At 37.2% G+C, this 1,153,433-nt stretch overlaps 4 protein-coding genes and 1 pseudogene across 10 annotated transcripts; 1 reads left to right on the top strand and 4 right to left on the bottom strand.

The window, feature by feature from the left end:
• Nucleotides 1-16,984: 16,984 nt before the first annotated feature.
• Nucleotides 16,985-52,104, bottom strand: CTSC (cathepsin C). 2 transcript variants are annotated; one of them, XM_026518293.4, is made up of 7 exons: nt 51,600-52,104; nt 49,619-49,764; nt 33,421-33,587; nt 29,283-29,432; nt 24,832-24,947; nt 19,295-19,426; nt 16,985-17,966 (listed from the first exon to the last, which is right to left on the bottom strand). In XM_026518293.4, the coding sequence occupies exons 1-7, from the start codon at nt 52,054-52,056 to the stop codon at nt 17,464-17,466; spliced, it is 1,671 nt and encodes a 556-aa protein (XP_026374078.3). In that variant the 5' UTR covers nt 52,057-52,104; the 3' UTR covers nt 16,985-17,463. The 2 variants fall into 2 exon arrangements, with proteins under 2 accessions (XP_026374078.3, XP_026374079.2); XM_026518294.4 differs by lacking the exons at nt 16,985-17,966; nt 19,295-19,426; nt 24,832-24,947; nt 29,283-29,432; nt 33,421-33,587 and adding exons at nt 40,803-43,176; nt 44,801-44,885 and having other exon boundaries at nt 51,600-51,897.
• Nucleotides 52,105-227,054: 174,950 nt separating this feature from the next.
• Nucleotides 227,055-729,273, bottom strand: GRM5 (glutamate metabotropic receptor 5). 3 transcript variants are annotated; one of them, XM_048217498.1, is made up of 9 exons: nt 728,613-729,273; nt 549,637-549,886; nt 372,155-372,390; nt 327,752-327,998; nt 313,760-313,928; nt 307,677-307,803; nt 285,032-285,971; nt 246,011-246,106; nt 227,055-227,979 (listed from the first exon to the last, which is right to left on the bottom strand). In XM_048217498.1, exons 1-9 carry the CDS (start codon nt 729,271-729,273, stop codon nt 227,055-227,057), a joined length of 3,651 nt encoding a protein of 1,216 aa, XP_048073455.1. The 3 variants fall into 3 exon arrangements, with proteins under 3 accessions (XP_048073455.1, XP_048073457.1, XP_048073456.1); XM_048217500.1 differs by lacking the exon at nt 246,011-246,106 and having other exon boundaries at nt 227,055-227,690; nt 227,772-227,979; XM_048217499.1 differs by lacking the exon at nt 246,011-246,106.
• Nucleotides 729,274-816,082: 86,809 nt separating this feature from the next.
• LOC113269535 (60S ribosomal protein L23a-like) lies at nt 816,083-816,560 on the bottom strand (annotated as a pseudogene).
• Nucleotides 816,561-824,066: 7,506 nt separating this feature from the next.
• Nucleotides 824,067-929,598, top strand: TYR (tyrosinase). Its single transcript, XM_026518296.3, has 5 exons — nt 824,067-824,885; nt 833,613-833,829; nt 864,944-865,091; nt 920,176-920,357; nt 928,981-929,598. Exons 1-5 carry the CDS (start codon nt 824,067-824,069, stop codon nt 929,208-929,210), a joined length of 1,596 nt encoding a protein of 531 aa, XP_026374081.1. The 3' UTR covers nt 929,211-929,598.
• Nucleotides 929,599-947,113: 17,515 nt separating this feature from the next.
• NOX4 (NADPH oxidase 4) lies at nt 947,114-1,130,692 on the bottom strand. Of its 4 annotated transcripts, none has more exons than XM_057316662.1 (18): nt 1,130,387-1,130,691; nt 1,129,633-1,129,728; nt 1,108,245-1,108,355; nt 1,106,561-1,106,645; nt 1,103,215-1,103,312; nt 1,099,573-1,099,600; nt 1,092,482-1,092,554; nt 1,087,613-1,087,693; nt 1,059,879-1,060,095; nt 1,057,250-1,057,414; nt 1,056,838-1,056,900; nt 1,039,362-1,039,422; nt 1,007,115-1,007,196; nt 975,302-975,421; nt 973,170-973,278; nt 966,246-966,314; nt 964,719-964,819; nt 947,114-954,127 (listed from the first exon to the last, which is right to left on the bottom strand). In XM_057316662.1, exons 1-18 carry the CDS (start codon nt 1,130,441-1,130,443, stop codon nt 954,007-954,009), a joined length of 1,737 nt encoding a protein of 578 aa, XP_057172645.1. In that variant the 5' UTR covers nt 1,130,444-1,130,691; the 3' UTR covers nt 947,114-954,006. The 4 variants fall into 4 exon arrangements, with proteins under 4 accessions (XP_057172645.1, XP_057172647.1, XP_057172646.1 ...); XM_057316664.1 differs by lacking the exon at nt 1,130,387-1,130,691 and adding an exon at nt 1,116,818-1,116,863 and having other exon boundaries at nt 1,129,633-1,129,648; XM_057316663.1 differs by lacking the exon at nt 1,129,633-1,129,728 and having other exon boundaries at nt 1,130,387-1,130,692.
• Nucleotides 1,130,693-1,153,433: the final 22,741 nt, after the last annotated feature.

Here is a 1,153,433-nt window from a genome sequence, read left to right as displayed (position 1 = left end):
CAAATAAGAAGCTTACATTAAATGTTTTCTTAACCGATTCTGCTGACCTATTGTTCTGTATAATGAAACAGCTCCATCTTTTTCGGTATCACAGAGTTTTTAAGTCGAAGATTTTTCACGTTCAGAATTGAAAAATTATATTGAACCAATTTTGTTCATTTGGAGTTTTAGGATATATATGAAACTAGAATAACAGAAGAGAAAATGGGAGGCACGAGAAAAAGGAACAGAAAAGTACAGCTTAGTTCTGAGCCACCAATAGTTCCAAGACTAGTATCTGGACTTTCCATAAGGAGTTCAGGCCTTAACTCTTCTGACATAACATTTGAAAACCCTTTCTATGGGACCAGGCAGAGCAGAGGTTTGTGATGGGAACTGGGGCAAGAGGCATGAATGTGAGTTTGGCTATACTGACAGAGCTCACTTCTGGGACAATGTCCATCACCCTTGCCGACCTCAAGAACAGCCTCAGTGCCTTGGGGATGCTGGGCACGTTCCACACGTTCCAGCATTATTGTGTTTCTCTCCGAGCCTTTATCAATCAAGGGTGCCCACCTCAGCATTTATTTCATCGGCAGCCTGCTACCCACCTCCTGGACATGTGAATTTATTATGGACTCCATGTCTGGGGAGACCGAAATAAAAGTTCATGTCTAGAAGTAGAGGCTGTAGTTCTGCTTTGAATAAATATTCAGCGTTATGGGTAGAGTCCCTTCAGTAGTAACTTTCACATGTGTAAACAGAAAGTGGTGAGACATTTACTGAATTACAGGAAGGATGATTAGGATCCTTGAGGTTCAAAACAGGCTATCCCTTTAACTTCCCTCTGGCGTATGGAGCTGGTCTCTTCATGTCTTGTGCCTTTCCCCAGCAAACCTAACGCCTGGTACAAAGGCCATCTATCACACCATCCCTGAGACTTTCATCCTCCTTATTCTCCTACACAGTAGGAGTCAGGGCTTTTTAATTTACAAGGAAAAAAGTAGCCTTAGCCAAAACAGGGATTTCAGTATAAGGAGAAAGGGCAAAGTCAGAAAAATGTCAGTGCTGCTGTGTCTCAAGAAGATACTGGAGCCAGGAGTAGAAAACTGAATGATCTGTTTCTTTACCTCCGCTCCTGCTAACAAGTCTGTCTCTCTGTCTCTCTCTCTCTCCCTTTCAGATTGATGTGCTCTGTTTAAATTATTCAAGTCCATATGAAGGGATTCCTTTCTCTATAAAGTTGGAATGATAATACACGACGAAGACAAACCTGATTATGATAATGCTGTGGCTGATGATAAAATACCTATTTTCTGTGCCTAAACACAGTGGTAATACCTATCCAATGTGACTATTGTAAATATTGGACAAAATCGTATACAGAGAGATTTAGCCCATTTCCTGAGCCACGGTAATTTAAAAGTCAAGTAAAGGTCCAACCACAGAGGACTTCGCATTCTGTGTCAACAGTGATATTAATTAGCATTCGTTAAACACTCACTGTGTGCCAGGCAATTTTTGAATGGCTTTAGGTAAATTATCTTCTTTGATACTCTGCACAACTGTATGAGTTGGGTACTATCATTACCCTCATTGACCAGGTGAAGAATCAAGGAGACAGAGATACGAGCAAGTGGGTAGGAGAACCTGGAACTGAAGCTTGTCAGTCTGACTCAAGAGTTTGTGCTCTTGACCTCTACATTACACTGACTCTCAGGTCGAATTTGAACCCCAAGACAGTTGTGATCAGTGAAATTTTAGGAACAACTTGAGACAGATTTGGTTTTTATAAAGATCACTTAGATGATAAAATTGAGGATACTTGAGGATACAAAGGTTAGCTCCCAGCATTGCTAGTAAAATTAAACATAAAAATAATTCTGTGCCAAGAAACTGGAAATATATGTGACTCAAAAATAACCCAGATAAATATATCACAGCCCTGAAACCATTTGATGATTTTAAAGGGTTCAGACCAAGGTTACCCTACATGCTGGTTTTTCAGAAAGCATTAGCTCTCCCTCTTTTCTCTTGTGAGGCAAAATCTAGCTTAATGGCAGGACTAAGGACTTTTGAATTACTGACAGCAGGCCAAGCCTTGAGATAAAACAGCCTCAGATTCATGAAGAGATCAGTCAGATATTCAGCATTTCCAGGATCAGGCTGGGAGTGAGCTCCAGAGGGATACCTGAGGCCTGAGTTTAAACACTCCTGAAGTGCAGGGATGGAAAACAAGTGTGTGTGTGCTGCAAGTCCTACACCCCAACAACTGCAGCTGGAAGAAAGCCGAAGGGACTCAAAATTTTTCATCTTCATACCAGGCACAGTCCCAATTTCTATTTGTAAACTGATGAAAACCAGATTTCTCTCAGCACTTGGCCTTCACTTCTCAATTCCTCTTCTCTTCCTCTCTCTCTCCCAAACACAGCCCCACATAAACACACATGTGCGTATATCCCCACGTATATAAACACATGCACATCTGACAGATGCCCACATACTTTAGTGATTAATTGTCCTTCGATATATTGTGTTTAAATAAATTCAGTTTCAGACAACATGGATAGAAAATTGTTCCTTTTCATTTAATTCAGAATACTCTTTGGTTCCTTGTACTTTTTAATAATTTATTTTTATGTTTTAGATTCCCTCAAAGTCTGCGCAGGGTCTCCCTCTGTAAGTAAGTAATAGACTCAGGGCAACAAGAAATAGTTTTTTTTATTTCTCACAACCCACGTCTATTTCATGATATTTTAGTCGATCTTTGCTTTTATAAGATATGAGGTCTTGCTGTTCTGGTTACAAAAAGAAAGAAGTCCGTCTTTTCCCTCCTTGGCAATCCACCTGTTTTTCAGAGGTGAGGCTGTTGACCTAGATACTCTGCAGTGATCTGGTCACTTCCCCTGACTGTACTTCAGGGTATTATTATATGGAATATTACTCCATTGTATAACTCCTGGATGATCTCTAAATACCCATCCTTCACACTTCAGAATGTCTGTGCAGTTATCAGAGATCAATATGATGTTTACATAACAAGGATTCCCCACAGATTCACTCAAGACCCAGAAATAAAGTCTGACCAAGTAAGGTACGCTATGGATCTGTCTGGAAAAGGCAGAGAGTTTTATAACCCACCACAAAGGAATTACAGAGATATTAGCATTTGTGCTCTTTACTAGATTTTTAAATCGTATTTAGAATAGGTTGTCCCAGAGTATCTCTGCCCTGATTTGCTGTTATCCAGCACAACAGAAGGATTATTTTTACTCTTCATTGATGTACCTATGTACATGACACGCTGGAGTGATTTTTTTAGAGTTTATGTTATTTCTTCTCTCCAAAACAATCTCTGAATGTAAGCACAGATTAAATTAAACAATAATTTAAAGATGTATAAATAGTGGATGGGACTATTCATATCATTCAACTAAAAAGTATTTTTTTGAGCAGCAATTAGGTGCCACAATTGTGCTAAATGTGGGAAATGCATCATCTGTGTCCTACGTTTCCTTAGGAAATAGTCAGAGGACAATGCTGTTTCCACTCTAAAAATCAGAACAAGCTGGATACTATACAAAACCACAGAAGTTTTTGAATGTATTAGAGAACGCAGGCCATGAGGTAGCCTGGGGAACTGAAATGCACAAGGTGAGGAGCTTCTCTGATGAGAGAGCAGACCCGCCTTTGGCAGAGCGGCGAGAGAAAGAAGGAGCTGCCATAGATGTGGGTAACAAGAAACTAGATGGAATTTTAATTAATTTTTATATGCTGAGGCCCAGAGATCTCTGCATCCCCTCACTGACTCTTTCCTTGGGCCTTCACGGAGTGCTCACAAGAAAGACAGGGGCAGAGGAGAGGAAATAAAAGAGATACGTTCTGCAGTGCAAGGTGTATGGCTATCTACCTGAGGGTGAAGAGAGGGAGCCGAGAGGGGCCTGCTCTTCGTGGCTGGAGGGAGGAAGGGCAGGACAGGAGGGCTGCGAGAGATCACTCCTCCTGAGAGGCAGGCACAGGGCTGCCTAGTCTGCAGGAGAACTGCAAGGAGCCTGCCAGCATTCCCCAATTAGGCTTTTACCAATTAGGACAAAGCTTCTCTTTGAGGGAATTTGAGAACAGCTGTGCACAGAAGATAACTAAACAGGGGCGTACAGAGCAGATGGGACAAACAGATGATAAACACCAAGATGGTAGACTCAAATCCAGCTGTTTCGGTAACTACACTAAGTAGAAATGGATTCTAGCAAAATTCAAGGATTGCCAAGCAGGATTAAAAAAAAAAAAATCCACCTATGTACTGTTTACAAGTAACATATAAAAACACAAACAAGTTGAATGACAAGAAATAAAACAATATACCTTTGAACCTTAAATGTAAGAAAGATGGCATAACTTGTGATTCAAAAAGTTGTCCACATGATAACACCCTGCTATTGGAATCTTTTTTTGACACATCAATATCCTTAAGCACAACCTATCTCCATTTCTTGTTCATGCCATACTTTGTCAAGCTTTGTCTTTTTCACTGCAAAGCACCATACATTTTTCTGATTCTTTATCATTAACCTAATGCTATAAGCAAGCAAAATTAAGTGCATCAAATTTATTGAAGTTTACAATCTCATTAGGGAAGCATGATATGGAAACAGATAATGAGTGTTCAACAATTTGGTAAGAGGGACTGTTAAAGATTTCTGGAAAAAGAAGTCTACCAAGGATGAAGGTGAGGCAGACAATGTTTTGAAGAAACCAACAGCCTCCTAAACGATTTCATGGTTTCCAGTCATCCCTCCCTCTCAACTTTTCCTTAACAACAAATAAAAATGTTAGCAAAATAATGATTTGATGATGTTATTTCCCTGCACAAACTCTTCTCCCCACTCACCCTATCTTCACCAGCAGGGATGTCTGTTTAGTATGGTTAAAATCCAATGTATGTGGGGTGAAATCCAGGCCCAAAGCTGCAGCCTTTCTTCCTCCCCAGAACCTTGAATACTCACTCTCCTGGACTATGCCCCCCAGTTACCCTCAGAGCCCTGGCCCAATATCCTGGGTCCAGATACCATGTTTACCCATTATTTTGTTGGGTCCTGACAGTATGCCTACCTACTGCATCCAGGCACTAACTAGGAATCCTTTGCCAAAATTGAGAACCATGTTACGGCCCCCATTTGTGTCCAGGAGACTCCCGTAGCCATATTCCATCAACTACAGAAGATGTCCCCTTAGATGTCAATGCTGCCTGGATCACATCACCGTGTTTCCTTGGAGTCCATATATTGGATTGATGCTTCCTTTATTACACACCAACCTACCTCTGAGGTTCTGGATTGCTTCCTAAGCACAGGTGTATATAGCACAGTTGCATTTGCCTCTTTTCTTGCTGACTTCTAATCTCCCTTCTGCAAAATAAGAACCAAGGATGACTGGAAGCAATATACACAGGATTGAACTCAGCCAGAATTATCATCAAATTGAAAGACAGTGAGTTAATGCTATGGCTTTTAACAGAGAGGACAAGGTATGTCCTCATCTCAATACAAAGAACCCGTTTAGAGGTCTCAAAGTACTAAATGATATGAGGTCACAGGTTAGAGGATAGTGAATTGCCAAAGGCAGGAGATCCTGGTTAAAATAAATTTTCCAGGAGAAAGGAATGTGAGCATCAACACATATTTGTGACACCAAGACATATTTACTTACAGGCATACTGGTAGATATTTGAGCCCACACCTGTTTTATAATAACACATCAGTTATGAGTAGGATGATTACCTTCAAAAATACTGTAAAAGTAATAATGCTAAGGAAGGTATGAATAATTCTCCAAGTCATTATTGGTTAAGGGTGGTATGTAATTTTCTGTCAGGCACAGTTAAAGGAAGAATTACTAACTCACTATCTACTACATTGCATTTCAGTTAATAAACGTTGAAAATAATGCAGCAAAGTGGAAAGAAACAAGCTGAAGTCTAGAGCTGTGGGTTCAAGTACTGATTCTTCTAAATACCCTGAGCCAGGCTTTTGGTCTTACTGAATCTCAGTTTTTATATCTATCAAATGGGCTGTTAAAACCTGTCCTATCCCATAGATTGTTTGGAAGAATAATATAAACATTACACTGCCATGCAAAAGGTTAATTAATGTGTTTATTGTTATGGCCATTTGGACGGGCACAGTATCTCATAATCAGGTTAATATAATGTCTTATTTTTGACATGTAAATGATCACTAAATGTTTTAAATCCTTCTTTAACACAGGAGATTTGGAGATCAGCTTGTGAAGCTAGGGTTTTGGGCGGAGACCAAGATAATTCAGCTGCCAGCTACAAAGTACTCCAGCAAGTGCCAGAAACACTACTCATTTTTGAATTGGGAAAATATCTTTGCCAAACCATGTCTTAAGGGTTTTTATAGTTCTTTCCCACATGTCACCATGAAAATGTTATTTTTCATATCTCATTTTTGAATGGGGCTGTCGGTATAACAAGTATCCACTCTTTTCCAGGCCTGGGAAAATGATCCAGTTAAACTAAATCTAAGGACGAGGAGTATTTTAGGGAATTCAGTGACTTATGTCTTGAAGGCATGGGCAGCACCGACTGAAATAAGCACAGGGGTCTGGTCTCCAAGTCTGCTTCAGCGCAGACAAGCTCTCCAGACAAACTTTCCAGACCTGGCATCAACACCTGGGAGGACATGGAGGTTGGGGAAATATTTGAAAAATGTGACAACTAATCATGTTATAACTAAATAGAAAATGCCATCATCACTCAGCCATCCCCACCTCACGGCCACATTAGAAAAAGGAGGTTTGTTCAAAGCAGACCACAACATCTAAATGCCCAGCTGCTAGAGCTGAAGATGGTTTGACGAGGAATGAGGGCTCTGAACTGATGTGTGCAGCCCCTGCCGTGTCCCGGACCTGCTCAGGAATGGCTTCCCCTCTTATACTGCTATCCTGTGCCTCAGCAGGGACTCTAAAAGGCTGAAATGGTAGAATAAATAGGTCTGAGTTTCTTAGGATGGGTGTGAAACTTTAATAAATGAAAATACCTGGAAAGTTATAAGACAGGACTGAAACATTTTCAAGGGTTCAGCCCTCCAAGAAGATCATTTTTTAAAGAATAGCTGATAGAAGTTACCACAAACACACGCAACTGTTTTGAGTTTACATCCTACATACTTACAATACCACAATAAACCACTACATCCTACTACAAAGTTTTGATATTAGTCAGATACAAAGCTATTCCCCTCACAATATTTGTCATTCAACTTGGTGTATCCCTATAGGCCAAGAAGATTTGCGAAGTTTAAACTTCAGTAGCCTGGTATTCTTAAAACCACAGGTTTACTGAAGCACATTTTCAGACTCCTAACCTTGTCCACCTTTAAATATTCCTGAGCTTTGGGAAGCCAGCTGAAGGCTAAGCAGGGGTGTGACACTGTCACCATTGCCATGGTGAGGACCAGAAGAGGGTAAGCCTGGGAGTAGGAGGGGATACAGGAGGCTGGAGCAGTGACACAAGTTACAATTCATGAGAGCTTAAGACTGACACATGAGCACAGACAGATGGAATACGTCTTCAGAAGCGAGCATGAGTAGGATGTCATGACGTTGGGGGTGAGGAAGAGTAAGGAATCAGTGGCAATGCCCATCATTTCTGATTTTGGAAACGTGGTGAATAGTGGTGCCCTTAAAGGGTGGGGATGAGCTTACGTTGGGGATGGGGAAAAGATGATATATTCAGATTTGTGCATTTTACAAATTGCTAATGGGATTTGTACATCTATGTACAAGTGGGAAGTGAGAAATCTGGTTTAGAGTTATGGCAGACATTTTTATGTTGACCTCAGAGAGTCCCACCTCCTGGTATTCAGGCTTTCCGTAAAACTCTCACCTTGAGGAATTTGCTTCTGACTGGCGGAATATGAGAGCATTGAGGATATGTCTCTTCCATGATTAGTTTATAAAGACTGTGACTCCTATCTTGCTAGGGTGCTCTCTCCATTGCTCAGCTTGCCCACTTAGATGAAGCCAGCTGCTGTGTTGGAGAGGCCCATGTGGCAAGGCACTCAGGGTGCTCTCTGGCCAATGGCCAGCAAGCAGCTGAAGTCTTTAGTCCAAAACTATGCAAGGAACTGCATACTGCCTCCAGTGACTGCATGAGCCTTCCCCAGCTGAGTCTTCAGATGAGAATGCAGACCATCAGCTGACCCCCTGAGCCCCTTCTTTGTGAGAAGCCAGGAAGCAGAAAAACCAGTGAAATCAAACCCAGATTTCTGACCCACAGCAATCGTAAGACGATAAATGTGTGTTGGTTTAAGCCATTAAGCTTCTAGGTAACGTGTTTTGCCCCAGTGGATAACTAATACATGAGCTCTGGAGATGGGAACTAAATTGGAGACTCACCAGCAAAAGATAATATGTAGTGATGGGGAAAAGGAGATTGGTATAGAAGCTGGAGGAATAGTACATTTTAAAAAAAGATTTATTTATTTATTTATTTATTTATGAGAGAGCACTCACAAACGAGAAAGCACAAGGGAGAAAGCACAAGCAGGGGGAGCAGCAGAGGGAGAAACAGAGGGAAAGGGAAAGGGAGAGGCAGGCTCCCCAATGAGCAGGGACTGGATCCTAAGGCCCTGAGATTATGACCTGAGCCAAAGGCAGACACTTAACAGACTGTGCCACCCAGGCACCCCTGGAAGAAGAGTAAAATTAAGGGAAGGATGGGGGACCAGGAGCCTAACAAGAACTGTAAAGAAAGAGAGATCTGAAAGGTGCGAATTGCAAGATTAAGGAAAGCGTGACCCAGTATCAAATGCTGAGATCAAGACTGAAAACTGCTTTTAGCAACAAGGTGTTTTCTGTTTACTTTGATGTGAACAATTTCAAAGAAGTGACCGGGCAGAAGGCAGATTTCAACAGACTGAGGAGAAAACACAAAGTGAGAAGGGAAAAGAAACTTCTTTGAAGAAGCACAGCTGTTAGGAGAAGGAAAGAATAATGTGCTATTTGCAGTAAGATGAAAAGTCTGTGGCTTTTTTATGAGGAGAGAGAGACGAGTGTGTGAGGGCTTCTTGGTCATGCAAATTTTGATTACATTTTCTGGTATTTATAACTAAGCTGTTACAACAAAAACGATAAAGAAATAACATTCATTCATAATCTTCCTGCCCTTTTGAAGGTGCTTATATGTCCATTTGCAATTTACAGAACAACAAAGCATTATTTTTGTATATATTATGAACACTTGCTAATATCGTATATCAGCACAGAGTTGTTTTTAATATTGCATAATATTGTCAGGCTTGCATACTATAAATGATCTATTTCCTATTTGTTGGACCTCTAGGTTGTTTCCAACTTTTCATAACTGTAAATAATGCTGTGATTAATTGTGCAAAGTTGGTCCAAAATGAAAACGGAGAGGATCCTCCTAAAATATGTTTTCTGGATGTTTGCCAAAGCAAGCACTCCTCTGCTACTCAGGGCTCTGAGCTGAATTCAATAAAAATTCATGCAAAAACTGCAGGGGCTCTTTCTTTTTGCTTCTTTCATTATCCCAAATTTCAAAAGCCCAACAGGTGGGTAGTTCAAATACACAGAAAGAGATCACTGAGTGCCAGGATTGATGTTAAACTTTCAGTGAACCCTGAACCCACCCTGGGTTGATATCTTTCTACCGACGTCTAGAGGTATAGGAAATATAGCAGAGGGCCTGAATCACCTTTTCTTTTCTTTTCTTTTCTTTTCTTTTCTTTTCTTTTCTTTTCTTTTCTTTTCTTTTTTTTTTTTTACTTATTTATTTTTCATATTTGAAGAAACTTGGCTGTCCTTAATACCTTCCTTGCCATTGTACTCCAAGTAAAATGATCTACTCTCCCTCAGAGTGCCAAGGGTGCTACCAGAAAATATCTTCCGTTTGAGCCTACAGCAACTGCTGCAAATCAGCTAAACGTTTTTGCCAAATCCTTTCTAAGAGTCACTATCACGTTTCTGGTGAGATGCTTTTAGAAAGGAAAAGCTTTTACTGCTTTTGCAGTGGTCAGCTGAAGTTCACCATGTTTAAAATAAAATATGTCATACCTTTTCCCCTGTTCATCTCCTGATTAACCTGTCTCTGAGATCAACCTTCTTTTATTCATCCTGGTTTAAGATGATAAAGGAATCTTCTCATCTCTCAGGGCTGGTGCAAGTATGACAGTTACCTACAAAATGACAAGGAAGAAGTAAATAAGCTCTTTACATACAATGTCTCATTCAATTCCTGGTAAAGATCCTGTTTTACAAATAAGGAATCAGAGCGCTTAAGTAACTTGCCCTAAATCACAGATCTCATCCATTTACTTGGGATTAGAATCCGGGTCTCTGGGGATCCCTCTTACACTGTTGGTGGGAATGAAAGCTGGTAGAGCCACTTTGGAAAACAGTGTGGAGGTCCCTTAAAAAGTTAAAAATAGAGCTACCCTATGACCCAGCAATTGCACTACTGGGTATTTACCCCAAAGATACAGACATAGTGAAGAGAAGGGCCATATGCACCTCAGTGTTCATAGCAGCATTGTCCATAATAGCTAAATTGTGGAAGGAGCCCAGATGCCCTTTAACAGGTGACTGGATTAAGAAGATGTGGTCCATATATGCAATGGAATATTACTCAGCCATCAGAAAGAATGATTACACAACATTTGCAGCGACATGGACGGGACTGGAGGAGATTATGCTAAGTGAAATAAGTCAAGCAGAGAAAGATAATTATCATATAGTTTCACTCATTTATGGAACATAAGCAATAGCAGGGAGATCGGTAGGAGAAGAAAGGGAAGAATGAAGGGTGGGTAATCAGAAGGGGGAATGAACCGCGGAAGACTATGGACTCTGGGAAACAAACTGAGGACTTCAAAGGGGAGGGCGGTGGGGGATTGGGATAGGACCGTGATGGGTATTAAGGAGGGCATGTATTGCATGGAGCACTGGGTGATATACGCAAATAATGAATCATGGAACATTACATCAAAAACTAAAAAAGAAGAAGAAGAAGAAGAAGAAGAAGAAGAAGAAGAAGAAGCAGCAGCAGCAGCAGCAGCAGCAGCAGCAGCAGCAGCAGCCAGGTCTCTATGTTTTAGAAGTTCAGCTTTATACTTCCTCCCTCAAGATGTCTTTCCTCTGTCTTCCCCGGTTCTGTTGGGGAATCGCCCCACTGTTCCATTGATCAAAATGTTTGGATCAATAAATGATGGTGTTGACTTTTCAGGAAATGGTCCCTATTACTCTCCCTTGTCTTTTTGTTAAAGGGCTTACCACACCACCTGGCACAAAATAAGACTTTGATAAATGGTAGCTATTATCATCAATAAGAAAAACAACTGGGTGCAAAAATCAGGACATCTGGCAGTTAAAGTTGGAAGAGACAATGGAGAGGAGGTGACCACTGGTTGACCCTCAAGGTGGACACGGGCAATTAGAATCTCCTCACCTCCTCTCCTGTTCTTGGATTACGCGATCAGCCTGTTTCCACAGTGGGAGCTCTTCCAATGCCATAGCCTTGAGTAAGGTGTTGTTGAGACCATCTGGATGGTATATGTGCCTGAACCCGGGTAAGGCCTCTTAAGTTGCTGGCAGGCAAGTGTAGAGATCTACTCATCTTGTGGCCACCCCAAAGAAGCCTTGCAAGTTCTCTTGTTTATTAAACCTGCCACCTACCTATCTGGAGTGACCTTCCTCTCTCCTCAGTCTCTCCTTGCCCTCTGTGTATGCAGGGGCCAGTTTGTGAACCATCAAGGTATCTCCTAGGTGGAGCTGCTGCAGGGGGCATGGGGCAGCAGTGGGTTCAAGGGGTAAAGGAAGGAATGGTGCTGCTCCTGAGGATGGCAGGAGCACAGGCACGGGCCATCCAGGGCTGCACAAAATGAAGAATTCTTGAAACAGGCAGGGAGCAACAGAAGAGTCTCTCCACCGGTGGAAGGACTATAGTTGCCAGGCGGGGTTTTTCTGTCAGAGTCCTGCTCTAAAGACACCAATAGTAGGAGTAAGACTCGGTCCCAACCCCAGAAAAACCAAGACAGGGGCTGAAACCTAATGGGGTCAGAGAACAAATGGAGAGTTCAGTGTCCAAATAGCATCTGACCAACAGTGGGTTTATGACTGGAAGCTGAGTTATCCACCTGATACAGGCCCCCTGTGCCCCACCCGCCAAGCCTTTTAAATAGTTCCTCCCAGCCTATAGCTGAAAGAAAGTGGATAATATCTGCACTATGGAATATCTACTTGCTGGGAGAGAAAACACCTATACACACAAAAGTATAGTTCTCTGTGCTGGGGCTTGTACATCTCCAAGGAGCTGCTGAAATTTTATGCAAAATTTAGGTGTGTGCTGTTTTCAGTGGGAAAGAATTCATTATTTTATCAGTCTCAGAAGGGTCCATGGTCCTTGATCTTGCAAGGGCAAAGGATCAATGTTTTAAAGAAATGCTCTTTTTAAGCACAAATACTATAATCTACTTCTTTTCTTGGTCAAAAGTCCGGTGAGTTGAGACGGGGTGTTCATCTTCTATGGCAGAATTTTCTCATACACCTGGGCCTCCAGTTATCATTCTATCTTTCTGTTTGCTCCCCTCCATTTTCAAAACACCGATTCAACAATTTCTGTTCTACTAATGAGGTCCATTCTTACATGGTTATGTGTTTAATAAGTCTAACCTCTTTTTCAAATCATATCCATGGGTTCCTATGGGGTGGAGGCTACTGTAAAATGGGCTGTCTGTCATCCTGACACTGAGAAGAAGTGCCCTATCTTCTCCCATTTCTTCAATCTTCCCCACTGCCTGGCCCTTGCATGTCTTTTACTCCCCCTTCTGATTCTTCACAGCTCAGCTCAAATTTCATATACCCTCTGGAAGCTTCTGGGATAACGTTAGCCGCCTGGAATTCTCTCTCTCCTCCAAAGTCTGTACTACCACTAGGTGCTGGGAAAAAATATGTCAGGCAGTGAGCGTGTCGTAGAGCAGGCTTTCTCCACCATGGCACCACTCACATTTTGGGCCGGAACATTCTTCATTGTGGACTGCAACTCCTCTCCCAGCATGACAACCCTAGTGTCTGCTAACATTGTCAAATGTCCCCCCAAGGGAGAAATCACCTCTGGTTCAGAACCACTGTTGAAGCGTGAGCTTCATGTATCAGGCAATGTGTTAGACTCTGTACAGACTTTATTCATGGTCATACCCTACTTTCCTATCTTTATCTTCTTGTACTTCCGTTCACTCATTTCCTTTAAACTTATTTTGTACTGCACCTTTACCTTTACAAAGCACTTTAAACTCCTTACAGGGCAGGTAATATATAAACAAACACTTACTGCTTCTTTTACACTTTGCCACACATAGCCCAGAGAAGTAAATATTACAATTGCCTTTTAACAGACAAACACTGAAGGCTAGAAATCTCTGTTCAATAACTGAACTAAGGTCTAAATAGGGAGGAAACCAACAAAGGCACGTGTTGCATTTTCTATCCAAAGGCTAGTTTCTCTCCTGAGATTTTGGTCAGCTGTCATCACGAGACATTCTGTAGCACAAGCAGGTCTGCTGAGGTTTCAATTATTTTACAGTCCAGGTGATTTCACACTTTCAGTCACAACTATGGTTCAATGAGGCCAATGTTTTACAGCTGATGAAACGAAGGCCCAGTGGCTAACTGACCCACTACCAATATTCCATTTCAAGTCCACCCAATTTCTGTCAGAGCAGAAGACTTTGATATATTTAAAGCTTTCCAGTCATGTTCAGGAAGTTTCCACTTAACTTTAGGCCAAAAATAAATCTTTATTACAGTTAAGAAAAAGAAATATTAATATTGCTGTATTTAGAGGACAACTGTTAAATTAAGCCTTCCGAACCACCACACATGGACTGAAGCTTAGAGTACTTGCCCCTGAGAGGTAATAGGATTTCTGAAAGCTGGAAAATAACTTAGAAATGATTTTACAGAACAAGGTGAGTTTATGTGTCTCACAACATACAGATTTCTTTCTCCTTTTGTAATTGGGAGGCAGCAGGAACAGTAGAAAGTTCTGGATACAGTGGAATCTAGGTTTAGCCTTATTAACTAGGTATGCTACTTCACCTCGGTAAGCCCATTTTTATTTTAATGAGAGGTGAACCAGATGTGGTGAAGGATGTAAAAACCTCCATACCAAAGGGCGCCTGGGTGGCTCAGTTGGTTGTGTCCGACTCTTGGTTTCAGCTCGGGTCATGATCTCAGGGGCTTGAGATGGAGCCCCGCTGAGCACGGAGTCTGCTTGGGACTCTCACCCTCTCCCTCTGCGCCTCCCACTCATGCTTTCTCAAATAAATCTTAAAAAAACAAAAAAACACAGCTCTTTACCAAAAAAATCAAAATTATCTCTCTCAAGTTTTTGAAGGTTTTTCTGTTTCTTTGTGCTAGTGTTCCTCTGTAGATTCTTTTCTTCCTTAAAAGAAAAAAATCTCATAAACCCCTCCTCTACTCTCATAGAGCTTTTTAGTAGAACATGTCTTAGCTGCCTCCTCATAGCAAACAATTATTTTACAATTTGAATTTAGAAAAGGAAAACTTGAGTAATAACTAATATTTACATACTCCTTTCTATGTTCTAAGCACTGTTTACATGCTCTACATATTAGGAAGACATCTAATCCTCAGAGAACTCTATGAAGTAGGTACAAGTATCCTTTACTATTCAAGTCTATCCAGTTCCTGGCTTCAGTGGGTAGAGGTCAAATAGAGGTCAGTGAGCAAATCTGCCTGGCTGGGAAACTGCATTGTCTGAATCTACTTCAGTTTCCCCACTTGGGATAGGGAAAGGCTTAAGCTTCAGTAAAGCAAACAATGGCGTTGGAAAGTGCAAATCCATTTGGGTCTTTCATTGTGACAGGAAGGGTTCAGAGGGAGAGTTTCCACAGGGAGGGTTATCTATCCTGTTATCTCCAGTTCACAGTTCAGGCACCTGAAGAACACGTGGGTTAAGGAAACTGCCTCAGGCTTTATGGCTAATATGAGGCAGAACCAGAAAGCTGATCCGGGCACTAGGCACCCGAGTCAATGCCACGCTTGTGCCTGACTGCCCAGCTAAAACTTTATTTTCCTTTGTGGATGGTGGTGTCTCCACACATACAACACTGTTGTTCTCCTGGATAGGTCTTTAGGGAGCTCAGGCAGAGTTCCCATTCCATTTTTTGCAGAGCTCAATCTGTCAACAGACTCTGATTATATGTTCTATTAGCACCAATATAAACAAGTTTTAGATTACGAAACTTGTTTTTTCTACAGCTTAAGAGTTTAATCACATGGCTCGAGGAACCGTGATGTTCCATTCAGTCGCCATCTTTAATGAGTTCTGCCACTGGGGATGAAGTAGTGATCTGTCATCTAGAAAAAGGAAAAGCAGACTCCCATAGCAGATAAATGCAGGTTGAAGTGCAGTGGAACCTGAGTTCTCGTTCTGGGTAATCCCTCTTGTAATGTCAGGAAATTTAGGGCCTCCTCAAACCATTGCTTGTCAACTAATCATGCTTGTGAGAATTGTTTTCCATCGCCAGTTAGGTTCTCACCTCTATGTAGTCTTTCTATATTTCCTAAAGTATTTTATGAATGATACCAGCAATGATTCTCCTTACGAGCTTGGCCAGGGCTCTCATGAAATTGTGCAATAGCATGGGTGCCCTGCATTTTCATGACTTACTCCCCTCAGGGTCAGCAGACAGCCATGCAGGTGGAAAACCAGAGGATAAGCTCCTGCTTTCCTGTTAAATAAGATCTTATCGGTTAAGTTAACCGGTAATATCTCTAGAAGTTCTAGTGGAAAATGAATTTATGCTTGATTTCAAAGTCTAATTATATTTTCACAATAGCAACAAGGAAGGTGAGGAATAAAGCAAGACTAAGACAGCATTCATAGCTCCTTGGAGGCCTGCCACATGACAAGGGCCCTGGCTCTGCCTGTCATTCAGCGTGTCTGCTTCTGAGTCACCATGTGGTGAGTCAAAGGTATGTGGCAGTGGGCCAGGACACCCAAGAAGCCACACCATACACATGGGGCATGTTCCTGCAAGGAGAGAAAAGACGTCATTGTAGTGAACTGCAATACATAAAGTCCACGAGGTTTCAGCCAAAACGTTGATGCTTAACATGTCAAAGTGATATTTCCAAGCATACATCTAGTATCTCCGGTCATTTTGGATTTTCTGGTGGAAAGCACTGAGACTCAGTGTCCAAGGCACTCAAGGAGAACTAGACTTAGAAAATCTCGGTTCTAACCCGACCCAGTCATTTACCACCTGAGTGACCTGACCCAAGTCATGTGCCCTTTATAAAGTTGGTCATTCTTTCCATGCAAAGAGAGGAAGAGATCACATGAGCTCTATGGTGCCTACCAGCTCCAAGAGGCTTGTGGGTTTTGCTTATGTTTTAGAACTCTGACCGCCTAATCTTCCTGATTGTCACAACATTTCTAACAGATGCCATCTGTTTAACTTAGCACAGAGATTTCATATCACCGTGAAATAGCCCTTGGAGATCCCAAAGATCTATCCAAATCTAAACTACTAACTTCCCACTAATTAAGCTATAAATGCTCACCCAGTGAAGGCTGACCAATACTTCCAGATGCAAGATACACCAAAAGAAAGTTTAACCAATATCCATATCTTTATCAAAAATCATTTCTCTTTTTGGCCTCTGGCTCATCAAATATCCAGGGGATAATTTTAGGATTAGCTAGTCATTATTTGAGTATACCCCTTATCATAAAGGTTCATAGTTGTTTGGGTTTTTTTTAATTGAAATACACTCAAATTCTTTTTGTTTTCAAAGTACTTACGTAAGTAATAACCATGAGTCTAACTGAAGGGGTCAATGGTGAAACCTGTTAAGCACACATATAAATTCTCTAATCTATATCACCTGAACACTTACAGAAAAACTTTTTAAAAATGTAGTAATCATTGCCATATTGTGATTTTTAAAGATTTTATTTGAGAGAGAGAGAGAGAGCGTGCTCATGAGCAGGAAGGTGGGTGGGGGGTGGGGGGAAGCAGAGGGAGAAGCAGACTCCCCGCTGAGTGCAGAGCTGACCTGGGGCGAGATCCCAGGGCCCTAAGATCATGACCTGAAGCAAAGGCAGATGTCCAACTGACTGAATGACCTCCTCTCGTGATTTTTACAATTTAAAAGTAAGTCTGTTCTCACAAAGACTTTGAAAAATGTAACATATTTGAATTACAAATGATTAACAAAATCCTGCATCTTGTTACTGCAGAGTTGTAAAGTAGGCCAGAGGTCAATTCCAATCAAAGGCAATTTTAATTTTAAAAGCAAAATCTTCATAGGAATCTATCTGGAATCTCCTGCTGCTATAAAAGTCTCCTGTCTGTGAATAAACGAATCCCCTTCCATGACCGCTGGTGGTCAGCAGGAAAGGCTGGGAACTGTACCCTACAATTTAGGAACTGGTGTGGCTGCCACGGCTATGCTCTCAATGGCACACTCATCGGTTCCTCTGCGGATCCGGAAGTAACCATTCTCACCCCAACTAGCGCCCCAGCTGTTTTTAACAATCCAGTAATCCATCCCAGAGGCTGCGTCTGTGCCGTAGCCCACCAGCAAAACGGCATGATTCGTGAGCTCAAAGGGGTTGAAAGGGTCTCGCAGGCCCGTGTGGTAGTAGATCCCCGTGCGGTAGTGGAAGAAGTCATCATAGACTTGAAAAGCAACAGCCATGGGCCCGTGATGGACCAGCTCGAGCTTCATCAGGGCCTCGTTGCAGCCCCCATAGAAACCTCCCACGTAGTGGTAGTCAGAGGAGTAGTAACGGAAGCAGTCCTTCTTCGGTTTGCACGGGTAATCAGCGCCCATGTAGGGGAAGCAGGCCTCTTCCACCAGCCCAAAATCTTGGGCGTATTTTCCTGCGATGAGGTACGGGAAGCCACCTTCACAGCCTGAGGAGGAATAACACACAGTTATTACCCTTGTAGTAGAAAGGGGCACAAAATAAATGGTCCCGTTTCCTTTTTTTCTTTCTTTCTTTTCTACTCCATTAATTCTTTTTTACACTCAGGAGTTGTTCCGGAATTGTTCTTAGCTTAAATGAGACTTCATTTATTCGTCCATAGCCATCTAGCTACCTGTCCTCTCATCCCCTTCTCATGAACAGACAGTTATCTGGCACCTGGTGTGGAAGGTAACTATAGCACAGTGGTCAAGTGGGGAGGCTCTGAAGCCTGACCATGTAGGTTCAAACCCTAAACTGTGGGAAGAATTTAACTTCTCTGTACCCTCTGTACACTTATCTGTAGGTAGGCACAGAACCTTCCTTGTAGGATTAAATTAGCTACTTCACGTAAAAGCAATAAAGATTGGCTACTGTCACCATTAATAGCCAGACACAGACACCACAACGTGGTGCTCTTGAAGGGGAAGTCTTCTCTGACCACCTTCTGCAAAATGGTCTAAATCAGGTCCCCATCACCCTCCTCTAGTCCTTGCCGTACTATGCACATTCATAATCCTGTATTTTTTCTTCAATGTCCCTTTAATTACTTAATTTCTACTTTCCTCACTTCAGTCTAAGCTTCATGGGGGCAAGGACTGTCTTTGATACTCAGTCCCTAGAAGTCATACTGTTGGTGTTTAATAATAAATATTTCAGAAAGACTAAAATGTCCAATGACAAATAATCATTCCTAAGCAGTTTCACTTTCTAGTGGCCAAATCTGGGGTTGAGAGCAGAAAACTTTAAAATGAGAATGTTTTGCTCTAAACCAATTGCCAGTGGGCTTTCTACATCATTACACGAGGCCTGTTCTGAAAGTCAAAGTACAGAATTGTCACTTTCTCCTACAGAGAAACCAGTGTTAGTGTGGTTTTAATACGAATAGGTTTTGGAGTGAAACTTTAGTTGGAACTGAAACTCTAATGTTTAGAAGCTATGTGGCCTTCAAAATATTATAGAACAACTTCATGTCTGTCCCCCATCTATAAATAGGGATATCTACTTCTCAGGGTTTTGAGTGTTATTGGATAATGTACATAAAAGGCTCCAAAGAGCTAGTGCTCATTTAATACATAGTAACTACTGACATTTTGCTGAATGGTGCAGTGGATTCCATGAGACCCACTCATTAATAAGTGATAAGGCTTGATCTCCAGAACTTGCACCCAGGTGCTCTGACTACAGACACTGTGCTCATTATTACAGCATCCTTTTACCTTTGCCAACAGTGGCTAACTATACCCAGGTAAACGGTGCCTGAAATACAACACTCACCCTGAGCATACTGGCTGCAAGAGACCACCTCCTGAGGACTCAAGATTGGGGTCTGTGTGTTGTTGGTTAGTATACGGATTCTTGCTTCCAGCATACCCATAGAAGCAAACGCGTAGCAGCTTCCACATGATGCTGGGAATTGAAAGGAAAGACATGTAACCTGAGGGAACTTTGAAGCACTTACAAAGAAACATAGAAAAATCAGTAATATATTTATATTAAGTGTTGCTGTTGTTGTTCGTAACGATCAGCCCAATATAAGATTCAGTCAACAAATACTATTAACCTTGTTAAACATAAAGATCTCAGCTTTTTCACCAAAAGGCAAATGTTATGACATGGGGCTTTCCTTGAGACTATATTAGGAGGCAAAACAAAACAAAATGAAACCCAAAAAATCCTCTAGTCTCTGCAAAGCAGTTGACAGTGTTCTTGATAATGAAGAAGTGATATAGGTCTACAGCACGCGGAGCCTTTCAGTTGAGAGACAACTATGGAGGGATACACGTGAGCTGAGCTTTTCGGTATGTCAAGAGCAGCATTTTCTTTTTCTTTTTTTTTTTCCTTTTTAAAATATTTATTTATTTATTTGAGAGAGAGAGAAAGAAAGAGTGAGCATGCACACGTTGGGGAGGGGTAGAGGGAGAAAGAGGGAATCCCAAGCAGACTCCCTGCTGAGTGCAGAGCCAAGGCAGGGCTTGATCCCAGGACCTTGAGGTCATGACCTGAGCTAAAACCGAGAGTTGGATGCTCAACTGACTGGGCCACCCAAGCGCCCCTCAAGAGGAGCATTTTCTAAATACTTAACAAATTCTAAGAATGGCTCAGGTATGGGCGTATTAGAGAAAGTTCAATTTACCCACGGTCAAGGAGACGGAATACAACAAAGTCCAAGAAAGGTAAGAGAGTCATTCTAATGATGGATGATAGGATATTTAAGGTGGCCGATGAGGAAGTAAAGCTATAAGGATGGAGGTACTGAAATCGAAAACAGACAGGTTCTAAGGGAATAAGGGGAAGAGCAGTATAGCCTTGGTTCCCTGAAAAGTGTCCCCCAGAGCAAAGAAGAACATGGAAAGTTAGCTACATGGAGATCGAGGAGCAGGGAAAAGAGAACTGCTTTATTCAATACCTGGATGCTCTGGTGAAGACAAAATCCATGTACTTAAGAAGCATATACTAGGAATATAGCTGCTATTTCAAAGGAAGGAAGAATGTTTTATTATGAGGTAATTTATATGAATAATATTATTTTTCTGTGTTTCTTCAACAGGTGTAGGTATATACATACATACATTTAAGAAAATATGGCATGCATGTAATAAAACTGGGATTTCAACTTGTTACAATTCTAGAAAAAAATGAACATAATTTTAATATCTCTATTACCGTAGAGCTTCTTTTACCTCTACCATTGATATAAATTCTACATGGAGATATGCTTGTACCAATGCCAAAACATTGGTATTAAATGTAGTTATACATAATTGATGCGACTCAATGTACTAATATATTATTTACCAAGTTATTTGAATGGTGAGCATTCCCTTATGCACATATAATAAGAATAGACAACAGTATGTGAAAAAAATTCATCCTACATAAAGAGTATGTTGCCTTTGTTCTCTTTAATAAATCTGAATTTAGTAATTTAGTACTGCCTTCCTTAGAGAGAAAAGTATTCAAAAGAATATTATGCATTAGAATACTATCAGGGCCCTGTTTTTCCCTTCCCCAGGTAATGTCAATTCATGTTCCTCCCTGAGTGCAAATGAAAGCCAGGACACTGTAGCTCAGCCTCCAACATCCTAAACTCTATCTTAATTACTTATATTATTTTCCTCAAACTAAACTATGAATTTCCTTAAGCCTACATAGGACATGTGCCTTCTTCATCTACGTGCCCGATGCAATGCAGAAACTCCATGTGTGTTTATAGAAAGAAGATTCAAGTTATGAACAAGAGGACACATATTTACATCCAGGAAAAAAAAAGTGATTTCTTTGGAAGCAGTCAACCTTTCCTTGTTTCTAAGCTACAAGGGAGGCAGAACCTCCTGGGAGCCCTCTGGCGAGGCTCAACACCACCACGGGTCCTGGACTAGAGTCTATTAGAGTTCAACTACTCTTTAACTCTCCCATTTCAGATATTCCCGAAACTTCTCCCTATAAATACCTCAGATTTATCCATCCTTCGACTGCTTTTGCTGCCAAGAGATCACCTAAACTATGAAGAACAGGATGAACGCTTGGAAAAGGATCTTGAATTCATCTAGAACACTATGGACTTGCTAATGTATACACAGAGACTCAGACAGAAGCAATGACCTGTCCAAAGTCACGAAGCTATCAGATGACAGGTGCTAGTGGCTAAGTGTCACCTAATGCAGCTTGTGTTGTTTTCAGTTTATAGGTCTGCATCTACTTTAAAGAATTTTCTAATTTTCTTCTACATTATCTAGTTACTAAATAGGCCAAAGTTAACTGGCACATGTTGTTTTTGAAAAACCATCCAAGTAACACTATCCTTGGGACCCCTCATCAAATAATAGAGTGTCAAAGAACTAGATCAGTGACAGTAAACCGACAAAGTCACTGTTCCTTTCATGAGTCTTCTAATAAATAACATCCCAAGAATCTGGAAATGGCCCCATTTTGGTCATCCAGCATTCCCGGGCCATGGTGACCATAAAAATAATTGCTCCTGCTACTATGCATGGAACCCTCCTCATCTGACCATCCAGCACTATGAGAGGGCTAGGCTACGTGTTCATCCAAGAACTCAGAATGTGCTGTTAACACAGAAATCACGGGAATTAGGTAAGGAGATGACCTTCCCCAAGCCACTGACATTCCTGGAAGAACGTGTCAGCTGCCAAGGAAATCAATGCCTCTTTTCAAACAGTCAAGACCAGAACGTAGATTTTAAAAGGACTATTATCCCTTAAGAAGACTACAACGTGATAAAGAATAAGGGGATCTGACCTAGACAGAGGTCTGCAGTAAATACATTTCCACAATCTCAAATAGGTAATGTGATTTTCACATGGTTTAACTGTATTCGGCTGTAACTTCCCATAGGGGAGAACACACTGAGTTAAGAACAAGGAATCGGAGGTCTTCTCCACCCCCACCCCGTCACTCAGCAGTGTGACCCTGGGCAAGTCACTGGACCTTCCTGACATTTCTTTTTATCTTGGGTGTAAAATGAACAGCATGGAATAGATAATGTAAGGTCTCTGCATTCCAGCTCTAATGGTACAGATGGTATTTAGAACAAGACTTAAATGAACTAGAATTTAGACAGTAGGAAAACACTGCATTTCCTAACTAATGTGACCTGAGAGACACTGTCCCTCTCTCTTGAAGATACAATAATAAATAAAGACAGCACGGTGGAGAGAAGAACCCAGAAAGTCCAAGTCTTCCAATTTCCTAGCTTCTCCTCCCCCTTACACTTGGAAGAAATCTAGCTACATGCCTGGTGCTTAAAGCTGCTTTCAAGTGTAAAGGTAAAACCTCATTTGTCTTCCCAATATTTCTTTTTTTCATTAATCTTGATTTGCTCTCAGAATACAGAAAAGTTGTGAATTCCCTTAACTTGGGTAATTCTGAATTCTGGGTTTTCTAGAACGCTGGTGTTCCTAAAGTGATTGGAAATTTCCAAGAAGCCCTGTTTTTAAGAAGAGAAAATAACTAATTTTCCCCCAACCTAAAGTAAAGAACCAAAAGGAAGTCAAAAGAGGAACCTTTAAAAATTGCCCTTGTCTGTAAAAACCATATTTATAGCACTCAAACAATATGGAACATCAGAGACAATAGCTTTTGCCAAGGTATAAGAAAACCAATGTCAAAGAATTTGGCTTTAAAAAGTCTAATTTCTGCCCCCTGGATTATTGTCTCGTCACCAGTCTATTGTATCTTTTGGGAAGTGAGTGGAACTAAACTTCTCTTTTGACCTTCTCCCAAGCTCCCAGTGAATTTTAAAAACACCTTAAGTAGTTACCCTATTGTATTTTAATATTTTGCTTGCAAATCTTGCTGAACTTAAGTCCCTAGGCCGAGAACCATGCCACAGTAGTCTTTATATCCTCAGCCATTAAAAAAAAAAAAAGTTAACACATGTTAGATTCTCTATAAACACTCTGTAATACAGCAAAAGCAACCATGTGCCAGGCCCTCAATAATCAACACTTGACATGCATTATTTACTTAATCCTGTCAGATATGTATAGGGAATCTGTTTGATGACAGAGTAAATTTTAATCCTCTTTTAACATCAACCTTTTAATTTCACTTCCCATTCATTCCTCAATTACCTTCAAAGTTCTCTCACTTCCTAACCCTCCTTTCCAAAGAAGCCCTCCCCAGGAGAGGAAAGGTCAGGGAGAATTTTCAGGATCCACATGTTTTCTAGAGCTGAAGAGTCCCAGAAGAACTTGTAGAAGCAAAGACAAAGAGATGAGATCTCTGTCTGTAGGACAGGAACATGGCTGGCTGGCTGCTCTAAGACCTGCGGGAAGTTCTGCACATTCAGAACGCTTGGCAAGAATTCAGTGAGCATGGAACTGAAGGGCTGGGGGTGAACACTGAGGAGTGAGAGGGGCTCATTATCACGGAGTTTCTAGGAAAAGGGAAGGACAACAATTTATCTTTGGGTGTTATTAATTTATAATCCTCTCAGGAGACACTAATCAGAATGTTTCCAGAGAGCAAATACTACACCTATTTTATAGTAACAAATCAGTCATGCGTACTATAATTATTTTCAAAATGAGCTTAGAAGTAATAAACCTGAGTATGGTATAAATGATTCTCCAAGTCATTGTTGGCTAAAATTTAGGATAATAAGATAATTTGCTATCGAGTACTATTAGAGGAAGAGTTATTAAATCAACTCATAGTGGATCAGATTTCCAAATATAATGGGTAAAATGCAATTAGAGTGATACTCTTGGTAAATCTGGGCTGTGCAAGGCGACATTCAGGAAGCATGGTTAATATTTACCATCATATGTCATGTTCTGACATAAAGTGAATTAAAAAGGTCCTTACACAGCTCAAAAAATCTACTTTACCAGAAAAAAATATTTTTAAAGGATCCAGTTTCCTGGGCTCTTACAGTAATTAAAAACTAAATGATGAGGGGCAGGGGAAGGTGGAGAATGGGTGGACAAGTAGCAAAGAAGGATTCCACCAAACCACTTGTAGAAAGAAGACCAATCTTAATTCTATGCAATCCTTAATTTCTACACGAGTCTCTCCTACTGGGGAGGGCAGAGGAGTGTGTCTTACCTATTATTGATTAATTTCATTAGCTAGCTAGAACGTATTTTGAGAAGGATGCTCAAGAATGCTGGGCTCAGTGGAGAGATTATCTATTATCCAAGTCTGTCATGTATACAAAAGGAAGAGGTGGCCATTGGCCGTAAAGTGGGTCATGCCTGTTGCACCTCTGTATCCCCAGAATCTAGAGCCTGACACACAGTAAATGTTCAATAAACATTTCAGAATGAATAAATCAGACTTTTTTTTACCTTGGTTTCGAACAGGACTAACAAAATTGGTACCATGAACGTTTCTCCAGTCCCACGATGCTGGCAAACGTAACATCTTCTCATGTATGTCAGCCGTCAATGGTGCAGGTTTGGGCCTGGGATGGAAATACACATCTGACTTCAATATAGAGTAGATGACTTCCTAACCTTTAATTCCATAACTTTAACTACTTGGCTGCCTAGAATCTAGATTCAGGCACAAAGAGCACTTATCCCATCAGTGTTTCCATTACACAGAGTGTCCATTATGCAATGTATCAATGGCTTTCATTATCTTTTTCTTTTTTAGGAACTAGTAACTTTCTTCTATGAAATGACCCTGGTTCTTTTTAGCATGTTTAAATAGCTGCATTTTCTTAAACAGATTTTGACCAAGAAAGTAGACACAAGGGAAGTTGAAGATGGCCTACAAAGGATACAAAGAAAAGAGAGGAACTACAGGTTTGACTCAGAAGATGGTTGGTAGAGATGGTGAGGCAGGTGGAAAAGAAGGGAAGCGGGCACAGGAATTAGAGGTCTCAGTATAACGTAGACTGACCAGCTCCATCAACAACAGACGAAAATACTTCATCATTATTGAACTGCAACCTATACAATATGGTTGGAAAGTAAGACAGGAAAAGAAAAGTTGCCTGGAACGATGGATAGACACATTGTCTGGAAATGAGAAAATCGTTCTACAAGCTTCTCTGTATTAGCAATTTAAAACAAACAGGATTCCAGCTCTAGACACATTAGATTTCTTGGGAGCTTTCCAAGTCTGCTAAATGACTTCAGTGTTCCATGTCTTTGTGCTGCTGCTCCTTTTATCTAAAACGCCTGTTGCCCACTGCTTAGAAGAAATCCCTTTAGGAATTTTTCCTTGACTTCTAATTTAAGGACTGCTCCCACAGCAGCCCCTGCTCACCAGCCCCCAAGGAAAATTCATTTCTATGCTCTATCAACTCTTTAGTTAGGACACTATTATACTGATAATATGTATCTTTCTGATACTGTAACTATTTGAATTTCTCATTCAACTTGGCATTGCCAGACTGCACTGTTCTAACTTTCCAGTGGTTATCCTGTGCTTTATACCAGGTTCCAATTTAGTCACTGGTAAAGATTATATCTGGACTTCTTCATGTCCTCTGCAACTACTCCCAAGTAGTTCCCTCCTGCAGATACTTCTTTTAGAGAGGATGCAAGTCAAGGCTAGGACATAATGGAAGGGAGATGAAATAGAGGGAGAGAAAAAAGAACCACATATTAATAGCCATCATAACCTTGAAAATTATAAATATAGACAGCATATTACATACAGAAATGTCAATTTTTCACTAAAATATTAACTAAGCCAGGGACATTGCCGGAAGCTGTATGTGACACAGAGATGAACATGAGGTGGCCTTTGACCATATGAAGGACAGCATTAAGAGACATGAAACAGAGCAATTACAATCACAAATACAAAGAAGTTGTAATGTCGTAAAACATACAACTTGGATAATAATCAAGGTATATAAAAAAGCTATGCACCATGAAAACTATTTATAGGGCAGGGGAAGAAACAAACCAAGAAACAAATCTTAGATACTTCCTTTAAGATTTATAAGTAAGAACTGGGGTATGAACAAATTTTGGAAGGAAATGTTTAGTTTCTGTGATTTCACACTGAGAGGCCAAAAGATTTGATCAATCAATAGGTATCAACTAATTGTCTTGTATATACTTAAGAATACACTAAGTAATTTGAAAGAGAAAGAAAGAATTAAAGTTTGGCAGCAAAATGTAATTTCAGAGCAGGTATCTTAGGGTCATAAAGACCTCCTACAAGTGGTTTAACCACTTACTAGCTGTGTGACATTTGTCAAAGAGTTTAACATCAGAAAACTCCAACTGACTCCTATTTTTAAAATGGATATAATCACAGGTACCTCAAAAGATTATTATAAAAACTCAATGTAGTAATGATTAACAAGTGCTTAGAACAGTTCCTGTCTCTGCAAATCCTTAATAGAGTAAGCTCTTATGATGATAACTACCAGCACCACCACCCATGTCATTAAGAAGACTCAAGATGACGCAGATACATTTATTTAAGCACTCATCTGGCACAAAAGAGGCACTCAAATGTTAACTTGCTTCTTCCTACCATCTTATAAGGCATGGTGTTTACCTGTCAATGCAGACAGACAAAACCAACAATGTGACAATCAATCTCAATGATGTGAAAATGAACAGTGAAAGAGGAATTGGTGAGATAGGAAAGACTGCAAACATACATTATATGCACTAGACATTACAGGCTCTTAATCACTTAGGTCTAGATCCTTTAAGAATCTGGTGAGGGGCACCTGGGTGGCTCAGTCGTTGGGCATCTGCCTTTGGCTCAGGGCATGATCCCGGCGTTCTGGGATCGAGCCCCACATCGGGCTCCTCTGCTATGAGCCTGCTTCTTCCTCTCCCACTCCCCCTGCTTGTGTTCCCTCTCTCGCTGGCTGTCTCTCTCTCTGTCAAATAAATAAATAAAATATTAAAAAAAAAAAAAAAAAAGAATCTGGTGAAACCTCTGAACTCAGGGAGATAACCATACCCAATACATTTTTTACACTTTTGGCAGTCTCAATGACTCCCTAAATCTCAAGTTAAAAATCTCTGAGAGATTCTATTATGTCACTGGATTCTTATAAGAGAACTAATTCATATACAAAAATACTACCAAAAACCAGGCAGCCAGACCACAATGTCTGCTTCAGTATTTCCCATTTCACTCAATTCTATCTCCTATCTCTAAACTTCTATGGAGCCTCAGCCTTAAAAGCAGACCTTCATAAAGCTAGCCTTGCTCTAAAAACAAAGGTGGTTGGGTGGAGGGACAGAAGTGTCAAACATATAAGAAGCATGGCCCATGATGCATGGCCAAGCAATCGTGTCTGAGGCTTAAATCTTTCAGGCGGGAGCTCCAGGGCCCATAGGCTTAAATGCTGACACTTCTTCTTCGCACACTCCTTTGGATTTTCATTTAACAGTTCTCGACTTCCTGTCTCACACATGCACAGTGTAACTCCGTCACTTTAGCAAATCTGAGAAGGGACACAACATGCTCCCTTTTCCTAATTTCCATTAACCAGAGCATCTCATAGACTAGAAATTCCTTAGCATACACTTCAATACTGTATGAGATTCTTTTGAGAAAGGGGCAGCATAATGAGAGAATGCTATCAGTTGGGATAGGAAAATTCTTCATACAGGCTTGTGGTTGAAAAATATCAAAGCATTAGGATTATTAGTCTGCAAATGTAAAAATTAGAAATGCATTTTAGTTAGTTAACCAATTAGTGGCCTGTTCAAATAAAATTTGAACCCAAAACTCTATAGATACTAAGGAAATAATCACTGTATTCTCTGAAAACTAGAAAATGTTTCAATGTACTAAGGGGGGAAAATAACCTACCTAACCAACTTATTGAGTCCCAGTGACTCCCTATTGGTTTCTAGTTCTCTGCCCTTCAGTTATACGAATTTCTCTTGGAACAAGGTATGGCATCATAGGAATTTCCTTGGCCATTTAACCCATGTTAAGCGACCATATATTCCGATAGATCCAGCTATCATTTGGAGGAAATTTTTAAAAATCTGCCAAATTCCTGACTATATAAATTCAAAGTATTTTTGACCCAGTTTCCTAAAGTAAGAAGTATGCTATGGGGCATGTAAGCTAAAGATGGGAAGTGTCACTTCTGGTTGAGGGTAGGAGAGGTACACTGATAAAGAAGAAGCAATTTTTTTTGCTGAACCTTATAACAGAGAGGGTTTTGAGATTTTTACAGGTGACAAATCTCACAGTTATTGTAGGTAAGTTGAGGGGTACTTGAAGCAAAGGGAGAGGCATGAATGGAGGTAATCTGAAAGCAAAGATTTTGGTAATTGTGTGTCATATTGTTTGAAAACGCGTCATGGTACTAAATACAGGCATGGTCAAATTCACATGGCTTTGGTTACCAGGTTAAATGTATTCATGAGATAACAGGTAGTGACACAACCATAGCTGGATACAGGAAGATGAAACTGGCATTTTAGAGAATGGCTGAGAATGGGGGCTGTGGGAGGGAAAGAGACCCAAGAGACAGGACTAGAGAGAGATAGGCGGTGGGAGGCTGATCCATAATGCAGCACAGAAATGACAAAACCCTACACCGGCATGTAGAAAATGGCCTGGGAATGATGGAAGTGGCAGATGCTGTGAAAGCAAGATCCAGAAATAGGACTTGGAGAGCACCAGAAGATCTATGGAAAGGAGAGGGAGACGGGTGGAACAAAGATAACCTAAAAAGTGTAAGTTGCAATGATCAATAAAATGGTGGGCAAACCAGGGACAGCAGGCAGGAAAGGAGGGTGGCGTTGAACACAAATACCTTTATTCGCAATAAAGGAGTATGCTTTATTACCTCGGGGTTCTCCGGCCACCGCCTTTCCTCATCATGTCTCTCAGGGTGAGAGCCTTGTACGCCGTGTATGTGGTTGCAGTCCAAGACTTCTGAATGGTATTGATCGCTTTCACAAACTCATGGTTATATCTGTAGAGCCTAGTAGAATGGCTGCCAACAAAAATAAGATAGCCTCAGTTATCCTCTTTATTGATGTAATTAGACTCCATTAAATGAGGCACCCTTATACTCTGGGCCTAAGTGGAAAGTGGAATAATCTTTCAGGAAGGCAATTTTTTTTTTTTTTTTGTAATGCAACTGAACCACTTTATTCAAATCTTCAAAATAATCTTTATTTTACATTTTTAGTATAAAAATCAATAAGCTAAGTGCACCTCAGTGCAGGTGGGGGTGTCATATAATACTGAATTTCAGTAACAGTCAATGGTATAGTCAAACATCACATGTACAGAACACAAAATTTAGAGAAACTGAAAAGGTCAGATAAAATAATCTAACTTCAGAAAACAAAAACCAAACTATTAAGGACCCCTGAAATATTCTTAACCCTCATGAAACTTCACTGGACCCAAGTCATTTTGTAGTGAGGCATTCAGAGTTTGACCACATTAACCCAGCTCAAGAATCCTTGGGAACCATGAGTAACTGCATCAGACTCTCTAGCAATAAATGTAATCAATTTTTGATCTGAATAATCCCCTTAATCTGACTCTAAAGTTATCAGGCTTCCGAAATGCATCCTCCTCATATTTTAAACAAACTGTTGTTTATAGTAGTTTCTGTTGATGTCTTTTGTCCAGTTTTTCTAGCACCAAAGCAAATTTGGGTTTGGTTCATAAATGAAGAGACAATCTATGAGGAGGGCCCAAAAAACATCCTTCACTTTTGCCTGAGGAGATGCACATATATACCAACAGCCTGGAATTGGAATGTCTCCTATAAAAATAAAAACTCAAGTTAACTAAGATATACATATAGGATGTTCGATGAAACACTTTCATAACAGCAATAAATTGTAAATAACCTAAATCCATGTTTTAAGATGACAAACGATTAAATAATGTTACTTCATTTACTATATAGTTTATTCAGTAAAAATGTACAGAACATCATTTACTGTGTGAATATTAATTAAAGGAAACCTCACTAAAATGGAGTAGGGAGGTTGGCAGGGGAACTAGCTCTCATGCCCTATCACTCTTCATCAATTAGAAATCCAAAAGGAAGTTAGGAATTTTGCATGTGGATACTATTTCACTAGCCCAGTAAGAGGAACAGGCCAGCCCATGAGAGACAGTCACAACTTTCCCCTGGCAACAGCCCAGCCAATGAGAAGCCACTATACTTCCAAATCCAAGTTTACTCCATTGGAGTAAACTTTTTGTTTATAAGAGCCTTCCCAACTCCCTCCTTTCCTCTATAAAAGAGCCTGCTTCTCCTTTGTTCTGCAGGTTTGCCTACAGTTTTTGGTGTAGCTTGCTTGTCCCACTTGCAATTCCCAAATAAAACCATCTTTTGCTGGTGAAATAATTGGTACTTTTATTTTTAATGTTAACAAGTGATATGGAAGAGTATTCACACTATATTAAATAATATGGCAGAATATCAAAGAAGTTTACATAGAATTAACCACGTTTTGTGAAAATATATTTATATTATAAATACATTTTTTAAATGCCAAAAATGGTTCTGACAACGTAGGATCACCACCTTTCCCCACCCTCCATAATTTCTACAATGCACCTAACTTTGTAATAATAACAAAAGGAGAGGACGGTAGAAACTGTGTATCATGTACATGTAACATGGAAAACATTACTACCATAGGATGCAGAGAAATTATTACATTGGACCTGGGTTTATATCCTTGTTACTCAAATTGGGTTCTTGAGTCCAGTACTAGCTGCAGCATCTGGAAGCCCGCTAAGAATCCAATCCAAACCACCTAAATCAGAATCTACATTTTAACAAGATTCCCAGCTGATTCTTAAGAACATTAAAATTTGAGAAGCACTGTTTTCCCTGTTATCAAATGCTTGGATACAGATATAAATAAATCTAACACAAAGAGCATGCTTACAAAGCAAAAAGATCGGGGGAGTTGATTAGTCACACAATTCAAACATGTATCAAACCTATGTGCTAGGAATTACAGAATACACCATATTATTTCTACTAAAGAAGATTCTGTCACTTAAGTGTGACTTATTATCCAAGACTTCCCAATTATGCAAAGCAAGATACACCTGAGTAACATCTAGGCATACTGTAAACTTTTCTCTCTTTTTATTTAGATGTTCACTGAGGAAGTATTTTGATATAGTCAAAAAACCCGGGAGCACTGAAGATAATAACAGAGATGTGCAACTATATTCATAATGTTTGTATGTTTTTATCAAAGTTCTTCCCTTCTTGTTGCAAAGTAGAAACCAGAGAGGTAGCTTTACTAAAGAGATTTTAAAACTGCCTGTATCATATTTCTGACAACACTCATACAACAACAAAAACAAGTTATAGTTGTCTCTTTAGACACAAGGGTAAAATTTTAAATTGCAAATGTATATTTTGAAGTATTTTCTACTGATGAGTCACTATTCATTTTGAAGTATTCGCAAAGCAGTAACTCAGCCCTACCTCCTTTGCTTTATCACTGACATCTAGCAAACATCAGACACTGCCAATTGCATTACAAAAAACAAGCTAGTTCTTAAACACTTATTGTCAGTGTTTAAGATCCAAGGATATTAAAAATAATGTACTTTACTATGGGATGACAGATCATTAAAAGCCAAAAGGGACCTTGAAGGTAATTTAGTCCCCAGTGTTCATTGTATAGGTGAAATAACACAGGTTCTGAGCACTCCAGCTGGTAGCTTCTTCGTTAAATGAGGCAACGTTTGAAATAATCGAAAAGAGCACATCAGTACATAGCACATCCTAAATGGTAGGGTGAAAAGCGAACGGTTTAATAGGAAATGTATTCTTCAAGGATGAAGCCAAGCCAAGCAATTTAAAAGGTAAATTCAAAATGGAGGGGATGGATTAGTTTAGATCTTGGTGAGTACTTTCCCAGACAAGTACAATTTGTCCTCTTTAAACTCATGTCCCCAGCCTCTACTACAGAATCATTCATTACCAGCATGGCCTGGCTTGGGAGGATTTATTCATATGTACTTTCAGTGGATTTCGTACACTAAATGAAACAGAAAAAGTTGCTACCATTAATATCCATTTATCTTTTCCTTCCAAGTGAATAAAATCTGAAATCTCTTGTGTGTTTCAGTTACTTAAACTGAACCTTATTTAACAAAAACATTAACTGCATGTTGTAAGTTGAATTATGTCCTTTCAAAATTCACAGGTTTTAAGTTCTAATCTCCAGTGCCTCTGAAAGGGACTATATTTGGAGATATGACCTTTAATAGGGAAATTACGGTAAAATGAGGTCATATGGGTGGTCCCAACCCTGATATGACTGGGTGTGCTTGTGAGGAAAAGAGAGTAGGACACAGACAGAGGGAGGCCATGTAAGGACATGTAAGGACACCAGAAGGAGGTTGCCATGTCAAGCCAGGGAGAGAGGCTTCCCAAGAAACCAAATCTGCTGACATATATCTTGAGCTTGTAGCCTCTAGAACTGTGAGAAAATAAATTTCTGTTGCTTAAGCCACTCAGTCTGGAGTCCTTAGTTATGGCAGCCCTAGCAAACAACTACACTCCACAAATACTAAGAATTCTTATTTCGGTTATTCACTGCCTTGTGTAAAATTTATTTCAATTAGTATCACCTACATTTGTTGCAACATAAACATATGTATCTATGAGTGTTGTATAACATGTTATCACATGGCAATAATAAAATGATTTTTTTATTAGTCACTGCAATTCTATAGTCTCTCATATAAATTTCCTTTAAAGCCATCATTGGTCCATTACTTTCAGAGTGCTGTGAAAAAAATACTTTCTTCTCTCAGTTCCATTACTCAACACTAGTGAAAGTTTTATAGAATATGGCTTCTGTTTCTAAGTCAAATAAATTTTATATAATCAAAATAAAAATTCTAAGAACTAACCTAGACACATACTTCTACATACTCTAAAACAAAATTAAATGTATCTTCCACTGGTGGCAACTCACTTTTCCTGGAGCCTCTCTGAGTGTGCTGTGTTCACCTTCACTTTCTCAGGGGTAGTTCCCACCTTGGTTCCAGTGAAACATGCCCAGTTCCGGCCCAGCACGTCATGCACCCATCCGGGCAGCGTCTCATTGCAATAACTGGTTACTGTGTGACCCTCTTCTTTATACTGCAATCAAATCAGGGAAGGAAACATCAAGTGAATCGATATTCATCTTTCAGGTCCATTTCCTGGCTTCCATTCATAGTCAAGATGCTTCTTTTTCATTTCATCTCGGGAACCAGCCTCTGCCAACCAAAATAAAAACTTCACCCTGAGAGGTTACATTCTGAGAATTAGCCTAGAAAAGGATGAGAAATAAACTGTTCTATGATTACCATCAGTGAGTGCCAAATGAAATTTACATAAGAAAACAATTCTGGGAATCAAAAGCAGGGAAAGAAACATTTTTAGAGCATCTGCCACATTCCAGGCCTTTTACAAAAGTTCCCTCCTTCAATCCTCCCAGGAAGCCTATGAGGAAGGAGGCTTGGATAACTCCATTTTACCAGCTCAGAGAGGCTACGGAGCTCCTAAGGTAACAGAGCCATGAAGTGGCAGAGACAAAATTCTGCTCAGGCTGTCAGACTATATTTTTCTACCCACAGAAGATGGACTCCAACAAACTACAAAACAAAGAGTGAAACATTTCCATACCACTAAACAAAATCCTTTCTTCTGTCAATCTCACAATCGAGTAGGACATTCTGATTATAGGGAGCTAAAAGGAACCTGATTATTAAATATTCTCTCCATTTAATTTCACAAATATGGCCCTTTTTCTCATTGTAAAGTTAATACTGAAAAACACCTACAAAGTGATAGATCTGGGATTTGAACTCATACTTTGGCTCCAGAGCTTACAAATCCTCATGCATAACATCTCCTCATGGAGGAGGGACACATAATCCAGAATGACAGCAAAGAGTGTGGGAGGAAGAAAGGAAAAAATAATGCTAAATTTCAATGAGGGGGGACTTGGGCTGATTTCAGGCATTGACTTAATCTCATGGAACAAAAGCCCAAAAGCAGTCAGACAACACATCAACAAACTGGCACAGCAGTCAGCTGTGTTGCAATACTTTCCAAAAGTACACAGTAGGTTATTTTTGGTTCACGGGCTATCATTTGCAAACTCCTAATTAATATGACGGGATATTACTTTACCTGTGTGCAGGGGTTGGAAAGCTTCTTTTTTAAAAGCCAGAAAATAAATATTTTAAGGCTTGCAAACTATAAGGCTTCTGTCAAAACCACTCAACTCTGCCACTGCAATATAAAATATGTAGAGGGAATATAGATGTGCATGAACTAGGCTGTGTACCAGTAAAACTCTGTGTACAAAAACAGGCCTGTTGTTTGCAAACCCCGAGTTTAGAGAAATGTAAGGGCTAAACTGTACTTAAAGTAAAATTACCTTATTACATCAGACTCTCTCTGAATTTAAATCATATTTAGGAATGGAGTTAAAAATGTCTGGCTTTATAATCCCAAAGAGCTAGATTTGAATCTTGGGTTTCACCACCCACTAAACTCTCAGCACAGGAAAAGTTACTATGGACTACTCATACTTACACTTTGCATACTGCTATTTTTATAGATCAAAAACAGTAATATGGGCAACCTCGTATGATGTAACCTAAACCCCTTAGCGTTGTATTCTGTTTCTCTTTGGCACAGGCCCTTGATCATGTTCCCCTCTCTGTTGCATGCTGGACAGACAGGCCAGGGGGGCTAAGCCAAGGCTCCCCACCCCTGAGGTTTTAGAAAGTGGTTTGACAAGACTTTGAAGAGTTCTTGAAATGGACGTTATAGAAACTGTCAGATACACATAAATGAAAAAAAAAATGCTAAACATGGAAGACACTTATTGCAAGAGAACAGAAAACTTAAAAACAAAACCAAGAACAGTGTCCTAATTGTTCATCTATAAAAATAATTTGTAAATTAATAACTCAAATAGTACTGTATAGCATTCTAAATGATAAATGTCAGTTCTGTAGGAGAGGTGAGCAAAGCAGGGCTAGAGAAGGCTGCCTGCTTCTGTGAATATAGTTTTACCGAGCACAACCAGGCCCACTTGTGTCTAGGCTGTCTATGGCTGTTTTCACACTACAGTAGAAGGACTGCATAGCTGCCTCAGAGAACACAGACCCACAAAGCCTGAACATTTACTATCTGGCCTTATAAGAAAAAGTGCATCGATCCCTCTACAGAACCATAAAAAAAACCAAACCTATGTTAAGAAGAAAAAAAAATTACAAGACAGTGCTTAAGTTGAATACAAATACATAAAATTTTTCTGAAATATGGTTTTTAAGAAATGGAAACAAAAGGTGAACTAGGTCTCTGGGTGGAATTTTCTTGTTTATAAAATGAAGACCGTTACATAAATTTTGTGAAATTAATCACTTTTAAAAAATACCCTTATTTCCTAAGAATGAGACTCACAGCCTACAAAGTCCTAGAAGAGGTCACCCCTGAGGGATGGTCCAGGTGTTGTTAGAGGCTGCTAACATTCATCTGTTTGGAATTAGGATTGCACTTTCTGGGAAAAAAAAAAATTGTTATTTACACAACCTATTTTGTATTTTGCTAAGTCCTTTCACTTATATCAAGTATTTATTGGTCACATTTTTCCCAGGAATTGTGCATGTCCTAGGCATGCACACACATATGTACTAAGGTGGCCCCAGCCCTTAAGAGGCTCACAATTCAATGAAAGAAACAGATGTAAATAATTCATTACGACATCATGTGGTTCGAGAAGCTAACCATGCTGGAGAAGCCCAGGAAACTTCCCCATCTCGGCAGAAATTTAGATCACAGATAAAATAACTTTCCCTACATACCAAAAGAGTTAGGGGCATTCAAGTTGGAAGAACTGGGCCCCATGTTTTTCATCAGTGTGGTTTTGCGCACCTGGTTGACACAACTGAGTCATAGTTACAAGCATCATGTCTAACACCAAATGAACTGTCCCTGTGACAGGAAGGCCGCCTTGTTATTTCAAAAGTGGGAAAAAATTCACCAATGCATGACTGGTTTCGCTACATTCGCTTACCATATCTATTTAAGGACTCTAGATTCCTCATTGACATTACAGCATGACAGCATCTTCACATTTACCTATCACTTCATGCTTTGTAAATACTTGACAGTCTTAGGGGTTCAAGGAGACAGAGAGATAATATACTCTCAGGGGACAAAAAAAAAGAGCCCTAAAGAAGGTGGTCAAATGAGAATTTATAACCAAGGGCTCCTAGACCCAAGGGTTCTTCCCCATACTGCATACCACTTCTTCATACCCTTTGTCTTCTCACAAAGAGCTAGAAAAGTAAACATACTGGTCAATTGCCAAACACAGAGAGGAGATGGCTAGAAGCCATGCAGCAAAGGTTCAAATCCCAATTTGCAGAGTTTTCCGTCTGTATCATTTGAGCCTCACGATGATTCCTTGGGATAACAGGCATTACTCTTCTCATGAAAAAAAAAAAAAAGTGGCTTTGCAAAAGTAAATGGAGAAGGGAGAATTCAAATATGGGCTCACAGGTGATAAGATCATTGTTTCATTCACTGTTTCCTTCAAAAAAAAAAAAAAAAAAAAAAAAAGCTGGAGAAGATTAACTGACTCCCATGAGTCAGGTCCAAATTGTTGTCCAGGCCCTTTAAGGGCCACCTACATTTCTAGCAGTCCTAATGGGCAACCGTCCTTCCCCACGGGTCGGGTATCTATGTTGCCTTGGCTTGTTCAGTCTTTTTACCATTTTTTTGCCAAAGGCTTTTGACTGGGGGCGGGGGATAGAGGTCAAGGATATGGTCTTCAGGCTGGACTGCCTCTACTGCGTGCGGCTCTGCCCCGTAACTGGCCACGTGATCCCAAGCAGGTTAATACTTATTCTTTTTGTGTCCTCAGCCATAAAATCAGGATGATGATAAAAGACTCCACCTCATAAATTCTTTTATATACACTAAGCCATTTCATTTTCACATTAGCTTATGAGGTTGTTCTGTCCTCGAACACAAGCACTGCGAGAACAGGATCTTTTATTTGGGAGCTAGGTAACTGGCATTAGAAAGAAATTAGTTACAGAATAAGTGAATAAATGAATGAATAATAGAATAGAAAGAATAACAACCAAGACCCATTTAGCAATAACACAAGAAACTCAGAAAAGATAAGAAGTTTGTAACAGAAGTGTGGTGCTTCTAAGATATTAGACAGATCCTGAAATTACCTTACAAAAGGTAAGACAGGGTTGTTAGTATCACTGTGCAGGACTTGGGAGAAATGAGGAATTTACCACACCAGAAGCCACGGGCTCAGGACCTTACAACCTTGAGAGGACCACACACTGGGCCGTTACTTTCTTGACTGGAACATTCTCACGGTATCTGTCATTTTTTTGCTGCTATTATGAAATACTTATGAGATTTCTGACATTATTACCAATTAAGAAGCTGAAGTCTTGGTCACACTATCCAGCTTGAAATGTAGCCAAAATTTTTTTAAAGAATTTTCATTTATGTAAACATCAGTTTCTGAATACAGTCTTGCACAGATGGCATAACTTAAGATTGTATTCATTTATGACAATTTCAACAAATACATAATTTCATAAAATGTAAAGAAATTCCACACACCAGCACTTAGGGTTAGGAAACTACTAGGATCCCATACATAGCTATCCATTTGCTTCTTCAAAATTACTGCTAGATTGACGAACACTCTCAAACCTCCTCAAGTTCCCACTCATTTTATCAACTCTCCAATTACATTTATCCAGTAATATTAACTATCTGAAAAAGAGCAGACTGGGGTATTTTAGAACTTAAGTTATTTACCCTGGATCTCTCCCAACTGCTTTTTGACACTGAGGGGTTTCAAATCAACTTGTTCCACTGGTTCCCTGATTAATGATACACTTGACAAATATTTCAATATTTTATGTAATGCACTGTGAGAAAAAAGCAGTTAAGAGGACGTTGCCCTTTAAATCCTATTCCGCCATTTATAATTTATGCAAACTTGAGCAAGCCACAACTAAGGAGCCCCAATTCTTCACCTGATAATGGGAACAAAACCTACACTTCACTGGATTCCCAGGAAGGCTAAAGAGGACACTGAAGTGTGAAGAGTTTAAAAAGTTATAAAATACTCAAAAAGCAACAATGTAAATACTACTACCTGTTACCATGGGGGAAACAAAGTTGTCTTAAGACTTTATCTTTGCCATGGAAGAATTTAAACACTAAACCCAATCTGTCAACTGAATAGTTGGTATGGGTACTATCCTGTCAACCAGTGGCTTCCAAAACAAGGCAAGATGATCCACTGGAATACTGGGGGAAAACAGAATTTCTATTTACATTTGTAATTATATAAATAAAACTGAAAACGCACTTCCACCGTTATTTAATATCCAAAGCAACACTGGCACCACCTCTCGGTTTCAAGGTCTGACGTTCACCTGCCACACAGCATGCTTAAGTTCTTTTGGAACTCTGGAGACAGGTAACCTGCAACGGTCCGGACTGGGCATCTTCCCTTTTACATGTTCCTGCCTAAACTGCTTTAGGTACTTACCTGCTTTAACTAAGCTAATTCTCACAATAGGAACAAATAGTTTAAAATACTTGCAGAGAAATCAGAATTTGCAAATCAATGTAAGCACACATAAGCAAAAGGCAAACTTCATTTGCCCTATTATTCCTACTAAGTTTTTGAAATCAGATGTTCTGAAATGGTTCCATCACTGCAGTATTCAGCTGTCCATCTTATTTATCAATAAAACAAATGTTTCAGTTAAAATATGTCTAGCTACACTTGTGGTGAGCATAGCATAATGCACAGAGTTGTCGAATCACTATATTGTACACCTGACACGAATCTAACATTGTGTGTCAACTATACTTCAATTAAAAAAATTGCCCATTAAATTGTCATCAACCCTAATACCAAACAGCAATTCTTCGAAACATTACTAACCTTTACAACTTCCATACTTTTAACAAAATGGATCAAAACTACTGAAATCTTTTAAAGATTTTCAGTAGAAAACTGTGCTTCCAAATGTTGAAAATTTTCAGTATGAAAATTATAGGTAACAGACTTATGATAATGAAACATACCTTTGTATTATGTTCAAAGGATATCGTCATGAAATATGTTTTGGCAGGACCCACATTTGTGACAGCAAGTGAATCATATATTTAATCATTTCATAGTATGCCATGTGTTTGACAGCAAACATCAGTATAGTACGACATGTATATAATTTTTTAAATGTACTTTTTACACACTGTGGAATACATAATAAAAAATTTGGAGAACCGGGTCTTATCCATCCAGATCATTCACCACTTCCGAAAAGAACACCCCGTGTGAAGTTGAATGATTTAATGGTAAACCATATACATATATTACATTCCAGTAATACTGAATAAAAAATGTTTCCTGGAGGTTTGCCCTTTGTTTCTTGTACATATCCATGTAAATATAGATGAACTGCTTTCACTTGCTGTCAGGTCTAGAGTGTGAGTAAAGCAAAACAAGAGAACAAGGCACATTTTACTAAATTGATACTTTGCCAAACTTACCTAAGAGTACCACATCTTTCCTTAGAAACAGACTTCCCTCTGTCAGTTTCAAGGATTAGCTCTAGTTTTCTAACTAGATGTAACCATTTGTTTAAAAAAGTTGAATTTCAAAGAATTCTGAAACTGCCAGGAAATCTGAAGGAACTGGCAGCTGGATTTGCATGTGGAAATGGAGGCTCATAAATTTGTTTCCAGTGTTTATAAGACATTCAGTTTAAACAAAAATATATATCCCAGAACTAGTTAAAACAGCAGTTTGTCACTCAACAAAGTAGTTAAAGTCCCTTGGCTCATTCCTCACTTCCTCACTCATCAACTGTTAAACTGTGAGACTGGGAGAAATCTGAGAGTTCACCTAATCTCACCTTTGGCTGGTGCCTCTCACTGTTCTCAAGATAGGGGAAGGCAGGACCAAACCTACAGCACTCCAGACCAGTTCTGGTTGTTGCTTCTCCAGGCTTTGGGGAACCACTGCGATCATAAAGCTATTCACCCTGACAGCTAACTTAGTTTTGAGTAATTCTGAAAGTTAGAACTTTAAGCCCTATCTTGGCCTCTACAGTCTCACACAAAAATTAAAATGTAAACAAACAGAATAAAATCTAAACATCTCCATTGTTTTCTCCCATGTCATTCAACAAATTTGGCCTGAGGGTCCACCACAGATGTTAAGTACAGAAAGGGAACAATACTCCCAGAAACACATCAATGAAACAACAGGACAACACAACAAATATTATTCAATTTTCTTTCTTCTACAGACATTTATTAAAGGTCTATTTATCACGTATCACACATAGGGAACAAAATGGTTAGTAATAAAGAGTACATGCCTGCCCTCGGAATAAAGACTAGAGAAGACAAACCAGCAGTCGTGACAAAGAATGCTAAGCAGTATTATATCATGGTGCCTCCTAACACAAATATCTATAATTCTGTACACACCAAGTCTTCTCCATAATCAAAACATTTACGTGCAAAGTTCCTCAGAGAAATAGGAAAAAAGTCTCCAGTAGAGGTGATTTTAAATTCCATATGAGATACATTTTTATACACACTAGCTGCTTTGTCAGTATTCACATCCTGGAAATTAGGTTGAAAATACACAACTCTTTCAGAACTCTAGAGACAGGTAACCTGGTAATTTTTTTAGAACACAGAACCAAAAATATAAACATAGCATCATTCCTGCTTTGTGCTTCCAGAATCCTATAGAATTCTTTGTAAGCTGATAATACTTCTGAAAGTCTTTGAAGAGACAATAAAAGTGTGGTCAATTTTCCAAACACTTACAAAGTCCTGGGTAACTGGGTTCTGAAGGCACACAGGGAGATCTACAGATTTTCAATCTGGAAGAAGGTGAAAACATGCTATCAAATCACTCCATGTCTACAGCAGTTAGAACAGTATTACCTGAGCAGAGGTGACTGCAAAGCACAACGTGAACCAAAATAATGGCATTTCTCCCCCTAATGGAAAGAGCTGGGAGGGTTTCACAGAGGCGGCATCAAGATCCTGAGTGATGAATTATCAGGTCCAGAGGTAGGATGGAAGAAAGTATCCAGGTATAAGTAGTTGGGTATATAGTTACTTCACCTTTAGAAGACATGATCTTCCCAGAATAGCAGAACAGTGCCTCTCAGAGGTCATAAAAAAGTTATCTGAACCAATAAATTAATGAAAATCTGGTATCTAGAGATCCCTCCATTGAAGCAAAGATACAGGAGAAAAACTCTCCCAGAAAATAGGGACTAGGTGTAGCCCCACATTTTCAGTTTACCAAGGGTGATATTAATCAATTCTGAACTGAGCAGGAAACTAGTACATTGTTTAGTAGGAAAGAGCTGAAAGATAGCAATCAGTGTGAACAATAGTGTAATTGAAAGAAGTCAACTTGGCAAGGGTACTTAATTTGTAATTAATTTGAAGCTTACAAAGCTCTCCTTCCAATTTGGAGGACAATTGAAAGAAGGTAAGTTTTCCTCTTGAAAAGGACCCTGGTTTAGGAAAGAAAGGAAATAGCCTAATTTGGTGAGGAAACAAACTTTAAGCCAGTTCTCCTAAAATTTCAAAAGGAGCCGATGCAATGCAATTCATTCTATTAAACTAGCATTCATGATATTTACGAACTGGGATTCACCAGAAAAATCTACTGAAATGTTACTTCAAGTACCATTATTTCTTTGTGAAATGGCTTTTCTTTTACTCTTTAGCCCCAGGGAGGTCTGTAGGCTTGAAACACTAGCCCTTGTCATTTTACAATTAGATGCTGTGAGCTTAAGCACTAAGAGACTAATTTTCCCTTTCTATAAAATGAAGCTAGTGATATCCACTTCATAAGATTCTTGTAAGGTAAAGCATGTTAAGTTCTTAGTACAAAGCTGGCATCTAATCAAAGAACAGACCAAAAAAAAAAAAGTATTAATCACCACATCTTTCTGGCCAAGGTAAAATGTAGGCCTGTGATCTGCAAAGATACCTTTCATCAGTTTGACTTATCTCAGAAGACTGTTCCCCCAAACAAGCTCTCCACAGAGCCATCTTTCCACCAATAACATATCTGGGCGTCTCAAGATGTCCCGAAGCATTTTTCCTTACAGTAGGTGCTGGGGTTCGTCAAGGCAATTACAGAAAGAAGGTACACATGAAGATAATTTAACTGGGAATAAAATTCGCACTATGAACAAAATCAAACACAAAACTCAAATCCTAATCAGTTTGGAAAAAATCATTTCAATAGAGTAATATTCAAAAGGGAAAAACTTGAGTTGCGTATCGTTCCTTTCATTCAAAGGCTGAATGGTGAAGCCACCTAACGCTTCCAGACTTTTCTTTCCATTTTCCTTTGTAGTCTCTGGTTGTTCACATTTCAAAATGGCGGTTGCTGCTTTCCAAGGAAATGTTCAGGAGGGCAGCTGCCTTGGAGGTAGGTCACCAGGACGCCTCAGCATTTTACAGGCACAGAAAGACTCCAGAAGGGAATGTAGCTGCCAGAGGCCTCTGCTAGCTGTTAGAGGAAGGCAGGTCCATGGCTGCATGCTGCTCTGCCTCTTAGCCCCAAAGTCTGTGTTTGGCTGTTGTTTTAAAAGAGCCCCTCAACAGATGCTCTATTTAACAACTAAAAGACAATAAAAACTAGAGTTACAAGCCAACAAGGATCATACTGTCTCTTAAGAATATTTAATCATATTAATTTAATTTTTAAAAAATTAAGAAAAAACAGTACTAGTATTTGAAATGCTGGTAAATTTTTAATGCTATTTAAGACATTCACAAAAAGCTGCCATTCTCAAAAGCCGAATGCTTAAGCAACAGGTATCATGCACACAGCCAACAAGCTCAAGAAGCACATGCAGATGCATTTGAAATTAACTACCACTGCATAAATCTAATTTTGAAATGTACTTAGAAGAAACAGGCTAATCTAGCAACCCAGATACATTAACATGTATACCTTTCAAATTCTACACAGAGGCTTAATGCTGCCTTGATCCATATTTCCAGGTATAAGGCTATTTATCCCATTTACAGAACAAATACGGGGCGGGGGAGTTATCTTCTAATAGAGGTGTCCTCCTAATTAGAAGGAAGAGTGAGAGTTTTAAGACATAATTTTGTAAACTGCACAAAAAATGAGAAGACATCATTTTTTGTGAGGAAAAAATGGTGATTATTTTGGGAAAGTTTCCTCTTTTATCTTCCTAAGCAGCTACCATCCACTATATTAAAGATTCTGAGAAGTTCTGAAATAAAGGAGACTATTTAACACAACCTATACTTATTCAACTACTAGGAATTCAGAAAAAAAAGAGCTTATTAATTTCAGTTCTAATTTCCACTTTGATCCATTCATAGTGGCTGCCTGGAACCACCTCCAAAGCTTCACAAGATGAAGTGAACAGAACGGATGAGCAATTCCTACCCAGCAGAGATGTGGGCCATTTTTGGGCCATTAACAATTTGGAAAACACTGTTACAGGATAAAGCCATGGAGTTTTCAACACTTCCCCCCCCCGCCATTCCCTTTTTCATATTCCCCTTATGTATTTAGGAGTTCAAAAAGGAGATAGGGAAAGGGGAAATAACAGTGTTAAAATGCAAGCAATGGTTAAGTCCCTATCAACTTTACTCCCTAACCACCCTTTGCTGATAAAAATGTTAAGACCTCTAAACTTATGGATTCAGTGAGAATGATGATTTAATCATCTTTTCTAAGTGTGAGGAGAATGTAAAGAGTGAAAGAGAGCCTCTTCCTCCTAGTCAGTAGTCTGTTCTGAGCCAGGAGCCAGTTTGAAAAATATGGGGGAGTCTCCCAGGGATGAGTGGCAGGTATGCGAATTTCTCCGGAAGAACTGCCCTCTCTACTGGAAGACACACCTAAAATGTCAGAGCCTCATGTGGTTCCCTCTTGAGTCCTTTTAGGGAAAAAATGAGCAACTCCAGGAGGCACGACAACCTCCGGCTGACCTTTTCTTAACTGAGTTTTGACCCGTTTGGGTTCAGGTCTGCTTAGGTTAGGAGCATATCATACTTGGGAGAACCAACTCGATGTGTGTGAAGATAATGAAGTGAAAGATAAAATAAAATAAAATAGTGCAGGCAGGTGAGAAGTAGCAAATAAGCAGGCTCAAGCAAGAAATGTGTGCGAAAACCCTAATCTCTCCAGTGTCCATCTCCCTCTCCCAGATGAATCAACAAACATTGCTGGCTTTTAAGAAGTTAAAAATTTCAATGAAGCTCACCCAGTGTGTTCCTCAGATGTCTCAAATCATGTACCCTCACAGTTCCCAGCTGCATGAACAAATGACTGATAAAATCAGTGACATCCTATGAAGAGTTCACAATGGGAAACTAAGTCATCATGTTAAGTATCACCATGAAACAAAATTAGGCATGGACTGTTAAACTTCTGATCCTTTCCCTAAATTGAAACACTCTCAAGAGTAAACCGCAAGTTGTTAAAATTTAAAAAAAGACAAAATCTGGATCTCAGTATACTGAATCTATATTAAAACAAGTAAATTACCTGAAAAACAAATATTCTGAAAGCTGAACCGTTAGATCTTAAAAATGAATCCAGAAAGCAGAGTGAAAAAATGTGACAAGATTCCCAAATCTTTAATTGTAGAAACATGATTGACATTTCTGTCTGAGGCAACAAGCTGGAAATTTACAAGTCACTAGGACACAAAATGGGCTATAAATCCTCTGGTAGGTAAGGCTTTCCCAACATACGGCTCATTTCCAGTACCAACCTGCTTTAGAAACACCCACAGAAGTGTTTTTTGCTTAGAGTTCTAAGACTGGTGGGACCCAAACAAAAATCAACAAAGCGTGCTTGATGGTCATAAGATAAAATTTTCAACCATGGGTCTAGGTTCCCTTCTACACATCTTCCTCGGCCCTTGTGTGGCTTGATCTTCAACATGAAATCAGTTCCTGCTCTACAGCTTCTTTCTATAGCCCTGGAGAAAGTGAAATCAGAAGCAAGAAAAGGCTAGAAAGCCTATTCAACTTGAGGGTGTTCTTTGGGACTCAGTCTCTTTCATATGATTTCCTTCCTCTGTGCAATTAGAGTAGACGGTGTGCAGAGGAGCTTTATACATGCTCATCATAAAAGATGAGCAAAATACATAAAAGCATTAAAAAAATCATTTATCCACCCAACACCAAGTCAGCCATAATTAAACATCTCGTTTCATTACATTTGGTTTTCATTTAAGAGGTTGGCTGCTTTTAATCTGCAGGTACTCTCAAAGGGTGGAGATCTGTTGGGTTTGCCAATTAGAACCAAATGGTAAAACAATTAAATTTGATGACTCTTAGAAACCAGCCTGCAGACAGTACTATCATTTATTTTGGCCACTACATTATTTTAAAAGAAAACTGAATATGAATGCCTCGAAGAAAGTTTCCATTTTGTCATAGGTCTGATTACTCCTTATTGTTTTATTACATGAAGGTCATTTCAAATGCTTAAGTATCTGCCTGGGTGGGCCCCAAATTTGAGTTTGTAACCCCCCATAAAGCGTTCAGATAATTCAATGTATGCAGGAAGTTGAGTAGAAAAACTTATCTTCTAAGAATATATTCCTAGTGCTTCCTGACAAATTCAAACCATGCAAAAACTTTCCGTGTCAAGATTTATCTCCTTCCAAGCTTTTATCTAGCTTGAAGTCATATGCAAAAAATGATCCCCACTTCACTCCCAATGTCTCAAGCAGGTAAAACCAAGTGAAAACAAAACAAAACAAAAACAAAAAAAACTTACAAATCATGAAAAATGCCCATCTTCCAGGTGAGGCCTGAGAACTTAATAAAGCAAATTCCTAGCAATAGTGGTCTCAAAATTGCTTTAAAGTTGGCATGCAGGGAGAATGATGTGGAAGCTGTCTGCACTGTTGAGCTGTAGGATAGTCTGGGGAAAAGGTGGACCAGCAGCCTAACAGATTACTCTGCATAGATCAGCTGCTGGGCAAACTCTAGCATCAACAGTAAAAGACAATCACATGCAAATGTGCAATCTAATGAAAGCAAATCTGAAGAGGGCAAAAGGAAACAAGTGGTAGGGTCTGGTATGAGTCAACGGAGAGATCTGGAAATCCACTTGATTTGTAGACTAACAGTGTAAAAAATAAAGATGATAGATATACATGGCACAAACATCAGATGTTCTCTGACAGTGGCAGGCCGAATGAATGATGTTGTAGTTTACATGAGACATTTTAATCAACAAATACTGCTTATACCTTGGTTAAGTCTTCATTTATAAGAATAAATTTTTATTTTCAAATCTATTTTCTAAGTCTGTAGAAAAAGCCACATGTGCTTTGCTCATTTCAATAGGTTGCTCATTTTTCTGGAGTTAGAACCCAACTTAGTTTCCCCAGAACCACTGCAGGAAATGCCCTGATGCTTCTGGTAAACACCAGCAAGCTGTGTTAGCCAGGGTCACCAAACGTGCTTGCCTTTCCTAGTATCTAAAGACAATTCCAGGGGCACCTGGGTGGCTCAGTTGGTTAAGCATCTGCCTTCAGCTCAGGTCAAGATCCCAGGGTCCTGGGAGGGAGTCCTGCATCGGGCTCCCTGCTCAGTAGGGAGCCTGCTTCTCCCTCTGCTCCTCCGACCCCACTTGTGTGCGTTCTCTCTCTTGCAAAAATACATATTTTTTTTAAAAAATAAAGTCAATTCCACTCTATCATTTTTCTTAGATTTTTACAAATTCAGTTCCCCATTATCTTGTCAGCTGGATTTGCTAAAAGAACATAGATTTTATCACTCTGAAAAACATGTTGACCTAGTACTTGATTAGGTTAAGAGAAGTTTTAAAGCCAAGTATCATATATATTCTACTCTGTTTATTGAAATTATGGTCCTATCACAAAGCCTAACTATTGTCTAGTCAGAGTGATTGATTTCTCAGCACAAAAACAGCCCTGATAACGGTTCTGGTCAAGTAGGCACTTCAAGAAATATACTGAAATCAGTTAATGGAAGAACACTCTTCCTATTTTTATTCCTAATCAGAGGACGCCATCCAGGAGCCTGTGATCAGGTAGGGTTTTAGCCCACAACAGTATATATAGTGATTCTCCCCACACGGGGTCGAGTACACTTATAACCTTATTTGGCTTTATAAAGTGGCTCTCTACTGACCTATGACTTATGTTCTGGTGACTTATGTTCTGAAGCTACAGAAAAATACCAAATCTGCTTACACTGTGATTTAAAGAGAAACAGATAGAGGTATTCGGATTTCTCCTCCAGCCACTAGCTGTTCCATCTGTCCCTACCAATTTTGGATTCTTCTTTAAGCTGAGAGCAGACAACCTGAGAGACAAGTATTTAATATAGGGAAACTGCCCATATCTATTTCTGGTTATTGCTCAGGAAATTAAATGGGTGACTTTAGAAGTTTGCCCAACAGTTTCTCCCATACTGTAGAAGGGAGGAATGAGAATTTTTCTAAGCCAAATGGGTAAAACTTTACTCATCTATACTTATATTCAACTCCCATCTAACACTTAAATAATTTTTTATTCAACCTATTTCTCAAATGAATTCTACTTCAATGATTCATTTTCATTTTTTAAACAAATTTTTGACCAAGTGCCTAGTATGTGTCAGGCAAAGAAGAACAAGGGGGAGAGAGGGTGGAGTACATAGTGAACAACCGTCTTGAGGATATCCTTGTACATCAATTCCATAGGCAAGTGGTTCTCAACCACAAGGCCAAGAACTCCGAAGGGCTACCTCGGAGTTCCTCCAAGGTCTGCAGAGCCCCAGGTTCATCAATATGCAGACAAGAATTATATTGGAATGAATTGCACTTAACCATCGGTGTATTACAACTTCAAAAATTCACACAGATACTGTCATTTTTTTAAATACATAGTATCTAGAAGTGATAGTAAAATATTTCATAACTGGTCAAGCATGAGCTCCAACTACTAAAATGAACAGCTGGCCCTCAACAGCCAGAATGGATAGATCAGGTCCCACCAGCTGATTATCAGAGCAGCCAATCCAGGCAAGAGGGGGATAACTTTTTCCTCTTGTTCTCTCTTTCCTTTTTTCATGTTAAAGAGGGATTCTCACGGGGGTAAAAAAAAAGTTACTATTCTAAGAAAAATACTTGGTTTAGATGTAACAGCATATTGTAGTGATTAAATCACAAGAGAAATCACAATAAATTTAGAGGTCACGCTCTTCTTGGTGCTTTGTTTTGCATCCTCTTACCAGAATCCCTACAATTGGCTAACTCTTAGCAGGTGTTCCAAAGGTTGTAAACCCTACTCCATGGAAAAGCCTGTGTTTGTTTGTACTCTATTTATAGTAAGAAGAAACAGCTTGTCTCAGACTTGTGTCCTCAATTTACTTAAACCAGGTAACACTCTGCTAACAGAAGTTCCAAGTTCAGAAGGATATCTGGGATGGACTGCAATGTGTGCTAAACCATTTTATGCTAGAATATATCTGCAACTGGAAGCAATGTGTTAGAATAGAAGAATGGACAAGACTTCTTCCCCAGTAAAAGAAGAAAACAAGCTGGACTGGCAGGGCTACCTTTTACTTTAGCCCAAGGAGTAACTCAAGTTCTCCATCTCTTTGTCTCAGCTTAGTAAAGTGAGTTATTCGCATTAATGTATCTAGCACATTCTAACAGACTGTGCCCGACTACAATGGCCCAACTTACCATCTTGGACTTTACGAGGGTCTGAAAGCTATACACATTCAGTAGAAACCAGACTTTGAATATTGAGCTTTTCCTGGGCTAGCACTGTGCAATAGCATACTCTCTTGTGATGCTGGGCAGCAGCAGCAAATCAGCCAGCCCCGTGATCTCAAGCCACAGTGCAGGGCTCGAACTCAGGACCCTGAGATCAAGACTGGACTGAGATCAAGAGTCGGAAACTTAACCTACTGAGCCACCCAGGTGCCTGGTGATGTCACTTCTCGTTATCTTCTCAATCTAAAAATCAAAATTCTGAGGGTCTGATTAGAAGAAGCTTCAGATATCAAATTACTGAAAATACAAATGCATTTCCAACAAAACTAACCTTAAAAAAGGCAAACCACTTGTAGTCATTCAACACAATCTCAAAGCCTTGATTGTAAATGATGGTGAAATGGCCGGTATTGCCAAGATCATCATGTGCTGTGTCCAACTTCTCAAGATGCACCACTACTTTTTTTTCTGGTGGTCCTAAAAAAAAAAATGCACAACAAAGGAAAATTATTTGGACTTCAAATGGGAGGAGAAATCTCTTCTATAATTTCCATTATTTTTAAGCGGCTTTCCTTTCATGCTACCAGATTTGGACCAGTCTGGCTTGTGAAGATACCAGTCTCCATCCTGTTGCTTCCCTCTGCACACTCTCACAGGGGTCTCAGGAAAGCCTGGAAAGTGAGGGCTCAACAGACAGAGATATGTCAAGTAGCCCAGCAGGCAGAGACCCCAAAACATACAGCCCTTACCTTCCCAGAACATCTAAACACTGAAGAAATTTGTCCACTAAGGAAAAGGAGGAATAAGGGATGTTTAAAATGATACACAGAAATGGAAAGAATACAAGATGCTAATCAAAAAAAAAAAAAAAGGGGGGGGAAATACAAAATATAAAAGGATCTGTTATCAGATTATAAGGACAAAGGAAATTATCTCTTCAGAGAAGAAAAGGGGTATCTTTTTCCTCAATGGCTCTACAGTTCAGAACCTCAGAATCCAAATCCTTCCACAGTATTCAGCAAACTCAAGGTTTCTATCCTATAAAGTGATCTTGTGCTGATAGGAACTAAACTTTTAACTTGCAGAAGATGGGGGCGCAGATCTGTGTGCATCTTTACTAAAGTCAAAGGTATGACTTATAGGCAGAGGCTGCCTGAAAGGGTTCTGCTGCATCCATCAGCAGGTTTCACATTTTGGACAGTTTTTCCAGGTTTCACATTAATGCTCTGAAATAGGAGATTGCATGAGCACAATCCTGATCTTCTCCTTCGGACCTCCACATTCCACTTTCAATACAGAAGATGTTTATAATGCCCAGGATCAGGACATGCCACACAGTCATCTGGAGTTGGACAGTTGAATAGGTCTGTTTTAGTAACAAATGACCTGGCAGTCTTCGTTCTGCTGACAAGGAAATGCAGCAGAGATTCACTCACTCTACACGTGCCACAGGGTAGTAAGGGTTTGGGCAGAACGTAAGTGCCTCTTTTGACTGGAGATTGCTTTTTTCCTTCTCCAGTCACTAAATTCTTTGTCCTCAGTGCAGCTATGTTATCTGAGGGCACATGGAATATCCCAGCGGTGTTCTAACACTAGGTGTTTATTGAGAGCCTTCCAAGAGCCACACATTGTGCTTTTCTCTGGGCATTTCCAAATATTATTACCCGCTGGAGAGTTATTTAAAAAAAAAAAAAAAGAACGGCAACAACGAAGAAACGGCGGGGGGGGGGGAGGTGGCGGCGGCAACTTTTATATATCTTCCTGCAATACACGAAACTGTGTGGCGCCATACCTAAACTTTTCTTTAACTAGCAGCATCAACACACGTGTGAATCAAAATCGCTGGGCATAAGGGCTCTTTCCCACATGCTAACAAAAGGGGGAAAAAAAACCCCCAACTTTTCTTGCTATACTCGCCAGCGTTTGAGCTCATTTTCCATGGGCAAAATTTTTAAAAGTGCAGTTTGGACAGGGAGATCAGAAGACTGCACGGTCTCAACTCCCTTCCAAACTAAACAGACCAAAAAACAAAAACTAAGAGGGGGAAAAGTTCCTGAAGGAAGTGTTTAGGTCCGATAATAATCAAGGAAACTTGAAGTCAGAAGTTCTCAGCTGCTGAACTTTGCCTTCTCGGCCCTGGAGAAGGAAAGGGCACCCCAAGGGGCTCTAGGTCCACCCGGCTTCCTACCGGCCCCGGCCCCGGGTGGGGGCGCTCTATGTGGGCGCTGCGGGAAGAAGAGCTCGGGGACGCAAAAGAAGGAGTCCGGGACTAAAGCGGGTAGGGGGAGAGTCCGGGGGCGCCGGCGGCTTACCCATAACCGAGCAGTTGATGTTGCGCTGGGAACCAACAGGGCCCACCTGGAAGACCCACGTGCCCAGCAGCTCAGGGTAGGTGCAGTTGGCAGGTGTGTCGCAGTGCGCGGTGCCGACGCCGGAGAGGAGCAGGAGGAGGGCGGCCAGCAGCGAGCGGGGCCAAGGACCCATGCTGGCGGGGCTCCGGAGGGGAAAAGACGAGATGCGTAGCCAGACAGCAGAGAGCCGAGAGCTAGACGATACGGACAGGACAGCGCGTGCCTTAAAATAGCCGGAGCTGCCGGAAACCCGCGGCCGACGGGGGCGGGGGCGGGGTCTGGGGCGCCGGGTCGGGGGGAGGGGCGCCTGGGAGCAGCTCCGCCCCGCAGGTGAGGCCTCCGAGTACCTGCTGCTCCCGCCCTGGCTGTGGCGAGACCTTGAGCCCGGAGAGAAGCGAGGCACACGTTCTATGACCATGGGACGTCTCAAAATACCATTTAAGAGCCACAGTGACTTTGCTCCTTGAAAAGTAACGGGGCGGGGTGGGGGGGACTTGGAGAGAAAGAGAATGTGTGTGGGCGGGGAGGCGGCCAAAGATCAAAAAGTGGTGGAGACAAAGTGGGGGGGGGAGGGGAGACTGAAGAAGGTGAGGCAAGGGGTGGAGGTGGGGAACAGACAGAAAGTGAGTCCCAGAGAGGGAGAGGTCTAACCAGTGAGTTTTTTTTACTTGCTTTTCATCCCCACTTTGTCCTCAGCAACTCAGTCCCCCGCCCCCGAAAAAATTTTACTTGCTACCCGCAGTCACCCTAGCTGTTTGAGAACTGCTCCGCCTTCCGTTTTCCAAAACTTTCACAACCTTTTTTTTTTTTGCTTGGTTTTGTCTAGTTTCCTGTTAATGTTGTTTATTATCCACAAGAGAATTCATTTGTAGTGCAAACTTGCAGTTTTTGTATATTCGTTGTCTTTTCCCCCTGCAAACTTTATTTGATTTAGTTAACACAGACACGCACACACATGGACAAAAGCTGTCAGAGATTATGTAGCTCAACCCCTTCCCCTCTTACAGATGAAAAGCAGGAGGCTCAGAGAGAGGAAGTAACTTGCCCAGAGTGAGGAAGGAAGCTGGTGGGAGAAAGCTGGTCTTATGAGCGGGTTCCAGTGTGCCAGGCGGACTGCCAATAATTATTAGGTAGCACTGTTTCCAAGTGCCTCTTTGCTTAGTTTAAATACCACCCTTTTCTGTGAAGGCTCCTCTGACTTTTCTGGTGGTTGGTGGAAGTTGGGGCTCCTTTTGCACACAGAGCCCATTATGTGTGTCAGGCCTTGTGTCAGCATCAAGGGCAAGTGATGAACAAAATAGATTTTTCTGTGTCCCTGCCTTGTAGGGCCCATGTATTTTGCCCTCATCACACTGGTTACAAGTAAATATGCACATTATTCACATGATTAACCTTTGTCTCCCTAGATTCTGACTTAAAAACACTCAGAAATTGTCTTCGGGTGTTAAATACATAAGTGAAGGGGTTCAGAGCAGGTCTCCTCAAAATATGCACTTATGCATGTGGACTGTTTTGGGCTGAAGGCAATCAAGACTACAGTGTCAAGAGAAACTTTTTTGCCCCTCAACTACCTACAAAAATCTAAATGGGGATCTTTCTCAGAATGAGACTTATTACCAAAGATAACATTTTTTTCTGACTGACCCATCTGTACAGCAGGGCAAACATCTAATTACCAAACACCTGCTCTTATTACTGCCCTTTGAATCGTACCCCTCCCCTTTGAGGCGCCAGGCCCCTATCCCTTCCTTAGCTCAGGTTGGCGTATATACCTCATTTTACCCTTCTGGCTTTGAACTGCTCATGTATGTGGGGTTCCCGTACAGACAAAATTACATTTTATTTCCTCCTGTTAATCTGGTCCATGTCAATTTAATTCTTACCCCAGCCAGGAGAACTTTGGAAGGGTAGAGGGAAATTTTCTTCTCCCTGATATAACCTTACCTTGGTTTCTAAGCCTGAAAGCCAAATTTCAATGTGGCAGGAGGAGTTACTCTTGAAAGCTCAGAAGTGGCTATACTCTGTAATGTAGGCACAAACTGCAAAGGCAAGGGTGGGGCCTTTTAGATTTTATAGCCCTATACTTAAGATTGAAAGTTGACATCATGTAATTAAGCTAACACACTTAGAGATGCCTGGCCGAGGGGCACTGCCTGTCTAAGTCCCTGAGAAAGCAAGTTATTTGTTGTTAAAACATTAAAACTTTTACTAGGTTGTCAATATTGAATAGTTGAACAGTCCTGTTGGAAATTTCTTTGATAGGTGTAATCAAAGTAGAATACTTAATCTTGAAGAAAGTTTAAATAGTCTTTTTTTTTAATGTTATTTATTTGAGAGAGAGAGACAGAGCGCGCGTGCCTGCACACAAGCAGGGGGAGGGGCAGAGGGAGAGGAAGAAGCAGACTCCCTGCTGAGCAGGGAGCCCAGTGAGGGCCTTGATCCCAGGACCCAGGGATCATGACCCGAGCTGAAGACAGATGCTTAACTGACTGAGCCACCCAGGTGCCCCTGTAGCAAAATTGATTTTATATGCAAACTAGAATCTGGTGCTCAGATCATTTTAACAAGAGAAGCAGCATTGCTTGTGGTAGTTCCCAAAGTGTGGTCCCAGAACCAATAGGACCAGCAGCAGCTGCATCTTTTTGGAATTTGTAAAAAAACAAATTCCTGACGCCTACCTCATAACCTACTGAATAAGAAAATGTCTGGGTAGGTCCCAGGAATCTGTGCTTTCACAATCGCCTTTCCAGAGTTCCTGATATAGCTACTGTTTGAGAATCACTGATTTAAACATTAGCAAGGACTCAAGTCACACTGCTTGAGAGGGAAGTCTGGCCTCTGCCTCTCACCAGCTGTTTGAACATGAAGAACTTGAAGTTATTTTACTTCTTTTTGTGCCTTGATTTTCTCATCTATGAAATATGCATAATTGTATTCCCTATCTCCCTCATCTGGTTTTAGAAGACAAAATGAATTAATACAGATCTCAATGGAGATCTGACTGCATTTATTATTGTGTATATTTCTATTAGAAAACTTATCCCTCTTAATTAGTAATAGGCTCCAAATCTTGTTCTCTTGTAATCCTAGCACCCTGAATAATTTCTGGCACACAATCAATTCTCAAGTATTTGTTGAATGAATGAATAATATCATGGACATAAATGTATCTATATCTCATGATAAAGAACAAAGAGCATCATGATTTCCAAGTTCCCTGCCTTGAGCATAAGTTTGAAAGCCACCGTTCTGGAATGCATACTAAAACAATGAAAATTTGGGGCACCTGGGTGGCTCAGTTAAGCATCTACCTTGGGCTTGGGTCATGATCTCCAGGTCCTGGAATAGAGCCCCACATCAGGCTCCCTGCTCAGTGGGGAGCCTGCTTCTCCCTCTCTCTCCCTCTGCCCCTCCTCACTGCTCGTTCTCTCTCTCAAATAAATAAATAAAATCTAAAATAAATAAATAAAACAGCAAAAGATCTTAGTAATAGAGAAAAAAAGAACTTGACATCTCATTGTAGCATCTTATTTGGTTTTGTGTACACCTCTGTCATTGGGAGTCATAATAATCATAGTAATTTTATTTATTTAGAAATTTATATTGTACCAAGATAATTCACATATATTAGGTCATTTAATTATCACACAATTGTATGAGGAGGAGACTATCTATTTTATTGGAAATAAAACTGAGACTCAGAGAATTTATTAGGGACTAATGCCCATAAAAGAGAAAGTGGAGAGGGAAGAGGAATAGGAGGGGACAGCCTCAGATTACAACGTAGTTCTGACCCCTGTGGAAGGAAGGAAGGAAGGAAGGAAGGAAGGAAGGAAGGAAGGAAGGTTGAGGAGAAAGAGACTCAGGATTACAACTCTGAGATAGTTTCAGGCAGCATAGCAGAGACGAGCTTGACTTGGGCAGAAATGGCCAGGCCTTAGTACCCAGGGTGCATTTAGTCATCACCTTGACTGGAAAGTCAAGGTGGTTCCTGAAGTCATTACAGGTGGAGGCTGTCAGCCAACTGCACTCCTACATAGGTTCTCTCTTAAAGAGGAACGGGAGCAGTGAGGTACCATGGCACCTACAGTGGGGGACTTCTGTTTGGAAGGAGGGGTTGATCCACAAGCATGAAAAGGACACTGGACCATTTGTTGAGGTCTTGTGATGTCCCGAGTACTGTTTCTGTCCTTCTGATCTTCTAGGCAGATGGCAGAATGCCCTCTTGTGTCAATCCATGTTCCTGTGTTCATGATTCATTGTAATTATCTGACTGACTGCTGTTTCCACCAGAATCCACGATCCATGATAGCAGGACTATATTATTTTTGTACCTCAAAGTTTTTGTCAGAGTCTGGCCAATATTCACTCATTCGTCCTCTCTATAAAATTTATGAAAGAAAGGGCAGATCCTATGCAGGAAGGAGGGCAGAAGAAGTAAGTAATTGGTTAGCTTTCTGTACGTGAAAATTAGAGCTTACCCTGGCTGAAATAAGAGGGTTGCTTAGGAATGCTGCCCAGGTTGGCTGGTGGCACTATAGTGTTTCTCACACTTTTTGTTCTTAGGACCCCTTTGCATTTTTAAAGATATGAAGACTCCAAAGAGCTTTTGTGTATATGGGTTATATCTGCAATATTTACCCTATTAGAAATTGAAAGTAAAAAGTATTGACTTAATTATTGTTGAATAATTACAATAAAGTAAAAGTAACACACTTCTAAAAATTATAGCTATATTTTCAAAAACAAGAAAAAATAGAAGAGTAACATTGTTTTACTATTTTGCAAATTCGGATGCCTGGGCTAATGGAAAAGTGTTGTATTATCTGCTTCCACATTGCATATGTTGTGATATGTTGTTTTGGTTGAAGAATATAAAGAACACCCAGCATTTTATAGATATGTAGTTGAAAAAAAGAAGAAACTTACGAGCTCCTGAAAAAGTCCCATGGGTTCCCATGGGTTCTCGGAGCATGTGCTGAGAATTTCTTCAGTAGAATAATTGTACACCCTGAGATTCAAAAATGTGTGTCCTTGGTCACGAGGCAAATAAAGATGAGCAGAAAGTGTGGTTTTCTGACCACAAACACAACTGCAAGAATGGAAAAAAGTGCTTAAGCCATGTTCCCTACTGACTGGGGTCATTAGTGTCATTTTTGTATATGAGGGGTGGTAATATTCTAGGTTTACTCAGTTAAGATATAAAAATTGGAGGAGGACATCCTTGCATTTGATGGAATATGAGCTGATGAAGTTAGAAAAAGAATTATTGTGCTTTCTATTTGAATAGCTTATCATAACTTGCACAGTACATTCACATGTTATGTAAATCTGATAGCAATCTTACAGATATCATTACTCCCACTTTACAGATAAGGAAAATGGGGTTCAGGAAACATAAGTCACTTTTCCGTAGTCACACGGCTCGTGAGTATAGATAGGTCCGATAACCAACCGAAGACTTTCTGGTTTTTCGTTAGATTGCTGGAATGCAATTTCAGAAGAGAAGCATGGCCTACTTATTGATGCAGTCAGATATAAAATTAAGAGAAAGAAAGGTTCTACAAGTGAACTGGACAGAAGGTGCATATGTTGAGGCAGCTGTGGAACCGTAAGGTACGGAGATAGTTTCTACTATATGATCCCATTCTCACTTCACTATTTCCTTCTGTGAAATAAAACAAGTTTTGGAAATGAAATTTTTAAGAAGGATTATTTTTTACTGATAGACAAGAGTAATCCTGTAGGTCACACGGAGTGAGAGCCAGCAGATGTAATGAATGTGTCCACTTTTTTTCCCGTTCCACCATAACTCTGGTCGAATATGCCATCCTTTCTTGCTGAACAACCATAGTTAGCTTCTACTTTCATCTGCTTTTTTCTTGAATGTAATGTACAAGCTAACTGTCATCTTTGACTCTTCCTTTCCCATACCTTCCATCTGATGAGCCAATGTGTCACACTAAGTCTACCCTCAACATTGTGGTTTTTTTTTTTAATTTAAATGTAAATCATACCAAGTTACTCCCAATATTGGAAAGCTGACTACTTCCCAATAGGTTACCTTTTTATCATCTTTGAAGAAAATTCTACAGGAAAGATCTGCATGAACTGCCCCCTATTTCTTTGTTCCTCCAATTGCTCACTGTACTGGGAACCCTCACCTTCTGTTTGATCCTCAGACCCTCTAGATTTCTCCTCTCTTCTTTACCTTTGTACTCTGCTATCCTCTCTGCCTGAAATAGCTTCCCTATTCACATGGCTGCTCATTCTCACTGTTTCTGACATTGTCACTGATAAATATTTCACCTTCTCAGAAAGGCCTCCTCTACTCATGCTATCTGAAGTTGCCTTCTCCAGCTATTCAGTTTTATTACTCCGTTTATTTCTATGTAACACATAAACTGCCTGTAATTATTGAATTTTCTTGTTTATTATGTTTCTCCCCTACTGGAACATAAGCTCCATGAGGCTTGGGACTTCTCCGTCTTGTTCACCACGGTATTTACAACACATAGTAGGTGCTTTGAACTTTAAAAAAATAAAACTGCTAGTTATTTTACCAGCAAAAGACAGGCTTATTCGGGAATAGCAGAGAACTGCAGTCCAGGACAAACAAGCTATGGCAGAACCATTGGCAAGTCAGCAGAGCAAAGGAGAGAAATGCTCTTTTATAGAGGAAAGGAGGAAGTTGCAGAGGCTGTTAGAAACACAGAGCCCACTGGAGTACACGGGGAGTTGGAGGGATAGTGGCTCCTCATAGGCTAAGTTGTCAGTGTTGCTCACTGGCTGAACTACTGCAGGGTAGAGGGAGCCTTTCTTCCTTCTGCTGGGACAATGAAGTAGTAGCTAAAGCAATGACCATGTGCAATGTCTGTCTGGATTAGCAGTTGATGACTAGTGGTAGGGCATGAGAGCTCCCACTGCCAAACCTCCAGACTCCATTTTAGTGAAGTTTTCCCTAATAAATGTTCACAGTGTTCAATTAATACTTATTAAATGTTGGGGCATCTGGGTGGCTCAGTCGGTTAAGCATCTGCGTTCAGCTTGGGTCATGATCCCAGGGTCCTGGAATGGAGCCCCATGTTGGGGGGCTCCCTGCTCAGTGGTGAGTCTGCTTGTCCCTCTCCTTCTGCCCCCCCACACCCTCTGCTCATGCTCTCTTTCTCTCTCATTGTCTCTCTCTCAAATAAATAAAATCTTTAAAAAATACTATTAAATGTGGATTGAAACTCTTTACTATCCAGCTTTAAGAATCAGGTTGATTGGAAGCAAAGTTTCATTTGTGTTTGTGTGCAAATGTTTGTGCCCTGAGACATTTTATATGTCTTACTTCATATTGTTCATTTCCAGGGACATTCAAGTAGTACAAGGGACCAGCCTGAGAGCCCCAGCAACATCTGGAATTTTAAGTTAATATACCTGTGTGGGTTAGTTTGGAAGTTGACCCTGGGCTGCTCCACAACCGTTTGCTTTGCTATCCTGAAGTGAGGTTACAAACACATGTTGGGCAATAGGGAGGCTAACCCATGTCTCAGCATTTTATTTCAAAGTTTTGTGTTTTGACTTGGGTTCCCTTTTTTGTATGTGTTATCACTGACAAGGAAACATGAAATCAACCAAGGTGAATTCTAAAATAGCAAAACTGTAGAGCTTTTGGATGAAGAGCAAAACCAGACCAGGATGACAGGTTTCAAGGTCAAGACTGTCCATTTCTCCAAGTAGAGAAAGAGCATCCCTTTTCTAAGAATCAGATAACTCACCCAAGTAATGATATGGGAACACTTAAAATATTTCATTTTAATAAGTTGAAAATAAGTTGACTTTATTATTTATCATTACTTTTTATTATTTAAGTTGACATAATCACGCTGATTTATGCATTCCTCTTTATAAACATTTAGTACCCTTAGAATTTATATATATATATATATATATATATATAATAGATATATAGTTAAATATACAAATAACTTTAATGTGGGTACAATTAAGGTAACAACTCTGAGGAAAAATGACCTCAAATTTATCAACATTTTTATTTGTTCTGTAGGGGTGGAAAACTTCTCCCTTCTTCCTTTCTAGGTTCTTTGGACAGTTTAACAATTAAATTGATATAACAGAGATTGATAGGAGAAAGACAAAAGTTTCCTAACATGTATACCTGCTGTATACATAGGCGAGACCCCGTGAGGCTGGACACCTGGTTCCTGGACCTGCTATGGATGCATAAGCAGAATTATAGTTGTATTAGTTGCATTATTAACTTAGCTCCACATTTTCTTTGGTTGCCTACTTTGTTACGTTTTACGTACCTCTTATCAATCATTAAATTTGCCTTTTCCACTCCTACTCTGTGTTTACCCACTGATTGTAGAAACCTAATAGGAACCCGATGGTAACATTTGTTTTGAAATTATCTGACATACCTGATGTACTAGGTCCAAAAGTCACCTCATTGTCTGGAAGAATGCATACCTCCAGATTGTTTCAAGCCCCCCATTCCCAAGGTTTCAAGAAGCCCCTCACCCTCCACTCCTGTAGTCACTTCCAAACATATAAGCTGTCCCTAGGCTCAACAGGACAAGGCAGCTTTGAGAATGAGCCCTGCCTTCTTGTTGAGCTGTCCTTCTGATCATAAAGCTTTCTTTGCTTCAAAACTGGTGTCAGACATTGGCTTACTGTGCATTGGATGCACAGACAAATTTGAGTCTGATAACACCAGGAAAACTAAGTAACTCTCCAAAGTGGCCAAAGCCATCACGTTAAATACCATCTTCAGCTAAGGACAAAAGATATTCATGATGGGGAGTCAGTGATAGGAGGTTACCAGGAAAAGCACAGTAAACACAAATAAGGTTGTTCTGGAGATTAAGTCTGTGCCGTCTCCATTGATAACAGTTTCTAGAGATTTAGAGTCATTCCCATCTTCCTGGTACAGTGAGGGTGACACCCTTACAAATGGAGATTTCCCTTGTTAACTTCTCTTCTAACTTCTACTGGGTTTTCGGAGCTTCACCTGTGTCTGCTGTTTCTTAAAAATGACCAGCTTAAAATAATCAATATGCCAAAGAGGCATATTTTGGGGACGTATAATTTGTTCTCCTTCAGTTGCTACTGCGGATTTTTGTTCCTTCTATTTAACCATATTTTTGCTATTATGTAATGAGATATAAAATTCAATAAATTTTATTTAAATTTATACCAAGTACATTTTGTTTCCCCCCTTTTCCTTTTCCTTCTCATTCCCACCCTGCCAAGCAAGGTAATCTGTGTTCACTTCCTGGTGTGTCTACTTCCAGATCTTTTACGAAACTTACCGGCCATTGACAAACATGCATAAGAAACAGGGCACATGGTGCATAAGTGCACAGATTCTAGATCACGAATACCATGGTTTGAATCCTGGCACCACCTCTTACTGTGTGACTGTCAGGAAGCTATCTTCTCTGACTCAGTTTCTACTTTAGTAAAACTGGGATCATAGTAGTACCTATATCACAGGGTTGTAGTGAAGTTTTGAATGAGTGAAAATGTGAAATGCTTTTAATAATGCTGTCACAGAATAAGTGAGTATGGATTTTGAGGTTTATTTTTATGAAATGGGAGCAGATTCTATACTCTCCTTGATCTGATTTCATTTTTAATAAAAATTTTTCATTCTTGAGCCCTGAGTTGGTCTCTGGGCTGGGTGTGGAGCCTGCTTCAGAGTCTCTCTCCTCCCCCTTCCCCACCTGCTCACGTGTGCACATGCTCTCTCTCAATTTTTTTTTTCATTCTTAAACTACAGAAATCTCTTCACATCAAGAAATTGAATTTGTTTAAACAAAATAGGTGCATGGTACTTAAGGCATTTAACAAATCTATTTAGCTGTTATTTAATGGGTGTTTGGGTTGTTTCTAGGTACTTTAGCATTATTACTTTTTTGCCACTGCAAGCCATGTTGCAGTAAGAATTTTTGAACATATATCCTTCCTACAGCTGCTTTCTTTTCCTTCCTTTCTTCCTTCCTTCCTTCCCTTTTCTTTTCCTTTTCTTTTCTCTTTTCCTTTCTTTTCTTTTTTCTCTTCTCTTCTCTTTCTTTCTTTCTTTCTTTCTTTCTTTCTCACTGCTTTTATTTCTATACAAAGGTGACAGGAACTCATTGCTGAGTCAAGTAGATATTGCAAGACTGAGTGTCCAGAACAGCTCTAGCATATAGCACTTCTCCCAGTATCACCAGTTAGACCCCAAGACCTGACCTTTACTGCCCATCTGCTTGTACCCACTGACCCTCCCCCACGTTTTTCCTTAAGCTCTTCTTTCCAGCTTATCTCTTAACTCAGGCAAAAGACCTGATAGGCATAGCATCCCATGATGGAAACCAACAAAACTACCCCTCAAGCAATCATGACTACCCTCACGAAGAGCCCTGGAGGCTCCGACAACCCAGAGAAGTTTGCGCTCCACCCTCAACTCACACCCGCTCAGAAGGATGGCGGAGTGATCCATGGAGTGCCTGTTACCTTTACCTCATTAGAATACTAAAATCCCCACCCAAGGAGGAACACAAGCCTCATTTACATAACATACAATGCATCTATAGCCACGTTTCTTTAAGATGCATGCACCACTTTATGCCTGCCTTTATATATGATGACAAGGCTTCCTGTTCTAAATATCCATCCCAGCCCTAAATAAAAGGAACCCATTCATGGGGAGTTATGGCTTTGGAACTTATTCCCTGTGATCTCCTTATTTGCTGCAAATAAAGTTTGCTTTCTGCAACAATCCCACCTGGCATAGTTTCTGTGACTCACCAAGGAGCAAATACACATTAATTCAGTTACAACAGCAACTTCAAAGAACCTCCCCACACCCCTGCCTTGCCTGCTCCTTGCAAACCTCCTCCCTACCCTGAGTTATAAATCTTTTAAATTGTTTTAAATTTAAATCTTTTAAGCTGTTTTAAATTGGTTGAAATGTTTAAAATAATGATTATTTAATTTTAACTTTGTATCTCTGAAGCACCTAAGGTCTGTTTTTGTATATTGTGTGACTTAAGGGTTCAGTTGTCTTTTCATTCAGGCAATGGTACCAACACCATTTATTAAATTTTATTTCCCTCTAAATTTAAACACCACATTTGAATATATTCAATTCCCATAAATAACGGAATGCTTTGTTTTATTTTGTTTTGTCTGATTGACTTTAAAGCAAGTTTGATCTTTATTCTTCCTTTTCATATTTTTCTCAGCTTTCTCAGGCATTTTCCCTCCCCCATAATGAATTTTAAGAGCACTCTATTTGTTTTGAAACTTTTTATCACCTTCAAAATTGTATGTTCTGCTATCCATCACCTTTGGTTTACTTGTTTGTTTTCTTAATAATGAAGTATTCAATGGATATTATTTTTTAAGTTTTGTTTTAATTCCAGTTAGTTAACATACAGTGTTATATCTGTTTCAGGTGTGCAATATCAAGATTCAACAGTTTCATACATCACCCCGTGTTCATGAGGACAAGTGCACTTGTTAATCACCAGCACCTATTTCCACTATCCCCCCCTCCCTTTCTGGTAACCATCGGTATGTTCTCTGTAGTCGAGTCTATTTCTTCATTTCTTTCTTTCTCTCTCTTTCTCTTTGAGTATTATTTTGTTTCATTTTTTATTTAGAGAGAGAGAGAAAGAGAGAGCGGGGTTGGGGTGCAGAGGGAGAGGGAGAGAGAGAATCTTAAGCAGGCTGTATGCTCACTGCAGAGCCCAACTTGGGGATTGATCTCACAACCCTGAGATCATGACCTGAGCCGAAATCAAGAGTCAGATGCTTAACTGACTGAGCCACCCAGGCAAACTTGAGTATTATTTTAAAAGAATTAACTTTGTATTTATTCATCTACTATAATATTCTTTGGATTTCTTTTCTCTTTATTTTTTTTAATTAGAGGATCTAATTGGCTTTATTAAATGGTATACAAATTGGGCAGCATCGCACCTAGCCAGTAGAAGGGAGCTCTGAGAAGTTGTACAAAATGGAAGGTTTTCATAAAGGAGGGTGGGGCAAGAAAATTATTAGCAAAAGAAAAAGATTGTTCCAGGCAAGATTTTTGTTTGTTTTTGTTAACCTTCAAAGTAAAACTCAGTTATTTTACCAGCAAAAGATGGGTTTATTTGGGAATAACAGAGAACTGTGATCTGAGACAAGCAAGCTACAGCAAAACCATAGGCAAGTCTGCAGAATAAAGGAGAGGTGTACGAAACAAAATCATTACACAAAATAGAAGAAGTAATATAACAATTCCAAATTGTATGATGGTTTGGTCTGAAAGTAGCCAGCTCAAATATTTATTCGCACTTATTCCAACTTAGGGGAGAAAGGATCTCCTTATGAAGGCAAACTTAGGTCTCTGTTTCTAGAAGTCTCTGCTTAAAGCAACCATGAAAGCAAATGAGTGGATACAGCAAGAGCACACTGAAAGAATTAATGGAGTGCATTTGGGAAGATACAGTGCGGGTATAAGCATGAAGCAGTAGCTGATAAACCTTGCTACAAAGTAACAAAACTTCAAAGAATCTTTTAAAACGACATTGCTATCTCTGGGGTGCCTAGGTGGCTCAGTCAGTTAAGTGTCCGACTCTTGATTTCGGCTCAGGTCATGATCTCAGGGTCGTGAGATTGAGCCCCAAGTCAGGCTCTGTGCGAAGTCGGCTTGAGATTCTCTTGCCCTCTGCCCCTCCCCCTGCTCTTGCTCTAAATAAATAAATAAATAAATAAATAAATAAATAAATATAAAATCTTAAAAAAAACAACAACAGTATTCTTATCTCAGAAGAACTGTTTGGAACCATATGTGCTATTGATAATACAGCCTGTAAGATTGCAAATTCAGAGACCATGAATTTGGATAAGCTTCCAAAGTCAGTTAATAGTTCATATGAAAGAAGACTTGGGTGTATTCTGAACCTTCTAACCCTTCAGAAAAAGCAAGTAAAAAATTAACTTGTCCCAAGATCATAATTGAGGTTATTTGAAAAGAAGAGTTTCCCCCCCTTTCATAAGGGTTTGGGAAATACAGACTAGAGCCTTATCTTTTGAAGAAACAGAGAGAAACAGCAAAAATGAGAAAAAGGTATACAGGCCTGCTCTGGACATTTTGGGAAAGGTCTCTCGTTAGATGTCATCTGCTTCAATTCCAGGAAATCTTCACTCTCACGTCACCAGCTTGTGGGTGGCTCCAGTCAGCTCTTGGTGCTTTCTTTAGATGTGCCACGTGAACCCAAGGGTCTATTTCCTGGAGTTTGGAGGCACAGGAGTTGGTTTGCAGGTCCTCATAAGGGCCTTTTCACTGAGGGTGCAGACAATGTTTCTGGAGGTGTCTATTCCAATAGGTGAAATCTTGAGGTTGCCAGGTGTGATGCTTAGGGTCATTGTCTCCTGGCAGTGCACTGTGAAAAGACTGCTCTACCAAAGCATGGTTATTTCTAATAGAAACAATGAGGCCTTTGCACTGTGGAAGTATACCTCCTTTTAACAACTGTAAGCCAAAGGAAGCAGGGGCCAAATGCATTGGATGCCCTGTGAATATCTCAAAGGGTGAGAGTCTATGAGCTCCCAAGGGGGTGGATCTGAAATTAAGGACTATTGCGAAAATGAGACAATGAGAGAATGATGAGAGAATGTTGCTAGTGGAGTCTTAATAATGTCATTAGTGAGTGTACCTAACTCTGAGGATTAAGGATGTTATGCATGATGAAGTATATTAAAAATTGGCCAAACAGCACAGATTTCTTGAAGAACTTGACTGGTAAGGTGTGTTCCACACTCACTATGTTTTGAGACACATACCTGGGTAAGAATACTCTTTTTTGATACACACACCTAGGTAAGAATCTTTTTTGAGACACACACCTAGGTAAGAATAATCTTTTCAAACAGAATTTTAGCTACAGGAAGTGTTTGTCTACAAGGGAAAACTTTGGTCCAGTAAGAAAACACAAACAATGACTAAAACATATTTATAGCCATGATATGGGGAGAGGTATACACAATCCATTTACCAACCTAAAATGACTTATAATTTAATTTAAAATATTCACAAGTGGTTCCCAGGATTATATTCTGATTAAGTGGGACAAGCAAGACAGGCACTTTTTGTGGCCTTCTTAATATTTCTCCACCAATACTGGTTCATAAGCACGATCATTTTTCAGTAATAGAAAAACGGTTTAATGTGTGTACAGTGGTAAGTAGTAGAAATTTCGAATTTCTGATAGAGCTGGATTGTTATTTGGTCCAAACTCGAGTTCTCTCTTTTTACTGAGGCAACAGTTACTAGATTGCTAATATTGTTTCTCGCTCTCTGGAGCCTATTGTTCAATGTCTTTTGTCAATTTTTGCAAATTCTCATTTGGGAGATGATCCCTTTGGGCCATGACAGAAGTTTGGCTATTGGTTTCCTTGACAGCAGCATTTTTGGTGGAAATATCAGTCAGGTGGATTAGGTCTCTGGGGAAAGACTGGGAACCTTAATAACCAGAAAAGTCAACAAGAAAATGGCATCTAATGTATTTTGGATATAGGAGCCATTTTGAATTTTATCCTCCTTGGAAGTAATTAGGTTTCCCTAATACTCCAATGTCAGGAGCTACCCCAAAGGCATAGCAACTACCAGGATGAATGTTTGCTGTTTTACCCTTGGGTGTATAATTCAGCCTTTTGGGCTGAAGTACCAAAGGTAAAGGAGATGTCTCAATGACTTCAAAAGAGTTCCCATAGCATACCCGGTACAATATTTACCATTTTTGTCCTTTAAATAAGAAGCATCAATAAAGCATGAAAGATCTGCATTAGTAAATTGTCAGAGAGAGTCAAAAGGAAATCTGTCAGTATTAAGCAGTCATGAGGGGTTTTGTCTGAATTCAAATGTAGTCCTTGTTTTGAGATCAGATGCCTTAAGTATCTAACCTGAGTTTGAGCAAACTGTAATTTTTCTTTGGAGACTTTAAGGCCAAAAGGTACTTGCTGTCTTTCTTGAAGAGGTTTGAAAAAGGGCATAGGGAAGCAAATCGTCTATGTATTAAAGTAAGGTAGAGCCTATAGAAGACTTTATATCATCCATATCAGCTTTTAAGGTTTGTGAAAAGTAAGAAGGACTCTCTCTGTAACCCTAGGTCATTACTTATAGTCCAGGTGTATTTCTGTTCTTTCCAAGTGAAAGCAAAAAGATATTGGCTATCCTCCTCTACTGGAATACTAAAAATGCACTGCCCAGGTCAATTACAGAGACAAATTTGCTTTCAGCGGGAATGGATGTTAGTAGCATGTGGGGGTTAGGAATGATAGGGTGCCTAGGGATAACAGTGTTATTTATTGCTCAGAGGTCCTGCACAAACCTTCATCCTCAGTCATTTGGTTTTCTCACAGGTAAAATAGGGGTATTAGAGGAGCTAGTGTAGGGAATATTGAGGCCCTGGGTCTTGTAATCTTCTATTATGGGCTTGATGCCCTGAAGGGATTCTTTCTTTATAGGGTATTGATTAATTATGGAAAGAGATTTGGGGGATCTATTTGCATATTGATAGGAGGTGCACTGTGGATTCTGCCAACATCAGTTGAAGATTTTGCCCTTAAAGAGGATGGTAGCTGATTCAATAGGAATAAATGATTATTGTTCCCAGATTCAACTATAGTATCATTAGAGACAGAGAATAGAAAGATGTCAAATGGTCATTTAATTCCCATGGTTGACTATTTTGATTACTACTTTCAAATATAGAATTATTTTACCCTTTGGGGAGAAATTCTGGCATGATACTTTTTAAGAAATCTCAGCCCAATAAATGGATGAGGTAGAGGAACTATGGAGAAAAATGGTGAGTATTTCTTGAAGGGCCTAGACAAAGGGAATAAGTTCAGAGACAGGGACCTGTTGAAGTTGATTAGACTCCCACTATTTGAACTGTTTTAGTACTCTAGTGCCAGGGCTGCTTTATAGCAGTGGGGTGAAGCACTGAGAGTGTAGCTCCACTGTCAATACGGACAGAGATTCATTCCCAGTCTGAGGAGTGGTTTCTCCAAGCTGATTAAGAGAGAGAATTGGGAAAATATCTTCAGTTCCTAGTGGAGTTCCTGAGAGCAGTTCCTTAAAGCCCCACCACTAGGAATTAGGAGGATACTAGAAAGGCTGGTTAAAAGTTACCTGGGGCACTTAAATTTGTGACAATCCTTTTTCCAATGCCCTGTGTTTTTGAAATTATAGCAGAAACTAGAAGGTTTGGGGGTTTATTTGGGGGAATCCATTTGCCAAAGTTGAAAAAAGAATTTTAGCGGCCTTTCTTTTAGGTGGCTCATCTAGGATGCAAGTAAGCTGGTTTGCCATATTAACTAAATCTGGTGTGGGCAGTTTTCCATTCCATCCTGGTTCTTTTGACTAAGAGAGAAAGATTCTAGTTCAGCTCATTAATAAATAGAATTATATGCTAGCAGGTAGAGTCAACATCCAAAAGAAGACCAGAATATTCTTAAAAGACAATTTGGAGTTGATTGTAATAGTCATGAGTAGACAGGTTCACAAGGCTTCTGTGCGTAAGTAAGCCTGAATTTTGTTTCTATCAATAGGCTTAGGAAAAGCTATTATAATAGCTCAGCAGAGATTTCCAGTGAGTTTTCTAGCATGTTGCCCAAAAGTTAGGACTCTGTTTCTCTCATTCCCCTTCAGGATGTTCCCTTCCGGGTAGTTTCATATAATGTTTGCCTGATCCTCACCAAAAGGTATGCAGACTAACTGATATAAACCTGAGAAATTAGATTTATGATAAATTTCAATAACAATGCTAAATTTTCTTAGCAAACTTATGTGGGCTCTCAGTCACTTGAAGAAACTCCTTAACTATGACTTACAATTTAGCCTTAGTCCAGGGAACATAAAAAATCTGAGGTTTATTTAGAGCTTCAGAAAATTTAACTTTAAAGAGGCAAGTTTCAATAGGTTCAGAAGAGGAGTGAGTGGGAGAAATTCAGAAGAAATTCTCTCAGCAGAGAGAATAGGGGAAAATTGTGCTGGAGGTGGAGCCTGAGGGCCGCCATGTGTCTGCAGACAGAGAAGATGGTGGGGGAAAAAGAGGCCTCAGGAATCATTTTGACTTATTGCAATGGTTTGCCTCAGTTAATACAGAAATAGTATTTTGCAAAGACACAAACAGAATCCTGAAAACACCTGTAAGTTTCAAGGTACTATTTAAAAATTGGCATCCCATTCAGTTGCCCCCACCCTGCCCCCACCCCTGCTTCCCCCAACCACAGCTTTCTACTTTAACTTTGAGTAGAATAAGTTTGGGGAGATCTAAAGTTCCCCATAATGGCCACTGAAGTTCTAAATTACTTTAGGCTAAGTCAGTCCACTTAGTGAGAAATTCACATGAGGAGGGACCATAATTTTTAAACATAAAACCAGCCCAAGTCTGAGTTGCAGGAGAGGAGGGGTGCTCAAAGCACTTGGTGACCGAGATCCCATTTCTCAGAGGTTTTTCTGGAGAAAAGACAAAAATTCCTAAATACCAGTTTCAACAGAAACAGCCTGGTTCCAGAAGAAATCAGACCAAATGCTAGAACATTTCCAGTAGGAATAGCCCAGTTCCGAAGAAAGAGGACCAAAGGCCAGCACGGTTCCATCAGAAACAGTCCCATTCTGAAAAGGAGTTGGGCCAAACGACTACTCTGAGATAAAAACAAAAACAAAAACCAAGACCTTAAAACAGATCCCAGACAGGGGCGCCTGGGTGGCGCAGCCGTTAAGTGTCTGCCTTCGGCTCAGGGCGTGATCCCGGTGTTATGGGATCTAGCCCCACATCAGGCTCCTCCGCTATGAGCCTGCTTCTTCCTCTCCCACTCCCCCTGCTTGTGTTCCCTCTCTCGCTGGCTGTCTCTCTCTGTCAAACAAATAAAATCTTTAAAATAAATAAATAAATAAATAAATAAATAAATAAATAAATAAATAAAACAGATCCCAGACAAAGCCTGACAAGCTCAAATACAAAGCATGGAGCTCGAAACCCAGGAGAAAACTTACCCTCCAAGTCCAGGGTCAGTGAGAAAGCAGGGAGCCCAGTAGGCTCTGTGGGCGCTGCCACCTGTCTGCTCTCCGCCTTGGAGTTGTCGGAGGTCTTCTAAGGATCACACTTCTTCTTCTTCTTCTTTTTTTTTTTTTTGTGCCATGTATTTCCTTTATTATTTTTTTTTTAATGATTTTTATTTTGTTATATTAGTCACCATACAGTACACCCCCAGTTTTTGATGTAATGTTCCACGATTCATTACCTGCGTATAACACCCAGTGCACCATGCAATATGTGCCCTCCTTGATACCCATCACCGGCCTATCCTAGTCTCCCACCCCCCTCCCCTCTGAAGCCCTCAGTTTGTTTCCCAGAGTCCATGGTCTTTCATGGTTCATTCCCCCTTCTGTTTATCCCCCCTTCATTCTTCCCTTCCTTCTCCTACCGATCTTCCTATTTCTTATGTTCCATAAATGAGTGAAACTACATGATAACTGTCTTTTTCTGCTTGACTTATTTTACTTAGCATTATCTAAGTATCACACTTCTGATCACCAAGTAATACTAACCGTACAAATAAAACTGCAGTTATTTTACTGGCGAAAGTGGTTGTTTTGGGGAATAGCAGAAAATTGCCATCTGGGACAAACAAGCTACAGCGAAAACCTCCTGACTCCATTTTAAGTGAGGTTTCCCGTGATTAATTTTTGCATTTTTTAATGAATTAATTTCATATTTGATTTGTAAGAATGTTTCCTTCCAACTTCATTTGGTTCATTTTGTCTTTCTTTCCTTAATTTATTAGCGTGTGTACTTAGCAGCTCATTTTCACTCTTTTCCTTTAATAATTAAGGTGTATTACAGTCACACTTTTTTCTAAGACAAGCTTTAACTGTATCCCACAAATTACAGCATGAAGTCCTTTTGTTTCTTCCCTTTGTAATTTTTTAAAAATTTTATTTATTTATTTGACAGAGAGAGAGACAGGCAGCGAGAGAGGGAACACAAGCAGGGGGAGTGGGAGGAAGATGCAGGCTTCCAGCAGAGGAGCCTGATGCGGGGCTCCATCCCAGAATGCCAGGATCACGCCCTGAGCCAAAGGCAGACGCTTAAGGACTGAGCCACCCAAGTGCCCCTCTTCCCTTTGTAATGTAAAAAGTTTGTAATTTAGATTTAGTTTCCAGGTGCCTCCATAGGTTATTTAGGAGTCTCTTATTTTAAGTAGTTAAGTTCAAATTTAACTTATTTTCTTATTTTATTAGATTATGTTCTGTAAAATATCAGCATTTAAAATTTTATTAGTTTCTTTGTGGCAAAATTTATGGCTGAAGTTTATAAAATAAACATAGAAATTACATTTTCTTTACTCAAGGCAGCTGGTACACAAAATGATTAAATCTTTCTGTGGCTATGATTGTTTATTGTCTCTTACATCTTTCAATTCTGAAAGAGTGATTGACCTATCTCCATGTAACATCATTCTAATAGAGTTCTTAGTTACCTAATTATTAATATTTTAATTGCTTTGTTATCTGGTACATTTCCATGCAAGTATCTTGTATCTTCTTTGAAACCTATGCTTTTTGCCTATTCATAAATGTTCCACAATAGCTCTCACCTCTGGAAATTCTACCTAGACCTGCACCTCAAAAGTACCTTCTAAAACTTGGTAGCTTGACAGTCCTGGGTGTTGTCTTGCTTCAAGAATTAGTTAACTTTGCGCAAAGAGGGAGAGAATACTTGGGATGCAAATTCACACTGCTATTCGATGCTTTGGGTTTTTAATTTATACTTTTTCCTAATTGGCTCTTATGATTTTAACAGGCCTTCTCACCCATGTAGGGTACAGAATATTGATAAGAGTTATTAGTAGTAAACTAAGAGGAACAGAGAAATTGAATTAAAATTGAGAGTATGGAGAGAGGAAAAAATGTCCAGGTATAATTCCTTTTTATGATAACAATTACCACTTATTGGATGTCTACTATGGGTAGACACTGTGTACACTTGCACACTGTTTAATAGAGCTGCACTATAACGTAAGTATTATTCATTTCACTTAGAAATGACAGAGTGTTTAGAACAGAAAAATTAGGTATCTTGCTAAATGCCATGCAAGTTAATAAGTGGCTGAACTAGAAAAGTTTGGCTGATTCCCAATGCCCATTTCTTTCCACCATACCCACTGCCTTACTTGTATGAAGATTAAGAGGATATTCTGAATAAATGATCGTCCATAGATAATAAAAGAAGTCTAATACTTAACCACAAAAAATTGCATTTATCCAGTAAATATTTGTTCAGCATGGTACTAGTGTTGCAGCCACTAAAAGGAAGAAGAAATGATGGTGGAGTAGGTGTTTTAGGAAGAAAGACAAATGGAAACATGTATTTGAAGCACCTGTGGAATATCACAGTGGAGAAGTTTACTGATAAGATGGAAATATTGGTGTAGGACTCAGGGGAGAGGCCATTCAACAGATATTTATTGGGCATCTAATCTGTTCAAGGCATAGGTAGATGATGAGAACAGCTATAGGTGTTGAGACTACCATAGGTATTCATTGAACACAGTTTTTGTTACTTATCACCAAATAAATGAAAGTTGTCCCTTATAGGAGAAGAGAAGATCATCCAAAGCAAGTCAATAACATGCACGTTGTGCAGGGAGAGTGAGCAGGGAGAGGCTAAAGATATAGCTGTTATAGTAATTACCACAACTTAAGAGATAAGCTCAAGAAAAAAAAATCATGAAAGAAAAATTAAGAGAATCAGAATGAAGACCAAGAAAGATAATAATATTTTGAAAGTCAGAAAGAAGCACTTTTGAGTCTAAACTTTAATGAGTGGGATTTTGCTTCAACTATCCCTAAGTCATGATCAACTGTGTCTTCCTCTTCCAGGTCCATATGCCAAGTTGGTGTTCCATTTATTGGACTCAGGGCAAAGACTCCAAGCTCTTTGGGAAACTAATCAGAAACCTGGAGTTGAGAGTCCCCAAATCCTCTAGAAAACGGAGGGCTCCCTGGAACTGTAGTATGGCTACTCTCAATGGACATTACTATAAGCATTGGTTCATATTTTGTGGTTCTATGATATACAGATTGAGTAGCGTTTTGAACCTGCTCGGCTCCATTATACCATCATACTACAATGTGGCACATACTGACAATTGCTTTAAAAAGTAAATTTCACATATGAAATTATCATTTTCCTCTCCTCTTGAAAAGATACAGATACATTACCATAATTTGAATTTTCTAGTTGCTTAGAACCTGAATAGGAATTAAGTAGGAATTATAGTTATATGTGTGAATTTCTTTATTGATTTTTTTGAAAAACTTAAGTTTAGTCAACAGATCTGTTGCATAATTGCAAGAGCTAATGAAAAAATTCAACTGCACATGATTCACATGACATGTCTGAAAGTCAAAAATAAGTATTTCATTTTCTGTACAATGTGAAGTTCAACATGACTCCCTAAAGACCAGAAAAACAACTTCATATCATTTCTGATTTGGTCAACTGAATCCATTACTAGGAAATAAGTGATATAGAGGTATTATATCTCTACAGACAGAGAAAATGATGTATTTAGAGAATCGTTATAATTATCCCTAATTGAGAAACCAATTTGCATGAATATGTTATCTTTAATAATAAAAATAGTCAAAATTTCCCCAAAGTATTGACTGTATTTAAGGGGAAAAAAAAAAGTATCTTCTAAGGGCCAGGAAAGCTGGGCTATAAATTATATCACTGCCACTAATTCACTTGGGGAGTTTGAGGAGATCAATTCAAACTATCCCTGTGATTCTTCCCTTGTCAAATTAGGAACAATTGCCCTACCAACCTTACTTTGTTGTTATGAATTTTGAAAAAGATGGGAAAAAAAGGAAAAAGATGAGTTCATTCCAGTAGTATTTATTAAGTGTTTATTAAGTCTTTACTGTGTGTCAAGCTCTCCTCTAGCACCTGGGGTTCAGTGAAGGATATGCCAAATGAGAGCTTAAATTTAATCCAAGAATAAAATCGTCACACAGTTACATGAGGATGGGTACCATGGACGTAGCATCAGAGGTAACAGCAATGTATGGTCGTTTGGGAAGTCAGGGAAGGACTCTCTGAGGAAAATGACATTTAAGGGGAGGTATGCAGGGTAGGGGTTGTATATGTCAATAGCATTCTAAGTAGAGAGAAGAACACATATAGAGGCTGGAGGATTTTGAGGAAGTGTGAAAAGTTCAGAACAGCAAACACAAAGAATGATGGGGAAGAAGTGAAAAATAATAATCATGAAAACAAACCATGACATGGCTAGTGAGAACATAAATTAACTTTTGGAAAGCATTTTGGTAATATGAAATTAGAATGTCAAAAAAGTACTTCTAGCCTCTGACTCAATAATCTCACACCTAGATATCTACCCTGTTAAAAACCAGATTAAATACAGAAAAAAATAAGCATAAAGATATTCATAAAAGTAATAGAGAATTTGTAATTGAGAAAAACCAGGAAAAAAATATCTAACCAAAGAAATGAACAAAAATATGGTGTGTGCATATTAAGAAATATACATAGCTAATAAAAGTCTGCTTTTGAGGAGTTCATAATAATATAAGAAAAAATTTGACATAATATAATTTATTTAATAATACTAAGAGAAGAAGGGGGCAGTGAAGGAGTGGGCCCAGATAAATACCGCTCACACCTGGATCTAGATCACAGCTGATGCACTCCTAGAAGAGGGTGTCCTGATCTTATATAAGGGTTACTGGCAAATCATCCTGATACCCCTCCTGAGAAAGTTATTATCTTCATTACCCTGGAATGTCACTGAGAAGAAGAAAGAAAGATCTCATCTTTCTTATTCTGATCAGCAAACAAATCTGTCCTTTTACCTGTAGGGAGACCTGATTTCCAGCTTCCAAGGCTTTCTGCTGTGGGAACAACCTTGCAAAGACCATCCACAGCAGGTGTGTAGAAAGGCCGTGAGGTGGGGTACCTGGCTGGCTAACTTGGTGGAGCATGTAACTCTTGATCTTGGGGTTGTATGTTTCAGCCCCACACTAGGTGTAGAAATTACTTAAAAAAAAAAAAAAAAAAAAAGAAATGCAGTGGAGAATTGTCTCCCTATAGCCCCAGATATTTTATTATTTTTAATTCTTTCTACTGCTAATAATTCTTCTTTTTATGTTTATTTATTTTATTTATTAATCTCTACATCAAGGCTCTGACTTGTGACCCCAAAATCAAGAGCTGTACGCTCTTCCAAATGAGCCAGCCAGGTGCCCCACTGCTAATAATTCTTTTTTTTTTTTTTTTTTTAAGAGAGAGTATCAGAGGGAGAAGGAGAGAATCTTAAGCAGACTCCATGTCCAGCATGCAGCCCAATGCAGGGCTTGACTTCACAACCCTGAGATTGTGACCTGAGCCAAATCAAGAGTCGGACGCTTAACCAACTGAGCCACCCAGACACCCTGAATAATAATTCTTAGTGCTGTTTTAGCAAGAATTATTATAATGAGTACATGATATTCATAGTTGTGTGGAAAATGGAAAGTTGGCTACATAGTGACATTCCTTTCCAAAAGTATTCACCAATCTAGGGAAGTTTCTGCCATTAATTAGCTGTCAAAATTTCTCTGGGTTCCATTTTTGATTAAATGATTTTTTCAGATTAGCTGGCTGTCTAAACTCTAATCTACTTTAAATTCTATGATTTTATTATTCCATATGTAGAGGCAAAAGAAAAAACAAACACTCTACAACGTAATGAATGAAAACATATTCAAATCACTTTATTTGAAGGAAACTGTCCAGTTATAATCTCAATAGTAAAAGTCAAGTTAATCAAGTCAAGTGATCTAGTACATTACCTGTGTGCAGAAACAGCCTCTATAAATAGACTTTAAATAAAATTCAGGTAGTTTTTTTTCTATGCAGAAGTTATACTTTCACAGACTATTTCTAGAACAAAACAGAGCTGTGGTGTTGGAGACAGATATTAGTGAGACATCATAAAGATTATGGGAAACATAAAAATATAAGAACAGGCAAGGAAACTAAAAAGTTGAAAATACACAGCTTTTTTTTTCTCCATTTAGACCCAGTATGATTTTTCTCAATCTGTAAGGTATTATATAAAGAATTTGATCTCATCATTCTATTGTGGAAAGAACACTAGTGTTAGAAGACTAAATTTTGGCATCTGCTTACTATTAAGCAGTGTATTATCTTGGGGGATTTCTCTGAGGTTTAGATATATTCATTATAAAACAAAGACAATTCTTAAAAAGATGCTATTAGGATCACATGTGATGATAATATATGTGAAAGTGCTTTGTAAACTGTAAGATCTACAGCAGAAATGTAAATAAAGTTTTATTACTATTAAACTGGGTGGTAATGGCACTCATACAGAGTTCTCTGATAAGGGATGTGTGAAGAGAACTTAAAAGGGGAGACCATTGGGGCGCCTGGGTGGTGCACTCTTTAAGCGTCTGCCTTCGGCTCAGGTGTGATCCTGGTGTTCTGGGATCGAGCCCCACATCAGGCTCCTCCGCCAGGAGCCTGCTTCTTCCTCTCCCACTCCCCCTGCTTGTGTTCCCTTGCTCACTGGCTGTCTCTCTCTGTCAAATAAACAAATAAAATATTTTTTTTTTAAAAAAGGGGAGACCATAATTCTTCTAAGGGCAAGGAAGGGACCTGAATCAGAGGAGGTGAGGTTCTAGCTAATCCTTCATGGTGGCAGTCTATATTTAAGGAGAGACTTACAGGAAAGGCTGAGACTCACTGTCTTAAGTAGTATACCTTAGGCAGAAGGAAAACTCAGGCAAAAGAGGCATGAAAGACGCTATTTTGTTTGCAAAATTTTTGACATGACAAGAAAACAGAGTTCAACTTCTTGGTAGCAATTTCCCTACTAGTTCATCACTGATGTCTGAAATTTTACTCACACTATTAATTCTAAGCCCTCCCAATTATACCAACTGTACTTAATCATTCCTTCTTCTGTACAACTAACTGCTTTATAATGTACCTGCTTCCATTACCATACCAATCACAGGGTTCATTTAATTCATTTATTTGTCTGTGTTCCTGAGCATCTCCTAGGGGTTGGGTATGGTGTGGAGGAGGCTGTAACTAGTACTATACAGGTGTGAAATAGGTTTCAGTAAAGTGTTACTGAGTTGAATTGCCCCTGGTTAAGACGTAAATACCTCTGAGAACTATAACAAAATATGCCTAAATCATGACCTCTCCACCAATAAACTTTTAAAACATCACTTCTAACTTCACAGTGGTTAGGACTTTATTTTCCCTACAATCTCTTTAGCAATAATAGTGGACAAAGCGGTGAAAAAGGAATTCATACTTGGATAAAGCCCAGAGAGAACATCATAGCAGGGGGTCCTCATGTGTGGGAGGTTTCCTGAAAGCTAGCGAGAAGGAAAGGGGAAAGCAACAGGAACAACATTGGGGTCTTCTTGATATTTTTTCCACGAATCTGCCCTACCTGTCTTCAAGAAACTCACAATTCTTTTGAGAAGAAAAGAGTGACATGAACAACAACAACAACAAAATGAAGAACTGTATATATGTGTGTGTGTATATTCATATGATTTCCAAATACAGATCATATGAAGTTGTTTTACGGGGTGTAGGGAGCAAAATGCAACAAAACACAGGTATATGGGTATTATGTCTCATACTCACATGAATGGCTCTTTTTCATATGCATGTTGTGATTAAGCTACATATTCACGTAAGAACATGTATAGAAACATATAGTCAACAGAGAGGGAGAAAAACCACGAGAGACTCTTAACTATAGGAAACAAACTGAGGGTTGCTAGAGGGGAGGTGGTAGGGGGTTGGGGTAACTGGGTGATGGGCATTAAGGAGGGTATGTGATGTGATGAGCCCTGACTGTTATACATAATTGATGAATTACTGAACTCTACATCTGAAACTAATGATGTACTATAAATTGACTAATTGAATTTAAATTAAAAAAAAGAAATATTTAGTCAAAATGCATAGTAGCAACTAATTCTAAAGGTAGTGCAAGTGAGATGGAGGTGAAATAGAGGTTTGTCAAGGACATTAAGAAAATTCATTTGAACTGGTTATTTTTATCAGAAAAGGTGGAAAGGACTGCTGCACACCATCTTTGAGAAGCAGCTACTGGCGTTCTCTGCCCCATAGGCAGGAAAACTAGATTTCAGGCCAAATTTGATGACTATCTAGCTGGTAATATTGGGCAACTTATTCTATTTCATGGGTATATCTTGGTTTACCTGTTCTGTCCTAATCAAATGTGGACTAGAATAATCAAGATAGAGTATTTTGTAATCATGAAAGTCTCTGAATTAGATTTGGGAAGATAATTCCATTGTACAAAGACTTAGCAAAATTCCAGCCTTTGAAACTTGGTTATTTGAATTTCACTAGGAAGAGAAGAGCACCTATTATTTCACATATTTTGCATTAATTTTTAAAAGATACAATCCTCATAAAAACCTGAGATAGGCATAATAATGTGCACATTATCACCTTTTAGACAACCCACAGCTTCTAAGTAGTGGTGTCAGCATCCGACTAGGTCAACATCTAATCTCTATGCTCTTTCATTACAACATGCCTTATGTACCCAATATTTTATTGTATAAAAGCAGAAGGAAAGTTTCCTAATTTTCAAGACCTGAAAAATCTAACATTACCTCAAGCCTCTACTTCTCTCTGCAATTTATCCCTTAAGAAACTGTAATGGTTCAAGAAGCATTTATATTAAAAAAAATACCTCCTACATTAGAGAAAGCTTCAGAGTCAAAAAGCTAAACTTTTGGCAGAGCTGACAAAACCACAAGTCAAGATCTCTCACTTTTGGTGTGGTGTTGTTTTTAACTTCCTTTGTTTTAAAATCAGAGCAGCTACCACCCTAATAGATTCTGTAGCTCATTGGGGTCTACTATGGGTTGTGAGGGGGCTGAGCCATTCTTGAAGGTACAGTAGTGATTCAAAGAAGAGTAAACAGACACTGGAGTGGCCCTATGAAAGAGAAAATGGTTTCTGTAGCGGCTGACCAAACTCTCACATGCTCAGTCAGAGTACATATGACAGCAGGGTACCTGGGTGGCTCCGGGTTAAGCATCTGACTCTCAATTTTGGCAGCTCAGGTCATGGTCTCAGGGTCCTGAGCCCTATCTATGTCGGGCACTGTGTTCTGCCTGGTGCCTGCTTGAGAGTCTCTCTCCCTCTGCCTCTGCCCCTTTCCTGCTCTCTCTCTTTCTAAAAAACAACCAACAACAACAACAACAACAAAAAACCCCGAAACAAAAAAATATAGGATCTTGAAACCCTGTGCCAATTTCCCCTTTACTTATCTTTATTCCTTGCTTCATTTCTTATCTTATTCAAACAAAAGGTTTGAAAGAAAGGGAGTAGAATGTTTTCAATGGAAAAGAGTTTCAAATCTTTTGAGTCTTGCTTTCTTCTGTCTAAAAGTAGAGAATTTGACTAAGTTTATTCTTTTAGTTTTGACATGCTGAAATCACAGTTTCGAATTTAGAAATTTATTTTAGGTGGGGATTTATAAAACATTTTAAAACAGTTCCCATTTTTAGGGATAGACAGAAATAGGTTTAATTCTTCAAACACGGAAAGCACCAAGGATCTATTGGTTTTTCTGACAAGTTAATACAGCTAAAAAGATGAATAGTGCTGTAAGAACTTTCTCTCCCTTGAATGCAAACATCAACATCTCTGGAATGGGGTGAGGAGAGCTAGGGAGGTTTAACCCACTGAAAACTGAGCCAGATGAAAAAACCCACAGGAACTGTTGTCAGTGAACTCTTCTAAATAATTAATAATAATTAATTCATTAATGAATAATATGTTTGAGTTTTTCATTGCTATATTCGATAATTAATAGCCCAAACACATGTTCACCAACATGGCATCTTTTGTCTCTCCCCATTTTGACAAGAGTTTGCCCAAATGTATAAACCTGTATAGTTATCCCTCTCCATCTTTGCTCCTCATTCATCTCCTTGTCCTTATTCCTCAACCTCCACTGAAGAAAAGGAAGAATATGAGTTGTTTTTCTCTCCAGGTTCACTATCAGTTCAGTGAGAGCAGTGACCACATCTATTTTATCCTTGTTGTATCCCCCATTAACTAGCAATCACCTGTCGAAGGGATGAACTGATATCCCTTCAAGCTGAAGGATGTGAAGCCCCTAGAAGCTTCCTTCCCCAGTGGAAAACTGAGAGCCCTGTTTAATCCTCAACTTCCTGCTTTGGGGCTTCATGAACAGAAAGTTTCCCCTGCTCATGGGGAAGGAATAAAGGCAAAGCCAGCTCCCACTATAATTGTCAAGTTTGAATTCTCACTCTTTCTGCTCCCCTCAGGGTTTTTCTTCTCTGCACAGCTGTAAATGATTTATTTCTCCCAGGGAAAATACATAAATTTAACAAGGCTCTTTAGTGATTGCATTTCAATTTTCCTTTTGAACAAATATACATTCTTCATTAATAATGAAAGGATATCCAATAGAAAAATGAACCAGGGATATGAATTAGCAGTTTAAGTAAAATAAAAATATTTAGATTCTCACCAGTTAATTCAAGATGGATGCAAATTAAACTGAGATAATTTTGCCTAGAAGAGTGACAAAAATGTAATAGATTGAGCATATCCACTTCGGGTAAAGATGTGGGGAAATAGGTACTTTGCTATATTATCAATGGGCACAACAATGGAAATACACTTCTCAGTAACAATTTGACAATATCGATAAAACGTGGTGCTTTAACTCTGCAATTTCGTGGGTTATGGGTCCATTATAGCCTTGTTTATAAAATTGGAGTGGTGAGTAATAGGAGGGTGGCTAAGTCAATTAAGGAAAATCCATAGTATGGAATATTTTTGGAGCTGTTAAAAGAAGAATAAGATAGAGCTTTCAATACAGACCTGGAAAGATGGCCATAATACATGGTATAAAAACAAGTTATGTGGTAAAAGAACATGTGTAGCTTCATGTTTGTATCTGCAAGGAAATACACTGTGAGGGATAATCAGAAAATTCTTGGCAATCATTGCTCTGAGGTGGAGAGGTGTGTGTATGTGGGGGGCTGAGATTTAATGCACTGCAGTGATCCAAATGAGGACTATTTCTAACATTCTAGGAGGAGAGGATTTTTGTCACCTACATTTTTAATTGTAAACTCAACAGAGAAAATTTTTAAAGCAAATTTCAACATTAATTCATTGAAGATGATTGTTTTTATGTTTCTATGTTCCTTTTTACCCCCTTACATATGTTGAGTACTTTGTGCCCTGTGGTTTGATGGACAGCTATAGTGAATATGCTAGCACACTTGCCCACACTTACACGTGTGCATACACACATTCAGGTTCCTGCTTTTATAGAGCTAACAGACTTTATTGCATACATGTTTTTCTTCACTGTGGCATAGAACCCATAGCTGCTATTATTTTGCTTAACATTATATCTTATTACTGAACACAATAGTTATTATTTTGAATATTCCATCAAACACAAGCCCCAAAATATACATAATTATTCCCCTATAATTAGACATTTAGGATATACATACACCCTTTCTCAGTTAAGGGATCTGCCATGTAAGGAGTTGTTAATATCTACATATACATTTTTGAGGGTGCTAAGGGGAAAATTACAGATGGGGTTCAAGAGATAATGCTCAGTATTGCTCTTATTGCACAGGGTGACCCTAGAATCGAAACAGTTAAGATTCATACCTTTTACTTCTTGTGTACCTACTATGAGCCAAGCACTTTCCTGTACACCCTTAATTTTCACAATAAGTCTACAGTGTTAGTATCTTTATTTTACCGATGAGAAAATTGAGCTCAGAGAGATTTTGTGAGGAGGGTATGATTTACCACCACTTTATTTACTTATTTATTTTTAAAGATTTATTTATTTATTAGAGAGGGAAAGAGTGCAGGGAAGAGGGGGAGAGGGAGAGGGAGAGAATACTCCCCACTGAGCATGGAGCCTGACTTGGGGATCAATCCCATGACCCTGAGATCATGACCTGAGCCAAAGTCGAGAACTGGCCACTTAACTGACTGAACCACCCGGGCGCCTCGACCACCACTTTAAAAAAAACTTTTTTAAATTGTGCCTTTCGAAGGAGGAAATTGCTTAATGCTTACATAATCATGTTTAATTCTCCAAAAACTCCAGCAAGATATGTATCTTTATCTTAAATTTACATTTGAGGAAGTTCAGAAAAAATAAAGCCTCAGTTTGTCAGGGACCAAACTGGTAGACTGCTAACAAAGGTGTTAAGCAACACTCCTAAGTGATGGCATCTCACAGTGGGAGTAGATTCTCCTTATTCACTTCCCAAGCACGGGGTGGGGCAGGGAGACTAACACTTGCAAGTTTTTCTCAATTGTTGTTACCACAACACTGGCCATCGCAGTTCAGCTTAGGTAGATTCAAGTTCTTCTTCCTCCTCAATATGTCCCCAGGTTTCCCTTTTCATTTTGGTTGAAACCAGAAGGATGAAAAGAAAGTAGGATGGGGCATGGTTGAGGTACTTCATGCACAGGGAGCAAAGGCAAAGGCAAGGTAAATTTAATGGAGAGGCTGAAAATAAATGTATCTCTGACATTGCATGGTGATAATGATAAGGTTGGGGAATATACGTGAGGTTCAGTGGGGTGGGGTCCAGAGCCAACCACCAAGAAAGAATTCTTGAGACGTCTTTGGTGCAAAATGGTGGTTTATTAAAGCATGGGGACAGGACCCGTGGGCAGAGAGAACTGCTGCCCTGGGGTTGTGAGGAATGGCCTATTTTATACCCTCAAGTGGGGAGGGGGCTAGGAATAGCGTAAGCCTCTAAGGAAATTTGGAAGCAAGGTCTCCAGGACCTTGAGGGGGCTAGCTACTGTTGGGAAAGGGTCATTTATTACCGTCTAATAAAACCTTAGTCATGAGACCCTTCAGATGTATATCAGTGGGCCATATGCTTGGGGGATGATTGCCAACACGTATCTTGGCAGGGGAGGGGGGGGCGGTTAGAGATAAAGGAAGTTTCCAAAGGAATTTTTATACATTAAAGTAGACTTATAGGATCTTGGTGGAGGGGAGGGGATCAAGCCAGGACTGCCTTTTGCCCTTAGCAAAGTATTAACATCGGGGCAGCTGAGTTCCTAGAGGAATGTCACCATGCCTGTTTCAAGGACTTGTCAATGGGCTGTAGGTAGTAAGGACTGTTTCTTTGTCCTTTAGGGCAGCCAGGACTGCCTGAGGAATGTTGCATACATCCCATGGGGGAGGGGGGTTTGCAGGGTGTCAGCTTCTGCTTTGTCTTCAGCTTGCCTTCTGTTCCCTCATCATTTCCCTCCTGAACAATTTTGACCCTTAAATTTTTAAGGTTGTTGAAGGAGGAAGGTCTCATCTTCTATAACTTCTTCCTGCTGAATAGGGGCGTAGAGATGTCCCTACCTATGGGTCAACATTGGTCAGTCCGGAAATGTATAGGGGAGTTATGAAAGGTAGGGCAGCTGAATCCAACGTGGACAACATGGATGAACCTACCTGAGGAGAAGGTATTATCTGTTAGCCGGAAGTTACGGTGGTGAAGGAGTCTTGGCACTAGGCAGGGAGACATCAGACATGACAAAACAAGGTTAATATTATAAGAAGAGATCTGAAAAAAAGATCTTTGATAGTTGACCTTTGATAATTTTCCTGCAGTCCAGGAGTTTAAAGCAATCACTAAAGGAAAGAGACCGTTTAAAGTGCCAGTTTAAGTATTTATGTCAGTTAGAAACCCAGAAGTATTTTGTGGTAATCTGGACTGTATACACAGCATTGTTTTTATGCTATCACATATTTCACCTTTTATAGCAGTTAAAAACATCTAGCATCACTCTATTCTATAGAGTATCACTTAGGGCTTTGATCATATATTTATTGAGAACTTCCATGTGCCAAACAACATTCTCCAGTCTCAAAGAGGTAACAAAGATAGATGCTAGGTGGTCATACCAGTGAGACACAGAACATGTCCACCATGGTTTTAAATTTGGAAGGTTGGCTGGGTTGGTAATGGTTTTAATAATGCATCCATGCATCCAGGCAAAACCCAGAGTACAGTGGCTTATCCAGCAAGGAGGAAGCTATGGACACAGGTTAAGTTGCAGAGCCATTGGGTCCCAGCCAGGAGCCAGTCATATAATACTGGGCCTCCTTGAAACTGGAGTCAGGATTTTAAGGGCACTTGGTTTTGGAGGGCCATACATACAATGATTTCAGGTCCCTATTTGATTGGGGAGTTATGGCTTGATAATAATCCCCCTTTCTTCCAAATTACACCGTGAGCATGGAGGACCAGGAAAATATATTTGAAGTCAGTATAAATATTTTTAAGGCTTTTGCCAATTGCAAAGCACAGGTGGGCGCTATTAATTCTGTTTTGGGGGCAGACATGTTTGCTGACAGGGCTTTGCCCTCAACAGTCTTGTGTTAGACTTGACTATAGCATACCCAGTTTTTCTTACCCCTCTTTTCCATGAAACTGTTACCATTGGTGAACCAATTGTCCTCTGTATTTTCGATAGGGACATCTTAAATCTGGTTGACTAGGATAAACAAGATCAATAACCTCTGAACAGTTATATTCTATAGAAGTACGATGGTCAGGTCCAGGCTTAAGGGTAGCTGGGTTTAAAGTTTGACAGGTTCTAAGCATTATTTCAGGCATATCTATAAGCATAGCTTGGTATTTAATAAGTCAGCCTCCTATCACCTATTGGTGGCCTTTGGTCTCTAAAACATTCTGGACCTGATGTGAAGTCATTACAGTCAGACTGTCCCATAGTGAGCTTTGAGGCTTCTTTTACCAGGAGGGCTCTTGTATGCTCGGCTAAAGCCTCTCCTTATAATTGTACGTTCAGAGAGGTGGCTTCTAGGATAAACGTAATTATGCGGGATGAAAGCATTAAGAAGCCTTCTTTGTTTGAGGTCTAGCTTTAATATCTTAACAAAGAATCACTGGCGAGTGGGTGGGAAGACTTGTCAAGAGATAAAGGCATCCCCAAGTCATCATCCAGTCCAGGCACAAGGAAAGTGGGGTCATCCATTATCTCCACAAGCCCATAGTTAACCCTATGGGGTGGGGTATGCTATGGCTTTTAGGGAATGATTTCATCATCCCAGCCACATTGGTCAAGGTGATAGCCGAGTTATACAATCATTGGGGAATCAATCTCATTTCCCAGTTGTTCAAATAATTAAATATATGCCCATGGGGTCCTGTTATTAGCCACATAGAATAAAAGCATGAAGATTATCTATACATGAGCTATTGTATAGGAATAGAAAAAAGCTATTTCTCTTAAGTTTACCTCAAGTTGTCTAGCTTAAGCAAACATTTAAGGACAATCAGATCTAGAATTTAACATCCACAAAGGTGGGTTATTTAAACATAATTTTTCTCTCTAAAATAACCCTCATTTCCCGAGATAGCCAAATCAGGACTAATTTGTTTGCAAAACAAGTCCAGTTTGAACAAACTTGGCCTAATTATTTACATAAATTCAGCAAGAATAGTGACTGATCGCATAGATCTTTTAGAATCTGCTTTGCTGGAACTTTTGTAAGGAATCTCCAGGTTGAACTTTTAGTAACCTCTCCAGGCCAGAAGCCAAGCCAAGTACTTGTCATCAGACGTGCCTGCGATACCTGTAGATTTGGGCGGATTCCTCTCCACGAGGTCCCCAAAGTATCCTGAGGTTCCTGCACCTGTCAGGAAGTGACATTCTTTACTCACCTGGTGAGGCTGCTGGGAACTCTGTAAGCAAGGTATCAGGCCATTTCCAGGGGCTTTATGGCTCCAGGTTTCAAAAGTCAACCTTAGTTCCTGAAAGCTGTTTGGTCATATCTGAGTCTATGCATGTCTCTCAAGTATGACATTCCAGTCAAAGCCTTATGGTAAAATAACCAGTGTTTCCAATGGTGTCTTGTTACAAGGAGAACAATACTTATTGAACTTATGCAAATGATTATGATTGCCATGGAAGAAAGAATACTTACTGAGACCTTTTTAATCTCAGAGGGTTCAGGTAGAGAGAAATGTTAAATGCTTTAATTTGCTTTATTATTATTTCTGTATATCACTGATGTCTTAAGAGAAAGTTTCCTCAATCTGGAAGAGTAAACATTAGAGAACCAGTAATGTTTTAAACAAGAGTCACAACATTATAATCTTTTAGTTAATTTAGTCTCATACATTGTTTAGTTTGAATGCAGCTTTAGTTAGTTCTGGAAATTTTTACCCATTTCAGTTTTAGGATTCCGTAAAGATATCGAATACCTGTACCTGTCCTAAAAAGTCCTTTATATGAATCTCTTTGAAGATGAAACTCATTTTAGAAGAGAATAAGAACAATTACAAATAACAAAAACACAGAGTGGACATGGTTAGTAACTGATGAGTTTACAGTATAGCTGGCAAGGAAGTCAGGTTACTTCTGTGACACACAACACTTCGATAGCCAGAAAAGAGTGATGACGACCTTATATTAAAACATTAAAACTTCAGGAATTGCATATTATCTCTAGAATAGTTACAGCATTTACCCAAATGTAACCTAAGGCTTATCATTTGTTTAACAGTGCTTCCAGAGTAACTCAGCATACCAAAGGAAAAGGCCTAATGAGTTAAAGAGACTTCATTTACAATTTAAATCTTGGTAAAGTTTGTTAAACCTTAAAATTACAGCACAAGCCTGAATAGGATTACAGATCACTACAAAACTCTATTTTTATTTAACCAAGGTGACAATAGGAGACTTGAAGGCAAATATGTAGGGTTCTATAGTTGTCAGCAAAACTTAGAATAATACGGAGAAGTTTTAACTAAGTAATTGAAGACCTGTTAATGACAAAACATAGAAACTTTGTTTTCTGGGCAAAGAGAAAACTGTTTACATTTTCTTATCCAGAGCAGATGAACAATTCAAGAAACCTTTGTCTTTCTAAACAGAGAGAAAGCAGACATAGATCTTATACCACTGTATCTTAAAAATCCATTCATTTCACTCTTAGTCGTTTCTGACCACACCTAAAATTCTTTCTACAACTTTCTTTTGCATTCAGATTTTATCCCTTGCCATCTTTCCAAACAACCATCTTATTTAGGACAAAATTGCCTTCTTTTACCTTCAACAAAAATGCATTCCCATTCCTTAACCTTCTTAAGTATCTCCTACTTTTCTACATATAGAGTTGCTTCCCTTATTTCCATCAGCCTTCATTACATTTAGTAGAGTTTCACTTTTTTTTTTTTTTTTAGAAATCTTAGTCTCCAGTGAAAACTAAGTAGTAACCAACTGTGAACTGTTACACCAAAATGTTTAGATGGCAAATTTATGAATCAATTAAGCAGAAAACATGTTAACCAAAAGATTTAAATATCCTTAGTTTTCTGCAATAAGTAGTCAAAAGCACAAACCTACATGCAGAAATCAATGCTTCAGCACTGTATCCTATTTTAAAGAGACCTAGATGTCCAATGAATTCAATCCCATTTACTATCCAAGCAATAAAGATTGTTTACCGAAGACTTTGAAAGCTATTTTAACAATTACCCATGAAAACTTTGAGACAGACAATTAACCATCATTTTAGTCATATTTTTATGAACAACTCACAACAGAGGTAACACAAGTTTGCTTGACCTTCAGTAAACCTCGACAGAATAAAAGTTTTACATTTAGTGCCAATAACTTTAAAGACATGTCGATCTTAATTAAACCAACAAATTTGACTTAGTTTAAATACTGAATTATGTTCCACCTGGGACCACCCCATTTTCAGTTTTTTTTACCTGAGGCACTGGTGGGGAAATCTAGAGTGGGTAACGTTAGGTCCAGGGGGTGCTCTTCTTTGCTCCTTGATGGTGAGGGGAGGAGGAGCAGCCATGGTGCTGGAGGCACCGAGGATGGTACAGAAGCCAGTTGTGCAGGCCACACCCCAGGTGGTGCAGAAAGGAGGAGACAGTAGGGGCAGAGTGCTGCCAGAAGGCAGAGAAAGCGTTCCCGGTTTTCAAGCTCCAACAGGAGAAGAGGCCACGTTTTCCCACCAACAAGGGGGAATAGGGAGTCCATGTTGGGCCAGAGAAGACAGGGAATTTCCCCAAAACAAAGGGAGTTTCGGCAGCTGCTTGGGAATATTCCTTAAAGTCCCCATCCTGAGGTAGACTAACCACAGATGGCTCCAGTTATAGCCATTAATCCGGGAAATGAGTGAGGGAGAAGCTCCCACATCTGTTAGAAGGAACAGTGAGAGAAGAGAGTCAAGTCCCCTTTGTCTGGGATGGCCTGTGTTTCCTCCAGCAATCTGGGTTAACTCCGAGGAGGCCTATTTAGATAATTATCATCCAATATGTCAGGAGAGTTTACTAGCTGACCCATTCAGGCAAATACACTCTGCAAGAGGCCTTTACATTGGGGTCCTGGTGTAGAACAATGAAGGCCTAGGTATGAGCAGTGAAGGTACCCTAGGTCCATTTGTTCTGTTCCTTCTGATAGACCCCACTGTAGCCATGCAGTGTTACGGGAGCTCAGTGCTTTCCTAAATTTTGCAATCCGAATTGTTTCCAATGGGTTAGGAAGAGTCCTTGGGAACCGAAGAAGCAGCCTACTAAGGCCATGCTCAGAAAAGTGAAGAAGGTCCATTACCAAATCCCCCCTGACTCCTGGGTGGCATCCCACCCAGTATATGTCAGAGGTTCCTGTGTGTCAAAAGCGACCGGAGGCATCCCTCAACAAAAATCGCTATTGATCACAATCCTGCCTTCCTGTGAAGGCATTCCTGCCGTAAAAGGCCCGTAGGAGGGATGCCGGTGTCCCTCCCCTACCCCATCGCATCTTAGGCTGCCGGTGGGTGCTTGGTGAATGGACTGAAATACCATGCCTTGAAGGTCATGCCATGAAGGTCACACCTTATTTTGTCTTGCCTTGGAAGTATTTTACCTTGCCTTGAAGAACCAGCTGTTTTTAACCCATGGAGAAAATTAGAAAAGTTTAACAAGGGGAAATTACCAGATTTTGTAGCCTAAGTAATTAGTAGAGGACATTGACAGAAAACAGTAAAGATAGAAATCCATCACGGTCTAAGCGACATTCCAACACAGGTGGTCCTTACAGCCAACGTCCCCGGTTGGGTTTTAGTTCAATCGGGTACTGGTTTCGGTCGGCTCCGAGTGGAGGTCCCGTGGCCAGAAGCGGCTAGACCAGGAATATGGAGGGGATCGCATTAGATCCATCAGGAGGAAACCTCACACAGGAGTCTTAAGATTGGCAGCCGTGCTAGTCACTTAGGTGGCTGTCCGTGCCCAAGACAGATGACTTTGTATAAGGAAAGCAGTAAAGAGGGGGCATCAAGTTTCTGGGTCTTATTACCATCCCGGCCAGGGTACTAACTTCCAGCCAAAGGCAGGCTTTCTCCTCCCCATGGAGTAGCCATGGGCTAGAGGATTGCAGCCTGAGCAGTCGGCATGAAAGTGTTCCAATAAGACCATACTCCTTGAAGAGCCCCAAAAAGGAGAGGAAAGGAAGAGAAGGGAAAGTACTCACCATTTTGCACCAAAGCCCAAAGCCCCACGTTGGGCGCCATTATGAGGTTGGGGAATATACATGAGGTTCAGTGGGGTGGGGTCCGGAGCCAACCACCAAGAAAGAATTCTTGAGACGTCTTTGGTGCAAAATGGTGGTTTATTAAAGCATGGGGACAGGACCCGTGGGCAGAAAGAGCTGCTGCCCTGGGGTTGTGAGGAATGGCCTATTTTATACCCTCAAGTGGGGAGGGGGCTAGGAATAGTGTAAGTCTCTAAGGAATTTTGGAAGCAAGGTCTCCAGGACCTTGAGGGGGCTAGCTACTGTTGGGAAAGGGTCATTTATTACCGTCTAATAAAACCTTAGTCACGAGACCCTTCAGATGTATATCGGTGGGCCATATGCTTGGGGGATGATTGCCAACACGTATCTTGGCAGTGGAGGGGGGCCGGTTAGAGATAAAGGAAGTTTCCAAAGGAATTTTTATACGTTAAAGTAGACTTACAGGATCTTGGTGGAGGGGAGGGGATCAGGCCAGGACTGCCTTTTGCCCTTAGCAAAGTATTAACATCGGGGCAGCTGAGTTCCTAGAGGAATGTCACCATGCCTGTTTCAAGGACTTGTCAATGGGCTGTAGGTAGTAAGGACTGTTTCTTTGTCCTTTAGGGCAGCCAGGACTGCCTGAGGAATGTTGCATACATCCCATGGGGGAGGGGGGTTTGCAGGGTGTCAGCTTCTGCTTTGTCTTCAGCTTGCCTTCAGTTTCCTCATCAATAAGATCACCTCTAAATAAAAGCTTTTGCTGTTACTTACACAAAACACCACATATTCTGCCTCTGAAAAACTCCCTAAATAAAGGACAGGGTTTCTCCCTGCCAGAGGCCATAGTCTAGAATGTGTGGTCTTTTTCTCTCCTGCAGAAACCCTGTGTTTTCCAGTCCACCAGAGAGCTCAGACTGCCTCCCCATAGTGATGCGAATCCTGGAGTTCAAACTGCACCTACTCCCTTATTAAAAGTACAGTCTTGTCAATCATTTCAGTTGTGCCTAGGGATATAGACAGGTCCTCAGGCTATTTTACTCCCCCAGAGTCAGGAGAGTGGTGGTTATGAGCATGAAACTTCAAGTTAAAATATTTTGATTAGAATGACTAGTCTGTTCCTGACTAGGTATTGGCAATTTATTACACCTCTCTGTGCTGGCTTTTGTAAAATGACAAAGCCAATATTATGTTTTTCATGAAATCATTGTGGAGAGTAAGTGTGGCTACCTGGCATCGATGGCCATCGTCATCGTTTTGATCATGATTTTATAGGTCTAAAAACCTTTACAGCTTCCATGTTGGGTTATACTGTCCAGTCATTCTGATACCCAGGCTCAGACTTTTCTTTCAAACCTTGACTCATTTCTCACCTCCCTGACTCCCTTGGGTGTACCCCAGGTCTTCTGGTCTTTCTCCAGCCTTCAGACCACCTTGTTTTCTCATTGCCTCTTGACTCCTGGAGGCAGTGCCTCTGTTGAGTCCCATGTGGACCAATGAGAACAATCCTCTGTTTCTTGCACATTGGCCGGGTAAGTTTCCAAGAAACATTTTTCTATTTTCTGTGTGCTAAACTTTCAACCTTTGAACTCTATACTTTCAAGCTTTCCCCAAACTTTAACTGTTGCCTTTAGTTTATTCTGACTCAGGAGTGATTTATGTGAAAGTTCTTTGGAAATCACAAAGTGCTATAAAAATGTTGAAAATGTTATTGCTTATCTTCTGGCCATCTGTTAGTAATTCTTAGCACAAAATTCCAATCATTAAAACTAAAGCATTAAAAATCTCATTCACATTTTGTTTTCTTCTATACTTTTACATCTAAAGCAGACAGAGATACATTTTTACTTACATTTTGAGGGAGAAGATTCTACAACATCATCTTTAGTGTAGGTTCCTTTTCCAGACATTTGAAGACTTATGCATCTGTCTTTCACTTCAGTAAAGCCTCTTTAGCTGTGCGAACCTAGGAATAAAGTTGGACTTACATAAAATGAACCAGATGTGCTTAATTCTTTATCAAGAAAATCAGTTTAATTAGTTTCTATTCATAATTCCAAGCTTATTAATCAAGTGTTGGCAATCTAGGATCTTTAGAAAATTATTTTGATGAATATATATAATTTATAATTTATTATAGAGTATTTCTTTTTTATTTTACTTTCATCATGACAAGTGCATTTCTTAATCCCCATCACCTACTTCATCCATCCGCCCTCACCTACATTCCCCCACCCCCAACCATCAGTTTGTTTTCTACAGTTAAGAGTCTGTTTCTTGGTTGATATCTCTTCCTCTCTTTTTTTCCCTTTGCTCATTTGTTTTGTTCCCTAAATTCAACATATGAGTGAGATCATATGGTATTTGTCTTTCTCTGACTGACTTATTTCGCTTAGCATAATACATGCTAGCTCCATCCATATAGTTCCAAATGGCAAGATTTCATTCTTTTTTATGGCTGAATAATATTCCAGTGTGTGTGTATAAGTGTGTGTGTGTGTGTACAACTTCTTTATCCATTCATCTATTGATGGACATTTAGGCTGTTTCCATAATTTGGCTATTATAAATAATGCTGCAAAAATAATAGGTATGCATATATCCCTTTGAATTTTAAATTAGTGTTTTTATATTTTTTGGGTAAATACCCAGTAGTGTGATTATTAGATGATACGGTAGTTCTATTTTTAACTTTAGGAGGAATCTCCATACTGTTTTCCATAGTGGCTGCACCAGTTTGCATTCCCACCAACAGTACAAGAGGGTTCATTTTTCTCAACATACTAGCCAACACTTGTTTCTTGTGCTGTTGATTTTAGCCCTTCTGACAGGTGTAAGGTGATATCTCATTGCAGTTTTCATTTGCATTTCCCAGAATAGTGATGTTGTGCATCTTTTCATGTCTGTTGGCCATTTGGAGGGCTCCTTTGGAGACATGTCTGTTCATATATTCAGCCCATTTTTAATTGGATTATTTTTGGGTGTTGAATTGCATAATTCTTTATATATTTTGGATAGTAACTCTTTATTGAATATGTCATTAGCAAATATCTTCTCCCATTCAGTAGGTTGCCTTTAGTTTTGTTCATTGCTTCCTTCCCTGCACAGAAACTTTTTATCTTGATGTAGTTCCAATAGTTTACTTTTGCTTTTATTTCTCTTGCTCAGGAGAAATATCTAGAAAAATGTTCCTATGGCTGATGTCAGAGAAATTACTGCCTGTGCTCTCTTCAAGGATTTGTATGGTTTCAGGTCTCACACTTAGGTTTTTAATCCATTTTGAGTTTATTTTTGTGTATGGTGTATGGAAGTGGTCCAATTTCATTCTTTTGCATGCTGCTGTCCAGTTTTACCAACACCATTTGTTGAAGAGACTCCTTTCCCATTGTATATTCATTCCTCCTTTGCCAAAGATTAATTCACCATATAATTGTGGGTTTATTTCTGGGTTTTCTATTCTTTTCCATTGATCTATGCATCTATTTTTATTCCAGTACCATATTGTTTTAATTACTACCGATTTGTAATATATCTTGAAATCCGGAATTGTAATGCCTCCAGTTTTCTTCTTTTTCAAGATTGCTTTGGCTACTCAAGGTCTTTGGTGGTTCCAAGAAAATTTTAGGATTTGAGTTCTGTGAAAAATGCTATTAACATTTTGGTAGGGATTACATTAAATGTGTAGATTGCTTTGGGTAGTATAGATATTTTAACCATATTTGTTCTTCCAACCCATGAGCATGTAATGTCTTTCCATTTCTTTGTGTCACCCTGAATTTCTTTCATGGGTGTTTTACAGTTTTCAGAGTACAGGTCTTTCATCTGTTTGGTTAGGTTTATCCCTAAGTATCATCGTTTTTGGTGCAATTGTCAATGGGATTGTTTTCTTAATTTCACTTTTGATGTTTCATTATTACTGTATAAGAATGCAACAGATTTCTGTACATTGATTTTGTGTCCTGAAACTTTACTGAATTCAATTATCAGTTCTAGTAGTTTCTTGGTGGAGCCTTTAGGGTTTTCTATGTATGTTATCATGTCATCTGCAAATAGTGAGAGTTTTACTTCATCCTTACCAATTTGGATGCCTTTTATTTCTTTATGCTCTCCGACTGCTGTAGCCAGGACTTTCAGTACTATGTTGGATGATGTTATAAAGCATTTTATACAACAAATTACTGTTACCAGTTCAAAATCTTTTTTATGGGTCAAATAATGTCACCATAATATTATTTAAATTATATCTTGTTCTGCTAGCTCATAGATATAGTAATTCAATAACTATTTCACATACTAATAAAAAAGTCAAACAATCCTATAGAAAAATTGAGAAAGTATAAATAGCCACTTAACATTAAAAGAAATACAAATAATAATGCTTGGAAAATGCTTATAATTTGAATAAAATATCAAAATTAAAATGAGACCTTGATAAATTATCAGACTGATCAAAACATAAAAGATCCATAATATCCAATGTTGGCTGTATTTTGAAGTGGCACTGTTCAACAGAATTTTCTGTGATGATGGAAATGTTCTGTATCTGTGGTATCCCATATGGTAGGCACTAACCACATGTGGTTATTGATCACTTAAAATATAGCCAGTGTGACTGAGAATTGAATTTTGAATTCTATTTAATTTAAATTTAAGCAACTATATGTAGGTAGTGGATTCCTGTATTGAAAAGCACAAGTTTGAAAACATGGGAAGTTCATTAAATCTTTTGTGGTAGCATAAATTCATGTACCTTTTTTGGTGAATAATTTGGAGAAATCAAAATTTAAAAGGCAGACACATTTTGACTTAGCAGTACAGACAGTAGTGATTATGAGCACTTTAATGAATACTTGAAAATATGCAAAAACTCAAATGTTATTTATTGCAGTATAATTTTTAAGAGTTAATAATTAGAAACCCAGTTAAATATCCATTTGTAAAAAATAGATTAAATAAGTTGTGATAGGTTTGTAGCATGCAATTTTATAATTGTTTATAAAAGTATATGTTAGATTTGAAATAATGACTTGAAAAGCTATCCATGATAGTCTGTTAAGTTAAAAAATAATGACATGGCCAAATACATACATAGTATGGCAAGTTCATTTCCCAAAGAAAAGAAAGTGTATATATGTTTGTCTATGCATAGAAAAATGCATGATAACATATTAAACCAAGTGCCATTGGTGGTTTTCAATGGAAGATGGGTTTATATACTGATGTTCTACTTAAATATTTTAAAAGCATTTTTTTTTCTTTTTGAAATTAAAAGTAATCCATAGGAGGGAAAAAATGTCTTCTGATTGTGCTCATTAGAATTCAAATTATGTGAAATTTGTATTCTACCTTTTAAGATTTTATAATTCCAGACATCAAAGAAATGCATTTATTAACATTTGTGAACACTGGGATGTTGACTACACCAACATACAAAAGGGAGAGGATACATGATGGAATATTTACTCTTGATGTTTGCAGGTGGTATTACTGAGGGTAGTTGCAATCTTTGTGCAGAAATGTGGGTGAAAGATCAGTGTGGAATCAGCTGTCTTTGAATGCCAAAATCATGTGGTATTTATCCTGCATATAAGCCCCAGGGGGTTGCTAACCAAGCCTAAGCCTAGACTTTTGCTGATTGATATCTCTTAAGCTTCTGGTTATCACAGAGTCTTGGATCAAAGGGAAGGCTTTTTCTAAAATATAAATTTGATCTCCTCATTCTTTCACATAAAAATCTTTAGAAGACTCCATGCAGGTTACAGAATATTGTTAAGTCCAAACTCCTTAGCATCAAATGCCAAGACTTCTACAGTCTGGCCCCAATTTTATTTTTCCTCCTTTTTCTTGCACTTTTTACCCATTATCTTCCCTTTTGCAACAGACTACTCATTCATTCCTGAAATATGCCACCCAAAACTTCATGTCCCTTTCCAGGCAATTTTTCTCAGTAATAACCTTAATTACACCCTTCTGTTCTTATCTACCTGCTGAACTCAAGACCTAGCTTAATGTTACCTCTGTGAGTCTCTCCTTGATGCCCCTAGGCAGAACTAATCTCCCTCCTGCTCTCTGTTTTCTGAAACCCTCTGTAATTACCTCTACCCTAAATTAGAGATGTTTACATATTAAATTAGAGAAAATTATTTGCATTACTCATTACCATTTTCCCCTTTCAATGATGAGTTCCTCAGGCTGCTATCATGTCTTATTCATCTCTGTATGAGTTAATGCATACGTAACTTGGCAAAGTGTAAGCCTTTGATACATGGAGTTATTATTTTGTTGTGTATATTCTTAGTGCCTCCTCAAATGTATATTACAGATTTCATGTTTAATTGATTTTACTTTAATTAGTGAATTTCTCATAGCACATACCTGAATGACCTGTATATCATCTAAACCCTAGCTGAAATAGTACTGTCACATTGCTCAACTATGCTTCTGTGAATCTTAAATTTTCTGATCTCTGGTTTTAGATTACCATATTTCTCCTTGTCTTTATATCTTCATTTAATTTGTTCATTTCTTATAGAAACATGTACTGAACACCTATTTGAACCAGAGAGTTTACTAGGCACTGGGAATATAGACGTAGATACAATGAAAATTATTTCTGCCCTCATGAAACTTCAGCATCTCTCAGAAAACATAAACATTCAACAAAAGGTTATATAATTAAAACTTGTTATCTGTGAAGTAGGAAAGTCAAAGGTATTAGGAACCCTTATAAAAAAAAAGACTAATTTCATCAGATGAGTTAAAAAATACTTCTTTGAGGAAGATTGAGAAAATGGGGGAGAATTTCAGACAAAGGGAACTAAACTCAGAAAAATAGATCCTAGTGAGAAGAAGGCAGTAGGCTGTATAGAGCTAAGTTGTTCTATAATGAGTATGACTTCCTTTGCTGGGATTTTTATGTATATATAACTATGCATGATATTAATGAAACAGGATGGAGTGTCGAAGGTCCACGGAGTTCAAAAGCAAAATTGTTGACTAAACTTTGGTTTAGTCAGGAGTTAGATATGTATTTATCCCATTTGTCATGTTTAGTTGTGATCTCTCCAAATAAGGAATCATGAGGAAGTCCATCCACTTACCATGAACACTCTTAGAGATGAAGAGGATAGGTCTTATTGCTTAGTACTCCAGTGTTTCCCACCACTATGCATATGCACATCATGATAAAGACATATATTTCTGTCAGTTTTTAAATTTAAATCCTAAAATTGAGTTTTGAGTTCTTCCCCATGGAAGTCTTGTTGAAGCTGCAACTGTTCTTTTCTGGTATAAAACTCATATAACTCTGAGCAATAAGTGGAGTCTTCTCATCCAGGCATGTATAATCCCACCCTGAGTTCTGGAACCTACCTATTTCTCCTGAGTCTACTTGAAAAGAAATATTAAAATAGCTGATTCAATCATGGTCTTTCCTATTTAAAGCATCAGTACCTTCTCTCCAATATAATGCTTTATTTTTGTTTGGGCACATTGGGGCAGTCATATCTCTCCTGAGTTAGAGCTTATGAAGACAAAATATGTAGTACAGAGCTCTGGGCTGGTTAGTACTGATCTTGGGAGTAAAGGAATGATATTTCCAAGGTTCGGTGTCTGCAAAGTTCTTTTGCTATGCATATAGAGAAAAACTAATCTGTGGTCACGGGATGAACTGCTAATTTAGTTAGCCACCTTATAAATGTGGGCCCTTGGTCATAAGATTGCACAACAGGAAAACCAAAGATAGTGGATCAGAAATATCTTTATGTGGAGAGGAGAAAAAATATTTAAAACAAGGAAAAGCCCTCTCCAACTTCACTTCCCACTCCTGATAAGAAATTATGCACCAAGATACTTCCAGCTTTCTTTGAATACAGTGCAATCAACAAAATTGAAATGAAAAGAGTGTGGCCAAGGCAGGGATGACTAAAATAATTCCACTGAACTCATTCAAATTATAATGACAGCCACTGGGTAAGCAGCCCGACTGGTTAGTGTTGATTCCTTTGTGATTCAGTTTGCTGAATCACAGGGGTAGCCAAAAAAGGATATTGTCTTTTCTAAGAATGATACTTCACGTGATCATAAAAGAACAGGAAATGCAGTGGGCCTGGGTTCAGATTAGATCAAATGGTTTATACTGAGATCTAAACTGATTCAGAACTCAGCTTTGCTCTTCTGCTTCCAAGTTCTGTCTCTTCCTCTGCAGGATTAGGCATGTTCACTTTTCCAATTCCTCAGTTTTTTCCTGAACCAGAACTAGGGATGTCTTAATGCCACATAAGGGAGATATAATTTCACTGTCACATTAACCTATTTTAAAAAAAATTTCCAAGAATTTTACACGTATCATCAAATGTGACTGAAATGTGAGTCTTGCTCATGTTTTACTGGTGTTTGTTTAGAGATGGAAACATGGAGGGAAAAGAGCCTAGAATCCATAGCACTCCGAGAGAACATCTAGTCATTTGTCTGTATTCATTCTGGCCTGCATGTTCCTCCACAGCAGGATATGTAGTCACACTTGCTACTGAATTCCCAATGCCCTCCTTAGTGTCTGGTACAACAGTGAATGTTTCTAGAATACATAAGCTTTGTGGAATAGGAAGAATAGCTGAAAGACCTAGAGATGTTTTGCAGGACAAGAAATGACCTAAAGAGAACACAAATCTCATCTATTAGTTCCTGTTTTTTATTTTTAAGATTTTATTTATTTATTTATTTGAGAGAAAGAGAGAGCAAGCGAGAGAGAGCACAAGCAGGGAGAGGGGCAGAGGGAGAGGGAGAAGCAGACTCCCCACCGAGCAAGAAGCCCGACGTGGGGCTTGATCCCAGGACCCTGGGACCATTACCTGAGCTGAAAGCAGCTGCTTAACAGACTGAGCCACCCAGCTGCCCCTCATCTATTAGTTTCTTAACAGTGGATAAGTGAAGGGGAAATCTATTGTCTGTGTTACTATAAACAGCAGAGTCCAGAGTCAGGACCAAGAGTGTGTTAATGGAAAAAGATTTCTGTTCCAAGGGGCTAATGCTTTTTAAAACTGTCATCAAAACCCATACATCAGCTACATCTGCTAATGTAAAATATTTTGAGAAAATGGAAAGGAAGTCAGCAATAGAGTGTGATTATTATCACTCATTTCAAGTAGACAGATTAGGCCATGCATTTTATAGCACTGCAGGCTCATTTGCCCTGTGTGGCTTCCTCTAACCTCCTCCCCAACAGGAAGAAGTAATGTCTCTGTGTTAGGATACATCTCTTGTCCTAGCACTGCACCACTCACACATACTGCACTAAATCCAGATCCCTCATGGAAGAGGGGATGGAAAGGAAACTAAGGGTTAATTGGAGTTATTACTATGTCAGACATAATAGATTTTATTCTTTTTACAGTCTGTACTTTCATTTAATTATTATAATACCTAAGTGACATAGGCATTATTTCCCCCATTTTGCAGATGAAAAACTAAAGAGAGGTTAAAAGAAACTGACCAGTACCACACATCTGTTTCCAAGTGCTGTTTCCAAGAATCTCATATTTGCTGATGGCAGAGTCCAAGCCCCTTTCCCCCGCCACACCTAGAGGATTTGGTTCTACAAGAAGACTGACTGGGGTAGAGCTCAACTCTTCCTCCCACAAGCTGCATAACTTTTATTAATCTCTGCCATAGTTAGCTGAATTGTAAATGAAAATATAATAATGGTACAGACTTCATAGGATTGCTATGAGGGCTAAATAAAATAATGCTTACTAATCATTTAGGAAAGTTCCTGGAACACGGTAAAGGTTGAGTGAAGGTTAACTGTTTTGGAGGATGGATAAAAGGTTCTTTTCTTTTGTAGCAGCAGAACTTAGCATGGTGCCTAATTCAATGCATACCACTTAGCAAACACTCAAAAAAATGATTGTAGAACTTAATTTTATACTGATAGCATAAATCGACAAAATTTTCTGGAAGCTATTTCCCTGGTATTCTCTCAAATGTAAATTTTTTTCTTCATAGTTCATAAGTCTCAGGAAACACAATGTGGGGTCTCCTACTTGTTATTCCTTGACACTCCCAGTCTTTTCCACCTTTTTTTTTTAAACACAAGCTTTTCAATGTCAATTAATAAATGCAGAAGGGATGATGAAATTAGAAAAATTTGTGAACATGATAGTAGTAACTATTTCAGGCAAGAATCATCAATCGATGCTAAAACTAGTGGATAAGGATTTTCATTTCTGCTTAGGACGTAGAAAGTGGCAAGCGAATGTCACTCTTGTTGTAGCAATGAGAAAAGGTTAATCTACAAAATCATAAATTTTCTTGAAATCATAAGAGAGCTGAGGTTGCAAGGCAAACCAATTCACTTCCAATGAATGGCATGCCCCTCTGAGAGGGGATTCTCTGCATTCTCTCTGAAAAGAGATGGGACTAAAGAACAATTTCATTTTTTTAAATAATATTTTTTATTATATTATGTTAGTCACCATACAGTACATCCCTAGGTTTTGATGTAAAGTTCCATGATTCATTATTTGCGTATAACACCCAGTGCCCCATGCAATACGTGCCCTCCTTAAGACCCATCACCAGCCTATCCCATTCCCCCACCCCCCTCTCCTCTGAAGCCCTCAGATTTTTGACAGAACATGAGAGGAAAATACTGCTGTCCACAAATCAGGTAAGAGGCAATCAGTTACAATGTTACACATTCTTAAAGTCAATGAGTAGGAGAGCTTATCATTTTAGAGTGATGTGAGAAGCAGAATTCATCCTAACCCACATTTTCTTTTCCACAGGCTTCCAAAGGTGTTCTGACTGAAGGCTGGGTGCAGGGCTTCAGGCAGCACGGAGACCCCTGAGCAACACCCCCATGTGCAGGTGTTTAGGTAGTGATTGGTTACCACTGCTCCCAGAGAAAAATCTGCTCCTTCTGGAAGAAGGGTAGAATTAAAAGGTGAAAGAAAGGGTGCTGGGTGGCTCAGTGGGTTAAGCGTCTGCCTTCAGCTTAGGTCATTATCCCAGCCAGGGTCCTGGGATCCAGACCCATGTCGGGGTCCCTGCTCCTCGGGAGCCTACTTATCCTGCCCCTGCCCTCTGCCCCACCCGCTTGTGCTCTCACTCTCAAATAAATAAATAAAATCTTAAAAAAAAAATGGGTGAAAGAAATACTCCTGGATTCAGGGTCCAGGACCGATACAAAGTAGAGATTATCTATTTCTGAGAGATGGATGGGAAACTCTTTCCTGCCCAATACCTGATGCAGATAGCAAAGAAGCCATACGGAAGCAGCAAGCACGAATGCTGAAAAGTTGTGGCTCCAAGGCCAGGCATGTATAGCCCCTGCTTAAGACTGAGGCATAAAGCTTGTTCATGATAATTAATCATAGTAGTGACGCTCTAATGCTGTGATCTTTTTTCTAATTGCTTAATTCACATTGTTAACACATGGCCACGTTTTGAGCCTTCATTTTGACTTTTCAAAATTCATTAGACTTACAGAAGTCATACCAAGGTCTATAATCACACTGACCCACCCTCAATTATCATAGTTACATTCCACTCTACCCCAACCAAGTCCAGGTCTAACAATCCTTCTAGATATCAAACATCACATCTTTTGTGACGACTTTTCTTACCAGTCTGGGCTGAATTTCTCCCTTTACTTTAGAAAATGACAGTGCCTATCACATTGCAGGATGATGTCATTAATTTTGTAAAGCTAAGACTGATCTCAAGCCTAGGATTCTGTAGTATTCAAATACTATCTCACCATAGAAATACTCAGAGTTCTTTCTTACTCTACTTAAAGTTTTACCCCCATTGGACTCATTTAGATCCACACAAAAACTGGGAGATAAAGACAAAATATATTAATATTCTTATTGTTTTCACTTGGATTTCTTTGGGATCAGAGAACAAACTGGGCTTCCTTTCACATCTGGTTTTCTTTTTTTTTTTTTTCAATTTTATTTATTTATTTGAGAGAGAGACACAGCAAGAGAGGGAACACAAGCAGGGGGAGTGGGAGAGGGAGAAGCAGGCTTCCTGCTCAGCAGGGAGCCCTATGTGGAGCTCGATCCCAGGACCCTGGGATCATGACCTGAGCCAAAGGCAGATGCTTAAAGACAGAGGCACCCAGGTGCCCCACACATCTGGTTTTCGTAACTCTATCCAAACTGAAATGAAATTACTTTGTCCAAATAAATAATGCAACCAACTTTTCGGAGTATATACTTTTTATATTGGTTGGATATTGATATCCCTACCCAGAAAACTGCCTTCTATAGCATGACAACAAAATATATGGGGGGAAACAGATGGCTTGGAACAAATGAACTTGAACAAAAGCAAAGGTTGTTAGCTCAGACTGCTGTGTATTTTATTTAGACCAATGTTTCACAAACTCTGTCTCTGTTTCTCAAGCTGATAAGAGATTTCCCCTGAAATGAATAATTAATTTCCTGATCAAGTGCATTGGGAAAACGCTGCACAGTGTGATTTATAACACAAATTAACTATTTAAAGATTTTCAGAAGTCCTGCTGAAAAGAAATCCATTATATTTAAACACCTATTTAAACATCCCTCAGAATGCTAATATTTTCAGATCTATCTGGGACATTCTATTTTCACAACTCTTTCCAGGCATGTTTTCCCTTCTGTTAATCATTTCTGTCAGTCAGCATTTGGTTACAGAGTACTGAAGTAGAAAGAAATTTACTGATGTGTGTTAAATGACTTACAGAATTTGGAGGAAAATTAAGTAACAAGACATTAGGCTGAACTTCCAGTAATGACTCCTAAAGCTACACCACAGAACTTTATCTCTAAGGGTGCTTCTGTTTTTATCATGATCAGAAATACATCTGCTCAGTCAAGAGGCTGCTGCTCCAGACAATTCCATAACCACTCTGCTCTGCTGTGATCAACAACAGCAAAATAAATGCCTCACACCTGGCCTTTCCCCCACTTAACCTAATTTAAATTCAGGTTTCACACTTGTGCATCTGATTGGTGAAACATAAACATATCCAGAGTCTTTGCTTCAAGGGAATCTGGAAAATGAGATTTTTCAATTTTCCAGCCTCTACAATACTAGAAGATGATTAGAATAGATGATGAAAGATTTCTGTTTTCTCCCAGATGTTGAGACATTTAACCATTTCTGTTTACTCTCAGCCTACATTAATTATATTGCAAGGTAATGAGATTTCTGATGATGCAATCATGAAATAATAGAAATACATGTAAGTGAAGCTAGTTTCATAAAGATTCATGATGGCAAGAACTACCTAGCTCAGTGCCTGTAATAGAATAGCTGATCAAAAAGAAAAAAAAATGGTGTCATCTTAATGAATGAATGAGATTATAGGATCACCTTGACCAACTTCTTTGTTTTCCTTAGGACAAAACTGAGCTCCAAAGAGGTGCAATGATTAGTTCATATTCTCCACAATGGAACCCAACCAAAGTCTCCTATCTTAAGTTTGTGTCATCTTATCATTCCAAAGTTCTAATATTATAATTCACCATATCAAATAAAGTAATTTGTCCTTTTTAAATGGTTAGAAGGAGGCAGCAATGTGTAATCAAAAGGAAACAAATTGAATCAACAAATATTACTGAGCTGTTAAAATATGTAGAATGCTACGCTAGGTATTGCAGGGAGCATAAGTAAGAATATAAAATCCTGCCCCTCTAAAGCATCAACAGAATGAAGTTTTCAGGGTGGAAGTTCTCTCTGGGTACTGTCATACACAGAGTGTTACAGAAAAATTACACATTCAATCCCCATAGCCATTTTTACATACATTCCCCAAAACTTGAAGGCCCAGGAATGAAACAAACAGAAAGACAGTACATTTAAACCTAAAGATATCAATAATTACATTAATTATAAATGGTTCAAACATCTCAACTAAAAGAGATCCCAGTCAGATTTTTAGACTTGATAAAGAAAACAAGAACCGATCACATGCCATCTATAAGAACCCAAGTTTAAATAAAGATAGAACTAGATTAAATGTGCAAGGATGAAAATATATATACCATGTAAAAACTAATCAAGAGAAAACCACAGTGGCTATGTTGATATCAGACAAAGTAGATATCAGAATGAGCAATATTACTAGGGATAAATAGGAATGTTTCATAAAGAAAAATGGGTCAATTCATGAAGATGACATTATGATCCTAATGTGGAAGCACATTATAAGGCAAAAACTGATAGAATTGAAAGGAAAGAGAGGCAAATCCATAATTAGAGCTGTAGACTTGAACTCTCTCTCAGTGATTGATAGGACAAATAAACAGAATCAGTAAGTATAGAAGATTGGAATGACACTACTGGGCAACATGACATGACTGACATTTATAAAACGATATACCCCCATAAAGCAAAATATACACATGAAAGAATCACCAAGATATAAGATGTGCTAAGCTAAAAACAAATCTTAGAAAATTTAAAAAGATTCCAATTATTCAAAGTGTGTTCTGGGAACACAAAGAATTAAACCAGGACATTAACAAAATGTTATCTAGAAAAATCTGAAATATTTGAAACTTAAACAACACTCTTCTAAATAATCTATGGGTCAAAGAAGTATTTCCAGGGGGAGATTATGAGATATTTTAAACTAGATAAAAATAACAACATAACAGTCAGTGTTAGTGTGAAGCTGCTTAAACAGTGCTTGGATGAAAATCTTTGGCATAAATGCTTATATTAAGAAAAGAACAATTGTCTCATATCGATGGTCTAAATTTCAACTTTAAAAATTGTTAAACAAGAAGAGTAAATTAAGTCCAAAGTAAGACGTGGAAACAAATACTGGAACAAGTAAAAATCATTACAGTTGAAATGGAGAAAAAAATAGAGAAAACCAGTGAAACTAACAGCCGCTTCTTGTCAAAGTTTCAATCAATTTATAAAATTCTAGCCAGACTGGACAAGAACAAGAAACAGCACAATTTACAAACATCAGAAAGGAAAGAGGGGCCATAACTGCAGATTTTTCTGACATTAAAAGATAATAAGGGACTATTTTGAACAGTTCCATGCCACGAATTCAACAACATAGATTAAATGAACAAATTCCTTGAGAGAAAAAAGTAACAAAGTTTACTCACAAAGAAATGACCTCGATAGTCATATATCTAGTTCACATAGTTTTTATCTTAAAAGTCTATTGAATTTTGTCAAATGTCCTTTCTGCATTTAATGAAATGATCATAAAGTTTTTTTTTTACTCTGTTGAGACTATAAAAAAATGCAGATTGCTTTTGAAATGAAGAACCAACCTTGAATTACTAAAGTAAATCCAACTTAGTAAAAATATAGTGTTGATTTAAAAACTACAATTCTGATTTGATTTGTCAGATTTTTTACATTTTTTTTCTTCTTATGCTTATGAGGGATATTAGTGTACAGGTTTGGGGGGCTTTAAGTGTATTTGGTTTTGCTATCAGGATAATGCTGGCCTCATAAACTCACAAGTGTTATCTACTATATTAACTTTAGAATTTCAGGATAAATATGAAGAAAAACACACTTTCACAATTTATAGTCAAATTGCTAAAAAAACAAATTAAAGTGAAAATCGTAAAGTGAGAGAGAAAAGAAGCATTATACAAATGTGAAATATAGGCAGACTTCTCTTCTGAAACTCTGCCAGCCATTAGACAATGATATGCTTATCTGACACACAGAAAGAAAACAACTCCCCACCCAGAATTATGCCCAGTAAAAGCATTTTACAACAGGAAAGCAAGCTGCCTCTTCAGACAACAAAAGCTAAGATAAATTATTTCCAGCAGACTTGCATGAAAAGATATGTTAAAGACAGTTCTTTTGACTGAGGGAGTATGATACCAGGTAGACTTTTGAATCAACACACACACACACACACACACACACACACACACACACACCCAAAAGGAGGCAAAAGGAGAAAAGGAGGTGGGGGGAGGAAGGAGGCAGCAGCAGAAGTGGCAGGACATGGTAACAATGTGAGTAAATATAACACACTTCAATTTTTTTAGTCCCTTTAAAATAAATTTGTATTTATCCTGCTTCACAAATTTATCTGAGGCTTTTGGAACTGTGGCTTTTTATTTGAAAAATATTTGAAATTTTATTATATTTGAAAAAGTCTTGGCCTTTACCTGTTGAAATATTTCTTCTGCCACATTATTTTCCTTCTTCTTAAAATTCTAATTATTGGTATATTAAACCATTTGGTATTGTTTTACAACTCAGATGCTTCTGTTTGCTTTTTCACTCTTTTTTTTTTCCTCTTTGTGTTTTAGTTTGGATAATTTTTATTTAATTATCTTCAAATTTACTGATTCTTTCCACTGCTGTGTCCCTTCTGCTAATAAGCCTGTTGAAGTAATTTCTTCATATATTTTTTCTAACATTTACATTTGAATCTTTTTTGTATTTTACTTATTTATTCTGAAATCTCCCCATCTTTTCACACACGATGCCATCTCTTTCACTATAATTTCTTTAACAGGTTAATTGTAGTTATTTTAAACTCCAGCCTGATGGGCCATCTACAATACTGGTTCTATTCGTGCTTGTATTCCTTGAATATAGATCTTCTTTTTTTTCCTCCTTGCTTTGTATGTCTCATAATGTTTAAATAAATGTCAGACATGGTGAGGGAAATGTCAACTAAAGCTAAGTAAATAAAATTTATGCCTGGCAATGGGCAGCCTTTTCTTCCATCAGACAATCTGAGGGGAAGTGTTGAGTAGATCTGAGCTGTCGCTGAGCTGGGTTTGGGTTTCCACTAGTGGTGGGGCAGTATTACCTTAGAGCTAATGCAAGTTCCAGAGTGCTAAAAGTTTTCCTGTTCCACCTTTGGCTTTCTGTGGGCTTGCACGCCTATGACACGTGGGTGGTTTCTCTCTATGCTTTTTGCCTCTCCCTGCTATTACTTGTTATTTGTGGTAAGAGCAGTGCTTTCTTGGTCCTCCTGTTTTAGCCTCAATCTTAGGTAGACCCTGTGTGCAAGGGCCTCAGTGGAAGGATTTTCCAGTGTTCCTTTCTCTTCCCAAGTAAGTGGTAGCCAATCACCACCTTGTGTCCATACAGAACCTATAGTACTACAGGTGGACTTCTCCAAGTACTCCTCCACCCACACACCTATAGGCACATCCAGCATGCCCGTGCCACTAACAGGCCTCTCTCAGGTCCTGCCCCGTCCCCAGTTTTCCTCATGAGCACTGGTGGATGCACACAGAAAAGAGCTGGTGAGAGACAGTGGATTTCCTTGCATCTGAGACTCCCAGGAATAATAAACTGTCATGCTGGTCCATACCCAGCCTTTAAGAATTTATTAAAATATCTGTTATATCCTTCTACCCACTTTTATTATTAATTGTCTTTTTTGGGGTAAAAATTCATTATTTGAAAATAATGAAAGCATATGAGTGTTTTAACATCTACAAAATGCATTAAACATAACAAAGATATGATCTTATATTGCTTAATTCATGACACATAAATATCTGGGAAGATACGTTTATACCAACTTTATAGAGGAAGGAACTGTAAAAAACGGACAAATTATCACCATATAACTAACAAATGGTGAATCCAGTTCTCACTATTCAGAATTGCTTCAACCTTCATGTATCTACTCTCATGGAAGGCTTCTTCCCAAATATTTACAGTAAGTGGACATTTGAGAAAATAAAAAACAAAACCATTAATGCCCATTAAGTGAGGCGTGGAAGAAGGAGTGAATGATGTCATGTTTCAGAACCTGCTACTCACATGATCTAAATAAGGCACAGAGATTGTTAGATGATCTTGCATTAGAACTATTGCCGCATATGGGCTTTCTAGGCTGAAGTTCACACTGGCCACATTTAAGGACATTTTTGAAATAACCAGCAGGAACAAGCTTTGCAGCTTAAACCTAACCTTCTATAGAAAGCCTTTTCTAAAACCCCTAGGCTGACCTCTACACCCTTTCTCTGGGCTCCACAGTTCTCTCTCCCTTTTATCTTTATACTTGTACTGATAGCATTTCATTGTTTTTGCTTTTTTTGTGTCTCTCTGGATAGAGTATGAATTCCTTTCTTAGAGGTGAGCTACTTCTTATTTTTCATGGTACTGAACATAAAGAACATGACAAATATTTGTTAATTTAATGTCCTTGTGATGTGAAAAGATATGTGTCACTATACTTCACCTTCTTAAAAAGAAAAAGCTATAGCTATATTATTCATAATAATCATAATTTAGATATCACACCATTTTCTAAACATCAATGTTTCTAAAATATCAGATTTCAGAAAGAATGACTTTTTCAAATGTACCCTTTGTATGAAAGAATGAAGCCTCTTAACTATGTACAAAACATTATGAAATAGTATGTATTACTAGATAAAATATTAAATGAGATTGGCAAGTTGGAGTGATTTTTGTTGCACTGAAGAATGCTTATGTTTCTAAAAGAATCCTTGAGTATTTCCAGAATTTGCCTTAATTACGGTAAAGACCAAATGCAATAATTAAGAAAAGCAAAATAGTATAATACCATGCTTTCTTATCATTTTCAAGCCAGAAATGCCTTTTAATGAAGTACTGCATGGAGGTCAAATACAGAAAATACATTTGGAGTTTTATTGGCTGAAGTATGAGTGGGGTGTGTTTCACTAGGTGGACCCCTTTCTACCTCTTTTCCATTTACACACACAGGCACATATTTCCTGGAAGCTTGAGAAAACCACAGGGCTCTGTGAAGGACAGACTAAAAACACCAGTGTACTAGAATGAGCCTTCAACAGGGCATTGGGAGACCTGGTTAAATAAGAGCCTTTTCACCAAGACATTCAATATCTTAGTTTTTAGAAGTTCTTCAGGTGATTCCAAAGTGGGCATTATTACTGGAAGATGGTTGACATTCCTGGGGCTTGGACAAATAAGTAAATAAAGGATAATATGAGCCAGGTTTTTGCTTTCAGAAAAGAAAGTTATGAATACGGAAGGAGAGAAAACTAGAATGTACCTGTGTTGTTGGACTGGACTTGCAATATCAATGTGACCTAATGGTATTCAATGTATAGGCAGATATAAATACAGATGTAATTGTGAATATGTATGTATGTGTATATATAGCTGTATCTATATCTATGATTTATTTATTATTTTGAGAGAGAGAGAGAGAAAGAGAGAGAATGTGGGGGATGGGGAAAGGCAGAGGAAGAGGGAGAGAGAGAATCTCAAGCAGACTTGCTCTCACAGACCTGAGATCATGACCTGAGCCCAAATCAAGTCAGATGCTTAATCGACTGAGCCACCCAGGTGCCCCCCATATATATATCTCTATCTATATCTAAATCTTTGTACCTATCTATGTTCTTACCCTGTCCACTGAGGGGCCTGGGTCAGCAAAAACTCAATAGAAGTGAATACATCTAGCACCCAGATCTTAGTCTGTAAGTATTGTTATATTTACAATAAAAAAACAAGGGCTTCGTGGAGAAATAGCTGGTTCCAGGTCTGGGGAAGGGAAAATACAAATGAGTCCAGAATATCCTGTTCTGTCAAAAAGAAAGAGGTGCCTAAGAAATGATGAAGACACGTTAAAATGATACAGAAGCCAGCTAAAATGGGCTCCCTCAGGCTAAATACAGGACAGCAGGAGCATCAGAATAAAAATGATACCAATGAATGAAAACCCATTGAATTAAACAGAAATCCATGAGCCTGTACCGATGTACATACAGACATATATGCATGCATAAATTGAAAGTTTCATGAGGAATGGAATATTAAAAGATTCAAAGTGTCTCCCCACAAAATATTTACTGATTATGAAGGGAAAAAGTATAAATTTACAGTGGAGAAGCTTGGCAGACACCACCCTAATCAAGTGATTAAAGTGCACATTACCAGTAATGGGACAAATCAAAATTATTTGCCACTTGATAGGATGCACTCAGCATCACTGCTGTGTTATTCCTTCAATAAATGGATTACTTGAAGCTAATTATGAAGAAATGCCAGATGAACCCAAGTTGGGAGAAGTGCTACAGAATAACTAGCCTGGAATCGTCAAAATTATCAAGTCATGAAAGCCAAGGAAAAACTAAAGAACTATTGGGGATTGAAGAAAACTGACATGAAAACTAAACAGGAAACATGATTATGAGCTGGATCTTTTTGTTCTTAGAGATAGTATTGGTATAATTAATGAAAATTTAATGGGATCTGAAGATTCATTAGTGGTAATATTCCAATATGTAATTTTCTCATTTTAATCATTTTTTATAATTATATAGAACAATGTCCTTGTTTGTAGGAAATACATGCTAAAGTATTCAGAGGTAACAGAGCATCATATCAACAACTTAACACTCAAAAGATCAGAGAAAAACTATTCCTACTGTACTTACAACTTTTCTGTAATTTGAGATTATTTCAAAATAAAAGTGCATAATTAAAATGTATATATTTCTAGACTTTAAGTTCTTGAAATGACGGAAAACACTTTATTTTCTTTTAATCCCATTCAAGCACCTAGCACAGCTCCAAGAGGTACTTTAAAAAAAAAAAAAGGTGTTTATCAAACAAATAAATCTAGAGGACTGGATAGAAACCAATGATAACTAAAGTGACTGCTATCAGCACTTCAGAGAACTCAATGATTAATACTGATTGTGTTCACTAGCGTCTATATACTAATGCAATAACTAATAATATATTTTAGAGGGCTGAAACAAAAATGGTTGTTGATAAATCCTAAAACAAAGAATTAAATTAAACACAACCTCCCATTTCATTGAGTATTTCAGTTATTTAAGATTTTACTGCACACAAATAATTCAAAGAACATTTAATGTTATGGATTGGGGATAAGATATGAATATTTACTCACAATTTGCATTCTGGGGATGTAACGTATAGTATGGTGACTAAAGTTAACAATACAGTATCATATATTTGACAGTTGCTAAGAGATTACGTCTTCAAACTTCTCATCACAGGAAAAAAAATATAACCACATGAAGTGATAGATGTGAACTAAATTTCTTGTAGCAATCATTTCACAAAATATACACACATCAAATCATCATGTTGTATACCTAAAACTAATACAACAGTAGTATAAATTATATCTTAATAAAACTGGAGACAAACACAATTTTCAGATATTTTTGGCAGAGAAAATTATATTCCTATCTCTACATCCATTTTCACTTTCTTCCTTAGTAACAGAACTCAGCTTTTTCAGCTGAGCATACTGCCACTAGAAGAAAGACTGCATTTCCCATCCTCCTTTATAGTTAGAATAGTTACCAAGTTTGTGGCAACGAACTGTTAGTGGCTGTTGCCCAGAACTTCATGAAAGGCTTAGAGCAGCTATCCCAACCCTGGACTATCTAATGCTGGAGTTCTTTACCTAAGAGCATAAGTTTCCATCTTACATAGCTTTTAGAATTTTTCTGTTAGATGCAGCTGAATATAATCCTAAGAAATACTCCATATGTTAACAGAAATGATCAGAACTGATCCAAACATCTGTCAAACATGTTTAAAGCATAGTTTAAATGTCAAATCGATTATTTATTAGTTCTATAAGCTTTCAAAGGATATTTAGTGTCTTTTAGCTACAGATTCCACATTTGTAAAAAGGAAATAATAATATCTATCTCTTAGTGGTTGAGTGAATATTCAATTAGGTAATAGTTACTTCGGAATGCCTGAAACATAGTAAGGATACAATAAGTGCTCATAGGTCATGCCAGGTTTCTTTTAATGCACATTATTTTCTTTCCCTGTTTTGTAAACTATAGGATTGTTAATGCTTTGCCAAGTTCTTACTATGGATTTTATGTCTTCTTTAAAGTTTTCACTGTACTTAGATATTTCATGATATAAAAATTCTTTCCCTAAATTCTGGCGAGTTTAATGCTGATTTTCTGTTCTATACTTTTTTTCTCTCTCTCTAAAATCTGAATCATCAATGTACCTTATCTGTAAACCATTTGTCTTGAGAAACAGGTGTTGTTGAGTTGGAGTCCATTAAGTCAAACAAGGTCAGAGCACAGGTGTGTTTTGGTGTTGGCCAATCCATCAACACAGCTCTTAGGTCGTCCCCTTCACTAAGGAACTGCAGGTTGAATTACCATACAAGATCTGACATGGCTTAAATCTATAAACAAAGTTTGTGTGTCTCTATTCCACTAGTGTTCCTGGTACAAAATTATCATTCTTACTTCTCAGTGAGACCACTGTTTCTATGTTCCTTCTCCAAACTGGGTGACACATGCTGGAATGACAAAGAAGATTGAAGACTCCTAACAAATACAGTAGACCAGGTCAGATATGTTACACATTATACCCAAATGGTATTTCCCACTGAAGGTAGGCTGTAACTCCTACAGCACTACCCTGCTTTCCCTGCCTCCTGAGTAGATCTTGATTTTCTAGGAAGACCCAGCCAGAGCTCAACTCATAGGAAGAGTACTGGTAAAATCCTGGCAGCAATTTAATACAATCGCAATCAATCCAATCAAACTTTTATTCTACTGTGAATAAGGTACTCTGGTAGATTGCAAAGATGAAAAAGACAAGATCTTCTTTTCTAAAAACACTTATAATTGATTGGAGTTTATGGCTGCCATAACAGAATCCAGCCAGACCATCAAGGCTAAGCCTTTTAAGCTTCTAGGAATTTAAGATATCGAAAACATTCCACGGAATTCAATTTAATATGGTTCATTAGGATCTGTTGTGGATGGTCTTGGACATTTTTGGCTAATGAACAGAATTAGAAGATCATGTGATGTTGGAGGATTTATCTTGGTGACTTTAGGATGCTGGTTCTGTTGTAGGTATAATTATGTAAAGCTAAGAATCTAGGAAAGAATTGCCAGAGGAGGAATTAAAAATAAGATTTTATATGAAAGTACCCACCTTGATCCTGAAAGAAAACAAACTAATGCCAATAGCAGCAACTGAGCAGAGACTGAAGCATAGAAAACCCACTGGAGTCAGTGTGAACAAAGCTGAGGTCAACTACATTAAACATCATATGTACCATAAGGCTTTCAATCAAGTAAATCAAGTATGTGTAAGTTGTAAAACAAAAACAAAAACAAACAAACAAAAAAAACCTTACAAGTGAAGGTCTTATTCCTTTTTGTATTTCCCACTCTTAGTCTAGTAAATGGCAGGGCACTATATAAATATTTAATTAATTTAAAAAACAAACACATTAAGCTATAGTAAGAGGCAGAGCTCTTATAGAAATCTGTTCCTCAAAAAATGAGGCTACGTTGTTTACAATTCTTTTAAATAAGATGGGATAGAAATTTCAGGGTACAAGAGAAAAATAAGTCAAATAATTTTTCTTTTTTAAATTCTTCATCCAAGAAAATGCTTATCAGTGTTCAAATGCCATGTACATTGCTTTACGTTCTCTGCTAAGGGGAGGTTTATTTTTCACACTTGAGCCATCTAGATATTTGATCTAGACATTTCTTTGGAAAAGGAAGCAAAAATTAAAAGTTTGCCCACAAGTCAAAGTCCACAGGCAAGACTGCAGGATGCTTTAAAGTGAAGTATTCAAATCCTTTTTAATCATCTCCCTTAAGGCAGATATGTTGATACTCAATCCAAACTCTTTTAGGTTATTCAGGATGGTAAGCAGCATGTCTGTCTATATTCTTTAAAGAAATAATTCAAAAGCAATTTAAGACAATTTTTGGCAAGACAGATTTCCCCTTGGATTCTTGGAAATACATAGAAATTTTATGTGGGGTGCTGAGAATGGAGATGATGTTCAGGACCCTAAAGTGGAGTATGTCAAAAGGTATTCATCATGTCCACTCCACTATAGACCTCTAGCTGCTTCTTTTGCTGTTTCATAAGAGAAACACAAGCCTTCCAAATCTTCTTCAGATCAGGAAAATATTCAATTCCTAAATCTTCCTAAATTTCTTATATAGGTGTTCAAACTTGTGATACCAGATTAACAACTTTACAAAATTGTATATGTCTTCATAAGACTATCTAATTTCCCACAAGGCATGAGTCAATTTTTATAATGGTAGATAAAATCTTCATGGCTCCTCAGTGACTTTCATATTTTACATTAATTAAATGCCCTGGGAAGAGAGAGAGAGAGAGACAGATAGCAAGATACACAAACGCACACATACAGAAAGTGGGATGAGATTAACAGTGAGAGAAAGAGAAATTCAAAAGCCATCTGCTCTACTTATTGAGTAAGCAAAAGGATTCTTGGACCCCTTATATAGTCTCTTTCCATATGCCTAGGGTAGGATGATCATCTTAGTAAACTGGAGTCATTTCAAGATTTAAAAATTTGTATGTTTTTGAGACAGCATGGTCTCAAATGTAAACCAATTATTATGCTGAACTGTATAAAACTGTCATTTTTATAGGTCAAAAACTGTCAAATTCTAGCAATTGCTTATTGCTCAACTGTTCATATCATCTCTTATTCACTTTGTTGGTGAGGGAGTACCCCCCAAATAATACAAGATGATCAATCATATGACACTTAACACTGAAGGGAAGGAAGGTTGCTTGCCATGTAGGGCCACGAGGAGCTGTACTTGGGAGCACAGTGAACAAGCAGAGGCTGTGGAAGGCAGGCTTTAAAGTAATAAGATGAAGAGGTGCCCTTGGTTCTTGCAGGAGAATGTAACGGGGTTGTTTGAATAACCCACAAGCTGGCAGGGAACTCAGTCAGGCTGAGGTACAGTGCAGCTGCTAGCTAAGTCTGCTGATGGGAAGCATATCTGTTGAGAGGAAAGGAACTCACAGTTAATCCTTGGGACCCTTTGAAACCCGGTGACCTATGTCAAAGTAGCACATGCAATTTTTGATATTACAGTACATCAACCTAACTTCAACTGATAATTCAACTGGCAAAAACTTCAACTGGAAAAAAAAAGTTGATATGTTCCATTGTTGGAGAAAATTTAGTTGTGTTGTATTCATATCTTCAATATGGAGGCTTCCCAATCATAAGTTTTAGTATATGTGATTTTCTGATTAAGTGCTAAGATAGATGCTGCCAGTTGTCTACTCAATGTTGGTTCTTTCCTTCTTATTTACTAACTTTAACTTTATTCAGGCAACAATGTACTCAATTAAAAAACATGATGTCACAGGCTCCATTATAGTTGTGGTGACCATGTGACATAGCTTTGGCCAAGAAGATATTACCAGGAGGCTACTGGGTGGGAATTTCAGAAAAGCAATGCTTCCCTGATAAAATGTAACAGACTCACCTGCCACACATCTTTTGTTCTTAGGAACTTTGTCTTTTTCCTTTCTTGCTCCCTCATATGAAGATGCAATGTCTAGAAATGGAGAATTATGACCTTAAGAAGCATGTAACTTATACATATATATGAAAAATTTCAAGAATTAGTGTGGCATATGGGTGTACCTGAATTTAAATGTTGACTTCCAGTCATAGACGTAGATGGATAAACATGAAAACAATATGCAAATTCTTACTTTTCTCATTATTTGTCAATTTTCAAGTTTCCTGTAAAGTTTATATCTGAAAACATTTATTTAAGAATATTTATTGTTCCAAGCCTTTAGAGTATAAAAGTAAAACAAAACAAAAAACAAACATAGGGCATGCCCCTAATGAATTTCTAGTGAGGGATGCCACCACCTTAAAAAAAGAAAAGAAAAAGCAAAGTATTAGTAAGTATAAGGTATGACTGACAAATAGGAAGACAAGTGTTATTAATGGAGACAAAATGAGACAGTCAAGAAAACTGTGCTTCTTTCCTTCATCATCAGACTTTTCAAAGTAGTTATTTATACTTGTCTCCACTCTGCGCCTTACCACTCCCCTCACAATCCACTCTAATCTGTCTTCTCCCATCTTTACATCATCTAGGCATGAAAACAGCTCTTATTAAAGAGCACCAGTGATTTCCATATCACTAAAAACAATGTATATCTTTTGGTACCTTGTCTTAATTGCTTTTTCAACATGGTGTGACACAATTAAATTTTCCTCCTTTCTTGTAAAAAAACCCTTCCCTTTTAGTTTTCCTCCTTACCAGCTCATCTTTTTCTTTCATTGCATGTGAAAATTCCTCAGAGCTGAACCTGAGGTCTCTTTCTTTTTATTTTCTGTATTCTTGATGATGTTATCCATACCCATGGGGTCAATTAACATTTATATGTTAGTAATTCCAAATTTATATCTCTAGCCCAGATTTCACTTTTAATTTACAAACACAAATCCTAATATATTCGTGCAACAGCCTGACAATTTGTAGTTAAAATTGGACATTGTTTTTAACTTCCCAGCATCTGATTCCCTTTTTCTTTTCCTTTTTTTAATAATAATTTTTTATTATGTTATGTTAGTCACCATACGGTACCTCCCAAGTTTTTGATGTAAAGTTCCATGATTCGTTACTTGCGTATAACACCCAGTGCACCATGCAATATGTGCCCTCCTTAATACCCATCACTGGCCTATGAAGTGAATGTCCAGCCACTTTGGAAAACAGTGTGGAGGTCCCTTAAAAGGTTAAAAATTGAACTACCCTATGATCCAGCAATTGCACTACTGGGTATTTACCCCAAATATACAGACGTAGTGAAGAGAAGGGCTATATGCACCCCAATGTTCATAGCAGCATTGTCCACAATAGCTAAATTGTGGAAGGAGCCGACATGCCCTTCAACATTGATTCCCTTTTTCTTGTTTAAGAAAATTAAGAGGTATAATCCTTGTTCCACAGAGGAATTTCAAAATTCCAAATCCTTGATGTCCCACTTTTTCTTGTATTTAGATCATGGGGACATGACCTAGGATCCATCAATCATATGTACCTATCACAGACTGTAAATGGAGAACTAGTGGCATAATGAACTGAAATTTGTGAGACTTCCCCTCTGACCATGGGGTTGAGGGAAAAACGATCAAAGCCCTGGACCAGTAGTTGTGGTGCAGCTAGTGACAGGACTCTGTTCAGTGCTCATAGGGTTAGGGAAACAGTTACAGTGTTCACAGCTGGAGTCTCACTGGGCTAGTTCTATGGCATAATTTTGGGCACTGTCCCTGAATCTATATTTATGGATCTGGCTCTGTGCCAGAGTGATGATCTGTGATCTATGAGATGAGACATTTTTTCTTTTAAACTCTTTACTGAAATACAACACTTACACAGAAAAGTGAACAAACCCTAAGTAGACAGACTTCGTGAATGGCTGCAAACTAAGACAAACATGTAATCAGCACCTTTTGATACCTCCTTTATGCTCACCTCCTCCCACAGCTTCTCTTACAAAGGTAACCATAACCCTGACTTCTAAAACAAATTTTGAACTTTATATCAATGGTTTTAGACAATATACACTCCACTGTGTCTGGCTGGCTTCCTTTGCTTAACATTATGCTCTTGGGATGCAACCACATTTTGCATGTAGTTGTAGACTTACTCATTCTTACTGGTTTATATTTACCACAAGGTAATACACAATGTATTAATTAATTTTTCTATATACAAGCATTTGAGTAGTTGCCAAATGGGGGCTATTTCCATTATTATTTGCAATATGTTATGAACATTCTTGTATTTGTCTTTTGGTGAATGTATGCATTCAATTCAATTGGATGCATACCTATGAGTGGAATAGCTGGGGCACAGGGCTTATGAATGTTCAGTTTTACTAGATACCATCACACAGTTCTCTAAAGTGTAGCAACTACTTCTCTTGTAACAATTTATTCTTCTCTTACAGGGTATAAAAATCCCAGTTCTTCCATCTTCTTATCAATGCGTGGAATTCTCTGGCATTTACATTTTAGCCACTTTGGTAAGCATGTTATAGTGTAGAAGTAGTTATAATTTGCCTTTCTTTGATAAACAATTATTCATAGACTGGGTGGCATTTATTTCTCACAGTTCTGGGGGCTGAGAAGTCCAAGATCAAGGTTCTTGCAGATCTAGTGTTTGGAAAGGGTCTGCTTCCTGGCTTATAAATAGCTACCTTCTCCCTGTATTCTGACATAGCTGAGAGAGAGAAGCATGCTCTTTCTTGTCTCTTCTTATAAGGGTACTAATATTATCATGAGGGCTCCACCCTAATGACCTCATTACCTCCCACAGTCCCTATCTCCAAATACCATCACATTGAGGATCAGGGTTTCAACATATAAATTTGAGGGGAACATAAACATTTAGTCCATTGCAACAATAAAGTTGAGCACTTTTTCATGTGTGTATTTTTGATTTGGATAGTTTCTCTGTCTATTCAATTCTGTGACCATATGAGAGCTCTGCCTTTTTCCTTAATTTATAGGTCTTCTTTGCATATTCTGGATATGTTAATATATGTATTGCCAATATTTATAGGAGTTTTTATATATTCTGAATATGACTCCTTTTTTTTAAAAAAATAAAATACCATTTATTCATAAATATAGCTCCATAAAGTTAAAAGCAGGGACAACCTCTTTTTGGAAAAGGTAATATAAGAAGGCAACATATCACTTATTTTACATTTTTTATATCTTGTCTCATTCTGTGGGTTACTTTTACCTTTTCACTCTCTTAATGGAGTCTTTCGATAAAGAAAAGTTCTGGAGAAGAGATTTTCCAAGTTATTATTCTGTATGTTCCATGCTTTTGGTGTCCTATTTAAGAAACAATTGCCTACTATGAGTTCATGTAGATATTTCCCCATGTTTTCTTCTAAAGATTTTTTCCCCAGTAACTTTGAGTTATATTCTATATGAGTCAGATAAAGCTTGTTTACTTTGCTTGCAATTAAGAATACTATTATTTATAATCACCTAGACATTCCAATGTCACCCCAAATTCATCCAGAATAAAACAGAATTTGTCCTACCCTCAAAAACTAGGTTACTGCTTGTATTCTCTGTCAAAGCATGTCAAAGTAGCTACAAAAGCCAGAAATCTGGGATTTCCTTGATATCTTCTTTTTCACTTACCACATTCAGTCTCTTTCCCTATTAATTACTATTGTTGTGTAATACATCAGTGGCTTAAAGCAACAAAAACTACTTATCTCTCACAATTTCTATGGTTCAAGAATTCAGTGTGACTTGGCTGGGCAATTCTGGCAGGTAGTGTCTCTTAAGCAGGATGTAGTCCAATGTCAGCTGACACTGCAGTGCTCTGAAGGCTTGACTGAGGCAGGAAGATCTATTCTGAAGTTTGCTTATACACGGGGTTGGCAAGTTGTTCCTGACTGTTGGTGTAAAGCCCCAATTGTCCTCTACATAGACCTCTCCAAAGGGCTGCTTGAGTATCCTCATGGCATAGTTGCTGGCTTTCCCCAGGTTGAATATCTACTACACCAAGGCAGAAGTTGCAATGCCTCGTTTGATCTAACCTTAGTAGTAACTGTCACTTCTGTAAATACTTTATTAGTCACACAGGTCAGTCTGATTCAATATGGAAGTTGCTTACACAAGAACATGAATAACAGGAGGTGAGGATCGCTGAGTACCATCTTGGAGGCTGGCTACAACAATCACCGGATTTTGTCCATTTTGTATGAGAAATATCTCTCAACTCTGCCACTGCTGTGGTCTAACGGACAATCATTTATCTCTTGTCTAATATGACATATCTTCTTTAAAATCCTTTACAAGTCTTCTCCTCACGAGGAGTCAGAGTGATTTTTCCAATAGATAAATCTGATCATATTAATCCTCTGCTTTAAATCATCAGTAGTAAAAATACTTATAATTTATAAAGATTATATTATAAAATATAAAGATTATATAATATAATCAGCATTATAAATACTTCCTAATAATTTAAAGAAAATATCTAAAGCCACTGAAAGACATATTGGGTTCCCCATGATTTGGCTCTGCTCCCTTGTATTTCTCCTTCTATTTACAATACTATTGCCTCACTAGTCCTCTCTCAGTTACTCCAATGCTTAGATACTTATTCAACTCTAATGCTTCTTCCTGGAACACTCTTCTCTCTCACCCCATTTCTCATTTGACTAACTCCTAATCACTCTTAGATGCCCATTTAAATACAAACTCTTAACTTTTTTTTTCCCCTAAGCTCCCACAATAAATTAGATCTTACTGTTATCCTGGGGTGCCTGGATGGTTCCGTCAGTTGAGCGTCCAACTCTTGATTTTGGCTCAGGTCATGATCTCAGGGTCCTGGGATGGAGCCTCATGTGGGCTCCATGCTCAGTGGAGAGTCTGCTTGAGGATTCTCCTTCTCCCTCCTTCTGCCCCTCTCCCTCCCTAAAATAAAATAAATAAGTCTTTTAAAAAAATTAGATCTTACTGCTATTCTTTATCACATCATGTGATTCTTTTCTACCATAGCTCTTAGTTTAGTATATTTAACTATTTAGGTAACTACTTGATTAGTGTCTATCTCTTCTACTAAAGTTCTGTAGGAATTGGAACCACATCTACTTTGCATTCCATAAGAAGGTGCCTAACTCACAGTAAGTCAATGCATATTCTTGAATAGCTTTGAATAAATGGATGAATAGATACATGGATGAATAGATGGGTGGGAGTGACTGAGTACCTAAAAGGGAAGTTGAGTAGAGAGCCTTAAATCTTGGGACATGATGAAGAAAAACAAGGCTGCAGATTTAGCTGGCCATATCTTTCCCCCAAGATAACTGGTTCCAGAATTTCTTGTATGGATATGTGTGTCTGGTAAATGGTGAAGGGGGTGATGGGAAAGTTGTATTCCAGCCAACAGGTGGAATCTGTAAAGCAGCTCATACTTTATATCATGGTTATTATTGAAGGAATGCCAGTTCATACATGCAAAAGAGTGACCACTCTGCAAACACATTTTGCCTTGTATATGTTATTGTTGATTGCCAGAAGCGATTTCAATTTAATTAAAGAAATGAACAGTTTTGATTCTCTTGCATTGTGTTTAACTACGGAAGTCCCTAGAAGACTTCCCTAGGAGACTTTCCTAGAAGTCTTTAAAACTGAAAGAGCTTCTGTCTGTTCTAATCTTTATACAATCAGAAGGAACCTAGATTCCATGTCAGCTTAATGCTCTACAGAATAAATGTCAATGATAGAAGTATTTTCAAACAGGGGCATAACATGAATTCTTTTTTTAAAAAAAATCCGTTTAGGGCTTCAAAAAAATGAGGGCATGAAATATTTTTAGTTGTCTTTATTTTTTATTTTAGTCCCAGTTCTTAATTCCACATACTATCTCAGTAACTTTGTTTCTTAGAAACACTAAGGAATAGCAACTCAAAGTCATAAACCAACTTGCTGAAAAGTAGTTGGAAACAAGATCTTAATACTAATACAAAGATGAAAATTACATATAGTCAATGAGTTTGGTATATTTATTTTTGTCAGTTTTGTGTGACAGAAAAATTGTGTATATGAAATACACAATATGTGTTAAAGACTACTCTTTTTGCTGCAGACTCTCAATTTCTGAATCTTATCTAATTTCTCTGCAGTATCATGCATAACTGATCACATGCTGATGCTTTTCTCTATTTGTTTAAACCAGATATCCATGCAGCCTGTCTGCAGTACTTAGAAAGAAGAGTAGCTACAGAGCTGTACTTGGCTCTATCAAGCAATTTCTTGGTGGAAAATGACGAGTTTAATTTTTCTCAACAGGGAATCATTCAGCCTTACTTCTTAGGGAAGAAAAGCAATGGAAGAAGGAGTTATAAACTGGAGAACACATAAAATTTTACTTCAATTTTATTCTACTTTGTAATAATAATCTTTTGCCTTTGTATAACAGACTGCCTATATCACTTTCATGTTTACGGAGATATATTTTGTGCTTTCTTATACAAGATTCTTTCTTGTTAAAAGTCTGTGTTTCTTATTCTTATGAAATTAGCTTAAATCTTTTCATTATCTACTTTTTTCTATGAGAACCTCAGCACACATTTATTGGTCTGTGCCACGAATAAATGTGCTCAATACTATTAAGAATTCACACATACACACACATATGCTTAAGAAAGAACATCTGCTCATAATCCAAAATCCAATGACAAGAAGAGGACAAGCACACAGACACCAATAACACTAGGGAAAATGTGGTAATGTGTGAAAGGATTCATAAAATGAAAATGCCAAAGAAGTTCTGAGTAGAACAGAAATTATCACTAGGATTCTTGAATTGCTTATTATACACTAGATAATTTGTACTTTATACACTAGGTTGAATATTTACCATTATTCTGTGAGACAACTTATTTTCATTTTACAGATGAAAAAAAAAGATTCTCAAAGTTCTTGGGTTCCCAGTCCCAAATCAAAATAAATAAATGGAAGATCTAGAATCAAAAAGCACGTCAAGAGCCTAGGTATTTGGCTATCATGGAAAAACTTTGCATGGATGCATCACTTGAATTAAGCCGAGCATTGAAGAAATCAATAGGATTTTGAATAGTCAAAGAAAGGGACGGAGGAAACCAACCACTTGAGCACAAGTATAAATCAGACCCCAGGCAGCTGGAATGGATATCTACAGGAGTGAGCCCAAGCATAATGGTGAGTTCTCAGCACAAAGCTGAGAGTTGATAGAGGAATATGAACTCAAACAGACAACTGAGAATAATGCCAAGAAGGAGGTAAAAATGAAGACTGGGCACTAAGTGCTAAGGACATTAAGGGGGTGGGGGCATGAACTAGTTTTCAGGGGGAGGAATGAAAGATGAGGATGGATAATACATCATGTCATTACATAAACTAACCTTGAAAAATTCCCATGTCTCTGTTTTTGACCCCACACTGAAAAATACCTTGATTTTGCCTTGTTTATCAGAGACTGAAAGTGGTCACCAGTATCTTCTTCTTCCTTATTATCTTCATTTTCCAGGACATATGATTTCTTTATCCATTTTCCTTGCAATTAGATAAAGCCGATGACTAAGTTCTGGCCAGTGACATGTGAGTGAGGGATGGTCAGCACTTCCAGGCCCAGTTTAAGGAAGCTGTTCTGCATCCACTTGATCAATGATGGTGTGGCACAGGTACCATCCACTGACCTATATTTCTTGTCAAGTGGGAAACACTGCACCCCCTGCCCTTTTTGTGGTAGTAAAACACTGGAATTGTGGGATTATTTACCTCTGCAGTTATCCCACCCTGATACTCTTTGCTGAATAATTTGGCATGATAACTACTATCTCTGACTTGGTCCCTATTTCTCTCCTGCTTGCTATTCCTGAGACTGAATAGTGCTGGAGAAATTATGCAACCCTACTGGATAATGCCTCAACTGGGCTCCCAGTGTTGCTGTGCAATCCTTCTGTGTGCTTCTAGGTCATGAACTGTTCTCATTCCTTTCATGGCCTATTTTGAAGAATCACCACTCTCCTTAAGATCCTTCTTGCTCTGGCTTTCAGCAAATGAATTAGCCTTCCCTTTAGTTAAGTGCTTATTCAGGAATTGTGTCCATGTTTTTGTTGTCCTTTTCTTATTAAGTAGTTCTTTATGTATTACGGATATAAGACCATTATGCATATAAAATTTAAAAAATGGCTAAAATTAAAAAGACTGACTATACCAAAAGTTGGCAATGACGTGGAGAAACTAGAACTCTTGTACACTCTTGATGGAAATGTAAAATGGTACAATCACTTTGTAAAACTTTGGGCAGTTTTTTAAAATTTTCAGCATTCGTGTAGTCTATAATCTAGACATTCCACTCCAAAGTAGTTATCCAAGGGTCACAGAGGAGATCCCCAGTAGTAGTACGGCTGAGAAGAGGCTTTATATAGAGGATTTTCTGTGGTTTTGTGGCAGGGGTGAGATGTAAATACTTTTCTCTATTTTCCTTATGAACTATTCATTAAGGTTAATGTGAGTGACTACTTACTGTGTGTAAGCTGTTTTTTTATGAAAAGACTGCTGATAATTGTATTATATAAGCAACATCTATTGATTACTTACCATGGTCCAAGTACTATGCCATCCACATTCACATATATTATCTTTTTCAAATCTTACAATTACCTTGAATAATAACTATTATTCCTCTTTTAGAAATGAGAAACAATGTAACTTGTACTATGACCAAAAGAAAACAAATAACACCTAAAAAGTTGCTGAGAATAACATACTGGGTGATCCTAACACCCTCTACCCTCCAATTAAAGATAAAGCTGCTTATTGTTATCTTTACTTGGAACTTGACCTTATTTTTATCTCAGTTTTTGACCTGTCAGTCTCAGGTTAGTATTAGTGGAAACTTACTTTGGGCTAGGCTTGAGGCAAAAAAAAAAAAAAAAAAAAAAAGCCTATGAGTGGGCTGAAAATAAGACATAGCACCTACATTCGATGCTTTAGAGGGGATGGAGAATAAAAAGATATTGCCTGGATGTTTATAGTGAAGATCAAGGTCCAAAGAAACACAGAAGAAAAGTACTGATGGTGTGATAAAGGAGTCTTCCAGAGGAAGTGACACTTCACCTGGGTCTTAAAAGATATGCAGGTATTGTAGAAAAAGTAGGGGAAAGTGGCCCTGAGTCACTTCTGGCAGAGGGGCTGATGGTACAAAGGTACTGAAATTAAAAATCACAAAGTCATTAGAGAATAGTGGGTAGTTCAGAATGGCTGGAGCCTGGAACAGAGATTTCAATACATGGTGCATGGCAATAAATATGGGAAATGGTACAGAGGACACCAACTCCTAGGAAGCTACTCTCATGTTTAGCAGCCAACTGGACCTAAACCAGACTCAGTCCCCCGCACTCTACAGGAATTTTATAACCATATTTCCTTCTTAGACATACAACATGGAGCTCAGTACTCTGATTTTCATTTATTTTTACATATACTCAGTTTAAATCAGAGTACAAAGAACAGATTACTTCGTGGCACAGAGCTTCTCAGGTAGCCAACTATTGATAAGATACCCTGATATTGCCCTCAGTTTTGTAGGTTCTTTAATGTGATTTGATCACCTTCCCCACAGATGAGAAGGCACAAGAGCCCCTGGTGGACTGCCTCACATTAGCAAAACTTACAACCAAACTGGCAAATTAGATGCCCATTTATTCATTAATAACACAGGAATGCCTCTCCATTGGCCAGAATATTAGAACTGGGCATTCTCAGTAACAGGAATGGCATTTAGTGAAGAACTACTCCATACAGCAGTGAGCACTTACATTATTTCAATTAGTTACCAACACAATTTTGTAATGTAGTTCTTACTTTATCCCAATTTTACAGATGAGGAATTCAAATGAAAAACATTATATGATCTTCCTTGTTCTCACAGCTATTGAGTCTTGAAGCTAAGACCCAAACCTAAGATTCTTTGATTTCTATCCCATACAATGGATAGAGTGCACCCACACGGGCTGAGAAAAAATGATGATGATCTAATTATTTTAATTATAATTTATTAGATGCTTACTTTCAGCCAGGTGCTTTTACATGCATTATCTTATGTAAGCTTCACAACACCTCTATTAGGTGGGAAACTACTTTCATTTTAGAAGTGAGGAGACAGATGTTCAGAAAGCTTAAGTAACTTTTCCAACCTTTCAACCTGGTTAAGTGGAGGGGCAAGTATTCAAACCAGGACTTTCTGCACACAAAGTTCTTTCCACTGCTAGTCAAATAAGAATACCTGATAAATGAGAATCAGAGTGGACAGAATTTGTTAATTGAGAGAATATTCCATCTAGACTAGGGTAGAGGACAGAAAATCATTGAAATTGCCCTAGTAGGGACTGGTCATATCTTTAAAACTTGATGTAGCAGACTGAACAGTTTATACTATCAGTTTTTGCTTTTATTAAGAAGTCTTATTAATCACAAAGAGCTCCCGTCACCATCTTTATTCATTGTAGGCAATATACAGTATAATTTTCAGTTTATATATCTCTTTTTTTTCTCAGGAGAAATTTTAGGGATGACAAAGAAGCAAATTATCTCCAACCTGAGCAAAAACTTAATTACTTTTTGATAACATCCTAGAGCAATTTTTCTTTGCTAATTGGTAGTATATCTGTTTAACGCCCTGATCAGTGAAATTATGTTCTAGCCTAAAAAATGGATATATGTGTGATAGTTTTACAAACTTAAAACCTTTAAGCACTCTTGGGACCAGATCAATAAACTTTGACATTTCTTTCTAGCTCCTCGACTAACAATCTTATCAAGACAGTGCTTTTTGTGTTGTGTGTGTGTGTGTGTGGCATTTTTTTTTTTCTATAAAGGCTTTTTGCAGAAGCAAGATTTACACTAGCTTCCTTTGAAGTTAGTACCTGTATGACAAGTTTGAAATAAAGCTAGACGTCTGCTCAAAATCAATACATCTGAGAAACTTCCTTCAACATTCTTTTGTCTCTTGAATTCAACTCCTTGAGAAAGTTTTGTTTCTTTTTTTTTTTAAGATTTTATTTATTTATTTGACTGAGAGATGAGAGAGCCAGAAAGCACAAACGAGAAGAATGGCAGAGGGAGAGGGAGAAGCAAGTTCCCCACTGAGCAGGGAACTGGATGCAGGACTCGATCCCAGGACCCTGAAATCATGACCTGAGCCAAAGGCAAACGCTCAACCAACTGAGCCACCCAGGCACCCTGAAAGTTTTGTTTCTTTCCACTGTAGCTCAATTATCTGGTGTGAGGTTTGGTACAAGTGAACATGTTTTCTAAAGGTTAGCTGAACAGATAAATATTTGAATGAATTTACCAACTATGGACTTGGCTTCATTTTTACAAGGCTTATTTTTTGGAAAGATATCCCTGATAAAGGAAATTCGTGTATAGGGACCCACAAAATGGAGGCTGCTCCAGTGGCGCAGATCACACCCCAAATCTCAACCAAAGTTAGCACAAACTTAGGGGAAACACTTCTCTCCCTAGGAAACCTAACATACCAATCGCAATCCTCCTACTCAGCTTTAGGGAGCTCACCTTACTATAGAAAACAGGATCTCCTAGCCAATCCTGCTTTGTGTCTGTACTGCCTCTTCTAACATTCTATAAAACTTGCTCTTGCCCAAAATCTCACAGGAAGAGTGCTTCACTACTTGTGAGGCACTGTACTCCTCCAGTCCATGGATTGTTTTCCCTTACATAAAGGACAGCAAACTTTGGGACCTCCTCTCCAGATTTCTCAGGCCTGTCCGGTCTTACTGGCTTGGAGTTTTCAGTATTTCCTCACCTGCCTGGGGCAATTCCCTCTCCCTCCACCCAGTTAATTCACATATTCAAGGATAGTTTCTAAACCTCCTTCTCCTATGCACAAGGATTTTTGTTTTTTTGTTTTTCTTAAATTTGAAAAGGATGGTGGACATTTATTTAGGCAACTTAGAGAATATTTAAAACAAAAGAGAAAAAAATAAAACAAAAGAGAAGTAGATAGAAGGTTAAGAAAAGGTCACTATAGTTAGTAAGAAGAGTCTGACTCACTGAAAAAAAAAAAGCCATTAACTGACAAAAACAATCAGAAGAAAAATAATGAGAACATTTTGGGTGTCTGGCCAAACCAATACCAAAGCTGCAAGTGATGAGAATGGGAAATTAGTCAGAAAAGACTACAGGCACGCATCTGAGATACTCTGGTTCAGTTCCAGACCACACAATAAATTGACTATCATAAAGAAGCGAGTCATGAATTTTTTGTTTTCCTAGTACATATAAAAGTTACGCTATACTGTAGTTTATTAAGTATGAAACAGTATTATGTCTTAAAAAAAACAATGTACATACCTTATTTAAAACATATTTTATTGATAAAAAAAGGCCCACCATCATCTAAGTGAGCCAGTCAACCCTTTGGCTGGTAGAGGATCTTGTCTGGATGTTGGTGGCTGCTGACCGACTAGGGTAGTAGTTGCTGAAGGTTGGGGTGGTTGTGGCAATTTCCTAAAATAAGACAATGAAGTCTGCTGCATCATTTGACTCTATCATTTGACTTCATGAACTATTTCTCTGTAACATGCCATACTGCTTCATAGCATTTTCCCCTCAGTAGAACTTCTTCCAGAATTGAGTCAGTCTTCTCAAACTCTGCCACTGCTTTATCTATCAACTAAGTTTATGTATATTCTAAGTCTTTTGTTGTCAACATTTTTCATAGCTTCTTCAGGAGGCATAGATTCCATCTCATGAAACCACTTTCTTTGCTCATCCATGAAAAGCAACTCTTCCTCTACTCAAGTTTTATCACGAGATTGAACAATTCAGTCATATCTTCAGGCTCCACTTCTAATTCTAGTTCTCTTGCTGTTTCCTCCACATCTGCACTGGTTAGGATTTTCATTTTCGCTTTGGTTTTCTAAGGATGTATTTCTAGTGCTGTATGACTTTAGCCACTTAGAAGGTTAACAAGGAATTCCCTGGACTTTCAGCACCTTCTATAAGAGAGGATAGCTGATTCTTAGTTGTGTTGATGTGGTCACTACCTAGCCTGGTCTATAGATTTGTGTTCAATGCACAATAGCACCGTAGCTGCCTGGAGATCTGGGAGGTTGCTCAGTGGCTCTCACAGAGCTTGATGGTGACATAAAAATCTGAATTGCAGATGGAAACCCTGAGAATAGAAGAGCCTAGACCTGGTTGGGAACTTGGCCACCCTCTGAGGTCCTGCAGGTGGACATAAATGTGTGACGCAAGTGGGCACAAGACAATAGAAAGCGATGTGATTAGCAATTAACTAGAAAGCATATTTCACTAAAAATCTTCAAATTCTTCTTTCTTTCCCTCTCTCCTTTGAACTCAATGCCTGAAAACTGCACAGGCAGTCCTAAGTCTCAGTTTTGAGATCTCTGGTGGCCAATAAACTTCTACCCTGCATGATGATTTTTGATCTCAGATGCCTGGTCCAGTGCCTGGCACATTGTAATACTTAACTAAGGAAGCTATTTTTGCTACTGTTGCTTACTGGTTTTTATTGCCTCTTGTTTGAAAAGGTATTTAAACTGGTCAAATGTTAAATATTACTAGGATGACTATTATAAGCAATGCTGGATATTTAGAGTCAAACATATATAAACATTTGTTAGGTTAAAATGGTACATACAGAATACAGAAATACACCAAAAATTATAGAGAAAAATGCACACAGATACACAAAGTGAGCATGCCTACATCAAGAAACACAACACCATCAGCATTTTGGAAGCACCAGGCCACCTCATGCTCATTTCTAAGGATGATGCTTAACATCAGTTAACAGTGTCTGCCTCCTAGAATGATCAGTGTAGAATCAAATTATTTTACTTATCTCCTCCATCAGACTGTGAAGAACTTTAGTCAGGGACTAGTTCTTTCTCTCCTTTTTATCCACATTATCATTTCAATGGCTTATAGGGTCATCTTAAAGTCCCCAGACCCCAGACATCTACCTAATGAGAAGCCACAGAAAAATCCCATTTCCAGGTCACATCTCAGTTTCTGATTTTATATATCAGATTTAGCTCTTTAGATGTACTAAGAGCTCTCAGAAAAGAGGCATATTCTAAATACAGTCTCTCTGGTTGAACATTAAAAACTGGCATAGAGGATGGTGAAAGCAAAAGGGGTTAATTAGCCATTTTGTGTACATTAGATAACACAGCCTCTTGCAGTTCAATGACCAATATCAGACGTTCTCTAGAAATGTGTTTGATGGAAATTCCCACTTACTCTTGTTTAAGTGGGTTGATACAACTTCGGTAAGCAAGTTGCAACACTGGGGAGAAAAAGGAGACAAGTACCAGCAAAGAAATTAAACTCAAGTGCTTTCTGGTACACCAAATAGCCATGGGAAACTCAGGGCACAATTGGAGGTTTCTGGCAAGCAGCCCCTCTATTCAGTTTCCTGTCCTTCTTGAACCAGATTATAGCACAAATTTTGTTACATAGCTATTTCCTTTGCAGACCATTGTCTTTAGCTTAGGTTTACCTCTAATCAATTCAAATTATCCTCATGCCAGTCCTGTGTTGAAATGTTACCGAGCACAAACTGAAAAAGATCATACTTTATTACAAGATGGGGATCCAGCAAGCTGTGAAGGAAGAGTGCAATAGTCAGTCTGGAAACATCTGTGGGAGTAACCAGATGTTTTATTTAGAGGAGAAACGCAGGCTGAGTGAATGACAGAAAAAGGCAAAAGAGTAGATGACTCATCTCTGAGCAGATGAGAGCACAAATGCTCATGGATTTTCTCCTTTTTTAAGCACTGTAGTTGGATTAAGTGTCTGAAATCATCCTCCTCATACTCTATGTTTTTGGAAACTATTGAATTAAGTTTCTCGATTCATGGCTCCTACTCAAGGATGACCGCCTTTGCATAGCAAATTTCTGATGCCTGGATTGGAAGAACCACAGCAAAGCCATCCCTGTTCATAAGCTGTGGTGGTGTGATTTTAAGGTCATCAGGAAAGTCTTCACTCAGGCTTCTCTCTCCCTGAAGTTCATAATCCCACCAAAGAGGATTCCTTCTTTCAGCAAAATCAATCAGTATCTCAAACTTAGTTTTAAAATGTAAATCCTGATACAAGGATTAACAAGTAAAATTCTGGGGTGCCTGGGTGGCTCAGCCATTAAGCGTCTGCCTTCGGCTCAGGTCATGATCCCAGGATCTCGGGATCCAGCCCCACATCCGGCTTCCTGCTCTGCGGGAAGCCTGCTTCTCCCTCTCACACTCCCCTTGCTTGTGTTCCCTCTCTCACTGTCTCTCTCTGTCAAATAAATAAATAAAATCTTAAAAAAAAACAACAAAAAAGTAAAATTCTGTCTGAATCTCTTACAAAGCAAATTAAGGGCCTGGGGAAAAACTAGAGCAGTGTGTGTGTGTGTGTGTGTGTGTGTGTGTGTGTGTGTGTGTCACTTTCTTGAGAATGTAGTCCATCAGGCACTTCTCTGACCCTAGATTTTGAAATTCTAGCAGCAAGCAGAGAAAGGAAGGCATTTGAGGAAGAAGCAAAAAGGGAGACAAGGGTTCAGAAAATGAAATGAGGAGAGAAGACCAATTTTGGATTTTGAACTGATGATTTGAGTTTTTGAGTCTCAGTTTTCTCATCTGTAAAATAGAACCAATAACATTTTTTTCTCAGCTATTTTTGGTCAATGACCAGAAGGGACTCTCTTTCCTTTGCCAGACTAATTAATTAACTAATCATCTTATTCTTTCTACAAAACAGTTAATGTAAGATTTGGAATTTCAAGAGATATATATAATCAAAAGAGTCTTTTCTGTTCCCTCCTATATTTATTTCTTGGCCCTTCTCTGGTGAGAATTCTTTATTATTATTTTTTTCCAAAAGCATATTAAAAGAATATTCTTCCTATCTTGGGTTAGAGACTAGGGACTAAAAGAAGTCTGCCCAAGCTCATAGTTCATGGACATGATTTGATCAGTAATTTGAAAAGGCAAGATGATTGTGTGTTTTTATTCTTTATTTATCTAAGCAATTTTTTGGAAGGTTTTTTTGATACTATCCTCTAGATTACTTTCACTACCGACAGTTGGTTAAAGCCAAGATTTTTCAGGAATGGAAAGATGATTTCATGCCAAATGCCCATCAGTTTTGGCCGCACAAGTTTCTAGAGACAGCTCAGGATCACTGCAAATTATATCTCTAGGTTCAGGAGAAAAGTAAACATGATACTAAATGTAAAACACCTAGCAGAGAACCTGCATGCTATTAATATGTATTCATAGCAATTTACATACTGACAATTTTGAGAGTAGTTTTCCTGGATTTTTTAGAACCACTCTATTTTATGCTACAAAATTGTGTATCCTTTTTCACTGATTGAATAAGTAAAACATGAGCTTACAGAAAACTCAAATTTTAAGACACATGATATTTATTTCTATGGACACCCAGAAGTATCATTACTACTGAATTATTAGTGCCTTGGCTATTAATGTATTAAGGCCCAGTTTTCCTGTTTAAAACAAAACAAAACTAAATGATTCAATGACTAGGGACTTAGGATATCATAAACTTTTTTCATTACCAGTTGGCATGGAGCCAATTCCATCACTAATTTAGACTTTTTCTGAAGCAATTTTCAGTTTCTACCACCTCCCGAAGTAATGAGTTTCAGAAGCTTGCTTCATAGTATATGAGATAAGTCTTCTCCATCAAAGTTTTCCTCCTTCTCTTCCTCCTCCTCCTTTTCCTTATTCTCCCTTTTTTCCTCTTTCTTTGCTGCCCCTTCCTCCTTTTTCTTCTTCTTGAGGTCAAATTAACCATCAAGTTGAAAGCAGAGTTTCCTAGCTCTGATAGACTAAAATATCCAAATTTTGTTTACCCATGAATAAAATCAGATTTAGGGAATATCTTTAACTATTTGGTTGTCAACATCTCCAGACTATTGATAAATATTTCATTTCTTAACCTGTCACATAGAAAAATTATACTGCTCATCTACTTTAATATTGGGCATACTCATATGATTTATTTTTCCCAATGAAATCAGAATGAAAGTGGCATATAGCCACTTCTGAGCAGAAATTTTAAGAGCCATGCTCAATTTGTCCCATCTCTTCCCCTGAAAAAATAATTGTTGACAAGCAAACCCTTATCAGCATAAGTCCCTGAGTGACTAGTATGAGCAGTGTTGACCTGTACTGGAAATGTACAGTGAAGAAAGACATAAATCAGCTGTTAGGCCATTAAGATTTGGAGGATGGTTGTTACTGTGGCGTAATCTAGCCTATTGTAATAAAATACAATTGCATAATAGATTCTTAGCCTTTATCTTCTCAGTCTGAAAAGTTAGTTTCTTTTTTCTTTTTTAAGACTTCATTTGTCTATTTTGAAGGGGAGAGAGACAGAGAGCAAGTACGAGCTGGGGGAGGGGCAGAGGCAGAGGGAGAGAGAGAATCTCAAGCAGATTCTAGGCTGAGCGCAAAGCACCATGCAGGTCTTGATCTCATGACCCTGAGATTATGACCTGAACTGAAATCAAGAGTCAGATGTTTAACCAACTGAGCCACCCAGGAGCCCCTGAAAAGTTAGTTTCTAATGATGGTCTTCAAGTCAATGCAAACATATACCATACATTGGCAAGAAGATCTCCTAATACTCATGGCTGGTAAAATCCTGGCTTGAATCCCTTCACTTTTCATCATCATCATAACCGCATTATCAATGATATACTTAATAGTAAATTATACACTCTTAAAGTTAAGAATTAAAATGAGTTATCTTTCTAACGGTCTTATTCCAGCAATGAGAAAGCTCAGATTTTCCAGAGATAAGGGATTTATCTAGGACAATATAGTTAGGTTTCTTTTTAATTTTAACTTGTAATATTTTTCTAGATCTTTACACTTTGTAATCCACTCTGTTCAATTATGCATTGAATTTTTTTAAAAGATTTTATTTATTTATTTGACAGAGACAGCCAGCAAGAGAGGGAACACAAGCAGGGGGAGTGGGAGAGGAAGAAGCAGGCTCCCAGCGGAGGAGCCTGATGTGGGACTCGATCCCAGAACGCTGGGATCACGCCCTGAGCCGAAGGCAGACGGTTAACAACTTCGCCACCCAGGCACCCCTGCATCGAATTTTTCAATTAAATTTTTAAAAAGTGAGTATTTCCTGGCTAGTGGAATAACCAAGATTAATCTTAATGGCTCTTCCTAGAGACCAGTGCTATTTCTAGGTGTATTAATTTCTTGGAGCTGCCATAACAAAGTACCACAAGACTCAGTGGCTTAACAGCGATGTGTTTTCTCATGGTTCTGGAAACTGGAAGTCCCCAAGGTGTTGGCAGAGGTTTTTTCTGAGGTCTCTCTCCTCAATGTGAAGATGCTTTTCATTTTGTGTCCTTAACATGATCTTCCCTCTGTGCTTACATACCCTGGTGTCTCTGGGTTCAAATTTTCTTTTCTTAAAAGAATACCAGTCAGACTGGATTAAGGCCCACCTTTACAGCCTTATTTTACCTTAATCAGCTCTTTAAGGTCCTACCTCCAAATACAGTTACATTTTGAGGTACTGGGAATCAGAGCTTCAACATATCAATTTGGAGGGTGGGACTAGATTCAGCCCCCAACTCTAAGACAAACTGATAGCATTTTATATTAAAAACAAAACAAAAGTTATGGTTAGACTCCCACTGTAATTTTCACTAGCAGTGATGTTTATAGAGTATCAAGTAGAAGAGTTGGACAGAAAATATCTAGAAGACTTTAATATGTTACAAAAGGCCTTCTATCCCAGTGCTAAGACTATATACCACAGTCTGTGCAACTGACAGCTGAGCCATCTACAAGCTGTGTAAGATTGACCACACCTATGAAGGGGAATTTCCCCAGATGCCAAATGGAAACAATCTCACTCCCACTAATGAAAGTCATAATACTTCTGTCCTCTCTCTCTCAGTCCCTCCCTTCTCTTTCCCTCCTGCCTTTTTTTCTTTCCCCCATATGGCTCCTGTGAGTACAATGCCAGTTTCAGGTACCATGCTAAGAATCAAGTTTGGGTAAACCATAACCCTGCCCTCCAGGGGCTCATATCTAGGACATAAGACAGACAAGTGATCACACAATTATAAATAATGTAATATGTGTAATGCTTTACGCTATATGAAAGCATGGAGGAAGATTTTCTAAGTCACAAATGGAGAAGTGGGAAAGAGTCTTATCCTTTTCCTTTCTACAACTGTTCTTCCTTTTCAGAAGGTATTCCTACAATTATTATCATTATATTCCAAGAGATGGAGCATGTAGTACAAGGTGCATTTGCAAAGCATGGGACTAAATTTCTAACTAATGAACTGGGAAATACGCTTCAAAAGAAGTTGGCCCCTTTAAAGTCACCCCTTTGAGGGGCTACTCTCTAATTCCAAAGATGCTGTCTTTCCTTCAAGTATTTGGAATTTACATTTGGTCAGACTGTGAACTCTTCTACAACACAACAACAATTAATGTATGGTGCGTGATTAGGGTTTATAAAACAAGTAAATAGATTCAGAGACAGTGGCCCATTTTTAATATCATGTTTGGCCGATAATACTTGTTCCTGCATGTCTTGGGTTTTTAGGGAGTTAAGACATCCAGATTAAACAAAATCATGATCAGATGAAGAATGTTAGAGTTCACAATTAAGTACGACTGCACAGTAACGGAACTGGCATCCTTTCAAACCAGCTCTGAAGAAAACCAGAACAAAAGCAGGAAGACAAGAAAGCAGGGTTTGATGAATAGCAATACCATTCTCAAATGTGAAGAGTGCTAGGTGTGATGTAGGAGGAGATTGCTGTATAAAATAAGTACTTTCTAAGAAAAGCGGATTGTATTAGAGGTGTAATTTCTTCTGAGAACAAAACACCATTCCAGAGTTACTCAAGCGCTGGATGATTGTGAACAAACAAAAGTGCCATAGAATTGAATTTCTGGATTGAAGCTGGATAATATGCATGGTGTGAAAAGAATTTGAAATTCCTAGGAGCAAGCCAGGGGAAGCCCACGAGGAAGGAGAAAAGAGGAAAGATACCACCAAGATGAAGAAAGGACAAGTGACACCACTGTGCCTGGGTGGCTAGGAGACAAAGGTAGATTGGTTCACATAGGGATTTGTTTTTTTGCTGCTTATACTGTTGCTGCAAGTATGAGTACCATACCTGTATGATTTTATTGTTAGTCAAAGAAAAAATCTGAAATCTTATACATGAGTCAAAGTGCTATAAATCAGCGACACCATGCAAAGAAGATGAAATAAAACTGATTTGTGGGAATAGGAGTTCAGAGCTAGAAGTGACAGTGGAAACCTAAATCCTCCAGGGATTCATAGAACCCTCAGAAAAGGCTTTCATTGTGGCATGGGAGTTCTGAGAAGTCTTAGCTTAATGAAGGAGTAGGGTTATTCCAGTTGACATGTGGGTTTCATGTAAAAGACAGTGCTAGACAGACTTTTTTCTTAAAAGGAGAATACTTGATTTGAACAAACAGAACTGCATACCTTCCCTTAAATCCTTCTGTTTATTTTGTACATTTGTTTCCAAGGATCTGTGGTATAATCTGATCCCGATAAGGGAAATGATGTCATGTGCAGAAAAAAATGGGATGAACTAGACATAAGATTTGAGCACCTCAGTTTGGTTATAGAAAAGTGATCCCAAAGCTCTTTCCACCACCCCCAGAAATGTCCTCCTTTTTCTTCCTTTGCTTTATTAAGGAAAGTTTCCCATCCAGCTACTGCTGCTGTTACAGAGCTGAATATGTCTGCTCACATCTCACTGTATTCTCTGGGAATTTCTATTTTAGCACCTGTACAGTTTTAGAGAACTTATGTCTTTACATATATGCTTTTCTTCCCCTTTAGAATGTGAGCTACTTGAGGGCAGGAAACATGTCTTATTTATTTACATTTAACCTGAACCTATTATTTATATCAATCATCCAGTAAGTGTTTACTGAATAAATGAATGAAAAAGTGGTTAAATGAATGCATGAATAAGTAAATGAATGAGAATGGGTATCTATATTCCTAGAACTTACAGTCTAAATACAGAAAAAAATCTGAATAATGAAGTATGAATGAGAACCCAAATCAAGTCAAAGCTTTTCAAAAGTCAAAAGGAATTTGGCCTGACTTCCTCCTTAGAGACTGTCTCAGTTTGTGTGTTTTAAACATATTTCATCTCCATGTCCTTTTTCCTAGAATTTCTGTAAGCCCTCACACTCACAAAGCAAATCTTTCCCCGAGAAATGAAAGAGGAAATAAGTGAAATTGGTTTGCATGTCTTCCTGAATTCTTACAATGAAAGAATAACCTGGAAACACTTTCCCTTACACTCAGCTAAACATTCTTTAGTCTACATAACCCACTAAATCATAAGCTTGGAATATTCTTAAGAATGGAGCAAAATCCAAAGAACGAATTACATACCTAGTCAGGGTTACTGGCAATGTGCTCAGCAGCTGGTGAGAGAAAAGAGGAAGTGGCTAAACCAGACGATCTCATCAGCCTGTTGATCATGTGAGGGGAAGCTCAGAAGTTTTCTTTCTGTTGTTCTCATAGACCTCGGTGTCACCCAAAACGAGACAAGAGACCTTTTTAAAGAGATCACATGAAGCTGATAATAGGAGTGCGTGGGTAAATCTGAACCTTGGGAGAGATTACTGGCAGAAAACTAGAAGCATCGATTTGCCCTGTTCCTGGTCTTCTTCAAAGACCTGTTTTGAAAGCCGGCCAGCATGAGCTGACTATTGTCACTCTGCACTCGACCAGAACACAGTCTATTGCTGGAGAAAAAGCAGTATACGTGGGAAGGAGCTTGGCACCCCTTTGTGGGCCTTGGCTTGTGACTGCACAGCAGAGGACCACAAAAGGAAACCAGTTTGCTTCAGTGGGTTTTTTGTTTTGTTTTGTTTTTTTAAAGGAGAACTGATTTGAACAAACAAAACTATGTACCTTCCCTTAAATCCTTGTGTTGATTTTGTACAATTTGTTTCCAAGGATCTATGGTATAATTTGATCCTGGTGAGATCTGTGATGTCATATGAGAAAAAAAAAAAGGAAAAAAAAAAAGAAAGAAGAAAAGGAAAGGCTTATATTAAAAATTATTTTAAGATTGGAAATAAATATGGGCTAGGAGAAGGAAAGGATGTGGCTTGGTGGCTAGGAGGACTAGGAGGAAAGAGGGTGTGTTAGGTGGAGAGCACATGACATGTGAAATCCTAGAAGTTAGAGGGTCTAGTGTTTGGGGTGGCAGTACTGGAAACCACTGTGGGGGAGATGGGTGATTATACCCCCGGACAAGAGATGGGTAGAGTCTCTAAAATCCAAGGTCAGATCCACAGACATTTGTTTCATTTTTGGTTTGACTGTATACTGGGATCATTTTTAAATGACTAATGCCCTGGTATTATAGGAAGCTCTCTAGGTGATTTTAATATACTACATGCTAGAGGAAGCACCCTCACTTTGCCCTGAGTAGCTTCAATCTTGCAATACCCCTGACAGTATTTCTTGACTTCTTTTGCTTTAATGACCATCTGTAGTGTGTCACTTAAATATGTGGTTTTCAAATTTAAGATGCATAGGCATTTCCAGGGTATTTTGTAAATTAATTTTTAAAGGATAGATTTTGATTTAGTAAATCTGGGGAGAGGTGCGAACCTTAACATTCTAGCAAGTTCTTTGCTGGCCCTTTGAACACACTGAGTAGCAAGACCTTAAATTACACCTACTTGCAGTCCTGTTCACACTTCAATTTTGGCATAGCTTTTAAGAGTCCAGGCTTTGATTTCTGACCACATTGACTTCTACCTTCTACTCGCTGATTGAGTTTCCTCACCTATGAAATAAGGATAAATGGGGGTTTTGGAGGATTATAAAAGATTGCTAATGAGGACTTACATGCAGGGCCTAGCACAAAGTTAGTGTCTAATATATATTAAATATTATTATCTCTAACTCCTCAAATACTTTCTCTGTCAGAGCTCCTTTAATTTTTTTCCCTCTGTTCACTCACTTCTGTTTAATCTTACAGAAATTCTCAGTTCACCCAGTTGATCTCTAGTCCCGTGAATTCTGCCAACTTCCCCTATCCACCACTTCTCCCTTGGTCTCTCTTCCCTTTCCACCCATGTGTGTTCTCTGCTCAATCATGAAGACCATGCCTTCCATCCATTCGCTCATTAAACAAGTATTTTCTGAGCACCTGCTATGTGTTAGGCACTGTGGTAAGCTCTAAGAGTGTATCTGGTGGCTGGCTGATAAACTCTAATGGGCATAAACATGTATGTGTACACATGTATGCATACACATATACATGTTTTTATATTAAACACTGATACAAAGAATGGTAGCACACAATGTTGAATACTCTTTATTGTAAATTTCAGAGAGCCAATTTGTTCCCAAGCAATTTTTTTTTTTGGCAAACTCCTGTGTCTTCAGCCAACTTATGGCTGCATCTAATGAATAAACATAGTTCACAGAGGAATGTCACTTGATTTTTTCAATATATATTAATGAATAAGATGAAAGCAAAATGAGGACAAATGTTGTAACTTCATTTGTTTGCCAACAACATGCTTCCTTGCTAATTTTAGGTTTTGAATACTGGAAGAATAACATTTCTTAAAGTTTTTATGTAACAGCTATAAGCACAGTCCATTTTTGAGCTTAAACTGTGTTATTAACATTTTCACCATTTTTTAAGCCTAGACAAGAAAATCAATAATAAATCAAGTCATCAACTAGTGTTCACTAATTTCCCCTACAGCTGGTTTCAAGCTCCCAATGTGACATCACTGAACAGATATTTGGGAAGAGATGTGCTGTAGCACATTAACAAATAGTGTTTCTACTATACAGATACAATCGATGAAAATAATCTCAAGAGAATAGATAAAAGGATACAGGGTATGATAAATAGGAAGTCATCAGTTCTGATTATTTACTAACTTTCGAAATTATACTTTAGGGGGCACCTGGGTGACACAGTCAGTTAAGTGTCTGACTCCTGGGTTCAGCTCAGGTCGTGATCTCAGTGTCGTGAGATCGAGCCCCACGTCAGCCACCGCATTCAGTGTGGAGTCTACTTGAGTTTCTCTCTCCCCTCCCTCTGCTCCTACCCCCCCCAACTCTCTCTCTCTCTTTCAAATATATAAAAATCTTTATTAAAAAAAAGAAATTATGACTTATTTGATTGCAAATTTAAACATCTTAGTATCAATGCTTAACAGCCAGATTGCAAAATTTCTGAATAATTAGTAATAGGCACTTGCTAGTTGGTACAAGGTGGCTCCAACACAGCATTTGTGAACACTTGTGAAATAGACTTAGTCATTGCCCTCATGAAGCTTAGAGTCTAGAAATGGAGGCAGAGAAATAAGTGGGCATAGGTCCTATAAAGACATCTAAGCCAAACTTGGAAAGATTAGTGGAGCAGGCAGAAATCTGATTCCCATGATCTTCACTTGCTGGTGTTATGCCCATGAATATGTTATGTTAAATGGCAAAGAGACTTTGTAGATTTGAATTTATAAAATAGTTGACCTTAAGATAGAAAAGTTATCCTGGATTATCCCACTGTGCCTAATGTAATCATATGAACCCTTAAAATAGAGGAAGGAGGCAGAAGCAGAAATCAGAAAGATTTAAAGTATCAGAAGAATTTGATGCACTGTTGTTTGCTTGAAGAGGAAGGGAATCATGGAACAAGGAAAAGGGGATCATGGTCCTATGACCTTGAAAAATGAATTCTACCAATAACTGTTAAGTTTGGAAGAAGAACCTTACTTAGCTCCAGATGAGAACCAGAGCCCTGGCCAATACCTTGATTTTAGCCCAGTGAAAACTTAAGATAATTGTGCCATACTGTGCCAGACTTCTGACCTACAGAAATGGTGAGATAACAAGTTTGTGTTGTGTAAAGCTGCTCCATATGTGGTAATTTGTTATACATTGATAGAAAAATAATACAATCAGTGAAGAAAGCATGAAAGTAATAGTTTTGGAGGAAGAGCAGGGGAAGAATGTTCTACCATTTCAGGGATCTAGAGCTGTTTGGAATGTATAAGAGGAAGAGAAATGAGAAATAATGATGGAGGGGCACCTGGGTGGCTGAGTCAGTTAAGCATCAGCCTTTGGCTCAGGTCATGGTCTCAGGGTCCTGGGATTGAGTCCCAAGTCAGGCTCCCTGCTCGGTGGGGTATCTACTTCTCCCTCACCTTCTGCCCCTCCACGTCCCCCTCTTGTGCTCTCTCTCTTTCTCTCGCTCTTGCTCCTGCTTGCTCTCTCTCTCTCAAATAAATAAATAAATCTTAAAAAATAAGAAGTAAAGATGGAAATGAGGTAGGTCCACTTATGAAGAGCCTTTTAAGCCAGGAGAATATTTTGAACATTTTCCCATGAGCAAAGGGAATCAAATTATTTACGATCAGATTGTATTTATGGAGAATAGATGAAAGGGTGTAGACTGGAAGCAGGCAGATCAATTAGATCAGAGGAGCCTGATAAGTTTGGGAAAAAGTGGGATGGGGATGCCTAACCCTGGATACAGACTATCACCTGCTTGTTCTTTCTCACTTCCATTCCTCAGTTCAGGTCAACAATCACTTGATTGGTACCAACTGTTTGCCAGGCACCAAACCAGCAGCGGGATACCCACCCAACCTCGACCTCAGCGTTGCTGACCTTTATCAGCAGTCACGTGGTGTAAGATAAATAAAGTTTACAGATTCCCCAAAATTGTTCTGCCATTTATTAAGTACACAACCTAGGGTGAGTCGCTTAATCCTTCTTAGCTTTCCTTTCCTGATGTGTCAATAATTTTATAGTTACTTCAAGAATCTACTGTGGGAATCAAATATAAAGTATACAAAAACTTTAAAAGTCATAAATGTCTTATTCAAATGATTTAATTTCTTCTCTTCATTCCTTTATATTCCATGTGCTCCAATTCTTCTCATATTCTTTTTACTCTCTCCTCTAGGTCATATTTCTTATTAAATTAGGTTAACAAATAATTTTTGAGAGCCAATTTTTTTTTAAAGATTTTATTTATTTATTCATTCGACAGAGATAGAGACAGCCAGCGAGAGAGGGAAGACAAGCAGGGGGAGTGGGAGAGGAAGAAGCAGGCTCATAGCGGAGGAGCCTGATGTGGGGCTTGATCCCACAATGCCGGGATCACGCCCTGAGCCGAAGGCAGACGCTTAAGCACTGTGCCACCCAGGCACCCCCTTGAGAGCCTATTATACACTATCTGCTCATCTGAATTTCTCTCTGTATTTGTTTTACACATTGTTTTACACACACACACAGACACACATAAACACAATTCCTGTCCCTCATGGCGTTTATTCTCTGAACCCTTAAGTATATATAACAAAGGTCATAATATATTCTTAGATGGAAAAGAAAAGTGATTACAAAATATGTTGGATTGGGCAAGCATGTTTGTGTGTATATGTGTGTGGTATGTGAAAGGAAACAGGGGAGAAAAAAATGAATTTATGCATAGAAGCAAAGATTGGAAAAATATACTTCAAACGTTAGTAGACTTCATCTCCAGATGATTTCATTTGGCTTTCTTTTCATATTTTCTAAATTTTCAGGAATAAATACATTTTATAAATTGAAAAGTATCTCCACACATTTTAGTTAGACCATAAAGTGCAAAGTGCTATGAATAATTTATACAGAGGATGTTATGGGAGTGGATATTTCTTTTTTTTTTTTATGGGGGGGTGGGGGTGGAGTAGATATTTCTAAATTAAATGATACCTGAGTGGAATCTCTATGCTCAGCTCCGAGGGATAAAAAGTTTTTTTAGGAAAGAACCTAGGAAATGACATTTCAGAAGGAGGACTCAGGGATGAGAGAGGTTCAGCATTAAGTGTGCACAGGACAGTATTATGTGTGTAGTTCTTACTGCCTAAAGTGTGCCTTGGGTTGAAGCAAGAGATGGGAACTGAATGCCATGCTATGGATCTTAGATTTTATCCTTTAAGAGCTAAGGCATTTGAGCAGAGAATCCACTCAGAGTTAGACCTTCACTTTCGGTAGATTATAGTGGTAGCAGCATGAAACATGTACAATAGAAAGTTAGAGGCAGACAGGAAGCATGGAGACTAGTGTCCAGGTTTAAAAAAAAAATGATAGAAGTCTGGAATAGCACAATGTAGGAAGAATGAAGAGAAACTTTTATAGATAATTAAGAAATATTTCGGGCTTATATCCTACTCTGCCAGTGTCATACTACAGTCCTAAATTAACAACACCACAACTCAGATAAGGGAATACAGTTGGTGCCTACATAAAATGCCTACATGGTTTTCCAACTGGAAGAAGAATGTCAAAGTGGATGGGAAGGCCCGGACTCGAAGACCTTGGAAGACCTCATAATTTGGCTTAGGCCTAACTTCTGCATGCACAGAGGAGATATTTAGGATTAGAAATCCCCACACTCTGACCTAGGATGAGGCTGTTGAAAGATGGAAACAGCTCTGAGCCTGAGAGACTCCTGAGCAAGACCCAATAGGCCTCCATGGCAGATGAGGAACAGAGGAGCCCCTGCGGTCTTGTGGGCTGTCAGAGGACAGGCTGTGCAGAGATGTGACTTGGAAAGGGAGAGAGGGAGTTTTGTGTTTGAGTCATGCTTAGTTTTCGTGGCAGCACGATTTCCAACTGGCACAAAGTGAGTCAGGAATTAACAGAGAAAGCAAAAAGCCCGAGTGTGTCATGAGAACAGGATGTCAAGACATGTTTGCTCGCAGTGAGAAATAACTTGGCTGTCTGTGCTAAGGAGGGGCATAAAAGGCACAGAGAGGGATACATTCTCAAACTCTCTTTGGGTCATGCTTCACCTCATTCAACATCTGCTTTATGTTTGCGCCAAGGGAGCACAAGCTTTCCTGGTGTGATTTTCAGGCTTTCTCTTCATCATCTCTCCCTGACCATACATGTGGGAAGTGTCTAAAAGCTGTCCGATTAAGAGACAAACCTTCCTTTTCCATATACAATGAGTGAATATAGGTACTGAAATGCAAACCAAGGTGTGACTGATCTCTGCCTTCCTGCTGGCAGACCTTGATGAGTGTGAAGACCGGGGTGTGAGAGGGGAGAGAAGCCCTAAAGCAAGGAGTCAGGAACACAGGGAGGTTTTTTTAAAGAGTCTGAGATCAGAAGTCAGGAGCACCTATGACACATGGCTTCTGAAGTGATGCCCAGTGAGGGCCACAGCCTCGTGTCTCTGAAGAGCCCTCTAAATCCTGCTACTGGGGGAAGTCAAACCTTGAGTGAGGTCTGAGGGGTTTGACAGCCTGACATAGATAATCCCTAAGATTCTTTTCATTTTCACATTTAGATGCCATGGACCAGGAGGATTGAAAATAACAATTATTTGGAGCTTTTGCAGAAAATAAGAGGAATCTACAAAAGTGACCTTTCCACAATAGGATAACAGAGGGTTTTAACTGAACCAACATCGAAGGCCACAGGTAAAAATCACAGGGCTGCCCTTTTCAGTGAGGCCTATTTTGAGTTTCAAAGGGATGTGCCTCATATTAGCCCTACATTAAAATACATTTGGGATTTGGCAGGGTGGTGTCTGTGTGTGTTTATTTCTTTTTACTCAAGTGAAAATTCTTTCTTCAGCAAAAAGCCCCAAGGTACAGGAAATATAATGAGGAGGCAGTAGGTGATGGAGTGAGAGCTGCTTTGGGCCCCAAAGTCTTCAGATTGGATACCAGGAAATGACCTGTCACATGACCTCCCAGAACCTGAAGACTTGTGAAACTGCTTTTCTGAGAAGACTTGCCTGGCAAACACCCACCCACACCTTCCTCTTGCTAGCTAGTCCTAAAGGAGTTCACTGTTAGCAAGGCAAGAACAGCTACCTTGATGCCCCTCTCCCAACCTCCACTGTGGCTCAGAGAAGGCCTTTACTCCTCAGAGGGCAGCTCGTGCCTGTGGTAAATAATCCCTTGGGAACTTTTTTTTTCTTTCTGTTTATTACCATTTCTCTAATCCTTTACCTTCAACACATTTTCTTTTTAAAATGGAATTGTTGCTGGGGCACCTGTTTGGCTCAGTCAGTAGAGCACGTGACTCTTGATCTCAGGATCTTGAGTTCAAGCCCTACATGAAGCCTACTTAATTAAAAAAAAAAAAAGTCTGTAAAATGGAATTGTTGCCAATGAAATAGAACGAAGTTTGCTTTACAATTTTTTCACTGGTTAGGCCCATGCAGATACACAATAACATTTCTGAGGCCTTTTATTTCTTTCATTTTTTTTTTAAGTACTTGTTTGAGCTACACCTCCTTCAGCTAGGTCTTTTTTCTGGGAGGGGCTGAAATTGCCCTGGGGAGTGATGTGGGTGAAATAAAGTCAGAAACGCAGAGTAGGATTCCTACACCAATTGGCAAGAAAACCTGTACTTGTGTGTATATGACCTTGATTTGGGAAAGGTTAATTATCATATTTCCAAGGGTTAAAAGCAGAGCAAATGATTCAATGAACAATTTTAAAACTGAATTTTGATTCTCGATTTGAAATTTCCCTGGAACATAAAAGCTTGTGGTCCAACTCCCAGTTTGTGAAATGTTGAGTGGTAGACAGACTAGAAACCTTCAGATTATTTTCCTTTGCCTTCCTCCCCTATTGTCTCTTTCCCACGGAATTCTATGTAGAAGATGATAACATCTTCCAAACTTTTCTAGGATAGCCAACTAGCAGAGTGTGGCTCTTTAGTACTCTGGGCAGAAGAAAACTCTGAGATCTTTCTCTTTGTCTATGTCCACCTATCCTTCAAAACACAGACAACATAACTCCTTCATCGTGAAGCCTCCCTTAATTCTCCTTTAATTCTTCCAAAATAAATTTTGAGAATTGTGAATAAGCAAAAGATATCCCTCTTCTAAACTTTCAAAGATCACAAAGCAGTGTTTTGTTAATCTATAATTAGAAGTTAACGGATTCCAAGTTATCGATTAAGTACTTCACAAGTACTAACATTGTAGGTAAATACAACTTTTATCTCCCTTTCGCAAATGATAAAGAGATGAAAAGATGATTAGGTGACTTGCCCAAGGCAACTGGTAAATGCTGGAGCCACTTATTTGCTGTATTGATACACATAATATACTCTTTAACTTTATTGATGTTTATATTAAGTATGTCTTATCTATATTTTTCCTTGCAACAATAATTTTTTTAAAAGATTTTATTTATTTATTCGACAGAGATAGAGACAGCCAGCAAGAGAGGGAACACAAGTAGGGGGAGTGGGAGAGGAAGAAGCAGGCTTATAGCAGAGGAGCCTGATGTGGGGCTCGATCCCATAACGCCGGGATCATGCCCTGAGCCGAAGGCAGACGCTTAACTGCTGTGCCACCCAGGCGCCCCTCCTTGCAACAATAATTAACACTTGTAAAAGGCTTTACATTTTGCCCATTCATGAGCTCATTAACAGCAAGAACACTTTTGTGATGTTGTATTACTATTTTCCTCATTTCATCAATGAGTAGGGCTCCCCAAGTTCCATGGCAAATATGTTATAGCGCCTAAATTGAGTCAGGTGCTTTGATTATAGATTTCACTCTTCCTCAGACCACAGAACTCTCTTGCCTAGCCTCATTCAGGGTCGACATGGTGTTTTTAGAGCCTTTGTAGGACCAGGCCTTTCTCTTCATCATAGCTATCTGAAGGCCTAAGTTGTGGAGACAGGGAAGGGGCATGTCCCGTACTGGCTCAGGGATCAGAGAAGGCTGCACATTCCCTTTACTCCTAAAAGCTGCCGTAAGGAGAGAATGTTCGGATCTTTCTAAAGTTGTATTACTTCCAACGGGATTAATGGGTATCACTTTACATTGGGCTGTTCTAGGAGGTCATAGAATGTAAGGAGCCAGGTCGATATGACCAGTGGCTTTATATGACCAGGTCAATATGTCAAGTTTTCACCAGCCCAAGTCTGGATATTGGCTCACAGAATGGTCCCTTGTCTTTTCTGGGGATAGAATGAAGGTCCAGTTCCATTTGGCCAACACTAAGAAAAAATGATATGGAATAAAGAATTACTTGAATCCCTACAGTAGTTCAAGGGCATGTTATAGTTCATTTATCCTTTTAGTCGTCACTGTCTTGAGCACTATGTGCCAGACTCTATGTGCATATTAGAGCTTTACAGGTAAAATAGTGAACAAGAATTTGTCCACATCCTCGAGGATTTCATAATCTTGTGAAAGAGAAATGAAAGACAGTTATGCTGTGTGATGGTTGCTCACAATGACAAAAGCAGGGTGCTTTGCATCAGAGAAGAGAGTCACTTACACTAGAAAGTTGGATAAAGCAGAAGGTGGCAGTGGAGGGGAGGAGAGTGATTGAAGGAATGAGATACAGGGGAGAGTATTCCTGTCAAATGGAATTAGCATGCACACAGGTGAGAGACAAAGGAGGACACAGAAAGGCTGGAGTTTAGCACTCCCAGAATGTATTTGTACAGTAGGACTGAAATGTCTTCCACCTCTTGGGAGGTTAGAGCAACTGCTAGTCTCTGAGGGTTATGTTGCTTCACAATTCGCTCACCTAATAATGTCGTTACACACTAAAGGAATTCTCTAGGCCTTTGGACAAAAAAGTTCCAACTGCTAAAAACAACTTATGTTCAAAGTGCCTAGTACCTTGCTTCAGAAATAAATGGATGGAGGATAGTGTTTTCTGGTTACTATACTGTGCAGTAAACTGGCCCAAATGTACTGGCTTAAAACAACAAGCATTGTTTTATGTTTAGATTGTGTAGGTCAGAAGCTCATATAGGACTAATGAAGAAACCTGTTACACATCTATGGCCTAAGGCTACCTCCTATAAAGTATAAGAACACGTCTTGTGATGGACCACTGGGACTGCGTAGTGTGAGTATGCAAGCCAGGGTCATGTAAGAGTCTTCTTGGAAGCAGACTTCTTCCTCTGGTTTCCCTGGTCCGGCCCTCAACTAGACCTTGGGTGGCCTTCCATGGCTGGACTCCTGCTTAGCACCAGGTGACTTGCCTGGAATCCTTACTCTCATTCTACACAAGATTTTACAAATGGACTTTTGTGAATGGATGATCTGTTGAGGTCACAATGTCCCCTCCTGACTACCCTTTTATCCTGTTTGGCCTCACCCTTTTTCTCTTTAGCTCAGAACTAAGCCTGAGTTGAGATGTCCAGATTCTCTCACAAGGACTACAGTCTTTACCCCTGTTAGACTCCTGAGAGTTCTCAAACCTCTCAGTTTTGTTTTGTTTTTCTTCTTATATCCCAGTATAATTTGAAGAAACTGCCAAAGCTATGAGTACGAACCATATCTCATTGGTTTCCTTTTAAAATTTTAGTTAAAAATGATTTTTTGAATAGGCAATGCATTCACATAGATAAAAATTCTAAGATGAATAAATAGGTTTCCTTCCACACCATCACGTGCTTCATAAATGTTTCTAATTTTTCTAGTATAGGACCTCAAAATACTCACTGAATTTTAACAGTCAAGTTCCTAGCCAAGTACACATAGTACATGAGATGGATTTAGCAAATGAGCCTTAAGCTTCAGGGCACCTCACTTGCCTGGGCCCTGTCCTAGTTTGTTTGGGCTGCTATAACAAACTACCATAGACTGGGTGGCTTGTACACAACAGAAGTTTATTTCTCAGTTTGGATGCTAGGAAGTCCGAGATCAAGAGATTAGGTGTCTGGTCAGAATCTGCTTCCTGGTTCATAGTTATTTTTTCGCTGTGTCCTCACATAGTGGGGAGGTCTCTGTGGTCTCTTTTGTAAGAGCACAGATCCCATTCATGAGAGCTTCACCCTCATGACCTAAACATCTCCCAAAGGTCCCACCTCCTAATACCAATACATTAAGAGTTAGGATTTAACCTAAGAATTTGGGGAAGACACAAACATTGTCTATAGCAGTCCCCTTCCAACTCAATTTCCAGGAGCAAATTTGCAAAATTTGCAATCATAATATGTTTTAACCACATTATTTGAGTCTATTGACTCTCTTCACTCCAACACCCCTTGCCAAAAGGTGAGTGGGAGAGTACCTGTGGGCAATTTTAGGATCTGGCAAAGGAGAAATTGACTGGGATTACATTTTGTTTATGTTTAGAGAGAGATGTTTACAAGCTTTACATTCTCTTCTGTGAATAGCTAAGTTATTGTTAAGTGTAACATTGATTTTCCATTATATTCCTACCGCTCACTCACCTCCTGTCATAATATGAATCTGCGAGGCCAGAGTTATTTGCTATATAAAAACGTGTTAAGGCACCTAGAGTTGGGAGTATGTGTGAGAAAAAAGTATTATAGTGCTGGAGGAGACCATTTATTAAGGAGAATATTATGTTATTTTCTAGACTTTGTGATGTTTGTACTATCTGTCAGCACTGTTATAGTTGTAATTTTTTTCCAAGTCTTTTGTCAATTTTAAAATGTGTTTACACAATTTTTTGTTACTTTGTGTTCTTTTCCTTAGGTACCCAAACTTGTAAGAACTTCTGGCCCCACAGAATATTGATCGTCTCCTAGATAAATAGCTCAGCAGATGTCTCACTACTTTCCTTTACCCCTTTGCCCATCTGTCCCCTGGGAATGACCCAAACAATAGAAGGATTGGCTGTGTTTTCCACAATACAGTCTTGGCACTTTCTTGGTCCTTGCCAAAGTCACCAGCTCATAATCTCCACCACCATTGTTCAGATTAAAATGCAATCTTTATAAGTCATCTTGACTATGTCAATGCCTGAGTTAATGAGTTGAGAAAAGGACAAAAAGAAACCTAAAGGCAAAGTGAAGTAGGAGCGAGAGACAGCATCTCCTCTGCTGCCATTTCTCCGCTAACTTTCCCAGTTTTATTTCCAATTTTCTCAGCAGTGTGTGCTCACTCTTTCCCTGACCTTGAAAGGACATTGTTAGATATGCACAAGGGAGGAACATGAGGAACTCCAGATAAACTAGACACCGACACAACACACAGAGTCAGAGTCATTTGTTTTCTCTGACAGTGCTTTACCATGCTGGATGGAAGGAGAAGAGACCATCAGTAAAGCAAATTGCTCAGAGTTATAAATCAGCTCTGTACTCTTCAGAGGATTTATTCAGCTAAAGACATGTGTAATCCAGGCCCTTATGGCTTTATTATTATTATTATTATTATTATTATTATTATTATTATTATTATTATTTTGCTATGTGGAGAAATAACAGTTAATACAGTTAACTATCCCAAGGCAGAGGAGTATTATTAAAAAAGAGTACCGTAAAATGTTATTGATTTCTCAAGACACCATCAGATATTTTAAGGTTTGGATTTAATAACATATAATACAATTTCTTTTATCTGATTTTTATGTTTTCCCAATCTTTATAACGCCATGTGTTTCATATTTCAAAATCCTAATAAGATCAGTTCAATGGATCTTGATCCAAGTTATAAAAAAACTATGGCCTTTAGAGCCACATTGTCACATTCCCTCTGTCACGTCTTTCTATGTGACCGAATCTACTTTATGCTTATTCATATTTTTCTATTTATTAAATACCCACAGTATGATGTGATATGTTCTATAAAAGAAAGGATGGGAGTCACAAGGATTCCTAAGCTGCTTTGGGGAAACAGGTAAGGGAGAGAAGACGAAAACTTAGAAATTCATCTAAACTGAATTCAAAGCTTTTTTTTAAAGAAGGACTACATCTGTTTTGTTCTCCATTCTTTGCCCAGTACATGAGTTCCTAGCATTTGGGCGTTATTCTGGTACAGGGAAGGGATGTGGGAAAAGAAAAAAAAAAATTGTTCCACATAAAGACAATACATATCTTCAAAGGAGGAGGAAACACAGAGATTAACATTAATAATTTATTGAGGGTCTAAAACATGCTAAAATTGCTATGTGGATATGGTGAAAGATACATTTGAAGAGTGGTGATCAGTTAGTAAGTACATGCATACCAGAGAGCTTCACAATTTTCAGTAATATTTAAAAAGAGGTCATTTACTTGGAAATAGCCGGGTAGTTGGCAATATAATTGGGCTACCGCTGAAGCCATCAAACTTCTGAACTACAATTTGTAGGAGGAGATAAATTCCCTTTGTTATTTAAGCCAATTTCTGTTATTTGCAACTGAAAGCAGCTCAGCTTTATGTCAGATGAGATAAAGCGTAAAAACAGAAAAAGTGACCTGCTCCCACCACACTGCTCCAAAGGAGTTCTGTACAACAGCTGCCATGGTAGTGTCACCATGGAACTCACTAGAAAAGCAAATTCTTGGGCCCCACCCCAGACCTGAATCTCTGCGACACAACCAGGGATCTTTTGAACAAGCTTTCCAGGTGACTTTTATGCTTGCTGAAATTTGGAAACAGTGGCAGTCCTGAGAGGTCCCTCTTGTGCGTCTCCAACAAGTCACAGGTAGTGCCGAAGCCACTGGAAGGTAGACCGCCTTTGAGTGGCACAGCTGTAAAATACTCTTTCCTAAGTGCATGTGGAGGTAAACACTCCAGAGTTTCAAGGGATGTGTACTAAGATTTTGTTCTCACCAGAGGTATGCCCCACCTGATCGTGAATTAATTCCAGCTGGTTTCTTCCCAAAAGAAGAGGTGAAACAGCTGGAAGAATATTTCTTCTTTACTTAAATATTTCTTCTTTATATAAAGAAAAGTGTATCCTACAGGTTCTTTGGCTGCTAGGAACAGTTTAGGTCTCTAATTATTCTATTTTATTGTATTTTATATTAAAGATTTTATTTATTCATTTAAGAGAAAGAGAGAGTACCAGTGGGGGGAGCAGGAGAAGGCAAGGGAGAAGCAGGCTCCCTGCTGAGCAGGGAGCCCTAAAAGGGGCTTGATCCCAGGACCCTGAGATTTCAACCTGAGCTGAAGGCAGACACTTAAACAACTGAGCCACCCAGGTGTCCCTCTAATGATTTTAAGTAAGGAAAAGATGTTTGGTGGAAGAACACTGCCTAATTCACAGAGGAATCTATAGCAGCAGAAACATGGGACTGTTCTCGCTCAAGTGCTGCCACTGGATGAGTCAGTAACAACAATCTTACACTCTTGTGTGTCTTCATTCAAGTGTGTACATGTGCCATTCCCAGTATAAAAAGAAAGACTGGCCTACCTTTGGGCCCCATGATCACACGTGTGTTCTGTTCATGATTGGCAGACTTGTAACAATCACATGGATGGTGCTGGTGAGATGCTGTTCCCCCAAAGGAAAAGCTGCTGGATATAACAAAAACACAGACACCCATGATAATGCTGCTAATTCAGAAAAATGAGGAAGAAGAAATAAAAAGATTGTATAAAAAAGTCAAACGTGTATCATGAGAATAGAGTTTGAAAAGTTATGACACTGACCTAATGGGATGTATATATTTAATAAGCAACAAAAATAAAGAGCGTATGCTAGTTATTGTGCATTATGGCAGGTATGAGGCTTGTTTTATATAGAGCAGGGTTTCTCAATATCTGTGCAATGTATAGTCATTCTCTGTTGGGGGTGGGGAGATGCAGCCCTGTACATTGCAAGATGCTTAGCAACATCCTTGGCTCTACTCACTAGGTACCAGTAGCTCCCCCCCTCTCCCTCGTGACAATCACAAATGTCCCCAGACATTGCCAAATGTCCTCTGGGTCAAAACTGCACCTGGTTTGGAACCATTGATTTGGAGATTTCAGAGCTTCTGGAAAAGACATGATACAGTAAGGATGATTTTCAAGCACTGTTGGGAAAAGAAAAGCTTGCCATTGATCACAGGAGGCAGAGATAAATCGGCATGGCTGTTGTACTTTGTACTGACCATTTAGATACAGATGAATGTAAACATCCTCATCAACCAGAGATGCCTTGTTCTTCTAAAGCATGTATCATATACAGGAAGGAAAGCTTCAGCAAGATGGCTAACCATTTCTCATTCCTGCTGCCTTATATCAAGATTAAAGACATTTAAAGATAGAATTCTTTCTAAGTGTTGAGCAGGAAGTTTAAGTAAGTGAAGGGACTACAGACTCCAGGTGGTATTTTTGACATATCTTCCTAACCATGAGGCTTTAGAACAGAAAAATGGTCTCAGAATTGAACATTTGGCTATACAGATGGTATTGGCAATCATTTGGACTTCTTAACAATAGCCTAAGACACTGGAATGATGGGCTCTTGGATGACATAGTCTATTTCACTAAAGCGGGAACATTTGTTTGTGAGGAATAGTACTTCTCAAAGGGTGGTCTACATCAGAGTTATTACCCAGAATACCAGTTTCTGGGCCCTAGAAAGACCTACTGAGCCCACTGGGAAAAGCAGATTGGAAGTTACTGAATTTGCAACTTGAAATTAGTGCTATAGGTTCTTATGCACCATGAGCTTTGAGAATTCATGGTCTACTAGATAGTTTGTCAATTACACAGCATCAAATCAGGTAAAGAGTGAGTGAAAAATATGTTAAGAAAGTTCTAATGTGAAGAAAGGAACATACCAAATATCTGGTAATTCTAAAAACAGAACAAAACAAAATAAAAAAAACCAGAACTAAAAACAGTGATAAAGAGGACAAGACAATGTATACCTACATATTTACTTGTAAAATTGAGATTATTACCTTAGATAATAAACATTAATCTTGTAAGGATTACTGAGACTTGCTGGGTTTAAGTGTGAGCCCTATTTAAAAAACAATACATCTTTTGGGCTAGAATTCAGAGATCTCCTGTATATCAAGAAATACATTGTAGAAATCTGCAAATTAGATTTGAGAGTCTATTTTCATGAGGACAGAGGGAGGGAAATAGAGGTGGTATCCCAGTGGATATACACTAGAAACAGCAGGGACCAGTTATAGAAATGAATAACATATCCTAAGAAAGGACATAAAGCCAATGCTGTAACATCTGCCAAAACATTCCTCTGGCTCAAAGAAGGGCTTCTGACCATTTTCTTTATTACCTTTTGGATAATTTCACTTCTGAGAAGGAGATAAAGTATCTAGGGTAACTGATACATGGGGCATAAAGATATAGTGACATGAAAGAGATTTGCCTCGGGGTAGAAAGCTGTCATGTTTCTTAGTTTATTATAACCAGGGAAGGAAAGACCAAGCGTAGTCTGAAGTTAGCTCTGCAAAGCAGATTTCAAGTTCAGAGAAAAGAGAGAGAGAGAAAAAAAAAAAAAGCCAAACAAACACCAATGACACTGCATTATGGAACATCTGGAAGGGAAGTTTACTAGAGGGATTGCAAAACTCCCAAAAAAAGCAATTGGCATTGTACAGTTGCAAGTGGCCTTAATGAAGAACAAAAGGACATAATTTAAAAAATCAGCGATATTGTACAGAGAGTATGCTGAAGTGACCAGATTTTCAAAAAGTACTATGTGTGTGGTAGAATAATTTATCAAACTATTAATATGTTTACTCTTTATTTTTCATCTCTCATCCCTAATTCACTTCTTCATAAATTTTTCTAGAGTGGGAAACAGAAGCTTCTTTTGTCTATGGTTCTTCTTTATTTTCCTGTAAAAATCCCTTGTTTATTACAGAGACTATACTAATGGATGTCCCTGAATGGTAGGCATGAGAGTGTTATAAAAACACTTTTAAGAGATTTCCTAAGCCTGGGAAAGGGATAGAGGTTAGTGGGTTCTAAAAACAGCTAAATCTCACATCCAGCAAAAGACCGCCCTCCAGTAAGTTTCCCAGACCACAGAGAGAATGCGTATAGTGCAGCTAAAGAACACGGATAGCAACAACTGTCATTACCCACACTAGAAAAGTACCTATGCTCAGGGAATCAGCAAGGTGAGGTCCTGTTTCAGGTCAAGGACTGTCTAAGAAGTCATCAGTATGAACTAAATAAGGACTACAGGGGCATTCCTAATCCTCTGGTGCCCTATGTTGGAAATTTTGCACAAAATTTGATGGAAGACTAAAGAACTCCAATAAGACATTATATTAAATTTCCAACATGTACTAGCTGTGTGATACTGGGAAACTTAATCAGCCTCTTTGTGCTTCAGCTTCTTCTGTAAGGTAAGCATGATGCATCTCATAAAGGAGTAAAAGGGATTAAATGAGACAATGTAAATACAGTGGCAACACAGTGTCAGATATGTATAGGGGCTGGGTCAATAATTTCGTTGTTCTTTTTTCTTTGCCAAGTTAAAATATAGAAACATTCTTGAGATTTCTGACTGGGCTGACAATAGCAGGACTATTTAGAAGTCTACAAAGGAGGACTTAGTCCAGCTAGGTCGTTTCTTTCACCAATGAAGGGCATTGGAGGTATATGTTCCGAAAAATTAAAGCAGAGAGGCTATGGATTTGAAGACATCCAGCAAAGAGGTGAAGCTCTGTACTTAAAACAAAATGACTAATGAAATTCTATGTATTGAAGGTAAGATTTCTCATCCTAGCCTCCTTTGTCCATCTAGCTTCGAAGTGTCAGTAGCTAGACTTATAGATTCCTGATAGACGTTTGGAGGATTATTCTCTAGACTAAACGTAACTGATACAGAAAAAAGACCTGCATATATTAAAAATTGGGGAAGTCTAATATAAAGGCTGGGATACTTTCCAATTTCCAGGTTAGATTGATGTCTATCAGTCAAGAAGCCCTAACTATGTACTTAGTACTTCCAACCAGCTCTTTAGGACCCCACTTTTAAATATGAAAGGGAAAGAATTATTAAACATTATAGGAAGTATCTAAAATGAAAGAGAGAAAATCAAAACAACAAAAAAAATCTATTTAGAAAAATAAGAGACAACAAAAGGAGAAGAAAATTTGTAAGAGATTAAAAATTAATACCACAGAGATAAGGAAAGCTATTTCAGCCATAAGAAGTGGACAGGCAGGTTTAAAAAATGATCAGAAAGTAAGAAAGAGTTGCCAGAAGTTAAAATAGGATATCCAAAGTAAAAGAAAAATGTTTGGGGGGCGCCTGGGTAGTGCAGTCGTTAAGCGTCTGCCTTCGGCTCAGGGCGTGATCCCGGAGGTCTGGGATCTAGCCCCACATCAGGCTCCTCCGCTGGGAGCCTGCTTCTTCCTCTCCCACTTCCCCTGCTTGTGTTCCCTCTCTCACTGGCTGTCTCTCTCTCCATCAAGTAAATAAATAAAATCTTAAAAAAAAAAATGTTTGGAAGATAAACTTAATGAAATCATCCACAAATACAACAAAAAGGCAAAGAGATAAAAATAGAAGAAATAAAATTTAGAGAATCAATCTAGAAGGTATTATTTAAACAATACAAATTTGGGGAGAAAAAAACAGGAAATGAAAAGAAGTAAATTATCAAAGAAATAATATAAGGAAATTTATTAGGATATGGATTTCTAGTTGAAAAGGCCCACTGAAAACTCATCAAAAGAAATGGTCATGAAATTGCAAACACCAATGATAAAATGTTAATTTAAAATTGATCCAGAAAATAGTAAAAATAGTATATAAAGATTTTGTGTTAAGAATAGTAGTTTGTAGATAATGGACTAATGTCTCTTAAATATTGAGAGGAAATGTTTTTCAACATAGAACCATTATGTCCAACTCAATATTCAATCAGATGTAAGGATAAAAAAAAGGTAGTTTCAGTCAAATACAATCTTGACCTCTTTTTTTTTATGGTTTTATTTATTTATATATTTTAATAATATTTATTTTGTTATATTAGTCACCATACAGTACATCCCCTGTTTTTGATGCAATGTTCCATGATTCATTACCTGCATATAACACCCGGTGTGCCATGCAATCTTGACCTCTTTTCAAAAAGCTACTGGAAGATGTGCACCACACACACAAAAAGGGAGTATATCAGGACACAGGAGAACATGGGTTTTTGGGAGTGGATAACCCAGACAGGAGAAAGAGGAGGTGAATTCCTAAAATGGTGACAGAATCTCCAGGACCTCAACTGTGCAGCAGGACTTCTGCAGACCAGCCTCCAGAGTGAAGTATAGCAGAGATAATCTCAGAAAAGACTCCAAGGAGAAAATGGAAAAAAGAAATGGATTTGGTTGAATGAAGGGTTTTATGTGTGCAATATTGTAATAGCTCTATTAAAAGGGTAGGAAGAAGGCTTAGTCATATATTCATGTAAACAAATTAAAAAAAAAAAAAACCCCAAGAGGCAAATTTTAACTCCAGTAAAACAAGAAACCTGTGTAAGAAACTATATAAGAAATGTAATGACAATAGATTATTTGGCTCAGCAGTAATATTTATGTCATCATAACAATAAAAACACTAGACAAATTTAACCAATAATAATGACGATAACTATAATGGGGATAATGAGGGATCAAAGGGAAGGGAGAATGAAAGCTAACATCTTCATTTTCCATAATAGGAAGGCAGTTGACAATGTATAACCATGATGATATAAAAGATAATAGTAAACATATATTTTCAAATGTTTTTGTTTTGGAATAATAAATTTACAGAAAGTTACCCCAAAATGTCCAGAGAAGTCCCATGTACTCTTCACCTAGTTTTGTAAATAACTGCCTTACTCTTTTTCCAGATCAGCTGTGCTGGCTTGCATTCCCACCAGACTGTATGTGATCCAGGTTTTCTGCAACCTTGTCAGCATTTGTTGTCCCAGCTCTTTTTCATTTTAGTCATTCCGACGGTATGTGGTAGCATTTCATTGAGGTCGGTTTTTTTTTTTTTTTTTTTAAGATTTTTTTAAAAGCAGTGTGTACACCCAAAGTGGGGCTGGAACCCACAACCCCAAGATCAAGAGTTGCATGCTCCACTGACTGAGCCAGCCAGGCATCCCTCATTGAGGTTTTGTCTTCTTTTAATGTTTAAAGATGTTGACCATTTCTGCATGTGCTTATTTGCCATCTGTATATCCTCTTCAGTAAAATGTCTGTTCCTTTCTATTGTCTATATTCTAATTGGATTGTGCTTTTTTTTTTTTTTACTGTTGAGTTTTGAGAGTTCTTTATGTGTTCTAGATATTTGTCTTTTTTTTTTTAAAGATTTTATTTATTCATTTGACAGAGAGAGAGAGAGAGCCAGCGAGAGAGGGAACACAAGCAGGGGAAGTGGAAGAGGAAGAAGCAGGCTCCCAGTGGAGGAGCCTGATGCAGGCTTGATCCCAGAACGCTGGGATCACGCCCTGAGCCGAAGGCAGACGCTTAACGACTGCACCACCCACGCGCCCCCAGATATTTGTCTTTTATTGGATATATGGTTTACAAGTATTTTCTCTTGGCCTACACCTTATTGTCCTTTCATCCTCTTAAAAGGGTCTTGCAGAGAAGTTTTTACCTTAAAGAAATGTAACTGATCAACTTTCCATTGGAGCATGTTCTTCATGTCAGGAACAGGAAGTCTTCACATATCCCTAGTTCCTGAAGAATTTTCCACTACATTTTCTTTCTTTTTAAATTGAGAGGTTTCTGTGTTTGTTTATCTACAGATGTCCAATTGCTCTGGCATCATTTATTGAAAAGACTACCCTTCCTCCATTTAATTTACTTTTGGATCTTTGTCAAAAGTCATTTGACCATATTTGTGTGGGGTTTATTTCTGCATTCTCTATTGTGTACCATTAAATTGTCTATCCCTTTGCCAGTATCAATCTTTGTTACTATAGCTATATAATGTTTTTCTTATTATAATAATATTTTTATTATATTATGTTAGTGACCATACAGTACATCCCTGGTTTTTGATGTAAAGTTCCATGATTCGTTAGTTGCGTATAACACCCAGTGCACCATGCAATACGTGCCCTCCTTACTACCCATCACTAGCCAATCCCATTCCCCCACCCCCTCCCCTCTGAAGCCCTCAGTTTGTTTCTCAGAGTCCATAGTCTCTCATCCTTCATTCCCCCTTCTGATTACCCTCCCCTTTCTTTATCCCTTTCTTCTCCTACCGATCTTCCTAGTTCTTATGTTCCATAGATGAGAGAAACCATATGATAATTGTCTTTCTCTGCTTGACTTATTTCACTTAGCATTATCTCCTCCAGTGCCGTCCATGTTGCAGCAAATGTCGAGAACTCGTTCTTTCTGATAGCTGAGTAATATTCCATTGTATATATGGACCACATCTTCTCAATCCAGTCATCTGTTGAAGGGCATCTCAGCTCCTTCCATGATTTAGCTATTGCGGACAATGCTGCTATGAACATTGGGGTGCATATGGCCCTTCCCTTCACTATGTCTGTATCTTTGGGGTAAATACCCAGTAGTGCAATGGCTGGATCATAGGGTAGCTCAATTTTTAACTTTTTAAGGGACCTCCACACTGTTTTCCAGAGTGGCTGTACCAATTTGCATTCCCACCAACAATGTAGGAGGGATCCCCTTTCTCCACATCCTCTCCAACAATTGTTGTTTCTTGCCTTGTCAATTTTTGCCATTCTAACTGGTGTAAGGTGGTATCTCAGTGTGGTTTTGATTTGAATTTCCCTGATGGCTAATGACCCAGAGCAATCTACACTTTCAATGCCATCCTGATCAAAATACCAATGACATTTTTCAAAGAACTGGAACAAACAGCCCTTAAATTTGTGTGGAACCAAAAAAGGCCACGAATCGCCAAGGAAGTGTTGAAAAGGAAAAACAAAGCTGGGGGCATCACAATGCCGGATTTCAAGTTGTACTACAAAGCTGTGATCACAAAGACAGCATGGTACCGGCACAAAAACAGACACATAGACCAATGGAACAGAATAGAGAACCCAGAAATGGATCCTCAGCTCTTTGGGCAACTAATCTTTGATAAAGCAGGAAAAAACATCCGGTGGAAAAAAGACAGTCTCTTCAATAAATGGTGCTGGGAAAATTGGACAGCTATATGCAAAAGAATGAAACTTGACCACTCTCTCACACCATACACAAAGATAAACTCCAAATGGATGAAAGACCTCAATGTGAGACAGGAATCCATCAAAATCTTAGAGGAGAGCATAGCCAGCAACCTCTACGACATCGGCCATAGCAACCTTTTTCATGACACATCTCCAAAGGCAAGAGAAACAAAAGATAAAATGAACTTGTGGGACTTCATCAAGATAAAAATCTTCTGCACAGCCAAGGAAACAGTCAAAAAAACTAAGAGGCAGCCCACGGAATGGGAGAATGTACTAGCTATATAATGTTTTACGTTCAAGTTGACTTATTCCTCCCACTTATTCTTTTTCAAAATTGTTTTAGCTATGATAGGCCCTTTAACTTCCACATACACTTTAGAATAATATTGTCTATATCTATAAAAGTTTTTGGTGTGCTTTTGATTGGAATTTTGTTAAACCTGTAGATCAATTTGGGGAGAATGGATGTCTTCATTATCTTGAGTCTTCCAATCAATGAACGCAGTATGTATCTCCATTTATTTAGGTCATCTTTGATCTATTTCATTAACATGTAAGTTTTAGTATATAGCTCTTACATGGCTTTTGTTAGATTTATACTTAAATATTTTATTTTCTTTGGAACAACTATAAAAAGAACTCTGTTTTTAAAAATTTTTGGTACACACAACATGTTTATTGCTAGTATGTGGAAATGCAGTTGATTTTTAAGTGTTGATCTTATATACTATACCCTTACTGAATTTGTTTATTAGTTATGGAGGGCTGGTTTTGTTTTTGTTTTTGTTTTTGGTAGATTCCTTGGTATTTTCTATGTGTCATGTCATTTGCAAATGTTTTATTTTTTCCTTTCCAATCCATATGCTTTTTCTTTCTTTCCCTTGCCTTATTGGGCTGGCTAGAATTTCTAATACTATGTTAAATAAGAGTGGTGAAAGTTTATTTTAGTTACTATATTTTTCAGTTCTGTAACTTCTGTTTCTCTTTTATATATTTTATTCATTTGGTGGTATTTCTTTTTCTTACTTTTTTCCAAGAGCATTTATAATATTCTTATTTTTTTTATTCTGGCTGTGTTAAATCTGTGTCAAATAATTCCAGTATTTGATTCATCTCAGTGTCTTTTGATTGTCTTCTCTTTCAAGTCGAGCTATTTTTCTGGCTTTTGGTATGGCAGGTGATTTTTGGTTGGATCATCAAAATTTGGAATATTAGGAGATTCTGAATTCCATTTTTAATTTTGGGTAATAATCAAACTTTTTAGGCTTAGCATACAGGTCCTAGTCTACTTTTGTGGGCTCTGTTTCCAATGACAATTGAGTTTTCAGAACCCTTTCGGTGTGATTCTGACCTGCTTCCTTTACTTGGTGCTGAAGGGTCTTTTGTTTCATTTCTGCTTCTACACCTGGAGTGGGAGAGATTGGGCCTATAAGGGTAGAAACTTCTTCCCTTGGCCACCAGATGCCAGCAAGGCCCCTTTTCAGTCCCTGCTGGTGTTGCCTCTGTAGTCAGAATGTGCTGCTCTGGCCTTCCTCCCTGGTTCTCTTCATGGGGGAGATGGATGATGCTAGGTCACTGTCTTTTCCTCAAGTCCTGTGGTCTATAAAGGCTCTTTCTTTCCACATTTCAGAGTTCTTCTATGCATGACTCCCTGCTGTATTACTTCCAGGTTTCTTAGTTGTCCTTAGTGGGGAGGAACAAGGAGAGATTAATCTATTCTATCTTGTCCCAGACTAAAAATCCAAATATCAGTATATGCATTTTTTAAAAATATGGAAGCAAATTTTAGAACAAATAGCAAAATAATTGAAAATAGTTGGTCTGGAGGAGCACAATGCAAAGAAAATCTTTGAGACAGAACAGAGGACTTTTTTTTCCCCCACTCTAAGTCTTTTGACACTAACTTTTAAAAAAAATCACAACTACTCTTAGGCGTGGTAGGCAGAATAATGGCCTCCAAAGATGTCTTGCCCTAATTCCTGGAAACTGAATGTGATGAGAAACCCTTCTGTGAATATATTAGTTTACACGGCAACAGGGACTTTACAGATTTAATTGAAGTTACTAATTAATTGACCTTAAAATGGGAAGCTTATTCTGGATTATCCAGATGGGTCCAATATAACCACACAAACCTTTGAAAACAGAGGGCAAGGACAAAAGAGAGAAGCAGAAAGCAGTCAAAGAGACACACCCTGCAGGTGTGGAAGAAAGCAAACATCCATGTTGTGAACTGCAAGCTCAGAGGGTCAGCCTTCATTTAGCAGCTAAGAATGATCTCTAGCTGACAGAAAAGAGACAGGGACCTCAGTCCTACAGCATCAAAGAACTGCATTCTGCTAACAATTCTGCCCAGAGGTGGGTTCTTTCTCAGGTCCTCCAGATAAGAGCCTGGCTTGCAGACACCTTGATTTTGTCTTATGAGATCCTAAGCAGAGGAGTCATTCAAGCATACCTAGACTTGGTCTACTGAACTCTGCTATAACAAATGGCTATTGTGTTAAGCCATTAAGTTTATTATACATATTTTTTATGTCAGGAAAGAAAACTAAGACATTGGCTAAAAATTCATTAAAAAAGAAATATGTAAATAAGACAAAATAAATAATCATATCTTTGTAGTCCTCTTACTGTACTTAACCCACTATATTATGATTAGTTCTATTTATATGTCTCCTATTCTAGATTATATGTTTATATCCTTTAAGATGATGCTAATGATCATGACAGTGCTCATGCACGAGAACTGAGACAACAAATTCTAATGTGGAATATTAATAAGAGCTGCTAAGTATTGAGTAGCCACTCTACAACACACAGTGTGATAGGTATCTTACATGTATTAATGCACTCATTTCATCCTATTAGTCACTATTCTACCTGTTTTACAGATGAAGAAAATGAGTTTTGGTGAAGTTCACTAACTGGCCCAAGTTAATGTATTTTCTAAATGCTAAGATGGGATTCAAAGACTCTAAAACTAGTAAGTTTCCCACTATATCAAACCTACCTTTCTTATAAAAAAGCAATTGATATTTAGTTTCTAAATATTCTTTCTTGCCAAAGGAATGTTGAAAAAGAAAACCAAAACTGGTGGCATCACAATCCCAGACTTCAAGCACTATTACAAGGCTATAATTATCAAGACAGTGTGGTACTGGCATAAAAACAGACACATAGATCAATGGAACAAAATCAAGAACCCAGAAATGGACCCTCAGCTATATGGTTAACTAATCTTTGACAAAGCGGGAAAGAATATCCAATGGAAAAAGGACAGTCTCTTCAACAAATGGTTTTGGGAAAATTGGACAGCTACATGCAGAAGAATGAAACTGGACCATTTCCTTACATCATACACAAAAATAGACTCAAAATGGATGGAAGACCTAAATGTGAGACAGGAATCCATCAAAATCCTAGAGGAAAACACAGATAGCAATCTCTGTGACCTTGGCCACAGCAACTCCTTGCTAGACATGTCTCCAAAGGCAAGGGAAACAAAGGCAAAAATGAACTATTGGGACTTTTTTAAGATAAAGGAAAGGAAAGGAAACAGTCAACAAAAACAAAAGACAACTTACAGGATGAGAGAAGATATTTGTAAATGACATATCAGATAAAGGGCTAGTATCCAAAATCTATAAAGAACTCATCAAACTCAACACCCAAAGAACAAATAATCCAATCAAAAATGGGCAGAAGACATGAACAGACATTTCTGCAAAGAAGACATCCAAATGGCCATCAGACACATGAAAAAAATGCTCAACATCACTCTCAGCAAAGGAACACAAAACAAAACCACAATGAGATTATCATCTCATACCAGTCAGAATGGCAATAATTAACAAGTCAGGAAATAACAGCTGTTGGTGAGGATGTGGAGAAAGGGGAACACTCCTGCACTGTTGGTGGTAATGCAAGATGGTGCTGCCACTCTGAAAAACAGTATGGAGGTTCCTCAAGAAGTTGGAAATAGAGCGACTCTATGACCCAGCAATTGCACTACTGGGTATTTACACCAAAGATACAAATGTAGTGATCCGAAGGGGCACCTGCACCCCAATGTTTATAGCAGCAATGTCCACAATAGCCAAACTATGGAAAGAGCCCAGATGTCCATCGACAGATGAATGGATAAAGAAGATGTGGTATATATATACACAATGGAATATTACACAGCCATCAAAAATTGAAATCTTGCCATTTACAAGGCATGGATAGAACTAGAGGGTACTATGCTAAGTGAAATAAGTCAATCAGAGAAAGACAATTATCATATGATCCCAATGATATGTGGAATTTAAGAAACAGAACAGGATCATAGGGGAAGAGAGGAAAAAATAAAACAAGACAAAACCAGTGAGAGGGAGACAAACCATAAGAGACTCCTAATCATTGGAAACAAACTGAGGGTTGCTGAAGGTGAGGGAAGTGGAGGGATGGGGTATCTGGGTGATGGACATTAAAGAAGACATGTGATGTAGTGAGGACTGGGTATTATATAAGACTGATGAATCCTGACCTCAACCTCTGAAACCAATAATACATTGTATGTTAATTAATAGAATTTAAATAAAAAAATATTTAAAAACAAATAAGAATTTTTTCTTGAATTAGGCTAAAAGTATTTTCCTCTGAGGAATATGGGCTTTTTACATATAAGGAGTGGATTTATAGGAGCTCTGGGGGTAGCTCACTCAGTTAAGTGTCCCAGGGTCCTGGGATCAAGTCCCCACATCAGTCTCCCTGCTCAGCAGGGGGCCTACTTCTCCCTCTCCCTCTACACACAAAGCATGAAGATATGACCCACAACTAACCAATGGGACCTGATGATCTTTTTGAGGACCTAAGGTTAAGTTTTTGTGCTGGAAAAGAAAAATTTTTTTTTCTTAAAAAAGAGGTACACGAGGAGAAATTGTCCTCTTTTCTCTTTTTGATATGGCAGGATATGACCCTTAGGACTGTAGTAGTCATTTTGTGATTATGCAAAGGGATTGCCATAAAGAAGAAAGTTGAGGATGGCAGAGTTAAAACAATGTGTAGTAGTTTTCTACATATGGGCTGCCATGGCAAAGTACCATAAATTGTGGGGCTTAACACAACAGAAACTTACTGCCACACAATTCTAGATACTACAAATCTGACATCAAGGTATCACAGAGCCACGCTCCCTTTGAAAGCTGTAGGAGAATCTTTTCTTGCCTGTCTCTAGCTTCTGATGATTTATTGGCAACCTTTGGTGTCTCTTGGCTTATAGATACACATCTCTAATCTTCTATCTTGACACGGTGATCTCCCTGCATTTGTTTATATTTTTCTTCTCTGCATGTCCACCTCTATGTCCAAATTTCCCCTTTATAAGGACACAAGTCATATTGTATTAAGGCCCACCTTACTTTAACTGGATTACTTCTATTAAGATCCTATTTCCAAATAAGGCCACATTCTCAGGCACTGGGGATTAGTGCTTCATATACCTTTTGGGATGGCACAATTTGACCTATAACACAGTGGAAAAAGGCATGAGTCCCTACTGACATCGATGGGACATATAGCTCTAATCCTAATACCACATTTTCTCTTGATTTCTCTGCTGTACAGACATTTTGTTATCATGGCTTAAAACACTTTAGGTAGGTATTCTGTTATTTTCAGCTGCAATCATCCTAACTGATCCACACACTATAGTCTTTTTATTTTTATAATAACACTAAAGTATGTTACACAGAATAATGGAAAATTCAAGTTATGCATTCAGTTCTATTCTGGCTCCAAAGCTAAAGCATATAGTATTTCTTCTACACTGCCGCTTTTGTTTATTCATATATGACTTCATTTGTCCTTTATAATTCCAACTTAGCACAGTAACTTTTATCCAGTAAACACTTAATAAATGTTTATAGAACTGAATTTTCTTAAATTGAATCATTCATAGTGAAATGTTCTCCTTAATGTATATATCCCAGAAGGATAATGAAGAAATAAAAAACAACCATCAACTTAAGATTTTTGATTTTCATGTCTTTTGAGATGCATTCTTTCCCTCAAATCCAGCTTTCTAGATGTGTAGCCTCTCATGCAAAGGGAAGTACTGCTGTGATAGAAGCAATGCTAGATCAAATCCAGCTCCCTCTACTGTTTACTTGCTCCCACAAGGCTGGCTAAGTTGTCTTTCTCTGGGAGGCAACTTAAAACCATTTCTTCAACTCTATGTGGTAACAAAAGCAAGTTGCTCCCTAGCCCATATCTCTAGCATTTTGATCTAAAGTCCTTTAGCTTCCTCATCCTTTTCTTCTAGGCAGGTGTCCCTCTTACGGGTGGATAAAGAGAACATTTTTGTTAGAGCTATTTTAAATTAGAAGAAAACATTCCCAGAGGTTATTTAAAGTAAAACAAAACACTACTTAATGTATATATCTCTATTTTAGGCCTTTGGATTCAACCTATGAGAAAGGAGAGTGTCTTTAATGGGTCTTGATCTCTCCCTCACTCTCTTTTCCATACATTTAGTGTATTGAGTAAGGCACATCCCTAACCTCCAGAAACTCACAGTCTAGTGTGAAGACAATCACATAAACAAATAATAATGGTGTGCAATTACGTGATATTTCTTAGGTATGTGTAAGGTCCTATGAAGACACAGAGAAGGAACAATTAACTGTGCTAGGGCCCATAGAAGGGCCCAACCAGTTTTTGAAACTGATGCCACATCAAGGCATCAAAGTTGAAAAACAGTTTGTCATGCAAGGGGAAAGAAAGTCTACTCCAGAGTGGGGACAGTTTGAACAAAGTCATGTGAAATGACATGGAGTATTTTCCAGTATTCCCTTTCACTGAAAGAGGATAGCACAGGGGAGGGCAAGTCACAGGAAAGGGAGGCAGTGTGGAATCCTTCCCACCTCCCTTACCTTCGCACTGTCTCACCACAGGGTCAATGAAGAGCTCTGCCCTCACTTCACACAACTGTCCTCCTGAATCTTCCTTACTACCTATTCTTTGCACCAGTTCTATCTGTTTGCTTCAGACCCTTCCCATTTGTTTCTTTGCTTTTTTCCTCAACCTTTCCTATTTGGTTCTAGGCACTTCTGCTAGCTTCTATGCACATCCTATCGTAGGTGACTCCTGTTCTCTCCCCCAAGAGCATTTCTGAGTGCCTCAGATAAACATAACTCCCAGCTTTTGTAGGCTTTCTCTTTAATCCTGCCACTGTTAACACTCCCTCAGGCCATATTGCAAAAGGCTTTGTGCAACAAACTAAGGCATTTGGATTTTATCTTGAGGCCAACAGTGAACAATTAACGATGTGTAAGCAGAGGAGTGACATGAGCAGATTTGCATTTTGGGAAATATCCCTCTAGTTGAAGTGCAGAAATGAATTGGAAGATGATAAAAACAGAGGTAGGGAAATCCATGGACAGGTTCATAATGATCAAGACCTGAATAGTGACAGGCAGCTGATGGAGGAAGACAGGGAGGTGGATTCAAGAGTCAGTCAATAGATACAATGTCATGTTATCACCAGTCACTCTAATCAACTTAGGTCAATTTTCTCTTTTATTTCTTAAAAGGACCTGCCAATGCCTATATATTTACTCTTGTTTTATCCCTTAAATCTATCTCACCAACTAAAATAAATAATTATTAATCCATAGAAATAAACTTAGAGCTGACTTTGACATCATCTAAGGCAACTGATAACAGAATAGAGGTCCCACTGTGAGAGGAGACACGTATGGTTGTTCTGCTTTCTAATCTAATTTTCATGCCGTTACACAATGATTTTTGTTTTTTCTTTCCACTCCTTATTTTCACTTAGGTACATTCTCAGTCAAATAGAAGTACACATTGCTTCCATACTCTGCATTCCTTCTCTAGGGAGTCCACAGGGCTTAGAGAGGAAGTTGGAAGAGGGACATAAAATCCACATGTGTGCAGCAATGACACTACTTACCCACTGAGCCCCATCTCCAAGTCATTGGGCTGGAGAACTCTCTCCTGTATTGTTAGTTTCTGCACTGTAATCCTGCCTGCTTCCCGCCCAATGGTTATGCCTCCCCTTGGAAAACTCACACTATCTGTTTGGGGGTGGCTTTAAATGGAATGTTACTCTAGTGGCACCTTTGTGGCTTGCCATCAGCATCTTCCATTAAATACAGCCACGAGAGTGTCTGATGGACTGTGTGAAAGAGGTAATTTCCCAGTTATAAGGAACTTCAATTGTTTTAACAGCCTCAAGCCCTGTCACACACTTCTACTAAAGGAAGATATTGCTTTTCACCTTCTCACAGAGTGTGTTTCCCTTACATAATAGCTTTCTCTACCTCAGTGTTTACCTTTAAAAGCCCACCCGCTACTTCCATGTCATTGGCAGCTGTTGTTAAATTAAATTTCTAAGTAAAACAATCATTTCGGGGCAGATTCAGGACTGAAGAGTTTAGTGAATGTCAAATTACTTTTTCTGAGTTCACTCCAGGAAGTGATCATTTCTTTTTATCCACTGTCTATAACTAATTCCAGACTATGAAGATGTCTCAAAAATCTGTAATGAATGTATATTGTCTACATTCCATTGTCCTTAATGCACTTTAGCATTTCTTTAATATCTCTCACAGAGAAGAAATTCCACCTAGTCTTATTTTTTTTTCAGTGGGATCTCTGCTCTGGTATGAACTGAGACACTTCAAAAGTATCTCAGTAAATACCATTTCTCTTTCACAGCTAAATACCTTTACAGCTTGGGGGGAAAAAAGCAAACACTGTCAAATGCAGCACATTAGTAAACTTTATGATCTGGAATGGAATTTAAAGGTCTTGTTGTCTGATATTTTGCAAACCAAAGCATACTACAAACTCAGTGGTCACTGAGGTGAAATATAGAATGTGAGACAGGAAGAAGCGGAATCTGAGCCTCACTCCCAGAGGGAAATGGTGAAAGGAACAGTCAAAAAAGGGTAAACAATTTGCCATACTAATCAGTGAATCAGTGGATGGAAAATACAGATCTAATTTGCAGATGAGGAAAATGGGACACAGAAAAAGTAAAGATTTGTTCAAAGTCACACAGTTAGCCATTGGCTGTTTGAAGATGCACCCCTGAATCTCTTGGCTTTGCTCCTTGTACATTATACCATAGCTGCTATTTGACCATTTACTTACACTAAGTACCTTGTCAGTAAAGAGAGGTATTTCCTTAAGAGAATAGTTATTAGAGTCTGAGAGGTTTAAGTTTAAATTCTTCTCCACTATGGACTTGGGGTAAGTAAGATGTTTTAGCTTTCTAAGCTTCCATTACTTCAACTTTAATATTGTAATACTGATAGTACATATATTATCATAACAGGTATACATAGACATTAAATGGTAAATGCATGTAAACTTTTTTGTTGAAGCCTGACACTATGCTTAATAAAAGTTTAGTCATTATTATTAAGATTTTTAAAAAATTATATATAACTTGCCTAAGACAATGCATAGCAAATAATCGATAGTAAATTACTGAGTTTCCACTTCATTTTATCTCTAAATTGGAAGACTTCCATTGCTTCCACTTCATTCTTAGGATCCTCACCAAATCCTGCTTTTCCACTGTCATTTTGGTGCTACCAAAAAAGCAATCTTATCCATTGACTCTTTGAAATTCTCTTGAGAGTCTTCAGTAATGAGAAGCCCCCATCATTTCCTACCAATCCACCATGACATTTTCTTAGAATATAATAAAATATCAACACCCTAAGAAAACATTGCCTAATGCCTACATTATCTTCTGATAATACAAGCAATTGTCCTTATAATTACACTTCTGTTTTAGACATGAACATAATCTTCCAGTACTTGGTAGGCATATTTTTACCTACTTATTATCTTTAACTTATCCATCACCCAGTCTTATCAAGTCTTAAGCTCCTTTCCTTCGGTGTCACCCTTACAGTGCTTTTTCAGTCACTGTTTATTTTTCTCTTACCTCCAGTGCTTCTCCTGGGAAGTCAAGCCTTTGCATTGGTTCCAGAGTGGTCTCCCTTAAATATAATGATAATCTCATCATTTCCTACTTAAAACTCATCAGTGACTCACTGTGGGTTTTCTCACTATCCATATTTCAGGGCTCACTTTAGGGTAAAAATCAAGACCCTTTATGAAGATTAACCCCTTACGTCTATAAGCTGGCCCATGGCCACTTCTATAGCTTTGTCTCTTGCCATATTTTTTGATATCTGAGTTCCCATCTATCCTCCCACACCACTGTTGAAAATCATGTTTTATCTGTTCGAAATACTTACAACTCTGTTTATAGCCATACTCCCCTCCTGTCACTTCTGTCTTATTTTACTCTGTTCATTATTCATATTTTTAGATCTTCACTATGGTAGGCAGAATAATGGCCCTCCAAAGATGTTCACCTACTAATCCCTGAAACCTATTTCTATGTGTGATGGTTAATTTTATGGGTCAACTAGGCCAGGTATTTGGCCAAACATTATTCTATATGTTTTTGTATAGGTATTTTTTACATGATATTGACATTCAAATCAGTAGACTTTAAAACCCTCTATAATGTGGGTGGGTTTCATTCAATCAGCTGAAGATCTTAATAGGGAAATAAAACAAAACAAAACAAAACAAAAAACCTTCTCCAGTGAAGAGGGACTACATCTATAAACAGATTTCTATATCTATAGGGAAATAAAACAAAACAAAACAAAAAACCTTCTCCAGTGAAGAGGGACTACATCTATAAACAGATTTCTATATCTTAATAGGGAAATAAAACAAAACAAAACAAAAAACCTTCTCCAGTGAAGAGGGACTACATCTATAAACAGATTTCTATATGTCTATTGGTTTTGTTTCTCCAGAGAACCCTGACTAATATACCATGTTACCTAACCTGACAAAGGAAAAGGAACTTGGCATATGTGATTAAGTTAAGGATCTTGTGAAGGAAAGATTATCTTGAATCATCCAAGTATGTTCAACATAATCACAAGGGAGGCAGGAGAGGCAGAATCAGAGAGAATCTGAAGCTGCTATACCTGGCTGACTTTGAAGATGAAGGAAGGGGCAATAAGCCAAGAAATTTAGGAGGCCTCTAGAAGCTGTAAAAGGCAAGGTGAGAGATTCTCTCCTCGGGTATCCAGAAATACAGCTCTGTCAACATCATGATTTTAGTCAAGTGAAAGCTATTTTAGATTCCTGGCCTCCAGAACTATAAGATGATAAATTTGTATTGCTTTAAGTCAATAAGTTTGTACCACTTTGTTATAGCAGCAGTAGGAAACTAATATGGATTTTGGTACCTAGAAATGAGATGGTGCTATGTGAATACCTAAAAGGTGGAAGCAGTTTAGGAATTGGGCAATGGGCAGGAGATGAAAGAATTTTGAACAGCATGAGAGAAAAAGTCTAGATTGCCTTTAAAAGACTGTTAATATAAATGCGGACATTAACAACTCTGCTAGTGAAAACTCAGAATGAAGTGAAAAGCACAGTATAGAAAGCTTATGTTGTCTTAATACACACATAAATCATTATTATCAGACTATTGGTAAAAATATGGATATCAAAGAAATTGCTCGTAAGGGATCAGAAGAAAATTAGTAACATGTTATTGGAAACTGAAGGAAAGAAGATCCTTGGCATACTGTGGTTGAAAGCTTAGCTTAATTGTGTACAGCTATGTTGCAAGCAAAACCTGTAAGCAGTGAAACTGGATATTTACCTAGGTACATTTCCAAGCAAAGGATAAACAGTGTGACCTGGTTCCTTCTTGTTGCTTAGATAATGAGGAGAAAGAGAGAAAGACTGAGGGAAGAACTGTTAAGCAAAAAGGAACCAGGACTTCATGATTTGGAATATTCTCAACCTAACCAAATTGCAAAAGATGCAAAAATTAGAAGATTCATTGTCAGGGTAGTGTGCTCTGGACTAAAAGTCAATGCCATCCCCAACAACTTTTTGATAGTGGGTTGGAAAGTTTAAAAAGTCAGCATATTCAGTCACATAGAAGACTCTTTGAAAAGGATAGGCATGTGACCCCTGGATTCCCCTGAGCCATCTAAATAGAATCTAGGAATAAGAGATGGGATTACATAAGAAAGACCTGTAGAAGAGCTTCCTGCTTAAAGGAGTCAATCCATGAGACATACATGAGAAAACCCCGAAGGTCCTGAAAATGTTGTATCATCAGAAACACTGACAGTTTGGACTGAAAAAAAAAAAAAGAATGAAGACTTTTAGATTCACAAAATTCTACAAGAGGAAACAGGCAAATTAAAATTTACTAAGAGAGTAGACTTTAAATGTTCACACACACACACACAAAAAAGGAAAGGAAAAAAAAGGCAAATATGTGAGGTAAAAAAAAGAAAAGTATGTATGTACACACACATATGTATATATATTATTTAATTTTCAAATTTGAAAATGTGTCAAGGGAATAAAAAGAGAAGGTGGACACCCTTGAGATAGTTATTAGTGTTTTGGAAGAACAAGGAGAAATATATGACCAAACATATAACAAAATATACAGAAATTGAGACAATGGAAGAAAAGATAAAGGACTTAGAAGAAGAACCTAGGGGATTTTATTTGCTAACAATGGGATTTAGAGAGAAGAAAGGAGCTGGCATAAGAGCGGCAATGGTTAACAAATGACAGAAGAAAATCTCAGTGAATTTAAAAACATTTAAATCTTCTAATTTAGAGTCCTCAACAATGTTCAGGCAAGATGGAGAAAACAAACATACACATATCCTTGTAAAATAACTGAACACTAAAGATAAAGACTTTTTTTTTTAGATAAAGACTTTGATAGAGTAAAACATTAATATTAAAATTTAAAAGTTTCCTGACAGAAAAATGAGCTTTTTTAAAAAAATAGATATTAAAGTGGTATCAGATATTTAATTTAAAATAGTAGAATCCAGAGGATGAAGAATAACAGCTACTAATGATGGGAAAAAGAACTACTACACTAGACTCTTTTTTACTTTTTTTAAGATTTTATATTTAAGTAATCTTTACACCCAACATGGGGCTCAAACTTACAACCCCGAGATCAAGAGTTGCATGCTCTACTGACTGAGCCAGCCAGGCACCCCAGAGTTACTACACTAGATTCTTATACCCAATCAGATATTATTTCTCTGTCAGGATAAATAGAAAAAAAATTGTAGATATTCAAATATTTAGAGAATATATCTATTTGACAAAAAATACTCCTGAAAGAATTCTAATAAATCAAGAAATGAAACCAATTAGAGACTTAAGATGGGAGAAACTGAGGTGGTTAGCAATGACTCAATCTTTCTCATTCTTAACCTCCATGTGTATGTGTGTATAAATGGATAATGATAGTGTGTGAATATGTACAATTTGAAACAATAACTCTTCAACTAATATAGTCATTTTACAAGGGGAAAACCTGTGATTAAAATTCTAAGTCATCTTAACAAATATAGGTATTTAGGAAGTTGGAGAATAGGGAGAAATCTTAAAACTTTCTAAACTTTTTTTTTAAAGATTTTATTTATTTATTTGACAGAGAGAGAGACAGCCAGCGAGAGAGGGAACACAAGCAGGGGGAGTGGGAGAGGAAGAAGCAGGCTCATAGCAGAGGAGCCTGATGTGGGGCTCAATCCCAGAACGCTGGGATCACACCCTGAGCCGAAGGCAGACGCTTAACAACTGTGCCACCCAGGCGCCCCAAAACTTTCTAAACTTCTTATCCTGTAGTAGCTAAGGGTTAGGGAAATAAAATACACTAAAATGTTTATCATAATATAGTGTAAAATAAAGCAAGAGAAACAGGAAATATAGAGATGGAAAAGAATTGGTATCTTGTTTTCATATAATACCGAATATACAGATTTATAAATATAGATAGATATAGATGTTCAGGAAAGGAAGGGTGAGCATAGCAGTTTGGAAGAATACAAATATTCCCTAATAAAAAAGGGTGAGATGTTGAATAAAAACCAATTAAAACCAAAATAAAATGAGGAAAATGAATAAGAAAAACTAATATGATAACATAAAGTAAAATGGAGAGAATAAAACCAAGTATATCAGTTGTTACAGCAAATGTGGGAGAACGTATCTTATTAAAATAAAAAGCAATGGGGAAAAGACATATTTTTTAATAAATGCTTTGGTCAATTGAGTATTCATAGGAAAATAAATAAAACTGGATGCTTCCCACACATAGAACAAAAACAAAAACATTAACTTCAGGTAGTTTGTAGACCAAAATAAAAAAGGAAAAACTGCAAGACATTCAGAAGATCACATGAGAAAATATCATCACGTAGTATTATAGAAAAACTGCTTAAGCAAACAAAATTAGCTATTTGCTAATAGATTGACATGTAAAGAGATAAAAATTAAAAGGTACGTGTAGCACATATACCTAGCAAAGGGCTTGCACTAGAATATATAAAATCAACTGAAAAAACATTAAGAATAAAGGAGGAAACTCAAAAGAATATTAGGCAGACGACCTGAACTATTACTTCTATTAACAGGAAATCCAAATGGTCAATAAACATTTTAAAATGCACAATATCATTAATAATCAGGAAAAAAAATTAAACCATACCACTATACCAGAGTGGCAGACACACAAAAATAGGAAAGTCTGACAATATTAAGTGTTATCAAGGATGTCAACTAGAAGATATTCGTATTCACTGTGGTGGTCTTAAAATTAATTCAATTACACTGGAAAATGGTTTGCCATTATCAAGTAAAGTTGAAGATGCACATGATCTGTGATGCAGTTAATTTACTCATGTTACTTTTCCCAGAAAATCCATGCATGTGTGCACTAGGATACATGATCAAGAATGTTTAGAACAGCATTGTTCACAACGGCCAAAACTAGAAAAAAAAAGTCCCTCAACAGGAGAATGGATAAATAAATTGTGGTGTATTCATAAAAGAGAATTCAACAGTGATGAAAATGGACTTGAGCTATATGCAAGAGCATGGATGAATCTTACAAATATACTGCTATAAGAAGGAGCAAGACATGAAATAATGAATATGGTATAATTCAAAAGCAGTTACGACATTTCAAACTTAAGGGTGGTAACGATGTCCTGCCTCAGAATTTCACTACACCTTGCTCACACATTTACAGTCTTGTAAATTCTTCTCAAAATTCATAATTTATGTATGCCATCTCTTTCCGATGTATTTCTATCTGATTCAACTGTCAAAATTATGGTAAATTTGGTTTGGAAACACTATTATTGATTGTATTTTCCAAAGTTAGCCACAAAATTATTTCCCACCACGCATGCTCTTCCTACATGACATTCTTCCCATAGATAGGTGAGATTTATGTTCTCTCCTTTTAAAACTGGCTGGGTGTGTAATGATGTGGATGGAACTAGAGGGTATTAGGCCAAGCGAAATGAGTCAATCAGAGAAATTATCATATGATTTCAATGATATGTGGAATTTAAGAAACAAAACAGAGGATCATAGGGGAAGAGAGGAAAAAATAAAACAAGATGAAACCAGAGAGGGAGACAAACCATAAGAGACTCTTAATCATAGGAAACAAACTGAGGGTTGCTGGAGGGGAAGGGGTGGAGGGATAGGGTAACTGGGTGATGGACATTAAGGAGGGCATGTGATATATTATATAAGACTGATGAATCAATGACCTCTACCTCTGAAACCAATAATACTTTATATGTTAATTAATTGAATTTAAATTAAAAAATGTTAAAAAAAAAAAAGCCTGGTTGGGTATGTGCCAGCTAAGTGGTGCTGTATGACCTCTGCAGCTAGGTCTAAAAAGGTGATACAGCTTCTTCCTTATCCTCTTAGGACCCTCACTCCTAGAACTCAGTTACTATGCATGAGAAAGCTTAATCAGCCATACAGAGTATCATTTTTAGGGGTTCATAAATCCAGTTGATAGCCAGCAAAATCCACCATGCATGTGACTGAGCAAATATTCAAATGACTAAGTCATTCCTAGCCATTGAATCTACCCATCTGAGGCCCCAGACATCATAGAGGAGAAAAAAACCTATCCTCATGTAATATTTATGACTTCCTAACCTACAGAATCCATGACTGTAATAAAATAGTGGTGCTTTATGCCACTAGGTTGGGGTTGTTAGGAAGCAAAGGAATAACTAGAAGAGATTTTGGTACCATAAGCTGTGTGTTACCATCACAAAAACCTAAAACAGCTATCATTGACTTTGGGACTACGTACTGTGTGAAAGCCAGAGGGCCTCAAAAAAGTATTAGTGAAGCCAGCAGAGTTTTGAAGAGGCCATAAGTAAAGGCTTGAAGAAATAAGTAACATTTAATTAGTAGTTGGAGGAAAAGGGACCCTTGTTACTCATTAGTGAAAAGTTCGGCAACACTGTCACCTGCAGTGTAGGAAATAAGATACATACCTAATAAACTTGATGACATAACTTAGATTTCCAGGAAGATCACTTTGAAAGTGCCACCTGGCATCCTCTCACTGTGTAATAAATGTGAGAGGAAAAAAATGAGCTAAAAAATAATAAATCTGAAAGAACCAGGACTTGTTGGTTCAAAAATATAACTATCTCATTGTCACCTTCTCCAGGTGTCAAACTCTTCTGAATTTAAGAAATGAGCTCCAAAGATCAAAATTAAGGTAAGGCTGTCAGATCCTTTGTTAAGACATCAAAAATATGTAAGGCAATGTTTTATAGAACCTGTCAGACTGACAAAAAGTTCATCTGAAAGAGGGTGCCTTGGAGATCTTCTCCAATAAGGTTTATAGACATTCTGTGATTAAGAATCTTTTCCAAATTTTCTTTTTTTGATTGCTCTATTACGTGAAATTGATTCATGTTCTTTTAAAGAAATTAACCTCATTAATAACTGTACATGTTCTTTATCTGAACCACAAATTTTAAACAAAACATAAGTACCATTCTCACAGAAATAGTAAATGCTTAACTAACAATACTTATTAATGATACGTTACTAACGATACTTAACTAACGTTACTAACGATAAAACTTTGGAGTGTCATTTGTATCCAAACTTCATGTTACTAGCAATAATAAGTCACTCGTATTTTTCATTGAAATAATCAGTTTTTCTTTCCTCAAATGTAAGTTATTTGTTTTTATTTTGTATTCTCTTCCACATCAAAAGACATTCTGTGCTTTTCTGACTTTTGTACAGTATCAGAAAAATGTCTAGACTATAGTTCATTATTAATGTCATTTTTTTCTTCCCTGTATATTCAGAAGAATCAATCTAAACTAAGAATAATTAACCACAATATAATTCAAGGATAATGACAAACTAATGCCTCATCTAAAGAATCCTGAGAGTAGTCTTGCAACTAATCATGACTTAGGCCATCTGGAAGACAGTGCTGAGTGTTTTGCAGATGCTACCATGATGGGAATCCAATTCCCCAGTGGTCTTTGTGGCATACTAAGACAATCAGCATAAACCAATAAAATTATAACTTACTTATTAATTAATATTGCTGCTTACCACAATTACCATTACTATTACAATTACTACTACATGAAAGAATCTCAAGAAAAAAAAAGCAGTGTAGCCATTTCAGTACTAAAATATGAAAATGAATTTTTGAGAACTTAAGAACCAAGACAGTACAAGGATAGTAGCAGGTAGACTTAGTTGCCTATATTGTGTCCAGGCAAAATAGAAAGACAATTATCATATGGTTTCACTCATATGTGGAACATAAGGAATAGTGTGGAGGACCATAGGGGAAGGGAGGGAAAACTGAATGGGAAGAAATCGGAGAGGGAGACAAAGCATGAGAAATTCTGGACTCCGGGAACTAAACTGAGGGTTCCAGAAGGGAGGGGGGTGCGGGGTTGGGGAAACTGGGTGATGGGTATTAAGGAGGGCATGTGTGGTGATGAGCACTGGGTGTTACACACAACTTATGAATCGTTGAACATTACATCAAAAACTAATGATGTACTATATGCTGGCTAATTGAACATAATAATGAAAAAAGAAAAAAATTATTACAAAAAAAATAAAATAAAAAATAAAAAGTTCAAAAAAAAGAAAAATAGAAGCATTTTCATTATGGCAATACATAAATTTTTAGGTAAAACTATAAATGAATTATAATTGTAAATGGATCTGATGTAAATATTTGTGTATGTAACTGAAACGTATAGTGAAATACATTTTGAAGCAAAAAAATTTTTGTTGATACCAAAAAAGCCTAAACAAACAAAAGCAAACCAAAACCAAAAAACAGCCAAAAAAAAAGGAGAGAGAATACAACACCGAATTTATATTCAAACATGTTACTCCATTCTTCTGATTTATTAAAACTCATTAATATGTCCCTAGAACACCGAGGTCAATAAATGTAGAACTCAAGTAGACAAAAGTCAAAATGTTTATATTCTTTAATATTCCCTTTGTAAACTTAGCTCCACATACTCAGAACTGAAAATACATATTGTCCTTTGGAAATGTTTAGGATTGTTTTTCAAACTAATTGTTAGGCATATTACTAGGTATGTTAGAATTCAGAGAATAGTATCCAAAATAACCAAACAGCACAAGCAGAGCTATGGGACTGTAAATACCCTACCATGAGATTAAACTTTACATTAGGATCTATTGATATTTCATCCACAAGTCAACATACTGTGAACACAAAGTTATGAAAATAATTCACTGCATTCAGTGAGCTTTTTGGATCATTCAGAAGGAAAACCCATAATGTTGGCACATATATATTCTGATATGGATGAACATAGGTGTCAATTGTTAACCAGTTGTGCTCCCAAAACTTACTGCATCAAGAAAATTACTTTAAAACTTGTTCTGACTCTTCATACAACAATAAAAATAAAGTAATTGTTAATGATGGTTAAAAAAAAAAGAGGAAATATATTCTTTGTGGGATGACCGTAAGTGTTATACAGAAATAAGGAAGCAGGAGTGCTGGGGTACACTGAGAGTGAAGTTTCTGTTTAATATGGAGTAGAAAGGAAAGGCTTTCAAAAATATTGGGGCACGTGGGTGCTCAATTGGTTAAGTGTCTGCCTTCGACTCAAGTCATGATCCCAGGGTCCTGGAATGAACCCCGCATCAGGCTCCCTGCTCAGTGTGGAGCCTGCTTCTCCCACTGCCCATCCTCCTGTTTGTGTGCTCTCTCTCAAATAAATAAATAAAATCTTAATATATATATATATATATATATATATATATATATATATATTTCAATAGCAGGCATTCTTCTGTGATAATTTATAGAGCTATGATCTATGCACCTTTCTGCATGTGTTTATTATACCTCAAAAATGTTTTAAAAAATCCAGTCATCATCAACAATGTTTCAACTGCTTCACTTATTTTTTAGAAAGTACTTAAATGTATAATTCATGACTTTGAAGTTATTTTTATGGCTTATGTTGATCCTCTGGACTAGAAGGGACATTATCTAAAATAATATACTAGTTTTATTATTTATGACAGAAAGTGGAGTTCTTGAGAACTTTGAAAACTGCATTAAATCTTCATGCAGATGGGACAGTGTAATACTAAAGAGGGATACTGGACTTTCAGCCAAGATTTTGAAAATTTCCAGATGTCTTAATTGGCACTATCTCCAAATAAAAGTATCTCTAGATGAGGCAATCATTGGTAAATTATTCTAGTCACCTTTTTTCAATAAACTTTAAATTTGTTTCTAGTCAACACATAAATATCAAAGAGGATTAAATAATACACCTGAAGATCTAGAAATCAGCAACTGAAAGAATATATGTGTAAGCCAAGCTGGCAGCAACTTGTTATCTAGTTGTAGAAATGGTTTGGAAATTCTTTCAGACCTCGGATATTCACTCTGATGGAAATTATGAAATGGCGGTCACTAAAAATCTTTTAAGGAAATTTTAAATTAAACTTGGCTTTTTTAAAGGATATTTTAACAGAGATGCTAGTATTTTCTTTCTCTTTACAAGAAAGAAACATATTAGTTGTAAAGTTGATAGATTAATTCAATAAACAGAGTGACTGAATGTATAAATCAAAGAATGCATGAAAGAGAAGTGAAATTCTAGAAATGAAGAAATAAAACAAAGCAACAATTTCTAGAGGCTTAGATAGTCTAATAAATTATATGAAAATATGCTTGGAAGATGACAAACATGAAGGCATAATGAAATTTTGTATTTCTTTTAATTTATTGGGTCTTGAAAGTTGGCCCAATGATGTCTGCAAAGCCTGTGAATTAGTAGTGAAAATTGGTGTAACTAATTAAATATGATAGCATAATAATCATCCCTTAACATAATCTAATAAATGATTTTCTTCACTTAGTCAAAAGAAGTGAGATTAATACTACCTGAGATTTTAATATGCCTAAAGGCATTAAATGATTAAATGATTAAAAAAATCATTTTGAAAGTAATTTGTTCTATTCATCTTGAGTCTATTGTCATCTTAAACATTATCTTTTCATTCTCTTTTTGATGATTGGTTGATTCAAGTTACCTTTGTTGGTTATTTTTGTAACATATTTGTTAGGAAATTATCAATTTTTCTAGATTTGAAGTTTTTTTGCAGAAGAGTGGCATATAATATTCTTATATACATTTTCCTCATTTTCATACCTCTAGATATATTTTTTCTTATTTCTAAATTCAACTGTTTTTGCTCTTTCACTGTTTTGCTTAGTTTAATCTTCTCTGTTGTCAAATGACAACCCAGTAATTCATTTTTCTAAAGTATATTCTATTTCATTAGTTTTAAAAGTTAGTAGTTCTTTTACCCTCTTCATATGTGCATGATTTTAATTGTTTTATCTCCTAAATTAGTGATATAAATGTTAACTTTCTTGACTTTTGTCTTTTGTTCTTTAATAATGAAGACATTTAATGTATCTATATCCATATATATTTCTACATATTAATGTAACTAACACAAATATTCATGTACTTGGTTACAAAGTACATTTTCACAGCTTTTACAAAAGTAAAGATTTTATAAGTATTCTCTGATAACAAGCAAACATATTAAAAATAAATAATAGAACTACATAAAAACTTGGAATTAATTAACACACATTTAGATAACCTTTAGATCATAATCGAAATAAAACAAAATTACCTAATTCTTATAAAAAGACAAAATGTGAACACTTAAAACCCAACCTATAGGAAACTAAACCAATTAACAGAAAACAACACATACCTTAACTGTCTTATATATATATATAAAACTTGAATCAACTAATTACCAACCAATATTATAATATTCATTATATATGTGTGTATATAGATATATATACATAAATACATATATATGTATAACTTATACAATTGGTAATCAACTGATTACCAACCAATATTATAATATTCATTTTATGAGTATATATATATAACTTACATTTGTAAGAATATATATATATATATAACTTGAATCAACCAATTACTAAAAAGAGAAAAGAAAGGTAACGTTTAAAAAGACAATAGGCCCAAGATGAGTAGAAGGAAGGAAATAATAAAGATCAGAGCAAAAATAAATGATACATAGGCTAAAATAACAATAGAAAAAAATTAATGAAACTAAGAGCTGCTTCATTGAAAAGATAAACAAAATTGATAAACTTTTAACCAGACTCATCAAGAAAAAAAGACAAGGACCCGAGTAAATAAAATCAGAAATGAGATAGGAGAAGTAACAACTGACACCATAGAAATACAAAAGATTATAAGAGAATACTCTAAAAAAAAAAAAAACTGTATGCTAACAAACTGGGCAAACTAGAAGAAAATGGATAAATTCCTATGAATATACAATGTTCCAAAACTGTTCCAAAATTTGAACAGACTGATTACAAATTACAAAATTGAATTGGTAATCAAAAAGCTATGAAAAATATAGGGGTGTCTGTGTGGCTCAGTCAGTTAGGCATCCAACTCTTGATTTCAGCTCAGGTCATGATCTCAGGGTTGTGAGATCAGGCCTCATGTCATGCTGCACGTTCAGTGGGGCATCTGCTTGAGATTCTCTCCCTCTCCCTCTGCCCATCCTCCCACCCATGCTCTCTCTTTTTCTCTCTAAAATAAATAAATAAATCTTAAAAGGGAAAACAAAAAGCTCTGAAAAGAATAAAAGTCCAGGCCAAGTTGGATTCAGAGGTGAATTCTACCAAACATTTAAAGAGTTAATACCTAGTCTCCTCAAGTCATTCCAAAAAATAGAAGAGGAAGGAGAGCTTCCAAATACATTCTACAAGGTCAGCATTATCCTGTTAAAAAAACCAAAGGCATCACAAAAAAAGAAAACTGCAGGCCAATCAATATCCATGATGAACATAGATGTAAAAATCCTCAACAGAATATTAGCAAAACCTCATACAATAATACATTGAAAAGATCAGGTAGGATTTAATCTGGAGATGCAAGGATGGTTCAATATGGAACAACCAATGAGATATATCACATCAACAAAACAATATGATCACCTCAATGGATGCAGAGATAGCATTTGACAAAATTCAACAACCATTCATGATAAAAACTCTCAACAAAGTGGGGTAGAGGGAACTTACTTCAACATACCTCATTCATACTTCCATATTTAAAAAACCCACAGCTAACATCATACTCAATGGTGAAAAATTGAGAGCATTTACTCTAAGATCAGGAACAAGACAAGAATGTCTATTCTTGCCACTTTTATTTATCATAATACTGGAAGTTCTAGCCAAGCAATGTGACAAGAAAAAGAAATAAGAGGAATCCATATTGGTAAAGAAGCAGCTAAACTGTCACCATTTGTAGATAACATGATACTATACATAGAAAATCCTAAAGAATCCACTAAGAAACTACTAGAATAAATGAATTCAGTAAAGTTGCAGGATACAAAATTAACACTCAGAAATTGGTAGTGGTTCTATATATTAATAATATAATTATAATATATGAATAATGAAGTAGCAGAAAGAGAAATTAAGAAAACAACACTATTGGGGTGCCTGTGTGGCACAGCATCTGACTCTTGATCTCAGCTAGGCCTTGACATCAAGGTCATGTGTGCAAGCCCTGCATTTGGCTCCATGCTGTGTCTGGAGCCTACTGAAAAGCAAAGGAGAGGAGAGGAGAGGAGAGGAGAGGAGAGGAGAGGAGAGGAGAGGAGAGAAGAGAAGAGAAGAGAAGAGAAGAGAAGAGAAGAGAAGAGAAGAGAAGAGAAGAGAAGAGAAAGAAGAGAAGAGAAGAGAAGAGAAGAGAAGAGAAGAGAAGAGAAGAGAAAGAAGAGAAGAGAAGAGAAGAGAAGAGAAGAGGAAAGAAAAGAAAAAAGAGAAGAAAAGAAAAGAAAGAAAAGAAAGAAACATTACAAGTGCACCAAAAAAGAATAAAATACCTAGGAATAAATATAACCAAAGAGGTGGAAGACCTACAATCTGAAAACTGTAAAACATTGATGAAAGAGATTAAAGGTAACACAAACAAATGGAAAGATGGTCCATGCTCATGGAGTAGAAGAATTAATATCATTAAAATATCCATATTACCCAAAGCAATCTATGGATTCAATGTAACCCCTATCAAAATACCAATAGCACTTTTCACAAAACTAGAACAAATAATCCTAAAATTTGTATGGAACCACAAAAGATCCTGAATAGCCAAAGCAATCTTGAGAAAGAACAACAAAGCTGGAGGTATCACAATTCTAGATTTCAAGATATACTACAATGCTATAGTAATCAAAACAGTATGGTACTGGTACAAAAATAGACATATAGCTCAGTGGTACAGAATAAAGAGCCCAGAAATAAATCCACAGATATATGGTCAGTTAATCTATGAAAAATGAGGCAAGAATATATAATGGGGAAAATACAGTCTCTTCAATAAATGATGCTGGGAAAGCTGGACAGTTACATGTAAAAGAATGAAATTGGACAATCTTTTAATACCATACACAAGGATAAACTCAAAATATATTAATGATCTAAGTGTGAGACCTGGAACCATAAAAATCCTAGGAGAACACAGGTAGTAATTTCTCTGATGTTGCTTGTTGCACTATTTTTCTAGATATGTCTCCTAAGGCAAGGAAAACAAAAGCAAAAATAAACTACTGGGACTCCATCAAAATAAAGCTTTTGCACAGTGAAGGAAACCATCAATAAAATGAAAAGGCAACCTGGGGGAAGATATTTGCAAATGATATATCTGATAAGGGGTTAATATCCAAAATATATAAAGAACACCGAAACACAAACAATACAATTTTAAAAAATGGGCAAATGACCTGGATAGCCATTTTTCCAAAGAAGACATACAAATGGCCAACAGACACATGCAAAGATGCTCAACATAACTAATCATCAGAAAAATGCAAATCAAAACCACAATGAGATATCACCTTACACCTGTCTGAATGGCTAAAATAAAAAACATAAACAACAAGTATTGGTGAAAATGTGGAGAAAAAGAACCATCTTGGACTGCTTTGGTGGGCATGCAAACTGGTGCAGTCATTGTAGAAAACAGTATGGAGGTTTCTTAAAAAATTAAAAATAAAAATACCATATGATCCCACTTTTTTGGATATTTATCCATAAAAGTGAAAACACTAATTCAAAAGATATATGCACCACTGTGCTTATTGCATCCTTATTTAAAATAGCCAAGATATGAAAGCAACCTTAGTATCCATCAATAGACAAATGGATAAGATGTTGTACACACACACACACACACACACACACTCACACTCACACTGGAATATTATGCAGCCATGCAAAAGGATGAGCTGGTGCCATTTAAGCCAATATGGACAGACCTAGAGGGTATTATGTTAAGAGAAATATGTCAGACTGAGAAATACGAACACTATATGATTTCACTCGTAAGTGGAATCTAGAAATAAAGAAAAATGAATAAACCAAAAGCAGAATCAGACTATAAATACAGAGAACAAACTGATAGTTACTGGAAGGGAGGGGCATAATAGGTGAAAGGGAGTGGGACAACTAGGCTTCCAGTTACAGAATGAATAAGTCATGGGGATGAAATGCTCAGCATAGAATACAGTCAGTGATATTGTAATAGTGATGTAAGGGGATAGATGATAGCTACACTTGTGGTGAACATGGCACAATGTATAAACTCATTGAAGCACTATGTTGTATACCTGAAGCTAATGTAACATTGTGTGCCAACTATACACAGATTTTTTAAAAAGATAAAAATTTTTTAAAAAGAAAAAAGGAAAAAAACACCAAAAATGAACAAACAAGTAAATAAAACAGATGGTTTCACAACTAAGATCTAACTTTAAAATATACATAATTCCAATGGTCAATAATTACAGATCACTGAAAAAGAAAAATACACCAATTCATATTATAAAGGCAATTATATTGGCTAGGGTTCCTTTTAACTGTACACATTAGAAACCTTATTACAGTAGAAAAAAATAAGGGCTTATTTTAGCCTCAAAACAAGTACGTCTGAGGCAGGGGTCTGCTGGCCTTAGTTCCATGGGTTAGAAGGGTCAGACCACTAGGTCTCCTATTCCCTGGCTTTTCTCTCAAGATGGCTACTCCACTTCCAGCCACCAATAGTAAAATTGTGACGAAGGATAAAAGGGGCAAGGGAGCACCTAAACCAGACTTCTATTGTATCTCTTGGGCCAGTGTGATAAGGTTACTCCTCACTGGAAGGAATAAAAAGCTGAGTTATTAGGTTTTATAGCCTCTCTTGTAGAGACTGGCAAGAAGTTAGGATTAGATGAGACAGTCTCTTGTAACTGCAACTTAAGCAGGGAAACCTGGTCAAGATTTTATAATGTATGTGTGTACCTAACGTATGGTAACGGAAGAGGAATGTATTTAACAGAAGAGGAAGTATGGAAAGAGGAGGAAGCTGGAAATTTTGAAAAGGAACAAAACCCAATTCTGTAAAATATTTAATGTCAAAATTGAGAGTTTGAGCTTCGGAAGAATTGGGTACCCATCACACTTTCATCAAAATCTGTCACAGCATTATATTTCAGATATCTTAGTTAAAGCTAAGAATTGGGTAGAGGGGTTATCTTGCTTGGGCTGATGTAAGCAGGTGCTTGGAGTCTGCTTAAGTCTGGTACTCCCCTCCAGAGCTTGCTGGCACCCCACCCCCAACTCCACTCAACCCTTACATGAGTTCTCTGTCAAGCCTCTCTGCTCTTGAATCCATCCAGTCTCTTCACTTTGATGGCCACCTCAGATCAGCCAGGGTACGGGCAGTTGCAGCCCCTAAGTGCTGCTTCTTCTATTGCTCTCCTTTAGAATCCCAATGGAAAAAAAGCTAATGCCCTTATGAAACTGAGGCAGAGTTTATTGATCAAGTACATGGGTACTGGATTCAAATATGGATTTGACCTCCTTCCCAGCCACTTGTTAGCTATGTTGTCTTGGGTAAAAAAATTAACATCTTTGACTCTTAGACACCTCACCTCTAAAATATCTACTACACAGAGTAATACAAGTATTAGCATATTGGCTTGCTTATAGTAACCAGTTAATAATTTTTAGCTCTAAATATTATCATTAGATGTTGCTTATGAACAACTAAGAAATGTCTTATTAGAGATTTTCTCTTGCCATAGTTTTAATCATTCATTCAGTCATTTATTCAGCATCCTCTACTGTGCTAGAAACTTTGGGACTCATCAAGAATTTTAACCTAACAATTTTTATCTGTTTTAATTTAGCTAACACACACAATGAACCCTGGTAAATTTCCCTTCTACAAAAAAAGAAGCTGAAAATCAGATCAACTCAGTTATCTGCCCAAAGCTAAATAGGGAAAAGATCAAGGGCAGGAAGGATTTGGCTTCTCTGTTCTCCGTTCACTATTTTTTCTTAAGAAGTTTCCAAAGGTGGTTGTGTGTCAGAATTCTCTGGGAACCTTCTCTCTAAAGCACAAATGCCTGGGACCTACTCACTTTTCTGATTCAGTGAGTTTGGGAACCACCATTCTACCTTTGGTGTCCAACATGGTAGTCACTAGCTATCTGTTGCTACTTATATTTAAATCAAAATAAAATGAAATTTAAATTCAGCCCCTCAGTCACACTAGCTAGCTACATTTGAAGTGCTCAATAGTTACATATGGATAGTAGCTACTTCATTGCATCACACAGATTACAGAATATTACCATCATTGCAGAAAGTTCTATTGGAGAGCACTCTAGTCTATCTCATTCTAGTTCGTAGGATTTCATAGTCGCACTGTGTATAAATAAAAATTTTTTGCAATATATGCTGATGTAGGGGAGAGGATAGGGAGTGGTGGTAGTGGAGCACAGTGAGTCGTTCCTCAAGAACTTGGAAATAAGATGTTCCTCTGAGAAGAAACCTGTAGAATCAATGCCATCTTGATCATCTCAGAAATGAAAGATCTAGTGGTAGTGGCCCACCAGCCAATGGGCTTAACTACAACTTGCTTGATTATAGTAACATAAGGCGCCCCAGGAGTAGGAACTTTCATCAAGAAAAGACAAGACGGGGGTGTCTGGGTGGCTCAGTCATTAAGCATCTGCCTTCGGTTCAGGTCATGATCCTGGGTCCTGGGATCAAGCCCTGCATCGGGCTCCCTGCTCAGCGGAGGGCCTGCTTCTCCCTCTCCCACTCCCCCCTGCTTGTGTTCCCTCTCTCTCACTGTCTCTCTGTCAAATAAATAAATAAAATCTTAAAAAAAAAAAGGAAAGGAAAGACCTTCTCCAGATGTTTGTGGTGTCAATGTATACAAATAATGCTATACAGTTACATGTCTAATTCTATGTAATTACTGTTTTTACTTTTATGCTTTAAAATAGCATTATTAATATCTGTCTCATGAAGTCCAAGGAAGAGAATATGGCAGAATTTCTCCTTCATATTCAATTCTCACTGATTGTTATGTCTTTTTATGGATTAGAACATTGGAATTGTTTTCTTTCCTGTTTTATTCACTTGTATATATAAGTCTACCACTGAGAAATGGATCTGTCCCTGCTGTGCTGAGCTTGCAAGGCTAAGGTTCAGACCTTGACACATAGTAAATTAAACACACCAAAGTGGTGGTGAACTGTGATACGGTTTCTTGGCACCTGGGCCTGCTTTCTTTGCCACAGACAACAATGACCCACCCTACCTGGTCCCTGCATGTGCTAGCAAAACTGATCAGCAGACAATGAAATCATTTCTACCTGTAATGTCTCACTTACTTTCATCACAGGATCACAAAAGTTATTTTTAGTGTAATTTGACAAGGAAATTGAGGTTCAAGGAAATATAATGATTTGACCAGTCATAAAACTAGGTGGAAAGCTCAAACAAAACATCTAGTTTTTCTAAATCCCAGGTAAGTACTTTTCCCATTATTTCCCTCTCATTCTGTCAGAACTTAACAACTAACCTACAACCATGTCATATCAGAGTTCTGTAGCCTTCAAAATCTGTTCTGGAAATTAACTTATAATTGATTTATCAAGTTCATTTACTCATCACAGTGAATTTTTGTTTATTATTTCTCTGATGATTAAGTGCAATAGAATTCTCTGATGTGTGTGTTTTAATTGCTTTGAGGCTCATTAAGTAGAGCATTTGTCATTGTTTTATGCAGCCCAGTAGGAAAATCATCATTTGGAAATTATACTACAGGCCAGTTGAGTATCAGAAACACAGTATTATCAAGGTTTCCTGGAGCTACTAATAGACAATTTTAGGTCGTGTGTCAAATGAATCCTTATTACCGTAGACCAATGTTAAAATCATATTCTGCCATGCACACATTAGATACCTCCGACATATATTTATTGGATGGATGCATGCCCTCTATCTCTTTAAGCCTAGAATTTTCACTCAGTCATATCCAAATTTCACCCAATCAAATCAAATCCAAAAATCACCCCTGATGATATGTGAAGTTCATGACTCCAAATTTTATACCTCTCCTTGGGTTCCTAAGTACAAGATTGTTTTAAATCTTAAGCTGTATATTTTATGTGAATATTCTTTATATACCTTAAAATCCACCTAGCATGAACCAGACATGACTTCCCTCTGCAAACCTGCTCCCCACTTATTATTCAACTCACTTTCTAACATCTTCTCGGTACCCTGAATTAGCAATGTTGGAGTCATCTTTCCTTTCTTCATCTTACGGCATCAGATCTTTTTCCCTAAATGTAACTCCCTGAACTCACATACTTACTAAACGCTGGAGAAAAGATTCCAACCAGGCAGTCCAGTCCTGGAAGGCAGGCTCTTAGAGACTGACTGCACATGCCAACCCCAGTGCTGCTAACAAGATTGAGATCCTGCAACCTCCTAACTGGTCTTTCTGATCTAGTAACTCTCCTCCCTGAACCACTCAAAAACAAGGGGACAGAGGTGAGAGAAATCCTTTTGCCATTATTATTTTACCTTCCTCCCACTTAAAGTCTTTAAAAACTCTCATCACCTGCCCCTCCCTTCCCAACCTCAAAATTCCCATAATTTACAAATTTCCTCCATAATATGATCCCAACTTGCTTATTGTCACTTTCCTCTAAATAGCCTTATGCCAATCTCACTTGCCTGTGTGCTCTGTCCTGCCTCAGTGCTCGTCCTATGCTGTTCCTGCTTTTTAATGCCTTTTTAATGCCTTTTTCCACATCATGCCACATGTTCAGTACCAGTTCTTCAAAGTCAAATTCATCTTTTAAAGCTCTCCTCCAAAAAAACCTCTCTTGATTCCCAAATGAAGTAATCTACTCCTCAGCCCACCACTTCTCTCTCTCTTTCTCTCTCTCTCTCTCTCTCTCTCTCTCTCTCTCCTTTGTGTGCTCTCATGGTCCCTCATTCTGGGAGGTGAGGAAAGACAGGGGCACACAAAACTAAAAAGAACAATTCAAGGTGAGACATGGACAGAGCATGGAACAACAGTGTTAGGTAAGTCATCTACTTCAAACACCTCATTTTATAAGCAGGAACCTTAAAAACTATGAGAGAAAGGGACTTTGCTCTGACAGAAACTGCTGACTCTGATTTCAGTATGTAATCAGCACTATTAATATGCTTCATCAATTCATATGATGAAAATGCTAAGCAGCCACTAAACATGATAATAGAAAACTTGGAAAGATACTCATGGAAACTTGCAAAAAAGATTAATCAAGTGTTACATATGTTTGATTCCATTTCTGTAGAATGACGTGTGTGCATGCATATGTGTGCATGCGTGAGAAGACAGCAACACAAGAGGGGATGTGTGCAGAAGAATGTTCATCCAAGTGCAAACAATGTTTATGTTTAGATGATGACATCTGTTCTACATACTTTGATATCATTTAAAGTATTTACAACAGGAATGTATTATTGTTTATGATCGGTAAAAACACAAAAGGGCTGAGTGAATGCTTAGAACAGAGAAGGAAATGAGCTTCTCCAAATATTTACTTGGGAAACACATCACAGATTTTACTAAAGGATCCCTATCACTTTATTTCCTTTTACAGTTTCCATTTTTATATTTTTTCCAGAAGAACTTTATAACTAGGTAGTATGGACAAAACTGCCTAGTTTTTCTGCTCCTTTGAAATTCCACTTTAATTAAATTAACAAAGCTGCTGTAGTTCTACTCACAATTAAAAAAGAAAAGACATCATTTCCCAATAAAACATCCCCCGACCTCCCGCTGAGGTGTTCTATGACCATATTAACCAAGACGGCTGGAATTCTCCTACATGCTTCTTTTAACAAGTTGTGTGACATTTTTATAAGCAATTTAAGAATACTGCCAAAAGGGACATTAATGGACTGAAGGGTCATACTTAAAACGAGGCTCACTTAAAGGTCACACTATACTTTCTGGGTCTTCCTGAGACCGGACATACTGTAACTTTTAACAGCATTTCTGGTTGCCTCTCTAATTGTATTTCACTAAATCTCTGATGCTCCCCATTACAAGAAAATGAGGATTCTATTTAAATGAAATGTTTTAACATTTTGAGAGCAACAGATTTTTTTTTCTCATGAGCACATTCTTTGATTGTTTGTCCTGGTTCCCTTCAGACAGTACACATATTTCTGCCTCCTTTCAGCTTCAGTCCCACCCACTTCACACAGCACATGCCAGTCTGCTTGCCACACCTCTACGTAAAGTTAATTTGGGCAGCATCTGTTGTTTCACATGGCTGAGGCAGTGCCTCGTGGTACAAAGAGCATGAGCCTTGCAGCCAGACAGACCTGGGCTTGTGCCTTGGTCCTACTCATTGCCAAGTGGCCTTCGCTAAAATACTTAATGTCTGTGAATCTCAATTTTCTCACATGAAAATGTGAGCAATTCTAAATCCTGGTGTTTGTGAGAATTTAGTGAGTCAGTGAATGTGTTTGTAAAGTGCTTAGCAGTGACTGGCATATTGTAGATTCTCCACAATGTGTAGCTATTAAGAATCAAGTTAAAACCACTCTGGCTTCTTTCCTCAGTGATGCCGCAAGGCTTCTGCATAGTCTTTTGTATAGTAAAACTAACCATTTGGATTTTAAAAGCATTTTATTTTACACAGTACCTCTGCATGCAGAATGTTACTACAACAATTGTACACAAAATATCTCCATTTAACAGTTTAGAACATTGAGGCTCAAAATATTAAGTCTTTTTTTTTTTTGACTGGCAAACAAGGCTTGCCTAAAGTTCAATGATTCATTAGTTGAGTATAACACCCAGTGCACCATGCAATACGTGCCCTCCTTACTACCCATCACCAGCCTATCTCATTCCCCCACCCCCCTCCCCTCTGAAGCCCTCAGTTTGTTTCTCAGAGTCCATAGTCTCTCATGCTTCATTCTTGAAACTCCTTAGGTAGGAAGAGGGGAGAGTAGTAACAGAACCCAGGTGTTCAGAAATGAAGACAAATTTTCTTTATGGCACATCCATGCCGCTTCCCTGCTTTTAACTGGTAACACAGTGATAGCCACTTGCTTGAGCCACAAGCACAACTACCTACTCATATTTAAAATATACACAAACTTGAGTCCCTACTATATGTCAAAGCATACTACACGGACTTTGCACAAACATCATACCAGGTAATCTGGGTAGTAGTACTCTCTGGGGTAGGAGTAACCTCCACTTTACAGAAAGTCCGCCGACTTGCTTGTGGTCACATAATCACTAAGAGTCTGTTGGATGAAAAAATGTTTGAAAAATTTTCGATCAGATGGTCAATAAGTCCTAATGAGCTCTAAACTATAAAACTCACATTTTCACGTCAGTGAGAAAATTGAGATTTTTCATTTTATGGTAATCGTTACTCAGATTCAACCTCATTCTCTGTCCACGGTGGTATCTCCCTCTTCAGGTCTTTTCCGTGTCTTAATCCAACTCAAGTACACCATTAACTGCATCTTTGCTTAACAGCTTAGCCAGGCCTAACTTTGTCACTTGAGATCTTCCACAACCTGATCCCAACTTAAATCTTCACTCCTCACATACCTGGCTTCCTCGCCATGTCCCACCACCTCTCTGCACATACATCCTCATATTCTCCCTGTTGCCTAGAAAACCCTTGACTCTTGATTCCATTTACATTCAATCTTTATTTTGAAATCAAAAGAGTGAAGATGGGGAGAATGGGAAGAATCAGCATTTACTACCTGCGAGGCACTGCGCTATGCACTTAATGTAATTATTTAATTTAATCCCCCTAACACCATGATGCTGGTATTACTATTCCCCATTTGAGAAAAGCGGTAAATGAGGTAAGGTAACTTTTTGAGCTAAAGTAACTTTTTCCTGAGATCACAGCTAAGATACCAGTTTGCCCAAAGTTTCAGCTCTCATTCTCTTTGATGCCACTTCTTTGAGTATCAGCAGGCCCTCTTCCCTGGCCCCCCTGGAGGCTAATTCCACCCTCCATTTCCTCCTCACCATGCACTCCCTCCCTACCAATGACTCCTTTTTTCTTTATGTTCCCATAGGTATTCCAGAACTCTCTCCTACCACTATCCCCAGGTACCCTAATGAGTTCATTCTTCTTGTTCCCTGGGGTTGTGCTCTTTCAGAGGTCAACTTAAGGGAGGGTCTAAACTAAAACACAAAGTTAACAGCTAATGAGTGTCAGCTTCGTGTGATGTCAAGAACATAGGTTTCTAGATATATTTTTAAAGATTTTATTTACTTATTTGAGAGAGAGAGAGAACGAGCACGAGTGGGAGGGAAGGGCAGCAGGAGAGGGAGAAGCAGACCCCAGTGAGCAAGGAGCCCAATGATACCAGGTCAATCCCAGGACCTTGGGATCATGACCTGAGCTGAAGGCAGGCACTCAACTGACTAAGCCACCCAGGTGCCCCTCTAGATATTTTTTTGTGAAGTATAATCAATACATAAAAAGAGTACATATCAGATGTGTAAGGTGAACACACGGATGGAACCAGCACTCCAGAAACGCCCTTCATGCTTCCTTTCAGTCTCTGCCTTCCCCAAAGGTTAACAATCTCCTACTTATCACATCCTCTTTCTATTACCTACATAAATAGAATAATACAATTTATACTATTTATTGTCTGGTATCTGTCACTCAATACCATGTCTATAAAATTCATCCACATAGATGAATCATTCTTACTCTATTAGCTTAGCACACTCTTGATTTGCTTAGTTTTCTACTCTCAGAAATTATGAAATGCTTTATTTCCAAAAGTTAGAAATTCCTATTTAAGCTGTAAAATGTGATGTTTTGATATACATATATATATATATATATATACATTATGAAATGATTATCAAAAATCAAGATAATTAACATATCCATCACCTCACAGCCATAGCCGAGCTGTTACAGTTTCTCTGTTCTGTTTGGGTTAAAATTATTTGCTAATTATTCAGTTCAAAAGGTGAAATTCTACTAACAGTAAACTGCAGAGGGACCTTGACATAAAGCCTTGTTGTCCACAGACACTACCTCTGGAGCAGATTTTTCTAGGTTAGGCTCTCTGTGAAGATGGTCCCCTTACATCCAGTGGAAAACAAGAGTTTTGCAATGGAGATCAAAAGGAACATGCATTAAATTTTCTCCGTTGGCCAAAGAAAGAGGCTTAAGAGTTGGAAATATTTTTTGGTAGAGAAAGGTAGTATTTTGGCAGGAAGTAACATACTTTATTTTTTAAAGTAAGTTGGCTAAAATGAACTTTTTTGCTATAATCTAGATATATGCCATTGGTGCTGTAATCTAAAAGTACACTTTACTCTGTGGGTGAGTAACAAAGGTTTCCCTTGGGGTGGGGTGAAATGAGGCTGGCATTCATCCTAGGTGATTGGGCATTGTTCTCCATCACTCTCACCTGCTCAGCCAGGGCCATTAATTCAGTATGTCAGCCTCTGCTGGGAGGAGCCCCAGTTAGTAAATCAATGTACAAGAAAAGAATCATGCATTCTAAGGGAAACAATCAGCTGTTCCATGCCACACAGGAGTGATTTCAATTTTGAGATAGCCAAGACTTCATTCATTAAGGATGTGAAAAAGCCTGATGTTAGATCTGTTTCTTTTATCTATATCCATTGGAAATCAGGTGTCAGAAATGAGTTACGAACAAGAAGAGAAATGCCCTGACCATGTCATTAACAGGGTTATAACCCGGGCTGTAAGTTTTTCCTATGATCTGTCATCACATCACATTCAGAAACTTACTGAAACATACTGTTCCTCCCAACCCTCAGTTTTAACCTCTCTATCACTTCTACTTATGTCGTAAAGACCTCAGAACTATAACTGATTTATCTTGTCTTGTCTTCATCCTTTAGAATATCTTTTATGTCAGTCTTTTCTTCGCTGGGCCTTGCCAACAACCTGGACCTGGTCCTCAATAATCCACACACCCAATCTTGGGCCATTTTCTTCTGGCTGGTAACTCTGTCTCCTGGCTGTACATCTCAGCTCAATTTGTCTTCTTTGAATGCCAATTTCTTAATGACATTTCTTAGTTTATGCACCGTCAATAGTTTTCTGTTCCCTAAAAGTCTGTGGCCTGGCTTTGGATCCTCTCCATATTATGGCCTCATTTTAAATTTGCCTCTTCTACTGTTCTCTAACACATCTCTCCTACTTATGCAGATTATCCATCCATGCATCCATCCATCCAACCATCCATCATGAACCTATGGAGCACCCACTCACATCTGCACACCCAGCATAGGGTCTTCCACATAAGAGAAGTTCAATTACTACTTGCTGCATAATTGGGTCTACGAATCAAAGAATCCTTTCCCACACTTTCCTCGGTGGAATGGTCAAAAAGCCAGCCAGCCTTCCATGCTCAGGTCAGTCCAAAGCTCCCCTGGGAAGCCTTTTCCTACTACTCTCATCATTTGGCTTTATTTTTCTTTGAGTTCTCATGGCATCTGTTGTCTTTACGGCACCACAAAGGACTTCTTTAGTCACCAATTTCTTTTTACTCTATTTTATTGCTTATTTAGATAGGCCGATCTTTCAAAAGAAAACTCAAGTTTTGTGAAGAAAAATTATTTGCCTTGTGCTGTTTTGCATCCCTTATATAAAACCACAGCAAGGCAGGACTAGTGAATGGTATTGGATAGGTTAGTGTGTCTCCTAGCCACAACCTCTTCTAATAGAACATTTTTTATCCACAGTTTTGGTGGAGTGAACAATGTGCACACCTTCAATACGTCCATGGGAAACAGTTTATTAGCCAGGTGAACACCCAAATCAAATTCTGGCCATCCAAACTACTGCAGAAAGATAAACTATAGTTTAAACTTGGTTCACATATATTGATAAACTAAATTAGCTGAAAGCAGAACAGAAAGAGGAAAATTTGTTGCACACATAATGACTGAGTGACATTAATGGAGAGCCTGTGGTAAAGACTCTTGCCCTCTTCTAAGATCTCCAGCTCCAGCTCTCAGGGTGCCCAGCTGTATGACAGGTCCTATACTTCATTATGCAAGCCCCACCATACCCACCCCCTCCCTTTTCCTCTAAGTTAGTTTAGGAATGTTCCTAAGAATAAAAGAGTCTTGATTAGTCTTTTCTGAGAAAACATGCTCCTTTGGGAAGTGATCAAGAGTCTCCTCTCCTCCCTGGCTCTCTGCCAGGGTCCTTTGGCTCTTTGTTCCTTGACATAATCACTCTCACCATTTTTCTCACGCTTTCTTTTTCTTTTGTCTTGGAACCTTACTCTGGATTTAGAACTGAGTGAAACTGAGGTCCCAAAATGGCAATAAATTATAGTACACATTTTGGGTCATGGCACTGAATGGACACAAACAAATTATGAATTTTTGATGGAGGCATCAAAATATTTGTCACAAAAGCCAAACAAAATGTTTTCCAAAAGACTCTCATGGAAAAATTTGAGCCAGAATCGAATATGTATCTTTCCTATAACTACTGAAGTAGGACAAAACCAAAATTCCAAAATCTGATATAAACAAAGATCCAAATGTTCGATCATATTTCATTTGTTTGATCCTCTGACCCAGCACTGTTTTGTGGTGTTAAAATACAATGCTTGGCAGGAATAACAATATCTTCTGTTTGAATAGTGCTTTGTAGATTACTAAATGTTTTCACATCCACAGTAGAAGTTGTTGAGAACACGGACTCAAAAGCTATGTCCCTGATCCATTGCTTAGAGCTGTGTGAGCTTAGACAAGTTTTTCTTATCTTCCCTGATCTTCAGTTTCTCCATTTGTGAAATGGGCATAAATTAGCATCTGTCTCATGGGGTCAATGAATAATATGCAAAGCCCTTAAAATAGTGCTTATGTATGATAAGCACCTTATTAGTCTTTGCTATACTAGGAGGAAGAGGAAGAGTTATTCTATTTGGTCTCCACAATCACCCTGCAAGGTAGGCTGAGCAAGGATAATTAAAAATACTTTATTTTTGAGGAAATCAACACTCTGAGAGAACTAATGACTTGCTAATGGTAGTCGTATAACAGAAATCTAAATTCAAGCCTTTTAAATTTCAACTCCAAGGATGTTTGATGATAGAAAATGTTGGAACTGTCTGTATAAATCACAGTGATTGCCAAGGAATAAATGCTTCTTACACACAGAGATAATCCCTCAAGCGGCTGTGTTAGTAGGCACCCTACCCCCAGTGACTGGACCAGAGTTGGGCATGTAATCATAGTTCAGTCAGAATTCTTTGGCGAGGAATTTGGAATCTAGAAGGAGGGAAAGACTAAAAATAAAAGTAAAATTGAGAGGGAAAGAGTGACAGATCCACTGTGGCTCGAGCTCAATCATGTACACTTGGGAACTATAAGCAGCCATGTTCCTCCAGCATCACCATATTCCACCAGTTGATTAATCAGACATAAGATCAGAGATAAGAGATGAATAGTACTTTATGTGCCAACAGTTTTCCCGTCTCTATTTTTAGCCCTTCCTGAGAGCTGGCTATATTCCTTTGGAGAGGGGGAGTATTCTGTGAAACAAAACTTAGCCATGAAAAGGAAATGTTGACTAATGAGTTAACAGCACCGACTCTGTTTGAACTCAAATCCTACCTCTACCACTTACTAGCTATGTGACCTTGGTTAAAAGCTTTGGTATCATTTTCCTCATTTGTAAAATGTGTATAACAATTGTACCTATATCATCAGTACCATCACGAGGAAAAAATGAGATAACTATAATGCTTTAAGAATAGTGCCTGGGACTTTAAATGCTCAATAACTATTAGCTGCTACTCTGCTTATAATAAATTCCCCTTTGGGGTTAAGCCAGGTCAAAATAGTTGACACTGAATTGGTTTAGCATATCATCATTTTCCAAGCAAACCAACTTGAAAACCGCAGTCATATGGCTTCTCTTTTTCCTTAATTTTCCAAATCTAATCAGTCACTAAGTCCTATTAAGTCTAGCATTGCGATTCCTTCTGCTACAGCCCTATTCCCTACATCCTCATTTTATTGTAATTAGCTCTCTGGATTGCTAGTGTGTTTATCTGTCTTTTACATTGGTTCCAGAGTAGATGATTACAGGCACAGAACAGCATTGTAGAATGGGGTTGATCTGCCATATTTGAATAACTGTTCGTTTTAGGTAGGAAATGTGCTCTCCTACTCCCTTCAATCTCCACTTAGAGAAGAATGTCCAATATCATTAATCTAGAATTCAAAATCCTTTATTATCTGGCCCCCATATGACATTCAGTTCTCAATGTCAATTCATGCTTGACATCACTTACATTCTATCTTCACTGAACAGATTATTCATTTTCCTTAAATTTACATAGTCCTTCCATACCTTGGTAACCTGTTTCCTCTGGAATCTTTCCCACCTATTGAAATCCTCATTCCACAAGCCCAAATCAAGGACTTTGTTTTCCAAAAAGCCTTTCAGAAGGCCCCAGAATGTTGCCTCTCTCTGTTTGCTGATTTACCTGAACTTGAGAGGACAGACCTTCTCTGGGTCAACTCTGAGGCTCCTTACCCAGCTCCAATGAACATTTGTCAGTTTCTTCAAGCAGTGGTTCTCAGCGTACCCCCAAAACAGCAAAATTATATCAGCAAAAAGGTTGTGTGGGGGGAAGTAAAGAGTGTGGAAGGTGACATTCTTCATTTGCCAGATTCAGTATTATCTAAAACGACAATAATTTGGGTGGAATATATGAAGAGAAGAATCAATCCCTAGCACATCCCATTCTTTTGCTGGCTCTTATTTGCTTGTTGGTAGGCTGCAAATATGTAGATGTTAGGTAGGTACACATCACTCAGGTAGTATGAACTGGCATGTTGCTGGAAGGCTATAACTAAGGGATTCAATTTTTTAAAATCCCAAAACAAATCACGAAAGAAAGCTCCAAAGAGGTAAACACTGGACACTTTAAACTATGCTATTTTCTACTTAATAAGAGGAGAGGGCCTGTGCATGTGTTATCTTCAGGTCAAACGCTAGTTGTCTGGAAAGAAACCATAACTCAGACATGTTGAACAAAATAGAGATTTGAAGGGAAAGTGCTTTTCTGCCCAAGGCATGAAGTGTGTCACATGTGAACAAATTATTCACGTCCTTTCCAAGGGTCTGGGTCGCATTCTATTATTTAAGGAAAAGAGGCAGCTGGGAAATTGTCCTTATGCATGCCAAGGAGATAAACCATTTTATGTATCTACTTTTTATTTTGTGCCATGCAAATGTTCTTCCTACACTATTAATTCTCACTACAGCCCTGTGAGGAAAGCACCATTATTATTTCCATTTTGTAGTTAATGAAACTGAATATTAGGGAGGTGAAGTAACTGGCTCAAAATCCCAGTTTAAATAATCTAACACACAGTACTATACTAAGTGGAAGAGCGGAGACTTGAATGTAGGTTTGTCTAACTCCAAAGGCTGTCTCTTGTAGAGGTCCACCACATCTCACCCACCCTTGACTTTTATAGTCTACTTATACTTAATATTTAGGAAGACATGGAGAGACCACATTATTATCATCTAAACTGGGATATTTTTGAGACTGAAAGTAGGTACAACCAGAACTTACACTGGGACAACAGGAATGAATTGGGACTGCCCTCAAGGAAAACCAGGATGTGTCATCTTGGTTCTATATCTATTTGGGAAAAGAACATAGACTTAGGAATGAAATAGTCTTGAGATCAAATCCAATTCTAAAGGCTCAGTTTTCTCAGCTCTAGGATGACCATGATCAAATCCTTAAATGATGTATTTATAGACTACCCGGCATCACCAAAGTTCATTGTAACTAAAGCACAAAGAATGTAGGACCTTTTTACTGTCCCCCTTTCCCTTCATATATTATTTTCTCAAGCTTGCCTTTGCACAAATATTCACATCTCCATTTACATGCCCCCAGAATTCAAGGTGCAAATCTTATAAAATCACATCATCCACTCCCAGAGTAAATAAAAAGCTCACTGGCACTCAATATATATTTGATGATTTGACTAATGGTGAAATAAATTGCATGCAGAGTTTGACAATAATTATCTTTCTTTTTTTGAAAATGAATTACATCTAGATTTTCTTGTAAACAAATAGATTCTTGCCCTTTTCTATACATTTTTGGGCATTCATATGGGGGCACTTCCCTAACCTGTTATATCATTAGTATCCTATCAATTTCTTCATTATTAAGGTTAGTTAAAAAAAAAAAAGGAGAGAAATATGCAGTAATCCTTAAATGGTCCAAAATGCTCTTTTTCACAGATTTCCAATAGATGGCATCTAAGTCACCTGGGTTCTATAACAACTACAGATTCCTTAAGCTCCACCCCTGAAGATTCTGCTTCCATAGATGTAGGGAATAGTGCACAAGGTTTCTTTCTTTCTTTAAGCTCTCTAGCTGATTCAGACAAGCAGACATGGTTGTAAGTTACTTTTTAACCTTCCTCATGGCTCTTCTAAACCAATCATCACGGTAGTTCAATCAATAAAGAAATATGTATTAGGCATCTATTATATGGTAGGCACTAGGTACTAGCTGTGAATATTATAGATCCTGATTTCATAGCAATTAAAGACAGTAGATTCCTTACAGCCTAAATTTTCAGATAGTTCCAATCCTGGGAGAAATACTGTTGGAAAGAACCTTATGATTCATAAGGCATGAATTCAGTTTCACAAATTCCCAAAAACTTGGAAAGAGAGCAATAAAGCCACAGTGAGAAGGGCTCATTCATTCAAACATCAGAGACCTTCAAGTAGATCATGTAATAGCTGAAATCAAGAGTATTAAATTTGTGAATGAAAAGTTTCTATTATACTCACAACAAAATAAGAGTTTGTCATCACCTCATCTCCCCCTTGTCTATTTTCTAAATACCATATAACCTCATTCAAAGCATGTATTTCTACAGTTGCAATTTTTCTATTAGTCTGTGTAACTGATTAACTTATCTGTACCACTGGACTAGACAACCCATGAGGGTGGCTACTGGCCCATGTTTTCTGTTCACTATTGCTTCTGTGGTGCCTAGCACCAATCTTCAGATACAATAGATAATCAAAAACCATTTCTTGAATGCATAAGTGAATGAATGCATGAGACTCTTCTCCCTGTCATACTAGAACATTCATACTCTAAAGGACTATACAGTACTTCTAGATAGCCCCCCTGGGGAACTTCATGCTTTTCCTGATCAATGTAGCATTTCCAAATCTTCCTTGGAAGTCTAGAGAGCCTGTTTTTATTTATATTTATTTTTATTAAATAAATATTGCCAGTGGAAGTAAATATTCATAATTTAAGAGAGGTTTTTATTTAAAAGAAAAAAAAAGAGTCAAAGATCACACTTGGTAAAATATTCGAAAAAATAAAAATACTTGCATATATATTTTGTTCTGAATTCTTGGGTAAATAGTCATTGCCAAACTTTTTTTTAGAGAAGCTGTATATTTTATCTCCCCAACATCAGTGTACAAAGATGCTCGTTTAATTGCTTTTATTCTAATATTAAATATCATTTAAATATGTTTGCTAATGTGTTAGAAACAATTATTTATCATTGCAATGTGTAATTCTTTAACTTCTCATAAAATTCAACTTTTTCCTATTGTCATTTGTATTTAATTTTTCTTTATAAACAAATCTATTGATTTTTTCCCCTCACAATCTCTTTTCCTTCTATGCTTAGAAAATCTTTTTTGTTTTTTAATCCTGAGTTTAGTCATTTTTCTTCCTGTTTTTTTTTTTAAAGAGGTCACTTTTTTTTTTTTAACACTCAACAGTTTGAGTGTGGTGTATGGTGTATGGTGTTTTCCAAATTCTCTAATTTTGGTTTTTACATGCTCTATTTTTATGTGAGGAGTGTGTGTGTGTGTGTGTGTGTGTGTGTGTGTGTGTGTGGTTTCTTCTTTATTTAACCTTTATTTAATTATTAAATAAAATGTAGAGTTGCTGCTTTGTTGTTTTTTTGTTTGTTTGTTTGTTTTGTTTTTTTGTTTTTTGCCTTTCCCTTTTTTCATCTCTTTCTTCTGGCAGGAGAGCAACTTAGTTCTATTTTGTTTCATCTTGTTTCTAATGAGTCTTAAGTTTTCCCCAAGATGTGAGTGACTTTGAAAGGGAAGCAAAGGAAAAGAACAACTTGGGCTTGCTTAAATCTCATGCTTATGAGTGTTTATCAAAGATGAAGAGATAGTGGAGTTGCCTGACTTGCAGAAAGGACTTCAATCAACACTTGGCTATAGCAAGTGTTTCCTGCTAGACTATAGGAAAATGTCTTTGGTTTGGGTTCATAGAGATGAAAGGAAGAGAGAATTTACTTAAATCACCTAGTTTTTAGATACAGTGAAACCCAAGCATAAAGGATAAATGAGATAATACAGTATATACCACAGTATCTAGCACAATACCTGGCACATAAAAAGTGTCAATAGATACAAGTTTGCCTGGTCTACACCAAACGTAAAAGCAAAATATCTTTTTTTTTTTTTGAGGTCTTATAGCGTAGATTCAAAAACATTGGCCTTAGAATCAGATTGCTAGGTAAGGAATATCTGCTCAGTACTTTGCTATGAATCTCGGGTCTTTGTACTTGGTTTCCTCAATCTAAAATGAGAATCTAGTTCTGTAGCTCTTTGGATTATGTTTAGCAGCATATAATTATAGTAGTTTATTTATTTATTATGTAAGAGAATCATACAGGGAGACCATCTACAGTGTCTTCTAATATCTTCAGAAACCCAGGCCATTTCTGTTCTGCATCCTTAACAAGTGGCTTCCATCCTTAAAGTCAGCCTACAGTTAAGACACTCTAGTCATTTTGTATACGTTTTATGCATCAAGAACCTGAAATTAAATTGGGGCTTTCTTTCTAAGGACAATGGAAAAAATTACTAACCGTGTAAGAATTTAGTAGTATCTGCCACATGATAACTCTTTTGCAGGGTCATGACATAATTAAATAGGATGAGGTATGTAAGGTGTCAAGGACAATGCCAGGGGCATAGGAGTAGAGTATTATAAGTGGTATTTACTACTGATCAACGTTACAAAGCAAATCAGTCATGGAGTCAAGACCTGTGTCTAGGTCTCCAGCTCTTCCCTATTTTTCATTTTTCATGCATTAAGGATATGTTGATGAGTAAAACATAGTGGAATTTTTAGAGGTTTCCACCAGCTACTAATGCATGTGTTTTTAATGGGGTGAACTTCTTGGTGCTTTCTTCCATGGCCTGGGACATTTGCAGATTCAGAAGCCTGATTTTGTTGATATAATGATAACAGATGTGTCTTAGAACAGACTCACAGTAAACAAGCTTACATAGACTAATGTAGAGATACTAGGATGTCAACTTACTGATTTACACTGAGAAATATAACTTCCAAAGGAAAGAATACCATAATCTTTTGCCTACATACTCATTCCCTGAGAGTGACCTAAGCCTAAACCAAAATTTTATTTGAGAGTTATTAGTGAATATAATGGCAAGAAAAAAACAAAATGAGCTTAAATTGGAAAATCACATCCTCTAGCTAAGAGCAACCTTCCTTCTGGTGCCATGCTAGGGTCAAACTGATGACTTTTCACATTTGCTTTCTCTTTTTTCTCCCCCTCCCTGCCCCCCATCATCTATAGTTCCCATGTTCTCTTAAGAACTTACTAAAATTAGCATCTAGGTCCATTATTGCCAAACTTTGCTAATTATTTGATGCTAAATCTTATACCTAGGTCCTGGCCTAGATCCACCTGACCTGAAATTCTAAGTACTTCAAGAGAAGTAGCTCAGGGATCCAAACTGTCCCCAGATGTTTCTGTTGAATGACACTCCTTGGCCTCCTTCTAGGAATCATTGGTCTAATCTACAACTTTCCTAAGAGAGCTCATACACTGAAGTGAGAGGCAGAAGGAGGGAGCTGGGGAAGGGAGAGCACAGACAGTTTACCCTGCAGGGAAGTGCTATCTTCTCCCATCCCCATTTAATTCTCAGTCTGAAATTCTGAAGGTCCTTCTTCCTACTTGCCTTGAGAATTCTATTATAATGAGCCACTGTGATTCATTCTGTCAAGGAAGGGACAATCTATCAGTACTTAGCAGACATATCTGGTAGGTAAAAAAGGAAAATGATTCACGAGCTAAACTAGGAGAAATTTTGGTGGGGTAGAAAAAAGAAGAACCACTCTTGACTAGATGGATTAGGCAAGGATCTAGGAAGGCAGTGATATCTAAATTCAGCCTTGACCAGTGGGTGGGATTTTGACAAGTGACCAATGAGAGATATCAGTCCAGGCAAAAGGAATACTGCATGTATAGGCATAGAAGTCTGACACTGTAGTATCATCTCTTTGAGCTTACACCAGAGATCAACTCTGTTCCTTCCCTCCACTTGCCCGTAAGGTAATTCTGAGCTTTGGTAAATTCCTGTGGGTATGTGATGCTGCCCATGTTGAAAGACCGGTTTCTAGAGCTTTGAGAGCCTGATCCAAAGCAATGTCTTATGAACAAGGAAATAATAATAACAGATAGAGAAGATCAAGCCAAACCCTGTGGAAGGTTAAAACTGGAGGTGAGGGGCGCCTGGGTGGCTCAGTCATTAAGCGTCTGCCTTCAGTTTAGGTCATGATCCCAGCATTCTGGGATCGAGCTGGCATTGGGCTCCCTGCTCAGCGGGAAGCCTGCTTCTCCCTCTCCCACTCCCCCTGCTTGTGTTCCCTCTCTCGCTGTCTCTCTCTTTGTCAAATAAATAAATAAATAAATAAAATCTTTAAAAATAAAATAAAATAAAGTAAAATAAGATAAAATAAAACTGGAGGTGAATGGTTTCATTGTCTCTTAGGCAGTCTTCAGAGATCAAGAATTGTGCTGACATAGATGTTCCAATTCGTTAGCAAAATACCCTTAAAGGAATGAGAAGGCCTTGAAGGCTACTGTAAAGATTTAGCTTTTATTCTCCATAATGTGAGAGGGTCTTAGAAGGTTTTAAGCAAAGGAATGTCAGGATCCAACTTATATTTTAAAGGGAACTCTGGCTATTGTGTTGAAATACACTAGGGTGGGGAAGGGATGTAGGGTGGAAGCAGAGACCAGTGAGAAGGCTACTGTTGGGGGTGGGAGTATGGGATAGGCCAGTGATGGGTATTAAGGAGGGCACTTATTGCATGGTGCACTGGGTGTTATATGCAACTAATGAATCATGGAACTTTACATCAAAAACCAGGGATGTACTGTATGGTGACTAACATAATATAATAAAAATATTATTATAAAAAAAAGAAGAGGTAAAAAAATCTAAGAGGCAACAGATATAGAGAAAATAATAGATGTGAGTTGTTCTGATTCTCTCTCTGTTTTGAATGTATATCAAATGAGAGTTACGAAGGTATGAAAGAGGAAAGAAGGAAAGACAAGAAACAAGGGTGTAGTTTTTGACTGAGCATTAGAAGAATGGATTTAGCAGAAATATTTTGGTATTTTAATGCTTAATAGAACAGCGAACAGCTAATCATCTTATAGTTCTCTGTAATTACAAGGGAATTTGTAATGTTATGACGTTATTTTATCAGCAGAACAATCTCAAGATAGGCTTAGCACTATTATCAACTCTATTTTACAAAAAATAAAACTGTGGCTCAAGGAAATAAAATTACTTGGCCTAAAATACCACAGCTAGTTGGTGATGGGACTCAAATTTTCACTGAGGTCTGATAGATTCCATCCAAGTCACACTCTGTTTGCCTTTTAATTTACTATTTATCCAGTATTCATTCAGACTAGGAGCAATTCTGTTTTCACACTGATTTCTTATCCTCCAATCTATGTTACCTAAGCAGCTATTCTGGGGAGATGCAGACACAAGAGGAAAGGTGAGAGAAATGCTTCACTGTGTAACTGTGCTTCTCTAACAAACAGACACACTTAGCCTTGCACACTTGTGACCTGAAGTGGTGGCAACTTCTTTTGCAAACTGCTAAGATCAAGAGTTCAATATAAAAGGAGGCAATAGGGTGTCATGAAGGTAGCCCTCACATCAGGCCCTGACAGAAGACCTAGTTCAAGTTTCAGCATTCCGGAATATTAGCTGTCTGATTATGTCCTTGTCAAAAAGCTAATGCAAATCTTACTGAGGATGTAACATTGTTATTAAAGTTAATAATAATAATTAACAACTCATGAATGGCATTGATCACAAACATTATTTTGCTTTAGCCACCATTAATCCTGCAAAGGAGGATATCTTACTGATGAAAATTCTGATATTGTTAGTAAGTAGAGCTGGGAGTGTTAGTAAACAGAACTGAAGACATGTTAATTCCATTGCTCTTTATAAAAAACTTATCATACTGAGTCCTCTTAAACACCTGGGCTAACCCTCTATTTCTTTCATTTGCCAAGAATTTTGGCTTGAATTCATTAACCCCTGATCTAATAAAAACCCTAAAATACAAATGTTAGTTAAAAACTTGCTAAGCTTTCCCCTTAGCTCTACTTCCTCTCTTCCCATTCTCTATCCAAAAGCAACTTGTCACTTTAGTCAAGGCCGGCTGCATGGCAAGGTGAATTTATATTCAGTTGTTTGCCTGATTCAGATAGTTGCATGTTTCTTAGCATTCTTAGTGTCCCTTGGGATGCTTTGCATGTGCTTCCTGAGCAACAGAGGGATGTGTTGGTTAAATTGCATGGTGCACTGGGGGTTATACGCAACTAATGAATCATCGAACTTTACATCAAAAACCAGGGATGTACTGTATGGTGACTAACATAATATAATAAAAAAACATTTAAAAAAAAGAATTTTCAGGCAGAAGAGCAACAGTTACATTTGTTTCAAAATATTGAAGGACTATAATAAATTTAAGCATTCAGTTAAAAAAAAAAACGAGTTAAAAACAAAGTAATCAAAATGGTTCCTGGTAGGGCAGAAGGGTGTAATGGAATATCTTGAAAGAGGACAATTTTCCCCGGGTGTCTAGATGCTATCACATGCAGCCTTGCCCATCTGTTGGCAGAATGGATTTTTTAGCATATTGTCCACAGATGGATGATGTTAGCAGTGGCTACAATCCCTTGCCCAGGGCTTCTGAGCCAGAAGTGTGTCAGACTCATCTCTGGAGAATTCCAAGGGAAATGCTGCTATATAGCATGTCTCACTCCTTTGCTGCTAGTGTTTTCCAAGTTGGCAATTGCATAAGCATATGATATTCGTTATTTTTTTTTAAGTGAGAAGTCATTTGGGACCTTCCTAAATTATTCTCTCTATGAAAGAAGCTGGGAGAAAGAAAGATTTTCAAATCTGATTTCCAATCTTCCAAATCATTCGAACCCAAGTGTCTTGCTGACCTTGGCCTGCCAGCTGCTCTGTTTTGTCTCTCCTGAATCCCATTCATTTATGATTTTTGAGCCACCTGTCAGTATGGTAAGCAGGAGAGAGGCCACAGTAAGAGGGCAGATTAGATGTGAATGTCTCTGTGAGCTTCTCTGTCATTGGAAGCTAATGCAATTGCATGTTGAGCAAGCAGATGATCCAAACCAAAGAGAAGCTACCTGCTGGAGCAGAAAGCCACTGGAATGGGAGGTAGGAAATGGGTTCTAGTCTAATTCACAAGGGCTTCTGTATGGATTAAACGACATTATGTATGTTCTACGTCCAGTTATAAATACATAGCAGATGTTCAATCTTTCCCTATCCTGGTCCTGACTCTTTCATGAACTAATAGGGGCATTGAATAAATCAGCCAATACTCTGTACAATCTCATCTCTAGGGGAAGAAGAGTTGAGAATTAAGGATGCATATTTAGACTCTATTTTGCCAAGAACTGTGCTAGGTGCTTAACATAAATTATTACATTTAATCCTCATAACAACCCTTCTGTTAAGTATTATCGTCCTGAGTCAAATGAGACATCCAACACTCAGAGTTTTAGTAATTCGCCCAAGGTCATGCAAACTTTATTTAAGTTATTATTTTAATTCCAGTTAGTTAACATAGAATGTTATATTAGTTTCTGGTGTACAATACAGTGATTCAATAATTCCATACATCACCCAAAGCTCATTTTGACAAATGCACCCCTTAGTCCCCATCACCTATTTCACCTGTTCTCCCCACAACCATCAGTTTTTTCCTCTATCATTGAATCTGTTTCTAGATTTGTCTCTCTTTTCTTTTCCCCTTTGCTTATTTGTTTTGTATCTTAAATTCCACATATGTGTGAAATCATATGGTATTTGTCTTTATCTGACTTGTTTCGCTTAGCATTATACTCTCTAGTTCCATCCATGTCATTGCAAGATTTTGTTTTTTATGGCTGAATAATATTCCTGTGTGTGTGTGTGTGTGTGTGTGTGTGTGTGTGTGTGTGTACACCACCTCTTTATCCATTCATCAATTCATGGACACTTGGGATGCTTCCATATCTTGGCTTTTGTAAATAATGCATGAATCCATTTGAATTAGTGTTTTTGTATTCTCTGGGTAAATATCCAATGCGGTGATTGCTGGGTCACAGGGTAGTTCCATTTTTAACTTTTTGAGGAATTTCCACACTGTTTTCCAGAATGGCTGCACCAGTCTGCATTCCCACCAAAAAGGCACGAATATTCCTAAATCTTCACATCCTTGCCAACATTGTTTCTTGTGTTGTTGGTTTTAGCCACTCTGACAGGTGTAAGGTGATATCTCATTGTACTTTTGACTTGCATTTCCCTAATGGTAAGTGATGATGAACATCTTTTCATGTGTTTATTGGTCATCTCTATGTTCTCTTTGGAAAAATGTCTGTTCATGTCTTCTGCCCATTTTTTTCATTGGATTGTTTGGTTTTGGGGTGTTGAGTTTTATCAGTTTTTTATATATTTTGAATATTAACCCCTTGTCGGACATGTCATTTGAAAATATTTTCTCCCATTCAGTAGGTTGCCTTTTAGTTTTGTTGATTGTTTTTTTTGCTGTACAAAAGTTTTTATTTTGATGTAGTCCCAGTAGTTTATTTTTCTTTCTCTTTCCTTAGGGGACCTATCTAGAAAAATGTTGTTAAGGCTGATGTCAGAGAAGTTACTGCCTGTGTTCTTTTCTAGGATTTTTATGGATCCAGGTCTTACATTTAGGTCTTTAATACATCTTGAATTTATTTTTGTGTATGGTAAGAAAGTGGTCCCGTTTTCCCAATACAATTTGTTGAAGAGACTTTTTCCTGTTAGATATTCCTTCCTGCTTTGTCAAAGAAGAATTGACCATACAGTTGTGAGTTTATTTCTGGGTTTTCTATTCTATTCCAATGATCTATGTGACTATTTTTGTGCCAGTACCATACTGTTTTGATCACCACAGCTTTGTCTGAAACTGTGATGCCTCCAACTTTGCTTTTCTTTTTCAAGGGATCTTTTGTGGTTTGACACAAATTTTAGAATTGTTTGTTCTAGTTCTGTGAAAAATGATGTTGGTGCTTTGATAGGGATTGCATTAAATCTGTGGATTGCTTTGGGTAGTATAGACATTTTAACAATATTTGGTTTTCCGACCCATGAATATGGAGTGCCTTTGCATATCTCATGTCATCTTCAATTTCTTTCATCAGTGTTTTGTACTTTTTAGTGTACAGGTCTTTCACCTCTTTGACTAGGTTTATTCCTAGGTACCTTATTTTTTGGGGTGCCATTGTAAATGGGATTGTTTTCTTAATTTCTCTTTCTGCTGTTTCATTTTTGTTGTATAGAAATGCAACAGATTCTGTACATAGATTTTGTATCCTGAGACTTCACTGATTTTTTTTATGAGTTCCAGAAGATTTTTAGTGGAGTCTTTTAGGTTTTCTATATACAGTATCACGTCTTCTGCAAATAGTGAACATTTGACTTGTTCCTTACTGATTTGGATGTCTTTTAGTTCTTTTTGTTGTCTGATGGCTGTGGCTAGGACTTCCAGTGCTATGTTGAATAAAAGTGGTGAGAACAGATATCCTTGTTTTGTTCCTGACCTTAAGAGAAAAGCCCTCAGTATTTCCCCATTAAGGATGATGTTAGTTATGGATTTTTCATACAAGGGCCATGTAAACTTTAAATACATTTTGGGTTTGTGGACTCCAATATTAAGGCCAATGAGAGAATTAGAAATAATGCTTCTCAATTTTTCCTTATGGCAGAGGAATGCGAACACATAAAATTACTTCACATCTTCCGTTTTATCTTTAAAACTCACATGGGTTTATCTGGATCCTATCCCATAATGCATGTGTGAATGTTTTAATATAAAATGAACGCCTTATAGTCGTGTTTATTTTCTTGTGTTCACAGTGTTAGTTCTTAGAGACATGCATATCCAGAGATGTGGTAATAATCAACTTTAGTAGGTGATCTCTATGGTTCCTTCCATTTTAATGATTTACAGGTTTAACTAATTGTCCTGGTATCAGGCAATTAGGATTATGTAGATAAACAGTTTTCAGTGTTACTTAGAAATGTAATGCTGTATTATTCCAAAGATAATTGGTTAAAGTGTTGCTAATAATAGCCTAGTCTCCATAGGCTGATGCAAGGCACAAGCTATTAGAGTTGACTGACTACCCTCTCCTGAGTCAGTATATCTCATACAAATGCCATAGTTCTAGGCAGCCCATGTGAGATGTGTGGGCAGCTTTGAAGAAAGGGAATGTGCCATTTCCCAGCTCCCAAAGACCATGGTGCCCTCAGGGGGCCCCCTCCTACAGCTGCAGATCTTTCCCATTCAGGACTCACTTTCTCCTCCTAGCCCCTTCAGTCCTAAGGGTCATGGCCACTTCCTACTATGGCTAGGCCCTACCAAACCCCAGTTAGTTGCCTAACCCTGCTCATACCTTTGCAAATAGTTCCTTCATTAACACTTTTTCAGTTAATCTTTTTTGGGTAGGCCACCTGATTCCTGCTGAGATTCTTTCTCTTTTCTGAGTTCTGCCCCCATATCTGCTACTTACTGGACTTGCTGACTATAGTTGCACAGTCTTCTCAACTCCCAAACGGAACTCATCACAAACCTGCTCCTCCCAATGTTTTTTTGCCTGACGATGTTTCAGACATCCCAGTCCTCTCCATCTCACTCCCTTCAGCCAGCCAGTCACTAATTTATATCAATTCACCTTCATGTTTCCTGAATTTAGCACTTCTTCACCATCTGCACAGTTTCTGCTCTCATTATTTGTCAAGTAGTTTGCCTCCTCATGAATCCATCTGCCCCTAGCTTGCCTTCCCCATTCCTTTTCCATTTTCTCTCCTATCACAATCGTATTTTGCAAACAAAAATCTGTTCATGCCAATCTACTCTAAAAGTCCTTTCAATGGTTCCTAATCACCTTAAAAATAAAGTCTAAACTCCTTAGCAAAGTATGCAAGCCTTTCTTTTTTTTTTCTTTTAACCCTCTTAGACACTTTCTTGATACTTCATAGGAACTCCGCACTTGAGTACTGCCAAATCCCTTCATGTTTATCACAGATGGCTGAACTTCACACTTGTGTGTCTGTACATGCTATTTCCTTTGCCAAGAATATCCTGTGTGTTGTAGTCCGACCTCCAACATCACCTGCTCTAGGAAACTTTCCCAGATAACCACACCCCTGACAACTGCTTTGGGTGTATCTTAAGGATTCTAGTGGCCCCTATCCTTCAGGTGATGGCATGCCCTAAGCAAAGTGCTCTGTTTTGCTGGATGAAATACCATTGCTGTGTCCTCCTCTATGCCAAGTGAACACCAGAAGCCTTCTGCTTGCTTTTCTCCTTGAGATGCTATCTCTTGACTGGGCTTGGAACTCAAGTGTGGGCTGTTCTCAAGTCAAGTCTCATGAGACAGTCAAGTCTCATGAGATAAGATGTGTGGGAATCACTGCTAGACCTTGGAGTCAGACGTGGTTTCAAATGCCAGGTCTTCTGTTGACCAGCTGCATATCTTTTAAGGAGGAAAAGTCCCGAGACTGTTATGCCAATGAATAACTTGCTTAATAGTTATGCAAAGGTCTCAGTTACAGTGGGCAGTCTGAAGCAATAGTATAAGTGAAACTGGCTCACAATTTTGCTTTTGAGTCAGAGCTAAGATTGAAGTATTCATTAGTCAGGCCCATCTCACCTTACTACACAGTGAGAAGTTCCCTTTGTTACTTGTAAAATATTACTGGTTAGGCAAATGTAATTTAAAATTTCTATCTGTATTGTAAAGTTCACTAATTTTTAAGCTAAAACTAACCATAGGAATAATTTAGAAATATATTAGGGAAGTATAATATTTTTCAATCTTTGATTTGTGGGGTGATATTTAAACTTACAATGCCCCCTAGGAATTAAAAAAATCAAAAATTTTAGGTAACAAATAAGAAGGGATTTTTAATTAAATAATTTATTTCTTATCTTTATATATTATGTAATAATTACATATTATATACAGTTGACCCTTGAACAGTGTGGGGGACACTGACCCCACATAACCAAAAATCTGCTTATAACTTTTGATCTCAAAAAACTTAACTACTAATAGCCTACTATTGACTAGAAGCCTTACCAATAACATAAGCAATTAACACATCTTTTGTATACTATATGTATTATACATTATATTCTTACAATAAAGTAAGCTAGAGACAATGTTATTAAAAATCATAAGGAAGAGAAAATATATTTACAGTACTGTAAAAATAATCTGTGCATAAGTGGACCCATACTGTTCAAATCTGTGTTGTTCGAAGGTCAACTGTAATAGGATTTGCTCTTATATTATCTTCTGTAATTGATATATGTTTTACAGCTCCAGCTCAGACTTCTTCACTGAGCTCTAAACCCTAACACCCACCTGCTTCCCTAAGAGACATCTCAAATTCAACATGTCCTGATTCTCCTTCCAAAATCTGTTCCAACTAAAGCCTTTCCCAACTCAGAGGCTGCTCAATCCTGATCAAAAAACTTTGGACTCATCATTCTCAATTCCTCTTTCTTTAGCAGTCCACTTCCAGTCCATCAACAAATCTTGATGAGTCCATCTTAGACACATATACAAATTATGACCCCTTCTCGTGACCTCCACTGCTACCACTATGGTCTATAAGTCACTATCAGTTTCTTGTCTGTTAATTCCAATAGCTTCTCAACAGCCTCCCTGCTTCCTAACTCCGCCTCCTAAAAATTTATTCCAGGGCTTCCAGACTGGTCCCCTTAAAATAAACTATGTAAGTTATTCTTCTGCTAAAAACCCTACGAGTAAAAGCCAGCCTCCTTATTATGGCATGCAAGGCTCTATATGAGTTGACTCTGAGCTTACTGAAACCAGCAGCTACTCCAGGATCAGTTCCTCAGCCACACGAAGACTTGCAGTTCCTAAAGTGTTCAGACTTGTTCCTTCCTGGAGGTCTTTGCATTTATCATTTCCTCTGCCTGGTGCATTCTTTCCCCAGATATGTTCATGATTTGTTTCTGTACCTCCTTCAAGGCTTTGCTCAGATATTACCTAGAAGTAAAGTCTTTCCTGATGAACTTATTTAAAATTATTCCCCTTTCCTGAATTTTTCTCCTTTACTTAATTTTTCTCCACAGAACTTATTACTTTCTAATATATGCTAGACTTTGCTTGAGATATATTTTTTAAAGATTTTATTTATTTATTTGACAGAGATAGAGACAGCCAGCGAGAGAGGGAACACAACCAGGGGGAGTGGGAGAGGAAGAAGCAGGCTCATAGCGGAGGAGCCTGATGTGGGGCTTGATCCCATAATGCCAGGATCACGCCCTGAGCTGAAGGCAGACGCTTAACCGCTGTGCCACCCAGGCGCCCCTGCTTGAGATATTTTTGTCTCTTCTAGCAACACACACACATTCATATACATAATAAAAAGGCCCATGTAAACATAATTTTTGTTTTGTTCATTTCTGGACCTCCCAGAATGTAGAAAAGTGCCCTGCCACATAGGAGGCACCCATTAATTATTTGTTGTTTGAATGAATAACATATACATAAAGACAAATTTCAACTCTTTTTCCATTTATCAAAACACTTCTTAAAATTAACTCAAAATTATATTTGGAAGAAAAATCCATGTTTTGACGACAAAATAAGACGAGATTATTTCATGTTTAGCTTAGATATTAAATGTAATTTAAAGGTAGGTTGAAATATACTACCTATGATGACCAAAACAACTTGCCTTCATGATCTGTGTTAAGAAGTATATTTGGGCTCAAGCGGTTACTTCGCGCATTGTCTTCTGACTAGCAATCCCTTCACAGGGGTTCGAGACCCGCGGGTGCTTTCTGGGGCGCCTGGGTGGCACAGCGGTTAAGCGCCTGCCTTCGGCTCAGGGCGTGATCCCGGCGTTCTGGGATCGAGCCCCACATCAGGCTCCTCCTCTATGAGCCTGTTTCTTCCTCTCCCACTCCCGCTGCTTGTGTTCCCTCTCTCGCTGGCTGTCTCTATCCTGTCGAATAAATAAATAAAATCTTTAAAAAAAAAAAAAAAAAAAAAAAAAAAAAAGAAGTATATTTGGGGGGTGCCTGGATGGCTCAGTTGTTAAGGGTCTGCCTTCTGCTCAGGGTGTGATCCCAGGGTCCTAGGAACAAGCCCCACATCGGGCTCCCTGCTTTGCTGGGGAGCCTGCTTCTTCCTCTCCCATTCCCCCTGCTTGTGTTTCTTCTCTCGCTGGTGCTCTCTCTGTCGAATAAATAAAATCTTAAAAAAAAAGTATATTTAGAATTTAAATAATCAAATTGCTTATATTTCTAAAGTTAATGATTTGTTTCTAAATTAAACCAAACGTGGTCACATTGAAACCAAAAGCTACTCTATGCCACCTAGGGTTTGGCAGACTTAGTGAAGGTGTCTCGAATCCATAGTTCTCATTCTTTTTTTTTTTTTTTAAGATTTTTAAAATTTATTTATTTGACAGAGAGAGAGACAGCCAGCAAGAGAGGGAACACAGGCAGGGGGAGTGGGAGAGGAAGAAGGAGGCTCCCAGCGGAGGTGCCTGATGTGGGGCTCGACCACAACTCTGGGATCACGCCCTGAGCTGAAGGCAGATGCTTAACGACTGAGCCACCCAGGCACCCCCATAGTTCTCATTCTTATCAGCTGCTCATCTGCTCCTAGCTTTTCTCAGGGTCCTGGCCTCTCTGTGACTTCCCAGCACTAGGGTAAGTTTTCTGCCATGAATAGCGAGGCTTTTGGTGCCCTTTAGAAGTCCCCACAAAAGCAGAATTGTGAAACAGTCCATCACCAGACTGCCTCCCCTGTCTTCCCCATCCTTCTCCCAGTGCCGATTATTCACGGTTTGACACAAGAGTCCAGGAAAGCCTCTGGCGGGCGACCCTGTGTCCGCACCAGCGCATTTTAGACCAGTCATTGTGAGGCCGCCTGCCCTGTCGCGAGCATTCCATCCCCTCCCGAGGCCCACCTCTGGCTGGAACCTGGACAGGCCCGCGGCCCTCTCCCAGTCTTCTTCTCCTACCTCCCCAGCACTGCTTGTTGACTGTGAACATGACGGTAAACACGTTCCATTTTGAACTGGCCCTGGGGAAACGGGTCAGTAGCTGTGCGGGAGAGAGGGAGGGTTCAGAACCCCTGGACAACTGAGAGCTAATTATGTATATATATTATATACATATATAAAATAGAAACAAACATAGTGGAAACAAGTCTTCCGAAGAACCGACAAGATGATGGAAGAGGAACAGAAGAAGAGGGCGACTTTTCACAAGTTCACTTACCCTGTTGTGGAGCTGGACCAGTGGCTGAACAAGGCCTAGGGGCTCCTGAGGCAGACGCTGCACCCGCCTAAGCGGGAAGCAAACGGTCTGCTGGCGGGCCTGCGCAGAGCGCACAAGGAGGCCCCACCCGTGGAGAAGCCCAGGTGGTGAACACGCACCTGCGCGCCTACCTGGTCTTCCTACCGCAGGTAGTAGGCTTCTGCAAGGGCCCGACCTTTAACCAGGTGGAAAGAAAGCCTGGGTTGACTGGCTGCTACCTCGGCGAGTTCTCCATCACCTACAAAGCTGTGAAGCACGGTTGGTTCCACATCCCGGTCACTCAATGCAGCCGCTTTAAGGCCTGAATGCCAATAATGATGCAGACTTCTCTTAGAAGGAAGGGAGGAAGGGAGGGAGGAGAAAGCAAGCCTCTAGATGGGTGTTGGGTAACATGGATCTAAATATTTAATTTCTTTTTAGTTATTTACAGTAGCCAGGATGTGGAAACAACCTAAATGTCCATCAATAGATGAATGGATAAAGAATATGACATATAAATACAATGGAATGTTCTTCGCTCTAAAAAGGAAGGAAATGCTGCCTTTTATAACATACTGGGTGAACCTTGAGGACCTTATGCTAATTGAGATAATATAGTCACTAAGAGGACAAATACGGCAAGATTATTTCACGTACGTGAGGTATCTCAAAGAGTCAAACTCTAAGAGTAGATTGGTGATTGCCAGGGGCAGGGATTGGGAGAAGTGAGGAATTGCTATTCCTTGGGTATAAAGTTTTAGGAAGGCAACATGAATAAGTTCTAGAGACCTGCTGTACAACATTGTGCCCATAATTAGCAATACCGTATTATATACCTAAAAAAATTTTTTTTGAGAGGGTGGATCTCATGGTGTTATTGCGGCAATAAAAAAAAAAGAAGTTAAAACGGATGTATCTACTGCCTTAAAGGCATGAAGGCCCTTGCATAACTTTGAAACTCTTAGAAACATTGATCTAAGACAACTGTTTCAGCTCCCAGAAGAAAAAAGAAGGTCTAGGGAAGGGGGACTATCTGAGTGGAGAAACCTCCAGAACTGAAGGAGGCTCTTGTGCAAAGTCATACACAATGTAGCTTGTATTCTTCTTAAGTCCTTCCTTTTTTGCCCTCCCCAGTTTCAAATATCCTTATGTTTTAAAGATTTATTAATTTATTTGAGATGGAGAGAGAGGGTGCGCAGGAGTTGGGGGAGGGGCAGGGGAGGAGAAGCAGACTCCCCGCTGAGCATGGAGCCCTACACTGGGCTTGATCCCAGGACCCTCACCACGATCAATACCTGAGCCCAGGGCAGCCGCTTAACCCACTGAGCCACCCAGTCCCCCCAGCTTTAAATACCCTGATTCAAATGCCACGTCTTTGTTATATCCTCTCTCATTTTTTTGTCCTTGTCGAGTATTATTTATTTTTATTAGTTACTAACAGAGGTGATTTAGTAATTCACTTTTTCATTTAATCTAATTTGGTTGTAAATGTTTATATAAACTACTTTCTCACATTTATTTCTGATATTTGCTATAGTAAATGGTAGTGAGTTTGTGGTTTAAGAGAGAGAGCGAGAGAGAGCCATGTGTGATCCTGAATTCTGATTGGTTGAATTTATACATGTACCACCTGTTAGAGAATATTGCACAAATGCTCAGGAATAAAAGTAACAATAACAGTTTTGCATTGGTGTATTATTATGTGTGTCGTATTTCTCATAGTATTTTATTAAATCTAAACATCCAACACTCAACACTTTTATCACAATATGGCTACGGCTGTTGCAGCTAGCATTAAAGAAACATGTTCTGTATGCCAAACACCACGCACTTCGCTTCATGTACATTTTCTTATTTAATTCTCCCAAGGAGTTCTAGTCATATCAAGCTAATGGTGAACACTCCTGAACATACCATGCACTTTCTTATGTCAGTGGATGTGCTATTCCCTACGCCTAAACATTTTCTTCTGTATGCATCTGGTCAGCTCCTACTGATCCTCTAAAATTATGTTCTTTGGAAAGAACAATTATTATCTGTAGCTTGGAACATATGGATCTCACCTACACCTTTCCCCTTTACTTTCTCTTTGTCAGACACAGTTTACTGTTTTTTCCCCCCACAATTAAAAAATTACTGTGTCTACGTCTTTAATTTTCTCTACTAGTTTAGCAGATTACACAGTGCTCATGAGCAATCTGTGACATGAAATTGCTTACCCAAAGTCACAAACTTATCATTATTTTTTCTGTTTTTGTTTTTTCATTACACTACATTTAATATTTTATTTCTTGTTTTAGATTTTATAGGTTGATGAATCTGCTAATAGTAGATTTCTTTCTTTAAAGTATTAAAATCTACTTTCTCTTTCTTGACTTAGATTTTATCTAGCACTTCAAGTATCATATGAAATAGCAATGAACTAGAATGAGCCTGTTTTGGTTTGTCCAGGACAGTCCAGGTCTAAGTAGTTGCCCCAAGTAAAGCTGCTTGTCTCAATATAACTAATGCTTACATTTCAATCATAGTCACCTTAGAAATTGTGCATACATAGCATACTTCTCTCGTTCCTGATTTAATGGGAATTCTAATATTTTTCTATCAATATCATGCCATAGGTTTCTAATAGATTTTTTTTTCATTTTAAGAAAGTGTCCTTCTGGGGCGCCTGGGTGGCTCAGTCATTAAGTGTCTGCCTTCAGCTCAGGGCGTGATCCCGGCATTCTGGGATCGAGCCCCACATCAGGCTCCTCTGCTGGAAGCCTGCTTCTTCCTCTCCCACTCCCCCTGGTTGTGTTCCCTCTCTCGCTGGCTGTCTCTATCTCTGTCAAATAAATAAATAAAATCTTTAAAAAAAAAAAAAGAAACTGTCCTTCTATTTTTAGTTGCTACTTTGTTTGACTTTATTTTATTTTTAAGATTTTATGTATTTATTTCAGAGAGAGAGAGAGAGAGCACAAGCAGGGAGAGCGGCAGAGAGAGAGGGAGAAGCAGACTCCCTGCTGAGCAGGCAGCTTGAGGCGGGGCTGGATCCCAGGACCCTGGGATCAGGACCTGAGCTGAAGGCAGACACTTAACTGACTGAGCCACCCAGGCGCCGATGCTACTTCATTTATTTTAAACAGGAATTGGTGTTGACTTATCAAGTGTTTTTATCTTATTTATTATGTAGATTATATTTTTCTCTTAATATGTTAATGTAAACTAAGTTATAGATTTTCTAATATTGAACAACACTTAAAATCTTAGGATAAACTATATTTAGTTATGAAGTATTACTAGTTTGTCAAGTTTCACAACTTGATGTGTAATTTCTTTGGGATTAAAATATATGTTTATGAGAAATAGTCTCTAAGTATTTCCCTCCTTGTCTGATTTGTCTTCCAAAGTTATAAAAGCCTCATAAAATGAGTTATAGATATTTCCATGTTTTTCCATGTTCTATATTTACATTCCATAATAGAATTCTCCTATAAAATATTTAGGTATACGCTTTTTAAGGTAAGATATTTTAAAAATTTCTCTCATGATATTTTATCATTTTTTGTTTATCTGCATTTCCTACTTGTTTTTGTTTCAATTGGATAATTTTATATTTTCCTAGAATAATATTCATCTATCTTTTTAGATTTATTAGTAAAAAGTTTTACCTCGTATTTTCTTACAAGTGCTCTCTATACATGTAGCTATGACTCCTTTCTTATTACTAATATTGTGATTTTTCCCTTTTACTTGATTAAATTTGACATGTGTTCATTAGTGTATTGGTCTTTTCCAATTAGAAGACTTAAGCTTTAAGGGTCATTTTTAATTTTCTGTGAGATAGTTGTATTATTTCTTTAAAAGATTTATTTATGTAATTGAGACAGAGAGAGTAGGGGGAGTGGTAGAGGGAGAGAATCTTTCAAGCAGACTCCCCACTGAGCACGGAGCCAGCCACGAGGCTCCATCTCATGACGCATCAAGATCAGGACCCGAACCAAAACCAAGAGTTGGATGTTCAACCAACTGAGCCACCGAGATGCCCCAGATATTTGTATTTTTGTATTAATTTTGACGCAATCAGTATTTGTATTTTCTTTGTTTTTTGTTGTTTATTTTTCAACATGTTAGTTGGATGTTTAATTAATTTATTTATCAGTCTATTTTTTAACGTTCACATTTAGTGTAAAACATTTTCTTTGGAGTACTCTTTAGTGCTTATACAGATATGCAGGGTTTTCACTAATGTTTATTTCAAAGTAAGATGTAATTTCAGTTTTCTTCTTCATCCTAAAAAACCTCTTAGAAAAGATATCCCAAATGAACATATTTCTTTTGCATATCTTTTTTTATTTTCAAAATTCATTTTTTTAGTCAGTGAATGTAGACTCTATGATTTTTGCTTTTTGGGATTTGTTAAGATTTCCTTTGTGGTCAAATCCAAGGTTAATGTTTATAAATGTTCCATGGATGATGAAAAGGATGTCTATTATCTGTTAACAAGAACAAAGCTCTAAATAAATCTGATTTTTTATGGTATTTATGTTACTTGATTCCTCTAAATTCTATTTCTTTTCTTTCTTTTTTTTTTTTTTTTCTTTTGGCTTCTTGCTGTATTTGTGAGTTAAGTATATTATAAAGGTTGGTTCATTGTGATTGTGGAATTTTTGTGTGCATATATTTCTATTAGTCTTTGCTTTATATGTTTTGAAGCCATATTGTTAAGCATGTATAGGTTCAGGACTGCTCTGTTTTCCAAGTAGATTTTTATTGATTCAAAATATCCCTTTGGCCCTCTAAATTAATTTCATTTTGAATTACGTCTTGTCTGACATTAATATTCCTATATCCACCTTTGTTTATTTAGCATTTGCCTCTCAGTGTTTTGCATATGTGAGGGTTGGATTAGCTGAGGGTGCTGGTTAACATCACTCAGTAACACAACTGCATTATTTTTTCATTAGGCCTTAGCTTCCTTTAATTTTTTATCTGTTTGTTGGCCTAGTCATCATTACTTGCATTTTTCTTGTGTCCCTCACCCCCACTTTGTCCATTTGGAATGGCTGTATCTCAGCTCCTTTTTGCTCTCCTTTTTTAAAAATTATTTTTATTTTTATTTATTTTTATTTTTTTAAGATTTTTTAAAATTCATTTATTTGACAGAGAGAGAGAGCACAAGCAGGGGGAGAGACAGGCAGAGGGAGAAGAAGGCTCCTCACCAAGCAGGGAGCCTGATGGAGGGCTCTATCCCAGGACACCAGGATAACGACCGGAGCTGAAGGCAGACACTTAGCTGAGTGAGCCACCCATAATTGAATTTGGAGTTCTTTGTTATTATGCGAAGAGCAAAAAAGTATTTCTACTGGCTTTTCTCTTACTGACTAGATAGAACTAGCTAGGGTATTCCCCTAATTGTGCTGCTTGATTTCTCCTAGATTATTAGGGTGAATACTTACCTTCCCAGAATAAAAACTTTTCTCTCTGTATTCAGTTAGAGTTTTTAATACCTCCTTGGAGTGTAGGGTGAGGTGGATATACTAGGGTTAATGATGTGATTTAAGCTCTTCAGAGAAAAAGTATGTGACAGAGAGAACCACAATACACAGGGAAGTAAAAGGTTCAAATCATTATTTTGAATATGTAGGAGTAGAAATGCATTATTATAGTATATGTTATAGATATGCCCATGTAACTTTGCTTATTTATGTAAGTTAGAAAAAACATGAAAAAAGTTTCTAAAATAACTTCTGAAAAACACTCATATCTTCTACTGCTCTTGGCACACAGTTCACTGCCTACTTAACGTCTCCTAATGTTATAGTGTCATAGACTGCTTCATCCAAAGCTGTTGGAGTTAAGGGAACCATCCAACATGTCTGATGAAAACAAAAACAAAAACAAAAAAAGAAAGATTTGGAATGGCTGTATCTCAGCTCCTTTTTGCTCTCCTTTTTTAAAAATTATTTTTATTTTTATTTATTTTTATTTTTTAAAGATTTTTTTTAAATTCATTTATTTGACAGAGAGAGAGAGCACAAGCAGGGGGAGAGACAGGCAGAGGGAGAAGCAGGCTCCTCACCAAGCAGGGATAAAGAAAAAGCTTGATCCCCGAAAGTAAAATTAATGTGCTGATAGAGCCCTGAGAAATCAGAAAATAGGAGGACAATGGATAATAAAATTGAGTAAGACTTCCCACGGCTCAATTAAATGGTTCTGAAGGTGACACTACCAATCCTTTTTTTCCTTTTCTAAAAGCCTTAGGAGATCATTATGGAACTAGCGATTAATTTTCAAGATTGAAGGAAAAAAGTGTGTACAAATTACAAATTTTATATCATAGCATTTTCAAACTTCTTTCCATGAAGCTCCACTTGGAGGAGACTACTTATAAATAATTAAAAAAATAAAATAAACAGACTTCTAAAGTTATTGTACATTAGCATATTTAAAGAGTGGCAAGTTCTGAGTCTGGGTGGCTCAGTTGCGTTAAGCATCTGCCTTCAGCTCAGGTCATGATTCCAGGGTGGTGGGATTGAGCCCCACCTTGGGCTCCTTGCTCAGCGGGAAGCCTACTCTTCCCTCTCCTTCTGCCGCTCCCCCTGCATGTGCTTGCTCTCTCTGTCAAATAGAAAAATAAAATCTTAAAAAAAAAAAGTGACAGGTTCTGAAGCAAAGTTAGTCATTTAGAGTTACTATGTTTTTCAAACTTTTAAAACTCTAAAAGCTTTCATTTTATTAAATACCTATTACTATTTAGCAGTTTAGAAAAGCCAATTTATTACATTATGTAATTTTCATGGACATAGCATTCATATAATTTATTATTTAACATTTGTCCTGTTATAGAAACACAATAGCTATGTAAAGCTTCCTTTTATGTCAACTGGTAAAAATACAAGCTCTATATAAATAAGCCAAATGTGTGTGATATATATATATACCACATAACTAGCCTGCTTATATAAATGTTTATATGGGTCATATACCTCAAAAAGACTCATATGTCACAGCAAAAATAAATGCCTTTGGACTGGAGTAAAAGTTAATTTAAAATATTCATCCATGTGGCTGTTTTCTTATAATACTTTTTGTTTAGGACTCTAAGAATAGCCACAGAGGTTGAGTCTACAGGTTTTCTTTATTGAATTCACTAAAATACTTCTTAAAAAAATAATAGACAGGGTAAAATGTAGTACCTGATTCTGAATTTCAAAATACATTGAGAAAAAAATGTAAATACTATACTGTGTTTATGGAGATAATTTCATTACTATAATTCTATTTACCTACCTATGTATCTAGCTGACTACCATTAAAAACTACATGTTTGAGACTTGTTTATTTTTAAAAACTGATCATTTATGTATAGTGTAACCAAAAAATTGACCAGAAGAAAAGCATTCTTTCTGTGGTGTTTAAGATTATTTTGCTAAGTCATCCTAGATGGACAATTACGAGGTTGCAGGAGTTCAAACTTCAATAGGTTTCCTCCCCACCCTGCCCAGTGATATATGCTTTAAGTTAGACAAGAATTTGTTATAGTTCTACAAATAATATTAGACATATCGAAGCTGAATATTAACTATATAATAAATTCCAGGTTGCCATGAATAAGAGCTATTATCTATTGAGCATTTGTCACATACGAGGAATGCCGGAAATGAAAGAAATCTCACAGGTTATAGTAATTCATCTCTGCACTTTAAAAAAGAGGAACTGAGTTATAGAGAACTCAAGGTAATCTTTCCAATGTCATATGGGTCAGGGTTATGGATTTTTTAATTCACTGCTATTTCTATTGCATAGGCTGGTTTTGACTGGCTCTATCATGAGTCTATGGAGTCTTAGAAGACTTATTTGATCTTTAGAAAATGATTTGCTGTATGTGGTCCAGGTATCTCACCTCAGCCCTAAGTTTGTATAAACATATGCCCATTTGTATTACTTCAGAATAGAAGACACTGAAGCAGTAGAATCTGACAAAGCACACAAAATGGTTTTCTTTTTTAAGATCAAACATATTTTGTATCAATTTCCATATGTATAAGAATATATGTATATACATATTATATGTGTATAAATAATACAATGTAGGGAAGCAGAGAGAATCTATGTTTTAAAATCTACATTGTTTTTCTCATCCACACATCATGCTTTTAGGTTTTAGGTAATCTGTGTTCAAGGAGTGTAAATTTGCTTAAGAATCCATCAAAGTAGAAAGTGACTTGACAAGTAATTTTTTTTTCTGGTAAAATTATACAGATATGCCCACACATGCACACACAAACATACACACAGAGACACATATATAGATGGACTCGGAAGTAAAATATCTATATAAATGTGTGTATGTTTGTATACACAACCAGACATTCACAGATATATAAACATACCTAATCTATATTATTTTTATGATGTAACCTCTATCAACACAGATAACTTTAGAACTATAATTTGTATTTGTATTTCCAGAAACAAAAAACAAGGTATAATCCCTACATGCTTCATTGTTTTTTAAAAAAGATATTTATGTCTTAAAAGATGTTTGTAGATGTCTCTGGTTGGTTTGTGGTTGGTTTACATTTTTAATTTAATCTATTGTCCACAGGCTACTACGTAAATCCCATAATTCAAATGTGTAGATCATTTAGAATTTAAAGATGAATTAATAGTATGGCTCTTTGGGTCTTGGAAAACACTATTAAGACAACATTCTAAACATTTAAGGGGAAGCATCTTAAAGTCATACCATAGTTTCTTTTTTAATATTTTTCAAAAAGTAACTAACTTCACAAACACCAACTATAACATGATTTAGACAACTAAGAAACAGGCAAGTGTGCTTTTAAATGCTAAAAGAAAACACATTTATACAAGTACAAAGCAAAACAATGCTGATAAAAATGTTAAACTTTATGAAAAAAATCATTTGCAATTCACATCAAAATAATTTAACATTCTCTATTGTTTTAATAGTACAAGCTGCAACACAGAAAAAGAACAGATACGCGCACACAATTTTAAAACCAAATCAGTTAAAGTGCAGAAAAAAGTAAGTACAAGCACTTGTAGCCCACACAAATCTTTTAGGATTGGCACCATCTTTCTAAAACATCTATATTCTATATAGATTTCTAATTACAACACCACCAGCAGCTGCCATTGAATTCTAGAAATACACACAATATACATAGTATATTTGTTCACATTGGGAAGATCAGTGAAATTCAGTCAACTATTTTGTACATGCCTCATTCTTCAACATAGTAGAGAATCTCCCAGGCCTCAGACCCTCTTGAGAGTGAATTTCGATTTATCTTTATGCTTTTCACTGATCTGTATTTTTCACAGTATAAAATTGTAAATGTTTAACTATAGAGATTCTGCCAGCTCAAGGGTTATTAAGAAGCTGTGGCTAAATGTGAACTCAGATAATACTTTTGAAGTCTCCAAAACACGTACATTTTGCTGGGAGACTAGCATAGGAAATGTTTTTTGTTTTTTTGTTTTTCTTAAAAAGTGTTTAATTCCTGGTTTGGAAGTCACAGAACTGCAGCAGAGACATTATAACAACTCATTCACAGTCAGAAATAGCTCCTAGTCTTCCTGATCACTTGCTGGCAACAGCAGAAGCTTGGGAAAGACTTTTACTAACAAGGATTAGCACATTCGGGGATTTACTGTTTTTCTTTGTTTCAGTCAAATCTCATATGATTTTCCTTTGCGTACGTACTCCCTCTCTGTTCCCAACCCCTCACCCAGAGAGATGCTTCTTCCCAATCCACATAGGGTCTTCTCTGCCCCTACTCCTCTCCCAAAACAGAAGAGTGAGTGGACTGCTTAGATGGTCCATATAACTTGATCAAACCAGGTCTTCTTTTTTTCATCCTGGGACCAAATTGTCCTTTAGGGTCACTTTTCTGAATCTTAGCATTTCACTGTACTTTCCCCTTCCTTTTGGTCATGCTGGTCCAACTGAATTATCACTGGGCACCAGGAACAGACTGTTTTCAAGGAAATTCAATGAAAATAGGTACCCAAATGAATTGCGAAGTTCATATCCTAGCCCTAGAATGAATATTCAGTTCTCCTTGTAGATTTATTACTTGGAACCTGGTATTAGAGTTGGCAAAGAGACAGAGTTAGCATCATTCCAAAATAAAAGATCCCAAGAATGCATTACGAATAATATTATGTATTATACAGTGTACTGAATGAAGTGGCAAAGGGTGCAGAACACAGAAAAATACATCTTGTTCTCCTCTAATTGGATATATTATTTTTCTTGTTACAGTTTATTATAATTTCATATAGAATTATCAGATGGCTACTTATTTGCATTAAATTTTAATTTCTGATGAATTTTCTCATATGGTAGTGAACTTTTTAACGAAATATGTTACTAAAAATTTAGAAGAGGAATTTGATCATGGAGAAAGTTTTTAAAAATGTTTTTCTATTGCTCAATACAGAATAAAGTGGAAATCAACCAAAGGGTTTAAGAAAGAAATTTAAAACTTAATAGTAGAGTATATTTGGAAAGGTTTCAATGTTTAAAAAATCAAGATGGTAATCCCCAGGTGAATGCCACCCTTTTCAAGAGGATTGAGGGGTGTTAATGCTTCAAAATATTTATATCTGTTTTTCAGGTAGAGGCAGACATTCACTTTCAATGAAACCATAAAGTTTAGCTAAATTCACTGTTTCAAGAGTCTCATTATAACATGTGGGTTTCAGGGTGCTTTGATGATGTTATTTTCAAATCTGGCATGGGAGGTTTGATTTTTGAAAATTTATATTTTACTAAATTAATGTTTGCTTTTAATATTTTATATTGGGAGATTTTATTTAAAAATTTAAGAACAGATATCAGGAAAGTCAAGCAGTATATGTATTATAACTTTTAAAAGTGGGGAATGATAAATTATGCCAATGGATATATTTCCATTTCTCAATTCCTTTTTTAAAGTAGGTGTAAAATAAAAAATACATGCCAAAATAAGGATATTGAGCTAAAGATAAAGGTTTCATTTATTTTTCTTTCTCCTAAAAATATACTTCTGCCTCACAGCAAATCTTTTTCATAAGGCTGTCTTTAGTATAAGGCTAGATCAACTAAACTCTAATTTTATAGGACACCTCCTCCTTTTCTTACTATCCTTATTTAAAAATTAAAAACGAAATCAAAAACCAAACCAAAACAAACAAACAAACAAAAAAAAACATTTGGCACCTGAGGATAGCTGTAATGGGAGAAGAAAGCGATGACAGTGGATACAGGGCTTGAGCTATGAATTCCACCTATATGAGCCTATTAAAGCACATGTATTTCTATTATATCTTTAAATCTCTCTTCTGCAGTATTTAAAAAGTGACAATATGAAGTGCACAAAATCATATTAATAATTATTTTAAAAAGGAAATATTAATAATTGCTTTGTCTCTTTTTGGAATGGCTAAGAAAGACTGTGTGTTTTATATTCATTAAGGTTCCTCTGTTTTAGTATTCTGTATTGCTTTGAAAAATCTACATTTGTCATAGTTCATAGCTGCCCTATTTAAGCAGCCAAGTAAAGTTAAAATCACTGCTCACTGGCATAGCTAAATCTCTGCTAAGCCAACTTGACACAGTTTAAAATTTCCAGTGTATTAAGATTGTGTTAACTTTTTGAACAACAGTCCCTTCAATCATGACGCTGTCTTCAGTGGGTCTATAGACCGTTCTTCCAGTGGTGGGACTTGAAAAGAACAGAGGAGCTCTTTGTGCATCAGGTTCTCAAAGGAAAGGAATGAAGAAGCCCAAATGCATATTTTAATATTTTAGCGGGCAATGCTAATGGAACAGCATTTGTAAGGAGGAGTGGCCACATTTCATGAAAGAGATAGCCAAGCTGGAGCTCAGGAATTATTATTATTATTATTATTATTATTATTATTATTAAAAGAGAATTTCCAGCTACACAACGTACCCTAGGGAGGGAATTACAAAACAGTATTCCAGAAAATATTTTTTTGCTACTCCAGTATTGATTGGCAACATGGTGAAATAGTCAAGAAATCTTCCACTGGTTTTCTTGGTTAATGGAGGTGAATTGAAATAACTAGGTGGACTCCCGGATGCAGGCTTCTGGAAGAGGATTTCAAACCAAATCGGGGAGGAATGTCTCTGGTAAAAGCCCTACACACGTCAGCGCAGCACTCATTATCCAGTTGTGTGTTATGCATGGGACACACTCTCAACAACGCCGCAGTAAATACTGGGCCCAAGGTACTGCTTTTCAAGGTCTTTACAGGACAGAAAAAAGAAAGAAAAAGAGAGAGAGAGAGAGAGAGAGAGAAAGGTTCACGTTTTGGTCCCAGATTTTGAGTTTGTTAGAAAATGTACATTCATGTTTGGTGAATCAAAGAATCTTCTGGGAAAAGAATTAAAGTAAACAAAACTTTTTACAGTTGCTTATTAAGTATGCTTTTCCCCCTCCATTATGCTGTTTCACATTCATTGCTTCCCTAGAGCAAAGCACTTGGTATGGAACTGGTTCAACAGACTCCTTGTCAGCCCTCAAAAAGATAAGCAGTGTTTCTTAAAAGCCCATGTTTTCTAAGGCCACTAGAAGAAAATCTGCCAAAAGATTTGTAGTTGGTGTCTTCGTCGGTTGATGTGAAATTAGCACTATTAACATGTTTCCATTACGGGTGTACTTGGCATCTTCCACCTCGGGTCTTAACCAGGCGACTATGCTTGTCACTGTGTCTGCGTGAACTCGGGAGATCTCGGCTCCGTCAGCGGAACCCAGCGTGGTTTCCAAGGACATTCACAACGACGAGGAGCTCTGAGTGTAATCTCTTATGATAAGTGTGTCATATTTGGGAGACGACGGGATACAGAGGGCCGACTCCGACACTGGTGAGTTGGGGGTGGTACTACCCGAGTCCACCGAGTCTCTAAAGGGGGACGGCGGGGTGAGAGCCACCAACTCTTCCAGGTCCGGCTTGCCGGCCGCAGCCTCGGGCCCGGCCGCCGCCGGGGTCTCCCGGGCAGCGCCCCCTGCCGGCGGGGCCGCCGCCGCCGCCGCCGCAGCCGCCGCGGGCTGCGAGCCGCCTGTGACCTCGATGGCGGGCAGCGGCTGGATTTCGGCGAACGTCGTCATGGTTGTGGGAAGCTGGATCTCTTTGGGGATCAGGTAGGACGAGCAGAGAGGGGCGCCGACGCCGGGGCCGGGCGCCGAGGTGGACAGCATCATGGAGTTGAGCTCGCTGATGTTGGCCGTGAAGCGGGTCACCACGCTGCTGATCTGCTCCATGAGCGAGCCCTGCGAGGAGCTGCTGCGCGCCGCGGGCTCCGAGTGCAGCGACGGCACGTCGTCGTCCGTGCGGCTGGCCGAGCCCGCGCGCTGGCTCAGCGTGCTGATGGGCGACGGCGAGCGCGGGCGCGCGGGCACGGGGAAGTGCTCCTCGGCCTCCACCACGTCGTATAGTGCCTTGGGACTGGCGTCCGGGGGCTCCGGCCCGCCGGGGCCGCCGCCCGCGACCCCCGCGCCCCCGCCCGCGGGCCCCGCGCCGCCGCCCGCGCCGCCCGCGCCCAGGCCGCGGCTCTCCGTGCTCTTGGGGAAGGGCTTGATGACGGCGGTTTGGTTGGGGTTCTCCTTCTTGTTGATGTGGATTGACAGCCGCTGCCACAAGTGCTGCCCCCGGCTGCTCTTCTCGTTCTGGGCCCACGTGACGGATTTTCCGTTGGAGCTGCGGAGAGAAGGGAGACCAGAGGTGACTCGGAGGTTCCCCAGTGCTGGGTGATGGGACTCGGATTGGGAAGGACTGTTGCTGATCTTTCGGGAAATAAGGCGTCAGCGGACACTATGGGCAGAGATCTTGGAAGTGGCTTTTTGTTTGCTTGCGTTAAAGGCCGCTTTATCGTATTGGCCTTCGGTTTATCATTACCACGAAAGTGTGTTGTAGGGGATAGTAGGAAGGTTAAATGTATTTATGGAGATTCTGCAGTAGTTCTGAGCCCACCCGGGAGTGCAAGGGCTGGTTATGCTGCAAAGCTAGAAGCCAGGGCTTGCAGTATTGTGGCGGTGTGCAGAAGTGCCTAGTACTGGGCAAGGCTTCCTGAAGTTGGCAGCCTCTGACAGGAAACGGTAGAACTAGGACCTCAACTCACCCATCCAGTCGTCAGAGGGGAGGGAAAGGGTACGAGTCGAGGAAATAGACAGTGGTTCCAGTTCATTTTTTATTCTGCACGTCAACGACTGGTGTATGTCAACGACTGGTATATTTGACTAGGGATTTCTATCGAACTCCTGACTTTGAACATGGTTTTAGTTAGTCTGACTTATCTGCTGGAAAATAGAAATTCAATGAACACATACACACATTTCTAATTAATTAGAGCGTTTCTACTTCACCCAGATTTTCCTCACAAATTTGTTTTTAGGCCTAAAACTTGAATAACAATTCTGTGAGGGAGCATAGTGCCTTTGGCACCTAGCATATTGATTTCCAAATAGGGTCTTGATAAGTGTTATCTGGCTCACTTGACTTCTTAGGTCCTTTCTCCTTCTTCCCTTTCTCCACAGTTCATTTTGGTTTCCACCCTGGGGTCTGAAAGCTGCTCTGATGATGACGCAATTGGTGCCTCAGCCTCTCAGGTCCTGACTGTGTCCTCCTTACCATTAAATATGACACAACTTCTGAAACTACAGACCCTCTATCAGGAACCTCATTAATGGTCAGAGGATGTGACTTGACTGTCAGGGATGTTCTGTGGAGACCCTGGGGGGATTTCTCATCACAAAGGAAACTAAGATCTCTGTAACTAGGGGGTCTCTCTTGTCCATACAGCTCTGTCCTAGCTGCTGTGGCCAAGAGATAACCTTGGGCAGTCTATGAACAAAAGGCTTTGGCCACCCAGTTTTCTCATCTCAGCCAGGGGTGATGAAACTTAATCGTGCATAAGACTCATCCAGGGCATTTGTCAACTATCTCAGGCAGGACCCCAGGAGATTCTGATTGTCTGGATTGGGTTCCAAGGATCTATGCATTTTACATGCACTCCATCCCCAAAGTGATGACGCAGCAGGTGTTTCCCAAACTGAGAAATCTAGCAGGAAGCTTTCCTTTCTTTCTGGGTTCCCATTGCTCCCTTGGCCTCCTTGCTGGAGGGCCGAACTGCTTTCGCCAGGCAGGGAACTGAATTGTATTTGCAGCCCACCTGCCTTGAACTGCCGGACTGCAACTGCCAGATCCACTCTCCCTGAGACACCAACTCCTCCGATAACAGACCCCTGTTTCTGTGCTCCTATGACAGGATGCTTCCTGTCTCTTTCCCATACTGCTTCTCATTTCTTCATCTGCCCCTTTCCTCTTTGTGGTCTTCCTTTTTCTGCTTCTTCCTCTGAGATCTCATTCCATTTAATCTACCCAATATTTTGCAACCTGGTGTCGTTTAGAATTCTGGAACGTGACATGTCCCCCACCGCTGCCCCACTTCCTGCAAAGGATGGATAAACTCTTTCCAGGTTTGGGAGTTGCCGTACAGAACCTAACTTTCCTTTCCAGGAGAGTTTCCAGATTTGTTTCTACATTTTTGCATTAACCTGACCTGCCACCTTTTATGTTTTTAGTGCATTACTTTCTTTTTCCCAGGTGTCTACTAACTTCTGGAACATGGCACAGAAGAAATAGGCCAGACTATTTATGGGATTTGATTGGGAGGATGGTTGCCAACAACTCCTTTTCTCTCCTACCAGCAGGATAAGAAACAGCCATGTTGGGAAGGACAAATAATCTTTCAGGTTGCTGAGGCCACTTTTAATACAAAGCATGGGCTAGAAACTAGACGCATAACTGGATTTATCCTACTAAGCTTTACTGTAGAAAGATTCTTGCTCCCTTGACATAGAGAGATTTTGATGGAACATAACTCTGGGTATTAACAGTGACAGTCTTTGGAATCACATGTGGAAGTGCCTAAAAACATGATGGCAGATTGAAAAGCCTGTGGATGAATGTGCAAGAAGGCAGCTATCCTACCCAGCCAGTCTGCACAGAGTACTGACGTTGTTCCCGGCCATGCCTTTGCTCATAGTGTCCATGGTCATGTGGGAGAGAGAGCACCAAGCAATCTGTATACCAATGGAAATGGATGTAGGAGACACCAGAGAGATGGAGCCCAAATCTGAGTACTTCATTTTATTCCTTGGGTCATGAAAGGTTTTCTTTTCCAAAATGGGAACTTTTAGTAAGCATTTGATGGACGAATAGGATTCTAAAGCTAGCAGGACCATTGTGTGGTGTCCTGGAAGGTGCAGTGGACAAAGAAGCCCAAAATCTGGGTTCTAATCCTGGATCTGCCAGCCTGAGTGCTTGGAAAATACTAGTCTGTAAGCCTTGATGAAAAGCAGAGAGTATATCATTTGGTGAAGGTGGTTGTGAGGATTCAATAGACAGTGCAGGTGAAAGGTTCTTGTAAGGAGAAGGTGTCTAAGAGTATTAGTTTTTGCATTCCATGTGAATACTGCATCCCAGAAAATAAAAACAATGTACTAATATGGTTTTGAGCTCTGGCTGAGAAACAGAGAATTAAGTGTAACGTAAAATATTTTATGTGGTAAAGCCATAAAATATTTTTGGTTGTTCCACCGGGTTTGGTCTGTGGTCTTTTTCTACTCTAAGTGTCTCCTTAGATATCACATCCACTTCACTAAATTCTACAATATTCCACAATTTACTTCTTCCTGAAATGCTCTTTCATGGTGCTCCCTCCTCTCTTTCTTCCATTTTGACTAAGCTCTTCCCATTGTTTTTGTTTGTTTGTTTTTTCAATTTTACCTTAATTGCTTTTTCTTGAGAGAAGTTTTTCTGACCCCACCTGGACTAGCTTGGATTCCCAGAGTCCTTGCATTAGGCACGTCATACCTCTTTGGTGTATGTCCGCCTCATCTGCTGGATGGAGTGTTGTGGGAGTACAGACAGAGGGTTCTTTGTTTCCTGTTATAGCCATAGGACCCAGTGCATGGTCTAGAACACAGTATGTGTTCAATAATATCTTTGAACTAATAATGGAGTAGATAAATGCATTCCATTTCAAAAAATCCAAACTGAATTGTTTTTGTTAGAATTTTAAAAATAATTCAATATTAAGAAAAATTCAGTAATTCAGTAATAATATTAAGAAAAATTCAGTATTAATGAAATTCTATTTCTTTTGTCTTATGGATCTACTTTTTATATAACTTACTGTAATCAGTAGTGCTCAGTGTATGCAAATAAAAGATATTACATTAACTAAGTACAATAACAGATCTTCATATCTACCATGAAAATCACAAAGGAAGTATTTGTTCCTTTTTTGTAATTTATATACGCATATGTGTATATGTATATGTATGTACATATGTGTGTGTGTGTGTGTGTGTGTGTCTATTCTAGTGAAACTTCTCAGTGATGAAAGTTTATGGAGGCAGGTATGGATAGTAGCCCTAGAATGTAGGTGTAAGATCCAGCCCTGAGTGATGGTGGGCAAATTACTTAACACCTTTGTACCTCTTTGTTCTTTGGTACAAAATAGAAGAAATAAACCTCCCCTTGCTTACCTCACATGATTTCTGGGAGGAACCCAAACGGTAGTACACATGAGGGTACATTATAAAACATACCACCTCTGCAAACCTCACCATCAGATCTTCCAACCAATTGAGATAAAATCATCATTGTTGCTGTTGTTAAGATTTTTTTTTCCACATCAGGATTAGACATTTGTCCTGAGGGCCCTGAGGTAAGAAAAGGGAAAGCAACTTTTCCTTACCTGTTTTTAGCACTTCACCTTCCCCACCGAATATTTTAGGCATTAGAAAAGAAGGAGGAGAGAGGCATGGAGAGAGACAGAACAGATGATTTGCCACATCTGGAAAGGACAGTTTGGCCAAAAAAAACCTGTGAAAACTCTGTGCTCTTTCCAGGTACCAGTTAACGCTTTGCCAAATATAATACTAGCTGATCTAATGTTCTTTCTACTATGACAATTGGTTCTTTTCTGAGAGGTAGAAAAAAAGCATTTTGATCATGTTATTTGAGGGTTGCATTTTTTGTTTGTTTTTCGTTTACAGTTTGTGTCGGCCAAAATGACATCTTCTACCTTTATTCTCAGAAGTTTATTTTTCCTTTATCTATTCCATGCATGACACATAATTTATTCACTTCAAACAGGCTCTGAATGTCAGCTCAATGACCTCTCCCAGTTTCTCTATTCATCTGCCAAAACCTGTAGGAGGTAGCATTCTGCCATGGCACACCATCATGAGGAGGCAAATGTTAATAGAGTTGGACCATCCAAAAAGTCAATGGAATTTAGAATTTTTGTGTTCATTTTAAATGGCTGTTGAATAAAAATAATTTAAAAAAATGGCTGTTGAATGACCTGTGTGGGTTTTTTTCCTGAGAAATTGTTTAGGGTTTTATTAAGGCCGTATAAACAACTAAAATCCTCAGAATATTTCACTGAATTAAAAAACTATGCCTTTATCCTCTCTTTTGTTACATGGTTTAGTAGTACCTTCATGAGTTGTACAGATCTAGGGCATCAGAATAATCAAATATATCCTTTGAAAATTAGCACATTCTTTTCATGAAAAAATTATCTTCATTACTAAACCTCTCTTGTTTATGATTTTGAGTGGAGAGGCAGCCAGGAGAGAGGAATAGTAAGATCATGAGCTTCCTAATACAAAAAAATATTTTTGAAAAGTTTTTAAAGCTTGTAATGTCACTAGCAGATACGGAGTGACTTCAGAAAATATTAGGCCAGTGAAAGAATTTCATGAATCAAGAATATTATAAGCAGAAGATTTCCAATTGCAGTTCCATTTTCTGCACATTTTCTTAAACTTTTATCAGTATATTTTTCTTGCCATAATTTGCTTTGAATTACGAAATATGGAAATATGGTTTTTAAAAGATAATGAGCTATTTGATATTGTTTATATTCAGACACTCTAAATTAGGTGGAATAATTTCTTTCTGAGCCTTCCCTAAAATCTGACATCTTGACTTTGAAAATTACACCGAGAAATACACCATGATATATAAGAAAACGGCAGAATCATCCATATAAATTTCCTCAGTTACAGCATAAATGGATGTAAATAGCTATCTTGTTGACAAAAAAAAGTTAAATGGCTGTGATAATGTATGCATTAGAAATACACATATAGACAAAAACACTTAAGTAAATCGAAATGAATTACCTACAGTGACACAATAATCGAAGCACTATCACCTTATATTTGCATACTGCTTTATAAAGTACTTTAGGAACACTGATTGTCAAAGGTAGATAGGATCAATGTCTTGGTCTTCCTTTCAAAAATAAGAAAACTGAGGCTCAGTGAGATAGGTGATTTACCCAAAGTTAAGCAGTTAGAAAATGACAACGTGGAACCAATACCATCTCATGATTTCCAGTTCATTTTTCATGACAGTACACCATCCATATTTGTTTTTTGAAGTGAGCTGTCCTTACTTCATGGAAGAGAAGCCCTCAGATGTTACCTGGTGATGATACGCATTTTTAAGTCGATAAGTTAGTCATTTGATTTATATTCTCTATTACCATATGTCTTTGTTCTTCTTAATCATGTACTTTGAAGTCTCAAGAAAGCACCCTATATCACTCTTTGGTTGTTAACTCAAATAGCACAGGTTGACCAAGCATTTATACTTGCCAAGGATAATGATTAGATGTCTCGATCATGAAGGCAGTTATTTATCACCATATAAATAAAATATCATATAGCAATTTTCAGCCCCTCTTTTTTTCCCCGTGCTGTGATCTAATAAAAGACCGTTGTTTTATGTGTGGCACACTTATTTTTTCTCTGACTTTTTTTGGAATACCACTAAATAAGAATGGTATAATTTCAAGGATAACTATTTTGCAAACTTTGGCATTTCAACGAATATTGGTTAACAAATGATATATGCTACCTTTGCAAATGATTGTGATTGATCAGTACTTTTTGGTACTGTGGTGGAGAGTTGCTGATATGAAACTTCCCTCAAAGAGGGCAAGAGAGAAGATGCACATAGAAGGCTAGCAATATGAGTTACTCATAGTATTTTGATAGAGGTTGTTTTTCTTTTCATTAGGTCCTTGAAAGAAGGAAGCAGGTGGGCAGGTGGAAGGGTGCTGAGGACAAGGAGAATGAGAGATTGTGGAGCATGAGAACAAGTAGTTCATTGGGTAACTGTAGGGTACAGATCACAATGGATTCAAAACTTCGCAAGAGGAAGAAACCATTTGTAGCAGGAGGGGAGTGGCCAGGGAATGATTCTTGCCTCCAGAAGACAGATTGTATCTACACCTTGAAAAATTAGTAGATTATGGCAAAGTCCAAAAAGAGCAGTAGGCATTGCCCTCCCGGAAAGATAGCAGTGACTAAGTTCAGAAATCCACAAAGGATGTTCTAAGATAAGCAGTAGCCCTGTGTGGGGATGGATAAGAAGTTAAAGCATCAGCAGGTAAGAGTTTGGACTTTTTTGTCCACTATAAAAATGCTTTATGGCCACCCATGACCTGCAAGGATGTTCTTTCTTTTCTTTTGCTATTTTAATAACTCATTAGTAATTAGCCTCGAACTTCTTATCAGTGTCTGGAATAGATAGGTGGTCTAATATATTTGACCAGAAGATGGTCTAATTATTAGATACATATGTGATCTACATACTCAATCAATAAATGAATGAATATATCAAGAAATACTCATGGGTTCTTTTCTGTGTTATTCTTCAACTGCAAGAATTCTTTTTGCGTTATTTAATATTTTAGGTATTCGATATTTTTGGAACTCAACAAAAACAATTAAATGTAGGAATCATGCCAAAATCTTCTTTAAAATCTCACTGCAGCTTCATCCATTGACCTTATTCCTTGTCTGCCCCAGTCCTGGTCCTACTTCAGGAATATGTTAAGGCCTAATTAATATCTGTTAAGTTAATTAGTCCTTCAGGCATAAGGAGCCAAGAAGATTGACACAAGCAAAAGAGTGGTGTCCAGGGTAGATTTAAGAAGCTATTTTCATAGTGCAGGGACACAGTGTTAAGATGCTAACAGGTGTGGAAAAAATGAGGATGGAAAGGAATATACTGATCTGAAAACTGTGCAAGAAAAGACGTTTAGGTCCTTGCGCATTGGTATTAGAGGAGTGCAGAGAAAAGTTTCCTCACTAGGGAAAGAAGTTTCAAGGAAGGATTTGCAAATAAAGTGGAGATTAACTAGGTCTTAAAGCCTGGGGAATGTTAAAATAACATGGATAAACAAAATCCAATTAATATGTGTGTTGCATATACGGCAAAGCAGCTAATGCCACATGCTCAATCCCTGGAAGCCCTTCCAACAACCTTGTGGGGTGGACTTTTGCCTCCCTTTTATGTAGTTGGGAGCGAGCAGTGGCTGCCTGCTTCTATGATAATTCCATCAGAGAACATCTTTTGCTAGGCATTTAGTCCCTAATAAAAATCCTTGTGGGACAAGAACCACTTGGCCCTATTTTAACTAGTCTTTGGTTTAACAGGATGCCTTTTCAACAGGTCACAATCCATCCAGGGTGGGTTATTAAAGTGCCCCGTGCCTCTAGCTGCTACTTTCCCCACGTCCTCATAAGGAAAGAGCATTCAACGAAGGACGTAAAGCAGGAGCATGTGCCAAGCTTTCTGCTGGATCACCACAGAGTTTTCTTTCTCAAGTGAAGCTATTGTTTAAATCTAAAATTCAGTAACCTGGGCTCAAACCTCAAACTAAACTACTCCTCATACTGAGATGCAAGTTCTAGGTTTTAGTAGAGGTACTTCAACTAAGATTAGAGGATGTTTTTACATCCAAAATGGAAATTATGTTTTCCAGCAATTACTATTTGTAGCCCAGGTTACAGTTTCATAAAGAGAGAACAAAAGAAGACACAGCTATTTTGCGCCCCTTGGGTGGTACCACCAAGAAGACTTGGTGGAGGAATCCAGCTTGATTTAAAGCTTGAATAAAATATGGGGTTGGAATTGATGACTAAGAAGAGGAGAATCCCAGGATGATAATAGCTCCCTTTGGAATAGAACTTTACACCTCACAAGGTGTTTTCATCTGCTTTATTATATTTGACCTTCACAACAGCTGTCTAACATAGCACTTATTGCATGGTATTTTTTTTAAAGATTTTATTTATTTATTTGACAGAGATAGAGACAGCCAGCAAGAGAGGGAACACAAGCAGGGGCAGTGGGAGAGGAAGAAGCAGGCTCATATCGGAGGAGCCTGATGTGGGGCTCGATCCCATAACGCCGGGATCATGCCCTGAGCGGAAGGCAGACGCTTAACCACTATGCCACCCAGGCGCCCCTATTGCATGGTATTTTTAATCACTTATTTACAAGTCTGTTTCTGTACTAAACCTGGAACACTCCAAGGACAGTGACTATGTACATTTCCTATGCTTAGTATGGTACCTGTTACAGGGTAGTTGGCTGCGAGTATTAGGGAAATGAAGCAAATTCTATCACTTGAATGCCTCATATAAACATATTATTAGGGATGCCTGGGTGGCTCAGTTGGTTACGTGGCTGCCTTTGGCTCAGGTCATGATCCTGGGGTTCTGGGATGAGCCCTGCTTTGGTCTCCCTGCTCAGCAGGGAGCCTTCTTCTCCCTCCCCGCTCCCTGCTCCTGCTCTCTCCTGTGCTTTCTCTTGCTCTCTCTTGCTCTCAAATAAATAAAAATTAAAAAAAAAAATAAACAGATATTATTAAACTGTACTATAGATGCAAAACCTGAGGCTTATGGAATTTGTGCCCAAGTCAAATAAAAGGCAGAACACTGCCCCAGATCTCACCTTAAATACAGAGTCATTGCCAAAATGCAGTATTGTCTGTGTGCTAAGAACACACAAAAACTAAAGGGCTAACAAGACACATCCTTATGGAGCATCCAAGGAAATGATAACACCCAAGTTTGTATCCAGAAAATGACCTGATAGTAAATTCCAAAGCTCTCTAATAGCATTGACCTGAATGTTGCAGAGATGAATACTGAGGGAGTGGAGAATAAGAGAATGTCCCAGGATTTGATAATGGTTGCTGAGAAAATGATTTTTGCATAGAAAAAAGATTCCTTTTGATCTTATTTACCTTAACTGTAATGATGAAGAGTACTTTAGTTTTGAGGTTTGAATCCTGGTTGTTACCTACCACCAACATCCTTATTATCTACACAAAGCTCCTGGCTTAAGGAAATTTTTAAAAAAGATTTTATTTATTTATTTATTTATTTATTTATTTGAGAGAGAGAGAACACACGAGCGGGTGGGGGTTGGAGGGAGGCGTGGAAAGAAGGAGAAGCAGATTCCCCACCACTAAGCCTGGATCCTGACACGGGGTTCAAATCCAGGACCCTGGGATCAAGACCTGAGCCACAGGCAGACACTTAACCGACTGAGCCACCCAGGCTCCCTGCTTAAGGTAATTTTTGATGATTTTTTCTTACTGGATGTAAACAGGAACATGTCACAGATATGAGGTGCTGAGTAAGTTCCAGTCCCATCCCCTTTGGGATATGTCAGATGCCTAACTCTCTCTCTCCATCTGTCTGTCTCTCTTTCCTTGTGGTAAGGATGCGTAACATGAAATCTACCCTCTTAACAGACTTTTTTTAAATGTACAATACCATATGATCACTCACACCTGTTAGGATGGCTACGATGTGGAAAAAAAGAACCCTTGTGCACTGTTGGTGGAAATTCAAAATGGTGCAGCCACTGGCAAAACATTATGGAGGTTCCTCAAGAAATTAGAAATAGAACTACCATATGATCCAGCAATTCCATTTCTGTGTATATATCCAAGGGAATTGGAATCAGGATCTCAAAGAAGGATTAGCACTACCATGTTCACTGCAGCATTATTTGCAGTAGCAAAGTTGTGTAAACAACCTAAATGTCTACTGACAGATGAGTAAAGAAAGTGCACCCCTTTTGAACGTTTTTCCAAAGAAGACATCTAAATGTCCAATATATACATAGAAATGTACTTATCATCCCTAATCATCAGGGCAATGCAAATCAAAACCACAATGAGATATCACCTCACACCTATTAGAATTGCTAGTATCAAAAAGACAGTCAATTAAGCACCTGCCTTTGGCTCAGGTTGTGATCTCAGGGTCCTGGGATCAAGTCCTGCATCAGGCTCTTTGCTCGGCGGGGAGCCTGACGTTCCCCTTGCTTGTTCTGTCTCTCTCTCTCTCTCTCTCTGACAAACAAATAAATAAAATCTTAAAAAAAAAAGACAGGAAATAACAAGTGTTGGCAAGGATGTGGAACAAAGAAAACTCTCATACACTGTTGGTGAGCATGTAAACTGGTGCAACCAATTTGGAAAACAATGTGGAAGTTCCTCAAAAAATCAAAAATAGAACTACCATACAATCCAGCAGTTTCACTTCTGGGTATTTTTCCAAAGGAAATGAAATCACTGTCTTGAAAAGATATCTACAGTCCCATGTTTACTACAACATAATTTACAATAGCCAAGACATGGAAACAACCTCTGTGTCCATCAGCAGATGAATAAATAAGGAAAATGTGATACATATTTACATATACACAAACACACAGTGGAATATCATTCAGCCATTCCCCAAATAAGGAAATCTCACTATTTGTCCCAGTATGGATGATGCAGATGAAATATGAAAGCATTGTAATAAGTAAAATAAGTCAGAGAAAGACAAATACTGTATGATATCATGTGTATGTGGAATCTAAACAAAAAAAAAAAAAAGAAAAGAAAAGAAACCCCAAAAACCTGAACTAATAGATACAGAAAACAGATTGGTGGTTGGTGGAAGTGGGAGTTGGGGGTGGGTGAAATGAGTGAAGAGAGCCAAAAGGTACAAACTTCCAGGTATGAGAGAAATAAGTCCTGGGGCTCTAATGTACAGCATGGTGACTGTAGTTAATAATACTGTATTGTATATTTGAAAGTTGCTAAGAGAATAGATCTTAAAATTTCACAAGAAGAAATTGTAAATGTGTGGTGATGGATGTTGTTAGCTAAATTTATTGTGGTGATCATTTTTCTATATATATATAGAACATATATCAAATCTTGTACACCTAATACTAACACAATTTTATATACAAATTTATATGTATATATCTACTAATATATTAGTATATACTAATAATTTTAGTATTAAAATGACTTTTTATATCTATCCTATACACTATTATCTTGTTTATGTCAATCTTCTTGGTTCCTCATAGATGACAGGAATCTTTCTCTGGCTCCTTAGAAAATTTATTAGGTAGGTGCCTACAAAAAATAACAGATGTTCCTGATTAATATTTGCTTTTGTCTTTTGCTAGCAATATACTGCCTTCTGTATGTATATCTGACTGCCTCATTTAGATTCTCTTACTCCTTTAAAATATCCATGTATGTTTTCATATATATGCTATTTTTAATCCCTTATCAACTATTTTATAGACTATAAAGCTGATGCTTAGAGAGATTCATGGGACCTCCATGCCCAGCCATCCAAGTGCCCCTCAAGTCTTTGTTTTGTAAGCACTCACTGAAAATCTCCAAGAAGTGCATATAACATGTAGTGTTGGCTACACTAATTTCATCCTTACTGTTACTTCTGCCGTTTCTTCTTTCCAGCTCATGGAGTATCTCTTGCACTTGGTCTAACATTCTTCAAAATATAGTTTGTGAAGTTTTCTTCCAGGGATTCTAAAAACCTGAACTTGAAACTGCATGCCATGTTGCTTTCTCCCTCCCTTATTCAAATCTGGGCCTTATTATCTGGATCACAGATATAACTATACCTTAATGTAGTCGATTGCTCCTGCAGTTTCCTTCAGAATGAGTTTTATTCCTTTATTAAGATTGTCAGGGACACCTGGGTGGCACAGTCAGTTAAGCATCCAACTCTTGGTTTCAGCTCAGGTCGTGATCTCAAGGTCATGAGACTGAGCCCCACATCAGGTTCCACCCTCAGCATGGAGTCTGCTTGAGACTCTATCTCCCTCTCCCTTTGCCTCTCCCCTGCATGCTCGCTCTCTCAAATAAATAAATCTTAAAAAGAAAAAAAAAGAACAAGAAAAAGATTGTCAGTTCTTTAGGGTGGAGATTATTCCATGTTTTCTGGAACACACCATGGTCCCTTAAATAGTGCAGCCTACATGCAGAAAGGTTCTCCTTGCACTCTTATTGATTGATTGACTGAGTCAACAGTCCCAGAGCACTTTTGGATACTGAGGGTGGAAAATTGAACAGGACATGTTTTTGCCTTCAAAAACCTTCAAGTTTAGTGGGAAGAGACAGGTGACCAGATAATATGCAGTATTATTATACTCAAGATACTTTAGAATTATGAGTTTGGGAGATGTAAAATAGATTGTAAGAATTTTGGAAAGGTTTCAAAGAGGAATTGACATTAGATTTGGGTTTTGAAAGCTGAGTAAGTTTGCCAGGCAGAACAGGACTGGGGGTTGGAAAAGATGGATTCAAGGAGCAAGGATGGGGCAATTCAGGTGGAGACACAGCACGTGTTAGGGTGTGAAATTGTAGAAAGGAGTCGGCATGTTTGGAGAACGGTCAGAATTAGAATAGGGTTAGTGTGTGAAGGTCCTTGTATTCTGAATGCATGGGCTTGGATTTTATCCCATGTGGTAGGTATCATAGAGTGTGAATTCCAGAATCAAACTGAGTTTGGCTCCAGTGTGGACTTTATCGTTTACCTTTTTAAAGATGAAATAAAAGATCATATAGATAAAGGACTTAAGCCAGTGTCTGGTGTAGTCTGGTGTATCTAAGCACCCAGGGAGAACCATGGGAGAACATGAATTTTAAAGCAGAGTAATTATATCATTGAATTAATTTCATTGAAATTACTAGATTTTATTTTACATACTTTCCCAGAATTGATTGTTGAGAAAACAACCATGATAGCAAGTGGAGAATGGAAGAAAAAACAAAAAAAAAAAAAAAAAAAAAAAAAAGGACTTTCTAAGCTGAGTAGCCTTGGTTAACAGTAATACTAAATAGAATCTATTGAATGCCTGCTAAGTGCTGTGCTTGCATTATCTCATTTAGTTTTCACAGCATCATGTAGTAAGGAAGTACTCTATTATTATCCTCATTTTACGGACAGTGGAGATTAAGGAGGTAAAATGGTGCCTCAAGGTCACATTGGCTAGTGCTGGAACCAGGTTTTAAGGTCTTTGATTCACTCTACTGTGTTGGTTATTTAATATCCCTGAGCCTCATTTTCCTCATCTGTACCATGGAAAGATCATTCTTGGGAGAATCTAGTGTATAACCAATGGGAAGGGACCACTACTGTGTTTGATGCACAGTAATTACAGCAATGGTAATAACTGGTTATTGTTACTTACTTTAGAACATCTCTAAACGTAACTTAGAACATTAATCTGAAACTGACTTTGGGGAGGAATGAAGAGAAGACTACTGCAGTAATCCTATCACTATGAAACTAACTGGCTTCATACTGGAAAGACAGAACATTTCTCTCTGTGGCTCTGAATTTTATACAACTTTATGTATAGTCCTTTCTGAACACTCAGTTCAGGTTAATATTATTTAGTTTATATTACTCTTAATTCTGTTTGCACTGGTATAAGCTGTAGCTTCTGATAGCAAATGAGTTAACTGTACACATTAGTTCTCCTGTGGGACAGGGATTTTTGTTGCATTGCAATTATCTGTTTTTTTTTCTGACTCTGTTCTCTTGTGGACTATGGAGTTTCAAGGGTATCAGTCAAGTCTTTGTCATCCATTTATCTCCAGAGTCTTGTAAGTGCTTGGCTCGTGGTAGGTGCTTAATACATGAGCATTACACAAGGGAAGAAATAATTGAATCAATGAAAGGCAAAACAGTCTTAACACAGACATCACATTTTGGAATTGCTTTTCAAATCTGAGTTCCTCGTGATTATGACATGACTACTATCAGATTCTCTGAAGAGTCTATGAAATATTTATACCCACTAAAATTAGAAGCTACATCTACTAGGTGAAAATCAGTTACTCAAGTGATTGGAGATTAATACCTCACCTAATTGATATCCTGACATTGCAACAGTAAAAATCACCACGTACCACCCTCCTTCCTTCAAGTACTGGAGGGGGACTATAGATCTATCTATTTCATTTGATTAGGGAGCACTTTTCCAAAGAAAGACTGGGAGGCTCAGGATGTCTATTCCTCTCCTTCAGGGGGTACGACATGACATGAGCACCTCAGAACGCAGACTCCAATGAGCACTCTGATGGAATGGCCCTGCTGAGACAAGAGATCATAACATTCATTATTGAGGTTTTAGCCATCTCTGAGGTGGGCCTTCTCAGTATGAACTCACACCATAACAGGGCTTAGAGAATTTCCAGTTCTTAGAGCACCTCCCTGTTTAGGACTCTCTTTCACTTCTCCTGCAATCAGGAGGTCTCTGCTCTGAAACACATTTAGATTGTCCACTGTGGAAATACGAAAAGATGACAAGTTATGCTAGATTCCGACAGAAGAGAAAAAAATTCACATAAAAGGAAAATAACAACATAATATTTCAGGAAGCTAGAGTGTTAGGGATACATATAATGTTCTTATTCCTTTCCAAATGTGGGGGTGGAGGGAAAACGAAGAAGTGAGGGAGTGTCTGTAAGGCCCCGTCATTGTTTCAGGTAAGATGATAGTGTTCAGCTCTAGGGCTGCTTGCACAGGAAAATTCTCTCTCCCTGCCAGGTAACTTGGCTCTGGAAGAATCACCCCAGGCATGAATTCACTGGGTCCTGTCCTTTGCATAGATTCAGGATGGAAAACATAGGCAAATGAGATTCAGGGTGACACTCCAGGTTTTCTGTGATTGTTAAGCATTTCTTAGCCCCACCCTGCGACGGGTTGTTTGGTAATGGCCACAGAACCAGCCCAGATGTTTGCAGAGTAAATATGCTTGACTCTGACTCTGGGAAACAACTCAGGGGAGGAGTGGGAGCTGCTAAGAAAGAGGGCCTCAACAGCTGATGCCAAAAGTATCTGTAAAAATCGAATACTGATTCTCTCCCCAGCTCTTCTATTCAATTCCAAAGGCAGCACACTGGGATTAACTACTGTAACTTCTTTAGAAATGGTTTACATTGCCGCTATCTCCTTTCTGATAGCTTTTTCTCTTAATATTCATTCTCAACTTGTTTCTCCTGGATAAATGTCATTGTATGTGTATGTGTGTGTATTTATATAAACAAATATGAAGTTGGAAAGAAAGATTTGACAGTCTTGGACATTTTGGCCTCTCCTTTTATGTGTCTCTAGGCCTTTTCTCCTCCCTAATGGAAAGCTCTGTTAGAACACTGAAGGACTCGCTTTCCCTCTCCAGTACTTTCACTCTCTTCCACCAGTTTTTATTTAATGCTAAAGAAATGGGAAGGAAGAAAAAGTAGGAAGGGAAAACCATTTGTTCCCAACGAATTGTGCTTATCCATGGGGCTGAGATGGTCATTCCAACAGAACTATCCTTACTAATGCATGCAGTAGTCCCCTGGGCTTCACCTGGATATATCAGTGTAAAAAGCCTTGTCATTACTTCAGCTATATCCAGACAAGTGAGGAAACAAAAGCTAACTATTATCTTGCCGTTGTAGAGAAACTTAGACTATTCCCCGTGTAGATACATTTAATTGCTATCTCTATATATCTGGACCTGACCCAAGGAATAGTGGTCTGGTTGACCTGGAGTCCCCTTACCCTTTCCTACTATCTCCTATCCATCTCCTCACCCATATTCAATCAAGACAGCTTTGAGCAAATCTAATCGCTGGGCTGATTGGATCTGAGATTTCCAGACATTGACTAAATACTCTCAGGAACAGTGCATGACACAATGGAGACCTAATGTTTACCATGAATAGCTCCATGTCATCTCCTAGACGAATGGATCATTCCACAATATTGGTTTATGGATATAAATTGGAATGACCTAGGAAACTTGTTACAGTACAGACTTTGTCTCAGTACGTTTGTTAGGCAACAAAGTTTGGGAAGTCCAGTCCTAGACAATTGCTTCAAATCAGAAGTCACTCTGGACAGAGCTCCTATAGTCACTTGATACAGTCATTTTCACCTTGTCCAGCCAACTCCAGTGCTGTTTGACTGATTTTCAAGGACAGGAATTATGGCACTTTGTCATGTGTGAATAGAAGGAAACCAGTAGGCCCAATGAAAGGAAACCATTTTGTGGGAGTTACTTCCACAAAATTATCCATTGAGGCTTATCTTCTGGATACACTGAGATCCAAAGATGGCTGTATAAAGGGATCACAGGCATAAGGACCCCAGATACACTAATGTGCACACACATATATATGCCTACACAGGTACACATGCTCTCATTGCCTTGTCCCTGGGAGCCACGGACAAAGCTGGCCAAGCTCTTGGCCAGGGCTGCTCTAAATGATTGGTCAAACTATATGCTACACAGTTCCAGGCACCGTTTTCACAGACTGCAAAATGAATTCCACCGCCCCCTCTCCAGAAGTTGTGCAATGCGGTGGTCCTTGGAGAAAGTTAGACATTATTTTGAAAACTAGAAGGAGCCTACTACAGAGTAAGCAAATACAATGTTTGGGGTGAAAGTTCAACAGGGCTCAACAGAATTATCTTCTTGCTGTGCAGCTGGATCCCAAGCTCTGCTCTCAGCACACGCACACACACATATGTACGCACTGTACTTCCTGCACTTCCCCTTTCCTTTCACCCAGGCTGACTTGCAGGAGCTTCCCTTCCACACCTTTGTACCACTGATGGATGGGGAAATGCCACAACACAGTAGAAGTGGAGAGTTAGCTCATGGTGAGTGATTCCCCAACTCGGGGCTCCTCTGACATTCTGGAACTGTTCAATGCCAATCTTAACAATATTTATCTCCAGAGCCCTTTTCTTGAAACACGGTCCCATGCAATAAAGCACGTTCATTTCATGCAACACAACTAAGTTGATGCTTATAGTTCTAAATAACCCAGTTGCCTGGGCATAGCTCAGTTTGGAGAGCCTGGTATGAAGGAACATGCACAGCGCAGCGACAGGGGTTGTTTGCCACCAGACACAGAGAAAGAAAGGAGCTGCAAAGCTATGGTAGCTAGAGGAGGACTAGCTTTCCTGATTTCAGTTCATGAAAAGCCTCTTGCCTCTACAGCTCACTAGTTTGGCCCGGCATTTGCCCTTGTCTGTAAGATGATGTTACATCGAAACAAAGTCAGATTAATTCCCAGGTTTGTCTGGGACAGGGCTGGAATCTTTCCTCATTGCAGTCCTTCCCTCAGAACCAGTCCTAGGCTTTTGCCCTTTGTTTTGACAACTGATTGGACAGTACTGAAATGTGAATTTCCTCCAATCTCTTCCACTTTGCAAACTCCAGAAGCATTTGACCAATAAGTTAAAATCCATGGGAGAACTGAATGTGAGCTAAGGCTTCAGACATGCAAAGCACACGATCCTGGGAAACAGCAGCATCTGGGACAGGAGGCTCCCATCACTTCACATGAGGATGGCATGGGTTTTGCAAATCAAACACACACAGAAAACCAGTGGTGACCCCGTTGGACACACTGCATGGGGTACACAGTGGAGCGAGGACCTAGACCAGGGAGCCACCTGTTCCTCTAGCTTACGGACATTGATTTCACACCACCTCAGGCCACTCACAGTTTGCTTACCTGCTCATTGTTGCTCTCCCACCATTCCCCACACTCCCTTTGGGGGTGAAACACTCTATTTCCGACTTGTGCTGGGCCAGTCTCCTGTCTTTGTACCTGGTGAGCATGAACAAGGACAGGAGCAAACAGAAAGATATGATTGTGTGCTTAACTGGCCAGGCTGAGGAAGAGCTGTGGCTGCAGAGGGTGGTCCCATGACAAAATGGACTTCTGCTCTTTCCTGCAGTGGCTGACCTGTAATACGTATTAGATACTTGTGATGGCATATGGATAACATTTGGCATGATTTTGTTACTGCTTGTTAAACCACACATGATCTACCCTTCCGTAATGCCTATTAATCTATGATTTCATCACATTTAATAGTCAATGGTAAAAGAAAGGCAATTCTTAGCCTTTAAGAAAAAGATTAATATCAATAAATTAGAATTCATTTACTGTTTACCATGTGCCAGACATGGTGCTAGGATTTTACCTAAATTTAATCCTGGCAAGAACCCTATGCAGAAGCTCTGCTATGATTATATCCATTTTGCTGAAGAAAAGAAGCCCAAGATTGTAAGGATTAAGTAGATTGATCAAGGATTTTGAACACAGGGAGTCTAAATTTAGAACACACACTTTTAGTCATTGTAGTGTGTTGCCTTCCATTATGGGTTGTTTTGTTTTGCTTTGTTTCCAAATTGCTCTTTTCATTAACAAAGCTTTGTTGAGTGGCATTATGTCTGAGCATTATTTTAGAGACTGCTGATGCCAAAAGCAAAGAGATGCTTCTTGGATGTAAGAGGTTCATATAACCATTAAGCTGAAGTTGAACAGTCACTATTGGGCTACCTGCATTGTGGCGGATAGCTCAAACAGCTTTTGTATCAGAACTGGCAATTCACCACACCTGGAAGGTACTAGATATTTCTTTGTCTAAAGTAAATTATAAGATTCCCAACATTATGCTATATGGTGAATCAAGATGAGCCTTTATATTTGAATGACAGTTTTTAGAGCCAACATGCTTTCACGGAAATAATCTTTTCTTATTCATCAGTTTAAGCCTGTGGGTAACTAAAGAGGGTACAGTTATGCTCATTTGCCAGATGAGGAAGCTGAGACTTAATTCAACTGACTTGACCAACGTCACAAGGCTTACTGGTAAAGAATAACTGTTAGTAGAGCTTGCAAGGGCCCAAGACTCTTAAGGTTTATTGCCTTTTCCTTTCTAAAACTGGAGCCTAATATGATGCCACTTCATCCATACGCCTGGTGTTCAAAGGCAGTGATAAAGTGACTTGGTGTCAGAAGACTTGTTTACCCTTGGTATAGTCATCTTTCCCCTAAGTTTCTTTTCTTGCTGTCTCAAAATTAATATGAAATAAAACAAAATGCAACAAAAGCAAAATCATTATTAGTCCGGGATAGAGGTCTTCCTCTCTTAATTTTCTTTTAAAATGTTAAAAGTCTTTAGTATTTGAATAAAAATGGCTCACTAAATTAAGCCAAGTGGATGGAATAGATTACCTTATTCAATAGACTTTAGTTGAGCATCCATTTAATTCTAGACAATGCACTTTGGCCTGGAGATACAGAGATAAATAATTCACAGGTCCCTCTTCACAGCGTTCACGGTGTAGTGGAGAAGGAGGGGAAGAAGGTGCATGTTGTTTATCAGTTTCAGCCAGTGATCGTGAGAGAGGGTCTTCTGGAGATTTCTAGGAACAGTTTCTTTCTTTCTTTCTTTCTTTCTTTCTTTCTTTCTTTCTTTCTTTCTTTCTTTCTTTCTTCTTCCTTCCTTCCTTCCTTCCTTCCTTCCTTCCTTCCTTCCTTCCTTCCTTCCTTTCTTTCTTTCTTTCTTTCTTTCTTTCTTTCTTTCTTTCTTTCTTTCTACTCTTGGCAAAGAAAACACTGGAAACCGTGGCCTCTTCTTGCTATGGACAATTGTTTGGTGTGGTACTTAGCAATGCTACACCCATGTTGTAGGCATGAGAGAAGATAAGCCAACATTCTAAAAAATGGTGGCGCGAAAGATTAGAAGAATGTAGGCCCTAGACAGTATCTCTGAGCAATGGAATTAGCCTGTTTCATCTCAGAACTTCTTTTTATGTAAGTCTTATCATGTCAGCCATTTTGAATTAGGTTTTAGATTCTCTGATGCCAAATCCCCCTAGATTTTACTTTGCTTTTGTTACTTTCTCTACCACAGCTGAGTCTAAGAATGTCTAAGGTTGTTTATAGCATTAGGTTTGGATATTTATAAGTTCTCTCTCCGTGTGTGTATGTGTGTGTATTTATGAAGACCCTAAAGAAGCAAGTTACTAACAAATGCTTTAGTCTTTACTTAATCATTTGTTTTCTTTTAAATACTGTTCCTTTTTATATATACTACCATATATAAAAAAGTTTAAGAATCTTCATAGAGTTAGATTTTGTATAGGAAGAAAAAGAGGGAGATAGATTGGGTAGAACAAAGGATTTTTTTCTCGATAACCCACATTTAGGGAACACCTAAACAATTGGCCCTTATAACCATGGTACAAACACCGCTGTTAATTTATTGGAAGCCATGCTAATTGTAGTCCTAACCCATGTAATATGGTGATTTATAAGAAAAATACATTTTGGTTATTCAAATAACCAAATATAAGTAATGCAGATGACTAAATACATATGAGAATGTAGATATTTCTTTGATATATTTGGTTTTCTTCCACTGTTCGGGCTTAGGGTTCTCAGCCGAACCCTTGGAATTTCCTAAGTGTTGAGAGTCATAAAGATGCCTTTTGCTATGTGAATAAGCTGAGTTCCCAAAGCACTTAAGGATGGGGGCTGGTTGCCAGTGCGGTCAGCCAAGTGATTAGAGGGTTGGAACTTCCAGTCCCACCCCCCTTGCCTCTGGGGAGGGGAGGTGGCCTGGAGACTGAGTTCAACCACCAGTGGTTGATGATGTAATCAATCATGCCTTTGTAATAAAGCCTCCATAAAACACCAAAAGGACAGGTTTGGAAAGTGTCTGGATTGGTGCACACGTGGAGGTGCTGGGAGGGTGGCCAGCCTGGGGAGGGCGCAGAAGCTCCACAGACCTTGTCCATGCATCTGTTCCATCCGGCTGTTCCTGAGGGATGTCCTACAAGAAACCTGTGCTCTGGTAAGTAAAATGTTTCCCTGAGTTCTGTGAGCCCCTTGAGGAAATTACTCAAATCTGAGGAGGGGGTCATGAGAATCTCTGGTTTATAGCCAGTTGGTCAGAAATATAGGTAACAACCTGACTTGCAACCATCTCAGAAGTCCAAGGAGGGGGTCGTTGGAACCTCCAATCTATAGCTGGTCGGTCAGAAGCCCAGGTGATAGCCTGGGCTTGTGACTGGCTTCAGAAGGGGTCGTGGAGGGGAGACAATCTTGTAGTACTGAACCCTAGACCTGTGGCATCTCCAGCTTGAAAGTGCCAGAGTTGATGTGAATTATAGGACACCCAGCTGGTCAAGAGAATTGCTTATTGGTATGGGAAGTGCCCACACTCCCAACACACACATACATGGGAACTGGGTCCAGGAAACCAAAGTAACCAGTTACTATGGGTTTAGTCTTACACTTTCAAACTTCAATGGGAACTATCACAAGTCAGAGCACTGAAAAGTACTTCAATAAAGCTTTTGGTCACATGTTTATTAGCATTGGCCTCAGTCTGCATGGATTTGCCAGAGATTTTCCTCAATCACTTTTCCTGTCACTAGACTAAGAAAGTATCAGGAAAAACAAAGAATACAAAGCTGTGTCCCTATGTGCTCATCCCTTACCTAGTCCAGTTCTAGACCCATGGAAAGGTGGTCCTGGCTCTCTGATGATTTTGGAATTCTCTTCCAGATGCCATCATGTCTGAGCTTGGAGCCAGATTTTATTTTCTAGTTTTCCCTTTGCCTTCCTGGCTTTGGACAAAATGTTTCTGCCTTTAGTTTTTAGTCATTGTTTCCCTTTCCCTCTTTCCCACTATGGGCCTTCCTAACAGTTCCCCTCCATCCCAGTATGATTTTCATAACAGCTTTGGAAACATTCAGCTTTGTTCCCATGCTGTCCTCAAACACCAGCCTAGCCTCAGCTTTTGGACTCCAGGCATAGTTCAGATAAGACCCCTACCCTTGGGTAACCTCGTTAGCGATCATCCAAACACAGTTTCTAATTTTAAAATGTATGAGGCAGAGTGCAACCCACTGCATTTTATTTTCCAGATTTATTGACACATCACCTTTAGAACTATCCTAATTTTGGATGCTGACAGTGATAAAGTAAGGAGGGAAACTCTGACATACATGTGAACAGCATTTCCAATATTGTAGAAAATGTTTCCTGTACCAATTGATTCTCTTAACAAACAAAGTAATTATTTTCCTCATCCTTCAGGAGAGCCTGTGGCTCAGAACGCTTTACAGTCTGGCCAAGTCTCCATAATGGCCAGTCACAGAAACAGGGCTAGAAATCACATGTTCTACTTCCAAACATCATGCTTTTTATTAACACCTCACTTCTTAATGTCGTTTTACACTGAAAAAAAAAAAAAGAAACTTTTCTAAATAATCTGATAACCCATTTGAGGGACTGAAAATGTCATACATGAAGGGAATAGTGTGTACTTAATGCAGCAGGGCTTTGAGCTCAATATAAACCTGTTTTTTATTTTCAAAGGTCAAATTTGACTACACCATGGCCAAGTAGAACAGATCACCCTCCAGGTCCCCTGCTAACATGGAAACAGACTGCCATTCCTCTGACTAGAGTTTACCTACAAGGGAATACACAAAAATCTGAAGGTCAAAAAGGCATTGCTGAGAACAACTGTCAATCATTGTTGATGTAGGGGATACTGCACCATATCAGAAGACACACAGGATGAGGTGGTAGACTTTTTCAACAACTCTGTAAAGTGTTACAAAGAGAACTGAGGGAAATTCCAAGTCAATCTTTCAAGGCAAAGACTCAGGGGAGATTTCTAGCTGAAGACAGAAGGGAAGTCCTTACAGATCTTCATTTTAAAGGGAAAGAATAAGGCCAAATCTAGTTCGTGATTACAAAGTTATTCCCTAATTCAATCCCATCTTTCTGCCCTCTCTGTGTCTGTACCGAAGTAAATATATTCAAATGGTTTACTACTAGTTCCAACAGATCTTGTGGCCTCCGTATCCAGAAAAGAAATAACTTTTGTCCCGACTCGCAATGTCAAGTTGATTCACTCAGAGATGTCAGATTAAAAACAAAAAAATAAGCGTGATTAATAGCCTGAGAAAATAATGTCAGAGATGAATATAAGTTGGGAAAGTATTTGAGAGGCTGCCAGGGAACATACTGCTCTGTCCTGTATAAAATAAAAGGGAGGTAGAAGTTGACAGGTGGGGAAGCAATGCAAATAAGCAATTAAAATGTAAAGAATCAGCTATATTGGCCCAGTAATTCTATTCATAGGAATTAATTCTAAGGAAATAATTCAACAGAAGCTCAAAGGCTTCTGTACAAAGATTATTCCTTTCAGTGTTGTGGAAAAATAGCGGAAACTAAACAAAACAAGAACAAACCGCTGGAGAATGGTTTAATAAATTATAGCATAGCAATATTATGGAAATGTGTTAAATTTGGTATTGAGTAAAGCCTTTCATTTAGCTTCCAGAAAATTCCCCAAGGATGTATTTTAATCCCACTTATGATGAGAACTTGTTTTCAGATATGAATCATCTGAAGTCATTGCCTTCCGCCATGTGCTTTTTTTTTTTTTTTGACATTATTTGTTTCACAATAGAAACCCAGGAAGGTAGAGATTTTAAAACTAATTCTAAGGTGCTTTACAAGCTTACACAACATCCTCAACAGGGAAAACTTTTCAGGGAGGAGCACAATGTTGATTGACCAGAGAGAGGATCTCCAGAAGAGAATAGGATCAGCCTAAAGAATCCTTGGGGCAAAGCAGTAATTACAAGTTGCTGGCTTCTCTCTTAGGACTGAGGGATTTTCAGATAAAATAATTTAGTCTTCCTGAGAACTGATGAGTTGTTTTTCCAACAGGAATTTTTCCTAACATTTTTGTGCATAAACAGCTGGAAAAGCTTTGGAGTCAGACCAAGCTGGGTAATGACAAGAAGAACCAATATTTACTGAGCACTGGGAATGTACCAGACACATTCTGAGTACCCAAACTTAACTGATTTAATCACTCAACAGCTCTACACATTAGGTACTCCTGATTTTCCTGTTGTACAAATGAGGAAGAGCCAGAACTCAGGGAGATTTACCCAAGGTTACCAGATTGGTTAACTCTGATGCATATTGTTTCTCACTAAAATGCTGGTTACCAATACTAGTGGGGCCATGTCTTAGGCCTGGTTCTGTCTTAAATGGCTGAAGGCACACCGGGAACTGTGCTATTTTTGAACCCTTTTATCTTTTTGCTGATCTCCTGGCTTAAGCCCCTGCTTCTGCTCTTCTTTTGACCCTTTTTACGCTAGTGAATAGGGAGACTGGTCCCTCTTCCCCTCTCCCATACTGACCTTGGTAACAATCTGCACTTTAGTAACTTCATTTTCTCAGTCTGGGGTCGGTTGGAGCCCAAACCTCAGTGTTTCTCTGTGGAAGCAGATTTGCTCTGAAAGTAATAGAGAATTGGGGGCCCTCACTTACAACAGTCCCTTGCAAGGCCCTGTTTCTATTTTTAATTCACATTCTGTTATCTTTTTCTTAAATAGAATCCCTTCCCCAAATTGTATGACCTTAAGTTTTATAAAACTTGAATCTACTGGGGTGCCTGGCTGGCTCAGTCGGTTAAGTGTCCGACTTTTGGTTTCGACTCAGGTTGTGATCTCCTGTGTTGTGAGATTGAGCCCCATGTGTCGGGGCGGGGGGGAGGGAGTCTGCTTGAGATTTTCTCCCTCTGCCCCTCTTTCCTCCCCACCTGCTCGCTTGCTTGTGCTCTGTCTCTAAAATAAAAGAATAAGGAACACCTGGGTGGCTCAGTTGGTTGAGCATCTGCCTTTGACTCAGGTCATGATCCCAGAGTCCTGGGATCGAGTCCTGTGTTAGGCTCCTTGTTCAGTGGGGAGCCTGCTTCTCCCTTTGTCTGCTGCTCCCCCTGCTTGTGCGCACTCTCTCTCTCTCTCTCTCTCTCTCTCTCTCGCTCTGACAAATAAATGAGTAAAATCTTAATCAATCAATCAATCAATCAATCAATCAGGTTGCCTGGGTGGTTCATTCTGTTAAGCATCTGCCTTTGGCTCAGGTCGTGGTCCTGGGGCCCTGTGTAGGGCTCCCATCTGGTCAGGGAGTCTGCTTCTCCCTCTATACCTGCCTCCACTCATGCTCTCTCTTTTTCTCAAATAAATAAATAAAATCTTTTTAAAAATTAAAAATAAAGACAGTTGGAGTTAAGATGGCGGAGCAGTAGGAGACACCGTTTTCAGCCGGTCCCCCGAGTCGAGCTGGATAGGTACCAGACCAGCCTAAACAACCACGGAACCAGCCTGAGACGCAGAAAGACGCATCTGGATCTCTACAAATGAACATCTCCAGCGCTGAGTATTGAGGTACGAAGCGGGGAGCCATGAAACCGTGCACAGATATCGGAAGATAAACGGAAGGGGGAGGGAGCCGCCGCGTTCTGGCGCCGGGAAGCGGCAGCCACTTGCACGGGGGAGCGGGCGGGCTCGAGGTCGGCACCCACAAAACAGCAGACTGAGACCGTGAGCCGGGTGCACGCGCCACCAGGCATCTCGCGGATCACCGGAATCCCGGTGCCCTCACTGGATCCAGACTGAGACCGGGAGCTTCCGGAGCGCACGCCGGGCGGCTGGCAGCTGGCGGCATTAGAAACACAAAGGACAGAGACGCCGGCCCTGGAAGTGAGGGCTGGGACGCCGGGTGTGGGGCGCACATCCCGGGACGCTGCAGGGTTGAGCAGCACCAACAGAAACAGAGTTAAAGTGGCCAGAACATTAGTAGAGAACGGGCCGCAATCCCTCTGTTCTGTGACAGAGGCTGAAATTCGGCCGCTGCTGCTCTGACTCTCAGAAGAGGCACAGCAAACCGCCAGGGAAAGCCGCCAGAGAACAAAAGCCTGGAAATACCGGCTCAGGGAGTGCCCAACCCCATCCCCCCTCGCAGGGAACGCCGAGACTCTACCCAAACAGGGTTGCCTGAGTATCGGCGCGGCAGACCCCTCCCCCAGAAGGCAGGCTGAAAAATCAAGAAGCCCACAACCCGGGCGCCTGGGTGGTGCAGTCATTGAGTGCCTGCCTTTGGCTTAGGGCGTGATCCCGGCGTTCCGGAAAGGAGTCCCTCATCGGGCTCCTCCGCTGGGAGCCTGCTTCTTCCTCTCCCACTCCCCTGCTTCTGTTCCCTCTCTCGCTGGTTGGCTGCCACATAAATAAATAAATAAAATCTTTAAAGAAGAAGCCAACATCCCTAAGATCCCTATAAAACAAGGGGCACGGCCTGGGACCCAGTCAATAATTTGGGCTCTGGAAACCCCGCAACCTCTCTTCATCAGAATGACAAGAAGGAGAAGCCCCCCCCAGCAAAGAAAAGACAGTGAGTCTGTGGCCTCTGCCACAGAAATAATGGATATGGATGTAACCAAATTATCAGAAATGGAATTCAGAGTAACGATGGTCAAAATGATGAGTAGAATTGAAAAAACTATTAACGAAAAGGTTACTGAGAATATAGAATCCCTAAGGACAGAAATGAGAGCGAATCTGACAGAAATTAAAAATTCTATGAGCCAAATGCAGGCAAAACTAGAGGCTCTGACGGCCAGGGTCGCAGAAGCAGAGGAACGGGTTAGTGAATTGGAGGATGGGTTAATAGAGGAAAAAATGAAAATAGAAGATGGTCTTAAAAAAATCCACGCCCACGAATGTAGGTTACGGGAGATTACTGACTCAATGAAACGATCCAATGTTAGAATAATCGGCATCCCCGAGGGGGTGGAGAAAAACAGAGGTCTAGAAGAGATATTTGAACAAATTGTAGCTGAAAACTTCCCTAATCTAGCAAGGGAAACAAACATTCGTGTCCAAGAGGCAGAGAGGACCCCTCCCAAGCTCAACCATGACAAACCTACGCCACGTCACGTCATAGTGAAATTCGCAAATATTAGATGCAAGGATACAGTATTGAAAGCGGCCAGGGCAAAGAAATTTCTCACATACCAAGGCAAAAGCATCAGAATTACGTCAGACCTGTCTACACAGACCTGGAATGAGAGAAAGGGTTGGGGGAGCATATTTAAAGCTCTTTCAGAGAAAAACATGCAGCCAAGGATCCTTTATCCAGCAAGGCTGTCATTCAGAATTGATGGAGAAATAAAGACATTTCAGAATCGCCAGTCACTAACCAATTTTGTAACCACGAAACCAGCCCTACAGGAGATATTACGGGGGGTTCTATAAAAGTAAAAAGGCCCCAAGAGTGATACAGAACAGAAAGTCACAGCCAATACAAACAAAGACTTTACTGGCAACATGGCAACATTAAAATCATATCTCTCAGTAATCAGCCTTAATGTAAATGGTTTGAACCATCCCATAAAACGCCACAGGGTTGCAGATTGGATAAAAAGAAATGACCCATCCATTTGCTGTCTACAAGAGACTCATTTCAAACCCAAAGATGCATTCAGACTGAGAGTAAGGGGATGGAGTACCATCTTTCACGCAAATGGACCTCAAAAGAAAGCTGGGGTAGCAATTCTCATATCAGATAAATTGGATTTTAAACTACAGACTATAGTTAGAGATGCAGAAGGGCACTATATTATTCTTAAGGGAAGTATTCAACAAGTGGATATGACAATTATAAATATATATGCCCCCAACAGGGGAGCAGCAAGATACACAAGCCAACTCTTAACCAGAATAAAGAGACACATAGATAAAAATACATTAATAGTAGGGGACCTCAACACTCCACTATCAGAAATAGACAGAACACCCTGGCAAAAACTAAGCAAAGAATCAAAGGCTTTGAATGCCATACTCGACGAGTTGGACCTCATAGATATATATAGAACACTACACCCCAGAACCAAAGAATACTCATTCTATTCTAATGCCCATGGAACATTCTCAAGAATAGACCATGTTCTGGGACACAAAACAGGTCTCAACCGATACCAAAAGATTGAAATTATCCCCTGCATATTCTCAGACCACAACGCTCTGAAATTGGAACTCAACCACAAGGAAAAATTTGGAAGAAACTCAAACACTTGGAGACTAAGAACCATCCTGCTCAGGAATGACTCGATAAACCAGGAAATCAAAAATCAAATTAAACAATTTATGGAGACCAATGAGAATGAAAATACAACAGTCCAAAACCTATGGGATACTGCAAAGGCAGTCCTAAGGGGGAAATACATAGCCATCCAAGCCTCACTCAAAAGAATAGAAAAATCTAAAATGCAGTTTTTATATTCTCACCTCAAGAAGCTGGAACAGCAACAGAGGGACAGGCCTAATCCACGCACGAGGAAGCAGTTGACCAAAATTAGAGCTGAAATCAATCAAGCAGAAACCAGAAGTACAGTAGAGCAGATCAACAGGACTAGAAGCTGGTTCTTGGAGAGAATCAATAAAATTGACAGACCACTGGCAAGACTTATCCAAAAGAAAAGAGAAAGGACCCAGATTATTAAAATTATGAATGAAAAAGGAGAGGTCACGACGAGCACCACTGAAATTGGAAGGATTATTAGAAATTTTTATCAACAGCTATATGCCAATAAACTAAGCAATCTGGAAGAGATGGAATCCTTCCTGGAAACCTATAAACTACCAAGATTGAAACTGGAAGAAATTGATTCCTTAAACAGGCCAATTAATTATGAAGCAATTGAGTCAGTGATAAACAACCTTCCAAATAACAAAACTCCAGGCCCGGATGGTTTTCCTGGGGAATTCTACCAAACATTCAAAGAAGAAATAATACCTATTCTCCTAAAGCTATTTCAAAAAATAGAAACAGAAGGAAAGCTACCAAACTCATTCTATGAGGCCAATATTACCTTGATCCCCAAACCAGGCAAAGACCCCCTCAAAAAGGAGAATTACAGACCGATTTCCCTAATGAATATGGACGCCAAAATCCTCAACAAGATACTTGCTAATAGAATCCAACAGTACATTAAAAGGATTATCCATCACGATCAGGTGGGATTCATACCTGGGATGCAAGCGTGGTTCAATATTCGCAAATCAATCAGCGTGATTCATCATATCAACAAGAAAAGACTCAGGAACCATATGATCCTCTCAATCGATGCCGAAAAAGCATTTGACAAAATACAGCATCCTTTCCTGATTAAAACCCTTCAGAGTGTAGGAATAGAAGGTACATTTCTCAATCTCATAAAAGCCATCTATGAAAAGCCTACTGCAAATATTATTCTCAATGGGGAAAAGCTGAAGCCTTTCCCTTAAGATCAGGAACACGACAAGGATGCCCACTCTCGCCACTATTATTCAACATAGTACTAGAAGTCCTTGCAACAGCAATCAGACAACAAAAAGGGATCAAAGGTATTCAAATCGGCAAAGAAGAAGTCAAAATGTCTCTCTTCGCAGATGACATGATACTCTATATGGAAAACCCAAAAGAAGCCACTCCCAAACTATTAGAAGTTATAGAGCAATTCAGTAACGTGGCAGGATACAAAATAAATGCTCAGAAATCAGTTGCATTTCTATACACGAATAACGAGACCGAAGAAAGAGAAATTAGGGAATCCATCCCATTTACAATAGCACCAAAAACCATACGTTACCTTGGAATTAACTTAACCAGAGACGTAAAGGACCTATATTCTAGAAACTATAAATCACTCTTGAAAGACATTGAGGAAGACATAAAAAGATGGAAAGATATTCCATGCTCATGGATCGGAAGAATTAACATAGTTAAAATGTCCATGCTACCCAGAGCAATCTACACTTTAAATGCTATCCCAATCAAAATACCAAGGACATTTTTCAAAGAACTGGAACAAACAGTCCTTAAATTTGTATGGAAACAGAAAAGGCCCCGAATCTCCAAGGAACTGTTGAAAAGGAAAAACAAAGCTGGGGGCATCACAATGCCGGATTTCGAGCTGTACTACAAAGCTGTGATCACAAAGACAGCATGGTACTGGCACAAAAACAGACACATAGACCAATGGAACAGAATAGAGAGCCCAGAAATGGACCCTCGGCTCTTTGGGCAACTAATATTTGATAAAGCAGGAAAAAACATCCGGTGGGAAAAAGACAGTCTCTTCAATAAATGGTGCTGGGAAAATTGGAAAGCTACATGCAAGAGAATGAAACTTCACCACTATCTCACACCATAGACAAAAATAAACTCCAAATGGATGAAAGACCTCGATGTGAGACAGGAATCCATCAAAATTCTAGAGGAGAACATAGGCAACAACCTCTACGACATCGGCCAAAGCAACCTTTTTCATGACACATCCCCAAAGGCAAGAGAAACAAAAGATAAAATGAATTTATGGGACTTCATCAAGATTAAAAGTTTCTGCACAGCCAAGGAAACAGTCAGAAAAACTAAGAGGCAGCCCACGGAATGGGAGAATATATTTGCAAATGACACTACAGATAAAGGACTGGTATCCAAGATCTACAAAGAACTTCTCAGACTCAATACACGAGAAACAAATAAACAAATAAAAAAATGGGCAGAAGATATGAACAGACACTTTTCCAATGAAGACATACAAATGGCTAACAGACACATGAAAAAATGTTCAAAATCATTAGCCATCAAGGAAATTCAAATCAAAACCACACTGAGATACCACCTTACGCCAGTTAGAATGGCAAAAATAGACAAGGCAAGAAACAACAATTGTTGGAGAGGATGTGGAGAAAGGGGATCCCTCCTACATTGTTGGTGGGAATGCAAGTTGGTACAGCCACTCTGGAAAACAGTGTGGAGGTCCCTTAAAAAGTTAAAAATTGAGCTACCCTATGACCCAGCCATTGCACTACTGGGTATTTACCCCAAAGATACAGACGTAATGAAGAGAAGGGCCATATGCACCCCAATGTTCATAGCAGCATTGTCCACAATAGCTAAATCGTGGAAGGAGCCGAGATGCCCTTCAACAGATGACTGGATTAAGAAGTTGTGGTCCATATATACGATGGAATATTACTCAGCTATCAGAAAGAACGAGTTCTCAACATTTGCTACAACATGGACAGCACTGGAGGAGATAATGCTAAGTGAAATAAGTCAAGCAGAGAAAGACAACTATCATATGATTTCTCTCATCTATGGAACATAAGAACTAGGATGATCAGTAGGGGAAGAAAGGGATAAAGAAAGGGGGGGGTAATCAGAAGGGGGAATGAAACATGAGAGACTATGGACTATGAGAAACAAACTGAGGACTTCAGAGGGGAGGGGGGTGGGGGAATGGGATAGACCGGTGATGGGTAGTAAAGAGGGCACGTATTGCATGGTGCACTGGGTGTTATACAGAACTAATGAATCATTGAGCCTTACATCGGAAACCGGGGATGTACTGTATGGTGACTAACATAATATAATAAAAAATCATTTAAAAAAAAAATAAATAAATAAAAGTGAAAAAAAAAATTAAAAATAAAATAAACAAATGCATCTTAAAAACAAAACAAAACTTGAATCTACTGCTTCCCCAAGTTTGCTTCCTCTCCCATAAGGAAACCATAACCCAGCTGTGTTATACTAGTGGACTTGCTAATGTTCTCTGAGTTACAGTTGCCCCCCCTGCCAGATGGAAATGTTGGGGATCAGGTGAGAGAGATTATGTAAAATTCTTATTCTTAACAGGGGAATATTAATGGTACTTTTATACTTTTTTTTTTTTTTTTTTTTGGTTCTAAGAACTTCTATAACCTGGCAGGTTTTCCCCAGACAATTCTGATGCAAAATATTTTGTCCTGTTTCCTCCACATGTCCCTTAGGATACTTACGAAGAGATGAGTCCTCCTATGGGATAGGACCTGGATGATCCCCATTACATCTTGTGGGTTAATGAATCTTTGATTTTTACCACCACCCAGACCTCACTTGCAGGATCTCGGTGTTCCCACACGCCCTAACTCAGGCTACAGGAATGTATGCTGGATATGAAAGTGAAATGGAGACAGAAGAGGTTCTTTTCTTTGTCTCAACCCTTCTCTCCTGTTGGTTTTTAGTAGCACCCTGATCTCTTCCTTCGGAACACTTATTTCAAATTCTAATTAGACATCAGTTTGCCTACTAGCTCATTATCTTTCTCACTAAACTTAAACTTTACAGGAGAAAGGGCGTACGTGTTCCTTTGGCAAGCACCTAGTACAGGGCTTGGCATACAGCAGCAACTCAGCGAATGCTTTTCTGCATGATTGCAGCTGCAGAAATTGTAAAAGCGAGAACATTTATCAAAGGCGAGGCGGTAATATGTATCCAAGCCCACCTCCATCTAAACTGCCTTTCCCTTTCTGTTGTATACACAGCCCTTCACCGATTCTGATCACAACAGACTTGTTCTGTTGGCCACCCTCCTTTCCTCCTCTGTTGTCTTCTTTGCTCCAGCCCCACAGCCACACACAGAACTTTTCCTGTTACTTCTCGTCTCTTGAGGACTGCAGGACAAATAAAAAGTGCTTCCAAGTGTTGCCAAGAATCCTAGTTCCCCTTTCTCTGAGGCTTAAAAATCACTTGATTTTGACGGGACCAGGAGGAGGTAGGGGTGACAGAGGGAGGTTGCAGTGTTCCTGGTCCCTGTGTGCCTGCGAGGGGCTGAGGAGTGCAGGGAGGTTCTGCTTCCTGTGACTGTGGCAGCTGCCTGAGAGTGGGAACGACCCCCAGAGAGAGGGGAGCAGTTGTGGCAAATCTGGGTTTGCTGAGTTGTGCTCTGACTCATGGGAGCTTTACAAAAATCATTTCTACTCTAGTGCACTGGACAGAATGTACTAAAATCCCAAGTCTGGACTGAGGACTGCCTTTCCACCTCCCTTCTAGTCTTCATTTCATTGTTTTAATAGTATCATTTTCATAAAGGCAGTTTACTTCTCCTGGTTTTAAGATAATGTCCTATGGTTTATTATAATCACATATAACTACAACAGATGGATTTACTGATTTTGCCATTTCTGAGCAGATTCCACATTGTTCAGTGTCTATCACAATAAATTGAGAGTGATTGTTTTAATTTCATAATGGGAGACACCGGAAGAAACATTACATAAAAATGATGATAAGGTCTTTTCTTTAGTAAATTTACTTGTTTCTTAAGTACTCATTATATACCAAGTACTGAGCTTGTAGTTGCACAGTGATCTGGAAGTAGAGGAGTTTATCATGGCAGAGTGTGATAAGCAAATAGTATGCAGTTACATAGCATCATATGTACCACATATATACATATAAACTCATATGAATACACATACATATATACACACACAATTGCACACAAATCTCCAAATAATCATATACAAACACACACATATAGGTAGTTCTCCAAATTTTTCTAACCATGTTGGGTTTTAGTTTGCTTGAGATAGGCAATAAATCAAGCAATTAAGGGTACTTGTTTTGGAGTTAGTCAACATGAGTTCAATTCCTAGCAATACCCCTTACTATCTGTATGATTTTGAGTAACTTATATAACTTTTCTTAAATTTTCTCTTTGAATAATGGGAGCAATACTATTTAACTCATAGTGTTGATATTTTGCATGAGGATTTTAGCATTTAATTTCAGAAAGACATTGCGAGGTAGGTACTATTATCATCCTCATTTTACAGATAAAGAAACAGCCACACAATGGTTAAGTAACTTGCTGAAATTCACACAGTAAGAGGGGGCAAAGCCAGACACATTATCTGAGCTGTCAAACTCTAAGGCCTGTACTCTAGAGAACACTAGAACGAAAACTGACAAAGGGATAACTAAAAGGGAAAAGAAAACTCAATTTCAAAAAATCAAGGAGAAGCCAAAGAATAGGAAGAGGAGAGGGGGCAAACTTAAGTGCCAGGCTGTGAGGAGTTTTTATATATTGTCTCAAGCATCCTTGCAACCCTGAGGAGGGGTAGTGATGACTTTATTCAGAAGAGAACTGTAGTTCACATAGCTGATGAATATTGATGTTGGAATTCGACAGTAGGTCCTTCTTATAAATAATATACTCAGACACATATCATGTATCTTCTAGATATTTAGCATAGTGCTTGGTTCTGTAGTTGACATTAAGAAAACACATTTCCCAGCCTCTGATCTCAAAGAGTTTATAATCTAATGGGGATGACAAACATGGATGCCATAAACAGTCAGAGAACACTAAATCCAGGGTGAAGATAACACCACCACATGCGGCCAAGACTGACTGATCATAGAACTAAAATGGCAAATGTCATGATGGAATTCTAATTTAACCTGGCCCGAGTGGCACATTATGCAGTCACAGGTTGTTGAATGCTTAAGTGAAAAGACATGATGTTATTTTTTTTCTTTTTTTTTAAGTTTGTATTTATTTATTTGAGAGAGAGACAGAGTGTGTGTGTGTATGCACGTGCGTGACCTAGTGGGGGAAGGACAGAGGGAGAAAAAGAAGCTCCAGCAGACTCCCAATGAGCGCAGAGCCCCACGTGGGCTTGATCTCAGGACATTGAGATCACAACCTGAGCCAAAATCAAGAGTCGGATGCTTAACTGACTGAGCCACCCAGGTGTTCCATGATGTTATTTTTCTGTTTTCTTTCTTCTCACACAGGACCTATGGGACTGAAAGGCTTAGCTTTCTCCATCCCTAGAGAGAGGGTGCAGACAGGGGGAGGAGGAGGAAAACCAATGCGAGCAGGCTCATTGCTCTGCCTTTTAGTGCCACATCAGAGCCACATCTGTATCCCCGTGCCCACATGGTGCCTAGAACCTGGCAGGCTTTCATAAAAGAAATGTGCTGATTGAAAGAATAAATGAGGAAGAAAAAAAGATTATTTCAGGGAAGACCTAGAGAAATCACAAGGGAGAAAAAAAACACTACAAACAGGACCCATAGTATCATGTTGTCCTTTGAGGCCTTTCCTGTCTGCTCTTAGATAACTATGTCCTTTTCTGTGCCCCTGCGTGCCCTCACCAAAGACGTGAAGCACCTACAACTCTATACTGACATTATTTGTTTACATCTCTGGCTCAGCTTTGAGGAGAGGCATTGTCTAGGGGAAGGACAGTATTATATTCATCTTTATTATCTCCAGTGCCTAAAATATCGTCTAGCTCACAGCAGACAACATCATGAATAATAGGTTCTTAGCAAACAGTACCTGTTTATTATTACTGTTGGGATAATAAACATGCACTGAGCAGAGAACCTTGCTTTCCTGTGACTGACTTACACCCAACTCTTTCCAGCCAACTTGTTTTTGTTGTCCGGTATACAACTTAGATCCTCCTACCAATTCATTAAGTTTAATTTGGATCCCGTTCTCCGTAGAAGTGTGCATTGCCCTCTTGTGTCTCCTCTAGTGAAATACCCCCCCTTTCATTATTTCTCCCCCTTCCTGTGAGGCTCTGCTGCCCTCTAGGGGGCCTTGTTCATCTCACACTTCTCAAGACCCAGTTTGATCGGCTTTTGGCAGCGCAGTCCTCGGGTGGACCATGCTCAGGGATGGGCTGCCAGCTCCCAGGGTTCCCTTGTCTGCTCTTGTCATCCCCATCTTATAAACTTGTGGCTGTATGGTGTCATGGGTTTAGGGATATGGTACTTGGGCGTCAGCAAGCAAGGAGGATGTCAAGAACGGAAACCCATCACAAGTGGAGGTTTTGAGAAGGCTGCCGTGGGGTCTCGGTATGCTTGGTACCAACAGGTTCCCAATTATGGGTATTCCACTTGCATCACGGTAGTTTACATATTACATCAAAATGTATTCTATGGAATTCAGTAGCCGACTGATGGAAGTGTTCTACCTGATGAATGAACAATGATTTCTGTCTTAGCGTGGGCCTCTGGGAGACAAAGAACTTCCTCAAAGTATCTGGGGCCTAAACTGCTTTTTGTCAAAGCCCGCACCAACACCCGGTTGCCATATCCAGTAAAGATGGCCCTTGAGTCTATCTAGTTTGACTTAGCTGGAGCTGCTGACTACTTCTTTGTTTATGAATCATTCTTTTTCCTTTTGTGTCACTGCTTGCATCTGGGGGTCAGGGGTAGTTGGTCTATTCTTCGGGAATTCTTTGTCTACTCTGCAGACTTGCTTTCTTTATCTAGTCTCTGGTTCCTCCCTTGACTCTCCCACATTGTACTTCGAACACTAAACTTCTTTGATTTTCTTTCTTTCTTTTTTTTTTAAAGATTTATTTATTTATTTATTTATTTATTTATTTATTTATTTATTTGACAGAGAGAGAGATAGCCAGCGAGAGAGGGAACACAAGCAGGGGGAGTGGGAGAGGAAGAAGCAGGCTCCCAAAGGAGGAGCCTGATGTGGGGCTCTATCCCGGAACACCAGGATCACGTCCTGAGCCAAAGGCAGACGCTTAATGACTGAGCCACCCAGGCGCCCCTAAACTCCCTTGATTTTTAGGCCAGTTTTTCCAGCAGCTTCTTGGACTTGTTCACTTAGATATTCTCTTGGAAATCTTGAATTTAACAATTCCAAAACCAAACTCATATTTTCTTCAAACCTTCTCTCTTTTACCTTGGGATCATCTCTGGTCCCGTTTCTCCTCATTTAATCCTCTTATCATCACATGTGGATGGCTCCCCCCAATCCTTTATTTTAATCTCCAGCCTGGACTTCTCTAAGCTTATAAGACATAGTCCTAATGTGTCAAAAACTGAACACTTGATTTTACCCTTCAAAACTCTTCCCCAAGTCTGAATTACAACAGTCCCAATCCTCCCATTTACATATTTATAGGTCATAAACCCAGATCTCATCTTTAATTTTTCTCTTTTCATTATATACAACTTAATGATTAAGTCCTATCACTACACTTCCTTCTTGAAATCATCATAATCTCTTACCTAGCCTGTCACAATGAATGTCTAACTGATTTCTTTCTTTAATCTTTTTTCCACTCTACATTCTATTCTAGCTCTAGAAACCAGATGGATCTCTTTAACATATTAGTCTCAGCATATTTTGTTCAGCACTTTATCCTCAAAGCTTAAATCAGTTCCTGGTACACAGCACATTCTCAATTAATACTGGCTAGATGTACTTGATTAATAATATCAGGGTATTGAAATATAATCTGAGTCCTCATATAACTCATATAACTTTGGCTTGATCTTCAATGGGGCGATGTATATAAAATGTATTATGTACTATTTGAAAATATTTTTTAAATAGCATGTAATATCTTAATAGCATCTAATATCTGATTAAATATGTTTAAGTTGAGGACAAGGACAAATTAAGCATGGCTAACATTTTGAGACTGGGAAGTAGCATTAGTTGCATTTAACAGAAGACAGAAAGACAGAAGAATATTACAGAATAATTTATTTAGTATAAAAGAGTGAGTTTTGGATGTGTTGAGGTTGAAATGATGCCAGTTATGAAGATGGTACTATCCTGTTGCTATGTGAAGACTAACAACTAGAGCTACGGAGGAATACTTGAGAATTGAAAGTGCAATGATGGTTGGATTCTCCAAAGAAAAGAACACAAGGAGAAAGGAACCACGGGCCATGGATTGATCGTAGAGAGACAGCTAGGAGACAGGAAGTGGCCCCATGTAGCCCTAAACTCTGTACCTTTGTGCTTGCTCTTATCTCTTGCTGGAATGTCTTCCCCTACCTAAGCAACTCAAATGCTTCTACTTAGCTTTCTTTTCAATGCCACCTCCTCTGTGATTTTTTTAGTACATCACTGAGAGTTGAAATTGATAAATAATCCCCCCTTTGCAGACCAACAGGAATTTTTTTTTCCAGCTGAAGAATAACAGAGAATATAATAAGGCAGAGTACGAAGAGAATGAGGAGTAGCCTGGCAGTCATGAGTTTCAGTCACCTCAATCACAGGCTTGTACAATCTTGGAAAAATTTTTTCATGTCTCTGGGTCTCCATTTCTACGGCTATAAAAATTAGTATATCTTTACTTTTCAAAGTTGTTGTACAAATTAAATGACATATGTACTAGTTCAGAGCACACTGAAGGAGCTCGATAAATATTCGTTCTCTTCTGGTGTGTGTGTATGTGTTGGGGGAAATTGTCAGGAACGCAAGAGCAATTGGTGGCCAAGTGACTCAAGAAAAGTGGAAAAACTATTTTAGCCAAGAAGCTAGAGAAAAGGATATTCTTATCTTCCCATTTCTTTTTTTTTTTTTAAGATTTTATTTATTTATTTGACAGAGAGAGAGACAGCCAGAGAGAGAGGGAACACAAGCAGGGGGAGTGGGAGAGGAAGAAACAGGCTTCCAGCGGAAGAGCCTGATGTGGGGCTCGAACCCAGAACGCCGGGATCACGCCCTGAGCCGAAGGCAGACGCTTAACGACTCAGCCACTCAGGCGCCCCTTATCTTCCCATTTCTTATTTCTTCCTCAACAATTCCATCTTTACCAAGGGAATGGAGTTTGAGGAAAGAGGAAGAATCATTAACTCACAGAATTTTACCTAAGGCATACTTTCTTTTGGTATGAAATCTTGTGTTCTGAAAGAGATACGACTTGCATGCCCCAGATCTGGTGTAGCTAGCTCACTTCCAAGCAGAGCTAATGCAAATAAAAAGTACATTTCTGAAAACAAAGTTTTGAAAAAAAAATGCTTAGTTTGCCTCACCACCCAATTTATATCAATTAATTGAAAATATTTTAATCAAATTCAAAAAGTAACAAATGAAATCACTAACGTCACTTGCAAATTAAAATTCAGTGTAATCACAGCATTCAAGAATATCAATTCATTATACAAAGGGAATGTTTTAGATGCAATTCATCAAAATCATCCAGACATAGTCTTTTATACTTCCACAAATATACTTCAATTATTGCAGAGCCAAAGCATTTAATTAATCATTTCAAAGCATTTCTCTTCCCCCAAATTAAATACCTGAAACATATCATTCGTAATACTACAATCCACCAGATCAAAATCTTCTTAGCATTTACCTCTGCCTACCTGGTGAGATATATTTAATCTCTGTTAAATATAATGGAAATATATTTAAATGGTATATTATCAAGTGGTGGCAGAGCAAGACTTGACAAGTTGACTTATTCTCTTGGAAAGTGAACTATGAGTGCTGATTCACCATTAGGTGAGGAACTAGATCTTCATCAGAGGCTAGAAAAGTGAATCTTTGCTCACATATTTATTAGAGAACTTTTTTTTTTAAGATTTTTTTTTTGAGAGAGAGAGAGAATGAGAGAAAGAGCACAGAGGGAGAGGGCGAGGGAGAAGCAGCCTCCCCGCTAAGCAGATAGTCTGATGTGGGGCTCGATCCCAGACCCTGAGATCACGACCTGAGCCGAAGGCAGATGCCCCACCAACTGAGCCACCCAGGCATCCCTAGAGAACCTTTTGAAACAGCCACTGTGTTAGTTGCTGATGATGAAGACATAGAAAGCAATGCCTACAAGAAACTTACAGTCTAGCAGGGAGAAAAGCAAACAAATATAATGCAATTTGAGGGCTCTACATGAAGGGACCCAGCAAGTCCAATGGAAATGCAGTTTATAAAAGAGATATAATATTTGAGTTAGGAATTGGAGGGTAAAAAGGTGTTTTCTAGGTAGAAGGAAGATAAACACAGGTATTAGTAAAGGCAAAAAGAATAGAATATACATAGGCAGGAGCATACCAAGCAAGGAAACAGCTGAGGCCTTTAAGCAGTGGTGGAGGGGACATCAGGATTGGGTGGGATATTTAATATATGTTTGGAGGAGCACTGGTGGAGGGGACATTTGGGGATTGGTGGAGTAGCTTGGTGGCTGGACCTCAGGTTGAGAAGGTCAAGTCCTGAAGGTCCAGGTCTTTAAGGGCTTTGTGAGCTATGTAAAAGAGTTTTAGATTTTTATATTTTATGGGTTGTATACCTACGATTTGAAGGTTGGGTAATGTGATCAAATTTGCAGTTTAGAAAGATGGCTCTGGCAGCTGTTGGGGCAGGTTGGTGTATCGATAATAGAGATTTAGGACCTTAGTCAATAATTCAGACGATAGCTTATGGAGATCTGATCCATGGTAATATCGGTGAGAATGCGAAAGATAATGTAATATAAGTAGAGAATATGATTGACTGGGTGTGAAACATCAAGGAAAGTGAAGAGTCAAGATTGACACAGGTTTGGGCAACTAGCTTAAAGGTGTAACTTTTATCCAGAGAGGAAATGTAAAAATAAGAAGAGCCTGCAATGATAATGTTTAGAGAAGTGATGATGAGGTTATTATTTAATTTTTTGGTCAAAATAATATTTTCCTCTGATGTCCTGTCTCATACGTTATAATTATTAAGGATTTCAAAAACACTGAATTCTAAAAATTGACTTAAATATTTGCATGAAATTGGTGCTTAAGAAGTATCTGGTGAATTTCAACCATATCTAACCACTTTTTTTATTTTTATTTTAAGGACGTTATTTATTTTAGACAGAGAGAGCATGAGCAGGGGTGGGGGAAGTAGGGGAAGAAGTAGAAAGAGAATCTCAAGCAGACTCTACACCGAGTCCAGAGACCCACACAGGGCTCGATCTCATGACCCTGAGATCATGACCCTGAGCCAAAATCAAGAGTTGGATGCTTAACCAACTGAACCACCCAGGCACCCCAACCTGACCACTTTTAAAAGATATCTTCCAACATTTCACATAGTTTTAAATTGCTAACTTTAGAAATAGTCTTTATTTGAAGAAAGGAAATAAAAATAAATCATTAAAAAATCATAACTGGTAAAAATGTAACCATGTACTTAGTCTGATTCTGCTTTTAGGAAATATATCCCATTCGTGTACTAATTTAGTTCAAGTAAGTGCTATCTGCATTATGTGGATATTTCAGCCAAAAAACCCTGAAATGTCCTTCTTGTGCATACTTGCTTTGATGACCAAACTGGGTTGACTTTGGACCTTAACTAGATCGCAACTCAGCAAGTACTCTAGACAGTGGCTTTAAGTCTCACAGAAAGAGAAAGTACTAAGGGAAAGGGTTAACAAAAGAAAATGGGGCAATGAGTAATCATTTCATTTGTCAAGGGTTTAAGCAGGAAGGTATCCAGCCTAAATCAAAATACAGGGAAGATGACACTTTTTACAAAAGTCTTTTTTCAATCCTGACCTTTCATTAATTCCTACAAATTCTTCACTACCCTTTCAAATATTGTGTTAGTGTTTATGATTTCTGGTAGCTGCGACCATGGACGCTAAAGCCAAACTCCTGGGATTAGAATTGAAGGTCCAACCCTTTCTAGACATCCGTCCTTAGGCAAATTGCTTTCCCTCACTGTGCCTTAATTCTCTCGTTTATAAAGTGAGGATACTAATGTTGCCTGCCTCCTGGGGTTGTCTTGGGACTCGACAAAAGTTTCTAAGGCACTGATAATAGTGCCCACCACATCATAAATGCTGGTAAAGGTTAGCTATTAGCATCAACATCATCATTTTGATCATCCTCTTTCCACATCCTATACTCCACCTTCTCTTCTATAGTTTCTGACTGTTTACACTTTGGGCTGGAGTGCCTAAAAGCTTGATTTTAAATCTAGTGGTGGTGACTGCTGACCCCATACTTGGTGTCTTTTCTCATCCACCTCCCACTGGCAGCCTGTAGCCTCGTCTTACTTGCACTGAGCACTCTCCTACAAAATACTGCAGACTCTGACTCATTAACTTTTACTGAAGTAAAAGGCTACCTGCCCCTTCATCATGCTTTGGTGTGCTCCAGAAATGGTGTGACTCAGCACATGACAGGGCAGATCGGCTTCTCAGTCAGAAGGTCAAGCTTTAGAGAAAGCCTTACATTTTAGGGCTTACGTTCTTAACTGCGGCAGTGGTGTTCAAACCCTGGTTAAGCCAGCCACTCACCACTTTGGGCAAGTGTCTTCATCTTTCTAACCTTTGGTGTCCTCATTGGTATAATGGGCATAAGAAGTCTACTTGGAAATCAGGATCATGTAAGAAAGGTAGTGGTCTAACAGAACAAAAGACAACTTACTGAACGGGAGAAGTTATTTGCAAAGGACATATCCAATAAGGGGTTAGTATCCAAAATATATGAAGAATTTATAATTTATACAACTCAACACCAAAAAACCCCAAATAATCCAGTTAAAAATGGGAAGATATTTCTCAAAAAATGACATACAGATGGTTAACAGACACATGAAAAGATGCTCAACACCACTCATCATCAGGGAAATGCAAATCAAAACCACAATGAGATATCACCTCACACCTGTCAGGATGGCGAAAATCAATAACACAAGAAAATACAAATGTTGGGTGGATGTGGAGAAAAAGGAACCCTCATGCACTGTTGGTAGAGTGCAAACTGGTGCAGCCACTGTGGAGTATGGATGGAGGTTCCTCAAAACGTTAAAAATAGAGCTACTGTATGATGCAGTAATTCTACTACTGGGTATTTACCCGAAGAATACAAAAAACACCAATTCAAAAAGATATATGCACACCAATGTTTATGGCAGGATAATGACAATAGCCAAGATATGAAAGCAGCCCAAGTGTCTATGGATAGATGAATGGGTAAAGAAGAGGTGGTATAGATATCTATGGTATATCACTTAGTCATTAAAAAAGAAGGAAATCTTGCCATTTGCAACAACATGGATGGATCTAGAAGACATAGTGCTAAGTGAAATAAGTCAGAGAGAGACAAATACCATATGATTTCATTCATGTGGAATTTAAGAAACAACAAATGAACAAAGAAAAAAAAGAGACAAATGAACAAACAAAACCCCCCAACTCTTAACCATAGAGAACAAACTGGTGGTTAACAGATGAGGTGGGTCGGGGATGGATGAAATAGGTGAAGGGCATTAAAAGTACACTTTTCATGATGAGCACTGCATAAAGTACAGAACTGTTTAATCACTATATTGTACACCTGAAACTAACATAGTACTCTATGTTAATTATACTGGAATTAAAATTTAAAAAAAGAAGTGAACTGCATTACATACATAGTATGCATGGGCACTTGTTGCATCCCCAATAAATCAAAGATCTTGATAGAAATTGGTTTGATTCCCGAAGAATAAGCACTGGAAGCATGATCAATTGAATTCAAAAGGCATTTGTGGTGGCAAAGTGTGTGTCAAGAAAATATTTAGGCAAGGCTCCTCTACAGCATATGACAATAACATGTATGTTTTTAAAATCTAGCATCACTATTCTAGGAAGTAATGCTGATTTTTTTTCCAGCTTTTATATATCACACCATTTTTATAGGTATGGAAATGTGTTATCAGTGATGACGAGAAAACCAACAAGTTTGTGTTAGGAATATTCTTCAGTCAGTACATCTGGGAATCAGCAGATCTACTGTTCGCACTGCTTTCTACAAAACTTTGCCTCCAGCTGCTCCCTTCAAGCTCTCTGTACAAGCCCACTGTGGCAGTCCTGCATCGTTTTGGCACAAGTTCAGCGAAATGCTCTCTCCCCCTGGAGCTGCCCAGAGAACCCCGCCTGCCACCTAGTGGCCAGGAGAGGGACTGGTCCACTGCTGCTCGGGTGGGCACGGAGGGGTGTGGGGGCAAGGAAAAGAAAGAAAGGGAATGAAGCATGAGAGACTATGGACTCTGGGAAACAAACTGAGGGCTTCAGAGGGGAGGGGGGTGGAAGAATGGGATAGGCTGGTGATGGCTATTAAGGAGGGCACGTATTCATGGTGCACTGGGTGTTATACGCAACTAATGAATCATCGAACTTTACATAAAAAACCAGGGATGTACTGTATGGTGAGTAACGTAATATAATAAAAGAAATTAAAAAAAAAAAAAAAAGAAAGAAGGGGAGAGTCCGTAAACAGTTGAGACACCGCACCCGGTTCTTCACTAGCACCACTGAGGATGGTTAGAAATGCCCTGGAGTTAAAGGCTGTCTTCTTTCAGCTCTTGACTTGCTGTCTGTCTGGCACTGTTCTCCCTGGAGATGGAGTCACAAAGCAGTGTCTGCACAGTGAATACAATTAAAGGAAAGCCTCTGGAAATGTCCAAGGGGAAATTAGATAACATGTGCTTTGATGCAGGGATTTGGAGTTTGAAGGTGAAAAAGACAGGCAAGACATCAGAAGTCTGCCTCTGCTTAGCCCCAGTTCAGCACATTAACATTCTGCTAATGTGTCTTAGTAAGTTCTTCACCGAACTCAGTTTGCTCGTTTTTCTCAAGTATCATCAGACATTTCAAATATCTTTCAGATTAAAAGAAGTCCTAAAGTTAGACTTCTATTATGAGTGGATGCTGAGATCAATTTTTTTCTTACGTTATTATTAAACAACAAAAGGGAAAAGTGCTTGCTGGTCCATTTGGGCTGGAACATTAGGTTCTCGTTTTGCTGTCCTGGCAGCCACTAGATCTGTGCATGGAGGAGAAATGTCTACTTTTGCCCTGGTCCATTCTTAGCAATGGGCTGCACTCTTGGCTGTACCCCGTGGCTAGATAGTCCCTGAGAGAAGCATCCATGGTTCACCCTGAACTCAAATTCCCTCTTATTTCCCTCAGATGCTCCTACCGTGCCTTTTTCCCCCTCAAGGTAATAATATGTCTGACTGAGTCAGAACACACTCTCAGGAGTGCCTGACTCCCACCAATGGGTCAAGTGGGCTCTGCTGTCTTTAGTTTCTGACCAAGACACTGATGGGAACCAGACTGAAATGAACAGACATATCATAGAAGATAGTTGAGATGGCATGGAGAACAGTGGGAACCTTCTATTATCCTTTGAGGAACATAAGTAGGAGGGATCTCCTTTTTACCTCTTGTATTACCTGTATTACAATAGCAATTTACTGAGCTCCTACGCAGAGCCAACCTAGGAATAAATAAGAAAATGTTCTTGTCCTCAGGAATTTCTGGTAGAATGTGTGTGTGTGTGCATGTGATACATATGACCACAGTAAACCCTCACAGAATGTCATGGAACCTCACCAGAATTTTGTATGGAGGAGACCAATTCTCCTCTCTCTCTGCCTGAGCCAAGATATCTTTTAGGGAGTATTATGCTCAGAGTAGAGTCCTTTAGTTGAGCTCCAGAGTTTACAATGTAACATCTTCAAATCTCTCTCTGACTCTGATATCCCTGCCTTCCTGTTATAACAACCCTTGTGACAACCTTGGTTTCACCTGAGTAATCCAGGATAATCTCTTCTCAAGATCCTTAACATAATAACATCCACAAAGTCCCTTTTTCCATGGAAGGTGACATATTCACAGGTTCCAGGGAATGAAGTGTTACCATGTTTGAGGGTCATTACTCTGCCTACCACAGAGGACATCCATGTTAATATTATACTACTCCATTACCTCCCTTGTTCTGCCCATGCCATCTAAAACTGAAGAAAGTGTCTTTGCTGGTTTGGTTTTACTCTTCTTTTTATGGCAATATTATATGGTGACCATACACTGAAATTCTAGCCAATTTATATCCCAAGGCCTTTCCCACTCCTCCATCAGTTAACCACGCCCTCCCATTTTGCACTGATGCCATTGTTGGTTTGGACCTGAGTATAGGGGAATGGCAGCTGATCTCCTGACTGGACACTGGCTGCAGTGAGGTAAAAGTGTATGCCCTTCAGTCACTTAGGGAGAAAGTAGGTGTACATTTTAGAGTCCTCTCTGAGACTGCTGTGGAGTTTATGAATGGAGAGTGTGGAAAGTATGCCTAATAACCCAACCAATAGCAAGCCTCTGGCAATATCAGTGTTATTACCTTATGCCCAAGTGGGCAGGCGATGCCTTAGAGTTTGAGTCCACAGAGTAAAAGTCCTAATATGGGGCAAACAGGAAGGAGGAACAATTACCCACTTAATATATCCTCTTGAAAGCTTGTCAGTCATTTTATTGTGGGGAAAAAACATGGTGTTTAGACTTGGGTTTGAATCCCACTTTCATCCCTCATGAGCTGTGCCGTCTTGGACAAATCACTAAACCTCTCTGCACTTAATTTTTCTCACCTTTAGAACAGAGAATAATAATAATGTTTACCGAGTCATGGTCTCTCTGTGTTTTTTTTCTCCAATTAAAAAAGCCACATGAATTAGAGAAAACAGTTAGTTTGCATTTTGGCTATGCCATTCTAACTCAGCAGAGGGAGAGTCACATTCTCTGGCAGCTTCTACCATCCAGAGTGTGTAGTCGCAAAGCCTGAGAACAAGGCCAGGCAGCAAGCTTGCAAACAGGAGGGATGTTGTGACTCTTTCTTTCTTTTTCTTTATTTCTTTTTTTTTTTTTTTTGGCTAAACATAAATGAACAATGTGAGGATGCACTTGCCTTCCCAAAGAGAACTTCATATCATTTGATGTATAAAATTGACCAAGTGATTCATCCCTTAGTTTCCAAACATTAAGTAAAATAGATCCATCTGGGCCAAATTAAAATTCAAAATACTTTTTTCATGAAGAAATATAAACTCACTGCCAAAACCACAAGGGGAATGAGAAAAGTGGCTAATACTTACAAATCGCCTTTAAACTCTGAAGAAAGCCTGACTTCTGAAAAAGCACTGTCACAGAAACTCTGTAACCTTCTACTGAAGAATATAATGGAAATTTAGGGGACCATCGGCCACCAGGATGTAGCCATGATTTACTGGTAATTCAGACCAGGTTCCCAAAGTCAAATATTTCCATTTCAGTAAATTTACTGAAGACTGATGTCATGGAACCTCATATTAGGTCACCAGAGCTATATATTGGGTGGACGGGAACTGAGATGACCCCATGATTAGGAAACAGGAAACTCACATCTCCTGAACCTGGCCTGTGGGACATGCTCTGTATGACGCTCACAATGATCCTGTGAGCATAATACACAGTGTGATGCATAGTATCATCCTCATTTTCTAGCAGTTCTGAGAATTCAGGGCTTCGTCTCAAGTCCCAGACGTGAGTGGCAGAGCCAGGATTGGAATCCCTACCTTTGCTGACTAGGCTCACTTCCTACACCACAGTATGTCTGCCAAGTTATAACAGGATTGACACCGACAGGCTATCTTATTCCATGATGTCACCCTGACTGATTTGCCTATATGCTGCCCCCCCCACCCCAAATCACCTTTAGGGTCATTTCTCTGGGAGTAAAAATTAGCATCAAAGTACTAGTATTTTACTTGGCAGAAACACATTCACAGTGACTTTATTTATCAACGATAAGATGGAATATATATATATACATGGTTGAGAAAATGAATCCATCAGAAAGGCAATATTAAAATAAAAAAGGGCTATAAGAACATATAGACCTGGGTTTGAATCCCAAATTTACTACTTATAAACTATGCACTAAATAAAGCTTGCTTAACCTCTACCTGTCTCAATTTTTTTTTTCTTTTCTGTGGAGGGGGTGATACTTTCTATTATAAAAAACTTTGTGAAGATGATAGATAGATAGATAGATAGATAGATAGATAGATAGATGATAGATAGACAGAAGATAGATGATAGATAGATAATACATATAAAAGTATAGATAGATAATACATATAAAAGTACTCAGTGCAACCTCTGCAATCAGGTAGTTGCTCGGAAAGTGTTTATGACACAGACGATGAAGCAGGTTATTAAGGATCATTATTGGAAAAGCACAAATGAATTCACTTGTTCTCTAGCAGAAAGGAAGGGTAAGGACACATAAGTTTTGGTTGGGGATAGCTGGGGAGGCATCACGCTGGTGTTAGGAAGTGGCCACGACTATGAGGAATTTGATGATAAACTGAAGAGGTTATTGAAAGGAAGTCGAGGGAGCTGGAAGGTGGGCAGATGGCAGCCCCCTGCTCAGGCTAAGCCTCTTCAGTCCATTCCCTGACTCCTGCCCACACATATTTGACATGCTGCAATTCCCTGCCCACACTGTGTTGGGTCATACCTCTGGGCTGTTGTTCATATTGTTCCCCCAAACTCTGTACCCCATGATGTTTATCTGGTTCATGTCATCTTTTATTCTTTGGGATTCAATGCAGGTGTCAGCCTTCCAGGAAGCCTTCCCGAAACCTCCAGATTGGACCAAGTGTCCTTTTTAGCCTGACTTCCTTCTGCATTGTCTCCTTTATCATGTCATATACTACAAAAATTAATGATTTGTATATGGTTTGGTTTCCCCCACTATTCCATGAGCTGCTCCTAAAGGCACAGTTTGTGTCTTATTTGTCTTTATATTCCTAGAATTCAGCAATGTACTTATAGTGATTACTCTAAAAACACTGGCTGGAATTACACTGGACTGGGTCAAGGTGGGAAACGCTAGGATTCCTTGTCTATTTCATGAGATTTTATCGAGGTTAGGCATGCCAGAAGACACAAAAAGAATTATGTAGGAAATTAGTATAAATCCTCATAATTCCTAATTATAATAAAATGCTCATATTAATAAGTATAATAAATATGATAAATAGTAAAAACAAGTCAGATTTTTTCTGCAAAAACAAAATCTATATAGTTAAAAATCACCATTAAATAGAAGAGATATTGGGTAGCCCTTTCAAGTTCAAATTTTACCTCAGAGGCTTCTAAGAGAAAACACCAGTCAAATCAGGCTCAGCTGAAGGAATGACCGTGGCAAGAAAGTACAGTTCCGTAAAGATCCAGGGAAGAGTTTTCAGGGAAACTCCTGGGGGCAAGTCACATTTCGTACCCATTCAGTCTCAGTTTTTCTCAGTTCAGGCTACAAAATATGAAGAGCTGGAATGGGGACCATTGTGGAATGGTTATCTGCATGGGTCCTGAAGCCAGCCTGTCTTTATTGGAAGCCTGCCTCTTCTACTGACTGTGTTTATGGATTTGAGCAAGTAAGTTACCCTCTGCTTAGCTTGGTTGCCTTATCTGTAAGATCAGGATTGTTTTGAGGATTAAAAGAGTTAATCCACAGAAGGGTTTGTTTTGAGCAGCAGCAGGCCCATCCATCACCAAGTGCTTAATGAATATAAGTATTCACTGTCCTCCACCCTTCTTTGTGTTCACTGTCAAATGCCAGTGCTGTTCACACGTCATTATTCGTATATCCACCCATCTATCCATTTATTCAACAAACATTTTTAAGCGCAAACCACATGCCTGGCACTATGCTGCGTTCCAAAAGTCCAGGAAAAATGAAGACATGGACCCTGTGCTTAGTCGGTTCACACGATAATGTGTGAATGTGTGTGTCTGCTCACATGCATGCATGTGCATGTGTTTAAGGGAGTCTTACAGTTAAACATGGAATTATAACACAGGATGATGAATGTGTGAGAGGGAGAAGCACATGGCTCATTTGGATGATAAAGGGTGGAACCTAATATGGTCTCAGAGAATCAGGACAGGCTTGCCAGTAGAAGCGGTATCAAAGATGAGTGTGATTTAGCCGAGTGAGAGTTGAGGGTGGTGGGTCCAGTGCGTTTTTTAACAAATTAACTGCATTGATAGAGGCCTGAAAAGCAAGAAAATTGAGTGGGTCTGAATGGAAAGTCAAGCAGGGAGTGACTAGATGCCAGGCTGGCCGGAGGAGGGCTCACGCCATCAAGGGCCTTTCCTGGCATGGAAGGGGAAGGAAGTTTGGCTCTATCTTATCCTCGCTGGTGAAGCCCTAAGGACAGCTAAGCAGGCATAAAGTATTTAAATAGTATCTATTGTTTGAATTGGATCCTTTGGGCAGTTTTTCTAATTCTCCACGTGTAGAATTTGCTGCTTCTAACTCTGGGCCCCTCTGTTCCCCTGTAGACTCCTATCACAGCACTCTATCACTTTATTGAACTTAACCTGTTTCCAGTTCTATTTCGGGAGACTGAGGGCTCCTCAAAGACTGTTTCTTACTTTTCTCTGTATCCCCGGAATCTACTTGGCACAGAACAGGCACTCAGTGGAAGCTTGATTAAAAACAAAAAGTTTACTTGTAGCAGGAAGTATTTTTTCTTATATTTTTCAAACAAAGTATTCTCAGATAAAATCTGGGTAATGAAGTCAACAAAGTGAGTAGTTCTGCTCCATGTAATGGCAGTGTGAGCCCTAAGAGCTGCTGCCTACCCGAATCAACATCTATCACTGGGCGCTGCTGTGTGTCAGGCATGGTGCTAGGCGCTGAGGAAGACAGAAGTACTTTTAAGACAGCATTGCATAGTTGTGAAAATATCGCATGTCTACACAAAACAGCCCCCCCACCAGGTCCCTAGGGCCTACCACAGTGCCTGACAACGTTCAGTTCTGTTTGTATAAATAATAAATGAAGAAGGTGTGAGGAATGTGTGCTAAATGTTCTGGGAGTCCAGATGAGGGAAAATCTGTGAGACAGTTTAATCTGATAAGGTTTCAGCGGGGAAGCTGGGCCCCGGAAGAGAAAAACAACCTGGAAAGATAGAAGGAAGAGGCAGGGGCTTCTAAAGAGAAAGAGATACACCAATGTCCCTTCATATAGACTAATAACTCCTTAATGACATCTGAGCAGATGGAAATCATCAAAGCTCTGAACATAGTTGGGGTATGTTGGCATTCACACAAGGGAACCAATTTTCCAGGCCAGCTATAATCTGGGCAATGGACATGAAAGGGCTAGTGGTTGCTTTAGCAGGTAGTCTGACTGGACTCTCGTGACAATGTCAATGAAAGCAAAGTTAATTAGTTAATTGAAACAAAAGCGGCAAATGATAGTTTCTAAAATTAAGGTGGAGGCAGTGCTAACGTTTCTGCCGCTTGAGAATCCCCAGTGAGGCTTTTACCTTCTGAGAAGATGCATGTTCTGAGCTACAGCCTCTGTCATCCATTTAGCCATGAAGTGCCCACTGCGTCTGAGAACCTTAGCCCCACGACCCTGGAAATTCTGAATCTTGTAGAACCAGAACTTTAGACTCATCACATTCAGTGCTTTATTTAGGTCAGAACTGGTTTTGTGTTCATTTGTCAGTTTGCAGCTGAAGTGAAGGCCTTACACGGAAGCATGGCATTATCTGCTTGACAATGATTTGAGGCTGTACCATGTCGTGCTGGAAAATTAGTGTCTAGAACCAAAATGTTAATCACAGGGACCTCTATACATTGATGGCATAAATAGTACGTTTCTATATAAAAAAATCTATAGTGAGTCACTCCGTTTAAATAAAAATCTCCCTTTGCTATTTCAGTGAGTTGAATGACTGACTCTGGGCACTTTTCTTTTTGGTGCTCTAGGGTGAGACTGTTTTACTTCCCAGAAAACTGTTAGATCTCTTAGCATTGGCTCTATTTTTCCCTTAGGTGCTCAGAGAAAAACAATGGTTCTCTCTCCATGACCAGAGGTGGAAATTGGCTCTTTCTGTCCCCCTTCTCACTGAAGATAGTCTCCCAGAAACATCTTCTCTTTGGCGATGATGATATTTTCCATTGTGAATCCCCTTTGTAGTATCAGTGCTCCAGAAAGTTAAGAGAGTTACTTGAAAATAATAGTCCTGTGTTAAACAAGCTTGGGAAATGATTGAAAAGAATGAATGAATGAATGATTGGTTTCTTCACTGCAAAACTTCTCAGTGTTTATCCCTAAACACAGTCACACTATTCTAAAGGAATAGTCAAGAGTGTTTTCAAGCTTCTTTGACCAAATACTTTTTTTTTTAAGGGAACAATTTGTGAGACTAGCTGTCTAAAGAATACATCCTGGGGAAGGCTCAGCTCTAAGGCCAATGAGCTAAGGCCTCAGTTGAGAGTTGTATGTAACTGGTCACAAGACTAAGAGTGGGGGCGCCTGGGTGGCTCAGTCGTTAAGCATCTGCCTTCAGCTCAGGGCGTGATCCCGGCGTTATGGGATTGAACCCCACATCAGGCTCCTCCGCTATGAGCCTGCTTCTTCCTCTCCCACTCCCCCTGCTTGTGTTCCCTCTCTCGCTGGCTGTCTCTATCTCAGTCGAATAAATAAATAAAATCTTTAAAAAAAAAAAGACTGTAAGAGTGTTCTAACACACTGGTCCTCACATTCCCCATTTGAAAAACGGGGAAGATTATTGCTTCTCCTTTTAATATTTTGTGACCACTAGGTAATTCTCCTACCATTACTATTACTGCTGCCACTACTAGGTACTATCACTTTATACGGCAGACACTATTTATGGGCTTATCCAATAAGCACTTGAAACCCCCTTCTCCCTCTCAGTTTCCATTATAGAAGATGTAAAAGATAAATGTACACTTTTTTCTACTCTCTTGCAGCTAGGGGTAACTACATGAGACAGTTTTGGCCAAAGAGATAGAAAGGCAATTATGGAATCCTGAGAAGACCATTGTTTTCCCTAATGAAAGGGTGTAACACATGGAGCCATTGTGCAACCATGAGTAAAAAGGCCTGGAGAGGGGGCCTGGGTGGTTCTGTTGGTTAAGCGTCTGCCTTCAGCTCAGGTCATGATCCCAGGGTCCTGAGATCAAGTCCCATGTCAGCCTCCCTGGTCAGCTTCTCCCTTTCCCTCTGCCTCTCACCCTGCCTTGTACGTTTGCTCTCTCCCTCACTCTCTCTCTTAAATAAATACAATCTTAAAAAAAAAAAAGGCCCAGAGACCAGTGGAGATGTTGGCTTTGGCACCACTGAGCATTGGAAGACCACCAGGAGCTGTCTGTCTACATGTTTCTTGTAATACGAGGGAAGTGAAACCCATACAAATCATATAAATCTCTGAAAATCAGGCTTTCTCTTATTTGGCAGCTGAACACATTTCTAAAGATTTATCTACCATTTATTGAGTGCTTTTTATGCACTAAAGTAAGCATTTAACACATCTCACTTCATTCACTCTCACAACATGGATCATTATCTACCATTTTACAGTTGAGGAAACAGACTGACGTACCTTGTTCAAATTCACACTGCTAGATTTGAATCTAGGTGTGGCTCCAAAGCCAGAACTATACACTAGTTTGTTCTATTTGCATCTACTATCTCTACATCCACTGCTCCAAAGACTATGTCCTAACTTTTGAGTCACTATAACCTTGTGAGGTATTACTTTCATTCTAAAGTATGCAATTAGTGTCATCTTTAAAATGGAGCTCTAGCTGTCTGCCATGAGATGTAGAAGGGATATCCATAGGCCTTTTCAAACAGGGCCCAGACCCAGTCTGGGTTTATAGTAGCCTGCCTCTCTATGTAACAGATGGAAGAAAGCAGAACCAGGCTGGGCCTAGCATAGCAGCTGCTTCTCTCCAAAGACCAACAGTCAGAGATTTAAGTTAACTATTTAAGCCCCTTATAGATCCCAATAGATGGGCTCATTGGCATATTACAGAATTCAAGCCTGAGAAGCCCAACTGATGAAGGTAATTTAGAATAAAATATGAAAATATTAGAAGCATCCAAGTTCACTTCTCTCCCCATCATTTAATTCCTAGAGATAGATAATGTGATACACACTGGACTTTATAAATTAAAAGGGAAGATAAATCCATATATAACCAGTTATATCTTACAATGTGATAAATACCATATTAACATGTTGTTAATTGATGTTGGATCACAGAGAATAAATACTTAGTGTGAGAGGTCATGGGAAACATAGAGGAAAATAATTTTAGTTTGGATCTAAATTATTTTGTAGGGTTATAGCTAAAGGGGGGGGCTGGTAGGGGATATGTGTGTGATGCAAGGATATTATAGCTTTTTCTGGCCTTTCTTCTCCATATCAAAAGCAGGATCCAGCAAAAAATAAGTCACTATATAATCCGACCATAGCCTGTCTCAGCCATCATCACACAGACCAGCATTTGCCACGTCTACATACAGGAAACTCAACAAGTGTCAAATGTCCCTCCTCATCATCTTCAATATTCTAAAACCCAAACTACAAAATCCTGTCATCAAGGACTACATGGCCCTGTAGGAAAAACAAGTTAAAATACTGCCCCAAATCCTGAGAATTTCTGTTTCCTATTGGCACTATCACTAAATTGTGTTATTTATTTTGCCCCTTATTTCCTAAAGTAGAGAAGAAATAGTTGAAAATGGTAACTTAATGTTACTAGAGGCATGTTAGAATTATAACAAAACGTGAGATCAATCGATGGGATAGATGACCTGATTCTTGAGCAGAAACTGAGGACCATGGGAGTGCAGGGGATATTTGTAATAGAGATCACAGTAGACTTCATGTTATGAAAGGTAGGAGAACCACTAGGGGATAGTAGTATGCACACCTGAACACAAGCAAGAAATACCCACCACATTCCTACTTCCCAAATTTATTTGCTCAATAAATATCCCAAAGATTATTAAGTGTCTTCTATGTGTCACATGCCCTTCTTGGTACTTCCAGGCACTGGAGGCCACTCCTAAGGAGCTCACCTTGCCTAAATTAGGACAAAGGGTGTGCTCTACAATCTGGCAAGGAACTAGACCATGTCAAAATGGAGATGCTCTAGAAAGCTCAGGCTGTGTAATTAATGTGTGTATAGACCTATATTGTCTTTTACGATGCTCTCTTTGTTATTAGCATCATCCTGATTACATGCCTGACACAGAGACTTCCAGGGGTGGAAGAAGACTGACAAGTGTTAATGTAGTTAAAAATAATAGCAAACACACACTTATGTGGCATATACTTTACATGTATTTACTTATTTAGTCTCACAACCCTGTTTGAAGGCTGTGTTTCATTATTTCCATTCATCAGAGAGGGAAACCACAGCACAGGGAGGTTAAATGATTTGCCCACGGTTCCACAGCTGGTAGGTGATGCTCCCAGTATTCAATCCCAGAGCTGCCTGGCTCTGTACTCTGATACCTTCAGTAAAGTATCTGCTGTGTACCTGGCCTTTACACATATATTATTTCTTTCACTCTTTACAATCCTCTGAGGTAGGTGATATGATCTCAATTTGGCAGATGAAGAAACTCAGGCTCAGAGAAAAGGAATGGCAGTACCAGAGTTCAGACTCAGGAGAAGCTGGCTACAAAGCCGGTGCTCTTCCCCATTGCTCCACACTGTCTAAGGAGCCTGCCTTGGGTGAGCTTTTGGGGCACTTAGGCAGAGGTTCACAATTCTATTCCTCTAGCAGCCTGTTTGTTTTACCTATCAGAATGCCTTGGAAGATTTTATTTAAAGAGAGAGTTTGGTAAAAGAAAAGTTTGAAAAATAAATCTTCTTGGACAAAATAAAAGGCTGATCGTACGGAAGTTTCAGAAAAAGAGTATTCTAGAGAGGAGTCAGGAAAGCAGATGGAAAATATTCTAGCAATTTAGATAGATGAAAGGCCTTCTGGGTAGACCATGACATTGCCAGGATTTATCGAAGAAGTAGAAGACACAGTTGTTCATCCCAAGATTTACAATTTAGTTAAATAGCTTGCTCAGTGTACATGGAAAAAGATGAGAGGCATACAGGAATTAGAAAAAAATAAAATAAAAGAGGCAAAGATACAAGTTAATAATGCAAATGAATTAAGCTATGTGATTAAGTATCTTGTAAGTGCTTTTCAATCCTCAGAAGACACAGTATCTTTACCATCACCATTATTCAGGCTTTGAAGAATTAGGGCTGATAGAAAGGTGGGACTTTCCACGCAGGCTAAATTATGGCATAAGAGAATTGTTCAAGCAATAATATTTTGCTATTTGTCTTCCATTCAAAAGATGTTTATCTTCCATTTATTTATCTAGACTTTAGGAGAATTGTAAAATCTCTGTAGAGTAAGCAGATGATATCCTAACTAGCTCTTTTGATATGTACTTCTTAAATGGAGGGAGTCCTTATTCCCAGGAACAATCTATGTAGCCTTTTTAATACCTCCGAATTTGTTCCCAAGCCACTGATAAGATGATCTCATTGCTCCCCTGTTGGAAAGTTATTAGTTGCACTAATTTCACATCATCCCACCCACAGAGGCCACAGTCTTCTCTTTCCCAGAGAAGCAGGGAAGGAGAAAATGGTTACTAGCCAGTCTTACCACTAGCATAAGTCTGAGCAGCTCCATGGGATGATAGGTTACACTTTAAGTTTTTAAAGTTTGTCATATTTAAACAGATTTTAAGGAACCATATGTCTCTAGGATAGCATGAAATATAGCAATCTATGCTACCAGTATTCTCTAGATGTTTGTTAAAGAAACAGATCTCAATCAGCTAAAAAAAATGATCTCATTGCTTTCTGAAGTGCCTTGGGAGGTATTTATCACATAAGGAAGTCCCTCATGGTGGGGGAATCATTGGCTATTGGCTCCAGATTCTTTTAAGATGGGAACTGCCCCATAAGTACTACCTTGAAGGGTGGGATAGGACTGTGGACAACAGAGAAAATGGGAAACTGGCTAGTTGTTGTAGAAGATAATATGCAAGGTTACTTTTGCCTCTTTTGGATACTTAGACATTTCCCAAAGAGTTCATGTTTTCCATTAAGAACTAAAACGTAGAGTCTACATTCACATGTGTCTATGGGATGGGCAGTCAAGAGCTCTTCTGGGCTTGGAAAAGGTCAGGCACACAGCGCAGCCAGATATGTAAGGCTCATGGCACTCCGTGTTCAGCATAATCTTCTATGTTAAGAATAACCTTCTCTACTCTGGTCTGGTGAATTAGAATTTGGTCCATGATGTATTTCTGTCCCCTCAGGACCTGGAGGTCCTTGCCTTGGCTTAATGACTTAACTGTGCTCTTCCTGCCCTTTTGGACCTTATTTCCTTTTTGCCGAAACTCTGTTTTTTTTCTTTATTCCAACTTTGCTGTTTCTGGCTTTGGCATAACTAACTGGGGCCACATCCAATTAACCCCATAAAAACCATTCAACGAGAATGCCCAAGGCCCCTTTCCCAACCCTCTGCCTCCCAGAGTTTAATTCACTCAGCTATTTCCCATTTAAAAGATCCAGGAAGCAAATGCCTTTGCTTCAGCTATAGGGGCCAGTGCCCCACAACTTCCCCCCACAACTTTTACCTTAGGGTTTCCCCAGAGGAGCCCCTCCTCTTCCACAGGTTGACCAGGCTGCTGGATCTGCTGGCTGCTGAGGATGACTTGCCATCCCCCACGTGCATGCGCACCACGGTAGATGTGGTGAAGGCGCTGCGCACATTTCTCTCTGGTTTGGCCAGGATGATGTACACCTTCGGCACAAACATGCAGCCTAGTGCCACTGTGGCACTGAGACTGACTGAGAAACACATGGTGATGATTTTGTAGTTGCTGCCAAAGTAGATTGGCACAAAGGCCAGCCATATAATGCAGGTGGTGTACATTGTGAAGGCGATATACTTGGCCTCGTTGAAGTTAGCTGGAACATTTCTGGTCTTGAAAGCATAGAAGGTACAGCTTAAAATCAGCAAGCCATTGTATCCAAGAGGAGTGACAACTCCTAGGTTGGTGGTATTACAGATCAGGTAGACTTCTCGAATGCTTGGGTAGTCATGCATTATATCAGGAGGCTCCATTATAAAGAGGGCAACAATGATGCCCAACTGAATGCATATGAGAATGAAAGCAATCACAAGCTGGGCACAGGCACTCATGAATCTGGGCTTTTTGGTACAGATCTTCTTCTTGCTGCCGGCCAGGATCCTTGCAATACGATTGGTCTTGGTTACAAGGGCTGAGTAGCTCATGGCTGGGGAAAGACCAATACCAATTCTCTGAAGGTAGCAGTAAATCTGTTTAGGCTTTGCAATGAGGCAGAAGGTACATAAGTAACCCAGGCAGATGCCAGCCAGGATGATATAGCAGAGTTCCCTGCTAGAGGATTTGACTACTGGTGTATCGCGGTAAATGATGAAGACTGCAGTGACAAACAGGGTGGCCAGCAGGCCGAGGCAAGCAAACACCACAGCTGCAATAGGCTCAGGGTCACCCCAGCGAAGATACTGTACTGGAATCAAGTCACAACCTGCAGAGACACAGACACATATTGGAAAAAAAAGGAAGAAACATTTACTTGGGTCACCTAAGTAAACTGCCTAAGTTACAAGCAGCTGCTTATGACCCTTTCACTTTGACTCCACTCTACCTTTCTAATCTCAGTATCCTATGCTACTCAGTTCTTCGTATATTCATTCATAAAATATGTATCTTTATAGTATCACATACTCTGCAATAGGAGCTGTTCTAGGTTCTGAAAACAAAATGGTAAACAACATGCTCCCTGCTCTCCTAAGAAATAACTGGGGAGGGAGTGCTTCTAAATAATTACTTACAACTGTGATAAGGGCCATTAAGAAGGACAGCATGGTTCCTAATGCAGTCTGTGGGAGCAATCAAAGCCTCCTTCAACAGGATTGAGCAAATGGAAGTGTTGGTTTGATTAGTTTGAGCATTCAGTAGGTTTGGCGCACAGAGATTAATTGTAAGGAAGGACCGAGGGGGCACTGGAGGCATGAAAGAAGGTCACTGTACAGGTGCAATGAGTGGCCTAGATTAGGCTGGGAGGTAGGCAGGAAGGGATCTTGCAGGGCACAGAGGCCTAGACCAATAGGAAATCATTGGAAGGATCTATATACAAGAGAGGAAGGACATGGTCAGATCTGTTTAAAACATTCCTTTGGTTGCTGTGTGGATATGGGATGAGGTAAAGGTGTGGACAGATTTGAAAATTACTTGAAACAATACAGATAGTTTAAATGGATGTGGGTCTCCTTGAAAGGTCAAGAAATCAAGAATGACCAACGTTGGATCCATCTGTGCTGTCCTTGAATCCACTGTATAGAAAAGTTAGGATTTTCAGAGAATTGTATGGTTCCAATGTTATATTAGAGAAGATACTTTAAAAAAGGGGGGGAGGGTAGCAGAGGCAAAGTGACCCCAAAGGCAAACAATTGATCTGTGTGGGAAGTGCCAACACTCCAAAAATTATTCTTGACTCATGGCTTGCAGGCTTTTATATTACTTCATCACATCAGAAAAAATGACAAAACTTGGCATCATTTGGATTATGCACCTTTTTTTCACATTTCTTTAGGATGGTGGTTCTCAAACTTGACTGCACACTGGAATCACCCAGAGACATTTTCAAAAAAATACTGTGGCTGGGTCTCACTGTCAGAGTTTCTGATTTAACTGGTCTGGACATCAGGATTTTTAACAGACACTCCAAGTGATTCTAAACGTGCAGCCAAAGTTGAGAACCACTGCTCTAGAAGGGTCATTTCTCTCTCTCTCTCTGTGTGTGTGTGTGTGTGTGTGTGTGTGTGTGTGTGTGTGTGTGTGTATGTATAAAGTATCATTTTTTATATTTAACAGAAACATAGAAATATAGAAACCATATTGAGTGAGCAGGAAAAGAGTTAAACAATCTGGAGCATTGGAGATTTGAGGAACATGGCAGAGATAATAATTGCCGGCAAATATCCATTCTCCCCTTTATTCTCAGCAACAGATCTCTAATTTCATTTGGGGCTGGTAAAGGGTGCAGCTACACTACATTTTCCAGCAACCTTTGCAGTCAGATGTGCTATGTGACTAGGTTTTAGCTAGAAATATGTAAGCAGGGAACTCCTTATAGAAAAATGACTCATCTTGGAGAATACCCTTTTTGCCCTTCTCGGCTTTCTCCTTCTCCTGCCTGGAATATAAAGATGATGGCTAGAGCTCCAGCAGTTATCTTGAAATTTAAGGTAATTTTAAGGACAGAAAATGTGTTCTGAGTTTTGGAAGAGAATCACTGTTAACCATGGAATCACAGAGTAGCTCTAGACTGTGGACATCTCATTTGCCTTGCGTAGGCTACTTTTCCCCCTGATGTATGCAGCCAAACCAAATCCTAATTGACACAGGTATAAAATTTTCTATTAAATTCCCATATCCCATGATCAATGGTGTTGTACTAAGAGGCTTTGAATACCAAAGATTACTTGGAGGTAGGGGAGACAATAATAAGTAATGATAGCAAGGAAGCATGTAGTTCTTTCAAAATATGTCTAAGGGCAGCTCTTGTAAAAAGGAAAGGAAATATTCTCTGTCTCTTATTTCTGCCATGCCAGTCTCTTTCTTCAAGATCTCAGACTTTAAATAGTACCATTAATATTATTGTTAAATTCATTATGGATTTAATGGGATTTGTGAGTTAGCCTAGGATCCTCAGCACACTCTACAGAATTGTTTCTATGGGAAAATGCAGTCTTATTTTAAAAACCTGTGTATTTAGAAGCACCTTGGTGCCCCAGTCGGTTAAGCGTCTGACTCTTGATTTCTGCTCAGTTCATGATCTCAGGGTCATGAGATTGAGCCCCGCGTCAGACTCCAAGCTAAGCATGGGGCCTGCTTAAGATTTTCTCTCTCCCTGGGGCGCCTGGGTAGCGCAGTCGTTAAAGCGTCTGCCTTCGGCTCAGGGCGTGATCCCGGGCTCCTCCGCTGGGAGCCTGCTTCTTCCTCTCTCACTCCCCTGCTGTGTTCCTGCTCTCGCTGGCTGTCTCTCTGTCACATAAATAAATAAAATCTTTAAAAAAATTTTTTTTCTCTCTCCTTTTCTCTCTGCCCCTTTACCCCTGCTCACTCTCTCTCTCTAAAACAAAACAAAGCAAATAAACAAAAAACCCCTGTGTATTTAATATTGAAACAAGGTGCTTGTAACTTAAAAAAATGTGGATGGCCCAGACTAAATATGAGACCGTTATTTTACATACTGTTATTAATTACAAATAAATGCATATTGCATTGCTAATGAAGATAGTTGTATCCTTATTTTTAGGCATTGTGTTCACATATGTGTCTTATATGTTGGAATTCAGTCTCTGAGATTTTAGTATACCATGGGGTTTAACTTCATATTTATAGATTTGTTCCTTGTAGAGACTATTTTACAATAGGAAAATAGGGATTAATCAATCATTCCTACCTTTATTCTTCCATAACTGTTTATTTAGAACAGTGATGTGACAATGAAATTTATTATCTACTGTAGTTAATTCTAATGGGGCCTGTTTCCCCTCATAGGTCATGAGCTGCTAATGTCCACAGTAACTTACTGACATAGGAAACAGGTTATGTGGTGCATGAAGTGAGAATCCTTTCATTAGTTAAAAAGAATCTACTGAAAAAAGATGTATAAATATTTACTTTAAAGACTTTCGTTTTACTCTTATTTCTCTGCTGTTCTGCTGAATCTTAATTGCTTTTATCTAGATGTAATTAGCACCCTAATCCTAAATGTTTTGCATATGATAGCACTCACCACTATTTTTATATCAAATATATTTTTGAACTCTTCTATGTCACCCATTAACATCATGTGTGAAACTAAAGAACACACCATTAGATATATTTGTTGTAAGAAATGTGCATGAAGCATGCCTCTAATGTGATGTGATTATTGTCACAAATTTACCAGGATTTATACATTCAAATGTATGTTTTTTCATTTAATGTGAACCACTCAGAAGGCTTTATGTTTAGTTTAATGATGCTGTCATTGCACAAAATACTTTTGTAACTATTCTCTTTGAATAGCAAATTGGATTCTGATTAGAGTGTTATAATCACTGAATCTTATAATTGGGTAAGTTCTTAGAGTTTCCAAAAACGGATGTGCATCACAATCACTTGCGGCATCTACAAAAATCCAATCCAAGGGTCTAACTCAGGAGATTTTGAAATAGTGCATTTTGAATCAGGACAAAGGAATCTTATTTTGATAATGACTATACAACTGATCCTTGGTCCTTGGTTGGGAGCCCAACCTTAGGCTATCAGACTGACTTCTTATCCAGTGTGCCTTTTTTGATAATTCCAAGGTGTGATCACCCACACTATACCTAAGACTAAACTATATTGTCTCAAAGCCAAGATTAGTGGTGGGGGAAGATAGATTGGAAAGGCAGGAGGTCAGGATGGCAAGTGGAACCTGGAGGTGAATAAACTGGTCAGAAGGCTATCACAAGAGGGTAGTCCTGGGATGTTGGGGCAAAACTAAGACATTGTACTGAAGAAAACATTGAGCTGGGAAAGACATTTTCAAGGTGGAATTGAAAGAAATTATGAGGTAGACAGAAGTGTCAGGAGAGGGGCTTCTAACCAAGTTGATAGCAATGCTAATAAAATAACTAAGATGATATAAGATGATATATATCACTAACTAAGGCTGTAGGAAGAGAAGGGTCACATTTTATGGGGATGATATCTAGTTCCAATTTGGACATGTGTTTGAAATATCTATGAGTTACTGAGTAGGTGGAAGCAGAGGTTTAGAATAGATATTAGGGTGGAAGTTATAGCTTTAGGAATTATCTGTTTACAGGTGGAAATAAGAGACATATAAATAAATACAATTAATGAGGAAATTCACAGATAGGGAGCAGAGCCTAGAAGTCTGGCTTAGCACCAATATTAAGAAATGGCAGAGGAAGAGTATATGTCAGGGAAGACATAAGGTAGACCAGCTAGAAGGAAAGAAGTATATCAGAAACCAAAGGGAAGTGGTCAACTGGATGGCTCACCATACCCTCCTCCAACAATATCATTACAGCTTTTCATTTTTTAAAAAAAATCCTTGCCCAGAGAGCTGGCACAAAGTTTTGAGCTTCAGGTTTGCAGATATCTCCTCTGGTGGTACATCTTTCTCTTATTTCTTTCCTCCCTTACTACTACTAGATCTATTTCTTTTGAACAAGGTGGTTTCTTTCCATTGCTGTGTTCCTATCATGGAACATAGTCTTCCAAATCTTGGAATAATGCTAATCTTATTATGATATAAATTTAAATTCTTATTGACTACTCCCTCTGCTGTGTGTATTGGTTTACAAACATCTGAATGCCCTGTTATTCTTCCTAAACCTTCTTTATTTCCTTCTGTGAATTACTGGGCATTTTCTTCCTTAAAGTTAGTTTGTTTTTTATTCCCTGTTTCCTTCTTAGTGTAATGGTAAGTTACTGGTACATACTGGAAGGGTATACAGAGGTTAACTAAGAGTACAGTATATATATTTTATAGTTTTAGTATAAATTTAATCAACTTAGCATATGTTATGTTTTAAAGAATCTTGATCATGTCAATGAAGTTCTCTCCTAGCAAGCATTGTTAGAATTTCACAGAAGATACACAACATTGCAGTTCTTTCTAAATATGCAGGTGATCAGCAGACTAGAAAAACAAGACTTATTTTCTGATAACATTTATTTAAGTAGTTACCCATTTCTCATTTTCCTCCTCTTTCATGCTTGATCCTTATTCTATTGTTCTCTAGTATAATCTATGCTTTCATTGCTTGAAGTGATAAATACTGAAAATACAAAAGTTTTTTTTTTAAGGGAAAGTGAACTGCCAAAACTATATAGTCCACACTCATCCTGTGATTCCACCAGTGTGCTTTCCATACCTCTAACGGGAGAATGGATGGTCCACTGATTTCTGGACACCTAAAAACTATATGACTGCTCAGTAATAACTGGTACTCACACTTGTTGTTCAGGTATTAGTCTTAAAGGATCAATATTCCTGTAGTTAATAGTTCCTAGACCATTGCATTTTCAAGTCCTGTTCCAAGTGTCTGTTAAGGCAGAAGGAATGAGGAGTCAAAGATCCTGGGGATGGATATCTGATATTCTATAAGTCAGCTAGACAGGAACTCCTTAACAAGTTCCATATTTTTGGAGGAAGGGAAGGTTGCTGCGAATCTCCAAGAATCAGATATATGTGTCCTCAGCTGCTGATCAGGCCATTTCAGGTGTACAAAACCGATATGGGACCATTGCGGGTCTATCCTTTGATACCTGAGCAATAGATCTGCCCAGAGTACAAGGTGTTGACTGGTGACTAACATCATGCTTGCTTTCAGGCTGTTCCATCCATAAGCCATTTGTCTGTTTTTACTCCTGTTTTTACTTCTCTAGAGTTTGATTTCTAGGATGTAGAGCTGAGATATCAGAGGAATGGAGACTCAGAATTCTTTCTGCATTGTCCATATCCCTGAAAATAATCTCTTCACATAGCTTGAACTAAAGTTTTTTTTTTCTTTATTATTTCCACGGTGCAGAAGAATTGGAAGTGGTGTGTGTGTGTGTATGTATGTATGTGTGTGTGCGTGTGTGTGTGTGTGCACGTGCGTGCATGATATCTAGGTACCTTATTTTTCTTTGTAGCCTTTACTATAACATCACCTATTTTGTGTGTATGAGAGAGAGAGATTATGTTGTCAAGGACTATCCTCCTTCCTTGACTATAACACTCTGATGTTAGATAATTTGTCTCTTTTGCTCACAAACGGATCCCTGGTACTGAGCACAGTGCTTGGCTCATATTAACATGGAAACTCACAAATTAATATATACACCATACAATCAGAGTTTATAATTTTCATCCTGGTGTATGGATCAAGTCATTCTCAGTGAACCTTTTTTGTTGCCTTTAAGAAGTTCCAAGTTACAGAATTCTTAGTTACCATTATAGATAGAAGTCTAAATTTAATACATTACACCTGAATTTTAGAGTAAAGATTCTGTTAACCAGAGAGAGCAAAACTAAGTAAGTACCTCAAAAGCTTACTTCTGCCTAGAGGTGACCTGTTTCACATTAGAAATATTCCTGGTACTAACTTGGCAATGATAAATGTCTTATGATTGATTGATTAATCTAACTCTGAGTAATTCACTGGATCTGGGAAGTATGGTTAGAGGAAAGAGAAAGGCAGTAGACAGAAGTCATTCTTCAACAAGTGCCATCTATGAAATTCAGAGTCACTCTTCTCAAGAAGGCTGTTAATTGCAACATGTTTTACTTTAGGCCAGGAAAAAAAAAAGTCCTTAGTGGGGAAGACTTATCTAGAGTTGATTGATTTTTACCATTACGTTATCATAAAACAAAACATACCATGATTACTCCCTGATTTAGTCTGTATCTAAAATGTTGGGCAAGTTTTACCTGAAACTGCCTCAATAGGAAGCTACCTCATTCCTGCTTATGCACGTGTTACAAAAAGGAGGAAACTAACACTTATTGAGAGCCTACTATATGTCAGATGTTATCCTAGATATTTTAGTAATCTTCATAATAAATAAGTAAGGTAAGTATCATTAATTCTGTTTCACAGAGCAACAGTATAAGGTTTGATATGCTAACTTACTGGGGCTGAGATTAAAACCTTGTGGGATTTTGGTTGATTGATGCTGTATCAGGAGAGGCAAACTGATCAAGTGCCCCTTTGAAAGGAGTCTTGAGGCTACTTAGTAGGAAAGAGAATCATGAATGATTAACAGTGTCTGCCCATGGGCAAGGAGGAGCCAGTGGTAGCATACATATTTGATATTTGTTATCCTAACAAAAAGCCATGCCCCCTTCTGAGAAAATCTCAGTGGTTCACACTCATCAGCATTGTCCTCATCCTGGCACATATGTCCTGAGTTTCTGGGCCAGAGACACCGATTGTTGCTTTTGTGTTCCTGAAGTTTTCTAGTGTAGATATATTCTTGAATGGGCACCAGATCCCTACAAGGACACAAGAACAAGGATTGATTGTGGGACATTTCTAACATTGCCACACAGGGGACACACAGCCATCCATTTATGACTGGACCCAGCCTATATCATGCCCTTCATGGTTTATTAAATATTTGTATTTTAGATTCCCTTAATAAAATCCCCTCAAATTGCTGACAACTCAGGGCTGCAGCGTTTATTTAGTTTTCATTTTTGTTCTTTTTTTATTGGTTGCATTTATAAGGGAGTTTGAAATTGTATGCAAAGATTTATTTCATAATTAAAGCATAAAGGATGGTTTAATGGTACTGCAGGGTGCTAAGGGGAAGGATTATCACAGATGCACATTTGTAGGGAACAGCTTTGAAAAATATGACTTCTGGTCATACTGCAGATGAAGAAGAGAGGAAAAACAGCGTAGGAATTTCAGTAGTAAAATGTGCTGACTGGAACACTTTGTACCATTTTTACCTTTCCCCTCTCCCTTTTCACTAGCTAACTCCTCCTTCCTCTTTCATTTGCCAGATCCTCTGAGCATGGCTTTTCTGATCTCCTGAGCCCGAAGGACAGGCCCCTCCCAGGTGGTCAGCCTCTGGGCCTGGGCCTATCACTGCGTTCTCACACCACTGTTTTGCACATAATAGCACAACCATCCTGCTCATAGTGAGTTTGCAGCATCTGCCTTACCTGGTGGACTGTGAGCAGTTTGAGAGCAGGAGGCCGTGCCTTTGCTTTTGTACTGTGCTTGACATACAACAGGGAGTGAAACAGGTGAATGAATCTATGCTTACATTAAAGAGGGGGGACAGCTGAAGAATCAGGAGACAGGCACTTCATTTTCAGGTTGCACACAACTATTTCCTGAGAATATGAGGCTTTTACTCTATTTATGTCTCAATTTTCCTACACATGAAACAAAAATAATGCAGAATTCCATTCCTTTCTCTTCCTTATAATAAGAGCTTTGATCTCGAGAAACCCTTGGAGAAGAATTCACATATGAGAAATTAAAGACTGATTACCTGAAAAGCATGAGTGAAGCAATTTCTCGAAACTGAGTCTATAAAAGGCTTAAAACTATTTTTGTGTTTTACCGGAATAAAACGCTACAGTCATCACTTTAAAACCAACAGACTCTCAAAATTTTACGTAGATATTTTCAGCCCTAATGAGTGTTTTACAATTAATTTATATCTTTCTATTAAAATTATGGCTTGCCAGACCCCTTCCTCTGGTTTTAGTCACTCTTATAATTTTTTTTTCAAATAGTCTGCATACTAAAAGGCATTTTCCTCCTGTGTAGCTGGTCTTCCATCAAAATGTCTGAGGCTTTCTGATTTTATGACTCGGAGTTTTTGCAGGCCCCACAGTATTTCTTCTTTGTTCCCACAGACTCTGTCACACAGTCTTGATTTTTTGTTTTGTTTTGTTTTGTTTTGTTTTGTTTTGTTTTGTTTGGGCCTTGGAGACTTAAGAAGAGTGTTTAAAGGCTGGGGTTTACATTACCTTACCTAAGGTTGATTGCAAAATCACATGTACATTCTTCCATGGATTTTACCTCTCATTTCTCTTCCCAAGACTACTAATTCCTGAATTTTAAGTGTCATAATAATGAAGTATTTCTTAATTGAGCCACTGGTATATATTTTATTAACTAAAATGCTCTAAGAAGTCCATGAGAAGAAAATATAGGAACAAACCCACCCATATATAAATGCGTAAGGGCCAAGATTAACTCCTCGTTTTACCACTGAAGAGATTAAAAATGTTCACCTAGCCCAACTAGAGCACGCCACTCACTTCTCAGTTGAGCACACACTAACAAGCACCCACTCCATTCAGGGCACTTGGCCCACACCACAGTGACACAAAGCAAAGCATTTATTCCTTTAAAATGGTGGCTGGGTCAAACACTCAGGCTCTGTGACTCTACTCTTCTAGGCACTTATATCTTCTTCAATACCCCACATTCTACTAAGTAGGCACCATTACTCCATGCACTTTTAATGAAGAGAACTGAGGTAAGATTGGACGTGCAGAGCATCTGAAGGAACCACAGGAGAAGAAGAACAGATGTGGAAAACCGAAGAAATGTAAAGAAAAGAGTGAAAAGTGAAGTTAGATGTGTAGAGGCCTATTTCTACAGCCTCATGACAGAATGTCATAAGGGAATTATAATATTTCTGGCAATTACTGCTGAGAGTTCAAATGGGAAGCCAGCAGAAGCTTTAGGAAGGAAGATAATAATACCTTCCTGCCTACATCTCAAGGATCAGACGTAGGACCATATAAAATAACATGCGACTTGAAGAGTGGCATGACAATTATGAAGTGAAAAAAGGAGGAAAAAAAGAAGCCTATGCATAAAATAGTAGTGACTCAACATCTGCTAAATTGCCTGTGTGTTTTATTAGATTGTCTTATGTTCTTCTGTGGAAAAGCCAGGCCTATTTAATCTTTCTCACCTATACATATATACACAGCCCCAAGTAAATGATATTATATTGTCTTAAATTGTTTGTAAGTACAAGGCAGCACATATGCTCTCAGAATTTTTCACTTGACTTAATGTGATTTTTAAGAGGTGGCAAGTAGGAGACATTTATCTGCTTCATATTGCTCATATAATATACCATTGCTTTATGAAGTATTTTCCAAGTGGGTTAGATAATGTAGTGGTAGGCACTGTGTTATAATGTTTTATGTTATTGGGGGGAAATGTGATAATTTATTTTGGGTAAGCTATATTTATCAAGAACTGAAATCAATGAAACCACATTATTTTCTTCAGTCTGGTTATATTAGAGTCGTTTTTGACCACGAGGACATTGTTTTTAGCCAGACCACAAATTTATCACTGTGAAGAATACAGTGCACATTTTTCATTGCATGGTTTCTGGCAAGATGAAAACTGGCTTATGTTCTCTTTGAGACTTGTTTTGAGAAGTTCCATTGAGAGAGGGCCTTTTAGCAATTTTATTTTTCCTTGGCACAAATGGTGTTATGTTTATAAATATATCACATTTTGACTTCTCGTGGGATAAACAAATTTATCAGTTAATGAAAATTGAGAAATTGGAGGAGTAAGAAGTCATTTGACAATTTTTCGATGCATGAGCCCTGGAATTCTGCTTAAAAAAACCATTGTTCTTTCCAGCGTTAACTAAAACAGCTTCATCAAGCTCAGTATTTGAAAATGACCACTGCACACAATTCTTCATTGCATTTTAGAGATCATTTCAGAAGGAATCCAGTAAGTCATGCTCATTTCCATATTGCCTACGGCATTGTATCAAGGAAAAAGCAAAGAATTTTACATAAGGGTTTTACAGTAAGGCTTGAACATTATATCTTTTACTTACTGTGTGACCACAAGCACAGATATTTTACATTTGCAACCTCAGTTTTCTGTAAAATGGAGATAATGATTCCAATCTTTTTGGAGGATAAGGAGGATTAGTTAGCAGAATACGAAGCTCCTATTACAATGGGTGACAGGCATTCTCTACATGGGGATTTGTTTTCTTCTATTCTGTAATTTCTTCAGCAAAAATGTATTATCTACTATGTTCTAGGAACTTGATATACCAAAATGAACAAAACAGGCAAGGAAAAAAAAAAAACCTACTTTAGCCTATAGTCCATCTAGGGATATTGACAATATGCATATAATCAGTAAAAAATTAATACCTAAACAATAGAATGAAAGTTGCATATGAAATGGAGAAAATAAGAGGTAGAAGAGGGTAAGGAGGGACAACTGGTAGTATTAAACAAGTTGTCTAGAATAGACATTTGAGCAAGGACTTGGAGGAAGGAAGGATAATAGTATGTGTGTCTGGGGTAGAGCATTTCAGCAGAGAACAGCTAGGACAATGACCCTAGGATAAGAGCCTTCTAGGTGTTTTATCAGAGCTAAAGAAGGACAAATGTGTTAGAGGGAAGGGAAGGTGAAGTGAAGGGAAAGTACTCCAGAAACATAACAAAGGACCAGATTATATAGAACATAAATTTGTAAGGACTTTGACTTTTTTTAAATTTGTTTTAATTTTTGTATTATGTTAAGTTAGCCACCATACAGTATATCATTAGTTTCTGATGAAGTGATCAATGATTCATTAGTTGTCTTTGAATGAGATAGGAAACTATCAGAGGTTCTTAGACAATGGAGTGACATGATTTGGCTTATTTTCCAAAAAGGTATCTCTGCTTGGGGTATTAAGAAGTGGCTGTAGCTAGGGGCAAGCGTAGAATCAGAAAGACTACTTAGGAGGTTATTTCAGTAGTAGAGGTAATTAATGATGATTACTAGGACCAGGGTTCTTACAGTGGAGGTAGTGAGAAGTGGTAGAATTCTGCTTGAAGAGTCAGTGGGATTTCCTGGTTGACTGATTAAAGGATCTGAGAGGAATCAAAGGTGATTCCAAAGTGATTAGCTTGAGCTTCTGAAAGAATGGATTTGCCATCAAGTGAAATATAGAATGCTACAGATAGAGCAGCCTTGGGGATCAGGAAGGTAAAGACCTGGTTTGCATCTTTGGAAGTGTAAAATTTGAGATCTCTATTAGACATTCAAATAAATATGTCAGGGAGGCAGTTGAATATTCAAGTTTGGAGATCAGATGAGATGTCTGGGCTATTTATTTAAATTCAGAAATTTCTTCAATATATAACTAAGAACAATAACATGAGACTGGGTAAGATCACCAATGAAGCAAGTGTAGATAGAAAAGATTAAGCCTTGGGACACTCCAAAACTTTATCCTTAACTTTAGTTCAAACACATAGCTGGATATAAATGTAAAAATACTGAGGTCAATAGATGCTAGATCCCTTTTGGGAAAAATTAAAAAAATCTTTTTCCTCTTGTGATTGAGAAAAATAGCGTAAGTGGATAATGATGCCTTCAATGAAACCAGAAAATTCTTGATTACGGAGAGTGATTTTAAAAAGAGGGGGGGTGCCTGGGTGGCTCAGTCGGTTGAGCAGCCGACTCTTGATCTCCTCTTAGGTCTTTGGTCTCAGGGTTGTGAGTTCAAGCCCCAAGTGCATTTTAGTATTGTTATGGCTCATGACTACTTTTCTGGGGTTTCCAGATCACTATTAACCTGCACAATCCATTCATTTATAATCAGAAGGCCTAAGAAGAGCATCTGAGTGACCCTAAAAGAAATGTTCATTATGAACATTCATAGATAGTTCAACAGATAAAAATTCAATGCCTATTCTGTGCCATTCACTGGGCTAGATAGACATTGATTTAAAGGATCTTACTGGCAAATGTGGAAGACACTCAATAGAGAGAGGTTGGAACTTTCTCCAGATTTTTTCATTCATTCATCTTTAATCAATTTCTATATTCATTTCTCATCACTATATATTTTTTAAATTTTATTAACACTAGACTGATAATACAATTGAACTGGTAACAGGTACTAAACTCCTTGCACACTATTTCATCTCTCTAATAATTCTGTGAACTAGTTACTACTATTACCTTCATTTTATGTAAGAAGTTGAAGCTCGGAGAAGGAAATTTATTTTCATGAAGTCACACAATGAATCACTGGCGGGGTATAGATTTGAACATGGATATGTCTGACTCCAAAGCCTTTTGATTTAAACCACTATGCCCTTGGAAGATAATAAAGATGAATTGTTGCAGACATGTCATGCACACAGTCAAAATTCTCATCTGCATTTTTAAAACTACATTTGTCATAAATTCACCTTCCTGAGATTATATTGGTGTTTATGTAGCAAACTTCAGGAAAATCTAGAAAGTGCTTAGCGACCTGGGAATTCCATTGTTAAACAAAGTAGTCTGGTCACCTGGTCACCATTATGATGTTTGGTCTTTAGAAAAGGATAATCCCTGGGCACTTGGATGGCTCAGTTGGTTAAGCATCTGCCTTTGACTCAGTTACCTGAGTCAGGCTCCCTGCTCAGTGGGGAGACTGTTTCTTCCTCTGCCCTTCCCCCCCTGCATTTGTGCCTTCTCAAATAAATAAATAAAATCTTTAAAAAAAGAGAAAGAAGGGGGTAGTCCCCATAATAACAGCTTTGTTAAAAAGGTGAATGTGAAATAGTGCTTCGCTTGCTCCTGAATAGCTTTGTGATATTGGAAAAAATATTTTCAGACACATACATTCCTAGATATGACATGCTGTAACATTCCTCAGGGTCTTTTCTGTTTGAAAATTCCTCTCCCTTTTACCTGGTTAGCTTCTCATTTCACATTCACTGATTCCATTTCCTTCCAGAAGGTACCACGAAACTGCCAAGACCTGGTTAATTTTCTATTCTCAATGCTCCTATAGTAATCCCTACTTACTCTCATTCTAATACTTTTATTTCCTCCTTTATTCCTTTCTTTCGTTTATTCATTCATCCTATTTCCTCTTCTCTCTTGTATTCTTTCAATGGACAAACATTAAATCAATTTCTGCTATATGCTGGACATACTTAATAAATTACAGTGAAATTGCTTTTTTATTAGTACATTTGTCTGCTCAGGCCCTGGGATACTTGAGGGTAGGATCTGTGTCTTCATGATCACTGTATGTCCAGTGCCCAGTGCTATGTTTGCACCTAGTTGAATTATTGAATTATTCACTCATGACTACTACCCTCTGTGTCACCAGTGAACCTGGCATATGGTTCATTTATAGCATATATCATAGGTTATACTCTTAATACAATTACTTCTTTAAGTCAGCCCTCTTCTGTTATAGACATTTGATTCTATATAAATAGAATGCCAGGCACCTTCCATTTACATCTCTATCGATAGAACTTTGCACAGTTAACAGCAGTGTAGAAACTTGATAAAAGAACTTTTGTTGAATGAATGGTAGAATAACCAGCTGGTATAACATATGTTCCTATTCAAATTACTACCTAACCTAGAAGCCAAGAAACTAGAGGTTACCATTTATGAAAACCTGTTCTGTATTTAATATTAACAGGAACTATTTATTATAATCATAATGATAAAAATAAACTGATTTCTCAACTAAACTCCTAACAGATCTCCCCTAAAGAATCAGAAGCAAATAATATTTAATACATGGCAAGGATTTTCTACCCCTTTCCTCATCCAAATTGAATTGTAATAAACAGGCAGCATATTTTAAGCACATTTGAAATGAAAATATCACAGTAACTTGGAGATAATTAACATGTGACCAGCTTGAAAGTGGAATTTTTTTCTTTTCTATAATTTCTGGATAATATGGGACTCCAAAATGTGATGGTGGAGAAAGGAAGGTGGTGTAGCATAAAATAGTACAGTACTTAGGTTTGATTTTCCACTAGCTTTGTCAGTTAGTCACTAGTTTGAACAATTTACAGAATCTTCCTGGGTCTTAATTAACTCAATTATAAAACAGTAATATTTACCTCATAGGATTCAAAAGGATAACGCTTAAGATAGTTAAAATTATTGGTAAGGAAAATCAATCTTCCCTGTTTTTTTAAAATGTACTTATTTGTTAAAAGGCAAAAAAAAAAAAAAGTCCCAAGGAAAGTGGGACAAACTGAGGAACACAAATGAAGTGATTATTTGTAGGAAGAGAGTAACTGAAATGCCAGAGTTATAAAACTTGCGTGGCTAGTCCCCTTGGAGCTCATCCTCCAATCCTTCCCAGGTTCCCACCAACTCTCTTTTGTTTGACTCTCCTCTCTTTTTCTCCCTTAATGAAGATACAAAAGTTCCAACCTCCAAAGCAATTAGGTAACTCAGGGAACCAAAGAAACTTCCGAGAGAATGTTCCTACTGACATTAAAATGTTGATATGCCCTGCCTTCCTTCTATTTTACAGCTCTGCATTGAAAATAAATAAGATACATTTCCTTATAAGTGAAAAGCAGGAAATCATTCTAACTTCCTGTCATAAAGCTTCTTATTGAGTTACTTTCTGGAAAGTCATTTTGTTTTTGCTTTTTCCTTTCAGTTAGGTTTGTTTGAAGATTGCCAGACTTGGCAAGTCCACCTGAAAGGGTTTCCGGTGGCTTTGGCTTTAGACAGAGGAGCCAAAGATCTGCTACTTTTAACCCATCCCAAATTCTTTGAGAGAAACAAATGAAAGATTCTTTCTAGGACAGTTTTTGCATTTATCTGATGGGGAATGGTGTGCAATGAAAAAGTTGTCTTGGCAGAAGCTTTTAAGGAATTCTGTGAATACTGAACCCCAATTGTTGCTTTCCACTATTTTTCCCTCCTTCCTTGCTCAAATTTGATTAGATTGCAGTTGCATTCTTCTGTCAGGGAACAATTACCTTCTCCTTTTGATTTTAATTCCTAATCAGACTTCTCTGTTGCTTTTTTCCCACCACATCATCATAGTCCAAAACACAGATTCACATTGTGATTTGCAAAATTTCATTATTGTGGTTTTTCTCTTATCCTCCTTTTAAAATCCCCATTTTAATCTTTATTTTTAAATTGTATCTTTCAGTATTCAATATTTGAATAGCTCAAATAGTATGAGTATTTTAACTTCTAAAGATTGTAAACATGCTGGGAATTATAGAACAAACATAAAAAACCCAGATTTAACAAATGGTGATATTTTGTCATAATTATTTCAAATTACACACACACAGTTTACAGACAAAATTAAAACCTCTTTTGTAACTCCCATCTGACTCCCTCCCTTCTCTCTCTCCAGAAAAAATCACTGTTCTGAAATAATCTTTTTAAACAATATTCACTCTTTATGTTGCAACTCTTGATTAATATTTATAGAGCAGTCCACTATGTATGCATTAACTTTCTTATTCAGTTTTTGGACAATCCTGGAGATGATAATTGCCTTGTTCCAAACTATTCTTTCCACTAGAATGTAAACATCAAAGGGTGGAGAATTTTATGTTTTAGTCATGGAAATATTTTCAGCCTTTAGAATATTGCCTGGGGCAGAGGAAGTGCTAGGTATATATTTTTTGAACAAATGACTAATGATTCAATAATGATTTTTAATTTCCCTTAGAACAAACTTCAAACTATTTACCATGGCTTACAAAGCCCTCCAAGAATTGGCCTCTGCCTCGCTTGCCTGTCTCATTCCCTCCACCCCATAGTCTCTGTTCTTCCTCAGTTCTTGTATTCTATGCCCCAAACACTCTTCTCTTTCATTTTAGTTTGGCCAACTTCCACCTTTCCTTTAACTCTTGCATGTCCAGTGTTCATGGACGAGGCAAACTTAAAACTCATCTAAGTTGCTTACACTGATGTAGGATCCTATGCCCTTGGGTGCTCTCTGTTATTAACACTCAACCTCTCACTGTTCTCTATCAATATTTAGGATGATCATCTCTTTGAGGGCAGGGATCCCATTTATCCTTTTCCCGGCTAACACAGACATCTGAAGAGTGTTAGACAAAGAATAATGACTTGCTGTCTCAATGAAAATAAGTTGGATTAGGGACATTACCTGTATTCTGCCCTCCCTCATCCTCCATTTTTAAATCTCCTTTTTTCCCCTTCTTCTTCCTGGTTTTCATGCCAGATTCTCTTTCTCTCTTTTCCTAATTTCTGGTTCCTGCCAATTTATGATAGCTATTAAGAATATGGCTAGCTTAAAATTTATTTTAATAGACTTATTGGTGGAAATATATTCTTATAACATAATCCAATATTATATGCATATATGTTTATACACACACATATGTACAAATGTATGTATATGAAAAAGTCACCCATAATCCCAGCACTCACAAACATTTTTTCCTACCAGTGAGTCATCTTCATTTCAGCCATCTATCATATGAATATATACAACTATACAGATACATGGATGAAAATATAGATAGACATTAATGTCAGTTGATTGTCACCTCTAGTTGTTTTTCTAAATAATTATTCAATTGTTGTAGGCTCAGATCTCTTGACCATGCTACCATTCTTATAGAATTGTGTTGGGATTAAATAAATTAACATTTGTAAGATGCTTCAAACAGTTCCTGACACGTAGAAAGCATACATGTATGTGTAGTTGCTATCTATTATCACAATGAGGGTACTGACAGAGAGGTGACCTGAGCTATCATGTTATAGGGCTGAAGTAGGGTAACTATAAGCCAAGTGGGTAGAAGGAAGACTTAAAATTTTCCCTGAAGCTAGCCCCATCTCTGTGGTGTGCTGAAGCCAGCAGAGTAGTCTTCTGGCTACAGAGCAGCCCCAAGTGCTCTGATGACATTGCATCAGAGTCAGTGAGATAGGGTCACAAAGAGCTACAGGCTCCTTGGAAAAATGCCGTAGATCTCAATTAAAGGTTAAATTTCACATAATATCAATGTGGAGACCTTTCCAAGTTTGGCATTTATTGCCCGCACCTTCTCCTCCCCTACTGCCACATACAAACCAACTCACTTGTATGCACGTAGCCAGAGGAAAAGCATTTCATTCTTCTGCTTGAAAACCTCCACTGGCCCTACACTGCCTATAGGATAAAGTCCAAACTCTTTAGTTAAAGGCTGTCTTCATAGGATGGCCCTAATACATACTTTCATCTTCATTTGTTACACTCCCCATAATTTTCCTGCTGGTTGACATACATTGACTGAGTGCCTGCTCTGTGCAAGACATCATGTCAGATGCTGGGAATGCAAATATGATTGAGATAGAGTTATGTACCTGAGAAACTAATGATTCAGTAAGAAAGGAAGATAAAGATAAAGGCCATTAAAATCCAGTTTGAAAACTGATGTAAAGAGGGAAGCAGAATTTACTTTAGAAATACAGAATAGGGGGCTTCTCAGTCTAAGTACATCAAAAAAGATTTCATAGAGAGAGTGACATTTGAACAGAGTAAGAAAGGATAAGCCAGAGTTACTCAAGTAAAGAGGAGTAAGTGCCTTCCAAGCAGAGAAGATAACACAGGTATTGACATGGAGGAATAAAGTAGCATTGGGTGTATATAATGAATTATAAACAGCCCTTGATGCCAGAAGGTAAAATGAGAGTTGATAAGTGGTAGTGACTGAAACTAGAAAGATTATAGGAGGGCGGGGATGAGAGGGAATTTTGTATGCCATGTTGAAAAACTTGGTTTTTATGAAATTGAGGAATGTACCCTCTATCCCTACACTCTGAAGGGTTTTAATCAGGAAAGGATGCTGTATTTTGTCAAATGCTTTTTCTGCATCAATTGAGAGGATCATATGGTTCTTGACTCTTTTCTTGTTGATATGATCTATCACACTGATCGATTTGCAAATGTTGGACCACCCTTGCATCACAGGGATGAATCCCACTTGGTCTTGATGGATAATCCTTTTAATGTACCGTTGGATCCTATTAGCTAGGATCTTGTTGAGAAGTTTGGCATCGATATTCATCAGGGAAATCGGTCTGTGATTCTCTTTTTGATGGGGTCTTTGCCTGGTTTGGGGATGAAGGTAATACTGGCCTCATAGAATGAGTTGGATAGTTTTCCTTCTGTTTCTATTTTTTGAAACAGCTTCAGGAGAATAGGTATTATTTCTTCTTTGAATGTTTGGTAGAATTCCCTGGGGAATCCGTCAGGTCCTGGACTCTTGTTTTTGGGGAGGTTTTTGATCACTGCTTCAATCTCTTTGTAATTAATCTGTCTGTTTAAATAGTCAATTTCTTCCTGTTTCAGTCTTGGTAGTTTATAGGTTTCCAGGAAGGCATCCATTTCTTCCTGGTTGTTTAATTTATTGGCATAAAGTTGTTGATAAAAGTTTCTAATGATCCTTCCTATTTCATTCGTGTTGGTCATGATGTCTCCCCTTTCATTCATAATTTTATTAATTTGGGTCATATGCACCCCAATAGCAGCATTGTCCACAATAGGAAGGAGCCGAGATGCCCTTCAACAGATGACTGGATTAAGACGATGTGGTCCATATATACAATGGAATATTACTCAGCCATCATAAAGAACGATTACCCAACATTTGCAGCAAAATGGACGGGACTGGAGGAGATTATGCTAAGTGAAATAAGTCAAACAGAGAAAGACAATTATCATATGGTTTCACTCATTTATGGAACCTAAGAAATAGCAGGAAGATTGGTAGGAGAAGGAAGGGAAGAATGAAGGGGGAGGTAAACAGAGGGGGGAATGAACCATGAGAAACTATAGACTCTGGGAAACAAAGTGAGGGCTTCAGAGGGGAGGGAGGTGGGGGATTGGGATAGGCCGGTGATGGGTATTAAGGAGGGCACATATCACATGGAGCACTGGATGTTATACGCAAGTAATGAATCATGAAACACTACATCAAAAACTAAGGATGTATTGTATGGCGACTAACATAACATAATAAAAAATTATTATAAGAAAAGAAAAAAAAAGGAAAACTCGAAATATATCCAGTAGAGATATGGAAATGCTGGTAAGTGTTGAGCAATGAAGCAAAAGGGACAAATCTGTATTTTGGATACATTATCCAGCAGCAAGATAAAAAGTAGACTTAGAGACAAATGGCATACATTTGGGAATACGGAAATACACTGGGAAATTACTGCAATGCTCAAATGTGAGAAGATGAGAACCCAGTCAAGGGAAGAGTTGTACAAATGGAAAGGAGAGAATAAGAACATTTAGCAATTCAAATAGCCAGGCTTGACAGGTGCCTGGATGTGGCCAGGAATAGAGAAGAGTTGCACACTCCTTCTAATATGAACTTCTTCACTTTTTAAAAAGTGAGATGAGATTATGCCTCAACATTAAATGTTCTTGAATTTTGCATGTTAAGCATGTCCTCCTTCATTCTTCCATAATACTTTTGTTCATTTCTTATCTATCTGCAGCACTCAGTACACTGTGTTGTTACCATTTATATGCTTTTCTCCCACTAGATTATAAGTTTCTTGAAAAATTTGACTATATTTTATATTTCCAGTTTCTATTATATTTTCTGCTCAAACTAAGGAGCTTGTTAAATTAATTAATTCATATTTCATATTTTTACCTTTTTGCCTCCCTTATTAACTTCTTTTTTTTTTAAGATTTATTTATTTTAGGGGGGGAAGGGCAGAAGAAGAGGAAGAGAGAGAATCCTTAATCAGACTCCCCACTGAGCGTGAAATCCAAGGACCCTGAGATCCCAACCTGAGCCAAAATCAAGAGTCAGCCGCTTAACTGACTGAATCACCCAGGCTCCCCCTTATTAAAGATAAGCTATCTTCTTTAAGATAGACATTGCATCTTTATTTCTAGATATTTATTTCAATGGTAGGCAAATAAGCTTGTAATATGCATTTGATAAATGTTTATTGAAAAAATTGGAAGGAGGGGCACCTGCGTGGCACAGCGGTTAAGCTTCTGCCTTCGGCTCAGGGCGTGATCCCGGCGTTATGGGATTGAGCCCCATATCAGGCTCCTCCGCTATGAGCCTGCTTCTTCCTCTCCCACTCCCCCTGCTTGTGTTCCCTCTCTTGCTGGCTGTCTCTATCTCTGTCAGATAAATAAATAAAATCTTAAAAAAAAAAAAGAAAAAATTGGAAGGAAAGATGAAAGGTATTATATTCTGTTTTTATATTGTAAAAATTAGAAATAGCTGTGAAATATAATCTTGAGAACACAATGACATATTCTTTTACATGTTTGGGAGAAAAAAAGAACCCAAACCAAAACAACACAAAAGCCAAACAAACAAAACAAACAAGAACAGCAAAAACAAAAAACCAAGCTGAGATGAGTTTTACCCTGTGCTAACATTCTTCAAAAACTCATTAGTTAGAGCTTCCTGGTTTAGACTAAGGAAAAGTACTAAGAGTAGCAAAGTTTTAGACCAACTTCCACCCAACTCTGTGCTACTTTTTTTGCTTTTGGATATGTCATGACATATTTTAGTCTTTTCCTGGCAAATAGCTCTCCCTCTCCACCTCAAATGATGGTTAACTGGGACCCTGCTTAGGACCTTCTGGGAATAGTCTGAGGATGGGCTGAAAACATCCAGTAGAAAACCTAGGAATTCTGATCTACTTTGGGGGTGAGGGCAGGAATATTGACCAATCTCTCCCTGAAATATAAAGATTTTCATGGTTAGCCCAGGCATTGGGAAGGCTTCTGTCCCTAAGGGAATTCTTTGTCACATGAACAAGACCACCAAGATGAGAAATACTTGGAGGTGTGACCCCTTCCATCCATGCCTGCATCCTTTTGCAGTTCATTTTTGAGTCATATACCTACGCTGACATTGTGATACATATACCTGTAAGGTCATCAGTGGGCCATGACCCTAGCTGGCACGCCTTGCAGGTGTACTCATCAAAGACATACTCATTCTCTTTACAGGGTGTACAGGTCCAACAACAGCTGACTTCTCCCTTCCGGATCACCTAAGGTAAATATTTAAAATTTTGATTATTTTTGTACAAATAAAAATCCAGCAATCCATTATTCAAATATGCTGCTTTGCAAAGCAGAAATGGCTTTCACATAAGTTATTTCAGATGTTATCAGATAGGCAACGTAAGCATTAATATTCTCATTTTATAATCAAAGAAGCTGAAGCTGAGTTTAAGCTATCAGTCCACATCAAAAATTAGTTGTTGACAGGGTCTGGAATTAAATTAAATGCAAATCTTTGGATACTTAGCTTTAGATGTCTATATTTAATTAAGTGCCTGTGTTTGTGCTCATATATAAATACATTCATTTACGTATGTATGTATGTATGTAACTGAATTTTCCCCAAAGTCTGTGTCTGTCTTTCCCTAAAACTAAGAACTTTTACTCTTCAAATTTACCTTGGCTTCCCTCCACTAGTTGAATAATTTTTAGCAAAAAACATCATATACCTGCTACAGTTCAAAAATCTACCCATATTGATTAAAAATCATTAGGAATTTCTACTGAATTAAGAGGTAAAACATGACTTTTTTTTATGGAGTTCATCTTTTGGTCTCTGTTTCTACTGAAAATCTGGTTCAATAACTCACAGCTCATTCCTTCCTATTCTAGTAGCTTTGATTTGCTTGGGATGTCGGTGGATAAGGTCATTGAGACTATTATATACCCCTTCATCTGTTAGATTTTTTAAGGCAATAGGATATAATTGAAATAATTTAACAGTTGAAGGAGTCCCAGATGTTATTCTTTAGAAATGGATGTCTTTTATTTTTTTCCGCCACTGGTGCATGAATAGCCTCTGTGGAATAGAGACAGCATTCATTAAACATTCCTATAAATAATTAAAACTCTGATTAATCACCAGCAATAACCAGACACAGCGATGATTATACCATATATTCCTCGTCCTCCATCCTGACTCTATTACTGACCTTCTATAGTAACAACATCTAGATATTGATAGCCATATACAGTTGTAATCTGGCACCTCTTTCTTTATATTTTCTATCCCTTTTGCTGGCTCTTGACACTGCAACCACACAAGGAGAGAATGATGATGAAAAGGTCTGAATCGTCCTTTTCTTGAAATAACCAGATAAGTGAGGCAGAGTTGCTAATTAGACTTGCTTAATCTACCTAAAGTACTCTTCATAATAATACTTATTGGCTGTTTTCTGTATGCTGGCAGTACACTGTTATCTCATTAAAACATTAGAGTGGCTCTGTTTAAGGTGGTTGGTTTTATTTTGTTCTTTTTTTTTAAGGGGAGAGAACCTAGGTGTAATGAGCTTACATAACACATACGGTAAATAGCCATTGGACTTCAAGGCTCATGCTCATAAACCCTGAGCTTTATTGGTCTATATAAAGGCACAGGTGAGGGGATGGGTGAAATAGGTGATGGGGATTAGGAGTGCACTTGTCATGATGAGCACCTGGTGATGTAGGGAAGTGCTGAATTACTATATTGTATACCTGAAACTAATATAATGCTGTATGTATAACTAACTGGAATTAAAATAAAACCTAAAAACAATAAAGATAGAGTTCATGATATTTTGAAAAATATAGTAGGAAGAGTCCTGGCCTTGAGAATCAAGAGGCACAGGATTCTAGTCTTTCTTGTAGCCACTAAATAAATAGTTGTGCAGCTTTGAACAGTCCCCCAGCTGATCCTGTTTCTTCATACCAAGACGAATGTTTTTAAATAATATCTAGCTTTATAGGCTTTCCCAAGGATTAAAATATTATAGTGATTTGTAAACTGTAGGACACTCTAAAAATGTTAACTGTTTTATTAGTAATGTACATATAAATATTTATAGAGAGAAGTAAATTTGATTTTAAGGTAATTTCAACCACACTTGGTAAAACTACTGTTGGACAATTACTAGATTTTGTAATGCAAGCAAGCATTTGAAATACTGAAGGATTTTCTTTCTTATCAGGGCATGGCAAACAAAAGCAGTTGCATTCTTCCTCCTAAAAATATACTCACTTCCATGCTTTAGTTTGCACTGGTGTGTAAAATTTCAGTTTTTGTTTTTTTTTACCAAAATAAGATCATTTCCTTTTCCAAAAATAATTCCAATATTATAGTCTTTTTTTGTTTGTTTGTTTGTTTAATCTGGTGACAGCTCTATATGTCTGTTTCTGATCATTTAGGTTTGATTTTTTAAAACTTTTTCTCATTTGATATATACGTTCTGTTTCACATTCATTTTGAGTATAAGGGGTAGTGATAATTCTGTTACATAGTGATTCCCATTCTTTTTGAAAACCCTGGAAGTAGTGCTGCTTTCTTTATGAATAATAATATGTAACACATTTGAACCTTTGCTAGATCAAGTGTACTTCCATGGACACTAAGTTAACAAATCTGAAAAATGGCATGAGGTGTTGACATCTTTAATGAAATTGCTCAATGACATCCTTAAACCATATTAAGAAAATGTTGTCTACTGTGTATTTAATAGAGTGAAAATGATATACGGTTAGGAAAATAAAATTTGGGATCAAAAAAGACTAAATAAACATTACAGATTAGCTAGTATTAAAAATATGATACTAGGGAGTCAAATTCTTCCCATGATGTAATTTTTTCACAGCAGAATGAGGTAGAAAAAGATATATAAAAAAATCCCCAAATCAGCCATTCAGCATTTTGAAGTTACAGTTCAAACTGTCTTGCTGTGAAAGGTCAAAACGAATAACATCCATGTAGTAATTTACACAGGCTTATCTTTCTACAGGAGGAAATGGAAATTATGAACAATCGATATTCCGAATGAATCTAAAAAACATTTCACATACAGAGTCTAATTTCAAGATGACTGGGCAAGATGCAGACTGTCACTGAATATTAAGTGTTTGCAAACTTTTTCTGCAAAAGACCAAATAGTAAATATTTTTGGCTTTGTTGTCCAGGCAGTCTCTATTGCAACTCAACTTTTCAACTCAATTTATTATAGCATGAAAGCAGGCATAGACAATATATAAACAAATGAGCCTTGTGTACTTCAATTTTTTAAAAGATTTATTTATTTATTTATTTATTTGAGAGAGAGAGCGTGCACATGCACATGAATGGGGGGGCAAAGGGAGAGAGAGAGAGAATCTCAAGCAGACTCCCCACTGAGCATGGAGCCTGATGTGGGCTTGATCCCAGGACCCTAAGATCAGCCCTGAGCTGAAATCAAGAGTCAGACACTTAAACTGACTGAGCCACGCAGGTGCCCCTCAATAAAACTTTATTTACAAAACCAAGCAGCAAGGTTGGATTTGGCACATGGGCTGTGGTTTACTAACCCTGTTGTGTATCATAACAAAACATAAGAAATTTTTAGCTACTCCATAAACTACTGTGCCATTTAGCAGATACTAAAAAAATTATATTTATATTTATTTACCTTGTCTTTCTTCTTTCTGGTCTTATGCTTACCAAATCTTCAGAACTACCTCTTGAAGATCTTACAATTAATATTGAATTATTTCAGTTTCATTTGTAATCATCAATGAATGAACACCTCAAATGTTTCAAACAGAGTAAACACAAGGTTGATTGAAAAGACCAAGGCCAACTTCTCTGGGTGTATACACTGCCTGAAATGTGGTACCATAGTATTTCAATAAGTATTTGATGAGTAAATTATTTTGATATCATTTTTCTTCCCCTAGGGCCTTATACCCAATAACTAAACTTCTTTCTATTTTTATTATATCTTCATTCTTTCTTTCATGACCATTTATTTTTCATGACTGTTTATTTCCTGTAAGTGTGGCCAGAACTTACTTAGTCTAAAAGTAACTTTTCAATGTCCTCAAACTACTAGGACTGCCCCTTACCTGCTTTTCACCACACATTTCTTTCTGCTCAGTTACCTTTCTATCCTGTTTAATCTCCAAGTTCTATTTCCAGAAGGCTCCAGATGAAGGGCTAACCCCAATTTTCCTGTCTTTCCCTCAGTTCTTGTCTTCCTTGACCTCTCTCTTCCACTGACCACCACCTTCCATGACAGTATGCTCTCTGGCTCTATCTCTCCCTGGCTCTATTGTCCCTCGCTCTACCTTTTCTTCTTCCCTTATGCTTTCAAAGCAGATCTTCAATATCTATTCTTGGTCTACATTTATTTTCTCTGTATACTTTCAGGTTCAGTGACCGATCTACTTGAACAGCTCCAACTTTAGCTCTATTCAATTAACTTCTAAATCTGTATCTTCAGCCTCATTTTTTGTTCCTTTATCATAGACCAATGTTTTCTGTCACTGGCTAGATATCTCAAAACCAACAGGCTGCCAAACTAACCCATTGCCTTTCTCTAAAACCATTCCCATTTTTTCTATGCTTGACAACGACACTTTCTAGTTAGTAAGAACTGAAATTACAATTGATTGTCATAGACTTCTTTTTCTTTTTCTTTTTAAAAGATTTATTTATTTATTTATTTATTTGACAGAGATAGAGACAGCCAGCGAGAGAGGGAACACAGCAGGGGGAGTGGGAGAGGAAGAAGCAAGCTCATAGCAGAGGACCTGATGTGGGGCTCCATCCCGTAACGCCAGGATCACACCCTGAGCCGAAGGCAGACACTTAATGACTGCGCCACCCAGGCGCCCCTAGACTTCTTTTTCTTCTCCAACCCTACATCCAATTGGTAGCCAGGTATAACTGAGTATACCTCTCTATATAATATTTCTTTCAAATATCTCCCCTGCTCCCTCTCTGTTCTCACTGTTTCTTCCATAATTCAGGGTTCTTATCCATTATCACAGTGTCCTTCTTAATTGAGACAAGTAATGTTTCATAACTATTCATGCATCTCACCTACTATAGTCCAGTTTATGTCAACATCTTCGTCAAGATTACTCTGACTCCTGGTTCATAAAAATTAAGTTCAACCTGCTTAGTATGACATTCAAAACTCTCCACAAATATGGTTTCAATCTATCACTTTGACTTTCTCTTTTATAATAACTCTTTAAAGCAACAAAACCTAGATTATCCACTCTTCTTCCAGAACAGTCTTCAATCAACTACTTCTGTATCTTTCCAATTATTGTTCCTTCTACATAAGTGATCATATTTCCACATCTCTCTCTGAAATCATATCCATTCTTCATGGTCCAGTGTCTGATATTTTACTTAGAAGAAATCTCTCCTTTTCTTTTATATGAACTTATACACATGTGGGGGGTTTTTGTTTCTTAATGAAGTCATCGCATTTTATATGATGTTGCTTATTTGTGCCCATTTTTCCTCAGCTAGACTATAAATCTTCTGGCAGTAAATGTGTGTTACTTATTTTTGCCCCATTGGTTAAACTATTAAATTAGTAGGAGTTTGATAAATATTTGTTAAGTTAATTGGAAATTAATGTGGTTTCCAACTGTGAACTATTTATCCCCAGGAAGCACATCTTTCAAGGGCTTACATGAGTATAAAGGGTGTGGGCAAACATGACTCATCAACTGGTTCAATCAGTCCTACTACGAAGATTTTTGTGGGTCATACTATCAAAAGGAATTGATGAGAGAAAAGTAAAAACAAAACAAAACACAAAACAAAATTTCTGATATTAGAAGCTTATAATATAAAAAGACAAATATCTGAATGTTTAAGAAATAACCAATGATGGGGCACCTGGGTGGCCCAGTTGGTTGAGTGTCCAACTCTTGGTTTCTGCTCAGGTCATGATCTCAGGGTCATGAGACTGAACCCTGTATCAGACTCCATGCTCAGCACAGAGTCTGCTTGGGATTCTTTCCCTCTTTCTCGTCTTCTCTGTCTGCTCTTCCAACCCCCCTCCACTGCATGCAAACACAATGCATTTTCTCTCTCTCAAATAAACAAATACATCTTTTTCTTTTAAAGAAATAGCCAATGATAGTGAATGCTTTTGAATTTACAACAAAAGTTTAAAAAAAACATTGACACCATTTTACCTTTATCTGGCCTTTCTCACATGGTTCACTGCACACGGATCTGATGATGCTGTTTTTCTTGGACCATACTTCATCATCATCCATTTTTAATTCTCCATTGTCCCAGCTTCCAACATTGATATAATCAAAATAATCTTTTCCCATTTCCTTGAAATTCATTATTTCATACCTTAGGAACAAGAATATAATGATTATTCAGCTAAGGATATAAGTTTTCTGCTGTGAAAAAGCAATATATTTCATTTCCCAAAAATGTATCTACTGTCATATTAGTGACATTGGAATTTTCCATGACACTAAGCTTAGAATAGCAAAAAAGTCTGTTGGCTTTACTTTCTCTTAAGGGACTTTTTTTTCTTTTTTTTTTAACCATCAAGCTTATACCTGAAATAGAAGATAATCCCATGTGAGAAGGTGACTTGACCTCAGCAGGATGACAGACAGTTTTGAAATAACTTCAAGAAGTTTAAACAAGTACACTGTTAGGCTTCTAAAACAGATAGAAAGGTTTTTATCTCCACTCAAATAAAATGACAAAATTTTCCTTTACTAACCAAGTAAGAAATTTGGTAAACCTTTAATCTTGTCTTCAGCTTGAGGGAATGTGGGGATAATCTGGGTAGGGCCTGATCTTACCTTTTTTTTCTTCCCTTTATCAATGGCTAAACTCATTGTATAAAAGACACTTTCAGGAATGATGTTTAGAAAAGAATTTATGAGGTTGGAAAAGGGCAGCAGAGTAGGAGGATACTAGACTTGTCTTGTCCCTCAAGTACAACTAGGTAACTATCAAATTATCCTAAATACCCTAGAAATCAACCTGAAGACTGGTAGAACAAGCTCCACAACTAAAGACAGAGAAGATCTTGGCCACACTGAGGAAGGTAGGAAGTGTGGAGACTCAGTTTGGGAGAAACAGGTCATGGCTGCTGTGGTGGGGAGGGAGCCACTGCTGAGGAGAAAGGTGAAAGACAGACTAACACATAGGCGAGTGCATGAGGATAACAAATCCCCATACCAACTGACTCGGAAGGCAAAAGGGCCTGAATTTCATGAGTTCTTGTAAGTCTAGGGTTCTAAAGGTCAGTGGGCTTGGCTCCAGGAGAACCTGGAGGATATTGGGGCTACTCTTGTAGAAAAGGCAGGCAAATAACCGGCATACATGCATCATGGAAACAGTGAGCTGAAGAGTGCCTGGGGCGCACAGTGGGGAGGTTATCTGCTCATCTTGGAGCCTGTCCTAAAGAAGCACCATTCACAGAGAGACACCTCCAGGAATGAAAGAACTGGGAGGTGTCATTTCCCTGCACTGCCCCTCAGCATAAACACAGAGCCACCTGTGGTAACCAGCCGAGCACTGACCACTCATTACCTAACTTGCTTACACCAAGCCCTGGCCCTTGCTCCAGTGCAACTGCCTTTCCCAGTCATGCTTCCCTAAATCCCAGCATGACAGGCCACCTTCCCAAGAAGACTGGGCAAAACCCCAACTCACACATCTCCTGATGCAGGAGTTTGGAGTTTGCAGGAGTTTGCAGGGCCTTGGTTCTGGCAGCAGTGGCAACAGGTCTCATTTCACAAGCAGACCAGAGCTCACCTAGTAAAAATGAGCCACATTCAGGCCAGGGGCCAAACAGTACCCACAACAGACAAAGAGAACCTCTGAAGATGACTGGCCTAAAGGATAAAGTGACCAGGGCAGAACAGCAGAGCATGTGCAGCACACATTGGAACTACTTGCTGAAGTCCCAGGCCCTGGGGAACAGGGGATACTACACTGTAGAGCACTACAGACCTCTTCTTCATAAGGCCATTACCCTCAAGAACAGGAGAAATAGCTGAATTTCCTAACATAGTCACAGAGACTTAGACAAAATGAGAAGACAGAGGAATTTGTCCCAAATGAAAGAACAGGACAAGGTCACTGCCAGAGATCTAAGTGAAACAGATATAAGTAACATTCCTGATAGAGAATTTAAAGTAATAAACATAAAAATACTCACTGGACTAGAAAAAAGAGTATAAGACATGAATAAGACACTTAACACAGAGATAAGGAATAACATAGCAGAGATAAAAAGTTCAATAAAGGAAATGAGAAACATGCTTGATAGAATGAACAGCAGGGTGGGAGAAGCAGAGGAAGAAATTAATGACCTAGTAGACAGAGCAATGGAAAGTGATCAAGCTGACTAAAGAGAGAATAAAGAATTATGCAAAACAAGAATATACTTAGGGAAATCAGTGACTCCATCGAATGTAATAGCATTCATATTATAGGGATCCCAGAAGAAGAAGAAGAAGAAGAAGAAGAAGAAGAAGAAGAAGAAGAAGAAGAAGAAGAAGAAGAAGAGAAAACAGGGCAGAAAATTTATTTGAAGAAATAATAGCTGAAAGCTTCCCTAATCTGGGGAAGGACCAGATACCCAGATCCAGGAGGCACAGAGAACCCCCCAAAAAATCAACTAAAGCAGATCCACACCAAGACATGTCATAAATAAAATAGGAAAATGTAGTGATAAAAAAAATTTAGAGCAGCAATACAAAAGAAGACAGTTAGATACAAGGGAAACCCCATAGGGCTATCAGCGGATTTTTTAGCAGAAACCTTGCAAGCCGGAAGGGGGTGGCATGATATACTCAAAGTGCTGAATGAGAAAAATCTGCAGCCAAGAATACTCTATCCAGCAAGGCTGTCATTCGGAATAGAAGTAAGATAAAGGGTTTCCCAGAAAAATGAAAACTAATGGCGTTCATGACCACTAAACCAGAAGTACTAAGAGGGACTGCAAGAAATATTAAAGGCGACTATTGAAGTGGAAAACACAGACCAAAAGTGAAAGTATAATGGTAGGAAACTCAAAAGCAGTAAAAATTAATAGTCCCATTAAAAAAATCAGTCAAGGAACTCACAAAATAAAAGGATGTAAAATACAATGACATATACCTAATATGTGGGGAAGAGAGGAGTAAAAAATGGGTTCAATCTTAAATGACCATCAACTTGATATAGGCTGCTATATGCAGAACAGGTTATATATAAACCTAATGGTAACCATATATCTAAAACCACTAATAAATATGCAAAGAGTAAAAGGAAAGAAATCCAAACATATCATTAAAGAAAATCAGCAAAACATAAAAGAAAGAAAAGGATCAGAGAAAATTTTCAGAAACAACCACAAAATGAATAATAAAATGACAATAAGTACATATCTATCAATAATTACTTTAAATGTAAATGGAGTAAATGCTCCAATCAAAAGACACAGAGTGACAGAATGGATAAAAAAACAAAACCCATCTATATGCTGCCTACAAGGGACTCTTTTTAGACCTAAAGACACCTGCAGATTAAAAGTGAGGGGATGGAGAAACATTTATTATGAAAATGGGTGTCAAAAGAAAGCTTTAAAGCAAAGACTGTAAAAAGAAACAAATAAGGGGACATATAATAATACAGGGGACATACAACAAGAAGCTATAACAAATATAAGTATTTATGCATCCAACGTAGGAGCACCCAAATACATAAAACAGTTAATAAAAACATAAAAGAACTAATATATAATAATACAATAATATTAGGGGACTTTAACACCCCACTTAGATCAATAGACAGATCATCTAAACAGAAAATCAACAAAGAAACAATGGCTTTGAATGACACCCTGTACTAGATGGATTTAACAGATACATTCAGAACATTCCATCCTAAAACAGCAGAATGCACATTCTTTTTAAGTGCACCTGGGACATTCTCCAGAATAGATCACAAAACAAGCTTCAACAAATTCAAGAAGATTGAAGTCATACTGCTTCTTTTCTGACCACAACAGTATGAAACTAGAAGTCAATCACAAGAAAAAACCTGGAAAGACCACAAATACATGGAGGTTAAATAACATGCTACTAAAAAATGAATGGGTCAACCAGGACATAAAAGGAGAAATAAAAAAACTAGAAACAAATGACAGACTAAAATTTTTGGGATGCAGCAGAAGCAGTTCTAAGAGGGAAATTTATAGCCATATAGGGCTCACTCAAGAAGCAAGAAAAACCTCAAATAAACATTCTTACACTGAAAGGAGCTAGAAAAAGAACAACAAACAAAACCTAAAACCAGCAGAAGGAAGGAAATAATAAAGATTAGAGCAGAAATAAATGATACAGAAACAAACAAATGAACAAACAAAAAGAACAAATCAATGAAACCAGGACCTGGTTCTTTGAACACAATCAATAAACTTGATAAACCTCTACCCAAACTTATCAAGGAAAAAAGAGAAAGGGCACAAATAAATAAAATGACAAGTGAGAGAGGAGAAATAACAACTAACACCACAAAAATACAAATAATTATAAGGGTATATTATGAAAACTATATGCCAATAAACTGGACAACCTAGAAGAAATGAATAAATTCCTAGAAACATATAAGCTACAAAAACTGAGACAGGAGGAAATAGAAAATTCAAACAGATCCATAACCAGCATAAAAATTAAATCAGAAATCAAAAACTCCCAACAAAGTAATGCAGGACAAGGTGGCTTCACAGGCAAATTCTACCAAACATTTCAAGACTTAATACCTGTTCTTCTCAAAGTGTTCCAAAAAATAGAACAGGGAGGAAAACTTCCAAATTCATTCTATGAGGTCAGCATTACCCTGATACCAAAACCAGATAAAGACACCACTAAAAAAGAGAACTACAGGCCAAAATCCCTTATGGACATAGCTGCAAAAATTCTCAACAAAGACTAGCAAACCAAATTCAACAATACATTAAAAAAAAATCATTCACCATGATCAAGTGGGATTTACTCTGGGATTGCAAACATTTTCCAATATTCCCAAATCAAACAATGTGATACATCACATCAATAAGGTAAAGGACAAGAACCATATAATCATTTCAATAGATGACAAAAAAGCTTTTGTCAAAGTACAACATCCATTCATGATAAAAACCTTCTGCAAAGTAGCTTTGGAGGGAGCATACCTCAACATAATAAAGGCCATATATGAAAAACCCACAGCTAACATCATCCTTATGGGGGGAAAACAGAACTTCTCCTGTAAGATTAGGAACAAGACAAGAATGTCCACACTCACCACTTTTTAAAAAAGAATTTTATTTGGGGTGCCTGGGTGGCTTAGTTGGTTGAGCATCTGACTGTTGGTTTCAACTCAGATCATATCTTGCAGTGGGATGGAGCCTTGTGATCAGCTCTGCACTCAGGCAAGTCTCCTGGAGGTTCTCTCCATTCGCCTCTCCCACCCCTCCCCCCAACATGCACTCCCATGGTATCTAAATAGATAGATGATAGATAGATAGATAGATAGATAGATAGATGATAGATAGATAGATAGATAGATAGATAGATAGATAGATAGATAGATAGATAGATAGATAGATAGATAGACCAATGTCTTACACCTGACACAGGACTTGAACTCACAATCCCAAGATTAAGAGCCACATGCTCTACCAAATGAGCCAGCCAAGCTCCCCATATGGCTTTTATTCAGGATAGTACTAGAAGTCCTAGCCATGGCAAGCAGACAACAATTATAAAAACAACAATAACAATAACAACAGCAGCAGCAACAAGGCATCCAAATTGGTGAAGAAGTAGTAAAACTTTCACTATTTGCAGATGACAACACATTATATATAGAAAACCCAAAAGATTCTACCAAGAAACAGCTAGAACTGATAAGCGAATTCAGTAGAGCCATGGGATTCAAAATCAATGTACAGAAATCTGCTGTGTATCTATACACCAAAAATGAAGCAGCAGAAAGAGAAATTAAGAAAACAATCCCATTTACAATGACATCGACGTAATATACCTAGGAATAAACCTAAACAAAGAATTGAAAGACCTGTACTCTGTAAAGTATAAAACACTGATGAAAGAAATTGAAGAGGATGCAGAGAAATGGAAAGACATTCCACGCTCATGGGTTGGAATAACAAATGTTGTTAAAATGTCTATATTACTGAAAGCAATGTATACATCTAATGCAATTCCTATCGAAATACCAACAGCATTTTTCAAGAGCTAAGACAAACAATGCTAAAATTTGTATGGAACCACAAAAGCCCAAATAGCCAAAGCAACCTTGAAAAAGCAAAACAAAGTTGGATGCATCACATTGTGGACTTTAAGTTATATGAAAAAGCTGTATTGATCACGAAAATTTGGTACTGGTATAAAAATAAACACAGATCAATAGAAGAGAATAGAAAACCCAGAAATAAACCAACAAGTATATGGTCAATTATTCTTCAACAAAGCAGGAAAGAATATTCAATGGGAAAAAGAGAGTCTCTTCAACACGTGGTGCTGGGAAAACTGGGCAGCAATATGCAAAAGAATGAAACTGGACCACTTTCTTTCACCATTCACAAAAATAAACTCAAAATGGATTAAAGACCTAAACATGAGACCTGAAACCATAAAAATCCTTGAAAAGGGCATAGGCAGTAATTTATTTGGCATCAGCCATAGCAACTTTTTTCTAGATATGTCTCCTGAGGCAAGAGAAACAAAAGCAAACATAAACTACTGGGACTTCATCAAAATGAAAAGCTTCTGCACAGCAAAGGAAACAATCAACAAAACTAAAAAGCAACCTTGGAATGGGAGAAGTTATTTGCAAATCACATGTCTCATAAAGGGTTGGCATCCAAAATATATAAAGAACTTATAAAAGTCAACACCCAATAAACAAATAATCCAATGAAAAAATGGCAGAAGACATGATAGATATTTCTCCAAAGAAGACATTTAGATAGCTAACAGACACATGAAAAGATGTTCATCATCACTTACCATTAAGGAAGTGCAAATCAAAGCTACAATGAGATATCACCTCAACCTGTCAGAGTGGCTAAAATCAACAACACAGGAAACAACAGGTGACGACAAGGGTGTGGAGAAAGGGGGGCCCTTGTGCACTGTTGGTGGGAATGCAAAGTGGTGTAGCCACTCTGGAAAACAATATGGTGGTTCCTCAAAAGGTTAAGTACTCTATGATTCAGCAATCACACTACTGAGTATTTACCCAAAGAATACAAAAACACTAATTCAAAGGGCTACATGCACCCCTATGTCTATAGCAACATTATTTACAATAATGGATATTCTAGATATGGAAGCAGCTCAAATATCTATTGATTGATGAATGGATAAAGGAGAGAGAGAGAGAGAGAGAGAGAGAGAGAGAGTATATATATATACATATATATATATATGTATATATATACATATATATATATATATATATATATATATATATATATATATATATATAATAATTCAGCCATAAAAAGGAATGAACTCTTACCATTTGCAATGACATGGATGGAACTAAAGAGTATAATGCTAAGTGAAATAAATCAGTCAGAGAAAGATGAATACCACATGATTTCACTCAAATGTGGAATTTAAGAAACAAAACAAACTAGCAAAGGGAGAAAAAGGAGAGAGGGAGATATAAATCAAGAAACAGACTCTTAAGTTATAGAGAACAAACTGATGGTTACCAGAGGAGAGATGGGTGGGGGTTGGGTGAAATAGGTGATGGGGATTAAGGAGTGTATGTGTTGTGATGAGCACTGGGTGATGAATGGAATTGTTGAGTCACTAGATTGTACACCTAAAACCCAATCTAACACTGTATGTTAACTAACTGGAATTAATACAATACAATACAATACAATACAATACAATAAATACAATACAATAAATACAATACAATACAATACAATACAATAAAAAAGTCTGAAAAGAATTAGCTTCTAAAGCACCTCATGCAATGTAAAAATGCTGGAAGATACTAATACCTTGTGAGTTCTCAGCCTTTATTAGCTATTGTTCTCATTTTGAGTATGAGGATAGAGATGTAAAGAGGGAAAATTAATGTACTTATTTATAAGATTTTTCTTATGTGCAAGAACATTTCCAGAGAAGCATTTTTGAAATAATTTTCTAATGTCAGGACAGTGCATGAGCAATACCATCACTTTATCGGCTCCTGTAGACACAACTGTGGGTATGTCTTAGGTACACAAAGTTTTCACATAGTACCCCATGCTTTTACCTCTTAGGACTTATAGGATTGGCAGATGGGCTTTGATAAATGCCCCCTCCATCCTTCCACGCTCAGCATAGTTAGCTATCTGCAAATTGACATGGATGGAAAACTTTCTAGCTTTTGGGTTCCAGTGACCAGATTACTATACTCAGACCAATGCTTAGTAAGGAAATGTTAAGAACAAATCTGACATCAGTCTGTTTGAATCTACACTGTAAAATGATACCATTCTGTTTTTACTCCCAATCACAGTATTTTACAGTAGTGTCTTTTTCAGAATGTTAATTCATTCTTAAATTTTGTTAGTTGCTCAGTAGCTTAAGGATCATCCTAAAGTGTTTTATCTGCAGTAAATAACAATTTTGAGTAACTGTCTCAAGTTCACTTCTAAACCCAAAGTATCAATCTACAGGATACATAACTGAGTCCTAAACCTTCCCACTCTGTCACAGTCATCCAATGGTTACTATGTATACAATGAGTTGAGATATTCAAAAATAGAGCACTAAGGCTAAAAAAGAAACTCATGTGTTATGTCATTGACTACTTCAAATATATAGGCTCCTGAGACTTCCAAAGGTACCTGTGTGAGCCAATAAAGACTCTGTGAGCAAATAAGCTTTGAAAATTCTAGAATGGGAAAAAGAAAATTATCGGTGTCAGGAAGCTTCTTTCTTGGCTGCTGCTGATTTGAAGAGCTATGAGGGTTTCACTGCTCACCCCAAAGGAGCCCTCAAGCCATTCCTACCCATCTTTCACTCTCACAAGGTCTATCTATACTGTGAATTTTACAGATAATGAAACTGAAGCTTGGTGAGGTTACTGAGCGGTACCATACTGTGGAGTATGCAAGTGGCAGAGCAAACCGAAACTCAGCCTTTAGACTTCCAGTCCAATGTTCTTGCCCATTAGACTGCTCCATATCTATTTGACAGAGTGAAAAATCAACTTTCCTTGCCCCTCGATTGCAGAACTCTGCATTTATGTAGGAGAAACGGGAAAGTGTGGAGAGATCCAATTTTTGCAAAATAAATATGAAAACTGTATAGAACAGAAAATGTTATATTTGACAGGGAAAGGATTTCAAGAAAAGTTAAACCTTAATTTTGGTTCAAATCTGTCAACCTGTTTTAGCTGTGTTAGAGAAAATGAATCCTTCTCATGGAATTACCCTTTAGATTTCTGGTAATTATTTCTTATCTACAAGAGAAATACAGAGCTGGTATTACTAGTCGTTCCATTGGTGAAATTATAACATTGCTGTAAAAATCTTTGGTAGCAGTACATTAGAAAAAGAAATAGGTAAAAAATAATTCTCCATTAAAAAAAAAGATTTCTCCGTCAATTGGTATGAATTCTTTCAATTTTCAGAGATGGATATAGATTTTATTCTCCATCATAAGTGAGAGAAAGTGAGTGTTTGAAAAATACTCTAGTTAGATTTTGGGTAATCCCCTCTCTTTCTCACTATCTTGCTCTCTTGCTCTCTTTCACTGAGCCTCTTGGTTTCTACATCTTTCTGCTCCTGAAACTTCTTTCTCATCACTGTATGGTATGTGTGACCTGTATTCTCTAATATCTCTTCCTTCTTTCTCCTTTCTCTCTGCCTTCCCTCATCTCTCTTCCTTAACTGGCCACAGTTCATAGTCGAAATATACTGAATTTTTAAAAAAATGAATTTCATATAGCATTCAAAAACAAAATAAAGCAGATAAAATGTTTTCTAACCAAAAAGAAAAAAAAAGCCCTTTTAAAGCACTAAATAGAAATAGAGGCAGGCAGGGTTCAGTTTAACAGAACTAAGGAAATTTCTAAGTGATTATAACTCTCTGAAAATTAGAGCAGCTTCCTTCCTCAGAAGAGGGTAAGGTCTTCTTTACCCAAGGGGCTGAAGCAAGGGGAATGGCAACATCATAAAGGGGAAGGGACTGTGCAGAAATTTAGATTTATATAGCTCCTAAAATCCTCTTAGTCTATAATTCTAATGCTTAGCTCTGTGTTTTTTTAAAACTTTGATTCTTAAATATGTGACAAATTGTCTGTTGGTCAAGAAAATTGACACTTTAAGCACATACAACAAAGCAATTATAATTATAATTATAATTATAATTATCTATGTCTTTGGGGGTAGATTATTGGAGATTAAAGAGAAACCACAAAGTGGCTTTGACCAAGTCCTTTAATAGTAACTAATAATGAAATCCTTTTCCAGGATACACATAGAACCATTTCACATGTAACATAAAGAAAATGGAAAAAAAAAAAAAGAAAGAAAACTAAGTTACATTTTCCTCATTTGAATTTAATGATTGTGCCTGGGAATTGCATACTGTCCTTGTTCTGTTACTAATTGACTGCATGACAGTGGGTGCAACTCTTCCTTTTTCTGAGACTCCATTTTCGCCCCAAGGAAAGTTAGGAAATTAAAACAAATCATCTCTGTCGTCCTTCCATGGGCAGAGCCACATATTAAGAACCCTTGCGCAAACCAGCTCAGTATCTTCTAATTTCTAGTGTTCTAGCCTTATTTTCTATTTGTCACATCTGTTTCTGTCCACCCATTCCTCTTTTCTTGCCTCTTGGATTAATCAAATTTTTAAAAGTATTCTGTTGACTTTTCAGCTATTCCTCTTGTTAAGGGATTAAATATGCATTCTTTACTTATTTTATTCTATTTAAAGTTAATATTGTGTTATTAATGTAAATTATAAGAAACTTGCCTTGTAGAATTCTAGACCCCCTTTCTTTATGCCGTGTTGACAAATAGTTTTCATCCCCACACTTATCAATCCCACAATATAATGTTAAAATTCTTGCTCTAAATAGTCAGTTGTACTTAGTCTGATATTCTGATGTTGACTCTCCATGTTTTCTCTGCCTAGTTATGGGCAGTCCCAGACAGTGCTGAGGTCTCTTAAACCTTAGTTTTCAATGGACTCTAAGAGGTCAAAAAACTTTTGCTCTAAAGGGACAGCCAATATTTTGAGGCTTTGTGAGATGGTCTCGATTGAAACTACTCAGTGCTGCCAGTGTAGTGTGAAAGAAGCCAGAGACAGGCTCTAAATAAGTGGGTGTGACTGTGTTCCAATAAAACCTGATTTATGAAAACAAACTTCAGACTCCATTTGGCCTGCAGACCGCAGTTTGCTGACCTGTGGTCCATACCATTGGTGGTAAATAGTCAAGGTCCATATATCTTATATGTAATTCTGAAATCCTTAGAGCTCTGAAAATTATATTTTTATAATTCACTTGGCAGCAAAACATGACCCAGTCTGAACTTATCTGGTGAGAGAACTTGACCCGCACTGGAATGAGGCTACGTATCTCCCATTTATCATACTTTGTGTGACTATTTGTATGTTTTACTATAGAGATATTAATATGTTGATTAAAGAGTGCAGCTCCACAGCATGCTGGTGGCATAAGAGGACTGTGTTACCCTTTCTAAATTGAAAAATTCTCAATTCTGTAACAAACCTTGCTCCGAGGGTTTCCTTAAAGAATTGTGGACTGATAGTTCTGATTCGATGTGAGGTTTAACAGCAGTGGTGAAAATGAACTCTCTAATGGTCTGTGAGTGTGTTTGCCAGAGCAAGTTACTATCTGTCCCTGTTTCCTCTGTTTAAGATCTTCCTCCTGTGCCTCTGTCATTTTAGGGGACTCCCTAGTCACCCCAGTCTCCTGTAGTTCATTGCCCAGTTTGGAATGTCTTTGACCCAGCAGAACCATAACTTTTACTCCACAGAAAAAAACAATAGAATGCCTACCAGTACATTTCTCAAAAAATAGTATCTTTTTAATTTTGATCCTGGTTGATTAATTAGCAGGCTGGTGTATAAGGTTAGGAGTGAAGTCCCGGAGACTGAATTAGAATCTTGGGTTGTCATGTATTAGACTGTACCTTTGGGGAAGTCACTTAATCTTTGTAAGCTTCAGTTTGTGAGCCTTCAGCTGGAAATGAGAATGATAACATTACCTCATAGGGTTAAAATGTAGAGGACTTAGCTAAGTGTTTGGCTCAGGCCGCATGTTCAATAAATATTAGTTTAGTTATTTTGTAAATAGAACTGGATTAATTGGAAAAATAAAAAGCTGCAAACCACCTTCCTGAATCTGGTTGATGTCTTCAGAGGCCAATTCAGATTATTTATTAATGGGTTACTGTAATACCTAACCTTTGAAATATGTGGAAAGTCTCTGAACAATTGTGAATTCTTGGAAATTATTTGCAAAATTTTATGTATATTGTCCTTTAGAGAATATCTATAAATTTTATCTAAGCCTTATAGATATTCACGTTCTAAACAAGATTAAGAACCAATGTCCTAAATGCACCCCATTACAGCATATTTGGAGGATTATGAATGAGACAGTGATGTTCTGTTTGATCCATTAAGGTTTCCCATTGGAATAGAGCTGAGACATTTCTTCACTATCTGGTTTTGTGGAACTGGCTTGGGTGCATGACATGAAAACTCTTTGAATATTTGGAGTGTAGTCATCAAAGTTTATGAGCAAGTCAGAAGCTGATGTCAGTGCTATAGGTATGCTCACAGGAATAATAAATCCGTGCACAGATATCAGGGACTAGGCCTTGACTTGAGCCTACAGACTGAGCTCATTGGTTGACCTGCCCTATGAAGCCTTAACAACAAATGTGAAATTTTCTGTGGCCTTGATGAAATGCTTGTATTCCCTATTCCCCATGGGTATACTTAACAGCCAAAAAGAAGAAAGCTATATATGAAAAGTCAGCTTATCTTGGCAAAGAGCCTGCTTGAAGCAATATTCTTCCAGTCTCTAGAAGAGAAAAAATATATAGCTTTCTTCTTGGCGGCATGGCTTGGAACTAGCTGTCACTTAGCAGTTCAGCTTATGACATGGTAACAGCTGCCTCAGGGACCAGCTCCAGCTCACCTCAGCAATATGGGAACAAGCTAGAACCAAGGTGGTTGGTACATGGGTGGGCACATGGGGTGTGAGTCATGGAGGGAGTCATGAAATCTTCTCTTGGCAGGATTTGCTGCAAACAGAGTGTAAAGACACCCTCTCTAAGCATGCATGTCAAGCATAAACTGTTGCTGGAAGAATACTTGGCGATTTTACAGTGGAAGACCATAGGACCCTGATTGTGCCGATGTAAGGCAGAGTGAAGAGCCAGCCCTACTACAGCTCATAATATCTTTTCAGTGACAATATCCCTCATGGATTAAAAGTCTTATGTGTAGAGTCACTTAAGAATTTAGAGTATGAGATCTATGTGAATTCTGGTAAGTTCTAGTTACCTTATGACTTCCCTGGAGGCTGATCTGTAATAATGAGTAAGTTCATATTTCTCAGGCTCCTCTATAAATAATGAAAGGTGGAATTTCAGAGTAAAAGGCAATTTAGTCCTCGAGAAAGGAGGAAGTCCTCCAGCTAAAGGATAATAAAATAAAATGACTTATAACTTACTATAGATACAGCGAACAATGTAACAGAACCTCAGCCCTATTTCTAAATTACCAGAAATGGAATTGTTCATGTTTCAGAATAGTTCTATGGCCCATGAAGAGATCACAGTACAGGAAATAACATGGAAAACATGTACAGAGAAACCACAGAGCTGGTTTTTGAGTTTCTACCATAACGTGAGGCTCCTGTCTCTAAGGATGGGTCTCTGAAATGGGATGATTCCAAGAGCCTGTTTTGGAAGTCAGCATCAATATGTGTACCTGGCCATGGAAAAGGGCCTCCCCTTCTCTATCTTTAATCCCTTTGTGATGTCAGAGCTGGGCAGTTATGACCAGAAAGCCTAGATAACCACAAAGGAGAAACGGGCACATCAGGATCAGCAGATGACTGTTCAGGTGCTATTGTCTAGAGGAGAATTATAACAGTACCTTCCTGGAGAGTCTCCATTCTCATCAAATAGGATCATATCTCCAGAAACCCCAGTAAAATTGGTTTTCATTAGGGAATCCAAAAGTTTCCGACCATCGATTGGCTTCATTGCATCACAAAGGCCCGCATAGCCTGGACAGAGGGACATCTGCATGTTGTGGAGTCCATAGGCCATGGAATAGATCGCATTGATCACAAATCCCATTTTGGAATCTTGAACGTGATGTGTTCTCAGAGTCAGAGAACCTGTTGAGAAACAAATTATGGATTAACTGTGAGATTTAATTCTATTGTAGCTCTCCATGGATTCTGAATAATCAGAGAATTCACAGGAACAATTTATCAGAGTTAGAACCAGAGTAAAAGAAAAGATACAGGCGCCAGCATAGTATGCCTACTAATTGTCTTCTATTTCCAGGTTTTTCTCCCCTGAAAACCTTGAAGAACAACCTGAATTCCCAAGAGTCATAAGGTTCACTTCCTCTATTACCAATCTCTGGAGATGGATGCAGAAGAGCACTGTATTTCTGTACCAGAAAATTTACCTTAAGGACAAATTAATCTCCTTAGTACTCAACTATGATAATCCCTCTTTGGTTTAGAAATCCACAACAAATGTCCAGTTTCCAAACTATTAAGTCTTAGCTAAGCAAACTAGATTTTCTACCATCTTGACTCAACTTACCTGTTTGGATTTATCATGCACCACTTTCAACCTCAAAGCATATGTCCTCCATAAACTAGCCTATTTGGAAATTCTAAAATATAATCTAACATTTACGTTCCATTAATTAATTAATTAACTTATTAATTTTTGGAGTCTGAGCATACAAAAAGCTGTGTGGTTGATGATCTAGGGACAAAACAAAGATGAAGTGGGTATGGATTCTGCACTAAGAAGAAACTTGCTCAATAATAGAGATAAATTATGTAACTATAGTGAAAGGTTGAAGGTGATAAATCTGTAACACATGTGGAGGTAAAATCTGTGGAGGCCCAAAGAGGGAGAGATCCCTTCCAATGGAGGGCTCTTGGGAAAGTTTCATTAAAGAACTAACATTTGGTCTGGCTTATTAATTCAATAAATATGGAATGAGCGCCTGTTGTTTCTGACTGCTCAGAATGTGCTGGGAATGAGGGACATAATGTTAACAAGATAAATCTGATTCTTGCCCTAGAGTCTAGAGGGCACATGGGAATCTAAGTGGGCCATTGTGGTGTAGTTTGATAAATGTGGAGGCAGGATTGAGTTAGGAGGGGAACCAGACCCAGAAGCTCACTGACGCTAACTATTATGAGTATCAGTGAAGGGTGGAGGGAAGAATGTTTGAAGGTACATAGATGAGATAGAGCATGCTGTGTTTTGCAAACTTTAAGAAGGGTGGCATGTCCAGAACATGACATGGGAGATGTGAGAATGGGGAGAACTAAAGGAGCAGAGGAAGGAAGGACTACTTAAACTACATTAAGATTTCTGCACTTTATCATCAGATCATTGGGATACTTTGCAGTGTTTAACTAGCAAGGGGCATGATCAGATTTCTATTTCAGGAAGACCCGTCTGGCTATAGTGTGGAGAAAGACTGAAAGGGCTCTGGGAGTGGAGCCAGAAAGACCCATGAAGAGGAGATACAATGATCTGCATGATAGCTGAAGGTGGCCTGGCCTGGGGGAGGCCATGGTTATGAGCAGTATGGTCTAGGAGGCAGAATCTACTACCAGGCCTGGTGAGCAAAGAATGGGGAGGATTGAGACATAAAGGAGAACATGGTAAGAAGGTGAAAGGAACAGCTGAGGCAAAGACACAGCTCATCATTTGGGGAAAGGTTTTCTGTAAGAGAGATAAAAAGGAATTTTCCAAAGTAGCATGGTTCTTCATGACTTTTCAAACTGTAGAGGCATATTATCCCCTTCTTCATTCCTGGCCCAAATGCTGATACTTTGTTTCCCTGAGCAGAGAAACAGGGAAAACAGCATGGCTCATCCTGATATAAGTTTAAGATTGGGAATCCCATTTCCATATAAGGACTAGACATTGGACCCAGGCTACTTCTTACAATTTTTAAAATTTCCTTTTCAGATGATCTTCATACTTCCACATTTCCCCTTCTTCCAATGGAAGAGGCTCCGTACTTGTAGGTCCTGAGTCAAATACCATAGGGTCACTTTTCACTCCTCTTTCCTTCATACCTTCTAAACTTTTATTTGATCTATCTTTAAAATATATCTAGAATTCAAGTACCTCACACCTATCTACTTCTACCATATTGGAGATGCATCATCTCCTATCTGAATTACAGTGACAGTCTTTTTTTTTAGTGCAATTTTAAGATTTATTATTTTATTTTATTTTTTAAATTTTTTTATTATATTAGTCACCGTACAGTACATCCCTGGTTTCTGATGTAAAGTTTGATGATTCATTAGTTGCGTATAACACCCAGTGCACCATGTAATAAGTGCCCTCCTTACTACCCATCACCAGCTTATCCCATTCCCCCATTCCCCCATCCCAATCCCCTCTGAAGCCCTCAGTTTGTTTCTCAGAGTCCATAGTCTCTCATGCTTCATTCCCCCTTCTGATTACCCCCCTTTCTTTATCCCTTTCTTCCCCTACAGATCTTCCTAGTTCTTATGTTCCACAGATGAGAGAAATCATATGATAATTGTCTTTCTCTGCTTGACTTATTTCACTTAGCATTATCTCCTCCAGTCCCGTCCATGTTGCAGCAAATGTTGAGAACTCGTTCTTTCTGATAGCTGAGTAATATTCCATTGTATATATGGACCACAACTTCGTAATCCAGTCATCTGTTGAAGGGCATCTCGGTTCCTTCCACGATATAGCTATTGTGGACAATGCTGCTATGAACATTGGGGTGCATATGGCCCTTCTCTTCATTAGGTCTATATCTTTGGGGTAAATACCTAGTAGTGCAATGGCTGGATCATAGGGTAGCTCAATTTTTAACTTTTTAAGGGACCTCCACACTGTTTTCCAGACTGGCTGTACCAACTTGCATTCCCACCAACAATGTAGGAGGGATCCCCTTTCTCTACATCCTCTCCAACATTTGTTGGTTCTTGCCTTGTCAATTTTTGCCATTCTAACTGGCATAAGGTGGTATCTTAGTGTGGTTTTGATTTGAATTTCCCTGATGGCTAATGATTTTGAACATTTTTTCATGTGTCTGTTAGCTATTTGTATGTCCTCATTGGAAAAGTGTCTGTTCATATCTTCTGCCCATTTTATGATTTGTTTATTTGTTTCATGTGTATTGAGTTTGAGAAGTTCTTTATAGATCTTGGATACCAGTCTTTTATCTGTAGCATCATTTGCAAATATCTTCTCCCATTCTGTGGGCTGCTTCTTAGTTTTTTTGACTGTTTCCTTGGCTGTGCAGAAGATTTTTATCTTGATGTAGTCCCACAAGTTCATTTTATCTTTTGTTTCTCTTGCCTTTGGAGATGTGTCATGAAAAAGTTGCTTTGGCCGATGTCGTAGAGTTTGCTGCCTATGTTCTCCTCTAGGATTTTGATGGATTCCTGTCTCACATCGAGGTCTCTCATCCATTTGGGGTTTATCTTTGTGTATGGTGTGAGAGAGTGGTCAAGTTTCATTCTTTTGCATATAGCTGTCCAATGTTCCCAGCACCACTTATTGAAGAGACTGTCTTTTTTCCACCGGATGTTTTTTCCTGCTTTATCAAAGATTAGTTGCCCAAAGAGCCGAGGGTCCATTTCTGGGTTCTCTATTCTGTTCCATTGGTCTATGTGTCTGTTTTTGTGCCAGTACCATGCTGTCTTTGTGATCACAGCTTTGTAGTACAGCTCGAAATCCGGCATTGTGATGCCCCCAGCTTCGTTTTTCCTTTTCAACAGTTCCTTGGCCATTCGGGGCCTTTTCTGGTTCCATACAAATTTAAGGACTATTTGTTCCAGTTCTTTGAAAAATGTCATTGGTATTTTGATCGGGATAGCATTGAAAGTGTAGATTGCCCTGGGTAGCATGGACATTTTAACTATGTTAATTCTTCTGATCCATGAGCATGGAATATTTTTCCATCTTTTTGTGTCTTCCTCAATGTCTTTCAAGAGTGATTTATAGTTTCTAGAATATAGATCCTTTACGTCTCTCGTTAAGTTAATTCTAAGGTAACGTATGGTTTTTGGTGCTATTGTAAATGGGATGGATTCCCTAATTTCTCTTTCTTCATTCTCATTATTCATGTATGGAAATGCAACTGATTTCTGAGCATTGATTTTGTAGCCCGCCACATTACTGAATTGCTCTATAAGTTCTAATAGTTTGGGAGTGGCTTCTTTTGGGTTTTCCATATAGAGTATCATGTCATCTGTGAAGAGAGACATTTTGACTTCTTCTTTGCTGATTTGGATACATTTTATTCCTTTTTGTTTTCTGATTGCTGTTGCAAGGACTTCTAGTACTATGTTGAATAATAGTGGCGAGAGTGGGCATCCTTGTTGTGTTCCTGATCTTAAGGGAAAGGCTTCCAGCTTTTCCCCATTGAGAATGATATTTGCTGTAGGCTTTTCATAGGTGGTTTTTATGAGATTGAGGAATGTACCCTCTATCCCTATACTCTGAAGGGTTTTAATTAGGAAAGGAATGCTGTATTTTGTCAAATGCTTTTTCTGCATCTATTGAGAGAATCATATGATTTCTGAATTTTTCTTTCTGGATAAAATCTAAGACACTGATCGATTTGCGAGTGTTGAACCACCCTTGCATCCCAGGGATGAATCCCACCTGGTCATGATGGATAATCCTTTTAATGTACTGTTGGATTCTATTAGCCAGGATCTTGTTGAGGATTTTGGCGTCCATGTTCATTAGGGAAAATGGTCTGTAATTCTCCTTTTTGATGGGGTCTTTGCCTGGTTTGGGGATCAAGGTAATATTGGCCTCATAGAATGAGTTTGGTAGCTTTCCTTCTGTTTCTACTTTTTGAAATAGCTTTAGGAGAGTAGGTATTATTTCTTCTTTGAATGTTTGGTAGAATTCCCCAGGAAAACCATCCGGGCCTGGAGTTTTGTTTTTTGGAAGGTTGTTTATCACTGACCCAATCTCTTCATAATTAATTGGCCTGTTTAAAAAATCAATTTCTTTCCGTTTCAGTCTTGGTAGTTTATAGGTTTCCAGGAAGTCCTCCATCTCTTCCAGATTGCTTAATTTATTGGCATAAAGCTGTTGATAAAAGTTTCTAGAAATCCTTCCAATTTCATTGGTGTTGGTTGTGACCTCTCCTTTTTCATTCAAAATTTTATTAATTTGGGTCCTTTCTCTATTCTTTTGGATAAGTCTTGCCAGTGGGAGTGAGCCTTGAATGGCTATGTATTTCCCCCTTAGGACCAGCTTTGCAGTGTCCCACAGGTTTTGGACCGATGTGTTTTCATTCTCACTGGTCTCCATAAATTGTTTAAACTGATTTTTAATTTCCTGGTTTACCCAATCATTCTTGAGCAGGATGGTTCTTATTCTCCAAGTGTTTGAGTTTCTTCCAAATTTTTCCTTGTGGTTGAGTTCCAATTTCAAAGTGTTGTGGTCTGAGAATATGCAGGGAATAATTTCAGTCTTTTGGTATCAGTCGAGACCTGTTTTGTGTCCCAGAACATGGTCTATCCTTGAGAATGTTCCGTGGGCATTAGAATAGAATGAGTATTCTTTAGTTCTGGGGTGTAGTGTTCTACATATATCTATGAGGTCCAACTCGTCGAGTATGGCATTCAAAGCCCTTGTTTCTTTGTCTACTTTTTGCATGGGTGTTCTTTTTCTGATAGTGGAGTGTTGAGGTCCCCTACTATTAACGTATTTTTAGCTATATGTCTTTTTATTGTGGTTAAGAGTTGGCTTGTGTATCTTGCTGCTCCCCTGTTGGGGGCATATATATTTATAATTGTCATATCTACTTGTTGGATACATCCTTTAAGAATAATATAGTGCCCTTCTGTGTCTCTCACTATAGTCTTTAGTTTAAAATCCAATCTGTCTGATATGAGAATTGCTACCCCAGCTTTCTTTTGAGGTCCATTGGCATGAAAGATGGTATTCCATCCCTTTACTTTCAGTCTGAATGTATCTTTAGGTCACAAACAAACAAACAAACAAACAAAATGAGTCTCTTGTAGACAGCAAATGGATGGGTCATGTCTTTTTATCCTATCTGAAACCCTGTGTATTATGGGAGCATTAAGGCCATTTACATTGAGACTGAATATTGAGAGATATGATTTTAATGATGCCATGTTGCCAGTACAGTCTTTGTTTCTATCGATTGTGGCCTTCTGTTCTGTATCACTCTTGGGGCCTTTTTACCTTTGTAGAACCCCCCTTAATATTTCCTGTAGGGCTGTTTTTGTGGTTACGAAATTGGTCGATGACTGGCGATTCTGGAAGATCTTTATTTCTCCATCAATTCTGAATGAGAACCTTGCTGGATAAAGGATCCTTGGCTGCATGTTTTTATCTGAAAGAGCTTTAAAAAGCCCCCCCCCCAACCTTTTCTCTCATTCCAGGTCTGTGTAGACAGGTCTGACATAATTTTGATACTTTTGCCATGGCACGTGAGAAATTTCTTTGCCTTGGCCACTTTCAATACTGTATCCTTGGATCTAGTATTTGAGAATTGCACTATGACGTAACATGGCATAGGTTTGTCGTGGTTGAGCTTAGGAGGGGTCCTCTCTGCCTCTTGGACACGGATGTTTGTTTCCCTTGCTAGGTTAGGGAAGTTTTCAGCTACAATTCATTCAAATATCTCTTCTAGACCTCTGTTTTTCTCCACCCCCTCGGGGATGCCGATGATTCTGACATTGGAACGTTTCATTGAGTTAGTAATCTCCCATAACCTACATTCATGAGCGTGGATTTTTTTAAGTCCAGATTCTATTTTAGTTTTCTCCTCTACTAACCCATCCTCCAATTCGCTGATACATTCTTCTGCCTCATTCACCCTGGCCGTCAGAGCCTCTAGTTTTGACTGCATTTGATTCATACAATTTTTAATTTCTGCCAGATTCACTCTCATTTCAGCCCTTAGAGATTCTATATTCTCATTAACATTTTCGTTAATACTTTTTTCAAGTCTACACATCATCTTGACCATTATTACTCTGAACTCCATTTCTGACAATTTGTTTATATCCATATCCATTAGTTCTGTGGCAGAGGCCACAGACTCATTGTCTTTTCTTTGCTGGGGGGATTTCTCCTTCTCGTCACTCTGATGAGGAGAGGTTGCAGGGTCGTCCAGAGCCCAAATTATTGACCGGGACACAGGCCGTGCAGCCTTGTTTTATAGGGATCTTAGGGATGTGGGCTTCTTGATTTTTCAGCCTGCCTTCTGGGGGAGGGGCCCGCCGCGCCAATACTCAGGCAACCCTGTTTGGGTAGAGTCTCCATGTCCCCTGCGAGGGGGGGTGGGGGTGGGCACACTGTGAGCTGGTCTTTCTAGGCTTTTGTTCTCTGGCGCCTTTCCCTGGTGGTTTGCTGTGCCTCTTCAGAGGCCGAATCTCAGCCTCTGTCTCAGAACAGAGGGATCGCGGACCATTCTCCACTGATGTTCTGGCCACTTTAACTCTGTTTCTGTTGGTGCTGCTCAACCCTGCAGCGTCCAGGGATGTGCGCCCCACACCCAGCGTCCTGGCCCTCACTTCCAGGGCTGGCGTGTCTCTGTCCTTTGTGTTTCTAATACCACCAGTTGCCCCCGTGCACTCCCGGAGCTCCCGGTCTGAGTCTGTTTCCAGTGAGCACACCGGAGCTCCGTTTCAGTCTGGTGGCGCGCATTCCCTGGACAGTCTTAGTCTGCTCTCTGGCGGGTGCTGGTCTGTGAGTCCGCGGGCTCCCCGTACAGGTGTTTACCGCTTCCTGGTGCCCGAACGCGGCGGCTCCCTCCCCCTTCCGTTTATCTTCCGATATCTGTGCTGTTTAATGCCTCCCCGCTTCGTACCTCAATACTCAGTGCTGGAGATGTTCATTTGTGAGATCCAGATGTATCTTCCTGCGTCTCAGGCTGATTCCGTGGATGTTCAAGCTGGTCTGGTACCTATTCAACTCGACTCAGGGGACCAGCTGAAAAAGGGGACCCCTACTCCTTCACCATCTTAACTCCCCTCTCACAGTGACAGTCTTTTGACTAGTCTCTTTTTTACCTTTGCCTATCCTCCTCTACTCTAGCCAACTTTCAACACAAGAGCCAGAAAAATTCCCTTAAGATGTAAATCAGATCATGACACTCCTCTGACCAAACTTTCCAGTGGCTTCTTTATTGCTAGAAGTGAAAGCTGCACTCCTTGCAATGACCTTTGAAGACATGCAGTAACTTGACTCATGGCGCTCCATCCCTCATCCTTCTGACTCCATCTCCAAACATTCTACATTTAAATGATTCCTCTCCAGTCACACTAACCTCCTTCCCAAGCCTCAACTATTCAGGGGTGCCCCTGCTTCTGGGCCCTGTACTTGATATTCCTTCTACCCAGAATGCTCTGCCACAGAGATCTGCAGAATGTTTCCTCCTTAGCGCAGGTTTTTGCTCAAATACCATCTTCTCTGTGAAACCTTCTGGGGACATCCTGTCTAAATCTTATCTCCACCCCCCCCCATACTCCCTACATCCTTTCCCAGCAATATTTTTCTCCTTACCACCATCTAAAACGCTACATGTTTGTATTTTTATTGTCTGTCTCAACTATCCACTAAAATGTAAACTTTGTGAGGCCAGGGATTTTATTTCTGGTTTTGTTCACTACTTAGTACCTCAACCAGTGTCTAGCACATAGTAAGTCTCCAATAAATATCTGTCTAATAAATTAACTGTCCCTTCTAACTAGACTATTCCTTCTACTTTCTTTTCCTTCTTGACCTTACTAACACTAATTCTATACATTTTTAAAGGTTCCAAGAACATTTCCTTCATAAAGACCACCAGGATTGCAGATACTAAAATTAATCTCACTTTACCAAACTCCCTATCACTTTCTCTATACCTCTCTTGGGTACCCTGCACACTGTGCTATAGAAATGTGGGAATACTTACGGGAGGAAGAATTTGAAGTATCCATTCCCTGTGTCAGTCCATCTCCTACCTCCCCCAACTCCCTAAATGGATGTGTGTTACACACCACCTCAGCCTCCCAACCCACTATCAGAGGTCAACAATAGTTACTTCTTCGGCTACTAGATAGGTGGTGGTTTGATTCTCATTCTCTTATTTTTTCTCTTATGAAAAGAGGAGGGAAATGTAGCTGTAAATTCTTGCTTTATGTCTTCCTAGCTCTGTGACTTGGGCAAGTTACTTAAGTTCTCTAAGATTCGGTTTAATCATCTGTTAAATGGTGATAAGTCATAAATACCTTGCACAGTGCCTGGCACAAGGTAGATGCTTCATAAATAGTCACTGTACCAAAATGTAAATCATAACGACATTTAGCCAATATGTTGTGTGGTCAAGACTTTGGAGAATGAAAGTCTTGCCTGATAGGATGTGCAGTAAAGCTCAGACAGTCATCTTTCAGGTTTCCCTACTGATTTTTCTTTATGCCTTCTCTGTGATAGACAGCAACTGACACAAAGGCAACATTTGAGCCTTATTCATTTGTAAATCAAATCACAGTGCTTAGGGCATGGTTACTGCACTGTTTGTTGTATTGAATGGGGGCAAGAATGAAAATTTGCATTTTTGTTTGGCACTTTTCATTTTTTTTATAATAATATTTTTTATTATGTTATGTTAGTCACCATACAGTACATCCCTGGTTTTTGATGTAAAGTTCGATGATTCATTAGTTGCGTATAACACCCAGTGTACCATGCAATATGTGCCCTCCTTACTACCCATCACCAGCCTATCCCATTCCCCCACCCCCCTCCCCTCTGAAGCCCTCAGTTTGTTTCTCAGAGTCCATAGTCTCTCATGGTTCATTAAAGAGGGGGAATGAAGCATGTTTGGCACTTTTCAAAATAAGTTTTGCATATATCAGTGATGTGCCCTGATACTGTATTCATACTGCAGAGATAAAGAAACTGAGGTGTTGGGGTGCCTGGGTGGCTCAGTTGTTAAGTGTCTGCCTTCGGCTCAGGGCGTGATCCCAGAGTCCTGGGATCAAGCCCCACATCGGGCTCCACTGGGAGCCTGCTTCTTCCTCTCCCACTCCCCCTGCTTGTGTTCCCTCTCTCGCTGGCTGTCTCTCTCTCTGTCAAATAAATAAATAAAATCTTAAAAAAATGAGGTGTAGACAGTTTAAGTACATTTTCCAAGGTTATGCAAATAAAACCAGAAGTAGAAAGAATTTCTAGCACCAAGATCGGTGCCCTTCTTGCTGTACTATATCACTTTCACTAGAAATACTCTCTGCACCATATTGCTGTATCACCTTTTAAAAATTTTCTAATTAGGAGATAAAGTGAGGGAAAACAAACCGGTAACAAGGTTGGGTCTTTCCTGAAAAGCACTATGTTTCTGTTCCCTTGAATAATGCCCACTAGCGCTGCCCAAAACCCGGTCCTAGGAGTATATAAAGGGGCTGACCAAAAGCAAGAGCTCAAAAACCAAAGGACATATTAGTTTTGCACAGTAGGTTGTATCATTTATTGTGACTGGGCATCTGGAAACAACTGGTCTGTTTGGGCAGCATTAGGGTCTTAGGCGCCTAAGTTTCTGGTAACTGTTTTCCTTGTCATTCTAAATACCAAAGGATTGCAAATTCAAAAACAAAGGAAGCCTGCCAGAAGAAAAGTAGTGTAAATTTAACCTTTGTAATTTCTCCTTAAGTCATTTTGATGCATGAATTTTTAAAGAAAAACATCTTAATCTGTTTTAGCATTCTGGATGCAACAGGGGGTCAATTAATAGAAATTCAAGTTTAAATTCTGCCTACACCACTTCACCTGGGTAGGAGCCTTTTTTCTCCATTAGAAGCAGCAGCTCAAGGCTGAGTTATCACCTTTAGGTAGCTGAGAGAGCTCGGGTGAAATGTGTGACAACAAAATAAATACTTTAAAAATGCTTTAATTTCATGAAACTCAATGAGCTTTAGGAGCTTTTTCCATGATAGATGAAGAAATTAAGGAAATTGAGATGCTTGTTTATAGCTGGCAAGCCTAGCTTTTCGTGCAGAGGATAGTGGTAGCTCTATTTAAAAGCAATTAATGCAATAGACTTAATATTTGTATGTGTGTGGGGAAATTTGATTTAGGGAATTCTTCTGCCTCTTATCTCTTCAGGCTTATATCTGTCTATATCTACCTGATCCCTATCTCCACACACATCAGAAGGGAGTGAATCTGCAAGATTCCCTACTTTGTGTTTGAGAGTGCATGCCAAATACTAGCAGCAGTAGAGCATAGAGGATTCAGAGTACAGATTCTGAAACCAGGCAGCAGGTTAGGATCACAGCTCTGCATGCTACTTACTAGCTGTGTGACTTTGGCCTAGGTCATGAACCTCTCTGTGACTGGAAAAAAAAATGGGTTTAATAATCGTATCTAATAGATTTATACAGGGATTAACTGAGTTTATATTTATAAAGCACTTGATAAAATAAAATGATTTATGTTACTTGGTCCCAGATCCAAGTTGTGTTACAAATGATCTGGTTTGTTTCTTCACATTCAAAATATAAAGATCTGGAAGAAGCGTGTTGCCAAGCAGAGAGGCATTTGCTGGTGCAAGTGTGCCTAGCGTGTTTTTGAGGAATACAAGAAAGGCCAAAACAGTGAGTAAGGGGAAGACAAGCAGGATATGAGCTAAGGGAGCTAGACAGGGACTGGATAATATAGGACTTTGGAATGTTTCTTTTTTTTTTTAAAGATTTTTTATTGTATTTATTTGACAGAGATAGACAGCCAGCGAGAGAGGGAACACAAGCAGGGGGAGTGGGAGAAGAAGAAGGAGGCTCCCAGCGGGGGAGCCCGATGTGAGACTCGATCCTGGAATGCCGGGATCAAGCCCTGAGCCGAAGGCAGACGCCTAACGACTGCACCACCCAGGTGCCCCAGGACTTTGGAATGTTTCTATCAGAGAAATATCATGATCTCCTTTTCATTTTAAAAACTTTACTTTGAGGAAGGAAGATTGAATGAAAGTGGGAAAACCTAGGGAGTATGGAAATAGGAGTTAAGAGACCATGGTGGCTTAGTCTAGGATAGGATTCTAAGTATATTTTGGAAGCAGGGAGAATAGGATGTGTTAGTCAATTGAATGTGAGCTATTAAAGAAAATGAAGAACCAAGCATTAATCCAGGTTTTCATTTTAAGCAACTAGGTGGATTAGAGTGCCTTTGAGGTGTGAGAAATAGGTCTGTCGGTGTGGGAAACCCAAAGTGCTGTCCAGGGCAGGTTGAACAGGGAGGTGAGTCAGTGGCCAATGTGACAGACTGGGCAATAGACCCTACTGGCTTAGATGAGGGTGATAGCAGTAGAGATGGTGAGAAGGGTCCAGATTCAGGGCCCATCTTGAAAACAGAACTGATGTGAGCAGCTGACTGACTGGATCTATTGCATTTATCAGACTCCTTCTTGAGTTCCTGGTGCCACACTATTTTGCTACCTGCATAGTGTTTCCTTGTGTGGCTATATCAAGATTTATGTTTTATTAGTTCCAGAACTAATTATATAATTAGAAATTATATAATTTCTTATAATTTCTTGCCTGGGTTACTGTAATAGCCTCCTAACAGGTCTTACTGCCTCCTAGCTTGCTCTGCCGGAATCTCTGTATTCCCGGTGTAGGTAATATAAGGAGTGGTCTTTCTACAGCACAAAACTGATTTTATTAGTCTCCTTTTAAAGCCATTCAGTTGATAACCAAATTATATCCTAAATACCTTGTCCTGACTTTCAAGAGTTTTCTATTCCACCCTTGATTTACCCCTCAATTCTGATCCATGATACTATATATATACCAGATATTTGGAACTTCCTGTAACCACATAATAAACTCTTCTCCCTTTATCTGGGCCTCTGTGCATTTCACTTTATATATCTGGAACATAATTTCCTGCAGATTTTCTACTTGTTAATTTGTGTGTGTCTAAGACTCTTCCACTTAGAAATTGGTCATGAACCTCTTCCAGTCCAGAATTGAGGATTTGCTCTACTCTCCCATAGCACTGATGCTGGCACTTATCACACACTGAATCCCCTAATACACAAATTGCCTATTTACCTATACATATCTAGTCTAAAGGCTCTGCTTTGTTCTCTTGTAGCACTGGTGGTGACCTCTGGCCTATTTCTAGTACACTATGGACTCCCCAACGACAAAGATTCTGTGTCATTCACACAGTTAGCCCTTGTACCAAGCACAGGATGTCTGAGGGGCTGTCACCAAATACCAGATCTGGTCTTCAGATTGTCAAATCAGTGGATTAGAGCAATCATTCCTTTGTACGAGAGCACTAAACAAAACTAATATTGCCAGTTTACAATAAGATATGCCAGGTGGACCAGGCGATCACATTAAGCAATCTCATGGGCTTTCACCATCTCACAAAACGACATGAGAAAAATTCTGGCCCAGTGAAGATGGAGTAAGTCCTCTCCATCCTGGTTCTCCCATTGAATGCAGCCGAAAGCCTGAGGCACAATGACTAGAGCAGCTTTCAGAGGATTCTGAAAAGCAAATGGTAACAGGTAGATTGGAGAAGGAAACCAGAATTTAAGAATTTAAGACACCACTGAAGCATGCATGAGATTCTTGGATCCTTTCCCTCCTGTTTTTCTAGGCTCAGTTGCAAAGGTGGCCCAAAACACAGAACTGTGCACTCGTTTGAGGTACAGGCAGAAAGAGCTCCAAGAGAAGCCCTCTGTTTCTAGTCTGAAGTGTGAAAAGGGGCATCTTACAAGTCAGAGAGTGGGGGAAATTCCATTTTTGTTTATTTGTTTTCCTGTACAAACCCCAGGGCAGCCCTGCAGAGGTGGTGGTAGCAAAGGCCAACAGTGGCTGGGCAGGCTTCTGTCCCTCTTAGGGTGGGAGCCCTTCTCTATGACCAAAGGAACTGTGTCCCAAGAGTAATGGCAAATGCTATTTTCCTTTCTCTAGCCTCTCTCCCACGTGGCTCCCATGACAATCCAGCCAAAGGAACAGGAGGTAAAGGACAGAGGTAGAGACAAAAGCCTCAGATTTCTACCCACCAGGACCAGGACAGGATGGGAGAGGCTGAAAAATGTCAGGGAGACTGGGGACCAGGGAGATACTGGTGTAGAAAGGTCAGTCTATAGAGCCAGACTGAACTGAGAGGGGAGCTCAAGACAGTGATCTTACAAAGTCGAATATGAACTCCTGGGCTCCCCTTTGATTTGTGCAGGCATATATTTGACCTCGTTAGCTGACCAAAGTTTTGATATGTGAACTACGGGGTAGAACACGCGTAGGTGCAAGACTGGCCACTCAGTGAGGCACATGAGCAATAAGCTCTGAAACCACTGCAGAGGCTTTGAAACCTGGGCTGACAGTGGAACCAAGCCCAGAAAAGGTGGGTTCTGACTTGCAGCCTGACACTAACCAGGCGGATTTCTGGTTTTGTTTTGTTAATCAACATTCTCTAGAAGGTGACATTATATATGAAATGTCCAGCTTCATGAGATGATCCATGGACTATGGGGACTGTGTGTGATCACTTGGGAGAGCTGTAAGGGTCCCAACCACTTTTGCTGATCTTCTGTCTACATTTTTAAACTCCTTACTCTCTGTTGGTTGACACAGCCTTTCTTTAGATGTCTTAATAGAACTCAGAGCTCTATTCAATTCCTTTGTTCTTGCTGCTTAGGCCCTAGAGAGAAATTCTGGTTCTTAGTTAGTTTATTCATTGACTCATTCAGAGATTAATTAAGTCATTGATTAAACAGACTTTTATTGAGTCCATACTATATGTCAGACCCTGTGTTGGATGCCGGTGATACAAATTTGAGTAACAGCATCTCTGTCCTCAGAAACACTTAGCACATATCCTATGGGCTCAGTGATAGAAGTTTGTAGGGGGCCGAAGAGTTTGACCTTATTTGGCAAATGTTAAGGTCCAAGGCACACATAGTAAAATAATTCATTTTATTTAGACTTCTTTTCACATCCACTAAGCAGCAGGAAAGAGGGCATGTTAATTAGTTGGCATGTTGATACATGAAAGAACAGGACTTTATTCAACAGTATTTACTTTGTTTGAGGATTATTTCTTAGGGTCTACTATGGGCCAGCCAAATGTGGGCATGAGAATTTGTTCCAACCCAAACTGGCCAGCTGCTCTCAGGCTGGATCCACCTCACATCACCCTGCAGAGAAGAAATGGAAGCAAGGGAAGAAAGGTGGTTCCCTTTCTATTTCTTTTCTCAAAAATCTTGGATTTAGAATAGTTAACATTTGATCCTAATTTTACTATTGTTTAATCAAATGAGAAGACTCCAAAAGGATTAGCAGAAACTGAAATCCTCCAATCTGTGATTACAGTTTCATTTTACAGTGATCAAAACATGTACTTTAATTCATCTGGGGAATCAGAACATTGAAGCTTAGTAGCTGCTAAACAAAGGGAAATCAGACTGTCTTCACAATGCAGAATCAGAGAATATATATGGGACTCTAGAAAGCACCTAGTCTAGAAGGGGATGAATTGGCCTTTAGATATATTTTGTTTGGCTGAATGCTATTTTGTGGAAATTTTACAAGAGAATCCAGCTTAGAAGACTCTCTTGAAAAAAAACAGAAGATGTCACAATACTGGCTTCACATTCTCACGTGGTAAATGCTTCTTCCTTTTATATCATCTCTTTGGCCCCTATACTCCTCTGATCTTGGGAACTCCTATTTTGGTCCAATAAACTCAGTCAATAGATGAAGAAATCAGGCCAAGGGAGGGAAAAGGATCTCCCTAAAGGCATAGCTTTGGTTAATGGCAGCTGGTCCCAGACCTCTTGTGCTTAAACTTTTGGACTAGTGCTATTTTTATTGGGGAGGCAAAAGAAACCATGATTTAAAATTCTTTTCAGCAAACTAACCCATGACCATAGAGTAATGAAACGGGCAACATTTATTTTTTAAAAAATTTAAAAATCCCAAGTCAACTCTTTTCATTAGCCCTTAAACTAGATACTGAAATACTTTTGGATTGTCATTATTTCCTCTCCATCCACCAGTATGCTAAGGGTAGTAAAGGGAAGGGAAATGTAAGGGAAGTGATTCAAGTATATTCTAGGAAGGAGATTATAAATCTGGAAGATGTCACTTGATAATATACTGTAACATTGCAAAGAAAAAGAAGTAGCAGGGAAACAAATTCTCCCTAATGTCATTTATTTTCTGAATCTACTCACTCCTTATGCATATGGCAAATGGATTCCACTTATACTCAGTGGCTGATATAATAATTTGCTTTCACTGTGACAGAAGGGCAGAACATCCCCCAAGCCAGAATTAATCTTTTGCTATTACGTGCTCCCACAGAAATGTGTGTATACCTCTATTACAACATGTAATAGTTTCTGCCATGCATTAGAATTACCTATGTGCTTGTCTGTGACCATCACAGAGTATTAGCAACATGAAGGCTAAAACTGTCTTGTGCACATTGTATGCTCCACAGTTCCTAATGCTGGCATAGAGTGAGCAACCCATTCTTTCATTTAACATTTTCTATAGCACCTATTTTGTAGAAAAATCTCAAAACATACCATGACATTCAGAGATTAGCTCATACGAGGCAATGAGTTCTATGCAGACGGTGACCACATTGATCTTGTTTTCTAGCACCCACAACAGTGTTTGACGTTGTCAGTAATGGTGGGTCATATCACTGATGGAGGAACATGAACAGACTTCCTGTATGGAACTTAATATATGGTGGACCAGACAGAGACATGTATGTTTTAACAAAGACACAGCTAGCTTCTTGGGAGCAGAGGTTAAGATTGATAAGATAAAGGACAGGTTAGGAGTTCTGAGGCTTGGATCAGAGATTAGTGATACCAGGAAGGAAAGAAATAGTCACGAAAGGACTGGATTGACCGCCAACATCACGTAACTCATCCGCGCTCTTTCTTAACACTGTGCCTTTTCTGTTCCAGGAAGCCTGGCAACACTGGCACCCAGAGCTGTATTGGTACACCTGTAGAAACACCAATTTCCAATACCTGCTGGGGCTCCAATTTATAACTGTGCCTGAAATTCAGGCAGTTGACCTCTAAATGTTCATATTGAAATGCAAATGAATGCAGCAGCTGCAGAAAGAAGACATGTCTTCAGGGAGCTACAGAAATTCAGCAGGGATTGTACACTTCTATGTGCAGAACACCAAATTTTAAATTTAAATGATTCACCGTGAACAGCCGGTTGGCAGCCCTCTGATGGATGTGTTATTTCAGATAGTGTATCTCTTTCATTCACATTACAGTATTTTGAGGAACTTCCATATGGTGTGTAAATGAAGGAAGATGTCCATAGGGATATGAAGGCTGGTGGTTATTTAAAAGAGTGCATGACGAAGAGCCATGGCATTACATTCTCCTTACTATACTAAGAACAAACTCCTAGGCCAGAGATTTCCACTTGGCCCTACCTGTCTGTCCATCTTCGATACCCCCCATTCTCTTCCATTTGAACTGTTTCACAATATTTCCTGAAGATATGGCATTCTCATCTCTATCTAATGAGCTTCCAATCACATTTGAAAACACAGTTTAGTGATCTCTCTACTGTGAAAACTTGCTAGAGTTTCCCAGTAGAGTTGAATAATTCCTTTTTTCAGGTCTTCCTTATTTGGAAAACAAGGAAAATAGTACCTTCTTGTCAAGTTGTGGCAATTAGAGACAGTACATATTGACATCATAACCCCATAATGGGTACCAAATACTTGGAAGCTCTTGGCTGGTTGTGTTATCTATCTACTACAGTTTATATACAAGAGGTCGCCAGATTATTCAAAGATACTTGTAAAATTAGTGCTCCCCATCTTTGAAAATTTGAGGATTACTCTACTTTTTAATTTGCAAAATGTACCAGAGTTTATAGTTCTGAAAGTAAGGGATGCTAAAAATTTTAATTTCATTAAGACTTCTATGTCTAATTAAAAATAACAAACATGCTAAATGGAGACCCCATCTCCTATAATAAGCACTGTGATTGAAATGAAGTAAAATGTGAAAAAATGAATTGCAGTTCAGTATATAAACCTTCTGTATATAAGCAAAATGCAGAATTCACAAATAGTCCATGTGGAAGATTAATTATCCTGTCTAATACTAGAGATTTGATTAGAATAGAAAGATTTGATAGACACTGGATCATGTTTATTGGAAACTATGAAGCTCCCTCTGTGAGCGTGCTATTTACTGTACCACTAGTACTAGCTTCTTCATTATAGACATTGCATTAAAATCACATTAATGCCACTTTCAACCATGACAACAATTATTTTCTATAAACCATTTTATTTTGAAATAATTTCAAAAACAGCCATTAATGGAGAAGAGATGGGAAAAGAAAGTATTCCACAGATGCTGGATACTAGGTGCTTTATCTTCATTATCTTATTTAATCCTCATAGCAGACATATCAGCTAAACATTATTTTCTGCCTTTGTTTTGATGAGACACTTTGGACTCAGAGACTTAAAATGCCCAATAACATAGAGTTAAAATGTAGTAAGGTGGAATTTCAGACTCAGTTCAGTCTGGTGTTATAGATGGACCTTTCTACATCAGTATCTCCCCTAATTTTTTATGAACATAAAAAAGTCACTTTTGCAAACGCCACTTTCCTTCCCTTGAAAATGAGACTCACCATACCTATTATCTTCGGAGGGTTAAGACTTGAGGAGAAATGAGAAAGTATATGTAAAAGGCTTTAATAGTAACGAGTAATATTTATTGGGAAATTACAGTATTCTAATTTAGCCATTACATAAGCCCTGTGAGTAGACATTACCATTAGCCTCACTTTTTATACAAGGAAACTGAGGTTCATTTATGTTAAACAACTTTTCTAAGGACAAACAGATTGAAAACATCAAATTGTATAATTTCAGAAGGTAAAATTCTGGTATGCCAGAAATTAGGAAATTCCTGCCTCAACAATATGTAATTAGGACATATCTTAACTAGAAATAAATTCCTAACTATATTACTATATGCTTAGACTAAATAATAATAATGACATATAAAAGATTAAAATATAAAAATAAAGCAAGTGTATGTATCCAAAATTTGGGTTGAGCCTACATATATTATATAGAAGAGAGGGCAGAGGAGAAAAAAGGGAAAGAAAAATACAAAGTTATCAAATGCCTACATGTGTCAGTTTCTAGGTTTTTTTCAATATACATTGTTGACACTTTCCTCTCACTTCTTCTTCATCTTCTAAAGTACCCATATCCAAGTCCTATGGATTCATCCCCAGTCTCCGTTCATGTGTCTACATCTCTACCATCACCAATTTAATCCAAACGACCATCATCCCTCACTTTTATTACCATAATTACCTTCAAACCAATTTAGCTTCATCCACACTGGCCACCCTTTAATTTGCTCTCCATATGCATAAAGAAAAAGCTTTTGAAAAACAAATCTGATCACGTCACCATATAGTCTTCCTTGATTTGCTTCACTCATAAAAATTGAATGAATTCCCATTGTTTTAAGATAAAAATAAATATGTTCTTCATACTCTGCCTACGTCTCCAGGCTCATCTAAGGTGACTAACCTATGATAAATCCCAGTATTTATTAGATCCCTATAGCATATAGGATGCAACAACTGTAATTGAAAATAGTTGCAAGTACCCTCTTGCACTGTCGGTAGGAATGTAAACTGGTGCAGCCACTGTGGAAAACAGTACGGAGGTTTCTCAAAAAATTAAAAATAGAATTACCATATGATCCAGTAATTCTACTACTGGGTATTTACCCAAAGAATATGAAAACACAAATTTGAAAAGATATATGCACCCTTGTGTTTATTGAAACATTATTTACAATAGGCAAATCATGGAAGTAGCCCTCAACAGGGCTATTATCGAAGCATCTCTTAACAGATGAATGGATAAAGAAGATGTGGTATGAATATAGAGAAAGCTCAATATTACTCAGCCATAAAAAAGAATGAAATCTTGCCATTTGCAATGATATGGATGGAGCTAGAGGGTATTATGCTAAGCAAAATAAGTCAGTCAGAGAAAGACAGATACCATATGATTTCACTCATATGTGGGATTTAAGAAACAAAACAAATGAACAAAAAAACAAGAGATAAACCAAACACAGAGTCTTACCTATAGAGAACAAACTGATGGTTACTAGAGGGGAGGTGGGTGGGGGGATGGGTGAAACAGGTGAAGGGGATTAAGAGTACACTTATCATGATGAGCACTGGGTAATGTACAGATTTGTTGAATCACTATATTGTATACTTTAAACTAATATAACACTGTGTGTTAACTACATTGGAATTAAAATTAAAAAAAAAAAAAGAGGAACATAACTAATTTTATGTTCCTGAAAGTGAAAGTGACCGAACAAGAAACAAAGAAAAAAGCAAATGGTGAAGCATTGCTAGTGTCTGGACTGAACACATTTTCAAATACTCTGGCACTGTGTTAACATAGAGAGTCATGCAGGGGAATACTATAAGAAACCAGCATTTGAAACATTAACTTTTTTAACTCCTAGGCTTACTCCCAACTTAACTCTGTGTCACCATGCCACCAGGCAGATACATATCCTCAGAGCACCAGAGAGATACCACACACCGTAGGCCCTTCCCCTTGGACTCATTTAATGCCGTGTGTTGAAGACAAAACCCCATAACGTAGAAACCATGAAGCTAAATCTCCTTGAAATGACTCAAGGAGAGACTGATTTTTCCTGCTTTATATCATTCTGCAAAATTCCAAATTGTGTTCAACAGTGGTTTAATGTTATCAGCTGGATAACTATTTACCAATTATTTTAGTTCTAATTCATTTGTTATGTTTTAATTAATTATTGACTTGGTTCTATCTAGTGCTCTATGGGTTTGTTTTGCATTTATAGAAGGCAGCACAATAAAAATAACAATTTTAGAGGCTTGGATTCAAATTTCAGCCCTTTATTTGTCAGTAATATGTCTGACCTGGGCAAGCCAGTAAGCCTCTTTAGCCTTAGTTTGCTTATCTGTAAAATATCAACAACAGTAATAATTTCCGAGGATCAAGACAGAGCAAGCGAATGAAAGAGCATGAGGAAACCATTTTACAATTACTACAAATTAATATTTTATAATCTATAGATGTGAGGGCAGGCTATACCAGTTCTCCAAAGAAATGTGTGAGCTGGTTCATTTGGACATGATATCTATTTGCAGTGAGACAAATCAAAATTGAAACATTATTGTCCTTTGAAAAGAATTCCTGCTTCTTAGGTATAATTATTGCTGGAGGTCAAGGTGGGACCTGCCCTTGGGTATATTAACTGTGGCCCATCTGTAGGTGTTTCTCCTTCCATGCTCAGTCCCCGGGGTGGCCCATTTGTTTTTTTAAAGATCAGAGTAGAAAGTGATGGAGTTAAAAAACGAAATGATTCACAAAGACGTTTTAAATTGTATATAATTTCTTGTCTAAAAAGGATATTTTCTAAACTCTCATCATGTTTGAAAAGGATAAAGATAAGTTACTGCTTAAATGCACAGTTCATCTTACCATTGTGAATATGCACTGATTTCATTATAACCTGGACTTTTATCCGTTTAATTCATGGGATCACCAACTCAGCACAAAGCTCAGAGTTGCATGCTGGGGGAAACTATGGTCATTTAATAAACATGTAATGTACATTCTTTTCTTCATTTAACAAGTATTTCTTGAGCACCAACTATATGTCAGGGCTCTTCTAGCCACGGTTTTCTGCAAATATTTATTAAGCACCTACTGTATTCAATAATCTTTACAATTGCTAACTGGCAGCAGAGAAGTCAGTCCCATGTATGCACACATGGGTTAGCTTATTTGGAATTGTACAGCCTGAGGTTTGTGACTGCTTTGCCATTTACTAGCTGTGTGATCTTGGGCAAGTCACTTAACCCCACGAAGCATTTTTCCTTCCATTGTTTTATAAAAGGGCTCTAATGGTAGCTCTCTCATGAGATTGATGGGAGCATAACATGAGATCATGTTGGGCAGGTGTGGGTAAGAATAAAGCCTAGCAAGCAAGTAACTGCCTGTCAAATGTTAACATTTGACATGTTATGACATGTTATGATAACAATGATGGTAATGAGACCCCTTATAGCATTCCCAATTATTGAATTAATTTGCCATAATCTTCATTATTTGGACTCAGAATCCAAATCCCATTCCTAATTTTGATGAATTCCTCATTGCACCCAGATTCTGGTAAGCTTTTTACTCCTTCATTAGGGAGTTTGAAGTAGTCTTATTCCTCAGCATTCTCTGGGCCCTGGTTGCCAAGTAATGGGAATGTAACCCAGACTCAGTAAATTATAAGCTTCCTCCCAGGAATCTGGAGAAAGTGAAGTAAAGCAAAAGGATGGCTTGTATTGATTCATAATGAAGTAAGCTGTGGGGGCCCAAAGCAGTTAGACTCTGGCCAAACTGCTAAAAGAGGAGCTTCCTGTTTCGTGGCCTTAGGGAGCTGGTCCAAGTTTTCAAACTCGGTCCTCCAGCAACAGTAGATCCCGAGAGGCCTCAATAGTCTTCCAAATCCTAATATTTATTTATATTTTTATTTATTAATTTTACCTTTGAGAGCCAAGCTAATGTGGGTTTCCTGTGATTACAACCAAAATCTCTGACATGAGTCAAATTGTTTGCAAAAGCAACCTGTTATCAGCGGGAAAACCACTCACTAATTACATGAATTCCAATTCTCTGTTAATTTTTATAATAGTTACTGGTTTGGCTCTATCCGGTATTCCATGGGTGCCTACAGTCCAACAGAGGCAAATTATTTAATTTTAAGACTGAAGGAGAACCTCGGACCAAAATATTGCCTAAGTTGAATTATTAAACAAAGAGAATGCAGACATCAAATTTGGTTCACTACTCCTGCTTTCCCTTGTCAGGGAGAGCAGATGCTTTGCACCTTGGAAGCTGCTTTTACAAGAGAGAACACTCTTCAATTACCTGTGACTGTATGAACCAGCTGATGCAGTCTAGAGAAAGAATCACCAGATGAATTTTCTTCTGTCAGTCTGTCTCATTGCAGATTGAGCCTTAATTAAATATTACCTGAAAGCACAGAGGGAAACCCTGTGGTTCTTGCCTATTTCTTTCCCTTCTCCAAAGAAACTGAGAAACGGGAGAGAAAGGAAAAATGACAACAGAGAAACTGGAATAAGAAACTGAAAATTTCAGGTGTCAAGGGAACTTCTACTAAAGAAAACTTGCCGTGTGCTTCTGAGATAGTCTGATCCAACACCAGTTTTATTTTCTAAATTTTCCACATGATGACCAGTAACAGCTAATTATCCAGGATTTTTTAAAATACCTCCCTCCCCCCTTGAAGCAATTTACTACAAGGCAGATAAGGTGTCCTAGAACCATAAAACACTCTTAAATATTGTTTTTATATTTTGATAGAATTTCCAGATGCAGCATATGCCAATTTGAGCAGAATACGGAAAACATTTTGACCTAGAAGCAACAGTTTGCACGTAGTTTATAGATGCACAAACCAATCCTTTTGTGTTGCTCTCTACTGAAGCCTATAGGGGTTTGTGACTTTGTTTGAGTTGTATTTTTCATACATGTACTTTTTGGCTGAACTCTTTCTTAGAATCACATTCTTTTTATTTGTTTGCAGTGTTGGGATTCTTAGCTCTGTAAATCTGCTAGAGAAAAATATGGTGTGGAAGAAAAATACTAATAATGATAGGATTTATTGAATTTTAGTAAAGGCCAGAGACTATGTGCTATGGACTCAACTATGTCCTCTCAAAAGCCCTAACTGCCAACATGATATTTAGGATAAGGCCTTTGGGAGATAGGCCCTTTGCAGGACATTTGGGATAGGCCCTATGAGATCACGAGTGTAGAGCCCTCATGATGGGATTAAGATCCTTACCAAGAAGAGACACCAGAGAGCTTGCCCTCTTTCTCTTTGCCATGTGAAGAGTCACCTGTGTACAAACCAGGAAGAAGAGGTTCTCACCAGAACCTGATCATACAGGCACCCTGATCTTGGGCTGGCAGCTTCCAGAACTGTGAGAAAATAAATATCTGCTACTTACACGTCCCAGTCTATGGTATTTTGTAACGGCATCCTCAGCTGCCTAACACACCATGTTAAGTGCTTCATTGGTACTATTCCATCTTCTTCTCTGTAAGATCTCTAGTAGGTAGGCATTTAACATCATCCCAAATTTATATCTGAAGAAACTGAGGAAAGAGAGTTTAAGTAACTTGTCCAGCGTCCCAGAGGTACTAAGAGCCAGTATATAAATTTAGTCTGTTGAATGCCAAAGCTGACCCATAACCACTCTACCTTGATGTCTCCAATGTGTACAACTATTTATGTAAACTTGCCACTCATCAACCAATTTGATAACATCTGTCATATTTATTAATATATGCATTTATATCATATTTCCTCATAGAATATTTTTGGGTTGAATGGTTTGTGCTCTTCCTGCTGTTACCGTCTGAATGATGGGCATTAAAGACAGTTGTCAATGGCCTCTAGCCTTGAGTTCTTTATGCTTCCATCTAGCCTTCTAGTCTTGAATTTACTGTAATTTTATACCAGGACTTCCTCATTACCACTACATGTCACTAAGCTACCAGTCCCACTTCTAATCATCCCTATACCTGTGTAACTTCAAACACGAAATATTTTAAGTGAAACTCATTTTCTCTTCCTAATCAATCCTTTTTCTATTTTCCCTATTTCTCTATTAACGAAATTTTCTCAGTTACCTATAATTGACACCTTGAAGTCACCCTTGACTCCTTCCTTTTCCTCAGCCCCACAGAGGGTCACCAAGTTTATATCACTCTTCTGTCATCCAACAGTAGCTGCTGTGACATCCTCAAATTCCCAGTGGATTAAGACAATTAAAGCTTATTTTATGCTCACTTCCATTATTAATCCTTCCTTTATCCCATAAACTCCAAGGACACTGTCAGATTAACCTTTTTAAATATGATTTTTATTATATCATTTTCCTGCTAAAGAAACTTCTAAAAATTACTTAATATGTAGAAGAAAAATATTCAAATCATGGCCTAGTGTGCATGATCCTTAAGAAATATTTCCCCACTTTCATTTCCAGTCTTAATCTGTTACCACATATGACACTTCTACTCCAATTGAACAAGTTCACCCCCATATCATCTGAACAGGCCTTGTATTTTCTCAACTCCATTCTTCAGTTCCTCTAGGCTTCTATGCTTAGAATCATCTGCCTCAGACTCTCCTTCTGTCATAGCCCAGCTGAACTTCTGGACTCAACTCAAATGCCAGCTATATTATTAAGCTCTCACCTCCCCAGACACAAGCAATCCCTACCTCTCTAATGCCTAAAGCTCTTAAGGCCTATTTCACTAATTTTCTACTTAACAGGTATGATGTTATATTAAAAGTATCCACAGATGAATTATAAGATACCTGAGGGAAGAGGTCAACTACTTATTTTTGCATCCTCTCTTATAACTTTTGAACTAGCCCAAGATCTTACTTAATTGATGTTAAAAAATGATAATTTGATAAAGAAGATATAATAAAAATTTTAATAAATGCCCTGAAGCTGCATCTTGAAAAGAAATCATGGGCCACTTAGGTCATATTATCGGCTCTGAAAGTACCAAGGCTTTGAGGTAATCTACAAGATATTTTAGAAGCAACAGCTCAAATATCCTAGACATATTTCAAAACTTGAATTGAGAGGGTCAGTAGGAATCAACACAGTAACAGATGGGGCCTCTAATTCTTGTAGTCACTTTGGAGTCAAGCAACATTTAAACATCACAACAAAAGTCGGGAACTACTGTGCATCAGCAGCAGTAGGAGGTTATATCACAGTACCTTCTGTGACAGCCTTTGAACATCTAGTCATATAACTTAATACAGTGGGTTTATTTCTTGCTCATATCACAGTCCAATATAGATGGTGAAGCTGTCCTGAGTCTCCCAAGTGACTCAGAACAAAGCTCTTTCTATCCCATGACTTGTGAATTAGAATGCTGTCATTGTCCCTGAACAAATAGAAACCCTTGGATTCTTCCACTCCTTCCTACATGACTTTCCCGTTGGCTCAGGCTCTTCTCTCTGCTTGGCCTCTCCTCTCCCCTTATCCACACCATGACCAAGCCGTCCCTTCTAAAGATCCTTGGAAAACTCGACTTGCACTGATTTCTTCTATCCATGGACTTCCATGACTCTTAGTAGTTGAGTCACACATTCCAGCAATGCTTTAAACCTGAGAGACCTTGTGGCAGAGTGGGCAGCCTGGGCACTCTGGAGTCACACTGAGGGCAAGGATTTGCAGTATAACTTGTTCTAGAAAAGCTAGTGAACCTCTCCAAGCTTTAGTTTCTACCTAACACAATAGTTACACTACTGTTACCTGGTAGAATGATAGGAAGAATAAGTGACACAGCTGTACTCGAGTCTCCTTTCCACAGTGCCTGGCATATAGAAGCACTCAATAAATAAAGGTTCCCTCTGCTTTACTTCCACTAGTTAAAAATATCCACTGCTTCCACTGCTATTGCCTGGATCCCAGCCATCATCTCTCATTTTATTACTGCAATAGCCTTCTAATTATCTCCCTGCTTTCTTCTCTGCCCACACTTACCATCTATTCTTAACATGACAGCCAAAGCGATCTTTAAAACAAAACAAAACAAAAAGCCAGTTCAAGTCCTTCCTTTGCCCCAAACTTTAATGGCTTCATGTTTCACTTGAGTAAAAGCCAAGGGCAATGCTATGCCAACAAGACCTTACAAGATCTTCCCCTCTGTTACCTCTTTGCCATCGTCTCCTCCTAGATTCCTCCAATTAACTCTGCTCTAGCCACACCTGCCTTCCAACTCTTGCCCTTCTCTGACTTTTTACCTGTGATTTCCCACTGCTGTAATCATCTTCCTTCCTGTACACCTGTGTTACTCCCTCATCTCCTCCTGGGATTTGTACAAAGTCACTTTCTTAGTAAGGTTGTCTCTGCATCCTCCCTACCATTCCAAATACTGCTTCCCTGCTTTCTTTTTCTCTTAGCAATTATCACCATCTAATATAATATATAATTTACTTATCTATTTTGTTTTAATCTATCTCCCCCAATAAGCACGTAAGCTCCATGAAGGCAGGAAATTTTGTCTGTTTAATTTACTGCTATAGCTCTAGCACCTAAAAAAAAAAAAAAGGTAGCACAAAGTAGGCATTCAGTTAAGTATTTTCTGAAGAGATAAATAATATATTCAGTTTTAATAGAATATCTTCTATTCTTTTATGTGGATACCCTAAAGTCAAGTACCAGATCATATGGTTCCCCTGGATTCCACCCCGTATTACCCAATGCTGTAAGGGTACAGCAGTAATTTACCAACGTGAATTGTCTTTTAATAGTCAAGCACTTTCACATCATTTTCTCAGTGATCATATCTTTGACAGAAGGCTCTCTTGTCACCTCAGTGCCACATCACAGCTGTGGGGGACAGTAGCTTCTTTATTTAGTAGCCATCTGGCCTGGGTGTCAATTCTCTACAATTTTTAAAGGTTGTGACACTGGCAATTACTGAAATGTCAAAACACTAGGCCAGCCATGGGGGCTGTGGCAACAACTGTCCCACATAGTTGCCATGGTGATGTGGTTAAACTCATATATAGCATCTGACACTCTGACATAAAATTAAAATTAAGTTAGCTCTATATATTGGCTCAAGGAATGGCATCTCTTATAAATAAAGCAGGTAAGCAGACTACAACACATGTATTAGTATGAAGACTAAGGCCATCAAAAGGCAGAGGATATATATGTATGTGTGTGTGTTTTAATGTCATATTCTAATAATATGCTGTTAATCATCATTCCTAGCCTGGAGATTATTGGAAAATATATTTACTAATACCAGTGGTGCATTTCACTTTCATTTTCAGAAAAATGTAATACAAATAATTTTAAAGCAAAACCCAATTTGGTAATTTGGTAAGTACAAAGCTTTATTACAGCATTTCTAGAGATCTTTTTATAGGATTATTTTACATGTATCATTTTATCTTCATACTGAGTCTAAAATAGAAGTATTATCCAAATTGTATAAGCAAAAAGGCAAGGCTAAGTAACTGGCTCATGGTTACAGAGTGAGTGAGTGATGGAGCTGAACTTAACACAGTTCCCTGCCCACCATGAAGCTTTCCTGCCCACTCACAGAGACTAGTGAGCCATCCAAGCAGCTAGTACCGAAGGCTGCCTGGGCAGCTCAAACGGGATGAGCTTAGGGATTAAAAACAAGAGGAAAAAATCCTACAAAATGAATTTCTATTTGGTTACGGGCATCAAAATCATAAGAGATAGAATAGATCAAGGTTTGGTTATTTGCTAGAATTCTCTGAAACCCGAGAGTACGTCTGGCAATATATATTATATATTTGTACTTAAAAACTTAAAGTATAATTGACACATATTCAACTGCACATATTGAAAGTGGACAATTTGATAAGTTTTCATATATTTATACTTTTGTAAAACCATTACAACAACTGTATCCATTACTTCCAAGAGTTTCCTCATAGACCTTTTTAATCCCTCCCATCCCCAGGCAAACACTGATTTGCTGCCAGTGTACCTTACTTTGCATTTTCTAAGGCTTCATAGAAATTGATTCATCCAGTGTGTACTCCTTATTTTCATGATTTCTTTCATTCAGCATAATTATTTAAAGATCTGCTACATTGTTACACATACCAATAGTTCATTGCTTTCTGGTAATGAGTAATATACCCCTGGACCTACAGCTATCCAAATTTTCCAGTGCCATTTTTTAAAAAGCCTATCCTTTCTTCACTGAATTGCTTGTTCATCTTTGTCAAAACCAGTTTTCCATATATGTGGGGTCTGTGTCTGAATTGCCCATTGATCTATGTGCCTATCTTTATGCTGATACTACACTTTTAATTACTTTACTTTTAGACTGAGTCTTAAGATCATGTAGTGTTAATCCACCAACTTCATTCTTCTTTTTCAGAGTTGTTCTGAGTAATTTAGGTTTTTTGCCTTTCCATACAAAATTTTTAATCACTTTGTCAATTTCTACTTAAAAAAAAGACTGCTAAGATTTCAATTGGAATTCCTTGAATCTGTAGATCAATTTTGGCAGGATTGACACATTAACATTATTGAGTCTTTTGATATGTGCAAACATTGTCTCTCTCCATTTAGTTAAATCTTCAGTTTTCTGAGCAACATTTTATGGTTTTCAACATAAAAATGTGCATATTTGTTGCCAGATTTACCCTTGACTATTTCATATTTTAAATGGTACTCATTTTATTTCATGTTCTAATTGTTTACTGCTATTACATAGAAATACCATAGATTTTTATTAATGCTTCAAGTTTTTATTTAAATTTTAGCTAGTTAACATATAGGGTAGTATTGGTTTCAGGAGTAGAATTTAGTGATTCACCACTTACATATAATACCCAGTGCTCATCACAAGTGCCCTCCTTAATAGCCATCACCCGTTTAGTGCATCCTCCTGCCAAGCTCCCCACCTCCAGCAATCTGCGGTTTGTTCTCTATAGTTAAGAGTCCCTTATGGTTTGTTTCCCTCTCTTTTTTCCCCTTTCCCTTATGTTCATCTGTTCTGTTTCTGAAATTCCACATATAAGTGAAATCATATGGTATTTGTCTTTCTCTGACTTATTTCGCTTAGCATAATAATTCTAGTTCCATCCACATCATTACAAATGGCAAGACTTCATTCTTTTTGATGGCTGAGTAATATTCTATAGTATATATATATATATATATATATATATATATATATATCCCCCATCTTCTTTATCCATTAGTCAGTTGATGGACATCTGGGCTCTTTCCATAATTTGGCCATTGTTGATAATGCTGCTATAACCATTGGGGCATATGCAACCTTTTGAATCAGTATTTTTGTATCCTATGGATAAACACCTAGTAGTACAATTGCTGTGTCACAGGGTAGTTCTATTTTCAACTTTTTGAAGAACCTCCATACTGTTCTCCAGAGTGGCTGCACAAGTTTGTACTTCCACCAACTGCTTAAGAGGGTTCCCCTTTCTCCACATCCTCTCCAACATCTGTTGTTTCCTCTGTTGTTAATTTTAGCCATTCTGACAGGTGTGAGGTCATATTTCATTGTGGGTTTGATTTGTATTTCCCTGATGATGAGTGATGTTGAGCATCTTTTCATGCATCTGTTAGTCATCTGGATGTCTTCTTTGGAAAAAAATGTCTATTCATGTCTTCTGCCCATTTCTTAACTGGATTATTTGGTTTTTGGGTGTTGAGTTTGATATGTTCTTTATAGATTTTGGATACCAACCGTTTGTCAGATATGTAATTTGTAAATATCTTCTCCCATTCTGAAGGTTGCCTTTTAGTTTTGTTGATTGTTTCCTTCGCTGTGCAGAAGCTTTTCATTTTGATGAAGTCCCAATAGTCTAATTTTCTTTTGTTTCCCTTGCCTCAGGAGACATATCTAGGAAAATGTTGCTATGGCCGACGTCAAAGAGGTTACTGCCTGTGTTCTATCGTAGGATTTTTATGGTTTCAGATCTCACATTTAGGTCTTTCATCCATTTTGAATTTATTTTTGTCTAGGGTGTAAGAAAGTGGTCCAATTTTATTCATCTGCATTTTGCTGTCCAGTTTTCCTAACACCATTTGTTGAAGAGACTGTCTTTTTCCCACTGGATATTCTTTCCTGCTTTATCAAAGATTAGTTGACCATACAGTTGTACACCCAAGAAATACAACAGATTTTTGCACATTAATCGTGTATACTACAAACTTTGTAAATTCACTAGAACTTTTTGAAGATTCCCCTGGATTTTCTAGGTAGATGATTATGTTAATAAAGACAGTTTAACTTCATCATTTCATCTGGAGATTTTTATTTCTTTAGTTGCTATAGTCTAGTTTCATTGACTAGAAACTGGTGGTAAGAGCCAAACTCCTTATTGCCTGATCATATGGGGAAATTTTACTAGGCTGCTGAGAATTTTATCATAAATTAATATTAGGTTTTGGCATTTAACCCTTTTGTAGGTTTTTAATACAATAAATTACACTGACCAATTTTTGAATATTAAATCAGCCTTACATTTTAGGATAAATCTTACTTTGTCATGATATACTATATTTTTTACATCTAGTTGGATATAATTTGCTAAAATTTTCTTTAGAATATTTATACCAATGATTTTGAGGTATATAGTTCTTTTCTTGTGATATCTTGGTCTGATTTTATAACAGGGTAATGTTGGCCACATTGATTGAATTGGTAATTATTTCTGCCTTAATTTTCTGGTAGAGTTTATGTTAGAATTTCTATGAGTTCTTCCTTAAATATTTAGTAGCGATTCACCAGTGAAAACATCTGGTCTGTATTTTTCTTTGTGGGAAAATTTTTAACTACAAATTTAATTTCTATAATAGATATAGGACTACTCAGGTTGTCTATTCTTCAGTGATCTTTGGTAGTTTATGCGTTCCAAGGAATTTTTCCATTTTATCTAAGTTGACTAATTTATTGGATAGAATTGTTTTAATAAATGTTTCCTTATTTTTCTTTTCATATTTGTTGACTCTGGAGGGATGCTCTATGTCTCTCATTCCTGATATTTGTAATTTGTTTTTCTTTATTTTCCTGACCAATCTGTTTTTTCAATTGTATTGAACTTTTGAAAGAACCAGGCTTTAGTTTCATTGGTTTTCTCTATTGTATTTCTGGTTTGTATCACATTGATTTTTCACTCTGATCTATTACTTCCTTTCTTCTACTTACTTTGAGTTTAATTTGCTCTTCTTTTCCAGATTTCTTAAGGTAGATCTCTGGTCATCGACTCGAGATATTTTTCTTTTCTGATGTAGCAAGTTAATGCTGTAAAATTTCCTCTGAATATTGTTTTAGCCTTCCGAACTGTAAATTTTTCTAGTCAGACAGCTGTGAACAGACACTGTTCCTTGTCCCATATAGGTATCATACTATTCTCTCTAATCCTATGGGGGTTCTTTCCCAGGTCTGAAGTATTATCCTCATATGCATGCAGTGATCAATACTCAGCTCTATACTCTAGAGGGAGCCTCTGCCAATGGCCAGAGTTCTCACTTCCTTCACCTCTCTTTTGTTCCTTGCCTTGAGAACTCTAGCTTCCTTGGTTCCTCTGAAATCACAATTCCATCTTCTTAACTCAGAGGATTCACCACATTTATTTCCTATTTCTTAAGAATAACTGTCCTTCATCACTTGATAACCAATGTCTTGAAACCTCTTGTTTTATATATTTTGTCTTATTTTGTTTTTGTTGCTATTTTAAGAAGGGGAGTAATTCCAGTCTCTAGTACTTCATCTTTCCTAGAAGCAGGCACTTTCCCATCACATCTTCAGGTCTTCCCATACATCATCATACCTAAGCCTCACTAGAGTCCTCTGTCAGTTAGGTATCAGTTTTAATACTCATCTCATCTCACACATGAGAAAACGGAGATTCAGAGACACCTAATAGTGGGTATAGGTTGAGTTTTTTAATATAAATCTTCTGGGTGTAAATCTAATGCTTTTTACAGTGCACCTGTATGCCTTAAGTGACTGATTCAGCAAGCTTGTCTGGTCTCTCTCTGGTTTATCTTAAATTTCTTTAATACATCGTGCATTCCATTTCCAGTGTCTTAAGAGTTTGAAATGTAGTTTCTAATGCAAGGGTTTTCTTCTGGGGATCTCTTTGAGTACTTTCTGATGTTAGCTATTCATCATGAAGAATTACATACACTGACACTTACTTGGATGAATAATTACTCTTAATAATTTCTTAAACTCTGGAATTCAAATAAGAAATATGACAGATTATGTTTCTTAAAACTTTGATATGTTAATATCTGGGGCCTTGATGTAGCTCTATGTTCCATTTCGTTAAAGTAGAGTCCAAGATGGTGAAATTTTTCCCTCTTGGCAATGAAAAGTATCAAAATGTAACAAATCCAAGAATTGTATGAAGCCAAAACTGACACATCAAATTCTAATTAACTTAATTCTTTGGCTGATATAAAGACAGAAATGGGCTTCTGCTTAGCAGATTTCATCACATACACTACGATAATGTGATCAAATTTCTTTTTTACTGTATGGTTATTAAATTGTCCTACTGTAGTCTTTTCTGAAGTATGGTGATAATAAATGTCATATAAGATGAGTTCATAGTAAAACAAAACAACAACAAAGGAGATGCTGAATTAAAGCAAGTTATTTAAATTTTTTTTACAATGGGGTTTGTCCTTTTCCAACATGTGGATATATATTATGAATCTCTAGAAAAATGGATAAAGAATGTAATAACCCAATATATGAACCATGGAATCCTTTTTTCACATTGGATTAGTTTTCTTTCCAAATGCTATCTTGGAGATATTAATGTTAGATTAATGCAAGGATGAGAAATCTTTAATCTGGGGTTAGCTATGGCACTTCATTAATTTGGCCCTTGTGATGCTTTTACTAGAGTTCAGCTCCTCCTACCTAAACAAGTATTTCCTCTCAATGTACTGTTCTGAGTTTTCCAGTCATGTTTTCAGACAGAGATGCTGAAGTATTTTGGGCAATGTCTAAACCACTAACAAGTGGGGTTTTTCTCTTAAGATTTACTTATTGGGGCACCTGAGTGGCTCAGTCAGTTAGGTGTATGACTCTTGATTTTCGCTCAGGTCATGAGCTCAGGGTTGTGAGATCCACAGTGGGTGTAGAGCCTGCTTAAGATTCTGTCTCTCCCTCTCCTCCCCCCTCTCTCTTTCTGTCTCTCTCTCTCTCCTTCTCTTAAAATTATTTATTTATTTATTTGTTTGTTTATTAGAAAGAGAGATATTGAGAGAGAGTGAGTGCACACAGCAGGGGAGGGGAAGAGGGAGAGGGAGAGAGAGAGGATCCTCAAGCAGACCCCTTGGTAAGCATGGAGCCCAATGAGGGACTCCATCCAAGGACCTTGAGATCATGAACTGAGCATAAATCAAGAGTCAGCCGCTTAACTGAAGCAAACAAGATGGCAGAAAAACGTTTCTGATGCATAAGGAAGTATTCTTTAACTAACCTACCTCAAATATTTCCGACACATATTCATCAGAGAAAACGTGGACACCTCTGGCTGGAAACTTGCTGTACCAAAAATGGAAAAGAGCTACCACCAAGCTAGTGAAATTAACCTTTTTGAATACAGAGAATGCTTTTAATGTCAAAAAATTCCACACATTCCATGAATGCCATTTGTACTGTTAGTATCTTTTATATAGAAAACACATAATGGCAATAAGCTACCAAGATTTGAGCAATTTAAAATTAATTTGTAATTTGTTAACTGCAACAGCTTGTGCACAAAAATAAGGTACTTGTGTATATAAACACACACATGTTCACACAGGATATGCAAGGCACAGTTCAGTTCACTGATAATGCTGAACCACATAAAAATTCTAGATTCAGGCAACAAATCAACAGTGACCTTGAGACCTGCAGCCCACAGATTGGGAACCACTGTTCTAGGTCTTCTAGCCATTGTAACACTACTTGGGTCTAAGAGAAATGAAGTCATATTCATTTAACAATATTTATCATATACTTGCTCTACATGAGGCATCACGCTTGGAATTTGGAAAACACAGATGAGTAAGATAGTTCCTCTCTTTGAGAAATTTCTAATTTAATGGAGACAGATGGACATAAAATGTTTACATACTGGTGTAACAATGTGAAAAATCTATTTATACATTAGTGTAATACAGTGGAAAAAATTATATTGCTGCAGCTGCTTTATCTCCTCTGAGAATGGCATCATGTTTTCTCTGGAGTAAATGGCTTTCTGTTTGGCAATGTAACTTCAGCAGCAGCTTTGCACTCAAAAGGTGAGCAACCCTTCTCCAAGGGTAGAATTTTGAAGGATACAAGAAAACAAAGAAACAGTTGAACAGCTCTACCTATGAAATGGAGAGATATTTACTGTGGCATATAAAAATATAGAGAGGAAAGGGGGCAAGTGTTATAGAGAAAGGAAAGGAGAGGAATCGAGCAACATAGTTGCAGAAATCTGGTCGGAGTGTGTGTGTGGGGGGGGGGGAGAGTATTGTGAGAAATTTGGACTAGAAGGAATTTTAGACTGGATATAGTGGCTATAGGACTTTTATTTGGAAGTGGGATAGTTAAGGTAAACTCATTAGAACATGAACACAGAAGTGAAAAAATCATAACTATATGTTATTTTTTTTTTTCAAAAGAAACACATCTAGTGATCATCACTGGCTCAAGAAATAGCACATCACTAGAGCCCCAGAAATGCCCTCCTGACCAAAGAACTTTTATGGTGTTCTGAACCCATTTTTCTCATCTTCATTTTATTGATAGTAGTTTGGCGTATGCAGAAATGCCTGTGTGAGTAGTTACTTGGTGGCATAAAAATAAAGGGAATGGAGGATCTATGCTCAATATCTGGATTGGTATGTGACAAAAAGAAGACAAAAGGCACAGGAAGTGACCTGAGGAAAAGTGGAGTTTCTTTGAGAACAGGAAACTGAAGTTACCCGAAACCATGAGAATACAAGCTCAGTGGAATTGACAAATATCTTGAGGTAGGTCTTTCACTGAGCAAAAGTATATGTGCAAAATTTCAGGGACTTAAGTAGGCATGCCATTCTAAAGTGGACTAACACACTCAGTGAAGTGCTTAGAGCATAGACTTCTTGGGCTTAAGGGATAGAAGATGAGATTTGAAAAAATATATGGCGAATTTGAAGAGTTTTGACAGGGGGCAAAGAGGTGGGTTTCTTTTTTATTAACACCGGAGAACCATGGAAGATTAAAAATGGGAGTAATAAGGATGAAATTAATTCCTTAGATGGACTCTTTCAGTGCTAATTGTCAGCATAAAATGGAGGAGGGAGAAGCTGGTGTCAATAAGAAGATTAAATAGGAAGATTATTCTAATATGTGAGGTGAGAGATCCTGAAGAACCAAACCACAGCATGGGATAAAGATTTGAATTCAACCAGCAATGAAGAACAGAGAACAGATGTGGGAAATGTTCAAACAGTAGAATTAACAGTATTTGGTCATCAGTTGGCTGAGAGGATGCTAGAAGGGGAATAGGAGAGGACCCCTTATCCCTACATCTTGGGATACAGGATAGATGGGTGTATCATTTACTTAAGTTGGAGATGCTAAAAGGAGGAACTCAAAGTTTGGGGCTGTAGTTGCAAAAGTTATAATGAGGTGAGTTTTAGGTATGTAAGTTTGAGGTGCCCTCAGGACATCCAGGTAAGAATGCTTGTGTGTTAATGTCATAAATGACACCTCTGGAACGTACTGGAAGTGACAGGGGAAATCAGAGAAAGGAGACAGTAAATGAATGTCCGTGGGTGACAGTGTAACTGTAAAGGAAATGGGTCCTTAAATTGGTTCAAAAATAGAATAGCATACAGTTACTAGAAAATGGTTTTAATTTAATTCTCAGTAGCTTTTATTATTGGGTTACTTAAATAAACAATTAGAAAAGTTAAACTATATTCTTCATACTTTTAATTTATTATCATTATTAATCATTTTGTATAATTCAAGTCTAACATAATTATGCAATTTAACTAAAACTTACCAAATTGGGCTCACTGTTAATAGTATATAAACCTAGATTCTGTCAAAACCACATAGTTAAAAATCTGAAGGGTTTTAGTAATATTTTGATTTAAGTTTTTAAATGCTTAAAAATAAAACAAAAATTGACAAAAGTATAAGCATTTTGGACATTAAAATTCCAGGGTTCACTTATATATCCAAATTGGGATTGCAGGGGTAGTGACGATTAAGAACACACACACACAAAAAAAAGGAGGAGCCTTTGGTGTTAGGTAGGATGGAGAAGAAAGCAAATGAAAATTCTTTTACTGCATAACTTTAATAGGCCAAATAAATGCAAAATTAAAAAAAATTAAAGGCAGTGAAGATGTATGGACACAACAAAGACAGAATGAATGAACAGAGAGGAGACCTATGAAAGTGGGCAGGTGTCACCCGCTGCTTTCTTGTCTGAGGGCATCTGCAGGTTCTGGACCAGGCTGCCAATCTGGTTTGGTCTGAATGAAGGGACATTAGTTTACTAGGGTGGCCATAACAAAGTACCACAATAAGGTGGCTTAAAACAACAGAAATTTATTCTCTTGTGGTTCTGGAGGCTGGAAGTCAGAAATCAAGGTTTCGACAGGGCCAAGCTTCCTCTGAGACTCTTGGAAGAATCCTTCCTTGCCTCTTCTTAGCCTCTAGAGATGGCCATTGATCTTTGGCATTCCTTGTCCTTGTATTGTATCACCCAAGTTTCTGCCTCTGTCTTCCCCTGCCATTCTTTCTGTGTGTCTCTCTGTCTCTGTGTCACTTCTCTTTTGGGGTGACTAAGAGCCCATCCTACTTTAGTGGGTCCTCATACTAACTAATTACATCTGTGATGATGCTATTTCTCTATGAAGTTAGCTTCTGAGGTGCTGGGAAAGGACATGAAGTGTGGCTGGGTGAGGGAGAGGTGTAACTCCACGTTGTACATGACACTTCTGGAAAAACGAGAAACCAGAAGTACTTTTGGATATTGAAATCATCTGGTATCTCAATTCATAAAAGGCAGGACCCCTAAGTGCATGATAGCCATTTTCCATTGTGATTCATTTGCTGGTTCTGGGAGCTGCTCGGGGGCTCAAGGTTTTGAAGAAGAAAACTGAACTGTCTCGTTGTTTTATACTATCTGAGAGAAAAGCCCCACTTGAGGAATAGAAACTGCTCAATCTTTAATTAGTCCTTTCCTCACAATGCATGCCAAATTTAGAAACAGTATGATACAGGAGGCTGGAGAGCAAAGCTCAAAAATAGTAAAAATCTGACTGAGTCAGTCAGCCAGGGCATGGGATACACTAGACTCTCAGCTGAAATTCCACATCAGTTATCCCTTAAAGACATTTTTTAATAATAATATTTTTATTATATTATGTTAGTCACCATACAGTACATCCCCGGTTTCCGATGTAAGGCTCGATGATTCATTAGTTGCGTATAACACCCAGTGGACCATCCAATACGTGTCCTCCTTACTACCCATCACCAGCCTATCCCATTCCCCCACCCCCCTCCCCTCTGAAGCCCTCAGTTTGTTTCTCAGAGTCCATAGTCTCTCATGCTTCATTCCCCCTTCTGATTACCCCCCCTTCCTTTATCCCTTTCTTCTCCTACCTATCTTCCTACTTCTTCTGTTCCACAGATGAGTGAATCCATATGATAATTGTCTTTCTCTACTTGACTTATTTCACTTAGCATAATCTCCTCCAGTGTCGTCCATGTTGCAGCAAATGTTGAGAAATCGTTCTTTTTGATAGCTGAGTAATATTCCATTGTATATATGGACCACAACTTCTTAATCCAGTCATCTGTTGAAGGGCATCTCGGTTCCTTCCACAATTTAGCTATTGTGGACAATGCTGCTATGAACATTGGGGTGCATATGGCCCTTCTCTTCATTACGTCTGTATCTTTGGGGTAAATACCCAGTAGTGCAATGGCTGGGTCATAGGGTAGCTCAATTTTTGACTTTTTAAGGGACCTCCACACTATTTTCCAGACTGGCTGTACCAACTTGCATTCCCACCAACAATGTAGGAGGGATCCCCTTTCTCCACATCCTCTCCAGCAATTGTTGTTTCTTGCCTTGTCAATTTTTGCCATTCTAACTGGCGTAAGGTGGTATCTCAGTGTGGTTTTGATTTGAATTTCCTTGATGGCTAATGATTTTGAACATTTTTTCATGTGTCTGTTAGCCATTTGTATGTCTTCATTGGAAAAGTGTCTGTTCATATCTTCTGCCCATTTTATGATTTGTTTATTTGTTTCTCATGTATTGAGTTTGAGAAGTTCTTTACATCAGCCACAGCAACCTTTTTCATGACACATCTCCAAAGGCAAGAGAAACAAAAGAAAAAATGAACTAGTGGGACTTCACCAAGATAAAAAGCTTCTGCACAGCCAAGGAAACAGTCAAAAAAACTAAGAGGCAGCCCACAGAATGGGAGAATATATCTGCAAATGACACTACAGATAAAAGACTGGTATCCCTTAAAGACATTTTTAAACCAGAAGTTGTCTCCTTCTATCTTATGTTATAACTTACCCTACCTCAATTTCTTTGAATCTGGAAAAGGCAAACCATCACAAGGGGAAAAATAATATAAAATTCAATCTGTACGGTATTTTATACTCAATGTCTAGCACAAAAGAAAACATATGGTAGATGTTTCAAGAAGCACAAAATGTAACCAATATGAAAAATAAGCCAATAGAAGAAGACTGACAGAAGATCCAGATGTTAGAATTAGAAAAAGGGAACTGTAAAATAACTATAATCAATATGTTCAAGGAAATAGGATAAATGATTGAAAAAAGTGGATGAGAAAGAATATTTCAACAGAAAATTGAGGACTATAAAAAGAAAGAAAATGGGCATTCTGGGGCTGTAAAATACCATAACTGAAATTAAAAACTTGTTATTTTGGCTAATAGCCGACTGGACATAGGTGGAAATAAGATTGGTATAATCAAAGACAGAATAATAGAAAAGAATCAAATTGAAGCACAGAAAGAAAAAAGATAGGAAAGAAAGCCCAGAGAAAAAGTCACTTTATGACATAGTCAAATAATCTAATAGGTGTATTTGAGCACAGGAAAGAGCAGAGAGAGAGAAATGTGGCAGAAGGAATGTTTCAGGAAATAATGTCTGGGAAATTTTCAAAACTGATACGGGTCTTTCTTCAACAGGTTTAAGAAGCTCTGGAAACCCAAAGAATGAAATATTTTGGGAAATCACACCTAATTTCATTATCTAAAAACTTTAAAAAAGCCTTAAAAGCCTAGGAAAAAAGACACATTTGCATCAAGGGTACAACATTAAGAATGGTGGCTAACTTCTCAATGAAATCATGGAATTCTGGAAACAAAATGGAATGCTGTTTTCAAAGGAAAAAAAAAACTGAAGAAGACCTGGCAATACAGAATGCTATACTTGGCAAATACATTTTTCAAAAATAAAGGTGGAATATAGATATTCTTAGGGAAAAAAAGCTGATAAAATTTGTTGGCAGTAGACCTATATTACAAGAAATAGTAAAAGAAATTCTTCAGGCTGAAAAATATCACTGGTGAAAACAAGGAAGTACAAGAAGGAATGAAGAACACTGAAGTGGGTAGATATGACTGTTAACCATTTAGAGCAGCAATTCTAGCAAAACCTTGTAGTGTACATAATACATAGAGAAATAAATTATATGGCAGTAGCAAAAAATAGTGTAAGGGGGATAAACAGATATAAATATTTGCAAGATTTTTTAATGCAAACAAGAACCAACTTAAATTTGTTTGTATTAAATTAAAGATTTGTTTAGTAATTTCCACTGAAAACTAAATGAAACAAAAATATTAAGAAAGGTGATAGAATAAGATAATAAAAAATATTGCTGAATCCACAAGAAGGCAGTAAAAGAGGAATAAAGAATTAAAGAACAAGTGGACAAATAGAAAACAAATAACTAATGAGAGAAACAGAAACTAGTAATAAGCCATGGTCTAACTGGGCAATTTTAACGATACATATATCTAACAAAGGACTCATTATACAAGGAAGTTTTAAAATAGATGTTAAAAGATAATCAACTCAAAGAAATGTCCAAAAGACTTGAACAAACACTTTACAAAATAAGATGCCTAAATTTCCAATAAGCATATGAGAAAGAACTTAACTTGGTAATAGATAATGGAAAGCCAATCAAAATCACAATATGATACAAACACACACTCACAGAATATTTAAAATTAAAAAAAAAGATAGTATCAAATGTTGATAAGAGTGCAGAGCAACTTGAACTCTCATACATTTCAGGGAAAGTAAAAATTAGTCCAATCACTTTAGAAAACTGCTTGGCACCATTTACTAAAGCTAAACATATGCAGAGCCTATTATGTAGCAATTCCATTACTAGGTATACATGTAACAGTAATTAGGATATAGGTCTGCCAGGAGATACGTACATACTTGTTCATAAAATCTTCATTTCTAATGCCTAAACTGTAAATAATCCATATGTCCATCTATAGGAGAAATGATAGGTAAATTCTGGCAGTAAATCCATACAAAGGGACATGACACAGCAATAGAACACAATAAACTACTAATATATGCAATGACAGGATAAACTCTACCACATTACTTTGAGGGGAAAAGGCCAGACACAAAAAAGCAAATAATGAAAGATTCTATTTATATATTATAAGAGAATAGGCAAAACTAACAGGCATTGAAAGAATTCATATGAATGAGACATATTATCTATAAAGCTACTGCTAATTCTGGACTACTAGATTTAGATACCTCTCCTAACTTTTATACTTTGCCTTCCAAGAATCTCCTAAGAAAAATAAGCAGTAATTCAGCTATGAGTATTTCTGTTTTTTGTGTCAAGCCATTTTTCTTATTGAGCTATCTGTTAGGTTTAAGGTACTGAAGACAGTGAGTAAGGTAAAGCTTCTTGACTGGCATGAATTACAAACTCTTAATACTTCTTAACACTCCAACTCAAAAATGGTTGTCTTATGCACACTGCCTGATGAAAGGGCTTAAGTACATTATATTTCGGAAAACACTGGTAACGTTTGGTAGTGTTATAAATACGAGTAAACTACTGGGGCCTCTTTGAAGATGGGGATTAAGATACAAAAAGGACATTTGAGGAAATAAGAAAATACGGTCAAAAGTAAAGAGTAGTGAACATTTGGGTATCCATTACTGCATTTCATAATCATATACAAATAATTTTAAGATTTTTCTTTTTTGTACCTTTGACCTATATATTAACTATTATATAATGCAAATTTGATGGCAATTTTTAAAAACCATCATATTCTATCTCTTTAATATACCATATTTGTTAAACTTTAGACAAACCTAAGTCCAAGTATAAGTTCCAGTGTTTAATAGTTAGGTGACTGTGAGCAAGTTATTTTTTCTCTCTAAATCTCGGTTTTGTTATTTTTAAATAAGGATAATCACAGTGCCTCCCTTATTGAGAAGAATAACAGAGGTTTTGCATATTAAGTGTCCATGTTTATGTACAAAATGACATCTGTTGTCAGATAAGATTCCAGAGGTGGCAGAGTGGCTAAAGAGTGCTTTTTAGTACTAGAGTAAGGAACCAATTCTGACCAGAGAAATCGTATCAGGGTAGTCATGTGAAAGAGAGCTATAGCAATAGGTTGAAAGGGAGGCTTTGGCAGAACAGTTTCCATAGAAATAATATTCCATGGAAATCAATTAAAGAGTTTTTCAAGACTACATCTAAATAAGATCTCCAACAGTGGGGAAAAAAAGAGAAACAAAGAACTATTTCAAGGAGAAGACATTTCAGACAAAAAGGCATAGAGAAAGAGCATTGGTACAAAAGAGGGTGAAGACCAGCTGGAAAAATTCCCTTAGCCACACTGGTTAGGGACTGTCACTAACTCCTTGATAGAAGAGAATGAAGATGAGATCAGATCTATTGTTTATCCTTTATAAGTCCTTGAATGTAGCTACATATAGCAATCTGTACACAATCATAGGACTGGAACCCAGAGAGGAAGCGCTTCCCAAATCTCAAGGGAGGAAAGAAGTCTGTGTCCATCAGAAACTGGATAGAATGGTGAAAAATATGAAATTAGCTGTAAGAATTGAAATTGTGTAACAGCAGTCACAATGCTGTGTATTTTCACACTTTTTTTTCCTGAAAATAAAAATAAAAATGAAGGAAATGAACAAAAATTTGAAGATTTTGGACAAGCAGTATCTGAAGTGAGAGAGAAACAAACAGAGGCTTACACCATGAGCCTTCTGTGATTTCTGGACTTCGGTGACCAGTACAATATCCCACACTACAGCATTCTTCCCCTCCCTTATTACCCAAATAGGAACTGACATAAGGGTGCCAAGTTCTTATTTTAGCAAGTACTGACATTTAAAAACAATCACATATCACCATTTATTCTCTTCTTCATTTCACAAAAGAATGAACTGATACCAAAAAAATCTAGGATGGACATGAACTGGGAAGGAAAGTGCATTATGAAAAATTCTGTATATCATTCCCATTATTCTCATTTTTGTGCTGATATGGGACAACTTCTCTGTGGACTGGAATTGGTTTGTGGGCCAGGATTTCAAACTCACTGCCCCAGTGCTCTGTTGTGTTCCAGCATCGTGGATGAAGGCACCTATACCACCAATTCAAACATTTTATTCCTAAGCAAATGCATATGGGGTTCTTGTTACACAATATGGGGATAAGGCAGCCTCGACAAATCCCTTTCATTTTTAACAAACCTTAATTTTTGCAAGCTTTGACACATAGATCAATATTGGCCCTACCTCAGTTATTAGAGTCGAGATTCCCTTTCAGTGTGCAACAAATAAGAGTACCAAGACCCTGTGTTTAACTTTTATGATATCACTCACAACATTGGATTGCAACATTGGCTGGCATGACTATCTTCCTTCTAGACACTAAACCTCTTGAGGGAAAGAACTAGTTTTCCTCACCTTGGTGCCCTTACAATCAGAGCAACAGTTGGGACAATGTGAGCCCTTATAGGTATGTGAGAAGGCATGGCTCTGCTCAGATTATGTTTCCTGAAACATAGTAACTACACACAGCAAATCCCTGATGCTATGTTATAGTTTATTGATGAAAACAGGGATTGGCTCTGTCCTTTAAAATTCACTGACGCATTCTTCAGAATATATAAAATCCTTACTAAGTGTTTAACGCTGTGCTAACTGCTAAAGACAATCAAAACTAGCAGAATGTAGTTCTTGCCTTCAAGGCCGGCAACAACAGTTCCTCTCTGGAGCCCACATTATCCTCTTAGCACAGTGCCAATTTCTTAAATGATATAAATAATAAAATTGTTTGAGATCTCTGTGGAGTAAACATTTGCTCTGATATGTTTTTCTTAGCTCGAATGAAGTCCGTTTATCACTGTAAGTAGCAATACCCTCTCTGTTTCTGTAAGAGTCCTCTTCTCTAACAGATTGCAGCCACTATCCCCCTGACACGGTTTACTTAACCTGGACCCTTAGTCTTATATCCACTCTAAGTGAAACAAAGAATCTGCTTACTATTGCAGGTCTTGTTGTATTTGCTGTTCTCCTGTGCAAAGCCTTCTAGCCGGCACTGGAAACGATGCTGCCAAAATTCTTGAAACCAAGGGTTGCGAAGGTTTGTTTCCGGCCGGAGCTTCAGATAATAATCATCAAACCATTTGACATCAGGAGATTGGAGCTTGATTGTGATTCCACCAACAGCTTCTCGCTGATACCCATCTGTCACATCGTACCTATCAGCCCAGCCGTCACTGTGGGAAGACAAAACCCAGCTCAGTTCAGAACAGATACCTTCTAAGCAACTGATTACATATTTGCTTTCCTTTTGAAAATGTCAGTCACTGAATGGCTACTCAGGCCACACCAGTGTCCTACATTTTACCTACATGGATTTTTAAGAAAGAAGCTCAGAATAAAGAGTATAAAACACCACGGGAACTTTGGGTTTAAGAGGGCTAGAAGGCACCAGTCTCATTAACCTCAAACTCTGGAGAATAACCTAATGCTTTTGGCAGAATTTTACTGGTGGTAAAACCAGTATATGCATGGAAATTGCATGATATCACCATTCATACTATTTACTGAATGTTTAGTAGCTAGGTCAGGTTGACATTAAACTCATTCTGTTCCTTTACAATAATTATTATAGCGGTCATAAAGTAAAAATGAAAATATTTCTAAAACACACCTAATATTAATTTAACCCTCCTATGACATGATATTCATTTTTTCCCCTCATTTTACAAGTAAATTATAAGGAGGTTAAAAAAATGCTGATTATGGTCATTCTCTTAAATATAGATTCTTCAGCACTTCCAACCAAAATCCCATAATCCACAATCCACATATTCTTTCCTGTCACATGACACTTCTTTAGTATATTTAAAATGGACATATGAAATCCTGTTTTGCATTAGACAGGTTAAAAAACTTCTTAACAATGAGCCATCAAGGATGGTGACAGAGATCATGCACTTCAACATTACCATCATTCTATGCACTGATTACACAAAGTAACCTAGGCATTTTAAAATAAGAATTTGAAATCAGAGAGTTTGTGTTACAATGGTATAAGAGTATAAAAGAATAAGCGGAAAGTATTCTAAGCTTATTTGGAAAATATGTGAGACACAACATAGGAAATAAAAGACATAAAACGATGTTTATATCACATTTGGGCACACCTCGGGTCATTCAGGACAAAGATAACTGACTTTACTATTCTCTCTCTCACTGGAAGATGCACGAATTGTGCTAAGTATCTGCTGGGACCCAGTGTGCTGTTTTTCCTTTGAAGACAGGCAAGTGCTCTTTCAGGAAAGATAAAGAAAGTCATGGGACATTTTAACAGCGAGAAGAATTAACAGAGTGGGAAGAGATCAGGTTTGGAGAGAGCTGAGGGGAAAAACAGAATAGAGCCTCCTGAAGGCAAAGCAGGAAGTGTTTGGAGGTAATCAGTGGGGGAGGGGGAGGGTGGGCACTGAGGAAACAGGGAGAGAAAGTATTTACATTTACAATTATTGTTTATTTCATCCATATTAGATATATTTGTGAGAATGTGAATTTCTTTTTAACTTCCTTCAAATGCATTTTTGTCTTTTTAATTTTTTTTTGTAGGTGGAGAGCATGCTCCAATATTTTGCATGTAAGATCAGTGCTGGGGAAGGTATTATATAAGTAATTAATTAAAATAAGTATTTTAAAAAATGTACTTTTTTTCTAGCATGCTCTGCTATGGCAACTCTGACTTAAAAACTGATAATGAGAGTTTCTCCAAAGGTCACAGATTACTCATGAAGATATCATAGGGGCTTGCCATAACTTGAGATTGTTTCCTAAGGCATCAGTGGGTGGAAGAGAACAAAAAATAAACAAACAAATGAACCATTTCTTCTTCTAAGTCATTGCTGACAAAAGAGATTTCGTTAAAAATTATGGGGAAATTTCAAAAAGTTTTGTGGCAGATCAGGAAAAAAACTAATAAGTCATGCAATATGTTTTGTCCCAGTGTTGAATTTGGTTACTTCACACATTCTCTTCCCTCAAATTTCTCATTTTCAGCTACAGAAGATTTTATTTAAAGCTGACAAGTTGAAATGATGTGGGCTTGTTTGCCTCATTTTCTCCCTCTGTTGTGGAGGGTTTATTATATCACTGGTACGAGAGTGTGGGTCTCATTGGCGCTGGAGGAGATGCAGGGGCGTGCTGCAAACGGGGCAGGAAGGGCTGTTTGTCAAGCAGAGCCCCATTCTCCAAGAAGTGGGAATTTAAATTGCTCCTTTTGTTAATGCTAGCTCGCTCTTATGTAACACTATGATTATGAATATTACATAAGAAATGTAAGATTATAATGGGTCCAATTTACCCTTCACAATTCATTCATTGAATTTAATGGGGTTTGTAAAAAGCTTGTCTTGATAAACTTTTTGGTAGGAAATATTTCCATAAAAAAAGTATCCATGCTAGAGTGTGTTGACTCAATTCTCATCATGTTCTTTAGCTTTTTTTTTTTTTTGGTATAAATCTCTTCTCCATATTTAAGAATCTAGCAAAAGATGTTTTATTATTAGTCTATAAATTAGAGTTGTGAATTTAAAACAGTTCAGCTCCAGATGTTCCCATTCAACAGCAAAGTAAAAATTGTAATGGAGTTTGTATGTAAACAGAAAATTCCAATATCTACTTGACAAAACAGGGTTATTCTATTTAAACTGACTGAGGAATATCTGCTATGTAAGTTTCAAGAACCTTCATTCCATCCTGGCTAAGTTAGATGGTATCATATTGACTTTAGGTTATTAAATAGGTCATTAAATATTAACATTTTCATCAAAATGTGCTTTTAAGATTTGTGTTAAGATGATAGGGTATCTCTAAGTAAGAAATAATAAATCCAAAAGCAAAATGAAATGCCAAGAAAAACTTGAGCTTACTTTTCTACAATCTAATGCTTTACATTACATTGATAGATTAGACTGTCAAGTACTACCTAAATACTTCTGGGTGACATCTATTTTACCAAATAAGGAATAGAGTAGGGAGGAAGACAAGGAAAGAAACTAAAAATACACCATATTTAAAGCACCTCTCTAGATTTAGTATCTATCAATCTATCTATGTCCATCCATCTATCCATCCATCCATCCATCCATCCATCCATTTATCTAATTTCTCTTCTCACTGGTGAGCATTTTACCCATCTCCCCATAATCCATTTCATTATTTTCCTTCCAATTCCTTGATATACAGTCAATCCTCATTATTTGTAGATCCTGTGTGCAAATTCATTGACTTGCTAAAATTTATTTGCAACCCCCAAATCAATACTCAGGGCATTTTTGTGTCACTTGCACACATGCACTTGCACACAAAATTTTGAGTCTCCTGATGTGCACATTTCCAGCTGAGACTGAAAAACATGCTCCTCTGCTTTCTTGTTTTAGCTTTCACATTATAAGCAAGTGTTCTTTTCATGATCTATTTAGTATCAGGGTTTTTGTATTTTCATGTTTTTTTGTTGTTGTTGGTTTCACTGTTGATTTCACTGTTTAAAATAACCTCCCAGCATAGTGCTGATGTGTTACCTAGAGTTCCCAAGTGCAAGAAGTCTGTGATAGTCCCTACATAGAAAATGCATTTTTAAAATCAGCTGCATTCATGCATGAGTAAAGTGCTATTTGTTGTGAGTTCAATATTAATGAATCAACAATATATATTAAATAAGGTATCTTTAGACAGGAACATGTATAAAGCAAGGTTATGTACTGCCTAGTTGATGGAAATGTTGTGAGTAGAGGCCTACAGCAATTTAAACCTGTACTCACTCTTCACTAATTCAATATTTGGTGCATGTTTATGGAACGTAACTACTGTGAATAGCAGTAGTTAAGTGTACATATAATATTCTTAATTTAAGTATTTTATTAGTCAAGCCTCTAGCTTTTCTTTGACTATAGAAACTGAGTGACTTGGACATTTTTAGCTTACTTAGGTTGACTCAACTAAAGGAGGAATCTTTAATATGTACCCATTCTCAAAACACCTCTTCAGTAGATACCTTAGAGTCTTTAAATTCTCCCTGAAGACATCTTAAGGACACGCTCATCCTGCAAGAATTTATTTTCATTTTCTTTCCAAATTGCATTACCAAGATATATATTCCTACTCTATTATCTATACTTCCTCCTTTCTCTTCTCAGCCCTCAATTCCCACTATTTCTCCTAATTAGCAATTCATGGAAATTTAATTTTTATCTGTTTTCAACAGAAGGTTGTTGTTTAACAAAATTGACTCTGGAATTCTCTACCTGTAATTCATCTTCCATATCTCTATAGCTTTTCTTATTTTCATCAACATTTATTAAATATCTACCTACCTTAGACTAAATTATTTTGTGGCAATAGACAGTTCCAATACCCCAGTGGTTTAGTACAAACGTTTATTTCTTGCTCAGCCTTTAGATTCACTGCAGATGGTCTATAACTGCTCCATGTTGCCTTCATTCTGAGACAGTCTGAAAGAACAGTTTCCTTCTGGGACATGCCAATCTTGTAGAAGGAAAAAACATGCAATGGTTCTTAAGTAGTCTACTCACAAGCAGCGCAGGTCACTTCTGCTCATATTTCATTGATGAAAGCAAGTCATATGGCCAAGACCAACCTAAATGGGACAGGTGTGTATGATTTTTTCCACACAGGGGATCAATTAATGTTGTGAAGAAAAATTCACTTAACCTTATTTATTATATATTGAAATTATATTGAGACTGAGAAAAACTAGTTAAATAGGTTTTAGACACTACATTGCAAGACTCACAGACTAGTAGAGGAATGAGAGAGAAGGACAGAAACATAAATAAATGACCTCATACAAATATTGTTGCAGGTGTGAAACAAATGCAATGAAAGGAAGATCAGTTTTTTAAATTATTTATTTATTTATTTATAAAAGGAAACATTTATTTATTTGAGAGAGAGAGTGAGTGTGGGGGAGGGGCGAAGGGAGAGGGAGAGAGAACCTTCAGCAGGCTCCACGCTCAGCACAGAGCCAGATGTTGTACTTCATTTCACTATCCTGAGACAAAATCAAGATCACATGCTTAACCAATTGAGCTACCCAGGCGGCCCCTGTTTTATTTTTTAAAAAAATATTTATTTATGTTTTATAGAGGCAGAGGGAAAGGGAGAGAATCCCAAGCAGACTCCCCACTGATCTTGGAGCTCCACTCAGCTCCATATCAGGACCCTGAGGTCATGACCTGAGATGAAACCTAGAGACTGGAGCTTAACCAAGTAAGCCACCGAGGCACCCTGGAAGATCAGTTTTAAACTGAAAAGTGTGGATAATGGAGTGATAACAGTATTTTGACATGTTATTTTCTAGATAGGGAGAAGGTATTTGGGAATCAGGAAGTAGTGGCTGTGAAGCATCACAGCTACGTGGATCACCCAGGACAGTGAACCAATGAGAAGCAAGCAGAGGAAGTCCAGTTGTGAATGGTCTTTTGTGTCATCCCAAGGGCTTGGACTTTTTCATTCAGGCAACAGGGAGCCAGTGGTGGCTTTTAAGGTGAGAAATGAAATGAGGAGACGATGAGATGCGGATGAACTATGGAGCAGTGTTACAGATCAGAGTGGTGGTAGATGAGTGTTCAGGGGGTCAAGTTAGAAAATGTGCTGCAGTGGTCACAGAAACCATTGGAGGCCTGAATTAAAGCAGTAGCAGCAGGCCTGAGGAGTCTTATTTGTAAGGAATTCTAAGAATCCCTAGGAAGAGAGGTGTGGAGAATAGGGGTAAAGAGGGAATTTTATGGTTTATGGCAGACATCAATGCTATTGTGATGAAAATGCAGCTCCACATCCTAAATGTAAAGTAGAGGAAGACAACAGGTCTGGGGTGAAAAAAAAATTCAATACAAGTTGGAGTCTGTGATGATCAGATTTCCCTTTATATGCTCTCTAGTAATTCTTTTCTCCTGGATTTCTATCTATTCTCTACATATACAGCTGATTTGAATGTTAAAAAAATAATAAAAGTTAAGAATTTTCTTGTCTTTGGTCCAGTACCATGTTAACCCACCCTATTCTATTATGTTTAGTTTTTTGTATGCTGAAAAATAGCTGTTGACATTCAGAAAATGAGCAATAATGAAAATTATAGAACTCTAAAGACTTGATACTCTATACCATTATGTCCTTAAAATATAAATATTTTAACCTTAGAATTATTATTTTTGTCACTTATTTTATTAAATCACTGATATATAAAGCAGATCAATACTTATGGTTATAAAATAATTACTTCAGGGTTTACAACCACAGATTTAATATCAAAATATATTTCTGGAATGTGGAAGCCCCTGAAGGCTGCATTCTAAAGGAATAAAAAAATCTTGGAAAATTATGAAGAGAAAAGGTTTATGAATCATCAAATGTTAGAGATGTTAAATAATTTTAAAAATTGTTTCTCTTATCAAAATCTAAATCTATATAATGCAGATGATATAATCTTGCTTTCCTCATTTTCTGTTAATATATTTTAAGTGACTGGTATGGAAAACAGAAAAATACATGTAGCACAGAAAACTGCATCGAATGATCCTTTAGTTACAGTCTCCATGTTCTATTCATTCCAGTTCATTGATTCAATAAACATTTTGAATGCCTCTTGTATGCATTCAAACTGCGCAGACACTGTGGTAGGTTCTAGTACATGCCTTTAAGGAGCCAACAGTCCATTAGGCATGACCTGGCTGAATGGGCAATCCTGATTTACAATCCATTGGCATTTTCCTCATTTATCCTTCGAACTGAACATGCCCTTTCCTTTTTCCTGTCTATCTGCAAACAGCACTGTTCATTAGGTTTCCAGTCACTGCATCACTTATGGAAAATCACATTCCTGTCCTACCTCCCTGAGATTATTCCCCAATCACCTCAATTAGTATTCTGGGTGTTTCTAAACTCTTGGTTCCTAACATTTACAATCTCTTGATTTATTTACATGGAAGGCTAATCACATACAATGGGTATGGATTTCATTAGTTGAACTCTCAGAGGTCAACCTGATGATTCAGTATAACTCCACAGAGTTCATGGCATCGGCCATGGGCAAACAACATGGAAAATCCCCTCCAAGTCTGTTTCAAAAGGAGCAATACTAGACGAAAAACATAAGCATCAGAGTGATTATTCCTCCAAGGGAGCAGTCATTAAATTAGTGTCAGGAGATGTGGTTTGGGGGGCTGTGCCAGGCACACGTGGTCATTCTTCAGTCCTATGTGTCAGAAGGTCAGTGTTGCAAAGAATAAGCACACACATGTTGTATCCTGGAGATATAACACATGGATTCCTTTGCCTCAAATAAGTCTCACGTTCACACCTCCAGACCTTTGAGTACGCTATTCCCTCTAGAAAGAGTGCCACCCCTTCAATGCCTCTCGTGTCTTCTGATTTTAAAATCCAATTCATCTGTCAAGACAATAGACTGGGCTAGAATGCAACCTAGTAAAACCTTCTTGAGCTCCCCCGGGCTGAACTGTTTCCTCCTCTCTGCTTTTAAAATGCAGGGACATTTATTCCTTTATTCATTTAACAAGTATTGGGTAACCAATATGTTAAATGTGGGGGCATAGTGGTGAACAGGAAGACAAGACCTGCTGTCATGGGGCAATATTATGATGCTTTTAGTTGTGCATGTGTCATCATATTTATTTCTGTTTCTCTAAGTAGGCTAGAAATGTTATGTTTTGGACAACTCCTCATCTTTATGTCTATTAGAAAGCCTGGCACATAGTGAGCACTCAAGAAATATTTAGTGTAACTTATTAGGGAATTAGATTTTTAAAGGCAAACTTCAAATTATAGAGAATTATTTTAAGATAACTGCATATTTTCATTTTTAATTGAGGATGCACCACTGTTGGATGCACCTTGTAAAATGACTCTGAACGGCTGAATTGATTCCCCCTCCAAAATGGTCCTCTCCATTCTCTACCTGATGCTATTAAGGTTAATGAGTACATTCATTAGGCCGCATCCCAGCATTTTTTTTTTCAAAATCTGTTCACAGCCCACATAATTATTATGGAAACTGCTGTTCTACCCACATGTAATCATCATCCTGCCAAATCTTTTACCAATAGCATTTTAACAGATATTTCAGGATTTTTTTTTCTAATAGTGGGAGTCTACTGACTGCTTGGCTGTCCTCATATAATATTTCTTTTTTTTTTTCTCTCTCTCTCTCTGGGGGAGTAGGAGGTCTTAGAATCCCTAAATAATAGTGAAAAGCAAGGAAGGATATTGAGCTTTCAGATAAAAGTTCTTATGAATATACACCATTCAACACTAATGAATTATTTAATTCTGAAGAGAAGTACAATGTAGAATTTTCGAGAAAATGCTTAGGTTACTGAGAATCAGCCTATCTCTGGGGTTTATAAATATGAGTTTTCCCATTCCCCAGGCTTTATAAAGAATAAGTAGATGTAGATTGGAGGAGCTATAGTAGGGCATTCGAAAGAAGGATAAAAAGTTAAGAACCTAAAGTTTGCTATGTGTCTAGCGTAGATCAGGTGATTTCTATTACATTACTTTTCTTAATTCTCTTGGAGGTTACTATTTTTAACCCTAGTTTTTACTGCTCAGGAAACTGAGGCTCTGAGGGATAAGGAAACTACTCAAAATTTCAGAGCAAATATAGAGACCCAGATATTTGAGCTGCAAAACTCCAGTGCTTTCCATACCTCCTAGAGCCTCCTAAGTAATGATGTACAGTGGTGATAGCACAGAGAAGTGTTTCTTAAGGGGATCATATTTAAGAGGCACATAATGGAGGACAGGGAACAGAGTGTAGGGCTGGGGCTGCATAGATAGAATTCTAACATGGCACCCAAGATTCCTGCTCTCTGGCATACACACACCTTCTCATACCTTTTTAGTCAAACACTAATCTAGATAGGTGCTGCTGTGAAGGGGTTTTCAAGATGCAATTAAGGTCCCAAATAAATTGACCTTAAAAACCAGGAGATCAACCTCAGTGAGTCTGCCCTAATCAGGTAATCCCTGAAAAGTGACTGGCTCTCCCTGGACAAAGATTCCAACATGAGAGGGATTTGAGGTGAGAGAGCTGGAGGAGAAGCTCCATTGCTGGCTTTAAAGATGGAGGTGGCTCTGTGTAAAGAAACACAGTGGCCTCTGGGAGCTGAGACTGCCACCTGGCGAACAACCAGCAAAGAAAGAGGGACTCAGGCTCACATCCAAAAGGAACTGAATTCAGCCAAAAACTTGAATGTGCTTGGAAGCAGATTCTTCCACAAAACCTCTAGAAAGTAATGCAGTTCAGCCAACACTCTGATTTCAGCCTGTTTAACCCTGAGTGGAGAACCCACTTATGCCAGCCATGGACCCCTGACTCTCAAAGAAATCATGAGATAATAATGAATACTGTTTTAAGCTGCTAAATTTGTGGTAATTTGCTACACAGTAATAGAAAGTTATTATATATTCCCCACCTCTCTGCTACATTTCCTCACTTGGAAGGCCAAAGCATTTTAATAATGGAAGGAATGCAACTGTAGGAGGATTGATGGAATTCTCAGTTTGGTTACAATAGACAGACTTCCAAAGGCTTGGGGATTACCAAAAATTATGGAGGGTATTTAACATATTGGAATAGTTGAAACATCCAACCTGCTTCAATTTAGACTTTAAGATGGTAAACATTCTCCCCTCTGGTTTAAAGACTTGTTCCTCAGGGGATGCTTCCTTATCATACACATCCTTCATAGAGGAGAAGCTGAGAAAGATCTTTGTGAATAGATTATTTTGTGAGTTGCACAATGTATTGTTTCTCTTGTCATATTATATAGCCATTTGGAGATATGCAAAAATTGAGGCAATTGTGTAAAATGTACGATATGGTAAGATAATTCATTTAAATGGAGAAAGTGTATTATGAGCAGACAATTGTACCCACAGTTTTCTATAACCTTTTCCATGTTTTCTCATGAAGCTTCCTTACTTAGGATAACCTTCCAGTTTTCAAACCCCTTTTCCACTGACAGACTAATTTCTTCTCCTATGTTGGTAAATTAAGCATAATGTTCAGAGTAATAATTATTTATTGAACATCTATTAAGTTCCAAGCAATAAGGCATATTTCATGATGATGCTGGTGAATATACCACACCCCTCCATACACACACTATTTGTTTTCTTCCCTTCTATCTTAAAACAGGTCATCAGGGACTTCATAATTTCAGATCTACTGTATTTTCCTCATAGTTTCCTCAACCTCCCTTCAGTATTTGACCTACTGTTCCAGTTAGCAGCATTTAATGAGTAACAGGGCACGTGCTAAATTCTCTGCAGAGTGCTGCAAATGAGGACTAAAGAGAAGAAAAGCTGTCATTCCTTACCCACTCTGCAGCATTAGAGACAGGGAAACAAGAACTTACAGAGTACTAACGGTCCTCACGTATTTAGGGTTTGCTGTCTGCCAGGCGTTGCTCCAAGCACTTTCTATGCATGCTTCCTCTCTGCCAGGTATTATTTATATATTCATATTCATCATTTGTTAGAGAGGGTGGGTGGGGGAAGGGCAGAGGGAGAGGGAGAGAGAGAATCTTAAGCAGGTTCCATGCCCAGCACAGAGCCTGACACGAGCTCGATTCCACGACCATTAATCATGACCTGAGCCAAAATCAAGAGTCGGACGCTTAACTGACTGAGCCACCCACGCGCCCCTCATATGATATTTTATATCTTCACATTTCATATGAAGAAAGTTCAGCTGGAAAAATAATACATCACCCAGGGTTATATAGGATTCAAACTCAGTCTATCTAAATCTAGAAATCAAAACTGAATCTGTACAACATATCAATGTGGTCTTTGATCCAAATGCTTGTTGGCAGTTACCTGGTTTTGTACATGAAAATGTAGAGAGAACAGTTATTTTAATTTCTGTTAAACACACACACACACACACACACACACACATGCACGCACACATCTTGGAATTGGTTTCTTTTTTTTTTTTTCTCCCTGAGACCGTAAACAAAGAATTGCCTTAAACCACAGCATTCATCTTCTGAAAAAAAAATGCCCATCTTTTTAGTGTTAGAATACACTGGCACAGTTATTAAGAATCTTTCTACTCACAAAGAAAAGAGCTATTAGGAGATGCTCAAGAGACCTTGATATCTGTACATAAACACAGAATGGACTCTCTTCATTTCACATTTCACTTTGAGGCAACATATTTTTCCTTGACAAAATACCCCCATGACACCCACTGAAACCAAGTCTGTTGTTAACTTCTCACGTCTATCAGAGATGGTTTACCAGTGAACACTTATAAGCTGTGGAAGACCAGTAAATAATCAAGAATGGCTCTGGGTGGGAGACTAAGGTGTAGAAGTAGTCATTACTGAAAAAGCCAGATAAAAGTCAGAACCTAAAAGCCTGAAAATTTTGATGAATTTAGATGCTATAGGCCTAATAATTAATCCAAATAGACTGAAAATTTAAGTCACATATTGGAAACTGAACAGCTCCTTCCATTTCCAGCTATGATAGATTAGAACAAACCTGCCACTGAACACAATTAGAAAAGCTAGATACACTTTGAAAAATGTCTGCTTATGTTATGAGAAAGCTGTCAAGTCAGCCAGGTCTCAGGCACCAAGGTCCTAGAGAGAAAAAAATTATACTGAGGTATGATTTTCCCTTTGAGTACTGATAATTCATTGAAAGGCAGGGATGAGTGGCTAAGGGGTTGGAACAAAAGCAGAAAGTGAGGTTCAAAGTTTTTTAAGTTCTGGGCTAACATTACTCCAAAACATGATCAGCAAATATCTGGGAGAGAAGAGAGAACAGATGTGAAAAAGACATTTGGTACTATCCCTTGAGCCATCTGCTTATTTGTAGGAAGTTGCTGAGAAGCTTAGAAGTTGAGCATAAGGCAATGGCTAAGAGGCTGAGAAGATGGGCAGAGCTTTACACAGTTACAGCGGATTGAAAAAAAAATTGGCATTTTGGACCTCCAAAAAGAAATACTCCCAGTAAATACTCCAGGCTTTCATTTATGATTCTTAAAGGCTATATCCTCATTGCCAGGCCAAACCAGAAAAAGACAAGCTGCAACAAAAATGGGACCCAACTTCAAATCATCTCAATAGTGTAGATGTAACTTTAATTAGATTAAAGTGGTTGTTCTCTGTTATAACTGCTGGAAAGCAGCAAAAGCAAATCTTTGGAGCAACTTAACTATTAGACATAGCTTCAGATGATCTCTACCTTGTCTATCATTCAATTAAAATAAATTAAAGCAGTTTTTTGGGTAGGGGTGAGATGTTGAGGATGTTTATGAACAGATTCTAAAATTTGTATGAAATATAATTGACTAAGAATAGTCACTATTATTTTGATAAAGGGAACAAATTTGGGAAAATACACCAGTAGATGTCAAGACTTAGTATAAAGTTACAACTATATCTAATGTGTAGAGATAGATAAACAGACTAAAGGGACAGAGTCCTACGGGTATACAGAGATTTGATTTCTGACAAAGCCAACACCACAAAGAAGCACAAAAAATGTTCTATTAAATAAATGACAAATCTATATCTATATGGAAAAAATCTTGATACTTAATCCATGAAAATTAATTTCAGACAGATTATAGATCTAAATGTAAGTGATAAAACAATAAAGCTTCTAGCTGATAACAAACTTCCAGATATAACATAAGGAGATTATATTCATTATCTTAGGATAAGAAAGATTTCTCAAACACATCACAGAAAGGACTAACCATTAAAATCAGGATTATTAAAAATATTTATAATAAAGTTGATATATATATATTTTTTTCTCATCAAAAGATATCACTGATTGAGTGTAAAGGAGGCCACAAATTAAGACAAGATCTCTGGAGTGTGTGTGTGTGTGTGTGTGTGTGTGTGTGTGTGTGTGTGCAGGTAGATATATAGATAATGGATGGATTAATAGGTAGGTAAGGCGATGATAGATAATTTAGAAAGCACTCATCTCTAGAATACATGAAGAATTCATATACATTAATATAAAAATAAGTCCTATAGAAAAAAACAGTCAACAAGTTTGAACACTACACTTCACGGAACAGCTTTGAAATGGCCAATAGATAAAACAAGTGCTCCACTTCACTCATAAGGGCGATACAAAGTAGAGCCGCGATGAATAGCATTACACACCAACACGGATGGCTAAAGTTAAGAAAAGATTGACATAGAGCAGGATTAAATCTGAAGCAATTTCAATTCTCAAACATTGACAGTAAAAGTAGAGCTTGGTATAATCACTTTGGAAAACTATTACGCAGTGTCTTTTTCTCTCTCTTTTTTAAAGATTTTATTTATTTATTTGAGAAAGAGGGCCAGAGAGAGAACACGAGTGGAGGGGAGGGGTGGAGGCAGAAAAATACTCCCCAGTAAGCAGGGAGCCTGATGCAGGGCTCAATCCCAGGACCCTGAGATCATAACCTGAGCCAAAGGCAAACGCTTAACTGACTGCGCCACCCAGATGCCCCCAGGCGCTGGCTATAACAACTGAATATAAGGATACACTATGACCAAGCAATTCCACTCTTTGGTATGTCCCCAGTAGAAATGCTTTCATATACACACCAAAAGGCATGTAGAAGAATGTTTACATGAGCACTATTTGCAATAATCTTGTTATTGAAAACAACCAAAATCTTGATTGCCAGTTAAAAGGATAATAAATTGTGGTTTACTTCACATAATTAGTACAGATAGCAAAGAAAATGAACAAGCTACTGCTACAGGAACCAAAATGTATAATATAAACATAATATTGAAGAAAAATATACACAAAAGAGAAAAACATTCCACTCATATTAAAATAAGACAAAGACAATGCTAACCTACAGTGTTAGAAGTTAAGATAATGGTTCCTTTTGATGAGTGTGCTCCAGCTTTCCTCCTGTTTTAGATTTCTTGCTTCATTCCATTGTGGTAGAAAAAGATATTTGACATAATTTCTATCTTCTTGAATTTGTTGAGACTTGTTCTGTGGCCTAAAATATAATCTATCTTAGAGAATGTTCTGTGTGCACTTGAGAAAAATGTGTATTCTGTTGCTGTAGGAAGGAATGCTTTGTATATGTCTGTTAGATCCATTTGATCTATAGTGTTGTTCAAATCCTCTGTTTCCTTATTGATTTCCCGTCTGGATGATATATCCATTGTTCGGAATGGAGTATTAAAGTCCCCAACTATTAATGTTTTGATGTTTCTTTCTCCTTTTAGTTCTGTTAGTATTTGATTATGTATTTAGAATCTCTGATGTTGGGTGCATAAGTATTTACAATGGTTTTATCTTCTTGATGGATAGGCCCCTTTTTCATTATATAATAATGTAGTTTGTCCTTTTTGACCATTTTTAATTTAAAGTCCATTTTGTCTGATACAAGTACAGCTACCCCTTTTCTCTTGGTTTCCATTTGCTTGAGATATCTTTTCTATCACTTCACTCTCAGTCTATGTGCGCTTAAAGCTAACATGAGTCTTTTGTATGCCTATTGTTGGATGTATGTTGTTGGATCTTGGTTTTTTTAAACATTCAGCCATTTTATGCTTTTTGATTAGATAATTTAATCCATTTATGTTTAAAGTGATTATAGAGGTGTAAAGACTTACTATTGCAATTTTGTTGTTTTCTTTCTTATTTTTCTGGTTTGATTCCTTGTTCCTATGTCCTCTCTTGGAGGTTTCATTTGTGATTTGATGACATTTTGTAGTGGTATGTTTTGACTCTGTTAGCATAATCTTGTGTACGTACTACAAATTTTTCCTTTGTGCTTATCATGAGGTTTACAAAAAAGAATGTCTTATAGCATCCTACTCTAAGCTAATAACGACTTAACTTCAACAGCATACAGAAATTTTAGCTTTTAATTCCCCCTCCTCACATTTTTGGTTATTGATATTATAATTTCCATCTTTTTAAATGTTATGTATCTAATACCAAATCATTGTAGCTATGATTATTTTTAATATATTTGTTTTTAAACTTTTAATCTAGAATTGTAAGTGAATTATGCACCAACATTACAATATTTGAATCTGACTTTGATTATCTATTTACCATTACCTGTGAGTTTTACACATTCAGATACTTTTACAATATTAATTTACATCTTTTTTACTTATGCTTGAAGAACACCCTTTAGCATTTCTTGTAAGGCAAGTCTAATGGTGACGAACTGTCTTAGCTTTTTTGTTTGTTTGTTTTGGAAAGAGTTCATCTTTCTTTCATTTCTGTAGGACAATTTGCCTTGTATAGTATTCTTGGTTGACAGTTTTCACCTCTGGTCAGGTGAGGTTGCTATGTTCTGTCCAGGTGGTACCACTGGTTGGACTTCTTGATTGGGCTATGGGCTTGGCTCTCCAGTTGCTCCTGGTTGTGTGGAATCTCAGGCCATGATCTTTCACTGGATGGTGCAGCTGGCTGGACTCTGTTTATGTGGGGTTCCAGGCAGAGCTTTGTGGTCAGACAAGGTCTCAAGCTGTGCTCTACAATCAGGTGGGAACATAGACTATGCCCTGATGTTGGGTAGGACTACAGGCTGGGCTTCGTAATCAGGTAGGCTGTTCTGATGTTGGGCAAGGTCACTGGCCAGGCTCTTTGGTTGGGAGGAGGCTTCAGCTGTATTCTATAGTTGGGTAGAGCTAGAGACTGTGCTCCACATTTTGTGGGGTGAGGATTACTTTCCAGCCTCCTTTGTTGGGGGCAAGAGACTCTGGCTATGCTCCATGATTGGACTGGGCCACTGGTGAGCCTTCCTGATGGCTGTGATCAGCAATCAGGCAAAGCCATAGGCTGGGCTCTTTGTGGGATGGGCTATAGGCTGGGCTCCACAGTTGAGTGGCACTGAAGACTGGGTTCCAAGATTGTCCAGGGTCACTGATTAGACTCTATATCTGCTTGTGTTTTTTGGTTAGGCTTCTTGGTTGGGGAGGACTTGAGGCTATATTTAGCTAGTAAGCAAGGGTTCAGATTTGCTTCCCTGCCCAGACAGGGCCATTTGACAGGCTCTAAGGCTGGTACAGAGTTTGCCTGATCAGGCTAGTGACCTGAATTAGGCAAAACTCTCCCACTGAGTACCAGACAGGGCCACAGGCTCAATTCTGTAAACTGGCAGAAACTTTGGCGGGGCTCTGTGCTCAGGTTTCCCTGCAAGCACAGCCATAGGATGTGCTATGGAGTTTCCCAGGTTCTCTGGTTGGACTTCTTGGTCAGGTGGGTATGGAGGCTATATTCAGCAATAGGCAGGGCTTCCAATTTTGTTCCCTGCCTGGGTGGAGCTGTAGAACAAACTCCACACCCAACACAGCTCACTGGATGATGAACCCAACCAGGCAGAACCACCCACTGGGCTTCCTGACCAGACAGGGCAACTGGCTCTGCTCTGCAGATGGGCAGAGGCACTGGCTTGGATCTCTGCTCAGGGATAGCTGCAAGGAGGAACGTGGTCCACTGAGATCTGAGTGCTAGTTGCCAAAACCCTAACTCCATTCTCTATTTCTGTCTACTCCTCAGTGGTCAAGCCCCATAAAATTTCCCAGTGATCCATGTGAAGCGAGAAGCAAGTGTACTTCATAGAAAGCATCTTGCAACATTGGGGGAGCTGGATATCCACCTTGCATTCTTTTTTCCCCACTGGAGAAAACCTAAGCTCAGGGGCCCCTCTCGCTTTTCCACTGTGCTGGCCTGGGGCAGAGGTGATGGGGTCCGCACGCAACTGCTCTTCTGGCCCTACCGAAGGGCACAGTGCTTCTCAGTCTCTGTGATCCAGAGGTGCTTCAGTGGCATCTTTGTCCTGGGATTTTCACCACCATGTCTTGTCTATGTATAATTGCTAGTTGTGAGGGCAACTGAAGTCAGGAATGACCTGTGTGGCTATCTTGATGACATCACTCTAGCCAGCAGTTTGGTTTTCATAGAAGTCTTAAACACAATCATATGTGACATAGTTCAATGTACAATTTTGATGGATGACTCTTCTCTATGAATATATTTGAGGAAAAACAAGACTTATTAGAAGGCAAGGACTTACAGTTCAGACGGGGACTGATGAATGTTTGAGGAAGAGAAGAGGACACAGGATTAAAGGAAAGACTCAAGTAAGTAGTTCAAAGAGGCAGTGTTTATGGATTAGTATTCTGTAGAGTAGGAGTAAGATAAAGGAGTCTAGAAGGACTCTGAATTTTCTTATTTGTGTGATAAGTACCATTTAGTAAAGAGAAATGTGTATTGGGGGTTTAGTTTTAGATATGTTGACTTTGAAATGTTTGTGAGATATACAAGTGGATTATGTTAAGAATGCAGTTACACAGATAGTCTGAAACTTAGAGAAGTCTGGCCCGAGATATTTAATTTAAATGTTGCCAATAGGGGGTGCCTGGGTAGCTCAGTCATTTAAGCATCTGCCTTCCACAGAGGTCATGATCTCAGGGTCCTGGGACCGAGCCCCATGTAGGGCTCACCGCTCAGTAGGGAACATGCTTCTCCCTCTCCCTCTGCCATTCCCCCTGCTTGTGCACACTCTCTCTCAAATAAATAAATAAAACCTTCAAAAAATAAATGTTGCCAAAAAATTGGTACTTGGTAGAATTGTTAGAAGGTAATGTGATCACCCAATGTGAGTGTTTGTGTGATATAAGCAAGGGAGCAATGTCTAAGTCCAGATGATACCTGCATTTAAGGAATATGTGGAGGAGAAGATATGCTTTTAGGAATTTGATAAAGAAAAGATATCATTCTCAGCAGGGAAAAGCTGAAAGCCTTTCCCTTAAGATCAGGAACACGACAAGGATGCCCACTCTCGTCATTATTATTCAACATAGTACTAGAACTCCTTGCAACAGCAATCAGACAACAAAAAGGGATAAAGGTATCCAAACTGTCAAAGAAGAAGTCAAACTGTCTCTCTTCACAGATGACATGATACTCTATATGGAAAACCCAAAAGACTCCACCCCCAAACTACTAGAACTTATAGAGCAATTCAGTAATGTGGCAGGATACAAAATCAATGCTCAGAAATCAGTTGCATTTCTATACACGAACAATGAGACTGAAGAAAGAGAAATTAGGGAATCCATTCCATTTACAATAGCACCAAAAATCATACATTATCTCGGAATTAACTTAACCAGAGACGTAAAGGATCTATATTCTAGAAACTACAAATCACTCTTGAAAGACATTGAGGAAGACAAAAAAAGATGGAATAATATTCCATGCTCATGGATCAGAAGAATAAACATAGTTAAAATGTCCATGCTACCCAGAGCAATCTACACTTTCAATGCCATCCCGATCAAAATACCGATGACATTTTTCAAAGAACTGGAACAAGCAGCCCTTAAATTTGTGTGGAACCAGAAAAGGCCCCGAATGGGCAAGCAACTGTTAAAAAGGAAAAACAAAGCTGGGGGCATCACGTTGCCGGATTTCAAGCTATACTACAAAGATGTGATCACAAAGACAGCATGGTACTGGCACAAAACAGACACATAGACCAATGGAACAGAATAGAGAACCCAGAAATGGACCCTTGGCTCTTTGGGCAACTAATCTTTGACAAAGCAGAAAAAAACTTCCAGTGGAAAAAAGACAGTCTCTTCAATAAATGGTGCTGGGAACATTGGACAGCTATATGCAAAAGAATGAAACTTGACCACTCTCTCACACCATACACAAAGATAAACTCCAAATGGATGAAAGACCTTGATGTGAGACAGGAATCCATCAAAAATCCTAGAGGAGAACATAGGCTGCAACCTCTTTGACATCAGCCACAGCAACTCTTTTCATGACACATCTTCAAAGGCAAGAGAAAAAAAAAGATAAAATGAATGTGTGGGACTTCATCAAGATAAAAAGCTTCTGCACAGCCAAGAAAACCGTCAAAAAACTAAGAGGCATCACACGGAATGGGAGAAGATATTTGCAAATGACATTACAGATAAATGACTGGTATCCAAGATCTACAAAGAACTTCTCAAACTCAATAAACGTGAAACAAATAATCAAATCAAAAAATGGGCAGAAGATATGAACAGACACTTTTCCAATGAAGACATACAAATGGCTAATAGACACATGAAAAATTGTTCAAAATCATTAGCCATCAGGGAAATTCAAATCAAAACCACACTGAGATACCACCTTACACCAGTTAGAATGGCAAAAATGGACAAGGCAGGAAACAACAAATGTTGGAGAGGATGTGGAGAAAGGGGATCCCTCTTACATTGTTGGTGGGAATGCAAGTTGGTACAGCCACTTTGGAAAACAGTGTGGAGGTCCCTTAAAAAGTTAAAAATAGAACTACCCTATGATCCAGCAATTGCACTACTGGGTATTTACCCCAAAGATACAGACGTAATGAAGAGAAGGGCCATATACACCCCAATGTTCATAGCACCATTGTCCACAATAGCTAAATTGAGGAAGGAGCTGAGATGCCCTTCAACAGATGACTGGATTAAGAAATGTGGTCCATATATACAATGGAATATTACTCAGCCATCAGAAAGAATGATTTCTCAACATTTGCTGCAACATGGACGGCACTGGAGGAGATAATGCTACGTGAAATAAGTCAAGCAGAGAAAGACAATTATCATATGGTTTCACTCATTTATGGAACGTAAGAAATAGGAAGATCAGTAGGAGAAGGAAGGGAAAAATGAAGGACGGTAAACAGAAGGGGGAATGAACCATGAGAGACCGTGGACTCTGGGAAAGAAACTGAGGGCTTCGGTGGGGGGGGGGGTTGGGATAGGACAGTGATGGGTATTAAGGAGGGCACATATTGCATGGAGCACTGGGTGTTATATGCAAATAATGAATCATAGAACATTGCATCAAAAACTGGGGATGTACTGTATGGTGACTAATATAACAAAATAAAAATTATAAAAAAAATTAAAAATAAACAAAAAACCCCACAAAACCAAAAAAAAAAAACCAACAACAACAAAAAAAGAAAAGATAAAGAGGGAAGAGAATAACAATGAGTATAGTGATGGGAGTAGGGTGCTAACACAAAGCCAAGAAAGGTAAGAGCTTCAAAAATAACAATCTAGCCACCAGTGGACCCATCACAAGGCACAGGACTTAAAACTGTCCTTAGGATCTGGCAACATGATCAGGATGTCCTAGTGGAGTGGTAAGGACAGAAGCCAGATTTTAGTAGAATGAGACTAAAATAAAAGAGAGAAAGAAAGGGCTGGTATGGATCATAATGGAATAAAGTTGCATGCTTTTCTCTAGTATTCCTCAACAGTTGAGAAATAGCACTGCTGAAGGTGGATTATAGAATGGATTTTGCCAAACGAGTGAAATGTAAAGATCAGGTTTGTAGGACATTTGAGGGTTTGGCTGAGAAACTGATTTGAATAATCAACTATGATATAGGATGATTAAGAAATTCAGGCTGGCCTGGAAGGAGCTGAGATTTTGGGGGAAAATGGGGAAATCCTAAAATAAGGGTCTTCTAGGAAAGGAAGGGCATATGAAGAGGCATGGAAAACAGGAGATGGCAAAAGCAAAAAGTAGATGATAAAAGTGAAATTAAGCGATGATAAAATAAGATAAAAACAGAGAGGGAGGAAAACCATAAGAGACTCTTAACTACAGAGAAGAAACTGAGGGTTGCTGGAGGGGAGGTGTGTGGGGGAAAAGCCAGATGGGGGATGGGCGTTATTAAGGAGGGCACTTGTTGGGATGAGCACTGGGTGTTGTATGTAAGTGATGAATCACCAAATTCCACTCCTGAAACCAATACTACACTATATGCTAACTAACTTGAATTTAAATAAAAAATAAATACGTGCTTTACTGAGAAAATAAAAAAGCATTAAAAGGAATACGCCAGATACATTCTGCTAGCTTCAGAAATTATAATGGGATTTGTTTCTAACCCAGGATTTGAACCTAACCCAGACTATTTAAAAACAAGAGAGAATGTGTTACATTTTTATTAGTAAGCTTTAGAAGACCTAACAACAACAACAACAACAAAAGAGATGATAAAAGCTTGGTTGTTCAGAGAGTAGGATATTGGATTTAGGATTTCGAGGTGATGGAAGAATTGTAGATGTGCCATTAGGCATGTGTTAGGATAAACTGGACATTTATTTCCCTTACTCTCCATGCAAACTATTCTTTTCAATTAAATTTCACTTCAATTATTTTTAAGCACCATGTATTATCTTGTTTGATTATAATAGAGAAATTTTATGACTAGTGAAGTCTTGAGCAGGTGTCAGCAAACAATCTTTTAATAATAAGGAGGTTATTTTGTTTGTTATTGTTATTTGTGGTTTATTTGTTGAGTTATTTGAATGTAATGTGATGTTCATCTGTCGGACAGAATGTTTTTACCTAACTGGGAACATGACCTTCTTACCTTTTTTGCTAATGAGAAAGTCACTGCCAGTGTCCGTTCTCTAGAGCAGTTAGGATTTTATACACACGGTCACACTCATGTGCACATATATCAATACATACGCTAACACATATAAGCCCACATACATTCATGCACAGACACATGGATGCAGATACATTTGCCCAGGAAAAACAGAATCAGTGTAAGCATCACCTTATCTAAGATATTATTCCTTATAGGATATTTTGGAAAGGGACAAAGAAAATTCATTTGTTCCGAAGAGTTGAGACAGTATGATGATCTGCAGCTCTAAAATTACTGGCAGTGAGCAGTGCAAGACTTTAGTCACAATTCAATACAGAAGAGTCAACCAAAGAATAACACTTAGAATGTGAATTTAGGCAGTTCAATGATTCTGTTCTGGACCCATGTCTAGTTATTAAAGTTACCCCGGAGAAGCCTGGCAACTTAAGAATAATTTATTTCTGAGCAGTAGATTCATTTGTTCCTCTTCTTACCAAATTCATTTATTATAGATTTTTTTATGGGAATAAAATTCACTCCTTTAGTTTGCTATTGCCCCTAAATGGTTTAATACTGGCTCTTCATGCCTGAATGTCCAGTTAGAGCAAAAGTTATGGTTCAAAAGTAGGAAGGGAGAAAAAGGTGTCAAGGGAGGTGTATTTTATTTTTAGTAGAAAATATGAACCTAAACAATGTGAGAGGAATAGAGAAGGGATGGATAGGACCAAATGGTTCATAGTTTAATATCTCTATCAGACCAGGAGACACCACATTATCCTCTCTCACTTAGAGTAGGTACTACTAGTCTTCCTTTGCTGTTACCAGTAAGATTTTTAAAAACACAAAACTAATAATACCACATCTCTGCTGAAACATTTTCTTTGGCTTTTTCTGGCTTTAAATAAAGTCCAAACTCCTTAACAAAGCACACAGATCCTTCATGATATTGTCCTTGCTCAATATTATCTCTCATCTTCTCCTGTTCTTTCCGTATGCCCTGATTGCTTTAGGTTCCCAGAAGATATCATGGTTTCTTACTAATTCTCCCTACTACCAGTTTTAAAATCACTTGTGTTTGCTTAGTCACATCTTTCTTCCCTTCATTTTTCTAATTCTACCTGTTTTCTGACCTCTTTTCAGATGTCTTCTCTTTTAAGCCTCTTGTGATCCCACCAGTCTGAAAGAGATATGCTTTTGTACCTTAATTCCAATTTAGTATGCGTCACATTGAATTTCATTTGTTTATATTGCTTCTCTTCCTCAAGACATGGTGAATTTCTTAAGGATGGTGCTTTAATTCTGTAGCCCCAGCACTTAACTCATTGCTTGTCAATGAAGCAGAGACTCCATAGTATTGGATAAATGGAAGGAGTGTAGCAGTGGTTAAAGAGGAACATTTTTTATCGGAACAAAAAAAGAGATATGCTAGCAGTTTAAATGGATAAGGATTTTGGAGGCTACACTGAGGATACAGGCCTGTGGGGCATTTGAGATGGGAAGTAATATTTTCTGTCTTCAAGAAGATTAAAATCTTTTTGGTTGACAAACTTTTGGTGCACAAAATAATTTCGAACAACCTAAGGCTATCTCTAAGCAAAAGTGTTGTGCACCAGAAGAGAAGCACAGCAGTAGGGAATATTTACGGTAATAATAACAGTCAGAGTAGGGTTTAAAGAAAAGAAAGGATTTGAACTGAGTTTTGATTATCCATAGGTTTTGTGTAGGCTGAAAAAAACAGGATTTTTTAAGATAAAGGGATCATCAGGCACAAGAATGGAGATTTTCATGGCATGCGTAAGTGGTGGTAAGGATTCCATCTTAACTATTGCTTCCATGAAGATCCAAACTCCCTCCAAGGATTCTGCCTCACAGTCATAACTGCTTGCCAGATCCTTCTATCTAGGTGTCCCATCCTCATCTGAAGCTCTATAATTAACATTTGCAGCAACATGGACGGGACTGGAGGAGATTATGCTAAGTGATTAAGTCAAGCAGAGAAAGACAATTATCATATGGTTTCACTCACTGATGGACCATAAGAAATAGCAGGAAGATCGGTAGGAGAAGGAAGGGAAGAATGAAGGGGGAGGTAAACAGAAGGGGGAATGAACCACGAGAGACTATGGACTCTGGGAAACGCACTGAGGGTTTCAGAGGAGAGGGGGGTGGGCGGGTGGGCTACGCTGGTGATGGGTATTAAGGAGGGTGCATATTGCATGAAGCACTGGGTGTTATATGCAAACAATGAATCATGGAACACTGCATCAAAAACTAATGATGTACTGTATGGTGACTAACATAATATAATAAAAAATGTAAAAATATATATATAATTAAAGTCAAACTCATTTTCCTTCCCCCCTAGTCAGTTGCCCTGTCTTGACCCCTCTCAACTCATCCAGACTTCAAAGTTTGGACTTGTTAGCTCATGTCCTACACATGAAGAGTCAGGTAATGGTCTTGGCACATACTAGGCATTCTATAAATGTTTACTGAATGGACAAAAGGAAAGACTTTGGAGTCCAATGTGAACTTGTGAAGGTTAAACCCAGGAATGAATGGATGAGATATTGAAAGGCAGAAAGAATAGATAGCCATAACTGAGGGTCTGGGCATCCCAACATGTAAAAGAATCAAACATAGTGTTTGAAGAGTTAGAAACATTAAGTGCTGCCAACTGCAGCTCTGGTTTCATGAGTGATAAAAGATTTGAAGTTAATTATAACAAAGAACTTGGCAACAGGGATCATTAGGAAAGTCAACGTATTTTATCCTTTAGGGAAGTTACCAGCATTTCATAAAACTTAATTTAATGTCTTGAATTTTGTTATAATACTGTCATAAAATTCAGTCTATCTAATTCAGTGTTTTATTTCCCTAATTGATTGGTTTTATAACTGTGACTGACTTGAGTCCCACTCCCAACCTTTCTAGAGGAATTGAGTGAGCTATAAAAGTCTCCAAAGGATATTGTTAATTCAGTCTTCAATGAATTATTTGTAAACTTAAAAATGTTCGTTAGTCACCTGCTATATATCTATGCTATCATTTGAGTTACAATGACAAATGATATGTTCTTTATTCACCCTCATCCACACCGCACATATTCTTAAGTTCCTCGGGGACAGGTACTGTATCTTTGTTATATTTATGTCCCAGTACTTAGCAAATAGTGAACACTGAATAAATATTTGTTGAATTAATGGATGACAAATTATACATTGTAAGTACTATGATTTATATATGCACAGGATGCTATAGGAAGTATAAAAAGAATGATGATTACTTATTGCCTAGAACAGTATATTTCACAGAGATTTTCAATTTTGTTTATAAATTTTGGAAAGAATAAGTGAATCAGACAGAGTGAATCCCTCAACTCAAGGACTTCATCATTATCAAGTTGGTAGATAATGAAAGGAATTATTTTTAAAGTGAAAATTACAGACTTGATAAGTTAGTGAGTCTAAAACTGAAGTTAATCCATTCATCTAATCAACATGTATTTACTTAACACCTACTGTGTGCCAGGCACTGCACTTAATGCTTCTGATCAAATGGTGACCAAGATGTGGTCATTTTGTTGAAAGAACTCAGTGATCATTCATCTGAAATTATAGAAAAGCAATTTAAATTTAAAAAATGAAAATAGGGGCTCTCGGGTGGCTCCGTCATTTAACATCTGCCTTTGGCTCAGGTCATAATTCTGGGGTGCTGGGATCAAGCCCTGCATCAGGCTCCTTACGCAGCAGGGAGCCTGCTTCTCCCTCTGCCTGCCCCTCCCCCTGCTTGTGCTCTCTCTCTGTCAATAAATAAAATCTTTAAAAAATAAAAAATGAAAATAATCTCTTCTACTTAGCCAACTACATGAAAAAATATATCAAAGCTGTTTAAAGGCCGTTAGAGTAATACAATTAAAACAAGTTGTTCTATAAATTAATAACTTTAAATTCTTTTATTGGTGGACAACCTGCCATTTCACCTTTTTATTTATGTTAATGTCCAATGATGTTGATTTTACTATGTGCATTTATGTGACTAGAAGGTATCTCTCTGTCCCTCTCTCTCTCACTCTCCATTTATAACAGTTTTTATTCAGTCGTACATTTTCAGCATTCTTCAGAAGCTCTCACTTATAGTGGGTAGTGGTTTTCTGTCAATATTCACTTTTGCCCTCCTCTGTCATAAGCAAATGTTTTAACTCCAGAGGTATGACCTGATTAGTCTCAGTCAATCAAGGGTAATCTATCTTATTTGCCACAATTATGGGTTTAGGTAACCTTAGCCAATATAGTTAGAATTTATATTTTTTCTGGCCGAGTCAGAAATTTGCTGGAAATTGTGTGATGTAGATATTCTCCTTCCCCCTGAAGACAATGTCATATGAAGGGGTAAAGCTGCTAATTCCTATTTTTCTACCGTGAGGGAGAAACCGACCCTAGAGCAAATCTGCTTTGGCTTCATGTTTCATGGAGAGTCACAGGGAAATGGAGTCAGAGTTCTGGTCACAACATACCTAAAACTTGACCACTCTAGACTTTTTAGTTACATGAACTAATACATTCTCTTTAATGCTGAAGCCAGTCTACATTGAGTTATCTGTTATTTGTATAAAAAATAAAAACATTAAAAATTATAAGTAGGCACTAAATTGAAACGTGGCTATGAATCCATCATGATCATAAAGTTGTGCTTGATGTAGTGCATTAAACATTTAACTGGAAGAAAGAGACTTGTATTTCATTGAATACTAAAAATTGGCAAGTTTTTAGATTAACATTGCATATTATCACAATACACAGAATGTTATTATTACTGCCAGATAATCAGTTACTGACAATTATGCTGTATAAATTTCAAGATATTGGGATTAGTATATAGCATTAATAATAACCTTGTGATCCATAGAAATTTAAAAATCACAATATACACAATAATGTGGACTTAAGATTGCAAACATGATGAATTTTTAATTGGTCTAGCCCATCCTGAACCTTTCCTCACTTGTCTATTATCTGAACCACACCACAGAAATTGTTGCTTCTTAAGTCCACTGGCCATCAGCACTCATTTTCCACCTTTTAACATATTTCAGCAATTGGCTAGCTCTTTCCCCTCCATAATCTTCTCATTTATTTATTAACTCATTCATTCAGCACATTTATTTAGCAACCCCTACATGCCAAAGAACTTAGTTATAGAATACCTAATATAACAACAACAAAAAAGATATATGTGATGCCATTATAGTGAATAAAAACATTTATACCAAGATCACATAATAATTTTAAATTACAAATTGATTACAATAAGAGAAAGAGGTACAATAGTGAAGAAATATCAGATGTTGACTTGACTTCATCTGGGGGCCAGGATGACTTCCATGAAAAAGTGAAAGTTTAATCTGAGCTCAAAAGATTATGATAATTAACAAAAAAGAAATATGCCAGTAATAATTCAACCAGGTAAAGCAAGATCCTGAGAAGTAACCTATTTGAAGCTCCCATTTGAAGGAGCATGACTCATTGAAAGAAGTGAAAGAAGGACAGGGCAGAGAATGAGAGGGAAGAGTGACAAATGTGCTGAAAACCACATCACTGGAAACTCATAGGCCGCTTGAAAGATTTCAGTCTTTGCCCTAAGAATGAAAAGTCACTGAAGAGTTTCAAGAAAGCAATGACAGAATCAGATTTACCTTTTAGAAACATCACTCTCTAAACTAGTTAAGAATATGAAACATTACTGATGAGAGCCAAAAATAGAAGACACAGTGACAAATTAAGATGCAATTACATTTGCTGCAACATGGACGGCACTGGAGGAGATAATGCTAAGTGAAATAAGTCAATCAGAGAAAGACAATTATCATATGGTTTCTCTTATCTATGGAACATAAGAACTAGGAAGATCAGTAGGAGAAGAAAGGGATAAAGAAGGGGGAGTAATCAGAAGGGGGAATGAAGCATGAGAGACTATGGATTCTGAGAAACAAACTGTGGGCTTCAGAGGGGAGGGGGGTGGGAGAATGGGATAGGCTGGTGATGGGTAGTAAGGAGGGCACATATTGCACGGTGCACTGGGTGTTATACACAACTCATGAATCATCGAACTTTACGTCAAAAACCAGGGATGTACTGTATAGTGACTAACATAATATAATAAAAAAAATTAAAAAATAAAAATAAATAAAAAATAAAAATAAAAAAATAAAAAATCCAGAGCTTGATTGAGAGACCTCTTGAATGAAAACGTACATCACTTAACAAAAGAAAGTATGTTGGAGCAAATTTGGGAATCAAAAATTTATTATGGTATGAAATGCTATGTGAAAAAGGTGGTTGAGAATTATAAATAAGAGACAATTAAAAGACTTTTGCAAGACTCTGAGTCTTTTGTAATATTTTTATGACTGATTCTAAGTCTCAGATTCAATGCCATTCATTGTGTCTAGATCTCAGACGCTCCTCTTCAAAACAGTCAAATAGACTTGCTTTCAGAACCCTTGTCAGCATTTCAATTTTTCTCTTTGCATTCTCTCATTTCCTGCATCTTCAAATTTGCACAGGCCTCAACATTCTTAAAAATAGTCTTAACTTGCTCCTATCCCCTGATAAGTTATGTCATCTTTATTCCTTTTTATTCACTTTCAAACTTGTATTAATGGAGCACACTTAACAATTTCACTTCTTCATCAATACCTTACATTTTTTAAGTTGTTTTCCCTTCCGCCCTTCCTATAGAAATTACTTTGTCAAAGTAAATAAGTACGTGTAAACATATACACACTCACACTCATCCCAATTTTTGTCTTTTTCTCCTATGACCTATGTGGAGCCCTTCCTTGAAACTCTTTCCTCTTTGGTTTCATGACCAGGGCTATTTGGTTTGGGACTCCTTTTCTGACTCCTTTGCTTTCTTTCCATTCTTTCATTTTTGGATTATATTTTCACTCTTATCCACAAACTCCAGAGGTTGAGTTCTTTTCTTTTTGTTTATCATATTGCATGTTTGTTTTTTTTTTTTTAGAGGACTCTAGCTATTCTCATGGTGATCAATTGTCCTGCTCATTAAATGATCCAAATTATAGCCACCATGTGTACTGCCACATGTTTATATATGAAAAATCTAGTGTTCACATAGAACAATAACATTACCAATATTGTTAGCACAATTTAAAATGTATGATCACTGTTTGACTTAAATTCAATGAGCTGACTTTAATAAACTAGGACTCAGGGCCCAAATAGGTAACTTATTTCCTTATGTATCAATACACATCTATTGGGCTGCTGGGATGGTGGCTAATATAAAGAGGCAGAGCCTGGAAGATGCAAGGGTTTAATGGAACTTTATGGTGAATATAATATAAAAATTCAGCAATAATTCATCCTTGGAGAAAAATGATTTTAACAAATTACAGCATTTATTAAAATCAGAAAAAAGTAAACATTGATTATAATCAGATATTGTGCTAGATGTAATCATGTGTGGCAATAATATACAGGACAATGGGCTACCTATATATTTAGCAGTATGGAAACTACCACCGGAATATCAGTTATTTGACAACTGAAAAATGTTTGTGCGTGACTTCTTTTTTCTCTTTAAATCCAACTCATCCACCAAGGACACATTCTAGCATTAATTACTTCCTGATACCTTAATCAATCTTCCCTTTTCTCTTAATAATGAATCAATTTATATATATCTGCTTGTGATGTTTTGTATGCTTGTTAATGCAGTTATCTGTAATCATAGTTGGACAGGTTACAGTCAGGTGTTTACTTGTGTATACTACCACTAATTTGTGATCTCCATGAATTAAAGGCATCTTCCTTCCTTCCTTCCTCCCTCCCTTCCTTCCTCCTTTCTTTCTTCCCTCTCTCTCTGCCTTCTTTCCTCCTTTGTTTCTTCTTTTTTTCTTGATATTTCTTATGTCTGGTTTATTATAGCTGCTTCATAGCTTACTGGTGTTTAAACTGAATAGTCTTTTTAATCAACTAACATTTTAGGCAAACATTTTGTACTGAGCATTTTCAATGATATAAATTTCATTATTACCCTAAATAGTTAATTTCTCAGCTCTTAAACAAAAGCAAGTTACTTTTTTCCCAACTCATATAAAATAAAGTTTCCATCCTATTTTTAAAGTACTTTTCCTCCAGACAATTTATGACAATGAGTCATAGCTACAATGCCACCCCAGGCAGGTCTCAGGGGATCATTGTCCCCACAAGGAAGTGCATTAATTTCACACTGTGGTTCATTAATGGTATTGTCAATGCCCCCATGAGGTATGCACATTTGTGAATCCCTGATGTTTCCTGATTACTTGGCTTGCACTCTATTCCTTTACCAAGAAGTCCTTTCCACTAAGTTGTCACCAGGGAAAACAGTGCCAATGGCACATATATAAACTATACACACAATTGTCTACTACAGCAGCATTTTATACTGTACCTGTTAATTGTGTGTGTGTGTGTGTGTGTGTGTATATATATATATATATATATATATATATATATCCTGCTAGACTAAACCATGTTAATGATTTCCTGGACATAATGTGATAAGCTATGTGTGGAAGTATCAGAATGGAGGCTATCAGTTGGTATTGTCCTCAAACTCACTAATAACCTCTCAAAAACTTAAAGTTTTATTATTTAGAAATTAGTTTTCTGGATAAATTCATATATAGTTGGTAGTTTAAAAAGAATTCTTTGGGTTCTCATTCAAGATTCAACATCTACTTTGGATAAATGAAAATTGATTATACAGGACAAAATCCTTCACCAGTTAAAAAATACTTAATGAATCCTCTTATGTGCCAAGCACTGGTTTAGGCACTGGGAAATTAGTGGTAATAAGAGATAAGAAGGGTGCCGGCCCTTCTGGAGCTTCTTTCAGAGGGCTTTGCAGAAAAATAAATAGGAACACACACACACACACACACACACACACACACACACACACACACACACACACATATATATATAATGATATGTGTTATAATAAAAGAGAGTGAAATCCAAGACTCAGTAATAATTGTGGCAGGGAGTGTGGTACTTAGCAAGAATGATCAGGAAAGAGGCTTTGGAGTTGGTGACATTTGAACTAAGACCTGAATAATGAGAAGGAAGCACTCAGGGGGAAGTCTGGGAAAAGAATATTCTGGGCAAAGAAAACAGGAAATACAAGGGCTCTGATGCAGAAATAAGCACTGACATGTTCTTAGAATAAAGAACACTGTAGCTGAAGCATAATGAACAAAAGGGAGAGTGGTAAGAAATTACTCTGTAGAGGCAGAGAGGGATCATGTTGGATTTGTAGGCCATTTTATTTTACATGTGGTGTGAAACCTAATATACTAGTCCAGGTAAGGGGTAATGATGGCTTAGAACTGAGAGGTGAAAATATTGGTGATAACAATTATTGCACTGGGTGTATATCATGAAGCTTAAACACAGTGCAATTTACCATCGGTAGGATATGAAGAGTTACAGAAGGGAGTAAGAGTTGAGCCCAGAGGTTCTGGCTTGAAGAATGCATAGAAATATAATGTGGCAATATCTGGGGGTGGAAGGTGGAGCAAGAGGTTCAGAGGCACAGATCAAGTTATCTTTATTAATATGCTAAATTTAAAATGCCTATTAGATATTCTAATTGAGATGTTGAAAAGGCAGCTGAATGGAATTGTCTGGAACTCAAGGGAAAGGTCCAGCCTGGAGACAATAAATTGCAGAATGAGCAGCAATGGAGATGGCCTTCAAAACCATGGGAAAAACGAGAATGTGAGGCAAAGAGCATAGGACACTATTGACCTTTTCACAAAGCCTCTCTCCTGCTTCTTCCTTCCCCTCAGTCTTCCCACCCTCCACATATCCCCACACTCCCCTCCCTGATTGCTCAGTTGGAAGTGATCCTTCTCCAAACTCCCCTCAAATCATCCCTTTCCTATCTCATGGTCCTCATAGCATTGACTAGATTTTGCTTTCTGTTACAGTGCTATTGTAGCTTGATCTCCTCTCCTAGACCCTCTTATGATAACAGTCCCTGAAGCTTTCTATCTGATTTGCCTAGAAATATTATTTCCTTTCCCAATCCCTGTTCTTAATTTTTTACCTGGTCTACACTAATCTACTGGGCAGGACCTTTCTTCCCTAATGCCTTCCCTAGCCATCCAGCCTAAATGATGCTCTGGGACAACTCTAGATTTAAGATCTCCTATGGTACGATGTAGCCATATCAGAAGTTCATCACTAAAAAATATGTATTCCAGGGGTGCTTGGGTGGCTCAGTCAGTTAAGTGTCCAACTCTTGGTTTCAGCTCAGGTCATGATCTCAGGGTCCTGAAACTGAGCCCTGAGCCCTGCAACTGGATCTGTACTCAGAGGGGAGTCTACTTGATGATTCTCTCCCTCTGCCCCTCCCCCCACTGGAGCATGAGCATGGGTGCACACTCTGTCTCTCTAAAATAAACAAACACATCTTTAAAAAAATATGTATTCCATATCTATCTACACATGATGGTGGAAAATGAATTTTACATATTTGCATTTAAATTTCTATACAGTTTCACTATATAAATGAAAAATGGGAATTTTCCATTCAATATGTATATCTGCATGGTCTTTATATTTAGAAAAGCCTCTTCACCAACATTATTTAAATAACTCATTGGTGTATTAATATTAATAATATTAACAATAATAAAAACTAATAATACTATTAGTATTACTATGCTATATATGAGAAAAGTTAGGAAACTTTAAAACGTTATCTAAGTTACAGATAAGTGATAATATTGAGAATCAAATCCAGAATTCTGTCTACCACTGCAGTCTTCCTTCCAGTCTAACATAGCTTATTCAGAAGCCTCAAATAATTCAATTAAGACTTTATTTAAATTTCACCTTTTCCTTCCATTCACTATATGTATTTACATACCCCCATTCACAGGCATTTGCACATACATACTCACATTAAATGGTCAGTTAGGCTGTGCCATTTGTAAAGGTCTTGGATGAGAAATGAGAAAGGCAGTGTGACAGGTATGATTATAGACTTGTAAAGTGAAACTCTATAAAGATCAACCTTCACCACTGGACTTAAATACTAAAGACTTAAACTGTTAGAATCAGATCACTGGGTATTTAAATAAATGTCCTAAATGCACTAAGTAGGGAATACAACAAAGTTTATATCCTAACATCTACTTATTATATAATCTCTTTCAATTGTCTTTAATTATATTTAATTTTAAATCACTTTTTTCCTAATAGATATAATTAAGGTGCAAGTGGACAAGTTCTTTTTTGATGACCAGGCTGTAGGAAGTCCAAACAAGAGCTAAGAATAATATTCTTCAGGGTCGCCTGAGTGGTTCAGTCAGTTGAGCATCTGACTCTTGATTTCAGCTTGGATCATGGTCTCAGGGTAGTGGGATGGAGCCCTGTGTGGGGCTTTGTACTGAGTGGGGATCTGCTTAGGGTTCTCTCTTTCCCTCTCCCTCTGCCCCCCCCCACTCACTCTCTCTCTAAATAAATAAAATCTTTTTAAAAAAAGAATAATATTCTCCAAATTTCAGTACAGAATTCAAAAGAATTAATAAAATATTGACCAAAGTGGGACTTCTTATATTTGCATAAAATCTACTTGATTTCATAATTATAGCCTAGTAAAAATCTATTTTTAAGACAGATAGAAAAATCCAACCAGAAAAATTTTACTTATCTGAGACTACTTTTTCAGTTATTTTTCAAAGAAACAAAATTACCCAAATATTTTATTCACTAATCCAAACCACATCAAAGAGGAACCGAATTGAATGCAAACTAGTATAGCCACTGTAGAAAACCATATGGAGTTTTCAAAAAAAAAGAAAGAAGAAAGAAAGAAGAAAGAAAGAAAGAAGAAAGAAAGAAAGAAAGAAAGAAAGAAAGAAGAAAGAAAGAAAGAAAGAAAGAAAGAAAGAAAGAAAGAAAGAAAGAAGAAAGAAACCAGAATTATCATAGGATACAATTCCACTACTAGTAAATTCCATTTGCCCAAAGAATATGAAAGCACTAATTTGAAAAGATATATGCACCCCTATGTTTATTGCAGCATTATTTACAATGGCCAGAATATGGAAGAGGTGGTATATAAATATAAACATAAATATAAATATATATCATGGAATATTACTCAGCCATAGAAATAATGAAATCTTACTACTTGCAACAACATGAATGGATCTAGAGAGTATAATGCTAAGTGAAATAAGTCAGTCAGAGAAAGACAAATACCCTATGATTTCACTCACATGTAGAATTCAAGAAACAAAACAAAGGAACAAAGAAAAAAAAAGAGACAAACCCAAAAAAAAAAACACAGATTTTTAAGTATAGAACAAACTGATGGTTACCAGAAGGCAGGTGGGCTGGGGGGGTTGGGTGACATAGGTGATGGGATTAAGGAGCACACTTATCATGATGAGCACTATGTAATGTAGAGAATTGTTGAGTCACTTTATTGTACACCTGAACCTAATCTAACCCTGTGTGTTAACGACACTGGAATTAAAATAAAAAAGAGGAACCCAATCTCTATCATTTATTTGCTCACCGAATGAGAGAATCATATTAATTATAAGTAAATATTTATAGATACACAGTAGAAAAAGAATTGTCTTTGAATCAGACATATCTGAGTTTTGATTCCAGCCACCCCCTCAATTTATTAGATTAGACCTTGAGCAGTTACTGAGCTTCCGTGAAACTCACTTCTATCATCGGCAAAATGTGAGACAAAGGACCACCTCTACATGGTTATTGTTATAATGAATGTTAAAATATTAAAAGCACTCATACGAAACAGACACTAAATGAAAGGGTCACTGCAAAGATAAAAATTAGTACTGTAGTGCTCACAGCATTGTGTACGATACCTGGCACCTAACAGGAACTTGATAAAGATTTGCTGAATGAATGAATATTAGAAATTACTGACATACCAAAAAGACTCAGTGTTTTAACAGTTCTTGTCCACATGTAAAAACAAACCATTCCTCTGAATATTTCATTCAACAAATATTTATCAAATGCCTGCTCTGTATTAGGCACAGTGCTAGGCTCTGGATATGGTGAATAAGTGTAACTTGCAGAGAAGTTAGTAAAACAGATCCTTGCATAGGCAACTTGCATACACTGGGGTGAGGTTGGTAGCACAAAGAGTGACATGAACTTGCAGGAAGGGTACCTAACCTAGTTTTGAGGAATTTGTTAAGACTTCTCAGAGAATGACTGAGAGGTTGGAGTCTGCACAAAAATAGTGGCAGAAATGAGGGGATGAAAGCTCAGCTTTGAGGTTGTGCTTATTCCTCATGGTGTCTGACATCAGTTCACAACCCTTCCTTGGCTTCTTTCCTCTGCACTGCTCTGGGCATGAAGATAGAGGCTTGGCTGTGTGGCATGATGATACAGATGACCACCAGATACCATCCAAGACGAAGCTGGGGAGGTCCTTAATTAAAACAAAACAAAACTATTTTTTTTCCTTAATTGAGGAGACATGTTTGAAGTTCTTTCTTTATGCCAGACACTAAGGAATAAAAACAACCTGTCCTTCAGGAGCTCACTACTCAGCTGAGTTGAGTAACATAAAAACAAATGCATAGAACAGCAAGAGAGGTGCTGATAAAAATTTGTTCAAAGACCTAGGACATCATCAGTTTATTAATGCAGATAAATACGAGTATAGTTGAGCATATTTAACACCAACACATATATCAAACATCAGTGTTATTTTCTTTTTATTTATGATTAAATTACGGAAATGGTTTTAGAATATGAGACGCTTTCTTGACCCTGACTCTCAGATATGATTCAGAATATTAGATTTTAACTTAATAGCTCACATTTTATTCTTGGAACAGAGTTCAATCTGGTTTTTTTTTTTAAGAAAAGGAACTCCATCATTGTGGGAAGGCATATTAGAAACCTTGAACAAAGAAAGTAAAAATGTCACTATTTGCAGATGACATGATACTATATATAGAAAACCCTAAAGACTCCATCAAAAAAGTATTAGAACTAACAAAGGAATTCAGTAAAGTCACAGGATACAGAATTAACATACACAAATTGGTTGTGTTCTACACATTAATATTGTGCTATCAGAAAGAGAAATTAAGAAAATTATCTTATTTACAATTGCATCGGAAAGAATAAAATGCCTAGGAATAAATTTAACAAATGAGGTGAAAGACCTGTCTTCTGAAAACTATAAGATATTAATGAAAGAAACTGAAGATGACACAAATAAATGGAAAGATATTCTATACTCATGGTTTGGAAGAATTAATATTATTAAAATGTCCACACTACCCAAAGCAAGCTATGAATGCAATGCAAACTCCATGAAAATACCAACAGCATTTTTCACAGAACTAGAGCAAATAATCCTAAAATTTGTATGGAAACACAAAAGATCTGGAATAGCCAAAGTGATCTTGAGAAAGAACAAACCTGGAGGAATCACAGTGCCAGATTTCAAACTATACTACAAACCTATCGTAATCAAAGCAGTCTACTGGTACTGGCACAAAAACAGACATGTAGATTAATGAATAGAGCAGAGAGCCCAGAAATAAACCCAAACATACACGGTTGATTAGTTGACAACGAAGAAGGTAAGAATATACAATAGGAAAAAGACAGTCTCTTCAACAAATGGTGTTAGGAACACTGGACAGCTACATGCAAAAGAATGAAACTGGACCAGTTTCTTACACTGTACATCAAAATAAATTCAAAATGAATTGAAGAATTAAATGTAAGACCTCAGACCATAAAACTAGAAGAAAACAATGACAGTAAGCTCTTCGACATCGGTCTTAGCGATATTTATATTTTTTTGAACCAGCTTCCTCAGGCAAGGGTAGCAAAAGCTAAAATAAACAAATGGAATTACATCAAACTAAAAAGCTTTTTCACAACAGAGGAAACCATCAACAAAATGAAAAGGCAATGTTCTGAATAGGAAAAAATAACCCCTATGACAAGGGGTTAATATCCAAAATACACAAAGAACTTACATAACTTAATATTTAAAAAACCCCAATTAAAAACTGGGTAAAGGTCTTGAATCGATATTTTCCCCAAAGAAAACATAGAGGGCCAACAGATACCAGAAAAAATGCTTAACATCACTAATTGTTGGGGAAATATGAATCAAAATCACAATGAGCTATGACCTCACAACTGTCATATTTACTATTATAAAAGACAAAAAATAATGAGTGTTGGCAAGGATGTGGAGAAGAAGGAACCCTTGTATACTTGGTGGGAATGTTAATTGGTGTAGCCACAGTGGAAAACAGTATAAAGTTTCTTCAAAAAATTAAAAATAGAACCACCATATGATCCAGCAATTCTACTTCTGAGTATTTATCCAAAGAAAACAAAAACACTGATATAATGAGATATATGCACCTCTGTGTTCACTGCAACATTACTTATTATTGCCAAGATATGGAAGCAACCTAAGTGTCTATCAATAGATAAATGGATAAAGAAAATGAGGTATGGGTGTGCACACGCATACACACACTTAGTCACCAGAAAAATGAATGAAGTCTTGCCATTTGTGGAAAACCTGGATGGACCTAAAGGGTATTATACTAAATGAAATAAGTCAGACAGAAACACAAATACCATATGATTTCACTTCTACCTGGAATCTAAAAAAAAAATACAAATGAACAAGCAAAACAGAAACAAACTGTTGGTTACCAGAGCAAAGAGGCATTGGGGATTAAGTCAAATAAATGAAAGGGATTAAGAGCTACAAACTTCCAGTTACAAAATAAATAAATCAGGGGATGTAATGTGCAGCATAGGGATTATAATCAATGATATTGTAATAACCATATGGTAACGGTAACAAGACTTAACTGTGAGGATCATTTCATAACATACAACAACATCAAATCATTAAGATGCACACCTGAAACTCATAAGATAAGATATTGTGTGTCAATTATACTTTGGTAAAAAAAAAATTAAAAAAAGGAAAAATACTTAAAAAGAAAGTGATAGAATGAAATAGATTTATTCATTAAAATAGGGTATTATATGCAATTCCCCAATGACATTTTTATTCACAATGCTTTATCTTTTTAAAAAGATGAATTCTGGAAAGAATTACAATTCGTTTAAAAGAAATAGCTCCTAATTCATATGACTTGTCACAGTTTGGCTCTGATAGATAAATACCTAAATTCCTGTTTTGGATTTGATGCCACACTAGGTGCCGAGGCAACTAAAATGAATGGCATGTTCCCTCCCCTGGAGGAACAGTCGCTCTGGTCACAGAGATCCAAGTGGTTCTGTAGGTAGGGTAAGGGTAGGGTAGAGTGCTCTTCTCAGTCAGGCTGGGGCTGGAAGGCAGAAGGGCCATGGCGGTTTTCCAAAGCTAGAGGTACAACCTGAATTGAGCTTTGAAAACAGATTATATAATCACTGAATCCACATTCCATTTTGACCTCACATCTTTATTCATCTCTCTGCTCAGTGATTTGAGGTAGCTTTACAACTGGAACTTGCATATGCAGAATTTGGAAGAGAACCAAGTTCAAACCAGCATATAGACAAGTTTACTTAACCCGAAATGCAAAGGTTGCAGAACACAAAGAGGACCCTGCCCTTTGGGTTCTTTAAATAATTTGCTACTGTCAGGAAGAGAGGGCTCTAGCTAGAGTGCAGTTCTGCAAATTGCAGAGGGTGGGAAGGGGGGCAGGAAAGTGGTGCAGGAGAAGGGAATAAATTTCTAATAAAGTTAAATAGGGGTTTGGGTCAAATGTCTCTTCTACTGTGACCACAGTTTTATTTTTTCCCTCTATCATACTGTAGGAAGAATCACATTTAACATATTTTAATTATTGCAATGACCCATGTAGTCATTTTTCTGTATTCCTAAGAATAATGTGTAGATGTGTCAACACTCTGGTGTTTGGTATTTCAAAAGAATAATAGTTACTTTGCTCAGCCATGAAGGAAGACCAAAGAGTGACCTTCCTATTGGAAGTAAGACACGTTATCTACGCAGTCAAAGCAATTAGAAATATGGTTACATGTAGAAAAGATTCTATCTACACCCATAATTTTAACCACTATCTCTGTATTGACGATTATTTTATGCCTGTTGACTATATGCCTTGGCTGCTCTCTACTCTGCCTGCCCACTGCAACCTGGATAGTCTACAAACACTCCAATCTCAACATCCAGATTTATCATTTCTCTCTCCACACTTACACATCACCTTGTGTTTCCTGGCACCTATTCAGGAACTTAAGCCAGACTTTTAGGCATTATCCATAGTTCCCACCTTCTCCTATACTGTCTTTCCTATGAACTGCCAATAAACAGGCATTTAATCAGGATCAAGTCTTGTCGTTTTTTTTTTTTTTTTTTTTGTAAATATCCCTCAAACAAGACTCATGTCCATCTCACTGACTGTTCTTAGACAAGAATATTACAACAGCCTACATTCTGTTCCCGTGGTTCCACAATGAACTTTTAATGGTGAAATCAATGACGTCATCCTCCTGCTTGAGGCAGCTCCCTAGGAGCAGAAAGAGTCTAAATTACTTAGCATGGCCTCATCTCTTCCTTAACCCTTACACGCTGTCAGTCTCCCCAGAGGAATACTCTGCTCTGGAAACTCTGGAAGCTCTGCACCATTTTCTTTGGTCTCTGGATAACTCCTGCGAAAGCCCTCAATGTTCATCTCAAAACTGATTTCCTTTTAGGAAATTTTCCTAGACCTCAGCTTGGTTAGAGACTCTCTTTCACCGTCCCATAGCACCCTTATCTCATAGCATATGCACTGTAATATTTCCTTTTCTGATCTGTCCTTCCCTGTGGGCCCCTTCAGGGCAGGAGTGATCATCTGTTTATCTCTGTCTCTAGCACCTCCAATTGGGTTCTGCATAATGTAAGTGCTCCGTAACAGCTCTCGGAATGTATTAAAGCATGGACTCAGGTGAAGGAATGAGTAAATGAATGAACTGGATTATGATTAGCTACAGGATGAACTTCAAATAAGAAATAATGCTGAATGAGCAGAGCCCAACTTTCACCCAAGGCCCTCATGACATTCAAAAATCCTCTCGCTGATGTTCTCTGTGACCCTTAATGAGTCACATTGTTTCTTATCTGTAAAGCTTAATTAGTGTTTCAGCAATAAGTGCAAGGTCTTAAAATGCTAGGTGTTAAATTCATTGCTTCAGAAACAGTGTCAAGTGCATATTCATTTGAAATACAACCATAAGATATGCAACTATAATTCATTTTCAATTAAATAGTCTAGATTCCCTCTTGCCTGAAATAGATTTAAAGGCAGCTGGCTCCCAGCTGCTCCTGAAGATGCCTCAACTTTAAATATGGGAGTGTTGTCATTTCTGAGACACAAAGTCCCTTCTCTTAATTCCAGGGTAACATCTCATGACAGTGGCACTGGGGGGCCTGTGCAGGATGAGTGCTCAGAGAGAATGGGAGGAGAGGCAAATAGGCAATTCTCCTAATGGAAGCAGTTGATTGGCTCACTGTCAGCCAGAAGGCCAGCAATTTTCCAGTTTCTCCACTGGGCCTGAAAAACCTCACTGAGTAGTCTACTGCAGAGGAGAGGAAATGAATTTGTCTTAGCCAACTGGGGAATTAGGAAAGTGAAAATAAAAGTTTAAAGCTACACACAAAGATGACATTACATGAAAGCAATTACATTCAATTCAATTCAACAAACATCTTTTCGAGATCCTACTATTTACAAAACCCTGTGTTAGGTTCTGGGGAAGATACACTGATGAGTGGATGAGCAACAGTTGTGAACCTGGACAGTTTCACATAGGCAGCAATAAATGTGTCACTAATAGAAGTGAACCTGTTGTAAAAGCTGGTGTGGAAATACAAAAGATGGTGGGGATAAGAAAAGGAAAAGCAATTTTCGACTTGGGTTTGGAAAGGGCTTTTCAGAGGAAGTAGAATCTGGGGGTCTGGGCAGGTTCACAAACTGCACCCCTCATCTCTGCTCCATTCTGAAAAAGTTGAGAAATAGAGTAAGAGTGTGGGGTAAAATATCACCATAATCACTGATGATACTAAGCTGGGAGAAACAAGTGGGCTTCTTGAAATGGGTCCCCAGAAGTAGGCAGACTTACCCACCCACCATGGTAGCACTAGACTGGACATACCTTTCCAGGTGCGCAGGCTGAACACATAAGATTTAGGAACTTAGGACAGTTCTTGCTCTAAAATAAGGATCACTCCCCACAGAGGAAAGGTAAAGATGAGCTGCTACTAATTATTCTTCCCACACTTACCAGTCAGAGAAGTCAGCCTACCTCCTCAGAGAGAAGCTCAGAGCTACACTAATTAAGATCCCTCTGAGGAAGGAAATATTAGGACTAGGGAAGAAATGTTCCCAACATATGCTAGGATCTGAGTGGTGAGAGAGAAGGAAGGGCGCAGGCTTACAAATGTAAGCAAGCTCCCAGGAGATGGAATAATGTGATGATTTCATTAAGATGGAATAATGTGATTATTTACACTCTGAGTAAAACAAACATGGGTTTAATCCTAAATATTCTTGATGTAAACAAATCACCTAAATTCTCTGACCCTTGGCTTCTTCATTTTCAAGTTGGGGCTGAGAGTACCCACCTCATGGAACTCAATAAATAGTAGCTATGATAACTTTTACCACTGGAGCGACTAGAAAGGGGATTTGTTGAATAATCAGACAGCTTCCTTCACAAAGTGATTTGGCGATTCTAAGTTTTATTAATAATGTATTTCTTTCTGATATATCAGCTTGGTGAACTAAATTCCTAGGTATTGTGTTTTCTTGAAATGAACTCGGCCTATTAAACACATTTAGTCCACCATATTTTTGTAGTGTATTAGCATAGGAAGGCTCTCATGTGGATTTGTAAAGCAGGAAAGAAGAATGTTACAGGCAGGTACAAAGAATGGCACCAGAAAGTATAGTATAGGACCCAGTTTAAGTAAAGTGGTGTGAATGCAAATGAAGACAACCAGAGGAGCTGAGGGTGGAAAGAACACTGGGCGTCATTTCATTTCCAGTTCCACACTTTTTAGAGCATCTAACTTTTTTGGAGGGACCAGGCTTATGAGCCTGAACAAGCTTTAAACAGAACCCTGCCAGTTTCAGGGTACTAAATGCCCTTAAATGTATGACTGAATAATCAGAAGAATATCATGACCATACAAATGAAGATTATTCAGGAATGCACTTTCTGGTCTTTTAGAAAGCAATGTTGTGGGTATCTTTATTATATAAATATGAGTGTATATGGCTATGGAATCATCTTAGGTTGTTGAGTACATGTGACTTAGGGGAATATGAACTATTTCTCCTATTTATGAATGTGCTAGAATGCTAAAAGACAGCCATCACACATGTTCTTTAGAGGACTACCTGACAAACTGGGATCTTCAAATGGAAATGTTTTTAAGCTTCCTGATGAAGTAGCTGCTCGTAAATGAGCTCTGAATTTAACCACATAAACCTTGGCTCCGTCCCAGTTTAACGACTAACTTCAGAGTTCTGTGTCTGGACCAAAGGTTACAGAATAATTAGGAGGGCTTATTTGCAGCCATCTAGGTGTGACATCTGACAAGGAGAAAGAAAATAGCAAAGAGTTAGCATGCCTCTTAATTTTCATCACATGAATTTTCAGAAAGGAAACCAAAAAGACTTGTCTGACTGCAATTTAACAACCTCTAGAAAAGATTACGTAACCATGTAGCAATGAGTTTATCTTTTAAAAATGTACAGTTTTTAGATGTTGAAAATATCACTGCTTGACCACTTAACTCAGCCATCTTCCAAATATGGACTTCCATTATTTCTATAGTGCAGCCGTCCTACTTGTTTTTAAGACCAAATGCTGAGATTCACTAAGAAGAAACTTTTCACACAAGAGCATATCTCTACTTCGTGTGATCATATTAATGCTTTGAAAGGCCCCAGGTCAGTATTTTTAGGAAATAACTATGGTAGGTTGTTTTTTTGTTTTTGTTTTTTCAGGATTTTCTCTAAGTCCCAAGTAAGTCTACCTTTCCCATTACCAAAGAAGCATTAAGATTCCAACATGGTGATTTAGATTACACTTCCTCTTCATATTTGAAATATTTCCTGGTGGAGTTTTCTGTGTCTTCCAATTACAATGATCCTGAAAGTGTTTTTGCTGTTTAGTTTCCAAGGGCTCAACACATATCTTGATAGTTGTGTTACTATGATGACAAGAATGACAGATGATTTGAGGAAAAAAAAAAAGACTGACAAATGATTTGAATATTAAGCTACTCATCCTAAGTTACACTTAGGTGGGATGTGTGGTTTAGGTGAAATGATCATTTATAAGATAACACTTATGGAGTCTAAGTCAGACACACCTGGATATCATTATGGCATTCGATATTTAATAGTGGAGTCCCACTGAGAAACTTATAATGGTGCCTATCTCATAGTATGCTTGTGAAGATTCCATGGGATGATGTATGTTAAGTAGTGTCACAGTATTTTGCATATTTTGCACATAGTGAGCCCTTAATATGTATTTGGTTTTGTTATCTTTGAATGAGAGAAATAGAAAAAATCTTTGAACTTCATTAAACTTCTCTCTAAACTCCAGATTATGGTTAAATTTTATGTCAGATGACAGTATACATTTAAAACACTCTTTGGAGAAAGTGATACTGCATCTCCTTGTATATGATTTAATTTTTTTTCCTTTGAAGCCTGCCAGCTACAATTTAAGCATTTATTCTCTTTTCCATTATTTCTGGATTGGTACAGGAGCTGATTTAGCATTTAATTTATGTCTCATGTGTATACATCATGTAGTGTATATAATTGCTATATATAGTATGTTTATAAAATGCTCATCATGGAATCAAATCCTAAGTCAGCAATTCTCTTTCAAATGCAGCTGCATCCAAATGACTCTACCCTGGGGAAGGAACTATTTTATTTACCACCCCCCCCCCAAGGCCATATGAAGCCAGGAACTCAAAGAGGAGCTGACAGAAGGCAGTTTTTCTCTGAGGGAGAGCTGCTTTTTCCTGATGGTAATGCCAGAGCAACCCTGGTGTTTGGTTCTGTCATTAAGGATTAATGTACTTTTGCATGGGTTCCCAGAGGAGCATTTTATGTTTTGTGATTCCCTGTGAGAATTAGGATAGCGCTTTGCAAGTGCCCACTAGATACTCATCTGTTAACCAACAGTAAAATACAAAATAAATGGATAACTGTAACAGCTGTGTAAAGTCATGTTCCTATCTTCCAACATTATGTGGTGCAGTGTCCAAGTGAGGCGACAGGGTACATATTAGACAATAAAGATTTGGTAGAGCTTGTTTTACCTCAGATCTACAGACCACATAAATTCCATGTGATTTGAAATTAACAGGGATGAAATTGACCCATAAAATACATGAAAAATCATGAGTTGATGGGAAAACATTAGTTTTGGGTCCAGACAGAAGTTTCATAACTATCATAAATTTCTTACAGGATCCACAATTCAAAAATTGAGGCTCATGTTGAAGACTAAGCTTCTAAATTCATAGAATTCTCTTTGTATGTAAGTAAACTCATTAAATATTTAATCACATTCTGCCTGGAAATGTTGATCTGTGTCTGTCTTGGCATTCCTTCCATTCAGTTATGGTAACCAAACCCTGAAAGCCATTCTAGACGTCTTCTCTTCCATATGTAATCTAGCATCTGGTGTTGTCCATGTTACTGACTGAATACTTTTCAATTCCATCTGCTTTTTTGAACTCCACCAGCCGAGTGTCATTTATGCTATCATTATCTTTCATCTGAGCAACACAATGACCCCCTAACTCTCCATCACTACCCAGTCTTGTCCCCTGCCTGTCCGTTCTTCACAGGGCAGTTAGGGGACCTTTTAAAGATGCAAATCTAATTATCTATTTTCCGACTAAAATAATCTAGTGAGTTCTTCAGGGTAAAGACAAAACTCCTGTATGGTCTGGCCCTTGCTTACCGGTTCCCACTATATTGCACACACCTGTCTGTTTTCTCTACTCCAGCCAGAATAACTTTTAATCCTTCCTATGTGCCATGTCTTCTTCTGCCAAAGGGTCTCAGCATGTATGGTTCCCTGTGCCTTGAGTACTTCTTATTTTCTTCATCCAGTCAACACTATTAATACTTTGTATCTCTATGCAGTAGCCATTACCTTAGCAAAATCTTCTGTGACATCCACAATTAGGTCATTCCACTTTTTTTTTTTTAGATTTTTTAATTTATTCGTTTGACAGAGAGAGAGACAGCCAGCGAGAGAGGGAACACTAGGAGGGGGCGTGGGAGAGAAAGAAGAAGGCTCCCAGTGGAGGAGCCCAATGCAGGGCTCCATCCCAGAACGCCAGGATCATGCCCTCAGCCAAAGGCAGACGCTTAACAGCTGAGCCACCCAGGCGCCCCAGGTCAATTTCACTTTTATGCACATTCACAGAATCACATTTCTCTATCTCAGAGCACTTATCACACTGTAAGTTTGTATTTATTTTGTGATTATTTGCTAAGTGTGAATCCATCCAATTAGACTACAGGCTCCATGAAAGCAAATATTCTTAACTATTAAATTTCCACAGCTTGGCACTATTGCCTGGGAAAGAGGAGGCATCAATAAATATTTGCTGAGTGAATGGATAAAGTCTCTTCTATTGAACAATAAGGTTTTTAGAAGTAAAAATGATAGATGTATAATGAGTTGAACAAGTTGAAGGACTTCTATCTAACCTTCTTTATGATCAAATGACTTCTCCATTCACTTTCTGGCTCTATGGTCTTGGGTCCTTCTGAGTCCGCATGTTCTAGAAGTGGTTACAACTTAAGAGTAGCAACTACTATTATATCAAATTTATAGATGCAGAAAACTGAGGTTTAATAACAACAGATAGGGAAACCATTCCTCCCATGTGTTAGTTTCCCATTCTGACAAATGGGAGAGTTGCATTAGCTATTCTTTAAGGGTCGTTCTTAATTATGAGGTCTGAAAGATTCTGGGATGACAGTTTACGCAGTTTGAGACAATCTATTATCTATATTCAACAAGCTATTTATGAGAGAGAGACTTAGAAATGTAGATAGAAACAGAAGCTCTGGATCTAAATTTCACTGAAGCATTTGTTTTTTACATATATAAATTAAAAAAAAAAACTCATTGTGCAATCAGACCCTGAGCAAAGTTCAGAGTTATCAAAGCTACCTCAGCCAAAAGAGCTAGGAAATTGTCTTATCCTAGGCACTCAACATCCATGGGAGCAGTCTGCTTCCAATGACTGGTAGATGTTGAGGGATACAAAGGCTGACTCTCTTACTTCTGGAGGGTGACGTAGCAGTCCATTGTGAAATGAAAAAGTGGTACATTTGTGTCAAGAATGAGCAAAGCCTGTAAGAGCTAGTATGCCCCATGAATAGACAGTCCAGATCCCATGTGATCACAATTAAATCAGTAATTCTCCCAGAACTAACACCTATGGCTTCATGGAGAATCTCTTATGGCCCAATGACAGAAGAGGGGAAAAAAAGCTAAGCTTGAGTAATGGATGAGCTTGTGTGTAAGTAGAAGGCAAAAAATCTGCTATTGCTATACCACAGACCTTCTCAGGGTGGCCTGAAAAATAATGGTGAGAGAAGACCCTCTCAATGGACAGAACTTTGGTGGATATTCACTTTATGTGAGAACAAAAGTTACCTGAAATAGAATATATATGGATTACTGGCTGCAAGGAATTTAAAGAAAAAAAAAAAAAGGAAATCCACAGCAACAAGAAGGTCTGGGGAAAAGACATATGTATGAACCTTTGGGAGTGGCCAAAGTGTGAAGAGCATTGTGTTGCATGTTAAAGTTCATTAGAAACCATCACCACCAAAGGGGCACCAAATAGCCACTTGATACCAGCCATTCTGTCACTGGCCACCCCACTGCTGGCACAATGTGCTCAAGAAGATAGTACCTATTGGCTATGCGTGGATTTTACAGCATGGGCATTCATTCTCCAAGACTGATCTAGCTACTGGCACTGTCAAAGCTTTAACTTACAAGCAACAAAGACCAAGGTCAAATCCCCAATATGGCATTATTGTTCAAGGAGACTAACCAGCCACTTGGGACATGATGTCTATATTGTACTTCTTCTATTTTGAAAGGGGAAACAATTTATGTTCAGTGATATCAACACATAGTCCAAGTATGGATTTACCTTTCCTGTCCATGGGGCCTCAGCTGATCCTTCTAAATGATGGCTCACAGAGTGTTTAATCTACCAATGTGAGATCTTGCATAATGTTACACTAGACCAAGGGACACACTGATCAGCCAAAGAGGTGTGTTAGTGGGGTAGTGGTCACATATCCATGGGATTCACTGGTCCTATCATACATTGCACCTCTCAGAAGCTGCCAGCCATATAGAGTACTGGGACAGTGTCTTGAAAGCACAAATGAGGTATTAGCTTGGATACAATGCCCTCCAAGGATGGGATGACATTCTTTAAGATTCAATGGACATCTTTAACCAGTGAAGTCATGCTGTGTCTTTTATAGGTAAAGTATATTAGCTCAGCAACAAAGAGTGGAACTATGAGTGGCCCCACTTTTCATCACTCTATGTGTCTCACTTGGAGTATTTTTGTTTTCCTTCCCCACATACCTAGGTTCTGTGGTTCTGTGGTTAGAGGTCCTGGCTCCCAAAGAGAGATGCTTTCAGCATGGGGACACAGCAAGTGTCTCAAAAAACTATTAGCTTTAGCTGCTACTCAGTCATTTTAGATTTCTCTTGTGAAGAAAGCAGAAAACAAGGAAAGGAATCACCATCCTGGCCTGGATAATTGAACAAGTCATCAGGAAGGAAGAGCTGCCAACACACAAGGGCCCCAATGATAGGGAATATTATTCCTTGGGTGAATTATCCACTTGGGTGAATCACTGGAATGTCTTTTGGTATGTCCTTTCCCATCTTGACAGAAAACTGAGTGTAACAGCCAGTAGGTAAGCCATCAAAACAAGCATAGCTAAGGATGCATGCAGAAGTGAGGAAATCAAGAATGTAAATATACAAATCTAAAATGGGTAGTAGCAGAAGGAGAGAATGAGAGTAGTATCAGTGAAGGACCCAAGGTCAGTTATGGTTTGTTCCACCAACCTTCCGTTTCAATATTTCCCTAGGAAAAAAGACCAATCAAAATCTTGGAACAGATATTTTGAGTAAACTCGGTATATGAAGCTACTAGATCCAAACAGCACAAGAAATAGACTGTGGCAGATATAGGAAAGCTGCTTTGTCCAGGGTACCCCCCCCCCATTCACAGGAATAGTTGTGTGATTCAAAGGTACAAAGAGAGACAATTTGCTTCAAAAGGGGAAAGCTCTGAAAGCTTGTTTAGCTCAAGAGTCCTAAAGGATCAGAGAAAGTTCTCTGCTGCAACTGCCTCACAGTTCATCTTCTTCTTCTCTTTAGTCCTGTTCTGCTTTATCTTTCACAGTAACCAAGATCCTCTCCAGAAAAGCCCCTACATGCATTTTTCAGATTTGTGGTGTCTGTTTCCTGGAGACCCAGATATTGTGTTATGATCCCAAGAGGAAATTCAGCTACTCTTAAGTATTTAGAATTTACTTGATTTTATGGGAAGGCAATATGTACTTGAGGGTAACTTAAAAGGTGTTTTCAGACAATTTCATAGGGTCAGACCCATGTGATTCATTGAATTAAGGCTCACTGATAAAGTGTTGCTGGCTGAACTGTGTTCCCTAGAAACTTATATGTTGAAGGGTGCCTACAGATGCCAGTAATGTCTTCTCTACATAGATCATCAGACCTAGGGTCGGACCATTGCATATTCTTCTCTCAAAGACACTCAAAGTTGCTTCTGGCAGGAAAAGAAGGTATTTAAATGGAACTGGACATTTTGAAAATTATTTTCTCATCTCTGAGGCTGTTCAGAAAAATTTAATGGACTTAAGAGAAAAAGTGAATGAATGACCCTCCCTGACTCTTTTGGGGATTGGATGAGGTCAGTGCTGGTTTTCTGTCTGGCTCCTGGCTGCACGTGAGAATCACCTGGGGGGTTTGAAGACACACCAGTTCTTGAGCTTCACTTCCAGAGATCCTTACTTAAGTGATCAAGGATGGGACCTGGGGATTGGTATTTTGTAGAATCATCCCAGAGGGTCTTGATTGTAGTCAGGGTAGAGAAACACTGAGCTGGATCATTTCGTTAGGTCCTTTCTAACTTTAACATTTCAGTCACCCCTAAATGTAACCTTCATACAAATAGATGCTAAAAGTATTACTGTGTTGAAGGCTCAAATTTCATCTCCACAATGCTAATGTGGTTAATTAGCTTTTGTGGTGAGGATTTCCCACCAGCATGGTGAAGATTTTTGACATGGGGTTAAATGATGCTGCCACTTAACCATCTACTGAAATAGCTTTTCTCTCTGCCTCCTACTCATCTCATCTCCAATTCATCCTCCACACACTTGCCAAGGATGATCACTCTTTTAAAAATCTAATCTGATTGTTTCACTCCCCTCTGTGCCACTCCCCTTCAATAATTGCTATTTCCCTCCAGATCAGGTGCAAACTCTTTGGGTCAGTCACACAAGAAGTTGCCCTCCTCTCCCCATTTAGCATATTCATATGTATACACTCTACACGTTTCAATCTTATTAAACCAATAATAACCAGTCTTTTTAGCACTTACTATGTGTTACCCACTTTTTAAAGTTTTTTACTTACATTAGCTTAGTGAAGTCTCATAACAACCCTATGAGTTAGATAAGGTTGTTCTCCATTTTATCCATTTAGAAACCAAGACTCAGAGAGGTTCAATAACTTCCTAAGGACACACAGCTAGCATACAGACTTGGTATTCAAAATCTGACACTTTGATCCCAAATCCTGTTTCTTGACCACTAAGTTTTATATCACCCTCACACTACCCATCAAGATTCATCTGTTGTTCTTCTATTATGAATGCTCATCTTTTACTAGATCATCAAATATTAATATCTATGATCCTTTAGGATTCAGCTGAGGTGTTTTCTCTCTGAGAAGCAGTCCCTAAGCCCTCACACTACACTCTACACTGAGTATCTCTCCTCTACTGTCCAGGCAACTTGTCTCAACATCTCTATCCTGGCATTTAATGCACTGTCCTGTAATTTTGTTTTTATGTATCTCCTTCAAAGTGGGGTGAAATCCACCCTGTGAAATCCTCAAGGTCAGGGACCATGTCTCCTATCTCTGTATTGTTATCATCCCCCACAGTGGAGAGTGAAGTCCCTGACATGGGATATTCTCTTAGATAAAGTGGCCATATAATTTATCATCCAATTCATGGGTGAAAGAGGTACTATTAACAGTTGTCCAGGAATTATAGGTATAAACATGGATGTATGGTTACCTTATTTAAAAAACTGTTTCCTAAGGTGACTTCCTCTGTGTCTTAATGATCAAATTCTGACAATACAGATACTGACTTACCTTTAAGTAAATGTCTTTATCATACAAGAAAAATTGTACAACTTCTCCAAGATATGAGTGCTTATAATTTCACAACATCTATACTTTTGCTTACAGCTAAGTTTAAAGTAAGAATTAATAGCTGTATATAGAACTGGTGTCTCATTCAAGGAGATGGTATTTAGTTAGTGGTGACAAATCTTTGTTATTGTTAAGAGAAAACTCATGAAATTAGTGATCTTACAGTAAAGTTAATTACTGACTGACATGGTGTATAGGTTGCAGTGTTTAAGGATTGATGATGTTTCTCTCTTTCACTTATTCCTGCTAAATGGGGACCAAGGCTTAATTCTGTAGCTCTCTGTGTACCTTATTTCTGAGTCCCTCAAGGGGAAACCAGTGGATAATCTGACTGATTGTCATTTAGTCGTTAAGAAGATAGTCACTGGTGCTTGAATGTCTAGGATTGACTCCCAGTTCTGTCACCTATTATCTGTGAGATCTTGGGTAAATTATTTAATGTGCCTCTATTTCTTCATTATAAAATATTACAAACCTACCTCATCTAGTTATCATGTTGATTAAGTTAATGTCTAAAACTACTTAGATCGATGCCTGGCTTTTGGTTATATAGTAGTATATGGTAGAGAAAGACATGAGCAGTGTCATTTGGATATAAAGGCCATGCACATGTGGAAAGCCCTCTTCTCTTCTCTATGACATGAGGGGTACTGGTTGGCTGAGCCAACCAGACTGATCATCCTCAACTCTCATATGTTACACCTATTTATTATTTCCTTCCACATTTGGAAGAGAGTGTTGCTATCACTTCAAATTTTTGTGTCATGAGGTCTCTGGTAGGTGATACAATCCTGAGGTTTTGATTCAAGCTGAGGAAAAAGGAAGACCTTTACTCTGAAGCTTCAGCTATATATCAGGAGTGCTATGGACCATGGCCCAGATAATAAAGCAGGGTACTGTGGCACCTGGGTGGCTCACTCTTGATTTTGGCTCAGGTCATGATCTCATGGTTGTGAGATCAAGCCACGCTTTGGGCTCCACACTCAGCATGGCATCTGCTTGAGATTCTCTTTCCCTCTCTCTCTGTTCCTCCCCCCACTCATGTGCACTCTCTTGCTCTCTCAAAATAAATAAAAAATAAAATCTTAAAAAAAAAAGCAGGGTACTTTTATTCTCTATGCATACATTCTTCAGGGTCTCCAGAAGAAGATTTTTCCAGTATGGGATTTCAACATTCTTTGTGCCTTTAAACAACGTCTATATATATCCTTCACACTGTAATCCTTTAATAGTGGTACATCAACACAAAGGAAGTAGGCTGACTGGATATGATTGCTTATCAACATGTTCGGTAAAGGGAGAGAATAGATATCAGAGCCTCCCAAAGAAGAAGATGCTGACCTTTCTGGAAGGATCAGTGAGTGGCCCCAGGAAGGACAATGACAAGGAAGGGAATTGCATGGACAAAGACACAATCAAATAAGTGATCATGGTCAGGGTTGTGTGAAGGATTCTGGGTAGCATGGGGGAAGGATAAAGTAGACATTGACCATGAGGCTAAAGGGCTGGTTAGAGGTCAGGTCATGTAGAGCCAGGCCTCTTTCTGATGAGCAAAAGGAGTCCTTTAAGCAGGGTGTAGCAAGCCTGGATTTGCAATGCTGATAGATTTCCCTGGACCACTGGCATAGAAACAGGCAGGCAATGCCAATGAGGAGTGGAATGAGGAAGGGCCTTCTTGGAAATGGAATCCAAACCTAGTTGTCTGAAGTGAGGGAACCCAAACAAAGCTCTAGAGAGGAGGCTACCTAAGTGTCATCCTGACGGATTGCAGCAGAAACCAGCATGAACCCACAGCACTGGATCCTGGGCTGTCTGCCCAAACTCACTCTAAGGCAACAGAGGCTGTATTTCTGTGACTATTCCCAGGGAAGCATGTGCTGCTGGCATCATCCCCATGTGCCCTGGGGGCAAATTTAGCTGGGTTTTGAATGTGTGAATGCCCCATTATAGCTGAGTGTCTGAGAATCTCTCTCTTCACAAACATGCCCTGAACAAATGGAACCTGTTCTCAATAGGAAACAAATGTGCCCCTGGAGTTGGCACAGGGAATTTGGAAAGCAAGCAAGGTACAGCTCTCCTTCCTATCAAGCTGCCTCTTCCAGCTTCTTGCTAAAGACCCCTTCACTTCCCTCTCCTCCACAAACCAGAGGGAAAATGCTGTGTATTCACATTCACAACTCCAATTGTTCCAAATTAAACTGCCCCAGGAGCTGAATTACCTTTCTCAGTATTGTGGCACTCTGCAATCCAGAGGTTTCAAACAAGATTCCCTAAAGATAGGCATTGTTCCTTCCTCTGCTCAAAAAGAAAGCACTTGCAAAGTTGCAATTGTGTTCCCCACAGAAAGTGTTGTTTTGCTTGGTTTCATAAAACTGGTGGGTGGGAAGAACATATTGGCAACAAAATAGAAAAAAATGTCTAGAAAAAATAGTTTCCAGCAATTCCTGAAACAGTTTTACTGAAGTTCCTTTTATTCTTAGGGCCTGAGAGAAACTTCTGCTAAGCAGGTGACCATGCTGGCCTGGCTTGTTAGCAGGAGCCCAAGAGAGGCGGTAATAATAGGACATGGATTGCCACCAACCTGAGATTAAATCATGGCTCTGTCATATACTGCTTGTAGCAAATTAGACAAATCACTTATGTTCCCCAGTGCATTTTCTCCACCCTCACAGAGTAAGTGTGGTTGAAAATACAGCATGCTATTATAAATTGCTTTGCAAAATATAATGAGCACCTCCACTCCAAAGGTTCAAAATTATTCAATAAAAATTTGAAGAACATAGTCTTTCTTTGGTTTCTGGTTCCATTAATTTATTCAAAATAGTTGAAACTTATTATGTGTTCGAAATAACCCCCATGATGGCTAATGATTTTGAATATTTTTTCATGTGCCTGTTAGCTATTTGTATGTCTTCATTGGAAAAGTGTCTGTTCATATCTTCTGCCCATTTATTGATTTGATTATTTGTTTCATGTGTATTGAGTTTGAGAAGTTCTTTGTAGATCTTGGATACCAGTCTTTTATCTGTAGTGTCATTTGCAAATATCTTCTCCCATTTCCTGGGATGCCTCTTAGTTTTTTGACGTTTTCCTTGGCTGTGCAGAAGCTTTTTATTTTGATGAAGTCCCACAAGTTCATTTTTTCTTTTGTTTCTCTTGCCTTTGGAGATGTGTCATGAAAAAAGTTGCTGTGGCCGATGTCAAAGAGGTTGCAGCCTATGTTCTCCTCTAGGATTTTGATGGATTCCTCTCACATCGAGGTCTGTCATCCATTTGGAGTTTATCTTTGTGTATGGTGTGTGAGAGTGGTCAAGTGTTATTCCTTTGCATATAGCTGTCCAATGTTCCCAGCACCATTTATTGAAGAAACTTTTTCCACTGGATGTTTTTTCCTGCTTTGTCAGAGAATAGTTGCCCGAAGAGCCGAGGGTCCATTTATGGGTTCTCTATTCTGTTCCTTTGGTCTATGTGTCTGTTTTTGTGCCATTACCATGCTGTCTTTGTGATCACAGCTTTGTAGTATAGCTTGATTTCAAATCAAAACCACATTGAGATACCACCTTACTCCAGTTAGAATGGCAAAAATTGACAGCGAGGAAACAACAAATGTTGGAGAGGATGTGGAGAAAGGGGATCCCTCTTACACTGTTGGTGGGAATGCAAGCCACTTTGGAAAACAGTATGGAGGTCCCTTAAATAGTTAAAAATAAAACTACCCTATGATCCAGCAATTGCACTACTGGGTATTTACCCCAAAGATACAGATGTAGTGAAGAGAAGGGCCATATGCACCCCAATGTTCATAGCAGCATTGTCCACAATAGCTAAATCGTGGAAGGAACCGAGATGCCCTTCAACAGATGACTGTATTAAGAAGAGGTGGTCCATATATACAATGGAATATTACTCAGCCATCAGAAAGAACGATCACACATTTGTAGCAACATGGACGGGACTGGAGGAGATTATGCTAAGTGAAATAAGTCAAGTAGAGAAAGACAATTATCATATGGTTTCACTCATTTATGGAACATACGAAGTAGGAAGATTGGTAGGAGAAGAAAGGGGAGAATGAAGGGGGGATAAACAGAAGGGGGAATGAACCATGAGAGACTGTGGACTCTGAGAAACAAATTGAGGGCTTCAGAGGGGAGGAGGGTGGGGGATTGGGATAGGCCAGTGATGGGTATTAAGGGGGGCACATATTGCATGGTGCACTGGGTGTTATATGCAAATAATGAATCATGGAACATTACATCAAAAACTTGGGATGTACTGTATGTTGACTAACATAACATAATAAAAAATTATTGTAAAAAACAAAACAAAACAAAATAACCCCCCAGAAAAGGAGCCCACCAGAGGAATAAATAACCCAACCTCACTGCTTCGTCCCTTAACTTCTTGCTCCAGCCTCCTAGTAGCTGAATCCAAAGGCAAAAGAGCCCACTGATGAAGTCCACATGTGTTAGCTCCCAGGGTGCTTGGTTGGGCTGAGAAGAGACAATTGTGGATGGGAAATGGCAACTGCAAGGGGTGTTCCTAAGGGAATGTGTCTTTATTCTAAAGGCAGTAGAAGCTTCCAGCTTTAGAATCTTTTGCGTAAAGCTCCCCTAGTTCTCCTAGTAACATGCACTTCTCCAGTACACGCGTTTTGGATTCTGAGTCCCTGGGTTTACAACCTGGACCTATCACTTGTTAGCTGTATGACTATGAGCAAGTTGTTTAATCTTTTGGTTTCCTCATCTACAAAATGGGAATAATAAGAGTAAGTTTTGATTAGGACTATTGAAGGGATTAAATGTCACCATTCATTTAAAACATTTAGAAGAGTGTCTGGCAAAGAGGCGGTGTCAAAAAACCACTTACTCTCCTAATTCATGTTATTGACATATCAAAGAATAAAGAATCAAAGTTTAGAGACTTTTCCAAATAGTCACACAACTAGTCAATGTCATAACTGGGAGAGAGAGATTCCATTATAACCCACCAACTCTAATAACAGTAATCTACACTTTCCTGTAAACTCCTTGAGGACAAGGATTATATCTTAATCATTTTGCATTCAAGAAACCATCATAGTACACAATTTTTGCTCAATAAATGTTTGATGAATGAATATATAATGCACTGTGACAGAGATACAGAAGTAATTTTTGGAGGAGAGAGGAGAGCTTCCTTTGCAAGCCTGAAATTCTTCTCTCTTGTCTTATATAAATGGTTCTATAAATAACAAAACATAAGTTGCCTTCTTCAAGAAGGCACTGAGATTTAGTAATAAATTGTAAACAATTGACATATTGTATGACTGCTCTGAGGTCCATTACTTTGGTTGAAATATTTGAGTGACCATTTCTGAAGTCCCATATATATTGGAAGGAGAGACAGTCTATAGCTTATAGGAACTCATTAGAACCAACATTCTCTGAAGTCTAGGGTTTTCATTATTGTTTGGTAGGGGAATTGATGTATTATTCAATGAGATGCTGTTAGTGGCCCCATTGGTGCTTTATTCATTTCTTTTCACATTGACTATAGGGATAGCCTGGGGCTTCTCTGGGAAAATTGAGACTCTAAGTGTATAACTAGAGTTGTGATCTTGATGTCTTACTTGCATGGAAGCTAAGGCAGGAGTCTTAAATAACTGAGGTAACTTAGTCATCTTAGGTTAGAACGGTTTTAGAATGAATCTTGTTCATAGTTAGATGTCGATAAATCCATAAGGAAAAGCAGACTAGGAATCACAAGACTAGGGTCATATCATTGACAGTTGGTTGGTCAGGGCAATGACACTAAACTGTAAAATGGAAATAATAACTTGCCTTGTCACCATCTCAGGAACATCATTAGAATCCGGTGCAATTTTATCCTGTACATGCTGTGAATAATATAAAGACCAATACAAAAACCAAAAGTTATTAACTTTCTGTTTGTAAGAAACTGACAATTATACATTGTTTTCCCTATTTGGTGCCTTTGGCAGTCACCAAGTCTTTTTTCTTCCATTTGGTCAATGTTTGCCTCTATGCCTGGGTGTAGAAAGGCCCTAGTGTAGAAAAAAGGAATGCCTGCCTTCCATTCCCTTCTAGGTTTGGGATGATCGTAGCAGATTATAATAAAATTGTGTAACACTCATAGTTTTCAACTGCATTCCAGAAAGCATAGCGCCACACTGTACCTCTAATTCACTTTGAACATTTCGTCAAAATACATATTTACTAAGCATGTTCTAAAAGCCAGGTTCTGTGTTAGTCAAGTGGTTTCTAAATAAATATTAATAAAAATGTCCTCTTTCCCAAGAAAGTTCATGGTTTATTACAGGAAAGTGAATGGATTAACAGTAAGAGCTTTGAGTAGGTAACCCGATCCCCTTTCCCCAAGCCTCCATTTTTGACATGTGTTAAATAGAGATAATTGCATCTACCACTTAAGGTTGCTGTGAAGATGAAAGAATCTTGATAATTATAAAGCTTTGAGCACAGTGTCTGTCACATAAGTGCTCAGCTAGTGATGGCTGTTTTTCTTAGGAAAGGCACGTACAGAAACAGATCTTGTTGTGCCATTTGCTACACAGTGACAGAACAGAGGTGTCTTTATCTATCTCCTTTTAATGTCCAGGAGTGCAGACACATTTTCCTGTATAACCAAATACTGAAATGTCAGGGACATGAATACGATGTAAATGTTCCAAGGAAGGAAGAAGAGTAGTCTTTTTCTCAAGTAGGAAGTATGCAACATCACTTCTGCGGGCATGGACAACTTGGCTCAGGCACTCCGGACCTTCTTTGGAGACTAAACTTTGACGTGGGACCTAAATGTTAAAATGCAACAGGAGCAAAACATTTCCAGTTTTTCCTAAAAATTCACCCAAACCGTTGACAGCTCTCCATGAAAATGAATAAACCACTATTTTTTTTTCTTTCTGTTGAAAACAGTATAGTTTTCAAAGACAGTAACAGGAAAAAGATTGACACTGAAATTTTAAGATTTATTAATCTTATGGCCTATAATTAATTCATCACAGATATTTTTTAGGGACACCTTGGTGGCTCATTTGGTTAAGCGTCTTCAGCTCAGGTCATGATCCCAGGGTCCTGGGATTGAGTCCCCACATTGAGCACCTTGCTCAGCAGGAAGACTGCTTCTCCCTCTGCCTGCTGTTCACCCTCCTTCTGCATTCTCTCTCTCTTTCTCAGACAAAAAAATAAATAAAATCTTTTAAAAAAGGGTTTTTTTAAAATATTTTTTTGTGCTAAGAATATGGATTTAGTTTTCACCTCTTTCAATCATGGTGGTTAATTTGATATGGACTTATGGGTTTTGTTTTGTAGTTTCAGTTAACTAGTGAAGGAGTGTCATAAATAATAAATTCTGGAGAAATCTAGAAGGCGGTGGACCTACCATGGACTACAGGGGGGCTGTGGAATGTTTTCAAAAGGATGCAGGCTGTGAACTGAGTTTTAAGTAGCTATTAGAATACAGGTGCGTAGGGAGCAGGGGGTAAGAAGGTTTCTCAGAGAGTAGGTTAGGTGTACCTAATGTTAGAAATGCATGGAAGTACTGGGCTGGAAATGTCAGTTACAAGGTCAGCTTCAAAAAAAGACAGTGCATGTCTTTGGTAGCACTGTATTCATTTAGGGTAAAAATGGAGGAGAATTATTTTGATGGAGACATTCTGGGAAACAGCAATAGAAATCTAAAGCATGTCTTGCAGGTCACAGGTCTGGCCATATAGTACGGAAGAGTCCGGCAGTTCTACAAATCACTAGGGTCCCTTCTTCAAGACTTGGTTGCAGCTTGATCACACCTAGATGGCAATCACTTGACCTCTGCTGCTTGCAAGTGCATCTACAGTCCCTTCACAAAATTCTCAAGTAGTCTGTGAAATGGAGCTTCACCCACACAAGTATGAGGCAGAGGCAGGTTTCCTGTTGATGTATATGAGAACATCTACAGTACAGCTACACCTAGAACTCTGTAAAGATGTGACTCCTTCCTTCTCCCTGGGACCCGTCATGGTAAAAAATTCCAAAGGAGACCATAAATTCCACTAGTTCTGAATGAAAGAAAGAACCTCAATACAGGTTAAGGGACTTTTTTGGATCCCAGCTTCTGCCTGATTTTTCTTCAGAATTAGAAGTGTTTTTTAAAAAGGAACATTGGGAAAATTATTTTCCCAACTATATTTTGGGGTATGTACATCATTTGAAAAGAATCAAAGGTGGGGAAGAGAATTAGCAGTTATGGAATGCTTGTAAATATACAAAACCTTTATGTACATTTCACCTAACAATCCTCTGAAATAGGCAGAGTTATGCCTTACAGAATAAAAGCATCATGTGGGCAGTGGTTGTCTATTTTGTTGCCCCAAATGCTTAAAACAGTACCTGTCATATGCTAGATGCTCAAGAAGTATTTGTGAAAGAAAAATGAATTTGAGTTGAATCTTGTCATTGAAGAAATAGTAGTAAAGGAGAGTTAATTCTATTTCCCAGGACTGCAGAGCTATTATCAGTTAAGCATGGTACATACAGAAGGATCTGAACATAGTATCTGACTGCAAGACACAGGATTTGTCAACTACATCACAATACCTCTCCATAATGACATTTTTATGAAAAAAACAAAAAACAAAAAACAAAAAACCAACTATGCAATTCTCAGTAAGGTGAATGCTACTAATTTAGAGTCGGAATTTATCTAGGAAGCAGATATTGCTGCTGATACTTCCTGGGTTATTCTATAATTGAATCCTCTCCTGATTCAGAATGGAGAGAGATTTTACATCAATATTGGTAAGTTGCCTTAAATCCTTTTTGGAACAAGGATGGTAAACCTAAATACACACAAATAATGCTGATACACTGTGGTTTCATTTTTAAACAACAGGTATTTACTAAGTGCCAACTCTGGAATTTTGGGTATGTAGCATTAGGGATCAAGGTCACAGTGGAGAAAGGATACAATTCCTGCCTGAATTAGCATTCAGCTTTATTTTAGGTGGGGAGATAAATCAAATCAGGGTTTCCTAAACCTGGTTGTATATAAGAATAACCCAGGGAGCTTGTTAAAAAATACAGAATTAAACTATCTGGGATTGGGCTTATGAGAATTTCTGCTTTATCAACAGCCTCGGATCATTCTGATTCACAATCACATTTAGGAAACACTGAATTAGATGCACACTCAAATCCCTTCCAGATTTGGAATTCTAAGATTTTCTATTATTCTACAAGTGTCCTACAAACATAGAAAAAAAAAAAGGAACATTTCTCTGAGAGGGAATGCTAGGTTAAAAAGGATGGGAGCTGTTAGTAAGGATGAAGTTTGGTCTGGAAAGTCATGGGCAGCCCTGGGCTAGCACCAGCCTAAACCCTGAGTGGCTTAGGCCAGAAGTAGATTCCCTAGGCTCTTCCAGGTTTGGCTAACTTGGTGAGACTTGGACTAATTATGGAAACTAAGCCAGTCTACTTGCTTGCATTTTTATTTTTTCCTATTTAGAAAAACAGCAAATCATCAAGTATGTCTGTGCCTTACTAGCAAAACTACACAATGCAACTGCTTCCTTTCTTTAAAGGAAAGGAACTCCATACAAAAATGGTCTTCTGTAGACTAATCCATTTAAATAGAAATAAGTTTTTATCACAGAAAACCAGGATTAGTGACTTTTGAGGGTTATATACTAAAAAAAGCTGTTAGTCTTTGTGTACGTTAAGATTACTTTATAAACACTGAAACATCAGAAAAATAGTTGTTAGTATTGTACTATACACAAAAACTACATTTCTTAATATTGTTAATGAGCACACTAGTTAACATTTCTTAATTGTTTAATATTCCCAGGCACTATGTTTTGAAATACTTTCCACAACTGATTCAATCTTCGTAACAATTTTATAAACTAGATCCCTTTTCAAACTCCATTTTGCTGATGACAAAACTGAGATTTATAGAGATTGGGTTCCTTGAAACATCCAGCTGACAAGCTTGGGGCAAAGACTCCAGCCTACTTCTGTCTGAATCCCCAGCCCATGTTTTTAAATACTACATTAAATTAGCTAAGTAAATAAAATAGATCTTTCCATACAACAGAATATTATTCTCTAGCCATTAAATTGTGTTTTTGAGGGGCGCCTGGGTGGCGCAGTCGTTAAAGCGTCTGCCTTCGGCTCAGGGCGTGATCCCGGCGTACCGGGATCAAGTCCCACATCAGGCTCCTCTGCTATGAGCCTGCTTCTTCCTCTCCCACTCCCCCTGCTGTGTTCCCTCTCTCGCTGGCTGTCTCTCTCTGTCAAATAAATAAATAAAATCTTTAAAAAAAAAAAATTGTGTTTTTGAAGAATATTTAAAGGCATGGGAAGATGTCTATCACATCCACACTAAGGAAATATACATACATATTTAGGAAAAAGTTTGACAGAAATACATCAAAACATTAACATTTTTCTCTAGGTGGTTAAATTACGATATATTTGTGTTCTACCCAATACTTCTCTGTGTTTCCCATATTTTCTATAATAACTATTTATAATTAGAAGGATAATTATGTGTTATTAATTAAAACAAAACCTTTTGGGCACCTGGGTTGCTCAGTCGGTTAAGCGTCTGCCTTTGGCTCAGGTCATGATCCCAGGGGCCTGGGATCGAGTCCCATGTTGGGCTCCCTGCCCAGTGGGGAGTCTGCTTCTCTCTCTCCCTCTGCCCCTTCTCCCTGCTTGTGCTCTCTCTCATAAATAAATAAAAATCTTTAAAAAATAAAACCTTTTAATGTATTAGAAAAATTATAAGGAAATTCATCAAAATACTGAAAAGGCTCTTACTTAGGCAAAAGAGCTATGAACATGCAAAAATATCACTTTTTAAAAATAATTTCTAAAGGCTCCTCATAGGAAATATTTTAAAAATCCAAATGCCTTAGTTACCATACCAGATTTTTATAATCTAGCCCTTGGTTATCTTCCCAGATAAGATTTATATTTCCAGAAAGATTTATAATCTTTCAAGACTTAATCCCTAGAACTCTCTGTGAGGTATATTCTGTTTTCTGGTTTTACCAAACCACTTGAAGGTGACATGACCTATTTCTTCACATGTCAATGCCTGTCCATGGGTTCCACTTGCCTGGAATCGAGGCTAGGGTTCATATGGTCTTATTCCTTGTATTTAATATTCCTAACGTGGTGCTCAATACACAAGAAGCCTTCCACACATAACGGTTGAGTAAACGGAGTGGGTAGGTCCAGACTCTACAGCCAGTCCGAGTGGAAGAATGGTGTGTGGGTTTCATACCCACCCTAGACATTTGTTTGAAAGTCTGACAGTAGAAATGTATTCACTTACCATTATGTAATTTGAAATACGGAGATGAAAAAACATGTTTCATGTAAATTTTTTTGACAGAAAGGAAAAGGTTAGCTCTTATTAGGAGCCATTATCATCTTTTAATTCTCTGTTCAAATATCGCCTCTTCCCTAAAGCCTCCCTGTATTTCCTTTAGGCTCAGTTCACTTCTCTATCTTCTTATTGTTCATTTTGCTTTTTATGTTTCTATACCTACATATTTCACTGCATTGAAATAATTTATTTCTGACCTTTTTCCCTATATGATGCGAAGGGGAGCATAGAGTCTAATTCACTTTTATACTCTAAAAGCTCAACTCATAGTATACATTTGTTTAGGACTGGACATGCACAGGACTCCCTTTCTCAAATAACCCACAGACTCCATGAAAGACCTCACTGAGAAGACATTTGACTGAATTCCTCCTCTCATTCCAGTCCCAGATGTACAGGCAGTATCCAACTGACATTCGTTGAATAAACGAATGCCATGTGCAAAACTACAGAGGCATGCACAGAAGGTGTGTTCTTCTGTGGATGGAGTGACTACTATACAAAATCTAAGCATTTTTCTCAAATATCATTTTGACAACCAATGAGTAGCAGTGAACCCAATACTCCAGAGAGAGATTTGAGTGGGAGTCATTTATATTGACTGATGACTGCAGATCTAACAGGATCTTAACCATCCCTAGCAGACAATTAAGTGAAGGGAAGGGTGAGCATCCTTTCATAAAATATGAATAATTTATTAAGCGGCTACTCTCAGCCTCTGGTACAAGGTACTTGAATGAGTAACTGCCTGCAAGCCTGCCATATACCTTAAAAATTGCTTAGGACCCTGCCTTTCACACAATCTACTGAGTGAGGAAGGCTATAATGTTTTACCTCACAAATTGTGGCCAAAGTAGTTTTAGCTTGAAACATACTTACCACAAGTGTAACTAGATACTCATCCTACCCAGGGTACAATCCCAACAAAGCCCCTTTTAGAGCACCATGCAACATCATGGTAGAGCTTCTTCCATGCAGTCCACCAGGATAATGGAATGAGAAATAGTGAGGTAACTAGCTGAGTTAATTTACTGATAGCCTGGGCAAAAGATTAGGAGCAAGAACAAAAGACATGTTTTGATTTAGAGTATTCACTATCCCTTTTTCCTTTAGGCAGTAAGAAGCGAGCATGATCTGTTGTTTACTCAGACCTTTTCTAGTTTTACCTAATAAAATCAGACTGTCTGCTTTAGAAGACCATGGGTGTTCTTTTCTCTGTAATGGGAATACATATCTGGTTTAACCAAAATTAAGTCAACACGTTGTAAAAGAGTTAAAAAGAATGTTGGAGAGCACCTTTCTGTTTAACCTCTCTGAAAAGTATCATGTGTGCTCTCCAAAGACCATTTCTATGGACTCAGACTCATGCAGTGTTTGTAGGACAATCGTTACCAGGAATGTTTGTGTGTGTGGTGGAAGGGGGTGGGGATGGCCCATATTCAGCTTATGCTACTTAGCTCAAAACCAGTCCTGATTGACAGTGACAAGTATTCAGTAATGTCTACAAATTTCAGATGGATTTCTCCAGAAGTAGAAACAAATACACACGATTCATCTAGGACAGCCATGATGTAACATTTTGATATGTGGATTCAAATCCAGGCATTGCCACTTTACTACCTGTATGACCTTAAGCACATTTCTTAATCTTTCTAAAACTTACTCTCCTCAGCTATAAATTTGGCAATAACAGAACCTTAATATAGGATTGTTGGAATGGTTAAATGGGAGAATACATGTAAAACATTTAGCCTCCTGCTTGTGACACAGAAACATAATCATGGTTACCTATAATATTGAGTATTTTTATTATTCAAAGAGCAACCAACTTTCCCTCTTTCTAGAAACTGAGTATTTTGGTGAGACTATGGGACTGAGAAATACCCACGGAAGAGATCATGTACGGTCATTACAGTCACCTCTGCAACAGTTGGGAATCTGAACATAAGAAAGTATTGCTTCATTGTGATCACAGCTTTGTACTATAGCTTGAAATCTGGAACATGATGCCCCCAGCTTTTTGTTTTTCCTTTTCAATACTTCCTTGGCAATTCGGGGCCTTTTCTGGTTCCACACAAATTTAAGGGCTGTTCCAGTTCTTTGAAAAACATCATTGGTATTTTGATCGGGATGGTATTGAAAGTGTAGATTGCTCTGGGTAGCATAGACATTTTAACTATGTTTATTCTTCTGATCCGTGAGCATAGAATATTTTTTCCATCTTTTTGTGTCTTCTTCAATGTCTTTCAAGAGTGATTTGTAGTTTCTAGAATATAGATCCTGTGTAGTGAAGAGAAGGGCCATATGCACCCCAATGTTCATAGCAGCATTGTCCACAATAGCTAAATTGTGGAAGGAGCCCAGATGCCCTTCAACAGATGACTGGATTAAGAAGAGGTGGTCCATATATACAATGGAATATTAGTCAGCCATCAGAAAGAACGATTACACAACATTTCTAGCAACATGGATGGGACTGGAGGAGATAATGCTGAGTGAAATAAGTCAAGCAGAGAAAGACAATTATCATATGGTTTCACTCATTTATGGAACATAAGAAATAGGAAGATCAGTAGGAGAAGGAAGGGGAGAATGAAGGGGGAATAATAAACAAAAGGGGGAATGAACCATGAGAGACTGTGGATTCTGGGAAACAAACTGAGGGCTTTAGAGTGGGTGGGGGTGGGGGATTGGCATAGGCTGGTGATGGGTATTAAGGAGGGCACATATTGCATGGAGCACTGGGTGTTATACGCAAATAATGAATCATGGAACAGTACATCAAAAACTAAGGATATACTGTATGGTGATTAACATAACATAATAAAAATTATTATAAAATATGCATTGCTTCATATTTTCTTGATTTTACTGATTGAGAAATATAGAATGGGGAACTATTCAAAAGTAGGACCTCCTTCTGAATTCAGACAAGCATGTTTAATGCATTGTTAGCAACACACTTTAAAGTTTCTTTTTGGAGCATTCTCTTTCACTGTGTCATTAATCATTCATACTTTATTACTGTTACATATCATTAATTATTCCAAACACCAATAAACCTTTCCAGAATCATACCGTTACAAATGCTTAGCCATGTCTTGATTTTGTGCCATCTTAAGTAACTGACAGTTTGTTGGAAATGACTACAAAGCGTCTATCAGTGAAGTCTCTCTCTGTAATGAAATTTTTGACCTTCTGAGGTTAATATAGAAAGAATATCCTATTGTATCAAGATCTTTAAATATGTGAAAAGAAATTGACAAAGAAAAAGGCAGCTTTTGTTCTCCACAACACTGGATGCAAATTTGAAAGACTGCTCACTTTTATGAAGACACATCTCATTGCTTCCTAATTTCTTCCCAGAAAAACAGACTGGGGATGTAAGGTGTGACTGAATGACTAGTGATATCTAATTATCACAAGCTGAACACATGGCCTGTCACTGAGTATTGGGTCAATTCACATTTCTAAATTAATTAGCAAAGCAATGAGAAGAAAACATCAAACAACCGAACATTCTTTCGGTCCACATTCAGTCAAGATTACATGGCATTCATTGCTAAGAATCACTAACAACACCTGTGAATTTAGCCTGTAACCATACTAGGCATTATGTTTACACCCTTCTTTGGTTTGGCCTTTTGGGGGCGGTGGGGAAGGTGGAAGAGCAGAACGATATTAATAAACCTGTCTCGTAAGATTGCGAATTTGAGTTGGTATGACTTTGGGGATGCACAGCCATTTGCAGCTTATTGGGAAATCTGCTGAGCTTCTGACACAGCTCCATCCTACCCCAGGGCCCTTGATGTGACTGTCATTTGGACATATCTCTAAGCATTGAGCAAAGGGAAAACCCAGAAATGAGAGGAATCACTTCATGGTGGCTTTTGTATTTCTAGAGACCGTAACATGCAGAACTCTCAGTGCAGCTGCTTCTGTTCCTCAATCTCTCACATTTGTTGGGAGGCAGTGGCACAAAAAATTCTCTCTGCCCTAAGACAAGGGTGATCCCTTGGCAGAAAGCCAGAGATATCCCATTGTGTGCTGTATGACAAAATAGTCTGTTTAGTTTGGGCTTTCTAGTAATTCATGGTTATGGCATGATTTATTTTTTAAATTAATAGACTTTCTTATTTTAGAGCAGTTTTACGTTTACAGAAAAGTTTATCAGAAAGAACAGGTATAACCATTTTATTGTACTTGGCTTTATTGTACTTTGCAGACATTGTGTTTTCTATAAATTGAAATTTTGTGGCAGCCCTGCATTGAGCAAGTCTATTGGCACCATTTTTCTAGTAGTGTTGGCTCACTTCATGTCTCTGTGTCACATTTTGGTCATTCTCACAATATTTCAGACTTTTTCTTTATTATTTTATTTGTTATGGTGATCTGTGATCAGCGACCTTCAATGTTACTACTGTCAGTTTTGGGGTGCCACAAACTGTGCCCATAAAAGACAGAGAACTCAACCAATAAATGTGTTTGTTCTGACTTTTCCACCAGCTGGCCATTCTTCCATCTCCCTCCCTATTTTGGGGCCTTCTTATTCCCCAAAACACAACAATCTTAAAATTAAGCCAATTAATAATTCTACAATGGCCTCTAAGTGTTTAAGTGAAAGGAAGGGTCACACCTCTCTCACTTTAAGTCAAAAGCTAGAAATTAATAAGCTTCGTGAGGAAGGCATGTGGACAACCAAGAAAGGCCAAAAGCTAGGTCTCTTATGCCATACAGTTTGCCAAGTTGTGAATGCAAATGAAAAGTTCTTGAAGGAAATTAAAAGTGCTACTCCAGTGAACACACATATAATGAGAAATGGAAACAGCCTCATTGCTGGTATGGAGAAAGTTTTAGTGGTCTGGAAAGAAGATCAAACCAGCCACAAGATTCCCTTATGCCAAAGTCTAATCCAGAACAGGGCCTTCAATTCTATAAAGTCTGAGAGAGGTGAAGAAGTTGCAGAAGAAAAGTCTGAAGATGGCAGAGTTTGGTTCATGAGTTTTAAGGAGAGAAGCTGTCTCCATAACATAAAATTGTAAGATGAAGCAGTAAGTGCTGATGTAGAAGCTGCAGCAAGTTATACAGAAGATCTGGCTGAGATAATTTATGAAGATCATTACACTAAACAACCGATTTTCAATGTAGACAAAACAGCCTGCTATTGGAAGAAGATGCCATCTAAGACATTCATAGCTATAGAGGAGAAGTCAGTGCCTGGCTTCAAAGCTGAAAGGACAGGCTGGCTCTCCTATTAGGGGCTAAGGCAGCTGGTGACTTTCAGTTAAAACCAATGCTCATTTACCATCATGAAAATCCTAGGGCCCTTCAGAATGATGCTAAATCTACACGGCCTGTGCTCTTTCAAGGGAAGAACAAAGCCTGGATGAAAGCACATCTGTTTACAACATGGTCTACTGAATATTTTAAGCCCACTGTTGAGACCTACTGATCAGAAAAAAAATCTTCCTTTCAGAACATTACTGCTCATTGACAATGCACCAGGTCACCCAAGAAATCTGACAGAGATGTACACAATTGATGTTGTTTTTGTGCCCAATAAGACAATATTCATTCTGCAATTTATGGATCAATAAGTAATTTCAACTTTTAAGTCTTATTATTTGAGAAATATATGTTATAAGCCTATAGCTGCTATAGATAGTGATTCTGCTGATGGATCTGGGCAAAGCCAATTGAAAACTTTCTGGAAAGGATACACCATTCTGGATGCCATGAAGAACATTCATGATTCATGGGAAGAGGACAAAATATCAATGTGAAGAGGAGTTTGGAAGAAGTGGATTCCAGCCCACATGGATGACTATGAGGGCTTCAAGACTTGAGTGGAGGAAACAACTGCAGATGTGGTACAGAGAACTAGAATTACAAGTGGACCCTGAAGATGTGACTCAATTGCTGCAATCTCATGTTAAAACTTGAGGCATTCGTTCCTGATTAAAACACTTCAAAGTGTAGGGAGGGAGGGTACATTCCTCAATTTCATAAACCATCAATGAAAATCTTACAGTGAATATCATTCTCAAAGGGGAAAAGCTGGAAGCCTTTCCCTTAAGATCAGGAACACGACAAGGATGCCCACTCTCGCCATTATTATTCAACATAGTACTAGAAGTCCTTGCAACAGCAATCAGACAACAAAAAGTGATAAAAGGTATTCAAATCGGCAAAGAAGAAGTCAAACTGTCTCTCTTCGCAGATGACATGATACTCTATATGGAAAACCCAAAAGACTCCACCCCCAAACTATTAGAACTTATAGAGCAATTCAGTAATGTAGCAGGATACAAAATCAATGCTCAGAAATCAGTTGCATTTCTATACAGGAACAATGAGACTAAAGAAAGAGAAATTAGGGAATCCATCCCATTTACAACAGCACCAAAAATCATACATTATCTCAGAATTAACAACCAGAGACATAAAGGATCTATATTCTAGAAACTACAAATCACTCTTGAAAGACATTGAAGAAGACACAAGAATATGGAAAAATATTCCATGCTCATGGATGAGAAGAATAAACATAGTTAAAATGTCTATGCTACCCAGAGCAATCTACACTTTCAATGCCATCCCGATCAAAATACCGATGACATTTTTCAAAGAACTGGAACAAACAGCCCTTAAATTTGTGTGGAACCAGAAAAGGCCTCAAATTGCCAAGGAATTGTTGAAAAGGAAAAACAAAGCTGGGGGCATCACGTTGCCGGATTTCATGCTGTACTACAAAGCTGTGATCACAAAGACAGCATGGTACTGGCACAAAAACAGACACATAGACCAATGGAACAGAATAGAGAACCCAGAAATGGACCCTCAGCTCTTTGGGCAACTAATCTTTGACAAAGCAAGAAAAAACTTCCAGTTGAAAAAAGACAGTCTCTTCAATAAATGGTGCTGGGAACATTGGACAGCTATATGCAAAGGAATAACACTTGACCACTCTCACACACCATACACAAAGATAAACTCCAAATGGATGACAGACCTCGATGTGAGAGGAATCCATCAAAATCCTAGAGGAGAACATAGGCTGCAACCTCTTTGACATCGGCCACAGCAACTTTTTTCATGACACATCTCCAAAGGCAAGAGAAGCAAAAGAAAAAATGAACCTGTGGGACTTCATCAAGATAAAAAGCTTCTACACACAGGGGCACCTGGGTGGCACAGCGGTTAAGCGTCTGCCTTCGGCTCAGGGCGTGATCCCAGTGCTCTGGGATCGAGCCCCACATCAGGCTCCTCCTCTAGGAGCCTGCTTCTTCCTCTCCCACTCCCCCTGCTTGTGTTCCCTCTCTCGCTGGCTGTCTCTATCTCTGTCAGATAAATAAATAAAATCTTAAAAAAAAAAAAAAACTTCTACACAGCCAAGGAAACCATCAAAAAACTAAGAGGCATCCCACGGAATGGGAGAAGATATTTGCAAATGACACTACAGATAAAAGACCAGTATCCAAGATCTACAAAGAACTTCTCAAACTCAATACATGGGAAACAAATAATCAAATAAAAAAATGGGCAGAAGATATGAACAGACACGTTTCCAATGAAGACATACAAATGGCTAATAGACACATGAAAAAATGGTCAAAATCATTAGACATCAGGGACATTCAAATCAAAACCACACTGAGATACCACCTTACACCAGTTAGAATGGCAAAAATTGACAAGGCAGGAAACAACAAATGTTGGAGAGGATGTGGAGAAAGGGGATCCCTCCTACATTGTTGGTGGGAATGCAAGTTGGTACAGCCACTTTGGAAAACAGTGTGGAGGTCCCTTAAAAAGTTAAAAATTGAGCTACCCTATGATCCAGCCATTGCACTACTGGGTATTTACCCCAAAGATACAGACGTAATGAAGAGAAGGGCCATATGCACCCCAATGTTCATAGCAGCAATGTCCACAATAGCTAAATCGTGGAAGGAGCCGAGATGCCCTTCAACAGGTCACTGGATTAAGAAGAGGTGGCCCATATATACGATGGAATATTACTCAGCCATCAGAAAGAACGATTACACAACATTTGTAGCAATATGGACGGGACTGGAGGAGATAATGCTAAGCGAAATAAGTCAAGTAGAGAAAGACAATTATCATATGGTTTCACTCATTTATGGAACACGAGAAGTAGGAAGATTGGTAGAAGAAGAAAGGGAAGAAGGAAGGAGGGTAAAAAGAAGGGGGAATGAACCACGAGAGACTATGGTCTCTGGGAAACAAACTGAGAGCTTTAGAGTGGAAGGGGGTGGGGGAATGGGATAGACTGGTGATGGGTATGAAAGAGGGCACATATTGCATGGTACACTGGGTGTTATACGCAAGTAATGAATCATGGAACTTTACATCAAAAACTAGGGATGTACTGTATGGTGACTAACATAATATAATAAAAAATTTTATAAAAAAATAGAGCTGAAATAAAAATTTATAGTAATTAAAAAAAGAAAGAAAAGAAAAAAAAGAAGTCAACTTCCCACAAAATATTTGAAAACATCAAGAAGACTACCATATATACAGATTTTTAAGCACTAACATGATATATGCCTCAAAGTGCAAGCTAAGAATACTATGAAGCTCCCATAATTAATTATAAATCCACTTAAGTAGGATTTATTTTACTGGGTATTATATGCAAACCATGAATCATCTAACACTACATCAAAAACTAATGATGTACTGTTGTGGTGACTAACGTAACATAATAAAATTTTTTAAAATGAAAATAAATAGAAAAAATAAATTGAGTTTCATCTCATGGATGAGCAAAGAAATTGATTTCTTGAGGTGGAATCTACTCCTGATGAAGATGCTGTGAAGGCCGTTGAACTGACAATGAGAAATTTAGAATATTACATATGCTTAGTTAATAAATCAGTGCCAAGGTTTGAGAGGATTGACTCCAATTTTGAAAGTTCTACTGTGGGTGAAATGGTATCAAACAGCTTCGCGGGATATAGAGAAACCATTTGTGAAAGGAAGAGTCAATAAATGCAACAAACTACACTGTTGTCTTATTTAACAAACTGCCACAGCCACCCAACCCCTAGCTACTACCACCCTGATCCCTCAACAGCTCTCAACACTGAGGCAAGACCCTCTATCAGCAAAAAGATTACAACTCACTGAAAGCTCAGCTGATGCTTAGAATTTTTAACAGTAAAGTATTTTTTAATTAAAGAATGTACGTTTTAGACACAATGTTGTTGCATGCTTAACAGACTATGGTATAGTGTAAACATACTTTTCTATGTACTGGGAAACCAAAAAATTCATTTGACTCACTTTATTGCAGTATTTGCTTTATTGCAATGCATTTTATTGCTGTGGTCTGGACACAAACCTGAAATATCTTCAAAGTATGACTGTATAGAGTTCTTATATACCCCCTCACACTGCCCCCAGTGTCCCCTATTATTAACACATTGCATTAGTGTAGTACATTTGTTACAATTGATGAACAAATATTAATAATTACTGACTAAAGTTCATAGATTACATTAGACCTCACCCTTTGTTTTGTACATTCCATGGGTTTTGACAAATGTAGAACATGTACACTGTGATCATACAATATAGAATAGTTTCACTGCCCTAAAAATACCCTGTATTGTACCCATTCATCTTCATCCCATGCCCCTGAAACTGTTGGCAAGCAGGGATGTTTCTACGATTTCCATAGTTTTGCTTTTCCCACCATGTCATATACCTGGAGTCATACAGGATGTAGCCTTTTCAAATTCATTCCTTTTACTTAGCAATATGCTTTCAAGGTTTCTCCATGTCTTTTCAGAGCTTGATAGCTCATTTCTTTTCATTGCTAAATAATATTCTATATGCGGTTGTACCCCAGTTTGTGTATCCACTCACCCACTAAAGGGCATCTTGGTTTCCTCCAAGTTTCGGCAATTATGACTAAAGCTTCTGTAAACATCTGTGTGCAGGTTTTGGTGTGAACATAAGTTTTCTTTTTTTTAATATATCTAATTTTTATTTTGTTGTATTAGTCACCATACAGTACATCCCCAGTTTTTGATACAATATTCCATGATTCATTATTTGTGTATAACACCCAGTGCTCCATGTAATATGTGCCCTCCTTAATACCCATCACCAGCCTATCCCAATCCCCCACCTCCCTCCCCTCTGAAGCCCTCACTTTGTTTCCCAGAGTCCATAGTTTCTCATGGTTCATTCCCCCTTCTGTTTACCCCCCTTTCATTCTTCCCTTCCTTCTCCTACCTATCTTCCTATTTCTTAAGTTCCATAAATGAGTGAAACCATATGATAATTGTCTTTCTCTGCTTGACTTATTTCAATTCATTTGGGTAAACACCAAGGAGTGTGATTGCTGGAGTATATGAGAAGAGTATTTTTAGCTTTGTAAGAAACTGTTAAACTGTCTTCCAAAGTGGCTGGACCATTTTGCATTCCCACCAGCACTGAATGAGAGTCCCTGTTGCTCCTTGCTTTTTTCTTGCTTGTCTTTCCAATCAAGTGGTTGTTAGCGTTGAAGGGGTCATTAAGCTATGTGAATTCTAAAAAAGATGTGGGAGATATCTGAAAATTCAGGCAACTAGGTAACAAACAACTGTTCAGTGTGGAGCATCCTTTGCCTGTTATCTCTGATGTTGTAAGGTGCAGTTCCCCTGTGGTTAGCATCTCTAGGATCCTCCAGCCCTGCAGTCACAACCCTCATCTTGGCCAACATCAAAGCATTCTACTCTAACCACAGGTCTGCTCTTGTAGCACCTATTCTCTTTGTTTACTTGGTAGCCAGAGTTAGCTTTTTGAAATGCAAATCCTAACCTAAAAACTTTCAGGAGACAGTTCAAATTCTTTTTTGTTTTATGGGGGGTTGGGGAGGGACAGAGGGAGAAAGAGAATCTTAAGCAGGCTCCATTCCCAGAGCAAAGCCAGACACAGGGCTCAATCTCATGAATTCAAGATCATGAGCTGAGCTGAAATCAAGAGTCAGACACCCCAGTGAGCCACCCAGGCACCCTGAAAGTTCAACATCTTCATATAACTTAGGAGGCCTTGCATGTGCTGGCCTCTCCTCATGCACCTCTGACCGTTTTCTTCACCGTTCAGTTCTGCCCATCTCTACTGGCTGTCTCCCTCTTTCATAAGAGTATTGAGTTGCTAACCCACTACGAGGCCTACGCATGTGCCATCCCTTTGTGTGGGACATCTGTTCCCTCCCACTGCTCTTCATTTGTTGAAATCATATTCATTTTCAGGTATCCACTGAAACGACCTTTCCTCAGGAGACCTTCTCTGGCACTCTGCTCACCTCGGGCCTTAAAGTTACTGGTTTCCCAATACCCCATACTTCCTCTTCACAGTGTCTCCCATAATCGTTAGTTTATAATTAACTATATGGTGTTTATCTCCTTCTCTAGACAGTATGTTTTATGAGGGTAGGATTGCATGTATTTTATTCACTGTATTGTCAGAATCTATAGTAGTGATTGGGCATTGCAGTAAATCAATTAATACTTAGTAAGTAAATGGATGGATAACAAAGATATAAATATTATGCTTCCAGATGGTAATTACTATGAGTAAAAAAGAAAATCTTCATCAATGTGCTACTGAAAACAGAAACTTCTAATATCCAGAAAAATGCCAGGTTTTTTTTAATGGGTCCAGAAAGCTGATAGAGTCCTTTTTCATACAGTCTTAGCCATAAGTATAAGATTCTTCACGACTTCACTCCCACCTACTTCTCCAGCCTCGTCACCTCCCACTCCTCCCTTACATGTGATGTTCTAGTAATGCTGGAATGAACTGTTTGCTATTCCCCACAGGTATCATGTTGTTTTATAGCCCTGTGATATTGGTTCTTCTTTTTCTACTGCTGAAAATATCCTCATTGTCTGGTAAATCACCTGTGATTCTTCTTGGTATGACTTACTTGCTGCCTCCTCCAGGAAGCCTTCCATGAATTCTCAGCCCAGGCCAAGTGTATCTGTGTGCTGCCGTCTTACTCTATGTAGTCCTATATCATGGCTCAAATGTTCAACAAATGTCTAACGAATGACATGAATATCACTTATCAAATTATACCACACCACTGGAATATGTTTTTATCTTCCCATCTCACCTACAGTAGTGAGACTCTTTGTCTTGTCTGCTGTTTTATCCCCAGTGCCTGGCATGGAGTGGCTACCTAATCTAAATGATCTGAATGATCAATACCAAACAGTAATAAGTAGGTTAAGATTTCCTCAAGTATCCTTTTTGTTCATCCTCGATACCTAAGGGCTTATAAATAATCACAGCATCCTTTTTGTCCATCTTTGATAACCTAAGCAGTTATAAAAGATACATGAATTTGCTGACTTCCCTAAAAGCTGTCAGAATTCATCTCTTTTAGACTATAAGAACAGTGATCATGTCCCTGCTATGGTCTAAATTTCTATAGGACCACTTAAATCAAGGCCCCTGTTATAGACACCTTGCAAAAATGAAACCAGAATTAAGATTTGTCCAGGTTTTCCTGGATCATGTTCTAGTTCTTCCTTCAATGACAGAGACAATAACTCTTCATCCATTTCCTCTTTGAAACATCCCTATCACTAAATTTGAGCACTCGCTCCTCTGAACCCTACCACACTTTGTACATGTCTTCATCATAGTACTTACCAAGTTGTATTAAAACCATTTGTTGAGGGGCACCTGAGTGGCTCAGTCAGTTAAACATCTGCCTTTGACCCAGGTCATGATCTCAGGGTCCTGGGATCGAGGCCCACATTGGGCTCCCCGCTCGGAGGTGAGCCTACCTCTCCCTTTCCCTCTGCTTCTCTCCATGCTTGTTTTCTCTTGCTCTCTATCAAATAAAGAAATAAATTCTTTAAAAAATAAATTAAAAAAAATACTTGTTGAAATGTATGTCTCTCATGGTTGATTGCAAGCTCCCTGAAGACAGGATTCTGTCCCATCAATCTTCAAATTCTAAGAATCTAATCCAGTGGCTAGCCCAGGCACATAATAGTCCACAGTTTTTGAATAAATAAACCAATGATGATACATACAATAGAATAAGAATAGTTTATAAATAGGTGTTATAAATACCTGAAAACCAAGAACACCGCAATTTTTTAAAAACACAGTATAATCTTTAACATTGGCTCTGGGGAAATAACTGATGTTTACTGAATGCCTACTGTGTACTAATATTGTGCTGAATTCTGAGCACTTTGTCAATGTGCTTGTTTCATCTTTATAATAACCTGTCAAAGTAAATACAATCAGCTTATTTTTCAGATGAGGAAACCTGAATTCAGAGAATAGGGTTATAAGTATATGAAATGTCTGACAACAGGGTGCCTGAGTGGCTCAGTCAGTTAAGTGTCTGCCTTTGGCTCAGATCATGATCTCATGGTCCTGGGATGGAGTCCCGCATCAGGCTCCCTGCTCAGTGGGGAGTATGCTTCTCCCTCTGCCTCTCCTCCCCCCACTCCCTCCCCCTCACGAGTTGGGCTCTCTCTCACTCACTCTCTCACTCAAATAAATAAATAAAATCTGAAAAAAAAAAAAAGAAAGAAATGTCTGACACCAAAGTTCCTTTTCCTGCTATTGAGACACTATCATTTAAAGAGAAAAATATTCGGAATGGGAGAGAATATGTGGAGAAAGATGAAGTGATTTGTGGGTAAGGGCCCAAAGTAATGTTCCCCATACAAAACTTCGTCAGCCTTAGAACACAAAGTCTCATTGTACCCTTTTGGCTGTCCCTGCACTTCTCTCTGTACCTAAGCATATAGAACTCACTCTGCCCTAGAGACACTGTGAGGCCTGTCCTGGCGATATTTTTCCAGGACTGGGTGGCATCTGCAGATGCCTTGAACTGGGATCCTTGTCCAAGGATCTTTTCAAAGCTGTGGTTACCAAAGTGCATTTTCTACCTCTTTTCTGAATTTCCTTAACACTTTAATTTTACCTCAATTTATTAGTCATGTCAAGTAGATGTCATAGGGATAGCCCAATAAAACTATTTAGCAATAATGGATATCATGACAGATGAAAAATTTAGTTTTTATAGGATCAACCAATTCTTTGTATTATAGTGTGTTGTTTCTCTGGGTGTTTATACATTTGTTTCATTATAAGTTTTTTGAAAGTAGGAACCAAATTCTGCTTAGCTGTGTCTCCTCAGCATCTGGAACAGTATATTAAATAACTGTAAATTAAAGTCTGTCATTGAATATTTAAAGCATATATATCTTCCATCTGTTCATGAAGGTTCTGGAAAGCCTGGTGAAACATATACACTTTGAGATGAAGAATAATACACACACACACACACACACACACACACACACACACGGCAATAGTGAAGATGAGATTCAGTGAAATCAAATCCTTTCCTCAGACCATGCATTGTGAGGGCCAGAACCCAGATTTTCTGGCTCTGAATCCTCTCTGTTTGCAATGTAAGCACCTTGGGGGCTAGGGGAAGTCTTGATATCGCATACCTTGAAAGCCCGGCAAATTTCTTACTTCTTTAATTTTGAGAATATAAGCAATACTGCCATTTATGCTATGGTAGTTGGAGACACATTAACAAGTGAAAATTGAAAAGCTAGAAATAGCAAAGCTTTTGTGGTTCGATATTAAGATTTCTGGGAGTTGACCACACAGGGCCGCAGATGTTTTCTCTGCTTGCCTATGTTATGTAATAGTGGAGAAATTTCTCAGGAACCTGAGCAGATTTTATTCTTGCAAATGTTGATGGTTCCAGGGGAGCTCAAGAGAATTAATAAACTTTAGAGAACGCAATCGGCTTCCATACGAACAAAATGCAGTAGTGGAAGAAAAGTGGGGGGAAAGGAATGCCTATGATCAATGTCATCCTTACTGTAACAGTTTCCAATACATTATAAATCAGTGAGTCTCCTGATGCCCGCCTGCTCTGCAATTCTAAGAGGGTTGGGTAAGCGGGATTTACCAAAGTGTGGTGTGAGGGCTGCAGGGAATCTACAAGATGATTTTAGGTAATCAGTGGTGAATAGTTTTATTTCAATACTCATGCATTTTTATGGCTAATTTATATTCATTAAAATTACTCTGTTCTTTCATTTACAGAAGTAAAGAAAATTTTCCTTCTAAGTAAACTAATTTCATTATGGAATTGATTTTATTCAGAAACGACAAAGAAACTAGTAGTATAGGTAGTACATGGATATGAAAAATTATTTCTGAAATATGAAACACTTGTGACTGACATTCAAGAAACACTATGTTACAGCATAAGTTGACCCAAATAGTCCTATTATCTAATTTCCTTTTGTAAAAGAAAAGGCTCAAGGAGTTGTACTCCTCAACAAGTTGAATCTTTTTAATTTCAGAATATCTGGATCATTTTTTTCTGGCCCCAGTGCAAAAATTTTATGTATTATTATTTTTTTTTTTTTTACAAAAGACAATACCTGGTACAAAAGGTGCTACTTAAAGGCATCAATTACACATTTTTAAGAAGTCTGTGACTGACAATCTATATGGCAAATTGGAAATAGATTCCAGAGCTTGAATTAACACTGTTTGGTAACCAGATGGCTGTAACAGGTGACCAGGGAGAGATATCTAGATGGGTTCTAGGTTCACTAAAGTAGCATTTAACCAGGTAATAAGATATTAGAATAAGTGAATTCTATAATCTACTCATAAACTGGTCTCACTGAGATTTTACATTTGATGTGCACATTTGAAATAAACATTTAAGCTATCACTGCTTTTATAACACTTGAGTACTCACTCTAAATGAAATCCTCTCATTATATAACACCAAGAAATATATTAATTTTTTAATTTAATTTATTTTTTTTAGTAGTCTCTACACCAATGTGAGGCTTGAATTCACAACTTCAAGATTAAGAGTCACATGCTCTTCTGACTGAGCCAGCCAGGTGCCCCGTAAATATATTATTTTTTATGTTGATATTTACCACATTCTCACTCTTGTCTCATGGGCTTTTTCTTCATTTCCCCAAAGATAACTGTTACTTTAACAGTGCAGTGAAATCTCTCAGCTTCCCTGGCACTCTGTGGTCAGTAAACTTAGTCTAAAAATGTAGTTTCATCAGGATTCCATTTTGCCAGAAAAATGAAATAAAAGTAGTTCTCAGGATAAATATATTCTGTGCCCATTAACTTGTTGCTTGGTTTCACACTGGTAAAATGTTTATTTCATTCTGTGTCACTTCCTACCTGTCTCTATTCATCTCTGCCAGCTTTGTTTCCACACAGCAGTCTGTAATAACAGCCTGGCAAGGAGTGAGCTTAGTCCTCCAGACCCTGAGCTAAGGAGTATCTGGAGATACGTTGGGGCATCTTTCCCTTTGAGAAGTAAACAGGGTCTGAAAATGTGTCTGCTGCCCCCACACCTGATATCCTGGCTATGGAGGCCCTGCCTGAGAGTACCTTGTACTGTAGTTTCACACTTGCACCAACACCAGTGTATGTGTGCTTCTGCCTTTCCACTAGTTTATAACTTGAAAACAACTCATCAATTTTTCACACTATTCTCAAATCTGCAGTGTGATAATGTCAAATGCCAGAGTGTCCGGTGACACTGACTCAGATAATACCATTCTCCATACTACTGACACAGTAACATCCAGCCACAGGCTCTGAAGGGGGTGCACTCATACAATTGTCTGACGGCCAAATCCAAAAAAAAATCATTATTAATTATTTTTATGTCTAGAGTAATCATATAGCCTCATTTTCCTGTGCTACCTCCCTCTATGCAGTATAATGCTCTTCAGCACTCTCAAAGTTGTACTGATTTAGACAATCAATGGTGATCACTCGATTTATATCCTTTGAAATACCTGTTCACCTCTCTTAGCTTCAAAGGGACTAACATTATGATTTCTAAAGATCCCCCCAGTTCTAACATTTTATGAGAAATAAGGCCCACATGAAGTACACAGAACAATGATTTAAAAAAAAAAAACTTTCCTGAAAATCACCCATTCCAAGTAAAAATATGAAATTTATTTTTGGACCCACAGACTAACTTTTCATGTGCAAATTGATCTTATGCCCACCCAACCCTACACAGGCAAAGAAAGCTAAGTTCTGATGCCCCCAAAGTTTATTTTCTCTGTTCTTTCTCAGCACCTCTTTGCAAGAAGCTAGGTGCACAGGGCTGAGTCAGCTTCGGGACAGAATAGGCTGATTCCAGCAGTGGGACTCCGGGGGCTATTTCCTCAACCAAGAAAAATCACTGTTATTACCTAGAGGAGTTGATGTTCCCTGCCTCTGTTTCCAACTTTCTTACAATTATGTGAATGTGAGGAGGACAGGGTCCTGCTTTGCTAGCATTTTCCATGATGCCTTCAACTGGCCAGCCCAGGCACGTTTCTCTGCAGGACAAGAACTGATGGGGAAACTGTATAATTTGCTGATTCTCTGGTGTTAAATCCCCTTGCAGGGCAACAATATAACCCACCACGACAAAATGAAAGTGCTCCTTTCATTGTATCGTAGCCATTTCACCAGGATGCAAAATTTTATTTATTACCAATATACGGAGAATGAGGCAGTACAGTTTAGCCAAGCGCTGGCAAACCTCTGGCCCCTGTCCCAGGTTTGCTCCCGTGTGGCAGCTGTGCAGCCTCGTCATCTAGCCTCCAAATCTGTCTATTTATCCAGGAAAGAGTTGCATTAGGTAGAGCAAACTAAATTCTGGACCAGGAAGCTACCTAAGTAAATTGATTATGGAAGCCAAGACTGAAAAAAAAGAAGGCCCCGAGTGGAAAAGAGAGAATGTGAATCCCAGATATTAAGCCTGGATATGAAACTGCAACTTGTAGTTCACATTGTGAAAAGATTTCATGCCAACAGAGAGGAGCAAATTCTCAAGTGTTGCTTCTTATGTCCAGACAGATTTCATGGTTGGTGGTTCTTTCCAAAAGTATGATGCCATCAGGGTATGCATCTAGGTCTCCACATTTTCATAGGGTTAAGAGTTGAATAGAGCCTGCCTGTCCAGCCCCCAGAACTAAACTGAGAAGCTGAAGTCAGGGACAGTGTCTCTCTCTGGGAGAGTGTCTTTCTCTCCCAGTGCCTTACATCCGGGAGGTATTCAACAAACCCTTAAATGTTGATGCCAATTAATGAAATGTAGGGGCATGTGACATGCATTAAATGTCTTTTATGTGTTATGTTATTTAACATCTTTTCTTTTTTCACAGGTAAAACAGTAAGACTCAGAGAGCTCATAATGCTTATAAGTGGTAGAACAAGAGTTACTGACTTTTCATTCCATGTGTGGTGATCTGTTTTCTGTACTGATCCATTGGCACTGAGGGGGTCAACAACTGGATAGCTACATGACACATTTGTACAGCACATCTTGTGATGCTTTTCCCCCCAGCTCTACACAAAATAAAAGGTGGGGAGGGACACCTTGTCAGGATTTTAGACTCTAACCTTCATTCACAAGATACACAGTCCTTTTAAACAGATTTTTAAAAGACTAAATGAAATTCAAATATTTTGATATATTGGAAATGAGCCATAAGAGACTCTTAATGATAGAGGACAAACTGGAGGTTGACAGAGGGAGGTGGGTGGGAGATGGGCTAGATGGGTGATGAGTATTAAGGAGGGCACTTGTGATGAGCACTGGGTGTTGTATGTAAAGGATGACTCACTGAATTCTACTCCAGAAACCAATATTGCATTATATGTTAACTACCTAGAATTTAAATAATAAAAAAAGAAATAAAATGTTATCAAGTTATATTTGAGAACTTTATAAATAGGAGCAGTAATTACATAACCCCTAAACTGCACAGTTACCATGTCCATGAACCTTTCAAATAAATGGAACTCTCTTTACAAATAAGCTACCCCCAGAGACAGTGGTTTTAATTCACTGAGAATTTCTCATGTTTGCTTTAATATAGGAGTATTTTCATTAAAACTTTTCTGTTTTCCTTACACCAATAACAATATAGACTAGGATTATCGTCTATACTGTTACAACTGGTGTTACAATTAGTGTCTCCACAGTACTGGTTTGCGCAGGATGGCTGGATTTAAGACTGCTTTCTTGGTGTAATTAATAATAGCACATTCAGAAGTGAAAGTGATAAGGTGTGATGGTTGGCTGGCCTTGAGAATACTCATCCTTTCAGCCCTCGGCCAAGCATGAGCCAGAGACTTCCAGCCATCCATGTATGCACTTTGTCATGCAAACATTACTGTTTTTCTCTATGTGCCACAGCATTACTAGGGTTGACACATCAACTGGGCAATGCAAGGCTAGGCAAAGAAAAACATCCTCTAATTTTTAAAAGTGCACAGGACAAATGTAATGGATTTATTATTCCCTGAGAGACTTGAGGGAATTAGAAATCTATATTTCCAAGTTTATTTGGGGAGTTATAATGATCTGGTCAATGGTGCTGGTTTTTCAAAGCAAGCTCATAGATACAGAGAACAGATTGGTGGTTGCCAGAGTCAGGGGGTTGGGGAACACATGGGTGAAGGGGGTCAAAGGTACAAACTTTCAACTATAAAATAAATAAGACATGGGGATATAATGTCAGTCTGACTACTATATTTAATAATACTATACAGCATATTTCAAAGTTGCTAAGAGACTAGATCTTAGAAATTCTCATCACAAGGAAAACATATTTTTGTAACAATGTAAGGTGACAGATGTTAATTAGACTTATTGTGGTGATCATTTCACAAAGTATATAAATATCGAATCATTATGTTGTATATCTGAAATGAATACCTCCATTTAAAAAAAAACAATAATGCTGGTTTTTCAGTAATAGAAAGGAATTTGGAGTCATGAACTTAGATTTTATTTTTTATTTGAATTAAATTAGCCAACATGTAGTACATCATTAGTTTCAGATGTAGTGTTCAATAATTTATCAGTTGCATATAACACCCAGTGCTCATCATATCACATGCCCTCCTTAATGCCCATCACCCAATTACCCCATCCCCCCCCCGCCTCCCCTCCAGCAACCCTCATAAACTTAGATTTTAATCTTGACTATGATGTGCCCTTTAGCAATTAACTTGCTCTAATTCTTGGTTTCTTTATCTGCTAAATGGGGATATTTTTACTTACATCTCATAAGATTATTATGAGGATTAAAATCACACATTAAGAATCTGATACCAAATACTCAAATAGATATTAATAATTATTACCAAATGATACCTGGGTATGTCCTTCCAATAGAACCCACTACCACAAAAATCAATGTTCTTGTCCATTTTCCTCCATAGACTATAACCTTCTTGAGAACCAAGACTAGGTCTTACTCATCTTAGAACCCAAGAGACTGCAGTGATGAGTGTGGTTCATGTTAGGCACTTGAATGTTTTGAAAGAAAGGTTATATAAAAAGTGGGAACCTTGGTTGACTTTCCTATCTTTTGTATGAATTTACTATGTATCTTTGGAAGATTTCTTTTTAATCTCTGAATTTCAGAATAAATCTATTCACTTTCAATAATTTCAACCAACATCAACAATATTATCAATACTGGAAATCCAATGACAAAAATGCCACATGTTTCTTTGATTAGTTAAGTAAACTAACTTTGCTTTTAAGAACTAGAATACTGTTTTAGAAGTGAGTGCTTCTAAATTTTTTTTATTTAGAAAAACTATTTACATGCACAAGAGTATTTGTTCAACATTGTAACAATTAGTAAAAATAACCTAAATCTCCAGTGATAGTAGAATGATTAATGTAGGTATGTTTAGCCACATGATGTAATATTTTGCTCTCAAATATAAGAAAATTACATGACACACAGAAAAATGTTAAAGTGGTTTTAAAAGCTGGAATATAAAATTGATAATTTCAATATTTTTAAAACACGCATATGAAAATGAATATATCAGAATGAAGAAAGTTAGAAAGTTTTATCTAGTGAAAATAGATTTTTAAAAATTCAGTTATTCAGAGAATAGTTTTCAAGCCAAGCATTGTCGAGCTATTACTAAGGTTTGAAATCACAGGGCATTTTTGAAATGTTTAAATTCATGTTTCTGTATTTTATAGTGTTATTTTATTATTTGTACTTTAGCATAGTTATAAAATCTCTTCTGAACATAAAACATGCCAAAATAAAATATAAAAAGATTTATTATATAATGGAAAGCTGTAACCTAAATATTATGTGTCAACATTTGTGCAATAAATGGATATTTAAGAAATGTTATGGAGAAATTAATGGTCAGAACCTCAGTAAAATGGTGTCTTCAAGTTCCTGAATTGCACTTGACATGTTGCCTTCCTTAAATGTGCACTAAAATAGAAGATTCATCCACTTCCAAGCCTTTATGTAAAGCTGCCCCTTCTATTGTTTGGAACAGTTGGTAGCAAATGTCTTAGTGATCTAGCTATTCAACATCGGCCTTTGTGAATGTGAAGATCTCTGAGTTCACAATTTTTTATTGGTTTATTTAAACATGAGCAACTATATCATAGTTAAGAAGACAATGCTGCAGACTCCTTTTCCTTCTCTGAATACTGAGGGTTTAAATAATATAAAGTAGCCAATAGCTTATACTCTTATCCTCACCTTCACCTCCTCTAACATGGTCACCCTTATACCTCTCTGCTGACTGATCTCGGCATTACCTTGTCCAAAATCCTCCCATGGCTCCTCATGACTACTGGATGAAATCAGTACATTTTGTCATTGCATTCAAGACCCTCTTCAATGAAACCTCAATACCCATCTCCAGCAGCACTCCTGCAAATACTCCATGTTCCATGATGAACCTCTCCCTGAAATTATCTGCTCTTGGCTCTTTGGTTATGCCATTCTTATACCTGGACTCCCCTTCTCTCCCCTATCTTTACATGTTCTGATTCCAAATGTCCTTCAAAGTGCAGCTAAAATGCTGCCTTGCTCATGAGATATTTTTTAATACTTCCCATTAGAAGGGATTTCTCTGTTTCCAACTTATGCATGGAATTACAGTTAAATATTTCATAGTGTTTAGCACTTTTTACATTGTCATTTTATACCTTTTACTATACTGTACCCCTATGTTTGCTTTATATAACTGTTAGAGAAGTAGAACTAGTACTCTTGAGATGTGATCAATAGGCTCAGATTTACAAAAATTCCACTAATCACACAAATAATTCTCATGTAGCTTTCACCAAGATTCCTTAAACACTAACCTATTACAAAACCAAGTACTTTTAAGACCAGGGAATTGACTTTAACTCTAAACTGATAACCAGTCTTCTAAGTTTTTTCAAAGTTTGTCCATTTCCCCACTAACGTCTTTTCTCTAGATGAGGACCCAATCTGGGATCATTTTGTTGTTAGTCACCTTACATTTTCTTCAATTTAGGACAGATCTTCAGTCTGCCTTTGTTTTTGATGACTTCCTCAATTTTGAAGAATACTGGCCAGTTATTTTTTAAAATGTTGCTCAATTTGGGTTTGTCTGTGTTTCTTTCTGATTAAACTTGGATCATGCATTTTTGGTAAGAATACAACAAATTTTATTTTGAGCCCTTTCAAGGAATTACTTCAACAGGCACATATATTAATATGTCTCATTACTACTGGAGTTCATTTTGATCACTTGGTCAAGATGATATTTCTGAGGTCTCTCCAATATCCAGTTACTATTTTTCCCTTTGTAATAGCTAAATGCAGTATAGAGAGATCCTTTCAGAATATGAAAATATCCTGTTTCTCATTACTTTAACACATTAATTTTAGCATCCACTGATGATATTGCCTGAAACAACTGTTGCTATGATGTTCACCAAATTTTTTTTTCCATTTTCATCACTCTTTCTACACTTACCAATGGAATTCTACCATGAAGAATAGCTTCCCACACCCTCCCTCACTTACCTATATTTAATCATTTACTTCCATTATTTACTTCTGTAATCTATTATTGACTCATAGATATTTTTTCAATTAATATTTTTAGTATAATTACATAGATCTTGGAGCAGCATATATATTTTTTGAGAATATCTGGGCAAGATGCAGCTGAGAACTGTTCTGAATGTTACACCTACTTCAACTCAATCATCACAGTAAGCTCTAGGCAGGTGGTATTGCCATACTCATTTAAAGATGAAGAAATTGAGACACCAGGAGCTTAGATGACTTGCCCAAGTTATTCCACCAGTAGGTGACAGAGTTAGGATCAGAACCTCAGCAGTCTGGTTCCAGAATCCATGTTTTTAACCAAAATAAAACATTTCATCCAATAAGGCTTGGTGAGAATCAGGAGGAGTTTTTTCTGTCCTGTTATTCACATTTCTGTAGCCAAGATCAGTAAGTGCACAAGGCATGTTAGGATCTCAGAATCATGGAACTAGAAGGCAGAGCTTGCTCACAAGAATGAGGTTGGAGGATGATAATCTGGCTGCATAGGCAGGTTCTAACAAGGATTGTAGAGCAATTGGAGCTATAACAGGATGGTTTCATCATGCTCCAGATATGGTCTATCAGTAGTATTTTCCTCTGTGCTGTCTTAACCATGCTCATTGCTGTAACTGATTAGGAGTGTATATCATGAGTGCAGGATGGGAGAATGAATATAACTGAGGTAGTCAATTAGTCAAATCTAGAAGGAAGACCAAGAATTAGAAAATTAGGCAGCAACATCTGTTGATGAGGAGTTTAATGGTAGGTGAATGAAGTATATTTATGATTAAAAGAATTACTAAGTCTAGAAACAGGGCTAGTCAGAAGTAGGTGACCAACAGATCAGTGGTCTGGAATACCAGGCAGGTAGTCAGGCTGACTACAGACCAGAGAATTGAAGCAAAATTTCAGTTCTACCACTGGACCAGCACAGAAGAAGAAAAGGAAATGTTGCAACTTGGAAACCTTCAAGACCCCTCCTTTGGTAGACAGAGCAGCACAATAACTACACAACTAGGTTAGGCCTAGTGATTGGACTTCAGACTAAGCTTTTGGTGGGGCTGAGAGTGGTGTCATTTCTCCTACATCTGCCAGGAAATATCTCAAGAACTGGACATCATTGAACTGATAGATGGGACTCTTTCATTCATTTATTCTTATGTCCGTGCATTCACTCTTTATTGAGTGTCTCCAGTGAGCCATGCATATATGCAGGGAATAGATCATGGTCAAGACATGATCTACATCCTCGAAGGATCCATGTTCTAGTGAGGTTGTGTTTCAGTTATGAATAGCAGGTGCACGTAGGAGGGAGTGGTTACTCAAACTTGTGGTGGTGTGTCTGGATAGGAGGTTTAAGAGAAGGTTTCATGGAGGAAACAATTCCAGCTGTGAGGATAATCGAGGCAGAGAAACTGAGACAAGTGCCTACAAAGGCAAATACCTGTTATGAATGCCAACACATTAAAAAAATATGAATTGGTCCATCTTAATGAAAGAACATTATCAAAACCACCCCCATTCCCATCTCTGATTAGCATGTTCAGCTATGGTGGAGTGGAAGGAAGGTCGAGATATTTATAGATTCTTAAATAGCTGTAAAGCACAGCACTGAATGACATTTGTGTGACCCCTTCCCCAATAATAGGAATTAGAGCTGTGGAAGATCTAGACGGTCATGGAGTTCAATCTCTAATTATTTCTAATTCTAGACAAGGTATAATAATAATTATTTACATTTGCATAATACTTACAAAACATCTTCATAACCATTATCTCATTTGGTCCTCACAACAATTTAATGAGATAAGCAGGAAAGATATTATTAAAATCCTTATTTCCCAGAAGAGGAAACTTAAGGAGTTAGAAATTTTAATGGCTACAGAAGACAAATCCAGGAAGTAGAACCAAATCTGGAATCAGGTTTTCTAATTTCTCGTCTAGCATTCTCTCCGTAACACCAACTCCTCCAATCTGCCAGCTAATCAAGCTCATACAGATGGTCCCTGACTTATGACAGTTTGACTTACATTTTTTTTTTACTTTAAATGGTTTGATGATGATACATATTCAATAGAAACTATACTTCTAATTTTGAATTTTTATCTCTTCCTGGGCTGGTGATATGCAGGATGATCCTCTCGTGATGCTGGACTGGGGCAGGGGAACTGCAGCTCCCAGTCAGCCACCTGATCATGGGAGTAAACCACCTACAACCCTTATAACCATTCGGCAAACTGTACACTCATTCTGCTTCTCACTTTCAATATAATATTCAATAAATTATATGAAATATTCAATACTTTATTACAAAATAGCATTTGTGTTGGTTGGTTTTGCCCAACTGTAGGCTAATATAAGTGTTCTGAGCACATTTAAAGTAGACTAAACACTGCTATTCAGTAGGTTGGATGTATTAAATGCATTTCAACTTATGATATTTTCAGCTTACGGTGAGTTTATAGGGACATAACCTCATTGTAAGTTGAAGAAAATCTGCAGTTTGAAATGGGGAGTCTGATATTCTCTCTTAGTGATTCCCTATGTATGCATGTCTCCTTCCTGCAGAAAGTCTATCAGGAGGGGAAGTAATAATGTTATAGAGAGAAAGTCTTTCAAAGTGTGACCTCTCTGAAATATTCATCTTAACATGTCCTCAGGAGTTTGCAGAAAAGGTATTTTTTTTTTTTTTTTAGAAAAGGCATATTCTTATCCTTAGGTCAAATATAAAAACAGGAATCCTGTTATTCAAACACTGCTTAAGAAAGTTTCCTAGGCTCTCCTTTTAATGAGATTGCTACCCATTAAGCTCTATTTGATATATAATCCATACCTGCCCCTGCATAGGCTGTGGATATCAGACCCAAGGTTTTCAGGAGTAAAGTTGAGGCACCATCTCACCTTCCTTATAGAACTTCAAAAGATAAGCAAAAATACAAAGCTCTGAGGAAAATCCCAACCGAAAATAATCACCCAAACTGCCCTATTTGGCACAGAATCTGGGTATACAATAGGTCTCATGTGAGGAAAATCCCAACCGAAAATAATCACCCAAACTGCCCTATTTGGCACAGAATCCGGGTATACAATAGGTCTCATGATTATGCTTTACTTTTTAGTTGCACAAGATTATGGGAGTGGGGGAAGGGAAAGTTGTGGGCAGATGATATTTTGATAACCTGAGCATGTTGGATCTTTATCCTTACTTCGGTTCCCAAACATCTGGGACATACACACTTTACCTCCCATGTCATTCCCTCTCCACTGCTGGATATGTTCAGGATGATTGGAAATGACATAACCTGGGCCTTTCCCAAAATGACCTTCAGTGGTGACCTCTTGGAGAACATTGTCTCTTATTTTGTGGGCTCCAAATTGGAGTGGACTTGCAGGATTCAGTGACGGTAAAGGGGATATGATTACAAAGCCTCAGGATAGGCTTTGGGCCATTTTGGCAGGATCCAAATAATCAGTGAACCCAATAGACTGCCTGTCTAGAAGATATTTGAGGCAAATAAAATCACATTTCATCATATCAGAAACCTAACAACAATTTCCTACAATTAATCACTAACCCAAAATGGCAGATTGTAGCCCCAGAAGCAGCAGATACTTCTAATTAGTGCTAGATGATTGACCACACACACTGATTTGGCCATACATGTTGGAAGGAATTACAGTTAATTGCCAATTGTAATGAAGCTCATATTGACTAGTTAGGCAAATATCAAAAGCAAAATTCAAACCTGTTTCAAGAAAAGATCAAAATGGTACTGAAAATTGGTGAACAAGGAGCTGTTTACAGGTTTATCTAATGACCTTTAATGTGAGAAACATGCTTGTAAAATTACAGAAAGGGATAAACATGTACTGCCTATTTACTAAGTTCTGAATTTATAAATCTAGGATGATAGTTAGATAAATAAATTTGTACCTCAACCTGGTAGAAAGCCAAATGATAGCAATTTGATTTACATTAAATATCTCCAAGTGAGGAATATTAATGAAAGGCCAGAGGAAAAAAAGGCAAGACAAGAAAAAATGATAGTGAAGCTTAATAGCAATGCATTAAAACAGACAGGGAGACATTAACGTCCAGACATTCTGTGCAGCAAATCATTACTTATGACAAGGTCACCTCTGCTATAAGTAGATATTCAGCAACCACTGAGTTATAGGCTGGCGGAGACCTTAAAAGTTACAAAATCTGTGCTTTTCATTTTACAGTGTCTGCAACTAAGGCCCTGGAGTAAGGGATAGAGGAGAAGAGAGCACCTGTCATGGAAAAGTGTATGCCTTTCACAGACCCCACTTATTCAATCCCATTATAAACCTTGAAAGGCAGGTGTCATTAGTCCCAGGTCATATAAGAGAAAACTAAGGCTTCAGAGAAGTGGTAGAGCTTGTCCTGCCACTCCTGCTGCCTTTATGGGAAGGGATCATGGCTGGCCTATTTGGTGAGCCAGTGGCAACCTGGGGACTGGATTCCAGTCTCAGTCTCAGGAGTTTATTCCTGACCCAGGTGATAATAACAGTCCTATCAGAGGCATTTTCTAGGATCTCAAAAATAGGATGGGAACCATTTAAAAAGTGCAAGCATTTAACATCCATTGGGTTTTAGGACAGGGGAAGGCTTACTTATTCCAGAATAGTTATGTATCTACATACCAATTTAGAAATAAAAAAAGTTCCCTAGAGTATACTGACTAATAATGTTGGTTCCCATTGATTGAACGCCAGCTATATGCTTGGCTGTAGACAATTTACTTTTGTTTATACCTGATAGTATAATTATTACTAGACCTTGCAGGTTAAAAAAAATAAAGAAAAAGAAAGGAAAAGCAATGTATTACAGAGTGTTTAAGTGACTCCCACACAGTTCCATGGTCAAGGAGTGGCAAAGCCAGATTTTATACCCAGGTCTATGGTCCCCAATACTCCTGTTTTTGCTTCTCTACCACTTAGATCTCTTGATATTCCCTAACTCTTCACTGAACCCCATAGCATTCTCAGTCTGAATAGTTCATTTGGACCTTGATCTTGGTTCGTAGCCTGTATTTCTAATTTCCAAGTTTCTTTCTGTGCTAGTACTGTCTCCCTACAAAGATGGCATGCTTGGATACCTCTCTATCTTCCCCAGCATGAATGATGATACTTGACATACTGCTGACACAGCCTATGCCAATAGTAATAGCTGTGACGAAGGCCTGCTATAGGCAAGCTCTGGAGAGAGGTTCCCCACCATCCACCCCCAACCCTGGCTTTTTGTTGTTGTTGTTGTTAGTTTCTATCCTTGCTGAGAACTGCCTAAGGCATTCAAGAGGGAGCCTCAGAGGAAGTGTCCATCACTAAATTATAAGGGCTTCATAATATCCAGTTAACCTGGGACCCATCTCTCTATGAACACGCCAGTATATCTTTCTTTGTAGGATAAGGTGGAAACTGACCTTAACTTATTGGATCTGCCCAATGATTCTGTTTAGAAAGTTTGGTGCCCTTTATCTCATTTCCTCTCATAATCATGATATATTTCTTTCAATTGCTTCTCTTCTTTGCAGGTACTCCCTATAGCCCAGAACCCTAGAAGAAAATCCAGTAACAGTGAACACTTGTCCTCAGAGAAGGCAACAGAAATGAAGAAAACACTTCAAAATGTAGAAGCAGCAGACAGATCTTCCAATGCTAATGAGGCCAAAGTGGAAAACTGTACATAGACAAGTACTTAATGGCATCAATCAGTGATCTAAGTGTAAGGACTGATAAAATTTAAGAATAGAGTTTAATTCAGAATAAAACTGAATTCATTTTGAGAGACAAGCTTGAAGAGAAACTTCCTGGAATTAAGTGATTGGAAAGATTATGTTCTCTTTATTTTGGTTTCCCCCTGAGACTAAAAGCAGACTATTTGAAGGAAATAATATTTTTTCAAGATTTTTCCTTTTCCCCTTTAGTCTTCATATAAAAATGCTATTAATCTGATCTCAAATATATTCAAATATCATAAAAGTAATTGTATTTTGTTTTCTAGTCTTGAGAAAAAATGGGTATTCTTGGTTACAATATTTGATGTGCTTAATGAGCTTTAATATATGTTAAATAAGACTTCATTTCAAGTTACCTTGCTGAATTGGAGACTACTGAGTATATAGCTGCTGTTTGAGATAAAGTTACCCAAAACCAACAGCAATAAATATAAAGTCTTGAAATGAATCTTCTTTATTTAACTTTTTACTGTGGAAAGTTTCAAACACATACAAAGAGAGACAGGATAATATAATGGACTCCCATTTATCCATCACCTGGCTTCATTTCTCTTCAGAATTTTGCCAATCATCTTGTCCCACCTAAACTTTCTCTTTCTCTCTCTCCCTGTCTGTCTCTCTCTCTTATCATAATATTTTAAAGCTGAATCTTGACATCAAGGCATTTCATCTGTAAACATATTACTATTTCCAACAGATATTTAAGATATATAGGTCTTTCACAATATCATAATCACACCTAATACATTATTAAGAATCATTTATTAATATTATTTAATACTTATTTCAACACTGAAATTCAAAAGTTGATAAAACCAGGTTATATTGTGAAATGTAGTCAGGATGTCTCTGGTATGGTAAGATGAGGAATTATCACCAATGTGGCCAGGGTTAACAAGACTAGGGCTCTTGGCCGAGAAGTTTCTCTGATTCTGATTCTTTTATAGAAAAGAGCTTCCTGCCTGCATCTCCTAGCTGATTTAGGATCAGCTATCTTGACTTATTCTCTGTTTTCTGAATTAATTCTCCTAAATTCTAATTGACTATTGTAATTTGATTCTCCACTTTGCAACAAGCATTCCTATATGAATACTTACTCTAGATATGATTCTAGCACCTCAGTTAAGCTTTGATCCCCATTTTCTACAGAGACAGCGTAATCCAGTGGTAAGTCTCTGTCATTACGGTTTATGTTAAACAAGTTTAATTTCTCCATTTACTACCTGTGTGATTATGGGCAAATTATTTACCTTTTCTGTGCCTCAGTTCCTTCATTTGCAAAATGAACATAATAAGAGTACTTAAAAAGTTGTTTTTTTAGGATTAGAAGAAATAACCCTTTGCTGAGTGCCTGGTATATAGTAAGCATTCAATAAATGTTGACCATTATGGTCCCCCTTGCTTCCAGCCTTTGCTGTGGGTTTGATAATCCTGGGGTTTCCCTCACTCCTCTTTGACCTCTTTAGCATGTCACAACAAACACCTTAACTCAGGTGTCACCTCTTTGGGGATAGCCATTGTCATTACTGTCACTCCTATCACCCTGTTTACATTGATCATTTTTTTTTTTGCACTTTCTCTGAAATATGAATAGATTTCCATAATGACATATAAAATAAAAATCCTCATCTTTAATTTACCTTTTCTTACTATTGGGCAATACGCTGCTTAACAACAAGATTGGTATTTAAGGCATCTTTGTTCAGTGTGCTTCTAGCATAGTATCTGTCGTAAATGTTTACTGAATGAATCCCTAGATATCATATGTAAGCATACTTTTCCTTTCTTGCTATTTCTAATACTAGTTCTTATCTTGTCTCAGGGACCCAGCACTTCCAGAATGCTATACTATCTTCTTCAGTAACCTTAAAAAGGTTTTCTATTTTCTACCACATCATGATTAAGCTCTATTTGGACTTCAAAGTCCTGTATAATCCAAGCTTACTATATTGATCCAATTGTATTTTACTCTACTTGACAATTATAATTCCTCGGTTGGTAAGCAGGACTCTTTCCATCCTACACATGATGATACATGTTTATTTCCATTGTTAAGCACTTTTCAAAACAGAACTTCTATCATTAAGGTCCCCAAGTGAGAAAATGGTATGATTCTTTGTTGCACTCCTTATGTTGAAAAAAGGACATCTTATTTTGATTTCATGGTATTTTATTGGTTTCTCTGACTCTTAATCAAATACTGCATTATATGATGGATCAGATGGCCTAGATTCAAATTTTGACTCTTTCACTTGCTAGCTGCATGAACTTGGATTAAATATTTAACTTTCCTAAGTCTCAATTTGCTCATCTGTGAAAGGGTAAGAGCATTAATACTCATCTCAGTGGGTTGCTTTGAGGGTTAAATGAGACAATGGCATATTGCAAAGGTTAAATAAATGCTAACTGTGGTGATGATGGCATCAATAGTAAAGAATCTATTTTCTTGGGATGAAATTGGATTCAGTTTGCACCCATTGGATTTAGAGACAAAAATAAAACAAAAAGATAAGCCTACATATTTTTTTCAATATATAAGCTGATTGATTTTCTCCTGCCTTCTTCATACTAATTGGTTTGAAGGCAACAGATTTTCAGAATTCCTGTTCTCTTGTTACAGCCAAAGACAGTATCTACTAATAGGCTAGAATAACCATTTTCTATATATACACACATCAAAGGTAACTGCATATATAGCATGTGAGCATTTGAGAATGAAGGAGAATTATGGTTGGTGCTGTCAATATAAAAATTTAAAAACTATAATAAAGTCAAGAAATGTAGCTATAAAAATGTAAACTCTATCAATCATACACTTTAGACCTTATATTTTTCCTGGAATTTTTAGGTACAGAGATCATCCAATTGAAGTAGAATTCTTAAAAGTTACACATGTTTTTTACTTACAGATTAAAGTGTTTCAGATAGTAAATGTACCATCAGTATAACACTGTGATTCCACAAGTAAGAAACCTCCTTTAATATTTTTAATAAGAAAACATCATTTGCATTCACTTTCTATTTCACATTGAACCCATTGCTTCCCATTTCCTGATAGTGAGAAGCTAAGACCTCAAAACTCTTTCCAACAGTGTAGATGCATGCTAGAGTACGGTGTCAGGTGTTTTCCACACATATCTCCAAGAAGAAGTTTTAGGGAAATTAAAAATATATATATTTTTAAATATATTTATTTATTTATTTGACAGAGAAAGAGAGAGACAGCCAGCGAGAGAGGGAACACAAGCAGGGGGAGTGGGAGAGGAAGAAGCAGGCCCATAGCGGAGGAGCCTGATGTGGGGCTCGATCCCTTAACACCGGGATCACGCCCTGAGCCGAAGGCAGACGCTTAATGACTGCACCACCCAGGCGCCCCCCCCCAAAAAAAAATATTTGAACTACATGAAAATAAAAATGAAACTTACCAAAATTTTGTAGGATGCAACAAAAGCAGTACTTAGAGGAAAATTTATAGCACTGAATATATACACTGGAATAGACAAAATGTCTAAAACTAACAACATAACCTTTCACCTTGGAAACCCCCCCCCCAAAAAAAAGAGCAATTTAAATCTAAAGAAAAAAAAAAGAGGAAGAAAGGAAGTAATAAAAATTCAGCACACATCAATGAAACTGAAAACAGGAAATCAATAGAGAACATAAATTAAGCCAAAAGCTGGTTCTTAGAAAAGATTACTTAAAATTATAAACCTCTAGTTAAGCTAACCAAACATAGAGAAGACGCAACTTACTAATATAAAAAATGAAAGAGAGATAACTCTTGACACAATGGTTATTAAAATATAATAAGGAAATATTATGAATAGCTCTATGTCCACAAATTTGATAACTTAGGTGAACTGTAACAACTCCTTGAAAGGTGAAAACTACCAAAATCCATACAAGGGGAAGAAAATAATCTGAATAGGTTTATGACTACAGTACTAAAGAAATTGAATCAATAATTAATAGCCTTCAAAAAAAAAGCAATTACTCAGACAGATAATTTCCATGTATGCAAGGCTGGTTCAACATTTGAAAAGCAAGTGCTATGTAATTCATCACATAACAGAGTAGGGAAGAAAAATCATGTCATCATATCAATGGATACAGAAAAAGTATTTGACAAAATCCATACCCACTTATGATTTCAAAAATATAAAAAAAAAACTGGCGGGAAACCCCCTCAACTTGATAAAGAATGTCTATAAAAGACCTATAGTTAATATTATACTTAATTACGAGAAATTGGGTACTTTCCACTTAACATTAGGAACAAAGTAGGGGTGCCCTTGTCTCATCACTCCTATTTAACCCCACACTGGAAGTCCTGGTTAATTTGGTAGAACAAGAAAAGTAAACATACGTAGAAGGAAGAAATAAAACTGTCTTCGCTCATAGATTACATGATTGTTTATGCAAAAAGTTTCAAAGAATCAGAAAAAAAGATCCTATAATTAACAAGCAATTAGAGCAAGGTCACAATATACAAAGTTGGTATACCAAAGTCAATTGGTTTCCTTATTACCAGCAATGAACACTTGGAATTTTAAACTTAAACTGTAATACCATTTACAAGAAGAATGAAGTGCTTAGGAAATAACTCTAACAAAATATGCACAGGATCTGAATGCGGAAATTTATAAAATTATGATGAAAGTGATCAGGGAAGACCTAGATAATTGGAGAGGTGTTCTGCATCCATGGATTAAAAGAGTCAATGTTGACATGTCAATTCTTCCCAAGTTGATCTGCATATTCAACTCAATTCCAATCAAAACACTTGGTATAATGTCAGTCTTCTTAAATTTGTTGAGACTTGTTTTGTGACTTAACATATAATCTGCCTTAAAGAATGTTCATATGCTCTCAATAAAAATGTGTATCGCATTGCTATTGGGTGGGAATGTTCTAGATGTGTCAGTTATAACCATTTGGTCTAAGCATTGTTCAAGTTTGCTGTTTCCTCATTAATTTTCTGTCTGGATGTTCTTTCTAATGTTGAAAGTGTAAGTTTCCTGCTCTTATTGTATTTTTGTTTATTTCTCCCTTTAAATCTGTCAGTGTTTGCTTTATATGTTTAGGTGTGCTCATGTTAGGTGCATGTATATTTATTATTGTGATGTCTTTCTGATGAATTGAGTCTTTTATCATTATATAATGACTCTCATTACCTACTGTGAGTATTTTTGGCTTAAAGTCTATTTTATCTGATGTAAGTAAAGCCACCCTTGCTCACTTTTGGTTACCATTTGTATGGAATATATTTTTTCTATCCCTTCACTTTCAGTCTCTATGAGCAAGATACTAGTGGATATTAACAAATTGATTATAAAGTTTGTATAGAAGGGCAAAAGACCCATAATATCCAACACAATAGTAAAGAAAAAGAACAAAGTTCGAGGATAGACATTACCTATCCTTAAGACTCCTATAAAGCTACAGCATACTATGGGTGAAAAAATAGACACACAGATCAATGAAACAGAATAGGGAGCTAGAATTAAGACCCATACAAATATAGTTAATTTATCTTTGATAAAGAGCAAAGGCAATTCATGGGAGAGAAGATAACATTTCAACAAATGGTGCTGGAAGAACTGGACATCTATTTTAAAAAAAAAATGAATATAGACACAGACCTTAACACCTTTCACAAAAATTAACTCAAAATGGGTCATGTAAAATGCAAAGGCAAAATGCAAAACTATGTAAATGTAAAATATAAAACTATAAAACTATTTTAGTAGATAACATAGGAGAAAATATAAGTAACCTTGGATTTCCCACTGAGGATCTAGTTACAACTCCAAAACCACAATCCATGGCAACCACCTGCCCCCCCAGAAAAGATGAATTCATCTTTATTAAAATTATAAACTCTATTCTGAGAACAATACTGCTAAGAGGATAAAGAGACAAACTATGTACTGGAAAAATAGTATTTGAAAAACACATATGTGATAAAAGATTACTATCCAAAATACATAAAGAACTGTAAAAGTCAACAATAAGAAAAAAACAAGCCGATTAAAAATTGGGCAAAAGATTTGAGCAGACATCTCACCAAAGAAGATATACAAGTGGCAAATAAGCATAATAAAAGATACTCAACATCATTTGTCATCAGGAAATTGTAAATTACAATAACAAGATACCACCACATACCCTATTAGAATGGCTAAAATTTAAAAAACTGACAATACTAACTGCTGGTAAGGATTTAAAGCAACAGGAACTCTTACTCATTTCTGGTGGGAATGTGAAACAGTACACTTCGGAAAAATTATGGCAGTTTTTTACAAAGCTACCGTATGATCCACCAGTTGTGCTCCTAAGTATGTTTCTGAGTTGAGAACTAACATCCACATAAAAACCTGCACCCAAATGTTTATAGAAATTTTATTAATAATGTCCAATAATGAGAAGCAACCAAGATATTCTGCATTAGGAGAATGGATAAACAAACCATGGTACATCCATACAAAGGAATATCATTCAATGATAAAAAAAGAAATGAACTATCAAACCATGGAGGCATGGAAGAATATTAAATGAATATTACTAAGGGAACAAAGCCAATATGAAATACCAAATACTGTGTGACTGTAGTTATACTACATTACGAAAAAGGCAAAAATATAGAGATACCCAAAAGTATAGTGGCTTCCAGGGTTTGGGAAGCAAGGAGACGTGAATATATGAAGCATAGGGGATTTTAGAGCAATAGAACCATTCTGTATATTGATAGATACTTGCCATTATGCATTTGTCAAAACCTACATAAATTCATAACATAGAGAGTGAATCTTAATGTATACAAATTTAAAAAATCATTTAGGATTTTGGGGATGCCAGGAAAGAATGCAGATTGTAACAAGAGTACCTAACCTTATTAAAAATGTATGAAACAACCTCGCTGAAGGAGGTGCTAGCCTAAGTATCTTTGGAAATAAATGGAGTCTATAAGTGAAAAGAAACTGCATGTAAGTAGAATGTTGTAGTCAATGTTGTTTCACATGGGGATACGGCTTAACTATGATGATACTGATACATAAGTATCCCTCAATTAAGTAATTAAATAGCAGCAGATGGTGGGAGCCAAGTTTCTCACTGTTGGAGTGGGATCTTACAAATTAGCAAGGTGAGGGTCTAGAATAACCCATGTGGTAATAGAATAGAATTGGACACATCAAGAACGCCTGCTCAATTTAACATAGATGCAGGTTGTTGCATACAGAAATATTTATAGGTATGTGTATATATGAGTTATATTGTCATAAAATAAGGACGCTCTCAGAAAATAACAACAACAAAAGGCATTGATGGGGTATGTCAAAGGGGCACAAGAACAAACTGGAAACCACCCAGTGGACAAAGTTGGACAATTTGAGCAACAAAATGCATTATTATTAGATTACAGTCTAAAAAATAAAATACCCACAAGACCATACTGATAAAAGTAAATAATAAGTTAATAAAATAGATAAATAGATAAATCTCCTCTCCAAATAAGTTATGTACGTATTCCACCCTAAAGGAGGGGGAGCAAAACTCTACACTCTTAAAGTGAGAGTATGTGCAATGACTTCCTTCCAAAGAGTAAAGAATGGAAGCAGGAGGGAAGAATAACTTTATAGTGGGGAAACTGAACTTAAACATTCCTTCAGCCAGGTGACCAAAGTCACATCAACAGTCATAAATCGCATTGACAATATGCACCCTTAAAATGATGTGATTAAAATGTCACCTTACCTCTGTGATCTATCCTCCAAAACCCTTTAACCCCAGTTGACCATGAGTAAAACATCAGACAAATCTCAGTTTGGGAACATCCTACAAAGTACCTGACCAGTGCTCATCAAAACTCAGAAGGTCATCAAAAACAAGAAAGTATGGGAAACTTTCAAAGCCTTGATGAGCCTAAGAAGACATGGTGACAAAATGTTATGTGTTCTGAATGGGATATAAGAACAGGAAAAGACATCAGATAAAAACTAAGGAAATATTAATAAACCATGGACTTTACTTAATGACATATCAATATTTTTAATCAATTTTAACAAATGCACCATATTAATATGTGTAATGCACTATTTAAGATGTTAATTTAGGGGAAACTGTTTATGTGTGTGTTTGGGAGGTAACAGGGAACTCTGTACTATCTGCTCAATATTTCTGTAAATCTAAAACTTCTAAAAAATAAAGCCTATTCATAAAGAAATCTATTGAAAAAATTCCTTGCTCTTAATTACTTGATGAAGCATGCATATAGTTTCTGTTTTAATGATGTGGGACTCAGAACTTGTGTTGGCTTAGTTAATATTTGTTTTATTACTTTGTGATTGATAGTATGTGTCACTAAAACTGAATAGAATTTTATCACATGAAAGGAGTAACAGGAATATGCTTCCAGCAGAGAATGTATTCTTGACAGAAATTGATAAGGGTTACAATTCTGAGGCATCTAATGATTTAAATCACTTACAGCACATGTATTAGTAGAATTTGGCAGAGTTTAATATAAACATAATCATTTGATAATGAATTCAGCTTCGAAAAGAATAACAGAGGGACATTTGCCACTTAGCCTCAGAATGGATTCCTGGACAAATATGACCATATTGCCACTCAGCAGTTGCTAAGCAATTTAAATGTCCTTTTCTCATTTTTAACTCTGTTAAATCAGAAATTCATCCCTCACTACATGGTAAACCCATGTGCTCATGAAAAATAACATTCAATAAAAACAAAAACTAATGTGAAATTTAAGAAACAAAACATATGAATATAGGGGAAAAAGAGAGAGAGAGAGAAAGCATAAAGCAGATTTTTAACTATAGGGAACAAACTGAGGGCTGCTGGAGGGGAGGTTGGCAGCGGGGATGGGCTAAATGGGTGATGGATATTAAGGAAGGCACTTGTGATGAGCACTGGTGTTGAATGGCTCACTAAATCCTACATGTAAAACTAATATTACACTGTATGTTAGCTAACTGGAATTCAAATTGAAACTTGAAAAAAAAACAAAACAAATGGCTAAATATGTGGTTAATACCACAGAACGTTTGATATGGAAAGATCTTTATAGATCATCCAGTTCCAGGCAATCCAGGATGGTGGTTTCTCTAGCCACTTGACATGTGGCTGGTCTGAACTAAGATGTATTAAAGTGTAAAACACACTCATGATTTTGAATACTTCTCGCCAAAAAAGAGAAAGCAAAATAACTCAGTAATTTTTATATTGGTTATGTATTGAAGTGGTAACATTTTAAATACATTAGAAAAAATACTAAAATTTTCACCTGCTTCTTTTTACTTTCACAGTGTTGTCATTAGAAAATTTAAAATTATGCATGCGACTCATACTGTATTTCTCTTACATTATATTTCTATTGGGCAACACTAATCTAGTCTAATCTGATTTTTGTATAAAGGAAGAAACTGTGGCCCAGAGAACTTATTCTAATCAATTCAAGTTCCTGTTCTCAGTTAAGCTGGGTATTTTTAAACAAAAATGTTTCTCTGTTAAATTCAGGAGAAAAGCTGTTTCAAATTATGTATCAGGGTATCTTCACTTAGGTTTCATGAAGTTTAAATATACTTTGCATAATAATTCACTGCTGTCTACTGAAGCAAAATCTTGGCATGCTGCTCTTCTGGGTCAAATAAGATGAGCTACCATTTATTGAGTGCTTACTCTACTCCAGGGCTGCACTTCATATCATAAATAACTTGTCTCATTTATTAGTTTAATTCTCACTAAAATCCTTTATAGATGGTGAAGAAACCAGATTAGTCAGAAAGTGGTACGCATGGGATTTCAGCTGGGATGTTCAGTCTAAAGCCTATGTTATCCACCGTTCTCAACTGCCTCCTGCATACGTGACGATGAGTCTCGCTAAGTGGCTGGTGCTGTCAACAGAAAACCTGTAAGGATAATTTAGCCTTTCATAGCTGTTTGGAAGTAGCAGCAGTTGAAATCCCTTCAATTCTTCATCTGGCTGAATCCAGCCATGGTGTCATTTGCTCTAAAGAAAACGAGCATACTGTATTTTGTACTCTGGTGTCTCAAATTTATCAGGTTCTACTGGGTATAAAGGATCACATTGCAACAGAGGCTAAGGAAAAGGAGAATACTGGTTTGAGTCTGGATTGGTGTTTTTTTTTTTTTCCTATTTAGAAAACCCCCAAGTATCTGAAGATTTCAATAACAGGATTTTGTTCTGTGCTTTTTCAGGAGAAAGAGGAAATGACATCAGAGATTTCTAATTTCAGAATTAAAGCAATTAATATCCTTGCACACCCACATTCATTCCCACCCACACATACAGCTCTGAAAGAGGTTCATCACCCTTGAAACTGCTCCTCCTCCTAACTTCTATATTGTAGCTAAAAACCTTCCTTATTTGGGTTCTTAATCACCAAAAACCAAAAGCCACAGCTCATCTGCTTCAAATCATTCTTTTTTTTTTTTTTTTTACCTCACACATCAACACTCTTACCAACATCCATTAATGTCCACTCCATGATGTCTCTTGCATTATCTCCCTCTTCTCCCTCTTCTTTAGCATGATAACCAACTAGTCATGACCCCCATCACCTTCTCATGGCCTAGGGCTACATCTCCCTCTTGCTCTCCATATTCAAGCCACTCTGGCTTCTTTCATTTCCTGGAAAATAAGATGCCACTCCCTATGCCTAGAATGTTCTCCCACATCTCCCTAGCAAAGTATAACTCATTCTTCAGGTCTCAATTCTTCTGCAGAATCCCTTCCTGCAGAAACAAAGGAGATGATGAAGATCATCTTTAAATAGGCTCTTATGGCCTTTTTTGGGGGAGGGTAACACTTATAATGATAATAAGTAATTGTGTAGTTATATTTTAAGACTTCTCTTCTCTGTTGGAATGCTCTTAAATGTTATGCTAGTCTCCTTCACTATACCATGCTGCTTTTTTACTTATCAATGATTTCCTCTGTTAATTCTATTGCAAAATCTTAGAAAATTTTCAAAATACTAGCAAAAGTATCAAGTGGCTTTTTTTACATTTAATTTTTAATTTTAATTTAATTAAAAATTTAAACTATGGGTAGTTGTAAGTATGGTTTAGACTAATTATGGTTTGAGACTCCTTTTCTTGGCCTATCCTGGTAAGGCTAACCAAGCTACTTTCTAGTTGTATGATACTGGGAAAATATGTTTCTGTGAGTCACTTTGCTCATCTGGAAAATGGGAATAATAATACCACTAAATCTCAGAATTTTCAGGCAATATATCTGAGGGCAGATACATAATATCCATGAATGTTGTCAAGTATTAGTTTGCATTTTAGGATATCTAGATGTTTAGGAAATATATACATTTATCTCAATGATTTATTAGACACATAAAAAAGTGATTAAAACAACCTCTCAGAATTAAACTCCCATCACTAATGGGAGCACCTCTCAAGAGTGAGACACATTTGCAGCATCCTTTGATCTACTCACACATTACATTTCTGTAGTCATCAAAACATGGAGATTTTTTTTTCACTAGGAAGTCTTAAGACTTCTTGAAATCACCTCAGGCTTATTCCTGTCTTTTTGAGTAGCTCTCTTTGGCATTCAGAGCTGGAGAAACAAATAAATGGGACAGTAGAGAAACAACCAAGCAATTATGTTTTATATTTTCTTTGATGCAACCTTTTGCACAAGGCTTATTTTGCAAAGCACACAGGGGTAGGGGTGGCTAAGAAAGGAAGCATGAGGGGAAGAGAAAATGCAACATCTGTAAGATATATTGCTCTGATTATCAGCACTGCTCCCATGTGACTCTGAAGAGTACCAGAATGTGCTCTGAGTGTCAGCAGCAGAGAACTGAAAACACTACTTAAACAGAGATGGACCTCACAAGCTACACACACACACACACACACACACACACACACACGCCCGTATTATGTAGACATGCATCTTTCATTTGTTTACAGATATATGCAGAACTCAAACCAGTCTATTTTTACCACACTAACGACCGTGTATTATGCTTCTGTGCATGTATTATGTCAGATGTACAGTTAAGTGAAACAAAGGTGTGGTACAGCTTTTTGCTTGGCATTTCCAAGCAGGATGGATTTTCCTGGCTGTGATTCTGGCCATCACAACTACATTTTATTCTCACAGATGGTCCCCTGGTTGCTTCCAACTAGGTCCATTTGTCAGGCAAACAGTGAGCTTGTTCTGCTGCTCAGTGACTTTCGGAAGGGTCCCTGGGTTCCTGCTAAGTGTGAACAAAGAGGGGAACCTTTAAGGTGCTGACCACAGAACAACCCAGGCACAGCGCTCTGCTAGGGGAACAAGAGTTCTGGGTCTAATCACCTCTTAGCTCAGTGACACCTGTTGAAACTGACAAGCCAACAAATCTGAGATCCCACGCTGAGCAGAGGAATTAGGGACACTCTTAGTTGCCAACAATGTGGCTGCATGACAGCAGGAGCCTGAGAATCACATTAACACGGTACTGGATTTATATGTGTGTTTCCAAGCTTTCTCATGTGCTATCCCTCTTGGATAAAAATGTTGCATTTATGCATTGAAAAAAAATATTGTGATTCACCAAATTATTTTTATTTATTTGGATGTTTACAGATTTTGTCTTTGTATCACGTTTTTGAAAATTTATATTATCAGACCCATTTTTTCTAAACTACTTAAGAAAATATGAATTCTAATAAGAAAACATCAATTATTCTTGTATTATTACTAGTAGTAGCAGTGATGGCTAACTTTTACTAAGTACATATTATTTTTCCAGACACTTCCCTGTGACTTTACATGTATTGGTTCATTTAAGATTGTCTCTATTATAAATGAAGCTGTACCTCTTTATGCTCTGAGTATTGGAAAATGTTAGGTTTCACCAATTTATAGGGGAAAAGTTGTCTTTATTAACATAATGTCCAAATAACTGAACTGTCAATTCAAATGGTCCAAGACTGACAATTTGTGGTTCCAACAGGTTCCAGAAGAAATGTCAATAGTGATAATAGGTGCACTTGCTTATAGATGACTCACTATGTATGCCAGGCAAGGCAGTAGGCCCTTTACTGAGATTATTGTTGTTTGAGAGATTAAGTCATTTGCCCATGATCATTCTGCTAGACTGTGGCAAAGCCAGGGCTGAAACTAAAGTCTACCTGACTCCAAAGGCTGGACTTCAAATAATTATGCTAGCAAGGACTCAAATTATTTTCTAAATATTGCATTTATTTCCACACTTTCAAAATGGAGTGAATTTTTACATATAGTTTGAGACATGGATTCTATCTGTTAGTTTTAGGGAGGTTTAACTATCCCTTACAGTAATTTGTAGATGCCCTCAAATTAAACTCAATACGATTGACTTTTATTCAAGCAATGTATTCATTAGAGTCATCACTGAATCTTAAGAATTCTGTAAACAATCCAGCATTAAATGGTGGGTCTCCAGGTGCCTGGGTAGCTCAGTCTTAAACATCCGGCTCTTGATTTTGGCTCAGGTCATGATTTCAGGGTTGTGAGATTGAGCCCCATTTGGGGTTCCATGCTCAGTAGGGAGTCTGCTTCTCTCCCTCTTCCTCCCCTCCCCCTGCTTGCAAGTCCACACACACACACACACACTCTCTCTCTCTCAAATAAATCTTTAAAGAGTGGGGCTCTTCATCATTGCCCATCTATAATTATGACTTTATCACTGAATTTCCATTATATAATAATAGTTGTTTATTTAAATATCTACAGGCTCTAAAATACTACTTCACTAAGAAAAAAAGACAGAGAATGTAGGTAGGTGGGTGTGTCTGAGCAGAAATGAGAGTAAAAGCAAGCCAAAGGAAAACAATGAAGCACAGGAAGTTAGAGCAGGGCATCTGTCCCATAGTTAGGTCTCTTACATAATAACAATAACTTCCCAGGAGTCTGATTTTTAATTCTATTTTTCTTCTTTTCCTCTTTCTGGATAATAAGGACAATACTACCCATACTCATTTGGATGCCAGAACATTCCTGTGATTGAGACAGCAGATGATATACTATGACAGAAATGAAGGAATACTTCTATTTCTTACTTTTTTTTTCTTGTTTGCACTTAGAAAATATCTTACACACCTAGTTGACAGGATTTTGGAAGGATTATATGAGCTAGTGCTTGCAAAGCATCTTATACACTGGTTCATAGGAAACACTAATGATTACTTTTACATTCCACCTTTCTATCCCATAAATATGCTAGCAGTGAGTCCCTCTATTACAGAAAAAAAAATAATTCCTCCAAATCAGTGGAGTGCTTGTGTCAGCTTCATATCAGCTTAAGGAAACCCAGTATGCACATTTCTTCCTAGCTTCTCCTAACACTACAAATCAACCTCCCCTCATGTCACCTCCCCACTTCCTTTTATTTGCCCCAAGATCCAGTTATACATCCACTAGTATAAGAAATAATTTGCCTTCCATATTATTCCCTCAAGGAAATCTTATAATAGCAGGCAGGGTGGAAGGCAACTAATGGAAAGAAAGTAAACAGTTATCTTGTTTGTGTTCACAGCAATCTCATGCTCTGCTCAGGTGTCAAAGATAAGACGATGTCTCCTACTCATATACTGATCCATCAGATAGGCTATCCAATCATGGTGAAAAAGTCTGCTAGCTTAGAAGCACCCATAGGAGCCACACTTCTACTCTCCATCCTCACGGCCGCTGGAGAACTAATTGATCATTGCTCTCTTCTCACTAAGCCCACTCTTACTTAGGTGCTGGATATTGTGCTGAGGGCTTTAAATGCAAATCACATTATATCATTACAGTAATTTAATGTGGTAGATATTACCTGCAATGAAATACAGAGGAGGAAAATGAAGTTCAGAAAGACTAAGTGAACAACCCAATGTCAATAAAACTCTAAATGTTTGAGCTTGACTGGCTAGAATATACGTAGTCAGACTCCAAAGTCTATACTCTTTATCACTATATCATCTCCTCTCCTCTCCTCTTCCGTTGAATAAAAACTGTGTTGCCCTGGGTAGATGTTATTTATCTTATAAGTGAAGATAACTGAAGCATTAGGAAATGAATGCCTTTTAAAAATGATTCCATAAATGTAGAATTTAACGTTTCCTTACAGAATTATACAAAATACAAGGCAAGTCTATAAACCCGATTAGCGGATAAAAATCTGTTCATCTTTGGCAATGTTAATCTCTGGTCACATGTTGCAAATATTTAACTGCTATCTCCATCACATAATCCCTCCTCGTAAATTTATCTTGAAATATTTTTACAGCTTTATGCCATATAATTCACAAGAGAAGACCTAACTTAAGCTAATATTCTGAAACCATTCTCAAGAGGTTTTGCAATGTAAAAGTCTATATTCAATTTATCACACTATGGCAACTAACACTCTAAAAAAGCAGAACAGTTTGATTACTAGCATTAAACAGAGCTCTTAGAAGATTCCAAATGTATTCTGCTGAGGATTGTCAGTGGAGGTGGAGTGTATGGGATTATCTTTCTATCTCAACTGAAATGATTCCACGATAAGCATTTGGTTACTTAGTAACATTAAAATTGCATTTATGTTCCCTTATAATTAACGACTTTCAAATAAATACTTTTGTGAACAAATTACATACTTCACCCGAATTTTATTCTATCTTGGTAATTATTTCACTCAATTTCTAAGTGTAGAGAGCATGATTTTCCTTTATAAATACTTTTGTACATTCTAAAGAAAGGTTGGAAATTTAAGGACTCCATCAAAAAACTACTAGAAGTGATAAACGAATTCAGTAAAGTTACAGAATACAAAATCAATACCCAGAAATTGGTAGTGTTTCTATGCATCAGTAACAAAGTAGCAGAAAGAGAAATTAAGAAAGCAACACAATTTACAATTGTATGAAAAAGATAAAATGCCTAGGAATAAACTTAACCAAGGAGGTAAAAGACTTGTACTCTGAAAACTATAAAACACTGGTGAAAGAAATTGAAGATGACAAACAAACAGAAATATATTCCATGTTTACAGACTGGTAGAACCAATATTCTTAAAATGTCCTTATCATTCAAAGTAATCTACAGATTAAATGCAATTCCTATCAAATGCCACCAACATTGTTCATAAAACTAGAACTAGTAATACAAAAATTTGTGTGGAACCACAAAAGACCCCAATGAGCCAGGGAAATCTTGAGAAAGAACAAAGTTGAAGGTATCACAAACCTAGATGTCAAGATATACCACAAAGCTGTAGTAATTAAAACAGTATGGTACTGGCACCAAAATAGGCATACAGATCAATGTAGCAGAGCAGAGCCCAGAAATAACCCCATGCTTATATGGTCAATTATTCTATGATAAAGTAGGCAAGATTTTGCAGGGGGAAAAGACAGTCTCTTCAATAAATGGTGCTGGGGAAACTAGACAGTTACATGTAAAAGAATGAAATTGGACTACCTTTTAACATCATACACAAAAATAAATCAAAATTTCTCTGTAATTTCTCTGACACTGGTCATAGCAAATTCTTCTAGATATGTCTCCTAAGGCAAGGGGAAGAAAAACAAAGATAAACTATTGGAACTACATTAAAACAAAAAGCTGCACAGCAAATGAAATCATCGACAAACAAAAGGACAACCTACTGGATGGGAGAAGATATTTGCAAATGATATATCCAATAAGGGGTTAATAGTTTGGATATATCTTCCCCTACCGATCCTCCTAGTTCTTATGTTCCATAGATGAGAGAAATCATATGATAATTGTCTTTCTCTGCTTGACTTATTTCACTTAGCATTATCTCCTCCAGTGCCGTCCATGTTGCAGCAAATGTTGAGAACTCATTCTTTCTGATAGCTGAGTAATATTCCATTGTATATATGGAAGGAAGGGATAAAGAAAGGTGGGGTAATCAGAAGGGGGAATGAAGCATGAGAGACTATGGACTCTGAGAAACAAACTGAGAGCTTCAGAGGGGAAGGGGGTGGGGGAATGGGATAGGCTGGTGATGGGTAGTAAGGAGGGCACGTATTGCATGGTGCACTGGGTGTTACACGCAACTAATGAATCATCGAACTTTACATCAGAAATCAGGGATGTACTGTATGGTGACTAACATAATATAATAAAAAAACACTAAAAAATAGTTTGGATATATCAATAAGGAGTTAATGTCCAAACTATATAAGGAACTTATACAACTCAACACCAAAACACCAAACAAGTCAATTAAAGAATAGGCTGGAAACCTGAATGGACATTTTTGCAAAGACATACAGATGGCCAACAGGCACATGAAAAGATGTTCAACATCTGTAATCACCAAGGAAATGCAAACCAAAACCACAATGAACTATCACCTGTTAGAATGGCTAAAGTAAAAAAGACAAGAAATAACAAGTGTTGGTGAGGATGTGGAGAAAAAGGAAACTTTTACACAGTTGGTGGGAATGGAATTTGGTAGAGACATTTGGAAAATAGTATGGAGGTTCCTCAAAAAGTAAAAATAGAAATACCATATGATCTAATAATTCCACTACAGGGTAATTACCCAAAGAAAATGAAAACACTAATTTGAAATGGTATATGTACCCCTCCATTTATTATAGCATTATTTACAATAACCAAGATATAAAAGCAACTTAAGTATCCATCAACAGACCAATGGATAAGGAAAATGTGGTATGCACATGCACATGCACATGCACATGCACATGTGTGTGTGTGTGTGTGTGTGTGTGTGTGTGTTTAAAATATATAACAGTATATTAGACAGCCATAAAAAGGATGAGATCCTGCCATTGGAGGCAACTTGGATGGACCTGGGGGTATTATGTTAAGTGATATAAACCAAACTAAAAAAAGACATATACCACATGATTTCACTTACAAGTGGAATCTTAAAAAATAGTTAACATATAGTGTATTATTAGTTTCAGGGGTAGTGTTAGTGATTCATCAGTTGTGTATAACACCCAGTGCTCATTACATCACTGGCTTGAATTTAAATAAGATCTAAAGAAAAATAAAGGTACTGGGGGCTAAGATGTAGACATATTTGGGAGGTCCTTATTCTGTCTACTACATGAAATTAACAGGCAAAACAGTATCTATGTTTTGTCATTTTTTGACATGGCTAGCGACAGTGACAGTGACCCTGAACTATTTAGCTGTAGACAGACTGAAAGGTAACTACTGAAAAGATAATAAGGTAATATCTTGCTTTTATTGGCAGCACTTTCATTCTCTTCTCAGGTGCCAAAGATAATATGATGTCATCTAATCATATATTGACACATTAGATGAGATACCCAATCTCTTAGTTTAAAAATCTGTTATTTCAGAAACACCAATAGGAAGCACACATTTTCTATTTCCACTCTTAGGTCAAAGAGACATCAAGTATTTGCCATACACTGTGCCAGGTATTAAATATACAGGCATGAATAAGATGTGGTCTTTGGCACCAAGAAGCTCATGGCCTAGGAGAGAAACAGATTACAAATGTAGGAACTAGGAAGATCAGTAGGAGAAGAAAGGAATAAAGAAAGGGGGGGTAATCAGAAGGGGGAGTGAAGTATGAGAGACTATGGACTCTGAGAAACAAACTGAGGGCTTCAGAGGGGAGAGGGCTGGGGGAATGGGATAGACTGGTGATGGGTAGTAAGGAGGGCACGTATTGCATGGTGCACTGGGTGTTATTTGCAACTAATGAATCATCAAACTTTACATAAAAAACCAGAGGTGTACTGTATGGTGACTAACATAATATAATAAAAAATTTTTTTTAAAAAGCCAAAATGGTCATGATTCTTGCATTATTCAGTCAATTCTCTTTGGCTTTTTGTACTCGTTTCTTTCAACTCTTCTGATCATTCATGCCCTGTCAGCCACACTGGAAGATGTATGGAGTATCTTCCACTTCTGATCATTTGTCTTTGTACTGTCCTCAGCTTAGACAGCTCCTCCCATAAATACCAGCATGGCTCCCCACCTCTCCTTTCCTTTAAGTCTTCTCAAATATTACCCTCTCAGTAAAGTCATTCCTGACCAACTTATTTTAAGTCACTACCTTCACATACACTCTCCAAATGTCCATTCCCTGCTTCATTTTTCTCATATTCAATGCTTTACTTTTTGTGTTTTTGTCTGTCTCCCCCCCGACATTAGTAGGAGTGGTAGAAAGGACTTTTACAAAGAAGTGAATCATATTTTTATCCAATAATTCCATTTACTGTAAATTAGAATTTAAATTCCATAAAGTCAGGGAATTTTGTTTGCTTTGCTCAATGCTGTATGGCCTGGGTCAGGAAGAGTTCCCAACACACAGGAGGCCCTCTAAAAATATTTGTAGGAAGAATTAAAACTAAAATCATGTGTTTATTTGTTGAAAATTCTGAGCCCTTACAGTGTTTCAGATGTCCATTGGATAGGACCTTCAGATGGAAGAGACAAACAAATGTGAGTAAAGGAAAATATATTAATTACACATTGTATTTAATATATTAAATATATTAATTACATATTGTAATTAATATACAATAAAAGAAATAAACAGAGCTCTTTACTTAAAAATATAGTGTGTGTGTGTGATTGTGTGTGTGTATTCATGTTTTAATTAGGACAGTCAAGAAAGCCCTCTTGGAGGAGATGATGTTTTAGCTGAGACCGGATGTCTAAGATGGAACACTAATTTACAGAGCTGGTGTAACATTCAAAGCAGGGATTAGGCAAGTATAAATGTCTAGTGCAAGAAATAACTGGATATTCTTTTAAATGCCAGGACAACTAAAATGGAGAGGTTCCGGAGGATGCCACCATCATGAGGCCACATCATGAAAGGCATTAGGAGACATAAGGCATTGGGATTTATTTGAGGAGTTTATTGAGGGTGTCAACTGGCTTTGATTAGAAAAATGGCACCACCTCTTGAAGATTTCAAAAAGAGTCTTCAGGATTCTGCATGGTGAGTGATTGGGACTGTTGAAAGGATGGAGCCAGAATAGAAGGCTCCTATAGCAGTCCAGGTGTGATCAAATGCTTTGGGTTAGAAAGATAACAAACAATGGAAAAGAGCAAATATATTTAAGTTCTGCTTTAAAAACAGATGAACAGATGTTGCTGATGGGCTGAATTTGGGAAATGAAGAAGGGATAATTTCCTTTTTGGGTAATGAACTAATATCACTTACTGAGATGGGGAATCTAACTTTAGTAGGGGTAGGGTAGGAATGGAAATCTAGTTTTGGTGTTTTGTTTTTGTTTTTGGGTTTTTTTTTGACATTTTAAGTTTGAAAGGGCTGTATGATACCCAAGTGGAGCTATCATGTAGGCAGGTAGATATACGGTTCAATTTATGCCTGTCTTAATCATTATGCTATCAATTTCTCAAGGGGATATATTTTACCTTATTCATCTCTGTGGCAAAGTGGGTGTTTTATAAATGTTGTAAATACTACTGACATTGTAAATACTATTCTCTTTATATCCTGCTGGCTTATATTAGGTTTGCAAGAAACATCTCCTTATTCTTCTTATCTTCATAGATCAGAATAGGCCATTATATGTAAATGGTGGACTCCAGAAAAACTTTTTAAAAATATTTTTCTTTGTCTTGTAAAATAAACCTAAGGGCCTTTTGGATATGACACGATAAACCTGATGGAAAGTTGTTAGAAGAAACAAAACAGATTAAACATAGGGGTAAAATTGTATCCATAAGGAAATAAGAATTTTGGATTGGAAGATCCTAAGAATAAACAGAAAACAGTAAGAATAGAGTGGGGAGAGGCCAGGGACCATGTGAGGAGGTAAAATACATGAAAAGTCAGGGTGTTAGAAAGGTCTTTTATGAGTAAATAAATCATATTTTATCCAATAATTCCATTTACAAATATAGTGAAGTTCTGGTTATATATTGTTTTTCCCCAGCCTCTGTTTATATGACATCTCTTCTGTTTGAGAACAAAGAGAGACATGGTCAGACTTGGCTGTAAAGATAGTGAGAATAAATTGCTGATAATATGTTAAAACTATTTGAGCTCTCAAAAAATGTGACTATGCTGGGAACAGGTTAAAAATTTCTTCTTAACTTTCAGTTCTGTTTAAAGCAACTACAGTTGACTCTTGAACAAACAGCACAGGTTTGAACTGCGTGGGTCTGCTTATATGTGGATTTTTTATATATATAAATACAGTATAGCACTGTAAATGTATTTTTCTTCTTCATGATTTTCTTAACATTTTCTTTTCTCTAGCTTACTTTGTTATAAGAATACAGTGTATAATACATATAACATACAAAATATGTGTTAATTGATTGTTTCTGTTATTGGTAAGGTTTACAGTCAACAGTAGCTAGTAGTAATTAAGTTTTGGGGGAGTCAAAAGTTACACATGGATTTTCAATTGTGTGGGTAGTCAGAAGCCCTAACACCCAGGTTGTTCAAGGGTCAACTGTATGTTGTTTCAAATTCAGTCAGTTGCTAGGGAAAATGGAAAAATGGCCATAAAATTGTATACGGAAAGTTGTTGCAAAACACATCAAGTAGAGATTTACACAGGTAGATATAACTTTTCAGATCCAATATAATGTGTAATAGCCTAAGGAAATGGTGAAAACCCCCAAATTTGGTATTTTTTTTAAAGATTTTTATTTATTTATTTATTTATTTATTTATTTGACAGAGAGAGAAAGAGACAGCCAGAGAGAGAGGGAACACAAGCAGGGGGAGTAGGAGAGGAAGAAACAGGCTCCCAATGGAGGACGCTGACATGGGGTTCGATCCCAGAACACTGGGATCACGCCCTGAGCTGAAGGCAGCCGCTTAACGACTGCGCCACCCAGGTTCCCCCAAATTTGGTATTTTGATGGAGATTCTATGCCACCTTTTCCATAAGCCATTGGTATATTTACTATACACCACTGGCATCCATCTTTTTATCGGCCTCTTGGGGGGTATATTGTTTAGGAGAGGGAGTAATTTTAGAAGAAAAGCCAGGGTCTTCTTGAATCAATAACATAATTAAAGGGAAGAACACTGGACCAAGAAGAACCACATTCTACCCCAGACCCAGCTGTAAACTTAGGAAAGTTTGTTCCTTTCTCTGGTTCTTAGTTGCAGCATCTGGATGATGAATATGGGACAAATAATTGCTAAAGTCCCTTCTAGTTATAATAATCAAATCTATGATTGACAGATGAATGGCAAACTAAGAAGTGGAGGATAAAAACCTTAATAAGGAAATTGTGGGTAGTGAGATAAATTGTCAGGATTTGCAGGCAAAATTAAATAGCATAGAAGCAAAAAAAATTATCTTCTTTAAGAGAAAGGTTAAGAATGAATTGTTAAGTAAAGCCTATCTACCAGTTGAGATATTTGCTATATATAATTTTTCATTTGTCATAAATAGAAACAACATTTATTATTCAAGTTCACCATATTTAACCATTTTTGAAAGATTTTTTTTAATATACAAGAGAATTTGTAAACACTTCAAAAATCTTGTCATGAGTCTTACCTTTTGGAATGATAGAAACCTCTTAACTACCTCCTTCTGGTACCATGTTAAAAACTCAAGGGGAAATTTTGAACTCTTTAAACCGCATGCCAATGGCATTCCATAGTCTACAGGATAGCTATTAAGCTAAAAATTCACTAGTTCCAGAGATTTCTTTCTTCCATGTCTCCCTATAATAAATCTGTGTTGTTGCAGTATTAAAGTGTTTTCTGCTTCCGAAATAGACAATGCTCTTTTGTTCCCTGTCTTTGTACATATAATTCCCCTGACCTACTATGTACTTCCTTTCCTTCTATTTCTACTCAAACCTGGCATATTCTTCTTAGTACCAAATACCAAATGAAGTCTTCCTTGACTCTATTAAAATCACTAACTAATGTCTAAAATTAATTCAACAATTATTTATTGACCATCTATTATGTGTCAGGCAACTTCTAAGCGTTATTCCAGACTTTCTATGCTGTTTTCGCACTATATTTATCTTCCCATCTATCTACCCACTCATTAATTCACTCATAAAATGTTATTCATATTATTTGAACAGATACAACACCACAGTGGACTGTACTTACCAATTTTTGTGACTATTTTTGCTACCAAACTCTGAATTCTTTGAGTGCCTAGACTCTATCTTTTCCATCTTTACTGAGTAAGAAAATGAGTTAAAAAAGCTATGCATGAGAACATTTATATTTTATTATTATGTAACAGCCACTTTGACCAGAAATATTTGCATCATAAAAAATTTAACCACACAAGATTTATAACTTCAAATGAAGCATAACATTTTTCTCTTTTAAAATGTAAAAAAAAAATCACTGGGAAATAAGGTGTAATAAGTCATTTTAAAAGCAATATATGAGAATAGATGTATATGACATACAGGCAGACTCTTGGGATAGTATGAAAGGACAGGATGCCTCGGATGGAAAAGAGAGAAAAAATAATGAAGTCAAGATGAGCAATAAAGACAAGGGGTTGAGCATTTTAGACAACAGAGGTAATGATTTGGAGGTAGGAAATAACCTGATGTACTCTGCAAAGGTGAGGCTGGAGAATTTAACAGCGAGAATGAACACAGCAAAAAATAGATTTGGAAAGGATGGCAAGGGTTAGACTATGAAGAGCTTGAAATGCAATGATAGATAGTTTGAACTTTATCTTGTAGGTGGCAGGGAGCCTCTGGAAATTAGAGCAGCAGAATTAAATTTTAGAAAGATCACTTTAGCAACAATGAGAAAGATGAATTGCGAAGGATGGTAGAGGGAATGCAGGAAGAGCACATAGGAGACTATTGCAGTGGCAATAGATAATGAAGGTTGAAAACACTGGCAGCATGAATGCAGAGAAATGGACTAAAGATGTCAGTCATCTATTAGAATTGAGGGTTAAGGTTTCAACAAAAGATTGTATGATGACTCTCATTTTTCAGGATTGAAACTTCTCAAGAAGAAGAAAGGAGGATCTTTAGATGGTAAGGTAATAACTGGGTTTCATTCTAGCTAAGTTTGGGGTACCTTTGAAAAATTCACTGAAGATGTCATATGTGGGTGAAGATCTTAGGAAAAAATTGTGGGCTGAAAATTGAGATATGAGGAAACATAATAAGATGCTTAAGAAGAACAACTCTGTCTTATTTTCTCTGTATTTTAAATGTCAAATATAAAGCCTGGAACCTTCAATGAATGTTCAGCTGCTACCATTAACATTGAGCTGATACCAACACCAACCTCCAAGCTCTCTTGATTAGAAAGGTAACAGATGCAAATCTTCTGTCATAAAGTAGAGGCTCAATAAAGGAACATTCTACAGATAACTTGGACTGCTGGGGTTATTTTGATTTGTTTTGTTTACTAAATTGCATGTCTTAGAATTATAAAATATCATTATGTGTTAAATGACCAAAATTACAATATATACAGAAGTATATAGGGTACTATTAAATAAAGGTGGTTTAAATTATGTTAAGGCATTATATTAATATTTTAAAGAGCTGACAATTTTATGACATAGTCAGAAATATAATTGATGCTAATTCACTTTTAACCCCTGGCCAGAAGTTTTTGTTGGTTGGTTGGTTGGTTGGCTTTTGTTTATTTGTTTAATCAGTGTTTACCCTGTGTTCTATAAACTCATTTGTTTTTCTCTGGGCTTTTGTGTCTTTTATTTTCTATTCAGGTATTTGTAACATCTTGTTTTACCTTTGCTGAAAAAGAGTAAAATAGATTTGAATTCATTGATCAGTATATGATCTAGGTTGATGTGCAAGCTAGGTAGAAGGACATCTGTAGAAATAAAAGAAAGCTGGGAGAGCAAGTCAGATAAAATGTGGAGTTCCAAATAATAAGACTGTCAACATCCAGGCTTCTTCATCTCAGCACCCAATTTTACTGTCAACAATCTGATTTTTTTTTTTTAATTCTTGTGGTGGCATTAAGGGCTGAGTCCTGTGATCAAACCAATAGCACTGTTTACTTAGGGGAGAGCTGACAACTTTCAGTTACTTTTGCTCTAGAAGTAGCCCATCTCATGCTTAGATGAGTTTACATGTATGAATCTAATCTGGGCAAAACCAGTCATGGGTAACTTATTTGTTCCATTATTCCAATTTGGTTTATTTACAGGTCAGAAAAAGCACAATGGAGGCCATCTCTTGAAATAAAAGAACTAAACAAATGTGGTGGCCATGGAAACTACTCTTCTATTAGTTGCCATTAACATACTTCATGCAAAAAGTAAAACATATTTAAGACAGGGCTTCTATGATTTCTGGTACTGAGATGACAGTAATATTGAAAATAAGGGGGATTTCTAGATAGACTAATAAAGCTTCAAACTATATCTCTGTTATAAGAAGGAAATTTTAAAGACAAGAATTTCTATCAACAACCCAATCAGTATTTAGTCAGTACATATTGTCTGGCCTACCTAATATATTTCTGTGCTTTGGAAGAAATAAGAAAAATATAGAGTTTTGATCATAAAATAATATCATCTAATAGTATTTTCTTGAAACAAATTTTTTCTTAGTGGTCTTATAGGAAATAATACCATTCCCTATTCCCATAGAATTAAGAATTATCATAGACTTAAGAATATGTGCGTGTGTTTTTAAAGATTCCTTAAAAATTATAAAGTGTCCAACCAACAATACGTATTGGTGAGGATGTGGAGAAACAGGAACTCTCATGCACTGTTGGTGGGAATATAAACTGATGCACCCACTGTGGAAGACAGTATAGAGATTCTTCAAATAATCAAAACTAAAACTACCCTACGATCCAGTAATCATGCTACTGGGTATTTGCCCAAAGCATAGGAAAACACTAATTCAAAGGGATACATGCTCCCCTATGCTTATTTCAGCATTAGTTATAATAGCCAAATTATGGAAGCAGCCCAAGTGTCCATCGGTAGATGAATGGATAAAGAATATGTGGTATGTATATACAATAGAATATTACTCAGCCATACAAAAGGAAAAAAATCTTGCTATTTGTAACAACATGGATAGATCTAGAAAGCATAATGCTCAGCAAAATAATCCAGTAAGAGAAAGACAAATACCATATGATTTCACTCATATGTGGAATTTAAGAAACAAAACAAATGAACAAAGGAAAAAGAAAAGAGACAAATCATAACTCTTAACTCTAGAGAACAAACTGATGGTTACCAGAGGGGAGGTGAGAGGGGGATGGGTGAAATAGGTGATGGGGATTAAGGAGTGCACCTGTTGTCATGAGCATGGGGTGATGTATGGAATTGTTGAATCACTGTATTGTGATTCTGAAACTAATATAACACTGTATGTTAACTATACTGGAAATAAAATAAAAATTTTAAAAAAATCACAAAGTGCCAATCATAAGTTGAAGAAAAAAAGTAGAATGTGTTTCTGGGTAAGGCAGAGAATCTCCTTTTATTTTATTATGTAGTCATTACCTAATTTTTTAGAATTAGAGACCAGACAAACCAACAAGGAAGGCCAACCATGTTTGCTCACACTGAAATAGGGACACTCAGGTGGTGAGGTAAAAAGGAAGGAAGATGAAGGAACCAGGAAAAGACTGGGAAGGACAGATAGAGAATAAATAATTTGGTATTTGGAATCTTCGATGTATCTGGAGCATGCCCATTTTTGTGTATTCCCATCTGTACTACCTTCCTTTAGGGAACCAGCATCTCTCACCACAATTAATGCAACAACCTCCCAAATGGTTCATCTTACCAATATTCAAGCCATTCTTTGTACTGAAATTAAAACGACCTTTCTAATAACATGCTATTTTATCCCCTTCTGTATTGGGGAGTAATTTTTAACCTTACGAAGTCAAAATTATTTACCATGACTTAAAATTCTCTGGCAGATCTGGGATAGTGTAGTGAGTCTGGAGAACTGGTTTGGGGTAGATCATGGACTTTTGAATGAATGATATTTTAATAGGAATATTCTGCTAAACCTTTAGAAGATGATCCAAAGTGAAGACACCACAAGACTTGTGACCAGTGAAGAATCTATTGCAACTGAGATGTTAAGAATTTACTGTAAGGTTCATCAATGGGAATGGATGTGAGAAGCATCATGGAGGTGAACTTAACAGAACTTGAAAACAAAATGTATACATTGGATATTGAAGAAATTCAAACCTGAACAAGAGAGAGGATGATTATGCTAGTAAGAGAGTATATTAAGATGAGGAGTTGCATCCTATCACTATGACTGCCATGTCAACTTGGATACAGAATTAGGCCAAAAAGTACATTCGCATCCTAATGGATATACCTCCTGGATGGGGTACATGAAAGCTCATACTCTCCATGAGTCTGGAGTCTAGTTAGTATGAGAAATAGCTAAGACAACTGTAGATGTAAAGCCTAGAGAACTCTGACAGGACATAATTACCACCCTCCAAGGTGCATTAAATGACAAAGAAGATTGGCCATGTGGCTCTAATGACCCAAACCAAACAATGACCAAAGACCAAAATGCAAGGAGTAGAATTTACAAAAATTCTTAAAATAAGCAAGAGTATTTAATAATCAGAGCCAGATACATGGAAACGTGGTAGAGTCCACATCACTGAAATATGAAAATGTACTGAGAGGCATTGGCATCCCCACCTGTAGACTTTCACAAAAGAGATTATGGCAAGTTGGCACTGAATGAGCTTCACAAGAGAAAGCAGTGTCCCAGAGAGAAGGAAGTGACTTGGCTAGGTTTGAACAGTTCATGACATATTCTGATCCCATATGATTCACAGCCCATGCCCCCTATATTACATAACAATGGCTCCTCAACAGTGCTGTGATTCCCTCAGGGATACCACAGAGGGAAGGCCTGAACTAGGCAACACAGCTGGAAAAGAAGGAACAGTGAATTGACTGTGAACATTGAACAGTCTATTAGGATGGATTATATAACAGGGAAAGGCAAATAAAGAATTGTGTGGGTTGTTTTTATTTTTTTTTTTTTTTTACATTACTGCTTGAAGGCATCTATGAAGTCATTAGAAATAACCAAGGTGGTCATAGTAGCAATAACTACACTATTGTACACTTACTTGTGCAAGGCTCTGTGACAGGTTCTTAACCTAGATACTACTATACAGCAACCTTATCAATCGGATACTATTATTATTCCTCATTTTACAACTGAGTAAATGAAAACTTCAAGAGGTTATGTTACCAGCCCCAAATAATTTCTCTAGTAAGTGGTGAAGTAAGACTTAGAAATCAGTCTATGTCCTGAACCATTTTACTTTATTGCAAATGTGCTTATCACAGTGGGTCTCTTAGTTTGAGAAAACAAAATATTTCATAGTTACATGTCCTTACTGAATAGAAGGGGCTTAGAGAGACATTTCAGAAGCTTTCTTGGTAAAACACAAAAGCAATTAGCCAATCTTCTGGATTGTTACTTATTTAATGAAATGTATTAGTAATTTGAAATGGACTACAATGAATTACTCAGAGAAAATGGGTTCAACTAATTGGTCCAGAAAATCATCTCAAGGATATAATTAAATTGCCTAGTGTACTATTACTGCTAGCATAAACACTATTACAGATCTTCAGGATTGCTTGCATTTCCAGCATAATTAAAAATAAGTGGTAAGAAAGATGAGATCCATGAACAAAATGTGGTTCAAGGAATCAGTCATGTGGTTAGCTAATGAAAACAAACTAAAGTCACTATTTGAAACGTTTCCAGCATTTGAGTTTGCTGCTATATATTTTAGTTCTTAAGAATCATTCATTTAAAATAACCATCAAACTCTAAGTTGTTGTTTTTTGTTGTTGTTGTTTTGTTTTATGTTTTTTAGGGCAGTTACCATTTTTGTTAAGACCATACTTCTAGGTTGTTGGAACAAAAGATATTTAATAAATACATATTGAATATCTAAATTCAATTTTTATAAAAAGTACCGTTTTCTTCCAAATTTTATGGAAGGCACAATTTAAAAGACATACATGACACTCAGTACATTATTTAGTGACTTTAGTGAATTTAACCTGTTTCAAGCTAATGATAGATAATTGGATCAGAAAATCACATATAACTTCACTTCAATTTTGTTACTTCTGTAGAAATTCTTGATAAAAAAGGCAGGTAATAAATAGTAAAGAATGTAATTATTTTTAAGTGACAGGATATTTTCATGACTATTTTCCATTTATGCATGGGAGGTCACAAAGGGGGGATCAACATCTGCCATGGGTCCTGCATTAAATTTGCCTGATTCATAGCTAAAAAAAATAAATAAATAACCTGGTAGATGGAAAACAATATTCTTGGGATCTTAGTTAGGATCATATGTGTTTCTTCTTTGTCACAAGTTATCTTCTGTGAGGTCCATGAAGTAATATTGCTCTCCAGGGAAGATGCAGAACAAACAGGTGCCTGCATCTCTTCGCCTAATGACACAGGTGGGAGGAAGGTGTACACATATATCTTAGAAAAAGGGAGTAATTTTATTATACTCTTAGAATCTGGATTATTTCTTGGTACACAGTAGGAAACCAAGAAATGTGTGTTATTAAATTAATGAATTCCAAATTAATTTCCATGACTGTGTAGGCTTGGACGTCATCTCTGCAGAATTTACGTATTCAGCATAAGAAGATGGGGGTTTTCATTATCCAGTCAGTTTTTTTTTCCAACAAATGCAAATCAAAGAACCAGCTCCTGAGAAATGCTAAATATAATAGGCATGTCTTAAGTGATCTAAGCAATAGCCCAAAGAGTTTTGCCACTAAATTCTTCTGAGGTTTGCTTAAGATCATACCAAAAACACTGTGAGCTACCAAAACTAAAATCGAATAAATCAGGCAACACTAATTTCCCAATAATAGTCTCTTTTAAAGCAGGTTCTAAATTTTCTGGATTCCCTTATTGTCACAATATAGGAGCCTACCGTGGTATAAGACAGTTGAGATGGGTGTCAGGACACCTGTATTCCTATCTTGATTTTGAAAATATAATTTACTCTGTGAACTTAGTTTCAAGAATTGCTGTTGTTAAGCATGAGCGTTAAGGAGTTCTCCTGCTTGTGCTCACTTCCTTGCTCTCCTGCACGCGTGCTCTCTCTCTCTTCACACCTCTCTAAATTTCATTGGAGAGATGTGACATAAATGTAGTAAATAATAAACCTTAAAATATTTTGGTGTATATAAAATACCATGTTGTCATTTTTCCTTCTCTGCATTTTATAATACTTCTAAAAATCTTGTGCTATTCTCTCAGTGACTAGAAAGAATCCCATCTCCTTTTTCGTCTGCTCTTTCCTCTTTCACTTAGCAAACAACTAACTCCTTTAAGTCCCCAGGCCAAGTATCATTTTCTGATGGAAATCGTTTCTGACACTAAATGCTCTCTTTCCACCTAAATCAGTGTTAGGTGGCATTCAACTCTGCTCTCAATCTTATCATTGAATATGACAACATCATTTAATTAACTTTCCTTCTCCTGTCCTCTCCATTTGTCTGAAAAATCCCTTGAGGTCAGGTACTTGTCTTATTAATCTCTCATCCACTCATTCTAAAAACTTTTGTTGAACCTTTGTTATGTACAAGGCACTGGATTAGGGGTTAGGAATTCTTGACCCAAAGTTCAGTACATTACACAGAAAACAACTCTGTGGAATGAATGAATGGTAACTTAAATCAAGGAAATTTCAAAATGTAGCTCATTTTTAAAAAGTCTTAACTAGAAAGCTGGTTACTGTGGGGTGTTGTTCTAGCAGGGCAATGAGCCAACATCTTCACCGTATATCATTAAGTTCATAATTCTCTGTTTTAAAAGAAAGTGAGCTTTCAATCTTTAAATGTCATGTCTTTTCTACAGTTTTAACATTAGTAGGGAAAACAATGAGAACATAATAAATATGGAAGATTTTGAAAAGCACATGTTATTATATAAAGTTATATTACGGTCAGAATGGCTCCTTCACAGGTAGGGATGTTTGGGACAGAGTTGAGATTTAAAATCCTGGCTTTTGGGGTGCCTGGGTGGCACAGCGGTTGGGCGTCTGCCTTCGGCTCAGGGCGTGATCCCGGCGATCTGGGATCGAGCCCCACATCAGGCTCTTCTGCTATGAGCCTGCTTCTTCCTCTCCCACTCCCCCTGCTTGTGTTCCCTCTCTCGCTGGCTGTCTCTATCTCTGTCGAATAAATAAATAAAATCTTTAAAATAAAATAAAATAAAATCCTGGCTTTTGAGTAGAAGTTGTGTTTCTGTGCTCTTTATTAATCTTAGAAGAGCATGGAAAAAGTACAATAGTGAGTCCTATTCTATATGAAAAATCAGAGAAGATGCAGGAGTTAAACATGCAACTTTGGCATTTGTTCTAAAGTAGCTCTGCATGAGAAAGGTCTAAAGTAAAAAAAAAAAAAAAGTACTTCTAAAATGAATCACTGTTTAGTATCCCATGTTAACAAAAGTGAAAAACAGGAAACTTCAGGTCCTTTTCTTGAGGTAAAATTAGTAATATGCATCAATAGTTCTAAAAAGTCATGTCCTTTCATTCAAGAAATTTGCTCTCAGATACTTGTCTTAAAGAAAATTGTCCACATCTTTTCATATGAGAATTTTCATTGCATTTCTGTTTATAATAGTAATATCCAACCTCAATTTTTATTATTGATTTCCTAAATAACTTAGGAAGATTAAAAATAAATATTTTAAACTAGCCATTTAATATGAAATGTATCAGTAATAATTAAGTAAGGGACTACACAACTCTATATGTAGTGTTACCTCATTTTTTGAAAGTCTATATGAATATATATATTTACTTATTGAAGTATAGTTGACCCAATGTTACATTAGTTTCTGGTGTACAACACAGTGTGATTTCACATCTCTGTGTTATGCTATGCTCACTATAAGTGTGGCTACCATTTGTATAGAAATGTATATTTAAAGAGAATGACATGTACATCATATATATATGATATACTATGATACCCATATGTATGCACATGGAAAAAATTTGAGGCATATACATCAAATTATTATTCCTATTCATTTGAGGGCAGTGAGATAATGCATAATATGGATAAATGGGCAATGAAATAAATAATACAAAGAAATAGAAGTGCATACCATAAAGATATTCCAAACTTAAAATGCCACACTTGGTACCTTTAATGGAAAGCAGATATGATTTCAGCCTAAGTTTGCATATGAACCTATACGTCAACCTGTCTTAGAGGTTTTTTGGAGCAATGTTGGCTTTCCTGTGTATCTATGCTTATAGCAGTTCTACAATAATAGAGGCCAGAGATCTCTCAATCCACATTTTCTTATCCTTTACCTACATAAATGAGAATGGTATGAATAGTTCATAAAGTGCCCAGCTCAAACCAAATACCGCATAATGTGCAGAAGCATGTATTAGGAATCCCAACTGAAACAGTCTGGGCGTTGGTCCCAAACTTCCTGGCAAACAACAGACTCTGGAGGCCTATAGACAATGGAAGTTAGCACCAACTTCCCAGAGAAAAGAGAAAGTGACATCATGAATGAGTTCCTAACTGGAAAAAAATCTTAGCAACAATTTCTGAAAACAACACTACAGGGAGTTTATGTACATCTGTGAGAAAAGTAAAAAAATGAAATAAACCTCGGGGCTGGAAAGGAACTTACCTATCATTTAGCTCAAACCTTTCATTTCATAGAGGAAGAAATTGAGGCCAAAAAGGGGGAAAAATTGCCAAAACCCTATGTGAATTAGTTCTTTAAAATCAAATCTCCTGATTCCCAATTTAGTAGAATTCTTATTTAGGACACGTAAGACACAACACTAGTGTTTCTGCGGGCTGTGCCATTCTCCGGACAAAAGGAGATTATGTTATATCAAATTCTTTTTCGATCATGCCAGGCAGAATTATGTAATATTTTGTGGTTATAATACAAAACTCTTTTTAAATTTCTGTTAGATTTACATGCAAAACAGTATCAAATTATTTATTTATTTATCTCCCATAGCAAATTTCGTGTTCCTTGAGGATGAGAATCATCTTTTATTCACCTCAAATCCTCAGTACCAATTACACAGTCCAGGATATGGTAGGCACTCAGTAAATATTTCACAAATGAATGAATGATTTTCTTTCAATTACAACTGGTAGTAAGAGGTCCTGCCCTTGGATCAGCCAGGGAGTATGATGATATGATGGAAAGAGTGGGCTCTGCTAGTGAAGAGCCCTGGATTTCAGTCCCATTGGTAGCAGTTCCTAAATGCAAGACTTGAGGCAAGACCCTTAAGTGTCCTGAACAATATATTCCTCATTCATAAACCAGAGAAAATAATACCAGCTCTTCCATCTCCACACATGGCCATGAGGATCAAATGTGCTATGTGTGAAAGTAAGAGCAATTTTATTAAGAGCAAATTGTTAAAAGCATGAAAGGGAAGTGTGTGCAGGTGGAGTGTCTGGGTTTTAATCATAGTCTGGCTATTTCAGGGCATGCCATTCAAACAGATTGACCATTATATTAAAAGAATATATATATATATATATATATATATATATGACATATGCTCTGATGAGAAATCCAAGTAAATGGCTATATAGTCCTGAGAGAATGACAGTAGAGAGGTATTATCAGTAGACCTTTAACATGCGAGAATGATACATCCTCAGATTTGGGCATTCCCATAAACTTGAAAGACCTTAAATTCCAAAAATTTCTCCTCAAATGCATAAATAATTGTAAGTGGAGGATAATAAAGGATGTTGCCATGCACATCCTTGACAGCTGGCCAAGGGAGCTGTTCCTTTATGTCTCTGGATTGGAGATTCTTATTTGTATCTCAGTTAAAAAATAAATAAACTACTACATGGCACAGGCTGCTAGGTTTTCTTTTGCATAACAGACATTGCAGATGTTAAATTCAAGAATACCAATATCCTTCTGTAGCTGTACCCACAATTGTACTACTTTGAGGCAAATAAATCTATTGTACTAATCATCTACCCGAGTCCTATTGGAAGAAAATTTAGGAACATATCATTCTCTAAGCATACCACCTAACCTAAATTCTGTGTATTGATCTCAAAGACTCATTACTTCTGTCTTAAGCACCAAGGGGGTGTAGCAAGAGGGAGGGAAATAATGGATAATGGTGGGAAAGTGAGGCATAGGGGAGAAACCCATATAATAGGAAAAGTAAATTTCTTTCATACAGACAGTGAGTGTAGAGAAATAGAAGGCACATTCGCTTTGGAGGCAGACATTCCTAAGTCTGGATTTAAATTTTGGTCCTGCCATTTGCTAGATATATAGTCTCAGTTAAATTTTATAACCCGTAGGAAGAGAAAAACATACAGGCCATGCTGACAAAGGTCAGAGAATTTGGTTAGACCTTTCCCTGGTTGCTCCCATTTGCACCATGCAATAAGGCCAGGAATCTTCCAAGCTTTGGGAAATCTCTTCCTTGGTTGACCAAACAGGGAGTAAAGTGGGGAAAGGAAACATGGAGGGATATTCTAGGATAGTTTTCTAAGTTTCAGGGAGACAAATTCTCTCCTTTTTCCTGGGTTTACTTAATGTTATACTTTTTTTTTTTTTTTTTTACTCTTGCAATGAAAGTAATAAGATTTAAGAGTAAGGACACAGAGGGGGGATAAAAAAACAAAAATAGAATTTCTTCTGTATTTGGTTCAGGCTCTAAGACTATGAAGTCTAGCTCAGTTCACAAAAGAACTGAAATTTCAAATAGAAGTTGATGCCAAAATCTCAACTGTAATAAATCTGGTGATTTTTGTTTAGGGTCTCCCCCCATAAACACATGCACTGCAGACCTAATGGGGATTGTTGCAAACATTAGTCGGTAGCTTGTTAAGGAGCTGGACCCTGAGGTTCTACTGTATCACACAAGCATTCACATGTATCAGCTCATGTGTTCTGGCATTTCTCCATATAATTATAGAAAACAGAAAATACTGCTTCTTAAAACATTCAGTGCTGGTTTCCAGAAAAATAGGGCAAGTTAACCATCTGTATAGCTTTACTAATGTAAAAAAGAGGCTTCAAGGCAAATTGACATGATTGATCTATGAATCTTCATTCTTCTAATCAAAAATACTTTAAAAAATTTGATCAAAGAGTAAAGCCTAGGCATCATCATTTGTACTCTCCCCTTTTCCTGTTTTCAGTAATTAGCACATAAAAAATGCTTAAAATTCTGTTCAATGAAGGAATCCATTAATCTTATTAAAAATATATCTCTCCAACTTTTTTTTGTTGTAGTTGAGGAGTGTTTGATCTTTCTAGAATAATCTCTTCTCTATGCCTTCTTCCATCATTGCCACTGCCATTTTAAATTTCTGGTCAGGCTTCTATTTTTTGAAAGATTTTATTTATTTATTTGACAGAGAGAGAGAAAGAGAGTTAGAGAGCACAAACAAGGGGAGCAGCAGGCAGAGGGCGAGAGAGAAGCAGACTCCCTGCTGAGCAGGGATCCTGATGTGGGACTCAATCCCAGGATCCTGAGATCATGATCTAAGCTGAAGGCAGACACTTAACTGACTGAGTCACCCAGGTGCCCGGAGGTTTCTATCCTGCAAATGACTTATTACCCCTTCCAAAGGCCGCCCTTTAGAGGCAGCTGTCAGGTAATGCCAAGAGCACTGGAAAGGAAAATAACAATTCAAATCCCATCTTGTCATTCACTAGCTGTATGGCCTTGAACAATGTACTTAATCCCTCTGGACCTGAGCTTCCATATCTATACAATGTAAAGAAAAAACTTTGACTGTGGTTCTTAACGAGGAATGCACATTGATATCACCGGTGGAACCTATTACCATATACAAACCCAGGTCCATCACCAGAGTTTCTGATTCAGTAGGTCTGAGGAGAGGAAGACAGACTAAACATCTGTATTTCTAAGATGGTCCATAAGCTTCTTTCAAACATAAGTTTGAAGTTTTAGAACTTTCCAAATTCTCATTTATTCAAGAATTTATTAAACAGGAATGGGGTACTTTGTATTTTTCTAAATCGTCTGGAGGAAATGCACTGGATATTTCAACATTAATCTAACCATTAATTTTAATTATTCTGTTACTCATTAATTTTAATGGTCAATTTAATTATTAACAGATGAGATCTAATTCCTTTGGTCTCTGCTTCTAGCTAATCAAGTTCTGGAGCCAAGGAAGTAATATGCAAACTACACTCTATCTTTCTTTTGATCTCCACTGTGGACACTAACCAGTTCCCAGGAATCAACTGATGCTGGAGAGCCCATGGCTGCTACTACTCAGGTCACTTTACATGGAGCTGGATTTACACCTAATTATGAAGCAGGCCACACTCATCAATTCTGGTGCCCTTTATTACCTTCAACGCCCTTCAACTGAGATTCCACACAGAAATACAGTTTTGTGCTGCCTCATTGGTGTGCTATGGAATCTACCCTAACTTCTTACACCTGTATTGGTTTAATATGTACGAAGGTCCTATTAAATTAACCTGTCCTCAGGTTCAATAATGGCTAATACCGTTGCTTCATTTCCCTATCCTGAACTGTCAGATACAATATAAATTTTAAAAGAGAACTTTAAGACGTCAACCCTTTTCCTTAAAGACTTGATTTAAATGTTACTTCAGTGAATTCTTCCGTCTTGTCCAGGCAAATCCAAATCCTACCACCCCTGAGCTGCTTCTGCATTTTATATGCTGTGCTAATTATCTGTTGGCATGGATTTCTCACCAGACATAGGCCTCTCAATGTCAAAGGCATTGCCTTTTTATCTGTGCTTCTTCATTGTCAGCTGTAATTCCTGAACATAGTCAGCCTCCAAAAGTTGCTGGTTGAACAAATGAATGAATGGGTAATATAAGAATTTCAGACAGCTTTTAAAAACAGTCTTAAAACTTCAGGTAGCTTTGAAAGGGAACTTCTAAAATCTCCTCATAATTGAACTTATTGGTGAGTTTGTATTCTACCTTTTCTGAAAAAAACAAAGGGCCATCAAATGACTCTATTGTTTAAAGACACAGCATGCATTCCCTCCTGCCTTTATTCAAGCAGACTGTGTCTGCAGTCCTAGTCAGACAGGCATGTGAAATTCAGAGATGAGTCTGAAATTGACTCTCTCTTCAAGTGATTTATAATCTGTAGGATGGATAAAAAACATCAATGAATAAGTAATTCAATGTTATAAGACAGGTACAGAGAAAGTTCTACAAGAATTTAGAGAAAGTGATCAAGGAAGGAATCATAGGAAAAGTGAACTTCGAATTGGATCTGGAGAAGATACAGTATTTGAATAAGCAGAGAATTAGGAAGCGTATTGCAAGCAGACAGAATACATATACAAAGACAAGGAGGTAAGGAAAATATGTCGGGGGTTCATACATATTTCCACTGATGGGGAGAAAAGAATGAAAAGGTGTGTAGGATGGAGGCAGATCGTATATAGCTCTCAGTGTGCACAACAGAGTTTGAACTATATCTTCTTACGCCAGTGGGAACCATTGGATTTCTCATCAGGGAACATGACATTACCAGAAAAGGAAAGGCCTCTCACATAAGACAAACCTAAATTCAGATATCAGCTCTACCATTTATTAGCTGGGGTGACCTGAAACAAGTTACTTAAACACTTTGATGCCCAGTTCTCAATCTGCCTTCTTAGTTACCATAATGATTAAAGAAATGATCACTTGAAAGCATTGAACACTGTTCTTAGCTCAGAATATTCACCGTATTTTATTTTAGGAAGAATATTCTGTCTCCAATGAGGATGCTGTTTTGAAATCTAAAGAGGCAGGAAAAAGAGAAACTGTTTAGGAGACTTTTGTTCAAATGGGAGACAATTCAGGCTGGGCTAGTGTCTAAAAGCGCAATAGGACCTGTATCTTACGGTACTTTGTACAGGAAGAAAATCATAATACTGCTTCTACTATGGGTATGTGAAATATCCCCTTGCTCTGCTAAGGGCCAATGTGACATTTACCATTGATCAGACCTGCAACCAGAGAATACCACCACTCTGTTAAGCACTCACTACTGGGTCCTGAGTCAGGAGTGATTGATGGTCTGTCATCTTTCTGAAAAACCTAAAAACTGCAAGTAATTATTGCCTATCAGGCTGTTAAGCAAGTCTGTCACTAAAAGAGAGATCTGATATGCAAGCTGTTTTTAGTGTTTCTTCAAAACAATCGGACAGTAAGAAGGAAGATTCTCTTATTTCTGAAGGATCCAAAAGTTAGGCAATATATCTTTCAAATAAGACCTTTTTGTATTATTTGAATACACTGTGTTAAGAAATTAAGTTGTACCTACTATCCAATTAGCAACTGTTTCTCACTTGCCATTGAGTTTTTATAACACTTTAGAATATTTATTTCTCAGTATTTGTTATCCTTTATAGAACATTAATTTTAATTCAAAAACAGGTACACCAGACATTTTATAGCATAATTTTGGTAAATATTCAATTATGAATTTCTAAATTTGAGTTATTTATTTTAAGATATACATGTGTACAAGTAAAATTGTATAATATCTATTATTCAATCATATTGCATGTTACAGTGTATATACTATATACTGGCAATTCCTTATTATATAAAAAGATTTTATGTATATATATGTGCAATGCATTTAGACATGTATATTAAAGACTCATTACCTCATATTTCAATTTTTTACTGAAAAATAAATTTTGGAATGACATTATTTCCTAATTTTTAACTAATTATAGCACTAAAATTTTGTGAGATAAAAGAATCTGATGGTCCTTAGACACTGCATGTTACTTTATAGCCATAAGATTTTATTTTTTAAAAGATTTATTTATTTATCTTAAGGGGGAGGGGCAGAGCGAGAGAGAGAGAGAGAATCTTAAGCAGACTCCCCACTGAGTGCAGAACCCCCCACGGGCTCCATCTCAGGACCCATGAGATCATGTCCTGAGCTAAAACCAAGAGTCTGATGCTCAACCAACTGAGCCACCCAGGTGCCACGTAGTCATAGGATTTTAACTGTAATATGCAGAGTGTATATTTACTATGAAAACTGCTTTTCTTGAAAGAACATTCAGGCACACAAAGAAATAAACAGAAAACATACTAAAAATATTATGCTGCATTTGCATTATTATTTCTAATTTCTCCCCTTTATATAAAAGGGGAAAGGAAAGAAGAAAATGGCATGGACCTTACAGTCAAATAGCATGGAATTGTGAAAAACAGCTTTTGTGAAGTGAAAAAGAAAGTTTCCCCAGACTTTATTAAGAGGCGACCAATTTCTCAAAACACATTTCAACACAGTGACCGTGGAAAATGACACTCCTCAGTGTCAGCATGTTGGAATCTAAAATATCACTGCAGGAGAAATAATAATAATACCATCCAAATTAGCTATTTAACAGCTCTTCTTTTCAATCTCCCAGTCTTCCTAGATGAACTGCTGGCTTGGCAGAAATCTCTGAATTCTGCTCATTCCATGTTCATGAATACTAATCATGTACCTTGAAATATGATCCCTGAACATGAATTCATTCTGCTCCCCAGGACATATTTTTATTTTTCACATTTCACAAAGATTTATGAGAGACACTTCTTTGGCATTTGTTGCCATCAGTGTTTCACTAATTAACATTCTTGTATATCCACAGAGGAGAATGGACACAGATTTACAATCCACTTCTTGTATCTTTGAATAGTGTGTTTGTTCCTGTGTGGAGACTGTTAATTAGTTTAACCAAGGCTTCTTAAAAACATTTTCATTCTTCTTTTTTTTTTTTAATTCTCAAGTCATTGAGGAAAAAAAAAAACAGAGCAACTGATTCAAATGAAGAATATTATCTCATATATTTCTTGTAATTGAGGAACTACTTGGAAAATAGTCTTATCATGAAGATATGGAAATATCCAAGTGAAGGAAAGATTGTGATGAGTAAGTGTATTTTCTTAAGCTTTACGCCAAGCTTCCTTTACTCTCTATGGAGTATATTACAAAAAGTCTAACTGTAACTAGCAGATTCGAGTTTAAGCCCCCAGCTTCCCCATGCCTTGGCTCTGTGATCTTAAGCAAGTTAATTAGGGTGATGACAGATGAGTGTGGAGCTTATGTAAGTTCATTCAATCATTTATCTGTCAGTGAACTTGCTTCATGTAGTTCATCCCATTTAATCTTTGTAATTATTCATCAAAGTAAATACGATTAACACTATGTTATATCCTAGAAAACTGAAACCCAAAGATATTAAACAACCAAGTTAATAAGTGGTAAAGAGAGTAACCATACGACTTCAAGTAACAAATGCACTTTGAAAACAGCGCAGCATTACTGATATGTAAGGTACTACATCATTATAAGGACAATAAATCAGTACTGATTGAGACCAGGTATCAAGCAATTAATATGTAAAAAAAAAACTGGGAGGGGTTCTCCAGAGATAGGGTTGCCAGATTTGGCAAATAAGAATACAGAATTACCAGTTAAATTTGAATTTCATAAAAATAATACATATTTCTAGCATGAGTATTTTCCATGTAATATGCAGTATTGATACTAGAAAATGTGTTGTTTTTTTTTAAAATTTGACATTCAAATTTGACTGGGTGTCTTATATTTTATCTGACAGCCCTACTCAGGGACCTTTGCCTATAAAAAATAAAAGCTAGAAAGACTATTAATACTGAGGACAGAAACCACTGGAGGAGCTTATACAGGATTTTATGTCTTGGTTAGACCTCTGATATTACGGCCATTATTGGAATGAGACCCTACAAATGATCATGATTTCAGAGCAAAATAGTTGGATAAAACTGATGTCTGAATCAGCAAGTTTGAGTTAATGGAATAATACTGTGTGTGGTAGTCTCACCGGGACCCAGGAAAGCCAGTAATTATGAGGTTAAGGTGGTTGAGGAAGGTTTGATGAGGAGAACTTGGGCAGACTCTTCAAAGAAGAGTAGGATTTAGGTATATGAAGAAAAATAAGGGAGGGTTAGTGTCTGTCTGTGGCAGAATTAATGAAAATAAACACATGAGACTGAGCCTGTATTAAATATCAATTCTGCCCTAATATTTCCTGTAGCCCTATAAACACTGCAGAAAGGAACAGCTAAGATGACAGTAAATGCCCATAAATAAGTTGAGTGAGTTAGACTCTTGGAAACCAGGGATTGAGTTAGGAAAGGAGAAGATATTGAAGATCAGTTAAGGGCCATTGGGGTCAGCAGGTTGCAGAAGGCATGAACTGGCAGAATGAATCCCCCCCTTTCCTCCAAAAATGAGACTGAAGAGAAAGAAAAGGAACAGCTTTTATCAGTAATCTTATATGTTGCCAGATAGACTAATCAGAATTAAATTCATTGTAAAATATAAATATAAGTTTAGAAAGTTCAATGTCTACCCAGGATCATTGTATATGGTTTTTCCTAATCTATTTATTGCCAGTCATGGCCAGGGAGGAAGTCAATAATTACAGATGGTCTCCTTGACCTTAAAGAGTTTTCAAATTTATGTCAGTATTTGAGAGAAACAGACTGAAGTCAGGAAGCCTGCTACTAAAATGTTAGCAGAGTTCATTCACCTATAAAATGGAAGTAAGACTACCTACCTTAAAGAAAGATCATGAAGACTGAATTAGATAAGATTTGGGAAAAAATTATCTTAGTTGTAATATTCTAGGCTCCCTTCCTTGAAAAAGTTATTGATCTAGAAATACTTCCAACATTCTTTCCAAGATACTATGATTCTATGAGAGATTAGAAGGACACCTTAGAAGAACAACAATTCAATTATTCAGACATGTCCCCAGCAGGACACAGACGAAGCTGGTATCACTGAAGACAAATAACAAAAGATATTTTCTGAAAAAATTCTGAATACATTTTATGGCAGACTAGAGAAAGGGGACAGAGGGAATAAAAGGCTTAAAATGAATTCTAAAATATAAAGAAGGACTTTGATACCCTGAATAAGGAATCATAAACCCAGTTTTGCATATTTTATAACAACAAAAATCTTTTATAGAACCCACAGTATTCTCTAGTATTCTGTACATATAGAGAAAATCTGACCCTTTGTCCTTCCTACACAAAGGGAAGAAAGGATTCCTGGAGGCCTCTCAGAGAAGTAGAGAAGAAAATAGTTTGGTCTGATAAAAAACTAGCTTTGGTGCACTTTTGTAGATTGAATGAACCTATTCTGTCTCACTCAGTGAAAGTAGAATGGATTTTTTTTTTCAGAATTAGAGAGATTTGGCTCTGTAACTTAGTACCTATAAAATACAAGTTTGACAAGACGGGGAAGTAATGATACAAAATACATATACTGTCATGTGTATTAAATGAGCTATCTTATATAAAGCATACTACAGGCACACAGTAAATGATGATCTCCTTCCTTCTCCAATCAAATCTACCCCACCAGGCCCAATGCCTGTCCTCTTCCAATGGTACAACATGCCCAAAACCCCAGTACCTGGCAGTACAAACTTACAACATGTATCAGAGATAATGGCCAGGCATGACATGATACATTCCCTGAAGAAAGTCTTTTTTCCAGAGTGTAAAGGGAGAATTAAGTCGTTATGTAATACATTAAATGAGCACATTCTCGGCCACTTTGGCGATATCGCTAATGTTACTGCCTTCAGTGGTAACAAGAGGAAGGTGAAGTTAATTTCCCTTGCTTCAGAATTAGTATAAGTCTGAAGGGTACAATATTATAACAATAACTACATACAATATTAACCATTTTCTGCCAAAAGAAACACTACATTTCAATAGTAATTCCATAAATACCCAAGAAAAATTGTCCCAATATCCATATATATTGCAGTTAGCTCAGCAGGAAAAGTCATTTTAGTGATGAGGCTCTGAAGAGCGACCGCAAACTTGAGATAATTATATGTGATCCATCAACTACCAAAAGCATATTGGTGAGAGCTGCCCAATTATGTATGAATAAGAATCTTAGAATTAAAGAATGATCTAGCTGAAGAGAATCTTTCCTAATGCATTCATTGTAGAGACAAGAAAATGTCACCTGGAGATTATTTGCTTAGGCTTGCCCAGTAAGTGGAAGAGATGATTCTGAACCAGCTCTTTTGACTTAAATGCTTTCCATTAATAAACTATCATTATTGATACAAACACAACTAATACTTTGACTCTACTTTGAAGATCTTTATAAGGAGACACAAAAACACCCTATGAAAACTTTTCAATAAAGAAAGACAAAATTACATTTGTTCCCCCAAAACTAGATTTTAAAACAGAAAGCTTGAATTCTAGGAATTACAATCCTCCTTTTGAAGCCAGTATGGCATAATACATACCTGGTTTTACACGTGGAGAAATGGAAACACGAATATTTTAAATGTTTTGAGCATGGTTTCACAGATGCAAAATGACTTGAATCCAAGGCCTCTGAATCTCTGTCTATGCATTTTCCCCTCATCTTTTATATCCTTTCTCACTTAAATGTTGGTAACATTTCTACACCTGAAACTAACATTACACTATATGTTAACTAACTGGAACTTAAATAAAAATTTGGAAAGAAAAAAAAAGAAATTAAGCAAAGCTGATATACAAATGTGTACACACATATTCCCACATACGATACATGATTCATGTAAAATGTTGGATTATCCAGATAGTTCCATGTTTGAGCAAGAATTTACAATGCTGAATAAAGTAGCTCAAAAATATTTAGGAAAGAAATATGCTCTCTTTATTCCATTTCAATTGACTCTACATTTATATCTTAGATAGAATTTTTATAAAAATATTTACTTTCTTCTTTAGCCACTAATCCAAGAGATAAAGAAAAGCAAGATTTGGTTTTCTAAATTCAAATTGCTTCTAGGATGTAATAGTAATTTCAACTAGTAAATGATTCAAAAGTTAGAGCTATTGGACTCTGGCTTCTGACCAAGGTGTTGTAACAAAGATCGGATTTATCCTCCCATCTGAAACAGCAAAAAACTGGACAAAATATTTTAAAAAAAGTAGTTTTCAAGAAACTGTATATCAAGCAATGGAGGATAGTGATCCATGAAAAATGGCAAATAAACAAGATGAACCCTATAATTGCCCCTAGCCTACTGCTTAAGGGAATTTCCAGACCGTTGCCCTAGGAGTCTGGGGAGACAAAGGCTGCTAGAGTTTACAAGATACAGGACTAGAGAAGGGGACCCTGAAAATCTACAGAAGTACTCCCTGAAGTATTTACCAGGGTATTGATGAGTACATGCATGTGAGCAAACTACTAGAGGTTGTGTAATACGTCATGTGAAATGATTACATTGCATAGTACCCAGTGAGTATACAGCGCATGGGATAGTGCCTGTTCCCATAACCCAAAGTGGACAAACTCATAATTAACAGGCATTGGGAAGAAATCAGAGAGGCAGACAAACCATGAGAGACTCCGGACTCCAGGAACCAAAGTGAGGGTTACAAAAGAGAGTGGGGTGGGGGAAGGGGCAACTGAGGGATGGCTATTAAAGAGGGTATGTGTGGTGATGAGCACTGGGCGTTATACACAACTAATGAATTGTTGAACACTACATCAAAAACTAATGATGTACCATATGCTGGCTAATGGAACATAATAATAATAATAATAATAATAATAATAATAATAATAACAACAGGCACTGGAAAAACTCATAATTAGCAGGTATTGAGTAGAGTAAGCAGAAGGCTCCTGCTTCTGTCATGGAGAATAATTTGCTTTAGTCTAAACACAGATTTAGCCCTGCCTAAGAAATTATGAAACAGGACCAGTAAGGATCAAGCTGCCTCCAACTAACTGTATCCCAAGATAAAACTGAATACACACACACACACACACACACACACACACACACACACACAAAACCACCACCACAAAGGCAAAACTTACATGATCTAGATTTAAAAAAAAAAGTTACCAGGCATGCATAATAGTAGGAAAATAGAAACCATAATGAAAAAAAGATTAATCAATCAAAACAGACTCAGAATTGAAAAAAATATTACTGTGGATCAAAGTGTCAACTCACCAAGTGGACATGATAATCCTAAACACCTAATAACAGGGCTTCATAATACATGAAGCAAAAATTGATGAAACTGAAAAAGACAGAGATGAATTCACAACCATAGTCAAAATTTCAATACTGTTCTCCAATGATAGATAGATAGAACAAAATGACTGAAAAATAATAAGGTTAGAGAAGACTTGAACTCAGTCAACCAACATGAGCTAGTTGAAATTTATAAAATATTATACCAAACAACAGCACAATAGGTATCCTTTTTAAGTCCACACAGAATGTTTATCAAGACAGACCGTATTTTAGGCAATAAAACTAATATCAAATTAATTTAAAGCAATTTAAGTCATGCAAAATATACTTTTTACCACAATGAAATTACATTAGAAATCAATCCAGAGGATATCTGGAAAGTCCCTTGCTATTTGGAAATTAATAACACACTTATAACAACACATCAAAGAAGAAATCAAAATAGAAATTAGAAGACAGTTTGAAGTAAACGAAAATAAAAATACATCATATCAATGTTTGTGAGATATCAATAAAGAACTACTTAAGGGAAAATTTAGGGGGCTATATGCCTTTATTAGAAAAGAGGAAAAGTCATAAATCAAAAGCCTTAGCTTCCACTTTATAAAATCAGAACAAATGAAACTAAATATAAGCAGGAAAAAAAAAAGAAAATCAAAGCAGAAATCAATGAAAGAAAACACAGAAAAACACCTGAGAAAATCAATGAAGCAAAAGCTGCTTATTACAGAAGATTCATAAAATTGATAAATCTCCAGCCAGATTGATCAAGAAAAGAGAAAAGAGAGAGAGAGAGAAGACACAAATTACCAATATGAATTATAAAACAAGTGACATCATTATGAATTCTATAGATATTAAAAGGATCATAAAGGAGCATTATAAATAATTTTATGCTAACAACTCTGATAACATAGATGAAATAGAAAAACTTCTTCACAACTCATTTATGAGGAAATAGATAACTCAAGTACACTTACTATTCTTTAAAAATGAATTTGCAAACTTTTCAAACAAAAACCAGTTAACTGCTTAACTGCTGAAGTTTATAACAGTAACTTGAGATTGGTTTACCATACAAAAATAAATTAATTTAATACAATATATTAACACACTGAAAAATAAAAATATGATTATTTAAATACATGCAATAAAGGCATTTGACAAAATCCAGCATCCATTCCTGATAAATGCTCTCAGTAAACTAGGAATAGAAGGAATCTTACTCAACCTGATAAAGGGCATCTATAAAAAAGTTAAAGCTAATATACTTAGTGGTGAAATACTGAATACTTTCCCCCTAAGATTAGAAAGAAGAAAAGGATATCTCCTGCCACCATACCTATTTAACATTATAGAGGTTCTAGACAATGAAATAAGACAAGATAAAAAAAAATTAACGGTGCATGGATTGGAAAGTTTTTGGGGTAACAAATGCTCATCTGTATGTTTAAAAATATGCCGTAAATTGTGTGTCAATTATATCTTAATAAAGCTGTTAACAAAATATTACCAAGAAACATACACACACACAAAAATAAATTAATGCCTATGAAACATACCAATAAATTAACTAAATCACCACTTGATTAAGAAGACAAAATTTGGCTCTGTAATGCTCTGTTACTGTGGTTCACACAGTTGACTGTTCCTAAAATGTCTTCAAATTGAATTAAAAGTTGCAATAAGGACACAGATGGGAATTTTTCACAAATAATTTTGGTTATGTTTGGTTACTTGTTTCAGTGAAGTGTAACCAGTGTTTAAAATGTCTTTTTGATGTAAGAAAGTTTAATATTGGATGGTATTAAGAATTTTTTTCTTCGTTTTTTATCCATGTTTCTTTTCTGTTAGACTTACGGCTTCACAGTCTTAAACTATGACTTACCCAATTTTCAGCTATATTTAAGATAATTCCCAAACCCTGAGAATTAATTTCTAGTTTGGTGTCATCATATAACAACAACTCAGAAAAGTGATAACCTTTTACCATATTTAAAATTTTACATTGAGTTCTAATTTATTTGACTGTTACTAAAATTAACATGAACTAATTAAGGATATTTTTTATCATTCATGAACCAACCAACCAACAAAAACAAAGATTACTTTGAATGTGTGAGGAAAAAAATTGTAAGCTCCTTGAGAAAGAGATAATAATATTGAGTTATTTATCAAGTTACTGAATGCCTACTTTGTGCTAGGCCTTGTGTTAAGTTATGAGATTAATTGGTAATCGGCTTTAAACATGAGAAAAATGAGGTTTAGATAAATAATTTGCCTGACATCTTACCTGGTAATCCACAGAGCTAAGAATTGAAATCAGCTTTTTTCGACTTTGAAGTCTGTATTTTTAGCCAACATGCTACAATATTTCCCTAAGCCTGTTTCTTTCATTTCTATAGTTTCATCTAACATGGAAACTTAAAAGTAGTAAGCACTTACAGACTACTTATTAAATAATGAGCACATGGCTCACTGACATTTACATTATTTAAATTTATCCAAACCTTAGTTCTTTTTTGCTTTGGAAAGTCAGAGAGCTTATGAAACATGGACATACAAGACAATAAATCCACTTCCATTATAAAAAAGAAAAAAATGAAAATTAATAGTCTAAAAGATCTGTAACAGTCCCATCTTTATGTTGCCTTGGAAGATAGATAGAATCCTACATGTCTTAAGTTGAAACAGCACATTTGGTTTACCTGCCACCATTATCTCTGGCTCTATTCAGCAATAGGTTATAATCATGATTATGACAGAAAAAAAAATCAGCCTTTTTCATTCTTATAAATGCCTTTGTTTTGTGCAGAAGTCTATGACAAACCTATATTTTGAAGGTATGGTCATGAATGATGAATATGTATTTCAAATGTGATTAAGTTATGCCCTTTCTGGTAGCAAGATTAAACTTATAAATGTATGGCTGCTTTGATATTCTATAATTTTCTCATTGCTGTTAAACATTCGTTACATAGAAATTATTGTTTTGCAAATTGTAACAGAATAACACATTCAATTAGTATGTATACAATAGGCATTATTCAACCCTCAGTCTTTCTATATCAATTTCTCAAATTATTCTCCTCAAAGTAACTGTAATCAATCAGTTCATTTGCAGAACAAAGCTGACTAATATTCATATTATATGCCTCTAAATCAGTTTCCTATATAAATATTCCATAAAATCAGTAGATATCAAAGGTAAATACAGATTTCAATTCTATAAAATAGGAAAGGAAATAAAAATAAAACATTAATTATTTGGTACACTTAAAAAATTCTTATAGTTTGACAGAATGTCCAAGGTCATTGAATTGCATTAATTGAGCCTAATTGCCAGAGTTTATATTTATCACTACTAACTTTCAATTTCTAGCTTAAGTTCAACTTTTCAATTGAGAAGGTTTTTTTCTTCTAATTTTAATCCTGTCATTAGTCACTTAAGTCGAAACTTCCAGCTCTTTGTGAAGGACAAATTTGATATGCAATGCTTCCATGACTTCATACAAATCACTAATACAAATGTTCCCAAGAAAGAGAAAAAAGGAAGTCTAAGTAGAGTGTAAAGAATATAGATCTTGGAATCAAAATAATTAGGTTTGAGGCTTGATGCCACCATTTCTGAGCTAGTGACTTTGGGTAAATTATATAACACTGAAAGTTATAGATTACTCCTCTAAAACAGAGAAAATGTACAAAAATATGAAAATACCTTATCAACTGCAAATGTTAAGTTTATAGATGGTGTCCATAATATATAGTAGATATGTCACTGAAGATGTCTTTTTTTCAAAGACTATCTTTTAAGTTGATATTAATGTATGAATATTATTTAAGTAATCAGTTCATCTAAATTCATATTTAGGTATCAACTCATCTACACTTCCATTTTTTATATCATCCTCAATAATATCTGTGCAGAGTTTTACCAGATATCTTGCTAAATTCAGTATCTCAATCATCATTTTTTGAAAAAAAGAATGAATGGAAAGCATACATATTGTTAATGGCAATACCATAATTTGCCCTTCATTCCTATTAAAGTTGTGGGTCGTTCTTAGTGAATCTATGTGATTTCTGTGGATTGTGTGATTCCTTTTTTAAGGGCCCCAAACCAGAAATTTTAAAAATAATCCAATATAATCAGCAAAATTAATGTTCCTATTATTTCTATCCTTCTCTTCCCCCAACTACGTAGTTTTGAAAATGAAGTACTCACTGGCCAACTGATTCATCTGCAGTTAGGCATTAAGAAAATGAACTATGGAGTTTGAAAAACTCTGATTTGAACTTGGATCTGACATTTATTAGTCATGTAAGTAGCCTGGCTTCTTGGAGCATCTCATGCAGAAAATAATGTTTATTTTACCAGTTTGTTAGGAAAATTAAATGAAATAACATGTGCACAGTGTTTAATCAATGTTTGACCCACACCAAATGTTATCTCCACAATATTCTCTTTCCTCATCCCCTTTCCTTTCTGAAACAGAACAAACTGTTTTCAGGTTTATCTTTTAGAGGCATAGATTCCTAAACATATATTCTAACTTGGAGATATAGTAAACACTAAGAGAATGGCTTTTCTAAAATTTGCATAAGCCAACAAAAGCACCAAATTGATACTGTCAACAGCCCTTTCTTTGGGGCACTAGACAATTCAGCCTCATACAGGAAAGGCAAAATTCTCTATATTCAGGCATGTACAGTCTCATTTTAGAAATATATACAAACAGAGGGCACTGCCTGCAGATAAGCATCACTGAAGTCAGGAAATTTGTCAGCAAAGGTAATGATCCGATGGCCTCAGCTGAGTTCCTGAAAGGTCTCTACAACAGTGTTAAAATGGCCATAAATAACAAGATAATTAAGCATCTGTCCTGAAAATCCATTTGAAAAGAGCTGTTCTAAGTTTCTGAGAGTAAGTTGTCAAAAGGAGAAGTGAAAGCAGAGTTTGGGCTTCTTAAAATCACTAGCTTCCTGTTTCTTATATTAAAAAAATATTCACAAATCTTTTGAGTTGTTTGCATCTTTGGAAATTGTCCTGAGGAGCCAAAAAGGGGACAATAAAGCAGGGGGAAAGTGGTATGTATCTAAAATGCCCATCGCCTGAGCAGAGAGCCCTTAGTTGCAGGACCAGCCTAACAGGGATAAGTTCATTCTTTTCTGCCACTTTTCTCCGGGCTGTATAAGCCAGGACCCTTAGTTTCTCTGTTCTTTCTCTAGTACTACTTTACTTCAGACCTTCAGCATCTCCTGAATTATTGTAATGATATCTCAGTTGATCTTTCCAGGCTCTAGCCTGGTTTTCCTTTTGATCCCCTTCCATTTTACTCCTGGAGTAATCTTGAGGATACCAAACTCGCTCCTGTCATCTCCCCTACTTAAAGTGTCCCTTAAGTCCATTGTCTTCAGGATAAAGTCTAGAGTGGGAAAGAATTATTTTCAGTTTTGAACCTAGCATAAGTTTCCAGATTCTTCTCCAGCCATAGGGAATTCAGACTTGAAAAGGCCCTTGAAAAAGAGAAAAGTAGGAATGCCTGGGTGGCTCAGTCATTTAAGCGTCTGTCTGCCTTCCACCCAGGTCATGATCCCGGAGTCCCTGGATCAATTGAGCCCTGAGTTGGGCTTCTTGCTCAGCAGGGAGTCTACTTCTCCTTCTCCCTCTTCCCCTCCCCCCACTTGTGCTCTCTCTCTTGTGCTCTCTTGCTCTCTCTCTCTCAAATAAAGAAATAAAATCTTATAAAAAGAAACACAGAAAAGTATTATGGAGAAGAGTGGGTATTCCCAGTGAAATCAGTAATGGATGGAAGAAGGAACAACAAAGCCCTGTCTTTGAGAGACCATGGGCTTGACCTGAAAATGTTATATTTAGGCTGGCTTTGAAGGCTAGAAGGGGCTGGGTTAACTGAGATAACTGGTGAGAAAATTCCAGAGCATGAGTTGAGTTCATACGTGACTCTGTGAAAGAAGCAGGCAGAGAAGTGTGGTCCGCGTGAGATGACTATAGCATTTGCCAGCGTATCTAACATCTTCCCCACAATGAACTCATCTGTCCTTCTTGGACCTGACACATGGCAAGTCTACAACAAATACTCAGTGATGAATAAATCCATCCATAACAGATTCCCCTTACCTGCTACACAAACTTTACTATGAAGCAGCTTGTGCCCAGTGCTTTACAGAGAAGATTGTCTTTTAATGCCTGCCTGTTTCAGTGGAATCATTTCAGTGGAAGTTGTTACTTAAGTACCTTTTGATATTTCCTTTCTCAGACTGTTGTTTGGATCAAATATACAAGTGACTTTATATAATATAAGTTTGTGAGAGACTAGTAAATGCCAGGCATTGAGAATACAATGGTAAATAAAACAGACATAATCTATGGCCCATGGAATTTATGTCTTAGTTGGAAAGATAATTATAAAAACAGGTAATTTCACTACAGGATGACTCACAATTTGATAGATGACCTACTATGTCCTAGTCACTGTGCCAAGTATAGTGGAGATTATAATCTTATGAAGAATGGATATTATATAGATACAAATGCCAGTTCCTATATAATTACAAACTACACAAATGTGATGCTTTAAAATACAGGATAATATGAGATCACATAACAGGAATGAAGTTATTTTAGGTAATAAGAGAAGATTCACTGAGGAAGTGATATCTACACTGATATTTGATGGATGAGTAAGAATTAGCTGAGCTAAAACCTGTAAGAAGAACATTCAGATTGAAAGAATAGCATGTGCAAATATTCTGAGGCAGAGAATGGCTTCACATATTTTAAGAACTCAAAAAAATATAGTTCAGCTGGTATATGGTGACAAAGTACAGCAGCAGACAGGCTGGAGTAGAAATGCCATCTTAACAATATGGACTCTTCTAGTCCCTGAATGTGGTATATCTTCTTATTGATTTCAATATTTTCCCAGTGATACTGATTTCTATTCTTTTCCTTTTTCTTTTTTCTTTCAAGTTTTTATTCAAATTCCAGGCTGTCAACATACACTATAATATTAGTTTCAGGTGTAGAATTTAGAATTAAATCAATTATATACAACACCCAGCACTCATCACAGTAAGTGACCATCCTTAAACCTCATCACTTATTTAACCCATCCCCCTCCACCTCGCCTCTAGTAACCCTGTTTGGTCTCTATGGTTAAGAACCTGATTCCTGGTTTGCCTCTTTTCTTCCCCCTATGTTCATCTGCTTTCTTTCTTAAAATTCCACATGAGTGAAATCATATAGTATTTGTCTTTCTCTGATTGACTTGTTTTGCTTAGCATTATACTCTTTAGCTCCATCCATGTTCCTGCAATTGGCAAGATTCTTTTTCTTTTTTCTTTTTGGCTGAGTAATACGCCTTTGTATATGTATATGTATAGGTATATGTATATATATGTATATGTATATGAATGTATGTATACACACACACACATACACACACACACATACACACACACACACACACACACACACACACACACACACCACCTCTTCTTTAGCCATTCATCAGTCAATGGACATTTGGGCTCTTTCCATATTTTGGCTATTGTGGACACTGCTGCTGTAAACATTAGGGTGGATGGATCCCTTCGAATCACTATTTTTGTATCCTTTGAATAAATACCTAGTAGTGTAATTGTTGGGTCATAGGGTAGTTCTATTTTTAACTTTTTGAGGAAACTCCACACTGTTTTCCACAGTGGCTGCACCAGTTTGTACTTCCACCAAGAGTGTAAGAGGGTTCCCCTTTCTCTGCATCCTCACCAACACCTGTTGTTTTTTGTGTTGTTAATTATAACCATTCTGATTGGTTTGAGATGATATCTCCTTGCAGTTTTCACTTGTATTTCCTTGATGATGAGTGATGTTGGGCATCTTTCCATGTATCTGTTAGCCCATCTGGATGTCTTCTTTGGAAAAATGTCTATTCATATGTTCTGCCCATTTCCAAACTGGATTATTTGTTTTCTGGGTGTTGAGTTTTAGAAGTTCTTTATATATTTTAGATACTAACCCTTTATCAGATATGTCAGTTGCAAATATCTTCTCCCATTCCAAAGGTTGCCTTTTAGTGTTGTTGATTGTTTGCTTTGCAGAAGCTTTTTATCGTGATGAAATCCCAATAGTCCATTTTTGCTTTTGTTTCCCTTGCCTCAGGAGACAATGTCTAGTAAGAAGTTGCTATGGTTGAAGTCAAAGAGATTGCTGCCTGTGTTCTCCTCCAGGATTTTGATGGTTTCCTGTCTCACATTTAGGTCTTTCATCCATTTTGAATTTATTTTTGTGTATGTTATAAGAAAGTGGTCCACTTTCATTTTTCTGCATGTTGCTGTCCAGTTTTCCCAACATTTGTTGAAGAGACTTTTTCCCATTAGATATTCTTTCCTGTTTTGTTGAAGATTAGTTGACCATATAGTTGTGAGTCCATTTCTGGTTTCTCTATTCTATTCCATTGATCTGTATCTGTGTTTCTCTGACAGTACCATACTGTCTTGATCACTACATCTTTGTAATATAACTTTAAGTCCATAATTATGATGCCTCCAGTTTTGCTTTTCTTTTTTAAGGTTGCTTTGGCTATTTGAGGTCTTTTCTGGTTCCATATACATTTTAGGATTGTTTGCTCTAGTTCTGTGGAAAATGCTGTGTTATTTTGACAGAGATTGTATTAAATGTGTAGATTGCTTTGGGTAGTTATAGACATGTTAGCAATATTGATTCTTCTGATCCATGAGCATGGGATGTTTCTCCATTTCTTTGTGTCATCTTCAAATTCTTTCACCCGTGTTTTATAGTTTTCAGAGTACAGATCTTTTACCACTTTGGTTAGGTTTATTCCTAGGTATCTTATGGTTTTTGGTGTAATTGTAAATTGGATCAATTCCTTGATTTCTCTTTCTGCTGCTTCATTATTGATATATGGAAATGAAACAGATTTCTGTATGTTGATTGTTTCCCGCAACTTTACTGAATTCATGTATCACTTCTAGCAATTTTTCTGGTAGAGTCTTTTGGGTTTTCTACATAGAGGATCATGTTGTATGCAAATAGTGAAAGCTTGACTTCTTCCTAGCAGATGTGGATATATTTTGTTTCTTTTTGTTGTCTCATTGCCGAGCCTAGGATTTCCAGTACTATGTTAAATATCAGTGTTGAGAGTGGACATCCCTGTCTTGTTCCTGAGTATAGAGGAAAATCTCAGTTTTTCTCCATTGATACTAGCTGTGGGTTTTTCGTATATGGCCTTTATGATGTTAAGGTATGTTCCCTTTATCCCTATGGCAACCCAGGAATAAATCCCACTTGATTGTGGTGACTAATTTTTTTAATGTACTGTTGGATCCAATTTGGTAGTATTTTGTTGGGAATTTTTGCATCCATGTGGGGGTCTTTGTCTGGTTTTAGAATCAGGGTAATGTTGATTTCATAGAATGAGTTTGGACATTTTCTTTCCATTTCTATTTTTTGGAATACTTTGAGAAGAGAAGATATTAACTCTTCTTTAAATATTTGGTAGAATTCCTCTGGGAAGCTATCTGGCCCTGGACTTTGTTTTTTGGGAAATTTTTGATTACTGATTCAATTTCGTTATTGGTTACTGGTCTGTTCAAGTTGTCTATTTCTTCCTGTTTCAGTTTTCATAGTTTATATGTTTCTAGAAATTTATCAATTTCTTCCAGATTGTCTGATTTTGTACCGTATAATTTTTTACAATATTCTCTTAATAATTGTTTGCATTTCTGTGGTGTTGGTTGTTATTTCTCCCTTCTCATTTGTGATTTTATTGATTTGGGTCCTTTCTCTTTTTAAGTCTGGCTAGGGGTTTATCAATTTTATGAATTTTTTCAAAGAACCTGTTCTTGATTTCATTGGTTTGTTTGCTTGTTTGTTTGTTTTAGATTCTATATTATTTATTTCTGCTCTAATCATTATTATGTCTCTTCTTCTGCTTGCTTTAGGCTTTGTTTGTTCTTTTTCTAGCTCCTTCAAGTGTAAGGGTAGGTTATTTATTTGAAATTTTTCTTGCTTCTTGAGATAGGCCTGTATTGTTATACAATTCCCTCTGACAACAGCTTTGGCTGCAACCCAAAGGTTTTGGACCATTGTGTTTTCATTTTCATTTGTTTCCATGTATTTTTTTTTATTTCTTCTTTAATTTCCAGGTTGACCCATTCATTCTTCAGTAGCATGCTGTTTAACCTCCATGTATTTTTGGTCTTTCCAAAATTTTTCTTGTGGTTGACTTCAGGTTTCATAGTGTTGTGGTCAGAAAAGATGTACTTGTTGAGGCCTGATATGTGATCAATTCCAGAGAATGTCCCAGGAGCACTCAAAAAAAAAAATGTGTATTCTGCTGCCTGAGGATGAAATGTTCTGAATACACCTGTTAAGTCCAACTGGTCCAGTGTGTCATTCAAAGCCATTGTTTCCTTATTGATTTTCTGCTTAGATGATCTGTCTATTGCTGTGAGTGGAGTGTTAAAGTCCCCTATTATATTGCATTATTAACAATGAGTTACTATGTTTTTGTTATAATTGTATTATATATTTGGGTGTTCCAAGCTGAGGGCAAAAATATTTACAACTGTTAGATCTTCCAGTTGGATAGGCCCCTTTATTATCATATAGTGCTCTTCTTCATCTCTTGTTACAGTCTTTGATTTAAAATCTAGTTTGTCTGACATTAAGTATTGCTACTCTGGCTTTCTTTTTATGTCCATTTGCATGATAAATGTTTCACCAGCCCCTTACTTTAAATCTGCAGGTATCTTTGGGTCTAAAATGAGTCTTTTGAAGATGACTGGGTGGCTCAGTTGGTTAAGCATCTGCCTTCAGATCAGGTCATGATCCTGGGGTCCTAGGACTGAGTCCCACATTGGGCTCCTTGCTCAGCAAGGAGTCTGCTTCTCCCTCTGCCTACCATTCCTCCTGCTTGTGCACATGCTCTCTCTCTCCCCCAAATAAATAAATAAAATCTTTAAAAAAGATAAGTAAAATAAAGAGTCTCTTGTAGGGAGCATATAGATGAGATATTTTAAATCCATTCTGACACGCTACGTCTTTTGATCGGAGTATTTAGTCCATTTCACATCAGAGTTAATTATTGATAGATCTATATTTAGTGCCATGTTCTTAATTGTTTTGTCTGGAAATTTTCTCCATTCCTTTCTAGTCTTTATCACTTTTGGTCTTTTCTTCCCACTCAAAAAAATCCCCTTTAATATTTCTTGCAGGGTTGGTTTAGTGGTCACAAACTCTTTTAGTTTTTGTTTGTCTGGGAAACTATCTCTTTGATTCTCAATGATAGACTTGCTGGATAGAGTATTCTTGGCTGGAGATTTTTCCCATTCGGCATGTTGAATATATCATGCCACTTTCTTCTGCCTTTCTAAATTTCTGTGAAATCAGTAGCTAGCTTTATGGGTCTTCCCTTGTAAGTGAGGGACTTCTTTTGTCTTGCAGCTTTAAGGACTTTTTTTTTCTTTATATTTTGAAAATTTAACTACAATATATTTTGCTGTTGGCCTGATTCTGTTGACTTTGATGGGAGTTCTCTGTGTCTCCTGGATTTGGATGTTTGTTTCCTTCTCCAGATTAGGGAAGTATTCATCTATAATTTCCTCAAACAAACCTTCTGCCCCCTTTTTTCTCTCTTCTTCTGGGACTCCTATGATATGAATGTTATATTTGATGGAGTCACTGAGTTATCTAAGTCTACTGTTGTGATCCACCATTCTTTTTTCTCTTTTTTGCTCAGCTTCATTATTTTCCATAATTCCATCTTCTCTATCATGTATTCATTCCTCTGCTTGTTCCATCTTTGTGGTCATTATATCCAGTTGCTTTTGAATCTCAGTTATTGCATTTTTCATTTCTGCCTGATTGGTTTTTTAGCTCTTTTATCTCTGAAGAAAGGGTCTCCCTGATGTCTTCCATGCATGTCTCAAGCCCAGCAAGTACCCTTATGATTGTTGTTTCAAATTATGTATCAGGCATATTACTTATATCTGTTTCAATTAGATATTTGGCCATGATCTTTCCTTTTCCTTTCTTCTGGGATGAATTCCTCCAACTTGGCATTTTGTCTAGGTCTCTGTCTTCTCTATGTTAAAAAATCCTGTTATGTTTCCTGCTCCTCAGAGTAATGACTTTATGAAGAAGAGGTTAGAAAGTGTCTGTGGTGTGTGCTGTATGCACTCTGCTGCTGTATTTTGCTTGCTCTCTCCCTCAGGTCAGTCATCTGCAGAGGTTCTCCTTGCCTGAAGTGGGCATAGTCCAGACCTTGGCCATAGTGTGGCAAGTGGTTAACTAGGTGTGCTCTGGTCTGTGTTTTAAATGACTCCTCAAAAATTGAAGCTTTGCAGAACCCTACAGTCAATAGACATGTTGCATGTGGGGGTTTGTGCTGTTTTTTTTGGGGGGGGGAAAGGGCCTGCTGTGCTGGTCCTCAGGCACACTTGCCTGAGAAAAGTAGTACCAGCAGAACACAGGGGGGTGGCAGTTGGTATAAGCAGTTTAGGCTGTCACTATGGTGCTATGTTGCTTACTGAAGTTAGTTTATGTTGGGGGCAGGGGAGAGAAATGGTGCCAGCCAACTTCTTTGTCCCCAGATAAGGGAGTCCTTGCTTGCTATGTTCATGGAAGGACTCCCAAAAAAGTGAATAATTTCCCCTCATGCATTCTAGGCATTTCTCAGATCACTGTTTTCATGTGGTCTGTCTCTGGGTTGCTTGCCTGCCTGAAGCAGTGCAGTGCATCCTGGGCTCTATCCCATCCAAGCCTGCTGACTTTTAAAACTCCAAACCTTAGGAATTTGGTGTGAAGACCTGTGCTGGTCCTCTGGGAGAGGGTCTTGCTGTGTTGGGACTGATGCAGATTTGACCAAGAACAGCAGTGACTCCAGAGTGCAGACGCATGAGATCTGGAGCAAAGCAGGCTAAACAGCCAGTGTCTTGGTTAGCTGCCTTCACCAGGTGTCTCTGTGCCTATGCTAAGGCAGGGCAGGGGTGGGACGGGGGGGGGGGGGAGTAAAATGGCACCTGGCAGCTCTTTTGTCCCTGGAGAAGCAATGCCACCTCTCACAGATACACTCCAAGAAGAGGGAACAGTCTCCCCCCTGACCCCCACCATGCCCTTTGGGTGATCCTCAGATCACTCTGTCTGCCTCCATGTTTTGTACTCCTGGAGAGAAGGGCAGTGCCCTCAGGTTTCTATTCCAGACAAGGCCACAGACCTCTAAAATCAGTCTTTGAGCCCTGCTGGTTGCAAAAACGCACAAAAATCAGTGTCTCTTGTTTTCCCAGACAACAGTTTTGGGGGTGTGTTTTCCTTGTGCTTATCTCTGTGTGCTCCAATCTCTCCTGACTTTCTCCATGACCAGGCTCCCTCCCTTCCACAGCACCTGAGATCCATTTCTCTGCCAAACCACATCTCTGCACTTCCTACCTTCCTCGATGTGGCCTCTTCTGTACCTCTAGTTGTGTAGTTTGTTCTGTCAGTCCTCAGGTTGATTTTTTCAGTATTCAGAATGATTTGATAGTTATCTAGCTGTGTTCAGGGGATGAGGCAAGCCTAGGGTTCTCTGACTATGCCACCATCTTAGCTCCCCTGGTTTCTATTCTTTTTAGTTCTTTCTCTGTGTGTGCTCTTTCTACCTGTCCCCAAGTCTCTCTCACCTCTCTTTGGAAGCTTGATACATTTTCTTTTTTTCTCCAGTTATCTGAAATTTGACAAAACATGTGTCTCAGTATGGCGGGGGTGATTTCCACTCACTGAGATATTCAGAGGGTCATTTTAACCTTGAAATTTGTGTTCTTCAGTTTTGGGGAATTTTTTTAAAATGGTAAATATGGTTTTAATGATTTATTCCTTTAATTTTCTCTATTCCCTTTCAAACTCTTATTTAAATGTTGGTGTATCCTAGATCATTTCTCTAGTTTTCTTATATTTTCTCTTCTATATACCATTCCTTTGCCTTTTTGTTTTACATTTTTTATATATTTCCTCAATTTGTTTCTCATATCCCTGTATTAAATGTTTTACTTCTATTACTACATAGACTTTTTATTTCTAAATTTTTTTCTTATTCTATTCATTTATTTGGTATTTTCTTATATTTTCAAAGATGCAATATCTTATCATGTCTTTGAAGATATTACTATTAGTTCTTTATTTGAACTCTTCATCTTCCCAGAGAGTCTCTGTTTCTTCCAAACAGCCTTTTATGTTTATTGGTTTTGTGCTTTGTCTTCCATGTTAGAGGCTTTTCTCAGATGTCTATGGGTATGCAATGGTTTCTTTTTATTTAATTGTGGGACATTAAAAAAAAAAAAAGAAAAAGGAGATTCTGTGCCTGTGTCTGAGGCCTGTCTATTGTGGACTTCTTATCAGACAGTCCTAACTGGGCTGTTTATTTGCCATCCCTGAAGTTGGGCTGGTCACATGTCTCAGGCAAGAAGTTATTTCAACTCTCCTGATTAGATAGAAAGATCTGGCTGCCTGCTTGTTAGGATCCCAATGAGGAAGAGGACTAAGGCTGTCAACCTTTGGTGTGTGAACATTTATTTTTTTCCTCTTTAAATATCGTGCCCTGTCTCTCAACTGGCTTGGATCCTTCAATCCAGAGATCTTAATTTTTGCCCTATACTCTGAATAAATTTCAACTTTTCTGCCAGAATCTGGGTGGGATTCTGGAGATGTTTAGGCTTATGCAAAATTTCACTTACTTCTGCTTTTTTTTAAGCCTAGCTTCCAGACATAACTACCATCACAAATTCCTGAGCTTATGGTATATTGGTGTATTGGATTGTTTCTTGGCTGAAAATTTGGCTTTCTTTCTAGTTCATTCTTTCTTTCTACCACTTGTCCATTAAAAAATTTGTGTTACTGTCATCTCTTCTTCCTTTTTTTTTTTTTTTTGGTTTTCATATAATATATGGAAAAAACTCCCTTTCTTCAATTTGGAGGTATTCAGGAGAAAAGGGAATTAAATGCCAGTGTTCAACTTTCATTATTGGAAGTTGTTTGGATTGACTTTTAAAGCTTCACAGAATGTGGGGTGGTGGAGGGGAAGAACTGTAGATAATAGTGGTCTTTGAGGAATACATCAGGAACTACAGGGCTAGATTATATGAAAGGATCCTTTCATTTTTTGAACCTCTATATACTTTGCCCTTTTCCACATCAACCCACAGACAAGGTCTATGGCTTATTTAAGAAGTTCTAAATCATTAACCAGCTTCTGCATATGTGTGTATATTTGTTAAACTGAACATTCATAACAACTATCATCCTTTATGAATCATATATTTGTATTATGTACTTATTTTTAGATTTATAAATACTGCATGCATAATCATTTATGTAAACCTAAGCAACAACATGTTTCTAATCTTAGATATATAAACACATACGAGTCAACACTCATGAGTTCTTGTGAAAGCTACCACTTCTGACCATGAGTGTAGTCTAAAACAATTGTGTTCCCTACACAATTCTTAGTACCTCAGTCTGATGTGTTTGGGTTTTTTCCTTATATTTTCAGCTGTGACTTTTAATTCTTTTTACCTCTCTGTTAGATGTTCAATTTACCTTCATGATCATCCATTATTTCAACTAACAGGTTAAAGATCTACTGAGCTGGATCCTGAATCCTTTGAGTTAACATTTGTTCTTTTCTCAATTACTGCTGAGTTTCTTATTCCTTGATTTATACCATTTCTGCTAATCAATAAGGCAACTCCCATCCAAAGAAAGCTGAAAGATTTTCACTATTTCACCCAGTTGCCTTCAATTTTTCCCTCTAGAGGCATTATGTTAGCACTACCCCAATCATTCAGGAATACTAGAGGCAGTCCAATTTGCTTTATTTGTCACTCTGTCATCTTAATTAATTCAGAAATGAGTTATGTCTTAAATCAGCAAATAAATATTTTCTATGACTTTTATCAAGACAAGGGAATAGATACCACTTAACACACATTTGTGGGTCTCTCTCATCATACCCAATAATCCTTATAAAATGGGATTGACAACATAAATCAAAAGTGGGGTGCAATGAATCCTAGACACTTGGAAAAGCTGCTTTGTGTCTTAAATATGAACAAATCATTCAAAATATGAAAGAAGAAAGACAAGTTGGGCTCAAATGATCATGGCTTTTGGAATTAAGTTAATTAGGGCAAATACTGGCTCTAGCCATAAGAAAGATTATCACTGTTTATGTATCTCTGAAAAAAACACCAAAAAGAGTTAAAGCACCTTGGGTTATAGTGTGAATGATACTACATGCTTTCTTTGATATTTTCAGTCATCCTTACCTTATTTCATCTTAACACATTGCATGCTCAAACACTATTATGTTAACCATATTCTGCATTCTAATGTGGAACACAAATACATTGTATTTTTGATAGTTATTGGGTTATGTAACAAGAAGTGATTATTTTTATGTAAAAGAAAAGGACGAGTTTCACTGTAGGTGTCAAGCTGGCTTTTACACTCATCACTACTCCTTCTGGGATAGTATCTTTAAAGTTATAGGCACATCATGGGGAAGGCTTGAAACACCACAAACACCATTATGGCAACAAAATAATTTAGAGTTAACAGAACATTGGCAATTCAATTTTTTCCCAATTTTTAGCAAAACAAATTATCATTACTTAATAAATAATATCTTATTTCTAAAAACAAGCAAAAAAAAAAGATTTCTTCACTGCACTTATTAAACTTTGCTTCCACATAGAAAAAAACAAAAACAAAAACAAAAAACAAAGCAATCAGATTGAAAAGACATCCTGTGGAATGGGAGAAAATACTTGCAAATCCTTTATCTGATAAGGGGATAATATCCAAAGTATATAAGAGACTCATATAATTCAACAGCAAAAAATCCAAATAACTCTAAGAAAAGAGCAAAAGACTTAAATAGGCATTCCTCCAAGGAAATACAAATCAGCAACAGATATATGAAAAGGTGATTGACATCACTAATCATCAGAGATATGCGGATCAAAACCACAATGAAATATCATCTTATCCCTGTTAGGATGGCTCTTATGAAAAAGACAAGAGATATTTATCAGTGAGGATGTGGAGAAATTGGAATACTTACATACTGTTGGTAGGAATATAGAATGGTGCAGCCACAATAGAAAACAGTATGGAGATTCCTCAAAAAAATTAAAAATAGAAGTCTCATATAATCCAGCAATCTCACTTCTGGATGTATATTCAAAATAAGTGAAATAAAAAGTTGAAGCGATATCTGCACCCCTACATTCATTACAGCTTTATTCATAATAAAAAAATACGGGAACAACCCACAAGTCCATGACAAATGAATAAAGAAAATATGGGGGCACCTGGGTGGCTCAGTCAATTAAGTGTCTGACTTTGGCTCAGATCATGATCTCAGGGTGCTGGGATTGAGCCCCACATTGGGTTTCCCACTCAGGGGGAGTCTGCTTGTCCCTCTGCCTGTTCCCCCCTGCTCACATTCTCTCTCTCTCAAATAAATAAATACATAAAATATTTTTTAAATATGGCATATGCATACAATGGAATATTATTCAGCCATAAAAAAAGAAGGAAATCCTGACATTTATTGCAACATGGATGAACCTGGAGAACCTTATGCTAAGTGAAATAAGCCAGTCATAGATGAACAAATATTGCATGATTCCACTCGTATGAGTTATCTAAAAAGTCAAACTCATAGAAAGAAAGAATAAAATGATGGTTGCTGGGGACTAATGGGGAAATGTTTTACAATGGATATAAAATTTTAATTATATAAGATGAATAAATTCTAGAGATCTGCTGTACCTTTATAGTTAATAACACAATACCCATAGTTAACGATACAATAAAGTTGAAAAACTTTAAAATAAGTTGAGAAGATAGATCACATGTTAAGTATTTTTACTAAAACCCACACAACATGCACAAACACAAGGAAATTTTTGGAAATGATAGATATCTTGAGTACCCTGGTTGTGGTAATGGTATCACAGGTTAGGCGTATGTATAAACTCCTCAAGAAGTATACTTTCAATGTGTACAATATATTGTATATCAATTACACCTTGATAAATATAAAAACACAGAATTAAATATTTGATTTGTTATTTGTTTAAATCCTCCAGAAAGACAGGGGTTACATTGGTCATTTTTGCTACCTTATAGTCAAAGTATAGTGTTGCAATACAGTAAATACCAAATGAACACTTGTTGAAGAAATAAATGAATGGAAAATTCTTTTTAAAATAAGGAAAGACAGCAACTATACATACACAGATGAATAGACGTGTGTATAATTGCTTGCTTGTTTAATTTCTTTTTGGACCTTTGAAATTTTCATTAAAGCTTTCTAAAGGCCCATGAGCCTGCATTTGGTGGCCACTAGTCTAATGCTTATTTGGGTGGGCTGATGTCCATTTTCAAGCCATCTGGACACATTTTCCCTGATGGTTATCATGCATTTACTGAGCAAGGAGGATTAAATTGAATAATACACATAAAAGCGTTTGTAATCTTTAAAGCAACTACAGAAATATAAGGTATTAGCACTGTTATCGCTATGATATTGCCTCAAAATGTACAGTAGCAAATTCTAAGCCAAAAAATTCCTCCTTGTCTACTTAGAAGTCATAAATTTATGCAACATTTTTAAAAATGAAATTTTCCCACAGGAGTTTCCACCACTGCCTTTTTCAATTGTTTTGCCACATAATCCAGCCTGCTATAAAAACTGCAAAAATGTAAAAATGGAATCGCCAAGCTATAATAATCTCTTGAGACAACCATATTAAATGTAGTTACATCTTATAAGTTTTTTGGCATATCTTCAGAACTAAGATTCTATTGTGGGAGACAAAAGGTTTATTTGCAATAGATTTTTTTTTGAAAATAATGTTCTCTGGCTGGATAAGTGATTTGTACAAATGACAAATGTCCTTTTTTTCTTTTTTTGAGATATGAGAACATCTGAACTAAAAACACAGAAACCCTAGTAAATTCCACATTCCTGTAAGTAACGATCAGTGAGCAAATGGCAGTACCATCTACCTCTACATTAACTCAGTCACCCTCTCCTAGGGCAACCTCCTGGGCCATGACCTCATTTGGCTCTGCTCCATATCAGCACTGTTGCATTTTAATTTCTTAATCTTCAAACACATCTCATCCTTCTGGGTCTCACATGACTCATCCCAACATGTGTCCTCATATTTCATGGAGATCTCTAGAACCCTTAGCTTTTAATTTTGTCTTAATATATTAGGCCCCTCTTTCTCTCCACAGCTTTGTTTTGAGACTAAGGAAGAGATAGCTGTTCAAAGAGTGTCAGGGTGAGATGAGGCTGGTGAGAGCAAGAGAACTAGCTCAGCTGTTCTGAGATCATAAAACTACTTATTTTGCTGGTGATATGAAACTTCCTTTTTCTCCCAGACATGCTATCTCTGATCTCTGAAGATTCCAGGGTCCTAAGAGGGAAGTTTAAAAAAAAAATTTACCTGCCAAAATATGGGTTAAGGGTTCTCCAGCTCTTTAAAGATGATTTTATTAGGTGCTTATCAGATGTTTTTCCAGAGCCAGAGGATAGAGCAATGAACAAACTGATAAAAATCCCTGCCTTCCTGGAGATTATCTTCTAGCAAAGACTAGAAAGACAATAAACCAAGTGAAAAAGGAAATTATGTAGCACAGTAGAAGATAATAATGTGCTGGACTTCAGGTAAAAAATCCAGTGATGAGGATATCTGGGAGAAGACTGTGTCAGGCAAGGGAAACACTAAGTATGTAGGCCTTGAGGTGCACGTGTAACTCAAACATTTGAGGAACAGTAGGAAGACCATTGCGGCTGGGCTGGAGTCAAAGAGCAGAGAAGCAACAGGACATGGTTGGGGAGATACATGTGGGAGTCTGGTACGATATTGTAAAGACTGTGGCTTTTACTCTAAATGAAATGGCAAGTCGGTTCATGGGTTTGGAGACAGGAGGAAGGTTAAACTAGTGTGTTTAGGTTGACATCTTGAACCAGATCCAAACATCATTTTTAAAAGTACTCTGTGATAGAGCAAATTGTAAATTCAGCACTTAGGCTCCTAATTTCACATCTTATTTTATTTGTTCTAATATGTTTGTGAGTTTGTGTGTGTGTGCATTCTTTAATTTGTGTATTTGGATCTGAAGATATGAGCACCAATGCTTATTAAAATGACAATGTAAAAAGAAGAAAATAAGTAAATATGCTAAAGATAAAAATATAAAATTTCATAGTAAAATAACAAATTTATCTCATCAAACTCAAGTACAGGGAAGGATATTTGTTATAATTACTATCATATACCAGTGTTTTAGAGATTTTAGATTTTAGAATTTTAGAGTGAATACAATAAGTTGAGAAAATAACACAGTTAATGGAGAGAAAGTTATCAGTTATTTTGTGTCAATAAAATTATTGCATATCTAGAAAATCCAAGGCTTCTGGAAAAAGCTACAAACATTGAAATAGGAATTTCAATTATACAAACGTCGAGTTACTTTTATCTATATTAGCAATAATTAGCTAAACATAAAAATATGCTAACAAAAAGTACAATGCACAGTAATAATTCAATAAAAATACAAAATATTCATAAAGTAATCTTTATGGAAGGATATAAAAATCTGATTAAAATTCATTTCCTATTTTTGGATTTGAACATCTAATATCATTAAAATTTCAACCCTTCAAAGGTTAATATTTAGAAACTGAATTTTGTAATTAGAAAAATAATCTTAAAATTGATAGGGATGATCAATATTTAACAAAAAATGGAAATAATGAGTGTGGCATGCCTTACTAGTTATTAGAGGTCACTAAAAAGATAATATAATAAAAACATTCTGCTACTATCAAAAGTGGTACTAAGAAAATCTAAAATTATATACTAGTATACAGAAAATGATTAATTTTCAAAATATAAAATTTAATAAATGAAGCATTATTATTTCATTAGGAAATGATTATTTATTCAGTAATTCCTACAGGCACACTTGAGAATCTACCTTAAAATATGATGGATCTCTTACTATAGAGATTTAATTGAAAAAATTCTGTTTGGATTAAATGAATAAAGCTAAAAAAAACAAGCAATACTCTCCTGGTTTCAGAGAAAACAATTTCTTTTTTTTTTTTCAGAGAAAGCTTTTTGATCAAAGAAGAAAATCCAGAAGCTACAAAAGAACCATATTTAATGATCCACATAAAAAAATGACAAAACATATTCACATTAACAACAACAACAAAAGTCAAAAACCAAAAATTAAGAAAAAAATGGTGTGGTGGTTATGTGTGTGTTATAACTGAAGGACTTGGAGCAATAAGAACTTTTACTCATTCTTGATATAAATATAAAATGATACAGTCACATTGGAAGGTAGTTAAAAATTTCTTACGAAAGTAAATATACCCTTACCATGCAATCCAATAATCATGCTCCTTGGTATTTATCAAAATGAACTGAAAACTATGCCACACAAAAACCTGTACAGGGATGTTTATAACAGTTTTATTTGTAATTGCCAGAACTTGGAAGCAACCAAGGTGTCCTTCAGTAGGTGAATGGATAAACAAACTGTGGTATCCAGACAATGAAATATTATTCTTCACTAAAAAGAATTGAGCTATCAAGCTATGAAAAGACATGGGGGAAACTTACGTGCATATTACTAACTGAAAGAAGACAATCTGCAAAGGCTACATACTGTATGACTCCAACTGTATGACATTCTGGAAAAGTCAAAACTATGAAGACAATAAGGACATCATTGGTTGCCAAAGATTAGCAGAGAGAAAGAGAGAGCAGTGAATAGGCAGAGCAGAGAGAATTTTTAGGGTAGTGCAAATGCTCTGTATGACACTGTATAACTCTGTTATTATACATTTCTCCACACTCATGTCATGTACAACACCAAGAGTGAGCCATAAGGTAAACTATGAACTCTGGATGATAGTGATTTATCAATGCAGGTTCATCAACTGTAATAAATGCACCATTGGGTGGGGAATGTTGGAATGGGAAGGCTATGAATGTGTGTGGGAGGGAGATTATGGGAAATGTCTGTACCTTCCTCTCAACTTTGCTGTGAACCTAAACCTCCTCTAAAAATTGTCTATTAAACAAACAAAGCAGATTTGGGGATCCAAGAATGTTAAATTGAGAGTCTCTATAAATCTTCTTGAAAAATAAAGATCTGCATTTATGTCTTGATAAGACAGCAGAAGACAATAGAGCTTTCAAGTGTTCTGAACAAATAACTGAACCATTTCTAATCTACATTCACCAGAGATGGCAAGGCTAATGCATTATGGTCAGACTACTAAAAAAACTAAATCTGTTTTCTTTCCCTTAGCAAGGAACTAAAACTTTGAACCTTCCTTCCCCTGAAATGGCACATGTGTCCAAACATGTTCATGGCATTCCTTATCTCACCATTTTACTAATCGTTTAACTTTTCCCATTGAAAGTGACTGATAGTTGATCACATGATTTAGCCTCATATAAAGTGCCTTGTTTTTCCCTGATGTGTTTTGTGAGGGCCAGAAGCTCAGCAATCTATACTGAAACTTATGAAATAGACCTCTCTCGTGAAATCATAGAGAGTGTGTCCTAAGAATTCCCTCTGCCTTCTACCACGGGGCTTTTAGTTGGCTTCCTTGCAGAGTGGCCTGCATTCACATGATTCTTTCTATTTCATAAGAGCTTGAGAAATCCGCCTTTTACTTAGGCTGATGAGTTGAGGAAACTGCCATACTTGATTCTCCTCTGAGGTCACAGCTATTCTCAAATGTTCATAATATGGTAGGTACTAGACGTCACAGAGATGAATAAACCTTTGCCCACACTCCAGGGAGCTCATATTACAGTGAAGAAGAAGAAGAGGAAAACAGAAAAATAGAAATGAAAGTCACAGGGGCTTTAAGGGATCTGTGGAAGCCCTACTAGCATTTAGGAAGTCTTTGGAACTGTTGGGTAATGTCTCACATGACAAAATTGAGTTTCATGGTAAAAGACAGGGAGGTCACTCCACGGAGAAGACCATGTAGGTGATTCTGCAAGCTTGGTATGTTTGGGGAATTCTAAGAATTTTGATATAGGAAATATAAGGATTTGGGAGTGGTGGAAGAAGGGTAGATGTATAATAATTCCACTATTTAGGTGGCATGAATTGGCACTGATTTACCCACCGGTTATGATTCTCACCTGTTGTAGTTGTACCCACGTTTTACTAGTTGTCAAATATTTAATTAATTAATTATTAATAGTTGTCAAATATTTTAAATTTCACCTTTGAGTATAATAGAAAATGATTGGCAGATTTGGCCATATTTTAAAGGGCCATGTATGCCAAATTAGAGATTTGAATATGAAAGAAAAAGAGAGTCAAGTAAGATTATTATGCAGAAGGATTACATAACTAAATTGGTTTTTTCTTCTAAAATAACTCTCAGGAAAATGGGGAGGATGGATAGAAGGAGAAAGAATAAACTTGTAATCTATGTCATCAGTTTGATTTAGCAAATGAGTAAAAATAACTTTATTAGATTAATATTTATAACCAAACTGCATTCTTTATTAAATTTAGTACATTCTTTTATTTTAGATAAAATTAAGTCACTCAGGATTGAATAAAGAGGTATTTCAAATGCATCATAAGTTTCAATTGCTTTGAAGATTATGTTCCAGAATGTTAAAATAAAATTATAAAAAAACTCCTTTGTTCTTGGTCTCCTCTCCATGATAAACATAGCACCCAAACCTATGCCTCTAACTCTGACCAAGAGTCTTAGGACTGTCTGATCCCATGACCCAACAGTGGCCTTCAAATCTCAAGGAGAATTAAAAAGACTGTGGAAGTTAATGTGCAAACTATGACTATTGCTGAATAAATACTCAAAGTCCTAATATGTATGTAAGTAAGCACAGCTATCTCAACAGATTAGAAAAACAAAACAAAACAAAACAAAAAAAACCTCTAGATCAGGGAGTTAGTTAACTAACAACTGTTTTAGAATGATTTATCACAGTGTCCTCCAACTAATAGAAACACATACATAAGATAGTCACTCCACCAAATCATATTAGTGTTCCAGAAAACAGTGGAAGAGTAAATGAACTTCACTTGGTTTCACCACAGAATAATATTCTATGTTTGCCTTTGTTTCTTTGCAGGTGTTTGATCAATCTTTTTTTTTTTTTTTTAGATTTTATTTAAATTCAAGTTAGTTAACATGTAGTGTATTATTAGTTTCAGGCTAGAATTTAAAGTGATTCAACAGTTGCATATAATACCCAGTGTTCATTACAGCCAGTGCCCTCCTTCATGCCCATCGCCCAGTTACAATATCCCCTCATCCTACCTCCACTCCAGTAACCATCAGTTTGTTTCCTAGAGTTTGGAGTCTCTTATGGCTTGTCTCCCTCTCTGTTTTTATTTTATTTTATTTTTCCTTCCTTTCCCCTGTTTATCTGTTCTGTTTCTTAAATTCCACATATGAGTGAAATCATATGATATTTGTCTTTTCCTGACTGAATTATTTCACTTAGCATAATAGCAAAATATGTCTAGTTCCATCCACATCATTGCAAATGGCATGATTTCTTTCTTTTTTTTTTTTGGCTAACATTCCATTATATATGATATATATATGTATATATATATATGTTATATATATAGTTTATATATATATATATATATCATTATATATGATATATATATGTATATATATGTATATATATAGTTTATATATATATATATATATATATATATATATATATGTGTGTGTATATATATATATATATAAACTCTTTATCCAGTCATTAGTTGATGGATGATGGATGGACATCTGGGCTCTTTCCATGTTTTGGCTATTGTGGAAATTGCTGCTATAAACATTGGGGTACGTGGGTCCCTTCGAACCCTTTGGATAAATACCATGTAGTGCAATTATTGGGTCATAGAGTAGCTTTATTTTAAATTTTTGAGGAACCTCCATACTGTTTTCCACAGTGGCTGCACCCTTTTCTCCACATCCTTGCCAACATCTGTCGTTTCCTGTGTTGTTAATTTTAGCCATTTTGACTGGTGTGAGGTGATACCTCATTCTGGTTTTGACTTGTATTTCTCTGATGATAAGCAATGTTGAGCATTTTTTCATGTGTCTGTTAGTCATTTGTATGTCTTCCTTGGAGAAATGTCTGTTCATGTGTTTTGCTCATCTTCACTGTATATTTTGTTTTTGGGGTGTTGAATTTGATAAGTTCTTCATACATTTTAGATACTAGACCTTTATCTGATTGATCATTTGCACATATTTTCTTCTGTTCCAAAGGTTGCCTTTTAGTGTTGTTGATTGTTTCCTTTGCTGTTCAGAAGATTTTTATCCTGATGAAGTCCTAATACTTTATTTTTGCTTTTGTTTCCCTTGCCTCCAGCAACATGTCTAGTAAGAAGTCACTCTGTCCAAAGTCAAAGAGGTTGCTGCCTCTGTTTTCCTTTAAAATTTTTTTATAATAACTTTTTATTATGTTAGTCACCTTCATATATACAAATAACGATATACAGTATACTTAGTTTTTGATGTAATGTTGCATGATTCATTATTTGCATATAAAACCCAGCGTACCATGCAATATATGCCCTCCTTAATACCTATCACCGGCCTACCCCAATCCCCCACCCCCTCCCCTCTGAAGCCCTCAGTTTGTTTCCCAGAGTCCATAGCCCCTCACGGTTAATTCCCCCTTCTGTTTATCCCCCCTCATTCTTCCCTACCTTCTCCTACTGATCTTCCTATTTCTTATGTTCCATAAATGAGTGAAACCATATGATAATTGTCTTTCTCTGCTTGACTTATTTCACTTAGCAGTATCTCCTCCAGTGCCGTCCATGTTGCTACAAATGTTGTGTAATCATTCTTTCTGATGGCTGAGTAATATTCCATTGTATATATGGACCACATCTTCTTAATCGAGTCATCTGTTGAAGGGCATCTCAGGTCCTTCCACAATTTAGCTATTGTGGACAATGCTGCTATGAACATTGGGGTGTATATGGCCCTTCTCTTCACTACATCTCTATCTTTGGGGTAAATACCCAGTAGTACAATGGCTGGATCATAGGGTAGTTCTATTTTTAACTTTTTAAGGGACCTCCTCACTGTTTTCCAAAGTGGCTGTACCAACTTGCATTCCCGGCAACAGTGTAAGAGGGATCCCCTTTCTCCACATCCTCTCCAACATTTGTTGTTTCCTGCCTTGTCAATTTTTGCCATTCTAACTGGTGAAAGGTGGTATCTCAATGTGGTTTTGATTTGAATTTCCCTGATGTCTAATGATTTTGACCATTTTTTCATGTGTCTGTTAGCCATTTGTACGTCTTCATTGGAAAAGTGTCTGTTTATACCTTCTGCCCATTGATTATTTGTTTCCCGTGTATTGAGTTTGAGAAGTTCTTTGTAGATCTTGGATACCAGTCTTTTATCTGTAGTATCATTTGCAAATATGTTCTCCCATTCCGTGGGATGCCTCTTAGTTTTTTTGATGGTTTCCTTGGCTGTGCAGAAGCTATTTATCTTGATGAAGTACCACAAGTTCGTTTTTTCTTTTGTTTCTCTAGCCTTTGGAGATGTGTCAAGAAAAAAGTTGCTGTGGACATTGTCAATGAGGTTGCAGCCTATGTTCTCCTGTAGGATTTTGATAGATTCCTGTCTCATATCGAGGTCTTTCATCCATTTGGAGTTTATCTTTGTGTATGGTGTGAGAGGGTGGTCAAATTTCATTCCTTTGCATATAGCTGTCCAATGTTCCCAGCACCTTTTTATTGAAGAGACTGTCTTTTTTTTCCACCGGATGTTTTTTCCTGCTTTATCAAAGATTAGTTGCCCAAAGAGCCAAGGGTCCATTTCTGGGTTCTCTATTCTGTTCCATCGGTCTATGTGCCTGTTTTTGTGCCGGTACCATGCTGTCTTTGTGATCACAGCTTTGTAGTATAACTTGAAATCCGTCAACATGATGCACCCAGCTTTGTCTTTCCTTTTCAACAACTCCTTGGCGATTCGGGACCTTTTCTGGATCCACACAAATTTAAGGGCTGTTTGTTCCAATTCTTTGAAAAATGTCCTTGGTATTTTGATTGGGATGGCATTGAAAGTGTAGATTGCTCTGGTAGCATGGACATTTTAACTATGTTAATTATTCCGATCCATGAGCATGGAATATTTTTCCACCTTTTTGTGCCTTCTTCAATGGCTTTTGAGAGTGATTTGTAGTTTCTAGAATATAGATCTTTATGTATCTGGTTAATTCCGAGAAAACGTATGATTTTTGGTGCTATTGTAAATGGAATGGATTCCCTAATTTCTCTTTCTTCAGTCTCATTGTTCATGTATAGAAATGCACTGATTCATAGTAGCATTGTCCACAATAGCTAAATCGTGGAAGGAACTGGGATGCCCTTCAACAGATGACTGGATTAAGAAGTTGTGGTCCATTATACAATGGAATATTACTAAGCTATCTGAAAGAACGAGTTCTCAACATTTGCTGCAACATGGACAGCAGTGGAGGAGATAATGCTAAGTGAAATAAGTCAAGCAGAGAAAGACAATTATCATATGATTTCTCTCATCTATGGAACATAAGAACTAGGAAGATTTATATGGGAAGAAAGGGATAAAGAAAGGGGGGGTAATCAGAAGGGGGGAATGAAGCATGAGAGACTATGGACTCTGAGAAACAAACTGAGGGCTTCAGAGGGGAGAGGGGTGGGGGAATGGGATAGACTGGTGATGGGTAGTAAGGAGGGCATGTATTGAATGGTGCACTGGGTGTTATACGCAACATTAAAATAAAAAAAATAAAATAAATTAAATTTTAAAAAGAATGATATATAGAGTTACAAAAAGAAAAAAAAAAAACAAAAAGAAATGCCTCCGATTTCTGAGCATTGATTTTGTATCTCGCCACATTACTGAATTGTTCTATTAATTCTAGTACTTTGGGGGTGGAGTCTTTTGGGTTTTCCATTTAGAGTATCATGTCATCTGTGAAGAGAGACAGTTTCAGTTTGACTTCTTCTTTGCCAATTTGGATACCTTTTATCCCTTTTTGTTGTCTGATTGCTGTTGCAAGGAGTTCTAGTACTATGTTGAATAATAGCGGCGAGAGCGGGCATCCTTGTCGTGTTCCTGATCTTAAGGGAAAAGCTTTCAGCTTTTCCCATTGAGAATGATATTTACTGTAGGCTTTTCATAGATGGTTTTTATGAAATTGAGGAATGTACCCTCTATCCCTACACTCTGAAGGGTTTTAATCAGGAAAGGATGCTGTATTTTGTCAAATGCTTTTTCTGCATCGAGAGGATCATATGGTTCTTGATTCTTTTCTTGTTGATATGATGTATCACATTGATTGATTTGCGAATGTTGAACCATCCTTGCATCCCAGGGATGAATCCTATTTGGTCTTGATGGATAATCCTTTTAATGTACTGTTGGATCCTATTAGCTAGGATCTTGTTGAGAATTTGGCATCCATATTCATCAGGGATATCGGTCTGTAATTCTCCTTTTTGATGGGGTCTTTGCCTGGTTTGGGGATCAAGGTAATACTGGCCTCATAGAATGAGTTCAGTAGTTTCCCTTCTGTTTCTATTTTTTGAAACAGCTTCAGGAGAATAGGTAATATTTCCTCTATGAATTTTTGGTAGAATTCCCCAGGGAATCCGTCAGGCCCTGGACTCTGGTTTTTGGGGAGGTTTTTGATCACTGCTTCAATCTCTTCATTATTAATCAGTCTGTTTAAATAATCAATTTCTTCCTGTTTCAGTCTTGGTAGTTTATAGGTTTCCAAGAAGGCTTCCATTCCTTCCAGGTTTTTTAATTTATTGTATAAAGCTGTTGATAAAAGTTTCTAATGATCCTTCTTATTTCATTGGTGTTGGTTGTGAACTCTCCCCTTTCATTCATAATTTTATTAATTTGGGTCCTTTCTCTATTCTTTTGAATAAGTCTGGCCAGTGGCTTATCCATCTTATTTATTCTTTCAAGGAACGAGCTTCTAGTTCTGTTGATCTGCTCTACTGTGCTCCTTGTTTCTAATTCATTGATCTCTGCTCTAATGTTGATCAACTGCCTTCTCATGCTTGGGTTAGGCCTGTTCTTCTGTTCCAGCTCCAGCTTCTTGAGGTGAGAATATAAAAACTGCATTTTAGATTTTTCTATTCTTTTGTGTGATGCTTGGATGGCTATGTATTTTCCTCTTAGGACTGCCTTTGCAGTGTCCCACAGGTTTTGGACCATTGTGTTTTCATTCTTGTTGGTCCCCATAAATTGTTTAAATTGATTTTTGATTTCTTGGTTTATCCAATCATTCTTGAGCAGGATGGTTCTTAGTTTCCTAGTGTTTGAGTTTCTTCCAAATTTTTCCTTGTGGTTGAGTTCCAATTTCAAAGCATTGTGATCTGAGAATATGCAGGGAATAATATCAGTCTTTTGGTTTCAGTTGAGACCTGTTTTGTGACCCAGTATATGGTCTGTTCTGGATAAAGTTCCATGTGCATTTGAAAAGAATGAGTATTCTGTTGTTCTGGGGTGTAGTGTTCTGTATAAATCTATGAGGTCCATCTGGTCCAGGATGTCATTCAAAGCTCTTGTTTCTTTTTTGATTTTCTGCTTAGGTGATCTGTCTATTGCTGATAGTAGAGTGTTGAGGTCCCCTACTATTAACGTATTTTCATCTATATGTCTCTTTATTCTGGTTAAGAGTTGGCTTGTGTTTCTTGCTGCTTCCCTGTTGGGGGCATAGATATTTATAATTGTCATATCCGCTTGTTGGATACATCCTTTAAGAATAATATAGTGTCCTTCTGTATCTCTATCTACAGTCTTAAGTTTAAAATTGAATCTGTCTGATATAAGAATTGCTACCCCAGCTTTCTTTTGAGGTCCATTGGCATGAAAGATGGTATTCCATCCCTTTATTTTCAGTCTGGATGTATCTTTAGGTTCAAATGAGTCTCTTGTAGACAGCAAATGGATGGGTCATTTCTTTTTATCCAATCTGCAATCCTGTGGTGTTTTATGGGAGCATTTAGGCGATTTACATTGAGACTGATTATTGAGAGATATGATTTTAATGATGCCATGTTGCCAGGAAAGTCTTTGTTTCTATAGATTGTGACTTTCTGTTCTGTATCACTCTTGGGGCCTTTTTATTTTTATAGAACCCCCCCCCCTTAATATCTCCTGTAGGGCTGGTTTCATGATTATGAAATTGGTCAATGACTGGCGATTCTGGAAGGTCTTTATCTCTCCATCAATTCTGAATGACAGCCTTGCTGGATAGAGGATCCTTGGCTGCATGTTCTTCTCAGAGAGAGCTTTGAAAATACTCTGTCAACCCTTCCTATCCTGCCAGGTCTCTGTAGACAAGTCTGACGTTATTCTGATATTTTTACCTCTGTGCGTAAGGATTTTCTTCCCCATGGCTGCTTTCAATACTGTATCCTTGGATCTAATATTTGTGAATTGCACTATGGTGTGACGTGGTGTAGGTCTGTTGTCATTTACCTTTGGAGGGGTCTTCTCTGCCTCTTTGAAACGAATGCTTGTTTTCTTTGCCCAATTAGGGAAGGTCTCAACTAAAATTTGTTCAAAAACTCTTCTAGACCTCTCTCTTTCTCCACCCCCTTGGGGATGCCAATGATTCTGACATTGGAACGTTTCATTGAGTCAGTAATCTTCCATAATCTACATTCTTGAGATTGGACTTTTTGAGCCAACTTTCAGTTTTAGTTTTCTCTTCTACCATCCTATCCTCCAATTCACTAATTCGTTCCTCTGCCTCATTTACCCTAGCCGTCAGAGCATCTAGTTTAGACTGCAATTGATTCATAGCATTTTTTAATTTCTGCCAGATTCACTCTCATTCCTGCCCTTAGAGATTCTATATTCTCATTAATATTTTCTTTAATATTTTTTCAAGCCTACACATCATCTTGACCATTGTTACTCTGAACTCCATTTCTGACAATTTGGTTATATCCATATCCATCAGTTCTGTGGCCACAGTCTCTGTCGCCTTTCTTTGCTGAGAGTTTCTCCTCCTCATCATTCTGATGAGGAGAGGTTGAGGGGATGCACAGAGCCCAAACTATTGACCAGGACCCAGGCAGTGTGCACTTGTTTTATAGGGACCTTAGGGATGTGGGCTTCTTGATTTTTCAGCCTGCCTTCTGGGGGAGGGGCCTGCTGCGCTGATACTCAGGCAACCCTGTTTGGGTAGAGTCGCCCTGTCCCCTGCGAGGGGGGATGGGGATGGATACAATATGAGCTGGTATTTCTGGGCTTTTGTTCTCTGGCGGCTTTCCCTCGTGGTTTTCTGTGACTCTTCTGAGAGTCTGAGCAGCAGTGGCTGTATCCTAGCCTCTGTCTCAGAACAGAGAGATCACAGTCCGCTCTCCACTGAGCTCTCTTGGACACTTTAACTCTATTTCTGTCGGTGCTGCCAAAAAACCCTGCAGCATCCCAGGTTTTGTGCCCCACAGCTGCTCTCACAGCCCTCACTTCCAGGGCTGGCTCATCTCTGTCCTTTTTGTGTGTGTTTTTTTTTCCTTGTCCTTTGTGCTTCTAACACCGCCAGCCGCCCCTGGTTCCTGTGTGCGCTCCTGAGCTCCCTGTTTCAGTGTGGTTCCTGAGTGCTCTGGAGCGCCATTTTTCAGTCTGGTTGCACGCTCCTGAGCTCCTGGTATCAGTCCGGTTCCAGTGAGCGCTCCGGAGCTCTGGTTTTCAGTCTGGTCATGTGTGTTCCTGGGCTCACGGTCTCAGTCTGCTCTCTCTTGGGTGCCGGTCCGGGAGTCTGGCCTGCTCCCTAGTGCAGGTGGCTACTGCTTCCCAGTGCCCAAGCGCAGCAGGTCCCTCCCCCTTCTGTCTATCTTCCGATATCTGTGCATGGATTCATGGCTCTCTGCTTCGTACCTCAATACTCAGCGCCGGAGATGTTCATTTGCAGAGATCCAGATGTATCTTCCTGCAACTCAGGTTGATTTCGTGGGTGCTTAGGATGGTCTGGTAGATATTCAGCTCGACTCAGGGGACTAGCTGAAAAAGGGGTTCCCGATGCCTCCACCATCTTTTCTCCTCCCTCTTCCTCTAGGATTTTGATGGATTCTTGTCTCACATTTAGGCCTTTAATCCATTTTGAGTTTATTTTTGTGTATGCTGTAAGAAAATGGTCCAGTTCATTCTTCTGCATGTTGCTGTCCAGTTTTTCCAACACCATTTGTTGAAGAGACTGCCATTTTTCCATTGGATATTCTTTCCTATATTGTTGAAGATTAGTTGACCATAGAGTTGAGGGTCCATTTCTGGGTTCTTAATTCTGTTCCACTAACCTATGTGTATGTTTTTGTGCCAGTACCATACTATCTTGATGATCACAGCTTTGTAATACAGCTTTAAGTCTGGAATTGTGATGCCCCCAGCTTTGGTTTTCTTTTTCAATATTGCTTTAGCTATTCAGGGTCTTTTCTGGTTCTATACAAATTTTAGGATTGTTTTTGTTCCAGCTCTGAAAAATGCTGGTGTTATTTTGACAGGGATTGCATTAAATGTGTAGGTTGCTCTGGGTTAGGATAGACATTTTAATAATACTTGTTCTTCCAATCCATTAGCATGGAATGCTTTTCCATTTCTTTGTGTCTTCCTCAATTTCTTTTTTTTTTTTAAAGATTTTATTTATTCATTTGGGAGGGAGAGAGAATAAGTTGGGGAGGGGGCCAGAAGGAGAGGGAGGAGTAGAGACCCTGCTGGGCAGGGAGCCCAACGCAGGGCTCAATCCTAGGACCCAGAGATCATGACCTGAACTGAAGGAAGATGCTTAACCAACTGAGCCACCCAGGCGCCCCCTCAATTTCTTTTATACATATATTATAGTTATCAGAGTACAGATCTTTTACCTCTTTGGTTAGGTTTATTTCTAGGTATCTTATGGTTTTTGGTGTAATTAAAAATGGGATCAATTCTTTGATTTCTCTTTCTGCTGCTTTACTGGTGTATAGAAATGCAACAGACTTCTGTGCGTTGATTTTATATCTTGTGACTTTGCTTAATTTTTGTATCAGTTCTAGCAATTTTTTGATGGAGTCTCTTAGCTTTTCTATAAAGAGTATCATGTCATCTGCAAAGAGTGAAAGTTTGACTTCTTCCCTGCCAATCTGGGTGTTCAATCATTCTTATAAAGAAAGCTTAAACTTTTCTATTTGCTGAAAACTAAATTTCATCAGATTGTTCCCATGTAAAAATAGTAATGCAGACTGAAAAGTCCATCTAATCATCGGATTCTTCTGTTTTATGGAATGTTGGGTTGCTCCAGGTTTTATTGTCTTAAGAAGGAGGAAGAAGAGGAAAGGGGGGAGTATCTCTTTTGCAATCTTCTTTAATGCTATTTTTTTCTTTATTAAAGATTGTCTATTTTAATAACAGAGAAAACTAAATTAATCTTTTATACCATAAGAATCAAGTTTATTACTGAAATAAAGATCTAACTAGTTTACCATAGTGGTTAAGGATACAGACTATCTTCTAATGCCCTGTCTGCCATTTACTGCTTATGTGATCTTGAGTGAATTGTTTGTCTCTCTGTGCCTCAGCAATAAAACAAGGTTAATAATAACAGCTTTCAAATAAGATTGTTATGAAAAGTCAGTAAATTAATACAGGAAAATCAATCATTCAGGGCAGTGCTTATTACATAAAAAACACTCCATAAAGAGCTATTATTATCATCCAATTAGTTTAAATTTTACTTAAATGTATTTTGCAAGTGCAATGCATCTTAAAAGCTACCAGAACCCTCTGAGATGCAGATGCCTCTAAAGTACAAGCCCTAGGACTGTAAGAAGACTTTGAAGTCATTTGTTTTCATCACTCACACAGGAATCTTTCTCTGTCCAATAACATCAAGGCCTTCTGTTCTCCTTCTGGGCATTTTCAATTGTCAGATCCATAGCACCTTAGAAAGCAACTGGTTTCATTTAAATTTCAGCTGTACATCTAATAAGCACGGTGATATTGATGAGACAAGTAATGTCTCTGAGCTCAGTGTCTCCATCTGTAAAGTCAAGTTAATATTCTTTATCTACTTCAGAAAGGACTTGAGAAAGAGAGAGAGAGAATATTTCTCACTCTTTAAATTTCACAAAGGAACATTCCAGAGAAATTTTTACTCTCTGGGAGGGAAAAGCATGGAAAGAAAACACACAGCTTGTCCTCACCCTCTCCCTCCCTTCCCCTGGGAATGAGTGACTGGTCTGTCTGGTGAGGTGGAGAAAGAATTGAGCAGGTGTGACTCAGCCTCTTCTTTTTATGGAGCAGTCTGTCCTCTCAATCTGAGTTTTCCTATTGTCATTCTGAAAGCCATCTTTTAAAGCAGGAAAGTCCTGCTACTGTCTAGCCTTGCCTGTGACTCTAGGGTTTAGGGGCAGTGTTAGGAGGTCCATTTGGTCACAGATCAAAGACTTGGTCTCTAATTAAATGATGTACATTAATCTCCATGACTCACTCCCACTGGTTTTTAATTTGAGAACAGGGCTGTTGTTTAATCAACCTTTAAAATCCTAACAGTACTAATTCATTACAATCCTTGATGAGACAGTACATATGCAAATGTCAAATCTGCTGTTATTTTAAGAGCATTCGTCCATGATAGTATAGCCAGATCTTTCTCTCCCTACTGCTTGTTACCAAAGGAATAATATAAAATAAAGATAATATATAAAACCACTTGTTAACAGTGTAGCTTTCCTTGTTCTCCAACGTTTACTGATAACTTCTCAAACCACTGCTACCCCGCCTCCCGCAACACACACACATTCCCCTTGGCCTCCAAAATTATGAAGAAAAGAGTGGCTATCAGGTGACTTCTGTATTTTCAAACTTTTAAACATACCTCATTTAAAAAAAAATTCTGTTCTACTTACGGAGTTGACCTTCTTAGCTTGCTCCCTCCATCTAAGCTTCAAATGTCACTCATTCCCACATTTTAGGGGTTTTATATAATTAACAGTTCTCCCTCATTTATTAAATTGCCTATCCTACCTTGATCCTAAAATTAAGCAACCAAACCTCTGTGACTGGCCTCTGCATGCAACTTACAAATCCTTATGAGTCATAAAAGGAAAAGGTTGGCATTGTCCAAAATGTTATAAACAAAGTCAAAATTAAATAACAAGAGGGAAAATACTTGCTACACCTGTCAATGAACCACCTTCCTTAATTCATAAAGTACTTTTGTATAAATCAGCAAGGAGAAATAAACAGAAAAAAATTGGCTAAGTGCATGAAGCTTGAAGAAAAAATAAATATATCACTTATTCATATATGAAAGATATAGAATATCATTCATAATTAAAGAAGTACAAATTAAAATATTATGATACCAGTTTTCACCTATAAAATTATCAAGTACCAAATAATTTATTAATACTGTGTATAGACAGAGGGTATAAAAATATAAGTGTTTTTCACTGTATAGCTTTGTTCATTGTTAAAATTATTTTTTTGTGACCATAAATTACATTTTTGGGAAAAATGACTACATTAAAAACCTGTCTCTTGACCTCATCTTTCCTTAAGACATAGTTTTACCGTTCTCTATTTCTTATTAGTTTAACCTCACAGAACAGTGGCTTATATGCCATAGGTTCATTTTTTCACCTCCTTACATTTTAGCTACTTCATTCTTAATCTACTTTAATCCCTCCATTTGTCCATCTCTTGCTAAATCACCAATTAATAAATCTATCTCAATAAATTTAAAGGTCCTTTAAGTATTATTTTCACTTATTCTAGGATTATTTGACACTGGTGGCCCCTCCTTTAAACATTCTTCTCCACAGGCTGGGATGACACAACACTTTCTGGGTTTTCCTCCTCCATCCTGGATTTCTTTCTCCCTTTTGCCTTTTCATAGTTCATCCTTTTTCCAATCATTACATTTTGAGATCCCTTCCAAAGCCAAATTCTTCAACTTCTTCCACTTGAATTCTCCATACTCATGTCTTCCATTCATAAATCTAAACTACTCAGATGATTCACTCATTTTTATTTACAGCTTATATATCTATTTTGAGCCCCAGACTCACATATTCTCCAACTTTCTTGGCTATATTTATGTTTGAAATGCACATCAGGCCATTTTATCAAAAACTGAATTCATAATCTGTTCTCTGCATCACACCTGATTCTTTCAGCTCTGTTCATCTTGGTAAAGTTATCATCATTCATCTTGTTATAAAACACAAGAATCTTTCGAGTCACTCTTGACACCTTCCCCATGCTTCTCTACAATACCCAATGCATCTGACAACTACTGATTTTTTTCCTAACTTACTGAGTTGTACATGATATGCAAAAAGTCACATATATTCAATGTATACATTTTGATGATTTGGACTTATGCATATATCCTGATACCATCGTAACAAAAAGATAATAAACACATTTTAATTAGTAATCTACTACTTATTCCATTTTTGTTAGGGATACTAGTTCCTCTCTATCTACTGTATCTCTTCTAATCCATAATCTATACCTAAGTTATCTTTTGAAATACCACACCTGTCATATTCTTACCCCCCCCCCAAAAAAAGGTTTCTCCAATAATGGGATAAATATCAAAATGCTAAAAGACTGAAAACATTGTCTCCTAGGTTCCTCTCCAAACTTCTTCACACTTGCTCCCCTTGCCTTCTTCCTCAACCTTCATGGTTCATAATGTGAGGCAGATAAAACTAGACAACTGTTTATAGACTGAGCATCATGCAACTAGTCTGGTCTTTCCAACTCAAGTGTAGATAAGCAGAAAACAACTCCAGACAAAATGCAGCATAGTTTGGCTAGCTTTATTTGCACTACATATTCACCATAAAAATCTCAATAATTTCAAGGCATTTTACTAAGTTTATTTAATTTTTAAAGGATAACCTAAAACAACAAAAACAACAATAAAGCAAAATTAAATGGAGCTTATCACAAGTGTAGAAACATTTATGTTGCTAAGCCTTCTCTTTTTGTGATAATTAGCATGGCCATTAGGATAAGAAACTGGTATAATCTTGTCTAGTCATTTAACTTCTGAGTCTCAATTTTCTCCCCTACAAAAATGGGTCATTATTTCCAAACTCAAAGGCATCTAAAAGTTGACATATTCAACATTGCTTACAGCACTAAATTAATCTCTCTCTCTCTTTTCCTCTACCCCTCCCCTCTTGTCTCCTCTCATCATTTTCTCTCCCTTCCTTCCCCCTCTCTTTCCCTCTCTCCTTGTTTCCTGACATATAACAGGAGCTCAATGAAAATAAGTTTTGTTTTCTTTTTCTCACCATGATTAAAAGAAACTGAATGGCCCATTGGAAGACAAGTATACTTATTTTAAAAGGGGCTTTAACTTAGAATGAATACTCTGATAATATGCAAGGATAAAGATTAATTTCTACTTCTGAATAATACCTACTATAATAATTTCAGTAAACAATTGTTTGTAATTCTACCCACAAAAATATTTATTAGAATAAGCTCTTGTCCTTTCCATTTTGAAAAATATTGATAGAGAGTGGCCTCCTGATAAGAAATACAGGTTATAATTCCCAAATAGTTTTGAAATTTAACCACATTTCCTCTTGTATCCTGGTAACAATTATCATATTGAAGGACAGAGATTCTTAATTCAAACAGATAGTTTTAATTATAAACAAGATTTTAAAAAGATGATCTTTAAGTAGCTAATTTGCTTAAAGTTGGTCCTTGGTTCCAAGTTCATATTTAAGTATATAACTCATAAATAATATACCTCATATGATATTTTCTCAGGTCAAAAACTAAAACACTGTATCCATTCTAGAAAAATAAGATCCTTTAGAAATGTCATTACTGTTCAGATTATTGATCCCATTCTGCTGTCAGGGCCAAAGTGTTCAGCAAGACTATTTCAGGGACCTGGACAGGACATTTTTATTGGCAGTGAGACAACAGATTACCCTGAGTTCAAATGAGAAGACCCAGTGGCCAAGTCTATATCACTCTAACATTCTTCTGATGTGCAGCACAGCTGGTGAGATATGTTGATGGATGAGGTTGTCTCAGTAGCAGAGTTATCTTACTAGTCCTGCCGTGCATTTCAGTTGAATGACGTATTAAACATGGCTGTCCCAAGGCAACTGGACAGATTTATAACCACAGCTGTTAAATGGGACCCTCTAGGAAGTTCTAAATATAGATTCCTTCTCATAGCCTTGACTTCTAATTTCTTTTCTTTACTTTATTTCTTTTTGGGGGGGGAGGGGAGGGGAGAGAGAGCAAGCATGCATGTGTATGCAAGTGGTGGGGAGGGGCAGAGGGAGAGAGAGAATCGTAAGCAGGCTCCACACCCAGTGCACAGCCAGATGTGGGGCTTAATCTCACGACACTGAGATCATGACCTGAGCTGAAATCAAGAGTTGGACACTTAACTGATTGAGCCACCCAGGCACCCCTTGACTTATAATTTCTAAGAACCATTATGAATTGGGTCTGAGTTAGGTAAGGGAAGGAAGGAGCATAAAGGGAGATTGGAAGAATATATGCAAACAAAATAATCTCAAATTACTGAGAGCACAGCATAGAGAATATAGTCGATGATATTGTAATAGCATTGCATGGTAACAGATGGCAGGTACAGTTGGGGTGAGCATAGCATAACCCATAGAAATACTGAATCAAAAATCTGTACCCCTGAAACTAATGTTGACACTTGTGTGTCAACTACAAAGTGAATTAAATTTTTGGGAGGGAGCATTAAAATAAAAACGTTAGATTAAAATTATCTAGGATAATTTCTTTATATACTCATGATCTGTGAAGAACTGGGAGTTTGCTATCAGACAACTTTCCACTGTTTCTATTTTATAGGAAACAAGCTAATAGAGAAAAGCACTGAATTATGGCCCAATTGGGTTCTTGTGTGACCTTAACCATGTTATCCAAACTTTTGGGGTATCAGTTTCCTCACTTGTAAAATGGGAGTGAGTAGATGTACTAAATTCTCTCATAACTATTACAGTTTGCCTTTCTGCTCACTACCCTAGATTTCCGCTCTTATGAATAGGAATACTTTAAATTTACTGAAAAGTAACAGTGCACAGCATTAAATGCTCAGTTTCTAGAATTACACACACTTATATTTAATTTTGTCTTCAACACCTACATCTATATAGCCTTCTAGTACTCAATATAAATTGAGTCTTAGAGTCCTTGTCTATAAAATGGCGATAATAGTATTCAGCATGAAGTTGTTCCTAGATTTACTTATTTTTTTTCATAGCACTTACTACCTTCTATCTAATTTACCATCTGTGAGGTTCATAAAGGTAGTGGGTATTGTCTGTTTTATTCACTGATATATCCCAAGCATCTTAACATATAGTAGCCAGTCAATAACAAATGAATACATGAAACAATGCATGTACAGAGTTTAGTGTAGTAATTGGCAGAAAGCATTTGATAAATTATCCCACAAATGATCTTGATAAATAGTTTTATTAATATCTAGAGTTCCATTTCACTATGAAGAAGTAGAAATGGAAGAAGCAGGAATGTTTCAAAGAGAAGATGAAGGGGACTGGCAAGCATATCATTACCAAATATCTGCAAGAGTACCACACATTACTTTCAAAGACAAAAATATGAGCCAAGAGGTGGAAACTACAGGGAGACTTTTTTTTTTTTTAAGAGTAAGAGGACTTCTAACAAAACTCCTCTAAGATGAAATGAACTGGTGCTCAAGTAAATATTGAATTACTAGTAGCCAATGAATGAAGGGATTAAGAAATCTAATTAAAGGTTATGAATCTTATTATTCCATGAATCAGATGATATGGAGAGAACTTCTTATAAATAGCATGTACAAAATAAATTTTAAAATATATAAAATAGAGGCACCTGGCTGGCTCAGTGAGTAGAGTGTGTGACTTTTGATCTCAGGATTGTAAGTTTGAGCCCAACGTTGGGTGTAGAGATTACTTAAAAAATAAAATCTCTCTCTCTCTCTCTCTCTCTCTATATATATATATATATATATATGTATGTATGTATATAGTTATAGTTAGTTATAGTTATAAAATTGTGTATATATATGTTATATATATATAAAATACTGAATTTTGGCCTTCTGGTATGGTTGACAATAATAATATAGATGGAAAATGGCAAATATAATGAATACCTACCTATTTTCCTTATGTACATATGATCAAAAAACATTTACTTGTTGACAAATCATATGGGATGAAAAACAAATGGGATGAAATGTTGGGATGGGATGGGATGTTGACAAATCATATGGGATGAAAAACAAATGCTGCTGATTTGTCTTATTAACATTGGTGGAAGCAGCAGATAGGAGCTATAGAATCTCATACCCTACTGGAAAAACAGGACTATTTAAAGCCAGCTTCTTTCTTTCCTATTCTTTTACCCCAATGGTAACACTGCACTTTGGAATTTAATACTGGAGTGGGAGTGCTCCTGGGTTGTATGAAACTAACTTGTGCATCACTCTTGCCAACTAGGGATAATTTTAGAAAAAATGTATGACATCAGTGAAAAAGGAATCTCACTCAATATCATTTTTATGAAGGATAGTTGGCCTTAAACTAAAATAGCCCCATCAATCTACTGCCATCAGGTCAGACAGAAAAGCATTAGGTACATAAAGTGGCTGTCATAAAATGTAGCCAAGCAGGAGCCAAGTCTGATCACAGAAGGTCAGTTAGGCATTTAGAAAATAAAGGAAGCATGTTTTCTTTAATGAGCTATCAAAAGTTAATAACAAGTGAGTTAGCTATTTTGGACAGAAATATTGAGAAAGATGCAGGGGTTCTGAAGGTTTTCTGTATTTTTTAAATTGACTCCCTACTAAGAAGATGTACAATAACACAACAAACTACATTCACATGGTCAAACTATGGGATCATTTTACGAATTGTGATGGTTAATGTCATGTGACCACTTACTGGGCCATGGGGTACCCAGATACTTGGCTAAACATTATTCAGAGTGTGTATATGAGGGTGTTTCTGGATGACATTAACGTTTGCATCAATATGCTAAGTAATGAAGATTGTTCTCCCTAATGTGGGTGGGCCTCATCTAATCTACTGAAGACTTGAGTAGAATAAAAATGAGTGAGAGGGAACTCTTCCTGCATGGCTGCTTGAGCTGGGACATTGGTCTTTTCTGGCCTTCAGACTTGAATCCAAACATTGGCTCTTCTTGGACCTCAAGCCTACCAGTTTTCAGACCAGAAATATACCACTGGCTCTTCTACGTATCTCTCGACTCATCTCCCTCTCTCTCTCTCTCTCTCTCTCTCACACACACACACACACACAAACACACATACACCATTATATCTGTTTCTCTAGAGAACTCTAATATACTGATTCAACAACATCAGCAGGGAATGAGCTAAGTTGTGCCAATCAAGTGGATTATCCAAATAATTAAAATCAATCCCAGTAGAAGTTAATGTTTTAGAAACTTGTCTGGTAATTGTGTGGATGATCAGGCAATGTAATAACACTTTTGTAATGTAAAATAATGAGCCAATTTTCCAATACTTTAAAAATTAGTCCTAAAGCAATTCCCCTTTCAAACTCAAAGTTCTATGACTCTATATTATAAAACAAGTTAAAGTAGCCATTTCAAAATCAATTTCAAAAGCAACACCAAAAAGTCTGAAAAATGTTTATTTCCCAAGGGAATTATGAAGTGATCCAAGTATCTAAGAACCCATCTCATTTCCTTACAGTCTTTTTTTTACGACTTAAGTACTCGTCATCTTCATGTGTTGATTCCTGTTACCATCATTAATCAGCACATGGTATATCTATTTATTGTCCAGGCTCTGGTGTTTTATGATATTCAAGTTCTACTTCTACCACACAGATTAAGTTTCCAAAGCATCTGTCCTTATGCACCAAAAGATACCTTTGATGCTGCCAAATTCCTGGCATTACCTTCATGTGAATTTTCTCATTGTCACTCACCTGCCCAGAAGCAGAAATTCACCTGCTAGACCCAGGCGTCTCATGGCCATCAGCAGACCTCTCACCGTCATGCCCTCACAGAAGCAGGCCACCACCCGGGCCTTGGGCAAGTGACTCCTGAGCTTCTTCAGCAGCTTATCGAAGCTCTGTTCCCCTGCATTGCTATAGATTTTGTAAGAGTGAGCGATGCAAATTCCTTCCTTGGCTGACATATCTTTGAAAGCTTCCATTCCACTCTCTCCATAGTTGCCTGTGTGAAAACAGATAAGCAGAGAGATAGTAAGATGGCAGTGCTGGATACAGTGGGTCCAATCAAGAATGCAGAAGCGCTGGGAGCATGAAAGTCACTTGGTAGTGTTGAACTTGGAGCCTGAAGACCTGCGTTTTTTTTTTTTTTTTTAGAGATTTTATTTATTTATTTGACAGAGAGAGAGACAGCCAGCGAGAGAGGGAACACGAGCAGGGCGAGTGCGAGAGGAAGAAGCAGGCTACCAGCGGAGGAACCTGATGCGGTGCTTGATCCCAGAACGCCGGGATCACGCCCTGAGCTGAAGGCAGATGCTCAACAACCGAGTCACCCAGGTGCCCCCTGAATGAGTTTTTGCTCTTTCACTGACTTGTTCATTTTGGGCAATTTACAACAAAACTATATTATACATATATGCATTGAACTTTAAATGTTGTTTTCACTGAAAGAGAGAAAATAGTATAAAAAACAGAAGCAACTCAGTTCCCCTTTTGATTTAAAAAGTTCATACTCTAGTGTGAGATGATGGTAGACATTTATCTGCTGTATTTTCATTCTATCTCACTTCCCTTTGCTTCTTATTGTATGACCATCTCATCCCACGACTCAGATTCCTGTATTTAAGGACACAATATATACACTTAATATGGTATAGATGCTCTTGTACAGATATCATATAGAGTATTATGTTTTTATAGAATATTATGCATATTACATTAGCAATCATAAGAATTTGTGACTTTATCCCAACTGAAAATTCCATATTCTTGCTTGAGATTTGAGTCTTGGTACAGGTAAATGTATAAGCTTCAAACAAAACATTTGAAGTTTCATTCTGTACAACTATAGGGAAGTCAGTGATTTGGGAGAATAATTCCAAAGTCCACTACAAATTTGATGAGCTAAAGACTGATGGTGGTCCTCTAAATTAATGGAAATGGTGATCAATACTTATAATCAACTGTATGCCAGGAGGTGTACCAAAACCTTTATAGATGTGATCTCATTTAACTCTCACAAGAATATACTGAGGAATGCGTTATGACTTCCATTCTGTAGATAAGAAAACAGATGCGGCAGTTAGGTTTACACTTGCTTAAATTTACATACCCAGGAGGTGGAATTCTGCACTACATTCTCAGATCTAAGAGTGTGGTTTCTGCTCCCTCCCCTCGTCCATGGCTGACTTTTGGAAGACTCAAAAGTCCAATTATATCTACATTTATTTTTCCTATTTAAAGGTCATGATACTTCAATTTTAGATATTTTTAGAGCCTAAAGGCTCTATAAATCATACCAGGCTCATTTTCTGAGTTTCCAAAAGAACAGGTGGGTAAGGGGAAATGATTTAAAGAATACAGGTTGCCTATTAAAAGACAAGCAAGCTGTGGAGCATCTAAGGATGTAACCAGCCTCACAATCAACTAGACCTAAGAGTAGAAATTTCTTCAGGAGGAGATGTCCAATGAATAAGGAAGGAAAAGGCATTCAGTTGCATTGGTTTCACTGTATGACTCTAATAGAGATTCTTATAAACCAGTATACCTGTATAACATTTTGATTTTTGAAGTCACTTCATACAGATTAGCTCACAGCTCCTTACACCAACTCTCTGATAGAGGTAATATTATCTTCCTCTCACAACTGATAAACTGAAGCTCACATTTAGCAAGTAGGTGGCCAAGTCTTGGTTTGAACATACAACTTCTCTCACTCCTGACTCTGTGTATGTTCCACTGTAGCATAGGCACCTTGCTGCAAATGAAATCCTCAGACTTTCAGGGTAGATTTTTATGTAGTTTTATCTTCCTGACAAACAGGATAGCTTAGGTCCTAGCCAAAAAACCTGATGGGCCAGACACACCTTTCCTTTTTCTCTAGAAATAAAATAACAAGAAGCCCCTATGATGATGGCAAGTGGACAATGTAGTTATTTTGCAATTAACAAAGTTTAAAGGCCACCCCCTCTGAAAAATGTGCCCAGGGGCCTAAATTACTAGCTTTATACTAATCTGAGTAATCTATTATTTTCTGATTTATTTTTAGCCAACTCTATTTTTCAACTGACTGTCTTGCACTTAATGCTTTCATTAGTACTGGGGTATTTGCATAAATAATTTGAAATTAGGTACGTAGTGATTGTGATGACAATGATAAAAATTCTCAGTTTATTCACAGTTAAGTAAGAAAAAAATAACTGACAACTTCATTATCTTTAGCACCTCTTCTAACAACTTGAACATTATTTTTGTTTATACAGTAAGTTATATAGAAGCAGCTTGTAATAGAGAACTTTGTTATTAGAGAGATTTAAGTTCTAATTCTGCTTGGATTAGTCTCTCTAAATCTAGCTTTTTCACCTGAAAATCAGAGGTAACACTGCCTAATACATGAGTATTTTGTCTATTATATGTGTTAAACATTATATCTAGTTTAAACTTTATAATAAATGCTAATAATTATTATATTAATATATTTTATAATTAATTCTATATACTATTATGCAATAGTGTATATAATGTCTAAACATTATATATATATATTTATAAACTATAAAATAATACATATGTTAACTATATAAAATATCTGATAGGTAGCCTGAACCCTGTTAATTGCACCTACTGGCATTGAATGTTCTAGATATAGTGAAGCTGCTCTCTCCTGGAGCATCTAAAACAAATAATGGAGCAAAAGGAATTAATACTGATCATTGGATTAAAGAATAAACTTAAACTAGTTGGGGAAATATGATTTTCTCAGAACAAAATCAAGCAGTGCTCTTTAAAATTAAAACAGGAAACAGTTTTAATATATGTGTGACATAAAAATTCTGCAGAATAATTTTGATTCAGTTAAAGTCATTATAAGCTGAGATTTAAAAATGGGAGCATGCAATCCATGTATTCCAATAAAACTGGGAAGCCTGAATTCATTGTTGGGATTTTCAGTAGTTGATATAAAGTCTGTATTTTGGAATTAAACACTTAAAATTAAAGGAGAAACTATTAAAAAGTTCATAAGCTTCTTATAGGAAATGAAATAGATTTCAAGCAATGTATAGAACGAGAAAAAGTTGAGGAAACAAAGATTTATTTTTCCAACAGGGAAATAAAAGTGATAGAGAAAGGAAGGTACAGTGTAAAATATTAAACTAGCCTGTGGCTTCATTTTAAGCAACTGGTAAGAGCAGGAAGGAATCCATCAGACACTCTTTTTTAAATAGCAGAGGGCTGGTGATTCGGAATTATGAGAAGAAGATGTAATCAAGGCTTTACTGGACTCTCAGCTCACACTATTTTGCAACAATGCAAATGCCAATTACTGATTTTCAACTTTATGAATCCACATAGGGACAAAGCAAAAAACTCATTATACAATAGAAATAAATCTTATTAACCTTTACAAAAAAAAAAAAAAACTAAAGGAAAAGATGATAGGTTGAGAGATGGAAGCAGGGAGAGCTACGGTGTTAAAATCCCTCATGCACAATTTAGAAGTCAAGATACAGAAAACAAAAGAAAGATGAATTATTTGAATCTAAAAAAATAAGAGACTAATCTAAAATAGAGTTATACTTAAGGGAAGATACATGAATTAAGAGATGATATTGTCCATAAATTAAAAAGTAGACATTTAAAAAAGCATATATTCTTACTAAGAAATATAATGGTAAAAAACAGAAAAAAAACCTAAAATGCACTTCTTACCCTTAAGCCCTTCTGTACTATTAGATTTTGAAAAATACAAAAGTTTAAATGAAAAAAAATTTAATAACATACTTAAAAGTTATTGAAATCAGGAAGTAGATATAGAAAATTTTAAATAGGTGCTTGCACTAGTACTATTTGACCTACATCATGTCTGTGGAGATCTGGAAGTATCTGGAAGTAGGTCCATCTGGGCCTACAAAGTACACATTGAAAACAAGACTGGTTAAAGATTAACTCCAAATCTTTCTTCTAACTTAAGAGAGATCATTTATTTGAACTTTATGATGAAAGGCACTGAACAATCCTTTAGTATGTAATGTATAATCAAAGGTAACTCCTCTTTCAGATGGTACCAATTCAGTATCAATAACTACTGTGTTACTGTGGCTTAAACACACTTCCAGATAAAGTAATAAAGTATAGGAACATAGACAGGATATACAGTATATGAGAGATTTTTCTAGCAAATTATACATTCGAGATATGGTTCAAATTTATAAATTTTGTCTGTATTGGGGAAAATGATCATAAGAATCAAAATTAAACTAACAGAATTACACTAAAAAGACTAAAATACTTTTCTTTGACATTTGTTTTTGTTTTTTTTTTTCTCCATCAGACCATCATTATTCCTTCCATTGAAGCTTATGTGGTCATGTATAATCTCTTACCATCTCCTTTCTCTCATTTCTTCAAAACTTTAGCAAACATTATGTTTGGGACTCTTATTTCTTATGATGCCCTTCCATACGTCCCTTGAATGCCCCCATCCATTCCCAGTTATTTACTTTTATTCATGATGTTCTTTCCATCCCGAATACCCTTTCCCCATGTCTCCATGTTGAAATCTTACCCATTCTTTCTGGTCCAACTCAAATGCCCAGACTGTAAACTTATTTAGGATATAGACCACATCTCCATGGCACCATCCAACAAAAGCTTGTGGAACTAAATTGACCTACTCACCATGCTTTTCAAAAATCTCCCTATAAGGAATAGGTAACCTGTTCATTTGACAGATATTAATGAATTAATTAAATACAGATATGATACTAGGCACATGGTAGACTCTAGATATTTACATATTTTAGCTATTGATCTATATTACAATACTGAAGAGATAATTTTTGTTACTTGTAATTTTTAGAGAAGTTTATAATTGTGGTTCCTTCACCTTTATGACTAGGCTGATCACACTAAGGATTTTTTTTTTGATATTGAGAATTTTGTTAAAAATCCAATCCAAGATATTAACATTTTATTCCTTAAGAAAATATAACCCACTTCATATATGTGTTTTATCATGAGATTTCTAAGGAGAGTTCCTTGAGTCAAATAATGAGCTATGGTGTTAATTAGGTATTATATTGTATTAGGCTCAATTTAAAATACATATTCTGTGTTCTATGTTATGTATATATATTTATATGTTACATTCTCTATATACTTACTTGTATTTTGGATATATTATATATCCTACTTTCAACAACTGTAAGCCCCTTGAGGGTAATAAATTCATTTAAACATATCACTACATAATAGGTACTCAGGTTCTTGAACAGAAAAAGGTGGTACAGAAAGACAGGTAAAGACTAAAATTTTATTAAAGTAAATTTACTTGTTCAAATATGATCATCAAGTGGATGCTTAAAAAATGTAAAAACTACTTTTTCAAAAAGCATTCACTTTAGGAAAATTTTAATTCACTTTAAAGACAAGTATTAAGCTTGGAGTTCCACATTAGAACTTTTTTTTCCTTTTATTTGGTCCAAATGATCATTTTCCAAAAAGGAAATGAAGATTCTCAATATAAACTGTAATTTAAAAATACATTCTGATTGGCTTCTACTATTAATATCCTGTTACTATTATAAACAATGTATTTTTTATTGACAACTACTAGTGAAGGAAAACCCTGCCATTTCTCATGAGAGTTACTGCCTAGGATGATACCATCCCCCAGAATATGTGTGAATGGGATCAATAAATCAGTGTCTAATCACCACTTCCTGCCCTTTCATGGGGCCATAAATGTTCATCAAGGGATCTTAACTAAAACTGCCCTTTTTGAATAAGCTATGTCTTAGTTAAACTAGTGGTTAACTAAAACAGCTAGAAGAGAGAAAAGCCAGAGAGACAAACACCTCTTCTCATTGTATTAATATTTCTTTTATAAAGATATTCCTCTTTTTAAAAAAGTCTTAGTTAAACTAGTGGTTAACTAAAACAGCTAGAAGAGAGAAAAGCCAGAGAGACAAACACCTCTTCTCATTGTATTAATATTTCTTTTATAAAGATATTCCTCTTTTTAAAAAATGTCTTCTCCCCATTATAGCCATCTGTGCAATGAGTATAGCAATTTCAAACTCTATATTGCACTCATTTATATTTGTCTCCTACTACTAGACAATTAAGTTCTTCAAAGCAGGTATTTATATCTTCACAACAAAAACAATATATGTACATATTTTTGTTCAATGAAAAGAAAGAAGGAAGTTAAGTGTAGCAAGGAATAGTCCTAATTAGGTCTACAGAACTGAGATTTAGATGTTTGGGATGCTGGAGGTATTATTAATGGAAAGGTTTTTAAAGCTAAAGGATTGGAGTAAATAAAACATTATTGTCATCTATCATGTACCCTTCATTACAGTTCCATGAATTATTATAAATGCCTTTGCTACGAAAATCTTGGCTAACAAACAGATTTCCAAGTTTGGGCCAATTATTTCAAATCCTACCCTGGAGTGTTTCTATGCCATGACCTATATAACACAGTATTTATTCAATGTGAGGTAGAACATTATTAGATCTCATCTAGAGTGTTTTATTATTGAAAGTACTAGAAGGATCTCATTTAACAAAATCACTTTAGGAATTACTCTAGGCATGGATTATGTAAGCAATATTTGAGCAATATTCCAATAGTGAATTCAGCAGAAAAAAAAATAACTAGTTGTAACATAGCTTGGATTTTTAACTATATATATATATGTATATATATACATGTATATGTATAGAATATTATTTATGGGAATACAAACTAGGGCTATTGAATATTGTTAGAGAAGTATGTACCAAGCAGTTGCTGAGCAGTATACTATGTTGGTGAACTTTCCTACTGTCTACCAGGAAAAAAAGCTAGAAAAAGAAGTTTGATCTTAAAAGCAAAGATACGTGATGCCTGGGTGGCTCAGTTGGTTAAGCATCTGCCTTTAGCTCAGGTCATGATCCCAGGGTCCTGGGATAGAGTCCCACATCAGGCTCCCTGCTCAGCAGGGAGTCTGCTTCTGCCTCTGCCTGCCGCTCTCCTTGCTTGTGCTCTCTCTCTCTTTGACAAATAAATAAAATCTTAAAAAAATAATAAATGAATAAATACATAAATAAGCAAGCAAGCAAGTAAAAATTAAGAACAAAGATACAAGTTGACTGTACAAATCCATACATGGCAGAGGACATGAAAATCAAATCAAGGAATAAAGAGTACATGATAGTAATAGCTGTCAAACATCAAGTACAACAATTCTGAGTCCCACCTTTGGTTCTGTACTGTAGGTGGCTGAGCCTTAGAATCAAAAGTTGTGAGATATACTCCCTCCAGTAACTCTAGTCTATATAATTGGGTTGAACTAATTGAGATAGACAAAACTGAAAGGGAACCAAATTCAGAAAAAAAAATCAAGTTTTAGAATTTATTTTTAAATATCTTTGAAAGAGCTAAGTAGGAATGCCAAATAGAAAACTGAATAAGGACATTCTGGCTCAGAGAATAGAAGTCTAAATTGGAACTATCTGGGATCATCAGAATATGGACAACAACAGTAAGAGCTGCAATTGTAGGATATGAAGAGAAGAGGGATCTGATTATATCCTAAAGACTTCAAATATTTATGCATTAATTGAGAAGGAAAAGTTGACACAGACAATGAAGAAGAAGAAGAAACCAAGACAATGTATTGTCATGGGAGCCAAGATAACAAAATGCTTTTATCTGCTTTTGCACATTAACTGTATGAATAGTAAAGTAAGATGTGTGGTGAAAAAACTTACTGATTTGGGCCATTATAGTACAAGACATTTAATAGCAGGTTGTGTGTGAATGGGAGTAAGAGAATGAAGTTGGTATATATTTTTTAAAGATTTTATTTATTGATTTGACAGAAAGAGAGAGCACAAGCAGGGGGAGCAGCAGGCAGAAGGAGAAGCAGGCTTCCTGCTGAGCAGAGAGACCAACATGGGGCTCCATCCCAGGACCCTGGGATCATGACCTGAGCCGTAGGCAGACGATTAATGGACTGAGCCACCGGTGCCTGAAGATAGTATATTTATATACAACATTTTGAGACACTTGGCAATGAAGAGAAACAAAGAGTTATGCTGGTAATTGGAAGAGAATGTGGAAATCAAAGGAGAAGTTTTGTTTATTTTCTGATAGGGGTCCCTTAGGTGAAGGGTTTAGCCCAGGGCAGAATAAGCACTCAATATATGATAGTTTCTATCATCATCATCATCATCATCATCATCAATCTAGATCTTGTGGAATTAATTGGTAAAAGTTTAATATTATTATTATTGGTCACTTCAAATAACACAACTACTAATAATTTATTAATCATTATTTAAACCAACCAGTCCCATGAGGTAGCTATTATTTCCCACATGTTATAAATAAAGAGATTATGCTGAGAGAATTTGCCAAATAATTGATAGCTTCATCTGTCAAATTTCAAAGCCTATGCTCCCTTCCAACTGTATATTATACTCTTAAAGCACTGAGTGAGAATTGGTCATTTAGTTCTGTGGTTCTTCCAAAAGCAATCATCCACCACCAAATGTTTCATTTGAAACCAATGCCTGATACTACTGAATAGAATTCATTTCAGCAAACACACATTATTTGACAAGTACGTTTTTTGCCTAGTTACTACAAATATGATAGACATATGTGGTTTAGCACTAAATGATCTAATCTGTAACATTGCTGAGAATTGATGTTTAAATATCAAAGCCTTCCTTGTACAAAATATACAATGCTTAATTATAACTTTTCTGTAGACAAAGGCCTGTAAAATAAGAGGGGGCTTTTGGAAATAGACATGCCATATCATCTGTCATTGTTATTTCACTAAATCCTTACCAGGAAAGGAATCTTTGCTGGGACTTCAGAGAAACAGAAGGAAGAGAAAAAACTAATTTTTCTATTAAAAATACTGCAGTGTTTTAATTATTACCTTGTTAATATAGCTTAAATTAGAGATTTATAAAATGAAAAAAATCACTTTATTAATCTTCTCAAAAATAATGGAGTTGTTGACTCATTTCTTTTTCTGACTATTCTTCCTAAAGGAAAATAAAAAGTTGAGACAGAAGCTGTGACCCAGATTCCTGCTCTAACCCTCCAGAATTCAACTTCTTTCTTTCTTTGTAAGCTGTCAACTTCACAGCTTAAGCCTGCAGTGCACGTCTCATTAAGAGTGATTTCATTTCCACAGAAAGGATAAACCTCTTTATAGAACTGTGTGTCAATGGGTCGGGGGGGGGTTGGTGAGTTATTCGTTTTGCCTCTTTTACCTGCCAAGTCACCTCTGATCTGGATTCTAACTGGATCTAATGACAACCTGGAAACTCGCCCTTCTCAGCTGAAGGCCGAAAATCTGCAGCACAGCCAAAGCCATTCAAGCTTGACAGACTTTCCTTGAAAAGAAGCAACTTCTCTGACAGCAGCTCCCTGGCCTGCCACTACCTTCTCCAGTTCATATCTGTACCGTCTGGCTTCTGTGGCTGCAAGATTCTCTCTGGAAGGACTGTAACTCCCACAATACAGAGAGCAGGAATTCGGTTTGGACCAAATTCTGCCTGGACCATCATTTTACTGCTGAACTGAGAAATAAGTAGAAAGAACTGGAATGTAGTGTCATGTAGTTGCCAAATTGAGCTTCACTCAGGAGTGGGTCAATCATGTTGTATTTAGCAGGATGGTCTTGGGGACTGTCTTCTGTAGTGCAGACCTCTGCTGTCCAATATGGTATCCACATGTGACTGTTGGGCATTTGACATATGGCTAAGTCAAATTAAGATATTCTGCCACAATAAAACAGAATAGATTTCAAAGACTCGGTATGAAAAAAGTGTAAAAAAAGCCCATTAATATTTTATAATATTGATTACATGTTGAAATGATAAAATTTTGGATGTACTGGGTTAAATAAAATGTATTTTTAAAATTAATTTCACTTGTTTCTCTTAACCCTTTCTCAAAATTACACATATAAAATTATATACTCATTATATCTTTATTAGCGTGTACTGAATTATATATTCAGAGAAGACTGACATTCTGTATGTTTCAGAGTAGAATTTAAACTTCTTAAAACATTTTATGTTGTCCAAGAATTTTTTATTATCTAGTGTCTAATCTTTTTCTCTAGCCTTGCTGCCTGCATTTTCTTTATGTATATAGCACGTGCTGCAGCCGTATGAAAGAATATACAGATCACCAAATACACGATGCTTTTACACATCTCTAAATTTCACTCATTTTTCCTAAGATATTCTTCTGTGTAGCTAATTCTGGCTCATCCTTCAAGACTCAGCGGAAAGTGACAGAACTCTCTAGTTCTAAATAGGTACCCTCTGCTGTGCCCTTACTGCCCACCTCCACTCCAACATCACACGATTTTTCATGTTTTATTATAATTATTTGTGTCTGATTACCTAAGAGACTGTGAACTAATCAGCAAAAGAGGTTAGATCTTAGTTACCCTTTTATCCAGAGCCAAGGCAGCCTAAGTATTTGTTGAATAAAAATTTATTTTAGAAAATGAGAACTGACTTTTCCCCCCAGGTTTATGGACATATAATTGACATATAACATTGTGTAAATTAAGGTACAAATGTGATGACTTAACATACATACATATTGTGTGTGTGTGTGTGTGTGTGTGTGTGTGTGTGTGTGTGTACCAAAAAATCCCCTTGTCTGTTCTAAGGCAAGGGCAAAAGTCCTGGCCTGGAACCGGGAGAAGATGTGATTTTAGGTCTCATTTAGAAGGAATCCCAGTTTCAAGCATTGGTAAGTGGACTCTAGGTTTTATATACTTTCTAATGACACCAAAAGTCTTTCTAAATATAGGATAAAGTAAGGGGTAGGTGGAGGAAGGCTGACATAGCTTACTAGCTTCTTAATCTTAGGTAGTTTCCATGGACCCCAGATTCAACACCTTAAGAGAAATAGGTTCCATTCCACTCAATATCCAAGCATTTGCTGAAATGAATAATAAAAATAAAAACTACATAACGCTGGGGGTGTGAGGTGATTAAATATGTCTGTTAAAATAATATTAATTAACATATAGAGGACTGATATACAAATACCTATATATAGTATGATCGATGTTCTTATATATGTGTGTATAAACGGTAGATATTCATTCAGATATATGATACACACACATATGTATATATGTATACATATGCATGTATATACTGTAACAGCAGTACAAAGTACTAAGTTGGATGTAGGTAGTAGAGGTAAAAGAAGAGATTTCTTCTAACTGGACACATCAGGTGACATATACACTATATCCTTTTGCTCTTTCTATTTTCTCCTATTATGTATGGATAATTTCTTGTTTTATTATTTTAATTTTAATATTTTTGAGTATAGTTCACATACAATGCTACATCAGTTTCAGGTACACCACAGAGAGATTCAACTTCTACATATGTTACGCTATGCTCAACATATTTGACATGGTAAAGAGCTTAGTTACACCCTATTTCAAAGGACTGGTTTTGTCACATGAAGTAGATATTATCAAAATTTCTCCATCTGCCCTACATGATCGTACAAAGTACCTTGGCCTAGGTCCTCAATACCGTAGAGCTGAGGGAAACCAAGAGTGAGGCAGGGAAGGAAAGGTAGCCAATACAAGAGTAGATTACTGAGTCTATGGATTGCTCATTTTGTTGGACCATCTCTGAAGAGTACTTATAAAGCTGTTTTGCAAGGCCATGTTGAGGAAGAAGGGAGAAAAATATGTCCACAGTTTCTCATTTGCCAATGGTTAAAGATCACCTCCTCAGGGCATTATTTCCCCTACTCTTCTTTCTTATCATGAGTTGGCTCCAAGCAGTCGGCCTCAGCAGAGCAAGGTTGATCCTAAGTAGAATGTGAGAGGTATGTGGACAAGATGCAAAGCAAGGCACTACTGAGCTGTACCCATGTGAAATGATTTCAAGTCCATGTAAAGTTGATTATCACACTATTGGCTGGGAGTGAAACTCAAAACAAAGGCCTGGAAACAAACCAGGAAGATTTGAAATGATATCTTAAGTGATATCTGATACCAGAGAGGTAAAACATTGGGTTAATTCAACTATTTGCAGGTGCCTTTTTTTTTTTTTTAAGATTTTCATTTATTTGTTTGACAGCGAGAAAGAGAGAGAGCACAAGCAGGGGGAGCAGCAGGCAGAGGGAAAAGTAGGCTCCCTACTGAGCAAGGAGCCTGATGTGGGCCTGGATCCCAGAACCCAGGGAACATGACCTGAGCTGAAGGCAGATGCTTAACTGGCTAAGCCACCCAGGCTCCCCAGTGCCTCTTGTTTTTTTCACTTTTGACAAGATGTCTGCTTGGCTCCCATAATATGAGGGATATTTGGTGGTAAATGTTTAATAACTACTTCTTTGATGGGAAATGTGTGCATGTGTGTTAAAAATGTTACCGATTATGTAATTAATGTAGCACACCCTTTAGAAATAATAATAAAATACACAATTTAGTTTATTATAAATTCTATATAGCCAATTAACTATATTGCTTTCATTGAATTTTGCCAAAATCTTACATCCATAGCCAATGTATGTTTACAATTCACCAATCAGTGTATTTCTGATAAGAATGTTGACTGAAATTTTTATATATGTGAAGGTGTTTGATGAAAGTGAAGCCAAAGAAGTTGTAGTCAGAACTTTGCTTACCAATCAATGATATATGTAACTTCTTTGTTGAATCACAAAATAGTTTCAAATGCTAGAAGGATTTTTTTTAATATATATTGTGCAATCACAATGTGATGGTTATAAACTTGACATACTTTTAAGTTTAATCTAAATTGTTAGGATTTTCTCCATTGAAGCAATCTCTGATTTTCAGTGTGCCAATTTCATGGTTTAAATATTCCCACCATGACCAATTTTCAATCTATTATTGTGAGGTCATTAAACATGGAGTTAGTTAGAAGGGGATCACAGTAGTACACCAATACGGTATATTGAGCATATACATACTGTCTCTGTAAATAGCCTAAAGAGTATAGAAAACTGTAAAATGTGGAGAAATAATTAATAATAATCTGGTTTTCATTAGAATGTATTGATATTTTACTTTTTAGGATAATTTATTTAATTATAAATGTGTATAATTTAATTTTTAATAATGGTCCTGCTTAACAACGGGCTACTGAAAATATAACAATTCTCTTTTGCATACCTCTATGAGCTATTGCTAGCACACCCTGGATATGCCAATAAAATCTTTTAAGATTCTGCTGGCCAGGGTGCCTCAGTGGCTCAGTCAGTTAAGCATCCCACTCTTGGTTTGGGCTCAGGTCATGATCTCAGGGTCACGAGACTGAGCTCCAGGTTGGGCTCTGTGCTCAGTTGGTGGGAGGGAGTCTGCTTGAGATTCTCTTCCTCTCCCTCTGGCCCTCCCCTGCTTACTTGCTCTCTCTCGTTCTCCAATAAACAAATAAATTTTAAAGATTATGCTGGCCAATGGTCTCTGTGTTATTTTTAGTTACTCCAGGATTTTGAAAATCACAGACTCCCTTTGAATAGATCCAATACAGTAAAGGTACAAGTTTAATGGTGGAAAAAGGAATAGTATATCACTTTGGATTTGATTCAGGAAAAGGCCTGCTCATGAAGTAGAATTTAAGTTGGGTCTTGGAGACGGAATGGATTTGGGCAATCAGGAGATGGTGCTCCAGATGGAGCTAAAAGAGGTGGATAAGTGTGTGGTAAAGATCCAATCTGCCCACCTCGGAGCCAACAAGAAGGGAAGGCCATGTCCAGTCCAGGACCACAATGGGGAGGCCCTAACTTGATAGATAGATAAACAGGCACAACAGAAGGGTTTTGAGAGAGCAGGTGACATTATCTGGATACACATAAGAAAGAGTACCCTATTAATAATGAGCCAAGAGAGTGGAGTGCTTGTCCAGGGAAAAAACTAAAGAGTATTATAATTACAAAGTTTAGAAGTAATAACAGAATGAATTAGGATAGTGATAATGGAAACAAAGATATAATGGTGTACAGTGCCACTCTGTAATATAATTCAGAGGGGGTTGGTATTCACATGGAATACAAAGTGAATGATGGTCTTTGGGACTACACTATGTGATCTCTCTTTTTTTGTTTAAGATTTTATTTATGAGCAGGAGGAGGGACAGAGGGAGAAGCACACTTCCTGCTGAGCAGGGAGCCCAACACAGGGGCTCGATCCCAGGACCCGGAGATCATGACCTAAGCCAAAGGCAGATGCTTAACTGACTGAGCACCCAGGTGCCCGCTATGCGGTCACTTAAAAAAAATAATTGACAGATGATTATTTCATATGAGATTAGAGAGAAAGCAGGAAGCTTAGTCAGGAGGCTAATGCAGTAGTCTAGGTGAAAAATGAGGGTGACTTAAAAGTAGTGGCAGTGGACATTATATCCATATGCAATATAGCACTTGTGAACTGTGTGTCCCTGAAATTTATGTGTCGAAATCTTAACCCCCAAGGCCTCAGAATATTACTGTATTTGGAGACAAAGCCTTTGAATAGGTAATTAAAGTAAAATGAGGTCATATGGGTGGTTCCAAATCCGATATGACTTGTCCTTATAAAAAGAGATTGGGGCACAAACATGCACAAAGGGAAGATGATGTGAGGACACAGGAAGAAGATAGTCATCCACAAGCCAAAAAGTCAGGCCCTGAGAAGGAAACAACCCAGGTGATACATTGATCTTAGGCTTCTCCAGAACTGTGAGGAAACAAATTTCTGTTATTTAAGCCACCCGGTTTACAGTTCTTTGTTATGGCTGCCCAAGCAAACAAATACAGCCCTCTGAGCCATCCTCAGGCAAGATAAAACGTAATCTAATTTTGCGGTCAAAGGAATCATGAGTATTTGAGAAGGACGTTGGTGTGTATAGTATGTGGACTGAGCTGGGTTTTTGCATCAGCAATTCCCTGAGCACATGCACCTAGGCAAATTGTATAAGTACCTCTGAGCTCTGGTTTCTTAAATCACACTAGATGGGATACAACAGCCCAGTGTCTGGCACAAACACATCCGACCAAAGTTAGTTCTCAGTTTTCTCCTAGTTTTTTCTTCCTAACAGACAGTCACAAAAAAGACCTTAAAAGAATGCTCTATTTAGCACAAGTTTAAATCTCACTTGATTTCATGAAACCTGGGTTCAAATCCTGGCTCTGTCACTTGCTAGTGTTTGGGCAAGTTACTTAATCTCTTGAAATCTTTGCTACCTCATCTATAAAATTCTCATAATAGGACTCAGGATTACATGTGATTTTGCATGTCAAAGGCTTAAAACATAAATATTGCTTAGGACATAGAAAAGGCTCAACAAGTATTACTATTACTAATCACAAGCAATTTTATAAGTTCTTTTTCTGTAAGTTCTTTTTCTTAGACACTGGTATTTGCCATCACTGTCTAAGACCAACTTCTCTCAATTAAAATTCTTCCTCTGTGGTTTTCCTCTATTCTCAATGCTTCAGCTAACACCTGCAGCTCCCAATTTATATCTCCAGTTAGATACCTGGCAAATGTTAATTCAGCTGTTGCCAAGCATTCTTCCCAGACACTTAAAACTAAAGCTGTTCGTTAGATATGGTGGTGCACTGAGTGTCTAGTAGTATTGCTACAAAGTAATAACATTTTAGTATTTTTTAAAAACATGATCCCTATTCCTGTTGCCTATGTAGACACCTCACAAAGCAAATTAGAACAGACATAACCTCTGTCATCAGGGAACTTAATAGCTAAAGCATCTTGATTGGATTCACCCAGGGTTTTAATAAAAAAACTCACGGTCCAATTCTCTTGTCCTCATTTGTCGCTGATGAAATCCCAGGATAGTACCGAAGTGTTGGCTTTTCTCACTCTGTTGCACTAATGTCTGCTCTTTTCCCCATACTCTAATCCTTTAATCATACCTTTGGGATTCTGGAGTGTAGTAAACCATTCGGGATTATCTCACACACAGGAATAGCAAGTTATTCTCTGAAGCATATGGAGGTTGCCAATGTGGCTTGTTTCCTCCCTGTCCCTCAAGATATCTTTTATTCCTCCCAGGGCTCCACAGGGCACTTCTGGCTAAGGGAATCCCTGAAATGGAAGTCCTGACTATTCCTAACTTTGCATTTTAAAAGCGAGTCAGATTTGGAAATGATCCTAGGATGCAGCACTATGTTGAGTCATGAACTTGTGGAATTGTAGGCCAGCTATGAAAAAAGTTAAACAACGATGGTCATGCTTTAATAAGAACTCATTCTTATTGAAATAAACATGGTATCTGTCCAACTTCTAAGAAGTGCCTCAGTGCCATCTCTGTGCATGGTCCCTTTTCCTGGCAGCAGACTCCTCTGCCTGTTTACTGGAGAAGAGTATATAATCCAGTTTACACTTACAGCTCTTCAGCCCCTTGGCCTCAGTGATTGGCCTAAAGGGGTGAGATGCTACCTAAACTAGTTGTCAGGTCTTTTGCTTAGAATTTTTTTTCAAACCCAATTTCAAAACTTATATAGGGAATGTCTTTATTGCCTGCAAAAATCTCTTCATTCTCTGCAAAAATGTGAGTCAAGCATACAGCATGGTTCTAGACACATGAAGAAATGAAAAAAAAGAGAACAATGCCCCCATAAAAAAAGAGGGGGGAGGAATTAAGAGGCAGAGAGTGGATCTATCAGAATTGGGCTCCTGGTTGTCCTTGCTAGTTTTCTCCTACTGCATCCCCAGCTTTCACAATTACATAAATAAATGAATCCCCTTTTTTGCTTAAGCTAGCTTGGTTTCAATTTCTGTCACTTGCAATGACAGTGTACTGACCGTTATTCTAATCAAAGCAAGAAACAAATATAAGGTAGCAGAGGAAATAATTCTACAGAGGTATTAGAACTTTAGTTAGGCCATAAGGACGGATAGAAAAAAGAAATACTTTAGTAGATGACACAGAATTCCAGATATGGGACAGAACTTTATGTGGGCTTGAGAGAAGAGACAATGGATATGAAATTTATTTGTGGTTGTTACCAGGTTTTTCTAAATCACAGGGTCCCTGTGTGTTAGTAGTGGGAGAAAGCACTAAAATACAGACAGGTTTCAAAGCCAGACAGAAAGTTTCAACCTAATACAGGAGACAGTAAAACCATTTTTATGTTCCAAGTAGGAAATTTAAAGAATGAAAATAGCATTTAAAAAATCTTTTCCTGGAATTAATTTCAGTGATGACTGGAGACAAGAATACAGTGAGAGATCTCATGAGAAGCTCCTGAAGGAATCCAGTTATGAGATGACAACAGCCTGGAATCAGACATGGACAGCAGGAATGGAGAAGAAAGAGTTCATTGTAAAGGCACTTCTAAGAAGAAAACAGTGTTTGGCATTACATGGAGTAGTGGAGCATAGATCATACTACAGAGTACAAAGGTAAAATGAGAATAGGAGGTACAGATGGTGTTTATTGTCTGCAAATTCTAGTACATGGACGTGAAAGGAAGGATGTAACCAATCTAACTCAGGTACATCAATGTTAGCAAGAAGACACTAGCACATTAGGAAAGCTTTCATTCACATGATATTTTCATTCTTCAGAGTAATGTGCAATGCTAATTAGTGAAAAAGAATTTACAGATATTAGACCAATATCTAAGTAACTAAGTAACTTAAATTGCATTTTACTGGCAGTTAAATATATTATAACTCCATAAGAACCATGGGAGAATGAGTTAGACATTATTACACCCAATACACAGTTAAAGAAACTAAAGTTCAGAAAACCTCAGTAACTTGCTGAAAATCACAAAACTAATAAATATTGGGAATAGAAACTAGGCTTCTGGAATTTATCAAGTTCTCTTTCCATTATATCACATAGAAACTTACAAATCTAATTATCATTTTGCTATTAGGAAAACCTATATTTTCATTTAGAAGAAAAATGAGGACAGAAAAAAGAAATTAATGCTATTTAGCATTGTCAGTGTATCCTGGAAATCTTTGTGAGACTAATGAGAGCTACATGTTCCAGAAGATATTATATTATCATATATGCAAAGAATCATGAGCAGTAAAATTAATTCCTGAAGAAGAAAAGCAAGTCAAGATACAGGTAACAATGCATAATACAATGTGATGAGATAAACAGAATCACCTAAGAGTTATAATACAGAGAAATGATGGAAATCTAGGATAATTTAAATTTTATTGAAGTGAGTCTTCTAAAAGGTAAATTCATCATAAATTAAGGTGAAGCTGCTATTTCTTTCTCCTTCAAGACCTCATAGTTTAAATTGGATCAAAATAATGTCAGATGTTAACTACATTCTGAATATTAATGAAAGCAAAATAAACTATGTAAAACATTTTAAGCTAATCAGATCCATCTTTCTAAGAAAAGGTACGCTATCACAGCGCTTTAATCCTAAAGACTTCCATTAAATGATAATAAACTACAGGACAGAACAAAATTAAACAGTAAATATTTACTAAGCATTTACATTTGGAGTCCCTGGGCACTGAGAAGCATATACAAAAGATTGAGAAAGTCCATGCCTTGAGAAGGCTATACTACAGTGAAAAAAATAAAAAAGCTTACTTTAAAATGGAAATAACAATTTGATATAACATATAGTATAATAAAAAGAAAGCAGACTAGATTCAGATTTTGTAAGACATGACGTTCAAGAAGGAATGCATTTCAAGTGAAGAAAGACATAGAGATGAGACAGTGTAAGATCACTAGTTAATGATGTATATATAATCCACTTTGACTTGAAGGGGAATAATTTCATAGTATAAGAGAAGGTTGTTGGTCTGAAAACACAACATAAAGGCAAGTTGTAGAGGGTGGTGAGTGTGGGTTGAGTAAATTATCTCCAAACAATTGATCTGAACATCTTTTGCCCTGATAGCCAGCCATCTGTCATTTATTTTTATGGAGATCATTCAGAGAAGAGATGTTTTATTTGCTTTTCTTGTTCTACTCCACATTTACAGGGTTACTTACCTGGTCTCCATGGCCTCAAATTCATAGCATTCATGACATTGATTAGGCAAAAATAAAAGAAACATACCAAAATTTGTGTAATAGAGTATGCCAGTGTTTAGAAGGAAACCGAACACATGAAGTGCTTAAATTTGAAATTAAAAGAGATCTAAAATGAATAATCTAAGTATCAACCTTAATAAACTAGGGAGAGAAAAAGATCAAATTAAACCCAAAGCAGGCAGAAAGGAGGAAGGAGAGAGACAAATATTGACAGGGTAAAAGAAAGCAATTCCCAATTAATTTTATAAAGCCAGAATTTTTCTTTTCTTTTTTTTTTTTTTAAGATTTTATTTATTTATTGGACAGGGAGAGACACAGGAAGAGAGGGAACACCAGAAGGGGGAGTGGGAGAGGGAGAAGCAGGCTTCCCGCTGAGCAGGGAGCCTGATGCGGGGCTTGATCCCAGGACCCTGGGATCATGACCTGAGCCGAAGGCAGACGCTTAATGACTGAGCCACCCAGGTGCCCCTATAAAGGCAGAATTTTCCTAATACCAAAGTCTGAGAAAGATATTACAAGAAGACTACTGACAGGAAAAATCCTCAATAAAATGTTAACAAATCAATCCTAGCAATAATAAAAGAGACAATATATCACAATAGAGTGGGGCTTATTCTAAGAATGCAAAGCTAGCTCAACATTCAAAAATCAAGCAATATAATTCATCATAGTAACATAATAAAGAAAAAATAATATGATCTCACTATTTGCAGGAAAAGCTTTAGATAAGATTCAATATTCATACATAATAAAAACTCTTAGCAAAGTAGGAACAGAATGAAACTTCATTAACATGATGAAGGGTATTTACTAAAAATATAAGGTTAACTATGCTGCTGTGAAAGACTAAATGCATTGCCTCTAGATCAGGAACAATGAAAGTATATCCCCTCCTATCATTATGATTAACGTTATACTGGAAAGTCCTAACCAGTGCAATAAGGCAGGAAAAGTAAATAAAATAAATTCAGATTGGTAATTAGAAAATAAGACTATCTCTTTTCACAGACGTTTCCCATAATTGTCTAGGTGAAATATTCCAAGGACTACAAAGCAGCTCCTAGATTAATAAGTCAGTTTAGCAACATTATAGAATATAGAATCATCATACAAAATCAATCATATTTCTAAGCATTAGCGATAAATAACTGGAATTCAAAGTTTAAACAATAGTGGCATTTATAATAGCACCCCACATATATTAAATACTTAAAGTATATCAAACCAAAATAGCATAGAATCTGCATACTGAAAACTACATGGATTAAAGAAATCAGTAGGAGCTAAGCAAATGGAAAGATACATATGCTCATGAATTGGAAAATTCAATATTGTTAAGATGATATTTTCCCCCAGCTTTACCCATAGATTTTACACAATTCCCATCAAAATTTCAAGAGATTTTTTTTGTAGATAGTAAAAAGTTCATTTTAAAATTTATATGGAAAGGCAAATGACCTAGAATAACCAATTTAAAAAAAATAGAGTATTCAGACTGCCTAATATCAAGGCTTAATATAAAGTTACAGTGATCAAACATTACTGGTGAAAGTATAGACACATAGGTCAATGGAACAGAAAAGAGTCCAGAAATAGACCCAAATACATATAATAAATTGTTGTGTGACTTATTTGCAAAGGCAACTAAGGTAATTTATTTTTTTTATAATTTTTATTTTGTTATATTAGTCACCATACAGTACATCCCCAGTTTTTGATGCAATGTTCCATGATTCATTATTTGCGTATAACACCCAGTGCACTATGCAATATGTGCCCTCCTTAATACCCATCACTGGCCTATCCCAATCCCCCACCCCCCTCCTCTCTGAAGCCCTCAGTTTGCTTCCCAGAGTCTACAGTCTCTCAGGGTTCATTCCCTCTTCTTTTACCCCCTCTTCATCCTTCCCTTCCTTCTCCTACTGATCTTATTTCTTATGTTCCATAAATGAGTGAAACCATATGATAATTGTCTTTCTCTGCTTGACTTATTTCATTTAGCATTATCTCCTCCAGTCCCATCCATGTTGATGCAAATGTTGAGAATTCGTTCTTTCTGATGGCTAAGTAATATTCCATTGTATATATGGACCACATCTTCTTAATCCAATCATCTGTTGAAGGGTATCTCGGCTCTTTCCACAATTTAGCTATTGTGGACAATGCTGCTATGAACATTGGGGTGCGTATGGCCCTTCTCTTCACTATGTCTGTATCTCTGGGGTAAATACCCAGTAGTGCAATTGCTGGATCATAAGGTAGCTCAATTTTTAACTTTTTAAGGGACCTCCACACTGTTTTCCAAAATGGCTGTACCACCTGCAACTAAGGTAATTTAAAGGAAAAAGGATAGTCTTTTTAAACAAGTGGTGCTGGAACGATTGGGCATTCACTGGTAAAGAAAGAGATCTCTGTGCAAGCTTCATACTTTATTAAAAATTAACTCAAATTGATATAAATATAAAACCTAAATCATATATATATATATAAATATAAAACCTAAGTCATAGATATAAATATAAAACCTTAATCTATAAATCTTCAGAAAACAGGAGAGTATCTTTGTGACCTTGAGTAGAAGAGTTTTTAGATATTATACCAAGTCATGATTCTTAAAATTAAAACAACACTGATATATTAGACTTCATGAAAATGAAACACCTTTGCTCTGTGAAAGATATTCTCAGAATTTAAAGACAAGCAACAGATTGGAAAAAGTATTTGTCAGTTCCAAATCTGACAAAGGACTTGTACTGAAATATGGAAAGTACTCTCAAGACTCAACAAGAAAAAAATAAAGAATTCAATTTTAAAAATAGGTGGGGGAGTTTAGGAAGATGGTAGAGTAGGATGACCCTGAGCTCACCTCCTCCCGCAGACACTTCAGGCCAGCAACTTGTTTGAGATTCACACAGTGTAATTGACTCTGAAAATGACCTGAAGGCTGGTGGAACAGCTCTTCTATAGCTAAAGATATAAAGAAAGAGCCACATCAACAAATGTAGGAGGGGCAGGATGCAGTAGGAAACAAACCACTTTTGGCAACTCACAAGGAGGAGGGATATTACAGGCATGGAGGTCCTCCCTGAAGGGCAAGGGGATAAGCTCTACATCGGCACCCCCGGCCCCCGCCCCAGGGATTTGCACAGAGAAGACAAGCCCTCATAACATCTGGCTTTGAAAATCAGTAGGGCTTTACTTTGAGAGCTTTGAAAATCAGTGGGGTTTAACTCTGGAAGAGCTGGAGGGTTATAGGAAACTGAGACTCTGGGCCAGCACACTGTATCACTCACTCCAACACAGAACAAAGGCATCAGTTTGAAAAGCACCTGGGTTATACATGAAGATTTGCTGACTAATTTTACGGTAAGTGGTAGAGGGCAGAGATCTGTAGGAACTTCCTCTGGAAACAAAAGGACTGGCAGGTGCCATTTTCCTTGCCCTACTTCAGCCTAGCTGGCCCTAAGCTAACAGGAGCCAGTTCTGACACTCTCCACCTAACTTGCTAGCACTGCGTACCTCACCTCAGCATTCCCCTGTAAACCTGCTCCACCCAGCAAACCAGCCCTGGCAAGTATCCCTCCAGAGCGACTCCTGTTTTGGGGAGGGGGAGATGGAGGTGGAGGGGAAGCTCTGCCGACTGGCATGCCCACAGCAGCTGCCACTGGGCCTCCCAACCAGCTGTGCCAGAGACTAACCCCACCCACTGGCAAGCCAGCAACAGCTGCAGCCAGAAGTCTCAGCCAGCCACACTGGAGGCCAGCCCTGCCCACCGGTGCAGCCACCAGAGTCATGACCCAGTCACAACAGGAGAGCTCATGCAGCCCACACAGGGGTCACCCCTGGAGTGCCTGGGTCTGGTGACCAGGCAGATTGCTCTACTGGGCACCACAGGACACCTTCTACATAAGACCACTACTTTCAAAACAAAGAGATGTAGTTATCCTATCTAAAACATAGAAACAAACACAGAAATTCAAACAAAATAAGGAGACAGAGGGATATGTTCCAAATGAAAGAACAAGACACAACCCAGAAAAAGAACCAAACAAAATGGAGATAAGCCATCTATCTGATAAAAAGTTCAAAGTATTGGTCATAAAGAGCCTCACGGGACTTGAGAGGAGTAGATCAACTCAGTGAGAACTTCAAAAAAGAGATAGAAAATATAAAAAAGAACTAATCAGAGCTGAAAAATACAACAGCTGAAATGAAAATACACTATCAACACCAGATAAGAGAATTCAGAATGGACCAGCAATCTGGAAGACAGGATAGTGGAAATCATCCAAGCTGCACAGCTAAAGGAAAAAAGATTTTTTAAAAAAACGAGGCATAAAATAAAATAAAAAAATAAAATAAAATAAAATAAAATAAATAAAATAAAATAAAATAAAATAAAACATAATGATGATGATAGGTTAAAAGACCTCTAGGGCAACATCAAGCCTACTAATATTTGCATTATCAGGGTCTCAGCAAGAGAAGAGATATAGATGTGAGAGATATATTATTGTGTAGTCTACACCAGTGAACAACAAATATTTTTACAGCAAAGACAATTTATAATGGTTTAGAATGTTGACATTATTATTAATTAAAGATTACCACAGATGTCAAGAAACCAAATAATAACTATTAATTGGTTCCTCAAATTTATCTCTGTCTATTTCTGCTTTGAATAATAGGCAGAGCAGCTTGTGTAAAAATACTAATGATAAATAGCAACATTTTATATTCCTATAGTTCAAAAATATTTTTTAAATAATTTTTTATTATGTTAATCACCATAAATTATATCCTTACTTTTCACATATTGCATGGTGCACTGGGTGTTATACGCAAATAATGAATCATGGAACACTACATCAAAAATATTTTTAAAACCCAATTATGATAGTCAACATTTATTATTAGCTGTGCAAAATTCTTTACTGTATTATTTTATTTAATCCTCACAGTATAACTGAGAGACGGGTATGGTAATATTCCTTCTTTATAATGAAAGACACAGACTTATTGACATTAAATTATTATTAAATCACAATGCTACAGATTAGGATTCAAAATTCCAGTCTGTCTGTTGGCAAGCTCATCACCCCTATAACCTAGCTGAGAAGTAGTTTTCAAAATTACCTCTGTTCTACAGATGATGAAAATGTGTCACAGAGTTTGTTATGTAATCCTGTGATACACATTTCCCCAATCTAAAATCAATGGCATTGGGGTGCCTCGGTGGCTCAGTCAGTTAAGGTTAAGGGTCTGCCTTGAGCTCAGCTCATGATCCAGGGTCCTGGGATCGAGTCCTGCATAGGGTTCTTTGCTCAGCTGGGAGCCTGCTTCTCCCTCTCCCTCTGCCTGCCACTACCTCTGCTTGTGCTCTCTTTCTCCTTCTCTCTGTGTCAAATAAATAAATAAAATATTTAAAAAAATAAAAACCACTGGCATCTACAAAGAAGAACTCAAATCAGTCTTTGTTTTAACTATTTTTTGAGTTATTTCCTTAGTGTTTCCTATAGGGCTTACAATATACAATATACATTTCATCAAAATCTTCTTCAGATTTGTACTAACCTAATTCTAGTAAGACATAGGAATTTTACTCTAGAGTTAACATTGTCTACATTTATTTACCATTCAAATAAATACTTTACCTTAGCTTTTGTTTGTTGTTTGAGGTTTCACAACTCAGATCTTGAGAAATAAAATGCCTCTTTCACCTCTGTATTTGAGTGGTCATTTGAACGTATTTTCTGCCTGTGAAAGGCAAAGTAATGGCCCTCAAATATGTCCTCGCCCTAATCCTCAGGTGCAGTAGATATGTAACCTTACCTGGAAAAAGGGACTCTGCAGATGTGATTAAGGTTAAGGATCTTGTGATGGGGCACTTATCCTGGATTATTCAGATGGTTCCCCTCTAATCACTTGAGTCTTTACAAGTGAAGAAACTTTTCTGATTACAGAGAATCAGAGAGATGGCAGAAAGAAAAAAAAAGGAAAGAAAAGTATGTTTTCATTGGTTATATTGCTATTACAATGACCAAAGCAAGCTACAAAACATCTGCCAAAAGGTCAGAAATGTAATAAAGATTATTATTAAAAAAAAGAGTTGTCATTTTTCCCCATAGAATTGAAGGAATATATATAAATAAAACTTTAGTGTAGTCTCCAAATATTAACGAAAACTCAATAGAATTAAGATATCATCTTTGCAATTTAATAAATTAAAATATATTAATCATTATCTTAAAAGAGCAATAACTGCTAGGAAAGTAAGTATAGAGTTTGTAACAAGCTTCATATGTATAAATGTATTTCTATATTAATTAAAGCATGAATATTGCTAATTATTTGCATTCTAGAGCAAGATTTTTAAAAAAATAAATCAAAATACCAAAAGCATATTTGTTGTATTTTATTTTTTATATACAGTATAGCATTACTATAATGTTTGGGATCCTGAAAGTGTGCTTAAGTGCTTTTTTTATCCATGTTATTGAAATGTATCCTTCATGTGGTCTTACAGATTTTTAAAGTCTTCATTCATGTGTGATGAAGTTTGTTTCATTTTTGCGTACAAAACAAGTAGAAGCATTTGGCTTTATCCAATTATCAACAGAGATAAGAGGGAACAGACTTCTCTTCCTCAGATGAAGGGATCTCATATCTATTTCAGGACATTGAACACAAATGCGCCGTTGATAAAAACTTTCTAGACTACCCACCACACAATCAACATGGGTTTTAGATTTCACTATGTTGAATAGGAAAAAGAAAAAATATTAGTCTGAAAATATTTCAGTAGTCCTAGGTAAAATAGATATATCTGGTTTCCTATCCAAGAAAGAACGCAGCTGTCAAAATTGTAACGTTTAGACAATTAAGTACTTGAGTACTGAGTCTCAGGCAGCTATGATAGTCTGCAATCATCGAAAAATACATTTTTTTTATTTTTTACTTTATTTTTTAAGATTGATTGATTTATTAGAGAGAGAGAGAGAGAGAGAGGGAGGAGCAGAGAGGGAGAGAGGCAGACTCCCCACTGAATGCAGATCCTGACCTGGGCTCCATCCCAGGACCCTGAAATCATGACCTGAGCCAAATCAAGAGTTGGTCACTTAACCAACTGAGCCACCCAGGCACCCCCAGAAAATATGTTTTTAAGCTTTACCATTCTACATACCTGTCAACTGAGTTCCTATCTTCACTAATTTAAAAACCAAAACAACAAAACTCTAGGGACTATCAGCCATGTTAACAACTTGTTCAAATTAAACTGAGTTCTATAGGACTCCTTAAGCCAGACCTGATTTAATAGGTGGGTCATTCTTTGGTGCCTTGAGAATTAGCCTGAACTCGGTGTTTTCCAGTAAAGGAAGGCAATTTCCTTACTTTTCCACCTTAAACTAATACTTAAAGATTTGGGTAAAAATCACTTCCTTTGTGTAGGAGGGAACATGTGGGCTTTGGAACCAGAAAAGGATTGTTGTGAGTCACTACTTACTAGCCTTATGTTTTTACCAACTTTATTAGTTTCCTAGGCTGCCATACAAAGTACCACAAACTAAGTGACTTTATACAACAGAAAGTTATTGTCTCATAGTTCTGGAGGGCAGAAGTCCAAAAGACAGCGTCATGATCCACTGAAACCTGTATTTGCCTATTTCTAGCTTCTGGTGTTATGACAGTAATCTTTGGCATTCCTTGTCTTAGAAATACATCACTCCAATCCTCCATCTTCACTTGGCATGCTCCATGTGTGTCTTCACATTGTCTTCTTTATGTGCATATCTGTCTCTGTGCCCAATTTCCTCCTTTTGTAAGAATATCAGTGATATTGAATTAGGGCCAACTTTATAGTCTACTTTTGATTACCTCTGTAAAGGCCCTATTTCCAAATAAGGTCACATTCTGAGGTACTTGGGTTAGGGCTTCAACATATCTTTTGAAATGGATACAATTCAACTGAAACACCACTTACTTAATTTCTCTAAGCTTCTGTTTCTTCATCTGTAAAATGCAAACAATCCTGTCTGCAGTGTTATTGAGAAAGAAGCAATGGAAAGCTAACTAGCATAGCAGCTGCTGTACCACAGGTGCTCCAATATATATAATTTCCCCTTTTCATTTACATTTCTCCCAGATATTTATATCTCCTCCATGTTCACCCAAAATATGATGCAATTTTCCTTCCCTTTATTATATTAAAAGTACATATCTATTTATCTGTCTGGCTTGCTACTATTTTTGAGATAGGAGACTGTTATAGTAATTTTAGATGCCCAATGCATACCTTAGTTTACTGCCTAAGAGGATTTATTGATAAAAGGAGTGAACAAATGATGGATAGATGAAAAATGCCTAGACATTACCCAAAAATACTCCTTTTAAACCTCAATTTCTCTTAGTGGGTCAGAGTTTAGGGAGTACCAGAAGTAAACTAATGAATATACATGTTCTGTTTTCTTATTCCTTTGTTTATGTTCTTATTGTTGTCACTTGATAGTCTCCTAGTTATTTGATTGTGATTTTGAGTTTTTTCACTATAAGCTTGGATTTTTAAAATCCAGTGGTGTTCACTGCAGTTTCCCAGGAGTTTCCTTTTAGAATATCTGCCAAAATAATTCATTGTTCTCTCAAGTTATTTCATCTTTAAAGACATCAACATTCTGCCCCGGAGGAGGGTATGGGGGAGAAATCTCATTAGGAAAGATGCTGGTTATAATCAGGCATCTATCAATCACAGTTAAATGTTATCTCACACTCTCTGAGATGGCGGAGATGCAGAACTGATTTACATTTTTCAATAAAAATTCTTTCTTCCCCATTTACTATATTTGGAAGAGAAACCTAGTAGTTTCACTGGTTATTTATGAGGGAAAAAAAAAGAGAACAGTATTTGAACAGAATTTTAAAAACACACCCATATTCTTGAATGCTTCTACCTTCAAGTAATGACAGAGGAAATGGACTGATTTATAACCAAAGATTGGTTTATAATAATGACCTGCAGTTTGAAATCCAGGCTTCATTTAGCAACATGAAACAATTATTCATAATACTGGAATAGCCTGAAATAATCTTTTATTATCCTGAATATAAATCTGAAGTTAAGGGGGGAAAAGCCTACATATTTTCTATGCAAAGGAGTGTAAAACAATCTCAACCTTACATTCCAGAAAAAATCAGAAGAACCAACTTAACTACACATTTTTTTTTTGTCCAAATAAGTAAGACAAAGGAAAGGTTTGGTCAGCTGATTAAATTTATCAGTACTTTTTAGTGCTATCATTGTTTTCTAGCTCCACAAAGATTCTTTGTTCAGTCTGCTGAACTTTGAATATGATCCACTCACAAAGCTGATTCTCCTAGCTGCTACTTAATAAACGTAAGAAGACTTTAAAAAATACATCAGGAAAAAACAAGTTATAGATGGAGACTGTTTACCCATATTAATTAATTGCTTATTTTATGGGTCTCTGTTGTACATGCAAACAATTCTGCCAGAAATTATTTATGGGCATCTAGGTGGCATAAAGAATGAAATGGAGCCTGTGTGGCTCAGTCCGTTAAGTGTCTGACTCTTGGTTTCAGCTCAGGTTATGATCTCAGGGCCATGAAATTGAGCCCTGTGTCAGGTTCCACACTCAGAGTGGAGTCTGCTTGGGATTCTTTCTCTCCTTCTGTCCCTCCCACTCATGTGTGCTGCACCCTCTCTCTCCCTCTCTCAAATAAATCAATCTTAAAAAAAAGAGACAGAGAGACAGAGAATGAAATGGAACCAGAAAACTAGACATAACTTCAACATCAGATAAAGCCATGAATGCAGAACCCCACAAATTAGAGTAATATGCTGGTAAGTGTACAACCACCAGCTCTCTGGGGACAAAAACCCTGACATGCAGTATTTGTTGGCTTCCATGGCCTAAACGCTCCCAACTTTGCCAGTTTCCAGTTTCCAACATGATGTTGCTGAACATGGAGGTGGGAAGAGAAGCACACAATTGGCTCCTGTGAGTTGGTGGGAACAAACTTCAATGTACCACTGGTTAGATTTAAGTGTTAGAGTGTATGATTATTTTGCTAGATAGGATACTAAAGAATTTATGTGAATTTTTACATAGAGAAATCCCCTATGTCCAAAATATGCCAGTCAAAATAATCATTTTGAATAGCTAAATCTGTAGCCATTCTCATAATACTAATACAATTAAAACAGTAACAACTTTCTCTATGGAGGGTATATCACCTGCAACAAAACACATATTAGATTATATTAAATTTTATGAATACCTACTATGTATTATATTGGACCCTTGCTATGAGCAGGTGATTCAGAGATCAGTGGGGCACTGCATCTGTCTTTACCTTCTACAGAGGGCCACTAAATCGCTAATTCCAGTAGATAATGAAATAGTAACACAGAGGTAAAAGCTGTTCTGCAGTGCAGAGCAGGCATATTTAGCCCACTCTGATTCGTGATGGCTTTCTGGGAAAATGATGCTGCCAGAGCCACTTTACAAAACACAGAGTTTGTTACTTTAGAGTCATTCTAGTATTGCCAAACACGTCTGTCCCCATATTCAAGGTGAATTCTGAAGACCTTACATGAAGGTGAAGTAGGTCCCTGATTTTATGAGGATGGTAATTAGAGGCTGAAAATCAGATGGAATTTTTAGGTCAGGTATAAGATCTTTAATGGAATCAAGATCTATTTGGTGGTGATGAAGAGATGGACAGCTCCAGTGGTAGCTGGTAGATTAGGTAATTAACAAGTTCCACTTAGTCATTTTCCCTTATCTGTTTTTTATTTTTTTTAATGTTTTTTTATTATATTATGTTAGTCACCATACAGTACATCCCTGGTTTCTGATGCAAAGTTCGATGATTCATTAGTTGTGTATAACACCCAGTGCTCCGTGCAATACATGCCCTCCTTACTACCCATCACCGGTCTATCCCATTCCCCTGCCCACCTCCCCTCTGAAGCCCTCAGTTTGAAATCAATTGTTTGGGCTGAACACTAACAAAATAACAGCTATTGTTTATTGTCTGACTTCAATGCTGTTAGGTCTTTTCACATACATTAATGCACTTAATTGTCACAATGAACCTATAAAGTGATATAAAATGATTTCTCTCATCTACGGAACATAAGAACTAGGAAGATCGGTGGGGGAAGAAAGGGATAAAGAAAGGGGGGGTAATCAGAAGGGGGAATGAAGCATGAGAGACTATGGACTCTGAGAAACAAACTGAGGGCTTCAGAGGGGAGGGGGATGGGGGAATGGGATAGACTGGTGATGGGTAGTAAGGAGGGCACGTATTGCATGGTGCACTGGGTGTTATACGCAACTAATGAATCATCAAACTTTACATCAGAAACCAGGGATGTACTGTATGGTGACCAACATAATATAATAAAAAAACATTAAAATGAAAAAAAAATCTTTCCCTCTTTATATTCAAAATTTGAGATAATTGTAAGCTGCATAAAATCCCAAAGTCAAGAAGGGACAGAAGTAGAATTCTAACCCAGTTCTTCCTGACTCTAATATCTTAGGCCTCTCCTGAGGTAGTTTCTAGCCTCATGTTCTTTGATTTCTTATTTGTCTTGCAGTGTTGCCTTAATTGCTATATTGGTCACACAACAAAGACTGGGGAAACCAAGGATCCAGGCTTTGCTCCTTTCATATACATGCATCCTTGTGAATAAGCTCTGGAAACAACAGGGAATTTTGCTATCAAGTTTTCACATTAACTTTTCAGCAATATTTCCCAGTTTACCAATTAGAGGGAGGTCTGTCTTCTCCTTGGCCTTTGAAAAGTGATCATTTGCTTGATCGCTCTCAACAGACATCTTCCTATAGCCTCTGATATTTTCTTTTCATCTCTTCTGGGTTGTTTATTTTTAATTACTTAACATTTTTGAAGCCTCCTCCTCTGAATGCATCACAAACCTAGGGCTAAAAAAGCCAAATGCTTCTATTTTGTTCCCCCACCTTCTATGCAAACAGCCAAAATGAATTTCACAAATGAGCCATGTTTTTTTCACAACTCTGGAATTACACAGGCTGTTCTCACTTCTGGAAGTGGTTCCATCCTTTCACCCATTTCTTTACATGGCAATTTCTCATCAGTTATGATTTAGATGATTCTGTGAGAAGCTCCCCAAGGGCCTCCCATCTTCACTCTGCTATAGCCCCCATCCTACTGTATGCCTTTCATGCAATTCTGCTATAACATAACATGGGAGAGCTTGGGGTCTGTAGCTAGGATATCTAGGGTTAAATATTGCCCTCTGCCACTTAAAAGCTGTGTAACCTTGGGCAAATTTCTCAATTTCTCCCAGCCTCATTTATTCATTTGTGAAGAGCACATAATAAGACAACTCACCTCAAAAGATGTTTGTCAGGATTAAATGGAAATGGTCCATGTAATTTGCCTGGCACATTTGCTGGTACATACTGAGAATTCAAAAAACATTATTATTAGGTGCTCAAATGTTGAATGATAAAAAATGAATATATGTATTTATTCAGAAAATATTTATTGAGGTTGACTTTATGCTAGGCACATTTCTAAGACCTGGGGAAGCAGCAGTGAGCACATGACAGTCACTTCCTGCTTCTATCAAGCTTATATTCTCTTAAAGAGACACAGACACCAAACATAAAAATAAATATGTATGGAAATAAAGAAGAGTAAGAGATTAGAAAATAAAAAAGGAAATGCTATTTTAAATAAGGTAGCCAGGGATAGCCTCCTGATTATGATCAGACTTATTCACATACTGAATGAAGAGAGAGGTATATCTATATCTCTATCTGGGGGAAGAGCAAATGTAAAGGCCTTGAGGACAGAGGATTTCTGACACTTTTCAAAGAAAAGCAAGTCAACTGGCTGGTTTATTAGAGAGGGAATAATCAAAGGGGAGTTGGGGGGGGGAATGTTAGGAGGAGAGGGTGTGACAGAACTTTAGGGCTTGTTAACCAGGTAAGGACAATGGATTTCACTCTGAGTGAGATGGAAAACCATTTCAGAGTTTGTAATAGCATTACAGCATGAACTGATAATGCTTCAGTTGAAAATAAGATAAATAATTGGGAGGAGGAGCACCTTCAGATAGACAGTCAAGGGTCTAGTAGCCAACTGATGAAAAGGATACACTAAAAAGATGAAGTTCAGGGAAAGATAAGGAATTAACAAATGAGGTATTAAGAGTAAAACTAAACTGACCTTGTGCAAAGGAAAGTGAAGACAAAGGCATTGTGAAAGGTATGAGACTGTGAATGTATGTATGCAAGTCTGGGTCTAGTTATCAACTCTTTACCACGTAGAGAACCTTTGAGCATTTATTATATTTTCCTCTTGGATCCCATACTCTGAAATATTTTATTCACCAAAAATAATTATAATTAATTCGTGCTGCCATATTGTATTCATCAAAGTTGTAGTATCTATGGAACATAGGTATGAAATAAAATACTCATGTAAGCCTGCAAATATAAAGTGTGTCTTATATAATGCATTATGTACATATTAAATCATACATATGTATACAGGACACTGTATCTCTAGAATATATGCTTGTAAATAAGGACATTTACAGGTCCTGGGGGTTAGGACATGGATCTAACTTTTGGGGGACCACCATTCAACTCACTATATACAGAGGGGAAAGTTGGATTAGAAAGGAGAACTATCACACTGCATTATCTGTTAAGCATCTAGGATTATTATGTTAATATAAAAGACTCCATAAATGCAAGTCCTAGCCCTCTCAGAGTGTACTCATGTTTTATTGGTATATGAGTATACAACTGAATCATGGGTTCCACTGGAAGCATGCATGCATCATACATCTGCATCCAATCATTCTGATTGGATGGCCTAATGTGTTCATATGTTTTATCTGTTGTTCTTTCAAAAACTGCAGGGAAATGTTACTCTTGCAGATAAATCATTCTTACTGAGGTGAAGATTATGAGGTAGGGAAGAGCTGGGAAATAAAACATATCTGAATACCTATTCCCAAAGAGAGCTCAATATTTATTTATGAGGACCCTGAAAGCAGGAGGCTCCAAAGAGCAGAGGACATGCGCATGAGAACAAAGAGTTTAATCTAATAAAGAGGGAGGGATTTCTTGTTAGATTGATTCTCCTGAAGGACTATCTTCCTGATATCTGAGTTTGAGTGCAGGGCTCTTTCAGGATCTCTCAAATGCTCATTCTAAAAGGCATTTATTAGACACTTACTAATGCCAGATATAGACATGAGTTAATGAATAAAACAGAGTTTCTGCCTCTTAGGAACATAAAGCCTGGAGGAGGGCAGAGTTGGAAAGGGTGGTGGGGCCTGGGGTAGAAACAGATGCATTCACTACACTGTAATCTTACACTTTTTTTCAGAAACATTTTAAAAATGTAGAAGACAAAGATCAAGATCCAAAGACCGCAAAGAAATTTAAAAATACAATATTCAAAATTCTTGAAGTACCCTTAAATCTACTTAACACAGAGTAGAAAATCAATTACATTGGTCCTCCATGTTTGGTAGGCCTGAATTAATTTTAAAGCATCTTTATAAGGCAGATAAAAGAACTGGTGTTTACCAACAAGTAAATCAAAAGCATTTACAGTTACTGGTTTGTTAATTTCAGCTGATACTGGAGCGTTTCTAGCATTTACATTGGGCCATTTTGATGAAAGACTCCTAACACAGGAAAACTGAAACAAGAGTTTCTCTAAAGTGAATGTGAATTTTTTAGGATATGAAACATACTTTATCACTTTATTAGCCATCCTAAAATTTTGAAAATATTTATACATAGATCCGTGACTTATTTTCAAGAGGTTATCCCACTAGATCTCTCCTTAAAGTATAAGTAGCATTACTGAAGTAATGCTTTCCATCTGGGATAAAAAAAAAATATTAAGCTCTGCATTGGGGCACTGGGTGGCTCAGTCGGTTAAGTGTCTACCTGTGGCTCAGGTCATGATCCCGGAGTCCTGGGATCAAGTCCCACACTAGGCTCCCTGCTCAGCAAGGAGCCTGCTTCTCCCTCTCTCCTTCTGCCACTCCCCCTGCTTGTGCTCTCTCTCTCTCAATAAATTAATTTTTAAAAATCTTCAAAAATTAAAAATTAAAAAAATAAAGCTCTGCATTATTTTCTATTTTTATTTTAGGCAGTGGCAAACCTATACTCCTAGGAGAAACCGATGTTGGTAAGTTTTTGAAAAATAAATGCATACCAAAATTTTGGAAATTATCTGTGTTAAAAATAACCATAATCATGGCATAATGAATATAATACCTTTCTTGGAATTAGGAAATGTGGCATAAATTTTGAGTTTTATCACATATTAACTCTGTGACCTCCTGCAAATCACTTAATCCTACTTAAACATCATCTTCCTCTGCTAAGTGAATTAGCATGGAGCAATTAGATAGATTAAAACACACTACCATGTTTGAAAGTGGTAAGGGATCCAGGGGTGCCTGAATGGCTCAGTCCATTGAGCGTCTGACTCTTGGTTTCAGCTCAGGTCATGATCTCATGGATTGTGAGATCAAGCCCCACATTGGGCTCCCCGCTCAGCAGGGAGTCTGCTTGATGATTCTCTCCCTCTGCCCCTCTCCCCACTCACACACACTCTCTCTCTAAAATAAATTTATAATAAATCTTTAAAAAAATGGTAAATGATCCATACTGAAAAAGGTTAAAATAGAATATAATCAGTCACTATTATTTTTTTAAATATGTATTTTTTAATTGAAGTATAATTAACATACAGTGTTATATTAGTTTTGGGTGTTCAATATAACAATTCAACAATTCCATACTTATTCAGTGCTCATCACTATAAACGTACTCCTAGTCCCCTTTATTTTGCCCATCCCCCCTCACTTCCTCTCTGGCAACCAACAATTTTTTCTCTGTCTTTAAGAGTCTGCTGTTTTCCTTTGTCTCTTTTTTTTCTTTGTTTTGTTCCTTAAATTCTACGTATGAGTAAAATCATATGGCATTTTCCTTCTCTTAGTTCACTTAGCATAATACTCTCTAAGTCCATCCATGTCGTTGCAAACAGCAAGATCTTGTTTCTTTTTTATGGAATATTCTAGTGTGCATGTGTGGGGATGTGTGTGTATCTATATGTATACCTGATTCCATTTTGGAAGCTTACATGATTCTAGGAAATTATCCATTTCCTTTAGGATGTTCAATTTTTTGTCATACACTTTTTAATAATATTCTCTTATAATCCTTTGTATTTCTTTGATGTCAGTACTTATTTCTACTCTTTCATTTCATTTATTTGAGTCTTCTCTCTTTTTTTCTTGATAAGTCTGGTGAAATGTATATCAATTTTGTTGATCCTTCCAAAGAACAAGTTCCTGGTTTCATTCATTTGTTCTGTTGTGGGTTTTGGGGTTTTTTGTTTGTTTGTTTGTTTTTTGTTTTGGTTTTTTTGTTGTTGTTGTTTTAGTTTATTTCATTTATTTCTGTTCTAAGACTTATTATTTCTTCCCTCCTGTTGGCTTTTGGCCTTTGTTTGTTCTTCTTTTTCTAGCTACTTTACATGTAAGGTTAGGTTGTTTATTTGAGATTTTTCTTGTTTTTTGAGCTAAGCCTGTATTGCTATAAATTTCCCTCTTTGAACAGCTTTTGCTGCATACTAAAGACTGTTGTGTTTCCATTTCCATTTGTCTCCATGTATGTTTTTACTTTCCTCTTTAATTTCTTGACTGACTCATTAATTGTTTAGTAGCATGTTATTTGACCTTCATGTATTTGTGTTCTTTGCAGATTTCTTCATGATTGATTTCTAGTTTTATAATGTTGTGGTTAGAAAAGATGCATGATATGACTTCAATCTTTTTGAATGTATTGTGGCTTGTTTTATGGCATAACGTGATCTATTCTGGAAAATGTTCCATGTGTTCTTTAAAAAATGTGTATTTTATTTTTGGAGGGACTGTTCTATCATATCTGTTAGGTCCATCCGGTCTAATGTGTCATTCAAAGACAATAGTTCCTTGTTGATTTTCTCTCTGGATGATTTATCCATTGATGTATGTGGAGGATTAAAGTCTCTTACTATTATTGTATTACTGTCAAATTTTTCCTTTATGTTTATTAATAATTGCTTTATGTATTTAGGTGATCCTATGTTGTGTGCATAGTTATAATTGTTATATCCTCTTGTTGGATTTTTTCCTTTATCATTATGTAGTATCCTTTTTAAAGACATTTATTTGAGAGAGAGAGCATGTGCATTAGTGGGAGGAGGGGTAGAGGGAGAGAATTTTCAAGTAGACTCCCGGCTGAGCGAGGAGCCCAATACAGGGCTTGATCTCACAATCCATGAGATCATGACCTGAGCTGAAACCAAGAGTCAGATGCCAACCGGCTGAGCCACTCAGGTGCCTCATGTAGTATCCCTCTTTATCTCTTGTTATAGTCTTTGTTTTAAAGTCTATTCTGTCCAGTGTAAATATTGCTTCCCAGCTTTCTTTGTGCTTCCATTTGCATTGTAAATGTTCTTTCACCCCTTCACTTTCAATCTGCATGTGTCTTTAGGTCTGAAGTGAGTCTCTTGTAGGAAGGATATGAATAGGTCTTGCTTTCTTTTATCCATTCACTCACCCTGTCTTTTGATTAGAACAATAGTATACTTATATTTAAAGTAAATATTTATAAATATGTGCTGATTGCCTTTTTTGTTTTGTTTTGTTTTACAGTTGTCTTTGTATTTCTTCTTTGTTCCTTTCTTCTGCTTTCTTCTCTTGTGGTTGGATGACTTCTTTACTGTTATGCTTGAATTGCTTTCTCTATTTTCTGTGTATTATAAATTTTTGATCTGTGGTTACTATTATTTTCATATATAACATCTTATGTGTATAACACTTTATATTGATGGTTGCTTAAGTTTGAACTCATTCGCAAGGCACTAAATCTTTACTTTCCCACCATGTTTTGTGTATATGATGTCATGCTTTACATCCTTTTATTTTGTGACTCCCTTGACTGAGTTTTGTAGATATAATTGATTTTACTGCTTTTGTGCTCTAACCACCATACTGGTTTTATAAGTGATTAACCCATACTTTATTATACATTTGCTTTTATGTGTGAATTTTTTTTCCTTTATAAGTTTTGTACTCCTGAGTGCCTGGGTGGCTCAGCTGGTTAAGCGTCTGCCTTCAGCTCAGATCATGATCCCATGGTCCTCGTATCAAACCCAATATCGGGCTCCCTGCTTAGTGGGGAGCCTGCTTCTCCCTCTCCTCCCAGCTAGTGCTCTCTCTATATATCCCTGTCTCTCTCTTTCAAATAAAATATTTAAAAAAAAACTTTCTTACTCCTGCTTATTGTCTTTCCATTCAAAGAATTCACTTTAACATTTCTTATAAAGTTTAGTGGTCATGAACTCCTTTAACTTCTGTTTGGGAACCTCTTTATCTCTCCTTCTATTCTGAATGGTAAGTTTGCTAGGTAGAGTATTCTTGGTTGCAGTTTTTTTTTTTTTTTCCTTTCAACACTTTGAATGTATCATGCCACTCCCTTCTGGCCTGCAAAATCTCTGCTGAAAATTATCTGATACCCTTTGTATGTAACTGTTTTTCCTTATTGCTTTTAAAATACTCCCTTTATCACTTCTTTTTGCCATTTTAATTATTATGTATTTTGGTGTAAACTTCCTTGGGTTAATTTTGTTGGAGGCTCTCTGTGCTTCCTGGATCTGGATGTCTATTCCCCTCCCCAGATTAGGAAAGTTTTCAGCTATTTTACTTGAAATAAATTTTCTGTCCCCTTCTTACTCTCTTCTCTTTCTGGGATCCCTATAACACAGTGTATATTATTACACTTGATGATGTCATTGAGTCACCTTAATCTATTCTCATTTCTTAGTATTCTCTTTTCTTTTAACTGTTCAGCTTGGTTGCTTTCCATCACCATGTCTTCCAGATCGCTGATCTGTTCTTCTGCCTTCTCTAATTAGCAACTGATTCCCTCTAGTGTATTTTTTATGTCAGTCATTGAGTTCTTCATATCTGACTGGCTTTTTTTTATATTTTCTCTCTGTTGAAGTTCTCACTGAGTTTATTCACTCTGCTCTCAAGTCCAGTGAGTATCTTTATGACCACTACTTTGAATCCTTTATCAGGTATATTGCTTATCTCTGTTTCATTTAGCTCTTTTGTCGTGGCTTTGTCCTTCTTTCATTTGGGACATATTCCTCTGTTTCCTCATTTTATGTAAATTTCTGTGCTTATTTCTATGTATTAGGAAAGTCAGCTACATCTCCTGATTTTGAATGTCATGGCCTTATGAAGAAGATATCCTGTGGTGTCCTGTAGCACAGTGCCCCCTGTTCACCAGAACCAGGAGCTCCAGAAGTATCTCCTATGTGGACTGTGTGCATCCTACAGTGTGGCTAAGCTGAATTTGCTGTCAGTCCATTTGGCTGCAATGACCCATTTTGCCTATTGTTGGTACACCATCTGTTACTATTATTAATAAAAAGAAATACTAAATAATTCCAGGTGCTCATTAACTATTCTGAACACCTATAACTGCCAATGACGATCTTTATTTTGTCTGGCTGTCCTCATAATTTAAGAGTTAGTTTGAAGATTTTTGGGTAATAGGTAAAGAATGCTGGCTTGGAAACAGATGCCAGACTCCAAATTCTAGTTGTTCTGTCTTTCCAGCTGTGAGACCTTGCATAGATTATTTGGCTCTTCTATGCCATAGTGTACTCATCTGTAGAATGGGGATGTTTATGAGAATCAAAGTTCCTAGAGGCTTATTTGGCATATAGTGTTTACCCCCATTAATGTTAGCTTGTAGTTGTCATTGTAGAGTTTGGCTGGAAGCCTGCTAACAGCCAGAAGGTCACAACTGGTGACATTTCAGCCTCCCACAAAAACCCCAGGGAACCCTCTGTGGTCTTCTGTGCTCCTGCTTTGTCCAGACCTGCTACTAGTGCCATGAATGGACATAGAAAGAGAGAGGGTGCAACTGGGAGAGAAGACTAAGAAACAAAAATGGTGGAAATATAATAAAATGCTATTTCATCACAACAGAGTAGACTTTAGAAGGCAGAGTGCTGGACCACAACTCAAGGCCTGGCCTCTTATGCTGTATCTTATCACTAAATATTTGTATGACTTTAAGATGTCACAATTTCTCTGCAGCTATTTTTACTCATCTGTGTATTTGAAATTATTGCAATTACAAGGAGCAACTGGGTAAAGTTTTACCATTTACCAGGGAGAAGGGCAAAATAACATAATTGTGAAAATGTAGAACTTTGGAATCAAGAAAAAAAAAAGGGTCAAATCCCAGGTCTGCCATTCCTATCTATATAATCTTGGCAATTCACTTCTCTATTCCCCAGTGTATTAATTAGAAGAGTAGCAATTAAGAAATGTTCCTCATAGAATCATTAACAATTTAAATAAAAATGTATAAACACATATACATGGTTCCAGAATCTCACAGCAGAAAGTTTGGCAGTAGCTTTAAAAACATGTCACGTGTTCTCTCTGTTGTATGTGATTCATGCCATTTGTACAGAATCCCACCACAACTGGAAAAAATAGCATCTGAAGGGACTAAAAGCAAAATAAGACAATACTGGTAAAAAGGTATTATAAAACAATGCCATCAAAAAATAGAATATGTACTAAAATATTAACTATGGTTGTCAAAATGAGATAAAACTCAGGGCAATGTTTCTTATTCATCCTTTCCCATATTTTATCATTTTTCTACAAATATTATGTCTTTAATATTTGATCAAATGACATGTACAATAAAAATAATTGTGACTAGAGTGCCATGTGGACATTGTCTGTCTTGCAGTGCTTTTCAAAGTACAGCAAACCTGCGGTTCCTGCCTTCTAGCTGGTAGTTGCAATAGGAGGTATAGCTCCTGAAAAGCCCAGGATTGCCTGATAGAGTTTTTGACAATGAAAATAATAGTCATGATTCATCCTCATCTTACATGATAAAAGAAAAAATAAATTATTAGACTTTTCTAGTAATATGAATAAAAATCATTGCCTCGGGTCTGGTCAGTAGTGATAGCATCCTTGCAACCATTCCTGGGGTAGTCTCTTTCCTCTGCAATCCATCTTTCACATACCAGCCCAGATGAGGTAACTGTTTTCCTATGAACTTAAAAATGATTGCCCAAGCATAAAGAGGGTAATTTTTTGCTCTTTTTTCAGAAGTAATATGATCTTAAGTTTGATTTTCAGCTTATTATCCTATTATATCTTCTTTTACTACTGTATTTTAGTTTCTAGGTATATTGAAGTACAATCTCCAAAGCTTTGGTCATTTTTTCCCTCAGACTGGTATGCATTACTATTCTCCTATTATTATTATTTTTTTGAAAATCCTTTTCAATATCTCAGATTAACCTAACAAAGCACCAAGAGTAGACCTTAAACTGACTGGTCAGATTTCAGGATGTCCGCTGAATCACATTAACAGAGTGAGGTCACCCAAATGTATGTGGCTCTCTCTTCTCTACACTCCCCAAGGAAACCCATCAACCTTGCCTTCCTGGCCGCCTTTTCTTAGAACTTTTATGCTCAGGAATATTCATCACTTTGAGCTTCAGAGCCAGCTAGTAGTAAGATTTGGACTTTGAGGTACAAAGTTTTGCTTAGGAATATTGAGTCTAATTCACACACTTCAATCCAGCTTTTCCAGAAAGTTTCATTGGCAGTTATAGGGATTATTCCAACTAAAAGTAATGTGGAACTTTGATTTCTCATTTGTCATTGTTCATTGAGTATACAATTGCCTCTGAAGCCTCAAGGGAAATAGATGATTGTAAGATACAGTTCTAGCAGTCTTGGATTGCTCTGGCCAAATTCTATTTGATAGCAATTTAAAACTCATCTTATACTTACACTTAATATATTAGCAAAGTTGGCACCTTGTTCTTGGGTATACTTCCTCCCTCAGTGTGGCTGGTGCGTGAGGTAAACTTGGTCATATTCTTCCTCCCCCTCCCCCTTCCCCTCTTTCTTTTTTTTTTTTTTACCCACCACTAACATGTGGCTGAATGACTAGACTGACCTGCCTTCCCTATGTCCTCTGACTTTGTGTTTATTTTGATTTTTCCCTTCACTCTGAATCATATGTTTCCTTTGAAAAGGGTCCTCCTCCACTCATCCCCATCAGTGCACGCATGTACACATGTGCACACACACACACACACACACACACACACACAATTTCATACCTTTGACTTCTTTCCTTTATGACAATTATTACAACCTGCATTTTTCTCTTTTTGCTTGTCTATTTGCTTGATGTTTCTCGAGCTTTTCTGCTGGGTATATAAGCACCACAACAGCTTACATGCATATCTACAGCCCAACAGTGCCTCTCAGGGATAAGGAGCACAGTAATAATAAATACATTCTCACCTGATATCAGGTGCTCAGAGTCCCATGGTGGGCAGCCTCAGCTATTTCAGTAATGGTAATTTTGGGGATAAATAAGATTTTTCCTGCTGTTTGTCTTTATTTTTCCTCTAGGAGATGGTATACTTTATTCTTTTTTTAAATTGTGGTAAAATATTTAAAAATTCACCCTTTTAACCACTTTAAGTATAAAATTCAGTGGCACTAATTACATTCACAATATTGTACAACCATCATCACTATCTCCAACATCTTTTTCTCCCAAATAGAAACTCTTTATCCATTAATCAATAACCTCCCATTCCTCCTTCCCCGGTCCCTACTTTCTGTCTCTACCAATATACCTATTCTAGATATTTCATATTCATATCTATTCTAGATATTTCATATAAGTAGAATAATACAATATTTGACTTTTTCTGTCTAGCTTATTTTTCTTAGCATAATGTTTTCAAGGTTCACCCTCATCATAGCATGGAAGAGAACTTTTTAAATGACTGAATAATATCCCATTGTAAGGATGGATGTTCTCAATGTATGCTTAACTTGTTTACACCTGTTGGCTATTGTTAAATAGTGTTTTTACAGATATTGGTGTATGAGTATTTGAGTCCCTGTTTTTGATACTTCTGAGTGTGTACCTAGAAGCAGAATTGTAAGGTTATGTGGTAATTCTACAGTTAACGTTTTGAGGTACCACCAAACTGTTTTCCACAGCAGCTGCACCATTTTACATTCTGCTGAGTGTAGTTTATATTGGCTTTTCCTTTGACTGAGCTTATAAGCAAGGAATGTATTAAACAAAATCTTGAAGCAATTTCTCATAGATATGTCTGAAATTGTCAAACAGCTAGACAAGGAAAAATATTTTCACCTATGCCATTTGAATCTGAAGGACTTATAAGCAAAAACATGACAAACCAGCAGAGGTATTTAAGACCTATTTCAAGCAAGAATGCAGTAGCTGAAATACCTATGCACATAAATATATAGCCACATAAGTGGGCTCACACTTTAAAAAATAAAATGCAGAATATATTTTCTTTTGATTTGAAATAAAAGTCCTAAAATTCCATGCAACCTGAAATCTAAAAATCATTTGGAATTCCTGATCTTTGTCCTTTTTGGTAGCTAGAGAATAGGGAGGGAAAGAGAAATTTAGTCTCTAATTCTTAAGGATTAAATCTTTTACTGAAATGAGCATATACCCTAAAGTAGTAAGTAAATACCTCATGTCATATTTGGAACAAAATGGTTTCTTTATAAAGAGGAACATGCTTTTTTTTTTTTCCTAACCAGTTCTTGGTTTTTGCATGTGACTCACCTGCTCCCAAAGAAATTAAAAAGATTAAAATCCACCATATAGAGTTTAATAACAATAATAATAAAAAAAAAAGCCTGGTCCCTATTGTGTACACAGCTCAGCTCCAGGTACAGGGATAACTGGCTGGACTCTAGGGAGTCATAAGAAAAGAGATTCATTTTTAACAAGCCTTTCGCCTACACAACACTATAATTGCACAGCTTGTGTGGGTGTCTGTATCTTTCTCTATTTATCTATCTTGTGTTCCCTGCTCATTTCCTACCGAAAAAAAAAGAAATAATAAAATAAGCCACGTGAAATTAAAACAAACAAATTAGAAAGCATTTAGATATTTTGGATTCAAAGGTAAAGCTCTCCCTCCCTGCTGGAATACTCTAAACATTTCTATCTGTAGGATTGGCAGTGTGAGTAGTTCATTCATGTACCAATAGGACTTTAGCCCAGGTCACATACTGTACTCAAAAAAGCATTGAGGTTCACAGCCTTGTTCCTTCATCCTGGCTCTAATTCTAATAAGCTATCTGATGTTGAGTGAGACATGAAATCTCTCTGAGCTGTGTTTTTTTATTTGTAAACTGAGGAAGTTGAACTAGATCGCTGGTTTACATATCATGTTACCTCAGAAATTAAAATTAGATGTCAGGGGTTGGCAAATTGGTAGGGCTCTGCGTTCCCTATCCTCACTTCAAACACGGTGGTTTTACCTTTATTTGTGTCATGCTTTTGGAGTCTGCACAATTTTGTTTGGGAGAAGAAAAAGTTCTCTTATTAGAGCTAGTGGTGGGGGGAACCTAGAGATATGAACCATTTAGTAACAATAAATTCTTTACCCAAGTATGAACTTCACGTATTTCCTTAATATAAACCAGTGAAAATGAGAGCATCTACCAGTTGGGGGTGCTGGTGAGCAATCTATAAGTAAGTGCCATTTTATACTGTGTTGGTGAGGCTCAGAGGACCATGTATCCACATGACTTCATAAAGGGACCAAAATGAAGAGTACTAGAGTGCTCAACAGTCAGGATTAGGGAGTACAGTAAAAATTCTATTCTTCAACAGTTGGGTTTTTTTTGCATCAAGATAACACATTAAATTATAAATTTACTTTGGCATAACTAAAATCATGATAATTGTTATTGACAATTTATTATCATCAACAAATCCATGTTTTTTATTACTATTATTTTTAAAGATTTTATTTATTTATTTGATGAGAGAAAGAAAGAGCACACAGAGGGGGAAGGGCAGGCAGAGGGAGAGGGAGAAGCAGGCTCCCTGCTGAGCAGGGAGGCCAACGCAGGGCTCAATCCTAGGACCCTGGGATCATGACCTGAGCCAAAGGCAGCTGCTTTACCCGATTGAGCCACCCAGGCGCCCCCATGTTTATTATTTTCATAAATGGTATGACTCATACTAAGAAACTTCTTTACTTCCGTCTATTTAATGAAAATAACTTCAAGATGGAAATCAAGATGCTCTGATTCTGGTCTTGGTTCCCTAAACTAACTCTACAGTCAAAGGCTGGCCTGTGCCCTCTAAGCATTTGTGCTGTGTTTCTGTACACTGTCACATTTTTGCCATAGTATAATTAGATAAGCATAATAAAACACTAAAAATATAGTAATAATGTGAAAGTAAATGTCTAAAACTGGGCATCACAACTGTATAAGAAAAAGACCTATAAGACCTCTCCATGTGAGAAAGACCATAGAAGCACACTCCACTGCTGTTTTGTCTCTCTCTCTCTTTCTCTCTGTATGTAGATCAATTGATCAATCGATCTCAGGTTAATCTGTCTACAATTGAGGATAATATATCAACTCTTGATGACATTTTTGTCAAAGAATATGTTAGATTTATAATCCTTAGAGTTAGAAACACCCATGTTGGTCATTTAGTCCAACATCTTGCTTACCATGAAATCCTTTCCACACCACCTCTGACAGATTGTAACTAAATTCAGCACAGAGAATTCCAGTTACGAAGTATATTCTGTCATCAAACAGATCAACTTGTTTAAACAACAGCAAGCAAACAAAGAACACTTAATAAAATGCCCTTCCTTGGATGTGGATTTTACTGTCTTAAGACACAGACTGGGCTTTACCCATTGACCCCATTATCCACATGTCAGTCCTTTAAATTTGTGATGGTAGGGACACGTTGCCAGGGCTGTCTACATGGGCACACAACCTGAGGGCGTGACTTAGCTAGGCTACATGCTCAGTTTAATCCTCTGCTGTCACTGTTCTGATAGTCTTAATACTTTTAGAACAATGATCCTACTTCTAGATTTTACAGTGGGCCTTGCAAATTATGTAGCCAATTCTGTATGTTTTCTTAAATCTTATGTTCCCAAGCTTAATAATCCTTGTTCCCTTATTCACAATGGCTTGCATTAAGTAACTTGTGTTCCTTTATCAATGACCGTGTTAGAAGGTGGTGCCCAGAATTAAGCACAGTGCCCTAGATATGGACTGATCAGTGAGGAAATCAGAGAAATAATTGTGTCCTGTGCTGATTATCCCGTGTCTCCATGTCCCCACACACTCCAGACCTAACCTTTAGACTTCTTTGCTCTGCTTTGTGCCAAAAGGTTGACTCTTGAAGAGGCAGCAACTGGGATCCCTTCTTGTCTGGGTTCCAGAGGGGTTTGGCTAATGAGAGGCAATAGGAGTTGGGGGGGGTATAGAAGAGAGAGTTCAGGATATTTTTTTGTCCCCCTTTCCCAACTTGGAGCTGCACCTCTGATTGAAACTGTATCCCTCCCTAACTACACTTCCCTCTGGTTGGCCCCTCTTCCACAATTCCATGTATTACTGGGCTTATAATATTATCTCTCTCCTTGTTCCATTGGCTCTAGTGGGTAATACTGGTTTCCTGTTGCTGCTGGTCCCTCAGTGCTGACTACACATCTGTGTATGTCCCTTCATTAAAGTATCTTTTGTTTTATTTTAAAGATTTTTTTTACTTATTTGAGAGAGAGAGAGCACTCGCAAGCGAGTGAGCGAGCAAAGAAGCATGGGCAGTGGGGAGGGGCAGAGGGAGAGGGAAAAGGCTTCCCACTGAGCAAGGAGCCAAGGAGCCCAATGTGGGGCTCAATCCCAGGACCCTGAGATCATGAACTGAGCTGAAGGTAGACACTTAACAGATGGAGCCACCCAGACACCAGTTTGCGTATGTTTTTGGAAATTTCTTTAGAAAGCTCAAGTGGATTTTCTTTGCTTCACTCAGTAGCTGATCTGTCTCCTCCCATGTTTTCAATCACCATCTTCAGGCTGATAATACTCAAATTTCTATCTTTGTAACAAACTGCTTCTAGAATCCATCCATTCAAACAAATATAAAGAAACAATTAGTATATGTCAAGTACCCTTCCAAATCTCAGGGAAATAGTAGTGCCTAAGCACATAAAATTCGATATCCTAATGAAGCTTATATTCCTGTGAGGAATGGCATAATAAAACAGAGGACTCTAAGCAACTAAATGACATGAGTGACATAATTTAAAAGGATCACACTATCTATGTTGAGAAGAGACTGTCAGGAGCCTAGGGCAGAAGCCTGGAGAACAATGAGAATCCAGGTGAAAGGTCAAGGCAGTCACCAAGGTAGTGTCAGCCAGGGTGCTAAAGCCAGTGCTGAGCCTGAGCTTACATCCTACTGGATCCCAAGCTGGGAGCCATACACCACTGGTGCTTTACTGGTTTGCTTCACACAAGGTGTGTATCACTTCATAATGAATTACAGGTCAATAATACTCAGCTCAGAAGGACAAGGAAAATAATTTTCCTATTTCTTAGCAATATTTATTACCTTTTGTTTTCTCAAATCTAAAAAAAGAAATGAAGTTATAGCAAGGTACGTAGGGAAAATTAAAAATAAAAGAACAGTGAAAAACCTTTTATTGATCATTAAAACTTGTCTAAAATGAAATAAGAAGGTGATTATCATCTTTAATTGGACTTGGTGTTCAGGCAAAGATAAAATATTCAGATAATCAAGGCTTTCTCAAAAAGATTTTTTTAAAACATTTTATTTATTTTTATTTTAAGAGCAAAGAGCCAGAGTGGGGGGTGGGGGGTGGACATGGGGCAAAGCGGGAGGGAAAGGGAAAGGGAAAGAATCTCAAACAAACTCCATCTGAATGATGTGGGGCTCAGTCTCACAACTCTGAGATCATGCCCCAAGCAGCCAGACACTTAACCAACTGGGACACCCAGGCACCCCTCTCAGCAAGATTTGTAATAGCTTTTTAAAATCAACTTTTATGAAAAAGTGAATGTTTATGTTTTCCAGAAGATAGAATAATTGATAATTATAATATTAAGAGTACTAGGTACAGCTACCACAACCTACACTTGATAAAATAAAAAGGTTTTAATTTCTAATTAAGAGCAAAAGAAATTGAGGAGGTAGAGAAGGAGGAGGAGGGAGAGGGGAAATACTAACAGCTATACTCTGAAGCAGTTCTCCAAGCTGCCCTATGTTACTTTTCTAAAGTAACATATGGTTATGGTTTTACACATGAATCATAGAGCAATTCACTCTTTAAAAGGGCCTCAATCTAGAACCCACCAAAATATAAATCCCATGAGGGCTGCTCAATGCCCCTTTGCACATGGTAACTATTCAGCAAATAATTGTCAATGAATAAGTGAATCTAGCCCCTCTATTTTAACAGATAAATTAATTAAATGTTTAGCAATTATATTTCCACTATTTAATATTTAATTAACAGTTAAATATTCATAATTCAAGTATTCACATATGTAAGCCATTTACACAAAAATGCTACAATCTATCACTTTTCCACTTCTTGTAGTCTTTCTTTTGGTCTTTTATTCAGAAGGCTAAAACTCTAAGGCATACCATACTCATTCATGGTCAGCCTCATGATGTCTTGCATAAAGAAAGCCCTCTTTCTTCCTCCGTGGTTTGGAAGAACTAAGCTCAGTGCACCAGGACTGAGGATGTACCAAAAGGAAGGAAGTCAGCACAGACCACAGACATCCAGGAAGTTCCATCCTCCTGTTGGCCCTCCCCCAGTTCTGCTAGTGCTATTTGCACACAGCCAAATACCCCAAGATTGAAAATGAAAGCCTTCAGAATTTTTGGCAGAAAGAATATGTTCTAGAAGTAAGACCTCAGTGTTAGATTGTTTTGACTATCTGGGAGAATACATCATTATTTAGAGTTTGCAATGTGAATGCTAACCCCTCCAAAAAAAAAAGAAAGAAAAAAAAAAACTTGATCTGAAAGCTGCACATATTTGTCATTATTTAGAAAGAAGATTACATAGATGAGAGAAATCATATGATAGTTGTCTTTCTCTGCTTGACTTATTTCACTTAGCATTATCTCCTCCAGTGCCGTCCATGTTGCAGCAAATGTTGAGAACTCGTTCTTTCTGATAGCTGAGTAATATTCCATTGTATATATGGAAGGAAGGGATAAAGAAAGGGGGGGTAATCAGAAGGCGGAATGAAACATGAGAGACTATGGACTATGAGAAACAAACTGAGGGCCTCAGAGAGGAGAGGGGTGGGGGAGTGGGATAGGCTGGTGATGGGTAGTAAGGAGGGCATGTATTGCATGGTGCACTGGGTGTTATACACAACTAATGAATCATCGAACCTTACATCGGAAACCGGGGATGTACTGTATGGTGACTAACATAATATAATAAAAAATCATTAAAAAATAAAATAAAATAAAATAAACAATAAAAAAAAGAAAGATTACATTTTAAAAGTCTTAAATGTTTTCAATAGAAATTTTACAACCACAAAAGACTTAGCATTTTATCATAAATTTGGCATTTGTCAGACCACTGAACTTAATTTAAATGGGCCAACTTTGTCTCTTGGCGACGAGAATCCACAGGAACTGGTAGGCACTGTCTTCTGGGGGAAAATCATGTTCCTCAATATTTATGAGCCACATTATTAACTCCTCTACCTTTTCTCTAGCTAAAGGCTGGCATTACTATTGAAAACCGCACAAAGTTAAACCACCAATATACGCAGTAAGTATTTTCACTCTATTTACTCGTTTGTTTTATTTGTATGTGTGTTCAATTAAGTTTAATGAGATAACAAGAGATCTAGATTTCTTAAAAACATTCTCCAAAGACATTACTCATAGCTCAGACGAAACCTCTAATAAATGCACATTGTATCAAGTGCTTCCTGCTAAAATCCAGGGGAAAACGCACATAAAAATGTGATCTAAAAATTCCCTCAATCATTGGGATTTCAGACCCAGGTTCTGGTAGCCCATTTTCACTCCACCTCCCAGACCACTTGATTTTTAACCTAGAAATAAAGATGGTAGTCTTGACAAGTGTTATTACCTGTGGCTTGTGAGGAGCCTCTAACAGGACTGTGAGCTCTCTTAGGATTATGGGCAGAATTTCATATGGATGCACACACGTATATTTTCCTGGGCTAAAAGTCCATCAGATTCTCAATGGGACCGTGAGTAAAAATGATGAGAAATTTTAATGTGAGGAAAAGTGTATAAGACTAAAATTTAGCACGTCTGGACTCTGAATATAGTAGGGTGCTCACAAGTTACAGAATGGTGAATAACTCACTATCTCTCTGGGCCATTGTTACTTCACCTCTGAAATGAGAATAATAGGCTATCCCAACAATTCCACATTCTGCAGTGCAATCAACTGTAGCACCAAAAAGAGTAGATGCGAGGAGTCTGTGAATCCATAAGTGCACCAAGCTCCAGCTATAGACTGAGAGCATATCTCACATGTGTGTTTCTAAAGAATGGTGACTTTCCTGTGATTAATAGAACAGAAAAGTATTTACAAGCATCCCTCAGTTAATTCTAGTTTTGGGGGACTCTTTGTTTTCTGAATCAACCAATACTGAAAAAAACTGACAATTAAGTGTGGGCTCTGCCAAAACATACTGGAAGGGCTAGTCCAGATGACCCCTATGGTATGTGCAATTCAGTAAAGTTCAAATATTTAATTAAGTATCCCAAATATGGACCTATAATTTTATGTTTTAATTTTGAAGTTTCTGTTTCAAGATAATTTTAACATTTAGACCATTTGCTATCAGGTGCCTTTGTAGACGCATGGATTGTAGTAAAAGGATATTAAGAGCTGTGGACAGAAAAATTCTTTCCCTTAATGTTGTCTAGAGGTATGTACCTATGTTATATACATCCACGTGTTTATTTCTTTGGTACTTTGGCTGCTGAATATAAGATTTAGTGTCAGACAAACTTAAGTTCATATCTTAGCTCTTTCCCTAGCCAAATAAGTGACCAAGTAAATAAACATTTCCAACTTCAGTTTCATCATGTGAAATAAGGATAATAATAACCAAGTCATGCTACAGGACATACAAAAAAATTAGACTCTATATCCCACGTCTGATAGGTTCTTGGTTCTGGAGTATTGGTTCAATCTGCACTTCCAAGGATATATGCACCCAACTAAGACCCAAATAAGCTCTTATACTGTTGTGTTTTTTTTTAATTTTTTATATTTTTAAAAGGTTTATTTATTTAATTATTTGACACACAGAGAGAGAGACAGAGAGAGTGAGCGCACACAAGCAGGGAGAGTGGCAGGCAGAGGGAGAAGCAGGCTCCCTGCTGAGCAGGGTGCCTGATGTGGGGCTCGATCCCTGGGATCATGACCTGAACTGGAGGCAGATGTCCAACCAACTGAGCCCCCCCGTGCCCCAGAATACTGTTTTTTTTAAACAGCATTTTATTTTTCCCCCTTTTAAAAGTTTTTATTTAAATTCCGGTGTTAGTTAACATACAGTGTAATATTAGTTTCAGGTGTACAGTGTAGTGACTCGACACTTCATACAACACTGGATACTCATCACAACACACGCACTCATTAAACTCCATCATCTTTTTCACCCATCCCACTGCCTACCTCCCCTCTGGTAACCATCAGTTTATTCTCCATAGTTAAGAGTCTGCCTTTGGTTTGCCTCTCTTTCTCTTTGCCTTCATTCTGCTTATTTGTTTTGTTTCTTAAATTCTAAATATGAGTGACATCATATAGTATTTGTCTTTCCCTAACTTGTTTTGCTTAGCATTATACTCTCTAGATCAATCGTATTGTTGTAAATGGCAAGATTTCATTTTCTTTATGGCAGAATAATATTTCATTGTGTATGTATGTATATACCTATATATCACATTTTATTTATATATTCATCAATCATTTATACTCCTTTAAATTACCTTTTAAAATAAAACTGTACTAATTACTCATATTAATAAATCTAATAATAAAAAGGATTAGTAATGACTAATTATTCATATTAATAAATCCAATAATAAAAAGCAATAATATTGCTTTGTAGAACGATACTTAAAGAAAACAAGCACCATGTATAATTTCCTTTACCACTCATCTTTAACTGTTATTAAACATAAACTAAATACTGGTATTTTACAAACTTAACTAAGAAGTTCCTTTATTCAGATTTAGATTGTCCTATGTTCATGAAAAAGCAAGATCAAAAATCTAGGGTTGTTTCAATTTATCACTAAAAGTTTTTGTTAAGGACAATGGTCTACTTACAACTAATAAAGAGCCTGACAGAATGTGGGTTTATTAATCTTCCTTTTTGTGATTTTAAGAAACTTGTCTATTTATCAATAAGTATTTTATGAACTGATGAAATTAACCTATATTTATCAATGAGGCCTCACAGATTCTTTTTTTAAAAAACATTATAAATGATAAATTAAATGTGTTTATCACTTGCTAATGTTATAAATGTCTTCTAAATAATTATTAGTAATCTGAGAAGTCTCAAAAAGATTAAAAGCTGAGAAAAAATTTCCTCGATTCATCTGGACTGAATCATTGTATGTATAAGTGATATACACATTATTCTTATCCACTTCTGTTATGTTTTAAACACACTGAGAATCTTAGTTTGTTTTATTACCCTAGTTTTTCTTTAAATTATTGGGTCAGATTGATATTTCAAAGAAATAAATTCAAATACAAATAGTTGACTAAGGTTGTCAGACACAGAGAAGAGTCTGTCATCTCTCTAAACTTTACTGTTGTGTATGTGTCTCAAGCCTCCCCAAAATAAGACATGCCAAAGAATGGCTGTATTAACTCCGGCTTAACTCAGGATTAAATAATAATCTGGCACATTACTCAAAGGAACTTGGATTATTTGGCCCTCAAATATGATTTCATATTATATTCCTAACTCTTGGGAGGTGAAGAAAAAAGGAAGTAGTCATAAGAATCATTTTAATGATTGATGAAGTGAAAGTGGGGTAGGTTTTATAAAAAATAAAGGCAAGGGAGTGTGGTTTCTGATTTTATTATTTCTAGCTGTGGAAAATTAGACCAAGTATGTAAAAATGGAGGACATTATTCTAATGACAAAATAGGGGGGAAATGCTATTATATGTACTACAGATGTGTGACTATTTCCAAAAACAATTGGAAACTTTCCTGAAAATAGTTCAAAAAAAAATTCTCCAAAGACCTTAGAATATTATGGGCTTAAGAATAAGCATTACAAATAAACACTATATCTTATTCATTCAACAAATATTTTTTAAAGATTTATTTGAGAAAGAGAGAGGTTGCACACGTGTGCAAGTCAGGGGTGGGGCAAAAGGAGAGAACCTTCAAGCAGAGCCAGATGTGGGGCTCAATTCCATGGCCCATGAGATCACACCGAGCCCCTAAGCCACAACCAAGAGTCAGATGCTCAAAGAACTGAGCCGCCCGGGTGTCCCAACAAATATTTTTAAGTGTACATTTTGCCAGGCATGTTGAGTTCTGGTTATATTTCAAATGTAGCTAAGATATATCCCACTCAAGGAATATACATCAAAAATGGGAGAAATAATTAATCACATAATTATTTACAATTAAAAATTGCAATAATATTTACAATTAAAATTGTAATAATTATATTTACAATTAAAATTGTCTAATTATAATTATTAACATATAATTATTATTACAATTAACATAATTATTAACAATTAACCACATAAAATTAAAACTAAACAGACAGAGAGAGAAACAATATTGGGAAACCAAAAAGAAAAATAAATCAATTCTAATTAGGAAGATCAAGAAAGCTCCAAGCAGACAATGGTATTTGATCTAGGTCCCACTAAAAAGTAGAGTATGAACATGCAGGCCTGGAAAGCCAGGTTGAGGAAATGGCATGAGCAAGGACAGAAAGAGATTAAAATGCAGTTACTATTGTTTTTCTCCTGCACTAGCTCTGTATTATAACCTGGAAATTATATTGTGTATGATGTCATATCCCATTTGGGGAATAAATGCCCTTATCTCTTATTTTTATTGTCATTTGCTATTTGTGTATAGATAGAAAGTATGCTGAAATATTTCTAAGCCTTTTTTTTAATGGTTCATATTTGAACTAAAGTGATAGTACTACTTAAATCTTCTCTTCTGTCTCCAGATATATGACATTATTTATGCTGTGAGGGCACACTACTTGGCCTATTAAGATATCCTAATATATGAGCCCACCTATAAAGTAGAGAGACTAGCAATTCAGTGCCTCCACAAATAAATCCACCTGGATCAGCTTCAAGGCTGACCAGCCTTATCAAAGATTGAAACACATGATAACAGTGTTAGGAAGAATGCAGGGAAAGAAGTCTCATGAACTATTAATGGGGATATAAACTGACATGAGATTACTGGGTGATAATTCATCCACCCATATTAAAACCTCACTGTTTTTTCTACCTTTCTGATATAACAGTAAAATAACGATGTTTCAATGGGATATGTAAATGTTTTGATTCAGGAATTATGCTTGTAACAATTAACCCCAAACTAATAATGCAAGATGTATGAAAGATTTGATTTTGAAAAAATTACCTTATGTTTACATACATAGCACAGAATATTTGGAAATAACAAACGCCTAGTGATAGTTGTGGCACATAGTATGCTATACTGACATGCTTGCTATGCAGGTACTAAAAATTACAATGTCTATACATACATTTAGTGACATGGAAATGTTCAAGATGTGTATTAGTGATGCTCAGCATAGTTCATTGCATATAGTGTACACTTGATCCTACTTAGTTATTATTACTGTTCTTGTCTGTTAGTAATGAAAATGTAATAAAATATAAATAATATGAAGCAGGTTTTATAATCTCTGTGTATACAGGATAATCATAAAGAAATAGCTATACATGGAACAACATATTAAGTGTTGTTATATTTTGGTCAGGTATTAGAGTGATTTAAAAATCATTCTTTGTTAGCCAAAGCAACCTTGAGAAAAAAGAGCAAAGCTGGAGGTATCGCAGTTCTAGGTTGCAAGATATACTACAAAGCTCTAGTAATCCAAACAGTATGGTACTAGAACAAAAATAGACACATAGACCAGTGGAATAGGATAGAGAAAGCAGAAATAAACCCAATCTTATATGGTCAATTAATCTATGAAAAAGGAGACAAGAATATAACTTCAGGAAAAGACAGTCTCTTCAATAACTGGTGTTGGCACAACTGGACAGCTATGTGTAAAAGAATGACACTGGACCACTTTCCTACACTATACACAAAAATAAACTATTGAGGCTACACCAAAATAAAGAGTTTTAGCACAATGAAGGAAACCATCAACAACATAAAAATGCAACCTACCAAATGGGAGAAGATACTTGAAAATCATTTATCTGATAAGGGGTTGGTATCTAAAATATATAAAGAATTTACACAACTCAACACTAAAAAACCCCCGAATAAACCAATTTAAAAATGGGCAGAGGACCTGAATAGATATTTTTCCAAAGAACACACACAGATGGCCAAAAGCCACATGAAAATATGCTCAACATCACTTATCATCAGGGAAAGGCAAATCAAAACCATAGTGAGATATGACCTCACATCTGTCAGAATGGCTAGTATCAAAAGGACAAGAAATAACAAGTGTTGATGAGGATCTGGATAAAAAGGAGCCCTTGTGCACTGTTGGTGGGAATGTAAATTGGTGCACCCACTGTGGAAAACAGTATGGATTTTCCACAAAAGATTAAAAATAAAAATACCATATGGTATTTACTCAAAGAAAATAAAATACTAATTTGAAAAGATATATGCACTCCCTATGGTTCCTGCAGTGTTATTTACAACAGCCAAGACATGGAAGCAACCCAAATGTCCACTGATAGACGAATGGATAAAGAAGAAGTGGAATATTACTCAGCCATAAAAAAAGAAAAGATCGCCCTTTGCAACAACACGGTTGGATCTAGAGGGTATAATGCCAAGTGAACTAAGAGAAAGAAAAAATACCATGTAATTTCACTTATGTGTGGAATCTAACAAAACAAACAAAAAACCAGAAATAGATTCTTGAGTACAGCGAACAAACTGGTGGTTGCCGGAGGAGTGGTGGCTGTGCAGATGGGGGTGAAACAGATGAACGGGATTAAGAGGTACAAAATTCCAGTTATAAAATAAATAAGTCACAGGGATGAAAAGGACAGCATAAGGAACAGTCAATAATATTGTTGACAATATTATTATATTGTATGATGACAGATGGTGACTACAACTTATCATGGTAAGCACAGTGTAATGTACAGAATTGTCAAATCACTATGTTGTACACCTAAAACTAATGCAACATTTATATTGACTATACATCAATTTAAAGAAAATCACTCTTTGTTTTATATATACTTAGTAGTCTCTAGATATTTTCTAAGGATACTAAAAATCTATAAATCACCCTGGCTCACTGCAACTTGAAATCCACTCTGTTACATGGAAGTTTCAGTACCCTGTTGATTCGTTAGATAAAAAGTCTTTAAAACCTTATGTTGCCAAAATGCCAGGTAGGCTTTCATTAAAGACCACCTAAACTGTTAACATTTAATTTGCAATTACTTTTCTACTTGCCTTGACCCATATGTCTCTAAATCATGTAGATGACCTTTTTACAAATCAATTTTACTTGGATAAACATACTCTTTGAGATTCTTTTAAGTTGTCTCAGAGACAAGCCTTCCAAATGGGTAATTCAGAAAGGTCACTCATAAGTAATTAACATTTAAACTTTACATTTCTTTGTATCTTTTAATAAACTAGAAAACTTGGGACATTTTCAGAAAATACTTTAGCTGTGCAGTACAAATGTTTTGGGCAATTCTTTTTGCTAAGCACATGCTTTGAATTGCCAGTGGAAAAGAAATGTGTCATTTTTCTTTCCCTCAACGAACATCTAACTAAATATGAAGCTCAAGAATAAAATAAATAAATAAAATAACAGCAATAAATGTTGAAGTGTAAGTACATGAGCTGGTGTTCTATTTGTGAAATGTCTCTGCTACGTTGGCCACGACTCTTCCGTCTGACTGTTCATTGCTAAATTTCAAATGGATGTATTAGAGACAAACTGCACGTTAATAGCCTTTCAACTGTTCATATTTTCTCATCTCTCAAAATCTATGGACAGGCTACTCTTTGGATATTTTCTCTCACTTCTAAAAATTTAAATACTTTCATTAATGTTGTCATTTATCATTCTACGTCCTCTGTTCCATTCAGTCTCACTTGCTGGATCTACTTAGTTTGAGTCTTAGATCAATGTACCACCACACAATTGTCTAAGTCAAATTTCACATTTTTCCTAATTCTCTCCATTACGTACTCCTGCATGAGACCCAAATCAGGAACACCCAGAAATCACATTAAAAAATATTATTTAATTCATTCATTTCCTTACAAGTTGGCTGCCTAAACTGCTCCAGGGAGATAAGAATAAAGCCCCTTTTAAAATACTCTTCAGAGATTAAAATCACTCCTTCCTTCAGTAAATGGCTTGGAACATTCATTACATATGCTAGGCATTCAAGGGAATATAAAAGTGCACCATATCTGGACCCACTGAAATAGAAACATATCCTAAGATACTAGCAAAAAAGGCAAGGACTTCTAGGGTTAGGGTTGTAATATTGGTTTTTATCTTACCGATATTGTTTTCTTCTTTTAAAAAGGAGCTTAACATCAATAAAGTCACGCTTACTATATAACATGACTAAAAACTACCAAAAGAAACAAACAAAAACCCTTTATTTCACACTGCCCTAAACTTGCTTCTTCTCTAGCTTTTTCCTTCTTAATAATGTCATCAAAACACTTACTAAAGGTTTATTTTTTGTTCTTGAATCTTTTTCTGTTTGTTTTGGTCGTTGAATAAGGAAGGAGTTTCAAAGAGCTATCTGTTATTCTTCGACAACAGGGTTCATAATGAAGTCTACAAATTAGTCAAACTTTGTCAATTGATTTCAGGGATAACCCAGAAAAGTTAATAGCTCTTCTCTTCTGAATGAGAGTCTAACAGCTCAATACTGTTGCACATTTTGGTGCCCAAACCCACATCTGATTTATTTGCCATATGTTTTTGAGAAACAAAACAGTGGCATACAGTATGTAGATGATCATTTGCACCAAGAGAAGGTTAAATACTACCAGAGCCCAATGTGAAAATGGAGAATTTGGATAACTGAAGTAAAGAAAAGTGACAGAAGACTCGAGTTATCACATAGCACAATGAGGTAGAGTAAGGCTAAATGCAAAATCATATTCAGTATTATACTCATGTTGTACACCATGATTTAATTTCAGAAAAATATCATCAATCATATTAAATTAACAATTTTATTTGAGTTTTATTGGACGTTAATTTCATTTAAATTTTATTCAAAAATCTGCTTTACTTAAAATTGAATAGGCATTACAAACATTAGTATTGAATTCATAACATAGTGCTTTTATATTTTAAACATTACAATAAAAATAATGTATATGCTTTTCCTTTAAAAGGAGTTGAAAGTTAAATCTGAAACACAGTGGGCTACAGAAATAGGCCATCAATGTGCAAGAGAGTTGGCCAAAATCTATGACTGAAAGCTCTGGTGAAGGAAAGGGAAGGGCAAATTAATATCTGTCAGATGCCTGTTGTGTGCCTACTATGTGCTAGGTACTGCACTAGCTTTTGTTGTAACTAACAATTTCATTTAATTCTTACATCAACACTATAAATCTGTAGCTATTAATATCCCCATATGACAAATGAGAAAATATGAGCATAGAAACATCAGGTGACTTCGTCAAGGTCCCAACCTAGGAAATGACAGAGCTAAGATTCAGACTCTGATTTTATTTTTCTACAACCTCATGTTCTCTTCCAAAGGAACGGCGTTGTGTTTTGGCTCTCAATTTTCAGGTTAGAGGGTGCCAAAAATAAAGTAAGTGAATAAGATGACAAGGGTGAATTGGAATAGTGAAGAGAGAAGATGACACGGTGACAAGAAGAAATAATGTTTGTTTGTTTGTTTTTAATTACCATTTATCCAATCCTTGCTACCTGGAAGTAATGATTTCTCAGTTTGCGAATAAGGAAACAAGGCTGGGAAGCTGGGAAAGTTACATGGTTCAAGAGACGTAAAGCAGTAGCTACCAGTCATGTTTGTTTAGCTCCGAAGTGGCTCTGTAGTTGTTATAAGCAACCATGCTTCCAAATAAATAAGGAGGGATTCCTGCAAGCTACCAATGTGGTATGGACATTAATCTCTCCCATTACCAGATGCCCTCATAAAAGCAAAGGGCTCATAGGTCTCATTTTGAGACTTGCCCCTTCACTGGATAAATGGAAAGAGAGACACTCTTGTCAAAGAAACCCAAAAAAATAGAAATTTCATAGGATGAATAATCTTTATATATAAACTATACATTGTATGTTTTCATGTTATTTTCTGTTAATTATACTCCTTATAAAACGTTTTTTTTAAAATACACATTCTACTATTTCTGGAAAGAGTTAGCTGACTAATATAGTATATGCATGGGGTAAGAGTAATTAAAAATAAAACTAAGTAAACCCCAACTAATCCTGATGTCTTTGGCAATATTTAGATGACATACAGATTACATCTATTTTAATGTTTTTTTTTTACATCTTCTATCAAGTAAATTCCACATTTCCTTTTTCTGATTATCAGAAGTCAATAGGAACTTCTGATAATTAATGGATATAAATATCAAGACTATAGGCAGTTATGGAAACGCAGTCTCAGAAAGACGAGTGGTCAAATCTCACCTCAGCCACTAGTAGCTATACAACATAATTAAGTTATTTAAATTACTGAAGATTTGAGTTCCTCAACTGAACAATGCATTCCTTGCAGGGTGATTGCACAGATTAAAATGACATATGCAAATTTGTTAACCAAGTGCCTAGAATTGGCAAGAAGTCAATACATGGTGAATATTATTATTAGTCAGAAGATCATTGTTTTAAACGTAAGTCAAATCTTAATAAAACACTTGTTGAAGGAAACAGAGGCTCTACTATTAAGGCCAATAGCAGTAAGACACATCTGAGTCATGCACTCATTCTCATTATCGCTTCTCACTTTTCTTCTGTCTACTACCATGTCAAAGAAAGAAAGGAAAGTCGTGAAAACATGAAAAACAATATGAAATAAAATGGAATTTAACATACAACTAAGGAAAGCTGACATAACTAGATAAACTATGTGGTAAGGACAAACACTTTAATACAAAGGATATAACTATGGATATGTAAATATCAGCTTTTATGGATATTAAAGCCAGAATTAAAGGTTCCCCCCATAATATCTTTAGCCTGCTAATTTTAAATCACGTGAATGGTAATAGAAATATCATTAATGCATTTGTTCACAGAAAATTAGCAAGCTGTAAGGCACCCAAAGCGTCAGTCAGTTCACTCAATTAGTTTTATTGGAACCAACTGGACTATTAAAACGCAAACCTACCCTTGAGAGAAAAATGTAGCCTGGGCACAATTTATTAAATATTAATCACTTTGAGCACTAATAGTATACTTGACTGCCCTAGGATTTGAGGTATAGAGAGTAGGAGATGGAGAAGTTAGAAGCAAGATTACTAAAGAAAGAGCAGTTTCAATCTTGGTCATGCTATGTAACATAATTTATTATAGAAAAGAACAAATAAATGACACTGGTGAGAGTGGCAAAAAAAATTCTCAAAGTCATCTAAAGAAAAGAATGTTTCTTTGGGCCTTCTGAGAAAGAATGTAGGTATTGAGCTTAATTGGAGCACAAAGGAGCCAAGTGGCCTCGACCTTAATGTGTGGGGATGTCCTCTGGGTTTCTCATACGAAACATCCTACCTATCATACCTGCTTGCCTTGAAGGTGCTTAAAATCAAATAGTAAATGATAGTAAAATCAAATAGTAAATATTAATAATGTTCTCTGAGTAGAACAAGGAAAACATGAAAGTAATTTGAGGACCTGATAAAGCAGTATTTACACAAGCTCTTCTTAACAATTCTCTACTTTCATCATTTATAATGACTGAAATCTAAGTGGTAGATTTTTAATTTTCTACCAAATGAAAACAGAGCCTTCTTTCTTTCTGATATGAATTTGTATATCACCATTTGTCAGCAATAGTATAATAAATGAACCAAATGAAAACAATTATAGTAATGTTTCTTTTATCCAGCATTCATATGTCTCAAACTCTAAATTAAACAAATTATACTCTCAGGAACTAGAAGGGGTGAAAAAGGTTTCTGTGCCACAAAATCCCTGGACTCTGCACATCTCTTTCAAGAGAGCCTTTCAGGCAGTCACATACAATATGTGTCTCTTATTTTATAGACAGATTTTAAAGCAAACTCAATCCAAGCACACTCCAGAATAGAAGCAGAAAATTAGAAGAGATGGCTGTGACCAAGTCACACTGATATCCATGAGCAAAGGCATCAAAGGTGAAGACAAAAATGACAAGTAATGAATAAAACTGACACAATCAGTGTCATTTATAAAAGGGCAAACAGTTGTCATGATTCAAAAACTTCAGAAAACACGGTTGTATCAAAACAAAATGTAATTACAAATGATCATCATGACAAGCCTTACAGATAAGAAGATATTAGTTTTTGTACTTTTTACTCATGTTAGGAAGACAGCAGAGTGTAGAATACATTCTTGCATTTTTTAAAAAAATATATTGTTTTTTAAAAGGTGAAGAAATTTTTTATATTTTTGATGTTTGAAGAGCTAAACATTCATTATTTAAAAAATTAAGAGAAAAAGCCTGTTCTTCAACAAGAAAAAAAGGGTTCATTATTGAGCATGTATTTTATTTCAATTCTTGTGCTAACACTTTTCACAAATTTTCTAATTTAAACCATATTATTATTTTATTTTTTAAGAGAGAGAGAAAGCACATGCACATGGGGGGGATGGAGAGGGGAGGGGCAGAAGGAGAGAGAGAATCTTAAGCTGGCTCCAAGTCCCACGTGGAGCCCCAGGGGGAGCTCAATCTCACAACCCTGAGATCAGGACCTGAGCCAAAATCAAGAGTTGGACCCTTAACTGAGTGAACCACCCAGGCACCTCTGAGGTAATTACTACTATTCCTTCTTTTTAAAAGAATAAACTGTGCCTTGGAGAAGTCACATAATTTATCTAAAGTTACACATTCAGTAAGTGGTAGAACCAAAGTACCTCTGCCCAAAACATTGTCTTGATTTACTGTCTTTTTTTTTTAAGATTTTATTTATTCATTTGACAGAGAGAGAGCACAAGCAGGGCGAGTGGCAGGTAGAGGGAGAAGCAGGCTCCCTGCTAAGCAGGGAGCCCAATGTGGGGCTCAATCCCAGGACCCTGGGATCATGACCTGAGCTGAAGGCAGATGCTCAACCGACTGATCTACCCAGGTGTCCCTTGATTTACTGTCTTCTTGTCCCACCTGCACCATAACAGTGTTTAAGTAAAGGCAGGTTAACCATTTGAATGGAACATGAAAATTCTGTTATATTTTTACAGCTTCATGTTTTGGCATCAAATATATAAAAATAAAATTTGTTTTTGATTTCCTAAGTTATGTTAGTGTTGCATCTTGAAAACAGACCATTTCCATTAATATGTTCCAGGATGGATTCTAATCCATATTCTCTTTTATTCCCATACTGTGAATTTGTACTGTGTTTGCTGCCCTACTGATATTTGCCTAAAAAGTTCTTGATTGTGCTATATTTTAAATACACAATTGCTCTATTTTTCATGCTCTGCAATAATTTTCCTTGCATATTCTATATTTTTAGTTGATGACTAATTCATCTGTGGATGACTCAAGAATCCCTTTTTATTCTGGCACATCTGAAATAATTTCTCTTCTCTTGAGATCACCACAACATATATTCCAATTTCATTCCCCAAATATAACTGCTAAGATCTGAATTGTTTACTCAATTTTGTTTTGCTGTGTTTTTAATCATCACAACTTTGGTGCCAGGCGTACCTACTTTAAAATATTATCTTTACAATATAAAGCAATTAATTTTCAAATCAAATAGCCAAGTTTGCCCACATTAATTGCATTTTCATGAAGCTCAAACAAACATGATGTACAAATGTTATCCTACAGACTAGGGAAAATTATCGTAACACTAGAGAAAAATAGGTCAAAATGATCAAAGGACAGTAGAAGCTAATAGCTTTTAAAATTTGTAGTTGTGTGCATATTTCATCTCCACATTCAGGCTACAAAGGAAGAGATCGTGATCATTCCTCTTTGGTAATTCTCACTTAGTCTTCTAACAAGTCCTTGGATGTGTTAGGCATTAGGCTGGGCCCTTGAGGCCTGCCCTCAAGAAGCTCACAGTTTAGAACAGAAAGAGCAAACACAAAGCCAGATCTGAATAATTATGAGTATGTATCTGTTTGGTGAAATAATAGGAGCTCACCCGACATTTAGTAGATAATGGATAAATAAGTGTGGAGAGGTAGGAAGGAAACAAAATATCTAATGTTTAAATGAAGACTTGTTATTTAGAAGTAGTAGCTTCCAGTTGAAAAAATTAGCCAGAGGAGGGACATGCCAACAAGGGGTAAAAATATGGAAATGAGAAGTAAAAGCATGCGTGCAAGGGACTGTGCCCAAATTGGGGTAGCTGTGACAGAAAGAGCAAAAAAGATGACACAAGAGTTGAAATGCAGAAATAGAAGGAGCCAGATTGTAGACTTGGTCAAATATCACTCAATGAGGTTTAGCAGAGCTGAGCAGCAGTAGCTGAGTAGCCTAGCCTACAAAGCCTAGTAGCATCTTAACACAAAATTAGGTAAACCTGTCCAGATACACCAGAATGGAACCTATTAGTGGCCCAAACCTTAGCTGACACACTCCAAAATTCCACAAAATAAACCAATTGTAATTTTCCTTCTTCTTTGTTCTTTAGCTTCAATTTGCAACATTATTTAAGTGGTCCTTTTTTTCCTAATCTGAAATCACCCCACATACCATGATCTCATCTTAGATTTGTATTTTTTTTTTTTTTGGAAGAACTTTTAAAAGCATGTCAGCCTCATTGGATTGTCAATTTTTTTTTACTTCATTTCTTTGGGACGAAGGAGACTTTTTTTTATCAAAATAAGGTTGAAAAAAAGAGTTATCTGAGTTTTTTATTTTATATAGCTTTAACTTTTGAAAAATGGAAGTAGCTTAATTATTCAAAAATAGAACACAAGAGGAAACTCTGAAAGTGAATAGAACTAGAAATAAATAATTCTAATTCCATGCAAAATTGATAAAATATTCACAAGGGAAAAAATTAATTCAAACAATTCTGAACACAGTGTTTTGACTGTAAAACCAATGCAAAATATAGCACAAGAATAAAAAGAACTGAAAAAACAATCTCAAACTTTATTTAGATGATTTCTTCATAGTAATCTGGGTGGACCAAATGAGAAACTATTTGGGGCACCTTCTGGGATTGAAGAGATGAATAAATATGGATATTTTGGGGAGAGAAAGATAATTCGCTGCAGGAGAAGAGAAATACAAATATCATAGAGAGGGAGGTGAGCAAGAACCCTGTAGGGTTGTATATTGATGTGAACCACCAGTATGAATGCACTCACACTTGCGCTCATGGGCAGGCATGTATGTATGCACACACACATTTTTTTCTCTAATTAAATCCCCTGAAAGAGCCAAGAAGCAATGACATACCAGAGGCAAAAACAAAACAAAACAAAACAAAATTTTAAAAAATTAAAAAAAATAAACCTCAGAACCTAGATCTTTGTTCCTAATTCGCATTTTCCAATAATAAGAACCAGAGCTTCTTGGAGAAATGGCTGATTCCAGTCTGGGACAGAAAGAGTACAAGGTGAGCCTGGAACACCTTGTTGTGCCAGAAAATAAGGAGATGCTGAAAGCCTAATGGGGACATTACAAAAAAACACAGAAGCCAGTGTCAAAGGAGATCCCACTAACAAAACTGGAACTGCTCATCAAAAAAGAATGATGACCATAATGGAATTTAACATCTTCAAATTAAAAAAAAGGAAGAAAACCATGTGTACATAGCAATAAGAGAAAGATATGGACAGAGAGAGAGAGGAGAGGAGAGGAGAGGAGAGGAGAGGAGAGGAGAGGAGAGGAGAGGAGAGGAGAGGAGAGGAGAGAAGCTCCTTTACGGAAAAATGGCATCTATAAATGTAGAACCACTATAGTAATAACTAATTTACAGAAGATCATTAAACCATAGACTGAGATGTTGTTGGAAACACAACATCAATTTTAATTTTACGAAGTGGAAAACTACCTTTAGCATGGAGATTATCTCATGGTTTTCGGCTTAACCAAATAGCAGTGCATCATGTGCACATGATGTGATGCTGTGAGACCTACCCCACCAACTACAGGGTGTTCTTGCCTGACATGTTTGCCTTAAGTTGACCCAGGATGAGACAGTCAGACAAATCGAGACTGTGAGATATTTGGAAGAACAGCTGACCTGGACTCTCAAATAATGCCATGAGATGAAAAACAATACAAGTGAAAGAGACTGTTGTTTGACCAAGAGGAACTGAGGAGAAATAATGTGAATACATGAATATTGACTGGACATTATATATAAAAATAAAATAAATAAAATACAAAAACAAAATAAAATACAGCCATAAAGGACATTTTTTAGATGATTGGGGTAATCTGTATGGGCTGTCTATTGGTGATGTTATTGAATTAATGCTGAATTTCTTAGGTGTCATAAAGGTGCTAAGGCTATGCCAGAGAAGTTGCTCATTCTTGAAATATGCATTCTGAGGTATTTGTAGGTGAAATGTTATGACATTTGCAGCCTATTTTCAAATGGTTTGGCAAACGGGAAGTTCAGGGTAAGGTGTTTACAGATGGTGAATTTGGCAAGGATATATGAGTATATACCGTACCATTCTTTCAACTTTTAGTTTGTTTTAATTACTATTTTTTTAAAGGGGGAGAGAGACAGAGAACATTAAGCGGGCATGGGGCCTGATGTGGGGCTCGATTTCAGGACCCTAAGATCATGACCTGAGCTGAAATCAAGAGTCAGTAGCTTAACCAACTGAGCCACCCAGGCACCCCTAAGTTTGATTTTTTTTAATGAAAAAGAATAAACAAGCCAGAGACACTGCTTGAACAACTGCAGTCCATCCTAAATCCCAGATTAGAGCACTCATTATCTATTTCCTTCTCAAATGAGGCCTGCGTGAGGGGCAGCTGCTCCTCTCCCCCAGCAACAAGTTTTTGATGCCCCTCCAAAGTTCTCCTAGAATTATATATTCATAAATTAAGTCTGAGAAGGTCACTCACATACTTAAAACATTTTCAGGGGTTCTGTTGCCCTACAGGATGACTTTTAAGCTTAACACAGCATACAAGATTTTCTATTTGAAGATCTAATGACCTAGATTTCTCATCTTCCTATAAAATGAGTGTTGAAATTCAAAAACAGTGTGGCACTGCTGAACTCTGAAATTACTTTGATGTTTTGAGTTTAATTGACTTTTATAATATTGCATTTGCTCTATTAGTACCTCAAAAAATAGGTTTCAACATCTGTGATATCCCAGTGCTTTCATTTTTTATTGTAATAGCTGCAGGATGCAAAGTAGAGGCCCATGCCAAAAATTTTAAAACAATACATGTATCACACAAGCAACTCCAATTGCTCTATTAATATGGAACCATTTCTTGAATCCTTACAACTCCCTAGGAAGTAAGGGGCAAGTGGCCCCATCTGAGCACATTATTGCTGTTGTTATTAATAACTGTTATTACTCTGAGGTTTAGAGAGATTAACTGATTCACTCTAACAGCTTCTCATGGGTGTAAAGAACTCCTGAACTCTATGACCAATATTACCTCTTTTCTCACCTATTAGGCAATAAATTTTGATGTCTGTATAGTTTTTAAATTTATAGTAGTCATTTAATCAAAACTAACTTTCATTTGTGAAAATTCAACGCAGTTAAAATTTCTCTAGACAACTAAAAATCATCGTAAAGTAAACCAAAGTTTCCCTTCTATACATTAGCCTCAGAGTTTGCGGCAACAGGATAATCTCATCTATTTCCACCATTTCTTCTCCCATGTAAATTTGAAGGCCTAAGTCTGACTGTGTATGGCCAATTTTCTACTGAACATATTCATCTCAATATATTGCTACTACTCACTGATATCATATCAAAATAGAAACAAAGTTTATTTCCTTCCCATGAAAACCTCTTTGTCCTGTGATTTCCTTATCGACTAATGATATTAGACACAGCTTCCAAGTGGGAACTTCCGGTGCCCTGAGGGGCTTCTCCTTCTCCCTCTCTCTCACCCACCACAGAGAGTAGTTGAGTAGAAACAGAATCAGTACTGACAGATGTGGGCTTTGTGTCAGTAGACATGAATTCAGATTGTGCTGCATCTTTGAGCACACACCCTCACTTGTATTGGGCCTCTGATTTATCTAAAATAGAGATAACAAACCTCACCTCAAGAGACTGTTGTGAAGGGCACCTGGGTGGGTCAGTAGGGTAAGCCCCTGCCTTCTGCTCAGGTCATGATTCCAGGGTCCCAGGATAGAGTACAGCATCAGGTTCCCTGCTCAGTGGAGAGTCTGCTTCTTCCTCTGACCCTCCTCCCTCTCATGTTCTCTCTCACTCGCTTGCACTGTCTCTCAACTAAATAAACAAAGTCTTAAAAAAAAAAGAGATTGTTGTGAGTCATAACTATGAATAATCAAGGTCAAATGTGTGGCACTTTCATAGTGTTGGATGGAGAAAAGATGTTCCTAAATTGTTTGACCTATAGAATGATACATTTGAGCTCCATCTTGAAAGTTAAATTGATCACTGCTCTAACCTCATTTTTAGAAGGGGGTTGTTCCTCCTTAGAGCCTTGTCTTGTGATGAGATGAGCAAGTTTACTTTGATAGAGTGCAAAGGATGTGGAGACACAGAGGCTAAACTTGAAGCTGGAAAGATAGGGAGAGGCCAGATTAGACAAAGTCAAGATTTTGGATGATAGGGAATCAATGAAGGTTTATAAGTGGGGAAAATATAATCAAGTTGTGTACATCTATGTGTGTGTTTGGGTCAGGGCAGGAAAATAAAATAATTGTTTAATAATTCCTTTATTTTTAAAAAGTAAACAGCTGGGGATGCCTGGATGCCTCAGTCAGTTAGACATCCAACTCTTAATCTCAGCGTCTTGATTTCAGGATTGTAAATTGAAGCTCCATGTTGGAGCCTACTAAAGAAAGAAAAGAAAAAAGAAAAAAGAAAAAAGAAAAGAAAAGAAAAGAAAAGAAAAGAAAAGAAAAGAAAAGAAAAGAAAAAGAATGAATAAATGAAAGACACCTGTGTCCAGTTTGTAGCTACATTTCTACCCTAACAATTTTATAATTCTTGTTAGCCATTTTGACTCAAACTCGAGATAGAAAACATACAGAATTACAGTTAAAAACATACTTCAATTCACTAGGATGCTCAGAATTTGTAAATATCACTTAATTAAATCCAAACACCAAATTTATGTACAACAACTTCCTTAAATTTTCTTTGTCATATATTCTGGATCTGTCCATGCAAACGAAGTAATCAATTTATTTTAGGGAGCACACTGTTATGATCTTTTCAAAAATTATTATTATTGTTTTAAGTTAGTTATTCAGTCTGGCTTCCCTACAGGGTTCTGGGAGAAAATGAGAACACGATGGCATTCATATGACTGACAGAATGCCAGTCAGTGAAGTCATCCAGTTATCACCTGGAGCATTCTTAATCTAACTGCTTTATTATTTCCTGTTCTTTAATCGGAGTGAGAATGTTTACTTACAGGGCAAGTCTGCACAGGTAGACTCACTGAGGAATCTAACAGCTCTATCACTAAAGCGCTGTTTGGCTTTATTTTTATTTATTGATTTATTGTTTTTTAAAGATTTTATTTATTTATTTGACAGAGAGAGAGAGACAGCCAGTGAGAGAGGGAACACAAGCAGGGGGAGTGGGAGAGGAAGAAGAAGGCTCCCAGCAGAGGAGCCTGATGTGGGGCTCGATCCCAGAATGCCGGGATCACGCCCTGAGCCAAAGGCAGATGCTTAACAACTAAGCCACTCAGGCGCCCCAGCGTTCTTTGGCTTTAAAAATGAATTGAACATACTGAATTTTTTTTTAAGAAATAGGAAACACATGATCACGACAAATTTTAATAGGATGGCTAAATGAAAGATTACAGCTAGAATTATGAAAAACAACCCCCTTTTATTGTATCACTTATAAAACCTCATGTGTGACTTAATTTTACCAGTTTATCCTACCTCCTGCATTAATATTTGGTGTTTTTGCCTATTAAAGTTAATAGAATTCCCTATTTTCAGCTTGTTTTCTTCTGTTGAAAATGTTAGCTGAATGAATACTGGTGAAACAACTTTAAACAGCTTTCCCCTAAGCCCTATTTCCTCACATGCCAGTACCTTCCACACAGCGATCGATGCAAACTCCTCATTAGGACAATAGTCCCTCACGCCCATGGCCTCCTGACTCCACTACAGCGCTTACCAATGCACACTATGGAGGTTTAGCCATATATAATGTATTCTTTTTTTTTTTTTTTTTGGTATTTGAAAATGGGACCTTTGGGAGAGGATTAGTGTTTTTTTTTATTATTATATTATGTTAGTCACGATACAGTACATCCCTGGTTTCTGATATAAAGTTTGATGATTCATTAGTTGCGTATAACACCCAGTGCACCATGCAATATGTGCCCTCCTTACTGCCCAACACCAGCCTATCCCATTCCCCCACCCCCCTCCCCTCTGAAGCCCTCAGTTTGTTTCTCAGAGTCCATAGTCTCTCATGCTTCATTCCCCCTTCTGATTACTCCCCCTTTCTTTATCCCTTTCTTCCCCTGTATTCTTTTTCCCCTTTGTACCCTAGCATTGCTATTCCCTTTTCCTAGCATCCCTTCCACCCTCTGCCTGGCAAACTCATCTTTCAAGGCTTTGCTGTAAATTTCAAACATTATCTCTGGTTTTTAAGTCTTTGCTGACTACCCTCTCTGCTGTTGGAATAATCTTGGTTGATTAATAGATTAATATCATCTATCAGTAATGCTGGAAAACATCTGCTTTTCCGGGGTGGAGGAGTGATTACCAGGGCTCCCCTCCTCCTACTGAACAACCTTGTGCAGTGTTAAGGAAAAAGGAAAAAGGAGTAAATAAATATTCTATTATACATAAAATACCTCATTCCCACCTTCTTTCCCCAAACCACCAATTATAGTATCAAAAATCTGAATGAGTATGAAGATGTCCCTGGGAAACAATAGTAGTTTTAAGGGCTGAGTTCTGGAGCCAGCACTAGCAAATTAGATGATACATCCCTTGGCTTTTAAATGTGATCTGCAGAAACCTTGGTTCCATGGAAATTGAAGGTGACTGGGAAAGGAGAAGGAAGAGCAAGGGGTCAAAGGGACAGGTAGCAGAGAAAGGAGGGGACTTTGGACAACCGACTTCACCTTGGGCAGAACAATCTCACTTCTACCTGTTTTATATACTGGCCTTCTGTATAACACTCCCTTTCTAAAAATAAAGAAGAGAACAGGTGCTTTTAAAAAAAATTGAAAATTACTGGTGTAAACATTTGACCTCCCATAGTAGTGGTCCAAAGCATTAGAACTGTATTCCCCAATGAATGAATCAGGAATTAGTATTCAAAACAGTCTGAGTCGGGTGCAGGTTTCTTTAATTAAGCTCCCAGTGTGGCTCACAAAGGACAGATGGCTACAGTTTCATGCTTTGGTTAAAAATGATGTGCTGCTTCAGTTTACACAAGTCTCTACCAGCTAGAAACAAAATTTTACCCATGATGGTTAAAAAAGGAGACCTTAGTAATTATTTCTTCCTTTTACACATTCATGAAATTTCCCTGACATGGGGGTATGCATTGTGTCTCTTTGTTAACTTAGGTAGAACTCTGCTGTACACAGAGTCCGGTATACAATATCTCATGAAGTTCCTTGAAGTTTTGAGTCTCTACTACATGGGGCAAACATATACCCTGTCCATCTAATATGCCTCCTTTTTTTGGTGATCACTGTTTGGAATAGGCTCATTTCCAAAAGATCACATGAATTCAAGAAATAGCTACTGGTCTCCTATTAGGTGCAAAATATCAGATCTCAAAGAGATAAAGTTAATCACAGAAATCATTTAAAAAGCACAATTTTTTTTAAAAGGGGAAATAAGATTTGGACCTAAGTAATATAATATAAGGAAGAAAGAAAATAAATAAAGACAAGTGCAATTAAAGGGACAAGGGAGTTAAAAAGAGAAATGACTGCTTTCAACTGGGGCACCCAAGGGGAAATGAAACATGGCCACCTTCTCATTTTATATCTGGAATGGCATTACTCTGTTTCTGACAAAACAGCAAGCCCAGAATCAGCTTGCCTTGTTCCATCTTTACTGTCTGGATTGATGACTGATGAGCAGATACCCGATTTCGGGCTGTCCCTTGAAGCAACCCTCCCAAGATGTATGAGCAGCCTCTGGGCACTATGGTTAGTATTTATAATAAAAACACAATGAATAAGGCATAAGGCCCATTTTAAATCTGAATGCCATCTACAGGGAACCCACCTTCCTTCATCTATGAACTCACATTATTCCAATTGTTTTCCCTTCAGTGTTGTGCTTTTCCACCTTTGTGCCCCTTTAGTTTTGAACGTCTTCCATCAATATAATCATTAGACTGTGTTATAACTGCTGGTTTTCTGTGTCTCTTCCATTGCTGTAAATTCTGAGGGAAATGCTTTGCTGTACTTGATTTCCACTACTTCCCAGGGTGTACCTCAGTTTTGAAATACAGTAGCCATACCAAATAAATATTTGTACATTTGAACAAATTTTGCCATAAAAAGTAAAATTATGAAATATTACCCTATCTGGAAACATATTTCAAGTAATTGAAGAGATCGATGACTGAACTTGAGACAGTGTAACATGGACAATTTATGAAGTGTGAGTTCGTTACTACAAGATACCAAATATAAATATAATAAGGTGAAGAGTTTTAGTTTAAAGAAACTGAAGGCTAAACTTAAGGAAACCTTCGAAATATATTGTTTTAAAATAAATATCAGGATGGATAAACAGGTGGAACACAGATCATTTTCAGGGAAGTGAAACAAATCTGTAGGATGGATACTTATCATGGATAAAGACATCATGTTTTTGTCAGAACACACTGAACACAAGGAGTGAGCCTCACTGTAACTATGGACCTTAGTGGATAATAATGTGTCAACACTGTTTCACTAATTGTAAGGAATGTACCGCACTAACGCAACATGTTATCCTAGTGGATAACTTTCCACACAATTTTTCTTTAAACCTGAAACTGCTCTAAAAAATAAATTTTAAGTAAAAAGAAAAATCAAATCAAATCAATATAGATGTATTACAGAGTTATCTATAAGGATATTCACTGCAACATTTTTCCAATAGCAAAAAAATATGTATCTAATACATAGAGTATGTAATCATTGGAAAAAATATTTGAGAAGCTTAAATTGATGTATGTATCATTTATGATTCCGTATTTCATTTGTTATCTATTAGACCCCATCAGGAAGAACTACTCTTTCTCATTTACAATTCTAGAATTGTGTTTAGCAAAATTCCTAGCATATAATAGTAACTCAGTTGAATCTATGTTGTACTGGCAATTGAGAAAAAAGGTAACAGAATATTTATAAGAAGAACCTATTAAGAGACATGTGTGTGATATACACTTCTGTGTGTGTGTGTGTGTGTGTGTGTGTGTGTGTAAAGATAGAGGATGTATATGAGAAATGCAATTGCATATATCATATGCATGCACAGAGAGAGAGAAACTCAGTAAGAGACCAAAAGTAGCAAAATTATCTTTGGGGAATTTTTTCAATTTTTTTTATTTAGAGATACTTTCTAAATTTTCTGCAATAAATACATTAATTATAAGGAAAAGATAAAGAACCAGAAAATGAGTTATAAACTACTGAAAACAATCAAGTATTTATGAAGTAATATCCTTTGACATAGGGCAGTCTACTGTTAGAATGGCAAGGCAAATAAAAGTGCAAGACTAAAAAATTAGAAAAAATACTAAGAAAAGCAATCAGGGATTCCAGCCGGAGAGTCCAAATGCCATCCTCTCGTATTACAAGAAACTCTTCCTTGGGCATTATTTTCTTTGAGAGCACCAAGCTAAAAAGTTATTTTGTAGCAAAACCAATTCTATTGTGATCACTGAACAGAATTTTCACCTTGCAAGCCCAACCCACATTAAATTCCCAGGTTCGTTGTTAGGATCAAAGGAGATGCTCTTGGGAGAGAAGTTGGAAATGTCTAAGTGTACAAATGTGCATATGAATGGCACTCCAGTTATTTGATACCACCATTGTTAACAAAAAGCCAGGACTGAAACCAGAAAATGTTTATTATAGAAAGTCAGTCTACTAATTCCTGATTCACAGTTCCTCTTCTTCGAATGGCAGGGTGTGTGTGTATGAGAGAGAGAGAGAGAGACATGGAGAGGGAGAGGGAGGTTGCTTAATTTTTTAAACCAATGAATAGAGCTTCGTGTCTATTTATCTTTTCTGCTTTGTATATAAAACTGTTGAGTTCAAACCAGAAAGAGAATGGCTAACACTTCCAGGATCAATTCCATTTCCAGAACAGCCTCAGTTTTCAAATATTGTCTTGAAGAACTATGAGGTAAGAGAGAAGATTGGAATATAAGGAAATTATCTGCAGACTCATAGGGATATTGAAAAACCAGCTTTTGAAAGGCATGGGGAAGTTAAAGGAAAAGAACTCTTCCCTTCTGGGGAACTTCGGGCCTGCCTGGAAGCAGAATGTATTAGCCTGCATGTCTCAGGCATTTGGCTGGTTGACAACCTCTTTTTATAGGGTGGGAGGTAAGAACTGACTCAATTTGCATTTGCTTTTTCAATCTATCAAACCTCAAAGACGGTTCATATTAGTTCTCCTGGTTAAACAACAAAGGAGCATAGTAGACACAATATAGACTTCTGGCACGTGATGTGAAGAGCACTGGGTGTTATATGCAACTGATGAATTACTGAACTCTACATCTGAAACTTATGATGTTCAGTATGTTGGCTATTTGAACTTAAATTTAAAAAAAAGAAAATAGCCTGATAAGAGCTAAAAAATAAATTACGAATTTCCTGGTTCTTAAAAAAAAAAAAAAAAAAGAGGGAGAGAGAGAGGCCTGCATTGTTTATTAGGGAGATGCAGGCAACTTGCTTATCCCTTATGAGCTTCAGTTTTCTCTGAATTATAAACAACAATATCCTGACCAGAGGGATTTTCTGAAGATAAGACACTCTACGTGCAACTGTGGGTACATGTTAAATGCTCAATAAACAAGTGCCATGTGATGACTGTTGAGTAATTCTGGCCTAGATCTATGTCTGCACATGCATGTGTATGTGTTATGTATGTATGCAACATTAAGCAAACTATGTATCACCTCATCTCTCAAGCATGGGAGTTCATTCAGTGCATTTAGTTTTGATTGCTCTGTACTGACCATTTCTACCACTGTTTAGTGTGGGAATAACGGAAGACACTTTTGGTGGAGTGACCTTTCTAAAATGCAATTCTGTTCCTGCCACACCCCTCCTTACAACTCACTGAACTTTCCCCAACTTCCACGGAGTGACTTTTTCATAAGGTGGTTAAGGTTGCAAGGAGGTTGAGGGGGGAGCTTTGGAGTCATGCCCTTGCCAACTTCAGTGTTAGTTCTCAGCAAAATCTCTCTCACCTCTGCCACACACACACACACACACACACACACACACACACACACACCACGCTCTCTGCTTTTTTTCTGAGTTCATTCACACGATCCTCTTTCTCTGGAATACCAATCTTTGTCTCTTCCCTGAAAAATCTTCATCTTTTGAGTTTCTTCATTGAAGCCTTTTCTGATGGCTCTCTGTACTTCCTGTTGTCACTGCAGTGACATTGGTTGCCCTGGATTATGACCGCCTGCTTAATCATATGTCTCATATACGAGCCTACAAGTTGCCCAAGAGCAGAGATTTTCTCCCTTTCTCACCATTTTATTGCCAGGGAATTATAGGGTAAATGGTATGTGGTATGCACTCAATCAATATTGGCCAAATGGTTGAATAAATATATTGATGTTCTAATGCAAAATTCATATTCCAAAATGAGCAGAAAAACTATCTTCAACTTAGTCAACTACCTCCTCTACATTTCATGGGAAATGGGAAAGTTTCCCTGGCAGAAGAGCTCTTTATCACCAGCAAATCTAATGTGGAAAATCACAGGGGCTCAGATGCTGTCTGAATGTCTACTGTCCTCTCAATGTTATGTGTCTAGAGGAAAATCAGACAATGGGGATCTTTAAAAAAAATAAATCAGAACAATATATCTTCAGTCTTAGGCAAGCATTTCCATCTCTTACATGAGAATAAAAACAAAGATGAGTAGATATCCATTTCCATATGCTATCCCATGATTGTTTTTATCTGTAAAATCTTCTAAAATGAATACAGAGAAGAGAGAAAGACAATAAAAAATGCAATGGCCACTGTAACTATATTTAAGGGTTGGGACTACAGATGATTCTTTTACCCTCCCTTTTGAAACTGCCTAAATCTTAAAATTGCCTCTATAGTAATAATAACATGAATAGAGGTTGAAGAAAGCACCCAGGTTTCTGAATTACTACTTCTCATGTTGCAAAGACATTAAAATAAAAAGCTTGATGTTACAGATAAAATTCATGGCAGGTTTTATAGTACCTTGCAGTTTGTAAGGGTCCCAGTTTACTGACTGAGGGCCATGAGATGGAAAGAGAGGAGAGATCAAGACATGAACATCAACACTCCAGTTTTTAAATGAATGCATTCACTGTGATGTATACACACACACACACACACACACACACACACACACACACACGCAAATCCCTGCAAGTAGATCAAAACCTCCTAGCATAAAATTGGGCACAAAATAGGTTTTCAGAATGAGACCTTGAGAAGTACTTCTTTACATTGCAAAAGCCTATTTTATCACATTTTTCTTCATTCAGATAGTATCTTTATTTTTTTTATAATTTTTATTTTGTTATCTTAGCCACCATACAGTACATCCCTAGTTTTTGATGCAATGTTCCATGATTCATTATTTGCATATAAAACCCAGTGCACCATGCAATATGTGCCCTCCTTAATACCCATCACCGGCCTATCCCAATCCCCACCCCTCTCCCCTCTGAAGCCCTCAGTTTGTTTCCCAGAGTCCACAGTCTCTCATGGTTCATTCCCCCTTCTGTTTACCCCCTCTTCATTCCTCCCTTCCTTCTCCTACCGATCTTCCTATTTCTTATGTTCCATAAATGAGTGAAACCATATGATAATTGTCTTTTTCTGCTTGACTTATTTCACTTAGCATAATCTCCTCCAGTCCCATCCATGTTGCTGCAAATGTTGTGTAACCGTTCTTTCTGATGGCTGAGTAATATTCCATTGTATATATGGACCACATCCATCAAAATCCTAGAGGAGAACATAGGCTGCAACCTCTTTGACATCGACCACAGCAACTTTTTTCATGACACATCTCCAAAGGCAAGAGAAACAAAAGAAAAAATGAACTTGTGGGACTTCATCAAGATAAAAAGCTTCTGCACAGCCAAGGAAATAGTCAAAAAAAAAAAAAAAAACTAAGAGGCAGCCCACGGAATGGGAAAAGATATTTGCTAATGACACTACAGATAAAAGACTAGTATCCAAGATCAGATAGTATCTTTAAAGGAGTACAAGAAGGTGTATTAAACAGAACTAAAACCTGACTATATATACCTTGATGATCTCTCAAAGTCAAATACCCTGACACGTTATAAGCCATAGACCATACAAGCCTGCACTCTCATTTGCTTTCATGTCCTTTGCATGGGCACTACTGCCAGGTTCTGTGGAGTGTTCTGGACCCTGAATAAATACTTGTTAGCCAGCCTTCAGTAGGCAAGCTCACTATCCACAGAATAATTTGATCCCCATATCTATACTGCTTAATCACACAACTTGTGAAAAAAATACAAAATGTCATTTTATGGAAAAAGAAAAGTTCATAAAAAGTTAATAATTCAGGGGTGCCTGGGTGGCTCAGTCAGTTAAAGTGTCTGCCTTCAGCTCAGATCATGATCTCAGGGTCTTGGATCGAGCCCCACATCTGGCTCCCTGCTCAGCGGGGAGCCTACTTCTTCTCCTGTTTGCCCTGTTTGTATTCTCTCTCTCTCTTTCTGTGAAATAAATAAAATCTTTTTTTTTTTTAGATTTTATTTATTTATTTATTCAACAGAGATAGAGACAGCCAGCGAGAGAGGGAACACAAGCAGGGGGAGTGGGAGAGGAAGAAGCAGGCTCCTAGCGGAGGAGCCTGATGTGGGGCTCGATCCCGTAACGCCGGGATCACGCCCTGAGCTGAAGGCAGACGCTTAACCGCTGTGCCACCCAGGCGCCCCGAAATAAATAAAATCTTTAGAAAAAAAGTTAATAATTCAAAGTGAGGCAGAAAATCATATAATTAAATGTTTTATGCCACTAAAGATATATCAGCAGCCATTTGCTTATGGCCTTTGTAACGTGGTATCTTGCCTTACAAAGTTTCAAGAGAAGGCTCTCACCTAAATGGGCAGGTCACGGAACAAAGACTTGTGTAAACATCACTGAAAGAAACACATTATGTTTTATGTTAATTCAGTGTTTTGGATTATAAATGATGTAGACAGTTACTATTCAAAGAATGATTATCAACATGCTGCCCTACTTCTAGACCTAGCTTCACATTCTGGCCATTTCTGGCCATTTCCAATGCTAAGTACAAATCCCTAGTCTGAATGCTTTCCTTCCGAATGAAGAATGAAGAAATCACAATAGTAAATCATGTTGACATTCTCCATATTAACAGTCCCCAAAATGTTCCATTTGAGATGTAATGCTGCAGACCTAAAAGAAAATCAGTGCAGAATTCAAAACCCTGCCATCAACATCGTGAGACCCCCCAAAATGATACAGTGACATCTGACACTTTATAGTAATTTTTCAACATAATGTTAAAAAACATTTTTAGCTGACATTTCTTTGTATCTTCTCTCAGGCACGTAAAGCCAGTGTTATCACCTTTATCATAATGTTATATAAAGAAAAATGAGGCCCAGAGAGAAGAGATAATTGATGGAAGATTATTTAACAATTTAGTATTACAGTCAGGGCTAACATGTCCGACTGTCCGAGAGAACTTTCTGCAGTGATGGAAATGCTTTACAAATCAGAGCTGTCTGATATCTATAGCTACTGAGCACCTGAAACATAACTGGAACTAAAAAAATTTCATTTGTCTAATTTTAATTAATTTAAATTTAAATAGCCACATGTGGCTAGTAGCTCCAATACTGGACAACAAAGTGCCAGTGGATCCCTCCTTCCTCTGCCCTTCGATCACCTGAGAGAGTTTGTTACCACTGCCTGGAGCTCAGTCAGCTTGCAGTAAGGGTGCTTTCCAGCCTCGCTGCCCCGTGATGTGCATGGTGGAGAAGACACTGGGAAGGGTGAATGGAGGAAGGTTGCAAGGCAAAGGGTGAAGAAGCGAAATTTAACAGGGTGAAGGGAAGGAACTCTTTTACTATTATGTCTTCCATAATACCAGAACTCATGGAGATACTTAACCATTTACTAAGATCCCCCAAAATAATGTGAACAAATTTTATAATTTTTATGGCCTTCCTCACACTTTCAGGGTGCATTAACAACAATGACAACAATGAAAAAGTCAACAAATATGCAAATTGCAAATATGCAATTGTGCAATTTTACACAAATATAAATTCAGGCTAAGATAAGGAAGACGTCGGGGCGCCTGGGTGGCACAGTGGTTAAGCATCTGCCTTCTGCTCAGGGCGTGATCCCGGCGTTATGGGATCGGGCCCCACATCAGGCTCCTCCGCTATGAGCCTGCTTCTTCCTCTCCCACTCCCCCTGCTTGTGTTCCCTCTCTCGCTGGCTCTCTCTCTCTGTCAAATAAATAAAATCTTAAAAGAAAAAAAGATAAGGAAGACGTGCAATGTTAGGATTCTTAAAAAATGGCCAGGATGGAGAAAATCTTTTATTTTTTTAAAAATATTTTATTTATTTATTTGACAGAGAGAGACAGCCAGCGAGAGAGGGAACACAAGCAGGGGGAGTGGGAGAGGAAGAAGCAGGCTCATAGCGGAGAAGCCTGATGTGGGGCTTGATCCCAGAATGCCGGGATCACGCCCTGAGCTGAAGGCAGATGCTTAATGACTGCACCACCCAGGTGCCCCAGGATGGAGAAAATCTTTTAAAATGTGCCATACAAAATACTTTGAATGGTTCAATTTATACTTTGTATATTGATCACTGCTGTGCATTAATGATTCAGAAAATTGTATGCTGAATATTTGGGTTAATCCTAAATTATTGATGAGTATGTATGTTTATATTCTATCTTGAAAATCAGTACATTTTGTATACCATGTATATTACTGCTTCATGACTGTAATACATATACATAATTATGTTATTATAATTTTGTTTAAGTCTGCATTTCCCTAGCATGTACAAAATAATCTGCCACATCTCTTCCTCCACCCTCTACTGCTTCATTAACTTTAATACCCATATTCTTCCTATCAAATTTCTTTACATTTCCCTGTACTCTAATCATCCCTTATTCCTCTCCCTGTTCCAAATTTCCCTGAACTTTCTTGCTTTTCTGCTGATATGGTGGAGTTCTCTTGAAGTTCTCTTCCCACTGCCCTGCACCCACTAAGTCTTGCATTTCCAGTAGGCAGACCAGATCCCTCCCACTACAGGAAGTCTTCTCTCTCATCAGAAGTCGTCGCTCCCCACTCAGTGTTTTCTTAGCAATTCTGACCTTGACATGATGTCTTGCACAGTAAACAGATGTCTGAAAGTACACGTTTCTAGTTAATAGTCAAAAGGCACCTTGAGGTCAGGACCACTTGAATCCCTCCAAAGTGCCTGCTTATGAGTTTGGTTCTTAACACCAGTTTTAAGGAATTAAAAAAAAATCAAGATGGGGAAACAGCATTTGTTTTTGTCACACTGACTCTAGACCATCAGTTTCACAAAACCGCTTCAGAAGGAAATGGAAACTCTACTCCAGCTACTCCTGATACTATTCATAAGTGAGAATGTGAAAGCACAGACCTTAGTATAGCAGGTTGGCACAGGATCCCCTCTGCCTGATAATTTTGTCAGAATAAATAATTACCTAACACTTTGCCTTCACAATCTTTGCACAGAAAAACTAGGGTGCTTGGAAGGCAACTCCCTTAACAAAATTCTAAGTAGTCAGAGACTAAAATAAATCTTAGTGATAGGTGGCATTTATCATAATTAAACTTATTCTAATTAAGTGAATTATTTTCTTGCTCAGTTATTATTCTATAAAACATATTTTACCATAACTTAATAAGCATTTTATTCATTTATTGAACAAATATTCAGTAAGCACACATCATATGCTAGGCCATTCTGCTAGGCTGGAAACTGATTATAAATATTACATTGTCCCTATTGTCAAATATTCAGTCCAGTAGGAAAGGAAGAATTACATAATAGCTTAAAACACAACTTTAAGTACAATGACTTCCATTCATTTCCTGGCTTGATCAACTGATCATTTAACTTTGAGCAATCCCCTTCACTTTCTTGATCTTGTTGATCTGTAGAATGGGGGATACTAAAAGGAAATGACTCATTGAGTTATTGTGAGAATTAAATAACCCAATGTGCTTAAAGACAGATAGTACTTAGTCCAATATTCGGCATTTAGTAAATGCTTTGTAATTAGTAGTAATACTAATAGCAATTCAATGTGAAGAGTGCTATGACCAAGGAATACAGAGTCTGCTCTGCACGTGTGAAAGACTAAGGACCTCATTCTGTAGGAGCAAGTTGGGAAAGGCTTCCCAGAGGAGGCAAGACCAGAACTATGAGTAGGGATTTTCCCAAAGACATTCCTAGGAATGGATGGCTGTTATAGATTAAGGACACATCCTCAGAGAAATATATTCAGAGATCTGTAAGCAGCACAGGATGGCTTGAGCAAAAGGCATATAGAGAAGAACCTAGAGAGCATGGAAAGGGATGCAAGAAACATTGAGAAGAGGAGGGCTCTGAGAGGATTTCCATTTTACAAAGATCAGTATGGCTACAGCTTTAAAAACATATACTTTAGGCAGCTGAAGTTTTAAGTGAGAAAACAAGTTGAGAAGTTACTTCAACTATCCAGGGCCATGGATGATAAGATTTCGAATTTCGTTATAAATGTCATGGCTGGAAATGAGAGAGGGATGAGGAAGCATCAAAATGAGGTCATGATTGGTCCCATATCTTGGCTATTATAATAATGCTGCAATCAACAGAGGGGTGCACATATCTTTTCAAATTAGTGTTTTTGTTTTCTTTAGGTAAATATCCAGTAGTAGAATTATTGGATCATATGAATGAAGAAGACGTAATACACAAACACAGTGGAATATTACTTTTCCATAAAAAAAAAAGAATGAGATCTTGCCATTTGCAACAACATAGATGGATCTAGAGGATATAATGCCAAGTGGAGTAAGTCAGTGAGAGAAAGACAAATACCATGTGATTTCGCTCATATGTAGAATTTAGGAAACAAAACAAATGAACAAAATAAAAAGAGACAAACAAAAGGACAGACTCTTAAATACAGAGAACAAACTGGCAGTCGCCAGAGAGGAGGTGGGGGGGGATGGGTGAAAGAGGTGGAGGGGATTAATGGTATACTTACCTTGATGAGCACTGAGTAATGTACAGAATTGTTGAATCACTGTTTTGTACACCTGAACCTAATACAACACTGTATGTGAATTATACTTCAATAAAAATATTTAAATGATGTCATGATTAGTAATAGGGGTTGAGATATCATCATAGTATCACTGCAGAAGAAAGTATATTCCTCAATGAGTTTATTTTTTGACCATTTGCTATAATAAAAATGGATAAATACCCGAATTGCCATTATCAATAATAAATATTATATTTCAAGCTCTTCAGAAAGTCACCTATCCTTTCAGTTTATTCATATATAAATTGAGGATAATAATACTGTCATGCTTGGATTGTTGAGAAGACAAAGTAAACTGCAAATTTAAAGTAACTGTCCTAGTCGAGCTATGTATTAGGAGCTAAATAAATGTAAGTTTCTTTTCCACTATCATCCTTAATAGCTAGAGGGGAAACGTATCCCAGTTTTTCTCAAACTGTTCTTGTTTATCCTTGTTGTCCTAGTGTTCTTGGTTTGTTAAAAAATGAAAAATCCAAAAGAAATGCTACTGTATTATTTTTAATGACTGCACTAAACCTCAAGAAAACTATTGTAGGGGCCCTTGGACATATTTATGCATAAAGTAAAATATTTAATATAATGTGTTTCTGAGGCTTGGCTGGTGAGGATACTCCTTCCTTCCTCTTGATAGTGCAGTTCATGTCATTGGTACGGTCTTGGTATTTAAGCCTGTGGTTGTTTCCCTACAACTTTCCCCAGCCTATATTTCTTAGTCTTATTCACATCTAAGGGTAGCCTTAGACTATATATTCTTTCAAATGGAATATAAACAGAAATGATGTGCAAAGCTTTGGTATTATCTCCTTTTCCTGCACTTTCTTCCTTTTCCCTTCCTGAAGGCTCAAATGTGGATGGTGATCATCAGCCAACCTCAACCATGCGGTGAAGGTAACACCCTAAGGTATGCTCAGGCAGCATCCCCCAGTAATCCCACAGGACAGAGCTGCCTCCTTGGTTGGGGTCACCTATCCACCTTTGAACAGGTACCTTTCTTACCTGCATAAGAAAGAAAAAACTATCTTTCTTATTTTGAAAAAACCCGGCATTAAAGGAATAGAGGTGGTTTTGATAGATGCACCTTTTTTTATTTCTACCTTTGTCCATGATATCATCTGCTAAAGTGTGAAATAGATATGCAGTTAACAATGTTTTCACTTTAACTGACGGTTAAAATGAAAGACAATAGTTTCTCTCTTTTCCCTGACTTTTCAGACACAATATAATAATTTTTTTCAAGGATAGCATACAGGACCGTTGCTGACAAAACAGAACATATTTTGACATGAGTAGCTAGGGATAGGTAACTCCTGGTCTAGCCTGGTTATAGAACTGTTTGATGCTCTTGGTATTTGGTATACTAGCCAGTCTGTAGCATCAGGGGGGAAAGTGGGAAATGAATAAGTCAGGTGTACATGAAATATGTTCAGTAAATAGAGGTCAAGCGACCAGTCTTGCCGAGAGTAATCTGAACTACTTTACTGCAGCAGTTTGGTCATTTTGGGATAAATTTACAACTATGCATGCATTTAATTAAATTATAATGTTTTATTTTGTAAAGAACTGTTTCAGCAGCAATGACCTAGAAAAAGAGAGGTGCATGTTTCATGAAAAGTTACTGAGTTTCCATCTCTAGAAAGTTCCATTAATAGAAATTAATGTACAATATAAACTCACTTATACAAACTATTTTTAAACATTTACTATCTAACATGACAGTCATATAACTGACCACATGAACCTGATGACACAAAACTGAAGAACTCAGCATCTGCTTCAAGAGTTAGTCATTAGTTTAAGAACATTGCACCTGAAACAATAATGCAACCCACATATCAATTCAGAAGTGGCATGACTTTTCATTAAGATCAAATAACTGTGCTCTGTATTAATTTTGCCCAAGCTGTCTTGTGTGCATAAAGGAAATAAAATGGTAGTGCTACCTAGATTAACTGCAACAGTTTAAGATGCAATTCATAGAAAAATCATTAGATGCTTCTTATTTTCTCTTCCAGCTCATAGAATAAACTTTTGGAAGTTTTTTCCACTGAAAGTGAAATATCTAGCAGTACTGTGAATGCTATCACAAATTCAGTTTAAAAGATAAGCATTGAAGATAAAGTGACTTGTTTTTACGAGGCAAATAAAAGTACAAATTTTGATGGAGCAAAGTACCATGAAAAAAACAATCATCTTACTATAAAAAGAAAAGTAGGGAGCAGAAATACACTTGCAATTTGTTGCCCTATAAACATAATTCATAAGGGCATCAAAACAAGTTTCAACATTACATCAATCCAAGTAGAATCTATAGTTGTCAAAAGCACAAACATATGTTCAAAGGGTAGCTAAACTTTTAATTATTTGTGATGTGTGATATTGAATAATTAAAAAAAAAACTCCAGCATATGTCCTTTGCCTCTTTACTATCCACCATCAATCAAAATTTAGAAGTATGTCAGCTTTTGAAAAACTAATTTCACATAAATCTCAATCTTCTTCCTCGATAATGAATGAATTTTGTAAATCAGCAGTATAAATTTTGGTTGGATTTTGTTCACATTAAGTTTATAATTTGTGATCAAACTATGCAATTACTAGAGTACCAAAAAGTTATCTTTTAAAAATTTTGGTAGAAGTGCACATAATGACAACAAACCTTACCAAAAAAAGTATTTAAATTTATCTTACTAAAGCAAAAAGGACAGATTATAAGGAAAGCTTAAACTATGCATAGTGTTCTAATTTTTAAATTCTGTAATTACGTTTTGTACTATTTCAAACCGTGGAAAGGATTTTATTTTATTTTATTTTATTTTATTTATTTTATTTTATTTTATTTTATTTATTTTATTTTTCTTAGAGGGAAAGAGAGAGTGCATATGTGCACTAGTGTGCATTGGGGAGGGAGGGGCAAAGGGAGAGGGAAAGAATCTTAAACAGCCTCTACTCTCAGCGCTGAGCCTGAAGCAGGGCTGGATCTCATGACTCTGAGATCAACAGCCCGAAATCATGACCTGAGACTAAATCAAGAGCCAGACACCTAACCTACTGAGCCACCTAGGTGTCTCTATGGAAAGACTGTTTTTTTTTATTTTAATGTTTTTTTATTATATTATGTTAGTCACCATACAGTACATCCCTGGTTTCTGATGTAAAGTTCGATGATTCGTTAGTTGTGTATAACACCCAGTGCACCATGCAATACATGCCCTTCTTACTACCCATCACCAGTCTATCCCATTCCCCCACCCCCTCCCGTCTGAAGCCCTCAGTTTGTTTCTCAGAGTCCATAGTCTCTCATGCTTCATTCCCCCTTCTGATTACCCCCCCTTTCTTTATCCCTTTCTTCCCCTACCGATCTTCCTAGTTCTTATGTTCCATAGATGAGAGAAATCATATAATTGTCTTTCTCTGCTTGACTTATTTCACTTAGCATTATCTCCTCCACTGCTGTCCATGTTGCAGCAAATGTTCTTTCAGATAGCTTAGTAATTATCCATTGTATATATGGACCACAACTTCTTAATCCGGTCATCTGTTGAAGGGCATCTCAGTTCCTTCCACGATTTAGCTATTGTGGACAATGCTGCTATGAACATTGGGGTCCATATGGCGCTTCTCTTCACTACGTCTGTATCTTTGGGGTAAATACCCAGTAGTGGGTATGGCTGGGTCATAGGGTAGCTCAATTTTTACCTTTTTAAGGGACCTCCACACTGTTTTCCAGAGTGGCTGTACCAACTTGCATTCCCACCAGCAATGTAGGAGGGATCCCCTTTCTCCACATCCTCTCCAGCAATTGTTGTTTCTTGCCTTGTCAATTTTTGCCATTCTAAGTGGTGTAAGGTGGTATCTTAGTGTGGTTTTGATTTGAATTTCCCTGATGTCTAATGATTTTAAAAATTTTTTTATGTGTCTGTTAGTCATTTGTATGTCATCATTGAAAAAGTGTCTGTTCATATCTTCTGCCCATTTTATGATTTGTTTATTTGGTTCTCATGTATTGAGTTTGAGAAGTTCTTTGTAGATCTTGGATACCAGTCTTTTATCTGTAGCGTCATTTGCAAATATATTCTCCCATTCCGTGGGCTGCCTCTTAGTTTTTTTGACTGTTTCCTTGGCTGTGCAGAAGCTTTTTATCTTGATGAAGTCCCACAAGTTCATTTTTTCTTTTGTTTCTCTTGCCTTTGGAGGTGTGTCATGAAAAAGGTTGCTTTGGCCGATGTCTTAGAGGTTGCTGCCTATGTTCTCCTCTAGGATTTTGATGGATTCCTGTCCCACATCAAGGTCTTTCATCCATTTGGAGTTTATCTTTTTGGTGTGAGAGAGTGGTCAAGTTTCATTGTTTTGCATGTAGCTGTCCAATTTTCCCAGCACCACTTATTGAAGAGACTGTCTTTTTTCCAATGGATGTTTTTTCCTGCTTTATCAAAGTTTAGTTGCCCAAAGAGCCAAGGGTCCATTTCTGGGATCTCTATTCTGTTCCACTGGTCTATGTGTCTGTTTTTGTGCCAGTACCATGCTTTCTTTGTGATCATAGCTTTGTAGTACAGCTCGAAATCCAGCATTGTGATGCCCCCAGCTTTGTTTTTCCTTTTCAACAGTTCCTTGGCAATTCGGGGCCTCTTCTGGTTCCATACAAATCAAAGGAAAGACTGTTTTTAAAGACTTCTATCTTTTAATTTGGGAAATTTATGTTTTATAACACAAAGGATTGAAATTGAGAAGAAAAATAATTTCCAGCACCTGAAATTATTTACATAATAAAAGAATCAAAGAAATAATTTGATGAGTTTTGTCTTATAAAAATATTTGTCAAAGAAAATATTCTTAAGAAAGGAGAAAAGACTGTAAGTGTAAAACTATATATGCTTAAATATTTACACATTTCAATATAAAAATACAACTGAACACATCTTTCATTTACCAGAATCTTTTCTGATGTCTACTAGGTGTATTACTGAGTACCCGGAATGACTTCTGCTTTGTGGGTGATATATATTGTATTTAGTATATTAGAAATTGAAAAAACATTTATTACTTTACTTAAAATAATAAATCCATTATATGTTACTATAAATACTTTGATAAAAATTGGTATACATTTCTATAGAAAAACTTCTTAATGAGAATAGAGGTGCTGTTTTTTTTTTAATTTTTCAATTTTTGTAAATATCTGATTTATAGAAGGCAGTTAGTTGGATTTTCATATCTGCTTCTGCATTCGATCTGTTATAGTATTATGTCAGTAAGCCCATGGAAAACTCTACCATACATTCATGAGAAAGTGAGAGCAAAAAAAGTAAATGACCAGCTACTATTATATAAAAGTGGTTTTGATTTCATGGGTGCTATAAAAGATTTTGAGTCCTCTCAAGGTTTTTGGACTACCTTTTGGTAATTGTTGCTCTTCAAGAAAAGATCATTTGAAGGTATCATAAATTTAAACTTAGTAACTCAAAATGCAAGTCTGAAGATGCTTACAGCAATTTTATATAGAAAAAATAGTGATATCATATTGAAATAAATATTTTCAGAAAAATATCAGTGACTATTAGAGACAAATATGTCTAAGAAATGGATAAAATTATGTAAAATTTTACTATTATTCAATTATGTAATTTTCAATGTTCAGATTCTCAATATAAGAGTTTTTAATTAGCTTCAATGTACATGGTATTGTAGAAATATGTTATTTATGTTATAGAAATAATTTTATTTTTTGTTATTTAGTGAATGTTATTTATCGAAATATGTTATTGAATATATAGAACTAATTTTATTTTTTGCATAGATTTTAATTTTCAAAATTTATTTTTTAGAATATAAACTCCTATAGTAAACACAGTTTTACAGGTATGAATTGATGAACTATTCATCTCAAAATTATAGTTCTTTTAAAGTTTTAAGATGTTCTATTTTGGGAACAAGTCAAGAAACTATACCCTCCCCCACCTGCACATGCACACACACAAACACAAACACATACAGTTTCATCTCTGATTTGGGAGAACACTGTGTTATTGACCTTGGTTGCGTCGGCCAGAGCCAGAGAGCTCTGAGTTAGAACCACTGCCCAGCCAAGAAGAAGAAAATGTGATAAGAGGTCAGTGCTTTGCTATTAATCATACTAGTGACTTCTATGCTTAGATGAGATGGGAAGGAATAAATCATTAAAGTCAATAGTCTTCCTAACAGGAAAAAAGATACAGTTAGAATTTGGAAAGTTTTTCTTCTCTTATTTTCCATAAGGAAGAAATTTTCAACTAAATTTAAAATATGGTGTTTATGGTGGGTATTTACTCAAAAGACAAAAACACTAATTCAAAGAGACATACGCACCCCTATGTTTATAGCAACATTATCTACTATAGCCAAAATATGGAAATGCCCATCGACAGATAAGTTGATGAAGATGTGATATATATATATATATATTTTTTTTTCATTCTTTTTATGGAATATTATTCTGCCATAAAAAAGAATGAAATCTTGCCATTTCCAACAACACAGATGGATCCAGAGGGTATAATGCTGAGCAAATAAGTCAGTCAGAGAGACAAATACCACATGATTTCATTCATACGTGGAATTTAAGAAACAAAACAAACAAGCAAAGGGGAAAAAATAACAGAGAGAGAGAGAGAGAGACACTAATCAAGAAACAGACTCTTTACTGCAGAGAACAAACTGATGGTTACCAGACGGGAGAAGGGTGGGGGAATGGGTGAAACAGTGATGGGGATTAACTAGGCCACTTGCTCTGATGAGCACAGAGTGATGTATGGAAATGTAGAATAACTAAATTGTACACCCGAAACTAATTTTACATTGTATGTTAACTATACCAGAATTAAAACAATAACTTAATAAAAGATATGGTGCTCAAGAAAGGTTTCACTGATAAGATGATGTCTGAGTACACATCTGGATGAGGTGGGGGAGAGAGCCGTGAAGACTACTAGGAGAAAGCATATTGCAGGCAGAGGGAACTTCATGTGCAAAAGACCTGGGCTGACTTGTGCTTGGCGTTTTTGAGGAAGAACAAGTAGACCATTTGCCTAGAGCAAACTAAGGGAATGGTTGAAGTAAAGGCATGAGATCAGAGAAGTTGTAGGGATCAGAATAATGTGTTGGTCAATTTACAGTTACTAAGAATGAATTTGGGAACTACTGAAAGCTTGTAAGCAGGGCAGAGACATTATCCAATAATTAACACTTAAAACAATTACTAAGTGTCAGGTACTATTCTAAATACTTTAAATAAGCCTACTTAATTCTCACAAAAGTTGAGAATATTGCTACATAACTGCAACTGTGTTTTGCTAAAAGAATAGATTTCAGGTACTCTTATCACAAAAAAAGAGGTTACCATGTAAAGAGATATGTTAATTAGTTGGACTATGGTAATAATTTATATACATATATATATATAAAATCATATTGTACATCTTTAATATATACAATTTTGATTTTAAAAAAGAATATTGCTAATATTGAAAAGGAGTTATGGAGTTCTTAAGATTGAGTTTGTAAACCACTGCTTATAAAGACAAATTTTCTAGGAAAGAACATTCACCACTAACAAGTTGATTTCTGACTAATGCTTCATGAAACAGAACTAACTTTTAGTGTAGAAGGATCACACTGTATTGTGAGAATAGACAGTAGCAGAGCAAATGTGGAAGCAGAGAGAAGATTTGGCAAACTTACAATATGCAGGAATTTTGGTATACTGAGGATAATGTGAGATGAAGATGTTTTGGTTGATTTACCCTGGATTCTTCTTTACTGCTGGTGACCCAATAATGTTAGTTGCATTTGATAGTATGGGACAAAGACAGGAGTAAAGGAGTTCAGTAGAATGAGAGGACAGATTTGAAACCAAATGAACCTACAGGACTGTGGTTAGTATAAAAATAAGCCCAAAATGATTCTGGTAAAGTTGCCTATCATTTCTGATTCCATTTGCTGCATAGAATAAAAACAAAAATAAAAACACAAATCCTAGACCCATCAAAGTAAATGAGTCAACAGACACTGGAATTTCCATGATACTGATAAGGATATTGACAAGGCTCAGAGATATTAGATAATATATACTAAAGGACACCCAGCTAACAGCTGTTTGGATTTGAACCCAATTGTATTAGACTTCAGAGCCTAAAATAGCTGCTAAATTGTATCCCTAACCCTTTGATTTACAGTTGCTCAGGAGCCTCTGGGTCTCTGGGTGATAATTTCTTCAGGAATAACCTGAATACATAAATCAAGTCAACTCAAGTCAATCTAGGAGGCTTGACCAGAGCCAGGTGGGGTAAAAGGAGAAGGCTGAGGCCAAGCAGTGTAAACGAATCACTGTTTCAGTATATTGTTCTGAGCATCCAGACAGGTAGATAAACAAATGGGTGCAATGTTCAAGCAGCTCAGCTGTCCCCAGTGATTTGCTTTTTTGTTTAAGTCAAAATAACTCAGCCAGGTTGTCCTCAGAGAAATGCAATGGCATTTTAAAAAGACATTTTGCTTATTTTAAGAATACTGGCAAATCCAAAGAGATACAGCAGCCAAGAACTGAGGCTGCCATTTGCAATTGTGCCAGGGTCAAAGTCACTGTCTGTCCTTGGGTCATTCATTCAGCTGTTTTGAGACCTCATTTTCTACTTCACGGTTAAATGGAACTTTTGCTACTTACACATTTTTCAGATATTTTGCCATTTAATAAGAAGTATAGACAAGATGCTATCATCTTTTCTGTTAATTTTATCTTCCTTCTCTTTACCTCCCAAATTTCCAACATAACATTCCAAAATTTGCTTGACTTTTCACAGTCTTTCTCTTTTTTTTTCAGTTCCTAATAAATCTGTCACCTGGCACTGAATATTCCTTTCATTAATGGTGGTTATCCTTTAATACATATGTCCTATCTACCCACAGTAGCTGGGAGATCCTAGAAGGCAGAGAGCCACAATTACATACATATTTCCATATACATCCAGGGATTAGTCAAATGTTGTGCAGGAAGTAAGAGTTGGCTGAGTATTTGATGATGATGATGACTGTAATAACAATTACTGTTCATGGAGCACATGACTGGTACCAACCACATTATACACTGCCTTATTTTACACTTACAAAAAATTTACAAGGTATTTATTATGATTTGATTTTAGAGGTGAGGAAATTGAGACGTACAGAGTTTAAATAATTTGGGAAAATCAGAGAGAAATGGCAATGATGTGATAAAAATCTAGACTTTTCTATATCCTAAGCTGATGCAGTACAGCAGAAGTGTCAATTCAGATATATATACTCCTCGCCATTCATTCACCAAAACATTTATGCATCCATTTGTCCATTAATTTAATGATTCATCAATTCATCCACCTTTGCTTCTATCCATACACTCATCCATTATCTATTCATACATCCACCCTTTGATCCATCCATCCACTCACCATGTAATCCATCTCTTCACTCACTTATCCAGCCATTCATCTAACCATTTATGTACACACTAAGCAATCCATTCATTCATTGATCTACTCACCTATCCGATGATTCCCTAACTCATTCATTAATTCCCTCAACTATCTGTACGTTGATCCCCTAGAAAATCTGTCCATTTATTCAGTTGATCACTCATCCATTTAGTAACATACTCATTCCTAATCCATCTATCCATTCACTCACATATTCATCTAATAATTAGAAACACATTCATTCATTACTGTTATCAAGCTCCTTCTTTATAGCATATCCTTGTTAGACACATAGAAAACCAAAATGAATAAGACATAGCCTCTGCCTTGAGTTTAAAGAAGTTCAAGAATCTTGAAAAAGTACTGTGTGGCAGATGAGAAAATAAATTCGTTATATAGATGGAGGAGATGGTTCAATAAAAAAAATTCTTAAAATAGGTGATATACAAGCATAGTTTCAAAAGAAACATGAGTTGACAAGTTGGAAAACAAAAGAAACAGTTATTTCAGGCAATGGGAAATGGCAAAGTAAATGCAAATTTGCATTAAATAATGGGATTAGCCATTCCCTAATACTCATTATGCTATTCTCTGTGTACTAGTAAAACCACTAATTAATAGCAAGGCAAATAGTTACCCAAAATCAAAGTTACATTTTCCAGCCTCTCTTGTAGTTAAATATTGCCACTTACACAAGTTTTGATAATTGAATATGAGCATGAGTAATGTATGCAACATCCATATTGTTTTTTTAATAATATTTTTTATTATATTATGTCACCATACAGCACATTCCTAGTTTTTGATGAGAAGTTCCATGATTCATTACTTGCGTATAACACCCAGTGCACTATGCAATACGTGCCCTCCTTAATACCCATCACCAGCCTATCCCATCCCCCCCCCAAAGCCCTCAGTTTGTTTCCCAGAGTCCATAGTCTCTCATGCTTCATTCCCCCTTCTGATTACCCCCTCTTTCTTCTTCCCTTTCTTCTCCTACCAATCTTCCTACTTTTTATGTTCCATAAATGAGTGAAACCATATGATAATTGTCTTTCTCTGCTTGACTTATTTCACTTAGCATTACCTCCTCCAGTCCTGTTCATGTTGCAGCAAATGTTGAGAAATTGTTCTTTTTGATGGCTGAGTAATATTCCATTGTATATGTGGACCACATCTTCTTAATCCAGTCATCTGTTGAAGGGCATCTTGGCTCCTTCCACGATTTAGCTATTGTGGACAATGCTGCTATGAACATTGGGGTGCATATGGCCCTTCTCTTTACTACATCTGTATCTTTGAGGTAAATACCCAGTAAGTTTTATTTTTTTTTTATTTTTCTTACATTTCTTTTTAGGCTTTATTTGCTCACATTTTAAAATTTTTTGTCGATTTTTATTGACCATTTTTTCCTAATATTCCTGAATAATAGCTATCATCCTATCTGTATGCTGAACAGGGTTAAAGTATGTTAATATTATTTATATAGAATTTATATATAATTCCAATATCAAATTTAATTCATTACGATCCCAATAAGTTTTAAATTTAATATAATATCTTTCTCTTATATCTTTCTTTTGGTTGGAATACCATTATACTATTGAGCCACCTTGGATCATGCAGATAAAGGCTACCTGCTAGATATGGCAGAATAAATAACAGGATAGAAAAATTCAGATCACGTGATGACTTTGTGCTCTTGAACATCTTCTAGCTTAGGCTTTTACCTTCTATCTTGTTTAAGACACTTTTAGTTTATTGTTCAGATTTTTTAATAGTATGTGAACCTACTTTGAAACAATTTAGACGTTGATACCTTAAAATGGGATGCTTCTTTAACAGAATATTAAATATGTGGCATTGTCTTTGAGGTAAGAAAGTAAGCTGTGAAGATCAGGATAATACATTCTGGAAAGTTGACAACTCTTAGTATATTGTGGTAAATATTTGTAAAACTTGCCATGATACTTAAAAAGAAGACCACTTCCTGAGAGAGTCTATGCTCAAGAGGAAATGATTGGAAATATTCAGAATATTGGTATATATTGGATCCTACCTTAATATTTAATAAAGGCTCAGAAGAGATGGAGGACATTGGACTGGAACTAAGGAGTTTGCACAGATTGAAAACTATACATATAAGCTAAGTAAGGCACTCTCTCTATATGTACCTTGAAATTAAACTGATAGAAAATCTGGTAATTTGTGGCCTTATAGATTGGAAAAGTGAATTGATTTTTTTATTTTAGATTGAAACAGAAATATTAGGAAGCTTCAAAAGAAACATCTTAGCTGGAGAAAGGATATGGCACCAAATCTTTTTAATTAAAAAATGTTAGCAAGACACTGGAGCTACTGCAGTAGCAAAAATCAAATTATCTTCCCATTTAATCCTGTTGTTTCCAATGACTTGAAGATAGCTGCCATGATTTGGTGAAACAGTAGGTTAGACAGGATTTATAAAGGATTAAAAAGAAGGCTAGATTTTCCAGACTTAATATCATACTAAAGCCACATTTTTCTCAGGAATGTAGAGAGCGAGAATGTGTACCATTCCTAATCTAACAATAAAAATACTGCAGGCAAACATCCAGTTCACAAATTTTGTTGACCTCTTCATAGTGCTGTTGTCACATGGCAACCAACTGGCCCCAAGTCTACAAATGCAGATAAGTGAAGCATAACCATTTCCTAAAATTATTAACAGACAACAAATTACTGATTGAAGAAGCTCAGAACAATAAGCAGGATAAATACCAAAAATACCAGATCTAGGCACATCATATTCAAGCTGCTGTAAACCAAAGACAAAGATAATGTCTTCATAGTAGCCAAGGAATGAAGGCAAATTATATACAGTGCAATAATACTAAGAATTACAGATGTCTCTTCAGAAATCATGCAAGCTGAAATAAGTCAAGCAGAGAAAGAAAATTATCATATGGTTTCACTTATTTGTGGAACATAAAGAACAGCAGGGATATCATTAGGAGAAGGAAGGGAAAAATGAAGGGGTTCAGGAAACAGAGGGAGAGATGAACCATGAGAGATTATGGACTCTGGGAAACAAACTGAGGGTTTGGGGGGGGGGGATGGGCTAGCCCAGTGATGGGTATTAAGAAGGGCACATATTGCATGGAGCACTGAGTGTTATATGCAAACAATGAAGCATGGAACACTACATCAAAAGCTAATGATGTAATGTATGGTGATTAACATATCATAATAATAATTTTAAAAAATCATGCCAGCTGGAAGATAACGGAGTAACATCTTAAAAGTGCTTTAAGAAAACAAACTGAAAATTTCCTTTAAAAATGCAGTTAACCAAAGTAGTCAGAAAAAGAAGAAAAATGAAACAAAACCCAGATGGAACAAATACAAATACCTAGCAGTTTGTAGATTTTAATCCTACCATATCAATAATAGCATTGTGTGAATGTTTTAAACATACCCATTAAAAGGTTGTCAAATTGCATTACAGTCTAAGACATACATCTATATTTATCTACAAGAACCTCATTTTAAATATAAAACCTTATATACGATAAAGGTAAAAAGATGAAAAGAAATGTAATAAACAAACCCTAACCAAAGGAAAGTTGGGATAGCATTATTAATACCAGATAAAGTGGAAATCAGAACTACAAATATTATCAGAAATAAAAAAGTTACATAATTTTGTTAAGAAGACATAAAAAAAATCTTAATTGTGTATGCGATGAACAACATGGCCTCAGAATACATAAATCAAAAAATGTTAGCACAGAAAAGAGAAATAGACAAATCCACAATTGTAGTTGAAGACTTTAATACTCTACTCACTAATTTAAAGAACAAGTAGGCAAAAAGTCAGGATGCTTATAGAATACCTCAAAAACACTAGTAACCAACTTGACATATCGTAGAGCACTCTGGCCCCAAACAACAGAATACACACTGTTCTCAAGCACACATAGAACATTCACCAAATCAGAGCACATATTGAAAAATTCAATAAACCTTAAATTTCAGAAAAGTAAAAATGATACAAGGTGTATTCTTGTGCCATGGTGAATTTAACCAGAAATAAATAACAAAGATATCTGGGAAATCCTCAAATATTTGAAAGCTAAAAGCACACCTTTATTTTTTAAATTTTAAGTCTTATGTAATTAACATACAGTGTTTTGTTTCAGGTGCACAATATAGCAATTCAACAATCCCATACATTACTTGGTGCTCATGTAGATAACTGTATTCTTAATCCCCTTCACGTATTTCACCCATCTCCCCAACCCTACCTCCCTTCTGGTAACCACCAGTTTGTTTCTCTAATTAAGAGCCTGTTTTTTTGGTTTGTCTTTTTTTCCCCCTTGGTTTGTTTTGTTTCTTAAATTCCACATATGAGTGACATCATATGGCATTTGTCTTTCTCTGAATGGCTTATTTTGCTTAGCATTATATGGCATAGACCCATCCATGTTGTCACAAATGGCAAGAGTCCATTCTTTTTTATGGCTGAGCCTGCTTCTTCCTCTCCCACTCCCCCTGCCTGTGTTCCCTCTCTCACTGGCTGTCTCTCTCTGTCAAATTAATAAATAAAATCTTTAAAAAAATGGAATTCATGAATTAGGAAAAGAGATAATGCTGGAAGTATCAATGTGAAAAATGATTTCCTATGATACAGCTTTAGTTAAAACTATGGTAAGATGTAGAAACATATAGATATATGCATACACACATATATTACTTACAACATGTTTCTCATCTCATTCTGTTGAGAAAGCATGGATACAAAAACGTCCCAGTCACAAAGAACACACAGAGTGCCCAAGGATTTGTTTCTAAATACTTCTTCCTGGGGCGCCTGGGTGGCACAGCGGTTAAGCACCTGCCTTCGGCTCAGGGCGTGATCCCGGCATTCCAGGATCGAGCCCCACATCAGGCTCCTCCGCTATGAGCCTGCTTCTTCCTCTCCCACTCCCCCTGCTTGTGTTCCCTCTCTCACTGGCTGTCTCTATCTCTGTCAAATAAATAAATAAAATCTTAAATAAATAAATAAATAAATAAATAAATAAATACTTCTTCCTAGAGATGTACAGCTGACTCCAGGGCTAAAGGGAAAAAAAAAAATACAGGATGATCTGGGAAGATCATGTTGCACCAGAAATGAGGGTCATGTCAAAAGAACACAGGAGCTAGCTTGAAGGAGCTCCCACTGGCTACGTCTAGGACAATGTGAATATCAAATAAATAATGATGACAGATTGTAATCTTTTCAGTAAAATGAGTATCCATGAGACTATACTAATATAAAAACATAATTGGATGCATATATAAATAGGGCTGAATAGATGTTTCTATGCCAACTAATAAATCTAAAATGAATTATTGAAATAGAACATCACAATTTGACAATCATCATAGTGATTTTATACTTATTAGTTAATAAATATCATATACTTACTAATTAACTTTCCAGTGAAGAAATCTGACAGACACCATTAATCAAATGATACATGCTAACTCCATCAATAATGGCACAAGTGAACATTGTTTACTCCTTGATATGTTGCAGTGAGAAGAGGCCAGCATCACCTCTGTGATAATCTTGCCCAGAATGCACAAATTCTTTAATCATGACAAACATCAGACACAAGTGGTGGGACATTCTGCATGGTAACTGGACTATACTCTTCAAAAATGTTAGGGTCATGAAAGACAAAGAAAGGCCAAGGAACTATTTCAAATTGAAGGATATTATCTATATATGACAATGAATGGAATAGTTGATCCTGGATTGGCTCCTGGACTTAAAATATATATATTATATATATGTATGTATGTATGTATGTATGTATGTATTTGGGATAATTATGAAAATCTGAATGGGGTCTGTGGACTAAATAATAATATTGAATTATACATTATATATATATATATATATTACATATGATATATATATATATTACATATAATATATATATTACACGTAATAGATGGAGATATATCCTCATTTTGATGGATATATTGTCCTTTGGGGGAAAATGTTCTTTTCTTTTTAAGTTTTTATTTAAATTCCAGTTTGTTAACATACAGTGTAGTATCAGTTTCAGGTGTATAATCAGGTGATTCAATACTTACATACAGCAACACCCGGTGCTCATCACAGCAAGTGCACTCTTTAAACCCCATTATCTACTTATCCCATCCCCCCACCTACTTCCTTTCTGGTAACCATCAGTTTGTTCTCTATAGTTAAGAGTCTGTTTCTTGGTTTGCTTTGCTCTCTCTTTTTTCCCCCTATACTCGTTTGTTTTGTTTCTTAAATTCCACATTTGAGTGAAATCATATGGTATTTGTCTTTCTCTGACTGACTTATTTCGCTTAGCATAGTACTCTTGGATGGGAAAATGTTCTTGTACACGAGAAATGCATATTGGAGAATAAAGGGGTATGTTAGGCAGAATAATTATCCCCTAAAGGTTTCAGGTCCTGATACCTACAAGTTATATATATCACCTCATAACAAAAAGCGTCTTTGCAGATGTGACAAAAGTAATAATCTTGAGATGGGAAGATTATCTTGGATTATCCAAGTGGGCCCTCAAAAGCTATTACAAGTGTTCTTATCAGAGATAGGAAAAGGGAGATTTGACAGTCAGAACAGGAAAAGACAATGTGAATTAGAGGCTTTTATTGGAGTTATGTGGACACAAACCAAGGAATGCTAGCAGCCATGAGTAGTCAGAAAAAGCAAAACAGACCTCTTCTATAGACTCTGGAAGGAGCACCACCTTACTGACACCTTTCTGTCAGCACAGTAATACTACATTTGGACGTCTGGCCTCCTGAACTATGAGAAAATAAATTTCTGTTGTTTTAAGCATCAAGTCTGAGGTCATTTGTTGTGGCAGCCAAAGGAAACTAATACAAAGGATAATGGGGCATCATTTCTTAAATTTCTCAACTTTTCCGGAATATGATAAATGTTAACAGGCATGTCTGGGTGAAAGTTATACAAGAGCTCTGTATATTTTATCAACATTTTTATAAATTTGGAATTATTTCAAAAATGTTTAAAAAGCTTTAAAATTAGAAGGTGAAGTTGGTAAAGGTTAAGAGCTACTACTCAAGCAACATGAAACTGAAAGAAGCAAAAAAAAAAATTGCAGAGAGATTATGAACCCTGATTTTCTATTTCATCCTTGAAATCTTGGCCTTTTATCCTAAAATTCTTTACTTCTTAGTTGTAAGACGGCTATAATATCTACACATATTACACTTGCCTTCAAGTTCAGAAGTGTGGTGAAAGAGGATAAGGGGCCATGCCAGTTGATTCTATACATTTTATCAAGAAAGCAAGAGTTTTCTAGCTATCTGTGGAAAATCTCTGTAGCTAGAATTTCAGTTGCAAGAGACTCTGTTGAGGTGAGCAATAACTTTCTCAGCTTCTTGAGTAAATACGGAGTTGGAGGAAAAGACTGAAAATGTCTGTTGAGGGGCGCCTGGGTGGCGCAGTCCTTAAGCATCTGCCTTTGGCTCAGGGTGTGATCCCAGGGTTCTGGGATCGAGCCCCACATCAGACTCCTTCCTAGGAGCCTGCTTCTGCCTCTCCCACTCCCCCTGCTTGTGCTTCCTCTCTTGCTGGCTGTCTCTGTCAAATAAATAAAAATCTTTAAAAAAAAAAAAGAAAGAAAGAAAATGTCTGTTGAGTAGACTAATGAACAATATATCTTACATGTGTTTGCCTATTGTCCCTTTTAGACGGTTAGCTCCTTGACGATATTTATATTTGTATTAAAGGTCTTAAGAATGCTTAAAATATGTACTCAATGGTTGTAGAAATAATTTATGCATGTATGAATGAATGTATGAATTAATGGATTAATGAACCTAATACTCCAAGATCATATTAACCACGTGAATAAACATCTGTTTTATGAGAACATAGTTTTCAATGTAGAATCACATTGATACATAAAGAACACTGATATTTCAGAATACTTTGACCCTTATGCCATCATTTGCCTTTTGGTATGTAAGTTTTGTATCATGATGATTTGTCTATGGATTTCTCTTTTTGTGCCCACTGTTATGGTATCAGATTAAAACCATATCAAACTTTTGCCTGAATTGTTAAAATATCTCTTATCTCTCATCTCTTCAATGTCTTGTCTCTCACCCCACCAAATGAGGCAAGTAAGTAGCCACATACAGAAGAGGAAAAACAGGAAAGGCAAAACTTGATAAACAATTATATATAAGGAGCAATTGATAAGGCTACTTAATAAATATTGTGAAGAACCTCTCTTAGATAACTAAGTGGATGGGAATACCAAACACAGGAAAAGAGATTAATTGATAAGAAACAGATTATGCCAAATTGATGAGTCATGTTTTAGACAGAAATTTGATGTGCTTAGGGGACATCCTGGTGCAAATGAATAGTCAAGAATTAAATATTTGAGCCTTGAACTAAGAAAAATTAGAACATGAGATATACATTTGGCATTCTTCTGCACATAAGTGATAGTTGAAGCTTGTGGATAGATGAGATGAAGAAACCATGTAAAGTGTGAAGAAAATAAACTAAGAAAAACCTTGAATATTCACAAGCCCTAATGGCAGGCAGAGAATTGAAAGAGAAATTGCAAGGAAATAATAACGGCTGCCATTTACTACTGTGTGCAAAGCACCATGATGCTAGGTTTAGGCAGAGCTCCACTATGCATCGTGCAAGATTACTAGCACTACCTCAGCTTTTACAAGTGAGGAACCAGAAGCAAGAACGTTTCAGCTCTTTGTCCCTGGGTAGAGACAGAGCCAGCTGTTGTTGCTTGACCAAAGGGAGGGGTACTGAAACAGAAGCAGGCTGTGAATGCCACAGGAAGAAAGAGTTTAGGGTTAGATTGAGTTAACCAATCACATGGGACAAGAATGTTCATCAGTTAAGGATCAAAAAGAGACCTCGGGTCTATAATTTGGCAACCATTGGTGACACCTGCCAGTGAAATGTCAGTTCAAAATGAAGTTTAAAAGAAATTTAAATGACTTTTGGATGAAACTGGAGGAGAAGATGTAACAAAAGATCACAGATTTGGTTTTGAAATACATTCGTTCCAACACTGATTGCAACAGTGGTACCTGATATGTGGGAAAAGCAGAGAAGGAACACTATTTTGTGAGAGCTGTATTGAGGAGAAGGTGTGGGAAGAGAAAAGGCAATGCACCAAACTTCAGTGTTTAGCAGGCCTGCTCAAGTCAATCCAACTGCAGACTGACTAAAAGATCTTCAAATTAAAGGAAACCCATAACTGGAAATAAATATGTAGGTTCTGGTGAGTGTAAATTTTTATTTCTGGGTATCCAGCTATATTATGCTGAGGTACAACAAAATAAGACCATGTGAATGCCACAGAGTCAGACTGTAACACAGGAAAAACCTTAGTTTCTAATGCACATTTCCCTCACTATGAGGCCCAGGAGGAGTGAGGGTTCTGAAAGTTGATGAGATGTATGTCCTAGATAAATATTTCAGATAAGAATAGCTAGCATTTGTTAAAAGTTTACCATGTGTCCAACTTTGCTAAATCCTTCAAATGGCTCGTTTTATATGGCCTTCAGAGCATACTTTGACTTTAGTACTATTCTTAAACCCATGTACAAATGAGGAAACTGATGCTGACAGGTGTATAATAACTTGCCCATGTTACATAGCTTGTAAGTTTCAGAGCTTTGATTCCAACTGGGGTCTGAATGACTTTTGATAATGTATTCTAACCTACTCTACAATGCAACCTGCTATGTCCTTTGGTGGAAACTCATCAATAGCTCTCAGATAAGAGCAATAGCCGTATATCAAAATATGGACTTCTCTGGGCATTGAGAGGAAAGAGCATAAAGAGGAGACAACAGTGCAGATGTCATGAAATTAGAATTTAGAATTTCAGGGACCTTGAAAGTCATCTATTTTAAAGTTCTTCTGTTTGAAACTTGTATCCCTAAGGAACCCCTCTGCAATATACATTCTCAGGGCACCTAACCTCAGCTTGAACACTTCCAGTAGCAAAGAATAGTCCATTTGATGGACAAACCTATTTGTTTTTCATTCAGTCATCTCTCATTTTTGTTTTAATTACTTTCTGAGCCATAATCTGCCTCCCTCTACCTTGATCCCAATTTTATATCAGTTAAAAAAATATTCATTATCTTTAAACAGCATCTGCATACTCTCAATACATGTATTTTAAGTTGTAATTACCTAGGACTCAATTTTACTTCTCTCTTCTTAAGGTTCAAATCAATAATCATTAGCTGGAATAATTCCACTTAGAGCATCAGTAAATTTACCAAATTAACTAATCAAATAGGTGGAACCAACATAACAAGCAATTTCACAAATAGCTCCATGCTAGCTGCAACCAGAATATTCATGTAGAAGTGTAAAACCAATGTCAGACTGTACCTGTCTACTGTTATATTCATAGCACTATTTCATTCATACCTTAACCAAGGGAGGACACTATTATGATCCCCATTTTATCCATGTAGAAACTAAGGCTAGCAGAAGCACAATTCACTCCCAGATGTCTGGTTTCAAACCTCAATTTTTCATCCCACAGTACGGTGGAATTGAAATGAGATCAACACCACCATTTTAACATATGTGAAAACTGAGGTCCTGATAACTAAGAACTATAGTGCTTGCCACACTTTAATGTCCATATGAATTACCTGGAGATCATGTAAAACTGCTGTTTTAGATACAGTAGATCTGGACTGGGGTCTAAGATTTTACCTTGCTAACAAGATCCCAAGTGATGCTGATGTTGCTGGCCCATGGGCCACATTTTGAGGAAGACAGTTAATTAGTCTTGAAATTTAAAATCAGTCCCACTCGGCAGCATTGGCATGATTTGAGAATTTCTTAGAAACTGGAGAAAGGGGAACCCTCTTAAACTGGTACAGCCACTCTGGAAAACAGTATGGAAGTTCCTCAAAAAGTTTAAAACAGAGCTACACTACGACCCAGCAATTGCATTACTAGGTATTTACCCCAAAGTACAGATGTAGTGAAAAGAAGGGGCACATGCACCCCAATGTTCATAGCAGCAATGTCCACAACAGCCAAACTGTGGAAGAAGCTGAGATGTCCTTCAACAAATGAATGGATAAAGAAGATGTGGTCCATATATACAATGGAATATTACTCAGCCATCAGAATGGATGAATACCTACCATCAATATGGATGGAACTGGAGGGTATTATGCTAAGTGAAGTAAGTCAAGCAGAGAAAGACAATTATCATATGGTTTCACTCATATGTGGAACATAAGCAATAGCACAGAGGACCCTAGGGGAAGGGAGGAAAATCTGAAGGGGGAGAAACCAGAAAGGAGGTGAACCATGAGAGACTATGGACCCCAGGAAACAAACTGAGGGTTTGAGAGGGGAGGATGGTGGGGGGAGGGGGTAAAATGGTGATGGGTAGGAAGGCAAGTGTTGTGATGAGCACTGGGTGTTACACATAACTAATGAATCACTGAATACTACATCAAAAACTAATGATGTACTACATAGTGGCTAACTGAACATAATAAAAAACAAAAACAAACAAAATAAAAAGAAATTCAATCTGTTTGGCCCTGCTTGAGACCCACCAAATTAGAAAGTCTGGGCAAGAGACCTGGAAATCCATGTTTTAGCAATCTTTCAAGGTTTTGTGTTCACACTAAAGTTTGAGAACCATTAATTTAGATTGCACATTGAATTAATATCAGAATAAGAAATTATGTCTCCTCACTCTCCTGAGCAGTGTTCTTTCCTGTATCCCAGATTGGTTCTTTCAGAGCTGGAATTAGCAACACTAAGCCATGTTGGTCTATAAATACTCCTCCCTTAAGATATCCATGTGGTGGTTTTAAAATATGCCAACAAACTCTTTGATATTCCTCTCTCCAATAAATGGAGCTGAGCTACCCTCTGCTTAAATGTTGACTCAGTTGACTGCCCTATATCTAATCAATAGATATAGCCAAAGTGATGACCTGTTACTTCCATGATTAGAATATAAAGAGACTGAGGCTTCCATCTTGGGTGCATTGTGTCTCCCAGAAACCAGCTGATATGTTGTGAGGACATTCAGGTAGCCTAAGGAGAGACCCATGTTGTGGGAAACTGAAATCTCCAGACATTAGTCATTGAGGAACTTAGGCCTGCCAACACACACATGGGGGTGCTTGGGAGAGACTGCTCCTCTACCCAAGCTTTCCCATGAGACTCATGAGAGACCCCTGGGCCAAAATCACCCAGCTATGATGGGCCCAGATTCCTGACCTAGTGAAACTATAAGAAAATAAATTTTTGTTGTTTTAAGTTGTTGAAATCTAGGGTTATCTGCTATACAGCAATGGAAAAATAATACAGTCTCTCAGCAATTGGATTCCTATGAAGTGAACAAGCTAACAGGGTAACTCAAAACTTCCTATATTCTGGCTGTTTCTTGAAGAAGCAACCTAGGACTTTCCCCCTCGTACTGCTTTTATTCTTCACTTTTTTTTTTTTTAAATATCAACTGCCTCAAAAAATGACCATATTTTAAGAATGACTTATGTCTGGAAATAACACTACTAAACTTGACATAAAATAGGGGTTCAACAGTTGCCTGCAACTTACCAAATTACGATGTAAATGAATCAATCACTATTTTTAAGAAATATTTAGGTCATCCCAGACCCAAATAGCACATTCACTCCTCAATGAATATATAAGTCCTTCCAAGACTTGAGAGATCGTATTTCACCAGCCAAAATGGATTTTGTGAAACAGGTAATACAAGTATTCAAATCATTCTAGAACAGGAGAGCTATAAACACTTTAATGAAAATTTTACTTTCAAATACTACTTCTGCAGGATGAGTTTGAACTTCTCTGTGTTTCAGATTCATAAGCCTAAATAAAAGCACTGAGCAGGCTGTTGTTCTAACATAGTATCCATTTCCAGTGAAATGGACCTTTGAAATACATGGTGAGAAATGATTGCAATAACCTCTCAATCTTAGGCCTAGTTAGTCCTGTAGAGGTATATTTTGAAACTTGTATCCCTAAGGAATTAGCCAAATAAAGTTAAAAGCCTTTTGCCTATTATAATCATCAAAGCAAAGCCACTCATTATGCAAAACACCAGCAAAAGTTAAAGAAATCTCTGATACATTAACACATTTATGACACCGAATACATTGTCAGGATAAATCAACATATTACCTGGGTACTGATGAGAGAACTGCCTTCTGAGCCACCCACCTTGACTTCCTGGTGTTTAACAAGGAACAGTCACAGAGAACAGCTGAACTGGGCTAAGAAGGAATGCTAATGCTGGAAACATCATGCTATTTTGGATTTCTAAAGTTGAAAGGGAATTTTTAGCTTGCCTCATTTTTTTTCTTTTCTTTTTTTTTTTTTTTTTTTTTTTTGGTGAGATGATCATTCAGATTCTACTTAAATACTTCAATGTTATTATATTAAAGGCATCTCATTCCATGTTTCATCATCCTTACCTCCTCAAAGATCCTCATATATCTAAATACTGCTTCTCTGAAGATTTCCCAGGATTGGGTAAAAAACACAAAAGATGACCACAGGTTGAGTTAGAGATAGTAAAATGACAGTACCTTGCACAAGGTTTTGCTATGTAGTCAGGGGCACTGTTCAGAAGGAGTCAGGATGGGAGGCCAGTTAAGGAATATAGTTCTGGCACAGATCCTAAGTATAAGCCTGCAAGAGGTCACATCAGAAGAGGTACCAAAGACCTGGACGATCTCACTCATTTTAGCTCTAATGGGTTGACAAGGTCCAGAGTCAAATGAGGTAAGGGAGTTAGTAACAGTGCTAAGGGAAAAGTTAAACACAGCTGGTCTTAACTCAGCCTCTATTGCTTTCACTTGCCTCATGCCCAAAGACTCCAGATTCCCAGGGGGAACTATGGGTATAGATAATATTAGGAAAAGGGTAAAGGCCTGATAGGTGAGGACTGCCATTGCTTGCAGTAGGGGCAGATTACAAGAGCACTCTGATGATCAGTGTCTGAAGAACAATTTACTGAGTCAATGCTGTTGGACCAAAAGCTATTACACGTCAAATGTAATCTAGGAGTTTTCATAAAATTATTTCCGTACTTTACAAAATGCAAAGTCATAGCCACTGCCTATAGTATGTATTCACTCTTTTGTTCCACTAATAAATGCATTCTTCTTTTATAAACTTCACAGGATTATATTACCTTTGTGCCAGCTGAGGCTCTGAAATGATATAAGAGGTTCACCAGGAATTCAAAAAGTATATCTTTCAGTTTTAAGATATAGAAGGGATTGCTGTGCAAAATTTACATTTTGATAATTTATTGCTTTCCCCCATAACCTTAAACTGGCAAACACTATAAATAATTTAATTCTATACATACATCTGATGTGTGTGCATGTTCGTGTGTGTGTGTGTGTGTATGTGTGTGTGTGTAACATAGTGTATATAATGTACATAAATTCCCAAGAGGAAAAATAACATAAAGAAGGGCCATTAATGCTCCTTTATGCCAAATATCTCTAGTTCCTTCAACCTTGCCTTAAATGGCATAGAATTGAAACCTATAGAATCACTCATCTCTGAGATATTTACTGGTTTGTTTGGCCCCTTTTCACATGAGAGCCCCTGAACCCAAAATGGAATACATTTCTACCAGGGGGGGCCACTCAGTTTAAGAATCATCAACATCATTATCATCATCATCACCATATCATCACCATTTATTATCTCCCATGCACAGAATACATCTATTATCATTCCTAGAGCCTACGGTGGTTATCATGAAAATACCACCATACTATTACTGATTTAGCTTTAATTTACAGTAATTTACAGTAAATTAGTCTACGATTTTTAAAAGTGATTTATTTATTTATTTATTTATTTATTTATTTATTTATTTATTTATGTATAGAGCATGAGCAGGGGTGGAGGCAGAGGGAGAAGGAGAGAGAATCTCAAGCAGACTTCACACTGAGCATGGAGCCTGACATAGGGCTCAATCTCAAGATCCTGAGATCATGACATGAGCCAAAATCAAGAGTTGGACACTCAACTGACAGAGCTACCTCGGCACTCCTCTTTATGATTGTTTTTAATGAGAGCTTTAGAAAGTCACAGATACATTATTCTATTCATATTCAAGCAACATATGTTTTAACCTAAAATAAAATTTAACTGTATAAAATGTCATCTCATTAGAGACAGCAGGATGTAACAGAAGAGTTTGAGCTTTGGTGCGAGATAAACCTGCCTTTGTACCTCTAGAATGCTACTGTCTGTGTGACTGAAGGTCAGTTCCTTGACTTCTCTGTGCCTCAGGTTCTTCATATGTAAAAGGACAACAATAATACTTCTAGGTTATTGTGGTGGTTACAAATAATATATAAGAAGTATTTGGCATATAATAGGGGTTCAACAAATGGTATATTATCCTTTCATTTATTGTTATCATGATGTTTAACATTTTTAAATGACAAGAACTTAAAGACTTGAATTTTTACAAATTTCATCAGTATTCCATCTCTGCCAGTATCCAAATCAATAATGCAAATGTCCAGCAGGACATGACTGCAATTAGAGGTCACGGTCTACCACTAGGTAACAACTTCTAGGTTGTTGTAGATTATTTAATCTAAAATAATAGCTCACATGTATCGATTCTTAGTAAAATCCAGGACAGATGCAGTACAGCTATTCAATAAGCTATGGCAATTTTACAAAGAAATGGAGGCACAGTAAGGAGTGCAATTATGATTGTGAACACAGAACCCAAACTCCTAACCCCCGCAGAATCTGTGTGTTTCTTACTATTATCAAACAGGCTTGAGTCTGCCTGAACCTTCTATGTCAATAGTTCGTCATCTCGGATGTGCGAATATATTATCTTGTTAAACACCCTGCCAAAATCCAGATATAGTATGCCTACAGAGTCTTATAACTTTATATTTCTAAAATTTCTATTCTTTAAAAAAAGATATAAAGTTTAAACTTTATTATGGTTTTATTTCTGTTTCCTTTTCAGAGTTCTCAAAAATACCCTGAATAATGAGCTCTAAACTCTTGTTGAAATGTACTTCAGTTTTAGGAATCTTGTGAATCTATTTCCTTCCTTTCTTAAACTCTATTTTTTATAGGACTTCCGTAGCCTGATTCTTATTTTCCAAAGACTTTGTTTCTTTATTTAATAAGTGGAGATAATAACATCTAATAAATGGCATTGTTGTAAGGAATACATTTAAAAATCTAAGTGCTGAACACATGGCTTGGCATAAAACTAATCAATAATAGCTATTATTATGTAAATTTCACTCAATAGATTTGTGAGGAAGTTGATGATGCTGTTTTTCAACATCGTATTCTTTATTATTAGCAGCACTCTATTATACACAGAAGCAACATTCAATAATTGTTTGCTGAATTAAGCATCCAGAGTAAGTTTTTATATTGCAGCAGCGCAATTTAGCAGCAAATCTGAACACATAAAACATTTTATTTTTCAGAAATAAAAATGGAATTCTTTTAGATTGCTTGTGGAGACGTATTTCCACTTAAGTTGTCCTATAAATAAATAAAAATACTTAGGTATGCTGATTTTTCCTCTAGGCTTAGCATATTTCCCCTAAATAATCCTGCTGGAGAAGACAGTAAATGAATAATTTCATCTCTAGTAAACTAGTCAATATTGGAGAAAAACACTCAGTTTGTTCTAATTTTCTTCCATATTGAATGAAATGCTATTTCTGGTGTGCACAGAGTAAGATTCCAGCAAAACTGTATTTTCAAATAATAGATTCACTTGGTTTCAACATAAGACACCTTTAAGTGTTTGATAATTATTAATAAAGTCTTTAAAAACTGGGCTCAATTTTTAAAAATGAAGTTCTGTTCAGAAGGTACCAATTTAAATTTCAAGGGTACTGTCTCTTATTATTATACAGGAAGGTCTTGAATACCTGGAGCAGAGTCATGTGCATAAGGTTGAGACGGTCTGAGTAAGTGACCGTGGCAGGTAAGAAGCACACTTTCTACAGTGACAAGATTCAGATTTTAATTTGAGCCCTGTCAACTTCAGTGTTTCAGGAAGGGTCGTTTGCCTGTAAAAGGAAATTTTCTAGAGGAAGACAGATTTCATAGGATTCCCTCAAAACTGAGGCTCTGGTATTGGCATGTGAAGGGAGTGTTGTTTGATTTCAAAACACCCTGGTAAAGATGGGTAGAGGAGAATTACTTTCTCTTGCACAGCAACATACCTCCAATCAGGCATCCGATCTCCTAGAAGTCTTGCACGGAACTTTTTATTTCCCCTGCATTTATTATTTGTTTATAAATCCTTAGGCATATCATCTGCTTTATTTGACACCGTATAGAAAATTCTGCACGTTTTTATTAATAGTAGCTAAGTTTTTCTTTCACTTGCACCAAATCAATCCTCAGATTAGCCTGCTCTGGGAGGTTGATGTTGGAGAGGAGAAAGAGGGCAGCTGAAAGTTTGAGCGCCTCATATGGTCAGTTCCTATACAAGCTGCTCCTAACTTTATGTCATGTGATCCTCACATTCTCTACTAGGTATGTATTACCTTCATTTTACTGATAGGAAAACTGGGGTTCAGAGAGGGTAAGCAATTTATCAGAAGACACCCATCCAGTGAGTATGAAAGCTATGATTCCTAGCTTCAGCTCACATACCTTTAAGTCTGCACAGATTTTAGTAGGTCAGACAAGACATCTCTACCACAGAATGTCTCAGTGTCCTTCAGTAAACTCCTCTGCTTTCTCTAAAACTGTCCTGGTTTCTTATAAAGATCCATTTCACAAGGACCCAGGAATCATTTTATTTTTCAGCAATGTAGTTTCATCCCTGATGCTACTAATAACTCTTAAATAATCTAAACTGAATGAACAGTGGCAAGAGCCACAGGCAGGTGAGAAGAGTGTAAGGAGCCCTGGAGTGCTGTAGCCAATGCTCAGCCCAGTTTGTGGGCAGCCAGCCCCTTAAAGCAACAGAAGCCTCTCGAATCATGAATCATGGAGGGTCAAACTGGTCTTGCTGTCATGCTTTCCAAATTGAAGGAGGATTGATTAGGTGACCAGTTGGTCATTAAAATTACTTTCTTATGTTCATCATGTGTTTTTTTTTGTTTGTTCGTTTTTTTTGTTTTTTTTTTTTTTTTACAAATAATTTGAAATAGTTCAAAGAATTTAGTTAGTGTCATTGGGATAACAGAACTTTTTCTAGCCTACCTTACAATATTCTGTATCCCTTGCATTTATAAAATTGAAGCATAGGAAAAATAATAATATATAAATCTTTTGCTAACATCTCAATTTTAACATTAAGTAATATTTAGCCACAGGCTTATGAATAATAGAGAAAAAGAACTTCTTCCAGCTTATAAAAAGCTGGCATTTCTAGTAAATTATTTTATATGTGTAATAATTATATTTCCTAATTTGTAGCATTTTATCTTTTGATAAATTTAACACTAAAGTATTTATGAGAATATCTTAATCCAGGATAATCTTGTAAACACAGGAGAAAAAATATATATATATACATACATACATGCACAATTTATCTGCATTTTTGTTTTAGAGACATACAGATTAACAATAACATATCACATTAGGGTATAATTTTGTGAGGGAAGTAGAATGGAAATACACATTCAAGAGTAACTGGGAACGATGTTAATTTTATGACTGTTGATGAGAACTGCTTACATTTTTAAATGGTCAATCCTGACTATCAGATCACTGGTTTTTAGATTTCACTTGTTACATTCAAATCAATGATGCTATGGTTCATTTGAAAATGTAACTACAATGTAACAGAAATCACGTCCTTTGTAACTATTCAAAGTTATAATTAGATGTTTTAGATAACAACATAAAAATGTACAAGTGTATATACTTATTGTGTAGGTATGATTTGGGGAGGTTGTGTATATTCTTTCAGAGTCTATATCAGCAAAAGAGTATGAAAACAAATGAGATAATAAATTAGTGCAGTTAGTTGATTTTTAAGTAGCTGGTTTTAAGTATTTAAATTTAAATAATTCTGGGGCAATTTGGAAGAGCAAAGACTCATGATCCAATAGGGGAAGGACCCTGAGGCTAGAGATTGAATGCACCTTATTTGTTGTTCTAGGCCTAGCACATAGTTAGTGCTTATTAAAATATACGTTGAATGAATAATCTATTGTAGAAGAGTCTATGTTAATCCACATTGTTTTAGCTTCAACAAAAGGACAGAATTCTCCTATATGCATCTCTGCTGATTTTCTTTTTCCAAAGAAGTTAAATCTTAAGCTAACCTTCACAACCATGACAGACCCTGCTTTTTCACTTTTTCTTTTGTAAGGCATTCACATTTACATTTTCAAGTGTATGCTATAATACTAACAGAGGAGTCTTTGCAATGTGGACATATTAACTTTTGGATTAATTCATTATAAATTTTTCTTCCTCATAGCAATTCTCTTGCTACTTTAAATTCACACACAAAACTCTATTTCCCCCTTGGTTGTTTTCACAATTTATCTTAATTAGCACCTAAAGCTTCTATGTGCCTGGTGACTATATGTATATTATGCAGCTAATTAACAATATTCTCTTAATTGTAAGAGAGTTACTTACCTAAGTTTAAACAAACAAGTAAAAAAAAGTAAAACCTGGCTAACTGAAGTTCACTTTATACTTGGAAGAGAGATATTTTTAATCTAAATGATTTCAATTCTATATAACACTCAGTTTATTAAAAATAGCAAGAGAAAGGGAGGCTATCATCTGATTTGTAGTACCGCTGGGGAACCTACAGAACGACTTGAGGTACTTTTATTTTCCAAGGCATAGCATCCCAAAGAAATATTCCATTTCACGTCTTCGAATTCTAAGAACACCTGCCTGATAATATCAAGAAAAGGAAATTTTATATTTATATTTAATATTTTCTTAAATTGCCATTTTAACAATCTTATCCATTGTCTTTCTAATTGCATTCTCTGTAACTTAAAATCTGGCATTGAGTTTGAGTCAGCGCAACTTAATCATTTACTGAGTGCTTTGTCTGACCCCAGGCCCATTAAGCACACAGAGTTATAAATGCCACCCACCAGGAAGAAGTCCTGCTACCTCACTCCCACACCCAAACCTCTGTTTCACCATGTTCTTTAATACCTGGTTGCAGTGCCATCATTTTTTCTGGGGCTTTCTTTCCGACTATCCCCATGACCACAACTCCAAAATGTTGGTGTGCCCCACCTCATGCCACCACAGCTGGACAGGACTCATTCTGTTTATTTATATCCTCAGAGTCTGGCAAATTGTAAGTACATAATAAACATCCTTTAAATTATTTCATTTAATAATGATTATGGGAGTGGGTAAAACAATGTTCAGAGTATAAACTAAGGCAATTTTCTAAGACAATTAAGATAATTAAAGCTTTAACTCATTTTAACAGGAGAGCTCTGTGGATCTCAGTCATACCCTATACCTCACAGGTCCTTGAATTTTGATCCCACAGAAACTAACGTACACTTGGAATGATGGTTTAATAAACAAAACCTTCTGATATAAAATAAACTCAAATCACAATCATACTAGGAACACCAATAGAGTGCTTCTGTTTTATATAATGCTTTAATTCAGCAGTTTTCAAAGAACGGACATGGGCACCTCTTTCAGAGATTCCGCAATGTCAAAATTATTTTGATAGCATTACTAAAACATTGTCTATATTTTTCTACTGTGTGGACACTTGCACTGATGGTACAAAAGCAATGGTTGGTAAAACTGCTGGGGCCTTAGTATGGATCGGCAGCAGTACCAAACTGTAAATGTTTGGGTTTTCTTTTTTTCACCACTACATCCTTGTAATAAAAAACTGAAAAGAAAATCCAGTCTCACTCATATCAACTCTTTTTTTTTTTAATATTTATTTACCCATTTTGGAGAGAAAGAGAGAAAAGGAGAGAGCATGAACAGGCAAAAGGGTAGAGGCAAAGGGAGAGAGAGAATTCTGAAGCAGACTCCCTACTGAGTGCGGAGCCTAATGCAGGGCTGGATCCCAGGACGCTGAGATCTTGACCTGAGCTGAAATCAAGAGCCAGCCATTCAACCAAATGAGCCACCCAGGCACCCCATCAACTTTTTTTTTTTAATGCACATCTTTTGACTGTTCTGTATAATATAGCAAGTCCTCATGAAGCTCTTTTGCTGCGCACCAAAATAGGATGGTTGTCTCTAGGAACAGCACTTGTGAGATTGAATTATGAGATGAGCTAGCCATTTCTTTCATAGAAGTGCGACTTTATTTGAAAGAATGACCAACATACAAATGATGGTGATTTAGACTTGGATATTTGGCTAATATTGTCTCCAATTTTTAAATTTTTTTTAAAAGATTGTGTTTATTTATTTGAGATAGGGCACAGAGGGAGAGTGAGGGGGAGAAGCAGACCCCCTACTGAGCAGAGAGCCTGATGAGGGATCCATCCCAGGGCCCTGGGATCATCACTTGAGCCAAAGGCAGAAGCTTAACTTATTGAGCCACCCAGGCATCCCCTATTTTCTCCAAATTTAATGAAGTGACTCTATCATTTCAAAGAAAACAACTGGCCATATTTTATGCCAACGATAAAAATTGAGTTTAAAAGAAAAAAGAAAGAATTTTGGAAAACTTTTAAACACTGTCATGAATTTAACAGTTTCTCAGTACTTGAATATTATTTTAATGAGATCAATGGTGAATTAACAAATGAGATCTTTTGAAAGAACGTAATAAAATCTGTCAATGTTTGGAAGATCTTCATAACTTAGTGAACCAACATTTTCCAAGTGACCAATGAACAGAATTACAAAATCAGGCAAGGGTAAAAAATTCATTCAAAGTAAAAATTGGCCAATTGATTTTATTGTAAAAGAGCTCAAAATTTTCATCAATATGCTTATCAGATGCTATATTGCATTTAACCTTTTAGGAGATACCATTTGTATATTTTCATTGTAGAATTAATGAGACATATCCATTTATCTAACTGCATGATGCCAGAATTTTGTCAAATACTTGGATCAAAACAACATATTGAAAAGACTGAATGCTGAAGCAGCTATCACAATTGAGATATCTTGTATTAAGACAGACTTTTAAAAGATTTGCAAAGATGTTTCAAAATACTCTTTTGAATATTTTTGTTTTGGAAGAGAAAACTATTTTTCATAAAAAGTGTTATTTCACATAAGTATTATATTATTATCTTCATTTTATAAATATTTTAAATATTTAAATATTTTTAATATGGTGAATATCAGTACATATAAACCACATAAACAAAAGCTCTTTGGGGGCCTGATATTTTTTAAGAATGTAAAGAAGTGTGGAGATCAAAAGTTTGAAAACTGCTTTCTTAATTATCTTACTTTATTTCAGCCTCACAACAGCTCAGTCAGGTATGTTTTTAGGAAACAAAGACCCGAGGTGCCTGGGTGGCTCAGTTGGTTAAGCGGCTACCTTTGGCTCAGGTCAGGATACCTTAGTCTTGCCACCAGAAGCATAATACATAAAATGAAAACTGATAAATAAGCCTTCATCAAGATTAAAAGCTTTTGCTTTGTGAAAACCCATGTGGAGAAAATAAAAAGACAATCTGCAGACTGGGAGAAAGTATTTGTAAACCGTATCTGACAAAGGACTAGTTGCTTCAATTTATGAAGGACTTTCAAAGTTCAACAGGAAATTAATAATAATAGTGATGCAATTAGAAATGGGGCAAAAGATAAAAAGAAATATTTCACTGAAAAATTTGTGTAAATGAAGAGGTGATCTATACCATAAGCTAACAGGAAAATGTAACTTAAAACCATAATGAGTTACCACTACACAACTATCAGGATGTCTAAAAAAAAATTATAATACCAATCATTCATACATTGTTGGTGGAAATTTAAAATTGTATATCTACTGTGGAAACAGCTTGGCAATTTCTTAATAAAAATAAACATTCTGCTACCATACAACCCAGCAACTGCACAGGACATTTATCCTAGAAACTAAAAATTCATGTTCACAGAAAAATATGTACACAAATCTTCATAACAGTTTTAATCACCATAAGTAGAAACAGATGTCCTTCAATGAGCGAATGTTTAAATAAATGATGAGGGGAAAAAAGAAAAAAGTAAACGATGATATATCTATACCATGGAATATTACTGGGCAACAACAAGGAACAAACTATTAATACATATAATTTATATAATCTCCAGAGAATTTTGCTGAATGAAAAAATCAATCTCCCAAGTCATAATTGTGTGGTTCCATTTATATGACACTGCTGAAAGGATAAAAATATAGAAATGGGCACCAAACAGACTGGTGGTTGATGGGAGTCAAGGAGGAGAAAGGAAAGGAAAAGTGGATGTGGTTATAAAAGGCAACATGAGGCTGGAACATGGTGATGGAACTCCATGGAACTCCTGTTTCTTAACTGTACAATGTCAATATCTTGACAGTACCTGCACGGTAGTTTTTTTTTTCAGGATTTATTTTTTTAATATAAATTCAAGTAGCCAACATATAGTACATCATTAGTTTCAGATGCAGAATTCAATAATTCATCAGTTGGGTATAACAGCCAGACCTGCACTACAGTTTTGCATGATATTACGATCGGTGGAAACTGGAACGGTAAGGATTTTGTTTGTATTATTTTTTAACTGTATGTGAATTTGCATTTATCACAAAATAGCTTAATTTTTGACAAGGAAATCCTGAAAAACTATCAAAGACTGGCGGTATCAACACTACTAAATACAACATAAGATCCTGAATTGGATCCTAGAACAGAAGAAGAGCAATTAGTAGAAAAACTGGCAAGATCCAAATAAAGACTCTAATTTAGTTCATGATATTAAACCAAAGTTAATTTCTTACTCTTAACAAATGTACCAGGAATATGTAAAATGTTAACATTAGAGGAGACTGGGTGAAAGGTATGCGGGAGCCATGCTTTATCTTTGCAATTTCATTGTAAGTCTAAAATTATTCCCAAATAAAGAGTTTAAGAAAAACCTATGGTTAAGAATTGTCCCTACCTGTTGTTTCTAGTCAAATACTAAGCATTGTATCTAAGCAAACAAAGTTCTCTGTCATTTACCTCTTGTCTCCCCTCCAAACTTATCTTTGGCTATTGGTTTTTTGTCCTTGAACTATATCAGTATGGAATGCCTTGTAATTCTCCAAATGTGTTTCATTGGGTCAACACTTATTCCTTTATACAGACTAGTCACTGGACCAAGAGTGACCTTCTATTCTCCCTGTTCTTCCCACTTGATTAAACCTAGTCTTCGTTTAGACATTCAGGTCAGACAAAATATTTTTCATGAATTATTCCTTGACCATCTTCACAACAGCACTGATCACTCTTCTGTTTCTTTACCTTACAAAGAAATAATACTCTCATTTGACTAATAATGATTTTTACCATGTTTTTTTTTTCCTCCATAAAATTCTGATGAAGCAGTAGTGTGGGGGAATGAACACAGACTTTGGATTAAAATACACCTAGATTTGAATTTCTCCTTCACTATATTTTAACTCTGTAACCTGAGTCATGACACTTAACTCTGAACCTCAATTACTTCTTCTATTAGAAAACCAGGGCTATTATTTTTACTTTGTAGATTTGCTGTGAAATTAAATGAGAGAAAATAATAATGCAGTAACATTGTATGGTGACAGATGGTGACTACACTTACTGTGAAAAGTATTGAGTAATATATAGAACTGTTGAATCACTATGTTGTACACCTGAAACTAATATAACATTGTACGTTAATTGTACTCCAATAAAAAATTGTGAAGCCAAAAAAATACTTAAAGCATCTAGTAAGACATCTGACAAAAATTCAATTATATCATTAATTTTCATTATCACTTTTAAGTTGTTGTCATTATTATATATTATGTGTTTGAAATGCCTTAGTATTGCTGTGAAAAGAATTTTGACATCATGGATCCTCTGAGAAAGTCTTCAGGACCCCCCCAGTATCCACTGCCATTGTTTGGAAAGTACTGAATTAAAGCATTATATAAAATGGAAAACACTTCGTGTTTCTGATATGATTAGGATTTGCTTAAGATGAGGATTTAAATTAACTTCATGTCATAAGGTTTTCTTTACTAAACCACTGTCCCAAGTGGGGGAACACTGGATCAAGATCCAAGGATCAGTGAGGTAAGGTTTGACTATATCCCCCAGAGCTCCCTGCTTTCAATGAGTTATGACTTGTTATCTTAATTATCTTAGGAAATGATTTACCAATAACTTACCTCTTATGTTATACTCAGAACATTCACTTACCCTCTCATTCATTTTCATAACCATTATTAAAATCAAATCATTTAAAGGATGTTTATTATACACATATAATTTGCCAGACTCTAGAGGTACAGAAATGAATGACATGTGTCCTGTCTAGCTGTGGGGAACATAACCTTCAAAAATTGTAGGTGTGAGGATAGTAAAAAAAAAAAAAATCCCAGAAAAATGATGACTAAGATTTAAAAAACTTTGAGAGCTTTGGGTGTGAGAGTAGAATATCAGGCTTTTAAACAGAGAGAATAGGAAACAATTTGCACCCACATGGGAAAAGACATGAAACAGGAGAACCACTAAGAGATAGTTGAACAGAACAAAGTCTATGTGTGAACATGTAACTTAAAATAAGGCCAGGGAGGTATACAGTGCAAAGTACAGAAGAGGAGTATAGGCTACATGTTATGAAGGATGCTTAATGCATTAATGATGTAGGACATGGCTCCAGGCAAGGACAATTAGAAATCATCAGGATGGGTTTAATAACTATAATGGCTGCTGAGCTACTGAGATCCCCAGGGTGCAAATCATTTGGCATTTCCTAAATGTAAGTTCTCATTTCTAATAATATGATTGAAAAATAGCATATAAGTTGTATCAAATATGGGAAGGCATCCAGCAAGCCCCAGTTCTTGAAATGTCAAATGATAAAATATACACAAATGAGTGAACATAAACTGGAACCATGGGCATGGGATAAGAAGGAACCTTATGATTTCTTGCTTTTGAATTCTTCATCCAGAGGCTTTCCAGCAAGTAACATCTACCTCAGATATAGTCTTTAAAATCAAAGACAAAAGAAAAACAGAACCAAAAAATTTAAAAACCCTCACAGAGGGACAATAGTACATAGCTGTTAGTCAAAGTAAATGCTTATAGCTTCTCATTTTTCAGGGAAATTTTAATTATCACTCAATTTATTAGTTTCACAGTTCAACTCAGCACAAAAAACCCTTTGGGATAGTTTTACTATAAAAATGGCCTATTTTCTATGCATATAATTTGATTACAACTATGTCTTTGTCTCTGAAGTTCATGAGAAATGCTATCACCATCTGTAATAAAACACTCTATCTTCGAAACCATGAAGAAATATGCTGATGAACTTCTAAAGGACTTCTCTGACTCCCTCTGAAGAGAAGAAATAGTGGCATTTGGTTCATTTGGGCTTCATAAACCATGCAAGATAATTCAGGTTGAAACAACACACACTTAACACACACAAGCACACACAGACACATATGTTTATAAGATACATGTGGCAATTTTATGGAGGTAGATTGACAGGAAGAGGAAGACAGATAGACCCATTAAGCAATTATAGCATTCCAGGAACAGATTAGAGACCTGGGGGGACTGAAGAAGCCAAAAGGTAAGGGAAAACAAAGATGACAGAGCATCATGAAGAAAGATTTGGCAAGATCTGGTTGGTAATGGGATATGAAGGGTGAAGAAGAGAGTAGGATTAAGTATGAGTGGTATTTACAGTCTTGAAGACAGTGATAAGAGTGGTATCTCCAACATTATAGTTGGAATCAGGAAAAGAAAAATGTTTTCTATACGGAGATGGCTGATTAAGTTTTAGATGTGCAGATTTGGGGGCAAAGATAAATCTAATGTATATGTTCTTTTACCGGCTTTCTTGAGGTATAATTGATACACAAATAACTGCATATATTAACATACATAATTTGATGAGTTTGATCATATGCAAAACCTGTGATATCACTACCACAATCAAAGTAATAGACATATCAACACCTTCCAGAATTTCCTTATGATTACTTTTTTTTTTCGTTTTGTTTGTTTATTGTGGCAAGAACACAAAATGCAACCTACCTTCTTTATAGATGTTGTACAGCAGATCTCTAGAATGTATTCATCTAGCAAAACTGAAACTTTAGACTCACTGAACAATAATTCCCTATTTCCTCCATGCCCCTTTGCCCTTAGCAACCACTATTACATTATTTTAATCTATGAGTTTGGCTACTTTAAATACCTCATATAAGTGCAATTATGCAATATTTGTCATCCTGTGAATTAACATGCTGTCCTCCAGATTCATCCATGTTGTCATAATATATCTATCTTATAAATGGAAGCCTAAAAATAGGAAAGAAGCTGGCATGGGTGATGAACACTTGGAAGGCATCAAAATGGGTAAGATCTCTTTGAGAACAAATGTTTTAGAAGAAGCCAAGCACACAAACTGAACGAGGACAAATACCTGCAATCACAGGTCAGAGGCAGGACCCGTCTCATCAGAGAAGAAGGAATTCAGATTATTTAATTACCATTTTTTGAGCAGCTAATAGAATAAAAAAAAATTACAGATGAATATAGTCAATGGGATTATAACATGTTTGCCATATCTAATCCCACTATCATGGTAGTGTTAGGGACGAAGGAATATTGGGGCCAGGACCCCCCTTACTGTATTAAGAAAGCAACACCCTCAATAGAAAACCATATAGGAAGTCTGAATTTCTACTCCCACCTAGTAAAAATGAGGCACCATGACCCTCCTTGATGGACTGGCACCAGAGAGACCTCCTAGACAGTCAGAACTTTCACCACCACCCAGTGGTAATGAAGATACCACCTCCTTCCCACCTCCAGTGGTGTCAGTGGGAGGTCTTATATGGAGCTTGAACTCCTAATCCTGCTCAGCAGTAATGAAAAGCACCCCACCTTGGGTGGGTGTCAATGGAGACCAAATGGGGAACCTGAAATTCTACCCCACCTACCAGTAATAAGGTGACACCCCATCTTCTGCTGCTAAAGCAATGTCAAAGTAAACCAGTTTAAACAGATTTCAATAAGATCTAGAGACTCATAACATAATGTCCCAAATATTCAGATTTCAATAGAAAATCACTCAAGCACTCATCCATGAAACAGGAAGATCTCAGATTGAATGAAAAAAGACCATCAGCAAATGCCAAGAACAACATGACTGAGATATTAACATATATTTTAAACTAGTCATCTTAAAGAGGGCAGTAGTAAGGAAGGCAGGTAAAATGAGCGAAGGGGAGTGGGAGAGACAGGCTTCCAGTTATGGAATGAATACATCATGGGAATTAAAGGCACGGCAAAAGGAATACATTCGATGATATTGCAATAGTGATATATGGGGACAGATGACAGCTACACTTGTGGTGAACATAGCGTAACATATATACTTGTCAAATCACTAGGTTGTACACCTGAAATTAATGTAACATTGTGTGTCAATTATACTCAAATTAAAAAAAAATCTAAAAAATAGTCATCTTAAAACTTTTCAATAAGAAATTATGAAAATGAGTGAAAATAATGAAAAAAATTAAAAGCTTCAGCATAGAAATGAAAGATATAAAGGAGAATTAAATGAAAAATAAAAGATACAGTAACAAGAAAAAACAAAACCCTTAACAGATGGGCTTATAACAGAATGGAGGGGAATAGGAGAATCAGTGAACAGGGAAAGAGGACAGAATTACTCAATCTGAACAAGAGAAAATGGATTAAAAAAGTAAAGAGCCTCAAGGATCTGAGGTGTTAAAACAAAAGATGTAACTATCATGTCGCTGGAGTCCTGGAAAGAGAGGAGAAAGAAGATAGGACAGAAAAAGTATTGACATAAATAATGGCTTGAATACTTCCCAAATTTGGTAAAAGACATAAGCCTAGAGATACAAGAAGCTGAGCAAACTCTAAACATTATAAACCCAATAAAGTCCACACCAAAACACATTATAGTTAAACTTCTGAAAAATAAAGACAAAAACTCTTAAAAGCAATTAGACAGAAAGGGCACCTTACCTTTGAAGAAAAAAAATTATCTGAATTGGCAGATTTCTAATCAGAAATCAGTGAGGCCAGAAAGAAGTAACAAAGTATTTTTCAAAGGCTGCAAGAAAAGAACACTGAAACTAAAACCTATATTCAGTAGAAATGTTCTTCGGAAATTAAAGGGCAATAAGACATTTTCAAATGAAGTAAAACTAGGAAAATGTGTCAGAAATGTACATCAAAAGACCATCTAGAGAATATTCTGTAAATAGAAAGAGACAGAAAAAGAAGGAATCTTGGAATATCAGAAAGGAAGAAAGAAAAAGTAAAAAGTAAGTAAATAAATTACACTTTCCTTCTCTTCAATTATGTATGGCAGTTGAAGAAATTATATAATATTGTCTGATATGGTTCTAAATAAATGTAAGGGAAATATTTAAGATAATTATGTTTTAATTGGGGAATGGGAAAAAGATATGAATATAGGTAAATTTTCTACACTTCACTTGAACTTGAAAAATAACATCATAGACTGTGATAAACTATGTGTATCTAATGTAATGGATGCCTAGAACAAAAGCTATTCAAATGGATGCATTCCAAAAACAATATAAAGACACCAAAATGAAAGTCCAGAGTATTCAAGTAACCCACAGGAAAGTAGGAAAAAAGTCCAGAGAAATCAAAATGAGAAAATCATCAGAAATAAAAAAATAATGGAGTGCCTAAGTGGCACACTCAGTTGAGTCTGACTCTTGGTTTCAGCTCAGGTCATGATCTCAGGGTCATGAGATTGAGCCGCATGTTGGGCTCAGCATGGAGTCTGCTTAAGACTCTCTTTCCCTCTGCCCCTCCCCACCCAGCATGCTCTCTCTCTCTAAAATAAATAAATCTTTTTTAAAAAGTCAAAATAAAATGGAAACTTTAACCATAATATAGTAATATTACACTGAATGTAAATGATCTAAATACACCAATTAAAAGAGATTGACAGAGTGGATTAAAAAAAACATGGCCCACAATATACTGTCTATAAGAAACTCCAAATATAATGATATAGGCAGATTAAAAGTAAGAAAAAATGGGAAAAGATATATTATGCAAACCATAATCAAACAAAACAGTAGTGGCTATACTAAGCTAACTTCAAAGCGAAGAAAATTACCAGAGATAGAGCAGGACATTATATAATGATTAAAAGAGCAAACCAATCCTAAATATGTATGCAACAAACAATAAATCTGCTAATTATGTGAAGCAAGAACTGACAGAATTGAGAGGAGAAATTAACAAACCCACAATTTCAGTGGGAGACTTCAACACCCTTCTCAACATTTCATTGAATAACCAGGAAAAAAGCAGTATGGATACAGAAATGTTCAACATCATCAAGTAATAGGATTTACTGAACATTTATGGAACATTCCACTCAATAACAGCAGAATAAACTTTTCTTTTTTCAGTGCCCTTGGAACATATACCAAGATGGACCTTATTCTGGTCCATAAAACAAGCCTCAACAAACAAAAAGGACTTGAAGTCATAAACAGTGTATTGTTTGACTACAAAGAAATAAAACTAGAATCAGTAAAATAAAGATAACAGGAAACTCTCCAAACATTTAAACATTAAAGAATATACTTCTAAATGATCCATGGGTCAAAGAGGAAGTCTCAAGAAAAATTTTCATAATACACAAAACTGAATTATAGGAATTACACACCGTGACCAAGTAGTGTTTATTCTAGGGATGCAAGAATGGTAGGACATTTGTAAATCATCACCATAATACACCATATGTATTCATATTATCATCTCAATCAATGCAGAAAATTCATTTAACAAAATTCAACATCAATTTATTAAAAAGAAAAAAAAACTCTCTGGAATATAGGAATAAAGGGGAACTTCCTCATCTTGGATAAAGAACATCTACAAAAACTAATAGCTAATGTTATTCTTAAAGGTGAAAGAATAAATGCTTTCCTAAGTTTAAGAACAAATCAAGGATGTTGAATCTTGAATAAGAATATATTCTTATTCAAAATAGAGCTAGACATTCTACAGCACAATAGGCAATAAAAAGTAGAAAGATTAAAAAGGAAGGAATAAAAGGGATCCCCTTTCTCCACATCCTCTCCAACACTGTTGGTGGAAATGCAAGTTGGTACAGCCACTTTGGAAAACAGTGTGGAGGTTCCTTAAAAAGTTAAAAATTGAGCTACCCTATGATCCAGCAATTGCACTATTGGGTATTTACCCCAAAGATACAGACGTAATGAAGAGAAGGGCCATATGCACCTCAATGTTCATAGCAGCATCGTCCACAATAGCTAAATTGTGGAAGGAGCCGAGATGCCCTTCAACAGATGACTGGATTAAGAAGTTGTGGTCCATATATACAATGGAATATTACTCACCCATTAGAAAGAACGATTTCACAACATTTGCAGCAACATGAACGGGACTGGAGGAGATAATGCTAAGTGAAATAAGTCAAGCAGAGAAAGACAATTATCATATGGTTTCACTCATTTGTGGAACATAAGAAGTAGGAAGATTGGTAGGAGAAGGAAGGGAAGAATGAAGGGGGGGGTAAACAGAAGGGGAAATGAACCATGAGAGACTGTGGACTCTGGGAAACAAACTGGGGCTTCAGAGGGGAGGAGGGTGGGGGATTGGGATAGGCTGGTGATGGGTATTAAGGAGGGCACATATTGCGTGGTGTACTGGCTGTTATATGCAAATAATGAATCATGGAACATTGCATCAAAAACTGGGGATGTACTGTATGGTGACTAATATAACAAAATAAAAATTATATTTAATAAAAGGAAGGAATAAAACTATCCTTATTTGGGGATGACATTATTGTCTAAATAGAAAATCCCAAGAAATCTACAAAACAACTCCTAACCTAGAAGTGAGGTTAGCAGGGCTGCAGAAATTAATTGTATTTCTATATACAAGCGATAAACATGTGGATACAAAAAGTAAAAATGCTATACCACTTACCATCACCCGAAGAAATGAACTACTTAGGTCTAAATCTAATGAAACATGTACAGATTTTTTTGGTTGATAAAGACCAAAATAATCCTAAATTTTTTATCCAAAAGTAAAGGAACTAGAATAGCTAACACAATTTTGGAGGGAAAGAACAAGGTCAGTCTACTTGGTTTCAAGATCTAGTATTTAGTTACAGTAAACAACAATGTCTGATGCTGGCAGAAGGACAGGCACATAGATCAACAGAACAGATCAGAGAACTCAGGAACACACCCACACAAATATGCAAATATGCCAAATGATTTTTGAGAAAGGGGTAAAGCAATTCAATGTAGGAATAGAGCCTTTTCAACAAATGATGCTTCAGTAAGTTGTCATATATAGGCGAAACAACAATAACAAACAAACAAACAAAACTTCATCTAAACCTCATACCTCATACAAAAAAAATAATTCAGAATGGATCATAGGCTTAAAGTAAAACATAAATTATAAAAGTTTTAGGGAAAGATAGAAAGAAGTGTTCATAACTTAGGGGTAGGCAAAGAGTTCTTTGACACAGAAAGCAAGATTTATAAAAGGAAACGATGATAAATGGGACTTTGTCAAAATTTAAAAACTGTGTTCTACACAGGACCATATTAAGCATGTTAAAACAAAACAGGTTATAGACTGGAAGAAAATATTTGTAAACCAAATAGCCAAAAAGGAATACTGTCTAGACTACATAAAGAATTCTCAAATTTCAACAGTAAAAATGAATACATGAATAAATAAATATTCCAAATAGAATATGGGCAAAAATCTTGGTCAGACATTTCACTGAAGAGGATATACGGATGACAAATAAGCATATGAAAAGGTGTTCAACATCAGTAGCCATCAGGGAAATGCCAAAAAAACAAAGAGATATCACTGGACACTTTACAGGGTGGCTAATTTTTTTTAAATGAATGATACCACCAATTATTCATAAATCAATAGTAGGAATATAAAATGACACAGCCACTCTGGAAAACAGTTTGGAGGTTTCTTGGGGGAAAAAAAACACTAAATTAAATGAAGCTTTTCACTACATTACAATCCTAGGGAAATGAAAACTTATGTTCACACACTAAAACCATAAGGGAATGTTCATAGCGGCTTCATTAGTCATAGCCCAAAACAGGAATCAGATCAGATGTCCTTCCATGGGTGAATGGGTAAACAGACTGTGGTATATCTAAACCACGGACACTGCCTATCAATAAAAAGGAACAAGCCATTGGTACACCCCAACAATCCATATAAGTCTCCAGAGACTTATATGCTAAAGAAGGAAAGCCAATCCCACAGGGCTGCATAGTGTAGGGTTCCAATTAAGGAACATGTTTGAAAAGACAAAATGGTAGAAATGGCGAAGAGATTAGCAGTTGCCGGGGTGAGGGATGTGAAAGAGGGGAGGGAGGTGGACGCTTCTATAAAAAGGAAGCATGAAGGATCCCTGTGATGGCAAAGCAGCTCTGTGTCCTGACTGGACTGATGTCCCTAGCCAAGGTATGATCTGTACTGCAGTTTTGCAAATGCCATTGGAGGAAACTGTGTAGAGTACAAGAGGTCTCTGTATATTTCTTATGACTGCATGTGAAGCTGTAATTATTTTAAAATTGAAAGCTTATTTTTAAAAGCTCTGACATCAGCATCCTGCTTTATTAAAAATAAATCATTCAAGGACTTTAAAAACATCACATTAATCATAATAAAGCCAACGAAAACAAAACACGTATATTTTAAGCAGATTGTCATTACTAAAACAAAAATTCTAGTCCTATTTTTTTCTTAACGCTCTCACTTCAGTGTGATTTTTACTTATATTGAAATAAGAAGCACCTATGTTTCTTGGAACTGTGAGCTATCTTTTTCCCCAGGAGAGTTCTGGAAATATGGTAATAACAACATTTTAAAAGGCATGTGGGCATAAAGGAAGTGCTTGGAGCACATGTTGTCTTCTAAACCTCTTGGCTTAAATATATTGGCTTCTATTTCAAATTTATCTATTTTCAGCTTGCTTTACTAACTGTATTTAGGTTAAGAAAGATGTAAAGTGCCAAAGTCGGAAGACAATTAAAATTCCAGAAGATTATACTTTAAATGAAGACATAACAAGGAACAGAAGAATTTTAATAAAATGTGTAAGTTATTTGCATCAGGGAAAGAGTTGGTGGATATATTTAGCAAACCGGATATGCATGATCTTGCCATTCAAGAACATTAGAAAAATCCCATTTTGGAGCCCTCACTTCCTAAAAAATACTCAAAAAGGAGAAGCTGCTAATACAAATAACTAGATTTGTTGACTGTGATTCCCAAATAAAGACAGGCTTCTTTTGCAATGAACCCTGGTAGACTACCCCTTAGCAACAGCAACCTGTCATTCAAGTTCATTAGCTCCTTTATCCACCAAATATATGATATGTGTATTCGGTAAATATATTCTCCAAGTTTATTCTCTGCAACAAGGGCAAACTTTGTTTTGCATGTGTCCAATGTCAATAAAATACACAGAATCAACAGGAATGAATATTTAATAAAATAAACTGTTGTACACTTTACAATCAGTATACGCTCTTGTATTTTTGTTTATGTATTTTAGCATAAATCAGATAATAATCCTCATTGGTTTAAAACTCTGCGGAGGCTTCTCATTTCTGTCACGTGTTCTGCACTTTTTCCCATCTGCTCAGTACCCTCCTCCCTAGATAACCACGTATCACTCCCTCGACTCCTTGAAATGGTTCTCTAAAGTCCTCTCTCCAGTGAGGCTGCCCTGGGAACCTTACTTAACATTTAGTCTAGTCTATCTCACATTCACATTCTTTAGGGTTCATTGACTATTTGCTTTTACAGTCTTTCTTCACCAGTAGAATATAAGCTCCAAAAAGCAGGAATTTTTACCTATTATTGTTCACTGCTCTATCTGCAGCACTTTTCTCATGACAAGGCACAGATCATGTGCTTGAACAGTTATGTTAAATAAATGGAAGAACTTATGTTTTTCCTCCCTTGCCATGTTTCCACAAACATTTGCTTAGTATTACGTTGATGGCATCGTGCTAGTGCCAGAGATGACTATAAGCTAGACACCAGCTCTGCTCTCACTGGTTTTGCTGTGGAGGGAAAGGCTGAATTGGGGTCAGGGAAGGGTATTGAAAACAAACAGACAAGGCAGTGCTTTAGGTCCAATACCTGCTATGATACCAGGCTTCTTCTTGCTAACACAAGACACAAACAGACCACAACAGAACTGTTAAAATCCTTACCCTTGGGGATCCGTCTAATGAGGACAGAGACAGACAGAGGTGGTTGTACAACGTTATGTGCATTAGGCTGAATTCAAATAATGACAATTCTTGGAACATGGAGGAAAGCCTGTCAGTATGGCATGGAAGGCTCTAAGGGCAACAACTTGAACTAAGTCTTAAAGAATTCATGACTAATTTTTAATAGTGCTCTGCAAATTGGAAAGCTAGAAAGAACTGCAATGGGAAGCTGCTGAGACACTATCTTGAACATTTAAACAACTTGTTATTTGAAGTGCAAGTCTAAGTGGTGTCTTAACATCAAAATCTATGTGAAAGCCTCCCTCCCCGCCTTGCACTGGATTAATGCAATGCACAGCTTGTGCAGCTGACCATGTAGCCCTTATTCTGATGCAGTAATACTATTTTGCATGCTAAAATGCTTCATAATTTAAAAAACACATCCACATTTGTTCTCTCATTAACATCTTGTAATATGGGTAGTAGATATTTTTGCCTCTTTTTTTTTTAAGCTGGGAAATGAGGTTTAAGAGATATATTTTCACCTACTCCCAAAGTTATGTAGCTAATTAATGACAGATGTGGAACTTCTGTCCAATTTTTCTGACATCAAGTCATGCCCAGGTATCTGTTTAATTCCTACTACCCTCATTAGCTAGTACATTCAATGAACAAAGGAGCCACATCCCCAGAACCATAATAATCCTTAGGACCTTACACACACTTCATCTATTATAACAGCAGGGAAAGCAAACTGCATGGGGAGAATTTCAGGAGCCTTGGTGGATCTGTTGGTAAGAGAATTAAGATCTCTCCTGATTTTTCTCCATTTTCTTGGTGAAATAAGAAGGAAGGTCATTATTGAATGTAAAGAGTCAGATAAATTTTATAGACTTCAGAAGAGAGGAGCAGGTGTGAAGTAGTAATCTAGGGCACTGGGAGCATGAATGAACTACAAAATGTGGTTATAGGATTGACAGGCGGTAAATTGGGGCCACATAAGGTTTATGATAATAAACTAAAGTAAAAGTCATCAGTATCATTGTGTGTTTCCTCCAGCCCTGTTCAGTGGCTCAGGTGCAGGAATGAAAAAGGAGAAAGTGGGCTCTGCCGAGGTTGCAGTTGTACCAGTCAAGTATGGTGGCAGGAACTATGTATGAGGGAAAATAAAGCTATGCCAATGAGTGAGCATGAGGTTGAACTTGAAATATAGGCTGAATGAAATGGTCATGAGGACTTGAGAAGGAAAATGGTGATTAAAAAGGCAAGGAAAGTCTATGAGTTTTAGGTCTTTGTGCAATCAAAGAATGGTTGGAGCTGAGGGTACTGGAGGAATGCAATTAGAAAGAGATCCTGGCATATTAATAGATGGTAAATGCTGCATTTTTTTATGAATGAATATCCCATAACTCTCTCCTAAATGCCAGAGGCTACACCATATAATCTCTTTTTATCCTCTATGTTAAATTCCAAGAGATTTACATTTAGATTTCTAAGGTAAGTTTCTCATTTATTCAGCAAGAAAATATGACTTGTAATATTGACATCATCTTATTTTATCAGGGATAGATTGTAAGTGCAAAGAAGCCTGAAAATGTCTCTAATATTGACATTTCTATATTGCCACTTAAAATTGGATTACTCACATTGTTTTACATTTACACTTTTGATGGTCTCTGTTACAGACCTCCTGTACTTGGTTAGGGGGCGGGGCAGTCCTTTTTTTATTAGTAACCAAGGTTGGTGACCATTGGTGAGGACAGAATAAAGACATATCTTCTAAGAGAAGCTCATTGGATTTGGGGATTTCTAATCTGAAACCAAAAGGAAAAACACAGCATTCCTAAAATAATGAAGGAAAGCATCTGCAGGACAAAGTCTTAATGTTTAAGAGCTTAGGCTCTGGGATAATTTAGACCTGGGTTTGAAATCTACCTTTGGGACTTGAGCAAGTTACTTCTAACCTTCTAAGAACCATTTTGTTCTTCAATAAAGCATAGCCAAGTGCGCTGTTTGTAAGGTTGCTGAGAAAAGGAATTTGATTACAGGTCCACTCAAAATTTACAATTTTTTTATCCCAACTGGGTGAAATATTCATGGTTTTGAGACTAGAAATCCATTCTCTTCTATAGAAAGATGCTGTCTTTCAAACACAGCTCTGCTTGGTTCTTCAGTCCACTTAGAGAGCTATGAAGCCCAAAGAGATAATATACGGGTTACATGCAATTAAGAACTCCATGATTTCACCTCCAAAAGTGGAACACACTCTGACAGACCCAGCTATTGCTGGGCTTAGGACACTACTGCCTTCTATGACAAAAAGATTTCATGTGCTAGAAGCAGGGACAACATTTAGCAAAGCTCTTACTTAGGTGAAGTCTATCTTTAAATTGATGCTCACAAGTAAAATTCTGCAATGGATTATTAAAATATTTTACTGCGTCTTACAGTTTTTAATGTATTTGTAAAAGGAATACATTTGAAACAGTTGTCACCAAAACTTGTTGGATTTCTCATCATTTGAGCAAAAGTTGCAAGCATGTCACTCTACACAAACAACAGGCTATACATTCCATAAGCAGAATGGGCTAGAAAGAGCAGAAACGACAGCGGCCAGAAAGAACCACCTATTTCTGTCAGGTTTTTTTTGACTTAGGGAAAGGCATGTAATTTGGAAGGCTAGGGTCAGGAAACATAAGATGTTATTTCCTATCCAGCACCAGATAGCTAAGAAAAGACCAAACAAATGTAATGGGGATGGACACATTGTAATCTGCATCAAAAATCTTTGAATTCAGAATGATTTAAGTTTGAATTGTGGACCTGGCCATCTTAGATAAGTTATTCAGTTTTCTCATCTGCAATATGACACAATAACACCTATTTTTTAAGACTTTATGAGCATAAAATAGGATTATGTAGCCAGTGTCTAGTTAAATGGCTGGCACTTAGAACGTGGTCAATAATTTATTGTCAAGGGATGTCTTCAGTGACCCTTTGCTACAAATGCTGTAACAGAGGATCCAGGGGGTGTCAGAGTTGCTTGATCTGGGTAATTAACCTAAGCATTCCTTTTATTTAAATTCTGTTTCATACCTACTATACATTTGGCATCTTGTTAGGCATCAGGACTATAAAAATAAAAGTCCTACCCCCCCGTCTTTATGAGCTTATGAGCTATCAGAGAAAGAAATAAGGAAACAGCAGGAAAGCACAATGTGCTTTGAAATCATGGAGGACAGACACTGACAGAGACTGGGAGCGTGAAGCAGCAGTGGTTGGAGAAGACTTGCAGGGATTCATTACATGGAAGGGCATTAAAAGGTGAGGAAGCAGTAATGAAAAATTATAGCATGACAGAATATGGAAAGAAAATGGCATAGTTGAAAGAGTACAATTTGGAATTCAGAAACTTGGTTTCTGTGGTCTGACTATGCCACATATTCCTATGGAACTAAGTAAATTTATATAACTCCCTTAAGCCTCAATGGACAGATCTGTGAAGTGGACTTGATAAGACCCACTTCATCACATTGTTGTCAGGCTTAAAGGAGATAATATATCATACATATCTGATATGTATATCAGAAATATACATATTTCTTTTTACACCATCATTTCCAGACTAGCATAAATAAAAGCAGAAATCCTCTCTTGGACTCTTCCTTACATTCAACTGAACTCCTGCTTCTAATCTGTTCAGCATGAAGGCTGAGAGACCTTTCAAAATAAATGCCAGGTAAAGTCACACTTCCGTTTAAAAGCCCTGAATGATTTCTATTGCCTCCTAAACCAAATAATTAATGAAGGGCTAAATGATTTGTCCCTGTCTCACTCAAGTCACTTTCATGACTCACCTTCCTCCATGACTCTGTGCTGCAGCCACACTGGCCATCTGGAAGTTCACACGTGTTAATGCCCCCTCCTACACTTTGTATTTTGCCTCTGCCTTGTACTCCTGTGTCTCCCACTTGGCCTACATAATTTCTAGTCATTCTCCACCCCTTGTGTCAAGTGTACCTTCCCCTTCCTTCCTGATTAGGTCACAAGCTCCTATCATACTTGCTCCCTTGACTTTGTAGCTCTTGACGAAAATTACACCTCGCATTTGCTTGGGTGAAAGTGTGCATTCCTCTCTACTCCATGACTACTACCCTAGGAAAGCAGGGAATGTATTTGTTGTAGCTTGATCTGGATGATTAGTGTTCTTTGCTTTACAATGGATCTCTCCACTAAGTATAATGCCAAGTATATGGTAGGCATTCAGGAAGCATTTTCTCAAATAGATGTATAAGTAAAAACTCCAAGTTCAGTGATTGATCACATCATTGGTAATCAATCAATGGGAGTGGTTTTTATTACTGTCATTGTTGTTCTCAGTTATTTCATGTTTTACAGTATTTACAAAAGAGTATAGATGTAAGTCAATGAGGGAGAAAAAATACTGCTTGTGGAAGTAGGAAGGAAACAGATCATGAAGGTCCTTGTATGCCTTTCTAAGTACTATGGGTTTCATCCAGAAGCAGTAAAGGGGTTAAAGCAGAAGAGCATTGCTTCTCTCCCTGCTAGTGCTCTCTCTGCCTCTCTTTCTCTCAAATGAATAAAATCTTTAAAAAAAGAGAGAGAGATCTCTCATTAACTCTGATTCAAACCTTAAGCAAAATTTCGTTTCTTTAAAATATATAGTAAGTTATGACCACATGGTCATACGTAAGTAATGGTTTTGGTAAAAACAATCAACAGAAAGCATGTTTAGAGAATAGAAGGAACAATAAATGTGCATGGGTTCTTTTAAAATTCCTGCATTTTCATTTGCCTCCGTTATTTCTTTGGAGTTTGTTTCCTAATTAAGGGCATGGGTATAATTCTTTAAAAAGTAACTGACAGGGACACCTGGATGGCTCAGTTGGTTAAGCTTCTGCCTTTGGCTCAGGTCATGATCCCAGAGTCCTGGGATTGAGGACCAAGTCAGGCTCCCTGCTCAACGGGAAGCCTGCTTCTCCCTCTCCCTCTGCCTGCTGCTCCCCCTGCTTGTGCTCTCTTTCTCTCTCTCTAATAAATAAATAAAATCTAAAAAAAAAAGTAATTGACAAAGGATACCTTTGTATGTATCACTAATGAAGGGTCTAAGTTGCCTTTAACCCCATCACCTTAAACACCATATCAAAGACACCATCAGTGTCTAATCCTTCTTCTGCATCTCTTCCTCTTTTACCTCCTTACAAAAACAAAATACAAACCAAACTGAAATGTAGAGAATGGTTCTAGTGTTTGTAAGTTAATTTCAAGTGTATAAAATGAATTAATTTTTTAAACAAAGGTAAGTTGACATGTTAGCATGCATGGATGGAATGACACTAAATTGTAGATCACATAATTTTAGTTTTTATTCTTAACATTTTCCTTCTTTGGTATTCCTTAGACTTTCAGCTTGAATGACCTAATTTTAATTGTGAAAAAATTGAAAAGTGAAGAATTAGATCATTATATTCACTTCATTTCAATCACTAATTAACCCAAGTTACCTTGAATAACAAATAGCAGTCAATTGATAAAACCAAAGCTTAGAGAAATGGAGGAATTTACTCAAGGTCATCTAACTAATTGCTGACAAAACTAGGATTCTGCCAAAGCCATTGTATGTGACGTGATAGCTGTATGAATTAATTAGATGGGAGGGATCCTTTCACAATATCAATGTATATGTATATCAAATCATCAGGGTATATATTTTAAATCTCTTATAATTTTAACTGTCACTTATACCTCAGTAAGGCTGAAAAAAAAAAAGACAACCCACATAGCCATTGTGTCCATCAGGTAAAACAATAAAATACCTATACAATTGTACAGACTACCAAACTACTTAAGATCTAAACAAAACAATTATTGTCTTCAAGCCATAAAATAAAACTGTGAAATCAAAAAAGTTTATGATTTCAATATCTGCAAAATGAAACATACATCAAGTAATTAGCTACATCTCTCCATATGTGTATGTATGTACATGATACACATATATAAATATGCATGCACTCCTATGCATACACATATTAAGGCAACAGAAAAAAAATAATTTTTAAAACCCAAACCTCAAAATTATAAGACATAAAAATACTTTCACTTTTTTAGCAACAGAAAACTTTTAAATGTAGAACGTGAATGTATTTTAATATGAATATTACTTTGGGACAGCAGGTGTACATGTAAGGGTTCCCACGACTTATACATGCCTTAAGATGGCTTTGACATGTATGATGGCTCCTATCTAAGAGCCTGAGCTGCTGCAAGGACACCGTACCACAGGCTACACCTCAGTCAACACAGCAAGTCTGAGGACTTGGAAAGAGTTGCGAGAGGACTGAGGTTAGAGATGCAAAGGGAGAAGAGGAAGGGTGGATTTGGGGTAACCTCTGATAGTACCTTCTAGATTTGACAGGGAATCAGTTGCAGGAGATTGAGGTAAATACTGGGCAAACAGGTTTTTTAATGTGAGTTTTTTAAGTCTCAAGACCACATGTGATTAGAGAGATTTATACACAGTGAAAGCATGCCCAAAGAGTACTTTCCCTTAATGTTGCACAATGAATATATAAATTAACCAGAATGTGGACTGAGATCTGATTCCAAAGTCCAAGATTTTTCCACTATGTTACCCTACAAAGAAAACCCAAAGAAACTCCATAAGAATCCCCAAATCTCACGACAAATCTGAAGCTAGAGGAAGTAAAAAACGACATACTCCAGTCTCAGAACTCTTCCCTAGAGTCTTTTCACATACAGTTTCTCACCACTCCCTAAAAAGTATAAGCTATTTGAGGGAGAAATGTTAAATACCTAAGGATCACAGAATTACAGAGTTATGGTAGACAGCAGCAATTGCCTAGAGTAAGGGTACTTAGCCTAGGGTCCATGCAGTTGTAAGAGCATCAGGGTAGCACAGAATAATTGAAACTGTGTATAGATTTATTTGATAAGATTTCCATATTTCTGGCAAGAAAATTCATAGGTTTCATAGTATTGTCAAAGGGACTGTGACTGAAAATGTTTAAAACTAGTGATATAGGGGCGCCTGGGTGGTTCAGTCCTTAAGCGTCTGCCTTCAGCTCAGGGCATGATCCCAAGGTCCTGCACTGCTGGGAGCCTGCTTCTTCCTCTCCCACTTCCCTTGCTTGTGTTCCCTCTCTCACTGTTTCTCTCTCTGTCAAATAAATAAATAAAATCTTTTAAAAAAGAACTAGTGATATAAAACAAACAACTTTTTGTAGATGAGAAATTGCAAGCACAGAGAGCTACAGTGACTATGGGGGAAACACGCAGCTGGATAGCAGAAGAATAGCTCCTAGAACAAAGGTCTCTTCCTCCCTAGTCCAACAGCTTTTTCCATATGAGAGGGCCACATATGATGCCCCACACCATGAGGGTGCAAAAGGAAAGCTGGTATCTGGAGAGTGTGGCTCGTAAATATGAGGAAGTGAGAAGCCTTGGTGTCGTTAAGTATCCTGGTGGACCATAGGTCCTCCCTCCTTTGCTTTTCAAGAGACTGATAAGAAAATATGTGTATAGTTTTACATGGTTCAATTTAGAGAGAGAAACAATATCTTCTGTTTTATAAATTATGGTGCAAGGCTAACTGTGACCATTTTCTAAGAGGACGCAATGACTTAGGACCTGCTAACCTCAGTAAACGATACCTCAGTAAGGTGTAATTAATGTTCACCGTGCATCTGCTGAATTTTCCTAATGCATTAGCCTTTCCCCCCACCTTTACAACTCCTATAATCCTTCATAAGCCCTACTTTCAGTAATTTACAGTCAAGTTTCTTATCATATTTTAACATAATAGTACAATGTTAATTTAGATATTAGTTTTTGAGGGCAGAGGGATTTTAAAAAATTAATAATATATTCATCAAGGTTTTCAGGCTAATGCAGTTATGGATTTTATAAATATAATTTAAAGGAGAGATGACATCTATATTATCAGTTCAGTGTGTCCGGTTGGACTTTTCTATATTGTGGAGAAATTGTCAGGAGCTGCAAAAGAATTTTTCAGTTTGCCTACATGTAAGGATTAATCCTGATTATTGAAAACCAGAACTTCACAGAAAATTGCCCTTTCAGTCATAGTAACATCTCACACCAATGACTAGAATTTTGCAATGTACTTTCAGAAGGAAGTGGGTATGATACACTTGAAAAAACACAATGATCCATCTTTGCCGCCACCACCACCAATGACAACACTACTGTCAAGGCAGCAGTCACAGCACCTTGACCATTCACTGACTCTACACTAGGAGCAAGTCTGGTAAATGTTCCATACTGCTTCCATTATTGTACCTAATATTGTACTTAATATTCATGACATTGTTATTATGTGGATGCTATCACTCCTTTTAATATCTACAAGATACCAGTATCATCTCATAGACGTTTTCATAAGTGAGGAAACTTGTTTTGAAGGAGATTAAATGACTGGCCCCTTCTTCCATAACTGGTAAGGAACCATGTCTAGATTTGACCCCAAATTACATTGATTCCAAACCTAGTTCTATAAACCATCAAGTTATTTTGTCTCCCAAGTTGTTTATTTCATAGCAGTAATGCATTGGTTAATGGATGTATTTTCCACACTGATTCAGAAGGAAGGAAGGAAGGAAGGAAGGAAGGAAGGAAGGAAGGAAGGAAGGAAGGAAGGAAGGAAGGAAGGAAGGAAGGAAGGGAGGGGGAGGAAGGGAGGGGGAGGGAGGGAGGGAGGGAGGGAGGGAGGGAGGGAGGAAGGGAGGGAAGGAGGGAAGGAAGGGGAGGGGGAAAGAAAGGAAGGAAGAAAGAAGAAAGAAGAAAAGAAAGAAAGAAAGAAGAAAGAAAGAAAGAAAGAAAGAAAGAAAGAAAGAAAGAAAGAAAGAAAGAAAGAAAGAAAGAAAGAAAGAAGAAAGAAAGAAAGAAAGAAAAGAAAAGAAAGAAAGAAAGAAAGAAAGAAAGAAAGAAAGAAAGAAAGAAAGAAAGAATAATATCATAAATTAAAAATAATAAAGTGAGAAATGTATGGTCAAAGGAAAAGATATGAAAGGTAAAGTGAACAGCAGATGAGTAGACTTTTATTTCAATGGAGCTCTGGACAAAAGGTGGCAAAATATACCTGCAAATTATACTAGCAGGTAAGCATCCATACAAAGTAGAAGAAATTTAACATGCTGGTTCATATTCCTTAGGTTAGAGCATCCAGATCCAATTCTGTGAGCCCTGGCATCAAGTTCCATAAGCAGAGCATTTAAATTAGCATGCTGAAAGAGTGAATTTAGTTATCTTGCGTATTGCAAACAGAGACCTTTATGGTAGAATCCATGGTAAGTAGAAAAATACAATTACCTTATATAACTCTACCTTTGGCGTGTATAGAATTCTGTCTCTAGGGCTGAGTCTACTAAAAGAAGCAAGAGCTACTGCTGCACAGCTTTTGGCAACCCATACCCTAATATGAAAGAGAAAGAAATGCATAGGAGACCTGTATTCAAAGCATGCACAAAACTAAACAAAATGTGTAGACCTTACAGAGACCAAAGATGTAAAAAAAATTCTTAAAGCCTCAGCACATCATCATCATAGCCAGCCCAAATGGTCAGAGAGCAAGAAAGCAATGCTCAATAACGACATGAAGAAATCTTTCCATACTGTTCGAATAATTTCATAAAACTCACTCGGTGCTCTATCTATTATTAGTCAAAGCACTGAGAACTTGTTTGCCATTACAGATGGTGGAGGATTTCTAGTTTGCATAAAATCAACATCCCATGAAGTTCTGAAAAAAACATATGTTTGCAGATGATTATTCAAAGATAGCACCAGACACCAGAACATTCATTATTCATTAGCTGCATCATTACAAATTTAATAGGATCCATTCTCCATATCTCACTGAAGCTAAGTCCCTGTGGACCAAGTTGATACAGGCAGTTTTATCTCCCTTTTCAGTTCAGATTAGATCAGTCTGGAGGATGCTATGTAACTAGCCTCATGTGAGAGTTTTGTAAATGTGATAAATGACAGATGTTGGAAGTAAAACAGATATGTATTGTTTTTCTAGATTTGTCAATAGCTACTGTAGGAGAAAATAGGCTCTCCGCACTCTTGTTCTTGCCTTGGCCCACACAGAACAAATGTCTGTTAGTACCTCTGCCTTCTGGGGAATATTAGAAGGAAACTTCTATATTTGTCTCTAACTTCTCTTTTATTGCTCGAAATAGCACCAGAGGAAGAAGTGTAGAACCTTCCAGGTGATACCTGAATAAAGCTGATTTATGGATCTCTGCATGACACTTTATGGACATGTTTTAGTCAGGATACTGGTGGAGAGGAGAGTAAATAATAAAAATCAGGTACCAAAATCCCACCTTAAGCCCCCAACAACTCAATATATTCTGACCTGTTTTCAAATCTTTGCTTTATAAGGTCAGATTTACCCCAAACTACTTTCAGGCAGAAATCCTTTTACTTCTGGTTGAGGTAATAGCTATAAACTGTGAAAGCCGCTCATCATCCCATGTCACCATCCTTTTCATAATTAAGGGTTTAGCCAAATGTCATTTCTACTGAGAAATGGTTTTTACATCTCAAGTCTAAATCTAATGTACCTTCTGTGACCCTTTAGCACTTTTAACCCTTTTATAGCATTGTCACAGCCTGCCAGATAATTATTGAAATTATTTGACTATGTACCTTGTTCAATGACTAGAATGTGAATCACTCATAAGTAAAGGTTACACAATACTTATTTGTGTGTTCTCTCAGTCCTTATGGAGCAGGTTATGTATGAAAGGTATGGACAGATTTGAATCTATAAAGCTACGTATACCCACATATATATCTGTAAAAATATATATGTGTATATATTATACACACACACACACATTCTTGTTCAGGAAAGACAGAATGGCTAACATCAATAAATCAGGTCCTCTACTAAGAGATTCTGGAGTATAATCACTAATGACATCCTCAACCACATGCATATACATGAATATGTGTGCACGCGTCACACACACATGTACACACATCTCTACATATACATGCACAGCACCCCACACATCTTATCTTCCAATAACTGTGGCTAGTAACTCAACCTCTATTTCTTAATCAAAAATTTCTTTGCAAGAAAATTGCAAAGGCCATGGGCCATTTTTCAAATGTAGTATCACAACACAAAACAAAATGTGTGCTACTGGTCAACAGCGCTGGCACATCATAAAGGCACAAAGAAAATTCACTGAGTTGATCTGAACTTGACTTAGAAATTGTTGCCTAAATTCACTGTTTCTGCACACGGAGATCTTCCTCCTCTTTGTGTCAATTACTCTTAAATGTCTGGTTCTGGATCTGCTGACTTCTTGTGAGCAGACTGCTCACTGCAGGTGCTCAGGTAACCTGTACCCATTCATCTTTTACCAAGGCAGGTTCACAGGGTGGCCAATGGCATGTGTAAGACCACAGCTTGCCACTTCTGTCAATCAGTGGAATCACACAAAACACAGCATAACATGGCTCAGCTAAAAGAGCACAGAACTAGTGTCAAAAGATCTCAGTTTAAGTAACATTCCATGACTTACTATTTATTTGAACTTGAATTGGTCACTTAGTGTGTCTAAACCTCAAATTCTTGGGGTGTCAATGTGGCTCAGTTGGTTAAGTGTCTGCCCTTGTCTCAGGTCATGATTTTGGGGTCCTGAGATCAAGCCCCGTGTTGGGCTTCCTTCTCTCCTCTCTCACTCTCCCTCTGTTCTCTCTCTCTCCCTGTTTCTCTCAAATAAACAAATAATTTTAAAAAAAATAAACCTCAAATTCTTTATTGGTAAACTGAGCACAATTCTAAAATTTCATAAATATACTTTATAAGACTGCTATGTTATATAATTTTGTGAATTTCATTATTATACAAAAGTCAGTGATTCCAGACCACACAATTTAAAATTTATATCTCATTTCTTTTGTTTCCTTTCAATGTGAGGTACCGCATGATATCACTTTGGCGCCAGGTCCGAGGAAATGTGTTGGCTGTTCATTTTATTGCTCTTCTTCCTGCTACTAGTGCTCATGACTGAAAAGAGATCAATGGGTGTCTTGGCAGTATTTGGAAGATGTATTCCTTAGGTAAAATTGAGAGGTAGTTACTCATGGGCAAACAAATGTTTCTAGATATGAGTCTGCCCTCATGTGGATATCTGAGCCTGATTCTTTATCAGGCAATTGTCAGTTCATTCTTTTTCCCTGAAGCTATTAAAGATCAAATATATACTTTCTTCTGTGCATTTTTGAAGAGTACAGATAGCACCAACAGCCATTTTCCAGCATATGTGTTAAGTATTTTGGAGGGTGTTCATTGAACGTTCCATTAGAAAAGCTTCCTGAATGGGTGAAAGTTATTTGATTGAAAATAACTTCGTGAGCTCTCATTAAAACTTTGAGTGTGACTACACAGATCAGTTTAGAAGAACACCAGTCATCACCCGGTTATTTTTATCTTGAGTCTCCCATTAGCTAACAATGTGATTTAAAGAACGTGTCATTTAACTTTGCCGCTCTCATTTTTTCTCTTGAAACAGAAGGCATGATATGTCTGCACCTGAGGTCTTCATTACTTCTAAAAGTGATCTAATGTGGTTTATAATGAAAGGAGCAGATTGCTAAAATTGAATAATCAAAATCCAGTTGGAAGGAAAAAGAATTAAAAGTATCAATCATCTAAGGGAAAAAAATATACTGTCTTTAGAAATTTATTCTAGTACTGAGCTCCCTGGAAGTTTAGGTTAGAAAAAAAAAAGTCTATCACCTATACACATACATATATATATTTATATAATACCATGCATATATAATATAGCACATATACTTTATATTTATTACATATTTATGTTATACATATACTTACATGTTATATGCATGAAAAAATATTGGTTTTCCATATGCACATATATTTTCATAAAATTTGCCCCAATTGGAAATTTTTCATGTTGATGTTCCTTTATATAAGGACGTTGAGGAACAAGACTGATAATGTCTTTAATAATAGTTTTATAGAGAGAAATTAATATTTTTTCCAATATTTTGAGAATGTGGTATTTGCTGGCCAATGTGTAATCCTTTACATACACTCCCAATAGTCATTTAAATATCTCTAAAAATTTGAAATTATCATCTCCATTTCTAGAAAGGATAAAAAGCAGTATTTAAAGAAGCTAAGTGATTTCCTTATGGCCAATGAGCTGGTATAATATAAAATCATTATACTGTGCTATTTCTATGCATCTGGACATAACTCAGCAAACATGCTTCTTTTGAGAGGTCAAACCAATGAGGAACATATTGGCTCCTCAGATATGGTACATGGATACAATTTCTACCTCTCCAGGGATAGAAGGATAAAATAGTCTTGAATATAACCTAAAGTAAAGATTGCTTTCAGTCTGTTTTCCACAGGGAAAAGGAACTGGATAATAGCCATTTACATATAAACTTTCTAATAAGATTATAAAATAAGGGTATTTTAAATTGCTGGTAGAGTATGATTTCATGGGGTGCCTGGTGGCTAGTTGGCTAAGCATCCGACTCTTGATTTTGGCTCAGGTAGTGATCTCAGGGTCCTAAAATTGAGCCCCACATCAGGTTATGGGCTCAGCGGGGAGTCTGCTTGAGATTCTCTGCCCTTTTCCCTGCTTGTGCTGTCTCTCAAATAAATAAATAAATAAATAAATAAATAAATAAATAAATAAATAAATCTTTTTTAAAAAAAGAATGTGATTTCACTTACATGTGGAATCTAAAAAAGGCAAAACAGGGGCGCCTGGGTGGCACAGCGGTTAAGCGTCTGCCTTCGGCTCAGGGCGTGATCCCGGCGTTATGGGATCGAGCCCCACATCAGGCTCCTCCGCTATGAGCCTGCTTCTTCCTCTCCCACTCCCCCTGCTTGTGTTCCCTCTCTCGCTGGCTGTCTCTATCTCTGTCGAATGAATAAATAAAATCTTTAAAAAAAAAATAAATAAATAAATAAAAAAGGCAAAACAAATGAGCAAATAAAAGCAGAGTCAGACCTATAAATAGTGAGAAATAGTGAGGTTGCCAGAAGGGAGGGGGATGGGAGGATGGGCAAAATGGGTGAAGGGGAGTGGGAGGTTCAGGCTTCCAGTAGGAAATAAATAAGTCATGGGGATAAAAGGCACAGCATAGAAAATATAGTTAATGGTACTGTAATAATGTTTATAGTGACAAATGGTAGCTACATTTGTGGTAAATGAGCACAGCTTGTCAAAGCTTGTCAAATCACTAGGCTGTACACCTAAAACTAATGTCATATTGTGTGTCAATGATGTTCAAATAAAAATATAAATAAATAGCTGTTAGAGCTACATATTTCTATTACCAGATAAAAGAAGCGAGAGTTTCACTATCAGTAACACCAACAAGTCATTCATATTCTCTCATCAGTGACTACACAGAGGTGGATATAAGGGGAATAAACATGATAAGCCCTCAAGTCCTTGCAACTTTAAGAGTCTGTCTCTGTAAAACAGACTATATGGAAAAGCAAGCCTGTATTCGACTCCACTGACAATCCGGAATTCATCAGTGAGCACTTGTTCTATGTTCAGATCATCAAAGTTGAACTGCTAGACTTCTGGGCATGACCATGCCTCTCGTCTTAAAGCAATCCTGAATAGAAGGTAAGCAGACATGCCTGCTAATACTACTTTCTCCCTTACAACATAATCTCTATTGAGAATGTTGTTCATGGGGCAGGCTCATTCAGTAAGATTAATACTCAAACAAGGCCCAGGAAAATATACGGAGAGTGAAAGCTGGCCTTAGCACAACCACTCCCCCTCCTTCCACCAGTTACTGTGCTTTTCTTATCCCCTCGCATGTAACAAAAATGCCATTTACCAGCGATCAAATACTTACCCTGTGTCCAGTGCTCAACATAAATCATTAATCCTCCCAATTACCTTGCAAGGGAAGAAAGAATTTCCACTTACAGAGCAGAAGCTGAAGCTGATTGGCCAAGGTAACAAAGCTACTAAGTGTAAACCCAGGATTCCAGTCCAAGCCTATCTGATCCTGGCTTGAACTCTTTAAACTAACAATGTGATTTCTCTAACAAGCACTGTGTCTGATATTCAGTTCTCACTGGGTATTTGTTGTCTTTACTATAGAATTTCTATTGCAGAAGGAATAGTAAAGGTCACTATGCCCACCGGTAGCACTCCGTTTCCACTCCCTACCCGCTTCATCTCTCTCACTCTTCTGGTTGTATATCCAGTGTTTGGAGCATAGTAGACTCTTTATATGCAACCTTATGTAAAGTTACTTAACACAACACAAAGTTGTTACATGGCTGCAATCAGTCCACTCTAGCAACCAGCACTTATAAGACTATATAAACTTATGTAGCAAGTATTCAGTAAATGCTCAGCTACTATTATCACCTTTGTCATTACACATTTGTTAAGTGAATTAATGAATGAAACCCACAGGTAGGATGCACGGAGTTGCTACAGATGAAATGACTGTGCTTAACACCAACAGGCATCCATGGACCCTCTCCAATCCCTAGAACAGAGCCCTGACCCTCAAAAAGGAACCACTTGTTAGTGATTATATTATCAGTGCTGCAACAATATGGGAAATGGGCTGTGGCCAGGACCTTCAGTTGCTGCTCTTCTCCAACTGCTTCTCAGCACAATCACTGTTCATGGCAATGTCCATTCAGTTATTTGTTCATTTAAAAAATTCAACTATTTATTTTAATAGTGATTTGTTCCATTTTTCCCCACTTATTCTATTGCATGAGTATTATCGATCATGTATCCGAAACACTGTGGAAAGCAGCAGAATATGGAGATAAAAGACCAAATACCTGACCTGTGAAACAATTATAATACAACGTGATACGAAATAGACAGGAGACACTAATTCAGACTATGGTGGTAGGGGAGAGCGGGAAGATATAACATTATGGGCTTACATAAGAGGAAGGTTTTCTAAAGGAGGGATTTGAGTTTTGAAGAGTAAGAATAGTGAAGATTTTTAGAATGGCTTTAGATTTATAGAATTATTGCAAAGATAGTACAGAAAATCAGAAAAGTGTTCCATACTTAGTTTCTCCTATTGTTAATATCTTGCTTTAGTATGGCTCATTTATCACAAATAATGAACCAATATCGATACATTAACTGAAGTCCATCCTTTACTCTGATTCCCTTGGTTTCTACCTAGTTTCATTTTTCTTTGCTGGGATCCCATCCAGGATACCATATTGTATTTACTCACTTATGTCTCTTTAGGCTCCTCAAGACTGACTGATTCGCAGATTTTTCTTGGTTTTAAATACCTTGACAGTTTTGAGGGGTACTAATCAGTACAATTTTGTAGAACTGTCCTTCATCTAATATTTTTCTCACAATTCGACTAGGGTAACGTGTTTTGGGGAGAAGGACCACCAAAGAAAGTACCATTCTCATCACATTATACTAAAGGTGCATACCATCAGTATTGCTGATCACTGTTGATTTTAGACTTGATGACCTGACTGAGGTCATGTTTACTAGGTTCTCTGTTATAAAGTTACTCTCTTCCACCCTTTCATACCACGTAGGCTTAATGCCAAGAAAGACGCCATCTTAAAAACATCCCTTTTCATCTCAAATACATCTCAAATTTCAGAGTGGGGACATTATTTCTGATCCTGGAAAGTACAGAAATTTTTCTGCTATAAAATAGGGTGATGAATCAGTGACCTTTGGTTTAACTATTCATATGATTTAATGGCTGACAGTGCACTGCCTGAAAGAAGTGATGTGACTCTGGAAGCCCCACTTATTACAATTTTATTCACATGCACATTGAGCTCTATTTTATGTGCTGCAGCTGCAACAACCTCAGGATGTGCCTCATAATCTTGTCTGTGCAAAATCTGGGTAGGGAAAGGGGTGGTGCGCAGCTGTGCGTGGCTTGTGGAAGGAGATAAGCAAAAGCATTAACAATTGTTAATCTCTCACTTTTGAGGTGCTGAATATACATTACTTTATTTAATTTAACCCACATAATAACCCCGTGAGGTAGGTATTACCGGCCCTATTTTACAGCAGAGCAGTAACAGTCTCAGATCATACCAGATGGTAAGTGGCAGAACTAGAATTTAAACCCAGCTGTTTGGAGTCCCAATCCCAAGTTTATAGCACCAACATACATTTTAGGCAAAGAATTAACTTTAGCAATATATTACATTCTTTTTACCACCACAGAAACTGCAGAGCATGCTCACTTGTAGAAAGCATTCTTAAGCTAAGTTGTCATCTTTCTGTTTGTCATCTTTCTGTCAAGTGGGGAAATAATAGAGATCCATGCTGAGAATGTGAACCACTGCAGAATTTAGTGATAGACTACTGGAATTATGAAAGATTACTGCATGTTAACAGTTAGAAAAGTCTAATTATAGCACTATTAACTAGAAGAGTAAAACCAAACCACAGTGTGGCCATGATGGTCCTCCTTTGATTGGATTAGTAGGTAGCCTCCTTAAAGACCTCCAGATACTCATACGTGGAACATGAGGAATAGCTCAGAGGACCACAGGGGAAGGGAGGGAAAGCTGAATGGGAGGGAAGAAATCAGAGAGGGAGACAAACCATGAGAGACTCTGGACTCTGGAAAACAAACTTAGGGTTACAGAAGGGAGAGGGATGGGGATATGGGGACTGAATGATGGGTATTGAAGAGGGCATGTGTGGTGATGAGCACTGGGTGTTATACGCAACTAATGAATCGTTGAACACCACATCAAAAACTAATGATGTACTATATGCTGGCTAACTGAACATAATAGATAGATAGATAGGTAGATAGATAGATAGATAGATAGATGATAGATAAAATGAAAAAAAAAAAAAGACTTCCAGATAATCTGGCCTATGTAGCCTAGACATAGAACTATAGGCAACGTCAATTCCAGCCCTCAACTCCAGCCTAGTTTTTGATAGATTACTAATTTGTTACACCTGGGAACTGATATTTTATGCTTATGTATCATTATGTATTATCCTATGTTAAAATAGTAAGTTCAACACCCATTTATGCAGTATCTACTATGTGCCAATCAAGGTCCAAACAGCCTTCACAATCACTATCTCAATTCTCGAATATCCCTGCTATGTAATCATGATGAATCCGATTAGACAGAAAAAGAAACTGAGGCTTACTGAGGATAGGAACTTTCTGAAAAGGCATAACTAGGAGTCAAGTCCAGGACATTCTTCCTATGAGGCCTATTACCTTTCAAAAGCACTGTGAGAGTCCCCATGAGGAAGGAATTGCCTCATTTTGCCATCTAAGTTCTGTGTCATAGTTATCTTCATACAGTTTCCATGGTTTGTAATAAATAAACTTGTTAGTAGAACAATCTGATATTCAATATTTTAAAACTAATGAGAAAAGGTCAGATTTAAATGTCTATACTATAAAAGAAATAAAATGAATGAGATCCAATGAATATTTGGAATCCTGACAAGAAAAAAAAAATCCTTAAAGTTCTTCATGAGCCTTCTGCTTCCCTCAGTATCATAAAGAAAAATATTCAGAAAGGGGGAAAAACTATCACCACCAACAAGGATACCCCATTACCTGCACAAGGTCTTCATTTTTTTTAAAGATTGTATCTATTTGAGAGAAAGAGAGCATATGCGAGAGAGCAGAAGCAGTGGAGAGGGAGAAGCACGCTGCCCATTAAGCAGGGAGCCCAATCCAGGGCTCAATCCCAAGATCCTGGGATCATGACCTGAGCCCTGAGCCAAAGGCAGCTGCCCAACCAACTGAGCCACCCAGGTGTCCCTGCACAAGCCTCTTTAAAAGCCTCCCATGGCCAAGGCTCCTGCTGTCAGTTCACTGCAGGAGCAATCCATTGGCTAGCTGCTTCCTTAATCTTACCTTTCTGCTTCCTTGATTTAGTTCAAGGATGCTTTCACAAGTTGCGGATGCAAATACCAAAACTATTGGGAGAGCAGGTTCTATGCAAGGTTGAGCTTTCCTAGGTATTTTAATTCAAAGAAACACTTAATTGCAAAGCTCCCTGCCCTTTTGGGCAGACAACTTTAAAGTGCAGGCCATCTGTACCGAGAATTGCAGCTCAAATTCCTGAGCACCCTTGAAAAAAGAGAGACAGAGACACTACAGGCAGAAAATCATGTGGAGATGTCCAGTGCAGTTAAGGAACACAAGCTTTAGAACTGGAAACAAGTTAGCCTGAGTTTTAGGCTCTACGTCCATTCATTTAAGTTCTTGGAGCCTCAGTTTCTCCTGTTACAGTGGGAGTTACAATGTCTTCCTCATAAAGTAGTTTATCCTTTAAGTCATCCATCCATTCAAAATTATTTCATAAGTGAATATTATGTACCAGATTCTCCTTTAGGCATTGGAGATATTGAGCAAAGTCTCTACTCCGACAAGTTGGGGGAAGAGCAGACAAGAAACAGGAGAATAGCAACAATGAAAAACACATGAGAATCTGAGATAATAAGTGTTCTTAATAAGTTATGTGGTAGAGAGTGTGTTCAGGGTTTGGTTTAGATTGGGTGAGGCCTGGCATAGGTGGGATGGCATTGCTTAGACAACATGAGAGATGTAAGCAAAGGTAGGCTGTATGTTTCTTGTGGGTTTTTTTTTAAGATTTATTTATCTATTTTAGAGAGACAGAACAGGGCAAGGGGCAGAGGGAGAGGGAAAGACAGAATCCTGAAGCAGACTCCTGTTAAGTGGGGAGCCCAACGTGGGGCTTGATCCCAGGACCTTGAGATCATGACCTGAGCCAAAATCAAGAGTCAACTGCTCAACCAACTGAGCCACCCAGGTGCCCCTAGGCTGTATGTTTCTTAAGGACAGATGCCATATCATATTTTTCCCCAGGATAACACATGAGGCCTGATTTGTAGCAGGTATTCAATATATATTTTAAATGAATATGTGCCTGGTCCCCAAGATGTATTCATTTTGTGGTTTTTCTTTCTATATCAGTGAAAACTGGTTTTCATGGCCAAAGGAGTCAATGTAAACTACATAGACTAAGTAAAATTTCAAGCATTTTGATATTGTAGAACCTTGACTCCATAGTCACCATTTGCCAACTATTTAACACATCCAGGGCAAGCTACGAGCAAGACGAAGACGAAGACGAAGACGAAGACGAAGAAGAAGAAGAAGAAAGAAGAAGAAGAAGAAGAAGAAGGAAAAGAAAGAAAGAAAGAAAGAAAGAAAGAAAGAAAGAAAGAAAGAAAGACAGAAAGACAGAAAGACTCAGAAACAAACTGAGGGCTTCAGAGGGGAGGGGGGTGGGGGAATGGGATAGGCTGGTGATGGGTAGTAAGGGGGGCACGTATTGCATGGTGCACTGGGTGTTATACGCAACTAACGAATCATCGAAATTTACATTAAAAAAATAAAAATTAAAAATTAAAGAAAGAAAGAAAGAAAGAAAGAAAGAAAGAAAGAAAGAAAGAAAGAAAGAAAGAAAGAAAGAAAGAAAGAAAGAAAGAAAGAAAGAAAGAAAGAGTAAGTACAACAAAGTTACTGTCCTGTCTGGCCAGGGGAGTAAAATGTGTTCAGACAGAACTGAAATACAAGACAGCACCCTCTCCAGTTCCTAAGTTTGGTGTGAAATGCTTTCAGTATGTCAAGAGCTTACTTATGGTGGGGCCACAGAGAGTTAAAGGAGGTGGGCTTTGTACTAGTCCGAGAAAGATTTAAAAATGAAAGTGTAGAGCAACTACTTTTCAGAAATTATGTTTAAAATGAAATTTCCAGAAACTTAATTCTCAAACACTAGCCTGCATCAGAATGCTTAAAATACAGATTCCGACCTCTACTCCCAAGTCCCTGATTCACTAAGTCTGGTGTAGGGTCCAAGAATGTGTATTTCTGAGAAGTTCCCAGATGATTCCCATGAAAGTTCCCAGATATTTCTCGCAGTGATATACAATATCCCAGGGTGTTATCACTACACTCCCCTAATCAATTAGGGATGAATGAAGTAAATATCAAGTGCGCACACATGTGTGTGTACGTGTGTGTTCCTTGTGTGGGCAGATGCAGAATACTGGAATAAAGTTGGAGAATGGTCTATCCTCTACTACCAAGGGAAAACATTATCCCTTTTGTTTCTGCTTTCCATTTTATACAACATGGACCTACTTCCACTGCCTTCTTCCTTCAACTTCCCAGACTCATGCTATCTATCATAATGTTAAAGAAATAAAATGTTGCTATTAAACTAGAAATAAGAGCCATTGAGGTCATGAGAAATTCTAGTTTCAAGGCAATACAGACTAATTTGTAACTCTAGTCCCAGATATACAGGATCTTTTCTTGACCGGCCGGCCATCCATGCTTCATCATTTCCTTGATGCTCTTTTACCTTAGGGTAGGTTCCTTCATAAATTTAAAAATGTTAATGTTAAAAATGTATTAATGAAATAATACGATTTTGTTTCTCAATGGAGAACCTTACTAAACACAAAATATCAGCAGACATGTTCATTCATATTACCATATCACATTTTTAGCCAAAAGTTCTCATGATAAAAAAAATTTGTATTCTATGCCAATATATTATGGCCAACAATATTAGAAAAACAATGTGTTCTACTTTGTTCAACTTTTTAATAAAACATTTTCAATTGTTGTTTGTATATAACTGGAAAGAACAAACTGAATATCCCGGCTTAGGCTTGAAATTTATGGATCAAGCCTTGCAACCTAATATTGGGCCCTAATACTGTTTATAAATTATCTTCTACATCTTGGCCCAGCCCTGAATTATAGTAGATTCCCTAAATAACCAGAACTGGCTGTTCTACAGACGATGATCTCAAATGACAAGTAATCAAATCAGTTCTACACCATGATTAGGCAAGTCTTCCACCATGAAAGATTAATTTCTCTCTTCTTGATGTCTTTCCTTGGCCAGAAATCGGTAAGATGTTGGCAGGAGAAACTGAAAGCTGAAAACCAAGTGTAGTGAGAACGTAATCTAGAAAGTCTTGTTCATGTTTTATTGACCTTCATTTTCTTCTACATCTTGTGTAAGGATGTACGGAGTAGTGGAAAATGAGAAAAAGGAACATAAACAGTACTTTGCTGCTCAAAAGGGAAAGCCTCCATTTGTGTCCCTGACTTCCAGGAAAAAATGCAGTTCTGTGCAAGTGATAACACTTTCTATCTGTATTGGTGGTTGATGATGAATTCTGAGCTCAGTATCTGAGATGGACATGAAATTATATTTAGAAGTTGCTGAGGATGGCTAAAGAAACATAGTGGAAAGGAAAATGCAGTCCAAATGCTGAAGATTTCAACAACAGTGAAAATATGAGACAAAGGTAATGCAGACATATTGAATGTGGAGTCAATAAAATTACAAAGAAGAAATGTGATAATACCCAAGAATGACCTGGAAGTAATTTACACTTAAAAGATGCAGCATACGGGGGTACCTGGGTAGCTTGGTCAGTTAGGCCTCTGCCTTTTGCTCAGGTCATGGTCCCGGGGTCCTGGAATACAGTCTTGCATTAGGTTCTGCTCAGTAGGGAGCCTGCTTATCCCTCTCTCTCTGCCTGCCACTCCCCCTATTTGTGCTCTCTCCCTAATAAATAAAATGAAATCTTTAAAAGAAAAAAAGATGTGTCATATTGACTTGAAAATGTGTCCATGCCATATTGTTGCTGTTGCTTTTTAGATTCAGCTACAAAAGAAAGTGAATGGGATTGAATTTTTGTTAAAAATATTACTTAACAAAATATGGAGAAAGAGAAGGAGAAGTGAAAGAAACTGATTTTGAAAAATTATACAGAAAAGGTGGAAAATTACAATACTGCCAATACTAGTTACCTCCATGATGGAATTGGAGGGTCATGATTCCATAGGTATACTTTACTCTTCTGTGGTACTGGAATTTAGAACATAGGATATAGCATGATGTAATAGAGTTTTTGGAATCAGAAATGCCTAAATGAAATTTTGTCTAAAGCATACTGTAACCTTGTAAATTTATTTTCTCTGTACTTTAATTTCCTTGGTTCCTGTAAAATGACAATAATTCTATTTACTTTACAAGTCAATAGGAAGAACAAATGAGATCATGTATATGAAAATCTATACACATAAATGTCATTTAATGTGTGGGAACCTATTATTGTTTTTCATATTCTCAGCCCCTGTTGGAGGAAAAGAAGAAGAACACAACAGATTAATCACTCTTTCTTTCCCTGTGAATTGAACACAAATTTAGAAAAAAGGGAAATCCATAGGGTGACATGGAAGGGTGTCTGGGAAAATTATGTTTTATAGTTATTTAAAACTTTTTTCTTACAATATTTCATGTATTATTGAAGCCATATGTCATAAGTGACCCATATGACAAAGTGAGGAAGCAAAGAATGGCCAAGTAATCAGACATGGGGCAATCACACATCCTTTCACACACATGGGACACAAAAGGGATAATCCTCATACCCTTTCAGGAGGCAAGGACTAGCTTATTCTCACTCCTCATCTCCCACTTCTCTTTCTTATTGGATAATTGCTCACTAGCCATATCCAGCAATCCCTAATTGTTCCGCACCTTATCTGGCTACTCACTCAACTATCTCAAAGCCTACTAGCAATTAGTAACTAAGTTAGAGTGCCCAACAGACTACTGAAACAACGAAAGCCAAGAAGAGTTGTTTTACTAGACAAAATTAGTATATGACAAAGTTTCAGATTTTCATACTTCTACATTAAGTAAGATACAATAAACATCAAGGTTGCAGTATAGACCAAGATCTCATGAATTAGTCACTTCAGTCTAAACTCTAAGACTCTAACCTCTAGGTCTTCAAAGGAAACACTTTCACATTAGCATTTTTGTGTCCTTCTTAGACTATATAGTTATACTTGAATTCAACTTTGAATAAATGTAATTCAACATGTGTTTATTTGACATCCATATACTCAGAATTTTGACAAGTGCTACAAAAGACATAAACAAATTTGTCATTCTTTATTACAACTAACATTAATTATAACTAACATTAATGTAATACCTTACTCCAACAGAATTATTACCTAATTTTTAGCAATTCAAATACCAGAATCGAACCACTATATGACCAAAATGTTTAGTGGCATTAAATTAACACACAGCATAATGTTAGGTGTTAAAAAAGAATAGTGCCTTGATACATCTCCAACAGTACATTTTTTTTTCTGATCAAAACATAGAATTTATAACAAAAACAAACCTAAGAAATTAGTAAGGAAAGGAAAGCTACAAAATGTTTGGTAGAAGCACAATTAAAATTAATTTTTGATTATTCTGTCAGGATAGTATTTTGGAGGAATAATTCAATACAACAAGAAACTACATGTAAAAGCAATTGACATCTAAGAAAGGAAGATACATTACCTCATTGACAGAAAATTAATTTTCCTAATAATTAGTGCTTTCTTCCTAAGATTCTGATACAATTTGACAGCAGGTCACATTCACTTTCAAAGGTAACAGTTTTCCCCCCGTGGGGGGAATAGATGCAAAAAACGCATTTGACAAAGTATAATATGCATTCATGATAAAAACCCTTAACAAAGTAGGTTTCGAAGGAAAACACCACAACATAATAAAGGCCATAAAAAAAAAAAACCCACAGCTAAGATCATCCTCAATGGGAAAAAACTAAGAGTTTTTCTTCTACAGTCAGGAAGGAGACAGGGAAGTCTTCTTTCATCACTATTATTTACATAACATTGGAATTCCTAGCCACAGCAATCAGACAACAAAAAAGAAAAAGGCATCAAAGTCAGCAAGGAAAAAATAAAACTTACAATATTTGCAGATGATATGATACCATATACAGAAAACCCTAAAAGTTCACCAAAAAAACTGTTAAAACTGATAAACAAATTCAGTAAAGTCACAAGATATGAAATTAATATACAGAAATCTGTTGTGTTTCTATACACCAACATGAAGCGGCAGAGAGCTAAATTAAGGAATGGGATTCATTTGTAATTGCATTAAAAACAGTAAGATACCTAGGAATAAACCTAACCAAAGAGATGAAAGACCTGTACTCTGAAAAATATCAAACACTTATGAAAGAAATTGAAGAGGATACAAAGAAATGGAAAACATTCCATGCTCATGGATTAAGAAAATATTGTTAAAATGTCTATATTAACCAAAACAATCTACACACTTAACATAAGTGCTATCGAAATACCACCAGAATTTGTCACAAAGGTAGAACGAACAATCCTAATATTTGTATGGACAAATGAAAGAGCCCGAATAGCTGAAACAACTTTGAAAAAGAAAAGCAAAGCTAGAAGCATTAAAATTCTGGACTTGAAATTATATTACAAAGTTGTAGTAATCAAAACAGTATGGTACTGGCACAAAAATAGACACATAGATCAACAGAACAGAACATAAAATCCAGAAAGGAACACATAACTATGTGGTCAATTAATCTTCAACAAAGCAGAAAATAATATATAATGGGAAAAAGGCAGTCTCTCTTCAACAAATGGTGTTGGGAAAACTGGACAGCAACATGCAAAAGCATGAAACTGGACCACTTTCTTACAACAAACACAAAAATAAATTTAAAATTGATGAAAGACCTTAATGTGTGACAGGAAATCATCAAAATCCTAGAGGAGAACACAGACAGTAACCTCCTCGACACTGGCCAGAGCAACTTCTTTCTCGATATGTCTCTGGAGGCAAGGGAAACAAAAGCAAAAATAAACTAGTGGGACTTCATCAAAATAAAAAGCTTCCGCACAAAACTATAAGGAAACCTATGGAATGGAAGAAGATATTTGCAAATGACATATCCAAGTAAGTATCCAAAACATATAAAGAACTTATAAAACTCTACACCCAATAAACCCAAATAATCCAACGAAAAAATGGGCAAAAGACATGAATAGACATTTTTCCAAAGAAGACATGCAGATGGCCAACAGACACATGAAAAGATGCTCAACATCACTGATCATCAGAGAAATGCAAATCAAAACAATAAGGAGATACTACCTCACACCTGTCAGACTGGCTAAAATCAACAATATAAGAAACCACAAGTGCTGGCAAGGATGTGAAGAACAAGGAACCCTCATGCACTGTGGGTGGGAGTGTAAACTGGTGCAGCCACTGCAGAAAATGGTATGGAGGTTCCTCAAAAAGTTAAAAATAGAATTATCATATGATCCAGTAATTCTACTCTAGGTATTTATGCAAAGAATATGAAAACACTAACTCGAAAAGATACAACCACTCCTATATTTCTTGCATCTTTGTTTCCAAAGGCCAAATTATGGAAACAGCCCAAGTGTCTAATGACTGATGAGTGGATAAAGAAGTGGTATATGTAATGGAATATTATTCAACCATAAAAAAGAAGGAAATCTTGCAATTTGCAACAACACTAATGGAACTAGAGGGTATAATGCTAAGTGAAATAAGTCAGTCACAGAAAGACAAATATCATATCATTTCACTCATACATGTAATTTAAGAAACAAAACAAATCAACAAAGGAAAAAGGAGACAAACAAAAAAACCCAGACTCTTTTTTTAAAAGATTTTATTTATTTGTCAGAGAGAGAAAGAGAGCACAAGTAGGGGGAGGGCAGGCAGAGGGAGAAGCAGGCTCCCCGCTGAGCAAGGAGTCCTTATTGGACTCAATTCCAGGACCCTGGGATCATGACTGGAGCCAAAGGCATATGCTTAACTAACTGAGCCACCCATGCATCCCAAAAACCCAGACTCTTAACTACAGAGACTCCCCTCACCAGAGGGGAGGCTGAAGGGGGGGAGGGATCTGTGTAAGAGATGAAGGGGATTAAGAGTACACTTATGGCGATGAGCACTGAGTAATGTATAGAATTGTTGAATCACTGTATTGTACACTTGTAACTAATATAACATTGTATGTTAATTATACTGGAATTAAAATAAAAAAGAAAGAACTCCTTTAAAATGTATAAACTAAGTCCTTAAGATGGGTTATGTGATTTTTCCCAAGTCAGTATAAATGTGAGAATCTTAGATCCAGATTATTTAATTCCAAATTTTGGGCTCTTATGCCCTGCTATATTTCATTAAGACCATAGAACTTGGCTGGATCCCCAAAGATACAGACGTAGTGAAGAGAAGGGCCATATGCACCCCAATGTTCATAGCAGCATTGTCCACAATAGCTAAATCATGGAAGGAGCCGAGATGCCCTTCAACAGATGACTGGATTAAGAAGATGTGGTCCATATATACAATGGAATATTACTCAGCTATCAAAAAGAACGATTTCTCAACATTTGCTGCAACATGGACGGCACTGGAGGAGATAATTCTAAGTGAAATAAGTCAAGCAGAGAAAGACAATTATAATATAGTTTCTTTCATCTATGGAACAAAAGAGCTAGGAAGATCGGCAGGAGAAGAAAGGGATAAAGAAAGGGAGGTAATCAGAAGGGGAATGAAGCATGAGAGACTATGGACTCTGAGAAACAACCTGAGGGCTTCAGAGGGGAGGGGGGTGGGGGAATGGGATAGGCTGGTGATGGGTAGTAAGGAGGGCATGTATTGCATGGTGCACTGGGTGTTATACGCAACTAATGAATCATGGAACTTAACATCAAAAACCAGGGATGTACTGTATGGTAACTAATATAATATAATAAAAATTATTATTATAAAAAAAAGAAACAAATGTGCTGGCAGTTAACTTTTTACATTATTTTGTTTACTACTTACTTACTACTTACTGTAATTGATAGAGTCACCATTTAACTTGATATGACACAGGATACTGGAATCTATAAACTAATTGGTAAGGTATTAGAAAAATGACCATTGTGCCAACAAAGCAAGTAGACCATTTTGATAGGGTTATGATTGGTTGGGGCTGTTGGTTGTACAAATAAATTATTCTCTTTGATCTGTTTTTTAAAAAAAAAAGACCATAGGACTTGGCACAAAATTGCAAATATTGTAATCATGTGGACATACACTGTTTAGGAGAGAAAACAGAGAAGAATGACACCGGTGAGTTGATTAAATAGCCCATGGAGGAAGCAGGACAAACAGGGCTTCAATAATTTTTAAGGCTCTTAAACTTTGTAACATCAAGAATATAAGTTATTTAGATAAATAATTCCTAGCATAAAAGTTCAGGTAAATATAAATATATTTACCTAAGAACAACCTTGCTTAAGAAGCAAAACATTGTATTTCTCCCTGCCCATGGATAACCCTATCCAAGTTGCTTTCAAAATAAAGTTTTGGTCCTGTGAAATAGAATTTTGAATGTTTAAATATATAGAGTGACTGTGCATCAAGCATGAGATTGTTATTAAAACCTTTGTTAGACCTCATCACTAGGGTAAATCATCCTTTAATCTTCCTTTGTAAGCTCTGCTCTTCACTATACACATAAATTATATTGCAGTTTTTGTGATAGTCCTTTAAAAACAGTTTTATTGGGATATAATTGATATACAAAACCTTGCATGTGTTTGTTTACAGTTTGATGAGTTTGCACATATGTATACACTGGTAAGACTTTAAATACGTCAATGTTGTCTGACCTTCTCCTTCCTAATCACAAAGAACTCCTCAAACTCAATACACAAGAAACAAATAAACAAATCATAAAATGGGCAGAAGATACGAACAGAGACTTCTCCAATGAAGAAGTACAAATGGCTAACAGACACATGAAAAAATGTTCAAAATCATTAGCCATCAGGGAAATTCATATCAAAACCACATTGAGATACCACCTTATGCCAGTTAGAATGGCAAAAATTGACAAGGCAGGAAACAACAATTGTTGGAGAGAATGTGGAGAAAGGGGATCCCTCCTACATTGTTGGTGGGAATGCAAGTTGGTACAACCACTCTGGAAAACAGTGTGGAGGTCCCTTAAAAAGTTAAAAATTGAGCTACCCTATGACCCAGCCATTGCACTACTGGGTATTTACCCCAAAGATACAGACGTAATGAAGAGAAGGGCCATATGCACCCCAATGTTCATAGCAGCATTGTCCACAATAGCTAAATCGTGGAAGGAGCCGAGATGCCCTTCAACAGATGACTGGATTAAGATGTGGTCCATATATACAATGGAATATTACTCAGCCATCAGAAAGAACAATTTCACAACATTTGCAGCAACATGGACGAGACTGGAGGAGATAAAGCTAAGCAAAATAAGTCAAACAGAGAAAGACAATTATCATATGGTTTCACTTATTTATGGAACATAAGAAGTAGGAATATCAATAGGAGAAGAAAGGGAAGAAGAAAGGGGGGGTAAACAAAAGGGGGAATGAACCATGAAAGAGTATGGACTCTGGGAAACAAACTGAGGGCTTCAGAGGGGAGGGGGTGGGGGAATGGGATAGGCTGGTGATGGGTATTAAGGAGGGCACGTATTGCATGGTGCACTGGGTGTTATATGCAAGTAATGAATCATGGAACTTTACATCAAAAACTAGGGATGTACTGTATGGTGACTAACATAATATAATAAAAAAATATTATTATTAAAAAAGAAGAAGTGCCAGGTCATTTCAGATCTGACACTTTATCAATATCTGTTACTTATGGCATGTGCACGTGATGTGGAAAACAAGTCCCCCACCCCCCAAACACATCTAGCAAGCAAAATCTCACTGTTTTTGTGGTGGTGGAGTCATCAATAACCAAAGGTCTTTGATTAGCATCTGATTTCATGCTACCGTGCTCAGTACTTTATAAAAGCCTAGCCGAAGCATATAGATCCTGGCACACAGTGAGTGTTCATTCAATATTTCATTAATACATCAGGCAGCTTTAGATTTCTAAAGTGCATTAACTGATTATTCAATTGACCATCATAATAAAAGACTAGTACAGAGAGTGCAGATATAACCATCTATCATCTTACAAATGAGGATCTGCAGATTCAGAAAGGTTAAGTGAACTAACTGCCCAAGGTCATCCCAAAGTGGGAAATCAAATATAGTCTCCAAAGTATTCCAAGATGAATGCTCTCTGCACTGATCTCAAAACCAAATTCTTTGACACTCTAACTGGATCAGAGGTAAAGTTTTCCAGGCTCAAATTCAATCACTTCAGTATGAGTTTTGGCCCTTTTTCAGTTAAGACTCATTTCAGTTGCCTTTGATTAGAAATTGTGTACAATTTCTGAAAGTCCACTTGTGGCCACTTTCATGTATTATATATTAAAAAATTGAGAACACACTTTTCTTTGTCACGTCTCTCGATGATATTCTTTCTTCCTATGGATGGCACACGTGTTATACTCTCCTCAACCTCTTTAAACCTTAAAGTCATATACAATGCGATTTGCCATCTGCTGACAGAGAAAAGGTAAATGCAAAGGCATGTAACAATCTTTAAGGCTAGCAGAGAAATTTCCTGCCAAACAAACCCAAAGTACTACTCTCTACAGTCACAAAACAGCACTGCCTCCTTCAAGGATGTTGCTTTTCAAATAAATGAAACCAGTTCAGTAAAACCATTAATTCTACTGATTACTAAAAAGAATTTGAAAAATATTACAGTTCAAGATTCCAAACTAAGACTCAGAAAGAGAGAAGGTTGAGAATTTCAAGGAAGAAGCAAATACCAAGAAACATTAAAATCAGAGATAGGATTGAGTTTATGAATAATTTTACTCAAAGAATGTAAATTTGTATCAGGCAAAAATGAGGTATGATTAAAAGGAATAAAAAAATGTTTAAGTTTTCCCAGAGTTCCATATAATTAGATAATTATCAGAGGTCTAAATTCATAACAAGAAACAACTTCGGTTTTGTTAAATAAGCCAGAGAATGTCTTAATTACTAGCGATTACGCATTTTATGGTTTATTGTTTGAGGTTGTCTGCAATATCTGTTAATGAGGGAGATTAAAATCATATTATTTTACATAAAAATATTATTAACCTAACTAAGGCTATCCTGAATGGAACAATACTTATCAACTTCATCCTAGATCGGGGGCACTGAATAGTATAAACAAAGGGGTATAACTAGGCGACCTATGGTTCTCCACATAGCTGCCTTTGATCCCAGAGTATTAAGTACTAGGCAAGTATAAGAATCACGTTGTATTAAACAAAATAACAACAGATTGCTTTTTTTCTTTTTTTAAAATTCTGGCAGAGGATCTCTATCCCTGTTTACCTTAATCATGTAATATCCTGCTTCTACGATTACTTATCTCACTGTTATTATTTAGTAGTGATTATAAACAGAGACTCTTATAAAAACATTTTTAAACTCTCCATAATTTTCCAAATTATACTTAATAAAGACTTCTTTCCTTCTATCTAGTTTCTTAAAATACTCATCCCTTGCCATATCAGTGTCACTTTATAAATTTTTGCTTACACATAGCCGTATTCTTTTTATAAAGGTAAATTTTATATTAATATGAGGTCATGACTTGGTATACATGTCAGAGGAGTTACATGCTCACAAATGCATCATCCCATTTTTCTCAGAGTGTGTACTACAGAATCTAACACATAATATATTCCCAAAATACTAACTTACTAATGAATAAATTAGTTCATTTTTTGTAGCATCACATGGATCTTGAGCTCTATTAGGTGTGCTTTTATATAGTATATGCTTGCATAGAAATATATTGCTTTTTGTCCAAATATATGACATACTGTGTGTAAAATTTTCTCTCAAATAATCAAAAACATTGCTGCCAGTTTTTAATTACTTTTCTAACTTTAAACAACTTGGCAAATTAAAATACCACCAAACTCCCAAATAATTTGTATTTTTTTGCATTTTAATATTTATGTGAAGATCTACCATCAATACATACAAATTCATATAATTAATATTGCCAGTTTGATTCTTTAACACAAACATTTTAAAATAAAACCTAGAGTTTTAACATTAAATGTAAAGAAAATTAATGGTTGCTTATAAATTTTTATTTCCTCAGCACAAAAAAATGAGAACTAATTATATTCATGTAATAAGAGATGAGTGGACTAATTTAGGAATTGAAAACAACCAAATTAACTTTGATAATGAGTAATGGAGCCAGACAGCTTGCTTAATTTTTTTCAGTGTCTTGATATATTTTTTTCTCTCTTCTCTCAATTTACTTCAATAAAAACATATTAATTACCAGGTTCATTAGTAATTCAATTTTTTTTCAAATTCCATGAAATTGAAAGTATACTAACATGACACTTCAATACATCTTACTTAACTTGTATATTTCTCCAGCTTCTCGAAAGGATAAAAATTCATCATATAGCAATGCAATAATTTCTATTTCTGAAAGAATAATAACTCCCTGCTCTTATTAGGGAGAGTCAAGCCTTGAAATCCTAACCCAAATCTGGTGAAAAGTAGATCTATGACTTCTGAAAAAAAGTTATATAACCAAAGATATATCAAGGAGGTTTGTGAAGAAACTGGCAAAGATACAATATTTCTGTTTTTAAACACCTTGAGATAAGGAACAAAGACATATCCTTTTTATTCTCTATTCTGTTTTCATTGTAGCTACGGGTAGGACTGACATTCAGATAACAATAATAATACTATGCCAGTAATAGCACCAAAATTTATATCTGGTATCAATTCATAGATAAGAAAAACTGATAATTTCTGATAATAGTACATGCTTGATAAATAATAGTTACTATTACTGTCACTGCTATTATTTGAGCTATAATGATCTGTAAGAGAGCATCAGTTTAGTTTTCCATCTAATATAGCTATTAATATGTTTTACTTCCTAAGGTCCATATTATCTCCTTTTGGTTTTATACTCAGGCCTCTGGCATGACTCAATTTGGCTTTCATTAGCAAAGCTGCAGTTAAGGGGCAAGAGGAATTTTGTACCCACTGTAGGGTTTTTTTTAACTACAAAAGATGTTCATGCTTGTTATAAAAGTTAGCATAATTCAGAAGTACTTAAAATACAGTGTTAACTTTCCATCTTCAAATTCTCTGTTCCCATAACTCTACCCCCTACACACACACACACAGTGAAGACAACCATGTTAATAGTCTATGTTGTATTATGTGTTTGCAAAACTAACTTCCAAAATGAAAATTGGTAAAAATCTAAAACTCACTGCCTTTACTGGTCACTCTCCTAACTCTCTACCTCATTCATTACTCAATTTTAACTAGGTAAAGCCAAAGTGAAAATTTAGTATGAGAAAATTAAATTAAGTGACTTAGTCTGAAGTCCCTCTATTAGCAAGAATATTAATCAAGATTTACACTCAAACTTGCCTGTGTTCACACTACTTAAATAGAATGGTTGCAAAGTATCAGGAAACTTTGATTCCTGAGATGTCTTTGCAACAAACTTTGTGATTTAAGGTCATGACTCCAATGTAGTTTACCCATTTCATGAAACTACTTTTACTTCTTAAAGTGCTCTCTCATATCTTACTTCACTTTATCTTACTAACAGTGTTTGGCTTGATCTTCACATTCTCAAAAAACCTCAAATTTAGACTTAACTACATATCAAATGAGATTGTACATGTAATCATTAGAAAACTCAGATAAAACTGAAAAAAGGCTATCAATTTATGTTTAAACTTGTGCTTTATTACACACCCCATTACATGCGGTATATCATACTTTGTTTTATGTTACAAGGAACCATCTTAAGAACATCATCACATTGTATTTTCTGTGTGTGTGTGTGTGTGTGTGTGTGTGTGTGTGTGTGTTGGGGGGAGATGTATTAATTTGATATATGTACACTTTTAATACCAAAATTATAATTAATATCACTTGTATTTATTTTTAATGTACTATATTGGGATATCAAAAAAATAAAAAAAAATGTCCCCAGGTTTGTCTTGATGTCTGATAAAAACTTGGACTAGGAACTTTCCTCTATCTTCGTGGTCTAGTGTCCTCGCCATTGTTCTATGTTGATGCTTACGTCACTTATCAACAACGTATTAATTAGTTATGTTTTCTCAAAGTCTTCACCATTTCCCACCATGGGTGTCTTAGAATTCTTGCTTATTCTTAAGAAGAAGACTTAGAACCCATCCATCCAGGAGAGAAAAACCACATGACACTGTCACAGAAGAATAAACCTGAGTATGTATATTGCATTTTTCTAGCAAAAAAATGTACTAACAATGTTAAAAAGAAAAGTAGAATAAGTAGCTTTCAAGTTTTTTTTAGCTGTACAACATAGTAAGAAATACATTTTAAGTGGTAACCCACAGGACACATATGGCTATGTGCAACTAAAATTAAAATGTACAAAACACTTACTATCATGTAATATTCTGAAGTTTATATTCTACTCCATCCTATTTTATTCACCTCTATATTAACTGCTGGTCTCAATCCAATGAACAGGTTTCACAAATGACTCGTGGGTTTTGATGCACTTTTTGGGTGAAAAAAAAAAAGACTAGGCAATTTCTTTCTCTTGAAAGCCTTTGTGTGTGTGTGAAAACAGATACATAAAATGCATCATTGGGACATAGTCCCTCATTTCAAAGTCCCCTAAAATGAACATAGCTGACTATCACACCTCTTGCCAAAAAATCTCCTCAACTCAACATTTAGTTAAGTTGAGAAGTCTTTCTGGAGTACATGCAAATGTGCCAAAATGAGATTTCATAACTCCTAGTCCTGATGAATTCCAAAGAAGTCTTTCATACATAAGGCTACATCACTTAACAATATGTTCTCCTGTTCCTAAAAAATGTGTACCATCCTGCTTCCTGCTATAATTGGCATCTGAAGGAAGGAGTGTGGCGTCTGCAATGGAGATGTGAATAAAAACAATCAGATACAGTCTGTACTTATCATCAGACTCACAAAAAGTTCTCCTGTGAGGTCAACTTGTTGCCACAAGCATCCTCCTTAATTTATTTTCTCTTTACTATAATTAATTCCTTCCGTGGGAACAAAGAAAGGTGTTGCTTTCAAACCTGAATAAAAAGATAAAAGAAACATGCTCAAAGATTTTCTCAGTGGGAAAACAAATAGCTTTCTTATTTCTTAGGAAGGGAAAAGGAGTCAATAAGTGTTGGATTCCACTCTTGCTTGAAGCCACCCCAATATAAAGGGAGGAAGTTTGGGTTTATTTAAAAAGAATTACACTTGGGTCCAAAAACTCGCTCTGCCACTAACTGAATGCAGTATTATTGGGAAAATTACTTCCTCTTTCTATACCTCTTCTCTAACCTATGAAATGATTACTTTATCATACTGTGTTACAGAATAAATGAATCAAGGAACAAATTAATGAAATATCACAGCATATGCAATCATGTTTTAATTCACAGAATAGAATCTCAACTAAATGACATTTGATTGTCAATATCAGTAGTTATCAAAAGGGACAGATAGTTCAACTCCCTCCTTCCCCCAAATGAGACTTAAGCTCACTTTTCCATAGCACCTGCGAGTGATTATCTATTCCAGGCTATGCATAGGACCTACAGAAAACTGACTCACCACCTTCTAAGAGAGGCAATTCCTTCAGTGAACATTTATACTACTGAATAAAAATAACCTTTTTTTTAAATTGAAGCATAATTTGTTACTCTGGCATTTCAGTAATTGGCTCTCTTTGCAATGCTCCTGGTCATATAGAGTGAGTATGGCTCTTTCCACCTGAATTCTCCAAATACCTAAAGGTAGCAGTCAGGTCCCTGCTATGTTTTATCTTTTGTGTGCCAAATTCATTCTCTGAAGACATAGTTTCAAGTCTCATAATCATTTCTGACCACTCTCTTTTGAATAGATCATACTTGGTTGCATTTATTTTAAATGTGGTGCCCAACATTTATAAAATCTATTCCAGGTGTGGTCTGTGAAAGCAAAAAAGCAAGCCACAGAAAGTCAGTCTTGGAAGGTATCTCCAAGAACATACTTTCTAGCACCTCTTCAGATGACAAATGAGGAAGGAGTTGAAGACATATTCTCAGAGTCACACAGTAAACACTCCTGTCTCTAGTGCCACTGTTATTTCTTTTAGTAAAACTAGTCCTTTCAATGTTATTTTTTTCCACCTCCAAAATATCATTAATGTAATCGGGAGTTTTCATATATTCATTTTCAAATTAATGGAATAATGAGGCTATTACCCTTGACCAGACTTACTGAGCAACCTATAAAGTATAAAAACTGCCAGTAACTAAAGAAGAGATGAGGAAAATGTGGTAAAGAGGGACAGAAAGAAAAAAACAGAGAAGGAAGAAAGGGAAAAAATCTTCTGTTTAGATTTTTGTGGGTATCTATCCCTGAGTACTTGCTTCATGTGTATTGGGTAGAGTTTGCGGTGCAGAAATTGTTTTAATTGGAACATGAACACCTCATACCATGCCCTCCCATTCCACAGTAATCTTCATTCAGTAGCAACCTTTGTTACTCAGACTAAACTTTATAAACCCAGAAGCTAATAAAGTTCTAATGACTGAGGAATGGAATCACAAGATCATCTCCTTAATAAATACAATGAATGAACTTTTTGAATATTTAAACCCTAAATCTCAAAAAATAATGTTATCTCTTTGGGATCTGGAATAAGAGAGGCCAAGGAAGAACACAATGGAGGCAACTCGCATCCATAAAATGGAAAATGCTAAATATATCTAACAGGTGTACATACTAAGAGGTGATCTTCCTTTTTCTTTTTTTAAAGATTTTATTTATTTATTCGACAGAGATAGAGCCAGCGAGAGAGGGAACACAAGCAGGGAGAGTGGGAGAGGAAGAAGCAGGCTCATAGCAGAGGAGCCTGATGTGGGGCTCGATCCCATAATGCCGGGATCATGCCCTGAGCCAAAGGCAGACGCTTAACCACTGTGCCACCCAGGCGCCCCAAGAGGTGATCTTCCTTAAAGGAAACACCTGATTAGTTGGAACTGCACATTCCCCAGCACCACCAGGTATTTATTTGTGTGTGTTGAGGAACCAGTGCAATAATACCTGCTGAAAACAAGGGTCTTTTGAACTTAGTCATCCCAGGCTTGGAGTATTTTGTGGGGGGTGGGCAAGGAAGGGACATTTCTGGTATTTTCAGCAGTGAATAGACAGTAATAGTGCGTGAGAGAATGGGAATAGGGAAGAGAGGTCTATCATGAATCTTTTATAGGTGAGTTAGAGTCAAACCAGGTCTAAAGTCCTTTCAGATCTAATCTGTAAACAGGGAAGATCTTGTCCAAGGCACAGCTAGATATGTCAATGGATCCTATGTTTTCCCTGATCAAAGCAATAATAAATCCCTCAGAGGCTAGCCACTAATAGTCCATATGCTATCCTATCTGGAAGGGAAGGTGAGAGCAACACCCCCTGAACGAATTTCCCAGGGCTACCTGTATTTCTTTCATTACCAACAATGAAGTTTCTGACAGTGATATATGGATATGAAAAATTACTTAATTACTACTAAAGTTGCCACTCTATTTCCCAGATTATGGTTCTATGATAAAATCAATTCAACGAAAAATCCACCTAAAAGTTCCTGCATCTTCTGTTTTTTTATGTATTGTTATATCAGGGTAACAAATATAATTACCCAATCATTCCATAATCAGAAAGATTTATGGGGTTCTAATGTTTTCAGAATTTTTGTGAAGCAAAGGAAAATCTTTCAAAATTTCTGCAAAACCTGCAATATGACTCAGGCAAAGAAGCAATTCATCTAATTCACAGGTCAAGAGCAAAGGGGTCATGCCATTTCTCAAAGCTAATTTCTACATTAATGAGTTCATTTGTAGCCCCTATTACTACTTCAGATAGATATTAAAACTTTCAGCATATTGGCATCATTGAAATGAAGGAAAAGGAATAGAGCAATGAAATGGAGAACTAATACTAAGACCAAAAGAAGAAGGAGAGGGAGACGGAGAGGGAGAGGAAAGAGGAGGAGGAGAGGAGGAGGAGGAGGAAGAGGAGGAGGAGGAGGAGGAGGAGGAGGAGGAGGAGGATGACGACAACAACAACAACAACTTGAGTAATTATACCTATCAATGATGTAGAAATGGACTTCTGGACAGGAATATTGAGTTCCGAAACCTAACTCTGTAACTATGTACAAGTAAGGCCAAATTACTTGTCCTTACTGTCTTTGGTTCCCCAACTGTAGCAGAGGTGTCAAACTACGTGCTCATTTAAGATGCTTCCAGTATTAACATTCTACAAAGTTAACAATAGTTTGTGTCTGAATTATTATCATGATCATCTCAAAATCCACCTCAACTCTCAACACTATTCAACCCCTAGAGAAACAAAATGAAACCCTTTTAAAAAGTATCAGTAAGGCTCATAGTGATATTTCTCATCTTTCCATATTAAATTGTTGTCTTGATATAATTACAATTAATAGAAAAAAATGTGACATGTTTCTTTGTTTCATGTGTATTGAGTTTGAGAAGTTCTTTGTAGATCTTGGATACCAGTCTTTTATCTGTAGTGTCATTTGCAAATATCTTCTCCCATTCCGTGAGCAGCCTCCTAGATTTTTGGACTGTTTCCTTGGCTGTGCAGAAGCTTTTTATTTTGATGAAGTCCCACAAGTTCATTTTATCTTTTGTTTCTCTTGCCTTTGGAGATGTGTCATGAAAAAGGTTGCTGTGGCCAATGTGAAAGAGGTTGCTGCCTATGTTCTCCTCTAGGATTTTGATGGATCCCTGTCTCACATTGAGGTCTCTCATCCATTTGGAGTTTATCTTTGTGTATGGTGTGAGAGAGTGGTCAAGTTTCATTCATTTGCATATAGCTGTCCAATGTTCCCAGCACCATTTATTGAACAGACTGTCTTTTTTCCACTGGATGTTTTTCCTGCTTTGTCAAAGATTAGTTGCCCAAAGAGCCGAGAGTCCATTTCTGGGTTCTCTATTCTGTTCTATTGGTCTATGTGTCTGTTTTCGTGCCAGTACCATGCTGTCTTTGTGATCACAGCTTTGTAGTATAGCTTGAAATCCGGCAACGTGATGCCCCCAGCTTTGTTTTTCCTTTTCAACAATTCCTTGGCAATTCAGGGCCTTTTCTGGTTCCACGCAAATTGAAGGGTTGGTTGTTCCAGTTCTTTGAAAAATGTCATTGGTATTTTGATCGGGATGGCATTGAAAGTGTAGATTGCTCTGGGTAGCATAGACATTTTAACTATGTTTATTCTTCCGATCCATGAGCATGGAATATTTTCCCATCTTTTTGTGTCTTCTTCAATGTCTTTCAAGAGTAATTTGTAGGTTCTAGAATATAGATCCTTTATGTCTCTGGTTAAGTTAATTCCAAGATAACATATGATTTTTGGTGCTATTGTAAATGGAATGGATTCCCTAATTTCTCTTTCTTCAGTCTCATTGTTCATGTATAGAAATGCAACTGATTTCTGAGCATTGATTTTGTATCTTGCCACATTACTGAATTGCTCTATAACTTCTAGTAGTTTAGGGGTGCAGTCTTTTGGGTTTTCCATATAGAGTATCAAGTCATCTGTGAAGAGAGACAGTTTGACTTCTTCTTTGACAGTTTGGATACCTTTTATCCCTTTTTGTTGTCTGATTGCTGTTGCAAGGAGTTCTAGTAATATGTTGAATAATAATGGCCAGAGTGGGCATCCTTGTCGTGTTCCTGATCTTAAGGAAAAGGCTTCCAGCTTTTCCCCATTGAGAATGATATTTACTGTAGGCTTTTCATAGATGGTTTTTATGAGATTGAGGAATGTAACCTCTATCCCTACACTCTGAAGGGTTTTAATCAGGAAAGGATGCTGTATTTTGTCAAATGCTTTCTCTGCATCAATTGAGAGGATCATATGGTTCTTGACTCTTTTCTTGTTGATATGATCTATCACACTGATCGATTTGTGAATGTTGAACCACCATTTCATCACAGGGATGAATCCCACTTGGTCATGATGGATAATCCTTTTAATGTACTGTTGGATCCTATTAGCTAGGATCTTGTAGAGGATTTTCACATCCATATTCATCAGGGGTATCAGTCTATAATTCTCCTTTTTGATAGGGTCTTTGCCTGGTTTGGGGATCAAGGTAATACTGGCCTCATAGAATGAGTTTGGTAGTTTTCCTTCTGTTTCTATTTTTTGAAACAGCTTTAGGAGAATAGGTATTATGTCTTCTTTGAATGTTTGGTAGAATTCCCTGGGGAATCCGTCAGGCCTGGGACTCTTGTTTTTTGGGAGGTTTTTGACAAATCAAAAAATGGGCAGAAGATATGAACAGACACTTTTCCAATGAAGACATACAAATGGCTAACAGACACATGAAAAAATGTTCAAAATCATTAGTCATCAGGGAAATTCAAATCAAAACCACACTGAGATACCACCTTACGCCAGTTAGAATGGCAAAAATTGACAAGGCAGGAAACAACAAATGTTGGAGAGGATGTGGAGAAAGGGGATCCCCCTTACATTGGTGGTGGGAATGCAAGTTGGTACAGCCACGAAAACAGTATGGAGGTCCCTTAAAAAGTTAAAAATTGAGCTACCCTATGATCCAACAATTGCACTACTGGGTATTTACCTCAAAGATACAGACGTAGTGAAGAGAAGGGCCATATGCACCCCAATGTTCATAGCGGCATTGTCCACAATAGCTAAATCGTGGAAGGAGCCAAGATGCCCTTCAACAGATGACTGGATTAAGAAGATGTGGTGCATATATACAATGGAATATTACTCAGCCATCAGAAAGAACAATTTCACAACATTTGCAGTAACATGAACGGGACTGGAGGAGATAATGTTAAGCAAAATAAGTCAAGCACAGAAAGACAATTATCATATGGTTTCACTCATTTATGGAACATAAGAAGTAGGAAGATCAGTAGGAGAAGAAAGGGATAAAGAAAGGGGGGGTAATCAGAAGGGGGAATGAACCATGAGAGAGTATGGACTCTGGGAAACAAACTGAGGGCTTCAGAGGGGACAGGGGTGGGGGAATGGGATAGGCTGGTGATGGGTATTAAGGAGGGCATGTATTGCATGGTGCACTGGGTGTTATATGCAAGTAATGAATCATGGAACTTTACATCAAAAACAAGGGATGTACTGTATGGTGACTAACATAATAAAAAATATTATTATTAAAAAAAAGAAAAAAATGTGACAGGAAAATGAGGTCCCATTCTTTAGAAGTTAAACTAAGCATATAGACTATGAATCACATTGAAAATCTTTCAAGCAAAACTTGATTGTTATCACCTGTTAAAATAATTGATGGAAAACCGTATCACAACTTGAAAGTGGTACATTGCAACGTACAGGTTAGACTGAAGACAATGTTCCTAATGATGTCATTTTACCAGTACAACTTATTGGTACATTTTTCCCCAAGAGCATCACTGACATGTTTTTTGGCTAGAACAAATTAACATTCCTATATTATTAGATGGAAATAATAAATCAAGAGTGAATGCAAACAAAAATGGAGTAGGGTATGGATAGAATTTTACAATTAATCAAGGGAAGCATCTTGGCACCTCATTTTTATAAAGAAGCAAAACTGAAAAATGACAAGCACCTGTTATTTATCTACATGCTATATATTCATAAACAGTGAGTTAGATACTATTCTAACACAAATTCATCCATTCAGCAAATAGTCTTTGAACACCTATTATGTGCTAGGCACCCTCATAGGCCCTGTGTACAGTGGAGTTTCAAAGTCAGCAAAAATTGCGAAGTATAAAAATCCCATAAGTCATCCATAAAGTATAATATACATGACTTTGTACATAAAATCCAATCTGTAACCACTTTTCTCAATGAAACAGAGCTGGATCAAGGGGAAGCATGTAACCATGAAATTCATGCAAGTGTCTTATTACTTAAAGCATCAACACTTTAAGGGAATTATCGAACCTTTAGTCATGGGAGTATGGATGAAAGACTTTAAATTTTTCTTCTTGCCTACAGCACTTACTTCACATTTATAAAATAATACATTATATTTTATTACACATGTAAATATAAAGATATTAATTCATTTTAATACATGTATTTTGTTTTGATTTTGAAGTATAAACGTTGTAGTAGTATCCAATTGGGAGACAGGACAGTTAAAGGCATGGGAATGAGTATGTTTATACTAGACTCTGTCTTGAAGGTATTCATTATTGCTCATAAATTTATGGTTAGCTGAGTAATGATTATAGTTTCAGCTGTCTCTATGTGTGATTGCAATTAATGGTGGGTCAGGAAGGCAACTGTGTTGGATCTTCATTGGGTGTTCTCACATAGTTGAGTTCAAGTGGTCTAAGATGGCCTCATCTGAAAAACCTGGGTGCTCTCATCTTTTGCATGGTGATGATAGTGTCCCAAGACAGATAGACAAGAAAGGAAGTCCTCACTTCCACTACATCTTATTAACCAAAGCAGTCATAAGGCTGGTGCTTCTTGGGAGTAGAAGGGAACTATCAAGTTACAAAACAAAGGAAGTCATCAAAACAGCTGGTCTGCCACACCCCCAAAGAGGGAAGCACTACTGATCCTGTGACATAAATGGACCCACATACCAAAGTTTGCAAAAGTGCTGAGGCAAAAGACCCCTTAGAGCAGAGAGAGTACTGACTCGATAGACGCCTTCAAAAGGACTGTTTTTTTTTTCTTCTTCTGAATAATTTCTGTTCCTTTCCTACACACAGTTGAAGAATTGGTATGGACTGCATTAAAAAAAATCTTTTTTTTTCTTTTTTTGCTTTCATACTATTAATCGGTTTGCCTAGAAGGCCTAGGCAGAATTTCTGCATGGTACAACAAGCCACAGTAAATACTCAGTCTTGTAGCCTAGAAAAACCACATATCAAGGAAATGGCAAATGTAAGAGATTAACATTGAAGCAAAACCCCAAGTCTCCTTGTGTTCTCTTCTGGAATTCTGTGACAGCAACACTTTCTTGAAGGAACACCTTGTGATCCTGCCAGGAGGACTGAGTGACACAGCACTATCATGTTTAAGTATAAAGTAAATGAGCAATTTGTGGGGTGAGGGAGGATAAAGGATTTTTTAAATGGGACATCTTTTCATAGACATCAATGCCTCTTGGGAAAACATTTGGAAAGTTCAACACTCTTTAAAAAAGAGGAATATCAACTGGGCAAAGGTGGATAATTATAAGGACATAGGAATAGTTTGAGGTACTGGGGCTGAGAGATCTAGGGCTAGAGAGGGTTACCCCAAACCAGCCAGAGAAAGAGGCTGAAGGAAGAACTGGTATTACCATTTCATGGAAAATCCCACAGGGGCTTTCTGAAGGGCCAGGCTACAGAAAACCAGGCATCATCTTGGGGAGTTTCCACAGTACCCAACAGAGCTTTATTTCATTACACTCAAGCACTTTTCTGATCCCAGATGTGATTTTTACCTTCTGAAACTTCTTACCACACCACTTCTATACAGATAAATTGTAAGATATAATACCACATAACCTCATTATCCACATACTTGCTTGGGATCAAAGCAATATAAATACTTTCTGACTAAACCACATAAAGAAATAAACCAAAGAGTATTTCTTCCTGTCTTTGTCCATACTCAAGTGTGCTCTCTCCTGAATCCTAGTGGTATCCAAATATTTTGCCAGTATTTTGGCAATAAAATTACTATTGACCTATTTTTGGCAAAATAATTAAATCTGCCTAGATTCGGCAATGGAATTTTTATTGGCTTATTTTTTTTTTTTTACCCACAAATAGAATGTTTCCTTTTAATGGTTATGTTTCAATAGGTGGCTTATGCTTATAAAACACAACTTCAAATGTTTGCATGTGAAAGTTATACAAGAAAAGTAAGTCTCTCCCATTCTACCTGATCCCCTAACTCTTCTATTTCCTCCTCAGCAGGAGCAATTGTTACCTGTTTTGGTCTTCTCTGAGAGCAATTCTTTGAATATCAATCAAATGATTTACATAAACTCCATTTTACACAAATAACATGCCATACACAAAACTGCACCTTGCTTTTTTCACTTAAAAAATGATCTTGGAGTTCATTATTATTATTTCATTGCCTACAGAATGCCTCATTCATTTTAATAGCTAAGCAATAATACTTATATGGACAAATCAATTTATTTTATTAGATCACTATTGGTGTACATTTATGTTATAAATGTAAATTAGTAACAGCCAATGGTCATGATGATGAGTTTCACTTAGAACACAATCTTGAATTGGCCTGTCCTACATAGAGACCAAGACTTACTCTTCTAAAGCTAGAGGGAAGTGCCTACTGAAACTTATGATTTGAAGCGAACCAAAACATAACTTTATTCTTGGAATTTTAGAACATTTTTTTACTTTCCCACCTCATATTTTCTCATGCCCTTTCCTGGAACTCCATTCTTTCTTAGTTTTCACCAATTGTCAGTATTCTTCCTGTCAAAATCCAACTCAAAATCCATTACCTTCTTGAAGATCTTGAAGATGGGGCCTATAACCACAGGATAGGACTTGATTTTTTCTCTGTTTACTTTAAAGACATATTTATAACTTCTTGTCATCATGAATAATCGTTATGTAAGTATCAATGCATGCCTCCTGTCCTTTGCCAGATTGTATACCCATTAAGGCTATTTATTGATATATAAAACAGAGGGCTGTCCCTTCACAGGATATCAGAAGTCCTTACATGTATTTGTGCTTAATAAATATGTATTCTATAAATATATCCTCAGGTGTGATTACATTGAATTCTGTTCAATTATAATAGGGCCCTAAGCTAGAAGTCAGTAACTAGGAGTCCTACTTTTAAAATTACTGTTAGGTATATATGGGACGGACCATTTAAACTCTTAAAGCATGTGTATTTTAAAATGGGAATAAAATACCTGGATTGCCTGTATCACTGGATTGTTGTGAGGTTAAAGTGAAATATGGTTTTATAATGAAAATCTCAGCATTAGAAAAAATCCAAGGTCTCCTCGATCATCTATCCCTTGCTCAAAATCTCCATATACCAACATCTCGATAAGTAAATTACAAACTTATATGTAAGAATTTCCAGAGGCATAAAATTCTCAATCCAGTATGGAAGCCCATTTTTGTTTGTGCAGCTCTGAACATCGTTAATGAGTGGGCCCACAGTGAAATCTATATTATGCCACTTCATAATTAATAGTTTGCTATATCTGACTGGTGATTGGTTACCAACCTCCAAAGTAGGCTCACTCTGGTCATTTCATAAATTGTTGAATAACTCAACCCCGGGGAGGAGTTAAGATGGCGGAGGAGTAGGAGACACCGTTTTCAGCCGGTCCTCCAAGTCGAGCTGGATAGGTACCAGACCAGCCTAAACAACCACGGAACCAGCCTGAGACGCAGGAAGACGCATCTGGATCTCTACAAATGAACATCTCCAGCGCTGAGTATTGAGGTACGAAGCGGGGAGCCATGAAACTGTGCACAGATATCGGAAGATAAACGGAAGGGGGAGGGAGCCGCCGTGTTCGGGAGCCGGGAAGCGGCAGCCACTTGCACGGGAGAGCGGGCGGGGCTCGCGGACGGCACCCGCAAAACAGCAGACTGAGACCGTGAGCCGGGTGCGCGCGCCACCAGGCATCTCGCGGAACCCCGGAATCCCGGTGCGGTCACTGGATCCAGACTGAGACCGGGAGATCGGGGAGCGCGCGCGGGGCGGCTGGCAGCTGGCGGCTGGCGGCATTAGAAACACAAAGGACAGAGACGCGGCGGCCCTGGAAGTGAGGGCTGGGACGCCGGGTGTGGGGCGCACATCCCGGGGCGCTGCAGGGTTGAGCAGCACCAACAGTAACAGAGTGAAAGTGGCCAGAACATTAGTAGAGAACGGGCCGCAATCCCTCTGTTCTGTGACAGAGGCTGAGATTCGGCCGCTGCTGCTCTGACTCTCAGAAGAGGCACAGCAAACCGCCAGGGAAAGCCGCCAGAGAACAAAAGCCTGGAAATACCGGCTCAGGGAGTGCCCATCCCCATCCCCCCTCGCAGGGGACGCCGAGACTCTACCCATACATGGCTGCCTGAGTATCTGCGCGGCAGGCCCCTCCCCCAGAACACAGAAGGCAGGCTGAAAAATCAAGAAGCCCATAACCCGGGTGCCTGGGTGGCGCAGTCATTGAGCGCCTGCCTTCGGCTTAGGGCGTGATCCCGGCGTTCCGGAAAGGAGTCCCTCATCGGGCTCCTCCGCTGGGAGCCTGCTTCTTCCTCTCCCACTCCCCTGCTTCTGTTCCCTCTCTCGCTGGTTGGCTGCCACATAAATAAATAAATAAAATCTTTAAAGAAGAAGCCCACATCCCTAAGATCCCTATAAAACAAGGGGCACGGCCTGGGACCCAGTCAATAATTTGGGCTCTGGAAACCCCGCAACCTCTCTTCATCAGAATGACAAGAAGGAGAAGCCCCCCCCCAGCAAAGAAAAGACAGTGATTCTGTGGCCTCTGCCACAGAAATAATGGATATGGATGTAACCAAATTATCAGAAATGGAATTCAGAGTAACAATGGTCAAAATGATGAGTAGAATTGAAAAAACTATTAACGAAAAGGTTACTGAGAATATAGAATCCCTAAGGACAGAAATGAGAGCGAATCTGACAGAAATTAAAAATTCTATGAGCCAAATGCAGGCAAAACTAGAGGCTCTGACGGCCAGGGTCGCAGAAGCAGAGGAACGGGTTAGTGAATTGGAGGATGGGTTAATAGAGGAAAAAATGAAAATAGAAGATGGTCTTAAAAAAATCCACGCCCATGAATGTAGGTTACGGGAGATTACTGACTCAATGAAACGATCCAATGTTAGAATCATCGGCATCCCCGAGGGGGTGGAGAAAAACAGAGGTCTAGAAGAGATATTTGAACAAATTGTAGCTGAAAACTTCCCTAATCTAGCAAGGAAACAAACATTCGTGTCCAAGAGGCAGAGAGGACCCCTCCCAAGCTCAACCATGACAAGCCTATGCCACGTCACGTCATAGTGCAATTCGCAAATATTAGATGCAAGGATACAGTATTGAAAGCGGCCAGGGCAAAGAAATTTCTCACGTACCAAGGCAAAGGCATCAGAATTACGTCAGACCTGTCTACACAGACCTGGAATGAGAGAAAGGGTTGGGGGAGCATATTTAAAGCTCTTTCAGAGAAAAACATGCAGCCAAGGATCCTTTATCCAGCAAGGCTGTCATTCAGAATTGATGGAGAAATAAAGACATTTCAGAATCGCCAGTCACTAACCAATTTTGTAACCACGAAACCAGCCCTACAGGAGATATTACGGGGGGTTCTATAAAAGTAAAAAGGCCCCAAGAGTGATACAGAACAGAAAGTCACAGCCAATACAAACAAAGACTTTACTGGCAACATGGCAACATTAAAATCATATTTCTCAGTAATCGGTCTTAATGTAAATGGTTTGAACCATCCCATAAAACGCCACAGGGTTGCAGATTGGATAAAAAGAAATGACCCATCCATTTGCTGTCTACAAGAGACTCATTTCAAACCCAAAGATGCATTCAGACTGAGAGTAAGGGGATGGAGTACCATCTTTCACGCAAATGGACCTCAAAAGAAAGCTGGGGTAGCAATTCTCATATCAGATAAATTGGATTTTAAACTACAGACTATAGTTAGAGATGCAGAAGGGCACTATATTATTCTTAAGGGAAGTATTCAACAAGTGGATATGACAATTATAAATATATATGCCCCCAACAGGGGAACAGCAAGATACACAAGCCAACTCTTAACCAGAATAAAGAGACATATAAATAAAAATACATTAATAGTAGGGGACCTCAACACTCCACTATCAGAAATAGACAGAACACTCTGGCAAAAACTAAGCAAAGAATCAAAGGCTTTGAATGCCATACTCGACGAGTTGGACCTCATAGATATATATAGAACACTACACCCCAGAACCAAAGAATACTCATTCTATTCTAATGCCCATGGAACATTCTCAAGAATAGAACATGTTCTGGGACACAAAACAGGTCTCAACCGATACCAAAAGATTGAAATTATCCCCTGCATATTCTCAGACCACAACGCTCTGAAATTGGAACTCAACCACAAGGAAAATTTGGAAGAAACTCAAACACTTGGAGACTAAGAACCATCCTGCTCAGGAATGACTCGATAAACCAGGAAATCAAAAATCAAATTAAACAATTTATGGAGACCAATAAGAATGAAAATACAACAGTCCAAAACCTATGGGATACTGCAAAGGCGGTCCTAAGGGGGAAATACATAGCCATCCAAGCCTCACTCAAAAGAATAGAAAAATCTAAAATGCAGTTATTATATTCTCACCTCAAGAAGCTGGAACAGCAACAGAGGGACAGGCCTAATCCACGCACGAGGAAGCAGTTGACCAAAATTAGAGCTGAAATCAATCAAGCAGAAACCAGAAGTACAGTAGAGCAGATCAACAGGACTAGAAGCTGGTTCTTTGAGAGAATCAATAAAATTGACAGACCACTGGCAAGACTTATCCAAAAGAAAAGAGAAAGGACCCAGATTATTAAAATTATGAATGAAAAAGGAGAGGTCACGATGAGCACCATTGAAATTGGAAGGATTATTAGAAATTTTTATCAACAGCTATATGCCAATAAACTAAGCAATCTGGAAGAGATGGAATTCTTCCTGGAAACCTATAAACTACCAAGATTGAAACCGGAAGAAATTGATTCCTTAAACAGGCCAATTAATTATGAAGAGATTGAGTCAGTGATAAACAACCTTCCAAATAACAAAACTCCAGGCCCGGACGGTTTTCCTGGGGAATTCTACCAAACATTCAAAGAAGAAATAATACCTATTCTCCTAAAGCTATTTCAAAAAATAGAAACAGAAGGAAAGCTACCAAACTCATTCTATGAGGCCAATATTACCTTGATCCCCAAACCAGGCAAAGACCCCCTCAAAAAGGAGAATTACAGACCGATTTCCCTAATGAATATGGACGCCAAAATCCTCAACAAGATACTTGCTAATAGAATCCAACAGCACATTAAAAGGATTATCCATCACGATCAAGTGGGATTCATACCTGGGATGCAAGCGTGGTTCAATATTCGCAAATCAATCAGCGTGATACATCATATCAACAAGAAAAGACTCAAGAACCATATGATCCTCTCAATCGATGCCGAAAAAGCATTTGACAAAATACAGCATCCTTTCCTGATTAAAACCCTTCAGAGTGTAGGAATAGAAGGTACATTTCTCAATCTCATAAAAGCCATCTATGAAAAGCCTACTGCAAATATTATTCTCAATGGGGAAAAGCTGGAAGCCTTTCCCTTAAGATCAGGAACTCGACAAGGATGCCCACTCTCGCCACTATTATTCAACATAGTACTAGAAGTCCTTGCAACAGCAATCAGACGACAAAAAGGGATCAAAGGTATTCAAATTGGCAAAGAAGAAGTCAAAATGTCTCTCTTTGCAGATGACATGATACTCTATATGGAAAACCCAAAAGAAGCCACTCCCAAACTATTAGAAGTTATAGAGCAATTCAGTAACGTGGCAGGATACAAAATAAATGCTCAGAAATCAGTTCCATTTCTATACACGAATAACGAGACCGAAGAAAGAGAAATTAGGGAATCCATCCCATTTACAATAGCACCAAAAACCATACGTTACCTTGGAATTAACTTAACCAGAGACGTAAAGGACCTATATTCTAGAAACTATAAATCACTCTTGAAAGACATTGAGGAAGACATAAAAAGATGGAAAGATATTCCATGCTCATGGATCGGAAGAATTAACATAGTTAAAATGTCCATGCTACCCAGAGCAATCTACACTTTCAATGCTATCCCGATCAAAATACCAAGGACATTTTTCAAAGAACTGGAACAAACAGTCCTTAAATTTGTATGGAAACAGAAAAGGCCCCGAATCTCCAAGGAACTGTTGAAAAGGAAAAACAAAGCTGGGGGCATCACAATGCCGGATTTCGAGCTGTACTACAAAGCTGTGATCACAAAGACAGCATGGTACTGGCACAAAAACAGACACATAGACCAATGGAACAGAATAGAGAGCCCAGAAATGGACCCTCGGCTCTTTGGGCAACTAATATTTGATAAAGCAGGAAAAAACATCCGGTGGGAAAAAGACAGTCTCTTCAATAAATGGTGCTGGGAAAATTGGACAGCTACATGCAAGAGAATGAAACTTGACCACTATCTCACACCATACACAAAAATAAACTCCAAATGGATGAAAGACCTCGATGTGAGACAGGAATCCATCAAAATTCTAGAGGAGAACATAGGCAACAACCTCTACGACATCGGCCAAAGCAACCTTTTTCATGACACATCCCCAAAGGCAAGAGAAACAAAAGATAAAATGAACTTATGGGACTTCATCAAGATTAAAAGTTTCTGCACAGCCAAGGAAACAGTCAGAAGAACTAAGAGGCAGCCCACGGAATGGGAGAATATATTTGCAAATGACACTACAGATAAAGGACTGGTATCCAAGATCTACAAAGAACTTCTCAAACTCAATACACGAGAAACAAATAAACAAATCAAAAAATGGGCAGAAGATATGAACAGACACTTTTCCAATGAAGACATACAAATGGCTAACAGACACATGAAAAAATGTTCAAAATCATTAGCCATCAAGGAAATTCAAATCAAAACCACACTGAGATACCACCTTACGCCAGTTAGAATGGCAAAAATAGACAAGGCAAAAAACAACAATTGTTGGAGAGGATGTGGAGAAAGGGGATCCCTCCTACATTGTTGGTGGGAATGCAAGTTGGTACAGCCACTCTGGAAAACAGTGTGGAGGTCCCTTAAAAAGTTAAAAATTGAGCTACCCTATGATCCAGCCATTGCACTACTGGGTATTTACCCCAAAGATACAGACGTAGTGAAGAGAAGGGCCATATGCACCCCAATGTTCATAGCAGCAATGTCCACAATAGCTAAATCATGGAAGGAGCCGAGATGCCCTTCAACAGATGACTGGATTAAGAAGTTGTGGTCCATATATACAATGGAATATTACTCAGCTATCAGAAAGAACGAGTTCTCAACATTTGCTACAACATGGACAGCACTGGAGGAGATAATGCTAAGTGAAATAAGTCAAGCAGAGAAAGACAACTATCATATGATTTCTCTCATCTATGGAACATAAGAACTAGGATGATCGGTAGGGGAAGAAAGGGATAAAGAAAGGGGGGGTAATCAGAAGGGGGAATGAAACATGAGAGACTATGGACTATGAGAAACAAACTGAGGACTTCAGAGGGGAGGGGGGTGGGGGAATGGGATAGACCGGTGATGGGTAGTAAGGAGGGCACGTATTGCATGGTGCACTGGGTGTTATACACAACTAATGAATCATCGAGCCTTACATCGGAAACCGGGGATGTACTATATGGTGACTAACATAATATAATAAAAAATCATTTAAAAAAACAAACAAACAAACAAAAAAAACAAAAAACAAAAAAAAAATAACTCAACCCCACATTTTACAGGATTGGATTGTTTGGACCATATTGATAATGTTATTGCAAGATTCTTGAATTCTTAACTAATCCTCACAATGCTTCCATGAACTATAAAAAGTATTTTGTACCTTCTGGCTTTAGTATATGCATATGTTGTGCTAGAAAGAGTGTTGTGTAATTAGTGAGTCTCACATTTGGGTCACTTAAGGTAGTCAAACCAAACCTATCCCAAACAGCCTTAGTCATGAACTAATAAGTTATGTATATGAAAACATTTCAAAGCACCGCAACCAATAAAAAGGACTAATAGTGTTATTGTTTAAAAACCTCAGTCATGTTTTGCTTCCTTGTTTTGCTTTGAGCATAAAGAAGCAAGAAATTTTAAAGCAAAACAATTTTGACTTGTTAAAACTTACACTCTGAGTATGTTCTAGACAAGGGTAATATTAATTCATACATATCTTTCTTCCAGATTTAACTATACTCTCTTTTGAAAAAAAAATAGTTGTAAGACTAAACTGATGATTTTCTATTACAGTATACCTGGACCAGAACCGACTGCCTTCAGTTCCTACCTCCATTTATGTGTACCTTCTTCATCAAAAACAATAGGCAATTGGAGCAACTTTAAATGTGAAAATTATGAGGTGTTCAATGAATTTCAGAAAACTTAAAAATCTCTATAATCATCATAGCAGAAGTACAGATAATATAATGTATAACACAAAAAAAATTTCACTTCACTGAATGATGGCCACAAAAACATTCATATTAGCTTAAATCTAAGCTTCTCTAGACATCTGCCACTCGACCTCTTCTTATATTACTGGTATAACCAGGCAACTCACAAGATCCCAAATAATCAAGAATATTTTAGTCTTCCAAAGCCTGAAATTGTAACTGGGAATCTGCTGAGTGTATAATAAGACATACATCAACGGATGTAAAGGATGCTTACCTTCTGTGTGTACAGCTGACACATAGGTCCAGTTGTACCTCTTCACTATGTCCACCATGGCCCGTGCCTGCTGAGCATCTGAAGGTACAACCCTCATGAAGTACTTGAACAAAGTCTTGTCACTCAGATCCATGCTTGTTGCCGAGTAAGCAATCTGAGGTATGTTGAAAAGCTGGAGCAAGTTCTGGACCTGAATTGCCACGGAACTGGAGCCAGGCCCAATGACCCCTACAATGGGCTTCTTAGAGCGGAAGGAAGAGGAAGACCCATCCACGCAGCGCACCAAACCTTCTTCTTCTTCTGAAGAAATGAGGGAGTCCCTTATGAACTCAATGCTCTGCTCTAGGGCCACAGCTGAATGCCAGCAGGAATCCCTTATCTCACAACCCAGTGTGATGTTGGGCAAGAGCGTGGGGTCTGAGTTGATCCTTTCCAGAGTATGCAGCATGGCCTCCACTCTCTGAATGCCATACTGTTCACGAACTGCCCCACACTTCCTCTCATGAACTTTGTCCACTGTGGGCTGGTGGTGGACAGAAAAGAGAGCTCCAATAATGATGTCACCCGGCATGTGAGCCACCACCCTCCTCTCACTGGATTGTGCACTCCCACGGACATCTTCTTTCAAAAGCAGAACTGACAGGATCAACAGAAGGACCATTTTAGGAAAGGAGTTCAAGCTAATAAAGATAGCATCGTGGGGAAAATTTAGGAGAGTTCTGATAGATAGAATCAAACAACGTCCTATGTTGGGTGGCAAACCAAGGAATTAGCCAGTAATTTAGATGTGCTCTCTAAAGGACCACCACGTCCCCACGTACCATTGAGTTAGATGCATCCACGTGATCATGATCTTCAAAACCTGAAAAAAAAATAGCATCGGTATTTAGCAACGTAAGTACAACTAGTTTGAGAAACTCTCATGGTCTATATTAGTAGACTTTGATTATGTAAATTAGGAATATAATCTTTTTGAAAAAGCAATCTAAAAATCTTTAAGACTCTTCTTTGTCTCTTTTGTAATTTTGTAATTTGATGAAGCAATCTGATAGAGCTTCTTGATCCTACTTTACATAAATCAGTATTTTTTTCATTTGTTCATTTGGAGTACACAAAAGCAAATCTTATGTGTGGTAGGCCAAATGATACTCTTATGTGGAGATAAGAGAAAGCACCGTAAAAACAAAACTATGGCATGAACAGAAAACTTTAGGGAGTATGCAATCCAAAATAAAAAACACTAGTTGTCTCTGGGTGATGGTACTTTTTGTTTTAGAAACACTTTTTCTTTCCAAATTTTCAGCATTAATCATGTATTAACTATGCAATCACAAAAATAAAGTAACTTTTAAATAAAGACTACATAACCCCTCTTCAAATGCAATGTAAGGCAAGCTGAACAATCTTCCCAATAAGTATTGTGTCCAGTTTCCATATAATATAAAACAAAGACATACGAGGCCAGGTAGGTATTTCCAAGCTAAATGAATTACAGGAAAGAAGGAAGAGGGTTGGGGTATTGCAGAGTAAAATGTTCCCCAACTAGGTAGAAAAACAAAGTGAAATGGGCACCAGTTTTTGGCAAAAATAGCTTTCAGTTCAAACTCCAGTTCTGCTATTAAGAATTATTAATAAAGTATTCAACCTCTCAGTACCAGAATTTTCTCATCCAAAAAGTCCCATCATATGTACTAGGCTACCCTTATGGTAATCAACATAAGATATCAACTATGCAAAAGTTTTGTATATTGAATAGGACTATATACGTTCAGGACATGACTTTTTCTGTTATTATATTTCCAAGGGCATTTTGTAGCTATGTGGTGAGGACAGAAAATTCTCTGGCAACCCACTCAGTCCTCCAGAGTCTTCAGAGTAATTGCAGAGTCTTGTAATAAAATTCACAGTAATCAGTCCTCTATCTCTGGTCCAGGAGAAAAAAAAAAATTCCATATCACAAAGACTCCAAGGGCTGGAAGGATGCATGTTTAGAACTATCCTTCCAAGTAGAAACTTAGTACAGTGTTGAATATAGTCATCTATTTCAGTTTAAACTTCCAGGAAGAAGGAAATTTGTCCCAAATTGCCTATAGCAAATTCTAGCAGAGTTTGTAAAAGGGAACTGACAAATTAGTGATTTGGGTTATTGAAATAATTGTATAAGAGACATATTTGGTACGTTATCCTCTCTGGAGCCAAGGATCTCAAATTGTTTTCAAGTGACTGACTCCCTAAGCAGCACCTTTCAAAGACAGGTGATGCTTCTTCAGGAATTTATACAAGTATGATGCTTCTTCAAGAATACTAATGGTTTTCAAAACCCATCAGATCTGCAAAAATTCTAGTCCACACACCAAGTGAAGATGACCTGAATCACAGTTCTAATCACTCCCCAGCTCCCACCATTTCCACCACTGCCTTTTACTGTTTCTTATGGCAACAGAGAAAGGCGGCCTTGCATAGTGCCAAACATTAAAATAAAAAACCTTATCAAATAACTAGATGTTCCAGGATAACTAGGTGTTTAGCAATATTTAGGGCAAAAAAATCAGTTTTGGTATAGAAGTTGGCACTGTAGGCAGGGGGCAGGGAACAAAGACTGATATTAACTCTTTCATTTGGGAAATTATCTGACTATTCTCAAGATTTCCCTTCACTTGCTTAGACCAAAGACGTAGAGACCAATGCTTATTCTCATGAACATGTGAATTCTACTTCAGACCAAAAAAAAAAAAAAAAATACATATACGTATGGTAAAAGAAATTACAATGTCTTGTTAAATCCAGAACGTTACTGAGCAAACTCAATAACAAAACAGGACTCACTTTTATTACATAAGAGCATCAAAGTGATAAGTGAGACTAGAAGTGGCTTAAAAATGGTGAAACTAAAATATTCCTATGAATTTTATTTGTTAGAATTATATTCGGCAAGCCCTATATATTGAGACATAGTCAACACACACACACGCACATAAAACACTGAAGTATTGCCTTCCATTTATAAGCTAAATTAATTTTTTAACTCATTCAAGAAATATCTACTAACTTTTGAGTGGGCAAGCCTAATGTAATGAATCAACACAATGATGTACATTGATAATTGCCATCATTATCTTTCATTGAACACCCATCATCCACCAGGCACTTGTTCATTAACTCATTTAACAAATATTGATGGCATGCCTATGCCATGACTCTGTCCTCGAAATTAAGTATTCAAGAGAGAACAGGTGATAGATACATGCTTCCTATCGGGCTCACAGATCAGTAGTATAAAAGGTGACTTTAGCTAGAGCCTGGTAAATGCAAAGAACGATAAAAGAAAGAAGGCAGTCATGTGAAAAGTATGGCCAGAGCATAAAGAATGGGAGCAACTGTGGTACAAGATGAGGCTGCAAAAATAAGAAAGGGCCAGACCATGTAGGATCGTGTAAGCTATTAAAAGGAATTTGTATGTTAAGAGCAATAGAAAACCATTGAGATATAAACAAACGACTGGCACAATTCAATCTTACAAAAGATTGTTCTAGCTGCTCATTGTTCTGGATAATGGACAGAAGAAATCTGATTAGGAGACCTGAATAAGTAAGGAATTACAGTGGCTTCACTATTATTGGGGACAGCAGATATAGAAAGAAGTGGACACAATCAGATATATTTTGCAAGTAGAATCAACTGGACTTGTGATGGACTGGATGTGGGTTATAAGGTAGAGAAAAATTAAGGTCTACTCCTAGGTTTTGAGTCTAAAAACAAGTGTATTTTACTATTAAAATATATGGGATGGACTGGTACAGAAACAGATGGAGGCGGAGAAAAACTGAGTAATTTTCTCCTGAACATGTTAAATGTGAGATACTTGTAAAGCACCTAGGTGCAGGTGCCAAACAGGAGGGTGGCTATATAAGGCTGGACCAAGACGAGTGATCTGGGTTAGAGATGTCAACTGAGGGTCACCAAGACATAAAATCTTTGCAATGAATATAATCACCTGGAAAGCAAGTATAAATAAAGAAAAGGTGGAGCTGAGAAGTAAGCCCCACAGAGAGGTCAGATTGTGGAAAAGCCAGAGAAGGAAACAAAGGCAAGTCATAAGTAAGGAGAGAACATAAGAACATGTGATATAAGAGGAACCAAAAGAGAAAGTCCTGAGCAATTTATATTCACAGACACACATAGGGCTTTCATGTTGCAAAAAATAAAATATATCCTGTTCTCCCAAAAATATTATTTTCTGTGTGCATTGAGTGTCTGTGTGTGGATGTGTCTGTGTGCAGCATGTGTGTGGCAATAATCCTTATAACAACCTTGAGATGTAAGTATTATTTTATTATATCTATTTTACAAATGATGTAATTGGTTTTGATAAGTTAAAAACTGGCCAGTCATTCATAGCATAGCATATAAAGGTATGGAATCACTGTATCATACACCTGAAACTAATGTACATTGTGTGCCAACTAAACATAAATGAATGAATGAATGAATGAATGAATGAATGAATAACTAGCCCATCCCTTAGAAAGTGATGGACTTAGAATTTATGTCACGTAGCCTCTCTGAGCCTAAATTGGAATGACAATAGTATCACTCAAAGGGTTTTAATGAGGATTGAATGAGATATTTCAAAATAGTCCTTTTATAAAATCGTCCCAGATCCTTCACATTGTAGTATTTGCTCTAATCCCTGAATTCACATGACATTTTTATTGATACTTTGTGTTTATTACTAAGCTAATATTATAGCTATTTATACATGTTTTATCTTCCAACACACTTTGGATCCCTTAAAGGTTAAATTGATGCTATATATGGCACCTGGTATAATCCTTACACAAGATAGATGTTCAATAAATTCTGCTGCATGAACAAATAAATACAGTGAATTGCCTCCACTGGGCTTTCTGGTCAACTACCTGATTGAGGTTCCAAAATAGTATCCCTCGCCCCACCCTGGAAAATTTAAAAATGGATAATACAACTCCCTCCATCCAATGGGTTCAGGCAACAGAGGTCCTCAAAAAGAGAAGAGGGCACTGACAACGTAGCAGGCAGAAACCTTTAGAGTTCCCCATGGCTTTTCAACATATTAAGGAAAATTGCATCACAGAACTAGAGAGAGCCCTGTAGATGACTCAGTTTAATTGAGACTCACAAAGATTAAATGATTTTTGGCAGGCCTGGGACCAGAACCCAGCAAAATGCCATCTCAAAACTCAGGTTTAATCACATTCTACAACTTGGTATCTGCTCTTCCATAATTTTCTAAACATATAATTTTTATCATATTTTTAAATTCAAATAGTGTTAGTATGAAATCTATATCAATATATCTTATTATTCTCTATATATTGTAAATATTTTCCATATTGGTTCATTTTGTTGATGGGGACAACAATAACAATAATTAAAATACAGAGAGAGCTTACCACGTGCTAGGCACTATGTTTAGTGTTTCACATGAAATATCATTTGTCATAAAAAAACTGTAAGATAAATAATTTTATGCATATTTTACAGATGAAGGATCTGAGGCTCAGATAGATGGAATGGTTTGCTTAATATTCTAAAGCAAGTGACTATCAGAGCCAAGATTCACACTCAGAACACCCATTTCTTTTTAACAGCTGCATAACATTCAATTATATGATTATACCAAAATTTATTTAATTATCCCCTATTAGTAGATATTTAGATTGTTATAAATAATGTATTTTGCTTACTTTTGAAAGTATTTTTATAGGACAAATGCATGATATTGCTAGCATAAGCATTTTCACACTTTACTATCAATTTAGATTTTAAAAGGTAACATCAACCTCCTATACAAGTTCATGGGTGAGGCCATTTCTCCTTAGTTATCTCACCAGGAGGTACATACATTTACTTAACAAGAGTCTTGGAGGAAAAGAAAAAAAGGAGGGGAAATAGTAATACTGTATTACTTTCTCAATTTATAGAACCTTTTCCCATTATTAATCCCACTTCAACCTACAACAAAATTACTGCCAAGAACATCTGATTATCCCATTTCATATATTAGGAAATGGAGTCTCCAAAAGAATAAATTATTTGCTTTAAGTTATAACTCTGAGGAAGTAGAGGTTATAGATTGGTAGAAAGAAAGAAAGAAAGAAAGAAAGAAAGAAAGAAAGAAAGAAAGAAAGAAAGAAAGAAAAGAAAGAAAGAAAAAGAAAAGAAAAAATCAGGGTCTTGTTATAGATAAGGAGGAGGAATTAACTAATACAATGATTTAAAAAGCTTTCAAAATGTTACAGATCTACAACCTAATATATGGAGAGTTGTAATTCAATCAAAAGCAGTAAATGATAGGAGTTTACGTAGTGTAACTTATATATATTATATATATATAATAAACCTATACACACACACACACACACACACCAATCTGTGATTGGTTTAGGGTCTTATTTTCAGAACCACTGTCTGCTTTATTCAATAATATATTTCTTGGCTCACAGCGTAATCAAATTAATCACTACCCCATTATAGAAAGCAGTAGACATATATTTAATATGCATAAAAGTATTCTGCCTCTGGTAATCATACAGTCTCCTATTGTATCCTAAATGAAGAAAAGACGTTGGTGGGTAGAATCTGCATAAATGGCAACTTACACTGTAACCAGATTCACAGCTCACATTGTCTTTTATTTTCAATAATCTTCTCAAACACTGACCATCTTTCTGGCACAGATGTCTCTTATATAACTTAATCCCCACACAAGCAAATCACACAGTTCAGGACATCAACACTAAAATGATTCCTTCTGCCTGAGCAATAGCCTCATCCCAAATAGACAGGGGTGTCAATATTGCATGTGCCGTGAATGCCTTTGATGTATTTTCCTGAAAACAAGTGCATCCCATAGATAAGAGACACTCTGAGGTATGATGCCGAGAGCTTTATAGTCTAGGAAAGCTCCTTTGTTGTAGCTATCTCAAGCACACATCTGTGACCTTGTAAACAAGAAAGCCCAGCACCCTCTCTGTTTAGCCCAGATCCAAAAATATGTCATATTTTCAACAAAACCCCCTTAACCCAAAAAAGGGCCACAAAATAACATTGTACAAAAGTGAAATATGTTATTTTCTGCATTAATTAAAAGGTGTTGGCACTAGAATAAAGCCACTAAATCGTCGTAAATCATGAAACAACTGGTTTAGTAGTCCATGAAGACCTGAAACAGTTTTCTACAGCAAAGCAATACAAATGATGTAATCTACCGTTAACTAGTCTCAATTTAATTATCAAGCAGGGATTCCAGGCATCTTCCCATTTTGCAGCCTTCAGCTGCTTTCTTGTTATTTATGGCATACCTCGAAAGACTGTAAAGCATTACAGTGCATATTATATTACTTATCAGGTGCTTGAAAATGTGCTTTTGCATTTCTAACTCGATCTCCAGTTACTTATTAATAGCTAATATTTATTTGGTGACTATTTTGTGTTAAATAATGCATTAACATTATTTAATGTAAGTCTCAAAATGACCCTGTGAGGTACGTGTGATTACTACCTACATTAAATATCTCTAGAAATTAAGGTTTCAAAGCGAAGAATCTTGCCAGGAGTCTCATACCTATAATAAATGGCAGAGTCAGGACATGAACCCAACTCTCTCTGGCTCCAAAGCCCACACTCAACATAATCAGATGATAATGTCTCCCAAAAACCAAATGGGTTGGCTGGTTAAACCTTATGCATTGATTGCAAAACATTCTGGAGACTCTCTTTGCTTTCCATTACAAGTTTATATAATGACAGCCCACTACATTTAGAAGCCATACAAACCAACTAAATAAATAGAGTAGCTCTATTTCCTGGAATCATTTGGATCACAGTTCCCCACTCTTAGCACTGTAGACATATTGCTGTGGAGGTTTACTGTCCTGTGCATTGTAGATGTTTAGCAGCATCCCTGGTCTCCAGATGCCAATAGCAAACACACCTCCTCTAGTTGTAACAAATGAAAATGTCCCCAGAGACTGTCAAATGTCCCCTGCAGGTCAAAGTCATCCCCAGCTGAAAACTGCTGATTTATATCCTGGCAAGTTCTTCATAAGCATCAAAAAAGAATATAACTAAGTGCTAATCATCTGGATTTGTCAGTCCCAGAAAACTTTTTCCTGAAACGCCCTAATAATTTAAGGAGAGTAGTTTGGAATAAGCTTATCTTATCCCTTCTTTACTTTGTAACTTCTTTCTAGCTGCGTTATATTGTTTTAAAGGTTACACTTTCAATTTGAGAAATATAGATTAAACCCTGAGAGTGAAGGATGATATTGCCTTACATTAAATAAGCATGGTTCTGAGTAGCCATAAGTTGTAATAAATGAATGAGATGAGTATCCTCTGATACACTTTATCATTTTGAAGACCATTTTTAATATGAAATATCAAGTTCATTTTAATTTTAACAAGACAAAGAACATTTTATATAGTAATTATACATTGGTTTTTCAAAATCTCATTTTTATTTTTAAAAAGGTAATTATTATGTTATTTACCTTTCTTCTTAGTCTTTAAAGATTTCTACATTCTTGTGTATTAAGACAAACTGATTTTTAAGAAATATTTTTCAATTATTCCTCTGCAAAATATTATAAATGTAAACAGGTTACATTATTATTATTATTATTATTATTATTATTATTATTATTATTACAGTGCCCACTAGCACCATTATGACATTTTAATTTTCCTCAGAACATTTATGTTTAAGAGCAAAGTTTAAGAGCAATAGCCTATAGCTAGAGTTACTGTGAAAACTAGGGAATTATTCATAGATCTGATATTTTTATAAGACTAACAAGACCAACTTTTGTAAAACTAACATAAAATACATTTTTCACATCTAAATCTTTCCTTTAAATTTCCTAACTAGTTTGACTAAAATAAGAGAAGATATTTGAAAGAGCAATTATGTACAAACCACAGGGTTGCTGAGGAGATTAAATTCAGTAACAAGGGAAAGGTAGGAAACATTTGATATTCAAAGGCCTAGATGAGATTAATAGTCACAACACTGTTTAATTGTAGGTCTGGAACTTTGCTTATATTTGTACAATTAATTCATCATAATTATTCAATGCGTCTTATAGTGTTACAACCTGTTCCCCATTTTTTTTAAGTAGTCTCCATGCCCAGCATGGAATCCAACATGGGGCTTGAGCTTACAACCCTGATGTCAAGACCTGAGCTAAGAGCAAGAGTCGGATGCTTAACCGACTGAGCCACCCAAGCGCCCCCCTGTGCCCCATTTGAAAAATGAGGAAAACAGAGGCAGAGCAATGTTAAGTAACCCACTCTAGGTTAATAGCTAGTAATCCCATAAAAAGATGGGATTCCAACTCAGGCAATCTTGTGCAAGGGTCTGCCCTCGCAACCATACCACGACTCACTGGAAACCACAATGAAACAATTCCATGATGTTTAACCACACCATAGGTTAAAGTTACCTAATGTAATGAAAGAGGGTAAGTTTGATTTCCAACCAATCGGATGTGTGTATTTATTTATTTGTCCCATTTCATTTGACAGTGGAAAGAAAACAACAACAACAACTCAGTTTTAACAACAGAGAACTAAGAACAAATATTGCTTTGCAAATTGTTATGAGGATTAAATAACAACAATGTGTGGCATGGCGCCCAACATGCTCAAGAAAGGGTAGTTGTTGGATCAAGGTTGAGCCTGAACCAAGACTTTTGCTTGGTTCCCCTCCTGACTAAAAGTAGATATATAATTCAAACAAGACTAGAACTGGTAAAATCTAGATTTTTTTTCTTCCCCTGTGAATTTAAAGGAAATGAAAACAAGCCTATGGCATAATGTTTTTTAGAACTATGTTTCAACTGACTGAGATGAAGAAATACCAGGAAGATTGTCTTTTACAAACAGTTGAAAGTTCAAAATCAAAATTCAAATGTTATTTTTCACATCATGAACTAAAAAATATTTCTTTTTATGTTCCTATGTCCTCCTAAGCTCCACTCATTAATGAAAATAATGACTAAATGATGCTTCAGGACTAGCATTAATATTTCTCTGAATTTAAAAAATAACACATATTTCTAAACTATAGGCTGTTCCTGATTTGTAGTAATACACCTTCAGCATATTCAAACTCCAAACAAACTGATTAGCTTTAGCATATCCCAATATATATCAAAAGATAGTCTTCAGTATTTTTACAAAGCTGGTTTATACTCTATTAAAATAACACAGCAAAGAGTATAAAGAAGAATAGTTGGATATGTATCTTTCTTCATCCCATGAGGACAGAAAGCCTGGGAAAGAACGGTATATAAATAAGTACAATATTTTTCATGATTAGTGTTATCTCATATTTTCTATCTATAATTTCACCTACGCTTTATTGGCATTTAATTTAGTTTTTTTAATCTAAAATGCTCTGAAAACTTCATAAAAGAAAATGTGAGACCCCTATAAAATCTTTAATGTGTTTTGAACAAAACTGAGAACATCAGAATTATTAAAATCCTTTAGTCACAAAAGTAACATATTTTGTGCTGGTTGGACAAAGTTTTCACCTTGGTGTTTGTCACCATGTCCATCACATGGACTATGAAGTGATGGCAGAGGCCTCTGTCTCCCTATGGAAGTAAGTATCTGGATTGTTCAAACATCAACCCCTCTCACAAATAATCTCAAATAAGTGCTTTAACAAATCAACATTGCAGAGTTTGGTTTCTCTTTGGGTACGGCCCACAGCCAAAATACTGCCATGTGATGGCAGTGATGTAGGGGGTGCGATGAAAATATCCAGATGATAGATTTTGTCAAGCAGAGTGTAAAGGACTAGGGAAAGCTTCTCTCTTAAAAGAAGCAGTTACGTGGAAAGTATTCTACCCACATTCTTCTCCTAAGAAACCCTGGAGGATCTGTCCGGAGTGCTGAAAAGGTCCCTGCTGGAGAAGGCTTTGTAGGATGTGCATTAACCTGATGAGTTCAGGAAGCAGTATTTTCAAGTCCCAAACTAAACATCCTTTTAAACAGAAACTGAAATCTATAAAGGACAGAAATAGTCACAACTCATTCTTAAATGTGTAATTCATAGATATAAGAGAGAAATTAAAGGAGAAAATTCCTTGTATTCTATGATGGTAATGAGGGTCACAAAGCACACCTAACAAGAGGTAGCATACCTGAACACCCAAAACTCAAAAGAATGTCTAGAATGTTGAATAACTACGGGGATTCTACAGAAAAACTTGGCTTAGCCCCACTGGGGGAAGAGGCTGAACATAGTAAAAGGCGATGTTAACTTGGCTGTCTTAAATGGCTAGAAGCCAACATTAAGAATACAGATTAGCTCTGGCCCAGTCTCAAGGGACTCAGAACAATAAAACAATATGTAGGAAATGAAGAAAAAGGTAGAAGGGAGATGCTGCCTTCCCACTGGCCTGTGTCAATTTCTTAGTGGGAAGTGAAGTGCTGGAGAATCTATCTGCCTGGTTACTCAAGCTTACAGTTCAGCCGAGGCAGCCCCAGGTTTGTGCCTAAATAAACACAAGTGCTTGTTAACCTCTCCTCAATTTCCCTTCCCCACAGCACCTGCTCTGGAGGGAAATGAGGGCAGTCAGAAATTCCAGCACCAGTTCCAAGAGGCTTCCAGGCAGACTCTTCACTTCCCTTTGTGAGGTCCCAAGTCTGGGTTAGGCTCTGGTCACTGGCTAGCTCATGGGCCTGACTGGGGTTCTTTCCCCAAGTCGCTGTAGCCTGGGTTCCCTCCTCAGCTCCTTGCTCATGCTGCCCCTCCCAGGTAGCTAGCAGGCTGTGTTTCCAAAGGGAAAGATGCATCCACAGGACAGGAAAGAGCGGGAGGGAGCAGAATGGGGTTCAGAAAGAAGCACGCTAGCTTGAGTGAGAGCTGTGCTTTCAGCACCACCCGCTGTCCCCCCTCTTCCTGCAGCAGGCGCCTCGGTCGCGGCATCTTACCGATCTACTGGGAAGCGATTCTCCTTCCTTCCCTCTCCGCCTCTGCTTCTCCCAATTCCAAGCCCTCCGGTGGTTTGGGGCAGCACAATCTGCATTCTAAACATGCGCACCTGGCCTTAGGGAGAGGGAATTCAGATCTGAAGGCATGCAGGATCGCTGTCTTAATCCTTGCAGCCATCCCCTCCTTTATACCCCATTGCTCTTGCCTTTTCTCCCAACAGGTTTAACTAAGGCCATCAGCAAATGGAACGGACTTCAAGCTCAAGGTCTGGCCAGCCCTGCTCCACACTCGTCCCACTCCCAAACCAAACTGTTAGCTACCCAGCAAGCTGATAGCTCCTACATCCTTCCCTGGTGCGGGGACACTTGGGCACACAGACCCTTAGCAAGCTTACCCCCCTGTTGGCCGTGCAGCGGGCAGTGAGACGCAGTCTAGCTAGCCCCCCATAAAGTTGGGCTGTGCTGATCAGCGGGGCAGAGCCAGCCTCTCCATTCCCGGGCTCCCCACCAAGAAGATCTTAAGCTCATCTCCTGTGCTCAGTGCGCACAGAACAGCAGAGCTGAGGGCGGCGTGTGCAGCAATCTCCCTGCTACTGAGAAAGGGGGGAAGGGGGGAAGGGGAGCTCGCGGAGGAGGGAGGGGTGGTAGTTTGTATTTATAGAGAACAGAGTTCTCAGCGCAACTTTTTGGTGCCACCAAGTGGCACAGTGAGTTCCTTTAGGAACACAGACTTCAGGTCTAATCTGGAGGGGTGAACCAGCTCCGAAGCCAGATGCTCACATGATAAGGGGATCGGGAGCACCCCCAGGACTTGAGTTTTCCCATGTGCACCTTCGTATCTCAGCACCTGGGATGCAGATGCCTGAGTTCTAGGAATGAGCTTGCATTGATGGGGAAGAAGTACCTATGCCCTCCTTGGACAAGTGGCAGAGGTGTCAAGGACAATGGGCAGATGCCAGTTGCCTCCTGGGAGTCTAGGAACTCTTGTCTCAGGAAGAATAGCCATTCTCCTCTCCCTCCTAACCCCTCTGCCCAGATTACAGTATTCTCAGATCTCACTCTAAAACCTTCCTGCCATCTGGAGTGCCCAACATTTCATGTAAGATGCCATTCATTTCCTTGCATTAAAATCAATTCCAGATTATTTCTCAAACCATAGGATTCAAAGAACTTTACAGCTTGCCACCAAACCTCCTCCTTTATTTGTTACCTTAAAAAAGGAAGCGACTTTAGGCTCTGTGGATCTGAATCTCTCCAAACAGCTCTCAGAACTCTAGGTTCCCTTGGCTATAGTCTAAGTGTCTGATTGTCCTGTTCAACCATTTCCACAGACTTCTCAACATGCATTACACCAACAGCACAGCCAGGAGCTTGCAAATGTCTTTGATACTTTGAGGGAGAATGCCTTGAAGCTTCATTTATCTGGATTTTCTGGGGGTTCTTCCTTGTATGCAGATCCAAAAACCCATACGATCACAGACAGACATTACTGCACGGAACTTTTGTGCCCTCAAACACAGAAGAATCTCTACATTTTGCAGAAATGGAGGAAATGGAGAAACTGAGTACACAAAGGTTAAGGGACTTTTTCAAGGTCACACATTTTCCTAGAGAACAACCCAGGAACTATCCAGGGTGGTACTAAATGAACACAGTGATGCCAAACCTGATTTCCAGGCTCCTGCTCCTTTTACCACCCCATTCACTCACTCATACTCAACTCCCTTTCCTCCCCCACCCCCACCGTCCCTCTCTCTGACCCCATCCTTTGCCAAAGTTCCATAAAGAAAACTAGCCTAAGGATATTTCCTTATCCCCACTGGGAGTACATGAACCTGAGTGTGTAAGTCCAGAGTTACAGGTGTACCCCTTAAAAATGGCCCCCTGTTCTAGAAAACCTCTCCCTCCTGTAGTGCAGTCATGGAAGTGTCATTTTAGAAATGGAACATTGGCATTCACACCAAACCAGGTCCCTCTTTTGCTGCCTCTTTTCAGAGTAAAGCATTAGCAAATGCTCTTCCTAGACGCCAAACACCTAATAGTCTCAAAAATAGATAAGCCCCCCTCCCTTGTTATGCACCCTTTTGTGCACATGTATCGGTATGCGAGAAAGAGAGAGAGAGAGAGACAGAGATCGAAATCCAAATGCCTCCTTTGGCTCAGATCTCTATTTTCTCCTCTGATTTTTTTTAGTTCGTTTTCTATGGAAACGAGCCCACTTAAGTCCCTCACTTATGCAAATAAAAGCAAAATGATCTTCATGAACCTCTCCTTGGAGCCACGCCGCGGTAGCCTGGGTTCCTGACTAGAAATTCGTGTCTGATTCACACAGCACACGTCCTTGCAGGGTGACTTTTCTAAACTTGCAGGACCTCGCAGCGTCCCTGGCTCCACCAGTTCTCCACCTGCCCACCACCTGCCCTCCTGGGTCCCTTTCGCCCGCGCTCCCGCCCCTCGCCTGAATGCTCTCCCGCCCCTCGCCTGAATCCTCTTCGTTCCCGTGCTGGGGGAGGGGCTCCGGCGGTATCCTATATCCGCCGTGACTCTCTAGCTGAAAGAAAGAAAACCGCGCTGTGCTTACCAGGTGCGCGCCCTGAGCCTGGCGCCCCCAGCCAGCCACTCCTCGCGGGCTTCCTGCGCTCCCGTGCCGGCCTGCGCTGCAGCTGGAGCGCGAGTGGCAGCGGCGGAGGCAGCGGCGGCGGGAGGCAGAGCGGCTCCGGAGCCCGCGGCGGTGGCGCTCGCGGTCTCGCGCCAGCGCCGGGAGCACGTGCCGAACTCGGGCAGACGCAGCTGGAAGCGCAGCGCAGGGGCAGCTTCCTACTCCTGCAGCGCGCGGCGGGGGGTGCGGTGGACCGACCAGGGCACAGACTCTGTGGGTAACCTGGAGCGTGGAGCCTCGTAGTCTCGGGGTACAGGCGAGAGTAGCTTCGGGCTCCCTCTGCAGCTCTTCAGCTTCCCTCTGGGAGCCGCGGAAGGAGAAGAGCTGTGCTTGGAGGCGTGGGTAGTGTGTCACTCAGAGAGAAACTGGGGGAGCAGGTAGATAATAAGCTTCATCCTGACAATGGCACTTAAACCCCTGACAATGATTGGGAGAAGGGGCGTCACTGCTGGAGGATACAGAGAACCAGGAAGTCAGGGAACCCCAAGATGATTCGGAGGTGTGAGTGCTTAGAAAGAACGGTCTCTTTAATGGCATTACTTATTAATAATGCCATTTCTCATTTGTCTGCACTTCTTACAAACGATTCTTTCTATATCCATTAAAATTTCTCTCTCCATTAAAATTTCTCTCTGTGTAGTAGTTAAATATGTTTTACTTAAATGACTTTCCTTTCCCTCCCCCACCACCCCCATAACTACCAAGACTGTGAAAAATGCTGAAGTTATCTTTAAATTCCAAAAACAGACTTCATTTCTGCCTCTGAAAAGAGATTGGTATAAATTAATTGCATGGTTTAATTTAAAGAAAAGAAAGACATTGCAGTAATAGGATTATTACTATTCCCATTACATTTCCCTAGCTGAATTTTAGGAGCCAGGTGCTTGCTGCAGTTGGATGAAAGACCTACCAAAAGCTGAGGACACTCAAGATGATGAATACATTACTAATGTAGATTTCCCACCAGACCCTTGAAAACAAGTTGTTCTTTGATAGCTTCAGGATTCAACAAGAAGAAAGATATGTTATCTACCACACCTTGTTGTTCTTCACAATGGCATCTTTCTTCTCCCCATTTGTCTGTGTTCTCTGATGGTGGCATTGTTAATTTCTCAGATTCTTTCCATTGCAATCCAGGAAGTAAACTTTAGTACTTTGTAGACAGGCCAGCAAAGCTGTGGTTGATCTTCCTTAATGAGAAACAGGAGAAAGATGGTATAGATGAAAAAATGCAAAAATAGTGAGAGTTCCCAGGAAAATAAAGGGGAACTAGTGGCTAGCTGATTCTGGAGATGTGATTAAGTTTGATGTACAAAATGATTTGTTAGCGCAATTGTCGGGGACATTGATGATAAGGAGAAGATCACAAATTTGATCCTGGCCTGGTCTACTTAGCTTTGAGTGAGCATAGGACACGCTAAGTTCCCAATCCTTCTTCATCAGTTGGAACTAGCTCAAAGCACATCAGTGAGTGGGCTAACCCTGAGAAGGGGTTCTCATGGTGGCTACTTAGTTACTTAAACTCTTCAATTTCCTATGCATATCTCCTGCCCTGCTATCTGCCAGGGTTTGGAGATGATGGGATGAGATAAGACATGTCAGAGCATGTCAGAAATGATAAAGTACTCCATAAATAGAATGCATAGTTTACTGGGTTCCTGGGTGGCTCAGTCCTTAAGCATCTGCCTTTGGCTCAGGGCATGATCGAGAGTCCTGAGATCGAGACCCACATCAGGCTCCTCCACTGTGAGCCTGCTTCTTCCTCTTCCACTCCTCCTGCTTGTGTTCCCTCTCTCGCTCTGTCAAATAAATAAATACAATCATTAAAAAAAAAAAAAAGAATACATAGTTTACCAAGACATATCCACTTCTAAAAGTTAAAATGAAAAGGACATTCCCCATGTTGAACAATAGTGATATTTTCAGCTGAGAAGGAAAACACAATCATATAATCTCGAATTGCTCAGGGACATTTTACAATATAGCTTTACCTCATAATGGTAATGTGCTGAATTAGGTAAAATTAAAATTTAAAGGAACAAAGAAACAATGTTTTAAGTCCCCAAAATAAGTTTTGATTATAAAATGTTCAAAGATATTTCTTTTGCCTTAGGATGAGCTATTAATAATCAAAATACTGTAAATCTTGCATAGAATACTATAAAGGAATGAAAAAGTTATTTATACATATAACTGATTAAGCTTAAAACGTGGAATTTTCATTGAATCCTTCCTTTCTCTCACACATTACAATTGGTCAGAAAATGGCTCTACCTTCAAAATGTATCCAGAATGCTACAACTTCTAACCACCTTCACGGATACTGTGTTGAATCAAGCCATCATCATCTTTTACCTGGTTACAGCAATAGCTTCCAAACTGGTCTTTCAGCTTCTTCACTTTTTCTCTATAGGCTATATTCAACACAGCAGCCAGAGTGTTTTTTTCTTTTGTTTTTTAAGGAAGTTAGCTCAAATCAAAACCCTCCAGTAACTTTCCATTACACTCAGAGTCAACACCCAAGTCTTTACCATGACTCCACATAATCTGTCCCCACTCCATTACCTTTCTGACCTCATTTCCTAGTACACTTCCCTTTTCTTTGCTCCTTCTGCTCCAGCCACAAGGACTCCCTTGCTATTTCTTAAACATGCCTGACATGCTCCAATTTAATGGTCTTTGCATTAGCTGTTTCTTCTGCTTGGAATGCTCTGTTCACAAGTAGTCATTGGGCTAAATTCTCTCTTTCAAATCTTGGCTAAAATCTCATCCTAAATATGTCCTTCCCAGGCTACCCTATTTAATACCACAATCTATTCTCCCTCATGATCTCAGTGTCCCTGATCCCCTTTACCCAATTCTTCCCCCCCCAATAGCTCTTAATACAATCCAGTATACTATATCATTTCTTCATTTGTCAGGATTATTGTTTATTGTCTGTCTATTCCCCTCCCTCCCATTAAGTGTAAACTCCTCAAGGAAAGGAATATTTGTTTTATTGATATATTCCAAACACTGAGAAGAAAATTCTAGCATATAGAAGCTACTCAATAAATATGTTTGATTATTTAAATGAATCTGTAAATAGAAGTATACATTGTACACAGTGCCCTTCATTTTCCTGGTTGGCATCACTGATAGTCACGTGAGTGTTTGAAGGAGGTCTGCAAGACTACTGAGGGACAGCACTTGTGCCCAACCTGGGCACACTTCCCTACCTCTTACCCTCTTCCATCTTTGAATTTGTGCTTCTTACACTTAGCTCATGTTCTAAATTCCACAAGGATTATTGTAATCCTAAATGTTTCACAACAATCTGGTTATCTGAATCCATCAAATAACAGATCAAAAGTAGACTTTTAAAATAATTTGTCCAAGTGAATTTATTTTCATTCTTTTAATGGTAACTCATCAAGCATCTACTTTTTTTTTTCTTTTAATTTTTTGCCTGTTACTATAAAAAGGACTGCAATAGAATGATGAACAAAATACTGGCTTGACTTTAGAAAACCTAAAGTTAGTAAGTATGTGTGTATGAGCTATATATATGCTTATTGATTTATTCATACCATTTATTATATATATGCACCATTGCATATATTGTAGCCATTGTATATATTGTAGTCATGTATCAGGTATGGCTAAGTGTTGGGAATGCAATGGTGAATGAATTAGAATTTGTCCTTATAAAGCTTAAAGTCAAGTAAGGGTTGGGTCACACAAACAAATATGTCTTGCAACTTGTGGGATGGCCAATGAAGAATCGAACAAGGTAAGTTATAAAGAATAGCATGGCATGAAGAAGGGCCTGGATATCTTTCTATAGAACATTAAAAAAAATAAAACAAAAAATTCTCTCTGAGATAGTAATATTAGGTAAAGCCAAAAGAGTCAACTATGCAAAGAATGTTGCATGTGTGTTTGTGTTTGTGTAGTTTGGAGATTGGGGAGAAATGGTTGACCAGAGAGAGAGAAGAAAGGAAGGGGTTTATAGGCATAGGAAACAACAGCTGGAACTTCTGAGGCAGAACACTTGCCATGTTTTAGAAACTGAAAAGACATTGGTGTCAATGAACTAAATCTTGGAAAACCTTCGTTATATCTCAATTTGCTCAACTGCAAAATGGAGGTTATTTTATCAGATTTTATTTAATAAATTTCAACTGTCCCTAAATGTGAACAAAACAATTATATATAAAAGTCATTAGAAATAGAAAATAAAAGCCATGCTGAAAGAGGAAGTGACAAACACTCCAGTATTTTTGACTAGTGCAGGATCTGTGGTCTACCAGAAAACATTTACTTATGAGTTTACTAGCAAACAATAAGAAGAGGGCAGATGTCTTACCTAACTATTATTATCAATAATATAAGAAAATGAGTTTGTTCTTCGAAAAATAATTCTGTTAGTAAATGCTGATATTATTACATATACCCTTGTATAAATTGTCCTTAAAGACTCAAGGCCTTCAACAAGAATTTTACAACAAAAATACAAACCTTTTTCATATTACATGGTCTTATATAAAACTCCAATCTAGGTTCCAGGCAAAATATGGAAATTTAAGTCAAAGAAGTTGTAACTTATGGGTCTAGTGTTACTTATCTCTATTCTCCAAGCAGGACAGATTTAGAATATGGAATGTTTTTCATTTGTCTGATACGGGGTAAAAAATAATAATAAAAAGCTTTATTTCTCAGTACTTGAGAAATTACAAGTATTTGGGTCAGTGTTTTCCAGGACAAAGTCCTATCCAACCAGTGCTCTTGGAAACTCCTTTCCACTCCATGATCATTGACCATGTTTCACTCTGTCATTATGATAGGGAAAACACTTTCTTTCCTGGAAGCCCACAGTGAATAACCAGATCTAATTAGACTTTGAACCCAAACCCAAAGGGTGTTTCATAGTGTCTACTGGATTTCAAGCCTAACAGTTTCACCCTTCAAAACTGCCTCTGGCTTTTTGGGCCAGAGGGGATTGGGCAAGCTACTAAACCTCAAAACCTCATTTCCTAATGTGGAAATGAGAAAATGGAAAATATAATTTAAAAAATACCTTGTTCTCTTGGTTATATATATAGTCACTTTGCAAACCAAAAAGTATTATAGAGATCTCAAGCAAATCATGGTTCTTTTTCTAACATTACTTTACAATCTAGCTTTATTTTTCCAGTACAAAAGTATGTGTAGCCAAGATTTTTGATAATGATGTTGGATTATTAGGGTCTTAGATAACAAAATAAAATTCCTCTCCACGTTATCTTTTTGTATTGACTAGAAATTTCTTATTTCCCTTCTCTAAAATATAGATCATAGTATCTTTCTAGTTGGGTTGTTGCTAAGATATTAGCAATATTGGGGTGAGGCAATTGTACAGTCCTTGAAACATGGTAAGTACAAGGTATTTAGTGATGATAATGATGCAAATGAGGATTCGTTAATTTTAATTTCCAGTTATTTACATCCTGTACATTAGAATGGGCAAAGCAGTAGACATATAGTTTGGGACTTGTGGCTCACTCTTTAAGACACTTGGAAATTTGAAAACCGCTTTCTAGTCTCGTAGGGTTTGTTTCTTTGTAAATGTATTTAAATTGCAGGCAAGGTTTTGTGGTAACTTTTTTTTTTTAAGATTTTATATATTCATTCGACAGAGAGAGACAGCCAGCGAGAGAGGGAACACAAGCAGGGGGAGTGGGAGAGGAAGAAGCAGGCTCCCAGCGGAAGAGCTTGACGTGGGGCTCGATCCCAGAACGCCGGGATCACGCCCTGAGCCAGAGGCAGACGCTTAACGACTGCGCCACCCAGGCGCCCCTGTGGTAACTCTTAGTTAATACTTTTGGCAAAGGAAGTGATTTGTTTCAACTACAATAAAAAATATATTAAATAAAGTGGCAGCATTCTGTTTTGCATTTAAATGACCGAGTAAAGTTATACAGATTTTTATCCTTCAAAACAGGGTTTGGAATAGAATCCCTGGAAATTTTGCACCAGAATCATTGCTTAATAGAATCCTTGGAAACTTTGCCCTGTATACATAAAAGACAATTATGTTCTTAATGATATGCATACAACGGTTGCAACTATTTATAATACATTTAAATATAAAGAGTTCTAACCACTTAAAATCTAACATTAACCTAACACTCACTGGAGTGATTTAGGAGGTTTCCGTTGTTTTTCAATGTTTCATTGTCTTATAAGTAGTTTATTGAGCTAAAGTCAATAATTTAAAGTTATGTAGTAATCAGTGCAATGCCAGAAATTTGAAAATTGATGAACTGATACCTTCTTTTTTTTTTTTTTATTTATTCGACAGAGATAGAGACAGCCAGCGAGAGAGGGAACACAAGCAGGGGGAGTGGGAGAGAAAGAAGCAGGCTCATAGCGGAAGAGCCTGATGTGGGGCTCGATCCTGTAACGCCGGGATCACGCCCTGAGCCAAAGGCAGACGCTTAACCGCTGTGCCACCCAGGCGCCCCTGAACTGATACCTTCTTTTATTTTGTTAAATAGTTGGTTTTTACATCTCCTCAAGATTTATCAGGGATGTTGATCTGTGCTAGGCATGTGGATCTATCAAGAACATTGAGGCCCATCCATCAAGAACACATGAGCCCAAGAGCCCATGTGCTACAGCTGAAGTGATAAAGTATTCAGTTCTGCTCCTTAACTTCCGTATCTATAAAGTGGGGGAAATACGAGTTCCATGGGTTAATTTTGAAAACTCAATAAGCTATACTTGTAAAACACAGATCTTGGCACATGGTAAGCATTCAACACATTGTTAGTCCTAAGTACTAAAGATGAGAAGCCAGATAGGCACTACCTGGTATCTCTGAATTCAATCTGCATGGATTTGACTCTCGGTTGTGTTGCTTACTGGTTGTGTATAAAGTAATTATTTAAACTTTCTGTGTCTTAGTTTCTTTATCTATGATGTAGTCCAAGAGTAATGGTAACTACTTCATAAGACCATTGTTAGTATTAAAGGAATTAACTATTGTTAAGTTTTTAGAACAGTGCCTTGCACATAGTTACCATGCAATGTTTTCTGTTATTGGCATAATTTAGAAGCGTTTCAATCCATAGTTACTCATTTAGGTTCCCTTCTCCTTTGATACAATGCAAATTTTGGGGGGTAGGCATCATATTTTATGAATTCCCCAACCTTAGTATTGTGGCTAGCATGCAGTGGTTACCAAACATATTTAATGAATAAATTAATGAATACATTCTATCAATCCATCCAGATTCTTGTAAGCTAGATTCTAAAGCACCCTAAAATGAGTACAGACCCATAAGCTTTCAAGTTTAGGGTTCTACACATTAAAACGTGGGCTACACATTAGAATCATTTAGGAGAGGTTCTTAAACCACTGATTTAATTAGTATCATGTGGGGACCCAGGGAATTAGTTTTTTTAAGAGTGTCACAGATGATTCTATTGTGCAGCCAATATTCAGAACAACTGCCCAATCTATTTAAACCTTTTGTGCTCATTTTAAATTAATATGGCATAAAGTATTTCATAAATAAGAGTAATAAGAGTGTAGGTACCATATTTTAAGCAAAGCATGGTTTGATCACAGGAAAATAAGTTCTATGAGATTCATGGCCTGTTAGCCCCTGCTGATAATGGGAATCTTTTAAAATAAACTCCTGCATTTCACATTTATGAAGACTTTAAAGGCATACTTTCTATTAGAAACACACATATAATCTCCAAATATTCTTCATACCAAATGTGGGAAGTAGATGATAAAACCCAGAGAGGTGAAGTAGTTTGCCCTTACCACACAAGTTTAAAATAGCTACTTGAAAGGTAAAATAACATCCTGAGACCCAACACTCATGCTATTTACAATATTTCACGCTGCCTTATTCCTGCAAACACCTCTATACTTTGACACATAAATTGTCCAAATTGTGAATATTGACATACTTGTTTCATATATTCTAGAACAAAATGTTTTTATTATAAAATCTTAAATTAAGGGGCACCTGGGTGGCTCAGTTGGTGACGCATCTGACTCTTTTTTTTTTAAGTTTTTTTTTTAAGATTTTATTTATTCGACAGAGATAGAGACAGCCAGCGAGAGAGGGAACAGAAGCAGGAGGAGTGGGAGAGGAAGAAGCAGGCTCATAGCGGAGGAGCCTGATGTGGGGCTCGATCCCATAATGCCGGGATCACGCCCTGAGCCAAAGGCAGCCGCTTAACCGCTGTGCCACCCAGGTGCCCCTGCGCATCTGACTCTTGATTCTGACTCAGGTGGTGATCTCAGGGTCATGGGATCAAGCCCTACTTTGGGCTCTGAGATGGGCTTAGAGCCTGCTTGGGGTTCTCTGTCTCTCCCTCTCCCTCTATTACCCAAACTTCACACACACATGTGCACTCACTTGCATGCGCTCTCTCTCTCTCAAGAAAGGAAGAAAGAAAGAAAGAGAGAGAGACAGAGAGAAAGAGTCTCAAAGAGGTATCACTGCACTTCCAGGAAAATAAAAGAAAGCAAAATATGTTTTTATATATAAAACATAGCAATTTGTTTTATGAATGTACATTCAGGAATAACTGTGTTCAAAATATTGCAAGATCATTGATTCAATGTTCTATCTTCAAAATAAACTAGCTTTATTTGTTTGCATTTTACATGCAACTTTTAAAAATTATATATATGTGTGTGTGCATGCATGTGTGTATGTGTTTTGATGTACTTATAGACTCTCAAGCAAATATTAATTGAGGAGTTTTTACATGTCAGAATTTGCACTGTGTAAAAAGGTTACAAAGTACAACAACCTCTGGGTTCTGAAAGTCTAGTTGCATTTATATGATACATGAATAAAAATTGTATTCTGGTTGTCTTACTCGAAATTTTTGTAAACAATTTCCTGTATTTGTAATTATACCAGCTGATGATTATTTTTTCACTACATTCTATTTGTATTCATATGTAATTATATAAGGAAATCCTCAAGAAAGGGTCAAAATTTTAGGAAAACTGTGAACTAGCTCTCTTACTAGCTAGAATATTCACTTAGAATATTAAATGATCGATTTTCTAATTATTGCTCTCATTTTAGATTTTAATGTTGTATTATTTTTTCCAGTTCTTAGAAATATTTTTAATTTAGAAAAGGCAAGGGCGTTTTGTCCTATCTTCTTTTTTTCACATTTCTCACCATAGATCTTCACTCAAAAAATAAGAAGATGAAAAAAGAAAAGAAGGAGGAAGAAAAGAAAAGAGTGAAGACAGGAAGAAAAAGAGAAAGAAAAAGAGCTAAGGAGAAAGAAAAAAGGAAGGGATGGAAGGAGGGGGGAAAGTGAAAAAAAAACAGTACAAATAGAATTTTACAAAAATTGTCAAGTCTCAAGGCTGCATAATCTAAAATAAATCATATAATTTATAAAGAAGTTATCCTCAAATGAAGGTTAAAATCTATGTCAGCATTCCACATTTAAGACTCAGAGGCTCAGCTCAAGACCTCTCTTCTTGATCTCTTGATGTTTCATGGACTCATGTCTGGTTTCCATGGTGACCATTTTCATGGTCTTTTAAATAATAAGAAAAATTTCTTTTCTCTCGTCATTTATTTCTAGAATCTTTGAATTAGAATCTTTCCTCTCTTCCTGGCATCCCAAGGAAGACTGTCCTTAACTTAAACTGCCTTTAACTTAGATAATAAATTACCATCTCAGGAAAGAAGTGCAAGAAAGAGAAATAAACATGCATCAGGCATTACAAATTAAAATTTTAGACAGATAGATGGTAGACAGTAGATGAGTGGACCAGCCTTATCTTTATTTCTCTGATGAAATGCATATAAACATAGATCTCCTTCTTCCGGGGAAACATAAGATCTATAATACCAATAAAGATCTAGTGAGGAAATAGAACTCGAGGGCATAAGCTGTGCTTCAGGGGAATTAAGTTAATAACCTATAGCTGATTTCTAAATTCAAAACATTCTAAATACGACTCTCTTGCACCAAATAATATGGAAAATATAATTTAAAATTTCCCAAGAAATCTTGGCATTTTCTACCATAAATATATTCTACCTAAATTTAAGCTCTCAATTTTGTCAGATCCATTATTGTTACTTCAAAATTTTAATCCAATCATTTTTATGTGATTATATTATGCATTTTCTTATGAATTATTGATTTCCAATTGGAAACATGCATGATACATTGAATAAATATACAAATATATGTGGTTTTTATAGTTACATGTATATATATATAGTTTTTATTTTTATATATAAATGTAAGTATAAAGGCAGAATACCCAGCAACAGTATTTGATAATAGGATTGATGTAATGTTGATTTTAAAAATTCTCATTGTTAGTGATTAAAAATTCTCATTGTTAGTGATCCTTTAGTTAAATAATATTTATAAAGACAGAATTATAGAACCTTCAGGTTATAAGACATCTTTAAAGTAGTATTATCAGACAAAATATAGGAAACCAACTTAAATTTGAATTTCAGGTTTAAGAATTATTTTTTCTAGTGTAAGTGTATGCCAAATATGTCATGGGACATACTTATACTAAAATAAAACAAAACAAACAAAAAAACCCTATTTTTGTTTTCCTAAAATTAAAATTTAACTGGTGTCTTTTTTTTTATTTGTTAAATTTGGCAAACCAATTTTCAGAGGGAGAGGGAAAGGGAGAAGCAAGCTCCCCACCAAGCAGGGAGCCTGAAGTGGGGCTCAATCCCAGGGATCATGACCTGAGCCAAAGGCAGATGCTTGACTGACTAAGCCACCCAGGCACCCCTGGCAAACCAATTTTTAAGCCATATACTCTAACTGCCCTATGTTCCAGGGGTCTCATAGCAGAGTGGGAAACAGGGGAGAAAACAGTGACAAATGGTTGGATGAGTGCTAGGATAGAGCATTGTACAAGCTGCAGTTTACAGGGGCTTTGAAAGTACCCAGGAGATACAAATTTAAGATCTGGTGATCAAATGTTAGAAAGTTACAGTTATACACTGTTACACGTTCTAAAAGTCAAATACATGTAACTGGGAAGTAAGAGCAGGATCACAATGGAAACAGCCTTTTTCCTCTTGAAGATGCCTGGTGGGCCTACAGTTCATGATATCAAAGAGCCTCCATCCTGCAGTAATTACTTACAGTAGATATCAAAGAGACATCATCATAAAGCAACACCCAGACTAATACAACGTAGCCATGGATGATTTTTTTTAATGCATGAAAGTATCAGTTATGAAGCCTCTGGAAGTTTCTATGAAAATGTGAAAATAATTTTGATAAAAGTAACTCTAATAATACCTGAGTGCTTGAGAACAGCAACTGGGCCTTACTCGTCTCAGTATTTCTAACACAACACAATGCCTGGCAATCAAAACTTTTTTTTAATAAATAAATTAATACCTCTTCACTCCCCTAGTGATTCTGCTTATTTGTTCTGATTTATCTAATTCTTGGCCTACTTCCTTCCTTCTGTTGGCTGGTATTCTTTCAGCGAGAGGCTAACCCAGAGACTATAGAAGATGATCATGTTATAGAGCTCGCATCAAGGAGTCAATATAACTAGAATCTCTTTCTACAATGACCAGAGAAGTCATGTGGGGTTTGGGTGGGCATCAGCATCTCGAGGTAGCAGTCCAGTATGTATACAAGGGCACTGAAGTGTCTGATGATCCTTGATGTGAAGTAGGTGGGGAGAGTCTAGTGCCAGATGATCTCCTGGGGCTCTGAAGAGAAGCAAACATCCAAATGCCTCTACTGAAAAGTCGAGCCAGGGTTATGCAATTATCACTATAAGACAGGTATTTGGGGTTCATGGCAAGACTCAACCCTAGCAAGAAACTTCAGTATGGATACTACATAGCTAATAGGACGTAAAGGGAGAGGGAAAGAATGTCATCCGGGAAATGAGATCCACTAGATAGAGTGTGTGACAAGTTACTCCAGGACGAATTAAGACTTAAAAAGGATCCCCAGAGAATAAAATGATTAAGGTGTACACCTATAAAAAAGTCAAAATAAAATCAATAACTCTGTAAAAACAGTGCAAAAGTCCTACAGAATTCTTAGTTATCCCTATGATAGCTGCCTCAATATTTATTTTCAAGTAGCAAGTATAAAATATAAAATAAATTTTAAAGAAGGGTGGATATTTGCCATGCCCCTGAAATGTTCATGATTAGTTTTCCATTTGAGTAGCATAAGACTGGGTCTAAGATGGCAAAATTAATTTTATCAATTAAGTCCCTTCATACTGGTGAAGCGAAGCTAGAAAGGTGACCCCTCCATTGGTTAGGTGTGATTCTGAGACATGTGACCCAGTCAGAGGGTTGGCAGGGCAGCCACACTGGGTGTATCCCATTTGCTGACTCTGGATGCTTTCAGCTGCTATGCCTTCATTGCATTTTAAAATTGTGTGTACTCATTTGGAATATTTTTAAATGTATATGATATACCATTTAAATATATCATGAATGACAGTGATGAGTGAAACTAGGTATCCCTATTATTCATGTCCTTTTAAATATAGTCTGAAATGCTTGTGTTATTTTTGTTTTTACCCAAATGGAGTATAGCATATTAAGGGCACTGTTTTGTACCATTTTTTTCTTTATCAGTACAAATGGTCATCTTTGACTTTTGTCATTGCTGCATAGTATTTCTCTGTAGAGATGTACTATAGTTTTTAACCAGAATCTATAAGTAAACAATTAAGTTGTTTCCAGAATTTTGGTATTGCCAATCAGATCATAAAAAATACTCTTATTGAACATAACATTTCACACAACTGTGAATACGTATCAAGGATATACCCAAAGAATAGCTTCAGTTATAATTTAGACAGATATTCCTAAAACTTCCTCCATACAGGTTGTTCTAGTTAATGCTTCAGCAAGATATATATCTTTTAAAAATGCTCTTAATTTTATCCCCTTTCTTTTCCTAATGAGTGCATCTTTATTCTTCAAGATAAACTTCCTTCCCTACACATTTACAAAGATAGTATATTCATCACATATAGATCCTGACAAATACAGTAGCAGAAAAATGACATCTCTGTATGGCTTGAATTTGCATGCCTCTTATTATGAATAAGTCAAAGTATCATTTTATATACTTATGAGTCATTTGTAGTTCTATCAGCCATCCCTATCCTTTACTTCCTTTTTTCTTGAGCTTACTATGCTTTTCTTGATTTGTAAAAACTCTCTTCATAACAAGAAAAGTAGATCTTTGTGATACGAGTTGCAATTATTTTTCCAGGTTTTCATTTATCTGTTCATTTTGGTTTTTTTTGTGTGTTGATTAAATGAGTTTTAAAGATTTAAATAATCAAATTGGTCAAATTTTTTTAATATCACTTCTGGGTTTGTATCTTATTTAGAAAGATTATTTTTATAAATCAAATTTCTCCTTTATTTTTTTCTAGTATTTTTATGGTTTCTATTCTGTTTCTGTTTTTATTTTAAGCTTTGAATTATCAGACTTTATTTTGTTCTAAATTTTTATTTTTTGTTAAATCATGAGGTATACATCCAACGTTGTTTATTCCAGAAAACTACCCAGTTGTACTAACCATGACATTAAATATCTATCTTTTCTCTACTGATTTGTAAGGCCACCTTTTTCATATAGTAAGCAGTCAATTATATTTGGATTCATTTTTATATCAATAGTTTCCCACTAATGGCAACTTTGTCTCTTGGGAAACATTTGGAGCTGTTTGGATTGTCATAACTTGGAAGTGTTACTGGCAGGTGTTACTTAGTGGCCTCATTTGTGGCTGAACATCCTACACTGCACCTGACAACAATTACGCATCCTGAGAGGTCACTGGTACAGAAATTGAGAAACGCTGTTCTTGATTTATATTCTAGTCCACTGAGCTGTCTGTCCATGAACATTTCTGATACAGTAATAACATAGTTTTCTGATATAATATCTGATAAAGTTAACTCCTTTTCAGTATGTATCTTTTCTTGGAATTTTACTGGTTATTCCTGGTTGTTTATTTTACAAAAAACAATCTGTTTCTCTAACCTCCCCCCCGACACCCAATAAATCTCAAGGCATTTTTATTGACATTGTGTTAAATTTTAAGCAACTTGGGCAGAATTGATGTCTTCATCTTTTGCTTTCCTTAAAAACCTTCTTTTGTATCTCTCAATTGTCCTCAAACGTTTTTATCTTATTGAAACCTTCTCTGTTTATAAATTTACTTTCTTTTAATTTTTATTTGAAATGGGAGTCTTATTTTCACTGTTTTGTTTTGTTTTGTTTGGTGTCCTTTGTTTGAAGCTAATGGGTTTTTATAAATTAATTTTCAACTTAATAAATTATCTTATTTTTTGTAGATTTTTTTATTTGACTTTAAACAAAGCAAAATTGATTTACTTTTACATAAACAATTATATGATCTCCAGAGAATGATAATTTTATATCTTTTCTAATTTGTATACCTCTTTTTTCTTCCTTTCTCCAACTGCACTGCCTAATAACTCGAAAATGATGCTACATAATAGTGGTAACAAATGGCAGCTTTGTTGTATTTTTTATTTTAACAAGAAAATGTTTTCCAGCAAACATGATGCATGTCTGTCTATTGTTATTTTATCAAAAATAGATGTTGAATTCTGACAATTTTTGTAGCATTTTTGGAAATTATTTGTTACTCTTGGTAAAATTAGGTAGTGTTACCCAACAATAAAACATTCTTTTATTTCTAGAATAAGCTGCATTTGAAGTGGTTTGTTATGCTTTTACTATTTTGCTGAATTCTATTTATTAATCTTTTATTTAGAATCTACATTAATACTCTATTGTATTTGACCAAACAGAGAAAAACATTATTTTCATTGTACTATGCAGGCGTGTTATAACCTTAGTGTCATATGTTACTAGCAGCATAATTTTTTCCTTATGAGATTTGAATTCTAAATATTCCCATCCGATAATGCCATCACTCTGAAAAAAGACCAAGTATTCACAGATAAATTAGTTCATGTTAGCATAACTAACCCTAGCTCCCGTAATAGATAAATCCTTAAACCTCAAAAAGACTTACTGGTTGCTCATGTTAGTCAGCAGGGACAGTGGAGCAGCTGGGGTAGATGCAAGAAATGGTGTCTTTTCTGCTACATATTAATTTAGGATGCAAGTAATTTTTATCTTGTGGCACTGCTATTTTCAATACATAGTTTCCAAATGTCTATGGAGTGGGAAAGGAGAAAGTGAGGGTTTTATGACCCTAAATATGGTGTGTATCAATTCCACCCACATTCTGTTGGCCAGAATTAAGTCAAATGGCCCAACTTAATTATGAGGGAGATTGGAAAACATAATCTTCCTTTACACCCAGGAGGAAAATGAAACAAGTCATTGAACAATTTGGCAGTGGCAAAAAAAAACTTTATCATCTAATCCGCAAGAAAAGCGAGGGATTGGAGAATCAATAGCAAAACCAACAAATAACAACAACAAAAGTCATATACCTTAACTTTTTCTATTTTTCTGTTCATAACATAGTTTTTTAAATGCTATCTTGACTGAATTTTGAGGCCCCAGCTTGTAGAAATGTACCGCCAAGAAACAGTACTCAAGGTTCAGTTGAGTAGCCAATTAAGTCCATTCCCCCAAGTAGCTCTCTATCAGGTTATCACGCTCCAGACCACTACACACCTGCCCTAATTGTTCCAACACTAGGTACCAGATAACCATGGACAGGACCTATTCCCCAGAGCATGCTGAAACTCTCCAAAGCAGCTCATGGCAAACTTGTTTCCCCATGGAAACCACAATAAAGGCATTTGCCCACAGTTCTCATCTTTCCTTCTGTATTGTGACCAATCTGGTGTTTCCCCTGAGTAGGCCTGCTCAGCATGCTGTGTTCTCCCCAGGGAACTGTGAGTAACAAACTGTAAAACTCTTTCAGTTTTTTCTCTCCTGATCTGTGATTGGCTTCACCATACCTCATCCAAGATGATATGCTTAAAGCACTGTTAAAAGTGCATACGGCATGGATAGAGCTAAAGAGTAAAATGCTAAGCAAAGTAAGTCAGTCAGAGAAAGAGAAATGCTATGTGATTTCACTCATATGTGGAATTTAAGAAACAAAATGAATGAGCAAAGGAATAAAAGAGAGAGAAATCAAGAAACAGACTTTTTTGAAATATTTTTATTATAATAATATTTTTTATTATATTATATTATATTTTATTATATTATGTTAGTCACCATACAGTAACTCCTGGTTTTTGATGTAAAGTTCGATGACTCATTAGTTGCATATAACACCCAGTGCACCATGCAATACGTGCCCTTCTTCTACCCATCACCAGCCCATCCCATTCCCCCCGCCGAAGCCCTCAGTTTGTTTCTCAGAGTTCAGAGTCTCTCATGCTTCATTCTCCCTTCTGATTACCCCCCCCCCTTTCTTTATCCCTTTCTTCCTAGTTCTTATGTTCAAGAAACAGACTCTTAACTATAGAAAACACACCGATGGTTACCAAAGGGGAGGGGGTGGGGGATGGGTGAAATTAGCGATGGGGTTTAAGGAGTGCACTTATCATGATGAGCCCTGGGTAATGTATAGAATTGTTGAATCGCTGTATTGTACACCGACACTACTAAAACACTATTATGTTAACGATACTGGAATTAAAATAAAATAAAATGATTTTTTAAAAGGGCATATAAATGTTCAATCCATTTTCCAGAAAGCATATTCAGTTTCAATGCCTAATCAACTGAAATGTCTCAGAGCATCTTATTTGTCAACATGGCACTATTAGTCTGGGTTCAAACTGACAAAGGAAACTGAGATATTACTTTCATTATCCAAGGGAGAAAGCCCCAAAAGTTGAATCAGTTGAATGCCTCTGTCCAAGCCAGTTCTTAAATGAAAATTCATGCAATGTCATCAGCCTATAGGAGGATAGCACTCAGTTCTGAAAAAGAAAAAGGAAGTATGTTTCTAACTGACAAGAGCATTTATGTTTTGATAGTTTCAAAACTATATAAGAAAATTTACCTAAAATTTGTTGTAAGCTGTTTCCTCTAAAATATGCAAGAGTATCAAATTAAGAAAGTCTGCCACAAATTAAATGAAATAATAACTGTCTAGTTTATAAAACTAGCTGAAGGTGGGTGTCAGCTCATTTAATGGCTATCTTTCATTTCTTGTTTCAGCACATCTTTTACTGAGGTTTTTTATTTATTTGTTTATTTATTTTTTTAAAAGAGAGAGTGTGCAACCAAGGGGGGAGAGGCAGAGGGAGAAGGAGAAAGAGAAGCCTAAGCAGATTCCAAGCTCAGTGTAAGCCCCATGCAGAGCTCAATTTTATGATCCTGAGATCATGACCTGAGCTGAAATCTAGAGTCCAAAGCCCAACTGACTGAGCCACCCAGGCACCCCTCTTGAGGTTTGTCTTTGAAATGACTTAAGACAGGAGAAGGAAAAAAGGACAGGACATAATTGTTTCTTAGAGCTCTCCTTGAACCTATTCAGTGCGTTTCTGAGGCATCGATATGGTATCAGGTTTGACATAATAACACCATAAATCACTGTTAAATGTACTTATCAAATTGTGTTATTAAAAGTCTCCAGTGAGAAAGTACTACCAAAATAATTTATAATTTGATTTGCATTCTGCTCATAACCTGGAGTATCAGGTATTATGGATTCCTTACTCTACTAGATAAGCCATATCTTGGTTTGTCTAGCACATTTTGTCAAATATTATTTAGCTACTTTTGTATTTATGAGAATGCCACACCAAGTTCCTTGGAGAAAGAGCAAAGCAGAGGACCTCTAGATTAGTGTGTGGTTAACATCAAGGATCTGACTTGAGTTTGAATTCTAGTTCTTAGATTTAAATAGCTCTTGCAAGCTTGATCTGATCACTTAAAATCTATAAATAAGTTTCATGTCTTAAAAAATCAACAATATCTTTCTTGTAACCATGTCAGAATTTAAAGAGCTAATGCATATGAAATACTTCATATAAAGTCTTCTAAACAGGAGGTGCTGGATAGTTGAAGGAATTGGGTGAATTTCACCCAGATTGTACATGTCTACATTCTAATGTCAATTTAGGCCAATAAAGGAAAGATGTGTCTATCAATGCCTGACCTTTAATGATGTCCTAGGCCTAAATATGCTATCTCAGACACCCTTCAGACCATGTTTCCTCATACATTGAACACTTGAGTTCTTGCCCAAGTTTTTGACACAGAAGTAATTTTTTGTTGTTTAACAAATAAAAAATAATAATTTTACTATTGATTGGGCATACAATAAGTGCCAAGCATCTTACTAAGCATTTTGCTTCCATCTACATAACAATCCCATGGTTAGGTATTCATTAGTCAATTCTTTCCCTTCTTCCCTGTCTCTTTCCTCCCTCCCTCCCTCCCTCCCTCCCTCCCTCCCTCCCTCTCTCCCTTTCTTTCTTTTTCTTTCTTTCTTTCTTTCTTTCTTTCTTTCTTTCTTTCTTTCTTTCTTTCTTTCTTTCTTCTTCTTCTTCTTCTTCTTCTTCTTCTTCTTCTTCTTCTTCTTCTTCTCCTTCCTTCCTTCCTTCCTTCCTTCCTTCCTTCCCTCCTTCCTTCCATGCTTCCTTCGGTACCTACACCCCCCCTCCCCCTTTTTATTTTCCATGTAGAGTTCCCACAGAAAAGAACACCTGGCCCTCCTTGTGCACAAGTTAGAACTTGGTTAGAATTTAGTTATCTAATTAACAATCTATGCATGCTAAAGCACATGGTTCATAGAGTGTAACTTTAAAAATGAACAAATTAAAATAATAAATAGTAAATTGTGCCATTTAACACACCTTCAAAGGAAAACTGTGCATGTTCCATGAAATAGTTGCCTAGGAAACAAATAATTTCATCTTATTTTCGGCATAGAACAGTAGGTGTATAAATGCTCTGAATCAGTCCCCACACAGCATGAAAGCTGGTATTTATGAAGCCAGAAAGACAGTAAAGAAACTTCTACCTTGTGGTAGATTAGGAAATCCAGAGAGGAAATGAGGTCTAAATTTTGTCTAAGAATTCTTTGAGAGATCAACTGGACAAGAACATCCCTTCAAGTTACTAGGAGAAGTTAAGAAGGATTTTAGTAGATATCTCTCCAAGGAAGATATATAAATGGCTAATAAATATAAGAAAAGATGCTTAACATCATAATCATCAGAGAAATGGAAATCAAAACCATAATGAGATATCCCCTTTAACCAATTAGGATGGCCACTATGAATAATAATAATAACAATTAATAAAAATGTGTTGGTGAAGGTGTGAAGAAATCAAAACTCCTGTACATTGTTGGTGGGGTTGTAAAATGTGCAGCCACTATGGAAAACAGATGTAGGTTTCCCAAAAAAATTAAAAGTAGAGCTTCCATATGATTCAGCAATCCCACATCTGGCTATTTACCTAAAAGTATAGAAAAAATCCTAAAGAGATATTTACACATGGGGTGCTCTCATTGCAGTATTATTCATAGTAGCCGAAGTGGAAGCAACACACATATTCATCCCTGAATGGGTGGATAAAGAAAATGTGATCCATACATACAATGGAATATTAGTCAGCCTTTAAAAAGGAGGAAATCTTGTCATCTACCACAACATGAATAAATCTTGAGAACACTGTATTGAATGAAATAAGCCTGTCAGGAAAAGACAAATATCACATGATTCTATTTATAGTAGGTATCTAAAGTAGTCAAACTCTTAGAATTGTAGTTGTCAGAAGCTGGGGAGTGGTAGAAGAGGGAATAATTAAATGAGTATAGGTCTTCAGTTTTGCAAGATAAAAAAGTTCTAGAGATCCATTGTAGTAACATATGTATATAATTAACATTACTGCACTGTATAGTTAAAATTGGCTAAGATAGTAAATTTTATTTTGTTTTTTACCATAATAAAAAATTATAAAATAATTTTGGACTAGATCCTTTGCCTTTTCACGTAAATTATTGTCTCTTTAGTAAGTGTAGTGTCTTTTTAATTCTTAATTTTGATAATTTGTATTTTCTCAATCTGTCTAGTGATATATCAAGTTTAATCATCCTTTCAAAGACCTAACTTTTGGTTTCACTGAATTTTCTCTATTATTTTTCAGATTTCTATTTCATTGATTTTTACTTCATTGATTTTGACCCTTACACTTATTATTTCCTTCTCTCCAGTTGTTTTGAGCTTAATTGGGTCTTCTTTTGAATAGTTTCTTAAGTTGGAGTCTTAGAACATTAATTTGAAGCTTTTCTTTTCTTGTGTTTTTAGTGCTATAAATTTTACTATAAGCTGTATCCAACAAATTTTGATATATTATACTTTCATTTTGACTTGTTTTAAAACATTTTCTAATTTCCCTTGAGCTTTATTCTTTATCCATGTGTTATTTACAAGTGTAAGCTCTAATTTTTGAATACTTGGAAATGCATCCTATTTTTTTTTAGTTTAATTCCATTGTGTTTTACATACATACTCTTAAGATTTCAATACTTTTAAATTTGTTGAGACTTTTTTTATGTTCAAAATCTGATCTATCTTGATGTGTTCTGCACGCAGTTGAAAAATGTGTTTTATGTTTTGTTGGTTATAAGATTCTATAAAAACAATTAGGCCAAATTGGTTGATAACTCAGTACTGGTCTTACAAATTTTTTGTCAACTTCTTTTAGCCATTATTATGAGAGAAGCACAGAAATCTACAAGTATAATTGTGGATTTGTCTATTTCTCCTTTGGCTCTATTAGTTTTTTTGCTTTTTGCATTTTGAATTTCTGTGTATGCATACCCACTTCAGATCATTATATATTCTTGTTGAATTGACCCTTTGTAATCATATCGTGCCCATCTTTGTCACTTGTTGTAAAGTCAATTAGCATCAAATTTGGTTAATATTTTCCTAGTGTACGAAAGTAAACGGAGTGCATCAATATATTAAAAAGTATAACATATCATGATAAGTAGGTTTCATCTCATAAATGAAGCATTATGTCAACACTGGAAAATAATTTAATTCAATATATAAACAAAATATGAACAGAGGAAAATTTTATAATGATCTCAATAGATGTATTAAAATATTTGACAAAAATTAAACATTTATTTATAGTAAAAACTCTCAGTACATTATAAATAAAAAGGAATTTTCTCAGTCTGAAAAAGAGCATCTATGAAAAACTTTCCCCTAAGAGCAAAGGATTAAATGCTTTCTTCCTTAAAAATCAAGAACAAGTAAAAAATGTCTTCTGTTACTAAATCTATTAAATATTTTACTGGAGGTAGATCTTAACTAAAACAATATGACAAGATAAAAACAAACAATCCATACGATTTGAAAAGGAAAGAATTAGTACTTATAGATGACATTATAATCTACATGGGAAAATCATCAAAAATATATCCAAAAAAGCTTCTAGAACTAATAAGTGAGTTTAACAAAATTACAGGACATAATGCAATGTAGAAAATTTAGTTGTATTTTATATACAATGCAGGGAATATTGAGGTGAGGCAGAAGAGTCAGCTTGGATGTAAAATTTAAGATGGCACTCATTTTTAGGATTATGGGACTAGCAATAAACAATATGAAATTCAAATAAGGAAATAATATTCATAATAGCACGAAAGTCTGAAATACTTAGTGATAATCTAATAGTATGTATAAGATTTGTATGCTAAAAATTGCAAAACATTATTAAGAGAAATTAATAAAAATTTAAGCTGATGAACAGATAAACAGTGTTCATCAATTAGAAGACCCAAATTCTCCTCAGATCGATCTATAGATTAAATTCAAGCTACATCAGTCTCTCAGCAAGCTTTTTAAATTTTGGTAGAAATTTATAAGCTTAATCTAAAATTTGTTTGTAAAGTGAAAGAACTGGAACAGGCAAAACACAATCAAAAAACAAAGTTGGAGGACTGAGATTCACTGCCTGGTTTCAGTGTTTACTGTAAAGCTACAGAAATCAAGACATGAAAGGCAACATAAAGCATGATTCCATTTGTATAAATTCTGGAGAAGGCAAAACTAAGGATAGAATCAGATCATCTTTTGGCAAGGTCTCATGGTGGGGGAAAGGGAATAATGGCAAAATGGTACCAGGGAATGTTCTGGATGATGGTAAGTTTTTCTATCTTGATTGTGGAAGGGTTTACACAACTATATGCACGTTATATATGTACTACATGACGATCACTGTGAATAGTAGGTAAACCTAAGAGCAGTAGAAGAATCATGGACTGCAGATTCAGGATTTATTTTATTAATAACAGCTCACCTCTTTCCTGCCAGTGTAACCTCAAGGACTTATATAGTGGGTGATTCTCATTTTTCTCATCTGTAAAATGGCCCACGATGGTAATAGTTACCTCTGTGTAAAGCTCTCTTGGTGCAGTGCCTGGCACACACACGTAATTTATATATATATATATATATATATATATATATATATATATATATAATATTTATATTTATATTTACATTTATATATCATACACACATATATATATCATACACACACACACATATATATATATTTAATTTCCCTCCACTTCCTTTCCTTTTATGCCAGTATTTCTCAAAGTCTGACTTTTGGGCTTCTGGCATCAGAGTCACTTTTATATTAAAATGTAATCTTTGAGAATAAGATTGCAGAAAGTACATTCTAACAAGTGCTGAAATTGAGCAGGCAATGATGCTCTGACACCCTCAGGCTTCACTTGTTCCCAGCCTCTGCAACCTTTCTTTTCCATAGGCAAAATACCCAACAGCAGGATCTTCCTCAATCTCTAAGAATGATTTTTAATCCGAAGCCTTGAGGGATTTATTTGTTTTCTCAAATTGTCATCCAAGGACTTTGTGTATCAGAATATCCTGAGAGTGCTTGTTAAAAATCCAGATTTTTGAACTCCAATCCATACCTACTGAATTATAATCCCTAGGGATAAGGATTCCGGAATCTGCATTTAAACAAGCTTCCCAGGTGATTCTTATAAACTGTAACATTTAAGAACTCTAGCCAAACCCGCAAATCACACTTACTCAAAGTGTGACTAATGTTGGGTTCAGTTTGGGTAACTCTATTCATATCTACTGTCCTGTGGCTGGTTCTCACTTCCAAGCAGCAGGAATGGAGGACTTCACTATATTTGTATTGGGCAGATTTTGGCCCCAACCTATACCCTAATTACCAGGTTTTGATTCCTACTGATATTTCTTTGTTCTGCAAGTGTTTATTGAGGAATTAGTAGGTGCCAGGCCCTAATCTATGTGTTGGAGATACAGCAGTGACTACAAAAAAAAAAAGAAAAAAAATTCCCCGAAAATTATTTTCTAATACATATACATACAATTAACAAAATTAAACAGTTAAGGATAGCTTGTTAGATGATTAAACATTGTTATGGAGAAAAATGAAACAAGGATGGAAATAGAAGTGTGAAGATTATAATTTTAAATAGGATGATCCGAAGTCTCACAAGAAGGTGCTGCTCTACCTGTTTCCTGTGCTTCTTAATATGGCCTAATGAGAAATAATCTTTTCATTACTAATGTCATGCTTATTAGCAAGCATGCCTAAAAGAGATAACACAGGTAACTATTACCATCATGGGTCACTGGCCTGTTCAGGACTGTTTGGCTAGCCCACCATCTAAAGTCTCTAACCATAGCCTTCAGATGTCAAATTCTGGGACAGGACTTGGTTACCTAGAGCCGGGAGCTGGTTCTGGATGAAACATCTGCCCCAGGTCATTTTTCCTAATTCAGCCATTACCAACCACACCTAGAGCTAGAGATAGTAGATTCACCTAGGTTTGAAGGACTAATTGCAGTAATAGACTCCCACCAGAAGAGGGTAGCAGAGGGTTGCAGAGTAAGAGCTTCTGCCGGCATAGGTCCCCCACAGAGCCTATGTTCAAACAGAACATTAATATAGTCAAAGTCAAGAGATGAGTTCACTGGGTAAAGCACTGGCCTGAGAAAGACGTCATTTGTAAGAACTGGGACTCATGTGGAATTACACATGCCCTGGAAGAAAGGGAAAGCAAAGTGTATCAGAGTGACAATTCTAGAGCACTTTTCTAATAAGTTCTCTTACCTGCTAACAAACCTTTGATTTCTTGCTAAAGTAGATTTATTTATTCAGTAGATCCTATTTATTCAGCTTTCTCTCCTGTCACTCTCACATACTTCACTCCTGTTAAGTTCTACTCCATTAAGAACACAATGGCCTCTACACCTGCCATGAGATCTCAAGACTCAAACTTTCTTTTCCTTTTTCTCTGTGGTAAACATTTACTTGAGTTGTTTAAGCTGATCATATAAAAGATTAAAACTGAAGCCTCAGAGGATTCCCTTATTTGAGAATAACAAAAAAGGAACCAGACCACCTATAGGATTCTTGTCTGCAACTCCAGCAACTAGCACAGCACCTGTACGTTATAGACACTCGATATTTTTTTTTATTGGAAGCATTCATCATATTATTACAGAAGGCAATTAACTGAGATGGCAATTTTTACAGTCCTTCTTCTAAAGGGGTAGGCAGTATGATGAATTTCATTTCTACCTTATGCTCTACAGAAAACAGATATAATGCCTCCTTTGTCAGCAGTACCAAGCAGAAAGCCTGTCACCTACTGATCTCTTTGGGTAGTAAGATGACAGTGATATCAAACAGATGAAGCTAAAAAGGCATCGCTGGAAGGCAGAATATTCTTCAAACGATCATTCCCATGAGCCTTGGTCCAAACAAGGCCAAAGGTCAGTACTCTTCCCTGTGCTTCCAATGGCCAAGACACTGACAGCTGTCAGCTACAGCAGATTTCCCAACATCTCTCTCAGGACATGAACTAACAGATAATATTCTTGACTCCTAGAGGCAAATATATGAGAAAGGAAAAGGAATGGGAATCACTGAGCTTGTTCTTTTCAATGAAGCTGTGGGAAAAAAAATTCAAAAGCATTATTTTTCTTAACTTTTTTAAAAGATATGTAGAAAGCTATTATTATTTGCCTCATTTTTAAGAGGCAGTGGACTAAAGGGGGGTAAAAGGACTTGTTTAAGGTCACTCACCAGTTTTATTGACATTAGAGTCCATATTTTTTTTCTATTCTGCCATGCTTTACCAATTCAATTCAATGTAACCCATGTATCATGTTTTATAATTTGCAAAACATGCTAATATTGGTTTTCTAATTTATCTGGCATAAGCACCATATTGGACATGTAAAATATTAGTTTTCTCTTTGGATAGATAAGGATACTAAGACCAGAATGGGGATACATGAATTTTGACTCTAAATCTTATCTTCCTTAAACAAATGGTTTGCCCCTATAAAATGGTTCGGGCTGCTCAACTTATAACCAAGAACAGGCAAAAATTTCCAAGGTAAGATCTGTTCTTTTCATCTTAGGTAAGTGCCTAATAACAATTCAACCTAGCCACACATAAGGTGATAAAAACTTAAACAAAACTGCATTTCCCTTACTCAAAATGCTGGGGGGAAAAAACATCAGAAATAGGCTTTGTCCATTTAGACACAAAATAAGCCTGGTCTTTGCTGCTTCCTTACATTGGTAAGATGGGCTGGGAGGGCAAGGGCAGGTGGCAATAATCTGACCTCTTTTCCTTCTCCCTAATGTCTTCTTGTCCAGCTGATAAACTTCTCATCCTTCAAGACTTTGCCCCAATATTTCCCCTTCTCTTACACCTTCTATAATGCTTTCAAGAAAATTGGCTCCTTCTTTTGTCTATAAATGCACCTTGAATATAATTCTTCCTGGTATCTATCATACCACATCTCTATATTCCCAGTGCTTCATATAGTGCTATCCATAGGAAAGGCATTATTATAAAGTATTTTCTGGGTTAAGGAAAGATGAACAGATGAGACAACACTGAAAATAACTGATGAATATGAAATATACAATAAACGTTTAATAACTTCAAGTTCTAGAATTAAGAGATGTAATATGCAACTTGGTAGTGACAATTTTTTATAATGTTTCTAAAATACTAGTACCTTAAAAATTACAAATATTTAACATATCACGAAGACAGACCACTTGATTTATTATGGAATAGAACTGGACTTCTATTCCCGTGGGGTGGGGGTGGAGAGCTGTGTTTTTATTCTTAAGATTATTGGTAGGACTAGTTGAGTGTAATAGTCATAAAGCTGTTGGGTCTCTATTTATATTTCCAGAGACCATAAGTTATGTTTCATGACTGGCATACTTAGCGATGGCCAAAGAGAGTCCAAGAAATTAGATGTAGCTGAATTGAATCCCTGATTTCAGCATGCTTCATTAAATAACATGGGCCAAGGAGTGGACTTCGGTTGACTTCTCAACACACATTTACTAAACACCTGCCATGTGCTTGAGCTTAATAATAAACATGGACCCTGCCCATTTGGTTCTTACAATTGAACACAAGAAATAAGGAAATGTGGAAAATGACTTTGATAAAAGGATGGATAAGATGGTGTAAGAGATGCAACAAATGAATAGAAACTGAGAGAGAAAGAGGACTTCAGAAGAGTTGTGGATCATAAAAGTCATGGTAGAAAATGTGGCATCTGAAAGACGTTTTGACTATTATTAGATAAGGAGGAGAGAGACAGACACCAGGTGAGGTCAAACCAATTGTAGTCCCATATTTGTTTCAGAAGATAATACCTCAATGGCTCGCTAGATTTCCAGATTGGGAGTAGGGAAGAGGAGAGCAGCCTCCTGGACTCAGACTGTAAGCCTGTACCTTCCATTCCCTTTATCTCCACTCCCATGACAGTCTCCACTTCATTGGTAAAATGGAAGTAATAACAATGACTTTATAAAGCTGTTGTGAAGAATGAATACAATCATGTATAGAAATGTTCTTCCATAGTGCCTGGCAATAGAAATCACTCATCATTAGTAACTGTTTATGTATTCTAGCATCATATTTCATTTCCTAGTGGATTTTCTTGAAAAATCCCCCCCCCCCCCAGTTATTTAATACGTAATGAACTAGTATTCTTACTTGAAGTATAAGTGCCTGCTGGATAGGGCCCAAATCTTCTGTTTACTCAGTTTATTTCTCTTACCCCCAATCCCACCTCCCAATCAGGAAGAGCCCAGCTCAAAGAACATGCTTATTGAATTATTTCCAAATTACCTTCAAGTATAAAACTTATCCCTATCCCTTATCACTATCTCTTCACATATTTAGAGCTGCATCACACTTCCATGATATAAATGCAAAAACCTGGGGGGGTTATTAAACAATTCTATCACACTAATTTATTCTTAGAGGTTAAAATTTCTAAAAGTTAGATAGGAACCGAAGCTTTTCCTTGACATATACATTTATTTCCTGGATATAATAAGGAGAAGTTTGCAAACTGTGAGGGGGTTTCATCAGAATGGCTCATTTTGATTATATTTTAAATGGTGATAATAAGGAAGCATCCTAAGTATCGGCTCTATTAGCATATTTCTTAGAAATCTTGTTAACTATGTGACAGAGTTGAATTTAAATTAATGAATAATTTAGAGATAAGAAGTTTCTGCTGTGACTATAATTTGCAGGTTCTTGAAGTTATGTCATAGAATAGTTTTAGGTCATAGGCACTGGGATCAAATACACCTACCTGATCTATCCTGATTCTCTTTCCCATGGGATTTTGAGAAAAATTGCATAATACCTCTAAGAGGTTTTGAAGTGTAGACACACACACACATACATTCAATCACTCATTCATTGACTATAAGTATCAGGGTAGCTAGCATAGGATTAAGCGCATCAGTCGGAGTCAGAAGAACATCTCGAATCCTGCTTTATGTGATCTTGAATATATGGTGGTACATTCCTGGGTCTCAATGTTATCATATATAAAATGAAGATAATACTAATACTGCTTGGTTGTCTTATTATGTACAAGAATCTGTTGAAAAATATTATACAACCTAGCACAAATGCAGCAACAAATGCTTTGAAGTTATTATTATTGCTCCTATTATAGTTATTATTATTATTATTATTACTACTCTTATAGCTACCTGGAGACCCACAAAGATGAACATAGTCCTTTAATCATTTATATTGCCGTGAATGCCAGCATGATGCCTGAAGTTAGGGGAGTCTCCATGTGATCTTGGGAAAAGGCCAAGAGAACAATATGATGACAGAGATGCTCACCCTGTTTTCACCGAGCCTCTGAACCATGGCAGCAGCATCTTATTGCAAGACTGCACATTATATGAGAGTCATAATCCATGTATCCATGTACCTTACCTCACTATTTAAAAAGATTTATTTACTTGTATCCAGAAATACTCCTCGCTAATCTGATAACCACGTGACAAAGCCTTTCCAGAATGGCTGAGATGTAGCTGATATTACATGGCATGATGATTTTGATAGTTCCATATTACTGTAGACAAAAATGTCCCCAAATTTCAGCTACCACATAACTAGGATCTTCCTTCCTCTGTTTTCCAATATTATCCTCACATCCCTCTAAGCCATCACAGGAAACATTCTCAAAGTCCACCATGTTTGGCAGTCAGTTTCCTCATTGATACTCTTCTTAATATCATTCTAGCTTCTACACAGTGCCTGATTCCAAAGCCACTCCCAAGTTTTTAGATATTTGTTATGACACCACATCCAAGTACTGAAGTCAGTATGAGTTATCTAGTCCATATAAAAAATTACTCTGAAATTTGGTGATCTAAAATGTGAAACATTTGACGGTTTTGGAAGATTAGAAAACTAGGAGCATTTTACCTGGGTGGGTCTGACTTAAGATCACTCATGAGGTTGTAGTCAAATGTATGCTGAAGATGCAATCATCTAAAAGCATGAGTGGAGCAGGAGAATCCACTTCCAAGTCACTCACGTGGCTGTTGGCAGGAGGCCTCCATTCCTTGTGACATGAACCTCCCTGTGTGACTTCTCAAACAGGTGCAGCTGGTTTTCCCAGAGTGGCTGACTCAAACAAGAGAGAGAGAAAATGTGAGCAAGCCAGAAGCTTCTTTTATTAACTATCTCCATAGTTACAGGCTGTCACTTCTTTATTTCTGCTTTCCTCTCTTGAGCATATGGACCAACACTGGTACATTGTTGAAAGCAGGTAAGCAGGGTCATGAGTATCAGAAGGGAGGATCCTTGGGCTCCCTTTGGAGGCTGGTTACTACACATGGGCCTAGTATATGTGAAGACAGCCGACTTACCTTTATATGTGAAGACAGCTGACTTACATGTGATACATGAAGCATGAATAAGTCATTCACTACTTTCATTCTGTTTAATTTCTGTGCAATTTAGGGAGAAGGGTAAAAGTTGTAATCCAAGCCAACAAAGCATAGTGGAAAGTATGTCTTGCTGCTATGTTTTTAAGACAAAGATTTTAAGGGAGTGAATTATCCTCCATTCCTTACTTCTAAAAATAATAACTTACCCTATCAGCTACAGTGCACATCAAATTATCTTATTTTATTCTTGATTAAGGAGAAGGAATAGAGGGCAGAAACAAACTTTTGGTAAACCATTGATAAGTAGAGACATTATAGCATGTTCACAACATGGTCAATCTCATTTAATCCTTACAACATTTTACACTTTAAGCCACGATCTGGGGAGACAAGTTCCAGAGCAAAGAAAGTCACACAGAGTGGAGAAAACTATATAGAGGGCTGAAAAAATCTATAGAGGATTCCCCTTGAATTTTTAGCTAAGTGTAGAGCTGTGCATGAGTATGAGGAATTCCTCAGGGTCAGGGAAAGGACTACCCTAAAGGAGGAGGTGGCAGGATCTGTGGAGCTCGCAAATGTCCAGAAATCATGTGTCTTCACTAGCCGGAGTAGAAAATGTAATACTTCAGGAGGCATCAGGTAGAGGACTCAGAACGATAATACCCAAATAGTGTGGAAAAACTTGGCCTTGCTCTAGACCAACTTAACAAAGCTAAAAAGCAAGTGTCATAGGATGAGACTGATTATAAGAAAATTAACTACACCTCAGAATAAAAGTTAAGAATATTTTAAAAACCCAATTACTCAACCAGATCAAATCCACCATACCTGCCATCTAATTAAAAAAAATTAACAGGTATGGAAGAAGCAGGAAAATATACACTAGTAAGGAGAAAAATGGATAGAAACAAAAAAGTACACAGATATAGAATCAATAAATAAGGACATAATAGAGTTATAAGTATATCCCATATGTTCAAGAAAGTAGACAAAATAATTATCATGTTAAGAAATATGCAAAATTGAATTTCTAGATATAAAAATGTATTATCTGAGATGAAAACTGTACTAGATTGAGTTAAGAGCAAACATTGTGGGGAAAGATATTAGTGAACAGAAATTATCCAAATGAAACACAATGGTAAAGTAGTTTTCAGAAAATGGGACAAGTTAATTCAGCCTGATATTATGCATAGAGTCATAGAAAGAGGGAAACAAAAAATATTTGAAAAAAAACAATGGTTAAGGACATCAAATTGCTTTAACAGTAGTAAAGAGAAAATTTTAAGAGCAGCTGGACATGAAAGAGATATATTGTATACCAGGGAACAAAGAGAAAAATGACAAGGAACTTATTTATTGTTAGAAACAATATTAGCCAGAACATAAAGGAACAACAACCTGAAACTACTATCAAGTGAGAATTCTGTACCCAGTACAAATACCTATCAAAGATGAGGGTAAAGGACAACTTTTTCTGATATACAAATGTTGAAAGAAACCATCGTTAGCAGACCTGCACTGCAATGTACAGGAACATTAAAGGAAGTTGTTCAGGCAGAAGAAAAGATAACAGATGATAAATACATGGGTGAATATAATTTTTCCTTTTATTTATTTATTTTTAAAGATTTATTTATTTGATAAAGAAAGAGAGAGAGAGCCCGGGGGTAGAGGGGCAGAGGAAGAGGGAGAGAGAAACTCTAAGCAGTCTCCACACAGAGCTTGGAGCCGGACGTGGGGCTCCATCTCATGACCCTGAGATCACGACCTGAGCTGAAACCAAGAGTCAGATGCTTAACTGACTGCTCCATCCAGGCGCCCCTATAATTTTTCCTTTTAAAAAATTCTCTTTGAAAAATAATTGACTAAATAAAATAATAATGCATTATAAAATTTATGACATATTTATGAACTGTATATTAATAATATAAGAAAGATGAGAGAGGAGAAATGGAGTGTTCTGGTGTTATCACCTTGCATATAGTATATTATTAAAATAGCTAAGGAAGTTAAAGATGTATAATGTCAATCCTAAAAGAACAGCTAAATATGCAAATAAATAATTTAAAGTAATAAGTTTGGAAAGAAGGTAGAATGGAATGATAAAAAAAATACCGAATTAATCCAAAACAAGGCAGAAATTGAGGAAAATTGTGATAAAGTACAAAGAGGACCAACTGAAACAAATAGCAAGATGGAAGATTTAATCCAAACCATATCAACAAACATTGAATGTAAATGATGTAAACATCCAATCAAAGAGCAGAAAAGTCATACTGAATTTTATAAAGAGTCCCAGCTCTATGCTGCCTAAAAGAAATTCACTTTATAAGGACACAAATCAAATTAAAGGACAGAAAAAGATACATCATGCTAATGCTAACAAAAGAAATGTAGAATGGCAAATTTATTATCAAAATTTATTTCACAGTAAAGATTATTACCAGGAATAAAAGGATCCTGTTATAATGATAAAGGACTTAATTCATAATAATCTGTTATTGTGTGAAGAAGTTATAAAAATCCAACACTTTTGCACTTAACATAACTTCAAAATACACATGAACCATAAATTTATACAAATAAAAAGAGAAGCAAGTCCACAAATATAGCTGAGGATATCTCTCAATATTTTATGAAACAAATACACAAAAAATCAGTAAATATATGGAAGAATTTCACTTCTTTATCAACTAACCTGACCTATTAGACATTTATATAACATTCCATCCAACGACATCAGGATACACGTATTTTATAAGTGCACATGCAACATTACTAAGAGAGACCATATTCTGGTCCATAAGACAAGTCTTATTAATAGAAGCATGTTTTCTGACTACAATGAAATTTAAATAAAAATTAATGAGGGGCGCCTGGATGGCTCAGTCAGTTAAGCACTTGTCTTTGGCTCAGGTCATGATCTCAGGGTCCTGGTATCAAGCCCCATGCCTGGCTCCCTGCTCAGTGGGGAGTCTGCTTGTCCTTCTCTCCCTCTCTCTGTCTCTTTCTCAAATAAATAAATAAAATCTTTTTTAAAAATTGCAGGCATTTTGCAGCTGTATAGTGTTAATTCAATGTGCTTTTAAGTTGCATGTTCCCAATGACTGAAATTGAGTGCCTTTTCACGTATTTATTTTCCATATATACATCTTCTATGGAGCGTCTGTCCGAATCTTTTGCTTATTTTAAAATTGGCTATTTATTATTGATGTGAAGTATTCTCTATATATTTAGATATAAGTTCTTTGTCAACTGCGTATTTGCAAATATTTTCTTCCAGTCCATGACTTACTTTTTTCCCTTTCATTAATGGAGACTTCTAAAGAGTAAAATTTTTGTAAATTTTGATAAAGCTGAATTGATCCTTTTATATCTCTCATTTTTTCATGTCCTTTTTAAATATCTTTGCTGAATCAAAATCTTCTATGTTTTCTTGTGGATGTTTTACATTTTTTAGTTCTTAAATTTTAGGTCTGTAATCCATTTTGAGTTAATTTTTGCATATGAAATGAAGAAAGTATCTCCATCACACATGTTGCAAATATTTTCTTTCAGTTTTGTTTTATTAAAAAAAAAGTTTAAACTGTGTTCATAATGGTTTTTTTGGTCACAAAAAATGCTTTTTAGTTGTATGCAACCAAGTTTTTAATCCTTTTTTTACACCTGGATTTTGATTTATAGATGGAATGCCTTTATCTGCACCTAGGTTAAAGAGGAACACATTATGAGTTTCAGATTTTTTCAATAAAGATGAGTAAAATCTTTTAAATGATATATCCTTCTAGGAATTGCATGGCTTGCTGTTTACTATTATATTGCTGATCCATTTAGAGCTTATTTTTGTGTGTAAGGTAAGGAATGGATTGAAATTTATAACTTTTTTTTTTTTCCAAATGACTACCCAGTTGTTTTGGGCCCATCTTTGTCCATCTTTGAACCGGAGATTTGAGCTGCCACTCTTCTCCTGTATTAGAGTTCCACATTATTTGGGCTCTATTTTTATTTTTTATTTTTCTATTCCACCAGGCTCTCTCCTCTTGTTGCCAGTACTACACACACTGTCAATTCCCATTAACACATAATTTGATGTCTCATATATGTAAGATTTACATTCTTTCCTCCAACCTGCAGGAAAGTCTTTGCCAAGTTTATGCTCCCTCCTGGATTACTGCTATAAAATTGCACCCAAAATTTAACTTTGTACCTGTTCCTTCTCCTCATTTGCCATTTGAGTCCACTGGTTTCCTCTTTAGAGATCCTGAAAAATAGCAATCCCGTAACTTCATTATTTTATAGTAAAACCACTTAACACAGAAGAAATACTTCTCCCAGGTGAGGTGGCCTCATCAGTATTTATTGGCTCCTGGATACTCTTCTCTTCTTAAGATTGTTGCAGAGTTCCCAGTGGTTCAGCTTCTATCTAGCCAATTTCTGGCACACAAAATTCAGGGCTGGTGCTTGATGCCAAGATGAAATTTGGAGTGATGACCCTACAGATTTTGGGGGTGTATAGGTGGAAAAGGTCTGAAAAGCTGTACACATCACTCCAAATGACTTTCATCCACTTATTCATTGATAGGTGTTGCAATTGCTTCTTCAGTTGTTAGCACACAACCAGACATTAAGCAGCAGAGAAAATCTCAGATGTGGTCTTCTTTTCTGCAATATTGGTTAGTCTCACAAGTGTCACAGAAGAAATATAGATTGTTGAAATTCAGGTGTTAGTTATTTTCTATTTTGTTTTTCAGTGTCCAGGAACCCATGTATTAAATTCTTTTTGAAATTTAGTCCAGGAAAAACATTTACTCTTCCCAAGACCAAATACATTGTATCTAAATAGATTATTTTCTAAGCTTTATCAAGTTTTTTTTTTCTTTTTTGGAGCCAGGGTATGGAGTATAAAAGAACTAACCAAATAAATAAACTGTTCTTATGGTAACTGGAAATATGTCAATATTCCCTTGTTTAACATAATCACTGAGAGGAGTACCATGGTAGCAGGACAAAGAGAGAAATCTTCCAACAGAAAATTAAATGGACCATGAGAGGTAAAATCAAGCAAATTGATTATTCTGACACTACAAAGTCAAACACATCTGAAGGCCAACATCACTAAAAAAAGTAAATCTTTCTCATAAAACAAAATTGCTCTAGGTTTGAATTCACTGGAAAAGAATTAGTCAAAATGTTAAATGACAAGTATATTAAACTTCTTGTTTATACTTTCCACAATGGTAGAAGGCAGATTTTCAAATTGTTGAGTACAGTATCAAGATTGGTGAAAACACAAGAAGCAAAATGACTAATTATGTAGACTACTTTAGGACTAGACATATCACTCAATAATTAAAGTGTCAGTGAAATCAAGAAGATTTATAAGTCTTGTGTAATGAAATTATAACCTGAGAACTGTTGATTTTCCATGTAAATGGTGTCTTAGAATGACATGTGCATTTGCCACATAGATTTTATTTAATATATGTTAATATTTACACTATCAATGTTCTAAACTACTTCATGATCAAATCTTTAGAACAGAGAGGATAAACACTGTAAGAAATGTTATATTATGCTGTCAAAAATGGGGACAATGGGGCCAAGATTCTACATCCATATATATCCATATATCTATTCTATTCCCTTCTCTTGGAAAAGCTCATCCATTTAATATTACCTCTATCCCGTCTTCAAAATTGATATCTTTAGCCTTCATTTTTTGTGTGTGAACTATCAACACCAATTTCCAATTGTCTGATGGATATCTACAATAGTGTGCAAAGTAACTCCTGCAAGTTTCACTATAGCAACTTCTAATTTCTGGTCTAGGATGTATAAAGCTTGTAAATCACCACTCCATCCCTACAACCTGTGGAAAGCTGAACAAACTGAAAACTCAAGAACTCCTTTTATATCCATAAGAAAATGAGGTCACAGGGAAAACCATTGTCCCCCAGAGTTAGATAGACAGGCAGTCAAAACAGAGAATCACAACTTGCTGGAGCAGAAATCTTAAGAGGAACCAGTGCTGGGATAGTAAACCCTAAACTACAATTGATGAATTGCTGGAGCTCAGTGTGGACAAATTTGAGAGTCAAAAGCTCCATGGGCTCAGTCACAGAGGAGGGAAGATTGGAGGTTCCCACACTTTTATGAGTTTTACCTCAAGAGCTTGACCAGGTTCTCACAGTGAATATCAGTGAAAAATCCCCTCATTCTGCCTGCAGAGAAAGCAAGTTAAGTCACCATTTTGAAACACAACAGAGTATTATGTTCTTCTTAACACTTTCTGTCCTCAGGAGAAACTATTGAACCAGAGTCTAACATACTGGGGGTTTTTAAGAGCCTGAATGACCTGGGAAAAGGGAAATACCTAACTCCAGCCAGCTCTAGCCTCCAGAGGGAGGAAGAGAAATATGTACCTCTTTCTAGCCTTCTATGAGGAATAAAGGAAATACACAACCCCAACCCCATCTAGCCACCTTTTCCCACTAAGGGCAGGAGGAACTGAGAAGCACTTGTGAAGTTCACAGTGCTGTGGCACAGACCTACTGAATGAGACAAGAGCTACTCAAAGGACTATCCCCCGACACCTCACCACCACATTACTAAAAACTTATTTATAGTGGTTCCTTAACCCAGTACATCATGTCAGCTACCAAAAAAAAGTACAAGGTATACAAAAAGGTAAAAATAACCCACAGTTTTAAGAGACAGAACAAGGAATACAACTAGACTAAGATATAATACGCATGTCAGAATTACCAGACTAAGAATTTAAAACAACTATGATTAATATGTTCATAACTCTAATGGATAAAGTAGACAGTGTTCAAGACTAGACGGAGCAAGATAAGCAGAGAGATGGAATTTTTAAGAAAGAGTAAAAAAAAGACATCGTAGAGATAAATGAAAAAAAATAAAGAATGACTTTAGGGGCACCTGGGTGGCACTGTCGGTTAAGCATTGGACTCTTGATTTCAGCTCAGGTCATGATCTCAGGGTCCTGAGACTGAGCCCCACATTGGGCTCCCCACTCAGCTGGGGGGTCTGCTTGAGATTCTCTCTCTGTCTTCTCCTTCCCTCTTCTCATGGGCTCTCCCTCTCTCAAAATAATAAATAAATAAATCTAAAGAAAAAAATAATGTCTTTAGTGGGTTTATGAGTAGAGTAGACAGTTGAGGAAAGGCTCTGAGCTTAAGGGTAGCTAAATAGAAACTGCCTAACCTGAAAAACGAAGAGAAAAAAAAGACTGTAAAAAGCCAGAATATTCAATAACCGTGGGACAACTATAAAGGTGTAACATGCATGTGATGGGAATATCAGAAAGAGAAGAAAGACAGAAAGACATAAAAAAATCTGAAGCAGTAATGACTGAAAATTTCCCCCAATTTAATGTCAGACATCAAATCACAGGAAGCTCTGAGAACACCAAGTGGGATAAATGACAAAAACTTTCACCTAGGCATATTATATTTAAATTACAGGGCGGCTGACTGGCTCAGTTGGAAGGGCTTGAGATGCTTGATCTTGGGCATGAGTTTAAGCCCCATGATGGATATAGAAATTATTTAACTAACTAACTAAATAACAACAACAACAACAAAAAGATAAAGAAAAATCCTGAAGGAAGCCAGAGGGGGAAAAATCCAACTTCTCCTCAGAAACCATGCAAGCAAGAAGAGAGTAAAGGGAAACAAAAGATGAAGCGAAGGACTTGATGAGAGAAAAAAAAAAGTGCTAATGTAGAATTCTTTGCCCTGCAAAATGATCCTTCAAAGGCAAAAACTGAAGAAATAAAGATTCTGCTGTGTTTTTTCAGCTTGGTGTGCAAGGCAGAGAATGGTGGGAGACCGTGCTAGTGAGGTGGACAAAATCCAGACTAAAGGGGGTTAGGCAAATCATGTAAAAAATCAACTTAATCCCAGGGTGTCTGGGTGGCTCAGTTGGTTAAGCATCTGATGCTTGGTTTCAGCTCAGGTCAGGATCTCAGAGTCATGAGATTGAGCCCCATGTCAGGCTTCATGGTGAGCATGATACCTGTTAAGATTCTCTCTCTCTCTCCCTCTCCTTCTGCCCCCTGCTCTCTGCTTGTGCCCTCTCTAAAATCAATTTAATCCTATAGTCAATGGTACTAGCCAGTACTTATTAAGTGCTTATCATTTTTTGAGTATTGTGGTATTTTACATATATAATCTTATTTAAATCCTCATACAACCCAAGCAAAAAAATTGGGATACAGAGAAATTAAGCGATTTCTTAATAACAATGCAATGGGGAGTCATAAGAAGTTTTTAAGGATGAAAATGATGTTGCTATGCACATATTCTTTGCAGCCTTAATGGGTTCAGGAAATATTAAAGCTAAAATGAATTTGAGAGAAAGTCTAGCTCAAAAAGTTTAATTTACCCAACAAGGAATGGAAGCCCAGCGAGGCACATTAACTTGGTCAGGCCCTGCAGATTCAGTGGTAGAGTATGATTAGAATCTAGGACTCCAGGCTGACTTTACAACTTCATGGTGAGTTCCTTCCATTAACAGTCTCTGCTTGGATTTTAAAGATCATCGATTCAAACCAATAACAATGACTGCAACCTTAACCCTAATGACATCTTCTTCTTTCCTTCTTTTTCCATATTTACCATATCTGAAATGTAGTGTAAGAGAGAAAATAAGCAAACATTGGTTTTCCATCATGTGGAATTAGAATAGTTGACATTCTTTGATGCTCACTTAGTCATTTCAAACAGAATTGATTTCATTTTATTAGAGCTTTTAGGCTAAACTCTTGATAATTTCCTCATTAAATTTCACTCCTCCAAAATGCTCCCTGGCAAATTGTGGAGCAGTTGTCTCTGAAATGGTGTAGGGAAAAGATTGTGGACTTAGGAGCCAAGATAACAGGCCTCATGATCAAGTTCCATTGTTTGTAGGTCAAGTGATCTTGGACCAATTACTTAAATATTTTGGTGAATTAGTGGCAGCATTAATAACAACCTTGCCAAATTGTTGTGAGGATTGAATCTTATCATGATAAATTAGGCGTTTTTTTGATGTTCAAATGTTTTAGGAAAAAAGCTAGTTTTTCTTTTTTTTTCTTTTTTTCTTTTCTTTTTTTTTCTTTTTTTTTTTTTGGTAGTCCACTAACTTGCTGAAAGCTAAGTGGTAATACAAGCAGATAATGAGAAAGTTTAAGGCCTTGGTTGTTTATAATAATTAACTTATAGCTGGGAATCTGTTAATGTAAAAAATTTTTAATTTGCTTTCAAGTGAGAGAATTTGCCATTTTAAAGACAGATTTCCTTCCTAAAGCTATTATGTATGCAGCACATAACTTCAGAGTGAGTAAGATAAAATCCAAAATGTGGAAATAACACAAAAATATATTTTAGATTTTCCAGTGTCATGTTCAGGCATGTACAACAGGCCCATCTAAAAGTTCAAAGACTATGGATACCTGGGTGGCTCAGTTGGTTAAGCATCTGTCTTTGGCTTGGGTCATAATCCGGGGGTCCTGAAATTGAGTCCCACATCCAGCTCCTTGCTCAGCAGGGAGCCTGCTTCTCCTTCTGCCTGCCACTCCCCCTGCTTGTGCTCTTTCTCATATAAGTAAATAAAATCTTAAAAAAAATAAAAGTTCAAAGACTATTTGAGAAATAAAGACTAATATAATCGTAAGAAAACGAATGCAGAAATAAATTCACTAAATTAAACGCAAAACCCAGGATTATCTTATTTCCTAGGTGAATGTATATTTGACTTACTATTTACTATTGATTAGGCCCCTGTTCATAAATTCTGTATGGTTTTAAACTTTTTTAAACTTTTTAAAAATTGCTGAATTACAAATATTTTTGGTTCAGAAAAAAAAAATTAAAATAATTCTTGTCCAGGAGAAACAATAACCTCAAAGGTTATATAGTTTTATTGACATGTAGGGTATTAGCCACTTTTGTATCTAATACAGCAAATGTATTTACACATTTATCTTCTAGCTAAACAGATAAATATGTTCTACACATGTTCTCTGTCTTTGGGGAGAGGGGAATTATGTGTAAGTGTCAGCTCAATGAATTTTCACAAATTAAACCTACCCAATGTAACCAGCACTCAAGTCATGATGCAGACCATGGCTGCCATTCTAGAAGCCCCTCCAATCACAGCTGAGATATAAAAGGGTAACCACTATCTGACTTCTAATCACATAGATTAGTTTTGCATTTATATATATATATATATGTATTGCATTGCATTTTATGTATATATGCAATGCAAAACTTACCTATGTCATTTATATAATCATATATATACTATATTTGATTATAGTAATCATACACTAGGTACCCTTTCCTTTCTGACTTCCTTCAAGTTCAACATTAAATTTGCGATACTCATCCCAGATGGTGTGTATAATCATAGTTTGTTTATTCTTATTGCTATATAGAATTCCATTGTATGAATCTTTCTTTTTTAAAACTGTAATCGGCGTATAACATTATATTAGTTTCAGATGTACAGCATGATTCAATATTTGTATATATTGCAAAATGATCATCACAATAAATCTTGTTAACATCCATCACCATACATAGTTGCCATTTTTTTACAATGAGAATTTTTAAGATGCACTCTTTTAGCAACTTTCAAATATGCAATATTATGAACTATAGTCACCATGCGGTATATTATATCCCCAAGACTTTTTAATCTTATAACTGGCAATTTGTACTTTTCATTTGTCCTTCATCCATTCTGCCCACCCCCCACTTCCTATCTCTGGCAAACACCAATCTGTTCTCTGTTTCTATGAGATACAATGAATAAATATTCTTTGAACCAGCTTTACCATCCTGCTGTTTTTCTTAAATAATCACATTTTTGAAATGTGTTTGATATATATTTATACAAGAATCATCATTTTTTAATATTTAAAAAATATTGTTTTGAAGGAGTGGATCTTTTTGATGTCAATGTTTTCTAGGAAGAATCCTTTGAATGCTCCCTCCAGCTAAAGTCACAAAAGGAAAGGGGGCACTTGCCACTCCAGCAAAAAAGTGGACTGAACCATTATTGGGGAGTTGTTGCGGTTAACTCATAACATTTATCCATTTTATATCATTACTATGGAGTCAATATATCTACACAGAAGCAAAGACCCTCAGAGAGAAAAATGTAGGCTAGAGCCTATATTGAACCCCTCTCCTTTTGAAGCTCAATTTTATTAAAATCTCTGATCCCATGGCTTGAAGTCAACCAGGTGAGGAATGCTGGCAGAAAGAATATCAAGGTCATCCCAAGAATACTCACTCGGAATAGTCAGGGTGAGTGAATCAGGCTCACTTCCAGGGCTGAATGACTATGGGAAAAGATATTGTCACAAAAGAAAAACTGTGTGGATAACACCGAAAACCTTCTGCCCTCTCCTCTTGTTGCTCCCCCAACTGTACTGATAGAAGCAGCGCTCTGTGAATAGTCACTCAGCATATAAGGCTAAATAAAAATCAGTAATCCTGGAGACCCAAATGCAGAACACTTCTGGCTATTCTCCAGCTCAGAGTTACTACAGACTGTGAGGGGATCTACATCCATGGCTTATTCAGGGACAGTCAGCTTGACAGCCCAAACTGTCCATATGGCTACCACGGGCAAGCATAATACTTCAACAAAATCCTTTCTTTCTCCCATTTCCTATAACCTTAGAAATTCCTGCCTGACCAGCCACTGGAGTAGTGGACAATGAGAATATCCTGACTATCTGGGACACCTTACAACAGCAGCACTAAGAGCCAGTGACAGAAGAAATGGCAGCAGGAGAGAAAGGCCATTACTAGACTGATTAAATTCATTAGGTTTCTTGCTCTGAATATTCTCAGGCAGCCCCTCTGGACTGAATAATTTGTGGGATTCTGAAACTCAAAGGAGGAAGCCACATAAAAAAAAGGATAGTACATTTTCTACTAACATAGAAAGGGTGAAAGAAGAGCGGATCATTCAAAAGAGATAGGAACTTTATGTATCTGCTCCTAAAGTTTCAATGACACCTATTCTAGTTGTTACGGGTTGAGTTGTGTCCCTCAAAAATTCATATGTTGAAGTCCTAACCCCCAAGACCCCAGAATGTACCTTATTTGGAAATAGAGTCTTTACAGAAGTAATCAAGTTAGAATGAGCCATTTGGGTGAAACTTTATCCAGTATAACTGGTGTTCACAAAGGAGAAATTTGGACACAGACATGAACACAAGAAGAATGCCCTGTGACTATGAAAATGGCCATCTGCAACACAAGGAGAGGGGCCTGGAGCAAATCTTTCCCCCACAGCCCTCAGAAGGAGCTAATCCTGACACAATGCTGATTTCAGACGTCCAGCTTCCAAAACTGTGAGACAAATTCTGCTGTTTAAGCCACTCAGTTTGTGGTATTTTGTTACAGCAGCCCCAACAAACCAATACACAAGTTTGTATTAGAATACGTGCTATCTAGATCGGTAAGAAGACATAAATGCATACTGTATAAAATATTAATGTCTACTTTTATTTCATGTTAAATATATCAAACTGTGTATGTACAAATGTTATCTACTTAAATGCCCCATTCATGTGGAGGGAACTCACTGTCACCAATATGTAGCCTTTTAATCAAAACCATTTGGGGACGTAATGTTAGTGTTATCATTGGCATTGAATACACTTCTTTGCTGCTTTTTGGGTCTTAGACAAGACTCAACCACAAGCACAAATGTGGACATATGCCCAAGGCTGGCCAATCATATTATCCACTGAATCTAGCCATCACCATCCATCTGGTCATGAAATGTATTAAAAAGTAAGTGCTTCCAGAGGTGCCTGGGTTAAGCATCTGACTCTTGATTTTGGCTCAGGTCATGGTCCCAGTGTCCTGGGATCATACCTCAAAGTGGGTTCCATGCTTAGCTGGGGGTCTGCTTAAGATTGTCTCTCTCTCCTTCACCCTTGCCCCTCCCCCCTGCTCTCTCTCTCTAAAATAAATAAATCTCAAAAAAAGTAAATGCCTTCTTACCTTCCAAGAAATCCCTCCCCACCTGTTTTATTAATTTACTTTAAATTGTGTTTCTGTCACAATTGAAATTACAAAGTTTTACTCAATGCATTTTTTTAAAATTTCCTTCAGATTAATATTCTCACTGATTAATTTTAGATGATAAATCTTAGATTTTTAGAGGGGAGTCATTTGGCTTTATAGAATTGGACATTTGGATGACTCATCATTGGTCACAAAGTTGTAAGTGGAATTAGAACAAAAATGTAGGCCTTGTAAATGATAAAATAACAAATTAATGAGGTTTCAGAGCTAAAAACAGCAATGAAACTCACCTAAACTAATTCCTAATAATTCTAATACTTGAATGCTCTTGATAATGTTTTTAATAAATATCAAGCTTTAAAGTGTCATGTTTATTATAACACATTGTTTTTTTAAAGTGATGGGAATAAAGAATGGTATTTAATTCTAAGTATTCTTTTTTTTTAAAAAAGATTGTATTTATTTATTTGACAGAGATAGAGACAGCCAGCGAGAGAGGGAACACAAGCAGGGGGAGTGGGAGAGGAAGAAGCAGGCTCATAGCAGAAGAGCCTGATGTGGGGCTCGATCCCATAACGTGGGGCTCGATCCCATAACGTAGGGATCATGCCCTGAGCCAAAGGCAGACGCTTAACTGCTGTGCCACCCAGGCGCCCCTAATTCTAAGTATTCTAAATAAGAGATATAGTAATGTTATTTGACACCAAACATGTGGTACATCTATAAAGTAATGGATTTGCTTTCCTATGGGGCTTATAAATAGGTTTTATGAAGTTCAGAATCTTCAAAGATGCTCCATTTTCTTGAATGAATAGTTAACTACCAAGATCCGTATGTAAAAATAATTAATACACATAACGATAATGGTGATAATAATACTTATATACTAATAATGATTTCCTATGATAGTTTAAAAATTGATATATAGTACACCAGACCTTTGTTTTGAGATAAACAAAGGTATATTTCTTTGGTCTGAGAAATTACAAAAAAATATATTAAGAATCCTGCCTCTTGCATTAAATAGAGCAATGTAGGTGGCATAAAATAATCACTATACAACAATTGTTCCTTTAGTCCAAATCTAGAATATCTCTTCCCACGTAGTAGAGGAAAAATTAATATCTAAGGCTGACGTCTCACACCAGATGGAATGCTTTTCAATTCTAACAAACTAAAGTTAGCATGCTGTAATTGTGTCAACTAGCAAGTTCTTTATTGAATACCTAGTACCATGGGAGAAACAGCTATGAATCCCACTCTATTAGATTAGATAATTCTTATCAATGCAGAATTCAAAACAGAGAAAATAATGTTACATGGGATAATTAATTTATAATTGTGTTATATGTACATACAATATCTGAAAAGTAAAATGTAATACACATTTATACACACATATAAACATACACACACATATACATCTAATCAATTAGGTTTGAGTTGAGAACTATACAAAAAAACCTTAAGTAAAGTATAAATTGTACTGTAAATCATTTCCAAAACTATAATCTGATGATCTGAAAGCAGTGTGTGTGTGTGTGTGTGTGTGTGTGTGTGTGTGTGTGTGTGTATCTCTCTCAAATCACCTGCCAGTTAGGGATAATACTATCAGAAACTACTTACAATACAATTTATACCCTAAGAATGATCTACTTAAGGCCTTTGTACATAGCTGTCAACTCAAATCTAAATGATTAAATGCATATGTGTAGGTCTGATTATATGCATATATAATGTTTATATAAAGGTAGTGTGCAACAAAAATTAAGGAAAATGTCACAGGATGAATATACAACATTAATAAGTTAATCAAGGTTAGAAACATTCAGACACTAAAGAGAATTATTGAATTGCAACTAAAGTTTCCCTGAACGATTGTAATAAGCAAACTACACATCCAGCAATGATCTTCAACAGCGTTTACCATAGACATCCTTTCACTTGGAGCAAATAGACAGCAATCAATAATCGCCATGGAGTAGTTTTGTAATCTGTCCCACCAAACCATGTCAGCCTAGAGTGACACTGATAAGGCCCCTGCAGTGACTGTTCAGCATGTATGGTATTTGCAGAGAATGCACTGGATAAAAAATTTGAGAGAGTTGCTCATCGAGATGAAAAAGAATTATGATCTTAACAACTCACAATGTGCTTTCTCTTAGGTAGTGAGTTATACTTTAGGAAATATTTTGGAAAGTGGCCGAAAGCATGAGTAGGCAGTAAATGACAAGGTGACAAAAAAGACAGTTAATTTTCCCTTTGTTAGAACTGAACAGAAATATAAGACTACGGGGTAAGAAAAGAGGAGAAGAGAGAGGAGGGAAAGCCAAGGACCACATTGCAATGGCCAGTGACTTTTGCAAATAGACATTTCATATTTTATTTGGTCTATCCATACCTGATTTTGAGTGATTTGTGATTTTTTAGAGAGAATCTTTTTTTTTATAATAATTTTTTATTATGTTATGTTAGTCACCATACAATACATCCCAAGTTTTTGATGTTATGTTCCATGATTCATTACTTGCGTACAACACCCAGTGCACCATGCAATACATGCCCTCCTTAATACCCATCACCAGCCTATCCCATTCCCCACCCCCTTCCCCTCTAAAGCCCTCAGTTTGTTTCCCCAGAGTCCACAGTCTCTCGTGGCTCATTCCCCCTTCTGTCTACCCCCCCTTCCTTCTTCCCTTTCTTCTCCTACTGATCTTCCTACTTCTTATGCTCCATAAATGAGTGAAACCATATGATAATTGTCTTTCTCTGCTTGACTTATTTTGCTTAATATTATCTCCTCCAGTCCTGTCCATGTTGCTGCAAATGTTGTGAAATCGTTCTTTTTGAGAGAATCTAAGCAGCTTATATTCTCATACTCGTAATTAGCCTCTTTACTGTCCATGAACTTAGCTTGTCAAATGGCCTCTCTGCATTTGAAGTAAGTTATTTTCCATAAGGTTCCTCAATAGATCCCTGGTGGGCTAGCTACACTGGCGGTCCAGAAAGCCTAATTACCCTAAATTCTCTAAGAGTAAACAACATGAAATTCAATCTGGGCTCCCAGTTTGTTCATTCCTAGTTGCTAAGGCGGCCCATGTTTAATTCCTAGAGATTAATCTCAGGGAGGTTGAAGAAGTTGTTTTCCTTGTTAGTCATGACTCCCCTTGTAATAGTACTGGGCAGATAGGGATTCAAATTTAACACTTTTATAGAGCAATTACAACATGGCAATGTATGCCCAATTCCTTCCTTGGGAAAGCAGGCCAGGGGAAGGGATGGGAAAAGGATGGTCAAAAGATGAAATGAGTGTGATTCTCTGTAACTGTAGGTGAAATCAAAATCAAGGGAGGAAACAGAGATGAAAGTCTGCTGGGTGATGGCTCAAGCAAGATTATTAAAGCAGAGAGGGGACTGAAATAAGACATCAAAGACAAAGGCAGGGCCAGATAAACACAAAAGCAGTCTAAATAGAGATCAAAGAATAAATTTATTAACAGAAAAATTAATTCTCAGTTATCCCAAAAGGTAGGATTTCTGGAATACTGGGTAGAGAGTGTGGATTTAAACTGGTATGATAATGAGCCATTCCACTCCCTTCTTAAATCTATAAACCTCGGGGCATACTGATGGGGACCAGGGATCTGTAGCATAAGCTTTGCTTGGGAACTGCTCATGCACTAAATGGCCTGAGAAATGGAAAGCTCAAGAATGGCAGGGCAAATTTTAAGGGGGAGGTAATGTAGTCAGGAGATGGATCTGTCCTTGTCTGATGACATTTATTGCATGAAAGCAATGTGTATTTGAGAAGACAAGAGCACATGAGCACTCAATGTGTCTGAGAGCAAATATAGTTCGAGTAAGAGACCATGTATTTCATGAGTGGTGAGTTCAAATAAAGTACATCGACTTTTAAAGCAATGTGTCCTATTGAATGACAAATTCTTACCAGCCCAACTATTTGCTCTGATTGCTACAGGGAAGAGTGAGTGAGGGGAAAGGTGAGGTAGAAAAACAGAAATTCCCTTATAGAAATTCCAAAGGAGCTAAAGTGAGAATATCAGAAAAAGGAGTTTTCTTTTGATGTTTCTTAGATTTTGTTCTTTTATCCCAAAGGCAATAATAATATCTATGGTCAACCAGGAATATTTATAAGCCCATTAAGGAGAAAGATTAGCCAACAAATCATGTTTGAGCTGTACTTACCTTCATCACACTGCTTGCTAATCTCTACTACCATTGATCCTTTTGGTTCTCCTAGGACAAGACATTGGTAGTTCAGTGTTTATGTTCAGATGAATCTACAATAAGTAAAGGAAGGATATTAATTACATGTTATTCTAATTAATTTCCCATTTTCCATTTTCCTTCTCACGCAGTCCAGTGTGTCTCACCCGGGCATAGAGGACAGTGAGTGCTATGGGGTTGCATAAGATTATTCAAAACAATATAGTTTTTGTAATCTAAAAAAATCCATATTTAAATAATATTACTTCTGTCCTCTGTAAGAAAAGTTAAATTCCAAAAGTGAAATCCTCCACCCTTTATTGTTTATAGAAATCCAAATCAAAAGTTTTCAATGACTTAATATCTTAATATGCTCAGTTTCAACTCAAAGAATTTATCTCAAGTAATATCTGGATTCCTCTGCATAGCTGTGGCTCCTTCAGTATCTTCAAAGTTGTATTAATCCTACTCTAAGACCCTCAGAAGCTCCACTTTTTAAAGAATCCAAAATTCAATAGGACACAGAAGAATATCACATAATCAGCTCTACAACTACACATGCTCTTTCTCTCTGAAAAATGCAAAAAATATATATACATAGTACTTTCACAAATCATGCTAAGCAAAATTGTGTTTCCAGAAACTAGGATTTACTATAGTTCAGAATGTCATTACAAAGAACACAACAAAGACATCCAGATTGTATTTGGGAACATGGGAATTAGAGAGGAAGTATGAAGAGTCTCAAACCTTCTTGTATTCTTTCAAAACCTAAAAATTTGCAATAATGTCACATCTAGACACCAGCTCTTGCTGAGGCGGCCTTCTTCCCCATGGTGTCTTCCTACAACAAGCCCAGATGTCTTCTAACACCAATATCTTAGTTTTCTTGGTCTCATCCTAAGAGGGTCTTACTTAAATGGAACCTGCCTTCTTTTGTGATAGTTGTCTTCTGAAAACCCAAGCTTTCTTATTTATCTGCATTTCCAAAGAATCAGAATCAGTATAACCACAAGACAGCAGTTGTCATCCTTTTTCCCCAGCATTCCCTGTGACCATCACCCTCTAAAACACCAACCGGCTGGAGATCAAGTCAGAGGATTCTCTGCATCTAATGGAAAGTCTAGAATGAAGAAAATAAAATGAAAGTGAAGAACTTTTAATCAGTCAAGCAAAAGCCCAATAACTCCAAAGTACAAGTCTCTCAAGGTAAAAGCAGATTAAAGAATGTGGCTTAAGTTTAAGTCTGATAGACTCCTTTTATAACCCACCCATATTTACAGCCTGGAACACCCACCTAAGGGAGGAGTAGACTTTACCAGCTAAAATAATTCAGGCCTTCTACACTTAACAGTTACTCACAAGGAAAGAAGGGAGGAAGACAGAGTCAGAGAGCAACAGAGAACAGACAGAGAGAGAAGACAAAGAGACACATACATTCAGAGGGGTCAGGGGGACCAGACAGAGAGAAAGAGAGACAGAGAGAGAGATCGAGGTTACTGTCTTTAGAAGGCAGTTTTAGGTCCCTGACTCAAAGATTCTCACCACGTAGAAGTAGGAAACAGAATAATCTTTCCATTGGTCTTCTCGTTCATCTGTGAGACAGGAAATAGAAGGAAAAGAGTAGAGTGTATTTCCTAATATTTAGACAAAGTAACCCAACAGCTAGTAGAACAATGTTGCTAATTACATGACAGTCTTACACATTAGATTAACTGTTGTTTTTACTATGAGCAGAGACAAGTCAAGCAGCTCATAGACAGTGAAAGCTGCCTTCTCAACATGATGCCAGAGGATTCAAAGTTTGCAGAACTGCTCTCCTCAAAGAGCCCAAAGGTGAATGTGGGGAAGGTAGAGAGATCTCTGACACCATACCCACCATTCATTATAATTCCAGGTGGATTGCTGTCATGGATGGTGTGAGTTTGAGGGCATGAGCAGAAAGAACTGACTGGTAGGTAGAAACTTTGGGGAATTTTTTGCAGAGGAGGTGACATTTGTAAGATGATTTGAAAGTTAAGTAGGATTTTTATCAGGCAATCAAGTTGAAAAGGGCATTCCAAGTAATAAGACCAAAAACTTAGAGATATAAAGTATATAGCTCATTTGGTAAACAGAGAATTCAGACAGGAAAGGCTCATGTTATTGGAATTGACAGAGAAATGAAGAAATAGTGTGTGAACGTGAGTGTACAGGTATGTGTGGAAAAGACAATTTTCTCACATATTATGCCTCTTTTAAAATATCACACGAAGGCTCAAGATTTTAATCTTTAGCAATAGGAAATCAATAAAGGATTTTTCAGTATGAGAATGACATAATCTGATCTGTGATTTAGGAAAAAATATCTCTGGTGAACATGTGGAAGGTGAGGATAGAAGGCTAAACTTGATGTGAGCTCAAGGTCTTTCTGGTCCAGGCAATCCTATCCACATCATTGGTGCAATGCTCTCCATCAGGCATGAAGTTTGGTGATCTTTGCATAGGGCAGGACCCTCTGACAGCCTTAGGCCTCAGTGGCTCTTAGAAATGCTCTAAATGAGTGTTTGACCAATCTAAGATATGGCATTAGCAGTTATCAATGTTTTACATAATAAGCCAAATACAACAAGAAAAATCTAGACCAATGTTAATATGGCTCAGAGATTTTCAGTGAAAACCTGACTGGTAAACTTAATCTCCCCTAATCTTTGTGCCTAATGACCAGCTACAAGATAGTTTGTAACCCCCCGAGAGTGTTTGGTAATTTATGGGGATATTTTCAATGACCAAAATCACTAGGAAGTGCTGCTTTTAGTGAACAGGGCTCTGGGATGCAAAACTTCCCAAAATGCGTAGGACAGGCTCTTAATAATAACAACCGTCATTAACACTGTGTCTCACCCAAAATGCCAACAGTTCTCCTGTCAGAAATATTGTTATACCAATATTTACTAAAGTGTGTTCTGTGGAACATTTTCTTTTTTAAAGATTTTATTTATTTATTTGACAGAGAGAGAGAGACAGCCAGCGAGAGAGGGAACACGAGCAGGGGGAGTGGGAGAGGAAGAAGCAGGCTCCCAGAAGAAGAGCCCGACTTGGGGCTCGATCCCAGAACTCCAGGATCACGCCCTGAGCTGAAGGCAGACACTTAACGACTGAGCCACCTAAGCGCCCACTGTAGAACATTTTAATCTGAGGAAATTCTATGAAAAACAAACCAACAACTCAAAAAAACCTAGTACCAGTGTATTGTGCTAAGTGAATTTGGTCAATTCTGAATACCCCATCACCTCTTAGAGAAACATTGTATACGTTTGCATATTAAAAACACTGAACAGTTCTGCTTAACTTTGTGTGATCCGATGTTTCTTTTTTTTCTGTATAGAAACCATCTTTCTAATCCAATGTTTCTTAAATATATTTCTCTGTAACATCCCATCAACCACTTTCAGAAATGGCTTGAGAAATACAGAATCCCAGTCCACATCCCAGATTTTGCATTTCTAACTAGTTCCGAGAGTAGCACTATTACTACTGGTGGGAGGATCACACTCTGGGTAGCAAGGGAGAGGACTGGTTCTCAGCCCTTTCTGTGATTAAAATCGACTAGGACTCTTAATATACATATATATATTGGTGTCAGAGCCCCACTGCTGGAGATTCTGGTGAAGCTTATGCATCAACTTTAAAAAACAAAACAAAAACAAAACAAAACAAAACAAAAATCCCTGAACAACTCCCTAGGTGATTTTAATATCCAGCCAGGTCGATAATCAAATTGCTTTGAATTGTTACTGCTTTTATTTAATGGGTACCCATTTATCATGACAGATATCAATGGCTTTTATTTTTTGTTAATTTACTTATTGAGAAGAGATCTGAGTTTGAATAAGTATAATCAATATGATAAGCAAAAAAAATCTGGATTATAATATTTTTAGATCTATTTGCAGATCTCAAAGCAACCTCAGGCTTTTGTCTCTCAAGTTTCACTTTTCTCATTTGAGAAATGACAAAAGAAGCCGGCATCAATTTATCACATGATGATAATGATTTGAAAGAGAAATATGTCTTATGTTTAGTGGAACACACTTTAAAGAGCCAGTGCAAAGAGTCTATGGGCAAAAGAATGACATGTTTAGGCCCGTGTTTTGAAAGGCTACTCTACCAAAATATCTGTTAGAGAATTGAATGCAGCAAAGAGAAAGTGAAGGTGTGGAGAACAGTTAGGAGAGTGTTTCACGTGCCCAGACAAGAGATTATGAAGCTTGAAAGAGAAATGAAGCAGTGTATGCAGGAGGAAGGAAATGAATCGATTAGAAATATTTTGAGGTTAGTCTTGCTTAGATGTTACAGGAGAGGAAACAAAAGTTTCCCTTTACCTTTTTAGGTTCTTGGCTGAGACCCACCCTATAATAAAAAGATTAACAAGAGAAAAGCAAATAGAAGTTTATTAATGTGTATACCTCTTCTATACATAGGAGAGACACAGGAAAATTGAGTAACTCTGAAATGTGCCAAGCTACCACCTTAAATACTATCTTCAGATAAAAATAAAAATGCTGTTGGGTGGGGGAGCCAGTTATGAGAGGCTATCGGGAAAAGCCCGATAATAAACTGAAACCCCTTAAAAGCATAAAGTTGAACAAAAATCAAAATGGCTGAACTCATGCTTTAGGGAAGCTCGATTTTAACCTTAGTAACCCTTTTCCTCTCCTCTGCAAACCTCCCCTCCTCTTCTGCAAACCTCCCCTCCTCTTCTGCAAAGTTCCCCTTCTCCCTTTTGCTTCAGGAACCTGGTACCACCCTGAAGACATGATCAATGAGGCTGGCAGCAGCACTCAATTCCTGTTGAAAACAGCTAGATACCCTATATCCCTATAAACCCCCAGCTCCTTCCTCTGAATGGCCTGAAGGTTTTGAAGGCCATAGCCTGTGGCAGCTTCCTTTGCCCATCAAAGCAATAAAGCTACTGTTCCTCTTTATCCTAAACTCTGTCTTCACATTGTATTTTGGCTCCCAAACAAGGAGATTGGTTTTCAACAACAAAACAAGGGTATGGTTGGGATGTAGCTTTTAGACCTTGCCTTCCTCATCGTATTGCATGGTGCACTGGGTGTTATACGCAACTAATGAATCATCGAACTTTACATAGAAAACCGGGGATGTACTGTATGGTGACTAACATAATATAATAAAAAAAAATTTAAAAAAAAAGAAGAAGCTTAAAAAAAAGAGTTTCGAGAGATTTAGTCATTCTCCTCTTTCTCTTAGAAGAGAAGGAGACACCCTTACAAATGGAGATCTGCCTTATAAATGTCAATGTGCCTCACAAACGGGCAACTTCTACTTGGTTAGCAGAGCTTTTCCTGTGTTTCTTGTTTCTCAAAAAGTACACAGCTCAAGGGGCATAGTTTAGGATGACAATTCTGTTCCCCTTTAATGTTTGTTAGTCTAAATGGAAAGAATGAAATAATGGACAATTTTACAAATAGCTCCCAGATTTTTTTTTTTTCTTGGAAAGCTGAAATACAGAAGGAGAAATAATTTAGGAGATACAGATTTGGAAATACATAATTTTTAAGAATAGGTACTTAAAAATAAAAAAGAATAGGTACTTAAGTCTATGGCCATACCACCCTGAACATGCCTGATCTCCTCTGATCTCAGAAGCTAAGTGGGGCCCAGCCTGGTTAGTACTTGGGTGCAGATCACCTAGGAATTGCAGCTGCCGCTGACTTAAAAAAAAAAAAAGTAACTAAAACTATAAAAGTTAGATATCCTCCCAGGGAAAGAAAATAAATAGATTAAAGGAAAACACTAAGAATGAAACCAACATTTTAACAAATGCTTAACAGTTCTACCCTAAGAAAATTCTCTTAACCTGATGGATTCAATAGACTATCTTACAGAAATTTGACTGAACACCAATAAGACCAGCTGAGACTGGAACTGGGAAGAATTCCTGCACTTGTGCAGAAGGAATCAGAGTGAAGGAAAGTAACCTCTGTGATGACAAGCCCCTGCATCGGTCATACTTAACATTGACATTCTTTGAATATCTGTCCTAAAAAGAGGCATGATTTCTGAATGCACATGCCCCAAAAGGGGGCCACCTCTCTTTGTCACTATATCCAATCAGCATATCCACATCCTGACCCCTTGCCCTTAAATACACTCAACCCTAACCCTTTGAGGAGGTAGGTTCAGGAAATCTTCTTTCCTCTCCTTGCTTGGTGTCTTGCAATAAAGTTCTTTTTCTCTACTGCAAAAGCTGGTGTCACTGTTTGGCTTACTGTACATTAGACAATAGAGCAGTAAGAAACCTCTATGTAAGTGATGACAAGCAAGTGAAGGTGAGTAAGTAGAATAATCAGAAGAGGAGGAAACCACAAAAAACCAACATGGAAAGATTTTCAATACAGAGCAGGAAGGTAACAGAATCAGTGTGCAGAGAGCTGTCAAAGAAAAGAATCAAACTCATTGTTGTAACTACCACGGATCTACTCCTGACCTGTGAGAGACATATTTCTTACCACGAAGGAAACTATAGTCAGATTAAGGGGTGAAAGAGAGAGGGAATCAGGCTGTAAAATGAAGGCAAAGAAAAGCAATCCTGAAAGAGTCATGAGAAGGTTTTTCCAGGGAGGAAATACTTGATATATTTCAAGGTAGGATGAAAGGCTGTGATGTGGCATTGGGGGCAGGGTTTGGGAGGAGATACAATAGAACAAGTTGCAAAAGAAGTCAGTGGGAGGAAAGGTAGAAAGTCCCATTGCTCTGGAAAGGGTGGATTCTCCAGCTAAAGATCAGGTCATCTGCCAAGAGGAAGCAAGTGTGTTAAAAAAAAATGGTTTGGGGTATCTTTTGTAAGAGAGATGAATAGGAATGCTGACCACTGAAGGTCCAGCTGAAGTTTAACAAATTCAATTTGTATTTTGACCAGAGGGTCATAGGCGTCTTCTTTTTTCCCTAATGGTGTCACCCTGGGAATCTTGGAGAGAAATATTATTGATTAATCTAACTAGATTTCCTGCTTATTTTGAGCAGAAAAAGATAGGGAGGAAATACGACATTAATAAGAATGTCTTCTCTTTGTATTAAAAGATATTTGTTTAAAAGAGCCCCAAATCTGGGGCACTGGGGTGTCTCAGTTGGTTAAGTGTCTGCCTTTGGCTCAGGTCATGATCTCAAGGTCCTAGGATCAAGCCCCACATCAGTCTCCCCGCTCAGTGGGGAGTCTGCTTGTCCCTCTGCCCCTCCTCCTGCTCCTGATCTCTCTCTCAAATAAATAAGTAAAATTTTTTTAAAAAAGCAAAACAACACAAATCAACACCTTCAGCATTCATCCTCTTCATGATCACAGAACAGGTGACAAGAAATATTATAGGCATTCAATTAGAATTGGGTCATTAGTTCAGTAACCACTCTACAGTTGGTATAAGTCTGAAACCTCTTGTCTTCTGAGGAGAAAAATAATCCCTGTCATCAACTTGCTATGAGAGTGATTTTGACACCTCCTCAAATACTTCAAAAAGAATTTTCAGGTGATTTATTACCTGTCATAACAGATTCAGGCTCAAACTCTGAACACACCTTACTCAGTGTCAATCTAATCTGTAAAAGAAGTTTCATGGACAAGGAGGGAGAAAATCAGGAAAGGGGAAATTAACTATAAATATGGAAAAATTGATTTCTCATTGCTCCAGTGTCTACTCTTACAGCATGCTTGAATATAAGTTCAGAAAATGAGGTAGCCCAAGGAGAAAGCATTATAATAAATAAAGAAAACAACATGCAATAGGATAAAGAATTAAAGTTGATTTTATAGTAATTATTGGTGTTATAGTATCCCTACAGTGATTACAGAAATAATCACTTGTTTATTTTTCTAACCGGGAATCAATTATATTTTCATTATAATTACCTACTCCATCCCTTCCCGTTTTAGTAGATGTGGTCTTTTTGAGGGGAGAAGGGACATCCTGGGGTGGAAAAAAATCACATAGAAAGAAATGGAAGCCATTTGCCTTTAGGATCTTTTCTTGACACATGGCCTTGCCTAGACAAATTCTAACTGAGAAAGAGAAGATTTCACAAAAAGTTGATATGTTGAAGTAGGTAAATAATATCATCAGAATACCCCCATTCCTTCGTCTTCCCATCTTTATGGCAGTTTATATAATACAAAGAATGAAAAGCAGTTTTCTGGTCTTAACTTCTCCAACTGTTTTCTCTTACCTTTCAAGACTTACTCCTTTACCAAAACTGTGGGCATTGGGCTTTGAAGAATAAACTTACTAAATTTTACTTCTTTGAGGGGTTGATTCTTGTGGTACAGTGAGGTTAAAAATATGACAAAGGTTTTCTTAAGCCATTTTTTAGAAAAACAGAGGATTATGGAATATTCAGGAAAACTATGGTTTCAATAGTAGTATTCATTTCTATGTCTTAAGGAATCATGGAAAACTTGAGGGAGGCAGCTAACCAACATTAATTCAGAACATATTTCTTTAATACTCTTTAAAATATATTTGGAAATCATGTTAAAAAGTGATGTTATAATTCCAACATTTAAATTTTAGTTCTATAAAGAAGTTAAAGTCACCCTTTCCAATCCTCTATACCCAGGAGCAAATACAATTAACAAGTTGGATGCACATTCTCACTTTTTTTCTTGAATTCACAGAGGCATATTTATATTTGTAATATACTTGTACTTGCTAATCCTCCAATAAGATAGAGAGTCCATTTCTCTATTCATTGGAATCAAGGAGGCCCTAAGACTTTTTTTTAACCAAATGATTTTAAGTGAAATAATAGTATTCTAGTTACAGACCTGGCCCTTAATTAGATTGGCAGCACCTACTTTGTTTTTCTGGGACATACTTTGGAATACTCCCTCTTTGAACCCAGTTTCTATGTTGTGAGAAGTACTTGCCTTGTGGAGAGGTTATGTGTGGGCAGTCTATTCAACAAGTCCAGGTAAGCTTTCATCCAACAGTCAACATCAACTGCCATCCATGTGAATGAGGCATCTGGGACGTCATCCCAGTGATGCCTTAAATTACTATAGTCAAAACTTTCATTTGAATGTAGTTATTTGAGAAAATCCATGAAAGGATGACTCAGTTGAGCCCAACAAACCCACAGAACCATGAAAACTACTGGTGAATTTTTGTATTAAGCCACCTAATTTGGGAGTGGATCATTACAGAGCAGCAGATAACCAAAGCAGCCTTTCTCACATTTTAATATTTCAATTATTAGAATTATAATGAATGTGGTAATAGAAGGCATCATTCCATAATTTGCAATAATAAATTTCTCTCCTGGTAATACATAAGCTAATAGAGCTACCAATTATGCATCTGCTTATCAGTAGTGTTTTAGATTTAGGGAAATATATTTCTTTAAGATGGCATGAATTAGAAAACAAACAACGACAACAAACGAAAACCACAAACAAACAACAACAACAACAACAAAAAATGATGCCGTGAATGAAAGTCCTAGTGGTTGAGATGTGTCAGTGAGTGTGAGGAGAATTTAGTAAATAGATCAGGCAGGCCTTAAATATCTAGGGTTTCAGGATTGAACATGCACAGGAAAAAAGACAGTAATACAGAATAAGGTATCCAGGAGCATAAGAATAAATCATCTATGCCAAAATATCTAGCTAAACTTATAAGCCAAAGTATTTGTAAAAAGGTAGGAGAAATGTTAAGAACACTGATTCAAAATTAAAAATGTTATATTCCAAAATAACTGCTATTTAAAGTGTAGTCCCCTAGTTATCAATCAAATTTCATAAACTGTGAGAACTTGAGCAAGTTTCTTCATCTTCTCAAATTTCAGTTGCTATGAAAAGATGAAAAAAAAAAGAACATTCCTCCACAAAGTTCTCTTATAAAATAATGTTTCTGAAGGATTTCAAAGTGTAAATTGAAAATCAATGCAAGGGATTTTTATTAATATTATTACAGTGAACAGCAATGGCTTAGAATGAATCATATCCCACATTCTGGGTCAGAATTTAGTCCAGAACTCAATCTTCTCCTTATTCTAATACATTTAACCTATAAACTCTACTATCATATTTAGATCACAGGGATGTTTAAATTCCTAGGAAAATATAAGCATATCAAATACTGTATATATAAAAAAGTGTGTGTGTGTGTGTGTGTGTGTGTACAAAATGTGCCATGATTAAGTGGAGTTTATCTCAGGAATCTATTATCCCAGAAATTAATCAAAGTTCAGAAATTAAATATTATAATTCACCATATACACTGATTTAAAAAGAAAAATTAAATGATGATATCAATAGATGTAAAAATAATTATTTAACAAAATTCAACATCTATTCATGACCAACATCCTGCCCCTGAAAAAAATTTTCCAATACCTAGGGATAGAAGGAAACATCCACAAGCTAATAAAGCATATCTACAAAAATCTTACAGCTAAAATCATACTTTATCTTCCCCTAAGATCAGGAAGAGGGCAACGACATCTCTTCTCACCACTCATATTCAAGATTGGATACTGCATATCCTAGTCAGTTCAGTGTAACAGATGAAAGAGATAAAAAACATGCATTGGAAAGGAAGACATAAAACTACTTTTCTCTTGGGGCACCTGGGTGGCTCAGCCGGTTAAGCTTCCAACTCTTGATTTCGGCTCATGATCTCAGGATCATCAAATTGAGCCCCACCTCAGACTCAGGGGCTGGGTGTGGAGCCTGCTTAAGATTCTCTCTCTCTCTCCCTCCCCCTCTCTAAAAAAAGCCCTGCTTTTCCCCCACACAAATGACATTACCGAATGTACAGAAAATCCCAAAAATGCACAAAAGTATTAATTGAATATTTATATAATATGAAAAATGAAATTAATTAAATGGCACCATTTGTAATTGTATCAAAATGTATAAAATCTTTATGGATAAATGTAACAGAATATGTGCAAGAAAAATGCAAAGCTTGTATACCCCAAACTACAAAACATCAATGAGAGAAATCAAATCTGGTTTCAAACCGGTATGAAAGTCATCTGGGGAACTTTTCAAAAATAAAGTTTCCTGACTTCTCTCTGGGTCTCCTGAATGAGAAACTTTGAAAATGAAGCCTAAAAATCTGTACCTACAGGTGATTCTCCTACAGACAAGTCTGCATTCAGATATAAGTGTTATTATATCACTGAACTCAAGTAGGGTTATTTTTCTTTTAGTTTGAAAAGAGGCTTTTATTCCCTCTCTTTTCCCATCAAGCACCTCTTCAATATGTTTCTTGTTTCCCTGAGCTTTTATTTTATTTTTTTAAGATTTTATTAATTTACTTAGAAAGAGAGTGAGGGGAGAGGCAGAAAGAGGGAGAGAGAGAATCCCAAGCAGACTCTGCACTAAGCACAGAGCCCAATGCGAGGCTCAGGCCGGGCTGGATCCCATGACCCTGAGATCACAACCTGAGCCGAAATGAAGAGTCAGTCGCCCAACCGACTGAACCACCCAGGGGCCCCTCTTGTTCTCCCAAGCCTTTAGCAGATGCCCATATCCAATAAATAAATGCTGACTTGAATAGAGTGTTTACACAATAAGCACCAGTGAAAGGGGAGGAACAAAAAAGAAGAGTATATTTGGAGGATCCTGGTATTCAGTGATTTTCATTTTTTTTTTTGCCACTCTAAAATTGTACTCTGATTTGCAATCCCCAGGCCCACAAACTTGTTGAGAGCGGCAATGCAGTAGCCACTGTGCATGGAATAAAATTGTTGCTAGAGCAACATCTGGTAGTGAGCAGAGAGGTCTCTGGGAAGAGGTAAAAGACCGCATGGATAGCTGTCACACTAAGTTAAAATGGGTTTGAGGGAGAAATAAATGGGGATGAGAGACAATCTCACAATGGCATGGGCTCTGGGGTGGGTCACAAAACATTCACGGAGAAGTTGCTTTTGGTTTGAGAGAGAAGAAAGGCAATTTTCAAAGTCTTCCTATCTTGAAGATTTCAGGTTTCTCACAACAGGTGGGGGAAGAAGAGTTTAAAGAGTATTAAACTGTACACCTGAAACTAGTGTTACACTGTGTGTTAACTAACCGGAATTTAAATAAAAATTTTAAAAAATAATAAAAAATAAAGAGCATTAAATAAGGGCCAGGAAGACTCGATTCTGATGCTTGTTCTGCTTCTATGTGACTGTGATCTTGGCTGTTTCATTACACCTCTTTTGTCTTTACTTTCCTGCTCTAAAAATGAGTGGATAGCATGAGTGGAAATTATCTTTAAGTTCCTATACTGGTCCAGAAAAAAGTCTGTACTTCAAAATATGGGATGTTTATACCGAATGAAAGGTACACAAAACTGAGATTTGGGTGAATAAGAAATGTGTCACTCAGCTCTTGAAAATGGACACCAAATCTTAAGAAAATTCTTTTAACCTGAATAGGCATGAACATTTTTCCAAGAGAGACACAGAGAGACGAAAACAGATCGACATAGAAACGCAGTGTCATAGTATGATAATCTGTTCTGTGGCACTGAGAAAGATACAGTGTAATCTAAATCCTGAAAAGCTTGAAACACTGGTAACAGACAACTGAACAAGGAGAAAGAATTTGTTGTCCATATCGCACTGACTGCTGTTTTTATTCTCTTAACTATATCCCTGTTGGTTCACAACTGGCCCCTATAGACAGGGAACAAGGAGAGACAGAAGAAAGAGGCAGACCACTCCAGATTAGGAGGAAGCAGGTGTCATAACCAAGGAAATTTATGAGGAATTCCTTGGGCAGTCACAAGATGAGTAGGTCACTGCACCTGAGTGCCTGAGTCTTAAAAGCTTATGTAGACACCTTGATGAAGTTGAATCATGTGTACCATCGGGATGGTCTCAGCAACACTCTACCCTCTCAAGGCTGCAACTCTCAAATGGCTTTGGCTGTGGGAACCGTGAACAGAACATATGTTCCAAGTGCTGGGGAGAGGGCTAGGTGAAGTCCTGCTGCAAGTCAACCAGCGGTTGTGTCCTCTAGATGACCTCCCCCAACAATCCCCACAGTACCTCTCATGGTGTGGGGGTGGGAAGGATTGGCACTCAGCTAGTTTAAATGAAGAGACTTTGTTTCCTCTCAAATGAAAGTTGCTGTACTCTTGAGTTGTTCATTTTTCTTTTCTTTGCTTTTCTTCACTTTGCTTTGCTTTCTTTTCTTTTTAAAATTTCTCTTCAATCTGGTAAATTTCTGAATGGTAAAATAACCTGAATCAAAGCCAGTTCCATAGGCTTATATTTTCTCAGACAGGCCTCTGATCTGAGAGACTCATGGGAAGATTTTGGAAGGCGAATGAGAGAGAGTGTGTGTGATACTGTGATTTATAAGAAATATGTATTTGGTCTTTTTCTATGGTTGTGGCTCCTAAACCCCCTGGAATTTTGGAAGTGATGAAAATTTAAAGTTGTCCTTTATACTATGTTAATGAGGTGACTTATGGACCTAAGGATGGGAGCTGGTCACCAGAGGAAGCAACCATGTGACTAGAGGGTCAGAAATTTCAGTCCTACCCCATGACTTCCAAGAAGAGGGAGAGGCTGAAGGTCAAATCCTTCCTCAATGGCCAATGATTTAACCAATTATGCTTATGTAATGAAGGCTCCATAAAAAAACCAAAAGGATGGGTTTCAGAGAGCTCCTGGGTTGGCTGTTTCTGGAGAGTGGAGTGCCAGGGTATGGCATGGGAGCTCTGTACCCTTTCCCCATATATTGCCCTATGTATCTCTTCCACTGGGCTGTCCCTGAGTTATATCCTTTTATAGTAAACTGATGATCTAGTAAGTATATTGTTTCTCTGAGTTCTGGCAACAGCTCTAACAAATTAATTGAACTGGGAGGAGGAGGTTGTAGGAACCTCTGATTGATAGTCAGTTTGGTCCAAAGTACAGGTAACAACCTGGACTTTCCATTGGCCTCCCAAGTTGAAAGGGATCATTGCAGCCTCTATTCTGTAACCAGTCAGTCAGAAGCCAAGTAATAAGTTGGGCTTGCTACTGACATCTGAAGGGGCATAGGTGTGGCAGGGGCACAGTGGCGGTCTTGCAGTCAACCTGAAGAATCTGATGCTATTTCCAGGTCAATAGTGTCAGAATTGAGTTAAATTCTGCTCAGTGTTGTTTGGGAAGCACCTCTAAACATACACATAGGAATTGGGTCCAAGAACTTCATTTAGTATGCCCTGTTTGACAGTGCAATTCAGATCAACATGAGTTGGTGATAATTGTAATCCTAACCTGTTTTACATTTCTCATTCTCACCGTCTCAGAACACAGAAAGAAGCTTGAGACATGTAGCCATGCATCAGTACATCATTCTTTCTTATGGCTGAATATTATTGTAATATAGGAATATACCACATTATCTTTATGCATTCATTCGTTGATGGATGTTTAGGTTTTTTCCCCCTTTTTATGCTATTATGAATAATGCTGCTGTAAATGTTCCCACACATGACTTTGTGTGAATATATGTTTTCATTTTTCCTTCCAAATACCTAGGAATAGCACTGTTGGGTCATATGGTAACTATGTTTTGTGAAAATATGCTCTTTTCAGTCACAAAAGAGCACATACTATATAACTCCATTTATTTGAAAGTACAAAATAAAAAAATCTACAGAGATAGAGTGTATATTCATGGTTATGTAAGGCTGAGAGTAGAGAGGAGGGTATAGGAGAATAATAGCTAAAGGGTAAGGGGTTTCTTTTGGATGTGACAAAAATGTTCTAAAAGTGACAGTGAGGATGCTTGCACCTATTTGTGAATATATTAAAAACCAATAAAGTACACTTAAGGTGAATTGTATGGTATGTGAACTTTATCTCAATAAAATTATTAAAGATGAATTGGAAAACACATTCATATCAAACTAAAAAAAAATGTTTGTGGGAACCTTTTGCTTTACCCAGAACCATGTATCTGTGCTTGATCTTGGTTATTCCTTCCATGCAATCCTAGGTTGGTGTAAGTGAGGCTACTCTGTGCTTACCACTGTTATAGCTCCTTCCACTTGCACCAGATTTATGCATTTCATGGCTAGTTTTACATTAGATTGTTATCCCTTTGGGAGGTGAAGTGATATCATACTAATAATTATTTCCATAGGGCCACAGTGTTCCAGAGTCTGGAACATAATGGATAAAAAACAAATATGTTATATGGACAAATACCTCAAATCATTTTTCCTCACTGGAGAGTTAGAGAGTTTTCATAAGGAGGCATACAAGAAGGTTTCATTTGGAGCTGCCAATTCTGTTAAGTGACAACTTAAACTTCTCATTTAAAGTGGTATTCAGCTAGCAAGCTTCAGACACAGCCTCTTAAACTCACCACCAAAATACTTACAGGGACATGGATAAAGACAAAAATTCACACCATCATTTAAATGGACACCGACAGTTTAAGAGCTAAGAATTTCCACTAATTATGACTGAGGGAGTGGGTTAAAATTAACCAATAACCGAACAAGCAGACATCAGTAAGTGTCCTGTTCTTGAATCACCTCTTCAGGTAGAAGAGTCTTATCCATATGAAAGAAATTAGGGATTGATGTAGAATTCTCCTACTGAGAGATACAGGATTTTGTCAACAGGAAAATGGGCAACCACCTCTGCCATCTTTTCAGGGAGGCCATGTTTAATGTGCAAGATTACCATCCCATGCCCCACACCTTCAGATATGAAAACATCCATAAAGATATAACAAGTCCAAGGACACGTAAGGGACTCCTCTTACTTACTCGCATTCGTTACCCAAACATAACTGGGTCACTTTGTGGACACTTTTAGAGACCTCGTATTCCATCAAGCAATTTAAAGATTTTGTAGAAATTTCAGAAAAGCATTATATATCTTTAAGTATTTTAAAGAGGCAGAAAAAGGGAATTACTTTGCAAGACTTCATAGCCAACCTTTTACCAAAAATTTCCCAAAAGTCTTTCTAGCAAATGCTCAATGATGTTTCTTATTTTCTCTCTCCTACAAACTCTTTACAAAATTCTGATCCTTCCTATAAAGACAAAAAGAACCTTGAATGAATCCTAACAGATAAAATGAGTTATCTGTAAAGAAATGAAAATGAAGCTGGCCTCACTCTTCTCTGTAAAACCAAATGTCTGAAGTTTAATCGACAACTATCTTTACATTTTGATGGCAAAAGCTTTAGATATTAAGAGTTTCTGGAAAACAAATATTGTTTCTATCAGTTATGTGTGATCTTGGTGCACCTTCAATTTGAATTATTAAAAAACTTACTGGGAAACATGAGCACCTGGGAGGGGCTTGTAGACTCTAGGCTTAAACCTAGGGAGGTCTGAAGAAACTGTTTCATTTGGAAACACCAGGTTGTTTTCTAGGACTGGTCAGATTTCTCAAAGAAAACGTCCAATCTCTTTCCCAAAAGAAAACAATCAAAACAACTGCTAGAAATCTAGGAACCAAGCTGGAGATGAGAGTTGGTATTTGGGGCTCACCTTTCAGTGTGTAAATGGGCTTTTCCCTATCCTTCCATTTTCAATACAGTACTCCCACCATCAACTGTGGGCTTCATCCCTTAATGTAGAAGCACGGGGGGCCTTCTCAGAGAATGGCAGCAGACCCCAGAGAAGACATTCTCTCAGAACTGGCTTAGAGATCTTGGAATCAGACTACCTCTTCGAAAGACTTTCAATTAATCATACTGTTTTCCTTTTTCCCTCCCTAGGCACTTCCAGAAATAGACTGTGGTATCAGTTACTGAGTCTTCTAGAATTTCTGCCGTACACACTGTGTAGTTCTGTTGATTTTCACTCTTCCAGTTTAGGATTCAGCTTGGTCTGACTTGGTCAGACAGTTGCCTTGACCATCCATCCCTCATGTTGCATCTTCCCAGTCATGAGTCTGTCTCTTCTTTCAGTCATGTCCTTGTGAGTTTATTTATTTAAGATTCCCCATTATCACTTATTTGTTTAATCTTAGCAAGAGGTGAAACTAAGTATGCTCTAACCAAATCTATTAATGAATTTATAATTTTAAATTATTACTAAGATGAATCCTAGTTGGTCATAATTACTTTGCTAATTTTGTTTGCTAAATTTTATCGAGATTTTTGCATTTTATCTATAAGTGATATTCCCCTATTGATTTCCTTTCTCATATTGTCTGGATTTGGTTTTGAAATAGGGTGAACGAGACTCATCAAATTAGTTAAAGCACTGTGTCCTATTTTTATTATCCATAAGGGATTAATATGGGAATATGTATTCCTAGATGTTTGGACAAAACAGAACTGTAAAAACACCTGGGAATGTTGCTTTTTGCAAATACATAGATGCTTTATTACTGATCAAGTTTCTTTAATAGTTTCAGGGTTTATTTAGATTTTCTATTTCTTATAAAGTCAGTTTTGTTGATTGTATTTTCCCCTAAACGCATACATTAAAGACTTTAACTTTTTTTGAAAAAAGTTATTTATAAATTTGAGAGAGAGAGTGGGGGAGGCAGAGGGAGAGGGAGAGAGAAACTTTAGCAGACTCCTTGCTGAGCCTGATGGGGGACTTGATCTCATAACCTTGAGATTATGACCTGAGCTGAAACCAAGAGTCAGCCGCTTAACTGACTGTGCCACCCAGGAGCCCCTAAATCTTTAAATTTTTAATCATAATTTTTAATAGAATTCTTCTTATGATTTTGTTTAATGCCCTTGCATCTATAGTTATGCTACCTTTATAATTAATAATAATTAATTTATAATTAATAATTTATAATTTAATAGAGTTTGTGCTTTCTCTTGAGTTTCTTATCAATCTCCTCAGAAATTTAACTATTTTATTAGTTCTCCAAAAAAAAAAGATCTTTTTTATTGTTTCATTGTCCTAAAAATCACTAATTGTAATATTTTTTTCTTCTACTTTCTTTGGCTTCTACTTTTTCCTCTAACTTCTTGAACTGAACACTTAAATTACTAAGTTTTAGTAATAACCTCTATTTGTAATATATACATTTTGAACCACAAATTTTCTTCTAGGAACCATTTTATTCCTGCATCCTCCTACGTTTTGTTACATAAAGCTTGTGTGTGTTTAGTTCTAAGTATATTGTAATGTCTATTTTGATTTTTTCTATAATTTAATTATTGATTAATATATGCTGTGTCATTTTGGCTTTTTGGAACTAATTATGACTTTTACTGAAATACAGTCAGAAAAGACATTTGTATAATTTTGTTCACTCAGTATTGGTTGAGATTTAGTTTTTGGCCTGGTTGATAGTCTATTAAAATGTTTCACATTTTATTAAAAAGATGAACTTTGTGTAATGGTTTCTCAGAAATCCCTGTTACACTTTTGGACATTTCAACATCAATGTTCAATTCTGGCATTGTTCGCTTTGTAAATTTGGGGGAATATGAAAGTACAAAGAGGGGGACCTGTGTGGCTCAGTCGGTTGAGCGTCAAGCTCTTGATTTCGGCTCAGGTCATGATCTCAGGTCCTGGTATTGAGCTCCGTGTCCGGCTTTGCACTTGGTGGGGAGTTGGCTTGAGATTCTCTTTCTCCCTCTGCCCCCCCAACCCCATGTGGGCGCATGCTCTCTTTCTCTCTCAAACAAGTAAATAAATCTTCACCAAAAAAAAGTACAGAGAATTTGTATGTTGCTATAAAGATTTAGAATTAAGCAACATAAATGCTACAATTAAAATATATATTACACAAATAAGATGGTTCTAAACGGAAATGAATAGCCTTGAATTCATATGGAAAGGGCTGTTCCTTTTTTTATTAACAATAGTTTTCTTTATCCTTACTACATCTCTTGGGCTTGAAGCCTATTTTATCTGATAATAATAAAGCTACAGCAGATTGATTTTGGTTAATAATTTCCAGGTTTTTTTTTTTTTTCTATTTCAACATTTTGGTACCTCTACATTTGGGACCTTATTTAGGGCAATGAATAGGTATATATAAATTCAGAAAAAAAATTAGCTTTCTAGTAAATGAATTGGTCTTCCAATCTTTAAGTGATAGCTCTTTATCCTTAATAAAGCTTTTAAAGTCCATATTGCTTGTTATTTAATACTGTAGTTCTACCTCATTTTTAAACCACTCAAATTACTCAATATAGTTATTGGTGTTATAGTCAGTGTATTTATAATTTCCCACATCTTTCATCCAGTTGTATTTGCTCACCATTCCATCTTTCTGGATTTTTTGTTCTCCACAATGATATACATAGTATAGTCACTCTTTCACTGAGAAGCTGTGAATGGTAAATCCTCTCAGTGTTTCTTTCCAAGTGTCTGTATTTAATTTCATTCTTATATCATAATACATTAAACTATGAAATTGTATATTTGGGGATTCTTTTCTGTTAGTATTTTGTGTATGTCTTTGTATTGTCTTCTGTACTTCATAATTGCCTAACTTTTTTTTAAAATTAATCTGTCTTTTCTACCAGGTTCTTTGTTAAGATTTGTGTTTTGCTTTGATTTTCTTTTGTTTTGGAAGTCTATTTTATTTGCTCTGCTTGCAGCTCACTGTGCTTCTTAAATTGAGAACTAATGTTGTTCTATAATTCTGTAAACTTTCACTCATCCATAATTATTGATCATCTTTGCAATTCTTCCAAGCCAGGGGGTATGATGTCCCATCCAGCCTGTCCCTGAGGGGCAATCTTTTCACACTGCTGACTGTGCAAAGTTTCATCTCTCCTTTTATAGGCCTAAAAACGAATATCTTGCCCTATATAAGTGTGAAAACCTTATCTCTTAGCTTTAAATCCATATCTGGATTATTGCCCACTAAGTGCAGCAGATTTATAAATGACCACAGTGGCTTTTGATTTTCTATTCATGTCTGGAACTCAGAATTTCCCTTTCTGATTTTTTTCCTTCTTTCCTTTCTTCTTCTCTCCCATCCTTCCACCCTTTCTTTCTTTTTTGACTTCTACCAATTAGTAATGTTTAAAATATTTTTTCAGAATTTAAATTTATTTTAAAGCAGGCTGGAACTCTGCATTTTTTTCCTTCATATTTCTGTTATATTTGTAATCCATAAAGGAAGAGGAAAATAATCACCAATATACCAAGGTATCTAATAAAGCTTATATCTGACATATTATCTTAATTTTTCTTAATTTAGATAATAAAAGAAAAAATCATTAAGAAAATAAGTCTGCTAACACAACTCTTGGCTGAAAAGAGTCTAAGCCAGTAACTAGCAATGTAGACACGTAGGCTGACTGTGGTAAAGTCTAGGCTGTCAGATCAAAGAAAATCTTCCCTTTCTTCTGTCTTTCTGACAGAGCCCTAATGTCCTTAGCTCACCCTTTATAGACTATGGCCTTCTTTGGGCTTTCCATTTAATCATTATACCTCAGTAAATTGAACTGAGTCATACAATTGGCATGAAAGTCTATCTGAAAGCTGTCAGTGCTCTGTATATTACTAGTTTATAAAAAAATCTATCATCTCTTGACAGGGTGAAAGAAGGGAGTCAGGTTGGTTTGGCTGTCAGGCTATTGGGAAGACACAGTTGAATTGAAGTTGTGTATAACATGGCATAGATGGAAGTTCCTGCTTCCGGGGAAAACTAGCAGATTTTTCCAGAGTTTCTTCTTCCCCAGAACTACTTTGCAAAATGAATTGGATGCAGGGAATTTGCCTCATCTCCAGCTTCCTTCATGGTAACATTAGGCCAATAAGTTCAGGCTGCGTCAGAGTTGTTTTTCTAGCATGAAGCATATGTTTTCTCTGTGTTTCAATGCCTCTGATCATACGATATAAATATGCCTTTGCGCACAACAGCAGTTTTCAAAGGGCTTTACAAATATCAGATCTTTGAGGAGTAAGTGATCAGAAAGAATGAAGCATTCTATGCCTGGGAATTTAGTTACAACTATAAAATATTCAGAGGGTCAGGCAAAAGTTTCTTAATCCCTTAGACTGTCTGATCCTCCAACATATAAAATAGAAATATTAGGATGTAGAATCTTAGTAACACAAAGATACATTTATTCCTAAGCTTGTTAATAAATTGAGATAATGTGGGATGAAAGAGAAATTGATAATCTAAAATTCTGTATAATTCTTTCATATTCACTGTCTAACATTTTTTTTTAGAACTGCTTAATATAAGGAACAAATTTGATATATATGAATTCCACTTTTTGAATTTTACCTTTTAAGTAATGGCATGTCCTCCAGGAAAGAGATGTGTAAAACACAAAGAGAAAAATGTACGGAATTTTTGAGGGGCTGAGGATAGAAACCTCTTGTTTTAAAGATATCTAATTTAATTGTCACAGTAATCCTGTTAACTAATTTTATTATCCCTATTTTACTTAAATAAATAAATAAATAAAAATAAAGCAAAATAAACTGAAGCTCAAAATGAGGTCGATGGCTGGTATAACAAAACTTTGGTCTTGAATGATGGACTCTTGTGTTTTAAAGCCTATTTTCATTTGTTTGTTTGATTTTGCTATGTATCATGATTGACTCTAGATAAAAGGCTATATTATTGGCCACTGGGTAAAAAGAAGATGTTTAACAAAAGTAATAGAGTTTACATCTAAGCGGTAAGGGTACCAAGCTATAGCAAAAGTGCTATCACGGAACTTCCAGGCCAGAAGTCTCGCTAATTCCCTTACAGACTTGGCATTATTGATTGACTCTTTTCCACACATGCAATATTTATCATTGATTTAGGCTGACAGCCACTTGAATAGCACAAAATCATTATACTTATATATTTTATAATGAGAAGACTTCTACAAAATGTTGGCTTAGTCCTCGATGGCGATGAATCAAGGGCCAATGGTGAAGGAACTGGGTTGCAGTAATGAGGAAGCACTTTTTCTTTGTTTGTCATGACCTTGCTGTATTTTATTTTCACCTAAAATAATCCTATCCATTTGTCCACATGAGCCCTAATACCTATACACCATGAAGTGTATAGCACGCAGTCTTTAAACTCATCCCTAAATCATGTCAGTTTTTCACACTGTTAGTATAGAAGTCATGTCTTCTCATTAATTCTACTTCTCAATCATAATCAAATACTTGAAGTCCTAAATGCATCTTATCATCTCTGTATTTTTCTGCTCCCTTACCTGGGCTATACTCTCTTCACCTTCACTTGTTTACTCATTCCATCCTTCCTTTAAAGCTCAATTCAGGCATCATCTATCCCCAGGAAGCTGCCTGAAAATCTTGTCTCCCCAGGTCCCTTCACAGATGAGATGGTGAGATGTGAGATAGAACACATGTCTCAAGCATGTTCCTCTAATTTCCTGCATATAAATCCCAACATAGAGAGATCTGGTGAGAAGAACAGAGGTATTGTAACTACACTGGTATGTTCAGACCCTGGATCCATCAGTTCTTAGTTGCATGCCCTTGGGTAAGTCATTCAAACTTTCTTGATCTCACTTTCTTTATTGGCAAGATTAGAATAACCATCTTATTCAGGTTTGTCCTAAAGATGAATGACATTATGTGAAAGGCACAGAATAGGGTTTATGCTGGATATCATTCTTTTGGCCTCCCAGGTCCATTCTTTGCCTTCTCTAACTCATTCTGGGACACATGAGGCTGACTATAAGAACTGCATCAATGGGTTCCTTTCTCTTCTGGCTTGAGCTTGGCTTCACTCACAGAGGTGCACAGACATAAAGATCAGAGGGCAGAAGGAAAGTGAAGTCAGGGGTCAAGGTATTTCATCCCCAAATCCTTTTTTGCTTTGTAGCCAAAGTTTGCTTGCATCCTTCTATAAGGACACAGCTCCTGTCAGCTGCCTCAGTCAATACAGTGACCTTCTCTGTGTTCCAGCACTTGTTCCCTCCCCTTGCCTTTCATACCCAGGATACTGCATTATTCCTTGTTCATTTCCTTTAACTCTTCTCCCCAAATTGTAAATAGCTCCTTTATTAAACCCTCCTCAAAAAGCCAGCTTGAGTGTGTCAGCTGTTTTCTGCCAGGGCCCTGACAAATATCACATTCAATATTATTGACAATGTGCACTTAACAAACTGTTCTGTAATCGTCTCTTGATTTCTCTGAATCCCTTGCCAGACCATGAACTACTTCAGAGCAGGGATCATGGTTTATTGTCACTGTTATTCTCTGTTGTCATGTACAATGCTTGGCAAAATATAACCACTCAATAAATGTTTGTTGATTAATTAGATGAGGGAAGGGATGCATATTATTCTGACTTCCTAAGAGGAGATACTGCCTTTTATTCTTCTGAGCACAGTGCTTCAAATGGGTGATAAAAATACATGCCTGCCATAATGAATGAATTTGTCCAGAAATCAGTTTAAGATGATTAAAAGGAATGTTTCAAGGCAAATTATTCTTGGGAACAGTCAACAGACCATCAGAGTAAGTGCCATATGAAATTAGCTTAAAAGGATAAGCAGAACTGACTGAATTCTGGAGAGGACACAGAAATTGAGTCTGGGTATCATCATAAATCCATACTTAGTTTAATAATCTATGTAACCATTCAGAGAACCATTCTCAAGAGTGAGTTGAGAAGGGAAGCATTCTATAGATTACTCAGGTAAACACTTTTTTTTTTCAACCATTGTCTTGCATTTAACATTACTGTGGGGCATCCATTTGGGAAGATACCACTTTGAAGCATAATCACTAGGTCAATTTTTTTCTCTTCACCATAAGAGATATGCTAATTATGTTAATTTAGTGGGGGTAGGAATAATTATGGGAATTACACTTTTAACTCTGTTCATCACAGGGATCATTGGGTACCCAGGAACAATAGGAGCAGGAAAGGAGCTCAGGAAAAGACAATGGGTTTCAAATGGCCAATTAGAAATTCTGGGTTGTGTTGGGGGTGCTGATTCAGGATGAAATAAACTTTAAAAGACAAGGAGATTGAGTTTGTAGATGTACTTTGTTGTCTAAATCTATGAAAAAGTAGCATGATTCTAACAACCTTTGGCAGTAGACCAGGCAGGCATTATTACTTCCATTTTATAACTGTGGAAGTTTAAAATCAGAGAGGTTAGGTGCTTTGCCTGAAGTCACATGGAACATGGCAGTACCAGAACTAATATGAACTAATCTGTGGCTCAGTGCTTTCCACCTTACCAGGATGACTCATCCCACCCACAGTTGACCAGTTCTTTCCTGGACTTTATTGAAGGCCCATTTATTATAGGCTTTTTTCCCCAAAGCTTTTCTTCTAAGAGTTCTATGTGTTTATTTCTTATTATAATGAATTTTATTTATTTATGTTGTTTTTGGTACTTACATGAAATGCTTTTTTTTTAAGATTTTATTTAATTATTTTCTGAGAGAGAGAAAGAGAGCACAAGTAGGGGGAGCAGCAGGCAGAGAAGAAGCAGATTCCCCACTGAGCAGGGAGCCCGATGTGGGACTCGATCCCAGGACCCTGGTATCATGACCTGAGCTGAAGGTAGATACTTAACTGACTGAGCCACCCAAACATCCCATATGAGATGCTTTTTGATAATAAGAGATTATCTTTACTGATAAAACACTTAGGGGATGCTCATATCAGCCCTTATTTTTTATTTGTGTGGTTTTTTTCTTAAAGATTTTACTTATTTATTTGACAAAGACAGAAAGAAAACACAAGCAGGGGGAGTGGCACAGGGAGAGGGAGAAGTGGGCTCCCCACTGAGCAGGGAGCCTGATGTGGGACTTGATTCCAGAACCTCAGGATCATGACCTGAGCCAAAGACAGATGCTTAACCAACTGAGCTACCCAGGTGTCCCTTGGTTTAAGTTTTGATGTCCTCCTAGAGCCACACTTGTTCTTAAAAGCACACCCAAACCATTGTATGACATTGCCTTTCTGGTTATTCACAACCCATTAGCTGCAAAGCCCTTAGGGAAACTAGTTAATGTATGGGGTCCTGGATATTCAAAAACAACCCATGTTATGTGTGGACTGAATAATTTCTGAGACTTAAACATATATGCTTAATGTTTTACAAATGCATATACTCACTGTTATAAAAAGAAAATAATGGATTTATATGAGAGAATTATTAAACAAATAAGTTTGTGTTGTTGTTTATGTTTAATAAAAACTGAAAGACAATGCACTTTCTCCCAGAGGATCTGCACTATCTATTGACATGAAAACAGGTTTTTTTTTTTTTTTCACTTGCAAAAATGCTATGCATTTTAGTTCTACATTTTGGTTCGTTAGCTAGGTCTGCTTTAATGCCATCAGACGCTGTGCTGTCTTTCAGTGGCCGCTCTACAATTGTGTCTTTGTACTAACCCATTTTCTTTTCTTTTAAAGATTTTATTTATTTATTTATTTATTTATTTATTTATTTATTTGAGAGAGAGAGAGAGAGACCATGAGAGGGGAGAGGGTCTGAGGGAGAAGCAGACTCCCTGCTGAGTGGGGAGCCTGATGCAGGACTTGATCCTGGGACTCAGGGATCATGACCTGAGCCGAAGGCAGTTCCTTAACCAACTGAGCCACCCAGGCACCCCCCATTTTCTTTAAGTGTTTTAAATTCTACTCTCTGTTCTTATAATGCAGGTTTTGCTCTTTGTTAATGCTGTTTAGATAATTCCTAATAAAGATTTAATTAAAAGTGGGGTGTGCATTAAGCAATAGCTGAACTAGCTTTACACATAGAATTCTGCACAATCAAGAAATGGACACACAAAGATTAAAACCCTATGCCTTTAGGATAATTTATAGACAGTTCAACTGAAGCAAAGAAAATAGGAGTCATTTTGTATTGTGTTGACCATGATTTACCTAACACCCAACAGTTTTATGAGAATCAGTTTTGAAGGGAGATTTAGTGTATGATTGATGTACTCTATCACAAAAGACCACCTTCAAACTGGAGCAGAGGGTGGCTAAGTTTCATCTCTACTCTAGAAGCGTATCAAGGATATGGTCAAGTATCCAAGGCTGGCCCTTACCATAGTTATGAGAATATGACACAAGCAAAGTATAAAGTTAAGATTAGTAGAAAAGCAGGATTAGTATAATAAAGTGAAGTCAGAAAGTAAAATGTTATCAACATAGAAGATAATAAAATAGAATAGAATATCTGTGAGATTTGGAGTTGTACTGATAGAGATATGCCTCTGAGATTCCCTAGTAGTTCGACCTTAAACACTAACCTTAATTTTTTTAACTATAGAGGGTATAACATGTTCCTTGTAGGCTTGTTATAAGGATTAAATTTTGGAGAGGGTAAAAAAAAATTATATTTAATTTAGCAGCTGGACTATTTAGATGATCCCACTTTTGTTGGCAACATCCAAAACATCATAGGCAGTAGCGTGTTGAACATATGCCTTCTTCTTTCCTTTGGGGTTGATCAGGGTGTTGACCTTGGCTATGTCAATGTAGAGCTTCTTCACAGCCTGTTTGATCTGGTGCTTGTTGGCCTTGACATCCATAATGAGCACAAGTGTGTTGTTGTCTTCTGTTTCCTTCCTGGAAGACTCTGTGGTCAGCGGGACCTTGATGACAGCATAGTGGTCAAGCTTGTTTCTCCTGGGGGTGCTCTTTCCAGGATACCTCGGCTGCCTTTAGAGATACAGTGTCTTGGGTCATGAGAAGGTAGGTGACACGCAGATCTTTTTTCTTGTGGCTCTGGACAACTTTGGGCACCACTTTCTTGCCCTTCAATGCTTTTGCTTTGGCTTTAGTGTTGGCTTTGGGAGGGGCAGGGGCTTTCTTCTTCACTTTTGGCACCATCTTCATGAAAAGTGAAGATTAATTTTTTTAAAAAATTATGTGTAAAAAGCCCAGCCCAAAGTGGACATTTAGTAAATAATGTTGCATGAAAATGACTGTTGAATAAATCCTAAGTAAATGCTAGTCCTTTCTCTTCAACAAGGGAGCCCTCTGTCAGGATGTTGGCCAATGTGTCCCAAACTCTCCCTGTCAGTATCTCTTCACAGCAGGCCTTCTCCCTAGTCTATAATGCAATGGTATGATGTGATCTTAAAAGTTCATCTGTTAGCCTAAACTGCTATGCTTTATTACCTCAGTGTAGTGGATTTATGGTTGCTTATTTTATTATTTACCTTTTTCTGTATGTTTGAAATATTTTAGAACTTTAAAACACACTTCACAAAATAAGGATAATAAAAGAAGAAATGAATCTATCCATTTATCAATCCATACATTCTCCCTCTAATAAAGATATATGTAAAGTGCCAGGCACTATACCAGGTACTTGGCATGAAACCATATTTTTGCCCTCAAAAGATTCATGGTCTAAATTGGACATGAGACAAATTGATAGATCATTACAAGGTATTCTGATGAGTGCAATGCCAAAGGTAAAACCAGGGTATAACGAGAGAATAGAAGAAAGCACCCCCACTGACCCTTGGAGGAGTCCTGTAGAAAGCAAAGGCTTAATTGACATCTGAGCTAAACCTGTACAGTGTGACTAGATTATGCAAGTGAATAGAGAAAAGCATTCTTAGTAGGGAAAAGGGCATGTACTAAATTCAGAATTCTAAGGAAAGCAAGACATCTTGGTGTAATGGCAGAAGCTGAGTATCTTAGAGAATAAGGTTTTAATTAGAGGAAAAGGGCAAATGAGGATGCTGGTTAGAGAATAAGGGGCAATTTATAATAATGATATCTAATTATATCTAATAAAAGAGTTATTTCCTAGCTCTTAACACTGCAAAGTCCTAGACATAATGAGAACCCTGTAATGACGAACACTGTAAGCACCCAATTTATGGTTTTTAATAGTAACATTTAACATTTATTGAGTACTTAATACATGTCAGAACTTGTATTGAGTGTTTAACATATATCATTTTTTTAAAGATTTTATTTATTTATGTGACAGAGAGACAACCAGAGAGAGAGGGAACACTGCAGGGAAGTGGGAGAGGAAGAAGCAGGCTCCCAGCAGAGGAGCTCGATGTGGTACTCGATCCCGGAACGCCGGGATCACACCCTGGGCCGAAGGCAGACGCTTAACGACTGTGCTACCCAGGCACCCCTAACATATATCATTTAAAACTCGAAAGCAACCTATGTGATAGGGCTGAGTCCACTGAAGCCATGATAAGTGAGATTATTGAACAAATCATAAGTATATGCCTATTACTCCCCCTTTTTTCTTCCCACGAGGCCTAAGACTAATAACTGGCATCCTTGGATAAAAATTCAGTGATTCCAGAGCATCAGATCACAGTTGAGGCTTGTGACTCATACAACTTTGCACCCCAGGTATCTAGTATAGATTCTTGGACATGGTGAATACTGAATATTTATTGAATAAATGAATGAGTCTAAACTTAAACTGTAGAAAGTTGACGGCCACATATTTTTCCCTTTAACTCTGCACATGCATACAAACGAACACAATGATAATAATCATTACACAACATATCATAATGTAGGTTGTCTGATGTCTACTAATTAACTGAATATTGGATGCATCAATTTTTTTATTGAAATATAGTTGAAAAGATGCATCAGTTTTTACCTCTAAAAGAAAAACAATACATAAACTAATAAGAAAGCAAATACATTAAATTCTAGAAGCCTTCGTAATAGTTAAAACAAATATGTCGGTTATGTTTACAGATTGTTAGGGCACTAATTCATTGTTGTGAAAATTGATAAAGGACAAGAATTGAGCATTTACCCCACCTTTCTTGTATAGAATGTATTTCAGAGTAACTAAATAATTGATAAGGAAAAGTTATTCTTAAACAAGAATCACTATTAATAAAAGCAAATAGAATTACAAAATTCACTATTTTCATAATCTTTGCTGAGATAATGGATATAGGAAATTATTATCAATGAATGATTAAATTATGAGGTGAAAGTTTGTCAGAGAACTATAGAATAGACATGACAGTCTGACATTACCTCAAATTATTGTTCAATTTAAAAAACTAAGAGTGCAAAAAGCAGACAACATGTTCCTCTGATGTCTTTGAAAAAGTAGTGCATGACAACATCTGTGAAGAAATTCTTAACAAAAACAATAACAAAATTGATCCTGAACCTAATCACACCTCTAAATCTAATTCCCTAATTATAGAAAATCCAAGAGGTTATTATTGAAAATCTATGAGGTGATAGAAAATACAGGATAAAGAAACATGTTAGATAATATTGCAAGGATAAAATTAGTCATCCCTGAAGAGTGGAGAATTCTACTGAACAAAATTCAGTTTCTTCCATACGTAAGTTGCATTAAAAAAAAAGAAGAAGAAGATGAGAGGGCACTTGGGTGGCTCAGTCGGTTAAGCATGGGTCTCTTGATTTTGGCTCAGGTCGTGATCTCAGGATCATGAGATCCAGCCCCACATCGGGCTCTGCACTTAGCACAGAGTCTGCTTGTCTCTCTCCCTCTATTCCTCCCCCTGCACTCACTCACTCACTCTCTCAAATAAATAAATAAATAAAAATTTTTTTAAAAATGAGAAACATAGTTTTTTTTCCAAAGATTTTATTTATTTTTGTGAGAAAGAGAGAGAGACAGACAGACAGGCAGACAGAGAGAGAGAACAGGAGCAGTGGGGAGGGGCAGAGGAAGAAGCAGATTCCCCACTGAGCAGGGAGCCCGATGCGGCACTCGATCCCAGGACATTGGGATCATGACCTGAGCCAAGGGCAGACACCGAACCAACTGAGCCACCCAGGTGCCCAAGAAACATAGATTTTTAAAAACAAGAAATATGTTAGACCTTGTTTGGATCTTCAAAAAAATATGTTTAAGATAATTAAAGTAGATTGAGCATAGACTTGAAATCAGATGATATTAAGGAATTATTGTTCTGTATTTTTGTCTGAGGTGTTATACTGGTATTGTAGTTACATTTTTAAATCCTTAACTGTTACCTGTGTATACTGAGACATTATAGAGAAGATATGTTATCTGACATTTATTTTAAAATACTAAAGAAGTTTTTTTCTTTTTATGTTGGTGGGACAGAGGAAACAATGCCTACAGAAAGATGATGGTGGTTCAAGTGTGATGATGGGTACATGCTAATTAATTAAATTATTTTTTTCTGGTTTGAGTATATTTAACTATTTCCACAGTAAAATTTATTTTTAAAATGGTAAATATTCAAATTGAGCTAATTATGTTACTTATACTCAATAAATGGTAGCTAGTATTAAAACTGATATAAGGAAGGCAAAAAATGAAGCTGGGGAAGAAGGTTCAAACTCTCATCAAATAAATGAGTGAAGACAAATGATCAGAGTAAAGGAAAAGAGCAAAGTTGACTGGCCAAAACCAACGAGTGGGTGAATGATCAATGCAAACACCAGAAACCAGAGGACAATTGTTTATGGCTACACTAGACCTTAAAATCTCAAATTCAGCATGTCTAAAATTGAACCCATACTCAATTTCCACAAACATTTTACCTTCAATCTTCTCTCATTTTAGTTAATGACACAAGCTAGAAACCTAGAAGTCAATCCGAAATCTCTTTCCTCTTCACCTCTCACTCCTTTTGAATTCATCACCCCTTTAACTCTCGAATCCATTCACGTCTGTCCCTCTCGGGGATCATCACTCTGGTTTCAAGCCAAATTTCTTGCCCGAGTTACTCCAATAATCTCTAACAGTGATTTCTGGATTTATTCTTGCTCCCATCCCCATGTCTGTTGTCTTCTCAGCAACTTGAGCAAATGTTTTCAATTTACATATGAGAACATCACAACTCTGCTCCAAACCTGTCATGGACTGATTTCATCCATATGTACACCTCCATACTTAAATCGAATCTCCATAGACTTCGGGGTTATAGCCGCTCTAAATGTCTTTAGGATTCGTGAACGTGCAATGTTCCTTCCACTTCGGAGTCTTTGCCTATAATATTCCCTCTGCCTGAGATGCACTCACATCCACTCTTGTCCTTTTCACCAAACAGACTTCTTCTAATCTTCCAGATGTCACTTGAATGTAACTTCTTCTAGAAAACCTCCCTTGACTATGCTTCATGACTAGTGAGGTCCCCCTGCCATTTTCCCTAGTAGTTCTTTTTTTTTTTTCTTTTAGAGCAGCTTTAAAAGTCATTTAGCCAGGGAAAAATTTAAAATACACACTTATAAATGTTATTTAAAATTTAAAATTAGCATAATCTCCTCCAGTCCCTGAGAGACTGTGGACTCTGGGAAACAAACTGAGGGCTTCAGAGGAGAGAGGGGTGGGAGACTGGGATAGGCCAGTGATGGGTATTAAGGAGGGCACATATTGCATGGTGCACTGGGTGTTATATGCAAATAATGAATCATGGAACATTGCATCAAAAACTGGGGATGTACTGTATGGTGACTAATATAACAAAATAAAAATAAAAATAAAAAAATTTAAATTTTTAAATTAAATTTAAATTTTTAAATTTAATTTAAATTTAAAATTATTTTTTATTTTTTTTATTCCATTCATATAAAAATTTTCAATATTTTATTTTTTCATTTTTAAGATATAATTGGCATATGACATGGTATAGGTTTAAAGTATACTATACAGTGATTTGATATCTGTGTATATCAAATATATAGTGAAATGATTACCACAATACGGATAGTTAACACATCCATCACCTCACAGAGTTACAATTCTTTTGTTTGTTAGTTTGGTGGTATGAACTTTTAAGATCTACTCTCTCAGCAACTTTTTTTTTATAATAATTTTTTATTATGTTATGTTAGTCACCATACAGAATATCCTTAGTTTTTGATGTAATGTTCTATAATTCATTATTTGCGTATAACACTCAGTGCACATTATTTTAATAGACTATATATTTTATGAGGGTGGACACCTCTCTGTTGTGTTTACCATAGCAACCCTATCTCTTTGCATATGCCTGGTAATTGATAGTCAATAAATATTTGCAGGGTATTTACTGAGCCCTAACTCTGGCTAATAGAGTATTTTATTAACTTAGGTGTTAATTTATACAATAATCTCCTAGAATGGGACACTCTCAAATTCTATAAACTAGAGACACCTAGAGAACGTACATCTAGAGTTCAGGGAAGAACCAGTTTAAATGGGGTTTGATATGTAGGGCGTTTGTTTCGACAATAAGACTGTTACACATGTGGGCCAAGTAGATAGTGTTTCTATACTTGAGAGTAATAAAGAGGTCTGTCAAGTTAAATAAATCACTTTTGTGAAGGAAATTAAGAGGACAAAGTACATTTTTGCCATTCATCTAAGCATGGTTGGAGGCTATAAAAAAACAGACCTGGGAGAATAGACACAGAAGCCCAGCGGCGTGATGAAGGCTTTGTAAGTTATTTACTGGAAAGCCTGATAGGGGGGCAAGTGTAAAGGAAAATTCTTAATTAAATTGAACATTAGAAGTTGAATTCTGTCTGCAAGTAGATAGAACAGAATTACAAAAGGCCACATGTGGTTATAAGTAATACAGAACCAAGACTCCCCAGGGGCAAGAAGCCCTGTGCTAATCTCTCTGTGGCTCTGAAAGGAGGAAGAAAAAAGATTAAGCCTCCTTGTGGCAATCATGTGATGACTTCCTGATCCCAGCCAGAGGCAGCATTTCCATGGAAACCTCTCTTCCTCTTCACCCACACACTGCTCCTTCCACCTAAAAACGCTGCTTTTGAGTCCCAAGAGAGGTGTATGGAGGCACCTTAATGTTTTTTTTCTGAATAATGAGACAAACTCCAGCAGAAAGGAGAAGAAAGCAGAGGTGGACACTGCTACTTACATTGAAAGTGATGGTCTTCCCCAGAATCCCACAGCTCACAGTTCAGGGACCAGGCACTGCTGCCTTCCTCAGAGCTTTCCCTTGTGCACAATTGTTCTGTATGTGTAGGGGGACCACCCAGCTTCCAGTCTGGAACAGGATAAAGAAGGAAATCTCGCAGGGACAACTGTGGTTTGACTATTCTCATCCTCTAATCTTTCACCTCACCTAGTTTAAGCCACCTAGTTTTTAGGTCCCTTCGTGGACTGGTCCTGGGTTTCATTTCCGCCACTGTGGGGAGCCTACCTGAATCCAGTTCTCCAGCTTTGCCTCTGTAGTTTCCAACCCTGCCTGAAGGATTATCTCCAGTCTATTTGTCTTTCCAACTTATGCCCACCATTAAGGTTTTATTCAAGGGACATCCTTTTAGTAAATTTAAATATTATTATCCAAAACTATGCAATCCTTTTCAGTATCTTCAGTTCACAAAGATGTCCCCTCCATTAAAAGTCTGATGTACATAATATCTATACTGCTTATTTGAAAACTAGCGTAAGTGGTAGAATTAAATTTTATCCATGTGTTTCAATTTATCTAGCTCACTATACACAGAGAAAGAATTCCTGAATGTATACAACCAATAAATATTTGCTGAATAAACATATTTATCCTATTTATTCACACCCTAAATTGAGAATTCTTTTACAAGACCCTATGGTAGTCAAAATTTCAAAACAATTTCTGACTTCTAGAACTTATGGGTGAAACAGTGTGGATACAGCATTTAAATAAAAAGAGTTTCCTTTGGAATATTAGGTAGTAGAAGTCTCCACAATAAAGCAGAGCACCCACCTATCCCACCCATAGGAATAGTCAGAAAATAAATGGTTAGATTGCTAGCAACTAGTCAACTGCACCAAGAGAATCAGGGAGACATAGAGGAAAGATTTTTTTTCTTCAGATACTTTGTATGAAATAAATAAATATATGCAATATAACCAAAGATCAGATATAATCTCTAGGCTCTGAAAAGCATCTCTTTCTGCAAAACTGAGTTCTGTAAATTCTGTGGCCTACTTACAGTCTCTGAGAAACAACTACTTTGCACCCATAATCTCTAACATTGCCTGAACTTTCTTAATAAGAGAAGCTCTATTCCTGACACCACCTCTTATTTTCCAATTCAAATCATCATTAATCTCCTAGTCAACTAACTAGGTTTCCTTAGATCAGGCACTATTATTATTATTGTTACTGTTATTGTTATTATTATTACCATGTGAATTAAACTATTAATGGTGAATAGTGTTTCTCACTTTAACGTAGGCCTGTCCCACTGGTGGGATTCGTGCCAACTCCAAAGAAAAGTTAGTCATGTGGTTTACAGAAGATGAAAGCTTAAGATAAAGCCCGAGAGTGTCTGATGCTGGAGGTGGGACTGGTATTATATAGGTCTTAGCCAAAACATGTGATAGTCACTCTGAAAGAGAAGTGCATAACTCAATTAACTGGCTCAAGCAGATCCGTGAGGACTAGAGGAAGAATGCTCCTGACTGCTCTGTGCTGCCTGCTGTGGAGTTTCCGGACCTCCACTGGCCATTTCCCTCGAGCCTGTGCCTCTTCCAAGAGCCTGATAGAGAAGGAATGCTGCCCACCATGGAGGGCTGACGGGAGTCCCTGTGGCCAGCTTTCGGGTAGGGGAGTCTGTCAGGACATCGTTCTGTCCAATGCCCCCCTCGGGCCTCAATTCCCCTTCACGGGGGTGGATGACAGGGAATCTTGGCCCTCAGTCTTTTACAATAGGACCTGCCAGTGCTTTGGCAACTTCATGGGATTCAACTGTGGAAATTGCAAGTTTGGCTTTTGGGGACCAAACTGCACAGAGAAGCGACTTCTCGTGAGAAAAAACATCTTTGATCTGAGTGTCCCAGAGAAGAACAAATTTCTTGCCTACCTTACTTTAGCGAAGCATACCATCAGCCCAGACTATGTCATCCCCACGGGCACCTATGGCCAAATGAACAATGGATCAACACCCATGTTTAATGACATCAACATTTATGACCTCTTTGTCTGGATGCATTATTATGTGTCAAGGGACACACTGCTCGGAGGGTCTCAAATCTGGAGAGACATTGATTTTGCTCATGAAGCCCCTGGTTTCCTGCCTTGGCACAGACTCTTCTTGTTGCTGTGGGAACAAGAAATCCAGAAGCTGACTGGGGATGAGAACTTCACTATTCCATACTGGGATTGGCGAGATGCTAAAAGCTGTGACATTTGCACAGATGAGTACATGGGAGGGCGCAACCCAGCAAACCCTAACTTACTCAGCCCAGCATCCTTCTTCTCCTCTTGGCAGGTAAGGCAACCTGGACATCCAATATCAGAGCATAAAAGAACCTTAGCAATTGCTTCTTCAGGCAGGTCTTCATATACCTCCCAACCCATCTCTCCTGCCAAGAGTAGAAAAGATCCCCTATTAAAAGTTCTCAGCACAGCTTGTATTTTTCCTTTATAGCACACTTCACAATTGTGATTACATAGGTATTTGTGTGTCTATTTGTCTAATATCCTCTACCAGTTTCTTAAACTCTAATAAAGAGTATTTGGTTCATCACGGCACTCTCAGCACCTAGGTTGGTGCCTGGCAAGTGGTAAGGTTTCATTAAGTATTTGTTGAATGAATGGATGGATGAATATTTAGATGATTAAGTTAATGATCTAGGTCAGTGCTTATGAAATTTTCTTCACAATAAAATTCATACAGTGTACAAATTATAAATCCCTGGTCCTAACCCTTAGACCCATTGATCAGAGTTTCAGCTGGGAGTCCTTAGGAAGGCATCATTTACTAAATGTCTATGGCAATTATTATCATCAGGGAAATTTGAGGAATATTATTTAGATTAAATCTTTTTTAAAAAAATGAGGATCCTGGAGCCCAAATAGGTAAATAATGAAAACAACTCATTTGCATTATGTGTGAAGACCTGTTGCAAGTGTTTCTGTGTGGTAACTCAGTTAATACTTTTACTATCCCTTCCCCCTGCTAAGGTTTAAAATACTGAGCTATCAAGGTAACCCGTACAAGATCACAGGATCACTAGGAACTAACAGAGACAGGTCAGGCTTGGCTGTCTGACCACCTAGACTTTCCCCAAGGACATGACTGCTATGTCTTTAGCCAAAGGATCTGGCTTACTCTGTCTCATCTTTTTCCATTAGGCTGCAGAAGAAATTAGCTTTTTTTCCTAAATATGTGCAAATTTTAGAGGTACATGATAAGGGATTGCAATTCTGAAATTTAATTTCAATTTCTCCTATGCTGAATTTTTCACTCTGGATTAGGGGCAAAATGTGACCAAAGAAATACGCTTTTAATTATTTATCATTTTAAAACCATAAGGAGGAAGAAATGTTTTTCTGTCTGTATTCCAGACATTTTTAATACAGCACTTTTGACTAGCAGTGCTTTATGGAACTAAGCACAATGTTTAAATGAGATGGGAAGAATCTGGCATCCACATCTTGTGCTCTGCAGGTTTGAAATGTGAAGGGCTTTCTACCCTCCCCACTAAGTTCACACACCTTCCAAATGGAGCCTATCAAAGCTCATTGAAAAATGGTCATGATGTAATACCTGGTATCACTAATGTCAGCTATTTACCTAGAGGAATGAGTGTATTTATGCAGGAAAGGCTGGAAAAGATGAGCTTGAAAAAAAAATCTATTTCAATAAGGCTTCAGACCTCCTACCTTAATCTATAAAGTGCAAAACTCTCATCTAGTTCTCTCATCCTCTGTTATGCTGAAAATACTGCTAAGCTAGGACAGGGATTTTCAGTCCATTATAATGCTTTCCTTAACTGTACAGCTTCGCTTGACCCAGAAAGGCTGGTAGCTTACCTAAATTACCAAAAATGTTACAACATCCACATGGAAGCTTAATAGGCAGATACTAATTGATATTTAATTACGTAAGATATATGGTAGTTGGTATTACTAGAATTATATGCAATTTTTTTTCCTAATCATTTATTGAGTGGAAAGTCCCTCCCCATCCCCTTTTTTTCTTTATGATTATGGCCAATTTTATTTCTAAATAAATCTTTTTGGGTCTAGTGGGTAAACATTGGACTGAAATTATGACATTAGTTTCCATATTATTCAATGATTAAGCTGCTGTGTGTAATTGGTGTTAAAAATCAAATTCAGAAACAGAGTGAACAAAGACCATTGAAGAAAAAGAAGCAAATGATAGTTTAAATAAAAAAGGGGAATAAAAGAGAATTTGTGTCTGCTTACTGTGAGTGGTGTCCCTGTGTGAAGTGACAGTCGCTGTTTCCATTTCCGGTTACTGTCCTTTAAAAATGAAGATCAGTTGTTTATATCCATTTAATTCAGTAGTTCTTAGTATCTAAACCACTTAGGGAGCTTAAAGAAAATTGCATGGATCCACCCACCGAATTCCTGCTGGAAAATCCTCTTCAGGTGGTCCATTGGGAAGTCCAGGCATCTGCATCTTTAAACACTTTTAGAAAGATTTATTTATTTATTTTAGAGAGAGAGAGAGGGAGAGAGAGAGAGTGGGGGGGAGGGCCAGAGGGAGATAGACCAAGAGAATCCTCAAGCAGACTCCCCACTGAGCAGGAGCCCCACCTGGGACTCAATCCTACAACCCTGAGATCACAACGCTAGCCAAAACCAAGAGTCCAGCGCCCAACTGACTGAGCCACCCAGGCACCGCGAGGCATCTGCATTTTTAAAACTTTCTCTTGTGGGACGCCTGCGTGGCTCTTGTGGGGCACCTGGTGGCACAGTTGGTTAAGTGTCTGACTCTTGGTTTCGGCTCAGGTCATAAGATCCAGGCCCAGGTCAGGCTCCACACTCAGCATGGAGTCTACTTGAGATTCTCTCTCCCTCTTCCTCTGCCCTTCCTGCTTGTGCTCTCTCTCTGTCTCTCTAAAATAAATGTAAAAAATCTTTAAAAAAAAATAAATAAAACTTCTCCTGTGATTCTTTTTTTTTTTTTAAAGATTTTTATTTATTTATTTGACAGAGACAGACAGCCAGTGAGAGAGGGAACACAAGCAGGGGGAGTGGGAGAGGAAAAAGCAGGCTCCCGGCGGAGGAGCCCGATGTGGGACTCGATTCTGGAACGCCAGGATCACGCCCTGAGTCAAAGGCAGCCGCCTAATGACTGCGCTACCCAGGAGCCCCTTTCTCCCGTGATTCTAATGTGCAGCCATCGTTGAGAATCACCGATTTAATGAATCTGGAAATTGTTTTGGTATCTATTTCACTTTACAAACTCAGGTTCTGTAATAAACACACCACTAGTTTAAATGTTTTCACCTGAATTGTACACTCAAATCGAGAAGTGAGCTGCTCTGTGTGAAGTGAGAATCAAATAGCTTCTGGACTCAGTGAACTCATGGAGGCCTTTGAAATTAGCTAGACTGCTAGTCCTTTTAAGGCCAAGCCTCCATTTCTTCCTCAATTTCAGATATGTTTTACAACACAAAAACAGAGGTTTTAGAAATTCGTAGCATTTATTAACTGTGAGCTAAGAGACACTCAATGGTTTGTGGTGTAATACCCTTATTTTATAAAAGAAGATAGAGGCCCCAGAAAGGTATAATTTGTCCAAGGTCACACAGATGAGGACTGAAACCCGGTGCCTCTGACTCCAGTGCTGTTCCTCTGTTAATAAGGAGCCATTTAGGCTCAGAAGAGATCAATTAAGTCACTAATTTATGAATATAAAATTTGACTTGTAGCCACTTGGACTCCCTCAAAATTCAATTGCAAAGACAACTGGGACAGATATTCTGATGTAGTCCTTTTCATTTATGTTATACTGAAAATATCCCATTAGATTCTTACTGATCCACATCCTTTTCTCAGGCAGAATTGACCCTCACCCCTTTGAGCAATCATTATACTTTGTACAGATTTATATGATAGCATCTATAACTCTTCAGTACATGTCATTGTTTTCAAACCTGTCTTTGTTTATCAGACTGTCAGCTGCTCCAAAGAAGAAACCATTTCTAATTTATTTTTGTATCCACAGAGCCCAGAACCATGATATATGCATAGAATGGGCTTTATAAATGTATGCTGAATTGAACAAAATTAAAAGTCATAGAAATGTTAGCTTTATTAATAACATACATTAAAAATTAAACTCTGTATGCCTGGATTTCTAGAACCTTAGACCATACTTCTTTATAGCCCTGGGTCCCCAAGGCCAAGGACACAACAATGCAAAGTAAGCAGCGACTAACTGAACATGTGGAATAAAACATTTTATGTAGTTCTCTCTGGGCTTCTATATGTGTGTGTATGCATGCAAAAAATACAATAGAGAAAATCAAGTGAGTTACAACATATCTGAGTGTTATTTAAGTGAGATTAACAATATTTACTGATAGGGTTTTCTATTAAATAAAATAATATATAAATCATTTTCAGAATTCATGTCTTTTTTGTATATATTTTTTCATTTCTTTCTTTAATGCCTTGAGTTTTTAATGTAGAAACATGCTTGTCATCAGTTAAAACAGTCCAATATTTTTGGCGATAGGGGTCCTTAATAACATTAAAGTACAAATACCTGTGCTCAACACAATTAGATCCAATGTTATGCAAGCAGCAGATAGACCTGCTGTAAAAAGGAAAGGTAGATCGGGGTAGCTGTCATGATGGATCAAAATAAAGAGAAATAAACATTCCTAGATGATAGACATGAGTGAAATGTGGCCAGGGAATTCACTCTTCAGGTGAAAAGCACATCACGTGGAAGCAAACAGTGGGAAGAAAAAAGAAAAAAGTCACATTTCAGCAGAGAGTCATGGGTTTTAGGTAACCATGGCAACAGCTCAGTGAAATAACAGCTTCTCTTTTTTCTTTATGGAAAAGATTCTGTGGAATGTCATATGGTTTACTTCCCCCCCCCCCCGATAAATCTCTAATACCCTAATAGAATCTTTGCTCCTGACAGCTTTTAATAACTGGTAGTTTGTTGCTATGTACTTAAGTCTAAGAGAGCACTATCTAGGTTCACCTCCATTAATATGTCTGTTTCTTCTTTCTATCTCTCTTTTTTCATTTGACTTGGGGCACTTGATTTTTTCCCCATCATATGTTATAAATCACCTGTGTTGAAATAGAAAAAGAACTTCCTCATCAGAAGACCTCTGCCACTTACCAGATGATATTGAACAAGTTACTTAAAGTCTTTGACCTTTGGTTTATCTCAACAGAAAAAAATGGGGTGCAATTATTATATATGTTTGTTTTCTGTGTTAAGGAAAGCACTAAATGCAATGGAAAGCAAAATAATGTAGTGGTATAATCTTTTGAGTCACAGAAACATGAGTTTCAGTGGACTTTTGTAACTTCGCTACAAGATACTAGACAAGTTACTTATTCTGGGATCTTTTTTCTTTAAAATTAGAATAATATATCTTAAAGAATTATTGTGGAGGGATTCAATGGAATCTGTTAATGTAAAATAACTGGCTTAGTAACTTACATATTCTTTGAGGTCCATGTGTGGAAATCATTATTATATCTTTATATGATATATCAATGTTCATTATTACAATAATTAATATTCAACCAGTGTTAAAGAACCAGAGTTAAAAACAATTTGGTGGCCTGCCCAATGGTCTTGTAGTCAATAATAGTATAATACCTGTCATTATTTAAGAAAAAAAAAGATTTATTTAGAGAGAGAGTGCACAAGAGAGGGGAGGAAGGATAGAAGGAGAGGAGAGATTCTCAAGCAGACTCCCTCTTGAGTGCAGAGCCTGACATGGGGAGCTCAATCCCAAGACCATGAGATCATGACCTGAGCCGAAATCAAAAGTCAGACACTCAACCAACTGAGCCACCCAGGCACCACAATAGGGATCATTATTAAACCCTTTATATCTGAAACTATATACTAAGTGCTTTGCATATGTTAAATTATTTGATCCTTCATTAGAAGCTTTTTCAATCCCTATGTATTATAAGATGAAGAACCTTAATACTCATAGAGCTTAAGTAATTTGCCTAAGGTCATGTAGCTAATAAAAGTCAGTACCAGAAATCATGTCTGACTGTAATCTCCATGATACTAACCACTGTGCTAACCATTTCTCCTTCCTGACTCTCCTTCTGTATCAAATACAAACATGATGACTTGGAACTAAGTTTTTCTAATTATTTCTGGAACCAGGGTAGATTTCCTCCTTGTTACTAATACATCCAATCATCTGAACACTTAGTCACTTGGCTGTTGGCATTTCAGCAAAAATAGTTCCATTCAAACCTTTGCAAACGAGTCTGCTGTAGGAATTTTTGAGGCAGTAGGACTTTTGAAAATGTCCTGAGATGGTTTAATATTCCAACAGGAGTGAAAATAATTTCGTTTATGTACCTGACATGATGTCTAGTTAATTGACATAATAAAGGAATTCAATATATTATATTCAATGCAAAAGCTAAGTTAGCTTTATTCAACCATTCCTAAACCATTTACAGGCAGTAATAAATGTTATGTATATATACATTTGGAATTAGCACTGTGTATTAATGTTCTAGCTCTGGCTCTAAGCATCATATGACCTTAGACGAATCACCCAACAGATCTATTTCTCAATTATGCATGGATAAAAGGATTGAGGAATGTAGTGAAGTGTGAAGAAACCTGTAAACTGACATTTGCTGGGCAAAATCTGTGCTACTTTCTGTTACTATTTTATTTTATTATTAATACAGTAAATGTGAATTATACATTACAGTGTCATATAATAGTATATTTTTATTATACCCTATTATATTTAATACAATTTCATATTATGGTTGAGAAAATTGAGACTTAGCAAGTCTAAATAACATGCTCACTGACACATTGCCAGTAAGTAACAGAGCCGGAACTGATGCCCGCATCTACCGGAATTTGGCATCCAGTTCTTTTCCAACACACAACGCTTCAATTCATAAGTGATATCTTAGTGACCCAAAATTAAAAGCTTCTCTAAGTGTCTCTCATTGAACACAGTAGCAGCCATTCCTGGGAGGCACGGCTCATTCAGTTCCATCTCATGATAATTGAATTTGCTTTTACATTTCTCTAGAGTGCAAACTCACTGGAGCAGGAGACTAAGATTGTCTCGATTATTTTTAACTGTGGTGCAAACAAATGACCAGGAAGGCTTTTCACTTTTAAAATATTGTTCCATGTGCCTTGCCTGTTGTCCATAAAAGTATTCATCATAACCAGGGTTTTAGATGATACTAGCCTTTTGTATTCTCCCCTAGTCAGACTGTGTTTCCTCGTCATTAAAACAGGGGAAAAAATCATATAAACCTACAAGGTGGTTGTGTGAAGTTTTAAAAATGTACACAGTGATGCCTTCCTCATGTGTTTAATAAAAATGATATATTTTTAAAAATATCTTCTAGAGCAGAGTTTGGTACCGATTACAGGACGAGTTAAAAAGGTTGTTGAACACATGTTTGTAGTTGAAGATTCATTGGTTCATCCACTGATTTTATTCATCCATCAAATATTGATTGAGCCTCTGTTCTAGATCCTATGAATAGTAATAATAATAAAGTTGTCCTGGTGAAGATCACATTTTCTAAGGGAGATGATACTGATTGTTTATCAAGGAATCTAAAGTAAGTGAAGTCTACATTTGGCGAAGAATAATGTTATCTGCTCAATGGGCACAGGCCTCCTGTGGAAGTATGTGCTTGTGGGTCAAGGCGGGGTGGCTCTCCTGTACTTTTTGTTTTGAGTTAGGATTGATATCTTGCTACTTAGTTCCTTGCTCTCACTGAATCAAAGGCATCAATGATTTTAAGATGAATTAATTTAAATAGCACTGAGACCAAAAAGTAAAGATAAATCTGCCTATTAAATTGTGTGATTTTTTACTCATTTACAATTTTTATTTTATATTTATACTGAAAGAGCTCCTTTTGACTTCTTTAGTGAGATATTATCATAGTTTATTCTTCTGCCGACCTATAAATGAAACTATAAGTAAAATAATTCAGTGAAGAATTCCTGAAAATTCTTCATATTTAGAGTCAGATCCTTTTGAATTACTTTCAAAGTCAGAGTTAACAGTGTCTGTTTTTTTCTAAAATACTGCCTTATTCTTGAAGACGAGGTCAGATGTCAGATCCATGGCAAGGAGTGAGAATGCTTAGGTATGAACAAAGTTGTGGCAGGGAGAAACACGAGTAATGCTCAGAGAAGGGTAGCCAACCTGACTTTAGCAGTCAGGTCACATCATCTGTAGGCAAATTGAAGAGTGGTTCCCAGACTCAAGCTGTATTCTGGAGGTACAATTGACAAGACTGGCTAATGATTTCAACTGTTAGTGAAAGACCTAAGAGAATAAAATACAAATGAAAACTCACCAGTTTCTGGCTTTAAAAGGATGACTCACGGGTTTGAGCTGCAAGACGGTTGATGTGATAGGAAATATGGGGAGAAGAGCAGAGTTTGGGGAGTTTAAATGTGACATGTGAGATGCATGGGAGATAAGACTGAAATAGGAAGTCAGAGATGGATATAAAGGTTTAAAATTCAGAGAAGTGGTTTTGAACTAGAGATAAGAATTAGGGAGTTCTCACCAGGTAGTTGAAAGCTTTGAAACTTGTAAGAGCCAAAAGAGAAGATATAGAAATAGAGAAACAAGAGATGGCACAGACGTAAACTCAGGACTAGGGCTAGCTTCGTGGGCATACAACCAGCGAAGTCACACAATGGATGTTTAACAGATGCTTGTCAGATTTATATTCTCATCAAATAAATACTTGACAAAATTATATGAAGTCATTTTTATTATCCTCCTTTGATCATTGAGGCCTAGGGAATTTAACTCATTTTCTTAAGTAGATACAAGAAGAGAATTCTGTTCTAGATTTTAGATTTCACTCTTATTTTGCAACCCTCAGAAGGCTGGGTCCTTCAACAATTTCCTTTAAAATATGAAGCTCTTGGTGAATCTTCCCACCTTCTCCCTTTTGATGTTGAGGCCCCCACAACTCCTTTAACATAAAGGTTTTTGTGTAGATCATCTGCACCCACCTGGAGGAGTACAACAGCCGGCAGGCTTTATGCGACGGAACTCCAGAGGGACCACTACTGCGAAATCCTGGAAACCATGACAAAGCCAGGACCCCGAGGCTCCCCTCCTCTGCTGATGTGGAATTCTGCCTAAGTCTGACCCAGTATGAATCGGATTCCATGGATAAAGCTGCCAATTTCAGCTTTAGAAATACACTGGAAGGTAATTCCCTTTTTTCACTCATTTAAAATTTCCTGTTTTTCTGAACTCCTGCTTGTAATCTCTTATCTAAAACTCCAGATATGTTAAGAATTCAGAATTTTCTAAGGACAAGTGGCATATATGCCTATGTGGCCAATAATCGTCACAGAATCTGAGCAGCACACCATCATCCAACACATACAACTCTTCAGCAAAAGGTATGAATACACCCCCGTCACAATAAAGAAAGACGAATGGCAGTCTAATGGTGAATAAGGTCAGCTTTTTCCACTGATAGAGTATTGATGCTGAACAAAACATTTTCAGACCATTTAGTATTTTGGAATTATGGATAAAAGACTGTGGAACTATCATACTTTGCAAGTTTTAGTATTTTACCTAGTTTAAAATAATCTGGACCCTAAGCTCTGTGAGCCAAGTCCATTCTCTTACCTATAATAAGGATAAAATCTATATGTCAGGTTAAGTCTCCATCTCATTATTCCTCAAGATTTCTGTACTTTGTCAGAGATTCCTTCTCAGAGGTTCTTCTAGGCCCACTTTTCCTAAAAAGCTTTCAGTACTGCTTGCTCTGCCCTTTAGCACCTGTTGATTCTTCTCTGCTCAATACTGTCCTGGTCATGAAACTCACTTTTTTCACCTTAATAAGCATTATGGAAGCAAACTACAAACAAAACAAACAAGCAAGCAAACATACAAACCAAGAACATTCACTCAAGTCACAGATTTAATAGGAAGTTTGTGAAGACAGGGGACTAACTTGTTGCAATGTCAACAATTCAATATTTAACATTAAACAGTCCACCTCCTACAAACCCCTTTGGCACCCTACCGTGTAGACAAAAGTTTCTCTCATTTCTTTCTTCTTAACTTTCTTGTTTTGCTTTCTTGTCCTTGTGGTTGTTGTTTTATCCTCTAACTTCTGTTGCTCAACTATACAACTATGTCTCCTTCATATCCCTGGGTCCTTCTAACCATAACCTCAGGCCTTGCTCTCCTCGAGAAGCAGTTAAAATAAGGAGTATATCATCTATATCACCCTAAAGAGGAATCCTGCTTCCAGCCATTAAAATAAAAATTGTGTTTATCTTCTGAAAGTAATATTAATGATTAACATTTTCCAGCTAATCACTGTGCCAAACACTATCTCTCTTAATTCTTACAACCATCCTCTGAGAAATATAGCACCATTATTTTGAGTTGAAAGAGAGGAAACAGGATTAGAGATATTATATAATTTGACTGTAAGCATTCATTCAGTCAGTGACAGAGCTAAATCTGTTCTGAGAATTGTCAAGTGTCAAAACCCAAGAGTCCTTTCCATTGTACTCAGATGACCCAGAGTGGGTTGAGAGTTTCTTGAAGGTGAACAATAAATATATCAAGCTGGACCTCAATAATATAATATAATATAAGAAGGCAATACATGGTGTCAGGAATCTCAGAGTCTATATGCTGAGACAAAGGTGCACACACAAGTTGGCAGTCACCATCTGGGAGGATTGGGTGTCCCATTGGACTATGCAGAGGTTAACAGCAAGACTCTAAATTCTGACTTAATGACACTGCAAAGTTGGACCTCATCCTTAAGGAAACAGAAGTACTTTATAGGTTTTTCAGGCAGATTTTCTAGTAGTTAAAATGCATGAACTTTGTAACTAAGGAACATGGGTTGGTCACAGAAATAAGGTAGGGGAGCCACATTTTTCTGGGCCTGAAGTTAATAAAAGAAAGCGGCTCGAGCTGTGTCAGCTCAGCCAGTGGCTTCCAAAGAGATTCTAACGCACAGAGGTAAGTGGAGAACATTAGATATATCACAAATAATTTGCTGCTATTAATAAATTATGGTTGTGAATTATTGTCTTCTTTTTTCTTTATTATTCTTATTCACACATAGTTTCTTATGTTTTCTTGAGGAGGAGAAAAAAGCATATGATAACACATTATCTGGCACATGATAGGTATTCATTAAGTTTTTGATAACTGAATACATAAATAAAACCTAATGTACTTCAAATTACATCTAACCCACCACTTAGCTTATTTATCAGTGTTGTATGTTGCCAACGTAGTGGTGGGAAAATCTTAGCAAACATTGATCTGAGCTATAAAAGGGCTTTCCCTGATCAAGGGCACATTTTTTTACTCTTTTCTTTAAACTTTTATTCAGAAATAATTTTAAGCCTACAGGAAAATTACAACAATAAAATAGAAAAGACACACATACATCCAGATTCACTTACTGTTTACATTATATCTGGTGTGCTGTCTCTCTCTCCCAAACTGAACCACTTGAGGGTGAGTGGTACAGATTAGAACACTTTACCCCTGGATATGTCAGTGTACTTTTCCTTAGAATGGGAATATTCTCTTACGTAACCACAGACCAGTTATTAACTACAGTAAATCATATATTGATATAAAGCTTTATTCTAATCTAATATTTACATTCTATTTTTTCAATAGACCTAATAATATCCTTATAGAATTTTTTTTTTCTTCATAACAGGATCCAGACTAGGGCAGGTAGCATTTGGTTGCCACATCTCTTTAGCCTTCTTTCATCTGAAATATTTTTACAGACACTTTTTTTTTCTTTAATGAGATTGACATTTTGGGGCAATACAGTCCCTTTCACCATTTTTAAATAGAATATCCTTTTTTTGAGTTTGTCTGATATTTCCTCATAATTGGATGCAGGTAATGCTTTCTGAGCCAGAATTCTATGTAGGTGGCTTTGTGTCTTTCTAAGAGTGTATCCCAATGGGAGGCACAGAACAACCATCTGTCTCACATTGATGATGTGAATTTGATCATCTGCTCCAGATGTAGTCCAATTTCCCCACTCCATAATTAGTTATTTTCTCTCTTTCAAAGTAATAAATTGATTAAATGGAGACATTTCTTAATACTATGCAAATATTCTGCTTTCTCCTGCAGTTGCCATCCATTGGTGGTTACAAAATGATGTGTCCAACTTCAGCACTCCCTTTACATTTATTAGACAACACTCAGTATTCTACTGTTAGCACGATCCCACCTGCCTACCTTCTTTCCTTCTTTTCTGCCTCCCTGTATTTATCTATTTATCATCTTTCTTTCTTTCGTTCTTTCGTTCTTCTTAATAGTTTGCTGCTTTTTTTTAAAGATTTTATTTATTCATTTGAGACAGAGAGATACAGAGAGAGTGAGAGCATGAGCAGGGGTGAGGCAGAGGGAAAGGGAGAAGCAGACTCCCTGCTGAACCAGGAGTCCGACATGGGGCTTGATCCCAGGACCTGGAGATCATGACCTGAGCTGAAGGCAGATGCTTAACCATCTGAGCCAACCAGGTGCCCCTCTATCTATCTTTCTATCTTAATCTATCTATGGTATCAAGTAAAGCCTTTCAGCACTCAGGATTTTTTCAATGGTATATAATTCTTTAAGATGCATCATTATCTCAGTGCTCGGATGGTTCCAGATTCCATCAATGGGCACACCTTCAAGCTGGCTCTTATGTCTTTGTTTCACTTCCCCATTATTATTTTTTTTTTTTAGCATTTTCTTTCTTTCTGGTATAACAAAGTATTCTAGAGTCATCTTGTACCTGCAGTGCCTTGGGCCTGAATCAGTCATATTTCTTCAGAAACAATTGTTCCTTTCTGTGGGGAAGGATATTAGAAACAAAGATCTGGGAGCAAGTATTGCTCACTGGACACATTTTAAAACCAGGATAGGATGGGATGTGGAATGTCTTGGCCTACAAGGAATGCTCAAGCAAGTATAGCTGTGAGGAACACAGAGTGGGAGAAGCAGGAGCAAAAGCAACTACTGCATTCTGCTCTCAGTAAACGAGGTGGAATAACCTCACAGTTATTGCTGCCCTTGGATTCTCTCTAGCCTTATGAGAGGTGTGTGATGTACATCCCATTGAACACATTCTCACAGCCAGACCTGGGATGGAGGAGCTGTTGTGTTTTCATCTGCTGAGGTTATTTATGTAACTTCAGCTTCCCTCTTAGATTTAAATGCTGAAATAAATATTGAAAATGTGCCATTTGTGAATTGTGTAAAAGAGACTCATGTTCTTTAATAAAGCAAAGAAAAAATAAGTATGCATTATAGAAGGTAGTCTTCTGATTAGGCTAAATATTTGATGCCCATGCAGTGTGGGCTATTGGATTCGAAGAAGAATCTTCTCACATCCAAATCTCTGACTGCCCAGGGTGTCTTGTACCTCACAGTTTATAATCGTGTTAATGCAAAATTAGCAGTGGCATGTGTGTTGGGGGCTGAGGGAGGAATGCCAGTTTAGTGAAGCGGTTAAAAACAATCAAACTGACAGGAAGTTGATCCAAACTCTACTACTTTCTAGATATATCACATTGAATAAGTTACTTCACTTCTGGGCCTTAGTTTCATCATCTTTAAAATGTAGAAAAGAATAATAATTTATGGGGTTTGTGTAAAGATTATATGATATAATACATGTAAGGAATTTAAACATTTCTTCAATAAATGACAGCCTTAATTATGTTAAACCAGGATTAGTTGTTGAAAACTCAGTTATCACTCATTAATTTTTCTGACAATTAGCTGAGAAACCAAGCATGGACTGACTCCTGAGAAAATAGGTCATGATGCGCAAGGTGTAGTAGAAAAATGGGGAAGGGGAAGGATGGAAAAAAATTTCTTGAGAGAGACCCAGAGATAGATAGCATTTCTGGAGGCAAATAGTTTTCAAGGGGAGTTCCCAAAAACAAAGAGACAAGAGAAAAGACAGCTCCAAAAGGAAAAAAAGTTACAAGAACAAGGAACAATTCTAATTTAAAGTTATGTTCACAACCCTAAGCACAGTGCAACTTAGGATCATGGAAACTTAGAGCTGAAAGACATTTCCATGCATTCACTCCAACATCCCATACTATGCTGAGATTCCACTATGACAATATCCCTGGGTAGCCATTCAAGGACAGGGACTAACCTACCTCACTAGGGACAACAAAAAGTTCCAGGGTGAGAAAAAAAAAACAACAAACACCTAGTTCTATCCAATTTAAACAGCCCTCCATGATTCTGGTACTATAGGAAATGATGGACTTCTAAAGACATGTAAAGATGACAGTTACATAGTTTCTGACCTCGAGGAGCTTACCATCCAATAAAGAAATGCCACACTGGCGCATGGGGAAAGCACAATATGACAAGCAGTATAAAATGAGGTAGGAACCCAGAGATAAACTAGACATATTTCCCAAGAAGGTGAAAATAGAATTGGATCTTGAAATATCAATAATTTCTCACCAAGAAGGGAGGAGGAAAAGCATTTCCAGCAGAGGGTACAACATGCATAGTGGAACAAAGCTGTGAAATTAGTTACCAAAAAATAAAAAGTTCTGTATGGCTGGAATATTAACTTTGCAAAGGGAGCTAAGAAGAGGTATAAAGAGTTTAGAATACATCCTGTGTACCCCTGTATCTCAATCTGCTCTAAAGGAAAAATAATTATAGTGTCCTAAAAATATGCCCACAGATCCCTGGGGAATTAAGAAACTAAAGTGTGTTCTGTGTAAATGTCCCTCATAGCTTCTCTGTAAAAGATAGATATTTGAAAACCCGATGGTACAATGTTTGTATCTTCAAGAATACGTCTACATATCTTGTTTTGTGAAACATGGCTTTAGACAATGTGAGTCAGGAGAGGGCAGCAGGAAGTTGATATGATCCTTTCTACATGTCAACAAGTTATGAAGCTGGTGGACTTAGCAGAATGAGGGATGATTAATCAGTGAGCCATTGAGGGGACGATGGATGGTGAGGGCTTGTTTTCAGGTAGGGAGACAGAGATGCAGATGAATTGGCTGGAGTCTAGCAACTTTGGTATACTCTAGAGTATAGAGGATCAGGGGTTCTTGGTAGCCAAATGTGAGGCGGACAGGTGAGCAACATATTGAAGATGGTTCTAAAACATCTCCCATCGATTTCTCATAATTGGTCCTTGTTTTGTCTTCTTAAGCTATATACCATTAAAAAAATCTAGTTTATCTTCATATGAAAGCTCTTCTAAAATAACTGCTACTATATTCTCCAGAACTTTTCTTTCCAGCAGTCCTCCAACCCTATTTTTTTGTGACTGCCAAACACATCACTGGGAAGTATCTCACCTCCTCATTTGCTAGGATTTCTTGAGGAGGAGTTCAAAAAAGTTGAAAGAAAGAAAGAAAGAAAGAAAGAAAGAAAGAAAGAAAGAAAGAAAGAAAGAAAAGAAAGAAAGAAAAAAGAAAGAGAAAGAAAGAAAGAAAAAGAGCTCTGGACTTTAATGAAAGTGGAAGTTTTGACATTTTGAATGACGTTTTATAGCAACATGCATATTTGAAGAGAAAGGCCAGCAGGCAGTCACAGTGAAGTCTCAAAGAATGACTGAGTTTTCAGTGTCTGTGCTTGAGAAATGGACTTTATTAGGACATCCAGAAATGATCACACAGACTCAAAAACTAAATTCCATTGGGACTGTAACTGTATAAATCTTAATGCCAAGGAGATGGTTTCAGTCGGATGGGACATTCTAGGGATGGGAAGACTCCAGCGCTCTCCTGTACACCTTTACTCATTCTGAGGAAATCAGAAAGCTGAACAGCTTGGTATTGATTGGTGTTCACTGACTCAGAACAGAAGCAAAAGGTTTTGAGAAGCTCAGAACAAGAAAACTTTTCCAAGCCTGGGTTATTTAACTCCCTAGAATTACCACCTTGCCAACTCTGTTGGTATTTGGATCAGGCAATGTTTCTGATCATAATAATAACAAAAATCTCTGTGTGCCAGACATTTTCATTTCTTGTGTTATATTATTTAATCCTGACAACAGTCCTATGATATTTAATATTCATTGATCACACTAATGCACCATCTTAAGTAGTTATTCCACTGAGTTTAGAAAACAGTATGTCTCCTTCCAGTTGAATGAGCTGATTCAACTTATTTGACTCAAAGCATAGCCTTGTTTTTTTTCTTCTCTTTGCTCCAAGTTCTCAGGGAAAATAGGATCCTTCCGATAACATGTAGGGAATTCAAACAAGTATCCTGTGTATTATTTTCAAAATGGGTTTGCTTTGATTGTGCTTCTCTTTTAATCAGGATATAACTACCTTTTTAAAGTCCTGAAATAAAATAAGGACTGCTATGTTATGGAGAAGGCTTTGTGGATAAATACTTACGTTTTTAAGAGATCTAGGGCAGAAGCTGCACTCAGGGTAGAGTTAGTACTTATGAACTAGGTTCACAAAATATAACTCAAGCATAATTCCTATGCATAATTTCTATGCATTCTTATGAAATGCATGTTAAATTCTTAATCAGTCAAAGCAGAAAGTGGTAAGATCAGAATACATTTATTTTATCTTGCCCTTAGAAACTCTCTAGCCAGGATGCAGTGATTACCTGCTAAAAACTATGACTGTTTAAACATTAGGAGGCATTTTAAATTTTGTAGAAACAAATTTCTTTAGACTCAGTGACATTGTTCAGACATCTGGGTAGTAGAAACTCACAGTTTTATTTTTTTTTTCAGAAAAAAAATACCTTAAAAACAGAATAATTTAGAGTGTGGGGATATTATTGCTTGATACTCGGTAAATTTAAGCAACAAATGCGATAATGACATACCCTGATATCTCTCTGTAAAAAAATGAAACAAAACAAATTGTTGTGTTAGTCCTCATTTATTTATACAGTTTTAAATGATTCTTCTGTTTCTACCATCTCTGACTGGTTGTAATACTATGCAAATTATCCTTGCCAAATGTGAATATTGAGAAAATAAAGAGATTTATTTAAGGCATACGTCATCTTTCCTATGAGTTAAGAGGTGCTGGTATTATGTACTAGCAAACACCATCTTGGAAAGCTACACTGGAGAAAGATAGAGAAGAACTTCCCAGATCTCTATAAAGTAGACTGAAACACTGATTTTGAAGACATATAGCAATATATTTGAGTATTTGTTTTAACATTATGAGCATTCCTCATTTTTAAAATTTATTTAATGATGACCTGTTTAGGCTATTGCAAGAATATACTCACACCTAGCTCCTATTATATACACGAAATGTTTCCTTTTCCCTACTCCTGTCTTTGTAGTTTTCAATAGTTGTCCCAACTTTCCTTATAATTTAGTAAGGTTATTACTCCTCATGATATGTATTTATTCATAATAAATAGCTTTTATTTATTTTTTCATCATTCAATTTCACTGTCGAAAATGGCTGTTTGTTGAAGGATGATCTTATTTTCTATTTAAGGTCACAGAAAATCTTTAAGGAGCAAAATAATAATGCACCTGTTCTAAGAGTAGAGTCAGGCATTAGACATATAGAAATTTCACTTCCTTGGGACAAATCTTGGTGAAAATACCAGCACTCATTAGTAATAAACACTGCAAATAAAAAGCAGGATTTTCTGTTTATACATTTATTTATTTAACAAAGATGAGTTGAGAGATTTCAGGATATCAAACACAAAGTAACAATGTCTCTTGTAGGATGGCTTGTAATCTTCTGCAGAGGTAAGTCTAAAATATTTTGGCTTCAGTGTCTATTTACAACTCTTACAAAATATGGAGAACTACAATAAGACTTTGTTTATGTGGGTTATATCTATAGCTACTTACTGTTTTTAAAACTAAAACTAAAAAAAACTTTGAAAATATTTGATTCATTAAAATAACAAAAAATATTCCTTACACACATATAAATAATGTACTTAAACATATTTAAAAAAAATAGAAAGTGACATTCCCCTGCTTTATATTTTTGCAAAAAAAAAAAAAAAAGAAGAAGAAGAAGACATCTGGATTCTATGTCTGCCTCTACACTCAGTGGTATTATGATATGGTGTTTGGTTGAAAAACTTGAAGAAAACATAACTTCACACAGGTATAAAATTAAAATAAGTAGAAGTATTTTTAAAAATATTTTCTGATAATTGTAGATCTTAATTTTTTTTGTACACCAAAACTTGACAAGTAGTAATTTCTTAAAAGTTGCTTGGAAACTCAAATTTTATCATGGGCAAGAAAATATCATCAGGTATTTTCTTTTTTAAGGACTTATTTATTTATTTATTTGATTGAGAGAGAGAGAGCAGGGAGAGGGGCATAGAGAGAGAATCTCAAGAAGACTCCCCCCTGAGCATGGAGCCCAATGTGGGCCTCCATCCCAGAATCCTGAGATCATGACCTGAGCATAATCCAAGAACCAGAGGCTTAGCCAACGCAACTGAGCCACCCAGGTGTCCCCATCAGTTTTCTTTTAAGTGACATACTTATTTTGTTCAATATCAAGAAAATGTCTGCCAAATGCCTAAGTCTGAATAACCTGAGTTTATGTCCCAGTTGTGCATTCAGGTAGAAATGGATTCCATAAAAAGCATGGTTATTTCAGTTCTCAATACAAACAATGGCACATCTGATTTTCTTCTAGATAGCCATCATACTTAAGAGTGCAGCAAAAGTATTACTTATGTATGTCACATTCTGGCTTCTCTAGGTTACCAGAGCAAAACTTTTATCTCTGATGCACTCCCAATCCTGCTTCTGTTCTATGGCCCAGCACTAATCACTCCACTCTGTGTGGGTATCTTAGAAGAAATCATTGTGCAAAAACAATGGACTTTTTAGAAAACCAAAAATACAGAAGAATCACAGTCAATAAACTAATAAAAGTACATAGACTTCCACTTCTGGAAAAATGGATTAGATATACATTTCTCTATTCTCTCTCTAAGTATAACTAAAATCTCTGTATATTGTACATAGAATAATATTAATGGTGAAGATAAGGCAGACTTGCTAGAGAACCTGGGACCTCTTGCATGGTAAGGAGTCCCTTGTGCTTTCTTTTTGGCCGTATATCCAAGATCTAGAGCCGAAGAAGCCTAGGAAATAGTAAGAGGTATAGAAAAACAAACAAACAAAGAAACAAACCTAAAGGACAACAAAAATTTGCTCTCTTTAGCCATAAGGAGTAGGGAAGAAAGCTTTAAGGCAATAACCACTATACTCCATTCAAACAATGAAAATACGAAGAAGAAGAAGAAGAAGAAGAAGAAGAAGAAGAAGAAGAAGAAGAAGAAGAAGAAGAAGAAGGAAGAAGAAGAAGAAGAAGAAGAGGAAGAAGAAGAAGAAGAGGAATGAAGAAGAAGAAGAAGAAGAAGAAGAAGAAGAAGAAGAAGAAGAAGAAGAAGAAGAGAAGAAGAAGAAGAAGAAGAAGAAGAAGAAGAAGAAGAAGAAGAAGAAGAAGAAGAAGAAGAAGAAGGAAGAAGAAGAAGAAGAAGAAGAAGAGAAAAGAAAAGAGAAAAGAAAAGAGAAAAGAAAAAAGAAAAGGAAAAAGGAAAGGGAGAAGAGAAGAGAAGAGAAGAGAAGAGAAGAGAAGAGAAGAGAAGAGAAGAGGAGGGGAGGGGAGGGGAGGGGAGGGGAGGGGAGAGGAGAGGAGAGGAGAGGAGAGGAGAGGAGAAGAGAAGAGAAGAGAAGAGAAGAGAAGAGAAGAGAAGAGAAGAGAAAGAAGAGAAGAGAAGAGAAAGAAGAGAAGAGAAAGAAGAGAAGAAGAACACTTTATGGTAGAATACCCACCCACGCCAGTAAATGTTAGTTGGGATGACTAGACCTCCATCTTTACCAGAATAACAATGTGCCCCAATCCCCTGCTTGCATGGTAGAATAGAAGTCTGTGTAAGAAGCAGAGATTTCCATCCCAAAAAGGCAGTAAGGAGACATTCCTGTTACCTTAAATGGAGACCATAGAGGGGACCTGCACTTCCACACCTACCTGGCAGTAAAAAGGTGATACACTTTCTCTGCTGGATTGGGGTCAAAGGAAACTTGTGGAGAGGCAGGACCTCTACTACTACCCAGTGATATTGAGGCCATCCAATCCAGTGTTAGTGGAGGCCAATTAGGGAGCAGTAATGAGGCATTCCTACCTCTCAGAGCCAGGAAGCATAGAGACTTCCTGGAGAACAGATCAAGTGGGGAACCTGGACTTCTATCCCCACTTAACAGTTACGAGGCAATGTTTGTTTCTCCTTCCCTTGCTGTACTTGAGTTAGAGAAAGCCAGTTAAAATAGATTTTAATAAGATCCAGAGTCTCAAAATGTAATACCCAAAATGTTTAGGTTTCTAACAAAAATCATCACACCAAGAAAATCTCATGCTTGAATGAAAAAGACCATCAGTAGAAGTAGTAGTAAGATGACAGAGAAGGTCATCTTATAATAATAAATGAGTCATTCTTCCAAGAAGATATAGCAATCCTAAATATGTATGCACCAAACAGTGGAGCTCCAAAATATATGAAACAAAAGCTGATGAAACTGAAAGGAAAATAGACAAATCCACAGTTATAGTTGGAGAATTTAATACCCCTTTCTCAACAACTGATAAGACTTGACAGAATACAAAAAAATATAAAAGAACTCACAACACTATCAACCAAAAGGATCTGATTGACATTTATAGAACACTTCACCCAACAACAAAAGAATAAACATTTGTTTTGAGTGCCTACAAAACATATACTTAGACCATATCCAAGACCATAAAACAAAACTCAACAAATTTAAAAGAACTGGAATCATATGGATTGTGTTCTCCCATCAAGATGGAATCAAACTATAAATCAATAACATAATGTTAACAGGAAAATATCATTAAAAAAAAAAAGGATAAAAAGAAAACCACAGCCCAACATCACTCGTGCAAGGCTAGTTCAATATGTAAGTGTCTTATATCTTCACTCTTACATGAACAATATCTTGGCTATAATATTATATTATGGTTTTTCAAAGTGATACCATTGGGGAAAATTGAATAAAGGGCACATTAAATCTCTCATTATTTTTTGTAATTGAATGTAAATCTATAATTATCTGAAAATTACAACTTTAAAAATAACAAAACCAAGAAACAAAAAACTGTTAAGCCAATATTTGAAATTTACTTTTATTTTTTAATTTTTTATTTACAATAATTTTTTATTATGTTATGTTAGTCACCATACAGTACACCCCTAGTTTTTGATGTAATGTTCCGTGATTCATTACTTGCATATAACACTCAGTGCACCATGCAGTACATGCCCTCCTTAATACCCATCACCGGCCTATCCCAATCCCTCACCACCCTCCCCTCTGAAGCCCTCAATTTGTTTCTCAGAGTCCATAGTCTCTCATGGCTCATTCCCCCTTCTGTTTACCCCCCCCCTTCATTCTTCCCTTTCTTCTCCTACCGATCTTCCTATTTCTTATGTTTCACGAATGAGTGAAACCATATGATAATTGTCTTTCTCTGCTTGACTAATTTCATAGATGGATGAGATAAAAGACCCTAATATTGAGTCTTTTTTGGTCAAGTAATTAACAATACTTTTGTGTATTTGCATTTATTCATAAATCAAGAGATGCAATGTGTAGCACGATCCAAGATAATATTACAGTTATTGATATATGCGAAAGTGGACTTAGGGCAAACATAATATAGATTTTATTCTAAATGTTGCATTCCTCAAATAGCTATTATCACTTTCTTTTCTGCCAGTTTGAGATTAATAGAAATACTGTCCCAGAGAATAAAGTAATTGCCCAATAACTGGTATACAACTCACCTGAGTCTATAGATTGTTTACAGAGAATTTCCTTAAATACACATCGTAGTTCTAGTAGATCAAGAACTACTTGCATCTCTAATTTTGTAAATACCTCTAAAACATCTTTATTAACCTTAAGAACCATCCTTAGATTTCCTTGCCTTGTTTTGATTTATACAAACAGCATTAATGTTTACTTTTTATTTTGTAGTCATATTTTATGGAGGAATAAGTTTTCATATAAATTCATAATAGCTACTGTTTATGTTATAGTAAAGTAAGAACAGAAACATTTTAATGAGGCAAACGCTAAGTAGGTGACTAGCCTAGCTCACTGGTTAAGAAAGAGCCTTGCTCCTATTTTTAAGTTTTGCAGTTATCCAGTTCCTGGTTTGGAGAAAAATGTTAAAGGTTATATGTCATTAGCTTTGGGAATCTGATATACATAGTCTAAACAATCTATAAAATAAGCAATTTATTTTTCCTTTAAAGAGATCTGTATAGAGTAAGATAAACAGAAAAATTGGTCATTAGACTAAAGTATTTGGGAACTATAGATGGCACATGCCCTTTTTAACACATCCTAGAATGAGGAATCTAAGAAGTTCTGCAATTTAGAAAGCTGTTTTGATTTGTTTAACTAGAAAGATTTCCAACTAATTTGGCCATAGAACCCATCCATTACCATCACCTTGTGTTTTTTATTTCTCCAAATACTCTTTTAAACTCTTTTGGTTTATACATTTCAAACATTTACTTGGGAAAATGTGGTCTAAAATTAAAATATTACACCTACAAATAACAAGGGCTAACTCTAGTCTCCATCTTTTTAGAGCCAATCAATTTCATGCCAGAGACTATGAATAATTATCCTTTCCTTCTTTACTGTTAAGTTTAAGAGGATCAAAGTGATTATTTATTCTCAAACTATTCCAAAAAATATAAAAGGAAGAAAAACTTCCAAATTCATTCTATAAGACCAGCATTACCCTGACACCAAAACTGGATAAAGACTCCACTAAAAAAGAGAAGTACCGGTCAATATCCCTAATTAACATAGATGCAAAAATTCTCAGTAAAATAGTAGCAAACCAAATCCAACATTACATTAAAAGAGTCAACCATGATCAAGTGAGATTATTCCTGGGTTTTGCAAATCAATAACATGATCACATTAATCAAAGAAAGGATGAAAATCGCATAATCGTTTCAATAGACTCAGAAAAAGCATTTGACAAAGTACAACATCCATTCATGATAAAAACCCTCAACAAGGTAGGTGTGGAGGGAACATACCTCAACATAATAAAGGCCATAAGAAAAAAAAACAACTAATATCATCCTCAATGGGAAAAAAACTGAGAATTTTTTCACTAAAGTCAGGAACAAGACAGGGATGTCCACTCTCACCATTGTTATTTAACATAGTACTGGAAGTCCTAAGCACAGAAATCAGACAACTAAAAGAAATAAAAAGCATCCAAATCAACAAGGAAGAAATGAAACTTTCACTATTTGCAGTTATATGACAAAGCTGTAGTGATCAAGACAGCATGGTACTGGCACAAAAATAGACACATAGATCAATGGAACAGAATAGACAACCCATAAATGAACCCACAACTATATGGTTAATTAATCTTTGACAAAGCAGGAAAGACTATCCAATGGGAAAAAACAGTCCCTTCAACAAATGGTGTTGGGAAAACTGGACAGAAGAATGAAACTGGACCATGTTCTTACCCCATACACAAAAATAGATTGAAAATTGATGAAAGACCTAAATGTGAAACAGGAAACCATTAAAATCCTAGAGAAGAATACAGGCAATAACCTCTTTGACATTGGCTGTAGCAGCTTCTTATTAGATGTCTCTGAGAGAAAGGGAACAAAAGCAAAAATAAATTATTGGGACTTCATCAAAATAAAAGGCTTCTGCACAGTGAAGGAAGCAATCAACAACACTAAAAGGAAGCCTATGGAATGGGAAAAGATATTTGTAAGTAAACTATCTGATAAAGGGTTAGTATCCGAAATATATAAAGAACTTATAAAACCCAACACCCCCAAAAATGAAAAATCCAATTAAAAATGGGCAGAAGACATGAATAGACATTTTCCAAAGAAGACATGCAGATGGCCACCAGACACATGTAAAGGTCCTCAACATCACTGATCATTAAGGAAGTACATTCAAAACTACAATGAAATACTACCTCAAGCCTGTCAGAATGGCTAAAATCAACAACACAAGAAAAAATAGGTGTTGCTGAGGATGCAGGGAAAGAGGAACCCGCTTGCACTGTTGGGAATGCAAACTGGTGCAGCCATTGTGGAAAACAATATGGAGGTTCCTCAAAAAGTTAAAAGTAGAACTATGATCCAGTAATACTTGGTATTTACCCAAAGGATAAAAAATACTGATTCAAAGTGATACATGCACCCCAATGTTTATAGAGGCATTATGTACAATAGGCAAACTATGGAAACAGCCCAAACATCCAACAACTGATGAATAGATAAAGAAGATATGGCACACACACACACATACACACACACACACATTGGAATATTACTCACCCATAAAAAAAACAATAGAATCTTGCCATTTGCAAAGACATGGATGAAGCTAGACAGTATAAATAAGTCCATTAGAGAAAAACAAATACTATGCAATTTCACTCAGATGTGGAATTTAAGGAACAAAACAAATAGGCATGGGGTGAAAAAGGAGAGAGAGAGAAAGGCAAACTGAGGCTTAGCTATAGAGAACAAACTGATGGTTACCAGAGGAGAGCTGGATGGGGGAATGGGTGAAGCAGGTGACGGGTATTAAGGAGTGCACTTGTGATGAGTACCAGGTGTTATATGAAAGTGTTGAATCATTAAAGGCATGCCTGAAACTAATATTACACTTTAACTAACTCGAATTTAAATAAAAATTTCTAAAAAGAGAGAAAATATCCCAAAGTGATTATTTAGTCAGTTATAGATTTCAGTAGAAATTTATAGTAGAACTGTAGCTGGATCCAGGGGAAAACATGTGAAGTAGAAGATTGTTTACAATGCCAAATATGTGTGAGATAAAAACTATCAAGGTCTTTTAAAAAATTCATTAAGGTTTCTGCTTGCACAACTCTAGGGACACCATCCAATTTTTACCGTATTGTGCTCCAGCGAAGGGAATTATAAAATATAATCTAAATGGTACTCCCTAGGGTTGTACATTTTTATTATGCTATAAATCTATCCTCCCTTAAAAATTAAAACTTAAAAAAAACTAATAGCTAACATTTATTGAGAGATTACTAAATGTTAGGTACTTTAGGTAAACAATTTTTCTACCTTTTAGCAACCTAATTCCAAGTGGTAAGTTTTATTTATTGTCCCCATTTCATGGGTTAAAAAAAAAGTATGTCGGGAAAGCAAGGTCATCCGCTTATAGCAACATAAATCATAAGTGGCAGAGCTGGAATCCAAAATCGATACTGAATTCTGAGCTCCTAATCTCAAAGGGAAATGTTTAGAAATTTGACAAGTATACTACCATCCTTGAAGAGAGATTCCTAGAACTCAAGACATGAGATCCTGGGTAAGCTATTTATATTCATACAGCACATGTATTTCATCTACAAAATGGAGATAATATTTCTGTACTATCTATCTCTTAACGTTCATATGAGTATCAAATAAGAAATGTTTGTTAAATGTGGGAAGCCTCTGTTATACTACAATGAAGAAAATCTTTTTAAAGATTTATTCACATTATGTGAATTCTATTATCTTTTTATCAATAATTTTAACTTAAACAATATTTTTCTTTTTTGTCCTATGGTAAATTCAGAATCTTGTGACAGTGGCCTCACAGTAGGTGACTTATCAATAGAAGCTTTGAACGTTTATGAACTTGGAATTATCACTTCAGTGTTTAAATAAGTAGAAGAGAATATACTGATAAAAAGGATTCATATTATAGGCAGAAATACTTGCAATATGGTGATTAATATGGATAAGAAGCCAAAAGCAACTACGGCTCTAAGTATTCCTTTCAAGATTCTGTAGGTCATTAGTTCCATAAGATATTGTTGAGTTAGTCTATTTATTTCTCCTTCTTTTTGTTAGAGCTCACTTTAGATTATTGTAAGAAAGAAAACCCAAATAATGCGGCTTAAAAAAAAAACCGGTTTTTTTTGCTATCATGAAACCACAACAGAAGTGGATAATCCAGGATTGGTAGTGCAATTCTACCATCCTCAACAACCAACATCTATTTCTAAATCTTCATTTTAATATCTTCATCTTAATTGGCAAGAAGTACACAAAGTGGGAAAAAGAATGTGTGTCCATTTTCCTTTAAAGGCATAAGTTAGAAGTGTCTCTCATCAATTCTGTTTTAATCCGCATGGTCAAACAGACATGGCCACACTTAACTCCAAAGGGCAACTGAAAAATGTCATTTCCAGCTAGTGGCCATGTGCCCCACCACATTTAGGATATGTATTATTAGAAAAAGGAAGAGAACTAGTACTGGTGAAAAAAATAGCAGTTTCTGTTACAATCCCTCTCTCTAGTGTTTATTGAAATAACTTAGTGTTTTATAAAATGAACATCAAGTATACTCTGTCTACTACGTTTCATATAGGACAACAGTAAATCTATAGTGGTAAGTGAAGTACCAAAATATTCTTTTACTCCTGACCTTTTGAATTATTAAACTTGGAGAATTTATTATATAATTAGGAAATTAGAGTATTGTGCTAGAATGCATAGACCAAATGTTTGTGTCCCCTCCAATTTCATATATTGAAACCTTCCCCCTCGATGTGAAGTTTTAGAAGGTGGGCCTTTGGGATTTAATGAGGATTAGATGAGGTGATGAGAATGGAGCCCTCATGAACAGGATTAGTGTACCTATAAGAGTCACAACAGAGCTTGTTTCCCCTCTCTGCTCTCTGCCATGTGAGAATACAACCAGAAGCCACTAGTTTGCAGACTGGAAAAGGGCCTTCCCCAGAACTTGACTATGTTGGCACCCTCATCTTACGGCCTTCAGAAACATAAGAAATATATTTCTGTTGCTTATAAGCCACCTGGTCTATGATACTTTGTTAAAGTAGCCCACCCTGACTAGGCCATAAGAGCCAGAACAAATCCCCAAATCTTGGTGGTTTAACCTAATAAAAGTTGATTGATTACTTGCTCACACCAAGCCTAGTTTGGATGTTAACAGTTGGTGAGTGGCCTTTCATGTGGCTATTTTAGTGACTCTACTTTCCCTCAGCTTTCTAATGGATCTTCTGCATGTTCCTGGGAGACAAGAGAAGAGGGTGTTTGGTGGGTGCTACGGGAAGAATATATGGGTCAAGCCTAGGAGTGGTCCACCTACCTTCTGCCCATATTTCATTAGCCACAGTTCATTCACAGGGACACACCTAAATAGGAGGTTGGTTGTGCATACAGGAGTTCGAAGAACTAGGTTTCGTGAACACATTGAATGGATACATGTTGTGTCTTTCTCTTTAAGCCTTTTCAATTTTTTCCTCTCTAGGATTTAGTTATTGCTAGGGGTTTTAGTTTTGGGCTCACATTGAAGCCTCAACTCTTAATTTATCTGTTCTCACTTGCCATTGCTTTCTTCTTCCCATCTACCTTACTACAATATTTTGCGACTTTATCCCATTTTCCACCAAGTAGAAAAAGGCCATGAAATTCTCTTTTTCCTTAGCCATTATATATTCTTCTTTCCCAATGGCATCTCTCAAAACGTATACCATGATCTGTCGGTGAATAATTATTTCTATTAATGTGTGTTTTTTTTTTCAAATGAAGAATCAACTTTCCATTCTTTCTTAACATCTACTATTATCTCCTCCATGCAGAGCAACACCACAACTATTTTTCATACAAGTTGTTTGGGTCTTGCTCTATATACAATTAATTATTGCATCAGAAGAATATTGACAGAATGGCCTGTTCAATAAAAACATAAGAGCCAGATTCAGAGCCATGACGCATCTCATGCAGTCATAAACCTAGGAACATTAGGGACATGTTCCAAAAACTTTTAGGTTAACTGATTTTATTTTATTTTTTTTTTAGCTTACCTGATTTTAAAATTATGCCAACAACTAGAGTTGCATGTTTTAAAAAGAGAAATAAATATCCCATATTTATTTATTCAACAAACATTTGTAAAGCATCTACTGTGTGCAGACACTTTCCAGTACACTAAGAATGACTTGTGACTATGACGCAGATCTTTCTCTCTTGGAACAGTCAAATTAAGAATTGGACCATGAATATGTAAATATAATCCCCCCAAAAAATAAATTATTAAGAAGAGGGAAGTATAAGTGTTATAAAACAGAGGAACATAGCCAAGTGTTTATTGTTAGAGAAACTCTGATTGAGGATCTTTGTGTGTGTGTGTGTGTTCTACTTTATTTTTTATTTTTTTTCCTACACAATTTTATTTTTTTATTTTTTTATTTTTAATTTTTTTTCATAATAATATTTTTATTATATTATGTTATTCACCATACAGTACGTCCCTGGTTTTTGATGTAAAGTTCCATGATTCATTAGTTGCGTATAACGCCCAGTGCACCATGCAATACATGCCCTCCTTACTACCCATCACCAGCCTATCCCATTCCCCCACGCCCCTCCCCTCTGAAGTCCTCAGTATGTTTCTCATAATCCATAGTCATTCATGCTTCATTCCTCCTTCTGATTACCCCCTTTCTTTATCCTTTTCTTCTCCTACCAATCTTCCTTGTTCTTATGTCCATAGATGAGAGAAACCATATGATAATTGTCTTTCTCTGCTTGACTTATTTCACTTAGCATTGTCTCCTCCAGTGCCGTCCATGTTGCAGCAAATGTTGAGAAATCATTCTTTTTGATAGCTGAGTAATATTCCATTGTATATATGGACCATATCTTCTTAATCCAGTCATCTGTTGAAGGGCATCTCGGCTCCTTCCACAATTTAGCTATTGTTGACAATGCTGCTATGGCCCTTCTCTTCACTATGTCTGTATCTTTGGGATAAATACCCAGTAGTGCAATGGCTGGATCATAGGGTAGCACAATTTTTAACTTTTTAAGGGAACTCCACACTGTTTTCCAGAGTGGCTGTAACAACTTGCATTCCCACCAACAATGTAGGAGGGATCCCCTTTCTCCGCATCCTCTCCAGCAATTGTTGTTTCTTGCCTTGTCAATGTTTGCCATTCTAACTGGTGTAAGGTGGTATCTTAGTGTGGTTTTGATTTGAATTTCCCTGATGGCTAATGATTTTGAACATTTTTTCATGTGTCTGTTAGCCATTTGTATGTCTTCTTTGGAAAAGTGTCTGTTCATATCATCTGCCCATTTTTGGTTTGTTTATTTGTTTCTTGTGTATTGAGTTTGAGAAGTTCTTTGTAGATCTTGGATACCAGTCTTTTATCTGTAGTATCATTTGCAAATATATTCTCCTATTTCGTGGGCTGCCTCTTAGTTTTTTTTTTTTTTGACTGTTTCCTTGGCTGTGCAGAAGATTTTTATCTTGATTAAGTCCCACAAGTGCATTTTATCTTTTGTTTCTCTTGCCTTTGGAGATGTGTCATGAAAAAAGTTGCTGTGGCCGATGTCGTAGAGGTTGCTGCCTATGCTCTCCTCTAGGATTTTGATGGATTCCTGTCTCACATCGAGGTCTTTCATCCATTTAGAGTTTATATTTGTGTATGGTGTGAGAGAGTGGTCAAGTTTCATTCTTTTGCATGTAGCTGTCCAATTTTCCCAGCACCATTTATTGAAGAGACTGTCTTTTTCCCACCGGATGTTTTTTCCTGCTTTATCAAATATTAGTTGCCCAAAGAGCCGAAAGTCCATTTCTGGGTTCTCTATTCTGTTCCATTGGTCTATGTGTCTGTTTTTGTGCCAGTACCATGCTGTCTTTGTGACCACAGTTTTGTAGTACAGCTTGAAATCCGGCATTGTGATGCCCCCAGCTTTGTTTTCCCTTTTCAACAATTCCTTGGTGATTCGGGGCCTTTTCTGGTTCCACACAAATTTAAGGGCTGTTTGTTCCAGTTCTTTATAAATGTCCTTGGTATTTTGATCGGGATGGCATTGAAAATGTAGATTGCTCTGAGTAGCATGGACATTTTAACTATGTAAATTCTTCCGATCCGTGAGCATGGAATATTTTTCCATCTTTTTGTGTCTTCCTCAATGTCTTTCAAGAATGATTTGTAGTTTCTAGAATATAGGTCCTTTACGTCTCTGGTTAAGTTAATTCCGAGATAACGTATGATTTTTGGTGCTATTGTAAATGGAATGGATTCCCTAATTTCTCTTTCTTCAGTCTCATTATTCGTGTATAGAAATGCAACTGATTTCTGAGCATTGATTTCGTATCTCGCCACATTACTGAATTGCTCTATAACTTCTAGTAGTTTGGGAGTGGATTCTTTTGGGTTTTCCATATAGAGTATCATGTCATCTGAGAAGAGAGCAGTTCAACTTCTTCTTTGCCAATTTGGATATCTTTTATCCCTTTTTGTTGTCTGATTGCTGTTGCAAGGACTTCTAGTACTATGTTGAATAATAATGGTGAGAGTGGGCATCCTTGTCGTGTTCCTGATGGAATTTATAATACTATTTTGTTAGGATATTGGAAAGAATTTGTAATTTTCCCCTTTTTATTCTTTGTATTTTACCTGACCTACTCCATCTCATCCTTGAGAATATCAGATCCTCAATCAGAATAGAATGAGTATTCTTTTTTGAGTAGGTCAGGTAAAATATGAAGAATAAAAGGGGAAAATTACAAATTCTTTCCAATATCCTAACAAAATAGTATTATAAATTCCCGGAGAGTCCTTATAATTAATAACAACTCCTGCTGTCAATAAACCATACTTTTTCACTTCCTAAAAACTTTTCAGATCCATTATCTTAATTGCTCCTCTCAAAAGATTTATACCGTCTTTATTATTACACTTATTTTGGAAATGAGGGAACTGAGATTCAGAATAACTTGACAAGGTCACACAGATGATAGGTAACAAAATCAGATCATCAACAGGAGAGGTCATGTCCCCAAATATTTCAAATACAGGGACCGAATTTTAGAGGAAACAGAGAATAGAGGTTAAGAATCAGACTGCCTGGGTTAAAATCTTGATACTGTCACTTATAGCCAGATGATTCTTGGTAAGTTTAACCTGTGTTTACTTGAAGTCCTCTATTTACAAAGTGAGGATCATCACAATACCTACCTCATGTGTTGTTATCACATGGGTTCATATTTATAAATTACTTAGAATGGTCTCTGTAATGAGAAAATTTTACCTAATAATAAAGTCACTGACTTGCATGCTGATGCACAGTCTTATTTTCTAGCTCCATGTACAAACCAAATCCTAAACAATGGAGTAGACGTATTTTAGATCTTCAGTGGACAAAAATTATTCCAGAAAAGTATTAGACCTAAACTGAGTTGACATCCAAAGTGTAACAATGTGATAATACTGTCTATGTAAAATGACTTTTAAAATCAACCTTTGAAATGCAATCAGACCCTTCTGCAAACTTTTGAAATTGAGTGAAGGAATTCAGTTTGACAGAAACAAACATGTGGCTTAAGGATGTGAATATCTGGCCCTATATAATGGTGGCACCCCCAAAGAATTCTAACCATCTCTGTGTTTTATGATGGGAATCTGATTGATCCAGCTGACTGTAAACCATCTGAAGTCCTGTGATAGAAAGCTTATAAAGTACTCATCCAAAAGAAGAGGGAGAGTGGGAACCACCATGATAGGTCCTTTTCAATCTTGAAAGAGAATTTTATTAAAAAACTGGGCTGGATCAGATGCCTCAGCTTTTTCATTGAAAAGAGTTCAGGGAAACAAGGATACTGTTAGAACTGGAAAAGATGTATTGTTACCTCGGAGATTTTATACTTTAGTACAACTGATAGCTCTATATCAACTAAGAGTGTAACAGAATCTCTGTAAGAGCAGAGATTTAAAATCTGGTAGATAATTAGCCCAAATCCAGGTTCTGCCACTTACCCATTGATTGACTTTGGATAAACCACCATAATTTTTTTGCATCTTAGTTTTACCACCTGAAAGTTGGCTTGATGATATTTTCTTTACAGAGTTATTATGAGGATTAAGTTTCATAAGAACATAAGGGAACACTTAGCCTGGTACCTACCACACAGAAGTTGAAAGTGTTGTTAATAGCAAAAATCTTTTTTTAATATTTTATTTTGAGATTTTACCTATTTATTTGTCAGAAAGAGAGAGAGAGAGAGCACAAGAAGGGGGAGCAGCAGGCAGAGGGAGAAGCAGGCTCCCTGCTGAGCCAGGAGCTTGATGTGGGACTTGATCCCAGGACTCTGAGATCATGACCTGAGCCAAAGGCAGATGCTTAACTGACTGAGCCACCCAGGCATCCCAATAGCAAAAATCTTTGTTGTCAAGTGGTAATAACTAAATAGTAATAAAGGCAAGTAAAATATATGAATCATGTTTCCATTTGTAATAAAATTGTGAAGAGTAAGCTTTGTGATATGCAAGCACAAGCCTCTAGTTGAAATTGAAGGTTGAAAATGCAAACACCCTTGTGAAAGATTCAAACATATTTTCAAGTGATTTTAATCAAAGGCATCTTAAAAATAATTACCCTGGTACAGCATAGGGAATATAGCCAAAAGTAGTGTAATAGTGTTGTACAGTGACAGATGGTAGCCACACTTGTGGTGAGCACAGCATAACATAGACCTGTAGAATTGCTATGCTGAACACCTGAAACTGATGTAACATTGTATGTCAACGATACTTCAACTAAAAAAAATATTACCCTTAATTTAACATAAGTAGAATCTTTATTAATTTTGTTTCCCTACAACTAACTTTATTTGATGCCAATTTTTTTTCATCCATGGCATACGTATGCTCTCATTCATAGCAATAATTCCTACACATAAATTTATAGATAAGAAAGAAAGAATGGCATAAGGGGAAGACTTTTATTGTATGGAATGCCCTGTTAAACCAAGCCAATGACAGAATGTTATATAAAACCTTTGCAGGGTGACTAACCATCTCTGTTTGCCTAGGATTATGGGGTTTCCCAGAACAAGGATTAGCTATATAATTTGCAAGGCCCATTGCAAAATGAAAATATGGATCACCTTGTTCAAAAAATATTAAGAATTTCGGGATAGTGACAGCAGAGCATTAAACCAAGTATGGGCAGTTCTGGGTGGGGAACACTCAGTTGCATGCTTATGAAACTGGTCCTACATATGACACGGGATTTTCAGTGCTAAAACCAGAACAGTGTGGGGCAAACATGGACTAGGATGGTTGGTTACTGACCTTTGCTTCAAAAATAATTAGCATTAGCATTAATACACCATCCCAAAGTTTTAGCATACCAAAGGCACCAACTCCTATCAATTCAGTCATAAGTGAAGTACAGGGAAGAGACTACAGCTTGAATAACACTTTGTCTATAAAGATCTTTGCTTGTTTCAGTCTGTACGATTCAGTCAACTAAATAACTCTACTGTGTGGTTCAATATTCCTGTGTTGCCAAACGCACAAATCTAATCTTAGAATATAGAAAGCCATTATAAAATTTAATCTTAAAATAAGTTTCAGACAAATTTTAAATGAAGAAATGGATAATTATCCTTGATGTGTAAGATCATTTTATAGATGTGTCATAAACTGGAGATAAGATGTAAGAATGCTGAAAAAAATCACTGGATGATGTAAATTATATATATGTTGTGTATTTATAACATGTATGTAAAGAAAATGATCACATATGTGCATGCACATACACAACACACACACACTGAGGTTACTAACAGGAGAAATTAGTCTGATATTGAAAACGATAAACAATTTAAAGTGATGACACATGAAATAATTCTGTTGCTCTCTTTTATTGAATTTATGGAGATGACTATGACGAATTATCCATAGTCTTTGTGCAAACAATGAAAATAATTAAAGCAGTGGTTCTCAAACTTTAGTTTGCATTAGAATTGCCTGAAAGACTTGTTGATGCAAATGGTAAATCCCACTGATTTCTGATTCAATAGTTCTCTGGAGGACTAGAGTATTTGCATTTCTGACAAATTTATAGGTTAATGCTGCTGGCTCTGGGGACACATTTTTGAGAACCATGGAATTTGTCTAGCATTTGTGACCTTAATTATCCATCTAATAATTATATGGCAAGAAGCAATCACCCACTGCTACATTTGTTTCATTGCTCCATTCCCTGTTGTTGAAGGAATTTCCTGAGTCGAATTAAAAGTATTTTCTAATTAACATAAATGCTAATTAATTACATTTATGGCTGTAGAGCTAGTGCTTTATTTGAGAAAGTTTGAAACTAGATTCAAAGTTAATGCTTCCATTATACCTAGGGACCTGTTTATAGCCAAGATCTTTTTTTTTTTTTTGATATCCAATATTGTATTTCTACAGCAAGTAGTTTAAATTATAAGCCTTTTCAAAGTACTCAGCCATCAAATACAACCCCTTAAAATCATTGTGTATAACATTGTGAGTCTATGCACTTCGTAGTTCCTGAATTAAGTTGCACATTAGGAGACTAATTAGGGGGAATGTAGCCAGGGGGCCTGACAGTCCCTTTGCTTCAACCTTCAAATGCACTAACATACATTTTCTATCTTTTTGCTTTCTTTTCTCTGTTTATATCACTGAAACTCTAAGAAATATTAAAAGAGGTTTGAGATGCACTGAAAATAAAATAAATCAAATAAATGTACTCTGTTCTAAACATTTAGCTACGTACTTTTTCACATTTCAAAATCTACTAGGCATGATGAAGTGTAACATCTATAATCCAACTTCCTAGAAAGGAGCATACAGAATTAAATAAGATGATATATGTAAAAATGCCCATTTGGTGCCTTCCACATAGTAGTTGCTAACTTTTTTTAAACATCATTTTCAAGGTTACACATTGGAGCAGTTATTAGCATGAAAATATTCTTTTTAATTTTTTTAATTAATTTTTTTTAAGATAGAGCACGAACAGAGAGGGAGCAGAGGGAGAAGGAGAGAGAGAATTTCAAGCAGGCTCCACTCTGAGCAGGGCTCGATCTCACAACCCTAAGATCATGACCTGAGCCAGAGTCAAGTGTCCAAGGCTTAAGTGACTGGGTCAACAGGGTGCCCCAACATGAAAATATTTTAAGGTAGAAGTGTGTAGTGTGCAATTTTACTTCCAGAATAGAGAAGGAGCAAATTTCAAGTGAAGGGAATAATACATTCAGAGGTAAAGTTTTTAAACCGTGAACTCAAGTTTGGAGGATGGAAAGCAATTTAGCCCGAATCAGTGAATTTCAACCCTGGTTGCACATTAGAATCACTTGGGTGTTTTTAACGCTCCAAGTGCCTATGCTCCACTCTATACCAATTAAATCTCAATCTCCAGGGGTTGGAGAGAGGCTTCAATGTTAAAAAACAAACAAACAAACAGAAAAACTCCAGAATACTATTGGGGAGGAAATGAAAGAAAAAAGACATGGGTTGATGAGCTGAAGTTTTGTATTGTTAGGATCAGCTGGAAACTGTGGTTATTAATTTCCCATAGGAACGCAGCACGCAGACTTGAAGGCCTAACCCAGAGTACTTTGGTTCAACAGTCGCTGCCCTTCACAAAGAACTGGGAGCCATTTTGGCGTCTGTGACTGCTAACAAGGTCCCTGCTGGCTTACTGGACTTCCCATCCTGGGGACTCCCCGGACAAAAAGGAAGCAGTCACACATTGGGCATCTCGCTGTTAATATAAGTAAACAGCAAGCTCATAAGTTAATTTGGTAGTCCACAGGAAAAAGAGGCTTCCAAGTCAGCACAGACGCTACCCAACTGCAGTTTACCTAAAATCACAGGCTTGAAACCAATCAGCACTATCTTTGATTCCCTGATTCCCTCCATGACTAGCTTGAATTTAGATGTGTTAACTGATAGACGTGTAACTTCTATATAAACTTAAGTTTTCTCATCTGTAAATTGGGACAATGATACTATTTATATCACAGGTAGCGTGGGGATTCAAATGAGATCATGTACATAAGAGATATTTCAAAAGCTTGATGTATAAACTGCTTTTATTTGGTGCCTAGAATTTCTTCTTCAACTTGCTCTTCCAAAAGAGAATTAAAATCTCAGCAAGAGAAACTACTGATATTGGTGTAATCCTCTCTTATTTTTCCAACGTGATTTACTGGCCAAAAAATGAATTGTGTGAAGTAAAATAGAAAATCATTTATTCAAAATTTTCACACTATTCAAGTCCATGACATTTTCTCTATTTTGTCTCTTAACAAGCAGCCTAGTAAAGCTATTTGAGGGTCCCTTAAGATTTTATGGAGAGAAATGTATCTTTCCTATTCCCAGTCTCTATAAAATGATGTAAGTGAAGTATTGAAATGTATTTTGTATTTGGTGTTCTTTTAAATACAAAGATGTGAGAGTCTCTGTCTTTGTGGAAAATCAAAGCTAAAGATTTGGTCCCTACTTCTAAGGCATTTCCAGTCTATTTGAAGAAAAAAGATATGCATAGTTCATTTAAAATAGTTAATATAATAAGATTATCTATATTAATAATCTAGTACCTATCACAAAGATGTTGGGTATTTGTTCAACCTGTATCTTTGAACTATTTCTGAGCATGTATCACAATAGTCTGATAAACTCTATGCGCTTCTTATTCAGATTTCCTTTCTTAGTAACTTTGGAGGCTATCCCAGATGCAGTATCTGGCAAATTAGCAGAAGAAGTGAGTAAGGAAATGCTAAACCTTGCTGAGAACACTGTTAGAAATGCAATCTTACTTTCTAAGATCACCCTAACGGATGAAGGCAAGCAACAGGCAGGGTCTGTAGAGCAATGGAGTTTAGGAAGGGTAGAAGTGTCTGGTGTTGGGATGGGTCCTGATGGTGGGTATCATGGAAAAAGAGACTTTTCTGCAGTGGGAGTGACTCATATTCTTGGCTAATAGCTCTCATGATGAGCACCCATTGATCAAATGCAGTGAGCTGATAGAAATGGTAGGTACTACTCAGGAAGTCTCCATTTTGTGCCAGATTTTGTACTAGTTGCTTTACCCCTGCCAACAAAATTATTCCTCATCAGAATCCAGATGGGCAGTAATTATTCCGTCTCTTACCAATGAAGAAACTGAGACTCAAAAAAGATAGCTATCTTGACAAAAGCCATACATTTGGTGAGTGACAGAATTTAAAGTCAGGTCTGAGGAGCTCTAAAAATCTTTTCTCTATGGCAGTATCTTCAAACTGGGATAGACACACTACTGCAGGTTCACCAAGACTTTCTACAGAATACATGGTACAGAACATGTTAAGGAAATTTGTTTCCAGGTCCTCCTCCCAAGTATACTTTTCTTTTTCTTTTTTTAAAATATTTTATTTATTTATTTGACAGGGACAGAGAGACAGAGAGCACAAGCAGGGGGAGCAGGAGAGGGAGAAGCAGGCTCCACACTGAACAGGGAGCCCCAATGCAGGACTTGATCCCAGGACACTGGGATCATGACCTGAGCCAAAAGCGGATGCTTAACTGACTGAGCCACCCAGGCAATCCCCAAGTATATTTTTCTAAAATGAATCTTGAATGGGAAAGTTCCTGAAGGTTCTCCTTTTCCTCTCTTACCCAATACCTTTCTCGTACTTTTCAGGAGAAAAGCCTTCCTCTCACATATCATAAATCCATTCTCAACAAAGCACATTCTCAGAAGGGGTAAAAACTCGCAGGGTGCAAAACAAGTGGGGCATTCAAAATATTGGTGCCGGTGCTGCTAAAGGGCATGACTTTAATGACTAGGCGGCAAATATCTTGCAGGTCATGTGTTTTGTAAATAAATTTATAATTTATAAGATTGCTTTCATTAAAGAATTCTTGATTGAGCTGTCAGCTGATGAATCACGTTATTTTGATGCTTCATCAGTGAGTCATTTTTGGGCTGTAACTAAAAGAAAGCTCAAATAATTAAATGAGATTACTATGAAAAATCTTTTACTCCCATGTAGTTATTTTTGAGAACAAAGTTTTCTCAGGACCCAGATTTAGTTTTTGATATTTAGAATTGGATTTATGCTAAACTTTATCTCTTTGTAGCCATAAATAATATTAATCCATGGATAATTAATTTTTAACTAACAATCTTCCACCAATATTATTAAGAAATAAACTTTTGATAAAATTTTACTCTTTTATATTTAAAATTGTGTAAAACATTTTGATATATGTGTGTGAGTTTGATAAGTTGTTTATGGCTAAAATAGTGATAAATTAACCCAGATTAGATTGTTTCCATAAAATTTTTAAACAGTGATTTTAATCTTTATACCTATTTTCATTGCAGAAAAGTTTTTTTTTTTAATCAAGCATAATTTATATAATATTTAGGTATGTTTCTCTGGGAAAGTAGAATAAAAATATGAGATGAAGTCAAAAAGGAAACCTCAAAATTTCAGATGATAATAGAGTTTGATTAGGTATTTTTGATATAGATGATAGTGAATGAGGTAAAAGTGGTATTAAATTTTTAGTTTTATGTTTATACTATTTGTAATATGTCTGAAGTTATATCCTCTGAAAGTATTTACAATTAGGATTAAAATAATCTGGATCTACTTAACAATATGTGACAGCATATATAAAATGTGGTCTTAAAACTTTCATTTGGTGCTATCTCAAGGGTAAAAGCTTAAAGAACACTGATGGGCAGAAATTTGTCTTCCATGATCCGGGATTTATTGCTACATAGAAAGGCAGTAAAACATTGCATTCAAAAGCCTGAGCTCTAGAAGAAAACAAGCTTGTGTCCCAGCCTTAATTTCTCTTATTTCTAAGTCTTACACAAGTTACTTGACTTCTCTAAGCTCTTTTTTCAAACTGATATAATGGAGATGATAAAGGTTGCCTAATTTGTAGGATAACTCCGAAGGGTATATGAAATTAATCATGTCAAGCTCTTAGAAAAATCCCTGCATACAGTAACGGCCTTATGTATATAATCATAAAAGTTTCATTGACAAGAGGGGAGAGAAGTGCATGTTCTTAGGCTAAGCTCCCAGTAGGACCAAGTCTTAGCATGGTCTCTGAGAATGAGCATAAAAAGCTCAAAAGGAGGGGGAAAAAAGTCACAAACTGAAGGATGGAAATACTGTGAGCCACAATGGTGGAAGTGCACAAAGTATCGAATGTAGAAGTTAAGAGCTGCACTTTTAGAAATCAACAGGGTGACAACAAAATAATCCTAGTTGCATAAAATTAGCTAGACTTCCACTGCCCAAATTATATTGCCTTCACTGTGTGTACCCTACTTTTATTATTATAATTATCATCTTCCAGTTTGTTTGATATTTCTAAATTCTGAAATTTAATAATATGCCCTTGGCCATATTCCCCCAACTAGGTTGCTACTTACAATTCAACTTTGATAAATAGACTTCTTTGTTTGGTTCTGAATCTGAGTTCTATTTATTTTATGTTTTGCCTGAATGGACTCTGAAATACTATCTTCCTCTTCTTCTTCCTCTTGTTCTTCCCAGGGACTGTGTGAAAGAGAACACAAAATAACTAAAGCTCAGGTCTTGAAGTTTAGTTGATCCTGGTTAAAATCCCAACTCTACCACTCCCTGTGCCGCCTAGGGAAATTCAACTTCTCTGAGCCTTGGTTTTCTCTTTTTCTCTTCTTTCCAGTGGAGATAATAATTTCTAATTGACAGAGTTACTGAAAAGGTTGGAGAACGTATGTCACCAAAAGCATTTAGCACAATTAATATTCAGAAAGTAATAGCTCATATTATCATTATTCACCCACTATTAGTATTCCTGATGCAATGAAAGGAACCTTTTAATGGAGTTCTGATTAATTTTGAAATGAACAGTTTGCAAAATCAAACACCTTTTGACCTGATGTCCGCTAGGCTGTGGTACAGAGGGTCACAAATTTTCTGTTTTCTCTGGAACCAGAAACCAAAATTAAAAGTAACCACCAGAACTGGGAAGCAAGGAGATACATAACAGGCTGGAAAGATCTGCTCTAAGTGCCATTAAAGACTGAAGGGAGAGTGACCATGCTGATTAGTATAAAAAGGTCTTATTACTTTGTAGTATCTAAAGAAAAATAATAGGCAGAAGCAACAGGAGGGAATATGATTGGCTCCACCTATTCCACCTGATTAATCAGTCCACTGTACCCAGATTAACAGCCTTCAATTCCACCAAGATTTATTAAATACTCAGTGGGCATCCAAAATCTAAGGAATCCCAATAGAGAATGAATTTTATTATAGATTTTTATTACTTTGAGTTAAGTGCTCAAATGTAGTTGCAAACCAAATGAGATAATCATTGAGATTTTCAATTATTAGTGCAAACTGATTTTTTCTTTCCAATTTTCTTTTTAACAACAGGATTTGCTAGTCCACTTACTGGGATAGCAGATGCCTCTCAAAGCAGTATGCACAATGCCCTGCACATCTACATGAATGGAACGATGTCTCAGGTACAGGGATCTGCCAACGATCCCATCTTTCTTCTTCACCATGCATTCGTTGACAGGTTGGTTGATACTTTTTCATAAATTATGTGCTTATTGGTGTTAATTGTAGTGGGACTTTATCACATAAAAGCTAAGAAATTATGGTAGTCTATTGTTGCAGATCAGGGTCTCCCAGAAACAGACCCGAAACAAAAGATTTGGATGCAAATGTTTTATGTAAGTGTTTTGTTAAAGAGAAACCAGTAAGAGAATGGGTAAAGCACAATAAGAAGGGGAAAAAAGCCAAATAAGAGTACAGTTTCAGTTGAAGTCCCGGACTCAGCCAGATTTTGGTAGAGTGTGAATTACACCTCAGTTTGTTTTGCCTTAAGATAAAGGAACTGAATTTTTGTATTACCCTATCAAATAGTCATTGTCATTGGCTACAGGTTGCCCTGAGGTAGGAGCCTTAAAGCTCCCAGGCACTAGTCCATTCCAGACCTGTTGTGGAGCGCCAGTGCCCAAGGGCAGCCCTCCGAAGGTGGCAGGGCCCTGTGGCCAGGAGTCAAGCCTGTAGAATCAGAGAGGTGCACACACAGACCTGGCACAAGGGATCTAAGGCCATCTGGGCAGGACACAAATCTGCTACATCCCTCTTTGAAACATATTTTTTCTCTCTGCCAATGTTATTATTATTTCTTCTTTTCCAATCTCAGACCCCCACATAGAAGCAGATATAGTCTTTGATCTCAACCATCGGCCTGAGCATTATACGATTAGCTCTCCAGACATGATGCACCATGGCCCAACCATCTTGTTTGATGTAATTTAATTCTCCTGGAGCCTTTTTTACCCTTATTAACCCTCTTCCTCTTTGTTACATGTGCAATGCCTTATCCGTAAAGAAGTTAGACTTAATCATACATGATGATAGCAGAAGAGAAAGTACCTGGAGGAGGGTCAGCTGTCTGTTTCTGGAGTTCTTCAAGAAGAGAGGAGGAAGTAAAGCATTGAATCGTGACAGACAAATGTAGGGATCTTTTTTTTCTTTTTTGTCCCCTCTTAGGTAGTTTTCTCCAGTGTAAAAAGGGCACAGATTTATACCTGCCATTAAGATAATACTTTCCTGGGGCGCCTGGGTGGCACAGCGGTTAAGCGTCTGCCTTCGGTTCAGGGCGTGATCCCGGCATTATGGGATCGAGCCCCACATCAGGCTCCTCCACTATGAGCCTGCTTCTTCCTCTCCCACTCCCCCTGCTTGTGTTCCCTCTCTCGCTGGCTGTCTCTATCTCTGTCGAATAAATAAAATCTTTAAAAAAAAAAGATAATACTTTCCTTCTTCGTGGTAAATACAAGAAGTTCTATTTTTCCTGTTTTAAAGATAAAGAAACTGACACTGAAAATTAGATGTTTTACTCATATTATCACCATTTCTAACTCACTCATTTCCCCAGAACATGGACATGATATCAGATAAAAAGTGACAGTGAGCCTGGAAGATTATTAGGCAGATTGTTATTGTCTGCAGAACAACTCTAATACTGTAGGAATTAAGTAACAGCCCAAGTCAAGTTTCATTCAGAAATCAGTTTTTAAGAATGCATATAAGCACCAAAATTATATTAATTTGACATCATAAGTACCTATACCTGTATATGAAGGAGGGAGCATGAGGCTTGGAAAAACATCTTACCAGAAAGAATAGATTGAACTCTTTTTATGAAGTCATTTTTACATCTTATTGTCCCTGCAAATTGTTGGCATTTTTTGATCTTTAGTGTCCCATGAACTTTAAAGAATTCTAGATTTCTTAGACAACTTTGTGCTCTAAGGAAGAAATCAGCACGCTATGGCTTATAGGCCCCATCTGTCTCCTGCCTTATTTGTAAATAAGGATTCATTGGAGTCACAATCATTCATTTATATCTTGTCTGTGGCTGCTTTCATGCTATAAGGGCTGAACTGAGTAGTTGTAACTGAGGCCATGGGGCCCACAAAGTGGAAACTATTTACTTTGTGGCCCTTTATAGAAAAAGTTTGCTGTCCCCAGCCAAACCACAGAATTCCATATTTATAGACCAGAAAAGAGAAAACAAAAAGTTGATCTTTAGCTACCTTGCCTATATCTGTCTTTATAGAAAATACTATAGTTGAATTCAGTGGCTGGGGGCATGTTTGTTTAATAGAGATCAAGCCATTATGCAGATGTATGGCTTTTAGGCCACTCTGCCACTCTTGAAAATTAAAATTTTCTGCCCTCTTAGAGTTCTCTGCTAATCGTATCTTACTATTAGATATCTGTATGCTTATTAAAATAACTGAAGGGGCGCCTGGGTGGCACAGTGGTTAAGCATCTGCCTTCGGCTCAGGGCATGATCCTGGCGTTATGGGATCGAGCCCCACATCAGGCTCCTCCGCTATGAGCCTGCTTCTTCCTCTCCTACTCCCCCTGCTTGTGTTCCCTCTCTCACTGGCTGTCTCTATCTCTGTCAAATAAATAAATAAAATCTTAAAAAAAAAATAACTGAAAAGTAATAAGCAAATGGCCAAGTAGTTTCTCACTCAGCCCACAGAGCCAAGCTGATGAAGATTCTGGAGATGGAGAGGGAGGAAAAAGCACCATTATGAAGGATAGAGACCCATGGATTGCCACAGAATACTGTGGCACCTGAGCTTTCCTCTCAAGTCTCTTCTCAATCAGATGGTCGATTCACCGCCATTCGACTAGTCACAAATATATTTATTGAGTACCCACTGCGTGCTGAGTATATTTGCCTAAATATTCCACATTCCTTCCTGTCTCTATGCATTGCTTATACCATTCTCCATACCTGAAACATATTTTCCTTTAGTTATCTAATTTTTATACAATCTTTAACTCAAGTTTCAATTTTCACCTCTTCCATGAAGTCTACCCAGACCATGCCAGTCTGTAAGCACATCTCCCATCCAAAGTGTGCTGGAGCCAGCCCACAATGGCTAGCAAGATCTAATATGGGCATCTTTCCCCAACTTTGCTTTAGTAACCTCAAGCTACAGCTTGAAATTAGTCATGGTGGGAGTATTTATACTATGAAATTGGCAAATGCTACAAATCAAGAATTTTATTCTGACCTCTGGTTATTAAAATAATGGCCAGGATACCACTCACTCCTCCATCTACTAACTGATACCACATTCTCTCTTTACTCTTCATTTAGGACACATTTATATTGTTCTTGATTATGTCATTACTCATTTGTGCTTTGTCTCTCTCACTAATCTGTGAATGACTTAATGGTAGGGCCCATGCTTTGTATTATATTTGTTTTTCTCACAGTATTGTGTCTAGCATATAACAAGTAAATATATAACCAATTTCTATCAAGTAAACGAATGATCAAAAAAACCTTAGCATGCTACATTTGTCACAGCTACAAAAGGAACTACAGAAAAGCCATTTTAACTGGAGGAATTTTCTTTTGCAAGTCTTAAAAAGCAAAATGTAATAATCATTTAATGTTATGAACATGTCTCAAGATTTTGGCATATTTCTAGACATCAGACCTGGTTCTAGGCACTGAGGAAACAATAATGAGACAAGATCAATAATGAGAGAGGTCTGAAAGGCATAGTTTAGTGGGAAATACAAATGAGTAAACAACAATAGTACATTATGATTCATGCATAATCATGGAAGACATTCTTAGAAAGCTACATAAAAACCGATGACATAAGAGCCAATCTCTGAAGAACAGCAGCCTTACAAGACAAGAATGAATATTCAAGGATCAGGAGCACAGCTTTTGTCTCCTTGAGACCAGTCACAAATGAGAAGTATAAACTGAAGAAGAAAATGCAAGCCTGACATCCAAAACAAGGAAATAAGCCTCAAAGCTCATGGGAAGAGAAATTCATGACATTCCAGTGCCAAATAGTCTGCCATTAGAATGTGCCAACATTGGGAAAAGAAAGATGTAAACTAATTCCAATTCTCTCTACCACTTAAAAATATCAGAGAATGGATTTAATATAACAGTTTTAAAAGATAATATACATTTAGTTTTTACTATATTTGAGGCACTGTTCTAAACTCTTCTCGATTTCTATTTCATTCGGTTCACACCAAGTCTATAATGTAGGTTCTAGTATTATCCTACTTTATAGATTTAAAAAAGAGAGATAGAGATTATGTAGTTAGTAAAGGACAGAGTTGAGAGTTAAACAATGTACTCTTACTGCAGAACCAGGTTCTTAACCACTATGGGCAACTCCCTGGAGATTTGAAATGTAAGTGCCCTTCTGATTCCTCTTAGATTGAGGATAAACCATTTTCATTAAACATCAATTCATTCAAAAACATTCATTCATTCATCAAACATCTTAAGTTTTTACTGTATTCCATTTACCATGCCAGATATCATATCTGTTTTATTTGTTGAGAGGAATAAAAAGCCCTGACCTCCAGGTGCTTACAGTCTTTCAATACAGAAAAATAATTAATAATCATAGCAATGCAGCAAAGCCTATAAAAGAAGTATGAGAGGTATATGAATCCAGAGAGGAAAAGCTTAGCCCTGCCCTGAAAATTGAAGGCTTTCTTGAAAAGGTTCTCCTTTGATTTATTCTTAAAGATGAGGAAAAACTACAGATATGACAAGGAAGGTAAGGAAGTGTATGTCATACTTAGGGAACAAAATTGGTAAATCATAAGATAGAGGAAATCATGTTGAAGAAATTTTATTTAGCCAGGCTGGAGAACAGATTCCCACAAGTAGTAGCAAGATTAACATCAGATTTGAGGGCCCTGACATGTTTTTGGCTTCTTTGAAAGATTTCCTTTAAAGACTATATTGAAATATTTTAGTTTTTATTTTTGTTTTCTTGTAAATTAAAAAAAAAGCAACATAAAGGAGCAGATTAGGTGAAATTACCTAAAATCCATTCCGCAATTTAGAAAATTCAGAGAAGTAAAGAAAGGAACAAATTAACAAGAGAAGCCTCACTCCACCATTCCAATATACACTAAAGAATTGTATTTGTGCATAATTCTGTACTTTTTTCCCCCACTTAATAATCTCAGATATATTTTCACATCTGTGCATGTAGATCAATTCCTTTCCTTTTGAAGCTTTATAGAATTTCATTGTATATCAAGAGAATGAGAAAATAAGGCACAGACTGGGAGAAAATAATTGCAAAACATAGCTGATAAAGGACTTAATCCACAATATGAAAAAAAACTTCCTAACATTCAACAATAACAATTTGAATCCAACTAAAAAGTGAGTCAAAGTTCTTAATAGACACCTCACCAGAGAAGATACACAAAGACAAGTAAGCATATGAAAAGATTCTCCACATCATTTGTCATCAGGGAAATGCAAATTAAAACAACAAGATAGACACTTTTTAGGATGGCCAAAATCTGAAACACTGACACCACCAAATACTGGTGAAGAAAGAACGGGACAGGAGCTCTCAGTCATTGCTGGTGGAAATGCAAAATGAAATGACCAGTTTGGAAGATAGTTTGGCAGCTTATTACAAGACTAAACCTACTCTTACCATATGATCCAGCAATTTTGTTTTTTGGTATTTACACAGAGGAGCTGAAAACATATGCCCACACAAATATCTGCACATGGAAGCTTGTAACAACCATATTCATAATTGCCAAAACATGAAGGTAACCAAAATGTCCTTCAGTAGGTGAATGGATAAATAAACTGTGCTACATCTGGACAATGGATTATTCCGAGATAAAAAGAAATGAGCTATCAAGCCAAAAAAAGACATGGAGGAAATTTAAATATATATTACTAAGTAAAATAAACCAATCTGAAGAGGTTACATATTGTGAAATTCCACCTGTATGACATTCTGGAAAAGGCAAAACTATGGAGACTATAAAATGATCAGTGCTTGCCAGAGGTGAGAACAGGGGCAGATGAATAGGCACAGCACAGAGGACTTTTAAGGCAGTGAAAATACTCTCTATGATATTATAATGATGAATATAGGCCGTTACACGTTTTTCTAAACCTGAAGAATGTATACCACCAAGGGTAAACCCATATGTAAACTACGGACTCTGAGAGGTAATTTTTGCTCCAATGTAGGGTCATCAGTTGTACCAAATGTATCATTCTGGTGAGGGATGTTGCTCATGGAGGAGGTGATGCATGTGTTGGGGAAGAAGGTAAATGGGAAATCTCTGTACCTTCCTCTTAATTTTGTTGTGAACCTAAAACTTCTCTGAAAAAAGGGAGAAGGCTATGAGTAGTTGACATTTTAAATAACTGAAATTATGACATGACACTGTACTCTTGCTGCTTAATATCAGGCAAAGCACCATTAGGACTCATAAATAGAAACATATCATGGACATGGACAGTGAGGGCATTGATGAATCTCTAGGAACTTCCCATAAAGCATACAATTTCAAAAGGGCTTAATAGTCATTTACTTATATGAATATTAATGTCATTTACTTATACAAATTTAACCTAAGGAAGGCTGAGTATCTCTTCCTGTTTGAGAACTCTTCCCATGTAACTCATCAATAGTAACTACCAAATAAACCTACTTATTTCTATCTCTCTTTTCATAAGATGGAAGAATAGATCTTTGTGGTTTTGCTGGGAACCCTCTAAGAAATCACAAACAGAGTTTTAGGTGTAAAAGATATTCTAAAAGATTTATTTAACTTTTTATATTCAGGATCTGATGTGAGCAAGACAGAAATTAAAGAAGTTATCAGAGGAGAATTGAACACTTGATTAAGATGGGATTATAGGCACCTGAGAAAAAATACTTGGTTATACGTTTAATCAAAGTGTCAATAAAAGATTTCAAAATAAGAAAAAGAAGGTAACATGATTATAAAGAATCTTAGTTCTTTTATAAGTGAGGAAAGAGAAATCTTTGTTCTTTTTTTCTTTCTTAAATAGTCAGGAATATAATAAAGTCAACATATAGTAAAGGAAATTATTCTGGTTAAACACAGAATCTCTGCTATCCAGAAAGTAAAGAATAATCCTTTACATTGTAGGCAAAGGCAATAAGCAATAAGCTAAGGAAGTAAAGCCATCAAAATTTAAAACACTTTGCTAGGATTTTTAACAAATTTTATAACTGTTTTTCAAACTTAGGTATTCTAAATCAGGTCAAATAAAATTTACTTTCCAAATTTTGTCTTTTATTAGCTCCTTCATATTGTGGAACAAACTGACTGACACTTTAAGACAGAGTTTAAGGGCTCCACAATGTCAGCCCTAACTTCATCATAATATTATGATACCATTAACATGCAATGTGTTCATCATTGTTTTTTAAATGAATCAATAAATGTGTTAAAAAATTCCATTGTATGGATGCACTTTAATTTAGTAATCACTTATTAACAGCTCTTTTGATTGTTTCTCTCTTTTTTTTTTTTGCTAAAAAAGTATGTATGTATGTATGTATATATATAGATATACCATATATATAATTTTGAACATTGTGAACATAGCTAAAGAACAAATTTTTAACTTTGGAATTGAAAGGTGAGAGGTTAAATACATTTAAAATTTGTAGATATTTCTAAATTGCCTTTCAAAAATGATTGTGACAACTACATTCCCACAAGTAGAGGATGAAAGTATTTCCTTCACCCTGTACCCTCACTTGCGAGATGCCATCAGCCTTATTAACCTTTGCTACTCAGAAAAGTAAGAAAATATCTATTTGAATTTCTCTATTTTATGTACACATTATAGATTTTTTTCCCTAAAATCTGTTGACATTTGTTGCTATTTTATATTAGGGTGTGGGGGGGGGTTGCCTTTTTATTATTATATTGTATAGGCTTTTCATAATATTTTTAAAAGTTGGTCCTGAAATAAACATTACAAATATTTTCTGCATTTTAAAATTACCTTTTAAGTTTTAATGGTATGCTTCTCATTTCAGAAGTTAATTGTTTTTATATGGACTTTTTTAATCCAATCTTTTATTTGTGGCATCAGTGTGTTTACCTTCTTGTTCCTTGGTATTCTTATTTGTAAAAAGAATGGATTGCTGCAAAAACTCCAAGGTCCTTTCTGGACTTTACAATATTCTGGATATATTTTTTTAAAGAAATGACAATAGAATGCATTAGTACAATTACAAGGCTTTTAAGGGTTTCTTACTGACAGTTTAATCATGCATAGTTATGATTAATAGGTAACTGACAAATAAGTCCAATTCATAGTTATTTTTTTTCTCTGCCATTCAGAATAAGATCTGACAAGGGACTCTGACCTGTTCTCAGGTTTGTAAAAAACAAAAGAAAACAAAACAAACAAACAAAAAGCAATTAAACCCCAAAGTTCTGGCAAGAAGAGAAGGTTGAGGAGCAATTACCCTAAAAGGTAGAATAAGTTGGGGTGTTATTTCTTCTTTTTCTCTAAGAAGACCAGATTTGGGGCCTGATAAAAATACAGGGTTTTGAAACGTTAAACCAATCTAACGCTATAACACCCATCAAGCAAAGCTGATGTTTAAGCAATGGAAGTCGGAGTTTTTATGTTTATAGTTTCCTCCCAGATGGTGTACTGTGGATAAATGTCAGTGCCACAGAAAAGGAGCTTAGGAAATATTTCCCTTTCCTTGACACCTAATCACTCAAGAAGGCATGGACAAAAACAAACACACCTCTGCATGCAAGCATGCATTCATCTGTTACTTCTGCATGCAAGCATGCATTCATCTGTTAATAAGTACCTTCTTTGTTTTGTGTGCTATATTAGGCCATGGGGCTGCAGCAGTCACTAAATACCTAATGTGTAAATGTCCAGATGTGTAAATATGTCCAGTCCAGATGTGTAAATAACTAAGTAACACAAAACAAGATTCTTCAGTAAGGGCGGTTTAATAAGCTGGGGTATGTGAAAGAGCAGAAATGAGCACCAAAATGTAAGGACCACAAAAGCTGTCCTCTTCAACCCCTAGATCTGTAGCACCTGCCTCAAAGGGCAGCTAATCAGTGAACACTTTATTTAGAGTCTCTTATTTGGAATACTCTTATGACTGTGGCTTTATGAAGAATGAGTGGGATTTTGACTTGTGAATTTTGGTAGTAAAAACATTCAGTGCATAGGGAACAAAACAGGAAAGGCACAGAAGCATGAGGTTAAAAAAGAACTTTAGTGTTAGTCATGATCTCTCTCCTTTCATTCATATTTTTATTAACTTGGGTCCTTTCTCTTTTCTTTTGGATAAGTCTGGCCAGTGGTTTATTGATCTTACTAGTTCTTTCAAAGAACCAGCTTCTCATTTCGTTGACCTGCTCTACTGTATTTCTGGTTTCTGATTCATTGATCTCTGCTCTAATCTTAATTATTTCTCTTCTCATGCATGGCTTAGGCTTTATTTGTTGGTCCTTCTCCAGTTCTTTAAGGTGTAAAGTTAATTTGTGTATTTGAGATTTTTCTATTTTTTTGAGTGAGTCTTGGATGGCTATGTATTTCCCCCTTAGGACTGCCTTTGCAGTATCCCATAGGTTTTGGACCTATGTATTTTCACTCTCATTGGTTTCCATGAATTGCTTAAGTTCTTTGATTTCCTAGTTGACCCAAACATTCATTAACAGGATGGTCTTTAGCTTCCAAGTGTTTGAATTTCTTCCAATTTTTTCTTGTGATTGAGTTCCAGTTTCAAAGCATTGTGGTCTGAGAATATGCATGGAATAATCTCAGCCTTTTGGTATTGGTTGAGACCTGATTTGTGACCCAGTATTTGGTCTATTCTGGAGAAAGTTTGAGAAGAATGAGTATTCTGTTGTTTTAGGGTAGAAAGATCTATATGTGTCTATGAGGTCCATCTGGTCCAGTGTGTCATTCAAAGCTCTTGTTTCTTTGTTGATTTTCTGCTTAGATTAACTGTCTATTGCTGAGAGTGGAGTGTTGAGGTCCCCTACTATTAATATATATTATCAATATGTCTCTTTATTTTGGTTAACAGTTGGGTTATGTCGTTGTCTGTTCCCATGTTGGAAGCGTAGATAATTACAATTGTTAGATCCTCTTATTGGGTAGACCCTTTAAGAATGATATAGTGTCCTTCCGTATCTCTAACTACAGTCTTTGGCTTAAAATCTAATTTGTCTTAGATGAGAATTGTTACCCTAGCTTTCTTTTGAGGTCCGTTGGCATGAAAAATGGTTCTCCATCCCTTCACTTTCAGTCTGGATGTATCTTTAGGTTCAAAATGTGTCTCTTGTGGACAGCATATGGATGGGTCATGTCTTGACTAATGTCAAGGAAATAGAAACAATTATTAGAAATTATTATCAACAACTATATTTCAATAAATTAAGCAACCTGGAAGAAACGGATGCTTTCCTGGAAACCGATAAACTACCAAGACTGAAACAGGAAGAAACTGACAATCTGAATAGACCAATAACCAGTAACAAGATTGAAGCAGTGATCAAAAACCTCCCAAAAAACAAAATTCCAGGGCCTGATGGATTCCCTGGGGAATTCTACCAAACATTGAAAGAAGAGATAATACCTATTCTCCTGAAGCTGTTTCAAAAAATTGAAACAGAAGGAAAACTACCACACTCATTCTACGAGGCCAGTATTACCTTGATCCCCAAACCAGGAAAAGACCCCATCAAAAAGGAGAATTATAGACCAATATCCCTGATGAATACGGACACCACAATTCTCAACAAGATCCTAGCTAATAGGATCCAACAGTACATTAAAAGGATTATCCATCACCAGCAGGTGGAATTTATCCCTGGGATGAAATGGTGGTTCAACAGTCACAAATCAATCAGTGTGATAGAACAAATTAATAAGAGAAGAGACAAGAACCATATGGTCCTCTCAATTGATACAGAAAAAGCATTTGACAAAATACAGCATCCTTTCCTGATTTAAACTCTTCAGAGTGTAGGGACAGAGGGTACATTCATCAATTTCATAAAAACCATCTATGAAAAGCCCACATTGAATATCATTCTCAATGGGTAAAAGCTGAGAGCCTTTCCCTTAAGATCAGGAACACGACAAGGATGCCCACTCTCACCACTATTTTTCAGCATAGTAGTAGAAGTCCTTAGCAACAGCAATCAGACAACAAAAAGAAATAAAAGGTATTCAAATTGGCAAAGAAGTCAAACTCTCTCTCTTCAGAGATGACATGATACTTTGTGTAGAAAACCAAAAGACTCCACCCCCAAATTACTAGAACTCATACAGCAATTCAGTAATGTAGCAGTATACAAAGTCAATGCACAGAAATCAGTTGTTTTCCTATACACTAACAATGTAACTGTAGAAAGAGAAATTAGGGAATTGATTCCATTTACAATCACACAAAAAACCATAAGATACCTTGGAATAAACCTAACCAAAGAGGTAAAGGATCTATACTCTAGAAACTAAAGAACACTTATGAAAGAAATTGAGGAAGACACAAAAAGATGGAAAAACATTCCATTCTCAAGGATCAGAAAAATAAACATTGTTAAAATGTCTCTGCTGCCCAGAGCAATCTATACTTTCAACACCATCCCGATCAAAATACCAAAGACATTTTTCAAAGTGCTGGAACAAACAATCCTAAAATTGTATGGAACCAGAAAAGACCCTAAATCACCAAGGATATGTTGAAAAAGAAAAACAAAGCTGGGGGCATCACGTTGCCTGATTTTAAGCTATATTACAAAGCTGTGATCACCCAGACAGCATGGTACTGGCACAAAAACAGACACATAGATCAATGGAACAGAATAGAGAGCTCAGAAATGACTCTATGGTCAACTGATCTTTGACAAAGCAGGAAAAAACATCCAATGGAAAAAAGACAGTCTCTTCAATAAATGGTGCTGGGAAAATTGGACAGCCATATACAGAAGAATGAAACTCGACCATTCTCTTACACCATACACAAAGATAAACTCTAAATGACACTACAGATAAAGGGGCTGGTATCCAAGGTCTATTAAGAACTTCTCAAACTCAACACCCAAAAAACAAATAATCAAGTCAAATAATGGGCAGAATACACGAACAGACAATTTTCCAAAGAGGACATACAAATGGCTAACAGACACATGAAAAAATGTTCAAAATCATTAGCCATCAGGGAAATTCAAATCAAAACCACACTGAGATACCACCTTACACCAGTTAGAATGGCAAAAATTGACAAGGCAAGAAACAACAAATGTTGGAGAGGATGTGGAGAAAGGGGAACCCTCTTACACTATTGGTGGGAATGCAAATTGGTACAGCCACTTTGGAAAACAGTGTGGAGGTTCCTCAAAAAGTTAAAAATAGAGCTACCCTATGACCCAGCAATTGTACTATTGGGTATTTAGCCCCAAGGATACAAATGTAGTGAAAAGAAGGACCACATGCACTCCAATGTTCATAGCAGCAATGTCCACAATAACCAAACTATGGAAGGAGCTGAGATGCCCTTCAACAGATGAATGGATAAAGAAGATGTGGTTCATATATACGATGGAATATTACTCAGCCTTCAGAAAGGATGATTACCCAAGATTTGTATCAACATGGATGGAACTGGAGGAGATAATGCTAAGTGAAATAAGTCAAGCAGAGAAAGACAATTATCATATAGTTTCACTTATTTGTGGAACATAAGGAATAGCATGGAGGACATTAGGAGAAGGAAGGGAAGAGTGAAGGAGGTGGATCAGAGGGGGAGATGAACTATGAGAGACTATGGACTCAGGGAAACAAACTGAGGGTTTTAAAGGGGAGAAGGATGGGGGGAATGGGTTAGTCCAGTGGTGGGTATTAAGGAGGGCACATATTGTGTGGAGCACTGGGTGTTATACACAAACAATGAATCATGGAACACTACATTGAAAACTAATGATATACTGTATGGTGACTAACATAACATAATTAAAAAAAAAAACTTTAGGAGAGAGACAAAAGTTAAAACACAGTAAGATGCTAAGAACACAATTAACTAGACTTACTGTGCACAGAACGCTAAGTGCATTATGTGGTTTGACTTGTTTAATGCTTCAGACAATCCTACCAGTGAAGTGTCATTTTCATCCTTAGCTGAAGGACAAATAGACTGAAGCACAGAGAGGTGAAGTCATCTGTTAGGATATTAATCGTGTTCTTAACCCATACTATATGCTTCTTCATAAAGAATTTAGAGTTAGCAGAAGAAATGTATATATAGAGAAAGAATATACTCTTCTCTCAACAGAGGAGCAGGAGCTGCCAGAAGAAGTGGTTATTTTGAGCACCAGCAGAGCAGCATGGTTAGTGCTGCCAGAGATGATTCTAAGAACAAGTTGGTTTAAAAAAAAAAAAAAAGGTACTTAGCAAATTGAAACCGGAAGGGGGCAGGGAGCAGTGGAGTGTAGGAGAGCAAAGACGGGACTGAAAATGGAGTGGGGAAGTTTCCCATTGACAGTGTCCAGAAGCTTAAGTTGTAACTGATTCTTAAGCCCCCCTCTGATGTGGGTGGTTCTCTTCTCCATCATCCTGAAAGGGCAGGCACTGGACTCAGGGGCTAAGGAAGGTGGAGGTGGAGAAGGCAGGTCTGGCACCCAGCCTCCAGGAGCTCATGGTCTGGTTCCTAGATTGTAGGTGTGGAAGAGAAGTGCTCTAGTGGATGAACCATGACATCTGCTGTCAGAGGCCTGTGAGCATGTCCTGGCTCTGCCTCGTGATACTTGTGTGACCCTGAGAAGGTTGCTGAACCTCTCCCAGACTTATTTTCCTCTTATAAAATGACAGTAATAATACTACCTTCCTCATAGGAATATCAGTTTACACTTTAAAAACTATAACACATTATGCAATGACTAGCTGTTGTAAAAGGAAAAGAGTATAAGGGACTTTTAAAAACTCATACAGTGCTTTTGTTATTTATTCACTATTTTCCTTGTGTTCCTTAGTATTGATAACACCTCATTGGTTCTCCTATAGCCTGTCTCTTGAGCGCATGGGAATCCCAAGTAGGTACAAATGTGAAGCAGAATGTTCCAAGGATGGCAAGCCTGCCTCACAACGCAACTACAGATTAATTACATCTTTTGGAGAGACTTGTTGACTATATTTGCTGCTGAGGCTTCCCCTTTACTCTACTCCCCAAGCATCCCGTGGGCCATCCTGCAAAGAAGGCTGCTCTAATCCACGTGCCCATAAAGCAAATGCCTTGCCAACTTGGCGGCCTAGAAATAGCCCAGGCAGAAGGCAGGTCCCTGGAGCTTTAGGAATGAAGAGCAGATTGCTTGCCTGCTGGCAATTGCAAGGCTGAAGCTTGCTCAGAAAGGCAGAAATCACAGGGTTATGGAAGGAGGTGAGTTCAAAAGCCAGAGAAATGTCTTAAAGTCGGCTCTAGGAATCAGATGGGATGGCAGGGGAGGACCTGGTTGTTTCTTGGTATCTTTTCATATTGTTGGATTGTAACCAGTTTTAAAAATATTCCCTGGTTTTTTTCTAAAGCAGGATAATTAATTCCCTAAAAAAAGGAGCAGTTATAACATCATAGTTTTACTAACCCATATTCCCACAGCTGATTTTGTTGTTGCTATTATTGTTCAGTTGAGCTCTTATATCAGTTGGCTTTGGTTAGACCAATTGTAGGTTTGTCTATCTCTCCTAATAAATCTTGAGCTCCTTGAAGACAGGGTCTATGTATTGACCACCTCTAGCATCCAGCCCAGAGTCTAGCACCTAATACAGACCTGGGTACATAGGACACATTTAATTAAATACTTATTAGACTGAAGTATTGTATGATAATTCTAAGGCAGGCAGCCATCAGCTAGGCGATAAATAACATTTTGTGGTGGATTAAAATATTAATCTAAGGGAATTGAATTGTGCGCTATTAGCTGATGAAGAAGCCATGTACTATAATAACCTAAAGAATGTTCCTCCTACAATGTGGGACATCTCCCAACTCTTTGTGGGATTAATTTGTTTTAGTACTAGGAGAATTAAATTGCTTAAAGTGTTAATAACTTAAAAATCCCAAATGAAAGAGGATAAAGAAACATGAGTCGTCATCATTTTTGCTGAATTTTTAAATCTGAAAGAGAATGCCAAGGTCAGTCTGAACCCCTGGCTTTACAAATAAGGAAGCCGGGGACCAGAGATGGTGACCTGCTCAAGGACACAGTTTTCTGCAAAGTAGAGAGAAAAGTATTTCGAGGTCTTGTGGTGCCAAGCAGGAGGTCCCAGAGACAGAATGGAATTTTTTAACATGACAGGGGGATATTTAACCAGGGAAGGCAGAAGCAGCATGACTGTAGGAAGGTCCTCACCATAGTTATTTAGAGAGCCAAAGGTCAGAATGGCTGAAAATATTAGGTCCAAAGGATGAACAGGGCTATAAAAATAAGTCAAACGGCTGGAAATTAGGAGACTAGGGGACAATGAATCATGTGATTAAGATCACAGATTTTTGCATAGACATTCCTCATTTTGAATCCCAAGGCTATTACATCTAGCTCCATGATGCCTGGCAAGCCACTTATTGTCCCCTAAGCCTGCCCTTTCTCAGCCATGAAATTCTGCTAATATTGGTAGCTCTCTGATTGTAGCTTTGATAATTAATATGATTTTTTTTGTTATAATAATATTTTTTATTATATTATGTTAGTCACCATAGAGTACATCCCTGGTTTTTGATGTAAAGTTCCATGATTCATTAGTTGCATATAACACCCAGTGCACCATGCAATACATGCCCTCCTTACTACCCATCACCGGTCTATCCCATTCCCCCAACCCCCTCCCATCTGAAGCCCTCAGTTTGTTTCTCAGAGTCCATAGTCTCTCATGCTTCATTCCCCCTTCTGATTACCCCCCTTTCTTTACCCCTTTCTTCTCCTACCGATCTTCCTAGCTTTTATGTTCCATAGATGAGAGAAATCATATGATAGTTGTCTTTCTCTGCTTGACTTATTTCACGTAGCATTATCTCCTCCAGTGCTGTCCATGTTGCAGCAAATGTTGAGAAATCGTTCTTTTTGATAGCAGAGTAATATTCCATTGTATATATGGACCACAACTTCTTAATCCAGTCATCTGTTGAAAGGCATCTCGGTTCCTTCCACGATTTAGCTATTGTGGACAATACTGCTATGAACATTGGGGTGCATATGGCCCTTCTTTTCACTACATCTGTATCTTTGGGGTAAATACCCAGTAGTGCAATGGCTGGATCATAGGGTAGCACAATTTTTAACTTTTTAAGGGAACTCCACACTGTTTTCCAGAGTGGCTGTACCAACCTGCATTCCCACCAACAATGTAGGAGGGATCCCCTTTCTCCACATCTTCTCCAACAATTCTTGTTTCTTGCCTTGTCAATTTTTGCCATTCTAACTGGTGTAAGGTGGTATCTTAGTGTGGTTTTGATATGAATTTCCCTGATAGCTAATGATTTTGAACATTTCTTCATGTGTCTGTTACCCATTTGTATGTCTTCATTGGAAAAGTGTCTGTTCATATCATCTGCCTGTTTTATGGTTTGTTTATTTCTTTATCGTGTATGGAGTTTGAGAAGTTCTTTGTAGATCTCGGATACCAGTCTTTTATCTGTAGCATCATTTGCAAATATATTCTCCCATTCCATGGGCTGCTTCTTAGGTTTTTTTGTTTTGTTTTGTTTTGTTTTTTGACTGTTTCTTTGGCTGTGCAGAAGCTTTTTATCTTGATTAAGTCCCACAAGTTCATTTTATCTTTTGTTTCTCTTGCCTTTGGAGATGTGTCATGAAAAAGGTTGCTGTGCCCGAGGTTGTAGAGGTTGCTGCTTATGTTCTCCTCTAGGAGTTTGATGGATTCCTGTCTCACATAGAGGCCTTTCATCCATTTAGAGTTTATATTTGTGTATGGTGTGAGAGAATGGTCAAGTTTCATTCTTTTGCATGTAGCTGTCCAATTTTCCCAGCACCATTTATTGAAAAGACTGTCTTTTTCCCACTGGATATTTTTTCCTGCTTTGTCAAAGATTAGTTGCCCAAAGAGCCAAGGGTCCATTTCTGGGTCCTCTATTCTGTTCCATTGGTCTATATGTCTGTTTTTGTGCCAGTACCATGCTGTCTTTGTGATCACAGCTTTGTAGTACAGCTTGAAATCCGGCATTGTGATGCCGCCAGCTTTGTTTTTCCTTTTCACCAATTCCTTGGCGATTCGGGGCCTTTTCTGGTTCCACACAAATTAAGGGCTGTTTGTTCCAGTTCTTTGAAAAATGTCATTGGTATTTTGATCGGGATAGAATTGAAAGTGTAGATTACTCTGGGTAGCATGAACATTTTAACTATGTTAATTCTTCCGATCCATGAGCATGGAATATTTTTCCATCTTTTTGTGTCTTCTTCAGTGTCTTTCAAGAGTGATTTGTAGTTTCTAGAATATAGGTCCTTTACGTCTCTGGTTAAGTTAATTCCAAGGTAACGTACGGTTTTTGGTGCTATTGTAAATGGGATGGATTCCCTAATTTCTCTTTCTTTAGTCTCATTATTCATGTATAGAAATGCAACTGATTTCTGAGCATTGATTTTTTATCCCGCCACAATACTGAATTTCTCTGTAACTTCTAATAGTTTGGGAGTGGATTCTTTTGGGTTTTCCATATAGAGTATCATGTCACCTGTGAAGAGAGACAGTTCGACTTCCTCTTTGCCAATTTGGATACCTTTTATCCCTTTTTGTTGTGTGATTGCTGTTGCAAGGACTTCTGGTACTATTTTGAATAATAATGGCGAGAGTGGGCATCCTTGTCGTGTTCCTGATCTTAAGGGAATGGCTTCCAGCTTTTCCCCATTGAGAATGATATTTGCTGTAGGCTTTTCATAGATGGTTTTTATGAGATTGAGGAATGTACCCTCTATCCCTACACTCTGAAGGGTTTTAATCAGGAAAGGATGCTGTATTTTGTCAAATGCTTTTTCTGCATCTATTGAGAGGATCATATGATTTTTGGCTTTTGTCTTGTTGATAAAATCTATGACACTGATAGATTTGTGAATGTTGAACTACCCCTGCATCCCAGGGATGAATCCCACTTGGTCATGATAGATAGTCCTTTTAATGTACCGTTGGACTCTATTAGCCAGGATCTTGTTGAGAGTTTTGGTGTCCATATTCATTAGGGAAATCGGTCTGTAATTCTCCTTTTGATGGGGTCTTTGCCTGGTTTGGGGATCAGGTAATATTGGCCTCATAGAATGAGTTTGGTAGTTTTCCTTCTGTTTCTATTTTTTGAAATAGCTTTAGGAGAATAGGTATTATTTCTTCTTTGAATGTTTGGTAGAATTCCCCAGGAAAACCATCAGGCCCTGGCGTTTTGTTTTTTGGAAGGTTATTAATCACTGTTTCAATCTCTTCATAATTAATTGGCCTGTTTATAAAATCAATTTCTTCCTGTTTCAGTCTTGGTAGTTTATAGGTTTCCAGGAAGGCCTCCATCTCTTCCACGTTGCTTAATTTATTGGCATAAAGCTGCTGATAAAAGTTTCTAATAATCCTTCCTATCATTGGTGTTGGTTGTGACCTCTCCCTTTTCATTCATAATTTTATTAATTTGGGTCCTTTCTCTATTCTTTTGGATAAGTCTTGCCAGTGGTCTGTCAATTTTATTGATTCTCTCAAAGAACCAGCTTCTAGTTCTGTTGATCTGCTCTACTGTACTCCTGGTTTCTAATTCATTGATCTCTTCTCTAATCTTGATCAACCAGTTTCTCGTGCATGGATTAGGCCTGTTCCTCTGTTGCTATTCCAGCTTCTTGAGGTGAGAATATAAAAACTGTATTTTAGATTTTTCTATTCTTTTCAGTGAGACTTGGATGGCTATGTATTTTCCCTTTAGGACTGCCTTTGCAGTTTCCCATAGGTTTTGGACCATTGTGTTTTCATTCTCATTGGTCTCCATAAATTGTGTATATTGATTTTTGATTCCCTGGTTTATGGAATCATTCTTGAGCAGGATGGTTCTTAATTAATATGATATTTTTATAAATGCATATGAAAGTTCTTAGCACTCAATTACAAGACAGGCAAGGTCCTTGCCATTAAGATGCTTGCATTCTAAAGGGGGAAAACACATGTAAACCAGGAAATAGAGAAATAAGCACAAAATTCAATTAAGCATTATAATGTGATGTAAAATACGTGTTTTATAAAGAATTACTTGGAAAACTTCCAATTTAGACAGATTGGCTTTTCTGAGGAAATAAGTTCTAAGTTGACCCTGGGCTTGTGAGTAGTCAGCCAGAAAACTCTTTTGGAAAAATATTTAAGGATGTGAGAACAAATCCAAAGGGTCCATGGCAGGAAAGAGCTTGGCTTGTCTCAGGGAAACCAGCAAAGCCAAAGATAGTGTTTACAATCTTGCATCCATAGGGTACAAGATGAGGTACCATCCAGTTGGTACAAGATGAAGTTAAAGAGATCAGCAGAGATCAGCTTAAGCCTAAGAACAGTGGAAAGATTTTAAATGATTTTATCAGGGTACTGAAATAATTTTAGAATAATTAACATTTTCAAAAGTTATCCTGACTACTGTGACAAATGAATTGTTGGGGCCAGATCTTTTATAGGAACATGAATTACTCTGTTACACTAGTCCAAACAAGAGACATTAGTGATTTCAACCAATTGAGTGAAGACAGAGCCCACTGTCATCTCATTGTGAATGAGACTGAGCCCACACATATTTCAGAGGTAAAACCAACAGGATGTGTTGCGACTAGATGATGGTGTAAATATATATAATGCTAGAAAGAAAAAAAAGTGAAATCAAGATGACTCTTAGGATTAGGAGCATTAGGGAAGACAAAGGGGCCTTTACTGAAGTAGAAAAGACTAGGCAAATAATGAATTTAGTAAAGAAAACTGAATTAAGAATTCTATTTTGTATATATTAGGGTCCTTTTTGGATATGGTGATGAGATATTGAAGAGAGGCTGCCAAATAGTCTGTTGGATCTTGGAGTATGGAACTCATAAGAAAGAAAAAAGTTGGAGACATATATTTGGTCATCTTTAGCCTATAGGCATTATTTTACACCATGGGAGTGGAGATCACACTGGCTCTCAGAATAAATAGAGAAGAAAAGCCACAGTCTGTCAAACCCTATCGAAAGGAAGAGTGGATACTGGTGAGTCAGTAAAGAAGGATGAGAATCACTGGCCAATGAGGGAGGAGAGAAACAAGTATAGTAAGTCACAAAAGCCATGTAGGAAAAAAAATGAGGAAGTGAACAAATGTATCAAGTGCTTTTAAGAGATTAATACAGTGGGGAGAGAAAGAACCCATCAGGTTTGAAAACATAGGGGTAGTTGCATCTCTGAGAGTAACAGTTACGGTAGAATGGGAGCATCAGGAGACAGATTAAGTGGGCTCTAAAAAGCTTTTGACAAGAAAAGGAGCAGAGAGATGGGAAACAGGGAAGGGGATAAGGGACCAGAGGAGAAATTGAAATATTTCTTTTTAAAGAGAGAAGATATTAAAGAATGTTTGTATGCTACTGGAAATGAAAAACTACAGAGGAAGAGACATGTCAGTGAGAGGGAAAATCTGCTAGAGAAAGGTTCTTGAGATTTGAGGTCCAAAGCCCAGTGGAGAAGTGGGCCTTTGCAATGGTTATAGATGGGTCTTCTTTTATGCCTGAATGGACATAAAAAATAGGATGTAGATGCATGTGCATTTGTAAACTTGGTGTTGGAAAAATTAGGGTCTTCTGATTCAATTACTTCCATTTTCTCACTGAAATATGAGGGGAGGTCATCAACTCTACATGGGGTAGGAGCTGACTAGAAGGATAAGGATGGGAGAGGAAGAGTTTGTAGAAGGTTTGAGAAAAAATATTAAATAAATTATCCTTAACTTATGTCATTCAATATAGCAGTGGGCTGCTGTATTAAAGAAACATGCTAATAGGACAATAGGAAAGAAATAAAACATAAGTTTCATTAATCTCTGCTCTATATTCTGCAAGCCATTTCCATTTACACTATTTTTCTTAATATTTAAAGTAAGTATTTATTATCCCCTTTATAGAAGCTTGAAAACTGAGGCTTAGAGAGACTAAATATTTAAGAGCTACTGATTGGTGAAAATAAGATTTTAAATTTAAAAAATTCCATTTGTCTGATGTGAAAATCCCTATCTTTCTGTTCTATCATCATTCCAATGAGGAAGTCACTGTAATCACATCAGAAACATGATCTGCAGGGTGATAGATTAGTTTGCTAGGACTGCCATGTACCATTGAACAACAGAAACTTATTTTCTCACAATTCTGGAGGCTAGAAGTCTGAGATCAAGGTATTGGCAAGGTTGGTTTCTCTCTCCTCGGCTTGTACATGTCTGTCTTCTCCCAGTATCTTCATATGGCCTTCCTTCCCTACATGTCTGTGTCCACATTTTCTCTTCTTATAGAAAGGACACCAGTCATATTGGATGAGGACTAATGATCACATTTTAACTTAACTACTTCTTTAAAAGACCCTATTTCCAAGTGCAGTCACATCCTGAGGTGCTTGGGACTAGGACTGCAACCTATAAAGTGGGCCAGGGGTGGCATAATTCAGCTCATAACAGATGGTGAGGATGAGAGTCAAACTGTAGTAGAATGAAAACAGGATAGAAATTGAAAATATCAAACAAGACCAAGCTTTTAATAATATGATGACAAAATAAAATAGGACAGCAAATTGTTGAAAAGAATTCAGAAAAAGAGTGTTTTGGAACGGCTTTTTTTTTTTTCTTTAATAATAAGAGATCCATGACTAAATTTATAATTTCAGAGAAATTTGCTAAGGAAATGGGAGGGGGGAAAAGGCAATAAATGTGAAGCACATTGAAATCTTTAAAAGGTAAAATATGAAAAAAGATACATGGCTTCAATTCTAAAAAAAATGATTCTCTAGGGAGAAGTATCCCATATTTTTTCCCAAAGGAAAAACTAATCAAAGAATGATAACTGATGTATAAAATATTCATAGGAAATACTATCTTGAGAACCTCATTTGTCAAATTATTCATAAAATATCTTTTTATCATATAGCTTTGTTTTGTTAAATTACTTTAAATGATACAAGGGTTTCTGGAAATATCAAAACAGAATTTCTACGTGTGGGATTGGCAAAGCAGAGAGTAGGGAAAACTGAGGGTGTGCAATATAAATGTTATTTCTAGCCTGGAGTCAAGAAGGCCCAGGATAACTATTGTCATGTACAAAATGTCACAATGATCTGCAAATAACAATGAGGATGAGCATCTGTTGGAGGCTCAGGAAAGACATATTACAAAATCCAAGAAGTCACAATGGTAGTAATAATGAAAGGAGTTTTCTGTAGTTGGATCCTTATACAAAGCAATCTATCAGGAAAAAGTTACATGTATTTATCATTTTTTTATTATTATGTTCAATTAGCCAGCATATAGTACATCATTAGTTTTTGATGTTGTGTTCAATGATTCATTGAATCATTGGTTATGACACCCACTGCTCATCACAACATGTGCCCTCCTTAATACCCATCACCCGGTTACACCCCTCCCTTCTGTAACCCTCAGTTTGTTTCCTGGAGTCCAGAGTCTCTCATGGTTTATCTCCCTCTCTGATTTCTCCCCCTACAGTTTTCCCTCCCTTCCCCTGTGGTCCTCTGCGCTATTCCTTATGTTCTACCTATGTCTTTCTCTGTTAAACTTATTTCACTTTGTGTAATCCCCTGTAGTTCCGTGCATGTTGATGCAAATGGTAGGTATTCATCCTTTCTGGTGGCTGAGTAATATTCCATTGAATATGTGTACCACATCTTCTTTACCCATTTATCTGTTGAAAGACATCTTGGCTCCTTCCACAGTTTCAGGAGGAAGTTACATATGTTTATCAGAAGAGAAAAAAAGCAGTAAAGCCTCTTTAATATCAGTGAGAAAAAAGACAGCCGTACAGCCTTCCAGATTTGTCTTAGGGGGTTTCGTCCAGTGTCAGCACAGCATGGAGTTTGGTGGCAGAATTCTTAGTCCTCTCCCAGAGGTAGCTAATCTTTTCCTGGCAATATAAGGCAGAGACCTGGGTAGAGGTGCAAACGTTTCCTCCCATTTCTCAGCAGCCATCATCTTTTCCTCAAATCAAAGATCTGTGACCTGAGCAGTTTTTCTGCCTGTCACACAGCAGCCAGTTAATAGCCTGTGCTCTTGTAGCCCAGAGCACAGATGGATCCTCCAGGGAGATCTCCAGCACCTCAGACCTAAACAGGCCCAATGTGTCTTCTCTTGGGTCTCCCAGTCTTTCCCATGGGCATCCAGTAGAGACCTGTGGAAAAGAGCTGGTAAATGGTCATATATTGCCCTTGTGTCTTGCATTCTCAGGAATTAGAAAGAATACATTTGTTAGAATTTCAGTTCTTTCTTCCTTACCCCTTTATACCCCTTTCTCTCATATTCTGGTAAGCTGAAACAGTTCACATTTCCTGTCTCTCCTCTGCATGTCTTGCCACCCGTTGTAATCAGTTTGCTTGCTTTCACTGTGATGCTAGCTCTCTGCAGAGGCAAAAATGTGATTTTTAAATTATGACATTTTTATTGTTAAATCAGAAATGATGTACTCTTGTGATGTTTTTAGCTTGTAAATGGAAGCAGCGCTGATTGATGACAAGTATTAATTTTCTCCTGTCTTTTCCATCACAAAGGGAAGACAATCCTAGTGTTAGTTGTGTCAAGATGGAAGTAATCAAGCAAAAACCTTGGGGTAAACATAGGGAGTGAGGAATGGATCCGGAGAGAGACCAAAGTAATAGCTAAGACATAAAAGGGTGTTCAGAATTCATGTCTGAGGAACTGCTAACTAAGAGCATGTAAACCTAAGAATCAAAGTTCATAAGTAAGTGTCAGAGCTCAGAACTGACAAATAAAGAAAGGCTCAAGAGTCACTGTGGTCCCATATTCTATCCAGAATAACTCCTGTATTGCACTGCTATTACTGTGAGATTGACTTGGAAGACCTGAGCTTCCCTTCTCAGTCAGTCTTGTGGGTAATGCAGAGGCAGAACACAGGAGAAAAATGGAAATCCTGTTGAATAATGGTATTTTACTTGTGTTCTGGCTTTGGCATCATGCAACTGCCACATGTGGTCCCAAAATTACATCCATAGGTCATTGTATCATCAGGATGGAGTGTGAGCAAGAAAGCCAACAGTGTAGGTCTGCAAATGTGGCTACTGAGTACTTAATATTTTGCTAGTACAACTCGGGTATGCAATTTCCAATTTTAATTTAAAAATGGATGTGTGCTTCTGTTGTTAGAGAACCTATAAGTATGTTTGGAACAATTTGAGTACCTGAATATATGTTTTTCATCTGTAAAATGTATGAAATCTAAATACATATTGAGTATTGCTGATACTCTCCTATGTCTTGTCTTCAAAGTATACTCTCTAGTTACTGTCTCAGTTTTTCTTAACTTTGTCTAAAATAAAAATTTAACCCATGACCAATTAGCCAAGAAAAACTTTATTTTCTATAGTTTATTATCAAAAATTGACAGGGCTGTGTGTTCATGCGAGTGTGCGTGCGAGTGTATGTATGTTCTGTATTGGTCAGCATCCAATGAGAGAAAACAAAAAATGCCAGTTATTTTAACAGAGAGAACTTAACACAAATAGTAGTAGTAGATGAAAGAGATTTGAGAATTAAAAAGGAAACTGAAAGAATATGGGGATAGGAGCTGGAGGAAACCCCTAGGTTTGGAAAAAGACAAGGAAGTGGTTAGATGTATTAGAATCTGGTGACTTTTGGAAGGCCTTCACAGAACTGGCCTCAGACTTCTGACAAGGGGATATTGTTCAGTTAATATTGGTACCTCATGGTACTAGTTGATATTAGAATGGGGGGGCTTCATGAAACAGGAACTCAAACCTCAGGGCAGGGGGTTCTAAGTCCGTTGGTACTGATACCTCAGGAGTTTAGCAGCATTTTACAGAAGTAGATATCAGATTTCTGTGGGGGAATATAGTTCAACTTATGTTGAAACTTCTTAAGGGGTATGATGATGCTGATTCTGGGAGTGCTGATAAAAAACTGGCGGCTGAACTCTACTGCCTTCTCAGGGTCAAGAACAATCATTGAAATAAGTAGGAGAGAGCAAGCCCCTTGTTCTTCTCCCAGTCTATGTCAATATCTGGGAGGGATCCAGCTAGGAAAGGAGATAAACAGCTTACAAAGGTTTGGCCTCAGTATGACAAAGGGGGTATAGAAGGATATCTCTAGGGTTGAGAAACACTAGTGAATAACCAGCAGAGTCCACCCCCTGGCTTTTGAGATTCAACAGAAACACCTTCCCACACACAGTTAAATTGCATGTTAAAGCTGTACCGTACTTATGTTTTGTGTTTTTTTTAAATAAAAATTCACTCCTTCTATCCCCCAAAAGAAATTAACTAAAGCCCCAAAAGCCATTATATTCATTTCTGATTAATAGTCACAGTATACCTCTCTGGGAGATGTTATATGATTATCAAATTCTGTAACGGTCTATATTGAATATTCTGTACACGAAAAACTAAATTGTAAAATTAAATATTATTGATAGTCCTTGTATGGAATAAGAAGAAAGGAGATGTTTAAAAAGATATTAGTTAATATGTCAAAATATATGGACATAGATGGACACAAAAAATTAGGAAGTATGTAAAAATAACTTAGGATAGACAAGGAAGAAAACATTCATATCTGCTGCTGCCCTCATTTCCTTAACAGGTGATAATGCCTTGGTATCTCAGCTAGCCAAGCTCTTTACCAGTACATGACCCCAACTTTTATTCCTAGAAGATGTGAATTCCAAGTTACTTTATCTTTCTTTGGTTTCTATGGTCTTCCATTAAATTTTAGCATTGAATATAGAAATGCTAAAACTCCCCAGAGAATGCCCTGACTTTCGTAGTCTTTCCCGAACTACTGTGTAGCAGCAGCCCAAACATACCTTGATAATCAGGATCAATTTTTTCAACCACTGTAGTATAGTATCCCTCTTGCTTGGTGGCATAAAGCATCTAAAATACCCTTTGATTAAACTTGCAATCCAATGCAATATTTCTATGTAGCTATATGGAAGCAGTTCTTCTACTTTGGAAAGTCATACCTGAAAACCAGACAATCTCAAAATTATGGTTACAGGAAAAAAAAATTATGTAAGTGGGTTGTAAAATGCAATTGTGAAGGAACCAGTCCCATTTCCATTCTTACTTCCAGCACCTGTAAGGATGCACATGGGAGAAATATTACTCAGTAATTCAAAACACGTATTGCCTTTGTTGAACAATACCTCATTCTTCAGGATATTTTCTCCCAACTGCTACCTCAACTGAATCTTCAGTGGTCAATCCACTATTTTATTAAGCCAGTAGCTTTTAGGTGATGGAGTGCATAGTAAAACTAGTGAATTCCACAGGAAATAGCACAAGAGTGTGTTGCTTTTGCTATAAAGTGAGTTCTGTACTCAGAAGCCAAGTTGAGTGGAATAATGTGATAATGAAGAAACATCGTCTGGGTCCATGCGTAGTGGTGCTGGCAGAAGCACTATCCACAAAGAAAGCAAACCCATATGCAGATATTCATCTGTTTTGGTGAAAGCATTTGCTGTATGCATTATGATGATAGAAGTCCATTGTAATCAATGTACCAGGTGAGTGAACTTTACCTGCTCCAAAGGCATGGTGTTTTATCAGAATCTCATACACCAGAGGGTATAACAGAGTCTGATACACCGGAACGTTTTAGCAGATTTGGCACTCCCTAGTGGTGGTAGCTAAGTCAGCCTTTTTGAGAAGGAAAACTATATCATTGAATCCATGCCTAGGCTCCACCTCTGTCGCTATGACTACTTTGCACATGGATTTTTTTTTTTTTAGCAAAACTGTTGAAACCTGGGAAAGAGGTTGAATGTCATCAACAGAATGTATAGCTTATTACCAATAATGGAAGGGTCTGTGAGACATTTGGATCTGCATTTGGGTCTGTGAGACAATAGCTTAATAATTACCACATGTTCTAAATATAAAATTGTATTATTCTAATAGCATCTATTTTCTCTTTAATATAAATTCCCTCAGAGACTCCTCCCTTGAGAATTCTTCCTATGGGGAAAGGCAAGTAAATTATTTTTTTAAAATATCTTTTACTTCCTATTAGATGGACAGATCCCAAACACTTGGTATGTCATGATTAATCAGAAAGCTCCTTCCCATTTGCACACTAATTATAAAGAAGGCCTTTCACTTCAAAGAAGGGCAGTATACATCCTTTGAGAATAAAAAGATAACTTTACTCAAGGCCCTGAGAGTTCAAGACAAAGTATATTCACCTATTTTTCAACTATATTCTCCACAGTTGAGTGGAATCATTGGGAATGATTGAGTTCTCCTCTAGATGGAATCATTAGGAATGTGCCCCCCTCCAAGGGGTCTTTGTGAAAACTGGCATCTCTTCCTTTGAAATTCTCCATCAGCTTCTCCTTCCTTCTCCATCCACCAACTATGCTTCTAGCAACCCTTCAAACTCCAGCTCAAATATTGCTTCTTCTCGTTTTCCTTCCCTTCAGAATTGATCACTTCCTCCTTCTTACTTTCTTTTAGTTATCTCTATCCTAGTGTCTATTAAAATTGCATATTCCTGTATTTGTCCTCCCTTCCAGACTGTGGGCACTTTTAAGTGCAGGGACCAGTATTTCTGAGGTCTTTATGTGCAAGAATCAGTGTAGCCACTCCAAAATATTTGCTGACTTTTGAATAGGCACTTCAAGTTTGGGGATAAAAAATGACTCTTGATTGCAGATGGAGAATGTGCCAAATATCCCATGCAGAGGATGGTCAGACACTATACTATTAGCTGCAGCTGAAAGGGATAGTCTGTTTGGAAACTAAAATTGCCCACTCAAACAGGTTTACTTTGGGATAATACACCCAACATTCAAAGAAGTTTTATTTTGGTAGATAAGGACTCAATTCTAGAAGAACTTCACAAATAGGTTAATAAGATAATAACCCAGGTCAAGGAAAACATGGCAGAAAAGATGAAGCACAGTTATTGGAATGTACGTAAGTGGTCAGTCCATGATCAGTGAAAACTTAGGTACTGTCATGGTGGTCTATCAATTCATTCTACTGAGATCACAATTAGTCCTCAAAACTGGTACATGCCTGAGCCTGGGGTGGAAATTAAGCAAAATGTGGGTGAAAAATGCTTGCAGAGGCTCGAAAAATAAGTCCCTGCTTATTTACTTTGTTAATAATTAAGTGTGCAGTAAGAACACTGTTTTTCTTAAATCCACTCAATATCCATCCACTTATGTTTTGTTTTTATTTGTCTGTTTGCTTATTCACTGTATGGATCATAATTTCTGTCTGGATCATAATTTCATGGGAGTTTTTCCCCAATATATTCTGTGATGCACATCATCAAAGGTGCCAGAGGAAGGGACACTTAAATCCTCATTTTTTTCTAATCTAGTACCTAATTTTAAAGTTGTCTAATTTTTCACACTGAAGCACCCCCAACTTATTTCACTGTTTTTCCATTTCTCACATTTTCCTTTGGCCAGATGTTGGCAAATAGGTGATGGAAGATTTTCCTTATTTTTCTCTTAAAATTAGTCAGTATATCCATCAGACTTCTAGCAAAGAAATCAATTTTTTGTGTGTGTTTTTGCTTGATTTGATACAGACAGCTAATATGAAGATACAATTTTTCCTCTTTGTCCCTTCAAGATGCTAGGTGTTATAATTTGTCAAGTTTATAAATAGTAAAATAAACAAAAACAAAAACACAATTTTTCTCATCTATGTTTGGGTAGAACCCATCTGAGGAGTTTTTTTTTTTTTAATCTTTCACCAGAGCAATCAATATGTACCTCATTGCCACAATGCCACACCCTCAAAATGAATTAATAGACATAAAAATCAATATTGTGAAAGTAATTAGAGAAATCTCTTTAGATACTTGTCTTCACCAAAAAGCAACTTGCACATTGTTAATTTTATCAGGAACACGATTGGATTATTTTTTTTAAATCAATGAGCCAGTCTCACTCAGCTTAGGATACTTAATACATTTTGCTCAATGTCTGTCTCACTCATTTTCTAAATTGACCTGACAGAAGAGGTAATCTACTATGAAAGTGGTTCTTAAACCGTGCTATAGAAGTCTATGAGATGCTTTTAAAAAATAGCCAGGTACAGTCCCCCCCCCCCCAGACACACAACTTCTTATCTAATAAATATAAAAGCCTGGGACTCAGCATGTCAATGGATTGAGAACCACTGTGTTTATGCCCACAATGAATGGGTCTAGAATTGGCAACATGTATATAGCCACAGATGTGCTAAAAGTGAATTCTAAGAACACAGATAGCCATCAGCTTACAGTATTCTCTTAACCCCTTCTCTGAACAGCTAGACTTCTTTCTTTCAAGCTTAGCATTCTTCTTTTCATACTGAAAGTTAAATTTTGCCCTGTTGTGAAGGATACTTGGCTAGGACACTATTATCTTGCCTGACTTCTAAGGTCCTTTTCCCAAGAAGGCTGACACTACTTAAACCTCTATCACTGACAAAAAAATGCTAAGCAGACAGACTACCTAAAACGACATTACCTAAAACTCAGCACCCATACATCCCTGAACCATAGATTTCACACTAAGTTAGGTTCCTCCGTAAAAACAATTTGTAAATAGCTCCAAACATAACCACACTGAAGTATGTAATGTAGCTAGATTTTGGGAAAGGTCATTTGTACAAAGAATTGGAAGAAATAGAACTAAGGAATGAGTTTTCAAGGTCTGTGAATTTGAGTAAGCCAAAGTCAAACCAGAGTCCATGACATCTTTTTGAATGCTCATGTTTAGATCCCTGGATTCCCTGTTCAGTGGTTAACCTACGTAAGGCCAGGACAATTTCTTAGAGTCACCTAACTTGTGGCTCTACATCTTTGTCTCCAGACTGTCATGCTATCAATTACTCAGCATGTCTGCTGGTCAACCCTTAATGAGTAATAAAGAGAAGCATTCAGAAGTTCTTAAAATATATTGCATTATTGTTACACTGAATGCCCCCTAATGTTAATTAAAAACCATTCTCATGGGGCTCCTGGATGTCTCAGTCAGTTAAGTGGCTGCCTTCGGCTCAGATCACGATCCCAGAGTCCCAGGATCGAGCCCTGCATCAGGCTCCCCGCTCAACGGGGAGTCTGCTTCTCCTTCTGACCCTCCCCCCTCTCGTGCACTTTCTCTCTCTCACTCTCTCTCTCAAATAAATAAATAAAATCTTTTCCAAAAATTCTCATTATTTATATCTATTATTCCCTTTTGCTAGGAGATCATGGATGTATTATATTAATTGATTTTTGGATATTAAACCAACCTTGAATTCTTGGGATAAATCCCACTTGATTGTTGTGTATAATTCTTTTTATATGTTGCTGGATTGGTTTAGTATAATTTGGTTGACTATTTAAATTTATATTCATAATGAACAAAAAGTGAAAAGAAAGTATATACCGTACATAAAGGGCGGAAAGCGGTCAATAGAAACTGTGCCTAAGGGAGTCTAGATGTTATTTCTAGACAAATACATAAACCAACTTTTTAAATATATGAAATGAGCTAAAACTAAAGGAAAGTATGAAAATGGCATCCTACTAAATAGAGAATATTAATAAAGAAATACAAATCATTAAGAAGAATCAAATAGAAATTTTGGAGTTAAAAGATATAATAATTAGAATAAAATATTAATGAGAAGGACTTAACAGCAGACTTGAGTCAGCAGAAGAATCATTAAACTTGAAGGTCATACAATTAAGATTAATCTGTTTGACAAACAGAGAGGAAAAAAAAGATGAAAAAAAAGAAACAGAACCTAAGGGACCTAGGGGACACAATCAAAGATATCAACAAATGCATAATAGAAGCCTCAGAAAGAGAGGAAATAGAGAAGGAAGTAGAAAAATATTTGAGAGGGGCGCCTGGGTGGCGCAGCGGTTAAGCGTCTGCCTTCGGCTCAGGGCGTGATCCTGCCATTGTGGGATCGAGCCCCACATCAGGCTCCTCTGCTGGGAGCCTGCTTCTTCCTCTCCCACTCCCCCTGCTTGTGTTCCCTCTCTCGCTGGCTGTCTCTATCTCTGTCAAATAAATAAATAAAATCTTTAAAAAAAAAAAAAAAAGAAAAATATTTGAGAAAAAATAGCCCCAAACTTCCAAAATGTGATGAAAAACACAATCTTGTATATACAAGAATCTCAACAAACTCAAAATAAGATAAATGCAAAGAGATCCACCAATAGACACATCATAGTAAAAGTACTGAAAGCCAAAGACAAGGAGAACATATAGAAAAAGCAAAAGAAGTGACTTATCACATAAAAAGGATCTCCAATAAAATTAAAGTTTCACTTCTCATCAAAAGCTATAAGAGCCAAAAAAGAGAGGACTTACATATTCAATCTGCTGAAAGAAAATATTGTGAATCAAGAATTCTATGTTCATCAAAATAATCCTTCAAAAATGAAGGGAAATTAAGACATTTCCCTGTAAACAAAAACTAAGAGATTGCATTGCTGGTAGACTTTCACAACAACAATGCTAAAGGGAGTCAGGCTGAAAAAAGGACACTAGACAGTGACTTAAATCTACATGAAATAAAGACCATGGAGAAAGGTAACAACATAGGTAAATATAAATGTATTTTCAATTTGTAATTTCTTTTTTTTCCTATCTGATTAAAAGAAAAATGCATAAAACAATAATTATAAAGCTAGTTGGGCATACAATATATGTTTGTGTAGCTTGAGACAGTAATGGCATAAAGATGAGGGAGTGCTCTATAGGAGGAAATATTTTATGTAATATTAAAATTAAGTTGGTATTAATTTAAAATAGATTGTTATAAGATGTCAATGGTAATCCCCAGGGCAATCGCTAAGAAAATAACTCTAGATAATATAGTAAAACAGATAAGAGTTAAGATGGCGGAGGAGTAGGAGACACCGTTTTCAGCCGGTCCTCCGAGTCGAGCTGGATAGGTACCAGACCAGCCTGAACACCCACGGAACCAGCCTGAGACACAGGAAGACGCATCTGTATCTCTACAAATGAACATCTCCAGCGCTGAGTATTGAGGTACGAAGCGGGGAGCCATGAAACTGTGCACAGATATCGGAAGATAAACGGAAGGGGGAGGGAGCCGCTGTGTTCGGGTGCCGGGAAGCGGTAGCCACTTGCACGGGAGAGCGGGCGGGGCTCGTGGACGGCACCCGCGAAACAGCAGACTGAGACCGTGAGCCAGGTGCGCGCGCCACCAGGCTTCTTACGGAACTCCGGAATCCCGGTGCGCTCACTGGATCTAGACTGAGACCGGGAGATCCGGGAGCGGGCGAGGGGCGGCTGGCGGCTGGCGGCATTAGAAACACAAAGGACAGAGATGCGCCGGCCCTGGAAGTGAGGGCTGGGACGCCGGGTGTGGGGCGCACATACCGGGACGCTGCAGGGTTGAGCAGCACCAACAGAAACAGAGTTAAAGTGGCCAGAACATTAGTAGAGAACGGGCCGCAATCCCTCTGTTCTGTGACAGAGGCTGAAATTTGGCCGCTGCTGCTCTGACTCTCAGAAGGGGCACAGCAAACCGCCAGGGAAAGCCGCCAGAGAACAAAAGCCTGGAAATACCGGCTCAGGGAGTGCCCATCCCCATCCCCCCTCGCAGGGGACGCGGAGACTCTACCCAAACAGGGTTGCCTGAGTATCGGCGCGGCAGGCCCTTCCCCCAGAGCAGGCTGAAAAATCAAGAAGCCCACAACCCGAGGCGCCTGGGTGGTGCAGTCATTTAGCGCCTGCCTTCGGCTTAGGGCGTGATCCCGGCATTCCGGAAAGGAGCCCCTCATCGGGCTCCTCCGCTGGGAGTCTGCTTCTTCCTCTCCCACTCCCCTGCTTCTGTTCCCTCTCTCTCTGGTTGGCTGCCACATAAATAAATAAATAAAATCTTTAAAGAAGAAACCCATGTCCCTAAGATCCCTATAAAACAAGGGGCACGGCCTGGGACCCAGTCAATAATTTGGGCTCTGGACAACCCCGCAACCTCTCCTCATCAGAATGACAAGAAGGAGAAGCCCCCCCAGCAAAGAAAAGACAGTGAGTCTGTGGCCTCTGCCACAGAAATAATGGATATGGATGTAACCAAATTATCAGAAATGGAATTCAGAGTAACTATGGTCAAAATGATGAGTAGAATTGAAAAAACTATTAACGAAAAGGTTACTGAGAATATAGAATCCCTAAGGACAGAAATGAAAGCGAATCTGACAGAAATTAAAAATTCTATGAGCCAAATGCAGGCAAAACTAGAGGCTCTGACGGCCAGGGTCGCAGAGGCAGAGGAACGGGTTAGTGAATTGGAGGATGGGTTAATAGAGGAAAAAATGAAAATAGAAGATGGTCTTAAAAAAATCCACGCCCATGAATGTAGGTTACGGGAGATTACTGACTCAATGAAACGATCCAATGTTAGAATCATCGGCATCCCCGAGGGGGTGGAGAAAAACAGAGGTCTAGAAGAGATATTTGAACAAATTGTAGCTGAAAACTTCCCTAATCTAGCAAGGGAAACAAACATTCGTGTCCAAGAGGCAGAGAGGACCCCTCCCAAGCTCAACCATGACAAACCTATGCCACGTCACGTCATAGTGCAATTCGCAAATATTAGATGCAAGGATACAGTACTGAAAGCGGCCAGGGCAAAGAAATTTCTCACGTACCAAGGCAAAGGCATCAGAATTACGTCAGACCTGTCTACACAGACCTGGAATGAGAGAAAGGGTTGGGGGAGCATATTTAAAGCTCTTTCAGAGAAAAACATGCAGCCAAGGATCCTTTATCCAGCAAGGCTGTCATTCAGAATTGATGGAGAAATAAAGACATTTCAGAATCGCCAGTCACTAACCAATTTTGTAACCACGAAACCAGCCCTACAGGAGATATTACGGGGGGTTCTATAAAAGTAAAAAGGCCCCAAGAGTGATACAGAACAGAAAGTCACAGCCAATACAAACAAAGACTTTACTGGCAACATGGCAACATTAAAATCATATTTCTCAGTAATCAGTCTTAATGTAAATGGTTTGAACCATCCCATAAAACGCCACAGGGTTGCAGATTGGATAAAAAGAAATGACCCATCCATTTGCTGTCTACAAGAGACTCATTTCAAACCCAAAGATGCATTCAGACTGAGAGTAAGGGGATGGAGTACCATCTTTCACGCAAATGGACCTCAAAAGAAAGCTGGGGTAGCAATTCTCATATCAGATAAATTGGATTTTAAACTACAGACTATAGTTAGAGACGCAGAAGGGCACTATATTATTCTTAAGGGAAGTATTCAACAAGTGGATATGACAATTATAAATATATATGCCCCCAACAGGGGAGCAGCAAGATACACAAGCCAACTCTTAACCAGAATAAAGAGACATATAAATAAAAATACATTAATAGTAGGGGACCTCAACACTCCACTATCAGAAATAGACAGAACACCCTGGCAAAAACTAAGCAAAGAATCAAAGGCTTTGAATGCCATACTCAACGAGTTGGACCTCATAGATATATATAGAACACTACACCCCAGAACCAAAGAATACTCATTCTATTCTAATGCCCATGGAACATTCTCAAGAATAGACCATGTTCTGGGACACAAAACAGGTCTCAACCGATACCAAAAGATTGAAATTATCCCCTGCATATTCTCAGACCACAACGCTCTGAAATTGGAACTCAACCACAAGGAAAAATTTGGAAGAAACTCAAACACTTGGAGACTAAGAACCATCCTGCTCAGGAATGACTCGATAAACCAGGAAATCAAAAATCAAATTAAACAATTTATGGAGACCAATGAAAATGAAAATACAACAGTCCAAAACCTATGGGATACTGCAAAGGCAGTCCTAAGGGGGAAATACATAGCCATCCAAGCCTCACTCAAAAGAATAGAAAAATCTAAAATGCAGTTTTTATATTCTCACCTCAAGAAGCTGGAACAGCAACAGAGGGACAGGCCTAATCCACGCACGAGGAAGCAGTTGACCAAAATTAGAGCTGAAATCAATCAAGCAGAAACCAGAAGTACAGTAGAGCAGATCAACAGGACTAGAAGCTGGTTCTTTGAGAGAATCAATAAAATTGACAGACCTCTGGCAAGACTTATCCAAAAGAAAAGAGAAAGGACCCAGATTATTAAAATTATGAATGAAAAAGGAGAGGTCACGACGAACACCATTGAAATTGGAAGGATTATTAGAAATTTTTATCAACAGCTATATGCCAATAAACTAAGCAATCTGGAAGAGATGGAATCCTTCCTGGAAACCTATAAACTACCAAGATTGAAACCGGAAGAAATTGATTCCTTAAACAGGCCAATTAATTATAAAGAGATTGAGTCAGTGATAAACAACCTTCCAAACAACAAAATTCCAGGCCCGGACGGTTTTCCTGGGGAATTCTACCAAACATTCAAAGAAGAAATAATACCTATTCTCCTAAAGCTATTTCAAAAAATAGAAACAGAAGGAAAGCTACCAAACTCAGTCTATGAGGCCAATATTACCTTGATCCCCAAACCAGGCAAAGACCCCTTCAAAAAGGAGAATTACAAACCGATTTCCCTAATGAATATGGACGCCAAAATCCTCAACAAGATACTTGCTAATAGAATCCAACAGTACATTAAAAGGATTATCCATCATGATCAAGTGGGATTCATACCTGGGATGCAAGCGTGGTTCAATATTCGCAAATCAATCAGCGTGATACATCAGATCAACAAGAAAAGACTCAGGAACCATATGATCCTCTCAATCGATGCCGAAAAAGCATTTGACAAAATACAGCATCCTTTCCTGATTAAAACCCTTCAGAGTGTAGGAATAGAAGGTACATTTCTCAATCTCATAAAAGCCATCTATGAAAAGCCTACTGCAAATATTATTCTCAATGGGGAAAAGCTGGAAGCCTTTCCCTTAAGATCAGGAACTCGAAAAGGATGCCCACTCTCGCCACTATTATTCAACATAGTACTAGAAGTCCTTGCAACAGCAATCAGACGACAAAAAGGGATCAAAGGTATTCAAATTGGCAAAGAAGAAGTCAAAATGTCTCTCTTTGCAGATGACATGATACTCTATATGGAAAACCCAAAAGAAGCCACTCCCAAACTATTAGAAGTTATAGAGCAATTCAGTAACGTGGCAGGATACAAAATAAATGCTCAGAAATCAGTTGCATTTCTATACACGAATAACGAGACCGAAGAAAGAGAAATTAGGGAATCCATCCCATTTACAATAGCACCAAAAACCATACGTTACCTTGGAATTAACTTAACCAGAGACGTAAAGGACCTATATTCTAGAAACTATAAATCACTCTTGAAAGACATTGAGGAAGACATAAAAAGATGGAAAGATATTCCATGCTCATGGATCGGAAGAATTAACATAGTTAAAATGTCCATGCTACCCAGAGCAATCTACACTTTCAATGCTATCCCGATCAAAATACCAAGGACATTTTTCAAAGAACTGGAACAAACAGTCCTTAAATTTGTATGGAAACAGAAAAGGCCCCGAATCTCCAAGGAACTGTTGAAAAGGAAAAACAAAGCTGGGGGCATCACAATGCCGGATTTCGAGCTGTACTACAAAGCTGTGATCACAAAGACAGCATGGTACTGGCACAAAAACAGACACATAGACCAATGGAACAGAATAGAGAGCCCAGAAATGGACCCTCGGCTCTTTGGGCAACTAATATTTGATAAAGCAGGAAAAAACATCCGGTGGGAAAAAGACAGTCTCTTCAATAAATGGTGCTGGGAAAATTGGACAGCTACATGCAAGAGAATGAAACTTGACCACTATCTCACACCATACACAAAAATAAACTCCAAATGGATGAAAGACCTCGATGTGAGACAGGAATCCATCAAAATTCTAGAGGAGAACATAGGCAACAACCTCTACGACATCGGCCAAAGCAACCTTTTTCATGACACATCCCCAAAGGCAAGAGAAACAAAAGATAAAATGAACTTATGGGACTTCATCAAGATTAAAAGTTTCTGCACAGCCAAGGAAACAGTCAGAAAAACTAAGAGGCAGCCCACGGAATGGGAGAATATATTTGCAAATGACACTACAGATAAAGGACTGGTATCCAAGATCTACAAAGAACTTCTCAAACTCAATACACGAGAAACAAATAAACAAATCAAAAAATGGGCAGAAGATATGAACAGACACTTTTCCAATGAAGACATACAAATGGCTAACAGACACATGAAAAAATATTCAAAATCATTAGCCATCAAGGAAATTCAAATCAAAACCACACTGAGATACCACCTTACACCAGTTAGAATGGCAAAAATAGACAAGGCAAGAAACAACAATTGTTGGAGAGGATGTGGAGAAAGGGGATCCCTCCTACATTGTTGGTGGGAATGCAAGTTGGTACAGCCACTCTGGAAAACAGTGTGGAGGTCCCTTAAAAAGTTAAAAATTGAGCTACCGTATGACCCAGCCATTGCACTACTGGGTATTTACCCCAAAGATACAGACGTAGTGAAGAGAAGGGCCATATGCACCCCAATGTTCATAGCAGCAATGTCCACAATAGCTAAATTGTGGAAGGAGCCGAGATGCCCTTCAACAGATGACTGGATTAAGAAGTTGTGGTCCATATATACGATGGAATATTACTCAGCTATCAGAAAGAACGAGTTCTCAACATTTGCTACAACATGGACAGCACTGGAGGAGATAATGCTAAGTGAAATAAGTCAAGCAGAGAAAGACAACTATCATAGGATTTCTCTCATCTATGGAACATAAGAACTAGGAAGATCGGTAGGGGAAGAAAGGGATAAAGAAAGGGGGGGTAATCAGAAGGGGGAATGAAACATGAGAGACTATGGACTATGAGAAACAAACTGAGGACTTCAGAGGGGAGGGGGGTGGGGGAATGGGATAGACTGGTGATGGGTAGTAAGGAGGGCACGTATTGCATGGTGCACTGGGTGTTATACACAACTAATGAATCATCGAGCCTTACATCGGAAACCGGGGATGTACTGTATGGTGACTAACATAATATAATAAAAAATCATTAAAAAAAAATAAAATAAAATAAAATAAAGCTCCAAAAAAAAAAATATAGTAAAACAAATGACAAAGGAACTAAAAGGGTAACTAGAAAATATATATTTATCATAAGAGATGTCAGCAATGAAAGAATGGAGAAACAAAAAAGATATAAGACATCTATAGAAAAAAAAAAAACAAAATGGCAGCAGTAAGGACTTCCTTGTTAGTAATTACATTAATGTAAATAGATAGAATTCTCTAATTAAAGGCAGAAATTAGTTAACTGGATAAAGAAACAAAAATGACCCCACATGTGTTGCCTAAAAATAAACCCTGTAAATAAACAGACACAAATAGGCTGAAAATAAAAGAAGGAAAAAATTTTCATGTAAACAGTATTCAAAAGAGATCTAGAATAGCTATACTAATATCAGACCAAAAAAAAAAAAAAAAGAGAGAGAGACTTTAAAACAAAAATTATTACTAGATACAAAAGAAGACATAATATCATAATAAAAAGATCAGTCAAGAAGACATAACAATTATAAACATATATGCACCTAACAATAGTAACAAAATACATGAAGCAAAAACTGACAGAATTGAAAGGAGAAATACACACTTTAACTATAATGAAGACTTCAATACCCAACTTTTAATAATGGATAGAATTACTAAGCCAAACATCAGCAAAGGAAAAGAAGATTTTAACAATATTATATACCAATGAGACCTAACAGACATATAATGAACATTCCATCCAAAAGCAGAAAATGTACATCCTTTCCCAGTGCACATGGAATATTCTCCAGCATCAATCATATGTTAGGCAATAAAATGAGTCTTAAAACTTTTAAAAGATTAAAATAATAAAATGTATGATCTCCAACCACAATTGAAAGAAATGAGAAGACAATAATAGAAATTTGAAAATGTTATAAATACATGGAAATTAAGCAACACACTTCTAAATAACCACTGGGTCAAAGAAGAAATCATAAGAGAAATTAGAAAATACTTCAAGTTAAATTAAAACAAAACACACAAAAACACACGGGATGCAGCAAAAGTGGTGTGCAGAGGAAAATTTATAGTTGTAAATCACCATATTAAAAAATGAGAAAAATCTCAAATTAGTAATCTAACCACCAACATCAGAAATTAGAAAAGGAAGAGCAAATTAAACCCAAACAAGGAGGAAGAAATAATAAAAATTAGACTGGAAGTGGGAATCAGAATTATTACTATACAGAATAGGAAAACAATGGAGAAAATCAATAAAACTAAAAATTAATTCTTTGGAAAGATCAACAAAAATGATAGCCCTTTCGTTAAATTGGCCAAAAAAAAAAAAAGACTCAAATCAAAATCAGGAATGAAAGATGCAACATTACTACTGACTTTACAGGGAGAAAAATAGATTATGAGGAAATACTACAAACAATTGTAGAGCAACAAATTAGCAATGATGATGAAATGGACAAATTCCTAGAAACACATTAATTACTAAAACTAACCCAAAAAGAAATAGAAAATGCAAAAAGACCTATAACAAATAAAGATATGGAGGGAGTAATTTTTAAAAATCCAACAAAGAAAATCCCAGGATCAAATGGCTTAACTCATGAGTTCTACCAAGCATTTAAAGAACTAACACTAAAGTCTTTCAAAAAATAAAATACGAAGAAACATTTCCTAACTTATTCTGAGGCCAGTATTATCCTGATAGTGAAGCCAGACAAAACAACCACAGAAGAGAAAACTGCAGAATTATATCCTTTATATAAATGAAAAAGTCTTCAATAAAATACTGGAAAATAGAGTCCAACACTATATAAGATTTAGACCATGGGCAAGTGGGATTTATTCCAAAGAAGCAAGGTCAGTTCAACATATTACAATCAATCGATGTATTATATTAATATAATGAAAGGAGAAAAATCACATGATCATTTCAATAGATGCAGCAAAAACCAACATTCTTTCATGAAAAAACAAACACTTATGAAACTAGGAATAAAAGGAAACTTTCTCAATTTGATGAAGAACAGCTATGAAAAAGAACAGCTAGTATCACACTTAATGGTTAAAAACTGAAATCATTTCCCCTAAGTTTAGGAAAAAGACATGTTTGTTTGCTTTTGCCACTTCTTTTTAGCCAGGGCCATTAGGCAAGGAAAAAAATAAAAATTGTCCAAACTGGAAAGGAAGTAAAACCATCTCTATGTGCAGATGACATGATCTTATATATAGAAAACCCTAAAGAATCTACCAAAAAAAAAAAAAAAAGTGGGGATAGAGCTAATGAAAGAAGTTCAGCAAAGTTGCAGGATATAAAATCAATATATAAAAATACATTGCATCTCAGGGCACCTGGGTGGCACAGTTGGTTAAACATTTGATTCGATTTCTGCTCAGGTCATGGTCTTAGGGTCCTGAGATTGAGCCCTGCATCACTAGGCTCTGTGCTCTGCAGGGAGTCTGCTTCTCTCCTTCTCCCTTTCCCTTTCCCCCTCCCCCTGCTCTCTTTCTCAAATCCATCCATCCATTAATCAATCAGTAAATCTTTTTAAAAAGTTGTATTGCTATATACTAGCAATAAACAGTCTGAAAATGAAATTAAGAAAATAATTCCATTTGCAGTGGCAGCAGAAAGAATATAACAGGAATAAATTTAAAGAAGCACAAGACTTATATACTGAAAACTACAAAACTTGAATGAAATTAAAGAAAATCTATACTGGAAAGACACCTCTATTCATGAACTGGAAGAGTTGTCGTTAAAATGTCAACACTCCCCAAACTGATCTATAGATTCAAAGCAATCTCTGTCAAGTGAGAAGTACAAGGGTCATGATTCAAATGCCAGAGGGTTTTATGCTAAGTGTGAAGTAAGCCTGATAAAGACAAATGCCATTTGATTTCACTTACATGGGGAATCTATTTTAAAAAATGGACAAACAAATCAAAAACCAGAAACAGACTCCTAAATACAGAGACCAAACTGGTGGTTGCCAGAGGGGAGGGGGCTGGAAGGCGGGGATAGGCTAAATACGTAAAGGGGTTTAGGAGGTAAAAATTTCCAGTTATAAAATAGAAGATTTTCTTGAATAAATGTTTCTTCATTTGTGGTATGACCTCATAAAAGTTTCTGGAAACTTTAAATTATTGGGGTTGTTTTTTATCATTTTCACCCATTATGTTTGATTTGTGAACCAGGTCTACAGAGCTTCTCCCACTTCCCCTCAAGAAGTGGAAATCCAGAACCATTTTATTGTTTTAATTAAACAGTGCGCTTCAATATGTAAAAGACACATAAGCAGAACTGCTCTAATTGTGATTGAGCAAGGCCTCAAACACTGCCATGACCCTAGGCTACTTATTCACCGATGCCTGAGGAGGTGACAGCATTCTTTCAAGTCCTAATATGTGTTATATTAATATGGGCATAATATGTGATTTCTACATCTAAGACTTCTCTCTCCTTTCTCGGGAAATCACTTTTCAAAAGTGCCATTGTCTTTCTGCTACTTCAAGAAAACAGCCAAATATATTTTTCCTCCCTTCTCCCTCATATAAGTCCCCAGTAAATGATATTAGTGCATGTTAATTTTTTTCAAGCTTCACTGATCCCTACATCAGTTTTGAGTACAAACCCATTAATGAGGTAATCAAATCTCCGAGAAACTCTTGTATTTTTGAATGATTGTATCTGGTAATATTTTCTTAATAGCTAGAGATTCTCAAATGTTTTGGACACAAAGAGAAACTGATAAAGCTTCATTGACACAGGCAAGCTCAACTTTCGAAAGGAAACAAGGAAATCCTAAGAACTTGGGACACAAGGGATAAATGGAATTACTAATCCTCCCTGTCTAGAAATGTATAGGCAGTTGAGGGAAAGGCTTCAAACAGGAAATTCATTTCTCTGCTTTTGAAAAGTGAGAGGGATTGTCAGCTGGGCCCAAGGAAGAGTTTGCAAATATGGCTGCCACGTCCATTCTGTCCTTCAGAATTCCTCTCTCTCTGCCATGTGGTTATGGATTCGAGTAATCTCCATGGCTACTGTTTCCCTTGATGTTCCCTAATAGCATTGTTCTCATTTCATGAATTTTACTCCTAATCACTTGGGGGAAAACAGGTAATAAGTGGTAACAAATTGGGACATTTGTAGAGATTTCAAAATCCTCACTATCATAAACTCTTTGGTTTATATCCTTGACTCTTCCTGAGATGGTCTGTATTTTCTCCTTTGGTCTTCTACCCTGTTAGTCATTGTATAAGAAGGGGTCCCTAATGTCTCTTCTCTCTAGTGATCATTCTTTCGCTCAGAAGACAGAGATTCTTTCTTTTATGTTCATTCTCTTCCCATAACAAAGACCCAATACAAACAGAATAATAGATTTCCCCTTTGCCTAAAGTGGTAATTTATATTTTTGACCAGATTGGGTGACACTCAGAATCAGTGCTCTTTGAAAGCAAATACATTTGTCACAAACCATGACAGACTTTTGACTCTGGGAAGCAAACCAAGGGTTACAGAGGGGGTGGGTGGGAGAATGCGGTAAGTGGGTGATGGGCATTAAGGAGGCCACATGATGTGATGAGCACTTGGTGTTATACACAACTGATGAATCAGTGAACACTACATCTGGAACTAGTGATGTATTATATGTTGGCTAATTAACTTTAAGAAAATTTTAAAAAAGAAATACATTTGTCAGTTTCTCCCAATTGGAAAAGAAACTTAGAAATTGTGGTAAAGATTTTTGGCTACACAAAAAAATAAAAGGGGTTAGATGGGTGTATAACAACTACTTTAGAGAAATATACACAGAAAATCTGTTTTTTCAGCCCTTGATCTATCTTTTCATGAGCTCCTTCCTTCTAGCAGTCAGAGTCATTTGTTGTGATTAAGATGTTGGGTTGTCAGCTCCAGTTGAATTTGTTTTCTGAAGGATGTTTTACATTATCTTCTTTGTTCATTAGGCTAGACTTGCGCACAGTATAATTTTTCTCATCTAAATTTCCAATGATATTACTATTATTGCTCCATAAATTATTTGCGTATTTGTGTTCCATATGTTTCTATAATTGTAAATCATAAATATTCTTAGGCATGCATAGAATATTTGCTGTTCACTGGAAAGAAGCATTTGAGCTCATACTGAATTTTTCTTCTGCCAGATGGTATTCCTGGTGTTCAAACATTTGTGACCTTCTTTGCTTTCTTGTTCCATTTACAGACATTACCTTCAGTTTTTCCTACAGTGTTAGGATAGGCCCTAGTTACTTAGCTACCCCATATGTGTTGTTGGTCCCTTGCCTCTAATCTCTCCAACAAAAAAATCCTTCCTGGGCAACACTTCCATATACATCTTCTTATGCACAACTTTTTTTCATGTCATTCACCTTCTCAAATGGCAGCAATGACTTTGATTATGTATGGAATAAATTCAAATTATTTCAAATGCCTTATGCTGACACCCATAGATTTTTGCTATTTTGTTCCTCTTCATTTTCCCCACTAATTTTTCTTTTATCCATATGCACCAAATTAACGTATTCTTTTTTTTTTTCATTAAATGTTCTGGAAAAGAGAAACCCAGGAGATGTGCAGACCAGGTATAGGTGTTTGTGAGTTGGCACCTGTCCTACTAGTGATCCAAGGTGAAGAATGAGATTCTTAGTTATTTTTATTAACAAGGACTCATAGAACCTACAAGGAAAATGAAAGATACCCTGTTACAGTTGAGGACTGGTAAAAATTGATTAATGGAATTATAGCGTTTGTGAAGCTGAGAATGCAGGGATCTCTAGGCTGTGAGGTAGGTTCCTAGGTGAAGAAATAATTCCATTAACTTCTCTGAATTTCCATCAAACGATACCAATTCTTGGTGAGGCTAACAGTGTTGGAAGTACGTCTGAAGGGCCAGATGCCAAAATGATAGTAATATCCTTTTGTCTGGAAAAAAGAGCTTTCAGTACAAACGAAGGAGTTCTCCATCTGTGCAGGTAATAGATGTTTGGTGAACTCCTTGCTGTAACCCTCAGGAGCAGATAAAATCAATCATGATTGGGGAAAGTAGTAAGGCAGCTAACATCACATTGAAAGTTGATGCCTAGGGCCTAGAGACATGGTATTAAAAGCACGATTTAGAGAGAACATTGGAAACCACAGAGTGTCATCTGGTGCTCATGACAGCAATGCCAGGTCAGTGAAATGGTGCTTATACTAATTACACCCACCTTGAACTTGTTTTATTGTTCTTGCCAGAAATGATGACTTTCACTCCATGATACCTAAAGACAATTTTCCACATCAGATACAGGTGCTAGAGCCTTGGCTAAAGCAAAAATACAAAAAATATATATAAATGGTATAAATAGCTTTCCTCCCTAAAAGTTGCTTAAGGGAAGGACTCTGTCATTTGAGACATTTTATCTTGCAGTTTATCACACACTTCCTATACTTGCCTGTATGGGTATATAATAACTATTTGCTAAATATATGGGGGTTTTGGGGTTTTTTTCAAAGATTTTATTTATTTATATGATGGAGAGAGAGACAGCCAGCGAGAGAAGGAACACAGGCAGGGGGAGTGGGAGAGGAAGAAGCAGGCTCCCAGCCAAGGAGCCTGATGTGGGGCTCGATCCCAGGACCCCGGGATCATGCCCTGACCTGAAGGCAGATGCTTAATGACTGAGCCACCCAGGTGCCCCTAAATGTATGTTTTTAAAAATATATAAGTGTATAATATATTCTCCTTCCCATGGGACAGATTCTAGAATAGTTACTTATCAAATATCTATTCGGTGCCAACTGTGTACAGGCACTACTTTACCTTTTACAGATAGAGCAGCGAGTGGATTAAGCTTTCATTTCTCATACAAAATGCCACAGAGTTTTCCACTCACAAGCTCTTTCTCAATATTTTTCTTTTCCTGGCTAAATGAGAAAATGGGCAAATCATGCAGGTTCACTCTGTTTGTTTGCAAAACACGCAATTGTAAGCACTTGTTATCATGGAAAGTACCCAGCGCAGCAAACCAGAGTTTGATTTCTGCTGCTCCATTTATTAACTAAATGAATTGAAGGAAGTTATTTAAACTCCTGCTTTTGGTCTGTTTGCTCGGTTTGTGTGTGTTTTCATCCGAACACTGCAGTGAGGTGATACTTTGCCAAGGCTAAGAACAAGTACTGCGGTGAGGTTGCCTGGTTTTAAATCCCTGTTCTGCCTCCTGCCACTGTACTAGCTGTGTAACCTTGAGCAGGAGTCTTTATCCTCTTTGTGCTTCAGTTTTCCTATCTGTAAAATAGGGATAAGAATCAAACATTCCTCACAGTATTGTTTGGTGAATTAAATGAGTTCCTACATGAGAAGTGCTTCCAGCAGGACGTGGCGTATAGTGTTACATAAGCTAACTCTCACAACTGCTACTGTTACTAATAACGCTCTTGCTGTATTGTTGGGGAAATAATATAATGTATGTCAAAATCGGCAGCATAGTACCACATATCTAAGTACTTAATAAATGGGAATAATTACTGAATCGTCACTATTTTAGAAGCCTCAGGAGCATCACTATTATGAAGAGTAGTAGGAAGTAATGGAGAAGTTTATGTTAAATGAAGAGAAATTTTGTAAGGAATGGAGGCACCATAGCTATCTTAAGAAAAGTCATAATTGTCTGCATTTGTAGAAGTTCTTATTCATTACTGGTCCACTGATACATCATGATCTCCAGTAGATGGAAATTACATGTGTTGTCTTATTATTATTTAATATATTATTTTATATATTAATATATTTTTAATATGTTAAATAATAATACACATGCCCACTGTAATCATATTTCTAAAATTCAAATTCAATCATGGTCACTGCTTAGGTGACAAATTAACTCTCAGGATCAATCCAAACTACATCCGCCTCCCCCTGTGCTGTATATAGACCTTTCACAATCTGACCCTTCTCACCTTTCTGGTCTCACTCCCTATTAATCCTGTACCACGCTACATTCTACTCCCACACACCAAAAAAACATTTTCAGTTTTCAATTAAGTCGGTGCCCAGGCTCCCTGTGGGTCTCCGGTTTGAATGCAAAGCCTTCAGCGTAATCTACTCATCCAGTTTAAACACCATCCCCGCTGTGAAAAGCTTTCCTTGACTCCCAACAATTAGTTGTTCCTGTTACAGTACCATAGGTTTTATACACATGCTTCCAAGAGCATAATTGACCTTGCTTTGAAATTTTATGTATCTCTCTATCACAACACGGAGTAAGATCCATAGAGGATAAGGATCATTCTGATCCCTCCGTGGAGACTGACATGAAGTGGGTACAAGATAGAATATTTAATGAACAAATAAATGGGCAATTTAACGAAGGGGGCCAGGGAAACTGTATTGTCACCACTTCCCTGGGAAGAACACTGAAAATCGGGAAGTCAATCAGTAATATCTATTGAAAGCCAAATGAAAAACCTGCCCTGTTTATACCAAACGTTGTCTGGGAGAGCTGGCCCATACGGATTCTCCTCACAGACCCCTCTGAGCAGCTGTGGCCTGTGAGTGCAGCCTGGCTCATTCAACTTGAGTGCAACTTCTGCTTAATACAGTGGTTCTCAGTCACGGATGCGCATTATAGTCACAAGGGGAGCACAGTAGCTTGTTTTTAATCCCCTCTCAAAACAGCTCCTGGCAGGGTGCTTTGCCACCTAATGACACCCCTACGTGTTTATGGGAAAAGAAAGAAAAACTCTGAAACTGCCTTTTGTAGACTTCTAGTTTTTTGGTTCTTTTTGGTTCATTATCACTGATATTTTGGTTCTGACACTAAAATTCCTTCAAGTTTCATCATTAGCTTGAGTGATTTTAATCTGGTTTTCACTCCATTCCCCATTCCCCAAGGACTTGTCTGTCCTTTCCCCAACCAAGCTAAGAAGTTGTAGAGCATATATTTAAAATTAAAGTCAATTGAGTTTGGCCCTGGTTGAATTTCTTAGCTGTGGAACCGGCTTATCATTTGCAGCTACTCATCCCTGACAATCTACTCATCCCTGACAATCTAACACATTTCTTTAAATGTGTTATTTTTCAGTAAAAATTTCCAAATACTCCTTAAATGAGTTCTATGATTAGGCAGGTGCATGAAGAAAAGGAGCTTCAGGGATACTGTTATTTCAAGCCCAGAGAGAGGCTCCAAGTATTTGCAGGGGTCTCGGCACAAATAAGTCATATATCTGTTACCTGGTTACTTCCTTTGGGCCTCCAAAGTCAGCTGTTGATTCATTTAATTATGCATTCATTAAACATGGTTATGTCAATTCCTTGCTTAAAATCCTCCAAAGGCTTCTCATAGATTTCAAGATAATTATCAGACTTCTTACCTTTTTTAATGTGTAGAAAGGCCCTGTATAGTTTTGGTTTAGCCACATGTACCCACATACATCCTTTTTCCAGCCCTTTTGAACCACTTGCAGGGCCCCCAAAGCATACCTCTGTTTCTTCATGCTTATGCTCTATTCTTTCCTAAACTGCCCTTTCCTGTTTATTACTTTGCCCAGACTTGTGCTATTCATTTTTCATCAGTTAGATACAAGTGCACCTAAAATGGAATGTCTTATTGTGATGGTTAATTTTATGTGTCATCTTGGGTAGGCCATTGGTACCCAGGTATTTGGTTGAACATTATTCTAGATGTTTCTGTGAAGATGTTTTTAAAGATGCTATTAATATTTCAATTAGACTTTGAGGAAAGCAGATTACCCTCCATAATGTGCGTAGACCTCATTTATCAGTTGAAGGCCTTCATAGGAGAAAACGGACCTCCCCAAGCAAGGATGAATTGTTCTAGCATAATGCCTTTGGACTTTAACTGTGTCTCTTTCTTCAGTCTCCAGCCTGTCTGCCTATCCAGCAGATTTTGGATTTGCCAACTTTCTACAATCATATGAGATTCTCTCTGGCTTTCTCTCTCTTTTACTCTATCTTCTTCTCTCTCTATTTTTCTCTATGTCTCTCTCCACAAGCATACACACACACACACACACACACACACACACACACACCATTGGTTCTGTTTTTCTGGGGAACTCTAGTACATTACCCATCCCCTTCTGAATCAGATGCTATCTCATTTTTCTTTGTTCTCCCAAGATGTTAATGGCCCTGCTTCTCCCATGGCACTTCTCCCATACCATAACTGATCAGACTGCAACTCTTGAAGATGAGACAGTTATCTATTTGACTGTGTATTCCCAGCACCTAACCCAATGGTTATTACGTGCTAGACACTGTGCTAACTGTTGTGGGTCAGTAAATAGCACACCATCTACAGAGATATCCAACTCAAAACCATCAGCATCTCCTGGATTCCTCGTTTTCTCAGTTTCCTTATCGAACCACTAAATAAATGATATCTTAGTGTATTTAATTCACATTGTCTTTGAGATTTTAGTAAAAATTTGTGTGCTCTCCCAAGAAAACTCTACAATTGCCGCTATTTTCGAATTATGTGAACCCAGCCCACTTGTTGAGTAGGCAGTATGAGGGACATTAATGTACAATGATCAATAAGACAACATCATTGCTCTCAGTGAGCTTCCCCATACACCATTAGAGAATGACACATAATCAAATAAATTACAATATGACAAATGTAATAATCAAAGGAGAGAAACATTAACTCTGATTGGTATTTTCATAGAAGTGGCATTTGACACCTAAGCCTTGAAGGAACAAAAGATGTAGTAGAAAATAAAAGTTTAAGGAAATCTTATGAAAGGAAAACTCAAAACCAAAGTAATTATAGTTTTAATATCAATAATAGCAATACTTGTTCTATTCTATACATTATTCTAAGTGGTTTTGCATATATTAACACACTTAATACTTACAAGAATCATGTCAGGTAAGTACTATTACGTGTTAGTTTACTAGGGCCACCATAACATAGTACTGCCGTCTGGGTGAATTTGTTCCCCCCACTAGACTAGAATTTTGACTGGCTGGTTGTAGGTATCCCAAGCAGTGGGTCTCAAAGACAATGTGATGATCATTGCATCTGTCTTGGGCTTCCAGGAAGATCAAGCCTGAGAAAAATAATCGTAGATTCTCTTATCTTTTCAGTGTCTCACTACTCTCATAGCTTCACTTATTAACAGGCTGATGGCTTCTCAATTTATATTTTTGGAAGTAAATCTTGCTCTGAAGTCCAGACCCAAATATCTAGCTACCCACCTGACATCCCCATTGAAATGTTTCAAAAGTATCTTCAAGCACACAGCACATCAAAAATCATGTTAACGTCCCTTCCTCATGTCACACTTCCTCTCCAGTTGTCTAAATCTTTGGGAATAAGAATATTTTGTCCTGCAGTATAAGCCAGAAAACCTGGAGTTTTCCATGACACCTCATCTTTCAGTTGTGATGCTTGGACAGTCACATACCATCTTTTAGTTCTTGTTTTCTCAGTGATTTCTTCATTCCTTGCTCCCTGTAAGCCTTACTACCCTTCAGCCCCTCTCCACAACACAATCTGTGCAATCCTTTAAGAATGATCATCTGTTCATGTTATCAACTACCACCACAGAGACAGTGACTTCCTGTTGTTTTTAGGAAAAAATACAAATATTTCTCACATGCCTTCTGCTGCCCTTCATGATGGGGGCCCCATTTACCTCTCTAGCTTGATCTCAAACTATTTTCTTCCTGCTCTCCATAGACATATCAGTCATTTATTTCTTTGGACTTGCTATGTACTTCTCATCAGAATCCTTTTGCAAATACTCTTCAGTCTTCAGAAATGTTCCTCCACCATTTCTCTAAATGTGCTTTCTTCAACTCTTGTTTTAACAGACTATCAGAGACTTTCCCAGAGGCTGCAGACTAAATGAAGTCTCCCCATTACATCTTCTTACCATGTTGCTTTCTTGCTTAGTATTTGCCAGTTTGAAACTACTGGTTAGTATCTGTCTCCACCCCTAGATGCTAAATACCACAAGGACAGGAAACTTTACCAAGGGGGACCTTGGGGAACCTTACCTTGCACAGAGACAGTTTATTATAGATGCTCAGAATGTACATATTCATCTATTTCCAAAGTAGATGAAATCAGAATAATCAAAGGCATTCTCCATTTCTGCTACAGTGTTTTTGATTTCCAGCATTTCCTTTGAGTCTTTCGTAGAGTCTTTCCACCAATCTACTTCACTGCCCATCTGTTCTTGCATGTCATTCACTTTTTCTGTGAGAGCCCTTAACATATTATTCACAACTACTTACATTTCCTGTCTGATAATTCCAATATCTATCTCATATTTGAGTTGGGGTTTACTTTGCTTTAATCGCTTTGTCTCTTCAGACTGTCCTTTTCTTGCCTTTTGGCATGCCATGTAATTTGTTATTGAAAGTCAGATGTATTTTATTGAGTAGTAGGAACTAAGGTAGATAGGCCTTTAATGTAAGGATTTATGTTAATCTGGCAAGAAGTTGGCTATGTTTAATGATTTTTGTAGCTGTAGGTGCTGGGGGCTTCAAATTTCCCTAGGTCTGTCTTAGTCTTCACTTTTGGCTTTAGGCTTTCTTGTATACTCTGATACCGTCTGTCTTGCAGCTCTTTCAGTTGCAAACCCTGTCATTATACTGGAACTCTGTTGATATCAAGGTGTGTGTGTGGGGGCAGGGGTTGTGTTCTAAAATATTCTGATTAAATTTCAGTCTTTTACTTGGCAATGTCTTGGGGCTATGACCTTCATGACTGTTTCTCCAATGGTATAGCTTTTCTTTTCCTTTCCCTGCTACATTTTTGGTTACAGCATTCCCAATTTATTTCCTGGAAGCCCTAACCAATATGGCCTATGTTTTAGTTCCCCTTAAGTGAGAGAGAAAAGCTAGAATCCCCTTCCCCCAGTTGGGATAAGGCTCTGGGGAGTTATTTCCTCTGAATGAAAGAGGTTTGTTATGGAGAAGGCTGGAGACTTACTTCGTAATGGTACCTCTCTCCATCCCTCTGACAGAGCCAGGAGAGGATCTTTCTCCAGTCTTCATCATGAAAACCTGGTAGAGTTCTTGGAGTTAAAATCCCCAAAAGCATGGGAGTCCCCCTAACACTGTGGCTCCCAGGAGTTTCTCACTACCTGTTGGTCCATACGCAATCCCAACCATTCATCAAAATGTTCAAGTATCTCTACTGGTTTATGGATACAGCTGCTTCTGTTCCTGGTGAGCAAGTCTCAGCTGTGTTCCCCTGGATGTACTTATCTCTGCAGTTTGGGTGGGGGAGGTGACTGTCCTGTGACTTCATTCTCTCATGGTCCAAGAAAAGTTGTTGATTTTCCATTTGTCTAGCCTTTTCTTGCTGTAAGGATGGGAGTGTCCAGGGTTCTTACACATAAGACTTAAAACTAGATGTCTTACATTACTTTTATATATAAAACACATTCCTTCCTATTTGCATCTGCAATCATCTTTATGTTTTCTTAATTCCAGAAAACTGTCTAGATACAATTTATATAAATCTTTGATAAGAAGACAAGTTCTTGCCAAAATGTCAGTGTGATTATCTAAGTTAAGCCTCAGTATTCCAATGTGAGCCATTTTAGACATGATTTGATGAAATTAACTGAAGATGAGAACCACTGATGAAGAATTTAATCAAGATTAATACCTTCATTTTAAAAGGTTGATAAGGTGGGTGAGCACATTTAATGGTTTTATCCATTAAATCTTTTGGTGCTAAGAATTGATGTCCTCATCTTATCTAGGTAAAGAATTTTTGTTTCTTGGCAGAAAAAAAGATTATTTATAAGCCGAACTACAGTAGTAATTTTTCTCAATTGACAAAAGGCACAATTTTTGCCTCAAGCCCTTATCTGGTAGCTCATTTAGAAACAGTGGGCTGTTTCTAAATCAAAGTTTAATAGAGGTTGGGGGGAGATTAATTGTATCAGAGAGCTTCCTCATTAAATAAAATAGATTTGCCAGTTGAGAAGCTGGTAAACATTGTTTAAGCATATTTAAATATTGTTTAAATATTAAATATTGTATAATACAAATAAAATACCTTTTAAAAAATTATAATACAATTCTCTTTTGTTAAAATATATGTAGTGTTATTATGCATATTTTACAAACTAGAGGTAACAGAAATATGAAGCAATTACATGAATTCTTTCTTCTCTCATTTCTGCTCATTTATATTTTCTGAATTGCATACAATGAATAAGTAATGTTTTTATGAAAAGAAGAAAGCTGCAGAAGTTAAAACAAAAAAACTAATAAAATTTTAGGACTTGAATAGAATGTGGGGTTTGTTTGTTAGGCCAGTTCCTAATTTCTATAGTTGAGAAGGCACCCACAGAAAAACCAATCCTTTTGAATCTTCTTTCTTATTCCTGCTAGTTAGAATCATAACACTTCCTAAAAAGACTCAGCTTAAAGGGGCACCTGGATGACTCAGTCAATTAAGCATCCAACTTTTTTTTTTTTTAAGATTTTATTTATTTATTTGATGGAGAGAGAGACAGCCAGCGAGAGAGGGAACACAGGCAGGGGAAGTGGGAGAGGAAGAAGCAGCCTCCCAGCAGAGGAGCCTGATGTGGGGCTCAATCCCAGGACCCCGGGATCACGCCCTGAGCCAAAGGAAGACGCTTAACAACTGAGCCACCCAGGCGCCCCTAAGTATCCAACTCTTGATTTCAGCTCAAATCATGATCTCAGGGTTGTGAGATCAAGCCCCATGTTGGGCTCTGCAATGAGCATGGACTCTGCTTAAGATTCTCTCTCTCTCTCTCCCTCTCCCTCCACTCCTCACCCCCTCACCACCGCTTACACTCTCCCTCTAAAAAATAAAAATAAAAATTTAAATGTTTCCCTAATTAAAAAAAAAAATACCAGCTCAAATATACATGGCTTTGGCATTTCTATAACAATATGTCTTCATCTCTCTTGCCAATTGTAACATTTTTCCAGGATAACCTTAATAGTGAGGAGGGGGGAGAAAAGGATGAACGGGATGTGGATGATGATTGTTTCCACTTACATTTGCCAAGCACTTTAACATACATTTTACTTATATTATACTAATTAATCCAGAAATATTATTCCCATTTCACAGGTGAAGAAAAGGAAATCAAACAGGTTAATTTTACAAATTTCCCTTGTCACAATCCATGGAATTAAGGTTTTTATATAGGCTCGTGTTTCTCCAAAATTTAACATATAATAAGTACTCAGTAAACATATTTAATAATTGAGCTATTTAGAGAACGTTTAGTATTTATGGACCAGATTTTTAGTGCTTATCAGTGGCCTGCTGATCCCTCAATCAATTCACAATTAAAAGCCAACTTTCTGGGAAACAAACTGAGGGTTAAGAATGGAGGGGGTGAGGGAATGGGGTAACCGGGTGTTGGGTGTTAAGGAGGGCATGTGTTGTGATGAGCACTGGGTGTTATACGCAACTAATGAAGCATTGAACACCACATCAAAAACTAATGATGTACTGTATGTTGGCTAACTGAACATACATAAATAAATAAACAAACACATAAATAGATAAAAGTCAACTTTAACCACAATTCGTTTCTGAGATCCAGATTCCCTAAGCAAATAGAATTGTTTTCCATCATGGAAAAAATGATCACCATGCTGCCATCCAGCATCATTGTTCTCTTCTTTATTGTACTTCAAAATGTTTTTCAATTTTTTTGTTTGTTTGAAGCATTATCACTTTCCTTTTTAGGAACTACCCCTGGGGCTATGCACTTACCTTTTATCTCCCGGAATAATTTTTTTTTTTAAGATTTTTTTTTTATTTATGTGACAGAGAGACAGCCAGCGAGAGGGGGAACACAGCAGGGGGAGTGGGAGAGGAAGAAGCAGGCTCATAGCGGAGGAGCCTGATGTGGGACTCGATCCAGGTACACCAGGATCACGCCCTGAGCCGAAGGCAGACGCTTTAACGACTGCGCTACCCAGGCGCCCCTCCTGGAATAAATTTTATACCTAAGTAATAATACTTATTAGCGCTTTCACAAATATTATCACAGTGGATAATCCCTTTGGAAATAGGGCCGATATTATTGCTTTCATTTAAGGATGAGGAGGCTAGATCTCCAAGAATTTCAATGATTTGCTTTGAGTCATACAGCTTTTAAAGCACAGAGCTAGGCCTCAAGGGGAGTTCTCTGACCTCAGATCTATGTTCTTCCCTCTGTTATATGACCTGATAATACAAAGTCATTTTCTTTCTCACATTTTTAGTGACACAATATAAATTCTTCTATAGCTTGAGTATTCTTACCCAGTCATTTTGATCCCTTAATTGTTTAGCTTTGGTTCCAGTCAGAATTTTTAATTGCACACAACAGAGACTAATTTACAGAATTAGTCTGGCTAATTTACAGAAAAAGAATTTACTAAGAAGATATTGGATAGCTCAGGAAATCATGGAGAAGCAGCTTCAGAAACAGGTGGGAACAAGGGAGGAGGAGGGTAACAACCATGAGAGCTGCTAAAACCATGCTATAGAACACAGGATATTCCCTTGCTGGACTTCTGGTCTTGCAAACCATAAAAATTGGATATTGTTATCGCAACACTCTTTGCCCACAACCAGAATAGTTTTCCATTGTCCTTGCTTCTGTGTGTCACTATCTTCTGTTTCAAAGGCTTCATGGGCATATCTGATTGACTGAGTATTGATCATATGGTCATACTCTAGTTTCAGGGGGAGCTGGGAAACCAGTCCAAGTATTTTTAGTTTCCATTATGAGAGGTGAGCTTCTTCTCTCCCCAAGTTTCATTAAGCATGCTCTTCATTAAACAAGGCAAGATGGGTGAAATAATTGAAAGTTCCCTAGCATGACCCAAAAGATGACCAAATTCCAGTACTAATTCCAACCTAGTTTTATGGGTTCTTTCTTTGGGCTAACTTTCTTTGAGACAAGAAACATATTTCTGAGTCTGAATAATCCTTTCTTCCACAGCATTTTTGAACAGTGGCTCCGAAGGCACCAACCTCTTCAAGAAGTTTATCCAGAAGCCAATGCACCCATTGGACACAACCGGGAATCCTACATGGTTCCTTTTATACCTCTGTACAGAAATGGTGATTTCTTTATTTCATCCAGAGATCTGGGCTATGACTATAGCAACCTACAAGAATCAGGTAAAGTTTAATTTCTTTCATATGAATTAGTGAATCTAGTGTGACCAATTTCTTTTGAGAGAGTACCTAACCTTATGTATTTATAATGTTATCCCCAAAGCCTTTAAATTGGGAAAGCACATTACAACCCTTAATTTATCACTGATTTGTTATTACATGAACTAAGTTGCAAGGATCTTTAAATTTACATCCATTCAGCTTAATATAGGGCATTTTGTATATGGCAACCATGGAAAGAACACTAGAATTAAAATCAGAAAGAAAAAAACAGGTTTAAGACATGAGTCTATCAACTGACTGTTGAGTGACCTTGGAAATTTTGTTTCAATCCCATGAATCTCAGTTTTTTAACCTGAAATATTGGGATCAGAATACCGCAAATAGATATTGTGATGATTTTTTTAAAGACTTTATTTATTTGAAAGCGAGAGAGAGTGAGAGAGAGCATGAGCTGAGGGAGAGGCAGATGGAGGGGGAGAGACAGACTCCCCACTGAGCAGGGAGCCCAATGTGGGGCTCGATCCCACGACACTGGGATCATGATCTGAGCTGAAGGCAGATGCTTAACCTACTGAGCCACTCACATGCCCTGAGATATTGTGATAATTAAATGAATATGATGTATTAAAGTGTCCAGTATGGAGTGGTACATGATAGACATCCAGCAGCTTTAGAGTTATCTTTGGGAACTTTCTCCTAGGGTTACCAAGAAAATTTGTGGATATTTTTAAGTCCAATTAATAATAAATAATAATAATAAATAAGAAGGAGTAGAAAAAAGAAAGAATGAACTATTATGACAATTGTTATGACTATGATTAAGGTAATAATATAAGACTCTAAGATTATAATTATATCTGAGCTTTAAATAATCTTCCTGAGTAGAAATATGTCAATATCTTCTTAATAAATGAGAAACAGTTAGCAATGTCTTCCCCCACCTAAGAGCCTGCTGCATGCAGATCTCATATATGTATTATTAATCAATCGTATGTAAGATAAGTATTATTACCTCCAGAAATGGCTGAGTACACAAATACAATGAGAATTTAAGTGACTTTCCCAATATCAGACACCAAGATATGAAGGAGCTAGATATCAATACCACAAGGCCCTCTCTTCAATTCACTACATTATGCTTCTACTCTAACACAAGAGGGTCAACAACCAAAAAGAGTAAAACAACATATGGCTTGTAGGTAAGAGGTATTCAATAAGCATTGGTATTCCATTATATTCATTGATAATTCATAAAAATTATAATTCACAAAAATAAGAGAAGTAAATTAAACAAATGAGTAATGGCATTTACCTACTTTCAACTCTTGTGCTAGATTTTAAGGACATAAATGACTGACACAAAAACCTCAACGAGCTCCCAGTTCAGTGTGGTAGCCAGACAATTGTGTAAGAAAGTACAAAACATCAGGCTGTGTTAAGTGCAGCAAAAGAGTCATAAACAAAAATCCAACAGGAGCACAAGGGAGAAAGCAATGACTTCTGAATAATTCAACCTAGAAAGACAAGACAAAACCCTGAAGGATGAGCAGGCAAGTAGCAGATAGAAAAGGGCAGAGAATATTCTAAACGAAGAGAATAACAAGAAAAATAGAGGTAAAAAGTGTACAGTGTATTTATGCAATGCTAAATTCTCCTATTTGAGTAGTATAAGCATTTGTCTCCCTGTGGAGAGAAATGGAGTCCTTTCATAATAATAACACATATTGAGTACTTTTTTATGTGACTGGAACTCCTCTAGGAGTGCCCTGTGCATTATTTCCTTTAATCTTCATAACTATTATATGAATGAGGTACTATTATTTCCATTTTCCTTTTTTTAAGTGAGAAAACAGAGGCTTAAAGAATATAAATAAGATGTCCCAGACATTCTAGCTAGTATGCAGCACAGCAGAACCACTGTTTAGGGCCAAACAGGAGAACCTGTATTTTGTCAACTTTTACCTGACCTTTGGGGGACCCTTAGCTGAACAAATATGGGTTTGATTAACCTGTTTTGTTTTATCTGAAAATCATAGCCAGTGAAAGGAATACTAAAATGGCTGGCATTGGAAATCAGTTTTTTTGAAAACTTTGAGATCACTGAGAACAGGGGATTTTGCAAAGGACAGACAGAGGTGCGGTAAGGGGAGTAAAAAAAGTAGCAGTTTTCCCTTCTGAAAAGGGAGGAAAGGAGCATATTGATAATGGCTTTTCAAAGATTCACCACTTAAGATTTCATGATTTTGGTTTCCAAAACATGCCAGACTCTTTCATGGGCTCATGATTTTAAACATGCTGTTCCCTCTGGCTAAATTCTGGTCCTGTTTATCCATTTGTCAAACTTGGGTAGTAAATCATTTTATGCATATATATAGTCATTTTTGATCACTCCTTCTTAGAGTTACGTGGTAATTTTTTATGTTTGAAGCTTTCCTCTGTCCACCTTGACTATGAGTCCTACAAGATTAGAATTGACATTTTGCAAATTTCTCTAGTTTAAGTATCAAATGACATCTAGTATCATTGGGGTGAAATCAGTGAATCAATTTGAGTACAAGTGATATTGATCATAAAAGGTGATATCTCTTAACTGGTATAAATAAAGCTTGCTATTAAAATGTCACCCCTTTTAATACCCAGGTCATTTTTAGATATGTATTTTTAAGGTATTTCAAGTCTCCTATAACACTAGGTATTTTCTAGGTAGATTTATTTATTTATTTATTTATTTATTTACTTATTTATTCTTTCTATATACATGTATTTAATAACTGCACTGAACAAACCATTGTCTTAGAATGGATACAGTGGTAAAAAATATAGTCTATCTTCACAGGGTTTACATCGTAATGGAAGATAAAGACCTTAAACAATTACTTGCCCAGTGATTTATTTATTTAGAGACATACCTACCTCTAGGGGTCAATGAAGTGATATTTTAGAGGATAACAGTATGACGGGAAGAAGTGATTAGTTGAAAAGGGGACCTAGGGGCGCCTGGGTGGCTCAGTCGTTAAGCTGCCTTCCGCGCAGGGCGTGATCCCAGAGCCCTGGGATCAAGCCCCACATCAGGCTCCGCTGGGAGCCTGCTTCTTCATCTCCCACTCCCCCTGCTTGTGTTCCCTCTCTCACTGGCTGTCTCTCTCTCTCTGTCAAAAAAATAAATAAAATCTTAAAAAAAAAAGAAAAAAGAAAAGGGGATCTTGATTTTGGATTTTGGCCATATTGTTAAAAAAAAACACAGCCATTGATAAATTTTAAATGGTTTGATTTGAGAGTTTTCAAAACATTCCTGTTGCTGCAACGTGTAGTAAATTCTGTAGAAGTTGCAAAGCACCTTCAGGGAAGGTAGTGAAGATGCTATTACACACGTCCAGGAGAGATGTGAAGGCAGTGTGGATTGCAGTGGTTGTGCTCAGAAGAGGGCAGAAGGCATGAAAGAATTTGACATTATTTTGAATTTGTATAGAATGTATAGAACTTGGAAAATGATTCATATATGAGGTGAGAAAGAAGGAGATATTGGGGATGCCTGTAAGCTCTCTAGCCTGTGACAATGAGGGATGGTGACATTCTCACTGAGATAGTGACAGTAGGAGCAAGGCCAAATATGGAGGGAATCTCATAGTTGTATTGGCTACACAGTGAAATGGGGTGATAGGAAACATCAGGGCAAATATGTCTCTGGGGCCGGTGGATGGCCTTGAAACTCAGAAGACATTCTGGCCTGCAGATACTAACAAGCTATAAATTACAGACATCAGCATATAAATTGTTATCTCTGTTAATCTTCACAATTTTATGTAGTAGTTATTTTGACTTTGTTTTATAGGTATATTGAAAACAGAAATGTAAAGTGACTAATTCTAAGTCACAGCATTACTAAGTGGCCAATACCGAATCCCAAACTAATTTTCTCCCCATTATTCCACAGTAGAGAGGGTTCTCTTTAGTCCCCACATGTCTTGCCCACTATGTTCCATTTCATGGTTCCTTCCCTGGTGTCCAAATGGGCACTTTTTACTGAAAAGGCAACAAAAACCATGGGAGCAGAGGAGGGGGTGGAGGCTCAAAGAATCTTATTAGGGACTTAAGGTATTTATTATTTATTTCTAGTTAAATGTTAAATATATATATGTATATATATTATATATTTTAAATGTTTTATCTATTTAGAGTACTTTTCATACAATTGTGAAGCCATACCATTAATTTTAGAGAAGTTTGACTTTAAAAACAACAATAGTAATTACCTATTTTCCTTTTATGAATTATTCCATTGCTTCTGGTACACATTCAAGGAATTTAAAATTTATTCCTCTTTATTGCTAAACTTTAGGCCTACTAAAAAATTCCTTAAAAACTTGTTGATATAATTTAGTTCTCAATCAGTTTGTTATTCATCATTCAGGTACTCATGTTTATAATTACTAACGTGTTTTCTGTAAAAAGCAGCTGATGTCTGGCATTTGTCAAACATTTTCTCTTATAATCGAATTTAGTGATGCTTTTAAAAATTGAGCAGCAGGTGATTTTGTTGCGTGCATAACTGATTAAAAAAGCGAGACCAAAAAGCTTTGGCAATGAAAGCTTGTGTCCTCAATGTTGTTGGTAAATGTGATCCTGCTTTCTGTGTGCTACCGCTCTGTTGAGAGCCTCCTAAACCCAAAATATTCCCGAAGACCTTGACATTTGATGTTAAAAATGAGAGGAGGAGACATGATCATGGTAACTAGAGTGTCTCATTCTGCAGATGGGATTTGATGATGGACTTCTGTCATTCACAGAATAGCTATTCTTGCCTACATAGAATCTTGTCTATGTGTTAATCATTATTATATATATCCGTGCCAGGTGGTGGTGCAGTTCCCATTGCCTGGGATGGCTTGCCATCAACATCACAGGTTCAAGTTCTAATCCGTTCTTCTACTCAGTGATATAGTCTTCTGGGAGTTTTTCCTTGACTCACCAAACAGATATAAGAGGTCTTTCCACCATGATTCTATTGTATCTTTTTGCATACTTTCATAATATCAGCATTACTCTTGAAATAATTGTGTGCTTATCAGTCTCCTTTTCCAGTTATTGTTTCCTCCAGGCCAGGGCCTCTGTTTATGTATCTTTTTACTCACAGTGCCAGGACCACCACCTGGCATGTAATGTGTCCCAGTGAACATTTGCTGTATGAATGAATCAACGAATGAATGAATAGAAGAATGAAAGATAAAACAAATAAGACCTAATACTTGCTCTCAAGAATTTATGATCAAACCTGAAAAGTAAGCATATAAATAATTATTAACAATAGACAATTGTGTCCAGTGTCCCAAGGGAGCAAAGAAAGAAAGAGTCTGAGAATGCAAAAGAGGGAGCTGACCTGAATCAGTAATCAAAGTAGGTTTGAATGAGAAAACTCTTATTTCTTATAGGAAGCTGGTTCGATTGAAATATTGTTGAAATTATTATGGAATAACTAGAATCAGTAACAGTTATAAATTGCTTTCTATGTGCTAGGCATTGTACCAAGGGCTATATACACATTTTCTCATTTAAATATTACAGACAAACCTTCCAAGTTTCAGATTGGTAATTCACTAAGGTAGGATAATGGTCCCAAACTAACTCATACATTTGTTGTGTGAGTCAATGAGCATGTGATTTGAACATGATAGAGCACAAGGCAAACAGAAAACTGTATTATTATTCTGAAAAGAGTGACATGAAAAATGGAACTTTAGGTAAAAATAGAAAAATTATGACATTAAGAAATAATGTAAGGGTGGGGGGATGGGATAACTGGTAATAGGCATTAAGGATGGCATGTATCTGATGAGCACTGGGTGTTATGCAACTAATGAATCATTAAACACTACATCAAAAACTAATGATGTACTATATGTTGGCTAATTGAACATAATTTAAAAAGATAATAAAATTATCTCCTATGCAGGCATAAAAAAAAGGAATAATTTAAAGGTGTACTGTTTGGGTTCAAAAGCAGATAAGTGAGAATGGAAGTCTGAATTTTGGTTTGGAGCCATTGGAAAATATAAAGTGTTTCAAAGAAGATCTTGGTGACAGTAAAAATTGAGGCCACTTGGAGTCAACTGAAGTAGGAAAATTATCAGAGAAGCTGGACAGCAGGACAGATGTAGAAATAGTATTTTGAAATTGTGACTTGGGCTTAAGCTGAGCCAGAAACAGAGGAAGTCATATTTCTTACGTAACTTCTCACGCTCTGTTAGACATTTTAAATGTACTTTATATATTGAAGTGACTACTAGCAAAATAAGGCAGGCATTTGTAATCCCTCTTTTAAAGTAATTTTAAATATATTGAAAGCAGTAACTTTTTTTTTACATCATGAATTTATTTTTCAAAGATTCATGCAAGCTTCTTTTTTTTAAATAATTTTTATTTTGTTATATTAGTCACCATACAGTAACTTTTTGATGTTTCGTTTTACTTTTAGTTTTTTGGCTTTCATTGTTTAGATTTAAATATCAAAATTATAAATCGTTTTTATAATTTATTTGGTAATCTTATCCTTTGCAAGTTGTTATCCCTTCCTGATGAAGAGAAACTCTAAATTGCAATACTGTTCAAATTATGCTTAATAAGCTCTAGGAATTTTAGAGGAAACTTAGTGACAGCTGGCAAAAAGATAGTGTCAAGGACAGAAGAAGAAAAGGTAATAGGAGAAATGGACCGGGTTTTACCCCTATACCCAGGGAAGCCCCACTTTTATCTCCTGTGAATGAACGTTGGGCTTTAGTACTATGAAATTAGTTTGTTACAAATTCTCCTGTAAAAAAAAAAAAAAAAAGAAGAACATTCCTGCTTTAACCATTCTGAATGTTACTGAGTTTATGGCAAACAGTGAGACTTTCGTTTTAAATTTTATTTCATGTTGTTACCCATGCTTTCCAAGATATGTTTTTAGATAAATATTCCCTTTCTCATTGGTTTGTGGATCTCATTTTTATTATACATGGAGTTTACATATAATTGCAATTCCAGAATTTCCTAAGGTAATTACTCTTGTATTGTGGTGGGCATATAATCAACTTTAAAATATTTGTGACTTTCAAAAATGCAAATGCAGAAACTCCATAGGAATGAGATTAGATTTGAAAAAGGGAGTTTATTGGTGTAAAAAAGGTATGAACACTCAGACTCTGGGAAAGGCAGAAATGCAGCTGAGACTGAGGAACAGCAGGAGCCAGGGAACTAAATGCTCTAAGGACTCTGTCTCTCTCTCTGTATCTCTTTGTCTCTCTGCTTCTCTGTCCCCTCTCTTTGTCTCTGTCTCTCTCTCTCCTTCTCTAGCTCTCATCTCTATTTCTTGGGATGTGTACTGTCTGACACAGGTTAAGAGGTAAGGCTGTCATCAGTTCTGGAGCCACCTGACAAATGTAGCACAGTGAATTCTGAGTAATAATTCTGATTGGCCCATCTTGAGTCAGTGGTCTACCATGTACTGATCAACTGTAGCCAAGGAAAGAGTTTATAAAAGAAGGTTATAGTTCTTGCATCAGCGAGGGTGGAAAGGTAGGGATAGGGAGCAGACGCAGGTTCAAAGATCTATGGCTTAAATAAATTACTTGATTTATTACTCAATAATAGTCTTGGTATGTTGTTGAATATCAGCTCCATAATTTCAGGAACCAGAGCTGCTTCTTTCTTGTGGTTCCACAAGACCTAGGGTTTAATCTGGACCACATGGTCCATGATGGCTCATCAACACACTATCTGCATTCCAGCTAAGCAAAAAGAAAAAAAGGAAAAAGAAGACATAGCTTCTTATTTTTAAGGAAACTGCCCCAAAGTTACATATATCGTTTTGTTCAAGACTTGAGTCACATAGACATAATTTGCTGCAAGAGAAGCCCAAGATGCACTCTCTTGTTTTCTTTGTATACAAAATGAATATGGAATATCTTAGAGTATCTTGTAAGTAGTGATGGGTATTTTTAAATCAAGCAAAAGGATATAACAAGCTATTATCTCCCAGGGAAATATAACATAAGGAAATGTAATCATAACACAATATTTGCTTCCACTGTGAATATTTATATACTAAAATTAATGAAAATCCTAGATGTGGATATGGCCCCAAATCATGATGTTATTATACCAAAAAGTCTGAGGAAAGAAAAGGGGAGTTGTATGAAAACAAAAATTATTATTTCTATATGAAGAACTCCAGATATAAACTTGGTGAATTAAAAGATGGTAATATTTACCTATTATTTAGAAATATGGAAGCAAATATAAGACTAAAGAGCTAAAAGTTACTGTAGTTGACCTGGTTGTAGGCACTGCATAATTTACAGATCATATGTTATCAATCAATTTTAAAACATTCCAACAAGGTGGTGTTATGCTTTTATTTTCCTAATGAAGAAACTAAGGCGTAGGGGTATTAGTGTGAATTTTCCAAGCTCTTACAGTTAGTAACTGGCAGAGTTGGCATTCAGACCCAAGCATCTGACTTGGGTCTATGCAAGTCAGTACTATGCAAGGATAATGATGATGACAATGATGATGATGTTAATGATAGTGATGATGATGATACTAATGATGACAACAGGAAAAACATTGGAATGTCTTTCTGTTTCAGAATGGGACATTTTTCAAGAATACATTAAGCCCTACTTAGAACAAGCAAGTCGGATCTGGCCATGGCTCATTGGGGCTGCTGTGGTGGGTTCCGCCCTCACTGCTGTGCTGGGAGGGCTCACTAGCCTATTGTGTCCTCGTCGCAAGAAACATAGACTCCATGAAGAAAAGCAGCCACTCCTCATGGAAAAGGAGGATTACCACAGTTTGTTGTATCAGACCCATTTATAAAAGGCTTAGGCAATAGAGTAGGGCCAACAAGGTTGACCTCACTTTAACTCAAATGATGTTCAAATCCCCAGGAGTTGTCCCCAGAGCAGTACCCGGCATTTGTCTATGAAGACCATCAGAATTGATACGAAAGGTACCCTTCCTTCAATGCAGGTAGAATACACCTGTGCTTGCCTGTCTTTCGATCATTCGTTAGACAGTTTTCCTCAAAGCCGTATTTCTAAGAAAAGGATGCCATTTAGTAATGAGTAACTGCTACTTGTATCTGAATGAAAGTGCTCTTATAAATATGTGGGAATAATTTTGATCTTTCTTCCTGATTGTTTAATGAAATGTTTCTTTTTTATTGTCCCCTTTCTTTGATTTCAATAAAATAGTAACAAATTTACATGGATTCTTTTGAGCTTGAAAAGTGCATTTTTGTTTTCCTCAGAAAGCATAATGTTCCCCTTATATTTTACATTCTTGCACCAAAAATGTGTTAGGGACTTCAAATAGACAACAACCTTCAGCTCTTTCCTGCCATAGTTCTGATTATGTGTTTGAAGGTCACTGAAAATAAAGGCCCCACCCCTACAATAAATCTGGCTAAGTACCTGTCTCAAGATGTACTCATTAAATATGTTGACAACGGTGATAATCCTATTAAAAGCTTTTTTTTTTAATTTTCTAAGAAGAATTTTATTAGAAAACATTTAAAATGCTACAGAACATTTGAAGTCTGAGTTGCTTTCTTGCAGTTCTATAGTAAAATCACATTTCTGTTTCTCTTGGCTATTAAGGCCTTAAATTAGGATATGCAGATAATCCTGTTCCTTGAATTTTTGGTTCCCATTGAAATTCTAAGAATAGTACAATTGATATTACATTTCTATTATAGCTATGTATAACATAAAAGACAAGGACCTGTTGTTGGAAGTTACAGGGGACCATTTTGGTCCAAAAAAAGGAAAAATGGTCCAATTCTCAGAGCTTTCCAAACCCAAAAGGGGCATCCTTAGAAAATCATAAGTCGTCGCCATTATAATTCTTCACATATATGTCAGATGGCTAATTCAAGTTGAATTCTACAAAGAGAATTTAAGTATTAAGTCTATAGTAATACTTAAATCTCCTCAGGACTCTTCACAACTCCCCATTTAGAAACAAGGCCAAGCACGTTCTACAGAAAGTCCCTGTGATTCTTCCACAGTATTCCAGGATGTTTCACCAGATTCCAATTTCCACTCTCCCTGGATATCCAACCTCGTTTGCCCAGTCCTGGCATCCTCCATCTCTTCATTTCTCTCATGCCTAGTTAGCATTTGTCTGCTTAACATTTTCAGTATAACTTGAGATTTACTACTTGATTTGCCTTTCCCTCCTCATCTCTGAACACTGTCATTCCACTATCTCTTGATGCCAAAATTTAAAGACAGACTTGTCTCATCCAGGAACCCAGAAAACTGTGTGGGTCTGGCATCTGAACCTCTACATATCTGGGAGAGTATGTAAAAGGAGACCTACTGACCTGTATGGTACCTTTCAACTAAAATATTCTACAATTCCTGTTAAGCTCCGAAGCACAGTGTTCAGGTTGTTTATGAATGCATTTAAAAATGAGTGGACTGAAAAATCTGAGCTCTTAAGGCCTTTATCTAGAAAAGACTGACTTGAGTGTCGAGATCACATAACTTCAAATGATTACATTTCACTTAGTCCCAGTTTGGATTTCAAAGAAGAGCAAGAATTAGCCTATTATACATATTGGTCAAATGATCTTGGCTAGTTTTCATGTAGAATAAATAGAAATTCATGATTATTGCTGAAGTAATGCTTTTAACTCTCAGAAATTACTAATAGTTAGTAAACTCAGTTAAATAGAGTAATATGATCTTCTAACTCCCATTAGTTGTCAGACTTATTTACTAGCTTATCTAATTTCAGATGCTTAGTGGAGAAAAGTCAGGCAAGGGTCTGGGGAACAGCGTATTTATTTAGACAGTGGCGGACTGTGGGACTCAAGGGCAAATACAAGGGATTCTTCAACTTGGTGCATAACAGAAAAAAATTTTTTTAAATAAATTAACAATGGCATCTGAGAACTGGATTCAATTTAGCTGGGAATTGGAACCAGTAAAACTGAGAACCAAAAGTGGGAAAAGACATTTGGATAATGGTCTCCAGAAGATTCTGAGGAAGCAGTAGCAGTGAATGCGGTTGCCTTTAGTCTAATCTCAACACACAAAACAGTTACTTAGGTTTGGGTGCAAAATTTTAGTCCAGGAGGTATTTTTTAATCATTTTTACAAAGCACCTTGAATAGAAGTCCACCCCAGGAATTTTCATTGTTCTTGATAGTGATCTGTAGAAAGTCATTCTTTTCTTTATCACAAGACAATTCCCTCCTTTACCACTGAATTTCAAGATAGAATATTGTGTTGTTTCTCTAGAGGCTCAAGGTATTTACTTGTGTAGCAGCAATACCTGTGATAAAACCACCACCACATTGATGCTCAATAAGGTTTTCTCAATAAGGTACCCAAATTACCTGACCGATATTTGAAGATACCTGGCAGTTTCATTAAATTTGAACCAACATATTCTGCAGCATTGTTTCAGAGTGTGGCTTTTATAAATGCTTCATTTTGCCTCTGCTCTTTTTCCACTGCCACATTACAAGTCACATTTTGTTACAGAGAAAGGAATAAGCAGCTGCCACTCTTTTTGTTCCTCTTTCTGGGTTTTATTTATTTTTTTTTTAAAAAGAGTATTTTTAGTAACCAACCTTTCCAACAAGTCAAATATGTAATTCTCCATCTGTAGAAATAAGTATGTGATGGGTACAAGTCATTTCAACCAGTGTCTCTACCAGGCTGACAACTGGCATTGATGGTGGATGTTTTTAAATAGCCTTTCCCTTGTTTATACGGGCTTTGATTTGTAGGAACGTTTTACTTTGTCATCATTAAAAAGGGCCTCATTGGGGCCTCCTATTGTTAGCCTGTGCTATTTTGGAGGGCATGTCAGTAGAACAAAGTTCCACTCCCCTTCTGACTATACTCCTTCTGAAAGCTGCTGAAATGCAAGTAAAAAGAGTTTTGTTGGGTTTTTTTTTTTTAACTTTATGCTGCTTATTTTCAAAAGCATTTGCTAGTTTGTATAATATCATGAATATAAAATTGCCTATGGTAACTACTGGAGGTCTTAAGGGCTTTCGAATCATTCAGCTATTTAAAACTATATGGGAATAATTTGAGCACTTCTTTAAAATATAAGCCTTATTAAAACTCTAGATAGCCCGTGTTTATCTAATTGTTTCATAAATTCTTTTCTTAATTAACAAGGTAAGAAATTATTCTTCTAACTTCATGTTAACGTACCAATACATGTGTGCTTTACAATCATGATCATAGTGATTTCTGACTTCTTATTTTAAAATAAATAACAAAGATGTTACAATCTAGTCAGTAGTTATGATGTTCCAAGAACTGTGTTGAGCAATTCATATTATGTAAACTTATTTACTCCTCACGTCAATATGGGAGTAAGTATTATTTGTGCTTTCAAATGAAGAGACAATTGCTTAAACAGGAGACATACTTTGCCTAGATTCACATGTCAGTTCAGTAGTTTAGGTAATTTAGCTAGGGTCTGAATCCAGTTCCTCGTTCATAACTATAAATGTTGTTGATTATTATACAATTATGTTGATGTGCCATAACTTGCCAAGTCCTTGTTATGGGACATTTAGGTTTCATCTAGTTTTTTTTTAATTAAAAATTTTTAATTCCAGTATAAATGCACAGCATTACATTGGTTTCAGGTTTCATGGTTAATGCCATATGGAATATCTGGGCATATTTGGCATCTACTTTCTCTTAAATTAGCTTCCAGGAATTCAATCTCTGTATCAAAGCATATGAATAACTTTATGGCTTTTCTAATGAATTGCCACAGTGCTTTTGAAAAGAGTTGCACAGATTTAAAAATGCAGAGATGAAGTCTAAAAATAAGAGATTAAAGAAATGAAGAAGAAAATGGAGAGGTGAAGAACACTGAAGAAGGAAAAAGAGTTGCAATTCTCTTTGAACAGAACTGAAGACCCTAATTGTCACCTGGAGTGTTGCTTCTTTTCATAAATCTTTTTAGACTTATAACATCAATTTAATGGGCATTTTTTTCTCTCACAAAAACTAGGAGAAAATTCAGACCCAAGCAATTTTAGAGAGATAGGGAATAACATACATGTGAATTTGTCTCAAAATAAGATGTACATCTTGGCGAGGTAGAGAGGTGTGTGTGCCTCAAGCTATCAGAATCATGCAGGGAAAAACAAAACCAAAACCAAATAAAAAACAAGCAAGCAAAAAAAAAAAAAAACAAAAAACAAAACAAAACAAACAAACAAAAACCCAGCAACACTAGAATCCACCCTTGGAAGAATAAGCACAAGGCCTCAAAATAGTCTGAATCAACAGTCAGGGTCAGCTATGGGGATAATTAAGATCATGAAACAGGGGTAGGGAAGGCTGGGAAGACTCTGAAAACCAAGTCCCAGGGCAAGTTTGAATGCTTTATTTTTAGTGCTTTTTGAGCAAGTACTCTACCTGGAATTTGGTCAGTCTTCTTTAGCAGACCATGTCAGTTTTAAACACTTGCAGAATAATTGCAAAGTATAGATGTGTTTACATCAGTGTGTGTGTGTGGGGGGGGCATACGTGCTATGTACAGAGTGAAAAAAAGAGAGAAAACAAGAAAGACTGAAATTTTTTTCCTCTCTCCAATATCAAAGAGAACTTTGTTGTTGGTTGTATTCATTTTTATTGCTACCGTAGTAAATTGCCACAAAGAGTGGCATAAACAATATAAATGTGTTATCTTGTAATTCAGTAGATGAGAAGTCCAACATGGGTTTCACTGAGCTAAAATCAAGGTGGCAGTAAGGCTATGTTCTTTGTGGAGGCTCTGGAGATTTCATTTCCCTCTGTTTTTCAGCTTCCCAAGGCCATCTACACTCCACTGCTCCCTCCATGGTTAAAGCCAGATACATTGTATCACTCTGATCATTCTTCTGTAGTCATCTCTCTGATTTCAAAAAGAAACTGATAAATGAATTGAACTCATCAAGTTCTATTAGATGAGGTAGTTAGGTAGTCTCAACAAAATCATGGCAAGTGTTGACAAACTGTGGCCCAAGGCCAGAATTCTGCCTGCCACCTGTTTTTGCAAATGAAGTTTTATTGGATCTCAGCCACATCCATTCATTTATGTTACATACTGTCGATGGTCATTTTCATGATACAATGAGAGAGTTGAGGAGTTGCAACAAAGACCATATGCCCCTCCGCCCCCCCCCCCCCACAAAGCCTATGATATTCATTACCTGGCCCATTACTGAAAATGTTTACTGACTCCTGGACTAAATCAAATCAAAATTTAGAGTCATGGAAGAGAAATAAATGTAGATATAAAATCATGAGAGAGAATTCCTCCTTAACAATTGTAACAATAGTTCCTTTTCTTGCTATTCTATTGTTTTGCCAGTTTATTAAGATATAAAGTTGTTTGGTACAAAAAGAAATAAAGATATAGATACAGTTACAGTTTATATATATAGTGTAGATTAGGAATGATTCACAAGGTTGCAATATTGAATTATGTGTATAAGGTCTATGAAACTGCCAGATAGGAAATCCTTTATTTTTCTGTCCCCAAATCAACAAACTTCTAACATTTTTGTTTTATTCATCTTATTTTTATTTTCTGCTGTTCCCATTTAAGCATCCTTCCTGCTGTCAAGGTCCCATCTCTGTAAGCTTGAGATCCCAACCCTGCTTGAACTCCCAAGGGCCTTTACTTCATTGCTTTTCCTCCTTTCCTGTGTCTTCAACCCTTCCCACTCTACAGAACCCTTGACTCTTCAGCATTTACACATGCTCACCTTAAAAACAAAATCATTCTCATTTGACATCACATTTTCCCCCAGCATTTGCCCTATTTCTTGTCTCCAGTCAAGCTTTTTAACAGAACCCTTCAAAAATATGTGATAAGCACTGGGTGTTATACGAAATTGACGAATCATTGAACGCTACATCTGAAACAAATGATGTATTATATGTTGGCTAACTGAATTTAAAAAAGGAAATATAAATATTTAAAAAATAAAAATAAAAATGTGTGGTCTCTATGTCTTTGCCTCCTACTTACCATTCAACCCAGTCCAATCTGTCTTCTGTTCCCACCTCTCCACTGAAACTCTTCTGACCAAGATCACCAACCGTCTGTAAATTGACAAATCTGATATTATGGTACTCGTTCTGCTTGATCCTTGATCTCTTTTTAAACTTTTTCCTTGTGGTTTCTGGAATAGAACTCACTTGTGGTTTTCCTTCTTCCTCTCTGGCTTTTCCTTCTCGGCATCCCTTATGGGCTCAGGTCTTCTATCTGTACATACTGGAAGTTTCTTGGTTGGGCTTCTCTGAGAAACAGACCAAGGCAGAAGCTTACATGCAGGAGATGTGCTAGAAAGTACTTGCAGGACTCACACTGCTGAGAGAGTAACAGAAGCAGGTTACTCCTGCTTATAGGTTACTCCTATAAGGAGTTCTACAGCTAGAATGGATATGAATAGTATATATATAAAAATTTATATTATTATATAAAATAATATGTATTATTAGAATGGATGTATAATGTATATAAATTTATTATAAGGGATTTGCTTATACAATAATGGGTGATTATGAAAAAATTCTGAAATAAATCTGAAGTCCTTAGGACAAGCAACTCAGAAGAGAGAATAACAAGCAAACTGGAATTCCAAGAACATGAGCTGAAATGTCTTCACGGGTAGGAGTCTCTATACTCAGGAAAGGCCAAGCCCTGCTAAAAGGGCTTCCAATTGATTGAATCAGGCCCACTCAGAATAATATCCCTTTGATTAACTTAAAATCAACTGGGGGGGGGGGGTCTTTGACAATACCTACAAGTTCCCTTCATAGCACTACCTGGATTAGTGCTTGGCCACATAACTGAAGATGTGTGAATCAGACAAAAATGCTTCTTCCAACTCTGTGAGAGAATATTCCTTGTGGTTCATTTTAGAAACATAGTAGAAAAGAAATTCTGGTACAGGAGTTCAGTATAGCCAAGTTGACACAGCAAAAGCCATCACACATGGTGAGGAGATGAGATCCTCCTGATTCTAAGCCATTCTCAGGCTGCAGCTTCTAATGGACAAGCTGGTAGTTTTGGGTGGTGTGGTATGTGAAGGACCCTTTGGATCCCATGGTCATGTGCTCCTTGTCACATCTTCTTTGCTGTACAGTGTTAGTATCCTAGAATCTCCACCAGAATCAGTTCTACAGCTACATCTCCTATTCTTAGTTCTGACCTACACAGCACAGACACCAGTGAGCTTCTCAAAAATACTGGTACCCTTCTCAGAAATTCTTAATCACTTTGGTAAGTGGAGGTTTTTTGAAGACTTCCCATGAGACAGCAGATGGTTTTTCCAGTCCTATCCACTCTATCCATCCTGGTCTGCCCTTTGATGCTTCCTCCAGCATCTGCCATGGAGTTCTGACATTTCGCTTTCATTAATGGGGGCCATCTTTTTCTCAAACATCCAAGAGTGATCCTTGCATCATGTCAGCACTGTTTTCTGGGATTCTTTCAAGGATCTTAAATTTTATATCATGGGAGATGCTTCCCTTTTGGTAAATTTTTCCTATCTTGACCAGCTTCCTCAGGATCCAGACTTGTATATATTCTCCCAGAACTTCCTGGGTATATATCAGCAAAATCTGTATCTTGTGTACTTTTTCCTCTTTTAACTGACTTAGTATGTCTTCAAGCAGTTTCATATTGTCACTTGACCTTGATTATTGGTCTCACATCCATGAAGAGAGTTAGAGATAGGTACTGAAAGAGGTGTGTGTTGTTTGCAAAACAAAGTTGTCATCATTTTCAAGTAAGAGAAGAGGACTAGGCTTTAAGAGGGATAAGTAGGCCACTTTTGCAGCCCAGAGAGTCAAGGGGAAACTGAAGGTTCAAGATTCCTAAGTGCATTAACGTAAATGTCTCCATCTTGACTCAGGATTCCATTTACTTCCAACCAGAGTCCTGATCTTTAGGTATCAGAATTGATAAGGTTAAAAATTCAAACTTTGTAGCAGCTCAGTTTCCCATATTATTATTATTATTATTTTTTAAGATTTTATTTATTTATTTGACAGAGATAGAGACAGCCAGCGAGAGAGGGAACACAAGCAGGGGGAGTGGGAGAGGAAGAAGCAGGCTCATAGCAGAGGAGCCTGATGTGGGGCTCGATCCCAGAACGCCGGGATCATGCCCTGAGCCAAAGGCAGCCGCTTAACCGCTGTGCCACCCAGGCGCCCCAGTTTCCCATATTATTAAGTCCTAGACTGATCATCTGGTGTTTCCGTCCTCTTGTGGCAGGGGCTGAAATCCTCTTTAGATTTTGCCAAGAAGGCTCTCTGGCTTTCACATATCAGCTTAAATTGTAGGTTCACTGGCTTTCACAGTCCACCTTAAAATAATTACTCCCCATCTTTCATTGTCTCTTTTTCAGTGTATCAATAGCACTTAACAAGAGCCATTTGCCTTGAACTTATCAAACCTCTAAATTATGCTTGAGTTACAGGTGTATTCCATTCTACTATTAGCCTATTCCAGGTGAAGTTTGAACAGCTGCTTGATACAACAAGTGAGGACTTCTGACACCAGATGTCTTCACGTGGTTTCCCCGAGGTCTCAGCCAATCCTAGAGCTATATGAAGCTGACAGAGTCCTTTAGAACTGTCCCACATCAAGGCCAGGATCTCTAACGTTTGTTTTTCCACCTTGTCTACTCGTTATGTATCAACTGTCCCAGGGAGGGGGTGGAAATTTGAGGAAGAGATTCCTTTCTAGTTCCTGGCGAGGGACTCAGCTATGCACAATCTGCAGCCAACACTGCCAGTAGCTGGGGAAATGAGTGTCTCAGTCCTGAAGGAGCAATCTGTTCAGTACAACACAGCATCTCTAAGATCCTCTTATCTTCCCATTCTACTTTCTTTGTGAATTTTCTTTTCCCAAATTTCCACAAGTATTGATGATTCTCAAGCTTATGTCTCTTGTCCAAGTTTCTTTTCAGATTTCCTGATGGATACACCCAAATGTTAGTTTTTTAAATTTACTTAAATATCCTTCAGGAATTAAAACTTACATTTAAAAATGAACTCTTTGGGTGCCTGGATGCCTCAGTTGGTTAAGTAAGCATTTGCCTGTGACTCAGGTCATGATCTCAGGGCCCTGGGATTGAGCCATACTTCATCTTCCTGATCAGCAGGGAGTCTGCATCTCCCTCACCCCACTGCTCTTGCTCTCTCTCCCTCTTTCTCTATCAAATAAATAAATAAAATCTTAAAAAATAAATAAATAAAAATGAACTCTTAATACCTTTCTAAAAATTAGTTCCTCCTCCAAACTGCCACACATGAATAAATGGCACCTATACCCTAGCCACTGAAGTCCTTTCTAATATCTCACCCCCCCCCTTACCCTCCATCTTGGTTATACCTTCAATATACTGTGCATGTGGAAGATGTCCCTTTGTTCTCACCTGTCCTCTGTGGGAGAGTATGCTCTCTACTTCAGGTCTGGTCTAAGCCATCATCATTTGTTGCTCAAACTACTGTAATAGCCTCTTGGCTGGATTCTATCTTCTTCACTTGCCTTTTTCTAATCCCTTTAACAATTGAAGTGGCTGTTTTTAAAGTGTGCTTCTAACAGTTTGGAAGGTAAATGTTACTCGCTGGTTAAATCCCAGGTCCTCTCAACAAAGGTTTCCTTGTTGCGGACCTGCCTGTCTTTCCAGGCCTATTTCATTCCATTCTGCTTCTTACATGCACAGTGCTCCCACAACATGGTGGTTTGTTTGCTTTTGCTTGGTTTTTAGCTCATTAAACGTGTGATTCTTTCTGCCATCATAGCACCCCAGATAGCACTTCCCTCTTGCCCCAAATTCCTACTCATACTTTAGATCTCAAATGCCACTTTCACAAAACAGATCTTCCTCTCATAACCTCTCATCACATATTTTATTTTTCTTTCATAGCATTTACCACAGCTTTTCATTGCATAACTATTTGTATATGTATACTTTAGTGTATTTGCTTCCCTTAAAGCAATAGCTCAATGAAGACAAGGCTGGTGTTGATTTCCAGACATATTCTCAATGCCTGGCCTCTAGTAAGCACGTGATGAATATTACACAGAAGAACGAAAATGAAATCAACAAAAGTTAGATCTCAGCAAACAGAGAAAACTAAAAACAGAATAAACACAATGTGTACATAGAAAATCACAGTAGCCCCCACCTCAGCATATAAAGGACTTGCAAAGCTTAGGGTTGCCGAGAGTTCTGCAAAGGTCAGTCTTGCATTAAACTAGGTAATACTCCTATAAAGGAAAAGTGGAGAAGCTGGTGAAAAGAGTAACCCTGAAAAGAGAAAAGTGCTCATGGAAAGATCCTCAGCAGGAACTGAAAGCACAATGACGTGATAAATCTGCTAATGGCTCTAGAAGACAGTGTTCTTAGAGGCAGATGGTAAGCATCCCCAGTAGAGCTTCCATAGCATGATAAATCATGAAGAAAAGGCCATTAATGATAGACAATACTGGAATAATTTATAAAAATAGTTCAGTTCAGAGCAATTCTTTGTAGAAAGCAATCAATAAAATCATGGGCTGGAATTAGGCATACTCAGCCTCGGATTTGTGGGCATACAGAAGTGACTAGACAGAATTGCTGTCCTTATGATGTTTGCAGTCCAGGAAGAAATGTAAGAGATACTGACATGCACAAACTATAAAGGTAGAGCAGACTTGGCTTGGGGCATTGGAGAACAATTACAGAAGTTGAAAGACTTAGTGGACTTAATATTTACAGAGGACTTTATCATATGTCATGTAAAGATCTGGGCATATTACGTATTTGATCTCATTCCATTGTCACTAAAATTCTGTGAGTTTAGTATTATCCAAAAAGGAAGCTAGACTACCAAAAGACGAAGGGGCCTGCCTAAGGTCATACTGCTAATGTGAAGCTGGGATTCAAACCTATATCTGATTCTGAAGTTCACAGATTTTCGAATTGGTATAGCTTATGGGCACATGTACAGGATTGTGTATTGTGTACGTTTGTGTGTACATCTGGTGGTAGCATCAAGAAAAGTTCAAAAAAGTAATGACATGTAAGCTGATCTTTCTGGTTATTCAGATGACTGCTATGTCTTGAATCAAGTATTGAATGCAAGACAGAAAAGAGTATGTAAGAATTTTTGGTTCGTTTCCTTTGATAATAATGGAGCTTTTCTAGCAAAGCAAAAGAAAACCCTGTTCTCCAGCTCCCCGGATGACTAGAGGTCACTGGGGTGCGCATTCTCTGAAACTTTTCGGTGAGATGCATCCTTAACTGATGGCTGAAAGAATTTTGACTGTAGCCATTGATATTAAGTAAAAAAGAAGGCCAAGAGCTATGGATATTGAATATTTTTTTATGAAAAATGTTCTCAAACATACATGGAAAAAAATCATTTCTATTATGCTACGTGAGTAGTCTCTAATGCTCCTCTACATTTTGGCCAATGAATTAATGAACTGGTATTGAAGTTGCATCAACAGGTGGGATGGTAGCCATGGGAAGAGAAAAGGACAGATGCAAGAAACTTCAAAAAGAAAAGAATAAAAGGGCTTGATTCATAAAAAACAGTGAGAAAAAAATCAAAATTAATATTCAAGTTTTGAAGTCTGATTCTACTTTTTCCCTAACTAGTCAAATAATTAATGTGTAGGTGCTTAAAAAATCTTTGTTCATATAAATGATTAACTGATTCCTTTTGGTTTTTCTTTATAATATTTTTCTCTTTCCTGAGGACTATTTTAAGATTATGTCTATACATAGAGGTAACCTTAGCAATAACAAATATTTCTTATTTGTATGCTCCTCAGTTATAACAACACAATGAGAACTAGATTGAATTTAGCAAGAAGTACTGAGAACCTATTGAGAATCAGATATTTTGCTAGGAACCAGAATATAAAGATGATTAAGTTCCTAAGACTGTGCACTTCATTAAAGGAATGAACAATTACTAGAGGTGTCAGGCAAGCAGACGAATAACTATGAAATTGTAATGGAAATATTATCACCTCAGAGCAGTATCTTAAAATACATTTTCATAAATAAGATCATTACACAGAAAAAGTAACTAATTATCCATAGTCGACTCCTGGATTTCTTCGGGCTGGCCTAATTTCTTCCATAACGCTTACATAATAGTTACCTTTTTGTCTGTTATATGCTAGACATAATTCTAAGCACTATTATCATATAATTGCTACTTTTCATATAAACCCTGAAAGTGGATATATTATCTTAGTTTTATAAGGTATAAACCCAAGGAACAGAGACCTGCCCAAAAGTTGCAGAACTAGACTTTCAGTTCATACCTGTCTGATCTACTATCCTGCTTCCTGACTCCAATACATAGTCAGCTTTCTCTATGTAATAAAATTATCATTGTTATTAACAGTATTGAGCACTTACTCTGTCTCCTCAAATACTTCACATCTATTCATTCATGGAACTCTCATTCTATAAATAAGAAAACTAAAGCTGAGAAAAGTTAATGAAAAAAAAAAATTTCCCAAGATAGCAGAGCTAACCTTAGGCAGGATTTTAACTTAAGTAGTATGACTCTAAAATTCAGGGAGTTTGTCTCAAAAAGGGACAAACCATTGTGTTGTATGGTCAATTCTGGAATTCTGTAGGTCTAGAAAGACACCAAACTGTAAACTCAATTGAAACAAGTCATCAGCCTCCATCTTGACAGAGTATAATACTAAAAACATGACACCTGATAAGCAATCAAATTGGCCTCACCCTGTCATGTGTTGACCCGACAAATGCTATCTCGGGTACAGTGATTCTTCTGTATGAAATAAACCAAAGCAAGGTGGGAAAACTGGTCTCTGGTACTTTTTGGAAGTGTAATAAAAATGGCTGATGGAGTCAAGTCTGTTTTTCCAGGGAATATAAGCTGTTCTGTAAGTTATGGGTAGAATTAGGAGATTTGATAAAAAGGTTGGAGAATGCAAGTAAGAGAACAAAGAAAACAAGGCATATCTTAGAACAACTAATCCTCACAGCATAGCCCACTAAGGAAAAGATGGGAACAGACAGGTTGGAGAAGAGGATGGGTAGAAAATAGAAGCAGATGAGGAGTATCAGCAGTATGGGTGGTATCTTCATGATATTTAACAAAGCAATCAAAGAATGTTTGAATCCTGCTCTGCCAACTTCTGTTTTGTGTCAGGTACTCATATTTTGTGCGTATCAGGGATTGTATATGAGGTCAACAAGATGCAAAGAAGAGAAAAAGTGGTGTTAGTTTACTGGGCCAGTGTCTAACCCCAATATAGGGCTCTCTGGTAAAGCAAGGCTGATACAGAGTATGTAAACAATAGTTTCAAATGGAGTCCTCAGCTGTTGGTTAAGGGTGACTCCAGATCCAGGGCATTTACTGCCGTTAGTCTGTTGGATGGAGAAAAGAAAGTGAAGAGAGAAAAGACACACGACAAAGAAGACAGCAACTTTCAGACAGGCTGCTTTACGAGTCAGCCACATGCACGGAATAGAGGAAATAGAGGAGAGAGCTGAGAGTGTGGGATAAGGTCCTGCATCCACTTGCCTTCCCAGCACACAGAAGAGTAGTGAGAGACAAGATACTGAGAGGCATGCAGGTTATGTCAGCATGCCCAATATGACACGGATTTAGTGATTCTCTAGGAGGACTCGGCGTACAGCTGTACTCACAACTAAGATTTATTACAGCAAAAGGACACAAAGCAAAATCAGTAAGTGGAAAAAGTATGTGGGGTGAAGTCCACAGGGAATGAGGCACAACTTCCAAGAGTCCCTCCTAGTGGAGTCAATACAACATACACAGAATCCCTCCAGCAACAAGTGATGACAAATTGTGAAGTGTTGTCTACAAGGGAAGCTCACTGGAAACTCAAAATTTTTGTTGGGGATCCTAGCACTTATCAAAATTCCTGACTCCCAGAAGAAAAGCAGGTGTTCAATGTAAACCTTATTGTTTACACAAAAGTTTAGTCATATTGAGCCACTTTTATCAGTTAGGGTGGTGGGAACACTCCCGAAATCTAGAATCCTGGATGCCAGCAAATGGCCAATCTTGCGAGCAGGACTTTCTTAGAAGGGTAGAAGTCACAGGTCTGGATGTTAACTTTTTCTGAACACAAGTATATGCACAATCTTTTACACACAATAACCATGCCTACTAATGAATGTGAGCCAATAAAAATTCCATACTCTGTCCAAATTAATATTCCCTATTTTTGAGGTGGAAGAAGGGAAAGGATTAGAAGAGAAGCAGGTCAAGCTGGAGAAGTATTTTTCTCACCTATAGAAAAGACACTCCAGGTTAGCTCAAAATCAGTAATAAGTGGGAAGAATAAAGATGAAAGCTACAAAAAAGGCACAGAATCTTCCTTCCCAGTCACCATATCCAGGAAAAGTAGACATGGATCATTCATAGCCTTGTTATTCATGGATTCCTTATGAGCCAGTCACCTACTTGCTCAATTTTTTTTTGGAACCCCCAAATCAATACTTGCTGTACTTCCCTGGTCATTTGCAAACCTGCACAGAACAATGAAAAATTGGAGTCACTTGAGGCCCATGTTCCTAGATGATATGAAATATGGCATCTCTCTGCCTTCTTGTTCCAGCTCCCATACTGCTGTCCTTTTCTTGGTCCATTCAGTGCCACATTTTTTGCATGTTTATGATTTTTCTTGGTGATTTTGCTGTTTAAAATGGCCCACAAAGATAATGAAGTCCTGTCTAGTGTTCCTAAGTGCAAGGTGGCTGTGATGTGTCTTTTAGAAAACATACTGTTAGATAAACTTCATTCAGGCATGAGTTACAAGTGCTGTTGGCCATGAGTTCCATGTCAATGGATCAACAATATGTATTAAATAAGGAACACACATATTGACTGGTTGATAAAAGTATCGTGGTCAGAGGCTCCCAAGAACCTAAATGGGTGTGTGTGCATGGCATCTTCACAGAACAAACTACCAGACAAACAAGACTCAGCTGTAACTACAGCATCACTACACACAGAAATAAACTCTATCTTTCAGTTTACCATAATGTTACCTGGTTCTACAATATACTGTTTGTGAATGGCAGCAACAGTGACCGTGGGCATAGAGGGACGTAGCTGGGCAGGCATGAGTCAGGCCTGCGTGACCCCCCCTAAGCCCAGAGACAAAGGAAACTCAACCAAGGATAGTAGCTTAATTCAGGGGTTGAATGGAAAAGAGACAGAAGCTGAGCCTAGGTTAATCCATTGACCTAAACAAATAGGCTACAGGACCCGGGAGGTTTGAGATCTATAGCTGCCTAGGATAACAACAGAAAAAAATAATGAAAAATATGTGCTTGAGAGTCCTAATAAAGGTTCTGGGTTAAAGTTGGTTTCAAGGAAACAGGTAAAGAATGGAGTCTATATTAAATGATGGAAAAGAGAAACTGTGAACATAGGACAGTTTCTGATCACAGGGTGGTTCCCGGCTCCCAGGGCTGTCTGCCCGCTGATCTACTTGGAAGCACCCTTCCGGTTACTGACAGGTTAAAGGGTAGGGCCAACACCTCCAAAAGGAAAGCTTCACAAAGCCCACACAGTTGTAACACATTACTAGACGTATTGTTTCCATCTGCTTTGAAAGACCAAATGTTTTTTTTCCCCTGTAAGTATCCCATCAGGGATTTAAAAAATAAATAATTAACTACTTCTCACAACCACCATAAAAGAAACCTAAGGCAAACAGACAGCTATTTTAAAAACTTGAAGCCTGCGTCTGTTTAGTAATCAAAACCTCCTACCAACGTCTTTTGTCAGAACAAACTGGAAATTTAATTTCAGAACTTACCTTGTCAAAATGCGTGCAAGGTGACTTTGAAATCTGTCACAATTAACAGTCACTCTAAGTCAAAGAAGTATTTTTTACACAATACCTTGGGTCTATATCTGAAATACAAAACCAAGTTTTAGATGTTTGCTTACATCTCCCAGTTTACGACACACATATCACAAAGCTGCAAACAGGGCCTCTGTAACACAAGCCACTTAAAAAGATTTCTTATAGATTTCATTGCCTAATAAAAAGTCTGATGAGGAACTTCTACTGTCACACATTTTCATATTTTTGAGCTCTGGCAAACACATTCCTGACAGCAGGGTCATCAATATGAATAAAGGAAGGCATTTTAGAGGAACTTTTAATCTTCAGGATTGAGATTTACATCAAAGTCTCCTTGATTTGCGTACCCCCAAAACATTTTTTTCCCAATTATCTTTTGTGGTTTTCCCTCACTGGCTGCTGCTGTTGAGTAATTTTACAACACTAATGCTATTAAAGCATGCACTCATGACCCCATTGTGACATAAAGCAAATAATGCACATAGGGAATGCAAGCACATAACTGCTAATCTTGCCTTTAAATGCATTTGAACTTGACCTATTGAAATGCCCATTACTGAATGCATGACAGCCTGGCAAAATACAGGAGGCAAGACACCATCTGAGGAAAGCAGATTCTTTGAAAATAAATCACTCAAAGGACTGCAATGTGGTAGGAATTGAGAACAATGCAGTACTACAGAGTGAAGTAACTTGCTTAAACCCTACAAACAAGGCACCACTTATAAAAGCTCTAAAATTAGAGCACTGTAGCAATTGATTTGGTCCATGAATGACTTTTAGATTAGAGAAACAATGAATAATAGTTTAATGTAACATTTATAAAGATGGGTAGTATAAAGTTTTTTACTCTGAAGCAAATATCTTTTCACTCTGCTGATGCAAAAGGCTTTCCCTCTTTGTGTACCTGGTGAGGCATACCTTAGGACCTAAAAGTGACCACAATCATATATACTGAAGCACTTTCACTCATCCTGTCCACTATCAAATTACAAGTTCACAGCCAATGCAGAAACACAACATGGAATGAATCTTAGAGAAGATTCTAGTCTGCATTATTCTGATGGGGGAAATCACACAACTAGTTTTCAGATGGTGCTGGAACACAGGTGTGTCTTTGAAAGCTTATGCCAAGCTGCTCATATCCCACCTATATAAATGTCAGGCAAACCTGTGAGTGAGTGATTCTATTAGTATTTTTTATTTTGTGTAATTCACAGATTTCTAAAAAGGGAGATGGTGATATGTTGGGAAAAATACCCCCTTGTCCATAGGGGAGACATTTCAAGACCCTCAGTGGATGCCTGAAACCACAGATAGTACTGAACCCTAGATATACTCTATTTTTTTCCCACATATACTTATCCACGACAAAATTTTATTTGTAAGTTAGGCACAGGAAGAGATTAAAAACAACTGATAATGAAATAGAACAATTGTAACAATATACTATAATAAAAGTTATGTGAATGTGGTCTTTCTCTCTCTCTAAAAATATTTTACTGTACTCACCCCTCTTCTCGTGATGATGTGAGATGGTAAAATGCTGAGGTGAGGAGACAAAGTAAGGTGAATAACACAGGCACCTTGACGTAGCGTTACGCGGCTACTATGTATTGACCTTCTGACCATACGTCAGAAAGAGGATCATCTGCTTCCGGGTCATGGTTGACTGCGTCAAGCCAAAACCATGGAAAGCAAAACCGCAGATAAAGGGGAATACTGCAAACAAAATCCTCTCAGCTGGAGTGGCTGTATTGGTGTAAATATTTATGGCAAACTCAATGTTTAGGTAAAACTGAAATCCTCAGTGATAAAGTATAAAAACTCAACGTTTAGACTTCATAATGAACATATTATATTTTATTAATTTTCTATGCAGAAAAAATATATGTAATTTTGACATCTTAAAATTGCATGAGTATTTCAATGGGCACAATTATGAGATGTAGGAATAATACCCCCCAAAAAACCCCCAAAACAAAAATAAAACCAAAATCCCAAACCCAGCATGAGAGAGATTTTAAGTATATTTGTCCAACCTTTTTTTGTTTAGCTTTTAAACACTATGTCATGTTCTAAAACAATAAAGGTTTTCTACAAACATACCATGTCTTTACAATAATAAAGTTACATTAAAAATAACTATATATAATTTTCCAAATCTTTGCAAGTATTGACTCTGTGTTAGCGCTTCCTCTCTAGCAAGGTATAAACCCACACCCCCATTTAGCCAGACAAGAATCAAATGCCACACTTGGATTGCTGAGGAATTCATATTTTGATAGAACTGTGCTTCCTCCCATTGCAAAACCGCCACCACTGAATGCTTATTATGAAAGCTGGAAAGTGTCATTATACATTATTGCAGAATGTCATTATCATTCAGGCAATTATCTCTCTCTCAAACACACACACACACACAATTTAAACACAAATATCTATAAAATAACACAAGCTTTAATGAAGATATATAGTGTGAAGTATCTTTGGTAAGAGTTAAAAAAAATTAATTTTATTCCATCTAGGAAAAAAATAATTACAGTTAAGTGCTTTTTTTCCTTCTATAGAATTGTTTCTAGTTCTAAGATATAGGTCTTGGTTTTAATTCAGTGGGATGTCTCATAAACACTTGCTTTTTCCTCCATCGAACCTTAAGTAGGATGGCTTATATCACCCTCCAGTAATTCCTAGCCTGACCATCATAGATCAATACAGCTATCTCTAGCCACATTGGGCCTGATCAAAATTACTTAAGCGGAATCTAGAAGGCAGCTATATTGGGCGTAACAGGCAACTTTGTTTATGGCAGTCTCAGAAAAACAAAGATAGATAGTGGTGATTATTTGCTTGCGGGTATTTCTCTACTTGCCCAGAAAACATAATTAAATACTAAGCCTTTCAGGTACAATGGATGGTGACTCATAAAAGCATGTGTTTTTACTTTCTCAGAGCACTGTTTCATTTTTACTATGCTAGCAAAAATCTTACTAAGGAAGATTTACCCAGGAAATTTCTCTTACCTCAGCATTTTTTCCCCTTCTTCCCCACATGCTTTCTCCATTACATCCCAGTAAAAGGGATGTAGGCAGAGGTAGAAATTACATGCATTTTCATGTACAGAGTCTAATACTCTTCAGGGATAAAGTCTACGAGTCTTTGGATTTCTATCCTAGGGCCTATTTACTCTACACGCTGGAGGTGGTTGGATAAAATGATGACCCTGGCACTCTCAGGATAATCAGAACTGCAGTCAATCATTCCTACTTGTGAAAGCAATTTCTACTTTTCCCAACTCTGAATGTGAATCAAATTTTAATGAGAAGAGAAAAAATGAAAGAAAGGTTCCTGTCAATGCCATTCGGTCAGCAAATGGTGGTCATCTTTAAAAGAAGGATATAATCACACCTGGTGGGTGGTTACGATGCTAAGCTGACCAAAGAGCTAGAATTTTCCTAAACTGGACAGTCCCTAGGAATCAAGAATAAACTGTGCAGTACATTGAATCACAGAACATGGAGTACAACTCAGGTCACATTCCAACATGTGTGTGGTAAGGTAGTTTACATCATTTTTAAGACTCAGTTGGAGAGGAAAACCTAGAAGATGGAACTGCTTTCTCTCTAGCCAATGGGTTGGCTGACATATATATTTTTAGCAGACAAGCAAGGCCCCCATTTTGTACACTGTGGAGATCTCTCACCACTAAAATGAATTATATAGTCATCCTAACTGAGAACCAGTTTCAAATGAATGTGCAGATATAGGTGAACAGACACTGTTATAAGACAGAACTGTTTCTCAGCATCTGCATTTGTGAAGAAGGTTTCATTCTCTGGGTGCAAGGATGAGAGCTGAGAAATATGACCTTGCAGTGACAGAATTTTAATGTGCAGTGTATGCAACTGAAGAAAGGCCTGGCAGACTCCCCTTCTTTATTGCTACATATATTAGAGCATTTACATAGTGCTGGTTCTCATCTAAATGACGGGGTTGTCTCCAGGTCAACCAGCAGCTCATGAAAGATCTAATTCTCCTAGAAGCCAGATGTAATTCTGATCAAAGGTGAAGCTTCTGTTAAAATTCTAGTCACAGTGAAAATGTGAAAGGACCCCTAGAAACAAACCAAACATTACATTCTTTTACATTTTCCCAAGCCACAGCAATAGCCAGTTCTGCCAAACACTTGAACATCTATCAAGTTCTGAAAAGAAAAGCATAATCACATCCTGATGTGTTCAGTAATTTTTCTTTCTTTGACTCCTTTTTTTTCTTCGTCCTAGTTTTGCTCTTCTGAGGCATTTCTTGCTCTTACCAATTCTTAATTTGTAGCCTAACACTGCAGTAAGATTACTGGTAATTTCTCTACAGTGTTTAAAATAAGAAATCCATTTTCAGATTTTATTAACAGGAATTTAACAATTTTGTATAGGAAAAACTAAACATTCTGTATATTCACTTCAAAGAAAATTTCTGGTCTCTGTTCGAAAGCAACATTGCTGAACTCTTTGCTTATTTTAAGTGACTGGCATGGCCATTTTTCTTTTTCTCTCTTAACGGACCCTTTTTTGCTAAGTATTTGGAAGTCTTCTGCTTCTTTCCTTTGGAAAACTTCATCTAGCTAGCTTTTGCAACTTTGTCCTTTGAGAATACCACAGTATGGGATAAAGAAGCTGGGGTAATGGAGTGGAGATTTAGACAGAAGGAGACAGGGTTCTTATTGCTCTGTGCTGGTTGAAGTAAATGTTCATTATGCTTGATTTCATTTATTTCCTGTCTCACTCATTAAAAAAAGCTGATTCTTTTCTCCTGAACATAATGGTCATGTGGGTAGAGAACAATAATTGTCTGTTTTAATATCAACATTTCCCTGGATGGTTAGAAAGCTGGGAAGTTATGACTTCTGTTTATGAATCTAAATTTAAAGTTAAATATTAGCATTTCCTAGAAACCATACTATTCCACATTTCTTCAAAGTTCTGGAGAACATAATCCCTTCGACACAATCATCATATTTTAAAAGAGATTTCTGGAAATAGGTTCTAATTGGCAAAACATAAAAGACTAACACATTTAGAATCAGAAGATAATGGGAAGAAGAGTGTGATTTTCTACATTTGAATCTGGAATTAACACATAGTACCTTATTTTCCACCTCGCACTAAATAGAGTTTACAGGGAGACTCAAACTAATGGGACTAGATGCATCTTATTAGATGTGTATGTCATGGGGAGGGGAAAGCGCCCTTCAGTAGCAGAGATAAGGAAGGCTGAACTCCAGTTTCAGCTCTGTGACAAACTCAATGAATGCCCTTTTTCCCCGCCACAGTAAGTGCAGTCGCCACCTGTCACCATAATGTTACTGCGATATGACTACATATTCTCTGCGCCATACATCTCAGCCAGTGGAGGACAGAGCAAGCTACCATCTTCCTTTATGCCTCGGTGTTCACGACCACAAAATATGAGTACTCCTAACTTCAGCCTTTTATGTTTTTATAATATTACTGGATATGAAAATGTCCTGGACTGCACACGAAAAGGAAATGTTTATCATAAGTAGCAGCTAAAAATGTGTCTCATCAGTTTGTTTAAAAACAACACCATTCCAGCTGGGTTAACCTTAAGGAAAAAAAATTTTTTTCTTAAGTCTTTTTTCTCTTTAGTATCATAAACATTCTTAGGCACTAGCATTATCTGTTGGTGACAATGGCCCATTTGCCTCTGACCAGCCTCTTTAGCAATGCCTTATGATTTCAGTCTATTACCTGCTGTGAATGCTCCAAGTAAACAGTAATTTGGGGAGTTGTAAGTAACTTAGATATAGAGAGTAAATCAATTCAGCCTATGCTTTGTCTATATTGCTTTCATTTTTTTGTTTTAAGTGCTTCTATTATCACAATCACCCAGCTGGCATTTTATGTTGCTAAATGAAAAAAAACCCAAAGAACAAAAAACTATCATTTCATTTTTAAACTGATTTAAAAAAAGAAAAAAAAAAGTAAGCCGTGAATACATGTGTGGTATGTATATATGTATTATATGAATCTAAGTCTTTTATTATTATGGATATATAAAATCACAGCCTTCCCTTGCATAAAGCAGGAGACCTAAAATTAAAAACTGAGGGAACGTTCTGTTGGATTCTCTGTTTGAGGGTATATAAAAAGAATTTCCTTGCCTTTGTCCACAGAGTTAATTTCATATTATAATCTTACAAAAAAGGATAGTTTCTTACAAAAAAATCACAAAAAATTATAAGTAGAGAGGCCTACAGTGACTGATTATTTTGGTCAGAGGTTCTTAAATTGGGTTCCTTGCTTTTGGAGATTGTGGGCTCCCCAAAATTGCATGTAATATTTTGTATTAATGTCATTATATTCATTTTTAATCAGGTTCTCAAAAAGATACATTATCCAGAAAAGATTAATAACTACTAATCTTGTCCAAATGAGAAGTCTTAATCTCAGCGTGGGAGCAACTTGCCACAGTCACACCATGGGCCAGTGACATCCACACCTGCAGAACTCAATGCCCCAAGACTCTCATGCTAGTGTAGATGCAAAGAGATTACGTTTCTCCAACTTGCATCATTTGTGAAAAAACACTGCCTGCTTTATTTGTTGCAAAGGTAAAGTGCGCTTATAGAGATCTCATGATACCATTTCAAGTTTAACATTTATTGTCACTGACATGAATGTTTTAAGACGTGTAGGACAAGACATAGCCCCAGAGGAAAAAAATCCCTCAAAACAAAACTCTTTTCTACATGCACGATGAAAACCTACTTTTATCACTACCTACAGAAGCAAAGGTGACCTGTATTTAACACTTCATGTTTGAATATCGACTAGAATTTCAAAGAGACAAGGCTGTTCATCTAGAATAACAGACCCACCTGGAAAGATGTTTCCTTTTCTGAAAAAATCTTCCACCTCTTTTACTGAAATTAAGGGGTATTAATATAATCACATCAATAAACTATGATCAGCAAAGAGTCAGTATTGAACATCAAGCCTCTACTAACTCAAATTTCTTTTTATTCATTCTTTCTGTTATGTGTTTTTATGAAAATTCTTTTTAATTTAGAAAGTGTTGCCAAGATGTACTGGTTATCAAATATGCCTTCAGAGCTAAATCTGTAGGAACATTGCACATTTCCCATATCTTTTTCTGACTCGCCTTCCTTCCACAGAAGGAAGAAGAAAGAATTCCAAGGGAAGGAAGAAATATCTATAAGTAACATGTTCATGGGCATTCAATGCTAGATGGTTTACCATGCTTGATTGCTATTGGTGAATCAGAGCAAAAAATGACAGCAGCATCTATCATGTTCTGTGAAACCATGCAAAATTTTAACAAAGGCAAGATAAGTCATTCTGCTTATTTCAGCAGTGTGCTCTATTTGATAGCAATTGATAGATGTCTACAAAACAAAATCACTAAAGGGCAAAAATGACTTAATGACTTAATTCTTTAAGTAGGGAAGTGGAGTTTTCCTCTGGGCCAAGAATGTAATGACCAGTGAGCATAAAGTGATAGGATCATCCAGTATCGTCCCAACAGTGACTTTAAACTCAATAATTTCCCAGCAAGATCCAGAAAACCAGATAGTGTAACAAATAATATTCCCGATTCTGAACTTAAATTCAAATAATTAATGAAGTATTTCCTCCTGTATAGAAAGTAAAGTACAGGGTGTTTGTTGTTGTTGTTCAGGAATGTGACTGCACTTTCAATGTCTCCAGTATAAAACAGTATGGGGTAAAAGAGAGATATCTTATATCTCAGTGACCACTAAGAGGCACAATGCTCTTCAGTTTCATAGTGCAAATTAAACAAAGTACCTTCAGAGACGAAAAATAAGACAGTCTATGCTGGGGGAAAAAGTAAATAAAAATAACGGAGGCCAGAATGCTGCACAAGGGAAAAAGTTATTAGTCTATATATTCCTTTATGATTTACAGTAATGGTATTTTCCTCATTACTATGCAACAGTAATAGATTAAGTAAATTGCAGATGAAAAGGACCTATTAAATCATCATATCTAATGCATGCAAAAGAGGGCAGATTTCCACAGAGGAAAAAAGAAGAAAGAAAAATATAAAAATAGATACTCTATTAACATCTACCAAAGTTCATTCAGCATTAAGTCCACAGACATCAAATAGAGGTATTAGCATCAGTAGTGAGGAAGAGGAGACACAAAGTACCCGTATTAATAGAGAGTCCTGTGCTGTATCTTCAAACATCTACTATATTTGCCTGGAGCTTTCCTAAATCAAAGCTACTCTGTTTATACTCACGTAGAAAATGTAATCTGAATTTCAATGCATTTTTAATTTCATCCAATCTTGCATTTGTTCAACCAAAAACAATTTAAAGAGGACCAAGGCTATCAGCCTCACAGTGAGCAAGGGCAGCGCCTCGCTAGGGAGTTCTGGAATCTGCCATAAAAATCAACAGTGTGCATCTAATGCTTTTCTTTTCATCTGAGCCCTGAAAAGTGAATCATCACAGCAAATATTCTTCAGGGCCTCTTTGGTTTCCAGATTAAGCATGTAATGTGACCTGTCATCTTGCCACATCCTCTGCATTTCCATTTTAAATAATCATAAATAAGAAAACCTTGTTACTCTTTGGCATGACACAGCTACTTGATTCAGCTGAGCTTCAAAGTCTTAGAAATTGCACTCATTCCTTGTTCAGAGTCCTGGTTCTTCCTAAAGTCTTTCAGCTGAAAGATTCCTTATTGTATTCAAATCTTGTCCCATATGGGTTGTTTTGGTTACTCAGTTTATGAAGAGTTTTAGAAATTGAATTGGGTCCGCAGCAGAAAACACCAACAGTTTTCCTGGTGAGAAAGAGGGAGAAAATGGAAAATCAGGTGGAAAATTAGGAAGAACATAATAAGAAGTATGTGTCGGGATCATGTTTAAGGTATTAACAAAGTTCATTTCTTGCTGCTTTGCATACTGAATTAATTTCCCAATTATTTCCAAATGTAAGTGATCACCATGAAGATATTTTATGTACTTCGTGCCTTCCTTCCCCGCTAGAATTCAGGGCAATTCAAAGAATGTAACTATGAGCACAGATTTGCTTATTATCAGACAGAAAGTGAGCCGTCTACCCTTAGCCTTTCCATTACATGCAGAAACCAAATCAAGAGCAGCAAATGATAGATGTCCATACACACTGGATCATATCAGTCTTCTCTTACTAGATGTTTTATATGCATTTTTCTAAAGATCCCATGAATTGTCATGGGCAGTGATGAGTAAAAGAAAGAAAAGCTATTACCAATTTGAAAGGATAATTCTAAGTAACTAATTTATATTCATGTTGAAACAAAAGCATACTAATCTGTATATATTTTCCTTTTTATTTATGCACTATAATAACCACACCAAATGCCAAGCAGGTTTTATTGTTTGCTAACATAAAATTTTAGTCGATAAATTATACATATCCCTAACAAATAGACTAAATAAATCCCAGGAAATGACTGGTATTTCACATCAACCTTCCTCCGAAGTTTGTTATTTGCATTGAATTCTTCCTAGGATACCGAAATGATTAACAATTCATATCATATCTTGGATAAATATAGTATGTCCTCATTATCTTATCTGAGAATAAGTGGTGCTGAAAAAAACCCAGTAAATCCATTTAAGTGAGTACCAAGATTTTATAATAAGTCCTTAAAAAAATGGTTTTACTTAAATTTTTCACCTTGAAAAATGAACACAAAGAACTACAAAAATAGAACTTTCACTTGCAGCCATGATAGAGTAGTTAGGATGAGATTTACCCTCATGCATTGAAAATCTAGGGGAAAAACCCAATATATGAGAGACGTATATTCAGATACTGGAGAGTAGGTAGAACAGAACAGTGATTCCTAAGAAAAAGAGAAAAACCAAGGTGAGAAAACTAGTTGCTGGCAACTGTCTCTGCTTATGACCTGGAGGCATTCTACAGGCTGCAGCACAGAGAAACTCAAGCCAAGATAGGGGGGTCTCACTGAGTTTAAGAGACAAAGAATGGAATTCGTGGAGGACTAAGTTCTAGAATTTGTGGAAGGGAAGAGAGATCTACAGAAGGAAGCTCTATCCTCAAGTCTTTGGCTGAGTACTGATGTGCTCATGTGTGAGAGGAAACTACATGAATCTGGATAAAGAACTAGCAGGGAGCCATAAAGCAAACAATTCCGAGCTGACACAAGGTTGTAAAGAATTCATAGTCCCGCAAGCCAGAACGGAAAGATCTACATATCATATGTGGGCAATGGGTAGTGTTCTAGAAAGTTATCACTTTACCTGCAAGAGGCAGGGTGGATGGTGGTAAAATTAGCCTTAGACTGAAGGTGCTCTGGATCTATACCCAGAAAGATCAAACTGAACCCAAGTCACAAAACTACATGCCAGAAACAAGTCCAACAGTATTGAAAAGAGAAGATCAAAATTTGGCATTTAACATCTAAACTTCACAATGTACAGTACTCAATAGGAAATCACCAAGAATTTTATAAACTATTACTAGGAGTGTTATGGGCTGAATTATGTCCGCTCAAACTTTGTTATGCTGAAAATCAAACCCCTAGTACTTCAGAATATAGTTGTATTTGGAGATAAAAGCTATAAAGATGTGATTAAGTTAAAATAAGGCTTTAGAGACTTATTTCAATCTGACTAATGTCTTCATATGAGAAAATTGGATACACGAAGAGACATGAGAGAATGCACACGCTCAGAGAAAAAGACCCTATGAAAAGACAGCAAGAAGGTGGTCATCGGCAAGGCAAGGAGGGAGGTCTCAGGGGAAATCAGCCCTGCTGGCATCTTGATATTAGTCTTCCAGCCTCTAGGGATTTGAGAAAATAAATTTCTGTTGTTTAATCCACTCAGTCTGTGGGATTTTGTTATGGAAGCAAGTCCTAGCCAACTAATACAGAAACGGGCCCAGAATGACAAAAATGATGGACTTATCAAACATTTCACTGAAACAGTGATGAGAAACATGCTGTATTCAAAGGTAAGCATCAACATGATGAAAAAGGAAATGGAAGATTTTTTGAAGGCCTAACTGGAAATTCTAGAGATTAATGCAATATTTAAAATCATAAATAAACTGACGGGTTAACAGAAAAATAGGCACTGCAGAAGAAAATATAATTAAACTTAAAGACCTAGCACTACAGTCTATCTAAATGGACCACACAGAGAACAAAATTAGGAAAAAAGATGAACAGAGGCTCAGTGACCTTTGGCACAATATCAACTAGTATAATATAGAGGTAATTGTAGTCCTGACATGAGAGAAGACAAAGGGAAAGAGGAAAAACACGTAAGAAATAGTTATCAATTTCCCCCCCAAATTTGATGAAAACAAATACATAGATCCAAGGATCTAATGAACCCCAAGGAGAATACACACAAACAAAACCATGTAAGTCAACTTATAATAAAGCTGAAAACCAGGGACAAAGAGAAAAACATAAAAACAGCTGAAGGGGGCAAAAAGACACATTACAAATAAACAGAAGATGAAAGATGGAGTTCTTGTCAAAAACTGTGCATGTCAAGAGGCAATGAAGTGATAGCTTCAAAGTGCTGAAAGACAAGAGAAAATCCAACTATTCCATACCAAGCAAATTCTACACTAAACACAACTTTCCAAACTGAGGATGGAATATAAGCTTTTCAAACAAAAGGGGAGAGATTCATCACCAGCAAACAGTACTATCAAGTATATTAAAGGAAATTCTTCAGGAAGGAGGATGAAATCAGATGGAAATTTGAATCTACCCAGAGGAATGAAGAGCACAAAAATGGTAAATGTGTAAATATAGTGTGTATTTTGTCTAACTTTTAATCTCTTTGAAATATAATTGATTGATTTTAGCTTCATCAGAATTACTTGAGGGACTTCACAGACCATAGACCATCCCTAGAGCTTCTGATACCAGAGATCTTGGAGAGGGCTCAAGAATTTGCTTTTCTAACAAGTTCCAGGTGACACTGGTCCAAGGAATGCAGTTTGGGAACCAGTGCCTTAAAGAAATCGCTAAAAGCAGACAGACAAACAGAGAGGTATGGCTAATATGCCAATATAGGAGAAAAAAAATGGCATCATAAATGTGCTCAATCCAAAAGAAGATAGATGAAGAAAGAAAAAGAACAAATGAAGTAAATAGAAAGCAATAGTATACTGCTAGATTTATCAAAGGAAGCCAAGAACACTCAATGAGAAAAATACCATCCCTTCAATAAATGGTGCTGGGAAAACTGGATATTTACATGCATAAGAATGAAACTGGACCCCTATTTTACACCACTCACAAAAATTAACCTGGTAAGAATTAAAGACTTAAATGTAAGATCTGAAACCATCAAAGTCCGAGAAGAAAACACAAGGAAGAAGTCTTTGACATTAGTCTTGGAGTTAATTTCGTGGATATGACACCAGAAGTACAAGCAATAAAGCAGAAATAAACATGTGGGACTATATCAAATTAAAAAGCTTCTGTACAGCACAAGAAATGATCAACAAAATGAAAAGACAGCCTATGGAATGGGAAAAAATATTTGAAAACTACATATCTGATCAGGGGCTAATATCCGAAATACATAAGAAATATACACACAAAATAACAAAGACAAAAAAGAAAAAAGAAAAGAAATAATAATTGAATTAAAAAATGGGCAAACCCTGAATAGAAGTTCAGGCTATTTTCAAAACAGCCAAAAGGCACATGACAAGGTGCTCAGCATCACTAATCTTCAGGGAAATGCAAACCAAAACCACAATGGGATATCACCTCACACCTGTTAGAAAGGCTATAACCAAAAAGATGAAGAGGCAAATGTTGGCAAGGATGTGGAGAAAGGGGAACCCTTGTGCACTACCGTGGGAATGTAAATTGGTGCAGCCACTGTGGATAACAGTATGGAGGTTTCTCTAAAAATTATAAACAGAAGTTCCATATGATCCAGCAGTCCCTCTTCTAGGTATATTTCCAAAGGAAATGAAACATTATCTCAAAAAGATACTTGTACCTCCATGTTAATTGCAACTTTATTTACAATAGCCAAGACATGGAAACAACCTCAGTGTCCATCAATGGATAAATGGATAAAGAAATCATGATGTGATATACACATATATTTATGTTAATTATTTATACCACACACACACAGGGCAATATTATTCAGCCATAAAAAAGAAGGAAATCCTGCCATTTATAACAACATGATTGGAACTTGAGGGCACTGTGCTAAGTGATACAAATCAGACCAAGAAAAACATGATCTCGCCTATATGTGGAATCTAAAAAAAAAACCCGCAAAACCCCCAAAACCCAAACTCATAGAAACAGAGAGATTGGTGGTTACCAGGGCCAGGTGGGAGAGGTAGGGAATCGGTGAATGTTGACAAAAAATTATAAACTTCTTGTTATAAGAAGAATAAGTTCTGGGAATGTAATGTTCAGCATGGTGACTATAGTTAGCAATACTGTGTTGTATATTTGAAAGGTGCGAAGAGAGTAGATCTTAAAAGTTCTCTTCACACACACACACACACACACACACACACACACACACAAATTGTAATTATGTGAGGTATGGCTGAGTTGATTAACCTTCTTGTGGTAGTCATTTTGCATTATATATACATATATCAAATCATTATGTTGTACATATTAAATTTACACAATATTATGTGTTAATCATATCTCAATAAAGCTGGAAAAATTCCAACAATATTTTTACTCCATGAAATAATAAAATGTAATATATTTTGTAATAAATAAATATAATAAAATGCAATAATAATAATATGTAATGGAATAGTTTAAACACCACAACTAAATCCTCCAACTAAAAAACTCCAATATACATGAAACAAAAACTAATAGGACTATAAAGATAAATAAATCTAGAATTACAGTTGATGATTTCAACACTCTTCTCTCTGTAATTGACAGAACAAATAGAAAATCAGTAAGCGTACTAAGGACCTGAATACCACTATCAACGAATTGGAACAAATTGATATTTATAGTGTGCTCTATCCCCAAACCATGGAATACAAATTCTTTTCAACTGCGTATGGAACATTTATCAAGACAGACCACATTCTGGGCAGTAAAACAATCTCAAATAAATTTTAAAGGATTGAAATCACAGAGTATATTTTCTTAAGAGAACCCAAGTGAACCAGAAATCAAAACCAAAAAGATACATGTGAAATCCCCACATGTTTGGAAATTAAACAAAATACTTCTAAAATAACCAATGGGTCAGAGAATAAATCACATGGAAAATTTAAAAATATTTTGAAGTACATAAAAATAAAAACATACCAACATTTGCATGATGTAGCTAAAGTGTTGAGAGGGGAATTTATAGTATTGAACACTTTTATTGGAAAAGAACAAGGGTCTGAGATCAATGATATAAGGTTCTACCTTAAGAAACTAGCAAAAGAAAACCTAATTTAACCCAAAGTAAGAAGAAAATAAAAAAGAAGTGTGAAAATAAATTATACTTAATAAAATTTAGATTACTATTAAAACCAGATCTAGACACACTAGGTTACTTAAATTGAATAAAACTGAAACATTCAGTTTATACCACCAAAAACCAAAGACAAACAAAAAACATAATGTGGTTTCCATGGAAGTGAGAAAGCACTGAGTCATTTTGTCTGTTTGTATACATTCTCTGTCAACACTGCGCCACAATAAGATACCATTACTTTCTTCACAGGGCAATTACAAAGTTAGCTTTTCAATTTGTACAGACTTCCTAAAGGCTTCTCTTAAATATTTCACAAAATTATCATCTTTAAAGCACCCATATATCATATATATATTTTTTTCATTTTGTATTTCATTTGTTAACTAATTTAACTCTAGTAGGTCTCTGTGTAATTTGAGGAGTTCCCCAGTGTTACTTTCACTAACAATGAGATCCTGTAACTTTTTCAAGATCTATACTTAATCTCTGCAATCCATTTGCACTAAATTTGCATTAGGTTGGGGCAATCCAACAATCATCTAGAAATTTATCCACAAAAACTTTGCTGATATGGGTGGAGATAGATGCTAATCAGAGAATGTTGTTTGGGGTCACATATTGGGAACTAGTTCTATGAATGTTCGATATATTTGTGCATATTTTCCTATTATACCACTTTGTTTTTCCACGTAGATTTGTAAGTGTGGGGTCTCATAATAATGACAGCTTATTCACTCCTTGTAATACAGACCCAGAAGGTTTGAGTGACTTGACCCAGGGACACCGATCGAATGTTAGACAGCAAACCTAGGTATTCTTAATCTGTACATTTTTTTTAAACACCATGAGGCAGGAGAATGTAGATATGGTCTCAAGACATTTTACCCAATCCCAGAGTAATAGTTCTCTACTCCAAAGGCCACAGAAAGTTAATTCTTTATGTCTCTTTTGAATAATGCATAAATTTGACTTATTTATGATATGATATACATTTTTATTACAAATAATAGGAAAATGGACTTTGGTTCAGATAATAAAAAAACATTTCCTGTCATTTTCTTAAATACTGAATGGCTTATAAAGTAATATTTAGAATATCTTATATGTTTTTGAAAAATTAGTTGTTGACACTTTTAGTATATTACAGTTAACATTCTGCTGTAATATACATTTTGTAATATACAACATCTCACTGTCCCAAGGAGGGTCATGGTAACATAAAATTGCTACTCTTTCTACTTGTGACCAGGCTCTGTGGTAAATAAAGTACACTGAACTTTACGGTCAGAAGATAGGGTTCATGTTTGAATTCTGACTCATTAACCATAGCTTGAGATAAATTATTATCTTTTCAGGTCCTAGCTTCTTCACTTGTAAAATAATGATGAAAGCAGAGTGACTTCAAAAGTTCCTTCACCATCCTTGATCATACCATTACATAATTCATTTTCTGAATTTAATAAAGGCACATAGGAAGAAACCACCTCATACATATGGGTAAAGAAAATTGAGTATAAATTGCCTTTTGGTTTTGATAAGACAGTATCTAAATACTGATACTCTTTGAGCCAGCAATTCCATGTCAAGGATCCTAACCTACTGCAATACTCCCACAAGAGCATGAGAAAATATGTACAAAGAAAATTATCATAGCACTGTCTGTAACAGTAAAGGACTAGAGGTAACCTAAATATCCATAAGTAGGTTAGCAACGATCATGTTATCCATATTCTAGAATACTGTGAGGTTGAATTACACGGAAATTATCCATGAACAATATATGAGTGTATGTGAAAAAGACTACGTTGAAGAATTCTATATTATAGATTCACTCAACTTTTGTTAAAAAGTTAAGTTTCGGCACATATTGCATGGTGCACTGGGTGTTATATGCAAATAATGAATCATGGAACATTGCATCAAAAACTGGGGATGTACTGTATGGTGACTAATATAACAAATAAAAATTATAAAAAAAAAAAGGAAACATATAACTAACATTTATTAAAGACCTATTATATCCTGATCAGGGTTTTATGATTTTTGTTTCCCAGATATTCTTATTCACTTCTTGTTTATTAAAATCCTAACAGGGTTTAAAATAAAATTAAGTTTCATAATTTCAGTGTATAGATTTTAAATATATATATATATGCATATGTATATGCACACATATTTATGAATATATACATTTATAAGTATGTATGTGTGTCTCTACATATTCTTTCAGTAATTTATGTACTCGAGGTTAACCAAAATTTTACATCTAAGTAAGGACTTCTGTTTAAATAACACCTTTTTTCCAGTTAGTAAACCCTTGGGATGTTGATCCGTTCTTTTCCTAAATATGCCACATAAAAATTCTTTAAAAATAATGCATTTTAGGTGTCTGTCCAGAGCAAATACACAAAGTGAAAGTGTTGTACAAAATATCAACAGTAGATGGTGCACACTTGTTCTTCTTAAACCAGCTTTGCTGTTTGAAGAAAATGAACAACCAACCAAATAAACATACATCTATCTAAGTTGTGAACAGTTTAACAAATGAGAATTCTTAAGAAGTAACCAAAGAAATCAATAATACCAATCTAATTTCTTATAAGTGATCCTCTACTGTTGTAGGGTTTGGTTTCAGAATTGAGCAAAGACAACAGCAACAACAACAAAATTCCAAAGTTTTTATCACTACACTATAAAAATTAATAAGAGAATGCTTGTCAGAAGTCAGCTGAATGTCATTAAAGAGGAAGGAGTCTGTGGTACATTGTGAGACCCAGGTGAGTATGACAAGATTATCATGTCTAAGGTGGAGGATACTGGAGAGAGATAGGAGAAGAATATAACCAAAATTGGAGTGACATTTTTTTAATTCTATAGTTCACCTTTAACTAGGGCCCTTGTTATTACAAAGGACCTCTGCTTTTGAAATAATGCTTTCCTTTTCAACCCAAAACTACTTCAAGAGAAGGGAAATGCAAAAGTGGTTTCAAACAGAACTACAACCTGACTTTCACAGGTAGCTATATTTCTTTTTAAAATTTGCTCTTGGCGGGGGGCGCCTGGGTGGCTCAGTCGTTAAGCTTCTGGCTTGGGCTCAGGGAGTGATCCTGGTGTATGAGATCAAGCCCCACGTCAGGCTCCTCTGCTGGGAGCCTGCTTCTTCCTCTCCCACTCCCCCTTGCTTGTGGTCCCTCTCTCGCTGGCTGTCAAATAAATAAAATCTTTAAAAAAAATTTTGCTCTTGGGACATAAGAAATAGCAGAAAGATCAGTAGGAGAAGGAAGGGAAGAATGAAGGGGGGGTAAACAGAAGGGGGAACCAACCATGAGAGACTATGGACTCTGGGAAACAAACTGAGGGCTTCAGAGGGGAGGGGTGTGGGGGACTGGGATAGGCCGGTGATGGGTATTAAGGAGGGTACAGATTGTATGGTGCACTGGGTGTTATACACAAGTAATGAATCATGGAACAGTACATCAAAAACTAAGGATATACTGTATGGTAACTAACATAACATAATAAAAAATTATTATAAAAAAAAATTTGCTCCTGGGGCTCCGCACCATAATTCCTGAAACAAAATCTCTAAAGATGGAGTCTAGGACTCCATGATGAATCACTGATTCTTTCAATAAATCATACTCATCCATGAATTCATGAATTGAAGCTTTTTTAAAACTCTTCGATCCAATAAGCTGCCTCATTCATTTATAAATATCCTTTTTATATTTATAAAAATGTAGTTTTTAAATTATGAATTGACCAACTATATACTAATAATTGTCATGATAAATCAACCGAGAAGAGCCATAGAGCCAAAGGAAATTTTTAAAAATTAAGTCTTCAATTTATCTACATTATCTTTTTATCTCAGAAGTATGTTTACTTAAGCAACAAAAATATGATTAGTTCAAATGTAAAAACACATTGAATTTTGATAAATTCTGTAGGTTAAAAAGGATAGAAATACAAGTTCAAGTAGAAAAAATAATGTAAAATTTCCAACTGCTAATGAAAGCTTGTTTGTATATCTTTCTGATAGATGAGGTTGGTATCAAAAACTGATATTTCAATTCCAGTAGACATGTTTAACGATTTACACTAATTTTAAAATGTCAACACATGCAATATGGTATAAATTAGAACTTTGCAACTATTTAAACTTTTGATGAAACTATTTCAATGCCAAATTTAAAATGTGTGAGTGGGTACATGGATTTCAAAATGTTTCAAGAATTCTTATAGACTGTTGCCCTGAACTACAAGTTTATAGAAGACAAGGGGGTTGGCTAGTCTGTGCCCTAAAGTGAATGTTCTCTTTCAACAGTCATCTCTTCAGATCACAGATATGTATTTCATAATCCTAATATTCTTCAGAGAATTATAGCTTCCAAGATAAAAAAAAAATTGTGTCTGGAAATACTCCTGTTTTAGAGACTGCATATTACAAGTTAGTGTTTTTAAAAATTTATTCATTCTCATAAAAAAGTTCAAAAATCTGATTTTAAAGTGCATTCATTGTTAGAACTGCTGGTAGAGCTCCCTTGTTTGCCAACATGATTTCGAAAAGTTTTTCCAATGATCACCGGATACATGATATCGGAATGAATACCCATTTTAACATGGGTCTATGCAAATTTGAAAGTAGGTAGGAGAGTTTCATTCATAAATACTTTAATAGACTATTTCTTTTTTTTTAATAGACTATTTCTAAGCCAAATTTTAATTATTTGGCGTTCCAGGTAGGTGAGGTGGTCCCTGCCTTGCCTCCTCCTTTGCTAGTGATAACTGAGTGTTTAAGCAACTTGTAATTTGTAAACCTATTACTTAATTCATCTTTAAAAACTACATGTAATGACTTGAGATTATTTTAATTTGATCATTAGCCACATGGAAAATTTCCTGAGCAATAGTACTTACCCTCTATTACATTTTGCTATTTCATCAAACAGAAGTTTCCACCGAGGACGTCCAATAAAGAGTCTTGAATTCAATGCTTGATATTTTTCTCCAATTATCTTCTGCCAAAAAGAAAGCACTATATTTTATATGACACAGAGTTGGACGAGTAACCCAATTCTGTAACATCATTTCTACTGGTTCTGTGGCTTCCTACCAAATTGCTGTGATATCCAGAATGTAAGTATCAAATGGCAAGCTATTAAGTACAGTCATTTCAAAGCATCATATCCTTCCTCTTTTCCTTTAAAATCCATTATCTTCTTCAATGCCATTATTATAAATGGATGATTTTCCTAGACTTCAGTTCGTTGCTTCGTTTTTAACAACCACAATGTTAAAGAATGCATTTTAATTGCCTACTCTCAAAACGGGTGCAGCACATAAACTTTACTGAAGTGTTTTTACACTGCGAATACAGTCATCGTATTTGGCTCATTATATGAGTAAAATACTACAAATTGTCATCATAAATTTGGGGAAATGATCCTAGGCAAGACAGCCTAAGACAGAATGGCTCCAAATCTTGGGTCTATCAACAAATAACTTCTAATGGGCTGGTGTTTGCAATGAACAGAAGATTAGATCTGGATTGGCAAGGAAGGGTCAGAATGAAGTGAGAAGAGAGGAGAAAGTGTCTGAGTCGCAGGCAGACAAACTGAGAACCAATGTAACGTTCGGTCCATACCTTCATTACAGCCATACCGTGAGGAATAATGATACTGACTTGCTTCATGAGAATAGTAAAATGAAAATTTTTTTTTTACATACCAAGTGGGGTAGAAATCTGACTAGAAAAAATAGGGTTAGATTAGTTTTGAAGTAACTGACAAGCATTCCTCTTTTGTATCCAAAGTATTATAGAAAAAGTATAATAGAAAATACTAAAATAGAACTCGTGAAAGCATTCATGCCCAGATTTACACACCCACGTAGTACTTTGGTGTCATCTGTAAACATCAGTTTCCTCCTCTATAACATAGGGATAGCACTATCATCTACCTCTTGGATCTGCTGGAATTACACAAGATAATGAATATGAAATGCTTAGCACAGTGTCTAACACAGCAAATAAATAATGTGTGATGGCTATTACTACATTTTTAGTTTCCCATGAAGAGAAATAAGCTTAACTATGTATGACCTTATCTTGTCTTGCCACATAAAAACTCCCTTGATGAACACAATCATGAAACTGTTTGCTTCTGGTCCGTTCTCTAGAGGTAAGGAATTTGAGACGACAGTGAAAAGGAAAGAGATGAATTCAAAGGTCTGTTCCAGCTCCCTGTGAGGAGGACAAATGAAAGGCATAGCACAGTTGGCTTCCAGGACAAGCCATGGGTTTTCTGGACACACTGCAAAAGAGGCCTTCCTCTGGGAAACTTTTCTTCAAACCACCTGCAGAATTTTTCTTCCAGCACAGCTACCACAGTAAATCTTCTATTATCAAGAGGCTTGTTTAATTTATAAAAACATCCAACCACGTACCTGTATCCCATCTGTTTGACTGAGGTACAGCTGGATGTTGACATAGTCAGGTCTGTTCTCTTGCCAAAACTGAGAGGACATAAAAATAAATAGACATGAGAATTCTCTCTGTAGACTCAGACTTTCTCCTCTGCTACCATATGTGATTCCACAATTTAAGATGTATTTTGTCTAATGTCTAACCAACATTTATAAGCAATACACATGCCAGATTCTAACATTAATAACCTGTGCCTCCTGGCACAATAAGTGTAAACAGCAGTAATAGTAGTGATAAGGGAATGGTAGATGGTGGTAGCATAAGTGAATCATTCTGTTACCTTTACAGATACAGAATCAAGTGTGCTAAATGCCACACTGATATTCCCCTCAATCCTTCCACATATCTCTTATTTTATTCCTGAGTCCCTAAATCATAGCCAAGAGTTCACTCATAAAGAACATGACTTTCTTAAAAAACAACAACACACAAATAGTGATATATAATATGCATGCTAGGAATCAAACAAAACAAAACAAACAAGACAAAAACAAAAAGCTCTGTTCCTGTTCCTGCCTTCCGCCTACTCAGCACTGGTTTTCCTTGTACAAAACTGTATGAGGCAGGAAATATACCTGCCAAAGGAAAAATAGTCTGGAAAAATCTCAAACATTTCAATTCTTTGAGAAGCAGATAAGAAAAATATCATCTGAAGGAAAATTAAAGAGGGTAAAAAGGTTGTTGTTGTCCCTGTATGCTTCCTTTTTCCTTTTCATTCAAAAATGAACCTACTAATAACTGACCTGACTCTCACTGACTCCTGACTCCTGAAATCTATTCTTCTAAAAATATTTTTGTACCTGAAACTAACATTACACTGTATGTTAACTATCTGGAATTTAAATAAAAACTCAAACAAAAACATATTTAAGATTTTTAAAAATATCTTTAAAATATTTCTAAATATGATTTGAAATATTTAAAAATTTTAAAATAATTTTTAAATAATTTTTTATTCTTAAAAGTATTCTTCTTAGGGCCGCCTTTCACCACTCTGAAATAGGGAGAAGCTGAAAGATAAGGACCAGGCATCAAAAGTGGAAGAAGAGAAGGAAAGGAATACAAGAGCATGGTGAGCTCCTTGAAGAACAGGTGTGGATCTGAGTGTCTGAGGTGACAGGACCAGCATGTCTTCAAAAGCCAAACCATTTCTTGAGTGTAAATCAGCATAGTGGGTTTGCTTGAGATGGTAAGGTTTTGCTGGACTTCATTGCTGCAAGAGGATCAACTGATTTAAAGTACTGTTTCTATATAGTATAATGATGTTTAGAGCAGCATTATCTACAGTAGCCAAATTATGGAAATGGTCCAAGTGTCCATTGACTGATGAATAGATAAAATGTGATATATATATATATATATACATATATATATATATAAAATGAATAAATACACACATACACATATATATACACATACATAAATATGTACACGTTATACATACATTACATACACACACACACACACACACACACACAAGAATATTACTCAGCCATCAAAAGGAATGAGATCTTGCCATTTGCAATGATGTGGATGGAACCAGTGTATTATGCTAAGTGAAGTAAGTCAGTCAGGGAAAGACAAATACCAAATGTTTTTACTCATATGTGGAATTTAAGAAACAAAACAAATGAGCAAAGGGGAAAAAAGAGAACGGGAGACCAACTAAGACTCTCAGCTGCAGGGAATATGCTGAGGGTTACCAGAGGGGAGGTGGGTGAGGGGGTGGGTGAAATAAGTGTTGGGGATGAAGGAGGGCATTTGTGATGAGCACTGGGTGATGTATGGAAGTGTTGAGTCACTAAATTGTACACCAGAACCTAATATTATGTCATATGTTAACTAACTAGAAGTTAAATAAAAACTGAAAATTAAATAAATAAATAAAAGTAAAATAAAATAAAAATTTAGATATAATGTATTGGGACTCAAAGTAGAAGTTTCAGGAATGCAAATAAAGTCACATTGCGAACTGGGGGTGATTAAGGAGGGTTTCATCAGCCCTCTAGGGAACTCTTACAATGAATGGTAGGAGCACCTGGCAGGTAACTGACTTGTGTCTATCGCCACCACTATCTGGCCCTGAGATTTCTAAGGAATTACTGACTCATCCAGGCCTCCGTTTTTTCATCTGGACAGTGATAGATAAGGTTGAATGTCATCATCCCCCATGTCTCTTTTCAGATCTAAAATGATACATTTTCTGACAGGTGGAAACTCTGAATATAAAATTCCAATAAAAACATATTTTACTTTAAGAGTGATGTGATGATTCTCATCTCCCATAATATTCTTAAAATATAATCATTAATTATATCTCATCAAATAGCTGCCTGAAGTTATATCCAAATACTAAATTCACTTTTAGGCACTTTCTGAATCGAATCAGGGTTTATGAACTTTAATTGTGAAGAAATAGAAACTTCCAGATGCCAGCAAAGAATAGCACCTCACAAAACACATGGCCTGTGTTGATTCTTGTTTTAAATGTCTATCAGGGTGCTGTTCTGAGATCAGTCCTATGACTTCTGCATCGATAACTGGGTTTGGTGCCCACAGCCCCAAGCAAGAACTATGCAAATTTGGATAGTGTTTTAAGGATTTCAATGTCTCCCCTTTAACTTACCCATCACTGAAGACAATAATATCTACTAAAGGCACGTTCTCCAAATAAAGGAACAGTGAAAAAATAGACATGTGGATCAACACAATCTAACAAATAGATTAGGATTGTCGGATCAGGCACAAATATTATGTTTTTCACTTTTATTTCTCCTGCCTGTACTCTTCCTTATTTTTCTCACAAATAAAAAATAACAGGATGTGAGTCCTGGAAGGAATTTTACAGATCACTAATAGGAATCATAGCAATCATTTATTAAATGCCTTCAAAATGATAGATACTTTAGATATGTTAAAGCTAAGTCTCACATCAGGTTTCAAGAGCTGTTAGCCTCCTTTACAAATTGAAAGTATAAATCAGGTTTATAGAGGTTAAGTGATTAACCCAAGGACTTGCAGTTCATTTGAGGTAGAATCACTGTTCCATTGTAAATGACAGACTTCAAATGCCTGATGGAGCCCTGATATCTTCATTTTGATTTTACCAACATGACTCACAGAGGTGAGGTGACTTGAAGCAAGTCATGTCGTTAGATATTGGCAGAGCTCATACCAGATCATCTGACTCCCGGCCCTGCACGCTTCCATCAGCAGGTTGGACAATCTGGCCAAGCAAGATCCACCTAAGGTCCTCTTTTATCATCATTGCAGATAGTCTGACACCAGACAGAGTGACTAGGGCAACTACGATAGCTTTGTCCTACGCATTCTAGGATGATATGAAAGAACTCACAGCTGGAACAAGATTGAAAGACTATATTTTCATCTGGTTTTCAAAAACACTTTCAGCTACTTTTACACGACTGTATGTAAAGTCCTTATGCTTTATTGCTATTGATTTCTCCCTCTCTCTCTCTCTCTTTCACACACACACACACACACACTCACTGAATTTGGTAACACAGTTGCAAACACATCATCCTCAGAGATACAACTGAAGGACAGTTCATCCTGCTGATGGGAAAAACCAAAACATAGATGCAGAGGTGTGTGTAGAAGATAATCATCACCGTATTGTTTATACTGGTTTTAAACTTTTCTATTATTTACTCCATGGAATCCTAAGGGTAAAGCACATCCATCAAAAAACTTGAAATGGAAAGAAAACATAAATCTTAAGATTCAATTCCTTTGAGGGTCTTCTTTCCTTTATTCCTTTACTTCCCCACTCCTTGCTTTATAAAGCATCTGTTATTCAAATGTGCCTGTCCACATCTTGGATCCTTTTATTTAAAAAACGGTACAGTTTCTATATATCAGTTCAAGAAAGATTAAAAATTAGAAAAACAAAGGTAGAATTAGGAAATCCCAGAAGAAATACAACTGGTCAATAATCACAGGAGGAGAGGTTCAATCTCACTAGCATTTAGGAGAAAATAGAATGAGATCTCACTGTTTAAAAGATTGAGAGAAATTTAAAAGATTGGTAATATAAAATTTTAAAATAATTGTCTCATACTCTTTGGTGGAAATGTAAATTTTTTAAAGGTTTTATTTATTCTTTCAGAGAGAGAGAGAGAGCACAAGGAGGGGGAGCAGCAAGCAGAGAGAGAGGGAGAAGCAGGCTCTCCGCTGAGCAGGGAGCCCAATGCGGGGCTCGATCCCAGGACCCAGTGATCACAACCTGAGCGGAAGGCAGACACTTAACCAACTGAGCCCCTCAGGCACCCCTGTCTTCCCTACTTAGGATGTAAATCACATGAGATCAAAAAACTGCTTTTTATTTTGTTCTTCAACGTAGCTCCAGGTCTTAGAACAGTTTGTGATTCATAGTAGGCAATGAGTGAATATTTGATGAGTGACAGAATGACAGACTGAATAAATGAATATCTGAATAAAAAAACATGTATGGGGCACCTCGGTGGCGCAGTTGTTAAGTGTCTGCCTTCGGCTCAGGGCATGATCCTGGCGTTATGGGATCGAGCCCCACATCAGGCTCCTCCGCTAGAAGCCTGCTTCTTCCTCTCCCACTCCCCCTGCTTGTGTTCCCTCTCTCGCTGGCTGTCTCTATCTCTGTCAAATAAATAAATAAAATCTTTTAAAAAAATGTATGATATTCATTGCAGTGTTCTTTTTTTAAAGACTTATTGATTTATTTATTTGTTGTTTATTTATTTATCTATTCATTTATTTAGAGAGTGCATGAGCACAATCTCAGAAGACTCCATGCTCAGCGTGGACCCTGATGTGGGGTTCGATCCCAGGACCCTGAGATCATGACCTGAGCTAAAATCAAGAATTGGACACTTAACCGATTGAGCCACCCAGGGGCCTCCATCATCGCTGTGTTCTTTGTAATAAAAGAGTAAATATCCATCATTAAGGGATGGTTAAATAAAGTATTAAGTACATCCATTCTACAAAATATTCTATAGCAGTAAAAAGAATGAGGTAACTATATATGTACTATTATTAAAAATGTTCAAGACATAGAAATAAGTTTAAAATAATTCATAGAACAATATGAATAGTATGGAAGAACTATAGAACACTCATGCCTCTGGTTACACAGATTGGGTGAGGAAAGTAGTAAGGGAGGATTTGGTTTATCTGAATTATTTGATAGTTTTCCAAAGAAGGCATACAGATGGCCAAGAGACACATGAAAAAATGCTCAATATCACTAATCATTGTGTAAATGCAAATCAACATCACAATGAGATATCACTTCACACCTGTCAAAATGGCTAGTATCAAAAAGAAATTGTAAGTGTTGGTGTGGGTGTGGAGAAAAGAGAGTCCACATGTACTGTTGGTGGAAACACAAGAACTGTGGAAAACAGTATAGAGGTGCCTCAAAAAATTAAAAATGGAAATGCCATATGATCCAGTAATTCCACTACTGAATATTGACTCAAAGAAAATGAAAACACTAATTTGAAAAGATATATGCACCCTTACGTTTATAGCAGCAGCATCTACAACAGTCAAGATAAGGAAGCAACCTAAGTGTTTACTGACATATGAATGAATAAAGAATATATATATATATATATATATATATATATATATATATATATGTATATGTATATGTGTATGTGTATACATATATATATATATATATGTAAAAGAAATAAATTTTGTCATTTGCAACAATATGGATTGATCTAGAGGGTATTATGCTAAGTGAAATAAATCAGAGAAAGACAAATACCATATGATTTCACTTATATGTGGAGTCTAAAAAACAAAACAAACGTACAGAAACAGGCTCATAAACACAAACTGTGGTAGCCAAAGGAAAGGGGGGTGGGGGAATGGGTCAAATAGGTGAAAGGGACTGAGAAGTATAAACTTCCAGTTATAAAATAAATAAGACACAAGGATGAAAATTACAGCATAGGGGATATAGTCAATAATATTATAATAACTTTATATGGTGACAGATTATCATTACATATATCATGGTGAGCAGTTTGCAATGTGTAATTGTGGATTCACTATGTTGTACACCTGAAACTAACATACTACTATATGTCAACTATGCTACAAATAAAAAGAAAGAAGGGGGTGCCTGGGTGGCTCAGTCAGTTAAGCATCTGCCTTCAGCTCAGGTCGGGATCCTAGGGTCCTGGGATTGAGTCCCGCAACAGGCCCCCTGCTCTGCCCCACCCCTGTCTCTCATGAATAAATAAATAAAATCTTTAAAAAAAAGGAAAAGGAAAAAATTGCCGTAAAAATGCATGTGTATTATTTGTATAATTTGAAAAAATAACGATATGTATACTAATACATAAATACAAGTTTATGTGTAGAATAGATGAAGAGGGCCTATTTTTTATCTCTATAAGAATGAAAACTTAGAATTTGGAATTTTTGAAATTCTGCCTAGTGTGCCAAAAGTCTGGTGATGGTCCATTTGGAATATTAAAGGTGGAAACAAGAGATTAGAGCTAACAGAACAAAGGATGAAAAGTGCAGTAGCAACCATCTGCTGATGTTGCCCTGTCTTTCCTCACCACCCCACATGCATACATCATCTGCCATATGCCTACATTCCTATGTTAAAACACAAATAGTAGCATTTTTAAACATGTCATAGATATAAACACATACTCTCAGTTATCGAGATCTGAAAATATGTGTACTAAATTATTAATACATTACTTCTTTGATGTTTAAGAGATTTTTTTTTCCTTCTTTCAACTTATCTGCATCATTTCTGGTTTATTCTCTAGTGAGAATTTATTGCTTTTGTAATTTGAAAAAAACTAAGTAGAAATTTAAAAACATTGCAAAAGTAAAAACAAACCTAATTTTACCTTGTTATGTAACACACAGAGTAAGTCTGCAAACCAACGGAAGGATTGGATGTCTCTGCACACCCAAATAAAATACAGTCTTCTAAGCTTGTATGGTTTCCAGTCATCCCTTTAAAATTAAAAGAACATGATGGTGATTAGGATGGCAAAAAAAAAAAAAAAAGAATCCCTGTATCATTGAAAATTTGCTTTTCATTTACTAATGAAAAACCAGCCATTTACATGTATCATTTTATCATTTTTTTATCATTTGTCATTGCACTTATCACAACTCCCAAATGAATTTAAAATGTAATATACGGACTCAGAGGCATGATATACTCCACGAGCTTAAGTGTTTATATTTGTGAATATTTTATGTCCATTTTCAGCTGAAGGCAATAAACTAAACTCCTGGATGAGAATATGAGCCCTGTGTCTCAGAAAAAAGTTCTCTATTTTCGGTGAATTCTATCACTCAACAGGGCTCCAGTGGTCATTAGCCATGTCCTGGCCTCCAGGCAAGATGAGCCAAAACCATTCCAGAAAGCTGGTTGTTTATCCCCTTTTAAAAATCATTAAAGAAAGAGATGTAACAGTCACCTACTATGTAATGCATTCCAGGGCCTCATAATTCCAAGTCTGGATTCCTATTTATAATTATGAAGTCGGCTTGAGGTTAAGAAAATATTTTCTCCTTTTCTTAACTTTAAGTATCCAAATAACTTGCAGTATGTTTTCAGAAACAAATGATTTCTGGCTTGGAATATGGTTGTTTTTCTAAGAACCTCCCAAAAGTCCCAAATTTGTAACAAGTATTTAAAATGAAATAAAATACCATTCAAACACATCATTTCAACTTTATTATTTCCTTCTTTAGTACTCCATAAAAGACTCTTAATGCAAATTGTGTCTACTTGAAAAGTGAATGGAATAGATTTGAGAATAATTTCCTACTGTTATTTTGTTTGTGTTTTCACGACAACACTAATCCATTAATTTTTGCTTATCATCCTAGAACAAAAATAACTAAAAAAGTATTTCCTACATAAGCAATCTTACATTTGAAATTTCTATTCTTCAGTCTGTTAGAAATTTGCTGAGTAACAGACCAAGGAATCATGTGCTCATTTGTCATCTCCCAGCAAAGCTTTTCCTGACCATACATCTATAATGATCCCAGCCCTTTATTTCCATATCCCATTAATCTCTCTTCTTTTTATCAGAGTTCTAATATTTTCTGAAATAATGTTGTTTATGAATTTCTCACTGGTTTATTTTTTACCTGCTCCATTTGAATATAAGCTTTTTAAAGACAGGGTCTCTGTTTCATTCATTGCTGTATTTACCAGTCCCTATAGGATGGATTGGCACACAGGTGCTCAACGGTATTTGCTGACAGGAAGGATGAGGATTGCCAATTACCATTTAGGAGGAAGTACAGAAATGAAGGCTGGTGGAATGGCTTTAAAAGGACAGAGGAACGCCTGTCTGTGATACTTTACAGGACAGCATGCCGAAAGCCATGGACCACATACTGAGAATCATTGAATTATTATCTCATCAATCAGTAAATGGAGTTCCATGAACAAGTACAGTAGTCCCTACTTATCAGTGGTTTCATTTTCTGTGGTTTTAGTTACCCGCGGTAATCCACGGCTGGGAGGCAGATGATTCTCCATCTGACGTATTGTCAGAAGGTCAACAGCAGCATAATGCTTACAACATTCACCTCACTTCATCTTATCACATAGGCATTTTACCATCTCATCTCATCACAAGAAGGGTGAATCCAGTACAATAAGATATTGTCAGGGGGAGAAAGAGACACCACACTCACATAACTTTCATCACAGTATAGTGTTATAACTGTTCTATTTTAATATTAATTATTGTTGTTAATCTCTTCCTGTGCCTAACTTATTAAATTTTATCACAGGCATGTATGTATAGGAAAAAACATAACATATGTAGGGTTCAATACTATCTGCACTTTAAGGCATTCACTGGGAATCTTGGAACATATTCCCTGTACATAAAAGGGGGATTACTGTAGATGAATTCTATGAGGAATTACCTCATACTAAAAGAGAGATGTTTGAAATATTGATAGTTCTCTATTTGAACTAATAAAACCGACCAAAATAACATACAGCAGAGTGTTGAGTATTGATGCAAATGGAGTTACTCCAATGCCTCCAGCCACACAGAGGCTAACCTCATAGTTCAATGATTCTTCAAATGGACTTCCAAATGGACCATCAATGTATAGCCTGTGGAGAAGGCAGACAAAGGTGGGGAAAATGAAAATAAGTTAAATTAATTCTCTGTAATTGGTAGCAAACATGTTGAATCCAATTCCCAGGCTTTGTATGGCTCAGGCCTTATTTCATTGTTCTCATACTGAGAAACCTAAAGGAACAAGAAGTGTTGTGTATGAAGTCTCAACATTAAAACAGGTACATCTGTTTCTAAGCCTTCCCTTTTTGAGGGAAACATTAATTAAAAGTATAGAGAAGGGTATATAGGACCATGACAGATAGCTAAGGACAAGTTAAAGCTCTGATCATATTTTATTATTGTATTTGACTAAATCAAAATATCAATTGCTTTACTGGGTCTAAAGTCAATAAATAAGGTTCTCTTTAATGGCAAACTCAGTAACAGAAATATTTACTGAATCATTTACTCTGTGAACAGAAAAGTAATGAGAGAAAAAAAAAAAAAGAAACTGTTTCCCTCTTGCCCTAGTGAAGTTTATTTGTATAGAAACAACTGGAGAACAATCTCAAAAGAATCTCTGCTTACTTGAGATTGTATTTTCAAGTGTGTATGTGTGTGTGAAATCCTTAACTACAACAGAACTTGCCAATTGTTCACTTGATATTTTCCCTCTCTTCTCTCCTAATAACAAAACACTAATTTATTAAGGTAAGCAAAGTACCCAGCAAAAACACTACATCGCCCAAACTCCACTGCATTTATTTGGACTGTGTGACTCTGTACTGGTTAATGTCACATAAATGGCAGTGCTATTGGAAAAACTAGAAGGCTCTCTGCAGAATACTGTGTCAGCTGAAAGTTGCACCTCTATATCCCTCCCTTTGTTTCCTTCTTTCTGGTACCTAAAATGTTGACCTGATGGACTTCATACTTACCTTTGATGGCTTTAGATTAAGATAGCCTCTCTAAACTACCTAGCTCCAGGTATCTTTAGTGTGAAAGATATCTTAAAGGTATTGCCATTTTAATGCACTTTTTTCCTAGCACATAAAAAAGTAACTTTTCTAAAACATAGCAACTGTCCCCAAAAGTACATTTATGTCATCAGCCTTATGATATACGTGTCTTTCACTGTGAGGAGCAACTGCAACAGTAGATCACTTACTTTTAAGCATCTGTGGTCTTACTGGTTAAATGTTAAATGAATGAATGAATGAACAGTCTTTTGACCTCTGAGCTCCATGGCATGCAGTCTAAGTTGTATCCCATTAGTCACTGCCAATATTTGGTTTCCATTCCTCCTGGGTACTTATAGACAATACTCCTTGGAATTTTTGTGATTATATTGAGCCATACATCTAATTCTGACCACTGGGCTGTGAGACTTGCTACTTCTGGAATAAGGCAGGGAAAAGCTCTGTTCCTTCCATGAAAACTAAAAGCCATGTGTTGAACCAGAAGACAAAAGCCAACTGAATCCCTGAGCTGTTCTGGATCCATTGGACCCACAGAAGTCACTTCATGAGTAAGAAAGAAATGTATTTTGTGTCTAATCACATTTTCAAGATATTTCAAGTTTCACTAGTTACTGCAGCAGAATTCAGACAAGCATGACTACCACATGTACAGTTTATATTTAAATCCTCAAAGGAATTTGCAAGAGTGCTGATTTTAAAAAATACCATAGTCTATAAAAAAGCTACTTACTGTACCTCAAGGAACAATAACTAAAGTTTGATTGCTTAAGATAGTGTTCTAAGCATAGCAGAAATTCAGAAAATACTGATAGATCACATACACACAATATGCCTGATTCTTATTACATCCATCTCCTTCAAATTTTACAGATTAGTCACTCAACAAACATGCACTGTGTACCAATGATTTCTGTGATATTATTTTGGGCTCAAAGATAAAATTAACACCAGAATATCAAAAATGACCTTGCTGAAGTTTTTGCATCTTCATACGAAAATCACATTACATGGGTTGGAAAAGAATGACTACAATACTTTGATCTTTTTAAAGATAAGATATTTAAAAACATCAGTGATAAAATTGGCAGATGCTTTTAACATGTATTTAAGGAGCAGAATTTAGGATACGATTGTTTATACTTGTCTGATGTACAATGCTTTCATAAAGATATTTTCACTGAACAGAAAAAGAACAACCTGAAAACAAAGCTACCAGAAGATACTTGAAAATTAATGATCAGTACCTTAGATTCTTGATAGAAATCTCAAAATATCAGTGGCTCAAAAACAACATATGTGAATTGATTCTACCACTTCTCACCATGTAAGCAAATCTAGAATATAAACTTTAAGTAAGAAAGTTGGGCTTAAAAATAAATACTGCCAACTGTAAAAACAGATCATTGCAAATCTCCGCAACTATTTTAGAATCTACTACACCCAGTGTAATCTTCTCTTAGTTAGTCATTCACTCATTGAGCAAATGCTTTTATGCACCTGCAATGTGCTAGACAGTGTGCAAAGTGTCAGGGAAACAGAAATGAACAAGATAGAAAAAGTCCCTGGCCTCTTCTTTCTTTGATTCTAGTGGAAGAGGAGCTAGCCCATAAAGAAGGATATAAAAAGATATATAATGTCATACAGTGATAAGTGCTTTCAAAAACAGGTAAAACACAGTCATTGTTGGAGCTAGGTGACTGGTACATAAAAATTCATCATACTATTCTGTTTACTTTTATATATGCTTGAAATTTTGCATTAGCAGTTTAAAGGGATAGTCTGAGAAGGACTCTCTGTGCATAGGGCAATTGAACAGAGACTTAAATGAAGTGAAGAGGCAAGATATAAAAACATCTGGAAGAAGAATCTTTCCAGGAGGAATAACAGGAAGTATAAATAAACAAAGCATTTTGGCTTAAAGATATATTCACACCAGCCAAACCCTGCCTGGGAATTTTCAGCTCAGTTTCCGCATTCAATCTCCTGCTAATTGTATTTATGAATTTTTCTTTGTCAGGACTAATGCTCTGTTTGGACCAGTCCCTGTCATTTGTTCATTAACAAAATTTTTAACATCTATCCTATAAAAGGCACTTTCAGGCTCTGGAGATGATGGCAGTGAAAAGAGACAAACATCCCTGTCCTCGGAGAGGGCTTCTCTTTTGTGTGATTATCTAACACATCCTTTATTTGCATATATTATGTTCCATGTGCAAAGTCCTAGAGATAGAAAAGTACATCCCCTGTCCTCAGTAATTATGGTGCTGTCCACTTCTTTACTCGTGTCTGCTTCCTATAAGAAAAAATAAACACAAGGACATTTTATTTGACCAACAAAGGAGAAAAGCAGTTATGAAACACACCTCTTTCCTACTTGTCTGCTTTACAAGCAACAGGCCCCCATGCACACCCTCCCTACATGTTTGGTGTTCCAGAATAACTTTTGGCAAGAAGACAAGAATTCAGGGTTCTAGATATTTACTAGGGTTGAGAGCACAGGCCAGGTACTTGTCCTTGCCAAATCTGATTTCCTTCACTTTGAAAAGGACCAATCATACGTGGTGACACAGAAAAAGCCTGCTTAAGAATTGTGGAGGGCCACAAATATCAGAAATGCTCTTTGTTAATGGCATCAATGAGCCCCTGCAGTGCCCTCCTGTCAGGTCAACTGAGAGATCCAGCGTGAGATGACAAGTAGATGGGAATGTGGTGCAAAGGACCTTAGAGAAGCAGCTGTTTTTTTTTTGTTTTTTTTCATTGATTTAAGTTTTTAAATTTTAATTCCAGTATAGCCAATACATGGTTATATCAGTTTTAAGTGTACAATATAACGATTCGACAATTCTATATATTATTCAGTACTCATCAGGGTAAGTGTACTCTTAATCCCCATCACCTATTTCACCCATCCCCACACCTACCTCCCCTATGGTAACCATCAGTTTGTTCCCTATTAGAGTCTGGTTTTGGTTTGTCTCTCTCTCTCTTTTTTTCCCTTTATTTGTTTTGTTTCTTAAATTCCACATATAAGTGAAATCATATGGTATTTGTCTTTCTCTGACTGACTTTATATTCTCTAGCTCCATCCATGTCTTTGCAAATGGCAGGATTTCATTCTTTTTTATGGCTGAATAATATTCCATTGTGTATATTTATCACTTTTTTTCTATTCATCTATTGATGGACACTTGGGCTGCTACTGTAGTTTGGCTATTGTAAAAATGCTGCAATAAACACAGTGGTGCATATATCCCTTTGAATTAGTGTTCTTGTTTTCTTTGGATAAATACCAGTAACGCAATTACTGGATTGTAGGATAGTTTTATTTTTAAGTTAAAAAAATTTATTATGTTATGTTAGTCACCATACAGTACATCATTAGTTTTTGATGTAGTGTTCCATGATTCATTGTTTGCATATAACACCCAGTGCTCATTGCAATACATGCCCTCCTTAATACCCATCACCAGGCTAATCCATCCCCCTCCCCCCTCCCCTCTGAAACCCTCAGTTTGTTTCCCAGAGTCCACAGTCTCTCGTGGTTCATCTCTCCCTCTGATTCCCCACCCCTTCCTTCTCCTAATGTCCTCCATGCTATTCCTTATGTTCCACATATAAGTGAAATCATATGATAATTGTCTTTTGAGGAACCTCCATACTGTTTTCCACAGTGGCTGCACCAGTTTGTATTCCCACCAACACTGCATAAGAGCTCCTTTTTCTTCACATCATAGCCAACACCTGTTTCTTGTGTTTTTGATTGTAGCCATTCTGACAGGTATGAGTTGATATCTCATTGTACTTTTAATTTACATTTCCTTGATGATGAGTGATGTTGAGCATCTTTTCAGGTGTCTGTTGGCTTTTTGTATGTCTTTATTGGAAAAATGTCTGTTCAGGTCCTCAGTCCATTTTTAAATTGCATTATATGATTTGGGGTGTTGAGTTGTATCAGTTTTTTATATATTTTGGATACTAACCCTTTATCGGATATGTCATTTACAAATATCTTCTCCCATTTCGTAGTTGTCTTTAATGTTCTTAGTTGTTTCCCTCACTGTGCAAAAGCTTTTTATTTTGATGTAGTCACAATACTTTATTTTGCTTTAGTGTCCCTTGCCTCAGGAGACAAACCTAGAAAAATGTGTTATAGCTGATGTCAGAGAAATTACTGCCTGTGCTCTCTTCTAGGATTTTTGTATTTAGGTCTCGTATTAAGGGCTTTAATCCATTTTGACTTTATTTTTGTGTTGGGTGTAAGAAAGTGGTCCAGTTTCATTCTTCTGCATGTTGCTTCCAGTTTTCCCAACACCATTTGTTGAAGAGACTGTCTTTTCTCATTGCATCTTCTTTCCTACCATGTCAAAGATTAATTGACCATATAATCATGGATGTATTTCTGGGTTTTCTATTCTGTTCTATTGATCAATATGTTTATTTTATGTCAGTATCATACTGTTTTGATTACTACAGCTTATAATATAACTTAAAGTCTGGAATTCTGATACCAGCAATTTTGTTTTTCTTTCCCAAGATTGTTTTGGCTATTTGGGGTCTTTGTTGGTTCCATACAAATTTTAGGATTGTTTGTTCTAGTTCTGTGAAAAATGCTGTTGGTATTTTGATAGGGATTGCATTAAATGTGTAGGTCGCTTTGGGTAGTATAGACATTTTAAAAATATTTGCTCTTCCAACCCTCGAGCATGGAATCTCTTCCCATTTCTTTGTGTTGTCTTGAATTTCTTTCATCAATGTTTTACAGTTTTCAGCAAGTTTATTCCTAAATATTTTATTGTTTTTGGTGCAACTCTAAATGGGATTGTTTTCTTAATGTCACTTTGTGCTGCTTCATTATTAGTGTATGGAAATACAAAAGATTTCTGTACATTGATTTTGTATCTTGTGACTTTGTTGAACTCGTTTATCAGTTCTAGTATTTTTTGGCGCAGTCTTTAGGTTTTTCTGTTTGTAGTTATCATGTGCAAATAGTGAAAGTTTTACATCTTCTTTATCACTTTGAATACCTTTTATTTTTTTGTTGTCTGATTGCTATGGCTGGGACTTCCAGTACTATGTTGAACAAGTGGTAAGAGCGGACATTCTTGTCTTGTTCCTGACCTTAGGGGAAAAAGCTCTCAGTTCCCTGATTGAGTATGATGTTTGCTGTGGATTTTTCACATAGGGCCTTTATTATATTGAGTTATGTTCCCTCTAGATCTACTTTGTTGAGTGTTTTTATCATGAATGGATGTTGTACTTTGTCAAATGATTTTTCTGCATCTATTCAAATGATCATATGGTTTTTAACCTCTTATTAATGTGATGTATAACACTGATTGATTTACAAATATTGAACCACCCCTGCATCCCAGGAATAAATCCCACTTGATCAAGGTGAATGATTTTTTTTTTAATGTATTGGTGGATTCGGTTTGCTAGTATTTTATTGAGGATTTTTGCATCTATGTTCACCAGAGATATTGGTCTGTAGTTCTCTTTTTTTTGTGGTGTCTGGTTTTGGTATCAGGTAATTCTGGCCTCATAGAATGAATTTGGAAGTTTTCCTTCCTTTTCTACTTTTTTAAACAGTTTGAGAGAAATAGGTATTACTTGTTCTTTAAATATTTGGTAGAATTCACATACAAAACGATCTGGTACTGAACTTTTGTTTGCTGGGAGTGTTTTGATTAGTGATTCAATTTCTTTGCTGGTTATCAGTCTGTTGAAATTTTCTATTTCTTCTTGCTTTAGTTTTGGTAGGTTATATGTTTCTAGGAATTTATCCATTTCTTCCCTTAGGTCTCTTGTTGTGGTTTGGTACTGTTCTTTCATTTGGGACATATTTCTGTCTTCTCATTTTGTCTAACTCTCTGTGTCTGTTTCTATAGGTTAGAAAAGTCAACTATGCCTCTTGCTCTTGATGGTAATGACATTATGAAGAAAGGATCCTGTAATGCCCACCAGTGCAGCATCCCCTGTTCCCCTGGACTTGGCACTTCAGAGAGTGTCTCCTATGTGTATTGCATGTGCTCTGCTGTTGAGTCTTGGTCTCTTTTTCCTTCAGTCTAGTTGTCTGCCGAGGCTCTCTCTGCCTGTTTTGGGCAATGTTTTGTCCCTAGATGGGTGGGGCATGTTTTAACAAGGTGTGCAGTGGTATGCTCGTGAAGTGAGACCTGCCACCACTGTGAGATGAGGTCCTGCAAAACATGCAGGTTTGGGAGGTTTGTGCACATCTAGGAGAGGGACCTGCAGTGCTGGAAGTGAGGCAAGTGTGGCTGAGAAGGGCACATCTGCTGAACCACGGGGGTGTAGAGCTTGGTGCAAGCAAGTTAGGTAGCAGGGCTGTGCTGGTTCCTACAGGTGGCTGCTGTTTATGTTGGAGGGCAGAAGAAGGAAGTGGCACCTGCCAGCTCCTTTGTTCCTGGAGGAGTCTTCCTGTGATCCCTGATCTTCAGGCCATACTCTGAGATGAGTAAATCACTCTCCTTCTTCTCCCTTCAGCACTTTCAAACTGCTGCTTCTATGCTGTATCTCTGCCTACTGTTTGTGGTGCTTTCTCTTTAAGGGTAGGGACTCAGCTTCCAAACACTTTCCAGACTCTCCTAGAGCTGAGCCCACTAATTTTTAAAATTCCAGGCTTTAAGTCCCACTGGTTATAAGAACTCATGAGATTCAGTCCTTCTCACTTCCAAAACCAAATGTTATGGGGTTTCGTCCTCTCTGTTCATGAGCTTCCTGGTGTGAAAGTCTGTTTTTCACCCTTCTCCACATCACTGGCTTCTTCCCCACTGTGGACAATCACAGCCTGTATCTGGACTCCTTGGATGTCCATGTGAAGTTGCAGTCCCTCCTGCTGGGAGGGGAAAAGCCACCCATGCCATGGGAAGCTGAGTTTAAAAGAAATAAGGACAGGAGAGTGTTGGTCACAGCTGGTTCATTGTCCAGGAAACCCAGAGTGATCTCCTGGGGTCACCTGTAGACTATTCTGTCTGTTTCACCACTGGCATTGGTCAGTAGCATCAGGACCATTTTACTCCCAAAACACGCTTTCACTATCCCTACCTTCCATGATGTGTCCTCTTCTCTACCTTTAGTTGTGGAGTTTATTCTGCTAATCCTAGAATTGTTTTCTGGGTTATTTACACTGATGTGAATGAGTGTTATCTAGTTGTATCCACAAGACAAGGCAAGTTTAGGGTCCTCCTACTCTACCATCTTCCCAACCTGTATCTTCTGTTGTTTTTTTTTGTTGTTGTTGTTTATTTGTTTGTTTGAAATACTTTTTGCAATTGGAGAAACAATTTTTTCTTCTTTGGGAGGAAAGATGAATGAAATTACTGGTAATTTGGCAACACCTGGGCTTTTGAGGGAGGCAGAAAGAGGAACTATGTAAGTCATTTTTCATGTATTTAATGTGATTAATGTGTAAAATCCATTGCCTTTAATTTATGAGCAGTGATTTTCACCCATCTTAGTACCTGCTCTTTAAAGGAATGCAAAATGCCTGCTATCATTATTTTGTCTTGTTTTGTTTTGTTTTTGTTTTGTGAGACGATTACAGAAACTAAAGGCAACTCTCCAAAGTCTTGCAACAACATAATGGAGGTGAGAATCACCTGATATATTTTTAAACTACAGTTGATGACTAATAAAAATTTTCATTATGAAGGAGTGTGGATATAAGAGAATTCTAAGAAAAGGAGGGATGCTCTTTCCTGGACCTTTCAAAAATATATAAACATTTTTTTGAAAATTCAGTAAGTTTTCCCTTGAAAATAGGATACACTAACATGTTTAAAATCGATTTAAGGTTGCCTGGGTGGCTCAGTCGGTTAAGCATCTGCCTTTGGCTCAGGCCATGATCTCAGGGTAGTGGGATCGAGTCCCACATTGGGCTCCCTGCTCAGCAAGGAGTCTGTTTCTCCCTCTCTCTCTACCCTTTCCCCCTGCTCATGCTCTCGCTCTCTCTCAAATAAATAAATAAAATATTTTAAAAATATTCTTAAAAAAAAAACAAAGTTGATTTAATTTTTCAATGTGTAATATCGATCAGCTCATAAGCCAGTTACATCAGATCTCTTCCTCTCAACAGAAAAATTAATGGGCTGCAAATTAATTCAACTATATTAAAAAATAAACGTAAAACCAACAGTTCTCGAACTCTTGTTCCCCAGTACTTCCTATTACTTCCCCCAAAACACATTGACATCATAATAAATTAAAATAGAACTTATTTAGATAATCTGATAATTTGTAAAAATTATTTTAAGAAAGATATGCAATATATTAATTTAAGAAAATAAATACTAATTATACTAGTATTTCAAAGAATAATAATACAAGAAGGAAAAAGTATTTTGTAGTCAAATTAATTTGGAAAATATGTTAAGAAAGTTTTTTTATTTGTTTATTTAAAAATTCCTTTTTTGGGAGGGCAAGCAGAGGGAGAGAGAGAATCCAGCATGGAGCTGGATCTCACAACCCTGAAATCATGATCTGAACCCAAATCAAAAGATGCTTATTAATTGAGCCACCCAGGCACCCCTAAAAATTTCTTTAAAAAATAAAAAATAAATAAATAATTTCCTTAATTCAAAACTAGAGAAGCCTTCCATATGCCCAAAGTGCCTTATGAACCTCTAAGCAGGGGACACACAACACTTTGAAACATATTTCACCATAAATTCTTTCTCCATAAGATATTTGCCAAGATTTTAGAGAGTAGGGAACAAGTTAGGAAATACAAAATCAAGAAAAAGAAAAAGTATTCTTCTTTACCAGACCACTTCCTTCACTAAGTTTCACAAAGAATAACTAGCTACAACAGACGCTGCAAAAATTATTTTAAAGATTAAGTGGGTGGGGAATTAATGCCCTTTTATTTAACTTATAAGAATGGAAGGCTTAATATAAGTAAAGCCCACTACTATCTGATGCTGCCAAAAAAAAAAAAAAAAAAGCAAAGAGATGATTAATTGCAATATCTGCCCACAAGGGGGTTACAAAGTGGGAAGTGGTTGGGACAGTGTGCAGCATATAAAATGAGGCACAATTTGAGAAGTTCCTTACATGTGCTTTATATCCATGTTATATATACACAATGCTTTGTGCTTTTCACATATTGTCTGTCATAATCTTAACACTATATGAGGTGGTTACAGTATAACTATCCCCATTTAACAAATTAAGAACCTGAGGCCACGAGAGGTGCCACAACAGGTCTGAAGTTCCACATGTCCAAACGGAGGAGGGAGAGGATGAGGGAGAGGAAAACGTGAGGAGAGACAGATCAGGGTTCATTCGATAAAGAGAACCTCATAGGTTGTGCCTCTCAGTCACAGATCTAAAAATATCTTTCCACTCAGAAAGAAATAAGTGGTGCTTTCGTATGATAGCCATTGGTCAAATGTGAGAATAATCTGGAACTAACACTGCCTGCAGGAAAGGAAGCACATCATTGCTCTACAGCCACAGTGAGAGGAAGAGGAAGCCATTGCCCTCAGCAAAAGCTAGATGGGCTGAAATGTTGGAACTGTTCAGTGGTATTTAGGTTTTATAGCTATGCACGCACAACTTTTAAAAACACTTTATTACAGAGATTCCAGCAAGGGTTGGGGGTGGGGGTAGGTAGAGTGAACAGCTTTGAGATTACAATTTTGTAATTCTCCATCCCTGACTTCTCTGTCACCATAAAACTACCACTTAATTACATTTTGATAAATGTAAGTTTCTTAGGAATTAAAAATGTCATGTTATAAAAAATAGATTTTACTCAATAAATATATTTTTAAAGAATAAACAAAGGACGTGATATGCTAGCCTAAGACATAAAAGATCTTGGGATTATTAGCTGTAGCCACTGAAAGAGGATGCCATTATACAAAGATAAAATGAAGTAAATATTTTTTTCTTAATAGTCATTAGGTGGATAACAATCCTGAACTATTTTATGGTGTTTCAAAGATCAAAAAACACAACTGTATGAATTTCTGATTTGATGTCAGAGCAATCCTGGGTCAGCAAAATATGGCAAAAATGGACATTCCTCCACATCTTCTATCTGGATTGATGTCAAAGATGTTACTTTTAATGAAGTTTCAGGGGCAGTGAGGTTTCTATAGGGAATAGCTGTCTTTGAATTAAACTAGACAGCCCAAGGATTATTTTTCTGACCAGAATAAATTCATAGGCCTAATCTTTTTGTTTATGGAAAGATACTACAATGTATGACTATCAGCCTTTTCCTTGCCTGTCCCTGGACAACAACAGGGCTATGTGGATGGCACAGTGCTAAATGATTTAGATGAATTATTTATCATTATTAAATTAGAGTTAAATGATATTATTTGACTACATTGATTAGGAAAGTGAGGTTCTGGCAGTTTAAACATTTGCTCGGGACCAACATCTAATAAGTGTCTTATGTTGAACCTCAGAAAGAATTCCGTTTATGTTTAGAAAACAAATAACCTAAAACTTCCCAAAACAGTAGTTTGTTTTGATTTTTCCAATCAGAGAAATAATCAAATGAGCCTTTTATAAATGATTAGTAACTCCATTTATGCCTAGAAATATTTTTACCTTAAAGTCTATTTTGATCGGAGTTAAGATGGCAGAGGAGTAGGGGTCCCCTTTTTCAGCTGGTCCCCTGAGTCGAGCTGGATAGGTACCAGACCATCCTGAACACCCACGGAATCAGCCTGAGATGCAGGAAGATACATCCAGATCTCTACAAATGAACATCTCCAGTGCTGAGTATTGAGGTACAAAGTGGGGAGCTGTGAAGCCACGCACAGATACCAGAAGATAAATGGAAGGGGGAGGGAGCCACCACGTTCGGGTGCCAGGAAGCTGCAGCCACCTGCACTAGGGAGCAGGTGGACTAGTGGACCGGCACCCACAAGAGAGCAGACTGAGACCGGGGGCCAGGGAACGCACGCAACCAGTCTGAAAAACGGAGCTCTGGAGTGCACGAGAACCACACTGAAACGGAGCTCCAGAGCGTGCGGGGGTGGCTGGCGGCTGGTGGTGTTAGAAACACAAAGGAGAAGGGTGCCTGGGTGGCTCACTCATTAAGCGTCTGCCTTCGGGCTCAGGGCGTGATCCTGACATTCCTGGATCGAGCCCCACATTAGGCTCCCCCACTAGGAGCCTGCTTCTTCCTCTCCTACTCCCCCTGCTTGTGTTCCCTCTCTCGCTGACTGTCTCTCTCTGTCTAATAAATAAATAAATAAATAAATCTTTAAAAAAAAAAGAAAAGAAACACAAAGGACAGAGACGTGCCGGCCCTGGAAGTGAGGGCCGGGATGCCGGGTGTGAGGCGCACATCCCAGGACAATGTAGGGTTTAGCAGCACCAACAGAAACAGAGTTAAAGTGGCCAGAAGAGCTCAGTGGAGAGTGGACTGCGATCCCTCTGTTCTGAGACAGAGGCTGGTTTTCGGCCACTGCTGCTCTGACTCTCAGAAGAGGCACAGCAAACCACCAGGGAAAGCCACCAGAGAACAAAAGCCTGGAAATAGCGGCTCAAAGTGTGCCCATCCCCATCTCTCCCTCTCAGAGGACAGGGAGACTCTACCCAAACAGGGTTGCCTGAGAATCAGTGCGGCAGGCCCCTACCCCAGAAGGCAGGCTGAAAAATCAAGAAGCCCACATCCCTAAGGTCGCTAGAAAACAAGTGCACACTGCATGGGTCCTGGTCAATAATTTGGGCTCCGGACAACCCCACAACCTCTCCTCATCAGAATGACGAGAAGGAGAAATCCCCCCCAGCAAAGAAAAGACAATGAGTCTGTGGCCTCTGCCACAGAACTGATGGATATGGATAAAACCAAATTATCAGAAATGGAGTTCAGAGTAACAATGGTCAAGATGATGTGTAAACTTGAAAAAAATATTCACGAAAATTTTAATGAGAATATAGAATATCTAACAGTGCAAATGAGAGCAAATCTGGCAGAAATTAAAAATTCTATGAATCAAATGCAGTCAAAACTAGAGGCTCTGACGGCCAGGGTGAATGAGGCGGAAGAACGTATCAGTGAATTTGAGGATGCGTTACTAGAAGAGAAGGTTAAAACAGAAACTTGGCTCAAAAAAATCCAATCTCAAGAATGTAGGTTACAGGAGATTACTGACTCAATGAAATGTTCCAATGTCAGAATCATCAGCATCCCTGAGAGGGTGGAGAAAAACAGAGGTCTAGAAGAGATATTTGAACAAATTGTAGCTGAAAACTTCCCTAATCTAGCAAGGGAAACAGACATTTGTGTCCAAGAGGCAGAGAGGACCCCGCCCAGGCTCAACCACGACAAACCTACGCCATGTCAGGCCATAGTGCATTTCACAAATATTAGATCCAAGGATACAGTATTGAAAGCGGCAAGGGCAAAGAAATTTCCATGTACTAAGGCAAAGGTATCAGAATTACGTCAGACCTGTCTATACAGACCTGGAATGAGAGAAAGGGTGGGGGGCCATTTTTAAAGCTCTTTCAGAGAAAAACATTCAGTCAAGGATCCTTTATTCAGCAAGGCTGTCATTCAGAATTGATGGAGAAATAAAGACCTTCCAGAATAGCCAGTCACTGACCAATTTTGTAACCACGAAACCAGCCCTACAGGAGATATTAAGGGGGGTTCTATAAAAGTAAAAAGGCCCCAAGAGTGATACAGAACAGAAAGTCACAATCTATAGAAACAAAGACTTTACTGGCAACATGGCATCATTAAAATCATATCTCTCAATAATCAGTCTCAATGTAAATGCTAAATGCTCCCATAAATGCCACAGGGTTGCAGTTTGGATAAAAAGACATGACCCATCCATTTGCTGTCTACAAGAGACTCATTTTGAACCTAAAGATACATCCAGACTCAAAGTAAAGGGATGGAATACCATCTTTCATGCCAATGGACCTCAAAAGAAAGCTGGGGTAGCAATTCTCATATAAGACAGATTGGATTTTAACCTAAAGACTATAGTCAGAGACACAGAAGATCACTATATAATTCTTAAAGAATTTATCCAACACGTGGATATGACAATTATAAATATATATGCCCCCAACAGGGGAGCAGCAAGATACACAAGCCAACTCTTACCAGAATAAAGAGACATATAGATAAAAATATGTTAATAGTACGGAACCTCAACACTCCACTATCAGCAATAGATAGATCACCTACGCAGAAAATTAACAAAGAAACAAGAGCTTTGAATGCCATACTCGATGAGTTGGGCCTCATAGATATATATATAGAACACTACACCCCAGAACCAAAGAATACTCATTCTATTCTAATGTACACGGAACATTCTCAAGAATAGACCATGTTCTGGGACACAAAACAGGTCTCAACAGATACCAAAAGACTGAAATTATTCCCTGCATATTCTCAGACCACAACGCTCTGAAATTGGAACTCAACCACAAGGAAAAATTTGGAAGAAACTCAAACCCTTGGAGACTAAGAACCATCCTGCTCAAGAATGATTCGATAAACCAGGACATCGAAAATCAATTTAAACAATTTATGGAGACCAATGAGAATGAAAACACATTGGTCCAAAACCGATGGAAACTGCAAAGGCAGTACTAAGGGGAAAATACATAGCCATCCAAGCCTCACTCAAAAGAATAGAAAAATCTAAAATGCAGTTTTTATATTCTCACCTCAAGAAGCTGGAACAGCAACAGAAGAACAGGCCTAATCCACGCATGAGAAAGCAGTTGATCAAGAATAGAGCAGAATGAATTAGAAACCAGGAGTACAGTAGAGCAGATCAACAGAACTAGAAGCTGGTTCCTTGAAAGAATAAATAAAATAGACAAGCCACTGGCAAGACTTAACCAAAAGAATAGAGAAAGGACCCAAATTAATAAAATTATGAATGAAAAGGGAGAGGTCAAAACCAACACCAATGAAATAGGAAGGATTATTAGAAACTTTTATCAACAGCTTTATGCCAATAAATTAAGCAACCTGGGAGAGATGGAGGCCTTCCTGGAAACGTATAAACTACCAAAACTGAAACAGGAAGAAATTGATGATTTAAACAGACCAATTAATTATGAAAAGATTGAAGCAGTGATCAAAAACCTCCCCAAAAACAAGAGTCCAGGGCCTGATGGATTCCCGGGGAAATTCTACCAAACGTTCAAAGAAGAAATAATACCTATTCTCCTAAAGCTGTTTCAAAAAATAGAAACAGAAGGAAAACTACCAAACTCATTCTATGAGGCCAATATTATCTTGATCCTCAAACCAGGCAAAGACCCCATCAAAAAGGAGAATTACAGACCAATTTTCCTGATGAATATGGATGCCAAAATTCTCAAAAAGATCCTAGCTAATAGGATCCAACAGTACATTAAAAGGATTATCCATCATGACCAAGTGGGATTCATCCGTGGGATGCAAGGGTGGTTCAACATTCGCAAATCTATCAGTGTCATAGATTTATCAACAAGAAAAAAGCCAAAATCATATGATCCTCTCAATGGATGCAGAAAAAGCATTTGACAAAATACAGCATCCTTTCCTGATTAAAACCCTTCAGAGTGTAGGGATAGAGGGTACATTTCTCAATCTCATAAAAACCATCTATGAAAAGCCTATAGCAAATATCATTCTCAATGGGGAAAAGCTGAAAGCCTTTCCCTTAAGATCAGGAACATGACAAGGATGCCCACTCATGCCATTTTTATTCAACATAGTACTAGAAGTCCTTGCAACAGCAATCAGACAACAAAAAGGGATCAAAGGTATCCAAATCGGCAAAGAAGAAGTCAAGCTGTCTCTCTTCGCAGATGACATGATACTCTATATGGAAAACCCAAAAGAATCCACTTCCAAACTACTAGAAGATATAGAGCAATTCAGTAATGTGGCGGGATACAAAATCAATGCTCAGAAATCAGTTGCATTTCTATACACGAATAATGAGACTGAAGAAAGAGAAATTAGGGAATCCATCCCATTTATAATAGCACCAAAAACCATACGTTACCTTGGCATTAACTTAACCAGAGACATTAAGGATCTATATTCTAGAAACTACAAATCACTCTTGAAAGACATTAAAGAAGACACAAAAGATGGAAAAATATTCCATGCTCATGGATCAGAAGAATTAACATAGTTAAAATGTCCATGCTACCCAGAGCAATCTACACTTTCAATGCTATCCCGATCAAAATACCGATGACATTTTTCAGTGAATTGGAACAAATAGCCCTTAATTTGTGTGGAACCAGAAAAGGCCCCGAATCACCAAGGAACTGTTGAAAAGGAAAAACAAATCTGGGGGCATCACAATGCCGGAATTTCAGCTGTACTACAAAGCTGTGATCACAAAGACAGCATGCTACTGGCACAAAACAGACACATAGACCAATGAAACAGAATAGAGAACCCAGAAATGGACCCGCGGTTCTTTGGGCAACTAATCTTTGATAAAGCAGGAAAAAACATCTGGTGGAAAAAAGACAGTCTCTTCAATAAATGGTGCTGGGAAAATTGGACAGCTACATGCAAAAGAATGAAACTTGACCACTCTCTCACACCATACACAAAGATAAAAACTCCAAATGGATGAAAGACCTTGATGTGAGACAGGAATCCATCAATATCCTAGAGGAGAGCATAGGAAGCAACCTCTACAACATCGGCCACAGCAACCTTTTTCATGACATATCTCCAAAGGCAAGAGAAACAAAAGATAAAACGAATTTGTGGGACTTCTTCAAGATAAAAAGCTTCTGCACAGCCAAGGAAACAGTCAAAAAAAGTAAGAGGCAGCCCACGGAATGGGAGAAGATATTTGCAAATGTCACTACAGATAAAAGACTGGTATCCAAGATCTACAAAGAACTTCTCAAACTCAATACACAAGAAACAAATAAACAAATCATAAAATGGGCAGAAGATATGAACAGACACTTTTCCAATGAAGACATACAAATGACTAACAGACACATGAAAAAATGTTCAAAATCATTAGCCAACAGGGAAATTCAAATCAAAACCACACTAAGATACCACCTTACGCCAGTTAGAATGGCAAAAATAGACAAGGCAAGAAACAACAATTGCTGGAGAGGATGTGGAGAAAGGGGATCCCTCCTACATTGTTGGTGGGAATGCAAGTTGGTACAGCCACTCTGGAAAACAGTGTGGAGGTCCCTTAAAAAGTTAAAAATTGAGCTACCCTATGACCCAGCCATTGCACTACTGGGTATTTACCCCAAAGATACAGACGTAGTGAAGAGACGTGCCATATGCACCCCAATGTTCATAGCAGCATTGTCCACAATAGCTAAATTGTGGAAGGAGCCGAGATGCCCTTCAACAGACGACTGGATTAAGAAGCTGTGGTCCCTATATACAATGGAATATTACTCAGCTATCAGAAAGAACGAGTTCTCAACATTTGCTGCAACATGGACGGCACTGGAGGAGATAATGCTACGTGAAATAAGTCAAGCAGAGAAAGACTATTTCATATGGTTTCTCTCATCTATGGAACATAAGAACTAGGAAGATCGGTAGGAGAAGAAAGGGCTGGTGATTGGTAGTAAGGAGGGCACATATTGCATGGTGCACTGGGTGTTATATGCAACTAATCAATAATGGAACTTTACATCAAAAACCAGGGATGTACTGTATGGTGACTAACATAATATAATAAAAAATATTATTATAAAAAAATAAAGAAAGAAAAAGTAAAATAAAGTAAAAAAAGTCTATTTTATCTGAAATAATTTTGCTTTGGTCAGAATTTCTCTGCCATATTCCTCACCTTCTTTACTTTCAGCCTTTATCTTTCTATTTTGAGTCAATCTCTTGAAAACTGTCAAATAGCTCAGTTTTATTTTGTTATGCCAGGCCAACAGCCTTTTCCTTTGAACTGGAGAACCGAGTTCAGTTATGGTGAGTGACTTACCACAATGTCATCTTGTCCTGTTTATTTTCCTTCTTTGTCTGTTTCTTCCCCTCCCCTTTCTTTCCTCGACTATTTTTTTTATTAAGTGTTAGTCTCTGTTTTAGTTTTCTATAAGTAAATTATGATGTTTCGCACTGTGAATTTATTTTTATTATATTGCTTGGGATTTATTGGTATATCTGAATTTGAGCTATTTTTCTTCAAATATGATATAGCTTATACTTCTCTCCTTCTTTCCCTTCTTTATGGAAGGTTAATGTAAAGAAATGCAGGAACTTCTCCCTCTACCCACTGTATTTTTTCAATATTTCTTTCTTATTTTCCATATCTTTGTCTCTCTATGCCACATTCCAGGTAATTATTTCCGTTCAATTTGACAGTTCATTTATTCTCTCTGTGGCTGTGTTAACCTGCGAAGTTTATGATATTGTTTCTTTTATTTGGAGAAGCTCTGTGGGCCCCTTTTCTAAAGCATCTTGAGAATTTGATTGTCCTTTGTCTTTTAATCATTTTTCTAATGCTCTGTTTTATCCCTTTTGATATATGAGACACTTGCTTTAAACTTTTTGAATATATGATTTCTACTAACATATTCATGGCGTTTTGGTTCCTCATTTTTTTAAATATGAGCTCATATTCCTTGGTTCCTTTTAAAGAGGAATCCTTTGGGGATTTAAATGTGTCCCCCAAGAAAGAATTTTCATTTTCCTCTTCCAGACAACAGGACGGTGCCATAAATCTGGAATCACTCTAAACTAAGTTTTTGTCTCTGGGTTTATTGGGCTATATATATATATTAGGATTTCACTGTTCCAATCCAAGTGGTCACTAGATATCAGGGGAGAATTTTTGTTTTAATTCTTCTCAGAGCCAAGGACAAAATAAGGCAATCATCCCTACTATCTCCTTCTGCATAGCAGGGTATTTAATCTCTACTTGATCCACTGACGATTGAGCACATGAGGAGTTTAGGCCATTTGCGGGGGGCTCTGATTCACTCTCCCACCCTTCTCAGGGTCCAGGCCTTATCTCTTTGACCACCATGTATACAGCCCATTGAAAGCAGCTCTAAACTTTGGGATAGATAGATATCTTGGTAAGAGCAAATATGAGCTCGAGTACTCCCTTCACTTGCTAGTCTGTACAGAAATTTCTTATGAGTTATGATGCAAAGCAATGCCATCCATTCATTTTCCACATCTCAAACATGCATTGAAACTGCCAGTGTGTGTGTGTGTGTGTGTGTGTGTTAGGGAACATTTTTAGATTTTTTTGTATCATTTTGTATCATAGTAACATTATTATCTAGTATACTGTATATCTAGTATTTTATATATACTTTTCACTCTTAGGTACACAGACACACATACACATACATGAATCCTCACCATTAAACTTAGTTCCTATAGAAAATGAAAGAGAATTTTTTTTTTTGCCTTTTTATTTTATGTGTTGGCTAATGTCAGCTTGCTTTGCCAACATGCAACTTGAAACTTTTATTCAGATGCAAAAAACAGTTCAAATATTATCAAAGAAAACCTACCAAACTGTTCAACTGTTCAAACACTAGTACTTAAGTGGAAACATGAATTATAAGCTGATCAAACCCCTACTGGATTTTCAAGCATAACATCTAGCCAAATTTCACACCCCACTCCAACATATATTTAAACATAGCTGTAACCCTTACTAAAATAAAATTACCTTTGAAAGCTTTCAGAGGGAATATAGTCATTTAAAATAAACACCTTTTAAAACTGAGTTAAGATCTTTAGTTGAGACTTTTTTTACTACAATCAGCAGCCCAACGTGGGGCTCGATCCCAGGACCCTGAGAGACCATGACCTAAGAGGAAGGCAGACACTTAACCAACTGAGCCATCCAGGCGCCCCTATGATCAGCCTTTCCAACAAAGATTGCTGTTTTATAAACTGTATTTAAAGTGTTGTTTATTTAGATGGTGGTGAATCCTTTAATTTCCTGTTCACTTATATGCCTTCAGGCTCAAATATTTAATAATTTTTTTTCTCAAACACATCATTCCATCCTTTTCCTGTCTTTCCTCCTTTTTCTACATGGCTACTGACCTTCCTGCTGAAAGCTAGGTGTAGAGCAGGCTTTTATCTTAATTGCTAGCTAATTTTAGCATCTTTAAACTTTCATACCTCAAACTCCTTTGCACTATATTTTGGTTTTGCTACTTCTTTTCCATTAGTTTAGAGAGCTTAATTCAATTAAGAAATAGACCATGGCTTGTACTATATTATGTATCTTCCTGTCTTCACAGCCAATTAGAAAAAAAAAATAGGGGTGGGGATAGGGGAAAAAAACAGAAAAAGTGGGACAAATAAACAAAATTATGTCATAGAATGTAATTCAGTATAAATGGACCAAAATCTTTGGTTTCAAAGGAAAAGATTGTTAGGCTGGAATAAGAAAATAGAGTAATAGGTCTTTTCAAGAGATCCAAGATTCTGTGTTTTATATCAGGATACAAAGAAGTTGAAAGTTAAGGGGTATAAATATAGGATATAGTAGAAATTCTAGCAAAAGCAAAATAGCTGTAGTAACACTGATTTCAGACAAAACAGACTTTAAGGAAAAACAGTACTATAGATATACTGTTACTAATCACTTACAACCCAGCTGGCTGCACTTTCAGATTTTCCTTTGTAATCAAAGACAGATGACTATGAGGAGGGAGACTCTGTTCTACTCTGTTCTCTCCTGCTTAGCATGCTGAGCACTTCTCTCTTCCCTGGCAACACATGTGGCAAAACGTGACTTTGAAGGGAATGAAAAGCCCTTCATTAGGCTGTGACTAAGATGACGTGGTTCGTTTCTATTTAAAGTGTGGTTCTCAGACCAATAGCATCAATTTTACCTGAGAACTTGTTAGAAAGACAGAATCTTACACCCAACTTCAGATTTATTGAATCAGAATCTGTGTTTTATTAAGATTTCCGGGTGATTCCTATGCCTGTTAAAGTCTGAAAGGCACTGCTGTAGTGCATCTTTCCAGAGAATTCCACAATGTCAATAGAGAAGTGGGATTTTTCCCTTTGTTTTCCTCTTGAACTCTGTGAACATTATCTTCTTTGAGACTTTTTGAAAGTAATGGGTTAGTGATTTCAAAATCTGGAGGATACTACTACCTGAATATGAATATTCCCCAAAAGTGTATGGTCAACAAGGAATGCAAATAAAATCACATATAATCCATGCCTTCAGCATTTCTAGGAGAAGGGGAGGGACTATCTGTTGCAGGAAAAAAAAATCACTAAATACCAAAAGATAAAAGAGTGGTTGAAATGGAAGATAGGCAACTGATGTCCAAATTATATATAACTATCATCTCTTAAAAACAAAACAGAACCACTACAATGGCACAGAACTAAAAAATAGAATCCAAGAAAGTAAGAATTCAAGAATACCATCAACAAAATCTCAACCTATTAACTTACATAGGCATTGGTAGTATATTTTGTGAGTATATGGGCTCCAATATTCTGCCTCACCTTCCCCTGACATCTTTTTTTCCTTCCCTAGGTGAACACCAAAATGTTGATTTCAGTTGTGACAAAATTTACCAACTGCAACATTTTTCAGACAGATGAAATAAACACTCTGTTTCTGTCATTCTAGCTTCTATGATTATCAATCAATTGATCAGAGGTTCTCAATAAACAAAAGGAAAATTATATCATTAATAAGTAAATCTGACAGAAGAAATGGATATAACAGACAAAATACCACACAGGGAGGTGCTTTGGAAACAATAAAACCCTAGAAGAATAAAGCATAATTTTGTAAGTACAGCTGACCCTACTGCTTAGACATTGCCAGATTTCCTCTTTGAATTTTATTACTAACTCAAAAACCAGAGAAAACCAGGACATTGTGTTAAAATAGTTTAGCCTATTATTATCTTCAGTTGCTGGCACTTAATAGGCACCAAACAAATATTTGTTGAAAGAAGTATTGAAAAAATAAAATATGCTCAACATGTTCATTTGCCTTTAACTTGACGACTATTATGGCTGAGCCCCTCATTCCCTATGGGGGAGAATGCTCTTAGAAGGGTAAAATTTTTTGTTCTCAAAACTTCCATAGCAATTCCTTTCAGTACAGAAATCTTAACAGCAAAAATCTGCCTTTTAAACTCTCAGCAGAAGAAAAAAATACAACTTCAAAGAGTTATTGAAAATTTAAGGAAGATAAGTTTTTACTATATAATAATATAGTTTATTAGAATATAGGCTCTCAGAACTAGTTTAAATCATGGCTTTGCCAGTTGGCACTACATGACTTTGAGCAATTTATTGATCACTCTGTGCCTCAATTGCATCCTTTGTAAATAGAAGGTGATCAAAATAATACATATAATAACATGTATAATAATACATATCTCATTGACTATTGTAAGGATTAGATGAGATAATTCAGGCAAGGCAAAGACCACTGGTTGTCTACTCTTTATTTCATTTTCCCACTTTGTTCCCAATTTTGGGGTGGTGTGATAGTAATGTTTAGGATAACTAGGTGTAAAAGAGCTGGGTTGGGGTTCTGAGAAGTTCCTTGAAAGGGAGGTCAATTCAGCTTGCCTGTACCTTTCATGAGGATGGATGAAGATGGGATGGCTGGGATGAGGATGTGATGACTGAAGTTGAAGGAGTCATCTTGCAACCACGAGAGGGAAAGAGAGGACAGGAGCAAACCCCTCAGATGTGATATGCTGACAACAAATTCCAGCCACCAAGTATCTTGGTACTTTTGGCTACATGAGAAAAATAAGCCCCCCTCATTTTTAGCTACATTTCTATTTTATGTAGCTGAATGCTAACACACCTGATAAGCTTTTCACATTGTACCCGGACACACTAAGCATTTAATAAATCTTAGATATTATTATTAACAATAACAAAGGTTGAAATTCACATCCATTTAATACTAATGGAAAGTTTCCATTTTTGGAAAATTATTTGCTTTTCTTATTGTTATCTGATTAGCTTTCACTTTAAAAAGTTCTTCTAATTCGGGGCGCCTGGGTGGCACAGCGGTTAAGCGCCTGCCTTCGGCTCAGGGCGTGATCCCGGTGTTATGGGATCGAGCCCCACATCAGGCTCTTCAGCTATGAGCCTACTTCTTCCTCTCCCGCTCCCCCTGCTTGTGTTCCTGCTCTCGCTGGCTGTCTCTATCTCTGTCAAATAGATAAATAAAATCTTTAAAAAAAAAAGTTCTTCTAATTAAAAAAACAATCAAAAACGATCTCAGACCCCTACCTCTAAATTCTAAAATGAGATGTAGTAATAGATACTCTTCACTGAACACTTAATTTAATCCAGGGTCTACACTTGTTCTGTGTACCCCTTCCCTCCTAATCTACACAACAGCTCTCACAGGAGGTATTATCTCCCTCATACTGCACTGGGAACTAAAACCCAAAAATGCTAAGTAATTTTCTCGTGGCCACACTTCTTCTATTAAAGGAAAGACTCATCCAATTCCTTATGAGTCTGACTCCAAAGCTCATTTTCTTAGTGATCACATACTAACCATTACAGTCTGTTGTAAATTATTTTGGTTAGGGATAATACAGAAAGGCAAATAAAGTCTGAAAGGGGCACATTGTGCCAAGGAACTCCTGGAAAAACCTCCTTTGCAGGCTAGAAGTGTTCAGGGCCATTCTTTATATAACAATTCTTCCTTTTTCTGGGAAAAACATGGATGTCATGAACTGTTTCTCTGGAGACGATGGTGTTGCAGTTTTAGACCATTCTACTCCCAGAAGATAATCACATGAGTAAAAACAGCAAGAAGTGAGAGGGAGTTAAAAAGCCTGAGATGGTCTTCAAAATCTTTCTACCTTGCTCTAGTGGTCCTCAAATGTTACTGTGCATCAGAATTTCCTGGAAGGTTTGTTAAACACAGAGTGCTGGGCCCCACCCCCAGATTTTCTGAGTAACTAAGTATGGGCTGAAGTCTGAGAAACTGTATTTCTAACAATATTCCATGTTGCACTTATGTTGCTGATGGAGAAGATAAGAAAGATGGGAAGTGAGTTAGTACAGGTGGTGATTAAATATGTTGATCAGGGTAAGCCCTTAATGTTTGAGTTAAGACTTGGTGGGAGTAGTAGGTCGTGGTCCATATTGTTTGGACTTTTTTTTTTCCTTTTTAGAATTTTTTAAAAGGATTGATTTATTTATTTGAGAAAGAGAGAGCACGTGTGCACATGAGATAGAGAGAAAGAGAGAGTGAGCAAGTGCATGAGTGCAGGGGAGGGGCAGAGGGAGAGGGAGAAGCAGACTCCACGCTGATCAGGGAGCCCAATGACATGGGGCTCGATCCCAGGACCCCAACATCATGACCTGAGCCAAAGGCAGATGCTTAATACACTGAGCCACCTAGTTACCCCTTGTCTGGACTTTAGGAATAACTTAAGGAAAGAGACTTCACCAGCAAAGGGTTAAGAAATCTCTGTAATTAATGTGTGATTATTACTTAATGCAATCTCACGCATAAATAAAAAGCAACACTGTTTAAAAAACCATTTTGACTGATGTTTGTTTCTTGAAATTCTGAATTATTCAATCAAGGCCTTACAAATAGAAGCCATTAATTAATTTAGGATCTGCAAAGAAAAAAGCTCTTTGACAAGGAATTCCAATAAACAGACATATTGTTAAAATTTATGACTTGATAAATTTAATATGAGACTTTTAAAATTCACCTCAGCTATAGAGTTCATAAACTGTTCCTGAAATCATGGCTTCACTTTGATGACACCTCACTCTTGTAGAGCTGGGAATATTGTTGACAAGCTGGAAATCGCCTATGCAAAAATATTCTTGAGTTCCATAAGTTGTTCTAGCAAATGATTGAATCCAAGGAGGAGGTCGTGGGAATTTCTGATTTGTACCCTGCAAAAAGGAGGTAGTTCTAGTCCAAGGAAGTTAAAGTGGGATTTTAAGATTGGTAGCAAAGGAAGAACTTCAGGTAACATTCTGTCTCACCTGACAGATAATCTCTGAGTCAAACCAAACAAATAAACAACAACCCCAAATCTTAAATGCTGCCTGAGAAGATGTGTAATAGTGGAGAATGGAGGATGGGTCAGAACAAAGAAAACAGACAGCTCTTAAAGGCACTAGCTAGAGAATCATAAGTGCTTACCTTGTCCCCTAGAAAGTGTTACTTTCTCAGCTTGTTTTGATATTTCGGCTGCCCAGCTTCATGGCTACAGGCTCCTCTTGGCCCTATCCTTGAACCAGTTCTTACTTGAGTCCAAAATAAGCTGTTCTCTCACTGAGCACTGAGGTATCCTTATTGCTTGCCCACTAGCCTTGCACTAACAGTTTCTTGACTTACCACACGTCTGAGCCAGTCTTTACAAGTTCCCAACTACCTCAGTTTTTGTAGGATTGTTTGTGGGGTTTGGTGGTCTGCTTGGCTTTTGCAGTCCTGATGGCAGAGTTTCTACATGTAAATGTCAGCCCAAGGGTTGGACCTATTACCTACTGAGAGACCAGCTTAATTCTGACATCTTGCTTGCTATGTTCACCAAAATCAAAAGAACTGGGAATCCTCATTACTGCATCCTGTACTTTAGTCAGAACACCAGCTTGTTAGATCTCTTGCCAGACAGGTACTGGAATATCACCTACTATACAAAAGAAAACCTACATTTAGGGATGAGAGGATGAAAAACAGTAATCCTTTAATGAAAGGCAATACTAAAACGTTAGGTATATTGGGAAGAACATGATGCATAGCTGTGACTGTGGAAACGATACAGAACCACCTCTGTCAGGCAGAACAGCATGTCCCTTCTGGCAGGATCTAGATTGGATTGAAGACACTAAGGCAGACAATGTGGTAGAAACTTTCCCCTACCCTGAGGTAAGGCACAGCTTTGAGAAAAGGCAGAAGAGAGCTGAGAATGAGGATGATGGTAAGAACTCACATTTGCAAGAGGCAGGTACTTTACATTGTTTTATTGAACGATCACGAAGTCTTACAAGGTAGAATTATGCCAGGCACTATGCATTCCTCAAAGCAACATTAGAGGGAAGCTACTTGTGAAATAATAAGAAATACTGATATTGTTCTCTGCCCCTGGTTCTTGACACAGAGCTCCTAAGACCTTTGTAATTTTCTTAGTGGTAGATGCATCTGACACAGAGTTCCTAAATCTCTTGGAATTTCCTGGGTGATGGGAACTTATTTTGTTCTAATGAGGTGACTCTTGGTAGGCTCATGGATAGGGGCCTACTCATCAGAAACAACAAGCCAGGGGTGCCTGGGTGGCTCAATTGGTTAAGCATCTGACTCTTCATTTTGGCTCAGGGCATGATCTCAGGGTAGTGGGATCAAGTTCCAAGTCATGCTTGAGATTCTCTGCCCCTCCCGCCCTGTGTGCTTGCTCTCTCTCTTACTCTTTCTCTCCAAAATAAATAAATAAATCTTTAAAAAAGAAAGAAACACCAGGCCATGACTTAAAGCTCAGAATGTTAAGCTCTACCCTCTATTTTCTGGAGAGGGACGAGGAGCTGGAAATGAAGTTAATAATCAATCATGCCTCTGTAATGAAACTTCCATAAAAACCCCAATGGTATGGGGTTCAGAGAACTTCCAAGTTGGTGAACACATCTACAGGCCAGATGCGTGGTGCACCCCAACTCCACGGGGACAGAAGCTCCTGCACTCAAGACCCTTCTAGATCTTGTTCTATGTATTTCTTCATCTGGCTGTTTATGTTTGTCTATTTCCCTTAGCATATTCTTTACTACATACTAACTCCATAAAATATTCTTGAGTTCCATAAGCTGTTCTAGCAAATGATTGAATCCAAGGAGGAGGTCGTGGGAATTTCTGATTTGTACCCAATGTGGACAGAAATTGTGGATAAATTGGGGACCTGCTACCTGCAACTGGCATTTGAAATGGGGGTGGACAGTCTTATGGGACTGAGCCCTTAACCTGTGGGGTCTGTACAAACTCTGGTTAGTGTCAGAATTGAATTGAATTGAATTGAATTGTAAGACACCCAGCTGGTATTGAAGAATTGGTTGGTGTGGGAAAAATCACATCCCGCACCTGGTGTCTGAAGAATTGTATGTGAGAGTAAAAGCAACAAGGAGTTTTTCCTATAGCACTATTATAACCTCCATACCTTCATTTGAAATAGAGACCAAAAAAAAAAAAATGATGCTCAGAGAGATCTACCACTTGTCCCCAGCCCTGGGACCACTAATGCAGGATGTGACCCAAATGAAAAAGCTTGAACCCCTTCTTTGAACTTCTTCTTCTCCCCTGCCCTTCCCCTCTCCCTTTTCATCCTCCTGCCCTTTGTCCAGTAGTCATGACATTTCTGTCACGTGCCTCCTAAAATCTTCAGATATCTATCTGCTTTTCCCTATTATTATCACCATGGAATCTATTCTTTCTCATTGCCTTCCTGAACATGAAATTGCCAGCTAGCTAGTGTGCTCGCCCCATGCAGTGCCTCTCTGGCTCCATGATAAAACTATGAACGTGCGAATCTAATGAGTTTGCTCCTTTCCTTAAGTTCTTTCATGATGCTCCACTGTCTTTATCACAGAGTCCAAACTCATTTAAATGGCAATCCAGGTCCCTCATGGAGTGGTCCCTGCCCTCATTGCTCCTTAAACCCCAGCTCTCAGTGTGTGTGTATGTACGAGCATATGCACAGACACATGCACGTGTACACGTGTGCCTACACACACATATGCACACGTCCACAAAGCTTTTTCAACCAGAATACCTGCAGGTGATCTCTCAATGAACAAGCCACTTCCATGGCTCTATATGTTCCAGCTAAAAAGACTCTATCTGGTTCCATAGCACTTGTCAAGATTTTATTCAAAGGGAACTTTCCATGAATTACCTAGACTGGAAGACATGTTCTGCTCTCTTCTCCCACTGAGTTTAGTGCATTTCTCTATAACTTTAGGTCTTATCACATCACTATAATTAATTTCTCCATTAAAGTCTGACTCTGTTTTTCACCTACTAGACTCTAGGTTCCTCAAAGCCATATGCTATGTTTTCATTATTTTTGTATTCTCAGTAATTGTGACTGATTCTAGCGTACAGTAATTTTTCAATAAATATTTGAAGAATGGATTAATGGAAAAATGGACAGACGAATGAATGAGAGGCAGGATAGCACAATTAGGGGTAATTTGGGGACAAAGCAGACCTTGAATTTGGGACCCAGCTCTTCTATATGACTTTGGATAAGTCACTTAACCCTTTTAAGTCCTCTAATATATAAAATTTGTACAATCGGGGAAATAGTACTACCTAACTCATAGGAAATGACAAAGATTAAATGAAATAATATATATAAAGCACATAACACAATCATGGCATGTAGAAAGTATTAAGTGCTAAGTATTTTTATTATGAATAGGGATAACTTAGCTCCAGTGACAAATGTATTACACACATACAGATTGAACAAAAATTACTAAAGAGAGAGAGAAGGCTGCTGGAAGAAGAGGAACCCAAAATTTTCTTTGGAAAGAAAAAGGAAGACAAGTTGGAGAAAAGATGAAATCTGGAAAAGTTTTCTGAGGCTTTGCAGTTAACCACCTGATATCACCGCTTGAAGCCATTGTTAAGCAGTACACTGGAAATGAGAATGGGTTGAGGCATTGCTTTTGTCTAAATAAGCAAGGTTATCCTTTCATAGCAAACCAAATCAAAAGGAATACTTCTGAATTTTATCATAAATAATATTTCTTTCTCTAAAGAGTACTGAGATTAAGCATTCCAGAGTACTTGATCTTCATGAGAACAAAATAAAGATATGCCACATTTTATTCCTACATTTTCATAAAATTTTTATACATATAATGGTTAAACTTCCAGAGCGGTCATGTTCTGTTGGCCTAATTGCTAAAATGATTGCAAGCCACTTGTGAGTAAAATTATGCCAAATGTCTTCAACCATTTTATGTCTCTAAGCTACATTCACAAGGATAAGAATATTTATAGCTACCCTCTAGTTCAAATACATTGTAAACGTAAATGCTTCAAAGTTAGTAACAGTGACACCAGCTAGAAATGAGCAACAAAACTTAAGTTTCATTATCTCCATTTCTTTCCTCTAACCTATGAATCAACAACATTTATTTCGTATTAAGTATACATTCATTTTCTTCTTTTCATTCACCTGTCTCTTTCTGACAATGGTCATACCTATTCATGCTCCAAGAATTCTCATGAGGCAATGTCTTCAATTACATCCTGATGAGAATGGCTTTGGCAATGGATCAAATGCAAGATCACAAACGTAAGAACATGATGAATGAACATTATTATATTTTACAACAATGTTTCCCAGCAGGGAACATTTTTTTTAAATGGCTTTCCGTTAAAACATACACACACAAACACACATACACACATAGACACATTTCAAGAACTTTTCCCTGTTTCATTATTCGTTAGATGTCTCTTGATAACCAGATGCTTAAGATGAAAGGGACAATATGCTGACTAGAGATCCTACCCCTAACCCAATAACCACTGTTCACTCACCAGCTTATATTAACCAGGGTAGAGTGAGTCTCACTTAAAGAATGTCGGCTATACTATGCTCCGTAAACATCACCCTGTGACATTATATATAGGGCATACAAGGACATAATATAGGGCAAACAAGTTGCTTCTTAAACCATATTCTAACTCTTAAAACATCTCTCACTAATAGTCTACATTCAGTGAGTCAGTAAAACAAGCAGAAAAGTGAGGGAAAATAATCTCAATATAAATAGGTATATTACACTGTGAATGAGAGCAACAAATACTAATGGTCTGATTAAATTCTCAGCTTTCCAGAAATTTTTGCATGTCATGAAATGACAAATTCCTTGACTTACAGTTATCCTCAGTAATGAATAAATGATAGAATATTTGAGAGTGAGTACAAATGAGAGACTAAATGAGAATATTGAAAACCATGAATAATCCAAAAAGAGTTTAAATTAGGTCTAGACATACACAAATCCCTGCCCACTTGTATTTATTGACTGGCTTTTACTACAACTGCCTCTTCTTCTACCCCAGCATTCTTTACCTGGGTATTATTTACATGCTTAGAGTTTTTGCTCCTATGATCTTCCCTGGACCAATTTAACACTCCTTAGGCACAGCACAAACAGAATTCTATTACCCTTTCTCTGTTCTATCAGCACCTCCTAAAATTCTACTCCCAAACTAGACATTCTATGGACAATGGGAGGATGCAAATGCTTAATATTCTATAACCTAAATAAACCAATTGTATTTAACCCAGAATTTTTATATAAATACTATTCAGACCCAGAAACCTTTACTTAGCATGCTTTCATTTGACAGTTCGGAAAATTGCAACTCATAATGATGTTAAGTGACCACCAAAGAAGTGCCTCATATTGGCATCTAGCAATAATCCAGAAATATTAAATAGATAGTTCTTCTCCAAATATTATTAAGGGCAGGTGATAAAGGTAACCTGATATAAGAATTATCCTCCGAGATCTGTGTGTCAAGCTCAGTTCTAAACATTTTTTTGTTTACTAATTTACTTACTCTTCAGAACACGCCTGAGTGGTAGGTCTTATTATCTCTCCCCTTCCACAGAGGTGGAAACTGAGACACAGAGGGTTAGGTAACCCCAGTCACAAAGCACAGCTGGTAAGGCAGTCTGCTTCATAGTCTACACTCTTTTTTTTTTTTCACTCTTCACTCTTACTCACCCCAACATGGTGTTTGTGTCATCAATGGATGACTTTTATTCTATTAGTCCACAGATGCCCCTCAAAAACAAAATAAACAAACACAAAAACTACACTAAGGATTAGACACTCACAAAGAATTCTCACATGGTATCTCTGTTAAATATCAGAATTATATTGGAATATCACTGTCAGAGCAAGAAGGATACGTGTAAGAACATACAGCTAAGGAATCCTAGGGAAATAGCGGGAAACAGATTACCAACGTGTAATCTGAGAAGCGACTGTGATTCCCGTCTTCAAGAAAAGGTATCAGGTGGACAGTAAGCCTAAGAGGCAGAAGAGCAGGCATCACCGGCCTCTGCAAACAGCAACTGGAGGCAAAAATACTGATAGACATGCATCAATGCCTGCAGGCTCCTCCATGCTCTCTATCATGAAAAGTAATGTACGCATGGAACACTGTCCAGGCCTGCTATGTCCCTCAGGAGGGTCCCTGTGAGGGGACTAGAAGATTATTGCTAGAGATTAAATATGGATTAATATGTGGCATCTAAGAGAAGAAAAGGTCTGCCCTGTATAAGAAAGGGTCAGGAGATTTCACTTCCCATAATTATCAAGATAATAAAGAAGAATATACAGAAATTACTAAAATCATATCTAACAGGCAGTTCTGAAAACCACTTAATACAATATGAATGAATCCTTGCATTCAAAGGCTAGAAACTAGGAAACCAGATGAGGGATCACCCACAAAATATCTGTTGCTGTTGATACAGAATCAAGTAAAAAGAGGCACAACCAGACGCAGATGCAGGTAACTTGCAGTTTGCACTCTGCAAATACTCCTACTCACAGCTGGGCTGTAGTGCTGGAAAGGCTTTTTTCTCTAACCCAGCTGTGAAGAGCCTGAGACATTACAGTGCAGGAGATGCCCTCGTTAATTAGGTTAGGGTATTCTAGCTTTCTCAGAAATCCTTAGAAAGAAAATATTTTGTTTTTGTCCCCCCAGATCTTCCCCATCACTATGCCTGTCCCCTTCCCAATATCCAGTGAACTCCTAGTGCTTACTTGGGATACTTTCTAGATTGAATGAAGGGCAGAATCTCGGAGTCTTGATTAGAAGGTGGAAGTAGTAAATCTCGAAACCGTTCTGTCAAAAGAAAAATAAATGTCAAGTTGTGAAAAAATAAAAGTCACAAAAATAACTTCAAAATGCAATTATTACCTATTGTTTTAATTTGTCGACTATTTCGACTGCACATCTTTTATTAGAAATGTGCCCACCATTTTGTATAGTACTGACATACATCTATTTCACTTTAATGACTATATCTTCTTATGATTAAGATATTGCAACAACTGCCAATACAAAAATAAAAAGTATCCATCAGTATAGACTAGTAAAATCTTATAATTGAAAGATTAGAGGAAGCACTCATGACCAATAAATAGACCTAAGAGATGTGCAATCTCATTAGTAACCCGGGAAGTGCGAATCAAAGCCACATATCATTAGACAGCATTCATATTATGTGGCATTCGATTGATAGAATAAATCTCACAAGACCAAGTATTAGAGATGATGTGGATCAACATAAGCTCTCATATATTTCTGGTGGGAATGCAAGTTGATACAAAAGCTTTGGAAAACAATTTGTGATTATCTTCTAAGTTTAACCTCTGTGTACCCTATGAGCCAATATTTCCATTCCCAGGTATATACTCTGCAGAAAGATTCGTACATAATGTCTTAGGCAGCAAGTAAAAGAATACTCATAGCAGCACTGTTCATTACAACATAGAAACTACTCAATTGCCCATCAACAGGAGAACAGATAATTTGCAGTACACACACACAACAGAATATTACTTGAAGTGAAACTGAATGAAATCAGTTACAAATAAAAACATGGTAAACTGGTGAGTGGAAAAAATACTAGTAGATTACATACAGAAAAATATCATTTGTTGAGTTAAGAAACAACTAAGCAATGTATTATTTAGAAATATGTATAAAACAAAACAAACCAATGAAAAAATGAATAATGTACATAATCCAAGATAATGGTTATCTTTTAGAAGGGGTAAGAAGATGAAATAGGAGAAAAGCAAAAGGTAGGTCATCAAGGGGCGCCTGGGTGGTACAGTGGTTAAGCGTCTGCCTTTGGCTCAGGGCATGATCCCGGCATTCTGGGATCGAGCCCCACATCAGACTCCTCTGCTGAGAGCCTGCTTCTTCCTCTCCCACTCCCCCTGCTTGTGTTCCCTCTCTTGCTGGCTGTCTCTATCTCTGTCGAATAAATAAATAAAATCTTTTTAAAAAAAAAAGGTAGGTCATCAGTGTTAATATTTCATATCTATATGAAATATATGAAATTTAGATATGTATATAAAATGTATCTATAGCATCATTAAGGAGTAAATGAATGAATGAGGGTCAGGGATTGTCCAATCATAAAGTTGAACATGAACCATGAACCAAAACTTTTACTAACAGAATTCTGCACTTATTAAGTTCATAATGAAGGAAGGAGGGAAAGGAAGAGCAAGAGAAGGAAGGAAAGAAGAAGGTAGGGAAGGAGAGAGGGAGAGAGGGGTGAGAGAAAGAAAGTGGGGGAAAAAAGGAAAAAAGAATGTGGAGGAAGGCAGAATCCTCAGTTCCACTTTAGAAATAGTTGTACTGCATAATTATCTGCATTGCGTAGAGTAGTCTATCATTCTGATGCTGATCCCATATTTCCAGAACTAGATACTCAATTATCTCTAGTCATCCCTATTGGAAGGTTTCCTTGATCCCTCTTCTTTCTTTTCCTTTTCCTCCAAAATCTTGAGTAGATGACCCTACTCTGTGTACTCCTAGTATACTCTGTGCTTACACTCTCACAGAATGTTTCAGATTACATTTTTATTGTTAGATATAATTGTCTATCCACCTCTCCTTCTCCTTCTAGTAGATGGGTATTGTGTTACCTGGATATAGAACATTATCTGATACCTATTAAGATGTTAAATAAATACTAGTTGAAATAATTTTTCCATTTTTACTGCATAAAGAAAATTGCCAAGGTTAATCATAATGACTTTCAGAAAAGCCCAACTGGTCATCTATCAACCATGAAAAGCAAGGGTACCAGAGCTCAAGCCTTGACAGGGTCACACAGTCAGGCTGAGAAAGAGTGCAAAGCCAAAAGTCCAAGCTGCAGTAAATCCATCACTAACTGAAGGTGCACAATTTCCACAAAATACTGAAAATCTGCAGTTGATGACAATCGCCACTTCCCAGTTACCAAATAAGCCAGATGTTAAACATTGGTGAACACAGTGGTTACAAAGTATGCTGAGAAGCAGGATGGGGATTTATCTCCATATTTATTACAACACATTGAATCGGATGTTTAACTGACCTCTCCTCTGCTGCTTGCCATCAGCACTCTGAGGTCCTTACCATACACTTGGGGAGGGACTGAGAAGATCTTAACAGAGGTGGTTGTACTTTAGAGTTCACAGATCTAAGAAAGCACAGTTTATTTTTCTCCTTCATGTACACTTACTCTTTGACTTCATATTTTAAAATTAAATTATATCAACCGATATACTGCTATTTTTAATGAGCACAATTAATGTCAATGAAATGACTAGTAATTTCCTTCCAAAGTGACCCTTATCTTTCAGTACTCATGCCAATTTATGTAGCATTTCATTAAATGAGCACTTTGTAGCGTTTCTCCTTTTCCCCTCCATTTATACCTGTCCTAAACAAATCTTGAAAAACAGAGCCAAAACCTAACCACAAACATGAACTTCACATCAAGTAAAGAAAGAACTGTTCAATCAAACAGCTACATTGAATATGATATATCCTTGGGTGCTAACAATATAAATAAAAGTTTTACTGAATGATTCTCAAACTGATTGAAATGCAGAGAAAAATCAGAATTTTAATGCAAACAACCATAACGTAGTAAAGCTGGAGGTTTTTCCCCGTTTCTATAATCACTAAAAACATTTGATTGTAAATTTGAAAGACAATCTCTAGAGACAACATTATATAGATAGGATTTAAAACACACACACATACACACACAGAGCAAAAGTAGCATATTCGAAATTACTTGCAAATCCACCCAAACTATAAAATCTCTAATGAGTATTCCTACATTTGAAGCATGCTTTAATCTGAGTATCATAAATGCAAGCAACAACAAGCGAACATGAAAATCCTTCGGTAGCCACCATGAATGTGGAAAAAAAAATTCATACATACAAAGAAAATAGCTGCTTAAAATCATATCCTTTTAAAATGTTTATTTTTATTATTATATTCATAAATTCTTAAATATAAACAATTAACTTTATCCCATACAGGTATAATGATTGTTTACTTTTTATGAGAATAAAAATAAATGATAAAAATTATCCTTAGAAAAATCCAAGTAAATGAAAACTTGTTTACAATTCTTACATTAGTCCTTCTTTCGTCTCCCAGATTTCTGCCTATCAACTAATTAATTAGCATCCCATTGTCTATCTGATGCTGGGGAAAAAAGACCAAAATAAACTGGTGTTTTCTCTGTTAAGTACCAGAATTTTTAAAACACTACTTCTTCTCTTGCTGCAAATGTCACACCAGATGATCCGCTTTCTCAGGAGGCCCAAAGTCTATTTCTTAGGAAAATGGCAGTTATCCAAACATTAGATCTCAATCCTTTCACTGGGATCTTAGAATAATTTCATTAAAGCCACTGAAAAGAACCAGAGGATTTTCCAAAAAGTGATATTTTGATGAGGTGACTAATGATGAGATAATGTCTGAAAATGATTGTCTACCAGTCGGTGATATATCTTAATTAAAATAAGCTTTTGTAGACTTTCACCCACTCTTCCTTTCTCCCATCCACTCAATGAAAAGATGGTGAGGCTAAGACACCTGGATGGCATACTACACATGGTAACACTAATTTGGGCTCTCTAGACAATCAATTGTGAGACGATACACTTAATTATTTTAAAGTCAAAGATGAGAAAAATAAAATAATCTTTCCAATTCGAATTCAAATTTTTTTGTACATTTATTGTGACTCAACTTCTTTATCTTCCCCTTTGTGAAAAATGGCCACTTTGTAATCCTCCCCCAAATGCAGAATGTAACAAATACAATACGAATTTGCATAACAACAAAAAACCAGTATGCAAATATGTTTCTGAGATGAGAAGACAATAAAATCTTCTTCCTAGGTCAGAAAAGAAAATAAAATGATGCCTTCCTCCGGTAGTCCAAAAGTCCCTCACATCGGAAGATACGATCATAGACATCTAACGGGTGTCTTCAATAAGAACGTGAGAAACAGCTGCTGTTTGCTGGAGGAACTCTGTGGAAATTTTACCAATTCTAAATCACTGTTTCTTTCAAGTAATCCCCTAACCTTTGCTTCATAGTCTCCACTATGAAAATGAATGTTTTAACTACTTTAAGTATTACATTAACACGGGCAGGAAAGAAAACCAAATAAAACATCCCTAAAGAGTGATAATGTTGCTCTAAAAAACCTGGTAAGAAGTTATTGGAACATAATATAATAAAAAAAATTAAAAATAATTAAAAATAAAATTAAAAAAGAAGTTATTGGGATTTTTATTAATAGATACAAATTTTCTCCTCTTTCTTTTAATGCTCATATTACACTTGATTTGCCAGTTTTAATTTCTTTCTTCAAAGAGCATTCAGACAAAATCCTTCATGAGTATTAAACAGACTCATTAGAGACTTAAACTTAGTTTTAAAACTAACTAGCATCAGGTAACATAGTATTGGAAGTTATAACATAAGTGTTGTAGGAAATAGACATCATCCCCATGCTCTTAATCTTCAAGCAAAATCTGTAAATGATTACACTATAATATTTCTATTATTTTACGAGAAAAACTGAAGATTATCTCATAATACAGGCAGTGTTATAAGTGAGTATGCATGATACAGGGTATACCAAAGAAAGAATCTCTCTTTACTATATGGTGTGCAATACTTAGAAGTAACAGTGTATAATAGAAAAGATGCCAAATTGGTTGTCAGAAAGTCTGAGGTCCTCCACCTTCTTCTGCCTCTGTTCTTAATTCCTTTTCTCAATTGACAAATGAGTTCATTGATCTCTAAGCCACCTTTCAACTTTGAAACACTTAAAGAACATATGCTTAAGGACAGGATGGGAATCTTGCCAAAGCCACTGATGGGGAGGGTGGCTATATATCTTGGTTTGCCTAGGAAGGTGCTGCTTCATGCTTGCTAGCATTCTGCTCGATTTAGTATTCATCTCAAAATCTTATTTTTAAATTAAATGTTACTAATGAAATATGCTAGGGAGGTTGTGGTTGATATAGAGAAGCCCCCCTCCCCATCTGCTTCAGTGAAGTGTTTGTTGTCCCAGTTGTGGAGAGTACAATCCGCAGGTAGCTTCCAGCTGTCACTTCCATCAGGGTCCACCTCAGAAGCAAGGGAAATAAATGACTTTTCCAGAACAGCTCATAACTGGCAGCTGAACAAGGCAGGGATATTTTAGCTTCACGGAGGCCACACCGATGGGCAATATTTGCTCCAGAGCTTCCCATCAGTTTGGCTAAGGCTTATAGAGTCTGCTTGGTGGTTCAACTTCTTCCTCAACCCAATCCCACATCCTTCCTTTTCTCTTCAGGGGTGTTGATCCCTAATAAACATTTTAAATTCATAAATTACTTCTCAGACTCAGTTTCTGGCAATCCCAACCTGCAACACATGGGCTTGCTGGACCCCCACTTTCCACTTAGAGCTTCTGCCATATTCTCCACAGCTACAGGGTGATATGCATGTGTGTGTAGTAAAGTCAGAATAAATAAATTTCTTTTCCAGCCCTTCCCATAAGTAACATAACTGACACCTTCATTGTAAGTACAGACACCCATTGTTAAAATGAAATGCTCTCAGACACACAAACACCTTGGGACAAGTAACACCATTCAGTCTGGGCTGATGGTGGAAGAAATAAATAAATACTCTGCAGACCCTGTGGTATTCTAGCCAATTGTACTAGGCCCTGTGCTACAGTCCAGGAGATGCACACAGCCATCAAGACTGCAGGGGATAGTGTCAGTGACAAATGTAGGAAATTATCATTTAGATTGATAGGAAAATTATATAGGAACGAGAGCTAAATACTCCACCCTAAAGTGTACAGAGCAGGCTGAACACTCTTATTTTGTCCTTTTTTATGAAATACAATAAGTTATTTCAATAGTAATAAGCTAAAATACATAATGATTAATAAAAAAGTAAATACTAAATTTATTTTACTTTTTTCAAAAAAGTTGAACATGTACCTTGAACAAGATGTTTGTCAAGATTTGCCATTCACCCTGGAGGCCATAACAATTTCCCTGAACACACGAAAACACTCAAATCTGTTGATGATGAATCAGGATCTACTTCACAAGTTACTCATTATTTTATGAAAACTATGCATAATGAAGATAATTTAACACGCAAATATATAGAAGGTCCAGTAGGTGATCAATGTTATGAAAAAAAAAAAAACGAGCTTGATAGTAATTGGGATCCATCCAGGTAACCTGGTCTCTGTGTATAATGTCATGTTACAGATTGGCCATTCATCAAAATATAGTAATAAATCAATTCTAATTTCATATTACTGCTCAAAAACCAGTCATTAGTACATGGGAAGGTGAGGAGGAGTGAAGAGAGAGCATGTTCTAAGTGTCCACAAACATCCTACACTCTCTCTTACACTCCTTCCACTGATGCATACCTCAACTTTCTCTACCACAAGGCAGCTTTTATATCCCAAGGGTCTCTGGCCTGTATGCTCAAGTTAGGAAAGATAGGCATGTGTTTCATTTCTCTTTTTCTTTCCTATTTTCCTCTCTGTATTCAATTTCCCGTTCTTTCTCTTTTTTTAATGAAAATCACTCATTCCAAAGAAAATTCTTCTTTCTCACATCTCTGTTTAGTCATTTTCTACCCACCCCCCTTGACTCTATCACAAAAATGCAATAACAGTTCCAACAGACAGTTTTTTCTTTAGAAGGGGCACCTGAGTGGCTTACTGGTTAAGTGTCTGCCTTGGGCTCAGGTCATGATCCCAGGGTCCTGGGATCAAGCCGCGCATCGGGCTCCCTGCTCAGCTGGGAGGCTGCTTGTCCCTCTCTCCCTCCCCCTGCTTATGCTCTCTCTCTCTCTCTCTCAGTCAAATAAATAAATAAAATCTTTAAAAAAAAAAAAAGGAATTGCAGGGAAGAAAGCAAGGTGGTAAAGACCATATTCTGGTTAGTGAGGTCTTCAAAGACATACCTTTAACAATATTATACAAACACAAAAGAATGGTGTCTAACTGTTGAACTTCAAGAAGGAAACAATGGCACAGATGATGAAATAAACTTAGGACTAACAATAAAACATGGGAAATGTTCCCTTCTACTTAAAAGTACAAAACATCAAGAGTAATTTGTTTTTAAATCCTATAAAAGCAGGAGAAAATGAGATTATATAGATAAGGGATTCTGACAGTGGCTCAGTATCTATTCCAATCATGCATTCTGGAATTGAGTTGGATTCAGGGACCCACTGGCCTATGGTGACACACACTGAAGCTGAAACTCCATTAACTTCCCATAAGCCCTGACTGTTACTGGTCTACTACAGTAATGTTTTGGTTCCTCAGGATATAGTACCACCTTAGAGTCAATCTTAGTTCCCCCAAAAGTTGAATATTTCCCTTTCACCCATGCACTCCCCTGCCAAATCATAACATCATTATACAGTTTAATTTTGACATGGAGAGGGTCTTTTGTCAAAGGGACCTGACTATCCCTTTATTAAAGATAGTTCAGAACTGACTCGAGTCAGGGAATTAGAAGAAGGTCTGCACTCTATTGAGATGATTCAGGTTATACCTCTGTTTGCCCATCCTAGAGTTTTATTCCATTTGTGAAAATCAAGTAAGACTTTGGTAAATTGTTCATCTATTTGAGTCCCAAGAATGTCATGGTCAGTTTAGTCAACACCAAAGATCTCCATGGGTCAATCTAATTGGAACACAGTTCCAGGCATCTTGACTTTATCAGTTAAGTGTGGTCTCAGCCCCTGCTTCTCATGGGCCCCATCATCTCCCCTGAGTTCAAAAAGCCTACTGTGGGGCACATGGGTGGCTTTGTCAGGTAAGCACCTGCCTTCTTCGGCTTGAGTCATGATCCCAGAGTCCTGGGATCTAGCCCCGCATCAGGCTTCCTGTTCAGCGTGGGGTCTGCTTCTCCCTTTCCCTCTGCCCCTCCTCCCCACTTGTGTTTCTCTCTCTCTCTCTTAAACAAATAAATAAAATCTTAAAAAAAAAAAGCCCACTTCAATAATGGCCTCTCTCACTTGTCATTCTTGGCCTTCAAATAGTCACCACAGAGCTTTTTCAAGGGTTCTAGAATGTCTATCACCAACGAATTTCTCAAAGCCACAGTGAAAAAATCCGTTATGGGAATTTAGTTAAGGAGCTGATAATCCATCATTCATAATAAATCTTCTCCAGCATTACAATATCTCCAATGTGTTGGATAACCTCATCTACAATATATCTAAGAAGTCTGTAAGAATATACATCAAGAATGAATACGTTTAAGGATATGAGATAAAAGGAAAAAGGTGTTAACTTTTATTATATCTATATCCTGTTTGTATTTCTGATAGTACTTATTTAAGTAGTAATTTTTGAAAAGATAGCTGTATATACTATCAGTGGTACACACACATGAACATCTCTTCAAGGGTATTTGTCATTCACATTGCCTACATTATAGTTTTCATAACAATGTCCACCCTTCCACCTCCTAAGGAAGTCACAACACCAACGAAGAAATACAACATCCACATGTGCAAATACACACACACATGCTGCTTAAAAGAGAAGGTACAAATTAATTTTCCCCATAACATTTAGGAAGTACTGTTTAAATATATAAACAAAATAAGTACATCTAAAAATTCTTTTTTCAGCAAACATTCATTGACCAGGCATCAAGTTAGGTCCTCAATAAGCTGACTAGTAATGAACACAAATGATTTCAAAAGATAAGTGCACTACAAATAAATAAGTGCTAAATGTATACTCCAAGAATCCAGAAGAACAGAACAACCAACATCACCTGGATCTGTCGGTAATAAAAAGCAAAAGAATCAGGAAGGTTTTATTTAAAAAGCGAAACAAAGAAACCAAAGAAGAAGTCCTTCTGATCCATGGTGCTAGACGAAGTAAATAATTTTGCTAGTATTTCTGTTGTCTACAATATATCAATAATCAGTAATGGCACAGAATTTAAAATTGGGAGTAAGACTAATATTTTGAGCAGAAGGGACATTTATCAATTACATCGTGCATTATTCATTTACTCACTCACTCAGCAAACTTTTATTAAATATGTATTATTTGTCACACACTATGAATAAAAAAAGATTCTTATTCTCAAGGGCAGCCCTGTTTATCACGAGGAAATGCCAGGACAACAAAAGAATTGCAAATCCATTAGAGCTACTTGAAAAAGGATTTAGAATGTAATTACAAAATTACTTAAAAATGGAAAGAAGAGCTGTTCTCCTAGGGATTTAAAGAAATTAATGGTTTATAAAAATTAGATGCTTTATTTTCCTCAAAAAAAAGAAATATGCACACCAATCTTAGAAAAACAAATTACTTCAAAAACTGAGAATGAAAAGGCAGGCTTAGAGTGGTACACTCAAACCAACTAGAAAGACAGAGTATAAATTTTCCTTTTCTGAAAAGTTTAAATCAAGTGAATGTTCTTTATTACCATGGTAACTCAGTATTGAATAACAATAGTTGCTATTTAAAATATTGCTTTCAAAGCAACATCAAAGGCATTCAAATTAATACTATTTTAGGTAAATCAGGAAATCTAGTTGCAGAGCAAGAGTATTTTGTTCCTAAAGGTATAGAAAAATCTTCTGTTGATAAAATTCAAATGGAATTCTGCAATTCTAGAAGAAAAAGCAATCAGCTACATGCTCTGGTTATTTAAACTACCTTCTCCACAAATATTAAGGCCAATGTCAAAGGAATATAAAAAACAATATCTCATACTTGTCTTATACAAGGAAAAAAATTTTTTAAAAAAGCCCACCCTTGCAAGTCAGAAGATGAGGACGTAGAGCACAATGTATATACAAACAGAGCTAATAAATGAAGATCCTTAATAAATGATAGGAAAAAAAGAAACATAAAAATCCTGTACATGGCATATGTCCTTCCACAGTATTCCCTTGAGATTTCTCAACTATACCAAAATTAATCTATTATCATTCCTATGTGGCATTAAATTATCCACATTCTAGAACTTACTTCTCTGAAAAGAATTATACAGCTTTATATAAGCAACGAGCCAAGAAATGAGGAAACTCCCCTAATGTAGGTTTTTTGTTTTTCTTTTTTAATTTAATGCAGTATGTTGTAGGTGAGAAAGCTAAAAACCAGGTGGACTGACCAGCCCACAGTCACATGGTGAGTAAAAGGCAATGAGATTTAAAAAATAAAGCAAATCCCCCCCACCCCTCCACCCCTGACAAATTCATGGTCCAGTGTTCTTTCCACTGCCTCACTGTTCTTTCTCTCCCTCATTCTTGGGACAGAAAATGCTGGATTCCTGTCTCACATTGAGGTCTTTCATCCATTTTGAGTTTATCTTTGTGTATGGTATAAGGGAATGGTCCAGTTTCATTCTTCTATATGTAGCTGTCCAATTTTCCCAGCACCACTTATTGAAGAGACTGTCTTTTTTCCATTGTATATTTTTTCCTGCTTTGTCAAAGATTAGTTGATCATAGAGATGAATCCATTTCTGGAGTCTCCATTCTGTTCCATTGGTCTATGTGTCTGTTTTTGTGCCATTACCATGCTGTCTTGGTGATCACAGCTTTGTAAAAAGCTTGAAGTCAGGTAATGTGATGCCCTCAGCTTTGTTTTTCATCATTCTCTTGGCAATTTGGGTTCTTTGCTGGGTCCATACAAATTTTAGGATTTTTTTGTTCCAGCTCTTTGAAAAATGTCAATGGTAGTTTAATATGGTTGGCAAAGTGTAAATTTCTCTGGGAAGTATAGACATTTTAACAATGTTTATTCTTCCGATCCAGGCATGGAATGTTTTTCCATCTTCTTGTGTCTTCCTCAATTTCTTTCATAAGTGTTCTGTAGTTTCTAGAGTTAGATCCTTTACCTCTTTAGTTAGGTTTATTCCTAGGTATCTTATGGTTTTTGTTGCCATTGTGAATGGAATTGATTCCTTAATTTCTCTTTCTACAGTTACATTGTTAGTGTATAGAAAAGCAACTGATTTCTGTGTAATAAACAGGAAACAACAAATGTTGGTGAGTATGTGGAGAAAGAGGAACCCTCTTACACTGTTGGTGGCAATGCAAGCTGGTACAGCCACTCTGGAAAACAGTATGGAGGTTCCTCAGGATGTTAAGAATAAAACTACCCTATGACCCAGCAATTGCGCTACTAGGTATTTACCACAAAGATACAGATGTAGTGAAAAGAAGGGGCACATGCACCCCAATGTTCACAGCAGCAATGTCCACAATAGCCAAACTGTGGAAGGAACCAAGATGCCCTTCAACAGATGAATGGATAAAGAAGATGTGGTCCATATATACAATGGAATATTACCCAGCCATCAGAATGGATGAATGCCCACCATTTTCATCAACATGGATGGAACTGGAGGGGATCATGCTTAGTGAAGTAAATCAAGCAGAGAAAGACAATTATCATATGATTTCAGTTATATGTGGAATATAAGGAATAGCATGGAGAACATTAGGAGAAGGAAGGGAAGAGTGAAGGGGGGAAATCAGAGGGGGGATGTACCATGAGAGGCTCTGGACTCCGGGAAACAAACTGAGGGTTTCAGAGGGGAGGGCGGTGGGGGGATGGGTTGGCCTGGTTATGGGTATTAAGGAGGGGACGTATTGCAAGGAGCACTGGGTATTATACTCAAACAATGAATCATGGAACACTACATAAAAAACTAATATGTACTGTATGGTGACTAACGTAACATAAAATAAAATAGAATAAAAGAAAAGAAAAGAAAAGAAAAGAAAAGAAAAGAAAAGAAAAGAAAAAAAAAGAAAAAAGAAAAAAGAAAAGAAAATGCTGTACTCCCTCCCTTACTTTCTTCTTGCCTAAGAATTACCAAATAAGGGGGGGGGAAAGGCAGCAGGGTCATACATAGTCCATATACCTGGACACCTGGTACTTTTAACATCATAAGGTTTAAAGGTAGGCAAGGCAGTATTATACAATGGAAATTTATTTAATGGATCCTTGTATTTCCAGAGGAAGCAGAACGATAAAAGTCTGTTTTTTTTAATACTCATTATTCTGGGTCCTACTTGTTAAACATACTATTAAAAAATCAAAAGCAGCTTTTGAAAGAACTGCAAACAGAGTTCTTGGCTTCTAAATACATCAATGAAGCAATGTCTATCACTAGCTTTCTTATAAAATATAAATTCTCTTCCATTGCCACAGAGGCTAAACTACAACAAAAACTGACAGGGGGAAAATAAAAGAACAGAGGTTCAAGGAAAGTGAAAGCAAATAAGAGAGGCATTTTTGGATAAACACATTATTGCTACTAAGCAATCCACTTTTTAAGGAAAATGTTATATTTTCATTTGTCACACTAAATGCATTTTTTAAACAATGTTGGCATTCAACAAAAGAAACACCTCAAAGTGATCAAGGCTCAGCTTGATACTAATTCAGTTCCTGCTTTCTGCACAAACTCTGAATACCTACCTGCTGGGTGCATATTCTATAAGGAACAGGTAATTTTATCCGAGATCCAAAGAAACTGGGCATTTTCTTTTATGTTTTTATGAAGTTCTAACTGAAAGCCCTGGACTAACAAAATTAGTGGCATGCGATATGTAGTCCTTTCAAGCTTATAAAAACCAACCACATAGTAAGAGTCTTCTCTTAAATACAGGACCTCCTGGTCAAAGAACAAGCTTATAAAATGGATTAGGGAAGAGCAACAAGCAAATATATGAATCTGCTTCCTTTGTTACGTTGTTTCATTGGAAAAATTTGGGTTTTCCTTGATCTCCCTGGTTTTCCTTTTGCATAGGCATTCCTAATGTCAATATTTTGCATCCTCACTAGCAATAAATATTATCAACAAAAAAATTTGTTAAGTGATATGCAAAATATAGTATTCTAGTTATTCTAATTAACATTTATTTGAATACTATTACAATTTTCTCTGCTCCTGCAATCCACCCATTTCCTTTCTCAGCTTCTTATTGCATTGAAGGGACTCTTTATGTATTGACAGTATTAGTGAGTAACTGCTATAAATGTTTTTCTGTTCAATTGCGTTTTCTTTTTTGATGGGATTTTTATATTTTTACATAGTTAAATCAACATAGTTTTCTCTGTGTATTCTTCTAGAATAGATGGTCTTTTGCATCCAGACATTGCTATTAATTTCTCTTTTCTTCTGATTCCTTGACAGATTAACTTTTTTATGTTAAAATATTTAACCTATTTGGAATTAATTTTTGGTCATTTAAAGATTTAATTTTTTTAAAGATTTTATTTATTTATTTGACAGACAGCCAGTGAGAGAGGGAACACAAGCAGGGGGAGTGGGAGAAGAAGAAGCGGGCTCCCAGCAGAGCAGGGAGCCTGATGTGGGGCTCAATCCCAGGACTCTGGGATCACGCCCTGAGCCAAAGGCAGACACTCAACAACTGAGCCACCCAGGCACCCCTAAAGATTTAATTTTTTTAATAGCTAAGTGGCAACTGTTTTAACTATTTACAAACTAATACTTCATATTGATTTATGGACCTTTATCATATGATATGTATTTTCATGTGGTAAAGGGTCTGTTTCTAGGATATCTATTTTTCTTTGTTAATAGATTTCCTGTCATTTTTGTTCTAGTACCATAGTGCTTAAACTATTTCAACATTATAGGAGGGAGCATAGTAAATTAGCATATGTTTTAGCATACAATGAGCCTGAGTTCAAATCTCAACTGATCCACTTAATGCCTTCATGTTCCTAAGTACATTTTTTGTCCTTATAAATTCTTAGTTTGTAGTTTATTTCACTTTATAACTTGTTTTAATAGGACTAGTCTCGTCATTCAAGATTTTCTAGAATTTTTGATATTTATTTATAATTATTTTCTTCTGTTTTTTCAAATAAGCATTGATAATTATTTTTGACTTTGAATTATGCTTTTAACTGAAATAATATGAAGCTTATAATTTATCTTGGGGAGAATTAACAGTTTTAAATATCCAGACTTTATATCTACAAACAGAGTGTGTCCCTCTACATTGTTCTATCCTTTAAAAAATCCTTCATTTTATTGATATTGCCTGATTTTCAATTATCACTTAAGTTACATCAGCTTTTTTTTTCCTCTGTGAATTCTTTTTAATATGGTAAAAATAATAAACACCAAATGAATGTTTTTGATAGGCTTAGGGAGTTTTTTGTTAGAGGTTTACTCATAAAGGCTAACTCCTCCAGCTAAATAAATAAGCAAACAAATACAATATGTAATCAATACAATTAAAAACCTCTTTTTGAAAGATAATTTGGAAAATGCTGCCTTTTGTTCTTACTCTGTAGAAAAAGTAAGAATAAGAATATTTATTCATGTAAATTCCTTCCCTGACCCCCCCCCAAAAAAAATAGAAAGAAGGAAAGAAAGAAAGAAAGAAAGAAAGAAAGAAAGAAAGAGAATAAGAAAGAAAAGAAAAAGAAAAAAAAAAGTCCCATTGGTATTGGTTTGGATCTTGCTCTGGTTTGTTTTCTGCTATGTTTGCTGCCAGGCTTAAAAGTCTGTCTCGTTGAGTACACTACCTCAGCCAGAGAAGACACAATATTCAAACGGCTACTAAAGGGTCCACTATTCCAGCAGCAACAAAAGGTTTTCACTGTTATTGTGAAAGTGTAAACTCCGAGGACTGTGTTATAAATGAGAAGGAACTGGGGTAAGAAAGGATGACAAGTCACTTGATTATTCCTTGAATGACGTCTAACTCTTAAAATACACTTTATTTGTTCCAATTAGATACATAGTTTCTACTATGTATTGTCACTGAAAACACTGGGATATGCAAAGTTTTCTGTATAGATCTTCTCTTCTTTCCTTTCCTCTTTAATGATGTTGATAGCGGCACCCCAAGACATTTCACTAGTTTCTCAATATAGTGCCAACAAAAAATGAGATCACCTCCTGTCACGCTACAGCAGACAATTTTAATTCTACTTACCCAATGATCTATTGTACTACTCAGTTTGGTACATTTCTTAGGGTTCTCTAGCGTTTCATGTCCATTATTTTTTGCCTCCAAATTTTCTAAAAATCTCATTTCATGCAAGAGTTTAGTTTTGCCTTCTATTTACATCTGTTTATTATATCCCACCCTACTCCTTTTTTAAAGTTGAAAAATCATAAGAGTGGTGCATTTTCACTGGACACTATTCCCAAAACTCCCTGACTCAGTTGCCTTTGAATCCACAGGAGATAAGCACCTTCCTTCGGTATTAACATACTTAAAGTCTTAGGTATGTTCATTTGGATGACATTTACAAACCCTATCTGCATCACTATAATCCATCAAGTTATAATTTTGCCTTGAAAATTACAATACATTTAAAGAACAGGATCTGTATACATTTGGCTTCCCTCATGAAATACTTAGCAAGTGTAACAAACAAATGAGTACTTACAAATGTTCTTAATGATCATGATAATGGAACACAATTATTGACTTTTTGGCTTCTTGGAAATTATTTAATTCATTGACACTAGACTAACTTGGCAAAATGACATACACATTCTTGGCTACCCAGTACATTACTGTCACACTTTTGACATTCTTAATAAATCATATTACCAAGAAAATTCCTCGCTGTTCTTCTTTTCTTTTCTTTTTTTTTTTTTAAGATTGTATTTATTTACTTGACAGAGAGAAAGAGGCAGCGAGAGAGGGAACACAAGCAGGGGGAGTGGGAGAGGAAGAAGCAGGCGTCCCAGCGGAGCAGGGAGCCCGATGCGGGGCTCAATCCCAGGACTCTGGGATCACGCCCTGAACCAAAGGCAGATGCTTAACAATTGAGCCACCCAGGCGCCCCCTCTTATTTTCTTTATAGAGTAAAATCAAGCAGAAAAAAACAGTAGATAATGGAGAGTCTGAACTTCTCTTAGGGAAAAAATAATTCATAATAAAAAACAGAATAAACCATGCAAACAAACCACTATGCTATAATAACTCTACTTCCAGGTCTAAAAATTGTAGAATTTGCTTATTTCCAAGAATTAAAAGTCACAATTTTTATTGGCTAGAAAGCAAAAATTGCACATTTTCCCCCATCTTTGGGCTCATAAAATGACTGAACTAGAATAAAACTTAATGAATAGTGAATTCCAATCTTTTACTGAGATGGCTCTACATATTCTGTGGCATAAGTGAGCTGTCATCTATGAAACAATGACAGCACAGACTTCATGTTCATCAACTAAGAAACCAAGGGAAAAACAATTCATCCTCTCTCCTGAGAGCAGATGGGTATTTAAATTATAATATAAATTACTCATTTCTCTGATAGGAAAATTTCCTTGATTTCTGAAGTTATGAAATAGGAAATTTAACCCCAGCTCATATTTATTGAATAATTTATTATATTACAATAACAAATGAATTATGCTGAATTCCATCAAATTAACTAATTAATTGTCCTCCATGATTTCCACATAGACTCACATGAGACCAGAATTAGTGTTCCCAATATATAACATTAAGACATAAGATGTTAATCCTCAACATGACCCAGACCCACCTAGATGGATATAAAAGTAGTTGCATATGGACTTGGTACTCATCTCCCACTGCTAACCACAGTCCAGACCACACTATAAATTCAGTTACTCTCACAGTTCTGGGGAAATTTAGAAATAGGAAGAATTTAGAATTTAACCCATTTGCTGTGGGCTTCTTTTTGTACACTAACTGTCAATTTACTAGTCTCCAATATACACATTAATTCACAGCAACCCATACCATCCCCAAGCCTCACCCCTGCATTTTCCCACTGAGATAATTTTTATAAGGTTACCAGTAACCCCATAGTTATCGTTTTCCCATAGTCATTGTTGGACCCTATTACACTGGACACTATACAACACTCACTCCACAAAACTTTTTATCTCCTCATCTTCCTTGGACAAATCTTTAATTTGGTGTCTTTGCTTCTAACCTGGACTTTCTCCTTGCCAATCTGTGTAATACCAGCAAGGTGAATCATATAAAGTGCAAATTTTCAGTTCCTATTTAAAGCGCTTCAATTTTTCAGGAATATCTTTAGGCAAAACACAAAACTTCTTAGCAAGTCCAAGCTCCCAGCGTGGCCTCCCAACGCCATGACATTTTCCTCACATTCCATGGTAGTTCACACCTCTGAGCCATTATTCAAGCTGTTTCTTTCCCTGGAATAATCTCCCACTCTGGACAAATCCTGTTTACCGTGACTCTGTTTGCCCTGGAAAGCATCCTAACTCTCCTTCCCAGAAGCATCAGCATTCTCCATTTTGGAAAGCACAGTATTACATTTCGTTTATATATTTGGCTCATGCCCCCACTAGCTTATGAGTGCTGGTGAAGCAGAGGGTATGCCTCTGCCTGCTAGCTTTCCTCCTTCCTCCTTCTGTCCATCCCTTCCTCCCTCCCTTCCTTCCTTCTCTTAACAAATAATTACATTTACTAGGAACAACTATTTTAATAGGCCTTTGAATACAGTGGTGAGCAAAAAGATTACTACCATAATTATGCTTAGCCTATTGGAGGAAATGCTACACCAATGATAACACTTTGAATATACAGTTACCAATGGAGATAAGTGCCCTTAAGAACAGAAATATAGCAGCATTTAAAAAACAACACCTACAGAGGAGGGGAGTTAAGATGGCGGAGGGGTAGGGGACCCCTTTTTCAGCCGGTCCCCTGAGTCGAGTTGGATAGGTACCGGACCAGCCTGAACATCCACGGAATCAGCCTGAAACACAGGAAGATACATCTGGATCTCTACAAATGAACATCTCCAGCGATGAGTATTGAGGTACGAAGCAGGGAGCCATGAAACACGCACAGATATCGGAAGATAAAAGAAGGGGGAGGGAGCCACTGCGATTGGGCCCTGGGAAGTGGTAGCCACCTGCATGGGGGAGCTGGCTGACTCGCGGACCAGCACCCGCGAGAGAGCAGACTGAGACCCTGAGCCAGGGAACGCACGCAATCAGACTGAAACGGAGCTCTGGTGTGCTCACTGAAACCAGACTGAGACCGGGAGCTCTGGGAGCGCGCAGAGGCGGCTGGCGGCCGGAGGCTGGCAGTATTAGAAACACAAAGGACACAGACGCACCGGCCTTGAAACTGAGGGCTGGGACGCTGGGTGTGGGGCGCACATCCCGGGACACTGCAGGGTTGAGCAGTACCAAAAGAAACAGAGTTAAAGTAGCGAGAACATCAGTGCAGAACAGTCTGTTCTGAGACAGAGGCTGAGATTCGGCCACTGCTGCTCTGACTCTCAGAAGAGGCACAGCAAACCGCCAGGGAAAGCCACCAGAGAACAAAAGCCTGGAAATAACGGCTTACAGTGTGCCCATCCCCATCCCCCTTGCAGGGGACACAGAAACTCTACCCAAATAGGGTTGCCTGAGTATCGGCGTGGCAGGCCCCTCCCCTAGAAGGCAGCCTGAAAAATCAAGAAGCCCACATCCCTAAGATCCCTATAAAACAAGGGCGCACGGCCTGGGTCCCGGTCAATAATTTGGGCTCTGGACACCCCGCAACCTCTCCTCATCAGAATGACGAGAAGGAGAAATCCCCCCCAGCAAAGAAAAGACCTCTGCCACAGAACTAATGGATATGGATATAACCAAATTATCAGAAATGGAATTCAGAGTAACAATGGTCAAGGTGATGTGCAGACTTGAAAAAAGTATTAACGAAAATGTTAATGAGAATATAGAATCTCTAACAGTTGGAAATGAGAGAAAATCTGGCAGAATTTAAAAATTCTATGAGCCAAATGCAGTCAAAACTAGAGGCTCTAATGGCCAGGGGGAATGAAGCAGAAGAACGTATCAGCAATTTGGAGGATGGGGTAGTAGAAGAAAAAGCTCAAATACAATCAGGACTCAAAAAAATCCACGCTCAGGAATGTAGGTTATGGGAGATTATTGACTCAATGAAACGTTCCAATGTCAGAATCATCAGCATCCCCAAGGGGGTGGAGAAAAAAAGAGGTCTAGAAGAGATATTTTAACAAATTGTAGCTGAAAACAAACCTAATCTAGCAAAGGAAACAAACATTCGTGTCCAAAAGGCAGAGAGGACCCCTCTCAAGCTCAACCACAACAAACCTATGCCACGTCACATCATAGTGCATTTCGCTAATATTAGATCCAAGGATACAGTATTGAAAGCGGCCAGGGCAAAGAAATTTCTCATGTACCAAGACAAAGATATCAGAATTACGTCAGACCTGTCTACACAGACCTGGAATGAGAGAAAGGGTGGGGGGCCATTTTTAAAGCTCTTTCAGAGAAAAACATGCAGCCAAGGCTCCTTTATCCAGCAAGGCTGTCATTCAGAATTGATGAAGAGATAAAGAACTTCCAGAATCGCCAGTAACTGACCAATTTCGTAAGCATGAAACTAGCCCCACAGGACATATTAAGGGGGGTTGTATAAAAGTAAAAAGGCCCCAAGAGTGATACAGAACAGAAAGTCACAATCTATAGAAATAAAGACTTTACTGGCAACATGACATCATTAAAATCATAACTCTCAATAATCAGTCTCAATGTAAATGGCCTAAATGCTCCCATAATGACACAGGGTTGCAGGTGGGATAAAAAGACATGACCCATCCATTTGCTGTCTACAAGAGACTCATTTTGAACCTAAAGATACGTTCAGACTGAAAGTAAAGGGATGGAATGCCAATGGACCTCAAAAGAAAGCTGGGGTAGCAATTCTCATATCAGACAGATTGGATTTTAAACTAAAGACTATAGTGAGAGACACAGAAGGGCACTATATTATTCTTAAAGGATTTATCCAACAAGTGGATATGACAATTATAAATATATATGCCCCCAACAGGGGAGCAGCAATATACACAAGCCAACTCTTACCAGAATAAAAAGACATATAGATAAAAATACGTTAATAGTAGGGGACCTCAACACTCCACTATCAGCAATAGACAGATCACCTAAGCAAGAAATCAGCAAAGAAACAAGAGCTTTGAATGCCATACTCGACGAGTTGGACCTCATAGATGTATATAGAAGAGTACACCCCAGAACCAAAGAATACTCATTCTATTCTAATGCCCATGGAACATTCTCAAGAATAGACCATGTTCTGGGACACAAAACAGGTCTCAACCAATACCAAAAGACTGAAATTATTCCCTGCATATTCTCAGACCACAATGCTCTGAAATTGGAACTGAACCACAAGGAAAAATTTGGAAGAAACTCAAACACTTGGAGACTAAAAACCATCCTGCTCAGGAATGATTCGATAAAGCAGGAAATCAAAAATCAATTTAAACAATTTATGGAGACCAACGAGAATGAAAACACAATGGTCCAAAACCTATGGGATACTGCAGTCAGTCCTAAGGGAAAAATACATAGCCATCTAAGCCTCACTCAAAAGAATATAAAAATCTAAAATGCAGTTTTTATATTCTCACCTCAAGAAGCTGGAACAGCAACAGAGGGACAGGCCTATCCATGCACGAGTAAGCAGCTGACCAAGAGTAGAGCAGAAATCAATGAATTAGACACCAGGAGTACAGTAGAGCAGATCAACAGAACTAGAAGCTGGTTCTTTGAGAGAATCAATAAAATTAACAGACCACTGGCAAGACTTATCCAAGAGAATAGAGAAAGGACCCAAATTAATAAAATTATGAATGAAAAGGGAGAGGTCACAACCAACACCAATGAAATTGGAAGGATTATTAGAAGCTTTTATCAACAGCTTTATGCCAATAAATTAAGCAATCTGGAAGAGATGGAGTCCTTCCTGGAAACCTATAAACTACCAAGACTGAAACAGGAAGAAATTGATTTTTTACACAGGCCAATTAATTATGAAGAGATTGAGTCAGTGATAAACAACCTTCCAAATAACAAAACTCCAGGCCCGGAGAGTTTTCCTGGGCAATTCTACCAAACATTCAAAGAAGAAATAATACCTATTCTCCTAAAGCTATTTCAAAAAATAGAATCAGAAGGAAAGCTACCAAACTCATTCTATGAGGCCAATATTACCTTAACCCCCAAACCTGGCCAAGACCCCATCAAAAAGGAGAATTACAGACCGATTTCCCTAATGAATATGGACACCAAAATACTGAACAAGATCCTGGCTAATAGAATCCAACAGTACATTAAAAGGATCATCCATCATGACCAAGTGGAATTCATCCATGAGATGCAAGGGTGGTTCAACATTCGCAAATCGATCAGCGTGATACATCATATCAACAAGAAAAGACTCAGGAACCATATGATCCTCTCAACTGATGCAGTAAAAGCATTTGACAAAATACAGCATCCTTTCGTGATTAAAACCCTTCAGAGTGTAGGGATAGAGGGTACATTTCTCAATCTCATAAAAACCATTTATGAAAAGCCTATAGCAAATATCATTTTCAATGGGGAAAAGCTGGAAGCCTTTCCCTTAAGCTCAGGAACACGACAAGGATGCCCACTCTCGCCATTATTATTCATCATAGTACTAGAAGTCCTTGCAACAGCAATCAGACAACAAAAAGGGATAAAAGGTATCCAAATCGGCAAAGAAGAAGTCAAACTGTCTCTCTTCGCAGATGACATGATACTCTATATGGAAAACCCAAAAGAATCCACTCCCAAACTACTAGAAGTTATAGAGCAATTCAGTAATGTGGCGAGATACGAAATCAATGCTCAGAAATCAGTTGCATTTCTATACATGAATAATGAGACCGAAGAAAGAGAAATTAGGGAATCCATCCCATTTACAATAGCACCAAAAACCATACGTTATCTTGGAATTAACTTAACCAGAGACATAAAGGATCTATATTCTAGACACTATAAATCACTCTTGAAAGACATTGAGGAAGACACAAAAAGGTGGAAAAATATTCCATGCTCATGGATCGGAAGAATTAACATAGTTAAAATGTCCATGCTACCCAGAGCAATCTACACTTTCAATGCTATCCCGATCAAAATACCGAGGACATTTTTCAAAGAACTGGAACAAATAGTCCTTAAATTTGTATGGAACCAGAAAAGGCCCCGAATCGCCAAGGAACTGTTGAAAAGGAAAAACAAAGCTGGGGGCATCACAATGCCGGAATTCGAGCTGTACTACAAAGCTGTGATCACAAAGACAGCATGGTACTGGCACAAAAACAGACACATAGACCAATGGAACAGAATAGAGAACGCAGAAATGGACCCTCGGCTCTTTGGACAACTAATCTTTGATAAAGGAGGAAAAAACATCCGGTGGAAGAAAGACAGTCTCTTCAATAAATGGTGCTGGGAAAATTGGACAGCTACATGCAAAAGAATGAAACTTGAGCACTCTCTCACACCATACACAAAGATAAACTCCAAATGGATGAAAGACCTCGATGTGAGACAGGAATCCATGAAAATCTTAGAGGAGAACATAGGCAGCAACCTCTACGGCATCGGCCAAAGCAAACTTTTTCATGACACATCTCCAAAGGCAAGAGAAACAAAAGATAAAATGAACTTGTGGGACTTCATCAAGATTAAAAGCTTCTGCACAGCCAAGGAAACAGTCAAAAAAACTAAGAGGCAGCCCATGGAATGGGAGAATATATGTGCAAATGATAATATATGTGCTACAGATAAAAAACTAAGAGGCAGCCCACGGATGGGAGAATATATGTGCAAATGACAATATATGTGCTACAGATAAAAGACTGGTATCCAAGATCTACAAAGAACTTCTCAAACTCAATACACGAGAAACAAATAAACAAATCATAAAATGGGCGGAAGATATGAACAGACACTTCTCCAATGATGACATACAAATGGCTAACAGACACATGAAAATGTTCAAAATCGTTAGCCATGAAGGAAATTCAAATCAAAACCACATTGAGATACCACCTTATGCCAGTTAGAATGGCAAAAATTGACAAGGCAAGAAACAATTGCTGGAGAGGATGCAGAGAAAGGGGATCCCTCCTACATTGTTGGTCGGAATGCTAGTTGGTACAGCTACTCTGGAAAATAGTGTGGAGGTCCCTTAAAAAGTTAAAAATTGAGCTACCCTATAACCCAGCCATTGCACTACTGGGTATTTACCCCAAAGATACAGACGTAGTGAAGAGAAGGGCTATATGCACCCCAATGTTCATAGCAGCATTGTCCACAATAGCTAAATTTGGAAGGAACCGAGATGCCCTTCACCAGATGACTGGATTAAGAAGTTGTGGTCCATATATACAATGGAATATTACTCAGCTATCAGAAAGAACGAGTTCTCAACATTTGCTGCAACATGGACGGCACTGGAGGAGATAATGCTAAGAGAAGTATGTCAAGCAGAGAAAGACAATTATCATATGATTTCTCTCATCTATGGAACATAAGAACTAGGAAGATCGGTAGGGGAAGAAAGGGATAAAGAAAGGGGGGATAATCAGAAGGGGGAATGAAGCATGAGAGACTATGGACTCTGAGAAACAAACTGAGGGCTTCAGAGGGGAGGGGGGTGAGGGAATGGGATAGACTGGTAACGGGTAGTAAGGAGGGCATGTATTGCATGGTGCACTGGGTGTTATATGCAACTAATGAATCATCGAACTTTACATCAGAAACCAGGGATGTACTGTATGGTGACTAACATAATATAATAAAAAAACATTAAAATAAAAAAAAAAAGAAACAACACCTAAAATGGAGGTGTCTAGATGGCTTCTCAGAAGAAATGACTCCTGAGCTGTGTACATGTGTGGGTAGGGGTGAGCAGGGTGGCAGAGAGTACTGTAAACATATGGATCAGGATAAATATAGGTGGAAGGAAACAAGCAAAACAAGAACGAACCAAAAGGCCAATGTTTCTGTAGTGCAGAGAAGAAACAGTTGGATCAAGATGAGATGTAGGTCAGGACCAGAGCAGGGAGGCCCTTCTAGGTCATCATGAGGATTTTCTAACTTTATCCTAGGAGCAATGGGAAGCTATTAAAGTGATTGAAGCAAGAGAAGTGATTTAATTTGATTCAGGCTTTGAAGCTTCTCTGGCTACAGTGCGGAGAATGGATTGGAGGTGACAGCTATTGTGAATTCAATCAGGAGTAGACCAACACCGGTAAAATCCAATATCACCACCACCTCTATCTCACAATAGCTAATCTGAAGAACTGGACATGCCTGGAAAAAACTCACAATTAATCTGAGTTGTCTCACCTAAATTTTGGACCACAAATCTTAGTAGGCTTGTTGGCACATCTCAGAAGTGCTACTATGATTCCCTCATCAATTCACTATTTCAAATGATACATGAAACCTTCCTCCTTCTCCTCAAAATTCAGCATACCTTCCTCCATTCTCAGTCTCAGTGATAACTTTTCTATTTTTTCACCAAGAAAACAGAAGAAACCAGAAAAGAAATCCCATTCTTCCTACTCCAGAGCCCCAATCCATCTATGGCCATGTTCTGTAACCATCTTCTCTGTGTCTGCTCCTGTTACGAAGCATGAACTGCCTAGCTATCTTGTCTGTGGTCAACTCCTCCACTTGCACATTGAATCCAGTTCTTCTGGAATGCATTAAGAGGCACATGTGGACATTGCTTCTATGATTATATCCTCTATCCCTCCAGTAATATGAACTTTTTCCTCTCTACTTCATTCTCATTTTTCCCACAAGTATGTAAACATATTATAATTGCTCACATTAAATATATGTGTATGTGCATATATTTTATATTTCTACATATGTATTTGTTGTATGTTCTCTTAACTTACATCTGCCTTGTCCCTATATCCTCCTTCCTTCAGCTACTGACTTAATGCTCTATTTCACTTTATATCAAAACTCTTTAGAATTTGCCCAGTGGTGTTTTGGCAAATATTTAACAGCCAGATCTTTAAAATCATTTTTTAAATCTTTTTTTATGGTGTCTGTCAATTTTCAAGGAATAAAGACACTGTGATGATTGAAGCTATTGAACTTGACCTCACTGAACACAGAGTTGGAAGAGAAGCACTCAATGATCCAATGAGCTCACAGGAGCTGGTCCCAACATACCACTGTGTTTGTCTATGTGGACCACCTCTACTTCTCTTGCAATCTCTTGGACCTACTTCAGATAGGCTTCTGTTCCCAATATTCCATTAAAAACACAATTCCCAATGTCATTAATTCAGTCCTCAATTTATTCCGCTTCTGAGAAGCAGCATTTGTTTCAATTGATCAATGCCTCTTTTTATGAAACAATGTCTTGTTCTGTCCAGGCTTCAAACTCTCCTGGTTCCTCTCTTACTTCTGTGGCCACTCCACTTTTGTTACCTTTACTGGACTCTACGTGTTGAAATCTCAGGACTCTGTTAAATTTCTTCTCTATTATACATATTTCTTCAAGTATCTACTCTTAATAGGTCAGTGCCACCTTGGAGGAACAGCTTTGAGAATTGGGGAGGCAATTTGGTTCTAACAATGATAATCATCAGTTACTAAAGTTTGAAGAGTAGGGGTCGAAAACATTAGATACCCTGCAACATTGTGGAGGATGGGATGTTATGCAACAAGGAATTATCGCACTTTTTGCTTTTTTTTTTTTAAAGGACTTGCTGGACATTCATGTAAATGAAAAATTCATTTATCAAAAATGCAAAGTTTTTACATGACCTAAATAGTGCTAAAAACAATAGTCCCAAGATTGCAACCACTCTGTAAACTGAAGTAATATTATAAACTATTGTGTCTAGAACTTAAAAAAAGTTCACTATTTTGGAAAATCACCCCATAAAGAAAATAGTGCTCATAGTATTCCAATTGTATTGGAATCCTGTATTTAGAATTGTCTTATTCATGATCATTCTGTATGTGGGTTAAGTCACCTATTTCATTATGACTTCTAGTATAGTCACACTTAAAAATTTAATTAGGAAATATAAATCATTTACTATAAATTATTTTATTTTAATAGTTCCTTTATACTAAGGTTAGGACATTATATTGGTTTTTAAAAATCATTTGTGTACATCTGCGAATTTCATTTAAGAATGTAAAGTGGGCATATAAAATGCTATAAAATGAATATAAATTGCTATAAAAGGTATATTAATGTAATGACATACAGGGCAAATACATAAATGTAAATACATAATATATACAATGTAAGATGTATATAAAGGTATATTAAAATGTATACAAATCTTACATAGAAGAGAATTACTATTCTAGCTGATCCTATCCAACTTCACATCTTTAGATCCATGAATATAATAATTGTCAGGTTTGAATCTCTACTCTGACCTCCAGGTTCACACATGCAATGGCCTATTCAACCTTACTTTTTGAAAGCCTAAGAGGCATCTCAAATTTAAACTGTACAAAACTGAATTTGAATGCCCACTCTTGTGCTGCCTGATATGCCACAAAGTTCTTTAACTCAATACACAGCAGAACCATCCATCTACTTACTTACTCTAGAGACCTTAGATTATCTCTGATTCCTAACTATTTTTTTTATTTTTTTGAAGAATTTATTTGAGAGAGAGAGAGTGGGGAGAGGGGAAGAGGGAGAGGAAGAGAGAATCTCAAGCAGACTCCGCCTAAGTGTAGAGTCCAACATGGGGCTCTATCCCACGACCCTGAGATCATGACCTGAGCCGAAATCAAGAGTTGGCCCCTTAACTGACTGAGCCACCCAGGCACCCCATGATTCCTAACTCTTCTTACATCCCACCTCCAATCCATCAACAATACCTTCAGAATCCATCCACTTTTCATGACCTCATTACTGTCACCCTATGTATAATCAGCACTTTCTCTTGTCTAGACAGCAACAAGGGCTTCTCTCTAAACTCATCTCCTAATTCCCACTCTGGCCCACCCCCATCATATTCTCTATACAGCAGCCAGAAAAATGTGAGTCAGACCCTAATCAAAATCCTCCAATGATTTTCTACAACATTTAAAATAAAACTGAAGTCTGTAAGCACCTACCATGTCTGGTCCATGGGTATTCTCAGATTTTATTTCCTACAACATTCCCACTTACTTCCAGCAACACTGCACTTCTAACTGGTCCTTGAACACAAACATTTGCCTGCTTCAAGGTTTCTTCCTCTCATCTCCCCCATTATTACTCCTCCAGATTCAGAGCTCTGTTCAAAGAGGCTTTGCGGACCTCCTGTAATGGTCCAAATCCAACCAAAACCAGGAATGACTCTACATAATTTAGAGTCGAAGGAATTTATACAGGGAACTAATGACTTAGATGAGGGAAGAACTGAAGCTAAAAGACCATGAAGCAATCCAAAGAATAGAAAGAAGCAATCCAGAGAATAGAAAGAAGCTACTACCATCATGGGGGCTGATGGGGCACCAAGCTACCAGAATCCATAAACCAGGGCCATATGGCAGGAGATAAAACCACTACTGAAGCATCATTAAAATGATGATACATTCCCCACCCCAACAAAAAGTTTGACCTGTTTTCTGTCATGCTCTGAATTCCTACTTTTTCCCCCTTCTCCCTAAACTCACTCATTTTAAATAAATAAATAAATAAATACATAAATAAATAAATAAATAACCTTGGCCTGACAACCACTAGGTAGTATGTATTAAAACAAAGTGAATATCATTCAGATGCAGATTTCTAAACCATATCTTTTTTCTCAATCACATAAAAATGCAAGTCCTCTTATAGCCTATAGTGTCCAATCCCCTGCTCATCTCTCCAGTCTATTTCCTACTATTCTTCCCCTCGCCATCTCTATTCCCCACTGGCCTCCTTGCTGTTCCTTGAATATCCAAACTTATTACTACCTCAGGGACTTTGCACTTTCTCTTTCCTTAGTCTAATAGTCTAATAGTCTAACTTCTTCCTAATATCCACCTGACATCCCCTCATCTCATCTCTTTGTATGTAACTAAACACCCCATCTAAATATGTGTATATATATATATACATATATATATATCTAAATATATATACATACATATATTATATGTATCTATATATATATATATATACAGTAGGTATTTAATAAATATTTAATTATTAGCCAAAATAACAGATAGTTTAAATGTTATCTTCCACAAATGTCTAACCATGATAATTTGCTAGTCAAAGCAACAACAACAACAAAAAAGAGTATTTCTAGTCACTCCTTTGTAGATGTAGCAATTGATAATTCATATTTATTATGGGTTTAAACTAAAGCTTACACTATGCAATCATGAAGTAAGTAAAATCCAGATATTTCATATATCCCAGTATAATTTGTCCTGTTCAAAAAAGTCAGTTTGCTCAAGGATCTGCTTTTTGGGCATGTCCTTCAAAATAGGGCTGGTATTCAACAGGAGTACTTTTAATTTTTGGCTCTTTTTACAGCCACCAAAAGCCATTCACAGATACATATGGTATGAGGTGGATGGCATAATTGTTCCAAAACATGTTCTCATTATAAAATAATTACATTATTATAATTTGTGTGCTTATAATCTGACTTGTAAAGAGCTCCCCAAATGGAAAAAAAATACTTTAAATGCATTACACATGTTCTGTTTTAATCTTTTCACAAACAATCAGCTAGATGAAGTATAATATGTGCCTGGCTAATTTGGTGATATAGAAATAAACAGAGAGAGAATTTTCAACTCTTTTTTTTGGTCTAGTCCTCAACTAAAGTTCTATCTAAGGTTACTTGTACTATGAGTATCAATGTATTATGTATTAAAGCAAATTCATGATGTTATATGGCCCTGTTTTCCCACTTTGATCCTCAAAGTGAACCATATCTTCTGATTGTAGCAATATTTTTCAAAACAATAAATTGATACAAATTGATACCACAGATTCAAGGAAAGCTATTATATAATATATACAATAAGCCCTCTGCTGCATATTTATCCAGTTGTCAGTCCATTAATTATTGAATGTAAAAGTGACAAAATTTTAGATTAATTTCAATGCAGGTATTATGCACATAATGCTTTTGTAGTAAAACTTAACCTCTCTAGAGTAAGCTGGTATTTAGACCACTAAAAAAACCAACGGTATAATATCACCTCAAACATTATTCAATAGTAATGACATCTAATGTAGAAAGAAACAAAACATTTTGGATAGTTAGAATGATAATCAAACCGGTAGGCAATCTGTGACCATGTACTTGAAATTGGGAAGTATGACTGATTCTAGAAAAGCAACAAAATATTAATTAAGTGATAAACCCACTTGAGCAATTTACTCTACCCATTCTACCACCATCATTTCAAGGAAAAACCTAAATTGTGTTTGAGGTTTGAAGGGTCTTCCAAACTTAATGAGTCTTTCACATACTTAAAAGGTACAATGAGAGTCCTGGTTAAAATAAAAAGCTAGACAATAAATTTGCAACTTTGAGGCCTCCTTGTCCTAGGCTATGCAGCTGCTTAAATTGCTTCTTGGTCACTTTGCTGTTGGTATCATTGATTAGTCTTGGAAAGATCATTCATGGGGCAGTCTAAAACCTGTTCTTTCAACCTGCCCAAGGCAGAACATATATCAGGGAAGAAAAAAGTAACTGTAAAATATCTGTCAGTTTAGAAAAGCAAACCTCTGACATTCAACTTTAAAGCACTCTTTTGATATTTCCCACGCCTATTTCTCTTAATACTAAGTTTTAATCAATTCTTTTAGGACAAAAACCATGATCTTAGGAGTAATTTCCCAGTTTTCCTTCCATAATTATAATTCCATTGTTTTAAGACAACTAAACCCTTTTTTGAACTAAAGTGCCAGATATTATTTAGTGCAGAATTATGTAAGGGTTTTACGCATGAACACTTGACATTTTTTTCCAAGTCAACAAATATTTGAAGTCAACAACCAAGAAGGTTTATTAATTGAAAAGCATCTGACTGGAACTGAACTCTGAATAAAATGATATTGTTTCTCCCTCAATGGCACAGTACATAAAAAAGGAGGATAAAATTAAAACTATTAAGTGTTCCTAATAGAAAAAATTGAAATAAATGATGAGATAATCATTTATTTTAATGGGTTACTGACAATAGAAAATAACTTTATGAAGAAACTCAATAACAATAGCTAGTAATAATCCATCATAAAGTTTCTCCTTACCATGATGAATTAAATTATATCTTCATTGTGCTTGTTTCCCTTCAGATATAGAATTTCATTGATTACCGTTCATTACTGAAGTTAATTCTTACTTCATTGGTATTCTTAGCTAAGAAGAACTCTACTTGTTCTTTATTTGTCAAATAGTGCAAAACAACTGTGATTATAACAACTAGTTCTGGGCTTATGATGAGAATTACTATTTTCATACTACACCAGTGTTTCTCTAACAAGGGGCTTCCATGATCTCTTTTGAATGCAATCAAATAAACTACCATCTATTGAAGCCTGATTTTTTATAATTCCAAATAGGTCATTACTGCTCAAAGATCTTTTGATCAGTTTCATCATTTTCCCATTAAATACTATGTTGCATATTTTTCCATTTTCATCAAGTCTCCAATTTCAGGCTGGCTGCCCTTTCTACAGATAAATAATTTACACACTATTATTTTTAACTGTATGACATAAGCTCTTCAAATGTCCTTCTTCATAAAATACCCCTTGCTTATTACACAATATCTTGTCCTTTCCTGATTTTTACAAAAATTAGTCCCCCCCTTTCCAGTGCTAATTTCTCACCTGTGCTTGCAAATCCATTCGTTCTAGTTCTCTTTCCATTCCCACCCCTCCACTGCCTCTTCTCCTCTGCCTCCCAGTACCAGTAAGTCTTTCCTTGATTCTAATCTATCCAACTAGCAAATTATTAATACTATTTTTGTTATGATGTTCCAAATCTTTCAAAAGTTCTCCAGCATCTTCAAGTTATTTTATTATCTTGTCAAGGCATTCAAGATCTTCACCGAGCTGACTCTAAATGTCTTTTCCCTAATACTCTCCAGAATAACATCTTTGCTTCTGCTAGGCTGATTTATTTACCTTTCTCAGAAATAGTTTACACATTACCTTCCCTGATCTTTGACAATGCTGTGAATTTTACTAAAATGACTTACTTCCTTCTTCATTTGCCTGATTTTCAAGGTTCAGCTTAAATTCCAACTTCTCTGTAAATCTCCTCTTATAACCCTAGACTACACTAAATCTATCTTTTTTCTGATCCCTGTTCCTAGTTTAGCACTCAATTAGAAAATATTTTTATTTACACTTGCATTCATGTCTATATCTGCATCCTTTCTTTTGAGCAACCAAACTAAGCAACTAGCCAACAAGCTAACATTTACTGAGCACTCACTTGTCAGTCACTGTGTTGGACCAAGGGAATAGAAGAATGAATGTTTCTTTTATTTATTCAGAACTCTTAATAAAATGCATCTCTCAGAAAATACAAAAGTTTTATTGAATAAATGAGTAACACATCACTAATAGATTTGCCATTAAAAATGACCACTATTCCAAAGAGGCTGTGGAGTTGATATATACACATAGGTAATATCACAAAAAGGTCATGCAAGAACTGGAAGATTTAAATCACAATATAAATCCCAATCCCAGATATTGATTATTTTGAGAGTAAAACCAGCCACTTATTTTAAAATCATATTTTCTAAAAAACACAGTTCATTCTTCCCACTATTGCCTGTGCATTTGACAAGTAGGCAGAAATCAATGATTTGCAAGCAGAGCAAACAATACATTATTAACAATTATTGATATCCAAGGTATTTGAATTCCAAAAATGCATCCTAAAAGAAGAAAATATGACTATCAAAACTGTATATGCAAAGAAAGAAAACAAAACAACAGCTTGAGAACATATACACATTTTTATATATGCTAGTAGTCCTACTACTTAAACACATGCAAACTATTGTATGACCCATTATTTTCAAAGCATGTACCTTCAAACTCTATGTTCCACATACCTGTCCAGTCTCCTACTATTTTAAGGTGGACCCCAAAAGTTGCTTTGGTTTCAGTAGGACACTAAAAAAACAAAACCAAAAACCACTGGAATCAATTCTGAGTAATAGTTATGTATTACCAAACTATGATTTAATTACAATTTTCATTCTCATAGCAAGTCCCCCAAATCAATAGAAATAGAAAGGAATGAACTAAAAATCAATATAGATTCTCATTAGTGGAAGAAATAAGCAATGTTGACCAGTCAATAAAACAATACACATTTCTCTAAAAACCCATAGGTATCTATATAAAAAAATACACACAGTCTAAAATTGCTACTATATCACATTTAACAATAGATATTGCCAAAATGCCTTTTGAATTAAAATATTTCAAAGGACACAGCTTTTAACCACAAAGGAAGAAATGGAGACTAATGATTTTAATGTTTTTTTCTCTCCAGATATTATTATACACTTCACATCTTAACAAATTCCAGGAATAAAGAAAAAAACATTTCCCAATGTGACCTGAATTTTCCATGTCCGACAAGCAAACTCCCACTGAAAGAGTTCTATTTCATTCCTTCCCTTAATTCGCAGAAGAAATAATCTGGAGTGAACTGGCAAGGGTACCTGGGAAGGGGAATGAGTGTGGCTATGGAAGTAAGAAAAGTATCCGTGGCCCCACGAATACGAAATGTAGAAAACATCCACATCACTAAAATGAGAGAATAATTTTTGGCTCACAATAAGGAAATGCAGAATCTCCTTTTATTTTTCAGAACCCCAATCCTTCATCCATAATCCCCAGATTCAAACGTTGTGAAAAGTAAGTTTTTTCATAACTCATTTGGTGGCATATCTGAATTGAATTTATGGGAGAGTAATGATGGGAGGCTAATACCTCTGTATAAAAATTCATACAGAAGTGTTTTCCTACAGAAGTATCCATTTGTTGGGGTGCCTGGGTGTCTCAGTCGGTTAAGTGTCTGCCTTCGGCTCACGTCATGATCTCATGGTCCTGGGATCCAGCCCAGCGTTGGACTCCTTGCTCAGTGGGGAGTCTGTTTCTCCCTCTCCTCCCCGCTCATGCTGTCTCTCTCTCCCTATCTCTCTCTCAAATAAGTAAATAAAATCTTTAAAAAAAAAGAAATATCCATTTGTTTAAGAATGTTACCTCATATCCTGCTAGAGATCTTATGTAATATATGAAATATACATACCTTTTAAAATCCACAAAATTCTGAATTCTGAAAACACATCTAACCTAAGGGTTATGGGTAAGAACTTTATACACACTATTATTTCTAACTGTATGATGAAAGTCCTTTCAACTGTCCTACTTCCTAAAACATCCCTTTGTTATCATACAATATCTTGTCCTTTCCTGATTTTTATAGAAATTAGTCCCCCCTTTCCAATGCTAACTTCTCAAACCTGTAACTACCAAGCTTTCACTGAGTACCATGTGCCAAAGGCAGTGCCAAGTGCTTTATCTCCAAAATCTTGCAATAACCCCTGTCTTTCATAGTTAGGGAAACTGAATAATTGAGACTTAAAAATATGAACTTGCCCAAGATCATACAACTTGTAAGAAGATGAGACAGAGTTTGGATCCAAGTCTATCTGACTACATAGTTCTTAACTATGGCAAGTCACTGTCTCCACTAAGGCAAACATGGAAAATGGGTAAGGGTCACGTGAGAAATCAAATGGAGTAGGAGGAAGAAAAGTTATTTATTGAAGATTACTAGAATCGACATCCAACAATAAGAATTAAGGGGAAATATGAGCTGAAGTCATATGTGGTCCTAGGGACCATGTAATAGAGAATGGGTTGTATAAAGCAAGTCTAAGATCCTCAAGCTTACTGTGTCAACCAGTTAATGTAGGTCACATTGGGATGCTATAAGAGGAAATAGGGGAGATGAAGACACCATGGAGAAATGTAAAGAACTCACAGAAAAACAAGAAAGGCAGCTTGGAAACCAGTGAGAACACTAAAATAAAAATGTAGGTATTGCTCACTTGTTCTCTGCAAATCATAAACATACTAAAAAGTACATGATCTAATATATGTTCAGGGTTGGGAATTGATGTGACATGGCATTTCCAAACTACTCTTCTGCAATCAGTGTTTCTAATAGAATCATTACTGTATGATAAAAATATTAAAATAAATTAAAAATACTATAAAAATGATGTTATTTAAATACTATTTGTACTATTAAAATGTTATTCCATTTATAATTCTGACTCTAATATTTATCTCATTTGCATTCTGGCTTTTAATAACTCCGAGATCATTAAATTTTGTTAACCAGTATATCTTAATAATTATACCTTTAGTAAGATGGTGTGATCTGTAAAAACCACCTATCATTTTTACTTCATACTATTTAATGCTGGCCAGAGCCTCTATGCAGTAAAATTTGTAGCTTGCAGAAAGCAAGAACCGCAACAGAGTTCCAAGCTACCAGTCTGCTTGTCCATGTCTCGCTTGATGTTTCCCCCATTGTGAACTACCTCTTAGATTATAAAAAAGATCTAAGCCAAGAAGGTATCAGAATAGAGAGCAAAAAAGTTAGTCTTGGGATGCCTGAGTGTGCCTCTGGCTTGTTATAATCTCATATTCTAAAGGAAAACATATATCTTCTCAAATATACATATCTCTAGTCCATTCTTTCAGTGCAAACATTGTAAAAGATACTTGCATATAATAACATCCCCTCTGGTCCTTTCGGAGCCTACAAACCTCCCTCTTGTGATGCTGGACAGATGTATCAGTACAGTTTTTAAGGCTGTTCTGATTTCGAATAGATAAAACATAGTACTGTTTCTTTCAAACTCTAGGAATAATACCCTTATAAGTTACTGATATTTTCTCAAATTAGCTAGGAAAAAGAACACAGAATTTAACATAGTCTTTGCCCAATCATATTGCCTCAGATTAACACACAGAATGGTTTCAGCACGTGTGGTTTAAAACAACGAATGGAGATCTTAGAATCAAATTCTAGTAGCTTTGCACAAAAAATGTTCAGATTCACTAATGTTGCTTAAAACATAGTGTAGTGATTCTTTAATGCTTCCTCACTATCTCTTATTTTTTTTAATTTTTTCAAAGTTTTTATTCAAATTCCAGTTAGTTCACATGCAGTGTGATATTAGTTTCAGGTGTACAATACAGTGATTCAACAATTCTATACATTACCCAGTGCTCGTCATGATAAGTGTACTCCTTTTTTTTTTTTAAGATTTTATTTATTTATTTGACAGAGAGAAAGAGGCAGTGAGAGAGGGAACACAAGCAGGGGCAGTGGGAGTGGGAGAAGCAGGCTTCCCACTGAGCAGGGAAGCTGGGATCATGACCTCAGCCGAAGGCAGATGGTTCACCGACTGAGCCACCCAGGTGCCCCTGATAAGTGTACTCTTAATCCCCTTCACCTATTTCACCCATTCCCCCACCCACCTCCCCTCTGGTATCCATCAGTTTGTCTCAATAGTTAATAGTCTGTTTCTTGGTTTGTCTCTCTCTCTTTTTTCCCTTGTTTGTTTTGTAAAATCATATGATACTTGTCTTTCTCTGGCTGACTTATTTTGCTTAGCATAATATTCTCTAGCTCCATCTCTGTCATTGCAAATGGCAAGATGTCACTCTTCTTTATGGCTGAATAATATTCCTCTGTGTGTGTGTACACACCAAACTGGACAGCAAGATGCAAAAGAATGAAACCAGACCAAGACCACTTTCTTACACATACACAAAAATAAATTCAAAACGGATGAAAGACCTAAATGTGAGACAGGAAACCATCAAAATCCTAGAGGAAAACACAGACCTTTTTGACATTGGCCATAAGCAACTTCTTTCTAGCTATGTCTTCTCACTATCTTTTTAATAGTGCTTAAAAACACTTTTCAAAGAGAAGAAATAGTAAAGTACAGATATCTATGGCTATCTATCTCTTCGAGAATATTAATAAGGAATTATGCTTATGACAAGTTTTCAGTTTAAAAAGTTTTAGGATAATATGTGTACTTAAGCTTATATTATTAAAATAAAAACAGATATGAACATTTTTTCTATACAGAGAAATAAATTGAAGAGAATACATAATATAGCATTAGGAATATTAACTTCTAGGAAGCAAAACTGAAGACAGAAAATGAGAACTCATTTCACATACATCTCCATTTTAAATTAATTATTAGTCTTTGTAATATTTATAATTTTAAATATTTTTAAAACCTAATTTAAAATGTAAACAATAAGACATTGTGAGTTTCAACTTAGTCTTACTTAAGTTTCCTAGATGAAGAGAAAGAGTACGGCTCATGTTGACCATAACATGTGTACCAAAATACATATTACCCAGTTCAAGGATAAAAAAATAAAGTGACCAAATTTGTAAGAAAGAACAGATCTGGAAGAATTTCTATTTTGATATCCTTGAGTAAAAATGTTTTCCTTCAAATTATTTGTTCAATATGGCATTGGGTTTTTAAAGTGCTCAAATGACTAATGATTTTATAACAGTCCCACAAAAATATAAACAGATATTACATAATCATCTTACATTTGAGAATTAAATGTAAAAATGATGTCACTGTGCAATGATTTATTCAACATGGAAAAGAAATTTAAAAGCCACAATGTGTTTGTTTTTAAATCAAGAGCCTTGCAATAATAAATAAAAATGATTCTAAAGTAGATGTTACTATATTAAACACTATATTTTCAATATAACAAATTTGTTAAGCCAGAGAAAATGATCACAGAACATGAGTCTTTAATCATTATTGTCAGGTCTTCTTTTCAACCCCTTCTTCCAAAGCTCTAGTTTCGATGCCTGCTAGACGTTTCCACATGAAATTCACTCTCAATGTATTATATTTAAAAATCTTATTATCTCACTTCTCAAATTGTCTCTCTTTCTGATTCTCTTATGTCTGGACATAGAACCTATGCCTTTATCAGAACAGAAGCTCAAATCTCAGAGGAATATCATGTATATCTCTTCCTGCCAACATTCAATCGATTTTCAAGTCCTCTAAAATAATCTTACCAAGGAAATGTCTGACTACAGCAATCTCCTATTGATTAACCTTTTGTGTCCTCCTAAGGAAAAACACCCATATTCTTTCCTACAGTCTATAGCCAACCACACCTGTTCCAATTCTTTCCAACTTTATATTCCATATTCCTCCTTGACCACTCTAATCCATCTAAGCCAACATGGATCAGCTAATACATTTCCCTGGCCTCTCACTTTCCCACTTATTAGTCTACTCATTTAGAATGACTCCATTCCCATTTCTCATACTGTACCCTAGCAATTCTTTAAGAGTCATCTCAAATGCTACCACTTTCATGAAGAAATCCTGATTTTCCCTGCCATGAATATTCCTCACTTCCCTGACGCCCTAAATTGTTTGACTTTTATGCCCTTTATTACGGTCAACCTCTTTAATTCTATGTAATTTCTCTCTGTATTAAAATACATTTACAATGTCTTGAGATCAAGAAATATTTCTAGGGGCGCCTGGGTGGCACAGCGGTTGGGCGCCTGCCTTCGGCTCAGGGCGTGATCCCGGCGTTATGGGATCGAGCCCCACATCAGGCTCTTCCGCTATGAGCCTGCTTCTTCCTCTCCCGCTCCCCCTGCTTGTGTTCCCTCTCTCGCTGGCTGTCTCTATCTCTGTCACATAAATAAATAAAATCTTTAAAAAAAAAATAAATAAATAAATAAATAAATATTTCTAAGTCAGTACTGTATATTCCATAGCACCTTACCCATAGTGGGTATGCATTCAAATATCAGTTCAGCAAAATATTGGAGAATTAACCTGAGAATGAATAAGGACTTCAACGATGGGCAATTCTTCTATAATTTATTCATACATTCAAACATGAATCCAAAGTGTTCCAGAGACTATACTAGGAGCTCATGCAATTTCACAAATGAGGATTGTTCTAAAAGTAAGAGAGGAGATAATGAGCCAGGAGCACAGAAACCATCACAATTAATGCAACATCATGACTCTAAACATTTTGACAAATACAATATTTTAATGTCTACTTGTTTACTTGAAGAAAAAAATGGTGTTTACTTGTATATTTGCAAGAAAAAATAGACTCCATCTTAAACAGAAAGATCCTGGAAGAGTATGTAAATGAAATGTTTATGAACTGTGAAGGAATGTGTGTATTTATCTCAACTCCCTCATAACAACAAAACACTAAAATGATGATTTAGGGATACAAAAACACAAACTAAAACAGCAAAGATAACATGGGGTATGATATCAACAATGGAGAGGTGTCAAAAAAATTTGCCATGGTAAAATGTGGATGAGACGGTGGTTGGGAAACTGATGGAAAGAAACATATGAAGCTTAAATCCCACTACCCTCATAAAGGCGACCACCTTGAGAAGCAAGCCCATCCTCCCCTCACAACAGACCTCAGAGGCAATAGAAAGAAGCTGGGGTTCAGCTTTTGCTTTAAAAAAAAGAAAAAGAGGAATTGTGTTCACATCTGTATACGGGATAATCTGACCCCCAGAATCATCTGACCCCAAGCACAAGCCAGGCAACTCCTCCTCCACAAACCCAAAGACAAGTAGAGAGGGCCCAGAAGGGGCTCTAGATGTAGGAATAACCTGTACAGTGGAAAGTAGGGCTGAGATTGCTGAGATTAGTGACTTTGTTGATTAGCCCAGCAAATATTTAATGAAAGCACACTAAATGCCATCTCAAATTTACATTCTAAAACTGAGCTCTACAAACACTCATCAGGACCTGTTCTCCCTATGGCCTTCCCTAGCTTAATGAAGCCCCAGTTACACTGACCAAACACTTGGGAGATAACCTTAACTCTTCTATTACACATTCCATACCCAAGCTATCAAGAAATCTTGTTAGAGCCCACTTAAAATATACTCCAAATCTGACCCCTTCTCACCAGCTCCACTATCACTACCCTGGTCCAAGCCATCATCATACCCCAACTGGACACCCACAACAGACTCCTAACTGGTTTCCTTACTTCTGCTCATTTCCCTTCATCTAATCTTAACACAGCAGCAAGAGTAACCCTATTAAAAAGTAATTCAGATCATGCCATTCCTCTACTCAGAAGCCTCCAGCAGCCCCTCCTCACTCAAAGTAAAATCCAGAGTCTTGGCAATGTTCTATAAATGCCAAATTTCTCTGACATTATCTCCTACCATCCTCCCTTTTTCTGAGTGTATTCCAGGCACACTGACCTCCCCTCTTCCATTCACACACATGGATACACACACATTTATACAGATGCAAGTCAATAGGCATTAGGTATAACTCAGGGTGAAAACTGGCCAATTTTGAACAGAGAAATGACATGATCTGATTTCATTTTAAAATAATCACTCTGGCTGCTCATTAAGATAAAATGGTAGGTGAGCAAGAGCAGACAGAGGGAGACCAGTTAGCAGGCTATCCAGATGGTAGTAGATTGGACCAGGGGGCCACTGTGGAAATGGTGGACATGTTTTGAAGGCAGAGCCAAGAAAATGTGTGGACAGAATATAGACTATATTTAAAAAATGACAAAAATCAAGAATGATATCCAGGTTTTCAACCTGAGCAACCTAAATAATGGAGTTGGCATTAAATGAGGTGGGGAAGACTGTGGATGAAATAGATTTGAGAGGCTGAAGGTTAGGAGTTCAGTTTTAGACATGCTAAGATGTCCTTCAGACATCCAAGTGGAAGTTTCTGGCAGACAACTGGTTACATAAGCTTGAATTTTAGAGTTGGAGGCAGGGCTGGAAATATACATTTGGGAGATAATAGCACCCAGATGCATCAGTAAGACTGCATGAGATCATTGGAGAAATAAGTTTAGCTAGAGAGGAAAGGGGGTTCAATGAATGGACACTGGGGTATTCTGATATTTAGAGGGTATTGGAATGACAAGAAACAGCAAAAAGAGACTGAGTAAAAGTCAGAAAATGAGGAGAAAAACCAGGTGAGTTGGATGTCCTGGAAGCAAAATGAAAAAAGTGTCTCAATAAAGCAAGTGATTGGCTGTCTAAATGCTGCTGAGAGGTCAAGTCCATCGAGAACATGGGAAATGACAACTGGACTCAGCAATCACATGGTCATTGCTGACCTTGGAAATGTTTTTGTAGGATGCTGTGGGCAAAAATTTGGTGGATTTAAGAGAAAATGAGAAAGGTCAAGTCCATCGAGAACATGGGAAATGACAACTGGACTCAGCAATCACATGGTCATTGCTGACCTTGGAAATGTTTTTGTAGGATGCTGTGGGCAAAAATTTGGTGGATTTAAGAGAAAATGAGAGAAACAGAACTGAAGAACTAAGGAATGGGGCAGTAGCTGGAAGGAGATGTGAGTGAAGAAGGGAGATTTTATTCACCATGTTCTCTTTTGTACCAACGTAAAAGGAGGCATCTAAAAATATCAATAGGATAAGTCAAGTTTAATATTAAACAGCTGGTTTTCTCTGAATACATTGACCTATTTAGGTTCATATTTATCACGCAGGCCCTCATTAGGCGCTGAAGGAATATTTTCTTTTCCCCTGGAAAAGAGCCAAGCTAGAGCAGTCAGATGATGTTTAATTTTCAGGGAGTTCAGATGTCCTCTTAAGTTTCATGAACATTAGTGACCTTTTTGGGACAATTTCCACCACTGTGTCTGGTCTTTGGTTAAGACACATCATTGCCTTGCTAACCTATCATCTATCCCTGCTGAGTTTCTAAGCTGCCCAAGCAAAAGATTTGTGAAGCCCTAGAGAAAAACAATTTTTTAAAGAAACTACACAAATGAAAGCAAGACCCAAGATCAAAATAGCTGATGTGGACTTCCTGGTTGTATTTAAGCCCATGAAATGAAATAAATAATCATAACCAAAATTTCAACAATCTTTAAGGAATCCATAACCATTCTTGTCTGGTTTTCATTGAAAACTGGAAAGACTATTCCCTAAGTGACTGGTTAAGAGATTAAAAATACAAAGCAGCAAAATGATGGCAAGGGCAGGCTTGCTATGAGAAAGCACCGACAATAACAAACTAACAGCTAAACTTGTCTCTGACTCATGGAAAAATATGTGAAATCAGGTTATCCCGGCTTAAAAATAATGAATCACACAACTTTGAATACAGATGTCAGGAAAGCACATGTGTATTTCTGAATACAAATAATAATGAAAGGATATAGAGGTATTCATGCAAACTGTAATCAATTATGTCCACAAAAAAGCAGAGTCTACGTTATTTCTATAGTTGAGAATCCATGAAGAATATCAATGAACAGAAGTAATGTCCCTCTCAGGTAATTACTAAGAGATGCTACATTTCATAGGAAGCAGTAAGTTTTCACGCTTTCTTAAGTTTGGGCTTTTTAAAAGCCATCTCTGATTTGCCTATCTAAATTAGATGAAAGCGTACCTTAACAGAAGATTTGTTTTGGTAGAAAATCCAAACTTTGGTAATTATAGTACATGGCTGAAAAGCACTGCTAAAGATCCACTACATCGTTGAGGAACAAAATGTAAAACTCTACCCAGATTTGAAGGGCATAAAGGTACAAAGAGGGAGAAGAATCAGAAAATATGAATTCTGAATCTAACTTTGTCATCAATTGTGTTACTTTGGTTACTTTGAACCCTTAAAGATTCTATGCCTTAAATATCTCCTCTCCTCAACAATAAGCAAAAAAAAAAAAAAAAAAAAAAAAAACAAAGTTGGTATTCAGACTACAAGTTGTTTTTTAATTGATGTGTAATTGACATACAATATTATATTGGTTTCAGGTATACAACACGGTGATTTGACAGTTATATACATCATAAAATACTCACCACGATAAGTGTAATCACCATGTGCCACCATACCAGGTTATTACAATCTTATTGGCAATATTCCCTAAGCTATACTTTTCATCTCTGTGACTTACTTATTTTATAGCTGGGAGTTTGAGCCTCTTAATCCCCTTGGACTACACATTTTTAAAGTTCAATGAATTTAGATAACCTAGGATTTTTTTATGTGTCTCATATTTACTTTCAAGTTTTAAAAAACAAGAATTTTCTCACAAAAGATATATTTACGTTTTTAAATATATTTATAATTATATAAATGAATATAAATATTTATGTTAAAGACATACATTTAAATGTCATTTGTAGTGGAAACTGGTGCACTGCTCAGATCCTCTTCCTTCCCCCCCCCTCCCAATTTTCAGCATCAAAACACTAATTCCTCAGTCTCCCAGCTCTTTCAAGTGTTTCCTGCAGAGCTCATTACTGAGGCCCTCCCCAGGAACTGCTAGCCACAGAAGGAAGCTTCCATGCCTCTCCCTGGAGATATCTGATCTCCAATGACTGGTCAGTTGGAGAGTACAAAGTTTTGGCCTCTTGAACTCAACATAGGACAACTCTGAACTGTCACTTTAGGCAGAGTTCCTGTCAGACCTGCAGAGGCCTCTGTTGAGACTTTATCATGGTTCCACTTCTGTGGTGTGTTCTCAGTCCCTCACTCTTTATCAGTGTTGTCCTGAGCACACTCCCCAGAACCTCCATCAGGAAAATCTGTACCTTTCAGTATGTTTCCCAGGAAACCCAACCTAAGACATTAGGTACTACAGGCTAGTCAACCACAGGACACAAATCTTCAGTTCCCTCAAATGACTGTTTCTCAACCAATCTGTGGCCAGAACTTAGTTACTTCATGCCGCAGAATGAGGCAAACAAAACAAAATAAAACAACTCAGCTTAATCCTGTCTTGGTTCTCCCACCATTCTCTGAAATAAGAACCGTAACAGCTGCACACTTACTGAGAACTTATATGCCAAGCACCATGCTTAGCACTTGATTATATCTAATGAAGATTCGGAGTAACTGCATAGAGAAGTTACTATTATTAGCCACATTTAATAAAGAAGTGAACCAAAGTTAAGTATGTCAATAGTCGTAGTACTAAGTGGGAGATCTAGGCCTCCAATCCAGGCTGCAGGATTCCAAAATCCATGGTTTCACACTACACAATGGCCTCTGATCGCCATGAGTCCTGTCAGCAAACACATGCCTGGTGGTTCCGCTGGAGAGAATCCAGGTGCATTAGCAGAAAACAATCATGACTTCCTGGGAAAACCCAACAGATTAGCACATCTTCCTTGTGTGGGAAAGTCAATGTCAAGTATAAGAAACACTAAAGCACTTTAAGCAATTAACACTCCAACCTCTGGATTCCTAATTAAATCAGTACTCAAAACTTAGTTGTACTTTGACTAAAATTGTGAGACCTACTACAGTACTTCTGTACCTTATCTTTTATACTTATTTTTTTGTATTTTCAGTTTTAAAAAGTTTATCTCCATTTTTAAAAATGAAAGTCAGACTACTGAATTTATAATTGTATATTTTATAGATTTGACTTTCTTGTACATTGGCACAGTATATGAAAATAAGCATTAGATTTTTTTTTCTAGTGGGGGAATTTGACCTTTAATGCTCCAGAATAGAGAAGAGCTTAATAGTATGGACAATCCAAAACTTTCAATTGCATATTTCTCTAACATTTTTATAGTTTCAGTAAACGTCTCTCTTAAATGGCAATTCTTTATTATTGTTTGAGTCCAGCAACAAAGATATCCAAAAGTAAGGGGAGTTTCAAAAATACTAATGCCCTTGGGGCACCTGGGTGGCTCAGTCATTTAAGTGTCTGACTCTTGATTTTGGGTCTGGTCATGATCTCAGGGTCATGGGATTGAGCCCCGCATTGGACTCCCAGCTCTGCCTGGAGACTGCTTGAGATTCTCTCTCTCCCTCTGCCTCTCCCCCACTTGTGTGTGCTCTCTCTCTCTCTCAATAAATAAAATCTTTAAAATACATATATTCATATTTATATATATTCATACACACGCACGCACACACACACACACACACACACACACACACATGAATGCCCTGAATGTTGATGGATGGTGAGTCAGGTGAGAGCACCGAACAGCTAGCTAGCAATGTACCTTTCTGCCAGGCAGGTCCGTGTGCCACTAACCAGCTGTGTGACTTTGGACATGTTTTTTAATCTGAGGCACACTATTTTCTGCATTATACAACATAAACAATACATGACTCATAGGAATACTATAAAAATTAAAACTACAATATTTCCAAGGTTTATGAAAGAACTTTTAGGCACTTAATTAGTAGGGGCTATTATCCTTAACAAAGATAAAGTGTTTACACACTTCTTAGCGGGAATCAGCAAATGGGAAATTACTTTGTGTGGCTTTACTTCACAGGAACCCTTAAGGGAAACACCCAGTGAAAATGTTTGAGAAGCATGCATTTTACATGTAAGTGCCAAGTTGAAGTAATTAGATAAAAAGAAAGAAATGGCAGGAAAAGACAATACATTAACATAATAGCATGATGTAAAATTTAGCTTAGAAATGTTTGCTTTACTTAAATTCATTCCTAGGCAGCAGCAAGATTTGCCTCTTTTCACTCTTATGAAAATAGAAATTCCTTTGGGGGATAGTAGGAGTGAGCCAGCCAGTAACCCCCCAAAATCTGGGAAGGCTACAAACCATTTCCTAAGCCAACACAAGTACATGATACACAGATGGCCTTTGCCTTAACATTTTTTGGGGAAGCCAACTATTGTTACAATTTAAACTATGAGATACAGCTACCAAAAAAAAATGACATTTAAAATAAGAACAAATGTGAATACACAACCTAAACTTAAAAAATGAAGACCTACTTCCTAAGAAATATTGATAGCATTTGTAAGATAAGCACAGAAATTAGGAACAAGGGATTTTCCACTGTTAGCCCAGGGAATAGGAGCTGGGAGGTGAAAAAGGACCTGTTGTTTTTGACCAGATGTTACCTATGGATTGTTTCCCTTTGCCTTTGGTGTTTCTCCCCCAACCACTTTTGCCATAAGTACATCCCTGCTCCTTCTCTTCTGAGCTAAAGAAAAACAGCCACCATGGCCTTACAGATTAGACTCAGAACAGAACTGGCAATCTAGTCTTTAACTGAAAAACCACTTCAGCCATAAACATTTCTCCTTTTTCTTTAATCCCTATAACTTCCTCTTCTCTAGCTTCACCTTCCAAGAATATGCTAAAACGAAAAAACAACAACAAAAAGAGGAAAAGAGAATTTATCTATAAAGTATTTCTCAAGCTAGATCACAAATGCTAGTTATGTATTAGGTGTTTTTCACTCTTTGATTGGGTTGCCCTGTGTCCTAGACGCTGTGCTGTGAACGCATCTTTGAAACGGCTCTTGGACCTTCTGGTTAGGAGTAAGGAGGCATTAACCAAATAATCAAATGGCACTTGTGTTGAAGACAGTACACAGGCATTTATAAGATGAAAAGGTCAAGAAACAACCTAATAGGAAGGGTCTATGAAGGCTTCTCAAGAAGTGACTTCGAATGAGGTGGGAAAGATGAGAGGAGTTGCTGACGTATAGAGAATGTCAGGCGTTTGGAGTGTGAATAAGTAGACAAAGCAGACAGAGGTTGGTTAGCAGGGTGAACAGACTAGTTTATGCCAAGACCCAAAACAAGGAAAATGAAAAGTGTTAAGTAAACATGTGAATAAAATTTAATGAATTTGTTTATTGAAGAACTTCTCAGAACTATCAATATGTTAAGAGGCACTATGAATTTCTAAGTGATGTATATCAAACCGTGAATGCACTATCCTAAGGGCACTGTCAGCTGTGTTGGGCAACTATTGATCTAGGATCATGGTTCTCAATTGCTGGCAATTCTGCCCTTCAAGGGTTATTTGACAATTTTTGGAGACATTTCTCATTGCCACAAGTTGGGGGTACCGTCGGCAGCTAGTGAGTAGAGGCTACCAATGTTGATAAACATCTTATAATGCACAGGAGAACATGCCACATCAAAGAATTATCTGACCCAAATGTCAATAATGTTGAGGTTGAAAAGTCCTGATCTAGCACAAAGCTCCTTCCAAACATTCCAGGGAGATGGCTTTCTAAGTTTCTGGACTGGCCTCATTGTCAGAAATGTCTTTATCATTTTGAATCAAAGTATATTTCTCTAAAACTTTTTACTATTAGTTTTATTTCTACACCTTGGGATCCCAAAGGAAAAATATCTAATCCATGACAGATTTTCAAAAGTTGAGACTACTGTGATATCCCCCCAATTTTTCATTTTCAGGTTGAAAAATCACATGTTGGTGTCCTATCCCTGCTTCTCAAAAAAACAAAACAAAAACAAAAACAAAACAAAACAAACAAAAAACCCCAAAAAACAAAACGTAATTGCAGAAGTGAAGACAAAAATCCAAATTAAAATGAAACATTCTGAGATTATTAAAAATAACAATAGTGTAGTTACCAAGTACTGACCACCACGAGAGATACCCTCCCAGGCATAGGCCTCACAGTGACAGAGCTGGAGCTGAACTGTCAAGTTCATGTTCTTTGTGTGAATATTCACTATCATTTTACATCACATATAATTGTTCTCCTTTTCCCAACTCTGGCTCCAGTAATTTCCAGCTCCTCTTCCGTCTGTCCCCTTCCCCACTTAACTGTGCCTGCAGCCAGACACAGGGCTATCACAGCGCTTGTCCCAACCACCTGCTTCGGAAGCAGGTCAGGCCACCTGGAGCCCTTATGTCCTACACGCCACACTTTTCTGAATTTGTCCTGTTGCCCTGTGAAAGAATCCGAGGACAACCAAAAGAAAGATCTAGAAGAGTCTTGGCACGTACCGTAAGAGAAAAATTCTTGGATTTTCTGTTTTGAGGAGCATAAACAGTTTCAGTTATAAAATGTATACTAAAAAGTAAACTATCTTCTCTGTTTTTACTGAAGCTGGGTGATGAGAACATGACGATCCATTATACCATTCTCTCTACTTTTGTGTATGCTGGGAAATATTTTTGTAAAAACAAAAACAAAAAAAAAACTCCTCTCTTCTCTGTATTTAATATTCAGCCACGGCTTTCCTTTCTTATTCTGTATTCTCTATTTAATGCTGTCGTGAAGAAACTATTTTTAAAATAAAGTCTCAAGTCGCATACCTTAAATATAAACAAATTTTTCATTTTTCAATTACACCTCACTAAAGCTGGAAAAAAACAGAGTCACACACAAAGAAAGATTAACCCCAGAGTAGACCAAACTCTTTAAACCGCTTAAAGATTAACATATGTGTGCACTTTCTCCCTGTTCCATTCTTCCCCTTCTTTTTAACATTACCAACTTCATGTTTATGGCATGCATGCAATCAGAGAAATGGAAATGCATCTTACAACTACCAGAAATAAACACAGTGCTTCTGGCTGTAGTGGATGCAATTGTAGCTGAAGCTTCATACGGGAAGGTTTGTTTGTCACATTTACTCACCAAGGATCCTAAGGTCTCATGGAATTAAGGCAATATTAAACCACATTGTAGGGCATGCATATCCCTGAGCAGTGAAGGACATGACGTGGCTCCTTGGCTCCTGGTGATGGCTGTGTCCTGGACTCTGAGGTCCCGGCTCTGAATCCCATGAGGGCAACTAAGTTTTCACTAGTCCTCATAAGAACACATTTCCCCTCTCACTGTAGCCAGCTGCCCACACAGCACCAGATAAAAGGGTGTGTGGACTGTACTCATCAATCATCAGATTGAAGAAACAATGGCAAATTAATTTCTTCCCCAAGGTAGGCCAGTGTTGCCATCTTTCTTGATAAAATGGAATGTTGTCAATCATTTCACGAGATGCCAAACTACCTTTCCTTAATCATTAATAAATAAGTTTGCTACCTACAACAGAATTCAAAATTTGAAGCCACTGAAGCAAAAATATATTTTTCTTTTAAAGAAATGCTGTTGAACAAATCATGTCTATTTTTTCTCTAACCGCTTCACACTTCCTTTGTTTCTTTTATCCCTTAAATATAGATTTTTCTGGCCTAGTTGTCTTCACAAGTTCATGTTCTCAAGGGGCAAACCCACAATGAAAATAAAAACAGTAATAACTGCTAGCATATATTTACATGCGCCTGGCACCTTCCATGTTCCAGGCTTTGTTCTACATGCTTTACCTGTGGGAGTTCACTTAAACACACAACATACCTAGGAATAGATACTGTTGTTATCACAATATTACTCTGAGGAAACAAATGCACAAAGATGAAGTAACATGGCCAATGTTTCCAAGTTTTCAACCTAACACATCAAATCTGAAAGTGGTTGCCATTCTTGGGGCACCTAGGTGGCACAGTAGGTTAAGTGTCCAACTCTTAGTTTCGGCTCCAGTTGTGATCTCAGGGTCATGAGATTAAGCCCCACGTTGGGCTCCATGCTCATCACAGTCTGCCCCTCCCTGGCTTCTCATAAATAAATAGATCTTAAGAAAAAAAAAGTGGTTGCCATTCCCAGTATATCCCCACCCCTACATCCTAGCAGTTAAGCACCAGTGATTTTTCGGTTCCCCCATCTGTTCAATTTTATTTGCATATCCTAAGCATATATTTAAACATGTGGGTCCTGTTCTTAGTTGCTTTTGCTAGAAATTGGGAAAAAAAATCTCAGTCTCCATCATCAATGGGAAATATTAAATAAATTACAGTACTATCCTACTGTGAAATATAATACAGTCTTTAAAAAGAATGAGGCATATGCAAATATAGTAACATGGAAAATGTCCGTGATATATTACTGAGTGAAAAGAACAAATTATAAAACAAATGATCCAACAAACAAATGTCAAACATCTGTATGTGCCTAAGCATATAGGAAAATGTCTGGAAGAATATGCCAAATTCTGGAGAAGAAAGAGGATTGAAAAGTAGGGGAAATAAGGAAAAGTGAATTGTTTACTTTTTGATAATAGGCTCATGCTATATTTATAATGCAAAAAAGAATGTTAAACAATGTCTGAAAGGCTAAAATTATTTGGTGAAGCCATTACTTAGCCAGATCTTTCCCCCACCGATTATTTATTCCATTTTATTTTTCCAAATTTATTTTCCTTTCCCTCCCCCACACACAGTCTGGGCACCAATTATAATGGACTTTTTCTTTTCTAAACACTTCTTGGATTTTCTTATGCTTCCACCTCAACTCAGAGTACTCTCTTTACCATTAAATTCAGTCTCTCTAAAGAAAACCATACATATTATATTTTGGTACATATTTCATAAAAGGAAAAATGTAAATATCCAGGAAATTTTCTGTATTTTGAATCATCCAGGTTTAATACATTTTAAATATATTGCTTCCTGAATTGTAAAGCATCCAAAACTAATAAAGAGCTATGAAGTTTCTTAACACATATTTCTTTGTATAAAAAAATGGCTTACTTAAACATTTTGGACATTGTGATTGCCTTGAATGATTTTTAGAATGAAGTAAAATACACACACACAAAAGAAAAAGATGCATGTCACTCTAAAAATTTTAAAAATCAAAAACAAGTTTCTTACCATTGTGAGGGTAAATGGATGGTTTTCTAATGCAGACACACTGGGACAATGTAGAATAATATACTAGAAAACAACAAACATAATTTTTAAATGACCAAGAAAGAAGTTCAAGTATTCTCATGATGGCACAAATACTAATTTTCAAAAATTATATGAAGATAAAGGGAATTTCAGGCACATGGGTGGCTCAGTCAGTTAAGCATTTGACTCTTGATTTCAGCTCAGGTCATGATCTCAGGGTTGCGAGATCAAGCTCTGCACTGGGCTCCAAGCTGGGCATGGAGCCTGCTTAAGATTCTCTCTCCCCTCCTCTGTCTCTCCCCCTTTCCCTGTCACTATAAAAAATAAAATAAAATAAAAATAAAAATAAGTAAATACATACATAAATAAAAGTTGCTGGATACTTACTCACCTGGCCAGGTCTTGCTTTAAAATTTTCTTTGATCATTCGGATTTCCATGACATCTGAGGGATGACTTATGACCGAGATAATGGTGACTGGTTTATTGCTCCGGATACACCTGTAAAGTCTCTCAGCACAATACAGGCACAAAGGTCCAGAAATCCAAAGCCAAGTCTAATGGAGAATTTTTAAAATATACTTTAAGAAATACTTGTGTTGTAGGAATCTTTATATCCTACTCAATTGTTTATTTCATACATTACAGTAATGGTATTGTAATCTGTATTTTAAATAATAAAATGTAAAGAAAAACTAGCAAAAAATAAGATGCTCACTGCAACTTATTCAAACAAGACTAAATATAAAAGAAGTAATGTGCCACATTAAAAGGTATGCGTACTTTGTTTCATATTTCCTTCTGTGCATACAGAATAAATACAAAATACATGTATATACAATATCTTCATCTAAAAAGAGAAGAAAGGGAAGTTAAATGCTCAAATCTGAAGACAATTTTAGAAAAAAAATGTACCAGTCCAATGTTTGTTAAAAAAAAAAAAAAAGAATGGGGCACCTGGGTGGCACAGCGGTTAAGCGTCTGCCTTCGGCTCAGGGCGTGATCCCAGCGTTATGGGATCGAGCCCCACATCAGGCTCCTCTGCTGTGAGCCTGCTTCTTCCTCTCCCACTCCCCCTGCTTATGTTCCCTCTCTGCCTGGCTGTCTCGATCTCTGTCGAATAAATAAATAAATAAATAAATAAATAAATAAATAAAATCTTTAAAAAAAAGAAAAGAAAAGAAAAAAGAAATCCTGGATATATGTATGAATATTTTTTTTTATTTTAAGGTATTAAAATGTTCTAATTTTCAGGAGTAATTGGAATTCTTCAAACTATCAGGTAAGTTTTTTTTTTTAAGTTTATTTATTTATTTTTTACTTGAGTGTAGTTGACACACAATGTTATGTTAGTTTCAGCTGTACAACTTAGTGATTTGACAAGTTTATACATTATCCTATATTCACTATAAGTATGGCTACCATCTCTCCCATTACATCACTATTACAATATCATTATGTTTTCTTATGCCATGCCTTTTACTCAACCCTGGGTATTTTTAATGCACATAATATATGCATTATGTATATACATAATGTATATACAATATAAAATATGTATATGAATGTATTTTAAAATATAGGGTATACTAAGCATGTTGCTTCCAACTTACTTTTACATAATAAAAATAATATGAACAGAAGGTATTTTATAGAATTTGGAAAGTGTGACAATTTTGCATGTGTGCTGGATGGATAGCCCCGATCCCAGGATAACCCACTGCATATGCTCAGAAGTACAGAAGCCTGTCCTGTGTAGCCAACCCTTCTCCTAGAACAGCATGCCATATTTCCCCCATAACTGGGAACCCTCCGACCCAAATTTATTTTAACAGTTACTTTTTTCTAAACCTTATTTACATAGCTATTTCAGACCTTACTCCTTCCATGCAGACAGATCATGCCTCTTCCTGATATTTAGTTGGATGCTGTGTGGGTAGTAGGCATCACAAGACAAGCCTTGCAATGCAGCAGGCTTGCAACTTTGAAACAGTCACTTACCCCTCGAGCATCAAGTTCCACATAAGTAAAATGGGAGTCACATTACCTGTCCTGCCTAACAGATAGCATTGTGAGAAGCCAAGAAAACTCTGAAAATTGCAAAGTCTATGAGAAACCTAGAGGATTATTATTAAAAATAAACACACAACTAACATACTCATTCCAAAGTCATCTATAAATTCACTCTGCTTTTTGACTCCTCTTTCTTCTCTTTTGAAAAGAGGTATTTGACATCACTGTCCCATACTTCCACCTGCCATAGTCAGAGTACAGCTTGTTAATTCCCACATCGGCAGCTCCCATACCCCCATGGGAAGATTAGGGCCCTTATGGAACCACTTGCTGGGTATTTGGATAAGAAGTTTTCCAAGAGCAAGCATTTTAGTCAAAGACCTGGTTTTGGACTCTACTTCTACCTGTATTAGGTTGTAGAGTTTGCTCAAGGTATTTTATGTATTTAAGTCACAATTTCATCATCAGAAAATTAAGGATGAATTTAATTGCTTCAAAGGGCTATTGTGAATATTAAAAGAAATTATGCATGCAGTACATTTTAGCACAGCATCTAGCAGATGATACCAAGCATTCGATAAATTAATTTTACAATTTATCATTGATAATATTATACATAATATCATACCATATTATGCTATACCATAATAATAATTATAACTAGTCCTTTCACTATTGTTTTTATTATTCAAACTACTTTTCTCAATGGACAGGGAAAATATCTTTGTCACCTCTCTTTTGGAAAGCACAAGTGCCACAGTATGCAAAGATTATATGACCAGTTATACGACCAGGAATTTTTTATATTCTGTAATATCATAGGTCTTTCTTCTTGAACTGCCAGCTGCCTCTAATGGAAAAATAGATGCTATCTTGCTGTTGAAACATCCTGAAATGTTCTATAATTGTGTTATATACCTTCAAAAACATGTTTAAATGCAATGCTGATCAATAATTATGGAAATATGGACTTTGAGGAGACCATCAAAGATATAAAATTAATCTGACCTGTGGAAAATTAGCTTGAAACCTGGGTTCTTCCATACAAATGTTCACGAATCTGTTTTGGGTAAGTTCATCTGGTTTTGAAAGTCCTCCAGAGAAAGTTTCATGAAAATGTTCCAAGGCATGGTCTGGTGAGTGAACATTCTGGTAGTGGGTTCCATTAGGATTGATGCAGCCAGGAGGGTGGGTATCTAAATTAGCTTGATACTTCAGCAGCCCTCTGAAATCAAATTAAGGGAAAAAGAGGAAGATTAAAATGAAATTGAAATCAGAGGACACAGTGTAAGAAAATAGCCTCTTTTTCTTATTAACTTTCCATAGCATTTATCTGAAAAGTGCTTTTCATATATCTTATTTAGGAGCAATTGAGAAATCCTAAAACTTTTAATAAATTCTTTATTTTTAATAAATTCTAATTATTCTTTATTATTAAACCAAGAGTTTTAGCCCTTAAACAATAGAAATACAAGGTAGGGAAGACCACATCAACCTTTCCAACTATTCTTAAATTTCACAGCCTTTATTTCAACTCTATTATGCATGCATACAATCATATATCAATTTTCACTTCAATAAATACTATAGTGATGAGTACTTTTGCTGTATCTTCAAACACAAATGGGAAAGTATAGGGATCATATCTGATTTGGCTAAGACTGGATAAAAAAGGCCTTGATGATTTACACAGATATTAAACAAACATAACAGAAACTGGAAGCTTGCATCTCCTTTGGTCTGAAAATAATTAATATACAGCAATTAGACCCTAGACATATTTATTTTTCAATTTCTCCATAACCAAAACCACATAAAAGACTCTAAAATAATTGATCAGGCAGGAAAGCTTATAACCCTAAAATACCATTCTGACTGTTTCATGTTTTGTGACCTCCTAAGACCAACCATTCAACTTTCTGTGTTTTATGTAGTTATTAATAAAAAATTAAGATCTACCTCATGGGGATAGTGCATCAAGTGGCAGATCATGCAAAACATCAAAAAAGATCCCTATTGCATAAGCAAATCTTGAGGAAAAACTTAAGATTTTGAAAACCATTGGAAATTTGTCAGTGTGTTTTATTTTTATTTTAAACATACTAAAATTTTGGTATCCAAAACTATTTTTCCTGGTTGGCTAAGAATGTATTCTTAAATTACTCTTCAAGTTACCAAATAATTAACTTTAGTGTGCACAGCTACAATGATTTTATAAATGATTTTGCAAATATATTTTGAAACACCAAATTATAACTGAATAATAAGACTAAAGAGATCCAATATATGAAAATTAGAAAAGCAGTGGCCAAGGCAGTCTTTGCTAGAACTCACCATCTACTCAACCTGATCATTCTCCTTTTGCTAATGTTCATTCACTTTCTCTCTTCTTTTTTTAAAAAATATTTTATGTGTTTATTTGAGAGAGAGAGAGAGTGCACCTGAGCAGGGGGAGGGGCAGAGGGAGAGGGAGAAGCAGACTCCCTGCAGAGCAGGGTGCCTGAGATCATGACCCAAGCCAAAGGCATATGCTTAACTCACTGAGCCATCCAGGTGCCCCTCTCTCCTCTTTATTATTTTCATCTATATATTTTCATCTATATATATATATCTATATTACTTTCATCCTTTTGAGTAATCATACTGAAGACATCAGAGCGCATAGTATATGTTATAGTATATATCTATGTAGCAGGCTGTATTATGTAACATCAATGGCACCCCACACACCCATTCTTTAAAGCAATGCAATAGATATGGCCTAGGTACAGAGTAAATTAATGGTTATTATAAAAGTGTGAGCCAAGTATAGAACCCTTCCTAGAATTCTAGTCATATAATACAATCATTGTGGTATTATACTTGGAGAACCTATGAATTTGATTCAGCTTTCATTACAAGTCAAGATTTACCCAAACCTGTTGCTCCTACTGACCATCCCAAGGCTGACAGGTGGGTAGGCCAAAAATCTCAGGCATTTATTCTACTGGCCTGAAATTGAACAAGCATTGCATAATGTATTTGGCACTATTCGAGGTGATTCTACAAAGTTCGATAAGGAGTCAACTCTGGTCCCTGATCCTCAAATACTTAAAATCTAGTTTAGAAGACATCTTGGGAGAAGCTGAATGGAAGTCAGACCATAGGTAATTGGGCTAGAGTATTTTAATAAGACCTTAGTAATGTGTGGTAAACACAGGCCCCAAACAGAGCAATTTATATACATTTCACACTATATGCACAACAACTGCATGACATAGGAATTATTATTCCCATTTTACAAATTAAGAAACTATTTTAATGAATTAAATAACACCCCAGAGTCACACAGCTGATACGTGGCAGAGCCAAGATTTGAACCCAGTTCTGACTCAAATTCTAGGCTCTTCTTCACCTGTCATTATACTCCATGTTAGTTCATTGGATCCTTACAACATATCTGAGAAAGGTAAGGAGAGGAAGATTAATATTTAAGATAGGATGTCAGGATTTTTTAAACATCTATTTCTCACTTAAGCTTGAAAACAAAATAAACAGGGTAAGCGTTTTGATGCCCATTACACAGATGAGAGACTTAAGGCTTTGTTTAGGTAAGAGATTAACTAAATGGTCTTCTAAGCATGGGATTTAGAAACCTCCTCTCCCTCATTCCAAAAACCTATACCATATACAGTAAATCAGTTGGTTAAAGAAGTTGACATTAAGGAAAGAGGTTCAAAATAACAAAAGCCTGGAAATAAAGTCAGATAACGTGGGGGGAGGGGAAGGAAGTGTGTGTGTGTGTGTGTGTGTGTGTGTGTGTGTGTCCGCGCCCGTTGGAAAAGGGTTGCTTAACATAGGCAAATGAATGTTATTTACTAAGTCTTAACTGTTTATTTACTCAGGTCTTAAGTGTTCAGGTGGGCAGGACCCATTGCTAATGATCTGTAGAATGACAAACGTTGTTACTATGCAGTAGAAATCTTCAGGCCAGCTCAGTCAAATAAAGCATTGCTGTTCTTGGTATTTCAAGGGGTATGTAATATTCTAAAATCCCTTTCAGGGGTGCCTGGTATATCTCAGTGATGTGGGCAACAACGAAGATCAGCATTGTCTGGCATACAAACACAGAGCTGCATGTTCCTAAAAGCTCTGTTGCATTTGGAAAGATTGCATTAAACTCTAAAGAAAGACATGTATATCTGCTGAAATAAATTAGATACTAGGGATTAAAAACAATCATAAAACAAAAAAAATCACACATAAGATACAACTCAATTTAAACAAACATGCTCACAGTGAAGTAAACAGAATAAAGAGATGATATCTGATATTTATCTATCAATCCAAATATATCCATAATATCTAGTCTACATTTCTATTAAAAATTCTTCAGAATGAAATTATTTTAATGGGCACCAAATACAATGTTTAAAGAAATATTATATTCTAAGAATGCATATTCTAAAAATTCCAAGAAATTCTGCACTGGTACAAAAGAAATGAGAACTTCTAAAAAGTAAGTTATTGCATTTTACTAGACTTGAAAACTAACATAAAATAAATTGGTTTGGTTAGAACTATGCTCCCTCCTTTTCCAAATCTATAACTAGGTAGAGCTGTACATTTTTGTTCAATGAATACATTGGTCTTTAATTTCAGGATTTTGTCCATAGACAGAATGGAGGGGTTGGGGAAGGCCTCCTACAGGGGAAGGTCTCTGTACTTTGGTCTCTGACCTGGCCACTGGCTAGCAGTGTGGTCTTGGGAAGATAACAGCTTCGAACGTTCTCACTTATTCTAAGATGGGGCCACTGATCTTCACCACACAAATTTGTTATAAAGGTTACGGAAATAGGCAGTAAGGCATGAAGCACCTTACTGATATGCCCAATACCTATCCTTTCAACACAGAGTTCAAAATCTGCCAGTGCGCTTCCATGTAACCCATCAGTATCTTTGCCGTCCTATTTAGCCAAATCTAACCTGAGATTCTGTGCTTGTTTTTCTTTTTGATGAGTGATATTTTTTATTTGTTATCATTGTCTGTCTATAGATCTTTTCTCTCTTATCCATGTTTCTTTGATGGAAACAATTACAAAATGAGACCCAAAAAAGAACATTTTAATGGGGTTTTAAGTCAGGTAACCTATGCCATTTAGCTTGAGAGTAGCTTAAAATAACATATAGCTCTCAAATTAAAAGGGATTTTTTAAAAGATTTATTTTGGAGGGGGGAGGGGCAGGGAGGATGGAGAGAATCTCAAGCAGACATCCAGCTGAGCGTGAGCATGTCTCGTGCATTTATATAACCCCACATACGTCCATACTCACTGCCAAACCTGTCTGCCCTCTAGCAAGTTTCTGGCACATGGTAGACCTTCAACACATTTCTAGTGAATTGATTTTCAAACCAAATAATCACATAATCTGTTTGCATATAGCAAGGGCATAGAAGTTAAAATAAAGAGAACATTCTCGTACATACTGTTGTATCTTTCATAATTAAATGATAAATAATGTGAAAGGAAAAACAGGAAGGGAAAAAGACGTCCATGAATGGTAAACAAAGAGTCTTGCCAAGTTGAGATGGTGATAGAGCAGGGGTAGAGGAAGAAGGCACACAGACAATGTAGGAATAAGAATGCTTATCACCCATTTTTTAGTTGTACTATGTTTCAAAGGAGAGATTTTGAAATATCTTTGGAATGTCTAGTGTTCTATCATGAGAAATCAAGGATATTATGGTGTATCAAAATACATGGTTGTGGATGCTATTGTTTTTATACTCATAAGGACTTCAGTATGTGCTTTCAAAACTCAACAGAGTTCCAAAAAATAGGTTTATTTCTTTTTTTTCCTTTTTTCTTCAAGAGCCATTATAGTTACAATACTACCATTTCTTTAATGACAAAGTCATACAAAATAATACAGTACACAGAATAAATCCCACTAGGTTACAACACAGAAATCATAAAAATATTTTATGGCAAAAATTAAATAATACAGAATGCCATGCATTCTGGAGAGTCACAAAATCATTCTTACTTTAATTGCATGTTAAAAATATCTAACAAATGCAGTGTCACTTATGTAACCTTTATGTTTGTGATTTTAAAATCCTTTTTTAAAGTAGAGAAAAAAATCCTTGTCCCATGAGGAACCTACTTTCTTTCCTAGTATTCTATAACACAAAATGTTTCTTTACAGAAAAAATAGAACAACCTGTTTCTAGCTGTTCTTTTTACTTTGCTCCAATACAAAAAAAGAGCTTAAGAAAATACACTCAAATTCATTATTTCAAAACCCATTGGAATTCATTGACTTCTATGGAATCTATTAGAATGCACACTGCATAAGGTCAAGGAGTCATCCCGTGCCTCACCTATATTGCTGGTGCCTAGAACAGCGCCTATAATCTATAGCAAGCGTTCAATATATATTCGTTGAATGACTTCATGAATGACTGGAAGTATACATTCAACTTTTTGTTTGGGTTGCTGTTGAAACACATGATTGAGGAGTCATCTGGCTTTAACAAACACAGAAGAGGTCTGAACTCATAATCCAACTTCAAAAAAGATGTCTAGATGTTAGGAAATGGTATTTAGTAAAGTAAACCATGTATGCACATTCACCTTTGTTAAGAAATACCATTAAATCAGTCTGCAACTTACATCATCCTTCTTCACTCTTGAGTACGTCTAAGTTCATCCTGAGATCTCAGCCCTGCCCTGACCCTGATCCAATTCTAATCTAAGCAGACAAGTTATCAAGCGAGTCAAGTTGTCCACCTACTTCTTAGCAGCATGTAGAAGTGGCATGCTTTCCTAAGCTAAGAATCCAGCTTACATCAGGGAACCTCTAAGCATCTGAGTACATATCAGATCAAAGCTTTCACTCCCACCCCACTTTGTCTGGTCTAGACAGGTCCTTGCCTCTTCATTCTTTCCTGGGCACTTGCTACTGACATCTGAGTGTACTTACATCCTGCAGCTTGACTGGAACGCATATTGTGTCTACCTCTTGCTGATGGTGTTGTCCAACATATAAGACTGGGCAACACAGACAGGGCCAGCATCATGGGTATGTGACCTTTGCAGTCTCATGGAACCATGCTCTTAGACAGGCCCCATGATTGGACCAACACTCTGTTGTCACCATCTTGAAATGCTTAATAATTTTTTATCAAAGGGCCTCACATTTCTGTTTTGCAGTGAGCCCTGCAATTTAAGTAGCTAGCCACAGACACTATGCAGCTGGCAAAACTAAACCTTGGAGCCTAAGAACACAGGATCAAGACCGGAACATTCCTTGAGTGTGTAAAGTTAAATAGGTCATTTTATGAACTTTCCTTAGCTGAAAAAGTGAGATAGTCCATGTTTCTCTCTACTCCACGGATATATAAAGTAAAGGACTTTGATGTCTTAGGAAGAAGAAAACGTATAAGCATCCGATATTTCTTAGTATATCCTCTGCTTTCAGGCCTCACTAAAATGGCAGTGGGAATAAAAGAATGATTTCACATTTCAGAAAAACATTAATGTACTAAAAATATTTCTTAAATGTAGCCCTTGTTCCTTCTCCTTTCTCCCCAACTTTGTTACCCTTCACCTCCAGCCAGGACCACTTGTTATTATGAATAAGATCCAGGAAGAAAAGTGAGATTAAAATTATGTGAGAAAGAATTTGGTCTGAAACTCACTATTCCTATCCTCAAAGTGGGGAAAAAATAAACTCGCAATTTAGATTAAAAACTCATGAACAAAAGTAGCTTCCAGCACAACTGAATTTATCTACATGAAAATGCTCTGTCTATACTACATCAATCTACCTATTCATATGGAATCCCTATGGGAGAAAACACCACATGACCTCAATACCTACCCCCTACCTGCTTCCAGGATAAACTATCAGCAAAAGTAAATAAATCATAAGACCTTAGTCCAGAATTGTTATACAGAAAAAATCTTTTTTTACACAAAAATGAAAATCCTATAAATGGGAAATTAGAAGTGGGGGGAAAAACACATCTTAAAGACCACAGTTGTATAGAACATTATGTTATTAACATATGAGAAATATGTAAATATTATGTGACAGAGATTTGGATCCCAGATAAGAGAGACATCATTCATGAGGAATTGTCTTCACTCTATATATTCGGCTAAAAAATTCAAAAGCCAAAAAGTGAAAGGAAACAAAGAGATGAAATTGTTTTCTTCTGTAATCCAAAGAATTTTTAGCCACAGAATTACACAAAAATCCCTAATAAAAAATGTGCCAATTTGCAAGACAACCTAAATAATCAAGACTTAAAAGCTAATTCCTCTGGCACAGAAATTGATATACTAGTTACCATATGAACTTATTACCAAGAGACACTAAACATAAGCAACAGTCCCAAAATGGGAATCCAATTACACTGAAACAAATACACAAATTATTTTTTATTGTTATCTGCAATGTTTTGATAATTGGGGAAACCTGAAAGGGCCTAGAAGGACAACAAATTCCAAGCTAAAAGCCAATTAATACAATTCCACTTAATCCAGGACATACTCAATGGTGACTTGTGACAGGGATTCCATTGATAAAGATGGGCAAGAAACATTCTTGCCCTCAAAAACACTATAATTTACCTAGGATATATCACTGCTGTATTGCCTTTTCTCTTTCCTATTGGAACTCACAGATACATAATGGGGTAGGTAGAAGAGAGCACTGGACTGTTCTACCATTCAGCCACATCTCCAGCTGTAGCCCGACGTTCTCCCTCTTATATAAGATTTTACATAGTGTATCCTATTCTGTACTTCTGGATATACTGTGTTTATGGTAATTTCCCTCTTCCCCCTGGATATTTTCAAGGAGTATACATGTAGGTTCTTTCTTTTTTTCTGTGCAATTCCCATTCTCCTTAATCTATGTTGTTAGCCAGGACAGGCACCATTCTGAGGCTTGGTAACAGATTTCAAAAGATGTGGACCACCTGTCCACTGAATAAAGAGCTACAAAGACACAGTGTACCAAGAATACTGGTAAGAGTATCTCTTCCACTGTATTTTTATTAGCTCCAGTCTAGAACCTAGCTTTTTTCATTGTTATTTTCAAGTCACCTAGAAGAATTTTGGACGTTAAAGTACCACATAGATATAATTTTATCATTAGAATTATTTTAAAGTTATATTTATTATTGTGCCATAATAAGGTTGAACATTGTAAGAAACATTTATTAAGCAATACAAAAATTTTCATTTTCTTCTTACTGTCTTCTCAGAGGACTAAATTTCATCTTCAAAACCTTGAAATCTACGTAACTTGTAACAAAATTGAATTTCTTACTCAAAACAAAATATACACATACACACCAACTTTTATAGGTATATTGGACAGTTATCCCAGATTTTCACGACTTGAACATATTTCATTCATAAGCAAGGTACTTCCAAACCATGAATAAATAATTCATTAATTCAAGAAAAGATTAGTAATTAAATGCATAGATTCTGGGGTCAGACTGTGTGTCAATCCCCTATCAGGCCCTAGCTAGGTGGCTTTAAATACTTATTTAATCTAACCTTCTGCGCCTCATTTTCCCATTTGTAAAATGAGGATAATAATAGTACTTACCTCATAGTGCTATGAGACTAAAGAAAACGACAACAACAACTCTGAGGCATGTAGGGGGAGTATATATGTATGTGTGCATAAATTAGTGCTAAGAACAGTACTTGTCAAAAACGGAATTATTATATAAACCTTGGAAATTATATTATGAGTCTCACCATTATCCTCTAAAATGACAATGCAATTGACAGGTCCAAAACCATATTTATCAGGTAAGTTCTTACAGAACCTTTATGTGAGAAGAAAATTGCCCCAGTGTTTCTTATTTTCCCCACAATCTATATTGTTTTTAACTCTGGATAAAACTGAAGTGGAGACACAAAATGTATAAATGTAATATTATGGCTCTCTAGTAAAACTCTAGCTTTAAGAAGCTTCATTCGGTTCAGTTATTTTTTTTTTTAAAGATTTTATTTATTTATTTGACAGAGAGACAGCTAGCGAGAGAGGGAACACAAGCAGGGGGAGTGGGAGAGGAAGAAGCAGGCTCATAGCGGAGGAGCCTGATGTGGGGCTCGATCCCATAACGCGGGGATCACGCCCTGAGCCAAAGGCAGACGCCCAACCGCTGTGCCACCCAGGCGCCCCCGGTTCAGTTATTTTTAACTTCCTTTACGCCACAAACAGCCTTGGGAATCTAATGAAAGCTAGTGTGTGTGTGTGTGTGTGTGTGTGTGTGTGTAATGTATTAAATATAAATATATATACATATACATATTTACACACACACATTGTGCAAGAGGAGAGGGGTTGTATTCAGGAATTCATAGATCCCCTGTAACCATTCAACGATTCCTAGAGATTATGAATCCAAGTAGAGGACTCCTACTCTACTGAAAGAGAAGTATGCTTTTGAGGTAGAAATAAAGGGTGTCAAACTAATAATAATTATGCACGCTTATCAGAAATTAAGCATCTAGAAACTATTCAGAACAGGTTACCTGTAAGAGTGATTAGTAGTATACAAAAGATTTAGCCATGACCACGAGCATGCAAATCCTCAACCTTCTACCTAACATGGTAGAGCACATCCAATTATGATCTATAAAGTGGGACAAAGCTAAACAAATCTATTGTGTTTATTATTTGAAGGTTCTAGGCTCCCAAATACCCATGTAGAGCCCCCACTTGAGGTGAGGTTTTCTTTTGTGATTCAGTCTCCCTAGAACTTTCCCCTAACACCTAGGAATAGGTGGAATCACTGTATGTCCTGGTTCACACACAAGACGCTGCTTAATTAATAGCATCCCATTTCATTCTCAGAAGTGTCTGGTTTGGACAATACATTATATAGCCAAGTCAAATCTAGAAGCAAGGAAAGGAACAAGGAAAAGAAGGTGTAGGGAAATAAATTGTTCTTCCTCGGTGCTAGAACAGAATTGGCTTAACATAACACTTCTAAGCTTTCCTTTCCCTGGGCTTCACCACGTTCCCATTGACATTTTAGGCACAAATGCTTCTGACTAGTAGGAAGATCACACAAGCCAGTGTGGGTGAAAGGAGCCCTCAGGCAAGTGGCTTCTAAGAAGATATCTGGGAATCCGCAATCAACACTTATCCAAATTGCATAAATACCACTATCCCCCAACGGGATGTTCTTAATTTCCTCCTCCTAAGGGCATAGTGGAGTGAGGAAAAGCCAGTACAGTAAGCCAAGTAACTTCATAAATATCTGTCTAACCCTGGTTAACTTCTTGAGCCTAAACTCCTATGAAACCTCTGGTTCATTAATGTCATTGTTGACAAAAGCTGCCCACTGTGTTCCCCTGGTTGAAAGAATAAATGATTTTAGAAACATGTACATAGAAACCCACTCCTTTTAAATCCCCCTAGAAAAAAGGACTCAAACAGAATATAAATCATGCTCTACAATGTACTCTTGCCAGCAAGTATTTCCAAATGGCAAAGAGCTCTGTTTGAAAGAATAATGTACCATGTAATATATAAATAATATATATTAGTTTATATAATAAAATAAGATCTGAGAAGTCCAGCAGAGCTAGCACAAAAATGTAATTTCACAATTAATTGGCTCTCATTGCCATACATGCGTTTGAGGAGGCTCTTCCCCCTCTCTTTTTCAGAATCGTCACATTATGATTCCTCTCTCATATAAATAAAAAAGCAAAATACAATCACTCCCACCTAACACTCCAAGCTAGAGCCAGTGGGTGTTGACTAAGGTAAGACTGAGAGGCCAGGGTGCCAAATCTCATTTACAGCGCATTCCCTCCACATGCCTGTCAAAGGAGTAGGGTTAGTCTCTCAGCTGCAGCTTTGTGACATTCATAATTGCTTTTCCCTCCAATATCCCTTTTATCAGTAAGTGAGAATGGCAGTACATATCTCCTCCTGATGAGTTTTTCAAATGAAAAAGAAATGTCCAGTTACATTCATGTCTGAAAAGAGGAAACAGTTTTGGCTTTTTGCCCCCCTCAAATGTCTTTCTGAATTGAAATATCTTTAATATAGCACGCAAATAGCAACCTCCTAGAAAGGCATATTAAAAATTAAAATAAAAAAAATTCCCTCAGGAGGAGGCTTGTCTTGCAAGTCCCAAAGTAAACCTTTATTGTTAAAATCAATTGAATTTTTGAGACCTAACAATGTTATAAAAATTGTTGCCCTTTCAAGGAATATTCTTTTGATCTGCTAAGCAGTTTTCATTATAATTTCATCAAATTACTTTGTAGATAGGAAAATCTGGGCTCTTCAAAAGTGCTGTGTCTTTATCAGAAAAAAAAAAAAGACTCTTCAAACAGTTAAATGTAGAGTTTCTTCCTAAAACAGCTATTAGGTATTGGCACAAGTATAATTTTTTTCCTGCTAACATTTGAATATGCCTATATTATGCCTACATTGCTATATTCACTTATTTAAACCTGAGACAACCCGATGATGTGACTTTATTAATCCCATCTAATAGTTAAGAAAAAGAAAGGACAAATTATCTGGCAAGGTCATACAGATATTAATGACGTACCTCTTAATTGCCATGCTTTTTTGACCTCTTGGAAAGGAAAATTTGCATATTTTAAAGATACCTTTAACTACTGAAAAGAAACATCTGAGTTTAATGTATATGAAATGTGTTTTTTTAGGGTGTCATGCAATAGATTTGCTTATAAATAATTGAAAAAAATCTAAAACACAGGTAACAAGTATGAAAATTAGGTTAAGCTAAGGGCATGGGTAATCATGGAACAAGACAACTAGGTCCTAAATAATGGCTGCAATATTTGGAGCAAAAAAGATAAACTTTCCATGTTGCCAATGTCATGTCATATATCCCCAGAGCACCACATTTACGGTGGTTTCCAGCTTTAAAAGGGATACAAGGGAAGCATACCAAAGTGCAGCCAGCCTAAGTTAGTGGTGAGGAATGTGGGCTCAGGAATCTGATTCCTGGGTTCAAACCCAAACTCTTCTACTAACTACCATGACTTTTAACAAGTTACTTCCCCTCTGCCACTGCCCCTGTTCTGTCACCTGGTTAATGATAATAATAATAATAATAATAATAATAATAGCAACAACAGCAACAGCAGCAGATTTTACCAGGGCTGTTGGGAGGATTTAATTAGATCAAACATTAGTAAGGTACAAGATAAGTACTCAATGAATATTAACTATTAAAATATTTTTTAAAGTGTGGAATAATGATAAGACTTGAAATAATCATCAAGCAAAGAACAGATGAGCACAATTTGAAGGAGAGGGGCTCAATTTCCATGGCCTACAGAGTCACAGCTGTTGAAGTCACCGAATTAAAGTAAAATAAATTCTGGTTCAAAAGGGAAAGAACTTTGTGAAAATTAGAGGTTCCCAAAGACAGAATTGGCTTTTCAGAATTAGACATTTACTCAGTTTGTATGGGAGACTCAAGGCATCTTACTAGAGATATCCTTTAAGCTTCCTTCAAAACTTGAAATTCTATAAAAACAAAACTGACCTTCAAAAAATCACTGGAAGCAACTGCTCCTCCTACTGCAAAAGGCTGCTTAGGCAGAGAGACCAATCAACAATCTCTAATCATTTCATCCTTGAAGCCTAAAATTTTCTAAAATTTCTAGCCTATATTGAATTCTTGAAAATAAAATATGTTTATACCAGGAAAATATGCAGTCTAAAATACTCTCTAGCTCTTTCAACTGACGTTTTAATTCCAAACTAATTAGCAATGCTGGGAGACTAAAGATCATATATTATATTGTTCCACTATACCTCATTATACTACTTAGCACACTGATAGAGTAAATGGCCAGAAAATACTGATTTCCTGTCCCCTACCTAAAGCACACTCTTTAATAGAAATCTCAATATAAATCCAAGAACCTTATTTTGAATAACTGCATTTTATTTACTCATATAACCAAAAGCTAAAGAATGAAATTATCAAGGTATTTCATATAACAAAGATATTTCTAAGTTCTCAACATTGGCACAAATGATAATAATTTCAATAGATTTACTTAAATATTTTATTTATTTATTCGACAGAGATAGAGACAGCCAGCGAGAGAGGGAACACAAGCAGGGGGAGTGGGAGAGAAAGAAGCAGGCTCATAGCAGAAGAGCCTGATGTGGGGCTCGATCCCATAACGCCGGGATCACGCCCTGAGCCGAAGGCAGACGCTTAACCGCTGTGCCACCGAGGCGCCCCTAATAATTTCAATAGATTTACTTAGATCCTTTAGTAATAAATTTTTTTTGAGAAATGTTCCATTTTGAAAAAGCTGTAAAATTTACCACCAGTAAATTTTCCCACACCAGAAGCATAATCTATGTGGCTTTATTCAAAATTTAACTTCACAGGGTTACAAAGCTTTAGTTATAAGATGGGAAAGTTCTGAGGATCTAATGTACAGCATGATGACTATAGTTAATAATACCATACTGTATACTTGAGATTTCCTAAGAGAGTAGATCTTAAGCCTTCTCACTGGGGTGGGGGAGGGGAAGGTAAGTGTAAAGTCTTAGATGTGTTAATTCACTTGGTTGGGATAATCATTTCACAACATATATGTATATCATCACAGTATATACTTAAAATATATTACTTTGCAATATATAATATATAATTTTATCAATTATACATCAATAAAAATTTAATTCCATAAAAATGTGTACTATAGAATCCTTATAGAATTACATATTTGTTGTATGATACTGATTTCAGTATTAGAATGGTTGTTTTCTACTAATAGTTTGTGACAATTAAGTTAGTATAAGAAATTGTTACATATAATTCACTCTGCAGATGCCTTTTGTTATTTCTTTGCATAAATTAAAGTCACTTTCTGTTTATAACCCTTGTTTTACAAAAGTAAATTCAAATTTTAAATATGCCTCCTTTTATGTCCAAAAAATAAAGAAAGAACTCTCAATACAAGCTTCTTTAAACTTAAGAAATCTGTTTGAACTCCTGAACCTTTTTTAAAAAATTGACTCTATTTTGAATTACAAAGAAACAGATATTTTCAGTTTTAACTGAGTACAACATAATGCTCAAAGAATGCATAACTAATTATACTAACAAATGACTGCATTTTTCTCTCATTTGTTACAGATAGATGAGAGAGACCACAATCCCAGATAAATCAAGATATTAACCTTTAAAAAAAAAATCTTAACACCAAGTTCTCAGTATAGAGCTCTCCAAAACACCAAAACCTAGTAGTAAAAAAATATGAGTTTTTGGGTCACAATGGCTGAATTTGAATCCAGGATCCATCAGTTAGGTAAACTACCAAATTACTTAATCTTCCTAAACTTCAGTTTTCTGACCTGTAAACAGGGTTTAACAATATTATTTTATCCTTGTAAAACTGTGATCCCTGAAGACATAAAACATCTAAATCATTCTGAATTTATCTTTGGTATATAGTAAACATTATGTAATTATTTTAAATTACAGTTAACATTACTAGCATCTGTTTACCCATAGTTCATTTTATGATAATAGCCCTGACAGGCAAACAAGCCATTTAAATAACAGAGTGTAAACCAAACTTTCTGTACTGAGAACTTTCTTGGTGTCCTAATGTTCCTTAAAACATATTATCCCCACAAAGGAATAGAACCCAGAGCTTCATCAGACCATGGCCCTCTTCTTCGTGTGGCAGGAATAACTAACCGGAAATCAGGATAATAATGTGTGGCTGTGTTTCTGATGCTCTATAACTATATGTTCTGGAACCCAGTACAGAACAAATTGAGCCAGGACATATATGAGAGACCCATATAATACTGCTGTCTAAACCAGTGGTCTCCAAAATCAGAGGAGAAAAAAAAAAAAACATTTTAAACACGCACCCTGAAATAAATACATAGTTTATGTATATGACCTACTGTAGTGACAAAGTACATTAGAAAACATTCTGAGGAAGGAATTAACAGCAGATCTGAACCTTTCTCCAAACACTGTCTCCCTGGAAACATTTTGGGCTATGATAAGTGGGGAATGCCAGCTGTGTTTCCAGGCAACATTGTTTATTATAGGTGGAATGCATCCAGACCAGGAGGGCTATGAGTGCACTATAAAATTGTTCAGGACTCAGACCTCAGTTTCCTGTGTGCGGTGTGTTCTCACAACTGAGGAGATCCCTTGAGGAGATCGGGGCTGCTACCAAGATACTGGTTCCTGTGGACCATGAGCCTTATGCAAGGCAAGGTAGTCCATGCCTACCTGTATGGTTTATTCATTTTGAAACTGAGTTGGTATACGGGAGGCAAGGGAGAGGAGATGGGAAATAATTCCTAACCAACCAGAGGGATCTCCACAGAAGAAGGACCTGACATTATCCTAATTGACTTCCTGTTTCCTGTCCTCTATTATTCTATGCAATCAAGTGAACCTGATATCAGACGATGGCCTATTGTGTCATATTATGTGAGTCTCAAGACAAAACCACACTCTACTCTGGTGATCATGGAGATACATGCATATAAATGTACATTATTTCCTTCCTCTAAGCTAATGGATTACTTTAAGCACTATACATTTGAGTAAACTGCTTGGGTTAAAACACTTTTCAGAATATTGGGGGTATATTCTTTGTAACAGGCTTAGGATACTTTCTTTTTTTCTGTTGTGATCTTCTGATGTTTTTGAGAGATCTTTCTCTTTGGTCATTGTAAACCTTTGGCTTTCTCGACAACTATTATTGCAACTAGGCCTCATTATTTTGTTTGTATTTCTATTTATTTATTTTAATTAAGTTTTGTATTTTAATGCCAGTATACTTAACATTAGTTAACATTCCAGTATAGAAACATAACAGTTTTAAAAGCCAGGAAATACCAGCTCACATTGTGCCCATCCCCATCACCCCTCGCAGGGGCAGGGCGACTCTACCCAAAGAGGGCTGCCTGAGTATCAGCACGGCAGGCCCCTCCACCAGAAGGCAGGCTAAAAAATCAAGAAGCCCACATCCCTAAGGTCCCTATAAAGCAAGTGCACACTGCCTGGGTCCTGGTCAATAATTTGGGCTCTGGGCATCCCTGCAACCTCTCCTCACCAGAATGACGAGGAGGAGAAATCTCCCCCAGCAAAGAAAAGGTAATGAGACTGTGGCCTCTGCCACAGAACTGATGGATATGGACATAACCAAATTGTCAGAAATGGAGTTCAGAGTAACAATGGTCAAGATGATGTGTAGACTTGGAAAAAATATTAATGAAAATATTAATGAAAATATAGAATCTCTAAGGGCAGAAATGAAAGTGAATCTGGCAGAAATTAAAAATACTATGAATCAAACACAGTCTAAACTAGACGCTCTGACGGCCAGGGTAAATGAGGCAGAAGAACGAATTAGTGAATTGGAGGATGGGATGGTAAAAGAGAAAGTTAAAACAGAAACATGGCACAAAAAAATCCAATCTCAAAAATGTAGATTAAGGGGGATTACCGACTCAATGAAACATTCCAATGTCAGAATCATCGGCATCCCTGAGGGGGTGAAGAAAGAGAGGTCTAGAAGAGATATTTCAATAAATTGTAGCTGAAAATTTCCCTAATCTGGCAAATGAAACAAGCATTCGTGTCCAAGAGGCAGAGAGGACACCTCCCAAGGTCAATCACAACAGACCTACACCACATCACATCATAGTGCATTTCGCAAATATTAGATCCAAGGATACAGTATTGAAAGTGGCCAGAGGGAAGAAAATCCTTATGTACAGAGGTAAAAATATCAGAATAATGTCAGACCTGTCTACAGAGACCTGGCAGGATAGGAAGTGTTGGCAGCATATTTTCACAGCTCTATCCAAGAAGAACATGAAGCCAAGGATCCTTTATCCAGCAAGGCTGTCATTTACAATTGATGGAGAGATAAGGACCTTCCAGGATTGGCAGAAACTGACCAAATTCGTAACCACCAAACCAGCCCTACAGGAGATATTAAGGGGGATTCTGTGAAAGTAAAAAGGCCCCAAGAGTGATACAGAACAGAAATTTACAATCTATAGAAACAAAGACTTCACATGGAAACATGACATCATTAAAATGATATCTCTCAATAATCACTCTCAATGTGAATGGCGTAAATGCTCCCATTAAATGCCACAGGGATGCAGATTGGATAAAAAGACATAACCCATCCATTTGCTGTATACAAGAGACTCATCTTGAACCTAAAGATACATCCAGACTGAAAGTGAATGTATGGAAAACCATTTTTCATGCCAATGGACCTCAAAAGAAAGCTGGGGTAGCAATTCTCATATCAGAGAGATTAGATTTTAAACTAAAGACTGTAGTTAGAGATACGGAAGGAGACGATATTATTCTTAAAGGATGTATCCAACAAGTGGATATGACAATTATAAATATCTATGCCCCCAACAGGGTAGCAGCAAGATACACAAGCCAACTCTTAACCAGAATAAAGAGACATATAGATAATTTACGTTAATAGTAGGGGACCTCAACACTCCACTCTCAGCAATAGACAGATCACCTAAGCAGAAAATCAAGAAAGAAACAAGAGCTTTGAATGACATACTGACCAGATGGACCTCATAGATATATACAGAACACTACACTCCAGAACAACAGAAACTCGTTCTTTTTGAATGCACATGGAACTTTCTCGAGAATAGACCATATACTGGGTCACAAAACATATCTCAACCGATACCAAAATACTGAGATTATTCCCTGCATATTCTCAGACCACAATGGGTTGAAATTGGAACTCAATCACAAGGAAAAATTTGGAAGAAACTCAAACACTTGGAACCTAAGAACCATCCTGCTCAAGAATGACTGGGTAAACCAGGAAATTAAAAATCAGATTAAGCAATTTTTGAAGACCAACAAGAATGAAAACACATTGGTCCAAAACCTATGGGATACTGCAAATTTGGTCCTAAGGGGAAAATACATAGCCATCCAAGCCTCTCAAAAGAATAGAAAAATCTAAAATGGAGTTTTTATATTCTCACCTTAAGAAGCTGGAGCTGGAACAGAAGAACAGGCCTAACCCACGCACGAGAAGGCAGTTGATCTAGCTTAGAGCAGAGATCAATGAACTAGAAACCAGGAGCACAGTAGAGCAGATGAAGAGAACTAGAGGCTGGTTCTTTGAAAGAATAAATGAGATTGATAAGCCACTGGCCAGACTGATTCAAAAGAAGAGAGAAAGAAAATACAGCATCCTTTCCTGACTAAAACCATTCAGAGTGTAGGAATAGATGGTACATTTCTCAAGATCATAAAAACCATTTATGAAAAACCTACAGCAAATATTATTCTCAACAGGGAAAAGCTGGAAGCCATTGTTAAGATCAGCAACAAGACAAGGATGCCCACTCTCGCCACTATTATTCAACATAGTACTATAAGTCCTTGCAACAGCAATCAGAAAACAAAAAGGGATAAAAGGTATCCAAATCGGCAAAGAAGTCAAACTGTCTCTCTTCACAGATGACATGATACTCTATATGGAAAACCCAAAAGAATCCACTCCCAAACTATTAGAAGTTAAAAAGCAATTCAGTAATGTGGCAGGATACAAAATCAATGATCAGAAATCAGTTGCATTTCTATACACGAATAATGAGACTGAAGAAAGAGAAATTGGAGAATCCATCCCATTTATAATAGCACCAAAAATCATATGTTACCTTGGAATTCACTTAACCAGAGACATAAAGGATCTACATTCTAGAAACTATAAATCACTCTTGAAAGACATTGAAGAAGACACAAAAAGATGGAAAAATATTCCATGCTCATGGATCAGAAGAATTAACATAGTTAAAATGTCCACGCTACCCAGGGCAATCTACACTTTCAATGCTATCCTGATCAAAATACCGATGACATTTTTCAAGGAACGGGAACAAATATTCCTTAAATTTCTATGGAACCAGAAGGCCCCGAATCGCCAAGGAACTGATGAAAAGGAAAAACAAAGCTGGGGGCAACACAATGCCGGATTTCGAGCTGTACTACAAAGCTGTGATCACAAAGATAGCATGGTACTGGCACAAAAATAGACACATAGACCAATGGAACAGAATATAAAACCCAGAAATGGACCCTTGTCTCTTTGGGCAACTAATCTTTGACAAAGCAGGAAAAAACATCCAGTGGAAAAAAGACAAGTCTCTTCAATAAATCGTGCTGGGAACATTGGACAGCTACATGCAAAAGAATGAAACTTGAGCACTCTCTCACACCATACACAAAGATAAACTCCAAATGGATGAAAGTCCTCGATGTGAGACAGGAATCCATCAAAATCCTAGAGGAGAACATAGGCAGCACCCTCTACGACATCAGCCAAAGCAAACTTTTTAATGACACATCACCAAAGGCAAGAGAAACAAAAGATAAAATGAACATGTGGGACTACATCAAGATAAAAATCTTCTGCACAGCCAAGGAAACAATCAAAAAAACTAAGAGGCAGCCCACGGAATGGGAGAATATATTTGCAAATGATGCTACAGATAAAAGACTGGTATCCAAGATCTACAAAGAATTTCTCAAACTCAATACACATGAAACAAATAAACAAATCATAAAATGGGCAGAAGATATGAACAGACACTTTTCCAATGAGGACATACAAATGGCCAACAGACACATGAAAAAATGTTCAAAATCATTAGCCATCAGGGAAATTCAAATCAAAACCACACTGAGATACCACCTTACGCCAGTTAGAATGGCAAAAATCAACAAGGCAGGAAACAGCAATTGCTGGAGAGGATGTGGAGAAAGGGGATCCCTCCGACATTGTTGGTGGGAATGCAAGTTGTTACAGCCACTCTGGAAAACAGTGTGGAGGTCCCTTAAAAAGTTAAAAATTGAGCTACCTATGACCAAGCCATTGCACTACTGGGTGTTTACCCCAAAGATACAGACGTAGTGAAGAGAAGGGCTATATGCACCCCAATGTTCATAACAGCATTGTCCACAATAGCTAAATCGTGGAAGGAACCGAGATGCCATTCAACAGATGACTGGATTAAGAAGTTGTGGTCCATATATACAATGGAATATTACTCAGCTATCAGAAAGAACGAGTTCTCAACATTTGCTGCAACATGGACGGCACTGGAGGAGATAATGCTAAGAGAAGTATGTCAAGCAGAGAAAGACAATTATTATATGATTTCTCTCATCTATGGAGCATAAGAACTAGGAAGATCGGTAGGGGAAGAAAGGATAAAGAGGGGGGGGTAATCAGAAGGGGGAATGAAGCATGAGAGACTATGGACTCTGGGAAACAAACTGAGGACTTCAGAGGGGAGGGGGTTGGGGGAATGGGAGACTGGTGATGGGTAGTAAGGAGGGCACGTATTGCATGGTGCACTGGGTGTTATAGGCAACTAATGAATCATCGAGGTTTGCATCAGAAACCAGGGATGTACTGTATGATAACTAACATAATATAATAAAAAAACATTAAAAAAAAAGCTTAAAGGGGTAAAACAACAACCCAACTTGAATAAACTCAAACAGCTGAGAGATATTTTTCCTCTAATTAAAAATTTAGTGTTTTTTGCCCACCAGTATTGCCAGAAACAAGTGACAATTAATTCAGATGTAAAAATCTTCATGCAAACTAATTTTGAAATCTTGAAAAATATTTTCAACTTCAAAAGTATTTCACACCAAAAACAAATGACTTATTTAAAATAAATCCAAACTTCTTTATGTAAAAAAAAAAAAAAGACGAGAAAAAGGACCCAAATTAATAAAATTATGAATGAAAGGGGAGAGATCACAACCAATACCAATGAAAGAGGAAGTATCATTGGAAATTTTCACCAACAACTTTATGTCAATAAATTAAACAACTGGAAGAAATGGATGCCTTCCTGGAAACCTATAAACTACCAAAACTGAAACTGGAAGAAATTGATGATTTAAACAGACCAATTAATTATGAAGATATTGAAGCAGTGATCAAAAACATCCCCAAAAACAAGAGTCCAGGGCCTGACGGATTCCTGTGGGAATTCTACCAAACGTTCAAAAAAGAAATATTACCTATTCTCCTGAAGCTGTTTCAAAAAATAGAAACAGAAGGAAAACTACCAAACTCATTCTATGAGGCCAGTATTACCGTGATCCCCAAACCAGGCAAAGACCTCATCAAAAAGGAGAATTACAGACTGATACCCCTGATGAATGTGGACGCCAAAATTCTCAACAAGATCCTAGCTAATAGGATCCAACAGTACATTAAAAGGATTATCCATCATGACCAAGTGGGATTCATCCCTGGGATGACACGGTGGTTCAACATTCACAAATCGATCAGTGTGATAGATCATATCAACAAAAAAAGAGTCAAGAACCATACGATCCTCTCAATTGATGCAGAAAAAGCATTTGACAAAATACAGCATCTTTTCCTGATTAAAACCCTTTAGAGTGTAGGGATAGAGGGTACAATCCTCAATTTCATAAAAACCAACTATGAAAAGCCTACAGCGAATATCATTCTCAATGGGGAAAAGCTGGAAGCCTTTCCTTAAGATCAGGAACACGACAAGGATGTCCACTCTCAACATTATTATTCAACATAGCACTAGAAGTCCTTACAACAGCAATCAGACAACAAAAAGGGATAAAAGGTATCAAAATCAGCAAAGAAGAAGTCAAACTGTCTCTCTTCGCAGATGACTTGATACTCTATATGGAAAACCCAAAAGAATCCACTCCCAAACTACTAGAAGTTATAGAGGAATTCAGTAATGTGGCAGGATACAAAATCAACGCTCAGAAATCAGTTGCATTTCTATACACGAACAATGAGACTGAAGAAAGAGAAAGTAGGGAATCCATCCCACTTACAATAGCACCAAAAATCATACATTACCTTGGAATTCACTTAATCAGAGACGTAAAGTATCTATATTCTAGAAACTACAAATCACTCTTGAAAGACATTGAAGAAGACACAAAAAGATGGAAAAATATTCCATGCTCATGCATCAGAAGAATAAACATAGTTAAAATGTCTATGCTACCCAGAGCAATCTACACTTTCAATGCTATCCTGATCAAAATACCAATGACATTTTTCAAAGAACTGGAACAAATAGCCCTTAACTTTGTGTGGAACCAGAAAAGTTCCCCGAACCGTCAAGGAATTGTTGAAAAGGAAAAGCAAAGCTGGGGGCATCATGTTGCCAGATTTCAAGCTATACTACAAAGCTGTGATCACAAAGACAGCATGGTACTGGCACAAAAACAGACACATAAACCAATTGAACAGAGTAGAGAACCCAGAAATGGACCCTCAGCTCTTTGGGCAACTAATCTTTGACAAAGCAGGAAAAAACATCCAGTGGAAAAAAGACAGTCTCTTCCATAAATGGTGCTGTGAAAATTGGACAGCTACATGCAAAAGAATGAAACTTGACCACTCTCTCACACCATACACACAGATAAACTCCAAATGGATAAAAGACCTCGATGTGAGACAGGATTCCATCAAAATCATAGAGGAGAATTAGGCCGCAACCTCTTTGACATCGGCCACAGCAATTTTTTTCATGACACATCTCCAAAGGCAAGAGAAACAAAAGAAAAAATGCACTTGTGGGACTTCATCAAGATAAAATTTTCTGCACAGCCAAGGAAACAGTCAAAAAAACTAAGAGGCAGCCCACGGAATGGGAGAAGATATTTGCAAATGACACTACAGATAAAAGATTAGTATCCAAGATCTACAAAGAACTTCTCAAACTCAATACACAAGAAACAAATAATCAAATCAAAAAATGGGCAGAAGATATGAACAGACGCTTTTCCAATGAAGACATACAAAGGGCCATATGCACCCCAATGATCATAGCAGCATTGTCCACAATAGCCGAAGCGTGGAAGGAGCCGAGATGCCCTTCAACAGATGACTGGATTAAGAAGTTGTGGTCCATATACAATGCAATATTACTCAGCTATCAGAAAGAACGAATTCTCAACATTTGCTGCAACATGGACGGCACTGGAGGAGATAATGCTAAGTGAAATAAGTCAAGCAGAGAAAGACAATTATCATATGATTTCTCTCATCTATGGAACATAAGAACTAGGAAGATCAGTATGGGAAGACAGGGATAAAGAAGGGGGGGTAATCAGAACGGGGAATGAAGCATGAGAGACTATGGACTATGAGAAACAAACTGAGGGCCTCAGAGGGGAGGGGGGTGGGGAAATGGGATAGACCGGTGATGGGTAGTAAGGAGGGCACGTATTGCATGGTTCACTGGGTGTTATACGCAACTAATGAATCATCGAACTTTACATAGGAAACCGGGGATGTACTGTATGGTGACTAACATAATATAATAAAAAAAAAACATTAAAAAAAAAGAAGAAAAAAACAAATGGCTAACAGACATATGAAAAAATGTTCAAAATCATTAGCCATCAAGGAGATTCAAATCAAAACCACATTGAGATACCACCTTATGCCAGTTAGAATGGCAAAAATGGACAAGGCACGAAACAACAAATGCTGGAGAGTATGTGGAGAAAGGGGATCCCTCTTACACTATTGGTGGAAATGCAAGTTGGTACAGCCACTTTGGAAAACAGTGTGGAGGTCCCTTAAAAAGTTAAAAATTGAGCTACCCTATGATCCAGCAATTGCACTACTGGGTATTTACCCCAAAGATATGGATATAGTGAAGAGAGGGCCATATGCACTCCAATGTTCATAGCAGCATTGTCCACAATAGCTTAATTGTGGAAGGAGCCAAGATTCCCTTCAACAGATGACTGGATTAAGAAGATGTGATCCATATATAGAATGGAATATTACTCAGCCATCAAAAAGAATGATTTCACAACATTTGCAGCAACATGGATGGGACTGGAGGAGATTATGCTAAGTGAAATAGGTCAAGCAGGGAAAGACAATTATCCTATGGTTTCACTCACTTATGGAACATAAGAAATAGCGGAAAGATCGGTAGGAGAAGGAAGGGAAGAATGAAGGTGGGGTAAACAGAAGGGGGAACGAACCATGAGAGACTATGGACTCTGGGAAACAAACAGAGGACTTCAGAGGGGAAGGGGGTGGAGGATTGGGATAGGCCAGTGATGGGTATTAAGGAAGGCACATATTGCATGGTGCACTGGGTGTTATACGCAAGTAATGAATCATGGAACATTATATCAAAAACTAGGGATGTACCCTATGGTGATAATATAACATAATACAAAATTATTATTAAAAAAAAAAAAAAGAGCAGAAGGAGAGGGACAAGCCGACTCCGCACTGAGCTCGGAGCCTGAAACAGGGCTCAATCTCACAACTATAAGATTATGACCTGCACTGAAACTAGGAGTTGTACATTTAACCAACTGAGTCACCCAGGCACCCCAGAAATTGACTACCTGTGATATAATTTCATTCAACTCTGCATCTTAGTAAGGACCAAAAAACATAATGCTGTTTCTCAGCTGCCAGACCAAATCTTCATGAACTTTGTGATTATAGCTGTTGTTACAGTAGAATCAAATTTGTCTTCCCTGATGAGCTTTTCCAAGTAAATTTTAAAAGCCGTGGTTAAAAAAAAAAAAAAAAAGGAAAGAAACATAACAGTTTCAGGTGTACAATATAGTGATTCAACAATTCTTCATTAGTCAGATTCCGTGAATCCCAATATTTATAGCATCATTACCAACAATAGCGAAACTATGGAAAGAGCCCAAGTATCTATAGACTGATGAATGGCTAAAGAGGATGTGTTATTTTTATATACAATGGAATACTACTCAGCCATCAAAAAAAGAAATCTTGCCATTTGCAACAATGTGGATGGAACTAGAATGCATTATGCTAAGCGAAATAAGTCAGCCAGAGAAAGACAATTATCATATGATTTCACTCATATGTGAAATTTAAGAAACAAAACATGAACATGGGAAGGTAAAAAAGAGAGGGAGAAAGGAAGCAAACCAAAAGAGACTCTTAACTATAGAGAACAAACTAACGGTTGATGGAAGGAGTGGCCAGGGAATGGGCTAGATGGGTGATGGGTATTGAGGGCACTTGTGATGAGCACTGGGTGTTGTATGTAAGTGATGAATCACTAAATTCTAAACCTGAAGCCAATTTTACCATATATGTTAACTAGAATTTAAATACAAACTTGAAATAAAAAAACAGTGCTCATCATGATAAATGTACTTTTTAATCTCCATCACTTATTTTACCCATCCCCCTACCCACTTTCCCTCTGGTAACCATCAGTTTGTTCTCTAAGAATCTGTTAAGAGTTGTTCTCTTAACAGTCTGTTTCTTGGGGTGCCTGTGTGACTCAGTCAGTTAAGCAGCTGCCTTCAGCTCAGGTCATGATTCCAGGGTCCTGGGATCAAGCCCCAAGTCGGGCTCCCTGCTTAGCAGGGAGCCTGCTTCTCCCTCTCCCTCTGCCTGCTGCTCCCTGGCTTGTGCTCTCGCTCTCTCTCTCCCTCTGTCAAATAAATAAATAAAATCTTTTTTATTTTAAAGAGTCTGTTTCTTGATTTGTGCCTTTTTTTCTTTGCTCGTTTGGTTTCTTAAATTCCACATATGAGCGAGATCATATGGTATTTGTCGTTCTCTTACAGACTTATTTCACTTAGCATTATACTCTCTAAGTCCATCCATACTGTTGTAAATGGCAAGATTTAATTCTTTTTTTATAGCTGAATAATATTTCATTGTATATACCTACTACATGTTCTTTATCCATTCATCAATTGATAGACACTTGGGCTGCTTCCATAGTTGGGCTATTGTAAATAATGCTGCTTATTAACATAGGGGTGCATGTATCTTTGAATTAGTGTTTTTGTATTCTTTGTGTAAATACCCAATAATGTGACTGCAGGATCACAGGGTGGTTTTATTTTTAACTTCTGGAGGAAACTCCATACTGTTTCCCACAGTGGCGGCACCAATTTGCATTCCCCCCAACAGTGCGAGGGGGGTTTCTATATCTCCACATTCCTGCCACCACTAGTTGCTTGTGTTTTTGTTTTAGCCATTCTGACAGGTGTGAGGTGATATCTCACTGTGGTTTTGATTCGTATTTCCCTGACGATGTGTGATGTTGTACATCTTTTCATGTGTCTGTTGGCCATCTGGGTATCCTCTTTAGAGAAATGTCTGTTGATGTCTTCTGCTGATTTTTTAAAGATTTATTTAGTTTTTAGAGAGAGTGTGCACATGAATGGGGGGGAGGGGAGGAGGGAGAGGGAGAGATAGAATCTCAAGCAGACTCCCTGCTGAACGTGGAGTCTGATGCGGGTCTTGATCTCACAACCCTGACATCATGACCTGAGCCAAAACTAATAGTTGGATGCTTAACTGACTGTGCCACTCAGGCAATCTGTTCATGTTTTCTACACATTTTTTAATTGGATTATTTGGTTTTGGTTTTGAGTTATATCAGTTCTTTATATATTTTGGATACTAAACCTTTATCAGGTATATCATTTGCAAGTATCTTCTCCCATTCAGTAGGTTGCCTTTTACTCTTGTTAATTGTTTCTTTCACTGTGCAGAAGCTTTCTGTTTTGATGGAGTCCCAATAGTTTATTTTGCTTTTACTTCCCTTCCCTCAGGAGACATATCTAGAAAAATGTTGCTATGGGCTTCTAGGCCTTTTTAAACTAAAAACCGATAACTCTGTTGTTACAAATTCTGCAGCAGCAACACATAAGGAATTCCTAAAAATACAAACACTAAAATACCTTCTTGAAGTCTGCACTTCTTATTAACTTTCTCTTAGACATTATCAGGATATAACTATAGAGGGGCTTCTGGCTGGCTGTCAGTTTACCATCCAACTCTTGATTTTGGCTCAGGTCATGATCTCAGGATTGTGAGATCATGCTCAGCGTCAGACTCTACACTGGGCATGGAGCCTGCTTAAGATTCTCTCTCTCTCTCTCCCTCTGCCACTCCCCCTATCTCCCTCTACTTCTCTCTCTTAAAAAAAAAAAAAAGATATAACTATAGAGGATTTTAAAGATTACAATACTGTGGGGGCACCTGGGTGGCTGAGTCAATTAAGCATCTGACTCTTGATTTCAGGTCAGGTTATGATCTCAGGGTCCTGGGATCAAGCCCCGCAGTGGGCTCCATGCTCAGCGGGGAGTCTGTTTCTCTCTCCACCCCTCCACCTTCTCACACTCTCTCTCTAATAAATAAATACATCTTTTTTGAAAACCTGCAATACTGTGGGAGAAGTAACTATTTCAGTTTTATTTTTTTTTTAAGATTTTATTTATTTATTTGACAGGGAGAGAGAGCACAAGCAGGGGCAATGGGAGAGGCAAAAGCAGGCTCCCCGATGAACAGGGAACTGGATGCAGGGGCCCAATCCGACCCTGGAAAAATGACCCAAGCCAAAGGCAGATGCCTAACTGACTGAGCCACCCAGGCACCCCAACTCTTTCAGTTTTAATACACTTTTATACAACTTTCATTAAAATATGCTATGCTAAAAATAGAACTATCTCTTCATTTCTGAGACTACTTTCAATTCCAAGTAACCAAATAATTTTACCACTTCCTATGATAATTCCTATAGATTTGTCTTTCATTACCCCATGTTTAGGCATACATGTTTTTAAAAATATTTTAAAATATTTTTTAAACTTACCCTGAAACATGTAACATCAGCAGCATGTAGAAGACAAAGAAGAGATTATGAGTATACCAGAAGATGTCATAGTTGGAAACTCTGAAAAAACAAATAACTTCATTTCAATGCTACTTTACACCCCATCATTTCGGACACATGTCAAAATTGAAGACAGTTAAAATAGGAGTTATCTCAGATTTATCTATTAGTATCAAAGTATTAGCATACCATGCAGAGAAAACTGACAAAATTATAAGTAATACTTTATCATTTTGAAGGTTTTTGTATTTCAAATAAAGATACATGGAAGGAATTAAAATAAAATGTTTATTTTAAAGTTATGATGATGTAAGATTGAGGAGTAGGTAATAGGCTGCTAATATGAACTTTTATTATCCTTTTGATCAATATTCTCAATTTCCAAGTGATATCTAAAACAAATAATGCTCCTATCCCAATATATATTGTGAGAGGAGTCCAAAGGAAAGTCAAATTGAGAGAAATTAAAGAAATGCTCATTAAAGTTTTCTATTGTTTTCCTGAACAGCATATATGTTAAATATAACACCTTGGTGTTATTGCCCTGGGGGAGAACCAAGGGTCTGAAAAGGAAGGGGTATGATAAGCACAACCCATGAAATTTTTGAGAAAAGTAAACAGACTAACAGTTACTTCATTTCATATGTCTGGATGAATATTCATACTAGTATCTTGGAAGTGGATGGCAGAATTTGGTAAAAGCTTCTTAGAGGATTCTGTTACAACCCCTAGAAACTTTTAGAACCCCTGATTTAAACAGTATTCAATTGATTGGCATTTACTTCATCCAGAGCTTTTGATAATCATAAATGAGATCATTAACATGCTTGTAACATATGCCTTTTTGCACATACCTGTTTCTTTTTGAACCTAAATTCCTAGAAGTGGAATTACCATGTCAAAGGACACACATTTTGTTTTTTATACACATTGCGCATTGCTCTCTGAAAACATTTATCAATTACAAACCCCACTGTAGAGTAGGAGAGCCTGTTTCTCAAACCCAGACTCCACTTTATACATTTTCGTTATTTTGTATTAAGTGGAATTGGGTATTATTTCCTTTGTGTGTTACTTGCTTTTAATTCTTCTGTGATTTATTTCTTCATGATAATTATCCATTTCTACAGGGTATTTTTCTTAATTGTTGCATGTAAACTATTTAAATTTTAAGTATGTACTAGTTTCATATAATTATGATAATTTATTACTGGGCGAATTTCTTCTAAATTTTTAGTGGCATAATTTTTTTTTTTACAGTTACCTCTAACTTATCTAGAATTTCATTCACATAAGCTTTATTTTCCTCATAACTTTGTAACATATACATTTATATGTTATATATATATATATATAAATATATAATCAAAGTCCCTTCCAGGGCTTTCTATCAATTCTGTCATTAGGTTCAATTCCTTAGCCATCTTTGCAATTAAGTTCTATTCTGTTTTAAGTCACTGAAGCTTAATCATGTTAATGTTTAGTAAGCCACAGTGCCCCTTTTACTCCTCTTTGGAACATGTACTTGGATGTTCTCTCAGATGAACTTTAGAATTGTTTTGCTAAGTTCAAAAACAAAATAATCTATCTTGGATTTTGACAGGAATTACAACAACCTATAAAATGATTGAGGAAGAACTCCATCTTTATGGAGTTATGGAATAAAGACTGCTTTTATTCAAATCTCTACTTATTTCTCTCAGCGAAGGTCTGTGTTTTTCTATATGGCTTTCAATAGTTTCTTATTAAGTCTATCCCTAGATATTCTATGTTTGTGTTGCAGTTGTGAGTGGTACCTTTTTATTTTACTCAATTTCCAAATTGATAATAGCTGTTACCTAAAAGCCATTTTTAATATTTGTTTTATGTTCATTTACCTAATCTGACTCTTTAATTTGGTATAATACTATTTTTTTTCCCCATAGTTCTCTTGGATTTTCTGGCTGGACAATTACATATACCTTTCTGGAAATAATGTTGTTGTTGCATTTTTCTAATCATTATATTTCTAATAATTATAAATGTTTCATTTCTTATCATATATAAATAATAGTAGAATTAAAAATATCACTTTGGTTTTTTCATAATTTTCCTAGGACTGTATCTTATGTTTTTTTGGTAAGTATGATCTCAGTTCTGGCTTTTATATTTTTTAATTCTATAGATGAAATTAATTCCTCGTTCATTCTACTTATTTTAATTCAGAACTAGAGCTCAGATTTAATCGCTACCATTTAAAGATCTATTGAGATGAAAATATGTTTGTATTCCTGTCACCTGCTATTAAATTATATTACTTATTTTAATAGCTTGACCACTAATGAACCATTGGTGAATTACTAGACTATATTCAATTACTCAAACTGTGGAGCCATTTATTCACTTCATTTCTCTAATGCTTTATTTCCTCACTGGTAAAGAGAAAAGGTAGAAGAAGATTATCTCCATGATCCATGGAATCCATGGGGATTCCATGATTCACCCAAGGGCACATGGGTGGCTCAGTCATTTAAAGTATCCAACTCTTGATTTCAACTTAGGTCAGGATCTTAGAGTTGTGAGATCAAGCCCCACATCGGGCTCCACATCAGTGGGGAATCTGTTTGAGGATTCTCTCTCTCTCTCTCCCTCAACCCCTCTCTCTCCTCCATCTCTATTGCTCTAAAATAAATAAATCTTTAGGGAAAAAAAAGAGAATTCCATTATTACCCCAATAAAGCTGGGAGAAAAGTAGAGTTGGTTTTACAATATCTTTTAAAGAAATGAAAAATGGGGCACCTGGCTGCATAGTCAGTTAAGCGGCTGACTCTTGATTTTAGCACAGGTCATTATCTCAGGGTTCTGCAATCGAGCCCCAAGTTGGGCTCCACACTCAGCATGGAGTCTGCTTGGGATTCTCTCTCTCCCTCTCCCTCTGCCCCTCCCTCCACTGACACAGGGGTGCATTCTCTCTCTCTAAAATAAATAAATAAATCTTTTTTAAAAAAAGAAAGAAATGAAAAACTAAAGATTAATAAACATTCACTGAGTTCTTATGAGCAGAAATGTAATGGCTCAGTTGAAAATAGAAGCTGATCTTTTTATTCCATTTTACAAAACTCTCTCTTAATTAAGGATTTTTTTCCTAGATTTAGAACACTCATGTATCTTCAATCTTGCAAATAAATATGTCATATGCCCTAATTTTCCTTCGAGAATACCTAAAACTGAAAAATGAATTTTTTTTAATGAATGCTTTACCTAACTAAAAGAAAATTTCTCCCCACAAAATTGGCACTCTCATGCACTGATGTTAGAGATTTGATTTGCCTTCCTGTAAGGTGATTTTTAATTCTTATGAAAGGTGTGCTTATTGTTTGACCCAGCCATTGTACATCTAGATTTTTTCCTTGAGACATAACTGAAAATGTATGCAAAGACATATGGATAGGGGTGTTTGTTTCAGAATTGAAATACTATAAGAAATGGAATCAACCTACAATATCCAACAATAGGTGGATGGGGAAAGTAATGTATATATGAGGATATGCAGTTCCATCAATGCAGAAAAATGTTCCTAATGGGTTTAAATAACAAGCAGATTTAAAATGGTATATATAATATGATCCTATATTGGTAAAATAGATATATGAAGAGAGAGATCAGTAGTGTGAAAGGAAGAAAAAGAGAGTGGTGTTGGTGGAAGTAAGAAATGGGAAATGAGTGAGCAAGGGCAAGGAGGATTAAGCCCATAATCCTTAACACCAGAAAGTTTATAGTGCTAATCTCTGAGTGGTGAGTTTACTTGGAACATTTTATTGTATGTGGATGTGTATACAGATGTGTTCAGAAGTTCAAGGATAGACTCATTTTAATACTCTGCTGGGTAGGGGCACCTGGGTGGCCCAGTCAGTTAAGGATCAGACTCTTGAATTTGGCTCAGGTCATAATCTCAGAGTCATGGGATTGAGCCCATGTGCAGAGTCTGCTTGAGATTCTCTCTCTTCCTCTCCCTCTGCTCCCCCCTCACCCAGCTTGCTCACATGCGTGCTCTCTCTCTGTCTCTCTAAAATAAATATCTAAAATCTTTTTAAAAAATACTTTATTGGGCAATTATTTTCAATGGACGTTTATGTGTGTGCATGTGTGTGTGTTTCCATTAAATTTCACATCTCAACAAGTAGAATGATTGGGGATTTTTGAATATTATATATTATCTCTTCTTTTTGCTTTCTTAACCAAAAAGCTTGACCAGAAACATAAGATGCTATAAAATATTACGAAATACAGAACATGTCCATCAGAAAGAACATTTGAAAGTGCTCATGAAAATGTATACCTGCAGTTGCTCAAAATCTCATAAAGAGAAGAATAAATATGCATGCAGATATTTCCAGTTATTTTAGCAGATGTCAACTAACCATGTTTCCAAAGCTTCATTTAGAATACTACATTAAATTCCCACAAAACAAACTCAGACCAGGAAATGGGTTATAAAATAATTGTGATATATTCCTTTGCATATATGTTGAATTCAAGGTCATGTCTCATAGACATACACTCTTCTTCAGATTAATGACCCTGAAGAACTCAAATTTCCTTAGTCATCAAAAAGTCTCCACGTGTTTCCTTACCAACACAGAATATTTGACTAAAACAATAAAAATTTTCAAAAACAGGAAATTTTATATAGAAATGTCTCTATTTCTCTCTTAGTTATCCAAAATAGTCCATTGACCAGAATATTGATTGCATTGGCTAAGCATTCCAGTTAATCAAGACTCTTCCTGTATATGAAAGTGAGGATAATCTGAGGAAAATCTAAACACTCTGGCCAGTAAATACTGAAATAATGACTCTGACACTCACCGTATGGCATATGTAGAAGCTGTAATCATCAGGAAGAGCACCAACACCATGCCGACCCCTGTCAGGCCAGGAACTATAAAAAATGTATGTAAGTACATTTTAATTTAAACCATACAGAAAAAAGGGTACAAAAATTATTACCTTAAAATCCAAAGTACTATGCTGCTCTGTGGGAGGCCCAATTCAAATCACCTCTCTCTTTGTATGTTCCCTCTCTAAAAAAGCCTTTTTAAAATTAGCGCAGTTTCAAGGTACTTAAGGCAAAGTAGTTTTTCTACCTTTAACAGAAGAGTCCGCCTTAGTACTTTCAACTAACCCACTCAGAATGGTGAATGTGTACATACTTCTATAGGGACATGCTCTACCAAATGTACATACTATATCAAATGTCAGTAATGAAGACAACAGAAAGAAATTAAACATATGTTTGTTGGGGAGGTAGGAAAGGGGCAGCAGAAGGAAAGACTTCCAAAGGCATGAGGAAATTTTAAAGACAAAGACGAACATAATATAATAAAAAATATTATTAGAAAAAAAAGAAAAATTTAAAAAATAAAATAAAGACTGAGTGTTAAGATACGTTCATTATATTGATAGTGATGATGGTTTCATGGATATATGCAAGAGTCAAAACTTATGAGAGTATGCATTAAATAGATGTAATTTATTAGCTCTTAAGTATACGTTAATAAAATTGTTTTAAAGGAGGAAAAAATATACAACAGGGCTGGGTTGACATGGAACACTCTTTACTGTTTTGGTTTTCTCCACCTCAGTACTAAAACTCCCTTCCTCTCTCAGCCCCCCTTTGATGGAACTAGTAGCTGCTTCAGTTTCAATACAAATAATTTCTTTTTGCTTTTACTATCTAGAATAATTTTAATGAAAAAGTAAACAAAACCTAAAGCTTTCTAAAACCCACAACTTCAAGTGTAGAACAAAAAAATAGATTTCAAGAAAAAAAATTATAGTGTTGATGTTTTTTAAGAACACTTGCAGGCATATTTCCTTAGTACGGAAAATACACTGCAGTCAGTGCTTCTGATGTGATATAATAACCACTTTTTAACAAAGAAAAAACTGTGCAAACGTGTTGGTTTTCAAACTTAATACTGACATGATAGATGGCTAAAAATACAATGTTAGCCCAGATAGCATATCCAAAATGAATGGCTGATATGCTATATCAAAAAGAACTAAAATCACGATAGTCTCATTTCTTATTATCTTATTCCTACTAAATAAAATATCCTGTCTATAAGTTACCATTATTTACTCTTACAATCATACAAGCAACAGTTAAGTCCCAAATGCCCCAGCTGAGAGATTCCATCTTAAATCTACATGGAAAGCGACTGAAACAATTGTATCTCCAAAAGCACAGACGTCCCCCAACTTCTCTCCTTGCCAAAGAATCACCTAGGAAACGGAAGGGCCATCATGAACTATAAGCCACTAAGAGAAGCAGACAAGCTGGGAACAACAGAAGAGCAACACAGGTATGCATCATTAGAATCCCAACAGTTTAGAAACACTGGAAAATAACATTAGAAATCTCAGTAGAGTGGAAACAAGTTTCTACTTGTAAAGAGCCACATGAGAAATTAAGGAGCTCATCTTTGTATACTTATACTTGGATACTCTTTCCTCCTCAGTCTTTCCAATGTACAGATTTGGAAGCTTAACAAGACTTCCCTTTCCTGATGTGCATAATCCAAATCATCTCTTCTTTACACTTCTTTCCCAGGGCACTCCCTTCTCCTCTTTCCCATTGCCCCAGGCAAGTACTAACTTCCTAAGAGAAGAGAAGAAGACAACTGTACTAGTTCACACTAAAGGACTAATAGTACAGAAAAATGCTATTTGCAAATAACAACATGCCTGTAAAATGACCCAGCCTTTCCATTCCCAAGTATTTCCCTGAAAGAAACACAAACATGTATCTACATAAAGATTTGTTCAAAAATATTCAGAGCCACTTTATTTTTAACAGATAAGGCCTGTAGACAACTCAAATTTCCATCAACAAATGAATGGATAGACAATTGTGATAATATCTGTACCTGGAAAATTAATCAGCAGTTTTAAAAAAGTGAACTATACGCAACAACATACATGAATCACAAAAAAGCCAGACACTCTCCCCTCAAAAAATCCCAAGAGGAATCACTCTGTGATTCCTTTTATATAGTATTCTAGAATATCCAAACTACTCTCCAGTGATAGAAAGCAGATCAGTTGCTAAGAGGAGTAAAGGGCACGATTAATTATAAAGGCACAAAAATCTTTTTAGAATGACAGATATATTTGTCACCTTGATTTTGGTCTTGATTTCACAAGTGTATACATATGTCAAAACCAATCGAATAACATAATTTACATATGTATAATTTAGTGTACTTCAATTACAACTCAGTACATTTGAAGAAGAAAAAAGAGGAGGTCTTTCTCTATGGCCTCAAGTATTAAAAAAAAAAAAAACTTATTTGACCAAATGAATAAGTAAATGATAGAATCCCAGATGGCTCCATGATGTGAAATGTGTGGCTGGAGAGGCCTTTCTGATAATTATCTTGGGGTTTCATTAAATTCTACTGTGTCTGCATACAGGTTTCCCATGTGGTTCTAAATATGCCAAGACTAATTATGGAATGTCTACAAATCACTTAATCAGGACACCTGAAAAAATGGAGTATGTTTAGTGTAGAGGCATAATTTCCAAAGTATATTATTTGAACATTAATTCCTTGAAGTATTAATTTCTATTACTCAAAAGCGTAATAACTATTCCTTGAAGAGTCACAGGACACATTAGTATATTAATGTCTCTGGGAAGTACTAGTTCCAAGAAGCCAGTTTAAATTTGAACAAATCTTTCCTCAAACATTTAACTAGAGAACTCCTTTTAAGAGCAGAACATGGAAAATATATTGGAAAGATTTGGGGGGATGGGTAGTAAAATAGTTGACATCAGTTATTTGAAGATGAAGTAGACAGCTTGGCTGATGGGATGCACATTCTGGGATTAATGGTTCTGTTACTGTCCCTTAGGACAAACCCCAATCTCACTGGATCTCATCTGTAAACTTAGGAGAATCAACTCAATGCTTTTTAACATTCTTTCAGATTTATGAAGTTATCTTTTCTATCTAAAGGATTCGTGTTTCCTTTCTAGCTCGAGAAGTATAAAAAGACCAGAGTTTGTAATTTATAAAGTTATAGACCAGATCAATGAAGAAAAAGTTACTTATAATTAACAATGAAAAGAAAAAATTAGGGGTGCCTGGATGGCTCAGTAGATTAAGTGTCCAACTCTTGATTTTGACTCAAGTCATGGTCTCAGGGTCGTGAGATCAAGCCCCGCAACAGGCTCCATGCTCAGAGGGGAGTCTGCTTCTCTCCCTCTCTCTCTATTCCTCCCTCTGCTCACACACACTCTCTCTCTCTCAAATAAATAAATAAAATCTTTAAAAGAATTATTACAATTACAACGGTCAAAAAAAAAAAGGAGGGCGAGTTCCTTAAGAAGCTATGATTTTCTGTGGCTAGAATTAAACAAACAGGGGCTGGCTAACTGATTATCTGGATGCTGTAAAGGAGATCTATGTATCTAGTAGAAGAGTTAAACAACTGGCTCTTATCTTCAGTAAATATTCTCTGGGCATCTGTAGTATACTGTTAAGTGAGAACAAAAAATGAAACCTGCTTTAAAAGAAATCTCAGTCCAGTGTGGAAGACAGGATAAGCAGACAAATGCAATGCAGGCCATTAAGTGCTAAAAGAGAGCTAAGCTTGAGTATTTCCCAGGTACATCAAAGGGCACCCTAACCTAGCTTTCAAGGACAGCTCAGCTAAGACCTAACATATTAGCCTCTGTTACTACATACATTCCAGGAGTCAGAAAGCACAGGTTGGAAATGACTGAGCTAGTCAAAGCTTACTGGGCAAAGTTACTTGCCAAAGTGAAGAACACTGTCTCTGAATCCTTCAAGTTATGAAGCAAAACCTATACTTGTTTCCTTAGGGAAAGACATGCTTGTATGTTTTTTCTTATTACTTTTTATCTGTTTATTAAATTTGTTAATTAGTTGCCTTTAAAATGAATGATTGTACTGTACTGCCAATTCTAGATGAAACTGAGAGATCATTTTCATCCATATCCAGATGTGGTCAGAAATATACCACCTTGTACTCATTATCCTGTTGTTTCTAACATAACTGGAAACACAATCCTATTCGTTTATGAGGGTTTTTCTAATTGAAATTGGATACTGTGCATTTTATTCTCATCATACAAGGTACTACCAAATTTGGAAATAATGTAGCAAACATTTTAAAATGTATGTTTGAATAATCCAATCTTTTAAACTTGTTTTACTTTATAAATTCTTTTTTTTATTTTATAAGTTCTTAATTGAACTGCTTTTAACATTTCTTATTGAGTGACCTAACTACTATATTTTATGTCACTTGAACTACCACAGGCTTTAGTTTCTACAAAATAATCTTAATTTCTCAGTTGTAGATTACGTTGAAAAATATTAAATGACTGAGAAAGAGAGAAGACTCTATGTAACATTAAACAAACTAAAATCCAAGAAATATATTAACTAATAAAAAATGGTCTTTATCACTAGAACAGCTAAGAACATGCATGCATTCCTCCAACAGAAACAGGATTTTGGGGGAGCCTGGGTGGCTCAGTCCATTGGGCATCTGCCTTAGGCTCATGTCATGGTCTCTGGGTCCTGGGATCAAGTCCCACATCGGGCTCCCTGCTCAGCGGGGAGTCTGCTTCTCCCTCTCCCTCTGCCCCTTTTCCTGCTCATGCTCTCTCTGTCTCAAATAAATGAATAAAATCTTTAAAAAAAAAAAAAGAAACAGGATTTTTCCTAGGCATTGTACCTAACAATGTTCAAAGATAGCTATGAAACAGTTTTAGTCATAGATATATTAGTAATACAAAGCTAGATTAAGTCTATTTGTAGAAAGTGGTCTCTTATTCCTTGCCATCCTTTGATTCTGCTTTGTTCTCTCACCTACTACTCAGTAGGGTCAATCAGATGCCCTCGAAGCTCTAGACTCATACTTTGGGGTTCCAGGCTGGGTTTCAAGCTGGGAAGTGAATGATTCCTTCTGGCCAGCATACAACTCCCTTCATGAAGTGATGTAGACTGGGGCACTAAAATGATGCTGACATGCTGATTTGGGGTGATTCCAGTTGTTTGTACTGAAAGAAACTCCACAAAAAAATATGTACATGGGGCCCTGCATGCCCTAGGCGGAGCCCTGCCTCACACCTGAGAAACTCACCTTGTGGCGGAAATGATTATATGTGTAAGGAAAGAAATTATCATACAACATAGCACTTTACTATGTATCTTTAGGAATCCAGGCCAACAAAAGAGATCAGCTCTGCCTACTGGAATCAGGGAGGAATTTGTGCATGATGGGCCATGGTCAGCTGAGACTGAAAGGATGAGCAGAAGTGGACAAGGTTAAAAAGAGAGAGAGAAAGAATCAGGTAAGAGAGTAGACAGAAGTTAGGTGTTGCAAGAAGGGAATTACAAGAGTATGACGAGATGCCCGGGAAGGGTGAAACAGAAGCTCCTGAGGTACAGCGGAAGGTTAATGAAACATACTGTTGGGTCACACCACAGAGACTCTCTAGAATGGAGCCAGGAAATCTGTGTTTTTAAGTATCATGTCTAGTTAGTCCAACACCACTCATGAGAACTTCTGGGAAACAACATAGGATGGAGGGGTTTCATGCCATATGGACAGATCACCTGCTTCTATACAAGTATTCATTATACTTAGCTTCTTAATGTAATATCTTGGTCATGGAAGAAATCTTTTTCTGTGTTTGAAAACTAAACTTTTTCAAACATTTTACATGTCCCAGTGGTTCACCTATACTTGGTACTGTAGAAAGTAATATTAAAACAAAGTTCTTGATTCTTTCTGTAAAATGAATTCATACGAACCAAAACATACATTGATTCATACACAAGGTTTGGTTTTTCTGTTTTTTCTCCTTCCTATTTCTCATCCAGTTCTTTTGGCTTAAATAAAAAACATGTTTTCAATGAGCAAAGTTGTAAGCAAAACTAAAATTGTGTTCCTAAAGAGAAAACTGTAAAATACTTTGTAAGTAGCAAACATCATGCATACATAAACAGGGAAAAAAAATATTTTATAAATCTAAATATACAGTTGTGAAAGGGAAGGGGAAAACACCAGAATTATTGCTATTTTTATCATAAAACTGGTTGAAAAGAAAAACAATACATTCGACAGAGCCATGCCTCAGTCTATATGCAATCCTGATCCTTAATAGGGTGTTTATGATAGACAAGCCTTAATGACAGACCATCTCAATGACCTAATTGTCCTTATCCCTGAAATAATGCGCTAAAAATCTCCCAAATGCAGTTTTCTATTTCATCCTTATAAATGTAGGGTTGAAAAAGAGAAGAATTTTAGTAAGAATTATACTAACATCAGGACAAAATTTTGAGATGTTTACATGTGCTTTAACAAATGAATAGTCTAGACTGAGATTTCATGGACAATATGCTTGAGAAGGAAAACTAAATTACAGATGAAAAAGGAGACACGTTTCAAGAAAAATAACCGATTTTAATGACTGTTCATTCCTCCTCTTTTTATATAGGTTTTAAGATCACCAAATATCCTACTAAATTACTGAGTTATAAGAACTACAGCGATAATCATGGTGCTTGGTGTGTCTTTCCAACACTTGAGGGTAGAAGACTATTTCATGTGTATTATCGCCAATATTACTCGCCACAGCCAGGGGCACATGAGCAGGTCCTCAATAACCATATGGCACCACTGTTGTCACTGGAGAAACATATGGAAGGCAAATGCATTTACTTACTGGTACTCTTCATTCATTCTAACACGTGTCCCTGTTTTCATTGCAACTTATGTTTGGTAACATTTGTTCTGATCACAAATTTTCCACATTATATTTTACCATACATTTAATTGCTGTGTAGTTTGATGATGTTTATTCTCAAAGATTTTCCTGACTCTTCAGAAAGAGCAATGGAATACCAACTTACCAGTTGTGAAGAGAAGTTTTCTAGGATCCTGAGAAAAAGAGAAAAAAAATTTGACTGAACAAATCATTGATAATGTAAAATTCTACAAGGAATCTGCTAGGTATATGATCCATGAAGTATTTAAGATAGTATTCTCCCAGTGGAAATGAGAAATTCCATCGAGTTGCATAAGTTTTCATGCAACACAGGTTCTGGAACCAGGATATTTGGGCTGGAATCCTGCCTCTGTCACTCATAGCAAGTTTCAGAATTTCCCTAATTCAGTTTCTCAGCTGAAAAACCAAAAATATCTACCCAAGGGGCACCTGGGTGGCTCAGTTGGTTAAGTGTCTCCCTTCAGCTCAGGTCATGATCTCAGGGTCCTGGGATTGAGCCCCACATCCAGTCCAGTGTCGGGTACCACGCTCAGCGGGGAGTCTGCTTCTCCCTCTGTCCTTCCCCCTACTCATGCATACACACTCTCTCTCTCTTTCAAATAATTCTTTAAAAATCTAACACAGAGAAGACTGTCCTTCTGAGGAAAAAAAGCACTTGGTAAAGAGTCAGAAAATGTAGACTTTCATCTCAGTGGCTAATTCAAGCTAGTAGCAGTGGCCTAAAGCCCACTCTTTGACCATTTGAGACTCAATATCTTTGACTATAATTTGGAAACATTAATATATACTTTGTCCACCATAATCGCCAAACTGCATCTACAAGATGTCAAGACAGTGAGAATCAAAAGTAATAAAATATGTAGAGAGGGTTATCGTTGTAAAGTCAATGCAAAGAATACTAATTGAATACTTAACAATGTTTCAAATACCATGCAAAGTAGTAATAATACTCAAATAAAGAGGGTAGGTTCCTATTACTCAGAATCGTAAAAAGTAATATTGTTAGTATAATCTGTCCTTTGAACTACATCTTTCATGGTGAAATGGACCTTAGGCAACTCCTTTTCTATCTTCTGGAAAACTGAGGTCAATCCCCGGGAGATTTGGGGATTTGTTTTTCATCCTAATAGTGCTTAATATTGCACAACTTCAGAAATTTTTTCCTAGGCCTCCATTGACTCTGGAGTCAGGCCACCCTATATCCAAAGTGGGAAGCCATTCATATGAAATAATTTCAGAAGTCTTGAATAAGGGCCACTTGCGCAGCAATAGCTCCTCATCCCTTTGGGGCCAGACTTCTACCTCTGCCATTAGGAATGCAGCTCAATGGTAACCTAAAGGAACCTAATATATAAACAACTAGTGAAAATACAAGACCAGCTGAACAAAGTGGTAATACCAGAAATATGAACAAAGAGCTGTGGGAACTCAGAAGACAGAACAATTACTATTGGCAGGGAATAGCAATGGAATGTGAGAGTAAGAGACAGTTTTTCAGATGACAGGATGAGGCAGATTCGGCTAGGCCGTCAAGAACGTGCCACCCAGGAGCTGGAGGGTGAGTCACTAGAAATATGGAGAAGACACAGAGCACAAAGCAAAGGACAATACGGTACGTGGCACAAATCAGTCTTTCTCAAAGACAACTCAGGTTAGGCTATATCTGTTTATGCATGCAGTGTGTGTGTGTGTGTGTGTGTGTGTGTGTGTGTGTTTTCATCCTCCCCTAGCACACTGTCTAACGCCTACTAGGGGCTCTAAAATATTTATTAAAATAAAGGAGAGAGAGAGAAAATAAGAAAGAAGGAAGGAAGGAAACAAAGAAAGGGGAAATACATATTAAAACCATGAGTTACCATTTTTCATCCATCAGATTGGCAAAAATTAAAGAGAAACAAAAACAACTGAGGGGCAGGTATAAGCATTTTGACAAACTTGGTAGAAGTGTGTCAACTAGTGAAGCCTTTGTAGAAGGCAACTTGACAATGTCCAGCAAAACTAAAAATGTACATACCTTTGAAACCGAATTCTACTTCTAGGAATCTGCCTAGTGGAAGCGTATTAAAAAAATTAATTTATTGGAGTGTGGTTCATAACAGAAACACAAAAACAACCAAAACATCTGTGAATAAGGAAAAAGCTAAAAATAAACTATCGCACATTAATATGAAGAGAATAATAGGTCTCTATCTTCTGATACAGAAAGCTACAGTCCATGTAATTATGGAAACAAGAAAATTGCTGAGGAACAGGTTTCATAAAATGCCCCTCAAAATATAAGAGGATAGAAAGTTATTAACCGTGGCTACTTTTGGAGAAGTTTTCACTTTTAAACTTCATTTGCTTGAGTGTTTTAAAATATTTTATTTGGAGCACATAACCTTCATAAAATGAAAAAAATAACTAAAAACCTAAAATGACTAAAAATATTGAAATATTTTATAATATTTCAAGTATACAACATTACAATGAGAGAACCATTATAGTTCTTAGAGACCTAAGATGACAGAAACCAAAGAGAGAAGCAAAAGATAAAGAGGAAAGTACATGGCAGATGTAGGAAACAAGGAAGCCCACGTGCTGTGGGCTGAGGGGAATAGAGGAATGGGGGGAGACAGCGGGAGACAGAAACGGTGGTGTCTCCGGTTCTGGGTTGTAGAATCATTACATACGAAGAGCTTCCGGGGACATGCGAAGGACCTGGCTTTGACAGTGGCTCTTAATTCTGGGTGCTCACCCCAATTAGCTGGTGAACTTCCAAAAAATATCAATGCCTGACCCCAACCCAGACCAGTTAAATCATATTGGCATTTTTTTTTTTTTTTAAGAATATTAGTGTCTCGTCAAAGAAGTTCTCAAAGGCTGCTTGCTATTTTGGTTTCGTGATTTGTTTCTGTGTTCATTGTTAGTTTTCCCTTTGTTTTGTCCTGGGAAGGAGATCAAGCACAGAATCACAGCAGTATTAATTTCAATAATTCCAGTCATATGGAGTTGGGGAAGATGGAGAACAATCTTACAAAGTCACTACAGACTTAGCAGAACAGGGCTGGGTGATCCAATTCGATACCCAGCAGTTGGATTTTTGATGAAGTCTCGGCGTGAAGGAAAGACAGACTGAGGACAGGATGAAGTCCTGATTGTAAGACAGCTAACCAGGGCTGTATGTGTGTTCATCAGGCCCTCGCCCGGCACCCTGCACATATAATTTCATTTCATGGGTGGCTTCCTGTGGAGAAAAGCAGCCCTTAGTCAGACACTGCCTGCTACAGAACTCAGCTCAAGGTCTCCTATTTCAAGGATTAAAACAAAACCAGAGTAACCACTAAAATTCAGTAAGATTTTTTAAGTCAAATAAAGAGATGATCCAGGATCCTCAAATAGTCGAACTGCTTTTCTGCCCTTTTTCCCCCAAGTGCAGCATCTGACTTATTAAAAAAACCTATGCCCTGTGAAGACACTGTGGATAGTCTCCACTGGCTGGGAGCCAGACAACGCTGCTGGCAGGCAGAAGGCCGGCCTGAGTGGCAGCCATCTGAACTCCGCAGAATGTAGAAAGTAGACACTCTCGAACTCCCATTTTCAGCAGTAGAGACTGTGAAATAGTAATTACCTATTTTTTCTATTGAAAAGGAACAAAACTCAACTTGACAACTGCATCTTAACAGCACTCAAAAGGAGCAGTAAGGTACAAATTTTCTGTGAAAATCACAGACCTTCATTAGTCAGCTCACACCAAAGAAAGGACGAGAAGATGGAGACCACCCACCTCATCTCGGTATCTCGCTGCGTTCAGTTCAGTGAAGTCCTCACTGTAATTCACCGAGAAGTTGAGGGCATTCACCAGATGGGCAGCCACATGCACACCTGTGGAATCACATGAGGCGCAAATCAGTGGGATTTTCATGTACGCTTTCCTCTCCCTAAGTAAACACAGGGTCAAACTTTGACAGCTACCTGAGCAATAAAATATTAAACTGAAAAGGGAAATTTTAAAGACAGAAAAAATCTTGATTATAGACCATTGAGTATTAGAAATCATGTAAAGAAACTGAATTTTCAATGGCTAAAATAAATAACCCTAGCAAGTCAGGGTTAGGAAACAACGCATGTCAGTGTATATAATATGGCCTGGATATTTGAGTTTTTCTACATTTTCCTCCTCTCCTCTAGCTCCAAATCTGTTGTTGGTCTTGTATGCTTCACTACTGCTCAACCTAAAATATAGGCCCACTGAAAGACTTTTAGCCAGTTAAAATTTCTCACAATCCATAAATTCAGAAGGAAGTTCCTAAATTTCTTAAACCTCACAGTAAAAGTGTTGGTAATCACTTCATTGGGATTAAAAACTCAGGAAAATAATAATTACCATTTAATAATCTACCTACACTGGCACAGTAAACAGAGCGCAACCAACTGAGAGCTCACACAGAAGATGGAGGTGTTAGGAAATTATTAGAGAGTTAAACACAAATTAATTTTGGCATGACCAGGGAAAAGGAAAATTATTCTGAGGAGGCTGGCCAAGGAAGGAGCAAACGAACTTGTGCATTGGATGAGAACACCTCCTCCCTTCCCAATCTCTTCTTGTAGGTGAGATAAGTTTCAAATTAACAGTATATTACAATGTACTAGAAAGGACAACAGACAATTCATTGGAAATCTGGTTTTCTTGGCCACACTGCTTGCCTACCAACACCTCAGGTTAGTTCTCTCTAAAATGACAATAATATGGCCCTGTTTATTTGACTTAATCATCTGTTTATTTGACTTAATGAGATAAGTGACCTGAAACTGGTTAGTGAACCATTACAGTCTATACCGATACAAGGCATGTAGTTATTCAACAGAAAACGTGTGTAGAAACTGGAAAACTTCACGGTTCTCTCCAACTTAGCACATGAGATGTTGATACGCCAAGAGTTCTGAAGGACTCACAAAGACAAATAGAAGCAAGAGAAGGACGAGAATGCTAACCAACTTCAAAGTTAGTTAAAGGATTGATAAGCTCCTGCCAGAATCAAATTAGAGGAAGGAAAAAGGTCTCATAAAAAGTGGACAGGAAGTTAGAAGGGGGTTAACTAACAAGCAAGGACAAAGTTCTAAGGAAATATTTAAGAGGCTGTCCAGGTGAGCCTCCGCTATGGCACAAGCATAAAACATTATTTAAGCAAAACTGTGTGCGTTCTCTAGCTTTATCACATCTGAAATGTGCAAATTTTTAAAAATTCCTTCATTTTAAATTAAAGGTTTATATGTTAACTACATGCTTTATGGCTCTTTCTTTTTGAATTCTCCTGAAAAAAAGCCCTAGGTACTAGTTGTCTTAGATACACCCTTAAGGGGTACATTCACCTCTTTAAAGGACCTTTCAGGTCAAAAGAAATCAGGGCTTCTAATTTTGGGCAGCAGGGAGAAAGCCAGGCCAGACATTTTAAATAGATTTTAATTTAATTCTCACAATAAACCAATGAAGTGAGTAGAAATATCCCTATTTCACAGAGAAGAAAACGAAGGTTAGAAAAGGACACCCAGCTAAGGTCAGACAACTAGTGGGTGGCAGAACGCAAACCGTCTGGAATGTGTGTTCATTCATGTCAAGACTCTACACGATCTCAGTCTCTTGGTTGTTCTCCAATTGAACAAGAATATTTGGACACAACTACAGTTTAGAACAAATCAAGTTACAAATGTGTCCACATCCCTGACCCTCCTGATTTCCTGACCTTTCACTCCCTCTGTTCTAACCCAGCCCTGATCCTGGCCACACCCTTGGTCCTCATCTCATCCTGGACTCTTACTCCGTCCCCAGCCTCTTGAGCAGTATGGAGTCCTAATCCCCATCTCTCACCTCCAGAGGTGGGACCCACCAATAAGATGTCCAGGGATTAAACAGTGCAGATGCCTGTTTTGACAGCACTTGGCGACTTTTTTAAAAGCTGAGAGCTTAATGACCTCTTGATAGTAGCTGCACCAAAACATGTCTGATTCAAAATAGCCATATATACATAACCAGATCAAATGTCCCTGGTGTCAAAACAGCTCTGTCCTATCAAATAGTGACCGGCGGGAAATGTCAGGTGCTATGCCACTGACATAATTAACCCCAAGATTGTAAATTATAATAACTAATTCCAACCTAAAAATTTCCCATGGGCGATCTCATTTTTAGTCTTCAAAACTGGGTCAGGTGCTACTGTCAATCTATTTTATGATTAAAACAACAACAAATCAAAGACCAGAGAGCTATGTCACATAGTAAGGTAGAAGGGAAGTTGGGATAGATCCTACACAACCCCGTCTCCATAGTCCACGTATTTAATTAATATGTTTATCACTTTCTGTTCCAAAATTTGAAACATATCACATAAATATTCAGAATAAAAACTTGTTTTAAAATGACTCTTTTAAAAACCAAAAGATTCTCACTTGGTATTTTAACTTGGAACTGAACAGGATAAATTTCACAAACATTTGACATTTAATACCAGGTATTAATATCAAAGAAACATTTATCAAATATACTTTTTTTTAAGATTTTATTTATTTGACACAGAGAAAGACCAAGCGTACAAGCAAGGGGAGTGGGAGAAGCAGGTTCCCCACTGAGCAGGGAGGCTGATGTGGGACTCGATCCCAGGACCCTGGGATCATGACCTGAGCCAAAGGCAGACACCCAGTCGACTAAGCCACCCAGGCATCCCTATCAAATATACTTTTAAATGGAATCACATTCTATGAATGTACATTTCGCATTCTAATTTGTATGCATTTAAAGTCCTATCATACCTTTATTTTTAAACCTTAAAAACTTTTATTCTGTTTCTTTTAGTGTTTCTAAATGAAACATTTTACTTTTAGGAAACAATTATTAACAGCTTGAGGGCCAACTCTCATACATTATAATGTGAAAACTATATATATAATGTGTAAGGCATGTTCATTTTCTGTAGCACCATTAGGCAATTCTCTTTAAACACATGGAAGAGAAAATTAAGGTATGTGATGAGAAAATCACAAGTTGGTAACAGCAAATAATTTACAAAACAACAAAAATACCACTCATAAAATGTGTTCTTCTAACATAATGTTTTCACATCTTTTGGTTTTCTCACCTGAAAAAATACAGATAGTCACACCACAGGTTATATGGAATGTTCTGCTTTTATCCAACAATCTTCTGGTTCTCCTGCTTGGAACCTAAGTAAAATTTGGTATGGTGAAAAATAAGCAGGAAATAAGATATGTGTACACAGTTTTTCACTATAGCATTATTTATGATATCAAAATTTTAGAAATACGTCAGAGGCCTAGGAATTAAAAGTTGGTGAGATGAATTATAATATATCTAGTCAGTGGAACACCCAGACCATTACAGAGAATGTGAAAAGACTTATTGACATGGAAAGATGCGTCAGATATATGGCTAGTAAAAGAGTGATAACACATAAACTATACTATAATCCTATCTTGTTTAAAATTAATGGCATTCTATGCAAATCTGAAGGCATTTACCCCAAACTGTAATCCGTGGTTGTTCTAGCACAGTAATATTAGGAGAAACTTTCACTGACTACTTTACATATTTCTGGAATGTTTGAGTTGTACAATATATATGATTTCTTTTTGTAGTCAAAAAATAAGATGACTTTCAAATGAAGCAATTCCATCTATGGTTTTAAATGCCTTCTTGAGCTTATAAAAAAATAAAATGTCAAGCATCTTTGAATACCTATGTTTCACATCAGGGGACCGTTCTTTAAAACTTATTTAAATACTGAGAGACTTAGGTGGGCACTTTTCATTTCCTGCCATTTCTCTTCTCTTTCTTCACGCCAAGCCAATAGCCAGCCTTAGGTATCAAAACCTAGCATTTTACAGTGGTAGGCAACCTAGAGAAAGAATTATTTCCACAAATTACTGCATTAAAAGTAAAGAGTTTCTAAATATAATTACGTGAAAAGGTTGAGAAGTTTTACTGCAGTAAATCTGCTCATTTGAACCACACAGAACATCAGAGTGACCTCATATTAACAACCTCTTTTAAAGTATCAGTATTGATCCAGCAGTGCCTTACTATTCCAACAAAGAAAAGAAGCACACACACACCAGGATAACCGAAGATAAAAAATAATTTCAGTTGAGTTTTAATTTCCAAAGTGCTTTACTGTTCCCTTACAACCTTCATTTTACATCACACATGACATCACATCTTAATCAAGACATCTTCTCCAAGACTATTATATAGCTTCAAATATCCATGTATGTGAAAAGGAGATAAATTGCCACCAACAACAGTAGTCACTGTATATTTTGCTCGAAGTCAACAGGGCTCTATTTTCTAGTTTTCTCACCAGGACTTAACTAGATGAAAGCACAGGATCTCAATGAGGCATAGTAGTAGAGTGGAAAAATCTCAGAACTGGGACTGATCTGAGCTCTGCCATTTCACTAGTCCCGTGATGTTGGTCGAGTTACTTAACCTCTCTGTGCCTCGGGTTCTTCATCTACAAGACCGGCAGAATCATTGTGAGGATTCACAGTTACATCCATGGAGTGCTTAGCACAGTGCCTGATATCACTATTCATAGCCATTTCTATTATCCACTACCTTTATCTAGTATTGCAGAAGAGCTCACTGATCATCTTGACAGGTGATGCGGTCTTTACTATCATGACAGCACATGATAGAAATCAGTCTATTAGATGGTCAGATCATGAAAGGTAAGTAGTACTAACATGCCACTGTTCCACTTGATTTTTGTCCTGGAATCTGCAACTAGGAATTTTTGTTCTTACCTTCTGGGATCCTCGAAGGTAAGCCAGGAGTGTCCGGCACACGGGTAAAAGGATAAGGCTGCAGTTGAGGTTAAGAACAGACGCGGAGGCTCTGCTTAGACACAATCCTAGCTGAACAAATAAGGCAAGAGTCAAAACACAGTCAAGGCAAACACAGACTACAAACTTGCTGCAGACCTCACCCTGCTTCCCCTTTAAGGATCATAGCAAAATGCCAACTTCTTCGAGACTTTTGAACAACCATCTAGTTTCCTCTCACCAAAAACCCCTAAAAGAAACCGGTCTCTTTCTGCTCTGCACTTGTCATAAAACTTAGTCTCCCCTCATTTCTACTAGTGTTATAAACACCCGAGTACATTTTTCTGGTGTGAAGTCAATTTCTTGTTGCACCCCCCCCCCAATAGTGTTGTGGGTAGGAAGGGTCCTCCGAAGCCTTGGTATATTACGCATCTCCACACTTGTGCAGTTGAATCCTTTTTTCACCAATAATGTACCAAAAATTTCAAACAAAGCTTTTTCATTTGTTTTCTCTCTAGAACTCTCTGACCACACAACCCCCTTCCAAACCACTGCCTGCCTGCCTTTCAGCTCTTCACCTTACTGACTCTACCCATCTTTCAGGTTTTACCTTAAGCACTAAAGTGTCTCCAGAGTTCTTCTGTGACCCAAAACTAGGAGAGACCCAGGTCAGTTGTGCCCCATAACCACATTGCGCAATATTTTTTTCAAAGAATCAGAACACTTGGTGTTGAGGCCATACTTTCTGGCAACTAATTTTAAATCAAACTCCTGCTAGACTGTCATCTGCTATTGTGTGGTACAACCTACATTCTTCATATAGTGTATCACATGAAAACAAGAGATGGGGTCATATCTGTACTCTTGTCCTAAAATAAACATAAAAGTACTTTATTTTAAGGATATTGACTAAGAAATATGTATAAGTCAGATGCTTTTCTTATCTTAAAATTATTCACGCTCCTTAGATTTCCAACTTAATTCTTGGCAAAATAGCAACTCTGTTACAAAATGTTTGTTGTCAGCACACGCTGTATTGTTCCTGAAGGGGAGGCAGGGTAATAAGTCATGTCAGGAAAGCAATAATTTTCATTGACTTATATAAAAAGTAATTAATATTTCCAGTTAGGTTATTTCTACACCATGAGTTAGAAAATCTTAGGGACATATTGCAATGACTATACTAGTAAGTAGACAAATAGAAATAATCCCCTCTAGACTATTGAAAAAAATGTTAAATATAATATTCTCACCTCACTCAGCAAAGTTATTATTTCAGAGTGATGGGTTTTTGTTATTTAGGCCTCCAGAGAAATAGAATAATTGTTATCTCTTTGATCCAGCATCTGCACATGACAAGAAAATTTTAGCTCAGGGGATTTTAGATGATAATTTTATCTGCAATTTTAATGTACCAGGACAATAATTCACTTAAAATTTATCAGCTAAAATCTATCTTATATGTGTAGGACTTAAGAGATACAAATAAATTATCCAATTTTCTTTTTAGTTCAATGATTTAAAGAAAATTCTTATATTCGTCATTTTCTAACCATTTATTGCATGTCTGAAGTGTTTTATTGTTGTGCTTACATTAAATCACATAGTAATTTAACTCAAAGTGGCTTTAAGTGTCCCCTTAGGATAGATGGAGTTTATCTTGGCATTCCACTTCTTCCTTAACAATGCTGTAAAATCTACCCGGAGATTTTACCAAGGACTCGTTTCCTCATGTATATTTGTTCCTGAATATACTTAGTTTTTTCAACTAAGATGAAAACTTCTTTTTATTAGGTTATCAGAGTACAAAACTCCCTCCTTCGGAAGCAATGGAGAGAGTGAGGAACATGGAGACAGATCACAGTCAAGTGCCGCAACACAGGAAATCACGTGATCTACTTACTACGTGGGTAACAACCTACAGCGAAGAACATTTGTTTTATTTAGTCCCTATTAACGCATAACCACTGTAAGAATCATCTACCTCAAATGTTCACTAAAAAGAAATGACCGCCCCAAGTTATGTGGCCAGGTCCTCTCTGTATCTGACTCATGTTACCATGCCTAGAGCACTTAACAGCTACTCCACTTTTCCAACTTCATTCAAGTTTGTTGTCACTAGATGGCAGTGTTACTTTCACATTTCAAATCCTACCTGTCAAGGTCTCTAAAATGTAATTAACTGGGAATTCCACTCGTAATTTCAAAACTATAAATATATTTTAGATGAGTATATACAAATAAAACATAGCTTATTTCTTTTTATGGACTGAATGTCTGTGCCCCCAAAATGCATGTGATGAAATCTAATGTCAAGAAAGAAAAGGAGAGAGAGGAGAGGAGAGGAGAGGAGAGGAGAGGAGAGGAGAGGAGAGGAGAGGAGAGGAGAGGAAAGAAAGAAAGAAAGAAAGAAAGAAAGAAAGAAAGAAAGAAAGAAAGAAAGAAAGAAAGAAAGAAAGAAAAAAGAAAGAAGGAAGGAGGGAGGAAGGAAGAGAAAGAAAGAGAAGAAAGAAAGAGAAGAAAGAAAGAAAGAAAGAAAGAAAGAAAGAAAGAAAGAAAGAAAGAAAGAGAGGGAAGGAGGGAGGGAGGGAAGAAGAAAAAGAAAAGAAAAGAAACCTAATGTCATAGTGTTTGGGAGCTTTGGGGAGGTAACTATGTTTAGATAAGATCAGGAGAGTAGGGGCCCCATTGTGGGATTAGTGCTCTTGTAAGAAGAGGAAGAGACCACAGACTCCATGTCAGGACACAGCAAGAAAGTGGCCTTCTGCAAACCATGAAAAGGGCTCTCATCAGATACCAAATCTGCTGACACCTTGATCTTAGACTTCCCAGCTGCCAGAACTGGAATAAATATTCTCTTAGCCACCTGGCCTGCAGTATTTTGTTAGAGCAGACTGAATTAATGCAATCCTAAAGAACATCATAAGAACATATGCCATTGGAAGCAACTTATAAGGGTCTATAACATCTGGGTATAACAAGTACATGGTAATTTTCCTAAAATCTCAAACACATGGTTTCTTATCTTAAATCTGCTACTTAAATCTGCTACTTAATAACTATTCTTGAGCTAGTTAACTGTCCTTTTCTGTCAAATTAAGAAGGATAAATGTTCTTATCTATAAAATTAATATAATATGCTATGATATAATAATCCTAGTTCTTAGAACTTTTGTGAAAAGTAAAACCAGTCTAAAATATGCAAGCACTACATAAAATTAATTTATTGCCTTGGGGTCGCTGTATCACATCCTTTCTCTGAATATTCCCCTCTGTACTTCTCTAGTAAGTTCCACTTACATTACTCATTCGATACATATTTATTATGATATGCACATATCCCAAGGCACTGGGAGTTCAATTGTGAATGAAAAACAGAGAATGCCTATTCCTTAGGATGTTTGTATTCTAGTAGGGGGAACAGATACTAATCAAATAGCTACATAATCAAATGTAAATTCTAACAATGATCAATGCTGTGAATAGAAATACAGAGCACAAGCATGTGTAACAAGAAATGAAAGCTAAATAAGAAGGTCAGGAAGCCTTCCCTAATTAAGTGAAAAGTGAACTGAAATTTTGAGAGTGAGAGCCCAAGTCATTCAAAAATGAGAAAGACATCCATACGGAAAAATACAGCATGAGAACTGATGCAACAAGTGGGATCATAGTGTATATCTGAGAACTTACTAGTAGGTCAGTGTGGTTGGGGTGGAAGTAGAGGGTGATCACAACATAAAACTGGAGAAGGGGTGGACCTGCTGGGTTGTGTAGGTCACATTAAGAATGCACATCTTTATCCTAAAAATCAGGGCAGAATGAATACGTTTTAAGCAGGGAAGTGGTATAAAAAGATTAGTCTTTGCTAATGATTACTCTGACTCAAGTATGAAGAACAAACTGGAAAAGAGTATTTGGGGCAATTATATTACTTTTGTGTAGTTAATCATCACAAAATGTCGTTTGAGACAAGGGTTGCATTTTATGGTAATTATGACTGAGACTTGCATACACAAAGGATCAAGTTTTGACTAAATATTGTAGTTATCAGTAAATTTATTTTGCCAAATAATTTGCTAAAACATGTACCTCTGAACTTGGAGAACTAAAAGGGCCTCTCCCACATCCCACCATCCACCCAGAGTCTAAACCCTTCTATATGACCACCATAACCAAAGGTAATCCACACTCCATTGATTTTTTTCCAGAGATAGAAGCCTCTTCCACTGTCAAAAACTTCTGTTTTGCTTTCTTACACTGGCGTGAAGTCTGTGTCTCTGTGTCTCTGCCCACCAGGCAGCTCTAGATAATAATATTCCTAAACTGAAGATAAAAGAACAATGACTTCCTAGTCCAATCTTGTTTTCTTCATGTGAAACACAATCAGTTGCCTCTGAAATTCTTGAAATAATTGTTAGACTCCCTCTCATCTCTATGACTTTTCCCAACTCTGTCAGAATGCAGCATATCCTCAAGATATTAATCAACATAGTAGTAGTAGCAGGCAGTACTGAAGAGCATCATCTCCCTCACAACCATGATCTCTGCTAATTCTAAAACTGTGCTATTTCATAGGGCAACTATGTTACATAATGGCTCATCTTAAGTGTACAACATAGAGATTTTCTCACATGAGTCGCTACCAACCAATGACACCTATCCTACAGTGGAAAAAAACCATGAAGGTGAGAAAGTGCAAGTACAAAAATCCAAGAATGGATTGGGTTTAGCATAGTCTATCATATTGGATGTAAACTCTATATTCTGACATTTTTCTTCTCAATTTTGCTTTAGCTGAAAATTTTACATTCATGTTTTCCACATCTTCATCTAAGTTCTTGATAACGCCATTAAAGTATAACAAAATTCTGTTGAAACCATTGACTTGCCAACTACCTTTATAGTAAATTAACTTTCAAATGAACATGTTGCTCTCCAATGGGAATTTTCTCAACAATTTTGAGGAAATATGACATTCTACATGTAAATATCTATGCAACACTATTGTTCAAAGGGATTTGAAAAGGCCAGAGAAGTATTAAAAGTAAGTTTAAATAACTGGTCATTTTTCTGTAGCTACCTCTTAACAAGTCAACAATTAGTTGACTATTTCCAGGAAAAAAATTACCATATAAGTTTATAACAAATTATTTTATATTCTGACTTGGTATTTTGTGTTTGTCTAAAACTATGTAAATTTGTACTCATTAAGGTCAATTTTGTTAACTGTTTTTAATCAAACCAAATGAAGCCTACACAACCCCTAATTCTTACATGTTTTGTAGCCACAGAACTGTAGCTCTATCATGGGCCTTTACATGTCATCCAGTCCAACCTTCTTTTTGCCACTATTCACATTGCTGTTTTGGAAAGAAACAGGGACTAGAACTAGGCCCGCCTCCAGGCTATCTGACATTTTCTAACATGTCACTCCCCAGAACAGAGACATGAATCCAGACATCTTGCCCAGCACACTTCCCAAACCATAATACTTCCTTACTCCTTCAATTGCTTATCTGTTATCCAACCAGTAGGTTTCCCTGCCTTTTGTGTAACTCTTCACAGAAAATTTTCCTACTCTGACTGACTGCACACTGAAAGCACTTGATGGGCTATTTAAAAATAAACACATCTCCATTGTACTTCCTGAAATTTTGATTCCTTAGGTCTGGAGAGGGGTCCCAGGAGGTACACCCAGGCTTGGCAATCACTATTTTAGAATGCATTTCAAAGTCAAACAAACCTGAGTTTAAAACACTTTTATGAGCTGTGTGGCCTGATGTATTTTCTTACCATGTCTACTTTCCTCATCTATAAAATAAAAACGATATATCAACTTCAACAGGTTACTGTGAGTATTAAGTATAGTACCTAGTGCAGTGCCCAGCATCTAGTAAAAAGTCAACAGAAGCTATTATCATAATCCTGGTCCCTGGCCATCCACAAACCTGCTCTAATTTCAGAATGTAAATGTTCTTAAGGCATGCTTTCCTGCAAATAACTTTTTCTTAGCCTGTCTTTCCATCCTCAGCTCTGAAGAATTAAGATTCTGGTTGCAGCTATGGGAGCTGAGCTTTATTGCATTCGACTGTATCTAAAGATTTCTAGAAAAGTTCTAAGCAATTAGTGGGTGTTCAATAAATTTATGGTGGATGAATGAATGAATGAGCCTATGAGATGATCTTTCAGTGTCCTCATTTTGGAAATTAAGAAAAAAATAATCAAGACCAAAAGTGATCACCCAAGAAATCTAGTTGATATCTAGAGCTACATTCAGACTTACTCTTTCCATCACACAATATTGTCCAAGAATAGCAACTCTGCCTCCATTTCCCCAACTGCCACCATTCTGGATACTAGGAAATACTCTAGGGAACTACATGCCACCCAATTTGAAGAAAATCCTCAGAGCAACTGTAGCTCTTTGATGAGACTGTATAGGTCATCTAGTCCAACCCTCTTTTTGTACCAACTTGTATTAAAAGTCTGTAAATAAGCCAAATTGATGATGCCATAGGGCCAACTGGCTACCCTTTTATGTTTAATACAGCTCCTGGATGCTTTACCCAGATTAATCAGCTCTTCTTCTCTCCATTCCCTATCCCTAGCTCATGGTGTTTGTTGCCATTCCTACTATTTGTGATGGCATTCCACCTCTTCCAACCTCCATATTTCCTTTGGAGTACTTTACATATTATATTATTTTACCTATTTATCTCCTTGTTTTTCCCCAAAAGCTAGCAAGTGGCAGCACTGCTAAGTGGCAGTGCCCAAAATGACTCTTATTGTTGGGGACCTCAAAAGTGCACGCTCATTAAGTGAAAATTATTTTGACAAAAATATTCCTTGAGGAAAATATGCTTTTAGCAATGAAAGCCAAAGAAAAGTAGAAGTGAGACAGATATATGAGCAAAAAGAGACAACACTGTAAAGTAGTCCATATAATTTTCCAAAGCAATAGTAAGCACATTTTATTGTCTTTATAATCATCAAAAGGGTCCATGGCAGAAAATCAGAACAATTTATTTTACCTACCCCTATAAATCAAACTTGTGGTCCTAACTTATATTTCAGTATGTACCATTAAGATATTACAATAGAGATATGAATTTAGAATATGATAAGCATTTCATACAGGCAAGATTGCACTTAAGGATTCTTAAAAATGACATTTCAACGAGAAGTTACTTCAAAAAGTTGATTATCTATTTGATAAGGTTTCATATGAAAACAATAATGAATAACATTCCATGAGCTATCAGAAAGCAGTTAATAATAATTGGAGTAATTATTTCCTTTAAAAATTCCAAAATAAACTACCGATTCAGTGGTCTTGAAGTATATCCAAAAGCTCATGAATGTCCTTTCATTCCATTATGAACTCTAATTCATGCCAAATGATCCTAGCTGGTTTCTGTCAACCAACTGCCCTGGAGACTTTTAAATATGATGTAATTTTTTACTCAAGTTGACCTCTCTTCCAATCTATAAACCTCTTTTTTTTTTTTAACACAGTCTCTAAAGAAGTTATCAGTTCTAAAGAAAGAAGGCGGGGCGGATTTTGTTTCCATATAATTAAAGGGATCACCAAAAAGAATAGAATCCATCCTGACTTCATATCCAGATTTCCTTATGCTTAACTCAAATCTTTCCTTTTATACATCATCATCCATCATTCCACCCTTTCTAGAAGTAAACTTTCTTCCATTTTCAGTAGGAATGTAGTCTTTCCTTTGAAGTCTATTACCAAACTGTGGAAGGAGCCAAGATGCCCTTCAGCAAACGGGTGGATAAAGAAGATTTGGTTCATATATACAATGGACTATTACTCAGCCATTAGAAAAGATGAATACCCACCATTTGCATTGACATGGATGGAACTGGAGGCAATTATGCTAAGTGAAATAAGTCGAACAGAAAAAGACAATTATCACAAGGTTTCACTCATATTAGAACATAAGGAGTAGCATGGACGACCATTGGGGAAGGGAGGGAAAACTGAAGGGGGAGAAATCAGAGAGGGAGACATGCCACGAGAGACTAGGGACTCTGGGAAACAAACTGAGGGTTTCAGAGGAGAGGGGGGTCGGGGGATGGGATAGCCGGGTGATGGGTATTAGGGAGGGCACGTGTTGTGATGAGCACTGGGTTTTATATGCAACTAATGAATCATTGAACAAACATCAAAAATTAATGAGGTACTATACAGTGGCTAACTGAACATAAAAAATAAAAGAAGTCTATTACAAGTCAGAAAGAAATATAGCTCTTAGAGAAGAAGAAAGCAAGACTGTAACATGGTATTTCTGTCCAGATTTTGTCTACCTTGTCTTTCCTGTGCCAGAAGCCCAGAGAGCAGAAGGTATGTGTCTGTCTGCAAAAGTTCAACCTAAGTGGGATCCAGAATTGCACTGAACACATTCATGGGTTTCTACAGGCAATGCTGTCTACTGAACAGGTCACCAGATTTAAAAGTATGACATTTTCATCACACTTAATACCTGTGACCTCTTCCAAGGTAATTGTCTCCAAAACCTAAGAATTGGAAAACTTACCAAAACAATAGTAAAAACTTGCTCCATTTTCTCTTGTACAACTGCTCTAAAAAGTAAAAACACATCAAATGAAAATGGCTTGACCTCTTTAGCTGACAGAATGTATTTTTTTAATTCACCTATCACATTCCTTCAGATATTCATGCTCATCTCTTATCATCTACTCCTATCCAAAGCACAAGAACAAGGGTCTCAAGAATTACAATGCATTTGCTTTTATGTCATTGTTATAGTTCCTCCTCCTACAGAAATTAGCCATGCACAGGGAAAGACACCGAGGAATGGCAGGTATTTTGCAGAGCATAGTTGGCTAGAAAGCTGAGACAGGCCCTGTTTCTCTTCCATCACAGGTCCAGCACATCTGATCACAATTACTGGATATTTATTTAGTCACACCTCAGCTACTCTTCATCAGGAACAATCATTCCAAAATCTTGCATCATTCTTCCTCATCCTTAAACCATTTTTAATTTCTCAACATTCCTCCTCAAACTTAGAAGCCAAAACAGATACACTAGTGGCCTGAACACATGGAATAATTTTTGAAAGGAAACAACAGCCATAGCAATGGTACACCCTCACTGGGTTAGACTTGTAATCAGACTATCCATAACGATGTATATTAAAACTCATACTCTGGGGTAGACTGGGTGGCTCAGCCGGTTAAGTGTCTGCCTTCAGCTCAGGTCATGATCCCAGGGTCCTGGGATTGAGCCCCACATCCAGCTCCCTGCTCTGTGGGGAGTCGGCTTCTCCTTCTCCCTCTGCCTGCAGTTCTCCCTGCTGGTGCTCTCTCGCTCTCTCTGTCAAATAAATAAAATCTTAAAAATTAATAAATAAATAAAACTTATACAGTGAATATAGAATATTCAATACTAAGATTTTTCTCTCATGACTGTCAAACATACCCACTTAAACATATCTATTTTACTCCTCCTGAATTCAATTCTATTTGTTAATAACTCCTCTTAATTGAATCTATAAAACTCTTTTTAAGTTGTATCTTTGTCCTCAAAACATCAGTAACCTTAGCTAACTCAGCATGTCTTTTAACCATAACTTTCAACTTTGAATCCAGTTAAATTTGTTCTAGTCTTTCTTTGGGAAAAAAATACTGTCTCCAAGAAGATATTAATTCTAAGAAAGCGAAACCTGGGTACACCAAAATGGCCAAAATGGGTAAGACAGTAGGTACTAAGTAAAATGGACTGAAAAAACAAACAAAAACAACCCTCCAGTCATACTTCATCCCAAACCCTTCAACCATGCTTGGTCTCTGGGTCCATACAGCTATCTATTATATTATACTTTGCAGCTCAGAAAGTTAGGGAGAAACGTTGCTGTGACGCTTCTTTGTTTATCTTTTCTATGATCCATTCCTCTCTATTAACCTATCCTTCTAATGATCTCTCCTATGTTTATTCCATTTTCTATACTTCTTTTTTTTTTTAAGATTTATTTATTTATTTGAGAGAGAAAGAAAGCATGGCAGGGAGGGGCAGAAGGAGAGGGAAAGAGAAACTTCAGCACACTCCCCGCTGAGCCCATAGCCTGATGGGGGGCTCAATCTCAGGAACCTGAGATCACAACCTGAACAGAAACCAAGAGCTGGAGTCTTAACAGACTGCGCTGTCCAGATGCACCAACCCCCCATTTCCTATATTTCTAAGTCTGACATTATAGGTGTTATTATTATTGCTTTTACTGTAACTTTATATGGCTTTTTTTTTGTTTAAATGGTTAATATTATGTGCAATACATAAGAAAAAAGCCATGGGAATACAGAAATCAAATAATACTTAAAATATTTGCTGCATTCTTCCCTTTAGTTATCCAATAACCTTTAGATTTCTCACTGAAAACCAGTTACTACAACTGAATGTCAGTTTTTAAAATTGTTCTATATGTGATATCACCTCCAACGTCATCTTAATCTCACCAAAAACCATTACAACAAGTATATGGAAATAACCTAACAAAATATGTAATTTTGTTAAAATATGAACAGATTAGTTGTCCTCCAGTGATTGGGCAAAGTCTCTAAAGTATAAAACCAGGAAACTACTGTATAATATTTACACTCTAAGAGTATGCTTTATGTTCATCATGGTATTACCAGAAGTAGTAGGAAATTGGAGGAAATCAAAGGGTCCATCTCTGGGAGAATGGGCAAGTAAACTGTGGCAGATGCGAACCATGGAATACTGTGTAGCAAATAGAAAAAAAACCCAAAGAACCGCATAGTCACATGATAGACTTTGAAAACATAATACCAGATGGAAAAAAGCAAGAAACAGAATGAGTCTACGCATAATACCATTTTGGTGAATTCAAAGAAAAATGCAAATAAAATACCAATAGAAGGATACATGTCAGCATGTTAAAAAAAGTTGCTACTGTCAGGACGAAAAAGGAACTGGAGAATTGGAGAATGAAAAGTGATTAAACAATGAATTAATGAATGAATGATGAAGAAAGCAAAAGACCCACAAAGATAGTGTGCTACGAACTAAGGTATAAGTTTAAAGACTTTGTACCTGAAATCCAAAATATAGCTTTTTAAATCCTTTGTTTTTTACAGAGAAGATTCACTGCTAACTTCCTTTAAAATTAGTTCTCTTCGTGTGTACCTCAATCTTTGGTTGGCTTGACAGAAAAAATTTAGATAAAAAGGCCAAAAAATTGAGATAAAATTTGAAAACCATTACCAGTTAAAAAGCAATTAATTATGAGCTTCAATAGTTTTGAAACTGTAATTAACAAAAACACACTGCCGCTTGCAAAATAGCTCTTTAAATAATTCAGAATGTATACGCTGTATGAAATTAGGAGTTAATCTCTCTTAGTTGCTGGAAATTTTGTCATTAGCAGCCATTTACAAATAGATTTCAACATCAAAACATTCTCAACTTCAAAAACGTGGCCTGAAAGAAATGACTCTAGCATTGTCTACTATAACTTGCCATTAGCAAAAAGGGAAGTCATTCTTTTTGAAGGCCTCACAGGCATTTCTTCCTCATTCTACTCAATCCTCTCCTCAAAACAAAACAAAACAAAACAAAACCCTGTAAGAGATACTAAATTTAACTATGCAAAACTGCCATTTTTTTAAGTCAGAATATTTCAATACTGGAATATTTAGGTAGTTCGATTTCATAATACAACTCTCCATTTAAAATTGAGGAAACTTAAAGCTTTGCAGATTTCAATAAATTAGTTAAAGATACATTTCTTAAAAGGTAAAGTCACAATTTCCACTTTAGATAATCTGTCCACAAAATCCATATTCTTATATTACATTGTTCATTACATTATATTGTTTCCATTAAACTTTGGAATTTTCACAGGTATTAATATATTTGAAATTTAAACTAATAGTCATTTCATGCTTAGGAAAAGGTGGTAACAGACAGTTTTAACAAGAATTTTTACTCATGTCCTATAAGACTTGAACAAATTTTATATATCTAAAATCTGTGGTTGAACAAAATATATTTTCTTCTTTAAGAATAACATGTCCAAGCTTTAAAATCAGTACAAGTCAGAGACTAGTTTTTTTCAGGCAAACCAAAATTAAGTAAACTTTATAGATCCATTATGACTGTAAACTCTTCTAAGATGTCCATTTGACTCATTCTCTCCCTCTCTTATGTTTTACAAAATGTACAAAATCAAAATAAATAGCTCAGTGATGGGTTCTACATAGTCCAAGCCAAACTCCAACTCCACAGAAAACTTCCATGGGAGGTAACAAATGTAATACAGACAATGCCCAACAGCAAATGCCATTTCTTGAATGGAAGAACATTCATACTGAAGCTCTGCATTCTTGTGGCTTAATATGAGTCATTTTTTCCCAACTGGAACCCATTAATATAGAACACCGATGATATTTGCTTCGTTTTCCCTTTAGATATTCTGAGCGATGGGGTGGGGGGAGGGGGCAGAAAAACATATTCTTTACCTTTTTTTGCATGACTCAAAGCACTTTACAAATGTGCTTTTGGGCCCATGTTTTTCCAACTGAGAGAATTAACAAAGCTCAAAGGCCCAAAGTACCTTCTCAAAAGCAACTTGGCCAAGGGAAATCAATGAGAGGTAAAATTACTCTTATCACCCTATTTCAGCATATTCGCAAGAGGTGGTTCTTTTCTTGTACCACAATTCTCTTGGGACACCCTCGCCAGCCTGGAAATCAATGTTCTCATTCGAGGTAGGGTGACAATGAGTTATGCAAGTAATTAGAAGGCCCATAAGAGAGAGAATTGGGGGGGGTTAGAAATTAGCAAAGAGAATCAAAAGTATAACACGCAGAAAAAAGAAATTTGTTTGGATAACTACCCCTTCGTATCTTTCCAATGCACCTGAGCTTTCTAAGATCACATGAAACAAAATTACTGGCACTTTGAAATCAGCTATTTGGTAATCCTATCACAGGAAAAAAGGAATATAGTCAGAAAGGCATTCACCATAAATAATTTCTTAGATTTATCTTAGTATTGAAGTGCCCACTTTCTTTTTAATTTCAGATGTATAAAATGCTTTTACTTTGTGTACATCACTCATCTCTTCTTGCCTGAAACTATTTAAACCTCTGATATCCCTGCGATGTGTCTGAAGACCTTTAAGACCTTTAACAATTTCCATTCATGAAAACCATTAAATCATGCAATTTAAACCAAGTTCCCCAGAGAACTTGTATTCAATTCATTTATCTCTAGATAAGAGTCATTGTCAAATTCAAGTTTTCAATTTCTAAACATGTAAACATTCTACTGATCATGCAAAGTCCATCTTTATCCTAATCTACGTTTTCTTTAGTCCCACTGCCAAAGCACTAAAGAAACTACTTTTCACATGACTTTTACCACATTGTTTGATTACTATCACATCACAAAGTTGCATTAAAATGTGGATACTAAGAAGTGAGACCCACTCCCCACTTAAGTCATCTGCTATCATACTAAGGTCTCAGTCTTAGTTCATGCCTTAGCAAAATTATTAATTACAACATGTCACAGACCTTCAAGGTCCCATTTCAAGAGTCAATACTGTAAATGTAATACGTATTGGATGTTAAAGAGCATCTGCCACTTTTCCTTTATTCCTTTCTCTGTGACTATGCTTTGTGACTCCTGGGGGGGGCTCTGTCATGGTGCCGTGGCCGGAGCCTTAAAAGCTGGGAGGAATGACAGGACACAGCAACAGTAAATGATAACCATTTTTCACATCCACGATGTTTTCAATTCTTCAAAGTACTTTCCTATCTTTTACATCATCTAATCCTTAACACAACACTCTAAGGTAAGTACAACGATTTCATCATGTTTCAGGTAGGTGAATTATCACCTGTGGCTATGAAGGAGACAAGAGGGAAAGAAAGAGGAAAACTGGTATTTGGGGGAACACCTGTTACATAATGGGCTTTATGCTTGGTACTTTATTCTATGAGCAAGTTATTTATAATTTCTGTTAGTTTTCCATGTAATAGAAACCACCTTGTGGACTAGTTAAAACTCTGACATGGAATGTATAAAGAACATAATACATCTTTATATACTTTTGAATTCCTTTTATTATTTTTATTTATAAACACAAATAATTTATAATATTACTATTCAGTGCTATTAATACTATTAATGCTAAATAATACTACTTAATTACAGTAATAAATATCATTTGCTGAGTACCTATGCACCAAATGCTAAGCATTTCACCACATGTTCCCATGTAATCTTCACAACTAAACTAAGGGAAAGATTTAAACCCGACTTCACAGATGAGTTAAACTTATGCTCAGAGAAGTAATTTACCAAAATCATAAAGGGAGATAAATGCCTGAGCTAGGATTCAAACTTATATCCATATAGCTCCAAGGTCCATGATCTTCATTTGATTGTTGTTTGATTGTTTATTTGATTTTCCTCCCCAGAATGACCCAAGGACTTTTAAAATCAATTTTAGGATCATCACATTGCTTACCATGATGAACTAGGGAAATTGACTAGGATTAGAAGACTGAGTTGATAAAGAAGACATTTAACTCCACTAAGTTCATCTATTAAACGAGCTAAATGAACTAGATCAACTCCGAAGGTCCCTGTAACATTCAGCCATTCTACAGGCTCCTGGGCCTCAGGCTAGGTGTTCCCCAGAGACAGCATAAAGCATGTGGCCTCCAGAATTGTGAGGACACACTTCTGTTGGTTAGACCACCCAGTCTGTGGTACTTTGTTATGGAAGCCTGAGCAAACTAACACAGGAGGCACCAATTAGGATGAGGTGTACATGTCTGCCTCACATCTAGGAGTAATCCATAAACAATAATCTTACCTTCATTTCTGATCGAGTACTTATAAATACAAAAACACACAAACATACATATAGACAGTCTAATGCAGAGCCAGTGGTAGGACGCATAAGAACCTCAGGCAAGTGTAGAGAATTCCATATTCTAACCCCATCTGTCTCAGAACCTCCCTGGTAGAGCACAGTGATTGAGAACATGGTCTTCTGTATGAGACAAATGTGGGTTCAAATAGGGCTTCTTCAGGTGTTAGCTGTTGACTTGGGAAAAGTTACCTAACCACTCAGAATCTCAGTTTCTCAATCCCCTGAAAAGTGATACTTCTTATTTTTCAAGGTTGTTACAAGGATAATTTAAATATGAAGAGTAAATGAGATTATAAAAAGAAAGAGCAAAGAACTAATTATATCTAGCACATAGTATGTGATTAGTAAAGGGTAACAGTTGTTATCAGGTTGAACTATATAAAATGACTGACATTTGATTATTTTTTATCAAAATGGCAATTCCATATAGTTCGGCCTAATATAATGTTACATAGAGGCAGAAGAGCACAATGGTTAACAATACAAGTTCTGGAATCAGGGTATGTGGGAGGGAGTCCTGCTTCTGCCACTCACTAGCAACATACAGAACATCCCTAATTCCGTCACTTAGCTGAAAAATGAAAAATATCTACTCCAGGGGCACCTGGAGCTACCTGGGTGGCTCAGTCGGTTAAGCACCGGCCTTTGGCTCAGGTCATGATCTCAGGGTCCTGGGATCAAACCCCAAGTCAAAGCTGAGCTCCCTGCTCAGCAGGGAGTCTTCTTCTCCCTCTCCGGCTGCTCCCTCCCCCCATCGCTCTCTCAAATTAAAAAAAATCTTTTAAAAAAAAAAATCTACTTCACAGGTTGGATGGAAATGTTAAATAAATTAGTCCACATAAAACTCATAGACTAATGCTTGCTACCTAGACAATCCTCAATGAATGTAACCTCCTGTTGATATTATTAATATTATTAATAACAAAATGAAGGAAGTAGATTTGAAATTCTCTGAAATTAATTCCACCTTCTAATTCTATACTGTTTTGGCTGGTATTGATAAAAGAGAATTATACCGGAGTATTCAGCTGTATATAATAAGGAAGTTAAACACTGAGTGGTATAAGTCCAACAAATATTATGGAATCAGAAATAATTTAAATAAAAATAAGTCTCATAATTCCTTAATAATTTGTCTGAGACAAATCTAAAACAACTGTAATGCTGAGAATTATGTTATCTTGGGGGTAAATCAATAATTTTCCTTAACTTCTTAAATTGTTAAACATCTTTAAATATCTTTCACATAAGATGGAAAGCTAGTGGTCTATAGAGTGTGGGGTTTAATCTGTTTATGCATCTGTGCATAGAGTTGTTCATCAACTGACTGACTGTTGGACTGAGGGTCAATGGGCCAGAATAGAGACCAGGCCACTCATTCAGTGGGTGATGGTGAGCAACTCGCTTCAACTACATTTTTCCATTTGGGAAAATAAAGAAGTCTAAATAAAGATAGCAAAGCTTACTTCCAAGTCTAGAATTCTGAGTTTCTATCTACTGTAAATGGATTAAGAGTATAATGATTGCATCAAAGTAATGTAAGTCATTTCACCTGGCAATAAACAGGAAGTAAACTATTTTCAAATAGCAGAATGCTAAGAATAAAAACAAACAAATGGAAAGAAAAAACCAAAAAAAAAAAAAAAAAAAAAAAAAAAACCCATTCAGTTAAAAATATCCCCTGAATTGAAACTACAATGCATGTTTGGGCAAATCTAGGTGGTAACTTTTACATTTTATGCAATAAATGAAAAGAATTAATGATGAAGCCTTTTCTGAAACTGATAGGTGGTCTATATTCCTTCTCAGCAAAAGTAAAGCTGCCTAGGCCAGCTGTGAAACCTAAAATACTGACCTAAAATCCTAGGTCCATTTGTACAGACACGCTAATCTCTGACCTTACCAAATTCACATGACATCAGATTTCTGTCTCTGAAAATTGTTAATTATGATATAACTTATAGGACTTTTGAGAGGGTAAATTAGTTAATGTTTCTTAATCACTTAAAGGATAATGATTAACCAAAGAAAGATTGTCACTGTGAGACTAGAAAAAAACCTCAACGCTCTCAGCTTTCTTCCAATTAACATAGGTATCTCGATAAAAGTTTTTTAAAAAGAAAAAAAAAGATCTTCATGACCATGCAGTAGATCTAAAATAATAATTGTGAGGGGGCGTCTGGCTGGCTCAGTCAGGAGAACATGAGACTCTTGATCTCAGGGTTGTAATTCGAGCCCCACGTTGGGTGTAGAGATTACTTAAAATTAAAACCTTTAAAAAAATTAAATAATTATTGTGAGACAAAGCAAAAAATATATAAATTTCTCATCATAGCACCATGAGAATAACTAGTTTGAAAATGAACGGTCCATGTACAAATGTTAGTTTGGGGGGAAAAAGATAATAAAACCAAGACACATTGAATCTGGTAGCATAAAACACATTCTCTTCTCAAAGTAAGATGTTCTTATCAATTAAATTATATCTGTTAATTATTAAAATGTCAGAAATACAACTCAGAAATAAATGAACTTCAATATGAGGGCTTCTATGGGTAGTATTTTGAGTTAAATTGCTCCAACATTTAAAAAAATCTAGGAAACTAAATTTCTCAGGGTGAGGGACAACACATTGGATCTTTCTAGTAAAGTGCAAGCAACTACATTTTCCATTTCTTGAAAACAAATAAATCAAAAATAGATTTTATCTTAAAAAATCGAAGTATTCCCTTATTTAAAAGCTTGTATGGGAAGGTGGAGGAGGTTACTGCTTGGTTAGTTTATATATATATGTGTGTGTGTGTGTGTGTGTGTGTTTGCTTCCCTCAAAAGACTTTTTTTCTTCTTAGCTTAATTTTAAGATTCCAAAACTCACAGCATGTCATAATTAAACATCTCCAAGGAAGTGCACAGTCTGATTAGCACATTAACTCAAGCATAAACCAGCCGTGACTAGGCTGCCTCCAGGTCTGGGTCAGACCAGTCTGGGAAAGAACAGTCCTAATGAAAACTCCTACTAAGACACATTAACCTCAACATTATTTTATCTTTCATCAGTTGAGATCTTCTTTTCTCTGTCAATTCTTACACAATTTTTTTAATCGTTAATTCTGACCTAAGAACAATCAACTAGCATCCTATAAATATAAATAAAGATAGATAAAAAATGGATCCACTAGTTCTTAGAATGAAATAATTTTACCTTCATTCTCAAAGATTCCCACCACCAAAAAGTTCAGAGATATTTTTATGGTTACACACCAATAACTAGGGCCCATGATTTCCCATCCAATATCAACTCCTGTTTTGGAGAGGGGGAGCAAGAGGACTACCCATATTCCAAATGTCTTTTCATTGGGCTGGTTGGTGCCCAACTGTTTGCTGTAAAACAAAATGATAAGAACATATGACCATGGAAGTAGGAATATCTTCCCCCACAGTCTACACTTACACTGTCTAAAATGGTAGCCACTAGTTGCACACAGCTATTAAGCATTTGAAATGTGCCTAGACCCACCACAAAACTGAATTTTTAGGTTTATTAATTTTTTTAATTTAAACTTAAAGCTGATAGTCCTTTTGTTAGTAGGAAAATTTTAAATATGTTTGGAAGAGCTTGGGTATGTGAATTCACTTTTTTATTTGTAAAATTTTATGAAATCTAAACACAAGTCAAGTATTTCTGATGAAAATCTGATAACTGAATTATGATGTGTACAAGTATAAAATAAATACCATATATTTCAAAGAATAGGCAACAGCCTAGAATACCTCATTGGTATTTTTTTTAAATATTGACTACATGTTGAATACTTCAATCTAATACAATACTTTAGATAGACTATTTTAAATAAAATATATTATTACATTTAATGCCACTGACGTTTTACTTTTTTAACATGCTACAGAAAAAAATTTGAATTGCATGATTCATATTCCATTTATGTTGGGCTACACTGATGATGAGTAATAAGTGGCCTAACTAACAGGGATGGGCCAGTGAAGTGTTTTGAAAGTCTTTGTAGCATGAGGAAAGGCAAAAAGGCCAGACAGACAGAAGTGCAATCACATCATAGTTCTGACACTGAACCAAGTCATCAGCTTCCTCAGCCTACCTTTTCCCGTGTGTAAAATAGGAAGAATGGTTTCATAGCTTGAAACAAATATTTGTAAAGTGCCTGGTATATCACAGGAATAAACAGTTGAATACATAGTTGGTTTTGAGTAGAAAGCAGAGATTTCAAACTACTAAGAATCAACAGCTTGTCAATATCTATGCCTCCTTGCAAATGGGCTATATTCTGTGGACCCTTCCTTCCCCTCATACTCCTGCAACTTTGTTACGACCTTACTTTTAAAGATGAATAACGGCAACCTTTACACGTTGTTACTATTAGAATAATCAACAACTGGAGGGCCTCCTTCCATTTGTGTTTTAAAATGGTAGTAAATTCATTTCCAGGAATACCATCATGATTTTTATGAGTCTAAAATTCACCTTCAAGAGACTTATGGGAGCACTTGGGTGGCACAGTCGGTTAAGCATCCAACTCTTGGTTTTGGCTCAGGTTGTGATCTCAGGATCATGAGATTCGAGCCCTGCATGGGGCTCTGGGCTGAGTGCAGAGTGTGCTTGAATTTCTCTCTCCCTCTCGTTTTTCCCCTCCCACTTGTGCTGTCTCTCTCTCCCGCTCTCTAAATAAATAAATAAATCTTAAAAAGAGAGTGAGAGAGACTTGTAATATCAGAATACTTATTATGTCCTTTTCAGGCTTTCTAAAATTCATCACAGTGGGACCTTGTTCTCATGAATGTTCTGTACGCTCTAAGATGCTCTAAGGCATTAAGTTAATAATAATGAAGTATCAGTATTAAACATGTAAAAGATGGGAGCCAGCAATATTTATTTTAAAATTAATTATATCCCATTGTTATACTTTATTTTCTTTGGGACTTGAAAAATGCCTGCAAATTCTTACACTATGAGGTAATACCATAATCATCAAAAGATTAGGAACAATTGGCCTAGGACAAATAAAATTAAGTCCTCTGGGAGCCTGCTTCTTCCTCTCCCACTCCCCTTGCTTGTGTTCCCTCTCTCGCTGGCGGTCTCTCTCTCTGTCAAATAAATAAATAAAATCTTAAAAAAATATATACAGGTATTGGGTGATGATGATGTGTTAATGTAGGTTCATTAGTTGTAACTTATGTATCACACTGGTAGGGGATGTTGATAATGGGGGAGGCTATGCATGCATGTGTGGGGGTAAGGGAGCATAAGGGAAATCTCTGTACCTTACTCTCAATTTTACTGTCAAGCTTAAAGAGCTCTAAAAAAAATAAGTTCTTTAAAAAATAAGTGTTAAACTTTAAAAATATCAATTGTGTGACAAAAAGATAATGAAAAATAGTACTTTAGTGTATAAAACATCAGTTAATATATTCAACCTCAATTTACTGCAGTCTTAGCATGTACCAAGCACTACTCTTGGAGCTGAGGTTTAAAGATAAATAAGATCTGTGAATGTAAAGAAGGAAATGGAAAGCTGGTCCCACAAATTCATGTGAACTAATCTTAATTTTAAATAATCATTAAACCATGGAAAAGAAAACAACGCATCTCCTAATTAGAATGTGTTCTCTTCCCCAATGAAAAGGAATGACAAAATCTTTTTCAGAAGCCCTAAAATTTTTCAATATGCTTTATACTTTTTGCTTGTTGCTTAGAAAATGCTACCTCCTAATACAAATAAAGATGTCGTCGGTGCCTCTGTCTTTTGTTAAGGAGTCAAGTAGGAAGGGAATGGAAAGAATGAGATCAGAAATGTCATGAACTAGAGAAAAGGAAAAATATCAACATGAGATAAATCAGAGCAAAGTTCTGCACAATATCATTCTCATATTCAGACAGAACACTGGAACCATAATCAACCAGTAACCTAGGGTTGAAGAAGCTGAGAAATGCCTAGAAATGAGTAACTGCCTTAGACACCTACTTTGTGAGAACTGGCAGAAAAAGGAAACAGTGCAGAAATCCTCTGGATAAGCTTATGGGCAGGCTGAGGTCTTGATTAGTGAAAATTGAAAGCCTGTCATTGGTTGGTCCTACTGGTGAGGCAGATCCTTCAAGGCACTTGGCAGCTGACAAGATGTAGCAACTTCTCTCAGGCACTACTAGCCTGGTCTGTCAGGTTCATTCCTTTCACTTTAGCAGATAGTGTCTTTGGTTCTTAAGAGTCAATCATTTTAACCTATGTGAGTGTAAATGATACATCAAGAAAACCTAACCACTTTAGAGAATGACAAATCTTTCTTAAGTGGACAACCAGGGTTTCTTTAATAAATAAAAGAATTGACCAAGCCTTGTAGCAATGCCTGCTTACCCTAAACCCATTCTACAGGGTTACCCAAGTCCCACTTACCCCTAACATCTGGTGGAGGTAGTGATACTCTGGCCCTTGGTTATACAGCAGGAAGGCTTTCCAGAATAGCAAAACATTCAGGGAGAGCCAGATAAACTAAATCATACAGAGAGAGAAAACAAAAATTAAAAATAAACATTACCTGATGAATGAAAACTTCAAGTACATTCGCTGGACACAATACTTCCAGTGGAAGCTGGATTAGTAATTGCAGAAAGCATTTTCAATTAACCAGCAAGCTGAAAATCACTCAGAGCAAAACAAACCTGACCTCACTCAGTCCCTGCACCTGAGATTAAGCATTTGGGTTGCAAAGAGGTCTCCTAAATGATCTCCAGGCATCCCGTGCAGTACAAAATGAGCCTAAGAAATTAGTGACATCACTACGTCCCGAGCATTGCATGTTGTTAAAATGCAACACCAAACAGAAGCAAGCTGGGAAAAGAGCAAAGGGGGTAAGATGTTTAAAGCGTTAAGAAATAGTTGTCTTCACTAAAAGTGATCTCTTCTCCCTTCCTCCACATCTGCTCCTCCATCAGTGTCCATGAAAGTTCCCATGTATTTGGAGAGGGGATGGGTTGGGGGGGGGGGGTCGTTATTATTTCCAGGTATTAACAGCGGAAAGTTTTGTTAGTTGAGAATGTTTGAATTAGAGGCAAAACTTCTTCCAGCTTCCCACCCGCGCACGCTCAGAGAATGAATCAAAGTCGCTGCACGAGAGAAAACGCGGAGAGAGCCCTGACCGCCATCCTACCAGGCAGAGGTGTTTAACCCCTTCGTTGGCCAGCCAGTTCCTCCAGGACACAGCCATGCCGCCGGCCCCGCCGCGCTGCGCTCTCCGCCGGCCGGCCCGAGAAGGAGCGGCGGCGGCCGGGGCAGCGGTTACAGTTGTGCGGCCTGCGGGAGGGGCGGGGAGGGGGGGGACGGAGGGTCAAAGACTGAGTGGAAGTCCGGAGGCCGGCGCGGAGCCAGCCCGGGCGGGGTCTGCGTCCCGGGGCCGGGTCTTCCGGGCGCGAGGCTGCGGCCCGCGCGGGGTCTGCGCTGCACCCTCCGCGGCCCGGACCCGGCGCTCGGAGCGCGCGCTCCCCGGCCCCGCCGCCCGGCTGCGCGAGTCGGCCCCGCCGCGCCCGCCTCTTTGTCTGCGGACGAGCCTGTTGTTGTGGCTGCCACTGCTCAGGATGTCCCGGCTGGGAACTGGGAGGCGTCCCCCGCAGGCTCCGGCTCACAGAGACCGACAAAGATGTGGAAAATGATACCCATACCCTAGGTGGGGAACCCCGCCGCACTCTCGTACACTCGCATACACCTAGTTCTTTGGCAGGGATCGTTTTCCCCAAAAAAGTTCAACTCAAAGAGCCTCCGTAAGGAAATTTGAGCCGGAAATAGCCTTCTGTGTACGAGCATCCGCCTTCTCCCGCCCATCCTCAGCAATTCATCCCACCCCCAACAAGCGCCTCCTCACAGCCCCTTACCTAAAGCTTCCCTCTACCTCTTTCTTAGTCCCTACCCCCACCCCAACCCACATTCATGCAAGGCTTTGAAGAAAATTCCGAAAAAAAAAAAAAATAGCCCAGCGGTTTAATGGTTAAAGATGACGTAATTCTCAGGGGGCTTTAGGAAAGCTCAGATTCACTCTGTTTGGAAATGTGTGTTTTATTACCTAGTACCAGAATCTGTTTAGTTATAGGAATCCCCCCAAACTCGCACCAGAGGCCTGGCGAAGGGTGAGAAGAGTATGGGACTGACACAGGCTACCTATCCTACACCACAAATTATCTGTATTAGGAAAGAGAGAGAGGGAGAAAAAAAAAATCATTCATATAGAAATATGTCTGATGCAAAGTAAGTGTCCAACAAAAGTTTATGAAATCAGGGATTTTCCAAACTTTAACAACTAACAAGTGGCAGAAAAGGTAAACCACTTGTACTCTAATCTCATGGCTTTCAAGCTTTTGCTTTTTTTTTTTTTAAACAAAATCAATTTTATAACACATGCCATAATATGTAATTAAAACTAAAATATCATTAAAATCTTCTCTTACTACAGCAATGTACTTACCACAATTAATTTCATGGACTGATTAATGACAGCAACCCTCCGTTCAAAACGAATTAATCCATATCAAGTGTGGGTTACATTTCATGCAGTTCACTATCTAGTAGTCTGTCATTTCTCTGTGATAAAGGACTTTCCTCTTTCATGCATGATCAAATCCTGAAAACTGCTTTAAATCTTTCTGGGGTTAGGAAGCATATTATTTATAAATGTTCTTCATATTCTTCATATTCCCTGTTCTTCATATTTCCCATGTGATGTCTAGAGGACCCAAAAAAAGACCACACAGAGAACCCAAGGAGAGACACCACTGGAGAAGGTCAAATTCTGGGACACCCTGGTACTCCTGAAATTACACCCCTAAGTAACCATCTGAGAGCCGTAAGTTCAATAGATGGGAATTAAGAAAGTTCCAGCAAAATGGTTTGGTTCTTGCCAGGAGTTGAGAGGAATGAAGCAATGGAAAAATAGCATAACAAAACACGTTTTTTCTTGACTTAATTGATCTAGTTCTTTTTTTTCCAGCTTTATTAAGAAATTATTGACATACATTACAGTATAAGTTTAAGGCATACAATGTGATGGTTTGATTTGCATGTATTGTGAAATGATTACCACAATAGGATCAGCTAGTATCCATTTTCTCGTATAGATATAATAAAAAGGAAAAAAAATTTCTTGGGATGAGAACTCTTAGAATTTACTCTCTTAACTCCTATATAACATACAGCAGTGTTAGCTATGGTCATCATGTTGTACTATATCTCTAGTATTTATCTTATCACTGCAAGTTTGTACCTTCGACCACCTTCCTTCAATATCCCTTCCTCCCATCCTCTATCTCTGGTAACCACAGTCTGAGCTCTTTTTGTATGAGTTGTTTTTTGTTTTTATTTTTGTGGGAGTTTTGTATTACACTTGTAAGTGAGATCATACAGTATTTGTCTTTCTCTGTCTGACTTATTTCATGTAGCATAATGCCCTCAAGTTCCATCCACGTTGTCACAAATGGTAGTATTTCCTCATTTTTTATGGCTGAATAATATCCCATCAATGCACACATAGGTTTTTTCCATGTCTTGGCTAGTGTAAATAATGTTGCTATGAACACGGGGTGCAGATATCTTTTCCAGTTAGTGTTTTCATTTTCTTTGGATATATTTCCAAAAGTGGAATTCCTGAATCATACAGTAGTCCTATCTTTAATTTTTTTAAGGATCCTCTATACTTTTCCTATAATTGCTACACCAATTTACAATCCCACCAACAGTGCACAAAGATTCCCTTTTCTCTACATCCATGCCTTGTCTTGTCTTTTGTTGATGGCCATTCTAATAGGTATGGGATGATATTTCATTGTGATTTTAATTTGCATTTCCCTAATGACAAGTGATATTGAGCATCTTTTCATATACCAGTTGGTCTTTCATGTATCTTCTTTGGAGGAAGATCTATTTAGGTCCTTTGCCCATTTTTTAATTGCTTGGGTTTTTGTTTGTTTTGGGTTTTTTTTTTTTGTTTTTTTTTTTTGCTATTGAATTGTATGAGCTCTTTATATATTTTTTATATTAACCCCTTATCAGATGGATGGTTTGCAAATATTTGTTCCTACACCATAGGTTGTCATTTCACCTTGTTGATGATCAAAGACAATTTTTTTTAAGTTCAGCTACTTCTAGGGAAAAAGAAAAGACAAAAATAATGGATCTAGCTCTTACTATGTACCTACTATTTGTCAGCCACTGTCCTTGGTACTTCATACTTAAAAATCTCACTCAATTCACTTGATAGCTTTCCCAGTGGAAGTCAGTGTCCCTACTTTAGAGATAAAGAAACTGAAAGAGATTAAGCTCACCTGAGAGGGTGGGAGAAATGGGCAGAGGTTGGTTAAAGCATACAAACTTCCACTTATATGATGTATAAGCTCTGGAGATGGAATATACAGCACAATGACTATAATTAATGATATTGTAATATATACTTGTAAGTGTTTAAAGAGAGTAGATCTTAAATCTTCTCACCACCAAAAAGAAAGGATAACTATATGAGGTGATGGAAGTGTTAGCTAACCTACAATGGTAATCCTGTCATAATAGATAAGTATCAAATCAACATATTCAACAGCAAATCAACATATTCAACGCTTTAAGCTACACAGTGTTATATGTCAATTATATCTCAATAAAGCTGGAAAATGTTATCTGGAAGAACAAGAACATTACAATAAAGACTAAAAAAATCAAAAAAGAAGAGAAACTTGCTTGAGATGGCAAAACAGGATTTGCTTTCAATTCTAACAACCCATAATCAGATACTTTTGTGAAATCCTTTTGTAGAATGATAGAATGCTATACAAATGTTGATTATTACCCTGATCCCTATTATCTTGTAGGAGTTCTGTAAAGGGGTCCAGGATCCGATTGTGTATGTTGCCTTACAAGGAAACAATACTGTGAATTATCCTCCTACCCTCCGCAGACAGAGCTATGGCCCTGCTATGCAGAAACTCTCATTAATGAGGTTCTTTTCAAATATCATTTTCTCTAGACCAGATGGGTTAGTGCAAGGAGTTACTGCCTTTACCGACAGGAAAGCCTGTCCTTGAAAAGAATGAGGAGAGAGTTCTGTCGCTATATCAGTATTCCAAAAATCATAATGAAAGAAACAAATTACATTTTTGCCGAGAAAAGGACTTTACAGGGAGAAAAATCAAATGACAACTAATAACTTTGCTCTTGGCTTAAATAATAGGAAGATAGTAGTGACCACCCTATGCTGATTATAACCTGTTTGGCAGTTAGAGATGTTTTTGATCTGTTGTTACTTAATAAACACTGTCTAAGGTAGACAGCATCCTTCAGAATATGAAATCCATGGGGAAAAAATTGATCAAAGTTTACCCCTTTGGCCTGCTTTATTACTCCCTCCTTTATGTGTCAGTTCAGAGGCACGCTTTTGCCATGAAGCTTTTTCTAGCTCCCCTCTCCTGAGTGCTCATACAGACGCATCCTGTAGTCTGTACACTCTTCAGTATGTTCATAATACTCTGTGCACATGATCATTGCTGCATTTTCCACATATTAATTTCATTGTATGTGTGTGTGTGTAACTCCCCTCATCAACCTCAAAGACAAGGATCCTGTTTTACTCAGTTTTTATTCCGTGACTTAAGACAAAGATGAAAATATACCAGGAATGGGGCACCTGGGTGGCTCAGTCCGTTTAAGCTTCTACCTTCGGCTCAGGTCTTGATCCCAGGGTCCTGGGACCCAGCTGGTGTTGGGCTCCCTGCTGGCGGGGGGGGGGGGGGGGGAGCCTGCTTCTCCCTCTCCCTGCTCATGCTCTCTCTCCCAATCTCTCTCTCTCTCTCTCAAATAAATATGCAATTGAGACTAGTGAGCACCTAAATTAATTTCCTTGGGCTGCAGTAACAGGTTATCACAAATTTGGTGGCTTAAAACAATAGAAATTTCTTTCCTGCAGTTCTGAGAGCCAGAAGTCTGAAATCAGACCATTAGTCCAAAATGCCGGCTTGGGTCATGATCCCGGGGTCCTAGGATCAAGTCCCACATCTGGCTCCTTGCTCAGCAGAGAGCTTGCGTCTCTCTCTCCCTCTGTCTGCCACTCCCCCTGCTGTGCTCTCTCCCTCTCTCTCTCTCTGACAAATAAATAAATAAATAAATCTAAAAAAAGAAAGAAAAGCTGAAACTCTTGGTTAGCAAGAAATCAAGAAGTCAGGAACCATACACCTTTGTGACTTGATTGGATTTACTATTTTTCTTTTCCCCATATCTGATTATCAGGAATGATAAGTGTTAAACTCAAGATGAAAAGAGCCTGTGTGTTTTTCTTCTGAACAGAAAAGAGGGAAGTAGGAAAACTGTCCTGGGATGGGGTATTAATTGCTGAGAGGACAGAGAATCCTGGAGGTATGAGTAACTGACATTAAAGAGAAAGCAAACCACATTGTAAGCTTTATTTAAAAAAAAAAAAAAAAAAATATATATATATATATATATATATATATATATATATATAAAAGAACCTCTCCAGCTTCTTCAGTATTTCTCAAAGAACTGACCTAGCTGTATGAGTACAGGGTGGACATTCCAAAATAACTGAATCAGATGATGGTCTACACTTGTTTTTGTGTAGAAATGACGATGAGTCACTCTCTGGAACTTGTCCCTAGACTTGTGAATTTCTCACTAGTTTCCTGAGGGGCTCTTCCTTGCCAAGGGTCTCAGGGACATGGCTTCATTGAATAAAACTGAATGGTAATAAATTTTTGTTTGGAATTGCCCTATATACAACACTTTTCCAAACTTCTGGATTTCACAGACCAACAACAATTCAAATAGAAAAAAATAAATGAAACCAACACAGACTATCTAAATTTTGCTGTAAAGGAGGACAACTTCTAAAATGAAAAATAAACAAAAATACCATACACTGCCATTTCATTAAAGAAAATTCTTTTCTACCAAAAAGAAATAATAATTGCAAGAAATTTTGAATACCTTCAGCTTCCATAGAAACTCATTATGTTCTTTCTCTCCCTCCCCCCGTCCTCTCTCTCCTCATTATTTTTCATTATTTGAGCCTCAAATCTCATCTATAAGATGGGTAGAGACATTCTTATCTTCACCCTCATTTTATGCATGAAGGAATTGAGGCACATGAACAGTAACTAACTTGCCCAAGGTCACTCTTTCAGGTTTCTGGACCCAAATCCAATGTGTGTGTGGAGAGTGGGAAGGAGGGGAGTTTCCCCACACCGACAAAAAATTTTCCAAACACCAGCTGCATGTCCTGCAATTCAATTCAATTCTGACACTATCTATCCAGAAGAGTGTCAGATTCCACAGGTTACGGACTCAGTTCTACAAGACTGCCCCACTCTGTCCCCTACTTCAGATGGCAGTCTCACCCCCAGGTTGTTACCTGTGCTTCTGATCGACTGGCTATGAATCAGAAGCTCCCACAATCCACCTCCTCAGTTTCAACTAATTAGCTAGAGCGGCTCACAGAACTCAGAGAAACATTTTACTTACTAGATCACCAGTTTATTATAAAATGATATAACTCAGGAATAGCCAGATGGAAGAGATGCATAGGGCAAGGTGTGGAGAAAGGGTGCAGGGCTCTCATGCCCTCTCCAGGTACACCACTTTTCTAGCAACCCCACATGTTCACCAATCCAGAAACTCTGGACTCTGTCCTTTTGAATTTTTATGCAGGCCTCATTACATATGCATGATTGATTAACCCAATCACCATGATTGGCCATTGGTGATCCATTCAACCTCCAGCCCCTCTCCCCTACTCCTAGGGGTGGGACTGGGGGGCAAGGGGGTTTGGGAGGGAAAGTTCCAACCTTCCAATCACATGGTTGGTTCCTCAGGCAACCAGCCCTCATCCTTAGGTACTTTCCAAAAGTCACCTTGTTAATGTAACAAAAGACACCTTTATCTCTCTCGTCCCAAGGATTTTAAATTCCAAGGATTTTAGAAGCTCTGTGCTAGAAATGAGAACAAAGATGAAATACATATTTCTTATCATAAATCATAACATCACAAGAAGCTCTGTGCTAGAAATGAGAACAAAGACGAAATATATATTTCTTATCATAAATCATAACATCACAATCATCAAGGCAGAAAGTAGTAGATTCACAGAAGCCAATACCCCTGTTCCCTCCTCCACACCATGTTGATATCTCAGAACTTCCATGAGTTCTGAGCTAATACTTCAGACTCCAAATGAAGCTATGGTTGGTGACTCCCCAGTCCTCTGAAGTGTATAGGGATTTACCAGTGAGCTTTTGTATTCCCAAGATGGCATACTTTCTCAAAAGACTGTCTAATCTATTGCTTATGATATTATTTGTCTTTTTTATTGTACGGCATTTCCTAAATACAGCCATTAACAGAATAATTCCTGGATGTTTGTGTATTTTATTGTTCTTAAAGTTTTAAATACAAGTGTCCCAGGGGGCCAAAAGATATCCTTAACACCTGCTTCCATATTTCTGGTTACATCCTCAAACAGCTTTGAAATATTGAGGAAATAAGATCTCACGTCACTTTTTGAACATACCATAAAAATCTTAGTCATAACTATTAGAATCTATGCTAAGTAATAAGTGTGCCAGAGTCATAAAAACATCAGAATAGGAAAAAGCTTTGGAGACCATCCATCATCACTTCCAGTTATTGAGAGGAAGCTGAAACCCTTCTCTCAGCCCTTTGAGTTCACCAACACCCCTCAATACCACTGAGCCTTTGCACAACCTGAAAGCCTGTATTTATATATTCATTCATGAGCTTACTTGATTCATAATCTGTCATAAAATGTGAACTCCCCAAAGGGAAGTGCATGTCTGTTTTTGTTCATTCTTATTTCCCAGGGCCAAATATAGGACTTAGAATGTGAGTAAGTGCTCAGTAATTATTTTGAGTTAAAGAAATGAATGCCAGGAAGAGAATGGATTTCCCAGTTCCTTTTACAATAATAATTACACACTGATTTTTCCTTTTCTATGCCAACATGGTATTCTGTACTTCTTTAGTTATTTCTCTTCCCCCAAACTTCCCCCAAACTTTCTCCCATCTTCATCCATATGTGCATGCTATTCTTGCTTCTGCATACACCCTACCTAGTGGTACTCACTTAGTCTCCAAACTTACGACAAGGGTTCTTTCCTCTTATGGTCCAAATGGATTCTTCCCAGCTGGATCAGAAACCTCTTCTAAGTGAGTCCATGTGCACTGTGTGCAGACCTTTCTCCGAGCAGTTCTCAAGCTGCATATTGAGATGCGTTTTCTAGGTTGTTCCTTCAACTAGACTGTGAGCATTTTGAGAATGGAAAAGTTTTCTTCATTACCTAAAGCCTGGCACATAGTAATTGTTCAAAAAATGTTGAATGAATGAATAAATGAATGAATGAATGAATGAATGAGAGTCTAGCATGCAATAACAGTTAAGGTTATTTTCAAAATGAAAAATCAGCACTCACCAATCTTATTCTAATTTCCCAGAGTGTAGCAAAGGTTTAAGGTTAGAACTGATGGAAAATAAGTCCAGAAACATAAAAGAAAAGGAAAGAAATTGACTTTTCCTTGTCTACCTCCTTCTCAATATTTTTTCATGGAATTTAAACTTCAGGCAAACTTTTTTTCCTACTCTCCCAAAATTTGAGACTGGAAATTTCAAAGTATTTTTTTTATTGTCATTCTCACATATTAACTCACTTATACCAACATAGCAACTTAAATGTCTGTATGTACATATGCGATTATATATCGCCTAGCTGATCTTGAAAAATATTGTTTGGGATCAAATGTTTTGGAAAAAAAAGGAATGATCTTACAACTTAGAGTTCCAGGTTCATGTTCAACAATCAAATCTTTTGGTGAAAAGGAAAGTTTTGCATTCTTACTTCCTCTTTCCCTTTTCTTCAAGTTCCATCAATTCTTTATTTGGAGCCCCTTTTGAATCAGATTCCTACCAAAGGCATCACCATGCCTCCTCCAATCTTTCAAATTCCTTAGTTCACATTTACATACGCTCAGCCATTACACTGTGATGTAATTATTTGCTACCCAATTGTTTCCATATCAGTGGGATTTCATTGGAGTGGCAGAGTCTGTGAATCTTCCACTATTACCCTCTTCTTCATGTTAGTAATAAATCACCCTGAATTTCAGCTGAATCACAGCTGCCCAGCTAATGTTACATACCCTAGCTTCTCTTGCAATCAGGAGCAGGCATTGACTATGTTTCTATAAATGTCATGTGAGCAGAAGGGATATGTACATCCCTATTACAAAGGAAATTGCTTGCACTCCGCTTTCTTTTTTACCCTTTCACATTGGCTGGAAATATGCTTTGAACGTGAAGGTAAAGACAATGAATGGTAATGAAGAAATAAGATATTCAGAATCTGGATACCTCTGTGGGTGAGTTATAACTACACCCCTCGTTGAGCTCACCTCTTGATTGTTACAAGACAAAGAAATAAAAATCCTGCTTGATTTCAGATTTTGTATTTTAAGTTAGCTTATACTCTATTATTATAGAAACTGGCTCCTGGAAATGGAATAACATCATCATAAAAATCAAAATATGTGACATTCGTTTAGCAAATTACATAGCAGGTAGAGAGGACCATGCTCAAGTTAAAGAGAGGTGCCCCTAGTTATGCTGCTTGGAAATATATGCTAACTTATAAACAGACCACATTGCTACTAAGCTCATAGCTTTGAAGAATCGGGTAGAAAACAATGTCATATTTCTGGTGTATGTTGACTGCTACTTGAAATTTCTAGCAAAGTGCTGTAAGAGACATGAGATAAAGTTAGACAGAAATGACCCATTTGGTTATAGAGATGGAAGGGAATGTAGCTCCAGTAACGTAGAGCCTGTCTGTGAATGCAATTTAATGGATTAAAATGCCATTAACTTGAGGCCCTAGAGGATTGGAAAAGTCAAGTGCTTCTGTTCCCCGAAGAATATGATATAACACTCGTCAGAGTCAGCCCCGGAGCAAAGATCAGTTTAAGATTATCAGCTCCCCAGCCAACTTTCCAAGACTTCAGTTTCAGATGGCATTAAGGGGATATTAAGTTAAGGGGAAGAGAGATGAGCAGTGCAGAGAGGAGAATAAATTAAAGATGGGTGAATATAAGCTTTGCAGAAATTTGTCCAAAAGAGGTCTTTGAATAGCGCTACTCCACATGGAACTGAAAGAAGCAAATAGACAAGAATCTGACTAAGGTTTTGAGGGAATTTGTTACCAAAAAAATCGCAAGTCTGTGTACCAGAGCCTATGATTGTTGAATCTCTAACACAATACTCAGTCCCCCGGAGGTGCCCAGAGTAGAACACGCTCTTTCTTGCTCCCTCTGATATGGATAGTGGACACACATAACAAAAGCCACAAGGAACAATGAATAGAGGAGCTACTTCAGAGCAGGGTGGACCAAGAAACTTATTGCACCAGCAGGAAGCTTTCACAATTCTTTCCCGGAAGAATTAAACACTCACCATGGTCTGAAAACCACTGTGAGCTTTCCATTCTTTACATTTCTCAAAGGGTGTTTTTTCTTTCTTTCTTTTTTGAATTAAACAATTTTTTGTGTTAAAATATATATAACAGAAGATTTATCATTTTAACCATTTTTAAGTATGCAGCTCAGTGGCGATTAGCACATTCACATTATTGTGCAAGCATCGTCAACCCTCCACCCCCAGAATTTCTCACCTTCCCAAATAGAAACTGTACTGATTAAACAATAACTCTTCATTCCCCCCTCCACAATTCTGCTTGCTTGCTTGCTTTTTTTCTTTCTTTCTGAATTTGACTATTCTAGGTATTTCATGTAAGTAGAATCATACGATATTAGTCCTTTTTGTGTGTCAAAATTTGTGTTTGTAACATTCAGCTTATTTCACTCAGCATAATGTCTTCAATGTTCATCCATGTTATTGTATAATGTCAGAATTTTTCTTTTTTTATTTCTTCAATTTTTTTTTTGAGAGACAGAGAGAGGGCATGCCCATGCATGAGCAGTGGGGAGGAGTCAGAGGAAGAGGGAACAGGGAGCCTGATGCAGGACTCCATCCCAGGACCCTGGGATCACAACCTTAGCTGAAGGCAGACACTTAACCAACTGAGCCACCCTTGTGTCCCCAGAATTTTGTTTCTTTTTATGGCTGAATCATATTCCATTTATGTATTCTTAACCGGAAACTTTCATAGGCAATGTGTCCTTCTCAGGATACCACAACTGATATAATGTCCTTTTCCTACTCTACCATTGTATTGAAATTGGGAAAGACAAGCTTTTTTAGTTGATGGGTTACCAGATCAGAAGAGGCACTTTCAGATCTAATAGAGAGGACTTTCCACTCTGGTCCTGGATTTTCAGCTGCTGAAAATAGGACTATTAGAAAGGATTTTAGACAGATAGGACTACTAGAAAGGATTTTAGACAGCTCCCTTACAGAAAGTCTGAGTGTATTTATGAAGAAAGATGAGGATGCACAGATATCTAGGTAGCTAGAAAGGAAAACTGTGCTAGAGTCTGCTAAGTGTCCCGTACAATATTCATTCTGCTCTAGTCTACTGATAATAGAACCTCCAGAGTTTATCCAAGCATAGAACCTCCCAGCAAGAAACCGCATTTCCTAACCTACCTTAAGGTAAGAGAGAGGTGACTAAGTTCTGAACAACTAGATGTTAGTAGAAGTAAAGTGTTAAACCTTCTAGTCGTATCCACTGCATAGGGAATTGCTTACCTTTCACTTCCTCTCCTTTTCCTCTTTTATAGAACCAAAACTAAGATGGGCAAAGGAACTGTTTTTCACCACGAGGACCACATTCTAGGGGATAGTTGAGCAACACACTAGGAGGAATTATGTCCCTGAATGATCCCTTAGAGCAAAATCCCTGCTAGTCAAGATTGAACAAATTCCTACATTAGAGAGAGAAAAACTTACCATCTTGGTGAATTCACTGGTTCTTTGGAGTTTTTAATCTTACAGTAGCTTAGTCTATACCCTATGTATTATAATTAGATTATAAAAATATAACTTGATCACAGAGGAATATTTCTGATATTTAGAAACACAAGCATATTAACATTCTCAATGCTTTCAGTACATCTTTATTGATTAGTAAGGGACTGTATCTTAATCTTCATATTCCTCGCATATTTATCCTACTGTCTGACATGGTAATCAATGCATATTTCTTTCATTAACTAATCAAATAATTCATATATTGACACTAGCAAAGTAAGAATGGCTGTGTGACTCACATACTTTTTTATCTATTAGTTGTAGTTGTTTCCCTAAGTCTAACCTTGTGCCTTCATATGATGAATAGAACTATCTGAATGAAAAATGCCCTCGATCCCCATTTATTTTTCCTAAAAAATTCTAATCATTTTTTTAACAGTAAATTTAGAACAACAGAAGATGAAGTTTTGTAAGTGTGGAGATGTGCTTGTTAGCAGAAGTATTCCAAAATATTTTGAGGTCACACAGAAATAAGTCCTCAGATAACTTATTCCACACAAACTTAATTTAAATAAGAAAAGCATACAATTCTAATTGTGATAATTATTTGAATGGCAATACTCATTAACATGGTTTCTATGTGTGGCGACCAGAGGAATAATATAGCTGGGCCACACTATTCAACACAATAGAAGGAAAACCTGCTGCTCATTTTCCTGTTGAGTATCAAATTTCATTTCCTCTTTCAGGCTCACTGGTACTGAATATGGTTTTGTTTTCCTCATAAGGAAAAAGCCCGATGGTGAAATTGAAAATGCTATGTTAGGGAAGCATTCTGATATACTGGACAGAGCAATGAACTTGGAGTTAGAAGTCCTGAATGCCACTGAATCCTGGCTCTGTCACTAATTTTTTTTCTTTTACTTTGGACAACTAATCTAACCTTTCTAAGCTTCAAATTCTCAATTTATGGGACAAGTAGGATGGGCTAGATGATGACTAAGGTATTTTCTGGTTGTAGAGTTTTATGATTCTATAAATTTCCCAATCCATACCATAACATTAAAAATTCATCTACGGGGCAGACTCGCGGACCGGCACCCGCGAGAGAACAGACTGAGACCGTGAGCCGGGGAATGCGCGCAACAGACTGAAACGGAGCTCCGGTGTGCACACTGGAACCAGACTAAGACCGGGAGCTCCAGAGCGCGCAGGGCGGCTGGCGGCTGGCGGCTGGCGGTGTTACAAACACAAAGAACAGAGACGCGCTGGCCCTGGAAGTGAGGGCTAGGACGCCAGGTGTGGGGTGCACATCCCGGGATGCTGCAGGGTTGAGCAGCACCAACAGAAACAGAGTTAAAGTGGCCAGAACATCAGTGGAGAACGGTCCGCGATCCCTCTGTTCTGAGACAGAGGCTGAGATTCGGCTACTGCTGCTCTGACTCTCAGAAGAGGCACAGCAAACCGCCAGGGAAAGCCACCAGAGAACAAAAGCCTGGAACTACCGGCTCACAGTGTGCCCATCCCCATCCCCCCTCGCAGGGGACATGGAGACTCTACCCAAACAGGGTTGCCTGACTATCGGCGCAGCAGGTCCCTCCCCCTGAAGGCAGGCTGAAAAATCAAGAAGCCCACATCCCTAAGATCCCTATAAAACAAGGGTGCACAGCCTAGGTCCTGGTCAATAATTTGGGCTCTGGACAACCCCGCAAAATCTCCTCATCAGAATGACGAGAAGGAGAAGTCCCCCCCAGCAAAGAAAAGACAATGAGTCTGTGGCCTCTGCCACAGAACTAATGGATATGGATATAACCAAATTATCAGAAATGGAGTTCAGAGTAATAATGGTCAAGATGATGTGTAGACTTGAAAAAAGTATTAATGAAAATGTTAATGAGAATATAGAATCTCTAAGGGCGGAAATGAGAGCGAATCTGGCAGAAATTAAATATTCTATGAACCAAATGCAGTCAAAACTAGAGGCTCTGATGGCCAGAGTGAATGAGGCAGAATGTATCAGTGAATTGGAGGATGGGTTAGTAGAAGAGAAAACTAAAATAGAGTCTGGACTCAAAAAAAAAAAATCCATTCTCATGAATGTAGGCTTACGGGAGATTACTGACTCAATGAAACGTTCTAATGTCAGAATCATCTGCATCCCCGAGGCGGTGGAGAAAAACAGAGGTCTAGAAGAGATATTTGAACAAATTATAGCTGAAAACTTCCCTAATCTAGCAAGGGAAACAAACATTTGTGTCCAAGAGGCAGAGAGGACCCCGCCCAGGCTCAACCACGACAAACCTACGCCACGTCAGGCCATAGTGCATTTCACAAATATTAGATCCAAGGATACAGTATTGAAAGCGGCAAGGGCAAAGAAATTTCCATGTACTAAGGCAAAGGTATCAGAATTACGTCAGACCTGTCTATACAGACCTGGAATGAGAGAAAGGGTTGGGGGCCATTTTTAAAGCTCTTTCAGAGAAAAACATTCAGTCAAGGATCCTTTATCCAGCAAGGCTGTCATTCAGAATTGATGGAGAAATAAAGACCTTCCAGAATAGCCAGTCACTGACCAATTTTGTAACCACGAAACCAGCCCTACAGGAGATATTAAGGGGGGTTCTATAAAAGTAAAAAGGCCCCAAGACTGATACAGAACAGAAAGTCACAATCTATAGAAACAAAGACTTTACTGGCAACATGGCATCATTAAAATCATATCTCTCAATAATCAGTCTCAATGTAAATGGCCTAAATGCTCCCATAAAGTGCCACAGGGTTGCAGATTGGATAAAAAGAAATGACCCATCCATTTGCTGTCTACAAGAGACTCATTTCGAATCCAAAGATACATTCAGACTGAAAATAAAGGATGGAATACCATCTTTCACGCCAATGGACCTAAAAGAAAGCTGGGGTAACAATTCTCATATCAGACAGATTGGATTTTAAACTAAAGACTATAGTTAGAGACACAGAAGGGCACAATATTATTCTTAAAGGATGTATCCAACAAGTGGATATGACAATTATAAATATATATGCCCCCAACAGGGGAGCAGCAAGATACACAAGCCAACTCTTAACCAGAATAAAGAGACATATAGCTAAAATTACGTTAATAGTACGGGACCTCAACACTCCACTATTGGAAATAGACAGAGCACCCATGCAGAAAATTGACAAAGAAACAAGGGCTTTGAATGCCATACTCGACAAGTTGGACCTCATAGATATATATAGAACACTACACCCCAGAACCAAAGAATACTCATTCTATTCTAACGCCCATGGAACATTCTCAAGAATAGACCATGTTCTGGGTCACAAATCAGGTCTCAACCGATACCAAAAGACTGAAATTATTCCCTGCATATTCTCAGACCACAAAGCTTTGAAATTGGAACTCAACCACAAGAAAAAATTTGGAAGAAACTCAAACACTTGGAGACTAAGAACCATCCTGCTCAGGAATGATTCAATAAACCAGGAAATTAAAAATCAATTTAAACAATTTATAGAGAACAACGAGAATGAAAACACAATGGTCCAAAACCTATGGGATACTGTAAAGGCAGTCCTAAGGGGAAAATACATAGCCATCCAAGCCTCACTCAAAAGAATAGAAAAATCTAAAATGCAGTTTTTATATTCTCACCTCAAGAAGCTGGAACAGCAACAGAGGGACAGGCCTAATCCATGCACGAGGAAGCAGTTGACCAAGATTAGAGCAGAAATCAATGAATTAGAAACCAGGAGTACAGTAGAGCAGATCAACAGAAATAGAAGTTGGTTCTTTGAGAGAATCAATAAAATTGACAGACCACTGGCAAGACTTATCCAAAAGAATAGAGAAAGGACCCAAATTAATAAAATTATGAAAAAAAAAGGAGATGTCACAACCAACACCAATGAAATTGGAAGGATTATTAGAAACTTTTATCAACAGCTTTATGCCAATAAATTAAGCAATCTGGAAGAGATGGAGGCCTTCCTGGAAACCTATAAACTACCAAGACTGATACAGGAAGAAATTGATTCTTTAAACAGGCCAATTAATTAGGAAGAGAGTAATGTGGTGGGATACAAAATCAATGCTCAGAAATCAGTTGCATTTCTATACTCGAATAATGAGACTGAAGAAAGAGAAATTAGGGTATCCATCCCATTTACAATAGCACCAAAAATCATACATTACCTTGGAATTAACTTAACCAGAGATGTAAAGGAGCTATATTCTTGAAACTATAAATCACTCTTGAAAGGCATTGAGAAAGACACAAAAGGATGGAAAAATATTCCATGCTCATAGGTCGGAAGAATTAACATAGTTAAAATATCCATGCTACCCAGAGCAATCTACACTTTTATTGCTATCCAGATCAAAATACCGATGACATTTTTCAAAGAACTGGAAAAAATAGTCCTTAAATTTGTATGGAAACAGAAAAGGCCCTGAATCACCAAGGAACTGTTGAAAAGGAAAAACAAAGCTAGGGGCATCACAATGCCGGATTTTGAGCTGTACTACAAAGCTGTGATCACAAAGACAGCATGGTACTGGCACAAAAATAGACACATAGACAAATGGAACAGAATAGAGAACCCAGAAATGGACCCTTGGCTCTTTGGGCAACTAATTCTTTGATAAATTAGGAAAAGACATCCGGTGGAAAAAAGACAGTCTCTTCAATAAATGGTGCTGGGAAAATTGGACAGCTACATGCAAAAGAATGAAACTTGAGCGCTCTCTCACACCATACACAAAGATAAACTCCAAATGGATGAAAGACCTCCATGTGAGACAGGAATCCATCAAAATCCTAGAGGAGAACATAGGCAGCAACCTATACGACATCGCCCAAAACAACCTTTTTCATGGCACATCTCCAAAGGCAGGAGAAACAAAAGATAAAATGAACTTGTGGGACTTTATCAAGATTAAAAGCTTCTGCACAGCCAAGGAAACAGTCAGAAAAACTAAGAGGCAGCTCACGGAATGGGAGAAGATATTTGCAAATGATGCTACAGATAAAAGACTGGTATCCAAGATCTACAAAGAACTTCTCAAACTCAATACACAAGAAACAAATAAACAAATCATAAAATGGGCAGAAGATATGAACAGACACTTCTCCAATGATGACATACAAATGGCTAACAGACACATGAAAAAATATTCAAAATCATTAGCCATCAGGAAAATTCAAATCAAAACCACACTAAGATATCACCTTACGCCAGTTAGAATGGCAAAAATTGACAAGGCAGGAAACCACAATTGTTGGAGAGGATGTGGAGAAACGGGATCCCTCCTACATTGTTGGTGGGAATGCAAGTTGGTACAGCCACTCTGGAAAACAGTGTGGAGGTCCCTTAAAAAGTTAAAAATTGAGCTACCCTATGACCCAGCCATTGCACTACTGGGTGTTTACCCCAAAGATACAGACGTAGTGAAGAGAAGGGCCATATGCACCCCAATGTTCACAGCAGCATTGTCCACAATAGCTAAATCGTGGAAGGAACTGAGATGCCCTTCAACAGATAACTGGATTAAGAAGTTGTGGTCCATATATACAATGGAATATTACTCAGCTATCAGAAAGAACGAGTTCTCAACATTTGCTGCAACATGGATGGCACTCGAGTAGATAATGCTAAGTGAAATAAGTCAAGCAGAGAAAGACAATTATCATATGATTTCTCTCATCTATGGAACATAAGAACTAGGAAGATAGGTAGGGGAAGAAAGGGATAAAGAAAGGGGGGTAATCAAAAGGGGGTTGAAGCATGAGAGACTATGGACTCTGAGAAATAAACTGAGGGCTTCAGAGGGGAGGGGGTGGGGGAATGGGATAGGCTGGTGATGGGTAGTAAGGAGGGCACGTATCGCATGGTGCACTGGTTGTTATATGCAACTAATGAATCATCGAACTTTACATCAAAAACCAGGGATGTACTGTATGGTGACTAACATAATATAATAAAAAAAATTTAAAAAAAAACTCATCTAACATATATTAGTTGAGCAATGCACTTTGTATTAGGCACCATTTTAGATCAACGTTAAGATAAATGACCAAGATAGGCATGATCTCTGTCTCTCTGGAATTTAGAGTCAATGGGAAAGAGAGAACATAATAATAATTATAACACTAAATAATTTATTGTATTTATGAGAAGTGCCATCAAGAAAGGTGGACAATCATATAAGATATAAAACAAACGAAGCTAGTCTAGAGTGCTAGGGAATCTCCTCTGATTAAGAAATGTTTAAGCTGAGACCTGAAGCAGAAGATATGTTCAGAGAAGGGAAATAGCATGAGCAAATTCCCTGTGGTGGAAGAGTTCTCGGCCCAATTAAGTTGGTGAAACCAAGCTAGTGTTGCCGGAGAGCACAGAGTGAGGGAGAAAGTGGTACATAATGAGACAGGACAGGTAAGCAAGGCCAGTTCTTTTAGAGCCTTAAACGCAAACATTTTGGACTCTGTACAAAGATATATAAGAAGAGATAGGAGGGTTAAAATAAGGATGCAATGTGAATTTGCCTTTAAAACATCACTCTCGGGGCGCCTGGGTGGCACAGCGGTTGGGCGCCTGCCTTCGGCTCAGGGCGTGATCCCGGCGTTCTGGGATCGAGCCCCACATCAGGCTACTTCGCTATGAGCCTGCTTCTTCCTCTCCCACTCCCCCTGCTTGTGTTCCCTCTCTCGCTGGCTGTCTCTATCTCTGTCAAATAAATAAATAAAATCTTAAAAAGAAAAATCACTCTCTCCCAGAGAAATACCGTATGCAGCAATTGTAGATCTGAGGAAACCAGATCAGAGGCTACTGTAGCAGATAGATGAAAGATGACAGTGATTTTAATAGGGTTCTTATAGTTAAAATGGAAATAAAGTGGATAGATTATTGATATATTAGAAGCTAGGATCTACCAAAATTGTGATTAATTTGGATCTTAGTGTTAAAAAAGTATGAGATTTCAAAGGTCGTTCCATACTCTTAGGCTTCAGCTGCTAGTAGATACGGATAACATATACCAAGGTGTATTACACCCCACCTTTGGAGAAGGGGGAATAAAGATTTCAACTTGAAATAATGAGTTGTGCTGCCCAAGGAAAATGTTGAGTAGCATTTGGATATAGAGGTCTAAATTTTCATAGAGATATTTGGGATATATAATGTACAGTATTTTATATATATTCTAGGACAGGAGCTGTTAACATGATATGTTATTTTAAATGATGAGAGTGGATTGAATCGTCAAGGTAGGAAGTATAAAAAGAAAAGAGAGCAGAGAAGGAGAGAAGAGAGGGAAAAAGAAATGGAAAAAGGTCCAGGCCAGAGAGCTGAAGATATTCAACACCTACCACCCACATCCAAGAGGAAGAAAAACTAAGAAAACTGGTAAGTGATCAGAGAAGCTAGCAGAAGTTGGGGGGGTGCAGGTGGACAGAACACTTAGTGTTAAGAAGTCAAGATAAGATGGTACTTTTAGAAATAGAGTATGATCGACTATATGGAAATCTGCTGAAAAGTAGAATAAAGTGAGGACTTTAAGTAGCTACTAATATATCTGACACAGGAGTCATTGGGGAGCTTAGCCGAAGTGGTTTTAATTGACCAAAGGTGAGTGGACTGAGAAATTAATAGGAGATAAGAAATGGAGATCAGTACTTTTCCAACTGTTTGGCTACAAAGGGATGAAGAAAAATTGGACATTAGTTGAAAGAGGGGAGAAAATCCAGGGATTTATTTTTTTTAATGATGGGTGATTGTGTTTAAGTGTTGATGTAAAGGATCCAAAAAAGAAGTAGATAATGGAAGAAGGAAGAGAAGGAAGAGGAGGAGGAGGAGGATGAGAAGGAGAAGATGATGATGATGATGATGATGATGACGATGACGATGATAATAATAATAATAATAATAATAATAATAATAATGGGGCTAGTTGGTAGGAAATGTTCCCAAAAAGAGGGAAAGAAATGAGATCCATAACATAGGCAGAATTTAGTTGGAGGAGAGACAAATCCTTCAACAGAAAGGAAGAAGAAAAACAATAATAAAGATACAGCAAGATTTATAAATTTGGAAACAAGAAGTTGAAGTGATCTCCCTATGATAGCTTCCATTTTTTTCCTGCAAAATAGAAGTTTTATCTGCTGAAATTGCTGGAAGTGAAGCAAGAGATCAGAAATTTGAAGATAATTGAGAAGGTTTAAAATAGTAGTTTTAGAAAGTAGGAAAGGTAGCTAACTAGAGAAACACAAGAATACTGCCAGTTCCTGTTGAGACAGTTAGAACAGGCAGTCATGAATCATAGAACAACTTCTCTGCTTCATTGTGCCATTGTATTTAAGTGAATTTCATGAGCATGGAGCCAAAACCCCAGAGAGAAGTCTGTATGTACTCAACTGTGGATGCATGGCTGGACAAAAGAGCAAGGAAACAAAGTTTCGAAATGCTTGCAGCGGCAGACTATAGAACATATGGTAGATGTAAAAGAAGTGAGGAAGAGGAGGCTGATGGGTAAAGAGAAAAGAGATGGGACAATTAACTGGATGCCATAGAATTCTGAATGGCAGAAAAGGTTTAATGTAAATAATTTGGAAGCGAATCTCTAAAACAAAGGAGATTGTGGTCAAAGGATTACAAAATTAGAGTTTTTTTAAGGGAAGCAATTCTGAGTAGTGTAAATGCCCAGTATGTGACCAAAGTAAAGGTTGGTGGTAGCGAAGGCGAGAAGAATGTCACTGGATGTGAGAAGAGTTTTCTGTCTCTACCCTTGCCTCGGTCTCTCCTGTCTTTAAATGAAAGTTTAACAAAATTTAAAGAGCTTATTTTGAAGTGATGCCAAATCATCATGCCCAGAATGACCATTTGTCTAGGGTCAGCACTGACAAGTGGAGGGAACAGTAAATTATCTGCTAGGAAGGAACAGAAAACTATATGCTAGGAGTACTGACAGTTGTTCAGGGAATATTTTCTGAAGGAGGTGACACCTGAGCTGAGTCTTACATGGTAAGTACTAGTTAGCAAGGTAAGAGGTATAAGGAAAAGTTCCAGACAAAAAATCAAGCATGTGAGAGATACTTACATTTTTTTATTTTTTTTTAAAAAGATTTTATTTATTTATTTGAGAGAGAGAGAGCATGAGAGGAGGGTAGAGGCAGAGGAAAAGGGAGAAGCAGGCTCCCTGCTAAGTAGGAAACCTGATGCAGGACTTGATCCCAGGACCCTGAAATCATGACCTGAGTTGAAGGCAGACGCCCAACTGACTGAGCCATCCAGGCACTCCATGTGAGAGATACTTGAATCAATTTACTCATAAATTGCTTATTTCATTCAAGGAAAGCTCTGCACTATCCACCTTGAAAACACAAAGATGTTTCAGAAAAGTTCTCAAATGAGGAATATTGAATGTAAAGTTTCACTGCTCTATCTGGACTGATACTTGCTAGATTTCAAGCTTAAGAATAGGAACCAGGGCTATCTTGAATACCTCTATTCACTTAGTACCTACAATAATAATTTGGTATATAGCAGGTATTCATTATATAATTGTTGAATAAATGAATGAATAAATTCAATGGCTCGTCTAAGTCCCAGTATAAGTTATATTTCAGAGTACTTGTGAATAAAACATGACATTTTTAACTAATGCAGAAATATGCAAATTTATTCCTTTAAGCGATGGTCATACAGTCTTTGAGCACCTTTAATTCAGGTACTGCATTTTAAAGATAATTGGTTTTTGGACACTTCCAGATGTTAGACAGACCTCCCTGATACTGTGTCAAAATTTCCTGACTTTAATTACCACCTTAAATCTCCTGTCTCACCTCTGAACACCAAAGTGATAAAGATTATGATTAATTCCTCTTTGACAAGGCACAGTTCAAACACGTCAAGGTAGCATACCACTTATCACCTTTCTACCCTCGCCTAACTTCCATGCCAAACCTCTTTTCTCCAGGCTAAGTACAGGAATTCCTTCTTTCTTTACCCACCGCCCTTGTTAGCTGTTACTCATCTGGTAGGTCTCAGATTAACTATTACTTTAGTCTCAGAAAAGCCTAACACAGGAAGATTAGGTCTCCTCATTATAAACTCCTGTATCACACTAATTTTTTTTCCTCATGGTACTTTTTGATTGTCTGTCTTACCTGCTAAACACAAAGTACATTAACAGAATTAGGCCCACAAAGGGGAAAGACAAACAAAATCACTATAGAGAGATTAAATTTGAATGAGACAGACAATTGTTAAATGAGTAAACTATATAAAATTAGAACTGGCATAAATCTAAAAAAAAAAAGCACTGGATAGAGAATAATATGGGAATAATGGAAAAGTCAGGGTTAGGAAATGCCTTCCTGAGAAGCTGATATTTAAGGTAAAACTCAGAGGAGTGGAATTTAGCTAGGTGAAAATTTGGGTTCAGGATATTCCAGAAGGAATAGCAGTGTTGGAGAGGTCTCTGAGGCTTAGCACTCTAATACAGGTAGAGTAGACCAAGTGAGAAGATAATGGGGGTTGGGGGGAGACGGTGGTTCACTGAACAGAGCGAGCATGCTATGTATTTGATGGAAGTGTAATGTTGGGGAAACACATAGATCTTGAAACTTCACTGGTGCAACAAAACTTAACTGATTTCATGTCTACAAAATAGGGATACGATTTATAATCAACATAAAAATATTAAAATACAATTAATTGGATTTTTGCTTCCAGCCAAAATGATGAAACAGGGAGTAGAGTTAGTCTTCCTTCTGAGTCAACTAAAAAAAACCAGACAAAATATATGAAACAATGGCTTTCAAGACATTGGACATGAGATGATGAAGCATAATGAACTCTAGAAATGGGAAACAAAATCAGATGAGTCCTACAATTGCCACAAATTACTCTTTTCTGAGAGTTTCTAGGTTGAGATGTGGGGCATGGAGACACAGGTAGAGTCCAATGGCTTCTGAATTGGTAGGGTAGAGCTGAGAGTCTGGGAGACCAAGGGGTTTTACATAAAAGAGAAAATACACAAAAAGAGAATTACAGAGATCTTCAGAGGTCTCCCTTGAGAATTTATCAGTATATGCATGTGAAGAAACTACCTGAAAATGGAGAAAGAACTATCCAAAAGTTTAAGAGGGAACAACACAGAGTAGGCAAACAAGGCCAGGAATAGTGCCTCTTCTCACCATTCAGCCTGGAAAATATG

This window comes from Ursus arctos, unplaced genomic scaffold (genome assembly GCF_023065955.2).
Source record: "Ursus arctos isolate Adak ecotype North America unplaced genomic scaffold, UrsArc2.0 scaffold_22, whole genome shotgun sequence".
NCBI lineage: Eukaryota > Metazoa > Chordata > Mammalia > Carnivora > Ursidae > Ursus > Ursus arctos.
This window is presented reverse-complemented; position numbering and strand designations above follow the sequence as displayed.

Excerpts from the sequence above, each read along its gene's own strand:
- CTSC (XM_026518293.4), bottom strand. The coding sequence starts at position 52,056 with ATGGTCATAGAACGTGTGCCTCGCTTCTCTCCGGGCTCAAGGTCTCGC. Across the intron at positions 29,433-33,420 it reads TCAGAGAGGCTCCAGGAAAA|CCATTCTACTAGGCTCTACA; the intron begins GTGAGTTGCCAC and ends TTTTGTTGGCAG. Across the intron at positions 24,948-29,282 it reads GGTGGCCGGAGAACCCCGAG|GCCCAAACCTGCACCATTGA; the intron begins GTAATAAAGCAT and ends TTTCCATCCCAG.
- GRM5 (XM_048217498.1), bottom strand. The coding sequence starts at position 729,273 with ATGGTCCTTCTGTTGATCCTGTCAGTTCTGCTTTTGAAAGAAGATGTC. Across the intron at positions 372,391-549,636 it reads GAATTTCTGCTTCTGGGCAG|TGACGGCTGGGCTGATAGGT; the intron begins GTGAGTGACAAT and ends GTCTTCCCACAG. Across the intron at positions 227,980-246,010 it reads GGGAGAGCAACAATGAGCAG|CTCCAACGGAAAATCCGTCA; the intron begins GTAAGCAAACTG and ends TTCTCTCCGCAG.
- TYR (XM_026518296.3), top strand. The coding sequence starts at position 824,067 with ATGCTCCTGACTGCTCTGTGCTGCCTGCTGTGGAGTTTCCGGACCTCC. Across the intron at positions 824,886-833,612 it reads CCTTCTTCTCCTCTTGGCAG|ATCATCTGCACCCACCTGGA; the intron begins GTAAGGCAACCT and ends GTTTTTGTGTAG. Across the intron at positions 833,830-864,943 it reads CTTTAGAAATACACTGGAAG|GATTTGCTAGTCCACTTACT; the intron begins GTAATTCCCTTT and ends TTTTAACAACAG.
- NOX4 (XM_057316662.1), bottom strand. The coding sequence starts at position 1,130,443 with ATGGCTGTGTCCTGGAGGAACTGGCTGGCCAACGAAGGGGTTAAACAC. Across the intron at positions 1,108,356-1,129,632 it reads ACCTCCACCAGATGTTAGGG|CTAGGATTGTGTCTAAGCAG; the intron begins GTAAGTGGGACT and ends TTATTTGTTCAG. Across the intron at positions 1,087,694-1,092,481 it reads GCTTCTACATATGCCATACG|AGTTTCCAACTATGACATCT; the intron begins GTGAGTGTCAGA and ends TTGTTTTTTCAG.